At 43.8% G+C, this 1,153,433-nt stretch overlaps 1 protein-coding gene and 2 non-coding genes across 3 annotated transcripts; 1 reads left to right on the top strand and 2 right to left on the bottom strand.

Moving 5' to 3' along the window:
* Positions 1–23,924: 23,924 nt before the first annotated feature.
* LOC126238974 (probable G-protein coupled receptor Mth-like 1) lies at positions 23,925–587,551 on the bottom strand. The gene is made up of 6 exons (XM_049947825.1): positions 586,767–587,551; positions 502,645–502,927; positions 104,253–104,331; positions 37,677–37,855; positions 30,820–30,958; positions 23,925–25,496 (listed from the first exon to the last, which is right to left on the bottom strand). The coding sequence occupies exons 1-6, from the start codon at positions 587,529–587,531 to the stop codon at positions 25,154–25,156; spliced, it is 1,788 nt and encodes a 595-aa protein (XP_049803782.1). The 5' UTR covers positions 587,532–587,551; the 3' UTR covers positions 23,925–25,153.
* A 131,615-nt stretch (positions 587,552–719,166) lies between these two features.
* Positions 719,167–719,241, top strand: Trnat-ugu (transfer RNA threonine (anticodon UGU)). Its single transcript has one exon. It is a non-coding gene; the product is annotated as a tRNA-Thr (tRNA).
* A 355,790-nt stretch (positions 719,242–1,075,031) lies between these two features.
* On the bottom strand, positions 1,075,032–1,075,106 carry Trnaa-cgc (transfer RNA alanine (anticodon CGC)). The gene has a single exon. It is a non-coding gene; the product is annotated as a tRNA-Ala (tRNA).
* Positions 1,075,107–1,153,433: the final 78,327 nt, after the last annotated feature.

Here is a 1,153,433-nt window from a genome sequence, read left to right on the forward strand (position 1 = left end):
ATTTGATGGCTAAGAGTGGTAACGTAAAATGAGGTGATCCAGTCATTTACCTATGTGTCAACATTTTCATATCTTGAGCGCAGCTGACCATTGTTGTGAATTCTTGACTGGTTTGTCTGTAACAATGGCACGTCGGAGTGTGTGATACCAACAAATGGCATTGTCAGTAGATGTATAATTTATGTTCTGTACTTGTCAAGTAGATACATCAGTATGAAAACTGCTGTTGGCATTGGTTAGTTGTAATTTATTTCTTGCATATGAACATTTCCAGTGTTACTGTTTAATTTTTTTTGTTCATTGTTAAAACCACTTAGGCAGTATGGGTACCTAATTGCATTTTTGTAGTAGGAATCCAATTATGTGCCTATACAAGAAGGTTCTAGGTTAACCCAGAAATCTAACTATAACTCAAAATTTCTTCCAGATGCCGTGAAAGCTATCAAAACAGGAAAATGAAGCAATCGCAAAGCTTCAGAACAATACACAATATCTTATATGCCATTAAATGACAGACTTAAGAACAGGTAGAAATGTAATATTGATGGCCAACCAGCATTAACCAATAGTGGGAAAAAAATCTGGTTGAAGGAACATTGTGTTGTGCAAAATAGGGGTTTTGCTTGAGGTGATTATTTTAAGAACCTTAAAGTGTCCTTGAATGGTGTTCCCCTCTCCAACAATACAAACTAACAGAAGACCAACTTTTGTGATGATCCTGGAGAACTGAAAGTGATAGTGAAGCTAGGTACAAGACATCCTGAAAGGATTGTGTATCATTATAAGTCAAGTATCAGCGTAATGACAGCAGTGGTTGCAGACATTGGCCTTTCTGACATTTGCTGGCAACGTGTCGTCAAAATTAGGGAGACTGTTATGTCGACACAAGATTGACACAGTCTTCTGACCACCAGCAAAGATTCGTGACCTACTAGGAACAGCAAAAGATGACTTAGGCCTTAAGAAAGCGGGCGTATACAAAATCCCGTGCGGCTGCGGCAAATCCTACATCGGCCAAACAGTTCGCACGGTCGAGGACCGATGCAAGGAACACGAATGTCACACCCACTTACGCCAACCCAGCCATTCGGCCCTAGCAGAACATTGCATTGAAACCGAATACACAACGAAATTCGAAGAGACAAAAATCCTGACGGCCACAAGTGCCTACTGGGACAGTATCTACAAGGAGGCCATAGAAATTCGGGTAACAGATAACCTCATCAACAGGGATACAGGGTTTCAACTTAGCAAGGCCTGGAAACCATTATTAAACACCATCAAAGAGCAACTGTGCGAGCAGACGCAAGATTCTGCCGCCACGGCGGATGGAGATGAACTGCGCCTATCACCGGGTGTGGCTGCAGCTACACTCACCCTTCCCACCACGCGGCAACCCGCCGGCCGCCCGCACTGGGGTACGACTCGGGACCCTGCGGACATAAATACCATGGACACAGCGCAGACAGATCATTCCATCAGCACCACCTGATGATGGCGGAACGGTTATTCGCCGAAATATCGTGGAACTTCGACAATCGGATCCGGCTGGACACCCGAGAACCTTGCATACATCTTTCATGTTGATAAGGCCATAGAAGTACGGAAAATGAAATTTGTATGTCAACTGTCCTGAATGCAAGTGTTTGTATAGCAGTGATGTTTGAATTGAATGAACCTGCGAAAATTGTTTGAGTTAAAAATGTTGCACATTGTGGTAAATACACCAAAACGTTTTTTAAAATTCAAAATAGTGATTGAACATGGAAGCTCCAGATTGGAATATCAATAATGTACAAAAACATAGATGACTGCTTACCATAAGGATAGCATGTTAAATTGCAGACAGGCACAATTAAAAGACAGTTACACATAAGCTTTTGGCCACAGGCTTCGTCAGAAAAAGAAAGAGAAAAACGCATCACTAATTCACACAAGCGAGTATGCCTCATGCACACATGACCGCCAACTCCAGCAGATTACACCAGAATGCAGTTGTTGTGTGGAATGGAAGCAGCAATCTGGACTGGGTAAGGAAGGGGAAGGGATTTGCAGTGTACAGTGGGGGGAAGGGCGGTGAGGGGGGGGGGGACACTGTGTGGCAGAATGTGCAGGTACTGGACTGCTAACAGGTACAGCATCAGGATGTTATGGGGTAAGGAGGTGGGGAAAACAGTGCAGTAAAGGAGAGGAGTGGGGAAAGATGGGCGAGTGTGTTGGCAGAGGGCTGCAGACAAAGTAAGTGGAAGATGAGAATGGGGAGGACGTCATAGGACAGAGGAGGTGGAAACTGTTGGGTGGAAGGTGTGGGGACAGGGTGTTATCTTAAGTTGAGGCCAGGATAATTACTGGAGTGGAAAATGTTTTATAAGGATAACTCCCATCTGCACAGTTCAAAAAAGCTGGTGGTGGAGAGGAGGATCCATATGGCTTGGGCATGTTATGCTCAGCTGCATATTGTGCCACCATCTACATTGCTCTTGTCCACAGTTTGGCAGTGGCTGTTCATCTGGGGGACAGCTAGTTAGTAGTCAAATCAATATAAAAAGCTGTGCAATAAATGCAGCAGCGTTGGTATATGACATGGCTGCCGCAAAGGAGAGGCCCCTTCAATACCCAGTACCACTCAGAGTGGAACAACTGAACCACATTCTTCGCCAGGGCTTCGATTGCCTGTTGTCGTGGCCTGAAGTGAGGGACATCCTACCAGAGATCGTTCCCACTGCTAAAGTGGTGTTTTGTTGCCCACCCAACCTCCACATCATCCTACTCTCCCTATGACCCTTCCAATCCCAACCCCTTGCCACAAAGATCATACCATTGTGTAAGACCTAGGTGCAACTCCTGTCCAATTCATCCAACCAACACTTCCTGCTCCAGTCCTGTCATAGTTTATTCTACCCTACCAGGGGCCAGGCCACCTGTGAAAGCAGTCATGTCATATACCACCTCTGTTGCAATCATTGCACAGCTTTTTATTTGGGAATGATTACCAACCAGCTGTCCACCAGGATGAACGGCCACTGCCAAACTGTGGCCAAGAGCTAAATAGACCACCCAGCTGCTTCATTTCAATGGCTGTTTCACTAACAGTGTCATCTGGGTCCTCCCCCCCACCACCAGCTTTACTGAACTGCGCAGATGACAGTTATCCTTACAACACATTCTCTACAGTAACATACTGTCCCAATACCCTCCACCCAACAGTTTCTACCTCCTCTGCCCTGTCACCTCCTGTCTTGTATCACCTCTTCCCTATATTCATCTCCACCCTCTTTGTTTGCCACTCTCCACCAACACACCTGCCCATCTTTCCCCTCTCCTCTCCTTTTCCATTCTATTTTCTCCACCTCCCTGCTCCACAACCTCCTGATGCTGCACCTGTTGGCAGTCTAGTCCCTGCACACTCCACCAGACAGTGTTCCTCAGCTCACCCCCCCCCCTTTACACTGCTGTCCCTTCCCCTTCACCCCCCCCCCCCTCCAGATTGCTGCTTTCATTCCACATGACAGTTGCATTCTGGTCTGGGCTGCCGGAGTTGGCAGTTACGTGTGCATGAGGTGTGCTTGCTTTTGTGAATGAGTGGTGTATGCTTCTCCTTCTTTTTCTGATGAAGGCTGTCTCTGAAAGCTTATGTGTAAGTGTCTTTTAATTGTGCCTGTCTGAAACATAACGTGTCAAAATAGCAATTGGATTCACTACACTGGAAGTTATAGCCTACCCAGTATACCTGTGCAGCTATCCTCCAAAAACTGGCTGGAAGTTTGGAGGTGAAAGGAGGCTATTGTCAGAACTAGTCCACACTAAAACTTGGAACTCAGACACTTTAATACCATGTTGATGTGGTGTGAACTACTGTTTATGGTCAGTTCGGATATCATATACTTCAGTTTAATAGAAGTAGATAGCTATATATTACACTTGGCAATTGTTCTTAACACCAATGCGCAGTTTTAGATTAACTACAAGAACCAACAGAATTTTGCTGGTTACAAATTTAGGAAAATACAAGGACACTATTTTTCTTCTGCAGTGTGAATCCCCTCATTTACATGAGTAAGCACCATATTTAAAATTATAGTACATCATGAAATTATTTCTGAAGTAACTAATTAGTAGGCTACTGTATGTAAGATGATTCAGGAGACACCTGATGAAAGCTAGCCCATGTGTGCTAGTTAAAAGGTCTTCATAACAAATGCACCAAGGAAATCTAATACTCTTTTTGGTAGTGGTGGGACCTGAGGATGGTGGTAATGTGTTGCTGAAACTAGTCGTGTGAGACAATAAAGTATTCTTTAGATACAGCTGTGGTGATACTTTTTCTCATGTATATCATCAGGTGAAGTTCCTCGTCTACGCAATAGGATGGACATCCATAAATCTGATTATATAGTGTCAACAAATTTGACTGAGTCACTGAATACAATAGATGAGGTAATACAATGTTTCTCCCTAATGTATAATTTCACTTGGATACCACATACTGGTAGTGATTCGAGAGCAGGCAATACAAACTCAATAAATTGAAGAAACATCCCATGGAAATTAAGAAAAGTTTTGGCATCACCCAGTACAAATCCACTTTGCAGAAGAACAATTGAAGCAAAGAAGACACTGTTAGTGGTAGGTCGCACAAATGGAATGTTTTTGGACTGTCAAATGGCGAATCCGGATAAGAGGAAACTATAAATCTTCACACCCAATTAAAGGCATAGCTGCTGTTGTTTGAAGGGCATAAGACGACTTGCCAACAAGTTTTCTGTGTAAATGCCCTGAAAAAATGTACACTACTATCTAGAAAATAGTAGAGGGAAACATTCCATGTGGGAAAAATATATCTGAAAACAAAGATGATGTGACTTACCAAACGAAAGCACTGGCAGGTTGATAGACACAAAAACACAAACATACACCCAAAATTCAAGCTTTCGCAACCAACGGTTGCTTCATCAGGAAAGAGGGAAGGAGAGGGAAAGACGAAAGGATGTGGGTTTTAAGGGAGAGGGTAAGGAGTCATTCCAATCCCGGGAGCGGAAAGACTTACCTTAGGGGGAAAAAAGGACAGGTATACACACACATATCCATCCGCACATACACAGACACAAGCAGACATTTGTAAAGGCTACTATCTAGAAAAAGTGACAAGTGATCAATGAGTATTATCCTAAAAATATACTGAATACCACTGAGGATTAGAATGCACCAAACAAAAACTGGAGAAATTTTAAATACCTGGAATAAGAAGGAGCAATGAGGGAATAATAGAGAGGTTAAAGAAGATGAGGTCAGTCTTTTGTGTGAGCAGAATTATATGGAGCAAAAAGAATCCGCAGGCACGCACCTAAGACATAATGCAGGACAACTAGAGAAATAAGATAGAAAAATGCTGAAGAGAATATTGGGTCCTAAAAGAGACCACGTGAACTGTATTCAAAAACCTAGGGAAGAATTGTACTGAAACAGGAGGAAAATATCAGAAGAAATCAGACCCAAAAGGAGAAGTTTAGTGGTACATGTGATCAGGAAGGATGCGGATAGACTGAGGAAAAGAATAGGGGTAGCTGTTGGTAGGATAAGGGGAAAGACAGGAACACAGCAAGAGTTGGTTGGAACTGGGAATCATGCGGCAGGGAAAGAAAACTAGAGAAGCAAGTACACATTGACCCACATGCCGGGGATCAATAATAGGGATTACAGTAAAAGTACAGTATGGCACCAGTAAAACATTCAAGAGAAGAAGATACTGAAAATCTTGGAAGAAGAGAACTGGTGAATAGGTTCTGGAAGACAAAAGAAGAAAGTGATACCTGCAGTCCTATAGAGGCTGTGACAAAAAAAAGATGAGTATTGTGCCATAAAATATCAGTTAACAGAGAGGATATATTCGATCTATATCTAATGGTAGGAATATCTTCCCAGTACAACATATGGTCACTGTCATCAAACCAACATTGACTGAGCTATTCAAATAAGTTGGCACAATGGCAATTGCTCTGGGCAGTTGTTTGCCATTGAAAACTCCTTTAGTTTGTCATTATTGATGAGACTTGCTCCAGTCAACAATCAGGAATCTAGTCAGCTGTAAACAGAGACTCATAGAAGAAATCTGAATCCAGCAAATTAGCAGCTGTATGACATGACATGCATTGGATAATTAAAATTTATTATAATTAATAGGTAAATTGCATAGGCGGTATAAAAAATAGTTACACAAAGAGCCACATAAAATTAAATAAAATAAAATAAATCACGGAATTGCCAAGTCTAATCAAGAAAATCAATGTTCAATCTGTTACTCCTGTTTTGGCATAATGTTTATACCCTGCGGGTTGCTGCTCCTCACACCCACAGGCGCTCCTCCTCTGGAGATAAAAAGAGTTACGTGTCTCGCCAATACTTCCTCTGTTTGTGTTTGGTGCTGACTGTAAACATTCTGTTTAGAGACTCAATACTAACAAGTACCACCAGGGATCCCTACCATTGCCCACAAGCAGCACACACAAAGCAAAAGGTGGTGCTGTAGTCACCATATGTCCACAGGTCACGTGATACTCGAGAGATCAAAGAGTTTTCTCCTCTGCGGTGTACATAAGCTGTAGTGCACATTCCAATGGCCAATTGCAGCTGCAGCTTCGCTTCAGGCCTTGTGTGGAACTTTACTTTTCAGTAGTGCGACTGTAAAAATATTAATTGTCGGACTAACTGTGGAATCATAATAATTGTGTATGGTACCTACTGTCCAACCTACGGACATAAAAGTGGTGACGAGGATTATTGATCTCCATTCCACACTTCCGACTTAGTGCTTCACAGTGCATCTTCTCTTTGTGTGTCCCAGCCTGTTACCACTATGCATCAGCTGCCCTCAGTTGCCTCAGTGCCTTTGTTGCACTTACACACCATTCAGCGTGCCATCGAGGCTATGAAGTGCAGTGCCACACTCTTCCTGCAGGAGTCTACCCGTCCAGCCACGGCCCCATCACAAACACCGACACTGTGTTCTGCCAGCATCCTTCCCCAGCAGCACCTCACCTGTTCAGCCAGCTATTTCCCGTTCTCCAACATCGATGCTCCAGGTCTTCAACGACACCTTGGAGCCATGGTTCACTTTCCTTGACTGTCTGGAGCATTCTTTTGTGGCCTTCGCTATTTCTGAGGATTCTTGACAACAAGCTCTTTTCCTTGCCTTGTCTGGCTCTTTGGTCTGTCACCTTCTTCTGTCCCTTAATCCTGGAGTCAACCTTTCCAACGTCTCCTGTGTTCACTTGTGTGACCAGCTTGCTGTTCATTATGCTGCCCACAATACAGCCTGTGCTCCTATGCACTCTTTCCCTTTCAGGGCTTCTCCACCCTCTCTGGTCTCCTGGCTCAATCCTCCCGCTTGTCCTTCCCATTTGGACCCATCATGTCTTCAGTCACCTCCAGCACCTTTGTTGACAGTCACGGCACCGGCCCCTCTATTCCTGCACCACAGTCTCTGCGTTTGCTTGCACCACAGATGCAGCCATCCCATATTCTGATGACTGCTACCAGCTCCTGCACTCTGGTTCTAGTGTCCCTGGGCCATCCATTGCCAGCCATCATGACACTGTCACGTCACTCTCTTCAGTCTACACTAGAGATGGTTCCACCCATGGTGGCCCTGGCACCACCAGCACACCCGCAATCAATGCCGGCACCACATGTTCTTGTGGTGCATGCCCACCCAGCACCAGCCCCCTGGCCATGAACCCAATGCTGCTCCTGTTCTCCGGCATTCTTGCTTTGAGGATGCAATCCTGGTCAGCCACATTCATCGGGTTGGTGTCCAACGTCATTCTGTGTCCAATTCTCCTTTTGTTCCGCTCTTGCTTTCCACTTCCAGGTTTCCTCTCTCCTCCGTGCCCTCTGTGTGGGCACCTTCCATGCGTGTACACTTTCCCAAGCACTCTTTCACACACCTCAATGCACTGTTGGGCCTCTCTACAGTCAAACAAGCTCACAGTTGGTCCTTGCCCATTCCTCACATCTCTCATTTTCAGCAGTTTTTCTTGCAGCCCGGTTGTTGGTTTCCACACACGTGGCAGTGTCCTTACCGCAGCCCATTCCGTCCGTTTGACCAGCCCCTCTTTTTCATGTGTCTTTGGCATCTTTCTCCACTGTCTCCACATCCACTGCAGTGGCTGCCTACCTCTGCTACCAGTTCAACCTCTGCTGCAGCCGGCTCTCCCATCCCAACCACATCCGGTCCTGTTGCTACCAACACTAACAGTGTGCTCACCGACACAACATGCCAGCCCTGTCTCCATGAGAGCCACTCTTGCCAGCGTCAGCCCTGCCACCACTGCATCTGGTCTCCATATCTCATTGGACACCACCACATGCTCTGGCATGCAACTGTATGCCTCTGGGTTGTCCCCTCTTCCATCTCGTGCTCTTGTGCCACTGTGTTTTCGCTTGTTTCCTTGTGTCCCCTGGCCACCGCTTCATATTCCTTGGCATTTCCTCATGTGACACCATGTCCCATATTCTGCTTTTCTCGTTTGACAGGCGACTCTCTGGCATGCACCGGGCCTTCTGCAGTCCCTCATCCAGAACTGCTCCGACATGGCCACCATTCCTGGCTGCCCTCACCTGGTCACCAGCAATGTCCCCTGGCAGTTCTAGTGCTGTTGTCACAGAAGTTTTGTCACAAGCCTTGGCCATGCCTCTCCTGCTGTCTTCGGTGGCCCAGCTGCCCTTTTGTGACAATGACTGGCACCTCTCTTCCATCACAGCCACCCTGTCCGCCCCCAGTAGCTGAGTGGTCAGCGTGACAGAATGTCAATCCTAAGGGCCTGGGTTTGATTCCCGGCTGGGTCGGACATTTTTCTCCGCTCAGGGACTGGGTGTTGTGTTGTCCTAATCATCATCATTTCATCCACATCGATGCGCAAGTTGCTGAAGTGGCATCAAGTGGAAAGACTTGCACCCGGCGAACGGTCTACGCAACGGGAGGCCCTAGGCACACGACATTTACATTTATTTTAGCCACCGTCATGCTGCCTGGCTCCATCCCGGTGGGCCCCTCTTTTACAATGGCTGCGCCCTCTACAGGGGAGGTATGGGGTATATGCAGGGCTGGGTCCCAGCTACTCCTATTCTGACATGATGTTTACGCCTTGTAGGTTGCCACTCCCCACTCTCGCAGCTGCTCCTCCTTTACAGACAAACAGTTAAGCATCTTGCCAGGACTTCCTCTGTCTGTATCCGCTGCTGATTGTAAACATTCTGTTTACAGGCATAATGCTAACAAGCACCACTAAGGACTGCTATCACACAGCCGGCCGAAGTGGCCGAGCGGTTAAAGGCGCTACAGTCTGGAACCGCACGACCGCTACGGTCGCAGGTTCGAATCCTGCCTCGGGCATGGATGTGTGTGATGTCCTTAGGTTAGTTAGGTTTAAGTAGTTCTAAGTTCTAGGGGACTTATGACCACAGCAGTTGTCCCATAGTGCTCAGAGCCATTTGAACCATTTTGACTGCTATCACAGACTTATGTCCGCAGATCAAATGATTCTCTAGAGCCCGTGGATATTCCTCTGCTGTAGTGTACTTAAGTAAGTAGTGCACACTGCAGCAGCCAATTGAGTTGCCACCTCGCTCCAGGCCACTCATGCTGGTCACCTACGGTGTCCCATCTTTTGGAGCACAGCCGACTCTGCACCACGCCACATCACTCTGCGCTATGTTGCCCAGAAGCCATGAACACTCTCCCTGGGACCCACTGCGAAAGTGTAGGTGCGCAGCAATGATTACATCATGACCTGTGTCACGACCCAGATTACAACAAACTCTTTTTGCTACATTCACGTTTGTCACGGATGATCATTTCTGTTATCATTTTATTATCTGGAACTTTATTTTTTGATGATGAGACCTTAGTAAATATTAGTTGTCAAACTAACTGCAGAATCGTCAATCATTGTGTGTAATACAGACAACCTCCAACGTACAGACATAAAAAGTTTTAGTGACAAAATTGTGGAAGCTTTCAATGTTCATATGTTTCTTTGGGTGCTGAATCCACATTTCAAGTTTGTTGCCATGTACGAGGTTGGCTTCATAATGAAAAATGAAGGAAAAAAAACTAGTTTCTGCGCTTTTGTCAGTTTTTCGCTTATATCTCAGAGAATATGCTGTTTTTAGAGACACCCATTCTGTACAAAATTAAAGTAGATGAAATTTTCTAGGAAATGCACATGACAATGTTTTTCTGCTGAGTGGCACCTGTACTACACTATGCTGAAAAAGTTATTTTTTGGCCATTATGTGGAACGGTAAAAAACACCCACTGCCGTCCCTACAACATGATCAATAGACTTTTTATCAGTTAAAGCCCCTAAAGCACATGAAAGTACATTAAATTTGCCCTCCTAAAATGCAAAGGTGCTTTACTCTCTTGTGTACAAATGCAAGTGAGCTAAGACAAAATGCATTTGCCTGTCATCTCTCTATCTCCACACTCCTGGCTTTAGCTGTTGGTATAGAAGTTTGAGGGCAGCCTCATCAGACACCCGGGACTTGTAAACTATTGTCAGAGGTTCATCTGATGTTAGACACCTGGTCTGTAGACCCCTTGGCTAAATGAAAACTTACAGTACATTAAACAAATGAATAAAGTGAAAATTTCTTTGAGAACTGAATGTCAAGTTGGCTGCAAATTTGTAGAGGCAAAAATTTTTGTGAGCCACCTCAAGGAAGGCTGACCCAGTCTCTCTCCCCTAACATACTGTGTAGCAGCAACTTTGATTAGGTACTTCTTTCTGTTTTTCTCCTGAGTATTTGTTCTTTGATTTCTGCATTTTTTACAGTAATAAAATGCATAGTACTTACATTGTCGTTATAGAATTGTGCATCACAGTACCTTCCATTCGTTTGTTGCTCACATTCCTTCTTCAATGTCCCCCTCCCCAAGCCCATTCAAGTGTCTCATAGCCTATCTGCTCATACCTTGTGGCGGTGGGTTAGTCAGCACATACTAACCCAACACATCATAGTCAAATCTTTAAAGCTACAATATTGACTCAGTTTTTAGTGCCAAATCAAGAGTTTGTCATTATGTGCATGCCTCGTCTGAAATGCATAATTTGTGACAAATTGTTAGAAAATAGGACTCAGATGAGCATTGCGAGGGAAAAAGGATTGAAATCTCATTCAAGCCAATAAGAAGACACAGGGTGGTAAGGCTATAATATTGAAGAGGAACACTGAAATGAGTTATCTGAAGAGGGCTCGCGAAAATCCCCAATCCATACCACGTCATTCAGTAACCCCAGACTTTGCTTTTAAAACTCACTGTTTTTTGTGTGGAGAGGAGGACTTTGTTAAGAAACATGTCAAAAAGTCTTCCTCAAAATGCAGTTTCGTGTAGGGCTATTCTGTGTGGAAATTAGTCATTAGAGAAAATGTACTCTCACTCATGAAAACTAAATGGTGAATTTGGGTATAGCACAGAAAAATGGGTAGAGTCAGCAACTGATGTGGTAGTAGCTGGTTCAAATACCATTTTCTGTGCATGAAAACTGCACAGTCTCTCTGCAGCTGAGGTGGAAGTTGGCTGTGCAAACAATTTACTGTTTTATAGAAAACATTAATGAGGAGTATCAATTCACTGTGGAAGCATCGATGGAGCACATTAAAGGTGATTTTTGTCTGCGTCTGAGCACTATCAGACAAGGAAATGTTACATTGTATGTTCCAAAGTCACTGTATCATTTTAATGTGTCCCAGTAGCAAGATGTTCAGAGGTTGCCAAAAAGAAGAAAAGTGTGCCTTAGCTGAAACAGCCACTGCCATAATTGTGAAAGATAGAAGATCACAGTATATAATTTGACTGAATACGGCCCTTCACAAAGGCTTCTAGATGACACTATGGATTTCATTTCTGAGACAGAGATTTTATAGCTGCTGTAGCACTCAGCAGAAAGGGAGGCGATCTGGAGAAATGGAAGGAAAGTCAGCAGCTGTTGCACATAGTATGATTACTGCCGTGTCTCACCTCTTTAAACTGGCCTAGCAGCATTTCTTCACAAAAAATATAGTACTCATCTCCAAATTGATAGATGTCCTGCCTACCTTGGAGCTTTATTCCTTGTACAACAAAGCAACTTGATTTGAAGTGCTATCAGTTGTGTGTCTTCCCCTGGCTGTTAACGAACAAGCACTTTGCCAGATGGTCCATGGCAATTCTGATTTCAACATTCAAACTCTGGATGGATGAAACCCATTCCACACAATGGGGGCATCCAATGTGCAGCCCCCAAAAAAAGGCCATTTTCCCAGGTCAAAAGGATGTACAGCTGAAGGATGTACCATCAGCTTAGGAGCTGTACCAATGGAATATTTTGAAAGGAACAATAATGCCAGCTTAGCTACCAGTCACGTCAATGACCTAAGTACATCATTCCCTCATACTAAGACCATCATTCCATCAGTACCACCTCTTACTATGGCTCTGCAGTAAATCAAAAAGTCTTCCAGGAATTTCTGGACAGAATGGTTTTATGGGGGAGGTAACCAAAGAAGTGCCTTACCAAACAATATTCATGGACTGCCAACCCTTTATGAATCTGATCCCTGGAGAGTACGACATGATATGCACATCATTGTTGCCTGCTGTTCGAAAGACACCTTCGTTGAGGCAGTGAACGACTTTCATCACATTTGATCAACCTCTCTACCTCAAGGTGTGAAATGCGATAGCAAATCATGTAAGAGACCCTGAGCTACCTGATGTGGTCATACAACTAAATGGATCCACTTGGTGAGGTCTTTTTTTGAGGACTGTGGGTTATATTACAGAAAGGATTGGCCTGTCAGAACTATTCAACACCATCTATGCTGTGAACATAACTGAAAAGGTAGAAGATGACAGGCCACACCTGTGCCAGGGTGACCAGAGGGCACAAATTGGCTTTCCAAGCTCTCGATATCTGAGGCAGAAAGCAAAAAGGGTCCTCTTGTCAGCAAAGTCAATTGTTCAGTGTTGTTTAAAAAAGTGGATTGCCTCAAAACTATCAATTTTGGTATTTTTGCAGTTTAATACACTTTACTTTACTTTGTCCTCTACACACCACAATCAATAATAAAAAAATTTCAAATAGATAAAACACTCAAATCAGTCATAAAGGAGCAAATGTTGGCTCAAGAAAATGGTTCCTCTTGTCGCTTATGGAGAAATAACATGGGCCAGCAGGAGGTCTCTTTACATTAATGCAGTTGGCTATTAGTCACCACTTTGAAAATTAGTCTCTTCCTGAATGCTAGCGGCAATTGAGGCTGCTTCCGGTTTCTCTCAACACAAAAAAATTTCCTGATAACAATAATGTCTGCCCTGACTACAGATCTCTATTCCATTCTAGGTTTACAAGCCAACTAGGGTGCAGGGGAACACTAGCACAGCCATAGACAATATTTTTATTCATTCTTCATTACTAGATGGGCATTCTGTTAGTAAAAGGGTGAATGGCCTTTCAGACCATGATGCACAAATTTTAACACTAATAGGCTTTTGTACTCAAACCAATGTCATATTTAATTACAAACTATGTCGGAAAGTTAATCCAACAGCAATAGAGAGTTTTTTAAACCTTGTCAAGGAACAAGAGTGGCAGGATGTTTATAGTGCCAATAACATAGATGATAAATACAATGCTTTCCTTAACACATTTCTCATGCTCTTTGAGAGTTGCTTTCCATTAGAACATTCTACTAGCCGTAATGGGCAGCTGACTAGTGGGATAAGGATATCATGTAGAACAAAGCGGGAATTATATCAAAATGTTCGAAGTAGTCGCAATTAAGCTACAGTAGCCCATTACAAACAGTATTGTAAGGTGCTTAAAATGTTATTAGGAAGGCAAAGAGTATTGCTATGCAAATAGCATAGCTAATTCACAGGATAAAATTAAAACCATATGGTCAGTTGTGAAGGAAGTGTCTGGTCAGCAGCACAAGCTCGACGATATAAAGTCGGTTCGCAGTAAAAATATTTCTGTTACTGCTAAATCAGATATATGTACAGTATTTAACAATCATTTCCTGAGCATTGCTGGTGAATTAAATAAAAATTTAGTTTCTACAGGAAATCATATAACTTTCTTGGCAAATGCCTTTCTGAGATTGTTGTCTGAAATACTCCTCTGTGATACAGACAAGAGGGAGATTGAGTCAATAATTAAATCACTGAAGACTAAGGATTCTCATGGTTATGATGGAGTGTCTAGCAGAATATTAAAGTACTGTGCTGCACATGTTAGCCCTGTATTTAGCCATATTTGTAATTTTTCCTTTAGGAATGGTCATTGCCTTTGTTGTTGGTTTTATTTAAGGTTTATGATTTTTTCTAACACTGTATATTTCCCTTTATTGGTTGATTTTGGTTCTTATTATTTTATATTTTATGTATTTATAATTTTGGCCTTTTTAGTTAAGATGCCAATATTTTTAGTTCATTTATGACTTCCTAGTTTCCTGAGCGATTAAAGTACTCAGTAGTAAAGCCACTTTATAAAAAGGGAGAAAGGGATAATGTAGATAATTTTAGACCTATTTCTATGCCATCAGTGTTTGCAAAAGTTATTGAAAAGCCTATGTATGTAAGGATAATTGATCATTTTATATCACATGATTTGCTGTCAAATGTACAGTTCGGCTTTAGAAGTCGTTTAACAACTGAAAATGCTATATTCTCTTTTCTCTGTGAGGTACTGGATGGGTTAAACAAACGGTTTTGGATGCTTGGCATATTTTTTGATTTAACTAAAGCATTTGATTGTGTTGATCACAAAATATTGCTCCAGAAGTTAGACCATTATGGAATTCAGGGAGTAGCTCACAATTGGTTCACCTCTTACTTTAGCAACAGGCAGCAGAAGGTCATTATTCACAATGTTGATAATGGATGTGATGTGATGGGTCTGAGTGGGGTACTGTCAAGTGGGGGGATGCCCCAGGGGTCAGTGTTGGGGCCACTCCTGTTCCTTATTTACATAAACTGTCCCTTAACATAGACAAATGTAATGTATTGCGAATACATAGAAAGAAGGATCCTTTATTGTATGATTATATGATAGCGGAACAAACACTGGTAGCAGTTACTTCTGTAAAATATCTGGGAGTATGCGTGCGGAACGATTTGAAGTGGAATGATCATATAAAATTAATTGTTGGTAAGGTGGGTACCAGGTTGAGATTCATTGGGAGAGTGCTTAGAAAATGTAGTCCAGCAACAAAGGAGGTGGCTTACAAAACACTCGTTCGACCTATACTTGAGTATTGCTCATCAGTGTGGGATCCGTACCAGATCGGGTTGACGAAGGAGATAGAGAAGATCCAAAGAAGAGCGGCGCGTTTCGTCACAGGGTTATTTGGTAACCGTGATAGCGTTACGGAGATGTTTAATAAACTCAAGTGGCAGACTCTGCAAGAGAGGCGCTCTGCATCGCGGTGTAGCTTGCTCGCCAGGTTTCGAGAGGGTGCGTTTCTGGATGAGGTATCGAGTATATTGCTTCCCCCTACTTATACCTCCCGAGGAGATCACGAATGTAAAATTAGAGAGATTAGAGCGCGCACGGAGGCTTTCAGACAGTCGTTCTTCCCGCGAACCATACGCGACTGGAACAGGAAAGGGAGGTAATGACAGTGGCACGTAAAGTGCCCTCCGCCACACACCGTTGGGTGGCTTGTGGAGTATGAATGTAGATGTAGATGTAGATGAAATGATATGCTCTCTAGTATTACGGGTAACTCAAAAATATTTCTGTTTGCTGATGACACTAGCTTGGTAGTAAAGGATGTTGTGTGCAACATTGGCTCGGTTTCAAATAGTGCAGTACATGATATCAGTTCATGGCTTGTAGAAAATAAACTAACGCTAAATCACAGTATGACTCAGTTTTTACAGTTTCTAACACACAATTCAACAAAGCCTGATGTTTTAATTTCACAGAACGGGCATATGGTAAGTGAAACTGAACAGTTCAAATTTCTAGGTTTTCAGATAGATAGTAAGCTATTGTAGAAATCCCACGTTGAGGATCTTGTTCAAAGACTTAATACTGCCATGTTTATTATTCAAACGGTATCGGAAGTGAGTGATCGTTCAACATGAAAATTAGTCTACTTTGTTTATTTTCATTCGCTATTGTCTGATGATATTATATTTTGGGGTAACTCTTCCCATTCTAAAAGGATATTTTTGGCTCAGAAATGGACGGTTCAGGCAAAAGTGGTGTGAGTTCACTAACCTCTTGTCGACCTCTGTTCAATAATCTGGGTATTTTGACATTGGCCTCTCAATACGTATATTCCTTATTGTCATTTCTTGTTACCAATATTAGTTTATTCCCAAGAATAAGCAGCTTTCACTCGGTTAATACTCAGCAGAAATCAAACCTGCATTTGGATTGGACTTCCTTAACTCTTGTGCAAAAAGTTGTGCAGTATACTGCTGCATCCATCTTCAATAAGATGCCACTCTAATTAAAAAATCTTAGCAGTAACCCATGTGCTTTCGAATCGAAACTGAAGAGTTTCCTCATGGGTGACTCCTTCTATTCTGTGGAGGAGTTTCTTGAAAAATTGAGCTGATTTTTATTGTATTGCTGATAGCGTTTACTTAAACTTATGGACTGACTTTTTTTAAGGTTCATGAACATTTATTTTTATCTGTTATGACATTTATGTAGTAATTTCATGTACTGACACATTCTATGACCTTGGAGATTTGCTACTCACTTTGGTCCTACGGAACTTGACGAGTAAATAAATAAATAATATTGCTGGTGTTCGAACTCTAGCTCTGCACACTTGCTGGCCACGGTAGGGTTTAGCAAGGATGAAGACAAGCAGTAGAAACTCCCATGCTGTGTGGGTAGGCATTATCTTGCCAAAATTATCTTACCAATGAACAGATGTCTGAATGCATCCTGGACAGTGGTGGATTGTCAATATGACTGTCACATGCCATATGGCCCGACAACTAGGCAACTGGGATGCCATTTCTTTTCAAAGCAGGACCCCTTTTGTCACCACCTGTGGCAACCCTGCAGTACAGTTGTATGTTAACGATATTCTAACACTAGTCATGGAAGAGGCTTAGCAGATATCGTAAAAAGCAATCTTAGCAACGCTGAAGTGTGTGGAATAGTGAAACCTGGTGCAAAAATCGAGGAAGTATTATCGGGTTGCGATCCTGAGAACATTAAAAACGACTATGTGATAATAATCGGTGGTGCAAACAATGTAGCCTGTAATGAAGGCCACGATGTGATACAAACACTGGAAAAGAATCTCTCAGCACTAAATAGCTCCAAGTTATTTGTTGTAAACATCCTGAAAAGACATAACTTGGAACCACAGTCATGTGTCAACAAAGCTATCTCGCAAACAAACTATAAATTGACAGAGACTTGCAATCGAATCGCTTTAATAACAGTAGTGTTGTAGATGTAAGCAGTTTTAGAAGAGAGTTGTTTACAAAACACGGTATGCACCTAAACCGGGCAGGAAAGAGAGCATTAGGTATTCTCCTAAAAGCAGCAATGACAGAACAATTCAACTCTACAAGATGCACTTCATATAAACAAACTACAATAGACAAATGGTTTTCAAAAAAACAGGACAAGAGTGCATTCGTGAACTCGACAGTTAAGAATAATTTTTTAGGCAAAACCCTGTAGCAGCCTCTGTAATGGATCAACTTGCAATCTTCCACCAAAATATTAGAGGCCTGTTCGAACTCTCAGTCAATGTGCAAGACAATGGAAGCATAGATCACGCCCATGTACTATGCTTCACTGAGCATCACGCCTGCTCAGGGATGGAAGGGCTGGTAATACCTGACTACAACCTGACGTCTTCATACTGCAGAAACCAAAGAAAAGGTGGTGGTGGTGTAGCAATTTTTGTTAAGAACAGTATCAATTGCAAAGAAATCTATCTTCAAAATTTTTGTTTAGAGCATCATTTTGAATCATGTGCCATCAAAATTTCTGTAAGTAATTCCACCCTATTAATTGTGGCAATTTGTAGAGCATCTTCAGGAAATATTGACCTCTTTTTGAAGCAGCTCGATTTGCTTTTACTGCACTTATTCAACTATAAAAGAGATGTTGTACTACTTTGAGATTTCAACATCAACTTTCTTACACATAGTAGTGGGAAGACAGACCTAGAAAATCTGATGTACACCTACAACCTTCTGCCAGTGGTCAATTCTCCCACCAGAGTAACTTCATATTCAAGCACACTAATTGACAACATTTTTGTAGACCAAGAGAAATTGGGCAGTATCAGCGTCAGTAAAATAATAAATGGTCTTTCTGACCATGATGGTCAAAGACTTATCATCAAAAATATAAATGTTTGTCAGAATAAAACTGAACCAACGTGGAAGGTATTCAGGCCCATAAATGTACTAACAATCAAAACATTCAAATCATGCCTCCATAATGTAAATTGGAGCCACATATATTCCGAAACAGATATAAATTCCAAGTATAACCTGTTTATTAAAGAAATTGCATCAATATTTGAAACCTCCTTCCCAAAAAAAGTTTATAGGAATGTACCAAAAGAAAACACAAAAAAAACCATGGATAGCCAATGGGATTAGGACATCTAGCAAGCAAAAAAGAATTTTGTAAATAACAGCAAAAGAATCAGGAAACCCCAGTCAAATAAATCATTATAAAAAGTATTGTAAAACTTTGAGTAAAGTAATCAAACTTTCAAAAAGCGTATATTTTAGATCCAAAATCAACCAATCCAGTAATAAAATTAAAGCAATCTGGGACATAATAAGGAGCGAGACTGGTACGAACAGTGCCAGTAAACCAGTAGACATTGTACTAAACATTGATGACAATACTGTAAGCAACCAAGAGACTATTGTGAATGCATTCAATGACTACTTCATAAGTGCTGCAGAGCAAATAGGTTGCAATGGATCCTTAGAAAGTGCCATGGATCTACTGAAGCACAGTTTTCCCATTCCAGTGAGCGAGATAAGAACATCCCCTATAACCAGATATGAGATTAAAAAAACCGTTGCCTCATTAAAATGTAAGGGATCATCTGGTGTAGATAATATCTCCAGCAAGCTGCTAAAAACCTGCTCTGACCAATTAAGCAAAGTATTAGCCCATATATTTAATGCCTCAATGTACCAAGGTGTTTTCCCAGAGGGCATGAAACTTGCTATAGTGAAGCCTCTCCACAAAAAGGGAGACACAATGCAAGTCTCAAACTATCATCCAATCTCCCTCCCGTCCACTTTCGCTAAAGTCCTCGAGAAACTACTGCACTCCAGAATTGTAAGGCACCTAGAAAACTTTGGCATCATAAGTGATAGACAGTTCGGTTTCCGGAAAAGTATGTCCACAACTGGGGCCATATTTTCTTTCACAAATGATATACTGGAATCCCTAAATAATAAAATGAAGGCAGTTGGAATATTTTGTGATCTGTCCAAAGCCTTTGACTGCGTGGGCCACAAAATACTCCTCAACAAAGCACGCCATTATGGGATCACTGGGGCACTGGGAAGCTGGCTAAAATCCTACCTCCAAAACAGGAAGCAGAAGGTAATTCTCAATGGGAGCAATAAAGAGGGAGAGGTAGTAGAGTCAGACTGGAGCACTGTACTCCATGGAGTACACCAGGGATCCGTCCTTGGTCCGTTGCTGTTTCTGATATACGCAAATGACCTACCTTTTTCATGCAATACATGCAAGTTCACCACGTTTGCTGATGACAGCAGCATTTTGATTAGTAACAAACAGCTCACTGATATAGAGGTTGATGCCAACAAATTACTTACAGTACTATTAACCTGGTTCCAAGTGAACTCCCTCACAGTAAACCTGAGCAAAACAAATTATATCCATTTCAGCCTTGACCACAAACTCCCCCAGGAGATTACTATTTTAAATAACAATAATCAGATAGAAAGGGTACACTGCACCAAATTCTTAGGCCTCCACATAGACAGTAGGCTCAACTGGGACCACCATGTCCTCGAGACTGTAAAAAGGCTGTCCTCAGCAATTTTTGCCATTAGGACAATCTCACAATTTGGAGACATAAATGTCACGAAGTCCACATACTTTGCATACTTCCACTCCATTATGTGTTATGGCATCATCTTCTGGGGCAATTCACCCTCATCTAAAAAAATCTTCCTCATGCAGAAAAAAGTTGTCCGTATAATGTGCAGAGTACCCCCGAGAACCTCCTGCCGTACGCTCTTTAAAATACTTGGAATACTTCCCACAACCAGCCAGTATATTTTTTCCCTAATGAGTTTCTTGGTTGACAATCCTGCCCACTATGAAACCAATGAAAGCTTCCATTATCACAATACAAGAAAGAAGGCTGACCTCCACTTTCAGGTAAAAAGTTTAACTCAGGTACAGAAAGGAGTGCATTACTCCAGTGTCAAAATATTTAACTTATTACCGAGCTATATAAAAAGCCTACGTAGTAACAGTGCATCATTCAAAAACAATCTAAAGACATATTTAATCGAGGAAACGTTTTACTCACTTGATGAATACTTCAACAGAGAAAAGTAGTCTTTGTATGTATTTATATTTACTGTTGTTTGTTTATGTTCTTTTTGTTCCTATTTGTAACCATATACTTACTGTGACAAATAGGCTTTTGCAATGTGATAAACTTTCCATAATGTATTATTCCTATGACTTTATTTTAGTTCATTATTAGTTTTGCAAGTGTTATGTAATTTATGTCTAATTCTGCTCTTGTAAACTAATTGATACCATGGTATGTGAACATGGTCTGTGAACATACACACTCCTGGAAATGGAAAAAAGAACACATTGACACCGGTGTGTCAGACCCACCATACTTGCTCCGGACACTGCGAGAGGGCTGTACAAGCAATGATCACACGTACGGCACAGCGGACACACCAGGAACCGCGGTGTTGGCCGTCGAATGGCGCTAGCTGCGCAGCATTTGTGCACCGCCGCCGTCAGTGTCAGCCAGTTTGCCGTGGCATACGGAGCTCCGTCGCAGTCTTTAACACTGGTAGCATGCCGCGACAGCGTGGACGTGAACCGTATGTGCAGTTGACGGACTTTGAGCGAGGGCGTATAGTGGGCATGCGGGAGGCCGGGTGGACGTACCGCCGAATTGCTCAACACGTGGGGCGTGAGGTCTCCACAGTACATCGATGTTGTCGCCAGTGGTCGGCAGAAGGTGCACGTGCCCGTCGACCTGGGACCGGACCGCAGCGACGCACGGATGCACGCCAAGACCATAGGATCCTACGCAGTGCCGTAGGGGACCGCACCGCCACTTCCCAGCAAATTAGGGACACTGTTGCTCCTGGGGTATCGGCGAGGACCATTCGCAACCGTCTCCATGAAGCTGGGCTACGGTCCCGCACACCGTTAGGCCGTCTTCCGCTCACGCCCCAACATCGTGCAGCCCACCTCCAGTGGTGTCGCGACAGGCATGAATGAAGGGACGAATGGAGACGTGTCGTCCTCAGCGATGAGAGTCGCTTCTGCCTTGGTGCCAATGATGGTCGTATGCGTGTTTGGCGCCGTGCAGGTGAGCGCCACAATCAGGACTGCATACGACCGAGGCACACAGGGCCAACACCCGGCATCATGGTGTAGGGAGCGATCTCCTACACTGGCCGTACACCACTGGTGATCGTCGAGGGGACACTGAATAGTGCACGGTACATCCAAACCGTCATCGAACCCATCGTTCTACCATTCCTAGACCGGCAAGGGAACTTGCTGTTCCAACAGGACAATGCACGTCCACACGTATCCCGTGCCACCCAACGTGCTCTAGAAGGTGTAAGTCAACTACCCTGGCCAGCAAGATCTCCGGATCTGTCCCCCATTGAGCATGTTTGGGAGTGGATGAAGCGTCGTCTCACGCGGTCTGCACGTCCAGCACGAACGCTGGTCCAACTGAGGCGCCAGGTGGAAATGGCATGGCAAGCCATTCCACAGGACTACATCCAGCATCTCTATGATCGTCTCCATGGGAGAATAGCAGCCTGCATTGCTGCGAAAGGTGGATATACACTGTACTAGTGCCGACATTGTGCATGCTCTGTTGCCTGTGTCTATGTGCCTGTGGTTCTGTCAGTGTGATCATGTGATGTATCTGACCCCAGGAATGTGTCAATAAAGTTTCCCCTTCCTGGGACAATGAATTCACGGTGTTCTTATTTCAATTTCCAGGAGTGTATTTTATTACCTTTCATGGCAAGCCATCCTGGGCTTACATTTCAGCAAGGTAATGCCCACCCACACACAGTGAGAGTTTCTACTGCTTGTCTTCGTGATTGCCAAATCCTACATTGGCCAGCAACATTGCCAGATCCCTCCTCAATTACTGTTTGGAGTATTATGAGTAGGACCCTTCAACGAGTTTGGGATTTTTAAGATGTAATGCATCAACTGGACAGATTCTGGCACAATATCCCTCACAAGTGTATCCGACAACTCTTATCAATCAATACCAAGCTGAATAACAGCTTGCATGACTTGCTCAATTTGTGAAGCTCTTTCTCTTGAATACATCATCCAGTTTTTCTGAAGTTGTAACCATTGGTTTCTCTGTACATGTACATCACACCTACCAATTTTCATCACATCTGAATAAGTCCTTCATGGTGTGTCAGTTTCTTTTTTTTCCCTTTTTTTTGTTAGTGTCTATTTTTCGAGCTGTAGGGTGTGGGAGAGTGTCTTTGACATTTTCGCAAAAAAAAAAAAAAAAAAAAAAAAAAAAAAACCAACTTTTTCTGCACATTCTCATCAAAAACTGAAAGCTGACAAGTATATTGTGTAGGAAATTTTGTCTATTTTGCTTTTGTGTAGAGTGGTCATCTTCAAAAAATGCATAGTTTTCAAGGCATAAGCAAAAAACTGCCAAAAGTGTGAATTTTTTGTCATTTTTCATTGTGAAATCTACCTCCAACAAGGGAGAGAAGTTTAATTTCAGAATGAGCACCCCAAAATACCTAAAGAACTGCTGAAAAAAAGGTACCATTATTATGCTAGATGGAAAACAAGCATTTGACTGGGCTTGTCGTTCAGTTTTTCACTTTATTTAGAAAGAAAAGGAATGCAAATATGACCATCACTGAAGTTCTCATCCATAGGCCTCAAGTTTTTCTTCCTAAAAGATTCAGACTTTTGCGGGGCAGGAAAACTGTCTATGTTAACATTTTCCACATTCTTTTGGTGACTGAATGTTTTGCATGTGTGCTCTCTATAATGCTGAGTCTAGTCTATTGTAGCTCAAACCAAACCAAATGGAACATGTACTCTCTTATGACAATATGCCGCTTTTGTTGCTTGATGGTTTGCATGGGCCAACATGTGCAACTTATTTTTTAAAGTACCTGTGTAATATTCGTTTTATCATATTTTACTGTGTTAATAGATTATTGGTTTACTTTCCATTTCAGTTTTTGAGATGATTTGTATAACCATTTAAAAGTAGTGGTTAGCATGTTTATGTATGTTTAGACAAAAGTACACTTTTCCCAGTACCATTGTATCCTAGCCCAGCAAAATACAAAATTTTTGAAACTTATGCAATTGTCTGTGTATGTTAAATAGTCTTGCTTTAAGTTTATAGCTGTGTGGAATTGGAATCATTTTTGTATATGCTGGTCTTTTAGTTGATCTTCATATTCATTTAATCAAGTTACTACAAGTCTTGGAAAAATGGATTTTCACCAGGTCAAATGTGCCTAGTTTATTTTATCTATTATAATGATAGCTGCCCACTTTGGGTTTACTCAGTTGTATTAGTGATAACAACACACGTTTTGAAAAAGTAACAAATACTTTATTGTCACAGTTCAAAAAGATCATTTTGTTACAATTAATAAACTACATCTTTGCTTAAAAAACCATGAACATACATATGTTTATCAACTGACTCTTGTATGTTCACACTAAAAAGGCACAGGTTTCTGTTTTCATTTATCTTAAACACAGATCTTAATTTAAAATATCTTAAGCAATGATCCATGAGTTCCACTAATGTAATGTCCTGGTTTGACAGCCAATTGTTAGCAATTATAATGTCATCTATTTCATTGCATTTGCTGTATGAAAAATGAAGACATAATGGTACACTGGTAACTTCAGAACTCTTGTTATTTGGTTTTTCTCTTGTTTCTATAAAATGAGATAATTCATTCTGTTTATATTTACATGTCTTTCCCTTGTATTCAGGTATGGGAATGTTATTTGTCTTAACTTATAGTATCACAAGATATTGCTTTACATCTAAAGCAATAGGAAGTCAAAACGAGAAACTTAACACTATTACATAAATATTTACATAAAACTGTTGACTACAATGAAACTTCATGTATTCTACAACACTAAGATACTTGTAAGTATTTGTACATAGCATTTTCAGTCCAGAAATTTCATTACTTTATCTTCCATATATCACATAGCAGGAGATACTGGTATGGAGCTTCACAATAGTTTTTCCAAGCAATGTTGTATTTGAAATTTAGTGTCACCTTGTCGTGTGTAAATAATGGTATGTTTTACAATGTTTTTAGATTCTGGGCAAGAACAGAAGTAGTGTTAAAGCGATATACAATGTCTGCATAGTCAGTTACTGAAGAAAGTGACAGCATGAAACAAACCCTTTACATAAGCTAAATAGGAACTTTTATCATATCTTACGAGTAGTCTCCTTCACAACTTTCATGACAGACCGTGCAGACAATATTAAGAAATACCACATCAGGTACAACAGCCTTCACTAAAAAACATTTTGTCTGTACAATACAATTTGTTCTTTGCTAATGTGTCAAACTCTTTGCATTGTCTCAAATATATGCTTGAGACATGGAAGAAAAAGACTACAAAATAACATCCTGAGCATAGGTTCTCAACACAAACTAGGAAAAAAAACTGTACTGTTATATTTGTGCTACCTTGCTCTTGTTACAACCATATTTGTCTGTTGGCTACTTATGTATGCGACATTATCATGATCTTCATTGCAGCCACACCTCTGTTAGCAGGTCACATTTCATAAAAGCATAACTCAGTATATGATGTGAATGCTACACCAAGTACCAACGTACACAAAGTAATTGTCAACAAACAGTCTCCATGGGTGAGGAAGTATTTTTAGTAGAGGGTGAGTTGATTGAAGAGTCACCGAGAGAAGGCAGTCCTTGTGAATAGGAAGACAGATGACGATGAGCTGCCGTGGTTCTGTCCTGCTGTTCACGCAAACACCACATTCTATTGATGGCAGCCCACACCTGAGGCTGACACCCAACTACACCAAATATAAAAACACCTTGTAATGCATTTGCAAGGTCGGTGACATACCAGAGGTATGCAGGTCCACCTATCGCCCATGATAATATATCAATCACCCACGTCAGTCCCATCACAACAACAAGCTTCACACAAACTCTCCAAAGAGTTGCCCTGCAAAATAAAAGACACAACATAGTTAGTACATGAGTCCAAGAAGAATCCAAAATTACATAACATTTAACAAAATAATTTGATATACAATGATTCTGTGTCTTATTACATACAGGTGAACCGAAGACAAACATGTATCTCATGCTGTCGGTGTACAGGAAAGAGAAATATGGAAAACTGCAAACAAAAAATTTGTCAACTTACTTTGGTGTAGATATGAAGTGGGAAATCTAATGATGGGGCATAATAGATATTTGCAAAAAGCTAAATCGATGAAAAAATTTTGTGGATGTGAACCCCAAATACACTAGAAACGGCATAGGTTTATTTACATCTTCTCGTTTGCAATTGTTTAGTTGCCTCCTATTTCATGTTATATTTCTGTGAAGGGGGTTAGTTTGTTGCAGTCTCCTTTACAAGAGGGAATCAGTAGTCAACTATGGCCCTGTTGATCAAAGTGCATCCTTGTATTAAAGTACATCATATTTATTGGAATTCAACTCTATGTTCTTTATTAGTTTTTTGGCGGTCATTTCCTGAAAATTAATCCAAATGGTTAGCAAGAAACATCTGCTCTTTCCGTGTAATGGTAAACAAAATAATGCAGTATCATCTTGTTGGAAAATTTGGAAATTGAAGCAGACACCAAATTATCAACCACTATTAGTGATGCCCACATAGGCTTTGTGCTACATGTGATAGAATACAGAGCATAGATCATTATGGATCCCAGCTACTAACTTGTGCAATCTTTCTGATGATCTAACATGGTATAGATTAGTTAGACGAGACACACTTTTGGATGTGCTTAATGCTGAGCAAGCCATAACTGGTAGATTCTAGGTCAATATTTATGTTATTAACAACAATAAATGTAATTTTTGTCAGAGGAAATTTGTGGCAAATTCACATGAAGTAAGTAACGGTGATGTCAGTTTCCAGAGCTGATATATTCTATGGAAAACTGACTGGTGATGGCCAGCTGGGAGTGTTCATATGTGCGTAGTAAAGCAAACCAATATTAATATAATTTAAGGAGTATAGGTAACAGCTTGTGAGTTGTTACATTTACTCCTTACATTATTTACATTCCAACAGGACTTTCCTTTATTTTTCTTTTTTTACGTATCAGAGTTTCCTGTACTGTGTCCTTGAAGGTTTTTTAATTTGGACTTTTTAAAATGTTGTTTTAATGCATTTCTGAGCCTTTTAAAAGTGTGAATACAGCATTTGTTTTACATTACTGTGACTACAGCAAAAGTTCTAGTGTACCACATCTCAAACTCCGCAGTTCTGATTTTTTTTTTTTTTCGTCAGAGGTATCAGTACAGTGTACTAGTGTGTACCATCACAAATAAACTCTGGTGCACCCATGTGTGTGCTGTCATGTGAGAGATTTTATACGTTTATGGCACGTTTAGATATTTGCCGCTTTTGTGATCCATTTACCACACCTGTTACAAGTAGTTTAAACTTAAGTGCTTACATTGTTATTTCACATTTTCTAACATGTATGATATATGGTACAGCAGACAAATTCACAACACCTCCTGTAACTGCTCTTACACAGAATGTCATTGCCTTATATTATATTATGGGATACAACATCCTACAGTGCCCGAGAATGACCACATGTCAAAATTGCCGTTGCAATAAATGATGTTTTAACAGCCAAAAACAGAATGATTCCATTTAAAGATTTTGCACTGCTACAGGAAAAATGTTCTCTTACCATCAGTATATTTAGTCGTGATATTTAGAGTGATTAATCAATGCAAAATTTAATTACTTGCAGTGAAGGAAGATTAAGATTTAACATCTCATTGGTGATGCATCATTACAGACAGAGCAGAAGGCTAAATAAGGAAAGTAAGAGAAGGGAAATCACCTGTGCCCCTTTCAAAAGATATATCCATGGAGAAGTAATAAAAACTTTGAGGTTTGCTGATGACATTGTAATTCTGTCAGAGACAGCAAAGGACTTGGAAGAGCAGTTGAATGGAATGGATAGTGTCTTGAAAGGAGGATATAAGGTGAACTTCAACAAAAGCAAAACGAGGATAATGGAATTTAGTCGAATTAAGTCGGGTGATGCTGAGGGAATTAGATTAGGAAATGAGACACTTAATGTAGTAAAGGAGTTTTGCTATTTGGGGGCCAAAATAACTGATGATGGTCGAAGTAGAGAGGATATAAAATGTAGACTGGCAATGGCGAGGAAAGTGTTTCTGAAGAAGAGAAATTTGTTAACATCGAGTATTGATTTAAGTTTCACGAAGTCGTTTCTGAAAGTATTTGTATGGAGTGCAGCCATGTATGGAAGTGAAACATGGACAATAAATAGTTTAGACAAGAAGAGAATAGAAGCTTTAGAAATGTGGTGCTACAGAAGAATGCTGAAGATTAGATGGGTAGATCACATAACTAATGAGGAGGTATTGAATAGAATTGGGGAGAAGAGGAGTTTGTGGCACATCTTGACAAGAAGAAGGGATCGGTTGGTAGGACATGTTCTGAGGCATCAAGGGATCACCAATTTAGTACTGGAGGGCAGCATGAAGGGTAAAATTCGTAGAGGGAGACGAAGAGATGAATACACTAAGCAGATTCAGAAGGATGTAGGCTGCAGTAGGACTGAAGACCACATCAACAACAACATACATTCAGGTGACAAAAGTCATGGGATACCTCCTATTATCATATCAGACCTCGTTGTGCCCAGTGTAGTACAGCAATTTGACATGGCATGGACTCAAGTTGTTGGAAGCCCCTGCAGAAATATTGAGCCATGCTGCCTCTACAGCTGTCTGTAATTGCGAAAGGGTTGCAGATGCAGGACCTTGTGGATGAATTGACCTCTCAATTACTTCCCATAAATGTTCGATGGGACTCATGTTGTTGATATGGGTGTTGAGATAATTCGCTGAAATCATTCAGAATGTTTTTCAAATCAGTCGCAAAAACTGTGACCTCGTGACATGGCAAACTGCCATCCATAAAAATTTCATTGTTGTTTGGGAACAAGTAGCCAAACCGAACCATTTCAAGTCAATGATCAGTTCAGTTGGACCACATGACCCAGTCCATTCTACTCAAAGACACCCCCCCCACATCATTATGGAGCCACCAATGGCTTCTACAGTGCCTTGTTGACAACTTGGGTCCATGGCTTCATCGGGCCTGCACAACACTCGAACCCTGCCATCAGCTCTTACCAACTGAAATGAGGACTGCTGAGTAGGCCACAGTTTTCAGGTCATCATGGGTCCAACTGATGTGGCCACAAGCCCAGGAGATGCGCTGCAGGCAGCATCGTGCTGTTAGCAGACGCACTCATGTCGGTTGTCTGCCAGTACCATAATTTCACTGCACCGTCCTAACGAATATGTTTGTCATATATCCCACATCAATATCTGCAGTTATTTCATGTAATGTTGCTTGTCTTTTAGCACTGACAACTCTACGCAATCACTGCTGCTCTCTGTCATTACTGAAGAGCATTGGCCACTGCATTTTCCATGGTGAGAGGTAGTGCCTTGTTTGGTATTCTCAGAACTCTCTTTATACTGTGGATCTTGGAATATTGTATTCTACAACTATTTCCAAAATGAAATGTCCCATGCATCTAGCTCCAACTAACATTTCACATTCAAAACCTGGAAATGCCTCTCGAAAACATTTTCATATGAATCATCTGAGTGCAAATGACAACTCCATCAGTGCACTGCCCTTTTATACATGGTGTATGCAGTACTACTGCCATCTGTATATGTGCGTATTGTTATCCATGACTTTTTTCACCTCAGTGAAAATCTAAATCAGAAATCCATTATTTAAAAAGATTAATTTTTGCACACAGCCACAGTAAATTTTTGAACTATATTAATGTCATTGTACAGTATGCCTCTTTGGTGAAGATATATAATATAAATTTGAAATTTCCGGCAGGACTGGTGACAAGTTCACAAGATGAAAATTACGCTTCAGTGATTATGGGAGCTATTAACTCTCTTGAAGACATGTGAGGCACCAATGAGTAAGAGCTCAAGAGCTCATAATTGAACTGTCAATGTAAAGGGGCCATGTGGCCTGTACATGAATTTGTGGTGCCGTCTGACTCTGCTCACATGCAGATGGCTTACTAAATATATGCCACTACGAAATACAGTTGTTTTGCATGCTACAGGTGGAGTAACATTATATTAGTTAAGTTGTCATATTAATATGGCAAATCAGAGTGTTGTTCAAGTTCATACTCTAACAGAAATGGAGATTTTTACATGTAATATTAACAAAAATTCATGTGTCAAGCCACATAAAATAGGGCTAAGAGTTGAGCGCAGGAAAATCAGTGATGGCCTTTTCAAAATACCCAAGATGTCAAGTGGCTCAGCCATCTAGAGAAACCACAGAAAACATAAATACGATTGGTCAGGCATGCTCCTTCAAAATGCGAGTTTAGTTTAATAACCCCTGCCCAACTCACTTGGACTTGCTGCTGTCCTCAATGAATGTTTTTCATTCAAATGGATAAGATATATTTTTCACAGAACTGCTACTAGAACTGACAGGTCAGATCTTACACCAGGTTACATGCAGATGTATAGGCGATGGGGCACAAATTTGTCAGCAGGAGTTCTTAAGGGTTTGAGAGAGACTATTCATTATTTTATGTGACAATAAAAGAGGGGACAATGCAATAGAGTGTAAATAAACTGCCGGCCGCTGTGACCAAGCAGTTCTACGCCCCTCAGTACGGAACTGCGCTGCTGCTACAGTCACAGGTTCGAATCCTGCCTCGGGCATGGGTGTGTGTGATGTCCTTAGGTTAGTTAGGTTTAAGTATTTCTAAGTCTAGGGGACTGATGACCTTAGATGTTAAGTTCCATAGTGCTTAGAGCCATTTGAACCATTTTGTACATAAACTGCTAACGTCTGGGGGTACTAACGATGCTTTGTGCATACATTCTATTGGTACAGCAGAAAAAAGTAAGAGAAGCAAATATGCCAAAATGGGGACTGGACTGATATCTCTGTTTGATTAAGATATTGTGAATCATTTTTAGTATATTCACCATTATATTCATCTTGTTTCTCAAGAAATGTGTCAAGGGAATTTAGAAAACATTATAATGTAATGTAGGTGAAGCACAGAATGTCTTATAGCTCTACATATTTTGTATTATATTATTAATATACTGTGAGGAACTGAGTTCTACTTTTTGGCACTGTACCTGTTAATTTGTGTGTCATGGTAATGGGAAAATTAGTCACAATTAAAGAAAGATAGGTACAAATAAAGGATACTAAGAAAACTGTTTACCTTTCTGTTGTTGATTTCACAACTTCTCTTTTCCACAGGCCACATGTAAGCTCATGAGCTGTTGCACCAAATAAAATGACATTCACCAACAGCAACACTCCTATTGGTGCGTAAAAGTAATAAAATATTTCTGAGTCACCTGCAGAACAGAAAAACAACACACAAAATAACTTGTGTTTTAATTTGCTTGCACTTGTATTAAAGTTTATTGTATAATTAGTGTTGTGTATTACTATTCAGCATACTAGTGGAATTAAACCCACATCATTATTCTGTAGACTTTGATAAATGAAGCTGAAAATGTCTTTCTTCCCACTGAATTCACATTCTGTGCAAACATGTATTCATAATGTATTTCACAAATAAATGAGATACATGTAAAGCAATCATTACAATGAAGAGTGAACTGAATGCCACAGATGTGTGTTCTTGGCCGCCTCCTGATTTTTACATCAGTTTGTCTTGTTACATATGAAGGAACTTCATCTAAATGAAAATAACTACTGAAACATAGTGTGTCAGGTGTGACAGAGATTTTACAGGTTGGAAAAATTGTCTAAAATTAATATCATTGTATTCTGTTTAAGGCACACAATAGATTTTATTTTGTCAAATTAAGATCAGAGCATATATTGAAGCTGATTTTATCTTTGCATTCTTTAATTCTTTTGAGTCATGTTTCATTTTCAAATTGGGTGCATCTGGTCTTCTGTGCAGAAACTAATGAGATTTTTGCCTGAAAAATGGTTAACCAAAAATACAAGTTGTACATCAACACAATGTCAAAAATAGTATCATCATTCTATTGCTCTGCTTGCTATCTATTTCTTCATATCCGTACAGACACTAGAATCCTCCATACCTTTTTTATGAAACAACTTTGCACTTAATACTGTTGAATTCAGACAATCAGCCATAGCTGTCTACTGCTCACATATTATGTTAGTCCCAGGCATTAATGACCTTAATTGTTAATGTCATAAATGTTTACAAAATTTGGGAACTTTGAACCCTGTGTTCTCCTTGCTATCTCATAAGATACAATTAAATTTATGATAGAATGATATTCACAGTAGTTTTTCAAAACTTTGTGAGACTTAATCTATATTTTAGTCATTGTTTTACAGCTTCTGAATATACACTACTCACTACATAAAGAATTCATCATCACAAATTAATGAAATGCAGGTCATACATAACCCATATTTTACAAACAAACAATTAAGTGCACAAAGCAATGAAACAAAATCGCACCTCTAAAATCTGTATGATGTGCTGTGAAATATTTAGCTGGTTCAATGCATAGAGTGAACTATGTACTAACATAAAACAGAAATGATTAAGTTTTACATTTAGGTATATGAAATTCGCACTTGTCACCTCTGGACTATATCAAATCACAAAATATAGTGCAATAATCCATAAAGGTTTTAAAAGGAAAGAATGTAGGTACTTGGATATTAATTGTTACAGTGCAGAAGAACTGTAACAAACATGTCTGAAAAGGTCAAATGCAAAACTGCAGCTTTGGGAGGGATTCTAGTGCTTTATCCCTATTTAAGCTAGGAACATGTGTAGCCCAGACCAGTGGCTAATTGTATAGCCATTCAAACACCTGTGCATTACAGCATATTAACCAAGGTTTGTCCGCCCCTGGTAGCTGAGTGGTGAGTGCGGTGGAATGTCATACCTAATGGCCCGGGCTCAATTCCCGGCTGGGTCAGAGACTTTCTCTGCTCAGGGACTGGGTGTTGTGTTGTCTTTACCATCATCATCATTTGATCCCCATCGACATGCAAGTCGGCCAAGTGGCATCAACTCGAAAGACTTGCAGCAGGTGAACGGTCTACCCAACGGTAGGCCCTAGTCACACAGCATTTCCAACCAAGGTTTGAACGATGAACAGGAGATGGGGCCCATGTAAACTGTGCAAATCGATTTCTGAGGACATAACCCCATGGACTTGCCCTGAATGATAGTGCTACCCTGAGGTAGCTCAACTAACCTCTCTTGGGCCTAATGTTAGTTCGGTCTGATTGATGTTCATGACAACATAATTTGTACCTTGTAGGACACTAAAATATATTTGCATGGAATCATACAACCTGTTAGTTGTTATGATACATAACTACCATCCCAAGTACCGTACTTCCTACAGATTAATTCCTTTTGCAAAAGTTTCAATTATCCTGAAATTAATGCTTAGCTGATAGCACCATTTGCATGTGCACCCAAAAAAAAAAAAAATTCTTGGAGGTTTTTGAAGCATGCAGCTTCTATACTTTAAACTTGTATGAACTGATTCAAACAATGCCTGGAGGTAGATAAATGGATAAAATCAAAATGATGTTTCTTTTTCCAATAATGTACATGTAAATTCATTCTTGTGTGAATTGAATGTGCAGAAACAGTTTAAAATGATTCATATAGATAAGAAATGCATTCTGATGATGAAATTGAAAACTCAGTTTTGAAACTCTGACTTCATTTTGATTTTACGTGCAAAAAAATGCTTTTTTTGAGAGGTTTTATTTTTGCCATGTCTATGTTTCAGACTTGATTGAATCAATTTAAATTTTGTATGAAGATAAATAAATATATATAATTAATGGTCATCTTCTTGTCTTGTGAAATCTATATCCACTGCCACAATATAAGTAACATGGTTCAAAAGGCAATCAAAAACCTATACCGAATCAGTGGTCACCTGACTCATCAAAAATCTACACCAGTTGTCAAGCTATGGTGGTCCGATGTCAGTATTGTGGTAGAATAAAGGATGGGAACCAGAATAAAAACTGCTCCTATCATAGCACAAAAAAAGGTGAATATGTCCTGAACAGGGTTGGGGGTGTAAAATAAGGGGACTAGTTTTTCAATGTATTTGGCTGCTTCCACAACATTTACATCAAAATATCTTGACATATCCATACATTTTACAAGTTGACCCTACTTCCTTAATGCAGTGAGCTCTTACATGGAAGGTGTTGGCACACCTGCATCTTGCAATTTATAGGCTAAGCTCCCTGATCCTGTGCCCAAAATCCAGAAGATTTGTCAGTAACAGCAAAAAAATTTAATATCATATGGCTGAAGAGCATACATGTAATAGCTAAAAAGTTTTTGTGGGAGGAGAAAATTTTAGGGGATGGATTTGTTCGTGGGGGGGGGGGGGATACTAAAACAGTTTTTTTTAATTTGTGGGTAGCAGTGTTTTTTTTTCCCCCGAGGGGATTTTTCTGCCAGACCCACACCCTGTTAAATGTATGGTGAATGGTGTAAGAACAAACGGACACAAATTTAAGTGCTTCTAGAGTGTGGGATGCATATACAATAGGAAGTTAGAGAGTGGAGTGCATCTATAATAGGAAGTATCCCGAAGTGGGGGTGCACATATCCTAAACTTTAATGACAAGTTGTGTCATACTTCACAACATGACATACGCCATGTTGGATGACATAGTGGCATGTGTCATGTTCTATGACATTACATAACGTATCATATTACTTTACTTGACATGACGCATTATATTATATGACATGGGTACTAATGCTAACAAGTAAAAAAGTGCCCATATATCAAATGTTTTGATTTAAATGCCTTTGAAGCTGCACATAAGACAAAAAGCTAGTGCTTATCTTTTACATTCCAAACTCTGCCCAGGACATAATTGCTTTTTTCGTACTATGATAGGAGCATTTTTCATTCTGAAATACACTACTGGCCATTAAAATTGCTACACCCAGAAGAAATGCAGATGATAAACGGGTATTCATTGGACAAATATATTATACTAGAACTGACATGTGATTACATTTTCAAGCAATTTGGGTGCATAGATCCTGAGAAATCAGTACCCAGAACAACCACCTCTGGCCGTAATAACGGCCTTGATACGCCTGGGCATTGAGTCAAACAGAGGTTGGATGGCGTGTAGAGGTACAGCTGCCCATGCAGCTTCAAGATGATACCACAGTTCATCAAGAGTAGTGACTGGCATATTGTGATGAGCCAGTTGCTCGGCCACCACTGACCAGACGTTTTCAATTGGTGAGAGATCTGGAGAATGTGCTGGCCAGGGTAGCAGTCGAACATTTTCTGTATCCAGAAAGACCCGTACAGGAGCTGCAACATCTGGTCGTGCATTATCCTGCTGAAATGTAGGGTTTCGCTGGGATTGAATGAAGGGTAGAGCCATGGGTCGTAACACATCTGAAATGTAATGTCCACTGTTCAAAGTGCCGTCAATGCGAACAATAGGTGATCAAGACATGTAACCAATGGCACCCCATACCATCAAACCGGGTAATACACCAGTATGGCGATGACGAATACACGCTTCCAATGTGCGTTCACCGCGATGTCGTCAAACACGGATGCGACCATCACGGTGCTGTAAACAGAACCTGGATTCATCCGAAAAATGACATTTTGCCATTCGTACACCCAGGTTCGTTGTCGAGTACACATTCGCAGGCATTCCTGTCTGTGATGCAGCGTCAAGGGTAACCGCAGCCACGGTCTCCGAGCTGATAGTCCATGCTGTTGCAAACGTCATCGAACTGTTCGTGCAGATGGTTGTTGTCTTGCAAACGTCCCCATCTGTTGACTCAGGGATCGAGACGTGGCTGCACGATCCGTTACAGCCATGCCTGTCATCCCGACTGCCAGTGATACGAGGCTGTTGGGATCCAGCATGGTGTTCCGTATTACCCTCCTGAACCCATCAATGCCATATGCCGAGCGGTTATAGGCACTACAGTCTGGAGCTTCGGGACCGCTCCGGTCGCAGGTTCGAATCCTGCCTCGGGGTTGGATGTGTGTGATGTCCTTAGGTTAGTTAGGTTTAAGTAGTTCTTAGTTCTAGAGGACTGATGACCTTAGAAGTTAAGTCCCATAGTGCTCAGAGCCATTTGATGCCATATGCTGCTAACAGTCGTTGGATCTCGACCAACGCGAGCAGCAATGTCGCGATACAGTAAACCACAATGGCGATAGGCTACAATCCGACCTTTATAAAAGTCGGAAACGTGATGGTACACATTTCTCCTCCTTACACGAGGCATCACAACAACGTTTCACCAGGCAACGCCAGTCAACTGCCGTTTGTGTATGAGAAATCGGTTGGAAACTTTCCTGATGTCAGAAAGTTGTAGGTGTCACCAACGGCACCAACTTTGTGTGAATGCTCTGAAAAGCTAATCATTTGCATATCACAGCATCGTCTTCCTGTCGGTTAAATTTCGCGTCTGTAGCACGTCATGTTCGTGGTGTAGCAACTTTAATGGCCAGTAGTGTATATAATAAACGTAAGCATGGACTGTCCACGCATGCCACTGTAACGCTGCAATCTAATCACTCTGTAACAATTATATAATGCTGAATCACACATCCACATACAAGATTACAAAACAAAATTCTTTATTATAATCTTGATACTTTGCTTTAAATTTTAAACGATAAGTAATCATCACTGCATATGCTCACAGATATATACATGGATATCAGTATCTCAAGGGGCTTTTATAAACATGGTAACATTCTGTGTAGCCCTCCAAAGATAACATATACCGGGTGTCCGAGAAGTAAGGACGAATTTGAATTTTGCGCCATTTTGTCATATGGCGGTTGGCAGCCGTGGTTTTTTCATGGTTTTCTTGTTTGATATTTATTTTCATCATAGAGCAGATGACAACTAACCAACTTATACAAGTGAAAAAAGTTTTGTTGCGAAAACAGTGAAAGTTTCATGCAACTGTTCGTGAATTGCGTGTTACACTCTGACGTAATGCTACTCCAACCGAATCATCAGTTCGGAAGTTGATCCGGAACTCTGAGACTACGGGCCCTGTTTCAAACGTTAAGAAAACAGATGACTGCGTTCTGTTTGAACACTAGAAAACATTATTGTAGTGCGTGAGAATGTGATCATAAGCCCCAGAAAACCGGTTCACCGACGAGCTCAACAACAGAATTTATCACTAAGTTCACTGCGTGAAATCCTTTGATCTGAGAATGCGTACAAGATTCAACTTACACAAGAGCTGGAACCTGCAGATCAAGGAAAGAGATACCGATTTTCTCAATGGGTCGTGGCTCGACAAGCGGAGAACGACAACTTAACAAAAAAGATAATTTTCTCAGGTGAAGCGCACTTCCACCTCAGTGCATATGTCAATCAGCGGAACTGTAGAATTTGGGGTAACGAAAATCCGCGAGTGACTGTGGAAGATGAGATGCATCCTCAATGCACGACTGTGTGATGTGTGTTCCGGCCACGAGTGATCGGCCCGTACCAACTTTTTTTGAAAATGACGAGGCAGCTCCCGTCACTGTAAACGGCAACCGTTACCGAAACATGCTTTCTTATTGGTTTTACCCTCTTGCTGATGAAAATGACGATTTTCCGTTTGAAAACGACGGTGCGACATGCCATATGTCCCGTGAAACAATTGTTCTGCTGAATCAAAGGTTTCCTCAAAAAATTATCGCTTTACGTGGCTACCAGGAATCGCCTGCCAGATCGTACAACCTTACCACTTGTGACTTTTTTTGTGGGGATTTGTGAAATCAAAAATGTACACGAACAAACTAGGAACAACAGACCAATTGAAGGATCCCAGTAGACGTTCGTGAACGCGTCATTGAGAACTTCAGTGAACGCATTGCTCGTTGCCGCGCGACCTTGAATGGTCATATGGAGGATATAATTTTTCATACATAAATGGGAGAAGCTACCTTAAAGAAAAATTACATTTTCAATAAATTTTGTATGTTCTATAGCTCTCTGATGTTAGTCCCTGCTTCCGGGACGCCCTCTACAAAGAAAGATCCCAATCGTTCCTTCATTACTTACCATAAAACCAACACCTCTTCTCTCCAAACTTTGGCCTCAGAATGGAATCGTCCGCTGGAACCAAGTCCACAATGGCAGCCACCGACATGATCAGCAGAGGGCCACCCCATGCGTACAGTCGGAACAGTCGCAGCCGGCACACCTCCTGCCGCTTGTCCATGCTCGTTGGCCGCAGATCCCTGTGGAAGAAGAAAATAAAATAAATGCAGGCTTCAGGACACGAAGTTCTTTTCTGAGAGTGTGGATTTTTTTTAAATTGCCACAGATGTCTAAGTTTACAGTCATCTGCAGAGGAAAATGCTGTCTTTACGTTATTAACCCTTTTGTGGTTAACGGAACACCTATGTCTCGCGTCCTTTTACAGCGTACACTTTCTACCCGTGTTTTGTGATATACGTGTGTACAAATCTTGCGCTTTAGCGCCACTGGCGACCCTCACGACTTGGTACCACAAGTGGCCGGTACTAATTGTGATACACCCTCTACGAAAGTCTTACTGGCTCAAATCACACAGATATGGCGTGACGGGGACACGTCACTTCGTTGCCCACGCCACGTGTGTTCGTCGTCAGAGAGGGGACACGTGGCGGAGACGTCGAAGTGGCGCACTGCTGTTTTCATTAATTTGAAGTCATCCCATGTGCCGCAAAAATTTGTTTTACGTACATGATCCAAAACTACAACCGGTTCTGTAGATAACTTCTCAGTAAAACTTTTATTTTTCACGCAAAAGAAGCCCTGTTTTGGGATTCGCGCGCGTTCTCCGCTATGCAGACTTCCTCATTCGATACTGAAGAAACAATTCAACATAAAAATTGATTTTTCGACATCTTATACTCTGACATTACAGCTTCATAGTGAACCGATTTAACTTTCGTTATTGCCCATAGTTATTGTGGTACCTCCAGAATAAGTAAACCATTGTGCTTATTTCGAGAAGCTTGCAGTTAAGAGTGTAGTCGCTGACCAATTCCAGTTTGTTGGGTTGTGGGACATAGGTTGCCGCGTTGACATTTGGTGTGTTTTAAGACGTAGGTTGCCGCATGCAAAATATAGCTAAAATATCGAAATTGTTTTTAACGGTGAAAGGAGAGCGATGATGTATTTTGACGTTTGGTCGCAACGGGCTACGACGCGCATTATTCGACGTTATGGCCCCGCGCTACGCTAATTTGTGGTTGGTTCAAATGGCTCTGAGCACTATGGGACTCAACTTCTGAGGTCATTAGTCCCCTAGAACTTAGAACTAGTTAAACCTAACTAACCTAAGGACATCACAAACATCCATGCCCGAGGCAGGATTCGAACCTGCGACCGTAGCGGTCTTGCGGTTCCAGACTGCAGCGCCTTTAACCGCACGGCCACTTCGGCCGGCTCTAATTTGTGGCTGGGGTTTCTCTTTCACACGTGGTTTATGAAGTCAGTTACAATCATATGTTAAATTAATATTGCGTTAACAGGCATTTTCATTTTAAGACAAGGAGGAGGGGATCGCAGATCCAGCTAGCTGTATACGCAAATTTTTCTTGTCTGCACTGACAGTTTCATTCACAAAACGTTCAGTAACTATTATCGTTCATATAATGTCGAACAAATGGTGTGTGTTCAGGCGAGCAATGAATGAGAAATGGTACTTTGACATTAATATAGCTGAAGTATTCTCTGTAGTGGATGTTTTATGCTTTTCTATTTTAACCATACATATTTGGGCTTTCCTGATGCACGCAGTGTACATTGGGTAAAACGTCATTTTGCATACTTTTTTAAAAGTTATTACACAATTACTTATGTTGTCTATGAAAAGAATAGCGCTATCTTTATTATTTTCCTGGACGAACAACTTTGAATTGGTGCAGTTACAACGTTTTGCTGCTGAAACAATCTCATCTTTCTGTGTTAACTGTTGCATAAATAGAAATCTTACTTTGAGAAAGTACAAAAACACAGGTGAAAATACACATGTTTACTGGTTCAAATGGCTCCAAGCACTATGAGACTTAACATCTGAAGTCGTCAGTCCCCTAGACTTAGAACAAATTAAACCTAACTAACCTAGGGACATCACACACATCCATGCCCGAGGCAGGATTCGAACCTGCGACCGTAGCAGTAGCACGGTTCGGACTGAAGCGCCTAGAACCGCTCGGCCACACAGGCCGGCCATGTTTACTGCAATACAAATCTGTACAAGTGGCAACAGAAGGTATGGAATAGATTTAACACTATTCATGTTGCAATTAAACTAAACATGTACAGTCAGCATTATATTTTCTGTTCTCAATCAAGGGATTTTGCCAGACAGGTGTACAAATTCAGGATTCGTTTGGTACTTATCTTACAGAAATTCCATTTTCAGCTGGGATACAGCGCCACATGTCAAGTAAGGCTTTCTTCTTGCTCCTTTTTACTGGCATAATTTTATCACGCGAGATAGGGAAAACTGTAATGTTATCTTGCGGCAGATTTCTTTTCCCAGCATCTCTCGGCTTATTTGCACTGCTTTGACAAGTCCGCGGTTGCTGGATGTTATGACTTCCCCTTCCCCCTAACGTCGTACTGTGGTCGACTGGAATGTGTAGCCAGACACACTCAGTTATCTTGTGTGAGCCTCTCTGCAACCCGCGGTCTAGTGTGCTAAGATTCCTGATATCCTCTCGTCCCATCTTGCACTCGAGGAATCCATTCACATGACAGGAAACTATGCCCTGTAATGAGGGATTTCTGGTCTACAACAGTGAAATACACTACTGGCCATTAAAACTGCTACACCACGAAGATGACGTGCTACAGACGCGAAATTTAACCGACAGAAAGAACATGCTGTGATATGCAAATGATTAGCTTTTCAGAGCATTCACACAAGATTGGCGCCGGTGGCGACACCTACAACGTGCTGACATGAGGAAAGTTTCCAACCGATTTCTCGTACACAAACAGCAATTGACCGGCATTCCCTGGTTCAAAAATGGCTCTGAGCACTATGGGACTCAACTGCTGAGGTCATTAGTCCCCTAGAACTTAGAACTAGTTAAACCTAACTAACCTAAGGACATCACAAACATCCATGCCCGAGGCAGGATTCGAACCTGCGACCGTAGCGGTCTTGCGGTTCCAGACTGCAGCGCCTTTAACCGCACGGCCACTTCGGCCGGCCATTCCCTGGTGAAACGTTGTTGTGATGCCTCGTGTAAGGAGGACAAATGCGTACCATGACGTTTCCGATTTTGATAAAGGTCGGATTGTAGCCCATCGCAGCTGCGGTTTATCGTATCGACACATTGCTGCTCGCGTTGGTCGAGATCCAATGACTGTTAGCAGAATATGGATCCGGTGGGTTAAGGAGGGTAATACGGAACGCCGTGCTGCATCCCAACGGTCTCGTATCACTAGCAGTCGAGATGACAGGTATCTTATCCGCATGGCTGTGACGGATCGTGCAGCCACGTCTCAATCCCTGAGTCAACAGATGGGGACGTTTGCAAGACAACAACCATCTGCACGAACAGTTCGACGACGCTTGCAACAGCATGGACTATCAGCTCGGAGACCATAGGTGCGGTTACCCTTGACGCTACGTCACAGACAGGAGAGCCTGCGATGGTGTACTCAACGACGAACCTGGGTGCACGAATGGAAGGACGTCATTTTTTCGGATGAATCCAGGTTCTGTTTACAGCATCATGATGGTCGCATCCGTGTTTGGCGACATCGCACATTGGAAGCGTGTATTCGTCATCGCCATACTGGCGTATCACCCGGCGTGATGGTATGGAGTGCCATTGGTTACACGTCTCTGTTACCTTTTGTTCGCATTGACGGCACTTTGAACAGTGGACGTTACATTTCAGATGTGTTACAACCCGTGGCTCTACCCTTCATTCGATCCCTGCGAAACCCTACATTTCAGCAGGATAATGCACGACCAGATGTTGCAGCTCCTGTACGGGTCTTTCTGGATACAGAAAATGTTCGACTGCTACCCTGGCCAGCACATTCTCCAGATCTCTCACCAATTGAAAACTTCTAGTCAATGGTGGCCGAGCAACTGGCTCATCACAATACGCCAGTCACTGCTCTTGATGAACTGTGGTATCGTGTTGAAGCTGCATGGGCAGCTGCACCTGTACAAGCCATCCAAGCTCTCTCTCTTTGACTCAATGCCCAGGCGCTTCGAGGCCGTTATTACGGCCAGAGGTGGTTGTTCTGGGTACTAATTTCTCAGGATCTATGCACCCAAATTGCGTGAAAATGTAATCACATGTCAGTTCTAGTATAATATATTTGTCCAATGAATACCCGTTTATCATCTGCATTTCTTCTTGGTGTAGTAATTTTAATGGCCAGTAGTGTATTTACGGATGATCAGATTTCGGAAAAGTGGCTTCATAATTTGAACGTTTCTCACAAAATAAGCAATGTTCAAACTTATGTTGAAATGAAAATCTTATAAATACGAATTATGATCGAAATATTTAAGTTTCGTTGCTTTTCTCTGAATACTCTCCTTCACTTTGTCTGAAACAATATATAAACACTTAGGACGTGCTCTAAAAAAGCTGGAAACGTTCGTGATACATGATCAGTCATTTCATTACGTCGATTGTCATCTTTCTTCGCTTTTTTTCAACCGTAAGAGATGTGCCCAATACCTTATTCGCTGCTGAATATTTACGAGTTACAAGAGACACAGTGCGTCAATATCTTCGTCTGATGACACATTCCGATCCATTCGTAGCACGGCCCTCTCTCGTCTCTCTGACAGCGCCACTCCAGTGTGAAAGTTGCGGCGCCCCTGGCGCACCTCTGTTTTTGGCGTCCCAACCGGTGGCTTGTGTCGCTTGGGCCTTAAACCGACCCGGCCTGTTTAAAGCGAGAAGCTTTCAGTACTTGCAGCAAAATATATAGACGGCTGAGTGATCAAGAAGGAGAGGGACCACTTCTACATCTACATCGATACCCTGGCAGAGTAGGTCTGTTTCATTTTCCAAGTGTCCCCCCAATAAAACACAGTCTTTGGTTAGCCTTCACCACAACATTTTTTGTGTGTTCCTTCCAATTTAAATTGTTCGTAATTGTCATACCTAGGTATTTAGACGAATTTACGGCTTTTAGATTAGACTGATTTATCGTGTAACCGAAGTTTAACGTGTTCCTTTTAGCACTCATGTGGATGACCTCACACTTTTCGTTATTTAAGGTCAACTGCCACTTTTCGCACCATTACGATATTTCTTCTAAATCGTTTTGCAGTTTGTTTTGACCTTCAGATGACTTTAATAGTCGATAAACTACAGCGTCCTCTGCAAACAACCGAAGACGGCTGCTCAGATTGTCTCCCAAATCGTTTATATAGATAAGGAACAGCAAAGGGCCTATAACACTACCTTGGGGAACGCCAGAAATCACTTCTGTTTTAATCGATAACTTTCCGTCAGTTACAATGAATTGTGACCTCTCTGACAGGAAATCACAGATCCAGTCACATAACTGAGACGATATTCCATAAGCACGCAATTTCGCTACGAGCCGCTTGTGTGGTACAGTGTCAAAAGCCTTCTGGAAATCCAGAAATACGGAATTGATCTGAAATCCCTTGTCAATAGCACTCACCACTTCATGTGAATAAAGAGCTAGTTGTGTTTCACAGGAACGATGTTTTCTAAACCCATGTTGACTGTGTGTCAATAGACCGTTTTCTTCGAGGTAATTCATTGTCTTCGAACACAGTATATGTTCTAAAATCCTGCTGCATGTCGACGTTAACGATATGGGCCTGTAATTTAGTGGATTACTGCTACTACCTATCTTGAATATTGGTGTGACCTGTGCAACTTTCCAGTCTTTGGGTACGGGTCTTTCGTCGAGCGAACGGTTGTATATGATTGTTATGTATGGAGCTAATGCATAAGCATACTCCGAAAGGAACCTAATTGTTATACAGTCTGGACCAGAAGATTCGCTTTTATTAAGTGATTTGAGTTGCCTCGCTACTCCGAGGATATTTACTTCTACGTTACTCATGTTGGCAGCTGTTCACGATTCGAATTCTGGAATATTTACTTCGTCGTCTTTTGTGAAGGCATTTCGGAAGGCTGTGTTTAGTACCTCTGCTTTGGCAGCACTGTCTTCGATGGTATCTCCATTGCTATAGTGCAGAGAAGGCATTGATTGTTTCTTGCCGCTAACATACTTCACATACGACCAGAATCGCTTCGGATTTTCTGCCAGGTTTCGAGACAAAGTTTCGTTGTGGAAACTGTTATAAGCATCTCACATTGAAGCCCGCGCTACATTTCGAGCTTCTGTAAAACATCGCCAATCTTGGGGATTTTGCGTTTGTTTAAATTTGGCATGTTTATTTCGTTGCTTCTGCAACAGTGTTCTAACCCGTTTTGTGTACCATGGAGGATCAGCTCCGTCGTTTTTTTTTTTTTTTTTTTTTTTTTTTTTTGTATAGGTCTCTCAATTGCTGCCGATACTATTTCTTTAAATTTAAGCCACATCTGGTCTACACTTATTAATTTGGAATGAGTGGAGATTGTCTCTCAGGAAGGTGTCAAGTGAATTTTTATCTGGTTTTTTGAATAGGTATATTTTTCGCTTATTTTTCGAGTATTTGGGGATTACAATATTCAATCTTGCTACGACAGCCCTGTGTACACTAATCCCTGAATCGGTTTTGATCCTCGTTATTAACTCAGGATTATTTGTTGCTAAGAGGTGAAGTGTGTTTTCACAACCGTTTACTATTCGCGTGGGCTCATGATAATTTTTAGAGAATGCGTTTAGCACAATTTCGGATGATATTTTATGCGTACCTCCGGAATTAAACATGTATTTTCGCCAACATATCGAGGGTAAATTAAAGTCACCATCAACTATAATCACATGATTCGGGTACGTGTTTGAAATCAAACTCAAGTTTTCTTTGAACCTTTCAGCAACTGTATCATCTGAATTGGAAGGTCGGTAAAAGGATCCAATTATTATTTTATTCCGGTTGCCAACAATGACCTCTGCCCATACTAACTCACAGGAAGTATCTACTTCAATTTCGCGACAAGTTAAACTACTTCTTACAGCAACAAACACGCCTCCGCCAACCGTGTTTAACTTATCTTTTCGGAACACCGTTAGGTTCTTCGCAAAAGCCGGCCGAAGTGGCCGTGCGGTTAAAGGCGCTGCAGTCTGGAACCGCAAGACCGCTACGGTCGCAGGTTCGAATCCTGCCTCGGGCATGGATGTTTGTGACGTCCTTAGGTTAGTTAGGTTTAACTAGTTCTAAGTTCTAGGGGACTAATGACCTCAGCAGTTGAGTCCCATAGTGCTCAGAGCCATTTGAACCATTTCTTCGCAAAAATTTCGGCTGAGCTTATATCCGGCTTTGCCAGCTTTCAGTGCCTGTAACGATTTGAGCATCAGTGCTTTCTATTAGTGGTTGGAGCTCTGGTACTTTCCCAGCTACGAAAAATTACAACTGTTATACCAATGGTTCCTGTACCTACGTTCTTCCTGTGTTCAGCGTGCACCCTTTGTGACTGAAGCCCTTCTTGTGTTTTCTCGAGACCCTCTAACCTAAAAAACCGTCCAGTCCGCGCCACACAACCCCTGCTACCCGTGTAGCCGCCTCCTGCGTATAGTGGAGACCTGACCTATCCAGCGGAACAAGAAACCCAACCACCCTTTGGCGCAAGTCGAGGAATCTGCAGCCTACACGGTCGCAGAACTGTCTGAGCCTCTGATTCAGACCCTCCACTCGGCTGTGTACCAGAGGTCCGCAATCGGTCCTGTCGACTATGCTGCAAATGGCCAGCTCTGCTTTCATCTTGCAAGCAAGACTGGCAGCCTTTACCACTTTCTGTTAGCCGCTCGAAACCAGAGAGAAGCTCTTCTGGTCCAAAGTGACACACATCAATGGTACCGACGTGAGCAACCACCTGCAGTCGGCTGCACCCTGTGCTCTTCATGGCATCCGGGAGGACTCTTTCCACATCTGGAATGACTCCACTCGGTATGCACACGGACTGCACATCGGATTTCTTACCCTTCTTGTCATCCAAGTCCCTAAGGGGCCCCATAACGCGCCTAACGTTGGAGCTCCCAACTACCAATAATCCCATCCTATGCGATTGCCCGGATCTTGCAGGCTGAGTGGTTTCCTCTGAAACAGGACAGGAGACAGCACCTGGCTCAGCGACAGTGTCAGCCACAGACAGCACCTGGAAACTGTTTGTCAGACAAACCGGGGAGGCCTTACGTGCGGCTACTTGCTTCGCCCCAGGGCGACCTCCCACTCGACCACAGGTGAAGGGTCAGCCTCAGTGCGAGCAGTAACTGGGTTGGCCACCTATGAGGACCGTCGGAGGACTCTGACGTGCTGGACGTCCGTTGGATCCCCACGGCCGGCCCACAACAGTGGAGCCCATCCACTGCAGCCTCAAGATGTGTAACTGAAGCCATTACAGCCTGAGGCTGAGAGCGAAGTGTCACCAACTCGGCTCGCATCCGAACACAACAATCGCAGTCCCTGTCCATACTAAAGACCGTGGAAAATTAAACTATGCCGATAAACGGACTAACAGCACGTGCTGCGCAATTCTACTGTAGAACCTGCCGAAAACGTACGAACTGTGTCTAGTAATACGCAGATATTCAAAAACCTAACTACCGAAGCACTCAGGTGAAACTAAATAATTTGACCCTGATTTGGAACTTGTAATATGTCACAAAATCGGTTTACTTTCTGACGCAAACGAAAACGCGAGAACTGTGGCTATCAGATGTTAAATTTACACGCAGAAACTTAAGAAACTATTACAGCACACAGATGATATAATAAAATTTGCTCCTGGTCGGCTACTTCTGTCTGACTTCGTTACAATTGCCACAGTGCAATCTGTTCCAAGGACGCCTTAAGTGAGTACTCATGTTTCATTGTACATTACAGGCAATCCATTACTACGCTCCTCAGAAACTCTGCTAGTTTTTACATCATTTGTAGTCAGTGGGATGTATATATCCCACCAAAACTTGCAGAATGCAAAAAGTTTGGTATGTCTTGTCTCACAGACGTCTTCAAATTTTATATTGAAAATTTGTAAGAAATTTCTCATGTTTTCATTGTCACAAGAATAAATATGTTTTGCTACTGATTTGTTATACTTATTCCAAGATACTTCTACTTTAAAAAAAAAACACAAATAACTTTGAAAATCCTTGGATCAAATGAAAACATGGACTTTTGAAAGTTCGGGGACATGTGTCCCGCCTCACTGATATTCAAAAATCGGTCAACTCAAAATTCTTTTGTTGGTATACGTATAATTTTGATCATGATGCACTTTTGACCTTTAATTTTTCAAATGTGTGTTTTAGCCACAAAAGGGTTACTGCAGAAAAACATAAAATTATATTAAGAAGTTAAGGTCGGATGCATTTGAGTTTTCCTAAAATTAAACAAGACGTCATACCAAAACATATGTGTGACAGAAACAGTCTATTAGCCAGTCATGATGTCAACCACATACATTATTTGGATGGATATCTACCCATGTCTTTACGCTTTAACCGAAATTATAACAAGTATCATAGAGGTTTGTCTAAACATGATTTTGTAAATAATAAAACTCAGTTTCATTTGAATTACGATTTACACAGTCATAATACTCGTACTAGACAGAATACAAAATTTCCATATAAACTTCCTTCTTTTCCAGGGTTTCGTGTTACAATTTGAGACTCACAATTCAAAGGAAAATTAAAAGCAAAACTTGTTAGCCACACTTGCAACAAATTAGCTAATAATGTAGACTGAAGGCCTCTATTCTTAAGGATTTTAAACGTCAATGCGATCAAGTATATGGCGGATAATCATAAAGTTTTTTCACCTTAAGAAAATCCTGGCAGTAGGGCGTGATGCCCATGCCTGGAAACCAAGAGGTCGCACGATCGAATCCCGGCCACGTAAATTTTCCGTCTGCCCCTAATCTGCCATTCGCGTCTCAATCTCTGTATATAAAAGGCAAAGCCCTGACTGACTGACTCACTCATCATCGCCCCGCCCAGTACCGCGAAGTATAGAAACTTAAAGTTTGCAGAAGATGTGGATCTTATACTGTAGACATCGTTTAAGAAGGGATTGTAATGAGAAGCCAACGAAAAGCGCCACTGACATAATTAGTGTGAAGTTTTGAGATAACTCTGGTGCTGCAATTCAATGTGATGTGCGCTCTCTCACGGAGTTAGCGCTTACGCACACATTCAGAGAGCTAAATTCGTACTTCCTCAAAAACAGTGCGTTCACTAAGCGAAAAGTCATTGATCCCTGAATACGCGAGTTTCACATCGTGGCTGTAACCATGTAGTGTTGCATCCTGTGTGTCAATTATTAGCGCCAAACAACAATAAGCTCTGCTCGTTAACTCGTCTGTCTTCAGTTTCCTCTAGTTTAAACGCTTATTCGCACATACAATCGAATGGTAGTCAACACTGGCGGACACTCTGCGTATGCTCGTTCGCGTGTGTTCGCCTCCATTCGCTGCGGTGTAAGCCAGCCTCAGCTTTGAGCTGCTCCGATAGACACGGGGATCCGGCGACGCAGACAGACCGGAAGGACGCTTCTATTCCGAGAACGCGCCGCAGTCTCCAGACTTCTCGGCGATGTGGTTAAGCCACACAACGCAGCAATCGTGCACACCGTAGAGAATCGTCTGGGCTCCCTTTTTTAAATAAGAAGAAATGTCGTAACATTCGGATTCACGCATTCAGAATTACGTACTTTGCCGCTTTATGCTTGCGAAAAAATTGAATCTTTTCAGCTCTAAGCCTTTCGGAATGGTTATGAAGCACTGTCTTAGGAAATATGTTCGCGCTCAAAAAATGTGAAGCACGCAAAAGGAGAGGAGGAACAGAGAGAATACTTCGCGGCTTGAGAAGAGATGTGATGTTATTGCAGCAATTACAAAATCGAGTCAAATTTACAAACACCTTGGAAGTGTGAGTCTTCTTATCAGTGTGACTTCGCACACCCTCCGGTCTCGGTGCATTCGCTGATTCGGCTGATAAGGATTTCTCGAAAAGGCTGAACTGGCCCACAACTTTTGTAATTGGTCCTTGGTATTCTGGATGCTGGCACTGGGACGTAGTTGACGACCGAGCTGGTCACACATGTTTCCTGTCAGGGATATATCCGGAGATCCTGCCCAACGTGGGAATACTTTAAAGTATCTCAACATCACCCACACATTTCGTACACAAGCCGCGGGTGAACGGCGTCCATTGTACTCTTGAAAAATAGTGCTACAATACTGTCACATGAGAGGTGACACATGAGGACGCAGGCTGTCCACGAAGCACCATCCCCCCTCCCCCCCCCCCCCCCATTAGCCAAGGTGTGAATTCGTATACCAATGATTCCCCACCCCATGATGCCAGGAGTAACACCGGTGCGCCTCTCCAACGTTGGAAGGATGGTATCTCTCCCCATGTCGCCGCCATACTCGCCGACGAGCGTCGCCCATCGTAGTACAGAACTAAATAACAGCGTTTCCTTGGGATGGTAATTCCCTAGTCAGGCTGCTGCTATCTCCGACGAATGATGTGGGATGACACACAATATTCCAGAGAGTCCGTTACTTGTTCTCGAATGGCAGCCACAGATGGTGAAGGCGTTACGATGTCCTTGATGCGTAATATGGCGATCCTCCCAGCCGTAGTTTTGACGACGAGTTTGTCTGCCCTCACGTTCCCATACAGTCCAGCATCGGAAGAAGGAAGGAGGAAGATTAAGGTTTAACGTCCCATCCACATCGAGGTCGCTTGCTACAAAAAGTGCGCGCTTACGGTCTATCCAGTGATATATGCGGTTGGATAGAAAGTTTTCTAACAGACAGGGAGCAGTATGTCGTCCTGAACTGGGTAACTTCAACAGAAACAAGAGCTACTTCAGGTGTGCCCCAGGGCAGCGTAATAGGTCCTCTGCTTTTTACGATCTACATAAACGATCAGGTTGATGGTATTTACAGCGCTTTAGACTGTTTGCCGATGATGCTGTAGTCTACAGAAAAGTAGTATCACACGAAAGTTGTGAACAAATCAATGAGGATTTGCAGAAAATAAATGCGTGGTGTAATGACTGGCAGTTATCTCTCAATATTAGTAAGTGTAACCTACTGCGTATAACAAGGCGAAAATCCCCATTAATGTACGAGTACAAAATAAATGATCAGTCTTTGGAAGCGGTAACGTCAGTCAAGTATCTGGGTGTGACTATTCGAAATGATCTCAAATGGAATGATCAGATTACACAAGTAACGGGTAAGGCGAACTCTAGATTGCGATTTATTGGTAGAATCCTGAAGCGATGCAATCCTTCAACAAAGGAAATAGCTTACAATACGTTAGTTCGTCCAGTCTTAGAGTATTGTTCGTCTGTATGGGACCCTTACCAGTTTGGTCTGATTCAAGAGATTGAGAAGGTCCAAAGAAGAGCAGCAAGATTCGTGACTGGTACATTTAATCGCGAGAGCGTTACAAATCTCATAGAAAGTTTGAAGTGGGACACACTTGCAGATAGACGACGCGCTAAACAGAAGGGGCTGCTCACTAAATTCCGAAATCCAATCTTCACCGAGGATGTAGAGCATATATTATTACCGCCGGCCGGAGTACCGTGCGGTTCTAGGCGTTACAGTCTGGAGCTGAGCGACCGCTACGGTCGCGGGTTCGAATCCTGCCTCGGGCATGGATGTGTATGATGTCCTTAGGTTAGTTAGTTCTAAGTTCTAGGCGACTGATGACCTCAGAAGTTAAGTCGCATAGTGCTCAGAGCCATTTGAACCATTTTATATTATTACCACCAACTTTCAAATCGCGTAATGATCATCATTCAAAGATAAGGGAAATAAGAGCTCGTACTGAGGCGTTCAGACAGTCGTTATTCCCTCGCGCGATCCGCGAGTGGAATAGAGGGGGCAAATATGACTTTGGCGCGAATTGTGCCTTCCGCCACACACCGCTTGGTGGCTAGCGGAGTATATATGTAGATGTAGATGTAGGTCATTAGAGACATAGCACAAGCTCGGATTTTTTCAAGGGTAGGGGAGAAAATCGGCCGTGCCCTTTCAAAGGTGCCATCCCAGCATTTTCCTGGAGCAATTTAGGGAAATCTCTGAGAACCTAAATCACGTTGATTGGACGCTCGGATTGCTTTCAAGGTTGGAGGAGAAAATCGGCCGTCTCCTTTCAAAGGTGCCATCCCAGCATTTCCCTAGAGCCATTAGGAAAATCAAGGAAAACCTGAATCACGATGATAGGCTGCAGACTTGAACCTTCGCCCTCCAGAATGCGAGTCCAGTGTGCTAACCACTACATCACCTCGCCTCGCTCGGTTCCAACATCGGTCCAATGTCACATCGGAATACTCCACAACCTAGATACTGCACGATTTGATCAGGTGGCTGAATGGAGACCCAGAATGAGGCCCCTTTTAAACTCAGTCGGGTGCGGATAACGTTGTCCCACGTCTACGTGTCCTTGACAGTGATCATTCAACATCTGACGCTGTTCAGCCCCCATTATATACCCTACTAGACCTGGTAACAACACTAAGCGTAAACAACATTGTCGCACTCTGGTGGCTGTTCAACCAGTCAGAGAGAACTGCGACTGTAATCATTTACGTATCTGCTGGCGGTGTGTACGTGTACCATGTTGCAGTGACGTATGACCATGTCTTTAGGTGCTTCACTTTTTTCATTAAGCAGTGTAATGCTCTGTTTTAAGATCCGTTGCGAGCTCATCGGAAATCCTGTGTTTATATTAGTGCGCTATGGGCACAACAGAAATAAGGGCACTAACTGAATTTGACCCCTATTGAAAGCGAAAGGTGTAAATAGTCATAAGTGGATGCATGCTTCAAAGTCACTTGTCAGTTCCAGATCCGTACCCACGTCACGTTATAGAAAGTAGGGTCGTTTCAGATACCATTGCAGGTGTACTTTATCCTCGTTGTCAGGTATAGTTTAAAAAAATCTCTCGACATACATGAATGCACAGAACTTTGTACGAGGGCTATCCACAAAGTACATTACGTTTTGGAATTAAAATAAATAAAGTATTGGAAATTATTTTTATTATATACAGATGAAAGCCACACTTAAATACTACTTTTCTACATAGTTGCCATTTAAATTAAGGCACTTATCGTAGCGATGGACGAGCTTGGAAATTCCTTCGTCGTAAAATTCGGCCGCCTGCGCCTTCAACCACGTGGCGACTGTCTTTTGGGACAGAAAGGTGTGATTTTTGTGGATTTCCTGGAAAGAGGCACTACAATAAACTCTCAAAGGTATTGCCAAACTCTGCACAACCTCAGAAGAGCAGTACAAAACAAGCGCAGAGTCTCAAAGATCTTGCTGATTCACGAAAACGCCCGGGTCCACACGGCAAATGCCACTCGTGAAGTTCTCGAATCCTTTAAGTGGGTGTTGTTTCCTCACCCGCCGTACAGTCCCGACCTGGCACCGAGCGACTTCCACTTACTCCCAGCAATGAAGAAGTGGTTGGCTATGCAGCGTTTTGAAGTCGACGCACAGCTTCAAGAAGAGGTAACCACGTGGTTGAAGGCACAGGCGGCCGAATTTTACGACGAAGGAATTTCCAAGCTCGTCCATCGCTACGATAAGTGCCTCAAATTAAATGGCAACTACGTAGAAAAGTAGTATTTAAGTGTGGCTTTCATCCGTATATAATTAAAAAAAATTCCAATACTTTATTTATTTATAATTCCAAAACGTAATGTACTTTGTGGATAGCCCTCGTAATATGTTGATATCAGTACAGTGATTAGGTGGCCTACTTCAGCCACTATACAGGGCGATTCAGTTGCACCGGTTAATTTGTTTTATGCTCTCCGCACTACATCTACTCGTATATCACGAACATCATTCAGACAGGCGACAGTCACATAATCGACACGAGTTCCCTTCCAGAGTTCTGGCCAGCTGTTAGTAAACGCGGTCATATCCTGAAAAATACGTCTAAGGACTGACTGACAGCATTTTTGGATCAACCCATACCTTACTTCTGCTATACCTGTTCAACTGTCTCTAATCTTTGTATAATTAGCAGCGTAGTCGTACGGTTTTGGATGTAAGTTTATTCCGTTTATTGTACTTAATCTTTCGAAAATGGTGCGTGTTTCACCATCGGAAACAGTGAAATTAACAAGAGATATCAAAATGCGAGGTGTGGAAGCAACAACTTTTCGGTATGTAACCCAGTTAAAAGATTATTACACAGCCATGTCGTTTTATTGAACCTTACATGACAGAACAATATTGTTGGCCACTTCCTTCTGGAGATGCGAAGCTTATTGTCAAAATGTCGCAGAATACTTGGGAAAGTATACGAAGACATCTTACAATTAGTCATAACGTACAGGCTATGTTCAGAAAACTACTTTAGCACTTTAATGCGGCGGGTCACATGTTAATCTTTGCATTGGGTTATATACCGGAAAGTTATTTCCACATTTCCCAATTGATATCTCCTGTTAATTTCGTTGTTTTAGATGGTGAAACACACTTATAAGGTAACGTTTCTGAACCATTTACGTATACAGTGAAATTTCAGGCTGACTGACAAAATTTAAAAGGCGGCCCAGTATTGTCGAGTACTCGTGCCTTTCTCTAATTTCGCAGAGGCACGTATGTTGTTCATTATCTTTGTTTGCGCCCTCCCTCCCGCGGGTGTGTACAGAACAGCATGGCGGCTGTTTGCTGCCCGCGTGGCCGGCGCCTGTGACTGGTGAGACAGCGACTGGGAAAAGGAAATGGCGACCCATAAATCACGGCCAGACGTTCGCCTAGACTAGAGGCTCTGCAGGCGCCAGCCGCGAACCAGGGCAGGCGTGAAGCGGGCAGCCTACTGCACAGGCGATACTCGCTTCCCGCGACTTTAAGACGCTGGCCCTTACGCTACGATTCGTTTATCTGTGTAACCAAAAAAAATCACCGCAAACCTCTTGCGTCGAAACGACAGGCTGACAATCTGCTGGCGAACCGCCATCTGTGATCCTAAAGAAAGGAACGTCAATGTTTCATAACCATTACTCGAATGCGACCTACACGGGACCATTTGGAGAAGCCGATTTTTGACATCGCATTCCTTTCCTTTTTTATCTTACCAACGAGTCTTCATTCTTGCTCTATGTTGTTCTCTTAATTCTTCTGTTCATGTCCGTCCTCTAGCCTTTCGTATTTTCTTCTGTAAACCTTTTCCCTGAATTCACGCTAATTTTCTATGTCTGTCTGTTATTCCCAACTCCTCCAAATCTTTCCTAACTTCTGTAAACAGTGATTTTTTAAATTTTTTATAAAGAAGTTGAATGTGATTGGCAGCCCCTTGTTGTCCATTCTTTTTGTGGAGCCACTAAATGTAATCCTGCACTTTCTAATTGCATCTAATCTATTCCCAGTTTTTCATAGACCATCTTGTTCTTTCTGAATTTTCAGATCCCATTTTCGTACTCCGGATCCAAAATTTTTGGAATTGTTCTTCAGTCTTTCTTCTCGAAATTATTTGACTGTTTGTCTGCGTTTATGGCGAGTCATTTGAGGTATATAGACAGGTGATTTTCATCACCACATTGCGATGTCCAATTTTGAATTAATAGATACTGATTTTTATTGTACACGCTCTCTCTTAAGTAGGGTGCTATTTCCTGACTCTATATTAAATTCTGAAACTATGTTTTTCCATATTTTGATTCCATACATTTCAAAAATGGTTCAAATGGCTCTGAGCACTATGGGACTTAACTTCGGTGGTCATCAGTCCCCTAGAACTTAGAACTACTTAAACCTAACTAACCTAAGGACATCACACACATCCATGCCCGAGGCAGGATTCGAACCTGCGACCGTAGCAGTCGCGCGGTTCCGGACTGAGCGCCTAGAACCGCTAGACCATCGCGGCCGGCATGGTGCACCTTTAACACTGATCATGAAAAGAAATTTGTAATCCAGTTTCTTCTTCTACCGCTTGGAGAATGTTTCTCTGTGCTGTTGGATCTTGTAGGTCTTCGGCTAAGCTTGCTGAATTGTCTGTAAAAGCTAAGAAATTTCTAAGTTCTCTCACTTTCTTCCAAGTTTCGCTTTATTTGTCACCTCTTTCTCACTTCTTGCTCCCCTTTCTCGTGCTGTTTTCTTATAAAAAAAAATAAAATAAAAAAAAAACTTGATAATAATGGAGGCAGCCCATCCCCCGTCTCCCGCATATTTTAATTTCGAAAGGTTTTGATATTTCGCCTAAAAATTTAACTTTGGAAACTGTATTATTCAACGTTTTGTTAATGATTGCCATTAATAAATTAGCAGTGTCTAATATGTGTCTTTATTTATCTTCCGTTATTTATCTATACCTGTTTCTTTCCTCTCCTATCTTTCCGATTGCAACATTTTGTTTTACTCTGAAACGGCGTCTCCTGATAAGGGCGTATGTTTCCTTTGTTCCAGGAGAATGTCTGTGTTGTCAAGCAAATGTTACAGATTTTCCAGTAAATTTCTCTACAACAAAGAAATTGGGGTTTTGATACAAATACAGAATGTGGAAGATTGTTCTAAGAACTCCTCTATTTATTTAAGAAAGGAAGTTACAATTCGGATCATGGCCTCTAATTATACAAAACTGTGCCCTCCTTATATGGCGCTCAGGAAACCAAAGACGACTCTCTCATCTACTACAGACAAAGGGAAAAACGGAAGCAGAGACGTAATAGCTCAAAGATAGCATCCTACCCGGAAAAGATCATCATGAAACAACATACTCTCTTGCGGAAGAAAGGGAAGACTACTGTCGCTGATGGGCGATGTGTTTCCTCGGCAGTCAGTCTTACAAAATGCTATAAAAAACTGCAAACGAAGTATCAGAGGTGCAAAGAACGGTCTAGAGCAGTGAGGGTCAAACTGCGGCGCGCGGGCCGCATGCGAACTTATCAATTATTTGATTAACTTCTCATGGCTGGGATTCATAGTCATATTGTATTTCTTAAAAGACATCATAGTCGCCGTTGAGTGTCTAAAGTATTTATTATTACGACTGCAATTTCGGCCTTAGGGCCATTTTCAAGTAACACTGCAAAAGTTACCTAAACACAAAAAAACACAAAAATGAAGCACAGGGTGTATATAAATAATTAAACAAACATGTCATTAAGATAGTAGCGTAATTATAAAAATTGATGAGAAATATACATAACTTACATTCTGTCATAATATACGACTATCTGACATGAGTAAATGTCGTCGTCAAAATGTAGCCTTTTGACAGCAAGAGCCCCACAAGATCCGATGACACTTATTACATCGTAAAATGTCGTTAAATATGTGATGTATTGTCAGTGTTACCATCGTTCTCATAATCTATCACAAATAAGAGCTCAGGTGCACTGACAACATGTGGAGCTAAGTCTGTTGGCTCGAAAATACATTTACTAAAGATACTGCATGCACACGTAGCAAAGATAGTACACACCAAGGATACAACTTATAAGCATTACATCGTAAAGTCTTTTCGTCTGTCGACGTCATACAGCTTTCTAAATAGTGCTATGAGTAGGATAGGATGGGAGTATTTATTTATAACATAATAGGCGATAATACATGTGTTATCTGTTAAAAAGCTCTCACACTGACTTAAGTGCTCGTAAATGAGATGAAGACAGAGCTATGATAAATATATACTTTGTGTGCGTATAAATTTTACGAATTTGAATGGCGTAAAACGCTGGCCAGCAATCCAATTCATCCGCACAATTACAGGATGCCTCCTTCAACCAGGCTCTATCATAGCAAACAAGACTAAGTAAATATGTATACTATTCCATCGAAATTGCTTAAAATGTTTTCGATAACTGTCCAAAAATAACTATACAGTTTTATGAATCACTGTTGATCTTAATGAAATGTTTCTTTAATTATGTATATACAACTTGTGCTTAATTGTTTTTTTTTGTTCGTGTGTTTTTTTTTTAGGTAGCTTTTGCAGTGTTACTTGAAAATGGCCCTAAGGCCGAAATTGCAATCGCAATAATAAATATTTCATACAATCACCGGCGACTATGGTATCTTTTAAGAAATATCAATTATTCTTGTAGTCCGCTGTTCTCAGCCGCATTTTAGAAAGTGAGTCTGTTAAAATTCGGTGAACGGTCTCAGGAAATAAAGGTAACAAAAGTTATCAATAAAATACTTTTACTGGCCTGTAAATTAACCACCATTAACTAAAACACACTTCTGACGCAAGTAGTAAACCTGTTGGAAATTGCCAGTAAACGCTTCTTGTGGAACCGCTCGAAGCATCGTGGTCACGCACAACGTCTATAAGCGTTAGCCTTTCCGGAGCTAAATTATGGTTGGGAAACAAAAAGAACTCTATCCGCGCCAAATCTGAGAATGAAGAGGGTGTTAAAGAAAAGTGATCTTGCGTTGACCGAGAAAGCAGACTACGCGGACATTGCGGGTGTCCAACAACGCGCGACCACGGTCCTTCGAACGAGTCCATAAGAAGCGTTTGCAGACAGTTTCCAACCGCTTCGCAACCGATATCAGAAGCGTGTTCTAGCTAATGGAGTAACATCCCCGCAGTCTAGTATCTCTACGGTTTCTAATCATCAGTGACTGGCTCCAGCTGGATATGAGATAACTGGAAAAACTTTTTCGATTCTCTTCCTTGTCCAACTGAGGATATGGTCGAGCCAAGAGCCGGGGTCAAAAAGTATTCGCATGATGTCTTCCAGGGATGAATATACAGTAATGGAAATAAGTATTCATACACTAGAGCGTGGAAATGTAAACTGCCTTTATTGACAATACGAAACCAAAAACACTAATTGGATATGCACTATACACATTGGCCAGTCGCCAATGCAGCTATGCTGGTATGTAGAACGAGAATGAACAAGCCTTTACAAAACAAAATACAAAAACGTCTGCCAAGTTCTCTACTGCGCTGGGCATTAAGTATTCATATACCAACAGAAAATGACACTTCTAACAAAGCCAGAACATGTTTAATACTTCGTATGCATACCTTTCCGATGCATTACTTTTCGCAACCTCCGTGGCATGGAATGGACCAATTTTCTTGCAGTTTACGACGTGATACCTTCCCACTCTCGAAGGACAGCCTCTCTCAAAGAGGCCTTACTACGGATGTCGTGTTTTCTCACTCGTGTTTCCAGCTCTCGCTACAAGTGATCGATGGAATTCAGATCCGGACTCTGAGCTGGTGTTTTAAGAGTGTGTGGAGTGTTGTAGAGCAACCACAGCCTGACAATTTGCGCCGTATGTTTGGGATCTTTGTCCTGTTAGGAGTAATAATTTCTAGGACGACCCAAGGCGTCAACACTCTGTTGTAAGTTCTGTTTGAGAGTGTTCATATACACAAATATGTCCATGGTACCTTCCACAAACACTAATTTTCCCACACCGAAGGCTGACATACAGTCCCATACCATCACTCCGCCACCTCCGTGCTTCACCGTGAGTTGAATGTTGTTTCGGTCGAGGTCTGTATTCGGTCTGCTCCAGACCAAGATCCTACCATTATTGTGCACTTTATTAAATTTGCTTTCATCACTAAACAATACAGTATCTCAGAAGTCTGCTATCTTGGATACATGCTGTTTCGCGAATTCCATCCGCCACTTCCTGTTCTTTTTGTTGAAGTAGGGCTTTCGTCTCGGGACCCTGGCTCTGTAGCCCGAAAGATTTGGTACAAACTGCCCTTGGAGTGATGTCCTTTCGGAAGTGGTCATGTACATATGCGGATAGTGCCGACGCTGTCGTTTTCGGGTTTTTCTTGATGATTCTTAGTAGCATTCTGGTCTCTCTTGTTGTAAGCCTCTGTCCTTATATCGCTTAATGATAGATAGCACAGTCGCTCGGCTTCGTCCTATGATGTTCGCAATTTCGGCATACGACTTGTGTGGAAGATATTGGGCGACAACGCTGTTTCGTTCCTCAGTGGTCGTTTCCTTCCCCTTGCGGCCCATTCTGCTGTGCCGGCCGCGATGGCCGAGCGGTTCTAGGCGCTTCAGTCCGGAACCGCGCTGCTGCTACGGTCGCAGGTTCGAATCCTGCCTTGGGTATGGACGTGTGTGATGTCCTTAGGTTAGTTAGGTTTAAGTAGTTCTAAGTCTTACGGGACTGATGACCTCAGATGTTAAGTCCCATACCCACGTCCGACGTGCTGTTGCTTCGCGCCCGCCACACGACTACACAAGTGTGGCATGCACTCCGGAGCTGCGTCAGCCGTTTGTTTGGTTGAAAGTAGTCCGCTGTATGAATACATTTTGCCCTGTCGTAGACCGTACGGATTGTAACATAACTTATTTTCCCAGAATAGATTCGTGGCGTACGGGAAGCTTCATTACGAAGAACATGGTTATCTGTCGCTACATCATTGTACTTATTCGTATCGGCGCAGTGGGTGATTTACTATCCCAATAAAATGGTTCAAATGGCTCTGAGCATATGGGACTTAACTTCTGAGGTAATCACTCCCCTAGAACTTAGAACTACTTAAACCTAACTAACCTAAGGACATCACACACATCCATGCCGGAGGCAGGATTCGAACCTGCGACCGTAGCGGTCGCGCGGTTCCAGTCTGTAGCGCCTAGAACCGCTCGGCCACTCCGACCGGTTACTGCCCCAACACACCATCGTAGTTTGTCACCGCCTACTGTATGAATACATATTTCCATGACTGTATATGCAGTACTCAGTGTATCCCAGAGTGTTGCGTCTGTATCGTCAAGGACGTGTATGATAACACCAAAAGTTCTTAGTCCTGCAGGCGTCAACGAAGAATTGGAGGTAAGGTCATTCGTCTGGCCATAAATGTGTCCCAGGACATCTACAGTACAGAACAGCGTAGACACTTTGATACACTGCGTTCCGGTGGTAGAATCTCTACGGGAAAACTCAAGACAGCTTTATTGGCTCGTGCAAGGGGCTAAAGGTTGAGTATGTAGGATGTAGGACCAAAACGGAGTATATGTATTGCAACTTTTCACGAACGGCCACCACTTAGAAATCGAAATTACACCTAGAGATGTAACACCAATCTATAAATTCAAGTACCTCGGATGGGTAGTGACATCCGTATCTTCCACGGATGAAGAAATTGAAAACAGTGTAAAAACTGTGTGGTCGAAATGAAGCTCATTTGTGTCGTGTGATGCGAAAATGTCTATCGAAGTGCAAGGAAGTACAGTATATACAAAATGGCCAAGTGCGAGTGGGTCTCGCGAACTGAGGATCCCGTACATAGTTATGTGTATAAATACTTCATCCAGGACGGGAATCAACAATTTCTGTCTGTTATCGATATCGATACTGGCAAGATATCGGTCCTGGGAATTCCAAGAGCATATCAAAATATATTCAGCCGTTGCTGAGACGAGCCCGGTCATGCAAAAAGTAGCGAGCAGGCGACTTCAGTTTATATGACAGTATATACAAAGAGAAGATTTAATAATTTTTTTTTACTTATTAAAGTGTCACTACAACTTACATTCGCATGCAATAATGTTTTTCTATTATACTTTTGACGTATGATCAATGAAATGTGACTTCTTAAGGGAAAAGGATAATTTTGTGCATTGTAATTACAATTTAACAATTTTCTGACTTTTTCCCTTAATTTTGCTGCGAATCCTTGCTTCCTGCAAAATTTGGTATTCTAGCCCAACAAGAAGTACCCCAGACGTTTTGATGAGCGAGTTTGCGAGTATCAAAATATGAGACATAAATGGCCGTATCTTTTTACTGCATTGACTTAGAAGCTTAAATGTTTTACACCGCCAAGGGACCGTGGACCTTAGTATGTAACATTAACTTCAATTTGATACCTCTACCCGCTCCTGGCAAACGTTCTTAAGTGTCGGACCGCATACGGACGACAAACAAAGCGATTCTACACTACTGGCCATTAACATTGCTACATCAAGAAGAAACGCAGATGATAAACGGGTATTCATTAGACAAATATATTATACTAGAACTGACAAGTGATTATATTTTCACGCGGTTTGGGTGCATAGATCCTGAGAAATCAATACCCAGAACAACCACCTCTGGCCGTAATAACGGCCTTGATACGCCTGGGCATTGAGTAAAGCAGAGCTTGTATGGCGTGTACAGGTACAGCTGCCCATGCAGCTTCAACACGATACCACAGTTCACCAACAGTAGTGACTGGCGTATTGCGACGAGCCAGTTGCTCGGCAACCATTGACCAGACGTTTTCAATTGGTGAGACAGCTGGAAAATGTGCTGGCCAGGGCAGCAGTCGAACATCAGAAAGGCCCATACAGGACCTGCAACATGCGGTAGTGCATTATCTTGCTGAAATGTAGGGTTTCGCAGGGATCGAATGAAGGGTAGAGCCACGGGTCGTAACACATCTGAAATGTAACGTCCACTGTTCAAAGTGCCGTCAATGCGAACAAGAGGTGATCGAGACGTGTAACCAATAGCACCCCATACCATCAGGCCGGCTGATACGCCAGTATGGCGATGACGAATACACGCTTCCAATGTGCGTTCACCGCGATGTCGCCAAACACGGATGCGACCATCATGATGCTGTAAACAGAACCTGGACTCATCCGAAAAAATGACGTTTTGCCATTCGTGCACCCAGGTTCGTTGTTGAGTACACCATCGCAGGCGCTCCTGTCTGTCATGCAGCATCAAAGGTAACCGCAGCCATGGTCTCCGAGCTGATAGTCCATGGAGCTGCAAACGTCGTCGAACTGTTCGTGCAGGTGGTTGTTGTCTTGCAAGCGTCCCCACCTGTTGACTGTGGGATCGAGAGGTGGCTGCACGATCCGTTACAGCTATGCGGATAAGATGCCTGTCTTCTCGACCGCTGGTGATACGAGGCCGTTGGGATCCAGCACGGCGTTCCGTATTACCCTCCTGAACCCACCGATTCCATATTCTGCTAACAGTCATTGGATCTCGACCAACGCGAGCAGCAATGTCGCGATACGATAAACCGCAATCGCGATAGGCTACAATCCGACCATTCTCAAAGTCGGAAACGTGATGGTACGCATTTCTCCTCCTTACACGAGGCATCACAACAACGTTTCACCAGGGAATGCCGGTCAACTGCTGTTTGTGTACGAGAAATCGGTTGGAAACTTACCTCATGTCAGCACATTGTAGGTGTCGCCACCGGCGCCAACCTTGTGTGAATGATCCGAAAAGCTAATCATTTTCATATCACAGCATCTTCTTCCTGTTGGTTAAATTTCGCGTCTGTAGCACGTTATCTTCGTGGCGTAGGAATTTTAATGGCCAGTAGTGTATAATGTTCCGTTTTTACAGATTGAAGTATGGTACCCTAAAAACGAACTATAAGTCCAGTTCTAACGGTTCAGAATGTTGGGCTATGCTCAAATCACACGAACGGAAGCTCGAGATTAGAAAGACAAGGCTGCTATGCTCGTCTGGAGGAATGACCCTAAATGACAGTAAGAATCGAACACAGCCAAGGCGAATTTGACATAGAAGGAAAGCATCAAGTGAATCGCATACGCTAGTACGGGTATTCAGCGCCGTGCACCTGAACATATAACAAGAACAGGTACTTGGCAGAAAAGAACCGAAAAGAAGCGCTAGACGCCCGCCGAATTCATGGATTAAGACCATAAAGAACCATCTGAAAACGGTGAGACTGCACCTTGAAAAGACGCAGATACGTTCATAAAAGCGTAACAAGACTAGGAGGGCAGATCGCAAGAGACATGGAAAATAATCCACGGAAGAAGACGATGAAAATCATTATTTAAATAAAAGTCAGTTTTAATATACCACTTTTAAAATCGGACTAAAAAGTATAAAATAATCCTCCTAGTTCCTGACCCCTAATAGAAAGTGGGGAAAATATGTGATTGTGAATTTTTTATATCTGTGAAACCATTCTGAAGATTTAAAACGATAAACGTGGGGCTCACGCAACAGATAATAGTAAGATAGTTATGCACTGCATTCACCACACGTGTTCCGTTGTAAATCTGGTAAGTACTTTCATATCTATTAAATGTTCAGCACTACAAACTTTTAGGACTATCTGTATGGGGTTAAGGATCTGTATGGGATTAGGTAAAATTATGTTATACTTTTTAGTACGATTTACAAAAGTGGTACATTAAGAATTCATCTTTGTTTAAATAATTACCTTCTACTTTTTAGTCTCGCATGTGTGAAATTTTTCAATTGATTTCAAATTTTCTGACGAAATTACAACACAGGCATGCGGTAAAGTTCAGGTTTATTTCAGTTTCTCTCCAAAGATCCCAACCAACGTACTGCTTCTTCCTATGTACAGTTTTATCATCACTCGTTTTTCCAGCGAACTATTCGTGACTGGAACAGAAAAGGGGGGAAATGGCAGTGCTACACAAAGTGCCCTCCGCCGCACACCAGACAAGAAAGCGAGTCAATACTGCAATGTCATCCAGTTCTGGGCTATGTTGAAAGTTTCAAGCCTCTAGCTCATCGGGAAGATACGAGGGTGAGTCAAATCATGACGTTAAATTTGTAATAACAAATCGAAATTTCGCGCCGTTATCCTATAAGTGGTAAGCGTGCTACAAACAGCGTACAGCATGGCCTGTAGGTGGCAGCATAGTGCAGATGCTCGCATGCCATCGCAGTATCAGTATAAAGATGGCCGCTTCAGTTTCGACTTGCACCAGGGAAGAACAGCGTTCTGTTATTCGGTTTTTGCATAGTGTAGGTGTGAAACCTATTGAAATTCATCAACGAATGAAGGTCCAGTACGGTGATGCATGTTTGTCAGAGCAGCAAATCTACGAGTGGAGTAGGAAGTTCGCAAATGGTGTGACTTCAGTGGAAGATGGTCCTCGTCCAGGTCAGGCACAACGAATTGTGGCTCCACAGAACATTGCAGCAGTTGAAGCCATAGTGAAGGAAAACCGCCGAGTGACATTGAATCACATTGTAGCGTGTTTACAGATTAGTGATGGGTCAGCACACCACACTGCGCATGAAGTGCTCCAGTTTCACAAAGTATCTGCAAGATGGGTGCCACTGCAGCTGACCCCTGAAATGAGAGAACGACGTGCTGATGCTTGTGAAGAACTTCTTCGGCGCTTTGAACGAGAAGGTGATGGCTTCCTTGCAAGAATCGTTACTGGGGACGAAACTTGGGTTCACTTCCACCAACCGGAAACGAAGAGAGCGAGCAAGGACTGGCGCCATTCCTCATCACCAAAACCAAAGAAGTTTCGAACAGAACCATCAGCAGGGAAGATTATGCTGACTCTCTTTTGGGACGCAAAAGGCGTCATTTTGAAGCATTACATGCCTGGAGGGACCACTGTCACCAGCGCATCATACACAGATCTCCTAAAAACTCATCTGCGGCCTGAAATCAAATCAAAGCGACGTGGATTGCTGTCAGCAGGTGTCCTTTTGGAACATGACAATGCAAGGCCCCACACTACCCGTACAACAGCTACAACAGAGACCTGCATTTTGAGTGTCTTCCTCATGCACCATACTCACAAGACCTTGCCCCAAGTGATTTCCATATGTTTGCACTACTTAAAGACGCAATGGGAGGAAAGAAGTTCCGTTCTGATGAAGAGGTACGCCACGCGGTGCGTGAGCGGTTGCGCGGACTACCAAAAGAATTTTTTTCTAAAGGAATTTATGCACTTTGTAAGCGCTGGAGGACTTGCATTGAGCGTGGGGGAGATTATGTTGAAAAGTGATACAGATTTGTAACACTTCTGCACAATAAATAATAATTAAAAAATATTTGAGGTTTTCATTTGACTCACCCTCGTATTTTAAAATCAGGTGCAAAATTTGTACCGAACGGACAGACAAGCAAGGAAGCTACCTATTAAGAAAGCATGAATAGTTTTCTGGGGGAGAAACTTGTTGCGCATGGTGTTCTTATAGGCATAACTACCCTCTACGTGCCGGCATAGCGTCTATGTTTGGTGGCGTGTTGCCAAGGCCGAGGTGATTTTAGCTGTCAAGCTTTGGCTGGGATGCGCTCCCCGCCTGGAGCCAGGACCTGCGCGTTTCCTCCCCCTGCACACCTGCGCTGAAAGCACAGCCCAGACATCTCCACAGATCCGGGTCGGCCCTACCTGCTGCGTGCCAGCGGCCGCCGTAAACAGCCTCCCCAGAGCAGAGCCAGCCGATAACACCGAGAACCTCCCCCTGCGTCGACCCGGCACGCCACAAAAAGTGCCCGCCGCGCCATTAATCTCGCGCACTGAATTCCTCGCACCATTATCTCACGTCTTTCGTGCCTCCGAGTGTTTTAAAAGCTAAACAACTTTCACTTACTAGCAGGGGAGAATGGTCTTCAAGGGCGGACTGGTCTTCATCTTTGGTAGACTTCTCTTCCTGCATAATTACTACTTTATTTGTTTATTTACTTAACCTATTCAAATTAGGCCCTTCAGACCCTCTCTTACATCGCACCAGGATTTAATATATACAGTTTTATCATCATCGTAATTATCTAAGAACCGAAACAAAATTTAATATGACAAATACAGTCAAATTAAGGATAATTGCAGATTGTGTTGCCACACAATGTGGCACTACACAAAACTGGCGCTAATAGCATAGGCACGTAGGGAACACACATGACACAGATCTGTAAGTCCACGGTATTGGTGATAAGTTGAGAAAACTGTCCCAATGCACATGTGCTACAAAACGCCACTGTTCCTGCGCATGTATCCCGACATCAATATGCGATATGATGGCCATGAACACATACACAGGCCTCACAGCGGGTTGCCATACTCTGGATCAGGTGGTCGAGCAGCTGCTGGGGTATAGCCGCCCATTCTTGCACCAGTGCCTGTCGGAACTCCTGAAGTGTCCTAGGAGTGCGAAGACGTGCAACGATACGTCGACCGAGAGCATCGAAGACGTGCTCGATGGGGTTTAGGTCTGGAGAACAGACAGGCCACTCCATTTGCCTGTTATCTTCTGTTTCAAGGTACACCTCCACGATGGCAGCTCGGTGGGGCCGTGCGTTATCATCCATCAGGAGGAAGATGGGACCCACTGCACCCCTGAAAATGCGGACATACTGGTGCAAAATGATGTCCTGATACACCTGACCTTTTACAGTTCCTCTGTCAAAGACATGCAGGGGTGTACGTGCACCAATTATAATCCCACCTCACTCCATCAAACCACGACCTCAATACACGTCCCTTTCAAGGACATTAAGGGGTTTGTGTCTGGTTCCTGGTTCACACCATATGAAAACCCGGCGAGAATCACTGTTCAGACTATACCTGGACTCGTCCGTGAACATAACCTGGGACCACTGTTCCAATGAGCATGTACTGTGTTCTTGACACCAGGCTTTACGGGCTCTCCTGTGACCAGGGGTCAGTGGAATGCACCTTGCGGGTTTCCAGGCGAATAAACCATGTCTGTTCAGTTGTCTGTAGACTGTCTGGAGACAACTGTTCCAATGGCTGCGGTAAGGCCCCGAGCAAGGCTACCTGCAGTACTCCGTGGCCGTCTGCAGGCACTGATGGTGAGATATCGGTCTTCTTCTTGTGTTGTAGATTGTGGACGTCCCCTACTGTAGCGCCTGGACACGTTTTCTGTCTGCTGGAATCGTTGCAATAATCTTGAGATCACGCTTTGTGGCACACGAAGGGCCCGTGCTACGACCTGCTGTCTTTGACCAGCCTCCAGTCGCCCTAGTATTCTACCCCTCATAACTTCATCAATATATGTTCTTTGGGCCATTTTCAAAACGTAGTTACCATTAGCACGTCTGAAAACATCTGTACACTTACTCGCTTCACCGTACTCTGACATGCACCAACACACCTCTGCGTATGTGGACTGCTGCAAGCGCCACCGTGCGACGACTGCATGTCAAATACACCGCAATTTATGAGCATGAGTGTAGTAATAAAATAGCTTTAATAGTATTAGAATGATCTGTATGTATGTAAATTACTTGAAATTGGTTATAAAGTCTTTATTACGCTGCTGCTAGACCGCATGAAGCCACTGGATGAAAGGATTGTAGGCCTCTACCAATGTGGCTTCGTCCCCGGACAATGGACTCTTGACCACATACAGTAACTCACACAATTATTCGGCCACTCATTAATAACTAGCCTTTGCGAAACACTGGCCCTATGGTTCAAATATAATATAGTGTACACACAAACAACTGTTCGCTGTTCGACACAGTCAGCACCACGGTAAAATGTTTATCTTTAGGAAACAGGGGAGAACCAGTGATCCCGAATCTTCGAACGCTGCTAACGTGCGACAACTCAGTTAGTTGGACACAATTATCCTGCAGAGGTTGTGTGTAAAAGGGCCGTGGACAGCGCGAACTTAAACTATCAGCGATGTGGTTTGATGTGTACAGTTGAAGCAACGACGGGCCGCTGAGGAAGAAGGAGCACATTCGAACAGCGACAGCTAATAATTTCCCATATGCTGAAGGAAAAAGTTGTCGTAAATTAGTTTAATTGTTAAGAATGAAGAAAAGTATAGTTTCCCATATGATCAAAAGATTTCAGGAGGTAGATGAGGTTGACAATCTACCGCATACAGGACGTCCAAGAACGTTTTCTGTGCGAGAAGAGAGTTGTATCACCACAGAAACGAATAATGATCCCTAGTTAAGCACTCGAAAACTCACTACTGAGATTGCCAAAGACATTCAATAGGAAATGCATCCAGAAACAATACGGACGGTGCTCATAAGAGGAAAGTTTCACGGCCGTGTTGCAAGATGGAAGCCCTTCATAAGTAAAATAATTCAAATAAAGAGAAGCTGTTTGCCAAAGAGCATGTTAGAGACAATATGTTGTGGAATGACGTTCTATTTGCTGACGATGGAATATTAAAAGTATTTCAATCTGATGGAAGGATAAAGGTTTCGCGGCGACCTGGTACTGGGCTTCAAGATAAAGATCTCAGAGCAACCCAAAAGTATGGCGTTGGACATGTAATGGCGTGAGGGTGCGTGTCAGTGAATGGAGTTGGTGAATTGGTTTCTATTGGGGAGTAAAATGGATTTCAGGACCTGATAATAATGAGGGACAATTCGCAGACGATCGCCGAAAACCTGGGGATTGGGGAACAGTTTAACTTTTATCTTGACAACGACCCGAAACATACGACCTGGAATGAGAGGATGTGGTTATTATTTAACTGTATAGAGGTGAACTTGTCTAGAGGTGCTTCCGCCACCCTGTCAGTCAATCACTAGACTTCAACATGATTGAAAATCTTTGGGACAAATTTGATACAGAAATAAGGAAAACACCAATCACTTCTAGAGAACAGCTGAAAACCGGGCTGCAAGAAGAGTGGCGGAAAATATCTCTAGTGCACACCCGGATATTAGTGGGGAGCATTCTAATTCGTCTCAGAGAAGTAATTAAGATGAAAGTTCTGCCTACCACATATTGAACTTTTGTACTATAAGTAGAAAGAATAATTTTGTGCGATATTGGTTATGTTTTTGATTGTGTCTTAATTATTATGTTCACATTTGCAGATTTTTTTAGAAGTACGATGGACAAATATGTTTTTACATTTCGTACACGAACTTGTATTTACTTTTTACCAGTGCTTTATTGTTACTGAAATCACTAATGCGCAGGGAAATATAATATATGTCCGTACGAATAATTATGTGAGTGATTGTAGTCTCAATCAAGTACGTTTGGGCAACCAGCTATCACCACCAGTCAGTGCTCGAAACGGATTGAGATAAGAACATCCAACGGCGCCAGTACTAATCAGCTTAGCCTTGGAAAAAGTTAGACGTGACGCTGATCGAATCAGAGAAATACAGATGGTGGAAGAGATACAAGCCTGGCATTCGCAGATGATTATGATGATGATATTGATGATTATGATGATTTGACTCTTGGTAACACCCTGATACTACCCAATTTCTCCACAATCCGAAGAAAAATGCCTGTTGGTGACTGATGATAGAATATCTCATTGTATCACGCCTTCAAGCTCTGCTTCCTTCCATTGGTGTTGGCGGGCATATCTTTGAACGAGCTCAAGAACTCAAGTACCTGGGATCCACACTGACCAATAAAAGAGAAGCGAAGGAAAAAGTGAATCTACGAATAATAAGCGCAAAATCACATGTTCTTTAGTCTGCACAGTTTATTAAATTTACGACTGATATCACAGAAGAATTATATACAGTTGTTCATGACACTAGTATGGTTGTGAACCCTGGGCGACATCAGCAGCAACTGAAGAAGCAATTTGCGTCTGCGAGAGGATGGTACTTCGAAAGATCTATAGACCCGTCTACAATCCCACGAAAGCTAAATGGGAAAGAAGACCTGTACCAGCTGTTTGGAAAGCGACACATTGGTCGAATGTAATGGCAGAAAAGGCTACAGTGGTTTGGCCATACGAGCTGATGGATCCCTCCCATAGCCGGCCGAAGTGGCCGCGCGGTTCTGGCGCTGCAGTCTGGAACCGCGAGACCGCTACGGTCGCAGGTTCGAATCCTGCCTCGGGCATGGATGTGTGTGATGTCCTTAGGTTAGTTAGGTTTAACTAGTTCTAAGTTCTAGGGGACTAATGACCTCAGCAGTTGAGTCCCATAGTGCTCAGAGCCATTTTTTTGATCCCTCCCATACTGGATCCTCCTTTTTCAACCTACTGGAAAACGCCCAAGGGGACGTCCAGGGACGCTATGGAAGGATCGCGTAATAACAATAGTTAAATGAGTGGTTGAAGATGAAGTTAGAGACTGGCAACGATAAATTCCAGTACGTATCTCATCTGTTGTGACTTACTAACCTAGATTTTTTTATTGTGCTTTGGTAATGTGTTGTTTTATAATTTATTATGATGTGCTGGCTTTTCTTTGCATTTGTAGTGTGTTTATTTCTTTTGTTCTATCTTTTGTAGGCCCTAAAGACCCGTCAATGAAATAAATGATGGTGGTGAAGATGATGATGATGATGATGATGATGATGATGATGATGATGATGATGATGATCTATGTAAAGGCAATTTCAATAAATAGTTATGACTAAGCACCAATGATGTTAATACAACTATGCAAATTAACGTAAAAGTGCATCTCAAACATTTCTTTTCACAGTTTTTCTCCAACGAACCATATTTGTAATGTTGGCTGTATTTTCACAATCACACACGATGAGTTTGATTCTTAAACACACTCGTTTGGACAAAAAAAACAAATATCCAATATGCATCACATGTTTTGACTCACTCACGACCTAGGGAAACAGAGTATTTACAAAGTACATGAGAGTCAAAGTTACTGCGATACAATGATACTTTACGAAGATATGGCATTCCGGGAAAAGAACTACGAATTATCGTTATGTTAAATTGAACCGTATCTTACATTACATGTAGGACATTAAATACATATAAATAAACGGTGCTTTGTGAATTACAGCACGGTAGACTTCTTTTACAAAAGATATGTCGATGAGCTCGGCAGACTATGCTGCCTGGTGTGGTCCAGATCTGCACACGCCAAAATGGTCAGTTAACGCTTAAATGAAACATGCCGACTAACACACCGGTTGCACAGAAACCAAGCTGCTCGGTACACTATACAAAGTGCCCGGATTTCCTGCCTCCAGTGCCAAAACAGCCGGTCACGAAAACGCCGAGTAGCCTAAGCATACCTTAGACGAACGCCACGTCTTATTTGCGTTTCCTGTGGTCTTGAAAGACCTAAATCTCGCAAGACATTCTTGACTAAAGAACTTACCGAGACTCGGAACGACTACGCTCCAACTAAAGGAGACATCCAGTGACGGCAGCTAGAGATGAAAGATTTGGAGGATATAAAAAAAAAGTTTTCTGAGTCTTACTTCTTTTGTACTACGTGTTTCGGTGGTTCACACCATCATCTTCAGGTGGAGAACTGTTTAGTTACAGCAGCAGAGCAAGGACAGTGTAGGTTGAGTTGCGTCTTTTGCTATGACAAAAATTTCTTTTTTTAGAAAAGGCGCTGCATGACAGAATTTTTACAAGTCCACTTCTCCTGTAAGTACATTTTACTCTCACAAATTCATGTTTTTAACTTTGAAAGTGTCTTCTCCAAAACATTATTTTATCTTCAGAAAAAGAAACAACGTAACCCACATTGCTCGTAGCCTGCTGATGTGGAAAGGCATCTGTGTTCTCCACTAACACCAGCTATGTAACTAAGCAATTTTCCGCCGGCCGAAGTGGCCGCGCGGTTCTGGCGCTGCAGTCTGGAACCGCGAGACCGCTACGGTCGCAGGTTCGAATCCTGCCTCGGGCATGGATGTGTGTGATGTCCTTAGGTTAGTTAGGTTTAACTAGTTCTAAGTTCTAGGGGACTAATGACCTCAGCAGTTGAGTCCCATAGTGCTCAGAGCCATTTTTTTAAGCAATTTTCCACTCGAAGGTGGTGTGAACAATCGAAGCTTGTAGTGACAAAACAGATAAGGGACTGACGCAGATAGCTGTTTCATTTATAGTCATCAATTGTAACAGGAGTCATAATGCCGTCCCTTATGGCCAAAATATTCGTAGATTTGGAAGAGCCATTTCTGCATCAGAAAAAGCAAACCTGTCGATGACACCGAACATCAGACTATGGAACATCTTCTGGTCTGTCCACACTGTCCCAATAAACGCACGCTCGATTAATTAAGTCAGGGAAGCAAGGAATATTGCATGTACCCCGACTTAGGGAGTGAAAAATTTTGATCTCCAGACACGAAAAAATACCGTAAAGGAAGTCTCGAAGACTGAGTGAGCATTTTTTCGTGCATCTGTAATCCGATGTTTACATGTTTAGAGTCCTTATTATATTGCGCCTGGAGTAATATAAAGTAACCACGCGGAACGAAATCTGATTTCTACAACCATGATCAGTATGAACGTCATCAATAAAATTACAAACCTTCTCTGATTCCGTGACAAGTTTAGAACACTATAATTACACTACTGGCCATTAAAATTGCTGCACCACGAAGATGACGTCCTACAGACGCGAAATTTAACCGACAGGAAGAAGATGCTGTGATATGCAAATGATTAGCTTTTCAGAGCATTCACACAAGGTTGGCGCCGGTGGCGACACCTACTACGTGCTGACATGAGGAAAGTTTGCAACCGATTTCTCACACAAAAACAGCAGTTGACCGGTGTTGCCTGGTGAAACGTTGTTGTGATGCCACGTGTAAGGAGGAGAAATGGGTACCATCACGTTTCCGACTTTGATAAAGGTAGGATTGTAGCCTATCGCGATAGCGATTTATCGTATCGCGACATTGCTGCTCGCGTTGGTCGAGATCCAATGACTGTTAGCACAATATGGAATCGGTGGGTTCAGGGGGGTAATACGGAACGCCGTGCTGGATCCCAACGGCCTCGTGTCACTAGCAGTCGAGATGACAGGCATCTTATCCGCATAGCTGTAACGGATCGTGCAGCCACGTCTCAATCCTTGAGGCAACAGATCGGGACGTTTGCAAGACAACAACCATCTGCGCGAACAGTTCAACGACGTTTGCAGCGGCACGGACTATCAGCTCGGAGATTATGGCTGCGGTTACCCTCGACGCTGCATCACAGACAGGAGCGCCTGCAATGGTGTACTCAACGACGAACCTGGGTGCACGAATGGCAAAAGTCATTTTTTTCGGATGAATCCAGGTTCTGTTTACAGCATCATGATGGTCGCATCCGTGTTTGGCGACATCGCTGTGAATGCACATTGGAAGCGTGTATTCGTCATCGCCATACTGGCCTATCACCCGGCGTGATGGCATGGGGTGCCATTGGTTACACGTCTCGGTCACCTCTTGTTCACATTGACGGCACTTTGAACAGTGGACGTTACATTTCAGATGTGTTACGACCCGTGGCTCTACCCTACATTCGATCCCTGCGAAACCCTACATTTCAGCAGGATAATGCACGACCGCATGTTGCAGGTGCTGTACGGGCCTTTCTGGATACAGAAAATGTTCGACTGTTGCCCTGGCCAGCACATTCTACAGATCTCTCACCAATTGAAAACGTCTGGTCAAGGCCGAGAAACTGGATCGTCGCAATACGCCAGTCACTACTGTTGATGAACTGTGGTATCGTGTTGAAGGTGCATGGGCAACTGTACCTATACACGCCATCCAAGCTGTGTTTGACTCAATGCCCAAGCGTATCAAGGCCGTTATTACGGCCAGAGGTGGTTGTTCTGGGTATTGGTTTCTCAGGATCTATGCACCCAAATTGTGTGAAAATGTAATCACATGTCAGTTCTAGTATATTATATTTGTCCACTTAATACCCGTTTAACATCTGCATTTCTTCTTGGTGTAGCAATTTTAATGGGCAGTAGTGTACATTACCAAATGCTCGGCACACCTAGCTGTCTGGATCAGCATGTAAGGAGCCCGTTGCACAGAGTAAGGAATGTGGGCGGTTGACACAGACAACCCCAGGCAGCGCGCTGGGACAGGAGGGGACGGCTTGCTGGTGCAGTCCCCCAGTTCCCTCGATAGCCACACATACAGACACAACCTGCAGGTCTCGTGTAAGGCGCCGGAAGCGTCCTGGGCGCACGTGTCGCTAATGACGGCGCAACGTGGCCGCCATCTGTCGCTACGAGACGAGACACGGCCGTCTACAAACAGCCGCACCCCACCGAGGCAAGCAGCGACAGCGGCCTCCCCAAACACACCGGTAGCTCCAGCCGTCAGTTCGGTATCATGTTATTTTCTCGTCGGTGGTTCGATGTGGTCCGTCACAAATTGCTCTTTTGTGCCAACCTCTTCATCTAAGAGTAGCACTTGCATCCTACGCCCTCACTTACTTGTTGAACACCTCCCAAACCGTGTCTTCTACACTTCCCTCTATACATTGCTCATCATAAAAATAAACTAGATGCAAACATCTACAAGTGCGATGGTTGGTCTGCAGCCATAATTGTCTTACACTGGTGTACTTCCGCTCTTGGAAGTAGGTCCAATTTATGTATTATACAGGATGGTCCATTGATCGTGACAGGGCCAAATATCTCACGAAATAAGCATCAAACGAAAAAACTACAAAGAACGAAACTTGTCTAGCTTGAAGGGGGAGACAAGATGGCGCTATGGTTGGCCCGATAGGTGGCGCTGCCATAGGTCAAACGGATATCAACTGCGTTTTTTTTTTTTAAATAGTAACCCCCATTCTTTATTACATGTTCGTGTAGTACGTAAAGAAATACGAATGTTTTAGTTGGACCACTTTTTTCGCTTTGAGATAGATGGCGCTGTAATGCAATAAATGCTCAAAATTATGTCCGTCAACCTCAATACATTTGGCAATACGTGTAACGACATTCCTCTCAACAGCGAGTAGCCCGCCTTCCGTAATGTTCGCACACCCTTTGACAATGCGCTGACGCATGTTGTCAAGCGTTGTCGGTGGATCACGATAGCAAATATTCTTCAACTTTCCCCACAGAAAGAAATCCGGGGACGTCAGATCCGGTCACGAAATATGCTATTCAATACCGCTTCAACCGCACGCGAGCTATGTGCCGGACATCCATCACGTTGGAAGTACATCGCCATTCTGTCATGCAGTGAAACATCTTGTAGTAACATCGGTAGAACATTAAGTAGGAAATCATCATACATTGCACCATTTAGGTTGACATCGATAAAATGTGGGCCAATTATCCTTCCTCCCATAACTCCGCACCATACATTAACCCGCCAAGGTCGCTGATGTTCCACTTGTCGCAGCCATCTTCTATTTTCCGTTGCCCAATAGTGCATATTATGCCGGTTTACGTTACTGCTGTTGGTGAATGACGCTTCGTCGCTAAATAGAACGCGTGCAAAAAATCTGTCATCTTCCCGTAATTTCTTTTGTGCCCAGTGGCAGAAATGTACACGACGTTCCAAGTCGTCGCCATGCAATTCCTGGTGCATAGAAATATGGTACGGGTGCAATCGATGCTGATGTAGCATTCTCAACACTGACGTTTGTGAGATTCCCAATTCTCGCGCTATTTGTCTGCTACTGATGTGCGGATTAGCCGCGACAGCAGCTAAAACACCTACTTGGGCATCATCATTTGTTGCAGGTCGTGGCTGTCGTTTCACATGTGGCTAACACTTCCTGTTTCCTTAAATAACTTTACTATCCAGCGAACGGTCTGGACACTTGGATGATGTCGTCCAGGATACCGATCAGCATACGTAGCACACGCGCGTTGGGCATTTTAATCACAATAGCCATACATCAACACGATATCGACCTTTACCGCAATTGGTAAACGGTCCATTTCAACACGTGTAATGTGTCACGAAGCAAATACCGTCCGCACTGGCGGAATGTTACGTGATACCACGTACTTATACGTTTGTGACTATTACAGCGCCATCTATCACAAAGCGAAAAAAGTGGTTCAACTAAAACATTCATATTTCTTTATTTACCACACGAATATGTAATAAAAAATGGGGGTTCCTATTTTTAAAAAACGCAATTGATACCCGTTTGACCTATGGCAGCGCCATCTAGCGGGCCTACCATAGCGCCATCTGGTTTCCCATTCAAGCTAGACGAGTTTCGTTCTTTGTAGTTTTTTTCCTTTGATGCTTATTTCGTGAGATATTTGGCCCGGTCACTATCAATGGACCACCCTGTATATCTTATTACAACGTCATTGGAAATGAAACTTTAAGACTTTCTGATGTATTAACAGCCATCAACGTTTTTCTTAATCATACTTAAGCTATGTAATTTTTATTTAAAAAATCGTGTAGATTCATAGTCCCCGTAAACGCCACTTGAGCTCAGATTGTTTCGCTATCATTACGTACAGTGAAAATGGATGACACTGGTTCCTGCTTAGCAGTGAATCATGCGCGCGGAAGATCGTTAATGGAGAGAAACAAGTTGTTCTCCAAGTTTTTCACAAGTTTACAGAGAAAAATCAGCTCTGACGTTTTTCGAGAAACACTTTGTAATAAATAGGAGGTCATGCTCAAATTAGATGCGTGGCGTAATTGGTAGCGTCGTAGATCAGAGTTGGGTATGCTTTCGGGCGGCAGTTCGAATTCCCGTTGAGGGATATAATTTTTTTTCGGTTTAATAACTAGATCATTTACATATGAAATTATTCAAATCTATTTTAATTAACTCGATCATTTTAGAAGAAAAATGCACGTCTTCTTGTTTTTAATTACATATTGCACGCAAAATCATAGTTTCCATTCCAAATATAAATTTTTGAGTGTCGACATTTTAGAAAAGGCTGTTAAAGATTGCTAAAGTTAACAAAACATTGCACAGTCAAATTTTTTTTGGAGAAAAATGAAAAATCAAATGCTCTTTATCTGAATATGCCCATTTTTTGTAGGACAGAGGTGATCTCACACGAGCCAGAGTGATAAGCGTCGTAGAAACGTGGAAAACAATCATTTTCACGGCGTCGAACACACTGTGCAAATGCTGCATTTTTATAGTTGTCGCCGTACCTCTGCTTCCTGAACCCGATAGATCTGATCTAGAGCAAAGATAAGGGATTTGTCGCGAGAATTAATGCACGAAGCTTTGTGACAAATCACTACCGAACGGTGCAAAATGCAGAACAGCACGTCATAAAAAAGGAGGAGGAGTTGTTGACTTTTTGGTGGCTTGGATTCTGCTGCTAATCGCCTCGTTTTCAACGTAGCAGTACTGAAAAGTAGAAAAGTATTCCTCGAATCCGATGTGGAAGGAGTTCAGAAATTATCAGACTACTGACAGTAATTTCTTCAGTGGTTTCAAAATTTAACTACGTGGAAATCAGCAATACGCTTTTACGCCAGCGCATAGCTCATGCAGAAAAATTACCCCTGTGAAAGTCAGAAACTTTCGACACACTTGTTTTTAATTATAGTACTACGTTAGCTAAGGTCGAGGGCATGTATATTTTCCGCCAGGTCACCTAAGAAGCGTATCGCCTGAGTTTTGCCACATACAATTTCCTTCTGTTTAAAAATAAAATTACATTAAAAATTATATTGTTCTCTGCTCGTCTTGAAACACGTATGTTGTGCGGCAGCGATGCTGAGACATTGTAGAATCTCTGACCAGAGCAGTTGCGCTCGACTCGCAGTAGCGAGCAGTCAGTCAGTCTGCAGTAGTCAGTCTGTAGTAGTCTATCCTCAGTAGTGCATGGAGTCGGTTGCTAGCAGTAGCGGAGAGCAGTCGGCGGGCGCCGGCATCGCAATGGTCGAGATTCAGGACGAGGTATAATTTATTTAAATAAATAATCATGCAGCTTTGCGCTCATCAGATAATGTAACGAACACTCATTGTAATTTAACTTTCAAAATCGCCCCCAATAATAATTTTGATTTAAAAGCAATTTTAGACACAATCATTCAAATTTCCTTCCATTTCCTTTTAACAAAGATTTTTAAAAGGTACTTCCAATGCTTTTCATGCAAGCACCAGAGAACAATAAGAGCAGAATTTTGACATGCAGTTTCACTAAGGTAAGAAATTTATTCTCGTTTCGCACAGGGCAAACACCGACTTTTCGGTTGAATTGAGTTTAGGTTATCATTACAGTTTCATTATCATGGGATTAGCGTTCATTATTTAATGGGAACTTGTACTTGAGTCAGATAGCGAGCTTTCATTTAATTGTCTTTGCCATTAATATTCTTGTGGGGAGTTTATACTTACCTGTGGCACCATTTCTAATAAATATTGTTTTTAAAATTTCTGTGGGAAGGTCACACTTAGCTGTGGCTCCATTACTAATAAATATAGTTATCATTAGAATTTTCTGTGGGGAGGTTACAGTCTCTTTTTAAGATTTTACTGCAACTGCAACTGTTCACATGGCTGTAGGTCAGCTGGATTACTTGTCTGGCCAGTGCGCCGCTAAAGCTGTTCCCCCTTATCACCGCTTAGTCGATGTACGCGTAACGCACAGCGTAACACATATCCACATTACCGTACTTAACTGTACTCGACGCAGCTTAGCTTCCTCTCCCCGTGAAATGAAATCCAATGAGGTTCCAGAATACGTGGAAGAATAAATAGTGTAATGTTTACATGAGGTCTATTCTTATGAAGAGTGAGGTATATATCAAGTAAGTTAGCCCTGATGTATTGCGGATAACTTCCTCATTCCTTATCTTATCAGTTCACCTGAATTTCAGTATACATCTTTAGCACATCTCAAAAGCTTGTATTCTCTTTTTTTCTGGTTTTGCCACAGTCCACGATTCCCTCCCATACAATGCTGTGTTCCGGGCATATATCCTCAGAATTTTTTTCCTCATATTAAAGCCGATGCTTGATACCAAAAGACATCTCCTGGCCAGGAATGCTCTGTCTGCCTGTGCTAGTCCACTTTTTATGTCCTCCTTGCTGCGTCCGTGACGTATTATTTTGCTTCCAAGGTAGGAGAATTTCTTTATTTCGTCTACTTGGTAGTCCCCGGTATTGATGTTAATTGTCTCGCCAATCTCATTTCTGCTACTCCTCATTACTTTAGTCTAACTTCGATTTCCTCTCAATCCATATCCTGTAGTCATTTGATCCTTTCATTCAGCTCGTCCTGTAATTCTTCTTCACGTTCACTCCCTAATAACTGCAACCAATTCTGCTATTTGACCATTGTATCCCGAGCACTCATGGACTCTCAACACGACTCCTTTGCAGGGTACTGTACATCTGTCTGGATATATGTTGTATGTTAACCGGGGACCTAGAAACGACGGAGAGACTCCGTCCCCGCCGCAGCCGCAGTGGTCCACAACCCCACGACGACTACCGCAGTCCACTTCACCCCTCCGCCGCCCCACACCGAACCCAGAGTTATTGCGCGGTTCGGGCCCCGGTGGACCCCACCCTCAGGAAACGTCTCACACCAGACGAGTGTAACCCCTAAGTTTGCGTGGTAGAGTAATGGTGGTGTACGCGTACTTTGAGAACTTGTTTGCCCAGCAATCGCCGACATAGTGTAGCTGAGGCGGAATAAGGGGAACCAGCCCGCATTCGCCGAGGCAGATGGAAAACCGCCTAAAAACCATTCACAGACTGGCCAGTTCACCGGACCTCGACACCAAAGTCCGCCTGGCGGATTCGTGCCGGGGACCAGGCGCTCGCCGGTCGGAGTGGCCGAGCGGTTCTGGGCGCTACAGTCTGGAACCGCGCGACCGCTACGGTCGCAGGTTCGAATCCTGCCTCGGGCATGGATGTGTGTGATGTCCTTAGGTTACTTGGGTTTCAGTAGTTCTGAGTTCTAGGGGACTGATGACCTCAGAAGTTAAGTCCCATAGTGCTCAGAGCCATTTGAAGCATTTTTGAACCACGCGCTCCTTCCCGCTCTGGAAAGCCGTGCGTTAGACCGCTCGGCTAATTGGGCGGGCCGGATATCCATGTTACTTTGATGAGTTGTTTGTTGTTGTTGTTGTGGTCTTCAGTCCTGAGACTGGTTCGATGCAGCTCTCCATGCTGCCCTATCCTGTGCAAGCTTCTTCATCTCCCAGTGCCTATTGCAACCTACATCCTTCTGAATCTGCTTAGTGTATTCATCTCTTGGTCTCCCTCTACGATTTTTACCCACCACACTGCCCTCCAATGCTAAATTTGCGATCCCTTGATGCCTCAAAACATGTCCTACCAACCGATCCCTTCTTCTAGTCAAGTTGTGCCACAAACTTCTCTTCTCCCCAATCCTATTCAATACCTCCTCATTAGTTACGTGATCTACGCACCTTATCTTCAGCATTCTCCTGTAGCACCACATTTCGAAAGCTTCTATTTTCTTGTCCAAACTAGTTATCGTCCATGTTTCACTTCCATACATGGCTACACTCCATACAAATACTTTCAGAAACGACTTCCTGACACTTAAATCTATACTCGACGTTAATAGGCATGGGCTTTGTGTCTATCTTGGCCACAATAATGCGTTCACTATGCTGTTTGTAGTAGCTATCCCGCACTCCTATTTTTTTATTCATTATTAAACCTACTCCTGCATTACCCCTATTTGATTTTGTATTTATAACCCTGTAATCACCTGACCAAAAGTCTTGTTCCTCCTGCCACCGAACTTCACTAATTCCCACTATATCTAACTTTAACCTATCCATTTCCGTTTTTAAATTTTCTAACCTACCTGCCCGATTAAGGGATCTGACATTCCACGCTCCAATCCGTAGAACGCCAGTTTTTACGGAACATTATTCATAATTACGACGGCCAGTCGGAGAGTAATGCCTCCAGTTTTTTATTCTGCCATGTACATAGGATGATAAACAGGATAATAGTTACTACATTTAAGATTAATTTGTCAGTTTTTAATGCAATAACCATCTTTGTCCACAGTTTTTGTCCACCTTGTTCAAATGTGTGTGAAATCTTATGGGACTTAACTGCTAAGGTCGTCAGTCCCTAAGCTTACACACTACTTAACATAAATTATCCTAAAGACAAACACACATACCCATGCCCGAGGGAGGACTCGAACCTCCGCCGGGACCAGCCGCACAGTCCATGACTGTAGCGCCTTAGACCGCTCGGCTAATCCAGCGCGGCTGTCCACCTTGAAAGAAGTACATGTATACCTGTGCGGTAAAAAAAAACATTATGCTGATTAAAAAAGAGATGTCGTCCTCAGTCATAGTTTTCGCCAAAAACTCCCCTCCCTCCACAATGAAGTAGTGTAACAGATTGTATTTCATTGTATTCCTTGTGTCTTTATTCTGGTCGATGGTCAGTTTTCATTCCCAGCGTGCACAAATGATGGAGTAACCCAGTTTTTCAATAATTACCACCTCACTGCCTTTACCATGTACAACCGGCGACACAGTTCATCTGATGTTACCCGGTGGTCGTTACAGATGATCTGGTGAACACGTTGGATGTTATTCGAAGTCACTGTAGGCGCTGGTCGGCCGCTCCGTATGGCATCAGTCAACTGTGTTCGCCCCCTCATCATCTCTGCAGCGACGAATCCATCGTCTAACGCTGCCGACGTACGCCATAGTATTTCCATACACCTCTTTCGGCGTTTCGTGAACGTGATTGCGCGTTTACCTTCTGCAATAAGGAATTCAGTCAAAGAAAGCTTATACCTGTACGTGCTCTATTGCCGGCCATTTTCTGATCTTAAACAGTGTTGCCATCTCTTCACGTAGGGCGCTGTTACTGGAGTGGACTGCAAAAGAAGGTTCCCGGAAGTGCGCCAAATCCATGATTACTACATTACCAACTTCATGAAGGGAGAAAAAGGAAAGCATTACTATCCGACTGGTTGTCGTACATTATACAAGGTGTTGCAGACTTTGTGACAAATGTCTAGGGTTGTCAGGTCATGTCATGTCATTTCGAACAACTTTTGTGCGAGACTAAATGTTCCCTGACGCTTGCAAGCGACGCTAGGCATCCTTTAGCATTCGCTACCCCTGGGGCGGCAATTTCACTGATCCAGAAAGGTTTGCTAACCAAGTGTGCTGCACAGTACCTACCCCAGATTTTCAATAAGTGTTCGGTCGTTACATTTGACTGACTATCTGGACAGTGCTGCCCTCTCTGGAGGTATTTGTACACGAGGGACAGTGGTCGGTGGGCACCTAACCGTACACTCGCCGCGGCAAGGGAGAGATTTGGCAGTGGTGAATCGGCTGTCGGCCAGGCGGCTGCCCTCAACTCGTGGCCGCGCGCGCCATGTAAACGGGAAACATGTATATTTTGATTGTTAACGTACCTACGAATGATAATTGATTATCTCAACTCTCGTGTTTCATTACAATCGCAATGGATTCGAACTATTATACAAGTCCTCTTTAAGTCATGGTCCTCCGGTACATTTACATTTTCGTCTGCGAACGCTAGCAATAAGAAAACCCCAAGGATGCCTCTAAGTGGAGAAAGATACTTCAGAAGCAAATGAGGACGTTCAGTTCTGCTGGGCCTGCCTACCTCGACACGCAGCAGATGACTGCAGGATAGGCACACACACTGCATGCGAACACCACAGAGGACTTATGCTTTGCCACCATGTAGCGTCACTGGGCATTTGGTCTCTACCAAAAGCTGTTCCAGATGACGTGGTATATCACTCCTAGAAGTTTTCCACAAGATAAAATACTTGTGTAAAGATACTAGTTAGCTTTTATACTCAGGATTGACCACTTGATAACGGGATAGGGGCGAACCGGTCGCGTAAATATACAGGGTGTTCCACAAATGTTGCGAGAAACTTCGAGAGGGTGTAGACGGTGTCTTGAGGAACGAATCGAGGATAGGAACCCATGTCCGGAGAGTTTCGAAGTTACAAGTGACAGCACCTGTCACTAGGCCAAACTTTGCAAGCAAAAGTACGCTGACAGACCAAAGGCGGAACGTTTCACAGTGTTGTTTATTACTCAGTGATCGCGACTGCTTACCAGTGTTTTCTCCTGGAACCCTCCAAAATCACCAAAGTTTTTCGGTACACAGGAGAAAAATAAACTGCAGATGGAAACCCGTGTCCCAAACCGTCATCCACCAAGGCAACACAGCATCGCGTTCATAGGAGTCAAGGCCTGTCTATGCACCATCTTCTCCACTGGCGACCGCGCCAAACAGTCGCAATGACTGAATAACAAACGACATTGCGAGAAGTTCCACCTATGGTCGGTGCCGACCGAAGTGGCCGTGCGGTTAAAGGCGCTGCAGTCTGGAACCGCAAGGCCGCTACGGTCGCAGGTTCGAATCCTGCCTCGGGGCCGGCCGCGGTGGTCTAGCGGTTCTAGGCGCGCAGTCCGGAACCGCGCGACTGTTACGGTCGCAGGTTCGAATCCTGCCTCGGGCATGGATGTGTGTGATGTCCTTAGGTTAGTTAGGTTTAAGTAGTTCTAAGTTCTAGGGGACTGATGACCACAGATGTTAAGTCCCATAGTGCTCAGAACCATTTGAAACATTTTTTGAACCTGCCTCTGGCATGGATGTTTGTGATGTCCTTAGTGTGGTGTCACCGCCAGACACCACACTTGCTAGGTGGTAGCTTAAATCGGCCGCGGTCCATTAGTACATGTCGGACCCGCGTGTCGCCACTGTGTGATCGTAGACCGAGCGCCACCACACGGCAGGTCGCGAGAGACGTACTAGGACTCGCCCCAGTTGTACGGACGACATTGCTAGCGACTACACGTACGAAGCCTTTCTCTCATTTGCCGAGAGACAGATAGAATAGCCTTCAGCTAAGTCTATGGCTACGACCTAGCAAGGCGCCATTAACCATATCTGGAGAGAGTCTCACTTGTATTATCAAGAGCGATGTACCGCAGAAGTGAATAAAAGTTAAGTATACGAGAAGCTCCTTCTTTTCTTTATAGCATTCATAACGTATCCTGTTCCAGACTTCACGCCAGTCGGCGTGTGTGTACGCGTGCCTTTCGGCTACCCGTCACTGTGGACTGGCTGCCTTGTCAGTCCACTACACTTAGGTTAGTTAGGTTTAACTAGTTATAAGTTCTAGGGGACTAATGACTCAGCAGTTGAGTCCCATAGTTCTCAGAGCCATTTGAACCATTTTTGAACTATGGTCCGTCAACGTCGAAGGGGTAGCCTAATGGCAGGCGGCAGTGGCTATAACTTCGACACTCCACAGCGTCGTTGGAAGTTCCTATCCTCCGTTAGTTCAAGGTATCCTCTACAACACTTCGAAGATTTATCGCAACATTTATGGGACATATTGCGTAGATTTGTACGCAACTGGAGCTGATATTTAACAATTAAGTAAAAACAAGCTGTTTTAGTGATTAAAATTCTTCTGGGTATTATGCCGCGTCATTGCTAAAAACTAACAACAATAATAAACTAAAACCGACGTTTCGGCCGAATTGCAACGGCCTACCTCAGGGCACGACTAGTTTTGCATGGGGATACGTGCTTCTATTTATTACAGACTATGATGTCTGACGTCTCTGTTGTAAAACTTTTAATTGGCCCTCTAATATGATTGGCTAGTCATGGTGCCGAGATCATCATGTCATCCCGAAATTCATCAGGGTAAGGCCTCAAATCGATACGAGAAGAGCAAGAACCATTTACTATCGGGACAGCCACGTATTATTAAGGGAGAGGATACAACACCTCTGGAGCTTCATAGACTAACACAACAGGCAACCGTACAGCATGCATTTATGGTTGTCAACTACATTATCAGCGAAGGACTGGGATAACATCGGCCGAATAACCTACAACCAGGCGTGCATGGAGGAGGTCTTGGTCAGCAGTCGACAGAAAAAGAAATTTGAAGAGCTAACGGAAAACAAACTCCACTCACAGCTAAGTCTGGATACAGTTCGTACCGTGGTTAACACCTCGACACAGACCATCAGTGAGGCAGCGACGTCAGTTCTGTCCAAAGCGTTGAACTTCGCACTTACGCCCACGAAGATTCCCAGAATAGATCATTCAATCTGTGGAGGCGTCACTCCACCAAGTACCACGTGTCGAAGCAGAAAAGATAAGGCAGGAAACTGTAAGAATTTTACAAACAGCTAAACCATCCAGAGCCAATATCACACATGAAGAAAGACAGGCCATAAAGGAGCTCAGGAATAACAAGGATATTGTGGTCCTACGGTTCTGATGGACATTTCTGAATATGAAAAGAAGATGGACGAACTGCTAAACGATCCCATTTACAGAGCACTAAGGAGTGACCAGACGGCGAGGATAATATTCTGTTCTGCATACGTTAACTGCCCGAGCCTAACGGATAAGCGATGAAAATAACATCAAAGAAGAATTAAGGAGCTACAACACACGTTTCGTGCCAACGGCTATGATGACATCATGAGAAAGGTAGCTAAAACCAAAGAGAGCAGAACGACAAGAAGGCAAAGAAGAGAGCCTCCACTGGTACACTTACCCTATGTAAAAGGCGTGAACGGCTAGGCAACGTCCTCCGCCGACGAAGTTTCAAACCGATTTTTCGAAGCATTCACAGGATCCACGAAATGATAGGTTCCACCAAAGATGTAGTCAACAATCTTAACACTGCAGGTGTTTACAAACTACGGTGTGAGTGCGGAGCTGCCTACATAGGAGAAACAGGGAGATTTGTCAGCTTACGAGTAGCAGAACACGAACGCTATGTACAACAACATAATAAATCGGCGATAGCGGAGCACCACCGTGACTGTGGACAACCTATCAGGTTCCAGGAAGCCCGAGAACTGGCGAAACAATTGTGGATGGGAGAACGCAAAATACGGGAGGCGATCGAAATTATTAAACAGCCTGACAACATCAACAGAGAAGATGGCTACAAACTCCCGGCGTCCTGGATGCCGGCCACACCAGTACGACGGGCCGCGAGCGGTCGCGGGGCAGAAGCTACACAGGACACGGACGTATCTGCACAAACAGCTGTAGGGCAACTGTCAGTCCACTTCCGCGCACACCAGGAGGAAAACTTGCCGACCAGAAGGCTAACGCTGATTGGCGGACAGCTACCAATCGTTGACGACATGGACATCCACGAATAGCCTCTTTCCTTCCATTACATCATGACTAGCCAAACATATTAGAGGGCCAATTGAAAGCTTTACAACAGTGAGTCAGACATCGTAGTCTGTAATAAATAGAAGCACCTATCCCCATTCAAAGCCAGTCGTGACCTGAGGAAGGCCGATGCAATTCGGCCGAAACGTCGGTTTTAGTATATTATTGTTGTTAGTTTTTAGCAATGATGCGGCATAATATCCAGAAGAATTTTAATCACTATGACTCCGGCCGCGGAAGCCTACGCTCTTATAACAAGCTGTTTGTTTGGGATGCAGGGGCCGGAACGGTATTCAGGACTTTGTGTATCTTCGCCATATGTGTCATTTGAGACATATGCAACACAAATCTAACCGTAGAGCAGAAAAAACTTCGCGCCTGGGAGCGTATCACGGAGGCGGCAGGAGTAAGTTACGGCTGTGTCCGCACACGCGCTACCACTCGCTGGCGGCGGTCACGCTCAGGGATAGAGGCAGACAAGCGGCCTGGAACAGGGGTAACCAGCGCAGCTCCGCGGAAGTGGCCGGCCTGTCTTAATGGCGGCTGTCTCTAATTAGGCGGGCAGTCGTTTCGTTCCACGTACCCGGATATAGGCGAGGAGAGCCGAGCCGGAGAAAGGTTCTCAGTCTCCCGCCCCCTCTGCAGTTACGACCACGGCCGCGGCACACCAGGATGTCCTTTCTTTCGCCTCCGGCGGGCGAGGTCTGTATCTGCCCGTCGCGTATGATTCTCTGCCCCTCCTCCCACACACAAAGACACACACACATTCACGACGGAACATCTGGCTGTCCCACTCACGAGGGGGGGAGGAGAAACGCCAGTCCCAAGCAGGGTTAATAGTCGGGACTGCGCCAGCCGGCGCACCGAGAGAAAGGAGGCGAACGAGCGAAAAGGAAAAAGGAAAGAATAAAAAAGAGCCAGAGACGCGCGCCTCTGTCCGTCTGGCAGCTTTCATGACTGTGCATACCTGCGGCTTGCCGCGCCACTCTGGCGTGTCTGGGCGAAGGGAATCCCACACACAAAAAATGTCACTGCGCCAGTTACCTCCGCACCAGTGTATCTGCGGCATGTTCTTACAAATAATATGCATTTATAAACAAATACGACGAGGACATTAGAAACGAGCCCGAATCCACGTATTAGTTCCGGTCGGGAAGGGAAGGTGTGAGAGGGAGTGTGGGGAGGGGTGGAGTGCCACAATTTGTTACTTTCTGCCCCCCTCCCCCTCCCCTCCCTCTCAATATAATTTCTAAACAGTGCCCGTTGCGCCTAGGATTTTAATAATAAAATATATAAAATAAATATCAACAGTCTAATGACGGTGTTGAGGGGCCCAGGTGAGCCGTAAAGCGTTGTGCCGTGCAGTCATCAAGGGCACACGAGTGGGCCGTCGGTTCCTGAAGCCCATATCGATGATGTTTCGTTGAATGGTTCGTACACTGACACTTGTTGATGACCCATCATCAGCAATCTGCGCAAGGGCTGTACGTTTGCCACGTTGAATGATTCTCTTCAGTCGTCGTCGGTTCTGTTCTTGCAGGATCTATTTCCGGCCGCAGCGATGTGGGAGATATGATGCTTTACCGGATTCCTGATGTTCACGACACACTCGTGAAATGGTCGCACGGGGAAATCCCCGCTTCGTCGCCACTTCAGAGATGCTGTGTCCCATCACTCGTGCGCTGACTATAACACCACGTTCAGACTCACTTAAATCTTACACTGGACTCGCATTCGGGACGAAGACGGTTCAATCCCGCGTCCGGCCATCTTGATTTAGGTTTTCCGTGATTTCCCTAAATCGCTCCAGGCAAATGCCGGGATGGTTCCTTTGAAAGGGCACGGCCGACTTCCTTCCCCATCCTTCTCTAATCCGATGAGACCGATGACCTCGCTGTCTGGTCTCCTTCCCCAAATAACCCCTCACTTGAATCTCGTTAACCTGCTATTGTATCAGCAGTAACCAATCTAACAACTGCGCCAGACACTTGAATTACATAAGCGTTGGCCACCGCAGCGAAGTATTCTGCCTGTTTACATATCTCTGTACTTGAATAAGCCATGCCTTTCCCAGTTTCTTTGGCCCTTCAGTGTATAAGGGTTCCATTTTTACCCACTGACGTATGGAACCCTGAAACTCTATACTTCAATTTTCCATGCCCACGTATTATCGATCTGTTGTAGAATTTTAGAACACGTTTTTTGTTCGCGTATCATGTCATTTCTGGAAACCCAGAATCTACTCTCTTTAGGAATCAAAATCGATTCCGGAAACAGCGATCGTGTGAGACCAAACTCGCTTTATTTGTTCATGAGACCCAGAAAATATTAGGTACAGGCTCCCAGGTAGATTCCATTTTCCTTTACTTCCGGAAGGCGTTCGATACAATTCCGGACTGTCGCCTGATAAACAAAGTAAGAGCGTACGGAATATCAAAACAGCGGTGTGGCTGGATTGAAGAGTTTTTTAGCAAACAGAACACAGCATGTTGTTCTCAATGGAGAGACGTCTACAGACGTTAAAGCAACCTCTGGCGTGCCACAGGGGAGTGTTATGGGACCATTGCTTTTCACAATATATATAAATGACCTAGTAGATAGTGTCGGAAGTTCCATGCGGCTTTTCGCGGATGATGCTGTAGTATACAGAGAAGTTGCAGCATTAGAAAATTGTAGCGAAATGCAGGAAGATCTGCAGCGGATAGGCACTTGGTGCAGGGAGTGGTATCTGACCCTTAATATACACAAATGTAATGTATTGCGAATACGTAGAAAGAAGGATCCTTTATTGTATGATTATATGATAACGGAACAAACACCGGTAGCAGTTACTTCTGTAAAATATCTGGGAGTATGCGTACGGAATGATTTGAAGTGGAATGATCATATAAAATTAATTGTTGGTAAGGCGGGTGCCAGATTGAGATTCACTGGGAGAGTCCCTAGAAAATGTACTCATCAACAAAGGAGTTGGCTTACAAAACACTCGTTCGACCTATACTTGAGTATTGCTCATCAGTGTGGGATCCGTACCAGGTCGGATTGACAGAGGAGATAGAGAAGATCCAAAGAAGAGCGGCGCGCTTCGTCACAGGGTTATTTGGTAAGCGTGATAGCGTTACGGAGATGTTTAGCAAACTCAAGTGGCAGACTCTGCAAGCGAGGCGCTCTGCATCGCGGTGTAGCTTGCTGTCCAGGTTTCGAGAGGGTGCGTTTCTGGATGACGTATCGAATATATTGCTTCCCCCTACTTATACCTCCCGAGGGGCTCACGAATGTAAAATTAGAGAGATTCGAGCGCGCACGGAGGCTTACCGGCAGTCGTTCTTCCCGCGAACCATACGCGACTGGAACAGGAAAGGGAGGTAATGACAGTGGCACGTAGAGTGCCCTCCGCCACACACCGTTGGGTGGCTTGCGGAGTATAAATGTAGGTGTAGATTATAATGATTTGCTCTCTCCCCCCCCCCCCTCCTCCTCCTCCTCCGCCCGCCCGCCAGCACATCATTGTTTAACTGAACCAATGTCCCTATCTTGATGACTTCAGTGGCGAGGAAGATTAAAGCGCACAAAGGAAAGAGGGGGAATGGAAATATCGCAGCTTAGCTCTCAGCGCAACAGAAGCGGAACTAGGCACGTACGAGGTGCGGCTAGAAAAAAACCGGACTGATGCTGGAAAAAACATTTATTTACAATTATTTACAATTTCATGTTATCTCCTCCAATGTACTCTCCTCCTCGGTCTCTACACCGCTCCATACGAATTTTCCACTGTTCATAGCAATGCTGCAGATCATTTTCGGTAAGTCCATACATTACTTCCGTCGATTTTTCTTTTACTGCTTCAACAGTCTCAAATCTAGTTCCTTTCAAAGCTGACTTGACTTTAGGGAAAAGAAAAAAGTGACAGGGGGCCAAATCAGGTGAGTAGGGTGGATGATCTAAGATGGGAATGTTGTGTTTTGCCAAAAACGTCTTCACTGACAACGCACTGTGAGCTGGGGCATTGTCTTGGTGAAGGATCCATGACTTTTTTCTCCACAAATCGTTCCGTTTTCTCCGTACTCGCTCACGTAGGGTAGGCAGGACGCTAATGTAGTAATGCTGATTCACTGTTTGTCCCTCTGGTACCCAATCAATGTGCACAATCCCTTTGATGTCAAAAAAAACAATCATTGCCTTGAATTTCGATTTTGACATTCGTGATTTTTTTTTGTCGTGGAGAACCAGAAGTTTTCCAATGCATCGATTGGCGTTTAGTTTCGGGATCGTAAGTAAAAAACCACGATTCATCGCAAGTAATAACATTTTGTAAGAAGGTGGGATCACTTTCAATGTTTTCCAGGATGTCAGAACAAATCATTCTTCGGCGTTCCTTCTGTTCAATTGTGAGACACTTTGGAACCATTTTTGAACACACTTTGTTCATGTTGAAACTTTCATGAAGAATCTGCCTAACACTTTCCTTGTCAACTCCTGTTAACTCAGACACTGCTCTGATTGTTAAACGGCGATCTTGTCGAACAAGTTTACCGATTTTTTCAATGTTTGCATCAGTTTTTGCTGACAATGGTCTGCCAGTGCGAGTGTCATCACTGGTGTCTTCGCGGCCATCTTTAAATCGTTTAAACCACTCAAACACTTGTGTTCGCGATAAACAATCATCGCCGTACACTTGTTGTAACATTACAAACGTTTCACTTGCAGATTTTCCTAGTTTGAAACAGAATTTGATGTTAACACGCTGTTCTTTCTGTACACTCAACATTTTCCGACGCACAGACAAAACGTCAACTACTTAAAACAGACGCCACGGGCAGACTGAGTGCAGGAGGCAGATGAAACTCGAGCAGTAGGCGGAGCGAAAGTCACGTGACAGGCCACGCGACTTTGAGCCTTATTGCATTCGTTTTATTGTTTCACCAGCACTAGTCCGGTGTTTTTCTAGCCACACCTCGTATGTGAGCGACCCTCTCGGCCGGCGTGCCTGCCCACGCCTAGAGGAGCTGATGCGAGCCGAGCTGCGACGCAGTGGGAGCACACGTGTGCGGCTGGCCGGCCGGCTGTCTCGACTGGAGATGCGGGCCGGACCGCTTTGAGCGGCGCTGAATGCGGCGGCCGACGTGACGTGCCCAGGGGCGCCGGCTCCCAGCCCTGAATCAAATGAATGCTCCTTTAGGCGGCATTCAATTGCCGTAATTGGGCTCGCTTTTAGGGCAGCTTCTCGCTGGCCGCCAGTCCACCTCTCTGCTCGCGGCGACAACGCCCCCATGTCTCCGTGACCGCACTGCCGGTGGACGCAAGCGTAAATAAACGAGAGCCGATCTGGCACCTGCAACGCTTTAGCCAGTCGCCCTCTACTTCCATCCGTCTCCGCAGTCGAATGCTGTTGCATACCATTGTTGGCGACGGCTGCCGTGGCATCTCATTTCCTGGCCGCGTTCTGGGGAAGGGGAACCTCGAGCTGATGGGCCAGGATGCTTCGCTGGCTTTCAGGGCCAATGATTCATAAGACAAGCTGCGGAAATGGAGCACCAGTAAAGTGTAAGTAGATGCTCCTAGTGAGACATGAGTTTCTCCTGGCGTATACAACTTTCAAATAACTTGCGGGAATTCAGCCAGGTGACACTTTCAGCGACCGGCGATATTTCGGCGGGAGAACACCCCACCATTTTCAAGGCAAACTGCAACGGACAGGCGACGTACATGCAAATTTAAAACCTCGGTTCTCGGACTGAAGCAGGAAAGATAACACACACACTGAACACTAGTGCCACCAAAGATGACCGAAGTCAGAGCTATCGATAGTAAGACTACGGATTCGCGGGTAGTATTGACTCTGCCCCTCTGTTTTTTGACAAGGGAGAGAGCCGGATTCCAAAAAGAGTTTAAACAGAAACCTCCATCCATGTTAACGAGGTTGCTCGCTAATTTAATCTCAACTGCCTTCTTAATAACACTGTCCCAATAGCTGGACGTGCATGCCAATATCTCGGTGTCATTATATAACATGGGGTGACCAGTATCCAAGCAATGTTCGGCAATAGCAGATCTGCTTGGCTGCTGTAATCGTATGTGCCGTTTATGCTCAGTACATCGGTCCTCCACGGTCCTGATAGTCTGACCAATATATGCCATGCCGCAGCTACAAGGAATACGATATACACCCGCCTTACGCAGTCCAAGATCATCCTTAACGGAACTCAAATGCGCTCTAATTTTAGATTGAGGTCGGAAAACACATTTCATATCGTATTTCCGTAAAATACGACCGATATTGTCGGATGTGTTTCCTACGTAAGGCAAAAAGGCAGTAGACTTAGGTGTTGACTCAGAATTATCATGTCACCCGATGTACAGTTGGTTGATAGCGCAACGCACGTTCAATCTATCACTATAACCATTTTGACTAAACGTAACTTCAAGATGGGACAGCTCAGTTGTCAAAGTCTCAGCGTCGGAAACGGCATGTATCCTGTGTACCAAGGTACAAAGTACCCCTTCACACTGAGTTGGATGGTGACAACTATTAGCCTGTAAGTACAAGTCGGTGTGAATACGTTCCCTGTAGACTAGATGTCCCAATGATCCATCATCCTTCCTCCTAACCAACACGTCAAGAAAGGGAAGGCAACCATCCTCTTCCACCTCCATTGTAAAACAAATGTTCCGGTGGATCGAGTTCAGATGTTCTAGAAAGGCATTCAAATTCTCCCTACCATGAGGCCAAACAACAAAGGTATTGTCAACACATCTAAAGAAACAGGCGAGTTTCAAAGGCGCCGACTCCAATGCACGTTCCTCGAAGTCTTCCATAAACAAATTTGCGATCACAGGAGACAACGGGCTACCCATCGCAACTCCATCTGTCTGCTCGTAATACTGGTCTTTAAATAAAAAGTAAGTGGATGTCAACACATGCCGAAAGAGATTAGTTAATTCAGCACCAAACCTGGCCTCAATTAACCGCAACGAATCAGAGAGAGGAACACGAGTGAAGAGAGAAAATGGCGGGGTGTTCTCCCGGTGAAATATCGCCAGTCGCTGAAAGTGTCACCTGGCTGAATTCCCGGAAGTTATTTGAAAGATGCTTCTACGTTTCATGCTGCATCACCCATTTACGTTCGATGCTGATGTGCTATGCCAGAACATGGCGAGCCTAGGCAACACTATTCGCGTGGACGGAGGAATTAAAAAAAAAAAAAAAAAAAAAAAGCCGGCCGAAGTGGCCGTGCGGTTAAAGGCGCTGCAGCCTGGAACCGCAAGACCGCTACGGTCGCAGGTTCGAATCCTGCCTCGGGCATGGATGTTTGTGATGTCCTTAGGTTAGTTAGGTTTAACTAGTTCTTAGTTCTAGGGGACTAATGACCTCAGCAGTTGAGTGCCATAGTGCTCAGAGCCATTTTAAAAAAAAAAAAAAAAACTAGTCTGGAACGGAAGCGACAATTTGAATCGAGGAGGGAGGCGTACCAAGTGTGCAGTTGTGTGACCCGCTGTGGCAAGGTGGCTTAGTGTGGTTAACGCAATTGCCTAGTAAGTGGGAGACCCGGGTTCGATTCCCGGCATTGGTACAAAATTTCACTCGCCGTTTCAGTCCATATGCATACACTGAAGCGCCAAAGAAACTGGTATAGACATGCGTATTCAAATACAAAGATATGTAAACAGGATGAATACCGCCTTGCGGTCGGCACGGTGGTCTAGCGGTTCTAGGCGCGCAGTCCGGAACCGCGCGACTGCTACGGTCGCAGGTTCGAATCCTGCCTCGGGCATGGTTGTGTGTGATGTCCTTAGGTTAGTTCGGTTGAAGTAGTTCTAGGTTCTAGGGGACTAATGACCACAGTAGTTAAGTCCCATAGTGCTCAGAGCCATTTTGAACCATTTTGCGGTCGGCAACGGCTGTATAAGACAACATGTGTCCGGTGCGTTGCTAGGTCGGTTACACTGCTACAACGACAGGTTATCACGATTGAAGTGAGTTTGAACGTTGTGGTCGCAAGAGCGATTGGACACAGCATCTTCGAGGTAGCGATGAAGTGATCATTTTCCCGTATGACCATTTCATGAGTGTACCGTGAATATTAGGAATCCGGTAAAACGTCAAATCTCCCACATCGCTGCGCCCGGAAATAGATCCAGCAAGAACGGGACCAGCGACGACTGAAGAGAACCGTTCAACGTGACATAAGTGCAACGCTTCCACAAATTGCTGCAGATTTCAGTGCTGGGCCATCAACAAGTGTCTGCGTGCGAATCACCGATATGGGCTTTCGTATCCAAAGGCCCAGTCCTGTACCGTTGATGACTGCACGACACAAGGCTTTACGCCTTGCCTGGGACCGTCAACACCGACATTGGACTGTTGATGACTGGAAACATGTTGCCTGATCGGACGAGTCTCGTTTCAAATTGTGTCGAGCGGATGGACGTGTAAGGGTATAGAGACAACCTCATGAATCTATAGACCCTGAATGTGAGCAGGGGACTGTTCTAGCTGTGGAGGCCCTGTAGTGGTGTGGGGCGAGTGCAGTTGCTATGATACGGGACCCCTGATACATCTAGACACGACTCTTGACAGATGACACTTGCATAAGCATCCCATCTGATCACCTGCATCCATTCATGTCCATTGTGCATTCCGACGGACTTGGACAATTCCAGCAGAACAATGCGACACCCAACGCGTCCAGAATTGCTACAGAGTGACTCCAGGAACACTCTTCTTTGTTTAAACACTTCCGCTGGCCATCAAACTCCCCGGAGTATATCTGCCTTGCAACGTGTTGTTTAGAAGAGACCTCCACCCTCTTGTTCTCTTAAGGATTTATGGACAGCCGTGCAGGATTCATGGTGTCAATTTCGTCCAGCAGTACTTCAGACATTAGTCGAGTCCATACCACGTCGTGTTGCGGCACGTCTGCGTGCACGCGGGGGCCCTACACGATATTAGGCAGGTGTACCAGTTTCTCTGCCCCTTCAGTGTAAAATCGTATCTGTGTGAGACGAGTAAAGTTCCTGAAACTGCGTCATTTCATTCATTCCTTATGTTTTACCACATTTATCTTTATCTTCCTCCTGCACTCACGTGCTTTGTTGCCAGCGCTCATACTTTCAGTCTACCTGAGTGTAATTTGTCTGTATTGCTGTAATACTCATGAACGACCATAAACTGTATTTTACGCACCGTTGACGTCACCGTAATTCCTAATGTTTGATTCCACACTGATGAGTCAAAACATTACGACCAAGTGCTTAGTAGAGTGATGTTCCACCTTTGGAACGCAACAGAGCAGCGATTCCGCGTGGCGTGGATTTGACAAGTCCTTGGCAGATTTCCGGAGGTATGTAGAGCACAGGTCATGCAATCTCCGTAAATTACGGGCCGTTGATTTTGGGGCACAGATCTGGCGCCTCATAGCATCCCAGATGTGTTCCATCGGGTTCAGGTCAGGCGAAATTGGTGGCCAAGGCGTCGAAGTGAGATTCTTTCACGCTCCTCATACTACTGTAGCGCGTTTCTGGCCTTGTTACGCGGACCATTATTTTTCTAGGTGCCATCGCCGTCGGGGAAGTCATCAAACACGAAGGGAGGCAGCTGGTCCAAAACAATGTTTCTATCCTGCTCAACCTTTAATGTAAGATTATAGTCCTTAATGAGTACAGTACGATAGCATTTTAAATTCGGTCAACAATTATATGACATACTGACAATTAAATTTTTGTTTTCTACTGAAAGCCGTTAGATTGGCAACCTACAACTGGAATCTTAGCGCGGTGACCAGACTAAACTACTTTCGTCCAGCCATAACCCTGGGTTCTTTGATTGTTCTGGGAGAAGGATCATCAAACAAGAACACATGGAATATTAGTTCACTGTATTACTTCTTTGCCACATGACTCCTTGATAATTTACAACTGTCTCTGACTGTGAAAGAATCACGTGATGCACAGATTAACAAATTGTTCTCTGCAGTACGAAATGCAACATTTACGAAAGTACATTTCATCAGAAACTTTAACAACTGGCACTGTCGAACACGATGTTGCTAACTGTTGTATCTGAGGTCTCGAATGGGGGGAGGGGGTGAGCCGCGCGGGATTAGCCGAGCGGTTTGGGGCACTGCAGTCATGGACTGTGCGGCCGGTCCCGGCGGAGGTTCGAGTCCTCTCTCGGGCATGGGTGTGTGTGTTTGTCCTTACGATAATTTAGGTTAAGTAGTGTGTAAGCTAAGGGACTGATAACCTTAGCAGTTAAGTCCCATAAGATTTCACACACATTTGAACTTTTTTTTTTTTTTTTTTGGAGGGGGTGAGTTCCTGTATATTCGACACTACACTGATCAGCAAAAACATTATGACCACTGCCCACAATGACGTCGGATGCCGCATCGTGACGGTGCAGGCAAGTGAAGCAGGAACGGAAGTACTGGATATCACACCCAAACCTCCTGTTTTCAAGGACCCAGGGGAGAAAAACCACAGTAGATACGACAGTGAAAAATGCACCAAATTGTAGAGCATCTCCAAGAATTTATATTCCCGCGTCAGAAGTGCCAAGTACCGTCGCCAGAGTGCAGCATGGTCGCATGAAGTGAAAATAGCGAATCCACAGCAGCGCGCGCAAGCAATAGTGTGGTTGAAACTTCGTGGCAGATTATACCCGTGTGCCGTACCGAGACTCGAACTCGGGACCTTTGCCTTTCGCGGGCAAGTGCTCTACCAACTGAGCTACCCAAGCACGACTCACGCCCCGTCCTCACAGCTTTACTTCTGCCAGTACCTCGTCTCCAATTTTCCAAGAGAGAGCACTTGCCCGCGAAAGGCAAAGGTCCCGAGTTGGAGTCTCGTTCCGGCACACAGTTTTAATCTGCCAGGAAGTTTCATATCAGCGCACACTCCGCTGCAGAGAGAAAATCTCATTCCAGTAGTGTGGTTTTCAGGCACAAAATCGCCAATTACTGTGCAAAGAAATTATCGTCATGTGTATGAATGTGATCCACCTGATGTGAAAACAATTAAGGAATGGTATCTACATCTACATCTACATCTATACTCCGCGAGCCACCTTACGGTGTGTGGCGGAGGGTACTTATTGTACCACTATCTGATCCCCCCTTCCCTGTTCCATTCACGAATTGTGCGTGGGAAGAACGACTGCTTGTAAGTCTCCGTATTTGCTCTAATTTCTCGGATCTTTTCGTTGTGATCATTACACGAGATATATGTGGGCGGTAGTAATATGTTGCCCATCTCTTCCCGGAATGTGCTCTCTCGTAATTTCGATAATAAACCTCTCCGTATTGCGTAACGCCTTTCTTGAAGTGTCTGCCACTGGAGCTTGTTCAGCATCTCCGTAACGCTCTCGCGCTGACTAAATGTCCCCATGACGAATCGCGCTGCTTTTCGCTGGATCATGTCTATCTCTTCTATTAATCCAACCTGGTAAGGGTCCCATACTGATGAGCAATACTCAAGAATCGGACGAACAAGCGTTTTGTAAGCTACTTCTTTCGTCGATGAGTCACATTTTCTTAGAATTCTTCCTATGAATCTCAACCTGGCGCCTGCTTTTCCCACTATTTGTTTTATGTGATCATTCCACTTCAGATCGCTCCGGATAGTAACTCCTAAGTATTTTACGGTCGTTACCGCTTCCAATGATTTACCACCTATGGCATAATCGTACTGGAATGGATTTCTGCCCCTATGTATGCGCATTATATTACATTTATCTACATTTAGGGAAAGCTGCCAGCTGTCGCACCATTCATTAATCCTCTGCAGGTCTTCCTGGAGTACGTACGAGTCTTCTGATGTTGCTACTTTCTTGTAGACAACCGTGTCATCTGCAAATAGCCTCACGGAGCTACCGATGTTGTCAACTAAGTCATTTATGTATATTGTAAACAATAAAGGTCCTATCACGCTTCCTTGCGGTACTCCCGAAATTACCTCTACATCTGCAGATTTTGAACCGTTAAGAATGACATGTTGTGTTCTTTCTTCTAGGAAATCCTGAATCCAATCACAAACCTGGTCCGATATTCCGTAAGCACGTATTTTTTTCACTAAACGTAAGTGCGGAACCGTATCAAATGCCTTCCTGAAGTCCAGGAATACGGCATCAATCTGCTCGCCAGTGTCTACGGCACTGTGAATTTCTTGGGCAAATAGGGCGAGCTGGGTTTCACATGATCTCTGTTTGCGGAATCCATGTTGGTTATGATGAAGGAGATTTGTATTATCTAAGAACGTCATAATACGAGAACACAAAACATGTTCCATTATTCTACAACAGATTGACGTAAGTGAAATAGGCCTATAATTATTCGCATCTGATTTATGACCCTTCTTGAAAATGGGAACGACCTGTGCTTTCTTCCAGTCGCTAGGTACTTTACGTTCTTCCAGAGATCTACGATAAATTGCTGATAGAAAGGGGGCAAGTTCTTTAGCATAATCACTGTAGAATCTTAAGGGTATCTCGTCTGGTCCGGATGCTTTTCCGCTACTAAGTGATAGCAGTTGTTTTTCAATTCCGATATCGTTTATTTCAATATTTTCCATTTTGGCGTCCGTGCGACGGCTGAAGTCAGGGACCGTGTTACGATTTTCCGCAGTGAAACAGTTTCGGAACACTGAATTCAGTATTTCTGCCTTTCTTCGGTCGTCCTCTGTTTCGGTGCCATCGTGGTCAACGAGTGACTGAATAGGGGATTTAGATCCGCTTACCGATTTTACATATGACCAAAACTTTTTAGGGTTCTTGTTTAGATTGTTTGCCAATGTTTTATGTTCGAATTCGTTGAATGCTTCTCTCATTGCTCTCTTTACGCTCTTTTTCGCTTCGTTCAGCTTTTCCTTATCAGCTATGATTCGACTACTCTTAAACCTATGGTGAAGCTTTCTTTGTTTCCGTAGTACCTTTCGTACATGATTGTTATACCACGGTGGATCTTTCCCCTCGCTTTGGACCTTAGTCGGTACGAACTTATCTAAGGCGTACTGGACGATGTTTCTGAATTTTTTCCATTTTTGTTCCACATCCTCTTCCTCAGAAATGAACGTTTGATGGTGGTCACTCAGATATTCTGCGATTTGTGCCCTATCACTCTTGTTAAGCAAATAGATTTTCCTTCCTTTCTTGGCATTTCTTATTACACTTGTAGTCATTGATGCAACCACTGACTTATGATCACTGATACCCTCTTCTACATTCACGGAGTCGAAAAGTTCCGGTCTATTTGTTGCTATGAGGTCTAAAACGTTAGCTTCACGAGTTGGTTCTCTAACTATCTGCTCGAAGTAATTCTCGGACAAGGCAGTCAGGATAATGTCACAAGAGTCTCTGTCCCTGGCTCCAGTTCTGATTGTGTGACTATCCCATTCTATACCTGGTAGATTGAAGTCTCCCCCTATTACAATAGTATGATCACGAAACTTCTTCACGACGTTCTGCAGGTTCTCTCTGAGGCGCTCAACTACTACGGTTGCTGATGCAGGTGGCCTATAGAAGCATCCGACTATCATATCTGACCCACCTTTGATACTTAACTTAACCCAGATTATTTCACATTCGCATTCGCTAATAACTTCACTGGATATTATTGAATTCTTTACTGCTATAAATACTCCTCCACCATTGGCGTTTATCCTATCCTTGCGGTATATAATCCATTCTGTGTCTAGGATTTCGTTACTGTTCACTTCCGGTTTTAACCAACTTTCCGTTCCTAATACTATATGCGCACTATTTCCTTCAATAAGAGATACTAATTCAGGAACCTTGCCCTGGATACTCCTGCAGTTTACCAATATTACGTTAACTTTTCCTGTTTTTGGTCTCTGAGGACGGACGTTCTTTATCAACGATGATAATGTTCTCTCTGGTAAGCCGTCAGGTATTTTATCGTTTCGCCAAAGGGGGGGTCCCTCTAACCTAAAAAACCCCCGTGTGCACGCCACACGTACTCTGCTACCCTAGTAGCTGCTTCCGGTGTGTAGTGCACGCCTGACCTGTCTAGGGGGGCCCTACAGTTCTCCACCCAATAACGGAGGTCGATGAATTTGCAACCATTATAGTCGCAGAGTCGTCTGAGCCTCTGGTTTAGACCCTCCACACGGCTCCAAACCAGAGGACCGCGATCGACTCTGGGCACTATGCTGCAGATATTAAGCTCAGCTTGCACTCCGCGTGCGATGCTGGTTGTCTTCACCAAATCAGCCAGCCGCCGGAAGGAACCAAGGATGGCCTCAGAACCCAAGCGGCAGGCGTCATTCGTTCCGACATGTGCTACTATCTGCAGCCGGTCACACCCAGTGCGTTCAATAGCTGCCGGAAGGGCCTCCTCCACATTACGGACGAGACCCCCCGGCAAGCACACCGAGTGCACACTGGCATTCTTCCCCGACCTACCCGCTATTTTCCTGAGGGGCTCCATAACCCGCCTAACGTTGGAGCTCCCTATAACTAATAGGCCCGCCCTCTGTGACTGTCGGGACCTTGCCGGAGAATCGGCCACTGGCCCAACAGGCGAGGCATCCTGTGGTGGCTCGGAAACGATGTCATCACCACTAGGAAGCACCCCGTACCTGTTGGAAAGGGGTAAGGCAGCCGCCACGCGGCCAGATCCCACCTTCGCCTTTCGGCCAGGCACGCGCGAGCCCACCACTGTCCGCCATTCACCCTGGAGTGATGGCTGACCGGTAAGATGCTCACTGCCGGAAGACGCAGCGACATCAGGGGTTCCATGTGATTCCAAGGCCACCGAAGTAGGCATAGGTCTCACCACAGTTGCCCCAACGCCACTACGAGCCGACGCCTGCGCCTCGAGCTCGATGAGCCTAACAGACAAAGCCTCCACCTGTCCCCGAAGAGTGGCCAATTCTCCTTGCGTCCGCTCACAACAACCACAGTCCCTACACATGACTATGTTTACCCTACTCTATACGGTGACAAATTCCCAAGATAATCTTCTGATGAGCTACTCTGATAATCAAGAAACACTCACTGAAATACGAGACGCGAAAACTACGCTAGGTTTTCCCAGAAAAACTATTTAAAAGCTAAGCGCAGCAAATAAGTACAAAAACACTGTTATTGAAATAAAAGGTTCTACCTAGTAAGCACTCGAACACGCAAGAAATTACAAAAATAAACTAGTAATTACACAGATAACTGAAAATAAGTCGCTGCTGTTTGTAAAATATGTAAGAAGCAAACGGTGTACTCGCCTTAGTAGTAGCAGGAGCTAGCGATGCGCTCTCGCTGACGGTCTAACTGACACTGACTGAGCTGCTCTAACCAAACATACAAGCCTGCACGATACGAGAGTCGATACAACGGTCGATAGCAATGGCGGTACTGTACACTACACTGTTATTGAAATAAAAGGTTCTACCTAGTAAGCACTCGAACACGCAAGAAATTACAAAAATAAACTAGTAATTACACAGATAACTGAAAATAAGTCGCTGCTGTTTGTAAAATATGTAAGAAGCAAACGGTGTACTCGCCTTAGTAGTAGCAGGAGCTAGCGATGCGCTCTGGCAACAGGAAGTGTTCTGAAACATTCTGGTGTTGCACGTTACAGAGTTTCAGAAGAGACATTGGAGGACATCAGGCAAACGTTTCTCCGAAGCCCACGTAAGTCAATTCGCCAAGCAATTAGGCAACTTGGTGTATCTCGACCAACATTGCATCGTGTAGTTCACCAGCAGCTTCGTACGTGTGCTTACAAAGTGAAAATTCTGCAACATCTGATGCCAAACGACAAACCACGCAGACAACAATTTGCTGCGGATATGCTGCAGTGTATTGATATGGTGCCTGCTTCCTAGAAACATGTTTATTCTCAGATAAGGCAGCCTTTCATCTATCAGGAAGGGTTAATAGGCATAATATTCGGATCTGGGGTTCGCAAATTCTGCAAGTTGTCATTGAACATGTTCGTGATAGCCCTAAACTAAACGTCTGGTGCGGGCTAATGCACGACAGGATTGTTGGACCGTTCTTCTTTGCGGAACAAACAGTGAATGGGTCACTGTATCTGGACATGTTGGAGCAGTTTGTGTACCCTCAGATACAAGACTTGCAACCCAACATAATTTCTAAACAAGATTGAGCTCCGCCGCATTGATCAACGGCTGTTCGCAAGTTCCTGGATAGGAAATTTTCCAATCGTTGGATCGGACGCGGAGGACCCATTGCCTGGCCACCACGTTCACCCGACATTACGCCGCTTGATTTCTTCATGTGGGGATCCGTGAAGGACTGCGTGTATGCGACCAAAGTTGACGATTTTGTATCACTAATGTGATTGCAACAATAATAGGGGAATGTTACAAAGAACTTGGCAAGAAATTGAATACAGACTCGATAATCTTCATGCTACAAATGGTTCACATGTAGAGGTGTATTGATGATAAATAAATTCTTTGAGATGCTCTATAATGTGGTGCATTTTTCATTGTAGTATCTACTGTGGTTTTTTTTTCCTGGGTCTTTGAAATCAGGGAGGTTCGAGTGGGACACCCTGTATGTAAGCACAGCAGACACGGACGGGGGATCACCCTCCCGAAGATTTGGTCCGCAAATGGGGAAATCCACTGAGATAAGCGACTTTGACAAAGGGCAGATTATTATTACGCAGAGCTTGTGGACGAGTATCTCGGAAACGGCGAAACTGGTCGTTTGTTCATGTGCTACTGTCGTGAGCGTCTACGGAAAGAGTAGGAGAACAGTGAAACTACCATTAGGCACTGAATTGTTCTTCACAGAATGTGGGGTTCGGCGGCTTGTGTGCTCTGTAAAGTAGGATAGATGGTGATCTATGGCATCGCTGCCGAAAGGGCACAATCCTGGTCCACGCACAAGTGTTTCAGAGCCACACCGTTCATCGTACATTGTTGAACATGGATCTCCGAAGCACATCACCCCTACGTGTTCACATGTTGACAAACGACATCGTCAGTTACGATTGCACCGGACATGGGACCATCGGGATTCGACCGTCAATCAAAGAAAACGTGTTGGCACTTCGAGCGAATCGCATTTTTGCTACACTAAGTCGATGGACGTCTCCACAAACCCCGTCATTGAGGTGAACGACGGGTCGAGACGTGCAGCGCGCCACGGACAGAGACTGATGGAAGCAGGGCTATGGGAGACATTCTCCTGCGCTTGCATGTGATCTGTGGTAGTAATGAAAGACACGCTGACAGCTGCGGACCACCTGTATCCCTTCATGACTGATGTCTTCCCCTATGACGACGTCCTATTTCAGCAGTATAGTTGTCCATGTCTCGGAGCCATAACCGTCCTCTGTGGTTTGAGGAGCATTACAGTGAACTCACGATGGTCTGCCGGTGACCAAATTCTCCTGATGTAAATGCTATGAAACCCATCTGGGTCGCGTACGCAAATTATCGGCCCGTTATTTAAGCGAATTACATGACCTGTGCGTAGGTATCTAATGCCACGTACCTTCACACGCCTACCGACACGCTGTCGGATCCCTGATACGCAGAATCAGGGATGTGTTTCGTTCCAAAGACGGACAAACAAGCTATCAAGCAGGTGGTCCTCAGGACCGTTGCAATTCGGACGAAACGTCGGTTTTAGTTTATTGTTGTTGTTAGTTTTTAGCAATGACGCGGCTTAATACCCAGAAGAATTTTAATCACTAGGTGGTCATAATGTTTTGGCTCATCAGTCTATACTGACTTCGAGTGGAACGTCACTGGTGCGCTGAGAGGGGTGGCGAGGTCTTCAGGAGCACCTCGTTGCGCATTGCAGTGAACATTCGCTACCGTCTGTGGTAGGGGCATGCGTTGTCGACATTGCTGTGGCACTGTGATCTCTGGACGATACCATAACATAAATGACTAAATCCAACCACAACCGGGAGAGACTGCCACTTGTCTGGCTATAAAATATCAGATTTCAAAACTTTCTTCTTCCCTTCAGATATTCGGTAGGTTTAAGTAAAAGTGCTGCCCTCGACACATTAGCGCTACTTGTTAAAAGGGAAAGGCGTTTTGCAATTTTCCTCTGTTTTTGACCCTCCACTGCTATATTTACGTAGAATGGCATTAATTCAATACTGTCTGACAAATATTTATTAACAGAATACTGCTTGCGACATTAGACAACTCCCAGAGGCATCTACTGAACATCGAATGGGAACGCAGCAGTGTAGGACAATAGATGGGGACAAGTTTCGTTCCTGTGTGAATTGCTGATTGGTATGTTTGTTGCTACTGTTAATGATGAGAGTACCGCGCGGTATTACATCATATCGCAATCTAGCTACGTGACTGCATCTGAAGTCCATTTTTGAGAGAAAAGGGTAAAAACTGCAGACATAGTTTCACAGGAGACAGCGTTAAACGAATTGATCTAGAATCTCAGTACCAACGTGTGTCCCTGACGGAACTGCAACCATAAACAGGATTCTCTAGTAGCGTAATTTATGAAGTCGGGATAGGGCAGAAGTGACTTGTGGTAATTCTGCAAGATTTTACTTTTGTTCCGTACTGGGATTTGCTATCCTGATAAAGTCTGTGATCTGCTTCGGAATAGACATCAAGACGTTACTGATTTGAAGTTCACACTTTTCAATGCAGAGACAGAATTACTTGTGAAGATGGCTACGAAACATGTTCATGCTGAAGGCGCCCTTCCTGTATAGTGACATGTGAAATATGTTCATTATGTGTCCCCATAACTGCCACTATTAAGGTATCAAAATACCTCTCCATATCTCGATTCAGCTGCTTGAGAGTTGATTCGTTGTGTTTATCATAGACTAAACAAAAAAAGAATCTTAATTTTATGTACGGAAATTTCGCCTACGTACTTCCATACTTTTCTTGGTACTGGAATATGCAGATAAACGTATCATTTGCTCAGTTAGAGAAATATAAACACAATGAGACTCACCTGAACGTCCACCATATGTTTATACACATCGTGTTCAGCCAGAAGAACGCTGCCAGGAAGAAGAAGTGCATCGCGATCGCTGCAAACAGAACAAAAAAAAGAAATTCAGCTTCAAATTATCTTCCAGCTTTCGTGATGGGCGGTAGGTGGTAATGGTTTTAAAAATATTTTCATTAAGTTTTCATAAAATTTTGGCATGAAATATTTGGTAAACAATTATAAAATTTATGAAGCACAGTTACAGCAAGTTAAAGCAAATTGGAACGATCACATAGATAATATTGTGGGTAGAGCAAACCAAATATTGCGATTCATTCGCAGAACACTTAGAAGGTGCAACAGGTCTACTAAAGAGACTGCTTACACCACGCCTGTCCGCCCTATTCTGGAGTATTGCTGTGCGGTGTGGGATCCACATCAGGTGGGACAGACGGATGACATCAAAAAAGTAAAAAGAAGGGCAGCTCCTACTGTATTATCGCGAAATAGGGGAGATAGTGTCGCAGACATGTACGTGAATTGGAGTGGCAATCATTAAAACAAAGGCGTTTTTCGTTGCGACGGGATCTTCTCATGAAATTTCAATCATCAGTTTTCTCCTCTGATTGCGAAAACATTCTGTTGGCACCCACCTACATAGGGAGAAATGATCATCACGATAAAATGAGAGAAATCAGGGCTCGCACAGAAAAATTTAAGTGCTCGTTTTTCCGCGTGCCGTTCGAGAGTGGAACGGTAGATAGACAGCTTGAAGGTGGTTCATTGAACCCTCTGCCAGGCACTTTATTGTGAATAGCAGAGTAATCACGTAGACGTAGACATAGAACAATACTTCCATGTCGCGGTCTAACGTGTTGCTTCCCGAGGGGGGAAGGCGTGCCGGTCCCCGGCACGAATCCGCCCGGCGGATTATGCCGAGGTCCGGTGTGCCGGCCAGCCTGTGGATGGTTTTTGACTCTTAAATGCATGATTTTTTATTTCAAGCTGTAAAAATTACCACGTTTAGTTTATGGTGCCTACATTACGAAAAAAATATTGAAAAATTTTAATTAAATTAACAAAGGATTATTGTTGACAATCCCTACAAACACAAAAACAGACCTCATTTCAAATCTATCGTAAAGACACTCGAATTAACAGTCCACACCGTATCCAATTGCGTTTTCAAAATAAAAAAGTAATTTTCAAACCCACAAATCAGTGCACAAACACCGAAAAATCGGCCCTACTTTCCGCCAAAACACTCGCGCGTCAGTACATCCACACAGCTGATCGTCGAACGGGTTCAGTACATCCTGCCATTTACGATCGGTATGAACTATTAGCAGCTGCAGTGGAGTGTATACACTTAACTACATAACGAATTTGTTACAAAATGTTGCTCAGTATAGGATACATCGAAGAAATGAAGTCTATAGCTGATCAGCTACACTATGCATTAAAGGGTTAAGGCGTTTTTTCATCTACCTCGGCGAATGCGGGCTGATTCTCCTAATTCTGCCCCAGTTACACTGGGTCGGCGATTGCTGCGCAGACACCGTTTCCACGTACGCGTACACCAGAATTACTCTACCACGAAAACATTTGGGGTCACAGTCGTCTGGTATGAGACCCGGGGGGTCCACTGGGGGCCGAACCGCAGAATATCCCTGGGTTCGGTGTGGGGCGGCGGTGGGGTGGGTGGACTGCTGTGGCCTGTTGGGAGGTTCAAATGGCTCAAATGGCTCTGAGCACTATGGGACTCAACTGCTGAGGTCATTAGTCCCATAGAACTTAGAACTAGTTAAACCTAACTAACCTAAGGACATCACACACATCCATGCCCGAGGCAGGATTCGAACCTGCGACCGTAGCGGTCTCGCGGTTCCAGCCGGCAGCGCCAGAACCGCGCGGCCACTTCGGCCGGCTGTTGTGGAGTTGTGAACCAATGAGGGCTATGGCGGGACGAAGCCTCTCCGTAGTTTCTACGTCCCCAGTTTAATACACTCCTGGAAATTGAAATAAGAACACCGTGAATTCCACATGATCACACTGACAGAACCACAGGCACATAGACACAGGCAACAGAGCATGCACAATGTCGGCACTAGTACAGTGTATATCCACCTTTCGCAGCAATGCAGGCTGCTATTCTCCCATGGAGACGATCGTAGAGATGCTGGATGTAGTCCTGTGGAACGGCTTGCCATGACATTTCCACCTGGCGCCTCAGTTGGACCAGCGTTCGTGCTGGACGTGCAGACCGCGGGAGACGACGCTTCATCCAGTCCCAAACATGCTCAATGGGGGACAGATCCGGAGATCTTGCTGGCCAGGGTAGTTGACTTACACCTTCTAGAGCACGTTGGGTGGCACGGGATACATGCGGACGTGCATTGTCCTGTTGGAACAGCAAGTTCCCTTGCCGGTCTAGGAATGGTAGAACGATGGGTTCGATGACGGTTTGGATGTACCGTGCACTATTCAGTGACCCCTCGACGATCACCAGTGGTGTACGGCCAGTGTAGGAGATCGCTCCCCACACCATGATGCCGGGTGTTGGCCCTGTGTGCCTCGGTCGTATGCAGTCCTGATTGTGGCGCTCACCTGCACGGCGCCAAACACGCATACGACCATCATTGGCACCAAGGCAGAAGCGACTCTCATCGCTGAAGACGACACGTCTCCATTCGTCCCTCCATTCACGCCTGTCGCGACACCACTGGAGGCGGGCTGCACGATGTTGGGGCGTGAGCGGAAGACGGCCTAACGGTGTGCGGGACCGTAGCCCAGCTTCATGGAGACGGTTGCGAATGGTCCTCGCCGATACCCCAGGAGCAACAGTGTCCCTAATTTGCTGGGAAGTGGCGGTGCGGTCCCCTACGGCACTGCGTAGGATCCTACGGTCTTGGCGTGCATCCGTGCGTCGCTGCGGTCCGGTCCCAGGTCGATGGGCACGTGCACCTTCCGCCGACCACTGGCGACAACATCGATGTACTGTGGAGACCTCACGCCCCACGTGTTGAGCAATTCGGCGGTACGTCCACCCGGCCTCCCGCATGCCCACTATACGCCCTCGCTCAAAGTCCGTCAACTGCACATACGGTTCACGTCCACGCTGTCGCGGCATGCTACCAGTGTTAAAGATTGCGATGGAGCTCCGTATGCCACGGCAAACTGGCTGACACTGACGGCGGCGGTGCACAAATGCTGCGCAGCTAGCGCCATTCGACGGCCAACACCGCGGTTCCTGGTGTGTCCGCTGTGCCGTGCGTGTGATCATTGCTTGTACAGCCCTCTCGCAGTGTCCGGAGCAAGTATGGTGGGTCTGACACACCGGTGTCAATGTGTTCTTTTTCCCATTTCCAGGAGTGTACAATACAATATACTACAATACAAAACGTTACTTCCCTACTTTATAAATCACCAACACTGCAGAACGGGAGAGCGATTAGGAAAACTACTAACAGAGAGAAAAAAAAGTGGGCGGCAAGGAAAAAAGGTTGGTTGCTGTCACAATCCACATAAATAGAGAAGCCCAAATTATCTCTGAGACATAGCACTGACATGCTTATACTACGGTTGTCCCCGAATTGTTCCTCTGCTGTACGTAGTACACAACGGTGTAAAATATGTTCGCATCCCTCCGCATTTAGAGTTTTCTTAAGCGGAATAAATGAAATGAAATATACAGTGAGACCAGTATCGTGTTGTAAACGCCAAGTTCGTGGGATAGCATAATTAAGGAGTCTGTCGAAATAAAGATGTCAGAAAATCTAATAAACAGGGACGGAGGTTTCAATTTAAACATGGCTTGAGTTCTGGCATTCAATTTATTAAGATCTCGACGGCCATTTCATCCACCAGAGCTAGAAAACGATAGAATGTGCGTTTCACTGAACACCAGAGCAAGCTCTCTAAAAACAAAAAAATGTAAAGGACCTAGGGGAATGGAACTCAGCTTTAAACAGCAGCGAGAGACGCACCATAGCTCACAGTCTGGTTGGAGTCCAGGTACACACAACAGTAAAATTCGAAGCACCTTAATACGGTGGCTCAATATTTTACGAGGGTTGGATCTTAAATAGTGACAACTATTTATTCACGACCGATACAAAAGAGTTACATGTTTGGACCTGTTACTGTCCTTTAAAGTAATCACCAGCGTTGTGTAGAACCCGTTGCCAGAGATGTGGAAGGCGTAGTGTACCGGAGTTTGTATTAGCGGAACCTGTTCTGTTGATGGTGCGAATGGAGCGGTCTGCTGCCTGCCGAATCTCTGGAACAGTTCTGAAGCGAATGTCACAGAGTCCGCAGCGCCGTATTTTGCCTGTTAACATATCTCTGTATTTGGTGATTCGCTAGCTGTATCTTAATAGATCTGTGAGGTACGCGGTTGTGTAAAGGCTTAAGCTGTAGAACTACACCACACTACACCTCCTCTGGTTCGATGTCCACCTTACCGCGCTGCCTGCCGGGCCAGGGGACCTAGTAATACTGCACGTACTCCAATTGCGAAATTTTATCACTGTACGACACACAGTTTGTGAGACGTTTTACGCTTGTGAATTCTTTAAAGAATCTGTGGTTGGTGTTTACTGGTAAGTACTGCTCCGACACCTCGCCGCTAGCGGCGTTGTAACGCTGCGTTACAGCTGCAGCCACCACCGTTGTCACTATGGAAGCCAGGCAGTGTTGGATCGCGCCCTCGGCAGTTGCGTAATGCCACCCCGCACTGTCCGACATTCGACCAGACGCCGCCGCCACATTTATTTTCAGAGGCCGTGGCCGAGACCGCGCCTGCCTGCGGATGCGACAAATATTAACGGCGCCACAACACACTCACGCACCTCTTCCCTATCTTTCTTTTTGGCTCCTCGCCGCTGTGAGTCACTGTAGAAAGCCGTGAGAAGGCCAGCTCCTGGCCTAGCAAACCGGCAGACCCGCATGTCTCTCGCCGAATCACCTCTTTTGCCAAATGAAGTCAATTAATGATACGTAACATTTACGGCTGCTGGTATCAGAAGCTTTATTCCCACGTTTCCATGTTGAGGCGTAGCGCCGTATAAAGATCCTGCCTTGGACGCGGTTAGCCGGCCGAAGTGGTCGTGCGGTTAAAGGCGCTGCAGTCTGGAACCGCGAGACCGCTACGGTCGCAGGTTCGAATCCTGCCTCGGGCATGGATGTTTGTGATGTCCTTAGGTTAGTTAGGTTTAACTAGTTCTAAGTTCTAGGGGACTAATGACCTCAGCAGTTGAGTCCCATAGTGCTCAGAGCCATTTGAACCATTTGGAGGCGGTTAAATGGGAGATGTGTCTCAGAGCTGGATAGTGACAGATGGTGACGCGAGACTGGACGCGCACGTAGTTTATGTATCAGCCAATAGAGGACAATATTGGATAAGTGACTGATTTAGTTTCGATTGTGTCCACTAGAGTGCACTAAAGTAATAGAATGTTTTTCATAAACTGTTCTAGTATTTTCATAAAGTGTTATTATGTCTTTTTGTGTATGTAAAATGTTATAAATGTGTTTTAGCAGTGTGAATAATGCGTGAGTGTGGTTTAAGGTTAATATGAAGATAATTGTTTAACGAGTTATGTAGTAGGATTTAGTGTGGGAACATTTCGAAGAAGTATGGATATGGACAAAGGGGATTTTGTAGAATAGATTTGTAAAGTGAGTTTATGGTAAAGGCAAAGTTAATTCAGGTATAAATAACTTTATGCATAAACAAAACTTCAGCATATTAGATAATTACGTCGGTAAAAAGTGCAGTCGTTAAATTTACTATTTTGCGATTGGTTATTGATGAAAAGCGCGGACTGACGCGGGAGAATGTTGTTTTGCTATTGGCTGTTGAGTAAATATTCTTCGCGCGCCTTTCTCTGCTGGTAGAGAAGGAGTATTCTAGAGAAGGGTGGGAGCCTAGCCATGAAACAGTTTGGACGTGTGTAGTGGTAGTTCCGATGGAAACGATAAGTTGCCCGATCTAGCAGTGTTTCATACATCAAAAGTGTGGTAAAGTGACGGCATAATTATTCCGATGGGCGTGTAGAAATTTCGGAATTTTAAGTGAATTTTGTGACGAGAAAAGACATATATTCCGCGTGGCGTATTGAGCATGTCGGTGGCTAAAAACTGTGACTACATTTGGTACCGACAGACTTAATATTTGGCGAGCATTCTCAATCAAAAACAATCAGTATTTTTGTAGCTATTACGTTTTCGGGAAATGTAACACCACAAACTTGCTAACGTGAGTGAAAGGGATTGTGAGTGACTGTGCTAAGACTAGCACGGGCTTGGCAGTGATACTTACTTGTTCACCTAAGTTTCAGACTATATTAATTGAGGACAAAATTTCCAACCTTTCATTTCGTGTGAAAACTTTCTCCCGAAACGTAGATTAGTGACTTCAATTGCAGCCTGGTTCACGTCGAAGTACAGTAGGTTTCGCTCGACTTTCCCACTGATGATCTGCTGAGACAATGTTCACAGGTAGGTGCAGGTACGTCGTAATGGGACGGAAAGGACCACGCCGCCGCAATGTCTCAGCAGAGCGAAGATGTAGTGGTTATCACATGACGTCATAAAGTGGAGTGAGGTACGAGCAACAGATGCTACAGTTACACCTATCGTCAGAAATTGCGCCAAAACTGTCGTATGATTGGCTTCCGTAATAAAAGATGGACGGATTACCTTCCAGTCAGTACGCCAAAACTCATATTTTCGTTCACCAATTACTACTAAATTACCATTCAGACTTTGTTCATGATACTAGGGGAGAACCATTTAATGCTGAACTATCACTGCATCATCAAAACTTCATTTTATATTAACTTTAACAAAACATCTGAGTACGTAGAACGAGCCGAATCGCTCCGTGTACCGTCGGCTTCTGGCTATACGGTTCAGAAGTGCAAGGAGGGACCGATGTGTTTGTTAGGTTGGAAGGACTGCCTTGCGCGTCGAAGGTAGTGACCCGCGAGCAATGCAGAGCATACCTGAGTTTAGGAAATTGTAACTTTATTTCTGAAATGTTACCAAAGTTTGCTACCGCATTTAAAAGTGAGCTTCATTTTTGATTAATAAGAATGATTAGTGACGCTTGCAGGCGCGCGCTACCACACACTATCAGTCAACAGTATTTTATTTTGTCTGATGCAATGGCCATAGTAAAAAACGAAATATATGCAGCATACCTGCCAACTTTCAAAAAACAAAAATCTGGAGATTCAGTTTTAAAAACCGCGGCACATTTTCACTGTAATCTCGAGGCAGCTGATGTGAGTCTCTCTTCCTATGACGTCTTTATATATATATATATATATATATATATATATATATATATATATATATATAACGGCCGTAAAATGGCAAATGAAAACATCAGAACTACCCAAAACGTTGATTCGTAAAACAAGGGACAGTCAACCATTAATCTATATCGGGCTCGTACATGGTGCACTAAAAACCGTAATACAAAACTGTTAACCTACAATTTTTTTCCGTTATAACACTTCGACTTTGAATTTCGTCATCTTATTTTCAACTTTAACTTCTTGTAACGGCGCACGATGCTACAAAGTGCCGTACTAAAACTCTCTGATCCCAGGCGGCTACCCCTTTTCAAACATTTCATTCCAGTAATTTTTAAATTTTTCTCAATTACCGACTTGCGCTGCCCATATTGACTGTTGGGCGACCATCCGCTTTGATTGCACGACCGCGAATGTTTTTCACTGCCGCACGTGTCAATTTGCAATCGAGCATATCTATTTACGAGTCTTACAATCTGCTTCTTTAAACCGTTTCCTGACCTTTCTTGTAACTTCCTACACAGCTCTCTATACACGTGACTGTGTACACAGCGATTATGGATGTGGGACTACCCTACAAACACTACCTCGCTTGATAGGTGCCCTGACGTCATTGCTGGCGTGGTTGTCCGTTGATCGGAATGCCATCGCCAGCCGAGATGGCCGAGCGGTTCTAGGCGCTTCAGTCTGGAACAACGCAACCGCTACGGTCGCAGGTTGGAATCCTGCCTCGGGCATGGATGTGTGTGATGTTCTTAGGTTAGTTATATTTAAGTAGTTCAAAGTTCTAGGTGACTGATGACCTCAGCTGTTAAGTCCCATAGTGCTCAGAGCCACTTGAACCATTTGAAATGCCATCTTCCGACCAGAACTCGATAGTAACGACATATGTTGACATTTAGTGTGATTATATCGTGAATTAGACATAGGACGGGGAACTAGCAGTTTGTTGCTTTAATTTTGGAAACCTGCGTATATGGCATTCCCATAAACTATGGAATTTATTATCCCAATGAGAGAGAGCCTTAGCCACTTACTTGGCTGCTGCATTACAGCAGAAACTGCAGACTCAGGGTCTTGTACTACCTCTGATCTGAGACGACGGCATCGCCAAAAGCGCCAGGTTGGTGGACAAATTTAGAAATTCTGTGTTTTGCTTTGATGCGGCAAGACTCAACTGCACACCTTACACGTCCGGCTACTCAATTATAAATGGAGGCAGTTGCGCGCAGTCTGTGGTGACACAGAAAAAGGAGTCGCATATTCACTCGTCTGATGTCTGAGTTACATCACGTCCAGTCGCGGTGTGTATTTACGTGTTTGCGAGGAACGCCGCATATGGCATGGGAAGAACAGTTTCACCTCTGCATGTTCTCTGTCATCCTCTCACCTTCTTTCTCCCAGCATGACTCTCCTTTCATCCTCCCCCCTCGCCACCCTCTCTCACTCTATATTTGAGCCGCCGAGAGCCGAAGTGGTACGACTCAATTTTTCCTAGTTCTGAGAAATGAAGGATTTTGCGTTTCGATTAATGTAAATTCTTGCTTTACAATAATTCGTGATTCAATGATAATTAACCGAAATCCTCAGCTGCCGACAGGTGTTGTTGATATATCTCGATGGGGACAGCTGGAAATGTGTGCCCCGACCGGGACTCGAACCCGGGATCACCTGCTTACATGGCAGACGCTCTATCCATCTGAGCCACCGAGGACACAGGTGAATAGCGCGACTGCAGGGACTTATCCCTTGCACGCTTCCCGTGAGACCCACATTCCCAACTGTCCACAATTCTACATATATATACTGTACCTAATAGATATTTGCCCATCCACTCATTACTCGCGCACACTTTGGCGATTCCCGTAAGAGTTCGGGCAACCTGTGAGCATTCGCACAGATAAAGGTCAATGGCTGGGTAGCCTTTAACTATATACATGAAGACAGTAACTGTTCACGAAAGAACACCATTGATGACCGTGCAGCTTCTCTAGAATAAATGATAATTAATTGAAACCCTCAGCTGCCTACAGGTGTTGTTGATATACGTCTATGGGGACAGCTGAAAATGTGTGCGCCGACCGGGACTAGAACCCGGGATCACCTGCTTACATGGCAGACGCTAAATCCGTCTGAGCCAACGAGTACACAGATGAATAGCGCGACTGCAGGGACTTATCCCTTGAACGCTTCCCGTGCGAGTAATGAGTGGATGGGCAAATATCTATTAGGTACATTATATATGTAGAATTGTGGACAGTTGGGAATGTGGGTCTCACGGGAAGCGTGCAAGGGATAAGTCCCTGCAGTCGCGCTATTCACCTGTGTCCTCGGTGGCTCAGATGGATGCCGACACGGTAGCTCAGCGTGTTCGATCAGAAGGTTAGGTGCCTTCTGTAATAAAAAAACTGGGCTAATCGATCAACAACGAACTGAAACGGGTGTCTTACGGTGTCCGCCCCGAGCAGATGCAGCGAACGAAAGCGAACAAATCTGTAATAAAAAAACTGAGTGGAAGGATCACCAAACACAATGATAAAAAAAAGAGCAGGAGATCCCGGGTTCGAGTTCCGGTCGGGGCACACATTTTCAGCTGTGCCCATCGAGGTATATCAACACTTGTGCGCAGCTGATGTTTCAATTAATTATCATTTATTCTAGAGAAGCTCCACGGTCATCAATGGTATCTGTTCTTTCGAGAACAGCTACTATCTTCATATATTCGTGATTCATTTGATGAAATGTGCAAATGAAATATGATAATTACGTTTACTACAGACATTTTAGTTATTTGTACCTTAAATTCGTTTTTATAGTCCCTAAAAGTTGGACTACCATTTTTCCTCTCAGAAATTTACTCCTAGTGAAATGTAAAGCGGTATAAACTTTTGATGAAACTGAATACCTGAGAAGGAACACTCTGTCTTTTAATCTCCTTAACTGCAATTTATTTGTAGAACATAAACATAATATAGTAAATGTGAGTCTGCACTTACTGCTCCCTTTATGCACTTTTGTTCCACAAACCGAATTAAAATGATTGCCGAAGTGGCCGTGCGGTTCTAGGCGCTGCAGTCGAACCGCGAGACCGCTACGGTCGCAGGTTCGAATCCTGCCTCGGGCATGGATGTGTGTGCTGTCCTTAGGTTAGTTAGGTTTAACTAGTTCTAAGTTCTAGGGGACTAATGACCTCAGAAGTTGAGTCCTATAGTGCTCAGAGCCATTTGAACCTAGAAAGCTACCAACTGAGCCTGTCTAATAGTTCAGCAGTGCTTCATCTATGGATTTATTTTAACTGTTTCCAAATGTCGAAATTTCTTAACGTCTAGTTTTTGTCATGCTGATATTTCAAGAGGCTTTTTAATGGAGCATGTCTGTTTACTCGGTTTCACTGTCCGCGCCATCTTCCTCTGCTAAAGAGTCAACATGTCCAGGTTCAGATTCCTGAGCCGAACTTGCAGTTGTCAGTTAGCTGAAGAAAGCGTGTTGCGCTGGAGGGTTGTACGGTATACGTGCGATCGTGTCGCTCCATTTCGCCTCGGTGACTGGTCGCGTAGGATTGTTAAGAGGGATGAATTGAACACAAAACAGGCGCGGGAGGTCACGAGCATGATGTGAAGTTGTAATATCCAAAGTTGTTCGAAGGATTCATACACCACGAAATTCTTTGCATAAAACGAGATGTGGACAGTCTTTCTGGAAACGAAGCCATCGAACGTGAAAGCAACTGAACTTTTCATTTCGCGTGTTATTCTTTCTAAATGTCAGACTTTTCGCTAGATACTTTGTTGAGACAGAATCATTTAGGGCCATTCTACAAACAGTAAAGGTTTGTTTTCTCCTGGCCTTTTGAATGACATTACATCAATCATCCGGAGCGAAGTTCTTGATTTTGTCCCGATAACTCCGAAATCCCGATCGTTTGGCAAAAAGGAGAGTAATGATGATATTAACTTATGGTCGACCCTCTGGATCTCATTTCTTGAATTCTTTACAATCTCTGTTCAAATTAGCGCAGGTTTTGAATTCCGATTTCGACCAACTGCTGCGTCACTGTATGCTATTACGTAACGTGCAACATGAGCATGGAGTTCTACATGTTTTAAAAGGCAGAAACCTACATCTTGGGAGCTTTTTCATGACGAAAGTCTCATCCCAAATGTACATATAGCCGAGCGACATTACAAATCTAAAGAAATTGAACAATGATTATATTTACTAGCACTGTTGCAATGCCTTTTTTATTTTAAAGTGTAAATAAACACCCAAAACAACGCAGAACAGCACTAGCATGTGGCCTTGCCGCTAGTCTTATACCACTATTCTCGCGAACGCACTTCACTCTGGCGTGAATGGAACAATGCATTTTACCCTCTCAAGCGGCTCGGTTGGGAGTTACCGTTATACCACTTCTCCACAACAAATTTCTGTACATTGTGAGTAAACTCAGTGATATAACTCAAAAATTAATTTTTTTTGACTTAAATCACTTTGGTTCTCAGCGGCTCATTTTTGATCTCTCCGCTTTCCTAACCACCTTGCTGATTTTTCACTCTTTTCAGAAAAAATCGGTTTAACTTTCGGAAGAAATCTACGTTCACAATTTATGCCTTGTCTGTCAATCAATTCAGTTCGCAGGCGTGTCCCTCTCCGGCCCCTTCCCCTTTTCTCCTTTCTACTTCCCTTAAAGCTGTGAGGCAATTTATTTAAGTAACTATTGCACTAACTGATTTTTGTCCCAGAAATAAATTAAAAATAGTTTCAATATCATGGTTCTGACCAACGTTTCGAGAGACCTGTAAACACCAATATCATTTCGACAGAGTTGTGGAAATAATCTATGGAACATGGACCTAAAACTTTCATTGACATCCGTACTCCACATGCCACTAGCGAAGAGTATTTCAGGTGTGTGGTGTTGCTACACAGTTGACTGAAAGAAAAAGTGAAATGATCGTATGGCATTGTTGGCCGGGTGGCCTCACTCGAGTTTGGCCTCCAAGTGCAAGTCTTATTTCAGTCGACACCACATTGGGCGACTTGAAGATGAAATGATGATGAGGACAACACAACACCCAGTTCACGAGCGGAGAAAATCTCCAACCCGGTCGGGAATCGAACCCGGGCCCGCTGCATGGGAGGCAAGCACGTTACTACTTTTTTTATCTCATTTTGTTCGTTATGGCTCCTTGTATTTGTTCGGGGCGGACATCACATGACATCCAGTCAAGTTCTTTGTTGATCCGTTCACTCAGTTTTTTATTACGGGGGGCAGCTAACCCTCTGACCGAAAACGCTGAGCTACAGTGCCGGCTCTCAGCTAAGCAGGCGGACATTTAGTTGACGGGTAATATAAATTTGCATTCGTTGCAGATTAGGCTTTCTACAGCGTAAGAAGGAAAAAGTAACACGATACAAACAATAAGGATAATAATAAAATATGAAAACCTTCTGTTGAAGTTTTCTTCTAATGTTGCCGTACGACTCAAACATTCCTCTTTAAGGAGCAGCGTATAACAACAAGTTATAATATTACTTTTGAATGCATTACGGGAACAGCAGTGATCAATGTCTTATAAATAATTACTATTAAAAACAGTCTTGATCACGATTTATTTAACAAGGTGACAGGTTTCGACCACTACTGTGGTCATCTTCAGACCATTGAGTAGGAACCTCTTTCTGTTGGAGAATCACTAGTGATTCTCCAACAGAAAGAGGTTCATACTCAATGGTGTGAAGGTGACCACAGTAGTGGTCGAAACCGGTCACCTTGTTAAATAAATCGTGATCAAGACTGTTTTTAATAGTAATAATTTATAATATATTTTTCAGATAAAATTAATTTCCATCTATCCAGTATTAGCTCCAAAACCATTTATTTGGTATTTTAAGCCTTGAAAATCTATGCCGCGCGGGATTAGCCGAGCGGTCCACGGCACTGCAGTCATGTACTGTGCCCGCATCTCGTGGTCGTGCGGTAGCGTTCTCGCTTCCCACGCCCGGGTTCCCGGGTTCGATTCCCGGCGGGGTCAGAGATTTTCTCTGCCTCGTGATGGCTGGGTGTTGTGTGCTGTCCTTAGGTTAGTTAGGTTTAAGTAGTTCTAAGTTCTAGGGGACTGATGACCATAGATGTTAAGTCCCATAGTGCTCAGAGCCATTTGAACCATCATGTACTGTGCGGCTGCTCCCGGCGGAGGTTCGAGTCCTCCCTCGGGTATGGGTGTGTGTGATTGTCCTTAGGATAATTTAGGTTAAGTAGTGTGTAAGCTTAGGGACTGATGACCTTATCAGTTAAGTCCCATAAGATTTCACATACATTTGAACATTTTTTGAAAATCTGTAACAACATATGAGGAGGAACATTGTTACCAAAAATCTCAGAAAGTTCTTTTCAGATGTACTACAAATTTCTGCGTGATACTTAAACATTCAGACGGGCATGAACTAAATACCTTTTTAAAACAACAATGTACACGTTTTCTGTTAAAATCGAAGTTGGACTGTGAGAAAGAAACTGCCGACCTGTGAAAATGTGCCGTTTCACTTCTTCATCGCGGTTGGTCTTACCTTTCTTGAAAATGAACTTCCAGCGTTAGTGAAAGAGGTTTCTTTGGCTTCAAGGATAGGTATGTTCTTCGGGCGTGACAGAGTCCGTACATATTCTCCTCGTCAGGTGACACATTATCCAAAACCAACATTTCTCGAAAGATGGATAGACAGAAATCGTAATTCTTTGCCTGGAAGGTCCTCGGAGCTTTAGATTTTTGCTTATGAGGATGGTGACACATGGTGTTGTCAAGAGAATTCGAAAGAGCACTGAAAACTGAGATGTTCAATATAGCACTGGATGAAGTGATCCGGCAGAGGAGAGACAGGACGAGGAAATGGGAATACCAAAGACCCATGTGGGTGACAAAAAGGACAACAGGGCTCAAGTGGACTATCTAGCCATTGCAGATGACGTAGGAATAGTAAGTGAGACGGAAGAAGACGCAAAGAGACAAGTAAGGTAGCCAGAAAGGTGGGCTGAGGTTCGCCCATAACAAAGACATTAAATACCACTGCAGACTTGGAAACGCCGGAAGGCACTGTGCAAATGGCGGGCAAATTTAAATACCTGGGAAAATTTAGAACAGGAAGGAACAGGAGCAAGGAGGGAATAACAAAATGGTTCAAATGGCTCTGAGCACTATGGGACTCAACTGCTGTGGTCATAAGTCCCCTAGAACTTAGAACTACTTAAACCTAACTAACCTAAGGACAGCACACAACACCCAGCCATCACGAGGCAGAGAAAATCCCTGACCCCGCCGGGAATCGAACCCGGGAACCCGGGCGTGGGAAGCGAGAACGCTACCGCACGACCACGAGATGCGGGCAGGGAATAACAGAGAGGATAAAGAAGATGAGGTCAGCCTTATGCATGACGAGAGATACAATAAAAAGAATATATCCACAGAGGCAAAGATAAGCCACTACTAGGCAACGGTGAAGAATGCAGAATTATATGCTGCTGAGACGATGACGCTAGGAAGAAATGGGGCAGAACAACTAGAGAAAGAAGAGAAAAAATACTGACAAAAGGAGTGGAGAGAGGACGATGCGAAGACCTAGGGAAGAATTGTACCGGAACATGAGAACAATATCCGGGGAAATCATACTCTAAAGGGTAAGGTTTGTTGGACATGTAGTTAGGATGAGTATGGACAGAATGACGAAGAGTGTGGGAAACAACAGGGAGGACAACGGGAAAGACAGGAACCAAGTGGGTTGTTGAACTTCGGAAGGACTGGTTGGAATTGGGGATCAAGTTCGAAGGAAAGGAAAATTGGAGGAACAAATATACACCGACCAATAAGCCGGAGATCAATGACAGAGAAGAATACAGGAAAAGATTAGTGTCACCAGTGGAGCCGACAGGAGAAACGGAAACTGAAGATCTCGGAAGAAGAGCGGGAGAGAAGAAGAGAGAGAATGAAGAGGTTCTGGGAGAAGAAGAGGAAAATGCAGTCGACGAAGGGGCTACCCGTGGTCCTACGGAGGCCGTAATGCAAGAAGAAGAAGAAGAAGAAGAAAACTGAGACAGAATTTCCGACTGTCAACTCTCTGTAAGTACCTTCAACATCGCAGCGCGTCAGCAATCGTTGGTTTATATATTAAAAAACTAAAAACCCGCCTCGATTGTGGAAAAAGCACCTAGTGCTAAGTGTTAACCCAGGTTTCGGCGTAGATAACTTCACCTTCTTCAGAACAACAGTAAAACCCACAAGTGCCTAAAAAGACCTTTGTCAATGATTAAAAGAACACCATAGCTATACATTTATAAAGGAAACACAAACAGTACATATGTACCAAGTTAAAGCCACTACTTAATGGTGTACGCTCCACCTCACACCGGCCTATGTTCGATGGGCCATGACCCGCCATGAACTCTTATTCCCTCCTTGCTCCTGTTCCTTCTTGTTATAAATTTTCTCAGGTATTTAAATTTGCCCACCATTTGCACAGTGCCTTCCGGTGTTTCCAAGTCTGCAGTGGTATTTAATGTCTTTGTCTTGTTATAGGCGATCCGCAGTCCCACCTTTCCGGCTACCTCACTTAAGTTGTCGGGTTGTGTCTTTGCGTCTTCTTCCGTCTCACTTACTATTCATATATCATCTGCAAAGGCTAGGCGGTCCACTTGAGCCCTGTTGTCCTTTTTGTCCCCCATATGGGTCTTTGGTATTCCCATTTCCTCGTCCTGTCTCTCCTCTGCCTGATAACTTCGTCCAGTGCTATATTGAACAACATCTCAGTTTTCAGTGCACTTTCGAATTCTCTTGACAACACCATGTGTCATCATCCTCATAAGCAAAAATCTGAAGCTCCGGGGACCTTCCAGGCAAAGAATTACGATTTCTGTCTATCCATCTTTCGAGGAATGTTGGTTTTGGATAATGTGTCACCTGACGAGGAGAATATGTACGGAGTCTGTCACGCCGGAAGAACATACCTATCCTTTAAGTTTATGGCGGGTCATGGCCCATCGAGCATTGGCCGGTGTGAGGTGGAGCGTACACCATTAAGTTAAGTAGTGGTTTTGACTTGGTACATATGTACTGTTTGTGTTTCCTTTTCTTTTTCGTTTATACATGTATAGCTATGGTGTTCCTTTAATCATTGACAATGGTCTTTTTAGACACTTGTGGGTTTTATTGTTGTTCTGAAGAAGATGTAGTTATCTACGCCGAAACCTGGGTTAACACTTAACACTAGATGCTTTTTTCGCAATCGAGGCGGGTTTTTAGTTTTTTAATATCTCTGTAAGTATCTGCTTTGGTTACATTCTTCACCATTTGAGAGGGTAGGTGATAATATTTCAGTGATTACAATACCGAGTCAAATTTACATGGAACTTGGCAGTAATAACCCACGTATCAGTATGACGTTGGTCCCCCTCTAGACTGGATGCATGGACTGACTCGGTTGGAAAGGGTGCCGTAAAACCGTTGTATTCTCTACCGAGGCAAGCTGCTGGTCCTTGCTATACCGGTCACTAGCACTAGGTCCACACGTGTTCCACCGGGGACAGATCTGGAGATCTTGCTAGCCATGGGTTACCTCAGCATCACGCGGACAATTCACAGAGACAAACGACACGCGTCGACGGGCATTTTCCTATTGAAAAATGGGACGACGCCACTGTCGCACGAGGGAAAACTTGAGGATGCAGGATATCTCCGCGACGTACCGTTGTGCCTTCAGAGTTCACTCAATGTCTACCAGCCATGACCTGACGGCTTCCCACGCCATGACACCGGTAGCAACTGCTGCATCTCTCCAAAAGTTTGGAAAAATGGGACACTGCCATACCGACGATGGTCATTTATCAGCAGTCCATGCTTCCCGGTTTGTGTTGTGGTGTTAATCCCAGTGCATGCATGCATGCAAATGCGATGGGGTCGGGGTTGTTTGGGGGAGGAGACCAGACAGCGAGGTCATCGGTCTCATCGGATTAGGGAAGGAAGGGGGAGGAAGTCGGCTGTGCCCTTTCAAAGGAACCATCCCGGCATTTGCCTGGAGTGATGTAGGTAAATCACGGAAAACCTAAATCAAAATGGCCGGACACGGGATTGAACCGTCGTCCTCCAGAATACGAGTCCAGTGTGCTAGCCACTGCGCCACCTCTCTCGGTCAAATGGAATGAACGGGCTAATAAGAGAAGATTATCAAATGAGAGTAAATCGAAGAAAGACGAAAGTAATGAGAAGTAGCAGAAATGAGAACAACGAGAAATTTAACACCAGGATTGGTGAACAAGAAGTTAAGGCAACCTTCTACCTAGGCAGCAAAATAACCCATGGACGGAGAAGGAGTACATAAAAAGCAGACTAGCTATGACAAAAAGTCCAGTCCTGGTCAAGAAAGTCTACTGTATCGAACATAGGCCTCAATTTGAGGAAGACATTTCTGAGAATACGTTTGGAGCACAGCAATGTATGGTAGTGAAATAGAAGAGAATCGAAGCATTTGAGATAATGTGCTACAGAAGAATATTGCCAATCAGTTGATGGTTCAAATGGTTCTGAGCACTATGCGACTTAACTGCTGAGGTCACGAGTCCCCTAGAACTTAGAACTACTTAAACCTAACTAACCTAAGGACATCACACACATCCATGCCCGAGGCAGGATTCGAACCTGCGACCGTAGCTGTCTCGCGGCTCCAGACTGTAGCGCCTAGAACCGCTCGGCCAATCAGTTGATCTGATAAGGTATGTGGAGACTCGGCGAGGTAAGGAATACGTAGAAAACAATGTCAAGAAGAAGGAACAGGACACCTGTTAAGACATTAAGCAATTCTTCCATGGTACCAGAGGGAGTTATAGAGGGGTAAAAACCAGAGGAAGACAGAGACTGGAATACATCCAGCAAATAATTGAGGACGCACGTTTAAGTGTTATTCTGAGATGAAGAGGTTGACACAGGAGAGGAATTCGTATTGGGCTGCACCAAACGAGTGAAAAAAAGCATGTAACGTAATTTTCAAATAACTTCCGGGAATTCAGCCAGGTAACACTTTCAGCGACTGCCGATATTTCGGCGTGAGAACACCCCGCCATTTTCAAGGCAAACTGCAACCGACAGGCGACGTACATGCAAATTTAAAACCTCGGTTCTCGGACTGATGACACACACAAACTGAACAACTAGTGCCACCAAAGATGACCAAAGTCAGAGATATCGATAGTGACACTGCGAACTAGCAGGTGAGGTAGCATTGTCCCTCTGTTTTTTGACAAGGGAGAGAGCCGGATTTGAAACAGAGTTTAAACAAAGAAAAAAAAACCTCTGTTATCGAGGTTGCTTTTGGAGGGACTGCTTTTGGAGGTTTGGAGGGCCTGCGGTTGAATGACTGATATTTTAGTGCGTTTCGATGTGGTCTCTCTCTTCACTCGTGTTCCTCTGTCTGATTCGTTGCGGCCGGCCGTAGTGGCCGTGCGGTTAAAGGCGCTGCAGTCTGGAACCGCAAGACCGCTACGGTCGCAGGTTCGAATCCTGCCTCGGGCATGGATGTTTGTGATGTCCTTAGGTTAGTTAGGTTTAACTAGTTCTAAGTTCTAGGGGACTAATGACCTCAGCAGTTGAGTCCCATAGTGCTCAGAGCCATTTTCTGATTCGTTGCGGTTAATTGAGGCTAGGTTTGGTGCTGAATTAACTAATCTCTTTCGGCATGTGTTGACATCCACTTATTTTTTTAAAAAATAAAATGGTTCAAATGGCTCTGAGCACTATGGGACTTAACTTCTGAGGTCATCAGTCCCCTAGAACTTAGAACTACTTAAACCTAACTAACCTAAGGACATCACACACATCCATGCTCGAGGATTTTTTATTCAGTGACCGTGCAGACAGATGAAGCTGCAATGGGTAGTCCGTTGTCTCCTGTGATCGCAAATTTGTTTATGGAAGACTTCGAGGAACGTGCATTGGAGTCGACGCCTTTGAAACTCGCCTGTTTCTTTAGATACGTTGACGATACCTTTGTTGTTTGGCATCTTGGTAGGGAGAATTTTAATGCCTTTCTAGAATATCTGAACTCGATCCACCCGAACATTCGTTTTACGATGGACGTGGAAGAGGATGGTTGCCTTTCCTTTCTTGACGTGTTGGTTCGGAGGAAGGATGATGGATCATTGGGGCATGCAGTCTACAGGGAACGTACTCACACCGACTTGTACTTACAGGCTAATAGTTGTCACCATCCAGCTCAGTGTGAAGGGGTACTTCGTGCCTTGGTACACAGGGTACATGTCGTTTCCGACGCTGAGACTTTGACAACTAAGCTGTCCCATCTTGAAGTTACGTTTCGTCAAAATGGTTATAGTGATAGACTGAAAGTGCGTTGCGCTATCGACCAACTGTACATTTGGTGATTGATGATATTTCTGAGTCGACACCTAAGTCTACTGCCTTTTTTCCTTAGGTAGGAAACACTTCCAACAAGATCGGTCGTATTTTACAGAAATATGATGTGAAATGTGTTTTCCGACCTGCTTTTGAGTTCTGTTAACGATGATCTTGGTCTGCGTAAGGCGTATTCCTTGTAGCTGCGGCATGGCATATATTGGTCAAACTATCAGGACCGTGGAGGACCGATGTACTGAGCATAAACGGCACACACGATTACAGCAGTCAAGTAGATCTGCTATTTCCGAATATTGCTTGGATACTGGTCACCCCATGTTATATAATAACACCGAGATATTGGCATGCACGTCCAGCTATTCGGACAGTGTTATTAAGGAGGCAGTTGAGATTAAATTAGTGAGCAACCTCGTTAGCACGGATGGAGGTTTTTGTTTAAACCATGTTTGGAATCTGGCTCTGTCATTTGTGAAAAAACAGAGGGACAGAGTCAATGCTACCTCACCTGCGAGTTCCTAGTCTCATTATCGATAGGTCTGACTTTAGTCATCTTTGGTGGCACTAGTTGTTCAGTGTGTGTGGTTGAAAGTGTTACCTGGCTGAATTCCCGGAAGTTATTTGAAAGTTGTATACGCCAGGAGAAACTCAGGTCTCACATGTAACTTAATGTTCTAGTCCGGTTTGCGAAGGGGTTATAATGCGCTCTGGTGCACAATACGCCGATCCCCCACTGTGGTGGTGAGATGTAATCGACCAGAGCCGTAGCAACTTGTCTGCCTGCCTTAATTCATGCGATTCAACACCTGCTCGATGTCACATCTGAAAGCCCCACGAATCTGGTTTTGCACGATTCGACGAGCCGATGAAACGGAGGCCCACAATGAGGCCACTTTCAATCTCTGTTAGGGGCTAAAACCGCTGTCTCACACGTGTACGCGACGTCTACGTGTCCTTCATAGTGATCAGTCAACATCTGACCAAGACCCGTTATATACACGGTGAGGCCTGGCAACAACAGTAAATACGAACGATACTAAGACAAACTTGTGGGCATTCTACCTCTCATGCAGAACTGCAGGTGGTATCATTTACATATGCGACCACGGTATGTACGTGTAGGAAGTCAAATTGACACCCGACTAGGCATTTGTGTGTTTCACTTTTTGTCAGGCAGTGTATTTACTACCGCTCTTGAAACCTACTGACGGCCTTGGGAGAGCCAGTCCTGACAAAATTCTACCATCTGGTGAGCAAGATGTATGAGACAGGCGAAATACCCTCAGACTTCAAGGAGGATATAATAATTCCAATCCCAAAGGAAGCAGGTGTTGACAGATGTGAAAATTACCGAACTATCAGTTTAATAAGTCACGGCTGCAAAATACTAACGCGAATTCTTTACAGACGAATGGAAAAACTGGTAGAAGACGACCTCGGGGAAGATCAGTTTGGATTCCGTAGAAATGTTGGAACACGTAAGAAAGATTAAGGAAAGGCAAACCTACGTTTCTAGCATTTGTAGAATTTGAGAAGGCTTTTGACAATGTTGACTGGAATACTCTCTTTCAAATTCTAAAGGTGGCAGGGGGAAAATACAGGGAGCGAATGGCTATTTACAATTTATAAGAATAGAGGGGCATGAAAGGGAAGCAGTGGTTGGGAAGGGAGTGAGACAGGGTTGTAGCCTCTCCCCGATGTTACTCAGTCTATATATTGAGCAACCAGTAAAGGAAACAAAAGAAAAATTCGGAGTAGGTATTAAAATCCATGGAGAAGAAATAAAAACTTTGAGGTTCGTCGACGACATTGTAATTGTCAGAGACAGCAAAGGACTTGGAAGAGCAGTTTAACGGAATGGACAGTGTCTTGAAAGAAGGATATAAGATGAACATCAACAAAAGCAAAACGAGGATAATGGAATGTAGTCTAATTAAGTCGGGTGATGCTGAGGGAATTAGATTAGGAAATGAGACACTTAAAGTAGTAAAGGAGTTTTGTTATTTGGGGAGCAAAATAACTGATGATGGTCGAAGTAGAGAGGATATAAAATGTAGACTGGCAATGGCAAGGAAAGCGTTTCTGAATAAGAGAAATTTGTTAACATCGAGCATAGATTTAAGTGTCAGGAAGTCTTTTCTGAAAGTATTTGTATGGAGTGTAGCCATGTATGGAAGTGAAACATGGATGATAAATAGTTTGGACAAGAAGAGAATGGAAGCTTTCGAAATGTGGTGCTACAGAAGAATGCTGAAGATTAGATGGGTAGATCATATAACTAATGAGGAGGTATTGAATAGAATTCCGAGAAGAGCAGTTTGTGCCACAACTTGACAAGAAGAAAGGACCGGTTGGCAGGACATGTTCTGAGGCATCAAGGGATAACAAATTTAGAATTGGAGGGCAGCGTGGAGGGTAAAAATCGTAGAGGGAGACCAACAGATGAATACACTAAGCAGATTCAGAAGATGTAGGTTGCAGTAGGTACTGGGAGATGAAGAAGCTTGCACAGGACTGAGTAGCATAGAGAGCTGCATCAAACCAGTCTCAGGACTGAAGACCACAACAACCTGAAACCCTTTGCAGACTAACGACAATGGAGGCTTCAACTGAATAGTGAAACAAACCAGATGGTAACGATAGGCAGCCAAGAGAACAAGAATGCATGTGGTACGACAGGCAGATCATTTATTATCGGTATGTTTGTCGGTGCGAAGTGCGTGCTGGGAGCAGAAACGTTATAGACAAGGCAGCGATATAGTGGGACACCTAAGATGAATGTGTCAGGAGAACGAACAAAGAGCTCCGGACCACAGAATCCGCACGCCATTTTTACGATCAGCCATTCCGGATGAGATATCGTAGCACCGCTGAATATTACTGCCACCCCTGCCCCCTCGATTTACTACCGCTCATTCTTTCGGTCGACACAAACAGTCGTCATTAGGGACGCGGCGGCTCGTAAGTTACGCCACGAAAATGGCGGAGGAACCGGTGTGCGGAGGTTGGCGGAGGGCGCGCGGCGGCCGGGGTCAAGAGTCGCCGCGCTGACCTTGGCAGTGGGCGAGTCAAGGCCGCGCCGCGGATTACGGCGCCTTTCTGCCCATTGTTCCTGGTCCGCGCGGCGCGCCGCATGCTCACTCGCTCATTACTCCGCTGGCGTCCGGTGCGCGGCGGGGCGTGTGCAGACACGCACAGTGCTTATTGCCGGCGGGCCCTCTGTGCCAGCTTCCGGTCGGCGCCACGCTCACCACGTAAGGAGCGCTCGCGCTGCGCTGTTGACAGCTCAAGGCTGGTGTTAGGGGGGACACGAAAGAGTGTTCTTTCCAAGCAGTGAAGAACTGGCAAAACTTCTCGACGCAGTCCCCTTATAGTTCTACGCGACTTTGGCCAACGTTTTCCTGGCGGGTAAATTCTATACCTGAAAAGAAACTTTCGAAAATCTGGGCAATACGCATCTACGCTTGCCATAAACCCTGTTGCATCTAATGTCTACGAGGGCGATACAAATGAGAACTTCAAAACTGCCATAAAATTTCGAAAAGTTGTGTGATGGAATTGGTAGGTGGCAGTAGTGTTCCTTGAGGTTGAGAAAGTGACCGACAGGTGGCAGAGCTATGCTACGACGCAGCAGAAGGCAGCAGCGTCCACAAGATGCTAGCTGCCCCACTGCCAATATGCACCGCGACTGACCACCGATCTGTGATGCCTTTTTTTGTATTTAGTATATGAATTAACAAATAAAGTTTTATTGAACAACAGCAGACAGGGTAATTTTTTATTTAAAAGCTTAGAAAAACAGTTTGAAGACTGAAAACTGATTAACGGTACAAAAACAAGCAGTACTTACACTTCGCGTATAAAATAAATTAAAACTGTGACTAAAGCTTTTTCGCTTAATATAGATTAAAATTGACTAAAGCTTTTTTATACGTGAACTGTAAGTACTGCTTCTTCCCTTCTCTCCCGTTGTGTAAAACCGCCTATTGATGGTCCTTGTGGTCACTGGAGCGCTAGTCGCACGTCAGATTGATGATAACGACGAATTCGGGTTTCTCAATGCCTCTCTGACGATTGCTCGGTGCTCAAGTTCTGTCATATCTCTAGGTCGACCACTTCCTCCTTGACACTGTGTTCAGCATTGGTTCATTCACTCCTGCCAACATTTCCAGATAGTGGCATTGCTAATATTCAAATGCTGAATAATTATCGCCGGTTCCTCCAACTGGTTTCTTTGGGCCCAACTACACGTCCTTTCTGAAATGCTGATATCTGTGTATCTTATTCACACGCCTGTCTATGAGCCAGAGTTACTGTCCAATTTAGTATGGTGAATGAAGTTTACAGATACTGTATGGCTCAACAGGGACAAGTCAGCTGATTATTCTCCTTGGCAGCTGTGGCTTGAAACTGCTCTGCAGCGTCACAGGTTCATCCGCTGACCGCCAAACCGTCTTACGAGTGGAGGCCGAAATGCACGCGTTTTAGCTCACACAGGCTGGCGTGAGGAGGGAAGAACTATACTGACGTGAGGTCTGGAACATGACAAGGAATGAGAATTCAGAAAGCGGACGTAATTAGTTTGATACTTAACTTTAATCCATTAATGATTAACGTCGCTCTTGGTGGTACATGATTCACAATATTATCTGTTCAGAATACATTCTTGAAGATAGTAATTATAGTAACTGGTCGTACCAAATGATGTAGCTGAAGGCTACGCTAAACTGTCGTCTCTGCAAATGAGAGCGTATGTGGACAGTGAACCATCGCTAGCAAAGTCGGCTGTACAACTGGGGCGAGTGTTAGGGAGTCTCTCTAGACTAGACCTGCCGTGTGCCGGCGCTCGGTCTGCAATCACTGACAGTGGCGACATGCGAGTCCGACGTGTATTAACGGACCGCGGCCGATTTAAAGGCTACCACCTAGAAAGTGTGGTGTCTGGCGGTGACACCACACCTTTTTTGTGTACTGAAAGTGCCAAACCAATCCAAATTCATAGAGAAAGACAGCGCCGTACGGTGATTCGTGTTTGTACTTGCAGAAAGTGTACGAGTGATGTAAGTTTTGCCGCGCGGGATTAGCCAAGCGGTTACGCCGGCACGGTAGCTTAGCGTGTTTGGTCAGAGGGCCGGTTGGGCTCTGTAGTAAAAAATTGAGTGGAAGTATCAACAAACGAACTCCGACGGAAGTCATGTGACGTCCGCAACGACCAAACACAACGATCACCAACGAACAACATGCAAAAAAAAAAAGAAGCGGTCCAAGCGCTGCAGTCATGGACTGTGCGGCTGCTCCCGGCGGAGGTTCGAGTCCTCCCTCGGGCATGGGTGTATGTGTTTGTCCTTAGGATAATTTAGGTTAAGTAGTGTGTAAGCTTAGGAACTGATGACCTCAGCAGTTGTCCCATAGGATTTCACACACATTTGAACATTTTTTTTATGTAGGTTTAAAAGTAGTGTAACTACTGCGGATGATGCCCCAATGCCAGTGCAGGCTCACCGCACAATGACGGATGGAAACACTGCATTAGTGTAGGAGGCTTGTAAAGGAGAACAGACGTGTACCTCTAAGCGAAATAGCCACAAGTCTGAATATTAGTATTGGTTCAGCGCAGAATATTGTTCACAGGTTTACTGCACTTCAACAAGGTGTCTGCAAGGTGGGTGCCACGTCAGTTAACTGCCGAACGATCGCGTCGATGCCCATGAAGAACTTCTGCATCGTTTCCACGTTGAAGCTGTTGCATTCTAGGTAAAGTCGTCACAGGAGATGAGACCTGGGTCCACTATCACCAACCGCAAACGAAAACGTCAAGCAAGGAATAGCGCCACAGTTCACTGCCGAAGCCAAAAGACGTCTGCTAGGAAAGTCTTGCTCATTCTCTTTTGGGATGAAAATGAAATAATTTTGGAGCGTTACATGAAGAGGGGAGTGATGGTAACCATATTTCTTATTCAGACATGCTGAAAAATCACTTCGCCCTAGAATCAGGGCCGGCCGAAGTGGCCGTGCGGTTAAAGGCGCTGCAGTCTGGAACCGCAAGACCGCTACGGTCGCAGGTTCGAATCCTGCCTCGGGCGTGGATGTTTGTGATGTCCTTAGGTTAGTTAGGTTTAACTAGTTCTAAGTTCTAGGGGACTAATGACCTCAGCAGTTGAGTCCCATAGTGCTCAGAGCCATTTGAGCCTAGAATCAGGAGTAAACGACCACGTACAGCCCCACAAGACAGGAAATTAAATTTGAATGACTGGTACAGCATTTGATGTGGACGGGGACTCTCGAAGAACAGGTAGGCCGTGACTTAGTTAGCCTTTAGTTTTCAGGAATACTGGGCACAAATTTCACAGATTTTTGTATGGGCGTACATTTCACTGGTTGCAGTTTTCGTATACACTGTTGTAACTAGTCTAATTTTATACCGGCGATCCCCAAGTGAGCGATACGATGCGGTTGTATTATATTCCTAGATCCTCCCCTTAAAGCTGGTTCCTGAAACTTTTTAAGTAGGCTTTCACGAGATACATGGCATCTTTCTTCAAGCGCCTGTGAGTTCAGTTTTTTCCAGGATCTCCGTGACGGTATCACGCGGATCAAACAATCTGTGACCAGTGGATGAACAACGTTTTCCAGAAAACTGTATCTTTAGTTACGGAGTGTGTCTCAGTAGCTTGGTACGGAAGGACTACAAACTAAAAGGTCTCCCCGTTTACCATCGGTCATTTCCATAATTTCAGTCTGTCACTTAACACTTCTTTCATCTCTGGCAATGTTTGTTAATGTGGAAAACGCCGAGCTCGAGCGTATTTTGGAGTCCACGTCGAGGTGTAAGACTCCTTATAAGTGGCTCGCTAAGCTTCCAACGTCTAAGGAGGTAAGAGCATCCCAGGTCCAAAAGGACCATGCCTAGTAAAACACTTCGGCGTTCAACACAACCTTTTGGGTTGATGACAGCCGTACACATCAAACAACTTCATGCGTAGCGGCAAATGGCAAATGGGTACACCACGCAAGCGCCAGCGGAGTTTTAAATACTGCACTATCGCCAGTATTCGCCTGAAGATAGAAGATTCTGCACCAAAATGTCGTGCCAGTAACTTACTGACATCCGGAAATTCGCTCGAAATTGTACAAAATAATAATAATAAGAATGATTTGATACAGCTCTTCATGCTACTGTAGAAGTATGCCGGCTGGAGTGGCCGAGCGGTTCTAGGCGCTACAGTCTGGAACCGCGCGACCGCTACGGTCGCAGGTTCGAATCCTGCCTCAGGCAAGGGTGTGTGTGATGTCCTTAGGTTAGTTAGGTTTAAGTAGTTGTAAGTTCTAGGGGACTGATGACCTCAGAAGTTAAGCCCCATAGTGCTCAGAGCCATTTGACAATTTTTTTGTAGAAGTATCTCCATCTCCGAATAACTACTGGAACCTACATCCTCGCGAATGTGCTTACTGTGTTCATCTCTTGGTTTCCCTCCTGATTCCTTGATGTTTCAGAATGCGTCTTACCAATCGGTCCCTTCATTTAATCAAGTTCTGTCAAAAAATTTCTTTTCTCATCAATTCTGTTCAGTACTTTTTCATTAGTTACGCTATCCACCCATCTAATCTTCAGCATTCTTCTGTGGCACCACATTTGAAAAACTTCTATTCTCTTCTTGTCTAAACGGTTTACCGTCCATGTCTCCCTTAATACATGGGTATACTCCATAAAAATTCTTACAGGAAAGTCTTCCTATCGCAAATCCCTATTCGATGCTAACAAATTTCTTTCCTTCAGAAACGCTTTTCTTGTCATCTACAGTCTACAAAACTCATCTACTAGTCTAAGTACCTCGTTTCCTAATCTAATTCCCTCAGCATCACCGCATTAATTCGACTGCATTCCATTACACTTGTTGTGCTTTTGTTGATGTTCATCTTATATCCTCCTTTCAAGACACTGTCCATTCCGTTGAACTGCTCTTGCAGGTCCTTCGATTTCTGTGACAGACTTGCAATGTCACCGGCAAACCTCAAAGTTTTTATTGCTTCTTACTGAAATTTAACTCCTATTCAAAATTTTTGTTTGGTTTCCTTTCGTGCTTGCTTAATGTAAATGTTAACATCTTGGATACGCTAAAATCCTGGCCCACTCCCGTCTCAACTACTGCTTACCTTTCATGCCCCTAGACACCTGTAACTGCCGTCTGGTTTGTGTAAAAGTTGTAAATTGTCTTTGGCCCTGCATTTTAACCTGCTACCTTCAGAATTTCAGAGAATATTCGAGTCATCATTGTCAAAAGTTTTCTTAAGTCTACAAATGCTATAAACGTTGGTTTGCCTTTGCTTAGTCTTCCGAGAGAAGTGATAGGGTCAACATTGCTTCGCGTGTTCCTATATTTCTCCATACTCCGAACTGATCTTCCCCGAGGTCGGCTTCTCCCTGTTTTTCCAATCCATTTTCCTACAGTCGGTACCCATCTTTTCCCTAGTGATAGCCGGCCGAAGTGGCCGTGCGGTTTAAGGCGCTGCAGTCTGGAACCGCAAGACCGCTACGGTCGCAGGTTCGAATCCTGCCTCGGGCATGGATATTTGTGATGTCCTTAGGTTAGTTAGGTTTCACTAGTTCTAAGTTCTAGGGGACTAATGACCTCAGCAGTTGAGTCCCATAGTGCTCAGAGCCATTTGAACCAACCCTAGTGATATAATTATGCTTCTATCAAATGGCTCTGAGCACTATGGGACGCAACTGCTATGGTCATTAGTCCCCTAGGACTTAGAACTACTTAAACCTAACTAACCTAAGGACATCACACACATCCATGCCCGAGGCAGGATTCGAACCTGCGACCGTAGCAGTCGCACGGCTCCGGACTGCGCGCCTAGAACCGCGAGATGCTTCTATCCTTGCATTGTCTTCTACCCTTTCCTGCTTACCCATTTTGCATTTCCTGTCAGTCTCATAATAATAACAATAAAAATAATAATTTTGGTTATGTTCTTGGTGGGGTATAATCGAGGTTTAGTAAGGAACCATGTGGAAATGAGTATTTGTACGTCGACAAAGTCATGCTTGTATCGCAAATACAGTGTACATTATTCAAACAAGGTACGAGTTCACTACAATACACGTATGAATGTAACAATAAATGTGCATTTCATCACGATTCTTCCACTATACTTTGCCATGAATGTACCACAATAGTTATCATTATTGTTATTTTTCCTTTCCGAAGAAAACCGATTGTGATGGAAGATTAGATTAAAAACTGAGAAGATTAGATTAAAAACTGACGAGACTAATGCAGTACGGGAAGAATTCTCGTCCATCGCCCCTGTTTATGTTTAACGCCGCTGCTCGATGGCTGTCGCTGTCGCAGGGTATTCAACAGACGCGTACAACATTAGGCAACATTTGTTACGTACAAGTACGAGGTCTGTTCAACAAATAAACCGACATTTAGTTATAAAATCAGTCTTTATTCAGATACAATTGCTCGACACTAGTCACCTTCAAAGAAGTTCCTTTCAGCTTCTACGCACCTCTCCCAAAGCTGCCGCCATTGTTGGAAGAATCGCTGGAAAGCCTCTTTTTATATGATGGGCAGCTGCTCCGTCTAATTCTGCACAATGTGTTCCCTGTTCTGAAATACGGTATCTTTCAGGGTCTTTCTCAGTTTAGGGAAAAGCCAAAAGTCTATTGGTGCCGTCAGGGAAACAGGTAGGTAGACAAACGACAACCCCGTTGTGTTTGGCCAAAAAACTCTGAATTGAGAAGGGTGAGCCGGTGCGTTATCATGGTGAATGTGGCAACTGCCCACTGCCCGGAAGTCCGGCCGTTTTCATCTCACTGCTTCAGGAAGGCGATGCAGAACCTCTTGGTGGTACTCCCTATTGACATGTGTATCCTCTGGAGCGTACTCGTGATGGAGTCATCATGACTTTCATATTGCTGCGGACGTGCCTCGCCTTTTTTGGTCTCGGGAACGAGGAATGCTTCCATTGCGATGACTGAAACTTTGTTTCTGGGTCATACCCATAAACCCAGGACTCATCACCAATGATCATTGTGTTAAGAAAGTGGCATAACAGTCACAGTATCCAATACGTCCTGTGTGATCTCCAAAAGAAGTTGTTCTACTGAACTGTTAGCGGCTTTGGCACACATTTTGGTGTACTAATTTTAATCTCGACTGCAATTTCTATGACCGTGATTCGTCTATCGTGCATCACCAGGATCCTTACGTGATTAATAACAACCTCATTTGCGGATATTGAGAGCTTTCTTGAAACTGGTTCATTCTTCACTGATGAGCGGTCATATCTGAAACGGCTGTACCATTCTCTTATCTGTGTGGCAGCCATTGCTTCGTTCCCAAATACAGGTCGAATCTTGCGTACTGTTCCAACTTCAGAATCGCAAAGCTGGAAACAAAATTTGATTCAATAACGTTGGTCCACTTTTTGTGTCATTTTGCCCTCAGCACAATATCCCACGATTTCAACTTACGCCGGCCCGGGTGGCCGAGCGGTTCTAGGCGCTACAGTCTGGAACCGTGCGACCGCTACGGTCGCAGGTTCGACTCCTGCTTCGGGCATGGATGTGTGTGATGTCCTTCGGTTAGTTAGGTTTAAATAGTTCTAAGTTCTAGGGGACTGATGATCTTAGAAGGTAAGTCCCACAGTGCTCAGAGCCATTTGAACCATTTTGATTACAACTTACATGTCCTCACTTGTGAACGTCTGGTCAGCTACTGGTTGTTTCCGCAGTCGTGAGAAAAATCGGGCATGCGCAGAATGTACGCTTATAAATAGAACTGCCCTTGTATGTTGGAAAACCGTGGGGGAGATGAGAAAGATCAGTGAGTGGTTAGGTGTTAACTTTCCTCGTCACATGGGTTACAAACGACGACTCAAAACACAAGACGCGAACCGCCAGGCGTGGTGAGGTGTGGCTAGCCGGTGATGAGTCATCGCGGGCGATCACGTGTCGGGAGCCGCATCAGAACCAGCAACGGGACTGGACAGTCTTTAAACGCCACAGCGTTCCAAATCAATTTTGTTTACATCTGAATATGGAAGAAATGTTGATTTCCCACGAACATGTTTCATGTGCAATCACAAAGGCTGTAATGTACAACGCTGAGAAAATGAAACTGTCCCGGAAAATATTCATAGTACTGAAACAGAACCGACACGTGTTAGAGAACAGGGCAACGGCCAATCACACAAAATACGTTTTCGATGTGCCAACCGGTTGCCATCACATTTTTGCGCATGCGCATCTCCAGCGTGCTCTATCCCGAGTGCTTCACGTTTGAGAGTGTAAGACGAACAGACATGTTTAGTGAGCAACTGGATCCGACACAAAATAGTGCTCACGATAAAATAGGCTGCGTTCTTTGTCCAATATTGTACGAAGTACGAGTCGCGGAAAATATGTGCGGAATAGATTTCGCAAGAGTATAAGAATGAACATGTTTCGGCAAAACCTGCAGCAAAGTCTACAGCACAAATCTTGTGGCAAAATGGCGCGAAAAACACTCTGTAGAGAATAAAACCGTAACTATCCAATAACGACTCGAATCCCAGGAAACATACGTAGCTCCACTGAAGGCACGACAAACACTCAGTGCCCTTTATCTGTGCAAGTGGGAATTAGAGATCGTCGTGTCGAAAAAAATTTCAAAAAGTACCTGCATCTGTATCCTTGCCTATTTACTATGGGTACATCACAAAGCGTCAAACCAAACTTTCGCTCTGGTGTTGAGTTCTGTTGCTGGTGAAGCGAAATCACTACGTTAGATCTTCAGTTTTTTAAGTACTTAGACGAGTCGTAGTTTATCCTGTCAGGTTACGTGAATTCATAAAACATACACGATTATACGCCATAAAATCTCCATCAGTAGTCTGAAGAGTCGTTGCGTAACCTTAATATTGGTATTTGGTGTGAGAAGTCCACTGTCCGCAGGGTCTCTATCCAGCCCTGATTTTGTTTGTTCACATACTTGTGTGATAACTAACCAAATCCACGTCCATAAAAGGCAGTACCCTTAATGCCGGCTTGAAGATACCTTTTCAGTTTCGATTACACTGAAACAATTAAACTTTGTTAGTTCTTTGCGAAGTAGGTGCTCAGTATCAAACTTAGAAGACATGTTTCATTTATTTCGAAGACACGATACTACTTTGCGAGAGGGTGGGACTTTCCCAACATTACTGTTAAATCATCAGTAACCCACCACCCACAGATTCATTAAAGACTCGAACACCGATGTATAAATCAGCTTCAAACGTCTGACTACTGTACAGATGTATTAAATCTTTGAAGTTAAGCGTGTTAAACCACTATGACTGAAGATGCAAAAATCAGATAATTAGTCCGGGTAATTCGCCCTCTGTTTTAGAAAATTATAGTTTTTCAGGCAATTCAAATGTTTATAACGTCATCTCTCTTGAACTATGTATCGTAGAATGATATAATTTGGCAGATACATTCAGTGATATATATGGACAGTGTCTGCAAAATGTCTTGTGAACAGAGCTAGCAGTAAAAAGGTGATAAATTAAAATGCCATGCCTGTAGTTTCATTGCATTAACAGCGACAGTGTAGTACGCGATAACCTTTCTTACTTTTTATTATTTTGTAAGAGAGTCAGAGAAAAAGTTTCGAAAAGATTTGAAATTAAATTTGAAGTTCGTTGGAAGTCGCTATGTGCTCGCATTCACAGGAACTGGATGAACACAGTGTTGGTAATATGCGCACTTCGAGTTTCGCTGTCTCTAATTTTAATACTTGACTTTTGCGTTACAGCTCTAGCGGAAGATGCCCCGTAATAAGCAGATTTAACATTATTTCAGATTATTAAATTCGCCGGCCGCGGTGATCTAGCGGTTCTAGGCGCTCAGTCCGGAACCGCGCGACTGCTACGGTCGCAGGTTCGAATCCTGCCTCGGGCATGGATGTGTGTGATGTCCTTAGGTTAGTTAGGTTTAAATAGTTCTAAGTTCTAGGGGACTGATGACCACAGATGTTAAGTCACATAGTGCTCAGAGACATTTGAGCCATTATTAAATTCAGTAAATACATATACGAAACACTGAAAATCAAATTTTAGTTGCCACTGGGAGCCATTAGATGGAGAACCTAAAATTGGGACTAGGTTACCATTTTGGTCATTTGGTAATAGACGAGTAGAAGCTATGCGCGGCTCAGCGAATGCAAACGAACATATTGTCAATTTCACGAGTTACGTGGATAGCATACTTATTTTTTGCTGTGGAACTATCTTTGTATGGTGAAAAAGTGCAGGTCCTACTGTTTTGAGGACTGTTTTCTTCTATGGCTAAGGATTACAGTAAATCAGATACTGGGAATAATACTGTATTAGGTTATTTTCGCTTTCAGAATATTGAGAGCTGCAAGAATTCTCATTGTCCCACAATTCCATTTTGACTGAAATAGGTGCCACCAGTTTATGAAATCTGTCACATGAGTGCTCGCACAGCTACTCAAGTAACACACGTCGTGTCTCATCATCGGGCTTCTACTGCCCTCGTTGAGTGGCTCTAGACTCACTCTCCGGAGGACGACACTTCTATTCCTGGTCCCTTTTTTCGTTGGTTTCCTAAATCGACTAAGGCAGATGCAGAGATAGTCCTTTTCAAATTACACAGTTGATTTCGCTCTCCACCCGAGTGTGAGCTCCGCATATAATGATTTGGCCAGCGACAGGAGGTTATAACCTCATCTTTCTTCATTTCAACTGGAAACCTTGTTTCAAGCATTCAATTAGGTTGCAAGGCGGCAGCTTGAATGAATGTTGATTTGGCACCTTACATCAGATTTTACACATCGTAACAAGTAGATGAATATGTTGTATGACATACTTCAGTGACATACTTCAGTTATAGTGAGCAGATTTGCCTATCAAAATGTACAGTATGTAATGCAAAAAGGTATGACACTCGATTCAATGGTGTTAACACACTCATGTCAATGAGCAAAAGGTGAAAAAGCCTGCTGGAAGAAACCCTTTAGTTTGGGACCGACTAGAGTTGTGCAGCCTCAGCTCGCATACAACGAAAGGCTTCTAACAGGAGTCGGTGATCCATGGCGAGGGCGACAACTAACGCACCAGGTGATACGTGGAAGGCAGCAGGTAGAGGTCCAGAGCTCTGCGATGGTGAAATTCGTCAGAAAATTGGGTTGGGGAATTTCCAGATGGATACAAACAGGCCAGAGACACAGTGAAAAGACAGTTGCATTAACTGATCACATGAAAGGTCCATGGTGATCTCGTGATGTACGCGTGTAACTTTTATGCTTCAGGAGTGGGCACAAAATGTCCAACTGACTAAAATAAATTGGGGAGAGTACAGTCCAGTTTGAAGGTACGCCCTTTGCTATTCATGGGGATAGTTTCCACAAGATGAAAGGAATGCTTCCATTAGTCTAAAAAGCACGAAAGGACACAGGTGGGGGACAGTTTGCTACGAAAGACAGAATACCGAAAACTCCGGGGACTCTGCTCTGAGCCAGCGTCAAGTGTAGAACACGGCGCATCACGCTCTGTACGACATTCAGCTAGAAATAAACTGAAGAGTCGTTGAGCTCACACACTTTACAAAATATAAACAAACCAAAGAGTGTGTCTTCAATGAGTTTTGTGGAGGCAGAGATTTTTTTGGTTTGTTTATACACTCCTGGAAATGGAAAAATGAACACATTGACACCGGTGTGTCAGACCCACCATACTTGCTCCGGACACTGCGAGAGGGCTGTACAAGCAATGATCACACGCACGGCACAGCGGACACACCAGGAACCGCGGTGTTGGCCGTCGAATCGCGCTAGCTGCGCAGCATTTGTGCACCGCCGCCGTCAGTGTCAGCCAGTTTGCCGTGGCATACGGAGCTCCATCGCAGTCTTTAACACTGGTAGCATGCCGCGACAGCGTGGACGTGAACCGTATGTGCAGTTGACGGACTTTGAGCGAGGGCGTATAGTGGGCATGCGGGAGGCCGGGTGGACGTACCGCCGAATTGCTCAACACGTGGGGCGTGAGGTCTCCACAGTACATCGATGTTGTCGCCAGTGGTCGGCGGAAGGTGCACGTGCCCGTCGACCTGGGACCGGACCGCAGCGACGCACGGATGCACGCCAAGACCGTAGGATCCTACGCAGTGCCGTAGGGGACCGCACCGCCACTTCCCAGCACTGTTGCTCCTGGGGTATCGGCGAGGACCATTCGCAACCGTCTCCATGAAGCTGGGCTACGGTCCCGCACACCGTTAGGCCGTCTTCCGCTCACGCCCCAACATCGTGCAGCCCGCCTCCAGTGGTGTCGCGACAGGCGTGAATGGAGGGACGAATGGAGACGTGTCGTCTTCAGCGATGAGAGTCGCTTCTGCCTTGGTGCCAATGATGGTCGTATGCGTGTTTGGCGCCGTGCAGGTGAGCGCCACAATCAGGACTGCATACGACCGAGGTACACAGGGCCAACACCCGGCATCATGGTGTGGGGAGCGATCTCCTACACTGGCCGTACACCACTGGTGATCGTCGAGGGGACACTGAATAGTGCACGGTACATCCAAACCGTCATCGAACCCATCGTTCTACCATTCCTAGACCGGCAAGGGAACTTGCTGTTCCAACAGGACAATGCACGTCCGCATGTATCCCGTGCCACCCAACGTGCTCTAGAAGGTGTAAGTCAACTACCCTGGCCAGCAAGATCTCCGGATCTGTCCCCCATTGAGCATGTTTGGGACTGGATGAAGCGTCGTCTCACGCGGTCTGCACGTCCAGCACGAACGCTGGTCCATCTGAGGCGCCAGGTGGAAATGGCATGGCAAGCCGTTCCACAGGACTACATCCAGCATCTCTACGATCGTCTCCATGGGAGAATAGCAGCCTGCATTACTGCGAAAGGTGGATATACACTGTACTAGTGCCGACATTGTGCATGCTGTGTTGCCTGTGTCTATGTGCCTGTGGTTCTGTCAGTGTGATCATGTGATGTATCTGACCCCAGGAATGTGTCAATAAAGTTTCCCCTTCCTGGGACAATGAATTCACGGTGTTCTTATTTCAATTTCCAGGAGTGTATTTTGTAAAGCATGTAGGAGTCGCTATCGGTGGAAAAGTGCCTGTTTCACTTGACATTTAACGATGCTAGAAAGCATACATTATGTTTTCCAGAGCAGTGCCTGCCACAAGAATAAAAACACTGAGTAATATCATCACTCCAAACTAAATTGTATCATCTGATGATGAATCGCCAGGCGATTCGAAACCGGTCATGAATAAATAAAAATTGAAGGAAAAACGGCGATTGGTTACAGTAACTACTGAAACCTTTAAAAAGAAATACGTCTGTCAGCATTTTTGGAAATTCAAACGTTAAAGGGGTAAAACAGTGGCTCAAAGGTTTTTTAAAATTAATCATTATTAAAGCGCTACTGAAGCATTTTTAAGACTACAGCTATGAAAATTAGTACTTCTTGGATAGAAATACAAAAAAATACATGTTACTGTGTTTTTGGAAGTTCAACCACTGGAGAGATTATTAAAGGGGATGAAAAATTTCACGAATTATTTCATTATGAAAGCATTTTCAAAGCCAAAGCTATGAATATTTGTATTTGGCATCTCTGTTAGAAATTAAAATACACATGTTTCGCTGTTTTTGAAAATCCGACCCCCTAAGGGTGTGAAATAGTCGATATTTAAGGACACATTTCGTTACAATAAACATTTTTAAAGTTAAATATATGATAATTGGTGTTTCACTTTTCTGTTAGATATAATGAAACACTTATTAAAGGATGAAAGTTTCTATGGAAATACTACTCCAGCTACAAGAATGGCTGTTTCATCAGAAGTATGTTCGGAAAAGACCATGCTTCTACGGTCTTAATTAGCGTGAAAAGTTTAAAGGGTGTTGTAATTTGTGAGCAGCATAAAAATTCGATAAAAAATAAAATAAAAAGAAACATCTGTGCAGACCCTACAATCTATGCGAGCGGAACAGCTCGCGCTAAGCTAGTCTCTAATTAGTTTCCACGTTACACTTTTTTGAAATGATAACGGAACTTTATGGGCAAACTGTAATAATAAGACGCGCAGCCTGCAAGGTACAGTTTGATTAACAATATCGAGTTAGTACCTCTAAACTATAGAGTTCGATTAAGAACACTGTGGACAATAAATCATTTGGAGCGTCCCTGTATTTATCGGGGCGATGAGAGAAATTACTGTTGTAAGAGGTAATACTTCTTTGACATGAGAAACAGAGACTAAGACGTTCACAAGGACTACATTTCTAAGAATCATGATTCAACGAATTTGCGAGGACGGTAGCCGTAACTGCTTCTCCATAGGGTCGAATTAATTCTATAAGGCTGAATAGATCATTTGCAGCGCCCTAATTTCATCTGTTGCGTCCTCTATGGGCAGCCTTCGTCATCCGATAGCTTTGTTCAAACATTTCCCTCTCGCTGTTGGTGTCTGTCGTCAAACGCACGAACTTGCAGATCAAGAACTGCAATGTCTGGATGCTACAGCGCTGCGCTTCACAAAAGGAATCCTTGACTCTCTCATTGACGTTAATCGCAGTATACGCCTCGCTTGTTGAGAAATTACGATTTGTGTCTAGGAACCAATAGGAATAGACGTATCAATTCCCTGAGGACATAAATATGACAATTATTCTCTAGCTGAAGGATATCGGTCAACGATGTGTGACGACAGAGCTTTGATATACGATCTACCTCGGCACGATCGAGCCCTGTATCATGTCGCAGTTTGCGTCAGAAAAACTGTTGCTCAATCTGTGAAGTGCGCACTATGCTAGATCCAATCTGCGTCTATTCCTTGGGGACTTCTCGTGTTTCTTCCAGACCCACGATGGCGCAGCTGCGAACGAGACAAAGTTTGCTCGCTAGCGAAAGACGTCAAACCAACAGAGCGTTGAGTAATACGAAATGCAAGGCGAAGCTTCTGGAAACGCCGCCACAGATGGCGTTTCGCGTGCCGCAGAACTGTGCACATACACTCAACTTGTGTGTCGTCCATGACTCATTTTCCACGAACTCTCTCCTTTGCACGCTCGTGAATACACCCCGGACAAACGAGTTGCCTCATGTGTATTCACGCACTGCAGTCTTCTGATAAGTGAACCTTACTATTAATAAACTCATGTATAAGCTCTTAACATTTTCGTTCGTTACCACAACAATGCGTTGCAGAGTTTCTGTTCGCTGACATTTACTGTTCGTTATTTGGTCGGTTGTTATGGTGATATGCACTGAATTCTCCAGATTTGAAGAAAGTTGGTGCTATTTATGACTTACGAAGAACAAATGGCATTCTGTCGATGGATAAAAGTGGCTGACATGCATCACACACTTCTTTTAGTTCATTTCGACACAGTCTCAAACCATGAGAGAAATTGTGAAAGAGAGTGCTCTGTAATTGTGTCTAGCGAAAATTATAAAATACCACAGAGTCGATTTATGAACTATAAGTTTTCCTTCGTTTTGACAGCAAAGTTAGGGCCCCATTTCTCGCCAGCAGATATGTATATAAAATCACTTGTCCTGGCTGGGATAACTTTTATATTGATCACTCAGACACATATTAACTAGGTTCCTTGAACATTAATGCAGTAGGAGGTTGCAGAATTTTGGTTCTACGTTTGCTGAGGATGTGCCGTGTGAAACCCACAGGTCCCAGTCACATTCCCATGTCATCCACTCAGCAAAAACTTAATCTTTCGGAAGCCCTGGAAATCTATAAATCTCTAGCACTAAGTCCTCATTTAATATTAAATGAGCAAAAACAGGGCAATACTTTCCTCCTCTCCCCCATTCTTCACTTAAGCCCATATTTCTACACTCCTTTTCACAGTCTTTGTTCCAGTCTAGTCCTCCATTTTTGCTAGTTTTATATATTTTATTGTGCTGATCTGCGTACTCCATATATTCTGTTGTTTTTATTATATATGCATCTTCCCTACAGTAACAGAAATTCTTCATACCGGTGATGTACGGTATAGCTAATATATTTCCCGTTGCAGTCGTCAGTTCTACCTTTTACTCCATTTTTACATCACTTCTTATGTTCAATACCTTTTCAAGCCATTCTTCAGCAGTCTTGTAGTGTATTAATTTCATTTTGCTTTATTGTGATTGTTAATTTCGTTTGAGCTGTTATATAGGCTATTAGGCTGTTTCACAATACGTACATCCTCTTTTCTGCTAAGTTTAAGTCTTCACTAATGCTGCTCTCTTCCCCATTTATCTTTTCAGTGTTTGGTGTTAATATTTTTCAGATGCTTCCTTTACATTTATTTGGTGTTTAACATCTTCAGTTACTTTACTATTGTGCCTGCAGAGATGACGTCTCCTCTGATTTGCACCTCACTCTGTATGTGTAATATACTATTGAATGTATTTCACCAGTATTGTGTTCTCTTTGCTGACGATAGTTAAAGTAAAATGAAGGCGTTTGTTACGCCTCCAAAGGGGCTTAGAAGTTTCTCTACAAAATCATGATTTATGAATATTGTATTATTAGTTTTATCATTTTTTCCAAACATGAATTGTAATTCTATGAAAATCAGAGGAAGGATGTGATTAATCTAATATCAGTGAACTATATAATATCTTTGATGGACGATAAAAAGACGACTATCGACTACTGTACTCATAACTTTGGTATCTTGAGCCAAGCATATAAGCATCTGCTTCAATCCACTAGTCTAATTTCATTAGTTGAATAATAATTAATCTATATAATAACTTTTTTTTATTTGAAGGAGTATGACATTGTACCCTATCGGTACAGGTTAATAAGAATCTCTCTGTAGCTCATCAGTATTTGGTAGCATTACGTTGACCAGAACATTCGGTCAGACGCGAGCAGCCACAGACCGAATCTTTTTAATGTACAAATCTTGTTATAGGAGTAAATTTCCTTTTTATCCAGCAGATAATAATTAGATCTTTTCAAAGTCAGTGTTCATACAGCGCAGCAGTTTAAATGTTTCGCGCGTTGTCAATTTTTGACGTACTGCAATCTATTTTACTCCCGGGCAGGCATAGCTATACCTTTCAATGAAAATAATCAGCTGATGGATCATTTTTAATTTTAGCAATTCAAGCCATATTAGATACTTCGAACTTCCGTAAAGGGACTGCTAATTATGACGTTTCCGCCCTCCCATATCTTAAATACGGATTCAAACGTCACTTAAAGGAAAAGTTTTGTTTCCCCGTTCTCCTACTTACGGAAATGTTATTCACTGGAAGCCGAAAATCGTTTAGCGAAATAAATTAATACTGTAGAATGTCAACAATTTTGAGCTTCTAACTCATAAGAAATTTATTTATTCTTCATAGGTACAGCCTATTGTCTGGGAAGCTAATCCATGCCATACACGTTACATACACCGGGACAGCCAACCAGTTGCACACGTGTACGCGGAAGATGATAGTGGAAGAAATACCACATGACCGGCAGAGATCTTACATTGTCGCCCTACGTATGTGCAGGTTGCAGTGGCGCAAATTCTGATCGCCTGCCATCCATAGAATCGAGTCACCCCTCACAGCGCCAATTGGAGTGGCTATCTCTGGTGCTGGCAGGACGACTTCATTCTACGGGAGGCAGGCGTAAGATTGGCTGTCAGTGTTGATTTTCAAAAGTCGGACACACTTTACGTACAGTATAACAACGATGCGTGGAACATCGAAGTTATAGCTGCCTGCTACAGTTCGATAAATCGGTCATAGCTGAGCAGTAGATTCAAGCACAGAACTCTCCGGCCTACGAGAACATACAGATTTTAACATCTGTACCATCCTACTGAGACTCGGGTTTGAGGGAAACCACTGACATAGTTTGACAAATGGTTTAATTAATCGTGATGATGGCTTCAAGATTGATAAAACGTGGAATCCGGCACCACAGACAAAGGTACTGTTCCCCTGTAGACCGGAGTTTCTAACGCAATATCTTATGCGAAGGAGGTCACTGTAGCATCTCTCTGCACGGCCAAGGCCGGTTTAAGGCAGTGAGGGGAGCTGTAGGCGTCCAAACACAAAACATGTATACAGGGTCTATCGTAATCAGCAGCGAAAACTAAGCGGATTGGGTGAAAGTGTTCGCTAATACTCGTAGAAGCATAAACGTTCGAGTAAACAAGGATTTACAAACGAGCCGTTTGTGAGGGAACAGCAACTGTGTGCTTACGTGCTGCCGCTGACTTACAGTTGAAATATTTTTCTAGTTAGTATAAATATATTTGAAATGTGATTACATTTAATTCAAAACACACTGCTATGGGAGAAAGCAGTTATTCAAAACTGAAGTTGATAAAGACGTGGCGTAGTTCAACATTTTCTCAAGAACGCTTGTGTGGATCTTCTGGCTTCAGCCACTGAAAAGGACACCTTGACGTCAATAGATTCAGATTCTAATTTGGAAGATTATTTAGAGTTAAATGCTACAAAAATTTGAATGTAACCTTTTATCCAAAGGAAAGATTTTCCATACATGTAATGAGTAACTGTAGGTATTATACATCACTTTGTTAACAGAACACTTCTCTTTAGTATGACACTTCTCTTTAGTATGACACAAAGACGTTAATTTTCCTCTCAGTTGCATAATAAAAATTTTGGCCATGTTTATAAATTTTCAGCTACTTTTATGGCAAGATTTTAAACATGGCTGAAACAGCAACTGTTGAAATTCTTCACGGTAAATGATAACAGCCAAACAGTTGCAGGATAAAGATTTATTAAAATTCTTGACCACGATTTCGGTATATCTAAATATACCTTCATCAGAAGTAAAATAAACTAAAATCATATCCTGCAGTGGAGGTATATTTAGATACACCGAAAAATCTTTATCCTGCAACTGTTTGGCTGTTATCATTTACCGTGAACTTTTATGGCAAATTTGTAAAAGTTAACTACTTATTGATGAGTTCTCTTCACATCTAACGTTCAACGTATGCAGATTAACACTGTTATGTTTACTAATCAATATGAGTTTAGGTGATATTTTCTGCACTGAGATCCAGAAATTTTGTATTTTCTTTCTTTTCACTCAGATTAATAGATAGCACATTTTTAATGCAGCTAGAACAATATAACCGATATAGTTCTCCCAGCTTTAACTGAAAGCTTTTAAATATTTCAGGACTTACGTTAAATGGAAATGAATTGTTTTTCTTTTGATTGATTATCGCTGGAATAAGATTTTGAAATTTATTTATGTTACAGAGAAATGCCTATGTAACACTTTCTTTGAAATAAAAATGAATCTGTTTCCACGGTCACTACGTTTAGATTTATTTTTGAAGGTCCTACTAAGACCCGACGGAAAGGTAACAAATATGTGACTTGTGAAGGGGTGGTAGGGTGAATTGTGGCGTGGTGGTACGGTGAGGGTGGTAGGGGAAGAGAGGAGCGCCGAAACACGTCCTTGTGTGGAAAAATGTTCTCGCACCGACCCTGCGTGTGACATTTCTTCCATTACGATCTTGTGTGTACGAATGCGGTGCTGGAACAGCCTAGCGCCACATAAGGTGGACAGGGGCATCTTACTGTCAGTCTTTACGGCTAGCTCCGAAGATGGCTGAGCCGTTTGCAGCCGCAACATTAACAGACGACGAAGTTTCGTTACGTCTCAGTTGCCGCAATTTAATGGCTCTAAAGGATAGCAGTTTGCGGCAAGAACATGTATATTTTGAATTATCCGCATTTTTCGGGTAACAGTACAGTGCCTGGAGGAGGGTTCATCGAACCACCTTCACAATAATTCTTTATTATTCCAATCTCGACCAGAGCGTGGAAAAAACGAACTCCTGTATCTTTCCGTTCGAGCTCTGATTTCCCTTATTTTTTTATTAGTATCGTTTCTCCCTATTTAGGTTGGCGTCAACAAAACGTTTTCGCATTCGGAGGAGAAAGTTGGTGATTGAAATTTCGTGAGAAGATTCTGCCAAAACGAAAAACCCTTTATTTTAATTATGTCCACCCACAATCCTGTATCACGTCAGTGACACTCTCTTCGTTATTTATTGATTATACAAAACGTGCTGCTCTTGTTTGAACTTTCTCGATGTACCCCGTTAATCCTATCTGGTAAGGACCCCACACCGTGCAGCAGTACTTTAAGACAGGATGGACAAGCGTAGTGTAGGCAGTATCTTTAGTAGATCTACTGCAGCTTCCAAGTGTTCTGTTAATAAAACTCAGTCTTTGGTTCGCCTTCCCCAAACATTCTCTGTGTGTTTTTTTTTAATTTAAGCTGTTCGTAATTGTAATTCCTATGTATGTAGTTGAATTTATGGCCTGCAGATTCGACCGAGTTATCGTGTAAACGAAGTAAACCGGATTTCTTTTAGCGCTCATGTGGATGACTTCACATTTTTCGTTATTTAGGGTCAGTTGCCGATTTTCGCACCATACAGATATCTTTTCGAAATCGTTTTGCAATTTTTTGATCTTCTGATGACTTGACTAGTCGATAAACGACAGCGTTATCTGCAAACAACCTAAGACGGCTACTCAGATTGTCTCCCAAATAGTTTATATAGATAAGGAACAGCAGAGGAGGCGAATGCGAGCAATCACTTCTATTTTACTCGATGATTTTTCGTCAGTTACTACGAACTGTGACCTCTCTGACAGAAAATCACGAATCCAATCACATAACTGAGACGATATTCCGTAGGCACGCAGTTTCACTACTAGCCGCTTGTTTGGTACAGTGTCAAAAGCCTTTTGGATAACCACAACTACGGAATCAGTTTGAAATCCGATGTCAATAGCACTCAACTTCGTGTGAGTAAAGACCTAGTTGTTTTGTGTTAGCTGAAGAGCCAACACCGTGTTACGAGTGGAGGCCGAAATGCACCCGTTTTAGCTCACGCAGGCTGGCGTGAGGAGGGAACAACTATACTGATGTGAGGTCTGGAACATGACAAGGAATGAGAATTCAGAAAGCGTACATAATTAGTTTGATACTTAACTTTAATCCATTAATGATGAACGTCGCTCTTGACGGTACATGAGTCACAATATTATCTGTTCAGAATACATTCTTGAAGATAGTAATTATAGTAACTGAATATGGCGCCTTGCTAGGTCGTAGCAAATGACGTAGCTGAAGGCTATGCTAAACTGTCGTCTCTGCAAATGAGAGCGTATGTAGACAGTGAACCATCGCTAGCAAAGTCGACTGTACAACTGGGGCGAGTGCTAGGGAGTCTCTCTTGAGTCTATATTAGACCTGCCGTGTGGCGGCGCTCGGTCTGCAATCACTGATAGTGGCGACACGCGGGTCCGACGTATACTAACGGACCGCGGCCGATTTAAAGGCTACCACCTAGCAAGTGTGGTGTCTGGCGGTGACACCACACGTTGTATTTCACAGGAACGGTGCGTTCTTAATTTGTGTTGACTGTGTCTCAGTAGACAGTTCTCTTCGAGGTAATTCGTAATGTTCGAACACAATGTATGTTCCAAAATCTTGCCTGTCTTAAATATTGTTGTGACCTGTGCGACTTCCCTGTCTTTGGGTACAGATATTTCGTCGAGGCAATGTTTGTATATGAGCGTTACGTAAGGAGCTATTGCATCAGCATACTCTGGAACGTAACGTAATTCGGATGCAGACTTGCTGCGCGAGTAGCTAAGAGCGGCCCACGCAGCAGGAGAAAGAAAACAAGCAAGAAGTCCAAAGGGGAGACCTATCGCTAGAGAAGTACGAGAATCAACGAACCCAAGAATGAAATAGGAAAAGCGGTGAATCTGCCTTATACTACAGTACACCGAGGTCAGAATTACGAGAAGGAACGACGAGTATCGAGTCGGATTATCGGGGGTTTGCTGTACTGGGAATGAGGGGGAGGAAGACGAGAAAGAGCCGACAGGTGACGTGAGACACAGGACGCAAGCAGCGCCTGGGCCTACGGCAGTATCCAGACAGAAGTGTGAGTGAACGGAAACTGTGCGGACGCGGTCGCGGTATCGGGCGGAGGGTGATGACGACGCGGAGGCGGCGTGGGGCCGCGATAAGCGCGCGGGCCGGCGGCCGTCCAGCCGCGCCGCTCCAGATAACTGCGCCGCACTTCCAGGAACTCCGGCAGACCCTCGGGCCGCGCGCACGTACGCCTTCTGCCCGCCAGCTTCCAGCAGGCGACTCGCGATAACCTGCCTCTCCAGGCGCCGCGTCTACAGTCTGTCCAGAACCACCTTATGCTTGACATTTCGGCAGGAGCACTTTGAGCCGCGCAGCAGCGCTGCCATCTCGCATGCGACACACGCGCAACCTCACAGTTCACTCAGCGCGCTCCGACAAGGAAACTATTCATTGTACGAGGGTGAGTCAAATGAAAACCTTAAATTTGTAATAACAAATAGAAATCTCGCGCCGTTACCCTTTAAGTTGGTAAGCGTGCTACAAACAGCCTGCAGAATGGCCTATAGGTGGCAGCATAATGCAGATGCACACATACCGTCGCAGTATCAGTATAAAGGTGGCCGCCGCACTTGCGACTTGCACCAGGGAAGAACAGAGTTCTGTTATTCGGTTTCTGCGTAGTGAAGCTGTGAAACCTATAGAAATTCATAGACGAATGAAGGTTCAGTACGAAGATGCATGTTGGTCACAGCAGCAAGTCTACGAATGGAGTAGGAAGTTCGCAAATGGTGTGACTTTAGTGGAAGATGCTCCTCGTCCAGGTCAGGCACAACGAGTTGTGACTCCACAGAACATTGCAGCAGCTGAAGCCATGGTGAAGGAAAACCACCGAGTGACACTGAATGACAATGCAACAAATGGTTCAAATGGGTTTAAGCACTATGGGACTCAACTTCTGAGGTCATCACTCCCCTAGAACTTAGAACTACTTAAACCGAATTAACCTAAGGACATCACAAACATTCATGCCCGAGGCAGGATTCGAACCTGCGACCGTAGCGGTCGCGCGGTTCCAGACTGAAGCGCCTAGAACCGCTCGACCACTCCGGCCGGCGACAATGTAACATATTTACAGATTAGTGATGGGTCAGCACACCACATTGTGCACGATGTGCTCCAGTTTCACAAAGTGTCTGCAAGATGGGTGCCACGGCAGCTGACTCCTGAAATGAACGACGTGTTGATGCTCATGAAGAACTTCTTCGGCGCTTTGAACGAGAAGGTGATGGCTTCCTTGCAAGAATCGTTACTGGGGACGAAACCTGGGTTCACTTCCACCAACCGGAAACGAAGAGAGCGAGCAAGGAATGGCGCCATTCCTCATCATCAAAACCAAAGAACTTTCGAACATAACCATCAGCAGAGAAATTTATGCTGACTCTCTTTTGGGACGAAAAAGGCGTCATTTTGGAGCATTACACGCCTAGAGGGACCACTGTCACCAGTGCAACATACACAGATCTCCTAAAAAATCATCTGCAGCCTGCAATCAAATCAAAGCGACGTGGATTGCTATCAGCAGGTGTCTTACAATGCAAGGCCCCACACTGCCCGTACAACAGTTGCAACAATCACAGAGTGTCTTTCTCATCCACCATACTCACCAGACCTTGCCCCATGTGATTTCCATATGTTTGCACTACTCAAAGACGCAATGGGAGGAAAGAAGTTCCGTTCTCATGAAGAGGTGCATGAGTGCTTGCGCGGACTACCAAAAGAATTTTTTTCTGAAGGAATTTATGCACTTTGTAAGCGGTGGAGGACTTGCATTGAGCGTGGGGGAGATTATGTTGAAGTGATACAGCTTTGTTCCACTTCTGCACAATAAATAATATTTAAAAAAATATTTAAGGTTTTCATTTGACTCACCCTCGTACAAATATCTGACTGATGATGTATTTTGCAAGAGCTGCCTATTTTTCCATTCTATTTTCATTAGCGGCAACAAATTTTTAATACGATATACAAACAGTTTAAGAAAATGCTTTTGCTGACTGTAGTATCACATTTTATTTCTCAAATAACTGTCATATACTGTGTTCTGTGTAGGAACCAAAGACGTTACTCCTTGCATAAGAACAGCGAACATTATCATTGCATTATCTCTGATTTATACTAGATCTGTTGTTGAGCGTAATGTTAATGACTCCGATTTTGTTCTTGCTCTGATAAAGACGAAGAGAACTTATAGCTGTGAGTATTACGTATTACAACTCGATAATAAGAATAAAAGTTGTTTTCAAGGAAGAAATAAACGAGTGCTCATGTCTGATAAATAATTAAGTGTGACTCGAATGTGAATATCACTCTTTCTAGTCATTCCAATTACTGCAGAAAGTTTCAGGGAGTTGCAGGGACGCGGGGTTGAGTGGCGAACGAACCTGCAAATAAACACGGCGACTTTCGACGTACTGAAAAAATCTGCCACAGCTCTTTACCAACATACTACCACACGAAAAAGCGAAAACGGAAGGTGAGTTTAGTTTCAATGGACATTTCAATGCACCATTTGAAAACCAGGAACACATGCTAATCTTAACTATAAAACCATAAAATACAATAAAAATTCAATATATGATGACATTAACGAATTTTCGATTTGCTATAATGGACCAGTATTGTCCACTCACATTTATTTTCTTTTACTTATTTTTGCGCTGACAAGTTATGGTTTTCCCTTCCCCTCCACAAGATCAGATTTAGATATGTGCGTTCTCTCTTTTATTGGTACGTGTTTCGCACCGAGCGAGGTGGCACTGTGGGTAGCACACTGGACTCGCATTCGGGAGGACGATGATTCAAACCCGCTTCCGGCAATCCTGATATAGGTTTTCCGTGATTTCCCTAAAGCCGCGCCGTTTGGCCGCACTGTTAGAGGCGCCATGTAACGGATTGCGCGGTCCCTCCCCCGGAGGTTCGAGTCCTCCCACGGGCATGGTTGTGTGTGTTGTTCACTACTCGTTTCTGCTGTGGTGATAAAACATGACGCTCCAGCCTGGAGCTAAGGATCAAACAAATTTCCGACTATCGCCTCGCAGAATAATTACACATTTCAACTTACACTGAAAACGCAATAAAGAATAAGTTCCGCAATACTAAATCGACATCGCCGTTTGCGAGTGTTCAAAGTGGAACTCGTAATGCGGGAAACTTTCTTACTGTTGAAGTTAGGTGAACACACAGCCTTCACGAATAGAACACATTTTCACTTGTCAGAGATAAAATATAACTATCGACCATAGTACGTCAAAGATAAAAACTTCTCATCGATTCTGCAGCGCCACTGTCCATATATCACTGAGTTTCATAGCTGCTTCTTTTCTGTTAAAATTATTTCCATGTTTATATATTTCGATGGCTTCTCTATATAACCGTGAATAACAGTTCGTCATAGTACATAAAAACTGAGTTTCCGAAAATTTCACTACGTGATCCCCCGACTGCAAAGCGCGTTCCGCCGCGACTGACTTGTCTGCTTTCCCTAGTCGGCAAAGACTTTTATGTTCCTTCAACCGTGTATTCACGCTTCTCTTTGTAGTTCCAATGTAGACCCTACCACATGTACACGGAATCTTGTATACACCACTTGCAGACAGAGGGGGACGTTTATCCTTAACGGATCGAAGTGCTTGGCCTATTTTCTTAGTTGGTCTGAAAATCGGTCGTTGATCCGTTACTTTTTTGATGAAAGGTAGAGAAACCGTGATCTTCCACCGCTATGTCTTATCGTTGTCCTTAGGCCTCCTGTTATTCAGTCGCAAAACTCTATTTCCTTACTAGACTACCCATTCTTCTCAAAAGCCTGCTTTAGATGTTTTAACTCCGCGTGTTCCGATGTTCCGGCGCACAAACCCTGTTAGCTCTGTCCACTAGATTTTTAATTACACCTCTTTTCTGTTGTGGATGATGATTGGAACCCTTATGCAAGTAACTGTCGGTATGCGTAACCTTCCGAAAGACTTTATATTTCAAGCTGCCATCAGTCCGTCTCATAACGAACACATCCAAGAAGGGTATTGCATTGTCTTTCTCCATTTCCATGGTAAACTGGAGTTTAGAATTTATGCTATTTAAATAACAAAAGAATTTCCCTAAAGCTTTTTTGCCATGTGACCAAACCACAAATGTATCATCCACGTATCGATATCATCGAAATGGTTTCTCATTCGCTTTTTCCAGAGCTAATTGTTCAAATTTTTCCATGTAAAAATTGGCGATCGTAGGGCTCCATGGGTTACCCATGGCCACACCATCAACTTGCTCATAAAACTCATCCTCCCACTGGAACTGACTAGAGGTGAGACACTGTCTGAAAAGAGCAGTCAAATCTGCTGGGAAAACTGTTGTTGTTGTGGTCTTCAGTCCAGAGACTGGTTTGATGCAGCTCTGCATGCTACTCTATCCTGTGCAAGCTGCTTCATCTCCCAGTACCTACTGCAACCTACATCCTTCTGAATCTGTTTAGTGTATTCCTCTCTTGGTCTCCCTCTACGAGTTTTACCCTCCACGCTGCCCTGCAATACTAAATGCCTCAGAATAGGCCCTACCAAACTATCCCTTCTTATAGTCAAGTTGTGCCACAAATTTCTCTTCTCTCCAATTCTATTCAACACCTCATCGTTAGTTATGTGACTTCGTTCAGCGGAATCATCGTAAATAAAGACACTTTATGTCAAAACTGACAAGAATATCCTCGGGATCCAAAGTTAGTCCCTTTAGTTTCTCAATAAAATGATATGAGTTTTTTTGCATATCAGTTCGGCCAATATGAGGTTGTAAACAAGATGCCAGATATCGTGCTATTCGGTACGTTGGGGAATTAATAGCACTGATAATGGGTCTCAGAGGAAGGTTAATATTATGACCTTTAGGTAGGCCGTATAGAGAAGCCATCGAAATATACAAACATAGGGATAATTTTAAAAGGAAAGATGAAGCTATGAAACTCGGCGATATATGGACAGTGGCGCTACACAATCGATGAGAAGTTTTTATCTTTGACGTAGTATGATCAATAGTTATATTTTATCCTTGACAAGGCATATCTCTGCTATCACGTGAAATCCAGACCACGCCCACTTTCCACGGTATTTAGGCCGTTCTTCAACGTCCGACTCGTCAGTCGGCAAGACTCAGCACAACCAGGAGAACCTCCAAAGATGTACAACGTACCTTTGGACGAAACGTCAGGGATAGAAGAGTTCCATAGACCACGGCCATACAACCCGGAATAATTCTCGGTAGCTGAAACATCCGGTCGTGAAAGCCTTCATTGTATGATAAAAGAAATCACTGCCAGTTTCTGGTTCGATGCACACCGTGTAAGATGTCGTAGTCTCCTGACCTTCATTGCTGATATATTCCGTCCTCACAATCATATTCCGCACATCAGGATGCTTCACTCGATCCCAAACTCGATAAGATAAAGTCAATGTTGTATGAATTCATGCAAACGATATGCAAATAACTAATAAATCGCAAGTGCGCACCATGGTTGAAATACTCGAGGCTGGCATACACACATACATTCCAGACATGGCGGTCACAGGAGCTTTTAGTTCGAGAGAGGCAACCGCACGCCAGGAGGCCAGTCCCAACCCATCTACTTCGGCCGATGACCGCGCCCGTAGAGAAGACAGCATTTGCCTGAGTGAAAGGACGACCCCGTGTTCGGCTTAAAAGCAAATTCCGCTACATTGTGTGGGAGAGGCCAGCCTACGCATTCTTTACACATAGCACGCAGTTTCAGAGATTTTCACAGGGAGACAGCAAACGCCAAACGCCGATACTACAGATTTCCGGGTTGGTCGCCTTAAACGAAACGTGATTCTCCCTTTTTAGAAGAGCAATGCTGATTGGTAGACGATATTTCTGACGCCTTGAGCTGAAGGAGTAATGGAAGAGACCGAAAGATATACCCCTTCACGTCTCGCGTGGAGAGGGGCCGTCCGTTGTTGTTCTTGGAGCGATAACACGTAACGAGAACGTGCGCGCTCGTACGTGTACTCCAAGAGCGAGGAACAAATCTCTCCTCAGTACTTCACTGGGAGAGCACCTCTGCCGAGAGCGAATCAAAGTGCGACTCTATATTGAGTCCTTGCGATTAAGTGTTGTTCACTGTGTTGGCCGACACACTTATTGTGCGGTGTGAATGGACACAGTTATAGTTAAACGGCTGCGAGCGAATTTTTGAGTGGCATCGCGGTGGACTCGTTATCTGACCGGTGTACCACGCCAATAGTTAGACTAGGGGCAAATAGGAGTCCTTGACGTAGGGAGGGTTTGATTGGCGAAGGTCAATCCAGATAGAACGAGAGTTATCTTATTTGTCAGCACCGAGCGGCGCAGATAGCAGTCATTGCAGCTTATGGTATTGTGCGCTACAGCTCTCGCGAGCCCCATATTTCCTCCACAACAGTACACTCCACTGCATTTCACACGCGACAGCCTCGACCGTACCTAGCAACATTCTAACGGATAATTATTCAAGTTGAGTAGGTGCGGCTCTCAGCCATTCTGCCAAGTCAATAACAATCTTAAAGTTTGTATAGAAATTTCATTAGCGAATCCTATCCTTGAGAGGTAACTTCACATTCCGAAAAGAACCAGGAAATAACGTGTTCAGTTCATAACTAAAAGTGCCATTGTGATTTCTCAGAATTTTTGGAAAACAAATGATAATTTTCGTTAGTTTAACGTTTTTTTTTACACTAACTAGCACTACTCCAGTACCCAAGTATCCCACTAGTTACGTAAGAAATTTTGTGAATTTTTGTGTCATTTCCTTACAGCGGACGACTCCGAAGATATTTATTGCTGAAAGTTTTTCAGGCATTTCTCTTTAGAACGTTAGGAGCGTCTGTCTGGCTTCTGTAGTAGTGTGGAGGTGGAAATTGCATCTTGCAGGAGCCACAGGGTAAAGGGTACATCTCAGATCAATCCCACGCTCACAACCGTCAAATCAGTCCTAAATTCATTGTTCGTTTAGGTAAGAGGAGGCCGATTAACAGAAGACCTGGAGCATTTGACAAACCGCCACGCAGCCGAGATGCAGCGATAGCGGCCGTGGCGTGGCTCAGCGTGGCTGAGAACCCTCGACGCCGAGGGAAGTCACTGGCCATTCAGCGGAGACGGGAGAAAGGACTCGCCGGTGTGTGTGGGGGCGGGCGGGAGGGGGGTGCGTGAGGGGCGGGGGAGAGGGGAGGGGTGTTGGCCGACGTGCCTCGTTCCGCGTGCCTGCTCCGTGACGGGCCCCAAACTCAAGACGCGGCGGCGAGCAAACCGGTACACAGAGGCCGCCGCATGCGCTACCCAGCGATGGCGTGGCACCAGCAAGGCCGTGCAGGAGCGCCAGCTAGATCCACATGGAGAAGCTGCGCTACCGAGTACTGCTGCGGTAAATATCAACGCCTATGAACTGGGATTTGAGCATCAGAACGCGACAGGTGCCACAACCCGATTTCCCACTTAAACTTCACTCAAGAGGGGTTTAAGCGAACACTTGTCTCAGCTTATCCGCAGACACTCTACCGTTTCTGAAAAAACGACGGTCATAATTTTCGATGTATTTTCCACGTACTTTGTGTCTTTTACCGGGAGAAATTCTCAGACGAAATGGTGGCACAATGGGTAACTTCGCGGCTTCCTAATTTTGCGCCGCTTGTTCGAAACGAGATTATTACTTTTTTTTTGTTTTCATTTGCATACCCATATTTATAAAAGATTACTATACGAATGTTTTCCAGTGTATAATGACGTAGTGTCTATTCGTCTACTAAATGTATATCAGTTGAACGAAATTAAAAAAAAGGGAAGTGAAAATTATCTGAAATTGTTTTCGGTACAATACGAGGGTAATCCCAAAACTAAGGATATAAGATGAACATCAACAAAAGCAAAACGAGGATAATGGAATCTAGTCGAACTAAGTCGGGTGATGCTGAGGGAATTAGATTAGGAAATGAGTAGTAAATAAGTTTTGCTATTTGGGGAGCAAAATAACTAATGATGGTCGAAGTAGAGAGGATATAAAATGTAGACTGGCAATGGCAAGCAAAGCGTTTCTGAAGAAGAGAAATTTGTTAACATCGAGTATATAGTTAAGTGTCAGGAAGTCGTTTCTGAAAGTATTTGTATGGAGTGTAGCCATGTATGGAAGTGAAACATGGACGATAAATAGTTTGGACAAGAAGAGAATAGAAGCTTTCGAAATGCGGTGCTACAGAAGAATGCTGAAGATTAGATGGGTAGATCACATAACTAATGAGGAGGTATTGAATAGAATTGGGGAGAAGAGGAGTTTGTGGCACAACTTGACAAGAAGAAAGGACCGGTTGGTAGGACATGTTCTGAGGCATCAAGGGATCACAAATTTAGCATTGGAGGGCAGCGTGGAGGGTAAAAATCGTAGAGGGAGACCAACAGATGAATACACTAAGCAGATTGAGAAGGATGTAGGCTGCAGTAAGTACTGGGAGATGAAGAAGCTTGCACAGGGTAGAGTAGCATGGAGAGCTGCATCAAACCAGTCTCAGGACTGAAGACCACAGCAACAACAAGGTCTCCTATTTTTTTTTATAAGTACAGAACTCTGTTTGTGTAGCAGTGGGTCACACTTTTATGAAGAGTGCTTCACGCTGTGTGTAAACATGCGCACGCCGCACTGAGGCGCTCAGTCTTGGCTTGGCAGCTGTTGAGAATGGAGCTCCCGTTCGATGTTACCGCCAAGTGCGAATTGCGCGCAGTTATTCGGTTTTTGAACGCAAAGGGAACTGCGCCGATTGAAATCCATCGCCAATTGACGGAAGTGTATCGTGAGTCGTGCATGGATGTCAAAAATGTTCGTAAGTGGTGCAGAGAGTTTGCAGCTGGTCGGACCGAAATTTACGACGAACAAAGGAGCGGAAGACAGTCAATTTCTGAGGAGACAGTGTTGAAGGTTGAGCAAAGCATGGGTGAAGATCGGCGGATCGCCCTGGATGATCTCTGCACGTTGGTTCCTTAGGTTTCCCGAAGCACCGCTCACAGAATTTTAACGGAAACATTGAATTACCGGAAGGTGTGCGCAAGATGGGTGGCACGCATGCTGACTGAGAACCACATGCGACAACGAGTTGATGCTTCCCGGGCATACCACTTTACACCTGAGACCAAGCAACGATCACGCCAGTAGCGGCATCCTTCTTCGCAGCATGGCGTCGAGCTGGTATGACATGGGCATACATAAACTGCCACAGCGTCTACAAAACTGCATCGACAGAAATGGTGATTATGTCGAAAAATAGCTAAATCTTCAAACTGTAAACTGATGTAAACCATTGTAGAAATGAACAGGTCTATGTACTTATAAAAATATAGGAGACCTTACTTTTGGGTTTACCCTCGTGCCTATAGTGTATTTCGATTCATAATCAATTTCAAGGGCCAGTTTCCTGAAAAGTGATCCGTCACGCATGGTTTGCCGCGAAATGATTGCCAACGCGCGAAATCTTCAGCACTGTTACCTACATTTCTTTCCCGAGTGAAATTCCTAGGGAGAAGTATCATTGTACAAAACTGCCTTCGCGCGATGCTCATGGTGTTCGGTAATTTGTTCAAAAAATGTTGAAATGTGTGTGAAATCTTATGGACGTAACTGCAAAGGTCATCAGTCCCTACGCTTACACACTACTTAACCTAAATTATCCTAAGGACAAACACACACCCATGCCCGAGGGAGGACTCGAACCTCCGCCGGGACCACCCGCACAGTCCATGACTGTAGCGCCCGAGACCGCTCGGCTAATCCCGCGCGGCAGTATATTTGTGTTTGAATGTTTCTACGAACGATACCATCCTCGGGATTGCACCACATTTTCCTGAAGAATAAACACATGAATAATAAAATAAGAATTGATATGAAAATGAAATACTAGGAAATGAGAACTTAAAAAATTGTGAACCTCAAACCATGAATGTACAATGATACAAAAGAAGAAGTCCGATTGCAGTGGCGGATGGGAGACAGAGGGGAATTTTTAACGCAACTAGTGTGCTATTTCTTCACTTCGGCAATCTTCAAAAAGAGTAGCCGAAAGGGATGAACAAAGATTTAAATTACAAGACTGGTCTTTGCGGCGGGTGGAGACACGTGAGGGGGAAATGCTGACGTAATCGGCGCTCGGTGCTACCAACAGAAACTGCAACGTTTAGCTGCACCACGCAATTGTGACACTACAACTGCTCGGTCATTAACGTCGACAGAAATGAAAAGAAAAACAGGGACTTCGACACGAAGCGTTTCGGACAAATGCGATATCTGACGAAACCGATCTACGGACCTATCGGAAACCTTTTATTGTGCCACTTACGTGCAGTTAACATTGTCTGCACATAATCATTTTAGGGTTGAAGCGCTTTTTTCCGTGTTTACTTTAACAATACATATGTTTTTGGATATGGTCCGCCTTTAGCAAAACACAATTTTGTTTTTTAACACAAGCATGTTTCACTGCAGTAGCAGCATCTTCAGTAGGTTTTTATTTTATGTTCTCTGCCCTCAAAGGATTATTAGCCAACCTATAGAGCTCTCACGTCCCCTCCCCCCCAACACACACTCACACATACACAAAAATCCCCAAACCTATCTCTCTCATATCCCTTTTCACACACAACACACACACACAAAAAAGCACAGACACCTCTGAAAGATTGAGAACAACTGTAAGGAACACCTTCAACTATTGCACTGTCAAATCAAATGTTCAAATGTGTGTGAAATCTTACGGGACTTAACTGCTTAGATCATCGGTACCTAAGCTTACGCACTAGCCTACTTAACCTAAATTATCCTAAGGACAAACACACACACGCATGCTCGCGGGAGGACTCGAACCTTCCGCCGGGACCAGCCGCACAGTCCATGACTGCAGCGCCCTAGACCTGTTCCACTGTCCGCCATGTTTGTTTTTACAGCTGGTAAACAGTGACAGTGACAATAGTGTACGACAATGATGAAGATGAGGAAAAAGAAAACATAGGTGAAACATAATGTAAATACAAACACACACACACACACACACACACACACACACACACACACACACAGACTTAATTAATTTCAGGCATAGAAACACAATACGTCAGAAAAACCACCCCATGTTGTAAAAAGGCATGAATTCATAATTTTGTGTGTTTTTTCAAATATCTGTAATTACGATCTAAAAACTAATAGTTACATGTAGACAAACAGTACATGTGACTTCTGAAATTTTCCCGGCAGAATGTCGACGGGATCCGGCTGCATACCCGGAAATTATTAGAAGAAAAAACAGTACATGTGTGTCAGTGAAAAAGACCAATAAAAAGGTGTTAGAATTTGGACGTAATGTGCTGTTCCAGTGTCTTCTGTACCGAAGGTCCATCACCGTTCCCTTTGGATCCCTACGTAATTCGGTGCCCTCCGATACACACGATCGAACAGCGGAGGAGTGGTACTCAAGCGTCAACTTTAGGTTACAATATCTCCGGATGTAATTAATATTTTACAATGCAACAAACGGCACTGATTACGTATTTGTTTATATGTTCAGATGTGCTAACAAAACTAACGGGGTTCCATTAAAAAAAAACGTAGGTTTGTGTTAAAAAACATACTTCCGTGCATTTTTTTATGGTTTGTATTAACCAATTACACTAGCCCCTCTCCTCACGTTCGGTCTGTGGAATCGATTCGTCAGTATTTGATGTGGTTTACGAAATATATCCAGCGGTAACGTTACGTGACTCACCCTGTATATCAGTTCATGATATCCAGTCTTACAAATTTCCTCTTTCTGACAGACACACGTCCATATCGTCCGCTCTCAAAACTCTGGCATCTCTCTCCCCACATCCACCAATCCACCACTGCTGGTGGCTCACCTGCAACTGCGGAATGCTACGCGCTATTCAGATCCAACTGCCCAGCACTACACAAGCGAATATTCCAACAATGAGTCCAACCAGCCACAGACTGCACACAGTGCAGTCAGCGATTTTCATACAGAGCGCTACGTGGCGTTACCAACATAAAAACCTAAACAGCCTACTTACAATAGGGGTAAGAGGCAATGAACTGCTGGCAGATCATTCACATCGGTTTGTTTCTCTGTAGCATTCGGCTCTACACATTGGCTTTTAACGCTCCCGTGCTTCCCACTACATGGTCTAGGAGTGAGACAATCATGGCTGAGTTCAATTCTCTCAGAATAGTAAAGGGTATTTGCTGAAATCCTATAGTCAGCTGATCTTAATGCTGTCGTGTTACGGCGTAAAGTCAAGCGCCGGCACGGCAGTCGGGAACGAGAGAGCAGAGGGGGCTGTGACAAGACGTCAGCCAAGATCACTCTGACCGACCCCTCTCCAGGACGACAACGCGACACCAGCGGCCTCTAAGCGAAGAGAACGTAAGCGCCGCACCCGCCTGGCTGCGGCCCAGTTCTACGAGAAGCTACAAGACCAGCGACCTGAACAGAAGCTCCAAACCTCATTACTTTCCTCGTACATTTATGCAGATTAAACGTGGAACTGTGGTATTGAAGAGATTTCTTATTTTGTCTGTCGTCCTTTCCTTGAGACACATCTGTTTAACACAAAGTATTGTAATCATTTCCTTTTGTAATAAAATTCATTAATTCGATTTGCTTGAATGTTGTCTGGAGATCCAAGAAAGCAGTTTTCAGAGACAGCCCACATTTGACGACTAGGCAGGATTCAACATATCAACCGCATCTTGAATCGTGTGGAGAAATACGCGAGTGCCCTGGAACATGCTCCTACTGTCTCCATTCGTAGCGAGCCTCTATTTGAGCGGTCAATGATACGCAATGCCGCCACTTCTTCCGATGTCGTGTGGACAAAGAGCAATTTTCACTCTGAACCATCGTCCGTGCCACTAAATTTGAGCAGACACATTCCGCGACGGTTACGCCGCGTTGATGACAGAAGCAGCTCTTTTTCAGACTCTCAAAGCGAAAACGAGTGGGACCTCCAATAATGCTGAGCCTTAGCACCGGGCACTCCTTGCTTTTTCCGTTAGCGTTGGCGGCAGAACGCGGCTTTGCTTCAAAGATCGCATTCGGGAGCCGTTACGCCTCAATAGAGAACACGTGGCCGGCTGGGGACGCAGAAAGCGCAGCTGTTTGCCTACTGCAGCTGCGCCTTGCCATGCACTTCACAATGGGCCGCGCTCAGGTTTCTATTAATGCTTTGTACACTCTCCTTTTTCCTCGCCGACCTTAAATATTACATCTAATTTCCGAAATTAAGCTCAGGAATACAGATTATACACTGCCTAGACACATGTCCACATTGTTAATGTTGTATATCCAACACCAACGTGCCTTTACCTACGACGGTTCCAGTCGAATAGCCCTCATCCCTTCAGCTATCTGTGCAGCAATCAGTTCCTGTTAGTTTGCAAAACACTGTGTGCATCTAGCAATATGTTTGTGTGTCTGATCCGGTTCACACCATATTACCTTCTAATAGGACGGAAACAGGAGATCGGGGTTGGAAAAACATGCTGTAATTGTAGTTCTGCATCAGGAAGGCTAGTTTAGTACGACAATAGCAGTAAAAGTAGGCGTAGCCGAGTCTACAGCGGTGTAAACGTTACAACCGTTCGAGCAAACTGGTGCCAGTGCTATCTAGAAGACCCCGAGTAACAGCACACAGGGGCGATCGGTTCATATTTGTAAAGAGCAGTCGTACTTGCACCTGAAATTCGGGAGGATGTAAACAGTTTACAAGCAGCTCCATACGCCTCGACAGTGCAGCATCTCTGCGTGAACAAAGTTTAAAGTGTTATAAAATGTAACACCTACAGCCGTCCTTACAATGTCATTTATTTGTGGCTACCAGTTTCGGTGCTTCGGTGCACCATCTTCAGGTCTTAGCTGACGCTGAGTGGGTTATCATCATCCATATACAAGATTCATCAGTGGCCAACATTTGTAACTTGTTTTCGCAGACTACCTCTAACAGAGTTGTCTGTCCAACCGTCAACTTGTTGATGTATCGTGTATACGGATGGTGTTAGCCCCCTTAGCATCAGAAGCCTGAAGATGGTGCACTGAAGCACCGAAACTGGTATCCATACATTAAATGGCATCATAAGGACGTCTGTAAGGGTTCCATTTTATTACATACGTGAGCAGTCGAAGTCCCTCAGATCTTCAATCACTAGGATGGACATTCAGAAATGTTTAAGGGGATGTACAGCTGCCAAATACTTTTGTTACGCAAACTAAATGAGGTGAAAAGATTTCAATGGGCACAGCAGCATAAAAATCGAGTGTGCAACAATGGTCCAAGATGTTATCCACGAAAGAATATAAGTTTGACATATCTGACAGCAATCGTCGAATGTTCTTTCGTAGAGTTCGTGCTTCAAATGGCTCTAAGGGACTATGGGACTTAAGTCCCCTAGACTTAGAACTATTTAAACCTAACTAACCTAAGGACATAACACACATCCATGCCCGAGGCAGGATTCGAACCTACAACCGTAGCAGCAGCGCAGTTCCGGACTGAAGCGCCTAGAACCGCTCATCCACCGCGGCCGGCAGAGTTCGCGCTCACGGTGTGGGGAGGTTTTGTGGAGGCTACAGTCAGTGATTTAACGAGAATTAATGGAATATTAGAGGAGGAAGGCTACCACAGGGTACTGATTAACAATGCATTTCCATTTAGCAAGAGACTCGTTGGTCGAGGATTTGTTCTGCAGCAGGATAATGATTCTTAGATGCTTCTAAACTGTGCAGAGGGTGTGTCAATAGAAAAGAGAAAGATGGGGAACGAAAGATTATGACTTGGCCACGTCAGTCACTTAACTTATGGGATAAATTTGACAGGGAAATGGGAAAGCCGAGGGCATCTGATGTTGGAGATCGATGGAATAATTCAGAGACGCGTTGGACTGCAGTATCTGCAAAAATACTACAAAATATTATCTCCAGAATGCCACGCGTTCGTGCAGCTGCTCTGAGAGACAAAGGCTAAAATCTAAATCATGTTGATCTGTACTTTGATAAAAAATGGTTCAAATGGCTCTGAGCACTATGGGACTTAACATCTGTGGTCATTAGTCCCCTAGAACCCAGAACTACTTAAACCTAACTAACCTAAGGGCATCACACACATCCATGCCCGAGGCAGGATTCGAACCTGCGACCGTAGCGGTCACGCGGTTCCAGACTGAAGCGCCTAGAACCGCACGGCTACACCGGCCGGCCGTACTTTGATAAAGACTGATAATATTTATTTTGTTGGTTTGTTTACTTTGTACGATGTGTTTGTACACTGAAATAAAGTGTACTGTTTCTGACATGGGTGACAGACCGGTAGTGTATCTCATGAAGAATGTGTGCATTGATGAGATGGTGTATTGCTGGACTGAGAATCCCATAAACAACATTCAGCACGTACATCCAGTTGCAGTCCTAACAGTATTCTTGCACCACGGCTGCGGTCCTCGATTGCGGCCTCAGTCGAACATCGACTACGAAGTGTCATTTTAACGTGGAACAACTCAACATCCATTTACACCATCGAGTAATTAAACATACATCTAACACAACAGTTGAAGGATTCTTGATGTCTTTCATATGTTAATGACATCTGGTCGATTCTGTCCTCCTGCAAATATCACTTCTATATCGACATCATCTGGCTTTACTCAAATGTCAGTGCCGAAGATATCGATACTGTCATCGTATAGATGAATGACGAACCATCTTCGATGGTGAGCTGGGTGCAAAACCGAGCACATGAACCTTGCCATTTCTTAAAATAGCAGCCTTTTTTATGGATTTTCAGTATTTTCCCTCAAGAAAAACAGCATCACAGTTAAATGTTGGCTATCATTTAATGGGAGCCTGAAACAACTACTCCTGAATCACTTTTTCCAGCTTCTTTGAATGGGTTTCTCCTTATGAAACTGTGTGCTTCCAGAGACCTTTTCAAGTCTCAAATATTAGTGATGTATACGGGGTGGTCCATTGATAGTGACCGGGACAAATATCTCACGAAATAAGCATCAAACGAAACTCCTCTAGCTTGAAGGGGGAAACCAGATGGCGCTATGGTTGGCCCACTAGATGGCGCTGCCATAGGTCAAACGGATATCAACTGCGTTTGTTTAAATAGGAACCCCCATTTTTTATTACATATCGTGTAGTACGTAAAGAAATATGAATGTTTTAGTTGGACCACTTTTTTCGCTTTGTGATAGATGGCGCTGTAATAGTCACAAACGTATAAGTACGTGGTATCACGTAACATTCCGCCAGTGCGGACGGTATTTGCTTCGTGACACATTACACGTGTTGAAATGAACCGTTTACCAATTGCGGTAAAGGTCGATATCGTGTTGATGTATGGCTATTGTGATCAAAATGCCCAACGGGCGTGTGCTACGTATGCTGATCGGTATCCTGGACATCATTCAAGTGTCCGGACCGTTCGCCGGATAGTTACGTTATGTAAGGAAACAGGAAATGCGCAGCCACATGTGAAACGTCAACCACGACCTGCAAGTAGGTGTTTTAGCTGCTGTCGTGGCTAATCTGCGCATCAGTAGCAGAGAAATCGCGCGAGAATCGGGAATCTGAAAAACGTCGGTGTTGAGAATGCTACATGAACATCAATTGCACCCATACCATATTTATATGCACCAGGAATTGCATGGCGGCGACTTTGAACGTCGTGTACAGTTCTGCCATTGGACACAAGAGAAATTACGTGACGGTGACAGATTTTTTGCACTGGTTCTGTTTAGCGATGAAACGTAAAGTAAACCGGCATAATATGCACTATTGGGCAACGGAAAATCCACGATGGCTGCGACAAGTGGAACATCAGCGGCCTTGACGGGTTAACGTGTGGTGCGGCATTATGGGAGGAAGGATAATTAGCCCCCATTTTATCGATGGCAATCTAAATGGTGCAATGTATGCTGATTTCCTACGTAATGTTCTACCGATGTTACTACAAGATGTTTCACTGCATGACAGAATGGCGATGTACTTCCAACATGATGGATGTCCGGCACATAGCTCGCGTGCGGTTGAAGCGGTATTGAATAGCATATTTCATGACAGGTGGATTGGTCGGTGAAGCACAATACCATGGCCCGTACGTTCACCGGATCTGACGTACCCGGATTTCTTTCTGTGGGGAAGTTGAAGAATATTTGCTATCGTGATCCACCGACAACGCCTGACAACATGCGTCAGCGCATTGTCAATGCATGTGCGAACATTACGGAAGGCGAACTACTCGCTGTTGAGAGGAATGTCGTTACACGTAGTGCCAAATGCACTGAGGTTGACGGACACCATTTTTAGCATTTATTGCATTAATGTGGTATTTCTGCAATCACGCTGTAACAGCATGCGTTCTCAGAAATGATAAGTTCACAAAGGTACATGTATCACATTGGAACATCGGAAATAAAATCTTCAAACGTATCTACGTTCCGTATTTTAATTTAAAAAACCTATCTGTCACCAACTGTTCGTCTAAAATTGTGAGCCATATTTTTGTGACTATTACAGCGCCATCTATCACAAAGCGAAAAAAGTGGTCCAACTAAAACATTCATATTTCTTTACTACTACATGAAAATGTAATAAAAAATGGGGGTTCGTATTAAAAAAAAAGCTGTCGATATCCGTTTGACCTATGGCAGCGCCATCTAGCGGGCCAACCATAGCGCCATCTGGTTTCCCCCTTCAAGTTAGACAACTTTCGTTTTTTGTAGTTTTTTAGTTTGACGCTTATTTCGTGAGATATTTGGCCCGGTCACGATCAATGGACCACCCTGTATATTCAGAGTGAAGCGACGAATGAAAAGTTGTACCAAGACCAGAGTTCGAACCCGGGTCTCCAGCTCACTAGGTATTTTAGGTATTTGCTGTAACCACTTCGCCACACTGTCACGGAGGCTTGCCCAACTGCACGGAATACCCTAGCACGTTTCCTTCCTCAATCGAAAACCTCATTCATGCCTCAGCCCACTAAACTCGAACAAAATTGCATTGAGGAATTTGGATCGAGGAGGGAGGCGTCCTAGAGTAGACCGTGCAGTTGTGCAAAGCCACTGTGCCAGGATGGCTTAGTGGTTAGCGCATCTACCAAGTGAGCACTGTTGCTCCATGACTTCGCCATCTTTCGTGGAAAATTTTACTCTGATGAAATAACCTACCTCCCTGGTTAGGAGGTAATATTACGGAGATTTCTTGTACGAATTCTTAACCATATCAAGGAAGAATGCTTTCCATACACAATACCTGGATTAAAAGTATCCGGGCACCTATAAGTGAAGATTAATACGGGGTGTGTCCACCCTTCGCCCTTATGACGACTTGGACTCTCTTGGGAACACTTTCAGTGAGGTGTCTGATTGTCTATGGAGTTCGATTCCCGGCTGGGTCGGCGATTTTCTCCGCTCAGGGATTGGGTGTTGTGCTGACATCATCATAATTTCATCCCCATCCGGCGTGCAGGTCGCCCAATGTGGCGTCGAATGTAATAAGACCTGCACCAAGGCGGCCGGACCTGTCCCGCAAGGGCCCTCCCGGACAATGACGACAAACGCTCATTTCCATTTTATGGAGGAATGGCAGGTCATTCTTCCTCAAGAGCCGAAACCAGACAAGGTGGACATGCTGGACGCAGGCGTCGGGAGTGAAGTCGACGTTCAAACTCGTTCTTAAGGTGTTCCATTCAACGATTTTTTTTTCTGTGTCATCAGTCTTCTGACTGGTTTGATGCCGTGCGTCACGAAATCCTAAGCTGTGCCAACCTTTTCATCTCAGAGTAGCACTTGAAATCGATGTCCTCTATTATTTGCTGGGTGTATCCCAATCTCTGTCTTCCTCTACAGTTTTTACCCTCTACAGCTCCCTCTAGTATCATGGAAGTTATTCTCTGATGTCTTAACAGATGTCCTGTCATCCCGTCCCTTCTTCTTATCCGTCTTTTCCATATATTTTTTCCTCGCCCTTTCTCCAGAGAACCTGGAGTCTTTGAAGGCATAGGATATCAGCAGATGTATGAGTACGTAGAACTAAATGATATGTTAAGTGCATCACAGTTTGGTTACAGAAAATGGAGGTCAGGTATACATGCCATAGAGCTCTTAGAGACATTTTAGCAGCATTCGAGGACTATGCTCACACACAGGTAACGTTATGTGATCTGAGCAAAGCCTTTGACTGTGTTGACCACTCACTTTTGCTCTCTAAAGTGGAGTACTATGGAATATGTGATAAAAGTTTAAAACTCATCATATCATACCTCAATAAAAGGAATCAGGTGGTGAGTTCAGGAAGTCATCTGTCAAACACACTCGAGGTTCAACACGGAGTGCCACAGGGATCTGAACTGGGACCCCTTCTCTTCCTTGTACACATAAATGACTTACCAGGAAATATAGATGTAAACTATGTATTTGATAACCTGATAAGTGATATGAAATTGGCAAAAGAAAATGCAACATCATGGTTTAATGCAAATGGTATACTATTAAATGAGGAAAAGACCCAGAATATGTGGTTCAGTCTATCAAATGGTTCAAATGGCTCTGAGCACTATGGGACTTAACAGCTATGGTCATCAGTCCCCTAGAACTTAGAACTACTTAAACCTAACTAACCTAAGGACATCACACAACACCCAGCCATCACGAGGCAGAGAAAGTCCCTGACCCCGCCGGGAATCGAACCCGGGAACCCGGGCGTGGGAAGCGAGAACGTTACCGCACGACCACGAGATGCGGGCCCAGTCTATCAAAGACTACAAAAATAGAAAAGCAAAAGGCAAAGTTTTTAGGTCTCCTACTTGACAACAGTCTAACATGGAACTCTCATGTTGATCACACAGTGGTTAGGTTGTCAATAGTTACATATTTGTTGAAGAGACTGATGTGTTGTGCGACGTTTGAGAACGTAAGGACAGTGTACTTCGCCATTTTTCAATCTGTTTTAAGGTACGGGTTAATACTTTGGGGAAACAGCAGAAAAATAAATGAAATTATGGTGATCCAGAAGAAAGCAATCAGAGTAATGTCTAAGGTAGATAATAGAACACATTTTAAACCTTTGTTCATTAAATATAGAATTTCAACAGTTATTAATTTATATATTCTTGACAGCGTTAACTACATACTTGCTGAACTACCTAATTTAAATGTAACAAATGAAAGGCATGACTACTATACAAGAACCTGTACTTCTCTGCTGTTGCCACAAAATAGATCAGCTAAAACTAACAATAGTCATAAGTATATGGCAATTAAAATATATAGCAAATTGTCTAAGAATGCGTCAATCAAGCCTGACAAATTATTTAAAGGAAATGTACATAACTTCTTGTTAACTAATCCATTCTATTCATTAGAAGAATTTTTAGAAATGCCCAATATCAACTTAAATATGTAGAAATTTATTTTGTAAAATTAATACGTTAAGTGAACTGACGAAGTCTATTGCATGTAATAATGCTGAATGACCAATAAAGAATCTGAATTACTTACAGTTTCGGTCGTCTGGGTCACAACAGTCGAATGTACTGACTATCGATTAACACTTTCGAGTGGTACACCAGGCCACTTTCAGATCATATTCCAGTGAATATGATGATGAAACTTTTAGAGTGCTTATGGTTTGTGACGGATTACATTGGCACGTATTGTGTACGACCTGAACAGAAGATGATCTGGTGTTACTTATCGAAGCCAATGTAAACAACAATGAATGATAGTGATCTACACAGGAATAAATTTAAATGAGCTCCTCCCCATTTTTATGGGCGAGGTGGATCTTCCAAGTGGTTTGATGCTGTTCGCTACGACTTCTGCTCCTGCGTCAACTCATCCATATGAGAGTAGCGCTTACACCAAACGTCCTCAATTTCTGAAGGTATATATCTTTACTCATCACCTATAATCCTGTTCCTTCTTCTCGGCAGTATTTTCCATATATTTATTTCCTCGCCGATTCTGTGAAGAACCTCCTCATTTTCTTATCTGTCAGATTAATCTTCAACACCTTTCTACAGCACGCTCAGACGGTGAGATTCTCTTCCACCCCGGCCCCTGAACAAGGCTAAAAGCGTCCACAAATGAAATTGTCGAAAGGATAAAAAATTACTAAATATTTTACTGACCTTCAAATTCTTTCAACATTAGCCCAACATATTCCAACGAGTTAGCCATATTTACTGTTTGGACCCATTGTTATGCAACAGTCAACAGTTTTGAGACAACTTTAAAAAGCATGTCTCCAGACACCTGTATATTACGAATCTTAAAAGAGGTAGAATTTATACACCAGGTGGTTAACCCGTAAAAATAAACCCGACATCTCTGCGACTATACCCTGTAAGTGAATGAAGTGGTACCTCTCATGACTTCCTCCGACATTTTTCTGCCATTTTTTACTCTGATACAGTGAAGACTACTCTTAAGTCAAGTCGGGTAACATGTAGGGAACCGCGTGATAAGAGCGGACTGATAAGTGTCATGTTTCTTGATTCTGAAAGCCTTTGATACAGTTCTGCTTTATCGGTTAGTCTGTGAGGTACGTGCTTACCGAATATCGGATAACACAAGTTTAGTTAGAAATCAATGTTGTGCTTTATCTACGTGAAAGTGTCAGCTGCATAAGAAAGCAACAGGATGACGGTTCGAAAACCATTGCACTCAGCGTTGATTTGAACTCTGCGTTGGCTACAGTTCTTTACACTACACCAACTGTTCTAGCATTAAATGGAAAAAAGCGAAGAAACGTTTACGAGAAGAACCTGAAGCGTGTAAACGTTTGTTGGCACAGAAATCCCTACACAAAAAATGCTCTCTATTAAATTCACAGGCACACATTGTGTCTGGGATAACAACTTCATATAACAATAATCAGCTGCGTTAAATGAGACAGATAAGACGGCGCGCAGAACATAAATGAAAGGATGCCGCTTCTTGTTTTGTTACTGGTAATTACACGCCATTTCACACAGAGTAAGTAAGGGAATAGATATGGCTGACCCTTGGACCTCCGTAATAAATCTAGCAGATCGCCTTTATTTCTTCCTCCTCCTTTATGTTTCGTACGTGAAGACACACACACACACACACACACACACACACACACACACACACACACACACACAAGGGAATTCCAGTCTCTAAGTACTTTAACTGCGGTTCTTAAACATATAAAAGCTACACTTCCTACTGCAGGATATTTAAAGCAGACGAGAATGAAATTTGAGCTGACTTTGGCTAAGGTCATTTTCATGTTACATCACAATGACGTGAATGTATCAATTCAGAGGCTGTTTAACATATACGTTTGAAATGTGGTAACTACTGATAGTGAATTAAATGTAAATTTATTTGTAAACTGACAGAAGTACGTACCTATTTCGTGGGTATGTTCATCATAGTTTACTTGCTGCAGGGCTTTGTGCAATGCTACTTTCAATTTTAGTGATGAATTAGCTTGCAGATACAAACCAACAGAATGTTATTGAAACAAGATGAGCAAAGTACGTTAAAGTTCTGGTTTGTTTCTCTCCAGGCCTCCACGACACGGACTATGAAAGTGGCTGAACTGAGTTCCTTTTCTAATTTTCTACAATTTACATTCTCCTGACTCAACGAAAACTTCCGTCTTAGCAGTTAACTCATGAGCGTGTTTCAAATTTATCTTTGCCGTTGCACTATTCGATGCATAAAATTAACTTAACAGTCAGTCATCGCAGAATATCAGTAAACACATTTTTTTCAATGTATTTGCAGCGTCTTCTTTTGCAGTCTACATAATGTGTCGATTTGTTGAGGCACTCTTCTCATTCATGGAAAGATATGCTTGGAAGTAAGACTGTTGTTTTTGGAATGACAACAAGTCACCGAAGTTTCTATTCGTTGAATCACGAAGCAAAATGTTCTGTATTTTTTGCCCTTAAGCAGTGCTATCAATTCCATAAAACATTAGTTTTCCTATAAAAAACCGAACGATGCTATTTTTCAATTCCTCTATCGACCTGGGGTGGATTGCACCTTCCAACCACAAACATTATGGATAAAATAGTTCAAATTTCATTTGTTAGTGGATCGTTTGAGATTTAATCTAAATAAAACAGTCGTCAGACTAGACGTTGGGTTAAGCACGATATTGCGCCAAGGGTAATTGCTTTGTGGCTCCCTATGACCTGTGACACTGCTGATTGAAGCACCTATAGAAACTTTTACGGTGGATTCCGAAACGAAAAAGACGATCGTGTGAAACCCAGCTCGCGCTATTCGTCCACGAGACTCAGAGGGCCATGAACACGGGTTCCGAGGTAGATGCCGTATTTCTTGACTTCCGCAAAGCGTTTGATACAGTTCCCCACAGTCGTTTAATGAACAAAGTAAGAGCATATGGACTTTCAGACCAATTGTGTGATTGGATTGAAGAGTCCCTAGATAACAGAACGCAGCATGTCATTCTCAATGGACAGAAGTCTTCCGAAGTAACAGCGATTTCAGGTGTGCCGCAGGGGAGTGTCGTATGACCGTTACTATTCACAATGTATATAAATGACATTGTGGATCACATGGAGGATCTGCAACGAATTGACGCACGGTGCAGGGAATGGCAATTGAATCACAATGTAGACAAGTGTATTGTGATGCGAATACATGGAAAGAAAGATCCTTTATCATTTAGCTACAATATAGCAGGTCAGCAACTGGAAGCAGTTAATTCCATAAATTATCTGGGAGTACGCATTAGGGGAGATTTAAAATGGAATGACCATATTAAATTAATCGTCGGTAAAGCAGATGGCAGAGTGAGATTCATTTGAAGAATCCCAAGGAAATGCACTCCGAAAACAAAGGAAATAGGTTACAGTACACTTGTTCGCCCACTGCTTGAATACTGCTCACCGGTGTGGGATCCGTACCAGATAGGGTTGATAGAAGAGATAGAGAAGATCCAACGGAGAGCAGCGCGCTTCATTACAGGATCATTTAGTAATCGCGAAAGCGTTACGGAGATGATAGATAAACTCCAGTGGAAGACTTTGCAAGAAAGACGCTCGGTAGCTCGGTACGGGCTTTTGTTAAAGTTTCGAGAACATACCTTCACCGAGGATTCAAGCAGTATATTGCTCCCTCCTACGTACATCTCGCGAAGAGACCATGAGGATAAAACCTGAGAGATTAGAGCCCACACAGAGGCATACCGACAATCTTTCTTTCCACGAACAATACGAGACTGGAAAAGAAGGGAGAATCGATAGAGGTACTCAAGGTACCCTCCGCCAGACACCGTCAGGTGGCTTGCGGAGTATGGGTGTAGATGTAGATATAGAAACTTTTACAATGGATTCCGAAACAATGGAATCTGACAGTTCTCACAAACCCGAAACCTTTCTGAATATGAATACCACGCCAGTCATGAGAAGAACCAGACATCCTAAAGTATTTCAGGGATCGATTTGTAAACATTTCCATTGTTACTCTTTATGATGTTAGGTCGCCGTACATCTTAGACTTGCCAGTACCCTATCATTTTTAATATCTCACTGTGCCTTAAATTTACAATAAACGACTTTTTTGTAGATAAATAATTTATTGTCTGCTCATTCAGTGTTTTCAACTGTGCAGTTTTTTCCAGTAGACAACAATTTCTGAATGCGTAGTACGTATACCAAATATGCCAAGAGAAGAAAGGAAGATTTATGTTAAACGTCTTGTCACTGGAAACTTATGAGAAGCTCGGATTGAGGAAGAAAAATTTCAAAAGCAACTATGACGGTATTTGCCTTAAGCGACTTACGGAAACAACGGTAAACGTAATCGGGCTTTCCTGCCGTAACTTAAATTGACGTCTTCCTGGATACACGTCCACTGTCTTAACGACTGCGCCGCCTGGCTTGTGGCACTAACCAGTCTTGGTGGTAAGCATACTGCACAGATTTATTTTCTCAACTATGTTTCTGGAAACTGCAGGTTTCGTGACTTCACCTTACAGACTCCAGCAAATTTCATATACCGGTACTTTTAGTTCCCTCAAATCGTGATTTAATTGTTACATTTCTAACAATACGAAATAACGCAAGTGCTAGTTGTAGAAACCACATCAGTAAAATTTACGTTCTACTTCAAGAAAATAATTCAGTATTTTACATTATCTTTCATCTGCCTGTTTATATTGAAAATATTATTCATGAATTGTTGATTTTATTAAACGGCGCATGAAGATTTTGATTTCATGACGCAACTATACGCTGCTGATTAGCTTATAACAGGAGAACCTGAAAAAAATGCTCGAATTGCAGTACGTAAGTGGAGTAAAATTGCCGGCAAATGCAGAAGGAGAATATCGAAAGATAAAACAAAAGATATTACATTCGAATCCATAACAGCCTCAATTAGGATAGATGGACAAATATTCGAACAAGTAAGAGAGTTAAAAATGTCTAGGCTGCAATTTTAAATTTCGCAAGTGAGATGTTGCAGATTCAGACGCTTCTGTGGAACCATACAATGTACATAAAAAGTAATGTATGAAAAAAACCATTAAATTTTACGAAGTAATAGCGTTGCCTTTGCTGCTGTAAGGTAACGAATGTTGGATCCTAAAATGAGATCGATTACGACAAATCGAAACATCAGAGATGAAGTTTCTCCGCTTTGTAGCGAGATTTTCATTGTTAGACCATAAAAGAAACACCGATATTAAAACTAAATGCAGAACCCATTACAACTTAATTTAAAAAATAGACTGAAATAGAAAGACCACGTCCGATGTACACACATGCTCATAAATTAAGGATAATTGCAGAATGTGGTGCCACACAACGTGGCACTACACAAAACTGGCGCTAATAGCATAAGCACATAGGGAACACGCACGACACAGATCTGTACGTCCACGGCATTGGTGGTAAGTTGCGAAAACCGTCCCGAAACACATGTGCAACTAAACGCCACTGTTTCCTGCTTATTTACCCAGACATCAATATGGGATTTGATCACGATGCACACGTACACAGGCCGCACAACGGGTTGGTATACTGTGGATCTGGTGGTCGAGCAGCTACTGGGTTATAGCCTCCCATTCTTGCACCAGTGCTTGTAGGAGCTCCTGAAGTGTCGCAGGGATTTGAAGACGTGCAGCGATACGTCGACCGAGATCATCCCAGACGTGCTCGATGGGGTTTGGAGAACAGGCAGACCACTCCATTCGCCTGATATCTTCTGTTTCAAGGGCATATTGGTGCAAAATGACGTCCTGATACACCTGACCTGTTACAGTTCCTCTGTCAAAGACATGCAGGGGTGTACGTGCACCTATCATAATCCCACCCCACACCATTAAACCACAACCTTCATACAGGTCCCTTTCAAGGGCATTAAGGGGTTGGTATCTGGTTCCTGGTTCATGCCAGATGAAAACCCGGCGAGAAACACCGTTCAGACTATACCTGGACTCATCCGTGAACATAACCTGGGACCACTGTTCCAATGACCGTGTACTGTGTTCTTGACACCAGGCTTTAAGGGCTCTCCTGTGACCAGGAGTCAGTGGAATGCACCTTGCAGGTCTCCGGGCGAACAAACCACGTCTTTTCAGTCGTCTGTAGACTGTGTGTCTGGGGACAACTGTTCCAGTGGCTGCGGTAAGGTCCCGAGCAAGGCTACCTGTAGTACTCTGTGGTCGTCTGCAGGCACTGATGGTGAGATATCGGTCTTCTTGTGGTGTTGTACATTGTGGACGTCCCGTACTGTAGCGCCTGGACAGGTCCCTGTCTGCTGGAATCGTTGCCATCATCTTGCGATCACACTTTGTGGCACACGGAGGGTCCGTGCTACGACCTGCTGTGTTTGACCAGCCTCCAGTCGCCCTAGTATTCTACCCCTCATAACGCCATCAATGTGTGTTCTTTGAGCCATTTTCAACTCACAGTCACCATTAGCACGTCTGCACACTTAATCTCTGCACCGTAGTCTGACATGCACCAACACAACTCTGCGTATGTGGACTGGTGTCAGTGCCACCGTGCGACGACCGCAGGTCAAATGCACCGCATGGTCATACCCCGAGGTGATTTAAACCCGCAAACCGCCCACCAGAGCGTTGTTCCACCATGTATCAGTATTATCCTTAATTTATGAGCAGGAATGTACATTAAGGCGACAAATATATGGGATATCACCCAATATCGCGTCGGACCTCGTTTTGTCCAGCGTGGTGCAGCAAGTCAACGTGGCATAGACATAACAAGTCGCTGAAAGCCCTCTTCAGAAATACTGAGCCAAGCTTCATCTATAGGCATATAGCCATCCGTAATTATGAAAGTATTGCGGGTGGAGGATGTTGTGTTGGCACTGACCTCTCGAGTATGTCCCGTAAATGTTCGATGGGATTCATGTCGAGCGATCTGGGGGGCCAAATCATTCGCTCGAATTGTCGAGAATGTTCTTCAGACCAGTAGCGAACAACTGCGGCCCGGTGGTGTGGCGCATCATCTTCCATAAAAATTGCATCGTTGCTCGGCTACGTGAAGTGCATGAATAGCTGCAAATGATCTCCAGGTTCAGTTGGACCAGAGGACCTAGTCCTTTCCATGTAACCACAGCTTACACCATTATGGAGCTACCATCGGCTTGCACAGTGTGTGCGGACAACTTGGGTTCATCGCTCGAACCCTACCATCATCACATGTATGATCGGGACTCGTCTGGGCGTGCCACGGTTTTCCAGTCGTCTACGGTCCAACTGATACGGTAACGAGCCCAGGAGAGGCGCTGCAAGCGATGTCGTGGTGTTAGCAAAGGCACTCGCTACTGTTATCTGTTGCCATAGCCCATGAACGCCAAATTTTGAGGCACTGCCGTACCGTACAAGTTCGTCGTACGATCCACATTGATTTCTGTGGTTATTTCACGTACTACTGCTTGTCTGGTAGCACTGATAACTCTCCACAAACACGGTCACCGCTCTCGGATGTTAAGTGAAGGCCGTCGGCCACAGCTTTGTGCGTCGTCAGAGGTAATGCCTGAAATTTGGTATTCTCGGCACATTCTTGACACGGTGGTTCTCGGAATATTCATTTCCCTGACAATTTCCAAAATGGAATGTGCCATGCGTCTAGCTCCAACTACCATTCCGCGTTCAAATTCGTTTCATTTCCGTGGTGAGGAAATAATCACGTCAGAAACCTTTCCACGTGAAAAGCTTGAGTACAAATGACAGTTCCATCAAAGCACTGACCTTTTATACCTTGCATACGGGATACTATCGCCATTGTATATTCGCATATCGCTTTTTTGTCGCCTCGGTGTGTGTCTGATAACACGACAATTAAAGCGGCAATGCTATGTAAACCAATAGTAAAGAGAAACAATGGACGGCCCTTAAAGAAACAGCATGTACAATTCTGAGACGGATGATAACACAGGCGCCTTTACTGCAAAAAATTCACAATGATGGCAGATTCATTTAAGGAATTAGTTTCTTGTATTATTATTGTTCCTTTGTTAGCGTTATTTTGTGAATTCCGCTGCGCTCCTGCTACAGGAGTGCCCTTCTGACAGAGAACGCGGGATAAACCGACAGCTGTCTTTTGTTGCGCGGCCCCTTGCGTGGGCGGCCCTGTATAGGGCAGCGTTGGCGAGGGTGGAGGGGGGAGGGAGGGGGTGCGGACCGGATGGAACCGCCGCGAATCAATTACACGCGCAGTCTTCAGAAATGCTCGCTGCGTCCGCTCCACAAGCCCGGAACTTGGGGCGGCCAAGCTATTAACACGTTGGCTGACCTAACGATCAATCACGTGAGAAGAGCCGTCACAAAAGTCACTGTGATTTCTCATACATTACCGGTGCAAATACAGCAGACAGGGCTCAAGCAGTAGCCCGCATTGGATTTTCTCATGCTGAGAAATAAGATCTGTTTTACTTGGTAAAAACTTTCTAAAGCCAAGATCACAGGAATATTAATATTTATGCTGTCTTGGCTTTGTACAGTTACTACCAACTCTCACGTGACGTTCTGACGTTTACGTTATGGTGGAGAATATTTTCGGAAGGTAACTACACTTTCGTCCATCATGGATTCTCTACTTTAACGGAAGAAATGCAACATTTATTTTATGTTAATGCATCAGAGTTGCAGACCAAAACCAGAGAGGAGTCCAAGACGATGGAGGGAGGGAGGGAGGGAGGGAGGGAGGGAGGGAGGGAGGGAGAGAGAGAGAGAGAGAGAGAGAGAGGAGGTGAAGGATAACGCTTTGGCAAGAACTGTGCTTGCTTCAGTCTAGATATAAAGAGTACAGACAGACAAGAGGAATGCAACTGAAATGAATAGTGCAGTTTAAGAAAAAAAAAATTAAATACACCACGAAGGAATTATCCGAATGAGATCAAAATCGGTAAATGTACATGTACATACAGAAAAACTGGGCAATTTATTTAAGAGAAAGTCCTTCAGAAACTGAGTAAGTTTATAACGCTTTGGCCCCTCTCCGGCCCTTATGCAAGCAGTAATTCGGCTTGATATTAATTAATAGAGTTGTTGGATGTCCTCCTGAGGGATGCTGTGCCAAATTCTGTCCGACTGGTGCTTTAGATCATCAAAATCCCGATATGGAGGATGTGTCAGGGCTTCCCAGCGAAACTTCTGCAGCGTAATGCAAACGCGAAGGAAAGCTGACAGACGGTATCTTCTGTTGCAGGATAATGCCCACCCACTTGTTGCCAAGGATGTTTCGACTATGCTGCATAAGTTTTATTGGGAAGGCCTTACACATCATCCATACAGTCCTGATCCCTCCCCATGCATTGACTATATTTTTGGAGAGCAGAAGAAAGAATGTTTAAATGGCTCTGAGCACTATGGGACTTAACTGCTGAGGTCATCAGTCCCCTAGAACTTAGAACTTCTTAAACCTAACTAACCTAAGGACATCACACACATCCATGCCCGAGGCAGGATTCGAACCTGCGATCGTAGGGGTCGCGCGGTTCCAGACTGTAGCGCCTAGAACTGCTCGGCCATCTCGGCCGGCTGTTTTGATCATCTGGTGACACTATAAGACTGTAAATGAAAGAATAATCCGCGAACAACCTGAGTGCTACTCAGATTGTTGCTTAGGAACAATAGAGCGCCTGTAACACTTCCTTGGAGGACGCTAGATATTAGTTCTGTTTAACTCGATGACTATGCTTCAAGTACTACGATCTGTTACTTTTCTGACGGGAAATCAGGAATCCACTTGCACAACGTACACGATACCCTGAAGGCACGCAATTTGATTAGAAGTCACCTGTGAGTAACTGAGTCAAAAGCCTTAGAGTTTGTTCAGTACGCTGACTGAATGACATGGTGGACAGGCTACAAGCCTGTGTCACTTGTTTCTCACCTGTTGCCTCTCTTTCATGTCCTTCAACTCTCACAACTACAAACTCCATCCTCCACAAGCCGCGAATAACCCTTCGGGCTCTATACTTTACCGCTGGTACCTTCAAAATTTTGAATGGTACTTTAACGAACAGGATGGTTGCAAAAATAAACCTCCAGATCAAGCTACGGAAGATAGTGGGAAACTTACGAGGGTCACTCCAAATGAAATGCACACTATTTTTTTAAAATCCATCTTTTATTCTACATGTTTGAAAGTTTTACAGTGTGTAGATACATCCTTTAGGAACAATATTTTCATTTCTCCACATAATTTCCATCCATCTCAACTGCGTTACGCCATCTTGGAACCAGCGCCTGTAGATCCGCACGGTAAAATTCTGGACCAACCTGTTGGAGACACTGTTTGACAGCGTGCACAGCTGTCATCATCTTCAAACCTTGTTCCACGAAGAGAGTCTTTCAGTTTCCCAAAGAGATGATAGTCACATGGAGCCAAGTGTTTCAGTGTTATCCATCAGAGTTTTGTGATCGCTTCCATGGTTTTTTGACTGACATGTGGCCGTGCATTGTCGTACAACAGCAAAACTTCCTGCTTTTGCCGATGTGGTCGAACACGACTCAGTCGAGCTTGAAGTTTCTTCAGTGTCGTCACATAGGCATCAGAATCTATGGTGGTTCCACTTGGCATGATGTCCACAAGCAAGAGTCCTTCGGAATCGAAAAACGCCGTAGCCATAACTTTTCCAGCAGAAGGTGTGGTTTTCAATTTTTTTTTCTTGGGTGAATTTGAATGATGCCACTCCATTGATTGCATCTTCGACTCTGGTGAAAAATGATGGAGCCATGTTTCATCACCTGTCATAATTCTTCCAACAAATTCATCTCCACCATTCTCGTACTGTTCCAAAAGTTCACTGCATACCGTTTATCTTGTTTCTTTGTGAGCCACTGTCAACATTCTGGGAACCCACCTGGCACAAATCGTTTTTAACGCCAACACTTTCAGTATTCTGCAAACACTTCCTTCCCCGATCCCAACGTAGCGTTACAATTCGTTCACTGTGATGCGTCTGTCAGCAGTCACCAATTCGTTAACTCTCTGCACATTGTCTGGAGTGTGTGCAGTACGAGGCCTGCCGCTGCGAGGACAATCCTCAATATTGCCGTGCCCGCTTTCATCACGTAAGCTGTTTGCCCACCAACTAACTGTACTGCGATCGACAGCAGCATCTCCATACTCCTTTTTCAACCTCTTGTGGATGTTTCCCACTGTCTCGTTTTCACAGCACAGGAATTCTATGACAGCCCGTTGCTTCTGACGAACGTCAAGTGTAGCAGCAATCTTGAAGACATGCTGTGACGGCGCCACTCACGGGAAAAGGTTGAACTGACTTTGAAAATAAGCGGGAAGGATGTATCTACACACTGTAAAACTTTCACACATGCAGAATCAAAACTGTATTTTTACAAAAATAGTGTGCATTTCTTTTGGAGTGACCCTCGTACATGTGACTGTGGTCGGAAGACTCGGCTCTCTCACCGTGCGCGGACACAGCTACAGGGTGTTTCAAAAATGACCGGTATATTTGAAACGGCAATAAAAACTAAACGAGCAGCGATAGAAATACACCGTTTGTTGCAATATGCTTGAAACAACAGTACATTTTCAGGCAGACTAAATTTCGAAATTACAGTAGTTACAATTTTCAACAACAGATGGCGCTGCAAGTGATGTGAAAGATATAGAAGACAACGCAGTCTGTGGGTGCGCCATTCTGTACGTCGTCTTTCTGCTGTAAGCGTGTGCTGTTCACAACGTGCAGGTGTACTGTGGACAACATGGTTTATTCCTTAGAACAGAGGATTTTTCTGGTGTTGGAATTCCACCGCCTAGAACACAGTGTTGTTGCAACAAGACGAAGTTTTCAACGGAGGTTTAATGTAACCAAAGGACCGAAAAGCGATACAATAAAGGATCTGTTTGAAAAATTTCAACGGACTGGGAACGTGACGGATGCACGTGCTGGAAAGGTAGGGCGACCGCGTACGGCAACCACAGAGGGCAACGCGCAGCTAGTGCAGCAGGTGATCCGACAGCGGCCTCGGGTTTCCGTTCGCCGTGTTGCAGCTGCGGTCCAAATGACGCCAACGTCCACGTATCGTCTCGTGCGCCAGAGTTTACACCTCTATCCATACAAAATTCAAACGCGGCAACCCCTCAGCGCCGCTACCATTGCTGCACGAGAGACATTCGCTAACGATATAGTGCACAGGATTGATGGCGATATGCATGTGGGCAGCATTTGGTTTACTGACGAAGCTTATTTTTACCTGGACGGCTTCGTCAATAAACAGAACTGGCGCATATGGGGAACCGAAAAGCCCCATGTTGCAGTCCCATCGTCCCTGCATCCTCAAAAAGTACTGGTCTGGGCCGCCATTTCTTCCAAAGGAATCATTGGCCCATTTTTCAGATCCGAAACTATTACTGCATCACGCTATCTGGACATTCTTCGTGAATTTGTGGCGGTACATACTGCCTTAGACGACACTGCGCACTCCTCGTGGTTTATGCAAGATGGTGCCCGGCCACATCGCACGGCCGACGTCTTTAATTTCCTGAATGTATATTTCGATGATCGTGTGATTGCTTTGGGCTATCCGAAACATACAGGAGGCGGCGTGGATTGGCCTCCCTATTCGCCAGACATGAACCCCTGTGACTTCTTTCTGTGGGGACACTTGAAAGACCAGGTGTACCGCCAGAATCCAGAAACAATTGAACAGCTGAAGCAGTACATCTCATCTGCATGTGAAGCCATTCCGCCAGACACGTTGTCAAAGGTTTCGGGTAATTTCATTCAGAGACTACGCCATATTATTGCTACGCATGGTGGATATGTGGAAAATATAGTACTATAGAGTTTCCCAGACCGCAGCGCCATCTGTTGTTGACAATTGTAACTACTGTAATTTCGAAAGTTTGTCTGCCTGAAAATGTACTGTTGTCCGAAGCATATTGCAACACACGGTGTATTTCTATCGCTGCTCGTTTAGTTTGTATTGCCGTTTCAAATATACCGGTCATTTTTTAAACACCCTGTACTTTGGTCGCCCCTTTCGCTATATAACGTATCATCTTTCAATTTCGTGTAGCACTAAAAGTCAAACCACGGCGGAAAGGGGGAAGGAGACCAGCGGGGAGACCCGAGACCCCGACCTCGGCGAGGGAGCCGGCCAAAAGCAAAGACCGCGCGCGAAATTTACGAGCGCCGTCGCGGCCGAGCGGCCCCACAAAAAAAGCCAGACCTGCGGCTGGCCTAGGCGGTAGGCGGGCGCGACGGCACCTCCTGCGCTGGGGCTCCTGCTGTCTGTCCCGCCGGTGCTGCGAGCCACAGACAGACACGCGAGCCACCCACTCTGCTGCGAGGCTCCTCCCCCCTCTTGGCTCGCCGCGGTACTCAAGCACGGGGAATAGAGCGAACAGCCGCCCTCTGACAAATCGCCTCCGCGTTAAAATGCCGCCTACACACAACACCATGGTCGTCAAACTGCGGCCCGAATCAAGTATTCTTGTGGGCCGCGATTCTCAGCCCTATTTTATAACAATATGCATCTGGCAACTTACAGCCGAACCCAAAACGCCAACTAACGTTAAGAGCTGTAGTTTTCCTGTTTAGTAACAAAAAAAATTCACTACTGGCCATTAAAATTGCTACACCACGAAGATGACGCGCTACAGAAGCGAAATTTAACCGACAGGTAGAAGATGCTGTGATATGCAAATGATTAACTTTTTAGAGCATTCACACAAGATTGGCGCCGGTGGCGACACCTACGACGCGCTGACATGAGGAAAGTTTCCAACCGATTTCTCATACACAAACAACAGTTGACCGGCGTTGCCTGCTGAAACGTTGTTGTAATGCCGCGTGTAAGGAGAAGAAATGCGTACCATCACGTTTCCGACTTTGATAAAGGTCGGATTGTAGCCTATCGCGATTGCGGTTTATCGTATCGCGACATTGCTGCTCGCGTTGGTCGAGATCCGATGACTGTTAGCAGAATATGGAATCTGTGGGTTCAGGAAGGTAATACGGAATGCCGTGCCGGATCCCAACGTCCTCGTATCACTAGCAGTCCAGATGACAGGCATCTTATCCGCATGGCTGTAACGGATCGTGCAGCCACGTCTCGATCACTGAGTCAACAGTTGGGGACGTTTGCAAGACAACAACCATCTGCACGAACAGTTCGACGACGTTTGGAGCAGCATGGACTATCAGCTCAGAGACCGTGGCTGCAGTTACCCTTGTGGCTGCATCACAGACATGAGCGCTTGCGATGGTGGACTCAACGACGAACCTGGGTGCACGAATGTCAAAACTTCATTTTTTCGGATCAATCCAGGTTCTGTTTACAGCATTATGATGGTCGTATCCATGTTTGGCGACATCGCCGTGAACGCACATTGGAAGCGCGTATTCGTCATCGCCATACTGGCGTATAACCCGGCATGATGGTATGGGGTGCCATAGGTTACACGTCTCGGTCACCTCTTGTTCGCATTCACGGCACTTTGAACAGTGGACGTTACATTTCAGACGTGTTACGACCCGTGGCTCTAACCTTCATTCGATCCCTGCGAAACCCTACATTTCAGCAGGATAATGAACGACCGCATGTTGCAGGTCTTATACGTCCTTTCTGGTTACAGAAAATGTTCGACTGCTGACCTGGCCAGCACATTCTCCAGATCTCTCACCAATTGAAAACGTCTGGTCAATGGTGGCCGAGCAACTGGCTCGTCACAATACGCCAGTCACTACTCTTGAACTGTGGTATCGTGTTGAAGCTGCGTGGGCAGCTGTACCTGTACACGCCATCGAAGCTCCGAAGCCCAGGCGTACCAAGGCCATTATTACAGCCAGAGGTGGTTGTTCTGGGTACTGATTTCTCAGGATCTATGCACCCAAATTGCGTGAAAATGTAATCACATGTCAATTCTAGTATAATATATTTGTCCAATGAATACCCGTTTATCCGCTGCATTTCTTCTTGGTGTAGCAGTTTTAATGGCCAGTAGTGTACTTACACAGCCAGTTACGATTTTAAGATGTGCTTAATTTTAATCGATGTTGATGAAATCGTCCATGAGCTAAGTAAAGTTACCTCAGGGGTATAGGGGTCAAGTAGCGCGGCCACTGCTGCGTTACAGCGGGAAACTTTTATTGTTTTATCTTCCAGTACCGATAACTCACGTGTGCGAGCGTCTCGCAGCGACCAGCTGCTTTTGTATGAATTTTGAGACGGAAGTAACATGGGTTTCTGAATGCGCGTTACAGAGACGGTCATCTTCAAATATGGTACTTACTTGCAGCGAGGAACATTTCATCAAAGTTCTTATAATACAGTCCAATGAGCAGAAGAAAACTAACATTCAAATCATGTGTCATAGTGTCTCATATTGAATAGTGCTTTGAAATATAAGTACAGTTACTTTTATTAACCAATTAACCATCCGTTCACACAGACAACATAAAACTTAGTTAGGCACATCTGTGCTACGACTTTAGGGTCCCTGAGGGTGCACAGTCTGAAATAGAGAACAGCTGACACGAAGTGGTCTGAATGGTACCGATTTTTAACGATCACTACATGGGGGACGGCTGACAACTTATCGTGCCATTACCACAACTAGTCTACTGGACACATGCAGCTTCCCGATTTGAATAGCTTACCAATTAATGTTAATACTGGCTCTCGAATTCTTTACAGACGAATGGAAAAACTAGTAGAAGCCAACCTCGGGGAAGATCAGTTTGGATTCCGTAGAAATATTGGAACACGTGAGGCAATACTGACCTTACGACTTATCTTAGAAGAAAGATTAAGGAAAGGCAAACCTACGTTTCTAGCATTTGTAGATTTAGAGAAAGCTTTTGACAATGTTGACTGGAATACTCTCTTTCAAATTCTAAAGGTGGCAGGGGTAAAATACAGGGAGCGAAAGGCTATTTACAATTTGTACAGAAACCAGATGGCAGTTATAAGAGTCGAGGGACATGAAAGGGAAGCAGTGATTGTGAAGGGAGTGAGACAGGGTTGTAGCCTCTCCCCGATGTTGTTCAATCTGTATATTGAGCAAGCAGTAAAGGAAACAAAAGAAAAATTCGGAGTAGGTATTAAAATTCATGGAGAAGAAATAAAAACTTTGAGGTTCACCGATGACATTGTAATTCTGTCAGAGACAGCAAAGAGCAGTTGAATGGAACGGACAGTGTCTTGAAAGGGGATATAACATGAACATCAACAAAAGCAAAACAAGGCTAATGGAATGTAGTCTAATGAAGTCGGGTGATGCTGAGGGAATTAGATTAGGAAATGAGACACTTAAAGTAGTAAAGGAGTTTTGCTATTTGGGGGCCAAAATAACTGATGATGGTCGAAGTAGAGAGGATATAAAATGTAGACTGGCAATGGCAAGGAAAGTGTTTCTGAAGAAGAGAAATTTGTTAACATCGAGTATAGATTTAAGTGTCAGGAAGTCATTTCTGAAAGTATTTGTGTGGAGTGTAGCCATGTATGGAAGTAAAACATGGACGATAAATAGTTTGGACAAGAAGAGAATAGAAGCTTTCGAAATGTGGTGCTACATAAGAATGCTGAAGATTAGATGGGTAGATCACATAACTAATGAGGAAGTATTGAATAGGATTGGGGAGAAGAGAAGTTTGTGGCACAACTTGACCAGAAGAAGGGATCGGTTGGTAGGACATGTTCTGAGGCGTCAAGGGATCACCAATTTAGTATTGGAGGGCAGCTTGGAGGGTAAAAATCGTAGAGGGAGACCAAGAGATGAATACACTAAGCAGATTCAGAAGGATGTGGGTTGCAGTAGGTACTGGGAGATGAAAAAGCTTGCGCAGGATAGAATAGCATGGAAAGCTGCATCAAACCAGTCTCGGGACTGAAGACCACAACAACAACAACAACAACTAACTGGCTCTCGAGCAAAAAGCTTTGATGGTCACTGCACTAGACCAACGACGGCCAACGAACGACAGCCAACCGCTTCGTCGCCCGATATTTGCTTACAAGGGAACCTCCCCATCGCACCCCCCTCAGATTTAGTTATAAATTGTCACAGTGGATAGGCCTTGCAAAACTGAACACAGATCAATCGAGAAAACAGGAAGAAGTTGTGTGAAACTAAGAAAAAAATCAGCAAAATATACAAACAGAGTAGTCTTTGCGTAAGATAAGTAACATGAAGGATAATTTGAGCTCAGGAGCGCCGTGGTCCCGTGGTTAGCGTGAGCAGCTGCGGAATGAGAGGTCCTTGGTTCAAGTCTACCCTCGGGTGATAAGTTTAATTTTTTATTTTCAGACAATTATTATCTGTCCGTCCGTCCGATGCGAGGTAACTGCGCCGTGGTATGGGGACGCTACACCTAAACACACGACGGTCTACACACGCAAAAATTTGAAAACGTTAAAAACATATGTTTTGACAGAGCTCAGGGAAAACTGTTTGACTGTGAAACTGTTTCATTCATTTGTTGCAGTTTATGTGACAAACTCTCATGTTTTCATCACTTTTTTGGGAGTGATTATCACATCCACAAGAAAACCTAAATCTTGCAAGGTAGAAGAATCTTTTTACCCATTCGCCAAGTGTACAAGTTAGGTGAGTCGACAACATATTCCTGTCATGTGACGCACATGCCGTCACCAGTGTCGTATAGAATATATCAGACGTGTTTTCCTGTGTAGGAATCGGTTGACCTATGACCTTGCGATCAAATGTTTTCGGTTCCCATTGGAGAGGCACGTCCTTTCGTCTACTAATCGCACGGTTTTGCGGTGCGGTCGCAAAACACAGACACTAAACTTATTACAGTGAACAGAGACGTCAATGAACGAACGGACAGATCATAACTTTGCGAAAATAAAGAAAGTAAACTTTTCATTCGAGGGAAGACTTGAACCAAGGACCTCGCAGCAGCTCACGCTAACCACGGGACCACGGCGCTCCTGAGCTCACACTATCCTTGATGTTGCCTATCTCTCGCATGGACTACTCAGTTTGCATATTTTGCTAATTTTTTTCATAGTTCCACACAACTTCTTCCTGTTTTCTCGATTGATCTGTGTTCAGTTTTTCAAGGCCTATCCACTGTGCCAACTTATAACTAAATCTGACGGGGGTGCGATGGGGAGGTTCCCTTGTTAGTGTATACGGCTGTCCGCCCCGGTAGCTGAATGGTTAGCGTGACGGATTGTCAATCCCCTAGGCCCAGGCTCAATTCCCTGCTGGGTACGGGAATTTTCTCCGACCAGGGACTCGGTGTTGTGCTGTCATCATCATCATCATCATCATCATCATCCTATCATCCTCATCGACTGCAGGTCGCCGTAGTGGCGTCAAATTGAAAGACTGGCACCCGGCGAACGGTCTGCCCGACGGGGAGTCCTAGCCATACGATTAAATAAATAAGTGTATACGGCTGGCAAATCGGACACAAAGAAGTGGTTGGCCTTAGCGTTCGGACTGCCGGCAGTAACACCACGGCGTTGGGGGTTGGTTGGCATTGGTACCTCCCTTCTCATGTGGATGCCTGGTAGAATTTTACACGCTACTGTGGCGATTTGGTGTGTGTGCCTTGAACGGTTGTGTATTTATTGTGTTTAAAATACCGGAGTATGGAGGAGAACATGGAGACAGCATGAAAGCTGACGATGTTATTTTTCCGATTATTAATTGTAGCCATACTGTCTACCTTTGTGAAGCGTGACAATGTGGAATAACTGTATTTTTCTGCTAACAGACAAATTTGTCTGTTTTATGTTTAAGACATTGCAACGCGTTTAGAGCGTGTTTTACTCACCATTCCGCGCTTATGCTTACAGATGCTACTTAAATCTACAATGCCTTGTTAGTCTAAATTAATGTAGAACTCTTTTGATCGCTCGTTATGCTGGTGGGGTGACAACTGGGATACTTGGGGGTAGGTTGGACATAGACATCAATTTCTGGCCATCCACTGCACCTCCCAACTGCCAAATCCCCCCCCCCCCCTCCCCGCCACACGCCAAAATACCCCAATGGCCACTTCTGCAGAGGGAGAAGTCATCAAAATAGTTCTAGGTTAATTTAGACTAACAAATGGTTCAAATGGCTCTGGGCACTATGGGACTTAACATATGAGGTCATCTGTCTCCTAGAACTACTTAAACCTAACTAACCTAACAGCTCACTTATTTCGCTCCAAGCCTCCAATCTTTTCAGTTTGTTCTTATAATTGCAGTTTATACGCCCATACAAACATTCCCGTTTACTATAAAACTCCATTATTTGTAATTTTCCTACTACCAGTCACATTTATTTTTGTATGTTTAATTTAGCATGTTGCAACGCATTTCGAGCATGTTTTATTCATCATCAGGCGTTCATACATACAGGTCTTACTTAAACCTACAATGTCTTGTTAGTCGCCGGTTGCCGTGGCCGAGCGGTTCTATGCGCTACAGTCTGGAACCGCGCGACCGCTACGGTCGCAGGTTCGAATCCTGCCTCGGGCATGGATGTGTGTGATGTCCTTAGGTTAGTTAGGTTTAAGTAGTTCTAAGTTCTAGGGGACTGATGACCTGAGAAGTTGAGTCCCATAGTGCTCAGAGCCATTTGAACCAGAATTGTGTCTTCTTTGGCGTCTTTTCGTCACGATAGACGAAAAGGTGTACATTACGTTCTCATATATCTTAGATTAACCATTACTCTTTTTACTGCAGATACACCTCTCCCATAACATAGTTAATCTTTCGAAATTTTAGGCCCTACACAAGTCAACGACAATTCGAAATCTATAGCTTGGCCTAAGAGACTAGTTTTATTTGCTTGTTTCACTCGAGTGAAATAACCGACTGAAGAAGGAAACAGTCGACTCACCAGTCGATTGTTAAAACTGGTCAATTAACCCATTACTAGGTGGCGATATACAAATCAATGGACATTCGTATCTTCGTACATTGTTATTACATAAATTGTTAATCTTAAGCATTTCTGCTTCCTATACAGGGTGGCCCATTGATAGTGACCGGTACAAATATTTCACGAAATAAGCATCAAACGAAAAAACTACAAAGAATGAAACTCGTCTAGCTTGATGGCGCTGCCATAGGTCAAACGGACATCAACTGCGTTTTCTTAAATAGGAACCCCCATTTTTATTACATATTCGTGTAGTGCGTAAAGAAATATGAATGTTTTAGTTGGACCACTTTTTTCGCTTTGTGATATATGGCGCTGTAATAGTCACAAACATATGGCTCACAATTTTAGACGAACAGTTGGTAACAGGTAGGTGTTTTACATTAAAATACAGAACGTAGGTACGTTTGAACATTTTATTTCGGTTGTTCCAATGTGATAGATGTACCTTTGTGAACTGAGAACGCATGCTGTTACAGCGTAATTAACTGTAAATACCACATTAATGCGATAAATGCTCAAAATGATGTCCGTCAACTTCATTGCATTTGGCACTACATATCTCTCAACAGCGAGTAGTTCGCGTTCCGTAATGTTCGCACATGCATTGATAATGCGATGACGCATGTTGTCAGGCGTTGTCGGTGGATCACGATAGCAAATATTCTTCAACTTTCCCCACAGAAAGAAATCCGGGGACGTCAGATCCGGTGAACTTCCGGGCCATGGTATGGTGCTTCGACGACCAATGCACATGCCATGAAATATGCTATTCAATACCGCTTCAACCGCACGCGAGCTATGTGCCGGACATCTATCATGTTGGAAGTACATCGCCATTCTGTCATGCAGTGAAACATCTTGTAGTAACATCGGTAGAACATTACGTAGGAAATCAGCACACATTGCACCATTTAGATTGCCATCGATAAAAAGGGGGCCAGTTATCCTTCCTCCCATAATGCCGCACCATACATTAACCCGCCAAGGTCGCTATGTCCTACTTATCGCAGCCATCGTGGTTTTTCCGTTGCCCAATAGTGCATATTATGCCGGTTTACGTTACGCTTCGTCGCTAAACAGAACGAGTGCAAAAAATCTGTCATCGTCCCGTAATTTCTCTTGTGCCCAGTGGCAGAACTGTACACGACGTTCAAAGTCGTCGCCAAGCAATTATTGGTGCACAGGAACATAGTATGGGTGCAATCGATGTTCATGTAGCATTCTCAACACCGACGTTTTTGAGATTCCCGATTCTCGCGCAATGTGTCTGCTACTGATGTGCGGATTAGCCGCGACAGCAGCTAAAACACCTACTTGGGCATCATCATTTGTTGCAGGTCGTGGTTGACGTTTCACATGTGGCTGCGCATTTCCTATTTCCTTACATAACGTAACTATCCGGCGAACGGTCCGGACACTTGAATGATGTCGTCCAGGATACCGAGCAGCATACACAGCACACGCCCGTTGGACATTGTGATCAGAATAGCCATACACCAACACGATATCGACCTTTTCCGCAATTGCTAAACGGTCCATTTTGACACGGGTAATGTATCACGAAGCAAATACTGTCCGCACTGGCGGAATGTTGCGTGATACCACGTACTTATACGTTTGTGACTATTACAGCGCCATCTATCACAAAGCGAAAAAAGTGGTCCAACTAAAACATTCGTATTTGTTTACGTACTACACGAATATGTAATTAAAAATGGGGATTCGTATTTTAAAAAAACGCAGTTGATATCCGTTTGACCTATGGCAGCGCCATCTAGCTGGCCAACAATAGCGCCATCTGGTTTCCCCCTTCAAGCTAGACGAGTTTCGTTCTTTGTAGTTTTTTCGTTTGATGCTTATTTCGTGAGATATTTGGCCCGGTCACTATCAATGGACCACCCTGTATACTGTATAACTTTCGAGGTATAAGACTACGTTAAAACAGTGAGAAACTGTCTAAGCTTTATTTTGCGTGCACATACAACTTAATATTGTGAGATATGACCTGTCTTAGCGACCTTATTTTGGGAAGGTCAAATGTAAACGGCAGCAAATAAAATGGTAAAAATATTAATTGCCTCCCCCCTCTTTCTTTCTATTTCTTGCAACAATAAGAACGCTGGCTGTGCCTTTTCGTGCTCGTGGCGACTGCAGGCGGCTGGTGCGCCTCAGCCACTACCGGGGCGCCACGCGCTGTAGCGACGAGTGGTTAATTACGATGCGACGTCCAGGGCGCTGGCTGCCTGCCAGAGGACTCGGGACGTGTGCGTAGCGGTACCGTCGCCACTGGAGCGGCGAGCGTGTGCTCTATCAGAGCTTCCGCCCCTCCCCCCCCCCCCCCCCCACCGCAAACTACGCCGTCGCACATCTCGGGCGTACAATCTCACCCACGCGGCGCCAGGGCACACCGTTAGGTGTGCCGCAGGACAGGACTGAACAATGCCATTGTTCGCCTCACCGGCACGCTCTCCGTGATTTACATGCCGCACGAGTTTCCGGAGCTGCCAGAAAATACCGCACGGCGCAATCTAAGACGTGCGAAAAGGCTTCTCCTCATCTTCTCGGCAAGTGCACGGGAAGTCGTACATTGAGGGAGAGGTGTTTCTACGGTTCCGTACCTCGACCGGTGAAAACGAAACCCTTCATGGAACAATTCGAAGCACAGGCACTGGACTTGGCGACTTGCAAACCTAAGGTGTGGGACAGGTACCACGATGATACTTTCGTGGTGTGGAGCCACGGTGAAGAACAGCTCGGTGACTTCCTAAGACACTTGAACAGCCTCCATGCCAACATAACATTTACCATGGAAGTAGAAAAGGACAAGAAACTGCCATTTCTAGATGTGCTGGTCGCAAGGGACGGCGAAAACCTGGGACACAGCGTGTATCGGTAACCGACACACGCGGACCGATACCTGCACAAACTGTCAAACCACCACCCGAGCCAGAAAAGAGGCATGATTAGTACGCTCGTAACGAGAGCAGGACGAATATGTGAGCCACAACACCTCAAACGAGAAATGCAACACCTGGAAACTGTTCTGAGGAGCAATGGGTACTCCACAAATTATAAGTGTAACAGAGCCAAACACTCGGCGAAGTAAGAAACCAGAAAAAGAAATGTCGGGTACGGTCTTTCTGCCATACATTTCCAGAGTGACGGACGGAATCGGCCGTATAATGCGCAAACATGGCGTAAAGACGATTTTCAAACCGACAAGGAAGATCAAAGAGTGTCTTAGATCGGCGAAGGAGAAGAGAGACCCACTTGCAATGTCGGGAATACACCGTATACCATGCACATGCGGAAAAGTTTATGTCGGAACGACTGGACGATCAATTAACACCAGGATGAAAGAGCATAAGCGACATTGCAGGTTGGAGCAGGTGGAGAAATCGGCCGTGGCAGAGCACGCATTGAATGAGACTGACCACGTAATAAAATTCGCCGACACGGAAGTTCTGGCTGTAGAGAAGCACTATCACACGCGCTTGTTCAGAGAAGCTGTAGAAATACAAAAACCCGCGAACAGTTTCAACAAGAAAGAGGAAAGCCTTAAGACAAACGGATCCTGCCTTCCCGTACTGCAGAGAACGACCGTCGCAGGTAGCAAGAGGAGAACCGCACCGGAAATAACCGCGGAGAAGCCCTCGGACGTTGGCGCGCCAGGTACATATAGTCTGCGGCCGCGAGCTCGGCTCCAGTTCACCACCGGCAATGGAGGGTGAAGCTTTGACAATGCCAGCCACTCGTGCTGGCGAAACGTCAGAAAAATCATTAGATGAACGTCGGCCGAAGAACCCGAGACAGAAGCCAATAGGCAGTTAGTCAACAAGTGGCCACGAAAGCCTTAACAATTTTGTACCTTCTGGATTACTTCGTTGTCTGTCTGTCTGTCCGACAGTTAAGAACCCTGTTTCTCAGGAACTGGCGCACGTTTGAAGTTTAAATTTATGTGACATACTGGAGCCTGCACTCCCTTGGCAGTGTAAAAAAACTGACGCTTCTAAGACAATGTATTCAAAGATACGGCCATTTATGGAGGGAGATATGGCAATGAAATTTTGTACCACGCTTTACATGAAAGTAACACATTTAAATATAAAATCCTTTGATTGTACATATTCAACTTTTTTGAATGAAATTTAAAGTTTTATTTTCAAAAAATAATGTATGTACCTTTTTCTCGGGAAGTATTCAAGAGATTTCTCCAAAAATTTCTCTGTTTCATCTCTTTATATGTTGTAAGCCTCTCTAATGAGGTTTTTGGAATGGTTCAAATACGAGGAAACGCAATTAAAAAGTTCAACCTAACTTTTTTCCTTGTCACTTCTTCAGAAGGCACCACATCTGTACTCTGGGTCGTCTTTTCCTTCAAGGCTTCTCTTCTGGTTTCTTGTTGTCTGTTTTATTTCCTTTACCAGGTCTTCAACTGGCTTTCAGCTGCAGAGACGTAGCCTCATTGCTGGTTTGTCGTTGCTTCTCACGTCTTCCATTCACTAACTTATTCAAACGCAGTTTATCCAGTTTTTTATACACTCTTTGTGATCGTGGCATAGCTGAATGAAGAAAGAATCGAACACTTGTATAAATCTCCGTTAGTATCACAAAGCAAAAAAAGAATTGCTTTGTCATAAATGATGCAGCTAGTTTGTTATTGTTTATAAGATACAGAATAGAGCCAAAGATAATCTATAAAACCAAAGAGTATGTATCACGGCCTTCTAGATATATACCGCACACGTTTGGTTGAAAGTAATACACAGAATCGTTGTTCATGAGCTGGTAGTGAAGTGCTGCTTCAAAACGTGGGCGTGGCAGGGAGGCCGCGTCATACTTTTAATTAATTTTCAGGCACTTTGGATGCGATTTCAACATTGAAACTTTTGGAACTTACTGTCCATCGGTTGTAATAAGAAATAAAAAAATAAATCGAAAGTTGACATTTTTGGTCAATTTAAATAACGTCCCCCCTTATGTCACGCATTTTGATACTCGCAAAGTCACTCATCAAAATTTAAAGGGCACTTCCCGTTGGCCTAGAATCATGACATTTAGCGAGAAGCAAAATAAAAATAATAACACAGCGGAAACTGTAAATAGGTAATTTATCACAGGAAAAAATATTTCTTTCGTCAGTTGTTATCCGGCGACGAACATGAAATTAAAACAACAGTAGTTCTGATCATACAATGAAAGCTTTCACGACCGGATGTTTCAGCTACCGAGAATTTTTCTGGGTTGTATGGCCATGGTCCACGGAACTCTTCAATCCCTGACGTTTCGTCCAAGGCTACGTTGTACATCTTCGGAGGTTCTCCTGGTTGTGCTGAGTCTTGCCGACTGACGAGTCGGACGTCGAAGAGCGGGCTAAATACCGTGGAAAGTGGGCGTGGTCTTGATTTCACGTGATAGGAGAAGTAAACATTGTCAAAGATAAAATTTTTTAACTATCGAGTATAGTAAGTCAAAGATAAAAACTTCTCATTGATTCTGTAACGCCACAGTCTATATATCACTGAGTTTCATGGCTTCTTCTCTTGTTTCAAAATTATCCCCATGTTTATATATTTCGATGGCTTCTCTGTCTCATGAGACAGACTGATGGCAGCTTGAAACATAAAGTCTTTCGGAAGGTTACAGATACCGACAGAAACTTGCATAAGGATTCCAATCATCATTCACAACAGAAAAGAGGTGTAATTAAAAGTCTAGTGGACGGAGCTAAAAGGATTTGTGCGCCGGAACACCTGGACGCCGAGTTAAAACATCTAAAGCAGGCTTTTGAGAAGAATGTGTACTCTAGTAAGGAAATAGAGTTTTGCGGCCGAATAACAGGAGGCCTAAGGACAACGATAGGACACAGCGATGGAAGGACACGGTTTCTCTACCCTTCATCAAAAAATTAACGGACCAAATCGGCAAGATTCTAAGGGAACATGACGTTCGACCGATTTTCAGACCAACCAAGGAAATAGGCCAAGCACTTCGTTCCGTTAAGGATAAACGTCCCCCTCTGTCTGCAAGTGGTGTATATAAGGATTCCTTATACGTTTGGCAAGGTCTACATTGGAACTACAAAGAGAACCATGAATACACGGTTGAAGGAACATGAAAGTCTTTGTCGACTAGAGAAAACAGACAGCCGTGGCAGAACATGCTCTTCAATCAGGTGATCACGTAGTGAAATTTTCGGAAACTGAAGTTTTATGTACTATGACGAACTATTATCCACGGCTATATAGAGAAGCCATCGAAATATATAAACATGGGGATAATTGTAACAGAAAAGAAGGAGCCATGAAACTCAGTGATATATGGACTGTGGCGCTACAGAATCGACGAGAAGTTTTTATCCTTGAAGCACTATAATCGATAGTTAAAACATTTTATCTTTGACAATGTTTATCTCTGCTGTCACGTGAAATCCAGACCACGCCCATTTTCCACGATATTTAGACCGCTCTTCGACGTCCGACTCGTCAGTCGGCAAGACTCAGCACAAGCAGGAGCACCTCCGAAGATGTCCAATGTAGCCTTGGACGAAACGTCAGGGATTGAAGAGTTCCATGGACCACGGCCATACGACCCGGAAAAATTCTCAGCAGCTGAAACAGTAGTTCTGACTGGGTCACAATGGCAAAAATCAAAAATCAGGCAAGAAATTACTTTACTCCACATATGACGCGTTTCGGAATTCATCGGTCCTCAGATATCCAGAAGCGATTGCTGCACGTAGATACGGCGTTCCATGTTGTATATGAATCGAACATTGGTAGCTATATTATAACGACGTAGTCGAACTGAAGGGAGAACTGCTGATTATAATAATAATGGTCGCCTGACTCATGCAACACTTTATGTCTCATTTATGTTATTGATATTCAAATATTCTCGAAGATCTTGGGATCCGTGGGACCGGGAACCCTCAGTGCGCGACTTCTATTCTCTCCTGGCCAATATTTTTTAATGGTTGCTAATCGTAGAATTTTTATCTGCCGAGGTACTAATATAACGTAAAAGGTGTAGAGAGACGAGTTTCGCAAAAAGAGACAAGAACAGTATTAACTGTACGTCCGAAAAATGCACGGTGCTATCTATTCGTTTACCTGGTAAACGTACGCAGGGAAGTATTGCAACTAAGAACCCAACAAAACTCGTGACCCTATACGTAACATCTTGCGTAGGAAACTTCAATTGAGTATCTAAAATCATTTAACAAAAACGGACAAGCCCGAATGGGACTCGCTCTATGAGGTTTCCGGACAAACTTAATTATGTATATAGACAGTTCATTAGTTCGTTTATAGGTTTTGATGAGTAACTTTATAATTACCAAAATATGTGACATAAACGGCCGAATCATTTGATTGCATTGCATAAATGTTTTACACCCCTAAGGGACAGTAGACCTTGGTATCTGACATAATTTCAACTTGAAATCTCTGCTCATTCCAAAGAAAAAGTGGTGTTACCAGACAGATAGACGGACGGACGGATAACGGACTGATGCTATAAGCGTTACATTTCTACCGATTGAGGTACGAAGTCCTAATAATATTAGGATTGTCCAAGTTATCTATGATATTCGGCGTGTCGTAAGTGACAGTACATTATCATGAGGTTCGGAACCCAACGTTCAACTGCAGGTCCCCTTATAAGCGACGGCAAGGCAGTTCAAAAGACCAAGGGACCACGTCAAGAGCGCCCATCCCGGGGGACAAGGAGAGGAGGGGAGGGGGGAGGGGGAAATCACGGAAACCTAAATCATGGTGGCCGGACGCAGGTTTGAACCGTCGTACTCCCGAATGCGAGGCCAGTGTCCTAACCTTTGCGCCACCTCGCTCTGTAAAGGTAAGGCAAAAATTTACTGTTGTCAGACATTTTTCTTTCAAAAAAATGAATTAAAAATCGCTATTACTGAAGTTTATAACAGAGTCGGAAATGGAACCTTTTTATGGCTATTTGCAAGTCGCCATTCGTCTTCCAAAATATTAAAAATACTTCCTATCCCCATGTCTAGTTCCCTCCTACAAACTATCGTATGGGAGTCCTTTGACTAAAACTGTAGGACCACGAGTTGTAAAGAACTATAAGATTCTGAATTGCATTAGGGTAACTTCATCCTAGATTTGCATTAATATTAATTTTAATTATTATTTATTACGCTTCCGGTATCAGGCATTCAGCCGTAATCTCCTATCTTCAGATGTTTACGCACGGCCGGCCGCGGTGGTCTCGCGGTTCTAGGCGCGCAGTCCGGAACCGTGCGACTGCTACGGTCGCAGGTTCGAATCCTGCCTCGGGCATGGATGTGTGTGATGTCCTTAGGTTAGTTAGGTTTAATTAGTTCTAAGTTCTAGGGGACTGATGACCAACGCAGTTGAGTCCCATAGTGCTCAGAGCCATTTTGCCATTTTGTTTACGCACGTACGAACACACATGACTATCTGCTTGTCTACATTCAGCTCAACAGTTAAAATTTCCCCTGTAGTTATCAATAAAATTAAAGAGTTGTACTGAAATCTACTCTGCCGAAATCATCACCATTTTATATTTGATTATCAGCACCAATCGAACACCTATCTTCAGATCCAAAAATTTGGAAGAATAATCGGTTCCACTTCACCTCTGACGATTTATTGGCGTGAAAACTGCCAAGTTGCTCTGGGGACGGAGTCCAATGGTTAATCCAGACCTAGGATTAGGTTAGTATCCTCTGTTACCCCTACTTGGTGTGGATCCCATATGCTTGACAAATATGCTAAGACGAGACACACGACTGTTTGGTATGCAGACCCCTTTTCAGACATCTTTAACTTATCCTGGAGCACGCCGCTTTATAAAGCTGGAATATTTAAATTTCTAACTTGAGTCTTCCACTTTATGAAAGGTTGCATTTTCTGATCTCAAAATGTCTATCACTACAGTAATCCGCTGGCACTGTTGCGGAATGCTTTTCAAATCCAATTTTCATTCGCAAACGGGGCACATCAGTTATTTCCCAGGCACCAAAACAATATAACGCTTCTAATCAAACGCATCAAGAAATCTGATGAGAACGAGAAGTTTCGTGGATCATTTAATACGCGACCGATGCGTTGAAAACTCGCGAAATTCTTCTGACGCTACAAAATCCATTTACAGTATTACCGCTGCGAAGGGACTCAGTATCGTGAGCAAACTGCAAAGACTGCCGAGAAATCTGTAGGTTGGTACTACACGAGCAAGGAACTTCAGTCAGGCAGTAGCCCCCAACGGCAGGTTGACGGCAACGTCAGCACGCAGCACCCACCTGTGGAAGCGGCCTCGCCCGATCAGCTGATAGCGGACGTCCGCTACCCACACAGCTTCCAATCTCGCCGCCCACGGGTCTGACACAGGTGTTCGCGCGACGCGGAAGCTACATCGCCGTCGTTCATTGCGCCCAAGTCTCACTTCCGCAGCGGAAGAAATAATACCTGCCACAGGTATCACCACCTTTGGAAGTACCGGAATGAGCACTGGCGGAAATTGCTAGAGCTGTCTAGCGTGTTAAGTGAGGGTATTGTTCGACGTTAGCCGCAAGGCGGCTATGCAAGGTCCACCGAGGAGAAACTCTGATTATGGGAGGTTGGAGGCAAGAAATCGGCCCACACTTAAGACTCAATAACATTAATTTTAAAAATGCCAAAGGCTTTACGTAAAACAGTTCTTAAATGACGCTGAAGACACAAACAATCTGACAGCTTAAGAGCAGAACAACTTTAATTCAAAATCGGCTGAAGGCCCAACACTTAAGACTCAATAACATTAATTTTAAAAATGCCAAAGGCTTTATGCAAAACAGTTCTTAAATTAGGCTGAAGGCCCATACAGTCTGACAGATTAAGAGCAGAACAACTTTAATTCAAAATTGGCTGAAGGCCTAAAGATCGGACACTTTAAAAGCAAAACAACTGAAATTAAAAATTTTAATGTTGCTGAATTTTAGGTGTTGGGCTTTCAGCCGATTTAAGTTTGAGTTGTTTTGCTCTTAAGGCCTTCAGTCTAAATTAAAGAACTGTTTCACGTAAGGCTTTTGGTATTTAAAAAAAAATTAATGTTGTGGAGTTTTAGGTGTTAGGCCTTCAGCCGATTTGAATTTAACTGGTTTGCTCTTTAAGTGTGATTCTGTGGGCCTTCAGCCTAACTAAAGAACTGTTTTAAGATAAGGCCTTGCCTTTTAAATTTCTGTTTTGGTTGAGTTTTGCCTAATTAAGAACTGTTTTACATAAGGCTTTTTTTTAATTTAATGATTTTTAGCCTTAAGTGTTGGGCTCTCAGCCGATTTTGAATTCAGATTGTTTGCTCTGAAAATCCCAGATGGTTTGGGCCTTCAGCCTAATTTAAGAACTGTTTTACGTAAAGACTTTGGCATTTTTTAAATTAATGTTATTGAGTATTAAGTGTTGGGCCTTCAGCCGATTTTGAATTTAAGTTGTTTGCTCTTAAAGTGTCAGCATCTCTGGGCCTTCAGCCTAATTAAGGAACTGTTTTTTTTAAATTTCTGATTTTGGTTGAGCTTTAAGTTATTGGCTTTCAGCTGTTTTTAAATTAAAGTGGTCTTGCCATTAGGGCATGAGATTGTACGGCGCATTCAGCCGCTAATTAAGTTCCAAAACTAAAGCTGTGGGTTTTTTTGTAAAAAAAGTTTTCTTGGCTCTTGTAATGTTTGATCAAATAATAGGTTGTATGTTCGAGTGTAACTGACAGCCGCTTATTTTGGCCCCTTTCCACAACTTAAACTATCTGTCCTGTCCTGCGGGTTTGGCAGGACGTCTCACTGGAAGGAAATCATTCTGTAGTAAAGAATACCCAAATCTAGTTGGCTGAACGCGAATTGAACAGTAGTTTAGCACTGCGTAACCTCGCACACTGGTGCTAAGTTATGTCGTCTTCACACGGATGTGGTTGCCATTGTGAAACGCGCTACACGTGGTCAACGTCGTGGTTGGTGCACGCTTACGAAACGAGCTGGTGGATCACACGGAATGTGCTCATCCTCATTTGTGACCGGAGCACTCTGCAGCAGCAGCAGCAGTTGTCAGTACGGCAACATGGCTCGAAAATCTGCAGTTTGTTTACGAAAATGAGCGCGCATTAAAGCGCTACATTCGTTAGCTCTATTAGTCTGGAACCGCGTGACCGCTACGGTCGCAGGTTCGAATCCTGCCTCGGGTTTGGATGTGTCTGATGTCCTTAGGTTAGTTAGGTTTAAATAGCTCTAAGTTCTAGGGGACTGATGATCTCAGATGTTAAGTCCCATAGTGCTCAGAGCCATTTTTTGTTAGCTATATTAAGAAGCACATTTCTTCTATTTTCCCGTATGCTAACCATGTTGTTCTGTTTGTAGTACACATAAATAAAGCGTAAATATCCATGTTTTCAGTTAGCAAGGACATCATCAGCTTATAAACTCCCATCACAGGTAGTGCGATACAAATATACAATATTCTCCCAAACAAAATAGAAACGACGTTATTTCAATTTTTAGCAAAACCCTACGATCGTTCTTATTATACACGATGTTTCAAAACTCGACGGCAAAACTTCAGGAGTGAATTCCTCATATAACAGAAGAAAAAAAAGGTCTAATAAATAGGGGCTGTAAAACTCATCTTAAGAGATGTGAGCACGTCTTGATCTTTGATACTGTGAACCAAGTCTCTTCTAGTGCAAGCTGTTGGCTTTTTGGGAGGAGGTAGTATGGACCAAAACAACAAATGTTCGGTAAATATGGGCTCTGCAAAGCATACCTTAAAAGTTATAAGCACTTGCTCAACAGAACAGATGAGTTTGACAGTAGCGAAGATCACCAAGTGCTCATAGCCCTTAAGATATGCCTTTTGTGGCCAATATTTACTCTACCTTTTTTCTTCTTGTTATATGAGGGATCCACTCCTGAACAGTTTATGCAGTATTCATAAAGGAATCGTGTATGTTACAGTCTGATAAGTTGTTGGATGAATAAATAAATAAATACTGAACTGCCATCGAATCATGCAGTGATATAGAAAGCAAGCTTGCAGTTTTTTTAAAATGAGGAGGGCACAACAGAACAGTTGCTTAATCAGCAACCATTACTGCATACAGGACCAGTTTCGGAACACTTCATGTTCCCTCATCTGGTGTAGAATCACGTAACCACCTGCAGTCATCCTCACCCCAATGTTGTCATGGAACCAAAAGTCCTGTCTCAGAAAGACAAAAACCGTTCCACCGTGCTGCGCGATCGATAACGCAAAGGATGCAGTTCATTGGTCCATGTCCCATGACAGTTCACAAAATCGAACAAACGCACTTCTGAGAGGGACCACTCTAGTTACACATAACACCAAATGTTATAAAATTACTTCTATTAATAATAACGAAGTTCCAGTCTCTTTTAGAAGATGCGAAGGTGAATGAAGAAGATACTTGCAGAAAACAGGAAGCGAACCATTTACGTCAGATTCACAATAACCGCACGTCTATCGTCTACATCACACTAATCCAGTATTGCCTAAATCTTTGTCTTTGATGTTAGGATGCCCTGAAGGCTAAAACAACTGATATGTAGTTAACCGAAATTCAATTAAAATAAAACGGTACGAAGAACGGCGCGTTTTCAAGAGATCTTGAATGACTTATGCCTTTATACTGTGTGTGTTCGTAACGCAAGTTATAATACGAAAACACGGAAATACGAAAATTCTTTAACTACTAGTATGACGTTTCTGGCATTTTATTGTAACAAATCGCAATAAAGAGCACGTGTTGTCGAGTAATCTCAATGTGTTGGTGCTTTGAAGCAGTAAACATTCAGAGGACGTAAGTTACAAACACCACGAAATACTACTTTCAGCTGCAAACGACGTAATCCGACGTGGCGCCTCCTACGTTCCATATGTGATGTAAAGCGCGATCTCGCGTCTCATTTGTCACATTCCTCTCCACGAATCAAAAATCTGATTTATCTCATTCAGTTCTTCACGTTTCGGAATGCCCTGGAACGCAAAATTCAACGTTGTGACGTCTCAAAATACGGCCCGCTCCTCGTTCACGTACCGTGTAAGGATGGACTTAGTCTGCTGTAGCATATTAATTTTCATCGATTCAGGCGAATATTATGAAGAAACATCTCTGACCTATGTAATAATATCAGTGACATATTTTCGTTCGTCTTTTTTTATAAAACAAACGAGCTTTCTTCGGATTGTCGGACTCGCCTCTCTCTCTCTCTCTCTCTCTCTCTCTCTCTCTCTCTCTCTCTCTATCTAGTTTCTCAAAAAAGTCCGTATTTGTACTCTTATGCTAATTGCTGGTAACTCTGAGATGCAATGAGTTAATATTCATTACATATACGCGCCATGTATCTCTAATTATCTGGAGAAGTGCATTTTATGTTTCAGCTGTTTGTTTCCGCTCTGAAGCACAAGTACGGCAATGTGATGCTTACGCGCCATCCGCCCACTACCACATGTTTAATTACATAATTTATTTTAAAGCCTGCAGCCAGATGTGTTTGAAGTACGAAGTCTGATTACTGTTGCTATGCTCTGCGACACATTTCGTCACACTGTAGTGCATTTTCACAAGGCCGCGCAACACCCAAATTATCGCAATGCAACAGCGACTTCTGCGCATGACTTCATCAAAACAGAACCATAAAACGGTTTCAAAAAAAGTTCAAATGTGTGTGAAATTTTATGGGACTTAACTGCTAAGGTCACCAGTCCCTAAGCTTACACACTACTTAACCTAAATTATCCGAAGGACAAACACACACACACACCCATGCCCGAGGGAGGACTCGAACCTCCCCCGGGACCAGCCGCACAGTTCATAAAACGGTAACACGGGCGGTGTCCCCAAAGGCCGCAATTTCATTCAAAATATATTTCAGTTCAATATTACTCTGAGTCGTTTCCACTTCCGCTGCACCTCTTGTGCCGGCCGAGGTGGCCGTACGGTTCTAGGCGCTACAGTCTGGAACTGCGCGACCGCTGCGCTCGCAGGTTCGAATCCTGCCTCGGGCATGGGTGTGTGTGATGTCCTTAGGTTAGGTAGGTTTAAGTAGTTGTAAGTTCTAGGGGACTGATGACCTCAGAAGTTAAGTCCCATAGTGCTCAGAGCCATTTGAACCATTTTTTTTCTTTTTTTTTGCTCCTCTTGTAACATATCCTGCCACTAAACATTCTATCAGAATTTTGCGAAGACTAACGTGGGTTATAGTACACTGCCCACATGAGGCACGATGTCATTTAGCGGGGTGCTCTGCTAAAGTCAGTATAACCATTCTCTCCAGAATGTGTAAAATGAAGATCTGTGAATGAAGCGAGACAGACTCCAGTGAGAAATGTTACGACTGATTGATTGGTTGGTTGGTGACTTTGGGTTAGGGGACCAAACAGCGAGGTCATTGGTCCCATCGGATTAGGGAAGGACAGGGAAGGAAGTTGGCCGTGCCCTTTCAAAGGAACCATCCTGGTATTTGGCTGAAGTGATTTCTCTAAATCAGGACGGCCGGACGCGGGTTGAACCTTCGTCCTCTCGAATTCGAGTCCAGTTTGCTAACCACTGCGCCGCTCGCTCAGCGAAATGTTACGACAGACAGAATAAGGAAGCGTTACAAAAACTTGATCAACTTTCGTCAAACAGGACTAAACAATATATCACTCATCCATGTAGTCATATCACGTAACAACTACTAGACCCTGAAAAACACCGAAACAGTGTCTTCCTGTGACAATACTCCCTGTAGAGTTGCTGCACATGTAGTGACGATATGGGGTCGAAGGGTGGCACACGTCACTGCAGTTCATGCCGAAGCATTCGCTGATCCGTGACACTTTCTGTCAACAGTGCCACTTGGCGCATCGATCCGCTAGAGTAATATCGCGAGACGTGACCCGATTATCTGAAGCATTTCCGCTAACGCCCGTGGACAAGAAGAGGCGACAGGCAAAGTGCGCGATGTGTGAACTCTGAACAAAGAGCCGATGGCCTGGGACCACGCGACAGGGCGAGAGATCTGCTACTGCTCCTGAACTGCAGATAAGTAGGCTGCACGCCGTTTAGAAGGCGCTGTTCACCTAGTCAGATTTGTTGTCTGAAACCTGGCTCACATCTCATGAGTGTGGGAAATACGATGCACATGGTATCGTAGACTGGAACAAACAGTTAAGCAGCCAGATGGATGGAGTCTAGTGCCGGCCAGTGTGGCCGAGCGGTTCTAGGCACTTCAGTCCTGAACCGCGCGACTGCTACGATCGCAGGTTCGAATCCTGCCTCCGGCATGGATGTGTGTAATGTCCTTAGGTTGGTTACGTTTAAGTAGTTCTATGTTATAGGGGACTGACGACCTCCGATGTTAAGTCCCATAGTGCTCAGAGCCATTTGAACCATTTGAGGAAAATGAGTTTTAAGTATACTAGGCAGTTAGTGGTCATATTTGCACTGTTAATGTGTACTGTTTGAGAGTTAAGTTTTCAAGGAAATTACAAACATTGTATTGTAGTAGTATGAAAAATTTATTGAATTTGGAAATGCAATGAGAAGCTGGAAGTGACAAAGTTCAATAGTCAGCAAAAAGAAAGTAAACATTCTGCTTTTGTAAAACTGTATGTGGCCATTATCACGTACTGCCTCATTTCAACCAAATCTTTCTTCTTCACAGATGTGGCTTGTACTATCCAGGATAGGTAGCAGCATTTTCTTGATCTTCTGTATTCATACACCTTTTTTCAAAATAGGGGCTCCTTCCCAGACCTCGATATCACATAAAATATATGAAGCTTACCTTTGTCTAACCGGAGCCATAGTAGTTTGGATATGTTTAGATATGCTGTATTTGTATTACAACCTGCTGCATTCTTGAAATCTAAGAAGTGAGATGCATTCATGTTATTGGCGATAAATGGCTTCATTTTCCTTGATTGTGTATCATGACCTGGAGGAATACGTTTGGTAACCCAACAATAAACAGTCTTTCCAGTTATGGTGTTGGATAATGATACTCAGCTCATGCGCTGGATGAGCTTTTGCAGAAATACATTTGCTGCTTGAACTTCTGTATTCATTCCCTTCCTTTTCAGCCTTTTCGCCATTGCTGCCACAGTACCTTCTCCTTCACTCGCCATTTCTTTCCACTTAAACTGTTGCAAAAATAACGTGTTGGCTTTCACGGCCGGCGTCCTCATTAATTAAAACTTCCAGTCTAAGAGACCGTAGTCGAACAGTACAAACTCTTCCTCCTGACGTTTCGTTGCCAACTGCGGGCAGCATCTTCCGAGATGAGTGAACGACTGGCTGCTGTGCCGTGGAGGTCCCGTTTATATAGAGGAAGCCACCACTCGTCACGTGCTGTCGGAAGATGTTACCTGCAGCTGGCATCGAAACGTCAGGAGGAAGAATTTCTACTGTTTGATCAAGACATCTTTGCCCGGAAGTTTTAATGAATGTTACAAACGTCTCCTGCCTCCACTATTGTATCTGATAGTGTGGAGTAATCGCGCGGAACATAAGAGCCTTAGATATGTTAACAGTAGCCGGCCGGGGTGGCCGAGCGGTTCTAGGCGCTACAGTCCGGAACCACGCGACCGTTACGGTCGCAGGTTCGAATCCTGCCTCGGGAATGGATGTGTGTGATGTCCTTAGGCTAGTTAGGTTTAAGTAGTTCTAAGTTCTAGGGGACTGATGACCTCAGATGTTAAGTCCCATAGTGCTCAGAGCCATTTGGACCATTTGTCTCGTAAAGTTCTTGCACTGACTTTCGAAACTTCGAACGAAATCTTACAGCAAGTCTCGGTTGATGTGTTTCAGATCGCTCGACATGGCCGTTACGAAAACTGTCTCGCAGCCTTTTACGAGCCTCCCAGTTGTACGCAAGCATCAAACAGCTTTTACCCTCTTGGCGCTTAGGCTAATTTACCCAATACGCGCTCGTGGATGATTGTGCAAAACGCTAAATCGTACATGCTTGTGCAGCATGCAGTCAAGTGTGTGGCCACCTGCAGGGAGACGCTGAGAACTCGTAAGGAGGTAGGCAGCGGCGGCGCGTGGGATGGTCGGGCGCGTAAGACGATCTGCACGTCAAGGCGAGAGTCAGCACGGGAAGGGGGGAGGGAGGCACACCCAGCTCACAGATAACCGCCAGAACGCTGCGCTGGCCGCGTTCCCAGGGGGACACCCCCATCGTTTCGACCGCTATAGGGCAGTGGTTCCCCCGTGACTATTATTAGCACTGAGATGTTATCTAGAACCCCCCCCCCTCCCCACCCACCATCATTAACATTAGTGCCCTACTAAACTTGAGAATGAAAAGCATTTCCTTTCATAAATTCATTTTTAAAATGACGAAATGTAAATGATATTTATATGAGAAAAAGAACCAACACAGCTGCATATTCAGAATGTCTTTATTCTATCACACGACTAGTTTCGGCGGCACATTATCGCCTTCTTCAGTACCTATTTACCAAGAATAATACAATGCCAGTATTTGAAAACAAAACAACTATACAACAACGAACACATTATGGTACTCTAAGTTGGTTGGTTGGTTGTTTGGGGAAGGAGACCAGACAGCGAGGTCATCGGTCTCATCGGATTAGGGAAGGACGGGGAAGGAAGTCGGCCGTGCTCTTTGAAAGGAACCATCCCGGCATTTGCCTGGAGCGATTTAGGGAAATCATGGAAAACCTAAATCAGGATGGCCGGACGCGGGATTGAACCGTCGTCCTCCCGAATGCGAGTCCGGTGGCTAACCACTGCGCTACCTCGCTCGGTCGGTACTTTTAGGTATTCTACGAAGTACCAATAGAGCACATATGTCAATACCTCTAGTTTTTTTTCCCTGCTGTAGTCCAGAAATGTACAAGCGCATAAAACATTAACACAAAATAAACCTGAATCACAGTCAAAACACATGGCTGTCGCCATACGTAAAAGCAATGGGCATCTAAAAAGGCACCTTTCGCACCTTTCAGACCAATTCATTAAAATAACACAATTTAACGGAGGGTCCCAAATATCAGACATGATACAACTAAAAATGTTCATTAACGTGATGTAAGAACCTGACGGTAAAAGTGAAACCAATCTGGTACAAGCTAACCACAGATCCATCGCAACTGTACAGGAACCACGCAATTTTGTGACAACCATCTCAAGAATTGAAAAGACCCTCCTCTCAAAACCCTTGATAGCTATGTACCCTTAAATAATGAAATACACCAGGCCGCAAATACAATGTTCACTATTACCTCCCTGTGTGATAAACAAAAACACCTAACCGCAAGAAATATAACTGAAACACCCACTTCAAACAGTATATTTCTCCATAATAAAATTCTGCTAGAAATAAAACCTGGGAACCCGAAAACACATTTAAATATCTACAACCTAACTGCTACAACTTCACTGTCTCAGGGTTGGGCACGGATGCCTAAAACAGTCTGGTACCCTCTGATCTCTAATCATACACAATACATAAATATGTAGGCCAGTGCACCGTTAGATAAGGTATAACAACAATAAAAAATGTAATAAAACCTACTGAAACACCCATTGTTTATTACGAAAACTGTAAACCACAATATCTGAAACGTCGGGGTGTTTTAACATACCGATGTAATGTATACGGAGTCAAAGGGAAAAGAAGAAATGCAAACTGAACCTTCACGTCCATAACGCCCAAGCACAAAATATTACAGTGTAAGAAGTTGAATATGGGAAGATCAACACGTAATAAAAATCTACGGCCTCAGTAAACACAAACAACTTGACAGGAGTTCCAATCCCTTATTCTGGTGACTGTGCAGCGTGCGCTGATAAGAACTGCTAACTCTAAAAACTCCAGGCGAACTCCGGAACGCACTACATGCTACGGAACGATTATCCTTAGTAATCGTTATATAAAGACTGGTACAACACAAACCACAGCTGAAGTCATTATCAAAATTAAACCATGATCGTAAAACGTGATATTTGGTTTTTGTAGCTATTTTATTTTTATTAAACTATGAAGAAATGAATCAGTGAGACAATTGCTTGCTTATTTCTAACAACTTTTTCTAAATAGAATGACGAAGCATTTCTCAGTGCATCCTAAATGCTACTCTTGTTGTGCCTCCTCCGCAGCACTTCACACCTAGCGGCACTTGCTTCGCCTCTACCAAGCACCCCAATTCACAATCAACCAAATTAAAATATGTGCTGTATACTTTGGCCTTCTGTTTGTAAATCACTTGATTGATGGACGCCTTACTTCTGAACTGTCAGAAAGTCGCAGATTTCAGATTGAGAATGTTTTGTGTTTAACCAACGCTAGTACTACTACTACTACTAATAATAATAATAATAATAATAATAAATTATAAACTCTACATCGGTGTAGTAGTCATTACATAGTTAATGTTCTCTCGTGCTGCCAGTTACTTCATTAATTGCTGCGATGTGAATAATGAAGCGATTTCTGTTATATTGCGGGAACTACCTATAGCGCAGAGGAGACACTACCAGAACTGAAATTACCGATATACTTAACATCAGAATTGGGAACCACAAAATAGACGAAGTTAAGAAATTCTGCTGCCTTGAAAGCAAAATACATGACGGACGGCGTAAGGTCGACATAAACAGCACATTAGCAAAGAGGGCATTCCTGGCGGAGAAAAGTCTGCCAGTGTCAAACATTGTCTTTAATCTGAGGAAGAAACTTCTGGGAATGTACACTATGTGATCAAAAGTATCCGGACACCTGGCTGAAAATGACTTAAAAGTTCGTGGCGCCAGCCATCAGTAATGCTGGAATTCAGTATGATGTTGACCCACCCTTAGCGTTGAAGACGGCGTCCACTCTCGCAGGCATACGTTCAATCAGGTGCTGGAAGGTTTCTTAGGGAAAGGCAGCCCGTTCTTCACGAAGTGCTGCACTGAGGAGAGGTATCCATGTCGGTCGGTGAGTCCCGGCACGAAGTCGGCGTTCCGAAACATTCCAAAGGTGTTCTATAGGGTTTAGGTCAGGTCTCTGTGCAGGCCAGTCCATTTACAGGGATGTTACTGTCGTGTAACCACTCCGCCACAGCCCGTGCATTATGAACAGGTGCTCTATCGTGTTGAAAGATGCAATCGTCATCCCCGAATTGCTCTTTAACAGTGGGAAGCAAGAAGGCGCTTAAAATATCAATGTAGGCCTGTGCTGTGATAATGCCACGCAAAACAACAAGGGGTGCAAACCCCCTCCATGAAAAACACGACCACACCATAACACCACCGCCTCCGAATTTTACTGTTGGCACTATACACGCTGGAAGATGACGTACACTGTGCATTCGCCATACCCACATACTGCCATCCGATCGTCACATTGTTTGCCGTGATTCGTCACTCCACACAACGTTTTTCCACTGTTAAATCGTCCAAAGTTTACGCTCCTTACACCAAGCGAGGCGTGGTTTGGCATTTACCGGTGTGATGTGTGGCTTATGAGCAGCCGCTCGACCATGAAACCGAAGTTCTCACCTCCCTCATAACTAACTGCCGGCCGGTGTGGCCGAGAGGTTCTAGGCGCTTCAGTCTGGAACTGCGCGACCGCTACGGTCGCAGGTTCGAATCCTGCCTCGGGCATGGATGTGTGTGATGTCCTTAGGTTAGTTAGGTTTAATTGGTTCTACATTCTAGGGGCTGATGACCTCAGTTGTTAAGTCCCATAGTGCTCAGAGCCATTTGAACCATTTGAACTCCCGCATAACTGTCATAGTACTTGCAATGGATGCTGATGCAGACTGGAATTCCTGTGTGATGGTCTGGATAGATGTCTGTCTATTACACATTACGACCCTCTTCAACTGTCGGCGGTCTCTGTCAGTCAAAAGACGAGGTCGGCCTGTACGCTATTGTGCTGTACGTGTCCCTTCGCGTTTCCACTTCACTATCTCATCAGAAACAGTGGACCTAGGGCTGTTTAGGAGTGTGGAAATCTCGCGTACACCCGTATGACACAAGTGACCCCCAATCACCTGACCACGTTCCAGGTCCGTGAGTTCCGAGGAGGTCCCATTCTGCTCTCTCATGATGTCTAATGACTACCGAGGTCGCTGACGTGGAGTACCTGGCAGTATGTTCTTGGGGGTGTCCGGATACTTTTGATCACCTAGTGTACGCACGTTTGGAGCATAGTGAATCATGAACAGCGGGGAAACCGGAAAAGAAGAGAATAGAAGCGTGGTGCTGTAGAGCGGTGTTCAAAAATTAGGTCGACTCATAATATAAGAAATAAGGTGGATCTCCGCCGGGGCCCCCACGACAAATACGGGCCCTGCAACGGACTTTTGATGTCAGACTAGTCGGCTTCTCCGCCACTCTTCAGACACGCTCGGTACCGTCCAGGGCCCACGGGAAATGGAAATGTAATTGAAAAAGTACCCGCTAAAAGTCTTAACTTCTTCGAGTGCTATCGACAGACAGCTTACAAGCATTTAAACTCGCAATCAAGAATTATTAAACTCGTCTGAAATAGTTGCTTGGTCAGCGCTGGTGACGGTTTCTGGCACTCGTAAGACCTGTAGTGTTACGTACTGTTACGCGCGTGCCACGGCCGGTCTATCGCGTGGGTCTCGTTCACCGCAGAATCTGAGAGAAACGAGCATGTTGCGAACACTGGTTAGAAGAAGGGGCTTGACGACAGGAAATGAGTTTGGACATCAGGGATTAACTCGCACGGTACCTGTACTACAGAGAATAGAGAGTAATAACTGTAGACAAAATTGGAAGAACCTTTTCTTTCTTTGGGTATAAGTGACGTCAGCGCAGTAACAACGGTAGCAGCTAGATCTATCTGCTGTAAACAACGGATGTGCATTCGACCAGATAGTAGTGAGCAGGCAGTGTTGAGTAGTGGATGTGAGATCACAGTATGACATCGTTGTGTTACAAATCTTGACGGAGCAACATCTCTAAATCAAGTGTTCAAGACGTTCTGCAGAATGTTTGACGAAGAGGAAAGAGTGTGCAAAGACTGTCCCATACAGGCTGACTCCCGAACAAAATTGACGACGTTTTGATATTTGCCGCGACTTGACTGAAATCGTAAATCTATGCGGCTGAAGAAGCTTGGTGTTATCAATACGAACATATCACGAAACGACAAAGTGCAGGAATTCATACAAAGGTTCTACGTTTGACAAAATAACCAACATTCCAGGCAATGTGATGAGTTGCTCAACATCCGAAAGAATCAATTTTGTAACAGTTTCAGGTGGCTGTCTGAACGTTCTATGTTGTTTATTGTGGGGAGACTATATAGAACACGCAAAGCATTAAAATCGCTTTCTAAACTTTTCTCTATTTACTTTATCAATCTAGGCTCGAAACGTTTTGGAGGAATGGAAACACACAGCAAATAATTCAAGACGTAGGGTAGAAATGCTAGTGCAAGACGAACAGGTTGGACTGCATCTAAACAGACGGAAAATACACTCCTGGAATGGAAAAAAGAACACATTGACACCGGTGTGTCAGACCCACCATACTTGCTCCGGACACTGCGAGAGGGCTGTACAAGCAATGGTCACACGCACGGCACAGCGGACACACCAGGAACCGCGGTGTTGGCCGTCGAATGGCGCTAGCTGCGCAGCATTTGTGCACCGCCGCCGTCAGTGTCAGCCAGTTTGCCGTGGCATACGGAGCTCCATCGCAGTCGTTAACACTGGTAGCATGCCGCGACAGCGTGGACGTGAACCGTATGTGCAGTTGACGGACTTGGAGCGAGGGCGTATAGTGGGCATGCGGGAGGCCGGGTGGACGTACCGCCGAATTGCTCAACACGTGGGGCGTGAGGTCTCCACAGTACATCGATGTTGTCGCCAGTGGTCGGCGGAAGGTGCACGTGCCCGTCGACCTGGGACCGGACCGCAGCGACGCACGGATGCACGCCAAGACCGTAGGATCCTACGCAGTGCCGTAGGGGACCGCACCGCCACTTCCCAGCAAATTAGGGACACTGTTGCTCCTGGGGTATCGGCGAGGACCATTCGCAACCGTCTCCATGAAGCTGGGCTACGGTCCCGCACACCGTTAGGCCGTCTTCCGCTCACGCCCCAACATCGTGCAGCCCGCCTCCAGTGGTGTCGCGACAGGCGTGAATGGAGGGACGAATGGAGACGTGTCGTCTTCAGCGATGAGAGTCGCTTCTGCCTTGGTGCCAATGATGGTCGTATGCGTGTTTGGCGCCGTGCAGGTGAGCGCCACAATCAGGACTGCATACGACCGAGGCACACAGGGCCAACACCCGGCATCATGGTGGGGGGAGCGATCTCCTACACTGGCCGTACACCACTGGTGATCGTCGAGGGGACACTGAATAGTGCACGGTACATCCAAACCGTCATCGAACCCATCGTTCTACCATTCCTAGACCGGCAAGGGAACTTGCTGTTCCAACAGGACAATGCACGTCCGCATGTATCCCGTGCCACCCAACGTGCTCTAGAAGGTGTAAGTCAACTACCCTGGCCAGCAAGATCTCCGGATCTGTCCCCCATTGAGCATGTTTGGGACTGGATGAAGCGTCGTCTCACGCGGTCTGCACGTCCAGCACGAACGCTGGTCCAACTGAGGCGCCAGGTGGAAATGGCATGGCAAGCCGTTCCACAGGACTACATCCAGCATCTCTACGATCGTCTCCATGGGAGAATAGCAGCCTGCATTGCTGCGAAAGGTGGATAAACACTGTACTAGTGCCGACATTGCGCATGCTCTGTTGCCTGTGTCTATGTGCCTGTGGTTCTGTCAGTGTGATCATGTGATGTATCTGACCCCAGGAATGTGTCAATAAAGTTTCCCCTTCCTGGGACAATGAATTCACGGTGTTCTTATTTCAATTTCCAGGAGTGTATGTTGCTCTATTGTGGACATGGGACAGCGGCTGGTTAAATACACTACTGGCCATTAAAACTGCTACACCAAGAAGAAATGCAGATGATATACTGGTATTCATTGGACAAATATATTATACTAGAACTGACATGTGATTACATTTTCACGCAATTTGGGTGCATAGATCCTGAGAAATCAGTACCCAGAATAACCACCTCTGGCCGTAATAACGACCTTGATACGCCTGAGCATTAAGTCAAACAGAGCTTGGATGGCGTGTACAGGTACAGCAGCCCATGGAGCTTGAACACGATACCACAGTTCATCAAGAGTAGTGACTGGCGTATTGTGACGAGCCAGTTGCTCGGCCACCATTGACCAGACGTTTTCAGTTGGTGAGAGATCTGGAGATTGTGCTGGCCAGGGCAGCAGTCGAAAATTTTCTGTATCCAGAAAGGCCCGTACAGGACATGCAACATACGATCGTGCATTATCCTGCTGAAATGTAGGGTTTCGCAGGGATCGAATGAAGGGTACAGCCACGGGTCGTAACGCATCTGAAATGTAAAGTCCACTGTTCAAAGTGCCGTCAATGCGAACAAGAGGTGACCGAGACGCGTAACCAATGGCACCCCATACATCACGCCGGGTGACGAATACACGCTTCCAATGTGCGTTCACCGCGATGTCGCCAAAGACGGATGCGACCATTATGATGCTGTAAACGGAACCTGGATTCGTTCGAAAAAATGACGTTTTTCCATTCGTGCACCCAGTTCCGTCGTTGAGTACACCATCGCAGGCGCTCCTGTCTGTGATGCAGCGTCAAGGGTAACGGCAGCCACGGCCTCCGAGCTGATAGTCCATGCTGCTGCAAACGTCTTCGAACTGTTCGTGCAGATGGTTGTTGTCTTGCAAACGCCCCCACCTGTTGACTCCGGGATCGAGACGTGGGTGCACGATCCGTTACAGCCATGCGGATAAGATGCCTGTCATCTCGACTGCTAGTGATACGAGGCCGTTGGGATCCAGCACGGCGTTCCGTATTACCCTCCTGAACCCACCGATTCCATATTCTGCTAACAGTCATTGGATCTCGAGCAACGCGAGCAGCAACGTCGCGATACGATAAACCGCAATCGCGATAGGCTAGAATCCGACCTTTATCAAATTGATGGTACGCATTTCTTCTCCCTACACGAGGCATCACAACAATGTTTCACCAGGCAACGTCGGTTAACTGCTGTTTCTGTATGAAAAATCGGTTGGAAACTTTCCTCATGTCAGCACGTTGAACGTGTCGCCACCGGCGCCAACCTTGTGTGAATGCTCTGAAAAGCTAATCATTTGCATATCACAGCATGTTCTTCCTGTCGGTTAAATTTCGCGTCTGTAACACGTCATCTTCGTCGTGTAGCAACTTTAATGGCCAGTAGTGTATTTCACAAAGTAATTCGCCAAACAAGCTGTGTAAATTGAGAAGTTATTTTACTTTGTTTTATTTACACTATCAGTTTCGGAAATTCAAATGCCATCTTCAGGCCCCCGTATGCATCCCTAAAAAATTATCGATACTGACGCAGAGGGTCCATCTGTTTCTGGATGTTGTGAATTCACAATGTAGATGGCCCCAGTATGCTAATGTAGATAACGTTTGAGACCTGCATATGGGGCCAGAAGATGGCGTACTGAACTGCCTAAACTGGTAGCGGAAATCAAATAAAATAACCTCAGTTTGTACGTCTGCTTGGCGACTTGATTTGTAAAAAAAAAAAAAAAAAAAAAAAAAAAAGACGGATAGTGAAGACTCAAAAGAAAGTCATCATCTATAAATAAAAAATACCAATAATCAGAGGATATGTTGAGCTGCTGTACATCTGAAACGCGAAAAATGACGCAGCGGCAGGTGCAGACGAATTTGGCAGACCGCGGAGTCTAGAAGCAATTCGAGGCCTGGATTCGACAGCTGATTGAGGCGGCTGCCTTTCTTCGAATGTCACAAGCTGGTCCGTTACGACCGGGTGGTCCGTAACGTCACGCCGCCGTTCTGCCAAGCTTGAGAACAATGCAGCCCTGTGTATGGCGCGACGTTATCTGACAGCGCAAAAATAAAAAAGGCGTAAGGCTGCCGCGTAACGTCCTGTACGGAGAAATTGGCGCGGGCGCAGTCATCTGCGATATTTATAGCAATGGCCAGCCGAGAGTGCCTCGTAAACATGTACTGCGCACTGCTTGTAATGAGCCACGGCTTAAATTGTGCCTGAAACTAAACGAGGAGCGAGTTTCATCTTGAATATGCTAGTAAGTCTAAAACACGGGTAACCTTTGTCTACCGTCAGAAACCATAAGTTCTACGATGCCAGTCTAAATAGCCTCTTCTCTTAGTTTGAGTCTTAGTTTGAGCCCACACAGTAACCAGGATTACACCTTACCTGCAACCGATTTAAAATTATCAAAAACCAAGTAGCAGCTTATAACTGGCTCAGTTAGCTTTAAAGCATGTGACTACTGTCAAGGGAACTTCCGCAAGTCGCCTGTAGAAGCTACCTTTGCACTGACGTGGTAACACCCCACCAAGACGACCTCCGCGATTTTGATGAAAAATAGCTTCCGTGAGTTAGGAGAAACAGTTTCTCGTATCCTGCTGAACTTGCCAATTGCTGGAAGTTTTTCCTCAAACTTAAAGAGTTTTGTGTGTTCAATATCGATACGAAAACGTCAATGTCGATAGGGAGAATGGTGCAAAGACGGGCGGGCCGAAGAAAAATGTACCACTGGAACCCCTAAACACACACAACTGACCACAGTGAGTGAGGAAGCCTGTACCGATTTCAGCAATTACTCTGCTTCACCAGAAGGGGAACAAGAATGGTAGTACAGTGTAAGTAGACTGTTTAGGTTTTCATGTTGGTAACGCCACGTAGTGCTCTGTATGAAAATCGCTGACTGCGCTGTGTGCAGACTGTGGCTGGTTGGACTCATTGTTGGAATATTCGCTTGTGTAGTGTTAGGCAGTTGGATGTGAACAGCGCGTAGTGTTGTGCAGTTGGAGGTGAGCCGCCAGCAATGGTGGATGTGGAGAGAGAGATGGCAGAGTTCTGAGACGTTACTATAAGCGGGCGATCTGGAAGTATGTCCGCCAGAAAAAGGAAATTTGTAAAGATGGATGTCATGAATTGATATATATATATATATATATATATATATATATATATATATATATATATATATATCTCAATTCATGACATCCATCTTAAATACATTGTTTGTTATCTATCAAAATCTTTCATTTCCTAACTATGCATATCAGTAGTTAGTGCCTTAGTAGTTAGAATCTTTCATTTAACTGGCAGTACTGGCGCTCGCTGTATTGCAGTAGTTCGAGTAACGAAGATTTTTGTGAGGTAAGTGATTCATGAAAGGTATGTGTTATCGTTAGTCAGGGCCATTCTTTTGTAGGGATTATTGAAAGTCAGATTGCGTTGCGCTAAAAATGTAGTGTGTCAGTTTAGTGATAATCAGAATACGTAAAGAGAAAACTGTATGAGTACGTTGTGTTTTGCTCAGCTGTTTGAAAATCAAACAATGTAAGAGTTTTTCCAGCACAGTCATTCATAATTTTTCAAAGGGGACGTTACAACAGAAGTAAACTTTAGCTGATTTTTTAACGTTAGCGAAAACGTAAATGCATCCATTTCCAACAAAAGTATTAAAAACTGTTTGCAAAAGTCGAAGAGTAAAGAAAACGCGATGTCTTAAGGACACAGCTTACCGCATATTAGTATGCCGTTTTCAAATATTTGATGGTACAATAGACACGTGAAGTTCGAAATTTCCATACGACATGCTCAAAGTTTTTAATCTCAGCGATGTCCTATGATTTTAGTTCATTCAATAGTCTTTCTTGAAAATTTATATATGTACGCCCCTGTATTCCTTGCTTCGCTCAACAGTTCCTTTTTTTTTACTTAACTTTCCTATTTTTCATCTCTATTTTTCTTCAATAATATTAATGCAACAACGGCGGCAGCTTGGTTCAAATGGCTCTGAGCACTATGGGACTCAACTGCTGAGGTCATAAGTCCCCTAGAACTTAGAATTACTTAAACCTAACTAACCTAAGGACAACACACACATCCATGCCCGAGGCAGGATTCGAACCTGCGACCGTAGCGGTCGCGCGGTTCCAGACTGTAGCGCCAGAACCGCTCGGCCACCAGCGGCCGGCCAACGGCGGCAGCTGCCCTGGTTTTTAAGTAAGGCGTTATCTCACGACGCGACTCTAGTGCGAACGCTATTCTTTAAGTACGAGGACGTGCTAAATATTAATGCTTCCGAATTTTTTGTTCTGTTCTCAATATCGGTTGAGGTGTTCATGTCATGTATATTACTCGGTCGACTTTCCCGCTTCGGTGATGCAAGCTGCAACCAACTGCCGTTAGAGGACTCCGAATTGTAACGTTGCAACACGGTGGAGTGTGAGGTAACTATGTCCGTGCGTGATAAACAGCCTGATGTAAACAAGTTTCTTCAAAACATGCCCCAACTGAAATCCATAGGGGAATGATAGGTGTGTACGGTGATGATTTTATCAAAAATGGTTCAAATGGCTCCGAGCACTATGGAACTTAACATCTGAGGTCATCAGTCCCCTAGACTTAGAACTACTTTAACTAACCTAAGGACATCACACACATCCGTGCCCGGGGCAGGATTAGAACCAGCAACCGTAGCAGCAGCGCGGTTCCGGACTGAAGCGCCTAGAATCGCTCGGCCACTGCGGCCGGCTATGATTGTATCGACATCGGTAATACGCGACGTTGGGTTGTTCGTGCTCGTAATGAAGCAAATATGCTTACCTGAACATGTGTTACAGAGGAGGACCGCGTACGGCAACCGAAATCACTTATCGGAATCGGCTTAATGAACTTATCAGAGGAAACTATCGAATAACACACACAGCTCTCATATAAGTGTGGATATCACTGCAGAACTCTGGTACAGATAACTGTGTGAACGGTGGGTGCCTCGAATGCTCACTCCTGAGATGAAACAGAGGAGATTGGACATCTGTCAACAATTTCTTTTGCGTTCTGAGATGAGGGTGATGGGTTACTTAACAACATGGTGACAGGTGATGAAACCTTGGTGCACCATTCTGACCCCGAAAACACGAGAGTATCAATGAAGTTCCACGACAAAGGATCACTGACACCAGAAACGTTTAAGACCATGCCATCAGCAGGCATTGGGAATTCATACATAAAGGCACCACTATAAATTCTGCAAGGTACTGCGAGACCCCCAGAAAACTGACAGCAAGAATCCGAAGAGTTTATCCATATCCTCTCGCTGTCATCGTTCGTCCTTCATACAGTCCCAATATGGCCCCATCTAATTTCCCTCTGTTTCCAAAACTTGGAGAGCACCTTCGAGGACTTTACTTTGATAGTGATGAAGTGGTGCAAGCAGAGATGATGCCGTGGCCGCGTCAACGAAGTCAAAGATTCTACGGTGACGGTATTAAGAAACTGGTTTGTCGTTGGGAGAAAAGTGTTCGTCACCAGTGTGATTATGCTGAGGAATAAATATGTAGACATGAAAAATAAAGACGCACAATGTTAATAAAGTTTGTTTTATTTAAAAAGCTTTAAGAGTTTTCACATACAAAATTCGGAGGCATTACTTTTCAGCATGCTCTCGCACTTCTATATACAGGGTGGTCGAAAATTACCGTTACAGACTTCTAGGACTTATAGAGGGGAGCGAGTACATCGTAATTTGAATAGGCACCCATGTCCGTAAACTTTACCCACCGAGACTACAGAGCGTCGAAGTTACAGGCACGTGCGTCTGTAAATGTACGTATACACGGTGTGATTCCGTGATGATGTTACAGACTTTCTAGGATGATGAACGATAAGTGTATTAATTTGAAGTAAGGATCCCTGTACCGGAAACGAACGAGTCGTACGTCATAAACGAAAACCGTTCTGATACCTCTGGCAGTTTAATACATGTGCCGGTCCTTGTTTTGCGAAGAGTGTAGAGTTGGTAACTTTCAGAGGTGGTAGTGTGGACAAAACCAAGAAAAAATTTAAAAATGTCCAATAAACGTGGGCTCTAAAGTGCGTACGTTAACAGCTATGAACACTTGTTCAATAGAGGAGATGTGTTTCACGTTACTCAGACAGAACGAATGGTCATAGTTCCTCAGGTATGCATTTTAGAGTCCACGTTTACTGGACATTTTTTCTCGTTTTTGTCCACATTACCACCACTGACAGTTACCAACCCTACACTCTCCGCAACACAAGAACCGGTACTTGTATTCAACTGTCAGAGGTATGACGTTCGACTCGTTCCTTTTCCGGTACAGGGATCCTTACTTCAAATTAACACATTTATCGTTCTCCATCATCCTAGAAAGTCTGTAACATCATCACGGAATCACTCCGTGTATACGTACATTTACAGGCTGTTCGCCGTGCGGCAGATCCGCGATAAACGCAAGCTAAGAAAGTCGTCATTGCCGCACAGTATTCTTGCGTAAGACAGAGTTGGAATTATGTCAGGGAAAGATAAAAATGAAAAAAGAAAAATTGCAGTGCGAACGTTTGCGGAGACAGTTCTCACGGCAGGCTGGGGCGTTTGTCGCGCCACGCCCTGGTCGGCGCTCACACTCAGCCAGACGGCGTGTGTCCCGCGGAACAGAACAGGTTTCTCCGGCCTACAACCGCTGGTTTGGCGAAAACATCCGATTCCGCACGGCGGACCGCGCGCCGCTTGACTTGCTCCTAATGCCTGCGCAGTTTTCTCCCCGCGTCCGGCCGGCGCAGTTTTCTTCTGGGGTGAACAAACCCCGCGCGCGGAAAATGACACCACGCCGCGGGCCGATTGTCGAGCGTCCGGAACCTGTCATTAGCCAGTGTCGTGTGTCCTGCGAGTAGAGGCCTCACGAGCAAGTGTCGGGGGTCGAACCGAGAAGTTCCCGATTCGAGCCGCTGCAGAGCTGCGTCGTTTCCAGAGATCTTCGTCTCTCAAGTCGAATTCTGTCTGCCGGCCGTTGAAGCGGTTCTAGGCGCTTCAGTCCGGAACAGCACGACTGCTACGATCGCAGGTTCGAATCCTGCCTTGGGCATGGATGTGTGTCATGTCCTTAGGTTAGTTTGGTTTAATTAGTGCTAAGTTCTAGGGGACTGATGACCTCAGATGTTGTGTCCCATAGTGCTCAGAGCCATTTTCGAATTCTGTCTGAACTCCACAATCAACCAGGCAAAGCGCTCGAACGGTGTTTTTCTCACAACGGGAGGCAAAGAAACTGGTACACCTGCCTAATATCAGCGAGCACGCCGAAGTGCCGCAACACGATGTGTCAGGACTCGGCTAATGTCTGAAGTACTGGAGGGAATTCGCACCATGAATCCTGCAGGGCTGTCCATAAATTAGTGAGGGTACGATGGGGTGGAGATTATAAAAAGACTTTTATCTTAATCATATGAATATTTATATATGTGTATGGAGTGAGAGATAATGATTTTCATTGAGACTTTACTTTAAGTCGTAACTGAAACTGAATTTTGGTTGCTGGCTCCTTAAATGATCAGCTTCTGCACCAGTTGGTGACGTATTTTAATTTGGAGGAAGTTATTGTTCATTAAGGTTTAAAATACAACTCTGTCAGTTACTTGGCCGTATTGCGGATAGCTTTGAGCCCAAGTTTTCGTAGCTTATCATACCTAAAAGGGACCATTGTTGTAAGTAAGTAACATCAAACAGCAATCTGCTTTTCGTGAGGAAAGAAGATTGCTTCGCACACAAACGTCCTTCAGACTACACATCCTGCTACATCAAAATTGGTCAGTAGAGTTCAGCACCATACTATTGTACAAGAACATAATCCAATTACTGTAATTAAGAAATTATGAGAGGTTGTTACGTATTGAGTGAAAACTATAGAGAATGTATTTCTTTTCCTGTATTTTAGTGAACTTTCTACACTTACAATTCTGTCGATTGATATACGGCGACGACAATGAAATTCACCTCCTTTTCCAAAATCAAGATGTTTCTATTCTTCACTTCCAGAAAATTTGTATACATACATATTTGGCAACTCTTACACATTGTTTACTCGGTTTTATCATTACAATACCAATTTTCATTACGTGTAACAATATGTTCTGAGAGACGGCCTAACAACACGTCCTCTTTCCACAAGATACAAATTAACAGTACTCTTTTTTTAAATAAATCAGTTGTCTTTTTTTTTAGAGTCCATACTCAAAGATTCACAACTACTATCGTTGCGGGGATTGCGCGCTAAAACGTTTCTTGCTGTCCAGCTGGGCTTCGCTTCACTTCAGATACTTACAAGATCTCTTCTGAAATGCTCGTTGCAAGCCATCCCAGATATGTTCAATAATGTTCATGCCTGGAGAGTTTGGTGGCCAGCGGAACTGTTGAAATTCAGAAGACTGTCCCTGGAGCCACTCTGTAGCAATTCTGGGCGTGTGGGGTGTCGCAGTGTCCTGCTGGAATTGCCTAAGTCCGTCGGAATGCTCAATGGACATGAATGGATGCATGTGATCAGACGCTCCACTAGCTTCAATAGTCCGCTGCTGACATGCAGGGTCCATGGATTCAGGGCAATGTCTTCATAGCCGTTCACATCCATCCGCTCGGTACAATTTGAAACGAGACTCGTCCGACCAAGCAACATATTTCCAGTCATGTTCAATGTCGGTGTTGACGGGTCCAGGCGAGGCGTAAAGCTTTATAAAAAAAATTTCTTTTTAAAATTCAGTCTTTATCGCAACACGTATGCTACAAGAACATAGGTGACTGGTTTCGGTCATATCACATGACCATCATCAGACCTGTAATTTAATTTAGAAAGTAATAGAAACCTTACTAGATTGACAATAAAATATGACAAAATGATTACAAGGATAATAACCTGTTATACACATGGCATCCTTCGAAGATGGTAGGTGGAGCACACTCAGCTGCTGTGACGTCAACTGGTGCCAGCAAGTGACGGGCATATGATTAAATACGAAGATGCTCCGCCTACCTCTTCTCCCTCTACCTCACGTCAACCAATTAGTGTAAAACGGGTTCACATAACCGTCAAAACGTAAAAAGAGAGAGAGAGAGAGAGAGAGAGAGAGAGAATAATAACATCAAAATAGTTATGTATACAATATCTCTTTAAAACCATGGAACTACTTAAATATTGTATGAAATGTCAATTAAAAGCTTTAAAATAACTGTACAGACGATGTATACTCAGTATGCCCTCTATGGGCTAAGCTGGTACTACCACAATGGTTCCAAAGTCAACGATGTTGTGAAGGTTTTTGGCATTGCGGCATCATATCGATATGTGAGTTTTAACTCGACTGCAAGTATACACCTATGCTAGGTTCAGTCTGTCTGTCTTATATTAACATTTATTTGCCACTGGTGATATATGTAATAATGGAATGATCAGCTGCAGAGTGCTATAATATTACACACACTTTTTAAATGTCATAAAACTGATTTATTAAAAATGGAGTCATATTTCGTAATATTTCTAGTAGGAAGTTTAAGATAGTGATATAAATATTTACGTACTGTTCTAAGGTACCTTTCTGCCATGGATACAACTGGGTACTATGATTTTCTGAACAAAAGAGTACACACGTGTTCATAGAATTTCGTCAGAGAGATAGAAATGTTTTTCACAAAAATCCAACAGAATTTACAAGTCCTTCATTACGCTAATAAAGGCTTATTATTAAATATTTTGGAGGAGATCGAGATATACGCCCATTATAGAGATGAACTGTCAGTGCTTCTCAATGAACAGTTGGATTTTGATGTTTTTAGGTCAAACTGTGGGGGCGGCTGGTGGGATTTATTGTTAATAATTTAAATGTAGAATGTAATGTAGAAAAGATGCATTCCATGCCGTTTTAACCATATGTGAGGCGGCGAGTGGAATTAATTGTTATTTAAATGTTCCTATTATTTATGCTGTTTTGCCGTTCTCAGCACTGGCTCTCTAACTACAATACTGGCAACCAGAAAGTGATTAGCAAAACGTGAAGCCTGTAATTAGAATTCCTAGCCGGCCGGAGTGGCCTAGCGGTTAAAGGCGCTACAGTCAGGAACCGCGCGACTGCTACGGTCGCAGGTTCGAATCCTGCCTCGGGCATGGATGTGTGTGATGTCCTTAGGTTAGTTAGGTTTAAGTAGTTCTAAGTTCTAGGGGACTTATGACCACAGCAGTTGAGTCCCATAGTGCTCAGAGCCATTTGAACCATTTGAATTCCTAGTGCCCACTTCATCTGAGAAACACACTTATAGCTGCAGCTTATAGCTCTGAGGAATTAGGAGATTGTCTGGGATTCATAATCAAAAACGATTTTCTAAAATAGTTGAGTATATTCTGAAAGTCACAGATGAAAAGGAAAAAAAAAAGAATTCACACAATCTAACTAACAGAGCAGTTCAGAGTCTAATGCGCTGATGCAACTATAACTGTCCAAATTAAATGTTTAAGTGAATGCTCGCCATAATTTGATGATAATGTTCATCAAACGCCACGCTAAATAATGGTAGAATGTCTGTCCCGCGACGGCACGTGAAAATACGACATACGCAAACTGAAGATAGATAATTAAAATCATCCCAGAATTAACACTTCACTCGAAAATGATTTCATGGTTACGCGTATCCCGAGTAACTTAATACGGCATCCGAGGCTGTTTATAGCAATGATACCGACGCGACGCGACGCGACGCGACTCCCGACACAGGTGGTGTGCTATTCAGCGTCTGGAGAGAACTGGGGCCTTTCTTCCTCGCGCAGCGTTTTTATATACTGTATAAAGCCGCGGTGCGGACGGCTAAGGGAACGCCTGATCAAATTGGCTCTCCCGACTAGCCGCTGGGCTAGTAATGCACCACTTTATGTTATTGAATAAATCATCGCTTCCTCTGCTGATGGCCGATGAAGCTCTCAATTGAAATGTGCATTCAACACACAGGTAAGTAATCATAATGAAAGTTTGACGTGGCTAAGTTAAATATTTTGGGCGAGAGAATTAATTTAATTACACTGCACGCAGCAGACGAGCTCTGAACTTGCCCTTTGGAGATACGCTATCGCTATAGTTTTATAGTTATTCAATTGAAACTTCTCACATCTTTATGATTATAGCGGATCTCCATCCTACTTAAATTTAAACATCCTAGCCTTATTTATTAGCCTACTTAATGTATCTTGCTTCCTTAATTTTTAAGACAAAAACCAGAAAATATTGAATTTCAACTATAATCTTAATTTGTGAGATCCAAAGTACTGTTTCTATTAAATAATTATGGAAAAGGAATCTAAATATAAATTTTTAAATCTCTAGCTCTTTTCTGTTGCGCCAATGATTTTTACAGAAAAACGTCCAAATTTCGAAAATGGTTAAAGTTATCGAACTGATATTCAACACATATTAATTTAGTATTACTCCTGACATGCTAGAAACATTTTAGGTTATTTACTTGATTTTTAAAGTATTGCGCAACATTTATGACGTCAGAGCTAGTTACAGCGGACTAGGCTGGCACACAATGGAAAGACTGATGGGAACTTTATACAGCGTGAGTAGGCTGCTTCCCTACAAAACGAACCACGAGCTGAGTTCTCCAGATCAGAATTCGGCGTTTGATGATGCTACAGGACGTGATATATCGCGTCAAACTGTTAGGGGACGGCTGCATCCTGCGGATCTCCATTCCAAATGACCACGGTGAGTACACCACAGCACCACTGACTCCGTTACAGAAGGACAAGAAATCATGCTGCTATACCCCCATATCGATAAAGCTGCAATTGACTGCGTTTAGGTATCTTTAACTAATCTCAGCGATATATTTTGTTTAAATGAGTGATTGTTTTACGTCTCCCTCGCTGCCGCGAAAAAGACACACTTCTATTTTACCTCTAGTTACGACTAGACGCCTTTTTCCATCATAGGTGCGGTAACCATTTCCTAATGTCTAACATTTACGTAAATATCGTAAAATATATTTATGTTAATTCAATCTGTGGTTCTATTAATATAATTAACATTTATCATCATTATATTAAATCGGTCTCGTACACTGACATACTGCCGGGAGAGCGGTGTGTTGACCACATGCCCCTCCACATCCGCATCCATTGACGCCTATGGGCTGAGAATGAAACGGCGGCCGGTCGGTACAGATTATAGGTCTTCCAGGTGGTCCCACGCACTTGCCGTAAGCAAGATGGTTCCTTACATCTGACCCTCCCTTTTAGCTACATTTTATTGCAATCACTAATTTCGAAATCGAGTATCCAACCAATAAACCTTTCACGGGATCGTCTGGTAAAAGTCATTGCCCTGTTTTCACGTCATCCCTTCTTAGTAAAGGAACATATATTGACTGACGAAATACGCGAGGCAGGAACAAACAGTTATATTGCAGAACGGACGCCACATGAATGACGTCGGGTGCTACGGGCGTAACTGTGATCTATCTGCACCCTGATAATCACAGACAACGTATCTGGAGACAAACCGGTAACACCGAACGGCTACAACAGTGTGCACCACATGTGCTGCAAGCTAGTGCTGTTGGTGCTGGAGTGATGTTCTGGGTTGGCATTTACATGGACGGCTAGTCCCGACGGAGGTTCGAGTGATCCCTCGGGCGTGGGTGTGTGTGTTTGTCCTTAAGATAATTTAGGCTAAATAGTGTGTAAACTTAGGGGCTGATGACCTTAGCAGTTAAGTCCCATAAGATTTCACACACATTTGAACATTACATGGAGCCACCGTACACGTCTCAAAGTTGTTGACGGCAGTCTCACTGCTCCACGGTACAGGGACGAGATTCTGCAGTCACTAGAGGGACCGTATTGCCAACACTTTGGTGGAAGTTTCATCTTGATGGTTGAAAACACCCGTGCTCATCGTGCTGTTTTCGTGAAGACGATTGGATCACCAGAATGGATGGCCTGCATCTTCTCCAGATGTGAACCCAATCAAACTTGTGTGAGATCGATCGAAACGGCTGTTTTATGGGCGTCGACAACGAGCACGTATTCTGGGCGAATAATACGCAATCGCTATTGAAGAGTGCGCAATTTGGAGCAGGGCTGGATTGATGATCTCATCGATGGTTCGCCTGCACCCGAGCAACGGGACGTTCGACCACTATTAGACGTTGTTCAGGAGTGCTGTGAAAATACACCCCCCCCCCCCCCCCATGGGAAACAAACGATTTTGTCATTACAAAAATTCATTTTTTATCTGGTGATCTGGAGACATTGTAAAAAAATGGTTCAAATGGCTCTGAGCACTATGGCACTCAACTGCTGTGGTTATCAGTCCCCTAGAACTTAGAACTACTTAAACCTAACTAACCTAAGGACATGACACACATCCATGCCCGAGGCAGGATTCGAACCTGCGACCGTAGCAGTCGCACGGTTCCGGACTGCGCGCCTAGAACCGCGAGACCACCGCGGCCGGCGGAGACATTGTAAATGATTATATATGCATGCCTCACGGCCTATTTTTGTTTTCTGTGTGATTAATGTCGATAAAAAGGACGATGCAAACTTGGTGATGCGCGTATTTCGTTGTAGGCTTTTTTTTTAAGAACTTGTTAAGAGTTGAGGCGAATAATTTTTATGTTGGTAACTGAAGATGAAAATTTAATATTTTTGTTACCAAACAGACGTAATAATCTTAGGAGCACACAGGTAGCTAACAGCTATGTGCTGGTTGTATGTTACAGAATTTCATCTTACCAACAGATATTACGACCTTTCCTAGTCGTTCTGTGGGCATAATCACAAAAGTTGTGACCCATATTTTCGTGCTCCTTTGAGTACGCAGCGATAAAACTAACAAATGCTTAACGATTTTTATGTTTTACTGACTAAGTGTAACGACATGAAAATGTTTCTGAATACTTCCTATACGATAAAAAGTCATTTGGGCTATAATGAATTACTGAAAATATGTTGAAGAGAAAGAATTTTCGAAGTTGACTGACTACTAATTTCACCTATCAATATCCTGGGAGGAAAGAAATCGCTTCTGTCTGTCTGAAATAACAAAAGTGAATCATATTTACTGTTGTAGCTCTTTGTTATTTCCAGAGCATCGAATGCTCGGCGAAGAACTGCCTTGTTATTTGTCATAGTGCACAGGCGCTGACTGCACTATGAAATCTCTCGTTCAACTTGTGTCAAGTTGCCCGCTGTTTCTGTGGCAATAGCTCTAAAAACAACCGTTCTGGGGTCTTCCAATAGTAATCTGTTTACTGTCTGCTTATGATCACGAACGTTTAGAAATGGTATGACTTCACTATTAAGGCAAATGCGATATTCGCCAAATCAGCCACAAAACTGCTATCGTTTTTGTTACCTGACCCACGACTCGCGAATTTTCTTGGAGTTCTGCTTTTTGCTGTCTCTTTTATGCTCCGTTTGTCGAGGTCATACCAGGAACCGCCTCGGCATGTTCAGTTTGTATTTAGCGCATAGAGCGTGCAGGAGCAGCTTCATACGGCCCTTATTGCAACGGTGTTGTATAGAAGACGTGTTGGTTTATCTGAGCGCCTTGCAACAGGCTAGTCGGCGCTATCGGCGACCTGCTGTGTGGCAAATGGGGGCCTGCAGATGCACTGACGACCCCGGGTCATGGATTCACTGACCCACTTAATAGCAGCCTCCCCCCCCCCCCGCCCCATCTTACAAGGGGAGGCCGCCAATTGTGAAATTCAGATTCAATTCATACTGCGCATAAAAAAAGCTCATGGCCAGAGGTGTAATGTGGCAAAGCACCAAGATGCACTTCTCAGCCGTTGTCGAGAAAATCGACAGTTAAAATAAACCGTTGCTGTGAAATACTCTCTACGATTAACAATTTCCTACAGTGTCGTGGCGCAGCGGTAAGCGCTCGGGTTCGTAATCCGAAGGTCGCCGGATCGAATCTCGCGCCATGCAACTTTTTTTTAATATTTTTTTGTAATTCAAATATATATATATATATATATATATATATATATATATATATATATAATTCCCGGCAATCAGTTGCAATAACTATGCATATAATAAGTTGTTGAAAGTCGTTTGTCGTGGAAAAAAATGGTTCAAATGGCTCTGAGCACTATGGGACTCAACTTCTGAGGTCATTAGTCCCCTAGAACTTAGAACTAGTTAAACCTAACTAACCTAAGGACATCACAAACATCCATGCCCGAGGCAGGATTCGAACCTGCGACCGTAGCGGTCTTGCGGTTCCAGACTGCAGCGCCATTAACCGCACGGCCACTTCGGCCGGCCATGTCGTGCAAAAACTGGCGACTTCGAACATCATTATGTTTTCCGCAAACAAAGTTGTATTTCACAAATGTTATTAATTGTCTTCATAATGTTAACCACGTATAGTTAACGGAAGACGTAGAAACGATATTCCGAAACGAATACGTATAGCGTAAGTCAAACGTTCGAATTAGAATAGAAACCCCACGAACACAAATTTGCTGTGGCAGGTATGAAATATAAACTCCGTTACTCGCTCGTTACACTTGAAGGACAGACGTTGAATGGGCCGAAACGAGCCGCCGCATAACAGCGTAGTTGCCTGCTAACTTCGAAAGAAGGTAGATGCGGTCCCTAGTGCAACTTATAATATCGCCGAAAATCAGTGCGGACGTGAGAGCTTTGGTACACCCTGTTAAACAAACGGAAAAATGGGGGCGGTACAATTGGAGAGCGATCCGCCTTCGCCAACATGCATAAGCAATTCATTAATAGTATATATATATATATATATATATATATATATATATATATATATATATATATATATATATATTACAATAAACTAATACTAAAAAAAAATGTTGCATGGCGCGAGATTCGATCCGGCGACCTTCGGATTACGAACCCGAGCGCGTACCGCTGCGCCACGACACTAGAAAATCAATGACCGTAGAGAGTATTTCACGGCAACGGTTTGTTTAACTGTCCATTTTCTCGACAACGGCTGAGAAGTGCATCTTGGTGCTTTGCCACATTACACCTCTGGCCATGAGCTTTTATTATGCGCAGTATGAATCGAATCAGAATTTCACAATTGGCGGCCTCCCCTTGTTAGAGGCAGCAGCACAGATGACTTCAACTGGACTGTTTCTCCTCTTCTTCATCCTTGTTCATGCCAATCCTTCCTTCCCCCTCATACCATCTCTCCTTCCGCTCGTACCTCTATCTACACACACACACACACACACACACACACACACACACACTGATGCACAAGCGTACGAGAAAGAGGCAGCCACACTAATGGACACCACAGCAAACTCGGTACGTGCCTCTATACAGCCAATCAGGTCTCGATATTTCGGATTCCATATGCGAAGCAAAGCTAAGAAAAGCCGACCTGGAAAAACGAGTTCGACAATGTCCGATGTTGTAAGATATTCGAAATTCAGAGGAAAATAGGGGTAAGATGTAGAGAAAGACGGGTTATGTACAATACTGTAATTAAAGCTGCACGTTAATATTTCTTTGGAAAGTTGGCCGCTGATTCTGCTGTGGTGTGCATACACAAACCCTGAGTCTGAGATATTATTATCGCGAGTAGTAGCTAGCGGACAATTGTTGAGAGTAGTCGGACGCAGCCTGCGGATTCAGATGACGTCGCAGTTTGCCGTGACCGTGCTAGTAGCGCCGGAGGAGATTTAGGTATCAACTTGAGGATTTTTGGTAATTTACCTCTTTGCTGCACGTAGTTGTTGCCTGCTTGCGCACTGAAAGGATTTTGTCACATTCATGTGTGCATACATTGAGAATAATATTTGTATCTTCGTTGTGACCAGGTATATGATTATTGATTATTGGTACATGATTATTGATTATTGATTGGAATAATTAAAGTTGTTGCTAAACAAGGTACAGGAAATGTCCGAGTAAAGTTAGTCGTGTTTAAATTCTCAGTTTTCAAAATGTAGTTAGTTAAAAGTTTTTATTTTTTATTTTTTTTACACCACTTAAGGATTGTTCACCGGACACCTCCTGATCATTCAATTCCTACATGAAAAAAATGGTAGTAGTTGTGATGATGAATTGCACTCTGTATGGATAGCAGTTTTTTAAAAAATATTTTAGCATGTTGCTGAAAGCAGAAAATTCACGCAGTTGCAGTGGCAATACGAGGTAATTGGTTCAAATGGCTCTGAGCACTATGAGACTTAACATCTGAGGTCATCAGACCCCTTGACTTAGAACTACTTAAACCTAACTAACCTAAGGACATCACACACATCCATGCCCGAGGCAGGATTCGAAACTGCGACCGTAGCGGTCGTGCGGTTCCTGACTGCAGTGCCTAGAGCCGCTCTTCCACAGCGGTCGGCCAAGACGAGGTAAGTTGTCTGTTGCGTGCAGGAGCATTATTGTATTAATTGTTAGGAGATCTTAGAAAATGTTTTTATAATCGCTGTCAGATACATTGATTTTCCATTATTTATAGGAGGAGTAATAAATTTGTTTGTTTTTTTCTCAATCAGAATACTAATATTGTCAGAGATGCAGCTTTATACATTTTCGTATCTTTCACCTGAGCAATAATTGCAAATATTGAACTAAAACAAACTTTCAGTATAAGTGGTGGTGTTCCTTCGGACACGCCATGAATAATGAGGATAATGGGCAAGAGGCACTACTTCAGTACTGTGTCGGCACGTTGAGAACTTGGATCTGACGGCAGGCGTGCCAGAGAAGTCCGTACAGTTGCGATGATCACTGTGTCCGGATGGCTCAGTGCTCTGAGCGTCGGCCTAATAAGCAAGACTCCAGTAGCCGAAACCCGGTAAGATACATATTTTGAACTACCTCATTGATTTAAATCAATGGCCACTTACAGCCAATGTCTGCAATTCATTTGAGTCTTAATATACAATACGTACAAGAACCAATAGGAAAAAATAAGACTGAAAGACCAAGATCGAATTGCTCAGAAAAAAAAGGTATAACGCATGGATGTGGTCTTTCACCCATACATCGAAGAAGGAACGACAGATTTAAAAGAAACGTTCAAGATTGGGATTAAAATTCAAGGTGAAAGGATAGCAATGATAAGATTCGCTGATGACATTGCTATCCTCAGTGTAAATGAAGAATACTTACAGGATATGTTGAATGGAATGAACATTCTAATGAGTACAGATTATGGATTGACAGTAAATCTAAGAAAGATCAAAGTAATGAGAAGTAGTGGAGATGAGAACAGCGAGAAATTTACCGGAATCGTGGATCAAGAAGAAGACGTTCTGCTGCTGCCTAGGCAAGGCAGAAAGGGCATTCCTGGTCACGAGGAGTCTACTAGTATTAAACATACGCCCTCACTTGAGGAAGAAACTTCTGAAAATATACGTTTGGAGCACAGAATTGTACGGTAGTCGAACATGGACTGTGGGAAAACCTCAAAAGAAGAGAATCGAAGCATTTGAGATGTGGTGCTATCGAAGAATGCTGAAAATTACGTGGACTGGTAAGATAAGGAATGGGGAGGTTCTGCGCAGAATCGGAGAGGAAAGGAATACACGAACAACGAGAAGGAACAGTAATGTAGGACGTATGTTACGACTACAGGGAACGACTTTCATGGCACTAGAGGGAGCTGTAGAGGATAAAATCTGTAGAGGAAGACAGACTGGAATACTGTAAGTAGGCTGCTTCTGTTTTCTTATTGGCAACGTTACGTAGCGCTCTGTATGAAAATCACTGGCTGTGCTGTGTGCAGTCTGTGGCTAGTTTGCATTGTTGTCTGCCATTGTAGTGTTGGGCAGTGGCAGCTGGATGTGAACAGCGCGTAGCGTTGCGCAGTTTGGAGGTGAGCCACCAGCAGTGGTGGATGTGGGGAGAGAGATGGCGGAGTTTTGTAATTTGTCATGAACTGCTATATATATTATGACTATTAAGGTAAATACATTGTTTGTTCTCTATTAATATCTTTCATTTGCTAACTATCCCTATCAGTAGTTAGTGCCTTCCGTAGTTTGAATCTTTTATTTAGCTGGCAGTAGTGGCGCTCGCTGTATTGCAGTAGTTCGAGTAATGAAGATTTTTGGTGAGGTAAGTGATTTGTGAAAGGTATAGGTTAATGTTACTCAGGACCATTCTTTTGTAGGAATTTTTGAAAGTCAGATTGCGTTGCGCTAAAAACATTGTGTGTCAGTTTAAGCACAGTCGTGTATAAATGTTTAAAGGGGACGTTTCATATGGCGACCCTGCCAGAATACCTCACTGGAATCTTCTGATTTTTTCCTTGTAGTTTGTGTAATTAGCGTAGTTTTTGTTTATTGCTAGCACGTAATTGTAGAGTGAATCTCCTTTGTAGTTGCAGTCTTTCATTGTTGTACAGTAAAACAGGTGTGGCACGCATGTAAATTTGCACCAAGTATTTCGCAGTTGCGCTTGCAATTAGCTAGATATTATTTTCAGTGCTATGTTAATGCGTTCTCTTATTTTTGCTCTTCAAATTGTGTTTTTCTGTGTTGTCGTGTGAAATATTGTGACAATAATGGCGTGTGAAAAACGTAATACTAGGCTCCAAAGTAAACTGAGAAATGACAGTGAAGACGAAAGCAGTGTGTTAGCGCCACCGTGTAATGAATTAACTAATGTTCAACATAGTAATTTGGTAACTGTGCATAGGGAAATGGAACGGGCGGCAAACAATGGCGTAGGCAGTGAAACAATTAGTGAAGAGGGAAGCATTATCGATCGATCGCTCAGCAACAGCTCGCCTCAGGAATCCGAAATGACAGGACACAATTTTGCAAATACTGTAGATTCAGGTTTTGCGTCCTCACCGTTTTCTCAAATAAGTCAAGACACATTTTCTGCTTATCAAAATGTGAATGTTGCCGGTGCAAATGCACTGCCGAAAAGCGTAGAGGAACAGATTCCAGACACTAATACATTGTTACTACAGCTAACGCAACAAATGGAACAAAATCAGAGACAAACACAGCAAAAGCTTCAAAAGTTAGACATAATGGAACAAAATCTTCAAAAGTTAGACACGATGGAACAAAATCAGAGACAAACACAGCAACAGCTTCAAAAGTTAGACTCATTGGAACAAACTCTTGAACAAACACGTGAAGATTTAACTACTGAGTTACATAAAATCGAATCGAAATGTCAAAAAGTCTGTAATGACGTAAAAACACAAATTTGTGAGCATTTTCAACCTATTTTTTCGCGGCATGAAAATGCATTACAGAATCACGAAGCAGCCATAAAAGAACTGCAAACTATTGTTCATGAAAATCATGAGACCTTGCAAGCTAAATTTGACTCAGTTGCATCTACCGATTCGGTTACGCAACTTGCAAAAACTCAGGAAAACTTAAAGGACACAGTAGATACTCTGAAACTTGGTTCAGAAAAACACACTGAGGAAATAAGTACACTATCGGAGAAAGTAGCCGAACTTTCGGATCAGTTCACTAATTTATCTACGAAGGTAGATGATAATCTGAATAACACAAAACCGGTAGTCTTTAATGACACAGAAGAGTGCGAACAAATTAGGAAATTCAATCAAAATCAAATCAATATACAGTACAAAAGAAAAATCCGGGAAGTACAAGATCAGTTGGCACAAGTAATACAAAAATTACAAATTTCAGAGGACACTCGCGCTCCAACACGGGAAGAGGGACTTAGCAATACGGAAAAGCCGCAAAATAATAACACAGGGCATTTCGGAAGTTATGAAAGAAATTGGCAATGTGCACCGAATTTTGAGATGGAACGGCCGACACGACCTAACAATGACCGATATGCGACTCGCCGACATGATGATTTTGACTATAAGCTGTTCATTACTACACGTAAATTCAAAACATTTAAGAATTCTGGCAACGACATTCATCCACAAGCATGGCTCCATCAATTCTCTCATTGTTTTCCTCCCAACTGGTCGTTAGAACACAGATTATAATTTATGTGTGGCTACTTAGAGAATGAACCAGCTGTAAGAATGCGATCGGTCATTCACGATTGTCACAGTGAAGGAGAATTTTACCATGCCTTCTTCTCAGCATATTGGTCTCAAGCTACACAAGACCGAGTAAAACATAGCATCATGATGATGAAACACTTTGAACAATCTGAATTTTCCAGTCTTGTCAAATATTTTGAAGACATGTTGCATAAGAATCAGTATCTTTCAAACCCATACAGCCCCTCAGAACTCATCCGCATTTGCTTACTCAAATTGCCTGAACATTTACGACATATTATTTTAGCAGGACGTTGCAAAGACGGCATTGAAGCTTTTCAGGGTCTCCTACAAGAATTAGAAATTGACACAGACAGTCGCCGGATGCGAAAACAGGAAAACAATCACTACAGGTCACATCCGTCGCAATTCCGCGATGAAAGAAATAATAACTGGACACGACAAGGCTATTCTTACAACGCAAATCGTGAACAAAACAGACACCACCCATATGACAACCACTGGGAGAGTAACAATAGTTACAGAGAAAGATCGCATTTCCGTAGTAACGAATGTGACAGAGATTACCTTAGAAACAGTCAATATGGGAAACAAAACAATTATTATCAAGGGAGACAGAATAACTTAAGACGCAACAGTTCAGCGAGCAGGTACGATTCAGGAAGAAATTATTCTCCACCACATGACCGACAAGAAAGAAATTATGAAATCTACCGACATGACGACAGACGAGATAATCATAACGACAGACCTGAATTTCATCAGAACTGGCGGGATTCAAACAGAGCAGGGCACTTTCGACAACGTGAATTTGTAGAAGCTATGTCTCCTAATCCCAATAACGACGCGCGCCAATAAAGGAACAGACAATGACTCGCACCGCAGGCAGCCACCTGCGCCCGCTGGCTCAGAGAAAAATAACATAGAAGAGTAAAGGATTGCACCACATTTCACATGTTAACCGTTTATTGAATGCTTTTTAACTTTGTCTTTGCCATAAAACTTTTCACTTTACATTACTAGTATGCTTTGTTAGACTTAAGAAACTGTCAACATGCAACAATGTTTGAAGTTAAATATGCAGTCTAGAACCTAGGGAAATTTTTAAACAGAAATTACGAATGCATTGTTATAGTGAACAGACGACACAGTGTTGTTATTTGTACATTCTTGCTTGTTAGTTGCATGATTACGTAACAACTATCAGGCTCACATACTTAGAACATATACCGGCACTGCTAATGAGATTTTCATGCAACATTTTGGTTTACTTGAAAAGACATTCTTTATTTGAAGTACTTTCTGTGGAATTAAAGATGACTTAGCACTTGGTTTCTTTGACAGCTACACAATTATATCACGATGCTACTAATGTGTGACACAATTTACATTGTTGCTTTTGTGCTGTATCTGCTTTATATCTGCACAGTTTTTCTGAATTCTTCTAGAAAGGAAAACATGTTTAATAGTGACTTTGTGGTATAGCTACAATAAGACAGCCTTTTTTTATTAGCACAACAATACGTTACAGTGTAGTACTTTCTTAATCATGGTACTGTACGTAATAACTACGATATCTATACGCAAAGCATTTCACTTTTGTTTATCATGAGGTAAGTACATTGGCTTTTGCAGAACTTAGCTTTCGGAGGAAAATAACTACACTTCCACAGAGATTATCTTACAGCAAGACGAACATTTAGCGCTACAGTGCACGTATTTGAGTGATTAATTTTGTACTTAAATCATTTATTTTTTAAAGATATTTGAGGTACAATGATACAAAGATTTTCCGTGATACATTTCATTCCATTGCTGTAATCTGTAACAGCTGAGGGTATAATTACATTTATCCTCAGGGGGGTACACCCTTACTTTGTGTACCATGTGTTTGGCAAGCACAAGGAGTCCTAGTTAATATGGTATTTGCTTATACAACTTTACACATCGGTACCATATTTCCCTAATACATAAATTACACAGCTATCTGATCATTTAACTGAGAGACAAACATTTTTTTTACTACATCAGTGACAGATGTTTACGTAATTACACCGTTGTATAACTTCACACTTACAAAATTGTATTTTGTCTGTACTTTGTAAACTGTTCATATTTTTTCGGAACCATTGTGATACTATGAGAGCTTTGAATGATGTATTTGGTATGGGATCATGATTTTTGAGGTGCGTTTGAGGCAGATGACACTTTTGACATGAGCAGTGAATTTTTTAGGTTTCGAAATTATTGGAGGAAGCTACGACGATTTTGAGATTTGACTGAGGTGTTATGATGTTATTTTTACGACAACGATGTGTATTATGCTGTTGAGGTATGTTTATGATTAATAAGCTGATGCTATATGAGTTATTTGATTATGCTATGTATCTGTTATGAGGAAATATTGAAGAAGTGTCGACGAATATGTATATGTGTAAAAAGGTAAGGAATAATGAGTAGTGGTTAGGGACTCTGGTTTGTGAAAAAGGTTGTTGGAAACCAAGAATCGTACTTTAAGAGTTATGAAATGTGTGTAAATGCGTGAATGTATCACAATGCCGACGAAAATTTTTTTGGACACTGTTATATCAATAAGATTTTGTTTCTACAGATTTTTAACGCAAATTCTCGATCTGTGAAATTTTTATATGAGACTGCCACTGTAGCGGAAACTGCTGTCGTAAATATTTCGTTAAGAAAGGTAAGTGACCTTGATGTAATGCGTTGTGGCGCCCAGCTGGGCCAGCCGCCTGGAGAAAAAGCCATTAGGTGGAGAAACAAAGAGGCCATTAACCTCGCTTCTGACATTCCTTTGTAGAAAGCACCGCAAATACGACACGCTCATTACTTGGAAAGATACGTACATCTGCACACCTGATTATGACAAGCGTCTTTCTCGAGAATTGAGAGAATTTTTACTGCCTTATGAAATGCCATATGGCTAATGAAGGATGTTTCATGCCGTCCTTTGTACATATTTGCTCATTTTCTTTAATATCTAGTTTCTAGCTGCACTGCAGCATTGGTTAAAATAAAATTTTATAGATGTACTAATATAAATATTTTCTGTCTACAGATCGAGTAAATAATAATTTTTTTCAAAAAAATGAGGGAGCACAAAAAGACATTTACCTTCACAGGAACTGCATTCATAATTTTCTTTTCAAGTACTTGGTAATTTCTTTTGTAGAATAAATTGTGATGTATCACTCTAGTGTTAAGATGTGACATAGGTATTAGACATGGCCATTTTTAGTGTAATATTTTTTCTGCTTGAACTTTGTCATGTTTAGGTATAAGTTATTTCATTTTATGCTGCTGTTTGCCAGGCATAGTGCTACTGAATTTTAATGTGTGTTACTCTGCTAAGCCAGATTTATTTTTCTTGTTTGCTGCACATTGCCTTATATTAGTTGTAATTTATGCTGCTTGCTTTGCCTTTTGTATTTTTTATCATTGCTGTTTGTGCTAATTGTTTTGTGCTGCTGCATTGCCTCGTCCCTTAGTTTAGCATCTGAGCTCAGTAGATTTAAGTTAGCTTAAGAGGGGGTAGACTATAAGAAACTGACTATGGACGGTAGGGAAAAAATGCATTGAGAAGTTATATGAAAAAGATTTGGGCCAAAATGAGTATTGTACAATCAGAAATAATTTTTTTGAAAGAAATATGAACAGAATACAGGAAGGAGGTATAGATAGGACCTTTTGGGAATAATGATGAATGAAGGGAGATCTCCAAGAACCAAAGAAAGTATTGTTTGCAAAATACTGCAGTAAAACAAACCCTGTCCTATCCTCTTGTGTTATTCTGCTATGTGTTTGTGTACTCTTGTATATTTGTGTTTTTCCTGTCTTTATGTGTTTAGCTGATATGAGTTACGTTGTAGAATTTTTCTAATACTATGTTATTTACTTTGTAAAGATGTTTAGATATTATTTATCTGTTCTGTTTTGTTGCTCATATGTGAGGTTGTTGTTTCCAAAGCTATTCTGATCTTTTATGTATTTACTTATGTCATAATTCCTGTAACAGTGATGTATATGTTATTTCGATTCTTTTGTAAAGCCCGTACTACAAATGTTATCTGTATTGTTGTCTTCTTTAATGATGTATTTTGTACCTTTGTAATTGTATTCTTATTTTATAAAATTGTAATTGACACCAGTTCACCATATTATTAACTTGTAAGTTACATTTCACTACACACTTTTCTGTTGGTCATAGTGTATGGACAATATGTGAGAAGTAGGGACTGTTAGTGTTTGCACGTGTGTTAATAATTCAGCAAGGGACTGGATAACAGCATTGCTGGTTCTAAGGACAGTTCCAAAAACTTTGTGAGTGCACAAGTGGTGGTTATGGACTTGCTATATTGTCCGCAAGACTCTTCGATGGTGATTGTGCACCTGCACAGTCGCAGCAGATGGCTGCTGGCCATCTCTACAAGGACTACAGTGGGTCTACACCTTTGATGATCCAACAATTCCATTATTTCTACAAGGACTGCAGTGGGTCTGCACCTCTGGTGGCCCACCAATACCGTAATCTCTACCAGGACTACAGTGGGTCTGCTCTGTGATGACCTACCTACCAATACTCTTCAAAATTTCGACTGACTCTGCTGTGGGTTTGCTCTGTTGTGGCCCATTACCTGTCTGCATGTCAAGAGTCAGCACTGTCTTTCCATTGGAAGGACAACACTACTTCTTCAAGATTGCATGGAAATCCACTACTTCCGTGTGCATTTTCTTTTACTGCTCAGACTTTGAGAAAAACACTGCAATTGTACTGTGATGATCAGGATTGTCTTTATGGACTGTGAGAAAATTTTAGCTTTTGACCAACATTGTTTCAATAAGTGTGTGCATATGATATCTTTCTTACTGTAATTATGAAAAATTTTTTCAAATCTGTATTGGCCAGTGCCCAAAACAATTTGTAAAATTTTTTGTGGGGAGCATGGGGGCTATGTAAGTAAGCTGCTTCTGTTTTCTTATTGGCAACGTTACGTAGCGCTCTGTATGAAAATCACTGGCTGTGCTGTGTGCAATCTGTGGCTAGTTTGCATTGTTGTCTGCCATTGTAGTGTTGGGCAGCGGCAGCTGGATGTGAAAAGGTAAATACATTGTTTGTTCTCTATTAATATCTTTCATTTGCTAACTATCCCTATCAGTAGTTAGTGCCTTCCGTAGTTTGAATCTTTTATTTAGCTGGCAGTAGTGGCGCTCGCTGTATTGCAGTAGTTCGAGTAATGAAGATTTTTGGTGAGGTAAGTGATTTGTGAAAGGTATAGGTTAATGTTACTCAGGGCCATTCTTTTGTAGGAATTTTTGAAAGTCAGATTGCGTTGCGCTAAAAACATTGTGTGTCAGTTTAAGCACAGTCGTGTATAAATGTTTAAAGGGGACGTTTCAATACATACAGCAAATAATTGAGGACGTAGGCTGCAAGTGTTACTCTGAGATGAGAAGATTGGCACAGGAAAGGATTTCGCGGTGGACCGCATCAAACCAATCAGAAACCTGATGAGTAAAAAAAGTATAACTAACGATGTAACAAAAATTGTAACGAGCTGTTTTGGAAATATTTGTGGATATCAGAGAGACAAAGGAATGTATCCGATAAATCTAAATACTATGCTCAAATGTCGACTCACACCGAACGTCTCTGAAAAGAACATCAAAATATTCCACAAAGTGACATTGCTTCACTCGCATACACCGCCAACGGAAGAACAGAGAACATCACCGTCAAATATTCTCGAGAAGAAAACGCTGACATTTATTTCGTCTGCTAGCATCCGAGGTTAACCTATTCTCTCGGCTTCATCCATATCAGCGAGTTTTGAACTGTTAAGTTTTCTTATTCTTTATTTTGTTGGCATTGCGAGCTATAATTCTAAGCGGGTAAAAGTACTAACTGCAGGTTGCCTATCTAACGGCTTCTGGGTAGGGTGGGGGGTGGGGGTAGGGGGCAAATTATGATTTCAGTCTTTTGTATAATTACTGACCGAATTTGAAAATTCCAAATTCTGTTATAATTTAGTCATTAAGAGGTATAACCTTACTTTAAAGGTTTACACAGTAAGCCATTTAAAAATATGTATATGTCTTGAGAGAGCGTAATGAAAAGCGCGTCAATTAAGCCTTTCCGGACACATGTCCACATAACATCTTTTCTTTATTTGTGTGTGAGGAATGTTTCCTGAAAGTTTGGCCGTACCTTTTTGTTACACCCTGTATATGGGACATCGATTCTTTATAGAATAGGGGGGTGGGGGAATGATGCGGGGTTGTTACTACTGTCTAAATGAAGGGATAAAATACGTCTACTCTACATGAAATATTAATTAAGTGATACACAGTGACAACATTAATGACACCGATATTTAGGAATGGAAGAAGATAATGTCCGTAACAGACAGAAAGAACCTGATAGTATACAATTACAGGGTCTTGTTGGTTCAAATGGTTCAAATGGCTCTGAGCACTATGGGACTTAACTTCTGAGGTCATCAGTCCCCTTGAACTTAGAACTACTTCACCCTAAATAACCTAAGGACATCACACACATCCATACCCGAGGCAGGATTCGAATCTGCGACCGTAGCGATCGCGCGGTTCCAGACTGTAGAGCCTAGAACCGCTCGGCCACCACGGCCGGCGGGTCATGTTGCATCGTTTAAATATTTACAGATAACACCTACATGAAATGGGATGTCTCTACTCGCCGGTATCTGAGGTAGGCAAGACTGGTTATCAGTCGCGCCTTCCATAATTCAGGAAGACCTAAATCTGGATGGCCGGACTTACTTATGAAACCATCCCTTCCAGAATAGGCGACCAGTGTCTCAACTGCTGATCCAAACCAGCTCGGCGCGAACCAAATAAAAAAATATTACAAGATTACCCGATGCGGATGCTGTCCAAAACCTTTGCACTATTTGACCCGATAGGAGGTGCAGATGAGTAGCTTAGGATAATTGGTATAAAAAAGACTGTCACACAAGGGGCCTTCCAGCCAATTAGCGCCGCCTTATCCGCTGATGAGGTTGACTACCGGCGGCATACCAGTATTTTCTCTTAACAAGTACCCAGAAAGTCAGTTCTTTGGTTCTTCTGACCGCTGTTGCAGCCCGGCACACGCTAAGCAGTCAAGCACGCTTCCTCCGGAGTTCGTCTCTTTGCGCTGTCTGCCCTTGGCTTCGGACTTTTTTGTCTGCCACAGGAAACAACTGGGTAAACAGTCGGAAAGAGAGACGCCCACCTCGTCAGCGCATGCAGGGAAGCAACAGCGGCAGCGGATACCACTGTATAAACAGCGACCTCTAGACGTCGCAAACGTGATGAACGTCACACGGCGCTTAAGAGACGCATGTTCCGATGCGCTTCGCATACCATTACATCTACATCTACATGAATGCTCTGCAAATCACATTTAAGTGCCTGGTAGAGGGTTCATCGAACCACCTTCACAATTCTCTATTATTCCAATCTCGTCTAGCGCGCGAGCGTACGAGCCCTGATTTCTCTTATCTTGGTGATCGTTCCTCCCTATGTAAGCAGAAATACACTCCTGGAAATGGAAAAAAGAACACATTGACACCGGTGTGTCAGACCCACCATACTTGCTCCGGACACTGCGAGAGGGCTGTACAAGCAATGATCACACGCACGGCACAGCGGACACACCAGGAACCGCGGTGTTGGCCGTCGAATGGCGCTAGCTGCGCAGCATTTGTGCACCGCCGCCGTCAGTGTCAGCCAGTTTGCCGTGGCATACGGAGCTCCATCGCAGTCTTTAACACTGGTAGCATGCCGCGACAGCGTGGACGTGAACCGTATGTGCAGTTGACGGACTTTGAGCGAGGGCGTATAGTGGGCATGCGGGAGGCCGGGTGGACGTACCGCCGAATTGCTCAACACGTGGGGCGTGAGGTCTCCACAGTACATCGATGCTGTCGCCAATGGTCAGCGGAAGGTGCACGTGCCCATCGACCTGGGACCGGACCGCAGCGACGCACGGATGCACGCCAAGACCGTAGGATCCTACGCAGTGCCGTAGGGGACCGCACCGCCACTTCCCAGAAAATTAGGGACACTGTTGCTCCTGGGGTATCGGCGAGGACCATTCGCAACCGTCTCCATGAAGCTGGGCTACGGTCCCGCACACCGTTAGGCCGTCTTCCGCTCACGCCCCAACATCGTGCAGCCCGCCTCCAGTGGTGTCGCGACAGGCGTGAATGGAGGGACGAATGGAGACGTGTCGTCTTCAGCGATGAGAGTCGTTTCTGCCTTGGTGCCAATGATGGTCGTATGCGTGTTTGGCGCCGTGCAGGTGAGCGCCACAATCAGGACTGCATACGACCGAGGCACACAGGGCCAACACCCGGCATCATGGTGTGGGGAGCGATCTCCTACACTGGCCGTACACCACTGGTGATCGTCGAGGGGACAGTGAATAGTGCACGGTACATCCAAACCGTCATCGAACCCATCGTTCTACCATTCCTAGACCGGCAAGGGAACTTGCTGTTCCAACAGGACAATGCACGTCCGCATGTATCCCGTGCCGCCCAACGTGCTCTAGAAGGTGTAAGTCAACTACCCTGGCCAGCAAGATCTCCGGATCTGTCCCCCATTGAGCATGTTTGGGACTGGATGAAGCGTCGTCTCACGCGGTCTGCACGTCCAGCACGAACGCTGGTCCAACTGAGGCGCCAGGTGGAAATGGCATGGCAAGCCGTTCCACAGGACTACATCCAGCATCTCTACGATCGTCTCCATGGGAGAATAGCAGCCTGCATTGCTGCGAAAGGTGGATATACACTGTACTAGTGCCGACATTGTGCATGCTCTGTTGCCTGTGTCTATGTGCCTGTGGTTCTGTCAGTGTGATCATGTGATGTATCTGACCCCAGGAATGTGTCAATAAAGTTTCCCCTTCCTGGGACAATGAATTCACGCTGTTCTTATTTCAATTTCCAGGAGTGTATCGTGATGTATAGACTGATCAACCAGAACATTGTGACCACTTCCCTAATAGTGGGTATTTCCAATTTTTAAACACATAACAGCAACGACGCGTCGTGGTATGGAAGTAATGAGGCTTTGCTAGGTCGCTGGACGGAGTTGGCACCACATTTGCACAAATAAGCCACCTAAATCCTATAAATTCCGTGCAAAGGGGGGAGGGAGGGGCGAAAAGCTATGACACCACGTTTATTCACGTCCCTGATAAGTTCGATCGGGTTCTGATCTGGCGAGTTGGGGTCCCAGCACATCAACTGGAACTCGCCACGGTGTTCCTCGAAACCACTCCGTCACACTCCTGGTCTTGTGACATGGCGCATTACCTTGCTGAAAAATGCAACTGCCTTCGGGAAACATGATTGTCATGAAGGGATGTACGTGGTCTGCGACCAAAGTACGATACCCCTTGGCCACCATGGTGCTTTGCACGAGCTCCACTGGACCTGTGGATGTCTTGGGGTCTTACTAAAATGTGGGAGTGATGAAATAATGTTTGTCTTATGTAGAGAAGTACTGCAAATTTGTATCGTACTGTTTGTAATGGAACTTTTATATGCTGTCTCCTTATTGACTGGACATGGTACTTTCCTTTTCGTGGACGATGGAGGAAATGTGCGTTTTAATAGAGGTAACGTGGAAATTTTACGCGTGCCCGTTTAGTAAACAGTGTGATTTACGAACTAGAAACATCCCGCAGCTGCCGCTGGAGTGCGTTGTGATCGCGTATACCACGTTTGGGCCCACGTACCGTATGCACAAGTCGCATCATTTCTGAGCGTTCAGCAGCACGTTGAACTTAGCACGCTCAACGTTGACGTTCGACAGTACGGTCGGTGTGAAGACGGTTTTACTGACTTGCTCAATTGGTGAAGCTCTCTTCGATAAATGATCCAATTTTTCTGAAACTGTAATCATTTGTTTGTCTGTACATTTACTTCAGATCTACTGAATTCCGTTCCATGCGGATAATTTCTTCGTGATGCGTCTTTTTTTTTGTCTCAGAGTGTATTTGGCTGTTGTTGTTGTTGTGGTCTTCAGTCCTGAGACTGGTTTGATGCAACTCTCCATGCTACGCTATCCTGTGCAAGCTTCTTCAATTCCCAGTACTTACTGCAACCTACATCCTTCTGAATCTGCTTAGTGTATTCATCTCTTGGTCTCCCTCTACGATTTTTACCCCCCACGCTGCCCTCCAATGCTAAATTTGTGATCCCTTGATGCCTCAGAACATGTCCTACTAACCGGTCTCTTCTTCTTGTCAAGTTGTGCCACAAACTCCTCTTCTCCCCAATTCTATTCAATACCTCCTCATGATTTATGTGATCTACCCATCTAATCTGCAGCATTCTCCTGTAGCACCACATTTCGAAAGCTTCTATGCTCTTCTTGTCCAAACTATTAAAACTCCTTTACTACTTTAAGTGTCTCATTTCCTAATCTAATTCCCGCAGCATCACCCGACTTAATTCGACTACATTCCATTATCCTCGTTTTGCGTTTGTTGATGTTCTTGTTATATCCTCCTTTCAAGACACTGTCCATTCCGTTCAACTGTTCTTCCAAGTCCTTTGCTGTCTCTGACAGAATTTCTATGTCATCGGCGAACCTCAAAGTTTTTATTTCTTCTCCATGGATTTTAATACCTACTCCGAATTTTTCTTTTGTTTCCTTTACTGCTTGCTCAATATACAGATTGAATAACATCGGGGAGAGGCTACAACCCTGTCTCACTCCCTTCCCAACCACTGCTTCCCTTTCATGTCCCTCGACTATTATAACTGCCATCTGGTTTCTGTACAAATTGCAAATTGGCTTTCGCTCCCTGTATTTTACCCCTGCCACGTTTAGAATGTTAAAAAGAGTATTCCAGTCAACATTGTCAAAAGCTTTCTCTAAGCCTACAAATGCTAGAAACGTAGGTTTGCCTATGTCGGAAAAAAAAAAATCAAACAACTGCGTGTGTGTTCATCCTGTTGCCAGATGCCTATTAGAGGAGAAACTGGTCCTTGTTCATTCGACATTAGCTATAGCTCAAGTCTTCTCCAGGGTCGCGAATGACCGTCAGATAACAGGGCACATCTCTCGCTGTATCGTGAACAAGGACGCTATGTGTTGGCGAGAGTGCAATTAAAGGAACACCGAAGTGCCTATATAACGAAGAGCGCGTCGGCCCGAGTGGATCGTTCCAGCACATCTTCGACGGCGCTGGAATGGCAGCTCGAGCTGAGCCCGCCCCATTAGTCCGTCCAAGGACGCGCCTGGGCGCCAGCAGCGCTGGGGTCGAACAGGGCCTCGCGTGCGCAGAGAGAACCGCCAAAAGGACCAGCGGGACGAGTGCGTGAGTAACGAGGCTTCTTGCGCGCTGCTCTTCTGCGAGGAGGACAAGGCGGAGGCTGTGTTGCGGTGCTGGTAGCGAACCAGCCCGGAACTACGGCGCCTACAAATGTGGGCTCCGGTGGGCCGTTTAAGGCCGGCTTCACACGGCGCCACTCAGTGGTTCGCAGGCAGCGCTGCCGCTCGCCCTTTAGTGGCGCTGGGACGACTCCTGCAACTCGAGCAGTAAACCGTACGCCGTGATTTCCCCAAAGCAAGCATATTCATACTTGTTTACATAAAGCAGTCTTCAGGCCACGAGTGGCCTACCGGGACCATCCGACCGCCGTGTCATCCTCCGAGGGGTCAGCACACCGCTCTCCTGGCCGTTATGATGGTATTCTTGACCGAAGCCGCTACTATTCGGTCGAGTAGCTCCTCAATTGGCATCACGAGGCTGAGTGCACCCCGAAAATTGGAAACAGCGCATGGCGGCTGGATGGTCACCCATCCATGTGCCAGCCACGCCCGACAGCGCTTATCTTCGGTGATCTCACGGGAACCGGTGTGTCCACTGCGGCAAGGCCGTTGCGTGATCTCAAGGGAACCGACGTATCCACTGCGGCATATGATTTTTAATTAATTGTATGGAACAATTCGTCGTGAAAACACTCTTGACCTCTTAGCAACAAATAATCCTGAGTTAATAAGGAGCATCAAAACCGATTCAGGGATTAGTGAACACAGGGCTGTCGTACCGAGATTGGATACTGTAATTACCAAATCCTCGAAAAATAAGCGAAAAATATACCTATTCAAAAAAGCAGAAAAAAAACTCACTTGACGCCTTCCTGAGAGACAATCTCCACTCATTCCACATTAATAATGTAAGTGTACACCAGATGTGGCTTAAATTCAAAGAACTAGTATCGCCAGCAATTGAGAGATTTATACGAAATAAACTAACAAACGACGGAGCTGATCCTCCTAGGTACACACGGGTTAGAACACTGTTGCAGAAACAACGAAACAAACACCCCAAATTTAAACAGGCACAAAATCCACAAGATTGGCGATCCTTTACAGAAGCTAGAAATTTAGCGACGACTTCAATGCGAGATGCCTATAACAGTTTCCACAACGAAACTTTGACTCGAAACCTGGCAAAAAATCCAAAGAGATTCTGGTCGTATGTGACGTATGTTAGCCGCAAGAAACAATCAATGCCTTCTCTGCGCGATAGCAATGGAGATACTATCGAAGACAGTGCTGCCAAAGCACAATTACTAAACACAGCTTTCCAAAATGCCTTCACAAAAGAAGACGAAGTAAATATTCCAGAATTCGAATCGAGAACAGCTGCCAACATGAGTAACGTAGAAGCAAATATCCTCGGAGTAGTGAAGCAACTTAAATCACTTAATAAAAGCAAGTCTTCTGGTCCAGACCGTATATCAGTTAGGTTCCTTTCGGAGTATGCCGATGCATTAGCCCCATACTTAACAATCATATATAACCGTTGGCTCGACGAAAGATCCGTACCCAAAGACTGCAGTCTCAGGTAGCACCTGAAGAAGGCAACCAGTTACGTGGCCGAAATATTGTGCCAGAGCGACACAAACATCCGGCAGTAGACCCGATTATTCCACATGTCAAGATCTCTCCGGGAGAGCCTGAAGAGTTACATGTAGTTACCTGTTTATATAAGAGATGCTGGAAGTGGTGGCCATGGGCATCGCTGACGACGTTACCAGCAAAACGCCGTAATTCTCTCTTTTTCCTGATTCCCAATTTCAGGTCTTGCACCACACTCACATGAAAGGCTTTTAATTTAAAATCTTTTAGTACACAGTGACACAGTGTACGAGATACACAATCTGCTACGATAACCTCCTTGCCAACTTGCGGCGACTTCTCGTAATGTCCACGAGAATTCTGTCCTCGTCGTAGGTGGCAAATTCCTTTTCACATTCCGAATGGATGCTACAGCCCTCCGTTTTCTTGTACAGATCATCAATATTGCTCGTCGTATCAAGTTCTCTACCAGGATACTCCCCTTGAAACATTTCTTTACATTACTTGATGGAGCCTGTCTGTATGTAACACTCCACGATATGAATTCGCTGTCCTAATGCAAACTGTCCCAATTCCGATAAAATGCAGTGTAGCCAACTTTCGAACAGCGTTGTCACTTCACAAGAAATTCGACTAGAGATGATTAATAGGCACATGAGGCATATTGGTTTTATGTCGGACCACGGTATTTTAACTACTACAATATTGCCTGTATCTGGTGGGAAAAAAAACGTTACTTTTCTTATCGATTAAATTTTCCCCTTTACTGGACACGCCAGTGAAACCTGATTCGAATTTCCCAATTATGGACTACCACGCATTTTTCTTTGCAATCTCGTTGCTGTAATTGTTGTGTTTCACATAGGAATGGGCAAAGTCTAAAAATATCGATGCATGCTGCTGTATCAATATTAACGAAATAGTCCGTATTGTCGATAAAATTACATCGATGTTTAGATTCATCAGTCGGTATTTTCGTATTTACAGGAATTTAAAAAAAATAGTTCGAAGTCACAGAAATGATTAACAAACATTTAAAAATTGACAAGTCCTTAATATATCCAACATTAACCAACAGAAGACACACAGTGGACTAAGAATCACTTATTTACAAAAACTAGTTAATGAAGCCAATAACATCACCGATAGCCACTAATAAAACTCCTTCTTTAATATGTTCTCCTGTCAGTCTGCTTATGTTATCTAGCACAACCATGTTTACAAAATTGTTAAGGCTTTCGTGGCCACTTGTTGACAAACTGCCTATTGGCTTCTGTCTCGGGTTCTTCGGCCGACGTTCATCTAATGATTTTTCTGACGTTTCGCCAGCACGAGTGGCTGGCATTGTCAATGGAGGGTGAAGCTTTGACAATGCCAGCCACTCGTGCTGGCGAAACGTCAGAAAAATCATTAGATGAACGTCGGCCGAAGAACCCGAGACAGAAGCCAATAGGCAGTTTGTCAACAACCATGTTTGCTACGGAAGCTACTCTTTTGGACGAAACAGAAGAAGCTTGGCAATTTAAGTATTTTTGAGCAATTCCTGACAAAAGCCCGCATCTCGTGGTCGTGCGGTAGCGTTCTCGCTTCCCACGCCCGGGTTCCCAGGTTCGATTCCCGGCGGGGTCAGGGATTTTCTCTGCCTCGTGATGGCTGGGTGTTGTGTGCCGTCCTTAGGTTAGTTAGGTTTAAGTAGTTCTAAGTTCTAGGGGACTGATGACCATAGATGTTAAGTCCCATAGTGCTCAGAGCCATTTGAACCATTTTGAACCTGACAAAACGTATGAGACAACAGAGCCCATTTTCCACTTAGTACCGCTGCAGTAATGTGTTTGATTTTTGTGCAGAGTGTACGCTACTTTTACACTGCGTCAATCTTTTATTGATCCAGGCAGTTAGGGTGTAACAGAAGCGCATCTTCTGCCTCATACTTGGGTGTGGGGTGAAATAATTCCCACTATTTTCATACAATGCTGTCAAAAATTGTATGCATTTTGCGCTTTGTCCCTATCATTCGCAATGGTAGAAATGACACACAAAAGTAACAAGCTTTCACGAATACGCGTTACAGATGAACTGATATACAAATCTGTTGCCCATTTGTAGCACTGCATATGAAATAAAATTATGCCCGTTGTAAGACATTTACTGTCAGACCGCAAAGACTGGTAGTAGTTGGAACGGACAAGAAATCTGCTCATGACAGCTATAGTGCCTATGAATCAAGAGAATGCCGGCCGTTGTGACCGAGTGGTTCTAGGCGCTTCAGTCCGGAAACGCGCTGCTGCTACGATCGCAGTTTCGAATCCTGCCTCGGGCATGGCTGTGTGTGACGTCCTTAGGTTAGTTAGGTTTAAGTAGTTCTAAGTCTAGGGGGCTGATGACCTCAGATGTTAAGTCCTATAGTGTTTACAAGGGAACCTCCCCATCGCAACCCCCTCAGATTTAGTTATAAGTTGGCACAGGGATAGGCCTTGAAAAACTGAACACAGATCAATCGAGAAAACAGGAAGAAGTTGTGTGGAACTATGAAAAAAATAAGCAAAATATACAAACTGAGTAGTCCATGCGCAACGTAAGCAACATCAAGGCGAGTCTAAGCTAATGAGTGCCGTGGTCCCGTGGTTAACGTGAGCAGCTGCAGAACGAGACGTCCTTGGTTCAAGCCTTCTATCGAGTGAAAAATTTAATTTTTTATTTTCAGACAATTATCAAAGTTCAGACACTCGCACATAATCAACTTCACTCTCCAAAATTCCAGGACATGTTCAGATTTGCTTGGACATATGCAGGATTTGACGGTCTACACACGGAAACATTTGAAAACGTAAAAAACATATGTTTTGACAGAGCACAGGGAAAACTGTGCGACTGTGAAACTGTTGCATTCATTTGTTGCAGTTTATGTGACAAACTCTTATGTTTTCATCACTTTTTTGGGAGTGATTATCACATCCACAAGAAAACCTAAATCGGGCAAGGTAGAAGAATCTTTTTACCCATTCGCCAAGTGTGCAAGTGAGGTGGGTCGACAACATATTCCTGTCATGTGACGCACATGCCATCACCAGTGTCGTATAGAATATACAGTATCAGACGTGCTTTCCTGTGGAGGAATCGGTTGACCTATGACTTTGCGATCAAATGTTTTCGGTTCCCATTGGAGAGGCACGTCCTTTCGTCTACTAATCGCACGGTTTTGCGGTGCGGTCGCAAAACACAGACACTAAATTTATTACAGTGAACAGAGACGTCAATGAATGAACGGACAGATCGTAACTTTGCGAAAATAAAGAAAGTAAACTTTTCACTCGAGGGAAGACTTGAACCAAGGACCTTTCGTTCCGCAGCTGCCCACTCTATCCACGGGACCACGGCGCTCGTCAGCTGGCATGGTCCTTGATGTTGCCTATCTTGCACATAGACTACTCAGTTTGTATATTTTTCTTACTTTTTCATAGTTCCACAGAACTTCTTCCTGTTTTCTCGATTGATCTGTGTTCAGTTTTTCAAGGCCTATCCACTGTGTCAATTTATAACTAAATCTGAGGGGGGTGCGATGGGGAGGTTCCTTGTTAGAACCATTTGAACCAAGAGAAGACAGACAATAAAAACATCGTCTCCGATATTAAGAGTGGAATCATCGATAATTTAAATGTTGCCGCCATATATCGATATTATTCTGAAGAAATATCGATATGTCGATATTATTAGTCCCACCTAGTTTAACACTCCATGTGGCTGGCCACTTTTCAGTCCCAAAGACAAAACTATCGTTTTGGTATCTGTACCATGTGTTCCCGTATCCAACACCACTGCCAACGACAGTGCAAACCAATCACTTCCTCTTTACGGCAGCTACTGCGATAGCGAGCTGTACGTTAGCCGCGCTGCGCTGGCGCGTTTGAAACTGTGGTTCGGCTGTGGCGCAGTCTGGACGCTACAATTACGTTGCTCGCATAGTCACGAGTAGAGCCGCTTTTTGTGTTCGCCTTTCGCGTCGTAGCGGACCACCGAGACGGTCAGTAGCTCCACCGTTCAGTGGCCGCCGCTGCGGCTGAAACCGCTCGCATACGAACGACGTTCAGTAAGTAATGCAATACATTTTTTTCTGAAAGAAGATTGGTTTTGAGCCGTGCGTGGCAGGTGCTCGGGCCCTCTCTCTCTTTTTACCTCCTGTTTTTACTGTACTACCACCTCATTTTGTTAATTCAATAACTGGTGTTACCGAGTTGCTGCCTTGCCTGCCCGTGAGCGGCAGCAGGAGCGCTTATCGATATATGCCCCACCGTATTATCTTTGCTGGACAGCTATTACTTCCCGGTTGTCGTGTGTGGGGTGGGGGTTCGTATCTGGTAGTGAGTTGGAACGCGCCGGCAGTGGAGTTCGGACATGGCAGTCGGACAGTTGGGACGCGGCAGAAGTTAGGTCGGATTGGAGCGGCAGCGAGGTTCAGATAGTCATCACTTGCCCGACGATTGCCGACACACATGTTTTGAGTGGGGTCGACTTCGGTAGACCGTCGGTCGGTCGTCCGTCTTGTTAGACGACGTGTATTTGGCCGGCGATAGTTTATGGCTTGGCTGTGTGCGCCGACTCGTGGTTCGTCCTTGTTATTGCACAGTCACTGCCGTGAGCATCGTCTAGTCCTCGTGCAGATGTTCGTGGGGCTGTGTGTAGTTATGTGATTTTCACTGACAAGTTTATTTGAGTGTTGCCGGCGTACTGCCTCTGAGTTAATCGGTCGTTTGATTAAACGACGTGGGTTTTCGGGTCGTCCACCCCTTACGGGTTGTCTGGGATCCGTTCTTGTTGGTTCCACAGTCTCTGCTTTCAGCATCGTTGGAATTTTGGTGCAAGTGCGGAACACTGGTCTGTTGACGGTCTGTCGGTTGGGTTGCCGTCGGATTGAGCATGATTGGGGCGACTGCCTGTCTCATCTAAGTGAACGTTAGTATTTCAAGTGCTGGCCGATCCCCGAAACTTCTGAGCGCCGTTAGCTGCACTGCCTTTTCTTATTTTCTGTTGTGTGTATTTGTATGGCTCACAGCCGATGTGTTGAATTAAAGCTGAATTGTTTTTAGTTGTGTTTTAAGGCATAGGCCTTCAGCTGCTTTAAATTTCCTTACTTGTCAAGTGCTAGACTGCTTGGGCCTTCAGCCTGATTAAAATCTTGTTAAAAGATAAAGCCTTGGGCCTCCTGCCTTTTAAGGTTATTTTAGTTGCGTTTTAACTCATGGGTCTTTAGCCGTTTTGAAATTAAAGTTTCTTGCCTGTCAAGTGTTAGCTTGTTTGGGGCCTTCAGCCTAATTTAAGACAAGGCTTTGTGGTTTAAATTTATTTTATTTTGAGTTTTAAGTCATGGGGCTTTCAGCCGTTTTTAAATTGAAGTTCTTGTCTTTCGAGCATTACACTGTTTGGGCCTTCAGCCTAATTGAAAATAAGGCCTTGTGCCTTGTGTTTTTTTAATTTAATTTCATCTTGTGTCTTAAATGATCGGCCTTCAGCCCCCTTTAAATTCAGGTTGTTGCTTTTCAAGTGTTAGATTTTGGGCCTTCTGCCAAATTATATAACTTACTTAACGTGAGGCCTTCTGCCTTCTAAATATTATTTTTGGCGTCTGGATTTTGAGTTAATGACTTTTAGCCATTTTTTTTTTAAATTGAAGTGTTTGTGCCCTCAAGGCATAAGATAGTGTGGCATATTCAGCCGATAACTAAGTTCAAGAATTTTTCCTGTAATGTTTGGTCAAATAAATAAAGTTATATGTGTTCGAGTGTAACTGACAGCCGCTCATTTTGCGCCCTTTCCACAGTTTCAGCTATCTGTCCTGTCGTGCGCGTTTAGCAGGGCGTAAGAGGTTCTATTCAGGATTCTGGAACACTGTATTATTACTCACTCTTTTGATTACAAAACCTTATTTTCAACATAATCTTCGTTCAATGACGGCCTTGCGCCACCTTATTGGGAGGGTTATCTACCCGCACGGCACCGCCCTAATGGTTGACGCCGGGGCCAACGTCTGGCAGCGTCAATAACTTCCCCATCAGCCGAGTACTAATTTCCGCGGACAGCATCCCTCATTGCGTGAAACAGACTGAAGTCGGAAGGTAGGAGGTCCGGACTGTAGGGTGGGTGAGGAAGAACAGTCCAGTGAAGTTTTCTGAGCCCCTATGGGGTGCTACTGGTGTGGGACCTTGCATTGTCATGGAGAAGTTCCTTTGCAGTTTTCTAGCGACGAAAACGCAAAGTCGTTTCCTTAGTTTTCTGAGAGTAGTACAATACACTTCAGATTTGGTCGTTGCACCGCGAGGGAAGAGATGAAAGAGAATACCCCTTTCGGAGTGCCAGAACACGGTCACCACGACTTACCGGCTGAATGTGCGGCTTTCAACTTTCACTTCGGAGGAGTGGTGGTGTGGCGCCGCCCTACCGATTGCCGTTTTCTTACCGGTTTGAAGTGATGAACCCATGTTTCGTCGTCTGCGACGATGTTCGACAAAAAAAAAACTGTCACGATCAGCCACCTCTGCACAAATGGTCCTTCGCTCTTTATGGTCTTCTGTTAGCCAGCGGGCGCACGCCTTTGAGTACTCCAATTTGTGGACGAGTGTGTCAGCATTACCAACAGAGATATCCAGTTGTGCAGGAGGTGTTTGTGATCCGACGATCACATAGAATGAGAGTGTCCGCACGCTCCAACATGGCAGGAGTCACAGCTGCTTGCGGCCGGCCGGCACGCACGAGATTGGACGGTTTGCGACGATGACTGACGCCTCGCCCAACGACTCGCCGTGCTTTTGTTCACAGCCAGGTCTCCGTAGACGTTCTGCAAGCGCCTATGACTGTCTGCAACGCTCTGGTTTTCCGCCAAAATAAACTCAGTGACAGCTCTCTGCTTGTAACACACCTTTGTTAGGGACGCCATTTTGAAGGCTATGTACAGCGCCGCCATCTATAGGAAGGTCATGAAACTAGGAGGTGAAACGGGAATAATCCACTATGTCCCACAAAGGATTTCGTATTTTTTTTTTCAACTGAAATTGGCCGAGAGAAAAATGTGTTCCATTACTTATTGAATGCCCGTCGTATCTGCAGCATTCGCCACCGGCAGCGCTGCTAAGCAGGTACGTCTGCAGGGGACTAAAGATCTCGCAAAGAAACGCTTGCTTCGCTCATGATTTGTGCGGAAACTGAAATCAATAGTTTTATAATGTTTTTAAACTTTTTCCTGTCCCATCAATTCGTTTCCGATCCGCTGCGATCTCATCACCTCGAAGTCCTTCACAGAAACTTTCGGATTCTTTATTAAATCCAACTATATTCACCAGCTTCACAGTTCCAACGACTAGCTGCACTCGCTCTGTTACAGGTTGTTGTAAATACCCAACATCCGACGATGAGCTTGCTGTGTCTCTTCCTCTCGTTTACATGTTTTAAAATACACTGCTTTTTCCTGCGTTTTTAGTGGAGGTTGAAGTCTATAAAAAAAATTTAAAAAAAGGACATGATCGCACATCTACCTTTTGTGATTTCTCGGCTTTTAGAAACTCACTATTTATTTTTGTTTCTTCTTCGTACATCCATAGTTGAAATGGAGGACAGTGGGACGTCAGCTGGTATAAATTTATATTAAAAATGAAGAAATTGCTCCAGCTGTATTTAGGTGTCAATTTTATTTTGGCAACTAGTTTCAACGTTGTAACAACGTCGTCTTCAGGCCCATACATTTGTTGACGAAAACTGCGTGCGGCTGATACTAGAAGTCAGTGGTGAGATATGGACGTGCTCCGTGTGGAAGTTGGGTAGTAACTACCCACCTTCCACACGGGTAGTAGCTACCCACCTTCCACACGGAGCACGTCCATATCTCACCAGTGACTTCTAGTATCAGCCGCACGCAGTTGACGTCATCAAGTGTTGGGTCTGAAGAGGATGATGTTACAACGCTGAAACTAGTTGCCAAAATAAAATCGACACCTTAAATACAGCTGGAGGAATTTCTTAATTTTTAATATAAATTTATTTTTGTGGCATTTACGAATTTTTGCACTATACTTCACTTTTGTAGAAAACTAAAGGAAAAGACACCAATGACCACGGAAGTTATTTTATAAATATGTGCGAAACTCTTCTGGTCAAAGACTCCTTTTAAATTGCATTAAACTTGTGATGGGAGAAAACAACGAATGTAAATTTGTAAATAAAAGCAATATGCATCTGGTCAGAACGTCCTCTTAAATTGCAGTAAGCTTAAGAAGGGAAAATCAATAATAACTGGTGCATAGCATCTGCTGCGGAAGGCGGGTATACAAATAAACATACTATTGTTTGGAAACCATTTAAAAGTAATCAGCAACAAGATGAAAATAAAGCAATTATGTCAATTCAGGGAGGAGATGCTGCCGTTTCACAAAGCATCTACACAATTTTTTTTTTTTACTTCCGTGCCCCTTTACCAATTGGGCTGCGCTGCGACCGGGTAGGACTACGCGCGATGACGTCACAGACTAGTTCACAGGCTTTCTTTTCATGGGAGGAGTTGGCTAAGGACACTGGACTCCTGGCTTGGGGGACGGCGGTCCGACCATCCAGATATAGGTCATTCGTGATTTCCTTTCGCTGAAGGTTAATGACGGGATGTTTCCACTGAAAAGAACGCGGCCGATTGCCTTCCCAAATCAGGGCTTCTGCTCAATCTCAAGCGACTTCGTTGTCGACGGGTCGTTCAAGCCTAACCTTTTACCCTTCCACTATCCTTGATTTGCCTTTATTGATGCTTATTTGTGTAACACCTTCTCAACGTACAATCCGCTATTCCGTTCAACTCTAGTCCAAGTCCTTTGCAATTTTTCACGTTTTAATAACATCGGAAAATCTAACACGTTTTTATTGCGTCGCTTTTTTTCTGTCTGTGTGTTTGGTATAAATTCTGCAATTGATTTTAAACTAAGTTCTCGAGGAGCTAGAGACTTTAAACGCTCAACACAGCTCAGAATTGAATGACAATTGAATATTAACTCTATTTCTTGTCTGGTGTGCGACGGAATGGTACTTTTAAAAATCCACAATCGCAAATTTTCAGGACTATTTGTTTGGGATTAGCAATCCTTGGGACTAGGAGAAATTGTTTTAATAAAGAGGTGTATTAAAAATTGAAAATGGTTCAAATGGCTCTGAGCACTATGGGACTCAACTGCTGAGGTCATTAGTCCCCTAGAACTTAGAACTAATTAAACCTAACTAACCTAAGGAAATCACAAACATCCATGCCCGAGGCAGGATTCGAACCTGCGACCGTAGCGGTCTTGCGGTTCCAGACTGCAGCGCCTTTAACCGCACGGCCACCTCGGCCGGCTTATTAAAAATTGAATTTTATTCAAATAATTGTGTTTCTCCACTTTAATCTATTTCCATATTGGTTTGCCCGTCTGCTTGGTCTTCGTTATATATGGAATAAGATGGAGATAAGCTACAATTGTAATTCATTCCCTTCTCGAGGACTACCACTCAGTCATGTCTGACATTTACCAGCCTCTACCCTATCTCGTTCTCTCCGCCCCAGCTCAATGTGTCGGCGGAAGATCGTGCTAAAGCTCAATTCAGTATATTATTTTTTGTTTTGTTTTAGGACGCAAAAACAACTAGGATCATACGAGCCCAAGTCAAAACTGTAAAACATGAAGACAGACAGGATCAATTCAATATGCAAAAATGTTACAACGCAGGAACCTGTGGTCAGTGTATGCTGCCTTTAGAATCTGAAGATGGTCATTGTATAGCCGAAACCGGTTATGACTGTGTCATAAGAATGTGATTGCACCTACAAATAAAAAAAAAGTTACACAATAATCAATCACTCACTCCATTGACAAAATGTCGTTTTTTTCCCAAATTCAATATGCATCAGTGTGATAAAATTATCTTTTCAGTTGTGGAGCGCATAGCATGTTGGTAACAAGTAGTTGCTTATATACACCTAGAAAGATCTGTCTACTACATGAACTCTTTTGTCTTTATTTATTTTGGACCAAATAACAACATCCAACGCCTCAAAATACTTGCCACTTGCTCGTGAATGGGAATCGAATGTATGCGATTTATTGTAGTACTTTTTCCATATCACTGATAAATCCAGAGTGCAAAAAAGTATCTTAAGGATGAAAAGCGACTACGTGAGGCACATCCCCCGCCAATGACACAACGCTGCAGTTTATTTTATCGATCTAATCCCACAGTTACGATATCCCAGGACCGTTTTGTGATCAGTGGTTACTTATTGTCAAGCTATCGAAAAATTAGATACCGGAGATCAATAATGATCATATACAGCAGAAAATGCAACTGGTTGCCGTGGATAACTACTTTATTGCTTGTAAAGCGGCCTAAGGTACAATATCTGCATCAACAGTCATTTCTTCATGGAATTTCTCAGACACGAACTAGACACACGCTAAAGTGTTGTAATTGACAGACGAAGCTCTCTTTGTATACACAATTGTTTGAAGTCAGTTGTTTGGTTTGAGATATATTTACCAGTCATTTTCGGGCTCTACAATAAAAATAATTTTGAGACGGCACAGGAGAACGAGTAGTCTTTTGGCAACGTGGTTATTCGAGCTACACCTGACGTACAAGAGGCTTTCTTCGATTAAAGTTGGTAAACAACTTACCTTGACTGCCGTCACTATGGATATAAATGTAAGAAAAGTCTAGTTTGTGCTATAAATCACATTACGCTGTGAATTACTCCCAGAGTCGTACACCAAGTCCACTGGTGTTAAAAGGTGTCACGTTGAGCGTCCAAGGTGACTTACCTGAAACAAAAGAAAACAAAAATTAGTTGTACCTTAGGCGATTTATGAATAAAGTTTCTAGCTACATTGTTTTATGTCACTAGGATTTAACATTATCGAACTTCAATGGATTGGTTTTTATTTTTTAGGTGATATTTGTACAAATTTTCCTCCATATGAACTAGACAATCCACCGTGGAATGCAAGTAGTATTAGCCAACACCTAACCCATTCCATTCGAGTATTGAAGACGGGAGTATCTGCAGCATACTTGTCGTCAACACTTGGCCACCGAGAATGCAGAAGTAAACATAAACAAGAAGAAGACTTGAATGATTTCCTGGTGTACTTAAATAGCATCAACCCAAAGATCAAATTTACTATGGAAAGAGAGAAGAACGGACAACTTAACTTTTTGGATGTATCAGTAATCAAACGGGCGGATGGGACCTTAGGCCATAAGGTCTACAGGAAAGGTACACATGCTGATCGCTACCTCCATAAGAACTCAAACCACCACCCTAGGCAAAAGAGGGGGGGTCATAAAAACACTAGTGGATAGGGCCAATAATATTTGTGAACCAGGCTACTTACAAGAAGAACTAAATCATTTACGAATGGCTTTTGCGAAAAATGGTTATACGAAAAACGAGATTAACCGAGCACTTCACCCAAGTAGAAAAATGCCTAAAAATAGGAGACAGCAACAACCATCAGCTGGAAAAGTATTTCTTCCGTTCATCCATAACATCACTGATCGCATTGGAAAAGTACTAGCCAAGTTTCAGGTGGAGACTATTTTCAGACCTACTAAGAAAATTAGTGAATGCCTCAGATCAACAAAAGATGCTTGTCACCCCCTAGTCACCCCAGGGGTATATAAAATTCCCTGTAGTTGTGGCAGGGTTTACATAGGAACTACAAAAAGAAGCATCAATACACGGTTGACGGAGCACAAAAGAAACTGTCGCTTGGGACATATCGACAAATCGGCAGTAGCGGAACATGTTTTTAAGGATGGAGATCACGAAATAAAATTTGGTGAGACAAGCGTGCTAGCGAGGACGTCGCACTATTATACACGTATGTTTAGAGAGGCAATTGAAATCCACAAACAACAATACAATTTTAATCGTAAAGAAGAAGGTTTGAAATTGAACAATATATGGCGGTCGACGTTGCATCAATCACGTGACAATCGATTGCCTGCAATCGAGAGAACAGACGATAGCCAGAGATAGCCACACATCGACGCCACGTGACGTGTGGTGGCGCCCTCTACGATCTCCATACAAGCGGCAGCCCCAGCTCCTAGGAGCCAGTCGTCGACTCACCTCGGAAGATGTTCTCCGTAGTTGAGAACGAAACGTCAGGAAGAAGAATTTCTACAGATCGACCACGGCAACTTAGCCCGGAAGTGTTTACTGATAAAGATGGTTCATTTTCACATAACCTGAATAACTGGGCCCAAGTCATGATACAAAAGCACCCCCACAACATAACAGAACCTCCACATACAGCGGGTTAAATCCTTCTGTTGGGTGTCGGTGCTCTCAGCACCTCCCATCATTTGAAAAGAGGCCACAACTCAGCTGTATCGTCCAGTTTCGGTGTTGTTTGGCTCGCTGTTGACTTACAAGTTTATGTGGCTCTATGTGTGGAAGATAGCGCTTGCTTATCTCTGACAGGAAGTGAATCCGCCATACTGGTAGAAAATCTGTTCAGTGGGAGACAATCTCATGTGTGAGAGCCCTTAACATACTGTTATTGCAAGTTATTTTATACTTGCATAGATCGGTTAGAATAGCTGAAGTATCAACTGCCACCAACTACATAGCAAGTACATTCCAGTAAGGGTCCGATCGGTCGTGAAAATCTGGCGAAGCTTTGCGCAGCTGTATTGTGCAGTGTCTCTAGCATGCCGGTCCATCGCACCATGTAAAATTTTTCAGTTTCTAGCTAAGAGTGAGCACGTAAAGACGCCTAGAAAAGTGGTGTCTCTCGCCAAGTTTGGAGTCCTGCTGAAGGGTTTCGCCTGATTTCATGCAGCCCACATAACGTAACGGTCATGGGTTCCTTTCTTCGAGGCAATTCTCGACCGTATACTGCAGGTGCAACGAAGACGCTCCTTCAGCGTTTCCGATGGGGAGTGTTTGACTCCATCTGATTTTCATCTCTTCGCCCACATGAAACGCTGGGTGTGAGGACAGCATGTTGGCACAGACAATGAACTGCAGACCACAGTTGGGAATTGGTAGATATGACCTCCTATAACGAGGGTGTTGGAAAGTTGGTGCCCCGCTACGACAAATGTATAGAAGCGGCGACTTTGCAGAGAAGTAGATGGAAGGTATAGCTAAATGTTGCAAATAGAACATTTCTGTAATATCAGAAATTGAGTCCGCCTTGCTGCAAAAACCTTGTTATTCGTTTATTTCTTTCTTCTCCCAAACTAATTTCGGCGACAAATATCACCATCATCAGGTTTTTTTTTTTAATCTAAAACATGCAGAAAATAGCATGGTTATACACACACAGTAGCAAATTATTACACTTTTTACTATTCATTTTTTAAAAATATAGTTTACTATGGATACTTTCATACTACCTTATTTATTGTATGTTACAGTATGTTTTAAGCAATTATTGTCGCTGTTTGCGACATATTTTCTGTGCGTTTTTTTTTCTGTTGCCGTTCTTTACTTGGCGAACATCGTGTCATCTGTAACCATGTGAGCGGCTGTTAATAAACAAAATACTAAAATGTGAACTTCGTATATCAGCAGTGTATAATTGGGGTTGTGGTAAGGTTGTGGAAACTAGTTATTTGGTGTGTACTGAGCTGTTACTTAGCTATTCGTGTACTCATGTTAGTTGGATGGTATGTGGCTGCCTTTATACCAGAAAAACAAAACTTTCGCACTTTGTTTCTGATCCAGAATATAACGCCATCTTGCCGTTCGCGCGTGTCGCGAGAGGCGTATCGCATGTGGCGAGAAAGGCTATGAAAAACTGTAGCGCGAATTACGACAACTTCTGTCCATTATTTATGTCTCTGTGTGTGATGGGGAAGTTTACTAACAGCCGCTCGCATGGTTGCAGATGACACGATGTTCGCCAAGTAAAGAACGGCAACAGAAAAAAAAGCGCACAGAAAATATGTCGCAAACAGCGACAATAATTGCTTAAAACATGCTGTAACATACAATGAATAAGGTAGTATAAAAGTATCAATAGTAAACTATATTTAAAAAAAACAATAGTAAAAAACTGTAATAATGTGCTACTGTGTGTGTATAGCCAGGCTATTTTCTGCATGTTTTAGATTTAAAAACCCCACTGATCATGGTGATATTTATCGCCGAAACTTGTTTGGAAGAATAAAGAAATAAACGAATAACAAGGTGTTTTGCAGCAAGGCGGACTCAATTTCTAATATAACTGTTTTTCTATGCAAACACGGACGAAATGGAAGGGTTCCAAGATAAAAAGAACATTCCTGATTTTCACTGTGGTTTCCAGTTAGCGACCGATAGGAGGTTAAGAAAGAAAATACCCTCGCAGTAGACTTACAATGGAAGCGATAATCCAAAACAAAATTCCAACACACTAGCAACACCTTGGACCTTCATTCCTTGTATCACGGAGACTTTGGAAAGGATGGAAGGAAAGTTAGGGTTTAACATCCCTTCGAGGAGGAGGACATCAGACACGAATCACAAGTTCGGATTTAGGATGAATAGGGAAGGAAATTGGTGGTCGCCTTTCAATGGAATCGTCACTCATCTTAATCAGCTTCGGAAAACCGCGGAAAATCCAAATTTATAAAATGTTTGTTTGCCCAATGGCTGCCTTTATTTTAAATATTTTAAACCAAAATATTGGACGGTTTTAGTCACGGATCATCTTCATCGATCAGTGCTAAAACACTACGCCACAACACCACATCTGTCGTTACATAGCCGGCCGGGATGGCCGAGCGGTTCCAGGCGCTACAGTCTGGAACCGCGCGACCGCTACGGTCGCAGGTTCGACTCCTGCCTCGGCCACGGGTGTGTGTGATGTCCTTAGGTTAGTTAGGTTTAAGTAGTTCTAAGTTCTAGGGGACTGATGACATCAGAAGTTAAGTCCCATAGTGATCAGAGCAATTTTTTTTTGTCGTTACATAAAAAATGGCCACGTCTCATGTTATAGCATGTCGTGATTTCCATTATACGACACAAGACTTGAGTGTCTATACTGGAGTTCACGACATGCTATAGCATGAGACGTGGCCATTATTTTAAGTAACGACAGATGTGTTGTGGCGTGAAGTGTTTAAACTCCAGTCGTTGAAGATGGTCTGTGACTGAAATCGGTAGATATTTGGGTTTAAAATAAAAGCAGCTGATGGTCAAATAAGCATTTCATACATTACTTGACGTGTTGACAGTCACCTTCCAAAAACATTTAAATCCAAATCTGAATTGCTGGTCTGGGATTTGAACTGGCACATTTCCAGATATGAGTACTTTGTCTTACCGCTGCGCCACATTGCTTGGGGACTTCCGAAAGGATTGGGAGTGTTACAATTTTAGTTTCGCATTGGGTGCATGTAAGGTAGTGGCAGTAAAGTCACGTATTTGTGTTTGCTGTCGGAAAAACAACAGGTTTGTCAGGCTGTACAGTAATTTATAAAACCAGCTGAAAAAGGCAGATACAGTCTTTACAAAGACAGACGGAAAAGTGTATAACCAACTACCTCAACTCTCATTCCGCCTTCCTAACCAGAAATTTCGATAAGCGAATATGTTCATGCTCTTTTAACACAGAACATGCTAAATCCTTTTGCCCAGTCTCTCTTTGTAGTGAAGCCTTCCTACTCAGCATCTTCCCCTCACTGCAACTGTTCACACATTTTTCTCTCTCACTGTCTGTTTTTTCTCCCACTGGTACTTTACCTTGTCTGTCTGTCGCCCACTGCCATTACCTTCATCATTCATTCTTCCTCAGCTCGTCTCTGCCTCTGCTACTTTTTCAGTCTCTCTGTCCCACTGTCATTGTCTTTGCTTGCAATATTCTTTTTCTCTCCCATTGCTACTGCCTCTTGCCTTCTCGCTTATAGTTTACTGTCTCCACTCCATATCCTTGGGGTGAATGCTCGGGGTCTTGGCTCCTATATAGGGCCATGTGGGGAAAACCGGCAAATTCTTTCGTGTTGAAGTTAGGGGACGAAGAGTGAGGAATGGGCGGGGGAGGGGCGAGAAGTCCCGATCCCCCAAGCCTATGTATGGACTCCAGTCGTCCCTCTTTTCAAATATCTCCTCTGTCTTTGGTTCCCACTACTGCTATTGTCTCGCTCTCTCTCTCTCTCTCTCTCTCTCTCTCTCTCTCTCTCTAAGTGGATTGTTTTTCCCTTTTTGTGTACCGACACTGGAGCGTTCTTCACCTGGACGCCTTCTTTTCCCTGTTGCAACAGGATGTGCTGCTTACATAAAATGAATTCTGCAGATCAGTAAAGTTTTGACCTGTTATTTACACACTTATACACATTAAGACACTGCCGAAGATTAGATGGGTAGTTCACATACTAATGAGGAGGTACTGAATAGAATTGGAGAGAAGAGAAATTTGTGGCACAACTTGAACAGGAGAAGGGATCAGGTGGGGCATATTCTGAGGCATCAAAGGATCACCAATTTAGCATTGGAGGGCAGCGTGGAGGGTAAAAATCGTAGAGAAAGACCAAGAGATGAATACACTAAACTGATTCAGAAGGATGTAGGTTGCAGTAGGTACTGGGAGAAGAAGAAACTTGCACAGGATAGAGTAGCATGGAGAGCTGCATCAAACCATTCTCTGGACTGAAGACCACAACAACAACACATTTATACAACACAAAATCGTCTCCCATCCGATGCAAGTTTACTTTACACCACTTACGTCAAAATATACAACTTCTTAGGTTACACCTACAATGTACTAAAAAGTGCGGTGTTTGATTTGCAAATACAAAAAATTTCGTGTGACAAAATAGTTTTCTTTAAGGGGTTCCGGAAAGGCTCAAAATCATGACAAGATCTCCCGTGAGATCACCGAAGATAAGCGCTGTCGGTCGTGGTCGGCACTTGGATGGGTGACCATCTAGGCCGCCATGCGCTGTTGCCATTTTTCGGGGTGCACTCAGCCTCGTGATGCCAATTCAGGAGCTATTCGACCGAATAGTAGCGGATTCGGTCAAGAATACAAACTTACGACCGGGAGAGTGGTGTGTTGACCCCACGCCCCTGATATCCGCATCCTCCACCGAGGATGACACGGCGGTCGGATGGTCCCGGTAGGCCACTCGTGGCCTGAAGACGCCATCGAATAATTTTCAAGTCAAGGCAGCCTTTGTAGGCGTGAAAAGCCCACTGTGCAGACACAGCGCTTCATAAAGTTCTTCTGGTGAGAAAATGGCGACTAAAAACAGTTTGGTGACATCAGAACACTTGCGATGATCCTAGAACACTTTCCATGTGTTCACTACGTCAGATAAAACTACATTTACGTCTCAGACCAGATATTACGTGCATATTTTACGCGTGCAAGAATGAAAATTTTGAACCGCTGGACCTCTGTAACGGATAATATCGGAATAAGTTTCAAGGTCACCAGAAATTATCATCTTAAGAACCTATGTCAAAAATTTCGAGGGTTTGCTATGAATATAGAATTGCCCCACAACTGATACTTTTAGTAATCAAAAATCAAGATTTTTCGGGGTTTTCTCAGGAACTGTTTTTGACCAAATGGTGCTTTCATACGCCGCCTGAAGCCCATCCTAGAACACACTTCATACAAAAGGACAATTTGCCTAATTTGCCTGCGCTGGAGGAAGTCTGTGATGTTTAAATTTTAACCCTGTACTGCAGTATAACCACAGTAGGCCTGTTCTTCTGGTAAGTTTACAAATGTCTTCTTCTAGAAATAGTACACAGCCAATCAGTTGCAAATTCTACATCTACATCCATACCCCGCAAGCCACCTGACGGTGCGTGGCGGAGGGTACCTTGAGTACCTCTATCGGTTCTCCCTTCTATTCCAGTCTCGTATTGTTCGCGGAAAGAAAGGATTGTCGGTATGCCTCTGTGTGGGCTCTAATCTCTCTGATTTTATCCTCATGGTCTCTTCGCGAGATGTACGTAGGAGGGAGCAATATACTGCTTGAATCCTCGGTGGAGGTATGTTCTCGAAACTTCAACAAAAGCCCGTACCGAGCTACTGAGCGTCTCTCCTGCAGAGTCTTCCACTGGAGTTTATCTATCATCTCCGTAACGCTTTCGCGATAACTAAATGATCCTGTAACAAAGCGCGCTGCTCTCCGTTGGATCTTCTCTATCTCTTCTATCAACCCTATCTGGTACGGATCCCACACTGCTGAGCAGTATTCAAGTAGTGGGCGAACAAGCGTGCTGTAACCTATTTCCTTTGTTTTCGGATTGCATTTCCTTATGATTCTTCCAATGAATCTCAGTCGGGCATCTGCTTTACCGACGATCAACTTTATATGATCATTCCATTTTAAATCACTCCTAATGCGTACTCCCAGATAATTTATGGAATTAACTGCTTCCAGTTGCTGACCTGCTATATTGTAGCTAAATGATAAGGCATCTATTTTTCGATGTATTCGCAGCACATTACACTTGTCTACATTGAGATTCAATTGCCATTCCCTGCACCATGCGTCAATTCGCTGCAGATTGGAAGGTTTATTAAAAGTCTTCTTCAAAAGAAAATATTGACAACTCGATTAACATGTTGAGGCAGAGGTACCTTAAAGTTTAGGCGAAAGGCGCCCGTCAAATAAAAATTTCACCTCCATAACAAATTAAAACATGCACTGGTTGATGAGGAAATGTCAACCGACAACAGCCATGTTTTTCAAAAATGATTCAAATGGCTCTAAGCACTATGGGACTTAGCATCTGAGGTCATCTGTCCCCTAAACTTAAAACTACTTAAACCTAAGGACATCACACACATCCATGCCCGAGGCAGGATTCGAACCTGCGACCGTAGCGTTCACGCGGTTCCAAACTGAAGCGCCTAGAACCGCACGACCAGGATACTACATAGTAGTGGGTCAGTGCACGATATCAATATGTTCCAAGAAGCCGCGCGCGAAAATGTGATTTTTCAGGCGATCGTAGCTTCAGTTTGGAACCGCGTGAACGCTACGGTCGCAGGTTCGAATCCTGCCTGGGGCATGGGTGTGTGTGATGTCCTTAGGTTAGTTCGGTTTAAGTAGTACTAAGTTCTAGGGGACTGATGACCTCAGAAGTTAAGTCCCATAGTGCTCAGAGCCATTTGAACCATATGTAGTATCCAGTCTTGAGGTAATGGCTGATAATTGTCACAAGAAGACGTACGGAGAAAGTGATGACTTAACGGGTGAACGGAACGCCACTCACTAGAGCACAGCGCCGTATGTTGTCTGTCGGCTCGTTAAGTGGTGTTTGTTTATGCCATTGACAGCGAGGCGCAAACGGCCTCGCATAATTGCGTCGACAGGTGTCGGCGCAACACAATGGCAGCCATTCAGCGTAAATTGCCTGCCAGCCGGACGGCCCGTTTAAGCAGCGACAATTACAGGGCGGCCTTCGGGGCCCGCCGCCCGGCTCGGCAGTTTATGGCATCGGCGGACCAACATGGGCATACGTACAGAAGGCGGTGACTCATTGTGCGACGTGATCGCTGCTCCAGAGATTACCTTCTCCCCGGTAAAAGCAGCGCTGTGCAAGGCGTCGGTCGCCATCCTAGACCTACATTTCGATGAGGTTAGCCGGCCGCCGCCAAACAAGTCCAGGGTCGGCGGGTGGGTTCCAGTCGGCGGATTGCGTTACGTTGCGTGCACTCGATGCTCCACGGTCACACACGTCAATGTTATTTGTCTTCGCAGTTGTTACTCAAGACCAACCAGTAAGCTCCAGTGGCTTAAGTTGCAAGTAATTATGACCTATTTCATTATCTTTAGAACGATGTCCATTTCACACAGCTGTGTTTAGTGTTGTTTATTAATCGCTGTCGATTTCAAGACGCTGAAGACTTCACCATCAGGCACCTAGGACTTGAACAAAAAATAAGTATTACGACGGCAAACGAAAGTTAGGCTCGATTGTTATTATAATTATTATTCTTTACTTTCTCAGACGTTAAGTCTGGTTAAAAATGAAAAGTGACGCGGACCTTGATCAGGCGTCACTTCCTTTTAACTGTATGGTATGTGTTATATTGCATTTAGGAACTTTCGGGTAATTGAACATGTATCAATAATTACTGATTTCTGTAGTTGTATATATACGTTTGGATGTAGCTCTATTGCATTGATGTACTGGTGGATATTGTGTGGTATGACTCCTGTAGTTGATAGTATAATTGGTATGATGTCAACTTTATCCTGATGCCACATGTCTTTGACTTCCTCAGCCAGTTGGATGTATTTTTCAATTTTTTCTCCTGTTTTCTTTTGTATATTTGTTGTATTGGGTATGGATATTTCGATTAGTTGTGTTAATTTCTTCTTTTTATTGGTGAGTATGATGTCAGGTTTGTTATGTGGCGTTGTTTTATCTGTTATAATGGTTCTGTTCCAGTATAATTTGTATTCATCATTCTCCAGTACATTTTGTGGTGCATACCTGTATGTGGGAACGTGTTGTTTTATAAGTTTATGTTGTAAGGCAAGCTGTTGATGTATTATTTTTGTTACATTGTCATGTCTTCTGGGGTATTCTGTATTTGCTAGTATTGTACATCCGCTTGTGATGTGATCTACTGTTTCTATTTGTTGTTTACAAAGTCTGCATTTATCTGTTGTGGTATTGGGATCTTTAATAATATGCTTGCTGTAATACCTTGTGTTTATTGTTTGATCCTGTATTGCAATCATGAATCCTTCTGTCTCACTGTATATATTGCCTTTTCTTAGCCATGTGTTGGATGCGTCTTGATCGATGTGTGGCTGTGTTAGATGATACGGGTGCTTGCCATGAAGTGTTTTCTTTTTCCTATTTACTTTCTTCGTATCTGTTGATGTTATGTGGTCTAACGGGTTGTAGAGGTGGTTATGAAATTGTAGTGGTGTAGCCGATGTATTTATATGAGTGATTGCTTTGTGTATTTTGCTAGTTTCTGCTCGTTCTATAAAGAATTTTCTTAAATTGTCTACCTGTCCATAATGTAGGTTTTTTATATCTATAAATCCCCTTCCTCCTTCCTTTCTGCTTAATGTGAATCTTTCTGTTGCTGAATGTATGTGATGTATTCTATATTTATGGCATTGTGATCGTGTAAGTGTATTGAGTGCTTCTAGGTCTGTGTTACTCCATTTCACTACTCCAAATGAGTAGGTCAATATTGGTATGGCATAAGTATTTATAGCTTTGGTCTTGTTTCTTGCTGTCAATTCTGTTTTCAGTATTTTTGTTAGCCTTTGTCTATATTTTTCTTTTAGTTCTTCTTTAATATTTGTATTATCTATTCCTATTTTTTGTCTGTATCCTAGATATTTATAGGCATCCGTTTTTTCCATCGCTTCTATGCAGTCGCTGTGGTTATCCAATATGTAACCTTCTTGTTTAGTGTGTTTTCCCTTGACTATGCTATTTTTCTTACATTTGTCTGTTCCGAAAGCCATATTTATATCATTGCTGAATACTTCTGTTATCTTTAGTAATTGGTTGAGTTGTTGATTTGTTGCTGCCAGTAGTTTTAGCTCATCCATGTATAGCAAATGTGTGATTTTGTGTGGGTATGTTCCAGTAATATTGTATCCATAATTTGTATTATTTAGCATGTTGGATAGTGGGTTCAGAGCAAGGCAGAATCAGAAAGGACTTAATGAGTCTCCTTGGTATATTCCACGCTTAATCTGTATTGGCTGTGATGTGATATTATCTGAATTTGTTTGGATATTAAGTGTGGTTTTCCAGTTTTTCAAATGGTTCAAATGGCTCTGAGCACTATGGGACTCAACTGCTGTGGTTATCAGTCCCCTAGAACTTAGAACTACTTAAACCTAACTAACCTAAGGACATCACACACATCCATGCCCGAGGCAGGATTCGAACCTGCGACCGTAGCAGTCCCACGGTTCCGGACTGCGCGCCTAGAACCGCGAGACCACCGCGGCCGGCTCCAGTTTTTCATTACTATGTTTAGGAACTGTATCAATTTAGGATCTACTTTGTATATTTCCAATATTTGTAGTAACCATGAGTGGGGTACACTATCAAAAGCTTTTTGGTAATCAATGTATGCGTAGTGTAGAGACCTTTGTTTAGTTTTAGCTTGATATGTCACCTCTGCATCTATTATCAGTTGCTCTTTACATCCTCGCGCTCCTTTGCAGCAGCCTTTTTGTTCTTCATTTATAATTTTGTTCTGTGTTGTATGTGTCATTAATTTCTGTGTAATGACTGAAGTTAATATTTTGTAGATTGTTGGTAGGCATGTTATGGGGCGATATTTAGCTGGGTTTGCTGTGTCTGTTTGATCTTTAGGTTTCAGATAAGTTATTCCATGTGTAAGTGTATCAGGGAATATGTATGGGTCTGCAATGTAACTGTTAAATAATTTAGTTAGATGTGAATGTGTTGAGGTGAACTTCTTTAGCCAGAAATTTGCTATTTTATCATTTCCAGGGGCTTTCCAATTGTGCGTAGAATTAATTGCTCGGGTGACTTCATGTTGCAAAATTATCACTTATTATTATTATTATTATTATTATTCTCTTATTAGAAACATGTATGTTATACACGGTCATGACTATATTAAAGGGAGAACAGATTGCGTTCGAAGTCCATGTTTCACGTGTCCAAACTGCAGTAGGGACTGCTTCTCTTGAGTGGGACTTTTCAGCCGCAGCAGACGCTGCACAGTCTGCACCAAGAATGCTGCACCATCATCCTTTGAGGATGGATGGATGCCAAAGGTATGACTATATTGCTTTTGCCCAAAAATTGGCCACTTCCAATGCATTTTCTGTTCCTTGATGAAGTTCATCTTATGTGTAAGAGGCAGGACACAGTTGGCATTCAGTCACACGGAATATCATCTTGATCAGTGTATCCCCATATTGCCAAATTTGATCTCTCAGTTATGAACATTGCTGTCTCTCACCAATCGTACGTAAGTTCCAACGGAGAACTAACACAGCCAACCGGTTGCAAATCATTTTTAATACACTGACCTATGTTTCAACACCTCTAAGGATGTCTTCATCAGAATGAAATTTTAGCAATCAAATTCAAATGGCTCTGAGCACTATGGGACTTAACATCTGAGGTCATCAGTCCCCTAGAACTTAGAACTACTTAAACCTAATTAACCTAAGAACATCACCCAGAAAATATTAGATGCAGGCTCCCAAGTAGATGCTATTTTCCTTGACTTCCGGAAGGCGTTCGATACAGTTCCGCACTGACGCCTGATGAAGTAAGAGCCTACGGAATATCGGATCAGCTGTGTGGCTGGATTGAAGAGTTTTTAGCAAACAGAACACAGCATGTTGTTATCAATGGAGAGACGTCTACAGACGTTAAAGTAACCTCTGGCGTGCCACAGGGGAGTGTTATGGGACCATTGCTTTTCACAATATATATAAATGACCTAGTAGATAGTGTCGGGAGTTCCATGCGGCTTTTCGCGGATGATGCGGTAGTATACAGAGAAGTTGCAGCATTAGAAAATTGTAGCGAAATGCAGGAAGATCTGCAGCGAATAGGCACTCGGTGCAGGGAGTGGCACCTGACCCTTAACATAGACAAATGTAATGTATTGCGAATATATAGAAAGAAGGATCCATGATTATATGATAGCGGAACAAACAGTGGTAGCAGTTACTTCTGTAAAATATCTGGGAGTATGCGTGCGGAACGATTTGAAGTGGAATGATCATATGAAATTAATTGTTGGTAAGGCGGGTACCAGGTTGAGATTCATTGGGAGAGTGCTTAGAAAATGTAGTCCAGCAACAAAGGAGGTGGCTTACAAAACACTCGTTCGACCTATACTTGAGTATTGCTCATCAGTGTGGGATCCGTACCAGGTCGGATTGACAGAGGAGATAGAGAAGATCCAAAGAAGAGCGGCGCGTTTCATCACAGGGGTATTTGGTAACCGTGGTAGCGTTACGGAGATGTTTAGCAAACTCAAGTGGCAGACTCTGCAAGAGAGGCGCTCTGCATCGCGGTGTAGCTTCCTCGCCAGGTTTTGAGAGGGTGCGTTTCTGGATGAGGTATCGAATATATTGCTTCCCCCTACTTATACCTCCCGGGAGATCACGAATGTAAAATTAGAGAGATTCGAGCACGCACGGAGGCTTTCAGACAGTCGTTCTTCCCGCGAACCATACGCGACTGGAACAGGAAAGGGAGGTAATGACAGTGGCACGTAAAGTGCCCTCCGCCACACACCGTTGGGTGGCTTGCGGAGTATAAATGTAGATGTAGATGTAATGTCCATGCCCGAGGCAAGATTCGAACCTGCTACCGTAGCAGTCGCGCGGCTCCAGACTGAAGCTCCTAGAACCGCTCGGTCACAGCGGCCGGCTTTTAGCAATTGTAAAGGTATATTGCGAGTAGGCAGTAGTCAAAATTACGAGCAGACGTATACCTTTTAATGAACATCATCAGTCATCATTACAAGGTAACGTACCAAACGTTAAAACATTTTTAATTTTTGACTTGAGCATGTCTGAGAGGTGTCGAAACCTATATCACTGTATTAAAAATTATTTGCAACCGGTTGGCTGCGTTAGTTCTCCGTTGAGACTTGGATCTCAGTCTATTCAGGGACTTCCAAGTCGCCCATTTACAGAATTTCTGAATCGCTTTTCCGGCCAAGGGGAAGATGGGTCGTAGTCCTCCGCGTCACAACCTAGCTTTTTCAGCAGTGGTTCAAATGCCGTCGATGTTCTAAGGAAACTCCCCCTTGACTTCAGTCGTTGCTGGTCCGATTCGTACACAAGATGCCATGATGTGTACAGATTAGTACACAATCACGAGACGTCTCAATTACAATGTACTGGGTGGTTCATAATGCCTATTACATGTTTATAGGGATGGCATGGCCATGGTGTGGGCAATGTTTCTAGTACTCGTCGTCAGGTCCTCTTCTACATGATAAAAGAGGTCCTCTTCAAAGTCGAGTGTGTGTCGCGTCCATGGAGCAGACCAGTGAACCCTCCTAGTTGCCACGGTACACATTTGTCGCAGCCGTTGATGTAGTCGGACGAAAATGGTATATGATGGCACAACTACAACAGACTGTGGACGACGCCTTCCTCTCAGTTTGCCTACGTACCGTAACGCGGGAGATTTGAACGAGATACCGTCTTCAGACTTCTTTCATATCCAAACAGACATGTCCGGACATGGTTTTTGTACCAAAATTGTATTTACATGTAAGCGTGTAATATGAATTTTGACTCACCCTGTATAAACACACATATCATAAAATTAATCAGTAGTGACAAAAATGTGTTTAAAACAAAAAGAGGAGAGAACCAGGGATAAGCCGTGGCGGCTGACGCTAGGGTGTTCTACTTGCATAGCTGATATCGATATTCGGCTGTCTTGCTATCTTTGACTGCTCGCCCCCGGCAGTTTTCCGGGTGAACGTGTGACGGGAGAGTCTCCGGTCGGCGTTCAACGAGCCGTGTTTTGGAAACAAGCCCGCGTCCTTAACCGTGGTGCATGGGCCTCGCCGTGCTCGCCGCCCTTGTCTTTTGTCGCGCCGGATGTACGGTGGCGGTCATTGGGCGCCTTGACGTGCAAAATTGTGGTGGGTTCGTCGTCTCACGCTGAACAGCTTCCCAGCTCGTAATTTGCAAGCTCCAAATTACGTATGACTTTTATTCTGTGTTTACCTAACAAGATTGTTGAAACTTATTGTGGCATGGGTAGCTGCCGGAGATGGTTCTGAACTTGGTTCCACAGTGGCTATTTTAAGGAGGCTGATGTTCCTCATTTCGTTTCTCATCATCTGTGGAGTGTGTGTTTTAAGTGATTTTCATGTAAGTTTTAACTTGTTTTAGGACTTATTGACCGCTTGGGGACTGGTTGGCGTTGTGTACGCGCCCGGCAGTCGTAGAGTTAATGGTTTAATCTTTTGTCACGGCAGGATTTGGTATGTTTATTTAATGTTGAAAGTGCCTTAAGGCAACTGGAAGTGATCTCTAAGTTTCTTGCTAATTTACTGGGAAACGGGTAATGTTAGAATATTGCTCCACAAGAACTTGGGGGCATGGTTATTATATATTCCAGTGTGGCTGTGATTTGACCTTGTTTTCATTGCAATCTATTTGTGCTACAGGCCATTTGTTAAGTCTTCTCGTTTCCTGGCGTCGGTGCGGTTATGGATTCTTGTCAGGACAGCTCGTTGTGAGGCCGATCGGATTATATATATATATATATATATATATATATATATATATATATATACGGCAATCTATTTGTGCTACAGGCCATTTGTTAAGTCTTCTCGTTTCCTGGCGTCGGTGCGGTTATGGATTCTTGTCAGGACAGCTCGTTGTGAGGCCGATCGGATTATATATATATATATATATATATATACGGTAGTATTTCGAAGCAATAACCCTGCGGCCAACAGGCAATACGAGGGTTCACTCCCCACGGCTTGTGTACAGGCTCTCTAGCAGGCGGTATATATATATATATATATATATATATATATATATATATATATATATATATATATACCGCCTGCTAGAGAGCCTGTACACAAGCCGTGGGGAGTGAACCCTCGTATTGCCTGTTGGCCGCAGGGTTATTGCTTCGAAATACTGCCGTGGGCCTTAACGCTGTTCTCCAAAGTGAGGCCACTTTGTTAATATTAGCGTTTCTGTAAGTTATTTTACTAGTTGAGGTATTACTAGCCATTCTTATGTAACACTTATGTTAATCATTTGTGTATCTTTAATGAATGTGCAAGTCGTTATTTTTACTGTGTGCCAGTTTTGTGACCTTGGTTGCCCCACTTGGCATTTTTAGTATAAGCATGTTTCACTGTGAACCTTTATGTAGGCAGCTCAGTTTTATTAAGCTTTAAGATCTTTGTTTTTTAATGAAGTTGTGGTATTATGTGGCTGTGTAAAAAAATGGTTCAAATGGCTCTGAGCACTATGGGACTTAACTACTTTGGTCATCAGTCCCCCTAGAACTTAGAACTACTTAATCCTAACTAACCTAAGGACATCACACACATCCATGCCCGAGGCAGGATTCGAACCTGCGACCGTAGCAGTCGCGCGGTTCCGGACTGCGCACCTAGAACCGATAGACCACCGCGGCCGGCCTGTGGCTGTGTAACTTTGGGTGGGAAGTGTATGGTGTTACTAGTCTTTTGAGATATGGTTAAACAGGAACAATTGTTATGATTATTCACCGTGCCTACTACCTAAGATTTTGGTTTCGGACGCAAAATATGATTCTTATTCGTGTTTATGTGATTCAATTAAAGTGAAGATTTGTATATTGCATCAGTAAGAGGGCAAATGTCCGAACTGAAGTATATAATAAAGTCTGTTCTGAGTCAAATTAAAATTGTAAAACAAAGCTTGTCCATCATCAATGATCCCGGGTTTCCTATTTCCTTTCAATAACTGTGGTGAGATAGTAATTTTTGATTTTCTAAAGAATTGAGTAGTACCAGGGTTCACGGGATACCTGTTAATTTTGTATTTGAAAGTTATTTATATCACCCCTCCTCCCGAAAGGATGTGGGCGGGCTGGCAGCAGCCATGTTGCCGCTCTTCAATCAGGAATTTTTTGAAATTAGTTATGACTGAAGAAAAGCTTAATGAAGCTAAAATATAGATGACGATTATGAAAAAAAAACGATGGTGGTGTGATGTATATTCTAGATAATGTAGAGGATGGTGTGATGTATGTTCATAGTAAATGTGACTTGGTGTTGTGATGTGGGACATACTGGCGAAGTTGTTGCATGGAAAAACACGAGGGATGTATTTCATGGACGCAGGTGTCAGGAGAGGAGTGGACGGCAGCTGGTCAAGGAAAGGGAGGGGGAAGGGGAGGGGGAGGGGCTGGAGCCTCCATCTGGGATGGGATGGTGAAGGTAGGTTGTGGTCGGAAGGAGGGATACATGTCGGCGATCAGTTTACGGTCTGGCAGGGGAAGACAATTGAAAAGACATTCGGAAAAGATGAGAAGAGTGTGGAGATGGAGGTAAGGAAAGGTGGGACGTGCTGGTGGCAGCAGGCCAGGTTAGTGAAGTATGGAGGAGACTGCAGCGTGGTGAGGTTCAAGTTTACGGGAGGCATATAACAGAATGTTTTAGGGCTCCGTACCTCAATTGGTAAAAACAGAATCCTTATTCGCTTGGTTGTCCCTCTGTCTGTCCGTCCGTCCATCTGTCCCACTGTTAAAACACATCTTTCTTCGCAGGTATGGATAGACGTATGAAGTTGAAGTTTATATAACACACTGAGGTCTATGGTCCTATGGCAGTGTAAAATAGTGGAGCTACTAAGTCAATGCAATCAAAAGATACAGCCATTTATGTCACATATATCGATACTTGCAAACCCGTTGATCAAAACCCATAGGGTACTTGCTGTTGACCTAAAAATCATGAAATTTGGCAAGAAGCAAGGTATCACAGAACAAGCAAAGGAAAAAAAATCCGAAAAATGGTTGATTTTTAATTACACTACTGGCCATTAAATCTGCTACACCAAGAAGAAATGCAGATGATAAACTGGTCTTCGATGGACAAATATACTAGAACTGACATGTGATTACATTTTCACGCAATTTGGGTGCATAGATCCTGAGAAATTAGTACCCAGAACAACCACCTCTGGCCGTAATAACGGCCTTGATACGACTGGGCATTGAGTCAAACAGAGCTTGAATGGCGTGTACAGGTACAGCTGCCCATGCAGCTTCAACACGATACCACAGTTCATCAAGAGTAGTGACTGGCGTATTGTGACGAGCCAGTTGCTCGGCCACCATTGACCACACGTTTTCAATTAGTGAGAGATCTGGAGAATGTGCTGGCCAGCGCAGTAGTCGAACATTTACTGTATCCAGAAAGGCCCGTACAGGACCTGCAGCATGCGGTCGTGCATTATCCTGCTGAAATGTAGTGTTTCGCAGGAATCGAATGAAGGGTAGAGCCATGGGTCGTAACACATCTGAAATGTAACGTACACTGTTCAAAGTGCGGTCAACGCGAACAAGAGTTGACCGAGACGTGTAACCAATGGAACCCCATACCATCACGCCGGGTGATACGCCAGTATGGCGATAATGAATACACGCTTCCAAAAAAAATGTGCGTTCACCGCGACGTCGCCAAACAAGGATGCGACCATCACGATACTGTAAAGAGAACCTGAGTTCATCCGAAAACATGCAGATGGTTGTTGTCTTGCAAACGTCCCCACCTGTGACATGACTGCACGATCCGTTACAGCCATGCGGATAAGATGCCTGTGATACAAGGCCGTTGGGATACAACACGGCATTCCGTATTACTCTCCTGAACCCACCAATTCGATATTCTGCTAACAGTCATTGGATATCGACCAACGGGAGCAGCAATGTCGCAATCTCGATAGGCTACAATCCGACCTTTATCAAAGTCGGAAACGTGATGGTACGCATTTCTCCTCCTTACACGAGGCATCACAACAACGTTTCACCAGGCAACGCCGGTCAACTGTTGTTTGTGTATGAGAAGTCGGTTGGAAACTTTCCTCATGTCAGCACGGTGTAGGTGTCGCCACCGGCGCCAACCTTGTGTGAATGCTCTGAAAAGCTAATCATTTGCACATCACTGCATCTTCTTCTTGTGGGTTAAATTTCGCGTTTGTAGCACGTAATCTTCGTGGTGTAGCAATTTTTCTGGTCAGTAGTGTACATCATACGAAAAAATATTTATTTTGTCAGTTGTTATCCGATAACAAACTTGAAATTAAAACAGCTAGTGACAGATACAGCGTGTGTCAACAGTCTAGTCTGCAAAATCAGGCAGACTGTAGTATCACGTACTGGCACCATCACACAGGCGCCGTGAATTTTGTAACGGAGTTGCAAGTTTCCGTGTGATGCAGGTAACGGTCGCGCGGGATCTGGCGGAACCAATGGTGCACGCCCACTAAGCCACGTCTCTTGTGTCTCGGTACCACAAGCGCCCTCTGCTGCTGCGATATAGGACGGCCTGGGGCAGCCCCACACACACACACACACACACACACACACACACACACACACACACACACACACACTATATATATATATATATATATATATATATATATATATATATATACTCCTGGAAATTGAAATAAGAACACCGTGAATTCATTGTCCCAGGAAGGGGAAACTTTATTGACACATTCCTGGGGTCAGATACATCACATGATCACACTGACAGAACCACAGGCACATAGGCACAGGCAACAGAGCATGCACAATGTCGGCACTAGTACAGTGTGTATCCACCTTTCGCAGCAATGCAGGCTGCTATTCTCCCATGGAGACGATCGTAGAGATGCTGGATGTAGTCCTGTGGAACGGCTTGCCATGCCATTTCCACCTGGCGCCTCAGTTGGACCAGCGTTCGTGCTGGCCGTGCAGACCGCGTGAGACGACGCTTCATCCAGTCCCAAACATGCTCAATGGGGGACAGATCCGGAGATCTTGCTGGCCAGGGTAGTTGACTTACACCTTCTAGAGCACGTTGGGTGGCACGGGATACATGCGGACGTGCATTGTCCTGTTGGAACAGCAAGTTCCCTTGCCGGTCTAGGAATGGTAGAACGATGGGTTCGATGACGGTTTGGATGTACCGTGCATATTCAGTGTCCCCTCGACGATCACCAGTGGTCTACGGCCAGTGTAGGAGATCGCTCCCCACACCATGATGCCGGGTGTTGGCCCTGTGTGCCTCGGTCGTATGCAGTCCTGATTGTGGCGCTCACCTGCACGGCGCCAAACACGCATACGACCATCATTGGCACCAAGGCAGAAGCGACTCTCATCGCTGAAGACGACACGTCTCCATTCGTCCCTCCATTCACGCCTGTCGCGACACCACTGGAGGCGGGCTGCACGATGTTGGGGCGTGAGCGGAAGACGGCCTAACGGTGTGCGGGACCGTAGCCCAGCTTCATGGAGACGGTTGCGAATGGTCCTCGCCGATACCCCAGGAGCAACAGTGTCCCTAATTTGCTGGGAAGTGGCGGTGCGGTCCCCTACGGCACTGCGTAGGATCCTACGGTCTTCGCGTGCATCCGTGCGTCGCTGCGGTCCGGTCCCAGGTCGACGGGCACGTGCACCTTCCGCCGACCACTGGCGACAACATCGATGTACTGTGGAGACCTCACGCCCCACGTGTTGAGCAATTCGGCGGTACGTCCACCCGGCCTCCCGCATGCCCACTATACGCCCTCGCTCAAAGTCCGTCAACTGCACATACGGTTCACGTCCACGCTGTCGCGGCATGCTACCAGTGTTAAAGACTGCGATGGAGCTCTGTATGCCACGGCAAACTGGCTGACACTGACGGCGGCGGTGCACAAATGCTGCGCAGCTAGCGCCATTCGACGGCCAACACCGCGGTTCCTGGTGTGTCCGCTGTGCCGTGCGTGTGATCATTGCTTGTACAGCCCTCCCGCAGTGTCCGGAGCAAGTATGGTGGGTCTGACACACCGGTGTCAATGTGTTCTTTTTTCCATTTCCAGGAGTATATATATTATATATATATAGCCTCTTCGACAAACCACCATCATCATTTATGCTTTGTACAGAGAGATTCTTCCTTGTTAAAATTGTGGTAGCTGTACTCTTTTCCTTGCTGCATTATTTGTAATGAGTCTTCGTACACTTGGAGAAATACAAGATAAATACATCTTCTTTCTGGTGTGTTATCACGTTATACTCCTGTCCAGGTTTCCTACGACGACTGTTGCTGCAACACTCTGTGACCCACCTCTTCTTACCACTGTGTATGAAGTCACACAGAGCACAGACTAGTCTGCAAATTTTTGTTTCACATACAACTTGAGAAAGCCTTATTTACGAGCAGTAAACGCTCCTGGATATCTGGTGATGGATGAGCAATAAATTCACTCCTTGCCTGACGTATGACTTTTACCATTGTAACACACTCAGCCTGAATGGAGAACTGCTGATTATTGTTATAATAACAGTGGCTTGCCTCCTGCATGACTTTATGTCACACTTATATTATTGAAATTAAAACTTTCTCGAAAATCTTGAAATCCCTGGGACCGATATCTTACCTGTATCAATGTTGATAACAGGGAAAAATGGTCGAGGTTATCGATTCCCAGAATGGATGGAATGTCTATATACATAACTAAGTTTGAACTGAACCCTCAGTTATGTGCTGAATACTCAGTGCGCGAGTACTACCCACACCTGGCCAATTTTTTTATTGTTACTTCATCTCCCTCGCCCCAGTCTGGAGCCGAACGCTTTAAAAAGAACAACAACAACAACGTATGGAGTTAAGGGCAATTGCCGACAGCAAAGTGCTGGTCATTCCCAAAGCAAAGACCAAGCCCTGGTGACGGTAATGACAGAACGTGGCAACGCTCTCGGTCGGTGGCGACGGCGAACGACACGTCGCCATACTTATCGAAGATTCCGAACGAGACTCTGCAGATGATGATGATGATGATGATGATGTTTCGGAGTGTGGGGCGCTCAACTGCGCGCTTATCAGCGCCCATACAAGTTCCCAACCGTTACTCAGTTCAATATCGCCACTGTCATGAATGATGACGAAACAATGAGGACAAGACAAACACGCTGTCATCTCGAGGCAGGTGAAAATCTCAGACCCCACTGGTGGAGGTAAGGAAAGGAGGAACGTGCTGATGGCAGCAGGCCAGGGTAGTGAAGTGTGGAGGAGACTGCAGGGTGGTGAGGTTCAAGTTTACCGGAGGCATATACCAGAATGTCTTTTTTTAGGGCTCCGTACCTCAATTTGTAGAAACAGAATCCTTATTCGCTTGGTTGTCCGTCCGTCCGTCCATCTGTCCGACTGTTAAAACACATCTTTCTTCGCAGGTATGGATAGACGTGCTCGGGAAGCGAGAACGCGATCGCGAGACCACGAGCTGCGGACGAGACTCTGCCGAACTACGGATGCAGTCAGCACCTGGTCCGGACAGAGGTCGATGGAACACAGGCATGGAGCAACGTTGCGCCACTCGAAATACCCACGTTGGGTATAGAGAGTAGAGGAACTATTTGCAGTCCATGGCATTTGGAAGCGCCTCTAGTGGCGCTCGCTTTGCCACCTTCTGGTCTAACAAGCACACTGTTTGGAGTTCTGTATCCTGATGATACAACGCCTTCAGGGTTCGACCGCTCGCGTAACACAAGTGGGAGAGGGGTTGCAGGTCAGACTTTTTTTTTTTTTTTACACGATGAAAGGAAATGGGGGAAGGGTATTTCTAGTAGGGTGCGGAAGGTATTTTTTAATTATTTTTTTATTGTTTTCATTTTCATTTTTATTTTATTTTATTTTTTCTTTTTATTTATATAGATATCAATGTGCGAACAGTCATAGTTAATCAAGCCTGGAAAACTAAAACAGAATGAAGACACCATCGAAGATAGTAAACATAAATAACATGAAAATAAAGCCACCACTTCGTAGTTAGGCTTCCCAGCGACTGCGCCCACTGATAAGGATTGTTCAATATATGATCGTTTGCAGTTCGTTCTGACCTCATCTGCCACTGGCTGGAACATTCCAGCTACACGGCGGGCTGTGAAAGGCACTCCAGAGGTAGTTTGCGAAGCATTGTCGATATCTGGTATGCCCGGAAATAGCATGATGCCTTTCTTGCAAATAGAGCCAGAAGTCAAGTAAGTTCGTGTGTCCGTCACGGCAGAGGTAATGGACCGCATGTCCACGTATCCAGGTGACAGAGTTGGTTCGAGTCGTAGGGTAAAATGTCTCATCCGGAAAGAATAACGTGCGTGCAGATATATGCTCCGACCTAACTCGCAAGAGATAAGCCAGCATCTGCCGCACGAGGTGCCAAACCGGTTCCGCCTCTCCACAGCTGAGGCGGTGCTCGTCAGAATCTACTGTATTGCAACCCACACAATTGGGAGATTCTGCCATGTGGATATTGTAGAGACGTTCTTGCGTCACCAGCTTCCCATTAACGACTACGTTCCATTGGGAAACGACATCGGAATCAAGCATGGCATCGTGTACAGTCTTCCACACCACGCGCCACCGTACGTCAGGATATTTTAGTTCGACCACATTTTGGGGCCGGCGTTGCAGCATGTCGTGATATAGGCGTCGAGTTGTGGCCATTCGCAGTGTCGTAAGCGCTACACTGCAATAGCTTTGTTCTAAATAGAAACGTCCTATATAAAAGAGGGGTGCTGGGATGTCCTGTAGTGGCACCGGCGCTCTTAGTGAAGCAGGTCGTAGCGCCGTCAGAAGCAGACTCGTGAGGCTCGTAGGACAACGGCGCAGCAGACATAAATGTGAGCTAACATAGAGGGCAATGGCCCTATCATGGACGTTAACTAGGCCGAGACCACCTTTTTCCTTTGGGAGGGTAAGAGATACGTATCCGATCTTCAGTAACATACCAGCGGTGACGAAGTATCCCAGCGCTCCCATAATGCTACGAGCCAAGGGTTTCGGAATGGTTAGCGTTTGGGCGACATGCGGTATGCGGGACGCAAGGTATACATTGGCATAATACGCCCGCTGTACGATGTTGAGGGATCGCAAGCGCTGATTTGCAATTCCGGCCCTAATTTGGTTAAGAAGGCGTCGATAACTGAGCGTCGTCGCGCGTCGCATGTCGTTCATGAAATCTAAGCCCAAGCAGCGTACAGTATCACTGAAGCGTAAGGGGGCAATGTGTTCCTGCGGTAGCCCAATCCCGATACTCAAGGCGACGGACTTGTCAACGTTGATTTGGCTACCAGAAGCTGTACCGTAGGTTGCAATCCAGTCCAAAGCCGCGGCCATGTCGTCAGCTCCACGAATGACGATCATCAAATCATCCGCATATGCGGTGCAACGATAGATGGAGCCGCCGAACTGTATCCCAGTGAGCCTGTCTCGGAGACCACACAACAAAGGTTCTAAGGCTAATGCAAATAACAATGTTGATAATGGACATCCCTGTCGTACTGATCGGCGGATCGGCATGGGTGCCGTCAGTCTTCCATTAACAAGAACTCGAGAAGTTGCACCATGTAGTAGGCGTGTCAACACTGTGATAAAGGGGTAGGGGTATTCCATGCGCCGTAGAACGGCCGTGAGGAAAGTGTGGCCCACACGGTCAAAAGCCTGGCTAAAGTCGATACATGCCAGGGCTGCCGGCAAACGTCTCACCCGTGCAAGGGAGATGAGATCTCTGTAACGACATAACGCAGTTCTGATGTTGTTGGGTCCCCCCAAGGACGTCTGATCGCCAGACAGGACGTGCAATAGTGTACCGCGAATACGTTCTGATAGCAGCCTCGAAAAGATCTTGAGGTCGCTGTTCAATAACGTTAAGGGGCGATAATCGCGGACATGATTCCGTCCCTTCGGCTTATGGATGGGGACAATCAGACCTTCTAAGAACGGTGCAGGCAATGTTATACCCGGGGACATCAATTCCTGACAAATTTCAATCAAACACGGTACCAACAGTTGTTTAAAGGCTCGATAGAACTCTAATGGTAATCCATCGATTCCTGGTGATTTATGGGGAGCACCTTTACCAATGGCGTCGAGCACTTCCTCTTCTGTCACTTCTCCCAGTAAAGTCGGTACCATGTCTGGTGGAAGTGTACCGTGGACATGTGCTGAAACGGTGTCTACCGTCGCCATATCAGAGAGCACTGCTGAATAAAGTTGAGTGTAGTGCCCATAGAAGGCTTCTGCTATATCTGCTTGTTCTACCACGTGTCGACCGTCGTCCGTTATCATGTCGGTTACCAGTGCCCTACGGCGCCTCCTGCGTTCTAGGAGCACGTGGTGCATAGATAGCCTTTCTGATTGTATCATGTCTGGAGCACGCGACCGTATAACAGCGGCTTGTAAATGATGGCGTGCTAAGGAGACGAGCTGCGCTTTCGCGCGATTGATTGTGGTCTGCCTGTCAGGTGAGGGCTCCATAGCAAGACATTCCCGTAGGACGGTGTAATAAAAGTTTTCCGTGCTCCTCCTCCATGCCGCTGCTTCCCGGCCGTAAGCCATGAAGGTGCGTCTAAGAGCAGGCTTCGCACATTCAATCCACCAACTGATGGTCGATCGGTAACGACCCCGACGCCGTAAGGACGCGTTGCACGACTCTTCGACAGCACCTTTACATGCCGGCTCGTCCAGATGGGCGACGTTCAGTTTCCAGGGGGGCCTGCTGCGCCACACACGTGCAGGTTGGAGGGCAATGGTGCAAATATAGGCTGTGTGGTCGGTGAATGCAGTGGGCCAGAGCTCTGCTCCTCTCGTCGCCGTCGAAAGGGTGCTTGTGACGTAAATCCTGTCCAACCGACTTGATGAATGGCTTGTATAATGGGTGTAACCAGGAGCTGGGCCATGGATGTGGCGCCACGTGTCGATCAGGTGGTCACGCACTAGCATTTCCAATTCCGCACACGGGACGTGATGTGGCTGTTGATCAGATGGAGATAATGTACAGTTGAAATCTCCTCCGATCACCATATCGTCTATGCGGCCCATGAAAGACGCGTAATATCTTCCGAAAAAAAGCGGGCCCGATCTCTCCGTCTCCCTGATCCTGAAGGGGCATATACATTGATGAGTCTGACACCGTTGACAGTTACTGCCATGGCTCTTGCACTCGGTAAGTACAGTACGTCCGTAGCCGCCAAGCCGTCCCGTAGCAGGACAGCCACACCACAATCGGTAGAAGAGGTGTGGGAGATGTGGGCGGTATATCCATAAAAGTCAGGGAAACTAGCGACACATACTTCCTGCAAGAGGGCCACGTCGATGTCCGCCGCATCGAGCATGCGTTGTAGCATTGTCAGTTTGTGTGGTGCCCTTATCGCGTTGATATTGATTGTGGCAAGGCGAAAGGTGTGCTGTCTAGCCTCTTCTCCTAGGGTACACGCCATGGCAATCGAAGATAACCGCAAGAGATGCCGGATCCACCGAACCCGTGACAAATTATGAGTCTTTCACACTAGGAGTGGCATCCCCAATGCCACCCCCTCCCCTGTCACCCGTGCCCTCTCCAGGAAGTTCCTCAACATCGTCCGACCACAGTGGGTGCAGCACGATGCTGTGTAGCTGATCGGCACCTAAATCTCTCTCACCCACGTCGTCTTTGCTAAAGGTAGACGGAGCGCCGTCCATCGACGCGACCTGCTGCATCTGTGGTGCAAGAAGTAACTGGGCACTCGTAGTATGGGCAAGTGAACCGTCTACACCACTTAGATCCTCAGCAGGCGCAGCATTCATGCCGTCTGACGAGATGTCACCTTCTTGACCGGCCGTGTGTAGGAGGCAATCGTCAGAAGGGGTCCGCCGTCGTCGCTTGCGTCGTCGAGGCGAACGTTGCTTTCGAACGTGGACATCCGTATCCGAGTATGGGAGGCAATCCAGCGTCGTATCACCTTCCGCTAGGAAAGCCGTGGTCGGGACAATGTTCGCGTCCACGTCCATCTCGTTCTGATTGTTATGTTGCGTCTGGATTCCGTGGGACTGTTGCTGCTGTTGTTGCTGCGGAGGAGGCGACATGTGGGTTGGCATCTGGGATCCTTCCACTTCCTCCCTTGGTACTTCTGACGTCGATGGATGGGCCCGATCGCCCGTGTCGTCCTCATCTATGGTGCGCATCGTCGTCTGAGCGTACGTGAGGGGCAGGATTGTCGTCGCCGTCGGGGAAACGGAGTCTCCCACTGGTGTCTGCGTAATTCTACGTTGTAAGCAGCTCGATCGAACATGGCCTTCCTGCCCACATCCGGAACAGGTACGCGGTTGGCCGTCGTACATTATGATTGCACGACAGCCACCGATGTTCAAATAGGACGGCACATGTTTCTTGAGCTCAAGTTTAATTTGGCGCACACCATTGTAGACCTTATACCGAGAAAGTTTGCCACTTTTCTGCAACGTGACTGATGACATTGCCACATGGTGGGAAGGCGTCCTTGACAACTTCCTCTGGGACCTCGAAGGGGAGCTCAAAAACCCTTACAGTCCTTAGGCCCATGCCTGCATGATCCACCGTCACTGCACCGATATGCCCGTCAGAATGTTTGAATCTGAGTGAGTTCGAGTAGCTAGACACCACAGTCGCGCAGACCTCTGCACTGGTCATTTTAACATGAACCACGCTCGCCGTTATAGAAAAATGTATTCCGACGACAGTCGCCGGATCTAAACGTAGATCATCGCGTATGAACTGTTCTATTTCATAGGCTCGAGGACGCGCGTGATCTGGTTGGAAAGTAATTTTGATCGTATCGTGGCGCCATGTGTGTGCCATAGTCGCACTGAACTTGGAACAAATATAACTCGCGCCTCGAGAAGGTAAACACAAGCAAGCGCTCACGGTCGCGCACGGCGAGGCGCAGCGGACGTCCTCGCCCCACTGCAGCCGAAAGCAGACTGCTCGACGGTTGAGCGACCTATACACTACACTTTCTTGTGTAACTGGTATTAACATTCTACACTCCTACCTGTAAAACACTAGTTTTGATTTTCCCAACGATAGCGTCCACCCACGAAGTCCCCATTCGGTGTTCCGAATGGGGCAATATTCTACTGCCGGAATATTTTACAAGACAAGATACCATTAAGTAGAGCTGCATGTCCTTTGGATATTTGACAACTGTGTTTTCCCCTTGCTTTCACTTGCGCTCAGTACCAACATTGCAACGCTATGTAGGCTAATGTTACAAGACCAGACAGTTAAGTACTAAAAAGGCTGCTGCCTATATTCAGGAACCATATGCTAGTCTGGCCTCGCCATAGGAAACTGTCCGATGTGATGACAGCTGCGGTACAACTGTGTATATCACTGACACAAGCAGGGCTCCCCCCCCCCCTCCCCCACCCTCCTCCGTCCCCCGCGTCGAGATCTGTGGGGGTTATAAACTGTGCTCAGTAATGAATTACGTCTCCGATATTCTAAGCTAATTCCTGTGTTAACTGGTTTGCCGACGCTGGGCGGATGGGTGCTTTTGTTGTTATGAGGCGGGATGCCGACCGCCAGCCGTGCCTGGGTTATGCGCGTGATTGTGGTACGGGCAATACCCCGCGAGTAATTGCCGCCATTCTGCGGCGGAGCCGTTACGTCGACCCGGCGGGAGCGCGGCGCCGCCTAGCGGTCTGGGAGCCGGCGAGCCACACACAGATAGCCCGCCCGCTGCTTGCTGTCTGTAGCCCCACAATGCGGGTCCTGCGATCCCACGGACCGCTAGCTTCACACCGCAACACCCGCTACGATCCCGTCACGGCGGTTCACGGCCGCTATTTACGAGGCGTTTACCTGCCACTCAGTCTATAGGAGTGCAAAAGTTGGGACACTATGGTATCAGGGAAAGAGCTCAACAATGGTTCACTTCAAATCTGGAACGTAGGAAGTAGAGACTGTTGTCCAACGTCCAGAAACAGGGGAGAGGTTCGAATCTGAGTGGCGCCATATAAACTACAGGCTTCCACAGGGTTCTGTTCCGTACCCATTCCTCTTCTTGGTATACTCGATGGTTATTATTGAATTTCCGTTGCTTGAGAGAGCCCCCAAGAAAAACAACTGTTTGTAGGATAATGAAATATTCTGGAAACATTTGTAAGGACATGTGGAAGATAAACAAAGGATAAACCGTTTTAACCCTCCGTCGCTCGCGCGGATGACACTCGTCATCCACATGACTTTCCCGCTCAATTTTGTCTGACATGGCAGGATTGAGATCGCGCCATTTTCAGTACCTTACTGTTAACTCTCCAGCAGTTAGCCCCAATCATTGTTGTCTTTCAGTTACGAAAGATACATTGTTTATGAAACATTATTATAGTCTGGAGGACACCAGTCATCTGTGTGGTGTCACCGCCAGACACCACACTTGCTAGGTGGTAGCTTAAATCGGCCGCGGTCCATTAGTACATGTCGGACCCGCGTGTCGCCACTGGTAGTGATCGCAGACCGAGCGCCACCACACGGCAGGTCTCGAGAGACGGACTAGCACTCGCCCCAGTTGTACGACGACGTTGCTAGCGACTACACTGACGAAGCCTTTCTCTCATTTGCCGAGAGACAGTTAGAATAGCCTTCAGCTAAGTCCATGTCTACGACCTAGCAAGGCGCCATTAGCCTTAGATAGCTTGTATCTAAAGAGTCTCACTTGTATCGCCACAATCTCCAGATGTCTCATCAAGAACGATGTATACAAAGGATGGATTAAAAGTTAAGTATTCAAGAAGCTACGTACTTTTCTTTATAGCATTCATTACGTATCCTGTTTCAGACCTCACTCCATCCTTCGTGAGTTAACGCGTGCATCTTGGCCGCCTCTTTCAATTAGTGTGCGTAGTGTTGGCAAGTCTGCCGACACTACAATCTGCGCGAGCTCTGCTGCCACAATCTGAAACTATTTAATCTAACATAAACTAACTTACGCTAAGGACAACACACACACACCCATGCCCGAGGCAGGAGCCGCGCGAATCGTGGCAAGGCGCCCCGTAGACCGCGCGGTATAAAAGAAAAGGTCGCCTATAGAGAAGGTCCCCTAATTTCAGTCAGTAGCTGGAGGGAGCTGTCTTAAGAGCGTCTAGAGACGTTCTTTGACCGCGAGGGATTTGACTTTATAGGCTAATTGTTTTGAGAATGTGCGCCAGAATATTTGAGTACTTTATGCTCGACAAGAATACAGTGATTTTAAATAGGTTTTGATTGGCATCACGGACTACTTCCTTCATGCGAACCATTGAGCTCTTAAAATTTCAACAGCTACCAAGTGACGATTAGAAATTTCGTAGTTGCGCTGTCAACTGCAGCAGCACACGTCTCACAATCTCGAACGCATGCAAGGCATGTGACAATTCATTTCCCGTCGTCCGACAGCCTCAGGAGATGAAGCGTGGGCGACGTGTGCCTGCGCTGGTTTCCGCGCCCTCGTTTCGCATGATGCGCGATTACTCTCCACAATGAGGTCATTTCCCAAGCAGCAAGCAGACAAAGCGTGCGCGAGTGAGCTGTGAAGCTTTCCTGCACGTGCCACTACCAATACTAAACAAAAGTTGTACCACAATTTGTGTGTCACCCCGGTACCTACTGGCCGGCTCTCTAGTGAACACATCAAATAAATAAAGGCCTAGTAGTTTGTAGCAAAATGAGGGTATTCTCTTTCGATCCAGTCGTCAGTGCAGATCCGTCATCGCACCAAAGTTAAAGAATCACCGACGGGTGTTTGCTTGTTGGTGAAAAACTGTCAGGTTTGCAGCCGAAGTGTCATACTAATCGTCTTGTGCCAAAGTGTCGAGATATTGCATATGACGTAATATTTATGCTAGCGCTGTGCTCCCCCTCCTGAGGGGATGGGGGGTGGGGGTGGAGATTGCTGCGATGGGGGTAGGGGGTGCGCGTTCGCATTCCTGCCTGGCATTCCGGATGCGCATTGTGAGATGGATGGTGCTGGGAACGCTCTCGTTGTATTGCTGGATTACACATTGCAGTCAGTTGGTATCCTTCGTCCCTGTAGACCAGATTCTCATGAATCCGTATTTCAGAGGATCCTGTTATGACGCCGACCCAGTGGGCAGTTGCTCGGACAGGTATCTTGGATGTCTGAAAATCGAAGGTACGGTCCTCCGTTAGGTTACGCTCTGCTGATTTCTCTGTATGTTCCATGTCTCTATTTTTCGACAGAACTTCCACCGAGCGAGATGGCGCAATGGTTAGCACACTGGACTCGCATTCGGGAGGACGACAGTTCAATCCCGCGTCCGGCCATCCTGATTTAGGTTTTCCGCGATTTCCCTAAATCGCTCCAGGCCGATTTCCTCTCCCGTCCTTCCCTACTCCGATGAGACAGATGACCTCGCCGTTTGGTCTCTTCCCCCAAACAATCCAATCCAGAACTTCCACTCTTATTTTATGCCCCCGATAGACAGTGTTTACTGCTTGTGTCTTCTATGTCGTGAAGACTTTAATAGTGATTTTCTACTTCAACATGTCCAGTCACCAGTTGTACGTCCTCAACGTGGAAGAGACGCCGCAAGTCCTTCCTTTATCGAACGGTTTCCTAAACCAAAACACTCAGAAAATATCTGAAATTTTATTGGTTGTGTTCTGATCCATCCCGTCTGTCGCCACACGCTGTCTGACATAAAAAGTGAAGCACCCAGAAGGCGAAAGCAAACGAAATGAAACTTCGAGGGTTGAGATGGTATGTGTTGTTACTTCACTGATTAAGGAATGGAGTCAACTTTTAAAGAAGATGGCAGTAAGAGCCATTATGGCAGCTGCAGTGGGACATTGCGCGGAATCGGCGGCGAAGAGAGAAAATGTGTACCGGCTCGTCGCCGCTGATTCCGCTCAGCGTCCCGCTCCAGCTGACAGCAGTGATCCCCCTTCCATCTACATAGAGTGTTTCACGGCTGTGGGATCTGCGTGGTGTCCGTCCTTTAGGAACAAGCACCCATTCAAATATCATTACGGCGTTGCATCATCTCCTGGCCTGGATGCATGTTGTGGTGTGTGTCGTGAAATGGTCGTGTCCACTCCTGGAGCAAGCTGGTCCACAACTGTTGTAACTGGTCCTCTATGGTCTGGGTGCCGGCACACCGACATACGAGGGGCGTTTGAAAAGTCCGTGCAAAAATAAAAATAAAAACTATTTACGTGTTTTGGGTAAACATTTTTTATTTTTCGACATAGTCTCCTCTAAGACTTATGCACTTCGTCCAACGCTGTTCTGACTTGTTGATCCCTTCCGAATAATAGGAACTGTCCAAGTCTGCAAAATAGCTATTGGTTGCTGCAATCAGCTCCTCGTTTGAATAAAATCTTGTCCCGCCAGCCATTTCTTCAAATTGGGGAACAAATAGCAGTCCGAGGGAGCCAAGTCTGGAGAATAGGGGGGGATGTGAAACGAGTTGGGATCCTATTCTCATTAATTTTGCGACCACAACTTGTTTGGTCTGAGGAATATAGTAATGTACCCACGTTTCATCCACAGTGCCGAAACGACGCTTAAAGTCCTGCGGATTCCTCCTGAACAGCTGCAAACAATCCTTGCAACACTTCACAAGATTCCGTTTTTGGTCAAGCATGAGCAATCGCGGAACCCATCTTGCGGATAGCTTTCTCATGTCCAAATGTTTACGCAAAATATTCGAGATGCCCATAGCACTAGCAATCTCACGCACCTTAACTCTTCCGTCATCTATCACTATATCATGGATTTTATCAATGACTTGTGGAGTCGTGACCTCCACAGGACGTCCAGAACGTCCAGCATCACTTGTGCCCATACGGCCACTACGAAAATTTTGAAACCACTGATAAACTGTTCTAATCGAAGATGCAGAGTCACCGTAATGTTTATCAAGCTTGTCTTTTGTCTCCTGAGGCCTTTTTTTTCATAAAGTAATGTTTAATCACCACACGAAATTCTTTTTTGTCCTTTTTTAACGATCACTCGACTTCCTGGATTCACACGAATGCCAAACACAAAGAAACAGACCAATATGGCTGAAACTTGGTTTACGTTCTTTCCAAAGATGCTAATAACTAAACATGACCTCGACACGCGTCGTTGGTGCCATCACTCGGACTTTGTAAGGACTTTTCAAACACCCCTCGTACGTCCGACGTGGTCCCACACTTATTGTGTCTGGGACAGAGACGGGGCTCTTGTTGGCCACGGAAATACCTCAGTACCATGCAGACAGTTCATAAAGACACGTACCATGTATGTTCGATCATTGTCCTATTGAAAAATGGCACCAGGGAATGTCGTGTGAGATTTAACACTTGAGGGTGCAGGATGTCTATGGCTTACCGTCCTGCAGTCATAGTTCTCCCAGTCACTTGTGACCTCAAGTCATACCGACGACTCCCCTCACCATGAGGGCAGGAGTAGACCGCTGTGCCTCTCCAAATCATTTGAAAAGTGGGACCTCTCTCGAAGTTGCTGTCATGCTCGCCGATGTTGACCATGTGGAGTAGAGCAAAAACGCGATTCATCGCTGTACACAATTCAATGCCATTCGTCAGCATCGTGCTTCTTGGTCACGGTCACTCCAAAAGAGGTCCTTTGAGGTGTTGTGTGAACAGCAGCCTACACATGGGATAGTAATTCCTACTTTAGCTGCCGATAGTCTCTGGTAATGGGACAGGAAGCGCGTTACTTGTTTCAGATGGTAGGTGCAGACACGGAGTTACGATGTGCTTGGGGCACAATAAGGCGATACTCCCTTGTGTCCAACGACGGGATGTGTTTGCCCTCACGTTCCCATTCAGTACAACATCGGACTACCGTCACATCAGAATGCCCCTCAAATCTGCGTATTGCATGATTCGACCAACCAGTCAAATGAAGATCCACACTGACGCTTCTTTCGAGCTCTGTCAGGTACTGATAAAGCTGTCTCCGACGAGTGCGCATTATCTCTTTGTCTTTCACAGTGATTACTGAACATCCGAAGCTGTTCATGCCCCTTATACGTGGCGTGTTTTCTAAGTAAGGTCCGTTTGAACGTAAGTACACAACGAAAGTTTATTTCAAAAAAGTAAATTTATTTTCAGAAAGTACATACTTCACTCTATTTTTCGACATAGTTACCAAGTTTGTTCAAACACGTATCATACTTGTCAACTAATTTTAAAATACCCTCTTCATAAAAACTTGCCACCTGCTCCAATAACCAAGACTTCACTGCCGTTTTCACGTCGTCGTCATCATTGTAATGGTTGCCACTGAGGTGTTGTTTGAGGTGAAGGAACAGATGGTAAACACTCGGCGCAAGATCAGGAATGTAGGGTGGGTGGTCTAAAACTTCCCAGCCAAACTGTCCAATAAATCGCGGGTCTGACCTGCAGTATGAGATCTTGCATTGTCATGGAGAAGGACAATTCCCTTTGTCAGCATGCCACGTCTTTTGTTTTGAATCGCTCTACGTAGCTTTTCCAGGGTTTGGCAGTATGCTTCTGCGTTGATAGTGGTTCCTCGTTGCATGAAGTCGACCAACAAAACACCATGCCGATCCCAAAGCACCGACGCCATGATTTTGCGCTGGGACAGATTCCGTTTGGCCTTCACCTTTACAGGCGAGTACGTGTGTGTCCATTCCATGCTCTGTTGCTTCCATTCGAGCGTGATATGCGAAACCCATCTTTCGTCTCCAGTTACGATCTGACTCAAGAAGCCATCACCTTCTTCGTGATAACGAGTCAAGAACTTCATCGCACACTCAGGTTTTTATGGTCCACTGTTAGGAGTTTCGGGACCCAACGGGAGCACAGTTTCCTAAACTTTAGGTATTCAGAAACAATGTTGTAAAGCGCCTCGACGCTTCATGAAATTCGTTTGAGAGACCTGTTATTGTGAAGCGCCTTTCCTCACGAATCCTCGCTTCAACTGAAGCCACCAAATCGTTCGTAATCAAAGAAGGGCGACCGGAGCGGTCCTCATAATGGACGTTGCCACGGCCATCTTTGAATTCTCGTACCCACTTACGCACTCATAACAGTATCACCGCACACTTCGCAAATCTGTCTATGAATTTCTGCAGCAGACAGGTTCCTTGCTGACAAAAACCTTATCACTGAGCGAACCTCACATGCGGCGAGCCAGTTGATGGTCTTAAACATTTTGAAAGCACAGAAGAGAACCGTACAGGTTAGCTACAGAGATGAAACTGAGCACAGTTGTTCCCGAGGCATGCCGGTACACGACGATCGCGCTCGTTGCGGTATGCGTGCGAACTAGTAGTGTCTACAACAAAACGGACCTTACTTAAAAAACACGCCCCGTATAACCTATCAGACATGGTTATCAGTAATAAAGGGGAACAACATTAACGCACTCCGGTGGCCATTCCACCTGTCACATGTCACACAGATTTGCAACTCTAATCACTTGCATACTCGCTGATGAGGTGTACATGAACGGCGCTACATCGTCATCTGTCCATTTACCGAGTGGTTACAATTAAAGTGCAGCTGCTCGTAGAGGTCTAGTGTGGGCTTTAATTAACGTATGGCAACGAAAATTAGTGGATATTCTACGCATTGCGGAAAAATTAATTCCAATTTTGGCCACCAGGTGCAAATTGGCGCTGTGAATGCAAGAAATGCTTGGTTCAAATGGCTCTGAGCACTATGGGATTTAACTGCCGTGGTCATCAGTCCCCTAGAACTTACAACTACTTAAACCTAACTAACCTAAGGACAGCACACACATCCATGCCCGAGGCAGGATTCGAACATGCGACCGTAGCGGTCGCGCGGTTCCAGACTGTAACGCCTAGAACCGCTCGGCCACTCCGGCCGGCTGCAGGAAAGTTATACAGAAACTTTTCCATATGCGGTAGATTAGGAACGGGACATGGGCAGATAAGGTCAAAAAATTGAGAAAGGCTTATGTTTGAGCCGCGCTCGCTGCCTCTCTGGTTATCGATGGTCATCTGTGGTTTAGTCTTCCGATCAGAGACGCCGGTCTGAGGGTTTTTGACTGGAAGACTACTGAAGCGCGCGTGGTGTGTCGGTTACTCTCGAGTCCTTCAAGTTTGCTTGCGGGATGGTGCGAGGATACTCTGAGGTGGCGGCTCACGCGGCTGCTTGCAGAGTGAGAGAAGCGAGCCGGCCGGCCGGCCGCTGTGGCCGAGCGGTTCTAGGCGCTTCAGTCCGGAACCGTGCGACTGCTATGGTCGCAGACTCGAATACTGCCTCGGGCATGGGTGTGTGTGATGTCCTTAGGTTAGTTAGGTTTAAGTAGTTCTAAGTTCTAGGGGACTGATGACCTCAGATGTTGAGTCCCATAGTGCTTAGAGCCATTTGAACCATTTTAGAGCGAGCGAGCGGTGCAGTGAAGGGCGTGTTTCCCGCTTTGATTGTACGGAGCTGAGTACGTGTCCGACGAGAGTACCGTACTCGAGGCAGAGGGGCCAATTTGGAGTGCTGTTCACAAACAGCGGTGGCCGTTTGCTGGTTTGGTGGCTAAACGGCTGCTTTAAGCATTATTGTGTCCCACAGCCTGGTTACAGTAGAAGTCCGAGTACAGTTACGCTGTTATATACTATTCTATGGCCTGACTGCACTACTGAGCGTATTTTACGAAACATCTAGTTGGTCTAAGTGATTTGATATTGTATTGTGTTGTATGTTAACCGGGGACCTAGAAACGACGAAGAGGCTCCGTCCCCGCCGCAGCTGCAGTGGTCCACAACCCCACGACGACTACCGCAGTCCACTTCACCCCTCCGCCGCCCCACACCGAACCCAGGGTTATTGTGCGGTTCGGCCCCCGGTGGACCCCCCAGGGAACGTCTCACACCAGACGAGTGTAACCCCTATGTTTGCGTGGTACAGTAATGGTGGTGTACGCGTACGTGGAGAACGTGTTTGCGCAGAAATCGCCGACATAGTGTAGCTGAGACAGAATAAGGGGAACCAGCCCGCATTCGCCGAGGCAGATGGAAAACCGCCTAAAAACCATCCACAGACTGGCCGGCTCACCGGACCTCGACAAGTCCGCCGGGCGGATTCGTGCCGGGGACCAGACGCTCCTTTCCAATCCGGAAAGCCGTGATTTAGACCGCACGGCTAACCGGGTTGGCGATTTGATATTAGTAATTTGCCCATGTTCTACCGTTCGTTTCTATCGAACGGTTAAGGAATGTCTTAACCTCAGTTGGGTGTTTTTTAGTACAGTGTGCCGATTTAAAGAATTACCCTGTGCTTTTGTTGTGGTTTTACCGTACTTTGGATATTTTGTGCATTTTACTCAACCATTACGCGAACATTATCTGGGACTGCTTATAATTCTATTACGATTAAGTGGTCTAAGGCTGTTGCTTCTCGTAAACGGAGGAGGTGTTTGTGAACTAGGCGTAGACTTACTGACGTACTGAGTGCATGTGGAATACGAGTAACTGGCTTAAACTGTTTGCAATGATGTTTAGCCGGAATTGTTTCGTAAAGTCAAGTGCCCTTGGTTGGATTGTTCAAATGGTTATTTCTTACTTGAAGCGTCTGGAAGTCATTCATATTGTTGGTTTGTTAAGTTGGTATGAGATGGAGCAATCATCTATTGGCTTAATTCTCAGATGGCTAAATTAAATGGGCGTGTGGCGTTTACTGCCAAGGGATAATTCGAATACTTGTGATTGATTTTCATTCCAAGTTCTCTCTCTTCTCTCTCTCTCTCTTTGTGTGTGTGTGTGTGTGTGTGTGTGTGTGTGTTTTAAGTACTGTTGTTCATCCCTTGGTTGTCGATGGATTGTATCTGATGTTTAACTGATCGTCTTGAATAATCTCTCGAGTCAGGCGTTTGTGAAATTATAAGATGTAATTATTTGTTCTAAGGAGATATGATCATACTACAGGAGTCCTGGACTTCTTTCTACATATTGTTTATTGTCAATATTATTTTATTGTCAGCAACCAGAGTTGTAAGGTTAATAATATTCTTTAATGCTGGTTATCAGAGTTTGTTTAAAGTCCTCTGGACTGTCCATCTGCTTACAAGTGTTTACAAGTTTTGAGGAGACTAACTATAAATCTGTCCTTAAAGTATGGCCGGCCGAAGTGGCCGTGCGGTTAAAGGCGCTGCAGTCTGGAACCGCAAGACCGCTACGGTCGCAGGTTCGAATCCTGCCTCGGGCATGGATATTTGTGATGTCCTTAGGTTAGTTAGGTTTAACTAGTTCTAAGTCCTAGGGGACTAATGACCTCAGAAGTTGAGTCCCATAGTGCTCAGAGCCATTTGAACCTTAAAGTATGTTTGTAAAGTGGCATGGCACCTTACCACTCCTCACCCGCTCCTACCATTTCAATGTTGGTATTATTACGAACCGCTGCTTACACAATTTGTTCAATTTGAGCACCGGGGACGTAGACGAGATGCTGTACGGCTCCAGATTTGCACCTGGTGGCCAAATTTGGAACTAATTTTTTTTTTTTTTTGCGTTAATCGGTATGGCATAACTGCATCAGCATATCTACCATGTTTCGCTGCTATACGATAATTACAGCTCACATTAGTCTTGTCTGAGTAGCTGCACGTTAATTATAATCATCGGGTGTTATAGGTGCTTCATTTCTCTTGTCAGGCAATGTGTATGTGTAGTTTATAGATTAGATGCAATTTATGTTCCGGGACTGCAGCATGGAGTTGACTGAAACGACTAAAGGAGACTAAAGAACCTAACAGTCAGTCTCATGTCCAGTGGCCTATGAAAGCGAGCAGTTTGGCTGGAAATAAATCTGTATCATCCACACACGAAGCATATTCAGTGAAGGCAACCACACTATGGTGATCCGCCAGCTCCCCCCCCCCCCCCCCCCCTTCTTTCGTTTAATATCATTTGCACTTGCTATGACTATGACGGGAGGTCGTAAGTTTTTCGTTTGCGCCCAAGACAATTGCCGAGAGCCCGGCGCTGTTGACGTTAATGCGCAGCGAGGTCGTAATTCATACGGAAAGCAGATACAGCGTCAGACGCGGTTACAATCAACACGTTGTGCGGTCGGCGAGAAAGCAAAGAAATCCGATGCGGCTGTAAGTCGGCGTTATTTATTACGAGGCCGGCGGGATGGTCGCAAAAAGGCGGCCGGGCACGAGCGTAGGCGGTCTTTTAAACACAGACCGAGTGCCGGGAACTGCTGTGTGGTGGGAGATGGGGGGAGGGGTGGGAGGGAGAGGGGGGAGAGACAGACAGAGAGGGAGGGGGAGAGAGAGAGAGAGAGAGAGAGAGAGAGAGAGAGAGAGAGGAGCCCGCTATCTGCTGCAGGCCGCATCTGGGTTAAGCACATCATTTGGCGCTGTCACACCAGAGCTCCTCCACGATAAGGTGATGGCCAGGCGCCATCAGCCAGTGGCGGGTGTTTAGGTGTCGATGGTTCACTGCGAGAGGAGCCAATTCCTGATTACGGAGTTCGTGTCTCATCGCGGAAGCGAAGTAGTTAACTAGCAAGAAATCTATCCATACCTGTAAAGGAACCTGTTCTTACAAGGGAACCTCCCCATCGCAGCCCCCTCAGATGTTGTTATAAGTTGGCACAGTGGATAGGCCGTGAAAAACTGAACACAGATCAATCGAGAAAACAGGAAGAAGTTGTGTGGAACTATGAAAAAAATAAGAAAAATATACAAACTGAGTAGTGCATGAGTAAGATATGCAACATCAAGGACGATATGAATTCCGGAGAGCCGTGGTCCCGTGGTTAGCGTGAGCAGCTGCGGAGCACGAAGTCCTTGGTTCAAGTCTTCCCTCGAGTGAAAAGTTTGATTTTTTATTTTCAGACAACTATTATCTGTCCGTCCGTCCGCTATATTTGCTGGATTCATATTGCCCACGGAATACATCTCACGTATTTAATGCACTCTCGTCCAAAGTAGCGAACAGGGAGCTAGGGAGCCTCGTTAGCAGGAATACTCTCTCTTCCGCGCGTTGTAGTCGACTGACGTCATATGTTTCGATGTGTGTTTAGGTGTAGCGTCCCCACACTACGGCGCAGTTACCTCGCATCGGACGGACGGACAGATAATAATTGTCTGAAAATAAAATATTAAAATTTTCACTCGAGGGAGAGTTGAACCAAAGAACTTTCGCTCAACAGCTGCTCACGCTAACTACGGGACCACGGCACTCCTGAGATCAGACTATCCTTGATGTTGCCTATCTTGCACATGAACTATTCAGTTCGTGTATTTCGCTTATTTTTTTTCATAGTTCCACACAACTTCTTCCTGTTTTCTCGACTGATCTGTGTTCAGTTTTTCGAAGCCTATCCACTGTCCCAACTTATAACTACATCTGAGGGGGCTGCGATGGGGAGGGTTCCCTTGTTAGCAACGTCTACGGTCACTTTCAAATATCAAAAGTTAAAGTCACTCGATATTACAGTCGTGTTTTTACACTGAGGTGGCAAAAGCCTTGCGATAGCGATATGCGCGTACACAGATGGCGGTAGTATCGGATACACAAGATATAAAACGGCAATGCGTTCGCTGAACTGTCATATGAACTCGGGTGATTCAAGAGAAAAGGTTTCGTACGGCGGGATTTTACAGACTGTAAACGTGGAATGATACACTACTGGCCATTAAAAGTGCTACACCAAGAAGAAATGCAGATGATAGACGGGTATTCATTGGACCAATATATTATACTAGAACTGACATGCGATTACATTTTCACGCAATTTGGGTGCATAGATCCTGAGAAATTAGTACCCAGAACAACCACCTCTGGCCGTAATAACGGCCTTGATACGACTGGGCATTGAGTCAAACAGAGCTTGGATGGCGTGTACAGGTACAGCTGCCCATGCAGCTTCAACACGATACCACAGTTCATCAAGAGTAGTGACTGGCGTATTGTGACGAGCCAGTTGCTCGGCCACCATTGACCAGACGTTTTCAATTGGTGAGAGATCTGGAGAATGTGCTGGCCAGGGCAGCAGTCGAACATTTTCTGTATCCAGAAAGGCCCTTAGCGGACCTGCAACATGCGGTCGTGCATTATCCTGCTGAAATGTAGAGTTTCGCAGGGATCGAATGAAGGGTAGAGCCACGGGTCGAAACACATCTGAAATGTAACGTGGACTGTTCAAAGTGCCGTCAATGCGAACAAGAGGTGACCGACATGTGTAACCAATGGCACCCCATACCATCACGCCAGGTGATGCGCCAGTATGGCGATGACGAATACACGCCTCCAATGTGCGTTCACCGCGGTGTCGCCAAACACGGATCCGACCATCATGATGCTGTAAACAGAACCTGGATTCATCCAAAAAAATGACGTTTTGCCATTCGTGCACCCAGGTTCGTCGTCGAGTACACCATCGCAGGCGCTCCTGTCTGCGATGCAGCGTCAAGAGTAACCGCAGCCACGGTCTCCGAGCTGATAGTCCACGCTGCTGCAAACGTCGTCGAACTGTTCGTGCAAATGGTTGTTGTCTTGCAAGCGTCCCCATCCGTTGACTCAGTGATCGAGACGTGGCTGAACGATCCGTTACAGCCATGCGCATAAGATGCCTGTCATCTCGACTGCTAGTGATACGAGGCAGTTGGGATCCAGCACGGCGTTCCGTATTACCCTCCTGAACCCACTGATTCCATATTCTGCTAACAGTCATTGGAACTCGAGGAACCTGAGCAGCAGTGTCGCGATACGATAAACCGCAATCGCGATAGGCTACAATCCGACCTTTATCAAAGTCGGAAACGTGATGGTACGCATTTCTCCTCCTTACACGAGGCATCACAACGTTTCACCAGGCAACGCCGGTCAACTGCTGTTTGTGTACGAGAAAGCGGTTGGAAACTTTCCTCATGTCAGCACGTTGTAGGTGTCGCCACCGGCGCCAACCTTGTGTGAATGCTCTGAAAAAATGGTTCAAATGGCTCTGAGCACTATGGGACTTAACTACTGAGGTCATCAGTCCCCTAGAACTTAGAACTACTTAAACCTAACTAACCTAAGAACATCACACACATCCATGCCCGAGGCAGGATTCGAACCTGCGACGTAGCGGTCACGCGGTTCCAAACTGACGCGCTTAGAACCGCACGGCCACACCGGCCGGCGAATGCTCTGAAAAGCTGATCATTTGCATATGACAGCATCTTCTTCCTGTCGGTTAAATTTCGCGTCTGTAGCACGTCATCTACGTGGTGTAGCAATTTTAACGGCCAATAGTGTAGTTGGGACATTCCATTTCGCAGATCGTTCGGGAATTCAGTATTCCGAGAATCACTGCGTCGAGAATGTGCCTAAAATACCAAATTTCAGTCGCTACCTCTTACCAGGGACAACGCACTGGCCGACGGCCGTCAATTAACGACCGAGAGCACCGGCGTTTGCGTTGAGTTGTCAGTGCTAATAGAGAAACAAGAGTGTTTGAGGTAACTGCAGAATTCAATGTGGGACGTCAGCACAGTGCTGTGAAATTCGGCATTAACGGGCTATTGCAGCACACGACCGACGCAAGTGCCTTTTCTAACAGCACAGCGCGTCTCCCGGGCTCGTGACCATGTCGGTTGGATCCTACACGAGATGGCAAACCATGACCTACTTAGGCGAGTCGCAATTTTATTTGGCAAGAGCTCATTGTAGGGTTCGAGTGTGGTGCTGGCTCCACGAGGCCATGGATCCAAGTTCCCAACAAGGCACTGTGCCGATTGCTGATGACCCCATAATGGTGTGGCCTGTGTTTACATGGAATGGACTGGGTCCTTTGGTCAAACTGAGCCGGCCATTCACTGGAAATACGTTCTACTACTTCGTTAGCAGCCATTCATGGACTTCATGTTCCCAAACGACGGTGGAATTTTTATGAATAACAATGCACCATGTCACCGGACCACACTTGTTTCCAATTGGCTTTAAGAGCTTCCTCGACTATTCGAGCGAATGATTTGGCCACCGCCGGCCGGTGTGGCCGAGCGCTTCTAGGCGCTTCAGTCTGGAACCGCGCGGCCGCTACGGTCGCAGGTTCGAATCCTGCCTCAGGCATGGATGCTTATGATGTCCTTAGGTTTAAGTATTCTAAGTTCTAGGGGACTAATGACTTCAGATGTTAAGTCTCATAGTGCTCAGAGCCGTTTCTGATTTGGCCATCCAGATCGCCCGACATGGATCCAATCAAACATTTATGGGATATAATCGAGTTTGTGCACAAAATATTGCACCGCCAACACTTTCGCAGTTATGGACGGCAGTAGCGGCAGCATGGCTCAGTATCTCCGCAAGGCTTCCATCGACTTCTTCTGTCTATGCCACGTCGGGTTGCTGCCAAAAAGAGGTATCCCACGACTTTTGTCACGGCAATGTGTAAGGGTCAGCAGCACTACCAGAAGATTCGATGACGATTTGTCGTCTTCAATGAAGTATCACATGTAGAAAAACTGACAAAATTTCGTCTTGGTGTAAGAAAAGACAGCTCTTAAGTCTACAGGGTGGGCACGAAGTTCTGTCACACAACTGAATGAGGAATACGCGTATGACATAGCAAACCTTCCCTCGCACTGTTTACAGTTGTCTACTGCAGATTACGTAAAAAATGGCGGACGCTAAATGAGATTTTCACTCTGCAGCGGAGTGTGCGCTGATACGAAATTTCCTGGCGGATTAAAACTGTGGGCCGGAGCGAGACTCGAACTCGGAACCTTTGCCTTTCGCGGGCAAGTGCTCTACCATCTGAGCTACCCGAGTACGACGAACCTTGCAGAACTAGCACTCCTGGAAGAAAGGATTATTGCGGAGACGTGGCTTAGCCACAGCCTGGGGGATGTTTCCAGAATGGGATTTTCACTCTGCAGCGGAATGTGCGCTGATATGAAACTTTCTGGCGGATGGTAGAGCACTTGTCCGCGAAGACAAAGTTCCCGAGTTCGAGTCTCGGTCCGGCCCACAGTTTTAATCCGGCGTGAAGTTTCAATAGCGAACGCTTTGAGTACGCCACTGAAGCTCACAGCAATGCAAACACTTGAGTCTATGGAAGACCAACAACCCGGCAATCATTGGAACAAGCACGTATGAGCCCCCAGATGTAACTCGAACGCGAGCCACATCCAAAGGAAACACTTTTGCGGTGGGAACAACAATTCTATTCTATCCTTCGTGTTTAGGGCAAACCGAGAAGTGGTCGGTCATCAACAAGAGAGAAAGTGCGGTGACTCGCAGCATTTGTAGATAATTCACTTGTCAAGGCGACACGGGAAATATTAAGGGAACTGCAACATTACGTAAGCTACGTGCGCGCCGACCAACGCGTTTTAAGGAATTGTCGAGCAAACATTTAAGTCGGAATAAGGGCGGATACCATGCACTCCGACGGGTCTTTGGCACAATTCCATATCTGTACTTTCCGTTCACGGAACGTTGCATTTTGGTCAACGGAGAACCCTTTTTTGTGCGGAGTTGAAGAACAGCCCTTCCCTCGTTATGTTATAGGCGGCTTGGAAAGCATGCCGATTTAGGGTCTACATTTATTTGACCGTACCGTCAATCAGCATCATTATCTTCAGATGTGAAGGACCTGGTTCATACCCCTGTTGGAAGGCCAGTCATTCAGATGAGACCGTTGGCTTCAGCAAGATCCTGCGCCTCCCCATTTTGCGGGAATATCTGAATGTGGTTTTCCCACAACCCAGGACTGGCCGTGGATCATCTCAATTACCAGCTCCACCTAACGATCTCGTAGCCCTGACGTCACAGCATGTGACATTTCATCCTGAGCTTTTATCGAGGGCATCGTCGCAGAGGAACGGTATGCAACGGATGATGACCAGAACGAAGCTGTGAGGATGGCATTCCAACAAATCACTCCAGAAATGCTGCTAAAAACCTGTCGCACAGAACCTGGAGCCGCATTATTTTGTGTTCGGAGGTCGGTGGGATACAAACAGATGTTGTGGACACTTAAGTAACCAATGGCGTTGTACTTACTGTTGTTAGTAAAGTGTATTGTACCTACAGGCTAAATATTTAATAAAAATAATACAATGTTTAACACTTTCACAACTACGAGAAAATACCTGTAGACCCTAGATTCCGTCATTTGACAGGGTGCGATTTCTCCCTCTTTTATATACGAAATCACGAATACTGACGGGCCCCATCGGTCTTTAATGTCTAGTGAGGGGCATTTAGTTTGTGGAACAACCGTTTGTTGTATGAAGTTAAGCTGTTGGAGGGCACAAGCTTTTTCTTCAATACGCGAAGAAACTAAATTCACGGCTTCACGTTTTCTTACTGATGGCGAAAATTTACGTGAACTAGAGCAAGATTTTCTTGACAATGATGATATCGATGATGATCTTGACATTGCGCAAGACGAATTGTGTCAAACTTCACGTGCGTATTTCTCTTTTTGATTTCGTAATACGTCCATTGAAGCGTTGCATTCGTTTCTGATGTTTCTTCATTTTCTGAACTATCAAACACTTCTTTCGTTACAAACATGAAATACTGCAAGAAAAGACACTAAAATCAGTGCTGCGAGTGCAGTAGAGCCATATGCTTCGAAGTGTACCACACAAAAAATTGCACTATGTGCAAAAAATTTGTAACAATTTACAATTATGGTTTTAGATTGTTAACTTTCAATTACTGAAAGCAAAATACCGCACTAGAATGGCGAATAAAAACTATTTTGATTTTGGTAAACTTTTATACTGTTTGCAAAACCTAACACTCATCAAAACTACACATGCATCTCCTTATGCGCGACAGTTACGTTCCACAGAATAGTCGCGAATACCGAACATATGTAGTTCGAGAACCATTTTATATGTAAGATATGGGGTTAGGTTCTCGTTTACTCACATATTAAGTTTAAAATAACAGAGTTTCTTAGTAATTCTACAAAATATAACCATTACCGCGTTTCAGAACCTTATTTTAATGCAAAATTTAAAAACACCTAAAAATTTAACGCCGAAACACACCATAACAAACTAAAATCGTTTTCATTACGTCCAACTACAGCCTAAATGGCCTCTGGATCATCTACAGCGGAAGAACCTAATAGTGCTATCGTCAGTTCACTTTCAGTGACGAAGCTCCTTATATGTAAATCCTTTGGAGCTGGAGTGTTCTCGCTACGCGCTTCACATTTGAATTGCCAGACTGCTTCGCAGTACATCGTTTTTCTCTCACAATTTCTTCAGCTTTCTCTTAAAATTCCTCGGCTCCAACGTCATCAGCCACAGATGTCTCCCCTGTCATCTTCACGTCGCGACAAACATGACAGAAGTTGCGCGCTGAGATGCAGTAACGCATTACTGCTTCCACGCACTTTTAACGCGTGGCAGCATTGATATTTAAAGTAAAATAAGAAAACTAGAATAAACATATAACAGGGTCTATCTGTATGGGGGAAAAAAGAAAAAAAACTTAAGAATCTGGACGTATGTAATCCACAAAAAGTAGATTCAGGCTTTCTAAAAGTTTTCTGTCTCAGTTACATATTAAAAAAAAAAAAAGACTGCCATTCTAAGATACGGTAAGGTTTGTGTGGCTGGCACTCAATATGTTAACATGTGATTGGTAATGCCCGCGACAGAGAGATAGAACCCGTTAATATCCGATTGTAAAATTAGTCGTCAACGTATTGACCACGCCACATCACGTACGTATTTAAGGAGAAATACAGTAGTAAGAAGCGATATGAAATTGGACAATCACGTAAAACCAGTATTAGGGAAGACTTGGATGCAAAGCATCTTTACAGGAAATCGTCTACAAGATGACATTGCGACCAATTCTAGAGTACTGTTCCAGTATTTGGAGTCCTTAGCATGACTTGTAGGCACGGGAACAGACATCGAATGACTTCAGAGTGCTGTCAGGATAGCAACAGTGTGACAGAAATGCTCGGGGAGCTCAAATGGGAAGCCTTAAAGGACGACATACTTATCGCGAAACCACGTTAGGAAAATTTAGAGAAGCTGTATCAGATGGAAAAGTGCGAGCATTCTGTGGCTACCATCGCATATTTTTGCGTAGGGATCGTGAGAATGCCGGCCGGGGTGGCCGAGCGGTTCTAGGCGCTACAGACTGGAACCACGCGACCGCTACGGTCGCAGATTCGAATCCTGCCTCGGGCATGGACGTGTGTGATATTCTTAAGTTAGTTAGGTTTAAGTAGTTCTAAGTTCTAGGGGACTGGTGATCTCAGTAGTTAAGTCCCATAGTGCTCAGAGCCATTTGATCGTGAGAATAAGCTGGGAGACATTAGAGCGATTACAGACACAATTTTTTTATTTTCTCGCTCGATACGCGAATAGGATAGTACAGAAAATTGCTAAGTTTGGTATGATGTACCCTCCACTATGCACTACACAAAGGGCTTGTGAATGTGAAGTATGTAATGTGCTGACGTTGCGCTGCGATTGTTGAACAGCGCGCGCGCGCGCGCGCGCTGAGTAGCTTATCTGTTGGTTACAGACGGCCGCTGTGGCCGAGCGGTTCTAGGCGCTTCAGTCCGGAACAGCGCTGCTGCTACCGTCACAGGTTCGAATCTAGCCTCGGGCATGGATGTGTGTGATATACTTAGGTTAGTTAGGTTTAATTAGTTCTAAGTCCAGGGGACTGATGACCTCGGATGTTAAGCCCCATAATGCTTAGAGCCATTTACTATGTTGGTTACAACAGACGGCTCGATGTAGCACTTATCAGCGTTTACTTTAATGCATCGTTAATTGAAAATCTCGCGGAGAGTCCTTTACGCTCAATGGTGTGTGTGTGTGTGTGTGTGTGTGTGTGAGGTTCAAAATATGGTTCAAATGGCTCTGAGCACTATGGGACTTAACTTCTGTGGTCATCAGTCCCCTAGAACTTAGAACTACTTAAACCTAACTAACCTAAGGACATCACACACATCCATGCCCGAGGCAGGATTCGAACCTGCGACCGTAGCGATCACGCGGTTCCAGACTGAAGTGTGTGAGAGAGAGAGAGAGAGAGAGAGAGAGAGAGAGAGAGAGAGAGAAAGAGCACTGCTTTTTAACGCTGGCGTGTGATGACACTTTGTCAAATTTATGTGTCCTGGGATTGTAATAGCTCGTCAGAAGCCAAGTACTTGCTCCTGTTTAAACTTGTAATAAAGATCACGTAAGAACACACCGTCTGGTGATGAGCTTTCAGTGCCTCGAAAACTGGCTAATGGGAGGTAAAGAAACATTACGAAATGACTGGTCGAAATTTACACTAAAACCATTCATCATTTTAACGACATTCTTAGAGTTCAACATCCGGATTGGGTAAGATGTAGCTGAATTGTTGGAACTGCAGTGCTTTAAAAACAGTAGGTTCATCTCACGTTGTTTCTGAACCAGTCCTTGTGCTGAGAACAATTATGTTTTGCTTTTATTTTCTTAATCTGCACATAATCAAATATTAAGGTTTGGTAGAAATCTTCAATTTCTCGGACTTACTGCAAGTAAATTTTACAGTCGGCTTGCTGGAAAGTTTAGGGTTTTTTATTATTATTTGCTGAGTTTTATCTCTATGCTGAGTGCTGTACTGAAACAGTTGTGATACGAGAGCGTGTGGTTGTATTTCAACGCCCTTGTCTATGATCGAGTTACGTGACTTATTTGCATCCTTAGTTTCTACTGAGCTGCTTTGCTATGTCTTTCATTGTACTGACATTATATTTCTCTCTCTATTTCACGGTAGACGGACATATTTCATTCGTAATGACAGCTGTTGGTTTGCAGTAGTAGACCGTAGCTCAGCTACGGGATGGGCTTGTATAAATACTAGCAGTACAGATAGGAAAGTATATTGTAACAGCGTATTTGTTTCACAAGCTGAGACATTATCGCGAATAAAAAAGTCACTCGTATTTAAAATAAATTTCCTTCAATTTACGTCTATGGTCACACACTTTTTGTTAACAGATTACCGATTTCAGTCTATAATAACCATCATCAGATGTGCAACAAAAAAGGGAAACAACACCTCTTCATACTCAAAGCGCACAAATGCATATATATATCACTAGTACTTTTCATTATGGTCTATTTATTGTTTTTAAGCTGTAGACAATCTGCGAGTATATGTTTTTTCCCCATTTTTTGCTGCTGATCTGATGATTGTCACTATAGACCGAAACCGGTAATCTGTTAACAAGAAGTTTGTGATCATAGACGAAAATTAAAGGAAACTTAGCGTATTTATTTTTCCCTCAGCTGCGCTAGACCGGCTGCCGATTAAGGTATAATTGAGCGTACTATCGCACTGGAATTCTTTGCCACCCTTTTTTTTCACATATGAAGTGAGATCTACAGAGGAAGTCAGGTGTAGAAAACTGTCCAGGTAACAAAAAATACAAAAATAGCTTTGTCTTGATGGCTGATAACAAATGCCAACGATATGTAAGATGATATTTGGTTCCGTAGAGGTTCTGTTTTCACGAAAAGTAGTACTGCGCCTTCTGATAATAACTTATTTAGAAGAGCGGCACATCCTCAGGGCATTTATCCTGTCAGAATATTAAATGCTGAGAAAAGGAATAACCAAAGATGAAGGGGAACTAATGTGGCAAAAGGCGTCAGTATTTGGTGGCGGATCCCTGATTTAAAGACACGCGCGTTAGCCGTACACTGATTTCACGAGACAGTGACAAAGGGGATGCCGTCAGCGACAGACTAATGGGCTGCTAGGAGCTGCTCGCTTTGATCTCATATGCCAGAAACAGGAAACCAGTTTCCCCTCCCACCGAAACGCTTTGTAGCTTATTTACTAGATTCCTGCCCGTCACGGCAACTTTTTTCTACTGTCCTTTCGCTGCACTGAATTACCTACCAAAATGTTTCACAGCCCGCTCCATGTGTTAAAGCATTACGATTATCCGTCGTAAATTAAATCTACGGTCGTTCTACTGAACGAGCATTTCTATTCTCGCCACATAAAGCTCCATAAAAAGTATAAATATACGAGGCAATTTTGGATGAGTGCAGTTTAGATTTTCTTAGCAATTTTATTTTTACTTTAAAGCCTGTACGTTAATCTGCTTATCTACGTAAGGGGCTTATTGTACCGTACAACCAGCTTTGAATACCATCCTCGTAGTAATCTGCGGCCTGAGCATAACTTTCTATAATTTAAACATTCTGTGACAATTGGAAACAAGCACACTTCATGAAACTTAGGAAACTCATCACATAACGTCGAAACCGTAAAGCGTCTGTTCTCTCTCACTTTTTCATTTACTTTCTGCACCAAATCGTCAGTAATGACTAAAGGTTGCCCTCTTCGGTCCTTATCATGCATTTTCCTTCGCCCATCTTTATAAGCTCTCACCCATTTCCGCACCATCATGTCGCTCATAAGTGTCAAGATGTGTTCTTTATGTGATTGTAAACAGAAAGTTTAAATTATGGAAAGCTACGCTCAGGCAGCATATTTCTACGAGGAGCCGGCCGAAGTGGCCGTGCGGTTAAGGCGCTGCAGTCTGGAACCGCAAGACCGCTGCGGTCGCAGGTTCGAATCCTGCCTCGGGCATGGATGTCTGTGATGTCCTTAGGTTAGTTAGGTTTAACTAGTTCTAAGTTCTAGGGGACTAATGACCTCAGCAGTTGAGTCCCATAGTGCCCAGAGCCATTTGAACCATTTTTTTTTTTTCTACGAGGATGGTATGCAAAGTTGGTTGTACGATCCGATACGTGACTTAATATCGGTGACAACTACGTAGAAAAGTACATATCAGGCTTTTATGTAAATATAAAAAATAAAATATTTTATTTCAAAGCAGTACTTGAAAAAACGCCTGGCAGCTAGGAAAACGTTATGCGCGCAATTGTTTACAGCATACATAGTGTGTAAGTAATGCGGGAGCTGACAAAATTACAGTGACACCGTTGCATTCACCCCTTACTTCCAGAGCCAGATTTGTGAGACAGTAACGCACTGTCGTTTCCTTGGACCGCCAACTACTGATTGCCCAATAACATTCTGTCTATAAATCTGCATTCTAAAGACGATTACAAAAATACAGAAAACTACAGAACTCTTAATTGTTTGTTTGTTCGTATAATGTTAATTTTTTGGACAGATATGGTACATGTTTATACAATGACATCACAAAACTCATAGGATACCTCCTAATATCGTGTCGGATCTCATTTTGTAGGGCGTAGAGCAACAACTCTACGTGGAATGGAGTCAACAAGTCAACAAGTCCCCTACAGAAATACTAAGGAATGCTGCTTCTATAGTAGTAACTGCGAAAGTGTTGCCGAAGCAGGATTTTGTGCACGAACTGGCCTCTCCAGTGTGTCTCATAAATGTTCGATAGAATTCTTGTCGGGCAATCAGGGTGGCCACATGTAATATTATTGGATTTCAGATACTGTGCAAATGAGATATTTGTCATAAAAGAAAGGAACAGCCATCGGGCTGTAGTTAGATATTAAGCATCACAGCGCATGTGTAAAGAGACGAAATGCTTTATAATGTGCACCTACACCCCCACGCGCGTCCAGCGTTAAAATATTTCAAATAAACACTATGACCCGCTGGGCGCAGATATTTAAATCATTGCCACAGCGTTCGATAGCAGTAAGCCGCGAAATATTTGAAAGAGCAATCCAACATTTGTTAAGAAATGTTCCAGAGACTTCATTACCTTTTTACGTTTGGTCGCCGACTTGTTACGACGTGTTGTGTAGCACCGCTACAAGTTATATTTTATTTAGTGTCAAATGGCTCTGAGCACTATGGGACTTAACATCTGTGGTCATCAGTCCCCTAGAACTTAGAACTACGTAAACCTAACTAACCTAAGGACATCACACACATCCATGCCCGAGGCAGGATTCGAACCTGCGACCGTAGCAGTCGCGCGGTTCCGGACTGAGCGCCTAGAACCGCTAGACCACCGCGGCCGGCTATTTAGAGTCAAAAACCATGTAGATCACCAAGCAAAACGCTTCGGTAAACCGTGTGACGGTAAAAAGAACTTATGCCCAGGCCAGAACATTTAATTTTTAAGAAATCTCGGACAGACAAAAGCAGCGATTGTTGGGCTGCTCCATGTATCAGAGAAACATAAAAATGTAAGTTTCGTATTCGTTCTATATTTGTTAATGTCTATTAGTTTAAAGTCTTTGTTCTTTGAGAATATATTGATGCTTCACTTTACAGAAAATCTCTGCTTATTCTTTCCTCTAAGCTCACCATGATTTTTCAATGTATGTAAGCTTTGTTACAGGTTCGCTCTTCATCGCGGTATCTCCATTGTATTCGGGAGGACATTAATGTGATCAATTTCCAATCTGATTTTTCAAAATTTCACTGTTTTGCATTCATTTCCATTTTTTTATTATTCAAATAGGTCCCTTAGATATTTTCATCTAAGATTCTGATCACCTGAAGGTAATTCGGGTCAAAGGTCAATCACGAAACCACCTTCGAGTAATCAAACCTTACGTCTCCTGAACACAATCGAGAACCGACGCATCGGCGATCATACATTAATTTCTCTCTCTTTCCAAGACGTACCAAAAACAGCAAAGCAGAACTGCCGTGAGTACACAGTCTAGTGTTACAGGTTGCATTCTTTATCTTGTCTGTAAACATTGCCAGACATTATCATCATTACTGTTATATTTGATTAAATGCGTGCGAATAGCAAAATCTGTAACACTAGACATATCATTCGCTCGAACCGTCCAAAATGATTTTCAAACCAATCGCGAACAATTGTCATCTATACAAATGCCTTCGTTGTTTGGGAACATGAAGTTCACAAATGGCTGCAAATGGTGAATGATCGGTTCAGTTGGACCAGAGGAACCACTCCATTCCGTGTAAACACGGCCTACACCTTTACGGAGTTACCACCAGTTTGCGAAGTGCCATGTTGATAACTTTGGTCCATGGCTTCGTAGGGTCTGCGCCACACTCGAAGCCTAGCGTCACCTTTTACGAACTGAAACCGGGATTCATCTGACCAGGCCACGGTTTTCCAGTCGTCTAGTGTCCAACCGACATGGCGATGTCGTTCTGTTGGCAAAGGCACTTGCGCCGGGTCTCTGCTGCCATAGCCCATTAACGCCAAATTTCGCCGCTAGCTGATACTTTCGTCGTACGTCCGACATTGATTTCTGCGGATTTTCACGCTGTATTGCTTGTCTGTTAGCACTGACAACATTACGCAAACACCGCTGCTGTCTGTCGCTAAGTGAAGGCCAATGGCGACTGCGATGCCCATGGTGAGACGTAATGCCTGAATGGTATTCTCACCACACTCTTGACACTGCCGATCTCGAATTCCATAACGATTTACGAAATGGAATGTCCCATGGGTCTAGCCCCAACTACCATTCCGCCTTCAAAGTCTGTTAATACCCATCTTGCGGCCATAATCACGCCGGAAAGTTTTTCATGTGAATCGCCTGAGTACAAATGATACAATTATGCTCATAAATTAAGGATAATTGCAGAATGTGGTTCAAAAATGGCTCTGAGCATTATGGGCTGTAACATCGGAGGTCATCAGTCGCCTAGAACTTAGAACTACGTAAACCTAACTAACCTAAGGACATCACACACATCCATGCCCGAGGCAGGATTCGAACCTGCGACCGAAGCAGCAGCAGCGCCTAGAACCGTTCGGTTACCGCGGCCGGCGCCGAATGTGGTGCCACACAACGTGGCGCTACACAAAACTAGGACTAATAGCATAGGCACATAGAGAACACACACAACACAGATCTGTAAGTCCACGGTATTCGTGATAAGTTGAGAAAACCGTCCCGAAACACATGTGCAACAAAACGCCACTGTTTGCTGCGCATGTACCCCGACATTAATATGGGATATGATCACCATGCACACGTACACAGGCCGCACAATGGGTTGGCATACTCTGGATCAGGTGGTCGAGCAGCTGCTGGGGTATAGCCTCCCATTCTTGCACTAGTGCCTGTCGGAGCTCCTGAAGTGTCCTAGGGGTTTGAAGACGTGCAGCGATACGTCGACCGAGATCATCCCAGACGTGCTCGATGGGGTTTGGAGAACAGGCAGACCACTCCATTCGCCTGATATCTTCTGTTTCAAGGACATATTGGTGCAAAATGACGTCCTGATACACCTGACCTGTTACAGTTCCTCTATCAAAGACATGCAGGGGTGTACGTGCACCAATCATAATCCCACCCCACACCATTAAACCACAACCTTCATACAGGTCCCTTTCAAGGACATTAAGGAGTTGGTATCTGGTTCCTGGTTCATGCCAGATGAAAACCCGGCGAGAAACACCGTTCAGACTATATCTGGACTCATCCGTGAACATAAACTGGGACAACTGTTCCAATGACCGTGTACTGTGTTCTTGACACCAGGTTTTACGGGCTCTACTGTGACCAGACGTCAGTCGAATGCACCTTGCAGGTCTCCGGGCGAATAAACCATGTCTGTTCAGTCGTCTGTAGACTGTGTCTGGAGACAACTGTTCTAGTGGCTGCGGTAAGGTTCCGAGCAAGGCTACCTGCAGTACTCCGTGGCCGTCTGCGGGCACTGATTGTGAGGTATCGCTCTTGTGGTGTTGTACACTGTGGACATCCCGTAATGTAGCGCCTGGACACGTTTCCAGTCTGCTGGAAATCATAATCATGAGATCACACTTTGTGGCACACGGAGGGCCCGTGCTACGTCCTGCTGTGTTTCACCAGCGTCCAGTCGCCTTAGTATTCTACCCCCCATAACGTCATTGATATGTGTTCTTTGAGCTATTTTCAACACACAGTCACTATTAGCACGCCTGAAAACGTCTGCATACTTGCTCGCTGCACCGTACTCTGACATGCACCGACACACCTCTGCGTATGTGGACTGCTGCCAGCGCTACCGTCCGACGACCGTAGGTCAAATGAACCGCATGGTCATTCCCCGAGGTGATTTAAACCCGAAAACCGCCCACCATGTATCAGCATTATTCTTAATTTTTGAGCATGAGTGTAGATCCGCCAATGTGCTACCTTGTGTACGCGATACTAGCGCCATCTGTATACACTGATCAAGCAGAATATTATGACTACCTACCTAAGTGCTGGTATGTCCACCATTGGGACGGATAACAGCGGTGTCGCGTAGTGGCCTAGAAGTAATGTTCGTGCGGAGCCTCCGGGCCATCACAAGCTGCCCTTGGTCAAACTCAAGATACATCGCGCGCCTTTCCCATTCTACACACGGCCAGCCCGCTCTCTGATACTACGTGTACCGTGCGTGTGACTAGCAGTCATTCCTCACTATGTGACGCTGCTATCTCCTGGACGAACTGATAGATATGGTACGTCGGTGGTCATTATGTTCTAGCTAATCACTGTACCTGCATATACAGGGTGTTTCAAAAATGACCGGTACATTTGAAACGGCAATAAAAACTAGACGAGCAGCGATAGAAATACACCGTTTGTTGCAATATGCTTGGGACAACAGTACATTTTCAGGCAGACAAACTTTCGAAATTACAGTAGTTACAATTTGCAACAACAGATGGCGCTGCGGTCTGGGAAACTCTATAGTACGATATTTTCCACATATCCACCATGCGTAGCAATAATATGGCGTAGTCTCTGAATGAAATTACCCGAAACCTTTGACAACGTGTCTGGCGGAATGGCTTCACATGCAGATGAGATGTACTGCTTCAGCTGTTCAATTGTTTCTGGATTCTGGCGGTACACCTGGTCTTTCAAGTGTCCCCACAGAAAGAAGTCACAGGGGTTCATGTCTGGCGAATAGGGAGGCCAATCCACGCCGCCTCCTGTATGTTTCGGATAGCCCAAAGCAATCACACGATCATCGAAATATTCATTCAGGAAATTAAAGACGTCGGCCGTGCGATCTAGCAGGGCACCATGTTGCATAAACCACGAGGTGTTCGCAGTGTCGTCTAAGGCTGTTTGTACCGCCACAAATTCACGAAGAATGTCCAGATAGCGTGATGCAGTAATCGTTTCGGATCTGAAAAATGGGCCAATGATTCCTTTGGAAGAAATGGCGGCCCAGACCAGTACTTTTTGAGGATACAGGGACGATGGGACTGCAACATGGGGCTTTTCGGTTCCCCATATGCGCCAGTTCTGTTTATTGACGAAGCCGTCCAGGTAAAAATAAGCTTCGTCAGTAAACCAAATGCTGCCCACATGCATATCGCCGTCATCAATCCTGTGCACTATATCGTTAGCGAATGTCTCTCGTGCAGCAATGGTAGCGGCACTGAGGGGTTGCCACGTTTGAATTTTGTATGGATAGAGGTGTAAACTCTGGCGCATGAGACGATACGTGGACGTTGGCGTCATCTGGACCGCAGCTGCAACACGGCGAACGGAAACCCGAGGCCGCTGTTGGATCACCTGCTGCACTAGCTGCGCGTTGCCCTCTGTGGTTGCCGTACGCGGTCGCCCTACCTTTCCAGCACGTTCATCCGTCACGTTCCCAGTCCGTTGAAATTTTTCAAACAGATCCTTTATTGTATCGCTTTTCGGTCCTTTGGTTACATTAAACCTCCGTTGAAAACTTCGTCTTGTTGCAACAACACTGTGTTCTAGGCGGTGGAATTCCAACACCAGAAAAATCCTCTGTTCTAAGGAATAAACCATGTTGTCTACAGCACACTTGCACGTTGTGAACAGCACACGCTTACAGCAGAAAGACGACGTACAGAATGGCGCACCCACAGACTGCGTTGTCTTCTATATCTTTCACATCACTTGCAGCGCCATCTGTTGTTGAAAATTGTAACTACTGTAATTTCGAAAGTTTGTCCGCCTGAAAATGTACTGTTGTCCCAAGCATATTGCAACTCACGGTATATTTCTATCGCTGCTCGTTTAGTTTTTATTGCCGTTTCAAATATACCGGTCATTTTTGAAACACCCTGTAGATATCTCATGACTTTTGTCTCCTCAGTCGTATGTCAGTTAAGCGCCAAAGTGTTGGGAGGGAATCTTTTTTCCGAGAACGGAGTGATGTGGCACAGTGATTAATACAGGGTTTTCCTAAATGATGGACCCATTTTCAAAAATTCGTGTGTATTCAAGTACAAATCCAAAATGAACAAGCTTTATACCGATGAAAAGAGCAAGTTTCAAAGTTGCTGGAGGGTGGTGGTGGTTTCAGAACCGGGCGGTAGAGATCGCGGTGGGAATAGGGTCGTCATTCCGTTTCACTGTCAGTTGTGAGTGAGATGGCGACGGTGGAGCGCAAGGTTTTCTGCGTTCTTGAGCTCGCGAAAAGTGAGTCGCACATTGTAGTGCAGCGGGCATTTCGTACCAAATTCGGCATTCAACCGCCAACTCGCAAAAGCATTAGCCGTTGGTTTAAGCAATTCAAACGTACAGGGAGTGTGTGCAAAGGAAAAAGCACAGGCCGACCGCATGCGTCAGAGGATAATTGTCTGACGGGTTCAAGAAAGTTTTGTGCGCAGTCGCAGTAAGTCTACCAACAGAGCCAGTAGATAACTTGGAATAGCCCAACCAACTGTATCGAAAGCTCTGAGACAGCGTCTGCTGTACAAGCCCTATCGATTACAGTTTGTGCACGCTCTCAACCCCAATGACAAAGAGAAGCGTCTCGCATTTTGTCGTTATGAGCTAGCAAAGATGGAGGATGATGTATTTCTAAAGCGTGTAATTTTTAGCGATGTTGCACCTTAGTGGAAAAGTCAACAGACACAATGTTCGCATATGGGGTTTGGAAAATCCACATTCATCATTGCATCACGAAAGAGACTCACCGTATCCTGTACAAAGGCTTGTGGGCCATTTTTCTTTGCGGAAAGAACTATAACAGGAATCACGTACCTGGATATGTTGGAACAATAGCTGTTCCCTTAAGTTATGGAAGATTCCGAGGACTTCATCTTCCAACAGGATGGAGCTCCGCCTCATTGGCACCGTGATGTCCGAGGCTTTTTGAATGACTCCCTTCCTCAGCGACGGATCGGTCGCAGGGGACTTGAGGACCTGGCTATGCACTTCTGGCCACCGAGCTCTCCTGATCTCACACCCTGCGACTATTTCATATGGGGTTATGTGGGGGAAGCTGTTTACGTCCCGCCTCTACCAACACTCTGAACGATATGCGTAACCGGACGGTTTGGAGTGATGGATCACGCAGTCCGAAGGACATTGTCTGCCATCATGCGTAGTGTCAACAGTGAAATACGGAGATGATGTCTTTCTTGGTTAAGAGTGTAGTCCTCTTACTGCGCTTGAGGAAATTGCTAAACGTGGAACGATATGATATCATTTTACAGTATTGTTTAGTGTTTAGAATAGAGGAACACTTCAGGGACTATTATTGACAGTATCAGCATGGCAATGCACTGTCATAAAGCGGCACCTGTGAGGTATTGGTTTGTGGCCGAACGTGGTGCGTATTGCACACTCCTCAGCTGCCGGAATAACCAGACAAGTTTTACGAGTATATGAGATCTAGGAGGAACGTTCTGTTACATAATCTAGATGATTCATTGTAACCTTGAAAAGCAAGGCTAAAAATATCAGATTTGCTATATTTCTTTGAAGTAATGCAGACAAGCCTCAGCTAACCTTAAATGAGTAATAACGTTTAGAATAAGAGACTCTGAACAGCTAAAGCACTTAAAAGTAGAAAAATATACAAGCGATTTTCAAACCACTTTATATAACAGAATCACCACCTTACTGACATAAAAAGGCATAATTTGTAAATAGCTAATATCCACCTACCACAACCCGAAAATATCCTCTATAGTAAGCACAAGATACGCCACAGGCTCACTTGAACAAATTACTTTTTAGATTGTAATTTACGCCTAAAATTTCCGATAAATATTTTGTCCATTTGTGATTTCCGACAAACACGCGATTTCAGTCCACAGATTCCGAACGATATGGCGATCATGATTTTTTCATCCCCAGGATGCCACATACTCACTCACTCACTCACTCACTCACTCTTTGACTAAACTTAGTAATTTCTGAGAGTCCATATTTTGTGTGTGAGGAAGAAAACAAGCTGATTTGAATTTCACCTATTATCGTCTGAAGTCTATATATTAGGACAATAAGATCAGATACAGCATAACCGACCGGGTAGTGGTTGTTTGAAAAGATCGGCCGATGTCGGTCGTCGGAATCCACCTATATAGGTACCACTGTGATCACAGACTTAGACCCATTGTTGCTGCGAGAGGTGGCAGCTGTGTGTACTAGGACGCCGTGAGGACAGGTCGCGAGAGGTGCTTGAGTAGTTCAGTCGTAGGGCACTTGCCCGCTAAAGGCAAAGGTCCCGAGCTCCAGTCTTGGTCCGGCACAGTTTTAATCTGCAAGGAAGTTTCATATCAGCGCACACTCCGCTGCAGAGTGAAAATCTCACCTTGGTCTACTAGGCCTGTTGCCAATATATTGATGTATCGATATCTTTTCCAAAACATCGATATACATCGGCTATAAGTTCCACCGATATATCGATATCACAATGACAATATCGAGTGCAGATATTTTTATTCTATATTATTTTTTTTCACCGTTGTGGGTAAATATTTGAAACGGTTCTTTTGAAATTGTAGAAGAACATAATTTTACTTTCACTTTGTGAAGGAATCTTACTACTTTATGAGCTTTGATCACGTCCAATCTTTTTCCTAGACTGTGTGAAGCAAGTATATGTGACACAAAAGAAGTCAGATTGCACTCGGGGGGTTGCGATGTGAATGAAATAACAAGATATCCAATGTGAATAAATATCACACGAATTGCGGAAAAAAAAGAGAGAGTCTACGTGACAAGTGGTGGTGGTTAGTGTTTAACGTCCCGTCGACAACGAGGTCATTAGAGACGGAGCGCAAGCTCGGGTTAGGGAAGGATTCGGAAGGAAATCGGCCGTGCCCTTTCAAAGGAACAATCTCGGCATTCGCCTGAAACGATTTAGGGAAATCCCGGAAAACCTAAATCAGGATGGCCGGAGACGGGATTGAACCGTCGTCCTCCCGAATGCGAGTCCAGTGTGCTAACCACTGCGCCACCTCGCTCGGTCTACGTGACAAGATTGGTCCTTACGGTGGGCGGAGACGTGTGAGGGAAATTGCTGGCGTAATCGGCACTCGGCACTACCAACAGAAACCGTAACATTTAGCTTCCCCACGCAGTTTAGACACTACAACTGCTAGGTTGCTAGCGTTGGCAGAACTGAAAAAAAAACTAAAAAATAAAAAAAGAAACAGGGAAGTCGACATGAAGTGTTTTGGACACAAAGCTGATACGTGACTAAACCGGACGACCGACCCGTCGGACGCCTCTTACTGTGCCACTTACACGCAGTTACCATCATTATCAACGTGGTTTTCGCCAAGCGTGAACGTGCATCGTTTTCCTTTCATCACTTTAAAGTCAGCACCGCCATTAGACTTGTTTATTTAAAGTGTTACATTTACACTTACACAGTCATGATTTAGGCTTCAAAGTGCCATTATCAAGTGTTTTAAGTGTTATAAATTACCTGGGATCGCATACTACCGCATTTAATACGATAGTATGCCATCCCAGGCAATAACATTAAACTCTTGATAATGGCACTTTGAAGCCGAAATCATGATTGTCTAAGTGTAGATGTAACACTGTAAATAAACAACAGTCTAAAGGCGGTACTGACTTTAATGAAATATATTATGACTGTGGCCCCGCATTATGAAAAAAAAAAAAGTTTTCCTTTCAATTTTTGCTCTAAGGGGGGTAGGTAGGCTGCTGGCTTGTTATGTACAGAATATCTAATAATAAATCAACACTTACATATACAGTTCAAAACGGGCAATATATTTACACTGTGCACCCGATACACACTACTAGCCATTAAAATTCCTTTATTACGATGATGACGTGCTACAGACGCGAAATTTAACCGACAGGAAGAAGATTCTGTGATATGCAAATAATTAGCTTTTCAGAGCATTCACACAAGGTTGGCGCCGGTGGCGACAGCTACAGCGTGCTGACATGAGGAAAGTTTCCAACTGATTTCTCATACACAAACGGCAGTTGACCGGCGTTGCCTGGTAAACGTTGTTGTGATGCCTCCTGTAAGAAGGAGAAATGCGTACCATCACGTTTCCGAATTTGTTAAAGGTCGGATTGTAGCCTATCGCGATAGCGGTTTATCGTATCGCGACATTGCTGCTCGCGTTGGTTGAGATCCAATGACTGTTAGCAGAATATGGAATCGGTGGGTACTGGAGGGTAAATACGGAACGCCGTGCTGGATCCCAACGGCCTCGTATCACTAGCAGCCGACATGACATGCATCTTATCCCACGGATCGTGCAGCCACGTCTCTATCCCTGAGTCAACAGATGGGGACGTTTGCAAGACAACAACCATCTGCACGAACAGTTCGACGACGTTTGCAGCAGCATGGACTAGCACAGACAGGAGTGCCTGCGCTGTTGTACTCAACGACGAACCTGGGTGCACGAATGGCAAAACGTCATTTTTTCGGATGAATCCAGGTTCTGTTTACAGCATCATGATGGTTGTATCCGTGTTTGGCGACATCGAGGTGAACGCACATTGGAAGCGTGTATTCGTCATCGCCATACTAGGGTATCACCCGGCGTGATGGTATGGGGTGCCATTAGTTACACGTCTCGTTCACCTCTTGTTCGCATTGACGGCACTTTGAACAGTGGACGTTACATTTCAGATGTGTTACGACCCGTGGCTCTACCCTACATTCGATCCCAGCGAAACCCTACATTTCAGCAGGATAATGCACGACCGCATGTTGCAGGTCCTGTACGGGCCTTTCTGGATACAGAAAATGTTCGACTGCTGCCCTGGCCAGCACGTTCTCCAGATCTCTCACCAATTGAAAACGTCTGGTCAATGGTGGCCGAGCAACTGGCTCGTCACAATGCGCCAGTCACTACTGTTGATGAACTGTGGTATCGTGTTGAAGCTGCGTAGGCAGCTGTACCTGTACTTGCCATCCAAGCTCAGACTCAATGCCCAGGCGTATGAGCGTCGTTATTACGGCCAGAGGTGGTTGTTCTGAGTACCGATTTCTCAGGATCTATGCACCCAAATTGCGTGAAAATGTAATCACATGTCAGTTCTAGTATAATGTATTTGTCCAATGAATACCAGTTTATCATCTGAAATTCTTCTTGGTGTAGCAATTTTAATGGCCACTAGTGTATATAGGCAGGTATGTAGATATTTTTCTCGTCGATATATCGATATATCAGTACTTTTCTTCGATGCATCTAGAGTCGATGGGACGCCTTATAAATATCGATATATCGGATTTTGTATATTTCTACAACCTGTATTAAATTTGTCATAGGTCAGTTTCAAATTGAATTACGTGCCTACACTGTGGGCGCGCGATATGTAAAATTTCGTGGCTTGTGACATTGTGCTGAATGCTGCCAGGGCGTGGTGAGTGAGTGGCTCGCAGATCCAGAGCGTCTGCGACTGCGGCGGTCGGGTTTACCGTTGCGGAGGTCCTCGCCGTGACCTCGGCCGCGTGGCTGCCAGGCTCCCACACGTGTGCCGCAGACGCCAGAGCGCGCCGCCCACAAGGTGTGTACACACACTCGCACACAGCCTTTGTGCTCACGGTATGCGGTAACCCATTTGAAGCAGGCGCATGCAGTGGCAACTGGGTCTGACTGGTGTTCAAAATGGTTCAAATGGCTCTGAGCACTATGGGACTCAACTGCTGTGGTCATAAGTCCCCTAGAACTTAGAACTACTTAAACCTAACTAACCTAAGGACAGCACACAGCACCCAGCCATCACGAGGCAGAGAAAATCCCTGACCCCGCCGGGAATCGAACCCGGGAACCCGGGCATGGGAAGCGAGAACGCTACCGCACGACCACGAGATGACTGGTGTTGCAATGCAAAATAAATCGTACTCATGACTTTCAAACGGAAGCACAAAATTTCCGCTGTGTTATACTTGAAAATAGCTAAATGACCGATAATACGACAATGGCTTTCGTAAATATACCTGCGCTTCCGGGGCTCGGCGAAACGCGCCGGCTCCGGAAAGAACGAGGACGTCTGATACGCCGGTCAGGCTGAGTGTTGTTTTTAATCGGTTTCCGATGTCCTACTAGCTGAATATAGGGCTGGTATCAAATCGCTCTGAGCACCATGGGACTTAACTTCTGAGGTCATCAGTCCCCTAGACTTAGAACTGCTTAAACCTAACTAACCTAAGGACATCACACACATCCATGCCCGAGGCAGGATTCGAACCTGCGACCGTAGCGGTGGTATCCACGTCCCGCTTTAGTTATACGATTGGCAAAATTAGAAAACATTCGCACATTTTCAAATGGGATAAAACTAGACGCAAACAGCTGGGGTACAGAAATTTCGTTCCGGGGTTAAAGGAGTTGCTACAGGAAGTTCATACAGCCACCCTCTAAAATTCCCAAGTCGGATACTTAAGATGTCGACCCCGTGAAAGGCCAGGATGATGATGAAAAAGATGAAGAAGGACGGTGACGATGCTGTCTTTCGAAATCTTATATGACTGTGAACCGTAGCCAACAAAAAAAAATTAGGAACCATGCTACGTGTACCCGAGCGTGTTCATGGAGAGGATGGAGCATAGGACAAGTCACAGACATGTCCAAAATAAATTTGTGACTGAAACTTCGTGGCAGGTTGAAACTGTGTACCGTTAATGGACTCCATCCGCGACTTTTGTCTTGCAGGGGCAATTGTTCTATAGCCGGCCGCTGTGGCCGAGCGGTTCTACGCGCTTCAGTCTGGAACCGCGCTGCTGCTACGGTCACAGGTTTGAATCCTGCCTCGGACATGGATGTTTGTGATGTCCTTAGGCTAGTTAGGTTTCAGTAGTTCTGTCTAGGGGACTGATGAACTCAGATGTTAAAGTTCCATAGTGCTTAGAGCCATCTGATTTGCTCTACAGATTAAGTTACTTTTGTTTGTTAACTAATCTTTTATTGAGCTAAAATTCAAGAAATTACGAGATTTTACATATGTTGGTGCTTAGATTAACCACTCTCAACATATCCTTTAAATTATTTACCTTAAATAAAAAATTGATAACAATATGGTGTAAATGATAAAAAGGCCAGCCACAGCAGTAATCATTTCGTATCCACAGAACATATTTTTTAAACACTGTAAATAACTGTTTTCAGTTGTACTTGCAGAACATACACGGTTTAGGTTTTTTTTTCTTAATATTAGTATTCCACATTTATTACAAGAAAATAACACTCCGTCTTCAGGCCACAAGTGGCCCATCGGGACCATCCGACCGCCGTGTCATCCTTAGTTGAGGATGCGGATAGGAGGGGCGTGTGGTCAGCACACCGCTCTCCCGGTCGTTATGATGGTAGTCTTTGACCGGAGCCGTTACTATGCGATCGAGCAGCTTCTCAATTGGCATCACGAGGCTGAGTGCACCCCGAAAAATGGCGACAGCGAATGGCTGCCTGGATGGTCACCCATCCAAGTGCTGGCCACGCCCGACAGCGCTTAACTTCAGTGATCTCACGGGAACCGGATTACAAGAAAATGATATGAATGATTTGTTCGAATTTATTGTAAATCAAATTGGTCTGATCAAGTTTTGTTAGTTAAACTGTACACACATGAAACTAGATTTGAGATATAAAACATGCAATTTCATCATCTTGCAATTAATCCTTCGATTCGCAAAAATATAAAAGAAAGTTTAATTTTAAATATTTTTGCAAAACTGACCTCTATCATCATAGTAAGCAATGAATACATGGAGAAATTGGCAAAAGGTAATCAACTGTTTAAAGTTGTGATTGTACTTTGGAATCACTGAACCATACAGTTTTCAACCACTAATCATTTCATGAGATTTATTTCGAAACAATTTCGCATTTTTTCCAAGATACAGTGGTTCAAATTGCTCTGAGCACCATGAGACTTAACTTCTGAGGTCATCAGTCCCCTAGAAGTACTTAAACCTAACTAACCTAAGGACATCACACACATCCATGCCCGAGGCAGGATTCTAACCTGCAACCGTAGCGGTCGCGCGGTTCCAGTCTGCCTAATACAATACGTCTCTAAACTTCCGTTAACTCACAATTCCTAAAATAAATTATACTTCTAAATGACAAGCAATTTCATTTAGAAATCGCTCATAACAGCAGAAGTACAAACTAAAAACGACTACTTTAGATATGCTTGCTTTCGCTGTCTATGAACTCCTCAGTATGACTGCTATTAAAAAAAAATATCGTCACAATATTCCACAGTTATGTAGCACAATCTTCGCGGCGGCTATAGCCCTAAACGCTGTAAATGACTGCTACAGTGTACCACATTCGGAGAAGTACTTCTGTCTACCACTAAGTGTGTGTGTCTGCCAATAACATCAGTGATTTCATGCGAAAGACCCGGGTACATTTAAAAAAAATGTGGCTTTAAGCAGAAGCTACTGGTAGTCAAAGGGTTAAAATGTAGTAATAAAATTAAAAACACAAGGTTACACCAAACCATGGTTTCTTCTTCGTTGCATTCTCATATGTGGTCTCAGAACAGCCTGTGTTTTAAGTCTAACATGATTGGCTCAACTACCTTGTTCCATCACGTAACTGTGTTGCTCACTCTAAATGCGTACTCCTATTTACCATTTTCCTTTCTTAACCAGTCTCGAGAGTCACATGCAGGTAATTGTGCGCTGACGGTCCTAAATGACATTTAAGATTGCAATATTGCAGTGACAAACAGTCGATAAACTCCCTTGCGTTTGGCGAGAAAAAAAATTGCTTTGTGCCAAGGAGCCAGGAATATGCATAGTGTTTTTAGGTAAAAATCTCCAGTCTGGTCGGCGTTTATCATATCAGCCACGACTCGCCACCCGTCTTTATAGCTTTACTTTAGTTCCTCCTCTTATGCAAATATCCAAGGTTCGAGGCATCTACCAGCGCACAATTTTAACCCGCCGGTATGTTTCCAATCAGCGCACACACCACGGTGGAGTACAAATTCATTCTGAGAACTCTGTGACTGACAGGTTGCTGTGGCAGGGGACAGAACAGCTACGCTTAGCAGAGTTCTGCCTGTACCTGCGAAACTGACAACACAGCAAGCATATACCATATACGGCACTCGAGAAAGAACTACGATTGGCTGGTGGTCATCCCGTACCACTCAACTCACAAATTCATTTTAATCCAAGTGTAGCCACAATTTCGCGCAGACTGGGGATCTAATTTCCATCGGGCCACCCATGTTTATATTTCTTTTCCTCTTCTAAGGCAGTCGAAGCACCAGTACACATCTCACATGTTGTTTCCAAATGCTTCATCTTGTGATGCTCCCTGCCAGTTATTTACGCTCATCCTGTTGAATATTGTTTTAATTCCATTGACCCACGTACCCCTGGCTCTTTCCCTTCGTCTCAACCAAATTATTCCTCCATGAATATTCTTGGAACCACTTGACCCTCATTCATTCTCATTAGATGGCCTGCCCACTGTAATCTTCTGGATTTCATTCTACTCATTATTGGTGCTAATTTTAACAGCATATGCATAACTTTGCGATTCATTATCATAGTGTGGATCAGTTTTCGTTGGTTTCCCCAAATCGCTTAATCCGATTTCTGGGGTGGTTCCTATCCAAAGGAAGCGGCCGATTACCTTCCCCACACTTGCGAAATCCGAGCGTGGTTCCACGTCTAAGGATTTCGACAACGACCACTCACAAGGGCGTCACCAGCGCTAAATTATTAGGGCGGGAGGGGGGGGAGGGGGGGGGGAGGGGGGGAGGGACTCAATAGATAGCATACAGATAATAAGGGATCTAAACGGGAGATACCTTTGTAAAAAGGTGAAAAAATTGGACTTAAACCACTTTCTGGAGCATTCTGGCTGCTTCAGTCCATGTGCATTTCAATGGCACTTAAATCCTGAAGCGTGACAGTTTAAGCCTAGATTAAGCGGTATTTTGTAATTACTGAGTGTAAAGAAGTTTTATAATGAATGAGATTTTACACTCTGCAGCGGAGTGTGCGCTGATATGAAAGTTTCCTGGCAGGTTAAAACTGTGTACCGGACCGAGACTCGAACTCGGGACCTTTGCCTCTCGGGGGCAAGTGCTCTACCAACTGAGCTACCCAATCACGACTCACGCCCCGTCCTCACATATATCATATCAGCGCACACTCCGCTGCAGAGTGAAAATCTCATTCTGGAAACATCCCTCAGGCTGTGGCTAAGCCATGTCTGCGCAATATACTTTCTTTCAGGAGTGCTAGTTCTGCAAGGTTCGCAGGAGAGCTTCTGTAAAGTTTGGAAGGTAGGAGACGAGATACTGGCAGAAGTAAAGCTGTGAGGATGGGGCGTGAGTCGTTCTTGGGTAGTTCCGATGGTAGAGCACTTGCCCGCGAAAGGCAAAGGTCCCGAGTTCGAGTCTTGGTCCGGCACACAGTTTTAATCTGCCAGGAAAGTTTCAAGTTTTATAATGTTAACATCTAAATTTATCGGCAGTGTGTGTATGATTATTATGTATTATGTCCCAAACAACCGTGGAAGCTACTTCAAACTGAATAGTTTTTCAAACTACGTACTGCTTGATTCATCACTCGTAGTCGCACCAACACAGTTCATTAAAACTTCGAATGTTGGCTTTTTTGTGAATGATGTAAGTCGATTTGATTTACTGGCACCTTAGTAAATTCTGCAAATTATTCATTCTTAATGCACAAGAATTTTTAGTTGTGTAATTAGATAACTTGGACGTATTCGTTCAATGGTGTTTTTTTGTCAACTAAGATTCAAAAAACTGAAACTGCTTTTCAAAAAATATTGGAAGGGGCACGTCCCCCCTTTAATCTCCCCTCCCCCCTTCTCCGCCCCACCCTTCCACCGGCGGTGACTCCCCTAACCGGAGAACAACACGTGTCTGGAACAAACTGTGCCGCGAAGTGAAGCGTATGTACCGGATGATGGTGGGCACTCACAGCACTTTGTGTAAGATGGTGCGAAAGATTCCTTAACTACTGCAGATGACAAGTGTAATGAAGAGTCGCCTGCCCACAGAAGCACGAAATGAAAGGTTATGTTTTTACAGCGCGTTCTAGTGTACGTAACACCGTGTCGAAAAAACTGTCGCGCTATTTCACAAACGCTATGCATGCGGTATAGTGCAATTTACTGCGACATATTTTATAGGAAACATTTGCCATCTACAGTTACTTGAAGAAATTAAACCAGCTAGATGTTGACGACGCACCTTCAAACTGTGCTTTGGTTGTGGGCAGAGCGGTTACTCGCGCCTTAAACTAACATGTTTAGCCGCTACTTGAAGGCGCTGCCACACGGATGTTTTTTTCCAAGGCGCACGTGCGCCAAGCTTCATAGCGAATGTGTATCTCTGGCTCTGTGTGTGTGTGTGTGTGTGTGTGTGTGTGTGTGTGTGTGTGTGTCTGTGAGACAGAGAGAGAGGGAGAGAGAGTCATTTTTCTTTCTCTCGATACCCCAGCGGCATTCTCCTTCCTCCTCTGTTGTTCTTACTGCTCTCTTCCAGTCCTCTCTCCCCCACGCACACGCACACACACGTACGTTCAGCAAACGGGCTCACGCCAACGCTTTGCATTGACCTCGCTTTTAATTTCGCTGTTTATAGAACTCTCCGTGCAACGTAACTAGAAATGGAGGGAGAAAGGAAATTACCTCTTTGTTTACAACGACACTTCTGCAATAAATGGCGACAATATCTAGTAACCGCAGAGAAACAGCATTATCTGGAAACGAATACGGACCTTTAACAGAACAAAGCAGGAACGTAGAGGTACAGTGCATCACAAAAGTATTCGACCACTCTCATTGTTTTTGAAATGTGAAGTTCTCTTCGAACAAAAAAAAAAAAAAAAAAAAAAATGGCTCTGAGCACTATGGGACTTAACTTCTGAGGTCATCAGTCCCCTAGAACTTAGAAGTATTTAAACCTAACTAACCTAAGGACCTCACACACATCCATGCCCGAGGCAGGATTCGAACCTGCAACCGTAGCGGTCGCGCGGTTCCAGACGCGCCTAGAACCGCTCGGCCACAACGGCCGGCGCCGCAATGCAGTAGAAATATGGGAAGGACGTGTAGCCTGAAACAGTCCGAGGAATCATCAGACGAGAGGGGTATGCTGGTCGAGTAAGCAGGAAGAAGCCTATGATAAATGTGAGGAATAGAAAGAAACGAATGGACTTCGCGAAGCAGCACGTAAAGAAAAATGTCAGTATGTAGGACGATGTAATTCTTGTCGATGAATGTCAAGTGCAGATGTTCTCAAACGGAAGACCAATGACTTGGAGAAAACCACGTGAAGAATTTCAATCGAGGCATTTGCAACCCACAGTGGTGGAGGTGACATGATTTGGCGTTCCACGTCGTCATCTGGAGTAGGCGAATTAGCATTCATTGAAGGTACAACGGACAAGCATAACTATCTGAACATCCTAAAAGAGAACTCACCGCAAAGTGCTTCAAGTTTCGGGCTTTGGAGGACGTTCAAATTGTATCAAGACAATGATTCGAAGCATAAAGTGGATATTGTGATACCGTGGACCCTGTGTAATGGCCCTAAGGTTTTGGATACCCCTCCTCAGAGTCCAGACTTGAACCCAATAGAAAATCTTTGGAGTGAAGTGAAGCGAAAAGTACGACAAACGCCAGACATCAAAAAAAACTTTAAAGGAACGAATACTGGAAGAATGGCGACAAATTAGTCGTGATTATACGCGGAAGTTCGTTCACAGCATGCCTAAACGCTTGGAGCAAGTGATTAAGCAAAAAGGTCTGCATACAAGGTATTAAAATGAACAAGGTTGTGATTGTTATAACTGCCGCCCAAACACTTTTGTTGCTGTGACTGTGATGCATGTTTCTTTGTGTATTATTGTTTATGTTGTTTGAGTTAAGTCTGCAAATAAGAAAATGCTGTTCTGTTATTTATTACATAGTCCTATACCATTCTGTGCCGAGACTATTCCTGTAATATGTGGTGCCTGTAAATAATGAAGTAAAAATAAAACATAACACTGTTGGCCGAATACTTTCATGAGTCACTGTAGCTAGCGGACAGGGCAGCCATCACACAGGCTATGGAACTACGTTTCACAGCAAGGCCAGCCATTAAGCCACTGGATCTAGTTTTCTTCTCATGCTTCCCACTTCAGAGCCAATTAAATGCTAAGCAGTAATGGAGAACACGAAAAAAGCCATGAGCTGGAATTCAAACTCTTTCTTAGGTGGAATCGTTTAGCAGGGTACGATCTTCAGTGTGTATTTTATGTCGAAGTTTACTTATTACACTGGTAAAAGTGACAATTTTTTCACTGAAATACACTCCTGGAAATGGAAAAAAGAACACATTGACACCGGTGTGTCAGACCCATCATACTTGCTCCTGACACTGCGAGAGGGCTGTACAAACAATGATCACACGCACGGCACAGCGGACACACCAGGACCCGCGGTCTTGGCCGTCGAATGGCGCTAGCTGCGCAGCATTTGTGCACCGCCGCCGTCAGTGTCAGCCAGTTTGCCGTGGCATACGGAGCTCCGTCGCAGTCTTTAACACTGGTAGCATGCCGCGACAGCGTGGACGTGAACCGTATGTGCAGTTGACGGACTTTGAGCGAGGGCGTATAGTGGGCATGCGGGAGGCCGGGTGGACGTACCGCCGAATTGCTCAACACGTGGGGCGTGAGGTCTCCACAGTACATCGATGTTGTCGCCAGTGGTCGGCGGAAGGTGCACGTGCCCGTCGACCTGGGGCCGGACCGCAGCGACGCACGGATGCACGCCAAGACCGTAGGATCCTACGCAGTGCCGTAGGGGACCGCACCGCCACTTCCCAGCAAATTAGGGACACTGTTGCTCCTGGGGTATCGGCGAGGACCATTCGCAACCGTCTCCATGAAGCTGGGCTACGGTCCCGCACACCGTTAGGCCGTCTTCCGCTCACGCCCCAACATCGTGCAGCCCGCCTCCAGTGGTGTCGCGACAGGCGTGAATGGAGGGACGAATGGAGACGTGTCGTCTTCAGCGATGAGAGTCGCTTCTGCCTTGGTGCCAATGATGGTCGTATGCGTGTTTGGCGCCGTGCAGGTGAGCGCCACAATCAGGACTGCATACGACCGAGGCACACAGGGCCAACACCCGGCATCATGGTGTGGGGAGCGATCTCCTACACTGGCCGTACACCACTGGTGATCGTCGAGGGGACACTGAATAGTGCACGGTACATCCAAACCGTCATCGAACCCATCGTTCTACCATTCCTAGACCGGCAAGGGAACTTGCTGTTCCAACAGGACAATGCACGTCCGCATGTATCCCGTGCCACCCAACGTGCTCTAGAAGGTGTAAGTCAACTACCCTGGCCAGCAAGATCTCCGGATCTGTCCCCCATTGAGCATGTTTGGGACTGGATGAAGCGTCGTCTCACGCGGTCTGCACGTCCAGCACGAACGCTGGTCCAACTGAGGCGCCAGGTGGAAATGGCATGGCAAGCCGTTCCACAGGACTACATCCAGCATCTCTACGATCGTCTCCATGGGAGAATAGCAGCCTGCATTGCTGCGAAAGGTGGATATACACTGTACTAGTGCCGACATTGTGAATGCTCTGTTGCCTGTGTCTATGTGCCTGTGGTTCTGTCAGTGTGATCATGTGATGTATCTGACCCCAGGAATGTGTCAATAAAGTTTCCCCTTCCTGGGACAATGAATTCGAATTCACGGTGTTCTTATTTCAATTTCCAGGAGTGTATATTTCAACTTCTTCAGTAACCACTTCTTCATTAATGATAAGAATCGTACGAACTGTTTAGCAGCAGCGTTCCAGCACTTCAGTCTTCGTCCACTGTTACACCTAACAGGTAGATACACTATCTCTATACTGTATTAATTTCAGTAACCACGTGTTGGCGATAGCAAACACCTGCGCCTCCCACACTACAGATATCTGACGGGCTTTTCGCCGAAATCCGTATTTTCCTCCTCCTCCTCCTCATCATCGTTATCATCCTCATCTGCAGCTTGACACGGCGGTTATATTTCGTGCATAATAATCTTTTTCTTTTTGTCTGTCTATTTCCTGTCGTTAAACGAGTAAATTTGATCCTGATAAATACTTCTGCTTAGTTACTGGCACTGTGTCACAGACTACTCATTAATTTGTTAATTATTTACTTTTTCCTCATTCTGTGAAATGTGTGCCACGAAGAAAACACTGCTTGATTCCTATGAAGAAGCTGAAAAAAATGATTGTAGTTGAGGGTAGCCAGACTTGAGTCGAAACGTAACACTTTCCGTATTCACATAGAAAATTTTCTCTCTGTAAGAGGAGGAGGAGGAGATTAGTGTTTAACGTCCCGTTGACAACGAGGTCATTAGAGACGGAGCGCAAGCTCGGTGAAGGAAGGATGGGGAAGGAAATCGGCCGTGCCCTTTCAAAGGAACCATCCCGGCATTTGCCTGAAGCGATTTAGGGAAATCACGGAAAACCTAAATCAGGATGGCCGGAGACGGGATTGAACCGTCGTCCTCCCGAATGCGAGTCCAGTGTGCTAACCACTGCGCCACCTCTCTCTGTAAGATGGTATTTCGTACTTGTTTCAAACATTAAAAGCGGTGTTCCCTAAGTACTAATTTTTACGGTCTGTTTTTCCACGCAAAGATGCGAAGAAATAACGGCATCAACATAGGTCTTAGATTTCGACTGTTGAGACAAGACGCAATGGCGAACAGTCTGACTGGGGCGAACTGTGAACGCTTCTCGTGCAACGAGTTGGCTGATAACTTTGGTTATATGCATCTAGCAATACGTGTAAGAATCTACATAATTTACGTTCCATCGCAATCCAGCATATTACAGTAAGCGCGTCCAAGTGCACATTCGCAAACCTTACCTTCGTCAGTGGATACGTAAGGGATTGAGCGATTTCTGGACTAGTGTGATCACTTGACTTAAACGCACTGGATTATCCGTAATGTTGTAGGCCTGCAGACTTACGTTAATGATTACGGATTGATCTACGAGCAACTGTTTAAGTTCACACTGAGGCGTGTTTGGAACTCACTGTGGTGGCGGGTTAAAGAGTGCACTGATGTTTTGGTTGAGGTGTTGTGTACCATTCGTAAAACGCAGTAAACACATGTAATAAACGGTTGCTTTAACTGTCGTAGTACTGCGACTAACAGTCTTATAACTAGGGAAAAAGCAGTTCTGAACCCATATTTATATTGACTTTTTGTTTCTCAATAATATCTTCGAATCTTGAACATTTCTCGCTATTTTCCATACCCCAATTAATTCACTAACTAAATCAGCACGTTTCAACGGGAAATTACTCATTATCAGATGCCTTTTGTTCTCTGACTAGAATTTCTCACGGAAGGATGTCATTGTAAGGATACATTTCCTGTGTTTAGAGGGAGTTGTTGAAGTATGAACCTTGTAGTATCCATTACTACTTCGACGTAAATTTATGCAACCTGAGCTTGATTACCTCATTTATGTCATAATGAATATAATCTTTGTCGACAAAGATGTTAAACTGCTGGTGCGAACCTATCTCTCAGCGCATGTTTTATCGCTCGCTTTTGGTGTTGTAGAACACTCTTGTCTCGACGTGCAGGCAAACTGTATGTAATGACTACCCTGCTGGTTTTCCTCGTGGCTCGCTCTGGCACATTCTGCGCCTTACTTCATCACATGTTAGCCTTAGTCACCTTCCGTGACTCATGTAATTGGACATTTTTCTCCGTTTTATTGATTGAATTACCGACTCAGAGTCTGAGGTTTGCAACCAATGCACGACGATGAATAATTATTAATAAATAAGGCAAATTAGCAAGTCGTCATTTATTTATAGTGTACCAGACAGAACCCATTGTGGACAATCCATTTTCTGTTTGTTTTGTAATAGACATTTGATTGTGGCGTCTAATATCACTGATGACCTATGCTGGTGCGAGAGAGGTATTGTATAGTTACCCTCACACGCCAGCGGCTTTAAGTATAATACGGACCTCTAGTACGATCCATTTCATTCAAAACTAAATACAGTAAAACTGTTGTTATAAAATAGGACGCCACAAGCTGTTCGCTTCAACGACACCTACACGTTCGCTTGAATCACTTCCACAACACTTTCATTTAATCTTTACGTTAAAATCTTGGTAGAAGCACATCTACATCTACGTGATTACTTTGCTATTCACAATATAAAGTGCTTGATAGAGGGTTCAATGAACCACCTTCAAGCTGTCTCTCTACCGTTCCACTCTCGAACGGCGCGCGGGAAAAACGAGCACTTAATTTTTTCTGTGCGAGCCCTGATTTCTCTCATTTCATCGTGATGATCATTTCTTCCTATGTAGGTGGGTGGCAACAGAATGTTTTCGCAATCGGAGGAGAAACCTGATGATAGAAATTTCATGAGAAGATCCCGTCGCAACGAAATACGCCTTTGTTTTAATGATTGCCACTCCAATTCACGTATCATGTCTGTGGCACTATCTCCCCTACTTCGCGATAATACAAAACGAGCTGCCCTTCTTTGTACTTTTTCGATGTCATCCGTCAGTACCATCTGATGCGAATCCCACACCGCACAACAGTATTCCAGAATAGGGCGGACCCGCGTGGTGTAAGCAGTCTCTTTAGTAGAGCTGTTGCACCTTCTAAGTATTCTGCCAATGAATCGCAGTCTTTGGTTTGCTCTACCCACAATAATATCTATGTGATCGTCCCAATTTAGGTTATTTGTAATTGTAATCCCTAAGTATTTAGTTGAATTTACAGCCTTCAGATTTGTGTGACATCGCGTAATCGAAATTTAGCGGATTTCTTTTAGTACTGATGTGAATAACTTCACGCTTTTCTTTATTCATGGTCAATTGCCACTTTTCGCACCGTACAGATATCTTATCTAAATCATTTTGCAAGTCGTTTTGGTTATCTATTGACTTCACAAGACAGCAAATGACAGCATCATCTGCAAACAAACTAAGACGGCTACTAAGATTGTCTCCTATACCGTTAATATACAGGGTGATTCAAAAAGAATACCACAACTTTAGGAATTTAAAACTCTGCAACGACAAAAGGCAGAGCTAAGCACTATCTGTCGGCGAATTAAGGGAGCTATAAAGTTTCATTTAGTTGTACATTTGTTCGCTTGAGGCGCTGTTGACTAGGCGTCAACGTCAGTTGATGCTAAGATGGCGACCACTCAACAGAAAGCTTTTTGTGTTATTGAGTACGACAGAAGTGAATCGACGACAGTTGTTCAGCGTGCATTTCGAACGAAGTATGGTGTTAAACCTCCTGATAGGTGGTGTATTAAACGTTGGTATAAACAGTTTACAGAGAATGGGTGTTTGTGCAAAGGGAAAAGTTCTGGACGGCCGAGAACGAGTGATGAAAATGTAGCACGCATCCAGCAAGCATTTGTTCGCAGCCCAGGAAAATCGACTCGCAGAGCAAGCAGAGAGCTGCAAATTCCACAATCAACTGTATGGAGAGTCCTACGAAAAAGGTTACTTATGAAACCTTAACGTCAACTACCCGAGGCGACGGATCGGCCGCCAGGCAGCCCGTGACAGAGCACTTCATCACTGGCCTCCAAGAAGCCCTGATCTTACCCCCTGCGATTTTTTCTTATGGGGGTATGTTAAGGATATGGTGTTTCGGCCACCTCTCCCAGCCACCATTGATGATTTGAAACGAGAAATAACAGCAGCTATCCAAACTGTTACGCCTGATATGCTACAGAGAGTGTGGAACGAGTTGGAGTATCGGGTTGATATTGCTCGTGTGTCTGGAGGGGGCCATATTGAACATCTCTGAACTTGTTTTTGAGTGAAAAAACACCTTTTTAAATACTCTTTGTAATGATGTATAACAGAAGGTTATATTATGTTTCTTTCATTAAATACACATTTTTAAAGTTGTGGTATTCTTTTTGAATCACCCTGTAGATCAGGAACAACCGAGGGCCTAACACTTCCTTGGGGAACGCCGGATATTGTTTCAGTTCTACTCGATGACTTTCCATCTATTACTACGAACTGTGACCTTTCTGACAGGAAATCACGAATCGAGTCGCACAACTGAGGCGATATTCCATAGGCACGCAGTTTGGTTAGAAGTAACACGCCATAGCACAAGATCCGGTCCAGTGATGAAGCATACGTTGTTGACGGAGCTGCAGGAATGTGCTTCCCAATGAACAGGAAGGATATTACGGGGGATGATGGAGTGTACTTCCACGACACGCAGTGCAGTGCAGCGTTGAGAACATGACTCACGGATGGTGAGTAAGGCTCACCCGTGATGAAGTAAGGCGCAGAATGTGCTGCATCGAGCTACCCGGAAAACCGGCAGGGTAGTGTTTCGTCGACACCTGACCCCGGGGCGACTCAGCGACACGGGAGATCAGCGGGCCGTAAGACGCGGCGACTTTGTAACCCAAGCCTGCTAACACCGCACCACCGGCGGGCGCGTGGTCTCGACCCGTGCCCGGACCCCAAGCGAACCCGTTCAAAGTTTAATTACGCGCCGTGAAGAGGCAACTGTACTAATGACACTATTTGGACTTTGGTATGGAGGACTATGCAGTTAGCTCAATGATGGCCCGGCCCTTGACGTATCAAATACTCCAAACGGCAGCCGCTACCACTTGTTCAAATGGCTCCCCAGTTGTCCTCACTAAGCCACGCCAATGCTGCTCCATTATTCTCACCACAGACAAATCCCTGTGGTGCCACGAAGCTAAAGGCACCTACACGCTAGTCTTGATGCGGCCGAAGGTTGGTCGACAATGCATCGGCGTTCGGCTTCCTAATCCACAACAAACGAAGGGCTTGGAGGCAAGGGATTCGGCCATGTGGAATCGCCGTTGGCTCTGACATTTTTGTGATGCTGCCGTTTTCTTATCGTAATAAAGCAGCGCTTTTAATACAGTTTCACCGGCCGGTAGTACGATGCAAGAGCAGGATTTACCAGTCGTCACGAAGAAACGAAGCTAGTGGAAGATCTCTCTTTTAAAAAGTAGGAGCAGCGTGGCGGGAGAAAAGTGTCTACATTAAACTCAATTGGAATATGGGCTATATCATAAGTTTTTCGCAATATAAGCTACAGATTTCGAATTGTTACTGAGCTGGTTCAGGAGTGGAATTAAAATTCAAGGTCAAAAGGATATCAATGATACGATTCGCTGGTGACATTGTTATCCTGAGTGGAAGTGAAGAAGAATTACATGAGCTGCAGAATGGAATGAACAATCTAATGAGTACAGAATTTGGATTGGAAGTAAATCGAAGAAAGACGAAAGTAATGAGAAGTAGCAGAAATGAGAACAGCGAGAAAACATCAGGATCGATGGTCACGAGGTAGTTGAAGTTAAGGAATTCTGTTACCCAGGCACTAAAATGACCAATGACGGACGGAGCAAGGAGGACATAAAAAGGAGACTAGCAATGGCAAAAAGTACATTCCTGGGCAAGAGAATGTCTGCTAGTATCAAACATACGCCTAAATTTCAGGAAGAAATTTCTGAGAATGTACATTTGGAGTACAGCATAGTATGGTAGTGAAACATGGACTGTGGGGAAACCGGAACAGTAGAGAATCGATGCATTTAAGATGTGGAGCTACAGGCGGATGTTGGAAATTGGTGGACTGATAAGGTAAGGAATGAGGAGGTTCTACGCAGAATCGGAGAGGAAAGGAATATGTGGAAAACACTGATAAGGAGAAGGATCAGGATGATAGGACATCTCTTAAGACATGGAATGATTTCCATGCTTGTAGAGGGAGATGTACAGGGCAAAAACTGTAGAGGACGACTTCGAATACATCCAGAAAATAATTGAGGACCTAGGTTGCAAGTGCTACTCTGAGATGAAGAGATTAGGACAGGATAGGAAGTCGTGGCGAGCCGCATCAAACCAGTCAGAAGACTGATAACCCAAAAAAAAGAAAAACTGAATTGTTTCAGGCCTAAAATTTCCAAAGGTAAGAGTTCTTTTAAGAGAGCTATGGACCTACCTCCAGCATAAATATTAATGGTCACGTTCAGTTTTGTTTCTTTCTCTTCGTCATTCATGGCGAAATGATTTCAATAAAAACTCCATCTTTTTTCATATCGTGCAGATTTCTTTCTCAGCCAATCTAATCTTTTCGTTTTATAATCGCAGTCCGTAGGAGCCCATAAACATTACTGTTCACGATCAAGCTCTGTCAGCTTTAATGCTCTCGTCATATTCCACTCCATACTCCGTTTTTTATCAGCATAATAAACACACATCTGTAGCGACATGGAAACAGCGACCGTTGAAATTAATTGTTTGAGGACAGCCACAAGTCGCACTCTGTATTTTTTTTATTGAGTGATTTAACTCTTGAATTTAACAGCCAATTACTATACTTTAAACTACGAGTTCTAGTGTTTCTGATTATGCTGTTTTAAAATTAAGGAGCGAAACCAGTCAATAAAACGTACTAAGCGCGACTTGTGTGAGCCGTGTTGGTGCCGTTGGTAGGTTGGAATCGTGTAATAGGGATAGTGGCGTCTCGTTTTCTTCTCGTGTTTACTGGCGCCACTACGTTTGCCAGAATTGTCCGTCCGTGAGTGGCAGCAGCAGCGGTTATCGATATCTAGTATCGTAGTACTATGTTTGGAAAGGAGTCAAGTGTTTTCCGGATCGTAGTGTGTCAGGCAGTTCGGTTGGGATGGAGCAGCAGAGAGGTCCGGCAGTGCGAGGACATGCTGGGACCGCCGCCGGATCGAGGGGCTGTAGTGGTGGCAAGGGCGACAACCTCGTTCTCCACCGGATCCAGGACGTTTCAGTTGAGTGAACATTAACCCAGTAGTGAAGCCTCCACTATTTTGAGATCACGCTGTTTGGTCACGTGTTGCTGCTCGCAGGGTCGCTGAGATAAAGAGCAATGAGTGGAGTGTTTGGAGCTGGCGAATCTAATTATCCGTCCTCCACCTCTCTATTGATTTGGTCAGATTGTGCCCTTAGCCTTGAATGCAATTTGTCTTAAGAATTTTTAATTAGGTATTGTCTCCTAATAGTGAAAATTTGATGATTGTCCTTTTTATAATATTTTAATATCTCTTGGAGAAGTTTAATTCATTCTTAAGAATATGCTATGCAGGCCTTCAGCCGTAAAATCGTTTTTTGAGTTATTACTATTGGGGCCTTCAGCTGACAAATAAGTTGAATTTCTAATGAATAAGGCCTTCAGCCGTAAGTGCAACTTGCTTAACAAAATTTTTTATTAAACATTGTGTCATAACTGTAGTGACTTGGCAAGACAGCCAAGCCACTCGGAGGTAGCCGAAAGGCACGCGTTTAAGCTCACGCAGACTGGCGTGAGGTCTGGAACAGGACAATGTCTTGAGAATTGCAAATAAAGTACGAAGATCTTGGAATACTTTACTTTAATCCATAATTGGAGAACATCGCTCTTGATGATACATAATTTATAATCTCAATATAAACTGGTAATGGCGCCTTGCTAGGTCGTAGCAAATGACGTAGCTGAAGGCTATGCTAACTATCTTCTCGGCAAATGAGAGCGTAATTTGTCAGTGAACCTTTCCTAGCAAAGTCGGCTGTACAACTGGGGCGAGTGCTAGGACGTCTCTCTAGACCTGCCGTGTGGCGGCGCTCGGTCTGCAATCACAGACAGTGGCGACACGCGGGTCCGACGTATACTAGCGGACCGCGGCAGATTTAAAGGCTACCACCTAGCAAGTGTGGTGTCTGGCGGTGACACCACAATAACAGTCAAATTTAATTATTGTTCCTTATTTTCAACCTTATTTGCAATTGTTTTCAAATAAAGTGTATGTGACTTAAAAAAAAAGAAACTGAGCAACCAACGGTAACTGAGTACGGCCCAGTCCACACTGAATCCTGCCGTTCCCTAAATACCACATCTCATTGTGGCTGTCCTGAAAAATTTGAATATTCGCTCGTTCTAGAGACACGGCAAGTCGCTAATGAACGAACGAGCACTCGCCCGGTGTCCACACCTCACCAACCAACAGCCACTGCTTTGGTGTTACGCCAGCAGACCGAAACGCAACCAAGACCAAGCACTTCGGTGGCTCCGATTTGCAGCCTGTACACACTACGCAAATCTCGGCCAACGAAGCGACTGGCTCTCGTTCGTTGGCCCTCGCTGATCTACTGTGTACGCACACGCATCTATACCAATGAGCGTAAGCGTTACCACCACCTGCGTAATAGTGCTATCACAAAAAACAGGAATAGCTCCCCAGAGGGCACCTGTCCGGCATTCAACAAAGCCTGCAGATGAGCTTACACGTGAAAGAGCAAGCAAGCTTAGTCCAAATCTCTGTCCTTGTGAGACACGCGTTAGTGTCTTATCGTTGTTTGGTATATTTGCACAAAATTTACTAAGATCAAAAGAAGCTTTCTGTTTTCTGAGCCAATCAGTGCCCACTAACAATGAAATGTTTAAGTTAGCCTCAGCTAGATACGAATTGGTAAATACTGCTTTATTTATCCAAAAACTAAGAAACACTTCTTCCATAAGAGCTTCGCCTTTTCTTCTGGTGAGGTCTAAAATCTTAGCACCTTCACTTCCTTGGGTATCTTCGTCATATAGAATTTTTTAAAAGAAATTACCACCATTTGACTCTCAATTGTTCATTTATTTTACACAATCATTATTTCCGCTTCATAGCCATTCTCAAGTGCTTCTTAAAATCTTAAAACATGTTTGATCTATCTGTGACATGTCGTCGAAAAAACATATTGCTAGTCTTATAGACCTGTTGCTATATTAAAGGATATGCGTCCGTGCAGAAGATACATAATATGGCTGTCATTGCGCACAGTAAAACACCATTAACGTATGATAACATTAGTTGATGACGGAAGTGTCGAATGCAGGTCGCAGGAATATATTGGCTATTAAATACGCCGTACAGTTCAAAATGGCTCTGAGCACTATGGGACTTAACATCTGAGGTCATCAGTCCCCTAGAACTTAGAACTACCGCCTGAGGCAGGATTTGAACCTGCGACAGTAGCGGTCGCGCGGTTCCAGACTGTAGCGCCTAGAACCGCTCGGCCACTCAGGCCGGCCGCCGTACAGTGTGTTAATCGTTTTTAACTGTGTGCAATGTCACTATACACCTTCGATATGTAGTCGTATCCTGTGATAGGATAACTGGTCTATAAGCTAAAAACTGCGTTATTTAAACCATGACATGTTTTTAAGTTTCTGTAAAACTCTAGCCAGTTTTTGAAATCTTGTTTGTGAATACCGTCCATTTTTGCGGCCTTAGGTTCCAAACGTCCTATAACAGACTATTTTACTTTCGTCGTCCTATACAGAGCGAAGGGTGCTATAGAAAGTTCTTCATAATATATAATCGGGTGCAGTTCTTCTTCCAGCTTTAAACTTGGGATACGACCTAGCGAGTGCCTACCATTCGCTACCCTACAATCGTTCCACCATTCACTCAGTGCACGTGGCTGTCTCCTTAAGGTAGTGGGATTACTGCGACCAATTTTTACTGGTTTGTAGGTTCAAAATGGCTCTGAGCACTATGGGACTTAATATCTGAGGTCATCAGTCCCTTGAACTTAGAACTACTTAAACCTAACTAACCTAAGGACATCACACACATCCATGCCCGAGGCAGGATTCGAACCTGCGGCCGTAACGGTCGCGCGGTTCCAGACTGTAGCGCCTAGAACCGCTTGGCAACTCCGGCCGGCACTGGTTTGTAGATCCAATGACTGCTCCATACCATTTGAAACGCCTACCATCACCTTATTTACGCTCTGTTTATTGCTGAATGGAATACACCATCGATTCTGCGTGTCGTGGATTGGACAAGTGCTTTATAAGATTTCCGGATTGAGTGTAGCGTCACAGGTCACGCAATCCCTTCAAATTACGGGTCGGTGGTTCGTGGTCGCTGACCTGTCGCTCGATAGCGTCCCAGCCTGGTTCATATTAGACAAATTAGGTGGCCAACCCATGAACGTGAGTTCACCACCGCTTGTCAGACCGCCGCAGCACCGACCCTCCCTGCTGTCAGGGAGCTGACGCCACTCCCAGGACGTACAACATGCGCTGACCGGATCCTTAGCGACCAACGACATGTTCGTGCCGCAGTTACGTTGGCTGCAAGAACCTTTTGCTCTCTGAGGAAGCAAGCTGCGCGAGGTACGAAGTAACAAAATTGCCGGGAGGCGCTCTCTCGGCCTCAGTTCGTTACTGTTCTTGGCTGGCATCTCTCTGTGACTAGCAGTGTAGTCTTTTTCGCGGTACATGTGTCGGTTTCCACCGCCGTGGAAGCAAACATGCACAGTGTCGTCCAGCTTTGGCCAACACGTTCGTAGTAGAATGCTCGTATCACATCCGTCCGTGATTAAACTGCAAATGCGCGATTTGCACCTCGACAAATTGGCTTCACAGCATCTGCAATAGTAGAGCGGCAATCCTGCCCTGTGTGTGTGCTCTCAATTCGTGATCACTCACGGCTCATTACTCTCGTTCTTGGTTCTAAATTTTAACGGTTCTTCTCTGATTTCCTGATCAATGCTGGGATTAGACAGCTTGTCATTATTTCTAACTGGCTGTAGTAAACGATGTTGCCTGGGATGTTTAATGTCTGCCACACAAAGTGATTGTCCCTGTGCTTTGATGACACTCAGAGCGAACGCAAGCTGCCTGGAAAACAGCAGTCGCTTTAAATCCACGGGTATATCTGTATCACTGTATGTCAACGGAGTCCGACGAATGAATACGAGGTGTGGCTAGAAAAAAACCGGACTAGTACTGGTGAAACAATAAAACGAATGCAATAAGGCTGAAAGTCGCGTGGCCTGTCACGTGACTCTCGCTCCGCCTACTGCTCGAGTTTCATCCGCCTCCTGCACTCAGTCTGCCCGTGGCGTCTGTTTTAAGTAGTTGACGTTTTGTCTGTGCGTCGGAAAATGTTGAGTGTACAGAAAGAACAGCGTGTTAACATCAAATTTTGTTTCAAACTAGGAAAATCTGCAAGTGAAACGTTTGTAATGTTACAACAAGTGTACGGCGATGATTGTTTATCGCGAACACAAGTGTTTGAGTGGTTTAAACGATTTAAAGATGGCCGCGAAGACACCAGTGATGACACTCGCACTGGCAGACCATTGTCAGCAAAAACTGATGCAAACATTGAAAAAATCGGTAAACTTGTTCGACACTCTCCTTGTCAACTCCTGTTAACTCAGACACTGCTCTGATTGTTAAACGGCGATCTTGTCGACAGGCCACGCGACTTTCAGCCTCATTGCATTCGTTTTATTGTTTCACCAGTACTAGTCCGGTTTTTTTCTAGCCACACCTCGTACGTCCTCACCTGCGGCCTTCATAAAAATCCGGTTCTAGGCTTCCGGTTCTGACTTTCGCAAATCTACACCAATTTCAAACTAAATGCTTAGTAGTAAGAATTACTGCTCTATCTAACCCAATTACAACATAGTTTATGCGTACATTCCTTTTTCAAATTACTAATTAAAGTAATATACATACATCAAAAAAAGTTTTGCATCACTCCAGTTCCCAGAACTCCTGAATATAGACGTTGACTGTAGATATTGTATCACAGACACAGTCCCTTTGACTGTTCACAGATGTCATTAAACCCGCCTAAAGATGTAAACAACCATGCATGAGCAACGCCTATTAGACAGAGGGGGTCCGACAGCCGATCTGTTGCAGTCATTCCACCAGGAAGGAGGTACACGGCTCGTGTTGTCTGTAGTTCAACCATGCCTAGACGATCGATATCGCGGTTCGACCGCGTCCGCATTGTTACTTTGTGGCAGGAAGGGCTCCCAACAAGGGAAGTGTCCAGGCGTCTGGGAATGAACCAAAGCGATGTTGTTCGGACATGGAGTATATACAGAGAGACAGGAACTGTCTATGACATACCCCGCCCAAGGGCTACTATTGCAGTGGATGACCGCTACCTACGGATTATGGCTCGGAGGAGCTCTGAAAGCAACGCCACCATGTTGAATAATGCTTTTAGTCCAGACACAGGACGTCCTGTCACGACTCAAACTGTGCGCAATATGCTGCCTGATGCCCAACTTGACTCCCGACGTCCATGGCGAGTTCCATCTTTGCAACCACGACACCATGCAGCGCGATACAGATGGGCCCAACAACATGCCGAATGGACCGCTCAGGATTGGTATCACGTGCTCTTCACCAATGACTGTCGCATATGCCTTCAATCAGACAAGCGTGGGAGACGTGTTTGGAGGCAACCCGGTCAGGCTGAACGCCTTAGACACACTGTCCAGCGAGTGCGTCAAAGTGGAGGTTCCCTGCTGTTTTTTGGGGGGGGGGGGCACTATGTGGGGCCGAAGTCGGCCGCTGGTGGTCATGGAAGGCGCTCTACGATACGTGAATGCCACCCTCCGACCGATAGTGCAACCATATTGGCAGCATAACGTCGAGGCATTGGTCTCCATGGACGACAATTCGCGCCGCCATCGTTCACATCTTGTGAAGGACTTCCTTCAGGATAACGACATCGCTCGACTAAAGTGGCAAGCACGTTCTCCAGACATGAACCCTATCGGACATACCTGGGATAGATTGAAAAGGGCTGTTTATGGACGACGTGATCCACAAACCCCTCTGAGGGATCTATGCCGAGTCGCCGTTGAGGAGTGGGACAATCTGGACCAACAGTGCCTTGATGAACTTGTGGATAGTGTGCCAAGACGTAATACAGGCATGCATCAATGCAAGAGGACGTGCTACTGGATATTAGAGGTACCGGTGTGTACAGCAATCTGGACCACCACCTCTGAAGGTCTCGCTGTATGGTGGTACAACATTCCTTGTGTGATTTTCATGAGCAATAAAAAGGGCGGAAATGATATTTATGTTGATGTCTATTCCAATTTTTTGTACAGGTTCCGGAACTTTCGGAACCGAGGTGTTGCAAAAGTTTTCTTGATGAGTGTATCTGTAACGTATGATGTGACTAAAATCTAACTGTAAAATACATACTTTTATCTTCTCAGTATCTTCATTCATTTATTGTGAACATTAAAAAATATTGGCCTATGTCCGCACAAATGTTCATTATGGTAGCGTGTAGAAATTTGAAGTAAATACGCGAATAACTTTACGAGGTATTTGATAACACAGGTTGGACCATTTTAATCCATAAAGAGGAATAGCTCGGGATGGAGATGAGATACAGCAGAACGTGTTTGAGACATTTTTGCGTGGAAAAAGGATGTCATGCATTGCTACTAATGGCCGTGAACTAGGTGATTTTCAAAATGATTTTGCGGTTAAATTGATTTTTTTTTAATTGGGAATCCTAATATTTGATTTAAGATTTGAAAAGCACGGCAAATTTTACGTATAAAATGGTACACTATTCAAGATCATGGCAAGATAGAATTAAGATAAAATACGCAAATACACTCATGTTCAGAAAAAAAACGAACACCTTGAACAACTGGAGATATAACGTTTATATTCACAGGGCATGTACATTAGTATGTTCTGCAGACATGATTTGCATTTGAACCATGTCGGACCGCGGGTTCGAGGTCAATATCTATATCGCAGCGGAGCACTACCTAGCGGTAAAATGTGCCTGCGACTCTCGTTGTCGCGCGAACCAGTGAGTTTTAAAGAGAACGCATTTTTGGCATGAGAGAACGCAATTCACCCGTATGGGATATTGCCGCTCGTGTGGGACGATGTGTTTCGGCAGTGCAACGGAAGGCGGTAGAACACGACGACATGGATCAGGTCGCAAAACCCAACCGCTCCCCGCCCCCCCCCCCCCCCCTTCAGCGACGGAGTGTAGCCATCACTGGTGACATTTACTGTTGATAACTGACATGTCTTGCAGACGCAGTCAAAGAACAACAACCAGGAAGACTATGTGAAGTGTGCTACTCCACAGATATAACGCCCGCCCGCATTCTAGTAGATTGAAAAAAAAAAACTGTACAAGAGATGGGTTGGGAAGTCATTCCCACCTTATTCATCTGCTCTTGCACCCTCAGATTTTCACCTTTCCCGCTCTCTATCGAACAGCCTTCAAGGAACTTCCTTTCCGAATGAAACTGCGCCCCTGACTTGAATATTATTAATGACTAAAGTCTCCGTTATGTGTGTCCGTTGGGTTTATTAAACTTACGAAAAACTCTCCGAACTTAATGCACCACCGCAATACAAAAAGTATTTGGCTCCGCTCATGTCTGCGGCAGGTCCTGCCAAACTATTTATTTCCACAGCCTCCGGCGCCACGTGGCACAGCTGATCCGAAGCGGACGCTCTTATGCGCAGTCAGTTACACCACTGCAGCGCTCAATTTCATCTCAAGGAGAAGTTAAGGTGGTCCGTGGGAAGAGCCCCAGGCCGCGGGCGCCCGCTGGAATCTTGCCAGCTGACGCGTTATTTCGTCAGTTGCTCTGGCCGTTGTGTCAGGACAGTCACTTCGCAGACACCAACTGTCTGCATCTCGTAATCTTTGCTGCACAGGCCACTGTGTATTGTGTAGCGAAATGTGGTTGCTACCGAAGATTGTCATTCCCCTCCCCCAGACTGCCTTGTATTATTGTGATCGCGGAATAGTCTAAGGGACATCCGTAATGTGGGGCAATACCTACCACGGTTTGTATCGTCGTAACCTGCACAGTCCAGTCTCATTAATGTGGCGACCTGTCAAAAACCCGAATAACCACCTTCTGCAGCGCCGAAACCGAGGAACAGGGTCAATGTAGTTCTGGGAGTCACAGACACGGGGATGTGTAGCCACGCCGACTGCAGCGTCGTGATCAGCTGCGCATCCATGACGCGAACAGCCTGATGAATGTGGTCGCACATATTCTCAATTGGGTTTAAATCCGGGATGCTTGGTGGCCAGGGCAACATGCTACTCTCATCCTCGTGCTCTTCGAACAGACGAAGGAGCTTCACAAAACTTTGAAAGCATGTATTCGTGACGTTCTTTTTTTTTAAATAGATTTGACTGTCCTGGGGATCCTTTTTTTCTTTTTTTTTTTTTGAATTATTAACACAATACATCAAACAATATGAAGATACAAAATAACCCACCACCTCAATAATTAGTGGGTCTACATATTATACTGGGGATCCTTTGGCGAACAAGTGGAGAATTGAAACTTCCTGGCAGATTAAAACTGTGCGCCGGACCGAGACTCTAACTCGGGACCTTTGCCTTTCGCGGGCAAGTGCTCTTCGCAGGAGAGCTTCTGTTAAGTTTGAAAAGTAGGAGACGAGGTACTACCGAAAGTAAAGCTGTGAGGACGGAGCGTGAGTCGTGCTTGGCTAGCTCAGTTGGTAGAGCACTTTGCCGCAAAAGGCAAAGGTCCCGAGTTCGAGTCTCGGTCCGGCACACAGTTTTAATCTGCCAGGAAGTTTCATATCGGTGCACACTCCGCTGCAGAGTGAAAATCTCATTGTGGAAGTAGAGAATTGTTCATCGATCTGTGTGTAACTTACCGAAGATGTAAAAACAAGCTGTGTCTTGCTTAATTTTGTGCGCAATCGATTGTTGGTTGGGTTGTTTTGGGGGAAGAGACCAAACAGCGAGGTCATCGGTCTCATCGGATTAAGGGATGACGGGGAAGGAAGTCGGCCGTGCCCTTTCAAAGGAACCATCCCGGCATTTGCCTGAAGCGATTTACGAAAATCACGAAAAACCTAAATCAGGAGGGCCGGACGCGGGATTGAACCGTCGTCCTCCCGAATGCGAGTCCAGTGTGCTAACCACTGCGCCACCTCGCTCGGTGTGCGCAATCGAGATGGATACAGATGTAACGATAGTTTCAGTACTTACGGAATATCAATACACCCAACAGAAGAGGAACGAAGTGATAACGGTGTTCGTTACAATTGTATTTATGAGCAGCCACGGACAGACAGAGCAATTTGTAAAAATATGACGTCACACTGCTCAAAATCTCATTGTGATGCTCCAAGAGACTGGTTTCACTCAAAAGAAAGGGTGAATAATCCAATCAGTACGTAAAAATACGAGCGAATGAGTCCACTGTTTTCTAGAGACCTTGAAACACGTATGTATTCGTAGCAGCGATGGTGAGGCATGACAGAATCTCTGACCAGAGAGTTATTTATCGTTGCTAGTCTGCGCTTGACCGCGCGAGAGTTCAGTTCAGTTGCGAGACAGTTGTTCGTAGCGAGTCGCGAGAGCATGTAGTTCAGTCAGTGCTAGTAGCGCGCGCGAGATAGTGGGAGTTGTGTGTGAGGAGTCGGCTGGCGTCGACATGGGTCTCTGGTCAAGGTTCGGGACGAGGTATATTTTAAATAAGGTAATGAAGCAGCATTGCGCACATCTGATAATCTAATGTATGTTAACTGTAATTAATTTGTTCAAGAATCGCCCCAATAATAATTTTGTTCTCAAAGCAATCTTTTAAGAAAATAATCATTACAATTGAAACAATATTTCCTTTGCTTTTCCTCCCAGATTTAATTTATCAGGTTGATTATTGCACAGGGCCTAAGGTCAGCGCAGATGACCTTATAAAATTTATCAGGTTGATCATAACGTTAATTTTGTGGGGACTTAATATTTTTGCACATTGTTATTATCATTGAGTTTTATTACTGTGGGAAGCTAACATTTGGCACTATTTGCAATTCTTATTCAATTATTTTCATTTTCATATTTTTGTGGGAAGGTTACACTTAGCTCTATGTCCATTTACATTTGAATTTTATCTTTATTTTTGCGGGGAGGTTACAACCTACTTCATCGTTTTCATTCGGTTCTGCGCCGCTGATGGCGCCTGCACCTCTGAAGGCGTTCCTTTAAGGTTTAAACCAACAATTCGCCACCTAGAGGCGCTTCTCTGTAGCTCCGTGCGGAGAAGCCCTACAATCATGCCAACACCCTACAAAGCACAATAATGAAACACTGACCGACGGTTTTGTTTCGCAATAGTCCTCGCACAGTATGATTGAGCCGTGCGCGGCTCGTGTTCATGCCATTTATTGTTTGTCATCTTCTATTACGGTACTGCCGCCTCGTTTTCTTATTCTATTTACTGGCGTGACTAACTTCCTGCCTTACTTTCCCGTGAGCGGCAGCAGTAGAGCGTATCAATAAGTGCACTGTTCTACCATCTCTGGAACGACCGATAGTATTTCCGGGTCGTCGTGTGTCTGGCAGTCAGTGGGAGACGGACCAACAGTGCAGTCGGGGCGCAGCAGCAGTGAAGTCGGGGACGGAGCGCCGGTGGGACGCCGACAGCCAGTGCTCGCCGACCGCTGGCGACACACATGAACTGTCCGGCGGAGGGAGATTGAAGCGGGACGACCGTTGGTTGGTCGTTCGGCTGGTCGTCTCATCGGCCGACGTATAATCGGTCCTTTCACCGTTTCCGGGCCTGGGCAGTTGGTCGGTTGGCGTGGAGCAGCGAGGAAGTCCCCGTCGCGCAGAGTTGGACCGGAGCCGCTGGCGCCGTGCACGCGCGGTTGGAGTGTGAGGTGCTGCTTGCGAGTGCTACGAACTTCATCGCCCACCGATCTTGGACATGGGAGTTGTGTTCTCACTTAACCCACACTACTGGCCACTAAAATAGCTATACCACGAAGATGACGTGCTACAGACGCGAAATTTAACCGAGAGGAAGAAGATGCTGTGATATGCAAATGATTAGCTTTTCAGAGCATTCACACAAGGTTGGCGCCGATGGCGACACCTACAACGTGCTGACATGAGGAAAGTTTCCAACTGATTTCTCATACACAAACAGCAGTTGACCGGCGTTGCCTGTTGAAACGTTGTTGTGATGCCTCGTGTAAGGAGGAGAAATGCGTACCATCACGTTTCCGACTTCGATAAAGGTCGGATTGTAGCCTATCGCGATTGCGGTCTATCGCATCGCGACATTGCTGCTCGCGTTGGTCGAGATCCAATGACTGTTAGCAGAATATGAAATCCGCGGTTTCAGGAGAGTAATACGGAACGCCGTACTGGATCCCAACGGCCTCGTATCACTAGCAGTCGACATGACAGGCATCTTATGCGCATGGCTCTAACGGATCGTGCAGCCACGTCTCGATCCTTGAATCAACAGATGGGGACGTTTGCAAGACAGCAACCATCTGTACGAACAGTTCGACGACGTTTGCCGCAGCTTGGACTATCAGCTCGGAGACCATGGCTGCGGTTATCCTTGACGCTGCATCACAGACAGGAGCGCCTGCGATCTTGTACTCAACGACGAACCTGGGTGCACGAAAGGCAAAACTTAATTTTTTCGGATGAATCCAGGTTCTGTTTACAGCATCATGATGGTCGCATCCGTGTTTGGCGACATCGCGGTGAACGCACATTGGAAGCGTGTATTCGTCATCGCCATACTGGCGTGATGGTATGGGGTACCATTGGTTACACGTCTCGGTCACCTCTTGTTCGCATTGGCGGCACTTTGAACAGTCCACGTTACATTTCAGATGTGTTACGACCCGTGGCACTACCCTTTATTCGATCCCTGCGAAACCCTACATTTCAGCAGGATAATGCACGACCGCATGTTGCAGGTCCTGTACTGGTCTTTCAGGATACAGAAAATATTCGTCTGCTGCCCTGGCCAGCACATTCTCCATATCTATCACCAATTGAAAACGTCTGGTCAATGGTGGCTGAGCAACTGGCTCGTCACAATACGCCAGTCACTAAGTTGAAGCTACATGGGCAGCTGTACCCCTACACGCCATCCAAGCTCTGATTGACTCAATGCCCAGGCGTATCAAGTCCGTTATTACGACCAGAGGTGGTTGTTCTGGGTACTGATTTCTCAGGAGCTATGCACCCAAATTGCGTGAAAATGTAATCACATGTCAGCTCTAGTATAATATATTTGTCCAATGAATACCCGTTTATCATCTGCATTTCTTCTTGGTGTAGCAATTTTAATGGCCAGTAGTGTACTGTCGAGCCTCAGCTGTTTACATTTCTTCGTTTGATCCCGGTTGTCGCGTTTGGGACATTCCCACGACCAACAACGTGTGTATTTTCAAGTCGGCTAAGATTCCAGCCGTCTTCCTTTGGAGTTTAACTTAATTTATTCCCTGTTACTGAAGTTGGCTAGCGGTATCTTCTACCTTGTGGCCGTTGAAGTTCCGGTTACATGCCCTGGTCGTTGACGTAATTTTCCGCTGTGTATTTTCCTCGTCGTGTCGCTGTCCAGCGCGGCGTGTAGTTCGACAGCTGATGTGTTTTTGGTCGTTGTGGGAGCCAATATTGTGTGTGTCGTGTATTGAAATCTTGTGGTCGTTTTGCTGGTTGCGTGGAGCAGAACTGTTCTTGTTCATTGGTCGGTCGGCTGTCTCTGCCTGTCTCACCTAAACGGGCGTTAGTGTTACAATTCTAGGCCGACCCTTGGAAACTTCTGAGTGCAGTTCCTTGTGTGTTACATAGTAATTTCCCTGTTTGAGTTTTAGTTATTTGGTTGATGTGTGGCCTTCACCCGAGTATCAATATCTCTTGAATTAATGTTATTGTCTTGTCCTTAAGGCATGAAATTGTTGTTCATTTATATGGGGCCTTTAGCCCAATTTTACATGAGATGTTTTAAAATAAGGCTTTCTGCCTTTTAAATTGAAACACTTTTTCTAGGCCTTAAGCCGTTAGAGATACGAGTATTTTGTCGGTATGTGGCCTCCAGCCGACTATTAATATCTCTTAAATTAACGCCTGAGATTGTTATTCTGTTTTGGGGCCTTCAGCCGAATTTCATATGAAAGATTTTAAGATACGGCCCTCTGTCTTTTAAAATTGAGACTCTTCTTTCGAGGGCTTAAGCCGTTGAATTATACACTCCTGGAAATGGAAAAAAGAACACATTGACACCGGTGTGTCAGACCCACCATACTTGCTCCGGACACTGCGAGAGGGCTGTACAAGCAATGATCACACGCACGGCACAGCGGACACACCAGGAACCGCGGTGTTGGCCGTCGAATGGCGCTAGCTGCGCAGCATTTGTGCACCGCCGCCGTCAGTGTCAGCCAGTTTGCCGTGGCATACGGAGCTCCATCGCAGTCTTTAACACTGGTAGAATGCCGCGACAGCGTGGACGTGAACCGTATGTGCAGTTGACGGACTTTGAGCGAGGGCGTATAGTGGGTATGCGGGAGGCCGGGTGGACGTACCGCCGAATTGCTCAACACGTGGGGCGTGAGGTCTCCACAGTACATCGATGTTGTCGCCAGTGGTCGGCGGAAGGTGCACGTGCCCGTCGACCTGGGACCGGACCGCAGCGACGCACGGATGCACGCCAAGACCGTAGGATCCTACGCAGTGCCGTAGGGGACCGCACCGCCACTTCCCAGCAAATTAGGGACACTGTTGCTCCTGGGGTATCGGCGAGGACCATTCGCAACCGTCTCCATGAAGCTGGGCTACGGTCCCGCACACCGTTAGGCCGTCTTCCGCTCACGCCCCAACATCGTGCAGCCCGCCTCCAGTGGTGTCGCGACAGGCGTGAATGGAGGGACGAATGGAGACGTGTCGTCTTCAGCGATGAGAGTCGCTTCTGCCTTGGTGCCAATGATGGTCGTATGCGTGTTTGGCGCCGTGCAGGTGAGCGCCACAATCAGGACTGCATACGACCGAGGCACACAGGGCCAACACCCGGCATCATGGTGTGGGGAGCGATCTCCTACACTGGCCGTACACCACTGGTGATCGTCGAGGGGACACTGAATACTGCACGGTACATCCAAACCGTCATCGAACCCATCGTTCTACCATTCCTAGACCGGCAAGGGAACTTGCTGTTCCAACAGGACAATGCACGTCCGCATGTATCCCGTGCCACCCAACGTGCTCTAGAAGGTGTAAGTCAACTACCCTGGCCAGCAAGATCTCCGGATCTGTCCCCCATTGAGCATGTTTGGGACTGGATGAAGCGTCGTCTCACGCGGTCTGCACGTCCAGCACGAACGCTGGTCCAACTGAGGCGCCAGGTGGAAATGGCATGTCACGCCGTTCCACAGGACTACATCCAGCATCTCTACGATCGTCTCCATGGGAGAATAGCAGCCTGCATTGCTGCGAAAGGTGGATATACACTGTACTAGTGCCGACATTGTGCATGCTCTGTTGCCTGTGTCTATGTGCCTGTGGTTCTGTCAGTGTGATCATGTGATGTATCTGACCCCAGGAATGTGTCAATAAAGTTTCCCCTTCCTGGGACAATGAATTCACGGTGTTCTTATTTCAATTTCCAGGAGTGTATGTTGATGTGCGGCCTTCAGCCGAGTTTTTATGTCTCTTAAATTAATGCTCTTGTCTTGCCCTTAAGGCATAAGATTATTATGCTTTTGTTTTAAGATAAGGCCTTCTGCCTTTTGTTTGAAACTCTTCTTATTAGCCGGCCGAAGTGGCCGTGCGGTTTTAGGCGCTGCAGTCTGGAACCGCGAGACCGCTACGGTCGCAGGTTCGAATCCTGCTTCGGGCATGGATGTGTGTGGTGTCCTTAGGTTAGTTAGATTTAAGTAGTTCTAAGTGCTAGGGGACTAATGACCTCAGAAGTTGAGTGCCATAGTGCTCAGAGCCATTTGAACCATTTTTTTTCTTCTTATTGCTTAATATGCGGCCTCCGTCCAAGTTCCTTTAAAATTAAATTCCTAAGGCTTTCAGCCTGTTTAGATTGAAGATTTGGAAAATATTCTGGGGTGGAACTTCCAGAAACCTTGCATTTCAATTTCTTGCTTAGGCCTTGTGTCTTGGATTTTGAGTGTGACCTTCAACTGATCTAAAGTTAATCAAAGGAGGTCGGTTAAAGTTTTTAGTGTTTTGCAAGCTTGTAATATTGTGTGTTGATGAATAAAGTTTGTATTATGAGTGAAACTGTTAGCAACATATTTTGGCCCCTTTCCACAACCTAATCCGCTCTGTCCTGCTATCCCAGGCGTATCAGTGACTGTGAAAGCTTTTATTCACAGCGCAATATGCACGAAGGCACGTTTTAAGTCATCTTTTTCTCAAAACTGTAGTATACTACGCCTTTTTTTGGAACAACGTCCTCTTGTTCGCACATGACTCGTGTATTCCGGTGACGTCCGAAAGCAAATCCTGCACATAGAATAATCCTTCTCACACTTGCAGTCTCAAGCCTTGAAGTCCAGTGTTGTTTGACAAAAACGTGTGAAGTTTTCACACGGTTAATATTTTTTTTATTGCCCATAATTTCGCAGAAATTGCTACCTAATAATGCATTTGTCCACATCTTTACTAGGATATTTGCGCTGCTCCTTCCCTAATGTTCATACTGTAATTAGACTCGGCACAGCATACTGTTTTTCCTAGTGGAATTTCCAACACCGCTGAGTTATCCAGCTTTATCATTTCGCTTGTATTAGTTCGTGCATAAGTTCGCTATGTTTTTCTCACTCATGTTGGTACTCTGGTTGCTATGGGTTTATTTATCGATTGTCACTTTTATTTTCGCTACACCCATGCTATTAGAGTTTACATATTGTCATTCGGAGACAGTGAGTGGAGCTGTGAACGCTACAAAATGGAGTTCCAAGTTGAGAAACCGAAACATTTCCGACATAGTCTTCTGTCTTAAGTCAATAGAGGGGTGACAGCAGCGGAGGCAGCCAGAAACATTAGCTCTGTGTTTGGGGATAGTGCGATTGGACAGAGCACGGCAAGAAAAGGGTTTCTCTTTTTAAGAAGGATCGTTTTGACAGTGGTGACTCTCCACATTCAAGAAGACCTTCAGGGTTTGATGAAGACCTTTGAAACGCATTAATCCACAATGATCCACATCAGTGCATGCGACAACTGGCAAATGTGATGAACTGTGATCATTCAGCCATCAGTCCGCAGCCCGTGGTCGTGCGGTAGCGTTCACGCTTCCCGCGCCCGGGTTCCCGGGTTCGATTCCCGGCGGGGTCAGGGATTTTCTCTGCCTCGTGATGACTGGGTGTTGTGTGATGTCCTTAGGTTAGTTATGTTTAAGTAGTTCTAGGTTCTAGGGGACTGATGACCATAGATGTTAAGTCCCATAGTGCTCAGAGCCATTCAGCCATCGTGCGACGTTCACATGCAATGGGGAAAGTTCAAAAATCGGGCATGAGGGTGAAGCACACTCTAACCAAAATTACAAAAATCAGTCTGTGGCCATACGTTCCTCTCTGCTTGCTCGTGAACAACATCGATCATTCCTATACTGTATCGTTACTGGTGACGAAGAATGGCGTCTTTATGTTAACATAAGGGGAAAAAAAGGAGTGGTTGAGTGCAAACAAAGCATAAACTCCTCGTACAAAGGCCTGTGAGCATCCACAAAAGATAATGTTATGTATCTGGTGGAACAGCGACGGTATGGTGGGTTACGAATTGCTTCCCTGAGGTGCAACCATCACTGCTAAAATTTATTGTCAACCGCTTAGACGTCTTGCAGATAATCCAAGAACAACAAACAAGAAGAGTGCGTGAAGTGATCCTAGCCACGGTAACGCCCACCCGCATTCTGCTAGACCGAAAAAGACAAAAAGGTTCAAATGGCTCTGAGCACTATGGGACTCAACTTCTGAGGTCATCAGTCCCCTATAACTTAGAACTACTTAAACCTAACTAACGTAAGGACACCACATACATCCACGCCCGAGGCAGGATTCGAACTTGCGACCGTAGCGGTCACGCGGTTCCAGACTGTAGCGCCTAGAACCGCTCGGCCACTCCGGCCGGCCGCTAGACCGACAAAATACAATACACATGAGTTGGGTTGGGAAGTCACTCCGCACCCACCTTATATTTACTCTCACCTTGTGCTATCAGTTTTTCACCTTTTTCCGCTCTCTATCGAACAACCTTGAAGAAACTTCCTTTACGGGTGAAAATGCGCTATGAAAATGGCTCGACGAGTTCATCGTCTTAAAAACACATGTTATCTACAGCTGCGTAATCGGAAAGTTACCCTAGCGTTGACATGCTGTTGTAAAGAGTGAAGGAGGATATATTATTTATTGATGACTAAAGTCTCTCTTATGTATAACTGTTGTATTTATTCATATTATGGAAAAATGCTTCGAACTTGTGCACCAGCCCAATACGATGCGTCAACACTGTCGCTCTTTTCTCGTTCTCGGGAAATTTAATTGCGCAAACAGTAAGATCTCGCCTCGGTAATAGTGTGGAGTGAGGGTACTGCGTTCTCAGAAGCCTCCAGTGACATGCGTACCCCATGTAAAGCTCTACTACAAACAACATTTCGAACTAAGTACTTTGTTACAAGAATCTTTAGGATTAAGGTCGGCCGGACGCTGTGACCGAGCAGTTTTAGGCTCTTCAGTCCGGAACCGCGCTGCTGCTACGGTCGCAGGTTCGAATCCTGCCTCGGGTATGGATGTGTGTGATGTCCTTAGGTTAGTTGGGTTTAAGTAGTTCTAAGTCTAGGGGACTGATGACCTCAGATGTTAAGTCCCATAGTGCTTAGAGCCAGTTGAACCGTTTTTTGATTGAGGTCGTGCGGGCAATGAAGCAAAGGAAACTAAATTTTGTGTGGCCATATTGTCCATAGTCGTTTTACAATTCTTGATGGTATTTTCGTTCTGTCGTTGCAACTACGAAAAATGCGTGCTTTTTTTCACCCGACCAGTTTCGCTTTATTGAGGTAAAGCATCAGCGTTGGGCTGTAAAATGGAAATTATTTAATTGCAAACCACTGATGATGCGCTACCTCAATAAAGCTAAACGCGGAGTGCATAAGTGACTAGCGATGGGCTAACGAACATGAGTGCCTACAGACTATGTTCTATGACATATGGATGTGTGTGCTCGCAATATGTAACAGCGTCACGAATGTATTTCATAGTAATGACGACGACATATAAATGTGTCAGCTCATTTTAAGTTGACATGGCTTAAGGCCACAAAAATCTGCACTTGATAATGGCCTAAGGCAGAAATTTCAACCGTGAAATAAAGAAAATGTCACAGTCACTGGCGTAAATATGCCTTTTATAAAACTGGTCTCCCGTTGGGAGAAGTGTATTCGTCGCTATAATGACTGTGTTGAGAAATAAATATGTCGACACGAAGAATAAAGATGTACACTGCTACTAACGTTTGTTTAATTTAAATAGCTTCAAGACTTTTCACATAAAAAATTCAGAGGCAATACTTTTCAGCACGCCCTCCTCGTATACACATCAACGTTGACATTCTTGCTTTGTACTACGAATGGAAAGTTCTCGTCGGGTGGCAGCACCAAGATACAGAGACACGAATAAAATCATCCCGGTTTCCGACATGCGTCACTTTGAATAAAACACACGCGCTTTCGACAGCTGTCTCCGCAGTCGTCATCAACAGTTAAAAATGACTGGCCGCTGCAGCCAGCACGGTGTTCCGCTTAAACAGGCGCGATAGCATCGCCTGGGGCCTTCCAGGGGGGGGGGGGGGGGGGGGGGGGCGTGGTGACATATGTGCGGGAAGGTGAGTTGGGCAGCAGCTCCTAGTCCGCAGTGGAACCGGGAACAACGAAATGTACGGCTCCTGCAACGAACTTGTGACATCGTACTAGTCGCCTTGTCCGCCACACTTCGCAAACACCCGGCTCCCTGGAGAGCCCACGAGAAATTAATACTTAATTGAAAGTCTTCATTTGTGTGGCCATGATGTCCGCACTTGCTTTGTAATTCTTGAGGGTATTTGTGTTCTGTCGTTGCTACTACAAAAACGCGTGATTTTTTTTCACCAGGCGCGTTTCACTTTATTAAGCATCATCAGTGGTACGTAATTAAGTAATTTACATTTTGATTTGCTTTTAGATCGAAAAACTTTCGTTAAGAATAAGTTGGTTTGTACTTACGGTGATTTTCGGTTGATTTCTCGCTTACCTCGGGAAATGTAGTCTGCCAGCTCATCGTTGTTTTCCTGCGTTAGATACTGACAATTTTGGTCTAATTTTTATTTGTTCTGCAGCACTATGCATTTCTTGTGTTTTCACAACACACTTTTACGCACACCACTATATTCTGTTTGTTTTTGTACTTCTAAGTATGTGTTATGGTTTGTGTTTTGTAGTGTTGCCAACGTAACCTTTCAATTACTTCGTCTTTGACCTACAACTTTTTTTATAAGATTATTGTATGTAAGTAATTCTATTCAATTATGTATCCGTGTATTTATGTACTGTGTAACAGTAAGGAAGAAACAGCGATGGAGGGATTTTTTTGTGCAGGGGGGGGGGGGGGGGATAAACTATCATGAGTGGACAAAAGTGTATAGCAGTGTTGGGGAGTGTGAGTTAAAGGAGAAGGTGAGGAGCGAGAAGTGAAATGAAATTGTGAGTGTGTATGTGTGTGTGTGTGTGGGGGGGGGGGGGGGGGTTTGTGGGAGAGCCTTTTCCGCCCCTCATCACCTCCCACTGTCCCACAACGCCCCCCCCCCCCACTCACAATTTCATTTACTTCTCGCTCCTCACCTTCTCTTAACTACACTCCCTCACACTGCTATATACTTACGTACACTCATCATGCTTTCTCCCTCCCATACACACAAAAAAATTGCCCCATCCCTACTCACAGTACATAAATACACAGAAACGTAATGAAATATAATTAGACACATAAAATAAACTTATAAAAAAAGTTTTGGTCAAAGACAAAGTAGTGTAAAGATTACGTTGGCAACAGTATAAAACACAAACCACAACACATACTTAAAAGTACAAAAACAAACAGAATACATTGGTGTGAATAAAAGTGTGTTGTGAAAACATAAGAAATGCATAGTGCCGCAGAACAACTAAAAATTAGACAAAAACTGTCAGTATCTAACGCAGAAAAACGACGATGTGCTAGCAGACGGGATTTCCCGATGTAAGCTAGAAAGCAGCCGAAAAATCACCGTAAGTACAAACAAACCTATTCGTAACGAACTGTTTTTCGACCTAAAAGCAAATCGAAATGTAAATAACTTAATTACAGACCACTGATGATGCTCTACCTCAATAAAGCGAAACGCGTCTCGTGGAAAAAAAAAAAAAAGTCACGCATTTTTGTAGTTGCAACGACAGAAAAAAAACCCTCAAAAATTAACTGAAAGTGTACCCACTAAAGGTCTTACTATGTCGTGTGGTATCGAGAGCCTGCATGCACTTAAATACGTAGTGAAGACTTACTAAACTCGTCTGAAATAGTTCCTAGCTCCCCGCCGGACACCGCTGCTAAGACCTGCAGCGTGACGTGCTGTGACGCACGCGCCACGGCCTGTCTTTCTCATGGGCCTCGACGGAACAAAATGACGTCAGGTGGCGCGAGGTGCCAGTGACATGTTATTAGAAACAAACTCCGTCGCCTGCCTGCTGCCTGCAACCGTAAAGGATCCGTCTCCGCTTTCGTTCTTTGCTTCGCCAGGAGATCGTGAGTATGGTACCAGCGGTATCTTACCCACTGCCACACTCTACAAACCCGAGAGTTTTTCATCAATGCTTGTGCAGCGTGCGGGCTTTCTAAGACATTAAAATGATGTGATGAAATGATGATGTGGTGTGGTGGCTCCCAACTACGTACTCTCAAAGTTGAAATATTAGAAGTTTTGGCTGGTTTCGTTGTGTAGGGGCTGGGATACGTAGTTGCCGCATTAGAGGCCAAATACTGCTGAGTCTACAGTATACGATAAGAATACACACATGAATCGAATGGTCGAAGGTTTCTATCACTCGGAAATTGCGAATTATGAAAGTAAGATATAAATTTATAAATGAAAGATTACAATTAAATAAAATCTGCAGGTACTATCTTAACGACTCTAAATGATGAGTACGTTAGTAGAAGTACTTTTAAGAATGCGGTATATTTCTGCAAAACACCACTTATTGGTGTCGATGGTCGAGCAATTACATAAAATATAAGTTAATTAACAGGGAAATAATAGATTCCTACTGCACGTAATTAGTTATGAACAACAACATTGCTGCCGGCCGGAGTGGCCGAGCGGTTCTAGGCGCTTCAGTCTGGAATTGCGCGACCGCTACGGTCGCAGGTTCGAATCCTACCTCGGACATGGATGTGTGTGATGTCCTTAGGTTAGTTAGGTTTAAGTAGTTCTAGGTTCTAGCGGACTGATGACCTCAGAAGTTAAGTCCCATAGTGCTCAGAGCCATTTGAACCATTTGAACAACATAGCTCGCGAGATATTCACTGTAGAAGCCACGGAAATCTCACAAGTGCAAAACTCGGCACTCCAAAGTATTTCTATCTGCCGCAACCACGCGCAAACCGCTCTACTGTCCAAATCCTTCCCGCGTCTGTTTGTCCGTCGCCCCGTCGCGTCCAGCACCTCCCGTGTCCTGTTCTGTCCCGTACTCCCTGAACTCCGCACTCTTCCGAACCCCCTCCATTCACTTCGGTAGTCGCCTCACTTGGTAACGAGTGCTGTAGTTGGTTAAAGCGCTCCCTCCATGTCTCCAAGCAAATGTACACTCACAAACATATTGAAACACATTCGAAATACGGGATTTTCATTTGGACCATAAACACGCTCTAACAAATGGCTCTGAGCACTATGGTTCAAATGACTCTGAGCACTATGGGACTTAACACCTGAGGTCATCAGTCCCCTAGAACTTAGAACTACTTGAACCTAACTAACCTAAGGACATCACAAACATCCATGCCCGAGGCAGGATTCGAACCTGCGACCGTAGCGGTCGCGCGGTTCCAGACTGTAGCGCCTAGAACCACTCGGCCACTCCGGCCGGCCACGCTCTAACACACATTATTAGATACATAAACAAATTAAATGGACATATATCAAAGGAATAGAACAAAAGGTAGGCGAGTAGCATAATGTCTCTGTGCTTTCTAAAACACAGTAAATATTTAACCAATTTCTTCATGAATAGTATATATCGGATATAAACAAACAAATAGACGACTACATATATTTATAAGTATGCTGCTACCGTGTTTTTGTGTAACTGTGGGGTAATTATGGCCTGACGCGATCGATAGTAATTCGCCACTTTGACCTCCAATAACTCATGTACTCTTCAAGTTGCATGCCTGTAATTTTGCAAGGGGGCTTAATTAAAAAGAAAAGACTAATATTAATGAATAAATGCAATAATTTTACTCTCTGTGTGACCTGTTATGAAGTCTCGTAACCGGTTGGCCGCGACTATTATTAGCACGCAATATGACTGCATAAAATAAAGAATGACAAGGAATTTCCATTAACACAATTAATTAAGTCCCCTGCAACTATAAAACTACGAAACAACAAAGCACAAGTGTAACTGTTCTGTGTGTGGTAGTGTGGCTCAACGTACATGTATCTGGCTCGGTTCTTTCTCAATACAACCAAATATTTTAAACACCATTTACAATGAACTAATTGAAAAACCAGAAATACTGTTATTGCACATAGAAACCAGAATTACAAGTCTAATAAATGAACACGAGCCAGATGCTTTGCTGACCGTACCTGTGAGCAAGAGGGATTGTTATTAAAGAAAACTGTAATACCTTTTTACCTCATTATATATTGACGATATATTCCATTACGTCAGCATCATAAATCAAAATCCCATCTCCTTTCTCAAATATATCCTGACAATTGCATCTTCTTCCACCTATACGTTACACCAACCGAACAGTACAATATTTCAGTCAACACTCAGATCGTCTACTCTCTCGCCCAACAGAACAACGACTGCTCTCGACATCCTCTGAACTACTACTGTGCCCAGTGGAGACGGCGCAATAATAATCTTTGGCGCTGTGACTCAGTGTAGCCACCTTTCAATTTATACCAATTTAGGTTTACACTAATAACTTTCTAAAGTCTTGTAGATCGACGAAATCGGATGAACCGTTTAGATTTTGGAAATTCGTTGCTGGGTGTTACGTGTATAATTTACAGTCAGATCTAAACTTTAAACTAATAAAAATATTGAAAATATGATTCACCATCAGAATCGTCGTGCAAATAATAGTAATGTACATGTTTCTTTTTGAGGTATCACGATTCATCTGGCTACTATTAATTTCTATACGAACTATGAAATGTCTGCCGTTGAGGTTTCACAAAGTCCGCCATCTTTGGCCCTCCCGGCTCACAGCGTCACCAAGGAATTCAGAGCCACGTGCTCGATGGATCGCGCGCTGGGGCTACCCCTCTCGTCCAGCTAACCACGTGTTTGCTGCCGGGGCCCGGCTGACCGAGCGGCCCGAACTTAGAATATTTTCAGGGCGCGACGACTCGCCCGTTACCTCACAAGCGGAAGCCGGTTGTTAAATACGAAATATACAAAATTAAGGTGAGATGGCCAATGATCTCTTCAGTCCAGATGCACATCAGGCTCGAACTCTTACGAGAATCGACAGAATGCAGCGAATAATGAGGATAATGAGCAGGAGGCACAGTATTACTAGTGTGTGGATATGTTGAGAATCTGGGTCTGACAGGAGGCGTTCTAGGGTAATGCAGTTCCAATGACTACCGTGTCCGGATGGCTTAGTTGTCAGAGCATCTGCCTAATAAGGAGACGATCCGGGTTCGAATCCCAGTCCGGCACAAATTTTCGACTTTACCCATTGATTCCAATCAAAGCCCACTCACAGCAAATGTCTGTATTTCCTTTGTGTCTTAAACAAAAATAAATTGCGATTTTTAGTATTTTATTATTGATTTCGGCAATCGCTACCGTTCCTTGCACACTGTATCTGAAATTACTGTCACGACTTCGTTACAACGCAGACGTATGTTTTTGTGGGTCAGTGTCTAACCGCAGATTTACGGAGTTCTGTCCGGCAGTGTAGCGTGTAGACCAATGGAGCGCCGTCGACGCTTCTTACACGGCCCACGTTTGATAGCCTAGTGGGCCGGCACCGCGCCTGGAATACAGATGCGATTCCGCGACCGGCAAATTCAGCTGCATGCTCGTGCGTCCAGTATTAGACGGTAGTGACGCAGTCGGACTTTATTTGTGCGCCCGCGGACGTAGCTGGGAACTCTGTCCGTAGGCGGCCAGGAATACCCGCCATCGCGGATGGTGCCAAAAAGCGCGAGTGCATGCGGCACGGGAGCGGGCGGGGCAGCGCGTGGTCAACACGTTGCGACACGGCATTCCGCTGCCGCGTCTGACAACACGCGGCGCCGACCTTCACCCACTTCTGGCCGCTTCGGTTCGGACGCGAGCCGGTACTTAACGCAGTACCCAGCTGTTCGCACTCGCGACACTTGATAGACAGCACCTTTGTCTGAAACCCCATCACAATTAAGGGCTCAAAAATCTTAAGAATGCCCGCGCACGTGTCTTCCACAACTTCTTTACTACCATTGCGTCTATACATCTACATACATACTCCGCAATCCACCATACGGTGCGTGGCGGAGGGTACCTCGTACCACAACTAGCATCTTCTCTCCCTGTTCCACTCCCAAATAGAACGAGGGAAAAATGACAGCTTATATGCCTCTGTACGAGCCCTAATCTCTCTTATCTTTGTGGTCTTTCCGCGAAATATAAGTTCGCGGCAGTAAAATTGTACTGCAGTCAGCCTCAAATGCTGGTTCTCTAAATTTCCTCAGTAGCGATTCACGAAAAGAACGCCTCCTTTCCTCCAGAGACTCCCACCAGAGTTCCTGAAGCACTTCCGTAACACTCGCGTAATACTGCTGTAGTTGGTTAATCTGTCCACCAAAACAGTCTGCCGGCCGCTGGTGGCCGAGCGGTTCTGGCGCTACAGTCTGGAACCGCGCGACCGCTACGGTCGCAGGTTCGAATCCTGCCTCGGGCATGGCTGTGTGTGATGTCCTTAGGTTAGTTAGGTTTAAGTAGTTCTAAGTTCTAGGGGACTGATGACCTCAGCAGTTAAGTCCTATAGTGCTCAGAGCCATCTTGTCTTCGCATCTTTGTGGGATGGCTATTAAGTGCGGCGCGCGCGCTCTGCAGGGGTTTGCGTTCGGGTATGAGCTGTGTGAGCGACAGTGACGGGTGGCCCTGGCGAATGGCCGAGTCGGTACGACAGAGGAGCGTGGGCAGCTGCTACGGCGTGTTTGGCCGTTTGAATGCAGATTCGCTGCTGGTGGTGATCGAGACTTCCTGGAGATTTGAAGGACAGATTTCCTTCGCGTCTGTTACATGCTACTCAAAGTGAACGAACTGGAGTCGTCGAATTGTTTCTTGGTGGCTTCTGTTCACGTTAATTGAACACCCGTGTTCACTGAAAACTATCTTGGTTGTTTCAGTTATTTGTCACTGTACTTGGTCTGGGCGCCTCATATGCTGATTGGTACATAAGGGAGTGCTAGCTTCGCACAACAAATAGACACGAAGCCGTGCTTAATGCGTAGCTAGAGGTCATGGCAAGTAGTACGTAAGCCTCTGCCTGACGTTCGAGAGCGGGCCGAAATAATTTTCCTATTTCCTGTTCCTATGTTATTATTTTATTTCTTTGTTCTAGAGAATTGGCTAATCAAATTGTAAGAGCCGTTACTGGGCAAGTGCTCATTTAGGTTAGTCAGACCTGCGTCCATTGGTGTCGTGTATAATTAAAGATTTCAAAAAATGGTTCAAATGGCTCTGAGCACTATACGACAACTTTTGAGGTCATCAGTCGCCTAGAACTTAGAACTACTTAAACCTGACTAACCTAAGGACATCACACACATCCATACCCGAGGTAAGATTCGAACCTGCGACCGTAGCGGACGGGCGCTTCCAGACTGTAGCGCCTAGAGCAGCTTGCCACCCCGGCCGGCCAATTAAAGATTTATTTATAACCACTTGGGCAGATATGTTTGTCTATCTGAATGATCCAGAATGCTGTCTGCCGCTGATGTGTTTATGTTCCAGATAATTGGCAGTGGTCGACGCGAGCAAACTCCTTCGGGGTATCGAGGTGGAAGAGGGAAATTTAAGGACATGGATCGTTGTCTATGGTTACGTTGTTAGTGTCCTGCAATTCCACATATCCGGTTGAGTGTTGTGGTTTTCCGGAAGCTTAATTGTAGCTCAAGGTGAGTATAGTTCTACTTCTGGTCCGTAAATCTCCAGTATGTTAGAACCTTTCGGTCTGCTCGCGTCCATCACTAATTTTCAACGTAAAAATTGTAATCGCTCCATATTAAGATTTTTTAATATGCTATTATTATATGCTCGCCATGAAATGTATGTGAACCTCGTACCTGTAAGTAATACTAAAGAGGACCTTAGTCGAGTGCATTAATCTGATATTACCTTTGTTACAATTGATTAAAATCAGTCCATGGAAGCAGTTTCAGAATTTCATATGGAAGCAAGTTGCTATGAGAGTCATGAAGCATTCAGTTATGTCAGTTAAATTTTATTAATGGGATTTTATGAACATTGTTTTAGTTAATGCATTAATGGTTCAATCTGAGTACTATTGCTGGTTCTGTAGGCCAGGTGCCTTTTATTACAATCGGGTTACTCTTGGTTTCATTAACAGCATGAGTTTGTAATAAAGAAGTGTTTGGCAACTACAAACTGGTTATGTATTTAATTTCGATGTATCTAAAGGAATGACGCATCACTACTTGATCAATGTATTTCAGATTTTTACACGAAACCCTAATGAAAATTAGGGTGGACAAAGACTATAATTTTCTTTAACACACTGCTGTCGAAAATTAAGGCAAAAAGCCACTATTTCTGTGTTTAATTCACGATAGAATCATGTTGTTGTTGTGGTCTTCAGTCCTGAGACTGGTTTGATGCAGCTCTCCATGCTACTCTATCCTGTGCAAGCTTTTTCGTCTCCCAGTACCTACTGCAACCTACATCCTTCTGAATCTGCTTAGTGTATTCATCTCTTGGTCTCCCTCTACGATTTTTACCCTCCACACTGCCCTCCAATGCTAAATTTGTGATCCCTTGATGCCTCAAAACATGTCCTACCAACCGATCCCTTCTTCTAGTCAAGTTGTGCCACAAACTTCTCTTCTCCCCAATCCTATTCAATACCTCCTCATTAGTTACGTGATCTACCCACCTTATCTTCAGCATTCTTCTGTAGCACCACATTTCGAAAGCTTCTATTCTCTTCTTGTCCAAACTGGTTATCGTCCATGTTTCACTTCCATACATGGCTACACTCCATACAAATACTTTCAGAAACGCCTTCCTGACACTTAAATCTATACTCCATGTTAACAAATTTCTCTTCTTGAGAAACTCTTTCCTTGCCATTGCCAGTCTACATTTTATATCCTCTCTACTTCGACCATCATCAGTTATTTTACTCCCTAAATAGCAAAACTCAATTACTACTTTAAGTGTCTCATTTCCTAATCTAATCCCCTCAGCATCACCCGATATAATTTGACTACATTCCATTATCCTCGTTTTGCTTTTGTTGATGTTCATCTTATATCCTCCTTTCAAGACACTGTCCATTCCGTTCAACTGCTCTTCCAAGTCCTTTGCTGTCTCTGACAGAATCACAATGTCATCGGCGAACCTCAAAGTTTTTACTACTTCTCCATGAATTTTAATACCTACTCCGAATTTTTCTTTTGTTTCCTTTACTGCTTGCTCAATATACAGATTGAATAACATCGGGGAGAGACTACAACCCTGTCTCACTCCTTTCCCAACCACTGCTTCCCTTTCATGCCCCTCGACTCTTATAACTGCCATCTGGTTTCTGTACAAATTGTAAATAGCCTTTCGCTCCCTGTATTTTACCCCTGTCAACTTCAGAATCTGAAAGAGAGTATTCCAGTTAATGTTGTCAAAAGCTTTCTCTAAGTCTACAAACGCTAGAATCATACAAACTGTTAACAGATGTCTGTACGATCGTGTCCTGCACGGAAGATGGCCAACGATAACTTCAGGGCACCTAGCAAATAGAATAGTGTTTGCCTGGTAGCCCCACATCCACAATCGCTGTGTACACTGTCGCAGACGGTGCAGTATGGCACAGAGAGGACCCCTTAAAAATGACTCTGAACACTATGGAACTTTTGAGGTCATCAGTCCCCTAGAACTTAGAACTACTTAAACCTAACTAACCTAAGGACATCACATACACCCATGCCCGAGGCAGGATTCTAATCTGCGACCTTAGCGGTCGCGCGGTTCCAGACTGTAGCGCCTAGAACCGCTCGGCTACACCGGCCAGCGAGAAGACCACTACCACGCTGTCTGCTGCGGAGGGTCGTGGGAAGAATGGAATCAGAACAGTTGCAGACTGATGCTGTCCGATGTGATGTGAATCGTTCTGTTGCTTTTCGGATGTGGCGACAGTTTATCTCGAAGACAAGGGCGAGGCCGACCACATTTGAGATCAGAAAGAGAGTTCCGTAAGGGCACGACGGTGCCGCCTCAGTACTGCACGGCAAGTGGCATCTGACCTCGTAGTATCCACTGGACGTGTTGTAGCGAGCCTTCCGCAGAGGCCTTTATTGTCGGAGACCTGCTGCATGTGTACCTCTGACGCGTCTACACTAGAGATGGGGGATCCGCTCCTGAACTGTTTTATAGAGTTGAATCTTTCAAAGGAGTGAACAATCAGTGATTCAGAAAAAAAGAACGGTAGCTCCAAACGTTTCACACAGCAGAGAGAGAGAGAGAGAGAGAGAGAGAGAGAGAGAGAGAGAGAGACGGAGCAGGTCGGCGGGGCCTCTGCTGGTCAGAGCACACTGCACGCCACACAACACAGCCGGCGCCGGCCTCTGCCCTGCTTCTGTCTTGGCTGCCTGCATTGTGCAGTGCCCCATTGGATTTTGTGTTTCACATATGCCGTGCCGTATCTGTGCTTCCTCTGCCGCGTGCAGTGTCTGGCGCACCTTAACTTAGCATCGCACTCCGTCGGCGATCGTTTCAGTCGCACGTCCTGCCCTCTGGGCAGTTGATGCGAGCAACAGGACAGAGAGCCTCCTAGCGGAGAACATAAGAACTACTTGCAACAACCTGCTCGCAAGAGAACGGACGATTTGTCTCGGAGCGGGTGAGTGGTGGCCGTTCACCGCTCCCCCCACCCTCGGAACTCGCCCACTCAACGCTCAGCCCACCGTTTTCGACTCTAGCCAGAGCGTTGAGCAAAGCAACTCAGGTGTCACTCTGGTCTCTGCGGTCTTAGCTCACGCAGCAATACAGCTCGCGGCTCGACCAGCTTGACTCAGCGCCTCTGCGTCGGAGTTCGTCTATACTGGATATTGTTCTTCGTACTAATACCGATATTTATATTACATAATCATGTTACGTATACATAATTTGTTTTTATTTTATTTTTATTTGTTTAAACTGATCAGATGAGGTTCCTGACGACTCCTCTTACTATAGGATTTTTTATTATGGACACTCGAATTTACACTTTAATTACGAGCGAACCAATAAACGTATCGCAAAATGTGATACACCAATATTTTCCTTGTTTTATTCTGCATAAGGCTATATGCAGCACTTTGGTCTTACAGTCAAATTTATATTTTTTTTCTAATTGTAGTACGGATTTTGCGATTTTGGGCGTCTTCAGAAGGAAATGTTCACTTTAAAAATATATGGCTTGGGATGTATTTGTACGAGGTTAATGAAATTTTAATACATTATAGCCAAATACATTGTTAATGTAAATCTCAAGTTACAACATTTTCCGATCACCCAAAGAACCACGATAGTGCAAAATAAATCGATAATCAAAAACTTTGTCATATCGTGGAAATTTCAATAAACAATACAAAATTCTTACTCATTATCTGTGTTACTTCAAAATAGGATAAAATAAAATCAAAATACAGGTATAGTACTGGAATAGACCAAGTTTAAAGGGCAATGTGCCTTCCATTTATTTTCTATTGAGAATGAGTGGTGAGTCATGAAAAAGACCTAGTTCATTTCAGGGAGTGAACAGTTCGGATCCGATCTCTGAAAAGAACAGTTTTGCCCATCTCTAGTCTTCACAGAAGGGAACATCTAGAGTGGAGCCGTCAACATGACACTTGGACGGTTGAACCGTGGGCCAATGCTCTTCTCACAGATGAGTCCAGATTTGGCCTGAAGAGTGATTGTCGACGGATTCGCCTCTGCGGCGAACGTGGAACACGATTTCGGGACGCAAACGTTGTGGAAAGAGACCGATGTCGAGGACGATGCCTAATGGTGTGGGCAGGGGTTATGCTGACCACTCAAATTGTTCGGGTGGATCGGTAAGGCATAACTGCTGTCAGTTATCGTGACGAGATCTTGGGACCTCAAGTGCTGCTGCTGTAGTCAGATGAAAGGGGGGGGGGGAGGAGGTTTTGTGAGCCAGTTCTATCTGGAGTGAATTGCATTTCTGAACAATTTACAGGAATATTTCGACTCAACCAACCCTATAATGTTAATCACCTTAAAAACCGATCGCATCAAAACTGGTGTGATTCAGAAGAGTAAGATTTCATCTTCAGACACAGAAAACAATAAGAATACCACATGCAATAAAAGCTACAATAAAATGGAAAAGGCACACTAAGTTATCATGCCAAATACTTTTTTATTTATGAACCGATCGGTAACTTACTTCGTGAGGCAGTTTGCTCCTTGTGGTGACATGTGTCCAAAGATGGAAGCTTTCTCTACCAAAACACGTTAGATTTAAAGTGAACATTCTTCAGAGTCATTACCATTTGAAGTGTAGGTGAGCCAAAATTTTAAGTGTAGCTATTGAGATACTGCCGCGATATACAGGGTGTCCCAGCTATCTTGTCCACCCAAAATATCTCTGGAACAATAACAGCTATCGGAAAACGACTTTCGCCGGTATCAATGTAGGACTGGGGCCAATGAATGTACATATTTGGAATCATTCTCAAACGAAAGCATATGTGTTTTTTAACACAAACTTATGTTTTTTTAAATGGACCTCCTATATTTTTTCTTCAGAAATCCATAGCATGACAAAGCACATACACAATGGCGTTGATTGCATCGCAATATTCCCATTACATCCCGAGATATTGAGACGCGAAGTTGACGCTTGAAACACCCGACATGCGCTGCTGGCGCACGTCCTGAGGCTCAGGCGTGAACCCCATGCTGCCCGTAATCGCGATGTGATTGACATTCGTTTCGGACCTCTTGATAAGTATGGAGGTGTGATTACACATGTCAATCACATCGCGATTACGGGCAGCATGGGGTTCACGCCTGAGCCTCAGGACGTGCGCCAGCAGCGCATGTCGGGTGTTTCAAGCGTCAACTTCGCGTCTCAATATCTCGGGATGTAATGGGAATATTGCGATGCAATCAACGCCATTGTGTATGTGCTTTGTCATGCTATGGATTTCTGAAGAAAAAATATAGGAGGTCCATTTAAAAAAACATAAGTTTGTGTTAAAAAACACATATGCTTTCGTTTGAGAATGTTTCCAAATATGTACATTCATGGGCCCCAGCCCTACATTGATACCGGTGAAAGCCATTTTCCAATAGCTGTTATTGTTCCAGAGATATTTTGGGTGGACAAGATAGCTGGGACACCCTGTATATGAATGAAATTTAAATTCAGTTCCTTGGATTCTTCCAATGAATCTCAACCTGGCACCTAATTTTCATACAGGTAGTTTCATTTGGTAGTTCCTTGTCATCTGTTAATAGTTACAGTAATTGGTCGGCAATCGTGTAATCGAACACTAGTGGATCTTCCAACCTATTTGCATGCCTTACAGTACCGTACATTTGTTTACAGTATATTGAGGGTCATTACCAGTCGCTACAGCACACCACCTCTGAACATATTCCCGCATTTCCTTACAATTTTCTGTAGTTGTCACTTTCATACGAACGCCAGCCCCCCCCCCCTCCCCCCAACGGCATCCTACAGGTCAATCTTTTTGACTTACCGCCCACTTTTGTATTTCTGTTAGTAGTAAAATTTTCTAAACGCCTTTCGAACCTTCAGCAATGGTGATTTATAAATTAGATATTAACTTCAATGTGAAATATTTATAAAGCATGGCTACAACAATTTAAAGCATTTAATAGTTACAACTACTTCCTATAATCTCTACCAGGGTGTCAACATTTTACGAAGACCTCACGAAAACGTTTTTAAAACCGCTAGCGCCTACTACTGCACACAATGAAAGCTGGACGAGGGTGAATACCACTGATCACAGAGTCACATATAGGGTGTTTAAAAAATAAAAAAAGTAATTACTTTTGAATACATTGTGGGAGCAACAAGCGATCAGTGTTATTACTAATATTTACTATCAAAAATAGTCTTGATCACAAAGTATTTATTATTTTCATATTATTTTTAAATTACTTATTTTTAAATCACTAGTGATTTACCTCCAGAAGGAGGTTCTTGCTCATTGGTCTGAAGATGACCATAGTTGTCAAAACCGGTCACTGGAATAAATAATTTGTGATCAAGACTGTTTTTGATAGTAAATAAAAAAAGTGTCCCAGATTCCTGTAGGAGATAGTACTGATCAAAGACGTACTGGAAGCAAAGAGCCTATAATAATACGTGCAGAAACTAATACCTGTTGAGGTATGGGCCGTTTTACTAGTGACTTTAAGGTGCAGCATTCGGTGGTATAGGCTAGATTAAGAAGTACGTACGTGTGGGCAGACGCAAATATTGGAGCAAGCATGGAGGTGAGGCATCAGTATCCCTTAGGTATCAACATATGGACAGGAACTGTTGATGACAGACTCATATGGCCAGACATTGTACCAAACAGATTAACCAGTGCTGCGCATCACAGATTTCTGCACAATGAATTACCTGCACTGTCAACGCTAGCGTTACATGAGGCAACGACTGTAGTACGTTGGCTGCACGACGGGGCACCACCACATTTTCAACGGTTCGTGAGACCGTACCGTACCGCAGCACTTCATGGGCGATGGATTGGTGGAGGGAATCAGTGGCAACATGGTCTTCCCGTTCACCGGACTGACAGATTCTGGCTTTGGGAATATTTAAAGGCAAAATACCCATCGTCAATGAGCAGACGTAGCAGCAGCGTGTGATCAATGATCATGATGCAGTCCGAATGTTGCCAGGTTTGTTTGAGACAGAGAGTGATACACTGCGAAAAAGGGCTGGAGAGTATGCCAATGTGCGTGCCTATAGCGTCTACTCCCACGTTATAGACAGCCGCCATTAAGAGAACAGATTACCCCATATCTCAACAGGTATTGCTTTCCAGGCTATTTGAAACTCCTTAGTTTTCCGAATCATGCTATTAATAACAATTTTTTCCACAGTTACGGAGCTGACAATCAAGGTCATACAGGTACACTGCGAATATGTTTTGGATCACTGACGAATGATTTTTTGCAGCGTAAAGAGACTGTGTTCTTAGACAGGCCGAGGTCGGCCTCGCGTAGCCTCGACGTCTCCATCCGGCGGAACTGCCGACAATGCGAGTCTTCCTCCGCACAAGCGGCTTGGCCTTCACCACGGCGTGACATCTGACGTCACACGCCACCGGAGACATCCTTCTGAGCCTGAAGGCACCTACTGCGCTGCGCTGCAGTACCGCTGCGTACTCGTACCTCCACCTTGTACCAAAGTCGTTCGTACGACCTGACGACCACCTAGTACCGTGCTATGTCGAGCGCATGGCACGGTAAGTCCAGCTACATCTGAAGAATGTCCGCCCCCGGTAGCTGAGTAGTCAGCGCGACAGATCGTCAATTCTAAGGGCCCGGGTTCGATTCCCGGCTGGCTCGGAGATTTTCTCCGCTCAGGGATTGGGTGTTGTGTTGTGCTAATCGTCATCATTTCATCCCCATCGACGCGCAAGTGGCCGAAGTGGCGTCATATCGAAAGACTTGAACCCGGCGAAATGTCTACCCGACGGGAGGCCCTAGTTACACGACATTTATTATTTATCTGAAGAATTCCGAGGCAAAATTGAAGTGCTCAGCACAATACCTCGTATCATGAGTCTTCTCGTACGTGTTGTTAGCACTAACAAGGGGAGGCCGCCAATTGTGAAATTCAGATTCGATTCATACTGCGCATAATAAAAGCTCATGGCCAGAGGTGTAATGTGACAAAGCACCAAGATGCACTTCTCAGCCGTTGTCGAGAAAATCGACAGTTAAAATAAACCGTTGCGGTGAAATACTTTCTACGATTAATAATTTTCTACAGCGTCGTGGCGCAGCGGTAAGCGCTCGGGTTCGTAATTCGATGGTCACCGGATCGAATCCCGCGCCATGCAACTTTTTTTCTTTGTATTTGTTTTTTGTAATTCAAATGTGTGTATACACACACACACACACACACACACACACACACACACACACACACACACACACACATATATATATATATATATATATATATATATATATATATATATATATATATATATATATATATATAATTCCCGGCAATCAGTTGCAACAATTATGCATATAATAAGTTGTTGAAAGTCGTTTGTCGTGGAAAAACTGGCGCCTTCGAACATCATGATGTTTTCCGCAAACAAAGTTGTATTTCACAAATGTTATTAATTGTCTTCATAATGTTAACCACGTATACTTAACGGAAGACGTAGAAACGATATTCCGAAACGAATACGTATAGCGTAAGTCAAACGTTCGAATTAGAATAGAAACCCCACGAACACAAATTTGCTGTGGCAGGAATGAAATATAAACTCCGTTACTCGCTCGTTACACTTGAAGGACAGCTGTTGAATGGGCCGAAACAAGCCGCCGCATAACAGCGTAGTTGCCTCCTAACTTCGAAAGAAGGTAGATGCGGTCCCTAGCGCAAGTTATAATATCGTCGAAAATCAGTGCGGACGGGAGAGCTTTGGTACACCCTGTTAAACAAACGGAAAAATGGAGGCGGTACAACTGGAGAGCGATCCGCCTTCACCAACATGCATAAGCAATTCAATAATTTGAATTACAAAAAACTAATAATAAAAAAATGTTGCATGGCGCGAGATTCGATCCGGCGACCTTCGGATTACGAACCCGAGCGCTTACTGTTGCGCCACGACGCTGTAGAAAATTATTAATCGTAGAGAGTATTTCACCGAACGGTTTATTATAACTGTCGATTTTCTGGACAACGGCTGAGAAGTGCATCTTGGTGCTTTGCCACATTACACCACTGGCCATGAGCTTTTATTATGCGCAGTATGAATCGAATGTTAATTTCACAATTGGCGGCCTCCCCTTGTAAAATAGCGTTTGACAGTTATTTTCGGGAGAGAGTAGATAATATTTTGAACTGGAAAAGTACCGTTTCCGTGCTACAACCATTTGAAAACATATGGCGAGAGGTTGGGTTGTTTGGGGAACGAGACCAGACAGCGAGGTCACCGGTCTCATCGGATTAGGGAAGGACGGGGAAGGAAGTCGGCCGTGCCCTTTGAAAGGAACCATCCCGGCATTTGCCTGGAGCGGTTTAGGGAAATCACGGAAAATCTAAATCAGGATGGTCGGACGCGGGATTGAACCGTCGTCCTCCCCAATGCGAGTCCAGTGTGCTAGCCACTGCGCCACCTCGCTCGGTGAAAACATAATGGTAACACGACCACTTTTACCAGTAACTGATTAAGAATGACGGAGTAAATCACTTGTTTTACAACTTCACTCATAAACAGCCAAAGAAATTGCTTGTATACTCGGCGGGTTCCCTCCAACGAGATGCTGTGCGTCCTCTTCCAATCAGGGTGTGCGGCGCCTCACTGGAGCACCACAGTCACGTGTACTGACGGTAAAGGTGCTCTTTCTGGAAGCCGTTGGATAATCGAAGCGAAAAGTGTATGCAATGGAGTCGAACGTTGTGGACAACATCCTCGATAAAGATGACGAACAGCTTCGTCATTCAAGATTATGTCGGCGTATTCTGCAAATGTCTAGTCAACAACGTTACATACATACACACACACACACACACACACACACACACACACACACACACACACACACACACACGCCCGCGCGTGAATGAGACTCGAACCAGGTCAGGAACGTAAGATAGACGCCAAATGACGTCAGCCGATCCGACGTAACCATCCCCGCCATGACTATCCTGTTTCCAAACGGTACGTTCCCCGTTCCAAATATAATGTAGTCACTCCCCTCTACAGGTCCTAGAAGTTTGGAACGGGAATTTCCGAACACCTTGTATACAACTTGCGACCGTATAGGATGTATGGGAATGAGCTTGAGGTGTGGATGACGAAACCAAATACAGTCTCCCTCATCAACTCGCCAACAATCAAAGTTCTAAACTGTTCACAAGTTCTGTATCAGCACGGAGCCCCCACATTACACAGCGCACATACTTCAATGGGCCCCCGTAATTGTGGTTGGACTTACAAGTCTACATCAGTTTCATCTATGAGGCGCCAACTCACTTTCGTCACAGTGTAATCTACCACAAAGGTATTTTGTAGGGAGCACATTGTGCTCATGTGGGAGCGATCTAGATGCATGTAAAACAATAAACTGGTAGCTAAGATGGCAGGAATTCTTTTTATTCCATGATTACCGGTTTCGGCGAAACTAAAGCCGCCATCATGATCGGACCTTAGGACACGTACAGGTACAAGCGATTTTATGTGATGGACACACTTAGCATTTAAATGTCATCTCTCTTGGACGCCTATGTGCTACTTACGACAATTTTATAAGACCTGCGTGTTATAGGCAACTATTAATATATTCGTAGTAGGAAGCAATGTATTGCTCGACACTTCTTGGAGCGTACACACTCGGAATTTTAACACTTTACAATACCGTGACGCAGAACGCTTCTCTTGCACCGTCTGCCACTGGCGTTGGCTGAGCTTCCGTGCTTACTAAATAAACCTGTATCGAAAAGTGCTGCTGTCTTTTGGATCTTTTCTAATGACTCGGTTTCTGGCCTCTCCCCACCTGCGCATCGTTTCATGTGCCTGTTCAACTTTAAATCGCTCCGTACGCATACTCCTATGTATTTTACGGAAGTGATTGTTCTGGAATTGTGGAAGCATATAGAAAGGATCTTTCCGTCTAAAGAGGTTGAAAAAAATCAGCTAACCAGTTGCAAAACAAAGTTTTATTAGCCCTTGACCTAGGTTTCAATATTCCTAAAAAGTCTGTTTCAAAAGGAGTGTGACGCGTTACATCAAATGATGCTTCATTAGATTAGCTGAAGCCAGATTACATTTAGCGTACTTGAATGAATGCTCTCTAGTAAGGCTGGCTGGAGTGGCCGAGCGGTTCTAGGCGCTACAGTCTGGAACCGCGCGACCGCTACGGACACAGGCTCGAATCCTGCCTCGGGCATGGATGTGTGTGATGTCCTCAGGTTAGTTAGGTTTAAGTAGTTCTAGGGGACTGATGACCTCAGAAGTTAAGTCCCATAGTGCTCAGAGCCAGTTTTTTGCTCACTAGTAAATGCCCACAGTGTCAACATAAAATTGTAACCGGAGTCACAGGATAGAGTATTTGCAAAAGTTACGTGTACATTATGCTTTAGTTTCCGTCTGCAGCTAATCTAATGTACAATCATGTGATGTAACAAGGCCCGTTCCTTCTGAAGAAGATATATTTTAGATATGTCAAAACCTTGCAACTGGTTGGCTGATTTTTTCAACCTCTTCTGGTTTACACAATGCTGTTTCGCAGCCATGTTTAAGATCTTTCAGTCTAAGCATTCGCAATACGTTACATTTGTTTACGTTGAGAGTCAATTTGCACTCCCTACACCAAATGTCGATCCTGTGCAGGTCTTCCAGCATTTTGCTACAGTTTTCTAACGCTGCGCCTGCACTGCACATAACAGCATCATCCACAAAAAGCCTCATGGAACTTCCGACGTTAGGTCATTTACCTATTTTTTTATTCGTTTATTTCGGCTTAAGGTAAGACTGAACTTACAGCCAGGAACAGTAACAACAGCACAAAAGCTAGTATAATTTAAAAACTCGTAATGGAACAATAAATCGGGTTTTTATGTATAGGTATATGTTCATAATTGAACGCATTTTTCTAACCGAACTGATTCCATAAGAATACTTGAGCCACAGCAACTTCTAAGACTTTTAGACATGCTGTTAGTAAAATTCACTACTGCTCATTAAAATTGCTACACCAAGAAGAAATGCATATGATAAACCGGTATTCATTGGACAAATATATTATACTAGAACTGACGTGTGATTACATTTTCACGCAATTTGGGTGCAGGAATCCTGAGAAATCAGTACCCAGAACAACCACCTCTGGCCATAATAGCGGCCTTGACACGCCTGAGCATTGAGTGTACAGATACGGCTGCCCATGCAGCTTCAACACGATACCACAGTTCATCAAGAGTAGTGACTGGCGTATTGTGACGAGCCAGTTGCTCGGCCACCATCGACCAGACGCTTTCGATTGGTGAGAGATCTAGAAAATGTGCTGGCCAGGGCAGCAGTCGAAAATTTTCTGTATCCAGAAAGGCCCGTACAGGACCTGCAACATGCGGTCGTGCATTATCCTACTGAAATGTAAGGTTTAGCAGGGATCGAATGAAGGGTAGAGCCACGGGTCGTAAGACATCTGAAATGTAACGTCCACTGTTCAAAGCGCCGTCAATGCAAACAAGAGGTGACCGTGACGTGTAACCAATGGCACCCCATACCATCACGCCGGGTGATACGCCAATATGACGATGACGAATACATGCTTCCAATGTGCGTTCACCGCGATGACGCCAAACACGGATGCGACCATCATGATGCTGTAAACAGAACCAGGATTCATCCGAAAAAAATGACTGTTTGCCATTCATGCACCCAGGTTCGTCGTTGAATACACCATCGCAGGCGCTCCTGTCTACGATGCAGCGTCAAGGGTAACCGCAGCCGTGATCTCCGAGCTGATAGTCCATGCTGCTGCAAACGTCGTCGAACTGTTCGTGCAGATGGTTGTTGTCTTGCAAACGTCCCCATGTGTCGACTCAGGGATCGAGATGTGGCTGCACGATCCGTCACAGCCACGCGGATAAGATGCCTGTCATCTCGACTGCTAGTGATACGAGGCCGTTGGGATCCAGCAGGGCGTTCCGTATTACCCTCCTGAACCCACCGATTCCATATTCTGCTAACAGTCATTGGATCTCGACTAACGCAAGAGTCATTGGATCTCGACCAACGCGAGCAGCAATGTTGCTATACAATAAACCGCAATCGCGATAGGCTACAATCCGACCTTTATCAAAGTCGGAAACGTGATCGTACGCATTTCTCCTCCTTACACGAGGCATCACAACAACGTTTCACCAGGCAACGCCGGTCAACTGCTGTTTGTGTATGAGAAATCGGTTGGAAACTTCCCCCATGTCGGCATGTTGTAGGTGTCACCACCGGCGCCAACCTTGTGTGAATGCTCTGAAAAGCTAATCATTTGCATATCACAGCATCTTCTTCCTGTCGGTTAAATTTCGCGTCTGTAGCACGTCATCTTCGTGGTGTAGTAATTTTAATGGCCAGTAGTGTAGTTACAGATATTGTGATAACTGTTACCTTGATATGTACCCACTTCAGGGTGTTATTTGTTTTTTCTCTTCATCTAAGAGCTTTCCCACAAACGCATCACGTAATTTACCACCTGACGCTTTCTGCACGGTCGTAACTGCTCCACCAAGTAGACGACGCCTGTCAGTATAGACCGTCTGTTTTGTGGCCACTCGTCCGCACTTCCAACACGTGACCTACTGCCCAGGAAAGATGAACATTCATGCCTTGCTTCCATCGTGTGTACTTGGAGGTACTAACCAATCTAAAAATATACTACTCGTAATAGCTATAATCATTAGTAAGTAAATACTGATGTAATTATATTCAGTATACTCTCCTCAGTCATCTACAGAAATATCCGCATTTTATGCCCCAAGACCCTCTATATATTGTGATAAGTGATGATTCTGTAACTCTCTCACGGGTACATCCGAAGTTACTTTTACACCTGAAGACTTCTTTCCATTCAGAATGACGTGCTGTGTTCTGTTTGCTAGAAAATGTTCAGTCCGTTCACATAGTTGGTCTAAGATTCCATACGCTTGTATTTTGTTCATTAGGCGACCGTGAGGAACTGTATACAATGTGTTGTGTCTAGCAATCCTGCCTACTCAGTTCGCTAGACAAACAATCAAACAACTCGTATTAAACTGTCTTATTACAAATAATCAGATACAGTAGTTAACTTTGCCAACTACAAAGATGTGTCGAAGCAAAGGGCGACATACGAAATAATCAGTCTTCGCAGTGACTGCTGATATCTTAACTGACGAAAGTCTGTCCTGAACAGTTTTCGACGTGCTATCCTTAACGCTGCTATCCCAGTGGACACCAGTCGGGCGCGGCGCTTATGTCCTCTTCAGATAGGGGCCGCTGCTATCGCGTTGTCATCCTGGAAGGGTGTGGGTCAGAGAGCGAATGGCCGACCTCTTCTCACAGCCTTCTCTTCTCTGTCTTTGCCGACTGGCGTGCCGGCGCTTGCCTCCACACCGCAACAGAATGTCTTCCGGAAGTGGAGGAAGACGGCATCTACCTGGGCTTCTGTATCTACTGCTATCTGTGTTCCGTGCATGGACAGAGCGAGCTGCGTTTTCGGAACCCATGTTGACTGCTTCAGAGGAGATTTTCGCTTTCCGAAAATACCATAAAATATGTCCACAATTTTAATACCTTTCCCATGTTGAGCGATTTCAGTTGCTTTTCTGTCCCTTGGTCACATATTTCGATATCTCATTTTGTCTTTTGTGAGACCATTTGCAGGAGGGACTACAGCGCAGTCTTCGTTTAATGACTCTAAGCACTATGGGACTTAACATCTGAGGTCATCAGTCCCCGAGACGTAGAACTACAAGGGTCACTCTAAAAGAAATGCACACATTTATGGAAAAATACAGTTTTCATTCTGCATGTGTGAAAGTTTTACAGTGTGCAGATACATCCTTCCCGCTTCTTTTCAAACTTAGTTCAACCTGTTCCCGTGAGTGGCGCAGTCACAGTATGTTTTCAAGATGGCTGCTACAGTTGACGTTCGTCAGGAGCAACGTGCTGTGAAAACGAGACAGTGGGAAACATCCACCAGAGGTTGAAAAAGGTGTATGGAGGAGGAGGAGGAGATTAGTGTTTAACGTCCCGTCGACAACGAGGTCATTAGAGACGGAGCGCAAGCTCGGGTGAGGGAAGGATGGAGAAGGAAATCGGCCGTGCCCTTTCAAAGGAGCCATCCCGGCATTTGTCTGAAGCGATTTAGGGAAATCACGGAAAACCTAAATCAGGATGGCCGGAGACGGGATTGAACCGTCGTCCTCCCGAATGCGAGTCCAGTGTGCTAACCACTGCGCCACCTCGCTCGGTAGGTGTATGGAGATGCCGCTGTCTATCACAGTACAGTTAGTCGGTGGGCAAGCAGGTTACGTGATGAAAGCGGGCACGACAATATTGAGGACTGTCCTCGTAGCGGCAGGCCTCGTACTGCACACACTTCAGACGATGTGCAGAGAGTTAACGAATTGGTGACTGCTGACAGACGCATCACAGTGATCGAATTGTCACGCTACGTTGGGATAGGGGAAGGAAGTGTTTGCAGAATACTGAAAGTGTTGGCGTTAAAAAAGGTTTGTGGCAGGTGAGTTCCGAGGATGTTGACAGTAGCTCGCAAAGAAACAAGAAAAACGGTATGCAGCGAACTTTGGAACAGTACAGCAATGGTGGAGATGAATTTCTTGGAAGAATTGTGACAGGTGATTAAACGTGGCTCCATCATTTTTCACCAGAGACGAAGAGGCAATCAATGGAGTGGCATCGTGCAAATTCACGCAAGAAAAAAAATTCAAAACCACACCTTCTGCTGGAAGAGTTGTGGTTGCGGTGTTTTTCGATTCCGAAGGACTCTTGCTTCAAAAGCAGGACGTTTTGCTGTTGCACGACAATGCACGGCCACATGTCAGTAAAAAACCATGGAAGCGATCACAAAACTCGGATGGACAACAAACACCCGCCTTACAGTCCTGACCTGGCTCCATGTGACTATCATTTCTTTGGGAAACTGAAGGACTCTCTTCGTGGAACAAGGTTTGAAGATGATGACTCCCTTGCGCACGTTGCCAAACAGTGGCTCCAACAGGTTGGTCCAGTATTTTACCGTGCGGGTATACAGGCGCTGGTTCCAAGATGGCGTAAGGCAGTTGATAGAGATGGAAATTATGTGGAGAAATTAAAATATTGTTCCTAAAGGATGTATCTATACACTGTAAAATTTTCAAACATGTAGAATAAAACATGGATTAAAAAAAATAGTGTGTATTTCTTTTGGAGTGACCGTCGTACTTAGACCTAACTAACCTAAGGACATCACACACATCCACGCCCGAGGCAGGATTCGAACCTGCGACCGTAGCACCAACGCGGTTCCACACTGAAGCGCCTAGAACCGCTCGGCCACAACGGCCAGCGCGGTCTTCATCTGTGAAACAGTTTTGGAAAAAGGGCGTAAATTATGTCGGCTTTGTCTGTACCACCCTTCGTTTCAGTAGCAGTGACAACCACAGAATGTCTGGACAGGTGGCTTCGATCCGTTGACAACGGACACGGGGCATGAGTTAGCGTTTCTGCAGAGCTCAAGTGTCCCACTAAGAGTTGGCCTCGTAACACTTCTTCGTCGGAGGCCGGGAAGAGTGGGCCATAACTCCGTTTAATTTCTCTTAATGATCTCTCGGGCGACAAGATGCCAAGATGAACGGGAAAAACAGGGGGCAGGATGCGGTTGTCGTCCCCACGATTCCTGTTACAGCGCAGTAAACAGCGCTACGAAACGAGCAGAGCAAACAGGCGCGGTTAAAGTGCGTCACGGCTTAACTGAATCAAGCTCCGCGCGCCGGGCTGTGCCTACGCACCATGCATCACGCACCACGCACCACACAGCTGCCGGCTCTTCGCACAGTGGGCGTTGCTAAGCGACGGCGTGGGTCGCACCACCTCTACATACCGTTACCGCTCTTTCTCGGCTACAAACTCAACACAGAGAAACAGACAATTATATTACAAATACCTGACATTTTCGACTGTAGAGCGTCAGTTAAGTCAATGTAAAGAAAGCTTCTGATACGAAGGTTTTTTTATTGCATTGACCGCGTGTCTGTACACTGGGTGACTAGTTTCGACAAGACCAAGCTGGCATCTTCAGATCCGTGGAGTACATGTTCGAAATCATGCTGTGCGATAAACCGCACGTTTCTATTCATGCCATCGCTCTACTCTCTCTTTATTATGAGGCCATTACGATGGCAGAAGCTTTACTTATATTAAAGTTATATCGTTCTTTTCTCTTCGACTGCTTTGGTGCCTTCCTTATTTCGCATCTATTTTCAGCTGATCTTCCCATTTTTGCTTATCTACTAAATGCAATATCCTTTAAAACACCTCTAAAAATTCAAATATTAGACCGCTCTAACACAACAATTTCCTTCTGCTACTACTTTTCCTGCGAAGTCAGCTATTTCACGTTCCCTCAGGACAATATCTTTCCTCACATGACACCCGCAAAGACATGGATGAAGGCAGCTAAGATAGGTGCATCTTTATTTTCGAAAAGCAGTCGACTCAGTACCGAACCCACTCATGTAATCGAAAGTATTATCATATGGGTTATCAAGCAAAATTGTCACAGGACGAAGACTTAGTAAGTTTTCCTGATTGGAAACTTCGGTTGTGTCCCAGGCATATCTGGGCAACTTTAATCCAAAAATTAACTTTGCTAATCGTGAACCCGCTGCTAAGAAAGTGTTACTTTCCGGGAGATTAATCGGAACTTAATATTAAGCGTCAATTCGTAATAGCGAACTTGATGTTGTGGATGTAGTGAAATGATCAAGTGAATCGAACGTTCTACCGTTGCTTAAATAAGAATGTTTTCGATGGGGAGGTTCAGGTAGGACATCGAGGATAAATAGAGAGAGAGTTTAATTATTTAGTTTTATAATTATTTGGTTAACAACGTTAACATAAAAGAGGACAAACGTAAGGATGTAGAGGCACGTATCACTAGGGGTAAGATAGATACTCCCTACAGGAAAATTAAAGAGACCTTTGGAGAAAAGAGAACCACTTGCATGAATATCAAGAGCTCAGATGGAAACCCAGTTCTGAGCAAAGAAGGGAAAGCAGAAAGGTGAAAGGAGCATATAGAGAGTCTATACAAGGGCGATGTTCTTGAGGACAATATTATAGAAATAGAAGAGAATGTAGATGAAGATGAAATAGGAGATATGATACTGCGTGAAGAGTTTGACAGAGCACTGAAAGACCTAAGTCGAAACAAGGCCCCGGTAGTAGACAACATTCCATTGGAACTACTGACAGCCTTCGGAGAGCCGGGCCTAACAAAACTCTGCCATCTGTGTAGTAAGAAGTATGAGACAAGTGAAATACCCTCAGACTTCAAGAAGAATATAATAATTCCAATTCCAAAGAAAGCAGGTGTTGACAGATGTGAAAATTACCGAACTATCAGTTTAATAAGCCACGGCTGCAAAATAATAACACGAATTCTTTACATACGAATGGAAAAACTGGTAGACGCGGACCTCGGGGAAGATCAGTTTGGATACCGTGGAAATGTTGGAACACGTGAGGCAATGCTGACCCTACGACTTACTTAGAAAATAGATTAAGGAATGGCAAACCTACGTTTCTAGCATTTGTAGACTTAGAGAAAGCTTTTGACAATGTTGACTGGAATACTCTCTTTCAAATTCTGAAGGTGGCAGGGGTAACATACAGGGAGCGAAAGGCTATTTACAATTTGTACAGGAACCATATGGCAGTTATAAGAGTCGAGGGGTATGAAAGGGAAGCAGTGGTTGGGAAGGGAGTGAGACAGGGTTTTACCCTCTCCCAGATGTTATTCAATCTGTATATTGAGCAAGCAGTAAAGGAAACAAATGAAAAATTTGGAGTAGCTATTAAAATCCATGGAGAAGAAATAAAAACTTTGAGGTTCGCCGATGACATTTTAATTCTATCAGAGACCGCAAAGGACTTGGAAGAGCAGTTGAACGGAATGGAGAGTATCTTGAAAGGAGGATATAAGATGAACATCAACAAAAGCAAAACGAGGATAGTGGAATAGAGTCGAATTGAATCGGGTGATGCTGCGGGAATTAGATTAGGAAGTGAGACAGTTAAAATAGTAAAGGAGTTTTGCTATTTGGGGAGCAAAATAACTGATGATGGTCGAAGTAGAGAGGATATAAAATGTAGACTGGCAATAGCAAGGAAAGCGTTTCTGAAGAAGAGAAATTTGTTAACATCGAGTATGGATTTGTCAGGAAGTCGTTTCTGAAATAACATAACATTTCAGTTGGATCATGCCATGAAATCGTGACACAGTATCTTCGAACGCTTCGTGTTGCCGCCTGGTTTGTCCCACGCCTCATGAGCCAGGACCAGATATACCTTCGCCTCGCAATCTGTGAAGAGCTTTTGGATGACACAAATGAGAACGAGATGAAACATAACAGGTGATGAGACTTGGGTCTACGGTTATGATGTTGCGACCAAGGTTCAGTCTTCACAATGAGTGGGGAAAGGTTCTCCGAAACCAAACACAGCTCGTCAGGTAAGGTCAAATGTCAAAACCATGCTGATAGGTTAGTTTGACTTTGAAGGATCAGTTCATTATGATTTCGTGTCACAGGGACAAACGGTTAATCGATGGTACTATCGGGATGCGTTGCGACACCTGCGAGAAAATGTGAGAAGGAAACGGCTGAAATGAAGGCACGATAACGCACCCGCACATTCATCCCTGTTGGTGCGTGACTGTTGCACAAAAAATGAAATCACTGTGCTGTCTCATCCTCCGTACTCACCAGACCTGGCCCCTGCCGACATTTTTTACTTCCAAAGTTGAAAACCTCTTTGAAAGGACGAAGATTTGCAACGATAGAAGGGATGAAAGAAAATTCGTAGACCTCGCCTTGCGGTATCCAATAAGAGGCGTACCAAGAGTGCTTCCGAAAGTGGAAACGGTGGTGGGGGCGGTGTGCCGATTGTGGAGGACAGTATTTCGACGGAGACCATGCACTATAAATAAAAGGTAAGCGAAGAAAAATTTTGAGGACAAAGTTCAGAATTTTTTTAAAAAGACCTCTTATACGTAAACAAGCCATGGGGAGTATACACGGTTTACGAGGCAGTACGCATTTAATGTACATTCTTATTTATTTACATACATACTGATGTGTAGTCGAATTAAATCGGGTGATGTTAAGGGAATTAGATTAGGAAATGAGACGCTTAAGTAGTAAATGAGTTTTGCTATTTGGGGAGCAAAATAACTGATGATGGTAGAAGTAGACAGGATATAAAATGTAGACTGGCAATGGCAAGGAAAGCGTTTCTGAAGAAGAGAAATTTGTTAACATCGACTATAGATTTAAGTGTCAGGAAGTCGTTTCTGAATGTATTTGTATGGAGTGTAGCCATGTATAGAAGTGAAACGTGGACGATAAATAGTTTAGACAAGAAGAGAATAGAAGCTTTCGAAATGTGGGCTACAGAAGAATGCTGAAGATTAGATGGGTAGATCACATAACTAATGAGGAAGTACTGAATAGAATTGGGGAGAAGAGATGTTTGTGTCACAACTTGAGTAGAAGAAGGGATCGGTTGGTAGGACATGTTCTGAGGCATCAATTTAGTATTGGAGGGCAGCGTGGAGGGTAAAAATCGTAGAGGGAGACCAAGAGATGAATGCACTAAACAGATTCAGAAGGATGTAGGTTGCAGTAGGTACTGGGAGATGAAGAAGCTTGCCCTGGATAGAGTAGCATGGAGAGCTGCAAATAACCAGTCTCTGGACTGAAGACCACAACAACAACAACAACAACAACAACGTACTCATGTACAGTAGGCTCTACAACACGCATTTTACAAAGTATCAATTATAAATATTTTTAACACGTTCAACTGTAATCAGTGCATCATTTCAACAATGTGTTCTAGCTCAGGAGAAAAATGGGAACTTGGAAGTGTTGAAAACTCTGGTAAACACTCTACGTGTGGGAAAGCGCTGACGATATTCTTCGACAGCACAGAGCATTACCATTCTAGATGCGGTAAACATACACCGTATTTGCATATTCTTCGTTAGTGTAGACCGCACTACTTCACTCAACACCGTGGAGCCCGCCCGGTTAGCCGTGCAGTCTAACGCACGGCTTTCCGGGCGGGAAGGAGCGCCTGGTCCCCGGCACGAATCCGCCCGGCGGACTTGATTCGAGGTCCGGTGTGCCGGCCAGCCTGTAGATGGTTTTTAAGGCGGTTTTCCACCTGCCTCGGCGAATGCGGGCTGATTCCCTTTATTCCGCCTCAGCTACACTATGTCGGCAATTGCTGCGCAAACGTGTTCTCACGTAGCCGTATACCACCATTACTCTACTACGCAAACATCGGGGTTACCCTCGTCTGGTGTGAGACGTCCCCTGGGGGGGTCCACCGGGGGCCGAACCGCACAATAACCCTGGGTTCGGTGCGTGGCGGCGGGGGGGGGGGGGGGGGGAGTGGACTGCGGTAGTCGTGGGGTTGTGGACCACTGCGGCTGCGGCGGGGACGGAGCCTCTCCGTCGTTTCTAGGCCCCTGGTTAACATACAACATACAGTGGACAACTGTGCGATCTAGAGATGGGCAAAACTGTTCTTTTCAGAGATCGGATCAGAACTGTTCACTCCCTGAAATGAATTAGCTCTTTTTCATGACTCACCACTCATTCACAACAGAAAATAAATGGAAGGCACATTGCCCTTTAAACTTGGTTTATTCCAGTACTATACCTGTATTTTGATCTTATTTGATCCAATTTTGAAGTAACACAGATAATGAGTAAGAATTTTGTATTGTTTATTGAAATTTCCACGATATGACAAAGTTTTTGATTATTGATTTATTTTGCACTAACGTGGTTTTTTGGGTGATCGGAAAATGTTGTAACTTGAGATTTACATTAACAATATATTTGGCTATAATGTATTAAAATTTCATTAACCTCGTACAAATACATCGCAAGCCATATATTTTTAAAGTGAACATTTCCTTCCAAAGACGCCTAAAATCGCAAAATCCGTACTACAATAAGAAAAAAATATATAAATTTGACTGTAAGACCAAAGTGCTGCATATAGCCTTCCGCAGAATAAAACAAGGAAAAATTGGTGTATCACTTTTGCTATACGTTTATCGGTTCGCTCGTAATTAAAGTGTAAATTCGAGTGACCATAATAAAAAACCCTATAGTAAGAAGAGCCATCAGGAACCTAATCTGATCAGTTTAAACAAATAAAAATAAAATAAAAACAAATGATGTATACATAACATAATAACGTAATATACATAGCGGTATTACTACGAAGAACAATATCCAGTAGAGACGAACTCCGATGCAGCTGAGTCAAGCAGGTCGAGCCGCGAGCTGTATTACTGCGTGAGCTAAGAGCGCAGAGACCAGAGTGACACCTGAGTTGCTTTGCTCAACCCTCTGGCTAGAGTCGAGAAGGGTGGGGTGAGCGTTGAGCGGGTGAGTTCCGAGGGGGGGGGGGAGCGGTGAACAGCCACCACTCACCCGCTCGGAGACAAATCGTCCGCTCTCTTGCGAGCAGGTTGTTGCAAGTAGTTCTTATGTTCTCCGCTAGGAGGCTCTCTGTCTTGTTGCTCGCATCAACCGCCCAGAGGGCAGGACTTGCGACTGAAACGATCGCTGATGGAGTTCAGGTGCGCCAGACACTGCACGCGGCAGAGGAAGCACAGGGACAGCACGGCATGTGTGAAACGCAAAATCCAATGGGGCACTGCACAATGCAGGCAGCCGAGGCAGAAGCGGGGCTGAGGCCGCCGCTGGCTGTGGTGTGTGGCGTGCGGTGTGCTCTGACCAGCAGAGGCGCCGCTGATATGCTCCGACTCTCTCTCTCTCTCTCTCTCTCTCTCTCTGCTGTGGGAAACGTTTGGAGCTACCGTTCTTTTTTTCTGAATCACTGATTGTTCACTCCTTTGAAAGATTCAACTCTATGAATTAGTTCAGGAGCGGATCCCCCATCTCTAGTGCGATCATGGAGCTAGATCAATGCCAGAATGACATCGCGAGTGAAGAGGATGAAATCAACGAGGTAGGTTGCGCTGGACTAAAACGCCGAAGAGGATCGGTGGGTAAGACATATACATGCGCGCCACTAGCCCGAAAACAAATGTACGTTAAATGTGTTATATCTTGGAAACCATTCGGAGTAGACTTGTGCCCATGTGAAGTTCTTTGCTTCAATTGAGCATTCCTGTCGCATCTCTAAATATTGGTCATTCCTGCTGGGACACCCTGGTATATGTAGAAGCAGGAGGAAGATGTGTAGGAGTTTTTTTTTAAGACGCACTTTTTTGCAGTAACCAGTCTACTTGACATTAAATTTATACTAACCGTAAAACAGATTAAATCCTGCCTGAGAACGATTCGTCTGGTCGCGCTACCGTTCGCTGTATGCCATCCACTGCAAGGTGCCCTAGATTACTCTGTCGAATCAAATTATTCTACAGCGATCTAAATAAACAACGGCACACACAAGTAAGGAAGAGAAGTTGTGGTGCTCGTGGGGTCACGGCTAAGGTCGGACGGTCTGACAGAGGCGCAGCGCCGGTCCACTTCATCTCTGCCACTGCACAGTACAAGCCTCCGCTCTGCTCCGTACCTCCTCTGCAGCCTCTAGGGCGGGATGGTGGGGGGAGGGAGAGGGAGGGTGGGGGAAGTGTGCCTACTTGTAGGAAGCCGTCTAACCGGCACAGTAACCGACTCCAGGAAGCCAACTGCCGCTTAGAGTCACCTTTCTGTGCTCTCCTATGCGCTGAACACGTCCATTCCTTTTTACTGAATTTTTATAAGGTGCTGCTCAACAGCTGTAGCCGTTTTATGAAAGGCATATTTGATTATACCATCAGCTAGCTCATGTTTAGTAACCAGTCTGTACTATAATGTAAATCGATTCATGGCTTTAACGAAAACGGTTTCAGTTTGGAGGCAAAAGAGGGGCGGTTACGCACACCAGCTCTGTCACTGCGCGGATATAATTATATAGCTGGAACCATTTTTGGACATAGTGACCAGGTGTCAATAATGACAATCATATGGAAAACTTTGGTCTTGTCCTACTCACTGCGAATCACTTCGGAGCCACCGGCCGTTAAACACTCACCTTGTTTTGGCTCTGAGCACTATGGGACTTAACATCTGTGGTCATCAGTCCCCTAGAACTTAGAACTACTTAAACCTAACTAACCTAAGGACACCACACAACACCCAGTCATCACCAGGCAGTGAAAATCCCTGACCCCGCCGGGAATCGAACCCGGGAACCCGGGCGCGGGAAGCGAAAACGCTACCGCACGACTACGAGCTGCGGACCCTTGTTTTGGTTCTCTCCTTTCCCTGCTTTACTAAGCTTGTATAGCATACAAAGATATACTGGCCTCTTCTTATAGTTCACATTTTCATAATAAGTTATTTCGTATCGTGTGCCACAGCCAAAAATTTATTCAAAGGCAATTCCGTTTTCCACCTTGGCTGTCACCATCACAGTGATTAATTTCACACGATCAGCTGAATCCGATGATGTACCATTCTCAAATACTACCTTGTAAAATAGTAATTTTACACAGTCACTGTGAATATGTGTGTGTGTGTGTGTGTGTGTGTGTGTGTGTGTGTGTGTGTGCGCGCGCGCGCGCGCGCGCGCGCACTTGTTACTGTCTACTACGACCGCACCTGCACATTTAAAGGACACACACACACGCGCGCGCGCGCGCACACGCACAAACACATATATACGAGGTGCGACAATAAAGTAATGAGAGTGATGTCAAAAAAACGTTGCTTAGCATTTTAGTCAAGTTTACTGTTGTCTCCTTCAAAGTAGTTCCCTTCTGATTGCACACACGTTTTCCAGCGCTTCTGCCAGTGATAGATAGCAACATTTCTGGAACTCATCTTCTGTAATATCCTTTAAAGACCCTCGTCACAGCTTTCTGGACATCTTGTGTTGTTTGAAAATGGTGTCCTTTGACCGCCGTTTTGACTCTAGGAAATATAAAAAAAGTCGCACAGAGCGATATCTGGTGAATAAGATGGCTGTGGTAGTACTGAAATTTGTTTTGTGGTTAAAAATTGCGTACTGACAGAGCAGTACGGGATGGCGCATTATCGTGATGCAGAATCCAATTATCAGCAGTGTTGGCACAGACACGAAGAACTCTTTTTACGAAGTCTCTCTAAAATTTCTTTGTATTAATATTGGTTAACTGTTTGTCCAGGAGGCACCCACTCTTGATGAACAATTCCCTTGCAACCAAAGAAGCACACAAGCATGCATTTCACTTCTGAATTTGACATGCGAGCTTTTTTTGGTCTGGGTGATCCATTTGAACACCATTGCGAACTTTGGCGTTTTGTCTCTGGATCGTACTGAAAAAAACAAACTTTCATCACCAGTGATAACATGGCTCAACAATTCTGCATTGATTTTCGTTTGCTCTAACAGATTGGCTGCCACATTTTTCCGTGTTTCTCGCTGTTGTGGTGTGACATTTTTGGGGACCATTTTTGCACAAATCTTTCTCATACCAAGATCTTCAGTTATTATTAGACGAACCGTTTCTCGATTGATGTTTAGTTCTTCTGCAATCATTTTCACAGATAATCTTCGATCAGATCGTACGAGTTCACGCACCCTGGCCAAGTTGACATCCGTCCATGAGGTTGATGGTCGTCCAATGCAGTCTTCATCTTCAACATTCGTTCTGCCTTCACTAAACATTTTATACCAACTTCAGCTCTTGACATAAACGCATCTCCAAAAGCCTTCTGAAGCTTACCGTAAGTTTTCGTCGCGTTTTCACCCAATTCAATGCAAAGAAATGGCATACCGTTGCGCAATATTATGCTGTTCCATTTCCGCGACGAGACACACAAACATGTGTTGACTTATTACGGCACAACTCACGACGAAGCCGTTGCATCGATGTGCCGCTTGGCTTAGAAGCAGCCAAGGTCAAAGATATTGTGCCTACGAAAGCCTGCAGGGTTGCTACATCTTGCAAAGAAAATCAGTCTCATTACTTTATTGACGCACCTCGTATATTCACGGTGACTATGAAAACTTACGAGTTTATGAGTGAGCACTTGAAAATGGTACAATGTCGGATTCAGCTGATTTTATGAAATAAATCACTGTGATCCTAACAGCCTACAGCCAAGATGGGAAACGGAAAGTTCTTCTAGGCTCCCTGATGCTTCCTTCTTCATCATTGTGATCTTGACGACTGTCAGGACGGCAGCAGCAACATCAGAGAATATCAAGAGCAGGACCACTGCTGAACGCCAGATTTCGTCGTACCAATTAGGTAACAGTACATGCAGTACAAGTAAAATGACTGCTGTCCTTGGACTCAAACTCGCATTGTGAGGTGTAATCCCGATAGGTGGAAGTAATGTATAAGTCGGAAAACAGTGAAAATAGCAAAATGATCCCCTGGAAACTCTAACTGTGAGACAAACACTGTGGGTGCGAAACTTTGAAAATTACAGTGCTGGGTATTGAAATCACTTGGGGAGACACTCTTGTCGCAGGTTAAAAGTGTGAAAATATCAATATCTGGACTCAAGCTGCTGATCTCTTCCACAGAAAACTATGCAACTATCGAATTTTGGGGGAAAAATCACTCATCTGGGGGTTGATCCCCAGGGCTGGGATGCTGTGAACAGAATCAATGTCCTCGCATGTGGCTAATAGGTAACGTTAGGTACGTTGCATGGCTGACGTTCAACATCTACTGAAAGTTTAACGTGTGACACAAGGTCTCGCTAGAGGCCTTGAAACGTTGCGCTTGTGTAGACGAGTTAATAGGCCACTCTGTATTGGTACGAGGCAAGATAAAATTGTTGTACGGTTGTCACATTGTCCTGCTGGAACTGTCCAAGTCCGTCTGAATGCACAATGGACATGAATGCACGCAGGTGATCAGACAGGATGCTTACGTAAGCGTCACCTGTCAGAGTCGTATATAGACGTATCAGGAGTCCCACATCACTCCAACTACACACGTCACACACCATTACAGAACCTCCACCAGCTTGAACAGTCCCCTACAGACATGCAGGGTCCATGGATTCATGCGATTGCCTCCATACATGTCCATCCAGGCGATACAATTGGAAACGATACTCGTCCGACAGTCATCAACAGTCCAATGTCGGTGTTGAGGGATCCAGACGTGGCATAAAGCTTTATGCTGTGCAGTCATCAAGAGTACACGAGTGGGCCTTCGGGCTGGTAAGCCCATATCGATGACGTTTCGTTGAATGTTTCGCACGCTCAGATTTGTCGATAGCTCGGCGTTGAAATCTGCAGCAATTTGCGGAAGGGTTGCACTTCTGTCACGTTATACGATTTTTTTCAGTTGTCGTTGGTCCCGTTTTTTCCAGCCGCAGCGTTGTCGGAGATTTGATGTTTTATCGGATTCCTGATATTCACGATTCACTCCTGAAATGGTCGTCGGGGAAATTCCCATTTCATCGCTAGTTCGGAGATGCTGTCCCACATCGCTCTTGCACCGACTATAACACCACGTTCGAATTCCGTTAAATCTTGTCAACCTGTCATTTTAGAAGTAGTAAGCGATCTAACAACTGCGCCAGACACTTGTTGTCTTATACCGACGTTGCCGACCGCAGCGCCGTACTCTGCTTGTTTACGTCTCTCCCTATTTGAATACGCCAGCCAATACCAGTTTCTTTGGCACTTCAGTGTACATCAGTGATGGTCAAGTTGAATAAAATCATCTCTGTAGAACTTAAGAACCAAGTGTGCTCGGTGGAGACAGTTTTCAGCCAACGCAAAAGCAGTAAGTAGCGGAATACTACGGGAGTTAAGTGTGAGAATGGGACTCTTTCGAAGGAAACGATTGTGGGCACTTTTACACGAGTTCTGGGAGGAGACGCACCTGCCTATGGTAACGGGTGGTGTTTGATTCTGGGCGGTGAACGGCCACTATTATAACTTGTGAAGAGAGTTCATATTTCGAGAGGTCTGAATGTGCTCCAGAGTTAGACTCTAACTTGTTCCGTTTGCCTTACGGAACTGAAGATAGACAGAGTATAAGTTACTATTTCCGGTATCGCGTGTGACAATTTGTATATCATCATCATGTTGAACTCTTAACTGCTTTGAGCTGGTGAATATTTCGTGTATTGTGGTTACGAAATGGACGTAGTTTTCGCGTAGCTTTGACTACAGTTTCGTTTTGGGATTTTGCTATCATTCTTGAAACACTCTCAAGGTAACTTTACTGCATTTGGTAACTGTATTTTTGTCTGTATTTAACTGAATGTCGTAGGACCACTTCTCGTTTATTTGAGATGTCCTTCATTGAATAAACATTATTCAACGTTTTTCTGTCGTCTACATCTATTACAGACGTTAAAATATAATCCCTGTTATTAAATTATTCATTTAACTTTTATTTTTATTTCTGTATATTTTATTAACTCGAAATTCTAGTCATTGCACAGACTATTTGACTGCAGTATCACAGCTAAAGGTTGTTATTTGCAGCGAATTATCTGCAAGGCATGAAAACAGACTTGCGCGCCTCCGCCCTGTGACTAAATCGAGCTATTCTTGTTAAACAGAGTCGCGCATAGCACAGTTAAATAAGGTAAGAGCAATATCAGGCAAAGTCTTAACCGATTTGCTAATATGGGATGCTGTTTCGAAGGCAACACAGCAGTAGAAAACCGTTAGATAACGTTGCAGCCAGCGACAGTATGTAATTATCTCGGCATGCCTTAACACTTTTCCGGTCGCTATATAGTTATACTTCACTCGTAAATACATTTCTCGGCTTTGCTGCAGGATAATAATGTGTAGGTCCCGCAATATTTCAACGCAGCTACTGTTTGTCTTCTACAGTTGGTTATTGCTGTTAATGCTGCAATTTGCGTGTTGCAGCCGTTGTCATAACCAACTGTGGATGTCAAAGAGTTGCTGCGATGAAATATTATGGGACTTGCACAAAGTATATATAGTGTGAGGTGCTAACAGATGTTAGAAGAGTCATCACTTCACACGATACTTTGCAGCAGGTTTGCTACTGATGTTCTGGCGATGAGCCATACCAGAAATGCTTTAACTGCCCTTTTCAAAACAAGTGTATTTTTGTTATATAGAGAGCTGAAATAGTGTCAGCATTGTGCTCTTAACCAGCTGCAATATGCCACCACTTCCCTGACGTATATTCGTTTCACATCTCATCCACAGAGCCGGCCGGTGTGGCCGTGCGGTTCTAGGCGCTTCAGTTTGGAACCGCGTGACCGCTACGGTCGCAGGTTCGAATCCTGCCTCGGGCATGGATGTGTAATGTCCTTAGGTTAGTTAGGTTTAAGTAGTTCTAGGGGACTGATGACCTCAGATGTTGAGTCCCATAGTGCTCAGAGCCATTTGAACCATCCACAGAATCCTCCAGCAACCACTGTCGATAGTTGGTGAAGCCGCATAAAGAAGGCAAGAAGCAAATTTTTAAAGGCTCTCTTGGTTATTACACTATGAAGTTTAAAGGCTCAATTGCAGCACGTAATGCTCCCTTTACATTGGAGCGCATGAAAGCGAACGCAACCGAATGCACGCTCGTAGACAATCCGCCAGTGTTCACTACCATTCGCTTGTATCTGTGAACAAGCGTTTGCAGCAGAGGGAGCGGAAGAGAAGACGAAATAATGAATGTAGCGAACGAAGGCTGTGTTATTGTTTTTCGGCGCTAATAACTGATACAAAAAAAACACAGTTAGAACCGCTATACCAATCTTTGATATTCAGAGACGATTATTTTGCATGGCGAGCGAACTGTTTTTGAGGAACTAAGAGTGTGCAGGAAAGTAAGAATTCAGGTGTAAATAAGGTTTGTTAGAGGGCATACAGTGAGACCCCAGGCAATCCATATTTATTTATCAACAAAAATCTCTAACGCAACACTGGTAAATAAAACACGTTTATTGCAGCTGCGATGAACGTAAGCGATGAGAATGATCAGTTCTTTCGTATATCTTTAATTTTACTCAGAACCCTCCGTAACTGAGACAGGTCTCAGACAGGAGGATTCTCTGTCATGTGTTCTGTTCAATACCATCGTTGAGGAAGTAACAAGTGAATGGAGGAAACAGGAGCACGCTGGAGGACAGATGTATGGCAGTTTCATATTAGAACAAATAAGCCCTCGGTCACAAATATTAAGTAAAAATTGACCAGGTTTCGACGCTGCTATGAGCGTCGTCTTCAGAATTAAACTAACTGTTCTAAAACATAATAGGTATATTAAACATTAATAAAGTGTGTACTGACTGGAGAGAGATGCAGTACTTACAAGTCACATTGTAAACAAATCTAAGCCGGAAAGGCGACGTCAGGAAAAGTTGTAACCCCTGTTCACTCAGGTACGAGCAGCCCTTAGCGGCTCGTCATCTTATTTTATTTACAACTTTTTTTAATATGTGACTCGTAAGTACTGCATCTCTCTCCAGTCAGTACACACTTTAGTTTATTAATGTTTTATATACCTATTGTGTTTTAGAACAGTTAGTTTAATTCTGAAGACGACGCTCATAGTAGCGTCGAAACCCGGTCAATTTTGACTTGATATTTGTGACCGAGGGCTTATTTGTTCTAATGCAATTCTGACACGGTCACTGAACCTTAGCAGCTATGTTCAAAGTATGGCAGTTTTATTTGTCTCGCATATGCAGGTCATACAGTATTACTGAGTGAATCAAACCATGAGCTGAAAGAAATGTACCGTAAAGTTTACAACTACGCACAGAATACTGGGCCAATCAACACAAAAATCGGAGTTCATGCAATTAGGAAGAAGACAAGATCAGGAAGAATTTCTTGAGATAGATGGCATGAGGTTCAAGAATGTTCACCAGTTCAAATACTTGAAGTCTTGGTTTACCAGTGACAACAGCAAGGAAATGGTCATGAAGGAAAGAATAGCGGTGGGAATGAAATTCATGTATTCCCTCAGGGATGAGACTCTACTAGATATGCCCAGCAGTCATGTCCGGTTCAGAAACATGGAGCATGACTAAGCGAGAGAAGAAAAAATTATTAATATTTGAAAGAACAGTAATGACATTGGTATGGGGACCGATCTTAGAAAAAGGAGAATGGAGGAGTAGGAAGATCGAGAAAATGTACCTCTTGATGCAACAATAAAAAATTCTGCAGAAGCTGAAGAGCAAAAGAACCCAGTGGCCAGGGAATGTAACCAGTGTGCCAGAAGGCAGACAGGTGAGGAACGTAGTTGAGGGGAAAACTAGATACCAGACGCTCCATAGGACGATCAAGGCAGCGCTCAATGGACGGTCTGATGGGTGATCTGGCAGCCCTGGGGACTGAAGACACGGGGAGAAATCGAGGACGAAACAGGAAGGAATGGACGCAGTCTGTAGAAGCAAGGATGGTCCACAGGGTGCGACATAGTGTTATATGTGGGGGACGAAATGTTTGTTTGATCTGAGATCAACCACATGAGTCGTAATTTGAAGTATTTTTTGGGTGGTGTGAGGGGTACGGAGGGCAAAAAATGTTTGTTTTAAAATGTTCTGTACTTCTTTGTACTTGCTTAATGAGAAAGTGAATGAATAATGGTGTAGTTATTAAGTGTTGCTTCCACCAAAGTTCGACTCGTACGAAAAAACAATAAAATCACTGTCCAAAGGGCTTTTCAATTTGTGTTAGATTTCGTCGCTGTCTAGGGTGTCAACCAATGCATTCGTCGCATTTATTCCTAAATGAAGGCAGTCACAAGTTTACTAATATTGCAGACAGGAATTTGCGCTGAAATAATCTTCACTTTTTACAGAGTGAATTTATTCCAGAAAAAACAAACGAAATATCTTTCCACACTGTTCACCACAGTTTGTTATTAAAATGATATTTGTCCGTGCAAGAACCTAAGCTGGTCGATCGCGTGTTCACTTTACCTCTAGCAAAGACATGAAAGTTATTCAGAGTGCTTCCCCACACTAGTGAGCTGAAGTTCTGTAATCGCCAATTAACTTTGTTTTTAATTGCAGAATACCATCGAAGGTAACTGCAGAATAGTTCATAGATGCTTAGACAAACTCGCCTAATCCAATAGTATTCAGAGTACAAACGCTGATCAGCGTTTCGAACTCTTTTCGATCGACACTCGCGAAGTATTTACTAGACGCAAACATCCGTTCATGCAGCACGAATTTCTTGAACTACGAACAAGCTAAAATTATTTCAGAGTTCCTCGAGATTGTTACAGGCGAAACTTTCACAAGTCCCGACCGAATACTTGGAAAATATGTCTGTCAGACACGCGAGGCGGCTTCCGACATCACACACGACCTGACCTGTATGTACACGAACTGTGCTCCAACGCCCGCCGAAATCAGTCTCGCGCGTAAATGGCCGCCGATACTTGGAGGCTCGCACTAAATGACAGTCTGACTCAAGTATTTCTGACATCCGAAAACATATATAAACTATTAATTTTTTGCAAATGTTACTTTTTTTATTCCCTCGAAGACTAGTTTCGGACCACGACCCGTTCTGAAATCATCGTAACATAGTCAAAAATGGTTATGAAATTTTTACGGGTTATCAGGCGAGTGGCGTCGTCTTCTAGACGCAACGTTTCAATGAATTGCGAATCCATCTTCGCCTGAAGCAAGCTCGCTGCAACATGTCAGGTGTGACAACCCTGGACGGTCTCCCGGACCGCTGCAAATCGTGGAGCTCCGCCGAACCGCCTTCTGATGACCTCAGCCTCCGTGCCCAGTGACTAACTGTACTTCTGTCGACAGCAGATGCTCCACAGACCTTACACAAGCGTCTGTGAATGCTGCCCACCGTTTCTTCCCCTGCATTGAGAAATTCAATGACGGCACGTTGCTTGTAACGTACATCATCTACAGAAGCCATTCTCAAACTGTCCTGCAGCTACGCTATGGGTCGGAAGTGACGGAAACTTGGCGCGCTCACTCAAAGTAAAGTTTCGCATTCGCAGGACTGTTTTCGGCTGAGAAAAAAATGTGATGCATTACTTTCTGGGCGATCATTATATATTATAGATTCTTTTTTTAAATTTGTCAGTTTTTTACTTTATATCTTACTGTTTGCGTATTCTTGCTTTTAGCACTGTACTAGATAACGGCGTGAAAGCCGAAATCTAGATTTTACACAGGAAATATACAGTCAAATGGTGGTGTATTCCTTCAAAAAATACTACAGTGAGACAAAAAGTATTCGTCTAGTTGTAATTTTTTTAAAAAAGACTAAGTAAATCTCATGTGAAAGGAAGTGAACATAAAATGTGAACATCCACTCATATGCAACGAACCTTGGTAAATCATTTTTATTAATGGACAAGGAAATAAATACATTCATAGCGATAACAAATTTGACAAAATGATGAATTTATTCAAGGTCTACTTCAAAAAGTATTCTTCCACTCATATTTTTTTTAAATTTACAATCTGAAAATATGATTTCAATTACAAAAATATTCAGTGGGGATTCCCTTTGCAGCTATTACTGCTAGTAGTCGTCTGCCCGTCGACTTGACCAAGTTTGCCGTCAGAATGGCTGGAAGTTTGTCCCATTCGTCTTGAAGTGCTTTTTTTAGGTCTCTCTCGTTATAAATGTGTCTTCTCCTGATGCCATCTTCCGTTACTTTCCAAAAGCAACGGGATTAATGTCTGGGCTCTGAGGAAGGGTGTTAAGTTGTTTTGGGGTATTGTACAGGAGCCACAGCCTCGTATTTAGAGCCGTATGCTTTGACTCGTTATTTTATTCAAAAATGTAATTTCCTTGCAGACCTAATTTTCCGGCGCTAGGATTCAGGTTGTCCATTAAAATGATGATCTGTATATGGTGAACCATTGTACCTTCTGTGAAATGTAATTTTCCAACACCTGCAGCACTCATACAACGCAAATGTTCAAATGTGTGTCAAATCTTATGGGACTTAACTGCTAAGGTCATCAGTCCCTAAGCTTACACATTACTTAACTTAATTTATCCTAAGGTCAAACACACACACACCCATGCCCGAGGGAGGACTCGAACCTCCGCCGGGACCAGCCGCACAGTCCATGACTGCAGCGCCCTACACCGCTCGGCTAATCCCGCGCGGCTCATACAACCCCAGACCATCAGGGAGCCACCATTATGTTTGACCGTTGGTACAAGATTGCGTGGCAACATCTCCGCATTCATCTTACGCCACACCATTCGCCTGCCATCCGACCCGTTATATTCACTCCCCTCAGAAAATATTACTGTCTTCCAGAAGTCTTCCCTTTTGAATGTATGTTCCATCGCAAAATGAAGACGTTTCTTTCGATTCTGTTCACTGATCCAAAATTTCTTGCGCGCTACCCGGCCATGATACCCATAGTTTTAGAAGATATTTGCCGGCCGCGGTGGCCGTGCGGTTCTAGCGCTGCAGTCCGGAACCGCGGGGCTGCTACGGTCGCAGGTTCGAATCCTGCCTCGGGCGTGGATGTGTGTGATGTCCTTAGGTTCGTTAGGTTCAAGTAGTTCTAAGTTCTAGGAGACTGATGACCTAAGATGTTAAGTCCCATAGTGCTCAGAGCCATTTGAACCATTTTTAGAAGATATTTCTGATTGTATTGGCACATACCTTCTTTCCCCTTGACTCTGACTCCCCAGCCAACTTAGGAGCGCTGATTTTAGGTTTCTTCTTCATTTCCCTCATGATAAATGTCACGTCTGCATCAGTTAAAGTGTGAGGGAGTCCAGTACGTGGTTGGTTTCTTAATGATTTTGTAGCAAAAAATCGATCTATTATCGACTGAGCCGTCGATCTAGGTCTACCGACTACTTTATCAATCTCGTAAGAAGATTTGCACTAATTATATAAGCGCAGAATAAGTTTCCTTTCGATCAGCGTCGTCTCACTACCCTTACGGCCCATGGCGCTAATTGCACTGTATCGGCAGCGTTCAGAACCACAACAGGCGATAGAGTGGTGCCAACCACGGTTGACTCTAGTGTGTGTGCCCTGGGTCAGCGTTACAGTGTAATCACTGCTCGCAGAATTTCGGCGTGTTCAGATGGTGGACGAATACTTTATGAACTACTTTCTATTTTGATGACCTTGCTGTCGATTTGGATGTATTTCTTTTCTTGCTTTTCAACAAAAATGAGTCACCGAGGTACTTCTTACATGAGTGGCTCTTTAGATTTTGTAAATATTTCATTTCATGTTACACAGACTGTTTTCTAACAGATATGCAGCTAGACGAATACCTTTTGGACTCAATGTGTATGACTTGTTCAGCACCATAGAAAACTTTTTGTCAGTGATTTTTCGGCGAGGTCGCAGCTGAATGCTCCTGTACAGTAGAGTTGTGGCGATTCGTGAACGAGTCGTTCATTTGAACGACTCTACATAAAGAATCGTAAGAATCGAATCGCCGTTCAAAAGAATCGTAAGAACGATTGCGTGTTTCTGAGTCGTGACGACTCCAAGTCCCAACGATTCACCGATTCTTACAAGGGAAACTCCACATCGCACCCCCCTCAGATTTAGTTATAAGTTGGCAGAATGGATAGGCTTTGAAAAACTGAACACAGATCAATCGAGAAAACAGGAAGAAGTTGTGTGGAACTATGAAAAAAATAAGCAAAATATGCAAACTGAGTAGTCCATGTGGAAGATACGCAACTTCAAGGGTGACGCGCAGGCAGGAGTGCCCTGGTAAACCTAAATCGGGCAAGGTAGAAGAATCTTTTTACCCATTCGCCAAGTGTACAAGTTTGGTGGGTCGACAACATATTACTGTCATGTGGCGCACATGCCGTCACCAGTATCGTGTACAAAATATCAGACGTGTTTTCCTGTGGAGGAATCGGTTGACCTATGACCTTGCGATCAAATGTTTCGGTTCCCATTGGAGAGGCACGTCCTTTCGTCTACTAATCGCACGGATTTGCGGTGCGGTCGCAAAACACAGACACTAAACTTATTACAGTGAACAGAGACGTCAATGAACGAACGGACAGATCATAACTTCGCGAAAATAAAGAAAGTAAACTTTTCACTCGCGGGAGGACTTGAACCAAGGACCTCTCATTCCGCAGCTGCTCACGCTAACCACGCTCCTGAACTCCTATTGTTCTTGTTGTTGCCTATGTTGCGCAAGGACTACTCAGTTTGTATATTTTGCTTATTTTTTTCATAGTTCCACACAGCTTCTTTCTGTTTTCTCGATTGATCTGTGTTCAGTTTTTCAAGGCCTATCCACTGTTCCAACTTACAACTAAATCTGAGGGGGGTGCGATGGGGAGGTTCCCTTGTTAGTACGCTATGCCTCGAAGGCAACTTCCGAATGATGCCGAGTCGTGCGGAATGATTACGACCGCCAGATGGCAGTCAAGTGGAGGATGCGTGTGAACAAAGGAAGCTCGGATCGAACAAACGAAGTTCGTGGGCTGTAATATTACTCGTGAAAACCTGGCTGACGCTTGGCGGTGGCTGACGGGAACGAGCGTAAACGCATTTCCCATTTACTATCGCTACCATCAGCCACCGCGCCGACGTCAGCTTAGTTTGCGCGAGTAATACACGAACTAGTGATGACAGAAACGATATACAGCGAGTACACAGTTCCCAATACACACGATTAAAATCAAGAAATCCAAGTATGATGAATAAATACGAACCTCTTATTTGTTGCGGATGCACTGCAAAATACACACACTTTCTTTACACATGAGCAATAGGACTTGGATTATGTATTATATTTCGCGTATCTCGAAAACTGCCCTAACTGAAATAAAACAATAGATGCAATCAAATCTAACGTGACCTTTCATCAATTATGGCATTACACGTATAAATCGAGAATCACACTTGTAACGTCATCTGCATGTTTACTCATAAATAAAATATTTCTGGCATATCTTATCATGACACAGTTCGATTCTAACTCAATTGACAATTTCACACATGTCCTGCCATCTGTGAGTAAGAATCGTGCCATCGCAGACTAGAATAAATCGTGAAAGAATCGTAGGAATCGATTCGCAATGTGAGATTGAATCGTAGGAATCGAATCGGGAAAAAGAATCGTGTTGCCCAACTCCACTGTACAGTGACAGCGCTACCTTTGAACACGCGCGGACTGGTAGCGAAGCCGGCTGCCGGCGGGAACGACGTGGGAGCGTGCGTACGGCAGCCGTGCTGTGCGCTCGCGTTGCGCTCTGATTACGCGCAGGAAGCGCAACAGGTGCCGGCGGAAGCGCCGCAGGTTCATCGACCATTGAGCGGCCGCGCCAAGGCGCTAGCTGCGTACAATGGGCCCAGCCAGCCACCGCCACTCGCCACACGCTGAAGGCAACAGGGCCGCCGCAGCCATTGTCTGCCGCCTGCCAGCACGCTCCAGCGCGCCGCGAATGCGGGCCACCGCCGAGTCTGCCACTGCATTCCTCCGCGAACTCACTGCACACACACGTCTTTCTCTGCTTTTGTTTGTCAGAATGAAACACATTCTTGTAAAGGCCACAGGTCTTTTTTTTGCTTTTCTTCCCTCCCTCGTCCTTCCCGGAGGTATTACGCGCTCGCGCTTAATCGCTCCTAACCTCGTGTGCAATTACACCTGCTCCGTCACGGCCACTCGCTTTGCTTCGATGAGAACTTTCTAACCAAAGACTTGAGAGTGCGAACTTGACAAGAGCTAAACAGCATGCTGAATAGGGCAGCGCTTAATCACCCCATGAGAAATGAAGCTTGTCATTCTATCTGTGTTAGTTTACTGATAAGTATAATGTCAGACAAAAAACGCGAAGCATCCAGAAAGAGAGAAGGGACCGAAATGAAACTTCTACTATTGAGAGGCTACGTGATGTTACGAGCGTGAGTCAAATGAAAACCTTAAATTTGTAATAACAAATCGAAATTTCGCTCCGTTATCCTGTAAGTCGGTAAGCGTGCTACAAACAGCGTGCAAAATGGCCTGTAGGTGGCAGCATAATGCAGATGCACACATACCGTCGCAGTATCACTTTAAAGATGGCCGCCCCACTTGCGACTTGCACCAGGGAAGGAAAGCGTTCTGTTATTCGGTTTTCGCGTAGTGAAGGTGTCAAACCTATTGAAATTCATCGACGAATGAAGATTCAGTACGGTGATGCACGTTTGTCACAGCAGCAAATCTACGAATGGTGCAGGAAGTTCGCAAATGGTGTGACTCCTCGTCCAGGTCAGGCACAACGAGTTGTGACTCCACAGAACATTGCAGCAGTTGAAGCCATAGTGAAGGAAAACTGCTGAGTGACACTGAATGACACTGCAGCATGTTTACAGATCAGTCATGAGTCAGCACACCACTTTGTGCATGATGTGCTCCAGTTTCACAAAGTGTCAGCAAGATGCGTGCCACTGCAGCTGACTCCTGAAATGAGAGAACGACGTGTTGATGCTTATGAAGAACTTCTTCGGCGCTTTGAACGAGAAGATGATGGCTTCCTTGCAAGAATCGTTACTGGAGACGAAACCTGGGTTCACTTCCACCAACCGGAAACGAAGAGAGCGAGCAAGGAATGGCGCCATTCCTCATCACCAAGACCATAGAAGTTTCGAACAGAACCATCAGCAGGGAACTTTATGCTGACTCTCTTTTGGGACGAAAAAGGCGTCATTTTGGAGCATTACATGCCTAGGGGGACCACTGTCACCAATGCATCATACACAGATCTCCTAAAAAATCAGCTGCAGCCTGCAATCAAATCAAAGCGACTTGGATTGCTGTCAGCAGGTGTCCTTTTGCAACATGACAATGCAAGGCCCCACACTGCCCGTACAACAGTTGCAACAATCACGGACCTGCATTTTGAGTGTCTTCCTCATCCACCATACTCACGAAACCTTGCCTCAAGTGATTTCCATATTTTTGGACTACTCAAAGACGCAATGGTAGGAAAGAAGTTCAGTTCTGATGAAGAGGTACGCCACGCGGTGCATGAGTGGTTGCGCAGACTACCAAAAGAATTTTTTTCTAAAGGAATTTATGCACTTTGTAAGCACTGGAGGACTTTCATTGGGCGTGGGGGAGATTAAGTTGTAAAGTGATACAGCTTTGTACCACTTCTGCACAATAAATAATATTTTAAAAAATATTTAAGGTTTTCATTTGAATCACCCTCGTACAAGTGGTGGACACATACTTTCCTTCTAGATATTCCTATTTGAGTTCCCAAAACATGTCCTCGATACTTGCGTGACCGGTAACAAATCTAGCAGCCTCTCTCTCAACTGCTTCGACATCTTCCTGTAATCCGGCCTGTTGGGGATCCCGGACACTCGAGCGGTACTTAAGTATGCGTCGCACTAGCGTTCTCTATGCGGTCACTGTTACAGGTAAGCTGTTTTTTCATAAAATTTCACAATAAACGAAATCGACCATTCACCTTCCCTGCTAAAGACACTATATGTTCGTTCAATTTCACATCGCTTTGCAACGTTACACCCAGATATTTGATCGACGATGTTGTCGTTCCTAGTCCTCTGCAATAACTTACGTTTCTCAACACCAACTAGAAATTTTGTCTAAGTCATCCTGTGTGCTCTTATAATCACTCGACGACGATCCCTTTCTGAACAGCAGAACATCATCAGCAAACAGCTGCAGGTTGCTGTCCGCCAGATCATTTACGTACCGGTATATACATAATAACAGCGGTCCTATCACACTTCCCTGGGCACTCCCGACAGCACCCTTGCCTCCGATGAGCTACAAACTGCAACGGGCGTTCTTCTCCTAAAACTGATTATCGACATACCTTGACTGCATGTTCCATATGGGTATTAATATAAGAGAACACTGTGGATTACTCCCAGAAGTGTAGAGGAAATCCATCACTGCACGTTGGCGTGATAGCGTGTCGCGTTCATCATCCGCGGTGACTTACCTGAAACAAAAGAAAACAAAAATTAGCGTTAGTTTAGGTTCAAATGGCTCTGAGCACTATGGGACTTAAGATCTATGGTCATCAGTCCCCTAGAACTTAGAACTACTTAAACCTAACTAACCTAAGGACAGCACACAACACCCAGTCATCACGAGGCAGAGAAAATCCCTGACCCCGCCGGCAATCGAACCCGGGCGCGGGAAGCGAGAACGCTACCGCACGACCACGAGCTGCGGACTTAGTTTAGGTGGTAAAGGAGTAAAGCTGCTAACGACAACAGTCCACGCCACTAGGGCTCAGTATTGTGGAGCTCTTCATCATCTGGTGAGGGTGCCCGCAAAGGCAGATAACGTGACGTCGCGTCAGCGCCGTAACGTCACACGCGGCGGGCCTCTGCGGGCCTGTTGCCGATTCGGCGGGCGTGACTCACGCCGCGCGAACCCGGCGTGCGCAGACGCCCGGGAGCCAAACACGCCGAACGTGACGAAACGAGGTGGGTGCCCGCGGCCACGCAGCACGCGAGCCACACGTCATCACACCTGCTTACTTTTACATACGTGACAACATCGCACACACGGATGCCTTTCGCAACGTTCTTGTACCAACCATTCCCATCCGCGTGCTTTAGTACCTGTGGTATGAGGGTAGCCGCTCTCAATCGGCACGGATTCAGGGAAAATCACTGGTGTGATACACAGCTTGCTTCACATGCTAGCATTTTAAATTATGCTTTGCCTTGACTGTTATTGATATCGAATGCAATAACAAGTTCACTGTTATCACTGTTTGTTTATATCCACACCGCGTTGGAAAGGTGGATTTATACAGTGTGTTTTACGTAATAGCGTGCAAAAAGGTAACAGGACGTAAGAGAATGCTCCGCTGAACAATTTAAGGTAGGGAACCTAGGTCGGAGACGCCTAAGGAGATATCGAAGTAAACTGGTCTACCTCTTTGTTAGCATTACTGTTTCCCAACTTCTTTTATTAGAGTACCTATCGGAAAATAATGTCAATAGATTATGAATGAAGAAATTTTAAATAGATGCACGAAAATTCACATCGGCTAATTGATAAAATCTGCTGTATAGTTGATCAGATGGCGTGATCTCGCCGAAATCACCCTTATTTATCGTCAAAAATCTCCAATATAACAGCGATACATCACCCACGTAATTAGAGATATCAGTAGCTCAAATGGCTCTGAGCACTATGTGACTTAACTTCTGAGGTCATCAGCCACGAGCTGCGGACTTAGTTTAGGTGGTAAAGGAGTAAAGCTGCTAACGACAACAGTCCACGCCACTAGGGCTCAGCATTGTGGAGCTCTTCATCATCTGGTGAGGGTGCCCGCAAAGGGGTTCGCAATAAACGGTTTGGAAGTACGACCAAGACTTGTTGTCCAACATATTTTCTGTTATGCGAACAGATACACGTGGGTTTTGTTAGGTTGGGCCAGATACTTGGAACAGTTACAGTTCTAGGAAGGGGGGGGGGGGTTGATGCTGTGTTTGTGAATATTGCTGTCAAATGCGTTGAACGCTACTAAGCTGTAACGCACTGCTGTAAAATGGGTTGAATGCTACTAAGCTATAATGAACGAATTAGTGATCATAATACTGAATTTGTTGCTCGGTGGGTCGACACTTTATCGCAGGCAATCATTGAAGTAAGACAAGCCTCCTCCCTAACCAATTTCACCCTTCCTTTCTCTATGGTGCACTTAGCTTCGTTCATTTAAAGCCCCATTTCAAAAAAGGAGGAGTAGATTAAGAAAATTTATTTTTTCACGCCATAAAAGGGTGGAGGCACAGTTCCAACATTTCTCGACACATAGAAGTTCAGTTTTCGAAGTACAAAGGGTCATGCACTCAACGTGACCATCACACGTTACATGATAAACATAAAAGCTCCTATATTAGAACAAATAAGCCCTCGGTCACAAATATTAAGTCAAAATTGACCAGGTTTCGACGCTACTATGAGCGTCGTCATCAGAATTAAACTAACTGTTCTAAAACATAATAGGTATATAAGACATCAATAAACTAAAGTGTATAATGACTAGAAAGAGATGCAGTACTTACAAGTCACATTCTAAAAAAATGTAAGCCGGAAAGGCGACGTCATGAAAAGTTGTAAATAAGATAAGATGGCGAGCCGCTAAGGGTTGCTCGTACCTGAGTGAACTCGGGTTGCAACAAAAATGAGGTGCCCACGTTAGAAAGTATGGGCAAGTAAACATGGTGTTGCTACCAGCGCCATCTAGTAGCCGCAGAAACAATTAGGCTACTGTACATTCAAAATTAGACATATGAAATTGTAATGAAGCTGATTCAGGTATAACGTAAGCACTAATAGTAATAAGATGAAGTTACATAGCCGGCCGAAGTGGCCGTGCGGTTCTAGGCGCTACAGTCTGGAGCCGAGCGACCGCTACGGTCGCAGGTTCGACTCCTGCCTCAAGCATGGATGTGTGTGATGTCCTTAGGTTAGTTAGGTTTATTTAGTTCTAAGTTCTAGGCGACTGATGACCTCAGAAGTTAAGTCGCATAGTGCTCAGAGCCATTTGAAGTTACATATTTATCTGCTTTAAACAGAGATACATTTTGTAACGTAAAAAAACGTCAGTTATGACATACAACAAAACAGGAAGGACGTAACAGGAAAATACCATTTCGTCAAACTGCATGAGGAAATCTGAATCAAAGATCAAGCAACGGCTTTATACAGTCGAAAAAGTTTTTATTTCGCAGCTGCAGCTGTTCGTTGAGAATGAGACCATCGTGACGAGAGAGATGTTTGAAAATCTCCATTTCCTCTAAAACATCTAACCTACGCCCCTTCTTTTCGGTATGCAGAATATTGCTATCGCCAGTGGCTTTAGGCACGTGTCCAGTAATTAAGAGATAATCGGCAAAGGATGAATTTAGGGGACTGGTGCCGTTTTTTTCTCAAAAGATGTTCTTTATATCTGATGGTGAAAGCACGTCCAGTTTGCCCTACATAATAGGAGCAGGTATCACAGATGATCTTATAAACGCCAGAACTTTCTGTAGGGGAGCGAGCAGATTTCAAATTATGAATGAAGTTTCTCTTCAGATTGTTATTAGTAGAGAAGGCAACATTGCAGTTGTATATGTTGCGAAGCATGCACAGAATCTGATAGGAAATGAGTCCTACGAAAGGAATAGGAAAACATTTTTTTGGGTTAACTTCAGCGCGTCAGGTGTTGAGCGTAGTAGTTCTTGCAGTTTTCTTTTTGAGGATATCGTCCACTATGTTAGGCGTATATTCACTATTCGAACCCGGGACCCCGTGATCCAGGCAGCAACGCTAGTCGCCAGACCACGAGCTGCGGACGTGAGGTTGGCGCTTTTCGCTGGTTTCTCATTCCGAAACAGGAGGAAATTTTGAGGCAGAACACTGATTACTGACGACCACCATAACTAGAAGGAAGTTATTAGCAACTACAGGGTGTTTCAAAAATGACCGGTATATTTGAAACGGCAATAAAAACTAAACGAGCAGTGATAGAAATACACCGTTTGTTGCAATATGCTTGGGACAACAGTACATTTTCAGGCAGACAAACTTTCGAAATTACAGTAGTTACAATTTTCAACAACAGATGGCGCTGCGGTCTGGAAAACTCTATAGTACGATATTTTCCACATATCCACCATGCGTTTAGTAGAGTACGTATCAGGAAGATAATGTCAACAAATTATGAATAAAGAAATGTTAAACAGGCGCACGAAAATTCACATCGGCTACTCGATAAAATCTAAAAATTGTTCAAATGGTTCTGAGCACTATGGGACTTAACATCTGTCATCAGTCCCCTAGAACTTAGAACTACTTAAACCTAACTAACCTAAGGACATCATACACAGCAATGCCCGAGGCAGGATTCGAACCTGCGACAGTAATGGTCGCGCGGTTCCAGACTGTAGTGCCTAGAACCGCTTGGCCACACCGGCCGGCCGATAAAATCTGTAATATAATTTGTTAGAGAACAGATGGTGTGATCTCCCTAAATCACTCTTATTTATCGTCAAAAATCTCTAATATAGCAGAGATACATCACCCATGTATTTAGAGATATCAGTAGCATAAACAAAACCTGGTCTTTCGTACATTTTTAATTGTAATTAGTGTTATAGGTACGTAGCTAAATATGCGCACTTGTTTACGTTCGAGACAATTTATGGTGCTTTTCCCGTTTACTAAAACGAACAACGTAGCTTGTGCTTTTTCACTTTCTCCCGCATGAAGCTGCTTTTGTTATCCTTGACATGAGCTGCTTGAGCGATGGAACTGTCCGAAGAGAATATAATGTAGTCGTATCAAGAATATAAGAGGCCATGCCTCCGAATGTTTTATGTGAAAACTCTTAAACATTTTAAAATAAAACAAACGTTATTAACATTCTACATCTTTATTCTTCGTGTCTACGTACTTCCAGCTCTGTATCGCTACAGCGCTGCGAACTGCTGCCTGTGACATGGCTTTGCGTTACGCAACTATATCTGTGTCTGAGAAACAGCGTGCTGTAATCGGGTTTCGAATTCGAACGTTCGTCCACACACGAAACACCCTCCACTGCAGCATGAGAATGCCAGACAACACAACAGCGCTACCACATCTGCAACAATTCGACGCCCGCGGTTCATTGTCGTGGATCATCCTCCGCGCAGACCCGATTTAGTCCGATCTGATTTTCGTCTGTTTCCAAAACTTAAAGGAAACCTCCGAAACTTCACTTTGTATAATGATGAAGCGATGCAAGCAGAGATGAGGGTGTGGCACGGCCAACAAACATTCCAAAGTGACGGCATCAACAAACCGGTCTCTCGTTGGGACTAATGCGTTCGTCGCCAGGGCGACAATGTTGAGAAATAAATATGTCGACATGAAGGGTAAAGATGTAGAATGTTAATAATTTTTGTTTTATTTAAAAAGCTTTAAGAGTTTGCACATAAGAAATCTGGAGGCGTGCATTTTCAGGACGCCGTCGTATATTCTTTATACCGCAACACTAAATTTTCTTCGGCCAACTGCGTCGCTTAAGCAACTCATATCAAAAGAGCAACAAAAGTAGAGAAGGTAGCAGATGAAAGCTTCATATACTACTAGCGAGGTCGCGAACTACCTTTGATGGCTCGCCAAGAGACCGACAAGCAGCGGAACACGAGTGAATGCGAACCGAACACGACCGAATGCCGTTTGCTCACGAGCAGCTTAGCCCGTTCGCCAAGACAGAATTCTCGTTCACTGTTGCAAGCTCGCTCGTGTCCGCTTCGGTGTAAAAGCAGCTTCATTCGACAATAATCAGTGTGTCATACAACTTCCAGGAGTTCAGCCAGGTAACACTTTCAGCGACCGCCGATATTTCGGCGGGAGAACACCCCGCCATTTTCAAGGCAAACTGCAACGGACAGGCGACGTACATGCAAATTTAAAATCTCGGTTCTCGGACTGTTGCAGGAAAGATAACACACAGACACACACTGAACAATAGTGCCACCAAAGATGACCAAAGTCAGACATATCGATAGTGAGACTACGAACTCGCAGGTGAGATAGCATTGACTCTGTGCCTATGTTTTTTTTACAAGTGAGAGAGCCGGATTCCAAACAGAGTTTAAACAAAAACCTCCATCCCTGTTAACGAGGTTGCTCGCTAAGTTAATCTCAACTGCCTCCTTAATAACACTGTCCCAATAGCTGGACGTGCATGCCAATATCTCGGTGTTCTTATATAACATGGGGTGACCAGTATCTGAGCAATGTTCGGCAATAGCAGATCTACTTGGCTGCTGTAATCGTGTGTGCCGTTTATGCTCAGCTCATCGGTCCTCCACGGTCCTGATAGTTTGGCCAATATATGCCACGCCGCAGTTACAAGGAATGCGATATACACCCGCCTTACGCAGACCAAGATCAGCCTTAACAGAACTCAAAAGCACTCTAATTCTGGGTAGAGGTCGGAAAACACATTTCACATCGTATTTCCGTAAAATACGACCGATCTTGTTCGACGTGTTTCCTACATAAGGCAAGAAGGCAATGGACTTACGTGTCGACTCAGAATTATAATCAATCACCCGAGGTACAGTTGGTCGATAGCGCAAAGCACGTTCAGTCTATCACTATAACCATTTTGACGAAACGTAACTTCAAGACGGGACAGCTTAGCTGGCAGTCTCAGCGTCGGAAACGACATGTGCCCTGTGTACCAAGGTACGAAGTACCCCTTCACGCTGTGTCGGATGGTGACAACTGCACTACTAGCCATTAAAATTGCGCCACCACGAAGAAACGCAGATGATAAACGGGTATTCATTCGACAAATATATTATACTAGAACTGACATGTGATTACATTTTCACGCAATTTGGTTGCATAGATCCAGAGAAATCAGTACCCAGAACAACCACCTCTGGCCGTAATAACGGCCTTGATACGCCTGGGCATTGAGTCAAACAGAGCTTGGATGGCGTGTACAGGTATAGCTGCCCATGCAGCTTCAACACGATACCACAGTTCATCAAGAGTAGTGACTGGCGCATTGTGACGAGCCAGTTGCTCGGCCACCAGTGACCAGACGTTTTCAATTGGTGAGAGCTCTGGAGAAAGTGCTGGCCAGGGCAGCAGTCGAACATTTTCTGTATCCAGAAAGGCCCGTACAGGACCTGCAACATGCGGTCGTGCATTATCTTGCTGAAATGTAGGGTTTTGCAGGAATCGAATGGACGGTAGAGCCACGGGTCGTATCACGTCTGAAATGCAACGTTCACTGTTCAAAGTGCCGTCAATGCGAACAAGAGGCGACCGAGACGAGTAACCAATGGCACCCCATACCATCACTCCGGGTGATACGCCAGCATGGCGATGACGAATACACGCTTGCGATAGGCGTTCACCGCGATGTCGCCAAACACGGATGCGATCATCATCATGCTGTAAACAGAACCCGGATTCATCTGAAAAAATGACGTTTTGCCATTCGTGCACCCAGGTTCGTCGTTGAGTACACCATCGCAAGTGCTCCTGTCTGTGATGCAGCGTCCAGGGTAACCGCTGCCATGCTGCTGCAAACGTCGTCGAACTGTTCGTGCAGATGGTTGTTGTCTTGCAAACGTCCCCATCTGTTGACTCAGGGATCGACACGTGGCTGCACTGTTTGTGTATGAGAAATCGGTTGGAAACTTTCCTCATGTCAGCACGTTGTAGGTGTCGCGAACCTTGTGTGAATGCTCTGAAAAGCTAATCATTTGCATACCACAGCTTTTTCTTCCTGATGGTTAAATTTCACGTCTCTATCACGTGTCTTCGTGGTGTAGCAGTTTTAATGGCCAGTAGTGCATTGGTCTGTAAGTACAAGTCGTTGTGAGTACGTTTCCTATAGACTGCATTTCCCAATGATTTTTGTTTAAACTCTTTTTGGAATCCGGCTCTTCCTCCGTTGTCAAAAAACAGAAGGACAGAGTCGGTGCTACCTCACCTGCGAGTTCGTAGTCTCACTATCGATATGTCTGACTTTGGTGATCTTTGGTGGCACTAGTGTTCAGAGTGTGTATTATCTTTCCTGTCTCAGTCCGAGAACCGAGGTTTTGAATTTGCATGTACGTCGCCCGTCCGTTGCAGTTTGCCTTGAAAATGGCGGCGTGTTCTCCCGCCGAAAATCGGCTGTCGCTGAAAGTGTTACCTGGCTGAACTCCCGGGTCTCGCAATAAACAGAGTGTCAGCGCACGAGTCTCGGCTGTCCCATGTAAGTCGCAGTGTGAGCGTGGGAAAACCGCACCGCAGTGGATGCGGCGCACAGTGCATGCTGTATATCGTGCCGCCTCCGCCCGTGTCACTGACTCGCGCGCAGCCGACGCTGCAGCTGAAGCCCGGAGCCGCTTGCAAAGCAGCGCGCGGCAGATAACGTGACGTCGCGTCAGCGCCGTGACGTCACACGCGGCGGGCCTCTGCGGGCCTGTTGCTGATTCGGCGGGCGTGACTCACGCCGCGCGAACCCGGCGTGCGCAGACGCCCGGGAGCCAAACACGCCGAACGTGACGAAACGTGGTGGGTGCCCGCGGCCGCGCAGCACGTGAGCCACACGTCATCACACCTGCTTACTTTTACATACGTGACAACATCGCACACAAGGATGCCTTTCGCAACGTTCTTGTACCAACCATTCCCATCCGCGTGCTTTAGTACCTGTGGTATGAGGGTAGCCGCTCTCAATCGGCAGGGATTCAGGGAAAATCACTGGTGTGATACACAGCTTGCTTCACATGCTAGCATTTTAAATTATGCTTTGCCTTGACTGTTATTGATATCGAATGCAATAACAAGTTCACTGTTATCACTGTTGGAAAGGTGGATTTATACAGTGTGTTTTACGTAAGAGCGTGCAAAAAGGTAACAGGACGTAAGAGAATGCTCCGCTGAACAATTTAAGGTAGGGAGACGCCTAAGGAGATATCGAAGTAAACTGGTCTACCTCTTTGTTAGCATTACTGTTTCCCAACTTCTTTTATTAGAGTACCTATCGGAAAATAATGCCAATAAATTATGAATGAAGAAATTTTAAATAGATGCACGAAAATTCACACCGGCTAATTGATAAAATCTGCAGTATAGTTGATCAGATGGCGTGATCTCCCTAAATCACTCTTATTTATCGTCAAAAATCTCCAATATAACAGCGATACATCACCCACGTAATTAGAGATATCAGTAGCTCAAATGGCTCTGAGCACTATGCGACTTAACGTCTGAGGTCATCAGTCGCCTAGGACGTAGAACTACTTAAACCTAACTAACCTAAGGACATCACACACATCCATGCCCGAGGCAGGATTCGAACCTGCGACCGTAGCGGTCACTCGGCTCCGCACTGTAGCGCCTGGAACCGCACGGCCACTAGGGCCGGCGATATCAGCAGCGTAAACAACAAGAATGACCTGTCTTTCGTACATTTTTAATTGTAATTAGTGTAATAGGAACGAAGCTAATATGCGCACTTGTTTGCGTTCAAGACAATTCTGCGGTTTTCTTTATTTTCTGAAAAGAAACAAAGAAGACGTGCCGATTACCAGCAAGTTAAGATGCAGGTTTTGTTTACTTTATTTGTCGATAAGGTGGTGGCTCCTTTTTTTTCTTGTTGTCCGACAGCCACATCCATCTGCTATGTTGCTTTAGCTCCTTATGCCACTTTCTTCATGTGTAGTTAACGTTTTAATACTGAAGCAATGCTTCGTTCCGTGCTTCTGTGTGGATACTCATATAGTTTTCCAACCTTTGTCACGTTTCTCTTTCACGCTGTTTCATCCTCCTGTTTAATGCATTTTACCGACACTCGTGTCCGTGTGTTTTCGCGCGGGTGCTGAAGATCTTGCTGTCATGCGCCCATACCAACATATCCATCCACTCATCAGAAAGTGCTATGGAAATGCCGTGTGGCTTGGGCCTCCAGTCGGGTAGACAGTTCGCCTGGTGCAAGTCTTCCGAGTTGACGCCACTTTGGCGACCTGCGTCTCGGTGAGGATGAAATGATGATAATAAGGACAACACAACACCCCTTCCCTGAGAAAAGAAAATTTCCGACCCAGCCGGGAATCGAACCCGGGCCGTTAGGTATGACATTCCGTCGCGCTGACCACTCAGCTACCAGGGGCAGACAGAACGTGCTACGATTCAAAGACAGACCCATTCATTATTCAGTGCTATTGAGAGACGAACAGTACAATACGAGGAAGCAGTACCGGTACAGTATTTCCCCGGTCGCTGGATTGGATGGGGAGGCCTGCGTTTTCAGCTGACCTGAATCCCCTGATTATTTCCTATGAGGATAACTAAAGTCACTGGAGACCCCAGCGGATACCGACATGGAATTAGCTGCCAGAATTGTAGCTGCCTGTGACGTGATTCGAAACACACCAGGGACGTTTATCAGGGTGCGACAAAATCTTGTTCGCCGATGTCATCCTTGCATTGACATTGATGGCCGTCGGTTTCGGCACACTGTACAAGATACAGTACAAATGGTACGTCCATTGTGTCAGTGATGGTATATTTGCAGTTACCTAATGTAAATAAATAAGCTGGCTTCTCCGACCCCAGGTTGCCTACCTCAAATTGTTCAGTGGAGCATGCTCTCCGTCGTGTTCAGTTTCTACACGCTCTTACGGGGAGACACTATATGTGTTAATACGACATTGTGTTGTGTTACGACGTTCAGATACCCTGTGGCATTGTCTAGTGGAAAAACAAAACACTATTTCAGAATATGATTAGGGGGAGGTTTTTCATTAAAAAGGTAACATAAATCTATACGTCAAAATAAAGTTGAGGCAGACTATTTCAGTGGTTCTATTTTCACGTTTTGATTTACATTTACCGTTTAGTCAAACAGTGCTGCCGCCAACCCCCACCCCTCAAGAAAACCATCTTTTTAATGTTTTGTTTATCCATTAGAAATTGGCATGTCACCCCAAAGTCATAGCACAACACACACATGTCGTATTAATACGCGTAAATCCACCTGACGATGGCGGTTTAATCCCTTGACGCCTATTACAGGATATTAATATGGGGTGTGTCCACCCCCGCCTTTTTGACGCCTCGAACTTTGCTGGAAACACTTTCAGTGAGGCTTCTGAATGGCTAGAGAGGACTGACAGCCCACTCGTCCTCAAGAGCCGAAACCAGAGAAAGTAGTGTTGTTGGCCGCTTGGATAGCGACCGAATTCCCCACAGGTGTTCCATTGGGTTCAAGCCGAGTCTCTGGGCAGGTGATTCCACTTCGGGAATGTGATTGAACACAATGCATTGCCCCACAAATGCTGCTTTATGACAGAGTACATTGCCATGCTGATTGTCATTGTCTTGGTACTGAGAATGTAACGCACCAGCAGCAGAAACACTTGGACAGAATTTGCACTTGGTGTAATGAACGTCAGCTCTATTTAAATGCGATTAAGCGCAAGATAATACCTATAAGCAGTGCCTGACAAGGAAAAAAAAAAAGACATTCCGGTACTCTGACCTCCCGGTGGGGGGGAGGGAGTTTCTTTTTTCATATATTTAAACGTTAAAACGCTTTTTTCCGTCTGAGTTACCGGCGAATCGTCGCGTACAGTCATAAATCAAGCACAACCTATAACAAAAAGAAAGACCACAAGCATCTGATCATAAGATTAGTGTTGAATATGTTGAGCACATCACATCGTGGGTGCACCAAAGCCCATCCGGCGCAAATTTTTCAGGGCAATATCTGGTGATTTAATCGCAACCCACAAGACTTTTGTGTCGGTTTGTGACTGTTGATGAAACCTTGAACCATCATTACACACCACAGCCAAAACGGTAATCAAAAAAATGGACAAAGACGGGTGAAAGTGCCCCGCAGAAGGTAAAGACCATTTTATCAAAAGGTAAAGTGGTCATTGTTTTTTCGGGACTCCCAAGGAATAATGCCCATAGGTTACTTGGAAAAAGGCAGAACCACAACTTGACCCTATTCCGCTTCATAGCCAACTAGCGTTGCCTGAAAAAAGCCCGAGGCTGGCACGCAAAAAGTGCTATTTCACCAAGTTAACGCACCATCACATAGCGCTGAATGTGCATGAATTGGGCTTTCAATTGCTTCGTCATCTACCCTATTCACCACACTTAGCCCCAGTTCCTAACTTGAAACATGCAGGCAAGAAATTTTCATCAAATGAGGAAGTGATAGTAGCCAGTCATTGAGTATTTTGCAGAGTTTGACAGAACCTATTTTTCCGATGGGGTGGAAACGCTGGAAGATCGCTGGACAAAGTGTATATCCATCAAAGGAGACTATATCGAGAAGGAAGGTGAGTTATTTATTAAACAAACAGCTTTTCTTTGTTTTTTATCAGACTTATCAAACCATTCTGATATTATGCTGTTTTATTTTTATTATTGGCTAAATGTCTTTAAAAAGCTACACATACACATAATTATGGTGCTACAACGTCCTTTTATTCTTCCTCGTTTCAGATGTTATGATGATTCACTCATCAGATCGAAAACAGTAATCAAAATAATAAATACAATGATGCAGATGGTGTAGTATTATATCGACACCCGTCTCAGTTTCCATAGGACATAATGTGCGATTATGAAATTCGTATTTGCTCGCTGACAATTGCCTTTGAGCCAACACGTCACCAATGACTCCAGCATAAGCAGCTATCATTCAAAGGTAAATCCCCACACAGCAGCTTCAGGAAACACATGTTCGCACACCCGCTTCACTTGACACGCACCATGCGAGCTACTCAGTTTTGAGGTCACACTGCCTGCGACTGGACTTAGCTGTGACACTTTCTCCGTGCCAGCAAATACCTTGGAGCAGCAGATGCGTCCGCAGCTGTTGGTGGGCCGGAAAACACCTGCAGCGATTTGACGGCACGCCCGTCTCACTGGTGACAGCACGTGCAGGCGCTGACAATGAGGCACGAGGCCCCAGCTCACATACGTATGGCTCATTTCACTGAGAAGTTGTTTTATACGGCGTTCTACACATGAATTACATTACAGGGGCGTTTAACGGAGCGAGGCAGCCATTAACATCCTAGCATCGAAGGACTGAGTAAGAGGTAAGTGTTGGAACAGTCGTACTGAGAGTAAAGTAGAGCAAAAGAAACAGGTTTATGAACTTTTGTTTGTTTTTGGCACAGTAAATTTTTATGATACAGACATAACCGGTTTCGGTCCAGAATGGCTACCTACAGATTCTATGGGCAGCATTTATTGAACTGTCAGTTTGACAACACCCAAAATTTTGTTCATCAAATGCGGCCGATAATCCTTAGCAGCCGATGCCCCATAGCATCAGAAGATGCCCATTGTGGGACTAAAACGGTTATGATTGCGGCATAAAAAGTAACTACGTGAGAAATAAACAAAAGCTCATAACAAATGTCACCTATCTCCTTAAAAGGAAAGTCACTTTTTCCAAATACTGGTTTACGAATTTTGTCGTCACTAGAAGAATCGTCGTTCAGAAACGCTTTATAGACCACCTTAACGAGCCTAAACAATTTCCAGGGCACGGGCGAAAAATAAAATTATTACAAAATATAAGACTGACTTGAAGAAATACAGCAGCCATAGGCATTTTCTCGAGTGGCTGGTTGCTGTATTTATTCCGCTAACTCAGTCCACATCCAACGAGTCTGACCACCATTAGTATGGATACATTAATATCAAGAATCATTTCTAGGTTTATGTCAGTAAGTAATAGTAATAATACCGGTTAGGTTTAATGAAATTGCATCTCCTCACAGACGTTCAGTGTGGTCTGTGATTATTGCACATCAGTGAACCTTAGTGGATATTCCAGTGGCGGAGCCGATTTACACTCCCAAAAAAAATTAGCTCCAGTTTTGGCCACCAGGTGCAAATCTCGACTGTGAATGCCAGAAATACGATGGAAATTCCTTCATATGTAATGGATTAGAAACGGAACGTGGGTAGCAAGAATCAAACAAGTGAGAGAGGCATAATGTTGTTGTTGTTTGTAACTCCCACTTACACAATTTGTTTAGTATGAGCACCAGCGACGTCGACGAGATGGTGTACAGCGCCAGATTTGAGCCTAGTGGCCACAACTGGCACTAATTGTTTCCGGCATTGCGGCCCACGCTGGACCTCTGCGAGTAGATGCACTTTAATTATAACTATCCAGTATTAACATTAGTAGTGGCAGTAAGGAAAGAATAGAATAAGTGGTGGACAATGATAGGTGTTTAAACAACAATTACTAGCTATTAATTACATCCCATCAACTTTGGGCTTTTTGAATCTCAATACATACGTTCGTGTTTACTTTATAGGAAAGTACTTTGATAACACCACATTCAGTAAGCGAAGATACATAGCCTTTGTTGTTGTTAATAATGTTTTATTTTGAATCTGGCATGTTTCAGTACTGTAACAGCTTCAGCACATATCGACAAAAAATGCTCTGCGGATACTTCAAACAGTGGTAAATCATACCTAGACCAAGATAAAGAAATTGTTTTGTTATAGGCACAACATCAAAGTACTTTATTTAAAGCACTACAACATCAAAGCACTTTCTTTAAAGCACTACAACTGCTGTATTAAACTTTCTGGTAGTAGAGCGACACTACATCACATTTCAGACCGGACCGTACTAAATAAAATCGGTAAATTAAGACTACTTTCACCAAACAAAATGATGACGACGTTGCAGTTTTGTTAGTATCGAGGCACCGACAACTGGTTCAAATGGCTCTGAGCACTATGGGACTTAACATCTGAGGTCATCAGTCCCCTAGAACTTAGAACTACTTAAACCTAACTAACCTAAGGACATCACATACAGCCATGTCCGAGGCAGGATTCGAACCTGCGACCGTAAATTAAATAATATAGTTTCCTTAACTAAGAGACGGTCACTTACTGTCTGAAAAGATCAGCCAACGCGGCATTCATTACAGACATTTTAAAGGCGTTACAGTAAAATTATTACTTCAAACTGAAAACTGCTTATGCTATTTCACAACCCAACCTAATAAGCTGCATTGCGCTGTCATAATACTATCAACTCTTGGCGTATCTATACACTTCCGGCATGTGTGCACGCGCAAGGTCACGCACAGACGCAGAGAGACAGAGAGAGAGAGAGAGATTCCGTTGAAGAAAATATTTTAAATGTCCACATCATCTACGTGTTCCCAGAAATAGCAACAAGAAAATAGCCCACATCCGCTGCGCTACGCCAGCGGTCGTAGTTGGTTTTTTTTTAATTTTTTTTTTTTTTACGTGACTATATTAGTCACCACTATCCCATTCCGCTGTAGCATTGTTAGAATTAGAAACTGCCTTCCATGTTTCCAACACTATTCCGATTACGATTCTATCAGAACACTTTTCAAACGTACCTGAAATACTATCTTCACATGATCGCCACTTGTTTCCCAGACAAACCAGCATGTGGTCGCTCTTTTTTTTGTAGGGTTGCCACCCGAGTGTTCTTACATCCAACTACGTAACATTTCTTATATCTAGAATGACACGACAGTAATGGGCTAAAACATTTGCCGTGGAGGTAATAAAAAGCCCGTAACATGACAAAATATAGATGAGTATAGAACATGGATTCAATATTAGCGTTGCAAGGACTAGGTCATTAGTAACGACAAACGATGGGAGATTTACAAATGGCCTTATACTGGACAACATACATTGTGAAATAAAAGAGCAAAACATAATTTGTTATGCATAATCTTACAATTACAACATTAAAGGCTCTGAGCACTATGGGACTCAACTGCTGAGGTCATTAGTCCCCTAGAACTTAGAACTAGTTAAACCTACCTAACCTAAGGACATCACAAACATCCATGCCCGAGGCAGGATTCGAACCTGCGACCGTAGCGGTCTTGCGGTTCCAGACTGCAGCGCCTTTAACCGCACGGCCACTTCGGCCGGCTACAACATTACAAGTTACAATATTACAAAATATTATTTACAACGAAGTGTGACTGGCAGTATACACGAATACGCGAGAACAATGGTTAGGACAGTGCATGCCGAATGGCAGCTTAAGTTTGGATTACCGACGTGGTGTGTGTGTGTGTGTGTGTGTGTGTGTGTTGCTGGCTCTCTTCCGCTATTAAGCAGCTGATGCATTTCGCCATCACAAACAAGTGTGACTTCACGATTCGTTGCGGAATTCAGGCCGGCGATCGTTGTTTTGCTGCAGCCACAGACTACACACGCGGCTGGTACGACGTAAACAGCCCATATGCACAATGTGTGTGTTTTGACAGCAAACTCGAGCTTTTCCTGTTTTCTATTTCTCCACCGTCGGCTTAAGTGCTACATAATAGGAACGTCAGTTTCGCTAGTGGAGACCCATGAAATGGAAGTATTAATTAAGAAGGGAGAGAGAAGGGTGAAGTAGTCTACATTCCGAATCATCTCACTGCTATTCTATCTGTTTCTGGAGCTGGCAGTCAAGGAAGCTAAGAAGAAATTTGGAAAGCGAATTAAAGTCCGCAGACAAGAAATAAATGCTTGTAAGGTCTCATACTTTGTCCACATAACGACATGCATGCCGCCACAGAAGATATCGACGTTATTTAGTGCGTTTGCGATGTTCGGCAACTTTTGTAAGCAAAACCCGATAGCTCTGCTAGCATATCGTTCGTGGAGTGAAGACCGTTGATATCGTTGTCGTGACGCGTTACTGGAACCTTGCTGCTATACTGAATTGGACTACGGATTGTTATATGGACTTTTAATTGCTTTGCTGATAACGACTTTCAACGACTTATGGACTTGCTGGTAGAACTCCTCACTCCAGCATCAAGTTTGCTCGTTCACGTCCATTCAGCTCATTCATGTTTCGTGAATTTTAACGTTGTTGTCTGGTCCTTTAGTTACCAATTAATAAAAGCTCAGCACGGTAGTACGCACGAATCAGACAAGCTCGTGTAAAAAAAAAAAAAATAAGTTTGGCTATGACAGTGTACTACTGTCAGAGACGGCGAAGAACTTTGTAGGTAGGTTGAACGTTATGGATGTCTTGAAAATAAGCTGTAAGATGGACGTCAAAGCGAGGGTAATGGAGCATAGTCCAATTAAATCAAAATGATGGTGAGAGAATTAGATTAGGAAATGACACACTGGAAGAAGGAGATGAATTCTGCTATTTGGTCAGCAAAATAACGGATGACAGAAGAAGTAAGGGTATAAAATGTTGTATTGCAATAGCAAGAACAGTTTTTCCAATAAGAGATATATATTATCATATAATATATTATAGGAAGTCTTTTCAGAAAGTATTTCATTGCAGTGTACGGGCGATAAACTTTTACATCTACATATATACTCCGCTAGCCACCAAGAGGTGTGTGGCGGAGGGCACAATTCGCGCCAAAGTCATATTTTCCCCCTCCTGTTCCACTCGCGGATCGCGCGAGGGAAAAACGACTGTCTGAACGCCTCAGTACCATCTCTAATTTCTCATATCTTTGAATGGTGATCATTCCGCAATTTGAAAGTTGGTGGTAATAATATATGCTCTACATCCTCGGTGATGATCGGATTTCGGAATTTAGTGAGCAGCCCCGTATTGTTTAGCGCGCCGTCTATCTGCAAGTGTGTCCCACTTCAAACTTTCTATGAGATTTGTAACGCTCTCGCGATGGCTAGATGTACCAGTCACGAATCTTGCCGCTCTTCTTTGGACCTTCTCAATCTCTTGAATCAATTGGAAAGGGTCCCATACAGACGAAAAATGCTCCATGACTGGACGAACTAACGTATTGTAAACTATTTCCTTTGTTGAAGGACTGCATCGCTTCAGGATTCTACCAATAAACCACAATCTAGAGTTCGCCTTACCCGTTACTTGTGTAATCTGACCATTCCATTTGAGATCATATCGAATAGTCACACCCAGATACTTGACGGACGTTACCGCTTCCAAAGACTGGGCATTTATTTTGTACTTGTACATTAATGGGGATTTTCGCCTTGTTATACGCAGTCGGTTAACTTACTAATGTTGAGAGATAACTGCCAGTCATTACACTACGCATTTATTTTCTGCAAATCCTCATTGATTTGTTCACAACTTTCGTGTAACACTACCTTCCTGTAGACTACAGCATCATCGGCAAACAGTCTACAGCCGCTGTCAATAACTATAACCAGATCGTTTATGTAAATCGTAAAATGCAGAGGACCTATTACGCTACCCTGGGGCACACCTGAAGTTACGCTTGTTTCTGTTGAAGTCACCCCGTTCAGGACGACATACTGCTCCCTGTCTGTTAGATAACTTTCTATTGAACAGCATATGTCATCGGACAGACCGCAAGCCGGCACTGTTTGTAGCAAGCAGACTAGAAGAGTCTAGACGCTGTTTAAATGTGCTGCTACCTAAGAATACTCATGATTAGGTGAGCAGATCAGGTAACTGATGCAAAACAAAAAAAAGCTCCGTGTTCTGCCTCTAGACGGACCAATCGCACCCGACCGACCGCCGAGTCGTCCTCTGCCAACGGCGTGATTTGGATACGGTATGGAGGGGCATGGGGTCAGCACACCGTTCTCCCGATCGTTATCGACTTCCTTGCCTTGGAGTCACTACTTCTCAATCAAGTAGCTCCTCCATTAACATCACGAGGCTGAGTGCACCTCGTTCCAATGCTCCCACAAAGGAAGAAGCCCTGGCAGTACCAGTAACCCTTTATGTAGCAGCCAGACGCTTCTGAGCACTGAGCTACGGAGGCAGACAGGTAACTAATGAAGAGGTACTAAACGGAACTGGGGTGAAAACATCTTCATCGCAGAACATGACTAAAAGTAGGGAAAGATTGATACGACATATCTTGAGGCATCGTGATAGGCCTATAGCTGATTTCCTAATTTAGAGGGAAGTGTGGGTGAAGATGGGGGAGGGATTGTAGAGAGATACCAAGGGTAAGTAAAAATAAAAATGTTCAGATGTGTGTGAATTCCTAAAGGACCAGACTGCTGAGGTCATCGGTCCCTACATTTACACACTACACTAACTTAAACTAACTTAGCCGGTCGAAGTGGCCGAGCGGTTCTAGGCGCTTCAGTCTGGAACCGCGCGACCACTACGGTCGCACATTCGAATCCTGCCTCGGGCATGGATGTGTGTGATGTCCTTAGGTTAATTAGGTTGGCTCTGAGCATTATGCGACTTAACTTCTGAGGTCATCAGTCCCCTAGAACTTAGAACTAATTAAACCTAACTAACCTAAGGACATCACACACATCCATGCCCGAGGCAGGATTCGAACCTGCGACCGTAGCGGTCACTCGGCTCCAGACTGTAGCGCCTAGAACCGCACGGCCACTCTGGCCGGCGGTTAATTAGGTTTAAGTACTTCTAGGTTATAGGGGACTGATGACCTCAGCTGTTAAGACCTATAGTGCTCAGAGCCATTTTTAAACTACCTTATACTAACAACAACAACAACACACTACACACCCCCATGCCCGAGGGAGGACTCGAACCTCCGGCGGGAGGGTCCGCTCAATCTGTGACATGGCGCCTCAAACCGCGCGGCGCAAGTAAGTCAAAATGGATGAAGTTTGCATAGTTTTCCAGAGATGATGAGACTTGTCCAGGGTAGACCAGCATGGGGAGCTGCAGTCAGTCGGGCTCGGGACTGAGGACGACGACGACGACGACGACGACGACGACGACAACAACAACAACAACAGAAACAACAATAACAACATAGTAGCATTTGCAAAAGAATGAACGCACCATTTGCATATTTATTTTTGTTTTAAACTCCAGGACCAGTTTCAGCCCTCAAAAGCATTATCCAGTGGCTTTGTCTACCGCTGTGAAAGTGCACAGACCAAGAGGTTTATGGAACACCAGCAGAAGCTGTAAAGATCCTTAACGTGGTAGTTATACTTTGATACGCTTCATACTGTCCCAACAGAACTATTAGCACAGAACGTCTGAACTCCTGTCCAAGTTGACACAAAATAGGGCATTAGACCAATCAGAATATCACGAAATATATTTGCAAACTGCAAATACGTTACCACTACAGCTATACAGTTTAATGGAAACAAATGAAAATTTGCGGCAGACTGGGACACCGCTTTTCGCGAGCGGTCGGCTTCACAGCTTCGGCTATCCGACCATGCTTCACGGACAGACCCATGCATGCTTGTCCAAAGGAACATAGCGCCGAAGTTTACAAATACTGTCAAATACAGTCACTGCACGAGTGTGTTCCATGCCAAAATCGACGCAGTTTGCAGCTCGTGTTCTTGCGGTCGCGTTCTCGCTTCCCCAGCACGGGGTCCCGGGTTCGATTCCCGGCGTGGTCGGGGATTTTAACCTGCCCGGAAATGAATGAGTGTTTGTGTTGTCCTCATCATTTAATCATCATTCATGAAAGCGACGAGATTGGACTGAGCAAAGGTTGGGAATTTGTACGGGCGCTGATAACCACGCAGTTCAGCGCCCCACAAACCAAACATCATCATCATCATCATCATCATCATCATCATCATCATCATCATCATCATCATAAAGGTCGAGGAAATTTGACGAGAAAACTCAATACGACTTTCGCTGTGCTGGAATCTCAGAATTGCGCGAGCGCTATGAGTAGCAGACATTGGCATGTATTGGACGTTTCTGTCTTCTTGTGAAGCGTTCTCGGACAGCCGAATCACTAAAGGCGACCGATCGTGTAAAGTGGGAAATCCTGGTCCGAGTCCTAAACCGACCCAAATTTGTATTTTTTTTCCAGTACTGTGTATAGCCGTGATGGTACCGTATTCGCAATTTGCGAAGACACTGTCAAATATATACACTACGCTATGCAGTTAGAGTAGATCATGTCCTTAACGGACGCACTCCATGTTTCCACAATTCTTACACTAATACTAAGTCTGCCGTTAGATTCCCTGCTACTGATTTCAGTGTGTTCATTTCTTTTCCTCAGATATTATTTACTAACTTATCGCCTATGCTGTAATAGCGTAGTTTTGAAAACTAAACTTGCTTCTCTAGAGGCATATTATTAAAATAGTCTTAAGTCGTTGTTTAGAATCTTTCAACAAACGGATGTTATACACCTAACACTTTGCGTCAGCTCGATTCCTAATTTGAGAAAGAAATTTCTGAAAACGTTTGTTCAAATGGCTCTAAGCACTATGGGACTTAATATTTGAGGTCATCAGTCACCTAGACTTAGAACTACTTAAACCTAACTAACCTAAGGACATCACACACATCCATGCCCGAGAAAGGATTCGAACCTGCGACCGTAGCAACAGAGCGGTTCCAGACTGAAGCGCCTAGAACCGCTCGGCTACAATGGCCGGCCGAAAACGTTTGTCTGAAGCACAGTGTTGTATGAAAGTGAATATTCGTCAATGGGAAATCGTAGAAAAAGGAAATCGGACAGTTTTTAGATGATGTGTTACAGCGTGCTGAACAACAAACGGACTGATTAAAAATGAGGGTATTCCCCAAAGAATGAATGAGGAAAGGAATATTTGGAAGACGGACTGGAAAATGGGGCACGATGACAGGACAGGAGATGCACGTATCGACTAGGATCGCATCGAACCAGTCCCCTACACATCTCCAACCTCGCAAAACACTGAGAAAATAAAGGAAAGGCAGACTTCTATCAGGGCATGGGCCGTGTTCACTTTAGACGGTTTCAGTTGTTTATTGTATGGAGTGCGTATCTCAACATCACCAGTAATCGAGTTTATTGTGGGGTGGTCAGGCAGTGGCACTTTAAATGGGGTGCACATACATTAATGCATTTTTGAAAATTATATTTAACAGGAGATGACGAATCGACATGGCTGGCTCATAGTTGGTAACCATGTCCTGACAGAGGACAGCAGGGCTTCGATCTGTGGTAGAGAGGAGATGATGTCTGCTCCTGATGGCAGGGTGGGAAGAGCGAGTGAAATTCGATTGCCGGTCGCCCGTAAATATAATCACAGTAACCGAATATTGTCGGCGCCACCCTGAAATGTTGTTAAGCCGCCCATCAGCTACCGAGTAAGCCTAAGTGTTATGAAGGAGGCGTTACACACACAGCCCCAGGCTCAGAGCAGCCCCTTTTCTGGGCGGTACTGGGTGATGTGGAGGGGGAGGGGGGACGGGGGGAGAGGATCCCCTACCAACCTCCCATCGTGCGTCGACTCGGCTGCGCCAGGAAATTGCTCTGTTGGGTGTGCGCACTTTCATCCGCCTGCGGATGAAAATTCGCTTCCCCGTTGCCTCTAGGTTTGTTCTGGGGGAAGAGACTAGGTGTAGTAAGCACACAGCACAAAAACCGTACACGCTATACGCCTCTACTCCCTCTGTAACACAATTATCTAACGGAACATACGGAACGAATACGACTATTTGCTAAAATGTTTCAGGGAAGACTGGTTTTGAAACGGAGCGTTCTTTAGAATATTGTATCATGGCAGGATTCAATACTGCAAACAGAGGGGAATAGATCGAAAGATGGTGAGAAAGTGACAGAGTTACGACCCTATTCGTGAATCTACACATATTTAAATTCTGTAAGTATTTCTTACCGTAATAGACGAAGAAGACGAAACCAGAGTATAAACATAAAAGTCCGTGCAAAGTCAGAGAGATGGCACTACCGTCACGTATCGAGGTCATGTTTAGTTAGCCATATTGGTCTATTTCTTTGTGTTTGGCATTCGTGTGGCAGGAAGTCGATGATTGTCAAAAAATGGACGAAAAAGAATTTCGTGTGGTGATTAAACATTACTTTATGAAAGGCAAAACGCCTTAGGAGACTAAAGAGAAACTTGATAAACATTACGGTGACTCTGCACCTTCATTAGAACAGTTCGTGTTTCAAAATTTTCGGAGTGGCCATATGGGCACAAGTGATGCTAAACGTTCTGGGCGCCCTGTGGAGGTTACGACTCCAGAAATCATTGATGCCGGCCCGTGTGGCCGAGCGGTTCTAGGCGCTACAGTCTGGAACCGCGCGACCGCTACGGTCGCAGGTTCGAATCCTGCCTCGGGCATGGATGTGTGTGATGTCCTTAAGTTGGTTAGGTTTAAGTAGTTCTAAGTTCTAGGGGACTGATGACCACAGCAGTTAAGTCCCATAGTGCTCAGAACCATTTGAAATCATTGATAAAATCCATGATACGGTGATGGATGACACAAGAGGTAAGGTGCGTGAGATTGCTAGTGCTGTGGGCATCTCGAATGAACGGGTACATAACATTTTGCATAAATATTTGGACATGAGAAAGCTCTCCGCAAGATGGGTTTCGCGATTGCTCACGCTTGACCAAAAACGGAATCATGTGAAGTGTTGCGAGGACGGTTTGCAGCTGTTCAAGCAAAATCCGCAGAACTTTAAGCGTCGTTTCGTCACTGTGGATGAAACATGGATTCATTTCTATACTCCTGAAACCAAACAACAATCAAACAAGGGTTACCAAAGGCGAATCTGCACCAAAAAAGGCGAAGACCAGTCCTTCGGCCGGAAAGGTTATGGCGACTCTCTTTAGGGATTGCAAGGGATAATCCTCATCGACTATCTGGAAAAGGGTAAAACTATTACAGGTGCATATTATTCATCGTTATTGGACCGTTTGAAAACCGTGCTGCAAGGAAAACGCCGGCGATTAGACCGCAAAAAAGTCCTTTTTCATCACGACAATGCAACAGCACACACGTCAGCAGTTTTGGTCGCAACTCGTTTCACATCCCCCATATTTTCCAGACTTGCCTCCCTCAGATTCCTATTTGTTCCCCAATTTGAAGAAATGGCCGGCGGGACAAAGATTTTATTCAAATGAGGAGGTGATTGCAGCAACTAATAGCTATTTTGCAGACTTGAAAAATTCCTATTATTCGGGAGGGATCGACAAATTAGAACAGCGTTGGTCGAAGTGTATAAGTGTAAACGGAGACTACGTCGAAAAATAAATAAGGCTTACCCCAAACACGTAAGTAGTTTTTATTATTGCACGGACTTTTCAAACGCCCTTCGTATGTCCTTTCACGTCAGCAGCGCCCGTACTTTCTTACGACGAAATGATCCCAATGGGGCGGCCGCGGTGGTCTAGCGGTTCTAGGCGCTCAGTCCGGAGCCGCGCGACTGCTACGGTCGCAGGTTCGAATCCTGCCTCGGGCATGGATGTGTGTGATGTCCTTAGGTTAGTTAGGTTTAAGTATTTCTAAGTTATAGGGGACAGATGACCATAGATGTTAAGTCCCATAGTGCTCAGAGCCATTTGAACCATTTTTGATCCCGGTGGTAAGACAGTTGATCGCTGTTTTCTATCCTCTGTGGCCAGAGATGCTGAACTATCACAGCCAAAGAGTTTCCTTTGCTGCAGAACAGGTACACTAACGTTCAGACAGGATGCCAGTGCGTGAACTCAAGTCCTTGCTGTTTGAGGACTAGAAAGTAACGAGAGTTTTTGGTTCCAATCGGGCAAGAAAGGGTTAAACCAAAGGTAAATGTATGTAACTCGAAACACGTGCTAGCTCCATGAATTGTTACTTTTCATAGTGCAGCTGCAGAGTTCAAAACGTTGTATTAACGAAGATGTAACTGTATTACTCGAAATCAAGATGAGTGAAAGCCAGAACGCCTCTTGGTACAAATAAAGGTGTAGAAAAAGCGACGGGTTGTTGCATTTCTTCAACTTATTCAGTCCACAGCCACGGATGTCAATCATCGTTAACACTGGTCAGTTAATATCGAGAAGCGTGAAAATGTCAAACGTTCTAAGTGCCATTTCGTGGAAAAAAAGAAAAAAATGTTTTCATTATTATTGCGTTCTCGATATATTGCACGTCCACAGACATGTTCAAAGTGCCAAATCATGAACAAAATGTATTCAAACATTCATTACTAGATGCTGCATGGTCTCTGTGCCAACCAGTGTGTCCGTTTGGAGTGCCAAACGTCACGCATCAAGGTCCTTTCCGTTTTGTTGATGCGCAGTTTGTGTGGTAGGCAAAGTGCATGCAAGGTATTGTTAGCAGCAAAGAAACATCTTTGTAGTGGTTTCAGAATAATAAAAGTAAGTTGGTAGAAGTAAACATAGAAAATAACTTGCATCTGGAATATGTTACAAAAGCGATTTCTTCCTCAAAAGCACTGAGATTTCCACAGTACAGTTCGCAACCTCTGATGCCAAGAGAGAAATAGTGTAAGAAACAGAAGTGAATAACGAAAGATTTTTCTGTTGAATTTAATGTTATTATTCATTAGCAAAAATTTAAAACATCTGAGAAGTGAGTTTTGTTGACTAAAGTTCTGCTCTATTTCTGCACTTGTATTATCATATAGGAAACGTAGTGCCTTCGTATTGAAACAAAAACGTCCTTATTGACACTTAGAACCAGTCAGCTCCCTGGTACGGCACCTTGAACGTTATTTATAAATTACTGATTTACTAATTTGTCTCATTTTTTGCAGCGATGATGTGAGCAGTATAATTCTTTCGTACCAGATTTACTTCTCAATTTTTTTGGATACAAATATGTTACGTTTTTTGATTCTCCGGACAAAAGTAAGAGTTGGCACTTTCCATTCTTCAATTTTTGTCTCACTAACAGTGGGACAAAAAGGGCATATGGTAAGTAACGTGCATGTGTTACAAAAGAATCCCAAATACTTCATGGACCTATGACGATTGTTCGAGGACCACGTATAATCTGTCTGTAAGGAGTGATCCGTCATCCTTATTTACGGAAAATATTTTCTGACTGTCGATCGCTGTTTTACTATGGAAAATGAGTTCGTGGCAGTGAATTTGACAGCGTTTCCATTATAACTGGTTACTCTATAAATACAAGAAAAGACCTGAAGGTGTGCAACTCTGCACGAAACCGGTCATTTTTATACAGTAAAACAGGGGCCGACAGTCTGTCAAATTTGTTTGGATGACGAGAAAAGGCCATGTTCCGCATCAAGGCAGACCTACAAATTCAGTGTCCTGCAGACGGGGACTATAAAGGGAAGAGTTCAAGAGAGTGTACAGCTATTAGACAAAGTCACTGTGTTAAAATTGCAATCGCTACGCAATGACGATGTACTCTAGACGTAACATGATGGAGACCTCCAGAGAAACCGTTAAAGTTCTAAACGTCAGCACTGATCGCGCACAGGACACGTGTTAAGACATCAGGTAGTAACTGATGATCCTGCTTCAGCCTCTCCCCTCACTCTCTGGTCTAAGGAGTCATTCCTACTTTCTCGTTAAGCTCTGCGCCTGCATTCCGCTCTTTGATAGGGGAAGATGGCAGCGCCGTTCTATTCGAGTAAAAGCGCTTGACGCTGGCGGAGAGAAAAAAGGAGTACACCAATTTGGAGGGTGTCTGGCCTGTAATGGCGCTTGTCCACCTGCCGCCGCCAGGATAAGGTGGTCTGGCCCGCTATTAGAACTCGTTCCGTCGTTCCTTCCCAGGCTGAGATGGAACAGGCCGCCCGGGGCCCAGTGTGTGTGTGTGTGTGTGTGTGTGTGTGTGTGTGTGTGTGTGTTTGGGGGACGGTGATGGGAAGGGCACACCAGCACGGTCATTAGCGTGAGGCGACAACCACTCAGGTAGACAGCTGCTATTCTTCACTCGTCCTAAATGGCGTGCAGAGAAACGCGACGCTTCCCCATAGTAGAGCGTTCTACTGAACTACCTGGCAACCTTTGTAGAAGCGAATCCTCACCTTACTACGGGCTCCGCTATTACAAATACATTACTGCTGCTGCGCTCGACAAAACCTGAGACATCTTCATTCTACGAAACCACTCTGGCATGGCATTTCCTAGTGTACGACGTTAGTGTTTTGTCTCGGATGCGTCACAGAGCCAGGTAATAAGCATTCAGAATCAAGTACAGCATGTAAAAATAATCTTTTATCTGCCGTTACTCTGAATAATGTATTTTTTTTTGGCATTTGTTATGTAAAGGTAGCAAGGATACAATATAGGAAGTGAAAGGATATTTACAACTTTTACAGGCAGCAGATGGCAGAGTATTTAGGGATATGGCAGGGAAGCAATGGTTCAGTAGGGAACGAGACAGGGTTGTAGCGTAAGCCAATGTTATTCACTCCGTACACCGAGCAAGCAGTACAGGAAGCCAAAGGCAAATTTGGAGTAGGAATTATAGTTCAGGGAGAAGACATAAAAAAAATTCAGTCTTGCCGATGACATTGTAATTCTGTCAGACAAACTGAAAGACTGACGAGCAAGTGAGTGGAATGGACAGTGTCTTGTAAGGAGGATATAAGACGAACATTAACGAAAGCAAAACAAAGGTAATGGAATGTTCTCTAATTAAATCATGCGATGCTGAGGGAATTAGATTAGGAAACGAATGGTTCAAATGGCTCTGAGCACTATGCGACTTAACTTCTCAGGTCATCAGTCGCCTAGAACTTAGAACTAAATAAACTTAACTAACCTAAGGACATCACACACAACCAAGCCCGAGGCAGGATTCGAACCTGTGACCGTAGCGGTCGCTCGGCTCCAGACTGTAGCGCCTAGAACAGCACGGCCACTCCGGCCAGCATTAGGAAACAAGACACTTGAAGTAGTAGATCCGTTTTGCTGTTTCGGCAGCAAAATAACAGATGATGACTGAAGTACAGAGGATCATAAAATGTAAGACTGGCAATGGCAAGAAAAGCGTATCTGAAGAAGACGGATTTGTTAACTTAGAATATAGATTTAAGTGTTGGAGGAAATCTTTTATGAAAGTATTTGTATGGAGTGTGGCCATGTATGGTTCAAATGGCTCTGAGCACTATGGGACTTAACATCTGAGATCATCAGTCCCCCAGAACTTAGAACTACTTAAACCTAACTAACCTAAGAACAGCAGACACATCCATCCCCGAGGCAGGATTCGAACCTGCGACCGTAGCGGTCGCGCGGTTCCAGACTGTAGCGCCTAGAACCGCTCGGCCACCCCGGCCGGCGCAATGTATGGATGTGAAACGTGGACGAAACAACAAGAGAATATAGGCTTCTGAAATGTGGAGCTACAGAAGAATACTGAAGATTAGACGGGTCGATCAACGTAACTAACGAAGAATTACTGAATAGAACTGGGGATGAAAGAAATCTGTGGCGCAACCTGATTATAAGTTTTGGGATTGAAGAGCACAACATGTAAATGATTGCACTATGAACCATGCTAATTTAGTACGTCTTGAATGGCAAATTAAATTGCGTCATTTGAACAATGTTTTGCTGTTGCGGTCTTCAGTCCGAAGAGTGGTTTGATGCAGCTGTACATACTAGTCTATCCTGTGCAAGATTCTTCATCTCAGCGTAACTTCGCAACCTACGTCCATCAATTTTTATCTCCGCCCCCCTCCCCCAAACATATATCCGCGCGCGCGCGCTAATATTAAGTAAATAATCCATAGCAATCAAGCTCCCATCATCTGGTTCTCTAAGTTAATCCTATATAAAATACACTTCAAAAGCACTGAAGGCAAAAAAAAAAAAAAAAAAATTATTCATACTAGTTACATTTGTCTTTATCGAAAAATGGCAACAGCACTCTCCCTGCCGCGCTTATTCGTGTTATCGCACATCCTCCAAACCGTGGTTCCCTAAGGCGGACATATCAGCTGCATATCTCTGCACTAGTTCGTAAGCATGTGTACAGGTCTGACAGACTGCACTGAACCATCAGCCTTTCAACACATTGCAAAGATGTTACAAAGAGTGTGGACAGACACGGGGTGTACAATCAGGTTAAAAAAGTAAAAATAATTTACCCTGAATTTTCCAGGTTAATTTTTCCACGGTCGTATTCTGCTTTGTCCCTAACCAGCTAAGCTTCTAAATTGATAAAACAGAAGTGGAATTTGTTTATATCGAATACAGACTTAAGTGTTAGAAAGTATTTTCTTAAGGTATTGTCTGCAGTGGAGCCATGTATGCAAGTGAAATATGAAAGATAACTAGTTTAGACAAGAATGGAAGCTTTTGAAATTTGGTGCTACGGAATGAATGCTGAAGATTAGATGCGTAGATCGCGGGCAGGAGACGATACAAAATAGAAATGGTTCAAATGGCTCTGAGCACTATGGGACTCAACTACTGAGGTCATAAGTCCCCTAGAACTTAGAACTACTTAAACCTAACTAACCTAAGGACATCACACACATCCATGCCCGAGGCAGGATTCGAACCTGCGACCGTGGCAGTCGCGCGGCTCCGGACTGTGCGCCTAGGACCGCTAGACCACTACAAAATAGAATACAGGAGACAAAAAACCTATGGCACAACCTGACTGAAAGAAGGGATCGGTTGATAAGACATCTGAGACATGAAGGGGTCACCAGTTCAGTATTGGAAGGAAGTTTGGGAGGTGAAAATCGTTGAGGGAGAACAAAAGATGAATACAGAAAACAGATTCAGAACGGTGTAAGTTACAATAGCTATTCGACGATAAAGGGGCTTGCACAGGACAGAGTAGTATGGACAACTGCATCAGACCAGTCTTCAGACTAAAGGCGACAACAGCAACAACTCGACAACAGCTGGTAAATTTAATGTTCCATGAAAAAAATCGTTTCCACTGTAGAGATCGAAAATTATCATTTGTTAACTGCATACGTAGTTTACGTTCCGAGTTACAAGCGTAGCAGGTACGACAGCCTGGTACCATTTCATAATTGCTCGCTGCAGTTTTCGAACGGTGGAGCATGGATTGTTCAGCTACTGTGACACAGCTCGTGCGCTGCCTTGCCGCGCGAGGTAGCCGCGCAGTCCTAGGCACGTTGCCACAAATCGCGCGGCAACCCCCGTCGGAGGTTCGAGTCCTCCCCCTGGCATGGGTGTGTGTGTTGTCCTTAGCGTAAGTTAAAGTTAGATTAACTAGTGTGTAAAAATAGGGACCGATGACCTCATCAGTTTGGTCCCATAGGAACTTACCACCATTCATCATTCATTCAGCTCTCATATTGCGTCCGGCATTCTCGTCCATGGCAACAGTACCTTCTTCAACTTCGCTACATCTACATTTATACTCCGCAAGCCACCCAACGGTGTGTGGTGGAGGGCACTTTACGTGCCACTGTCATTACCTCCCTTTCCTGTTCCAGTCATGTATGGTGCGCGGGAAGAACGACTGCCGGAAAGCCTCCGTGCGCGCTCGAATCTCTCTAATTTTACATTCGTGATCTCCTCTGGAGGAATAAGTAGGGGGAAGCAATATATTCGATACCTCATCCAGAAACGCACCCTCTCGAAACCTGGACAGCAAGCTACACTGCGATGCAGAGCGCCTCTATTGAAGAGTCTGCCACATGAGTTTGCTAAACATCTCCGTAACACAATCACGCTTACCAAATAACCCTGTGACGAAACGCGCCGCTCTTCTTTGGATCTTCTCTATCTCCTCTGTCAACCCGACCTGGTACGGATCCCACACTGATGAGCAATACTCAAGCATAGGCCGAACGAGTATTTTGTAAGCCACCTCCTTTGTTGATGGACTACATTTTCTAAGGACTGTCCAACTGAATCTCAAACTGGCACCCGCCTTACCAACAATTAATTTTATATGATCATTCCACTTCAAATCGTTCCGCACGCGTACTCCCAGATATTTTACTGAAGTAACTGCCACCAGTGTTTGTTCCGCTATCATATAATCATACGACCCTTCTTGAAAACTGGGACTACCTGTGCTCTTTTCCAATCATTTGGAACCTTCCGTTCCTCTAGAGACTTGCGGTACACGGCTGTTAGATGGGGGGCAAGTTCTTTCCCGTGCTCTGTGTAGAATCGAATTGGTATCCCGTCAGGTCCAGTGGGCTTTCCTCTGTTGAGTGATTTGAGTTGCTTTTCTATTTATTTGAAGCTGCCTCATGAACACGAAAATTTTCCTCTGATGGACCTGCGCTCTGTTTCGTGACTGGTATATATTCCTCAGTTCTTAATTTCTGCTTCTTTTGTAAGTTTAGTTTGTTCATTTTGATGTTCCTAACGTTGTGATGAATGAACTGCAGTGAAACACTCTAAGGAAACATATACCTGGCTGGCCGGACGAGTCTCGTCTGAAATTGTATCGAGAGAATGGACGTATACGAGTATGGAGACAACCTCATGAATTCATGGATCCTGCATGTCAGGACTGTTCAAGCTGCTGAAGGCTCTGTACTGGTGTGGGGCGTGTGCAGTTGGAGTGATATTACACCCCTGATACGCCTAGATACCACTCTGACAGGTGTCTGATCACCTGCATCCATTCATGTCCATTGTGCATTGCGACGGACTTGGGCAATTCCAGCAGAACAATGCGACACCCCACACGTCCATAATTGCTACAGAGTGGCTCCACGAACACTCTTCTTAATTTAAACACTTTCGCTGACCACCAAACTCCCCAGACATGAACATTATTGAGAATATATGTGGGATGCCTTGCAGTGTGCCTTTTAGAAGAGATTTCCACCCCCTCGTAATCTCACGGATTTATGGAGCGCCCTGCAGGATTCATGGTGTCAGTTCCCTCCCGTACTACTTCGGACATTAGTCGAGTCCATGCCACGTCTTGTTGCGCTACTGCGTGCTCGCAGGGCCCTAAACGATATTAAGGCAGATGTACCAGTTTCTTTGGGACCCGTCAGGTTAGCCGAGCGCGCTAACGCGCTGCTTCCTGGACTCGGGTAGGCGCGCCGGCCCCGGATCGAATCCGCCCGGCGGATTAACGACGAGAGCCGGTGTGCTGGCCAGCCTCGATGTGGTTTTTAGGCGGTTTTCCACATCCCCCTAGGTGGTCCCCACGTCCCGCCTCAGTTACACGGCTCGCAGACATCTGAACACTTTCGCACTCTTCCATGGATTCCACTAGTCGCAGACAGCTGGGGTACACTAATTCCTTCCCGGAGGGGGAGGGGGGGGGGGTACGGTATGGCGGCAGGAAGGGCAACCGGCCACTCCTTCCACTAACATTGCCACATCCGACATTAACCATGCCGACCCTGCGTATCTGCGGGAAACATGGCACAAGCAAAAGAAAGAAAGTACCAGTTTCTTTGGCTCTGCAGTGTATTTCCTTAAGCCTCGTCTTGTGATAATCGGGTATTTTGATCAAAAGAACGCTACTCGTACACAATAGTTCCCTCGTGCACAATAAACTGCTAAATAGCGTAGCACAGCGGTGAGGCACGCAGGCAAGCAAGCAAGCATGACTGCTTTATCCTGCTTGGGTTGAGCATATTTTGCTTGGATGGGAGTGAAGCAGCCTGCCGGTTCTGCTGATAATGTGCGGCGGCTTGCCTGTTTGGCTATCACGCAAGCATGGGGGAGGTTAAAAACGGAGTGTGTTCACCTCTGCTAGTAACTCAAATCATGGAGTACGCAGTCCGCACATCATTCCTATAAAGTTAGGTGCCGATACGGTAAAGGTAAATAGTTTTCCATCTGCACTGGCTCCAGTAGCGAAAGTTTAATTATAGCCACCCCGTACTCTCTCTCCGACAGAAAGCTTCCCGCCGTCGTAATTCGTTTAATTTGGAATTAAAGGGCCCCCGCGTCGTGAGAGCGGAGGGAGACCCAGGCGCTTGGTAACTCAGCGAGTACAGGGCGAGGTTTCCGTGCGAGCCGCACCAGCCAAACGGAACGCCCAACGTGTCCGGATGAGGGGCGACACAAGCGCCGTCCGCTCTTCCCAGAAATAAATTTCTGCAGCCGGCGGGAATGCTACGAGCCCCTCCTTCCGTTGCGCAACTTCCGCGCACGCGCTGTTGTCGAGGAAAGTCATTAGGGGTTTAATTTGCAGGTCACGGCCGCTCGACAAGTCAACTGCCGAGGCGCACGTCCTCCGCTGTTACTAGCACACTCCTACATTGATTCATGCAACTTGTATCCGGCTGCCGTTCTCACGCGATCAAGAGCTGTTGTCAAAATGACCTCTAGAGCTCGGTCATCCCCGCCCCTTTGTTATCCTCAGTTACGGCGGTCAACAGAAGATACAGTACCATCCCTCGCAGATCTGATCGACCATTACAGGATGATACAAGTTTCCTATGTCCGTTATTTCTTTTGATACCGTGAATACTGAGCGTGCATAATTTTTTTTAATATTATCAATACTGAGCAGTTACTGAACTGGTAAATACAGTGTGTCTCCATTACGCAAGGAATGGCACAAATAATGCTAGAATTCCTTTCCCATACGAAACGAGGGGCGGTGGTCATGCGTTCTCCCACTAGGTGTCTCTGCCGCGCTCTATCTGGAGCAGTTGACGATTCGGACACCGATCTACAGAGTAAAACTAGATTGAAATGCATGTTTTCGTGTGCTCGGCTATCAAGCAGTTGCAAACATAACAGAATAAAACTGTACGAATGTACCTATATTACCAATACGGGAAAGTATCAACATTTTTGTTTGTATGCCTGTAGTATCGGTATTGATATCAGCCCACCAGGGAATTATTTATTTTTATTTATTTATTGCCAAATTATAGACCTGTTACCTGATGTTTAAAACAGGTCGTACATCTTACAATTTTCGTTTTTCATCTTTTTACAGTTTCCTTTTGTTTTATCTACAACATTTACAAAGAATGATACTTTTCAAAATAACAATAATTTAAGGTTGAAATATAAATAAAATTTTGTTGTTTTTTAAGAAGAATATAAAAAGAAGATAGGATAGATGAAAGATTTGTAAGTACCATGACCGAATGTGACTGACGGTGAATACCTCTGAATGGTTTCTTCGAGCCGTTGACCGCCAGTCACACACACACACACACACACACACACACACACACACACACACACACACACACACACACACAAACGCGCGCGCGCACACACACACAAATGGTTGTTAGTAGAGAAATAATGTTATTACTAATCCTACGTATTAACTACTTTAGGTGCCCATCCATGTACGGTATTTGGTGTTTTCTTGGCTATATTGCCAGCACTTTTGCTTATTTACTGTCACATCTCAGCTTCCTTCTCCTGTTCCTTCTCATTGTCACTATTTTCGTTGTCACTGTGGGTATCGCCGTCCTTCCTCTGGAGATTGCTGTTACGCTGCACATAGGCATGTCTGTAATGTCGTGTCCGCATATACTCTTCATGTGTTGTTTTTGAAATACTGTTTGTCAGTGCGTTGAATTGTGCCCATTGTTCTTCGTCTCTTATTGCTGTGTATATATCTATGTCTGCATCTGTGTAATCAAGTATAATGTATGTCTGTTGTTCGCGTATTGCCCGCACAAAAAGACAGTGTGTTCTGGGGAACCTCCTTCCCCGCATGTGCATGTAGGTGTCTGCCTCAGACACCGCTCCCTTATGTCTAGGAGGAAGTCGTGCAGTCTACGTCCTTTATCACTTACAACCCACTCACCTTGCCATGTATCCAAACGCCAACTTTTAAGGTGACGTATCGTCTCTATGGGCACACCAGTTATTGTGTGTACCTTATCTAGTCTCCCCACCTTTAACCAGTAGTACCTTGCAGCTCTGTATTTGATCGTGTTATCTATGGGGCATATTCTGAGCACCACACACAGTGCATCCGCTGAGGTGGCACCGAAGGCTCCAGGTAGCCTAAGTAGGACACTTCTCTGCCCTCGTCTGACGGATGCTTTGTTGGTGACCACGTTCAGTCTATGTGCCCACCTGGGTAGCCGAGAGCGCTAACGCGCAGCTCCCTGGACTCGGGAGACGCGCCGGCCCCGGATCGAATCCGCCCGGCGGATTAACGAGGGCCGGTGTGTCGGCCAGCCAGGATGTGGCATTTAGGCGGTTTTCCACATCCCGCTAGGTGAATACCGGGCTGGTCCCCACGTTCCGCCTCAATTACGCGCGTTGCTGACATTTGAAACACGTCCGCACTATTTCAAGATTTACGCAGACAGTTGGGGTACACTGATTCCGTCCTGGGGGGGGGGGGGGGGGGCGGGGGGGTTAGGGGTGGCGGCAGGAACGGCATCCGGCCATCCCTAAAACTAACATTGCCAAATCCGTTGCAACGACGCCGACCCTGCGATCGCTACGGGACTATGGCGAAAGCGAAAGAAAGTATCGTATTGATATCAAGTTCTCCAGACATGAACCCAATCGAACATGCCTGGGATAGACTGAAAATGGATGTTTATGGACGACGTGACCCACCAACCACTCTGAGGGATCTACGCCGAATCACCGTTGAGGAGTGGGACAATCTAGACCAACAGTGCCTTGATGAACTTGTGGATAGTATGCCACGACGAATACAAGACATGCTTCAATGCAAGAGGACGTGCTGCTGGGTATTAGAGGCACCGGTGTGTACAGCAATCTGGAGCACCACCTCTGAAGGTCTCGCTGTATAGTGGTACAACATGCAATGTGTGATTTTCATGAGCAATAGAAAGGGCGGAAATGATGTTTATGTTGATCTCTATTCCAATTTTCTGTACAGTTCAGGAACTCTCGGAATTAAGGACATGATCGAGAAACACGGACTAGGGAAGACTACCACAACCTAGAAAAGCAGATTACAATAGAACTAACGAAAAACAACGTTGGTTTGTTTTTTCCACATGAAGGGAACAGACAGTCCATAATGGATTTAAATGACTAACATAACTAAAACACAAAACGGCTGCATGTCCACGGAATTCGTGTTTTTACGACTCATTTCGACCACCTGCAAATTGATATCAAGTGATAAACATCGACAAATTCACAAAGTAGAGGCAAGTTATACTAACATGACGACAGTGTTGCCTCTACTTCGAATCTGATGATACTTCTTTAGTCCTACGTTATTCAGTGCAAACGTAATCATAAATAACAAATATATGAGACTAAAACGTGAATTGTGGACAGAATTCGGTGATTTTATATGTGTACAGTATAAATTCTGTGTAGCTACAGTCCACATTATACTGTGTATCTATTTCGTTTAATAACGCTATGTACCACTAGGCTGCCCGTATGGTGTATTAAATACCAAATGACAAATACAGAAAGAAAAACTGAAACACCAATGACAGTGGTCTGTCGAAACTGGTGGTGCATGAAGAAATTATATGCATTTTATGTTGTTTGATGTCAATTATTATAATAGTTATTACTTAGTCGCATATTCACACCTCTACTGTGCCAAGGTTTTATTACTGGATGGTGAGTGAGATGCTACGAACTGAGTCACAGGATCAATAGAGCTTTCTCTCGTATAGCCAACGCCGTATCGCTGGGATTCATTTAAGCTGATATCGGTGGCTCTTAGCTTATTCCGCTCGGGTTTCATAAAACAACGTGGATAATAATTGCAGAAAACTGTTAGTGCAAGATCTCTTTAGCACAGCTAATGAAATGAAGCTCAGCTCAGAATTATACACAACAATACCATCTTTTACGAGAAAAGTAATTTAAAAAGCCTCTCTGAACTGTGGAATGCCAACGAGAACAGGTCAGTTGGCTTGCTGTTTACACATTCCTGACAAGACCACACACCGCTGACTAAGAGTATGTCGATTATTAACAAGCATGGCAAGAGCACTGAACACACGCGCGTTTATAAACAACACAAAAACGCAGCGTTGAAACACGCACTCCGCCAGATGGCTTGTCTGCCGAAGTTGCCATCCACTCTCCTAGGTCCGTAACTGTTGGCAGCGTTCTGTCATTCCACAGAAATGCTGCGTGGAAATCCCGGCGTTCCTCATTCTACAAGCGGTTGCCTGCTTCCGTTCCAGTAGAAGGAAATGTTTAGCAGCAGCGAATGCTAGCACGACCGAGTGCTTGCGCGTAACAAAGCTATTCCCGGCATTCTTACAGCCAGGAAACAGACATTCAGTCGGGGAAAGGGTGGTGGCGTCACCGCATATTCATATACCCTGCCCAAAGAGTAACACTCCACCTGCGTGCACACTATTTTCTACGGTCAGTTCTTAACACTACTGCTCCCTTTGTAAGTCACATTTTCCGCACGTAATCTTTTCATTTGTTATTAAGCGTTTCTTCCGCCTTTGTCCCCTTTCACCATATTCAAGGAAAAATTTCCATACCTTTTTCTTCTTCTTTCGCATCATTCTTATGTTACGGTATCTGTGGTGTATGCAATATACAACAGAAAGTCTGTCACATACTAATGGTCTTTGGGAATATATAAACATGGGCATTACTTTCACGGTACTGTTAACCACAAATTGTTTATAGCTGCCATCCTCGTAACTTACCTCGTTTTATACTGCGTAGGTCGATGAACGTCTACATCTACATGATTACTCTGCTATTCACAATAAAGGGCCTGGCAGAGGGTTCAATGAACCACCTTCAAGCTGTCTCTCTACCGTTCCACTTTCGAACGGCGTGCGGAAAGAACGAGCACTTAAATTTTTCTGTGCGAACTCTGATTTCTCTTATTTTATCGTGATGATCATTTCTCCCTATGTAGGTGAGTGCCTACAGAATCTTTTCGCAATCGAGGAGCTAACTGGAGGTTGAAATTTCATGAGAAGATCCCGTCGCAACGAAAAACGCTTTTGTTTTAATGATTGCCACTCCACGTATCATGTCTGTGGCACTATTTCCCCTATTTCGCGATAATACAAAACCAGTCGCCATTCTTTAAATTTTTTTCGATGCCATCCGTCAGTCCCACCTGATGCGGATCCCACACCGCACGGCAATACTCCAGAAGGGCGGACAAGCGTGATGTAAGCAGTCTCTTTAGTAGACGTATTGGACCTTCTAAGTGTTCTGCCAATGAATCGCAGTCTTTGGTTTGCTCTACCCATAACATTATCTATGTGACCAAAAATGGTTCAAATGGCTCTGAGCACTATGGGACTTAACTTCTGAGGTCATCAGTCCCCTAGAACTTAGAACTACTTAAACCTGACTAACCTAAGGACATCACACGTCGATGCCCGAGGCAGGATTCGAACCTGCGACCGTAGCCGTCGCGTGGTTCCAGACTGTAGCACCTGGAACCGCTCGGCCACTCCGGCCGGCTATCTATGTGATCGTTCAAAGTTATTTGTAGTACATAAAAAAACACAAATTTGCGTATATGTGATTACAGGTTGTTACTGCATGAAGAAAGGGAGAGTGAAAAACGTGGGAGAGGTCTATACCTTACTACGGCAAAAAAAAAGGGCAATCGCTTTGGTTAACGTTCCTGTTCGACTCGTAGAACACCGTAAGCAGAGAAATATGGCGTTACTCCATAGCACCCATGGATATTTGGAATTTATCTCGGAACAATGGTACACAGCTCTTAAAGCGATAACTGTCCTTCGAGTTCTGTGAATGATGTTTTTTTTTCCTTTAGATCGTGATCTTGCCACAGAGGTGGATGCTGCTAAGTATCATTGCCATGTTTCTGAGGAAACACGGGAAGATGTACAGGGTGTTTCAAAAATGACCGGTATATTTGAAACGGCAATAAAAACTAAACGAGCAGCGATAGAAATACACCGTTTGTTGCAATATGCTTGGGACAACAGTACATTTTCAGGCAGACAAACTTTCGAAATTACAGTAGTTACAATTTTCAACAACAGATGGCGCTGCGGTCTGGGAAACTCTATAGTACGATATTTTCCACATATCCACCATGCGTAGCAATAATGTGGCGTAGTCTCTGAATGAAATTACCCGAAACCTTTGACAACGTGCCTGGCGGAATGGCTTCACATGCAGATGAGATGTACTGCTTCAGCTGTTCAATTGTTTCAGGATTCTGGCGGTACACCTGGTCTTTCACGTGTCCCCACAGAAAGAAGTCACAGGGGTTCATGTCTGGCGAATAGGGAGGCCAATCCACGCCGCCTCCTGTATGTTTCGGATAGCCCAAAGCAATCACACGATCATCGAAATATTCATTCAGGAAATTAAAGACGTCGGCCGTGCGATGTGGCCGGGCACCATCTTGCATAAACCACGAGGTGTTCGCAGTGTCGTCTAAGGCAGTTTGTACCGCCACAAATTCACGAAGAATGTCCAGATAGCGTGATGCAGTAATCGTTTCGGATCTGAAAAATGGGCCAATGATTCCTTTGGAAGAAATGGCGGCCCAGACCAGTACTTTTTGAGGATGCAGGGACGATGGGACTGCAACATGGGGCTTTTCGGTTCCCCATATGCGCCAGTTCTGTTTATTGACGAAGCCGTCCAGGTAAAAATAAGCTTCGTCAGTAAACCAAATGCTGCCCACATGCATATCGCCGTCATCAATCCTGTGCACTATATCGTTAGCGAATGTCTCTCGTGCAGCAATGGTAGCGGCGCTGAGGGATTGCCGCGTTTGAATTTTGTATGGATAGAGGTGTAAACTCTGGCGCATGAGACGATACGTGGACGTTGGCGTCATTTGGACCGCAGCTGCAACACGGCGAACGGAAACCCGAGGCCGCCGTTGGATCACCTGCTGCACTAGATGCGCGTTGCCCTCTGTGGTTGCCGTACGCGGTCGCCCTACCTTTCCAGCACGTTCATCCGTCACGTTCCCAGTCCGTTGAAATTTTTCAATCCTTTATTGTATCGCTTTTCGGTCCTTTGGTTACATTAAACCTCCGTTGAAAACTTCGTCTTGTTGCAACAACACTGTGTTCTAGGCGGTGGAATTCCAACACCAGAAAAATCCTCTGTTCTAAGGAATAAACCATGTTGTCTACAGCACACTTGCACGTTGTGAACAGCACACGCTTACAGCAGAAAGACGACGTACAGAGTGGCGCACCCACAGATTGCGTTGTCTTCTATATCTTTCACATCACTTGCAGCGCCATCTGTTGTTGAAAATTGTAACTACTGTAATTTCGAAAGTTTGTCCGCCTGAAAATGTACTGTTGTCCCAAGCATATTGCAACAAACGGTGTATTTCTATCGCTGCTCGTTTAGTTTTTATTGCCGTTTCAAATATACCGGTCATTTTTGAATCACCCTGTATTTATCGCTATATATAAAAGGCAACGTCCTGACTTTCTCATCATCGCGCAGCCCAAACTGCTAAGGACAGAATCCTGAAATATGGAGGAAGTGTGGATCTTATACTGGAGGTGTCGTTTAAGAAGGGATTCTCGAAATTCTAATCCTGAGAGGGTGAAATAGGAGAGGAAGGTTTTTCTTTCGAAAAATGTCGCTAATACGGCAATTTTGAAGCTAGACCTAAGAAAATTGGTATTTGGTTTCTCGTTCAGAAATAAAGAAACGTGCGTTTCAGAATTTTCGGAAATTTAACCCTATGGGTCTGGAATCGTGGGTGACAGCTTTTTCATTGCTAATGAACTACTAAACTATTTTTAAAGCTACATATATGGACACTGGCATTTGAGTTCTCGGTTACAAATAAAAAAATAGGTGATTCGTGTTTTTGGAAAATAAACGCTAAGAGGGTGAAATAGGGAATGAGATTTTTCATGAATATCTTTTATTACGAAAGCATTTTTAAAGATAAATCTATGTAAATTTAAATATGGCTTCTCAATTAGAAATAAAAAATACGTGTTTCACTATTTTTGGAAATTTCACCCTGAAGGGGTGAAATAAGTTCAGACTGATTCACTGACTCATCATTGTCTGTCCACCCCGCTATGGACAGAAACTTTAAGTATGGAGAGGGTGTGGATTTTATACTGTAGGCATCGTTTAAGGAGGATTATCCGAAATTCCGCTCTTAAGAGGGCGAAACAGGGGATGAAAGGCTTTTTGCAAGTATGTCACTATTGAGGGAACTTTGAAGCTAGAACTACGAAAATTGGCATTTGGATTCTCAGTCAGCATTTTTGGAAATTCAACCACTGAAAATAAATAATTACTAAAGAACTACTAAAGGATTTTTAAGGCTACGTCCGTGGCAACTGGTATTTGACTTCTCGGTTAGAAATAAAAAAATACTTGTTTCAGTATTTCTGGAAATTCAACCCCTAATGGAGTGCAATAGAGGTTGAAAACTTTTAAGAAAATATTTCGTTACATTAAAAATATTTTGAAGGTAAATTTATGAAAATTGGTATTTCACTTCTCTGTTAGATATAAAGAAATATTTGTTAGGGGATGAAAATTGCTATGCAAATATCTCCACAAGAACGCAAAAGGCATCAGTAACAAAAACTTTTGATTGCAGCTACCAGAATCGCTTTAGGCCAGAGGTACATTCGGAGAAGACCGTGCTTATTGTGGCCTTAATTAACGTGAACAGCTTAGAGCGTGCTGCAATTTGTGAACACAAACATTCGATTAAATAAAAACAGAAAGATCTCTGCTGGCCATATAGTCCACGTGAGTGACGCAGCAGGCGCTAAGGTAATATCCAAAAAGCGTACGAACGAGCGCCCAACACATGACTATTTCATTCTGTGAGTCACCGCCTCTACTCCTCAGGTATGCGCACGTATGACCAACAAACTGGTTTTCATCGTGACATTTTTCCCATTGGCTTCGGCTAGGTCACTGAAGCTAATTGCTCGGCGTGCCGCTACACGAAATGTCGTGTTGGTTCTTACTTGCGACTCGCCTAGAGGCTTCGAAGATAATACCACTTGATAAAAGCTCATGATAACGTAATTTAGTTTGTTTCTTCTCCATCGTGGATAACGAAGTATTAATATCGACAATCTTCAAAAGGTAATGCCGTCGTAAACCGTTTGAATTTCTGCACCAACTAAATTTTGAATTTTGCTTAGCAGTATAAAACGTTGCAAAGATGCAATTTCAGCAATAGGTGGTAATAAACTCTGAAAGAACTGAAGATCGCCATTTCAGCGTCAGTCGATGTCTTGCACCAGTATTTCATTTTTTTTTTTTTCCCCTCAAGATCCAACAACTGGTTATCCTTGCTTTTAGACACGGTGGAACACACTTTTTTTCCACTGTGGTTCAGGAGTGTTAACTATCTGAGGAACATCTGGCAACTTCGGAATTGGACGTCTTGAAACATCGTACCACTTTCATCTGTTGTTGATGTCTTCTACTTTCTAAAATACTCTGTGTTCGGATTTCATTGCAGTATTTTTTTTTTAACAGTAACAGTTCAAAGTGCTAAGAGCCTGTGACAATATCATCAGGTCCGTCTCCACTTAGTGAAGATATACTCAGAAGTTATACTAGCTCTATAATTAATATTTTATTTTGTTTTTATAGTCTTTCTGTAATAGCCGTGAGAAGGATATCGAACGATTTTACAGTCATTCGTAAGTAACCAAAATGTGCCGTCAAACTCCCGAAGTTGTTTGCAAATATGTTGATTTCACCACGTCCACTTTTCTCACAATTAATACTACGAGTATATACCGGGACATGACGGTAGTTTCCGCAACGGTTCATATATCAAAGAAATAATTTATCCCAGAATCATTTTGTGACTCCTCATTGGAAAAGACATTTCGACAGTGCAAGCAACCAACACGCGTATGGGGACTGGCATGAACGCTCCGGTGTGGCCACCTAGCATCCAACCGCTTACCACCAGCAGAGCCGGGAGGTACGTCCACCCGACAAAATAATTGTCATTGCCTTACAAGGACACACTGATCGCTTTTGGGGTGATGCAGATGTTGCAGAATCGTAACCATGCGCTCATGTGAACCTCCACTGCTGACTTAAGTTATGACGGTGATGATGATGTTGTTTGGTTGGTGGGGCATTCAACTGCGCGATCATCAGCGCCCGTACACCATCGCAGTCTGTGCACAGTCCAATCTAGCCACTTTCATGAATGATGATGGAATGGTGAGGACAACATAAACACCCGGCCCCCGGGCAGAAAAAATCCCCAACCCGGCCAGGAATCGAATCCGAGTCATGACAGTGAAGAGAGGTTGTGTGTGTGTGTGTGTGTGTGTGTGTGTGTGTGTGTGTGTGTGTGTGTGTGTGTGTGTGTGTCTTGTCTCCGTCTATTGTACGGAATCAGCCATGAAAGATGTGTAGACGTGGCAAAATGGCAGAAAGCACTATCGTGTTTGAAAGTGTCCACGATCGCATCGTGATTGAGGTCGTCCGATTTGTTGGTGCTGTAACAGCAGTTACTACACAATGTGTCACCAAGGAATGGCGCGATGCAGCTCGGCGTACGAATAGTGATCACATAAAGGTCTTAACTGAAAGGGATCAGACACTGGTGTTCCAAATGTTCAAATGTGTGTGAAATCTTATGGGACTTAACTGCTAAGGTCATCAGTCCCTAAGCTTACACACTACTTAACCTAAATTATCCTAAGGACAAACACACACACACATGCCCGAGGGTGGACTCGAACCTCCGCCGGGACCAGCCGCAGTCTGTGACTGCAGCGCCTTATAGACCGCTCGGCTAATTCCGCGCGGCGACTGACAATCTGTCAGTCGCTGAAAGCAGGCCCAGGTATACTTTCCGAGAGAACACTGTTGTTGTTGTTGTTGTTGTTGACTAGTGAACCTGGCAATACTTTGCAATTGCTAAACATGCAGGGAAATTGGACGTACTTCCTGATTTCCTCCTTTCTCCTCTGTGCCTGCATCTCGTGGTCGTGCGGTAGCGTTCTCGCTTCCCACGCCCGGGTTCCCGGGTTCGATTCCCGGCGGGGTCAGGGATTTTCTCTGCCTCGTGATGGCTGGGTGTTGTGTGCTGTCCTTAGGTTAGTTAGGTTTAAGTAGTTCTAAGTTCTAGGGGACTTATGACCACAGCAGTTGAGTCCCATAGTGCTCAGAGCCATTTGAACCATTTTTCTCCTCTGTGCCTCTCATACTCCCCCATCTTTCTGTCCACCTTCTCATTCTCCTCTCTATGTTCACTTGCTACCCACCTTTCTGTCCATCTGCTCTTCCCCCTCCCCTCTCTCTGGCCCTGAAACTTGTTTCTTATTACGGCAAATGAAACGATTATTGGAAAGTGAAGTTTAAATGACTGGCTAAACAGGTTGGGATCATTGGTGTATGGAGTATGAGAGAGACCTCTTCAGCTGCTAGATCTGTCAGGATAGTACCTTCAATGACAATATTTCACGTAGTTTCAATCCACGAGCGAGTAGGATTACGAAGTTAGCCATAAAAGCAACTTTCTTTTTTTTCTGTTAAGACCGAGAGCGAGGAAGAAAACAGAACAGCATGATCGGTGTATACAATTTTTGCGTAAAATTATATGTACGGAGAAAGAATATAATGTAGGAGGTGCATGAGAAAAGTAATGATATTAAATTTTATCTACCAAAGTTTTTACTGTTTTCAGACAACAACATTGTCCCCTTCAAAATGTTTCCCTTCGGCTGCTGTACACCGCCGGTGGAGCCGTTTTTCCCGGTCATGGTAGCACTGCTGAAAGGCTTCAACTCGTAGGGCCTTTAACCTGTCAGTCACATTGCTTCGAATTTCTCCAGAGTCACAACAAAGATGATGGGCTTTTAAGACTTTTTCAATTTTAGGAAAAGAAAGATTCACAAGGACTCACATCAGGTGAAGGGGAGGGGTGATTGTGGAACAACAGGAATGACTTTTGAGGTCAAAAATTCAGTGATACATGTGGCTGTGTGACATGGAGCGTTATTAGGACGCAGCATCCACTTGTCTGCAATGTCCGGTTTCATTCGATTCACTCTTTTCCTGAGCCTTTGAAGGACGACTTTCTGAAACACTTGGTTAAGAGTTTTCCTGGAGGAATAAATTTCTTACGCGCGATACCACTTGGGTCAAGAAATCAAATCAGCATTGTGTTGATCTTTGCTTTGCTCATTCGAGCTTTTTCAGCCGAGACGTGTCGGTGCGCCACTCTCCACTTTGCCGCTTTGTCTCAGGATCGTACTCAAGAATGCAGGATTCACCACCCAGTGAACATACGACTGAACCATCCGTGGTCCTCTCAAGATGATCAACGCGCACGTTTCCTCGATTCTGCTCTCTCACGATGTCTAATGACTACTGAGGTCGCTGATGTGGAGTACCTGGCAGCACACTGCACCTAATATGAAAAACGTATTTTTGGGGGGTGTCCGGATACTTTTGATCATTTAGTGTACCTCCACAACAATGCAAAAGGCATGTTGAACAAACACTTTGGACTCCAGCTACCAGAATCGCTTTTACCCAGAAGTACATTCTGAGAAGACCATGCTTGTATCGCCTTAATAATGTGAACAGTTTAGAGGGTTTTGCAATTTGCCTTGTGAGGTTTTTCGGCACATTTTGGCACAGACCTATCGCTTATGCAAATCTTCTGTGATGTTAAACTTAAGTCTGGTGTCACTAGAGCTCGTTTGACGTTGTAGAAAGTTTCTGGAATGGAAGGTCTCCCTGAGCGAGGTTCATCTTCAACGTGTTCTCGGTTTTCCAAAAACGATTTGTGCCAGCGAAAAACTTGTGCTCTTGATGAGGAATGTTCCCCATAGACTAATTCAACTCTTCAATGGTCACACTGACCGATTTCCCAAGTTAACATAGTGTGATGGCACAACGTTGCACTAAATTCCGCTGTTCCATTTTCGTAACACGCAGCAAAAACACCATTGATGGCGCTCTCAAAAATCACGTGATGGTGGTATTCAGGCTGAGCATCTGGAACGGATAAATACACCGGTCTACTCAAGTAGAACAACACAGCGTTGCCAGATAGGACGCAGTACTGTCGTACCCGTTGTTTACTCACACACCTCGTATTATATGAAGGAAGCCATTTGTCTATTGGCTTAAATGCTCCGCTATCGTAATTAAAACTGACAGCGAGAAGGGAAACGAAGCTGCATTTTCTGACAGTAGAATACAGCATTTTCTTTCTCACAGTCGGCTTTAATAAGAAACAAAGTTGTTTAAAAAATATAGCCTATCTACGTAGGATTGTTTATTAAACTACTGGATAACAATTCGAAATAAACTGGTCAAGAATCCTTCGACTTCTTTTTTTCACACTGCATATATGAAAAACACTGGGGCTCCAAAAAAACAGGTATAGGCATGCGTGTTCAAATACAGAGATGTGTAAGCAGGTAGAATACGGCATTGCGGTCGGCAGCGCAAATACAAGACAAATGTCTCGCGCAGTTGTTATATCGGTTACTGCTGCTACATTGGCACGTTATCAAGATTTCAGTGAGTCTCAACATGGTGTTATAGTCGGCGTGCGGGCGTTGGGACACAGCATCTCCGAGATAGCGATGAAGTGGGGATTTTCCCGTACGACCATTTCACGAGTGCACCGTGAATATCAGGAATCCGGTAAAACATCAAATCTCCGACATCGCTGGGTCCGGGAAAAGAACCTGCAAAAAAGGGGACCAACTACGACTGAAGGGAATCGTTCAAAGTGACAGAAGTGCAACACTTATGCAAATTGCAGCAGATTTCAATGCTGTGCCATCAACAAGTGTCAGCGTGCGAAACATTCAACAAAACATCATCGATATGGGCTTTCGGAGCAGAAGGACCACTCGTGTTGTCTTGATAACTGCATGACACCAAAGTTTCGTCTGGACCCGTCAACACCGACATTGGACTGTTGGTGACTGGAAACATATTGCCTCATATTGTCTCATTTCAAGCTGTATAGAGCGGATGGCCGTGTACAGGTATGCAGACAACCTCATGAATCCATAGACCCCGCATGTCAGCATGGTACTCCTCAAGCTGTTGGAGGCTCTATAATGGCGTGGGGCGTGTGCAGTTGGAGTGATATCGGCCCCTGATACATCTAGATACGACTCTGACTGGTGACACGTACGTAAGCATCTTGTCTGACACCTGCACCCATTCATGTCCATTGTGCATCCCGACGGACTTAGGCAATTCCAGCACGACAATGCGACGCCCCACACGTCCAGAATTGTTACAGAGTGGCTCCAGCAACACTCTTCTGAGTTTACACATTACCGCTGGGCACCAAACTCCCCAGACACGAAAATTATTGAGAATATCTGGAATGCCTTGCTACGTGCTGTTCAGGAGAGATCTCCACCCCTCCCGTACTCCTACGGATTTATGGACAGCCCCGCAGGAATCATGGTGTCAATTCCCTCAAGCACCACTTCACACATTAGTCGAGTCCGGGCTACGTCGTGTTGAGGCACTTCTGCGTGCTCACGCGGGCTCTACACGAGATTAGGCAGGCGTACCCGTTTGTTTGGCTCTTCAGTGTAAAATACAGCCTATGCCGATCGAAATGTTTTCCTAACATCATTTCCCCTTTATTTTTTATACATATTTATTGAGCACTGTGTTTTAATTTGAAGTATATTGGTCAAGACTTGTCGACATGTTTGGTAACAATGTTTCCTCTATACTGTTTCGAAACTAAGAAATTTGTAGGCTGTCTCTGTCTGAACGTTTATTAGAGCACTGTATAAAAATTTGAAGCAAATTGGTCAAGAACTTTTCTAGATGTTCGGTGGTGACATTAAACGACTTGTCTTTATATAGTAGTACAGAGGACGATGACGTTGCAGTAAAACTCATGGGATGCGCCTACATAAGCAACCTGAATGTCGCCAGGATAATGCTTCCGTCGTGTACTAGTCTCGTAGAACTTAGGTAAAATGGCATGCAATAAAATACATTGTATACAGCCATACTGTTTTTCCCTGGGTAAAAATTCCGTTGCGGTTTCCGTTACGCCAGTCCGCCGCTGCACTGGCGAGTAGGTGCAGGCGTACGCTTGCGGTCTGCTGGCTAGAAACACGGCGACGACCCCGGATGCCCGCGCTGGACGCCCCGGCGCCTGGTTCCAGCGTGGGCCTGGACGGCAGCGGCTGTAGCTATCTGGCTCCTTCCGGGCCTTATCGCCGCCCTCCTGTCTAAACACGTCGGCCAAAGACCGACTTCTGCAAACACTGCCGAATAAACAGCTGCCGGAGGCGAGGCTGGGGCGGGACCAGCGGCTGACTGCCGCATGCAGTCAGCTATTATAGGTCGCTGGCGGAACACAATGTTACACCTACCATCTCGTTCTTCAGCAATGCGCGAGGCACAGTGCTGTTTACCTACTCCCGTATTTGATGCCTTAAGTCCGAAGAAGTCAATAACAACGACTAGTTATACGACCAAACAGCAACACATCTGTCTACACTGAGCCGGCCGATGTGGCCGAGCGGTTCTCGGCGCTTCAGTCCGGAACCACGCTGCGGCTACGGTCGCAGGTTCGAATCCTGCCTCGGGCATGGATGTGTGTGATGTCTTTAGGGTAGTTAGGTTTAAGTAGTTCTATGTCTAGGGGACTGTTGACCTCAGATGTTAAGTCCCATAGTGCTCAGAGCCATTTGAACCATTTTTGTCTACACTGAGACGATAAAATCATGGAATACCTCCTGACAGCGTGTTGGAACCCCATTTGCCCGGGATGGTGCAGCAACTTTACGTGACATGGACTCAACACGTCGTTGGAAGTCCCCTGCAGAAAGATTGAGCCGTGCTGCCTCTAAAGCCGTCCACAATTGCGGGGTTGGGTTGTTTGGAGAAGGAGACCAGACAGCGAGGTCATCGGTCTTAGGGAAGGAAGTCGGCCGTGCCCTTTCAAAGGAACCATCCCGGCATTTGCCTGGAGCGATTTAGGGAAATCACGGAAAAACTAAATCAGGATGCCAGGACGCGGGATTGAAGCGCCACCTCTCTCGGTCCACAATTGCGAAAGTATTGCCGGTAGAGAATTTTGTGTATGATCCGACCTCTCGATTACGTCCGGTAAATGTTCGATGACATGTCGGGCGATCTGTTGGCCAAACCATTCGCTCAAACTGTCCAGAATGTCCTTGAAACCAGTCGCGAACAACTTTGACCCAGTGACATGGCGCACCATCATCCATAAAAATTTCATCGTTGTTTGAGAACATGAAGTCCATGAATGGCTGCAAATGGTCTGCATGTAGCCGAACACAACAATTTCCAGTCAACTTCTCATGGTTGGGATTCACCGTCATATAAAATTTCTTAAAAGACATCATAGTCGCCGTTGACTGTATGAAATATTTATTATTACGCTTGCAATTTCGGCCTTAGGGTCTTAGCGCCTGGGACTCTCGTAATCAAAATGTAACTAGGCTGCTTATGTTTTCTTATTGGCAACGTTACGCAGCGCTCTGTATGAAAATCACTGGCTGTGCTGTGTGCAGTCTGTGGCTAGTTTGCATTGTTGTCTGCATTGTAGTGTTGGGCAGCGGCAGCTGGATGTGAACAGCGCGTAGCGTTGCGCAGTTGGAGGTGAGCCGCCAGCTTTGGTGGATGTGGGGAGAGAAATGGCGGAGTTTTGAAATTTGTAAGACTGGATGTCATGAACTGCTATGTATATTATGATTTTTCAACACTATTAATGTAAATACATTGTTTGTTCTCTATTAAAATCTTTCATTTGCTAACTATGCCTATCAGTAGTTAGTGCCTTCCGTAGTTTGAATCTTTTATTTAGCTGGCAGTAGTGGCGCTCGCTGTATTGCAGTAGTTCGAGTAACGAAGATTTTTGGTGAGGTAAGTGATTTGTGAAAGGTATAGGTTAATGTTAGTCAGGGCCATTCTTTTGTAGGGATTTTTGAAAGTCAGACTGCGTTGCACTAAAAATATTGTGTGTCAGTTTAAGGACAGTCATGTATAATTTTTCAAAGGGGACGTTCCAAAAAGGCTGCGTTTTGACGACGAGATGTACCCGTGTGAGATAGTCTTATGTTCTGACAGAATATAGCTTTTGCAGTGATACCTGAAAATGGCCCTAAGGCCGAAATTGCAATCGTAATAATAAATATTTCATACAGTCAACGCCGACTATGATGTCTTGAGAAATTTCCAGTCAGTTATCCTTCAGTTGGACCGGAGGACCCAGTCCATTCCACGCAAACCCGAGCCCACGCCATATAGAGGCATCACCAGTTGACAGTTTGGGTCCATGGTTTCGTGAGGTCTGCGTCACACTCGAACGCTACCGTCAGCTCTTACCAAATGAAGTCGGGTTTGAAGTCGGGGCTCATCTGACGAGGCCACGGTTTTCCAGTCGTCTAAGGTCCAATCGATATGGTCGCGAGCCTATGAGAGACGCCGCAGGCGATGTCGCGCTCGCGTCCGTCCTTTGCTGCATAGTCGATAAACGCCAAATTTCGCCTTACATTTGTCGTACGTCACACAGTAAATTCTGCGGTTATTTCACGCATTGTTGCTTGTCTGTTAGCACTGACAACTATACGCAAACGCCGCTGCTCTCGGTCGTTGATTGAAGTCCGTAGGCCACGGTGTTGTCCGTGGTGGCAGTTAATGCCTGAAATTCGGTATTCCCAGCACACTCTTGCCATTGTGATCTCAGAATATTGAAATCCCCAACTATTTCCGAAATGGAATGCCCTATGCTTCTAGCTCCAACTACCAGTCCGTGTTCAGAGTCTATTAATTCGCGCCGTGCGGTCGTAATTTGTTCACATCAATCGCACGAGTACAAATGACAGCTCCGTCGATGCACTGTCCTTTTATACCTTATGTAAGCGATACTACCGCCATCTTGTATTTGTGCATATCGCTATCTCATGACTTCTGTTACCTTGGTGTACATCTGCATCTACATCGGTTCTCTGCAAACCACTCGGTCCGTGGGAGAGAGTACTTCCCACTGTACTAGTTATTAGGGCCTTTTCCCGTTCCATTCACGTATGGAGCACGTATGACTTTTTAAGCGACTCCTTGAGTGCAGTAGTTAATCTACTGTTGTCCACAGGATCCCCACGGGAGCGATTTGTAAGGGGTCGTAGTATACTCCTTATAGTTCCGGGCGAGAAAAGCACTTGGGACATTCACTTTAGCACTGTAGTAGGTTCTAGCCAGGCTAGATTTAGGAGATGTAATGCGTACTACAACATGTTGTTGTTGTGGTCTTCAGTCCTGGGACTGGTTGGATGCAGCTCTCCATGCTATCCTATCCTGTGTAAGCTTCTTCATCTCCCACTACCTACTGCAACCTACATCCTTCTGTACCTGTTCAGTGTATTCATCTTGTGGTCTCCCTGTGGTGTCACCGCTAGACACCACACTTGCTAGGTGGTAACTTAAATCGGCCGCGGTCCTGTAGTACATGTCGGACCCGCGTGTCGCCACTGTGTAATCGCAAACCTAGCGCCACCACATGGCAGGTCACAAGACACGGACTAGACCTCGCCCCAGTTGTACGGACGACATAGCTTGCGACTAGACCTACCAAGTCTTCCTCTCATTTGCCGAGAGACAGATAGAATAGCCTTCAGCTTAGTCCATAGCTACTACCTAGCAAGGCGCCATTGTATCAGTGCTTATAGCTTACTACTATTCAAGAGATGTATTCCAACAAGAGAATAAAAGTTAAGTAATATCTACGTACTTTTCTTCTTATTCATTAATAAGTCTCATGTTCCAGAACTTCAAGCCCGTCTGCGTTAGTTTAGCGTGCACCTAGCTACCTCATTGTGTCTAGGCTGTATGGTCTAGACACAACACTCCCTCTACAATTTTTACCCTCCACGCTGCCCTCCAATACTAAATTGGTGATCCCTAGCTGCCTCAGAACATGTCCTACCAACCGATCCCTTCTTCTACTCAAGTTGTGCCACAAACTTCTGTTCTCCCCAATCCTATTCAATACCTCCTCATTAGTTATATGATCTACCCATCTAATCTTCAGCATTCTTCTGTAGCACTTGTCGAAACTATTTATCGTCCATGTTTCCCTTCCATACATGGCTACACTCCATACAAATACTTTCAGAAACGACTTCCTGACACTTAAATCTATACTCGATGTTAACAAATTTCTCTTCTTCAGAAACGCTTTCCGTGCCATTGCCAGTCTACATTTTATATCCTCTCTACTTCGACCATCATCAGTTATTTTGCTCCCCAAATAGCAAAACTCCTTTACTACTTTAAGAGTCTCATTTTCTAATCTAATTCCATCTCCATCACCCGACTTAATTCGACTACATTCCATTATCCTCGTTTTGCTTTTGTTGATGTTCATCTTATATCCTCCTTTCAAGACACTGTCCATTCCGTTCAACTGCTCTTCAAAGTCCTTTGCTGTCTCTGACAGAATTACAATGTCATCGGCGAACCTCAACTTTTTATTTCTTCTCCATGGACTTTAATACCTACTCCGAATTTTTCTTTTGTTTCCTTTACTACTTGCTCAATATACAGATTGAATAACATCGGGGACAGGCTACAACCCTGTCTCACTCCCTTCCCAACCGCTGCTTCCCTTTGATGCCCCTCGACTCTTATAACTGCCATCTGGTTTCTGTACAAATTGTAAATAGCCTTTCGCCCCCTGTATTTTACCCCTGCCACCTTCAGAATTTGAAAGAGAGTATTCCAGTCAACATTGTCAAAAGCTTTCTCTAAGTCTACAAATGCTAGAAACGCAGGTTTGCCTTTCCTTAATCTTTCTTCTAAGATAAGTCGTAGCGTCAGTATTGCCTCACGTGTTCCAACATTTCTACGGAATCCAAACTGATCTTCCCCGAGGTCGGCTTCTACCAGTTTTTCCATTCGTCTGTAAAGAATTTGCGTTAGTATTTTGCAGCCGTGGCTTAGTAAACTGATAGTTCGGTTACTGTCGCTGAATAGTAAAACTTATCACTTAGTACAGTTCGCAATGGTAGTCCAGGCTCAATGCAGAACTGATTACAAACTTCGACCCCGTCCTGGCTTATAATACAACTCACGGTACTGGATCTGCAGTAAGACTATGCCGTCGTCGCAAGCGATGATCGCAGACTGGGCTGAGCGGCACTGTGCTCTTACGCATTATTCCAAGAGTGGTGTCGTATGGAACGTCTTGAGGGCGCGTCTAAGCCGACGTCTCCCGTTCGATGCTGCGTCAGGCAGCGACTGTCCTTACTTGTGGCTCCATCGTGACGTACCAGCTCCACCACGGGACCTCGTTCTTCGGACGACACCACATTCCTTGGGTCATCATTTAAAGCCATTCTTGAGACCTTGCAAGCAGGCTTTCTCGGGGTGTGATTTTTGCGAATATCAGCTAGCTACAATGCTCTTTAAATGGTTTTTATTTTATAAATTATTCATGATGAGCCTATTTCGGCATATTGCCATCATCAAGTGCGCTGTAAATATGTAAGTAAGCGATGGTCTTAATATAATGGTCAGTAACTATGATCAGAAAAGTTATAATACATCGTTAGGTGTTTTTATCTTACATGTAATATCGTTGCTGCCATGTCCTGTCTTTGTTAGAATTATTAGTTTCTCCTTAAATGTAGACTGGAGATGAGTATCTGATTTTAGTTAGTTTCTATGTATGTTGTTTTTCTCTTGACATCTTGGATGACAGTGAATCAGCGATATTACACGTCCACATACTTACCATTATAAATAAGTGATGTGTGGAAATTCGGTTGCTTTTATTATTTTTATTGGTTTGCCTCTAATTCTGATTTTGTCTGGCATTTGTTTTAGTTTTATTTGAGATTTTTATTTTCAGCCAATTAGCAAAGTTCAGGCACTCACACATAATCAAATTCGCTCTCCAAAATTCCAGGACATGTTCAGATTTACTTGGACATATGTAGGATTTGACGGTCTACACACGGAAAAATTTGAAAACGTTAAAAACATATGTTTTGACAGAGCGCAGCGAAAACTGTGCGACTGTGAAACTGTTGCATTCATTTGTTGCAGTTTATGTGACAAACTCTTATGTTTTCATCACTTTTTGGGAGTGATTATCACATCCACAAGAAAGTCTAAATCGGGCAAGGCAGAAGAACCTTTTTTACCCATTCGCCAAGTGTACAAGTTAGGTGGGTCGACAACATATTCCTGTCATGTGACGCACATGCCGTCACCAGTGTCGTATATAATATATCTGACGTGTTTTCCTGTGGAGGAATCGGTTGACCTATGACCTTGCGATAAAATGTTTTCGGTTCCCATTGGAGAGGCACGTCCTTTCGTCTACTAATCGCACGGTTTTGCGATGCGGTCGCAAAACACAGACACTAAACTTACTACAGTGAACAGAGACGTCAATGAACGAACGGGCAGATCATAACTTTGCGAAAATAAAGAAAGTAAACTTTTCACTCGAGGGAACACTTGAACCAAGGACCGCTCTTTCTGCAGCTACTCACGCTAACCACGGGACCACGGCGCTCCTGAGCTCACACTATCTTTGATGTTGCCTATCTTGCGCATGGACTACTCAGTTTGTATATTTTGCTTATTTTTTTCATAGTTGCACACAACTTCTTCCTGTTTTCTCGATTGATCTGTGTTCAGTTTTTCAACGCCTATCCACTGTGCCAACTTATAACTAAATCTGAGGGGGGTGCGATGGGGAGGTTCCCTTGTAAGCTCTTTCCAAGCACTCAAATGGTGCCAAAGAAGTTCGAAATAAGACGTAAGGGTCGCTATTAGTTTATTTTGGAAAGTATTGCACAGTATCTCGTCATTAACACCCTAGTACGCTCGAAATGAAGATACGGGACCCACGCCGTTTAACGGTGCAAGCTCTCGCGAGCAGGACGGAACCTGCAACAGTCGTCATTTCGACAGGCCGGGTGTACGTGACGCAAGCGGGGTCGGTTACTCGCCGACCGAGAGCCCAGCGTCTGTCTGTGCCAGGTGGTCAAGTCTTTGTACTGCAGCCGTACAGGCCAAACAAGAGATTCCAACAAACTTCCCACTTGCCTCTTTCGCAGCTTAACGTACTCCCTGAGTACACGGCCCAGGAATTAACTCCGTTTGCTGTGTTAAGCTATAATAGTCTTGTCAGTGAAATCAGTTGCATGAACAGGTATGTTGTTTCCTGTCGCAGGTATCAAACTAGGTTTACCATGATTTCTGTCTGCCAAACCGGGATGTTTCTCTTAAACTGAATAAAAATGGATGTAATTTGGGAAGTAGGAACCGAGACAATCTGGGACACTTATCTTAAGCTTAAAAAAGTGAATTAATTGATGCAAATATTTCTCAGCTTTTTGATTATTACCGTCTGCTGGTATACCAAAATAACGGACCTTTGAAAGACCATCGTAGATTCGCCTGCAAGTGTCGCGCGCTAATACTAATACCGCGCGGGATTAGCCGAGCGGTTTAGGGCGCTGCAGTCATGGACAGTGCGGCTGGTCCCGCCGGAGGTTTGAGTCCTCCCTCGGGCACGGGTGTATGTGTTTGTCCTTAGGGTAATTTAGGTTAAGTAGTGTGTAAGCTTAGGGACTGATGACCTTAGCAGTCAAGTCTTTGTACTGCAGCCGTACAGGCCAAACAAGAGATTCCAACAAACTTCCCACTTGCCTCTTTCGCAGCTTAACGTACTCCCTGAGTACACGGCCCAGGAATTAACTCCGTTTGCTGTGTTAAGCTATAATAGTCTTGTCAGTGAAATCAGTTGCATGAACAGGTATGTTGTTTCCTGTCGCAGGTATCAAACTAGGTTTACCATGATTTCTGTCTGCCAAACCGGGATGTTTCTCTTAAACTGAATAAAAATGGATGTAATTTGGGAAGTAGGAACCGAGACAATCTGGGACACTTATCTTAAGCTTAAAAAAGTGAATTAATTGATGCAAATATTTCTCAGCTTTTTGATTATTACCGTCTGCTGGTATACCAAAATAACGGACCTTTGAAAGACCATCGTAGATTCGCCTGCAAGTGTCGCGCGCTAATACTAATACCGCGCGGGATTAGCCGAGCGGTTTAGGGCGCTGCAGTCATGGACAGTGCGGCTGGTCCCGCCGGAGGTTTGAGTCCTCCCTCGGGCACGGGTGTATGTGTTTGTCCTTAGGGTAATTTAGGTTAAGTAGTGTGTAAGCTTAGGGACTGATGACCTTAGCAGTTAAGTCCCATAAGATTTCACACACATCTGAACATCATCATCTAACACTAATTTCACAATTGCTGTTGATTTTGTTCTGCCCAATGCTACATTAGTTGTTATTTCGGAATCATTAAACGGTTTGGAGCATAGCCTAGAGATGCAGTCCACCGATTTCAAAGACTTATGATATTAAACGGTACGATAAAACGTTGCTAATTCCGCTACTGTTACTAATTTGTCGCCGGCCGGGGTAGCCGAGCGGTTCTAGGCGCTACAGTCTGGAACCGCGCGACTGCTACGGGCGCAGGTTCGAATCCTGCCTTGGGCATGGATTTGTGTGTTGTCTTTAGGCTAGTTAGGTTTAAGTAGTTTTAAGTCTAGGGGACTGATGACCTCGGATGTTAAGTCCCATGGTGCTTAGAGCCATATGAACAATTTTTGAGGTAAGGGACAATAATGTAAGTTCATCAGCGTTAAGCGCAATAATACTCCTTAATGGTTTCAAGTCAGCTGCGATAATAAAAACTTTCGGTATTTAACATATAGGCTTGAAATACAGATCCACGCAATGATTTGGAGAAAATTTACACAGTATGAGAATATTTCTCTGAAATTCGAAATCGGGGACAAACTGTCCTCGCGAAAATTGTTTTCGGAACATCGGTTTGTTTAACCTGAAACCGGAACTATCCCGGGAAACCGGGACATCTGGAAACCCTAATCAGACAGAATGCCTTTGACCGGTGCAAAAGAACTGTACTACTACGAAACCGCACTCGCGCAATAACATGGCAGAACCCAATGTATTGCTGTGTTCAACGTACTTGTAAATCGATAACATAAGCTGCTGATTAAAACACTCAATACATAAGAAACGTTTAGGAGTATGAAAGTGGATAAAGTATAACGGTCATTAATTCACACAAACGTGAGAAGCAGCATCTACTGACCACGTATCGTGTGTAAATTAATTACAACGCTAACATGACAAACTCTTGGAACTGCAAAGATTAAGTTGTACATCCACTGCCAAATTTAAGAAACAATTCTTTGAAATTCATCTCAAAATATATTTAAAGAGAGCAATATCGTTTGACTCACGACAGTACTGACTGCTGGCGTTTTCTCTTGTGCTATTCTTTGTGTTGCGACTCTTAGAAATTGTGCTGTTCCATTGAGTTTCGTTCCGCTTTCATTTCATTGGGGAAACATACACCGAAAAAGGAATTAAATACCTGATGGTACTTTAGTTAGTTAGTTACACGTTGCATGGGACATTTGAACGTTTCTTTTATCGAAATGATGTGGAACGAGCCAGTTTACTGGATATGTACACATGATTAGTGTTAAAGTTAATGACCACATTTTTAGTCATACTCACGCGGTTCCAGACTGCAGCGCCTAGAACCGCACGGCCACACCGGCCTGCCCTTTCTGAGCCACTGGTAGCTTTAATAATGGGTAATAAAGGTAAATTTTCCCAGTAGTCTTGCAGGTGTTGACGATACTGTTCGTGTCAAATGGTGATCGATTATTTAAGACGAATTTCGTTAGTGTGTCTATATTATATATTATGACGGCACAGTTAAAATGACCAGCTTGAAGAGGTACCTACATGACGCCCCTGGATGAAAACCACACATTCTTATTGCTCGCTTTTGCGCAATCAATACCTCCTTTCTAAGAGATGAGTAACCCCAGAAAATTATTGCACAAGGCATTAGTGGGTGCCCTATTGCGCAGTCAGTACTTTCTTTCTAAGTGATGAGTTACCCCGTAAAATTATTCCATAAGACATTAATGAGTGGAAATGTGCAAAATACGTCCGGAGGTCGATTCGTTGGTTTCCAAGATTAGCAATTATACGAAGAACAAAAGTGGCTGAACTTATTGGTTTGAGAAGCTCAGTAGTATGCTTCTTCCGTTTACTGAGAACCACTTTATAATTCTTTAGAAAATATTTATAATCTCTTCCTTCGCATTCTTTCCAATGGGATTTATTATAACTCAAGTATCATCGTTAATCCTGTTTACTTTTTTATTTTTTTCTGTTCAAGGAATTGCGCTGAGAATTATCACGTGTTTGTGCAGCAGTATTTCCTTATTTAATTTTTCCTGTTTTGATGAGGTATCTGGAGCCGTACTGAACTGCTTCCACACTGCAACCAGACGGAATTATGACTTAGCGGATTGAAAGGTGGTTCATAATCCAATAAAAACTCCAGGACAATGCTTAACCTTGTTTACTCGGTTCCAACCAAGAAATTATTGTTCTAGGGGCCGAATGCAACGGCCACTTAACCGCAAGTAAAAATTTTCACAGATGTTTCCTCCTTGAAACGAAGGTTGTATTATTGTACAGTAGTGCACGTCAATGCATGAAACCCAAGTCTTTTCAACTCGCTCTTTTGATACGTTCTCCTGCGAAGGAAAAACACCACTCTCAGCTAGACTTTCTTGGCACCGTAATATTCCCTACAGATATCATTGTTTCCTTGTTCATTTGTTAACTTATGGCATGTAAGTACATTTGAATTATAACTCATTACAACAATGGCTTAGATATATAAAAGATGATTCACATTACCGGTTTCCACAAATATTTGCCATCTTCAGCTGGGCATAAAACCACGAAAAGTTCGTATTGATAAACAAATATAGTTGAGCAATTTGAAATTCAAACATTACTTTAACATCTCAGTGAATGCACATCATATCACCACATGATAAAAGACTTGTTGAAATGTTAGACTTATGATGTTCAGAGTGCTTAACTATATTTGTTTATCTGTACGAATCTTCTTGTGGATTAAGCACGTCTGAAGACGACGAAACATTTACCGAAACCGGTAATGTGAAAATTCTTTTATATATCTCTGCGATCGTTGGCGTAATTAAACAACGAAGTACATTTTAAAATTGAATTACTTTACATTAATTCTAAATACTTAATAGTTAATCTCAAGCAAACATCTAGCCTAGCATATATTTGATGGAATTTGGGTTTCCAATAAGTAATTCCTCATAATCCCCTCTATATGCTCTGGCACTACAAACCTCCCAGATGTGTTGGGCAGAGCGAACCTTATACACACTGAAAGATGAGGATCAGCCAGTTTCTTTCTACACTCGTATTTCACTATCTTCATCGTTGAAAAAACTTTCACGTGGATAAATTGATACAAAAAACGATAAAATATACGATGCCACTTTTACTATGTTAGGGCAAGTTTTTACACTCACTAATTTTCTAAAGTTATCTTCGTTGTACTCTGACTTTAAGGAAATGTTATTTTTGAAACCGAATTATTTCCTCTTGAAGTTTAGTCTCACTGCAAGAGAAAAGAGTACTCATTTTATATGAAATAGCTTTCACATACACTTTTTGGAAAGGGTCTATGAAAGCTAGAATGCGTTCCGCTACACAGAAATCTGAAAATCGGTTTTCAAACCCTGCCTTCAGTGCTGTCGTGTTGGCCTATACCTCTTTGCAGTTTCTCGATCTAATGACTTTTGTTGGGCCGGCAGTTCCGACTGTATTTGAGGAAAGTGCCTCGCGTTTAATTTCTGACTGTGCTATGCAAAGGTGAATGAAACAGTTTGTAGAAGACACAAGAGTTACGAGACTGTGGATTTTTTTCTTAAAGTTCTTTTTTTAACTGAAATATCAGTTACAAATGCCAGATCCCACAACCAGCTCAAAATCACACAGTTCTCAAAATCATAAAGTTGTGAGAAATCTTCTTCTCTTTAGGAGAAAAGATTTTATCGTTGGCAGATGTTCTCTAGATCTGTATAGAACCAAACCTCTACTGGACATCGAACTTCGATGTGAAATAGCAGGTCTCCGCATCTTTCGATAGCATTCTAAACTTTCTTCTCTGTAGTGACTGTGAGCAAACTGAATTCACAATTTTCCTGGTGATACTGATAACGTGTGCCATTTTCAAATTATGTCCACAGAGCAATTTCTGATGTGCGATACAATGTTGCGAGTACTTAAAGAGAGTTGAGAAAGATTCACCGTTCGCATGCAGAAGATAATATTGTCGACAACAAAGTGGTATTTACCAAACAAAACAGCTCATTTAAACTGACTAGTGGTCGAAATTCAGCCAGTTGTGTTGATGTTACAAAAACACAACTGCACATAACACGGTGAAAGGCTAGACATGGATTCTGTTGTACCATAACGATAATAAAAAAAATTCGTGTATGTTTACTCCACATAAAACTGTCTGAAATTTCAGTGTCAGAACTGACCATAGCAGATGCTGCATTGTAGCTACGAATATTATCGACATTATTCTTTCATTTCTCTTGAATTCTTGGATAATTTGAAGTGCGTCCTTGATAAAGTGCGTTGAAAATTAAATTTTGTGTTAAAGCCGGCAGTTCGCAGCTCGTGGTCATGCGGTAGCGTTCTCGCTTCCCATGCCCGGGTTCCCGGGTTCGATTCCCGGCGGGGTCAGGGATTTTCTCTGCCTCGTGATGACTGGGTGTTGTGTGATGTCCTTAGGTTAGTTAGGTTTAAGTAGTTCTAAGTTCTAGGGGACTGATGACCATCGATGTTAAGTCCCATAGTGCTCAGAGCCATTTGAACCATAAAGCCGGCAAATTAACCTTTCCCTTATGACAACACATTGTCAGTGCCGTCGTATCACGTGCAGTAATCTCTGATGTGAAATGTTCTGCATTACGAAATCTGCACTGCAAATTCATCAAACCGCAGTTGTAACTGTCAAAATTATGCATCTTAAGTGCACATGTAAATGTACCAAAAAAAAGTTGCATTATCCTTACGCATTACGAATCTCCACATTCTTGTTACTTTCTCTATGCGAAAATCGTGTCTATCTAGCCGTGTGTCTTTCACTCCGGCCCATTAGCGTTCTCCTTCTGGGCGTAGACTGAAACAAATATAGTTTCCGCACCCAAGGGAAGTCAGAAGTCGTAGTTTCTCAAAATGAAGACATTAAAAATTAGGAACCTGCTCCAAATATTCTGGTAATAGTAGCAAACGACCACAAAAATATGCTGCCAGAAAAAAAGCGAAATAACGCGTCTATATACAACGTTATTTACAGACTTCGTTACTATGATATTTTGATTCCGCTGCCGACATCATCAACTTAGCAGCTGCCGAATTGTAGCTTCCCCTCTATGCGTGTGTTACTACAAATGAATCATGTAAACATGAACGTCCCTAGCATGCGATAAAAATCGTCATCTACGTCATACTCCGCAAGCCACCTAATGGTGTGTGGCGGAGGGTACTTTTGGTACCACTGGCTGATTCCTCCAACCCTGTTCCACTCGCGAATAGTGCGTGGGAAGAAAGTATTTGCTCTAGATTCTCGAATTTTCTCCTCGTGATCAGTACGCGAGATGTATGTGGAGAGAAGTAATACATTGTCCGACTCCTTCTGAAAAGTGTTGTCCCGAAATTTTAATAGAAAATCTCTCCGTGATGTACAACGCCTCTCTTGTAACGTCTGCCAGTGGAGTTTGTTTAGCATCTCCGTAACGCTCTCTCGCCAGTTAAACGATCCCGTGATGAAACGCACCGCTCTTCGTTGGATCTTCTCTATCTCCTCTATCAATCCTACCTGATAGCGATCCCGGCAGATGAACAATACTCAAGAATCGGGCGAACAAACGCCACATAAGTCACTTCTTTCGTGGATGAGTTACATTTCCTTAAGATTCTTCCGATGAATCTGGTGTCTGCTTTTCCCACTATCTGTTCCACGTAGGGTCACTCTGGATAGTTACGCCGAGATATTTTACGGCAGACGCTCTCTCCAGCTGTCTATCATCAACACAGTAGCTGTAGAGTACTGGATTTCTTTTCGTATGTATGCGCAATAGGTTACATTTATTTACGTTCAGGGTCAACTGCCAGAGCCTGCACCAATCATCAATTCTCTGCAAATTCTTCTGGCGTTGATACTTTGATACGGACTACTGTATCATCCGCGAATAACCTTAAAGAGCATCCGACGCTTTCTACTAGATCATTTATATATATTGTTAACAGCAACGGTCCTATCACTTCCCTGTGGTACTCCGGATATTACCTTTACGTCTGTAGATTTTGTTCTGTTAAGAGCGACGTGTTGAGTTCTGTCTGCAAGAAAGTCTTGAATCCAATCGCAAGTCCACTCCGATACTCCGTAAGCTCGTATTTTTTCATTAAACGGCAATGCGTAACGGTGTCAAATGCCTTACTGAAACCGAGGAACACGGCATCAATCTGAGCGCCGTTGTCCACTGCATTATGGATCTCACGAAAGAACAGAGCGAACTGAATTTCGCAGGATCTTTGTTTGTGGAATCCATGCTGATTTTTCTAGAGATGTCCATTTTCCAAAAACGTCATAATTCTTCAGCATAAAACATGTTCCATAACTCTACAACAGATTGATGTCAACGATATATGTCTATAATTGTGTGGATCTGTCTTACGGCCTTTCTTAAACACGAGAATGACTTGCGCTTTTTTGCAGCGTTAGGTACCTTCCGTTGCTCAAGCGATCTACGATCGGTACTTCAGTTTCCGTGTTCACGTATTAATATTATGATATCCCCTCATACTCACTAAATTAAGTCTATTCCTAACAAGGGAACCTCCCCATCGCACCCCCCTCAGATTTAGTTATAAGTTGGCACAGTGGATAGGCCTTGAAAAACTGAACACAGATCAATCGAGAAAACAGGAAGAAGTTGTGTGGAACTACGAAAAAATAAGCAAAATATACAAACTGAGTAGTCCATATGCAAGATAGGTAATATCAAGGAGAGTATGAGCTCAATAGCGCCGTGGTTCCGTGGTTAGAGTGAGCAGCTGCGGAATGAGAGGTCTGTGGTTAAAGACTACCATCAACAGGAAATTTTAATTTTTTATTTTCAGTTTATGTGACAAACTCTTATGTTTTCATCACTTTTTTTTGGGAGTGATTATCACATCCACAAGAAAACCTAAATCGGGCAAGGTAGAAGAATCTTTTTACCCATTCGGCAAGTGTACAAGTTAGGTGGGTCGACAACATATTCCTATCATGTGACGCACATGCCGCCACCAGTGTCGTATAGAATATATAAGATGTGTTTTCCTTTGGAAGAATCGGTTGATCTATGACCTTGCGATGAAATGTTTTCAGTTCTCATTGGAGAGGCACGTCCTTTCATCTACACAGACACTAAACTTATTTCAGTGAACAGAGACGCCAATGAACGAACGGACAGATCATAACTTTGTGAAAATAAAGAAAGTAAAACTCTCACTCGAGGGAAGAGTTGAACCAAGGACCTCTCGTTCCGCAGCTGCTCACGCTAACCACGGGACCACGGCGCTCCTCGGCTCACATTGTCCTTGATATTGCATATCTTGCACATGGACTACTCAGTTTGTATATTTTGCTTTTTTTTCATAGTTGCACACAACTTCTTCCTGTTTTCTCGATTGATCTGTGTTCAGTTTTTCAAGGCCTATCCACTGTGCCAACGTATAACTAAATCTGAGGGGGGTGGGATGGGGAGGTTCTCTTGTAAGTATGGAATTGCTGATAATAAATTAGTAGTTACTGTTGCATCTCAGAATGATATTTGACCTCAAGGTAAAACAGATCCTATAAATGCACTTGCTATAACTAAGAACAGAATTACTGTTCCAATTATTCAGGTGTGTATATACATGTAAGATCCATAGTAGATTCCCCGTCCTACATATAAGTAAATGCAAATAAAGAATATAAATGCTCCGTTTGCGTGTAAAGTTCGAATGATTCAACCGTTATTTACGTCCCGGCAGATGTGTACCATACTGCTGAATGCTATTGCAATATTTGATGTATAGTGCATAGCTAAAAATAGTCCAGTCACGATCTGAATTACTAAACACAGTCCTAATAATTTCATCAAAATGAAATATTTGTTGGTGCAGGTAAATAAACTAAGGAATTGTTAATAAGGGTTTATTCATTAGAAGATCGACTAACCCAGATATTGTTGTTGTTGATCACCCTATAACGCGTCTATACTATCTCCGCAGCACAAATGAAGTAAATTTTTTCTACCATGTATCACTCGTAATGGCCGGAAGAAAACATCTTTACGAGAAGGTACAGTCTATTTTTGACAGTCACTCGCATGTCGTAGCACATGGCTACCCTCAGGGAGTTAGGCGTGGTCTAGTTTTCGCTGTAGCCGCGATACATCGGCACACGTGCGGGACGATAACCTTGAGCGTGTAATCAGTTGCACTTCCCGGCGCAGCGCAGGCATCCGGCTCTTCCGAGTTCCGCGCCTGCAACAACACGCGTTTCGCGATACCGCATCTTCCGCAAACATCGCCGGCTACTCCAGTAGTTACACAAGATAACAGGCCCTTCGCTTCTCAAAACACAGTAGATGCATTTACAACAAACTTGCGTACCTACTGCTGCTCGAACGTGTGTAATGCTGCACGGGATATGTAGGAACACCAGCAGTCATAATTTGTGTTTATCCCATTCTAACTGCTATTGCATTTCGCATTTTATCGCTTACCTTCCAATCTCTTCTTTTTCAGTGTCGTTTAAAAATACACCCAGGAACACTGACAACAGCGCATCCTGCTGGAAGGAAGATACAAATGCGGAACTTGTGAGAACCGATATGCAAATGATCCGCAGTTGGTGCCAATGCACATACTCACAGAGCATCCAGTGGCGTTGTAATCGGGCAGGAAACCCTGTTTAAACGGTTCACTGGCAGAGTCGTTGCTAGGTATTTTGGCGCTCTAGGCGAGAACTGAGAAATGAACCCCCTCTTTTTTTACTACCATTGGCCTCCCCGATATCCCTCCCTCCTCCCCCCCCCTTTCCATCATCACCAGCATCCGACGGCATGACAATGCAAATCTTCTATTACACCGGTAGTTTTGCAAATAGCAGTCACCAAAGTGCAATACGCAGCACAGAGATTATAGTACTCAGTAATGTGTACATCATACTAAGACAACAGCTTGAAAGTACAAGGCAGACAATTTCGACAATTATGTCCCGTCGATGAACAAGTCATGACAGTCTAATCCTGGTTATTGTCTGCGTATATGTCAAATTCTCAGAAAACAACAGCTAATTTGTTTGTGAAATGTCAATGTAATTATTTCCCCGTGCTGCGAGTCTCAGACACACACAGACAAAGACAGACCCAAACTCATTTTTATGCACAGGTATGATTAACTGCGCTTAAAAAAATGGTTCAAATGGCTCTGAGAACTATGGGACTTAACATCTGAGGTCATCAGTCCCCTAGAACTTAGAACTACTTAAACATAGCTAACCTAAGGATATCACACACATCCATGGCCGAGGCAGTATTCGAACCTGCGACCGTAGCGGTCACGCGGTTCCAGACTGAAGCTCCTAGAACCGCACGGTCACACTGGCCGGCAACTGCGCTTACCTTTGGCTACTTTTAGATGCCTAGCTTATGAATACCTGGTCGACTATCCAGAGAATAAATAAACTACGTGTTCTGCCTTACGGCAGATCTTGTCATGGGGGAAGACCCGTCAGAGAGGTCCACCGCATGAGCTTCTATGGAAGTGATTCCAGTGGTGGCTTCCCGTTGTCTTCCACTGATGATGATGAAATGATAATGAAGACAATGCAAATCATGTCCCTGAGTGGAGAAAATCTCCGACCCAGCCGGGAATCGAACCCGGGCCCCTTGGAGTGACAGCCGCTGCGCTGAACACTTCTTTTTTTCTGTTTAATTCTTCCATGATCTTATTTTGTTCTAAATTGTTCGCTGTATTCGTTCGGGGCGGATGTCCCATGACACCCGTTCAGGTTCTTCGTTGATCGGTTTTTTTAAAATTTTTTTAAATACGTCACCTAAACCTCTGACCGAACACGGTGAGCTACCGTGCCGGCTGTCACTCAGCTATCGGGGCGGACAGAGGAATAACAGCAGCACTAAAAACGTCAACAGAACCACTCAATATAGCTGTCTGACAAACGATCTGCAGAGATTAAAACAAAAAAGGGGAACTGAGGGTGGCATGGAATCATAACATCATCGCAAGCCATCACACATGCCCCGCTCCGGCGCTCGACAGAGATGAATCAATGCCATGTTTGTTTCCGTTTCGTACACAATAACAGCTGCTCTTGTTTTGAGGCAGGTAGAGACAATGTGTTTAGGCCGGCCGGTGTGGCCGAGCGGTTCTAGGCGCTTCAGTCTGTAACCGCGCGACCGCTACGGTCGCAGGTTCGAATCCTGCCTCGGGCGTGGATGTGTGTGATGTCCTTGGATAGTTAGGTTTAAGTACTTCTAAGTTCTAGGGGACTGATGACATCAGATGTTAACTCCCATAGTGCTCAGAGCCATTTGAATTTGGCAATGTGTTTATTTTCGTCAAAGTGAGTGAAGACTTATTAAGTAACTGTTCCGTATGGTTTTGAAAACAATTCAGTGTTTTAATTTTTCCTCTCTTTCATTTTCTATTCTCATTTGCTCTATTTTTTATATGTTCGAGTTTGCCGCCGTTTGCCGCCCCTAAAATTTTGCCGCGCTAGGCGGCCGCCTAGTCTTGCGCATAATGGTGGAAACGGCCTTTCACAATGGACAAGTCTTACATGTGTCGATCACATCCCGACTCGAGGAGGGCGCTTAATAGGCGCAGAATGTCAGATAGACGTTTCAGATGACAGTTCTCACAGTTGAGCCAATTTGAGAGGGGCCTGATCACCGGTATAAAAATCGCAGGCTGGTCGACACACCGTGGTCGATCGTTCAGAGAGTGCTGTTATACGATGTTGGGAACAGTGGATACGAGATGCCACCCGCGTGCGACGTACCAGGTCTGGGAGCGACCAGGAACACGGTGAGGCGATAGAATCGAAGGATAGTGTGTCAAGTGATCAGGGGTCTTACAGTGACTCGCTCCACGGCAGAAGCAGATATACGGGTGCCAGTGCCAGTTGTTCCACCATTTCCATACCCGTCGCAGATGAGGATTTGCAATCCAGGCGCCCCTGTCATGTACTGCCATTAACACCGAGACATCGGCGATACCTCCTACAGTGGTGCCGTGCCAGATGTACATGGGCTGCCACAGACTGGCAAAATGTGGTGTTTAGTGATGAACCTCGATTTGTTTTGGCAGCGGGTGATAACCGCAAATAGAGGCAGCCTGGTGCACGGTACAGCTCCACCCACGCTGTCGACCGCCACACCACCCGCACTGCCCGCTTAATGGTCTGGGGGACCATAGTCTACTATAGCCGGTCCCCTCTAATTGTAGTACGTGGAACCTTAACGGGCCAGTGGTATGCTGATGAAACTCTTCGAGCCTGTGTGAGACCTTTCCTACATGGTCTACCGGCGGCACTTTTCCAGCAAGATAATGCTCGTCCGAATACACCTGTAGTTGTTCCAAGACTTTCTGCATTATGTACCGACTCTTCCATGGCCGGCCTGTTTCTCGGACTTGCCCTCTATAGAACATGTGTGGGGCTTCCTGAAACAAAAGATCCTGCCGTGTACCTCTGTACATGATTAGGTGGCTGTTCAATATTCGTGGGCCAGTCTCCCTTAGGACAAAATCAAGCGTCTAATCAACTCGATGCCAGACCATACCGCGGCACGTACTGCAACAAGTGTGGTCCAATGCGTTAGTGATATTGCACTGTATCTGTCTCCTTGTACGCAATGTATTTGCTTACTTGTTTGATTTTGAGATCAAATGAATCAATCATCTGTATCATTATGTCTAATAAATTTCCTTTCGATCTGATTCTCCCCTCTTGGTGCGCTATTTTGAATGTACGTGCTCGGGTAATTCAAGTGAAGGTGCGTTACGGTAAACGAATACATTCTTTAAGTCTGTACTGATGCTTCAGCTAGTGCGAGAGGAAATTGCAGTTTCACGCTCTACTCCAGAATGCAACAGTAAAGAGGAGAAATCATAGTGGCATTGCCACACCCGTAAATTGGGCTGCACAGTACAGAAGTCGGAAAACCCCTTATAGTAGTAAAGCAAAACGAAAATATTGTATCACAGATACCATTTAACTTTTGACCGAACACCGTTCCCTGTTAAACAGCACATCAGTATTCAGTGAAATCGTTTTGAGGCTTGGGTGAGCGTTTAAAGGATGTAAATCAAACGAATCTCTGCCTTTGGCGGCTGACAATCTTCCTTATGATGTCACACTTGTAAACAAGATTATGACAGCAGATGTATTACATAATGCAGTGTCAGATACTATCCTTTCCTCGCCAGATGTTAGTTTGTAAACGTCTGTGTTGCAGTGTAGTCCGTCTGATTCTGCCTACGCACTTCTTACGTCGACTTTTAACGCTATCCTATTACACACTCCTACAAGAAACATCACCAAATGGAACTCTTATTTTAGGGACAAAAAAGCACACTAGCACATTATCAGCACCAGAATAGCTCCCGCGAGCAAAAGTTGGGCCATAATTCTGATAGTACATAGTTAAGCCCTTCTGAATATACAGCTTTTAAACTGACGCGCGCACCGGATGTTTTGCCATTCGCTTCGCCCCATTGCCGCCACTTGATGTCCGAATGCGAAGTACTGTACAGCGCAGTGAGTAAGAGGTTCGTATTTGTAATATCTATGAACCAACGAGCGAGAGTTCACTGCGTGTTTCCAACCTGTAGCTGGTGCTAGAGACCTCTGTGCTTTGAACAGTTTCATGTTGCGCTTCACAAATCCAACGTAAGTTGATGAAAGAAATGAATGCTTGGTTCGGGAAGGAGTTTAGCGCTATTTAATTATTAACATCGCTGTTGTGCGTTATTTTCTTTCGATGGAAAGCTGACACAGTTAAAGTGAAGGATTTACGTTACCCTTCAACGTGATTGGAATGATGAAATTGTAAATCGTCTGTATGGGACCCTAGCCAATTGGGTCTCATTTAAGGGACTGAAAAGGTCCAAAGAACAGCGGCAAGATTCGTGACTGGTACATTTAGCCATCGCGAGAGCGTCACAAATCTCATAGTTTTAAGTGGGATACACTTGCAGATAGACGACGCCCTAAACGGAAGCGGCTGCTCACTAAATTCCGAAATCCGATCATCGCCGAGGATGTAGAGCATATACACTCCTGGAAATTGAAATAAGAACACCGTGAATTCATTGTCCCAGGAAGGGGAAACTTTATTGACACATTCCTGGGGTCAGATACATCACATGATCACACTGACAGAACCACAGGCACATAGACACAGGCAACAGAGCATGCACAATGTCGGCACTAGTACAGTGTATATCCACCTTTCGCAGCAATGCGGGCTGCTATTCTCCCATGGAGACGATCGTAGAGATGCTGGATGTAGTCCTGTGGAACGGCTTGCCATGCCATTTCCACCTGGCGCCTCAGTTGGACCAGCGTTCGTGCTGGACGTGCAGACCGCGTGAGACGACGCTTCATCCAGTCCCAAACATGCTCAATGGGGGACAGATCCGGAGATCTTGCTGGCCAGGGTAGTTGACTTACACCTTCTAGAGCACGTTGGGTGGCACGGGATACATGCGGACGTGCATTGTCCTGTTGGAACAGCAAGTTCCCTTGCCGGTCTAGGAATGGTAGAACGATGGGTTCGATGACGGTTTGGATGTACCGTGCACTATTCAGTGTCCCCTCGACGATCACCAGTGGTGTACGGCCAGTGTAGGAGATCGCTCCCCACACCATGATGCCGGGTGTTGGCCCTGTGTGCCTCGGTCGTATGCAGTCCTGATTGTGGCGCTCACCTGCACGGCGCCAAACACGCATACGACCATCATTGGCACCAAGGCAGAAGCGACTCTCATCGCTGAAGACGACACGTCTCCATTCGTCCCTCCATTCACGCCTGTCGCGACACCACTGGAGGCGGGCTGCACGATGTTGGGGCGTGAGCGGAAGACCGCCGAACGGTGTGCGGGACCGTAGCCCAGCTTCATGGAGACGGTTGCGAATGGTCCTCGCCGATACCCCAGGAGCAACAGTGTCCCTAATTTGCTGGGAAGTGGCGGTGCGGTCCCCTACGGCACTGCGTAGGATCCTACGGTCTTGGCGTGCATCCGTGCGTCGCTGCGGTCCGGTCCCAGGTCGACGGGCACGTGCACCTTCCGCCGACCACTGGCGACAACATCGATGTACTGTGGAGACCTCACGCCCCACGTGTTGAGCAATTCGGCGGTACGTCCACCCGGCCTCCCGCATGCCCACTATACGCCCTCGCTCAAAGTCCGTCAACTGCACATACGGTTCACGTCCACGCTGTCGCGGCATGCTACCAGTGTTAAAGACTGCGATGGAGCTCCGTATGCCACGGCAAACTGGCTGACACTGACGGCGGCGGTGCACAAATGCTGCGCAGCTAGCGCCATTCGACGGCCAACACCGCGGGTCCTGGTGTGTCCGCTGTGCCGTGCGTGTGATCATTGCTTGTACAGCCCTCTCGCAGTGTCCGGAGCAAGTATGGTGGGTCTCACACACCGGTGTCAATGTGTTCTTTTTTCCATTTCCAGGAGTGTATTATTACCACCAACTATCAAATCGCGCAATGATCACCATTCAAAGATAAGGGAAATTAGAGCTCGTACTGAGGCGTTCAGACAGTCGATTTTTCCTCGTACGATCCGCGAGTGGATCAGAGAGGGGGATATATGATTTTGGCGCGAATTGTGCCCTCCGCCACACACCGCTTGGTGGCTAGCGGAGTATATGTGAATGTAGAAAGTAATTAACTCCATTTCATAATAATTCTTGAGTTGATTTTTATTCAGGTTTATTTATTTCTATTTTGAGACATACTATTGAACGTTATTGACATATTACGTACTCTTTTCGCGCAACACAAGGAAGCCACATGTTCGGCAGGTATATTCTTCCTCTTCACATTCTTCCCTCGCTATCGACATCCTGCGAACAGGAGAGCTCTGGTTGTCATTCTGTTGTGCAGTACTTTGCGTTCGGACATCAGGCTGCTGCAATGGGGTGCAGTGAGTGAGAAATATCAGGAGCGCGCTGAAGTCTAAAATCTGTGCATTCAGAAAATAATAACTGCTTACTATCAGAATTATGGCCCCAATTTCCGCGCAGGACGGACTGCTGAGATTGATATCCTGGAAGTTTGCTTTTTTTTCCATTAAAATACGAGCTCAAGTTCCTGATGCTTGCTTATTAGACGTGTAGTGCGATGTTTGTCCCTGAAACATGTCCAGAGTGTTGTCTAGACTAATGCTCAGATATTAATTGTGATCTCTTATTCTGCTACTACGCCAAAAATTTTAACTCTGTGGTTCCTCACTCGAAAAGAGCAGCTATGTAATCTAAGACATGTTGTGCAACGTTTGTAAGTAGGCTGTTTAGGTTTTTATGTTGGTAACGACACTTAGTGCTCTGTATGAAAATCGCTGACTGCGCTGTGTGCAGTCTGTGGCTGGTTGTACTCATTGTTGGAATATTCGCTAGTGTAGTGTTGGGCTGTTGGATGTGAACAGCCCGTAGCGGTGGGCAGTTGGAGGTGAGCCGCCAGCGGTGGTGGGTGTTGGGACACAGATGGCAGAGTTTTGAGAGGTTACTATGAGCGGACGATCTGGACGTGTGTACCTCAGAAAAGGAAATTTGTAAGACTGGATGTCATGAACTGAGAATACATATTATGACTTTTGAACACTATTAAGGTAAATACATTGTTTATTCTCTATCAAAATCTTTCATTTGCTAAATATGCCTATCAATGCCTTCAGTAGTTAGAATCTTTTATTTAGCTGGCAGTATTGGCGCTCGCTGTATTGCAGTAGTTCGAGTAACGAAGATTTTGTGAGTAAGCGTTTCACGATGGGTATTGGTCTTTGTTAATCAGGGTTACTCTTTCTTAGGGATTATTGAAAGTCCGATTGCGTTGCGCTAAAATATTGTGTGTCAGTTCAGAAATGATCAGAATAAGTAAAGAGAAAACAGTCTCAGTACGTTTAGTTTTTCTCAACCCTTTGAAAATCAAATAACGTAAGAGTTTTTCCAGCACTGTCATTCTTAATTTTCAAACGGGAAATGGAAATGGAAATGTCGTGTGGCTAGGGCCTCCCGTCGGGTAGACCGTTCGCCTGGTGCAGGTCTTTCGATTTGACGCCACTTCGGCGACCTGCGTGTCGATGGGGATGAAATGATGATGATTAGGACAACACAACACCCAGTCCCTGAGCGGAGAAAATTTCCGACCCAGCCGGGAATCGAACCCGGGCCCTTAGGAATTGACAGTCTGTCACGCTGACCACTCAGCTACCGGGCGGACTTCAAACGGGAAGTTTCACGCGGCAATAACCGCGCTTATAGCATGTAGGTGGCAACCTCGTTGCGGGTGATCTCCAATTTATCTGACGTATTTTCTCGAGAATGGAAAGAGGTATGACTCCTTCCACAGTTAAAAACAATTTCGATATGTTAGCTACATTTCGCACGCAGTAATGGTTTGCATAAAACGTTATGAACGTAAACTGGCCAGCGACTACGTTTTTCACTGCATGCTTTTCAAAACATGCGTGGCTTTGTACTTTACCTTCAAGCAACACATTCACTGTGGGCCATTGCAAAAAGAAAACAAATTCATTATCAAGCTGCAGTGTAGAGGCCTATTCTCTTACAGTATAGTTTCCTCAAAATCGAATGACAAAGACTGCATAGTGGAGAAAACGCGCGAATCCGAAAGCAGTGATTTTTATTTTTTCACGCGAAATGTAAAAGTGTTACTGAGAAACTTTCTTTCTTTCTTTCTTTCACTGGTGCCACGTCTTTCTTTCTTTCTTTCTTTCTTTCTTTCACTGGTGCCACGTCCCGCGCTGACGCAAGGTCGGCATTGTTGGAAACGGATTTGGCAATGTTAGTGGAAAGGGGTGGCCGGGACGGAATTAGTGTACCTCTGCTGTCTGCGTCTAGTGTAATTCATGGAATAGTGCGAACGTGTTCAGATGTCTGCGAGTCGTATAACTGAGGCGGAACGTGGGGACCAGCCCGGTATTCACCTAGCAGGATGTGGAAAACCGCCTAAAACCCACATCCAAGCTGGCCGGCACACCGACCGACGTCGGTAATCCGCGGGGCGGATTCGATCCGGGGCCGGTGCGGCTACCCGAGTCCAGGAAACAGCGCGTTAGCGCTCTCGGCTAACCTTACTGAGAAACTAACTACTGGGTAGAGATTTGCTTCATCTACATAAAACAATTTCTTTTAGGCAAATCGGATGACCTGAAATTTCACCCCCCGTGTATCGTGCGATACGAGTTGCGTGGAGTGACCGGCACCTCAGTCGCTGTGGGTACCCAGAGGGAGGGGGAAGCCTGCCACACCTCGCGCCCCTGCCCCCCCCCCCCTCCCTACACTATTTACTTCTTAAGCTCTGTGGCGCTGTATGCTCAGCGTGTGTGCCACCGACACGGCAAGGTGCGCGCTGCTTCTAGGAAGCCACCCAGTGTTGGGTTGCTGCGCATTCTGCGCGTGTCGGCCGCTTTCCGATCCCGCTGCGCCTTTCCCTTGGCCTTGGACCAGAGCTTCGGCTCAGTGCAGCTACGAGAAGCTTCCGCCCGGCGTTTTCTCCGCGCTCTCCTCTCCAGTGGTGAATCAGACGCCGTCAGCGCCCACTGACTCACCGTCCTTCCTGCATCTACCGCAGTTTCGCATTGACCGCCGCCTGCGTCTCACTCTTTAAAAACGTTGCGTCACTCAAATACCCCAAGAGCTCATCATCCCGCGTCCTTTGATCCTTACGTCTAGGGCTCCATTCACAGTGGTACCAACTCTGATCGCCCGATAACGTCATCTGACAACCTGGTTCAAATGGCTCTGAGCACTATGGGACTTAACATCTGACTGAAACAGAATAGAATCGTTTAGTTTTTACCTCACAGAAAATTTCATTTTACCCGTCAGACACCTGTGCTAAACTGACAAAAAACACAATACAAGAGTCTGGATGGCAATTCACCTGATCTTGTGCCGTCAGGTTTTCACACTGTCCGCTCTCTATCGAACAACTTCCACGGAACTTCCTTTCCGGATGAAAATGCACTCCGAACATGGCTCGACGAGCTCTTCGTCTGAAAACGACGTGATTTATACAGTTGCGGAGTCGAAAAGTACTACCCTAGCGTTGGCAGACTTGTAAACAGTGAAGGAGAATGTGTACCTGGTTGCTGTTTATTTCGATATAGGGGAATGTATTATTGATGACCAAAGTCTCTGTTATGTGTAATTATTGCATTTATTAAACTTGTGGAAAAACATACGGACTTATGTACAAACCCATTATAAAAATGTACTTTTTGTGGCTCAGAACTAAAAAGAGTTTGTATAAATACGCATCTGTCGGGATTAGACCTAATGCGAACATTGCAGCAGTAAATCGACAAACGCAGAACATATTCGCGCAAAGGAGGCAGCAGACGTTGTCGGGACGGCTTTTATCAGCAACAAGTACTGCGTCGGTGAGCGACTGCGCACAGGTCCCCCGTCTGACACACAACAGACACTCTGCGGCCAGACGAGTGTGCTCAATGACTCTCGCCATGGAGGGGACTCTGAGGAGGAGGCGGGGGGGAGGGGAGTGGAAGGGAAAAAAATCTGGAGCTGTCTGTGTACGGACCACCACTGCCAAGAGCCACTTCGTATGGCCGGCGCATTCCCCTTGACGGTCGAAATTAAACAAGCTCTAACCAGTACTGCGGCCTTCTCCCCACACAGTCTGTCCCCGGCTTCCAATTAGTCTCCTGGACAATCCAGTCCACACACACACACACACACACACACACACACACACACACAAAATCGCAGCTCTTGGCAGCCCTTATGCTCTTCTGTTTCTAGTACAGCTCACGTATCTTTTTATAGGTGCCATTGTGTCCGCTTACTCGACATTCACTTTGGTACTGTTTGTGTATTCACTGACATTACGGACCAGGGGATAGCAAGTGCCACCCTCTTTAGCCAACGTACGGTGCTTCAGCCTTTCACGCTGAGCTCATCTAATATAATCGGGGTTCAGAAGGAATTTTTCATTCTGCAGCTGAGTGTGCGGTGATATGAAACTTCCTGGCAGATTAAAACTGTGTGCCGGACCGAGACTCGAGCTCGGGATTTTTGCCTCTCGCCGGCAAGTGCTCATCTGAGCTACCCAAGCACGACTCACGACACGTCCTCACAGCTTCGCAGAAGAGCTTCTGTGGAGTTTCGAAGGTAGGAGACGAGGTACTGGCAGAATTGAAGCTGTGAGGACGGGTCGTGAGTCATGCTTGGGTAGTTCAGATGGTAGAGCACTTGACCGCAAAAGGCAAAGGTCCCGAGTTCGAGTCTCGGTCCGGCACACAGTTTTAATCTGCCAGGAAGTTTCGATAAAACTGTTTGTTTGGAAGATAGGAGGTGAACTACTGGCGGAACCAAAACTGTGAGGACAGGTCGCGAGTCGTGCTTGGTAGCTCAGTCGATGGAGCACTTGCCCGCGAAACGCAGAGGTCCATCCCGGCTCGGCACGCAGTTTTCATCTGCCAGGAAGTTTCATCATCAGGATTACTTAACAGAGTAAGATTACAGTTTTTATAGACAAGGGTCCAGTATCTTGCGATACAGTGCTAAATAATCATGTTTTAGAAGAAATTTTCCATTGTAACTTTTTAGCTAGCCATGTAAGCTACCAGACTGAAAATGACAAAAAGAATAAATAAATTACTAGATGACGCAAGATACAACACACAGAACATTGGGCAACAAGAAGCAACACAAACAAACAAAAAATTCATAAGGAATGACTACATCTGTTTTCACATGGATATCAAAATAGTGGACATCGCGAGTGTAAAACGTAACGGATGTACGGGACACTTGAATGAAACTTATGAGATGCACGAAAGGCACAATCGGAGGGACCAGGTAATGAATAAAGACGTCAGACCTGAGTTCGGAAATTATACAATAACGAATTAATGAAGCAAAAGAGGGAAAAAACCAGAAGGTATCTATAGGATGCCACAGGGTAGGCTAACAAAATAACTATTGAACTCCAAACTATAAGGGAAATGAGACTCCGGAAGACTATGGGCCGGCCGCCGTGGCCGAGCGATTCGAGGCGCTTCAGTCTGGAACCGCGCGACCGCTACGGTCGCAGGTTCGAATCCTGCCTCTGGCATGGATGTGTGTGATGCCCTTAGGTTAGTTAGTTTTAAGTAGTTGTAAGTTCTAGGGGACATGACTTCAGATGTTGAGTCCCATAGTGCTCAGAGGCATTTGAACCATTTTTGAAGACTATGGAAGAAATGGCTAGGCAGGACGAAACAGACGAGGGGCCTACTGCTTGAAGTGAAGAAGATTATTTTTTAAGAGATACTATCACATACTGTTTGTTCCCAATAAAAAACCCATGAATTCTTAAGTGGTCCTGGATTATTTTTTTAAAAAAAAAGACATTTAAACTTCTACCTCTGGAGATGTAAGTACCTGAGTAAGCATACTTCGCACAAATGTTTACCGGAGTAACACTTTCCACTTCAGTGCGTCGAGATTGTAACTCTTTTACGAAATCTTGATTGGTCGGTATTAACCACTTGATTTGGTGATAGATGTCAAGCAGTCCGCAGTGGCCGAGTGGTTCTAGGCACTTGAGTCTGGAACCGCGCGACCGCTACGGTCGCAGGTTCGAATCCTGCCCCGGGCATGGATGTGTGTGATGTCCTTAGATTAGTTAGGTTTAAGTTCTAGGGGACTGATGACTTCAGGTGTTACGTCCCATAGTGCTCAGAGCCATTTGAACCATTTTTGATAGATGTCACCACAGAATGAGACACCTGTTTCTCTCACGAACTGAAATGCTTTTTGTTGAATATCGGCATCCCCTTCTACCACCTGCATGGTAGCTTCGTGGGTTATTTTGCGACACACAATCTTATGCTCATATTTTAGCTTAGAACTGTAGTGAATTGCGAGGGTTAATTCTCTTCTTTATTTCCAGTGCTGAAAGTTTCGGTCACGTGTTATTGCGTTTTCCTGTCTCTTTGCTATAAAATGATCACGTAATTCACGACTTATCATGTCCTGCAGAATTTTCGGGTTTGAAAAATGACGTTCTTCTATCCTGTTTTCAAAGTTTTGTATCACACTCTCGCTCTTGATTTTCGTTTTCCGTCTCACACTGTCGTAATTTTCGGGAGCCGTGTAATACCAACTGCTAATCCATGAAGAACAACGTGGAGATTCAACATCTCCATGTTTCTCCCATCGTTACTTTCCATGTATTGTACGCATCAGTCCGATATCCTTCTAGAGACTTCGTTTGTTTTCTTGCAGCTGATGGCTGGGAATCCGCCAATGGTCACATTGCTTTATCCCTCAGTGACATTGCTTTCAATGCTCACTGCCATGGCACTATCAGTTCCTTCATCTGATGCCTCCTCATCTGTTAGAAGTGCAGTAACCTCTGCTATTACAGTATCCTATTCTGTCAACTGTTGCTTTATTTGTTCATATATAACACGCTCTACTCCTGTAGGTACACCTTCTGCAATGCCAAAGTACTCCACCAACAGTTTCACAGCCGGCCGGTGTGGCCGAGCGGTTCTAGGCGCTACAGTCTGGAACCGCACGACCGATATGGTAGCAGATTCGAATCCTGTCTCGGGTATGGATGTGCGTGATGTCCTTAGGTTAGTTAGGTTTAAGTAGTTCTAAGTTCTAGGGTACTGATGACCTCAGAAGTTAAGTCCCATAGTGCTCAGAGCCATTTTTTGAACAGTTTCAAAATTACTGCCCGTCTAGTTGTCCAGTGTAACACTAAATCTGTAAACACACTTCCACACCACAAAGAAAATCTGATCTTCTCTAACAGCAAACACAAACCTATTTGACATACCGTGACCATTGTGCTGCTTGCAGGGCGATACGTAAATGGAGGGCTTTAGTTGAAGAGCGAAACCTATTACCGCCCCTCCTGTTCCTCCCACACCTGTCAGTACCCTTGCAGCACGACAGCTACAACTTTAAAAAGAGTTTTTTCTTGGTAATCAGTAACAAAACCAAAACAGTTTTGTTCTGCTCTCCGCGACGACTACCGTGACTTTCCCTTGTTAGCCGTTTCGGAAATACCTTCTGATGTGTTGGTGAATGTGCCAACACCTTGTAGATAGAGGAGGCCGAAATGCACGTTATCTAACGCAGACGGGCGTGAATTCTGGAACAGGATAAGTAGTGAATTCTAATAAGAAAAGTATGCAGCTCCTTTGGTACTTATCTTTTAATCCATCCTTTGTATACATCGTTCTTGATGAAACATCTGGAGATTGTGGCGATACAAGTGAGACTCTTTTGATACAAGCTATCTAAGGCTAATGGCGCCTTGCTAGGTCGTAGACATGAACTTAGCTGAAGGCTGTTCTGTCTCTCGGCAAATGAGAGCAAAGGCTTCGTCCGTATAGTCGCTAGCAACGTCGTCGTACAACTGGGGCGAGTTCTCGTACGTCTCTCGAGACCTGCCGTGTGGTGGCGCTCGGTCTGCGATCACCCAGCGGCGACACGCGGGTCCGACATGTACTAACGGACCGCGGCCGATTTATACTACCACCTAGCAAGTGTGGTGTCTGGCGGTGACACCACACCTTCTACTCTTGGCCTGAAATCCAACGATCATGTCTTTTTGGACGTCAGATAAATCGCTCTGTTTCTTCATTACGTCTGCACTGTTTTCCGCATCGCCGATATGCCATACACCGGGTGATCAAAAAGTCAGTATAAATTTGAAAACTGAATAAATCACGGAATAATGTACATAGAGACGTACAAACTGACACACATGCTTGGAATGACATGGGGTTTTATTAGAACCCAAAAAATACAAACTTTCAAAAAATGTCCGACAGATGGCGCTTCATCTGGTCAGAATAGCAATAATTAGCATAACAAACTAAGACAAAGCAAAGATGATGTTCTTTACAGGAAATGCTCAATACGTCCACCATCATTCCTCAGCAATAGCTGTAGTCGAGGAATAATGTTGTGAACAGCACTGTAAAGCATGTCCGGAGTTACGGTGAGGCATTGGCGTCGGATGTTGTCTTTCAGCATCCCTAGAGATGTCGGTCGATCACGATACACTTGCGACTTCAGGTAACCCCAAAGCCAATAATTGCACGGACTGAGTTCTGGGGACCTGGGAAGCAAAGCATGGCGAAAGTGGCGGCTGAGCACACGATCATCACCAAACGACGCGCGCAAGAGATCTTTCACGCGTCTAGCAATACTTTTTTTTTGGTTCTAATAAAACCCCATCTCATTCCATGCATGTGTGTCAATTTTTACCTCTCTATCTACATTATTCTGTGGTTTATTAAGTTTTCGAATTTACACTGATTTTTTGATCACCCGGTATAATCTCCACTGCTGCTACATCTGTAGTGCCTTGCCGTGTAGTAAAGGAACGGCAACCAGAACGCTGGAAGCGTGATGGATGATAGCCGACAGTCAACTGGGCGTTTACCACCCCTACGGAACAATGGGGTGGATTCGCCCAGTCGCTGAGGACGAAAACGCTTTTCTGTGCACGGGCCACCACCAGATGAAGGAGTTTAGTTAACGTGTCACCGGTTTATATTCAGCAACAGTCAAAGTTAATGGTGAAATTAATACATATGAGCGTACGGTACCACCTAAGGAGCGCAACACCAGAGGTGTAGTGAGTCAGCACAGGAATTCCGCTGGCGGGGAACGGCAGACTTTTCCTGTCGTCGCTTCCAATAGAGATCGCCAACTCAGATACGTCAGCACAGCCCGCCAGCTTTCTTCCGAAGACTTTCCACTGTAGCTGAAGATTCCGCCGCTGAATCCCACCCAAATTTACAATACTACCTTAGCCGCCCGGATCGACGAGAGCAAATGTGGCAAAATTCCGTCAACCTTCTTCCTTTACAATAGGCCTGTATTCAGATTCATTCCAGGACTAAAGGGAACATCAAATGCAGACATCACATATACTCTCCCACGAAGCGAGGTGGCGCAGCGGTTAACACTCCCGACTCGCATATGGACGGACGACGGTTCGTATCTTCGTCCAGTCACTCAGATTTAGGTTTTTCACGGTTTCCCCGAATCGCTTACGGCAACCCTCGGGATCGTTCCTTTGAATCAGAATACTACAAGTTTTCTTTACGAAAATTCGAACTTCTGCTCCGTGTCTAGTAGCCTGGCCGTGTACTCTTTTCCTATCCTTCCCGGTCGCCCGTTATACGAGGGTGAAAAGTGTAACCGTATTGCCGGCCGCGGTGGTCTCGCGGTTCTAGGCGCGCAGTCCGGAACCGTGCGACTGCTACGGTCGCAGGTTCGAATCCTGCCTCGGGCATGGATGTGTGTGATGTCCTTAGGTTAGGTTAGGTTTAAGTAGTTCTAAGTTCTAGGGGACTGATGACCACAGCAGTTGAGTCCCATAGTGCTCAGAGCCATTTGAACCATTTGTAACCGTATTATCGTAGCGACAATTCCACAACCACACTACTGCCCATTAAAATTGCTACACCAAGAAGAAAAGCAGATGATAAACGGGTATTCATTGGACAAATATATTATACTAGAACTGACATGTGATTATATTTTCACGCAATCTGGGTGCATAGATCCTGAGAAATCAGTACCCAGAACAACCACCTCTGGCCGTAATAACGGCCTTGACACGCCTGGGCATTGAGTCAAACAGAGATTGGATGGCGTGTAGAGGTACAGCTGCCCATGCAGCTTCAACATGATACCACAGTTCATCAACAGTAGTGACTGGCGTACTGTGATGAGCCAGTTGCTCGGCCACCACTGACCAGACGTTTTCAATTGGTGAGAGATCTGGAGAATGTGCTGGCCAGGGCAGCAGTCGAACATTTTCTGTATCCAGAAAGGCCAGTACAGGACCTGCAACATGCGGTCGTGCATTATCCTGCTGAAATGTAGGGTTTCGCAGGGATCGAATGAAGCGTAGAGCCACGGGTCGTAACACATCTGAAATGTAACGTCCACTGTTCAAAGTGCCGTCAATGCGAACAAGAGGTGACCGAGACGTGAAACCAATGGCACACCATACCATCACGCCGGGTGATCCGCCAGCATGGCGATGACGAATACACGCTTCCAATGTGCGTTCACCGCGATGTCGCCAAACACAGATGCGACCATCATGATGCTGTAAACAGAACCTGCATTCATCCGAAAAAATGACGTTTTGCCATTCATGCACCCAGGTTCGTCCTTCAGTACACCATCGCAGGCGCTCCTGTCTGTGATGCAGCGTCAAGGGTAACAGCAGCCATGGTCTCCAGCTGATAGTCCATGCTGCTGCAAACGTCGTCGAACTGTTCGTGCAGATGGTTGTTGTCTTGCAAACGTCCGCATCTGTTGACTCAGGGATCGAGACGTGGCTGCACGATCCGTTACAGCCATGTTGATAAGATGTCTGTCATCTCGACTGCTAGTGATACGAGGCCGTTGGGATCCAGCACGGCGTTCCGTATTACCCTCCTGATCCCACCGATTCCATATTCTGCTAACAGTCATTGGATCTCGACCAACGCGAGCACCAATGTCGCGATACGATAAATCGCAATCGCGATGGGCTACAATCCGACCTTTATCAAAGTCGGAAACGTGATGGTACGCATATCTCCTCCTTACACGAGGCATCACAACAACGTTTGACCAGGCAACGCCGGTCAACTGCTGTTTGTGTATGAGAAATCGGTTGGAAACTTTCCTCATGTCAGCACGTTGTAGGTGTCGGCACCGGCGCCAGCCTTGTGTGAATGCTCTGAAAAGCTAATCATTTGCATATCACAGCATCTTGTTCCTGTCGGTTAAATTTCGCGTCTGTAGCACGTCATCTTCGTGGTGTAGCAATTTTAATGGCCAGTAGTGTATATGCGCGCAGTTATCATCAGAGATGCTGTGTCGCGTGGAGGTCTCTGTAGATCATCTCTGCTTTGTAAGATGCGCAAGTTAATCGTGAGACGAGAAGACACAGTACTCAGCAGTGGCGTGTCATGACTAGTGGTACGGCATAGGCCGCGTGGTACGGTTGCAGTTACATTTTGAGGAAGTGGAAAATTTTGATTTACTGATTAATTATTCGAGATGAGGGGAGAGATTGGAGCATTTCCATTCTTAAACTCTTTATGGTTATCTGACAATTTAGCGGTATACCTCGCACATCACCAAGCGGGATAGCGTAGAAGTTGGCACACTGGACTCGCATTCGGGTGGACGAGTCATCCTGATTTTGATTTTCTGTTATTTCGCTTAATCGCTTTTAAGGCAAATGCTGTGATGGTTCCTTGTAAAGGGCACGGCCGCTTTCCTCCTTCATCCTTCTCTAATCCCAGGTTGTGCTCAGTCTTTAATAACCACGTTGTCGACGGGACGTTAAAAACTAATCTGCTCCTCCTCCTCCTCCTCTTCCTCCTCCACGCATATCGCTGAATTACTACAGACCACTGATGATGTACGATAAATCGAATTTTTATGTTCAAAAATGTGTATGAAATCTTATGGGACTTAACTGCTAAGGTCATCAGGCCCTAGGCTTACACACTACTTAACCTAAAGTATCCTAAGGACAAACACACTCACACTCATGCCCGTGGGAGGACTCGAACCGCCGCCGGGACCAGCCGCACAGTCCATGACTGCAGCGCCTGAGACCGCTCGGCTAATTCTGCGCGGCTGCAGGTCCTGTACGGCCCTTTCTGGATACAGAAAATGTTCGACTGCTGCCCTGGCCAGCACATTCTCCAGATCTCTCACCAATTGAAAACGTCTGGTCAATGGTGGCCGAATAACTGGCTCGTCACAATATGCCAGTCACTACTCTTGATGAACTGTGGTATCGTGTTGAAGCTGCATGGGCAGCTGTACCTGTACACGCCATCCAAGCTCTGTTTGACTCAATGCCCAGGCGTATCAAGGCCGTTATTACGGCCAAAGGTGGTTGTTCTGGATACTGATTTCTCAGGATCTATGCACCCAAATTGTGTGAAAATGTAATCACATGTCAGTTGTAGTATAATATATTTGTTCAATGAATACCCGTTTATCATCTGCATTTGTTCTTGGTGTAGCAATTTTAATGGCCAGTAGTGTAATTTCAAGCAAAGCCACTTAAGCGTCACGACGTCTAAATACTAGAGAAATGTCCATGAGATTACACTGAAGAGCCATAGAAACTGGTATACCTGCTTAATATCGTGTAGGGCCCCCACGAGCATTCAGAAGTGCCGCTATACTAAGCGGCATATACTCGACTAATGTCTCAAATAGTGCTGAAGGGAACTGACATCATGAATCCTGCAGGGCTGTCTATAAATCAATATGAGTACCAGGAGGTGGAGATCTCTTCTGAACAGCACACTGCAGGGCATTTCAGATATGCTCAATAATATTCACTTCTGGGGAATTTGGTGACAAGCAGAAGTGTTTAAACTCAGAACACTGTTCCTGGAGTCAGTCTGTAGCAGTTCTGGACGTGTGGGGTGTCGCATTGTCCTGCTGGAATTGCCGAAGTCCATCGGAAAGCAAAATGGACATGAATGGATGCAGGTGATCAGACAGGATGCTTACGTACGTGTCACCCGTCGAAGAGTCGTATCTAGACGTATCAGGTATCCCATATTACTCCAATTGTACACGCCCCATACCAATACAGAGCCTTCACCAGCTTGAACACATCCCTTCTGACATGCAGGGTCCACGGATTCTTGAGGTTTTCTCAATACCTGTAGATGTCCATCCGCTCGAAACAATTTGAAACGAGACTCGTCCAACCAGGCGATATGTTTCCAGTCATCAACAGTCCATTGTCGGTGTTGACGGGCCCAGGCGAGGCATAAAGATTCGTGTCGTGCAGTCATCAGGGGTACACGAGTGAGCCTTCGTCTCCAAAAGCCCATATCGACACTTGTGGGTGACCCAGCGCTGCGGAAGGGTTGTACTTCTGTCACGGTCAACGATTCTCTACAGTCGTCGTCGGTCCTATTCTTGCAAGACCTTTTTCCGGCTGCAACAATGTCGGAGATTTGATGTTTTACCGGGTTCTTGATATTCACGGTACACTTTTGAAATGGTGGTAAGGGAAAACCCCTACTTCATCGCTATCTCTGAGATGCTGTGTTCCATCTCTCGCGCGCCGACTATAACACCACGTTCAAACGCACTTAAATCTTGATATCCTGCCATTGTAGCAGCAGTATCCCATCTAACAACTACGCAAGACACTTGTCTTATGTAGGCATTGGCGACCGCAGCGCCATTTTCTGCCTGTTTACGTACCTCTGTATTTGAATACGCATACCTATACCAGTTTCTTTGGCGCTTCAGAGTATCTACAGGCCCCTATCAAGCATCATCCGCAAAAAGTCTAATCGGGCTTCCCGTGTTATCTATTCACTGGGCGTAATCTCGTGAAAATGACTCATAATTGAAAGTTTCCTTTTATGATTACTTGACATGACCATTCAGTGCAGGCGGCGATCTACAATTTTCTACTACAGTCTTCTTTGGAAAACCAATGTATCTGCCAAGATCGCTAGTTAACACAACTTAGTAGAAGTTGGAGTACATACGTTATGGCAGCACACCTGGAATGTCATTGTAATCCTCGGCTTTGTTACGTGTGTTGTATAGGCCTCATTGTATGATGTCGCTTGCACTATTCGGTTTTATGGATCTGAGACTGTCAATATATACAACCGAAGCTAGTAATTTGCTAATTGTTTTTAGCGTGGGTCACTCCAAAAGAAATGCACACTACTTTTTTTTTTATTAAATCCATCTTTTATTCTACATGTTCGAAAGTTTTAGTGTGTAGATACATCCTTTAGGAACAATATTTTCATTTAAGCACATAATTTCCATCCCTGTCAACTGCCTTACGCCATCTTGGAACCAGCGCCTGTATACCCGCACGGTAAAATTCTGGACCAACTGTTGGAACCACTGTTTGGCAGTTTGCACAAGGGAGTCATCATCTTCCAACCTTGTTCCACGAAGAGAGTCTTTCAGTTTCCCAAAGAGATGATAGTCACATGGAGCCAGGTCAGGAGTGTAAGGCGGGTGTTTCAGTGTTATCCATCCGAGTTTTGTGATCGCTTCCATGGTTTTTTGACTGACATGTGGCCGTGCATTGTCGTGCAACAGCAAAACATCCTGCTTTTGCCGATGTGGTCGAACACGACTCAGTCGAGCTCGAAGTTTCTTCAGTGTCGTCACACATGCATCAGAATTTATGGTGGTTCCACTTGGCATGATGTTCACAAGCAAGAGTCCTTCGGAATCGAAAAACACCGTAGCCATAACTTTTCTAGCAGAAGCTGTGGTTTCGAATTTTTTTTTTTTTTTTTCCTTGGTTGAATTAGCGTGATGCCGCTCCATTGATTGCCTCTTCGTCTCTGGTGAAAAATGATGGAGCTATGTTTCATCACTTGCCACAATTGTTCCAAGAAATTCATCTCCACCATTCTCGTACTGTTCCAAAAGTTCGCTGCATACCGTTTTTCTTGTTTCTTTGTGAGCCACTGTCAACATCCTGGGAACCCACCTGGCACAAACCTTTTTTAACGCCAACACTTTCAGTATTCTGCAAACACTTCCTTCCGCTATCCCAACGAAGCGTGACAATTCGTTCACTGTGATGTGTCTGTCAGCAGTCACCAATTCGTTAACACTCTGGACATTGACTGGAGAGTGTGCAATACGAGGCCTGCCGCTGCGAGGACGATCCTCAATATTGCCGTGCCCGCTTTCATAACGTAACCTGCTTGCCGACCGACTAACTGTACTGCGATCGACAGCAGCATCTCCATACAACTTTTTCAACCTCTTATGGATGTTTCCCACTGTCTCGTTTTCACAGTACAGGAATTCTATGACAGCGCGTTGCTTCTGATGAACGTCAAGCGTAGCAGCCATCTTGAAGACATGCTGTGACGGCGCCACTCACGGGAACAGGTTGAACTAAGATTGAAAACAAGCGGGAAGGATGTATCTACACACTAAAGCTTTCACACACGGAGAATGAAAACTGTATTTTTACAAAAATAGTGTGCATTTCTTTTGGAGTGACTCTCGTAGCAATCTTGGAAAATAAATTCGTTTTGAAAAGAAGACCACAGTACAAGTTTTCTTTTCTCTCTGTCTTTCGCGCAGAATTACGAACGCGGATGTTGTCGGAGGGCAGCTTGCCCACGACCTGTGTTCGTCGAGACAATGGCTGGGCGCATATCGTGGCGGCGTTTCGCAGAGCGGCCAGGATTAGCAGCGGTGGGATGCGATTGTGCAACGGCCGATTCGCCATGCCCCACGTGTCGTGTTGCATTGTGTTCGCGGCTGGCCGCTTCCCGAGGCGCGCCGGAAGCCGTATGGCGTACGCCAAACATTAACTGCTGCGCGACGCGATAAAACACTGGCCTAGAGAACAGCGGGCAATTCTACCGAGTTATAGCATCTCCCTTCGCGCCAGGTACCCACGCTTGTTACTACGCATTACCTTTTAAAAAAGGGGGCTGGGGCTCCTTCAAGGCGAGTCGATTACGAACGCTGGTCTGTGAAGGATCTGAAACCTAAACTACGCGAGATTAACTTTTGCCACACGACATTCATAAGGGTCGACAAAAAATTACATTTTTGATCATAAAACGATATTTTGTGACAATGTTTTTTCTGCAAACACGATATTTAAAGTAAAAAAAGAAATGTACCCTAAAGATTTCTTAATGCCAATGTATATTCGCAATTTGTGTGGTTTTATCGTCCGTAGTTGCTTTACAATATCTGAGAGTATTTTTGTTCCGTCGTTACAACTACAAGAAAATCCGTGTTTTTCTCACCAGAAGCGTTTCGCATTACCGATCTGTAATGGAAGCTATTTACGAAAGACATTTACGATCTGATTTGTTTTCTAGATCGAAAAACAGTTCTTTAACAAATTGTTAGTTTTTACGTACTGCGATTTCTGCTATTTTACGCCCACATCAGGAAATGCCATCTACTAGCACATTTTCGTTCCTTTCTTCGTTAGGCACTTCGTTAGACAATTGTCAGTGCCTAATTAAGAAAAGAAGCAAAAACGCGCTAGGTGACGGCATTTCCTGCTGTAGGCGAAAAACCAAGCAGAAATTACCGTAAGTAAAAATCAGCAATTTCCTAACAAACTGTTTTTCGATATAGAAAACAAATCAAATTGTAAATATCTTTCATTACAAATCACTGATGATGCTTTACTTCAGTAAATCGAAACGCGTCTGGTGCGAAAAACACGCACATCCTTGTAGTTGTAGTGACAGGACAAAAATACCCGCAGAAAGACAATGCATAATTAAAAGGTCGAGGCTGAGAGCTACCCATCTTCTACGTTATCTTGTTTTTAAGCTAATGTTCTCTATAGGACCGCTCTAGAAGCAACATACAAGTTCCTTAAATTAAATATTAAATATTAAAAACTGATTATTAAATACTAAAAACCGATTATTCAGCTCTGTTTCATTTCTTAAGATCGGATGACATACACTACTTGAAACAACATGTTCTAGATTAAATTTATTATTTATATTTACAGAGGCTGTCTTCAAAAGGTTCAGACCAGATTGTTAACTGACCAAATGATTCTAGCTTTATTTCTGCTCTTTCGTTAATAATTCTCTTAATAGAGAAATTTTCTGTCTCCGTCAATAAGGAAGTCCGATTATATTAATTCCTATATTATTTCAGCGTAAGAGTTTTATTAAACATGTCGGACATGTCCGACAGAACAGACACCCATCAGATACATACACATACACATTCTAGCCGCGCTCACTCATGTTATAGTAGTGGATTTTGTGCTTTTGTGTATTCTTAATACTGTATGTACGTAATTGGTTTGTTCCGTGACGGTTCGCTAATATTACATGCCGAGACGGACATTGTTAATGTGCGTTCTACCACCGAGCGGTCTGAGGCGCCAATTCACGGATTGCGCGACCCTGCCCGTCGAAGGTTCGAGTCCTCCCTCGGGCATGTGTGTGTGTGTGTGTGTGTGTGTGTGTGTGTGTGTGTGTGTTGTTCTTAGCATAAGTTAGTTTAAGTAGTGTGTAAATCTAGGGACTGATGACCTCAATAGTTTGGTCCCATAGGAATTCACACAGACACAGACAGACACACACACACACACACACACACACACACACACACACACACACACACGAGGTGCGACGATAAAGTAATGAGACTGATGTGGAAAAAAAATGTTACTTGCTGTTTTAGTCAAGTTTAGCATTGTCTCCTTCAAAGTAGTTCCTTTCTGATTGCATACACTTATTCTAGCGCTTCTGCAATTGATGGTAACATTTCTGGAACTCGTCTTCTGTAACATCCTACAAGACCCTCGACACGGTTTTTGGGACATCTGGTGCTGTTCGAAAATGGTGTCCCTTGACCACCGTTTTGGCTCTTGAAAATAGAAAAAAGTCGCACGGAGCGATATCTGGTGAATAAGGTGGCTGTGGTAGTACTGAAATTTGTTTTGAGGTTAAATTACTGTACTGACAGAGCAGTATGGGATGGTGCCTTATCGTGATGCAGAATCCAACTATCAGCAATGTTGGCATGGTCACGAAGAACTCTTTCATGAAGTCTTTCTAAAATTCTTTGTACTAATATTGGTTAACTGTTTGTCCAGGAGGCACCCACTCTTTATGAACAATTCCCTTGGAATCAAAGCAGCACACAAGCATGCATTTCACTCTTGACTTTGACATGCGAGCTTTTTTATGGTCTGGGTTATTCCTTTGAGCACCATTCCGAATTTTGGCGTTTTGTCTCTGGATCGTACTGAAAAAAAAAACAACATTCATCACCAGTGATAACATGGCTCAACAATTCTGGATTGATTTCCGTTTGCTCTAACAGATCGGCTGCCACATTTTTCCGTGTTTCTCGCTGTTGTGGTGTGAGATTTTTGGGGACCATTTTTGCACAAATCTTTCTCATACCAAGATCTTCAGTTATTACTAGACGAACCGTTTCTCGATTGATGTTTAGTTCTTCTGCAATCATTTTCACAGATAATCTTCGATCAGATCGTACGAGTTCACGCACCCTGGCCAAGTTGACATCCGTCCATGAGGTTGATGGTCGTCCACTGCAGTCTTCATCTTCAACATTCGTTCTGCCTTCACTAAACATTTTATACCAACTTGAGCTCTTGACATAAACGCATCACCAAAAGCCTTCTGAAGCTTACCGTAAGTTTTCGTCGCGTTTTCACCCAATTCAATGCAAAGAAATGGCATACCGTTGCGCAATATTATGCTGTTCCATTTCCGTGAAGAGAGACACAAACACGTGTTAACTTATTACAGCACAACTCACCACTGAGCAGTTGCATCGGTGTGCCGCTTGGACTAGAAGCAGCTTATAGACCAAGGACAAAGATATTGTGCCTACACAAGCCTGCAGGATTGCCACATCTTGCAAAGAAAATCAGTAATTACTTTATTGTCGCATCTCGTATGTATATTTGTGTGTTCTACCACAAAAGATGCTAAACATCTAAAAGCGGAAAATGATTTACAAGTTACACAATATCCGGACAGCAGAAAGCCTCCACCGACCGTAGCAGTCGCGCGGTTCCGGACTGAAGCCCCTAGAACTGTTCGGCTACAGCACACCGGGGGTAGAACATATATTGTGTTCTAACATTATGAATTACCTCGAAGAAAACGGTCTACTGACACAGTCAACATGGGTTTAGAAAACATCGTGCCTGTGAAACACAACTAGCTGACATGAAGTGTTGAGTGCTATTAACAAGGGATTTCAGATCGATTCTATATTTCTGGATTTCCGGAAGGCTCTTGACACTGTACCACCCAAGTGGCACGTAGTAAAATTGCGTGATTATGGAATATCGTCTTAGTTATGTCACTGGATTTGCGATTTCCTGTTATAGAGGTCACAGTTCGTAGTAATTGACGGAAAGTCATCGAGTAAAACAGAAGAGATTTCAGGCGTTCCCCAAGGTAGTGTTATAGGCCCTTTGGTTTTCTATATAAACGATTTGGGAGACAATCTGAGCAGCCGTCATCGGTTGTTTGCGGATAACGCTGTCGTTTATCGATTAATAAAGTCATCAGAAGATCAAAAGAAACTGCAAAACGATTTAAAAAAATATCGGAATGGTGCGAAAAGTGGCAGTTGACCCTAAATAACGAAAAGTGTGAGGTCATCCACATGAGAGCTAAAAGGAATTCGTTAAACTTCGGTTACACCGTAAATCAGTCTAATCTAAAAGCAGTAAATTCAACTAAATACTTAGTTATTACAATTACGAACTTAAATTGGAAAGAACACATAGAAAATATTGTGGGGAAGGCTAACCAAAGGCTGCGTTTTATTGGCAGGACAATTAGAAAATGTAACAGACCTACTAAGGAGACTGTCTACACTAAGCTTGTTCGTCCTCTTTTAGAATACCGCTGCGCGGTGTGGGATCCTTACCAGGTAGGACTGACGGAGTACATAGAAAAAATTCAAAGAAAGGCAGCACGTTTTGTATTATCGCGAAATATGGGAGAGAATGTCACAGAAATGATACTGGATTTGGGCTCGAAATCATCAAAAGAAAGGCGTTTTTCGTTGCGACGGAGTCTTCTCACGAAATTCCAATCACCAACTTTCTCCTCCGAATGCAAAAATATTTTGTTGACACCGACCTACATGGGGCGGAACGATCACCACGATAAAATAAGGAAAATCAAGCTCGTACGGAAAGATATAGGTGTTCATTCTTTCCGCGCGCAATACGAGATTGAAATAATGGAGAATTGTGACGGTGGTTCGATGAACCCTCTGCCAGGCACTTAAATGTGATTTCCAGAGTATCCGTGTGGATGTAGATGTACCGACGCCCACGGGAGCTCTACACGACAGACTCTTACAGTTAGCTTTTCCTGTGCACCGTAGGCCAGTTGTTACTTATTACTTACTGATTGCACAAGTTCTGCAGGATGATAGCACAAAATATATGAGAGTTTTGGTTGACATTCTGTCGGTACAGATCTGACTAACATCTGGATGTTCGGCTGTAAGCGACGTGATGTTATGTCTCACGTTCCGTCTAGTCGGAACCCACCGCCATATGACGGCGACGTTCCTTTGTCTTCTGTGACGATTCGTTGTTGTCTATTACGGATTGACCACGATACGGGGTTCACACGCTTCTGGAACGGACGCACCGTCGCCGGAAACCGCGTCGGCTGCCTCCGTCCGTCATTTTGAGGGATGCTGGCGTGACGTAATTAAGACTGGACGGTCCGTGGCGTGGAAAGGAGGAGCGTCGGCGGAACGCCGCACTTCCGGAAACGCACACAAAACTGGCGAGCGCTGGCTACGGGGTCAACGCCACCGCACGTCTCCACCGCGTTCTGCCTCAGTTTGGTACACAACCCGATGCCCTCGAGACGTCGTGAATCCCTTCTAGGAATTGCAATCAGCATTTCATAACGCAGATTTGTCGGGAAAGACCGCGTACCGTCAACACTTTGGAAGGGAACCGTATCTGTGCTCGTTTCGCAACGATTCTCACGTCCTTACACGTTAATGAATCTTCGGTCACTTATAGGGGTTGGCCGTTGTGGCCGAGCGGTTCTAGGCCCTTCAGTCCGGAACCGCGCTGCTCCTACGATCGCAGGTTCCAATCCCGCCTCGGGCATGGATGTATGTGATGTCCTTAGGTTAGTTAGGTTTAAGTAGTTCTAAGTCTAGGGGACTGGTGACCTCAGATGTTAAGTCCCATAGTGCTTAGAGCCATTTGAACCATTTGAATTTATTGGGGAAAAACTTCGTAATTACAGCTGGAAGGCACAATATTATGTATGTTCAACAGTGTTAATGTATTTTGTTAGCCAGTTTTCGGCTTGGAAGGCGACCATCAGACTTTAACAATCATCGTCAAATATACAAAGTTACAATATTTGCTAACAGCGGGCCGCTGGTGGCCGAGCGGTTCTGGCGCTACAGTCTGGAACCGCGCGACCGCTGCGGTCGCAGGTTCGAATCCTGCCTCGGGCATGGATGTGTGTGTTGTCCTTAGGTTAGTTAGGTTTAAGTATTTCTAACTTCTAGGGGACTTATGACCTCAGCAGTTGAGACCCATAGTGCTCAGAGCCATTTGAACCATTTTTTTGCTAACAACTAAAGAGTTTTCCGATATGTGAGATACAGCACAAGTCAGTGTATTTTCAGTAGCAAAGGTAAGACTCAGTTACCAACCAACAGTGGGGTGTACAAAATTACTTGTGCTAACTGAGGTAAGTTTTGCAGCAGTCAACCCCGGAGTCATGATGCAGCCTTCCTGAGCATATACTGAGTACCAGCCACAGTAGCATGTCCTCCACTTAGCAAACAAAGACCAAAAACGTAATCTGTCGGCAGTCCTGGAAATCACCCAAACATCTAGGCTGCATTCCTAATTTAATATTAAAAGGCTAAACACCGTTAAATACTTCCCCTCTCCTAAATGTCACATAATCCTCAAAGTTTTCCAATACTTCCCTCAATGAGTTTCATTCTATTCCTCCACTTTCCTGTATTTATTTATTTTATTGTGATTTCTATATACTCCAGGTATTCTTTCGTTACAGCTGTCAATTCCTATTTTTACTGTGTTTCTGTATCGCCGTTCTTTTGCACGAGGGCTATTGGAAAGCAAGGTTTAATCGTTCGCGATTGGGAACCACAGTGAAACTCAAATATGTTTTATTTGCAACAGTTTGCTACATCTTCCGGCTACTTCTCTACATACTCACCGCTCCGACTTAGAGATTGTCCTAGCGCTGCATCAACTTTCCAATACCCTCGTCACAGAAGGCAGCACATGTCCTTTCCTCCACATCTCTACGCTGGTCTGTTATTCGTCGTCATAGCATGTCGTTCATGCGAGCAGTGATCAATATCAGAGGGAGCCATCCAAAACGCTGCAGGAGCGTCCTCATTGCCTAGAACTGTCACGAAGAAGGAAATGGATGACAGGTACGTTATGTGGGGTTGTATGAAATCAGGCGAAACCTAGGAGCCTGCACCAGTACTTGGTGGGAGACTATTGTTCTAGGCAGATTCACGTGCTCACTGTGTGCTCAACATTGAAAAGAACGAAAGAACGACGTGACCTGATCGACATGTACCAGGTGTGGCTAGAAAAAAACCGGACTAGTACTGGTGAAACAATAAAACGAATGCAATAAGGCTGAAAGTCGCGTGGCCTGTCACGTGACTCTCGCTCCGCCTACTGCTCGAGTTTCATCTGCCTCCTGCACTCAGTCTGCCCGTGGCGTCTGTTTTAAGTAGTTGACGTTTTGTCTGTGCGTCGGAAAATGTTGAGTGTACAGAAAGAACAGCGTGTTAACATCAAATTTTGTTTCAAACTAGTAAAATCTGCAAGTGAAACGTTTGTAATGTTACAACAAGTGTACAGCGATGATTGTTTATCGCGAACACAAGTGTTTGAGTGGTTTAAACGATTTAAAGATGGCCGCGAAGACACCAGTCATGACACTCGCACTGGCAGACCATTGTCAGCAAAAACTGATGCAAACATTGAAAAAAAAATCGGTAAACTTGCTCCTTGTCAACTCCTGTTAACTCAGACACTGCTCTGATTGTTAAACGGCGATCTTGTCGAACAAGTTTACCGATTTTTTCAATGTTTGCATCAGTTTTTGCTGACAATGGTCTGCCAGTGCGAGTGTCATCACTGGTGTCTTCGCGGCCATCTTTAAATCGTTTAAACCACTCAAACACTTGTGTTCGCGATAAACAATCATCGCCGTACACTTGTTGTAACATTACAAACGTTTCACTTGCAGATTTTACTAGTTTGAAACAAAATTTGATGTTAACACGCTGTTCTTTCTGTACACTCAACATTTTCCGACGCACAGACAAAACGTCAACTACTTAAAACAGACGCCACGGGCAGACTGAGTGCAGGAGGCAGATGAAACTCGAGCAGTAGGCGGAGCGAGAGTCACGTGACAGGCCACGCGACTTTCAGCCTTATTGCATTCGTTTTATTGTTTCACCAGTACTAGTCCGGTTTTTTTCTAGCCACACCTCGTATACTAGTACTGTTCAATACATCTGCGCAAAGCTTCATCGGATTTTCACTGCCGTTTCCATTCCGGGACCTATCGGAGCTTACTTTCCGTACACCCCTCGTAGTATCTCTTCAAGCTATTCCTCAATATTCTTATCACGCACTAATTGTACGTTGTTGGAAGTGTTAATTTAAGGTGAACTGTTGTACATGTACTATTTTTTTCGAATTTAGTGTTTATGTTTTTCTGATTTGTTCCCTTTATATCTATTTACCGTTAAACATTTTTTGTTACATTACACTGCACTGTCAAAGATGACATTTACTCTGTGTTCGTAACTCATTGTACACATACAACTTCTTTTCCATTGCTGTTCACAAATATAGCAACTTGTTAGAGGACGAGTGCCTTCTCAAGTCTGATGATGGCATTGTAAGACGAAATCGAGTTAAACATCCAGTCAGATCAAAAATTAATCAAAGGTTTTCAATAACGTTAATGGCGTTTGGGCGTTGAAATGAGTCAGCGACAACAAATGAAAATTTGCGATGGACCGGGACTCAAACCCGGATGTCCCGCTTAACGGGAGCGTCGCCATAATTGCGTAGTCCACCCGAACACGCTTGCCATCCGACAAAAATTCTCAACCTGTTAAACACTGCTAGCGTAACGTCACCCACTCATGAAAAGCTCTGTCGCCATTCCGGATTCCTGTAAGAGATCGGGCTCAGTGTGCACCAACTTTGGCACATAAGTAAACTGCAGAATGGAAGACTTTTCCTGGAACACTTTTTAACATGATGAAAAATGAATGATATTTAGTTTTGTGTGTGTGTGTGTGTGTGTGTGTGAGAGAGAGAGAGAGAGAGAGAGAGAGAGAGAGAGAGAGAGAGAGAGTGTGAGCCGTGGCGACTGACGGTAGGGTGTTCTACTTGCATCGCTGATATCTTTGATTGCTTCCCCCGGCGGTTTTCCGGGAGAACGTGTGACGAGTGAGTCTCCGGTCGGCGTTCAACGAGCCAACTAGTGCTGAAAACAAGCCCGCGTCCCTAACCGTGGTGCATGGGCCTCGCCGTGCTCGCCGCCCTTGTCTTTTGGCGCGCGCCGGATGTACGGTGCCGATCATTGGGCGCCTTGACGTGCAAAATTGTGGTGGGTTTGTCGTCTCACGCTGAACAGCTTCCCAGCTCGTAATTTGCTAGCTCCAAGTTACGTATGACTTTTATTCTGTGTTTAACTAACAATATTGGTTCAAATGGCTCTGAGCACTATGGGACTCAACTGCTGTGGTCATTAGTCCCCTAGAACTTAGAACTACTTAAACCTAACTAACCTAAGGACATCACACACATCCATGCCCGAGGCAGGATTCGAACCTGCGACCGTAGCAGTCGCACGGTTCCGGACTGCGCGCCTAGAACCGCGAGACCACCGCGGCCGGCAACTACTAACAATATTGTTGAAACTTATTGTCGCATGGGTAGCTGCCGGAGATGGTTCTGAACTTGGTTCCACAGTGGCTATTTTAAGGAGGCTGATGTTCCTCATTTCGTTTCTCATCATCTGTGGAGTGTGTGTTTTAAGTGGTTTTCATGCTAATTTTAACTTGTTTTAGGACATATTGACCGCTTTGGGAGTGGTTGCGGTTTTGTACGCGCCCGGCAGCCGTAGAGTTAATGGTTTAATCAGGCAGGATCTGGTATGTTCATTTGACGTTGAAAGTGCCTTAAGGCAGGTGGAAGTGATCTCTAATTTTCCTACTAATTTACTGGGAGACGGGTAATGTTAGAATATTGCTCCATAAGAATTTGGGGGTATGCTTATAATATATTCCAGTGTGGCTGTGATTTGACCTTGTTTTGATCGCAATCTATTTGTGCTGCAGGCCATTTGTCAAGTCTGCTCGTTTCCTGGCGTCGGTGCGGTTATGGATTCTTGTCAGGACCGCTCATTATGAGGCCGGTCGGACTATATATAAATATATACCGCCTGCTAGAGAGCCTGTGCATAAGCCGTGGGGAGTGAACGCTCGTATTGCCTGCCAGCCGTAGCGTCATTGCTTCCAAATACTGCTGTGGGCCTTAACGCTGTTCTTTAAAGTTAAGTGCAATTTGGGAATTATTCTGAGTCATTATGTCCGTTAGTTAAGTGAGGCCACTTTGTTAATATTAGCGCTTGTTGTGACTACGTAGGCTTTCCCGGCGTAATACGTCTTGAAAGTCTCTTCGGGTTTGCTGCCGGATCCTAAAATCAACTTGACTCGATATTTCGGCGATCCAACTGTTCGCCACCTTCAGGAAATGCTGCTTCTGCTGATGAGTTCCGCTGAGAACTGACGCAAGATTGCAATTCGACGTCCTATATAGATGCTGGAGGCTTATCGTTTAAGATTGGACGAATTTTAAGGAGTTTAAACATTAAGAGTGTGTTCCGTCCACCCTCTGGTCGGCTCTGTGAAGGATGATTTGGGACTTAGGAAACCCGGGGTGTACAAAATCCCGTGTCAATGTGGGAGAGCTTACGTTGGCCGTTCTATTCGCACAGTGAATGACAGGTGTGTGGAACATCGCCGTCACACGAGGCTACAACAGCCGGAAAAATCGGCCGTAGCAGAACACTGCCTAAATGAGGGACACAAAATGAAATTTGAGGAAACTGTTGTAATTGCCAACGTTTCCGGTTTTTGGAATAGTGTGTATAAAGAGGCGATTGAAACTAGGTTGGCAGATAATTTAATCAACAGGGACAATGTGTTTCCTCTTAGCAAAACGTGGAATCCTGTATTATCTCGCATCAAAACTGAACGTTCTTCGGTGCGGCCTTGATTGCGATATATCGTTGCCAGCAGTGTTTCACTAAGGGCGGCGCCACCTCCCTGTTTTGGAAGCCAGAAACCGTGATGGGCGGCGCATGCGCCGTGTAGTGAACGGTGGCCTATATAGGACGTCGAATTGCAATCTTGCGTCAGTTCTCAGCAGGACTCATCAGCAGAAGCAGCATTTCCTGAAGATGGCGAACAGTTGGATCGCCGAAATACCGAGTCAAGTTGATTTTAGGATCCGGCAGCAAACCCGAAGAGACTTTCAAGGAATATTAGCGCTTGTGTAATTCATTTTACTGGTTGAGTGTTTACTAGCCATTCTTATTGATCACTTATGTTAATCATTTGTGTATATTTAAATGAATGTGCAACTTGTTATATTTCCTGTGTGCCAGCTTTGCGACCTTGGTTGGCCCACTTTGCATTTTTAGTATGTTTCACTGTGAACCTTTATGTGGGCAGCTCAGTTTTATTAAGCTTTAAGATCTTTGTTTTTTAATTAAGTTGTGGTATTGTGTGGCTGTGTAACTTTGGGTTGGAAGTGTACAGTGTTACTAGTGTTTTGAGATATGGTTAAACAAGAACGATTGTTTATGATTGATTATTTCACCGTGCCTACTATCTATGATTTGGGTTGCGGACGCAAAATATGATTCTTATTCGTGTTTATGTAATTCAATTAAAGTGAAGATTTTTACATTGCATCAGTAACAGGGCAACTGTCCGAACTGAAGTTCATTATAAGGTCTGTTTTGAGTCAAATTAAAATTGTAAAACAATCACAAGCTTGTCCATCAATAGTGATCCCGGGCTTCCTATTTCCTTTAAATAACTGTGGTGAGATTGTAATTTTTGATTTTCTAAAGAATTGAGTAGTACCACGATTCAGTTAGAATGAATGACGAAGGAATTCGTGGTGCATCTCAAGTGCTACTCGCAACTCCTCCTCGGACTGTCCAAAAGTGAGGGCAGACACTTCTTACAAAACATGCTTCCCCTGCGTTACTCCTCTCTATTGTGGCATTTGCTTGACCTGCACACTACAATCCCATTTAAAATCAACCAAGTTAAAATATGTGCACTATACATACTGTTCGTAAATCACTTGATTGCTGCTCTCCTTACTTCAGAACTGGCAGAAATGGGAAGACTTCAGGCTGTTAATGGTTTGTGTCTGAACACAGCCACTAATAGTAATAATAACAGTACTGTGAACAGCACTATAGTACCCCTTATGTATTTACTGCTGTGTCTTAGTGTCAATTAATTCATTTATCTGTTCCGAAGAGATTAATGAAGCAGTTTCTGGACTATTGTGGTTACTATCTATAATTTGGAGAAGACATTTTCTTCAGATATTTACCATTTGCTACGCATATGTCTCACTTTTATCATCAGCGATGTATGGGACAAGGCACAGCTTATGTATGCAGTTGGACAATGCGAGGAACCTGTAACCTTCATCGCATTTATGCTACTAACTGAGAAAAAGTAATTATTGATAACTTATATAGTCAATGTCAAAGTCTTAGAAATCTGTGATAATAGTAATGATCTTTTGAAAATAATTAAGTTTCTTGACTCAAACAGAATCAAATCCATTAGTTTTCATCTCTCAGAAAATTTCATTTTACCTCTCAGGGGGTAATTACCCCCAGGTTGAGAACCACTGTGTTAGAGAGTGTATCACATCGACAGGATGTGCAAAATCTCACTAGGGGTAAGATAGATACTCCCTACAGGAAAATTAAAGAGACCTTTGGAGAAAAGAGAACCACTTGTATGAATATCAAGAGCTCAGATGGAAACCCAGTTCTAAGCAAAGATGGGAAAGCAGAAAAGTGGAAGGAGTATATAGAGGGTCTATACAAAGGCAATGTACTTCAGGACAGTATTATGGAAACGGAAGAGGGTGTAGATGAAGATGAAATGGGAGATATGACACTGCGTGCAGTTTGACAGAGCACTGAAAGACCTGTCGACACAAGGCCCTGGGAGTAGACAACATTCCATCATAACTACTGACAGGCTTGGGAGAGCCAGGCCTGACAAAACTCTACCGTCTGGTTAGCAAGATGTATAAGACAGGCGAAATACCCTAAGACTTTAAGAAGAATATAATAATTTCAATCCCAAAGAAAGCAGGTGTTGACAGATGTGAAAATTACCGAACTATCAGTTTAATATATCACGGCTGCAAAACACTAACTCAAATTCTTTAGAGACGAATGGAAAAACTAGTAGAAGCCAACGTCGGGGAAGATCAGTTTGGATTCCGTAGAAATATTGCAACACGTGAGGAAATACTAACCTTACGACTTATCTTAGAAGAAAGATTAAGGAAAGGCAAACCTACGTTTCTAGCATTTGTAGACTTAGAGAAAGCTTTTGACAATGTTGACTGGAATACTCTCTTTCGAATTCTGAAGGTGGCAGGGGTAAAATACAGGGAGCGAAAGGCTATTTACAATTTGTACAGAGACCAGATGGCAGTAATAAGAGTCAAGGGGCATGAAAGGGAAGCAGTGGTTGGGAAGGGAGTGAGACATGGTTGTAGCCTCTCCCCGATGTTATTCAATCTGTATATTGAGCAAGCAGTGAAGGAAACAAAAGAAAAATTTGGAGTAGGTTTTAAAATCCATGGAGAAGAAATGAAAACTTTGCAGTTCGCCGATGACATTGTAATCCTGTCAGAGACAGCAAAGTACTTGGAAGAGCAGTTGAACGGAATGGACAGTGTCTTAAAAGGAGGATATAAGATGAACATCAACAAAAGCAGAACGAGGATAATGGAATGCATTCGAATTAAGTCAGGTGATGCTGAGGGAATTAGATTAGGAAATGAGACGCTTAAAGTAGTAAAGGAGTTTTGCTACTTGGTGAGCAAAATAACTGATGATGCTCGAAGTAGGTAGGATATAAAATGTAGACTGGCTATGGCAAGGAAAGAGTTTCTGAAGAAGAGAAATTTGTTAACATCGAGTATAGATTTAAGTGTCAGGAAGTTAAAGTGTCAGGAAGTCGTTTCTGGAAGTATTTGTATGGAGTGTATGGAAGTGAAACATGGACGATAAATAGTTTGGACAAGAAGAGAATAGAAGCTTTTGAAATGTGGTGCTACAGAAGAATGGTGAAGATTAGATGGGTAGATCATACAACTAATGAGGAGGTGTTGAATAGGATTGGGGAGAAGAGAAGTTTGTGGCACAACTTGACAAAAAGAAGGGATCGGTTGGGAGGACATGTTCTGAGGCATCAAGGGATCACCAATTTAGTATTGGAGGGCACTGTGGAGGGTAAAAATCGTAGAGGGAGACCAAGATATGAATACACTAAACAGATTCAGAAGGATGTAGGTTGCAATCGGTTCTGGCAGATGAAGAAACTTGCACAGGACAGAGTAGCATGGAGAGCGGCATCAAACCAGTCTCTGGACCGAAGACAACAACAACAACAACAACAACAACACATCGACTAGTGGTAGTAAGAGATAGATGGAGAGACTCGGTACTGACCGACGAGGAAGCAGAGCAGACCGCGTCCCCATGCGTCGCTCATCTGCGTGGCGGCGAGCAGCACGTCTCCGACGAGCAGGCAGGCGACGTAGCAGGTCTGGCAGCGCCAGTGCAGCGCGTGGCTGGCGGCGGGCAGCAGGGAGCCGGCGCACAGCGTCGCCGTCAGAAACAGCGCCGACACGCACAGCCCGGCCGGGTACAGCGAGAAGCGCACGTCCCCTCCAGACACGTGCGACACCACGCGCGACCGACGCGCTGACACCGTCTCCGGGCACGCCAGCACCTGCAGCAAAATAAATAAATATGTAAATAAACACCCCGCACTCTATACTCACACCCATATGGATGCTGAGCAATGTCAGACGCACTTCATAGTTGGACACGACCAATTAAATTAAAAATACAGCGTATTTCAAAAATTACTTTACAACTTCGAAAATTCATATAAATTAATTCATAATACCTACAGAGGCGATTGTAGTGTCAATTTGTAGGGAAATACTTCAAGTTTTGCCTCGCATAGTTCGGTAGTGCCGAATCGCTCCGTCAGGAGCGCTAGCGGCAGTTGCCATAAAGATGGCTGCCTTCACTGAACCCAAACGTGCTAGGTGTGTGCTGTAGTTTGAAGAATCGAAGTCGGCGACAACAGTTCAGCCACCTACAGAGGCGATTTTCAATTTGCAGGGAAATATCAAGTTTTGTCTCGCGTAGTTCGGTAGTGCCGAATCGCATCGTAAGGAGCGCTAGCGGCAATTGCGTTAAACATGGCTGCCTTCACTGAACTCGAGCGTGCTAGCTGTGTGTTTTGGTTTGAAGAATCGAAGTCGGCGACAACAGTTCAGCGTAAGTTCCGCACCAAGTGCGCTAAAGAGCCGCCTAGTAGGCTCACAATTTACGATCCAAATAAACGTTATTTAGAAACAGCGTGCTCGGTGGGTCGTCCAGGCGCATCTGAGGCCGTCGTTGATTGTGCCACTTACATGCAGTTACCATTGTTAGCAAAGTGGTTATCTTCAAGAGTGAACGTGCATCGTTTTCCTTTCAGTTCTTGCTCTAAGGGGGATAAGCAGGCTGCTAGCTTGTTGAAGTACAGAATATGTAATAATAAATCAATACTTAAATATACAGCTCTATACCGGCAGTATATTTACAATGGGCAGTCGATATTTTTTAGGCCTGTAAGTCGATATTTCTTATGTCGATATTGCGATCTAATGACATTTCCCTCCGATACTTCGTGCCTATGATGAGTCTTTTTTAAATATAGATATATCGGATTTACGATATTTTAAGAGTATCAACAGTACAGTTCTGACGCTGTTCAGGACCCTAATATATGCTACCAGGACCAGTAACAAAACAAACCCGAACAGCACTAAAGCCCTCTGGTGGCTGTTCTACCTGTCAAGAGAATTGCAGCTCTTATCACCCGCCGAAGATGTGTTCGTGTAAGAAGTTACACTGGCATTCGACCGCGTCTTCAGGGTACTTCACTTTCTGTGTCATGCGGTGTGTCAGGCTTCCCGAAACACCACTGCAAAGCCACTGCACTAAACAGCTACTGACGACAGCAAAGAAGCTACGGGTTTCTTGATCACTGCTTGATTTCAGCCAGGTGTTTGATACCGTTATTTCGACACGTAACTTTTGATAGCAAAACACCAGTTAAAAAAATACATTTCTTTGGTTCGACGATTGCCTGAGAAAGAGATAACAGTGAGTCATCTGTGGATACAGAAGTCAGCAAGGGAAAAAGTGATCTCAAAAGAACCCCAGGGTCACGTTCTTAATTCGTTTCTTTTCTTTCTGTGCACCAGTGATACTTCCACTTCCCCTGTGTTTTGCAACTTTTTTTTTTTTTTTGTCATCAGTCTACTGACTGGTTTGATGCGGCCCGCCACGAATTCCTTTCCCGTGCTAACCTCTTCATCTCAGAGTAGCACTTGCAACCTACGTCCTCAGTTATTTGCTTGACGTATTCCAATCTCTGTCTTCCTCTACAGTTTTTGCCCTCTACAGCTCCCTCTAGTACCATGGAAGTCATTCCCTCATGTCTTAGCAGATGTCCTATCATCCTGTCCCTTCTCCTTATCAGTGTATTCCACATATTCCTTTCCTCTCCGATTCTGCGTAGAACCTCCTCATTCCTTACCTTATCAGTCCACCTAATTTTCAACATTCGTCTATAGCACCACATCTCAAATGCTTCGATTCTCTTCTGTTCCGGGATTCCCACAGTCCACGTTTCACTACCATACAATGCTGTACTCCAGACGTACATCCTCAGAAATTTCTCCTCAAATTAAGGCCGGTATTTGATATTAGTAGACTTCTCTTGGCCAGAAATGCCTTTTTTGCCATAGCGAGTCTGCTTTTGATGTCCTCCTTGCTCCGTCCGTCATTGGTTATTTTACTGCCTAGGTAGCAGAATTCCTTAACTTCATTGACTTCGTGACCATCAATCCCGATGTTAAGTTTCTCGCTGTTCTCATTTCTACTACTTCTCATTACCTTCATCTTTCTCCGATTTACTCTCAAACCATACTGTGTACTCATTAGACTGTTCATTCCGTTCAGCAGATCATTTAATTCTTCTTCACTTTCACTCAGAATAGCAATGTCATCAGCGAATCGTATCATTGATATCCTTTCACCTTGTATTTTAATTCCACTCCTGAACATTTCTTTTATTTCCATCATTGCTTCCTCGATGTACAGATTGAAGAGTAGGGGCGAAACCCTACAGCCTTGTCTTACACCCTTCTTAATACGAGCACTTCGTTCTTGATCGTCCACTCTTATTATTCCCTCTTGGTTGTTGTACATATTGTATTTGACCCGTCTCTCCCTATAGCTTACCCCTACTTTTTTCAGAATCTCGAACAGCTTGCACCATTTTATATTGTCGAACGCTTTTTCCAGGTCGACAAATCCTATGAAAGTGTCTCGATTTTTCTTTAGCCTTGCTTCCATTATTAGCCGTAACGTCAGAATTGCCTCTCTCGTCCCTTTACTTTTCCTGAAGCCAAACTGATCGTCACCTAGCGCATTCTCAATTTTCTTTTCCATTCTTCTGTATATTATTCTTGTAAGCAGCTTCGATGCATGAGCTGTTAAGCTGATTGTGCGCACTTGTCAGCTCTTCGGAATTGTGTGGATGATGCTTTTCCGAAAGTCAGATGGCATGTCGCCAGACTCATATATTCTACACACCAACGTGAATAGTCGTTTTGTTGCCACTACCCCCAATGATTTTCGAAATTCTGATGGAATGTTATCTATCCCTTCTGCCTTATTTGACCGGAAGTCCTCCAACTACCACTTTTATACTGACAACATCGAGCCATACCGAAGCGGCAGCCATAAGAATATCTATAATGAAATTTTCACTCTACAGCGGAGTGCGCGCTGATATGAAACTTCCTGGCAGATTAAAACTGTGTGCCGGACCGAGACTCAGCACACGGAATGCTGTTGCTACTCATGTCAACATTCTGGAGCTGTTCAAGACATTCCCGATGTACATAATAAATGTTGCCAAGTCTCTCGGGGAGTGCATCGGATAATGTCGCTAAAATTTCACAATATTTCGACGGCGACTTTACACGTCATTTTTCAGGAGATGATGTCGACGACTGCTGAAATATTACGCTCTCCTGTGAACTTTTTTTTTTTTTTTAATAGTGTTCCGTCAACACCTGCTTACGAATGAGGACCAAGACTCTTGACGTGGAGTCTTCAGTGACGTGCCTTGTGTCCCTTGGTTTCCACGCCTGAGAAGCGGACATTCCTTCCGGACATGTCAGGGCCTGCTTCTCACACCGGCAGCTGCCTGGACCCAGCGCTACACCGTTATGTCAGATGCGCCGTTAATGGGGGAGCTCCGACTCCCATTCATGTCGGAGCGATCGAGCCGCAGCCAACTTCTGACGGCCGTTTTCTCGTCTTCGGTTGTCAGGTGTGACGATAACAACTCAACAATACTCGGCATTGCTGCATTCTTACTCTACTTTTAGAGTGAAATCATTCCTTTTCTGCTCTTCTCTATAGCCGTTGCAGGTGTATTTTTTTTTCTTCAAAAATTTTCTACGACACAGACATCGATGAGGTGTAGAATTTCGGAATATGTTCTACGCTCGCGTATTATGACATTTTTGGAAACCGAACAGTCTGCTCTGTAGGAATCAATATGGGTTCTGGAAATAATGATCATCTAGTAAATATGCTAGCGGCAAGACACAATCAATGCCTAATCTGCGCGATAGCAATGGAAATACTATCGATGACAGTGCTGCTAAAGCAGAGTTACTAAACACACAACCTTCCGAAATACCTCCACCAAAGAAGGCGCAGTAAATATTGCAGAATCCGAACCAAGGCCAGCTGCCAACAAAATGTTCAAATGTGTGTGAAATCTTATGGGACTTAACTGCTAAGGTCATCAGTCCCTAAGCTGACACACTACTTAACCTAAATTATCCTAAGAATAAACACACACACACACTCATGCCCGAGGGAAGACTCGACCCTCCGCCGGGACCAGCAGCACAGTCCATGACTGCAGCGCCCTAGACCGCTCGGCTAATCCCGCGCGGCAACTGCCAACATGAGTAACTTAGAAGTAGATATCCTCGGAGTAGTGAAGCAACTAAAACCACTTAATAAAAGCAAGTCTTCCGATCCAGACTGTACACCAATTAGATTCCTTTCAGAGTATGCTGCGCCCACATTAATCATATTCAACCGCTCGCTCTACGAAATATCCGTACCCAAAGACTGGAAAGCTGCAAAGGTCACATCAATATTCAAGAAAGGCAATACGAGTAATCCATACCTCTAACGTTGATATGCGGCAGAATTTTGAAACATGTATTGTGCTCGAACATTATGAATTATCTCGGTCACACACACACACACACACACACACACACACACACACACACACACACACACAGTCACTTTTACCTAAAATCACAACGACATACAGTATAAAATAAAAAATAAAAACAATCCTTGTTCACCCCGTAAAGCGAATTGTACAAGAATTATCATTTAACGTTTCGTCGATGTAAGAAGCTTTCTCTTCACACTGCGGCAGGATTTGTCTGCGGCGTTGTTGAAAGGACCATTCGGACATGTTTTGGAACACATAACCTACATGTATACTAATTTTCTACTCAAATGTGTTCGTTGTTCTATTTATTTGCAATTGATTTGGAAGCCTTTTACGGCTTCATCCTCAGGCACTTAGGAAAAATCATCGAAATTAAATATGCAGGAAAGTTCGTCTCGTTTCTGTACCACAGCATCATCTAATTTAATGAATACAGAAACATAGCCGCGCGGGATTAGCCGAGCGGTCTTAGGCGCTGCAGTCATGGACTGTGCGGCTGGTCCCGGCGGAGGTTCGAGTCCTCCCTCGAGCATGGGTGTGTGTGTTTGTCCTTAGGATAATTTAGGTTATGTAGTGTGTAAGCTTAGCGACTGATGACCTTAGCAGTTAAGTCCCGTAAGATTTCACACACATTTGAACATTCTTTTGAACAGAAACATAACAAAGGGGAAAACTCAGTATAGAACTAGCTCTTATGCGTCACAGAAGCAAAGTCTTTCTTGCAGTCTCCAGAAATGTTTAGAGAAACAAAAACCTCATCTGTATCGAATAACAACGATCGTAGCTATGCTCCTGCTGTATATTTGAACTACCTGATAGGGATTTCCTGTTACTAAATAAAACACTGTATATATAGTATCAACGCAAGGCTGTCGCTAGCTTTTGCACACGAAAGAGGAAGTGGTAAAGGGGTGAGAGGTAGGGGGAGGGAGGGGGAGATACCATTTAAGACTGCGTCTTCTCAGAAGCAGCAACTTGAAAACAACCAACATCCGCTTCGCCTTCGCTCCGTCAATGCCGGCAACTGCATCTTTTATGTGAGTGGATTACTCACCGCCTGCCTCGTAAGTGCCCAGTAGGTCTCCTTTACGAAGGCGAGCCTTTTGAAAGCTATCACAACGACAATCTCCCACTGAATACTGCGGCACTTCAGACAAAGCTGTCTCTATAAAGCGTCTTCCGCTGTTAAGTAGCTGACGCCATACACAATCACAAACAAGACTTCAGGGTGCATGGCGAAGTTCATGGCGGTGCCATTTGTTTTGCTGTACTCAGACATTAGAAACGTCGTGCTATGTTCCGACATAAAACTGTTTATTTTGACAGAAAATCCCGGTTCTTTCAGTAATATTTCTGTTGTTTCTTTCCTGGCTCCGTCCTTATTTGAAATATTACTCAATAGGATGATCATAGCTTTCTCAAAAATAATTTTTCACCACTGTCATACCTTGCAGAGTTTGTTTTTCTGGCCACCGGAAATCGCTGTATACAAAGGAGGTAACTTTTTGAATTTTGTCGATATACTCCTCTTGAGAGGATTCAGCAACTGTATACAAGTGGATATTTATGATAATTCTCATTTATTAATCCGTCACAGTTGCTCACTTTTTTAATTAGTTTACGTGTTATCATATCCTAGGATGTCCTACACTATAAAAGTTCGTCGATTTAGATTTATACCTCTTCCTTACAACTGTGTTTATAATGAACGCAATAATGTGTTTCAAATCTCATCTATTTGTAAGTTCAAGTTGCATACTTCAGTTTTGCTGAAGAAGCTTTATCTGCAGTACACTCGAATACACAGTTTTATCTTGCAACACAATCGTTGTAAAGGGAAAGAAAAACAGCAAATTAAAGATCGAAGCTTAACTAAGATGTCAACCTTCTAGCAGGAACATAGTTTATATTTCTTTCTGAGAGGGTTTGTTTTTTTTATTCTAAAAATCTAGGTAAGGAAAACACGTAACTTTCCAATCTAGAACATTGAAAATACCGCTGCTACTTTCTAACAAGTTATTTCTGTTTTTGTATTTTGTCTCAAATTTTGAGCTTCTTGTGACTATTGCCCGTTTCAGTCACCAGCGTACGTCTGCAGCCAACAGGCGCTCAGACAACATCTCTATCGGGAAAATAAATATTAAAGTAAGACATGATAGCGTATGTCAAGTTTGACGTTTGCTGTAGTGGAGTCAGTCTGTGCCACGCCAGATAAGCTTTGATGAGTTTCCTAACGAGTTAGCGCCACTTTTACATTTATTGTGATGTACGGACGTAATCAAACGTTCGACACTATTTGTTAGTTGTGCATCATGTCTTGATGCCGCAGCGGCGTTCAGTTCCCGGTACGTTTTTCTCGTAGTTCGTTCACGGTTTTAGTCGTTACGAATTTGCTACGCTTCGGTGAACTTTACGCTACTACTGCGCGTCTGGTTGCCATTTGTTCAGCCTTTTTGTTTCCGGCCGCGACGTTGGACTGTATTCGAATGGACTTCTTATGCTCGTATTTGTATGGAATGAACGAGAGAGAGAGAGAGAGAGAGAGAGAGAGAGAGAGAGTGTGTGTGTGTGTGTGTGTGTTTTGCTTGTTAATTTACTTGCAGAGCTGAAGACTGCTCTACAGTGAAGTGTTATTTGGTCACTGATCTAATGTACATATACGTATACTTGGTGCGCCACAATACAGTGCATGGATGAGATGCGTCGCACCAAAATTATCGATGTCTGCTCTGTTGAAAGAGAGAAAAACGACTATCTCTTATCGTATTCTCAGAATACCTACGCCAGAAATACGATGGTGGCAGCATAATGATCGCACCGTCTTCTTGGAATATAGTGTTACTTCCAGACTCCCCTTTGAGTTCTCTGGGCATTCCTGTTACACTCCCGTATGTGCTGCACCGATCTGTTACGATCCTGGCAGCGCATGTAGGAATTCTACATGTTTCTAATACATACCTGACAGAGATTTCAAATGCTGAATCAGTATTCCAGAATTGATCGCACTAGCGTCTCGTGGACAATTACCTTTGCAGGTGTACTGCCCTCCCCCCAACCCTACCAACAAATCTAAGCCCTACATTCGCCTTCCCTAGAAATGTTCTGCCCCCCCCCCCCCCCCCAAAATATTCAATTCACCAACTTGTAAATGGTCCTAGATCCACATCTACTATCTGGCTACCCTCCATCTCTGCGGTGGGGGAGTACACTTGTACTGGAGTACAAAACACTACCGAAAAATCCTAGCCTCCCTGCTCACGCAGACGTTTTAACCATTAGCAAAGGTCGGTTTCGCTCGTGTCACCTACCCCTGGAAACCGCTAGAATGTTTGCTGGAAATAGATTTAATACTTATGGCTGCTGGAGACTCACGTGGCAGATCAATGCTACGACAAAAAATGTTAAGATGCCTCCCATATCGACGAAGCCACCTGGCTTTGAATTGGCACGCAAGATCTGATCGATTCTTAGCCGAATAAGGATCAACGCTGGAAGGCGTGCCGACTCTTTTCACAAGTGGAACAACTTCACCAAGCTGTGACGGTGGCGTTGAAAAGCAGACTGTTCGCATGTAATTCACGAATGTCCTCTTGACCTTCCCCTAGCGATCTAACACAGTTCCTGGTGATGGGGGAGGGATCAATAGAAAAATTTGTAGTTTGAGACAATACTCATTTGTTTGTGATGTAACAGTACGCTAAATACATAAACCTCCCTAAATACACAATGTAACGTGATCAGACACTACACAGTTCGTTAAAGGCAGTAATTTGATTTACCCACTTTTAAAAACAGCTGCCATTCATTACTCCAAGTCGGAAATTTATCCAAGTCTTTCTTCAATTCATTACGCTTACCCAACGACGATGCTTTCCTGTAGACAATACTACAGTCAACGAAAGATCTTATAGCGCTGGTGACCTATATCGTTTATGTATATTGAGGACATTGGAGGTCCTGTTACGCATCAATGAAGCATATCTGATGTCACTTTCATTTTGGCAGAACTTTCGCCGTCCATAATGGACTGGGCTCTTTTTAGTCAAGTATTCCTCTAACTTAAAGCTTTCCAAACCTTTCCTCGTGGCGATACCCTTCTCAAAGTTATAGTTTTACGACAGACCCTTTCACTAATGTTAATAAAAGAGATTCTATTGTAATGCACGATATTTTAAAGAAATGGTAATATTTATATCTAATTTCTAAGTACAGTATACTTACGCACTAAATATAATTTCAAATATACAAAACCCTTCAATACCATTAAGCATTCAATTATACGTCGGCCTGGCAACCATTTCAGATCTGTCGTATACTACCTCGGATGAAGGACAAATTCGCACGCACTTGCTCGTCTAACTGTCTCAAACTTTCAAGTTTAACTGTTTTTATACACTCCTGGAAATTGAAATAAGAACACCGTGAATTCATTGTCCCAGGAAGGGGAAACTTTATTGACACATTCCTGGGGTCAGATACATCACATGATCACACTGACAGAACCACAGGCACATAGACACAGGCAACAGAGCATGCACAATGTCGGCACTAGTACAGTGTATGTCCACCTTTCGCAGCAATGCAGGCTGCTATTCTCCCATGGAGACGATCGTAGAGATGCTGGATGTAGTCCTGTGGAACGGCTTGCCATGCCATTTCCACCTGGCGCCTCAGTTGGACCAGCGTTCGTGTTGGACGTGCAGACCGCGTGAGACGACGCTTCTTCCAGTCCCAAACATGCTCAATGGGGGACAGATCCGGAGATCTTGCTGGCCAGGGTAGTTGACTTACACCTTCTAGAGCACGTTGGGTGGCACGGGATACATGCGGACGTGCATTGTCCTGTTGGAACAGCAAGTTCCCTTGCCGGTCTAGGAATGGTAGAACGATGGGTTCGATGACGGTTTGGACGTACCGTGCACTATTCAGTGTCCCCTCGACGATCACCAGTGGTGTACGGCCAGTGTAGGAGATCGCTCCCCACACCATGATGCCGGGTGTTGGCCCTGTGTGCCTCGGTCGTATGCAGTCCTGATTGTGGCGCTCACCTGCACGGCGCCAAACACGCATACGACCATCATTGGCACCAAGGCAGAAGCGACTCTCATCGCTGAAGACGACACGTCTCCATTCGTCCCTCCATTCACGCCTGTCGCGACACCACTGGAGGCGGGCTGCACGGTGTTGGGGCGTGAGCGGAAGACGGCCTAACGGTGTGCGGGACCGAAGCCCAGCTTCATGGAGACGGTTGCGAATGGTCCTCGCCGATACCCCAGGAGCAACAGTGTCCCTAATTTGCTGGGAAGTGGCGGTGCGGTCCCCTACGGCACTGCGTAGGATCCTACGGTCTTGGCGTGCATCCGTGCGTCGCTGCGGTCCGGTCCCAGGTCGACGGGCACGTGCACCTTCCGCCGACCACTGGCGACAACATCGATGTACTGTGGAGACCTCACGCCCCACGTGTTGAGCAATTCGGCGGTACGTCCACCCGGCCTCCCGCATGCCCACTATACGCCCTCGCTCAAAGTCCGTCAACTGCACATACGGTTCACGTCCACGCTGTCGCGGCATGCTACCAGTGTTAAAGACTGCGATGGAGCTCCGTATGCCACGGCAAACTGGCTGACACTGACGGCGGCGGTGCACAAATGCTGCGCAGCTAGCGCCATTCGACGGCCAACACCGCGGTTCCTGGTGTGTCCGCTGTGCCGTGCGTGTGATCATTGCTTGTACAGCCCTCTCGCAGTGTCCGGAGCAAGTATGGTGGGTCTGACACACCGGTGTCAATGTGTTCTTTTTTCCATTTCCAGGAGTGTATTTGTCGTAACAGCAAGTGCACTTTCACACGAATACGCATGTTGTGGAAAACAGAAGCAAAATGAGGGGGGCTGTTTTAGTTATTTGAGGATAATCTCGCTGAAAACAGATCCAGAGGTTGCATAAATCTGATTCTTGGTACTTTGTAGCTTTGCATTTCCTCCTCTTCAACAAGCAGAATCTGGAAAGTACTGGAAAGGGTGAAAGGATTTCCTATCGAGTCATACTCGTTCATGTTTAGTGTTGGGAAATATCCATCCAACCACTCCTTCAATTGCGCTAGATGCTCATGAATCAATGGTTGTATTTTGTTACTATTGCACATTTAGATATCGAAGGAAACGTTTCAAATCTATTTTTTCTTTTTTTCAATAATATCTCCACATTATCTCTTAAAGGTACATTTTTGTCTGTGGGGGCAGCATTCCTTTTGCTGATTATTTCAAATGAACGAGAAAGGAAATCTAGCTTTGTGCTCTAAAATTCGCCTTATATTGCGTCAACCACCAAACTCAACTTACAGGTCACTCGTTTAATACGGGGTCTGTGAATACACGGAACGAAGAGAAGGATGTTTTACATTATTTTAGCAAAAAATTTTCGTTTGTTCTACGTTCTGAATTTACTACTCTCGTGACAGCTTTGGTGCTACTACTAGATACCACGATGTGTCAGGACACCCAGTTTGGAAATCTCTGCTCTAACCGCATCTCTATTAGGATACTCCATACGATCGTATCTTGGTACACTGCTTTGGCCTTGAGCTCTTTCGCCAAGTAATTTCTTTGCCACGCGGTAGTTCTGCTATTGGTAACAATGGGCTGTAGTGACGTGTAGTTTAAGACAAAGTCTGACTGAAGAAGCACAAGCTGTGCTATCGGCAGGTTACGTCAAATCGATTCCATATTTATAGATTTCCGGAAGGCTTTTGACACCGTCCCTCACACGCGACTTCTAGAGTGCCTATGGAGTATCGTCTCAAATGCGCGCCCGGATTCATGATTTCCTGTCAGAAAGGTCCCATAGTTCGAAGTAATTGACGGAAAGTGGTCGAATGAAACAGAAGTAACATCTGGCGTTCCCTAAGGAAATGTTATTGGTCCTCTGCTGTCCCTTATCTATATACACGATTTAGAAGATAGCATGAGTAACCCTCTTAGACTCATTGCAGATGATGCTGTGATGTACTGTCTAGTAAAGTCACCAGAAGATCAAAACCAATTGCAAAATGATTCAGACAAGACATCTGTGTGGTGCGAAAAGTGGCAATTGACTCTAAATAATGAAAAGTGGAAGTCATCCCCGTGAGTACTGAAAGGAATCCGCTAAATTTCTGTTACACGATAAATCACACATACCTAAAGCCTGTCAATTTAACTAAATAGTCGATAGCTGAGTGGTCGGTGCGACGGAATGGCATGCAAAGGAGCCCGGGTTCGATTCCTGGCTGGGTCGGAGATTTTCTCCGCTCATCATCATCATCATCATCATCATCATCATCACCATCATCATCATCTCACCCCCATCCGAAGTGGCGTCACCTAAAAAGACTCCCACCAGGCGACCCGTCTACCCGACGGGAGGCCCTAGCCACACGACATTTCATTTCACTTCAACTAAATACTTAGAGATTACAATTGGGAATAATTTAAATGGGAATGATCATATAGATAATGTTGGACAGAAAACAAACTAAAGACTGTGTTATATTTGCGATACCCTCAGAAAATGCACCATGTCTACTAAAGCGACTGCTTTCACTTCACTTGTCCACGTCCTTCTGGAATACTGCTTTCCGGTGTTGGATGCGCGGCAGATGGAGAAAGTTCAAAGAAGGGCAGCTCGTTTTGTATTATCGTGAAATAGAGAAGAGAGTATCATGGATATGACCCATGGGAATCATTAAAACAAAGGCGTTTTTCGTTGCGGCAGAATCTTCTCATAAGATTTCAATCACTGACTGTGTCCCCAGAAGGTGAAAATATTTTGCTGGCGCCCTCCTACATAGGTAGAAATGATCATCATAATAAAATAAGAGAAGTCAAGGCTTGACGGAAAGATTTGTGTGTTTGTTTCTCGCGGGGGCTGCTCGAAAGTAGAACGGTAGAGAAGGTGGTTCGATGAACCCTCTGCGAGGCGTTTAACTGAGAATTGCAGAGTAACCGTGGAAAAGAAGGAGTAGAATTCTTTAGTGAAAACGTAGAACACAATAAATGTCCTTGAACGTATGTGAGTGCGAATATGTAGCTATTATGCTGATTAAAATTAAAAATATACCAAAGACTTGATCATTCTCGTTGCTTACGTTCATGCTAGCTGTGATTACACGGCTGACATACTTCCGTTAGAGGTTTTTGATGATAAATAAAAATGGTGTACTTGCTATCAATTCACGTGTCCTCTTCAAAATGTGTGAAAAATCTTATGGGACTTCACTGCTAAGGTCATCAGTCCCTAAGCTTACACACTACTTAACCTAAATTATCCTAAGGACAAACACACACACCCATGCCCGAGGGAGGACTCGAACCTCCGCCAGGACCAGCCGCGCAGTCCATGGCTGCAGCGCCTCAAACCGCTTGGCTAATACCGCGCGGCACACATGTCCCTAACGAGCTACAGTACATAGCAGATTTTATCAGATAGCCTGCCAGACACGTCGTACGGTTATTTCACATTTCATTAAACATGTTTTATTGACATTACCCTCCAGACAGCTGCCCGTGTTAGCACAGCATTTGGGCAGGTGCGACGGCCCCGTGTCGAATCCATCCAGCGGACTAACGACTAGGGTATGCGTGCTGACCAGCCTGGATGCCGGTTTTAGGTGCCCCCTCCCACATCCGAATAGGTGAATACCCGGCTGGTACCCACACCTTGCCTCGGTTATATGATTTACAAATATTTTGAAAGAAAATGGTTCAAATGGCTCTGAGCACTATGGGACTTAACATCTATGGTCATCAGTCCCCTAGAACTTATAACTACTTAAACCTAACTAACCTAAGGACATCACACAACACCCAGTCATCACGAGGCAGAGAAAATCCCTGACCCCGCCGGGAATCGAACCCGGGAACCCGGGCGCTGGAAGCGAGAACGCTACCGCACGACCACGAGCTGCGGACATTTTTGAAAGAGATCTCATACTTTGACATGGGCAATACCACACACGAACAGCTGGTGTACACAAATTCCGTCCCAGGGGAGTAAACAGGTGGTGACTGGAAGGGCATTCGCCCACCCTCTAAACATTAACAAAGCCAAAATCCGGTGTAGGTACAAGGTAAAGGCAAAAGAAGAGAGAGAAGATTTTTATCGACATTGTCTTCCATACGAGTACTTTCATAAAATACTTGGCAGTGTTTCGTGTATGTCACTGCGAACATCACAAACTGTTTAATATATTGGGTGATGCCATGATGATGATAAAAACTTTCAAGGATGATGGAGAGGAGTAAATGGGACAATTGGAGGTAAGGGACCCTGGTCGAGAAATTATGGAGTCTAAAGTGATAAGCGAAATATCCATTCTGGTACTTCTGACTGTGGACGTCTTCTACTGCAATCTCTTTGCTTTCCACATCTTGGGAGTAAGCAGTACGGTCCAGAACAAGGAAAAAACTCCAGTTAACATGGGTTCTAAACTGCATAACTTAAGAGCTATGAAGACTTGTTCAGCAGAAGAGATGTGTTTCAAAATAGCGAAAATAAACAAGGGCTCAAAACTTTTGAGCTATGAACCTCAAGGCCCCATGTCTACTACAGTTTTTTTCTTGTTTTGGCCGACAGTACCTCCCAGCAAAGAGCTTGCAGTACAAGAGGTCCACTATCAGCGCTACCAGAACGATTTTCGCTTATAACTTTCGACTCAGCATTTTTCGGGCCAAGATCCCTTACCTGAAATTGATACATTTACCTTCCTCCAGTATCCCTGAAAGTTTCTAACATCATCGAGGAATCGTCCTGTATCGCAGCTGTTACAATGCGAAATAGTCACTAACGTAACTTTCTCCGCTTGCTACTAACCAGCGTGTAAATGCTAGCCTTTCTTCATATTACGTTGGTCGTCGGTAATCAACGTTCTGCTTTTAAATTTCCTCTTATATTATAATAAGAAGCCGCCGAAAAGCGTCAACGGACGTTCAGTGCGAAGTTCTGGATTAATGCTAAGGAAAGCTGGAGCTGCAATTCAGGATTTAGTACACTACCTTCCTGTTTATATACAAACTGATGGCCGGCCGCGGTGGTCTAGCGGTTCTGGCGCTGCAGTCCGGAACCGAGGGACCGCTCGGTCGCAGGTTCGAATCCTGCCTCGGGCATGGGTGTGTGTGATGTCCTTAGGTTAGTTAGGTTTAAGTAGTTCTAAGTTCTAGGGGACTAATGACCTAAGATGTTGATTCCCATAGTGCTCAGAGCCACAAACTGATATACCTAAATTGTTCCGTTCCTACGCCATTTTGCGCACGTCGTCAAAGGCAGTGCGCTCGCGATGCAGTGCGATCCTCTCCGAATGTTTTGCACCGTGGCTCTTAACTGCACTGCTGGCCACCGTAAATGCAACACCAAGAAAGACAAGATGTAGCACAACAAGATTTATTTTGTAGATAACATGTTGACCAAGTATCAAATGATTACGTTTACAGACGTCTGTGACATGTGGTTCCTGCCAGAATCAGTAGCCAGAGTAGCCGCCATTGTTGGAGATCACCGCTGCCACACGTCTCGGCATTGAGTCAAAGAGACGTTGGATGTGTTCCTGGGGTACAGCAGCCCAAGCAGCTTCCACACGTTGCCAAAGATCATCTGGTGTGGCAGCTGGGGATGTAATCTGGGTCAGTCGTTGAGCAACCATGGACCACATGTTTTCTATCGGTTTAGATCCGGAGAGCGAGCCGGCCAGGGAAGCAATTCAATCTGTTTATTGACGAAGAACCTTTGGACAATGCGTGCCACGTGTGGTCGCGCATTATCCTGTTGAAATATGGCTGTGGCCGAGCCCTGAAGGTAAGGAAGGACAACTGGCTCCAGCACCTCGAATGTGTAGCGCCGGCTATTTAAAGTACCGGCAATGCGTACTAGAGGCGTGCGAGAGTAATATCCAATATCGCCCCATACCATAATACCCGGTGCAAGACCAGTGTGGCGGTGCATAATGCAGCTGTCCAGCATCCTCTCTCCACGGTGTTTCCACACTCGAATCCGACCATCGTGGTGCTGCAGACAGAAGCGTGCCTCGTCAGTAAAGACAACGTCATTCCATTCTGCCGTCCACATCCGTCTGTCATCACACCATTGGCGACGGAGACGTCTGTGGTTCTGCGTCAATGGTAGACGAAGCAATGGACGTCTTGCGGACAGACCACTCTGCTGTAAACGGCGTCGAATGGTAAGCGCAGACACTGGATGATGCGTTACAGACGCAATGTGCTGTGCTATGGTTCGGGATGTCACTGAGCGATCCGTCACTGCCATGCGCACAATTTGCCTATCAGCACGTGCAGTGGTGCACCGAGGTGAATGCGATCGACCACGTCGGTCCGTCGTACCCTCCTGCATCCAACGGTCGCATATCCGCATTACAGTTGCTTGGTTTCGTCCAACACGACTAGCGATTTCTCTGTATGATAATCCACAATCTCGGTAAGCCACTATCCTTCCTCTGTCGAACTCGGATACTTGATCAAAAGATGTTCGCTGTTGTCTACGAGGCATAACTGATCGTCTTGTGAAACAACCACAAGGTAAACACACGTGCCGAACGTACACTCGTCGAAATCGCCAAGCCTTAAATGGCGCTATGAGGTGGCGCCACAGGCGCGCGTGATGTGCGTCTGCGCTGAAATTCTAATCAGTTGCATATCTCATCGCTGCAAACCCATGGTGTAAATTTCACTTGATTCGGTTGCTTCCTTCAGGGTGTTGCATTTACGGTGGCCAGCAGTGTACATAGTGTTGTATCCTGTGTGCCGATTATTAGCGTCATATTCGTTATGTCGTGGTTTCCGTCCACTCTGGTGTAAACTCTTGTTCACGGATACTAGCGAATGGTAGTGAACTGTCGGCGAATGCTCGATAGTGTATGTTCCGTTCCATCTCCTCCTCCCTTCCCCCACCCCGATGTAAAGGGACTTTATATGTATGTAGTACTCTATTTTAAGATTTAAACACTACTGCCTCTTATACACGCAGTAAAACCACACACAAATTGTAATCTTCCAAGAACATGAACCCTGTTAATTGTTTTCCTTTGAGAATCGGAAGAGAGCCGCAGATTTAATGATGAGCCTTAGTGCTGTTGTTTCGGGAGCGCCTGGAATGCAACTCTATGCCGCTTGTCCGGAGGCAACCGAAATGTCAGAGAAAGTGCAGCCAGCCCCAATCGTGCCCTCACTGTGAACGGTGGAAGACCACTCCACTCAGCGGAGCTATTTGTTGAGAGCGCGTGCAAGTCAGGAATGTGGATGTCAAACTAGTTTTTTCCAAGCACCAGATGTCTAAGTATGAGGGGCGTTACGTCTTAAGGGAGTCACCCTGCATAAGAACCGAGAGGGAGAAATAAGAATGGAAGACCAAGGGTGAAGATTTCCTATTAGGAAAGGCGTAGCCTTTCTGCCCTTCTGTTCAACTTGTCTACCGAGGATACAAAACTGCTTCAGAAGTTGTGTTAAAATCCGGACTGGAAGAGTACGAGTGGCAATTTTGGCTGAAGTCATTTCTTCCCTCTGTGAAAGTGAAGAATTACAGCACCAAAAAATTTTCTGGTGACACCGGTGCCTACCTCCAATGCGTTAACCCTCTTGAGTCCCGATAATGTCAACAAAACATAATTTTATAATTTATCACATAGTTAAATTGTATTATCGTAGTAAGCAACGAATACGTGAAGAAACTCGCGTTTTTTTAAGAAGGTGGTTTCACTTCGGAACTACTGGAACGTAGAGTTTTGAACTACCCATCACTTCATGTGATATATTTAAAAGCAAATTACAATTTTTCCTAGACGAAATCCCACATCTTGAAACTTCCATGAACTCGTAAGGCTTAAAACACATTACAGTACTGAATAAAAGCAAATATGGGCCTAAAATTTAATAAATTTTGTATCTAAACTACATACTGTCCCAGTGGTTACTTTACGATACCATTCATACGGGCAGTAGGAGAAACTCAAATTTACGTTACAGTAATATAGACGTATTTTTTTCGCTGTCAATGACCTTCTTAGTACGGCCTATATATAAAAAAGCAGATGTTAATCTCCTACAATCACGTAGCACCATCTCCGTGCCGACGGTTACTCTGAACGCTACATCCGTAGAAGTATCTCAGTGAACCACTAGACGTTCCTGCGTTGCAATAGTATCGAAAGTTCATACGAACAGCATTGGCATGTAAAAGAAAGAAAAATGCGGCTTCAGGTAGAACCCACTTGTATTCAAAGGGTTAAAAGAGCGATGTGGAATATTTCTTTAGAAAAAGCGAGGAGATCCAGAACACACACACACACACACACACACACACACACACACACACACACAGAGAGAGAGAGAGAGAGAGAGAGAATGTTCAGTTACCTAAACCAAAACTACAAGATCTCTCCAAAACAAAAACTTATCTTAAATTTTATAAAGTTATATAGCTACTAACATTGCTATGTGGGTGTGAATCTCGGAGAATGAAAAAAAAAAAGCAAGAATATATTGAGAAGGAACTGAAAATGTTTTATGTAATAAGAAGATTGAAGAATATAGACAAAAATGGAGATCCCATCTGTTGAAAATGGAAGAATCAAGATTATCACCATATTTTTGTCAATATAATCGACTTCAGTCGAAACAAGGCCTCGGGAGTAGACAATATCCCATTAGAGCTACTGATAGCCTTGGGAGAGCCAGCCATGGCAAAATTCTACCATCTGGTGAGCAAGATGTATGAGACAGGCGAAATACTCTCAGACTTCAAGAAGAGCATAATAATCCCAATTCCAAAGAAAGCAGACGCTGACAGGTGTGAAAATTACCGAACTGTCAGTTTAATAAATTACGGCTGCAAAATATTAGCACGAATCCTTTACAGAGGAATGGAGAAACTGGTAGAGGCCGACCTCGGGGACAATCAGTTTGGATTCCGCATAAATGTAGGAACACACGAGGCAATACTGACCGTATGACTTCTCATAGGAGATAGGTTAAGGAAAGACAAACCTACGTTTATAGCATTTGTAGACTTAGAGAAAGCTTTTGACAAGGTTGACTGGAATACTCTCTTTCAAATTCTGAAGGTGGCAGGGGTAAAATACAGGGAGAGAAGACTATTTACTATTTGTACAGAACCCAGATGGCAGTTATAAGAGTCGAGGGGCATGAAAGGGAAGCAGTGGTTGCGAAGGTAGTGAGATAAGATTGTTGCCTATCCCCGATGTTATTCAATCTGTACACTGAGCAAGCAGTAAAAGAAACAAAAGAAAAATTTGGAGTAGGAATTAAAGTCCAGGTAGAAGAAATGAAAACTTTGAGGTTTGCCAATGACACTGTAATTCTGTCAGAGACAGCAAAGGACTTGGAAGAGCAGATCCTGAAAGGAGGATATAAGATGAACATAAAAAAGCAAACCAAGAATAATGGAATGTAATCGAATTAGGTGATATTGAGGGAATAAGATTATGAAATTAAGTAGTAAATGAGGTTTGCTGTTTAGGAAGCAAAATAACTGATCATGGTCGAAGTAGGCAGGATATAAGAAGTAGACTGGCAAAGGCAAGAAAAGCATTTCTGAAGAAGAGAAATTTGTTAACATCCAGTACACATGTAAGTGGCAGGAAGTCATATCTGAAAATACGTGTATTGAGTGTAGGCATGTATGGAAGTGAAACATGGACGCTAAGCAGTTTAGACAAGAAGCGAATAGAAGCTTTTGAAACGAAGAATGAGGAAGATTAGATGAGTAGATCACGCAACTAATGAGGAGGTACTGAAGAGAACTGGGGAGAAGAGAAATTTGGAGAAATTTGTGGGAGAACTTGATTTAAAGAAGGGATCGGTTGGTAGGACAGACCAATTTAGTACTGGAGGGGAAGCGTGGTGGTGGTGGTGGTGGGGGGGGGGGGTGGGGGGGGGGTAAAAACCGTAGACGGAGAATAAGAGATGAATAGAGTAAGCACACTCAGAGGGATGTATGTTTGTTCAGTAGTTACTCTAAGATGAGGAGGCTTGCACAGGACAGAGTAGCACGGAGAGCTGCATCAAACCAGCCTATGGAATGAGGACCACAACAACAACAACAACAGCAACAACAATCCGCAATAGAAGACCAGCAAAAAAATGCAGGGACTAAATGTAGCTGCTACAGGCCTAGCGCGGCCTAATCCATGACAAGAAGAGATGAATATTTATTTCCAGCCAACTACTTTGGGTCAAGCTGTCACCTTAAGTCATTGATAAGGTTGCTGTTTAATTTCTTCATCTCTCATATGCTCGTGCCTCTGAAATCTCATCAATTCGTAATGATCTAACCGCCCGGCAACAAATCTACAGTCTGTTCACCGCGAGCTAGGACGAAACAGCTTGATGTCACCGACCAGTGAAAGCAGGGGTGTCCAGAATCCTTGTTGGTGAGCAGCAGGCCACCGGGCTGACGTCACAAAGAAATGTGTGTCGCTCGTGAGAAACCCTATATTATGAACTTTGTCTACAATGTAATGAAAGAAAGCATAAAAATCCGACAGGCGGCAGAGCAGATTCAAACACAAGCGATTCTGATAACAATAATAGTGACAATATTGTTATAGGAACGATAAAACTAAGTTAATCTGTCGACCTTTAACTATTCTCATACGGGTTTGTAACAAAACGCTCTTCTCTTTCCGCTGTAATGTAGTCTAATTTCCACACTAGAATTTCAACTTTTTCCACCTCATGGAGGACAGATCTGCAGCCACTGTTCTTACTGCTTGGTCTAACAGTTCTTTAACTTCCGACATTTTGTATGTTCTGGTTTCTTTTTTGTTGCAACATAGCCCTTGATTCTGACCCAAACTAACGCGATGGCGTTTAATTCGCAATCGTACGGAGAAAGTCTAAGAGCAGTTTTCTCTGCATTCTTAACCATTTCTTTTACTGCCTATTCCTTTGTGTGCTAATCAGCAACGTTTTTCTGCGATTTGTGGTAGTTTTTTCTTGAACATGCCACCTTCAGAAAGCGACATTTTAGCCATTCTGATTTATCTTGCTTATTGGAATTCGCATTAGGAACTTTTTCTTTTCGACGAGAAAGGCGTGGGGTGTTATCAAGAACAATAACTGTGTTGTCACGAAGCCGAGAAGAACATCTTGAAACCACTTCTCGAACGTATCGGCGTACATCTCCTCTTGATAATCTCCATTCTTCTTGGATTCGAAAATCCATAACAAGCTTCGCAAACCCTGCTTTGATCCCAAAGTGTGTGATAGTGAGGCGTTTTCTTTTACCCGATGGGCCATTGTTTCTGGTCGATAATCCGGACAGAAAAGCTCGTTTAGAGGATTTTATTGTGTTGTCTGCCCAGACATTACTTCGGGTATGTCCTGCATACAACCATGTCTAGTCCAAACAATAAATCGGTCTTCCTTCGTCTCTCAACAATTTACTGATTCGTTGATAAAGCAGCCTCCATAAAATGTCATCATCCCTGTCGATTAGCATGCTATCCTGTCGGCACCGAACACATTTAAAATTAATTTCTTTTAACAATTTATGAAATGTTGTTGTCCGAAAACTGCCCAAATCTGGATTTTTGTTCACGGCAGCAAGAACTTTTGTTGTTGGCAAGTCGTTAAGGAAAAAAAAAAAAAAAAAAAATCATCTACCTTCCTTCGTGTCGCATTTCTATCGAAGTCATCAACACTTTGTGCAAGTTTTTGTCGTGATTTTTCTTTCTCGGGACACTTCACAGTGTGTATGTCCTTATACTCACTTAAATAACGATAAAGTGAAGATCGACCAACACCTGTAGATGCAGCATTTTTCAAAACAGTCATTGACTACTCCGGATATAACAGCTCCGTTTTATACACATTAAGAACCGTATATTTCTCCGCAGATCTTAAAAATTTCTTCATGGGTGGTGGGCTCAAAACTGACATGTCGACCTCCCTCGTTGTATTCGTGGAGTATGGCATAATGAGTTTACTCCTATATGATAGTAATGGGAAAAAAAGAACAGTAAAAAATAGTTCAGCGCTTGAATCATTGCTCACAGTAAGAACATTACGCTGTTGATTTGATTGTTGCACTAACTCACTTCAGTGTAAAAACAAAACAAAACCAAACAAAAGTGAATTCCCGAATGAGGTCAGGCATGCGCACGCAGCTAAACGCTAGTTACATACTATAATGATGATGAAGTCCCATACTACGTAACAGTGCGTAGGGGACGATGCGGGAGACCCGCACCGCCGTTACAAATTCAGTTTTAACTTGCTTGCAAGTGGTGACTAAATTCACGAACACATAAGCCAATTTTTAATCTTTTCTATAACCTTTCACGGCTTATACAGGTCCTAACATACTAAGGACACGTAATTTTGGGTCCCTTACAACGCAAAACACTGACGCGAATTCTTTACAGACGAATGGAAAAACTGGTAGAAGCCGACCTCTGGGAAGATCAGTTTGGATTCCGTAAAAATGTTGGAACACGTGAGGCAATACTGACCCTACGACTTATATTAGAAGCTAGATTAAGGAAAGGCAAACCTACGTTTCTAGCATTTGTAGACTTAGAGAAAGCTTTTCACAATGTTGACTGGAATACTCTCTTTCAAATTCTGAAGGTGGCAGGGGTAAAATACATGGAGTGAAAGGCTATTTACAATTTGTACAGAACCCAGATGGCAGTTATAAGAGTCGAGGGACATGAAAGGGAAGCAGTGGTTGGGAAGGGAATGAGACAGGGTTGTAGCCTCTCCCCGATGTTATTCAATCTGTATATTGAGCAAGCAGTGAAGGAAACAAAAAAAGAATTCGGAGTTGGAATTAAAATCCATGGAGAAGAAATAAAAACTTTGAGGTTCGCCGATGACATTGTAATTCCGTCAGAGACAGCAAAGGACTTAGAAGAGCAGTTGAACTGAATGGATAGTGTATTGAAAGGAGGATATAAGATGAACATCAACAAAAGCAAAACGAGGATAATGGAATGTAGTCGAATTAAGTCGGGTGATGCTGAGGGAATTAGATTAGGAAATGAGACACTTAAAGTAGTAAAGGAGTTTTGCTATTTGGGGAGCAAAATAACTGATGATGGTCGAAGTAGAGAGGATATAAAATGTAGACTGGCAATGGCAAGGAAAGCGTTTCTGAAGAAGAAAAATTTGTTAACATCGAGTATAGATTTAAGTGTCAGGAAGTCGTTTCTGAAAGTATTTGTATGGGGCGTAGCCATGTATGGAAGTGAAACGTGGACGATAAATAGTTTAGACAAGAAGAGAATAGAAGCTTTCGAAATGTGGTGCTACAGAAGAATGCTGAAGATTAGATGGGTAGATCACATAACTAATGAGGAGGTACTGAATAGGATTGGGGAGAAGAGGAATTTGTGGAACAACTTGACTAGCAGAAAGGATCGGTTCGTAGGACATGTTCTGAGGCATCGAGGGATCACCAATTTAGTATTGGAGGGCAGCGTGGAGGTTAAAAACCGTAGAGGGAGACCAAGAGATGAATACACTAAACAGATTCGGAAGGATGTAGGTTGCAGTAGGTACTGAGAGATGAAGCTTGCACAGGATAGAGTAGCATGGAGAGCTGCATCAAACCAGTCTCAGGACTGAAGACCACAACAACAACAGGGTATCTCTCGTAAGAGTCGTCAGGTGCATTTTCTCTGGCGTTTCAGCGGATATTTGCAATTTCATTTCTGCATTGTGTAGCTGCAGTCAGCCCAAACAAACAGAGCTCGTCACGCCTTTTATGCGACGCCTAGTGTCGGCGGAAAGTTTCGGTTTGTTTCCCGTTACAAACAAAATGGTCTTTAAAGCGGAATTTTACATGTCTGTTCGGTGAAGCGGTCCCAGATTAGCCTAGTCCAATATTCGTTATACCGATCTGTAGTAAGAGGGACGGTAGAACACGAAGAATAGCCAGTACTGCAGCAGTGACAGCACCTCCCACCATGTCCGCGCTGTCTGCTATCGCCAAGGACGCAGTGCTACTGACAAGGGAAACTTCCTATCGCACACCCCCCTCAGATTAAGTGGCAAGATGGCCCAACAGATGGCCAGTCAAAAACTAAACACATATCGGGAAGAAGGTGTACTGAAATATGGAAAAGAAAAGCAAAATATAAACAGTGAACGGTGCAAGGCCAAGATGTGCAACATCGAGCGATTTAAATAGCCGCGGTGTTCGATTGCGTACGGAGAGATCCGTATCCCATCTTCCTCCTGTCCTATATATACATTTCACAAATGTTCGTCCGGTCACTGACGTGTCTGTTCGCTGTATTCAGATTTGTGCCTGTGTCCTGGTGTAACGTCCGTTTGCAACAGCGAAGTGTCAGTAAGGGACCTCCTATTTGTTCTACCCAAGTACGATGACTCTTGCGTTCCGTTTTGGAGGTTTTGACCCTTGAATTCCTTTGCTATAACATAGTTCACACCCGTTTATTTGTTGTTTTCATTGTATTTGTTGTTTTCATTTCTGTGATAGGTCTACGCGACGTCTCGCCTGCTCTCACTATTCATTTCACTTACTTGCGACGGTAATATATTCGCACCACATCGTCGTCGGCTGGTACTCGTATTTGAGTTTTCATTTCTCTCCTGAGATTTCCTTTGTCACGGTGCAGGCGTGGAAGTGTCGTTGATGGTTTAGCAATGCCCTAGCGTGGAACAGGCGGTCACAGACATTACAGCTGATGGAAGATGGAGGACGTGGCTGAGCCTGGAGCAGTTTACGTCTCCGGCGTTTGTCATTCTCCATCCTTCGACGTTCCAGCTCAAAGTTTTGAAGAGCATTTGAGGTAACTGAGCGCCAGCGACTTCGGTCTTCGGCTATTGTGGACCAGTTACTCGGACCGATGTTCAAGTTTTTCAGATTTTTCTTGTACTGATTCTTATAACGTTTGAGAGGGGCACCTCGTGGCCTTTTACCTGTGCTCACTTCGCTGTACAGCATTTGGCGTGGACGTCTGTCATTTTTCATCCGCTGGACATGTGCGACCCATCTGAGTTGATGCCCGACGATAAGAGCTTCCATGCTATACATTTTTGCTTTCACAAGAACAGCCGTGTTGGATATGAAGTCATCCCATTTCAGGTTCATGATATATCTTAGCTTCTGTTGGTTGAAGCGTTCTTGTTTCTTCAGATCACAGCAATATAACGTCCAGGTTTCGCAACCATATAGCAGGGTGCAAATGACTACAGCTTTGTACACCATCAGTTTGGTGTACAGTGTTAGGTCTTTATTCAGGAAGACACGCTTTGTAAGACGTCCAAATGCTACATGGGTAGCACGTAATCTATTCTCCACATCTTTTCCAGATGAGCAGTTAGATGACTGTATGATTCCTAGGTAAAGGAAATGGTGCACTCGTACCACATATGTCATATTCTAACACCAATGTATAGTATAACAACCAAGAAGAGTAAGGAAGGCGAACAGACACGTCAATGCCCCGACGATAAGTTCATAATTACGTGAAGAAAAAGGGCCACGACGGACATTTGAACATTGATCTCCCGCTTTGCAATGCAAAACCGCGATCACACAACCACGACGCCGTGGTTCTTACAATTCGTTCGATGTTGCATATCTTGAGCTTGGACCGTTCACTGTTTCTATTCTGCTTCTTTTTTCACAGTTAAGCACACGTTCTTCCTGTTTTCATGTCCGCTCTGTGATCAGATTTTGACGGGCAATCCACTGGGCCATTTTACCACTAAAGCTGCGGAGATACGTGATGTGGAGTTTTCCCTTGTGAGCCACTGCTGAATTGCTGCTAATTCTTCGTGTTCTATTGTTCCTGGAAACACATATCGACGAAACGAATATCGCACTAATTTGGGAGCGCTCTGTCGGATAGGCACACAAAATTCCGATTTAAAAATATTTTTTGTAATGAGAAACAAATGGACGCTAAGGCTAATGTAACTAGGTGACGCATCAAAGAAGTGACGAGCAGCAACTGTCTGGGCTGACTCCAGATACGCAGTGCAAAAACGACACAGCAAATACCTGCCGAAACACCAGAGAAAACTCTCAGGAGAGAGACTCGCGGTATAGAGCAGAAGCCTGACGAATACCGCGTGGTCGTGGGCAGCTGAGTCTGAGAGTAACGGCCGCGGCGCCGCCAGCTGACCCGGGCCTCTCCTCACACGTGGGTCAGTAGGCGACACGATTCCGTCGCGCGTGGCCGCATCCCGAACAGCCACACTTGTCAACGTCCACCAGCTGAACGAGCACTCGCACACGGCCGAGGCAACAGCAGCGTCTCACCGAAGACGATGCCACTCAAAGGGGACGCTGCTAAGCGCAGCGTATTTCTGTGTACTTAACCAACCACCGTATGCGTTCAGATTTCTGTGCTTGTTTCGTTGTAGGGCGAAAAAACAACTAGAGTCATACAAGCCCATGTCAAAACTATACAACACGAAGAGAGAGAGAGAGAGCCGGCCGCGGTGGTCTCGCGGTTCTAGGCGCGCAGTCCGGAACCGTGCGACTACTACGGTTGCAGGTTCGAATCCTGCCTTCGGGCATGGATGTGTGTGATGTCCTTAGGTTAGTTAGGTTTAAGTAGTTCTAAGTTCTAGGGGACTGATACCCACAGCAGTTGAGTCCCATAGTGCTCAGAGCCATTTGAACCATTTTGAAGAGAGAGAGAGAGAGAGAGAGAGAGAGAGAGAGAAAGGGGGGGGGGGGGTTAAAAAACGACTACGTCAGTCCTAATCGGCGTAAGACGGCTAAAAACAGGGACTTGGAGACTATAGAGAAACGGAGGTTCAGAACTAAAAATTAAATGGCCTTCGCCATATTCGATATTACTACGATGGAGATAAAATAAAACGCCGTCGACAGTCCGCTAAAACGGCGGATGACTCAGACGACAAACCCAAGCGGGAACGTAAAAGATTAAAAAACGGGTACTCCGTCAGGAAATAGCGGACAGTTAAAACTTGGGCGCAATGTGTACATAGTGGCGGGGGAGCGCCATTTAACAGATGGCGATAGCTAAAAACGCAGTGCGCAATACGCAACCTAGTTAAGGGGCTCCGGAAAGGCTCAAAATCATGAAAAGTTCAATTTTTACTTTTTTGCGTTTTCTGAATCTGCAGACTATTACTTTTTAATAGATATATAATTTATTCAATTCCGAAGACTACAACTATTTTTAAAATTTTTTTGAAATGTGTTCTACATGGGCGTGATCCACTGTGGCGCTGTTAAACTGCTGTCAAATGGTGTTATTATTAACGTCCGTGTTCATCAGGTACATTTTAGTGATGTGAGATAAAGTATGTGTTGTGGCTAACCTGTGATGGTTCAGTATATATCGCTGGGGTGATTGTCGATTGTTTCATGTTTATTTACTCTGTCGTTATCTCGAAAATATTCGTAATTAATTATGTTTCTTGAGTCTCTGTTTTGTTGAAGTATAATAATGAGTAAAAGTAAAGTTATTAGAAATACTCTGAAGGCTTTTAAGAAAAGGAGAAATGTTGGAAAGCTAAAGGTATTTAGAAATATGGGAATGAAGATATGTTCTAACATGGTACGAGCGATGCTTGCTTTAGACAAGGAACGCCTTCGGGCTGCAGACAGGGCTGTAAAGAGTCTAGAAATACAAGCAAGAGTAAACAGGAGGAGGAACAAGAGGAACCTGGAGGAGGAGTTTGCAGAGGATGAAGATAATCCATCCTATGGACTTGGAATGCACTAAAAAGTTAATCCAATCTTTGTCGCTCGATTCCCAAAACTTTTATTTTCTCATACTAATTACATGTTTTCTAAGGATCTTCCAAACATACTTGTTTCAAACTTTCAGTAAATGTTACACAGTACCTTCTGCATAATTTAACACAGCCTTTTTCCAAAAAACTGTATACTTTTGAATATATAAATAAAAAATTGCAAAAAATGTTGTGAATTTTCATTACAATTGAAAAAAAAATCATCTTTAATAACTGAACTAAAATTTTGTAAAATCCCTGTGTTAAGTTGTAGCCCATATTCCAATAAATAATCTGTAAAAAGTTCAACTTCCTACCTCAAATACTTTGTGAGGAAAGATGTAATTTATAAGCGTTATTATAACATTGCAAGTATAGGGCGTTCCGGAGCCCCTTAAAATGACCACCTCGCGGCGGGGGTCCGATAGGAGGTCGTCCAAGCCGCCGAGAGAGGCTTAATAACCCGGAGCTTATTCTCATGAAGGGAGGACCAGTGGTGACACCACCTCCTGCAGACGGCAACACAGATATCATTGGAGGGCCACACCAGTGGCAAAAAACAGTCAATACCATCACTGTGCGATAGCGTTGCAAATGTTACCGATGAAGGTGCCATTAAAGCGGAGTTACTAAATACAGTTTTCCGTAATTCCTTCACGAAAGAAGACGAAGTAAATAATGCAGAATTCGAAACAGCTGTTAGCATGAGTGACATAAAGGTAGATATATTAGGTGTTGCGAAACAACTCAAATCACTTAAGAAAGGCAAGTCTTCCGGTACAGATGCTATACCAATCACGTTCCTTTCAGAGTATGCGGACACAATAGCGCCTTTCTTAGCAATCATATACAACCGCTCACTTCACGGACGAAACGTCTGTTCCTAAAGACTGGAAAGTAGCACAGGTCACACCAATATTCAAGAAAGGAAATAGGACTAACCCATTGAATTACAGACCCATATCACTTACCTCAATTTGCAGCAGGATTCTGGAGCATATACTGTACTGGAGCATTATGAATCACCTTGAAGAAAATTACTTATTGATACAGAAACAACACGGATTCAGAAAATATCGTTCTTGTGCAACACAGCTAGCTCTTTATTCCCATGAAGTAATGAGTACTGTCGACAAGGGATCTCATATCGATTACATATTCCTACATTTCCAAAAGGCTTTTGATACCGTTCCTCACAAGCGACTATTAATCAAATTGCGTGCATATGGAGTATCGTCACAGTTCCGTGACTGGATTCGTGATTTCCTCTCAGGGAGGTCACAGTTCGTAATAATAGAGGGTAAATGATCGAGTAGAACAGAAGTGATATCTGGCGTTCCGCAAGGTAGTGTCATAGGCCCTCTGCTGTTCCTGATTTACATAAATGATGCAGGTGATAATCTGAGCAGCCCCCTTCGATTGTTTGCAGATGCTGTAATTTACCGTCTAGTAAAATCATCAGACGATCAATTCCAATTACAAAATGATCTAGAGAGATTTTCGGTATGGTGCGAAAAGTGGCAATTGGCACTAAATAAAGAAAAGTGCGAGGTCATCCACATGGGTACTACAAGAAATCCGATAAATTTTGGGTATACGATAAATCGCACAAATCCAAGGGGTGTCAGTTCGACTAAATACCTAGGAATTACAATTACGAGCAACTTAAATTGGAAAGACCATATAGATAATATTGTGGGGAAGGTGAAACAAAGACTGCGCTTTGTTGGCAGAACACGTAGAAGATGCGACAAACCCACTAAAGAGACAGCCTACATTACACTTGTCCGTCCTCTGCTGGAATATTGCTGCGCGGTATGTGGTCCTTACCAGGTAGGATTGACGGAGGACATCGAAAAAGTGCAAAGAAGGGCAGCTCGTTTCGTGTTATTGCGCAATAGTAGTGAGAGTGTCACTGATATGATACGCGAGTTGGGATGGCAGTCACTGAAACAGAGGCTGTTTTCTTTACGGCGAGATCTATTTACGAAATTTCAATCACCAAATGAACATCATAATAAAATAATAGAAATCAGAGCTCGAGCGAAAAGATTTAGGTGTTCCCTTTTCTCACGCGCCATTCGAGAGTGGAATGGTAGAGCAGTAGTATGAAAATAGTCCAATGAACCTTCTGTCAAGCACTTTAGTGAGAATTGCAAAGTAACCATGTAGATGTAGAAGATTAGTGGGCTGAGGTACGAGGACAGCAGCTTTGGCAGCAGCGTCAGCAGCCTAGTTTCCCGTCAGACCGACATGACCAGGAACCCACATAAACATCACGGTGGCTCCATCAAGAGTGAGCAATTGACAGTTTTCCTGGACCTGTTTCACTAAGGGATGGCAGGTGTACGGTGTACAGAGGCTTTGAAGGGCGCTGAGAGTGTCTGAGCAGAGGACACAATTGAAAGGCCTGTGGGGTCGGACGAACTCTGTGGCCTGATACAGGGTGAAGAGGTCTACTGTAAATACTGAGCAGTATTGGTTATCACTGTTAGCATTCAACCGCGATTCTTATACATATTTTAACAACGCGTTTCGAGAGACAATGCTCTCATCATCAGGTTGTAAAATCTATGTCATGAAATTAAACGGACTAAAAAGACAAAATACCATCACCAATAGTTGGTGATGGTATTTTGTCTTTTTAGTCCGTTTAATTTCATGACATAGATTTTACAACCTGATGATGAGAGCATTGTCTCTCGAAACGCGTTGTTAAAATATATTTATAAGAATCGCGGTTGAATGCTAACAGTGATAACCAGTATAACGACAACTGCTACCTCGACTCCATAATGGATTGTATCAAAACTGAGCAGTATGCCCGAAGCCGATACCGAAAAACGTCGGCGCCAGTTTCTGTGCTTCACCGAAAGGCAAATCACAAACTGTTTTGCTCTTAAGGGGAGGTTTACTATCTTTTGCTTCAAAAAATGGATTTTTTAAATTGCATTTTTGGATCCATCAAAGTGTTTAAAATACACACCCTGAAACGGTTTTTCCGAATACGGAACGGAAATGCTTGTTATTCGCGCGGTTGAACAAAAATATGCACCTGCCTGAAATCGGCCTTTTTCACGCACCAGTTTTTTTCTGTCGGAGGACGAGTTATTGTACCAGTGCTTGGGACGAAACACACAAAATTCAAATGAAAGTTTGAACGCGTGTGTTCGGAAGTTATACCCCAAGCATTTGCATTCTGGTGCGAAGACTGTGGAGATTGCGACTTTCCTGGAAGTGAGCAGCTTCAAAAAAGGGTGTTCAGCAATTCTGAAGACCATGACAACGATGGAGGTCACCCTTGGACTCTATTCGACACAGTTCGCCAAGCATTCGGACGAACACCGGATTCAAGCGGCCGAAAACAGCTTGTCACCGACCGTACGAGCGGCTCTGGAGCAGCGCAAGATGGCTCAGATCGAGTAGAATACCCTTTATGAGAGGGTTTATACAAGGGCGATGTACTTGAGGACAATATTATGGAAATGGAAGAGGATGTAGATGAAGATGAAATGGGAGATAAGGTACTGCGTGAAGAGTTTGACAGAGCACTGAAAGACCTGAGTCGAAACAAGGCCCTGGGAGTAGACAACATTCCATTAGAACTACTGATGGCCTTGGGAGAGCCAGTCATGACAAAACTCTACCATCTGGTGAGCAAGATGTATGAGACAGGCGAAATACCCTCAGACTTCAAGAAGAATGTAATAATTCCAATCCCAAAGAAAGCAGGTGTTGACAGATGTGAAAATTACCGAACTATCAGTTTAATAAGTCACAGCTGCAAAATACTAACGCGAATTCTTTACAGACGAATGGAAAAACTGGTAGAAGCCGACCTCGGGGAAGATCAGTTTGGATTCCGTAGAAATGTTGGAACACGTGAGGCAATACTAACCTTACGACTTATCTTAGAAGAAAGATTAAGAAAAGGCAAACCTACGTTTCTAGCATTTGTAGACTTAGAGAAAGCTTTTGACAATGTTGACTGGAATACTCTCTTTCAAATTCTGAAGGTGGCAGGGGTAAAATACAGGGAGCGAAAGGCTATTTACAATTTGTACAGAAACCAGATGGCAGTTATAAGAGTCGAGGGGCATGAAATGGAAGCAGTGGTTGGGAAAGGAGTGAGACAGGGTTGTAGCCTCTCCCCGATGTTATTCAATCTGTATATTGAGCAAGCAGTAAAGGAAACAAAAGAAAAATTCGGAGTAGGCATTAAAATTCATGGAGAAGAAGTAAAAACTTTGAGGTTCGCCGATGACATTGTAATTCTGTCAGAGACAGCAAAGGACTTGGAAGAGCAGTTGAACGGAATGGACAGTGTCTTGAGAGGAGGGTATAAGATGAACATCAACAAAAGCAAAACGAGGATAATGGAATGTAGTCAAATTAAATCGGCTGATGCTGAGGGGATTAGATAAGGAAATGAGACACTTAAAGTAGTAAAGGAATTTTGCTATTTAGGGAGCAAAATAACTGATGATGGTCGAAGTAGAGAGGATATAAAATGTAGACTGGCAATGGCAAGGAAATCGTTTCTGAAGAAGAGAAATTTGTTAACATCGAGTATAGATTTAAGTGTCAGGAAGTCGTTTCTGAAAGTATTTGTATGGAGTGTAGCCATGTATGGAAGTGAAACATGGACGATAACCAGTTTGGACAAGAAGAGAATAGAAGCTTTTGAAATGTGGTGCTACAGAAGAATGCTGAAGATAAGGTGGGTAGATCACGTAACTAATGAGGAGGTATTGAATAGGATTGGGGAGAAGAGAAGTTTGTGGCAGAACTTGACTAGAAGAAGGGATCGGTTGGTAGGACATGTTTTGAGGCATCAAGGGATCACAAATTTAGCATTGCAGGGCAGCGTGGAGGGTAAAAATCGTAGAGGGAGACCAAGAGATCAATACACTAAGCAGATTCAGAAGGATGTAGGTTGCAGTAGGTACTGGGAGATGAAGAAGCTTGCACAGGATAGAGTAGCATGGAGAGCTGCATCAAACCAGTCTCAGGACTGAAGACCACAGCAGCAGCACCCTTTATGAGGAAGAGGAAGGACTAGTTTATGGACCCGGAATACCAGACTGAACGTACGTTTTGTAATATTGTACTTATATGTAGTCAAAACTTCAAACGCGTTTTTCTCGAAAAGACGTTTTTTTTTTTTCGCGCTGTATAGTAACTTCAAATCTACTGAACCGATTGGCATGATTCTTTGTTTCCGACGAAGCTAATTAAATTGTCTATTTTATTCCGATCCATCAACTATAAATTTTTTTACTTGGCCGGCGAAACTTGGCTACAGGACTGCTGTATTTTTCACGTAATTCATTTTCTAAATTATGTTTATTGTATCCATCGCAGTAGTCACGTTGCGGTGAATTTTTGATTGATTTGTTTTTAGTTGAATCAACTCTCCATCACTCTTCCAGGAAGACATCAACACCGGTTTGCTTTTATCTGAAAGCCGCGGGTTCCTCGCATCAAATCATAGCGCAAAGAAATCCCTGCACGGCATCTGCGTATCTCCACCGCCACTGCGATGCATTCACTCAGGGCTGCAGAGTCAGAACTGTCGACCTGTATAGTCTAGTCTAGTCATTGTTTGTCTCCTGGTAGCATGGGAACCCCGGCAAAGAAACCCGACAAAAAGAGAGACGGGAACTTATTCTGTGACACACTCTCCCATATTTCGCGATAATACAAAACGTGCTGCCCCTCTTTGAACTTTTTCGATGTACTCTGTCAGTCCTATCTGGTAAGGATCCCACACCGCGCAGCAGTATTCTAAAAGAAGACGGACAAGCGTAGAGTAGGCAGTCTCCTTAGTAGGTCTGTTACATTTTCTAAGTGTCCTGCCAATAAAACGCAGCCTTTGGTTAGCCTTCCCCACAACATTTTCTATGTGTTCTTTCCAATTTATGTTGTTCGTAATTGTAATACCTAGGTATTCAGTTGAATTTAAGGCTTTTAGATTAGACTGATTTATCGTGTAACCTAAGTTTAACGAGTTCCTTTAAGCACTCATGTGGATGACCTCACACTTTTCGTTATTTAAGGTCAACTGCCACTTTTCGCACCTTTCCGATATCTTTTCTAAATCGTTTTGCAGTTTGTTTTGATCTTATGATGACTTTATTAGTCGATAAACGACAGCGTCATCTGCAAACAACCGAAGACGGCTGCTCACATTGTCTCCCAAATCGTTTATATGGAATAGGAACAGCAAAGGGCCTATAACACTACCGTGCAGAACACCAGAAATCACTTCTGTTTTACGCGATGACTTTCCGTCAATTACTACGAACTGTGAAAATCACAGATCCAGTCACATATCTGAGACAATATTCCATAAGCACGCAATTTCACTACAAGCCGCTTGTTTGGTACAGTGTCAAAAGCCTTCCGGAAATCTAGAAACACGGAATCAATCTGAAATCCCTTGTCAATAGCACTCACCACTTTATGCGAATAAAAAGCTAGTTGTGTTTCACAGGAACGATGTTTTCTCAACCCATGTTGTCTGTGTGTCAATAGACTGTTTTCTTCGCGGTAATTCATAATGTCCGAACACAATATATGTTCCAAAATCCTGCTGCATGTCGACGTTAACGATATGGGCCTGTAATTTAGCGGATTATTCCTACTATCTTCCTTGAATATTGGTATGACCTGTGCAAATTTCCAGTCTTTGGGTACAGGTCTTTCGTCGAGTGAAAGGTTGTAAATGATTGTTAGGTATGGAACTAATGCATCAGCATACCTCGAAAGGAACCTAATTGGCATACAGTCTGGACCAGAAGACTTGCTTAACCGATTTAAGTTGCTTCGACGAGGATATTTACTTCTACGTTACTCATGTTGGCAGTTGTTCTCGATTCGAATTCTGCAATATTTACTTCGTCTTCTTTTGTGAAGGCATTTCCGAAGGCTGTGTTTAGTAACTCGGCTTTGGCAGCACTGTCTTCGATAGCATCTACATTGCTACCGCGCAGAGAAGGCATTGATTGTTTATTGCCGCTAAAATACCTCACATACGACCAGAATCTTTTTAGATTTTCTGCCAGGTTTCGAGACAAAGTTTCGTTGTGGTAACTGTTGTAGGCATCTCGCAACTAAAGACAAACCATTCTACTGTAAGAATAGTATAATTACATTTGGAGTAATAATTAGAAAATCTATAGAGGTAATAAACATTAGATCAATAATGATAAAAAATTATATGTTTTCACCAGATACACAGGGGGAACAACAGTTCTCACACTCGGACCCCAAAGAGCAGTCGCTTACTAAGGCTGAGTTCAAGAGTTTGGTTCTGGATCTGTTAGTAATTTTTTTCTAATTTTTTAATTCTAGACTGCATGATATGTCATCTGACTTCTTAATTGTTATACAGCATTTACGCACATATTATACAAAACGTATGCAACTGTTAAATAGTAATACAGAAGTAAGAGTGCGGCAGCTTTCATCACTGCGCCTCTAAACGTTTACTCTGTACTTTTCCACGCACTACACCACTCCATACTATCACTGATAATATATTTAAAATATTACAACTAGCCCCTGCTATTGAACGTAGAATGTATGTTAAGTATCTCCACACTGACTAGTTTTGTAAGTTATTTACAGCCGGCCACAGTGGCAGAGCGGTTCTAGGCGCTTCAGTCTGGAACCGCGCGACCGCTACGGTCGCAGGTTCGAATCCTGCCTCGGGCATGGATGTGTGTGATGTCCTTAGCTTAGTTAGGTTTAAGTAGTTCTAAGTCTAGGGGACTGATGACCTCTGATGTTAAGTCCCATAGTGGTTGGTGCCATTTTTTTGGAGACGGGGTAAAAGAAGACTGGAATAAATAATACCCGCGCAAAGCTAGGGACTCAGCTAGCATGTTAATAGCGTTACTGGTAACATTTTGAGGTTTCGGGTGTTCTGCCGGATGTCAGTGTTGCCCACGCACGATGGTTCTATCCGACATGACACCCGATATATCAGCGTGTCAACAGATCACCGGCAAAGCCAGGAGAATTACACATTTGTGGTAGTTAAAGACTGGATCGGGCGGGCTGACAGCTTGAGTTGGCACATTTAACCCTAAGGAGTTAAACGATCAAAAAATTCACAGACGGACTTTCTGTCGGTTGAAAATTTTTTATTTATGTGGCTTGTTCTCCATTTTGTGACAGTGAAGGCCGTTTTCGCCACAGGTACTGCCTGCACCTCAAGATGTGCGCAGGCTTCTGTTGTGACATGTGGCCTATCATGTTGACAGGAGAGGAGCGTCAACAAGGGAGGGCAGGGCAGGGAAGGAAAAGGCAGAGAGGACAGGGCAGGGCGTCTCCCGGAATTCCCGAGCCCCCGGCTGCCGGTCGCGTTCCAGGAGTGAAGGGAATACCGGACTTCTCAAAGGCAGCTACTGGGCCTTGGCTCCGCTTACCTTACATCACCCACGTTATTTTTACTTTTTATTTTTTTTCAAGACAGTCTGTCACCTGGCTTGACGCTGCCGTCCATCTTCCTCCACTGTAGTGTTTCCTTGCTCCTTCCTGACTAATATTAGGAACAGATATGGAATGTTGTTCCCGTGACACATCACTGCTTCGGTCATGCTAAGAGCGCATGTTATTCTTTGCGGATTGTTGCACTAGGAAGGCCACGTTGATCAATTCGCAAGGGGGCGTTCGCGTACCTCGTGTCTTCTGAAGCTGTCTCGATGTCGCCATTGGTTTTCTTCTCCGCCAGCCGCAGATCCTAACATGCGAGCAATGAACTGAGAATAATGAGATGGCAAGAGGGAATATCTTAACGCCATTATAATGAAAGTCTAAAAAAAAAGGGATGTCACCTGATTTTATTCTTCTCCTCAAAATCAGGAAAATTAAAGCCGACCTAATATCAATGTTTGCATCAAAGATCGTGTATTCTAATCATCGTTTATTGATCATCACAAAACTTCATAGAAATATCTGTTCAAGATTTTTGACGATAGTACTAGATCGTTTAACTTTTCTCGAGAATGTTTTACACTTCCACATACTTTGAACAACATAACATAATCGCTGTTAGCAACACCACCTTGTCAGCACGAATAAGAACGCTAGAATGAGTCAGGCTAACCGCTTCGTACCTGTCCGCTCAGAGCTCGCTTTTGATTGATCTTTTTAGTCCTCCAATGATTTATAACATTATATGAAATCTTTAATAAAACTTTGAACGTGAGGTTATTGGACTCACAATTAGAAAGCCGTCAGCGTGAGTTGGGTTGGGTTGTTTGGGGGAAGAGACCAAACTGCGAGGTCATCGGTCTCATCGGATTAGGGAAGGATGGGGAAGGAAGTTAGCCGTGCCCTTTCAAAGGAACCATCCCGGCATTTGCCTGGAGCGATTTAGGGAAATCACGGGAAACCTAAATCAGGATGGCCGGACGCGGGATTGAACCGTCGTCCTCCCGAATGCGAGTCCAGGTGGTACTGTCAGTGTGGGTAATTCGTGAGTATAGCTGGTGATGTGTATAAACATTTACACAATTTATAAATAATGGAAGCTGTGTTCCATATCAGTACTCTTTTTTTTCAGTGTGTGCGGATTCTTTGAGACCGTCTTCCTCCAGGAACACCATGACTTTCGAATCTAGCACATGCTCTAGAATCCTGCAACTACGGGAAGACAGCGGTGTTGGTCTGCAATTCTGTGTATCCCATCTTCTACCCTTTCTGCAAACACTAGTGTCTTGCTCTCTTTCGCCCGCATCTCGTGGTCGTGCGGTAGCGTTCTCGCTTCCCACGCCCGGGTTCCCGGGTTCGATTCCCGGCGGGGTCAGGGATTTTCTCTGCCTCGTGATGGCTGGGTGTTGTGTGCTGTCCTTCGGTTAGTTAGGTTTAAGTAGTTCTAAGTTCTAGGGGACTTATGACCACAGCAGTTGAGTCCCATAGTGCTCAGAGCCATTTGAATCTTGCTCTCTTTGTTGTGTAACGGAAACGTCCATTATTTGCATGAGGTTTATTTTAAAAATTTGGGGCCCCCGTCCAACTTTGGTGAGATATGGGAGGATCAACATCCCAGTCGCGTGAGGTTTACCCTGTAGGCGGGTGAAAGTGCGTAAAAAAGAATTTTTTATTTGTTTTAAACATTGATTAAAACGCTTTAATACAGACATATTTTATTTAGACAGTATTTTTAACAGTGAACATGTGATTAACAGCACCAACGCTGAGTGGTATTTGGACAGGTAGACAGACAGACACAGAAGACAAGGCTCCATGAAAATAGTACTACGCGCTTTTACGAATCCCTAAAAATTGACCTTTTATTGATATTTGATGTGTATTTTGCAGATGAAAGACAACATGTTCTGTACCTTCCTTTGAACAGTATGAGTGCATAGCTTTTCAATCTCTTAATGTATATGACCAGTAACAGAATTCTTGTCGGTGAACAGCTTACTTCGTTTCACACACGATTAATTTTTTGCTCCGGTAACAGGCTTGTTCCCATGCCGCTTAACATACGCACTGTAAAAGTTTTGGTACAAATTCATGTAGAACACAACATCGGCTTTACATATGTTGCAGAATATCACGACTGCCTCAATGGCACTCAGCGATGTCGACCGGCTCAGCAGAAAACTACTCGATCTGAAACATGTGCGGCACTTGTTTTAGATCAGGAAATTCAGAGAGGCCATAAAGATTGGTGGGCACTTTAATACTGTCTGCGCTCCGAATTATATACAGAAAAGAAATGTTATAACGATGTACACTTCCTGAATTAAAAAGCTGACTTTCATTGCCCCCCCCCCCATTTTAAATGAGATTTGAAGAGATTAATCCGGACCCCTGCCCCCCCCCCCCACCTTTTGATCTCACGTAATTAATGGACAGCCCCTCCTAATAAAGCTGTGTTATGTAGAAGTATGCCGGGTTCTGAGGCCACAGATGATAGACTCCGCATGACGACATTTAATGAAGTCAACATCCATTTGCAGACGTCTTCTGGAATACTGTTCAGCTTACCTTAACTGTAACTTTTTTCGGTAAAGTTTTCTTTAATTACACCGGTAAAATCTTGTTCAGCATTTGTTTGCATCGAAAGTTACGTGCAAGGAAGTAATACTTCATTGTACATTTTGTTTCCAGAATACACAAAATATGCGAAAACATGTTTTTGAAAGATGTCTGTAGGTCTTTAGACCTAAACCTGCATGATGAAGATTTTGAGACAGTACAACGTTAATATCAAACTCACTGCTCGTGTTTTCTCTTTAATATTGGTTTGCTAATATACACTCCTGGAAATGGAAAAAAGAACACATTGACACCGGTGTGTCAGACCCACCATACTTGCTCCGGACACTGCGAGAGGGCTGTACAAGCAATGATCACATGCACGGCACAGCGGACACACCAGGAACCGCGGTGTTGGCCGTCGAATGGCGCTAGCTGCGCAGCATTTGTGCACCGCCGCCGTCAGTGTCAGCCAGTTTGCCGTGGCATACGGAGCTCCATCGCAGTCTTTAACACTGGTAGCATGCCGCGACAGCGTGGACGTGAACCGTATGTGCAGCTGACGGACTTTGAGCGAGGGCGTATAGTGGGCATGCGGGAGGCCGGGTGGACGTACCGCCGAATTGCTCAACACGTGGGGCGTGAGGTCTCCACAGTACATCGATGTTGTCGCCAGTGGTCGGCGGAAGGTGCACGTGCCCGTCGACCTGGGACCGGACCGCAGCGACGCACGGATGCACGCCAAGACCGTAGGATCCTACGCAGTGCCGTAGGGGACCGCACCGCCACTTCCCAGCAAATTAGGGACACTGTTGCTCCTGGGGTATCGGCGAGGACCATTCGCAACCGTCTCCATGAAGCTGGGCTACGGTCCCGCACACCGTTAGGCCGTCTTCCGCTCACGCCCCAACATCGTGCAGCCCGCCTCCAGTGGTGTCGCGACAGGCGTGAATAGAGGGACGAATGGAGACGTGTCGTCTTCAGCGATGAGAGTCGCTTCTGCCTTGGTGCCAATGATGGTCGTATGCGTGTTTGGCGCCGTGCAGGTGAGCGCCACAATCAGGTCTGCATACGACCGAGGCACACAGGGCCAACACCCGGCATCATGGTGTGGGGAGCGATCTCCTACACTGGCCGTACACCACTGGTGATCGTCGAGGGGACACCGAATAGTGCACGGTACATCCAAACCGTCATCGAACCCATCGTTCTACCATTCCTAGACCGGCAAGGGAACTTGCTGTTCCAACAGGACAATGCACGTCCGCATGTATCCCGTGCCACCCAACGTGCTCTAGAAGGTGTAAGTCAACTACCCTGGCCAGCAAGATCTCCGGATCTGTCCCCCATTGAGCATGTTTGGGACTGGATGAAGCGTCGTCTCACGCGGTCTGCACGTCCAGCACGAACGCTGGTCCAACTGAGGCGCCAGGTGGAAATGGCATGGCAAGCCGTTCCACAGGACTACATCCAGCATCTCTACGATCGTCTCCATGGGAGAATAGCAGCCTGCATTGCTGCGAAAGGTGGATATACACTGTACTAGTGCCGACATTGTGCATGCTCTGTTGCCTGTGTCTATGTGCCTGTGGTTCTGTCAGTGTGATCATGTGATGTATCTGACCCCAGGAATGTGTCAATAAAGTTTCCCCTTCCTGGGACAATGAATTCACGGTATTCTTATTTCAATTTCCAGGAGTGTATTACGCTTCTTATCTTCATATTGTTTCGGTATCTCTACTGGTTTAAGCAAAAGTCATAACTGTTATTGAATCCTTGTGTGGAGAAAAAGTAACCGTGGTGAACATCCATAAACGTTTGTGTGCAGTGTATGGCGCTGCTGCAGTTGGGTACAGAAACTTACAGCCTCAGGAAATGCAGGAACAGAGTTCCATGATCAGCCACGCTCGGGATGTCTTGCCACAGCCACTGCTCCAGACATGCTGAATCGTGCGGATGCGCATCACAACTCGACCGTTGGCTCTACAGCCGTCGGTCAGCACTGGAAGTGCGTCTGCAATGATCGAGACTGTCGGATATTGAAAGAAGTACTCACGATGGGTTCCGCGAAAGCTCACAGCGGACCATAACATTCAAAGAAAGGCCATTTCATTTGAATTGTAGGAGCGTTTTGAGACTGACGGAGAGGCGTTTCTGTCACGGATCTTTACGGGGGACGAAAACTGGGTGCACCACTTTGCGCCGGAAACAAAAAGGCAGTCCATGAAGTGGCATCGTCCTCACTGACCACAAAATAAATTCAAGACAACCCTCTCTGCCGAAAAAATCATGGTGACAGTCCTCTGGGATTGTGATGGCGTCATTCTCGTGGATGTAATGCCAAGAGCGTCAACCATCAAATCAGAGACATACGCGAAGACTCTGAATAAACTCAAGAAACGTGTTCGATCGGACAAGAATCCAGCAGAAATCTTGCTCCAACACGATGATGCACCACACACAAGTCTGAGAACCCGGGAACACATCGCCAAATTGGGTTGGGGTTGGGTTGTTTGGGGAAGGAGACCAGCCAGAGAGGTCATCGGTCTCATCTGATCAGGAAAGGACGGGGAAGGAAGTCGGCCGTGCCCTTTGAAAGGAACCATCCCGGCATTTGTTTGGAGCAATTTAGGGAAATCACGGAAAACCTAAATCAGGATGGCCGGACGCGGGATTGAACTGTTGTCCTCCCGAATGCGAGTCTAGTGTCTAACCACTGCGCCACCTCGCTCGGTCAAATTGGGTTGGACATCACTGCCTCATACACTTTACAGTCCAGACCTGGCAACCTCGGACTTTCATCTCTTCGACCGCTTATAGATTCTCTACGGGGAATATACTTTGAAGATACGAGAGTGTCAGTCATGCTACGCTTACAGGACAAGAGATAATACATGCTCTTCCACAACGTTGGCGTATGGCCATAGAACGTGATGGATACTACGTAGAAAAATAGGACATGGACAAGACATATTGATTTATACTGACACCAGATTCTGACTCTTAACAGTAAATATGTCCTGAGAATAAAAATGTGGGGCATTACTTATCGAACGACCCTCGTAAATTTATTGAAAGAAGATATAGAGCTGGGTTTGGTGTTATTTTGTAGGGAAATACACCAAGTTTTTTTACCTTAAACTAAAGATGTTGTATGTGGCTTCCCTTGGTTATCCTGCGCACATCCCATTGGAAGCCAATTTCTTCTCCAAACTCGCTGAAGCATTGCAGGTGTAACTCACATAGTGGTGGCGTTAATTCTTGTTCAACGTACAGGTAGAGAAGCCGGCACAGGAGGTACAAACACGATATCCTTGATGAATCCCATAAAAAAAATCGAGCGGTGTCAGGTCTGGGGAACGTGGGGGCCATGGAATTGGCGCATCACGGACAATCCATTGACCTGTAAAGCCGTCGCTGGGAAAATCCCAGACGTCAGCCAGGTAGTAGGGTGGTGCACCATCTTGCTTGAAGTAAACATTTCGTTTTTGGTCATCCTCATCGATCTGTGGTATCAGAAATTGTTGTAACATATCCTGGTACAACTATCCCATTGATGGTTCTCTCACGGAAGAAAAAGGGACTGTACACTTTGTTCAAGCTCAGTGCACAAAAAAGTTTTAAAAAAATGGTTCAAATGGCTCTGAGCACTATGGGACTTAACATCTGTGGTCATCAGTCCCCTAGAACTTAGAACTACTTAAACCTAACTAACCTAAGGACATCACACACATTCATGCCCTAGACAGGATTCGAACCTGCGACCGTATCGGTCACGCGGTTCCAGACTGAAGCGCCTAGAACCGCACGGCCACACCGGCCGGCAAAAAAGTTCAGTTAGGGCTATCACGAACATGTTGCAATGTTTGATGTGGATTTTCACTGCCCCAAATGCTACTGTTATGTGTATTAACCCTGCCTTTGAGTGAAAAGTCGACACGTCAGGAAAGATGATTTTGTCCAAGAAATGTTCATCTTCATGTAATCGATTTAACATATCTATACAGCAGTTCTTGAAAGCAATTTTATCAGTGTCTTTTATTGCTTGTACGATCGTCAGTCTGTGCGGTTTCAAATGTAAACGATTTATCAACAAAAGCTAAACAGTCGTATGTGAGATTTGCAGTTCGCGAGATGCGCGCCGGGTCGATTTGGTAGGGCTGTTGACAAAACGTTGTCTCACTCGCTCAACGGTGTTGTCAGATGTGCTGTGACGACTGACGATTTTCCATGTCTTACCGAGCACCCTGTTTCTGCAAAACATTTATGCCATTCACAAATTCTAGGCCTACTAGGAGGATCTTTGACGTACTTGGTACGGAAATTACGCTGAACTGTTGTCGCCGACTTCGATTCTTGAAACCAAAACACACTGTTAGCACGCTCCGGTCCTGTGAAGGCGGCCATCTTTAACGCAGCTGCCGCTATCGCTCCTTACGGTGCGATTCGGCACTACCGAACTACGCGAGACACAACTTGAGGCATTTCCCTACAAATTGATACTACTATCACCTCTGGAAGTATTAATTTATGAATTAATTTATATGAATTTTAAAAGTTGTAAAGTCCTCTTTGAAACATCCTGTATTTCGGTCTTCTGTTATCTTCCGTTTCGGTTGCAGTATGGTCACTGACAAGGGAACCTCCCCATCGCATCCCTCTCAGATTTACTTATAAGTTGGCACAGGGATAGGCCTTGAAAAACTGAACACAGATCAATCGAGAAAACAGGAAGAAGTTGTGTGGAACCATGAAAAAAATAAGCAAAATATACAAACTGAGTAGTCCATGCGCAAGTTAGGCAACATATAGGAGAGTATCAGCTTATGAGCGCCGTGGTTCCGTGGTTAGTGTCAGCAACTGCGGAGCGAGAGGTCCTTGGTTCAAATCTTCTCTCGAGCGAAAAGTTTAATTTTTTATTTTCAGATAATTATCAAAGTTCAGTCACTCACACATAATCAACTTCGCTCTCCAAAATTCCAGGACATGTTCAGATTAGCTTGGACATATACAGGATTTGACTGTCTACGCACGGAAACATTTGAAAATGTAAAAAACATATGTTTTGACAGAGCACAGGTAAAACTGTGCGACTGTGAAACTGTTGCATTCATTTGTTGCAGTTTATGTGTCAAACTCTTATGTTTTCATCACTTTTTTGGGAGTGATTACCACATCCACAAGAAAACCTAAATCGGGCAAAGTAGAAGAATCTTTTTACCCATTCGCCAAGTGAGCAAGTTTGGTGGGTCGATAACATATTCCTGTCATGTGATGCACATGCCGTCACCAGTGTCGTAAAGAATATATCAGACGTGTTTTCCTGTGGAGGAATCGGTTGACCTATGACCTTGCGATCAAATGTTTTCGGTTCCTATTGGAGAGGCACGTCCTTTCGTCTACTAATCGCACGATTTTGCGGTGTGGTCGCAAAACACAGACACTAAACTTATTACAGTGAATAGAGACGTCAATGAATGAACCGACAGATCGCAACTTTGCGAAAATAAAGAAAGTAAAATTTTCACTCGAGGGAGGACTCGAACCAAGGACCTCTCGTTTCGCAGTTGCTCACTCTAACCACGGGACCACGGCGATCACCAGCTCACATTGTCCTTGATGTTGCCTATCTTGCAAATGGACAACTCAGTTTGTATAATTTGCTTATTTTTTCATAGTTCCACACAACTTCTTCTTGTTTTCTCGATTGATCTGTGTTCAGTTTTTCAAGGCCTATCCACTGTGTCAATTTATAACTATATCTGAGGGGGGTGCGGTGGGGAGGTTCCCTTGTGAGTGAAAGCATAGATGATTTTGACTAACTGATTTTACATACGACCAAAATCTCTTACGGTTTTTACTCAGATCGGTAGATTTGCTTTCAAAATCATTGAACGCTCCTCTCACTGCTCTCCTTACGCTCATTTTCGCTTCGTTCTGCTTTTGTTTGTCAGCTAGGTTTTTAATTCTTTTGCATGTTTAGTACTAATACAGCAAGTCGTTCAATTATTGAAATCAACACTTCAGCTACAGCTGAGTTCCACCTCATGTAGCGCATAATCTCAGAAACTAGTCACGTGATTTGAACTCTCAACGCGGCAGAGATATCTACGAAGCCGGGTTGCTTGGACACATCTTTTCTGCGGCACGGCCCCCGGCAGGAAGCTGTCACGTCGTTAGTGGGAGAACACGCGGCCGACCTTGAGTAGCGCTCTCTCTCTCTCTCTCTCTCTCTCTCTCTCTCTCTCTCTGCCCAGACCAGCGCAGCCAGCCACAAATTACCCTCCGCTGCGGCTCGGCGGCCGTAGAACCGCATCGACTCCTTGTAAACAGAACGCTCCCCGGCCGACGTTTACGGCGCTGCCTGATATACGTGATCGCATACCCATTGGGCTGAGAGCGTGTTAACTTACATTGCCGCTCTTATCCCACCAGGCCTCTAACAGCACTCGAGGGCAGGGTACAAGATAAAATGCGAACCCTCCAAAACAGTTTCGATCCCATCGGCGTTCTTTTTCGGCCACACACTCTGAAGCAGCAAAGGCATTAGCTCTGCTTTAATACGAGTATATTCGAAAGCAAAGTCGATACCTCTCCAAAGAGTTTGGGATTGTGTCAAGAGAAACAGAATTCTGCAAGTGAAATATTTTGCTATTCAAGCAGCGAATACGGGACAAGATGAAACTGGATTTTATCATGGCATACAAAATGTTCGAACTGACGGAAATCAAGCTGGGTGAAGTTTCCACGAGCGTAGATATTTCGATGTGTACGCTTGTTGAAGGCGTCACCCGGCTTTACTCCAGTCATTTTCACGACGCAAATGCAACCACTGAGTGTTGTGCAAGAGAAACCGTCGGTAGGTGGGGCCACGCCGACCAAGAAACACAATACGGCGTATGCAGAAAGACAACACCCACCCACACACAACTACTGCCAGCAAAAAAAAACAGGAAGTTACACAGAGGCTTCGAAAACTCCCATTACAAATTTCTAGGGCTTGTAGAGGGAACTGAACAGACAATATTTTGAACTGGAACGCACGTCCGGAAGCATACCATTTCTGTGCTATGGCCGTTTGAAATCATGTTTGCTAGGTAGGTATGCAATGGGTTAGTCATGCTGGGAGGCGCTATGTCGGATTGACTGATGGTATTTGACGTCCATTTTACCTCTCTGACATGGTTCGAGCCTGATTCACCTGTGTGTGTGTGTGTGTGTGTGTGTGTGTGAGAGAGAGAGAGAGAGAGAGAGAGAGAGAGAGAGAGAGAGAGAAGGATTCCAAACAGAATTTAAGCAACAGCTTCCGACTACATTTAAGAGGTCACTTGCTAATTTATATTTCAACTGCTTCCTTAACAACACTGTCCCAATAGTTGAAAGCGCACGCCAAAATCTCTCCATTGTTATATTCCATAGAATGACCGCTACCAAGACAATGTTCTGCAATAGCAGATTTGCACGGCTGCAGTAACGTGTGTGACGCTTAGAAAGGGATCCTACGAACTTTCCCCCACTGATTTGATTCATATTGACAGGGTGTGTAGGGCACGAATAGGTTCAAATGGCTCTGAGCACTATGGGACACAACTGCTGTGGTTATCAGTCCCCTAGAACTTAGAACTACTTAAACCTAACTAACCTAAGGACATCACACACATCCATGCCCGAGGCAGGATTCGAACCTGCGACCGTAGCAGTCCCACGGTTCCAGACTGCGCGCCTAGAACCACGAGACCACCGCAGCCGGCAGGCACGAATAGGACTTAACATAAATAGGAAGACGCAACTCTGAACCTTTTCCCAGAAAATCGAGATTGAAAACTGTACGCGAACGGGCAACCGCGTAGTTTCATAGGCGCGAGGTCTCCGGATCGAATCTTGCTTCCGGTACTTTTTTTTCATTCCCACATAATTTTAACAACAGTTGTGTGTGATACGCCACGAAACTGTGCGATAACCGAGAACCATTTATGAATGTAAATCAGGTTTGTTTTGCAATAGGCACATTGAAAGAACAAGGCTCATGTAAAAATTAGGCGTTCATTACATGTCGCAGCGCTACATGTCGCAGTATGTATTATGTTCCATGTTTCTGCGACCTGTATCATCCTGATTCCTGCAACGCTTTGTAGGTTACAAATCATAATTGTCTAATAATATAAATCAAATTACTGATTTGACTGAAAACTCTTGTGCATCGACTTATTTCCAATCTCTTCACCAAAATTTTTTTCCCATTCAGGTTTAAGATTTTGACAATAGTAAATCTGTTATTGGAATCACGCAGGAATGAAAAAAAGGAGGTACTCGCTGCGAATTACGATCCAGAGACCTCGTGTTTACGAAACAACGCGCATACTCGCTCGGCTGCGTACTTCTCGGATGCTAGCGATCGTAAGAAGTATACAAGCACGCCTAAAATGTTCAAACACGATTTTCTAAAATATAGTTGACAGCTACGTGTTCTTGTTTACACATGTTCAAGTCCTAGTCGTGCTCTACACACCGTGTCAATTTCAATCAAATCGGTGAGGGGACGTTCGTATGGCCCCTTGTTAGTTCTGTTCACAGGTCACCCACGGTCTGACCAAGACATGCAACAACTCAAGGGATCGATATGCATGTGCCTTACACCAACCAAGACCATCCTTTACAGACCTTAAAAGGCCTAAACCTTACATGGTGGTTGAGGGACACATTTCATACCGTGCCTCCGCGAAATACGACCAAATCTTTTGGAAATGCTACCTGCGTAAAGCAAGAAAAGCCGTCGATTCACGTCCACTTCGGTATTACGAGGACGTGCTGAAAAGTAATGCCTCCGCCGGCCGAAGTGGCCGTGCGGTTAAAGGCGCTGCAGTCTGGAACCGCAAGACCGCTACGGTCGCAGGTTCGAATCCTGCCTCGGGCATGGATGTTTGTCATGTCCTTAGGTTAGTTAGGTTTAACTAGTTCTAAGTTCTAGGGGACTAATGACCTCAGCAGTTGAGTCCCATAGTGCTCAGAGCCATTTGAACCATTTAGTAATGCCTCCGAACTTGTTATGCTACCCTCAACATCGGCAGAGATATTGCATGTCATGCATCTTACTCGGTCGACTTTCTTGCTTCCGCTGACGCAAGTTGGAACGCTCTGCCGCTAGGGGGCTACGAATTGTAGCGCATGCGACTTAACTATGTCGGTGCACTGCGAGACCTGCGTCACACATGACGTACGCTCTCCTTTAGCATGATAATGCCAGACCACCAGCGTTGCGACATCTGCATCAATCCGACGCCTTGGCTTCATTGTTGTCCATCGTCCTCCACACAGTCCCAACTTGCATCCAATTCTCATCTGTTGCCAAAACATGAAGAAAACCCTCGAGGACGATAGTTTGTTAGTGATGAAGCGGTGTCTCCGTCAACAAAGCCAAACATACACCAGTGACGGCATCAATAAAATGGCCTCTCGTTGGGAGAAGGGTGCTTGTCGCTAGGGTCACTAAGTTTGGAAATAAATATGTAGACTTGAAGAATAAAGATCTAGAATGCTTTTAACGTTTGTTTTATTTAAAAAGCTTTAAGGATTTTCACATAAAAGAACTTCGGAGACATTACTTTTCAGCACACCTCCGTATGTACAATAACTTACGAAAGATTCTTTAAGGTATTGTCTCTTTGCCGTGAGGATCTAGGCAGCGTTACAGTTCAACTTCTACCGCCACAAGGAAATTCGTTGACTGAAGATTTTGTTGTTCGCTGTTGGCAGAAACGTTTTCGCGCTGTATGTTCCACCACTACATCCCATTCTTCTCGACAGCTGATGATTCTTTCCATCGTTGAGAGCCAATCCGTCGTCACTTCAGATGTTTCTCTCTCTCTCTCTCTCATTCTCAATCTCTCTCTCTTTTTGTCATCAGTCTTCTGACTGGTTTGATGCGGCCCGCCACGAATTCCTGTCCTGTGCCAATCTCTTCATCTTAGAGTGGCAGTTGCAACCTACGTCCTCAATTATTTGCTGGAGGTACTCCAATCTCTGTCTTCCTCTACAGTTTTTGCTCTCTACAGCTGCCTCTAGTCATTCCCTGGCGTTTTAACACATGTCCTATCATCCTGCCGCTTCTCTTTATCAGTATTTTCCATATATTCCTTTCCTCTCCGATTCTTCTTTTTCGTACGAGGCGTGTTTTTTTAAGTAAGTACCGTTTTGAAATTTAAAGAAAGACTGCTAAGATACCTCAATTTTTTTACATGAAAGCCTGTACCTTAATCTACTTTTCTACATAATTTCCGTCAATATTGAGGCACTTGCCATAACTTTGTACCAGTTTTTGAGTACCCTCCTCATAGAAGTCTGCCGCCTGACTTATTAACCACTGCATCACCACTGTTTTGACTTCGTCATCGTCTTGAAGACGCTGACCGCCCAGGTGTTTCTTCAAGTGCTGGGCGCAAGATCGGGGCTGTACGGAGGATAATCTATTCCCATCGAAAAGATGTGATCAGATCTTTGGTCTGATTCGCCACATGAGGACGGGCATTGTCTTGCAACGAAACGATGCCCTTGCTCAACTTCCATGGACTGTTGCTCTGTTTCTGACGTGACGTATGCCACCCATGTTGCATCGCCCGTAACAATTTGGCTTAAGAAATCATCGACGTCGTCGTGGTACCGCTCAAGGAAAGTCAATGCACTGCCTAAACGTTTGGTTTTGTGTACATCCGTCAACATTTTCGGTACCCAATGTGCGCACAATTTTCGGTAATTCAAGTGCTCGGTCAAAATTCCATACAAAACACTACGAAAAACATTAGGCAAGTCATCCTGCAAGAAGGAAATCGTAAAGCGTGTTTTGTCTGACCTTATTGTCCACTTCCTGCACCAAACTTTCATTAATGACCGATGGACGCCCCCTCCGTTATTCATCATGCACATTTGTGCGGCCACCTTTAAATGCTCTCACCCACATTCATACCATTCCATCACTCATAATGTTTTCTCCGTAAACTGCATAGATCTCACGATGAATATCGATGGCTTTTAGGCCTTTAGCACTAAGAAATCTTATAACAGCCCGTACTTCACAGTCGGCGGGAGTCACGATTATCGGAGGCATCTTAAACACTGAGTACACGACGGAAACAAGGAAGAATCAGACTGTAAGGGCGTCAGTGCATAGATTAAGGTACAGGCTTTCATGTAAAAATAAAATTATTGAGATATCTTAGCTCGTCTTTTTTTTTTTTCAAATCGGTACTTACTTACAAAACGCGCCTCATAGCTACCCCGTTTGTGTCACCGCCACACAGAACCCACATAGGACGGTTTGATCGGAACACAGCATTATACGAGTAGCTCTCACTATAGATCTAGTGACTAGAGGCGCTATTGGTTTCCCAAGCATGTTATCACTCGGCGCCTAAAGATTCCTTCAAAGTAGCAACCAAGGCTAGACTGGGAACCTCCAATAATAATGGCCGTTCGTAATAATCGCGAGTTTGACTACACTGCCAGTTTGTTGCCCTGATAGCATTAGTGGACCTTGAAATGCTCCACCCTTGTGTTGGCAATGTATTCCCGGAAGGTGATTTTGTTCTTAGCACTTGGAGGCATACTATAAGCAGCAACACACTCTGATTATTCGTTCAGTAAATATTATCTCGAAACTCGATTTAATGAATAACGTAGTTCACTTTTATTTTACCAAAACCAAACACTGTGATATATTAAGCTGGCTGTGTTTCCCATACTGCAATGGAAGCTGTTGCCCTGAACGACAACCGACCTCAGAAATCTGAGACGTAAACTACTCACTGACCACGGCGTTACACAGCCACAGTTAATGTTGTTCTGCGTTTGTTTCTTCACGTCCGACACGCCTCTCCCAACAAACAAGAGCCTTCTCGAGAGAGGGTTCCGGTCCATTAAGGACCTCAGTTCTGGACTGAAGCGCTGTTTAAAGTACCTCTAGGAAACTGCCTGGAACTGACTGAAGCGGTAATCAGAGTAAGCGATCTTTTCTTTTCCTACTAGACTTACGGGGACACGTGAGGCAATACTTACCTTACGACTTATCTTAGAAGAAAGATTAAGGAAAGGCAAACCTACGTTTCTAGCATTTGTAGACTTAGAGAAAGCTTTTGACAATGTTGACTGGAATACTCTCTTTCAAATTCTAAAGGTGGCAGGGGTAAAATACAGGGAGCGAAAGGCTATTTACAATTTGTACAGAAACCAGATGGCAGTTATAAGAGTCGAGGGACATGAAAGGGAAGCAGTGGTTGGGAAGGGAGTAAGACAGGGTTGTAGCCTCTCCCCGATGTTATTCAATCTGTATATTGAGCAAGCTGTAAAGGAAACAAAAGAAAAATTCGGAGTAGGTATTAAAATCCATGGAGAAGAAATAAAAACTTTGAGGTTCGCCGATGACATTGTAATTCTGTCAGAGACAGCAAAGGACTTGGAAGAGCAGTTGAATGGAATGGATGGTGTCTTGAAGGGAGGATATAAGATGAACATCAACAAAAGCAAAACGAGGATAATGGAATGTAGTCGAATTAAGTCGGGTGATGTTGAGGGTATTAGATTAGGAAATGAGACACTTAAAGTAGTAAAGGAGTTTTGCTATTTGGGGAGCAAAATAACTGATGATGGTCGAAGTAGAGAGGATATAAAATGTAGACTGGCAATGGCAAGGAAAGCGTTTCTGAAGAAGAGAAATTTGTTAACATCGAGTATAGATTTAAGTGTCAGGAAGTCTTTTCTGAAAGTATTTGTATGGAGTGTAGCCATGTATGGAAGTGAAACATGGACGATAAATAGTTTGGACAAGAAGAGAATAGAAGCTTTCGAAATGTGGTGCTACAGAAGAATGCTGAAGATTAGATGGGTAGATCACATAACTAATGAGGAGGTACTGAACAGGATTGGGGAGAAGAGGAGTTTGTGGCACAACTTGACCAGAAGAAGGGATCGGTTGGTAGGACATGTTCTGAGGCATCAAGGGATCACTAATTTAGTTTTGGAGGGCAGCGTGGAGGGTAAAAATCGTAGGGGGAGACCAAGAGATGCATACACTAAGCAGATTCAGAAGGATGTAGGTTGCAGTAGGTACTGGGAGATGAAGAAGCTTGCACAGGATAGAGTAGCATGGAGAGCTGCATCAAACCAGTCTCAGGACTGAAGACAACAACAACAACAACTAGACTACAGAGGTAAACAAGTAAAGCTCTTTGTCAACGCCTACTGACATACTGCGCGATGGGTTGCGTGATAGATTACTTAACCCCCTCCCCCATTCCCCTCGTCACTGTGGGATGTAGTACGTTTAAAAGTCGTATTTATGCTCTGACGTTCTCTTGTAACGCCGGACGCGCCATTTCATTAACCATAGGGCGATGGTTTCCTCTCGGCTTTTTATAAGAATATATTTGCTGGACATGACATTTCGTATTAAGTCGTACTAAGTTACAGTAAGGACGAAAGGGCTCATCAAAACATTCCACAATCCATTTCAAATTGCGACGTTCACACAGGCCGTCAAAAGAACCACACCGGGCAGAATAGGTCTTCAGCGTCAATGTTTTTCAGGAAGATGCTTTGGAGGTTGACGTTGGCGAGGGCAGAGTGGCATCTTCTACTAACATCGGGAGTTAACCTGATCAAAAATATTCGTATACCCACAAGTTATGCGGAATTGATCGCTAGATGCGCCGGGAAGGGGACCCGCCATTATAAAACTAGTATTGTCAGTACATGAGCAGTAACAACAGACTGGGTCGGTTAAGAGGACTCGGTGATTTCCAACATGGGATAGTCATTGGACGCCAGTTGACTAACAAGACCGACAGTTAAATTTCAAACCTTTTATAGAGTGAATCCAAAAAGTATTCGTCTAGTCTCATATCTTTTAGAAAACTATTTCTGTGTAAAGTGACAAGAAATGTATACAAAATATAAAGATCCAGTCATGTAAGAAGTACCTCGGTAAGTCATTTTCGTTGAAAAGCAAGGAAATAAATACATCTAAATCGACAGCAAGGTTAACAAAATATAAAATGTAATAAAAGAGCTAGTTCATAAAGTATTCGTCCATCATCCGAACATGCCGAAATTCTGCGAGCAGTGATTAAACTATAAAGCCGACCCAAGGTACAAGCTAGATTCAACCGTGCGCGGACCCACTCTATCGCCTGTTGTAGGAGGCAACTTCAAGATTTTTAGGAATCCACATTAATGAGAATTTAAACTGGAGAAATAAGTAACATTATTTTTCATATTTTCTTTCGTAATGTTCTAACGTAGCTCATCTTTCAAAAAGAAAATCCTCATTCCTCAGAAAAGTGCTATGAAAATAGTATGTGCTGCTCACCCACGATCATCTTCTAGACATTTGTGTAATGAGTTGGGCATTTTGATTACTGCTTCGCAGTATATTTAGTCCCTCCCAAATTTGTTGTAAACAATCCACTGCAATTCAAAAGGCACGATGATGCACATAATTACGATACCAGAAGAAAAGAAATACATTGATCACTTCACATTAATGTTGTCTGTAGCCAAAAAAGGGTGGTGCACAATGATGCCATTAACATTTTTTATCTCTTATCCAGTGATATTAAATTTCTGACAGGCAGCAAAATTAAAGTGGAAAACAAACTGAAAAAGCTTCTCTTCCTGTTGCGTCGAAGAATTTCTGGTTCTGCACTGTGATAAACGTGGTGGGTAGGTTCAAATGGCTCTGACCACTATGGGACTTAACTTCTGAGGTTATCAGTCCCCTAGAACGTAGAACTACTTAAACCTAACTAACCTAAGGACATCACATACATCCATGCCCGAGGCAGGATTCGAACCTGCGACCGTAGCGGTCGCGCGGTTCCATACTGAAGCGCCTAGAACTGCTCGGCCACCTCAGCCGGCCGTGGTGGGTAGGAATTACTGCTTCACATTCTAATTTTAAAAAAAATAAAACAAGAAATAACGAAACTGCTCGTAAATTGCTGGCACGTGCCATATTTCATATGAATGTGTAATGTGAATGTGAAGTGTTCCATATCATTACGATTAATCGTTTAAGTTATCCATGGAACACGACACTAACTAACTAACGAAGTTGGGTCTTAAACATATGTATCCCGTTCATTATTCAGTAGTTCTATTAAATGTATCATTCAGGATACAAGTAGCCTATAATGGCGCTGCACTGTTTTTGAAGAACTATACAATGCAGTTACATATGTACCAACATCCATTAAAAAGTATAATTAGTCCAAATCTTGATAGATAAGATTTGGATCTTCAGTATGAAGTAAAATAATACACAAACTTTTGTATTTAAGTGCTTATGAACATAGCCGTGAGACACTAACAGAAAATGCCGTCGTGCTACTACATGGCATTTCAGGCGGCATGAACACTGTACAGAGCTGACTCATGAAAACATTTTAAAGTGGACTAACACCGTATGCCAATGGAACTGAACGAAGGACGACTCCACAGTCAGTGTGTTCACACTAAACGGAACGTCAGCGTCACTTCTCTTGGCGCAATAGTAAACGGCGAAAGTGAGCTTATGAGATACCCTCCGTGATACAAAAATTCGAATGACACTATCAGGATTAGCAGCGATCAAACCACCATGTGTTACTGTTGGTGTGATGTCTCTAGATGTACATACCTGAATATTTTTTGTGTCTTTTTTTTTTTAAAATTGAGAATGAGACCATTCGAGGTACCTCAATCAGTAACAGTTCTAAGAACATTATTTAGTATTTCTTCTGTTGCTGGAGGTATCTTTGTTTTGATTGATCACGATACTAGATGGTTGAAATAGCTCTAGGCACTATGGGACTTAACATCAGAGGTCATCAGTCCCCTAGAACTTAGAACTACTTAAACTTAACTAACCTAAGGACATCACACACATCCATGCCCGAGGCAGGATTCCAACCTGCGACCGTAGCGGTTGCGCGGACAGCGGCCGGCGCACGATACTAGAGCCATTCGCAAAAAGAACTAATTCTGATTGTTGTATATTACGCCGCAGTTCCTTTATACACATGTGAAACAATAGTGGACCAAAGATTGGGCGTTGTGGAACTGCGTAAGTCATTTTTTTTCCCCAGTCAAAATAGTCTCCCATGCATACATACACTGAATAAGTAACTACAATTTTCTGGATTCTCCTGGTAAGATATGACATTGTCCGGTGGCTGGGTGCAACACCAATTCCATAAAACCTCAGTTCCCATTTGTTACGACGAAATGAAGGGATGTTATCGTTTTAAGGGCTGTCGACCATGACGTCATTAAAGAGCGGAGCTGTAACTCGGATAGGGCAAAGGTGGCATAGAAAGTCAACTAGCTGCTTGGATAAAGACATCTCAACATTTGCATCACGGGTCGTAACCGGAATCGAGATGGCTAGACGGGAATTTGAAGCACAGTACCACCAAATGCGAGTCCATTGTTTTCAGCATAGGGCCAATCAACTTTACGAGGCAGCACTCACCGTCACTTGTGATGCAGTTCGACTCACCTATCTCTTTTACACTTGAACTACCTTCTAGTTTTAGGTTATTGTTATGTAATATACTTTAAAGTCATTATAAACTACCATGCAACTCGCCGGCCGGTGTGGCCGAGCGGTTCTAGCCGCCTCAGTCTGGAACCGCGCGACCGCTACGGTCGCAGGTTCGAATCCTGCCTCGGGCACTGATGTGTGTGATGTCCTTAGGTTAATTAGGTTTAAGTAGTTCTAAGTTCTAGGGGACTGATGACCTCAGATGTTAAGTCCCATAATGCTCAGAGCCATTTGAACCATTTTACCATGCAACTATTTCAGTGTCCATTTGAAACAATTCCAAATGGCTTTAATTACGTCATACGCTGCTGTTTTATTATAACACAAATGAAGCAAATCATAATTTCAGCCAAAATTATCTTTTTTGGGCCATGAGCCTTTGATGCGACCGGCCATTCTTCTTTTCCTGTGCCAATAGCTTCGTCGCAGAGTAGTAGTCAGATGTATTCCAAGTCTGTCTTCCCCAACAGTTTTTGCTCTATACGTACAGGTGTTCCCAAACTTTCCCTCGACACACTTTGAGAATCATGTACTCTGATAGAGCACCTTGTTTATTTTGATGGTTATCAAATTTAATAAAAAATTTTAAAGGTGAGAAAAAATCGTTTTATTCAGTGATTATTTCACTTATAAATCATAACTAGGAATACAGAAATCATAATAGAATGTAAAACAATAAGAAAAAAATGCCGAAAAAGAAACGCGCTGTTATTAATACCATTAGTTTACCGCGGAGCACTTATTCACTTCCCGCGTAACAACAACGTTTCGCGTAACAATGAGGGAAACTCTGCCAGGCAGCACGGAAGTCATTCCCTAATGACCTGACCCATCTCTTAACATCCTGGCCCTTCTAGTCAGTATTTTTCACGCTGTCCTTTCCTCGCCGCTTCCGTGAAATACCTCGTCATGTCTCATCAGTCCACTTAAATGCCCTCCTCCCCCTCCTCTTACATCACACTTCAAACGCTTCAGTTATGTGCTTTTCCGGTTTTCCAGGAAGCTATGATTCACTTCCGTACAGTGTCCTGCTCTTGACGTACGTTCTCAGAAATTTCTTCCTGACATAATGCCTGTGTTTGACACTAGTAACTGTGTTACACGCTTCCTGCGTCCAACATACGTTTCATTATTTGCCAGATAACAACATTTATTCACCTAATCTACTACGCGGACCCCGTTTTTATGTTAAGATTATCGCTAATCTCATTCCTGCAACTCCTCACTACTTTCATCGTTTTTCTCCCTTCACTCTATGTTCTGTACTGATTAGAAACTGCTGAAACGTTTGAGTTCAGCTACTTATCCTATTAGGGTCGTTGCAAATTTTGGCGATACACATTTCAGTAAACGACCTTATCACGCCTATTTTCATTCTCTGCTTTCGTGTCGCATCATATTCTGGGGTAACTCATCATCGAGTAAAAGAGTGTTCATTGCACAAAAGCGTGTAATCAGAATAATTGTTAGAGCTCATCCAAGATCATCCTGCAGAAACTTATTTAAAGAGCTAGGGATCTTCACTGTAGTCATACAATATATATATATTCACTTATGAAATTTGTTATTAACAATCCGAACGAATTTAAAAGTAATAGCAGTGTACATGGCTACGACACTAGCAGAAAGGATGATATTCACTACTCAAGTTTAAATCTAACTTTGACTCAGAAGGGGGTAAATTATGCTGACACAAAATTCTTTGGTCACTTACCTAATAGCATCAAAAGTCTGACAGATAGCCATGTAGCATTTAAAAGGAAATTAAAAGAATTTCTGAATGGCAACTCCTCCTACTCATTAGATGAATTTTTGGATATAGTAAGTGCGTAATTCCCCCCCCCCCCCCCCAGCAAAAAAAAAAGTTTAGTGTCATGTAATATTTTGTGTAATGTAATATCTTGTATAGACACCTTTTATTAACCTGACACGTTCCGCATCATTACGAAATGTCGTATTCATGATCTATGGAACAAGTACTAATCTAATCATTACAGACAACAAATCCTGTAATTATTCCTCACTTTCATTGAAGATAAGCCGGCCGGAGTAGCCGAGCGGTTTTAGTCGCTACAGTCTGGAGCCGCGCGACCGCTACGGTCGCAGGTTCGAATCCTGCCTCGGGCATGGATGTGTGTGACGTCCTTAGGTTAGTTACGTTTAAGTAGTTCTAAGTTCTAGGGGACTGATGACCTCAGAAGTTCCATAGTGCTCAGAGCCCATTGAAGATAACGTCACCTGGGAATCTCATCCAGATTCTTCCACCCAGCATTTCACTCAAGGTTTCTCCGTAGTTGCATTCTTTGTACATATTTTGGTGTCCAGATCAGGCACATCTCTTTTATCTTGTTGATTCTTCAACGGCGTATTACTAGCGGAAATTTATTGCAGAACACAAGGAGTCTTCCTCCTCTTTCTTTCCCACTACAAAGCCCGTTTTCTCCCGTGACACAGAATATACTACTGTGAAAACAGCAGTTACTTTAGCCACAAATTGACAGGCCATTTGCAAATGGTAGCAAATAAAAAAAAATCGTGCAGATGGAACGAAACATTTGTATCTTAGCCTGTTTATGTTTGTTTAATAGCTGTAATTTTCTTTTCTAGTCTCTGGGAAGTTCTACTCTGAAACGACTATAGATTTACAGTGAGATAGGCTGTAGAGTAATCAAAGCGTCAAGTGACTCAGGAGGAACGGGATCGTGCGGGAGGTTCTTATCCGGCTGTGAAGCAACGGCAGGGAGCTGATGCCACGCCACGCCTCGCGTTATAAGCTCTTGGCAGCTCGCCTCAAGGTGAGTCAGCCAGTGTGCACACGGACAGCCGCAGAGGGCGAGGCAATTACTCCACTGCACTCTGCAATTAACGCGCACTTCCTGTCACTTTGCTTCGACTTACTGTTCGCCAAAATATGGAACAAGATATTGCGTGTTACAATTATTTCCGCTTTAGTTACTGTGTAGACGTGCGTGTGGTTGGCCTGTGTTTGGGTTTTAACGACACGAGGCATGTACACTACTGGCCACTAAAATTGCTACACCACGAAGATGACGTGCTACAGACGCGAAATTTAACCGACAGGAAGAAGATGCTGTCATATGCAAATGATTAGCTTTTCAGAGCATTCACACAAGGTTGGCGCCAGTGGCGACACCTACAACGTGCTGACACGAGGAAAGTTTCCAACCGATTTCTCATACACGAACAGCAGTTGACCGGTGTTGCCTGGTGAAACGTTGTTGTGATGCCTCGTGTAAGGAGGAGAAATGCGTACGATCACGTTTCCGACTTTGATAAAGGTCGGATTGTAGCCTATCGCGAATGCGCTTTATCGTATCGCGACATAGCTGCTCGCGTTGGTCGAGATCCAATGACTTAGCAGAATATGGAATCGGTGGGTTCAAGAGGGTAATACGGAACGCCGTGCTGGATCCCAACGGCTTCGTATCACTAGCAGGCGAGATGACAGCCATCTTATCCACATGGCTGTAACGGATCGTGCTGCCAAGTCTCGATCCCTGAGTCAACAGATGAGGACATTTGCAAGACAGCAACCATCTTCACGAACAGTTCAAATAAGTTTGCAGCAGCATGTACTATCAGCTCGGAGACCATGGCTGCGGTTACCCTTGACGCTGCATCACAGACAGGAGTGCCTGCGATTGTGTACTGAACGACCAACCTGGGTGCACGAACGGAAAAACGTCATTTTTTCGGATGAATGCAGCTTCTGTTTACAGCATCATGATGGTCGCATCCGTGTTTGGCGACATCGCGGTGAACGCACATTGGAAGCGTGTATTCGTCATCGCCATACTGGCGTATCACCCGGCGTGATGGTATGGGGTGCCATTGCTTACACGTCTCGGTCACCTCTTGTTCGCATTGACGTTACATTTCAGACGTCTTACGACCCGTGGCTCTACCCTTCATTCGATCCCTGCGAAACCCTACATTTCAGCAGGATAATACACGACCGCATGTTGCAGGTCTTGTACGGGCCTTTCTGGATACAGAACATGTTCGACTGCTGCCCTGGCCAGCACATTCTCCAGATCTCTCACCAATTGAAAACGTCTGGTCAATGGCGGCCGAGCAACTGGCTCGTCACAATACGCCAGTCACTACTCTTGATGAACTGTGGTATCGTGTTGAAGCTGCATGGGCAGCTGTACCTGTACACGCCATCCAAGCTCTGTTTGACTCAATGCCCAGGCGTATCAAGGCCGTTATTACGGCGAGAGGTGGTTGTTCTGGGTACTGATTTCTCAGGATGTATACACCCAAATTGCGAGAAAATGTAATCACATGTCAGTTCTAGTATAATATATTTGTCCAATGAATACCCGTTTATCATCTGCATTTCTTCTTGGTGTAGCAAATTTAATGGCCAGTGGTGTATTTCCGCTTTAGTTATTGAGCTGACGTACGTGTGGTTGGCCTGTGCTAGCGTTCTAACGACACGAGGCATGTATTTATTATTATTAACGTATGGGCCCAATAGTACCACGAGAGGTACAATCAATCAATGTCGCTTTTGATGGTTGGCCTTCCATTGTGTGCAAATTTGTTTCATCCTTTCAGAATGAAGTCTCTTTCTTTCATCAGACCACGGTGTTCCAGTCCGTTTTCTAATTTCCCTCTGTTCAACTTTCCAATCATATATCTTCTGTCTGAATGTTTTTCTATCTGTAACGTTTGCCTGATTTGTACCAGCTACTTTAAGACGCTCCTTCATCGCGGCAATCCATTTAATTGGCTCAGTTTTGGCCTTACTTCTGTTTCGTGAAATTAGTGGGTGCCATTTTTTTAATGTGCCCATAAAATTTAAGTCTTCGTTTTCTCATGTCACCATGTATGTCTGTGTATTCTTCTATTTCCTTTTTAGCCGATAAGTTTCTCCATCAGTAATTTTGGGGCCTAATATTTTCCTAATAATCTTTCTTTCTTTCGAATTTCTTCAACATCCCTCTTTCTATTTAAAATTAAAATTCCTGCTCCATAAAGGCATTCAGATTTGATTACAGTGAGGCATATATTACTATACGTTTACATACGATTGGCTGTAGTACGTGAATTAAAGATTGTTCGTTTGACATACCAGTAGCGAGATTGTGTCACTGAAATAAGCGTTAATTTTTCTTACAAAAAAAAAAAAAAAAAAAAAAAAACTGCGATGATCGTTCTTGAGAATAGGTTACGGGATAATATTTGCAGAGATTCAGATTTTGCTAACAACATGGCTTTAAGATGAAAACAAATTGCAGAGTATTTTCAGGAAGTGCTGCCCCACATCTCGTAAGTACAACATAAAGCAAAAAAATAAAAAGGATACACCACGAAGGAATTATCCGAATGGGATGGAAATCGGTAGATCTGACGTACAGGTACAGACAAACAAATGATAAAACATCTTAGAAAAATTGGATGATTTATTCACAAATTGAGCAAGTGAACAACGCGTTGGTCCACTTCTCGCCCCTATGTATGCAGTTATTCAGCTTGGCATTGCTTCATTGGATTGTTGGGTGTTCTGGTGAGGAAGACCGTGACAAATTCTGTCCAATTGGCGCGTTAGATGGTCAAAATCCAGAGCTGGCTCGACGGCCGTGTCCATAATGCACCAAACGTCCTCACTTGGGGAGATTCCGGGCAACCTCGATGGCCAAGGTAGCGTTTGGCAAGCACGAAGACAACCAGTAGAAATTCTCGCCTTGTGCGATTTCGGACCAATTCTGACAATTCCTTTGTGGTGCGTCTTTTCTTGTGTATTATTATATTACAATATTTTATTGTTCGCCTACACGAAATCGACCTGTAAATAAAAACGCACCTTGCAATGGCGAGTTTTAAATACAGACAATTACATACAATCTTAAAAGAACCTGATGATGGGAAAAGCCTACAAATTTGCAGTTCGACTACGTTCCTTTTTTTCACTCATCGCAAGCCCAGGATCTCATTCGGAGACCGCCTTCTTAGTGCACAATACGGATCGACACACACCGTTTTTTTTTTTACTCCAGTAAGCTAACAAGAGTTTACCATTACTGAGCATGGCATTCTGTTCTTTGTCTCGTTTGCGAATGTTACGGCTAGGTATGTGCGCATCTGTTTGACAGAGGCCTTCTATTACATCATAGGGCTAGCAGGACGGAATTTTTTGATGGAAGAGGAAGACTTAGCAACGTTACATTAACGCTAATGAACCACATTCGTTTCCATGGAGACTTTTGATTTTAGTGTGTGTGTGTCGAGCTATCTGCCTCTGAACTATCAGTTTCTTTTACCTTTGTGGAGATTTCTCCAGACGTTACGACTCAATTGGTGTATTCATCACAGCGGTGTAGGTTTCGCTGCCTATTACAGGATCGCGAAATGCAGTTAGATATTGCGTAATAAAAATATGGTATTGTTATCCATACAAAACAAAACTAGCATGTAACTTCTATTGCATATTTTTAATAATTGACGTTATGGACTTTAGGGGAACACAAATGTACAAAGAGTTACACCAGCAAAGCGATCGCAATAAAATATACCCCCAAAGGATGCGATCAGTATGTACCCACATTAAGAATGTCTGAAGTAACTGGATCTGATCTTCACTGAGCAGCCCCGGATCTACGATATTTCCGAACCGGGGCAAAAACTTGATCCCCCCCTCCCCTCCTCCCACTCGAGCGATTTTTCAAAAATACAGGGTGATTCAAAAAGAATACCACAACTTTAAAAATGTGTATTTAATGAAAGAAACATAATATAACCTTCTGTTATACATCATTACAAAGAGTATTTAAAAAGGTTTTTTTTCACTCAAAAACAAGTTCAGAGATGTTCAATATGGCCCCCTCCAGACACTCGAGCAATATCAACCCGATACTCCAACTCGTTCCACACTCTCTGTAGCATATCAGGCGTACCAGTTTGGATAGCTGCTGTTATTTCTCGTTTCAAATCATCAATGGTGGCTGGGAGAGGTGGCCGAAACACCATATCCTTAACATACCCCCATAAGAAAAAATCGCAGGGGGTAAGATCAGGGCTTCTTGGAGGCCAGTGATGAAGTGATGAAGTGCTCTGTCGCGGGCTGCCTGGCGGCCGATCCATCGCCTCGGGTAGTTGACGTTCAGGTAGTTACGGACAGATAAGTGCCAATGTGGTGGCACTCCATCCTGCTGAAATATGAATTGTTGTGCTTCTTGTTCGAGCTGAGGGAACAGCCAATTCTCTAACATCTCCAGATACTGTAGTCCAGTTACAGTAGCACCTTCGAAGAAAAAGGGACCAAAAACTTTATTGGCTGAAATGGCACAGAAAACGTTCACCTTAGGCGAGTCACGTTCATACTGAGTTGTTTCCCGCGGATTCTCAGTGCCCCATATACAGACATTGTGACGGTTGCTTGCTGGATGCGTGCTACATGTTTATCACTCGTTCTCGGCCGTCCAGAACTTTTCCCTTTGCACAAACACCCATTCTCTGTAAACTGTTTATACCAACGTTTAATACACCACCTATCAGGAGGTTTAACGCCATAATTCGTTCGAAATGCACGCTGAACAACTGTCGTCGATTCACTTCTGCCGTACTCAATAACACAAAAAGCTTTCTGTTGAGCGGTCGCCATCTTAGCATCAACTGACGCTGACGCCAAGTCAACAGCGCCTCAAGCGAACAAATGTACAACTAAATGAAACTTTATAGCTCCCTTAATTCGCCGACAGATAGTGCTTAGCTCTGCCTTTTGTCGTTGCAGAGTTTTAAATTCCTAAAGTTGTGGTATTCTTTTTGAATCACCCTGTATATTCATTTTGTAGCGCGCATCTTTAGGAAGAGGTGATATATAAAACAGATATGTTCGAGGAAATGTATTTGGTCTTAAGTGTGCCGAAGTGCAGTGCCACACCTCTTCACATAGCATTCTTGTATAGCACGTCACTATATTTCGCTCTGAATATTTTGTAATGGAAGCCTTCAAATCTACATTCAGGACAGTGGAAATTGAAAAGTCCTGAGGTGGCTCTCCTGCTCCCCGTCGGCCAGTTTCATATCCTGCCCCATTTAAAAAAACTCAGAATTAATAATTGGGGGGATTATTCGTGCCCGGGAGTATATGAACTATTCAGAAAATTTGCATTCTTTATTGCCTATTAGCTAATAACTTTCTCTTTTATGTGATATAAAATTAAATATAGGAAACATAAAACCAGTAAGCACAAGAAACAAGCAAGACAGTACATATTTCTTCAATTCTTACGGGTCCCAGCATTTTTTTCTCTCTCTTATCTTGCTACAGCTTTACTCAGCGCGCTTTCCTTTCTGCGAAAGAATCTGCTACCTCATCAAAGTTCATCAAACGTTTTGCTACATGAAAAATCAAAATGTCGTTGTCTAATACTGAAAAAGCTGTCAATACGTATAGTACCCAAAACTGGTATGCTTTCTCCGTTTGATTACGTCTATTTTATCACTGTCTGCTAGATAAAACGAAATAGGCCTTTCTAACACTGCAACAATTGTAAGACTGTTTTGGCACAAATGGGCATTTTTATCTACGTCGTTTGCATAAATGACACCGCAGAATAGGATTCATGGATGTACCAATATCTAAATGCCTATTACACCTGCTACAAACAAAAAGTCTTATGTCAGGAAACAGTTTCACATTTCATTCATATGCTCCAGTTTCTCTAGCATGACATCGAAACCACGGAATTTTTATATAATTTTGGAATCGTGATATTCTTCCGCTATTTGTATGATGTCCTCGTTTCTTCTCCTTCCTCGTTGTAAAAGACAATCTTGTCATCACTAATTCTGTAACTTTCCTGTCAAAAATTATTCTCCGGTTAACGTCTCTAACCGGTTTAGTTATCCTACGTTTATTCTCCGGTTAGGCGTTATTACGTGTTCGTACAACGCGTTTTCCGCACTATTTCGAGAACAGAATTTGAACGGTTGCTAACCGGGGACTGTACAACTGGTCCTAAGTAGCGTAGCGATTTCGCAAAAAATTTTGTCAAAATTTCATTTTCTTGGATACACCGAGAAGATAATATGTAATCTTTATTGCCTGTTATTCCTATTAGTTGTTTATTTCTACTAAGGTAGTCTGAATCTGTGTGTTTCGCTAACGATTATAACAATGCTTATAGTTCGCACAGCCAATCAATCACATAAACAAACAGCGACCCGTTCGGGTTTGGTTCAAATGGCTCTGAGCACTATGGGACTTAACTTCTAAGGTCATCAGTCCCCTAGAACTTAGAACTACTTAAAGCTAACTAACCTAAGGACATCACACACATCCATGCCCGAGGCAGGATTCGAACCTGCGACCGTAGCGGTCGCGCGGTTCCAGACTGTAGCGCCTTTAACCGCTTGGCCACCCCGGCCGGCCGTTTGGGTTTATTCGGCTCAACTCGTCTAGCACCGTCCGTTTTGTCTGCGGGTAAGTTTTTAGTTTCATGATGCGACGGGGAATCCCCTGGCAGCAAGACAGTACATATTTCTTCAATTCTTACGGGTCCCAGCATTCAAAAATTAATTTCTGATTCATTCACGGAGTGGCCGAGCGGTTCTAGGCGCTTCAGTCTGGAACCGCGCGACCGCTACGATCGCAGGTTCGAATCCTGCCTCGGGCATGGATGTGTGTGATGTCCTTAGGTTAGTTAGGTTTAAGTAGTTCTAAGTTCTAGGGGACTGATAACCTTAGATGTTAAGTCCCATAGTGCTCAGAGCCATTTGAACCATTCGTTCAGAAATCGACTTAGTATGTGTTTACAAATGTTTAAAAAAAAAAAAACAGGGATGCGTTTCAAAATAATATGACTAATCGATAGATCAAAGTGCGCTGGATGCAAGGCGCTTTGTGAAACAAGTTTTTTCTTCTTCAAAATACGATTTTGGCGCCCCCCTGAAATTGCCGCCCGGGGCAGATACCGCTCTTTGACCCCCTCCAGATCCAGGACTGCCACTGAGCATGATGAAGGTTTAGCGTCGTCCCCGCAGACACCTCTGACGCAATGCAAGCCGCAAACAGGCTGTAGCTGCTAAGCAGCCCTTGAGCGACGCGACCGCGTCTAATTGGCAGGTGGTAATGAACAGCGGCAGGGGCGGCTGCTGCCCTGTCTCCCAGGCAACCGAAGCAGGGGAGTCGCCGGTGAATGGCTCTGAGCACTATGGGACTTAACATCTGTGGTCATCAGTCCCCTAGAACTTAGAACTACTTAAACCTAACTAACCTAAGGACATCACACACATCCATGCCCGAAGCAGGATTCGAACCTGCGTCCGCAGCAGTCGCGCGGTTCCGGTCTAAGCGCCTAGAACCGCTCGTACAAGGGGAGTCGCCGGTGAATACCGCTGTCATCAGCTCTGTGCATCACTGCCGGGAAAATATTCGACACAAACCAAAGTAACATAGAAGCAAGGCGTAATTGGCCCCTACCGTTCTCAACGTACATACATCGTTTACCAGATGGTATCAGCAGTTCTCTTAGAGTGTTCAGCGCGAAAGGAAAGGGCATCTGTAAAGGGAATCGCGCGCAAGAGAGTTAGACGTGACAACATACGAAAATTAGGGGAAAAAATCCGTGTAGTCGCAAATTCTTGTGCATTGGTAGGAGAGAGTGCTATGAACAACATACTAAAGAATCTGACAAGTGGGGTGCGTGCGAGGGGGGGGGGGGGGCGGTTTAAAGATCACTTTATGTTTTTCTTGAATAATTTTAAAACTTTGGTTTCTAGTGGAAATGTTTTCCCAGTACAAAATGAAGCTACTTTAAATTTCTTACAAAAAAGGTTCTATCTATTTTTTCTCTAGCGCTAATAGTTCCCGTGCCGCAGAGTATGACAAAACCGCAGATAATAGCGTTTAATGGTATGAAACTGATGTTTATTATTAAACGATTTACATTAAGAAAATATATCAAAGGTGAGTACCACATCTAAGAGCCGTTGAGCCATATTAAGGAATAAAGGGGTGCACACTGTGGTTGTTAGAAGGGCGAGGGGATGTTTGTTGAATTGTTGTCATGCACTTCCCTCCTTCATAGGTCTGCAAACTGAACACACACTCATTCACGTGTGTGTGTGTGTGTGTGTGTGTGTGTGTGTGTGTGTGTGTGTCCCAACGCGTCACAAGAAGCAGCTATAGGATATTTAACAAAGTTACACCCTTTTTGATCTCAGCACTTCGTTCTTGGTCTTCCAGTCTTATTGTCTCCTAAGAGCAAACTTATCATAGTCTAACAGGTCCTCAATTTTATTTCCCGTTCTTCTGTATATTATTCTTGTCAGGAAATTGGATCCTTTAAACTGTTAAACTGATTGTGCTGTAATTCTCGCACTTCTTGGTATTTTCGGGAGTGTATGGGTAATGTTTTTTTCGAAAGTCTCAAACATTCTGCACGGTCTGTACAGCATAGCGGCGCCGTGGTACGTAAGGATGTGATTTTGCTGCATTTAGATTACTGCACTCGTGCAGGAAGTGTGATTCAATCAGTGTATATAGCCATAATATTTACTGAACTATGCTACTGTCCTTTGTATAATAGATAGCTGTTTGTAGTTTCGTAGTCTGCAGCATAAGTAGGGTGGTCGGTGGAAGTTGACGCTAGACGGGTCTACCTCTTTTGTAACAGTTGCTAGTCTTTGTTGGCTTGCATGATACAGAGTACCTGCTTTTAAAGCTATTACGGGATGATATTGCAATAATTCTTTCTTGATTCGTGGCCACTAGTAACGTCACCTATGCCCAGTAAGATTATTGTTTAGCAACATTTGAAACTATTTAAATTTGTTATTATTATTTTGCTGTGTCTTTCTTAAGTACGAATTTTTGCAAGGCAGAATATTGTTTACCTGTGTTTGTAACTGTCGAATTGTTTCTGTTCTTGTTGTTGTTTGAACTTCCATGTTATAATATATGCCCGTCGATAAAAGTTATTTACAAGTAAATCCACACTAGCACATCCCCCAGCTAAAGCCGACTCCACCCAACTCCTGCACTAAAAATTAATTCGACGCTGGAAGATGCAGCAGAGGAGGACAGTAGTAAATATGCGATAAATATTATAGGGGGTTTATGACGTAATAGTACCAGGGGAGTTACTTTGGTATGTCCTGCTGCCAAGGTAATTGAGAAGATGCTGGAGAAGAGTGTACGGAAGATAATAGGAGTACGACAGACGAACAGCATAGCTTCAGGCCAGGAAAGTCGACAGTGGATAAAATTTTTTGTGTAAAGCAGCTCCAACGGAGGAACTACGAATATGGTACCGGTAAGGATTTAGCAATGGTGTGCCTGGACATTAAGAAGGCATGTATAACAATAGTGTAGAAAAAGTATGTCTGGGGAGCCCTCCAGAAAAGTGCGGTTTGAAACCGAAGTTTGACAAGAATAAAGAAATTTATCAAGAAGCAGAATAGGACTTACTGGAGTAGATAAGAGTAAGAAATGAGTGAGAGAAATAGTGGAAGAGAAACCCGCGGAAGATGTCATAGAAAACAGAAGATCAAGATAGTGTGGATATGTTAAAAGAAAGGGAGTGGCTACGATACCGAGATAGGACGATGAAATGACAACAGGAGACAAGAGACCTAGAGGGAGATTGGAAGACGGATGAATCGTGAGAGTGCAAAAATGTACAAGGTGTCAATTATTGACCCACATGAAATAAAATCTGAACGGTCTGCGTTAGGACGTTCAAACTGCACGATTGGCCGCGAGGCATGTTGGTAATTAGTATGTGAATGTGTGGTTTGGTATAGCGACGAGTTCGTCTATAAGCAAAACTGGCGCATTTGGGGGACTGAGAATCCGCATTTCGCGATCGAAAAGTCTCTTCACCCTCAACGGGTGACTGTGTGGTGTGCAATGTCCAGTCACGGAATAATCGGTGCGATATTCCTCGACTATCGAACGATACGTGAAAGTTTTGGAAGATGATTTCATCCCCGTTATCCAAAGTGACGCTGATTTCGACAAGATGTGGTTCATGCAAGACGGAGCTCGACCCCATCGAAGAAGGAGAGTGATTTCCTGGAGGAGAACTCTGGGGACCGCATTCTGGCTATGGAGTACCCAGAGGCCACTGGCATGAGCCTCGATTGGCCGGCATATTCTCCTTATCTGACCACATGCGACTCCTTTTTGTGGGGCTATATTAAAGCACGTCAAGCACAATTTCGATATCCGCCTGCGCCACTTCGTCGCCAATGATGGCAGCCATATAGAACTTGTCATAATGTAAATCCGAATAGTTACGTTTACATGTTGAATAAAGTGTGTGCATGCCGTAGTTCGTAACTGATTTACTTTTTTATATATAATTGTCACCCTTTATGAGAGGAGAGGAGTAGGACAGAGTAGAGATGGAAACGTAGTGGAAATACAGAAGAAGGTGGAAAGGCTTATGTTCTGAAAAAAAAAAGTTAGGGGGTTAGAAACTGTAGAAGATGATAATGTTGATGGTGAATAAGTGAGTAGTGGTTAGAATGTAATGATCAGATGAAAACATTAACACAAGATTGGTAAAGTAACACAAGATTGGTAAAGATGGATGAGAAAAAAATTGGTTTCATCAAAGTTGCATTATTTCTTAACTTCATCTATTTATGCACACTGCCGGCCGCGGTGGTCTCGCGGTTCTAGGCGCGCAGTTCGGAACCGTGCGACTGCTACGGTCGCAGGTTCGAATCCTGCCTCGGGCATGGCTGTGTGTGATGTCCTTAGGTTAGTTAGGTTTAAGTAGTTCTAAGTTCTAGGTGACTGATGATCACAGCAGTTGAGTCCCATAGTGCTCAGAGCCATTTGAACCATTTTGAACCATTTATGCACACTCTGCAATACGAGCGTAAGTAATCATGCACTTTAAGGGGACCACACCGTGGTTCAGATCGAAAAAAATCGATGTTCGGTTTTCATCATATTTAGATAGATTAAGGTTTTAATTCTCTGAAAAGGATTTTGGTGAAAAAAAGTTTTTTCGAGCATTTAAAGAGCATTTTCCTACCACCTGTGTTTATGTGCCACGCCCACTTTTCTGTCAGCCACTTTTCTGCATATATTTTAGATCTATATATACCATACATTGCACGTCGTTAGGGATTTTTTTTTTTACTCCCAAGTGTGTTGGCTATCCTTGGAATGCAACGGTCGGTATTCTTTTGTTTCTGCTGTTTGTAAACAACACGCTTTCAAAGGCTCAAATGGCTCTGAGCACTATGGGACTCAACTGCTGAGGTCATTAGTCCCCTAGAACTTAGAACCAGTTAAACCTAACTAACCTAAGGACATCACAAACATCCATGCCCGAGGCAGGATTCGAACCTGCGACCGTAGCGGTCTTGCGGTTCCAGACTGCAGCGCCTTTAACCGCACGGCCACTTCGGCCGGCGCTTTCAAAGACGTGGTTAGTTTTGTTCAAGTGTGATTGCGAGTAGTTATTATAGAAAACTTACAGGCAATTAGGGGAAGTAAAGAAAATCTGGAGGCAATGAAGAGAGATGTTTGGGCCATATTCTTCTATAAGTTCTCTACTGATGATAAACCATGTCATGGATTGTGTCCAGCAGGAGACATTTCGTGCTGCAAATACAATAGGGCTCAGGCAACTGTAGAATCTTATTCTCACCAGCATTCTCTTCCAGCTGCTGTTATTGCAGCAATTAAACCTATTTTCAGAGACTTGGCTCATCCTGACGTAAGAAAATGTCTGCATGGACAGACACAGAACCCAAATGAATGTTTCAGCAGCATAATTTGGAACCGCCTTCTTAAAACTGTATTTGTAGGCATGCATACAATGAAACTATAGTTCATGATGCTGTTATTACATTCAATTGTAGTAATATTGGAAAGTGTTGGGTACTGAAAAAGCTGGGAATTAATCCTGGTGAAAATATGATCACTGGGATGCAACACTGCGATAAAATGAGGATAGCCGATGCAGACAGGTCTGCGTCTAATATGGCCGATAGAGCAAGACAAACATGCAGGAAGGTGAAAAAGAAGCTGGAAGACCTGCTAGAGGCCAAAGAAGGGCCATCATATGCAAAATGGGACTTAACATCTATGGTCATCAGTCCCCTAGAACTTAGAACTACTTAAACCTAACTAACCTAAGGACATCACACAACACCCAGTCATCACGAGGCAGAGAAAATCCCTGACCCCGCCGGGAATCGAACCCGGGAACCCGGGCGCGGGAAGCGAGAACGCTACCGCACGACCACGACCTGCGGACCCATCATATGCAGCAGGCCAGTTTTAATTAACTGTAAGTAACAAATTTCAAAAGTTTTTTTCTTTAATGTCAATTTCCCGCAAACTAAAATTTTCAGTACATATGCCCCATTATATCAGAAACTATCACAGATAAATGAATGAAATTTTCAGAGACTCTGCATAACGTAAAACGCCACCTTTGGTACTACATTCATTAATATTCCCCCATTACGAAGTTCACAAAAAATATTTTGTGCAGAAAAAAACTTAATATTTTGTTAATAAATTTAAAAAAGTATTTTTTCAAAACTATAAAATGGATAAAGCAGATTTTAGTACAGTTGACTCTATTAGCATCATACAGTAAAAATATTAAGGTCCTGCATCAGATAGTTTTTTTCAGCAATGGGTCAAATAGTTGCCTAAATTAACGTGGGTTAGATACGCAGTGTGTCGTCCCCTTAAGTGCCTTTCGCAACAGACGTAATTTTCTTGTACAGTTACTGTATAGCCATACCTCACTAGAGCGCAACTCATTACGCGTAAAAATCAGGTTAAAAGTGGCGAGTTGAGCTAAGGAAGTGCTAAGAACGGAATTTTTCTTGTCATGCAGACGCACAAATTATTACGATCATTTGACTCTGTAAATGCCATTCTGCAAGTTTTCTAGCGTGGACAGGCGGCCTCGAAAGCAGGACAATGAGACGGTAGTGCTCGGAACGTATGCACCCCGCTGCAGTGTGTTGTGCGTCCCGAGCGGGCACATACTTCACAGCCACCGCTGCGGCGCGGCGCCGAAGACTCCCCGTGCAGACGGCTGTTTATTTCTCTGGCTCCAGGAAGGCTGTCTCAATAAACGCTCGCCTTCTTGAGTGAGCGCTCCGAGGCATTAAGGGCGCCTGCCCTCGACAGAAGGAACGTTTCTAGACGAACGTCTCAAGATCACCTTTGTCTTCCACGTATGCTTCCGCAAGCTGAACAGTTTCATCCAATATAGCTAACAAGGGGAGGCCGCCAATTGTGAAATTCAGATTCGATTCATACTGCGCATAATAAAAGCTCATGGCCAGAGGTGTAATGTGGCAAAGCATCAAGATGCACTTCTCAGCCGTTGTCGAGAAAATCGACAGTTAAAAGAAACCGTTGCGGTGAAATACTCTCTACCATTAATAATTTTCTACAGCGTCGTGGCGCAGCGGTAAGCGTTCGTGTTCGTAATCCGAAGGTCGCCGGATCGAATCTCGCGCCATGCAACCTTTTTTTTTAGTATTTGTTTTTTGTAATTTCGAACATCATTATGTTTTCCGCAAACACAGTTGTATTTCACAAATTTATTAATTGTCTTCATAATGTTAACCACGTATAGTTAACGGAAGACGTAGAAACGATATTCCGAAACGAATACGTATAGCGTAAGTCAAACGTTCGAATTGGAATAGAGACCCCACGAACACAAATTTGCTGTGGCAGGTATGAAATATAAACTCCGTTACTCGCTCGTTACACTTGAAGGATAGATGTTGAATGAGCCGAAACGAGCCGCCGCATAACAGCGTAGTTACCTGCTAACTTCGAAGGAAGGTAGATGCGGTCCCTAGCGCAACTTATAACATCGTCGAAAATCAGTGCGGACAGGAGAGCTTTGGTACACCCTGTTAAAAAAAAAAAAAAAACGGAAAAATGGAGGCGGTGCAATTGGAGAGCGATCCGATAAATTTAAATTACAAAAAACTAATAATAAAAAAAATTGCAAGGCGAGAGATTCGATCCGCCGACCTTCGGATTACGAACCCGAGCGCTTACCGCTGCGCCACGACGCTGTAGAAAATTATTAATCGTAGAGAGTATTTCCCCGCAACGGTTTCTTTTAACTGTAGATTTTCTGGACAACGGCTGAGAAGTGCATCTTGGTGCTTTGCCACATTACACCTCTGGCCATGAGCTTTTATTATGCGCAGTATGAATCGAATCTGAATTTCACAATTGGCGGCTCCCCTTGTAAGTAGGCTTCCGCGGTCGGTGTCATGATGATTAAAATTCTTCTGGATGCTGTACCGTCTCACTGTATAACAAACTTTAATTATCAACTTAAAACCAACGTTTCGACCTTGTTACAACGGCCTTGCTCAGGGCAAGTCAGGTGGTTTTTCAATTGAAGTATTTTGTCAAGTTACCTTCCATTAGGAATGAGTACTGCACTCAACGACTGTTATATAACTTTCCAAATGATGGATCACAGCAATCTGTAGTCCTTTCCTTTCAGGCTTTCTTAAAGCAAATGTATATTTCGGCTAGTAACTAGCCATCTACATCTACATGGATACCCTGCAAATCTCATTTAAGTGCCTGGCAGAGGGTTCATCGAACCACCTTCAATATTCTCTATTATTCCACTCCCGTATAGCGCGCGGAAAGAATGAACACCTATATCTTTCCGTACGAGCTCTGATTTCCCTTATTTTATCGTGGCGATCGTTCCGCCCTATGTAGGCCGGTGTCAAAAAAATATTTTTTGATTCGGAGGAGAAAGTTGGTGGTTGGAATTTGGTGAGAAGATTCCGTCGCAACGAAAAACGCATTTCTTTTAATGATTTCCAGCCCAACTCTTGTATCATTTCTGTGACACTCTCTCACATGTTTCGCGATAATACAAAACGTGCTACCTTTCTTTGAGCCTTTTCGATGTACTCAATCAGTCCTACCTCGTGAGGATCCCAGACCGCGCAGCAGTATTCTAAAAGAAGACGCAAAACCGTAGAGTAGGCAGTCTCCTTAGTAGGTCTGTTACATTTTCTGAGTGTCCTGCCAATAAAACGCAGCCTTTGGTTAGCCTTCCCCACAACATTTTCTATGTGTTCTTTCCAATTTATGTTGTTCGTAATTGTAATACCTAGGTATATAGTTGAATTTAAGGCTTTTAGATTAGACTGATTTATCGTGTAACCAAAGTTTAACGTGTTCCTTTTAAGTGGATAACCTCACACTTATCGTTATTTAAGGTCAACTGCCACTTTTCGCACCATTCTGATATTTCTTCTAAATCGTTTTGCAGTTTGTTTCGATCTTCTGATGACTTTATTAGTCGATAAACGACAGCGTCATCTGCAAACAACCGAAGACGGCTGCTCAGATTGTCTCCCAAATCGTTTATATTTATAAGGAACAGCAAAGGGCCTGTAACACTACCTTGGGGAACGCCTGAAATCACTTCTGTTTTACTCGATGACTTTCCGTCAATTACTACGAACTGTGACCTCTCTGACAGGAAGTCACAATTCCAGTCACAAAACTGAGACGATATTCCATAAGCACGCAATTTCACTACGAGCCGCTTGTGTGGTACAGTGTCAAAAGCCTTCCGGAAATCCAAGAATATGGAATCGATCTGAAATCCCTTGTCAATAGCACTCAGCACTTGATGTGAATAAAGAGCTTGTGTTTCACAGGAACGATGTTTTCTAAAGCCATGTTGACTGTGTGTCAATAGACAGTTTCCTTCGAGGTAACTCATAATGTTCGAACACAATATATGTTCTAAAATCCTGCTGCATATCGACATTAATGGTATGGACCTGTCATTTAGTGGATTACTCCTGCTACCTTTCTTGAATATTGGTGTAACCTGTGCAACTTTCCAGTCTTTGGGTACGGATCTTTCGTCGGGCGAACGGTTGTGTATGATTGTTAAGTATGGAGCCATTATGAAAGCAGTACGTCAGAGTTTTAATACATGACCTAATACGCAGTCCCCAGTTGTCCGGGCTCCTGTCACAGTTCTTCCAAAAACAATGATATAATATTTTTGTACAAATCGTTTATCCGGCCGGAGTGGCCGTGCGGTTCTAGTCGCTGCAGTCTGGAACCGCGAGACCGCTACGGTCGCAGGTTCGAATCCTGCCTCGGGCATGGATGTGTGTGATGTTATAGGTTAGTTAGGTTTAAGTAGTTCTAAGTTCTAGGGGAGTGATGACCACAGAAGTTGAGTCCCATAGTGCTCAGAGCCATTTGAACCATTTTTACAAATCGTTTGCTATTTCTCGAAATATTCTTCAAACGCACACCCTTATGCATGCGTTCGAATGAAGTCAGTAAGTTTTTACCCACTTCGATGTCGATAACTCAGAACGTGGTTGGCACGGTTCGGTAGCATCCCGAACTGACAAAGACGACTCTCCGTATATTTTTTGATTGACATCGGATAACAAAAAGAACTCCTTGGGCAATAAGCACAGAGAATACGGGAAATGCTTTTCTCCGTTAATTATACAGAACAGTGGTAAACAATCTTTTCTAAGTATGATATTTCAGTGCCTGTGTTATTCAGCTTACGATGCGAAGTTCACGCACTGCGGCGACTGCAGCCGTTATGAAATACACTAAATGTGTTCGCAATCGCGAATACGGACAACCATCAGCTGTACAATGGAATGACGACAATGAAAATCCGTGCCGGACCGGGACTCGAAACCCGAATTTCCTTTTATTGCGAGCGGTCGCCTTACCATTTGGCTATCCGTGCACGACTCTCGGAAAGGCATGCAGATTAACGGAAATTACCGACAAGGGGAGGCCACGACGTTTGGAACGCGGATTTACTGCAAACTTCGTACACTCGTAGTACTCCATGAGGACAAATAAATGTGTAAGCAGTAAAGCGTACTTGTCAAGCGTTACTGAGAAAACCACAAGATAATTTTGGTCGTCAAATATATATCTGTGCGTGGCCATTTTTACCATGAAGCGGCTGCAGAAGAGTGGTGTCGGCACGGCTGGTCAGCGTGTTCGGTCAGAGCGTTAGCTTCCCTCTGTAATTAAAAAACTGAGTGAATGGATCATCGAACGAATTGAACGGGTATGGCTCAAATGGCTCTGAGCACTATGGGACTCAACATCTTAGGTCATAAGTCCCCTAGAACTTAGAACTACTTAAACCTAACTAACCTAAGGACATCACACACACCCATGCCCGAGGCAGGATTCGAACCTGCGACCGTAGCAGTCCCGCGGTTCCGGACTGCAGCGCCAGAACCGCTAGACCACCGCGGCCGGCCTGAACGGGTATCATAGGACGTTCGCCCTGCACAAATTCAACGGACAATATAGAACAATTTCTTTTTTTTTTTAAAAAAAAAAAAAGTGGTTGGCGTTCAAGCCACTGGATTGAGTTCCGTTCGTCAATTTTTTTTTTATTTTCGACAAAGTCATGTTCTTTATTATTTATATTACAATTGATATAATGGGGAAAATACGTGTAATCGGATGAACTTTTGTTAAATTTACAATGTTATTTGGCAGTCTACTAATTTTTATCGTCACAAATAATACAATATTCATAACTATCGACTTGTTAACGACCATACGTATAAAGTGATAGTGAATATTTATGCTTGTCCGTGTATTCAAAACTTTTCGTATTTAATCGAAAGAGAACGAGAAATTGCTTCTCGGGAGACGCTACTAAAATACACTCGATTTTTAAGGAAATACTGCGTTATGCATGATTTGCTTCCAAGTTATCGTCTGAAAGAGAGGTTTTTGAAAATGTTAACGAGGTTTGTTTTTCCACGGAAAACGTCAAAAGACCTCGCGCATGCGGAAACATAGCATTTATTCAATGCAGCTGGGGCCAAATGGCTCTGAGCACTATGGGACTTGAACATCTGTGGTCATCAGTCCCCTAGAACTACTTAAACCTAACTAACCTATGGACATCACACACATCCATGCCCCAGGCGGGATTCGAACCTGCGACCGTAGCGGTCACGCGGTTCAGCTGGTGCCGTTTAACTTTATGTTTTCCATGTTTTTACGAAATATACCATCCTGCAACTTGTACACGTAATGTCGAAAGCGACGATTAATTGCACATCTCTCGAAAGCAGTCTGTCCCGGCCAAAACTTGGAGGTAACAAGTCGTTTCGGGCTCCTTCCAGGTATAAGGGATTTCTCAAATCACGGGCAAGCATACATTTTCAGTATCACTTCATACGTTTGGTCAGTTACAAGTCGATAGTTATGAATATTGTATTATTTGTGACGATAAAAATTAGTAGACTGCCAAATAACATTGTAAATTTAATAAAAGTTCATCCGATTACACGTATTTTCCCCAGTATATCAATTGTAATATAAATAATAAAGACCATGACTTTGTTGAAAATAAAAAATAATTGACGAACGGAACTCAATCCAGTGGCTTGAACGCCAAGCACTTTTTTTTTTTTTTTTTTTTTAAGAAATTGTTCTTTATTGTCCGTTGAATTTGTGCAGGGCGAACGTCCTATGACACCCGTTCAATTCGTTCGATGATCCGTTCGCTCGGTCTTTTTATTACAGAGGGAAGCTAACGCTCTGACCGAACACGCTGACCTACCGTGCCGACACCACTCGGCTGCAGCCGCTTCATGGTAAAAATGTCCACGCACAGATATATATTTGACGACCGAAATTATCTTGCGGTTTTCTCAGTAACGCTTGAGAAGTACGCGCTACTGCTTACACATTTAGTTGTCCATATCGAGTACTACGAGTGTACGAAGTTTGCAGTAAATCCGCGTTCCAGACGTCGTGGCCTCCCCTTGTGAGAGAAACGAATGGGAGGGTGCCGATTGCAAGGGCCTGCATGGATCTCGGCGGTACTATCAACTCACCTAATGGGAAAAGATTCTTGCTTACGCGATGCTGCCTATACCTCAACCGAATTCACGTCGAGGCATAGCTTAGATTTTTAATGAGTCGGACACAGTAATTACTCAACTTAATTATCGTATTCCGAAGTACATTGTGTACTAATTTCAAGATGCCGATACGACACAGTATTGCCTGTGGATGTCGAAATGTTTAATTTTTATCGACTTCATGGCAACGGCGGCTCGGCTGATAAGTTACCCATCAAACTTGATATATCGAATCCAAAAGTCTAGTATTTAAGTAAACATCCTACGGAGAAACAACGTGTCTGTCTTTGATTTACGATTTCTCGTTTTCACGACTTCTGCGTCATATGACGTAACCATTTAAGACAAGATTTATGTGGTATTTCCAGATTAGTGCTATGACCTCCCGTGGAAAAAAATTGGCTACAAAATAATCAACATGTCACCTTACAGATGATATCGCAAATGGGTGTAAGTAAACCGGGAGTATTACGAAAACCTCCGTCAATTAAAATCGTCATAAAAGCGGAAGAAACCTACTCCAGGACACTAGTTTTACGATTTAGCAAAACCTCTGTTTCATGTTACCTTTTACGCCCAGTTTCCTTCTCTTGCTTTTGACGTAGCTTTTAATAAACACATTTGTGTGCCGAGTTACATGAAGTGACCACACAGTAGTATCGATGAGCAAATTGTGTTGCTCATACGGGTAATTGTAAGCCACTTGTACGGAGTTCCTACGATGCTTATTAATCGTGGCTAGATTGTGAGGAACACCCCTCTCCCCCCTGAAATCTTTGTTTCCGTGGTAGGCTGAGGTTTGTTGGGTTGGAAGGTTACTGGTTGTCAGCTGACGAAGCCACCGAATGTGAATACGAAACAAAGGCTGTGGTAACAAATTGATCTTTAGCTTACAAAGAACTAACCCACGTCGATTTGCTTCGCACTGATAGATTGTGTAGGGCACCTCTAGGACTTTAATATGTTTGATTAGGAAGAGGCAAATCGAGCTTGGTAATTTTAAGGGTCCTTATAAATGTTATTTGGTCGCTAATAGGCAGCGGGTCCCCAGCCGATCTAACAAGCAGTTAGTTAAATATGCGCAATGTCTCTGGGTCGAATCTCGCTGCCGGTTCTACTTTTTTTGTAAGTTTTCTGCACCAAATCTCGGTGCTAGGCTTTGATTTGCGTGGTACGTCGCAAAACTGTTTGACGGCCGAGAATCTTTTATAAATATAAACCAACTTTGTTTTGCAACAGACGTACTGAAAAATACCATGGACATATAAAAAAATTCGGCGTTCCTTACAAAGGCTGTATGCCGCGATAATTATTGTTTTCGTATTTCTGCGATCAGTATCATCCCGATTCGTACAATGTTGAATAAGTTACGCTTAGCCGACCGCTGTGGCCGAGCGGTTCTTGGCACTTCAGTCCGGAACCACGTTGCTGCTGCGGTCGCAGGTTCGAATCCTGCCTCGGGCATGGATGTGTGTGATGTCAGGTTACTTGGGTTTAAGTAGTTCTCAGTCGAGGAGACTGATGACCTCAGATGTTAAGTCCCATAGTGCTTAGTGCCATTTCAACCATTTTTGAGCTACGCTTAGTAGTTGTCATAAATGTAGACAGAATAATAAAAATAAAATGAGTAGACTGAGTTGATTGAAAGTTTTCGTGTATCCATTTTTCATTTCCAATCTCATTAAGGAAAAAAGTCTCCTCTTTTTCATGTTAAAGATTGGGAAAATAGTAAATGAACGATTACGTGTTAATACTTTCACAGTCATAATATATCAGTTGTTAAAATTAAGTGGAAATGAAAAGTACACTACTGGCAGTGAGATTTGATTTAGAGACCTCGCGCATACGTATGTAGCTAACCACTTACACGATCGGCAGCGAACTTCGTGAAAACTGGTGCCTCTACAAAGCTTACAGTATAAGCACGCTTATAGCTTTCAAACTTTATTTTCTAAAAAACGGCCGAAATTTGCATCTTCCTGTTACACGTGTTAAAAGCCTAGTGGTGCCACATACACCCTGTCAATATGAATTAAATCGGTGAATGGAAGTTCGCACTGTCCCCTTATAAGCCTGTTGTCTACGTTCACTCACATTCCTTAACGCACTTTGCAATATTTAAGGCCGGCCGAAGTGGCCGAGCGGTTCTAGGCGCTACGGTCTGGAACGGCGCGACCGCTACGGTCGCAGGTTTGAATCCTGCCTCGGGCATGGATGTGTGTGTGATGTCCTTAGGTTAGTTAGGTTTAAGTAGTTCTAAGTTCTAGGGGACAGATGACCTCAGATGTTAAGTCCCGCCGGCCGGAGTGGCCGTGCGTTTCTAGGCGCTACAGTCTGGAACCGGGCGACCGCTACGGTCGCAGGTTCGAATCCTGCCTCGGGCATGGATGTGTGTGATGTCCTTCGGTTAGTTAGGTTTAATTAGTTCTAAGTTCTAGGCGACTGATGACCTCAGAAGTTAAGTCGCATAGTGCTCAGAGCCATTTTTGTTAAGTCCCATAGCGCTCAGAGCCATTTGCACCATTTTTGAGCAATATTTAACACACCTGTCGGAGAACTAAAGAAAGATAAATTCAGGAAACGTACAGTAGATAAACAAGTCCCGGTGAGTATTTTGGTGGGTATTATGTACAAACATCGTACATAAACTGTGGAAAATGCAAGCGGCACTACTATTTAACTTTTACCCTTATTTTTAGTGTATTTAATTCTGACGTAGACGCGGAAGCTGTGTCTCTCCCTCAGCCCTGGAACGCGGTAGTACAGCCTGGTAAGCTGTTGAGTTGCTTCCGCTAACGAAGCTTCGCCGCTACCGAAAATACCCGCTCCGGCGGCGAACGCCACCGCTGACACAATTACGGCCGCTTCCTGCCGCAGACACGGCCGTACGAGCGCAGCCTTTCAGCGGCGTAGTGTGAGTGTGACAGTTCCCGCCGGGGCCACGTCCGGACCGGAATGCCACGCGCTGCGAAAAGCTCAACGCTCGGCCGAGCGGCAGGCGTAAACACAAACAGCGCCGGCCTCTGTCGTAACTGTTGCGCATGCGCCGGCAGCCACCTGTCCCGTCCTGTTATTGCCACTCAGCGCTTCCCGCGCATCCACAGTGGACAGACGCGAGTTTTCGCTTTCACTATTACTTCGACACTACAGTAACGCGCGAATGCGCTCGCCTCGAATGAGAAATATGCACACGAATTTAGCTTCGTTTCTATAACACTAACATATTTATTGTTGCCGCGGAATGCCAGGATAGAAAAAAAAATGAATGTTCCTTCACAGCTTGTGAAGTAACGAAACCACTTTCGTAGCGACAGTTCCCGTGGCATAGAGACTGTCAATCTGAACTCACGTCAGACGAAGATTCTTATTTCTTTTTATCTGAGGTCACAGACGATAAGCGTTAAACATCTTTCATTTTTAAAAAACAATCAAACATTTTTACTTTGTAACTGTGGAATACGATAAACTTCCACCACACCTTTCACAATAATGTTAATTAGCTATTTTTCTTCGGCGTTCAGTCGCGTTGTGACAGAACTAATATTTGCTGTTTATTATTCAACTAGCTGACAAACTCGGCATTGCTCAGGTAGTAAGTAATTTTGCAAATTTTCTCTAAGACACACAAATAAAAAACCGAAACAAATTGATTTCCATGTATTCGTGAAAACACCTTTGAAATCATGAAACAGTCGTGCAAAGAAATATGCATAACGTACAAATGTATAAGTACAGCCGTTTCGCGTGTCTACAAGGCCATTTTGTAAACGTCTGTATGGCAACGTCTCATTGTAGGTCTACATATGGCTGTCGCCTACAGCCGTTTGAGCTTTGCGGTTGAAAGCTGCCAGGTGTCAGGGATTTCTTAAAATTGACTCGACTACGGGACTGTTTTAGTGGTAAAGAATAAATGTAATAAAATTTCAGGCATGATGCAGTGTTTTTTCCCCGCTTCCCAGTGATTATAAAATCTCTGGAACTGAGTGTTGCAAAATGATGTACATGTACGGCACTTTCAGCAGCACATATAATTAATAGCAAAAAAAGTAATAAATTTAAACATCATGGATGACCCGGCAGTTTTTTCACACATGTCAGTGCTTGTGACTTCATATCTCCTTCGCTTTGATAGGTCGTCCTTACCCCGACGACAGCGATTGTTGTCTCATAGTACGAGATATGTGTACCAAATTTGTTTGAAAGCGGTCCACTGGTTTGGAAGATGTAGAAACACAAACACATCCATTTTTATAATGAACATGGATTTAGATGGTGTTCAACTACATGTTGACGAGTCCAACAAGGACGAAGCACAACCTAGTCTTGGGATAACAAATTGACCGTGTTCGTTTCAAAACAAACATTCCGGCATTTTCCTTCCTCAAATTGTCAAGCCATGCGTATTTACCTCTATATGGTAGAGGATAGAACTGAACCACTATCTTCTAGAATGTGAATCCAATGCCTTACTACTGCTCCGCTGCACTCAACTTTTTCAAAATTTATGATTCGAGCGGTTCGGTTGAATATCGACCGCAACTTTTGACGCAGTTTATTCTGACCGTCGATTGTACTAGACTTCGCCAGAAGTATTATACAATCTTTGCTATTGATTAAAGCGTGTAAAGTCACCTCCATCTTTCTCGTAGCATAATTGCTGTTCGGCACACTAGGATCCTCATATTTCGTGCGTTATAGCCACCATAGGCTTCATCCTTCGCCTATGCAGCTTTATAGCCCATGCAGTAGCTCATTTCAGCATTAGGGAATGTATCATTCTTCTCACTACGAAAGGAAACTAGTGTATAATTTTTCGAACGTCCTGTTGCGTGTAATTAACTATGGTTTTGACTATTATCCACAGAGACTAGGAAAAATTGTATGATTACATGTGATAACGGAAACCGGTATTGCTTTAATCCATCATATGAGTAGTGTCTAAATCTGGTATGAGAAGCAAAATTATTTGTGACAACAGTAGTAAAACGTTATGGATAATGTAAACAAAGACGAAAGCTATCGTCAACGTGTGACGTCCAGAAGACAAAGTTTGCACGACTTTCCACATCTTTGCAATGCGATGGCCTCTTAGTAGGGAGGCACAAACAAACATCATTAGATCACTGCGTGACTTCCAATACTGCACAATCGTACTTCACCAAATATGTGTCCAAAATGTCATTCTCCTCATTTTTAATAGACGGTAGGAAATCCATTAAATTTTGCGATCGTGGACGAGACATCATTTCAGCTGCACGCCACTCAAAAGTACCACGATAACGAGACAGCTCTGGAGTATCGTACTTCGGTGCAGGTAACTGAAGAATACGATACAACTCGTCTCCTTCGACCATTGACGCAATTGCTCCGTATAGCGATTTTGAAGTCATGCAGTTATACGTATTTCAGCTATATCGGAAATCAAATGGTTTTGTCTGAGACGTAAATGCAACTATGGAGTGCACAATACTTATGAAGACAGTCATTACACATATGTTGGCTGCTTCAAACCACAGCCAAACTACGATTTTCCTTTAGCATGTTTACAAAGCATATAAGAAGTATGGCTCCAAATATTAATTATACCGGTATTGTGACCTCCCTACCTGGTCAGAACCTCGTGGTTTGTTACAGATCAATCTGTCATGGCTATGGCAACTCACGTAACAGAGACGGACCGGGTTAATTGCCGAACGGCGTTATCACATTCTTCTACATCCGCTGCAACGACTACTTAAAAAAGAACGACTCCACATGGCTCTAATGTAATTCTCATTCAGGAAATAGACAATTCTTTATCTGAATACAACTGAAGTAGCTGTTTACAACTGAGGAGGCGCCGGAACAAAAATCGGTAAATCCGCATTTGCTGTTAATTTACAGAAAGTAACCAACAGTGATTTCTAAATGGCTCCACAAGCTATAAAAAGGAGAAACACGCCATGAAACACTTGATGTCGCGTTGTGCTGAAAATTATTTTGTGGCAGGCAGCATGTATTATTATTACTCCCGTATCTACCCCCTACAGCTCAAACACGCGAATACAGTGGATATATAGGGTTTTGTTCCGGCGCTTCTCAACCTATCTTTATTATGGGTGCCACCATGGTTCCCATTACAGCTTGCACTATATCGAAGTTGAAGTCCGTAACTTCCTTACTTTGATGGTTGTAGACTAGGATAATGATTACATATTCCATTCTTCTCCTACTGTGCATGTTGCACGTTATTAACAAAAATATTCGACGGTGATGTGTCAGCTATACAAGACAACTTTTTCTGAATTTGCTTTCCAGTTTTATTTATTTGCATCGTAAATTGCGTCAAATATTAAGATAACGTGTACCATGGGCTGTACGACAACCTTTATTTGTCTTCGTCAGTTCACGCCCAAATTATCTCCTTTCAACCTAACCTAGACCTCAGACTACATTGTAGATGAAGCTACTGCGACAACCAAGATCCCAGAGAGGGTGGAGTGGACGGAGAGGACAACATAACACAGTAACCACGAAAAATGTGTGAAATACGGTGCGCGGACACGGAGATCTGGCTAAGTTACAGGTCAATCTGTTACGACAAACGGTAACATTACGTACTGGATCCCACTTGCATCTTTCAATATGTAGCGAACGTAAACATCGGACCACTTGTTACCACAACCATATTTTCTGCTTCCGTATTCGTTGGCTTCGCCAAGTGAAGTCTTCCATCCTGACGTAGATCACGGGCTGTGCTACAGATCAGACTGTCAGCACACCCAAGCTCTCGTGACATTAGTCTGACAACCTTTACTCCAGATTCACGTAAGTCGGCTTCGCCATGTCATGACCGAGTTGTTACGTTCCGCAGTCGCCTCTACGTCGGGCTACGACGCAGGCAGTCTGCCAACAGCCACTAGCACACACGAGCCACAAACTTGTTATCACTGTATGAAAACAAACTGCGAATCACTTTGTTTTGTTGAGGGTACGCTAGAGGCACCACCGGTCTTACCTGGACACCGGCGTCGGCGCTGTGCTGGACGACCCTCTCGAGGCAGAACTCGTCGGCCCGGAGGGTGAGGGTGAGCGCGGCGCCTCTGATGATGAGCGAGCCGTCCCTCTTGAGCGAGCCGTCGCCGCCGAGCACAGAACCGGCGACCTCGAAGTGGGTGCCCGGCGTGCGGCAGACGGGGAAGTTGGCGGTGAGCCTGGCGCGCGGCCAGCTCCGGGCCACCACCTCGGCGACGGTGGCGCCCGCCGGCGCTCCGCCGCCCTCCGTGCAGGACATGGACGCCTCGCTGAAGACGCCGTCGCCCAGGCAGCACTTCCTGAAGCGCACCTCGTCCTCCTCGGCGGCGCCCTGCAGGCAGATGACGGCCACGTCGCCGTCGACGCAGTACGCCTCCGGGTGGAAGAACTCCTGCGTCTCGGTCAGCCACAGGGAGCCGTTGTCGAAGATGATGTAGTCGTGCAGGCCGTCGGGGTGCGTGCGCAGCACCTTGGCGGCGCCCTCGCACCGGGGCACGAACCCGGCGCGCTGCTGCCAGTGGGGCGGCAGCTCGGGCAGCAGGTCCCCGGCCGCCGGCGAGTACACCAGCGGCGTCCACGGGGGCGGCTGCGCGCCGCCGGGCGCCGGCTCGCACGCCCCCTGCGAGAAGCTGTAGCGCTCCTGCGGCGCGCAGCACCTGTTGATCCGCACCACGTGGTCGGCGCCGGCCGACAGCGGCGGCAGGAGTAGCAGCAGCAGCGGCAGTGACAGCGCGGCGGACACGGACATTGCGAAGCGCGAGCGCTCAAGGCATCGCGCCGACTGAGGCCGCGCGCGTCTCAGTCTCGCCGACAGAGGCGCTCCTCCCCTACCCCCCCTCCTCCTCCCTTCACCCGCCGGCGGTTGGACCTGGCCCCCCCCCACCACTCCAGCTCAACGTACGGCCAGCTTCTCTGGGCCGCCGGCGAAATCGGGGTCACGTCTTCGGAGGGATAAAGTCACCGGGCCGGTTGGTCATACTTGTTCCGGGCACACACACACACACACACACACACACATCGGAGTCATGTAGTACGTAAGTAAGTAAGACTGACTACAGGCGCTAAGCAAACGAATAACCGTCTAGCGTAAATGCTCGAAAGGACAGTTAATATCTATTTATAAATATCAGTAATCCGATACATCGATATTTAATAAAATGGTGACATCTGCCCTTGAAATAGCGAAAAACTGTATCGATGAATCGGCGGAAAAATATCGACTGCACATTATAAATATACTGCCGGTTACACACACACACACACACACACACCGGACGCATGTAGTTTACACTCTACGTAAGTACTCAGACTGACTACAGGCGCTATGCAAACGAATAACAGTCTAGCGTCAGATGCTCGAAAGGACAGTTAATATTTTTATAAATATCAGGAAGCCGATAAATCGATGTTTAATAGAATGGCGACGTCTGCCCTTGATATATCGAAAAATGTATCGATGACTCGACGGAAAAATATCGGCGTCGCTTTATAAATATACTGCCGGTTTTAGAGTTGTATGTTTAAGTACTGATTTATTGAAAAACTTGCTGTGCTGGGATTCACAGTCATAAAATTTTTTCTGAAGGACGTCGTCTTTACGACAGTGTCTGTGATAAGTTTTTATTACACTATTGCAATTTCGGCCTTAGACCATTATCAAGTGCTGATATTATGGCTTTAAGCCATGTCAACGTAATGTAAGCTGACACATTTGTATGTCTTTCCTTTTTTTTCTTTATTGAGTTTCGATTCCCCCCGAAGGGGGCGGGCTGGCAGCAGCTTAGTACGCCACTCTTCAGCCTACAGAATTTGTTTTAAAAGGATGAACATAATAAACAATAAAAGCAGGCGATAAAATCGGTGACTTAAATGGTAAAATGGCCGAAAATTATGGAACTTAAAACATAAAACAAAGGGTGGATGATGCTAATAAAATACACAGGAAGCAGACAGGTAAAATAACAGACAGACAATTAAAAAAAAAAAGAAAGAGCCGGCCGCGGTGGCCAAGCGGTTCTAGGCGCTTTAGTCCGGAACCGCGCGACTGCTGCGGTCGCAGGTTCGAGTCCTGCCTCGGGCATGGAGGTGTGTGATGTCCTTAGGTTAGTTAGGTTTAAGTAGTTGTAAGTTCTAGGGGACTGATGACCACAGATGTTAAGTCCCATAGTGCTCAGAGCCATTTGAACCGTTGGAACCAATTAAAAAGCACGACGACATCTGGTTTCTGTTTGCAAGAGGTATAAAATTCACACCCAGCGACAGCATGATTTCTGTTCGCAACATTTTGGAAAGACGCACAACACCGAACATTCACTTGAACACTGTACTAAAAACTTCCTGGCAGATTAAAACTGTGTGCCGGACCGAGAAAGGCAATGGTGCCGAGTTCGAGCCTCAGTCCGGCACACAGCTTTAATCTGCCACGAAGTTTCATATCAGCGCACACTCCGCTGCAGAGTGAAAATCTCATTCTGGAAACATCCCCCAGGCTGTGGCTAAGCCATGTCTGCAATATCCTTTCTTCCAGGAGTGCTAGTCAATATCCTTTCTTCCAGGAGTGCTAGTTCTGCAAGTTTCGCAGAAGAGCTTCCGTGAAGTTTGGAAGGTAGGAGACGAGGTACTGGCGGAATTTAAGCTGTGAGGACGGGTCGTGTGTCGTGCTTGGGTAGCTCAGTTTAGCTCAGTTGGTAGAGCACTTGCCCACGAAAGGCAAAGGTCACGAGTTCGAGTATCGGTCCGGCACACAGTGTTAATCTCTCAGGAAGTTTCATATCAGCGCACACTCCGCTGCAGAGTGAAAATATTCTGGAAACATCCCCCAGGCTGTGACTAAGGCATGTCTCCGCAATATCGTTTCTTTCAGGAGTGTTAGTTCTGCTAGGTTCGCAGGAGAGCTTCTGAAAAGTTTGGAAGGTAGGAGACGAGGTACTGGCAGAAGTAAAGCTGTGAGGACAGGGTGTCGGTCATGCTTGGGTAGCTCAGTTGGTAGAGCACTTGCCCGCAAAAGGCAAAGGTCACGAGTTCGAGCCTCGGTCCAGCATATAGTTTTAATCTGCCACGAAGTTTCATATCAGCGCAAACTCCGCTGCAGAGTGAAAATCTAATTCTGCACTAAGACGTTGGCACAAATATGACATACCACAGACGAGGGAATCTGGACAGATGATGGGAAAGAAAAGGGGGGGAGGAGAGGAAAAACGAAGGGGGGGGGGAGGAGCCGATGGAGGACGTGGACCCATAAGAGGGGGGGGGGCAAACGCGACAGGGAGTGGGGAAAGGCAGAGGAGGGGAATACAAAAGGACTGGGGGGGGGGGCGATTTGTATGTCTTTTTCTTTCCTTTATTGAAATTCAATTCCCCCGGAAGGGGGCGGGCTGGCAGCAGCTTAGTATGCCGCTCTTCAGCCTACAGACTTTGTTAGAGTGATGAAGAGAATAAATAATAAAAACAGGCGATAAAATCGGAGACTTAAAGAGTAACATGGCGAAAAGAAATCGTGGAACTTACAACAAAGAACAGAGGGATGATGACGCTAAGAAAATACATACAAGCAGACAGGTAAAACAATAGACAGACAATTAAAAAGACACGGCGACAGTCTGGTTTCCGTTCGCAAAAGACATAAAATTCACACCCAGCGACAGCATGGTTTCTGTTCGCAATACGAGAAAGACGAACAACACTGAACAGTCACTGGAACACTGCACTAAAAAGTTGGCAAATGTGACAGACCACAGCCGAGAGCAGGTGGGGTGAAACTGATGATGGGGAAAATAAAAAAAGGGGGGGAGCCGGGAAAGGAGCTGATGGAGGATGAGGACCCATAAGAGGGGTGGGGGGCGCAGGGCAGACGCGACAGGGGTAGGCAGAGGAGGGGAATACAAAAGGACTCGGGGGGGGGGGGGAGAAGGGAGATAGGGAGAGGTTTAGTGGGGAGAAAACAGGACGGAAGGGGGGAAGCGGGAGCCCAGGGAAAGGACAGAGGAAAGGAGGGGGAGTGAGGATCAGAGTTGATAGGAGGGATAAATGGAGGGAGAGAGAGGGCATCATCCGGGAGGGGGAGTTGATGGAAACCACCTTGGGAAAGGAGATGTAGGGTGTAGAGATGGAGGGTAGGGGGACACAACGGTGAAGACGTGGCAGGGGGCGGGGATGGGAGAGGAGAGGAGTAACCAGGGGGTGAGGGGGTTCAAGACGGCGGGAGGTGTAGAGGATGCAGATAAGTTCGAGGAATAGGAGCAGATGGGGGAATTTGTATGTCGTTGTCAATACTGTTAAATACACTCGTGACGTTGTTACACAGTGTGAGCACACGTATTCAGACATCGCTTTATTTTGTGACTAGTGATGGTTTAACGAACATGTGCACTTACAGATTATGTTGTTTTACGATGTTTGAATACGTGTGCTCGCACTGTGTAACAGCATCACGAGTGTATTTAACAGTATTGACAACGACATACAAACCCCACCTCATCCCCCTTTCTCTCCCCTCCACCTCGCCTCCTTCCCCTTCTTCCCATTTCCCCCCTCCCATGCAGACCCTCCCAGGTTTTTATTCGTTATCAGTGTGCTATGTTAGTGATGTATTTCGGTGCCGTTCTAAAGTGTCATCTAGTGATGTGAGTTTTAATTGTGTGCTTGACCTGTCTATTGTCCATGACAGTTCCTTCATACGCCTCCCGTGGTTGTTTTATTTGTTCTACGGACTTTCATGCTCCGGCCGTACTTTGTCTGGTGCCTTTTAATGTAGTGTGTGTTTTTTTTGTGTAACATACTTTTTTCGATTTTTATCTCCGATTTACAGTCCCCGCCTTGTATGTATTATTTGCTTCTCTTCCGGCTTTTTTGTTTCTATGCTCCGCCAACATATCTCCTTTATATTGTTTTTAAATGCCTTCCGGTCTATTTGTCTCTTGGTTGAAGAGCAGCGCTTATACTGCTGCCAGCCCGCCCCTGACGGGGAATGGAAATGACAATAAAGGAAAAAAAGACGTACAAATGTGTCAGCTTACATTACGCTGACATGTCTTAAAGCCATAATATCAGCATTTGATAATGACCCAAGGCCGAAATTGCAATAGTGTAATAAAAACTTATCACAGTCACTGGCGTAAAGATGATGTCCTTCAAAAAATATTGATTTATTGTTACAAACAATCCTGTCGGTGGAATATCCGTAACTGAGCGTTATACCAGAGCTTGAAAATACCACTACAGTTGTAAGGTTCTATCATTTAACACACGACCGGTTTCGGGCTCTTGTACGCCCATCTTCAGGTGTCGTAACTTGGTGCTGTGAGCCCGAGCGCCGCAGTGGACGTATATAGACGCGATGTGCTACCAACGAGCGCACACCATGGACTCCACGCGCTCGGGGTCACAACACCCAAGCTGACACCTGAAGATGAGCGTATAACAGCCCGAAACCGGTCGTGTGTTAAATAAAAGAACCTTACAATTGTAGCGGTATTTTCAAGCTCCAATTTATTATTAGATACCCTGTACATCAGCAAGCTAACAGCCTGCGTACCCTCTTAGTGCAAGAATCGAATGGAAAAGATGCACGTTCACCCATGGCAATAGCCAGTGCATATAAGTTGCACAATAAGAGGTGTCCGATGGGTCTGTCGTTCGGTTTCGTTACATGTCGGATTTGTCCGGAACACTTCACGTCGACTTCCCTGTTTTTCCATTCCTGCAAACGCCAGCGACCTAGCAGCTGGAGTGTCAAAATTGCATGGTGAAGGTAAACGTTGCAGTTTCTCTCGGTATCGCCGACCGCTGATTACGTCAACATTTCTCCTCACGCGTCTCCACCAACCGCAAAGACCAGTCCCGTCATTTGTGGCTTGAGTTGCCAGAGACTGCAGTCATGTGTGTGTGAGATGCCTTTGTGTGAGAGTGTCTTCGTACGTCTGTCGTCCATTTTTGACGAAGGCCTTGGTGGCCGAAAGCTTATTTGTGACAATCTTTTTGTTGTGCCTGTCTACAACTCGGCATCTCCGCTATACGGTGAGTAGCACCTCTCATTTTCATAATATTTTCACACTCCATCCTGGATTTTCCCTTCTTTAATCTTGTCATTTAGATTTTTACTCATCATTTTCTGCAGCTGTTTTTAAATAATGCCGATGTAAAGAAATAGCACATTAGTTGCGTTAAAAATTGATTTTTAAAGTAAATGGTGTGCTTTTTCTTCACATAGGAAATGTTATTATTCCATTCTACCGCACTCCCAGTGCAATCGGGCTTTTTCTATATTTCCTTCACACGGTCACAGAGGAAGACGGGACGTGATGTTGTTGTTGTGGTCTTCAGTCCTGAGACTGGTTTGATGCAGCTCTCCATGCTACTCTATCCTGTGCAAGCTTCTTCATCTCCCAGTACTTACTGCAACCTACATCCTTCTGAATCTGCTTAGTGTATTCATCTGTTGGTCCCCCTCTACGATTTTTACCCTCCAAGCTGCCCTCCAATGCTAAATTTGTGATCCCCTGATGCCTCAGAAATGTCCTACCAACCGATCCCTTCTTCTTGTCAAGTTGTGCCACAAACACCTCTTCTCCCCAATCCTATTCAATACTTCCTCATTAGTTATGTGATCTACCCATCTAATCTTCAGCATTCTTCTGTAGCACCACATTTCGAAAGCTTCTCTTCTTGTCTAAACTATTTATCGTCCATAAATGGGTACAGTCTGTACAAATACTTCCAGAAACGACTTCCTGACACTTAAATCTATACTCGATGTTAACAAATTTCTCTTCTTCAGAAACGCTTTCCTTGCCATTGCCAGTCTTACATTTTATATCCTCTCTACTTCGACCATCATCAGTTATTTTGCTCCCCAAATAGCAAAACTCATTGTCTACTTTACGTGTCTCATTTTCTAATCTAATTCCCTCAGCGTCACCCGACTTAATTTGACTACATTCCATAATCGCAGTTTTGCTTTTGTTGATGTTCATCTTATATCCTCCTTTCAAGACACTGTCCATTCCGTTCAACTGCTCTTCCAAGTCCTTTTCTGTCTCTGACAGAATTACAATGTCATCGGCGAACCTCAAAGTTTTTATTTCTTCTCCATGGATTTTAATACCTACACCGAACTTTTCTTTTGTTTCCTTTACTGCTTGCTCAATATACAGATTGAATAACATCGGGGAGAGGCTACAACCCTGTCTCACTCCCTTCCCAACCACTGCTTCCCTTTCGTGCCTCTCGGCTCTTACAACTGCCATCTGGTTTCTGTACAAATTATAAATAGCCTTTCGCTCCCTGTATTTTACCCCTGCCACCTTTTGAATTTGAAAGACAGTATCCCAGTCAACATTGTCAAAAGCTTTCTCTAAGTCTACAAATGCTAGAAACGTAGCTTTGCCTTTCCTTAATCTTTCTTCGAAGATAAGTCGTAAGATCAGTATTGCCTCACGTGTTCCAACATTTCTATGGAATCCAAACTGATCTTCCCCGAGGTCGGCTTCTACCAGTTTTTCCATTCGTCTGTAAAGAATTCGCGTTAGTATTTTGCAGCCGTGACTTATTAAACTGATAGTTCGGTAGTTTTCACATCTGTCAACACCTGCTGTATTTGGGATTGGAATTATTATATTCTTCTTGAAGTCTGACGGTATTTCGCCTGTCTCGTACATCTTGCTCACCAGATGGTAGAGTTTTGTCAGGCTCTCCCAAGGCCGTCAGTAGTTGTAATGGAATGTTGTCTACTCCCGGGGCCTTGTTTCGATTCAGGTCTTTCAGTGCTCTGTCAAACTCTTCACGCCGTATCATATCCCCCATTTCATCTTCATCTATATCCCATTTCCTTAATTATTGTCCTGAAGTTCTTCGCCCTTGTATAGACCCTCTATATACTCCTTTTCTGCTTTCCCTTCTTTGCTTAGAACTGGGTTTCCATCTGAGCTCTTGATATTCATACAAGTGGCTCTCTTTTCTCCAAAGGCCTCTTTAATTTTCCTGTAGGCAGTGTCTATCTTGCCCCTAGTAAGATAAGCCTCTACATCCTTACATTTGTCCTCTAGCCATCCCTGCTTAGCCATTTTGCACTTCCTGTCGATCTCATTTTTGAGACGTTTGTATTCCTTTTTGCCTGCTTCATTTACTGCATCTTTATATTTTCTCCTTTCATCAATTAAATTCAATATTTCTTCTGTTACCCAAGGATTTCTACTAGCCCTCGTCTTTTTACCTACTTGATCCTCTGCAGCCTTCACTATTTCATCTGTTAAAGCTACTCATTCTTCTTCTACTGTATTTTTTTCCTCCATTCTTGTCAATTGTGATGAAAGCTCCAAAAGTAAGATTCCTTCACACAGTGAAAGTAAAATTATGTTCTTCTACAATTTCAAAAGAATGATTTCAAATATTTAGGGAAGATTGCGAAAAAATAACACAAAATAAAAATATCGGTACTCGATATTGCCATTTCGATGTCGGTTTATCGATATATTGGGGAAGAATTTCGCCGTTGTGTATTGGTATGCACTGTAAGAATTGTATATGCGTCGATATATTTTGTCGAGAGCACTAGCTCACAAAGGGCGCGGTTACACTACGCGAATTGGCGTTCGGCTTTTCAAGCCTGTTTTACACGAGCGATTTTCTGGTCAAAAGCAACCACTCGAATTGCGTGCACTTTTTGTGCTTGCATGTAAATCAGCAACCAATCATGACGCGAGTGTGTCTATGACGTCAATGATCCATATACTGTACTGAGTGTGGGGTTCTACATTTCCGACGATGCTGCACACTGCGCATGCGCTGAAACGAGAAACTATAGGGGTGACTGCTAACATGGGAAATTATAACCTATTCTGGTCGAGCTCACTCCAATTGCAGAAATAGATTTAGTGCCTTAGCGTCTTTTTTATCTTTATTATGTTTATTGCTTTGTTTTCGTGGCACACTGAAAAATTACATAATCTCCTGGTATTTGTTCTTACTAGAGTTCTCCTACAAGAGAGACGGAATACCTGAGAGAAAAAGGTATTTACGTTTTACTGAGAAAATCCTTCACTTTGGATAAATAAGAACGTAAATAGACAATCGTGTATTAATGAAAATATTTCAACAGTGAAAAAGTGAAAATCGTTGCACGAGAAAAATGATTTCGTTGTAATTTGGCACTCAGCAAACAAACGAAATACAAAGGATAAAGCAGAGAGGCGCTATTCACTGAGTTCTACAAATTGTCTGATGTATTTCTAAGTACGAATATTCTCGAGCAAATAAATGTATATGTTCTGAAATTTTTGGATCACACATTTCCTGTTCTTTCAGTTCTTAGGAGTGTGGACAATTTACCACACGACTTTTGATAATAACTTGCACTATGAATTCTGCTTTTATCGTTAATGAAATCTGTTCTCATTGCTTGCTCCTAAATTATGTTACTACATTTCGATTTTTCCGTAAAAGGATAATCGTTCATAACCTCACTTTCACAGTTCAGATGCCAAACTGAACAGCAGACAGCTCTCACATCACAGGCAGTTTCGCACTCAAAGCAGACAAGACTCAGTACGGGAATAAAACGCCAGGGGCGCTGCAGTAGGCTCACTTGTGTGGACAATTCAGACAAGTAAGTCGATCGTGTAAAAGAGACTTAATCCACACCAGAGGAAGGGCTTGGGGGACTCTGATAACCCGCCGACGTTGCTCACGTGTTGTTATTGTTATAAAGTAGCATTTTAATTACGATTTCACCTGCCCATAGGCCGTGCGGTTCTAGGCGCTTCAGTATGGAACCGCGTGACCGCTACGGTCGCAGGTTCGAATCCTGCCTTGGGCATGGATGTGTGTGATGTCCTTAGGTTAGTTAGGTTTAAGTAGTTGTAAGTTCTAGGGGACTGATGACCACAGATGTTAAGTCCCATAGTGCTCAGAGCCCGACCTGCCCATATTATGAGGTACGAAGAACATTTAGCAGTCGTCGCATATGCAACATTTATTATACTGCAAGAAGCTATCAGGAAAAGAAGTAGAATCGACGCTGGTGAATGACCTCTCTTTTAGAAAGTAGGAATCAATGTGGTGGGAGAAAATTAATATCTATCTTAAAGATGAATCGGAATATGGGCTATTTCATTATTTCTTCCCTTATGAGAGCTACATATTTCGAATTGTTATTGAATTGTGTACGCCCTAAAATTTACAAATATGACACCTCTTTTAGGAGAGATGGAGGCCTACCTACAGCAGAAAGTTAATGGTCACTCCCAGTTCTGTTTGTTTGTTTGTCTTTGTCGAAAAGATGTCAATAAAGACACTACTTTGTTAATAAAGTCAATATTTTTTCACATTGTGCTTTTCCCTTTCTAATAGCTAAGTTATTTCTCTCCATTCGTCTAATCTTTTTGGTTTATTTTTATAACGCAGTTCGTAGGAGCTCACAAAATTGTTCACTTTCAAACTCTATCACTTTAAATGCTGTCTCCATACGTATGTTTTTGGATAGGGTCCGCTTTTAGCAAAACACAATTTTGTTTTTTAGCCCAAACATGTTTCACTGCAGTTGCAGCATCTTCAGTGGGCTTTTATTTTTCATCTGTTAAAGATAAAGAATGTTCTTTACTGTTTGTATACATGTAACTATTAGATTTTAAATCGTAATTACAGATATTTGAAAAAACACATAAATTATGAATTCATACCTTTTTACCATATGGTGTGCTTTTTCTGATGTATTGTGATTCTACAGTGACTGTTTTGTTCCACATTTTGTCATCTGCAACCACTTACACCTTAAAGTAGATAAATTGTTTAAGCCAAAATTACAATTTGAAAATTGTTATTTCTATGCCTGAAATTAATTAATTCTATGTGTGTGTGTGTATTTACATAATGTTTCACTTACATTTTCTTTTTCATCATCGTCATCACTGCCAAACACTATATATTGAGTTGCCACTGTTACTGTCACTCTTTCACAGTTTACCAGATATAAAAACAAACATGGCGGGCAGTGGAACAGTTGAAGGTGTAAAAACAAGATGGCTGACAGTGGAACAGTTGAAGGTTTTCCTGGCAGTTGTTCTAAATCTTTCAGAGGTGTCTGTGAATTTATGTGTGTGTGGTGTGTGAAAAGGGAGAGGGTGAGAGAGAGAGAGAGAGAGAGAGCGAGAGAGAGCGAGAGAGAGAGAGAGAGAGAGAGAGAGAGAGAGAGTGACAGTAGGTTTTAGGATTTTTTTCCCATTCTATACTCCAGTATTTTTAAACACAATAAATGCACATCCTTGGTGAGAGCAGGCATTACCTGCTGGGGAAACAGCGTTTCAGAACAGCCACAATCGCACTCAGCGTGTTTTACTAAGTGGTTCGTGTTACAGCATAAAGTCAGCGCCGGCTCGCCAGTCGGGAACGACAGGGAAGAGAAGGCTGTGAGAAGAGGTCAGCCAATCGCACGCTGACCGACCCCCCTCCAGGATGACAACGCAACAGCAGCGGCCCCTACGTGAAGAGGACATAAGCGCCGCGCCCGATTGATGGGCCCACTTCAGCAGCAGCGTCGGCATTAGCCACTTCTTTAGGAATCTCTATGTAGCACAGACTTTTTTGTCTACTCAGAAGAGGATTGATTATTTTGTATGTCGCCTTTCGCTTGCGACACATCTATTAAAGTTCAGTATTTTAATTGTGTTATTGTAATAAAACTTATTAATACGAGTCGTTTGGTTCTTTGTCTAGCAAACCGAGTATGCACGATTCCTAGACACAACAGTCGCTCTTTAATTTAACGGCCAACTACTATCGTGTAAATAGTAAATTCCAGAGTTTCTGACGATGCTCTTGTCAAATTAAACAGCGAAACTGGTAAAAAAACATACTAAATGCGACTTTTGGCGGTCGTGATAAACTTACATACACTGATTGACAATATACTCTGCAAAAAGGAGAGACAGAGGATAAAAGCTCTCCTTTATCCACCTCAGACAGCACAAAACCACGCTGATAACAAATCGGCTCCCATGCTACATGTTGTAGGACTTCACGGGGTCTTGCCAGAAAACTAAAATCCAAAAAATATACCCCCGCTTTTTACACTAGGAATACTTTTGCCCACCTTCTGTTCAACAGTAAACATAAGATTCCACCTTTGAGCAGAGTGGAATTTATAGAATTTCTTGCAATTTGTGTGGTAAATTATATGTAGGTCAATCAGGTGGGGCTATAAATACTAGACTGGCTGAGCATGAAAGGAGTTGGAGACTGAGAAAGAAAGATTCCACCATGCTGCGAATGAACGTCATTCGTATGACCTGGCAAGTAATGTTTCCACAAAGGAACTGAAGGGAGAATATTAACATTAATTGAAATTCTTGCCATTAATGAACACCAATCAAAGAATCCCAATGTGATCTTTAATGACCAAACACAATCCCATTACTCATCCTGATTAAAGTAGCAGCCAGTTATTATCCTCTCACCATTAGCTAATAAGCTTGTTACGATTGTTGCACACCCACATTCCACAGACGTCTTTCTTCCCCTCCCTTTATTCGGTCTGTTCGTCGCATTCACCAATTTGTCCACATTGTATAGTGGACTGTGCCATTACTCATTTGTACAACATTTCTGTTTTATACAGTAACATAGTTTTAATATTTGAATATGCTGTAATGTAACATTTGTTTGTTCAGTGCCTCCTTAGGTATTACATCATGCTTGTGTTTTGTATCGATATAGTCGTAAAATATCACATATCTTTGTATAGCATTCTTTGGACAGCTAGGAATTCTCGCTGAAGTTGTGTGGGCTACCTATTCAGCATTAAGTTATCTGACGATGGCCTAACAAGCCGAAAGCCGGTTAGTAACAAAGTAATAAATATTGTTGTGGAACATTAATATACTTTGTGTTCAAGTTATTAATAGGTCTATGTTCCTCCAAGAAGAGACGGAATATTTCTTAAATATTATGTACACACCTGTTCTAGAGACACAAATCGTTACTGAACCAAAGAACATTTAAGCAAATCTCGCCAACGAAGCAATTGGCCGTCGTTCATTGGCCTTGTGTGTACGCGCCTTCAGCAAAACTTGACAATATCGTCGCTTTGAAAAGTACGATTTGTCATAAGGCTTGATGCAACACGCTTTGGTCGTCTTGGGTTTTAAACTTCGTACCAGTGCTTGTATGAAGTGTGTTGTATTAATCAGCGGAAGATAACGGAGTTCTACATCTAGCTGAATTTGTAATTTATTGCATGACTCCACGCCGCCTCGTCTGTTGAATTTTAGTCTATTTTTGTATCGTTGCACGATTTTCACCTCAGTCCATTTTCAAATGCCCATTTTTTAAAAAATAAAAGCAATCTTACGAGGGCGAGCTCGAAAGCAATGCCTCCGAATTTTTTATGTGAAAACTCTTTAACACTTAACGTGCGGCTGACGTAACATTGCGGTATAGGGCTCCTATATAACACGATGAATCATCCGCCGCGCTTTCCCTAACTCTGGGGGTTCGGCAGTGCCGGCCGGTGTGGCCGTGCGGTTAAAGGCGCTTCAGTCTGGAACCGCGTGACCGCTACGGTCGCAGGTTCGAATCCTGCCTCGGGCATGGATGTGTGTGATGTCCTTAGGTTAGTTAGGTTTAATTAGTTCTAAGTTCTAGACGACTGATGACCTCAGAAGTTAAGTCGCATAATGCTCAGAGCCATTTTTTTTGGTTCGGCAGTCTTTACCTTGTCGGTGGTTAACGTATTCACTCAACTTTTTGTAACATTTCTTGTAAAGCATTTGATTCTGCATGTTTGAAGTGTACCGGACGGTAACTAATATGTATAGAGATATGTAGAATTCCCTTTTCATATAACAGAAAAGCTGAACTTTACTATTATACACTGGCTATAGAACTTGAAGCTCGTAACTTGCGGGTAGTTTGTAAGGAATAGGTGTAATGAGTTAAGAACTCGGTATTAATGTCTGCAGACGTGGGTGTTATGCAGCAACAACCGCTGCCTACTTATTAGTTTTTGCTCATATGTAGACACTTGGGAAAGTGCTGTTTATTTTGTAATCATAAGTAGGTACTTTAAGAAATGCAGCTATTTGATTGCGCAGAGGAGCAAAAGGATAGTCCCATGTTACAGTGAAACGAATTTTTAGTAACATATTAAATTAGTCCTTATACAGCAGGGAGGTCTAAAAACCCCTCCACCCCAAACAACAATTGTAAATTTTTTATGTTTGGAATTAATGCTGTTATTAATTGTCTTTATCATTAACACAAAAATAAGACAAAAATTTGTTGCTTGTTGAGTAGTGATCAAAACTTTATTATTTGAAGGTTATGTTACTTGTGTAAGTTTCCTCAGAATGACCAATCCGCTATAAAAATATAATAATTGTCACTCGTCCTACCGTACCTACATAATAAATGGCGTCAAGTATTATTCAGTTCGTGTATGTATGTTTATGGTAAAGACGTATAATAATATCACAATAAATATTCCTTTCCACTTTACCAACCGCGAAAATAGAGAGTCGAAAATTTTTGAAACGAGCTGCTTCAGTATAGTTTTCGACTGAATCAAGAAACGCATTTGTATACATTTGGTTTCATGCTTATAACAACTTTTATTAATACATATTTACAATACACAATTGAGTGCCAGGTCCTGGTTGCCAGTTGTCTCTGCGGCAATTTATGGTCCATCCTTTCCTTCGCACGGGGTTACTTGGAAATCTAAACAAATGAAAACCATTTTTGCAGTGGTTAGTGTATTTCACTGCTGAGCAGCCACCTGTATTTACGACGAATTCTTCCTTACATTTGATTAAAAACCTCCACTCACATCGTGACTCATATGTAAACATGCATTAATATCATATACTTTGGGGAAAACGTGACGGACAGTTCAGCGCAGGTTATAGGGGTCTTATTAGGCCCTTGTGGGAAACAGGAATGTGCGGCGGACGTAATATCACGTCACGCCAGTTATGATGATTTTCTTTGTTGACAAAAGTATATTTACGGCTCCCGCAAGCCTTTGTCAGGTATGCTGGCTTGGTAGTTTTCACCAGAAGATAGTAGTGGTATGACTGAAAAACTAGTAGTTTTTTAAACCTTTGTTATCGTCTCTTGCTCCCTATTTCATTCGTTTTGTGTGCTTTTGTTGTGTTGATTTTGTGTTCAAAATGTCCAGTGAGCAGGAGAAACGTCTGGAGCAAATGATTTACAAAAGTCTTTTACAAATCTGCAGAAGATGAGAACGAAATTTTGATGACGATTGAGATTACACTACTGGCCATTAAAATTGCTACACCACGAAGATTACGTGCTACAGACGCGAAATTTAACCGACAGGAAGAAAATGCTGTGATATGCAAATGATTAGCTTTTCAGAGCATTCACACAAGGTTGGCGCCGGTGGCGACACATACAACGTGCTGACACGAGGAAAGTTTCCAACCGATTTCTCATACACAAACAGCAGTTGACCGGCGTTGCCTGGTGAAACGTTGTTGTGATACCTCGTGTAAGGAGGAGAAATGCGTACCATCACGTTTCCGACTTTGAGATAAAGGTCGAATTGTAGCCTATCGCGATTGCGGTTTACCGTATCGCGACATTGGTGCTCGCGTTGGTCGAGATCCAGTGACTGTTAGCAGAATATGGAATCGGTGGGTTCAGGAGGGTAATACGGAACGCCGTGCTGGATCCCAACTGCCTCGTATCACTAGCAGTCGAGATGGCACGAATCTTATCCGCATGGCTCTAACGGATCGTGCAGCCACTTCTCGATCCCTGAGTCAACAGATGGGGACGTTTGCAAGACAACAACCATCTGCACGAACAGTTCGATGACGTTTGCAGCAGCACGGACTATCAGCTCGGAGACCATGGCTGCGCTTCCCCTTGACGCTGCATCACAGACAGGAGCGCCTGAGATGGTGTACTCAACGACGATCCTGGGTGCACGAATGGCAAAACGTCATTTATTCGGATGAATCCAAGTTCTGTGTACATCATCATGATGGTCGCATCAGTGTTTGGCGATATCGCGGTGAACGCACATTGGAAGCGTGTATTCGTCATCGCAATACTAGCGTATCACCCGGCATGGTGGTATGGGGTGCCATTGGTTACACATCTCGGTCAGCTCTTGTTCGCATTGACGGCACTTTGAACAGTGGACGTTACATTGCTGATGCGTTACGACTCGTGGCACTACCCTTCATTCGATCCCTGCGAAACCCTACATTTCAGCAGGATAATGCACGACCGCATGTTGCAGGTCATGTATGGGCCTTTCTGGATACAGAAAATGTTCGACTGCTGCCCTGGCCAGCACATTCTCCAGATCTCTCACCAATTGAAAACGCCTAGTCAATGGTGGACGAGCAACTGGCTCGTCACAATACGCCAGTCACTACTCTTGATGAACTGTGGTATCGTGTTGAAGCTGCATGGGCAGCTGTACCTGTACACGCCATCAAAGCTGTGTTTGACTCAACGCCCAGGCGTATCAAGGCCGTTATTACGGCCAGAGATGGTTGTTCTGAGTACTGATTTCTCAGGATCTATGCACCCAGATTGCGTGAAAATGTAATCACATGTCAGTTCCAGTATAATATATTTGTCCAATGAATACCCGTTTATCATCTGTATTTCTTCTTGAAGTAGCAATTTTAATGGCCAGTAGTGTATATGTCTATCGTATTATTTTCACAGACTGTGTTGTTGTGAAGGATTTTCCTGCAGGTAAATCTGGAAATCAATCTAAGCGTATGAGTCCAGTGAGTTTAATGCTGGACTGTGTAACTCCCCATGTCTCAGTTTGTACCACTCTGTAATCCACTATAAACGCTAAAGTTTGCTTTGTTCTTGCGCTCTGTGTGTTTCTTTAAATCTGAGTGGGCTGTAATGGAAAATTAAGCAGAAGTATCACTTGTTTGCTTACTGGGGTCTGTATTTGAATATCAGATTCCTGTTCAATTTTTTTCTGCGATAATATTATTAAACTGAAGTATCATCTGGGGAATGCGATTTAATATTAGCAATGATAGAACAAATAAAGTAGAAAGTCCAATAAAAGAAAAGTTTTGAAGTGCCGACTACATATGTGTACACACGAGTTATAACTTCCAAAAAGGCACATATTTTAGCCAGCTCACAGGTAATGGCAGCTATGTACATGACCAGCACCATAACTGTTAATTAAATAAACGTTACTAGCATTCTACACCTTTACTCTTCGTGCCTATATATATATACGAGGTGCGGCTAGAAAAAAACCGGACTGATGCTGGAAAAAACATTTATTTACAATTATTTACAATTTCATGTTAACTCCTTCAATGTACTCTCCTCCTCGGTCTCTACACCGCTCCATACGAATTTTCCACTGTTCATAGCAATGCTGCAGATCATTTTCGGTAAGTCCATACATTACTTCCGTCGCTTTTTCTTTTACTGCTTCAACAGTCTCAAATCTAGTTCCTTTCAAAGCTGACTTGACTTTAGGGAAAAGGAAAAAGTCACAGGGGGCCAAATCAGGTGAGTAGGGTGGATGATCTAAGATGGGAATGTTGTGTTTTGCCAAAAACGTCTTCACTGACAACGCACTGTGAGCTGGGGCATTGTCTTGGTGAAGGATCCATGACTTTTTTCTCCACAAATCGTTCCGTTTTCTCCGTACTCGCTCACGTAGGGTAGCCAGGACGCTAATGTAGTAATGCTGATTCACTGTTTGTCCCTCTGGTACCCAATCAATGTGCACAATCCCTTTGATGTCAAAAAAAACAATCATCATTGCCTTGAATTTCGATTTTGACATTCGTGCTTTTTTTTTGTCGTGGAGAACCTGGAGTTTTCCAATGCATCGATCGGCGTTTAATTTCGGGATCGTAAGTAAAAAACCACGATTCATCGCAAGTAATAACATTTTGTAAGAAGGTTGGATCACTTTCAATGTTTTCCAGGATGTCAGATCATTCTTCGGCGTTCCTTCTGTTCAATTGTGAGACACTTTGTAACCATTTTTGAACACACTTTGTTCATGTTGAAACTTTCATGAAGAATCTGCCTCTTTCCTTGTCAACTCCAGTTAACAGAGACACTGCTCTGATTGTTAAACGGCGATCTTGTCGAACAAGTTTACCGATTTTTTCAATGTTTGCATCAGTTTTTGCTGACAATGGTCTGCCAGTGCGAGTGTCATCACTGGTGTCTTCACGGCCATCTTTAAATCGTTTAAACCACTCAAACACTTGTGTTCGCGATAAACAATCATCGCCGTACACTTGTTGTAACATTACAAACGTTTCACTTGCAGATTTTCCTAGTTTGAAACAAAATTTGATGTTAACACGCTGTTCTTTCTGTACACTCGACATTTCCCGACGCACAGACAAAACGTCAACTACTTAAAACAGACGCCACGGGCAGACTGAGTGCAGGAGACAGATGAAACTCGAGCAGTAGGCGGAGCGAGAGTCACGTGACAGGCCACGCGACTTTCAGCCTTATTGCATTCGTTTTATTGTTTCACCAGTACTAGTCCGGTTTTTTTCTAGCCACACCTCGTATGCAGTCCTCTGCCGCTACAGGCTTCCGAACTTCAGCGTGGAACATTGCGGTGTGTAATGCATCTATGTCGGTGCGTGAGAAGGACGTTGCTGCAATCGAGTTTTAAATTGGAAGACTTCGACCACACATCGAGCGTCCTCTCCTTCGGCATGAGAATGCCAGACCACACACGAGCGCTGCGACATCTACAACGATCTGACGTCATGGGTTCACTGTCATCGATCACACCCCCATACAGTCCCGATTTGGCCCCATTCGATGTTCGTGTACTTTCAGAACGTGAAGAACGCCTTCGAGGAGTTCACTTTATAGTGACGATGTGGTGCAAGCGGAGGTTTCTTCAATAAAATCAAACATTCTACAGTGACAGTATCAACAAATTGTTATATCGTTGGAAGATATGTGTTCGTCGCCAGGGTGACCACGTTGAGAAATAAATATGTAGACATGGAGAACAGAGATGTTGAATGTTAATGAAGTTTGTCTTATTTGAACAGCTTTAAGAGATTTTACAAAAAAAAAAAAAAAAAAAAAAAAAAAAAAAAAAAAAAATTCGTAGGCATTGTTTTTCAGCACGATTCTCCAAACCGCATGATTTGCTGGAAACGCAAAGAAGGAGCTCTACGAATTCTGGGAGCAAACTCATTGTTATAGACAGCTTCACAACTACGGTAATTCGACAAACGATGAAAGACCTTCGCATAAAAAAAAGATTCGAGAGAATTGACGTAATTGACTGGTGATGTAAATAGCTGATGCAAGAAAGGAAATCGAGAGAGCAAGGCATAAAGTACTTCCGAATTGAGGAAACGTGGGTGGACCGTTTTACCTTGTGACGAGAAGTATGGTGGGTTATACTGTTCAAACAGAAGAACACAGTGAATATAACCTTCACATTTGACGGCGCGTGTGAAGCTTTTTTTCCATCTTTTTGATCCAGAATGATTCTACTGGGAAGATTGAGCCCTAGTTTCAACTTTATATCAGACAGATTTAACAGCAAAAGGCAGCGAAGTCGTACGAATCGGACCTAAAATAACACGTGAAGTTACCATTTCATCGCTGCTTTATGAAAACTCCTCATATAGTAAGAATTGTAATGATTTAAGGCAGACCATCAAGGAAAACGTTTACCTGTTGAAGGAAACACAACGAAGGAATATGCCTTAAATTCTACAGAATATTTGAACGATCTTGAGTTGAACATCCTATCGCAATATACCCATCGGCTTAGCAGAAGGGAGTAGGCGAACACACATTCAGATGAACACGCATTTTGTTCTATATTTGTAGAAGATATTTGCATCCTAACTTATGACTTCTGTTCCTACATTATTGTAATTTATAATACTGTGCTTCATGAAATTACAATCGTCTGTATTCCGTAAAGCGTTAACTCATTTACCTAAAAATAAACACTCCGCTGAACGTATTTGCGGTTTCGCCATCGGTTTAAAGCCACGGAAAGATTGGTACAGCGTTGTGAAACAGCCTGTAAAAGCAACTTGTATGTAGGTAGGCGGAGTGGGAACTCGCCTGCTCTCTCACGAGTTTATTGACAGACTGTACCCGTGCTAGCATAAAATGTTATATTAACTACCGGAAGTTAACAATTAGGATAGTTTCTTAAATGACACCAAGCTGCTTGTAACTATTGAATTTTACTTGATTTATGCACTATTGCACAATTTTCACCTTAGCCTATTTTCAAGTACCTTGTTTATATAAGGGTCCAAAAAAATGTATCCACTGTTTAAAAGTCCATAACGGCAAACTAATTGACGGAGTTGTCTCATCTTTGGCAGTGTAATAGTTTGTAGTTCCGGCAATCGCCACACAAGCGTTGTATTGCGCTGTTTTGTTTTGTCAGATGACAGTCGCCAGATAGTGTTTTGTTCTTAGTTGCACCTAGTTACTCGAGTAAATATGGCTGGCGCAAGGCTTACGTTCGATGAAAGGAAGTCAGTTTTGAAATGGAAATTTTAATTACGAAAACATTAATGAGGTTCGACGGCAATGGCGAAATGAGTATCAAACGGAACCACCGACACGTTTAACGATTCGTCGCATTCGAGACAAATTTGAAGCCGAAGGCTGTGTTAAGGATGTACACAAACAACGATCTGGACGACCTGTAACAGTAACAAGTCCAGCTAACTCCTGTCGTGTGTTACAACAATGCACTCGCTCACCACAGAAGTCTGTGAGACAGTGTGCCCGTGAAACTGGAGTGAGTCGCTCAAGTGTTCGGCGAATTTTGGAGACAGCAAAGCGGAAGTGCTACATCCCACGACTTCTACACGCAATGAACGAGAGCGACCCACATCGTAGAAAGGAGTACTGCGAGTGGTTTACTAACATGGTGCGCAACGATGAAGAGTTTGCGGAGATGATTGTGTGGTCTGATGAGGCACAGTTCAAACTCTATGGTACAGTAAATCGACACAATTGCATCTATTGGGCCGCCGAAAATCCAAACGTCCTTGTAGACAAAGCCGTGAATTTTTCAGGAGTAAATGTGTGGTTTGGGTTGTCTTACCGGGGCTTGATTGAGCCATTCTTCTTTGACGGCACAGTTATCGGTGAGGTGTACCTTCAGAAGCTCCAGACATCCATTTTACCTGCCGTCCGAGACTTGTATGGAGACGGAAGAGTTTACTTTCAACAATATGGTGCCCCAGCCCACTACCAAAATCGTGTTAGGGCGTATCTCGACGAAAATCTACCAGGAAGATGGATAGACCGTCGAGGTGCTGTGGAGTATCCACCACGTTCCCCAGACCTAACTCCTCTGGAACTTTACCTGTGGGGAACGCTAAAGGACGTCGTTTATCGGCAAAAGCCACGCACATTGGATGAACTTCGAGAATCCATCGTACATTCGTGTGCAAATATCCAACTGAACACGTTGCAGTCAGTAGTTCGTACTGCAGTTCGGCGGCATCGTTTGTGTGTGGATGTTAATTGTGACCATTTCGAACACCTACAGTGATATCTTTAAGTTGAACTTTAAGCTACACTTTCACCAAAAATGAGACAACTCCAACAAGTCTTAGATCCAGTGTAGGTCGTTTAGACCTTTTAAGGCTTCAGATCTAGTAAATGCAATTTAGTCCACTTAGAGATCAATTGACTTAGAAATTCACAAAGGTTTAAGCACAAAACAACACTATAGCCAAAATTAACCATTTTAATTACGCAAAATACATTAAAGGTAATTTTCTCTCCATAAATAGTTGTAGGCCTACTACTCAATTTTCAAGATATTACACACGTGAGTTATAGTGGGCGGTCATTCTCCACGTGACCCGTGTAAATGTTTCGTGAATTTGCTGTTCTGTCTTCGTTTACAGCTCCCACGTCAAATGAAAACAGAACAGATTTCTGTGGCCGGAAGCCATCAAGTGAATTAATATACATTCCTATAATCACGGAAGACTAAAATAAGTTAGTAGTTTTTATTTTCTCATTTTGTATTATTTCCACGTTATTACCAATCAACTATTAATCGTCTTAATGAAGTAATTTTTGTCGGTTTGCTAGAGAAATTTGCTCCTATTAATCTTTTCCACCGAGGCAGTCAATTTATTTGAAACGAAGTGTTTCATTCAATACTATTGGCCAGTTTCAACTTCGTTCAATTTCAAGTGCATATTTTCATTTTCTGGCACGAATGGCATTATACCATAATATAGAACCACACATGAGATATATACTACTGGTACTCCAAGATGATTGGTATCCCAAAAACCACATGGAAAAGCTGAATATCAGGTACTTCAGTGTGAATCTGGACACGCAAATATGCACTTTAAGTCGAATTAAGCATTTTAGTATGGGTTTCGAAATTCGGTTCCTCTTGGAGTACTCTCTGATGTCCTGTTTCTTTTATGACATTGTAAGATCTCTTGATGCTGTATACGTACGAAAATACGTAAATATTCACTTGAAGCTGACTAACCAGGAAAATTTGGTCAGTAGCTTTGAATTAAATATTTCGTTTCATCTTAAGTTTATGGCTGCGCGGTTAGAGGCGCCATGTCACGGACTGCGTGGTCCCTCCCGCCGGAGGTTCGAGTCCTCCCTTGAGCATGGGTGTGTGTGCTGTTCTTAGCATAAGTTAGCTAATGTTAGTTTAAGTAGTGTGTGAGTCTAGGGACCGTTGACATCAGCAGTTTGATCCCTTAGGAATTCACACACATTTGAACATTTGAAATTTATTGAATGCCATTCTGTGCTAAATTGTAAACTGGCAACATACAGTGTTTTTCCATTTTAACTCCCCACCTGGCTTTATATTTATTTCTAAACTAGAATCTAAACTGTCATTTGTACAGTTTCTTTGCCTCACAGACAACCTGGGTAATTTTTTAAACATTTTGGAACGATCATGAAATAATTTATTGTCCTTTGTTCTGGTTCAAGCTACACAAGGAACAGTTTCTTTTATTTTTGCAAGAAATTTGTATGTCCTCTTACTAGCTTTGTACAGTGCTGTGTAGATGTAAACCTGGTTGGAAACGCTAAATAACAATAATGCGGAGTACGAATAAAAAAAAATTTATCTTAGTCATCATATAGAAAAATGTTGAGGTACTTTGAGCTGTAGAGTCTATTTTTGAGATGAATACTACGCCAAGAACTTCTTCCTTATTTGCATTCCTTATCCGGGTAGGATATGATAAAACTATTGCTCCAGTTACAACTTCCGATGTCCTCTCAACAACATGCCACAGGGCTGCACATGGCCACGTGAAGCCCAACCACGCACGAAATTCCAAACAGAAATGAGACGAAAAGCGTATGAAGAGACCAAACACCAATGACGGGCTGGCTACGTCATCGTAGCTGCGCATGCGCAGTACTGCCTGTTTTCTGGCGCTCTGTGGCAGCTGCTCAAATGAACCTATGGACGGAGCGACACTTGTACGGAGATGGAATGTTGCCATTTCTACTAAGCTCAGGCCACTCCAGGCAGTGGTCCTCGAAACAGGGTGTTCCAGAAGTAGCATACACCAGCCTAAGCGTCGCTACCAGCGACGTACTACTGGGAAAGGTCACTTCCTGCGCTAGGAACACAGTGCACACGTCAGTTTATTGACAGACGGCTGCGGTGCGTGGCTTTCTCCTATCGTTCAGTACTGCAGTTGATCTCTAACTGGCAAGTAATTGTTTTGTGTTCTGTTGTGCATGTGCAATTCAGTGAAAGGGAAGCCTTTGTTGATTTTACTGGTTTATCGATTTACAACGGCCATCGATGTATACGAGGGGCGTTTGAAAAGTCCATGCAAAGTCCGAGAGATGGCACCACCGGCGCGTATCGAGGCCATGTTTAGTTAGTAGGATCTTTGGAAAGAACGCACACCGAGCTTCAGCCACATTGATCTATTTCTTTGTGTTTGGCATTCGTGTGAATCAAGGAAGTCGAGTGATTGTCAACAAATGGACGAAAAATAATTTCGTGTGGTGATTAAACATTACTTTATGAAAGGCAAAACGCCTTAGTAGACGAAAGAGAAGATTGATAAACATTACAGTGACTCTGCATCTTCGATGAGAACAGTTTATAAATAGTTTCAAAATATGGGCACAAGTGATGCTGAGCGTTCTGGACACTCTGTGGAGGTTACGACTCCAGAAATCATTGATAAAAATCCATGATATGGTAATGGATGACAGAAGAGTTAAGGTGGATGAGATTGCTAGTGCTGTGGGCACATTGAATGACTGGGTACATAATATTTTGCATAAACATTTGGACATGAGAAAGATATCCGCAAGACGGGTTCTGTGACTGCTCACACTTGACCAAAAACGGAATCGCGTGAAGTGTTGCAAGGATGGTTTGCAGCTGTTCAGGAAGAATCCACAGGAGTTAAAGCGTCCTTTCGTCATTGCGGATGAAACATGGAAACATTACTATACTCCTGACACCAACCAAGTATCTAAACAATGGGTTCCCAAGGGAGAATCTGCACCAAAACAGGCGAAGACCATTCCTTTGGCCGGAAAGGTTATGGCGACTGTCTTTTGGGATTCGCAAGGGATAATCCTCATTGACTATCTGGAAAAGGATAAAGCTATTACAGGTTCATAGTTTTCATCGTTATTGGACCGTTTCAAAACTGAGCTGCAAGAAAAACGCCAGCGATTGGACTGCAAAAAAGTCCTTTTCCATCAGTACAATGCATCAGCACACACCTCAGCAGTTGTGGTCGCAAAATTAATGGAAATAGGATTTTCAATACCGTCTAGTAAGGTCATCCGAAGACCAGTATTAGTTGCAAAGCAATTTAGAAAAGATTGCTGTATGGTGTGGCAGGTGGCAGTTGACGCTAAATAACGAAAAGTGTGAGGTGATCCACATGAGTTCCAAAAGAAATCCGTTGGAATTCGATTACTCGATAAATAGTACAATTCTCAAGGCTGTCAATTCAACTAAGTACCTGTGTGTTAAAATTACGAATAACTTCAGTTGGAAACACCATATAGATAATATTGTGGGGAAGGCGAGCCAAAGATTGCGTTTAATTGGCAGGACACTTAGAAGATGCAACAAGTCCACTAAAGAGACAGCTTACACTACACTCGTTCGTCCTCTGTTAGAATATTGCTGCGCGGTGTGGGATCCTTACCAGGTGGGATTGACGGAGGACATCGAAAGGGTGCAAAAAAGGGCAGCTCGTTTTGTATTATCACGTAATAGGGGAGAGAGTGTGGCAGATATGATACGAGAATTGGGATGGAAGTCATTACAGCAAAGATGTTTTTCATCGCGGCGAGATCTATTTACGAAATTTCAGTCACCAACATTCTCTTCCGAATACGAAAATATTTTGTTGAGCCCAACCTACATAGGGAGGAATGATCATCTAAATAAAATAAGAGAAATCAGAGCTCGAACAGAAAGGTTTAGGTGTTCGTTTTTCCCGCGCGCTGTTCGGGAGTGGAATGGTAGAGAGATAGTATGATTGGGGTTCGATGAACCCTCTGCCAAGCACTTAAATGTGAATTGCAGAGTAGTCATGTAGATGTAGATGTAAACATAGCTGCACAACAGCAACGGTTTCATGTAATAAAATTATAAACAGCCGACCAGTTGCAATGGATAAAGAAATTCTTTACCTGGTTTTCGACAAATATAAATTTGTCTTCTTCAGAAGGTAGCCTAAGGACAATGAACATCATAGCTTACATTAGAAAAGTATGAAACTTATAAGCCAAGAATAGATTTTAACACAAATTAGAGCAATCTTGCATTACAGAAGTATGATAACGACGACTGGTACTTACAATTTTACATTAGTAAGGACTAATGTACCATCGCCGTTTTTACAGTTGTCGGCATAGATCCATGTGTCAAAAATGAAATATAGCCCTAGAATTAGGGTTTGTCACGTAAATATAAAATAGCTCATGGATCTTGCACAGCTCACAACCGACTGAGTGTAATCGGCGAGCGTTTCAGATCACCCCTATTTTCCAGACTTGGCTCCCTCAGACTACTATTTGTTCCCCAATTTGAAGAAATGGCTCGTGGGACAAAGATTTTATTCAAACTAGGAGGTGATTGCAGCAACAAATAGCTATTTTACAGACTTGGACAATTCCTATTATTCGGAAGGCATCAACAAATTAGAACAGCGTTGGACGAAGTGTATAAGTCGAAAAATAAAAAATATTTACCCAAAACACGTAAGTAGTTTTTATTTTTGCACGGACTTTTCAAACGCCCCTCATATAGCACCAAAAAAGATGTAATTTACTGGCGTTGAGTAAATGTCACAAAGAATAAATGGAAAGGCAGACTATCTACTAAAAATAACAGAGTTTTAGGCGACGGTAGCTACGTTTGTGTTCCAGATGACGCAGTAAATGAAGTGCGAAAACTATGTGTAAGTGCAAAAAAGGGTGCAAAAGAAACAGATTCTACAGCTGCATTAATTTACGTAGAACAAGTAGGTCATTAATCGAGGATACGACATGTAACGTCCCCACCATCTCATAGAAGCGTGAAACAACACTATATCGCATTGGGAGAAAATACAAGGGAGTACGGAAGATCCGATCGATTATGGAGCAATATTCTTTCAAGAAAATAATTTACTGGTGAATGATGACAACAAATTCTTATCTGCAAATGACAAAAGGGGACCGAATAAGAGAATATTGGTGTCTGCCAGTAAAAAGGGAATATTGTGTTAACCAAGGTGTGAATCATTCTTTGTGGATGGAACGTTCAAAAGGTCGAAGAAATAGTCTGGGCAGTTGTTTATACTTCACACCGAATTTAGACATTCTAGAGACGAAACGAACAATATTCCACCTGTCTACATTTTGATACTAAAAAAAAAAAAAAAAAAAAAAAAAAAAAAAAAAAAAACGCAGGACCTTTTTTATTGTAACTATTAGAACAACATGCTTCAGTGGAACCATTCTTCTCACATGATGGACTCTTTTCGAAACTGCTGTTGTCCAATCAGCTAGAAATTTGTTTCCTGACCCAGAGATTATGGCCGGCCGCGGTGGTCTCGCGGTTCTATGCGCGCAGTCCGGAACCGTGCGACTGCTACGGTCGCAGGTTCGAATCCTGCCTCGGGCATGGATGTGTGTGATGTCCTTAGGTTAGTTAGGTTTAAGTAGTTCTAAGTTCTAGGAGACTAATGACCACAGCAGTTGAGTCCCATAGTGCTCAGAGCCATTTGAACCATTTTGAACCAGAGATTATAGCTTGCAGCTTGAATTTTAATAAATTTTTGTGGAAACAATTTCACTGTTCATACAATGTAAACTTTCACGGCCGGTATTCACTTAAAACTTCCGGGCTGATAGGCCGTGGTCGAAGTATAAAACTGTCTCCTGACGTTTCGTCTCCGACTGCGGGAGACATCCTCGGAGGTAAAGCGGCGAACTGCGAAGAGAACTCGAGGAAGCGCTGATTATATAGGCAGTACAGAGGGCGCCACTGTCGATCACGTGGCGTCGGCTATGAGATTGTCTCTCGTAATGCCAACGTTCTCGATCGAAAATAATCGATCGCCGCGCTTGCGGTGCAACGCTGACATCCAAATTTTATCCAGTTTAACACCTTCGTCTTTCCCGTTAAAATTATTACGATGTTTATCAATCTCGATAGCCTCTCTATACAGGCGTGCATAATAATGCGAGGTTTTTGATATGACGCTCGTATCGCTGAATTTTATTTCATGATCACCTTCCTGGTAAACAAGTTCCGCTACGGCCGATTTATCCGTGTGACCCAGGCGGCAATTCCTCTTATGTTCGACAAGACGGGTGTTCACACTTCTCTTTGTGGTACCGATGTAAACATGTCTACAACTACAAGGAATTTTATATACCCCCGGTGTAGCCAAAGGGTACCGTGCATCTTTTTCGACCTTAAAAATTCTTTTATTTTCCTAGTAGGTCTGAAAATAGTTTCCACCCCATACTTGCCTAAAACTTCCCCAATGCGATCTGTGACCTTGCTAATGAACGGAAGAAAAACTTTGCCCATGGACGACTGTTGTTCGTCGTTACTCCTGATTCTCTGCCTAGAGCGAAGTGCTCGATCTATATCCTTGCTAGAATAGCCATTCTTCACGAAAGTTGACCATAGATGTTCAATCTCATCTTTTAAATAAACAGGTTCACAAAGTTTGTGCGCCCTGTCTACCAAACTTTTCATTACACCTCTTTTTTGCCTGGGGTGGTGGTTTGAATCTTTGTGTAGATAATGATCAGTATGTGTGGGCTTTCTATGCACCTTATGGCCCAACGTTCCGTTCGGTCGTTTAATCACAGACACATCCAGGAAGTTCAATTGCCCATTCCTTTCTGTCTCCATAGTGAACTGGATTTTCGGATTAATGCTGTTTAAATGTGTCAGGAAGGCATCCAACTCCTCTGCTCCGTGTGTCCATACTACGAACGTGTCATCGTCATAGCGATACCATCTGACTGGTCTCTTACTGGCAGTCTGCAACGCCCGTTGTTCAAAAGTCTCCATAAATAAGTTAGCCACAGCAGGACTGAGAGAACTGCCCACAGCCACCCCGTCAATCTGTTCATAAAAGTCACTATTGTATTGAAAGTAGGTTGTGGTGAGGCAGTGTCGGAATAATGCCACAATATCGGTGGGAAAAATATCCGCTATGCATAAGATAGCTTCGTTTACCGGAATCATGGTAAATAACGACACAACGTCAAAACTGACGAGGATATCATCCGGGCCCACGCTCGTTTCCTTTAACGTGTCAATGAAATGAGCTGAATTTTTAATATGACTGTCCGTCCTACCAACATAAGGCTGCAGCATTGAGGCAAGGTGTCTTGCCAACTCGAGTGTTGGTCCGCCTATAGCGCCGACAATTGGCCTCAACGGAATCCCAGGTTTATGAACTTTGGGTAAGCCATAAAGTCTAGTTGGGTACGCTTCTGTTTTACAAAGCGGCTTCTTATCGTCGGAGCCAAATGAAGACGCTTTCACCAGTCGATTTGTCATTCTTAAAATCTTCATAGTCGGATCTTTCTGGAGCTTTTTGTAATTGGAGGGAACCAAAATATCATTGATTTTTCCATGATAGTCCTCACTGTTCAGTATGACGGTGGCATTACCCTTATCTGCATTAAGAACAATAATGTTTTTATCTCCATTTATATCCCTCAGCGCCTTCCTTTGAGCCTGCGACAAATTACTTTTAGGTGGCTTACGTGTACGTAAAATCCTAGCCGTTTCCATCCTAATTACGTCAGCGGACTCCTGTGGAAGCTGACGGATACCGGCCTCAATTTGCTACAATATCCTCTGTGGGTACGTTTTGGGGCGTCACAGCAAAATTGCCTCCTTTCGCTAGTACAGAAATTTGAACTTTTGACAAATCTTTATCAGACAGGTTAATAACAGTTCGAGAATTGTCCTCAACTGAACCCTCAGAAATGTTGTTCTGTAAGTTACTGAACTTCTTCTTCTGCCTGTTTGCTGATATTTCTGCACTAACTTCCATAGTTTTGAATGTTAGACAGTCAATCTTATTCCAATCACCACACTGCATAGTATTACTAAGAAACAAGTGGAGATGAAAAAGTTTACTGCTGGTTACCGCCAGTGCTCGCCGCGTCTGATGAATCCTCTCACGTAGCATTGCAGACTCCATACGGTTGTAAATACGATGTGCCTGGGCCGAGCGAAACATCCTCTTCACCTTCAGAAATTTCGGAACCGTCGAAGTGTCCCTGCAGCGTAACAGGAAGGTGATGGTACACAGTTGTTGTGCTTTCTTCTTGCGCATTCCTTCAAATCGTCGAACCGATGCTGACATATCCTCCCCGTAAAGGCGTTTGATCATACAATGTAAACTTTCACGGCCGGTATTATCTTCATACACGTTCGTAGTATGGACACACGGAGCAGAGGAGTTGGATGCCTTCCTGACACATTTAAACAGCATTAATCCGAAAATCCAGTTCACTATGGAGACAGAAAGGAATGGGCAATTGAACTTCCTGGATGTGTCTGTGATTAAACGACCGAACGGAACGTTGGGCCATAAGGTGCATAGAAAGCCCACACATACTGATCGTTATCTACACAAAGATTCAAACCACCACCCCAGGCAAAAAAGAGGTGTAATGAAAAGTTTGGTAGACAGGGCGCACAAACTTTGTGAACCTGTTTATTTAAAAGATGAGATTGAACATCTATGGTCAACTTTCGTGAAGAATGGCTATTCTAGCAAGGATATAGATCGAGCACTTCGCTTTAGGCAGAGAATCAGGAGTAACGACGAACAACAGTCGTCCATGGGCAAAGTTTTTCTTCCGTTCATTAGCAAGGTCACAGATCGCATTGGGAAAGTTTTAGGCAAGTATGGGGTGGAAACTATTTTCAGACCTACTAGGGAAATAAAAGAATTTTTAAGGTCGGCAAAAGATGCACGGCACCCTTTGGCTACACCGAGGGTATATAAAATTCCTTGTAGTTGTGGACAGGTTTACATCGGTACCACAAAGAGAAGTGTGAACACCCGTCTTGTCGAACATAAGAGGAATTGCCGCCTGGGTCACACGGATAAATCGGTCGTAGCGGAACTTGTTTACCAGGAAGGTGATCATGAAATAAAATTCAGCAAGACGAGCCTCATATCAAAAACCTCGCATTATTATGCACGCTTGTATAGAGAGGCTATCGAGATTGATAAACATCGCAATAATTTTAACGGGAAAGACGAAGGTGTTAAACTGGATAAAATTTGGATGTTAGCGTTGCACCGCAAGCGTGACGATCGATTACTTTCAATCGAGAATGTTGGCATTACGAGAGACAATCTCATAGCCGACGCCACGTGATCGACAGTGGCGCCCTCTGTACTGCCTATATAATCAGCGCTTCCTCGAGTTCTCTTCGCAGTTCGCCGCTTTACCTCCGAGGATGTCTCCCGCAGTCGGAGACGAAACGTCAGGAGACAGTTTTATACTTCGACCACGGCCTATCAGCCCGAAAGTTTTAAGTGAAGAATTTCACTGTTGCCACACTGCAACATACGAGCTGTGTCCAGCTATTCGTACCTGCCCCAGCGTGACTGACACCTCGCCGCAAAACGTTCGTGTGGAGAATCACTATCTAAAAGGTTCTCAATGTTATTCTGACGTCACATGGCTATGTAAAAGAAGAGCCAAGACAACCTCTCGGAAATTGTATAGAGTCCCAGAAATAGTTAACGCTTGCTTTCTTGATGTCTCAGCTTGTATGTACGGAAATTCATGCCCTAACAGAACCTGTTTACGAAAATAGCGCGGAATAACGCCGAATGCATTCTTCCTCTTGGTCCTAACACGGCACCACATCTATCACGTGTTACGTTTCCTGCTTTCAACATACGCAAACATTCTCACTGCTATGTAGAGATTCCTATATCCCAGCACAAAGGATGTTATGTGAATGAATCGAGCATTATGATTGGCTCTTATCGAATTTACCCTCCAAATTACTGATGCAGCCGGTGTGGAAGCACCATCTGCCTTTTCTTTCTTTCTGCAGACCAGACTTTCAGAGGAAGATAAAACTATTTTACACAGATCGCCATATTGCACCGACAATTAAACCCTGCAAAGTGCCCATACATATCGTCAAATATGGAAAGACTCTTACTCAATTACACTGCTCCCCTACTGAGGACAGGAGATTGAATATTAGAGCACAAAACCGATCTACAACACAGCAATATATCACCGCATACCATGTCGATATAGTAAACATACAATTCATATGCTGCGCCAAACAAAAGCATCCGTTTTTACATCGTTCGTACATATACCATGAAGACGGACAGCACCGTATATATTCCTCACAGCACTAGATATTTTCCCGCAGCCGTTGGCCACAACTCATCTACCGCCAATGGGCAACAAGAGAGCCCTCAGCAGATTGAAGTCACTCTCAGAACTGTTCTATAAATTCGGGCTCGTTTCCCCTCGGCACAAATGCGCTACTGCTTCTGGTCCGAACCTGCTTCCTTGGTTGCTCGCTTTTCTCTCCTTCTCCAGACTCTGGGATTACAAGAACAAATATTTTTCGCATAGTTTGCTAGAATATCACACCATTATCGCGGTATTTCTCGATATCAAGCACATGGCTGTATCCTAGCGATCGCTCGCGCAACGTAATTCCGAAGATATAGACTGGAAATTATATCTCTAGAAACCCAAAACTTTAGGTAGTTGGAGCGTGCTGTAAACCATAGAGTAACTAGAAACTTATCCTGTCTGCAAAGACCTTTACGTGGAAAAAACTCGACAAAAGAAAAGTAGAGTAAACTGATATTTCCAGTCGCTAATACTGATGTTCATGATGTAACAGATTCCGAATCATTCCTATAATTTACAAAGTCAAATAACGTACTTCTCATGTCTAGAGAACCAGCAAAAGTGTCTTCCACCTGCCAGATGCATACACCACATTCGATGTTCTCTCAACTAAATAAAGACGCGAAATGTGAAGAAGCAGTCAACCGAACAATTTACATGGGCAGGAATAATGGCCCAGCGCCATATTGAATCTTCTCAAATATCCACGTGATCACGAAAGCTATCCAACACATACTAAGTATTAGTTCGCTATTCGGTCGTCTAGAGGACAACCCAGTTAAGACGTCTTCATCCTACGATCCAGCAGGCGCCTGTATGTGATTTAAAGCACTGTCTACTTGCAATCGTTAACAGTAAACCTGTTGGTCATCAGAGGACTTCCATCTCATGTGTGATGAAACGTGGGACATTCTTCTAAACGAACTTTGAGTTATGCGATGTACTCCATCCTCCTGTCGCATCATGGGTGTAAAATCGAGACTTCAGCTTCATAACTAAGTTAGCGATAGGTGCTTGTGAGGCGCTGCAAGCCCCATGTATACATCTTGTCTGACAGATGTGCTGCTTACAGGATTAGTGGAGGAATGACTTGTAATTTTCACTTGTCGGACGCTGCTGCTATGCGTTTGTCTGTTTCCTTGTAAGAGGTATTCTCCGTTACTAACGGTCATTTTATTTATGGTTGATGCAGGTATTGTATAATTTCTGAACCACGATCGGATGTGAACAGCGGGTGCTATACATCTCCGGAAAGTTATATTTTGCTCGTATCATGCAGGTTAGGTTAGGTTAGTGTTGTTTTAACGTCCCGTCGACAACGAGGTCATTAGAGACGGAGCGCTAGCTCGGGTTAGGGAAGGATGGGGAAGGAAATCGGCCGTGCCCTTTGAAAGGAACCATCCCGGCATTTGCCTGAAACGATTTAGGGAAATCACGGAAAACCTAAATCAGGATGGCTGGAGACGGGATTGAACCGTCGTCCTCCCGAATGCGAGTCCAGTGTCTAACCACTGCGCCACATCGCTCGGTTATCATGCAGAGAAAATGTTTTAAGGAAGTAGTTTGTTTTCGTTTTATGGTTCGATAACATCGTTTATCGTAGAAGAACTGGGAAGACGGATGTATGTCATACGCTTGAAATAATTATATTTCTTACATTGGAATGTTAACAGCGCTACGTTCCACATGACTGATAGGTCGGAAATGCAAGCGATCTAACATTATAGCCCATTTTAAGTGCAGAACGTTGTAGCCACAGGAGTGCATGTGTTTATGTTCTTTCTTACCAGTACCTTCCAGGTAGTGATTCTAGACTCTGGAATAATACTTTAAAATTGATAGATTTGTTGATTTAAGTAAAAATGCTTCGAACTCCATCCGTCTGGAGCTCCATCGCGCATAAGAATCACCCGTTTCTTGTTCTTCTTGACCTTCTGTTATTACATGACAACACTTTCAAATCTGTTACTATGCATCGATAAGGAGTGCTAACCTCCTCGAGGTGGGTGCATCTCGAGTAATCTTGCGCACGTGGATGGGCGACGACTCGGCAAGCTCCATTCATTCACGAGACATGGATTGTAACGGCCAACTTGTGGTCGATTGCAGATTAAATCGTTAATGGTACTGCAGGGCAGGTTGGACAATGACATTGTGAGAGGAGTCTATCAGTCTCTAATTTTACCCCAAGACTGCGAGAATGCTCTCTGACTCCCATCAGCATAGAGACAGATCGTAAATTAAGCACTTTGCTCGAAGTGTTAGAAATATGTACAGTGCTGTCTGATATACTTTGATGATGGATGTGAGAATTAACAATCCATGGACGTACTGCACAGTCATCTGTCCACATTCGCAATCATGCTTGCATAGTGGGGGATGGGGTGGTTTAGCTATGATATTGAAATTGAGAAACAAGCTGTCACAATATTGGTCGGTGTTGAACTTACTGTAAAATTGGTAAAATTGTTCACAGATTCAACTGTAATGCTTATTATTTCAGTATTTAAGGGGTGTTTTCCATCCCATCCATCCACTGGTACGTTGTTGGTTACCACATATTATTGACTGAGATCACTTGTTTTAGTTGGAGAAAGAGTTTTGATTGAGGGACAACACCTTCTGGAGATGGATAGCACGAAAACAGTGATCGCGTACATGACTGAAACATGGGGAATCAGTCGAAATGGAACGCAGAGCCATCAGCTGCTCAGTGTGACAGATGACTTTAAATGTACCGGGTGATCAAAAAGTGCCGGCCGCGGTGGTCTAGCGGTTCTAGGCGCTCAGTCCGGATCCGCACGACTGCTACGGTCGCAGGTTCGAATCCTGCCTCGGGCATGGATGCGTGTGATGTCCTTAGGTTAGTTAGGTTTAAGTAGTTCTAAGTTCTAGGGGACTGATGACCACAGATGTTAAGTCCCATAGTGCTCAGAGCCATTTGATCAAAAAGTCAAAATAAATTTGAAAACGTAATAAACCACGGAATAATGTAGATAGAGAGGTAAAAATTGACACATATGCTTGGAATGACATGGGGTTTTATTAGAACCACCCCATATTGCTAGCCTCGTGAAAGATCTCTTGCGCGCGTCGTTTGGTCATGATCGTGTGCTCAGCCGCCACTTTTAGTCATGCTTGGCCTCCCAGGTCCCCAGACCTATCAGTCCGTGCAATTATTGGCTTTGGAGTTACCTGAAGTCGCAAGTGTATGGTGATCGACCGACATCTCTAGGGATGCTGAAAGACAACATCCGACGCCAATGCCTCACCGTAACTCCGGACATGCTTTACAGTCCTGTTCACAACATTATTCCTCGACTACAGCTATTGCTGAGGAATGATGGTGGACATATTGAGCATTTCCTGTAAAGAACATAATCTTTGCTTTGTCTTACTTTGTTATGCTAATAATTGCTATACTGATCAGATGAAGCGCTATCTGTCGGACATTTTTTGAACTTTTTTTTTTGTTCTAATAAAACCCCATGTCATTCCAAGCTTGTGTGTCAATTTGTACCTCTCTATCTACATTATTCCGTGATTTATTCAGTTTTCTAATTTATACTGACTTTTTATCACCCGGTAGTTTGGAATCCCACGCCGTGAAACTCTTTCAGTTTCCTTATGTTGTAACTATCTTTTATTTAAAATCATCCAGTGTGTGTGTGTGTGTGGCGTGTTATGGCAGATGCAGTAACAACATGATTTACACTGTGGCCGGCCGAAGTGGCCGTGCGGTTAAAGGCGCTGCAGTCTGGAACCGCAAGACCGCTACGGTCGCAGGTTCGAATCCTGCCTCGGGCATGGATGTTTGTGATGTCCTTAGGTTAGTTAGGTTTAACTAGTTCTAAGTTCTAGGGGACTAATAACCTCAGCAGTTGAGTCCCATAGTGCTCAGAGCCATTTGAACCATTTTTTTACACTGTGCGATGTCTAGTTTTCTGCAAGAGGCAATGGATCAGAGCGTGTTAATGTCAGTTTAGAAACTGACACAGACCTCGAAGGCGTGGCGGAAAAACAAAATGTATGGCAGTGTATAAAGCGTGTGAAAGCAGAAAAAAACGATGTTTCAAACAACAACACAGGGTCACAGGGAGCCTGTCTTGTGACTTACAGTATAGTCTGTGGGATGTGGTCATCCTTCTACAGTATAGGTGATGAAACTTTCAACTGGTCTGTGCAGTGGGTCAATACCTGTATATTTAATAGGATCATCATATGTGCTCGAAGCTGGCATGCATGTTTTATTTGTTTTCGATATATGGGAGGAGAGCGATGCAGTAAAAATCTTATCCAGTTTTCTATCGGATGAAGTTAGTGGAACTTTTATGGTTCGTAATTTTTCTCTGGTTGATGGAACAGAACAACGATGAAGGAATGTTGGGATGATAGATGTGAATGGGCCCTGAGGGATGTGGATATGTAGTACCTGCTTGTAGTTTGGAGAAGCACCACAATGCAGTAGCTAAATCCACGTCCTTTCCCCAGTTCCTGTACTGTCTTTTGTACTAACTCGTGTTGCAGGAGCAGGCTTTGTTCCCGTCAAATGATCAAATCACAGTTCTGTTGCAGTAACTCAGCTTCGCCTGTTTCTACACGGGTTGCAGAAGGTGGTAGATGTAGCTTTCTCCGACTTCTACTCAGTTCCGACTTACGTTGGAGCAATGACATGTGCAAAGCTGCAGGGTTGGTAGTGCAGAGTCTGAGGGGTAGTTGCAAGATGCATAGGGGCTACCCAAAACCATTGTTGGAATTTTACTGAAGCAGACAGGTTCGAGAAAGGTGCCTAGTTTCGAGAAATGAAAGTGCCAGAAATATGATTCACTACTGACTATAATCATTAGAGGACCTCTCCATAGGATCCAACGAAGGTATGTTGTTGAATGGAAAGACTTGATTCCAAATCATAGATTTCATTTCTAGCAGATAGCGTAAAACACTGTTGTTGTTGTGGTCTTCAGCCCTGAGACTGGTTTGATGCAGCTCTCCATGCTACTCTATCCTGTGCAATCTTCTTCATCTCCCAGTTCCTACTGCAACCTACATCCTTCTGAATCTGCTTAGTGTATTCATCTCTGGGTCTCCCTCTACGATTTTTACCCTCCACGCTGCCCTCCAATGCTAAATTTGTGATCCCTTGATGCCTCAAAACATGTCCTACCAACCGATCCCTTCTTCTAGTCAAGTTGTGCCACAAACTTCTCTTCTCCTCAATCCTATTCAATACCTCCTCATTAGTTACGTGATCTACCCACCCTATCTTCAGTATTCTTCCTTAGCACCACATTTCGAAAGCTTCTATTCTCTTCTTGTCCAAACTAGTTATCGTCCATGTTTCACTTCCATACATGGCTACACTCCATACAAATACTTTCAGAAACGACTTCCTGACACTTAAATCTATACTCGATGTTAACAAATTTCTCTTCTTCAGAAATGAAAAAATGGTTCAAATGGCTCTGAGCACTATGGGACTCAACTGCTGAGGTCATTAGTCCCCTAGAACTTAGAACTAGTTAAACCTAACTAACCTAAGGACATCACAAACATCCATGCCCTAGGCAGGATTCGAACCTGCGACCGTAGCGGTCTTGCGGTTCCAGACTGTAGCGCCTTTAACCGCACGGCCACTTCGGCCGGCTCTTCAGAAATGATTTCCTTGCCATTGCCAGTCTACATTTTATATCCTCTCTACTTCGACCATCATCAGTTATTTTTGCCCCCAAATAGCAAAACTCCTTTACTACTTTAAGTGTCTCATTTCCTAATCTAATTCCCTCAGCATCACCCGATTTAATTTGACTACATTCCATTATCCTCGTTTTGCTTTTGTTGATGTTCATAGAGATCTGAAAAGCTAGTGTACATTTCTTGCGACCTCAGTCAGCACACTCTCTACTACTGTGTGTGATCCTTATCAGTCATCGCCTATTACTCAATGGATATATTGCAGAACCTCTGACATGGTATCGAGACAGAATATGTTACAAATACTGGAGAAATGTCTAGTGGCGGTGGCGTGAGGCGGTTGCAAATAGCGGTTTCATATCACGTTCCTTAGCAGAATCGCTTTCAAAATTCAGCCATGACGAGGTTGCATCGTGGGCTACGTGTAATCGGACTGCCAGTGTGATAATATACACTTCTACGATCACTGTCTCGGCATTTGTCTGGAAAAACCCTTTTGATTAGTATGCAGTGGCATACATGGATTTATAAAGCTGGTATAGCTTTTAACATGGGTACTTGTGTGCACATGTAGAACCAAGACCTGTTGTGACACATACAGTAGTTGTTGGGGTTGCGAGTTTAACGTCTGATGGTTTGTAAGACGATTAAACATCTCTTTCTAAGGCACGGTGGTGGCATTCACAAGAAAAGCTTACGAGACATATCCACCCATAGTTGATTTTCGGTCTGTATTATTTTGTATTGCCAGCGATCAGTTACTGACGAAGTATTATACTTGGTAGTAGGGGGTGAATGATAGGTTAGCCTTGAGCATCAGGCCTAAAAAGTATGTGTTTGTGTTCCAACATACGCAAAGGAAATGACTGTGTCCATTTGTGAGGAAGGCATGGATTTGACGCCAGGTACTGTGATAGCAAAGGTAAGAGTATGTCAAATCATAAGAATGGTAGTGGCATTTCTATTTCCAGAGCCACAGCCTTCAAAAGGGTGTATTTCCGAGACTTCGCTCATTGTCGGATGTCGTTCAACTGAGACCGCATTCGTAACATTTAGTTGTAAGTACGGGGAAAAAATATATATGTGACTGATTCTTAGGATGATGATTCTGCCTGTGTGTGCTTACCAGGCAGTGCCGGTGACCTGTGTGGTGATGATTCACGTTTCCCATTAACGGTAGGATCTGTCTGAATGGAGAGTTCTGTTGGATCGTAGAAATGTAGACTTCTTAACCAGGTTGTCCTCTAGGCGACCGAATAGCGAACTAATACTTAGTATGTGTTGGATAGCTTTCGTGATCACGTGGAAATTTGAGAAGATTCAATAAGGACGTGTGTTTGTGCTGGGCCATTATTCCCGCCCACATAAATTGTTCAGTTGACTGCTTCTTCACATTTCGGGTCTTTATTTAGTTCAGAGAACATCGACTGTGGTGTATGCATCTAGCAGGTGGAAGACACTTTTGCTGGTTCTCTAGACATGAGAAGTACGTTATTTGACTTTGTAAATTATAGGAATGATTCGGAATCTGTTACATCACCGCCGGCCGCGGTGGTCTCGCGGTTCTAGGCGCGCAGTCCGGAACCGCGCGACTGCTACGGTCGCAGGTTCGAATCCTGCCTCGGGCATGGATGTGTGTGATGTCGTTAGGTTAGTTAGGTTTAACTAGTTCTAAGTTCTAGGGGACTGATGACCTAAGATGTTAAGTCCCATAGTGCTCAGAACCATTTGAACCATTTTGTTACATCACCGACATGCAGCAGAACAGGAGGTTAAGTGCAGAACACTAGGTTAATTTGCATAATTTTTATGTTAAACGCAGTACAAGAGTTTAAGGGGGTGGGTGACAAAGAAGAATGCTCCAGAAATGGCTTTCAAAAGCACGTGAAATTCGAAAAGTGTACCATAAAACCGTGGGGAGGGCATAATTAATTACTTAATTTGGTATCAAAGGCGGTAGAATAGTTTAAGAAAATGGGGGTGACATGGTGCCAAACAATAGGTTATGCAACATGTTTGCTCCATGTAATCACTTCGTACAAGATATACATATTTCCAAACAGCAGAGAATGATGAGCAAGAGAAATCCAACTACAAATTGATTTTCTTTTTATAAATAAACACTATACCCTTGAATTTCCAGTTATGAGGCCCTTCCTCTCCACCACCAGACCGCCATCTTGGATTACATCACAGAAATGAAGATAGCGCCCTCTGGTGGCGGTACTGTGTACTAGATCAGTTGGACTCCAGACCTCATGGTGAAGACACTGTTTTCCACCATGTCCCCCCACCCCAGACAGCCACATTGGATTATGTCATGGAACAGATGACAGCACCCTCTGGTGGAAGTACTGTGTACTAGGTCAGTTGGACTCCAGACCCCATGGTGACTATACTGGATGGTAGTAGTGCCTATAACTGTTTAACTAAACAGTGCATGAAAAATAAAGACTTATGTCCAGCACAGGTCAAGTCTTCTTCCTGCCATTTCCTAGGATGAGGTGGCAGTTGGGTGACTTAGGTTAGTGGAGGTAGCCCAAGTGCCCTTTCTTTCCCACCACTTTTCTTATGTTAGTAGTGGCTGCATTAACCTGATGGAATTTGAAGTTCCCAACATTTTCTGGGGGAGGGGGCTAGGTTAGTGGAGGTAGCACAATTGACCTATCTTTCCGCCAAAATTAAAACTTCCTGCGAAAATCCGCCATCATGAATGAAGTCATGACCGCCATCTTGGGTGATGTCGTACGCTGTTGCCATGTTTACACGCCGCCATCTTCGATGACGTCATCGCTGCGCCATCTTGCACACATCTGGCAAAAATGCAGAGTGTTCCAGAATCTCCCTTGCCCTAATACTGGCGAGCACTGTGCAATACCAACTTTATGCAGTACAATGTATTGGGCAATATATTGAACGAGCGTCAATATTTTGAAAACTGTTCAGCCTTCTTCAGAGTTTTGAGCAAATTGTCAATACTTGTCTCAGGCAGTCAGTGTTATTGCTCAGTTCTCAGTATTGCACAATAAATATCTGAAGTGTGAGACCTTCTAAATCCTTTAATCATATATACGACAATTGCTCCCAGGACTACTAAGCTGTGGCGTGCTTCATGTGCGACACATACCTCAGATCACTGTGCCAATGTTGTACAGTGTTTTGATGGTCATACTTGAATGAATTTACGTATCAATTTATTGCTTATAATGATAGGGTACATAGTGGTGAGGTGAAACTAGCCCCCAGATTTAAGTGAAACCCGTATCAATGTTGTGAAGATATACACCACCGCTAGGAACTGTCACTCTTACTTTTATACGCAAGATTGTCTGAATGTGAAAGAGTCTGTTCGGCAGTGTGTTTAATGACAATTCATTGATTTAACCCTTTACATAATTTACAATGAATTGAATAATCTCCCCCAAAAATGTGGTTTTGCAATTACTGACGTGATAGCGGGTTGCAGTATCACAATGTGATTTATTGATTTAAAGAACGAATAAATCAAATCTCCAGATACTATGACAATACGTAGCTATCGAAATACATGGCAAATATAACAAGATTCCATGAATAATTAGTTGGTAACGTTGAAGTGAGGATCTATCAAATGATCTTAGTTCCCTTTCGTCTATTATGAGTGGGCTGATTATCCTAACAGATTGCTAATTCGCTATCTTATGGTACACTGATCCAGTAACAGCACTCACCTATTGAATCCGACACGTAAATCAGATCTGCTGTGGTCACTGTTTGGGCAGACACGATGCTGCTGCCACCAGAATAACTAAGTCCCTACTTTGCCAAACGCAAATTTCCCAATATTCTCCCAAACGCCGTGCTCGATTCGTGTGGAGTCAGTTGTCAGCGACGGACTGCATTGCAGCTACAGTCAAGACTGCTAACCACCCTGAAGAGCTGCGGCCGTGAGCGATGTTCCATTAAGTCGCGAAATCGAATCCCAGTCATGCTGACCGGTGGTCCGGCTCAAAACTCTGTCTGGGCTACTGAGACACGCTGGCTCCAAGTCTGCTCTCTCTGGCGGCCCGGAATAGAATTCTATGAGAAAATTTTGTTCTCTACCCAAAACTCCTAAAAAGTTAAGATGCGCCGACCCCAGTGAGTCGCTTGGCTGCCAATAGTGGCTGGTCGCATATCTTACAAGGGAACCTCCCCATCGCACCCCCCTCAGATTTAGTTATAAGTTGGTACAATGGATAGGCCTTGAAAAACTGAACATAGATCAATAGAGAAAACAGGAAGAAGTTGTATGGAACTATGAAAAAAAAAAGCAAAATATACAAACTGAGTAGTCCATGCGCAGGATAAGCAACATCAAGGTTATTGTGAGCTCAGGAACGCCGTGGTCACGTGGTTAGCGTGAGCGGCTGCGGAACAAGAGGTCTTTGGTTCAAGTCTACCCTCGAGTGAAAAGTTTAATTTTTTGTTTTCAGACAATTGTCAAAGTTCAGGCTCTCACACATAATCAACTTCGCTCTCCAAAATTCCAGGACATGTTCAGATTTGCTTGGACATATGCAGGATTTGACGGTCTACACACGGAAAATTTTGAAAACGTTAAAAATGTATGTTTTGACAGAGCACAGGGAAAACTGTGCGACTGTGAAACTGTTGCAGTCATTTGTTGCAGTTTATGTAACAAACTCTTATGTTTTCATCACTTTTTTGAGAGTGATTATCACATCTACAAGAAAACCTAAATCGGGAAAGGTAGAAAAATCTTTTTACCAATCCGCCAAGTGTACAAGTTAGGTGGGTCGACAACATATTCCTGTCATGTGACGCACATGTCGTCACCAGTGTCGTATAGAATATATCAGACGTGTTTTCCTGTGGAGGAATCGGTTGACCTATGACCTTGCGATCAAATGTTTTCGGTTCCGATTGGAGAGGCACGTCCTTTCGTTTACTAATCGCACGGTTTTGCGACGCGGTCGCAAAACACAGACACTAAACTTATTACAGTGACCAGAGACGTCAATGAACGAACGGACAGATAATAACTATGCAAAAATAAAGAAAGTAAAATTTTCACTCATGGGAAGACTTGAACCAAGGACCTCTCCTTCTGCAGCTGCTCTCGCTACCACGGGACCACGGCACTCCTGAGCTCACGTTCTCCTTGATGTTGCCTATGTGGCCCATGGACTACTCAGTTTGTATATTTTGCTCATTTTTTCACAGTTCCACACAACTTCTTCCTGTTTTCTCGATTGATCTGTGTTCAGTTTTTCAAGGCCTATCCACTGTGTCAACTTATAACTAAATCTGAGGGGGGTGCGATGGGGAGGTTCCCTTGTTAGCTCCAATCACAACGTACAGACCGCCATAGACAACTCCTCCAAAAAAAGCATGAAAAATCCTAGTCCAAGTGGAGCCACGTTACGTCAGCAAGCACCACCAACTGTCCTCCAGTCAGCTTTGCTCTTTTAAACAGCACATAGGAAGACGGCGGCATGGGGAAGTATCCGACATAGCAGACTGCAGTGTCTAGGTGAGGCGCCCCGCTGCCACCCAGCCGCGATTCTATGAATGCAACGACACAAAGCCCGACCCCCCGGCCTGGGCGCCCACTGGCAGATTCCGTGCAATTCTTGTTCCCTCTGCCGAAAGAAAGCCGAGGGTGCCTTTGAAAGAGGGAGGCCCCGACCACTGCTATTGTCACCAGGGTTCCAGATTCCTTGAACCCAGCACATGCGGCCGCACACAACTCAGCTGTCCCACGCACTTTTCCCACACAGATTGTACACCAACAGATATTGGAAAATATAGCAAATGGAGTAAGACCAATCATCTGATATAATTGAGCAGAGAGTAATTAAGGCCCTTGATACTTATAACGTTTCCTGGTAAAACATGCTTTATAACTATGCAATTACAATTTTATTTATATATAGGTACTGATTACGTCTGTGGACTCTGAATAATAATAGAACAGAGACAATTATGTTATATTTTGTATTTGTGAAGGATTACGTACTGGATTTGTGAAATAATATCTGTGTCGGTGAGTTCTGAAACCGCCACAGAAAAGAATTAGTAAAGAAAAACTCAGAGAGTTTATGACAGCCTGCCATTGTATAAATAGTAGTGTAAGAATAATAATGCCGTTGTCGTCTTCTTGAAGTCACGTAGAGAGGAGGAACCTGTGACGCTACGTTTAACGTATAGGTAGCTTTCATTTGTCAAGATTGTAAGCAGGGCGCCATTAGGCGCTGATTATAAATAAAGGTGTGTGAACTTGTTATTCGAGTTTTAAATATAGTTATTTAGTGAGAACTCGCATGTTATTATTAGAAAGCTTGCCTGGTATTTTACCCATTTATTTAAGACATTTTCAGCTTTTTAAGCAGTGTTCGTGGTACAGAACTGCGACACGGTGGAACGAGCCGCGGCAGACTCAAATCTGATAATAAGGCCATCATACCGCAATAAGCGGTCAGGTAAAAAGTGAATATAAAATTATTTCTTACAGCAGTTCGAGATCGGAGTACAAAGCAGCAGATTTTATGTTGTGTTTCACAGCCGGACGCGGGCTGCTGATGTTGTAAACTTTAACAGTGTCAAAGTTAAAATATTTTCATGTTTCAAAAGGAAATCTTGCTATGCAAAAATTCTGGTTAATAATTATAGTCTTTTGCTCTAATGTTAGCCGTGGCACTGATTAATAATTAATGTTGACATAAAATCCACTGCACGGTTTGAGGTTCTTTAAGCATTGCGTACAGTAACTTCAGTATTTTTGATAACAGAAATAATTTCAGAACATTTTTACGATAGTTGTAGCGGAGATGGATATGTTGTGCATTCTATTGAGTTACAATAACAAAACTGTTCATTTTATAAGAAGCCAGTTCCAGTATAATAATAATTAATCTCATTTGTTCGCAACATAAAGAAACCAAAGTAAACCAGTGTACAGAAAAAATATTGGAGCGCGAAATACTCCATCAACTTCCTATCGAACCCCTCCCCTCCCATCTTGAGGGCAATTAAAGAAGATAAATAGGAATGAACAACCCAAATGGTTTCGTGTCTCTCAAACGAAATCTATGTTCTGCTTAATCACTGCTTTTAGCTTCAACTATAAACGATGTACTGAAGACCTAATATCGAATTTGAAGAAATTGTTCTCATGGTAAGAGTGGTCCCGACTCCAAGCAAATCTCTGACTCTACAATGTTACTACCGAAGTTTTGGACGTTAAGCCGTTATCAAAAAACCTCAGATGACGCCATGAAACAAAAGTAAATTTCGCTGACCACAAAAACTGCAACCAGGCGCATTATTTCTGAATTAATAATTTATTATTCCATAGCCTTTTTCGGACTTAACCCCATTATTAGACGGCAGTGATGACTTTCATGACTGAAAATAAATATTATTTATCTCTTTAAAGTCAGTACCGGCATTAGACTGCTACATTTACACTTACATAATAATGATTTCGTGTTCAAAGTGCCATTATCAAGTGTTTTAAGTGTTATACAGAGCCTAAGATGGCGTACTGCACTGTATAAAACTTAAAACACTTGATAATGGCACTTTGAAGCCGAAATCATGATTGTGTAAGTGTAAATGTAACACTGTAAATAAACAACAGTCTTATGGCGGTTCTGACTTTAAACAAATATATTATGACTGTGGCCCCACATTATGAAAAGATTATTGCATATCATTTACTCCATTTTTCATTAATTTTTATGTACAAACAGCTGTATTTGCTGCTTTTTTCTTTTACAGCAATCGACTTCAAAGCCACAACGCTTCATCTCCAGGCTCATAATGTGAGAAAAGGTGTGTACTAGCTCTACAAGAATGACATGTGACATGATGTCACTGTACAACAGTGCTATGCTACCTCGACTATAGATCTGTAGTGAAAGTGAATAGATGGTCCCTTGAAACATGAAATTTAATGTATGAAGAAATAAATAAACGCCTGTTTAGTGTGCCAGGATTATGAAGAAGCATGATTTGGGAAACACAAAGACACAACTGCACTTTTGCTTAGCAATGACTGCCTTAATTATTGTATACTTGAATTAATGAAACTAGTTTCAGCAAGTTTTTAGAAATGTCAGTATGTTTTTAATAACTTTCTTTTTGATTACCTCATACATCACAAAACTGTTGTAAGCTCTGTCCCATATAATAAAACATATCAAGTGGTTTATTTATTTGTTTGGTGGTCAGTACGCATCCTCACGAAATACAAAAAATGTAAGTACAAATTTGACTTCAATTTTTTTCTTTTGTTTTCATCATATGTGGCCTGGAGACAGCAGGACATTGCCAAGTGCGAACTCCTATCAATTAGCTCGAGACGTTTACAGACTATACTGTTGATCGATTCTCAGTTGTGACATTAACAGGAGCTGCAAATCGACAGGTAACTGCTGTCAACAGGTGAAAAAAAGTTAAAAACAGGCACTAATAATTGATTTTATAGTTGCGTTTTTCTGTGTTTAGTAAACATGTAAGCAAGTCAGCAAAAAAACTGAAATAAACTACGTGATATGCTGCATTCTGAAACACTACCCTAAACAATTTGCTGGAACGTGGAGAAAAAAATCAAGAACCAATTTTCGAAGACAAAACATTACTAAAATTAGTCTGACTAAGAAATGGAACACACGTATCCCAGTTGTATACTACCGGTATTGGGTAACCACGATAAGAGCACAAATACTGTAGATTAAGTACTATTTCGTGGTTCCATCAGTAAAGAAGCAAAAACGTTTTCTGAAATCATGATGTGACTATACTCGTACTTCGTAAACAGAGGTTCTGCACAAAAATGTCGTACCAGTGCACAATAGGAAGACTTATCAGCCGGAGCAACAGGAGTTTTAGGAAGGTACTATAATGCAAAACAATGTATGATATGCAGATTTCAGATTAATATTTACTGTCTCCAAATGTTGAGGTTTATATAATATACGTTCATTAACTGAATTTTCGTTCTTTGCTTGGCTGAATATCATAATAGTATTGAGTAGGAAACAAACACTCCCTAATGTTCTGTAGAATAATATTTATTTACGCACTAACCTGCTTTCGGCTTCTTAGGCCACTGTCAGGTGACAACTGAATGTCGCCAACACAGATATGATGACGTGCGACTTACACAGAAATTATTTCTACAGACGATACAAAGGATATAAAAATATTGACCTGTAGGGTGTTTACATAGGAGAGTGTTATCTTTTTTACGTCAAAAAGAAAACGTTACATTAACTAAAAAAGGAAACCTTACGTTTTTTTGTGTGAGATGGGTTTAACAACTGAAGAAAATAACATTTAATTTACGATTTTAATCTGGTATTTGTAAATAAAACTTAGTTTAACGGAGGGGAACTTTGTATTAAAAACCGCACTCGATTCCTTGCTGTTAAATTAAGTTTTAGTGACACATGCCAGATTAAAATTGTAAATTCAACTATATTTTTCATTATTTGATACATGTACCTTCATATGAAAAATTTATGTTTCGTCTTTTTAGTTAATATTACTATTTCTGTGTCTCATAAAAATATGTAGCACTTTCCTATGCAACACTCTAGAGGCCATCATTTATGAATGGTTTCTGTGTCCTGCATAAATAATATCTGTGTAAGTAGGGCGCCATTTCATTTGTATTTGCGAGATTCTGGTATCACATGGCGGTGTCCTACGAAGCCAAAAGTAGTTTCGTGAACAAATGAATAGAATTTTGCAGAACACTGGGGAATGTTTCCTTTTAATATTGTTAATGTATGTTCGTTAACGAAGAGAGAAGCGAGAGTGCTCGCCAATATTTCGGCTTAATTATATATTGTAACCTTCCTGTATATAAAAATTTCGTATACAAAATTGACTGATAATTAAAACTGATAAATTCTGGACGTAAGCAGCGCTATGTCATGGCCCTGTGAAATCAACCTGAATAAACTGAAAAATTCTTACCTCATAATTGTGTCGACGGATAACGCTGTCTATATATGTGCTCCTAAATGGCACATGTTACTGCAATGCTGGCCTATCTACTGCTACTGAGCAACATTTGTCTGAGATTTGCATTATTAGAAAAAAAACTGACTTTGCTTGTTGACACACCTGCATAGCTGGTCCTCTGATTATTAAACAACACATGACTATGATCTGGGAAAATCTGTAAAATATTTAAATTTATGTAAATGACTGGTAAAAAAGTACGTTATGAAAATTCTTATTATTGAAAACATTTCTGCAAACCATTACATAAAAGTTGAACATTACAAGTCTGACTTAATTAGTGCTGACAAATCACAAAAAGATTGAAACAAATTCATATTAACATCTCAGACAACAAATTTAAGTACGTGCATGGCGATGAAGAATAATTAAGTTTACCTTACACTACATGACAATGAACTGCGCTGCACCAACGGCGGCTGCTATTGCTCTTACATGGGTAGTACCTGTACTGTAGCGGTGAGCTACTACGACTCCTCCGTAACAGCGAGCTGTAGCGACTGCTCCATAATAACGAACTACTGCGACTGCGATGTAGGAGCGGGCGATTATTACTGCTGCCGACACTGCTCTGACCTGCGATTCTATTGCAGCAGAGATGTTTTATATCGCAGGCAGCGCGTGAGCAATACATCGAAATTACACTTGCTCCAGTAGGGTAGTGAACAGTAAACCTCTTATATAATGAACCCCTTACAAATGACATATCATTCTGGGAATAGAAATTAATGTTCTCACTGAGCTAGCAGACGAACATTGTGGCGATCTCCCTCTGTGGGCCGTCTTACTGACCGCGTAAGCATCGAGCAGCCAAGAATACTCTTGACGGGCAGCACGGTCAGGAAGTAGCAGCTTGAGAATGCTTCGTTGTTTTTCCAGAGTCGCTGCTGGCCTAGGGTGCAGTTTCTGTGGCGCCCAGTCTGGTGTTGGCAGTGCACGTCGATCAGTACGTTTCCACGCTGGCGTTTCTTTAGAATCCGACCCGGGCTTATCTAACAGGCCAGGTCAGCCTCTTCGCTCACAGTCGCCCGCAACCTCCCAGATGCCCAGCGAGATGGAGGCTCTGTCTGTCGCCGACGCTGGCTTCTACTCTCAGCTAGCTGAACCATCCAAAGTGTGTCTCGCATTGTGACAATACCAATCGCTCTGGCTTGGCACACTGGAGAGAAGTGAAATGTTAAGCTCGTTGCACGAAATAGTCCACTTGCACCTATCAATTCTGCTCAAGTTTCACAAATTTTGGACGTGGCAGTTTTACCTGAGTTTTGGATAAGACATCAAGCTACTATCTAGGAAAGAATGACACTGTAAGTTGTGTTTCATGATAAGAAGTCAACTACTTGCATGGACATTGAACAGAAAAGCCCTGGAATCTTAATCTTTGTACTAATCTGAACCTTCAAGCCCCAGAAAGAAACTGAAAATGCAGTCTGCTGCGTAGTGTTTCTGCAGTTCACAATTAAGTGCGTGGCAGGAGGTTCACCGAACCACCTTCAAGCCATTTCTCTATCGTTCCACTCTTAAACGGCGCTCAGCAAAAGCGAGTACTTACTCTTTGTGTGCTAGCGCTGGTTTCCCTTATTTTCTCAGTGTGCGTGGGCACCAACAAAATAATTACTCATTTGGAGTAGAAAGCTGTGAAGATCCTGCCGCAAAGAAAAATGCCTTTGTTTCAATGGCTGCCACCTCAACTCGCGTATCATATCCGTAATACTCTCTCCCCTATTTAGTGATAATGACCTTCTTTGAACCTTTTCGATGATCTCTGTCAATCCTATTTGATGCAGATCCCACACAGTTCACCAATACTCCAGAAGAGGACGGGCAACCTAGTTAGGCGTCTCTTCAGTACATCTGTTGCTAAGTGTTTTGCCGCCCTAGGCGAGAACTGAAAAATTACGTCCCCTCTTTTCTACTAAAGCCCGTCTTCCCGATGTCCCCCCACCTCTCCATCACCAACATCTAATGGCATAACAAGGCCGATCTTCTATCATACACCTAATAATTTAACTGAGGTAAACTCATGTCTTCTTTTTCTGGGGACAGTTTTCGATTTTCAGACTTTGTCCTTAATTCCATTAAAACTGACTGAAGACAACAAATACTCTCAGTTGCTTATTTTTTGTCCTCAGTTTCTGAAACAGAGGTAGATAGAAGCAATCGTCAAAGTAAGTAAAGGCTTATCAAGTAACTGTTGCGTATACTTTTGAAAACAATTTGGTGTGCTAATTTTTCTTCTTTTCCATTTTTTCTCATTTACTCAACTTTTTTTGTTGTTTGGTTTGAAATTAATTTTTTCTGTCCTTTGCCGCCCCTAAAATTCTGCGGCATTAAGGGGCCGCCTAGTCTTGCCCAATCGTAGAAACGGCTCTGTCTGTTGCATGTTCTAGGTGTTCTGCCAACAAAACGCAGTCTTTGACTAGCTTTGCCCACAACATTATCTATGTGAGAGTTTGACTTTCAAAAGGGAACACAGGGAGTCTAATCTGCGCTCATAGGCAGCACACCGTGCCTCGTACACGCGGCGCTCGGGGAACACAGCACAGCTGCGACACCTGAGGCTGGGCTTATAACAGTCCGAAACCGGTCGTGTGAAAATAAAGTAATTTACAACTGAAGCGGTATTTTCATCCTCTACTACCACACCCACATACTGATATACACTGAGGTGATAAACGTCAAGAGATACCTCCTAATATCGTGTATCACCTTCTCTTGCGCAGTGCAGCAACGACGTTGCATGGACTCAACAAGTCTTTGGAAATCCCGTGCATAAATACTGAGCCATGTTGCCTCTATAGCCGTCCATCCTTGGGGAAGTGTTTCCGGTGCAGGATATTGTGCACGAACTCACCTTTCGATTATGTCCTGTAAATTTTCGATGGGTTTCATGTCGGCGCATCTGACAAGGGAACCTCCCCATCGCACCCCCCTCAGATTTAGTTATAACTTGGCACAGTGGATAGGCCTTGATAAACTGAACATAGATCAATTGAGAAAACAGGAAGAAGTTGTGTGGAACTGTGAAAAAATAAGCAAAATATACAAACTGAGTAGTTTATGGGAAGATAGGCAACATCAAGGACACTGGGCCCGCAGGAGCGCCGTGGTCTCGTGGTAACGTGAGCAGATGTGGAACGAAAGGTCCTTGGTTCAAATCTTCCATCGAGTAAAATTTTAAATTTTTATTTTCAGTTTATGTGACAAACTCTTTATGTTTTCATCACTTTTTTGGGAGTGATTATCACATCCACAAGAAAACCTAAATCGGGCAAGGTAGAAGTATCTTTTTACCCATTCGCCAAGTGTACAAGTTAGGTGGGTCGACAACATATTCCTGTCATGTGACGCACATGTCGTCACCAGTCTCGTATAGAATATAATCAGATGTGTTTTCCTGTGGAGGAATCGGTTGACTTATGACCTTGCGATCAAATGTTTTCGGTTCCGATTGGAGAGGCACGTCCTTTCGTTTACTAATCGCACGGTTTTCCGATGCGGTCGCAAAACACAGACACTAAACTTATTACAGTGAACAGAGACGTCAATGAACGAACGGACAGATAGTAACTATGCAAAAATAAAGAAAGTAAAATTTTCACTCATGGGAAGACTTGAACCAAGGACCTCTCCTTCTGCAGCTGCTCTCGCTACCACGGGACCACGGCACTCCTGAGCTCACGTTCTCCTTGATGTTGCCTATGTGGCCCATGGACTAATCAGTTTGTATATTTTGCTCATTTTTTCACAGTTCCACACAACTTCTTCCTGTTTTCTCAATTGATCTATGTTCAGTTTATCAAGGCCTATCCACTGTGCCAAGTTATAACTAAATCTGAGGGGGGTGCGATGGGGAGGTTCCCTTGTGAGTAGCCTAACATTCGCTCGAATTGTCCAGAACGTTCTTCAAACCAAACGTGAACTGTTTGCGTCCTGATGACGTGTTTGGGATCATGAAATCCATGAATGGCCAGAAATGGCCTCCTAGTAGACGAACGCCACCATTTCCAGTTAATGGTCGATTCAACTGGGCCAGAGGACTCAGCCCATTCGATGTAAACACAGTCCACACCGCTATGTAGCCACCATGAGCTTGCACAGTGCCTTATTTACCATCAGCTTCCACAGTGCCTTAGTGGCAACCTGGGTCCGTGGCTTCGTGGAGCCTGCACCACCCTCAGACCCTACCATCAGCTTTTATCAACTGAAATCGGGTCTTATCTGACCATGCCACGGTTTTCCAGTCGTCTAGGGTCCAACCGATATTGTCACAAGCCCAGGAAAGGAACTTCAGGCGATGTCGTGGTGTTAACAAAAGCACTCGCGCCGGTTGTCTGCTGGCATAACCCATTATCGCGAAATTTCGCCACTCTGTCCTAACGGATACCTTCATCGTACGTTCCACATTGATTCCTGCGAGTATTTCACACAGTGTTGTATATCTGTTAGCACTAAATACTCTACGCAAACGCCACTGCTCTCAATCGTTCGGCGGAGGCCGTCGGCCACTGCTTTGTCCGTGGTGAGAGGTAATGCCTGAAATGTGGTATTCTCGGCACACTTTTGACACATCTCGGAATATTGAATCCCCTAACGATTTCCGAAATGAAATGTCCCATGTGTCTCACTCCAGCTCCCACAATTGGTTCAAATGGCTCTAAGCACTATGGGACTTAACATCTGAGGTCATCAATCCCCTAGACTTAGAACTACTTAAACCTAACTAACTTGAGAACATCTCACACATCCGTGTTCGAGGCAGGATTCGAACCTGCGACCGTAGCAGCAGCGTGGTTCCAGACCGAAGCGCCTAGAACCGCTCGACCACAGCGGCAGGCTCCAGCTACCATTCCGTGTTCATAGTCTGTTGATTCCCGATGTGTGACCACAATCGCTTCGGAAAACTTGTCACATGAATCACAAATGACAGTTCCATCACTGCAGTCCTTTTATACCCTGTGTACGCGATACTACCGCCATCTAAGTAAGTGCATATCGTCATCCCATGACTTCTGTTATTTCAGTGTATTGATGAAAGGGGTCATGTATCTACAAAAGAAACAAGACCTCACTGTAACAGTTTGGTTTAGTACTGTAAAGTGTAACATCTGAAATACCCATTGAGATAAACATGTGCACATTTAATAAATGCACGTTTTAGAAGAACATTCTTCCACGGCGTAGATGCCGAGAGAAACAGGGGGCCTCATGCTCTGCCTCATGCCTGCAGGCCACACCTCGCTTAGATTTTATATTTCCTAAAAGGATTTCCCTTAGTGCCTTGAACAATACTTTCTTATGGAAGATAGCTCTCTGGATCTTCTGGTGTGCAAAGGTGGAACAAAGCGAATTCTGCTTCTGCTACCTGGCCTCAAGGACATCTTTCAGCTCTGAATAAATTTATGACTCTTCCTAGCCTTTTCAAGTAAACTTTCATGTTGTGAGCCAGCTAGAAAATGCTCTCCAGGGTTGCAGAAAATAGCAGACCCCTACCATTATAAAAGGAACGGAAGAGAATAAGTAAATCAGGTGGGCAATGACTGAAAGTATTGAATATTGTCTGTTGTTGTCATGCTGCATCGAATGGTCGACTAGAATGACCTTGGGAATATGCATGTGACATTATGAAACACGTTATGTGACAGTTTGGGGATAAGCTGCCGCTAACAACTGTTTCTTAAGAATTTTACCTTCAGTGTAGGGCAGAAGATATGTTTGGTGTAGGGAAAGAGGGTGTGCTGTGAATCTAGTACGAGAAGGAGAGGGTAGAGGTGGCGGAGGTGAGGGGTGCAAAAGATAGTCTCTGAACATTGATGCAAATGAAAATAATAAACAAACTATATACACAGAGAGGTAGTTCTGATACTGCGATTGATAGTGGAGGCAAGACTTAACACCTTCATAGGATTTGACAACCTAGAAAAAGCATTTGGCAACTTCAGCTTGTGCAAGACGATTGAAATTCTAGGTAAAATAGGTATAAGCTATGGTGAGAGACAGGTAATATACGATAACAGAAAGGGAACGATAAGAATGTAGCTTCAATGGAGAACTGCTAGTACTCAAAAGGGACAGATGCAGTCTTTCGCTCTATTCTCAATGTAAGAATCAATGACGGAAATACAAGAAAGTTTCAGAAGTTGAAGTTTATAGTGGAAAGGTATCAATGATAAGTTTCGCTTATGACATCCACAGAGAAAGTGGCAATGAACTACAGGACTTATTAATGGAATAAACATCCTAATTAGCACACAGTATGGATTGAGAGGAAAATTTAGAAATTTGGAAGTAATAAGGAGTTGCAACAGTAAACGTAACATTAGAATTAAGGGCCACATCGTAGCTTAAGTGAAATGTTTTGCTATCGTGGCAGCAAAACAAAGTACAAAGGATGAAGCAGGTAGTGCAGAAGAAGCTGACTAGCACATACAAGAGAGAGCATTATTTACTCAAAGACGTCTTCCAGTCTCACACGTCCTAATGTGAAGAATAAGTTTCTGAGTAAGCACGTCTGGAGCACAGCTTCAAAGGGAAGTTAGTCTTGGACCGTACGACAGACGACTGAATAGAAGAGAATCGAAGAACCGGAGATGTGAGAAGAATGCTGAACTGTAGGTACTGAATGAGGAGGTTCTGTGCAAACCTGGTGAGGGAAGGAACATCTGAAAAACCGTGAGCAGAAAAGGGCCAGAATGGTGTTAAGACACCAAGGAATAAATTCCATGGTACTACAAGGAGCGGCAGCGAGAAAGAAAAGGAGGACAAATATTAGAATATATCTAACAGACAGTCGAGGACACAGGGAACAGGTGAAGAGTTTGGCACAGGAGGTAGCAAGTGTTGGTGGGCCACACCAACCAATCAGAAGACTGTTGGTGGGTAATTTAGATGCCAAAGGGTTTCATAAGCTGTGATATTGTCGTGAATAAAACAGTGACCCGTAAATACGATAAGTTTCCTTTAATTTACGTCTATGGTCACAAAGTTGCCGTAAATTAAAGGAAGCCAAAGGATTTATATTCAACAACCATTTTATCTAATGCATAGGTACAAAGAATTTGTGTAATGTGCAATTTAATCCATTAGGATGATGCTTTCAATTATTATGTATAAACCGGATGAGCCGTGGTCGGCTCCCGTTAATGCCGTTTTTCGTTTTTGGCATTTTGTCACCATCGAGTGGCGTCTTATTCCTCCCTCAGTTACTATCTGAACGAGTTGCTCACTTGCCTCCGTCAGTGGCAGCAGCAGCGTTTATCGATACTAGTACTGCTGTAACTTCTTTGGTGTGGCAGTTATATTTCCGTGTCATGGTGTGTGTGGAGTTGGTCGGTTGCGGCGGAGCAGCGAGGAAGTCTCTGCAGCGTGTGGTCAGGCCGGGGCCACTGGTGGCGAGCACCCACAGTTGAAGTTGTGTGGCACTAGCTGCGAGAACTGCTAAGTTCGTCGCCCACCGCACCTGCATACTGGAGTTGAGTAATCAGTGGACCTGTCATGAAAGCTCAACCGTTGTGACATCTCTTCGTTGATTGCTGGTTGTTGCATCCTGGGCTGTCCCCGGAAGCAGCAATGTGATGGTGTGTTGGAGTCAGCAAAATTTTGCAGCCGTCTCCCTTTATGGTGTTTAACCTTCGAAATGATTATAATTTATTAGTGAAGTGCACCACCGGTTATCTTCTGCCTTGTGGCTGCTGACGTTCCAGTTACCTACCCTAGTCGTTAGCATTGTTTTGCGGCAGTGTGTTTTCCTCGTTGTGTTGATCCTGTCCGGCACAGTGTGTAGTTCGACAGCTTGGTGTTGTTCTCCTTTTTTTCTTTGAGTGGTTATTGTGCCTTGACTGTGCTTATACGCCAGTTATAAAGACATAATTCTGCTGCGATCCTTGTCTTTGCTGGTACTTTTGGTTGTCCTGCTGTTGGTCGGGTGGAAGGGAATTGATTAGACGGTTGGTTGGTTCGTCAACCGTCCGTAGATCGTGCTGCAACCCGATTGTTTAGTGTTATGCTTGGCGGTCTGTCTCACCTAAACTGTGGTTAGTTTCTTCCCCAGGCTGACCCTTGGAACACTTCTGAGCACCACTGTTCATTGTTTGTCATCTTATTTGGTCGCCGATACTGTGCCAGGCCTTCTGCCGTGTATTAATATTATCTGTTTTATGTTTAGTATATGGCCTTCAGCTGAACTTCATAACAACTTCAAGATTTGGTCATCAGCCGTGTTTCACTTACAATTCTTCTTGCTCTGTGTTTAGGCCTTCAGCCGCTTTCTGTAAAAGTTTACCTTAAGGTTGTCATTAATTGTTCTTGAGTAACTGCTTGGGCCTTCAGCTGACAAGATACTTCAAGTTTTCTTATGGTGTTTCTCTGTCGTACTGTGTAAAAGCTTATCTTTAAAGCCTATCTTTTATTATGTAAAGAAAAAAATTTTTATTGGGCCTTCAGCCGAAGAATTAACTTGAATCTTCCCTAATAAAGTCTTTCGCCGGAAGATATTGTATTTTTACTTAAGTAAGGCCTTGAACCGTTACTATAAACCCTGGTGTTTTAAAAACAATCATTTAAACTTATTCTGGAGAAGTTACTTGAGCCCTCAGCCGCGAATTGATCTTTGTTGTTTTAAAGAGAAAACTGTGCAATGCTTTAAGGAATAAAGTTGTGTGTGTTCTTGTATAACAAACAATAATTGACCTTGGCAACTTCCCACAACCTGATCCGCTCTGTCCTGCGAAACTAGATTTCACCGGAATTTCTGCATGTAGGAATTAAAGTCGAAGGCTATTAGGTCAAAGACGCACAAGTGCTCGTAACTTAATTGTCTTCCACTGTTGCTGTTTCGTTAACATTCAAGTCTTCTGATTATGCGTTATTTTGACGGGGTGGGATGCTTAATGGCGCGACGTCTTTGGCCAGACATGTTTAATAACAGTAGGCATATTCCAAGCGTCTGAAAATGACTAATTACTCTCTCCAAACCACAGTAGGTAAACAACAACAACATAAGCGACTGGTTGCCGTAATTATACAGGGTGTTCCGAAATTTCCGTTACAAACTTCTAGGACTTGTAGAGGGGAGTGAGTAGCTATTATTTTGAATAGGAGCCCATGGCTGGAAAAGTACTACTGCCGGCTTAAATTCAGATGCTGAGGGAAAGAGAAAAGTCTCAGAGTTGCTTGCCCTGGTATGCAACAAGGTAGAGACGACGACGTGTACTACGTCAGACGGTCATCTAATGTCACTTAACCTTGCCTTGCTGTGAGACCTGCGCGTCTCCGGTACAGTGAACAGTAAATGTTTTCAGAATACACAGACATGCTCCTTATGTATGACGAAGCTCGTGGCAACTGAAGAACTGTTAGTTGGCTGTGCCACGAATGTATTCCGCAACGTAGCACTCCATCGCAAGAACTTTTTTCCCAAGTTACGCAGCGTCTCCGAGAGACAGGTACCTTCACCGTGAGCAGGCAGGTCTGCGGTGCTCCACGGTAACGCTACACGCCCGAATTTGATGAAGATTTACTTCATCGCGCGAAAGAGATCCAGTCAACGGGAACTCGAACAGCTGCATGTACAATGGGTGTTAGTGACAGTATCGTCGGGGACGTTGTGTCTGAGCAACAACTACATCCTTACCAAAGGGTACATGCTGTGGTTCCAGCCAATGTTTCACAACACGTTGCTTACTGTACGTGATTGCTGCACCGCTGCATCGACACACCCCTGTTTCCACGCCGAACTCTGTCCACAGGTGAATGTAAGTTCACTAGGAACTGTATTCCGAATTCGCGAAACACCCATGTCGGGATAGACGAAGACTCTCGTGCCACGCATGTACAGGGATTTTAACGCCGGTTTGGTATTAACGTGTGGGCAGGTATTCTCGACGATCATGTAATTGGACCATTCCTCCTTCCACTCAAGCTAATTAGTCCTGCACACCTGATCTTCCTACTGAGCCGTGGTAAAATTTGCTGTTTTGAAGAGCGTGCCGCAGTGCGTAGTGTAAAGCACGAGTTTCTTAGAAGTAGATACCTTAGCGGTTGCGAAGCAACTCAAATCGCTTGATACGGGCATGTCTTCAGGTCCAGATTGTATACCGATTAGGTTCCTTTCAGATTACGCTGATACAATAGCTCCCTACTTAGCAATCATATACAACCGCTCGCTCACCGATGGATCTGTACCTACAGATTGGAAAATTGCGCAGGTCACACCAGTGTTTAAGAAGGGTAGTAGGAGTAATCCATCGAACTACAGACCTATATCATTGACGTCGGTTTGCAGTCGAGTTTTGGAGCACATACTGTATTGAAACATTATGAATCACCTCGAAGGGAACGATCTATTGATACCTAATCAGCATGGTTTCAGAAAACATCGTTCTTGTGCAACGCAGCTAGCTCTTTATTCGCACGAAGTAATGGCCGCTATCGACAGGGGATCTCAAGTTGATTCCGTATTTCTAGATTTCCGGAAAGCTTTTGACACTGTTCCTCACAAGCGACTTCTAATCAAGCTGCGGGCCTATGGGGTATCGTCTCAGTTGTGAGACTGGATTCGTGATTTCCTGTCAAGAAGGTCGCAGTTCGTAGGAATAGACGGCAAATCATCGAGTAAAACTGAAGTGATATCAGGTGTTCCCCAGGGAAGCGTCCTGGGACCTCTGCTGTTCCTAGTCTATATAAATGACATGGGTGACAATCTGAGCAGTTCTCTTAGGTTGTTCGCAGATTATGCTGTAATTTACTGTCTAGTAAGGTCATCCGAAGACCAGTATCAGTTGCAAAGCGATTTAGAAAAGATTGCTGTATGGTGTGGCAGGTGGCAGTTGACGCTAAATAACGATAAGTGTGAGGTAATCCACATGAGTTCCATAAGAAATCCGTTGGAATTCGATTACTCGATAAATAGTACAATTCTCAAGGCTGTCAATTCAACTAAGTACCTGGGTGTTAAAATTACGAAGAACTTCAGTTGGAAAGACCACATAGATAATATTGTGGGGAAGGCGAGCCAAAGGTTGCGTTTCATTGGCAGGACACTTAGAAGATGCAGCAAGTCCACTAAAGAGACAGCTTACACTACACTCGTTCGTCCTCTGTTAGAATATTGCTGCGCGGTGTGGGATCCTTACCAGGTGGGATTGACGGAGGACATCGAAAGGGTGCAAAAAGGGCAGCTCGTTTTGTATTATCACGTAATAGGGGAGAGAGTGTGGCAGATATGATACGCGAATTGGGATGGAAGTCATTAAAGCAAAGACGTTTTTCGTCGCGGGGAGATCTATTTACGAAATTTCAGTCACCAACTTTCTCTTCCAAATGCGAAAATATTATGTTGAGCCCAACCTACATAGGTAGGAATGATCATCAAAAGAAAATATGAGAAATCAGAGCTCGAACAGAAAGGTCCAGGTGTTCGTTTTTCGCGCGCGCTGTTCGGGAGTGGAATGGTAGAGAGATAGTATGATTGTGGTTCGATGAACCCTCTGCCAAGCACTTAAACGTGAATTGCAGAGTAGTCATGTAGATGTAGATGCAGTCGCCTTCCGTTTCCTGGTGGTGGCGCCGCTATGGCAATCGCAGCTTTGGTGTCTCCCTATGGTGGGAAAGGGGAAAAGTTGCCTGTTCATGTGCATTTAAGGGGCACTATGAGCTCGGCAATGAATCAGTCGGTCAGTCTCGGCGAGTCTGGTTTAGTTGGTCAGCCGGATCAGTGTGGGACTGTCAGTGTCTGTTGTCCGGAGTGCTAGTATGTGTTAACCTCCTCAGATCCTCTACCCTCTAAATTTAATTTTGCTAAAAAAAATTGCGTTTTATTTGATGTTATGGTTGATATTAGCAAGGAAACGTTGTTCTTTAAAAATTTTTTTGATTGGTTTTTTTGAGAATCTGATGTGTCCTATCCGACACACGTGTACAAAGCCTTTTGTAGAACAGTGAAAAATATTATTTCGTGGTTTTAAAATGCTCACATACCGAGCATTAGTATTTGCGTCAAACATTATGCGCGTTAAGGTAACACAAAATGTAAATAACTTTACATAGATGGGTACTTACAATATCTCGACATCATTTTGTCCGCCTTTTCACGCATGCACTCAGGAAACAAAGCTCACACTCGTCACTTTACGCGCCAGACCGCTAAAACTCACAGGAATCCATGCTGACATCTCGCAGACGTCTGGGAAACAACTTAGACATGTGTCTCTGGCGTTACATCGGAGCTGTGGCTAAACAAAGTTCACCAATTTGGTGTGTCGTATACGACACGCGGGATCTGAGGAGGTTAAGCCGCCAGTCTGCTCGAGTTGTTCAGGGCAATGGTCATTGGCGGTCGGATCGATCGGTTGGTCGGTCGCGCACTGGGACGCAGGATGACTTGTCCGTCTTGAGCGTCGGCGCATGTGGGGTCGCCACGTCAGTCCAGTGGGCCTCGCCGTATACCAAGGGTAGTGGCTTGGCGGCCGACGAGAGCAACAGGAGTCAACCCACGACGTCGGTCTGGCCGGGGCGAGCTCCGACGCCGTGAGACGGGAGATCGGCGCGCCTTCCTGCGTCCGTTGAAGCGGACGGTTCGGGAGAGCGTTTTGGGGGTGCTGCGCCAGGTCTTCGCCAGAAATCGCAGTTTTTAGAAGTTAAGTGATCCGTGATATGTTGTTTCAGTTACTTGTTAAATTCTACTTGTTTTCTTGGTCAGTCTCTCGTCCCCAGCTTGCTCGTTTGTCTCTCGTCCGCATTTGTTAGGCAGTTAGTGTCTGTCTCTCTGTCTGTCGGTCTGCCGTACGTTAATAGCTGCCTCTGTCATGTTTCTGGGATTCGGTGTTAACGAATTAACTGCTTAAAGGCCGAATTCTTGAAATATGTTTTTATATTGCCTATCATCTTGCGAGGTGGTGTATGTCTGCATTTTATGGGTTTTATTTAAATAGTCATTTTAGGTTATAAGGTTGCCACCCTTCCACCGTAAGAGTCCTTTAAAAAAACAAAAAAACAAATTGCACTTTCGGTGGCAAATAATTTGAGTGTTGTACCATTTCCATCCCTCTTATTGGGTGCATAGTTTACGTGTTGTGTGAGTTGTTAAAATTTTTTTTGTTTAAAGTAATCTGCTGTGTTGCAGATTTGCACCACTGTACTCTTTCAGAGGTTGTTGTGAGCAGTCATGACTACGGCCGTGTTGAAAGGGAGCAGGCAAGCTTCTCAGCCCGAAGCCTCCTACTGTTAATATTGTTCTTCCTGCCTCTAAACATAATTGTAACTTGATATTTCGAGGGTGCTTTTCTGCTTATAATTTTAAATCTGTTTTTGAAAACTAATAAAATTCACATGTGTTAAAAGTAATTTCATTTTCCATCAGTTACTTCCTGGCAACTACTTCCACGCTCACCTAGTGTGATTAAATGTATTAATGTTCTTGATGAATCGCTAGTAAATAAAGTAAATTCTTTAAGAAAAGATTTTGAAAGTTTAAAATTACGGTTCACCTACAAAACGTACTGGACCCGTTCTTGGAAGCTGTGTCATTGAATGTCTATCAGGAAATGTCGTTTCAGCATTATGGTGCATTTCCTCACTTCTCAGCTGCCATTCGGAGACATCACAACGGACGATATGGTGAAAGATGGATAGACCGAGGTGATCCAAAAGCGGATTTAAATTACGAGACTCCTGTAGAGACTAGGAAGGATCTGCTGGCACAAACGCTGGTCGTTGCACTAGAAGTTGAAAAAGGCACCAAGTGGGATGGAGAAAGTGTATCAGAACATGCTTTGTAGGTTGAAAGGTCTCTGTTAGATTGCTTTCATGCTATTTTCCTCGATTTATTGTTGTTTACGTCATACATTTGCGCCTCTAAATTTACTGTCGTGTTTCTAAATTTATCTGGGAGGAGACTGAGCAGTGGAATATGTTATATTGACATATAAACACGAACAACTTGTCATACAATATTTTCAAACACAATTTTAGAAGTAATTCTGACCATACAGTTTCCTATAAAGCCCACATCCGCCTCCTTTATGTAGTGTATATGATGTCTTAAGATACTGTCATCTCCTTCCCTTCTGGTGTGAAAGGATGATTGCGTGAGAGTATTTGTAGTTGCATGCTCGGTCGTAGCAGAAAAGTTCTGTCTGCTAGAGAACAGTAGCACCGTCGTTTGAGTAAGTAGATACGATTTCTAAGGCAAAGAGGGTTGTCTCCTTGGTGTGGTTCTGTCTGTCCCTTGCCACGTTGGTAAAGGACGCTACCTCTCTGGTCACTTCCTATTGTATCTGTTAGACACCCTCAGACGGGGCCCACGCTAGTCAGTCTGCGGGCAGTTCCTTAAGTGGTAACATCTCCGGGTAAGCGCGTGTTTGGTGAGTCCGGACAGTGAAATTCTTAGTTTTCCGCCTAACTGAAATATTAATTACTTTTCTTACAGATCTACATCGAAAATGTTTGATATATTATTTAAATAAATAATTATATACAACAGAGTGATCGCCCACAACACACTATGTGTTCACTACAAAATATTTTAAATCGGGATGCAGTGCGATTTCGGTGTTGGTTTCGGGGTGTAACGCCGTAGTTGCTTTGTTTCGACTCCAATAAAGCAAAGTGGATGCACGTTGTCAGAAGGCGTGATTCTAATTAAAATCATCGCTCTTTAGCGTGAATGTCCTTATAAGTGATTTCTCTCGCTGAAATTCTTGAAGTTAATAATTTCCCTTTGTGTTCAACCCACATGGTGTGTGCTTTCTAGTAGCAGTACCACGTGCTCGTAAAATTGTTTGAGCCATCATGACAATACTATGCCGTTATTAACGCAGTTCGGAAGTTTATTTTGTAACTAATGTGTTTGGATTTAATTTCTTAATTAAATCGTTGTGTAATTACATATTTTATGTAAATGATCTTGTGTACGTGGAACATGTGCTGTAGTAAAGGAACTAGGCCTCAGCTACTCTTTTGCATAATATTTCGCGCATTCAAAATTAATGAATCGCCATCGCGAGCAGTTTTTCCTACTTCGTAAGTTCTAAAAACATTATATGGAACCACGTGATCTTTGTCTAAACTTCCAATACCAGTCTGTGGTTATTCATTGGAATACGACTGCGCTAGGAGCGGAATTTCTTGGCCTAAATACACTCCTGGAAATTGAAATAAGAACACCGTGAATTCATTGTCCCAGGAAGGGGAAACTTTATTGGCACATTCCTGGGGTCAGATACATCACATGATCACACTGACAGAACCACAGGCACATAGACACAGGCAACAGAGCATGCACAAAGTCGGCACTAGTACAGTGTATATCCACCTTTCGCAGCAATGCAGGCTGCTATTCTCCCATGGAGACGATCGTAGAGATGCTGGATGTAGTCCTGTGGAACGGCTTGCCATGCCATTTCCACCTGGCGCCTCAGTTGGACCAGCGTTCGTGCTGGACGTGCAGACCGCGTGAGACGACGCTTCATCCAGTCCCAAACATGCTCAATGGGGGACAGATCCGGAGATCTTGCTGGCCAGGGTAGTTGACTTACACCTTCTAGAGCACGTTGGGTGGCACGGGATACATGCGGACGTGCATTGTCCTGTTGGAACAGCAAGTTCCCTTGCCGGTCTAGGAATGGTAGAACGAAGGGTTCGATGACGGTTTGGATGTACCGTGCACTATTCAGTGTCCCCTCGACGATCACCAGTGGTGTACGGCCAGTGTAGGAGATCGCTCCCCACACCATGATGCCGGGTGTTGGCCCTGTGTGCCTCGGTCGTATGCAGTCCTGATTGTGGCGCTCACCTGCACGGCGCCAAACACGCATACGACCATCATTGGCACCAAGGCAGAAGCGACTCTCATCGCTGAAGACGACACGTCTCCATTCGTCCCTCCATTCACGCCTGTCGCGACACCACTGGAGGCGGGCTGCACGATGTTGGGGCGTGAGCGGAAGACGGCCTAACGGTGTGCGGGACCGTAGCCCAGCTTCATGGAGACGGTTGCGAATGGTCCTCGCCGATACCCCAGGAGCAACAATGTCCCTAATTTGCTGGGAAATGGCGGTGCGGTCCCCTACGGCACTGCGTAGGATCCTACGGTCTTGGCGTGCATCCGTGCGTCGCTGCGGTCCGGTCCCAGGTCGACGGGCACGTGCACCTTCCGCCGACCACTGGCGACAACATCGATGTACTGTGGAGACCTCACGCCCCACGTGTTGAGCAATTCGGCGGTACGTCCACCCGGCCTCCCGCATGCCCACTATACGCCCTCGCTCAAAGTCCGTCAACTGCACATACGGTTCACGTCCACGCTGTCGCGGCATGCTACCAGTGTTAAAGACTGCGATGGAGCTCCGTATGCCACGGCAAACTGGCTGACACTGACGGCGGCGGTGCACGAATGCTGCGCAGCTAGCGCCATTCGGCGGCCAACACCGCGGTTCCTGGTGTGTCCGCTGTGCCGTGCGTGTGATCATTGCTTGTACAGCCCTCTCGCAGTGTCCGGAGCAAGTATGGTGGGTCTGACACACCGGTGTCAATGTGTTCTTTCTTCCATTTCCAGGAGTGTAGAATGGATTGTGATGGTTCAGTTCCTTTTTTGTGTACCCTTGAACTATCTTCGTGTGCTGGTATGAATGCGGTGTCCCATCTTGTTGCCTATTTTTTGTTTCGTTTTCTTAGAAAATAACGTTTTATGTTAATTGAACCCCCTCTGAGTAACACTTTTTTTAATTAATTTACAACAGTAAATAAGGCACCAGATATGAGACAGACTTAGCATGTGTTATCCGTTTTATTGAACACCGATATATTTTAAAATAAACATGAAAGTTTAAACTTAGTTTACTTTCCTTGAATCTAATTTTCCCCATCATCTGTTTACTTAAAATAATAATAAAATGATAAAAAATGAGCTGATAGTGTGGGTGACTATTGCATAGATTTAAAAATTTATAACAGTAATAAGAATTTGTATATCAGTCACCCACGCATACTTTCCACCCTAAGTTCCGAAGGTTTTAAAAACACTAGGCTCATTATAAGGTACAATGTCTATAACAGCATTGGTGGTCCCCACATCGAGCCGCTGTTGCAATGCATCAGTACTGTTCCGTACGTACAGTATGCTGGGTTCTTTTTTGTTTTGGAAAAATGTAAACATGTAATGTTGAAGTATTAATACAAGCAAATATGCTTCAGCGATAAATGAATGTTTCGTTGCGTTTCCTTTCGATTTGTTACCTAATAATTGTACGGCGTCACGCCTAATTCAATTCCTCAAGCAGAAGTGGACGAGTCAAACCATTTGAATTGAATCCGTTGTAACCTCCCAACAGTAAAAAATATAATTATATATAGCATTCACATTCTGTGTAACTTCCCAACAGAAAAATAAGTATAACATTTCGTAAACTCGCGATAATAACGTGACTAACCTCCCAATAAAAAATGTGACTTATATATATCCTTTCAATAATTAACTGACAGTGAATATAAACTGGTAAATTTGGACGTCAGCAGTGCTGCATCATGGCCCTGAAAGATCATACAGAATAAATTGAAAATTCTTACCTCAATGAAGTCGCCGGATAACGCGTATATATCTGCTCCTATAAGAAATTTTTCTGGCACAGCCCAGTGCAATGCTGGCTGATAGATTTGTCATGTATAAAAAGAAACAACTCATTTTTCTTTACAATAATCGGGATGACCACGGATTGGAGAAAATAGTAAATTCTTTAACTTGAGATGAATAATTGTCAAAAGTTAATTTTTATAAGAAAGATTATTATTAAGAGATTTTTTAAAAACATTTACATGGGACTTGATATAACAATAGTACATATGCGCGAGGCTGCTTTTACCTTATACTACATCGCTCAGGCACCGCCATCGCTCCCCACGATCGGGCCAACCAACTCCATACACACGACTGCTCGCTAGCAACTACTTACTCCTACTGACACACAGTTCCTACTGTAGCCAACACTGGTCTCTGGTCTGAGATTCTCTTATAGCTTGCATATCGCAGGCAGCGCGTGAGCAACCCATCGAAATTACATCTGCTCGAGTGCGCTAGCAATAAATTCCTTAGTCATGGACCTCTTACACCGTTATAGAACAGAAACAGTACGTTTCCGGACATGAGCTCCTATTCAGATAACATGTTCCAACTCCTTTATATATATCTCCTAGAAGTTTGTAATAGGAATTTCCGAACACCCCGTATTGATACATAACTCAATTCACTATATTTTGGGCCGCGGAGGATAGCCGCACGGTCAAGGCGCCTTGCCACGGTTCGCGCGGCTCTGCCCGTCGGAGGTTTGAGTCCTTTCTCGGGCATGGGTGTGTGTGTGTTATCATAAGCGTAAGTTAGTTTAAGTTACATTAAGTAGTGTGTAAGCCTAGGGACCGATGACCTCAGCAGTTTGGTGCCATAGGAACTTATCATGTAGTCGTTGTTGTGGTCTTCAGTCCTGAGACTGGTTTGATGCAGCTCTCCATGCTACTCTATCCTGTGCAAGATTCTTCATCTCCGAGTACTTACTGCAACCTACATTCTTCTGAACCTGCTTAGTGTATTCATCTCTTGGTCTCCCTCTACGATTTTTACCCTCCATGCTGCCCTCCAATACTAAATTGGTGATCCTTTGATGCCTCAGAACATGTCCTACCAACCGATCCCTTCTTCTAGTCAAGTTGTGCCACAAATTCCTCTTCTCCCCAATTCTATTCAATACCTCCTCATTAGTTATGTGATCTACCCATCTAATCTTCAGCATTCTTCTGTAGCACCACATTTCAAAAGCTTCTATTCTCTTCTTGTCCAAACTATTTACCGTCCATGTTTCACTTCCACACATGGCTACACTCCATACAAATACTTTCACAAATGACTTCCTGACACTTAAATCTATACTCGATGTCAACAAATTTTTCTTCTTCAGAAACGCTTTCCTTGCCATTGCCAGTCTACATTTTATATCTTCTCTATTTCGACCATCGTCAGTTATTTTGCTCCCCAAATAGCAAAACTGCTTTACTACTTTAAGTGTCTCATTTCCTAATCTAATTTCCTCAGCATCACCCGACTTAATTCGACTACATTCCATTATCCTCGTTTTGCTTTTGTTGATGTTCATGAACTTACCATAAATTTCCAAATTTCACTATGTTTTTGATTTATGGAACTTAGGAATTCCGTCACATGTAATGACTGGATGACATTTCAGTGCCAGACGGAAAGAAATTCTGCGGATGTTGTCGCAAGAGGCGGCGGCTTTTTCGGAGTGATGACAGAGTCGGGTATTTGCCAGGGGATTAGCTGATAGCACGCGCTGGCGCCGGCCTCGCCCAGCCACGAGCCTTCCTCTGCAGGGAGACACATTTCATCATTTCTGAAACCGTGGTTCCCTGTTGTCGCCTTTACCTACTAGGTATGATTCGATTTTGCAATACCAATCAAGCAATGTATTTCTAACGTCGGTTGTTTTGCACGTTCAGCATGGGGAAGTGAGATAATCAGTACATACTTTCGTAATATCAATATACACTGAAGAGCCAAAGAAACTGGTACACCTGCTTAAAATCGTGTAGGGCCCCCGCGAACACGCAGAAGTGCCGCAACACGACGTGGGATGGATTTGACTAATGTCTGAAGTAGCGCTGGAGGGAACTGACACCATGAATTCTGCAGCGCTGACCATAAAGCCGCAAGAGTACGAAGGGGTGGAAATCTCTTCTGAACAGCACGTTGCAAAGCATCCAAGATATCGGGACCTTTGCCTTTCGCGGGCAAGTGCTCTACCATCTGAGCTACCCAAGCATGACTCACGCCCCGTCCTCACAGCTTCGCAGGAGAGCTTCTGCAAAGTTTGGAAGGTAGGAGACGAGGTACTGGCAGAAGTAAGGACGGGGCGTGAGTCATGCTTGGGTAGCTCACATCCCAGATATGTGCAATAATGTTCATGACTGGGGAGTTTGGTGGCCAGCGCAACTGCTTAAACTCAGAGTGTTCCTGGAGCCACTCTGCAGCAATTTTGGACGTATGGGGTGTCGCATTGTCGTGCTGGAATTGCCCAACTCCGTCGGAATGCACATAGGACATGAATAGATGAAGGTGATCAGATACGATGCTTGCGTACGTGTCACATATCAGAGTCGTATCCAGATATACCAGGGGTTCCGTATCACGCCCCACACCATTACAGAGCCTCCACCAGCTTGAAGAGTCCCCTGCTGACATGCAGGGTCCAAGGATTCACGAAGTTGTCTCCATACCTGTAACATCCATCTGTTTGATGCAATTTGAAACGACACTCGTCCGACCAGGCAACATGTTTCCACAGTCCAATGTTGGCGGGCCCAGGCGAGGCGTAAAGCTTTGTCTCGTGCAGGCATCAAGAGTACACAAGTGGGCCTTCGGCTCCAGAAACCCATATCGATGATGTGTCTTTGAATGGTTCGCACGCTGACTCTTATTGATGGCCCATCTTTGAAATCTGCAGCACTTTGCGGAAAGTTTACCCCTCTTGCTCGTTGAACGATTCTCTTCAGTCGTCGTTGGTCCCGTTCTTGCAGGATCTTTTTCCGGCCGCAGCTATGTCGGATATTTGATGTTTTACCGGATTCCTGATATTCGCGGTACAGTCGTGAAATGGTCGAACGGGAAAATCCCCGTTCCATCGCTACCTCAGAGCTGATGTGTTCCATTGCTCGTGCGCCGACTATAACACCACGCTCAGACTCACTTAAATCTTGATAACCTGCCATCGCAGCAGCAGTAACCGCTCTAACAACTGCGCCAGACACCTGCTGCCTTAGATTGGCGTTGCGAACCACAGCGCCGTATTCTGCCTGTTTACATATCTCTGTATTTGGATACAAATGCATATACCATTTTCTTTGGCGCTTCAGTGTATATAAAAGGCAATATCCTGACTAACTCATCATCGTCCAACCCAAACCGCTAAGGATAGAAATATGAAATTTGGAGACGGTGTTGATCTTATGCTGTAAGCGTCGTTTCAGAAGGGATTTTTCGAAATAACCCTAAGGGGATGAAATAGGGGATAAAATGTTTTTTGAAAATATGTCGCTACTAAGGCAATTTTGAAGCTAGACCTACGAAAATTTGTATTTGGTTTCTGGGTCACAAATAACGAAATGTGTTTCAGAATTGTTTGAAATTTAACACCTATGGGGGTAAAATAATGGGGAACATCTGTTTTGAAAATAAATCGTTATTAAAGAACTACCTAGGTGTTTCTAAAGCTACATCAATGAAAACTGGTGTCTGACATCGTGGCTACAAATAAAATACGTGTTTCAGTGTTTTTGGAAATGCAAGCCCTAAGGGGCTGAAATAAGGGATGAAAAGTATTAAGAAAATATTTTATATGAAAGTATTTTAAAACTAAATCTATAAAAATTAGTATTTGACTTCGAAAAGAAATATGTGTTAGGGGATGAATGTTTGTGTGGAAATATCACCTCAAGAGTTCAAAAGGCATCATTAACGAAGATCTGCAAATCCAGCTACCAGAATCGCTTTTTGGTCAGAAGTACATTCGGGAAGAATTTAGAAGATGCTGCAGTTTGTGAACAGAATCATAGTTCAGTTAAAGAAAAACAAAATATGTGCAGCCCATACAGCATACGCAAGTGATGCAGCGGCCGTGAAGCTTGTTTTTAACAAAGAGACAGTAAGGTTTTGTTAGGAGTTTCAGTGAACACGTATGGGGGAGGAAGAGACTGTTCAAGAGGAAATGTTAAATGTATTCTCCACACAAATTAATGTGTTAGCAACCATTGCATAACCCCTTATAGATTACACATGTTCTGGGATCAAGTGCGAAGTAATCAGTCAAGAAACGTTATTGTTCTTCAACATTTTGGAGATTTTGAATGAGTATAAAACTTCCGAATTATTAGAGACACACACCCTTTTCTGCGCACACCTTCTCCAGAGACTATCACACAGCGTCTACCATAGATCGATGCATACAGATTTGTACTTCCATGCCTCCAGCTGTCATGCCCCTTCACGAAAAGTGTCCTACACTGTGTTCCATGCTAACGGCCACAGCAACTGCCAGATACAACGTGCCGTAAGGCCGAAGAAACCGAGGACAACAGCCTGCTGAGGATGAAGAGGAACCTGCTGCAACTGTGATTATCCCATACGTCGGAAACACATCGGGGAAAATCGAAAGAATACTTCGCAAAAATGTCGTCAAGTGCCTGTTCTGCCCACCAGTCAATACGAAAGATGTATTGTTAACCGAAAGGATGACCTAGGACTCAGGAAACAGGAAGTCTACCACATCCCCTACTAGTGTGGAAAAATGTATGTAGACCAGACTGTCTGGATGCTACAGCAGAGTTGCACTGTGATTAAACGGCACACAGACAACCAACAGCCAGCAAAGTCCTGCATTACGACCGCGCTAAGTTTTTGTAACAATCCAACACTTTCGACATAGTTTTCTGATTATGGCACAGCATCATAATGTATAAAACTACTGCTTCTGGAGAAGCAGAAGGACTCGAGAATTGACGCTGACACAGCCAAGGGTCTTATTCCTAGTCTCTCCTAGATGGTGGTGGATAGTGTTTAACGTCCCGTCGACAACGAGGTCATTAGAGACGGAGCGCAAGCTCGGGTTAGGGAGGGATTGGGAAGGAAATCGGCCGTGCCCTTTCAAAGGAACCATCCCGGCATTTGCCTGAAACGATTGAGGGAAATCACGGAAAACCTAAATCAGGATGGCCGGAGACGGGATTGAACCGTCGTCCTCCCGAATGCGAGTCCAGTGTGCTAACCACTGCGCCACCTCGCTCGGTAGTCTCTCCTAGAATTTACGGTGTTCCAAAGATATATAAGGAAAGTTATCCTTTGAGGCCAATAGTGAATGGGATTGGACCGTGGATTTATTTTCAAAAAATATTCGTAAGATTTTATTTTATTTACTAGCGATTCATCAAGAACATTAACACATTTAATCACACTATGTGAGCGTGGAAGTAGTTGCCAGGGAGTAACTGATGAAATCATAAGCAAATTCCTTTTTAACAAATGGTAATTTGTTCATTTTAATGGTGCCTAAAGCATTTTTTAAAAGAAACATTTAAAATTATAATCAGAAAGCACCATCTAAATATCGAGTTACAATTTATTCAGAGGCAGAAAGAAAGAAATTTTTTACTGTATGAGCTTTCGGGCTGAGAACCTTGCTGCTCCATTTTGACACGGCCGTAGTTACGACCGCTCACAACAACCTCTGAAAGACTACGCTGGTGAAAATCTGCAACACACCAGATTACTTTAAACTAAAAGTTTTAACAATTCACACAAGCACACAAACTATGCACCCCGTAGGAGGGATGGAAATGGTAGAAAACACTAAAATTAAAATATTAACTTTGCCACCGAAGGTGCAACTTGATTTGAAGTTCGAAGAAAAGGCTTACGGTGGAAGGGTGGCAACTTTATATACTAAAATGACCATTTAAATAAAAGCCCATGAAATGCAGTCTTAAATAAAATTATACAAGGCTTGCCAAATAAGTTAAGATGCTCTACAGTACACAGATACCGCCTCTCAAGATCCTAGGCGAGATCAAAACATATTTCAGGAATCAGGCCGTTACACTCCAAGCAATAAATTCGTTAACACACCAAATCCGACAAACATGACAGAGGGAGCTCCGAACGACAGACAGACACTAACTGCCTAACAAATGCGGAAGAGAGACACACGAGCAAGCTGGGATGAGAGACTGACCAAGAAAACAAGTAGAGTTTAACAAGAGTAAATCACACAACGTATCACCAATCACTTAACTTCAAATAAACTGCGATTTCTCGAGAAGACCTGGCGCAGCACCCCCAAATCGCTCTTCCGAACCGTCCGCTGCCAACCGCTTTAATGGACGCAGGAAGGCGCACCGATCTCCCGTCTTCCCGGTCCGCACCACCGACCGACTACCCGCTCCTCCGTCCGCGACTGCTGCTCCGTCACGACTGCACTGCTTGTGCGTCTCCCACTCCCTTCCAGACACAAGACGACGGAAATACTGGGTCGGACCCAACCATGCACAGGAAACACGCCCACTGGCAAAACGACATCCCTGCACCAGGAAAGGACCGAGCCAAGCTCCACAAGATGATAACTGACGGGGCCCAGAAGCCCTCGGAGAACCAGTTACACCACGGCGTCGCAGCTCGCACCGGCCAGACCGATGTCGTGGGTTGACTCCTGTTGCTCTCGTGTCGACCGCGAAGCCACTACCCCTCGCTACACGGCGCGGCCCACTGGACTCACGTGGCGACCTCACATGTGCCGACGCTCAAGGTGGACAAGTCATCTCGTGTCTCAGTGCGCGACCGACCAACCGATCGATCCAACCGCTAATGACCATTGCCTGAGGAACTCGGGCAGACTGGCGGCCTAACGCGCAGACTCAGATGCAGGAACTAAGCCCCGGCCGGGCCACCGCTCGCTGAGTTCTGTTACTGGCGAAGTAGAAAGACTCATTTATTCGGCTTTAAAGATTGATCCGAACGAAAGACATACTAGCACTCCGGATGACAGACAGACACTAACTGCCTCACAAAATCGGACGAGAGACAGACTAGCAAGCTGGGGACGACAGACTGACCCATACTGACTAGACTGACTCACTGGCGAGCTCATAGCGCCCCTTAAATGCACGTGAACAGGCAACCTTTCCCCTTTCCCACCAGAGGGAGACACCAAAGCTGCGACTGCCACAGCGGCGCCACCGCCAGAAACGGAGGGCGACTGCTTCACACTATGCGCTGCGGCGCGCTCCTCAAAACAGCAATTTTTTACCACGGCTCAGGGATCAATTCTCCTACTTACGATTTGGCAAAGTATCTAGCCTGCAAATTAAGACGTCTAGTTGGCAAGACGGACTCTTATGTGAACAATTCGGCGCAATTTATACACTCCTGGAAATTGAAATAAGAACACCGTGAATTCATTGTCCCAGGAAGGGGAAACTTTATTGACACATTCCTGGGGTCAGATACATCACATGATCACACTGACAGAACCACAGGCACATAGACACAGGCAACAGAGCATGCACAATGTCGGCACTAGTACAGTGTATATCCACCTTTCGCAGCAATGCAGGCTGCTATTCTCCCATGGAGACGATCGTAGAGATGCTGGATGTAGTCCTGTGGAACGGCTTGCCATGCCATTTCCACCTGGCGCCTCAGTTGGACCAGCGTTCGTGCTGGACGTGCAGACCGCGTGAGACGACGCTTCATCCAGTCCCAAACATGCTCAATGGGGGACAGATCCGGAGATCTTGCTGGCCAGGCTAGTTGACTTACACCTTCTAGAGCACGTTGGGTGGCACGGGATACATGCGGACGTGCATTGTCCTGTTGGAACAGCAAGTTCCCTTGCCGGTCTAGGAATGGTAGAACGATGGGTTCGATGACGGTTTGGATGTACCGTGCACTATTCAGTGTCCCTTCGACGATCACCAGTGGTGTACGGCCAGTGTAGGAGATCGCTCCCCACACCATGATGCCGGGTGTTGGCCCTGTGTGCCTCGGTCGTATGCAGTCCTGATTGTGGCGCTCACCTGCACGGCGCCAAACACGCATACGACCATCATTGGCACCAAGGCAGAAGCGACTCTCATCGCTGAAGACGACACGTCTCCATTCGTCCCTCCATTCCTCCATTCACGCCTGTCGCGACACCACTGGAGGCGGGCTGCACGATGTTGGGGCGTGAGCGGAAGACGGCCTAACGGTGTGCGGGACCGTAGCCCAGCTTCATGGAGACGGTTGCGAATGGTCCTCGCCGATACCCCAGGAGCAACAGTGTCCCTAATTTGCTGGGAAGTGGCGGTGCGGTCCCCTACGGCACTGCGTAGGATCCTACGGTCTTGGCGTGCATCCGTGCGTCGCTGCGGTCCGGTCCCAGGTCGACGGGCACGTGCACCTTCCGCCGACCACTGGCGACAACATCGATGTACTGTGGAGACCTCACGCCCCACGTGTTGAGCAATTCGGCGGTACGTCCACCCCGCCTCCCGCATGCCCACTATACGCCCTCGCTCAAAGTCCGTCAACTGCACATACGGTTCACGTCCACGCTGTCGCGGCATGCTACCAGTGTTAAAGACTGCGATGGAGCTCCGTATGCCACGGCAAACTGGCTGACACTGACGGCGGCGGTGCACAAATGCTGCGCAGCTAGCGCCATTCGACGGCCAACACCGCGGGTCCTGGTGTGTCCGCTGTGCCGTGCGTGTGATCATTGCTTGTACAGCCCTCTCGCAGTGTCCGGAGCAAGTATGGTGGGTCTGACACACCGGTGGCAATGTGTTCTTTTTTCCATTTCAAGGAGTGTAGAACGCCTAAAGGGAGAAACAATTTTACCTACGGACATCACGGTCAGCTTTGACATGAAGTCACTATTTACGAACGTGCCAGTAGATGAAACTATCCGTATCGTTCAGGAGCATGTCCCGCCAGACATATGCGACGTGGTTGAGTTGTGCCTGACTTCAACATACTTCAAATGGCAAGGAAAATACTACGAGCAGGCAGACGGCGTAGCAATGGGATCTCCCCTATCTCCGCTGGCAACCGACATATTCATGGAAGTCTTTGAAGCAACGGCCCTCAGTTCAGCGGCCCACGTTGCTGGTTCAGACACGTGGACGACACGTTCGCTATATGACCTCATGGTGAAACGGAACTACAAAAGTTTCACGAATATTTGAACCACATGCACGGGAAGATACAGTTCACGCTCGAAGTAGAGAAGAATGGTGCAATTCCATTTCTAGACGTCGAAGTATACAGGAGGACGGAGGGCACACTGGGGCACAGAGTATATCGCAAGCCTACACATACAGACAGGTATCTGCACGCCCAATCCTACCACCACCCAGCGCAGAACAACTCGGTTATCCGTTCTTTGGCAAACTGTGCGCAGCACCTAAGTGATGCTGAGCTTAAAAGGCTACGCACAACGTTTCTAGCCAATGGCTACAGCCATAAGTCGATCGATACAGCCTTGTCGACGAACACAAGTAAGAAAGATAAGCAAGAAATAGACAAACTGTGGATAACAGTGCGCTTACCTTATGTGAAAAATGTTACTGACTGAATAGGCAAAACACCTTCGCCGGGTTGGGGTGCAGCCTGTCTTCTATAGTGGTCGTAGGATCCAGGACGAGCTAGGCTCCACTAAGGTCAAGGTGGATGCATTACACACTGCAGGTGTTTACAAGGTGAAATGGGAATGTGGAGAGGCATACATCGGCGAGACTGGTAGGCCAATAGCAACGCGCATTCGGGAACACGAGCGCTATATTCGTCTAGGGCAACACAACAAATCTGCAGTGGCAGAATATCAGCAAGATTTCGGAAAAGAAATAAAATTCAGGGAAACCTGTGTGTTGGCCAAGCAGCCGGTTATGACGAAACGCAAAATCAGAGAGACCATCGAAGTACGTAACGGGGAGTATGGACTCAGGCTTGCCCCATCTTGGCTGCCAGCAATCAGAGCCCAAAAGATCGCACTGTCAACACGAGGCACGAGCACCACTGGCGAGTAACTGCCGCCGCGCGCCCGATGTCCAACAGTTACACAGCAGCAAACTTCTCATTCGACGGTGGCCACCAATCATGGCACATATCACAAGAGCCAATAGACAACAGAGGTCACGTTCTTCCTCCGCTGCAACAACCTATTAAAATAAAGTTACCTCTCCTTCTTCCTTTAGTGACCAATGAAAGTAACTACCTTTTTAAAATTATGACGTAATGGCATGCACAGTGAACAGTAAGAACAAAATATAAAGGACACGGCATAGTTAGAACGCACCATTAGGCCACCGCAACCGTGGTGGAAACGTTGGTTTTTCTCCAGCAGCAGTAGTTTTATACATTATGACACGGTACCATGCAAAGAAACTTTTATGTCGACTGACTCTGGCCGCGGAAGCCTACACAATTAAATCCAACACCTTCTTGGATTCTATTCTGAAAGGGGTCGTTGAGATCATGCTACACGATCAACTAATAAGCAAAGACAACAATTCTCAATTAGGCAAGGCCCTGGACCCAGTCTTGACCATCGCCAAAGCAAAGCAGCAGTCTGTGTGGAAATCCGCTCGCATAATAGCAACTGAAGAGGATGAGGACGTATTGTTGCTGCACCAGTAGAGTTCCCATAGTCGGTCAGCTAGATGCTGAGTGCAGGGAGATATAAATGCGATGCCCAGCAGCAGACAGTCTGCTTCAAGTACGACACACAGTGTAAGGTGGCGTGGTCTCCTGACCTTCGTTTCTTACATATTCCGTCCTCACAATCGTATTCTGAACATCAAGACGCTTCATTCGAACCCAAACTCGATAAGGTAGAGTCAATTTTGTATGAATTCATATAAGCAATATGCAAATTAATAAGTAAATCGCAAGTGCGCGCCTAGGTTGAAAACGTCGAGACTGGTGCACACAACATGATGGCCACAGGATTTTTCATTCTAAAAAGGCAACCAGCCCGCTGGGAGTCCCGTCCCTTCAGAGGGGCGAGTCAACACACCTACTTTGGCCAGGGCGACTGCCTAGAGGGAGGACAGCTTTTGTGTTCGACTTAAAAGCAAATCCCGCTACATTGAGTGGGAGCACCCAGAAGCCGCATTTTTTGACGGACCAACTACGTAGTTACGGAGTTCTCACAGGAGGACAGTATGCACCTAACGGAGATGCTACCTATTTCTGCATTGGTCGACTTAAACGAAACGTCATTCTCCCAATTAAAAGAGCAATGCTGATTGGCGGAATATTTCTGACACAAAGAGCCAGAGGAATGAGGGAAGACAGTGAATGATATACCCTTGCAACCTTTCCAGAAAAAGGAGCCGTTCTGTTGTCGCTCTTGGAGCGGGAACATGTAACAAGAGCGAGTGCTCTCATACGTGTACGCAAAGAGTGAGGAACAAAGCCTCTCCTCAGTACTTCACTGGGAGAGCACCTCTGTTGTTAGCAAATCAGAGTGATACTCTATATTGAGTCGCTTGTGACTAAGCATTGCTCACTGTGTTGGCCACCACACTTACTGTGTGATGTGAACACGGACAGAGTACTAGTTAAATGCCTACAAGCGAATATTGAGTGGCATCACGGTGGACTGGTTATCTGACCAGTGTACCACGCCAATAGTTAGACTAGGGGCGAATAGGAGTCCTTGACTTCATCAAGGCATAGGGAGAGTTTGATTGGCAAAGGTCCATCCAGATAGAAAGAGATAGTTGTGTTATTTGTCAGCAGCGAGTGACGCAGGCAAAAGTCGTCGCAGCTCACGGTATTGTGCGCTACAACGTATGCGAGCCCCATCTGTCCTCCATAACAGACAGCCTTGACCGTACCTAAAGAAGTTATTCAAGTTGTATAGGCGCGGCTCTCAGCCATTCTGCCAAGTAAATAACATTCTTAAAGAAAAGAGAGGAAAGAACCTTTCCATACTTTGTAAAATAATAGCATTCCTATCCATAAGAGGCAATCTACTGTTCCAAAAAGAACTCGGAAATTTATTGATTTATAAGAAAAAGCTTCACTTGATTTCTCAGAATTTTTTGCAATAAATAATATTTTTCGTTCATTTAATGTTTTTCTTACAATAACTAGCAATACTCCTGTACCCAAGTATTCCACTAGTTACGTAATAATGTAGAATATTTTTGTGTCTTTTCCTTACTGCGGACGACTCCAGAAGATATTTGTTGCTGAATATTTTTCAAGCAGTTCTTGTTGGTACATTAGGAGCGTCTGTCTGACTTCTGTAGTAGTGTGAGGTGGAAATTGTTTCTTGCAGGAGCCAAAGGGTACTTTCTGGATCAGTCCATTGCGCGCAACTTGACAAAATGAAACCCACGCACTCACAACAGGATACACAAGACATTAGGCCAACCTCCCCACAGCCACTCCCTCATGCAGAGAAAGCAGGTTTTGACAGGTGGGAATATTACCGAACTGTGAGTTTAGTAAGTCATGTTTGCAAAATACTGGTATGAATTATTTATAGAAGAACGAAGAGACCTAATGGAAATTGGCATTGCAGAAGATCGGCTTGGGTTCCAGAGAAATGTAGGAACACACGAAGCAGTACTGACCCTATGACTTATCTTGGAATATAGATTAAAGAAAGAGAAACCTATGTTTATAATATTTGTAGACTTGGCGAAAGCTTTTACCAGTGTTGACTGGAATACACTCTTAGAAATTCTCATGCCAGCAGCGATTAAAAAAAATACAGTTATACGAGTCGAAGCACGTGAAAGAGAAGCCGTAGATTGAGGGTGCGTGAGACTGGACTGTAGCCTATCACCATTGTTATTCAATCTGCACTTTGAGCAGGCAGTAAAAAAAAGAAACCAAAGAAAATTTTGGAGAAATAATTAATGTTCAGGGAGAGGAAATAAAAACTATGAGCATTGACAATGATATTGTCATTCTATCAGAGACTTGGAAGAACCGTTGAATGGAGTAGACAGTGTGTTTGAGAGGAGGACGTGAGATGAATATCAACAAAAGTAAAACAAGGGTAATGGGATGTTGTCGGTTTAAATCATGCTGTGGTCAGGGAATTAGAATAGGAAATGAGACACTAGAAGTAGCAGAAGAGTTTTTCTGTTCGAAGAGCAAAATAACTGATGATGAAGGAAGCAGAGAGGATATAAAACTCAGACTGGCTACAGTGAAGAAAGTATTTCTGAAAAGAAGAAATTCGTTAATATCCAATACAAATTTAAGCGTTAGGAAGTCTTTATCGTGATATTAGTCTTAATTGTAGCCTTCTACGAAAGTGAAACGTGAACAATTAGCAGTTCAGACAATAAGAGAATAATAGCTTTTGATACGTGGTGCTACAGAAGAATGCTGATGAGCAGATGGATAGATCGCTTTACTTATGAGAGGAAATAAATTTGTGGCACGACTTGACTAAAATACGGTATCGGTTGATGGAAACATTCTAAGACACTAAAGAATAGTCAGTTTGGTGTTGGAAGGAAGAGTGGAGAGTAAAAGCTGTAGAGACCAAGAGATGAATACAGTAAGCACGTTCAAACGGGTGTAGGTTGCAGTAGTTATAGCGAGATGAAGAGGTTTGTGCAGGATAGAACAGCGCGGAGAGCTGCATCAAACCATTCTTCGAACTGAAGACCACAACGTGTTAAATGGAGAGTTTGGCACCACAATGGCCGATTCCACGGTAGAAATTATAATGGCCCCAATGTTCAAGGAAAATCGAGATACTATCATAGGAGTTGTTAATACAGAAAAAGCGCACGACAGCGTAATATGTTCAAATCCGTTTCAAATAATCAAGAAAATAGATGCAGTCTATAAAAGCAAAAGATTAGGTTTTTACTTTCGTCAACGTCGATATCATTAGAAATGGCGTACCATTTCAGGTTTGGGAACGGCGGCGAAGAAAATCTGCTGTGTCTTTTAAATGAGCCATCCCAGCGTTCGTCTTAAACGATTTACGGGAATCACAGGAAACCTAAATCTGGATGCTGAAGTAGTTATTTGAACCGCTATCCTACCGAATGAGAGTCCTGTGTCTTTCCATTGCGTTATCTCGCTCGGTGTAAATGCTGTGGAGAAGAACGGGTAATATGCAGTATGGGCGAGACCTAAGAGGGCAAAACAAGAATGGAACACCAAGAGCACCGTTTTGCGTTTAAAAAGGCGCGAGGGAACGATTCAGTCGCCCTCCTTTACTGTTCAACCCATATATCGAAGAAGCAGTTCAGGAAGTAAAAGAAACGTTAAAAGCGGGTTGAAAATCAAGGGTCAATGGTTATCAGCAATAAGATTCACTGCTGACATTGCTATTCTCTGTGGAACCGAGGAGAATTACGGGAACTGTTGAATGGAGTGAACTACACTATGTGATCAGAAGAATCCGGACACCTGGCTGAAAATGATTTAAAGTTCGTGGCGCCCTCCATCGGTAATGCTGGAATTCAATGTAGTGTTGGCTCACTCTTAGCCTTGATGACAGCTTCCACTCTCGCAGGCATACGTTCAATCAGGTGCTGGAAGGTTTCTTGGGGATTGGCAGTTCATTCTGCACGGCGTGCTGCACTGAGGAGAGGTATCGATGTCGGTCGGTGAGACCTGGCACGAAGTCGGCGTTCCAAAACATTCTAAAGGTGTTTTATAGAATTCAGGTCAGGACTCTGTGCAGACCAGTCCATTACAGGGGTGTTATTGTTGTGTAACCACTCCGCCACAGGCCGTGCATTATGAACAGGTGCTCGATCGTGTTGAAAGATGCAGTCGCCATCCCCGAATTGCTCTTCACTATCACATCGGAAACAGTGGACCTAGGGATGTTAATGAGTGTGAAAATCTCGCGTACAGACGTATGACACAAGTGACACTCAGTCACCTGACCACCTTCGAAGTCCGTGAGTTCCGCGGAGCGCCCCATTCCGCTGTCTCACGATGTCTAATGAATACTGACATCGCTGATATGGAGTACCTGGCAGTAGGTGGCAGCACAATGCACCTAATGTGAAATATGTATGTTTTTGGGGGTGTCCGGATACTTTTCATCACCTAGTGTATCTACTGAGGAGAGAATGCGGATTGAGAGGAAACAGATAAAACACGGAAATGTGAAGGAGCGGCAGAAATTAGATTAGTGACAAACTCAACACCAAAATTGGAGACGACGTAATTCACGACGGGAACGAATTCCGGTACTGTAGAAGCAAAGTGACACAGGAGGACGAAGTAAGGAAGTCAAAGAAGTAGACTAGCAGAAGGCATTCCTCGTCAGAAGAAATCTCCTAGAATCAAGTCGTATCTTGGGACAGTTAATTTCTGGGTATGTATAGGCGAGGGACAGCATTGCATAGAAGCGAATAGTGGACTATGGTAAAACTAGAAGAGAAGAGAATCGAAGCAAAATGTTCAAATGTGTGTGAAATCTTATGGGAGTTAACTGCTAAGGTCATCAGTCCCTAAGCTTACACACTACTTAACTTAAATTATCCTAAGGACAAACACACACACCCATGCCTGAGGGTGGACTCGAACCACCGCCGGGATCAGCCGCACAGTCCATAACTGCAGCGCCCTAGACCGCTCGGCTAATCCCGCGCGGCAGAATCGAAGCGATTGAGTTGTGATGCTAAAGAAGGATGTTGAATATTAAGTGGGATGGATATGAAATGAGGCTGTTTTTCGCATAATTGGGGAGGAAATGAGTATGGAAGATACAGTAACTAGAAAAGAGGCAGAATGATAGGACATAAGGAAATAACTTACTCCTACTACAGGGAGCTGTAGCGGACGAAAGTAATAGGGAAGGACAGAGACTGGGATATGGACAAAAAAATAATTGAGTTGAGCGGAGGTTCTGAACAGACTAACGTAGGAGAGTATTCCCTGGTGGGCGGCATCAAACTAGTCAGAAGAATGAAGGAAAAATGCTTAATGTGAAAGCTGCGCTCATCGACAGAGTTGTTTCTGAGTAGCCGTGGTGTTTGCTTCAGGAGATTTCTCAAGTGGCTCAGCGTGACTCAGACGGTTCGTAAAGGGACCGCAGATGTACTTGTGTATCACGTACCTCGCGCTCATAGCGCAAAGTGACATCAGCGCGCTGATTATCTGACGTAGGCGGCGTTCTCGGCTTTGGTATGCCTATTCAGCACGGGCGGCCGCGTCATACGCCAACTAAAGCACAATGCAGCGGCTGTCACATACCAACAGCCGCCGCCTTTCCTCCTCTGTATCACAATCCTCGTGCTGCGGCACGTACGTTTATTTAGAGGCTCTATCATGCAACGCAGGCTTTCTTTACAGTGAATGTTCGGAATGTTATCTGCCACAATATGTGTGTACTATGCGTGATTTATATATAAAACATCAGTGCGTGTCCCCCCTCCCCCCCCCCACCCCCTCTTTTCGCAACTGAATTGTAGCCATCTTGCTTAATCGCTTCTCGTAGAGGTTGTTCCATTTGGTTTATTCGCCATTGGTCGCGAGTTCTAAAGCTTGTGCATTAAACAGTGCATAATAATCTGGCAAGTGAGTAGGTTCAAATGCTTAAGCATAACGAGAACTGTTAAGTGTTAAGATGCCAACTAATTTTGTTTTCAAACTGCCTATTGGCTTCTGTCTCGGGTTCTTCGGCCGACGTTCATCTAATGATTTTTCTGACGTTTCGCCAGCACGAGTGGCTGGCATTGTCAAAGCTTCACCCTCCATTGCCGGTGGTGAACTGGAGGCGAGCTCGCGGCCGCAGACTATATGTACCTGGCGCGCCAACGTCCGAGGGCTTCTCCGCGGTCATTTCCGGTGCGGTTCTCCTCTTGCTACCTGCGACGGTCGTTCGCTGCAGTACGGGAAGCCAGGATCGCGTGTTTTTGTATTTCTACAGCTTCTCTAAACAAGCGCGTGCGATAGTGCTTCTCTACAGCCAGAACTTCCGTGTCGGCGAATTTTATTACGTGGTCGGTCTCATTCAGTGCGGAGAAGCACTCGGACGCTGGCGCGCCAGGTACATATAGTTTGCGGCCGCGAGCTCGGCTCCAGTTCACTACCAGCAATGGAGCGTGAAGCTTTGACAATGCCAGCCACTCGTGCTGGCGAAACGTGAGAAAAATCATTAGATGAACGTCGGCCGAAGAACCCGAGACAGAAGCCAATAGGCAGTTTGTCAACAAGTGGCCACGAAAGCCTTAACAATTTTGTAATTTTGTTTTACTTGTCCAATCGTAAATTTAGTGACACGATTCCTAGAGCCAGTTTATCGTTAATATAACAAGATTCCCGATCGTTCTGAAGATACTAGAAGGTATCAAATATATTATATAATGGTAAGACAGAGATTTAGCAACCAGGTTTTAAATTGTACGACATTTCCAGGTGCAGATGTGGACTCTGACTACAATATATTGGTTGTGAACCGTAGATTAAAACTGAAGAAACTGCAAAAAGGTGGGAATTTAAGGAGATGGGACCTGGATAAACTGAAAGAACCAGAGGTTGTACAGAGTTTCAGAGAGAGCATAAGGGAACAATTGACAGGAATGGGGGAAAGAAATACAGTAGAAGAAGAATGGGTAGCTTTGAGAGACGAAGTAGTGAAGGCAGCAGAGGATCAAGTAGGTAAAAAGACGAGGGCTAGTAGAAATCCTTGGCTAACAGAAGAAATATTGAATTTAATTGATGAAAGGAGAAAATATAAAAATGCAGTAAATGAAGCAGGCAAAAAGGAATACCGACACCTCAAAAATGAGATCGACAGGAAGTGCAGAATGGCTAAGCAGGGATGTAAGGATGTAGAGGCTTATATCACTAGGGGTAAATAGATACTGCCTACAAGAAAATTAAAGAGACCTTTGGAGAAAAGATAACCACTTGTATGCATATCAAGAGCTAAGATGGAAACCCAGTTCTAAGTAAAGAGGGGAAAGCTGAAGGGTGGAAGGAGTATATAGAGGGTCTATTCAAGGGCGATGTACTCGAGGACAATATTATGGAAACGGAAGAGGATATAGATGAAGATGAAATGGGAGATACGATACTGCGTGAAGAGTTTGACAGAGCACTGAAAGACCTGAGTCGAAACAAGGCCCCGGGAGTAGTAGACAACATTCCATTAGAACTACTGACAGCTTTGGGAGAGCCAGTCCTGACAAAACTCTACCATCTGGTGACCAAGATGTATGAGACAGGCGAAATACCCACAGACTTCAAGAAGAATATAATAATTCCAATCCCAAAGAAAGCAGGTGTTGACAAATGTGAAAATTACCGAACTATCAGTTTAATAAGTCACGGCTGCAAAATACTAACGCGAATTCTTTACAGACGAATGGAAAAACTGGTAGAAGCCGACCTCAGGGAAGATCAGTTTGGATTCCGTAGAAATGTTGGAACACTTGAGGCAATACTGACCTTACGACTTATCTTAGAAGGAAGATTAACGAAAGGCAAACCTAGGTTTCTAGCATTTGTAGACTTAGAGAAAGCTTTTGACAATGTTGACTGGAATACTCTCTTTCAAATTCTGAAGGTGGCAGGGATAAAATACAGGAAGCGAAAGGCTATTTACAATTTGTACAGAAAGCAGATAGCAGTTATAAGAGTCGAGGGGCATGAAAGGGAAGCAGTGGTTGGGAAGGGAGTGAGACAGGGGCTGTAGACTTCTCCCCGATGTTATTCAATCTGTATATTGAGCAAGCAATAAAGGAAACAAAAGAAAAATTCGGAGTAGGTATTAAAATCCATGGAGAAGAAATAAAAACTATGAGGTTCGCCGATGACATTGTAATTCTATCAGAGACAGCAAACGACTTGGAAGAACAGTTGAACAGAATGGACAGTGTCTTGAAAGGAGGATATAAGATGAACATCAACAAAAGCAAAACGAGGATAATGGAATGTAGTCGAATTAAGTCGGGTGATGCTGATGGAATTAGATTAGGAAATGAGACACTTAAAGTAGTAAAGGAGTTTTTCTATTTGGGAAGCAAAATAACTGAGGATGGTCGAAGTAGAGAGGATATAAAATGTAGACTGGCAATGGAAAGGAAAGCGTTTCTGAAGAAGAGAAATTTGTTAACATCGAGTATAGATGTGAGTGTCAGTAAGTTGTTTCTGAAAGTATTTGTATGGAGGAGGAGGAGGAGATTAGTGTTTAACGTCCCGTCGACAACGAGGTCATTAGAGGCGGAGCACAAGCTCGGATTAGGGAAGGATGTGGAAGGAAATCGGCCGTGCCCTTTCGAAGGAACCATCCCGGCATTTGCCTGAAGTGATCTAGGGAAATCACGAAAAACCTAAATCAGGATGGCCGGACGCGGGATTGAACCGTCGCCCTCCCGAATGCGAGTCCAGTGTGCTAACCACTGCGCCACCTCGCTCGGTATTTGTATGGAGTGTACCCATGTACGGAAGTGAAACATGGACGATAAATAGTGTGGTGTCACCGCTAGACACCACACTTGCTAGGTGGTAACTTAAATCGGCCGCGGTCCTGTAGTACATGTCGGACCCGCGTGTCGCCACTGTGTAATCGCAAACCTAGCGCCACCACATGGCAGGTCAGAAGACACGGACTAGACCTCGCCCCAGTTGTACGGACGACATAGCTTGCGACCAGACCTACCAAGTCTTCCTCTCATTTGCCGAGAGACTGATAGAATAGCCTTCAGCTTATTCCATAGCTACTACCTAGCAAGGCGCCATTTGTATCAGTGCTTATAGCTTACTACTATTCAAGAGATGTATTCCAACAAGAGAATAAAGTTAAGTATATTATTCCAGCTACGTACTTTTCTTCTTATTCATTAATAAGTCTCATGTTCCAGTACTTCACGCCCGTCTGCGTTAGTTTAGCGTGCACTTTCAGCCACTTCGATCTACAAGGTGTTGGCCCCGCTGTCGACACATCACATGGCGACGAGAGAAAGTGTTTTTTCTGCTTTGGACTGATTTGTTCTTTTTCCCTTTTTGTGCTCTGATTTGCTTGTGTCATGGCTTCGCCACAATCTCCAGATGTGCTGTCCGAATTTTTTCGCTTGCAGAATCAGCAGACACAGGCGTTATTGGAAGCCCTAGGACAGCTCGTCCAGGGTCAACGTGCGCTGCAAACCGATGCGGCAGCCGCCGCTTCTTCGCTACCGCGGCCACACAACGCTGTCGCACCGCCATTTAGGCCCTTTGAGGCCGAGTGCGAAACCTGGACTGAGTGGGCCAGCCAGTTCCAGTTTCACCTCGCAGCATACAGAATTCAAGGTAAAGAGCGGCAGCCGTTTTGGCTTTCTTGTGTCGGTGTGTCTACCTACCGTGTGATAGTGAAATTGTTTCCCCGACGCGACGTAGCGACTCTGACCTACGAGGAAATTTTGTCGGCTTTAGATGCCTATTTCAAAGAAACAGTAAATGTAGTTGCAAAACGGTATACGTTCTTTCGTACAAAACGTACGGCCGGTCAGACTAATAGGGAGTGGGTTGCAACTTTGCAAGGCCTTACTAGAGACTGCGCGTTTGCCTGTGAATGTGGCCTCCCATATTCCGATACAATGGTGCGTGATGCAATAGCACAGAACGTTTCTGATGTTCGCATACGGGAACAGATTTTGAAACTCGTAAATCCCTCCCTTCAACAAGTGATAGACATATTGGATAGGCAAGACACACTTGACTTTGCTCAGGACTCATTTGAAACTTCGCCAGCAGTGTGTCACATTAATCAGCCCGCCGGGCCCGCTGCACGGGACGCTAAGCGGCCCTCGCGCCCGTCGCAGCCTCGCTCGCAAACACGTGCGCCGCGTAAGCAAGCAACTGCAGTGAAATCATGCCCGCGGTGTGCAACTAGACATTCGCGTGAAAATTGCCCGTCACGCCAAGCTATTTGCTTTTACTGTCAAAAGAAAGGACATGTACAAAGTGTTTGCCAGAAAAAGCTTAGATCAGACAATCGCAATAATTCCAGGCCTTTTGCTTCGCGCCGGAATCGAACCCAGGACAATCAGGCTCGTGGACCTTCGCCCATGGACATTAATGTAGTTCATTCCCACCCGTCCAGTGACACTTTAGCTAACAGTGACTGTGTTCGTCCCACCCAAAGTGTGTGTCGACGTCGCAGGAAATCCCGTAAAGTCGCAGGTGCTTCTGTACCTGTATCAGTTCAAATTGCACGTGACAGTCGCTCTTGTCGTCAGCAGGACAATAAACTTTTTGTGGACTTAGACTTTGAAGGCAAAGTGATCCCATTCCAGCTCGATACCGGAGCTGCAGTTTCATTGCTCAATCACGACACGTACAAACAACTGGGCAAACCGCCATTGCGTGCCGCAAATGTTAAGTTAACTAGTTACTCAGGACAACAGATCCCTGTGTTAGGACAGTGCAGCCTTCTTGCAACATACAAGGGACAAACAAAACTTGTGTCATTTTACGTTCTTCGTTCTTCTACTGCAGTGAACTTGTTTGGCTTAGATTTGTTTCAATTGTTTAATTTGTCTATAGTAAATCAGGTCCTATCAGTGAATCAGACTGTGCCTTCCGCCAGTGTTTCTAGTCTTTGTGAAGAATTTGCAGACATTTTTGCACCGGGCCTTGGTTGCGCTAAGAACTATGAAGCACATTTGGAATTGAAAGACAACGCGCAACCGAAATTTTTCAGAGCGCGCCATGTTCCCCACGCATTGCGTGATGAGGTCGCAAGAACATTGGCCGATTTAGAATCTCAAGGTGTAATTGAACGTGTGCAGGCTTCTCTCTGGGCCTCACCCTTAGTAATTTTGTCGAAACCTTCCGGAAAACTGAGACTTTGTGTGGACTTCAAGGCAACTGTGAATCCACAACTTGTGACTGCTACTTTTCCTTTGCCCCGCCCGGAAGATCTTTTTGACAAACTGTGCCCGGGAAAATATTTTTCCAAATTGGACCTAGCAGATGCGTACTTGCAGATACCTGTGGACGAAGAATCCCAACGCGTCTTGGTGGTAAACACGCATCTTGGCTTGTATCGCTTCAAAAGACTGCCTTTCGGGTGTGCATCCGCCCCTGCTTTGTTTCAGCAATATTTACAAACTGTTTGTGCGTCGGTCCCTACTGCTGCGAACTATCTGGACGATATTGTGATCTCCGGAAAGACTGAGGCAGAACATTTGCAAAATCTCCGAACATTATTTCAGGTATTGCGTCAGAATGGTCTTCGCTTGAGGAAGGACAAATGTGTTTTTTTTGCTCGGGACTTACCCTACCTGGGGCATGTCATAAATGCCCAAGGTATACATCCGAGTCCAGAGCACCTCCGTGCCATACAGGACTTACCTGCTCCGCAAGATTTGAAACAGCTACAGAGTGTGTTGGGTAAAATAAATTATTATCATAAATTTTTGCGCAATGCTTCTTCCATTTCAGCTCCGCTTCATCGCTTACGCCGTAAAGGTGTTCCGTTCGTCTGGACGACGGAATGCGAACGCGCCTTTCGCCAGTTGAAATCGGCGTTACTTTCACATACGTGCCTTACGCCATTCGATCCCCGAAAACCTCTTTTGTTAATGGTAGATGCATCGGATTTCGGGATCGGTGCTGTGCTTGCGCACAAGGATGGCTCGCATGATCGCCCTATTGCCTTTGCGTCCAAATTGCTCTCATCTGCGCAAAGAAATTATTCACAGATCGAGAAAGAAGCTTTAGCTCTCGTGTTTGGTGTTACCAAGTTCCATGACTTCTTGTATGGTCGTCACTTTACCATCATCACAGACCACAAACCGTTGACATCGCTTTTTCATCCGAACAAGCCTGTACCTCCACGTACAGCGCAGAAATTCATTCGCTGGTCACTTTTTCTCTCGCAGTACCGCTACGATATCTTGTATCGGTCCACTGCTCAGCACGGCAACGCTGATGCGTTGTCCCGTTTGCCTGTTGCTGAGGATAAAGCATTCGATTCTTCCGAACTTGCTTGCATGTTCATTGATTCCGAAACCGATGACGTGGTCGCATCGTTTCCGATTGATTTTCGTCGTGTAGCTACAGCCACAGCTGCTGACCCTGTCCTTGCTACCGTTTTGCGTTTTGTTGCTACGCAATGGCCCTTGTCAAAGTCACGGATCGAGGATCCTTTGGTTCGCCGTTTTTTTGCTCACAAGGAGAGACTTTTTGTCCGACGTGGTGTTTTGTTGTTGCGTTCCGATAATGATCAATCCCGAGTCGTAGTCCCACGTTCGTTACAGTCCTCTGTCTTAAAGCTTCTTCACCAAGGACATTGGGGTATAGTGCGTACGAAACAACTTGCTCGTCAGCACTGTACTTGGTTCGGAATCGATGCTGCGATTACGAATATGTGCTCCTCTTGCGTGGCGTGTGCCGAACAACAATCCGCACCGCCGCGTAAATTCTTTGCATGGCCGAACGCCACTTCCCCTTGGCAACGCTTGCACATCGATTTTGCTGGTCCATTCTGGAATGCTCGATGGTTAGTTGTGGTCGATGCTTTCAGTAATTTTCCTTTTGTTGTCCGGATGTCTTCCACGACGTCTTCTGCCACAATCCAAGCCTTGTCTGCCATCTTTTGCCTTGAAGGTCTTCCGCAGACTATTGTTTCCGACAATGGCCCACAATTCGTGTCCGCAGAATTTCAGTCATTCTGCAAGGCCAATGGTATTCAACATCTGACGTCCGCGCCGTTTTCGCCTCAGTCAAACGGTGCCGCTGAACGATTGGTCCGGACTTTCAAGTCACAGATGTTGAAATTGAAAGAATCGCATTCTCGGGAGGACGCTTTGTTACTCTTTTTGTCATCGTATCGCTCTCAGCCCCGCGATGGTCGCTCGCCGGCTGAATTGCTCCATGATCGATCTCATCGCACCCTGATGTCTTTGTTGCATCCGCCACATCAGGTTCCTGTGCAGCGGCAGACTCCTGCTTTTGCTCCTGGCGACGTTGTCTATTATCGCAACTATCGCGGTTCACAGCGTTGGCTCGCAGGGCGCATTCTTCGCTGCCTCGGCCGCGCGATGTATGTGGTTTTGGGGGCCTCTGGTGAGGTGCGTCGGCATCTCAATCAGCTGCGCCTCTGTCGTCGCCTGGGTTCTGCCGCTCCCCGTCTGCTTTCAGCGACGGAGCCGTCAGGTCAGCGCCCTGGGGACCCAGCTACTGGCTCGCCTCATCCCCAGGTGTTACCGACGCTGCCTTCCATTTTGCCTCATGGCGTCGCGCCGCCGCCGCAGCCGCCGCCGGCGCCGCCCGCAGCGGACGCTTCGCTGCAGCCGCCTGGCGCCTCACTGGGTCACGCGCCGCCGCTTGCTTCCCGTGCCCAGCTGTCCTCCGCCATGGACCTCTTGCCCGCTCCGGACCAGATGTCGTCTTCGCCCGTCGGCTTCCCCGACGCAATGGAGGTCGACTCTTCGGCCCCTCGTGTATCATTACGTGCGCCTACACCTCATGTTGACGTGCACCCTGGACTAGGTTTGCAGGCGTTTCCTAGCTCCCCTCGGACCGAATGGCCGGGTGCGGGTGGCACGGCCTCGCCTGTTGTTAGGCTCCCCACCTCATTGCATACGTCAACATGGGGTCCTCCCCACGGCGGGCGGAAGCCTTATCTCACGACCGTTCGCCGATTTGCGGGGGAGGAATGTGGTGTCACCGCTAGACACCACACTTGCTAGGTGGTAACTTAAATCGGCCGCGGTCCTGTAGTACATGTCGGACCCGCGTGTCGCCACTGTGTAATCGCAAACCTAGCGCCACCACATGGCAGGTTAGAAGACACGGACTAGACCTCGCCCCAGTTGTACGGACGACATAGCTTGCGACCAGACCTACCAAGTCTTCCTCTCATTTGCCGAGAGACTGATAGAATAGCCTTCAGCTTATTCCATAGCTACTACCTAGCAAGGCGCCATTTGTATCAGTGCTTATAGCTTACTACTATTCAAGAGATGTATTCCAACAAGAGAATAAAGTTAAGTATATTATTCCAGCTACGTACTTTTCTTCTTATTCATTAATAAGTCTCATGTTCCAGTACTTCACGCCCGTCTGCGTTAGTTTAGCGTGCACTTTCAGCCACTTCGATCTACAAGGTGTTGGCCCCGCTGTCGACACATCAAATAGTTTGGACAAGAAGAGAATAGAAGCTTTCGAAATGCGGTGCTACAGAAGAATGCTGAAGATTAGATGGGTAGATCACATAACTAATGAGGAGGTATTGAATAGAATTGGGGAGAAGAGAAGTTTGTGGCACAACTTGACTAGAAGAAGGGATCGTTTGGTAGGACATGTTCTGAGACATCGAGGGATCACAAATTTAGCATTGGACGGCAGCGTGGAGGGTAAAAATCGTAGAGGGAGACCGAGGGATGAATACAATAAGCAGATTCAGATAGATGTAGGTTGCAGTAAGTACTGGGAGATGAAGAAGCTTGCACAGGATAGAGTAGCATGGAGAGGTGCATCAAACCAGTCTCAGGACTGAAGACCACAACAACAACAATCATTAGTTTCCGCGCACCGCAAAAATCACAGATGTAACCAATGTTAGACTCAACGTGAGATCGCACAAATGTGTATTCCGAGGAAACTTTTTTAATTTCGTCTTTACACACTAGGTCGCGTGTTACCACCTCGAAAACCGATCGTAGACTGTATAGGATTAACACAATTTCGCACAAGTACGTCATCCGAGGCAAGTTTTCAACAAAGTGTCCCGTCCTTAAGTGAGATCAGATTTTACACACCGATTCATGTATTACCTCCTCGTAGATTAATAATGAGCTATCTTAGCACTTTGTTGCCCACCCTTTCAGGGGGCGCTTGTGACTCGTCCTTCTTTTCCATCAATAAGTACTGACAGTAACTAAAATTTGTAATTCTCATGTCCTGATGACTTGACTGATATTGAAATTATTGTTAAAAATGTTTGAGTGCATGTAACGTCATCAGTACGGTTGGAACTGCATATTAGTGTTAAAACAGTAAATAGCCTATAAGAGGATAAGTTAATTATTATCCGCAAAGTAGTTATAAAATTTTATTGTAATCGAATAGGAAACTTACAAGAACACCATTTTTCGACATAGTCTCCTTGCGTTTCAACGCACTCGGTCCATCGTTGTACTACGATCCTGATACCCTCATAAGAAAGGTTCTCGGTTGAGCTGCGAGCCAGGAATGCACCGCCTCTTTCACTGCTTTGTCCGAGGAAAATCGACGTCCCCTTAATGTCTGAGTGGACGAGACAAGTGATAGAAGGGGCAAGGTGGGGAGTACATGGAGGGTGATGCGGTGCTTGAAATTTGAGTTTCTGGAGCGTTTCATCAGTGTGGGCAGCAGTATGCGGACGGGCATTGTCGTGCAACTAAACACAACACCTTTTGACAACAATCCTCGGCGTTTGCTTCGAATTGCAGGCTTTAGCTTGGCAGTAAGCATCTCACTGTAACGTACACTGTCTATTGTTGTGCCCGTTTCCCCATAATGTTCCAGTACTGGACCTTGTGCGGCCAAAAGACCGTAAGCGTCAGTTTTCCTGCGGACGGTTTGGTCTTGAACTTTTTCTTGCACGGCGAATTTGGATGTTTCCATTCCATACTCTGCCGTTTACTCTCCGGCTCGTAATGATGGATCCATGTTTCGTCACCAGTAATGACCCTGTCTAAAAAGTTGTCCCCTTCGTTACCATAGCGATCCAAATGTTTTTTGCAGATGTCCAAGCGCGTTTTTTTATGCAACTGTGTGAGTTGTTTTGGGATCCATTTTGCACAAACTTTATGAACCCCAAGTCTGTTGTGGAGGGTTTCGTAGGCAGAACCGTGACTAATTTGCAGACGATGTGCCACTTCGTCAATAGTTAATTATCTGTCTCAGAGAATCATTTCACGTGAACGCCCAATGGTTTCTTCATTTGTGGCGGTAAACGGTCGTCCGGCTCCTTCATCGTGCATAACACTTGTGCGACCATTTCGGAATTTCTCAATCCGTTCGTAGACACTTCGTTATGGCAAAACACTGTTCCGTACTGTACCGGAAGTCTTCGATGAATGTCGGCCCTTGATACGCCTTCCGACCACAAAAAACGGATCACTGAACGTTGCTCTTCTTTGGTGCAAATAGACAGCGGAGCAGCCATGATTGACAGCACGGCAGCGATAACGAAACTAACCTTGCAGCTTGAAAATTGCGAAGATATAACAACAAATAAACAAAGAGTGCGTCATCAACGTAAAGCGACAGTATTACAAAAATAAACAAAAATATAACAAGTTGCGGATAATAATTGCCTTCCTTTCGTAAATAATAAAAGAATCGCTCCTTGGTGCCCAGCTAATAGGTCAATCCCCACCGTCTCAGTCGGCACACGGGCTGTGCTGTCGAACGTTAACGTTGAGCGTGCCGAGTTCAGCGTGCTGCTGAACGCTCAGGAACGATGCGACTTGTGCATACGGTACGTGGGCCCAACGTGCTATTACACGATTGCAACGAACTCCAGCGGCAGTTGAGGGACGTTTCTAGTTCGTAAATCACACTGTTTACTCAACGGTTGCGCGTAAAATTCCCACGTTAGCTCTATTAAAACGCACATTTCCTCCACTGTCCACGAAAAAGAAAGTACCATGTCCAATCAATAAGGACACAGGCTTACAAAAGTTCCATTACAAACAGTGCGGTACAAATTTGGAATACTTCTCCGCATAAGATAAACATTATTTCATCATTCCCACATTTTAGTAAAACCCCAAGGTCAGTCTTACTTGATCACTGTTCCTACCCAGTAGCAGAATCTTTGCAACATGTCAATTACGAAGCGTAAAAGAAAAAGGAGAAAAATATCTTTATACAAGTAGCGTAAGCTGTCCTCTAGATTAAGCCAATCGAACAAAATCACCCCTCAAAAAAGGTGAACTTATATTTACATAACATCAAATATTATAGTATATACTTATATTAAACTAATAGTAAAGTATCAGAACCCAATAAAAACGCGAATGTTAGGAAAAAAAATTTGGAAGGGTCAAGACGCGAACCACTGCCCCAGCAGGAAACTCAATTCATAACAGTGACGCCACTCATTACGCTAAACCAACAACAGTATCTTTGCATGTAATCATATTTCCTTACCGTTCCTGAAAACCTTAATCGTAGATATGTTACTAATTGAAATTTTATTATAGCAAATTGTACCAAGAACAATGCGTTTTGGGTGGATCTTCAGTGTGTCGCTGTCTTCAAACAGCCTATTCTCATAATACGCAGCTTACAATAATTCTTTTGCCACGAATATGATGTTTCTCATTATTTTATTGGAATGAATCACACAGTTAACAACGGGTTTTGCAGTGATTCTCAATTTGCTGGTGCTCAGAAACGGCATATATACATATAGGCTTAAACCGAATGCCAATATGGCGCCTCACAACTCTGTACTGAAGCGAGACGGCGTGCGTGTGACGTAGGTGGCGTCGTGCCATCTCATTGGTCAACGCTCAGACGCACGCTCAGAATATCTGACATGCCAGATATTGCTCTGCACGTTCGGAAAGATTCCCGAACGTGCTATTCCACGCTATGACGTCAGAAACTCGGCACGCTCAACGCTCAACGTTCGGATGCACGGTCCGTGTGCCGACGGCTTAATGCAGGGCTCTTGCTCGCTCGGCCGTTAAAACGCTATGAGACCATCTGGCGCTTTGGTCGATGACTGCTTTGTGATCCTACCTGCACTCCATCCTCCCTTAACAAAACTGTGCATTAAATCACTGCAACAAAAGTGTAATATACGTGGCAGGGGTGTGGCATAAACGCCACATCATGTCAGTGAGTTATGGGATCATCGAAGTCTACGAAAAACGACTGCGTAGTAATGAAATGATCACATAGGCTCAGTCGTAAGGTAACCAGTTGGCAGGATTGGTAACATTAGTAGGATACTGGGCAAATGATGTCAATCTATAAAGGAGATGGCTTAAACAACACTCGTGCGACCGATGTTAGGATGTTGCGGAAGTGTGGGGCCCCATTCCAGATACGGCTAATGGGACAGAGCAATCGTTAACAGAGAATGGAGGGACTTACAGGTGTTTCTGAATTACTGGAGAGCATTGCAGAAATATTGAAGAAATTGGACTGGTAGACGCTTGAAGCTACACTTTGAAACGTCCCCTTAGAAAAATTATACATGACTGTGCTTAACCTTGTAAGTAGGCTGTTTAGGTTTTTTTATTGGTAACGCCACCTCTGTATGAAAATCACTGGCTGTGCTGTGTGCAGACTGTGGCTGCTTTGCATTGTTGTAATACTCGCCATTGTAGTGTTAGGCAGCTGGCTGTGAACAGCGCGTAGCGTGGCGCAGTTGGAGGTGAGCCGCCAGCGGTTTTTTTTATTGGTAACGCCACCTCTGTATGAAAATCACTGGCTGTGCTGTGTGCAGTCTGTGGCTGCTTTGCATTGTTGTAATACTCGCCATTGTAGTGTTAGGCAGCTGGCTGTGAACAGCGCGTAGCGTGGCGCAGTTGGAGGTGAGCCGCCAGCAGTGGTGGATGTGGGGAGAGAGATGGCGGAGTTTTGAAATTTGTCATGAACTGCTATATTTATAAATGATGATATCAAGGTAAATACAATGTTTGTTCTCTATTAATATCTTTCATTTGCTAACTATCCCTATCAGTAGTTAGTGCCTTCCATAGTTTGAATCTTTTATTTAGCTGGCAGTAGTGGCGCCAGCTGTATTGCAGTAGTGGGAGTAACCAAGATTTTTGTGAGGTAAGTGATTTGTGAAAGGTATAGTTTAATGTTAGTCAGGGCCCATTCTTTTGTAGGGATTATTGAAAGTCAGATTGCGTTGCGCTAAAAAAAAATATTGTGTGTCAGGTTAAGCACAGTCCCGTAAAATTGTTCAAAGGGGACGTTTCATATGTCGACCCTTAGCCGAGGATACCTCACTGGAATCTTCTGATTTTTTTCTTGTAGTTTGTGTAATTAGTGTAGCTTTTGTTTATTGCTAGCGCGTAATTATAGAGAGAATTTCCTTTGTAGTTGTAGTATTTCATTGTTGTACAGTAAAACAGTTGTGGCATGCATGTAGATTTGCAGCAAGTATTTCGCAGCTGCGCTTGCAATTAACTAGATATTATTTTCAGTGCTATGTTAATGTGTTCTCTTATTTTTGCTCTTCAAATTGTGCTTTTCTGTGTTATCGTGTGAAATATTGTGACAATAATGGCGTGTGAAAAACGTAACACTAGGCTCCAAAGTAAACTGAGAAATAATAGTGACGACGAGCGTAGCTTGCCAGCACCACTGTGTAATGAATTAACAGACATTCAAAGTAGTAATTTGGTAATTGTGCATAGGGAAATGGAGCGGGCGTCAAATAATGGCGTAGACAATGAAACAAGTAGTAAACAGGGAAGTATTGTCGATCGATCGGTCGGCAATAGCTCGCCTCAGGAATCCGAAATGACACGACACGATCTCGCAAATACTGTAGATTCAGGTTTTGCGTCCTCACCCTTTTCTCAAATAAGTCAAGACACATTTTCTGCTTTTCAAACTGCGAATATTGCCGGTTCAAATGCATTGCCGAATAGCACTGAGGAACATGTTTCAGACACCAGTGCATTGTTATTACAATTAATGCAACAAATGGGACAAAAGCTTCAAAAGTTAGACACAATGGAAGAAAATCAGAGACAAACACAGCAAAAGTTAGACACAATGGAACTAAATCAGAGACAAACACAGCAACAGCTTCAAAAGTTAGACTCATTGGAGCAAACTCTTGAACAAACACGTGAGGATTTAACTACTGAGTTACATCACATTGAATCGAAATGTCAAAAAGTCTGTAACGACGTAAAAACCCAAATTTGTGAGCATTTCCAACCTATTTTTTCGCGTCATGAAAATGCACTACAGAATCACGAAGCAGCCATAAAAGAACTGCAAACTATTGTTCATGAAAATCATGAGACCTTGCAAGCTAAATTTGACTCAGTTGCCGGCCGCGGTGGCCGTGCGGTTCTGGCGCTGCAGTCCGGAACCGCGGGGCTGCTACGGTCGCAGGTTCGAATCCTGCCTCGGGCATGGGTGTGTGTGATGTCCTTAGGTTAGTTAGGTTTAAGTAGTTCTAAGTTCTAGGGGACTTATGACCTAAGATGTTGAGTCCCATAGTGCTCAGAGCCATTTTGACTCAGTTGCATCTACCGATTCGGTTACGCAACCTGCAAAAACTCAGGAAAACTTAAAGGACACAGTAGATACTCTGAAACTTGGTTCAGAAAAACACACTGAGGAAATAAGTACACTATCGGACAAAGTAGCCGAACTTTCAGATCAGTTCACTAACTTATCTACAAAGGTAGATGATGATCTGAATGACACAACACCTGTAGCCTTCACTGACACTGAAGAAATTAGAAAATTCAAACAAAATCAAAATCAAATCAATACACAGTACAAAAGAGAAATCCGCGAAGTACAAGATCAGCTGACACAGGTAATACAAGAATTACGTATTTCAGAGGACACTCGCGCCCCAACACGGGAAGAGGGACATAGAAATACGGAACAACCACAAAATAATAACACAAGACAATTCGGAAATTATGAAAGAAATTGGCAAGGCACACCGAATTTTGAGATGGAACCGCCGACACGACGTAACAATGACCGCTATGCGACTCGCCGACATGATGATTTTGACTATAAGCTGTTCATTACTACACGTAAATTTAAAACATTTAAGAATTCTGCCAACGACATTCATCCACAAGCATGGCTCCATCAATTCTCTCATTGTTTTCCCCCTAACTGGTCGTTAGAACACAGATTAGAATTTATGTGTGGCTACTTAGAGAATGAACCAGCTGTAAGAATGCGATCGGTCATTCACGATTGTCACAGTGAAGGAGAATTTTACCATGCCTTCCTCTCAGCATATTGGTCTCAAGCCACACAAGACCGAGTAAAACATGGCATCATAATGATGAAACATTTCGAACAATCTGAATTCTCCAGTCTTGTGAAATATTTTGAAGACATGTTGCACAAAAATCAGTACCTGTCAAACCCATACAGCCCCTCAGAACTCATCCGCATTTGCTTAATCAAATTACCTGAACATTTACGACATATTATTTTGGCAGGACGTTGCAAAGACGACATTGAAGCTTTTCAGGGACTGTTACAAGAACTGGAAATTGACACTGACAATCGCGGAACGCAGGAGCACAACAATTACAGATCACATCCGTCGCAATTCCGCGATGAAAGAAATAATAACTGGACGCGACAAGGCTATTCTCACAACACAAATCATGACCGAAACAGACACCACCCGTATGACAACCACTGGCAGAGTAATAATAGTTACAGGGAAAGATCACCTCTCCGCGGTAATGACTATCACAGAGACAATCAGAGAAACAGACAATATGGGAACCAAAACAATTATTATTACGGGAGACAGAATAACTTTAGACGCAACGGTCCAGCGCGCAGTTACGATTCAGGGAGAAATTCTCCACCACTTAATCGACAAGAAAGAAACTACAGGAACTACCAACATGACGACAAACGATGTGATCGTAACGACAGACCTGAATTGCATCAGAACTGGCGGGATTTAAACAGGGCAGGGCCCTCTCGTCACGGTGAATTTGTAGAAGTTAGGTCTCCAAATCCCAATAACGGCGCGCGCCAACAAAGAGACAGACAATGACTCACACCGATGGCAGCCACAAAACGTACTTATGACACTAACGACGCAGCTGCCGTAGCTAGTAATTACGTAAAAATGGAAGACATTAGGGACATCTTACTCCAAGAACACGACGTAAAACATAACAATATTGCATATCCTGTGATTCACATTACAGTAAATGACGTAAAATTTACGGCAGTACTTGACTCTGGCAGTCCCATTTCAGTAATTAGTGAAACAGCCTTTAGCAAATGCAACAAATCGAACGATTGCCCCACACTTCCGTTACGTAAGATTAAATTACAAGGTGCAATCTTTGGAAAAAGTGTAGATGTACGCCAAAAAACCAACTTAGAATTCTTTTGTCAAAGCCACAGCTTCTCTATGAACTTTCTTATTGTTCCATTATTGTCGACGGAAATTATATTGGGAGTAGACTTTTTGAATGAATACAAAGCAATCTTAAGCTTTCACGATGCTGAAATAAGTTTAGAAAAAGAAGGTAAGTCAGTAGCTTTGAAATTTGAAGATTGGCTCTCAAACCATGACGAAGAAATTAATCGGCTTTACCTTCTGTTAGACAACAGTTCGGAATTTTCTACGGAACTAGACACTACCAATCACTCTGCAAGTACTGACAGGGATGATATCGACGGCATATTTGAAACTAATGAGTTAATTCAGAATAAAATTCAAACAATTGAGAATTGTAATGACACTGATAGGCAGGACCTTTTTGAGATTTTACAAGCACATTCCACAGTTTTTACTCATAAAACAGGAACAATCAAGGGATTTCAATACCAATTTCGTGTTCGTGAGCATACTAAATTTTGTGTTAGACCATATGTAATTCCAGCACATTATAGGGACCGTGTTAGAACAGAAATACAATCTATGCTTGACCGGGGCATTATTGAGCCTGCAGTAAGCTCATACAACAATCCATTACATGTTGTTGAGAAGAAAAATGGATCGATCAGGCTTGTCTTAGATTCGAGACAAATCAATACTATCATCATTCCTGAAACAGACAGGCCGCAAACGTTGGAAGAACTTCTTCAAAATTTTAATGGTGTAAAAGTGTTGTCTTCCATTGATCTCTGATCCAGCTTTTATCAGATCGAACTTCATCCAGAATGTAGAAAATACACAGCTTTCCTTTGTTTCGGCGTTTGTTATCAGTTTAGGAAACTTCCCTTTGGTTTGAACATTTCTTCAGCAGCATTCATTCGCGGGCTAAATTCCATACTACCTGAGTTCTTAAAACGTCACATTACCTTATATGTGGACGATATTCTAATAGCAGAAGCTTCATGGGAACTACATAATCGCATCCTCAACAGTTTGTTACGTATTTTTGCAGAATCTGGAATTACAGTTAACTTGGAAAAGTCTGAATTCGGTAGGTCAAAGGTGAGGTTTTTGGGACATATTATTTCTTCTGAAGGTATTCAGCCGGATCCTGAAAAGTTAGAAGCAATCAGAGCTATTCCAGTTCCATCCACAAAAAGACAAGTCCGCAGTTTTCTAGGTCTCGTAAATTTTTATCGTCGTTTTCTGAACATGCAAATTCTTGTTACACCAAAACTTTGTTCTCTCACTGGAAAAAATACTATTTGGAACTGGGACGAACAAGCACAGTTGGAATTCAATTCTTTGAAAGAATCGCTACTTAACGCGCCAATACTAGCTCATCCAGATCTGTCACAAGATTTCTGCCTTAGCACGGATTCTTCTAAAGTCGGTCTTGATGCCCCTTTATTTCAAGAAGCCACAGAAAATGACACTACTGTTCAGAAAACCATTGCTTTTGCTAGCCGAGTGCTAACCAAATCTGAAAAAAATTATTCCGTTACTGAATTAGAAGCTTTAGCTATCGTTTGGGCATTTAACAAATTCCGTTTCTTTCTTTCTGGTAAGCACGTAAAAGTATACAGTGATCATCGTGCATTACAATTTCTTATGTCTTCAAAATTAAATCATGACAGGTTAAAACGTTGGGCATTGTTTCTGCAAGAATTCCGCTTCACAATAGTCTACATTCCCGGCAAGGAGAACATTGTTGCGGACGCGCTGTCACGCGCACCGGCTGGGCTTGAGAAAAGTAACACAGAAGGTAACCTCGAGAAAAATTTCAGTATTCTTTACATTCAGAAAGTCGCCTTTGAAAACTTCATCACCACATCTTTAAAGGACATTGCTCATGAACAAGATAAAGATCCGATTTGGAAAGACATCAAAAGCAAATGGCATGAAAAGACACACACACAGATTCGGCATTATTATCTGGTTAGAAACAACATACTGTTCACACGCTGCACTGTTGATGACAAGCTATGGGTACTTTGCATTCCTGACGATTTTGTTAATAAACTCATTTGGTACATTCATTTCAGCTACGCACATTTTGGCCCACGAAAATGTTATCATATTCTTCGAACGACTTGTTATTTTAACAATATGGAAAAGAGAATTCGAAGAGTCTTGTCTATTTGTAAACTTTGTCAAAAGGCGAAACCATCTACTATCTCCCATCGTGCTCCGTTGTTTCCTATCATTCCTTCTAAATTAAAAGAATTTGCTGCTGTTGATCTCTTGGGACCGCTTGTCAGAACATCTAATGGATTTTCGTACGTTCTAGTCGCTGTTGAACTTACTTCAAAATTTGTTTCTTTCACACCGTTACGTAAAGCCACTGGACGGTCTGTATCCAACGCCTTTGTTAAAAATTTCTTACGTGAAGTTGGACACGTTAGTAAAGTCATTTCAGATAACGGACCGCAATTCAGATCTGCTGTTTGGTCACGCATGCTTCGCAACCATAAAATCAAACCTGTTTTTATTTCATTGTACTCACCACATTGTAACCCCTCCGAACGGATTATGAAAGAAATCAATAAGCTTTGCAGACTTTATTGTCACAGAAAGCATCAGCGTTGGGACAGATATTTACACTTATTTCAAAACATGCTGAATGAAATGCCTCATGACTCCACTGCTTTACCACCTACTCTTGTACTGAAGAATGAAAAACCACCGAACAGAATCAGAGAGCTTGTACCTTTCCCGAATACACGTAAACTTCGACACAAAGACATAATTGATTTGGCTATTAAAAATATAAAATCTGCAGCAGACAAAAGGAGAAAACTACACGGTAAAGCAAATGCAAAGAAATTGTATATTGGTCAGAAAGTTCTCATTAAAGCTCATTCATTGTCACATAAGAAGAAACACTTGAGTCACAAATTCTTTCTAGTTTACAATGGACCTTACAGAATCCGACGTATACCACATGATAATTGCGTTGAAGTTGAAACTCTGCGTACTAGGAAGAGTAAAGGTTTACACCACATTTCACATGTAAAACCGTTTATTGAAAGATAATCTGCTTTTAAACTTTGTCTTTGCCATAAAACTTTTCACTTCACATTTCTAGTATGCTTTGTCAGACTTAAGAAACCGTTAACATGCAACAATGTTTGAAATTAAACATCCAGTCTAGAACCTAGGGAACATTTTTAAACAGAAATTACGAATGTATTGTTATAGTGAACAGACGACACAGTGTTGTATTTGTACATTCTTGCTTGTTAGCTGCACGATTACGTAACGACTATCAGGCTTACATACTTAGGACACATACTGGTACTGCTAATGAGATTTTAATGCAACATTTTGGTTTACTTGAAAATACATTCTGGATTTAAAGTACTTTCAGTGAGATACCAGATGACACAGTGGTTAGTTTATGTGACAGCTACACGATTTTATCACGACGCTACTAATGAGTGACAATTTACAATGTTGCTTTTGCGGTGTATCTGTTTTATATCTGCACAGTTTTCTGAATTCTTTTGGAAAGTAAAACATGTTTTAGTAGTAACTTTTGTGGTATAGCTACAATGAGACAGCCATTTTTGTAGCACAACAATACATTACATTATAGTACTTTCTTGATCACGATAAGGTACGTAATAACTATGATATCTATACGCAAAGAATTTCACTTTCGTTTATGATGAGGTAAGTACATTGACTTCTGCAGAACTTAGCTTACAGAGGACGATAATTACGACACTTCCACAGAATTATCTTACAGCAAGACGCACATTTAGCGCTACAGGACACGCATTTGAGTGATTAATTTTGTACTTAAAACATTTATTTTTAAAGATTTTGAATTACAAAGAAAGTTTTCCGTGATACATTTCATTCCATTGCTGTAATCTGTAACACCTGAGGGTATAATTACATTCATCCTCAGGGGGGTACACGCCTACTTTGTGTACCATGTGTTTGGCAAGCACAAGGAGCCCTAGCTATTATGGTATTTGCTTATACAACTTTACACATCGGTACCATATTTCTTTAACACATAAATTACACAGCTATCTGATTATTTAACAAAGAAACAAACATATTTTTACTACATTAGTGACAGATGTTTACGTAATTACACAGTTGAATAACTTCACACTTATGAAATTGCATTTTGTCAGTCCTTTGTGAACTGTTCATATTTTTTCGGAGCCATTGTGGTACTATGAGAGCTTTGAATGATGTATTTGGTATGGGATCATGATTTTAAAGTACATTTGAGGCAGATGACACCTTTGACATGAGCAGCGAATTTTTTTGGGTTTGAAATTATTGCAGAAAGCTACGACGTTTTTGAGATTTGACTGAGGTGTTATGATATTATTACGATGACTATGTGTATTATGCTGTTGCGGTATGTTTATGATCAGTAAGCTGATGCTATATATTGAAGAAGTGTCGACGAATATGTATATGTGTAATAAGGTAAGGAATAATGAGTAGTGTTTAGGGACTCTGATTTGTGGAAAAGGATGTTGGAAACCAAGAATCGTACTTTAAGAGTTATGAAATGTGTGTATATGCGTGAATGTATCACAATGCTGGCGAAAATTTTTTGGACGCTGTTATATTTATAGGATTTTGTTTCTACAGATTTGTAACCCAAATTCTTGACCTGTGAAATTTTTTATATGAGACTGTCACTGTAGCGGAAACTGGTGTCATAAATATTTCGGTAAGAAAGTTCAGTGACCACCTGCACGTAATGCGTCGTGGGCACCCAGCTGAGCGGCCAGGTGTGTCAGATGCCTGGAGAAAAAGCCATTATTGCGAGCCCTTTTCAGTGGCACAGGTAGAAAAAAAAAGGGAGGCCATTATCCTGGCTATTGACGTTTCTTTGTAGAGAGCATCGCAAAAAACGACACGGTCGAACTTGAAAACATATGTTGACACTGTGGAGCTCTTAATTTATGGTATTTACAGAAATGCCTAATGAAATGATGAGAAATATTTTACATCTGCGCATCTGATTATGACAAGCATCTTTCTACGAGAATTGAGAGAATTTCTACTAACTTATGAAATGTCAGATGACTATTGAATGATATTTTTATGCTTCGCTTTTCATAGTTGCTTATTTCATTTGATATCTAGTTTCGAGCTGTCTTGCAGCATTGGTTTCATAAAATAAAATTAAATGCATTTGCTAATGTGAACACTTTCTGTCAACAGATCTATTAAATAATTACTTTATGATCCACATTCTTCGAAAAAGGAGCTCTTGGAATGGAAAGAACAATAAGAAGGGACTAGTAACAGGAACTGCATACATAATTTTCTTTTCAACTACTTGGTAATTTTTTTGGTAGAGTAAGTTATCGTGATGCATCACTCTAGTGTTAAGATGTGACATAGGTATTAGACATGGCCATTTTTAGTGTAATATTTTTTCTGCTTGAGCTATGTCATGTTTAGAGATAAGTTTTTTTTTTTTTTGCTGCTGCTGTTTGCCATGCATAGTGCTACTAAATTTCACTTTGTATTATTCTTTTAAGCCAGTTTTACTACTGATTTATTTTTCTTGTTTGCTGCTCATTGCCTTATATTAGTTGTAATTTATGCTGGTTGCTTTGCTTTTTGTATTTTTTATCATTGCTGTTTGTGTTAATTGTTTTGTGCTGTTGCATTGCCTCGTTCCTTAGTTTAGCATCTGAGCTCAGTAGATTTAAGTTAGCTTAAGAGGGGGTAGACTATATAAGAGACTGCGCTGCGATGAATTGGAAGAAATGCATTGAGAAGTCATACGAAAAAAGTACAGAAAACAGGTATAGATAGGACTTTTTGGAAATAGTGAGGAACGAAGGGAGATCTCCGAGAAGTAAAGAAAGTTTTGTTTGCAAAATACTGCAGTAAAAGAAACCCTGTCCTTTCCTTGTGTTATCCCACTATGTGTTTTTGTACCCTTGCGTATTTGTTTTCTTCCTGTCTCTGTGTAGTTTCATAGAATTTTTTTCTTTTCTAATACTATTCACTATGATGAGGAATACTGTTATCCTCAAATATAATTGGCATTAATAATATGTTATTTACCTTGTAAATATGCTTAGACATTATTTATTCTGTTTTGTTTTAATGCTCATGTGTGAAGTCGATGTTTCAATAATTATTCTGATCTTTTATGTATGTACTTATGTCAAAATTCCTATAACATTGATGTATATGTTTATTTCTATTCTGTTGTAAAGCCTGTACTACAAATGTTATCTGTATTGTTATGTTCTTTAATGATGTATTTTGTACCTTTGTTATTGTATTCTTATGTTATAAAATTGTACCAGTTCATCATATTATTAACTTGTAAGTTACATTTCACTGCACACGTTTCTGTTGGTCATAGTATATGGACAATATGTGAGAAGTAGGGACTGTTAGTGTTTGCACGTGTGTTAATAATTCAGCAAGGGACTGGTTAACAGCATTGCTGGTTCTCAGGACAATTCAAAAACTTTGTGAGTGCACAAGTGGTGGTTATGGACTTGCTATATTATCCGCAAGACTCTTCAGTGGTGATTGTGCACCTGCACAGTCACAACAGATGGCTGCTGGCCATCTCTACAAGGACTACAGTGGGTCTGCATCTTTGATGACCCACCAGTACCATTATCTCTACAAGGACTACAGTGGGTCTACTGATGATCCATCAATACCATTATTTCTACAAGGACTGCAGTGGGTCTGCACCTCTGGTGGCCCACCAATACCGTAATCTCTACCAGGACTACAGTGGGTCTGCTCTGTGATGACCTACCCACCAATACTCTTCAAAACTTCGACTGACTCCGCTGTGGGTTTGCTCTGTTGTGGCCCATTACCTGTCAGCATGTCAAGAGTCAGCACTGTCTTTCCATTGGAAGGACAACGCTACTTCTTCAAGACTGCATGGAAATCCACTACTTCCGTGTGCATTTTCTTTTACTGCTCAGACTTTGAGAAAAACACTGCAATGTGATGAATGATCAGGACTGTCTTTATGGACTGAGAGAAAATTTTAGCTTTTGACCAACATTGTATCAATAAGTGTGTGCATTTGATTTCTTTGTTATTGTAATTATGAAAAAAATTTTCAAATCTGTATTGGCCACTGCCCAAACCAATTTGTAAATTTTTTTGTGGGGAGCATGGGGGCTAAGTAAGTAGGCTGTTTAGGTTTTTTTATTGGTAACGCCACCTCTGTATGAAAATCACTGGCTGTGCTGTGTGCAGTCTGTGGCTGCTTTGCATTATTGTAATACTCGCCATTGTAGTGTTAGGCAGCTGGCTGTGAACAGCGCGTAGCGTGGCGCAGTTGGAGGTGAGCCGCCAGCAGTGGTGGATGTGGGGAGAGAGATGGCGGAGTTTTGAAATTTGTCATGAACTGCTATATTTATAAATGATGATATCAAGGTAAATACAATGTTTGTTCTCTATTAATATCTTTCATTTGCTAACTATCCCTATCAGTAGTTAGTGCCTTCCATAGTTTGAATCTTTTATTTAGCTGGCAGTAGTGGCGCCAGCTGCATTGCAGTAGTGGGAGTAACCAAGATTTTTGTGAGGTAAGTGATTTGTGAAAGGTATAGTTTAATGTTAGTCAGGGCCCATTCTTTTGTAGGGATTATTGAAAGTCAGATTGCGTTGCGCTAAAAAAAAATATTGTGTGTCAGGTTAAGCACAGTCCCGTAAAATTGTTCAACAGGGGACGTTTTAACCTGACACACAATATTTTTAGCGCAACGCAGTCTGACTTTCAAAAATCCCTACAAAAGAATGGCCCTGACTAACATTAACCTATACCTTTCACAAATCACTTACCTAACAAAAATCTTCGTTACTCGAACTTCTGCAATACAGCGAGAGCCGCTACTGCCAGCTAAATAAAAGATTCAAACTACGGAAGGCACTAACTACTGATAGGCATAGTTAGGAAATGAAAGATTTTAGTAGAGAACAAACAATGTATTTACCTTAATAGTGTTGAAAAATCATAATATTCATAACAGATCATGACATCCAGTCTTACAAATTTCCAAACTCCGCCATCTCTCTCCCCACATCCACCACTGCTGGCGGCTCACCTCCAACTGCACAACGCTACGCGCTGTTCACATCCAGCTGCCGCTGCCCAACACTACAATGGCAGACAACAATGCAAACTAGCCACAGACTGCACACAGCACAGCCAGTGATTTTCATACAGAGCGCTACGTAACGTTGCCAATAAGAAAACATAAAACAGCACAGCCAGTGATTTTCATACAGAGCGCTACGTAACGTTGCCAATAAGAAAACATAAACAGGCTACTTACAGCTTTAACTAAATTACGAAACACTACTTTCAGAGCTTCAAGGAGCATTGTTAAGGGGATAATGTTCTTTGCAAATTAAAATAAAATCTATTTCTTGGCTTAAAATGTTTTCTGGAATGTTTTCTGAATTTCAGTGCTCATACCAAGTTCGCCAAAAACTGTCTTCTCGAATTAATAGGCGATTGGTGAAAAAGTGTCTGTGAAAACAGTTCACAGTGGGAAAAAAATAGTCGACCACTGCCTAACAGGTATTACGGAAATTATGAACGTCCTGGAACTTGAGGTCGGACCCGCCTGTTTAGAACTTCTGCACAAAAGCGGACGAAAAGCTAATCAAGCGAGAAGAGGAGCGGATGACAGAAGCTGTCAAAGAGGCCCGCAGGACACCATGGCCTCGAAGAAGGTGAAGGAGGAGCTCTTTTTGGATGTGGAAATATTACAGTATCGTCCAGGGGTCGTTAACTAGAGATATATTTAACTACAAAAAATGTAACCAAAATCTTTAAACGCGTTTTTCTCGAAACCTTATTTTTCAAATTGGCTGGAAACATAAACTGAGAATGGTAGATACGATTCTGATGGAATTTGATGCAAGCTTTTTAAATTAAATGCTCTATTAGCATGCGTAGCCATTTTTTGATATGTTCAAAAGTCTATTTTCGGGGCACTCCTTTGTTCAAAAATGGTTCAAATGGCTCTGAGCACTATGGGACTTAACACCTGAGGTCATCAGTCCCCTAGAATTTAGAACTACTTAAGCCTAACTAAACTAAGGACATCACACACATCCATGCCCGAGGCAGGATTCGAACCTGCAACCGTAGCGGTCGCGCGGTTCCAGACTGAAGCGCCTAGAACCGCTCGGTCACAGGAGCCGGTCCACTCTTTAGTCCCCAATTTTTGGGCAAAGATAATGACATTCAACATGTCGCGTTTGGTTAAAATTAATGTTTTGTTATTATCCAATGTTGTTGTTGTTGTGGTCTTCAGTCCTGAGACTAGTTTGATGCAGCTCTCATTATCCAATGTATGCTGACGGAAAATATATTGAAAATGACTTACACAAAATTATACCATTGCAGGTTCAACACGAGAGCTTCGGAAATATCCGGCTCTGAGCAATCTTCCAGCTGCAAGGGGCCTTCCACCTGGTTCAGCGATTACAGGGAGCCTTCGACGTAGGCACAGAAAAGACGTCTTAAGACAAAAGTATACGGAAGATTTAGCGTTACTTTTTCTTTTACTTGAAAAGAGTGCAGCCCCCTTAAGCGGAGAATCTATGAATGTGAATGCCACACAACAGAGATTTAGATTTAGAGAGCGATAGTGGGCTGGTATTACACAGAAACATGTGATATACCAGGTCAAACACCCACCACGTCACCCACCCACACACAACTGAGATGTAGATTTAGAGAGCGATAGTGGGCTGGTATTACACAGAAACCTGTGATATACCAGCTCAACCACCCACCGAGTCACCCACGCACACACAACAGAGATTTAGATTTAGAGAGCGATAGTGGGCTGGTATTACACAGAAACCTGTGATATACGAGCTCAACCACCCACCGAGTCACCCACACATACACAACAGAGATTTCACCCATACACACACAACAGAGATTCAGATATAGAGAGCGATAGTGGGCTGGTATTACACAGAAACCTGTGATATACCAGCTCATCCACCCACCGAGTCACCCACCCACACACAACAGAAATTTAGATTTAGAGAGCGATAGTGGGCTGGTATTACACAGAAACCTGTGATATACCAGCTCAACCACCCACCGAGTCACCCATCCACACACAACAGAGATTTAGATTTAGAGAGCGATAGTGGGCTGGTATTACACAGAAACCTGTGATATACCAGCTCAACCACCCACCGAGTCACCCACACATACACAACAGAGATTTAGATTTAGAGAGCGATAGTGGGTTGGTATTACACAGAAACCTGTGATATACCAGCTCAACCACCCACCGAGTCACCCACCCACACACAGCAGAGATTTAGATTTATAGAGCGATATTGGGCTGGTATTACACAGAAACCTGTGATATACCAGCTCAACCACCCATCGAGTCACCCACCCACACACAACAGAGATTTAGATTTAGAGAGCGATGGTGGGCTGGTATTACACAGAAACCTGTGATATACAAGCTCAACCACCCACCAAGTCACCCACCCACACACAACAGAGATTTAGATATAGAGAGTTGGTATTACACAGAAACCTATGATATACCAGCTCAACCACCCACCGAGTCACCCACCCACACACAACAGAGATTTAGATTTAGAGAGCGATAGTGGGCTGGTATTACACAGAAACCTATGATATACCAGCTCAACCACCCACCGAGTCACCCACCCACACACAACAGAGATTTAGATTTAAAGAGCGATAGTGGGCTGGTATTACACAGAAACCTGTGATATACCAGCTCAATCACCCACCGAGTCACCCACACATACACAACAGAGATTTACATTTAGAGAGCGATAGTGGGTTGGTATTACACAGAAACCTGTGATATACCAGCTCAACCACCCACCGAGTCACTCATGCACACACAACAGATTTAGATTTAGAGAGCGATAGTGGGCTGGTATTACACAGAAACCTGTGATATACCAGCTCAACCACCCACCAAGTTACCCACCCACACACAACAGAGATTTAGATTTAGAGAGCGATAGTGGGCTGGTATTACACAGAAACATGTGATATACCAGGTCAAACACCCACCAAGTCACCCACCCACACACAACAGAGATTTAGATTTAGAGAGTTGGTATTACACAGAAACCTGTGATATACCAGCTCAACCACCCACCGAGTCACCCACCCACACACAACAGAGATTTAGATTTAGAGAGCGATAGTGGGCTGGTATTACACAGAAACCTGTGATATACCAGCTCAACCACCCACCGAGTCACCCATCCACACACAGCAGAGATTTAGATTTAGAGAGCGATAGTGGGCTGGTATTACACAGAAACCTGTGATATACCAGCTCAACCACCCATCGAGTCACCCACCCACACACAACAGAGATTTAGATTTAGAGAGCGATAGTGGGCTGGTATTACACAGAAACCTGTGATATACCAGCTCAACCACCCACCGAGTCACCCACACATACACAACAGAGATTTAGATTTAGAGAGCGATAGTGGGTTGGTATTACACAGAAACCTGTGATATACCAGCTCAACCACCCACCGAGTCACCCACCCACACACAACAGAGATTTAGATTTAGAGAGCGATAGTGGGCTGATATTACACAGAAACCTGTGATATACCAGCTCAACCACACACCGAGTCACCCACCCACACACAACAGAGATTTAGATTTAGAGAGTTGGTATTACACAGAAACCTGTGATATACCAGCTCAACCACCCACCGAGTCACCCACCCAAACACAACAGAGATTTAGATTTAGAGAGCGATAGTGGGCTGGTATTACACAGAAACCTATGATATACCAGCTCAAACACTCACCGAGTCACCCACCCACACACAACAGAGATTTAGATTTAAAGAGCGATAGTGGGCTGGTTTTACACAGAAACCTGTGATATACCAGCTCAATCACCCACCGAGTCACCCACACATACACAACAGAGATTTTGATTTAGAGAGCGATAGTGGGCTGGTATTACACAGAAACATGTGATATTCCAGGTCAAACACCCACCAAGTCACCCACCCACACACAACAGAGATTTAGATTTAGAGAGTTGGTATTACACAGAAACCTGTGATATACCAGCTCAGCCACCCACCGAGTCACCCACCCACACACAACAGAGATTTAGATTTAGAGAGCGATAGTGGGCTGGTATTACACAGAAACATGTGATATACCAGGTCAAACACCCACCACGTCACCCACCCACACACAACTGAGATGTAGATTTAGAGAGCGATAGTGGGCTGGTATTACACAGAAACCTGTGATATACCAGCTCAACCACCCACCGAGTCACCCACGCACACACAACAGAGATTTAGATTTAGAGAGCGATAGTGGGCTGGTATTACACAGAAACATGTGATATACCAGGTCAAACACCCACCACGTCACCCACCCACACACAACTGAGGTAGATTTAGAGAGTGATGGTGGGTTGGTATTACACAGAAACCTGTGATATACCAGCTCAACCACCCACCGAGTCACCCACCCACACACAACAGAGATTTAGATTTAGAGAGCGATAGTGGGCTGGTATTACACAGAAACCTGTGATATACCAGCTCAACCACCCACCGAGTCACCCACCCACACACAGCAGAGATTTAGATTGAGAGAGCGATAGTGGGCTGGTATTACACAGAAACCTGTGATATACCAGCTCAACCACCCATCGAGTCACCCACCCACACACAACAGAGATTTAGATTTAGAGAGCGATGGTGGGCTGGTATTACACAGAAACCTGTGATATACAAGCTCAACCACCCACCAAGTCACCCACCCACACACAACAGAGATTTAGATTTAGAGAGTTGGTATTACACAGAAACCTGTGATATACCAGCTCAACCACCCACCGAGTCACCCACCCACACACAACAGAGATTTAGATTTAGAGAGCGATAGTGGGCTGGTATTACACAGAAACCTGTGATATACCAGCTCAACCTCACACCGAGTCACCCACCCACACACAACAGAGATTTAGATTTACAGAGTTGGTATTACACAGAAACCTGTGATATACCAGCTCAACCACCCACCGAGTCACCCACCCACACACAACAGAGATTTAGATTTAGAGAGCGATAGTGGGCTGGTATTACACAGAAACCTATGATATACCAGCTCAACCACCCACCGAGTCACCCACCCACACACAACAGAAATTTAGATTTAAAGAGCGATAGTGGGCTGGTATTACACAGAAACCTGTGATATACCAGCTCAATCACCCACCGAGTCACCCACACATACACAACAGAGATTTACATTTAGAGAGCGATAGTGGGTTGGTATTACACAGAAACCTGTGATATACCAGCTCAACCACCCACCGACTCACCCACGCACGCACAACAGATTTAGATTTAGAGAGCGATAGTGGGCTGGTATTACACAGAAACCTGTGATATACCAGCTCAACCACCCACCAAGTCACCCACCCACACACAACAGAGATTTTGATTTAGAGAGCGATAGTGGGCTGGTATTACACAGAAACATGTGATATTCCAGGTCAAACACCCACCAAGTCACCCACCCACACACAACAGAGATTTAGATTTAGAGAGTTGGTATTACACAGAAACCTGTGATATACCAGCTCAGCCACCCACCGAGTCACCCACCCACACACAACAGAGATTTAGATTTAGAGAGCGATAGTGGGCTGGTATTACACAGAAACATGTGATATACCAGGTCAAACACCCACCACGTCACCCACCCACACACAACTGAGATGTAGATTTAGAGAGCGATAGTGGGCTGGTATTACACAGAAACCTGTGATATACCAGCTCAACCACCCACCGAGTCACCCACGCACACACAACAGAGATTTAGATTTAGAGAGCGATAGTGGGCTGGTATTACACAGAAACCTATGATATACCAGCTCAACCACCCACCAAGTCACCCACTCACACACAACAGAGATTTAGATTTAGAGAGCGATAGTGGGCTGGTATTACACAGAAACCTGTGATATACCAGCTCAACCACCCATCGAGTCACCCACCCACACACAACAGAGATTTAGATTTAGAGAGCGATGGTGGGCTTGTATTACACAGAAACCTATGATATACCAGCTCAACCACCCACCATGTCACCCACCCACACACAACAGAGATTTAGATTTAGAGAGCGATAGTGGGCTGGTATTACACAGAAACATGTGATATACCAGGTCAAACACCCACTACGTCACCCACCCACACACAACTGAGGTAGATTTAGAGAGCGATAGTGGGTTGGTATTACACAGAAACCTGTGATATACCAGTCAACCACCCACCGAGTCACCCACCCACACACAACAGAGATTTAGATTTAGAGAGCGATAGTGGGCTGGTATTACACAGAAACCTGTGATATACCAGCTCAATCACCCACCGAGTCACCCACACATACACAACAGAGATTTAGATTTAGAGAGCGATAGTGGGCTGGTATTACACAGAAACCTGTGATATACAAGCTCTTCCACCCACCGAGTGGATTTAGAGAGCGATAGTGGGCTGGTATTACACAGAAACCTGTGATATACCAGCTCAATCACCCACCGAGTCACCCACCCACAGACAACAGAGATTTAGATTTAGAGAGCGATAGTGGGCTGGTATTACACAGAAACCTGTGATATACCATCTCAACCACCCACCGAGTCACCCATCCACACACAACAGAGATTTAGATTTAGAGAGCGATAGTGGGCTGGTATTACACAGAAACCTGTGATATACCAGCTCAACCACCCACCGAGTCACCCATCCACACACAACAGAGATTTAGATTTAGAGAGCGATAGTGGGCTGGTATTACACAGAAACCTGTGATATACCAGCTCAACCACCCACCTAGTCACCCACCCACACACAACAGAGATTTAGATTTAGAGAGCGATAGCGGGCTGGTTCAAATGGCTCTAAGCACTATGGGACTTAACTGCTGAGGTCATCAGTCCCCTAGATCTTAGAACTACTTAAACCTAACTAACCTAAGGATATCACACACATCCATGCCTGAGGGAGGATTCGAACCTGCGACTGTAGCGGTCGCGCGGTTCCCGACTGTAGCGCCTAGAACCGCTTGACCACCCCGGCCGGCAGTGGGCTTGTATTACACAGAAACCTGTGAGATACCAGCTCCACCACCCACACACAACAGAGATTTAGACTTAGAGAGCGATAGTGGGCTGGGATTACACGGAAACCTGTGATGTACCAGCTCAACCACCCACCGAGTCACCCACTCACACACAACAGAGATTTAGATCTACACTCATGCTCATAAATTAAGGATAATTCTGATACATGGTGAAACAACTCTCTAGTGGGTGTTTTGTGGTTTTAAATCACCTCGGGGTATAACCATGCGGAGCGTTTGACCTGCGGTCATTGCACGGTAGCGCTGGCAGCAGGCCACATACCCAGAGGTGTGTTGGTGCATGTCAGAGTATGGTGCAGCGAGTAAGTGTGCAGACGTTTTCAGACGTGCTAATGGAGACTGGTCACAGGAGAGCCCGTAAAGCCTGGTGTCAAGAACACAGTACATGGTCATTGGAATAGTGGTCCCAGGTTGTGTTCGTGGACGAGTCCGGGTATGGTCCGAACAGTGATTCTCGCCGGATTTTCATGTGGGATGAACCAGGAACCAAATACCAACCCCTTAATGCCCTTGAAAGGGACCTATATGGAGGTCGTGGTTTGGTGGTGTGGGGTGGGATTATGATTGGTGCATGTACACTCCTGCATGTCTTTAACAGAGGAATTGTAACAGGTCAGGTGTATTGTGACGTCAATTTGCACCAGTATGTCCGCGTTTTCAGGGGTGCAGTGGGTTCCACCTTCTTCCTGATGGATGATAACACACGGCCTCACCGAGCTACCATCGTGGAGGTGTACATTGAAACAGAAGATAGTAGGCGAATGGAGTGCCCTGCCTGTTCTCCAGACCTAAACCCCATCGAGCACGTCTGGGATGCTTTCGATCGATGTATCGCTGCACGTTTTCAAACCCCTAGGACCCTTCAGGAGCTCCGACAAGCACTGGTGCAAGAATGGGAGGCTGTACCCCAGCAGCTGCTCGACCGTCTGATCCAGAGTATGACAACATATTGTGCGGCCTGTGTATGTGTGCATGGTGATCATATCCCATATTGATGTCGGGGTACATGGACAGGAAACAGTGGATTTTTGTAACACTTGTGTTTCGGGATGGTTTTCTCAACTTATCACCAATACCGTGGACTTACAATCTGTATCGTGTTTGTTCCGCCAGTTTTGTGTAGTCCCACATTGTGTGGCACCACATTCTGCAATTATCCTTAATTTATGAGCATGAGTGTAGATAGCGACAGTGGACTGGGATTACATGGAAACCTATGATATACCAGCTAGCCCACCCACACACAACAGAGATTTAGATGTAGAAAGCAACAGTGGGCTGGGATTACAGAGAAACCCGTGATATACCAGCTCACCCACACACCAAGTCACCCACTCATCCATCCACGCACCCACCCACCCACCCGCCCACACACACACACACATACACACACACACACACACACACACACACACACACACACACACACACAATGAGGAGCCAAAACATAACCACTGACCAGTACAAGAGTGAATGGTGTCTAGCGTTGTTGCGGGAATGTGTCGCTGTAAAGGAAGTGTATTTGCAGAGCACAAACGAATGGGAAATCATTCTGCGGATGATACAGGCCGCAAATGCGTTAATCCGCTGACATTTGTGACCTTGAAAAAAGGTAAATTGTTTTAGTCCAGCACATGGTAGAGACTATGTCATGAACAGCAGAGCTGTTTGGCTGGTCGCTTGCTACTATCAGGAGGAAAGTGGTTCAAACAAGTGGAACCACTAGAAGCGAGAAGCTGTGGAGATCCACGCCTCACCGCACAACGTGGAGGTCGGAGACTTGCCCACACTATAAAGCAGGATAGGCAGCGGCCTTTTGCACATCTAATGATGCAGTACAATGCTAGTGCAGGCAAAAGTTGATAATGAACAGGGAGCTGTGCTGCAGGTGGGCCCTACTGTTTCCCATGTTGAACATGTGGTATGGTCCAGATATCATGGTGCCAGAACAAAGTCTTCAGTGCATATCGATGCCACAGACGTTACCGAGCGTCTGCTGCAACCTGAAATGATGAATCAGAGGCATTCCTGAAGACCATACCTCCACTCTCAGCACAGCAGTGCCCTCGCTGTTGTAAATGTCTAACATCGCACCTCAAGAGAAATGTTTGTTACTTAGTGCGTCAAATGATGCTTTTATAGTCAATGTCAGTTGTTAATTATTCAGTACTCCTGTGGCCAAGAACTGTGTCAGTGTTAAGTACATTTTTTACTCATTATTTCAAGAAGGTGAACTAATATTCGAGTTGTAGTTCCAGTGTGCCACCTCATCGAGCAATCAAAGAACCCAAAGTTGAGGCCAGATGAAAGTTTCATCGGTCCCAACAGTCCCAACGGCATCGTCAGATATGACAACGGTGGGCATGGGATCATCGACATTGGACCATGGATCAAAGGAAACGTGTGACCTGGTCAGACGAATCACTATTCTTGTTACACGAGGTCAACAGTCCTGTCCAGATACTCTGTCATTCACGTGAACTGGTGCCTGAATTAGGCGCTCGATCATGGCTGCAGGCCGGTTCGGATAATATTATGCTGTAGAGAACATTCATATGGACTTTCTTGGGACTTGTGGTAGTAATAGAAGGCACCCTGGCAGCTTCAGACAATGTGAACATTATTGCGGTCCATCTGTATCCCTTCAGGCTTGAGGTCTTCCCCAAAGGCGATAGCATCATGGTGCAGGGCAGCTCTCCATGTACAAGGTCAGAATCGTGCAACATTCGTTTGAGGAGCATGACAGTGATGTCACGTTGACACCTTGGCCTACAAATTCCCCTGATCTATCAGATGGAATGCATTTGGGACACTATCTACTGCTAGTTCCTCGCCCACAAACCACCGGACCGTGATTTACGGGAATTGTGTGACCTGTGCGTAGACGTGTTGCGCCGCGTACCTCTGGAAACCTAACAGGGACCTGTGAAATCCACACCAAGCAGAATCGCTGCTGTGTTGCATTCTGAAGGTGCACCAATACGTTGCCACACATAAAAGAAAGTCGTTTCTCCATCTAATAGTGACAGGTGATGAAAAATGGATATATTTTGAGAATCCTAAGAGTAGTAAATCAGGCAAACCATCGACATCCACTGCAAGACGAAATCGCGTTGGAAAGAAGACAATGCTCTGTTTTTGGTGGGATCAGAAGGGTGTCATCTATTATGAGCTGCTAAAACCTGGTGAAACCGTTAACACTGATCGCTGCCAACAACAAATGATCGGTTTAAATCGAGCATTACGTGAAAAACTTCCGGAATATAGAAAAAGGCAACGCAAAGTCATATTGCCCCATGATAACGCCCCATCAAACACAGCAAAACAGGCCAGGGAAACGATCGAGCCGTTCAGCTGGGAAATACTGGTGCATGCGGTTTATTCTCCAGATTTGACTCCGTCCGATTATTATCTAATTGCATCACTGGGACACGCTCTCGCTGAACAGCGATTCACTTCGTATGAAAATGGACGAAATGTCTCTGTGACTGGTTCACTTCAAAAGGGTGCCGCAGAGGCGGGAGGAATGTATAAATAGCACTGGAGATTATTTTGAATAAAATATTGTTTATCGGTTACAAATAAGAGATGTGTCATTATTGCAACCAAATTCCGGTTTCATACTTCTACACCTGATAATGGAAAGAGTGAATTCCTTGAAATGGCAGTGGGCCGGTCAGGTCGGTCGAAGAAAAGATGGTGGGTGTCAAAAAAAGTCTAGATTGAAGGCCAAGTTATCAGAAAAGACCAGGAGGAAGACCACCGGAGGGATAGGACAGCGACATAAGAAAAACAGCTGGATTGAACTGGAGACATGAAGCTCGAGATACGCATAGACAGAAGAACCTGCAGTAATCCCGTATTGCACGCCGTCTCAAAAAGACAACATTACCAAGTGGTCGAACTGGCTGATGATGAGGTGAGGTAAAAACATGGAAGAGCCTCTTAGTGCTGTGCTGTCATTAATTACTCAAACCATGTTTTTATTATCAATTTTTAGAAGACATTTGAGTAACTACAAAGCGCCGATTCAGTTCGCGTGTCATCAGCTTAGCGCTAAACGACCAACTAGATGGGGGTCCACACGAAACACTGTAGGAGACGGTAGTGTCAAGTTTATAAAAAGCGCAGTTCAGCTGCAAAGTTACGCGCTATACAGCGTCAATTGGAAAGGCGGTAATCTGGGAGCAATGCAGGTTAGAGAGTTTAAAAATGTGTAATTAGGATTGTGAAATGTTAGCAATAGTTGCTACACAGTTTTAACGCCAGATGGAATTCTATTTTGACCAACAGGGTAAACTAACCTAACTCCGTGACATACTTCCGTTATTTCGTGATAGCAGACACTTTCTTTGTCCTTAAGTAAGGTAGGCAATCTACATGCAGTTCCAACCATTCTCTACAAATGACAAGAATGTGTTCACAAGGAAAAGCCATCCCGGACGGGAATAGACGCCGTTTCCGGAACAGTTTATTGTTTGGAGCAAAATACGTCGTTTGCTGCTCTGAACCTGTAAAAACTGGAGATTTGTGGTAAGTTATTATGGGTCCAAACGGCTGAGGTTATCGGTCCCTAAGCTGACGCACTACTTAATCTAACTTAAACCAACTTACGCTAAGGACGACACACACAGCCATGCCCGAGGGAGGCCTCGAATCTCCGACGGGGCGAGCCGCGCGGACCGTGAGAAGACGCTCCAGACCGCGCAGCTACCCCGCCTCGCTCTGAACCTGGAATACAACCTCTTTAAGGTAAGTTGTTCACTTAATTAGTCAGGCAATTTCATGCAGTTGTATTACCAATGAAACGTACTTATAGTTGGATTTGAATGTGTTGTTACTTAATCATTCACTTGAGAGGTGGCATGAGCCCCCTCTCATATTTCTATCTTACGATTCTCCTCTCTAATTACATGCGGCGGAAAGTTGCTATTCCTCCACACGCGGACTTCCCACACAGCGTCTCTCGTCACCCGGGTGGTCCGGTGACAGGCGGGCTCTGTTGAACTGGAGAGGGTTAAGCCGACGGGTGTGAGGATGTCGAGTGAATGCTTTGCAGACGCCGACATTGTCAAAAGACACGCCCGGAGGGGTTTGAAGTAGCGGCTGGGCTAGAGGTTCCGTTACTTCGCAGAATCTTAGCGAAAACACTTTCTGGCGGGCTACCAGCGAGGCGTGGGAATGACTTGTGTACCCAGGCAGTTGTGGCGGGAAAATTCCCGCGCTTTCTGCAAAATAGTAACTGTGATTGGCTTGCTCAGGCCATAGCTCCGTGACGTAGCAAAATCAGCACAGAAATTGGCGCCAAGAATCTCCATTGGTGGAATGGTAGTGCTCCGGCAATGGAGTGGAATTTCCGCCGGTTTTCGAGTTGCTGATTGGAACGTTTAACCACGGCCACTGTCGTGGGGGCGGGAATGTTGTGTGTTCGGCCTGTACGGGTGCTCTAAGTAGTCGGCTCTCGTGGTTCGGTGGAGGACGTCGAAGCAACCAGCCATCGCCGCCGATACGCCAGATCGTGTTCTGCCAGTCAAGAAGACAGTTTGGTAATGTATGTCCGCAGCACCGGCAGATAGGGATTTTCCTAGTCAATCAGAGCTCAGCAGAGCGCGCCTGTTCGTCTCTTTTTCTAACTTTGTTCTGTCTTGAGTAGCAGCAATTACTGTTGGGTTAGCTGTGTGTCTCTCTTGAGATTTGAGTGGCAAGGAATTGGCTCCACATACCACTTCGTCTTAAACCTCACGATCTAGTTTAGGGACAACTTCACCTTTACAGTGTTTGTATGAGTCTCCAATTTGAGCCAATTTGATGTATTATAAAGATTTCATGTGTTTTTTTTTGTTATTTTGTGTTTAGTCTTAATAAATCATATTGTTATTTTGGACAGAACTTTCATTCTGTTAATCGGTAGAGTAACCCATCATTTCTCACTATGTTAATGAAACCTTCGTTTATTTAACTTATTTATCAAATTAAATTATTGCAGGTGCCAAACTCTCTTCTACTCCACTGGCAGGGTTGATTAGAGTTAGTTCGCGTGTTTTTTTTTATCCTTGTGCAACAGCAAAAGTCGGAGTTAGAATAGGGGGGGCTTAGAGCATCATTTACATATGTAGATTCAAGAAGAATTTAGTGTCAAATACACTGCTAGCCCCGGCACCTCGCACACTTAGCAAAACAAACAACAACTCTTTTGCGTCCATTTCGGGACAATGGCTTCATATCCTAGCAAACGTGCGAAGAAGGACTAGCAAAAAATGGATTATGTGAGCAAGAGAAGACTGTCGTATTCAACTGATAACTTTCGTGGAGCACTTCAGAAGATTTGGGGAGAAGAGTGGTCGATATAATGTACAAAGCTGCTAAATATTTGTCCATTCCATGGAGTACTTTAAAAGACACCGCAGCGATGGTAACAAAGAGTATGTGACCATTGGCAAGATGGGGAGACCGTTAGTCCTTATGAGTGAACTGGAAGTTAGTTTCATAATATAAATGCAGGAAATGGGGTTCGGCCTAAATGTGAACCGGATAATCCACTAACCAATGCAGTACAGTGAAATCAGTGTCTAAGGGAAAACAGAAGCCGAACTATATAAGCAATGATGACATCTCCGACACCTGCTAAGAGAGCGACAGCTGTGGAAAGAGTAAACGTGCTTGGATTCATCGTTGGTTTTTTTCTGCGATGGGTCCATAAAAGTTATCAGTCCATCAGTTCATTTGATGCTACGGTATTTATGTGTACTATGTGTGCAAATGTTCGTGACAATAACACCGGTGCTGAAAATGAATGAAAAGTTGCGTTAAGTGAACTTTAACAATGCAAAAGGAATCACGGGATTAAGAACCGCATCTCGTGGTCGTGCGGTAGCGTTCTCGCTTCCCACGCCCGGGTTCCCGGGTTCGATTCCCGGCGGGGTCAGGGATTTTCTCTGCCTCGTGATGGCTGGGTGTTGTGTGCTGTCCTTAGGTTAGTTAGGTTTAAGTAGTTCTAAGTTCTGGGGGACTGATGACCATAGATGTTAAGTCCCATAGTGCTCAGAGCCATTTGCACGGGATTAAGCACATTATAACGAAGTTGAGTATACAGAGTGTTACAAAAACGTACGGCCAAACTTTCAGAAAACATTCCTCACACACAAATAAAGAAAAGATGTTATGTGGACATGTGTCCGGAAACGCTTAATTTCCATGTCAGAGCTCGTTTTAGTTTCGTCTGTATGTACTGTACTTCCTCGATTCACCGCCAGTTGGCCCAATTGAAGGAAGGTAATGTTGACTTCGGTGACTTTACAAGTACGACGCAACATGTGGTTCATGCACGATGGAGCTCCTGCACATTTCAGTCGAAGTGTTCGTACGCTTCTCAACAACAGATTCGGTGACCGATGGATTGGTAGAGGCGGACCAATTCCATGGCCTCCACGCTCTCCTGACCTCAACCCTCTTGACTTTCATTTATGGGAGCATTTGAAAGCTCTTGTCTACGCAACCCCGGTACCAAATGTAGAGACTCTTCGTGCTCGTATTGTGGACGGCTGTGATACAATATGGCATTCTCCAGGGCTGCATCAGCGCATCAGGGATTCCATGCGACGGAGGGTGGATGCATGTATCCTCGCTAACGGAGGAGATTTTGAACATTTCCTGTAACAAAGTGTTTGAAGTCACGCTGGTACGTTCTGTTGCTGTGTGTTTCCATTCCATGATTAATGTGATTTGAAGAGAAGTAATAAAATGAGCTCTAACATGGAAAGTAAGCATTTCCAGGCACATGTCCACATAACATATTTTCTTTCTTTGTGTGTGAGGAATGTTTCCTGAAAGTTTGGCCGTACCTTTCTGTAACACCCTGTATAGCGTCACAGAATTAGGTATGCTGTAAGGAAATTAGGTACATGCCTACTTTGCTTACTAACATTTTAAAACCTCAGCAGTTTTTCATTTCTTAAATACTCTTTATCATGAGTTAGTAATGTACTGGTCTCTTACGTGTAAAATATAAAATTTATTTATTGTGTATTCGTTTTGCTATTTCATTTGTAACCCTTAGGGCCGGCCGCGGTGGCCGAGCTGTTCTACGCGCTTCAGTCCGGAACCACGCTGCTGCTACAATCGCAGGTTCGAATCCTGCCTCGGGCATGGATGTGTATGATGTCCTTGGGTTAGTTAGGTTTCTACATCTACATCTACAGGGTGTTTCAAAAATGACCGGTATATTTGAAACGGCAATAAAAACTAAACGAGCAGCGATAGAAATACACCGTTTGTTGCAATATGCTTGGGACAAACTTTCGAAATTACAGTAGTTACAATTTTCAACAACAGATGGCGCTGCGGTCTGGGAAACTCTATAGTACGATATTTTCCACATATACACCATGCATAGCAATAATATGGCGTAGTCTCTGAATGAAATTACCCGAAACCTTTGACAACGTGTCTGGCGGAATGGCTTCACATGCAGATGAGATGTACTGCTTCAGCTGTTCAATTGTTTCTGGATTCTGGCGGTACACCTGGTCTTTCAAGTGTCCCCACAGAAAGAAGTCACAGGGGTTCATGTCTGGCGAATAGGGAGGCCAATCCACGCCGCCTCCTGTATGTTTCGGATAGCCCAAAGCAATCACACGATCATCGAAATATTCATTCAGGAAATTAAAGACGTCGGCCGTGCGATGTGGCCGGGCACCATCTTGCATAAACCACGAGGTGTTCGCAGTGTCGTCTAAGGCAGTTTGTACCGCCACAAATTCACGAAGAATGTCCAGATAGCGTGATGCAGTAATCGTTTCGGATCTGAAAAATGGGCCAATGATTCCTTTGGAAGAAATGGCGGCCCAGACCAGTACTTTTTGAGGATGCAGGGACGATGGGACTGAAACATGGGGCTTTTTGGTTCCCCATATGCGCCAGTTCTGTTTATTGACGAAGCCATCCAGGTAAAAATAAGCTTCGTCAGTAAACCAAATGCTGCCCACATGCATATCGCCGTCATCAATCCTGTGCACTATATCGTTAGCGAATGTCTCTCGTGCAGCAATGGTAGCGGCGCTGAGGGGTTGCCGCGTTTGAATTTTGTATGGATAGAGGTGTAAACTCTGGCGCATGAGACGATACGTGGACGTTGGCGTCATTTGGACCGCAGCTGCAACACGGCGAACGGAAACCCGAGGCCGCTGTTGGATCACCTGCTGCACTAGCTGCGCGTTGCCCTCTGTGGTTGCCGTACGCGGTCGCCCTACCTTTCCAGCACGTTCATCCGTCACGTTCCCAGTCCGTTGAAATTTTTCAAACAGATCCTTTATTGTATCGCTTTTCGGTCCTTTGGTTACATTAAACCTCCGTTGAAAACTTCGTCTTGTTGCAACAACACTGTGTTCTAGGCGGTGGAATTCCAACACCAGAAAAATCCTCTGTTCTAAGGAATAAACCATGTTGTCTACAGCACACTTGCACGTTGTGAACAGCACACGCTTACAGCAGAAAGACGACGTACAGAATGGCGCACCCACAGACTGCGTTGTCTTCTATATCTTTCACATCACTTGCAGCGCCATCTGTTGTTGAAAAGTGTAACTACTGTAATTTCGAAAGTTTGTCTGCCTGAAAATGTACTGTTGTCCCAAGCATATTGCAACAAACGGTGTATTTCTATCGCTGCTCGTTTAGTTTTTATTGCCGTTTCAAATATACCGGTCATTTTTGAAACACCCTGTACATGTACATGGATACTCTGCAAATCACATTTAAGTGCTTAGCAGAGGGTTCATCGAATCACCTTCACAATTCTCTATTATTCCAATCTCGTATAGCGCGCGGAAAGAATGAACACTTATATATTTCCATACGAGCTCTAATTTCCCTTATTTTATCTTGGTGATCGTTCCTCCCTATGTAAGTCGGTGTCAACAAAATATTTTCGCATTCCGAGGAGAAAGTTGGTGATTGGAATATCGTGAGAAGATTCCGTCGCAACGAAAAACGCATTTCTTTTAACGATGTCCATTCCAAATCCTGTATCATTTCTGAGACACTCTTTCCCATATTTCGCGGTGATACAAAACGTGCTGCCTTTCTTTGAACTTTTTCGATGTACTCAGTCATTCCTATCTGGTAAGGGTCCCACACCGCGTAACAGTAAGTAGTTGTAAGTCTAGGGGACTGATGACCTCAGATTTCAGGTCCCATAGTGCTTGGAGCCATTTTTTACAACCCTTAGTATCACGAAGTTGGGTAGATTTAACCTAATGTGCACTAACTTCGCGTGTAATTCCTGTGGGCGTGCCCATTACTGCGCCACGTTATTGCTCGGTTTGCTATTTGATCTGAGTAAATGTTCATAGTAAAAAATAGGTAGCATTCCCTTAGACTGTGGACCTGATTACAGCAGTAAGAAAGTGCCTTGGCCTGTTTCTTGGTTGTTCCACTAAAGCCTCACAACAAAAGTGGTGAACTCAAGATCTAGAAACTATCTCTGTGCTGGAACGACGAAATCACATGAAGGCGTCAGGTTGGTGAACATACCAGGTTTTGTTTTGCTTTGACGCGGCAAGACACGACTGCGGTCCCTGCACGTCCTGCTACAATTACATGCCGACAATGGTAGCACAGAGTAGGGAATGTTGACTCTCAATTGCGACTGGAGGGCTGCCATAGTCGTCAGCTAACGATCTGATCGTGCTGCCGACACAAGGGATTGCGCGAGGAGCAACGCGCTTGTGCGTATCCGGTCATCCTGCGCAGTCTGAACCGGTTACGTAGGCTCTGCGCTATCAGCACGTTCCCAGACAGGAAGATTTAGGTTCTGGTTTCCTGTAACTGTTAGGTGGTGACTCAGCTGAGGGTTACAAAAGCACCGACTCCGAGAAGCGGCAGCAAGGCCGCGCTGCGATCACTGTCGGCGTGCGTGCGTGCTTCCGACGCAGGAATGCACTTGGCCGCGCGTTACTGGGGTACGTGTCGTACCCAGCGGCAGGGAAGCGGCAGCAAACCACTTTCGCGTAACAGCTTGTTTGCTGACGTGGCACGGACACACCCGTGCCACATACTGCGCTACTTGTTTGCACAACAGCACTTATGGTAGAGATGGGGCGGCCGAGACGAAAACAAAGGAAGTAGGTTACAGTACACTTGTTCGCCCACTGCTTGAATATTGCTCACCGGTGTGGGATCCGTACCAGATAGGGTTGATAGAAGAGATAGAGAAGATCCAACGGAGAGCAGCGCGCTTCGTTACAGGATCATTTAGTAGTCGCGAAAGCGTTACGGAGATGACAGATAAACTCCAGTGGAAGACTCTGCAAGAGAGACGCTCAGTAGCTCGGTACGGGCTATTGTTGAAGTTTCGAGAACATACCTTCACCGAGCAGTCAAGCAGTATATTGCTCCCTCCTACGTATATCTCGCGAAGAGACCATGAGGATAAAATCAGAGAGATTAGAGCCCACACAGAGGCATACCGACAATCTTTCTTTCCAGGAACAATACGATACCGGAATAGAAGGGAGAACCGATAGAGGTACTCAAGGTACCCTCCGCCACACACCGTCAGGTGGTTTGCGGAGTATAGATGTAGATTTAATCACGGACGTAATATGGGGGGAAGGGGAGGGGGTGCCTTTACCGAGAAAGGTTGTGCCGAGGAGCGTTCAATAAATAATGCAAATCACTTTTTCTCAGGCAATTACGGTGGAAAAAATGCGGAATTGGCTGTGGAACATCGTGGGAATATTCCCACTTGAGCCCTCACTGAGTTGGTCTTAGCGGAAAACCAGTGCATCGCGGATATTTGTAGGCGATTGCAGATTGTGAACGGAGATCTGCCAGTGAACAAAAGCACGGTGAGTCGTAGGTAGCATGCCCACGTTGTTTACTAACATTTCATAACTTCAACAGTTTTCCATTTCTTACATGTTCTTTGTCATGAGTTAACACAGCAATGTACTGGTCTCTTACGCTGCGCACCGGAGAGGAGTTCACGAAACTTTTTTGAACTGTTTTCCTCATCCACCCTAAAGCCCGGATCTCACACCTTGCGACTTCCTTGTGTTCAGCCCAATGAAGGAAGCACTCCGTGGGATGCAGTAAGTGAATGATTCGGAGGTTATTGAAATAGCAAGACTTTGGCTCAGATGTCGATCAGTAGAAAAAAATGGTTCAAATGGGTCTGAGCACTATGGGACTCAACTGCTGAGGTCATAAGTCCCCTAGAACTACTTAAACTTAACTAACCTAAGGACATCACACACATCCAGGCCCGAGGCAGGATTCGAACCTGCGACCGTAGCAGTCGCGCGGCTCCGGACTGAGCGCCTAGCGATCAGTAGAGTGGAACTTGCGGGCATACGGCCTACAGATGGGGCATGAACAGTATCAGATGTAGAGTGGCCACTGTGAAGGACTCAGAGATGTCGCGTACTCGTCTGAGACGGCAGTATCAGTACCCGATAGAATTTGAAAGGTCTTCAGTATGGGTCTTCATATGGCCGGCTGATCCAGTCGTGCGATATCCAGATTTGTGGGACATTCGGACGTGACAGTGGACCGACGCTGGACTGCGTGGGAAAGTGAGGGCAGGTGTACTCGTCGTAAAGGTTCAGGTCGACCGTGCCTGACCACAATGAAAATGGGCAACACTACTGTACACCGGGCACATCGTAACACCTCCACTTCTGACCCGCCATCCGAGAACAAGTAATGGACTCCTGAAATATTCTGACGACAATGAAAATGGATCACAGTTCTGTACGCAAGGCGTATCGCAACACCGTCACATCTACATCTACATCTACATGGATACTCTGCAAATCACATTTAAGTGCCTGGCAGAGGGTTCATCGAATCACCTTCACAAATGGTTGAAATTGCTCTGAGCACTAAGGGACTTAACTTCTGAGGTCATCAGTCCCCTAGAACTTAGAACTTCTTAAACCTAACTAACCTATGGACATCACACACATCCATGCCCGAGGCAGGATTCGAACCTGCGACTGCAGCGGTCGCGCGGTTTCAGACTGAAGCGCCTAGAACCGCTCGGCCACACCGGCCGGCCCACCTTCACAATTTTCTATTATTCCAATCTCGTACAGCGCGCGGAAAGGACGAACGCCTATATCTTTCCGTACGAGCTCTTATTTCCCTTATTTTATCGTGGTGATCGTTCCGCCCTATGTAGGTCGGTGTCAACAAAATACTTTCGCATTCGGAGGAGAAAGTTGGTGATTTGAATTTCGTGAGAAGATTCCGTCGCAACGAGAAACGCCTTTTTTTAATGATATCCAGCCCATATCCTGTATCATTTCTGTGACATTCTCTCCCATATTTCGCGATAATACAAAACGTGCTGCCTTTCTTTGAACTTTTTCGATGTACTCCGTCAGTCCTATCTGATGAGTATCCCACAGCGCGCAGCAGTATTCTAAAAGAGGACGGACAAGCGTAGTGTAGGCAGTCTCCTTCGTAGATCCGTGACATTTTCTGAGTGTCCTGCCAATAAAACGCAGTTTTTGGTTAGCCTTCCCCACAACATTTTTCTGCGTTCCTTCCAATTTACGCTGTTCGTAATTTGTAATTACTATATATTTAGTTGAATTTACGGCCTTTAGATTTGACTGATTTATCGTGTAACCGAAGTTTAACGAATTCCTTTTAGCACTCATGTACATTTCGTTATTTATGGTCAACGGCCAACTTTCGCACCATTCAGATATCATTTCTAAATCGTTTTGCAATTTGTTTTGATCTTCTGATGACTTTATTAGTCGATAAATGACAGCGTCATCTGCAAACAACCGAACACGGCTGCTCAGATTGTCTCCCAAATCGTTTATATAGATAGGGAACAGCAAACGGCCTATAACACTACCTTGGGGAACGCCAGAAATCATTTCTGTTTTAAACGATGATTTTCCGTTAGTTACTACGAACTGTTACCACTCTGACAGGAAATCACAAATCCAGTAACATAGCTGAGACGGTATTCCATAAGCACACAATGTCACTACCAGCAGCTTGTGTGGTACAGTATTAAAAGCCTTCCGGAAATCCAGAAATACGGAATCGATCTGAAATCCCTTGTCAATAGCACTGAACACTTCATGCGGGTAAAGAGCTAATTGCGTTTCACAAGAACGATGTTTTCTAAACCCATGTTGACTGTGTGTCAATACACAGTTTTCTTAGAGGTAATTCATAATGTTTGAACACAATATACAGGGTGAGTCACCTAACGTTACCGCTGGATATATTTCGTAAACCACATCAAATACTGAGGAACCGATTCCACAGACCGAACGTGAGGAGAGAGGCTAGTGTAATTGGTTAATACAAACCATAAAAAAATGCACGGAAGTACGTTTTTTAACACAAACCTACGTTTTTTTAAATGGAAACCCGTTAGTTTTGTTAGCACATCTGAACATATAAACAAATACGTAATCAGTGCCGTTTGTTGCATTGTAAAATGTTAATTACATCCGGAGATATTGTAACCCAAAGTTGGCTCTTGAGTACCACTCCTCCGCTGTTCGATCGTGTGTATCGGAGAGCACCGAATTACGTAGGGATCCAAAGGGAACGGTGATGGACCTTGGGTACAGAAGAGACTGGAACAGCACATTACGTCCACATGCTAACACCTTTTTATTGGTCTTTTTCACTGACGCACATGTACATTACCATGAGGGGTGAGGTACACGTTCCACGGGCGTTTCATAGGACATGGAGGACGCATAAATTGGCCAGCCCGTTCTCCTGATCTTACACCTCTGGACTTCTTTCTGTGGGGTACGTTAAAGAAGAATGTGTACCGTGATGTGCCTACAACCCCAGAGGATATGAAACAACGTATTGTGGCAGCCTGCGGCGACATTACACCAGATGTACTGCGGCGTGTACGACATTCAATACGCCAGAGATTGCAATTGTGTGCAGCAAATGATGGCCACCACATTGAACATCTATTGGCCTGACATGTCGGGACACACTCTATTCCACTCCGTAATTGAAAACGGAAACCACGTGTGTGCGTGTACCTCACCCCTCATGGTAATGTACATGTGCGTCAGTGAAAAAGACCAATAAAAAGGTGTTAGCATGTGGACGTAATGTGCTGTTCCAGTCTCTTCTGTACCTAGGGTCCATCACCGTTCCCTTTGGATCCCTACGTAATTCGGTGCTCTCCGATACACACGATCGAACAGCGGAGGAGTGGTACTCAAGCGTCAACTTTGGGTTACAATATCTCCGGATGTAATTAACATTTTACAATGCAACAAACGGCACTGATTACGTATTTGTTTATATGTTCAGATGTGCTAACAAAACTAACGGGTTTCCATTTAAAAAAACGTAGGTTTGTGTTAAAAAACGTACTTCCGTGCATTTTTTTATGGTTTGTATTAACCAATTACACTAGCCTCTCTCCTCACGTTCGGTCTGTGGAATCGATTCGTCAGTATTTGATGTGGTTTACGAAATATATCCAGCGGTAATGTTAGGTGACTCACCCTGCATGTTCCAGAATCCCGCTGCATATCGACGTTAACGATATGGGCCTGTAATTTAGTGGATTACTCCTACTACCTTTCTTGAATATTGGTGTGACCTGTGCAAGTTTCCAGTCTTTGGGTACGGGTCTTTCGTCGAGCGAACGGTTGCATATCATTGTTAAGTATGGAGCTAATGCGTCAGCATACTCCGAAAGGAAACCAATTGGTATAAGTCTGGAGCAGAAGACTTGCTTTTATTGAGTGATTTAAGTTGCTTCACTACTTCGAGGATATTTACTTCTACGTTATGTTGGCAGCTGTTCTTGATTCGAATTCTGGAATATTTACTTCGTCTTCTTTTGTGAATGCATTCCCGAAGGCTGTGTTTAGTCTGTGCCTGCCATGCGAGAGCAAGTGAAGGACATTCTGGGCCATCTCGCACCGTTGATCAGAAACTATAACCAGCCTGACTGGGGACCTACCGTCCACCTCGTAGGTCCTCGTTACCACCACGACACAAATGACATCTTTTGGAATGGTGCCGTGAATGGGAAGTACGGATTACTAATGGCGTCCTTCTCTAAATCCTCGCACAAACGAAAAAATGGCTGACATCGAAATAAGTGTCCAAGGAATAGAAAAGCAACTGGAATCACTCAACAGAGGAAAGTCCACTGGACCTGACGGGATACCAATTCGACTCTACACAGAGTACGCGAAAGAACTTGCCCCCCTTCTAACAGCCGTGTACCGCAAGTCTCTAGAGGAACGGAGGGTTCCAAATGATTGGAAAAGAGCACAGGTAGTCCCAGTCTTCAAGAAGGGTCGTCGAGCAGATGCGCAAAACTATAGACCTATATCTCTGACGTCGATCTGTTGTAGAATTTTAGAACATGTTTTTTGCTCGAGTATAATGTCGTTTTTGGAAACCCAGAATCTACTATGTAGGAATCAACATGGATTCCGGAAACAGCGATCGTGTGAGACCCAACTCGCTTTATTTGTTCACGAGACCCAGAAAATATTAGATACAGGCTCCCAGGTAGATGCTATTTTTCTTGACTTCCGGAAGGCGTTCGATACAGTTCCGCACTGTCGCCTGATAAACAAAGTAAGAGCCTACGGAATATCAGACCAGCTGTGTGGCTGGATTGAAGAGTTTTTAGCAAACAGAACACAGCATGTTGTTATCAATGGAGAGACGTCTACAGACGTTAAAGTAACCTCTGGCGTGCCACAGGGGAGTGTTATGGGACCATTGCTTTTCACAATATATATAAATGACCTAGTAGATAGTGTCGGAAGTTCCATGCGACTTTTCGCGGATGATGCTGTAGTATACAGAGAAGTTGCAGCGTTAGAAAGTTGTAGCGAAATGCAGGAAGATCTGCAGCGGATAGGCACTTGGTGCAGGGAGTGGCAACTGTCCCTTAACATAGACAAATGTAATGTATTGCGAATACATAGAAAGAAGGATCCTTTATTGTATGATTATATGATAGCGGAACAAACACTGTTAGCAGTTACTTCTGTAAAATATCTGGGAGTATGCGTGTGGAACGATTTGAAGTGGAATGATCATATAAAATTAATTGTTGGTAAGGCGGGTACCAGGTTGAGATTCATTGGGAGAGTGCTTAGAAAATGTAGTCCATCAATAAAGGAGGTGGCTTACAAAACACTCGTTCGACCTATACTTGAGTATTGCTCATCAGTGTGGGATCCGTACCAGATCGGGTTGACGGAGGAGGTAGAGAAGATCCAAAGAAGAGCGGCGCGTTTCGTCACAGGGTTATTTGGTAACCGTGATAGCGTTACGGAGATGTTTAGCAAACTCAAGTGGCAGACTCTGCAAGCCAGGCGCTCTGCATCGCGGTGTAGCTTGATCGCCAGGTTTCGAGAGGGTGCGTTTCTGGATGAGGTATCGAATATATTGCTTCCCCCTACTTATACCTCCCGAGGATATCACGAATGTAAAATTAGAGAGATTAGAGCGCGCATGGAGGCTTTCAGACAGTCGTTCTTCCCGCGAACCATACGCGACTGGAACAGGAAAGGGAGGTAATGACAGTGGCACGTAAAGTGCCCTCCGCCACACACCGTTGGGTGGCTTGCGGAGTATAAATGTAGATGTAGATGTAGATGTAGATGTAGGCGTCACATGGTGCTCAGCGATGGATCGCGGTCCTGAACTACCCCGGATGGGCTATGTCGGGGAGTATGGCGTTCACCTGGGAAGATATCCCTTTCTTCCAATTTTTTGGAAAGGCATATAGATGCTACTCCTGGCATCACGGTGTGGGGAACCCTCATGTGTGACTTCAGGTCAAGGCTGATAGTGACTGAGGGAACTCTGATGACAAAACGATACGCCACGGACATCCTGCGTTCACATTTGACAGTATCGAGGTGCCACATTTCAACGGAACTGTGCTCGCCCACACATGGCATATCTCTCTATGAACCGTCTGAGTGATGTTGACGTACTCACATGACCAAGAAGATCGACTGTCTCTCGTAGAACACGGGTGCGACCCCCCAACAACATCAGTGCACGCATCCAGGCGAGAGTGGTTGGAACGTCATTGTGATAAGTGGGCTCATAGTGTCAAGTTTTCTGTAAATATGACACGGTTGTGAAATCACTGAAATAACATCGCATAATCCCTCAACTCATTAAGTTTAGTTTTGTTTCCTCCTGCCTTTGTGGGTGCCTTACTTTTGTTTTTTGAGCGGTACGTATAAAACAAATTGCAGGACCAAGAAAGAGTTCTGCGACACAAACGGAAGTTGGTAGGCGTGTTTCTACGTATAAAAAATGATTTTTATTCAAATTTTCCGTCATTCACGTAAGAGTGGCGCCAGTAGCGCCACTATAAGGATGCAAATCTGTCTACTTTAAATACAAATGGTTCAAATGGCTCTGAGCACTATGGGACTCAACTGCTGAGGTCATAAGTCCCCTAGAACTTAGAACCACTTAAACCTAACTAACCTAAGGACAACACACACATCCATGCCCGAGGCGGGATTCGAGCCTGCGACCGTAGCGGTCGCGCGGCTCCAGACTGTAGCGCCAGAACCGCTCGGCCACCAGCGGCCGGCCTTTAAATACACCCTGAAACGGTCGCGTGCGTTAGTTACCTTTGAGACTGTCACCAGTGAGATTAGTCAAGAATGCCTTCAAGGCGAAAAAGTTGCCATTATATGAAGATGGCATCTGTTCTTTCGGACATGTCCGAAAGAACAGATAACGTCTTCATATAGTTAAGGCTAATTGGCCACTGACCTTCTTCTTCTGTGCTGGATGAACACGCATTGCCCAAACTCTTACGGGACTCGGTAAGATTGTCTGCCACGAGTAATGAGTGTAATGGGCCGGAGCACTACGAATGTAGTGTATAGACATTAAGTTGGGAATGTGGTTCTCACGGGGATACATACCTGCTCTGTGCCCTCGGTGGCTCAGGTGGATAGAGTGTCTGCCATGTAAGCAGGAGATCCCGGGTTCGAGTCCCGGTCGGGGCACACATTTTCAACTTTCCCCGTTGATGTATATCAACGCCTGTCGACTTCTTAGGGTCTTGATTAATTATCATTTCAAAGTTGCCATTATCAACACCTCACTGTGTTTCAAAGAGGGCGTGTAATAGCGGTACGAGAAGCTGGATGTTCCTTCCGCGACTCTGCAGAAAGACTTGGCAGGAATGTAGCCACTGTATATGACTGCTGGCAGCGGTGGTCACGAGAATGTACGGTAACAAGAAGACCGGGCTCTGGACGGTCACTTGCCACTAGCGACAGGGAAGAAAATCATGTTCGGCATATGGACCTGGCGCATCGTACAGCGTCTCCAGCAGCAATTTGAGCAACAGTTAAGGGGCTCCGGAAAGGCTCAAAATCATGAGAAGTTCAATTTTTACTTTTTAGCGTTTTCTGAATCTGCAGACTATTACCTTTTAATAGATATATAATTTATTCAATTCCGAAGACTACAACTATTTTTACATTTTTTTTGAAATGTGTTCTACATGGGCGTGACCCACTGTGGCGCTGTTAAACTGCTGTCAAATGGTGTTATTATTAACGTCCGTGTTCATCAGGTACATTTTAGTGATGTGAGATAAAGTATGTGTTGTGGCTAACCTGTGATGGGTCAATATACATCGCTGGTGTGATTGTCGATTGTTTCATGTTTATTTACTCTGTCGTTATCTCGAAAATATTCGTAATTAATTCTGTTTCTTGAGTCTCTGTTTTGTTGAAGTATAATAATGAGTAAAAGTAAAGTTATTAGAAATCCTCTGAAGGCTTTTAAGAAAAGGAGAAATGTTGGAAAGCCAAAGGTATGTGTTATTACTGTAAACAATAAAGACGATGAAAATCCCCAACATAGCATGTGTCCCAAAGAAGAAGACAGTTGGTGTAAATATAACAAAGGATTGCTAACTGGTGAAGTGTACACTCATAAGCATAGTCTGCCTCATGCAATAATGGAGGTGATAAAACCTATTTTCAGAGACTTAGCAGCACCTGAACTGTTGAAAAAGTGTATTCACGGAAAAACTCAAAACCCCAATGAAAGTGTAAATAGTGTTATATGGTCGAGAATCCCCAAGACTGTATTTGTTGGAATAGAAACACTTCAATTTGGTGTGTATGATGCTGTTTCGACTTTCAAAGATGGCAACATTGTAAGGTGCAAGGTATTTAGAAATATGGGAATGAAGATAGGTTCTAACATGGTACGAGCGATGCTTGCTTTAGACAAGGAACGCCTTCGGGCTGCAGACAGGGCTGTAAAGAGTCTAGAAGTACAAGCAAGAGTAAACAGGGGGAGGAACAAGAGGAAGCTGGAGGAGGAGTTTGCAGAGGATGAAGATAATCCATCCTATGGACCTGGAATGCACTAAAAAGTTAATCCAATCTTTGTCGCTCGATTCCCAAAACTTTTATTTTCTCATACTAATTACGTGTTTTCTAAGGATCTTCCAAACTTATTTGTTTCAAACTTTCAGTAAATGTTACACAGTACATTCTGCATAATTTAACACAGCCTTTTTCCAAAAAAACTGTATATTTTTGAATATACAAATAAAAAATTGCAAAAAAATGTTGTGAATTTTCATTACAATTGAAAAAAAATCATCTTTAATAACTGAACTAAAATTTTGTAAAATCCGTGTGTTAAGTTGTAGCCCATATTCCAATAAATAATCTGTAAAAAGTTCAACTTCCTACCTCAAATACTTTATGAGGAAAGATGTAATTTATAAGCGTTTTTTTAACATTGCAAGTATAGGGCGTTCCGGAGCCCCTTAACACCACAGTGACAGAACGGACTGTTACTAATGGGTTACTTCTACGACAGCTGCGAGCCAGCCGCCCTGTAGCGTGCGTTCCACTGACCCCAAACCACCACCATTTGCGACTTCAGTGGTGCCACGCGACAGCTCATTGGAGGGCAGGATGGAGGCCTGTTATGTTTCCTGATGAAAATTGGTTCTGCCTCGGTGCCAATGATGGCCAAGTGTTGGTTAGGAGGGGGGAAATTAAGGGCCTGCAACCAGCCTATCTGCATGCTATACTTTTTGACATACATCTGGTGTGGGATGTGGTCTCGTATGACAGCTGCAGTACTTTCGTGGTGATGCCACGTATCATGACTGCAAAACCCTCAAACCGGCAATTCGACCTGTTGTGCTGTCATTCACAAAAAGCATTCCAGAGGGTGTTTTCCAACAGGATAACGTTCGCCCACATGCCGCTGTTGCAGCGCAACATGCTCTGCAGGGTGTCGACATGTTGCCTTGTCCTGCTCGATCACCAGATGTGTCTCCAGTCGGGCACATGTGGAAAATCATCTAATGACAGCTCCAGCGTCATCCACAGACAGCATTAGACGTCCCTGTATTGACCGACCAAGTGCAACAGGCATAAAACTCTACGAACTGAGATCCGGCACCTGTACAACACAATGCATGCACATCTGCATGCTTGCATGCAACAGCTTGGCGGCTACAATGATTATTAATGTACCGGCGTTTCACATTTGCAATGGCTTATATCACGCTTACATTAACCTGTGATCTTGCAGCGTTACTCACTTAAATACGAGTATGTTACCTAGACAAATGTATTCCCGAAATTTCATTACTCTCCATTAATTATTTTTAGGTGTTGCGATTTCTTTCCCGCCAGTGTATGTTCAAGAACGGAGCGGAAACAATAAGAATAGAGATTGCAGCATTTCTTCTCTATTGTTCAACTTACATACTCAAGAAGCGATGGAGGAAATAAACCGTAGGCCCAGAAGAGGGACTAAAATTCATGGTGAAAGGGCATCAGTGAAAAGATTCACAGATGAAATTGTTATGCTCTGTGAAAGTAAAGGTACTGCAGAAGCTGTTTAAAGGAATGGACAGTCCACTGAACACAGATTATGGATTAAGAGTAAATCGATTAGAGTCGTCACATGTGCTGGACTGCTGTTCAAATCGATCGCCAATATTTTATAAAGTTTTACACTTCGGATACTTATTTTAAAGATTATTGGTGTTAAAATATGCAGTAAAAGTAACTTACTGGCGGATTTTCGTTCATCTCAATCTTTATTTTTATGTTATTGATTCGAATGGTCTGTTCTTTGTGAGTGTCCTTACGTCCTTCATCGAAGTCTCAGCAGTATGTTTACATTTCACGGCGTGCGGTTGTAGCTGTTGCGGATATAAAGCTAACTACTGAAAAAGTTGTTTTTGCACTGTATTGGAATATTAAATTTCGTAGTTTTCAATTGTTCATCCAAATATTAGCAGTGTGTTTACATTTCGCGCCGTGCAGTTGCAGCTGTAGCGGTTCTTAAGTTCTGACAAAGCTGTTTGTGGACTGTTATTCAGTTTGGTAGTTTTCAACGGTATCTCGTGCTGTTTCTGGCGAAACAGCAGTTTAATAAACTTTCGGAAACTTTCGCCCACTGTGCTTTTTAGAGTTGTTTGTGTGCTGAAATCATTTATTAAATTTAGTACGGTAGTTTTCAGCTGGCGTTTCTTACTGTTTGTAATGAAATATTTCAGTAAAACTTTCCTTAACTGTGTTTAATTTCCCTGAGTGTTCCAGTGGTCGCTTGAATTTTTGGTTTGAGATAAGAAATTGTAGGAAGTTTTTGTGGTATTGGTATTAGTTGTGGGTTAGTAGTATTAATAAAAGTAGTTGCTTTTTTAGTAGAGAGCAGAATTCGAGATACGTATTGTTAGTTCTTTAAATAGTTTCACCGATGTAACTGAACTTAGGTAACGCAGACGTTTCGTTTTTTTCAGTAACGTTGAAATTTTACCATGAGTGAGAAGTGTGGGCTTTGTCTTAGGTTTGTGGGTAGTGGGTTACGGTGCGAGATTTGTTCAAATTATTTTCATTGAGGGAATGCTGTGGGGAAGCCAGTGGACTTTCTAGCGAGATCTTGTCCTGGAAATGCAGAATTTGTAGCAGAAATAAGTTGATAGAGGAGCAGGAGCGTAAGATCTGTGCTGGGGGGTGAGTACCAGGTCGTCAGCATTGTGAAGCCTAGTGCAGGGTTGGCCCATGTGACTGTTAACATAAGGAATTTTACGAAAGAGGATCAGGTAGTGATTGTGGATGGAGTTGGGAATAGTCTTGATAGGGTCGGGGAGTATGAATTAGGTGGTGACCTGGTAAAGAAAGCTACTCAAACTGGTGACACTAATGTGCACTTCGTGCAACAGTTTCAGCGTCATGATCGGCTTCATCTTAATGCTGCTGTTAGCGTAGTTGACGTGGGGCTTGAGAAGACACTGATGGTGGAGGACATGGCTCACATTGCAATGGTACCAGTTCAGTCAATAGATCGGGTTTCACTAGGCCTATCAAGAGGTGTGGGAAGGTGAGATTGGTAAAGCTTATAGGCGAGACAGTGTAGTAGATGGTGGTGGGCTAACTCATGCAAAAATGCCTGTAGCAGATGGTGTTAGAGCTGCACCTTTTTTAGATTGAAGTCAGATGACAGGTATCCCCGCTTAAAGGAAGCCCTTCTAACAAAGGGATCACCTTCAGAGGAGGTCAGGTATCCAAGTAGTGAAGGAATTAATATACAGAGTGATTATAATTAAAGTTAAACTTTCAAACCGCTGTAGAAATAACACCACTGATCAGAACGACGTCAAACTGCAACGGAATATTATGGGAGAAGGGGGAAAATGTATGGCAGAAGAAAAAATAAATAGTTACAAAATGTACCAATAGATGGCACTGTAAGCATTATAATTTAATAGTGGTCGACTGCAAATGACAAGTTAATGATACAACTATGCCTAAGGTGAACATTTGAAGTTAAACAAACTGTACTGCTCAGTATGCGTGGGTGTACAGGCGTGATACTGTTAGTTACATAGCCGGCCGGAGTGGCCGAGCGGTTCTAGGCGCTTCAGTCTGGAACCGCGCGACCGCTACGGTCACAGGTTCGAATCCTGCCTCGGGCATGAATGTGTGTGATGTCGTTAGGTTAGTTAGGTTTAAGTAGTTCTAAGTTCTAGGGGACTGATGACCTCAGAAGTTAAGTCCCATAATGCTCAGAGCCATTTGAACCATTTAGTTACATAAACCCATCCACCACGGCAAGGTCATATCACATCGTATGGGAAAAATCGGTTTTTAATGGTCCTGAGGCCAAAAACCACACAAATACCATCTCTCACATAGGTTTTTAATTGTCCTGATGCCAAAAACCGCATAGAAAGCATCAATCAAAATCAAATCGGATTATCAGTTTCCGTGTGACTGGCGCAAAACATGTTCAATATGCTGGCCATCCTTTCCTGCAACAAGTTGAAATCGAGAAACAGCATGTTCCACAACTGATGGAAGCGTTCCCGGGACCACGTTTAGAATGTGTTGCACAATGCGTACCTTCAATGCAGCTACTCTCTCAATCGGAACACTGCAGACAACATCTTTCAGATAACCCCTAGCCAGAAGTCACACGGATAAAGATCAGATGATCTGGATGGCCAGGCTGTAGGGAAATGGCGGCTGATAATTCTACCATTTCCGAAATGGCGCTTCAGCAGCTGCTTAGCTGGGTTTGCAATGTGCGGCGGTGCCCCATCTTGCATAAAAATGGTCCCATCCACACATCCACGCTGTTGGAGAGCTGGAATGACGTGGTCGCGCAAAAGACACTCATAGCACTTAGCAGTGACGGTACGGGTAACAGGACCGGAAGGACTTGTCTCTTCGAAAAAATATGGCCCTATGATAAATGATACCGTCAACGCGCACCACTCAGTGACATTTTCAGGATGAAGTGGTACTGGTTGATTTGCTTGTGGACTTTTTGCTGCCCGTACTGGACAGTTCTGTGTATTGACATGTCCTGTCAGATGGAAGTGGGCTTCGTCTGTCCGCAAAATCTTCCATGGCCAATCATTGTCCATTTACATGCGAGCAAGAAATTCTAAAGCAAAGACCTCTGTCGCTGGCAGGTCAACAGGAAGCAACTGTTGCACATGGGTAATTTTGAGTGGATAGCAAAGAAGTGTGTTTCGTAGGATTTTACGCACAGTGCTCACGGGTATGTGCAATGTTCGAGCAATTCTCCGTGCACTACGCGTTTGCATACCACCACTCGTCTCCTCCTGCACTGCGGTGGCCACTGCTTCCACTGACGTCGAATCAACTCCTTTCCTCCCTCTACTAGGTTGCACACCAAAAGAACCCGTCTTTTCTAATTTCCGTATCATTTTCTCCAGACCCACGGCAGTCACCGGACCAACGCCTTTTTTCAATCCCTTCAGTGACAGGAACTTCTGTAGAGAGACGTCATTCTTGTAATACAACCTTACAAGCAGAGCGCGATACTGCATTGAGACAGTCATGGCGAACGTCGCAGACGCTGAAGGAGGTAAAGCCGTGTACCCGGCGTGTTTATACCAACTTCAGTGGGTCGTGCGCATGACAGGTGTTTTCGTTCACCAATGCTGACACATACAGCGCCATCTATTGATCAATTTTCGCACTTTTTCTTTTCTTCTGGCATATTTTTCCCCCTTCTCCAATAATATTCAGTCGCAATTTGACGTCATTCTGACCAGTGGTGTTAATTCTACAGCGTTTTGAAAGTTCTATTTTAATTATAATCCCCCTGTAATTCAGCAAAATACACTCCTGGAAATTGAAATAAGAACACCGTGAATTCATTGTCCCAGGAAGGGGAAACTTTATTGACACATTCCTGGGGTCAGATACATCACATGATCACACTGACAGAACCACAGGCACATAGACACAGGCAACAGAGCATGCACAATGTCGGCACTAGTACAGTGTATATCCACCTTTCGCAGCAATGCAGGCTGCTATTCTCCCATGGAGACGATCGTAGAGATGCTGGATGTAGTCCTGTGGAACGGCTTGCCATGCCATTTCCACCTGGCGCCTTAGTTGGACCAGCGTTCGTGCTGGACGTGCAGACCGCGTGAGACGACGCTTCATGCAGTCCCAAACATGCTCAATGGGGGACAGATCCGGAGATCTTGCTGGCCAGGGTAGTTGACTTACACCTTCTAGAGCACGTTGGGTGGCACGGGATACATGCGGACGTGCATTGTCCTGTTGGAACAGCAAGTTCCCTTGCCGGTCTAGGAATGGTAGAACGATGGGTTCGATGACGGTTTGGATGTACCGTGCACTATTCAGTGTCCCCTCGACGATCACCAGTGGTGTACGGCCAGTGTAGGAGATCGCTCCCCACACCATGATGCCGGGTGTTGGCCCTGTGTGCCTCGGTCGTATGCAGTCCTGATTGTGGCGCTCACCTGCACGGCGCCAAACACGCATACGACCATCATTGGTACCAAGGCAGAAGCGACTCTCATCGCTGAAGACGACACGTCTCCATTCGTCCCTCCATTCACGCCTGTCGCGACACCACTGGAGGCGGGCTGCACGATGTTGGGGCGTGAGCGGAAGACGGCCTAACGGTGTGAGGGACCGTAGCCCAGCTTCATGGAGACGGTTGCGAGTGGTCCTCGCCGATACCCCAGGAGCAACAGTGTCCCTAATTTGCTGGGAAGTGGCGGTGCGGTCCCCTACGGCACTGCGTAGAATCCTACCGTCTTGGCGTGCATCCGTGCGTCGCTGCGGTCCGGTCCCAGGTCGACGGGCACGTGCACCTTCCGCCGACCACTGGCGACAACATCGATGTACTGTGGAGACCTCACGCCCCACGTGTTGAGCAATTCGGCGGTACGTCCACCCGGCCTCCCGCATGCCCACTATACGCCCTCGCTCAAAGTCCGTCAACTGCACATACGGTTCACGTCCACGCTGTCGCGGCATGCTACCAGTGTTAAAGACTGCGATGGAGCTCCGTATGCCACGGCAAACTGGCTGACACTGACGGCGGCGGTGCACAAATGCTGCGTAGCTTCGCCATTCGACGGCCAACACCGCGGGTCCTGGTGTGTCCGCTGTGCCGTGCGTGTGATCATTGCTTGTACAGCCCTCTCGCAGTGTCCGGAGCAAGTATGGTGGGTCTGTGTCTGTGTTCTTTTTTCCATTTCCAGGAGTGTATGACAGGTATTAAAGGCAAAGTTAGTGAACTGCTTATAGATGTTCACTGACATTATGGGTATATCGGAGCACCACTTAAATAATTTGACAATTCAAAGACCTCATTAACCAGGATACAGATTAGACGACTGCTTTTCAAGGAGTTTTTTGCGGACTGAGGGACTGGCCACGTATGTAAAAAAACAGTATTCCATTTGAGTCCGCAGACGCATCACGGCACTGCACTGAACAGGTATTTGACTGTTGGGCAGGGGCAGTTGAATTTAGTCAAACTAAATTTCTAATTGTTGTTGTTTATACGTCCCCTAACTCTGACTTCAGAGCATTTCTGCTCAAGCTAGAGAGGGTTCTTTCTTCACTTTATAGGAAGTGACAAAAATTAGTTATATGTGTTGACTTCAACATTAGTTTTGTATGTGATTGTGCATGAAATTGGATGTTGGAAGAACTCCTAAATTCATCTGATCTGATGCAGACTGTGTTTTTTGCCAAGCAGTGTGCAGGGTAACAGTAGCACAGCCATAGACAATATTTTTATTCATTCTTCATTACTAGATGGGCATTCTGTTAGTGAAAGTGTGAATGGCCTTTCAGACCATGATGCACAAGTTTTAACACTAAAAGGTTTTTGTACTCAAACAAACGTTATATATAATTACAAACTAGTATGTGGAAAAGCTAATCCAACGGCAATAGAGATTGTTTTAAACCTCGTTAAGGAACAAGAGTGGCAGGATGTTTATAGTGCCGATAACATAGATGACAAATATAATGCTTTCCTTAACACATTTCTCACGCTCTTTGCAAGTTGTTTCCATTAGAGTCTAGAAGCTTCTGCTAGTACCTACAAGGTACTAGCAGTAAAAGGCAGCGTGAGTGGCTGACTACTGGGATAAGGATATCACGTAGAACAAAGTGTGAATTAAATCAAAATTTTAGAAGTACTCACAATCAAGCTAACCTATTACAGACAGTATTGTAAGGTGCTTAAAAATGTTATTTGGAAGGCAATGAGTAGGTGGTACGCAAATAGTATAGCTAATTCACAGGATAAAATGAAAACCATATGGTCAGTTGTGAAGGAAGTGTCTGGTCAGCAGCACAAGGTCGACGATATGCAATCAGTTCGTAGTAAAAATATTTTTGTTAGTGAGAAGTCAGATATATGTACAGTATTTAACAATCACTTTTTGGGAAACGCTGGTGAATTAAATAAAAACTTAGTTTCAACAGGGAATCATGTAACTCTCATGGAAAATTGATGTCTGAAATACTCCACTGTGGTACTGTAAGGGGTCCGCAGGCCCTTACTATTAAAACTTGCGCTCACACAGGTCGACAGGGCAATATCGTATAGTGTGTGCAGGACGCGAGAGCTAGAGGGGATTCCCCGGAGTGCCGAGTGTACGGCTTGGGTAGATTCCCGCGAGGCGGGAATAACTGGGCGGAGAGCAGTGCGAAGTTAGTTGGATGGAGTGCCGAGGCTGGGTGTGTTAGGTTCCCGCGAGGCGGGCATAGCTGTGCAGAAGCCAGCAGAAATTAATGCAAATTACCGGCAAAGGGAGTGGCCAACGCCGTGGTTTAACCCCCTTTGTATCAGTATTATGCGGAAAGGTGAGAAAGTTTATTATAAAGTGATATTAGTTATATTGAGTGCCGCTATTATACTCCCGCGTCTACCGCGCCGGCATTACTTGGATTACAGTGATTGGATATTGCGTGTGACGATTAACAATAACTAAAGAGACCTGTGATGAGATTAGCCGTCATTAACAGTGTATTGACGAAGGCAGTGGCTGTCTCCTTATTTTTGTGCTTTACGAAGAATATAGGCTTTGTTTGTGAAACTGTGTTTGCTGTCCTCATTACCACCAAATCATGCTTATTACCATATTTATGAGGACAATACGGAATGTAACACCTCCTGAGCAGTCCAATCCGATTGCTAGCCCATTAGGTACACGGTCACATTAATCAATTATCTAATTTTGGGCTGCTAATCAGGTCCGCGAACGAGCGGATAACTAAAAGAATAATCGGGAGTGTTACAACGTTGGCTTACCGTGACCAGGACTGGTGCAATCTTCGGATCCGAAATGTTACACAGTTGGCGAGCCGTGAAAGGACAACTGCAATTTTCGGACGAATAGTGTTACTACACAATTGGCTTATCGTGAAAAGAACAAGTACAATTTTAGGACGAGAAAACTAAATTTTCAAGGTGGAATCGGAACAGTGCATGAACGTTAAAATCGCGATAAGGAACAGTGCAATTTTTGAACAATACGAAGTAATAATATCGCAAGATTGTGACTAAACTGTTTTTTTTTTTTTCTGGCCGTATTAAACGGTATTGCAAAGTGCAAATGCGAAAATCCACGCGAAAAACTGCGAAAAGTGGACGCTAAAGAGAGACACGTGTGAACATTAAAATAGCAAAACGAGCTAAGATTTCGTCACAAAAGTTGTTAGAAAGGTGTTTTGTGGTGATATGTTGACCGAAATTGCTTTTTGAACAGCGAAAATCGGACAGATTCGTGTGGACCCATAAACTGGTATGCTGACGATAACGTATGATGGCGACGCAGTTAGGGAATGACGTCACGCAGAGCCACGTAGCAGTCGCGCCAAAGAGCTTCGATCCGCGAGGTGATTTCACACAACGAACGACGCAACTTCGAGACAACGAGCGCAGTCCCGGCATCTAGCGGCAGAACTACAAACTACGTCCGCCTACAGCGCAACGGAGCGGCCGACGGGGAACTATGTCGCCTTCACGCGAGCTCCAGCGGCGGACCAGCCACGCCCATCCGAAACGTCAAAACATCGCGACTCGCGGTAACGTCGGTTGGTGAGTGAAGACGACGAGTTAAAATAACAGTAAATTGCAGTGTGCAGTCTTCGTGATAAATAAACAGTTTTAACTGATATTCACGTTAGGGAAAATGCTAAATTGTAGTAATTTCAGAAAAGTTGCGAAACATACCTTGAAGTCTAGCATGCTTATTGATACACACTGCACTGTATAAATGATAATGATTTTGATGAATTTGCATTTATAGATGTTGTGAATGTTGTGATTATCTTGTTTAAAATATTTTGCATAAATTGTGTATGTGAAAATTGTTCTTGAAGTATCAGGTTTTTTTGAGAGCTGTTATGATTAATACTCATGCATGTTATATCATTTTGGGAATTAACTAAAGAAATTGCAGGTACTGTTTGAGTAGGTTCATGATAATTAGGAGTGTTTTGAATTATTGGAGGTTATTTTGTACTACTTGCCTGGGCATTAAATATAAACCAAAAATGTCTTCTGAAGATAGGCAGGTCTGTGAGGCAGTAGTTGGAAGGAAAGGGGTAGGACAGAGAGACAGAGATGATTCAGGAATTAGTGATTGTGGATTGTCATTAGGAAGCCCAGCAACACATTCAACTAGTTATCCTGAGACACCGGAACAAGCGATGAGAGCCGGGCCAGTTTCAGAGGATGCAGATTTGCGATCGATGCTGGCGGCCTGGCTAAAAGAAAATAGAGAAGAAGGAAGAATATTCCGAGAAGCATTAGAAAAAGGTCTCAGAAAATCACTAAAGGAAGATTTACAAGAATCATTAGAGAAAAGTTCACAAGAAACAAGAGAATCATTAAAGGAAGAGTTACAAGAGAATAGAGAAGAAGGAAGAATATTCAAAGCATCGTTAGAGAAGCGTTTACAAGATTTACAAGCATCAATGGAGAAAAATTCACAAGGAATCAAAGAAAGCCTGAAGTCATTTAAGGAAACTATAGCCCAAGGGATCAATACATCATACACAAAGATGGAAGATAATCTGGAGAAGGAAATGCAGGAGTTACCAGAACGACTGAAGATGAACGTCGACGAGAGAGAAAATAAACTACAGACAAATATAGACCAGGTCCAGGGAGACGTGGAGAAGACGGGAGGAAAGTTAACCGAGAAGATAGAAGAAGATGTTGAAGAAAATAGAACCGAATTGGGAGAAAAGATCACCGAAGTGACGCAGATGCAGAAACAATGCAACGACGTGGTTGAGGGGGTAGGAGAAAAGCAAAAACAATTGGCAATCAATCCGAGAAATGCTGTAGCCATGCAGCGAGAAAATTACCAGAGGGGTGCAATCGAAAGTGAGGCCTTCACTTGTGGAATCAAGAGGAAGAAAGGGAATACTAATAATGATCAGTTTGGAGAAGAATTATTGAAGAAATGCTGGCCCAAGAGTCGTCAATGTGCAGAACTTGAGGAACCACTACGATGCAAACCACTTAGTAATTGGAAAGGAACGTCAGAAGAATTTGCCAAACATTTGTGGAAATGGAAAGAGACTTTGGAACAACCCCTGAGTGACAACGTAATGGTATCTGCAATAAAAAGAGGAATGAATCAGAAAAGGCAAGGAACCGTATCCAGGAGCCCAATTAAAGGTAGAGAGGCCTTAATGAAGATACTGGAGCAGTTGGAGTCTATTAAATCACAGAAATCCAAGCAAGCTAATGATCGAAACAGAGAAGGGAATAATGACCCAAGGATTCATATTAATCATTCGTCTGATTTCCGAGGAAGAGGCGGAGGAACCGATAAACCAAATGACACTCCAGATGAGGTCCGGTCTGGAGTGAGGGCTATAATGACCCAAAATAAACATGCTAAGACATGGTTAGGACAATTAGCTGTAAAATGGACAATTGAAATAGGAAAGGGTTTGTTTACACTGTGTTTTGTGACATATTACAATTAGAGTCGCATATTTCATGTCAAAGACTATCTCAGAATGAATATAAAACCTGTAATAACTAAAATGGTAGAGTAATAATTCATATGTTCTGTGTTTAGATAAGAAATTTTTGAGTGTATGCTGTGTGTGTTGTCATTTTGAGATTGGACTAAAGAGGACTATTGCTGGTTGAAATGAGAAATTGTGATTTTGAATAATGCCATTCATGTGATGTAATAACCTTTTTTGTAGAAATTGTTGTGGAGGCAGCCCACTACCGGAGTCCAGGATTATTTTGACAAATTGTAAATTCATTATTGATTTGTATTGCATGTTTTGATTCAATGTAACTATGTTTTTAAATCCCTAGCCGATTCTTTTTCACCTGCGGTTCAAAAGAAGTTTTTGAGGGCGGGGATGTAAGGGGTCCGCAGGCCCTTACTATTAAAACTTGCGCTCACACAGGTCGACAGGGCAATATCGTATAGTGTGTGCAGGACGCGAGAGCTAGAGGGGATTCCCCGGAGTGCCGAGTGTACGGCTTGGGTAGATTCCTGCGAGGCGGGAATAACTGGGCGGAGAGCAGTGCGAAGTTAGTTGGATGGAGTGCCGAGGCTGGGTGTGTTAGGTTCCCGCGAGGCGGGCATAGCTGTGCAGAAGCCAGCAGAAATTAATGCAAATTACCGGCAAAGGGAGTGGCCAACGCCGTGGTTTAACCCCTTTGTATCAGTATTATGCGGAAAGGTGAGAAAGTTTATTATAAAGTGATATTAGTGATATTGAGTGCCGCTATTATACTCCCGCGTCTACCGCGCCGGCATTACTTGGATTACAGTGATTGGATATTGCGTGTGACGATTAACAATAACTAAAGAGACCTGTGATGAGATTAGCCGTCATTAACAGTGTATTGACGAAGGCAGTGGCTGTCTCCTTATTTTTGTGCTTTACGAAGAATATAGGCTTTGTTTGTGAAACTGTGTTTGCTGTCCTCATTACCACCAAATCATGCTTATTACCATATTTATGAGGACAATACGGAATGTAACACCTCCTGAGCAGTCCAATCCGATTGCTAGCCCATTAGGTACACGGTCACATTAATCAATTATCTAATTTTGGGCTGCTAATCAGGTCCGCGAACGAGCGGATAACTAAAAGAATAATCGGGAGTGTTACAACGTTGGCTTACCGTGACCAGGACTGGTGCAATCTTCGGATCCGAAATGTTACACAGTTGGCGAGCCGTGAAAGGACAACTGCAATTTTCGGACGAATAGTGTTACTACACAATTGGCTTATCGTGAAAAGAACAAGTACAATTTTAGGACGAGAAAACTAAATTTTCAAGGTGGAATCGGAACAGTGCATGAACGTTAAAATCGCGATAAGGAACAGTGCAATTTTTGAACAATACGAAGTAATAATATCGCAAGATTGTGACTAAACTGTTTTTTTTTTTCTGGCCGTATTAAACGGTATTGCAAAGTGCAAATGCGAAAATCCACGCGAAAAACTGCGAAAAGTGGACGCTAAAGAGAGACACGTGTGAACATTAAAATAGCAAAACGAGCTAAGATTTCGTCACAAAAGATGTTAGAAAGGTGTTTTGTGGTGATATGTTGACCGAAATTGCTTTTTGAACAGCGAAAATCGGACAGATTCGTGTGGACCCATAAACTGGTATGCTGACGATAACGTATGATGGCGACGCAGTTAGGGAATGACGTCACGCAGAGCCACGTAGCAGTCGCGCCAAAGAGCTTCGATCCGCGAGGTGATTTCACACAACGAACGACGCAACTTCGAGACAACGAGCGCAGTCCCGGCATCTAGCGGCAGAACTACAAACTACGTCCGCCTACAGCGCAACGGAGCGGCCGACGGGGAACTACGTCGCCTTCACGCGAGCTCCAGCGGCGGACCAGCCACGCCCATCCGAAACGTCAAAACATCGCGACTCGCGGTAACGTCGGTTGGTGAGTGAAGACGACGAGTTAAAATAACAGTAAATTGCAGTGTGCAGTCTTCGTGATAAATAAACAGTTTTAACTGATATTCACGTTAGGGAAAATGCTAAATTGTAGTAATTTCAGAAAAGTTGCGAAACATACCTTGAAGTCTAGCATGCTTATTGATACACACTGCACTGTATAAATGATAATGATTTTGATGAATTTGCATTTATAGATGTTGTGAATGTTGTGATTATCTTGTTTAAAATATTTTGCATAAATTGTGTATGTGAAAATTGTTCTTGAAGTATTAGGTTTTTTTGAGAGCTGTTATGATTAATACTCATGCATGTTATATCATTTTGGGAATTAACTAAAGAAATTGCAGGTACTGTTTGAGTAGGTTCATGATAATTAGGAGTGTTTTGAATTATTGGAGGTTATTTTGTACTACTTGCCTGGGCATTAAATATAAACCAAAAATGTCTTCTGAAGATAGGCAGGTCTGTGAGGCAGTAGTTGGAAGGAAAGGGGTAGGACAGAGAGACAGAGATGATTCAGGAATTAGTGATTGTGGATTGTCATTAGGAAGCCCAGCAACACATTCAACTAGTTATCCTGAGACACCGGAACAAGCGATGAGAGCCGGGCCAGTTTCAGAGGATGCAGATTTGCGATCGATGCTGGCGGCCTGGCTAAAAGAAAATAGAGAAGAAGGAAGAATATTCCGAGAAGCATTAGAAAAAGGTCTCAGAAAATCACTAAAGGAAGATTTACAAGAATCATTAGAGAAAAGTTCACAAGAAACAAGAGAATCATTAAAGGAAGAGTTACAAGAGAATAGAGAAGAAGGAAGAATATTCAAAGCATCGTTAGAGAAGCGTTTACAAGATTTACAAGCATCAATGGAGAAAAATTCACAAGGAATCAAAGAAAGCCTGAAGTCATTTAAGGAAACTATAGCCCAAGGGATCAATACATCATACACAAAGATGGAAGATAATCTGGAGAAGGAAATGCAGGAGTTACCAGAACGACTGAAGATGAACGTCGACGAGAGAGAAAATAAACTACAGACAAATATAGACCAGGTCCAGGGAGACGTGGAGAAGACGGGAGGAAAGTTAACCGAGAAGATAGAAGAAGATGTTGAAGAAAATAGAACCGAATTGGGAGAAAAGATCACCGAAGTGACGCAGATGCAGAAACAATGCAACGACGTGGTTGAGGGGGTAGGAGAAAAGCAAAAACAATTGGCAATCAATCCGAGAAATGCTGTAGCCATGCAGCGAGAAAATTACCAGAGGGGTGCAATCGAAAGTGAGGCCTTCACTTGTGGAATCAAGAGGAAGAAAGGGAATACTAATAATGATCAGTTTGGAGAAGAATTATTGAAGAAATGCTGGCCCAAGAGTCGTCAATGTGCAGAACTTGAGGAACCACTACGATGCAAACCACTTAGTAATTGGAAAGGAACGTCAGAAGAATTTGCCAAACATTTGTGGAAATGGAAAGAGACTTTGGAACAACCCCTGAGTGACAACGTAATGGTATCTGCAATAAAAAGAGGAATGAATCAGAAAAGGCAAGGAACCGTATCCAGGAGCCCAATTAAAGGTAGAGAGGCCTTAATGAAGATACTGGAGCAGTTGGAGTCTATTAAATCACAGAAATCCAAGCAAGCTAATGATCGAAACAGAGAAGGGAATAATGACCCAAGGATTCATATTAATCATTCGTCTGATTTCCGAGGAAGAGGCGGAGGAACCGATAAACCAAATGACACTCCAGATGAGGTCCGGTCTGGAGTGAGGGCTATAATGACCCAAAATAAACATGCTAAGACATGGTTAGGACAATTAGCTGTAAAATGGACAATTGAAATAGGAAAGGGTTTGTTTACATTGTGTTTTGTGACATATTACAATTAGAGTCGCATATTTCATGTCAAAGACTATCTCAGAATGAATATAAAACCTGTAATAACTAAAATGGTAGAGTAATAATTCATATGTTCTGTGTTTAGATAAGAAATTTTTGAGTGTATGCTGTGTGTGTTGTCATTTTGAGATTGGACTAAAGAGGACTATTGCTGGTTGAAATGAGAAATTGTGATTTTGAATAATGCCATTCATGTGATGTAATAACCTTTTTTGTAGAAATTGTTGTGGAGGCAGCCCACTACCGGAGTCCAGGATTATTTTGACAAATTGTAAATTCATTATTGATTTGTATTGCATGTTTTGATTCAATGTAACTATGTTTTTAAATCCCTAGCCGATTCTTTTTCACCTGCGGTTCAAAAGAAGTTTTTGAGGGCGGGGATGTAAGGGGTCCGCAGGCCCTTACTATTAAAACTTGCGCTCACACAGGTCGACAGGGCAATATCGTATAGTGTGTGCAGGACGCGAGAGCTAGAGGGGATTCCCCGGAGTGCCGAGTGTACGGCTTGGGTAGATTCCCGCGAGGCGGGAATAACTGGGCGGAGAGCAGTGCGAAGTTAGTTGGATGGAGTGCCGAGGCTGGGTGTGTTAGGTTCCCGCGAGGCGGGCATAGCTGTGCAGAAGCCAGCAGAAATTAATGCAAATTACCGGCAAAGGGAGTGGCCAACGCCGTGGTTTAACCCCTTTGTATCAGTATTATGCGGAAAGGTGAGAAAGTTTATTATAAAGTGATATTAGTGATATTGAGTGCCGCTATTATACTCCCGCGTCTACCGCGCCGGCATTACTTGGATTACAGTGATTGGATATTGCGTGTGACGATTAACAATAACTAAAGAGACCTGTGATGAGATTAGCCGTCATTAACAGTGTATTGACGAAGGCAGTGGCTGTCTCCTTATTTTTGTGCTTTACGAAGAATATAGGCTTTGTTTGTGAAACTGTGTTTGCTGTCCTCATTACCACCAAATCATGCTTATTACCATATTTATGAGGACAATACGGAATGTAACACCTCCTGAGCAGTCCAATCCGATTGCTAGCCCATTAGGTACACGGTCACATTAATCAATTATCTAATTTTGGGCTGCTAATCAGGTCCGCGAACGAGCGGATAACTAAAAGAATAATCGGGAGTGTTACAGTACGGACAAGGGGAAGATTAAGATTGAGTCAGTGATTAAATCACTGAAGACCAAGGAGTCTCATGGATATGATGGAGTGCCTAGCAAAATATTAAAGTACTGTGCTGTACATGCTAGACTTGTACTTAGCCATATTTGTAATTTTTCCTTTAAGAATGGTTGGTTTCATGAACGAGTAAAGTACGCAGTAGTAAAGCCGCTTTATAAAAAGGGAGAATGGGTTAATGTAGACAATTTTAGACCTGTTTCTACGCCGTCAGTGTTTGCTGCAGTTATTGAGAAGGCCGTGTATGTAAGGATAATTGATCATTTTATTTCATATAATTTGCCATCAAATGTACAGTTCGGTTTTAGATGTGGTTTAACAGCTGAAAACGCTATATTCTATTTTCTCTGTGAGGTACTGGATGGATTAAACAAAAGGTTTCGAACGCTACGCATATTTTTTGATTTAACTAAGGCATTTGATTTTGTTGATCACAAAATATTGCTCCAGAAGTTGAACCATTATGGAATACAGGGAGTAGCTCACAATTGGTTCACCTCTTACTTTAACAACAGACAGCAAATGGTCATTATCCACAGAGCTGAGAATGGCTATGATGTGGGGTCTGAGTGGAGCACGGTGAAATGGGAGATGCCCCAGGGATCAGTGCCAGGGCCACTCCTGTTTCTTATTTATATAGATGATATGCCCTCTAGTATTACAGGTGATTCTAAAATATTTCTGTTTGCTCTTGGAAGGTAAGGATGTTGGGAGCAACATTGGCATGTTTCAAATAGTGTAGTTCATGACATAAAATCATGGCTTGCATAAAATGAATTAATGCTAAGTCACAACAAGACTCAATTTTTACAATTTCTAGCACACAATTCAAAAAACTCGACGTTTTAATTTCACAGAATGGGCATATGGTTAATGAAGCTGAACAGTTCAAATTTCTAGGTGTTGGTAAACTGTCGCGGGAAGCCCACGTTCAGGATCTTGTTCAAAAGCCGTTTTTACTATTCGCCATTTTTACTATTCGAAATTATTTTCATTCGCTTATGACGTATGGCGTTATATTTTCGGTTAACTCTTCCCATTCTCGAAGGATGTTTTAGGCTTAGAAACGGGCGGTTAGGGCGGTAAGTGGTGTAAGTTCTCGACCATCTTGCCGACCCCTGTTCATTAACATGGGTATTATGACATTAGCCACTCAATATATATATTCTTTACTGTCATTTCTTGTTAGCAGTATCAGCTTATTCCCAATAGCAGCTTTCATCCACTTAGTACTAGGCAGAAACCAAATCTGCATTTGGATCGCACTTCCTTGACTCTTGTGCAGAAAAGTGTGCGGTATACTGTTGCATCCATTTTCAATAGGCTACCACAAGTAGTAAAGGGGTTTTACTATTTGGGGAGCAAAATAACTGATGATGGTCGAAGTAGAGAGGAAATAAAATGTAGACTGGCAATGGCAAGGAAAGCGTTTTTGAAGAAGAGAAATTTGTTAACTTCGAGTATAGATTTAAGTGTCAGGAAGTCGTTTCTGAAAGTATTTGTATGGGTGTAGCCATGTATGGAAGTGAAACATGGACGATAAATAGTTTGGAAAAGAAGAGAATACAAGCTTTCGAAATGTGGTGCTACAGAAGAATGCTGAAGATTAGATGGGTAGATCACATAACTAATGAGGAGGTATTGAATAGAATTGGGGACAAGAGGAGTTTGTGGCACAACTTGACTAGAAGAAGGGATCGGTTGGTAGGACATGTTCTGAGGCAAAATGCTGAAGATTAGATGGGTAGATCACATAACTAATGAGGAGGTATTGAACAGAATTGGGGAGAAGAGGTGTTTGTGGAACAACCTGACTAGAAGAAAGGATCGGGCAGAGTGGAGGGTAAAAATCGTAGAGGGAGACCAAGAGGTGCACTAAGTAGATTCAGAAGGATGTAGGCGGCAGTACGTACTGGGAGATAAAGCAGCTTGCACAGGATAGAGTAGCATGGAGAGCTGCATCACACCAGTCTCAGGACTGAAGACCACAACAACAACCACAAGAATTCAAAAATTTTAGCAGTAATTCACGAGCTTTCAAATCGAAACTAAAGGGTTTCCTCATGGATCAAATGGATCAAATGGCTCTGAGCACTGTGGGACTTAACTTCTAAGGTCATCAGTCCCCTAGAACTTAGAACTACTTAAACCTAACTAACCTAAGGACATCACACACATCCATGCCCGAGGCAGGATTCGAACCTGCGACCGTAGCGCTCGCGCGGTTCCAGACTGTAGCGCCTAGAACCGCTCGGCCACTCTGGCTGGCCCTCATGGATCACTCCTTCTATTCTGCCGAGGAATTACTTGAAAAATTAAGCTGATTCCTGTGTTATATTGTTTATTGCGTTTACATAAACTTATGACTCGTCTTTTTTGGGTTCATATACTTTTTGTTTTTTCTGGTATTAGTTTTATATTGTAATTTCATGTACTGACACGTGATAGGAGCTTGAATACTTGCTCCTCAATTTGGTCGTACGGAACTACACGTGTAAAATAAAAAGTATATAAAATTGAAATATTTAAGAGTTGTGGAAATGAAATTAATTGGACATCAAAACTGGGGACGGTGTGGTGGACTAAATTATGAAAATTTGCTGTCTTAGAAGAAGGAAACGTAAGGAGGGGACTACGCATGCAAAGATAGTCTGGCGAAAGGAGTCTTGTTAGTACTAAACATGGACCTCAAAGTGAGGAAAAAATTTCTGAGAATGTACATCTCTAGCAAAGCATTGGATATAGGTGACCTGTGGACTGTGGAAAGATGGAAAAGAAGATATCGAAGACGTTTGATGTCACAGAAGGATGCGAAAAATTAAGCAGACTTATAAGGTAAGATGTGAACAGGTTCTCCGCGCAGTAGGCGAAGAAAGGAATTTGCAGAGATCAGTAACTAGAAGAAGGGACATGGTGATAGGATATGATATATCAGGGAATAACTTCCATCGTGCAAGAAGAAGCCGCAGAGGGAAAAACTGTAGGAGAAGACAGAGATCAGAATGTACAAATCGAGCGTAAGTGCTAATCTGATATTGAGAAATGAGGGCAGATGATGAGATTGTTCGGACTGCAACGAAATGTTCCAAAGACGAAAGATACACTACCGTGCATTAAAATTGCTACACCAAGAAGAAATGCAGATGATAAACGGGTATTCATTGGACAAATATATTATACTAGAACTGACATGTAATTACATTTTCACGCAGTTTGGGTGCATAGATCCTGAGAAATCAGTAGCCAGAACAACCACCTCTGGCCGTAATAACGGCCTTGATACGCCTGGGTATTGAGTCCAACAGAGCTTGGATGGCGTGTCCAGATACTGCTGCCCATGCAGCTTCAACGCAATACCACAGTTCATCAAGAGTAGTGACTGGCGTATTGTGACGAGCCAGTTTCTCGGCCACCATTGACCAGACGTTTTTAATTGGTGAGAGATCTGGAGAATCTGCTGGCCAGGGCAGCAGTCGAACATTTTCTGTATCCAGAAAGGCCCGTACAGGACCTGCAACATGCGGTCGTGCATTATCCTGCTGAAATGTAGAGTTTCGCAGGGATCGAATGAAGGGTAGAGCCACACATCTGAAATGTAATGTCCACTGTTCAAAGTGCCGTCAGTGCGAACAAGAGGTGACCGAGACGTGTAACCAATGGCACCCAATACCATCACGCCGGGAGATACGCCAGTATGGCGATGACGAATACACGCTTCCAATGTGCGTTCCCTGCGATGTCGCCAAACACGGATGCGACCTTCATGTTGCTGTAAACTGAACCTCGGTTCATCCGAAAAAATGACGTTTTGCCATTCGAGCACGCAGGTTCGTCGTTGAGTATACCATCGCAGGCGCTCCTGTCTGTGATGCAGCGTCAAGGGTAACCGCAGCCACGGTCTCCGAGCTGATAGTCCGTGTTGCTGCAAACGACGTCGAGCTGTTGTTTTTTTGTTGCAAACGTCCCCATCTGTTGTCTCAGGTATGCAGACGTGGCTGCACGATCCGTTACAGCCATGCGGATTAGATGCCTGTCATCTCGACTGCTAGTGATACGAGGCCGTTGGGATCCAGCACGGCGTTCCGTATTACCCTCCTGAACCCACCGATTCCATATTTTGCTAACAGTCATTGGATCTCGACCAACGCAAGCAGCAATGTCGCCATACGATAAACCGCAATCGCGATAGGCTACAACCCGATATTTATCAAAGTGGGATACGTGATGGTACGCATTTCTCCTCCTTACACGAGGCATCACAACAACGTTTCACCAGGCAACGCCGGTCAACTGCTGTTTGCGTATGAGAAATCGGTTGGAAACTTTCCTCATGTCAGCACGTTGTAGGGGTCGCCACCGGCGCCACCCTTTTGTAAATGCTCTGAAAAGCTAATCATTTGCATGTCACAGTATCTTCTTTCTGTCGGTTAAATTTCGCGTCTGTAGCACGTCATCTTCGTGGTGTAGCAATTTTAATGGCCAGTAGTGTAAAAGGAACTAGTGGTAAATGAATTCCGTCGACCGCTGTGCAAGCAGTAACTATTGGCTTCCTTACACTTCACCTCCGCAACTAAATGGTCGCCTTCTCTGACTGCTACGCAGGGGTGCGGGTTAATTCCGGTGACGTCGGAGATTTTTTCTTGTTAGGATACTTCATCCTGGTGAGACCAACTTGAGAGGTACTAGAACAAGATGCTGTTGTTATTTGCAATCCGAAGACTGGTTTGATGCGGCCATCCATCTTGTGGTGATCCGCAGGCCAGATTCACATACACTGATCAGCCAAAACATTACGACCACTGCCTACCGCGACATTGGATGCCACCTGGTGGCCTTGTGCGCACATGACATGGTAACAAGTATGTGAGCGGAGCAGTCACGGTCGGACAAGGTATGGGCTGCAAATGTGGAAATCCATTGAGATAAGCGACTTTGATAAAGAGAAGATTATTATTACGCAGAGTCTATGAACGAGTATCTAGAAAACGGTTAAGCTGGTCTCACGTTCAGGTGCTATTGCCGTGCGCATCTATGGAAAGATGTAGAAGTCCAGGCGCTAAATTGTTGGACGTCCACGACTCATCACAGAACGTGGGGTTCGCGGGCTTGTTTGCTCTGTGAAGTAGGACAGACTGTGAGCTGTGACAGCACAATGCTGGTGCACTTAAAAGTGTTTCGGGGCACATTGTTCATCGTACCTTACTGAACATGGAGTTCTGCAGTAGGCCATCCCTACGCGATAACACATTGACCCAACGATACCGTCCATTATGATTGCAGTGGGTACGGGACCATCGGGATTCGACCGTCGATCAATGGAAACATATCGGCGCTTCGGGTGAACCACATTTTTGCTACACTAAGTAGATGGTAAAAAAAAATGGAAATGAGCGATTGGCATCATTGGCCGGGAGGCCCCTTGCGGGGCAGGTCCAGCCGCCTTGCTGGAGGTCTTATTCCATTCGACGCCACAATGGGCAACCTGCGCGCCGGATGGGGATGAAATGATGATGAAGAAAACACAACACCCAGTCCCTGAGTGGAGAAAATCCCCGACCGAGCCGGGAATCGAACTCGGGCCCGTAGGGCGGCAATCCGTCACGCTGACCACTCACCTACCGGGGCGGACAGTCGTTGGTCATCTCCACGAACGCTGTCATCGAGGTTAAAGGCGACTCGAAATGTGCAGCGCGCCACAATCGTAGGCTGGTGGGAGCAGTATTATGCTCTGGGAGACCTTTCTGTGGTTGCATAGGACATGTTGCAGTAATCGAAGACACGCTGATAGCTGCGAGCCATCTGCATCCATTCATGCCTGATGTCTTGCCCGAAGGCGATGTCATGTTTCCGCAGGATAATTGTCCGTGTTTCGGAAGCAGAACTGTGTGAGGAGCATTATAGTGAATTCACGTTGATGTCTCGGCGACCAGATTCGACTGATGTAAATCCTACGGAACCCAACTGGGTGGCTATCGGAAGCCATCATTGCGTACGCAAAACAGCGACTCGTTATTTACGCGATTTACATGACCTGTGCGTAGACATCTAATGTCACATACCCCCAAAAACCTACCAACAAACTGTCGGACCCCTGATACGCACTATCAGTGATGTATTTCGTTCTGAAGACGGACAGACAAGCTATTAAGCAGATGGTCATAATGTACGTACTTAAGCTCGCGGACCGTCCAGTAACTTGACGCTAGAGCATCTCTCCTTGCGCATAGTCGGAACTGTAGCGTCCGTGGCAATGTTTATATGACAGGGTTCACGAGAAATACGGGCCTCGCATCGGTGACGTCATAATAGTCGGTACTTGGAGCCCACTGGAAATCAATATGTAATTGAGAAGGTACACATAAAAGGCCTTAACTTTGTCGTGTAGTAACGAGAGCTTGCATACATTCAAACGCGCAATCAAGCTTTATTAAACTCGTCTGGAATAAGTACTCTCTCCCTGCCGGAGACGGTCGCTGGCACTCGTTAAGACCTGCAGTGTCACGTGCTGCGACGTTTGCGCAACGGCCTGTCTTTCTCGTGGGCGTCGTTATGGGCTAACGCACTGATATGAACGGCGCCCCTTGCTCGACACGTCACGTTAAAATCGTACCTCAAAACACATGTTCTTATGTTCACTACATCTTCGGATGTTTGCATTTATTTTCACGTGGTGAACACTATTTACTTACGATGTTTTACAATATCTGTCTTAAAAATTTACTTTGCTAAATTCTGTAATGCCATTAGTAAAGAAACAATATTCTGGACACGAAAATACATGTAATTATCTGAAAATGAAATTCCTGGCGTCTCGAAATGAATTTATCGGTAAATAAAGGGCTATAAAAGAAACAGTTTGCAAATTGCCTTCAGTTTAAACAGATGCAGTATTCTAACATGTCCACAACGCACAAGAATTATTTATTGGGGGTAATGAGAGAAAGAAAGAAAAAGATAAAATACGACAATGAGATAGGGAATCCCATTCAACAAGCAGTTAGAAGTAACTTTGCGCTTTTTGGCAACTGAAAGGTTACTCTAGTATACTGATATACACTCCTGGAAATGGAAAAAAGAACACATTGACACCGGTGTGTCAGACCCACCATACTTGCTCCGGACACTGCGAGAGGGCTGTACAAGCAATGATCACACGCACGGCACAGCGGACACACCAGGAACCGCGGTGTTGGCCGTCGAATGGCGCTAGCTGCGCAGCATTTGTGCACCGCCGCCGTCAGTGTCAGCCAGTTTGCCGTGGCATACGGAGCTCCATCGCAGTCTTTAACACTGGTAGCATGCCGCGACAGCGTGGACGTGAACCGTATGTGCAGTTGACGGACTTTGAGCGAGGGCGTATAGTGGGCATGCGGGAGGCCGGGTGGACGTACCGCCGAATTGCTCAACACGTGGGGCGTGAGGTCTCCACAGTACATCGATGTTGTCGCCAGTGGTCGGCGGAAGGTGCATGTGCCCGTCGACCTGGGACCGGACCGCAGCGACGCACGGATGCACGCCAAGACCGTAGGATCCTACGCAGTGCCGTAGGAGACCGCACCGCCACTTCCCAGCAAATTAGGGACACTGTTGCTCCTGGGGTATCGGCGAGGACCATTCGCAACCGTCTCCATGAAGCTGGGCTACGGTCCCGCACACCGTTAGGCCGTCTTCCGCTCACGCCCCAACATCGTGCAGCCCGCCTCCAGTGGTGTCGCGACAGGCGTGAATGGAGGGACGAATGGAGACGTGTCGTCTTCAGCGATGAGAGTCGCTTCTGCCTTGGTGCCAATGATGGTCGTATGCGTGTTTGGCGCCGTGCAGGTGAGCGCCACAATCAGGACTGCATACGACCGAGGCACACAGGGCCAACACCCGGCATCATGGTGTGGGGAGCGATCTCCTACACTGGCCGTACACCACTGGTGACCGTCGAGGGGACACTGAATAGTGCACGGTACATCCAAACCGTCATCGAACCCGTCGTTCTACCATTCCTAGACCGGCAAGGGAACTTGCTGTTCCAACAGGACAATGCACGTCCGCATGTATCCCGTGCCACCCAACGTGCTCTAGAAGGTGTAAGTCAACTACCCTGGCCAGCAAGATCTCCGGATCTGTCCCCCATTGAGCATGTTTGGGACTGGATGAAGCGTCGTCTCACGCGGTCTGCACGTCCAGCACGAACGCTGGTCCAACTGAGGCGCCAGGTGGAAATGGCATGGCAAGCCGTTCCACAGGACTACATCCAGCATCTCTACGATCGTCTCCATGGGAGAATAGCAGCCTGCATTGCTGCGAAAGGTGGATATACACTGTACTAGTGCCGACATTGTGCATGCTCTGTTGCCTGTGTCTATGTGCCTGTGGTTCTGTCAGTGTGATCATGTGATGTATCTGACCCCAGGAATGTGTCAATAAAGTTTCCCCTTCCTGGGACAATGAATTCACGGTGTTCTTATTTCAATTTCCAGGAGTGTACATAAACACTATCACGAGTAGCAAGCATTAATGAAATATTTGTCCAAAAAATGTTCTTTATGACTGATCACATAGGTATGGGCTGTTTCTGTAACATTAAATAAAGTGATCATTTCTTCCTTGACTTGAAAAGGTTTAAGAGTCTAAATCGCTTGATCTTAGCATATATATCGGTCCAATTTTACGAAAGCCAAACCGAAAAAACGCGAACAACAAAATGGTGATTTGCCAAACTGACAATAGTCACCCTCACACGCTGAATGCATGTTGGTAATACAGAGGATATTTACGTTGCCATCGGTACTGTTCGTCAGCGTTTCTAGTATTGACAACAACAACAGTAATGGACCCCTTTTTGGACCAAGGTAAGTGATTTTAGGTCTTTATGTAGATTCTTCTTATTCCTAGTACTGATATTATGTATTGAGCTATTAGGTGGAAAAAGAGACGTATTATTTGCAACAAAGGAATAAATATAGCGAGAAGCAGTGTGTGGTTAGAATACCCAGTTCCTTGAACAGGTTTTGCATGTTGTTCTTGAATATACACCACCAATCAGTCTTATTACACGCTTTTGCACTCTAGAAACTTTTGCTCGGTTTGACGAGTTACCCCATACGACATAATAGAACGAAAGTAAGCAAACTATGCAAGGTTTTTATATTTATATCGATAGTTTGAATAGATAGTCACATTTTGACCTGCTTATTCCTTCGATGTTAAGTTGGCATATGCGAATAGATGGTCCAATTCTACGAACTTGTGCGTCCTGAGAAGGACTTTTTGGTTGTTTGCTCCGCATTCTATGACGGCTGGCCTTTTCGGGAAGTTCGTTCTCATTCTATTGTTGTTTATCATTTAGCACCACCCAGGAGGCACGTGTGACTTAGGGTATGTCACGGACGCGAGTAATCTTGCCCCGACATTAACTGCCGACATGGAAATCCTGGACATATACTTCAGGAAATGGTGCCTCCTAAACCCTCAGAAAACTGTTACTTCAGCATTACACCTACGGAACAGACACTCTGACTATAAACGAGAAGTTAAACTCCGAGGACAAACCTTGAAACACTGCAGCACACCGAAGTACCTCGGAATAACACTCGATAGGTCCCTAAGTTTCCGACATCTCTCCAACGTGGCCGCAAAAGTGAAGACCCGTGATAATATCATTCAGAAGCTTGCTGGTACCTCCCGGGGTTGCAGCGCTCAAACCCTAAGATCAACTACTTTGGCACTATCATACTCTGTCGCTGAATACTGTTGTCCAACTCGGATGAACAGTGCTCACTGTAGCAAGATAGATATGCAACTCAACAAGACAATGCGACTTATCACAGGCTGCATACGTAGTACTCAAACTGCATCGCTACCAGTCTTAAGTAACATCCAACCTCCAGCTCTACGAAGATCAGATGCTCTGCTGAAGACCTGGAGAAACATTCAGAAGAACCCCCAGCTACCTGTACACAGCGATATATTAATAGCAGAACATCAGCGTCTGAAGTCAAGAAAACCACCTTGGCGAACTGCACAACATCTTGAAGCCTCCGACATTAATATCAACAAACTATGGAGAAGTTAGTGGGAAAAATCGTCAGTGTTCAACGGTCATCTGGTTGAAAAGCCTTCCATGCGAGTTCCAGTTTTCACACATCCCAGACGCCAATGGAGAACCATTAACCGCATCCGAACAGGACAAGGGCTCTGCGGATATCTAAAGCACAAATGGGGCTGGGCAACATCTCCAGATTGTGATGTGGAACTGCCCTGCAAACAATTATCACATTGTTGGTGAATGCCCGAAACGAGCTTTTGGGGGATCAGTAGATGACATCCACCATGCATCACCTGAAGGGCTCAACTGGATTAACAGATTGGACTTAGAAATCTAAGAACTTGTGTAATGTGTACATAATTTAGCATAATACTTGGAACATTTGATTCTGTACATGAATTTTGCTCGTCATTTCTTACACTATATACTCTTGCAATTATGTATTTGATCCAATCTCTGTATCATCATACGAAAAATAAATAAATATTTATATCTCCTACATTTGACACCATTTGCACTGCAAACACAGATTTGTTTAGGCACTTCAGCAGTTCTGTGGTATGACCTTCCCAACTGAATTTATTATCGAGCTGTAATCCCAGAAATTTAACATTGTCAACCTCTTCGGTCAGCGTATCTTCATGTTACAAGCATGCTGGAACAAAATCTCTTACAGGTTCTGAACTGGACGTAGTGGATCTTTTCAAAGTTTAATGACAATGAATTAGTTTTAAACCATTTATTAATGTCAGTGAAAATTTGATTAGCAGCGATTTTAAAATCTGTATTTGAGTTACTATTTATTGCAAACAAAACAAACTTAGCACCTGGCAATGTAACAGACGAGAGGTCATTAATGTACACAAGAAAAGCAACGGACCCAAGATGGAACCTTGAGGAATACCACATGTAATCAATTCCTAGTCAGATGAAGACTGATTGCTTACCCTACAGGTATTTCGCGGCGACACCCTTTGTTTCCTGTTAGATAAGATTCGAACCATTTTCCAGCACTGCCGGTTACCCAAATCTCTTCTGAGTAATTTCTGCATTTCACTTCAACCTTGATCTCCATTTACATTTTTTACCGCTTACGCTTCCATCCATATTCAAATTACCTGTTCCTTGATTCCCACAGGACACGTCGTATCAGTTGGTCCGTTCTTTAAATATAGTTGTGTCGTATATACCTTTCTCCTTAATTTGATGCATTACATCTTCATTCATTACATGCTCTGCTCATCTAATCTTCGTTATTGTTCAGTAGTATCACATTTGCAAAGCTTCTATTCCCTTCGGTAAGTACGGTCCTATATTCGACCTTAAAACATTTGAAACTGCACTCCGCTGCATTGCCTGTCTGCAGGTTATATCGTATTCGGCCATCGTCATTTAATTTACTTCCCATATAACAAAACTCACCTCCTAATTTTAATGTCTCATTTACTCATCTAATTCCATCAGCTTCGCCTGATGTAATTCAACTACTCTCCTGTGTCCTTATTTTGGTTTCGTTGTTAACCTTATAAACTTTTTTCAAGACGCTATTCCTTCACTTTAACCTTGTCATCTCTGACAGAATTAATCATCGAAAAACCTTAGAGTTTTATTTATTTATTTTTTTGCTTGTATTTTAATCCCTTTTGCAAATTTCTCCTTAGCTGCCTACACTGGTATATGCAGGATGTCTCAGGACCAATGCTTAGTATTTAGGGGTTTGACAGGAACGACTATTCGGAGCATAAAAGTGTAGTAAACATGGGCTCTAAAATGCTTAGTTTAAGAGCTATGAGCGCTTCTTTATCTTCGATACTGTCAAACAAATTTCTTCTATGACAAGCTCTTTGATTTCCATATTTTGGAAGGTGGACGCACAGACCAAAAACAGAAAAAAATATGTCCAGTAATCATAGGTTATCAAGAGAATACCTTAAGAGCTACATACATTTGTTTACCTTCGCTACTATGAAACAAATGTACTCAATAAGTGCTGATAGGTATGCATTTTAGAGCCTTTGATCACTAGACTGTTTCACTTCGAACGAACTTTCCTGTCGTATCCCAGAATATTAACGATTCCTCGCAAGACACCTGTGTACGGATTGAATAATGTGGGCGATTGGCCGCTACCTCCTCAACCACTGCCTCTCTTGTCATTTGTCAAATAACTTTTCGCTCTCTGCATCTAGTATATGATAACTTCATCATTTCGAAGAATGTATTCCAATCAACGTAGTCAAAAGCTTTTCCTGTATCTACAAATACTATAATTGTATATTTGCCTTTCTTCAATCAAAGTTAAGTCGTAGGTCAGTGTTGCCTCACGTGTTCCTCCATTTCTCTGGAAATCAAACTGATTTCTCTGAGCTCGGCCCATATCATTTCTGATTTTCTGTATATAATTCGTATCAGTATTTGGTAGCTACAGAGATATTCCGATAATATTCACATCTGTGAACTGAGAATTATTATATTCTTGTTGAAGTCATCAACCTAAGGTTGCTTTGATGCAATTCTTCATCTTCGTCACATGCAAACTATCCAATGAACAACGAGGAAAACTGAGTACCCTTTGCTCATAACATTAAGATAGCTTGCGGAGTATAGATGCAAATGCAGAAGGTACGAAACGAACGGTGAGGCGTCCTAGGACGGGCCCAGCTGATGAGAGATTTGCGCGTGGAAGCCAAGGGTTTGGGTTCGATTACTGATGCTATACCACAATTTCATCGCAGCACAAACCAGGTCGGAGGACAAAGATGAGTTATGCTGATACATGGCAATCAACATTAATAGAATCTCTTCTCCTTTAATTAGGCTCTCGAAAGATGAGTCGTTGCCTCGGGGCTTGTTTGGAAATTAATATTAAAGAACTAGTGGAGATTATTTCTGAGTGGACATTCCTGCTTAATGTGGAGCACCACTCCAGTTCATCAGATTGGCACCAGTTTTTCAAACTGTTCTAGCTGGCCGAGCGTTTACAGCTCGTCAGTGAGGCGCGGCCGGTCCATTTGTCAAGCAGCAGCAACACACCGCCAGCCCGGTGCCTCGTCTAAATGGAGCTGTCCACCGGCGATTAGCGGCGCGGTCAGTGAACCGCTGCTCGCGACACACAGGCGCCGTCCATCAAATGGTTTATCAGGCTGCCGGCAGAGGCAGCGTCCAGCACGCCGGAAACCTGGCGAGCAAGCGACACAGTCAAGTGCATCGCATTACGGACCTCACAATAAGGGACGTCAACAGTGTACAAAACACGATGCTCCCATGGCCGTCCACAGAAATTTATGTAAGAGGGGACAAGATTCCAAAATTACACTACTGGCCATTAAAATTGCCACACCAAGAAGAAATGCATATGATAAACGGGTATTAACTGGACAAATATATTATACTAGAACTGACATTTTCACGCAATTTGAGTGCATAGATCCTGAGAAATCAGTACCCAGAACAACCACCTCTGGCCGTGATAACGGCCTTGATACGCCTGGGCATTGAGTCAGAGCTTGGATGCCGTGTACAGGTACAGCTGCCCAATCAGCTTCAACACGATACCACAGTTGATCAAGAGTAGTGATTGTATTGTGACGAGCCAGTTGCTCGGCCACCATTGACGAGACGTTTTCAATTGGCGAGAGATCTGAAGAATGTGCTGGCCAGGGCAGCAGTCGAACATTTTCTGCATCCAGAAAGGCCCGTACAGGACATGCAACATGCGGTCGTGCATTATCCTGCTAAAATGTAGAGTTTCGCAGGGATCGAATGAAGGGTAGAACCACGGGTCGTAACACATCTGAAATGTAACGTGCACTGTTCAAAGTGCCGTCAATGCGAACAAGAGGTGATCGAGACGTGTAACCAATGGCACCCCATAGCATCACGCCGGGTGATACGCCAGCATGGCGATGACGTATATACGCTTCCAATGTGCGTTCACCGCGATGTCGCCAAACACGGATGCGACCATCATGTTGCTGTATACAGAACCTGGATTCACCCGAAGAAATAACGTTTTGCCATTCGTGCATCCAGGTTCGTCGTTGAGTACACCATTGCAGGCGCTCCTGCCTGTGATGCAGCGTCAAGGGTAACCGCAGCCATGGTCTCCGAGCTGATAGTTCATGCTGCTGCAAACGTCGTCGAACTGTTTATGCCTGTCTTATCGACTGCTAGCGATACGAGGCCGTTGGGATCCAGCAAGGCGTTCCGTATTACCCTCCTGAACCCACCGATTCCATATTCTGCTGACAGTCATTGGATCCCGACCAACGCGAGCAGGAATGTCGCGATACGATAACCTGCAATCGCGATAGGCTACAATCCGACCTTTATCAAAGTCGGAAACGTTATGGTACGCATTTCTCCTCCTTACACGAGGCATCACCACAACGTTTCACCAGGCAACGCCGGTCAACTGCTGTTTGTGAGAAATCGGTTTGAAACATTCCTCATTTCAGCACGTTGTAGGTGTCGCCACCGGCGCCAACCTTGTGTGAATGCTCTGAAATGCTAATCATTTGCATATCACAGCATTTTCTTCGTGTCGGTTAAATTTCGTGTCTGTAGCACGTCATCTTCGTGGTGTAGCAATTTTAATGGCCAGTAGTGTACTTAAGACATTGGTTTTGATTGGTAACAAAAAAAGCAAAACTGCTCCGATTAACATGCGCAAAAGTGAAGAAAGAGGAAATAAACATTAAAAAAGCTTACTCGATTTATTAATCTTTGTCTGCTTACAGAACTTTCTGTACTGATCATGTTAATGCATTTATTGCATTTTTTCAGCCCATTAATTATTTGAAATTGACTGGCAGAATTAATGATCATCAAAACGTATTTTGAAAGCTTCGTTTGTGGGCTGTTTGAGTGAAGTGTACGCTAGACCAGCATTCGACGAGGTGAATGTGGGAAAGCTTCCAAAAGCGGCACAAATTCCTCAGAACAGTCTACTCTTAACAGACTAGGACTGAACCAAGGTGACGGAATCCTTCAGTTTGAGACATCGTTGTCCTGATTAACAACGGGATTAAAGATTTCGTAGGTGTGTGTCATGCTGTGTTCCACCCCTATGGAGGTTGAGAAGGTCCCATGCTTGAAGTGAAAATCTTTTCGACTTCGACTTTTCTCATTATTTCCGCTCTCTTCTAGCTCAGAAAATGGAATTTTCTCTTTCCTGTATATGCATTTCGGTCCATAAATGAGTTAAATGTGAACACAGATGTTCAGAGTCTACTACTGTGTTTGTATAACTGAATGTATGTAGTTTCAGCAGGTCTTCCATAACTGACAAATGGTAAACTACAAATGGTAATTAAGTCGTGATGTTGGAGAAGGGGTCACCTTTGTGGGAATTGGGGACGAATGTTGGGCGCCGGCCGCTGTGGCCGAGCGGGCGCTTCAGTCTGGAACCGCGCGACCGCTACGGTCGCAGCTTCGAATCCTGCCTCGGACGTGGATGTGTGTGATGTCCTTAGGTTAGTTAAGTAGTTCTAAGTTCTAGGGGACTGATGACCTCAGATGTTAAGTTCCACAGTGCTCAGAGCCATTTGAACCATTTTTAAATATTGGGCTCATATAATGCAGCCTCGTTAACTCCATTCTGGGAAAAGATGCCGGGATCGGAGCGCCAGCATGTTGGAATTCCGATTTTCTGGAGCCCAATAAAGGATATAGCAGGAAGGGACAGAACAGTTTGCGGAATGTTCTGAAATTCTTTATTGCCACATTGAATACAGGACAGCGCCGAAATCACCGCCGCTCCAAAGATTAGGCACACTTCCCCGTGAACAATCTGTGTGAGAATTCTCGAAATCATGCCCCCCCCCCGCCTCCCCCTCACTGACGCCAAATGGGTGCACTTGGATGAAACAGAGCATAACATCATCGCCACAGGGCTCAGACACTTGCCTAAGTAGCTGTTGGCTACTCAGTCGGAAAGCAGTTCCAGAGTTTAACCACACTTAGATACCCATACCCCGCAAGCGACCTTACGGTGTGTGTGCGGTGGAGTGTGCTTTGGGTACCATTGTGACATCTCTTCTTTCCTGCTCCAGTCGAGACTATTCTGCGAGAGGGGTTACTGTTGCTAAGCCTCCATATGAGCTTCGTGGCCTTTTGCGAGATATACGTAGGAGGAAGCAACATATTCCAGAATGAAATTTTCACTCCGCAGCGGAGTGTGTGCTGATACGAAACTTCCTGGCAGATTAAAATTGTGTGCCGGACCGACGCTCGAATTCGGGACCTTACAGCTTTAATCTGTCAGGAAGTTTCAAGCAATATATTGGTTGACTCTTCAACGAACGTACGCTCTCAGAACTTTAATAGTAAAGCACATCGGGATGCAAGGAAAGCGTTTCTGATGAAGAGAGATTTGTTAACGTCGAGTATAGATTTAAGTGTCAGGAAGTCGTTTCTGAAGCTATTTGTATGGAGTGTAGCCATGTATGGATGTGAAACGTGGACGATAAATAGTTTAGACAATAAGAGAATAGAAGCTCTCGAAATGTGGTGCTACAGAAGAATTCTGAAGATTAGATGGGTAGATCACATAACTAATGAGGAGGTACTGAATAGAATTGAGGAAAAGAGAAATTTGTGGCACAACTTGACTAGAAGAAGGGATCGGTTAGTAGGATATGTTTTGGGGCATCAAGGGATCACCAATTTAGTACTAGAGGGCAGCATGGAGGGTAAAAATCGTAGAGGGAGACCAAGAGATGAATACACTAAGCAGGTACAGGAGGATGTAGGTTGCAGTAGGTACTGGGATGAATAAGCTTATATAAGGTTATCAAGTGTTTCTGAAACTAGTTGTATATGTACCATGGACATGCTACTTTGCATCATTCCCTACAAAATTCTTATTACTACATAACTTCTTAGTTATGCATAACTGTCTGTAGGTCAGTGAGCGTGTGTTAAGAAGTTATGTAGGAATAAGAATTTTGTAGGGAACAATGCGTAGTAGCACGTCCCGCTTGGAAGAAGGATTGAACTGGAGTTGGAAGGTACCAAATAAAAGCCCCCTCCCCTCCTCATATTATTTTATAAGTTATCTATAATTCTGAATGTAGGGTAGGTAGGTACATTTATATTCAACACATTGAAACAGCTAAGTGCGAGTGTACATCTGTCAGCTGAAGAATAATGACGAGTGCAGTGGATCTCACATTAACTTTGTCTGTTTGTTAAGCGATTATGTAAATCTTTGAGCGCTATGTCCAATGAAATACATACATGGTTAAGCAAGCCACATGTGAGGGTGCATTAACACTTACGTTCACAATGTACAAAGAGTAATACAAAACTTGCGTTGTAGAAACACTTGAACGCTACATAGAAACAGGGAGTTACCAGTGAACCTGAACACAAAATACAGTGAGGGCATATATAATGTATTGGTTTGTAGTAAACAAAAAGTGTTTCAACAGTGATTAGTTGAGTGAAAAATATAAATATCAAACAAAGAATTTTGTGACGTATATAGGAATATGAGAAACATTAAGATGTAAGCAGAACATGGATTTATAAGCAGTATTTCATCTATCCTCGTCGCAAGTTGCGTAAATTGATTATGAAAAGAAATGCTAGGCAAGAAGATGCATGATATTTATCTTAAACAGAAGTTGCTTCATAAAATTCCTATGAGTTCCCTTTCTTCATGTTGTGCTAAAACTGCTCTTGACTGTGTCGATGATAATATCAGTTTTCATGTAAGGCTTTTCAGAAATAAATTCTTCACACACTGAAAGAAATAAAAAGGAGAAAATTTTCTTAAGGCCAGCAAAAATTAATTACGAGGGTCCTCGAATTAGAATTTACACACATCTAAAAAGTTTTTGATCACCTCGGTTCCGAGAGTTCCAGAACCTGTACAGAAAATTGTGTAACACCCCACCCGTCACTTATCTGGTTTTGGTGTGTGTTCACCCCAGGTAATTGACTAACAGATCAACAGAGAGTGCAAAACTGCCGCAATGTCGGATAACGCAAAGAAAGTAATAAGGCCTTGTGACTCCTGATTGAACTGCGGTGCCAGTGCTGCCATTAATTGATTCAGAATTGATCCCTTTTAATTAAAAAGGGGTGCACATTGATGTTATATTCAGCTATTGTACACCAGATGCAAATGTTGAACATAAAATTAATTAAGAAAGTGACTTGGGATTTCAACTACTTGATTGAAAACAGATGCAGTCGATTAGCACAGATTTATTTTAACTCACGACCTTCAATCATCACATTACATGACTCTCCTAACAGGCAGTGGTAATAAATTGCGTTTGCGTGGAGTAAAGCGCGATAAATCAAAAGTAATTCCTATCGACTGACCCAGGCATAATGCGAAGTGCGAGAAGAATTCTACAATACACGACCCATGAAATCCTCGTGGAAACTTTGCCGACGTGATCCAACAAATTAATCAGTGGCCGGAGCGGGCGCAATATCACCGAATTCAGCGTGGCGGGGCGTCGTCGTTATGCGGACGTCGGCCGACCTCGTGGTGCTGCAAGGCTGCGCTCGTCTATTCACTTCTAGCTATCTTGTTCAGTACATAGCTGAACGAAAACTTTCTATCTCCAAGCTCAATCGTTCCATTTGCTAAGTCTTAAATTGCAGAGACGCTCACTCTCTCTCAGGCAAGCTGAGTAAAGAACGCCACGTCCACACTCTGTAAAAGGTCCGAGAAGATGTAATTTCGATGTATTGCACATGCGCTGCCTGCGATATGCAAGGTATAAGAGAATCTCTGACCAGAGAGCAGTGCTGACTGCAGTAGGAACTGTGTAGCTGTAGCAGTAAGTTGTTGCTAGTCTGCAGTCTACTCTGGTCTGGTCTGGTGTATCGTGTTGGCTGGCCCGGTCGTGGTGCGGCGATGCCGGAGCCTGAGTATTATTGTATAAGGTAAAAAGCAGTCTCGCGCATATGTAGTAATGTTATCTCAAGTCCCATGTAAATGTTTTAAAAATCTCGTAATAATAATCTTCCTCATAAAAAGTAACTTTTAACAACCATTCATTTCAATTTAAACAATTTACTAATTTCTCCCATCCATGATCATCCCGATTGTTGCAAAAAAAAAAAAAAAAAAAAAAGAAATCAGTTGCTTCCTTTCATAAATGACAGATCTATCGGCCAGCATTGCACAGGGCTGTGCCAGAAAAATTTATTGTAAGAGCAGATATATATGCGTTATCCGGCGACTTCATTGAGGTAAGAATTTTTCCTTTTTTTATTCAGAATGATCTTTCAAGGCCATGACGCAGCACTGCTGTCGTCCAAGATTTACCAGGTTAAATTCATAGTCAATTATTGAAAAGTCATAAGTGAGCGACAATTTAATTGAGAGGTTAGTTACAGTGTATTATTACCAGGTTAGTGAATTGATTTTTTTTGTTGGGACGTTGCACATGAATGTGAATGACATAATTATAATTTTTACTGTTGAGAGGTTTAGGAATTTTTCTGTTTTGAGGTTACATTAAATGAGAATATTATTCATATTATTTATTTTATTTTGTGGGGAGGTTACAACTCTAGGCAAGCTGGGAACGGAAGACCTCTATGGAGACTTCTCCCAATCCGCTCTTCGCCTCGGTTTCCCCTCCAGCAAAATGACTTACGCCAATTGCAGCGCAAATCGCCTTAATTATGCGTTGCTTCCCAGCGCCGACCAATGCCTGCTCTGGGAAGTGAACAAATTCCCACAGAATTTCCCTTCCTTTCAACTTCTGCTATTTAGCTCCTCCCAGACCACCAATCAAGGTTAGCGTCTGCGCAAAACACCAATTTTTCCGGAATTCTGACACTCAGGAGAGTACTTCAGATTCCTTGGTTCTACGTTCCCATCGGAGGCTGGCGTATTTCATTCTGTCGCTCTTCACTTACTTCAGACTCTGCGGAGCGTGAATTCAGCGTGAAGTTGCTACAGTCACGAACATACATATTTTGGCCTCTGTTGAACACTCCACCATAGCTTTGCGCAGCTTTCTCGCATGTTTCACTGAAAACGGGACTACGGACATTTATCAACAGGCGTACAAGTTCTCCGTCTGCTTCCCGGCACACCAGCATGGGGTCAACCACCTACTCACTGTCATCTTAAGGCCACTGGAGGCCGCGCCCCATTACCGCTTTCTCAGATCTGGAGCCGCCCTAAGCTGCTTATTATCGCTTCCCTTCGCCGCTCCCCAGCCAGCCACAGTCAACTCGAATACTTCCCTGGGATAAACTAGCCTCCAGTAAATCGACGCGTTTCCACAAAGTTTTCATGTCGTGTGAATTACTTAAAAACCATCACCCGACATTAATTATTCCAATACGTCCATTTTATACCCTCTACAAGGTGCATTGTGCCTTGTCAGTCATTTTTGTTCAGCCCTACTGTTAGGTGATTTTTAATAACTTCATGTAAGGGGCATAGTTCTCGCCATCTTACAATTGAAGTAGAGATCAAACTAAACATCATTTCCGCCCTTTTTATTGTCATGAAAATCACACATTGCATGATGTACCACTATACAGCGAGACCTTCAGAGGTGGTGGTCCAGATTGCTGTACACACCAGTACCTCTCATACCCAGTACCACGTCCTCTTGTATTGATGCATGCCTGTATTCGTCGTGGCATACTACCCACAAGTTCATCAAGACACTGTTGGTCCTGATTGTCCCACTCCTCAACGGCGATTCGGCATAGATCCCTCAGAGTGGTTGGTGGGTCACGTCGGCCATAAACAGCCCTTTTCAATCTATCCCACGCATGTTCGATAGGGTCCATGTCTGGAGAACGTGGTGGCCACTCTAGTCAGGCGATGTCGTTTCCCTGAAGGAAGTCATTCACAAGATGTCCACGATGGGGGCGCGAATTGTCATCCATGATGACGAATGCATCGCCAATACGCTGTCGATATGGTTGCACTATCGGTCGGAGGATGACATTTACGTATCGTACAGCAGTTATGGTGCCTTCCATGGCCACCAACGGCGTACGTCGGCCCCACATAATGCCACCCCAAAACAGCAGGGAACCTCAACGTTGCTGCACTCGCTGTTCAGGGTGCCTAAGGCGATCAGCCTGACCGGGTTGCCTCTGTCGGTTGTCTGGTTGAAGCCATATGCGACACTCATCGGTGAAGAGAATGCGATGCCAATCCTGAGCGGTCCATTCGGCATGTTGTTGGGCCCATTTGTAGCGCGCTGCATGGTGTCGTGGTTGCAAAGATGGACCTCGCCATGGACGTCGGGAGTGAAGTTGCGCATCATGCAGTCTATTGTGCGCAGTTTGAGTCGTAACACGAAGTCCTGTCGCTGCACGAAAACCATTATTCAACCTGTCAGGGTTCCTGCGAGCCATAATCCGTAGGTAGCGGTCATCCACTGCCGCAGTAGCCCTTGGGCGGCCTGAGCGATGCATTTCCTTGCCAGTTCCTGTCTTTCTGTATTTCATGTCCGAACAACATCGCGTTGGTTTACTCCGTGACGCCTGGACACTTCCCTTCTTGAGAACCCTTCCTGGCACATATTAACAATGCGGACGCGATCGAACCGCGGTATTAACCGTTTAGGCATGGTTGAACTACAGACAACACGAGCCGTGTACCTCCTTCCTGGTGGAATGACTGGAACTGATCTTCTGTCTGACCCTTTCAATTAGGCGCTGCTCATGCATGGTTGTTTACATCTTTGGGTGGGTTTTGTGACATCTCTCAACAGTCGGAGGGACTGTGTCTGTGATACAATATCCACAGTCAATGTCTGTCTTCAGAAGTCCTGGGAACCGGGGAGATGCAAAACTTTTTTGATGTGTGTAGATACTAGGAAATTGAAATAAGAACACCGTGAATTCATTGTCCCAAGAAGGGGAAACTTTATTGACACATTCCTGGGGTCAGATACATCACATGATCACACTGACAGAACCACAGGCACATAGACACAGGCAACAGAGCATGCACAATGTCGGCACTAGTACAGTGTATATCCACCTTTCGCAGCAATGCAGGCTGCTATTCTCCCATGGAGACGATCGTAGAGATAAACTGCCTATTGGTTTCTGTCTCGGGTTCTTCGGCCGACGTTCATCTAATGATTTTTCTGACGTTTCGCCAGCACGAGTGGCTGGCATTGTCAAAGCTTCACCCTCCATTGCCGGTGGTGAACTGGAGCCGAGCTCGCGGGCGCAGGCTATATGTACCTGGCGCGCCAACGTCCGAGGGCTTCTCCGCGGTCATTTCCGGTGCGGTTCTCCTCTTGCTGCCTGCGACGGTCGTTCGCTGCAGTACGGGAAGCCAGGATCCGTTGACCTTAAGGCTTTCCTCTTTCTTGTTCAAACTGTTCGCGTGTTTTTGTATTTCTACAGCTTCTCTGAACAAGCGCGTGTGATAGTGCTTCTCTACAGCCAGAACTTCCGTGTCGGCGAATTTTATTACATGGTCGGTCTCATTCAGTGCGTGCTCTGCCACGGCCGATTTCTCCACCTGCCCCAACCTGCAATGTCGCTTATGCTCTTTGATCCTGGTGTTAATGGATCGTCCAGTCATTCCGACATAAACTTTTCCGCATGTGCATGGTATGCGGTATATTCCCGACATTGCCAGTGGGTCTCTTTTCTCCTTCGCCGATCTAAGACACTCTTTGATCTTCCTTGTCGGTTTGAAAATCGTCTTTACGCCATGTTTGCGCAATATACGGCCGATTCTGTCCGTCACTCTGGGAATGTATGGCAGAAAGGCCGTACCCGACAATTCTTTTTCCGGTTCCTTACTTCGCCGAGGGTTGGGCTCTGTTACACTTCTAATATAATTTGTGGAGTAACCATTGCTCCTCAGGACAGTTTCCAGGTGTTGCATTTCTCGTTTGAGGTGTTGCGGCTCACATATTCGTCCTGCTCTCGTTACGAGTGTACTAATCATGCCTCTTTTCTGGCTCGGGTGGTGGTTTGACAGTTTGTGCAGGTATCGGTCCGTGTGAGTCGGTTTTCGATACACGCTGTGTCCCAGATCTTCGCCGTCCCTTGTGACCAGAACATCTAGAAATGGCAGTTTCTTGTCCTTTTCTATTTCCATGGTAAATGTTATGTTGGCATGGAGGCTGTTCAAGTGTCTTAGGAAGTCACTGAGCTGTTCTTCACCATGGCTCCACACCACGAAAGTATCATCGACGTACCTGTACCACACCTTAGGTTTGCAAGTCGCCGAGTCCAGTGCCTGTGCTTCGAATTGTTCCATGAAGAAGTTGGCCACCACTGGACTGAGAGGACTACCCATGGCGACGCCTTCCAGCTGTTCGTAGAAATCGCCATTCCACGTGAAATAGCTCGTGGTGAGACATGCATGGAAGAGCTTTCTGATGTCTAGCGGAAAAATGGAACCGATGTGCTCTAGAGCGTCACTGAGTGGCACTTTCGTAAATAACGAAACAACATCAAAGCTGACCAGGATGTCGTTTGGTGCAAGTTTCAGTTTCTTCAGCTTCTCAATGAAATGTCCTGAGTCCTTAATGTATGTGTCGGTCTTCCCCACGTGTGGCTGGAGCAGAGAGGCCAAGTGTTTTGCCAGTTTATATGTCGGTGATCCAGGAGCGCTAACGATCGGTCTCAGTGGAACGTTGTTCTTATGGATCTTGGGTAATCCATACAGCCGAGGTGGTAGGGCTTCTGTGTTGCGCAGGTTTCTCTGTATGTCCGCCGGCAGAGAAGACGCCTTGATTAATCGATTCGTATTCCGTGTGATACGTTGCGTCGGATCTGCGCTTAGTTTTCGGTACGTCGTCGGATCTAATAGGTCTCGGATCTTTTGCTCATAATCTTCGGTCTTCATTACGACGGTCGCATTCCCCTTATCGGCAGGCAGTACCAATATACTCTTGTCGGCGTTGAGATTCTTAATGGCTTGTACCTCTTCTTTCTTCAGGTTGCAAGTTGGTGGTTTTGCTCGGCGCAGTATCCTGGCTGTTTCCGTGCGTATTTCCTCTGCCCTTTCACAAGGAAGGGTACGAATGGCTGCTTCGGTGTTGGCAATGATGTCCTCCATAGGTATAGTTCTCGGGATGATAGCGAAATTCCCTCCTTTTTGAAGAACAGACACTTCCTCTTCGGTCAATTGTCGTTCAGTGAGGTTGACCACTGTGTGTGACATGTCGGGAGTCGCCTTGTCGGTGTGCTTCCGGCATCTTTCAAACTTTTTCTTCTGTCGATCGGTGCAGCGCTCGAGTTCGTTCTGCATGCTCCTGTGAGTGATGCTGTCAATCTTGTCCCAGTCGTCTCGATGCATTCTGCTACTTAGTTGATAGAAAAGGTCCAGAAGTTCCTGATCCGTTCTTGCCAAGTCTCTCCGTGTTGTATGTATTCGCTCACGAAGAAAAGCTCGTTCCATTCTGTCGTAGATACGATGTGCTTGGGCGGTGGTGAATAGGCGCTTACATCTCAAGAACTTCGGTGTAGCACATTCATCTCGGCAACGTGACAGAAAGGCGGGAGAGGACATCAGTCGCGCTTTCTTCTTCCGTCGTTGGTCAAGGCGTCGGTACAATCTGCAAATCTCCTCCCCGTAGAGGCGTAATACAAAATTGTTTAGGCTTTCGTGGCCACTTGTTGACAAACTGCCTATTGGTTTCTGTCTCGGGTTCTTCGGCCGACGTTCATCTAATGATTTTTCTGCGCCCGCGAGCTCGGCTCCAGTTCACCACCGGCAATGGAGGGTGAAGCTTTGACAATGCCAGCCACTCGTGCTGGCGAAACGTCAGAAAAATCATTAGATGAACGTCGGCCGAAGAACCCGAGACAGAAACCAATAGGCAGTTTGTCAACAAGTGGCCACGAAAGCCTAAACAATTTTGTATTACGCCTCTACGGGGAGGAGATTTGCAGATTGTACCGACGCCTTGACCAACGACGGAAGAAGAAAGCGCGACTGATGTCCTCTCTCGCCTTTCTGTCACGTTGCCGAGATGAATGTGCTACAGCGAAGTTCTTGAGATGTAAGCGCCTATTCACCACCGCCCAAGCACATCGTATCTACGACAGAATGGAACGAGCTTTTCTTCGTGAGCGAATACATACAACACGGAGAGACTTGGCAAGAACGGATCAGGAACTTCTGGACCTTTTCTATCAACTAAGTAGCAGAATGCATCGAGACGACTGGGACAAGATTGACAGCATCACTCACAGGAGCATGCAGAACGAACTCGAGCGCTGCACCGATCGACAGAAGAAAAAGTTTGAAAGATGCCGGAAGCACACCGACAAGGCGACTCCCGACATGTCACACACAGTGGTCAACCTCACTGAACGACAATTGACCGAAGAGGAAGTGTCTGTTCTTCAAAAAGGAGGGAATTTCGCTATCATCCCGAGAACTATACCTATGGAGGACATCATTGCCAACACCGAAGCAGCCATTCGTACCCTTCCTTGTGAAAGGGCAGAGGAAATACGCACGGAAACAGCCAGGATACTGCGCCGAGCAAAACCACCAGCTTGCAACCTGAAGAAAGAAGAGGTACAAGCCATTAAGAATCTCAACGCCGACAAGAGTATATTGGTACTGCCTGCCGATAAGGGGAATGCGACCGTCGTAATGAAGACCGAAGATTATGAGCAAAAGATCCGAGACCTATTAGATCCGACGACGTACCGAAAACTAAGCGCAGATCCGACGCAACGTATCACACGGAATACGAATCGATTAATCAAGGCGTCTTCTCTGCCGGCGGACATACAGAGAAACCTGCGCAACACAGAAGCCCTACCACCTCGGCTGTATGGATTACCCAAGATCCATAAGAACAACGTTCCACTGAGACCGATCGTTAGCGCTCCTGGATCACCGACATATAAACTGGCAAAACACTTGGCCTCTCTGCTCCAGCCACACGTGGGGAAGACCGACACATACATTAAGGACTCAGGACATTTCATTGAGAAGCTGAAGAAACTGAAACTTGCACCAAACGACATCCTGGTCAGCTTTGATGTTGTTTCGTTATTTACGAAAGTGCCACTCAGTGACGCTCTAGAGCACATCGGTTCCATTTTTCCGCTAGACATCAGAAAGCTCTTCCATGCATGTCTCACCACGAGCTATTTCACGTGGAATGGCGATTTCTACGAACAGCTGGAAGGCGTCGCCATGGGTAGTCCTCTCAGTCCAGTGGTGGCCAACTTCTTCATGGAACAATTCGAAGCACAGGCACTGGACTCGGCGACTTGCAAACCTAAGGTGTGGTACAGGTACGTCGATGATACTTTCGTGGTGTGGAGCCATGGTGAAGAACAGCTCAGTGACTTCCTAAGACACTTGAACAGCCTCCATGCCAACATAACATTTACCATGGAAATAGAAAAGGACAAGAAACTGCCATTTCTAGATGTTCTGGTCACAAGGGACGGCGAAGATCTGGGACACAGCGTGTATCGAAAACCGACTCACACGGACCGATACCTGCACAAACTGTCAAACCACCACCCGAGCCAGAAAAGAGGCATGATTAGTACACTCGTAACGAGAGCAGGACGAATATGTGAGCCGCAACACCTCAAACGAGAAATGCAACACCTGGAAACTGTCCTGAGGAGCAATGGTTACTCCACAAATTATATTAGAAGTGTAACAGAGCCCAACCCTCGGCGAAGTAAGGAACCGGAAAAAGAATTGTCGGGTACGGCCTTTCTGCCATACATTCCCAGAGTGACGGACAGAATCGGCCGTATATTGCGCAAACATGGCGTAAAGACGATTTTCAAACCGACAAGGAAGATCAAAGAGTGTCTTAGATCGGCGAAGGAGAAAAGAGACCCACTGGCAATGTCGGGAATATACCGCATACCATGCACATGCGGAAAAGTTTATGTCGGAATGACTGGACGATCCATTAACACCAGGATCAAAGAGCATAAGCGACATTGCAGGTTGGGGCAGGTGGAGAAATCGGCCGTGGCAGAGCACGCACTGAATGAGACCGACCATGTAATAAAATTCGCCGACACGGAAGTTCTGGCTGTAGAGAAGCACTATCACACGCGCTTGTTCAGAGAAGCTGTAGAAATACAAAAACACGCGAACAGTTTGAACAAGAAAGAGGAAAGCCTTAAGGTCAACGGATCCTGGCTTCCCGTACTGCAGCGAACGACCGTCGCAGGCAGCAAGAGGAGAACCGCACCGGAAATGACCGCGGAGAAGCCCTCGGACGTTGGCGCGCCAGGTACATATAGCCTGCGCCCGCGAGCTCGGCTCCAGTTCACCACCGGCAATGGAGGGTGAAGCTTTGACAATGCCAGCCACTCGTGCTGGCGAAACGTCAGAAAAATCATTAGATGAACGTCGGCCGAAGAACCCGAGACAGAAACCAATAGGCAGTTTGTCAACAAGTGGCCACGAAAGCCTAAACAATTTTGGATCGTAGAGATGCTGGATGTAGTCCTGTGGAACGGCTTGCCATGCCATTTCCACCTGGCGCCTCAGTTGGACCAGCGTTCATGCTGGACGTGCAGACCGCGTGAGACGACGCTTCATCCAGTCCCAAACATGCTCAATGGGGGACAGATCCGGAGATCTTGCTGGCCAGGGTAGTTGACTTACACCTTCTAGAGCACGTTGGGTGGCACGGGATACATGCGGACGTGCATTGTCTTGTTGGAACAGCAAGTTCCCTTGCCGGTCTAGGAATGGTAGAACGATGGGTTCGATGACGGTTTGGATGTACCGTGCACTATTCAGTGTCCCCTCGACGATCACCAGTGGTGTACAGCCAGTGTAGGAGATCGCTCCCCACACCATGATGCCGGGTGTTGGCCCTGTGTGCCTCGGTCGTATGCAGTCCTGATTGTGGCGCTCACCTGCACGGCGCCAAACACGCATACGACCATCATTGGCACCAAGGCAGAAGCGACTCTCATCGCTGAAGACGACACGTCTCCATTCGTCCCTCCATTCACGCCTGTCGCGACACCACTGGAGGCGGGCTGCACGATGTTGTGGCGTGAGCGGAAGACGGCCTAACGGTGTGCGGGACCGTAGCCCAGCTTCATGGAGACGGTTGCGAATGGTCCTCGCCGATACCCCAGGAGCAACAGTGTCCCTAATTTGCTGGGAAGTGGCGGTGTGGTCCCCTACGGCACTGCGTAGGATCCTACGGTCTTGGCGTGCATCCGTGCGTCGCTGCGGTCCGGTCCCAGGTCGACGGGCACGTGCACCTTCCGCCGACCACTGGCGACAACATCGATGTACTGTGGAGACGTCACGCCCCACGTGTTGAGCAATTCGGCGGTACGTCCACCCGGCCTCCCGCATGCCCACTATACGCCCTCGCTCAAAGTCCGTCAACTGCACATACGGTTCACGTCCACGCTGTCGCGGCATGCTACCAGTGTTAAAGACTGCGATGGAGCTCCGTATGCCACGGCAAACTGGCTGACACTGACGGCGGCGGTGCACAAATGCTGCGCAGCTAGCGCCATTCGACGGCCAACACCGCGGTTCCTGGTGTGTCCGCTGTGCCGTGCGTGTGATCATTGCTTGTACAGCCCTCTCGCAGTGTCCGGAGCAAGTATGGTGGGTCTGACACACCGGTGTCAATGTGTTCTTTTTTCCATTTCCAGGAGTGTATTTTCTTGTAACCGTAGTTGTACGATTTTTATTTGTTTCATGTCTTCGTAAATATGTTCATGTATATTTTAGAAACCTGCGGAAACTAATCTTACGTGGCATCAGACGTATTATAAAGTGCAAATACGTGTGAAGTGCTACGTACCTCAATGTGGAGTGACCACCTAGTGATTAAAAATAGTGCTGTACGATGATTCAAGTTCGCAATCGCCAACTGATTCGTCATCTGCAGTGCTGAAAGGTTTACGAATCTATAGCACCGAGCTGAATAAGCGGAACAGTGGCACGTGTGTGCTAATGGAAAGGTGAACATTCACTGAAATGTCGATGAAGCTGGTCCAGTAGAGCCTTTCGGCTCCACGATGCAGTGGAGACCGTTGTACTTTATGGAATATGTGGGAAAATGCAAATAGTTACCCTGTTCACACTCCATTACAAGCGCGAATAATGCTTTGCGTGGTGCGGAAAACAATAGCTGTGACTAACTTCTAACAATGAAGCCAGCTCACGCTATTGACCCAACGACAATAGAAAAACAAAGGACAAAAAATGGTTCATATGGCTCTGAGCACTATGGGACTTAACATCTGTGGTCATCAGTCCCCTATAACTTAGAACTACTTAAACCTAACTAACCTAAGGACATCACACACATCCATGCCTGAGGCAGGATTCGAACCTGCGACCGTAGCGGTCACGCGGTTCCAGACTGAAGCGCCTAGAACCGCACGGCCACACCGACCGGCAACAAAGGACAGAAAAATTGCAAATTTTCGTTGAAAACTGAAGGAGACACACACAACTGTCGTGAATGTAAATAAGGAATCATAAATATTTAATAAGGACTACATGATATGAAACAAAAATTGTAATATTTTCCTTATTTGCTTGTAATTTTAATAAAGACCAAGAAAATTTTGGGTAAAATTTATGACATATATTATTTTGATAAAAACGAGGTTTCCACATAGATGACACATACTAGTCAAATAATATAATGAACAATAGCAAATATCGCAATAGCTGAACGGCAAAGAAAGGTTTCTGACCCTTCAACCGTGAAAGCAAACGACTGAACATCAACGGCGATTCGGCGTAGATCCCTCAGAGTGGTGGGCCACGTTGTCCATAAAGAGCCCTTTTACCCTCTGGGTTAAAAACGTAAAATGTGTAAATTTGTATTAATTAATAAGGTAAGGAAATTTCACACTCTGTGCTATGTATATGAATTCACAGCCAACAGTAGGGGGCGGGTGTAAAGGCAATTGCAAGACGTTTCCAAAGAGGTATATGTAAGATAAAGAAGGAAGCGATGCACTGCAGCAGAGATGCTGTTAGATGAGAGAGATGTGAGCGTCACTTTTTTTTAAGTCAGCAGAAAGAGAGGTATCTATGGTGTGTCTTGAAGAAGAAAGGACGCGAACATTTTATCGCTCCTTTTCTTGTAACAGTTTTGTTAGTAATTTTAGATTTTGGGTTAATGTAAATAACGTCAAGTAAAATACAGTGCTGGTCTATTTATTTGACAAAAAATTCATCTCACTGGATTGAAATAGGAGTTTCTTCCATCAGGTAACACGGTGAACAATTAGCAAATTCTAAAAGCGGCTATATTCAAGACAACCATCGCAGCAGAAAGAAGAGGTAAAGTTTCCCGCTGAGATGGAAATGCAACTAAGAATATTTGCTATTAAATTTCCTTGAAAGTTTATGTCAAATAAGTTGGATGGTGTCTCTTCGGCAGCCGGCCATAAAAGCATTTCATTAACTTCCATTTATGACTTCACAGTTAAAAGTCATAAAACATTTCTAGTTCAAAAACTCTAATTCATTATCCAGCTAGTAGTACAAACAGAATATAATACGAGGATCTTGTGTATGTGTGTCCGCCACCAGATGATTGACCCGACTTTAGAAACAGCATTGTTGCAACAATTACTCCAGTCACACTGATCGACGTTTGGGAAGACTTCTCGCCTTTCGAATCGATGCGTGACGAATGATGCTCACATTTAACACTTGTAAGAAAAACTGTTTGAGTTGAGCTTCCATTTGATTTTTTATTTTTAATTGTATGTTGAATGTAATAGACGCTACAAAGCCTTAAAACCTGTAAATTTATTTAGAAACATCCTGCACAAAATGTATAAAATAATGGTCGTTTGACACTCCCTAAGAGTACGCCACAAGCTTAAGTCTGAAAATTTACCTTCGTTAAGAATGGCATGTTGTATCCTATTGCTAGAACTCTTTAATGCAATCACAAAGCTGTTCTGAAATTTCGCACCAACGAATTTTATTCAATAGGAGACAGTGCGGAACTATATACAACGCCTTCCGGACATTGCGCCAGATATTATTTATGGAAATCACGTCGGCTAGCAAATTCTAACGTTAACGGATGCTTAAGAGCTCAGATATCGCAGAAGTGTTTGCTTCAAACGGTTTCTTCAATAGCTGCCATCTTGCCCTTGTAATGCACTTGTAAATTATAGGCGTGATAATGTCAACTGAGGAGGTCAATTCGCCTCCATCAGGTCGCAGAGTCGTCGCTTCGTTTACGTGAATATGTGTGCAGTCATCACCACGAGTGGTCCAGAAGTCGCCTGATCCCTACGCTTTCAGCAGACATGAGGAGGAAAACCTCTATCAGTTCAAGTTTGGTTCAACTTATCGTTTGCGCTTGTTTCTTCCTAATTCCTTACTTTTTTGCAATGTTAATGATTTGTTCCTTTTATCTTTCGCCTTAATTTCGCAATCACTGAGGAAACGGTGGAATACTGGGAAAGCGATTAGCTGCATTTGTTTCACGATTTACTATCTGCTATCAGTACATATTTTTTATCCAACTGTTAATTACTTTGTAGATACTTCCGCTGTCCTTTTCGTGCCGATTAAGTTTGTGGTTATACAACTGCACATTGTATTGTGGAACTATATGGGTGTTTATTAAGCCTAATTAGGGCTCACTACCGTCCATTCACATGATCTGCTATTGATTCATAGTGTAAAGCCGAAAGTGAGAAATGAAGTTCAGTAGTCCTTGTTGACAGCGAACACTTTCCTTTTTCTTTCTTCCACATGTGTGTTTTATTTAGGTCATCTGTAGATTAAGTTAAGGCTAAATAATTCCTTCGGTTTCTTCTTGCATTCAGCCAAATATTTCGTAATTTTTCGTAATTAGACTTCCTTGTGTTCCCATCTTCTTAGAATGCGTTCAGTCTTTGAATTACTTTCTTTCCTTGATGCTCTTCCAGTATTGTGTTCCATTATTTACTGTCTTGTGTGATGTTCACTCCCGCCAAACCCTCCTTTATTTCTTTCATCCAGAAAATAAAGGTTTCCTGCTTGCTATAAATTCCAGGACTCTCTTAGAAGTTCTGTTTGGTGCATTCGTTTTGTCTTGTCCATGAAACCCAACCATTTTGTTCTTGACAGCTTCTTGAGTTCTTTCAACAGTTCTTAATATTCCCGTAATTTGGATTCTTGGCCATCTTTGTTGTTTGTTTGAAAGACGGGCAGACAGACAGACAGACGAATAGAAAATGACAAAAAATATTTTTTTTGTGTGATTGCTACGATTAACAGTTTTCGAATTTTTTCCTTTACTTGTACTGCGAAACTTTGATCCTTGTCAAATTTCATGATTTTAGATCAACGCGAAGCATCCTATAGGTTTTGATGAGTGAGTTTTCGAGTATCAAAATATGTGACGTAAATGGTTGTATTTTTTGATTGCACTGACTTAGAAGCTTCTAATTTTTATGCCACCAAGGGACCATGAGCTTATTACGTAACGTAAATTCGTAGTTGATACGCCAGACCGTTCCAGAGAGAAACGGTCATAACAGACGCAGATAAACAAACAGATGGATAAAAAATGGTAATTTTTTTCATGTTATATAAGGACAAATTAATAATTTTCGGACATTTTTCCTCTACTTATACAGTGAAATTTGGCTTCTTGCTGAATTTCATGATTCTAAGTCAACGGTGGCACTCTACAGGTTTTGATGAGTGAGTTTTCGAGTATCAAAATACGAGGGTTTGTACTTAAATAGTGGCAACTATTTATTCACAACCGATACAAAAGAGTTACGTGTTTGCACCTGTTACTGTCCTTCAAAGTAGTCACCAGCGTTGTGTAAAACCCGTTGCCAGCGATGTGGAAGGCGTAATATACCGTTAGTAGAGTCTGTTCTGTTGATGGTGCGAATGGAGTGGTCTACTGACTGTCGAATCTCTGGAACAGTTCTGCAGCGAATGCCACGAGTGGCGTCATTATGGGTCGCCGCGAAAGTCGAAAGTGCGTCAGACCCCAGTATGGTGAAAGTTATGATGATTCTCGTGTACGACTGTGATGAGGTTATCCTAACGCATTACGTTCCTCCACGACAGACCGTCAATGCACAGTATTGCTGTTCGTTTCTGGAGCATGACCTGCGACCAGATTTTCGAAAGAAGCGGCGACACTTTTTGCGCAACCCACCCATCATTTGGCACGAAAATGCTCGGGCGCATACAGCGCAAACTGTGGCTGCTCTGTTCGGTCGATGGGCCTAGGAAGTACTGCACCATCCACCATACTCCCCGGCTGGCAGACTTCGATTTGATTCCGAAGATGAAGGAACCACTTGGTGGCATTCGCTTAAGAACTGTTCCAGAGATTGCATGGGGGCTTAATTAAATAAAAAATGCAAATAATTTTTAATTTTTAGTAGCTGTCTGTCCGATTACGCTGTCTCGTAAACGGTTGGCCCTGATTAGTATTTGTACGCAATCTGACTGCATAGAACAACAACAAAGAATGAAACGAAATTTCCGTTAACACAATTAATTAATTAAGTCCCCAGCAACTATGAAAGCTACGAAACAACAAGGCACAAGTGTCGCTGTTCTGTGTGTGGAAGTGTGATTCAACGTACACATCTGGCACGGTTCTTCCTCAATACGACAAGATATTTTAAATACCATTTATACTGAAGTAATTAAAAAAAATAAACAGAAATACTATAATTGCACATAGAAACCAGAAATACAGTGTAATACAAGAACACGAGCCAGATGCTTTGTTGACTGAACCTGTGACCAAGAGGCATTATTGTTTAAGACATTGAAATAATAAAAAAAAGGAATTTTTTACCTTCATATATATTGACGAAAAGCACACTCTGATCATTACAGCATCCCCAATCCAACAATATCTGGTGTCTAGCCCATCAAAACAATATGACAACATCTGAACAAGTACTCTCCATGGGAACTTCTCAACAACGACTCACCACTGCTACATCTCAACAATCACTCTCCACGACGACTTCTCGACAAGAACTGCCAGTGGAGGCGGCTGAATAATACTCTTTGGCGCAATCTCTGGCGCTGTGGCTCAGTGTAGCCACCTTTCATATGACCCTCCTCCACGGGCCAGAATTTGATGGTATTTTTGCCAGCATTGGTGGTGAAAATACCACCAAATTCGTCAAAAAAATACAGACAAAAATAAAAGATAATATTAATAAGTAAATATCACTTCACTAAATAAATTTTGACTTTGCACTGACCGTTCCATAACCTAATATATAAAATACAGTAAGGAATACAAATGCTTTCATACATGTGATTTTACATAATAGTTTACACAAGTACCATTCAATCAATGGCACCAGCAATGTCAAATAGGTGTAGGTAAGAGTCTCATAACATTTCACAAACAGTAAATACACAAAAAAATCAGTTCATACAAATATTCACATAAAATGCTTTCCATAGTCCAATAAACAAGTAGTTTACAGTTCCAGCAGTAGCACCCAGCAATGGTCAACAGGTGCATACACCAACGAGTGACATTATTTCAGTAGAAACAGTTCCATCAGTGGCACCCAGCAATGTTAAACAGGTGCAGACAGCAAGAAGTAACATCATTTCAGTAGAAACAGTTCTAACAGTGGAACCCAGTAATGTTGAACAGGTGCAGACACCAACAAGTGACATCATTTCAGCAGAAGCAGTCCATCAGTGGCACCCAGTAATGTTGAGCAGGTGCAGACACCAACAAGTGACATCATTTCAGTAGAAGCAGTCCATCAGTGGCACCCAGTAATGTTGAGCAGGTGCAGACACCAACAAGTGACATCAATTCAGTAGAAGCAGTCCATCAGTGGCACCCAGTAATGTTGAGCAGGTGCAGACACCAACAAGTGACATCAATTCAGCAGAAGCACTCCATCAGTGGCACCCAGTAATGTTGAGCAGGTGCAGACACCAACAAGTGACATCATTTCAGTAGAAGCAGTTCCATTAGTGACACCCAGTAATGTTGACAGGTGCAGACAGCAACAAGTGACATCTCATCACTGGTTGAGCAGTTCCAACAGTGGCACCCAGCAATGTTGAACCGGTGCAGACGCCAACAAGTGACATCATTTCAGTAGAAGCAGTTCCAACAGTGGCACCCAGCAATGTTGAGCAGGTGCAGACACCAACAGTAACATCATTTCAGTAGAAGCAGTCCATCATTGGCACCCAGTAATGTTGAGCAAGTGCGGGTAACAGTCCATAATATTCACTATCACTAATTAGACAGTTCATCAGAGTTCATCAGCAGAAATTAAACATCTCCTAGTGGCACCCATCATGTTGAACAAGTGCAGGTAACAGTCCATAATATTCACTATCACTAATTAGACAGTTCATCAGCAGAAATTAAACATCTCCTAATGGCACCCATCATGTTGAACAAGTGCAGATAACAGTCCATAATATTCACTATCACTAATTAGACAGTTCATCAGAGTTCATCAGCAGAAATTAAACATTTCCAAGTGGCACCCATCATGTTGAACAAGTGCAGGTAACAGTCCATAATATTCACTATCACTAATTAGACAGTTGATCAGAGTTCATTAGCACAAATTAAACATCTCCTAGTGGCGCCCATCATGTGAACAAGTGCACGTAGCAGTCCATAATATTCACTATCACTAATTAGACAGTTCATCAAAGTTTATCAGCAGAAATTAAACATTTCCAAGTGGCACCCATCAATGTTGAACAAGTGCAGGTAACAGTCCATAATATTCACTATCACTAATTAGACAGTTCATCAGAGTTTCTCAGCAGAAATTGAACATCTCCAAGTGGCACCCATGAATGATGATAGGTGCAAGCACGAACAACAGTTTGAATGCACACACAATTGCTTTTACAAAATTATTAATAAATAATAAATAATAAACACACAAATGATATGAGATAACTGTCATATTAACTATTACAAATACACAAATACCAGTAAACCTATAATATTTATGGGTGTCAGTGCAAGCCACAACAAACAAGTAAAATAATATTTAGGAGATAGGTCGGTACCAATTATTTGGGATTAGGAAAGGAAAACACACAAAACACACTCACTCATCTTTCATCCACATTTAAGTACTACTGTGTAATTGAATACTGTTAACTGTGTAAATGCAATTCTGTCAAAATTTGATGTTCAACATGTGTATCAAGTAGTAGTTGCAGCAATGTATAACAGTCAATAATAGTTAGTCAACGTCATAGTCATCATGTCAAGACCAATGTTTGCCAAGCCAAATCAAATGTACAGTTGCAGAACAACTGTCAGTGTGCCAAGATATGCAAATGCTTCCTCTCTCCAAAAAAAGGTATATACTGCTTATTGATTTAACAAAGTGTGTGTGTAGACAATCTTCCTTCTACTTGAGTGTTCTAGTCTGCCATCTTCATCCTCCTTGTTCCATATAAATCAACAAAAAAAAACTATGCTCCTCACTTACTTTACCTCTTATCCACCAAAACTCCAATAATCATCAGCATCACATAATCTTAATACTTCAATAATACCTCTTACGTCGATACATATAAACCTTATTATCAATATCATTTCACTTTCATTACAACTCTTTCCTCTAGTCAGTCTCCTCGAACAAGTACAGACAAAATCCTAGCGCAAACTTCAGTTTATCATCCCATGCAATCCGAAGGCACAATATCCACACACAACCTCTGTGTAGTCCTCCTGAGCCAAATCTTCTACTCATTATGAATTATAAAATATATTTTGGTTACCTTGTCCATCATAAAATAAAAGAAATGCATACATGACCTCTAACAGCCTTTAGTTGGAATAACTTTCAGTAAGTAAGTACGAGTTCGGAGTGTGAATGATAGTAATATTTCACAGTGTGTACACCACTTCAAGAATCACGGCAAAACAGAAGCAAACATGTGGAGTATTTCTTGTGTCAAGTGTCACTTGCTATTTCAATTGGTCACGAAGAATGCTGTGTAATAACTGTCAATGGTCTAAACCTAGTGTTGGTATGTCATGCCGTTAGCTTCCTTCCTATTAGCATACATTTATACAGCTTCCATAGAACCTCCAGCTCATGTGACTTCAATGAAGTTTCTTGTACCAATGTCGTTCGTAGCATTATAGCAGTTCATTTTCTTATCTTAAAATATAAGGCACTGAGCGTAAGCAAAACATGCAATAGCGAGTAAATATACCAGTAGAGAACAGAATGTCAACAAGTGGATGCAGCACAATCCCTACAACGAGGCTCTGCCAAGCAAACAATCTATAATTAATACCATAGTGTGACCCAAACTCCTTGTTCGTACACTGTACATCAGCATTTCTATATACCAAATTAAAGAGTAGTTATGACAACAAAACAGAAATGTGTAAATATGCAATCCATACGCAAAGCAGCAAATACACTCCTGGAAATGGAAAAAAGAACACATTGACACCGGTGTGTCAGACCCACCATACTTGCTCCGGACACTGCGAGAGGGCTGTACAAGCAATGATCACACGCACGGCACAGCGGACACACCAGGAACCGCGGTGTTGGCCGTCGAATGGCGCTAGCTGCGCAGCATTTGTGCACCGCCGCCGTCAGTGTCAGCCAGTTTGCCGTGGCATACGGAGCTCCATCGCAGTCTTTAACACTGGTAGCATGCCGCGACAGCGTGGACGTGAACCGTATGTGCAGTTGACGGACTTTGAGCGAGGGCGTATAGTGGGCATGCGGGAGGCCAGGTGGACGTACCGCCGAATTGCTCAACACGTGGGGCATGAGGTCTCCACAGTACAACGATGTTGTCGCCAGTGGTCGGCGGAAGGTGCACGTGCCCGTCGACCTGGGACCGGACCGCAGCGACGCACGGATGCACGCCAAGACCGTAGGATCCTACGCAGTGCCGTAGGGGACCGCACCGCCACTTCCCAGCAAATTAGGGACACTGTTGTTCCTGGGGTATCGGCGAGGACCATTCGCAACCGTCTCCATGAAGCTGGGCTACGGTCCCGCACACCGTTAGGCCGTCTTCCGCTCACGCCACAACATCGTGCAGCCCGCCTCCAGTGGTGTCGCGACAGGCGTGAATGGAGGGACGAATGGAGACGTGTCGTCTTCAGCGATGAGAGTCGCTTCTGCCTTGGTGCCAATGATGGTCGTATGCGTGTTTGGCGCCGTGCAGGTGAGCGCCACAATCAGGACTGCATACGACCGAGGCACACAGGGCCAACACCCGGCATCATGGTGTGGGGAGCTATCTCCTACACTGGCCGTACACCACTGGTGATCGTCGAGGGGACACTGAATAGTGCACGGTACATCCAAACCGTCATCGAACCCATCGTTCTACCATTCCTAGACCGGCAAGGGAACTTGCTGTTCCAACAGGACAATGCACGTCCGCATGTATCCCGTGCCACCCAACGTGCTCTAGAAGGTGTAAGTCAACTACCCTGGCCAGCAAGATCTCCGGATCTGTCCCCCATTGAGCATGTTTGGGACTGGATGAAGCGTCGTCTCACGCGGTCTGCACGTCCAGCACGAACGCTGGTCCAACTGAGGCGCCAGGTGGAAATGGCATGGCAAGCCGTTCCACAGGACTACATCCAGCAACTCTACGATCGTCTCCAAGGGAGAATAGCGGCCTGCATTGCTGCGAAAGGTGGATATACACTGTACTAGTGCCGACATTGTGCATGCTCTGTTGCCTGTGTCTATGTGCCTGTGGTTCTGTCAGTGTGATCATGTGATGTATCTGACCCCAGGAATGTGTCAATAAAGTTTCCCCTTCCTGGGACAATGAATTCACGGTGTTCTTATTTCAATTTCCAGGAGTGTATATATCTTACACAATAAACAGGTCATTAGCATCATATCAGCATAAGCAAATAAATGTTCATATGTAATCTTAATAAGTAAACATGAAGGCGCAAGCAGATAAATCACAAAGTATAGCCTAGATACATAACGATATCAGCAAAACTAATCAGGTGACAATTACAATTTAAATAAATAAGCACAGCAGGCACATAGTAAAAAAAAAATGTGACATCAGTGAAAAAGCATAGCAGCCAAGCGATGCATAATATACATAAGTAACAACCCTGTTCATTAATAAAACATTGTCAAAATCAGCAAATGTACGCAAGCACGTCGCTTCCGAAGTAAATTCATAGAACATAAAATTTAGCACAAAGTATAAATCACGTAATCGCGAGCAGCAAATTACGTCTAAAGTACGTACCTAAGGGGAAATATGTTACCTGAAAAATAAACTCAACCTTTTTAGTTTATTAGTTTCTTCTTCGAAATTACATTCTTCCCGAAATTTTCTGGATAGCAAGTCCTCTTAACGTCGGACACACACAGAATTTTCCTGTAGTTCTTAAATATTTTATACAACCGTATCCTGAAAAATACTGAACGTTAATAACATAATTTATCAACTATAGCTTTATACTGAATTTAATCGGAGAAATTAGACTGTGTATTTGTTTACGGCTGTCAGTGCATTCGCACTGAGCGTTCGATCAGCTGTAGGTACACGTGACGTAGGAAGTAATTGTTTGCGGTCAACGACTGCCTTGTGCGCCGCGCAGACAGGACTGTTGCTTTGAGTATGTGCCGCCGCCGGAACACGGCGCGGTAGCCTTGTACTCTCCGTGTTTTTATGTATAACAGTTAGTTTCTCAATAGTATGTCATTCCACAAAAATTTTAACGTTCGATATATGATGTATTCCCTTAGAGCGCCGAGATTTAAGAGTTTCTACTTCGACAGTGTTATCATGAATAATTTTGCGAACTCTATATGGACCGTTATAAAGCAGAAAAAATTTTCGACACAAGCCTTTTCCTTTGTGAGACAAACGATGAGACTCAATTAACACCTTTTGACCAACTGACAAAGTTTTTAAACGACCAGGACGTTTAGCTGATTTCTCTCTTCTAGCAGCCGCAGATGCAATATTTTGTAGAGCCAGGTTGACAACTTCAGAATGCCGCAGTTTCCCTGTAGGCGGAAAAGGAACGATTTCAGAAATGCGATTTGTCGGTGCTTTATTTTTTAATATCAATATCGGCGGTAAAGAAGTTGAATCATTAGGGAGTTCATTCAGAATGTTTTGAAAAATATGAAGATACTGATCCCAAGTTCTGTGATTCTGATGACAATAAACTCGACACAATTTATTGATTTCCTTCATCCATCTCTCTCAAGCGTTAGATTGAGGGTGAAAAAGTGAAATGAAAAATGGTTTAATCTTACGACGCCGTAGAGTACGAAGCCAAATTTTAGAGCGAAACTGTGATCCATTATCTGATATAACATTATCAACATGACCCACTTCTTTAAGAAAATGTTTGATGAAAATGTTAGATACTGAACGAGCTGTTGCTTTGCGTAAAGGTGTAAAACACACATATTTTGATGTGAATTCCACTGCTACCAAAATGTACGCAAAACCATTAGTAAGTAGAACGAACCACTGGACCGAACAAATCGACTGCAGCCATATCCTTTAATTTCGCTGGAATGATAGGAAACAACGGTGCTCTGTGAGAAATAGTTGGCGGCTTAGCCTTTTGACATAATTTGCATTTGGCAAGAACAGATTGAATACGTTTTTCCATATTACTGAAGTAGCAATTTTCTCGTAATGTGTATACCAAATCAATTTATTAACCCACTCATCAGGAATGCAAACTAACCAAACAGAGTTGTCGACCGATTTTCGTTTAAAAAGAATATCATTGCGAACTAAATAACACTGCCTAATCGCTACGCTTTCCTTTCTCCTCCTCCTTAATGTCCTTCCAGATTGGATCCTTATTTTGCTCCTTAACGATGTCCTGGAGCGAAGACGAGATAAAATTTTCAAACGCAACACCTTGAATATACATCAAACAATAATTGTTTTCCTTGCTGTCCTCCTCGGCACTTTGTTTCAAACCCATAGGTGCACGTGATAAAGCATCAGCGATGATATTTGAAGAACCCACTATTTAAACAATACTAAAATCAAATTCCTGTAGATACAGCGCCCATCGTGACAATCTTCCATGTGCTAATTTTGTTGACATAAGAAATTCCAGAGCTCGATGATCGGTGTAAACCTTAGTATGTCTGCCATACAAAAATATGCGAAATTTTGTGAAAGACCATACAACAGCCAAAGCTTCAAGTTCCGTAATCGAATAATTCTTTTCTGATTTAGAGAGAACACGACTTCCAAATGCAATAGTCTTCTGTACTACAACGCCGTTTTCTTCTATCCCTTGAAATAAGTATGCACCTAGGCCTTTGTATGATGAATCCGTCGCCAAACAAAAATCTTTAGATAAATCCGGATGTGAAGGAAGTGGCGCAGCAACTAAAGCATCACGAAGTTGTTCAAATTCTGATTGAGCTTCCTCATCCCAACACCAATTAGAATTCTTTCCAGATAGTTCACATAAACGAGGTGTGGAAAAATTGTCCAATCTAACAAAGCGTCTAACAAAATTACAGCCACCAAGGAAACTACGAAAATCACGTTTTGTGGTAGGAACAGCATAATTACGAATAGCGTCTAGTTTCTCTGGATCAGCAAGAATACCTTCTGTAGAAATAATATGACCAAGAAATTTCACCTGAGAACGACCAAATTCAGATTTTTCCAGGTTCACTGTAATGCCAACTCTTGCAAAAATACGTAATAATGAATCCAAAATTTTGTTGTGCTCACTCCAGGAAAGTTTAGCAATAAGAATATCGTCAACATATGAAGTAATATTATCACGAAGATAAACAGGTAAAATTTCGTTTGAACTACGAATGAATGCTGCTGAAGATACAATAAGTCCAAACGGTAATTTCCGAAATTGGTAACAGTTACCAAAGGCTAAAAAGGCAGTGTATTTTCTACAATCCGGGTGGAGTTCTATTTGCCAAAAACTTACGCGCATATCAATCGTGGATAAAACTTTAATTCCATGGAAATGTTGAAGAAGTTCATCTAAATTTTGTGGACGGTCAGTTTCAGGAATGATGATATTATTAACCTGTCTGGAATCCAGAACCAAACGAATTGACCCATCCTTTTTAAGAACGACGTGTAATGGGCTGGTATAAGGACTGACTGCTGGCTCAATAATGCCTTGATCTAACATGTATTGAAGTTCACTCTTAACCTTGTCTCTGTAAGCCAAAGGAATAGCGTACGTTTTTCCTCGAAATGGTGTGTGTTCTTTTACTTTAAATAAATATTGTAAGCCTTGTATAGTTCCTGTGTGATGACTAAATACTGTAGCATGTGAAGTCAAAATTTGGTGCAGTTCTTTTCTTGCAACGTCATCTGGCACTTCAGCTTTCTTAACCTTTTCATTAATTAATTCTTCGCTATTAATTATATCATCCATCGCGTCTCTGTATCTATTGTCGTTGTCATGAATGAACACATTGTCGTCATAATGCCCAACGAAAACATCAGAAGTAAGAAACCTTAAACATTTTGTATCTGATTCAGATCTTGCTAAACACTCGAAAAATTTCAAACATTTCGGCATTCCGGCAACAGTCAAATTCACACTTCCTTCTTTAAAGTTCAAAATTGCCTTATGTGTGTTAAGAAACTCCATACCTAATATAATCTGTGTACTGAGTAATGGAACAATAATAAAATTAGCAGAAAATTCGTATCCTTGACAAATGAAATTTAGGTTGGTCTGTTGTTTGACTTCCACAATTTTTCCAGAAATCGCTCCTCGAATTGTAGTTTTAGAAACAGGTAACACAGGACAAGCAATAGTTCTTACACATATACGAAAAACTGATTCACTAATGACATTCAATGGGCTCCCAGAATCTAAAACTGCAGTGAACTTATTCTTACCCACACATACTTCAATAACAGGATGTAAAAATGCGTCTACATTATTTTCCTTTTCGTCTAGCATAATGTCTCTCATGTCTTCCAGGCGTACGTAGTGTAAAGTCGTAGTGTCATTACTTTCTGAACCGTCTATATTGCTGCCAGAAGCCGAAGCTACAAGTCATTGTCGAATGCCTGCGTCACGTCTTTGATTATTCCCGTCATTTCGCGGATCAATTTCTACGATTTGCACTTGTCTCTCCGAAGTTCTGTCACGTGGAGGATGCCAATTAGGTCCTTCCTGTCTGTTAGATGCAAATTCTTGGTTGTGTCTGTTATTAAAATTTCTGTTTTCCTGTCTGTCTGCATGACTACTTCTTGTGTAATTTCGACTGTCACTTCTGAAATTACTGTTAGATCTACTACCCTGGTTATTTCTGTAGTAAGAATTTCTATTATTGTATGAATAATTTCTGTCTTGATGATACCGATTACTGTTTCCGTATGATTGATCATTCCGGTAGGAATTACCGTTATTATAATTGTCTGTGTAATTTCTGTTAGAACGTCTGTTATTGTCATAAGGCTGGTATCTATTGTCCTGTCTGTTTCGTCTGTCATTCTCAAAATTACCCATATAACGTCCGTTCCGATCATTATCCCCTCTCTCTGAAAATCTATTGTGATTACCGTTACTGAAAAAATTACAAGAAGTCCCGTCGTCGTTGTCATACTCAAGTTCTTGTAGCAACGTCTTAAAAGTCTCATTGTCGTCTTTACATCTTCCGGCTAAAGCAATTTGTCTTATGGATTGTGGCAGCTTAGTTAAACAAATGCGAATTAATTCAGTCGGGCTATAAGGGCTGGAAAGGAACTGATTCTTTCGAATCATGTCTTCAAAGTATTCTGCTGGGGTGCGGAACTCAGACTGTTTAAAATTACGCTGCATAATAAGAGTGTGTTTGACTCTGTCTTGCGTGTTTTCGGACCAACATGCCGATAGCAATGCATGATAAAAATCATTTAGATTATTACAATCTCTAATAAGTGCGCGCATCCGCGTCGCCGGTTCGTTTTCTAAATATCCACACATAAATTCCAGTTTGTGACTTAGTGGCCAATTTGGTGGAAGTGCGTACATAAATTGATCTAACCATGAACATGGATGTATGTCGTTATTAGAATTGCGAAAGATCTTAAATTTCCGAACAGTTAAGAAGTGTTTATAGTCAAAGTTTTCTCCTCGTGGCGACAAAGACCTACCGCGTCTGTCCCAGTCCGAATGTCGATTATTGTCAAGTTCGCGCGCCTGGCGCTCTCTTGTTGCTTCTCGTAAATGAAATAAATTACTTTCTTCAAACCCCTCTGCTATCTGTGATTCTAATTTTCTTCTGCTGTCTTTTCCTACGATTTCGCCTTCAATTTGTTTGACTTGCTTTCGTAATGCCTCAAATTCCCTTTTGACGCGTTCATTAAATTTTCCCCGATTTTCAACATGCTTATTCATGTTCTGGTACTCTTCGGTTTCTGCGAATGGCAATGGAGCTGTATCATCTGAATCTCTGTCCCCATTTAAACTAAGACTTGTCAATTTATCTGCAATCTCCTCAACTCTTTCCGATAAGTCACCTATTTGTTCTTTCTGTTTATTTACGTCTTCCGTAAGTGTCGCGACTCGGGTTTCAGTATTGACACATTTAGTAGTTAACTGTTCATATTGTTGTGTTAGGTTATATACCATTAAAAGAAAGACAAGACAACTACAAGTGTTCATTACCAAATCCACACATGCAATATAGACTACCATTACTAACCTACAAATTACTACAACAATACTACTGTCTGCTATTTTACTATCAGAAGATTTCCAAAGGACGATCCGAAGCAGCGGTCGCCACGTGCATGGGGGCTTAATTAAATAAAAAATGCAAATAATTTTTAATTTTTAGTAGCTGTCTGTCCGATTACGCTGTCTCGTAAACGGTTGGCCCTGATTAGTATTTGTACGCAATCTGACTGCATAGAACAACAACAAAGAATGAAACGAAATTTCCGTTAACACAATTAATTAATTAAGTCCCCAGCAACTATGAAAGCTACGAAACAACAAGGCACAAGTGTCGCTGTTCTGTGTGTGGAAGTGTGATTCAACGTACACATCTGGCACGGTTCTTCCTCAATACGACAAGATATTTTAAATACCATTTATACTGAAGTAATTAAAAAAAATAAACAGAAATACTATAATTGCACATAGAAACCAGAAATACAGTGTAATACAAGAACACGAGCCAGATGCTTTGTTGACTGAACCTGTGACCAAGAGGCATTATTGTTTAAGACATTGAAATAATAAAAAAAAGGAATTTTTTACCTTCATATATATTGACGAAAAGCACACTCTGATCATTACAGCATCCCCAATCCAACAATATCTGGTGTCTAGCCCATCAAAACAATATGACAACATCTGAACAAGTACTCTCCATGGGAACTTCTCAACAACGACTCATCACTGCTACATCTCAACAAGCACTCTCCACGACGACTTCTCGACAAGAACTGCCAGTGGAGGCGGCTGAATAATACTCTTTGGCGCAATCTCTGGCGCTGTGGCTCAGTGTAGCCACCTTTCAAGATTCGACACGCAGTATACCACTCCATTCGCACCATCAACACAACAGACTCTGCTAACGGTATACTACGCCTTCCACATCGCTGGCAACAAATACTACACAACGCTGGTGACTACTTTGAAGGACAGTAACAGGTGCAAAATGGCTCTAAGCACTATGGGACAACATCTGAGGTCATCAGTCCCCTAGACTTAGAACTGCTTAAACCTAACTGCCCTAAGGACATCACACACATCCATGGCCGAGGCAGGATTCGAACCTGCGACTGTAGCAGCATCGCGGTTCCGGACTGAAGCGCCTAGAACCGCTCGGCCATAGGGGCTGGTAGTAACAGGTGCAAACATGTAACTCTTTTGTATCGGTTGTGAATAAATAGTCGACACTAATTTCCAATCCTAGTATGTGACATAAATGACAGTATGTTGTAACGTCCCCTTTAGAACAATTTATACAGGACTGTGCTTAAACTGACACACAATATTTTTAGCGCAACGCAATCTGACTTTCAATAATCTCTACAAGAGAATGGCCCTGACTAACATTAACCTGTACTTTTCACAAATCACTTACCTCACAAAAATCTTGGTTACTCCCACTACTGCAATACAGCGAGCGCCACTACTGCCAGCTAAATAAAAGATTCAAACTATGGAAGGCACTAACTACTGATAGGGATAGTTAGCAAATGAAAGATATTAATAGAGAACAAACATTGTATTTACCTTGATATCATCATATACATATATATATATATATATATATATATATATATATATATATATATATATATAGAGCAGTTCATGACAAATTTCAAAACTCCGCCATCTCTCTCCCCACATCCACCACTGCTGGCGGCTCACCTCCAACTGCGCAACGCTACGCGCTGTTCACAGCCAGCTGCCTAACACTACAATGGCGAGTATTACAACAATGCAAAGCAGCCACAGACTGCACACAGCACAGCCAGTGATTTTCATACAGAGGTGGCGTTACCAATAAAAAAACCTACTTACATAGCCCCCATGCTCCTCACAAAAAAATTTTACAAATTTTTTTGGGCACTGGCCAATACATATTTGTTAAAATTTTTCATAATCGCAGTTACAATAACAAAGAAATCAAATGCACACACTTATTGATACAATGTTGGTCAAAAGCTAAAATTTTCTCACAGTCCATAAAGACAGTCCTGATCATTCATCACATTGCAGTGTTTTTCTCAAAGTCTGAGCAGTAAAAGAAAATGCACACGGAAGTAGTGGATTTCCATGCAGTCTTGAAGAAGTAGTGTTGTCCTTCCAACGGAAAGACAGTGCTGACTCTTGACATGCTGACAGGTAATGGGCCACAACAGAGCAAACCCACAGCAGAGTCAGTCGAAGTTTTCAAGAACATTGGTAGGTAGGTCATCACAGAGCAGACCCACTGTAGTCCTGGTAGAGATTACGGTATAGGTGGGCCACCAGAGGTGCAGACCCACTGCAGTCCTTGTAGAAATAATGGTATTGATGGATCATCAGTAGACCCACTGTAGTAATTGTAGAGATAATGGTACTGGTGGGTCATCAAAGATGCAGACCCACTGTAGTCCTTGTAGAGATGGCCAGCAGCCATCTGTTGTGACTGTGCAGGTGCACAATCACCATTGAAGAGTCTTGCGGATAATATAGCAAGTCCATAACCTCCACTTGTGCACTCACAAAGTTTTTGAATTGTCCTGAGAACCAGCAATGCTGTTAACCAGTCCCTTGCTGAATTATTAACACACGTGCAAACACTAACAGTCCCTACTTCTCACATATTGTCCATATACTATGACCAACAGAAACGTGTGCAGTGAAATGTAACTTACAAGTTAATAATATGTTGAACTGGTGACAATTACAATTTTATAACATGAGAATACAATTACAAAGGTACAAAATACATCATTAAAGAACATAAAAATACAGAGAACATTTGTAATACAGGCTTTACAAAAGAATCGAAATAACATATACATCAGTGTCACAGGTTATGACATAAGTACATACATGAAAGATCAGAATAACTTTTGGAATATCAACTTCACACATGAGCATTAAAACAAAACAGAATAAATAATGTCTAAACATCTTTACAAAGAAAATAACATATTATTAATGCAAATTATATTTGAGGATAACAGTATTCCTCATCATAGTGAATGTAGCTTAGTATTAGAAGAGAAAAAAAATTCTATGAAACAGTACACAGAGACAGGAAGAAAACAAATACACATGGATACACAAACACATAGTGGGATAACACAAGGAAAGGACAGGGTTTCTTTTACTGCAGTATTTTGCAAACAAAACTTTCTATACTTCTCGGAGATCTCCCTTCGTTCCTCATTATTTCCAAAAAGTCCTATCAATACCTGCTTTCTCTACTCTGTTCATATTTCTTTCAAAATAATTACGGATCATTGTACAATACTCATTTTGGCCCAAAACGTTTTCATATACCTTCAATGCATTTCTTTCCATTCATCACAACTAGTTTCTAATATAGTCTACCCCCTCTTAAGCTAACTTAAATCTACTGAACTCAGATGCTAAACTAAGGGACGAGGCAATGCAGCAGCACATAAAACAATTAAGGCAAACAGCAATGACAAAAAAGTGCAGATTTGCAAAGGAAGCAGCATTTTAGAAATTAGCGAAGCAATTGCAATATTACGACTAATATAAGGCAATGTGCAGCAAACAAGAAAAATAAATCTGGCTTAGCAGAGTAACACAAATTAAAATTCAGTAGCACTATGCCTGGCAAACAGCATAACTTATACCTAAACATGACAAAGTTCAAGCAGAAAAAGTATTACACTAAAAATGGCCATGTCTAATACCTATGTCACATCTTAACACTAGAGTGATGCATCACAATTTATTCTACAAAAGAAATTAACAAGTACTTGAAAAGAAAACTATGATTGCAGTTCCTGTGAAGGTAAATGTCTTTTTGTGCTCCCTCATTTTTTTGAAAAAACTATTATTTACTCGATTTGTAGACAGAAAATATTTATATTAGTACATCTATAAAATTTTATTTTAACCAATGCTGCAGTGCAGCTAGAAACTAGATATCAAATGAAATCAGCAATTACGCAAACCAAAGCATAAAAATATCATTCAATAGTCATGTGACATTTCATAAGTTAGTAGACATTCTCTCAACTCTCGTAGAAAGACGCTTGTCATAATCAGGTGTGCAGATGTAAAAATATTTCTCGTCATTTCATTAGGCATTTCTGTAAATATCATAAATTAAGAGCTCCACAGTGTCAACATATGTTTTCAAGTTCGACCGTGTCGTTTTTGCGATGCTCTCTACAAAGGAACGTCAATAGCGAGGATAATGGCCTCCCTTTTTTTTCTTCTACCTGTGCCGCTGAAAAGGGCTCGCAACAATGGCTTTTTCTCCAGGCGTCTGACACACCTGGCCGCTCACAACGAATTACTTCGCGGTCACTTACCTTTCTTAACGAAATATTTACGACAGCAGTTTTCGCTACAGCGACAGTCTCATATAAAAATTTCATAGGTCAAGAATTTGCGTTACAAATCTGTAGAAACAAAATCGTATGAATATAACAGTGTCCAAAAAATTTTCGCCGGCATTGTGATACATTCACGCATTTACACACATTTCATAACTCTTAAAGTACGATTCTCGGTTTACAACATCCTTTTTCACCAGTCAGAGTCCCTACCTTCTATTCATTATTCATATACATATAAACACGTAATCACATTCCTTATATAGCATCATCTTATTGATCATAAACATACCTCAACAGCATAATACACATCGTCGTCATAAAAATAACATCATAAAACCTCAGTCAAATCTCAAAATCGTCTTAGCTTCCTCCAATAATTTCAAAACCTAAAAAAATTCTCTGCTCATGTCAAAAGTGTCATCTGCCTCAAACGTACTTTAAAATCATGATCCCATACCAAATACATCATTCAAAGCTCTCATAGTGCCACAATGGCTCCGAAAAAATATGAACAGTTCACAAAGTACTGACAAAATACAATTTCATAAGTGTGAAATTATTCAACTGTGTAATTACGTAAACATCTGTCACTGATGTAGTAAAAAAAATGTTTGTTTCTCTCAGGTAAATAATCAGATAGCTGTGTAATTTGTGTGTTAGAGAAATATGGTACCGATGTGTAAAGTTGTATAAGCAAATACCACATTAGCTAGGGTACCTTGTGCTTGCCAAACACATGGTACACAAAGTAAGCGTGTACCCCCCTGAGGATAAATGAATAATACCCTCAGGTGTTACAGATTACAGCAATGGAATGAAATGTATCACGGAATACCTTTGTATCATTGTACTTCAAATATCTTTAAAAATAAATGTTTTAAGTACAAAATTATTCACTCAAATGCGTGTACTGTAGCGCTAAACTGTGCGTCTTGTTGTAAGATAATCTCTGTGGAAGTGTCGTAGTTATCGTCCTCCGAAAGCTAAGTTCTGCAGAAGTCAATGTACTTACCTCACGATACACAAAAATGAAATGCTTTGCGAATAGATATCTTAGTTATTACGCTTATTGTTGTGATGAAGAAAGTACTGTACTGTAACGTATTGTTGTGCCACGAAAAAGGCTGTCTCATTGTTGCTATACCACAAAAGTTACTACTAAAACATGTTTTTCTTTCCAAAAGAATTCAGAAAACTGTGCAGATATAAAACAGATACACCGCAAAAGCAACATTGTAAACTGTCACTCATTAGTAGCGTCGTGATAAAATCGTGTAGCTGTCACATAAACTAACCACTGTGTCGTCTGGTATCTCACAGAAAGTACTTTAAACACAGAATGTATTTTCAAGTAAACCAAAATGTTGCATTAAAATCTCAAGTTAAAAAAGCTCATTATCTCTCAATAAACGGTTTTACGTGTGAAATGTGATGTAAACCTTTGCTCTTCCTAGTACGCAGAGTTTCAACTTCAAACAATTATCATGTTGTATACATCGGTAAAGAATGCTAAAATTTTTCTCAAGGCTTGCGTCTTATGTTATTTTTCTCGGAGCCAGCGGGCGCACGCGGCTGCCTGCTTGTGCGAGTCATTGTCTGTCTCTTTGTTGGCGCGCGTCGTTATTGGGGTTTGGAGACCTAACTTCTACAAATTCACCGTGACGAGAGGACCCTGCCCTGTTTAAATCCCGCCAGTTCTGATGCAATTCAGGTCTGTCGTTACGATCACATCGTCTGTCGTCATGTCGGTAGTTCCTGTAGTTTCTTTCTTGTCGGTTAAGTGGTGGAGAATTTCTCCCTGAATCGTAACTGCGCGCTGGACCGTTGCGTCTAAAGTTATTCTGTCTCCCGTAATAATAATTATTTTGGTTCCCATATTGCCTGTTTCTCTGATTGTCTCTGTAATAGTCATTACCGCGGAGAGGTGATCTTTCCCTGTAATTATTACTACTCTGCCAACGGTTGTCATACGGGTGGTGTCTGTTTTGGTCACGATTTGTGTTGTGAGAACAGCCTTGTCGCGTCCAGTTATTGTTTCTGTCGTCACAGAATTGTGACGGATGTGACCTGTAGTGACTGTTTTCCTGTTTTCGCATCCCGCGACTGTCTGTGTCAATTTCCAGTTGTTGTAAGAGCACCTGAAAAGCTTCAATGTCGTCTTTGCAACGTCCTGCCAAAATAATTTGTCGTAAATGTTCAGGCAATTTGATTAAGCAAATGCGGATGAGTTCTGAGGGGCTGTATGGGTTTGAAAGATACTGATTCTTATGCAACATGTCTTCAAAATATTTGACAAGACTGGAAAATTCAGATTGTTCAAAGTGTTTCATCATCATGATGCTATGTTTTACTCGGTCTTGTGTAGCTTGAGACCAATATGCTGAGAGGAAGGCATGGTAAAATTCTCCTTCACTGTGACAATCGTGAATGACCGATCGCATTCTTACAGCTGGTTCATTCTCTAAATAGCCACACATAAATTCTAATCTGTGTTCTAACGACCAGTTGGGAGGAAAACAATGAGAGAATTGATGGAGCCATGCTTGTGGATGAATGTCGTTGCCAGAATTCTTAAATGTTTTGAATTTACGTGTAGTAATGAACAGCTTATAGTCAAAGTCATCATGTCGGCGAGACGCATATCGGTCATTGTTACGTCGTTTCGGCGGTTCCATTTCAAAATTCGGTGCACCTTGCCAATTTCTTTCATAATTTCCGAAGTGTCCTGTGTTATTATTTTGTGGTTGTTCCGTATTTCTATGTCCCTCTTCCCGTGTTGGAGCGCGAGTGTCCTCTGAAATACGTAATTCTTGTATTACCTGTGTCAGCTGATCTTGTACTTCCCGGATTTCTACTTGGTGTTGCGTATTAATTTGATTCAGATTTTGTTTCAGTTTCCTAATTTGTTCGCTCTCTTCTGTGTCATTAAAGACTACCGGTTTTGTGTCATTCAGATTATCATCTACCTTCGTAGATAAATTATTTAGCTGATCCGAAAGTTCAACTACTTTCTCTGATAATGTACTAATTTCCTCCATGTGTCTTTCTACTGTGTCCTTTAAGTTTTCCTGGGTTTTTGCAAGTTGCGTAACCGAATCGGTAGTTGCAACTGAGTCAGTTTTAGCTTGCAAGGTCTCATGATTTTCATGAACAATAATTTGCAGTTCTTTTATGGCTGCTTCGTGATTCTGTAATGCATTTTCATGCGGCGAAAAAATAGGTTGAAAATGCTCACAAATTCGTGTTTTTACATCATTACAGACTTTTTGACATTTCGATTCAATGTTATGTAACTCGGTAGTTAAATCTTCACGTGTTTGTTCAAGCTTATTTTCCACTGAGTCTAACTTTTGAAGCTTTTGTTCTAATGTGTCTAATTTTTGAAGCTTTTGCTGTGTTTGTCTCTGATTTTGTTCCATTGTGTCTAACTTTTTAAGATTTTGTTCCACTGTGTCTAACTTTCGAAGATTTTGTTCCATTGTGTCTAACTTTTGAAGCTTTTGTTGTGTTTGTCCCATTTGTTGTATTAATTGTAATAACAATGCACTGGTGTCTGGAACATGTTCCTCAGTGCTTTTCGGCAGTGAATTTGCACCGGAAACATTCACATTTTGACAAGCATAAAATGTGTCTTGACTTATTTGAGAAAACGGTGAGAATCCAAAACCTGAATCTACAGTATTTGCGAGATCGTGTCGTGTCATTTGGGATTCCTGAGCCGAGCTATTGCCGACCGATCGATCGATAATGCTTCCCTGCTCACTAATTGTTTCACTGCCTACGCCATTGTTTGCCGCCCGCTCCATTTCGGTATGCACAATTACCAAATTACTACTTTGAATGTCTGTTACTTCATTACACAGTGGTGCTGATAAGCTATGCTCGTCGTCACTATTATTTCTCAGTTTACTTTGTAGCCTAGTGTTACGTTTTTCACACGCCATTATTGTCACAATATTTCACGATAACACAGAAAAGCACAATTTAAAGAGCAAAAATAAGAGAACACATTAACATAACACTGAAAATAATATCTAGTTAATTGCAGCTGAGAAATACTTGGTGCAAATCCACATGCATGCCACAACTGTTTCACTGTACAACAATGAAAAACTACAACTACAAAGGAAATTCTCTCTATGATTATGCGCTAGCAATAAACAATAGCTACACTAATTACACAAACTACAAGAAAAAAATCAGAAGATTCCAGTGAGGTATCCTAGGCTAAGGGTCGACATATGTAACGTCCCCTTTAGAACAATTTATACAGGACTGTGCTTAAACTGACGCACAATATTTTTAGCGCAACGCAATCTGACTTTCAATAATCTCTACAAGAGAATGGCCCTGACTAACATTAACCTGTACTTTTCACAAATCACTTACCTCACAAAAATCTTGGTTACTCCCACTACTGCAATACAGCGAGCGCCACTACTGCCAGCTAAATAAAAGATTCAAACTATGGAAGGCACTAACTACTGATAGGGATAGTTAGCAAATGAAAGATATTAATAGAGAACAAACATTGTATTTACCTTGATATCATCATATACATATATATATATATATATATATATATATATATATATATATATACATATATAGAGCAGTTCATGACAAATTTCAAAACTCCGCCATCTCTCTCCCCACATCCACCACTGCTGGCGGCTCACCTCCAACTGCGCAACGCTACGCGCTGTTCACAGCCAGCTGCCTAACACTACAATGGCGAGTATTACAACAATGCAAAGCAGCCACAGACTGCACACAGCACAGCCAGTGATTTTCATACAGAGGTGGCGTTACCAATAAAAAAACCTAAACAGCCTACTTACAATGTTTTCATTGAAGTGACTTAGAAGCTTGAACATGTTACGTCTACTTGTTCCTGAGAAAAGGGGAATTAACTGTTGGACAGACAGACAGACAGACGGGCAACAAAGAAATCCTACAAGGGTTCAATTTTTACAGAATGAGGGACAGAAATCTAAAAATGAACGAAACATCAATGGATACAATTGGCTCAGAGAGAGAAAGTCATGTATTTTGAAAATAATAGTTTGGAAAATGAGGGAAAGGTATATTTCCAAAGTGCTTACTGGTTCATACTGACCCCATCGGAACTAGCAGGGTTAAGCAATTTAACTGTGTATCCGTCAGTAATGTTTCCATAGGGTAAAGTTCAACAGCCGTAAAGTACTTTACAAAATGCATTTTAACCATTGTTGTTGTCTTCAGTCCTGAGACTGGTTTGATGTATCTCTCCATGCTACTCTATCCTGTGCAAGCTTCTTCATCTCGCAGTACCTACAGCAACCTACATCCATCTGAATCTGCTTAGTGTATTCATCTATTAGTCTCCCTCTACGATTTTTACCCTCCATGCTGCCCTCCAATACTAAATTGGTCATCCCTTGATGCCTCAGAACGTGTCCTACCAACTGATCCCTGCTTCTAGTCAAGTTGTGACACAAACTCTTCTTCTCCCCAATTCTATTCAATACCTCCTCATTAGTTATGTGATAAACCCATCTAAGCTTCAGCATTCTTCTGTAGCACCACATTTCGAAAGCTTCTATTCTCTTCTTGTCCAAACTATTTATCGTCCATGTTTTACTTCCACACATAGTTACATTCCATACTAATACTTCCAGAAACGACTTCCTGACACTTAAATCTATACTCGATGTTAACAAATTTCTCTTCTTGAGAAACGCTTTCCTTGCCATTGCCAGTCTATATTTTATATCCTCTCTACTTCGACCATCATCAGTTATTTTGCTCCCCAAATAGCAAACCTCCTTTACTACTTTAAGTGTTTCATTTCCTAATCTAATTCCCTCAGCATCACCCGACTTAATTCGACTAGATTCTATTACCCTCGTTTTACTTTTGTTGATGTTCATTTTATATCCTCCTTTCAAGACACAGTCCATTCCGTTCAACTGCTCTTCCAAGTCTTTTGCTGTCTCTGACATAATTACAATATCATCGCAAACCTGAAAGTTTTATTTCTTCTCCATGGATTTTAATACCTACTCCGAATTTTTCTTTTGTTTCCTTTACTGTTTGCTCAATATACAGATTGAATAACGTCAGGGAGAGGCTACAACCCTGTTTCGCTTCCTTCCCCAACCACTGCTTCCCTTTCATGCCCCTCGACTGTTCTAAGTGCCATCTTGTTTCTGTACAAATTGTAAATAGCCTCTCGCTCCCTGTATTTGACCCCTGCTACCTTCAGAATTTGAAAGAGCTATTTATTTATCCTATTAGCCATCGACCGGTTTCGATTACAAACCGTCATCTAGGATGTAGTGTACATCAGATCAGTTAAAAGCATCCCGCATTCGTTTGAAAGTCTGCAAGTACCCGAAAGTGTCTGTTTTGTCACAACAGAACCAACTGCTACTGTGTGAAAATTTGGATGATGATGAACGAGGAGTTCTCCATTTAAAGTAATCATAGATGTAGGTGGAATGCTTTGCAGTCGACTCTAGAGTGACAAACAGGATGGAAAGTTCGACAGAATTATATTACGACGAAGTTACACTCATGGTAGTCCAAGCAGAAACATTCTGTCCCTTCGCAGGCAGAGCCGTTTGATAAAAAGCTTTTAAGGATCACCGCAGCGACGCCGCTTGTGCCGGATCGCCGAGAGCAACGGCTACCGCCAGGGAATGTTAATCACCTGCTCTGGTCCTCTGCGCTGGACGAATTCTCTCTCGTTCTGAGTGCCGAAGCGGTTCGATGGCGCCCGGCACCCCGACGGCTGCTACATCAGCGGCTTAATAATGGGTGCCACATCAGCGGCTGAATATCGCCCCCTCCTCTGTGTGGATCAGGAGCTCTCCGAGTGCTTCCATCTCATCAGCCCACTTCCTCGTCCAGCCGCCCTCTCGATCGTGTCAACTCTTTCCGATCCGTGATTCAGGCGGATCTAAATCGTCTGGCGACTACGACCAATGGCCAGCTTGGGAGTGGTGCCATTACAAAATGTCGTCAGGCAATAATAAATCATGTACATGAGCCGTGCTGCGGCTCGCGTTGGTGCTGTTTGTAGGTTTCCACCCTCTCTTGGAGGCCAGACGGCATCGTTTAGTTGTCGTGGTTGTGGTTGTTTGTCTTCTTCTCGTGTTGACTGGCTCCACTCGGTTTCGCAAGCTGTCCTGTCCGCGAGTGGAAGCAGCGGCGGTTATCGATATGTAGCAACTGTTGCCCTATCTTTGGGGCGACGTCGTTGTTTTTCCGGGTCGTGTGAGTGTGCGAGTTCGGTTGGGGACTGACAAGGGAACCTCCCCATCGCACCCCCCTCAGATTTAGTTATAAGTTGGCACAGGGATAGGCCATGAAAAACTGAACACAGATCAATCGAGAAAACAGGAAGAAGTTGTATGGAACTATGAAAAAAATAAGCAAAATATACAAACTGAGTAGTCCGTGTCCATAGATAAGCCACATCAAGGTACGTGCACACTGATGAGCACTGTGGTCCCGTGGTTACCGCGAGCAGCAACTACGGAACGGAAGGTCCCTGGTTCAATCCTCCCTCGAGTGAAAAGTTTTAATTTTTTATTTTCAGACAATTATCAAAGTTCATGCACTCAGACATGATCAACTTCGCTCTCCAAAATTCCAGGACATGTTCAGATTTGCTTGGACACATGCAGCATTTGACGGTCTACACACGGAAAAACTTGAAAACGTTGAAAACGTATGTTTTGACAGAGCACAGGGAAAACTGTGCGACTGTGAAACTTGCATTCATTTGTTGCAGTTTATGTGACAAACTCTTATGTCTTCATCACTTTTTTGGGAGTGATTATCACATCCACAAGAAAACCTAAATCGGGCAAGGTAGAAGAAACTTTTTACCCATTCGCCAAGTGTGCAAGTTAGGTGGGTCGACAACATATTCCTGTAATGTGAAGCACATGCCGTCACCAGTGTCGTATAGAATATTTCAGACGTGTTTTCCTGTGGAGGAATCGGTTGACCTATGAATTTGCGATCAAATGTTTTCGGTTCCTATTGGAGAGGCACGTCCTTTCGTCTACTAATCGCACGGTTTTGCGGTGCGGTCGCAAAACACAGACACTAAACTTATTACAGTGAACAGAGACGTCAATGAATGAACTGTCAGATCGTAACTTTGCGAAAATAAAGTAAGTAAAACCTTTACTCGAGGGAGGACTCGAACCAAGGACCTCTCGTTCCGCAGTTACTCACTCTAACCACGGGACCACGGCGCTCCTCAGCTTACACAGTCCTTGATGTTGCATATCTTACACTTGGACTACTCAGTTTGTATAATTTGCTTATTTTTTCATAGTTACACACAACTTCTTCCTGTTTTCTCGATTGATCTGTGTTCAGTTTTTCAAGGCCTATTCACTGTGTCAATTTATAACTAAATATGAGTGGGGTGCGATGGGGAGGTTCCCTTGTGAGGAGGAGCCAGGTTGGCGCCAGTGCCAGAACACGCCGGGACCACTGGCGGCACCCGTGGATTGCTGTATGGAAGGGCTGTGGTCACGAGGGTGCACGACGTCGTCGTAAACCGGATCCAGCAAGCTTTAAGATAAGTGCATTTCAATCCAAGTAGAGAAACCTCCACCATTGTGATATCTCGCGATTCTCCAGTGACTTGGGTTCGTGTTGCTGCTCGTAGTGTCGCTGAGGCGAAGAGCAGCGAGTGGAGTGCTTGGGGAAAGCGGATCTGATTAGCTTTCCTCCACTTCTTATTAATATTTACTGCGTTCAACTTGTTACAATTTTTTAAGTCCAAAAAGCGGTAATTTTTCTTGCCTGGTGGCCGCTAACGCCCCAGCTGCCTGCCCTGGTGGTTTGTGGCGACTGGTTAGTGTATATAACGGCAGTGTACGTTTCCTCGCCTTACCGCTGCTGTCCGGTAAGGCGTGTAGTTTTGACAGCTTTCTTTGATTCTTCTACTCTGGTGGTAGAGATTTCTTCTCGTTCCGGGCGCTCTAAGCACAGTATTCTGCGGACCTAGTGCAGACCGCCGCTTTCGGCTTTGGCGTACTGTTCCATCGTCGCATTTAGCTTCAGCAAGATTATCATTAGCCTTTCGTTAGACTGTCACTAGTCTTAGTTACTATCTTGTGAAGTGAATGCAACTCTTGGCTGCCTAGCTCTTCGCTCGCGAAAGTATGTGTTGCTGGACCTTCTCAGAGGTCGATTCCTAGAGCACCGTCTGTGGCTCCTTGCTTCTAAAAGGAGGTCTGATGGCCAGTAGTTCATGTGAAGCTCCTTGAGTCCACGCCTTCTGCGGCTACAATCCACCTCAGTACCCTTTAATGAACTTATCTACTGGTCTTTGTGTTTTATTGTTGTATTATTTATTACAGAACCATGTAATGCCTACATTAAAGGTTATATATGTCTAGTTAATAGTTCTGGTCGCCTTCTGGAATAAATCTAGCAGTGTAGTGTTCAGTGGATGTTAAGGGTTGTGTTACAAAGTTTACCATCATCTTATTTCACCCGTTTGGTGATGAGTTGCTTGTTTTTCTGTCTTTTTTTTAAAATCAACCTCTACTGTTGTATTTGCTGTTTTACAGCAGGTTTCTAAATTTTTATATTATTGTCGTTCCTGACGTGTAAGTCCTTCAGCCGTGATTGTGGTCCTTTGCCTTAAAATTCTAATTTGGTATTTGTATTTTAGCAGTAAGCCTTAAAACCTTATTTACTGCCATTCCTGGCGTCTGATGCCTTCTGTTGTGTTTGTGGCGACTTGCCTTTAATACTTCAATACCTAATTTGTATACGCCGGCCGAAGTGGCCGTGCGGTTCTAAGCGCTGCAGTTTGGAACCGCGAGACCGCTACGGTCGCAGGTTCGAATCCTGCCTCGGGCATGGATGTGTGTAATGTCCTTAGGTTAGTTAGGTTTAACTAGTTCTAAGTTCTAGGGGACTAATGACCTCAGAAGTTGAGTCCCATAGTGCTCAGAGCCATTTGAACCATTTGAACCTAATTTGTAAGTTGCAGCGAGTTTAAACAATTATTAATTTATTGCCATTCTTGGCGTGTAAGGCCTTCTGCCCAGATCACAGTGGCTTGCTTTTAAACCATTACCTGCTGTATCTGTATTTAATGGTGATTTGCTAAATTGTAACTCACTGAAAACACTATTACACTACTGGCCATTAAAATTGGTACACCGCGAAGATGACGTGCTACAGACGCGAAATTTTACCGACAGGAAGAAGATGCTGTGATATGCAAATGATTAGCTTTTCAGGGCATTCACACAAGGTTGGCGCCGGTGGCGACACGTACAACATGCTAACATGAGGAAAGTTTCCAACCGATTTCTCATACACAAACAGCAGTTGCCCGGCGTTACCTGGTGAAACGTTGTTGTGATGCCTCGTGTGAGGAGGAGAAGTGCGTACCATCACTTTTCCGACTTTGATAACGGTCGGATTGTAGCCTATCGCGATTGCGATTTATCGTATCGCGACATTGCTGCTCGCGTTGGTCGAGATCCAATGACTGTTAGCAAAATATGGAATCGGTGGGTTCAGGAGGGTAATGGGGAACGCCGTGCTGGATCCCAACGGCCTCGTATCACTAGCAGTCGAGATGACAGGCGTCTTATCCGCATGGCTGTAACGGATCGTGCAGCCACGTCTCGATCCCTGAGTCAACAGATGGGGACGTTTGCAAGACAACAACCATCTGCACGAACAGTTCGACGACGTTGCAGCAGCATGGACTATCAGCTCGGAGACCGTGGCTGCGGTTACCCTTGACGCTGCATCACAGACAGGAGCGCCTGCGATGGTGTACTCAACGACGAACCTGGGTGCACGAATGGCAAAACGTCATTTTTTCGAATGAGTCAAATGGTTCAAATGGCTCTGAGCACTATGGGACTCAACTGCTGAGGTCATTAGTCCCCTAGAACTTAGAACTAGTTAAACCTAACTAACCTAAGGACATCACACACATCCATGCCCGAGGCAGGATTCGAACCTGCGACCGTAGCGGTCTCGCGGTTCCAGACTGCAGCGCCAGAACCGCGCGGCCACTTCGGCCGGCGAATGAGTCCAGGTTCTGTTTACAACATCATGATGGTCGCATCCGTGTTTGGCGACATCGCGGTGAACGCACATTGGAAGCGTGTACTCGTCATCGCCATACTGGCGTATCACCAGGCGTGATGTTATGGTGTGCCATTGGTTACACGTCTCGGTCACCTCTTGTTCGCATTGACGGCACTTTGAATAGTGGACGTTACATTTCAGATGTGTTACGACCCGTGGCTCTACCCTTCATTCCATCCCTGCGAAACCCTACATTTCAGCAGTATAATGGCTGACCGCATGTTGCAGGTCCTGTACGGGCCTTTCGGGATACAGAAAATGTTCGACTGCTGCCCTGGCCAGCACATTCTCCAGATCTCTCACGAATTGAAAACGTCTGGTCAATGGTGGCGGAGCAACTGGCTCGTCACAATACGCCAGTCACTACTCTTGATGAACTGTGGTATCGTGTTGAAGCTACATGGGCAGCTGTACCTCTGCACGCCATCCAAGCTCTATTTGATTCAATTCCCAGGCGTATCAAGGCCGTTATTACGGCCAGAGGTGGTTGTTCTGGGTACTGATTCCTCAGGATCTATGCACCCAAATTGCGTGAAAATGTAATCACATATCAGTTCTAGTATAATATATATGTCCAATGAATACCCGCTTATCATCTACATTTCTTCTTGGTGTAGCAATTAATGGCCGGTAGTGTATTTACACAGCTGTTTATTCCTTCATTAATACCGTGTGGTACTTTTATTTATTGTTGACTCTGGAATTACTGGTTTAAAATAAATTGTGCGTAATTATATAAGCCTTATTCCATCCGTCTCCATATCCACATCTCTAGTGCCTCTCGGCCGCGGTGGTCTAGCGGTTCTAGGCGCTCAGTCCGGAACCGCGCGACTGCTACGGTCGCAAGTTCGAATCCTGCCTCGTGCATGGATGTGTGTGATGTCCTTAGGTTAGGTTTAAGTATTTCTAAGTTCTAGGGGACTGATGACCACAGATGTTAAGTCCCATAGTGCTCAGAGCCATTTGAACCATTTCTAGTGGCTCTAATCTTCTTTCATCTTCCTTCCTGAATGTCCAGGTCTCGGCACCACATAGTGCAACGCTCCAGATGTAACATTTGGCAAGTCTTTTCCTCAGATCTTTGTTTAGTGGTCCATAAAGTAATTTCTGTTTCCTCTTGATCCTTGATTTACGATGGCAATTCTTTTTCTAATTTCTGTTGATCATTACGTATCATTGTGCGGAACGGCCTTGCCGCGGTGGATACACCGGTTCCCGTCAGAATACCGAGGTTAAGTGCTGTCGGGCGTGGCCGGCACTTGGATGGGTAACCATCCGGGCCGCCATGTGCTGTTGCCATTTTACGGGGCGCACTCAGCCTCGTGATGCCAGTTGAGGAGCTATTCGACCGAACAGTAGCGGCTCCGGTCAAAGAAAACCATCGTAACGACCGGGAGAGAGGTGTGTTGACCACACGCCCCTCCTATCCGCATCCTCAGATGAGGAAGACAGGGCGGTCCCGATGGGACACTTGTGGCCTGGTGACGGAGTGCTAATACATGTTGTTGTTGTTGTTGTGGTCTTCAGTCCTGAGACTGGTTTGATGCAGCTCTCCATGCTACTCTATCCTGTGCAAGCTTCTTCATCTCCCAGTACCTACTGCAACCTACATCCTTCTGAATCTGCTTAGTGTATTCATCTCTTGGTCTCACTCTACGATTTTTACCCTCCACGCTGCCCTCCAATACTAAATTGGTGATCCCCTGATGCCTCAGAACATGTCCTACCAACCAGTCCCGTCTTCTGGTCAAGTTGTGCCACGAACTTCTCTTCTCCCCAATCCTATTCAGTACTTCCTCATTAGTTATGTGATCTACCCATCTAATCTTCAGCATTCTTCTGTAGCACCACATTTCGAAAGCTTCTATTCTCTTCTTGTCCAAACTATTTATCGTCCATGTTTCACTTCCATACATGGCTACACTCCATACAAATACGTTCAGAAATGACTTCCTGACACTTAAATTTATACTCGATGTTAACAAATTTCTCTTCTTCAGAAACGCTTTGCTTGCCATTGCCAGTCTACATTTTATATCCTCTCTACTTCGACCATCATCAGTTATTTTGCTCCCCAAATAGCAAAACTCCTTTACTACTTTAAGCTCCTCATTTCCTAATCTAATTCCCTCAGCATCACCCGACTTAATTCGACTACATTCCATTATCCTCGTTTTGCTTTTGTTGATGTTCATCTTATATCCTCCTTTCAAGACACTGCCCATTCCATTCAACTGCTCTTCCAAGTCCTTTGCTGTCTCTGACATAATTACAATGTCATCGGCGAACCTCAAAGTTTTTCTTCTTCTCCATGAATTTTGATACCTACTCCGAATGTTTCTTTTGTTTCCTTTACTGCTTGCTCAATATACAGATTGAATAACATCAGGGAGAGGCTACAACCCTGTCTTACTCCCTTCCCAACCACTGCTTCCCTTTCATGTCCCTCGACATACATGACATTCATTATTACACTTTCCAAGTAATTGCAGTTACTCACTTGCTCTATTTCCTCTCCCCCTATTTTCATACGAAATTTTCTCCCCTTTCCTCCAGTTGCCATGCTTTTAGTTTTCTTCTTGTTAGTCTTCATTCCATATTCTTTCAATTTTGTGTTTAGACCATTTAACATTTGTTCCATCTCTCGTGCACTCTCTGCCATCACAACCATGTCGTGTGCAAATCTTATACACTCCACTCTCCGACCCCCTAAACAAACTCCTTCCATGTCAGCATGACAGTGCACCCAGTCCTAAATCAGCATATGTGAGGAAATGGTTTGTGGACAATAACATTCCTCCTGTAGCGAGGACGAGGTTGGTTGGTTGGTTGGCTGATTTGGGGGAAGGGGACCAAGCAGAAAGGTCATCGGTCCCATCGGCCCTTTCAAAGGAACCATCCCCTTAAATAAGGGTAACTTGAGGCGTCCTCCAAGGAATTGTAAGAGGACCGCTAGTTTTTTTCCTGTTTAGGCCTACGTCAATGATCTGGCAGACAGTGTGGGCAGCAGTATGCGGTTGTTTGCTGGCGATGCTACGGTGCACGGGGAGGTTGGAAATGTGTGACTGTACGGTGGTACAAGATGACTTAGACAACATTTATAGTTGTTGTGTTGAATTTGCGAAGTGCCGGGGAGCAGAAGAGTTTGTACCTCTTTAATTATGACGAATTTTGCATGAGAACGACAACTGCACTTGACCCCTTCCTTACCTACCACCTGATTAGTTATGCGCACAACAATAAGGAAAGGAAATGATGCTGGACCCTTGTAATGATGTTGCATTAATTTGTTATGAAAGGGGTGCTGATAGACAATAAAAGCGGGTTAAAAGCTGTGAGCTGTCTGGGGAAGTTAACCTTGCATTACTGAGCAACTGTTTCACCAGGTATACAGTCTAGCTTACCAAATTCCCAACCAGACTAACATTAATTATAATCTTTTAATCGTCATACGACAACCCATATATATATATATATATATATGTAAGAGAATTTAAATAAAAAGAAATAAATCAGTTTATATTTGGAAATTTATTTTAACATTGATCATTGAAATTTCAGCATATTAAACTTGATTCATAACTAAACTGGTGCCTTATTTAGGATTGTGAAAATGTAATTTTTTAAATCTTATCGAACACATCAAATAGGGAGCCAAGATTGCGAGACTACACACAACATTGCATTCATAAAATAATACACGAAGAACGTTGAAACATATCCAAGAGGAAATTAAGCGCAACCAACCGATTCAATTTTCACCCAAAGAAGTTACGTTCGTAGCACAATCCTGTCCGTCATGAAATTACCACACACTGGTATACTAAATTCGTACTAACTCTCTGTGAAATGTTCCCGAAAAGAATAGCTGAGGGCTACTTTAATGCTGACACCACATTCTTCACGTGGTCAACTTGGTTTACACAAAGAGTGTAACTCCACAATAATTTTGATAATTAAAATAAATTACATCGAAACGCAATTTACAAAAGAAAAACCTCAAACTGGTTACTATCGTCTTACTATTAACCTGATGGGTCAAACAATTGTATAAGCACGTGGTACTGGTCTCACAAAGTACACGCCACGTGGGTTGAACATAAAGAAAAGTTCCTATATTGAAAAATATTGTCGAGATGAGACGTTATAATCTCACGCACATTCGCATTTAAGATTGATGATCTTAGTTAGAGTTACTGATCAACACGTGGTTCCACTTTACTCACGAAGTAGTGACAAAGCAACTACTGCAAGATATTCTGAACTGTACACTCGAAATACACTGCGTTGCAATTTAAGATAACATTAGATATTTTAGAGCTAAACCTGAAATAAAGGTGATTAAATTTTCAGTTAGGCTGAACTTAAGAAATCCATTGTCCTACGGACTTAGCAGAGACGCGCTTAGCCGGAGATCTTACTTCAGACGCTCGCCACGGACAGACTGCCGTGGTCCCTTCCTGAGTGTGTTTCACAAATACAGGGTGTTTCAAAAATGACCGGCATATTTGAAACGGCAATAAAAACTAAACGAGCAGCGATAGAAATACACCGTTTGTTGCAATATGCTTGGGACAACAGTACATTTTCAGGCGGACAAACTTTCGAAATTACAGTAGTTACAATTTTCAACAACAGATGGCGCTGCAAGTGATGTGAAAGATATAGAAGACAACGCAGTCTGTGGGTGCGCCATTCTGTACGTCGTCTTTCTGCTGTAAGCGTGTGCTGTTCACAACGTGCAAGTGTGCTGTGGACAACATGGTTTATTCCTTAGAACAGAGGATTTTTCTGGTGTTGAAATTCCACCGCCTAGAACACAGTGTTGTTGCAACAAGATGAAGTTTTCAACGGAGGTTTAATGTAACCAAAGGACCGAAAAGCGATACAATAAAGGATCTGTTTGAAAAATTTCAACGGACTGGGAACGTGACGGATGAACGTGCTGGAAAGGTAGGGCGACCGCATACGGCAACCACAGAGGGCAACGCGCAGCTAGTGCAGCAGGTGATCCAACAGCAGCCTCGGGTTTCCGTTCGCCGTGTTGCAGCTGCGGTCCAAATGACGCCAACGTCCACGTATCGTCTCATGCGCCAGAGTTTACACCTCTATCCATACAAAATTCAAACGCGGCAACCCCTCAGCGCCGCTACCATTGCTGCATGAGAGACATTCGCTAACGATATAGTGGACAGGATTGATGACGGCGATATGCATGTGGGCAGCATTTGGTTTACTGATGAAGCTTATTTTTACCTGGACGGCTTCGTCAATAAACAGAACTGGCGCATATGGGGAACCGAAAAGCCCCATGTTGCAGTCCCATCGTCCCTGCATCCTCAAAAAGTACTGGTCTGGGCCGCCATTTCTTCCAAAGGAATCATTGGCGCATTTTTCAGATCCGAAACGATTACTGCATCACGCTATCTGGACATTCTTCGTGAATTTGTGGCGGTACAAACTGCCTTAGACGACACTGCGAACACCTCGTGGTTTATGCAAGATGGTGCCCGGCCACATCGCACGGCCGACGTCTTTAATTTCCTGAATGAATATTTCGATGATCGTGTGATTGCTTTGGGCTATCCGAAACATACAGGAGGCGGCGTGGATTGGCCTCCCTATTCGCCAGACATGAACCCCTGTGACTTCTTTCTGTGGGACACTTGAAAGACCAGGTGTACTGCCAGAATCCAGAAACAATTGAACAGCTGAAGCAGTACATCTCATCTGCATGTCAAGCCATTCCGCCAGACACGTTGTCAAAGGTTTCGGGTAATTTCATTCAGAGACTACGCCATATTATTGCTACGCATGGTGGATATGTGGAAAATATCGTACTATAGAGTTTCCCAGACCGCAGCGCCATCTGTTGTTGACAATTGTAACTACTGTAATTTCGAAAGTTTGTCTGCCTGAAAATGTACTGTTGTCCCAAGCATATTGCAACAAACGGTGTATTTCTATCGCTGCTCGTTTAGTTTTTATTACCGTTTCAAATATACCGGTCATTTTTGAAACACCCTGTACAAACGGAAGTGACCAGAGAGGCAGCTCCCTATATCAACATGACAAGGGACGGACAGGACCAGACTAAGAATAGAAACTTCTCTGCTTTTAGAAAGCGTAGCTACCTGTTCCGACGTTGGTCCTACTGTTCTCTAGCAGACAGGCTTGTCTGCTACCATCCAGCATGCAACTAGAAATACATTTGCTCATTCATTCTTTCACACAGGAGGGAAGGGGGATGACAGTATCTTATCATATACAGTATATAAAAGAAAGCGGATGTAGGTTCCGTATGAGACTGTGTGAGATGAATTACATATAAACTGTGTTTTAAAGTGTAGTAGTGTGACAGATCGTTCTTGTTTACGTGTAAAAGTAACACGTTCCACTACTCAGTCTCCTCCCAGATAGTCAGAAACGCCACAGTAAATTTAGACGAGGAATTTATACCGTAAATGACAACAGATTTAAGAAATTAACATGAAAGGAATCCAACAGAGACCTTTCACCCTGCTGGTAGGTAAAATAAGGAGTGCACACTCACAATAATTTAATAAAAATCGTATTCTACTCAGAGAAAAAAAAGAGAAATTTATCATAATAAACAGCAGGAAATGGGATTCTGCATACATCTACGAAATGATGTGCGGATTAAATATTACAATGAGAATTATTATACATCAGAATATAAAGGCATATGATTATCGACACAACAGTAGGTTAACGGATAGGGTATACTGAACTATTATGAGAACAAGACGGCCCGAGAACAAGGGGCTCCTACTCTCTGTATGCAATAGATTGACAACGATGACTGGAGGTCATAATGAATCAAATGTAGCTCTCCTGACTATATTGCAGTATCGCGATTAGTAGTGAGAGCTCAAATGGAATCACATGGAGAAACAAGCAAGGTGGACTTGTAGCAAAGTGAGCGTGAGTGCTGTTGAGGACTTCAATATACAATGCCGGAGCCGCAAAATACTCATACTTTACCAATCCTGAAATCTGTAGCAGGTAGCCGGTAAGCGGCGTTCTGATGATGAAAGCGCCGACTTCTGCTGTGCAGCAACTCTGTTTCAACCCCTGGACGTGAAGGCTGTCCGAGAATTCTAAGTTCTGCCGAAAAGGTGCGACTAAGTCGCAAGGCCATCCGACTCCGACGATCAGATCCCGAATCTCCTGCACCCGCGCAACACTAGAGCGCAGCCAACACTGCTCCTCCCTACTATCCTCGAAAACCACGAAAAAGCATTCAGTGCTGATTCCAAAATTCCCCCAGAGTGTCTCAGAACATCATTCACGCCAATAGCGACCGTTCCCTCCAATTTCGAGGAGGGTTTTATGACGTCAACCAGCCACAGTTTGACTAATTATGCCTCTACTATTCAGCTGAGGGCACTGAATTTGCCGTTTTACCGGCTATGAAAACAAACTGCCTAGACCATCGGCCATCCGGCGCCAGAAAGTCGCACCCAACAGGAGACGGTCCACAAGTATTCTCGGAATCATGAGGGCAATGCAGCCAGTTGGTGCCAGCAGTCTTCGTCCCGGACGCAGCGGAACGGTAAACACAAACTGTGGCGACACTCAGAAGTCTCGCAGGTCGTTTCGCCCTGCATACAATAGGTGAAACTCGAACGACGTCAGTCGTTCCGACAATTGATGTACGACCGTCTGAGTATTCACAGAAGTGCAGCGCCCAATCGGAAACGCAGTGTGCCGCGTCCTCCGATGCTCGCCTCGTACAGGCCACCCAGGGAAGTAACACAATATGCATAGGAATCAAGCGAAATGTATTTTGAGCTCTCAGTACAAATACTCTCATTGTTGTTGTTGTGGTCTTCAGAGAATGGTCTGGTGCAGCTCTACATGCTACTCTATCCTGTGCAAGCTTCTTCATCTCCCAGTACCTACTGCAACCTACATCCTTCTGAATCTGCTTAGTGTATTCATCTCTTGGGCTCCCTCTACGATTTTTACCCTCCACGCTGCCGTCCAGTCAGTGCTAAATTGGTGATGACTTGATGCCTCAGAATGTGCCCTACCAACCGATCCATTATTCTAGTCAAGTTGTGCCACAAATTTCCCTTCTCTCCAATTCTATTCAATACCTCCTCATTAGTTATGTGATCTACCCATCTAATCTTCAGCATTCTTCTGTAGCACTACACTTCGAAACCTTCTGTTCTCTTCTTGTCCAAACTAGTTATCGTCCATGTTTCACTTCCATACATGGCTACACTCCATACAAATACTTTCAGAAATGACTTCCTGACACTTAAATCTATACTCGATGTTAACAAATTCTATGCTCGATGTTAACAAATTTCTCTTCTTCAGAAACGCTTTCCTTGCCATTGGCAGTCTACATTTTATATTCTCTCTACTTCGACTATTATCGTTTATTTTGCTCCCCAAATAGTAAAACTCATTTACAACTTTAAGCTCCTCACTTCCTAATCTAATTCGCGCAGCATCATCCGATTTAATTCGACTACATTCCATTATCCTCGTTTTGCTTTTGTTGATGTTCATTTTATATCCTCCTTTCAAGACACCGTCCATTCCGTTCAGCTGCTCTTCTAGGTCCTTTGCTGTCTCGGACATAATTACAATGTAATCAGCGAACCTCAAAGTTTTTATGTCTTCTCCTACTCCGAATTTTTCTTTTGTTTCCTTAATTGCTTGCTCAATATACAGGTTGAATAACATCGGGGATAGGCTACAACCCTGTCTCACTCCTTTCCCAACCACTGCTTCCCTTTCATGCCCCTCGACTCTTATAACTGCCCTCTGGTTTCTGTACAAATTGTAAACAGCCTTTCGCTCCCTGTGTTTGACCCCTGCCACCTTCAGAATTTGAAAGAGAGCATTCCAGTCAACACTGTCAAAAGCTTTCTCTAAGTCTACAAATGCTAGAAACGTAGGTTTGCCTTTCCTTAATCTACTTTCTAAGATAAGTCCTAGGGTCAGTATTGCCTCACGTGTCCCAACATTTCTACGGAATCCAAACTGACAACAACCTTATTCGGCCTGTTACCATCGTGCAATGACATAAAATCTTAATAAAATTGATTTAAATGATAGGCAACATGCAAAAGAGTGTTATGGAACCTCTCAAATGACAGATGGATCTAACTGTCGAAAAAAAGTAACTTAATGCGGGTGTCTAGGAAAACCAAACTCTTCCTGTTCGGATACAGCGTAAGTAATGTTCTGCTGGATACTGTCACGGCGATTAAATATCTGGGCAGAACGTTCCAAAGCGATATGAAGTGGAACGAGCGTGTGACGATTGTGGTCGGGATAACGAATGAACGACTTTGGTTTATTTGGGAGAATCTTAGAAAGGTTCATCTGTAAAGAAAACCGCATATAGGACGCTGGTGCGACCTATTCTTGCGTACTGCTCGAGTGTTTGGAATCCGGGCGAGATCGGATTACAGGAAGACGTCGAAGCAATTCAGAAGCGGGCTGGTAGATTTGTTACCAGTAGGTTCGAACACCCAGGTGTTATGGAGATGCTTCAGGAAGCCAAATGGGAATTCCTGGAGGGAATGACGTTCTTTGCGAGGAACATTATTGAGAAAATTAGAGAATCGGTACTTGAAACTGACTGCAGAACGATCCTACTGCCGCCAACATATATTTCGCATAAAGAAAACGAGAGAAACATATGAGAAATTAGGGACCATCAGGAAGCACACGCATATGGCCGCCGATTTTTCCCTCGCTCTATTTGGGAATCGAACAGGAAAGGAAACTACTGCTTCAGCTGCAGGGCACCCCGCTCCAAGCCCTGCACGGTGGCTTGCGGAGTACCCATGTAGGTTTAGATGTAGAAGTCGAATGGCCTGACCAGAGTCTTGACCTGAACCGAACTGAACACCTTTGGGATGAGTTAAAACGTCGACTTTTCTCCAGACCCTAGCTTGAAACTTCATTTTTTTCTTTTCTGGTTCCGGTTCCTGAGGACGAATGGCCTGTCATTTCTTCACACACATTTACAGACATTCACAGACATTCAGACATTTTATTCAAAGTCTCTAGCAGAGTTCATAAAGGTAAAGCGTGGAGACATTCCATATACTGTGCACTAAGAGATGTCCGGAAAGTTTTGACTCATAGCGTATCCCCACTGTAATGAAATAAATATGTTGCAGTAAGCTACAAGAAGTCAGTCCTAACATGATTGCTGGCAGCTTAGTCTAATCCTAGTGATACGATGGACGATTGAACTGATGTTTTATTTATGAAGTCAGCGATCACGCGTTGGCTGTCACTCACTTCAAGGACGGAGGGAAAAGGCTGGGAGAACGACTGTATGTGTTTGATGTGAGGGGGACTACGCTGTGATGTGTACCTATGCGGAGTCAACAAGTCTAAGAAGAGTCTATCCTTGTTCTAAATTTAGGAGGCTTAACCGGAAGCGATGTCATGGCAGTGTAAGGGAAGGGGAGACTGTGCTGAAATGTGTAGATGCCTCCAATAAATGGAGACTTGCTGACGACTTGAAACTCACTCGTGTGCTATTTGTCATATTACTGACATGTGGGCTGCATAAGTATCAAATTTTCGTCAGGTGGATGTAATTGATATCCAGTAGCTGTCAAGTTTCGGCACAGATGCACTATCAGCTTCTGATTCAGTATTTAGAGAATTGTACTCATACCATCTACCAACATAGACAATGTAAAATTGAGCATATTGGAAATTAGCATGAAAATCGTCATAATTTAGAAATCACTTTACGATGAAGTAATTCAGGAGATATCTGAAATGAATTCCTGTTATTATACAATAAATAATCATGGAAATTCACGAACAAAGCTACATATGTCCTCCAAGGGACAATGTGGGACTACAGTACCACTTATTGTCAAAAACAGAACAAAATGAGCCCATATAGTCTCTAATCCACGTGATATTATTAAAAACCTCATGAACCGCGACCTACATCCATACATAATTTGTTGAAAAAACCGGTACTGATCCTCGTAAAATGAAGAGAGCCTGAACTGGAGCAAAATATCTAAACCTGGTTACAAAATAGCGCATCTGCAGAGCTGAAAAATTATATAAGAGGGTGCTACGCCAGAGCACGTTAGCGAACGATGCTCTCTCTAAATTCCTGAATGTGGCAGCTTAGAAGTGGTCATCTCGGCAAAACACAAGACAGAAGCTTCTGAACTTAACAAACAGGACCGTGTTATCTGCAAGTGCCGTCCACACAAAGAATCAATATACAATCAGGGCCAGGCTATGCAAAAGAGTACCTTCGTGTGCTCATCCGAATGGCCAAGCGACCTCAAACTCGTTAGTTACCTGAAAGGGCAGCAGGTTTCTGTGCTCAAAGTACACCGGGCAGGTACGCTTTTACCATGCAGCCAAATATGTGACTTCCGCAGCAGCCGAGAACATTGCGTGATACTTAATACGAAAGGTGGTCTAACAGAAGCCTTTCAGATGTCTCTAAAGAATGTGAGAGATGTTGTGAGGAGATGAAACAGACTCCTCTCGCTACGTTCAGGTAAGGACAGCACATGTGCTTCGTATTCTACCTGTTTTGTAGAAAAATTGCCCTTCATCAATATTCTATCAGTCAAGCTTAACCTCCATTTGCCTTAACTTTGGGAGGTGGCATGAGCCCCCTCCCATATTTCTATCTTACGACTCTCCTCTCTATTTGCATGCGGTGGAGGGCTGCTATTCCTTCACATGCGGACTTCCCACGCAGCGTCTCTCGTCACCCGGGTGGTCCGGTGACAGGCGGGCTCTGTAGAACTGGAGAGGGTTAAGCCGACGTGTGTGAGGCAGTCGAGTGAATGCTTTGCAGACGCCGACATTGTCAAGAGACACGCCCGCTGGGGTGTGAAGTAGCGGCTGGGCTAGAGGTTCCGTTACTTCGGAGAAACTTTGCGAAAACACTTTCTGGCGGGCTACCAGCGAGGCGTGGGAATGACTTGTGTACCCACGCAGTTGTGTCGGGAAAATTCCCGCACTTTCTGCAAAATAGTAACGGTGATTGGTTTGCTCAGGGCATAGCTCCGTGACGTAGCAAAATCAGCACAGAAATTGGCGCCAAGAATCTCCATTGGTGGAATGGTAGTGCTCCGGCAATGGAGTGGAATTTCCGCCGGTTTTCGAGTTGCTGATTGGAACGTAACCACGGCCACTGTCGTGGGGGCGGGAATGTTGTGTGTTCGGCCTGTACGGGTGCTCTGGGTAGTCGGCAGTCGCCTTTCGGTCGAGGACGTCGAAGCAACCAGCCCTCGCCTGCGGTACGCCAGATCGTGTTCTAGCAGTTGATAAGGCAGTTTTGGTAATGTATGTCCGCAGCACCGGCAGATAGGGATTTTCCTAGGTGATAATCAGAGCTCAGCAGAGCGCGCCTGTTCGTCTTTTTCTAACTCTGTTCTGTCTTGAGTAGCAGCAATTACTGTTGGGTTAGCTGTGTGTCTCTCTTGAGATTTGAGTGGCAAGGAATTGGCTCCACATACCACTTCGTCTTAAACCTCACGATCTAAGTTAGGGACAACTTCACCTTTATAGTGTTTGTATGTGTATCCAATTTAGCCAATTTGATGTTTTATAAATATTTCCTGTATTTCTTTTACTATTCTGTGTTTAATCTTAATAAATCATATTGTTATTTTGGACAGAACTTTCATTCTGTTAATCGATAGAGCAACCCCATCATTCCTCCCTATGTTAATGAAACCTTTGTTTATTTAACTTATTTATCAAATTAAATTGCAGGTGCCAAACTCTGTTCTACTCCACTGGCAGGGTTGATTAGAGTCAGTTCGCGTATTTTTTTTTATCCTTGTGCAACAGCAAAAGTCGGAGTTAGAATAGGGGGGGCTTAGAGCATGATTTACATATGTGGATTCTAGTAAAATTTAGTGATAAATACACTGCTAGCCCCGGCACCTCGCAACTTCAACTGTGTTCGTATTGTCGTTCGACTTCATACCTCTTGGGAACTGTCACTCGCAAGTATTTATATGACTTGATTGCCTCCAGACTTGACTTATTTACGAAATCTAAAAGTCAAAGGAGACTACCCTTCTACATTTCATGAAGAGCACAGGTTCGTATCTTTCACTGGGAGCAAGTCACTGGTCTTTGCACTTGGTTAAATTTTGTCAGGATCTAACTGGATAATATTGAAATATATACAAGACAGAATTTCCTGATTGGTAACTGTGTCGTCTAGAATATCCTAAATTTGTAACTAATACTGTACCCCGAGTCATTAACACAATGATAAAAAAAAGTTGAATATTGCATTATTGTCAATACTAGACATAACAGGAAACAAAACTGATTTTTTTCTGTCAAGTATAGTCACACGAAGAAATAAAATAAAGAAGACAAACACATTTCCACTTGGTGAACACAAAAAAAGTTATACAAAAGATTGCACTGCAAACACTACAGTTTTTTCTCATTCTCATCTTGTATGACACATTATTTATGAACGAATTAGCCGTTCTAATTATTGGAGAAACTTTTGAATGCGGTTAGTCATGCTCCCTATCAAACAGTCCACTGCAGCTGTGGTCTGGAGAATATGGAGGCCATTCCACCCGACTGATTCTATGCTGCACTAGAAAGGAGTGCACAAGATTTTGAGGATATGGGCGTGCACTGTCGTACATCAGCATGAAGCCCACTTCAGTAATTTATTTATCAATTGGAGCCACAATGCGTGCAAGGATGTCGTCCCGATATTTCACACCAGTCATTCCCACATGTACTGGCGCAAGGCTTGTGCTGAGGTCACACATTAAAACTAAAAACTCCTCCCGAACAGGACATGAAGGACCGAAGGTACCGACCGGCCATCGTGTCATCCTCAGTCCACAGGCGTCACTGGATGCAGACATGGAAGAGCGTGTGGTCAGCAAACCGCTCTCCCGGCCGTATGTCAGTTTCCGAGACCGGAGCCGCTACTTCTCAATAGAGTAGCTCAGTTTGCCTCACAAGGGCTGAGTGCACCCCGCTTGCCAAAAGCGCTCTGCAGACAGGATGGTCACCTATCCGAGTGGTAGCCCAACCCGACAGCGCTTAACTTCGGTGATATGATTGGAACCGGTGTTACCTCTGCGGCAACGACGTTGGCAGCGGTCACACATTATACCATCCCATAACATGACTGAACCGCCTTGATAAGGGTAGCGATGTGCCATACAGTTGTCCGCAGCTCGTGGTCGTGCGGTAGCGTTCTCGATTCCCGGCGGGGTCAGGGATTTTCTCTGCCTTGTGATGACTGGGTGTTGTGTGATGTCCTTAGGTTAGTTAGGTTTACGTAGTTCTAAGTTCTAGGGGACTGATGACCATAGAGGTTAAGTCCCATTTTTTAGCCATACAGTTTGGGTGTAAATGTTGTGCTCGTTGCCTGTCCACACGAATATGAGTATTGTCATGGTGAATACTGATATGGGTCTCATCAGAAAAGCGTGTTGATATCCCTTAAAGAGTAAATAACTTCATATTTAAGAAACTAGATATCTTAGGAAACGACTATCATTTCATTTCATTTCCACTTCTGTCAAGTCCACGAAGAGTGGTTTCGGGGCCACTTGACGCATGCCGCTCTACTAACCCAATTCAGAGGAGCAGCTTTGAGAGGTCTTCCGGTACTTTATCCCTGCTCATGGAGCCTGTTTCGTATCATTTGCAATGACGCTTGATACTTGCGCTCCTGTAGATGTCTGGAACTGCCGCTTTAGACTTGTAGCATAGCGTTGACGGTTTCTGCTTGCTGTTACAAGCAGATATCGGTCCAGAACACCTGTTGTTTTTCTTCCACGGCCACTTCTGCGACGACCCTCTACTGTTCTTCTTCTACGGCCACTTTTGCGACGATCCTCAACTGATCTTTTCGCTAGAAACCTGCTCCAGTTTCAAGAGGCATTACTTTGACTCACAGCGATATTCGCTGCTACGTCCACCCGTCTCGTTCCCTGGTCCGTTAGACTGATTACACAAACCCTCTGACCGGACGCTATTGTTGTCCGAACCATAGTGAAGCAACAAAACTCTCGTAATGACACATAGCACAAATATTGCAATTTCAACAATTACGTGGTTGCCATAGACTGCACATACTGCCCCCTCATGCTAGAAACATGGATTGTTTAGCTAGAACTACATTACAAATAAACCAATGTCCTGATATCGTATCTTATTACTGGAGCACAAGGTTGAATATAAAAGTTTCGACAATACGCATCATTTATATTGACCACTGTGTAAGAACTGCAATGCTCGTATTACACTTTCAAAATGTACCAAACATATTTACAGACAACTCTATGAAAATATTGTCGTTTCAATCACAGATATGCTTAGTTATCTAATAGGGATGTATTGTTCTTAGAAAAAGTTGATGTCTTACTGAAGCAACTACCTTTCGAATGTGTAGAAACACCAAGTCAACATGGTTTCCTCCGCCCGTAACATTGCGGATGTTGCTTGTGAGGAGCGCAAGTTGAGTTTCGCATGAAACTTCCTGGCAGATTAAAACTGTGTGCCGGACCGAGACTCGAACTTGGAATCTTTGCTTTTCGCGGGCAAGTGCTCTCTCTACCATTTGAGCTACACAAGCACGACTCACGCCCCATTTTCACAGCTTCACTTCTGCCAGAACCTCGTCTCCTACCCTTCAAACTTTACAGAAGCTCCCCTGCGAACTGTGCAGAACTAGCACTCCTGAAAGAAAGGATATTGTGGAGACATGGTTTAGCCACAGCCTGGGGGATGTTTCCAGAATGAAATTTTCACTCTGCAGCGGAGTGTACGCTGATATGAAACTTCCTGGCAGATTAAAACTGTGTACCGGACCGAGACTCGAACTCGGGACCTTTGCCATTTGCGGACAAGTGCTCTACCACCAGAGCTACCCAAGCATGACTCACGCCCCGTCCTCACAGCTTCACATTCCCCAGGCTGTGGCTAAGCAATGTCTCCTCAATATCCTTTCTTTCAGGAGAGCTAGTCCTGCACGGTACGCAGGAGAGCTTCTGTAAAGTTTGCAAGGTAGGAGACGAGGTACTGGCAGAGGTGAAGCTGTGAAGACGACGCGTGAGTCGTGCCTCGTTAGCTCAGATGATAGAGCACTTGCCCGCGAAAGGCAAAAGTCCCGAATTCGAGTCTCGGTCCGGCACACCATTTTTTTCTGCCAGGAAGTTTCATATCAGCGCACACTCCGCTGCAGAGTAAAAATCTCATTTTGAGTTTCGCATGATTGATCTTCTTATAATTTTTTCTGTCTTCTGAGGTTTTAATTAATACAAATACGTTTCAGTTTTCAACACAAAGTGGATTGTATCGTGTCTCTGAAATTAACTGGTCTGCGATACATGCGTTGTGAGTTGTTACTTCCATCTTTTGCTATAAACGAATCGTGGCTGTGAAGTACGTTAACAGGGCCCAGTGAGATTAATGCGATCAGCGCCTTTGTTCGACGTCAACGTGCAATAACCACTCACAGACGGCAGGTGGCAGCACTAGCAGTGGAGGATATATAAAGTTTGTCGGAGGGTCACGGGAAACAGTGCAGTCTGACGTCCAAGAGGGTATGATCACGGGCTTTCTGGCCAAGGGTGGAAGCGTTTCCGAAACGGGAAAGTTTGTAAACTATTCCAGTGCCTCCGTGGTTAAAGTATACCGCGCATGGCACAATGGTGCATCCAAAACTGGTACGGAGGCAGCTGTAGTGCACCACGGGTCATGGAAGACAGGGGTAAACGACAGCTGCGGAGATGCGTAGGGGCGAAAAGATGTGCAACTGTTGGGCAATTAACCGCCCAGATTAACCAAGGAGGTCTCCTCAACGACCGTTAAGCGAAAGTTGTTGCATATAGTGATTACAAAGAATTCGCTTCGATTGTAAATAGAAACCGAGTGTTGACCTACGTTTCGGCGCTGATAACCACGCCTTCTTCGGAACACACTAAAACTACAAACTGCCTAAAGAGGCATGGTCCAACATTAATACAGAACGCCTAAAAGGGCAAAAGACTCGCATAAAATGTAAAATAAACGGTACGTATGTACCATGTCAACAGCTGTAGTTAGCTCAAACATCATCAGAAGCGTGCTTCCTCACCCCAGCCAACGTTCGGTGGGCCGCGGGCTCTCAGGTAAACTGAGGTGGCGCCGGCAGCTAGGCTATGAGAGTGTCATAAAGGAACGCGCATGCGCAAATTGAGAAATCGTCTCCTTCCATGTGATTGGCATAAAATGTGTTACGAAAGTGATCCCATGACCGCGTCGAAGGCGCAGGAAGTTAATGCGTGTGTATGTATAATGTCCTAGCTCGAGGAAGATTTTATAGAACAATAGAACGTGGATAGCAAATTCCACGGATGGTCAAAACGCATGCACGCAGGACAGACAAAATACCATCAGCTAGAAGCCGGCTAAAAATATGGGGGATGAATAACCCATGAAAGGTGGCTACACTGAGCCACAGCGCCAGAGATCGCTAGAGAGCATTGTTCCGCCGCCTCCACTGGCACAGTGATTATTGAGATGTCGTAGTAGTCAGTGCTTGGGGAGAGCTCGTAGTAGTCAGTTCGTGTTGAGATGTGCTAGTAGGGAGTGCTTGCTGAGATGTGATACTGATAAATTCTTGTTGAGATGTTGTAATAGCGAGTCGGTGTGGAGATATATTGTAATAATTTGAGTGCTTGTCATCAATATATGAAGGTAACGAAACTTGATTTATTTTTCATTATTTCCATGTTTTAAATAATGCGTCATTACAGGTTCAGTCAACAAAGCATCTGGCTTGTGTTCTTGGATTAGAGTGTAATTGTGGTTCTCTTGAGTAATTATGGTATTTTTATTTCCTTTAATTAATTCAGTATAAATGTTATTTAAAAATTCTTGTGTTGTTGAAGAAGAACCGTGCCAGATGCGTACGTTGAGTCACACTCCCACACACAGAACAGTTACTCTTGTGCTTGTTGTTGCGTTGGTTTTATAGTTGCTGGGGACTTAATTAATTAATTGTGTTAATGAAAATTTCCATTTCATACTTTGTTGTTGTTCTTTGCAGTCAGATAGCGTAATAATACTAGTCAGGGCCAACCGTTTACGAGACACAGCGTAAACGGATAAACAGCTACAAAAAAAATTAAAATTATTTTCATTTCATTTAATTAAGCCCCCATGCACGTGGCGACCACTGCTTTGGATCGTCCCTTGGAATCTTCTGATTGTGAAAATAGTAGACAGTAGCATTGTTGTAGTAATTTGTAGTTTAGTAATTATAGTCTGTTTTGCATGTGTAGATTTGGTAATTGTCATTCTTATAATGGTATTTTTTTCTCTGAATTTGATTGTTGTCTTGTATACGCGTTTGACGACTTAGTGCAATTATTTCAATTGTTCGTTAATCGTGTTTGAGGGAAACATTTCGAGTGAATGGTATTGTTGGAGATAAAGAGTCATTGTGTGTAAATTCCGTACAGTGACGAGTTTTGTATGCTTTGTAAATGATTACGCGATCGATGAAAAAGGCAAAAAAGATGAATAGTGAGAATAACGAAATTGTTAACATGGCGAACTCGCCAACAGAGGAAAACAGTATGATGGATAATGAAGTGGAAAACAATGTAATAAGTCGGGAAAATAGTCCGGAACCATTTCAAAATTTTTCTCAATCAGGAAATTCACAGAATACGAGATTAACGATAGAAGATTCGGAAATAGTATCGAACACAGATAGCTTAATGGCTATGCAGAAGGAAGTTAGTTTTGCGGGAAATGTTAGGGGCGAAAAGAATTTTGAACAATTTAATATGGAGCAGTTGATGGGTGCAATATTAAATTTGGGATCTCGGTTGGACTCACAAATGGGAACAATGGAAACACGGTTTGACTCACTGGGATCTGAATTAAAAACAGAAATGGGAACTTTACGATCTGAATTAAAAACTGATATGGGAACAATGGAAACACGGTTTGGATCTGAATTAAAAACAGAGTTGGAAACAATGGAAACACGGTTAGATTCACGAATAGGGACATGTTTCAAAAACATGAAAGATGAATTAAAGAAAGAAATTAGAGAAGAAGTACAACCGATTTTGAATTCTCACAATAATAGATTAATTGCAGTAGAGATTAGACAAAGGGAACAGGATAGAGAACAGGAAGAAAGAGATCGCGTGATAGTACAGAAATTTTCAGAGTTAAATTTACAACGTGCACACGATAAGGAAGAAATATTTGAGAGAATCGAGGAATCCGTACCAAATGACAGATTAAACAACCTAACACAACAATATGAACAGTTAACTACCAAATGTGTCAACACTGAAACCCGAGTCGCGACACTTACGGAAGACGTAAATAAACAGAAAGAAAAAATAGGTGACTTATCGGAAAGAGTTGAGGAGATTTCAGATAAATTGACAAATCTTAGTTTACATGGGGACAGAGATTCGGATGGTACAGCTCCATTACCATTTGCAGAAACCGAAGAGTATCAGAATATAAATAAGCATGTTGAAAATCAAGGAAAATTTAATGAACGCGTTAAAAGGGAAGTTGAGGCATTACGAAAGCAAGTCAAACAAATCGAAGGCGAAATTATAGGAAAAGATAGTAGAAGAAATTTAGAATCACAGATAGCAGAAGGGTTTGAAGAAAGTAATTTGTTTCATTTACGGGATGCAGCAAGAGAGCGCCAGGCGCGCGAACTTGACAATAATCGACATTCAAACTGGGACAGACGCGGTAGGTCTTTGTCGCCACGAGGCGAAAACTTTGACTATAAACACTTTTTGACTGTTCGGAAATTTAAGATCTTCCGTAATTCTAAGAATGACATACATCCATGTGCATGGTTAGATCAATTTATGTATGCACTCCCACCAAATTGGCCACTAAGTCACAAACTGGAATTTATGTGTGGATATTTAGAAAACGAACCGGCGACGCGGATGCGTGCACTCATTAGAGATTGTAATAATCTGAATGATTTTTATCATGCATTTCTATCGGCATATTGGTCCGAAAACACGCAAGACAGAGTCAAACACAGTCTTATTATGCAGTGTAATTTCAAACAGTCTGAATTCCGCACGCCAGCAGAATATTTTGAAGACATGATTCGAAAGAATCAGTTCCTTTCCAACCCTTACAGCCCGACTGAATTAACTCGCATTTGTTTAACTAAGCTGCCACAACCCATAAGACAAATTGCTTTAGCTGGAAGATGTAAAGACGACATTGAGACTTTTAAGACTTTGTTACAAGAAATTGAGTATGACAACGACGACGGGACTTTTTGTAACTTTTTCAGTAACAGTAATTACGATAGATTTTCAGAGAAAAGGGATAGTGATCGGAACGGGCGTTATATGGGTAATTTTGAGAATGACAGACGTAACAGACAGGACAATAGATACCAGCCTTATGACAATAACAGACGTTCCAACAGAAATTACACAGACAATTATAATAACGGTAATTCTTACCGGAATGATCAATCATACGGAAACAGTAATCGGTATCATCAAGACAGAAATTATCCATACAGTAATAGAAATTCTTACTACAGAAATAACCAGGGTAGTAGGTCTAACAATAATTTCAGAAGTGACAGTCGAAATTATACAAGAAGTAGTTATGCAGACAGACAGGAAACCAGAAATTTTAATAACAGACACAACCAAGAATTTGCATCTAACAGACAGGAAGGACCTAATTGGCATCCTCCGCGTGACAGAAATTCAGAGAGACAAGTGGAAATAGTAGAAATTGATCCGCGAAATGTCGGGAATAATCAAAGACGTGACGCAGACAATCGACAATGACTAGCAGCTTCGGCTTCTGGCAGCAATATAGACGGTTCAGAAAGTAATGACACTACGACTTTACACTACGTACGCCTGGAAGACATGAGAGACATTTTGCTAGATGAAAAGGAAAATAATGTAGACGCATTTTTACATCCTGTTATTGAAGTATGTGTGGGTAAGAATAAGTTCACTGCAGTTTTAGATTCTGGGAGCCCATTGAACGTCATTAGTGAATCAGTTTTTCGTATATGTGAAAGAACTATTGCCTGTCCTGTGTTACCTATTTCTAAAACTACAATTCGAGGAGCGATTTCTGGAAAAGGTGTGGAAGTTAAACAACAGACCAACCTAAATTTCATTTGTCAAGGATACGAATTGTCTGCTAATTTTATTATTGTTCCATTACTCAGTACACAGATTATATTAGGTATGGAGTTTCTTAACACACATAAGGCAATTTTGAACTTTAAAGAAGGAAGTGTGAATTTGACTGTTGCCGGCATGCCGAAATGTTTGAAATTTTTCGAGTGTTTAGCAAGATCTGAATCAGATACAAAATGTTTAAGGTTTCTTACTTCTGATGCTTTCGTTGAGCATTATGACGACAGTGTGTTTATTCATGACAATGACAATAGATACAGAGACGCGATGGAGGATATAATTAGTAGCGAAGAATTAATTAATGAAAAGGTTAAGAAAGCTGAAGTGCCGGATGACGTTGCAAAAGAAGAGCTGCACCATATTTTGACTTCACATGCTACAGTCTTTAGTCATCACACAGGAACTATACAAGGCTTACAATATTTATTTAAAGTAAAAGAACACACACCATTTCGCGGGAAAACGTACGCTATTCCTTTGGCTTACAGAGACAAGGTTAAGAATGAACTTCAATACATGTTAGATCAGGGCATTATTGAGCCAGCAGTCAGCCCTTATACCAGCCCATTACACGTTGTTCTTAAAAAGGATGGGTCAATTCGTTTGGTTCTGGATTCCAGACAGATAAATAATATTATTATTCCTGAAACTGACCGTCCACAAAATTTAGATGAACTTCTTCAACATTTCCATGGAATTAAAGTTTTATCCACGATTGATATGCGCGCAAGTTTTTGGCAAATAGAACTCCACCCTGATTGTAGAAAATATACTGCTTTTTTAGCCTTTGGTAACTGTTACCAGTTTCGGAAATTACCGTTTGGACTTACTGTATCTTCAGCAGCATTCATTCGTAGTTTAAATGAAATTTTACCTGTTTATCTTCGTGACAATATTACTTCTTATGTTGACGACATTCTTATTGCTAAACGTTCTTGGAGTGAGCACAACAAAATTTTGGATTCATTATTACGTATTTTTGCACGAGTTGGCATGACAGTGAACTTGGAAAAATCAGAATTTGGTCGTTCTCAGGTGAAATTTCTCGGTCACATTATTTCTACAGAAGGTATTCTCCCTGATCCAGAGAAACTAGACGCTATTCGTAATTATGCTGTTCCAACCACAAAACGTGATGTTCGTAGTTTCCTTGGTGTCTGTAATTTTCTTAGACGCTTTGTTAGATTGGACAATTTGGCCACACCTCGTTTATGTGAATTATCTGGAAAAAATTCTAATTGGTGTTGGGATGAGGAAGCTCAATCAGAATTTGAACAACTTCGTGATGCTTTAGTTGCTGCTCCACTTCTTTCACATCCGGATTTATCTAAAGATTTTTGTTTGGCGACGGACTCATCATACAAAGGCCTAGGTGCACATTTATTCCAAGAGATAGAAGAAGACGGCGTTGTAGTACAGAAAACTGTTGCCTTTGGAAGCCGTGTTCTCTCTAAATCAGAGAAGAATTATTCGATTACGGAACTTGAAGCTTTGGCTGTTGTATGGGCTTTCACAAAATTTCGCACATTTTTGTTTGGCAGACATACTAAGGTTTACACCGATCATCGAGCTCTGGAATTTCTCATGTCAACAAAATTAACTCACGGCAGATTGTCACGATGGGCGTTGTACCTACAGGAATTTGATTTTAGTATTGTTTACATACAGGGATCTTCAAATATTGTTGCTGATGCTTTATCACGTGCACCTATGGGTTTGAAACAAAGTGCTGAAGAGGACTGCAAAGAAAAACCATTATTGTTTGATGTACATTCAAGGTGTTGCGTTTGAGAACTTTATTTCGTCTTCGCTCCAGGACATCGCTAAGGAGCAAAATAAGGATCCAATCTGGAAGGACATTAAGGAGAAGTGGAGGAGAAAGGAAAGCGTAGCGATTAGACAGCATTATTTAGTTCGCAATGACTATCTTTTTAAACGGAAATCGGTCGACAACTCTGTTTGGTTAGTTTGTATTCCTGATGAGTGGGTCAATAAATTGATTTGGTACACACATTTCAGTTATGCGCACTTTGGTCCCAGAAAATGCTTTCATAAATTACGAGAAAATTGCTACTTCAGTAATATGGAAAAACGTATTCGATCTGTTCTTGCCAAATGCAAATTATGTCAAAAGGCTAAGCCGCCAACAGTTTCGCACAGAGCACCGTTGTTTGCTATCATTCCAGCGAAATTAAAGGACATGGCTGCAGTCGATTTGTTCGGTCCAGTGGTTCGTTCTACTAATGGTTTTGCGTACATTTTCGTAGCAGTGGAATTGACATCAAAATATGTGTGTTTTACACCTTTACGCAAAGCAACAGCTCGTTCAGTATCTAACGCTTTCATCAAACATTTTCTTAAAGAAGTGGGTCATGTTGATAAGGTTATATCAGATAATGGATCACAGTTTCGCTCTAAAATTTGGCTTCGTACTCTACGGCGTCGTAAGATTAAACCAATTTTTATTTCACTTTTTCACCCTCAATCTAATGCTTCAGAGAGATGGATGAAGGAAATCAATAAATTGTGCCGTCTTTATTGTTATCAGAATCACAGAACTTGGGATCAGTATCTTCATATTTTTCAAAACATTCTGAATGAACTTCCTAATGATTCAACTTCTTTACCGCCTCTATTGATATTAAAAAATAAAGTACCAACAAATCGCATTTCTGAAATCGTTCCTTTTCCGCCTTCACGGAAACTGCGGCATTCTGAAGTTGTCAACCTGGCTCTACAAAATATTGCATCGGCGGCTGCTAGAAGAGAGAAATCAGCTAAGCGTCCTGGTCGTTTAAAAATCTTGTCAGTTGGCCAGAAGGTGTTAATTAAGTCCCACCGTTTATCTCATAAAGGAAAAGGCTTATATCGCAAATTTTTTCTGCTTTATAACGGTCCGTATAGAGTTCGCAAAATTATTCATGATAACACTGTTGAAGTAGAAACTCTTAAATCTCGGCGCTCTAAGGGAATACATCATATATCGAACGTAAAAATTTTTGTAGAATGACATACTTTAGAGAAACTAACAGCTACGTAAACATGCGGAGAATGCAAGAGTACCGCGCTGTGTTTTGGCGGCGGCACATACTCAAAGCAACAGTCAGTCTGCGCGCCGCACAAGGCAGTCGTTGACCGCAAACAATCACTTCCTACGTCACGCGCCTACAGCTGATCGAGCGCTCAGTGCAAATGCACTGACAGACGTAAATAAATACACAGTTTAATTTCTCCGAGTAAATTCTGTATAAAGCTATGGTGACTTTATAAATTATGTTATTAACGTTCAGTATTTTTCAGGATACGGTTGTATAAAGTATTTAAGACCTTCAGGTAAATTCTGTGCGTGTCCGACGTTAAGACGACTTGCTTTGGAGAAAATTTTCAGGAAGAAGGTCATTTCGAAGAAGAAAGTAATAAACAAAAAAAGGTAACGGTTAATTGAGTTTATTTTTCAGGTAACATAATTCCACTTAGGTACGTACTTAAGACGTAATTTGCTGCTTGCGATTACGTGATTCATACTTTGTGCTAATTTCATGTTCTATGAATTTACTAGTGAAGCGACGTGCTTACGCATATTAACTGATTTTGACAATGATTAATTAATGAACAGGGTTGTTATTTGTATATATTATGCATCGCTTGGCTGCTATGCTTTTTCACTGATGTCATATTTTTCTATTATGTGCCTGCTGTGCTTATTTATTTAAATTATAATTGTCACCTGATTAATTGTGCTGACTGTGGTTAGATATGTAAGTTATACTTTGTGATTTATCTGCTTGCGCCTTCATGGGTACTTATTAAGATTACATATGAACATTTATTTGCTTATGTCGATGTGATGCTAATGACCTGTTTATTGTGTAAGGCATGTTTGCTGCTGTGCGCATGGATTGCATATTTACACATTTCTGTTTTGTTGTCATAACTACTCTTCAATTTAGAATATAGCAATGCTGATGTACAGTGTACGAACATAGAGTTTAGGTTACACTATTGTATTAATTATAGATTGTTCGCTTGGCAGAGCCTCGTTGTAAGAATTGTGCTGCATCCACTTGTTGACATTCTGTTCTCTACTGGTATATTTACTCGCTATTGCATGTTTTGCTTACGCTTAGTGCCTTATATTTTAAGATAGGAAAAAGAACTGCTATAATCCAACGAACGACATTAGTACAAGAAACTTCATAGAAGTCACATGAGCTGGAGGTTTTATGGAAGCTGTATAAATTTATGCTAATAGGAAGGAAGCTAACGACATGACACACCAACATTAGGTTTAGACCATTGACAGTTATTACACTGCATCCTTCGTGAGCAATTGAAATAGGAAGTGACACTTGACACAAAAAATACTCCACATGTTTGTTTCTGCCATGATTCTTGAAGTGGTGTACACACTGTGAAATATTATGATCATTCACACTCCGTAATCGTACTTACTTACTGAGAGTTATTCGAACTAAAGTCTGTTAGAGGTCATGTATGCATTTCTTTTATTGGACAAGGAACCAAAATGTATCTTATAATTTATAATGAGTAGAAAATTTGGGTCAGATGGATTACACAGAGGTTGTGTGTGGACACTGTGTCTTCGGATTGTATGGGATGATGAATTGAAGTTGCACTAGGATTTTGTCTGTACTTGTTCGAGGAGACTGACTAGAGGAAAGAGTTGTTATGGAAGTGAAATGATATTGGTGCTGAGGTTTATATGTATCGACGTATTATTGAGGTATTGAGATTAGGTGAAGTAGATGATTATTGGAGTTTTCGTGGACAAAAGGTAAGATAAATGATATTGATGATCGACGTATTGAAAAGGTATTAGTGAAGTATTGAGATTAAGTTGATGATTATTGGAGTTTTGGTGGATAAGAGGTAAAGTAAATGAGGAGCATATTTTTTTTTGTTGGTCCATATGGAACAAGGAGGATAAAGATGGCAGACTAGAACACTCAAGTAGAAGGAAGATTGTCTACACACACACTTTGTCAAATCACTAAGCAGTATACACTTTTTTTTGAAGAGAGGAAGTATTTGCATATCTTGGCTCACTGACAGTTGTTCAGCAACAGTACAATTTGATCTGGCTTGGCAAACATTGGTCTAGACATGATGACTATGACGTTGACTAACTATTATTGACTGTTATACATTGCTGCCACTACTACTTGATACACATAATGAACATAAAATTTCGACAGAATTGCATTTACACAGTTAACACTATTCAATTACACAGTAGCACTAATGTGGATGAAAGATGAGTGTGTTTTGTGTGTTTTCCTTTTATAATCCCAGAGAAGTGATCCCAACCTATCTCCTAAATATTATTTCACTTGTTTGTTGTGGCTTGCACTGACACCCATAAATATTATAGGTTAACTGTTATTGTGTACTGTAATAGTTAATGTGACAATTACCTGATATCATTTGTGTGTTTATTATGATTTGTATGTTTAGTGTAAGAGCATTGATAATAATTTGTTAAAGAAATTGTATGTGCATTCAAACTATTGTTCATGACTGAACTGTCTCAGTAGTTATGGTGAATAGTATGGACTGTTACTTGCACTTTTTCTACATGATTGGTGCCACAAGGACATGTTTAATTTCTGCTGATGAACTGTGTGATCAGTGATTGTAAAAAATTATGGACTGTTACTTGTACCTTTTCTACATGATTGGTGCCACTAGGACATGTTTAATTTCTGCTTATAAACTCTGATGAACAGTGTGATCAGTGCTAGTGAATTTTATGGAACTGCTTCTGCTGAGAAATGTGACTTGTTGCTGTGTGCACCTACTCAACATTGCTGGTGCCACTAATGGACTGCTTCTACTGAAATGGTGTTACTTGTTGCTGTCTGCACCTGCTCAACATTGCTGGGTGCCACTGATGGATTACTTCCACTGAAATGAAGTCACCTGTTGCTGTGTGCACCTGATCAACATTGCTGGTGCCACAAATGGACTGCTTCTACTGAAATGGTGTTACTTGTTGCTGTCTGCACCTGCTCAACATTGCTGGGTGCCACTGATGGATTGCTTCCACTGAAATGAAGTCACCTGTTGCTGTGTGCACCTGATCAACATTGCTGGTGCCACTAATGGACTGCTTCTACTGAAATGGTGTTACTTGTTGGTGTCTGCACCTACTCAAAATTGCTGGGTGCCACTGATGGATTGCTTCTACTGAAATGAAGTCACCTGTTGCTGTGTGCACCTGATCAATATTTCTGGTGCCACTAATGGACTGCTTCTACTGAAATGGTGTTACTTGTTGGTGTCTGCACCTGCTCAACATTGCGGGTGCCACTGATGGACTGCTTCTATTGAAAAAATGTTACTTATTGGTATTTGGACCTGTTGACCATTGCTGGGTGCTACTGCTGGAACTGTCAACTGCTTATTCTTGGGCTATGGAAAGCGTTTATGTGAATATTTGTATAAACTGATTTTTTGTGTATTACTGTTTGTGGAAAGTTATGAGACTCTTACCTGCACATATTCGTCATTGCTGACGCTATTGATTGAACTGTTTAACCACATAATACTTGTATAAACTGTTATGTAAAGTCACATGTATGAAAGAATTTGTATTGCTTACTGTATTCTATATAATAGGTTATTGAAAGGTCAGTGCAAAGCCAAAATTTTATCTAGTTATATGATATTTACGTATTAATATTATCTTTTATTTTTGTCTATATTTTTTTGACGAATTTGGTGGTATTTTTCACCACCAATGCTGGCAAAAATACCATCAAATTCTAGCCGTGGAGGAAGGGCATATGAAAGGTGGCTACACTGAGCCACAGCGCCAGAGATCGCTAGAGAGCATTGTTCCGCCGCCTCCACTGGCACAGTGATTATTGAGATGTCGTAGTAGTCAGTGCTTGGGGAGAGCTCGTAGTAGTCAGTTCGTGTTGAGATGTGCTAGTAGGGAGTGCTTGCTGAGATGTGATACTGATAAATTCTTGTTGAGATGTTGTAATAGCGAGTCGGTGTGGAGATATATTGTAATAATTTGAGTGCTTGTCATCAATATATGAAGGTAACGAAACTTGATTTATTTTTCATTATTTCCATGTTTTAAATAATGCGTCATTACAGGTTCAGTCAACAAAGCATCTGGCTTGTGTTCTTGGATTAGAGTGTAATTGTGGTTCTCTTGAGTAATTATGGTATTTTTATTTCCTTTAATTAATTCAGTATAAATGTTATTTAAAAATTCTTGTGTTGTTGAAGAAGAACCGTGCCAGATGCGTACGTTGAGTCACACTCCCACACACAGAACAGTTACTCTTGTGCTTGTTGTTGCGTTGGTTTTATAGTTGCTGGGGACTTAATTAATTAATTGTGTTAATGAAAATTTCCATTTCATTCCTTGTTGTTGTTCTAAGCAGTCAGATAGCGTAATAATAACAGTCAGGGCCAACCGTTTACGAGACATTGCGTAATCGGACAAACAGCTACTAAAACTAAAGCAAAAAAAATTAAAATTATTTGCATTCAACTTTTATTAAGCCCCCATGCACCCATTTTTCAGTTACTTGGGGTCGGTGATAGTATTTGATGACTACGCTTGGATAAGCGTGTAAAGTTACTATATTAAATTCTCAGCGCTACTGACCTGAAAAGGGTCAGATTAGTATGACAGGCTTAATGAAATTGCGTGAAAGAACGTACAACGTCGCCTGCATCGCCCTTAATATCTAATGACCGACAGAGGTCATTTTGAATAGTGCTATCGGATATGTACCAAAATAGTGTAAAAAGAACCTAAAGCTAAACTATTTTCTTAAAATCGGGTACTTGAGGCACTGAACCATGAAGCTTAATCATGTGAGGTCTGTGGACGCATATAGCGTGGAACAGACAAACTACCTTTATGTTCTAATAGCTGTTGACGTGAAAGGTCAAATAATGTAACGGGCTTAATATATATGCGTGAAAAGACTTATAACGTCCCCTTCATCGCCTCTATTGACGGACAGAGGTCAAAGTGATTAGTGCTATCAGGTGTTACCAGAATGTTATGCAAAGTTATGTGTATATAAGTGAAGAGACGTACGACGTCACTTCATCGTTTATTTCCTGATTTTAAGCCAGAGCTCGGACTTGGAATGAATATGACTAAAAACATCCTTACATCACCATATCCAACTTAGAGAAGAAAGTTTTTAAGCGTTCTGTATTAATGTTGGACCATGTCTCTTTAGGCAGTTCGTAGTTTCAGTGTGTCCCGAAGAAGGCGTGGTTATCCGCCCCGAAACCTAGGTCAACATCCGGTTTCTATTTGCAATCGAGGAGGATTCATTATAATCACTAAATTATTCACGATTGCTGACTCGCTGCTATGTTAAAAGTTCTCACGTTGCATATAGGTCTCCACAGTGACCGCCCAGTCTATGCACCCATGTTGAATGCTGCTCATCAGCGACGAAGGCTGGAATTTGCACGTGAATAGTGCAACTGGACGGGCACTGAGCGGCGACAGGTGTTTATGCCACATCGGACAGGCGCGTACGCCGTGAAACGCCTGAAAGCAAGCTTCCTTCAAAAATCGTTGGAAGGGTTCAGGCCGGAGAAGGGAGCATTATGGTCTGAGAAATGTTTCCGTGGTATTCTCTGGGTGATCTCGTGGTTCTTGAAGGCCAGTGGATCAACAGAAGTATGCATGTATCGTTGGGGACCAGGTCCACCCCTACATACAGTACGTGTTTCCTCGGCACAATGGCATCTATCAGCAGGACAGTATGCCACGCACGGGGGCCCGGCTTCGATTACCGGCTGGGGCGGGAGATTTTCTCCCCTCAGGGACTGGGCGTTGTGTTGTCCTCATCATCATTTCATCCGCATTGTCGACGCGCAAGTCGCCCAGTGTGGCGTCGCACTCAATAAGACTTGCACTTCCCGACTGGGAACTCCCGGCCACTGACGCCATACGATCATTTCTATTTTTTCCAGCAGGACAATGCAACATGTCACACAGCTCGCAGTGTACGTGCGTGCTTGGAACAGCACCAGAACCAGTCTACCGTACTCTATTGCCCACCAAATACCCCGGATTAAAACCCAATCGAGAATCTCAACGAGCACCTCAACTGGACTGTTCGCGCCACGGATGCTGAACCGAGAAACCTAGCGCAGCTGGCCGCAATACTGGAGTTGGTATGGTTCCAGATCCCTGTCGCTACCTTCCAAAACCTCACTGACACTCTTCCTGCATGTCTCGGACTGGTCTGCACATAAGAGGTGGTTATTCAGGTTTTTGAGAAGTGTTCACGTTAAATGTGAATCGACAGAGTAGTTTCCACGGTGTTCTTACCTACGTTGATAGAGTCTTCTTTACATTACTATTTTGTACATTGAACAGGTCATATTGTGCAATTATTCGTTTGTCCCACAAAGGACATGACTTATATAGCTCTACGTTCGGAAGATAAATAATATTGATTATATTTATAAATATAAAAAAATTGTAAAACAGCTTGAACCTGAACACAGCGTTTGCGTTTAATCTGTATGTACACTCCTGGAAATTGAAATAAGAACACCGTTAATTCATTGTCCCAGGAAGGGGAAACTTTATTGACACATTCCTGGGGTCAGATACATCACATGATCACACTGACAGAACCACAGGCACATAGACACAGGCAACAGAGCATGCACAATGTCGGCACTAGTACAGTGTATATCCACCTTTCGCAGCAATGCAGGCTGCTATTCTCCCATGGAGACGATCGTAGAGATGCTGGATGTAGTCCTGTGGAACGGCTTGCCATGCCATTTCCACCTGGCGCCTCAGTTGGTCCAGCGTTCGTGCTGGACGTGCAGACCGCGTGAGACGACGCTTCATCCAGTCCCAAACATGCTCAATGGGGGACAGATCCGGAGATCTTGCTGGCCAGGGTAGTTGACTTACACCTTCTAGAGCACGTTGGGTGGCACGGGATACATGCGGACGTGCGTTGTCCTGTTGGAACAGCAAGTTCCCTTGCCGGTCTAGGAATGGTAGAACGATGGGTTCGATGACGGTTTGGATGTACCGTGCACTATTCAGTGTCCCCTCGACGATCACCAGTGGTGTACGGCCAGTGTAGGAGATCGCTCCCCACACCATGATGCCGGGTGTTGGCCCTGTGTGCCTCGGTCGTATGCAGTCCTGATTGTGGCGCTCACCTGCACGGCGCCAAACACGCATACGACCATCATTGGCACCAAGGCAGAAGCGACTCTCATCGCTGAAGACGACACGTCTCCATTCGTCCCTCCATTCACGCCTGTCGCGACACCACTGGAGGCGGGCTGCACGATGTTGGGGCGTGAGCGGAAGACGGCCTAACGGTGTGCGGGACCGTAGCCCAGCTTCATGGAGACGGTTGCGAATGGTCCTCGCCGATACCCCAGGAGCAACAGTGTCCCTAATTTGCTGGGAAGTGGCGGTGCGGTCCCCTACGGCACTGCGTAGGATCCTACGGTCTTGGCGTGCATCCGTGCGTCGCTGCGGTCCGGTCCCAGGTCGACGGGCACGTGCACCTTCCGCCGACCACTGGCGACAACATCGATGTACTGTGGAGACCTCACGCCCCACGTGTTGAGCAATTCGGCGGTACGTCCACCCGGCCTCCCGCATGCCCACTATACGCCCTCGCTCAAAGTCCGTCAACTGCACATACGGTTCACGTCCACGCTGTCGCGGCATGCTACCAGTGTTAAAGACTGCGATGGAGCTCCGTATGCCACGGCAAACTGGCTGACACTGACGGCGGCGGTGCACAAATGCTGCGCAGCTAGCGCCATTCGACGGCCAACACCGCGGTTCCTGGTGTGTCCGCTGTGCCGTGCGTGTGATCATTGCTTGTACAGCCCTCTCGCAGTGTCCGGAGCAAGTATGGTGGGTCTGACACACCGGTGTCAATGTGTTCTTTTTTCCATTTCCAGGAGTGTATATAAGAGGCCATGTCCCGGCTGACTGATTCATCATCGCCCAGCCCAGACTGCTAAGGATAGAAACTTGTAATTTGGAGAGAATGTTGACCTTATACTGTAGACATAGTTTAAGGAGGGGTTTTTTGAAACAGGGGATGAAAATATACTGCTGTTTAGGCAACTTCGAAGCTAAAACTACGAAAACTGGTATTTGGTTTCCTGCTCAGAAACAAAGATATTCGTATCTCAGCACATTTGTAAATTTGATCCCTGTTGTGGTGATTGGGTGAAAGTTTTTTTAATTAAATCATTCTTAAAGAACCACTAAAGTATTTTTAAAGTTACATCTATGAAAACTGGAATTTGATCTCTCGATTACAAATGAAAAAAGCTGTAACACAAAAGGAGTAAAAAACACTGTTTCACTGTTTTTGGAAACATTGAAATAGGACATGAATATTTTTCAGAAAATATTTCGCTATATTAAAAATTTTTCAAACCTACACTACTGGCCATTAAAATTGCTACACCAAGAAGAAATGCAGATGATAAACGGGTATTCATTGGACAAATATATTATACTAGAACTGACATGTGATTACATTTTCACGCAGTTTGGGTGCATAGATCCTGAGAAATCAGTACCCATAACAACCACCTCTGGGCGTAATAACGGCTTTGATACGCCTAGGCATTGAGTCAAACAGAGCTTGCATGGCGTGTACAGGTACAGCTGCCCATGCAGTTTCATTCAACACAACACCACAGTTCATCAAGAGTAGTGACTGGCGTATTGTGACGAGCCAGTTGCTCGGCCACCATTGACCAGACGATTTCAATTGGCGTGAGATCTGGAGAATGTGCTGGTCAGGGCAGCAGTCAAACTTTTTCTGTATCCAGAAAGGCCCGTACATGACCTGCAACACGCGGTCGTGCATTATCCTGCTGAAATGTAGGGTTTCGCAAGGATCGAATGAAGGGTAGAGCTACGAGTCGTAACACATCTGAAATGTAACGTTCACTGTTCAAAGTGCCGTCAATGCGAACAAGAGGTGACCGAGACGTGTAACCAATGGCACCACATACCATCACGTCGGGTGATACGCCAGTATAGCGATGACGAATACACGCTTCCAACCTGCGTACACCGCGATGTCGCCAAACACGGATGCGACCATCATGATGTTGTAAACAGAACCTGGGCTCATCCGAAAAAATGACGTTTTGCCATTCGTGCGCCCTCGTTCGTCGTTGAGTACACCATCGTAGGCGCTCCTGTCTGTGATGCAGCGTCAAGGGTAACCGCAGCCATGGTCTCCGAGATGATAGTCCATACTGCTGCAAACGTCGTCGAACTGTTCGTGCAGATGGTTGTTGTCTTGCAAATGTCCCCATCTGTTGACTCAGGGATCGAGACGTGGCTGCACGATCCGTTACAGCCATGCGGATAAGATGCCTGTCATCTCGACTGCTAGTGATACGAGGCCGTTGGGATCCAGCACGGCGTTCCATATTACCCTCCTGAACCCACCGATTCCATATTCTGCTAACAGTCTTTTTATCTCGACCAACGCGAGCAGAAATGTCGCGATACGATAAACCGCAATCGCGATAGGCTACAATCCGACCTTTATCAAAGTCGGAAACGTGATGGTACGCATTTCTCCTGTTTCACCAGGCAACGCCGGTCAACTGCTGCTTGTGTGTGAGAAATCGGTTGGAAACTTTCCTCATGTCAGCACGTTGTAGGTGTCGCCACCGGCGCCAACCTTGTGTGAATGCTCTGAAAAGCTAATGATTTGCATACCACAGCATCTTCTTCCTGTCGATTAAATTTCGCGTCTGTAGCACGTCATCTTCGTGGTGTAGCAATTTTAATGGCCAGCAGTGTAAATCTATGAAACTGGCATTTCACTCCTCGGTTAGGGGTGTAAGAGAATGAAATTTTCGATGGAAATATCACCACATGAACGGAAAAGGCATGATTAACAAAATCTTGCACTATAGCTACTACAGTCGCTTTTTGGTCAGAAGTACAGTCAAAAAGACTGTGCTCTGACGGCCTTTATTAACTTGAAAAGTATAGATTGACTCTTACATAGAATATAACAGCAACCAGCCACTTTTTACAATGCTGTTTATTTATTTAAACAGCGCCGTTACCGTTTTTCGAACCGACATCTTCAGACGGCTAGTTCACGTTGAGATAAATTTTACGTCAGCTTCCGTTTTTTGTTTTCCCAGCTGATGAAATTTCCTTGGGGTGGTGCCCTGCAACCAAAAAACTGAGAAAGTGTCTTTTTAACTGTAATTGTGCCTCGCAACGATTTTAAGCGATATAAACAAATTATTAAAGGGAACATGTTTCTGTTACTTACGATGAAAAATCCGCGCCTTTATGTCCCAGTGCATACTGCTTGTGGTCTTGCAGCATCTAAAACTGTATGATGCTCTTTTTTACGTGTATGTATGTGCATGTAATCTAAAGCACCACTCACATGGAAGTATGTATAGAAAGATGTCGATATTACAACCATAGCCATGCCATGTGGTGAAACTTCTTAGTGTGAGTGGTGCTTGATGCACTAAGTAACAATCTGTTGTCTTGAGGTACTACATTCAGCATTAACTACACTACATGTTCATCTAAACGTTTAACTACTCGTTTGTACTGGGGCAGAGCTCTTGCTAGCTTGATACGATATTGACCTCAGTGAGAGAGCGCTGCTTCACTGAGAGGAGAGGTGTGGTCTTCAGGAGCGCATCCTGTATGTCGTCGCGGATTGCAGTGAACCCTCGCTAACGTCAGTGGTATGGACTCATGTTGCCAACATTGGGATCCACAGTTCGTGGTGTAGTGGCTGCCAGCATGGTAGCTCAGCGTGTTCGGTCAGAGGGCTGCGTGCTCTCTGTAATAAGGAAAAACTGAGTCAAGGAATCAACGGTCAAATTGAACGGATGTCTTGTGTCGTCCGCCCAGACCCAAACACAACGAACTATATCGAACAAAATGAAAAAAAGGAAAAATAAAAAGTGGCTAGCGTTGCTGTCTCTGGATCACGAGGTCCTGGGTTCTATTCCTGGCTGTGTTTGGGATTCTCTCTGCCCGGAGACTGCATGTTTATGTTGTCCTCATCATTTTATCATCATCATCGTGATTGGATAGCATAAAAATTGGGGCTTTGTATCGGCGCTGATGACTGCACAGTTGAGCGCCCCACAAACCAAACACCATCATCATCACCAAATCTGGTGGGGCAACACGATCTGTGTATGATACCACACCTTCCTCCGTTTTCCTGACTTTTAGTCGCAACCTGTAATTTCACATGGCCCCATAGTATACTCATTATTGCACCTCCATCATGACCTTGATAATTTTCATGCATCATCAACATCGTCATTACATCTTTGCGTCACTGGCATGATAATCAGTATATGTTAACTATTATATAAAATAATCTATAAAATTTAAGAAATGATAAATATCGTCCAGCAATAAAGTGTTTTTTTTAAATCATTTATTGTCATACGTTTTTATGCAAAAATAATAGGTATTGTCCACCAATGTGTTGTTTTCAAAAACATAATTTAATGTCATTTTCTTATGTGTTTCAAAACATCCTTTCAGTTTGTGTAACCTTTCACTGCAGATCGGTTTTATCCACCGCTAACCTGCATCTTTGTGGGAAATGTTAATAAAATAAAGAAAAGAAAGGTACAACTGGACTTCGCCAGAAAATGCAGTGAGAGAGCACGTTCTCCGACACTTCGCGCTCTCACTGCGGCCTCAGGCAGCAAGAAAACCGTGACATTTTATTGCAATTAATATGTTTCCATCCCACACTACAATGAAAAAAAAAAACAACAGAAAACGATAAAATCTCCATTGTATTGTTATTATGTTGGAGTCGCTTTCCAGGGCATTAGTTACAATTCTCAGACAGACATAACATCGATAGGAACACTTTTCTGCAGTACAGGGTGTTTATAAATTAGTTACACAAAAGCAACCTTCGACTGTCAAAAAGGTAATAACTGACACAAACATTTCATACAGCACTCAACGCATTATCTCTTCAAGTTTTATATGTAAAACTACAATGTGGCTACTTTTCTTAACACCACAAATGTCCTACCTTTAGTCAGTTTCCTGCCAAATCCTATGAAGCAAGTCATGCTGTATGGTGGCCACTACTTGTATTGTCCATTGTCGCAGCTTTTCGTTTGAGGTAGTGGCTTGCGATATTTAGTCCTGAACTGTCTCTGGACTGTGGAAGGTAATTTAGATTCATTACGTTATCCATTGATGGTAACTCCTGGAATAATACATTTGAGCATGCCACCTAGCAAGAACATCGGGAACTAACAGTGTTAGGCGGAAATAAAACTTGAAAATATACTGCAGTCAGTGCTGTATCAAACACTTCTATAAGTCATTTACCCTTTTCACAACTAAAGGTTACCTTTGTTTAGCTACGAGGGTAATCCCAAAAGTAAGGTCTCCGTTTACATCACTTTACAGTTTGAACATTTAGCTATTTTTCAACGTAACCACCATTCTGTCGATGCATTTTTGTAGACGCTGTGGCAATTTTTGTATGCCCATGTCATACCAGCTCGCCGCCATGCTATTCAGAAAGTTATGAACCTCTTCTTTCACCTCGTCATCGGAGCTGAATCGCATTCCGGCCAACTTAGGGAACAGGGCGCCAAGTCAGGACTATAGGGTAGGTGGGTGATCATGTTCCACTGAAACAGTTGCAGGAGAGCAACGGTTTGCCGAGCAATGCGTGGACGAGCGTTGTCATGGAGAATGTGTACGCCCTTTCGCGGGCAAGTGCTCTACCATCTGAGCTACCGAAGCACGACTCACGGCCGGTACTCACAGCTTTACTTCTTCCAGTACCTCGTCTCCTACCTTCCAAACTTTACAGAAGCTCTCCTGCGAACCTTGCAGAACTAGCACTCCTGAAAGAAAGGATATTGCGGAGACATGGCTTTTAATCTGCCAGGAAGTTTCATATCAGCGCACACTCCACTGCAGGGTGAAAATCTCTTTCTGGAAACATCCCCCATGTCATACCAGCTCGCCGCCATGCTATTCAGAAAGTTATGAACCTCTTCTTTCACCTCGTCATCGGAGCTGAATCGCATTCCGGCCAACTTAGGGAACAGGGCGCCAAGTCAGGACTATAGGGTAGGTGGGTGATCATGTTCCACTGAAACAGTTGCAGGAGAGCAACGGTTTGCCGAGCAATGCGTGGACGAGCGTTGTCATGGAGAATGTGTACGCCCTTGCTCAACATTCCTCTTCTCCGGTTCTAAATTGCCCGATTGAGTTTTTTCAGAGTCTCACAGTACACGCCAGCGTTAATTGTGGTCCCAGTGGGCATAACGTCGACCAACAATACCCCTTTCCGATCACAAAAAACGGTTGTCATGACTTTACCGGCAGACTGTGTTTGTTTGAATTTCCACGGCTTTGGCGAAGAAGGATGCCGCCACTGGCGTGATTGTTGCTTGGTCTCAGGTGTAAAGTGGTATGCACAGGTTTCATCACCCGTGACAATTGAGTCCAGAAAGTTGTCTTCTTCGGCTACAAGGCGGTGCGAAATGCGCTGGAAGCATCAACTCTTTGCCGCATGTGGTCCTCAGTCAGCATGCCTGGCACCCATCTTGCGCACACCTTCCAGTAGTTCAATGTTTCCGTTAAAATTCTGTGAGTGGTGCTTCGGGAAACCTCAGGAACCAACGTGCAGAGATCATCCAGGGTGATCCGCCGATCTTCAATCATGCTTTACTCAACCTTCAACACTGTCTCCTCAGAAATTGACGGTCTCCCGCTCCTTTGTTCGTCGTGAATTTCGGTCCGACCAGCTGCAAACTCTCTACACCACTTACGAACATTTTTGAAGACTCACCATACACTTCCGTCAATTGGCGATGGATTTAAATCGGCGCAGTGCCCTTTGAGTTCAAAAACCGAATAACTGTACACAATTCGCACTTGGAGGTAACATCCAACGGGAGCTCCATTTTCAACGGCTACCAAGCCAAGACTGAGCGCCTCAGCGCGGCGTGTGCATGTTTACACACAGCGCGTGGAGCACTCTTCATAGCAGTGTGACCAACTGCCACACAAACAGAGTTAGCCGGCCGTTGTGGCCGAGCGGTTCTAGGCGCTTCAGTCTGGAACCGCGTGACCGCCACGGTCGCAGGTTCGAATCCTGCCTCGGGCATGGATGTGTGTGATGTCCTTAGGTTAGTTAGGTTTAAGTAGTTCTAAGTTCTAGGGGACTGATGACCTTAGATGTTAAGTCCCATAGTGCTCAGAGCCATTTGAACCATTTTTTTTTTGAACAAACAGAGTTCTGTACTTATAAAAAAATGGGAGACACTTTTGGGATTGCCCTCGAAATTTACAAACACCCCGCACTGTGGTTTGTATTATTGTCAGGCGATGCAGGATGGTTCAAATGGCTCTGAGCACTATGGGACTTAACATCTGTGGTCATCAGTCCCCTAGAACTTAGAACTACTTAAACCTAACTAACCTAAGGACAGCACCCACATCCATGCCCGAGGCAGGATTCGAACCTGCGACCGTAGCAGTCGCGCGGTTCCGGACTGAGCGCCTAGAACCGCTAGACCACCGCGGCCGGCGATGCAGGATGAATTTGTGTGAAACTTATGGTACTGTACGCACGAATCGGTACTCATTTCTGTGTGAAAAGCAAGCAGGTGGCCGGCAGACAGCATGTTTGTTTCGTAGGCAAAACTAGACCTCCGGTATTAGCGCCAATAGCTCCCAACCATTCTTGTTACGCTGGGAAGCTAAGTCTTGAGTGACTTCTGAGCAGTGACTGAAGTACCTTACGTGAGGCATAACAGTAAAGTGTCCTCCACTAGAATTATTTATTCCTCTAACATTCTAGTCTTGTATCTGTTTGGCAAGCCTGACCCATCCAGTCAGCCATAAAACACTGCAGGCGCAACTACCGTAAAATCCGCTAGAGTAACCGTCCAGAGCGATTTAATGACAACATAAAACTACTTAAACGAAAGGCATATGTACGGCTTGATTCTTCTATGAAAGAAGTGACTCGCAGAACACCAGTTCGACCGGATCTTGAGTCCTGCTGACTAGTCTCGCACCCTTACCAGGCTGGATCAGTAGAAGGGATAGAGACATCCAACGAAGAGTTGCGAGTTACGTCACAGGGTCGTTTAGTTCACGTGTGACCGATATAGATACTCTCAACAGAATCTAATGGCAGACGCTAGAAAAGCGTAGTGCATCATGGAGACATTTACTGTTGCATGCAATTTTGTCATATGATGACATGGTTGGAGACCGTGGATGTTATTTGAAGACAAATGTTGATGGTGTTGAGACAGCAACCAGCCACAAATTTATTTTCAGTTCCTTTATTCAAAAGGTACCGTTACCGGTTTCGAATCATTACGATTCATCTTCAGGCGGTTTTCATGCTTTCATTACAGCATGTGGTGTGTTTTTTTACAGATTAATTGTCCTAAAATATAAATAATACATAATTATAAGCACGCCACACAGATGGTTTCGTTACAGATGTGCATTGGATGTGACTTAAGTGAAATGCAAAACTGTAACGCAACCATCTGTGTGGCGTGCTTATAATTATGTATTATTTATATTTTAGGACAATTAATCTGTAAAAAAACGCGCCACATGTTGTTATGAAAACATGAAGACCGTCTGAAGATGAATCGTACTGATTCGAAACCGGTAACGACACCTTTTGAATAAAGGAACTGAAAATAAATTTGTGGCTGGTTGCTGTCTCAACACCATCAACATTTACTGTTGCAGTTCCGAAAGTGTACAATCACAAGGAAGTGAGGAAACGTTTTACTTTCTCCCACATAACTATTCGGAAACATCCACGAGGAGAAAATCGGTGGAATTAGAGCTGATATGGATGTTTACCAACAAAAAAAAAGAAAACTTCATAACAAAAATAACCATTGTCAGTTTTTCGTTTGCGTGGTTTCAGTGCACTCTTGTAGACATCCCCGACACATATCATTTGTTCTAATCACATGTGGCAGAAACGTCTCGTGTCCTGAGTTCTTGGACCTCAGAAATCTGTTGTTTCTACCATAACAGCCTTCGTGAAAAAAAATTTCTGACAAAAAACAGTCTTCATCAAAAAGGTTTCTGGCAAAAGCAGTCTTTGTCATTCTACAAGGGCTATTTTTGTGTGAAAGCAGGCGGCAATACAACCTCAACGTTCAGTGTCACCTCCGTAGCATTTTTCGGATTATTTTATTCTGCTCTTTGGCAAGTAACCGTTCAGTGACTGTGGTTCTGTTAATCATCTACATCTACATATACATATATACTCCGCTAGCCACCAAGCGGTGTGTGACGGAGGGCACAATTCGCGCCAAAGTCGTATTTCCCCCCCTCTGTTCCACTAGCGTGTCGCGCGAGGGAAAAACGACTGTCTGAACGCCTCAGTGTGAGCTCTAATTTCCCGTTTCTTTGAATGGTGATCATTGCGCGATTTGAAAATTGTTGTTGTTGTGGTCTTCAGTCCTGAGACTGGTTTGATGCAGCTCTCCATGCTACTCTATCCTGTGCAAGCTTCTTCATCTCCCAGTACCTACTGCAACCTACTTCCTTATGAATCTGCTTAGTGTATTCATCTCTTGGTCACCCTCTACGATTTTTACCCTCCACGCTGCCCTCCAATGCTAAATTTGTGATCCCTTGATGCCTCAAAACATGTCCTACCAACCGATCCCTTCTTCTAGTCAAGTTGTGCCACAAACTTCTCTTCTCCCCAATCCTATTCAATACCTCCTCATTAGTTACGTGATCTACCCACCTTATCTTCAGCATTCTTCTGTAGCACCACATTTCGAAAGCTTCTATTCTCTTCTTGTCCAAACTGGTTATCGTCCATGTTTCACTTCCATACATGGCTACACTCCATACAAATACTTTCAGAAACGACTTCCTGACACTTAAATCTATACTCGATGTTAACAAATTTCTCTTCTTCAGAAACGATTTCCTTGCCATTGCCAGTCTACATTTTATATCCTCTCTACTTCGACCATCATCAGTTATTTTACTCCCTAAATAGCAAAACTCCTTTACTAGTTTAAGTGTCTCATTTCCTAATCTAATCCCCTCAGCATCACCAGATTTAATTCGACTACATTCCATTATCCTCGTTTTGCTTTTGTTGATGTTCATCTTATATCCTCCTTTCAAGACACTGTACATTCCGTTCAACTGCTCTTCCAAGTCCTTTGCTGTCACTGACAGAATTACAATGTCATCGGCCAACCTCAAAGTTTTTATTTCTTCTCCATGAATTTTAATACCTACTCCGAATTTTTCTTTTGTTTCCTTTACTGCTTGCTCAATATACAGATTGAATAACATCGGGGAGAGGCTACAACCCTGTCTCACTCCTTTCCCAACCACTACTTCCCTTTCATGCCCCTCGACTCTTATAACTGCCATCTGGTTTCCGTACAAATTGTAAATAGCCTTTCGCTCATTGTATTTTACCCCTGCCACCTTCAGAATTTGAAAGAGAGTATTCCAGTTAACGTTGTCAAAAGCTTTCTCTAAGTCTACAAATGCTAGAAACGTAGGTTTGCCTTTTCTTAATCTTTCTTCTAAGATAAGTCATAAGGTTAGTATTGCCTCACGTGTTCCAACATTTCTACGGAATCCAAACTGATCCTCCCCGAGGTCCGCTTCTACCAGTTTTTCCATTCGTCTGTAAAGAATTCGCGTGAGTATTTTTCAGCTGTGACTTATTAAACTGATAGTTCGGTAATTTTCACATCTGTCAACACCTGCTTTCTTTGGGATTGGAATTATTATATTCTTCTTGAAGTCTGTGGGTATTTCGCCTGTCTCATACATCTTGCTCACCAGATGGTAGAGTTTTGTCATGACTGGCTCTCCCAAGGCCATCAGTAGTTCTAATGGAATGTTGTCTGCTCCCGGGGCCTTGTTTCGACTCAGGTCTTTCAGTGATCTGTCAAACTCTTCACGCAGAATCTTATCTCCCTTTACATCTTCATCTACATCCTCCTCCATTTCCGTAATATTGTCCTCAAGTACATCTCCCTTGTATAAACCCTCTAGATACTCCTTCCACGTTTCTGCCTTCCCTTCTTTGCTTAGAACTGGGTTGCCATCTGAGCTCTTGATATTCATACAAGTGGTTCTCTTCTCTCCAAAGGTCTCTTTAATTTTCCTGTAGGCAGTATCTATCTTACCCCTAGCGAGACAAGCCTCTACATCCTTACATTTGTCCTCTATCCATCCCTGCTTAGCCATTTTGCACTTCGTGTCGATCTCATTTTTGAGACATTTGTATTCCTTTTTGCCTGCTTCATTTACTGCATTTTTATATTTTCTCCTTTCATCAATTAAATTCAATATTTCTTCTGTTACCCAAGGATTTCTATTAGCCCTCGTCTTTTTACCTACTTGATCCTCTGCTGCCTTCACTACTTCATCCCTCAGAGCTACCCATTCTTCTTCTACTGTATTTCTTTCCCCCTTTCCTGTCAATTGTTCCCTTATGCTCTCCCTGAAACTCTCTACAACCTCTGGTTCTTTCAGTTTATCCAGGTCCCATCTCCTTAGATTCCCACCTTTTTGCAGTTTCTTCAGTTTCAATCTGCAGTTCATAACCAATAGATTGTGGTCAGAATCCACATCTGCCCCTGGAAATGTCTTACAATTTAAAACCTGGTTCCTAAATATCTGTCTTACCATTATATAATCTATCTGATACCTTTTAGTATCTCCAGGATTCTTCCAGGTATACAACCTTCTTTTATGATTCTTGAACCAAGTGTTAGCTATGATTAAGTTATGCTCTGTGCAAAATTCTACAAGGCGGCTTCCTCTTTCATTTCTTCCCCCCAATCCATATTCACTTACTATGTTTCCTTCTCTCCCTTTTCCTACTGACGAATTCCAGTCACCCATGACTATTAAATTTTCGTCTCCCTTCACTACCTGAATAATTTCTTTTATCTCGTCATACATTTCATCAATTTCTTCATCATCTGCAGAGCTAGTTGGCATATAAACTTGTACTACTGTAGTAGGCATGGGCTTTGTGTCTATCTTGGCCACAATAATGCGTTCGCTATGCTGTTTGTAGCAGCTAACCCGCACTCCTATTTTTTTATTCATTATTAAACCTACTCCTGCATTACCCCTATTTGATTTTGTATTTATAACCCTGTAATCACCTGACCAAAAGTCTTGTTCCTCCTGCCACCGAACTTCACTAATTCCCACTATATCTAACTTTAACCTATCCATTTCCCTTTTTAAATTTTCTAACCTACCTGCCCGATTAAGGGATCTGACATTCCTCGCTCCGATCCGTAGAACGCCAGTTTTCTTTCTCCTGATAACGACGTCCTCTTGAGTAGTCCCCGCCCGGAGATCCGAATGGGGGACTATTTTACCTCCGGAATATTTTAACCAAGAGGACGCCATCATCATTTAATCATACAGTAAAGCTGCATGTCCTCGGGAAAAATTACGGCTGTAGTTTCCCCTTGCTTTCAGCCGTTCGCAGTACCAGCACAGCAAGGCCGTTTTGGTTAATGTTACAAGGCCAGATCAGTCAATCATCCAGACTGTTGCCCCTGCAACTACTGAAAAGGCTGCTGCCCCTCTTCAGGAACCACATGTTTGTCTGGCCTCTCAACAGATACCCCTCCGTTGTGGTTGCACCTACGGTACGGCCATCTGTATCGCTGAGGCACGCAAGCCTCCCCACCAACGGCAAGGTCCATGGTTCGTGGGGGAAGATTGAAAGTTGGTGGTAATAATATACTGTATGCTCTACATCCTCGGTGTAAATCGTATTTCGGAATTCAGTGAGCAGCCCCTTCCGTTTAGCCCGGTGTCTATTTGCAAATGGGTCCCACTTCAGACTTTCTATTCCAAAGACAGTGTTAGTAACCTAAGATGCGAAAAAAGTAAAGAAAGAAAGGAAAATGTAATAAAGAAGATGATGGTGATGCGTGAGGAACACACGAATAACGTCGCCAAAAGTGTTCCCACCAACGCGTTGGAGGTGACTGCAGGTATGCATTGTTTGCATTATTTCCACCAGCTGCTCTTCTTGGTGGGTAGGTATGTATGCGACCCGACCTCCGCTCGCTTTGGCTGCAGATGCGAAAGACTGCGGTGCCTTCAAACGGCAACAGCTGAATAAAGTCAACAGCTTTCTCAGAGCTCTCCAGAATGGAGTCAAAAAACGCACAACACTCCTATTTGGCTCGTCTTATCACTGCCGATAACGTGAGACAAAGAATCTTGCGCGCAGTAGTGCGTGAAGGGGGAACAATGGGCGGTGGTGGTACCGTTCACTGTTCACTACCCATTTTGCACACATCCCTCTTTATTATAAAGTCAGAGTGACTGTTCATGCTAACACACTGATTGCCTGTGAAGAAGAAGATGGCGGGACGAACTTGGATACGATCAAATCTGACGACAGTATTGGAGAGGATCAGTCTAAGTTTATTAAATCAATTCTGCGTATCTTTAATGTAACTTATTCTTTTCTTCTGTGGAACAATTACGTAATATGAGGTTTATAATGTATAATTAGTGTACCTATAGAGTCATTCCTTCATACTCCCAGCTATGTTTCCTGAAGAAAACAGCCTACGTCAGTGAAGAACGTACTTTGAAAAAAAAAAAAATCTATTAGCTAATAGGTTAAAGATAAGTTTATTACAGAGTCATAAAAATGTTTTAGACATTACCAAGAAACGACATAAAAAATATAATTGACGACAGAACGATATACAACTATTTAGAACGTTTTTCCGCTCCCCTGAAAAATGTAAATTTTTGAAAAGGATTTTTTTTTTGTTACGAAGTCTATTAGTCTTTCCACGCACCATCAACAAGTAAACAGGGAAGGATGGAAAAGATAGTATTACCAAAAGCACCCTTCACCTTACCCTGTGAGGTGGCTCGCAGATTATAAATGTTTGTGCAGATGTAGACGCTTTATCTCTCCAGTATAATGATTGGTTATTAAGTTTCATTGCTGTTGCATAGCACCAAGTTTCCCCGTGTTGTAAGAAATACGTACTCGCCAAGAATGTTTCTGTGTAAAAGTAATCCTATGTGCTCTTAGGTAACGCATCGTCTTGGTAATATTTCCTATGGTGGCATCACTATTTCAAATTTTGTAATGGATCCTTGCCATCAGAAACTGGTTATCAAAAATGGTTCAAATGGTTCTATGGTAATGCATCCCAGTCGATCTGCATCTGAGATTAATTAATAGCCAATGGCTCATTGATTTCGTTGACTGACTGCGGCTATTTAGGTAGCTGAAATAAATAAATAAAAGAAGGTCAGCAGATGGATGCCACTCGAAGATATTACCTGAAAGGCAATCGCTTACATTAATCGAAATAATACTCACAAAAATACTACGGACAAAAGTGCATCGGTTTCATCCTTCTTGCAGGGTTGCACATCATATTAATTGAAATATTACTCACAAAACTACTCTAGATCAAAGGGCATTCGTTCGATCCCACTTGGAGGACTGGACACCGTTTTACTCGAAACAGTATTCACAAAACTACTTTGGATCAGAGAAAATCTGTCCGACCCCACTTTCAGGACTGCACAGTAATACTGTGACTTCGCATCGATTACAAAGCTGCAAGTCATGCTGATATAGCAACCCACAATCTATGATTTGGGCTACTTATACATAAGAATTTATGGACACAGGAGTGGTAGTAAAAACTGCATATTTTTCTGACTTCCAGGGCACAAGCTGTGATGAGAAAAACGCTCTGTATGCCATTTAGCATGAGAGAATTCAGAGGAGCAATTGCACCAGACCTTAGTTACGCACGGAGAGTTTACCTGCATACTGCGACGCCTTGTGCAATTGCTACTGTGTCGTCGGTGGGTGCACGGACCCGGCGTCGGAAGAAGAGGCTCATTCATCGTGGAGGTGGTTGCGCGACACGTCTGCTCTCTAACATTGCCCGCCTAGAAGTAGCTTCTTGTTCCACAACACATACAGTTGACTTTTCTCCGGCGGTTGACTTGAGAGACTGGTTCAAATGGCTCTAAGCACTATGGGACTTAACATCTGAGGTCATCAGTCCTTTAGAACTATTTAAACCTAACTAACCTAAGGACACCACACACATCCATGTCCGAGGCAGGATTCGAAACTGCGACCGTAGCGGTCGCGCGGTTCTAGACTGTAGCGCCTAGAAACTCTCGGCCACAACGGCTGGCGACTTCAGAGAATCTCCTGCTACTGCTTCTCCTTTGTTGACAGGCCAGTTGATCAAGCAAGCAAGCTTCTCTCTCAGGAACGAAAGAAGAATTGGTTTTGTTAGCTTTCATGGTATGGTCGATTTTGCTCGAGGCCTGTGACTCACATGATCCTTGTATTAGGAAACGAATTTGGATTTAACGTCCTCGCTCTCACTTCCCATCCCAAGAAGTGGTCATTTTGCATAATGCCTTAACGGGCACAACCTATGTCCCCCCATACAAACAATCGCTCGGCTTTGTATCGATTGACAGACTTGTTGGATGTCCTCTTAAGGTATATCGTGCCAAATTCTATCCAATTTGCGCGTCAGATCGTCAAAATCCCGAGTTGGGTAGAGGGCCCTGCCCATAAAGCTACAAACGTTCTCAATTGGAAGAGAGATTCGGGGACCTTATTGGCCACGATAGGATTCGACAAGCACTAAGACAAACAGTAGAAACTCGCCGTATGCAGGTGGGTATAATCTTGCTGAAATATAAGCCCATGATGGCTTACCATGAAGGGCAGCAGAACTGGACGCAGAATATCGTCGACGTACCGCTGCGCTGTAAGGGTACAACGAATGACAAACAAAGGTGTCCTGCTAGGAAATGCAACCCAAACCATCGCTCCTGGTTGTCGGGCCGTCCGATTTGGTGGAAGAGACGAAACAGCGAGGTCATCGGTCTCATGGGGTTAGGGAAGGAAGTCGGCCGTGACCTTCCAAAGGAACCATCGCGACATTTGCTTGAAACAGTTTAGGGGAATCACAGAAAACCTAAATCAGGATGGTCAGACGCGGAATTGAAACATCGTCCTCCCAAATGGGGGTCCAGTGCGCTAACCACTGCGTCACCTCACTCGGTAAAGCAGAATGGTGGAAGGAGTATATACAAGGGCTATGCAATGGAGATGTACTTGCGGGCAACATTGTGGAAATGGAAGATGACATACAGGAAGATGGAGAGGGAGATTTGAAACTGCGTGAAGAATTTGATAAAGCACTGAAAGACCTAAGTCAAAACAAGGCCCTGGGAGTAGGCAACATCCCGTTAGAGCTACTGATAGCCTTAAGAGAGCCAGTCATGACAAAACTGTTCCATCTGGTGGGCAAAATGTATGAGAGAGGCGAAATACCATCAGAGTACAAGAAGAGTATGTTGTTGTTGTGGTCTTCAGTCCAGAGACTGGTTTGGTCCATCTCTCCATGCTACTCTATCCTGTGCAAGCTTCTTCATCTCCCACTACCTACTGCAACCTACATCCTTCTGAATCTGTTTAGTGTATTCATCTCTTAGTGTCCCTCTACGATTTTTACCCTCAACGCTGCCCTCCAATACTAAACTGGTGATCCCTTGACGTCTCTGAACATGTCCTATCAACCGATCCCTTCTTCTTGTCAAGTTGTGCCACAAATTCGTCTTCTCCCAAGTTCTATTCAATACCTCCTCATTAGTTATGTGATCTACCCATCTAACCTCAGCATTCTTCTGTAGCACCACATTTCGAAAGCTTCTATTCTCTTCTTGTCCAAACTATTTATCGTCCATGTTTCACTTCCATACATGGCTACACTCCATACAAATACACTTAAATCTATAGTCGATGTTAACAAATTTCTCTTCTTCAGAAAGGCTTTCCTTGCCATTTCCAGTCTACATTTTATATCCTCTTTACTTCAACCATCATCAGTTATTTTGCTTCCCAAATAGCAAAACTCATTTACTACTTTAAGCGTCTTATTTTCTAATCTAATTCACGCAAGAAGAGGATAACAATCCCATTTCCAAAGAAAGCAGTTGCTGACAGTTGCGCAAATTGCCAAAGTATCAGTTTAATAAGCCACGGCAGCAAAATACTAATACGAATTCTTTACAGACGAAAGGAGAAACTGGTAGAAGCCGACCTCGGGGAAGATCAGTTTTGTTTCCGTAGAAATGTTGAAACACGTGAGGCAATACTGACCCTACGACTTATCTTAGAAGATAGATTAAGGAAAGCTTTTGAAAATGTTGACTGGAATACTCACTTTCAAATTCTGAAAGTGGCAGGGGTAAAATACAGGTAGCGAAAGGCTACTTACAATTTGTACAGAAACCAGATGGCAGTTATGAGAGTCGAGGGGCATTAAAGGGAAGCAGTGGTTGGGAAGGAAGTGAGACGGGGTTGTAGCCTATCCCTGATGTTATTCAATCTGCATATTGAGCGAGCAGTAAAGGAAACAAAAGAAAAATTCGGAGTAGGAATTAAAATCCACGGAGAAGAAATAAAAACTTTGAGGTTCGCCGATGACATTGTAATTCTGTCAGAGACAGCAAAGGAGCTGGAAGAGCAGTTGAACGGAATGGACAAAATGGTTCAAATGGCTCTGAGCACTATGGGACTTAACATCTGAGGTCATCAGTCGCCTATAACTTAGAAGTACTTAAACCTAACTAAACTAAGGACATCACACACATCTATGGACAGTGTGTTGAAAGGAGGATATAAGATGAACATCAACAAAAGCAAAACGAGGATAATGGAATGTAGTCGAATTAAGTCAGGTGATGCTGAGGCTATTAGATTAGGCAATGAGACGCTTAAAGTAGTAAATGAGTTTTGCTATTTGGAGAGCAAAATAACTGATGATGGTCGTATCAGAGAAGATATAAAATGTAGACTGGCTATGGCAAGGAAAGCGTTTCTGGAGAAAAGAAGTTTGTTAACGTGGAGTATAGATTTAAGTGTGAGGAAGTCGTTTCTGAAAGTATTTGTATGAGTGTAGCCATGTATGGAAGTGAAACGTGGACGATAAATAGTTTAGACGAAAAGAGAATAGAAGCTTTCGAAATGTGGTGCTACAGAAGAATGCTGAAGATTAGATGGGTAGATCAGATAACTAATGAGGGGGTACTGACTAGAATTGGGGAGAAATCTGTGGCACAACGTGACTAGAAGAAGGGATCGGTTGGTATGACTTATTCTGAGGCATTAAGGGACCAACAATTTAGTATTGGAGGGCAGCGTGGAGGGTAAAAATCGAAGAGGGAGACCAAGGTATGAATACACTAAAAAGATTCAGAAGGATGTAGGTTGCAGTAGGTACTGGGAGATGAAGAAGCTTGCACAGGATAGAGTAGCATGGAGAGCTGCATCAAACCAGTCTCTGGACTGAAGACAACAACAACAGTGTATTTATTATTCATTATACATCAGTAGGTATAATATCGTTTCAGACAGCCTGTTTACCAGTGGTAGACGCCTGCTGAGGTAGATACCGGCCTGCAGGTGCTCGGAGCTCCAGGTTTACGGGGAGAAGCAGGGGCATCAGCACTGTCGACCACGCTGAGCCGAGTCGCTGCATCACTCAGCTTGCCCGCAAACTCGGGAGTAGCTGGCCACGCCAGCATCAAAACGGCGTAGGCTGCTTGTAGAAGGAGCAGTCCTCAGCAGCGGAGTTTACCCACAAAGACGGTGCAGGCATAAGGTAGTCTGTCCACACAGGTGGGAGAGAACGAACAGCTTTACACCTCCAGTCACGAATTTGAGGATACCAGGAGGCCCTCTGCTTTGGACTCTGCACGAAGAGAGCGCCGTGACTAACAGCGTCTAACACCACAGGAGAAGACAAACAGACCTAGGGAACTCGTAGATCAATAAACGTGAAAACTGTGGACCGTCATAGATACCTCATCATAGCGGAATCCCGGCAGCCTGAGATACCTCGTACTGAAAATGAGGAATATTTGAACGTGCCTGACCAGTGCTTGCTTTGCTACAGCACTCGTTTTTCTTTCACTCAAGAAGTCACAGAACCTCGGCTGGGCATGAGGTAACCATAGAACTAACCGCCTTGGTGCGAGGGCACCAGTTTCCGCTGAATGAGCATGTGATACTGCATAGCTTGCTCGGCTGGGTAGACCCACTTCTCTGAATTCTTGCACAGCCCAAGAACGACGTCTCACTTTTATTTAGCCACACCGAGTACATTATTTTGTGGCACAACAGAACATGCAACAGCTCTTGGTCAGGTTTCTGGAAGTTTAAGTATCCGACAAAAAGCTGCTCAGAAATGGAAGAAAACACTTATAAAGAAGTTATAAACTGCTTCGAGTCTCATTTACATTACCGAGCCGCGTAGCGGAGTGGTCAGCACACGCGACTCGCATTCGGCAGGGCGACGGTTCAAACACGCGTCCGGTCATCCTTATTTAGACATTCAGTGATTCCCCTAAATCGCTTAAGGCAAATGCTGGGATGGTTCCTTCAAAAGGGCAAGGCCGGTTTCCTTTTCCATCCTTCCCTAATCGGAATTTGTGTCCCGACTCTAACGATCTCATCGTCGCCAGGACGTTAAACAGTAATCTCCACCTCCCCCTTTAATTTGTACTAATGATTCCTAGCAGCAATTCTTTTCGTTTTCGCCGACGTATCGCTGGCGAGACGCGACCATTGCCTTCCTCCGAGATGCAGTATTTCACATACCTGTCATCTGGTTGACCGTAATTAGTAACTTACAATGAAATGAACACCCTTAGCTGCTTACAGGCGTTGGCATACGTCAACGGTGACAGATGAAAATGTTTGCCCCGACCGGGACTCGAACCGCGGATCTCCTGCTTGCATGGCAGACGCTCTATCCATCTTTTTTTTTTTATGGGAACACATCGGCGAAAAAGAAAAGAAATATAAATTCTGGTTAAAGAAAAGGAAAGGAAAAAGGAAAAGCAAAAAGAAATAAAATCCGCGCAATCTGGGACGCGCTCTCCCATCCGCGGAGGTCAGAAGTAGAATAGATCGTAGGCGGGTGAAACTCAGACACCGCCGGGGGAGGAGGGGTGGGTGCCCTCAGAGCCAGGCACCTCCCAACTCAGTGGAGGTCTAACAAAGACCGCTCGAAGATAGTTAGCAAATAATGTTCGGTAACGTGGCGTGTTTTCGAGAGCTGCATGGGCTGTTCGTAAATAGGTCCAAAAGTCGAGGCGGGATTTAGGTCCCTCATGAAAGAGATAAGCGACTGCCCATCCTTTGACCCACGTAATGGCATGACATTTGGCGGCGGGAAAATGTCGGTCCTCCGGGTATAGAAACATTCGAGGTTCGATTGTGTCTGGTGGCACCCGGAGATAGCAGGCAATGATTTGCTGCACCAAGCGCCATACACCTGGCGATGAGGCGCATGTCAGACGGTGTTCATCAGTGTCCAGTTGCTGGCAAAGGAGACAAAGAGGGGATTCTGACAAGCCAATGTTGTGCAGGCGCTGCTTCGTGGCAAATTTCCTGTTGACTATGTGATACCACAGTGCCCGGACGTTCGTAGGGAGGAAGGGCTGGTGGACGGTAGTCCACACTATGGACCACTGGATGGAGGGATGTTTGGTCTCCATCACATTCCGGGGAACACAGCGCAGCAACAGACTGTAAAAATCCTTAGTCCTAGGTGGGCGTGTATCTGGGAGACTGGTATGTATGTAACTGTAGTCCACGAAAAAGGTCGAAATATGGGACAAATAAGACACGATACGGCCGACAGACACCCGTGGTGAAGTGGAAGCAGGTAGGAGGACCTTGAAAGGTGGCTACACTGAGCCACAGCGCCAGAGATCGCGCTAGAGAGTATTGTTCCGCCGCCTCCACTGGCAGTGATTATTGAGATGTCGTAGTGGTCAGTGCTTGGGGAGAGCTCGTGGTAGTCAGTGCTGAGATGTCGTAGTGAGGAGTGTTTGTTGAGATGAGCTAGTAGGCAGTGCTTGCTGAGATGTGATACTGAAAAGTTCTTGTTGAGATGTGATAGTAGCGAGTCGGTGTGGAGAGATTGTAATGTCTAGAGTGCTTTTCATCAATATAAATTAGGGTAACAAACTACTTTTCTTTTCTTTCTCATTATTTCAATGTCCTGAATAATGCGTCATTACAGGTTCAGTCAACAAAGCATCTGGCTTGTGTTCTTGTATTAGAGTGTAATTCTGGTTTTCTTGAGTAATTATGGTATTTCTATTTTCTTTAATTAATTCAGTATAAATGATATTTAAAATTTCTTGTGTTGTTGAAGAAGAACCGTGCCAGATGCGTACGTTGAGTCATACTTCCACACACAGAACAGTTACACTTGTGCTTTGGTTTCGTAGGTTTTATAGTTGCTGGGGACTTAATTAATTAATTGTGTTAATGAAAATTTCCATTTCATTCTTTGTTGTTGTTCTATGCAGTCAGATTGCGTAATAATACTAGTCAGGGCCAACCGTTTACGAGACTTCGTAATCGGACAAACAGCTACTAAAAAAAAAAAAAATTATTTGCATTTTATTTTAATTAAGCCCCCATGCACGTGGGGAAGGGCATATGAAAGGTGGCTACACTGAGCCACAGCGCCAGAGATCGCGCTAGAGAGTATTGTTCCGCCGCCTCCACTGGCAGTGATTATTGAGATGTCGTAGTGGTCAGTGCTTGGGGAGAGCTCGTGGTAGTCAGTGCTGAGATGTCGTAGTGAGGAGTGTTTGTTGAGATGAGCTAGTAGGCAGTGCTTGCTGAGATGTGATACTGAAAAGTTCTTGTTGAGATGTGATAGTAGCGAGTCGGTGTGGAGAGATTGTAATGTCTAGAGTGCTTTTCATCAATATAAATTAAGGTAACAAACTACTTTTCTTTTCTTTCTCATTATTTCAATGTCCTGAATAATGCGTCATTACAGGTTCAGTCAAATTTTAATTAAGCCCCCATGCAACCTCAAGCAAGCTGCGTGTTAGAGATGTACCCTGGCCCATCCACTGTTTTCTCATGGTACTCATGAATAAGGCTGCAGCTCGCATACGGACATTGACGAGCCCGACGCCACCATACCGTGAGGACAGGGTAAGTGTCTCAAAACGGACTTTAAACATTGAACCAGCCGTGAGATAATAGCCAAAAGCCGCCTGAAGGTTGCGCCCAATTGCAGTTGGCAGAGGGAGAACTTGCGCGATGTGAACCAATTTTGATGCCACATAAAGATTAATAAACTCAACCCGTTGAAGTGTGTCCTGGCGGCGCAAGAGGTTCTGGCGGACGTCGTTGCGGATGACGTGTAACAGGCGACGGAAATTCGTTGCCGCTGTGCGAGTGACCGTGGGGGTAAAGGTAATGCCCAGGTACCGGAAAGTCCGCACAAGCGGCAGGGGTGCAACTTCACCCTCCTGGAGGCCTCGTCCAATGTGCATTGCAGAAGATTTGGCGACATTGATGGCACTACCAGCGACAGCCCCATAACGGGTAATCAATTCGAGGACTTCCCGAATCTCAGAGCCGGAGCGAATGAGGAGGAGGAGGTCATCAGCATATGCCCGACAGCGACAAGTGTGTTGGCGTAGGGTGAGGCCAGATAGCTTGGTCGTCAAGCCACCAATAAGGGGCTCAAGGGCAATGGCATACAGGAGGGTAGAGAGGGGGCACCCCTGTCGTATCGAACGGCAGATAGGTACCGGCCCTGCTAAACGTCCATTGACTTGGACACGTGAACTGGCACTGTCGTAAAGACGCCGGATGACGTCGAGAAACGGAGGGGGGATGCCAATTCGGGCTTCCACCGAAAACAGGAAACGATGACGCACTTTATCGAAGGCGCTGTCGAAGTTTATAGCGACGACCGCTGCCCGGAGTCTGCAGGCCGCCGCTATCGCAATTAAGTCGCGGCATTCCCCTGTGGCAGTCTGTATGTTAACCTGTCCGCCAGGCGTCGTTTGCTCTGGAGAGAGGATATGAGGGAGTGTAGTTCGGAGCCGCATTGCCAGTAAGCGCGCGAAAATCTTGTAATCGGCATTGAGTAGGGTGAGCGGTCTGTAACTCGTGACCATCGAACCTCGGGCTGGTTTGTGGACCGGTATAATGATGCCCTCAGCAAAGGCGGGTGGGATTGCTTGGTCAGATGTCATCAGTTCTTCATACATAGTCGTCCACCGTGGTGCCATGAGGTCCCGAAAGGTACGGTAAAACTCAATCGGTAAGCCGTCAAAGCCGGGCGATCTGTTGACTGCACCCTTGGCGATGGCGTGGTTGACTTCGTCTAGCGTGACCGGCACTGTCAAAGCATCCGCCTCCGTGTGGGGGAGGGTGCACGTGACGTAATGCAAAATGGAGTCGTCTGCTGCAGTTTCAGCGTCTTCATCACTATAAGTACGACGGTAGTGCTCGACGAATGCGTGGACGATGTCATTCTGAGTGGTCACCTGCGTTCCATGAGGCGTGGTCAGAGTGCTGATGATCTGCCGACGACGCCTTCGTTTGTCGGACACTATATCATGCATGGATGGAATTTCTAAATCCGCGTGATCGTGGCGCCGCGTCCGTATCACGACCCCTTGCAGTTTCCGGCGTGCCAGCGCAATTATCTTCGCCTTAGTTCTTTGCCTTTCCAACTGGTTGTCCGGGGTTGGCGGTTGAGCATCCAGATCTCGGAGAATCGCGTAATAGAAGTCAACAGTGGTGCGATGCCAGTCGGCCATGTCCTTCCCGTATCTCATCAGTGTCCTCTGGATCGCCGGCTTGGCACAGTCCAACCACCATGTCAATGTCGAGTGGTAGCGGGGAAGACGTCGTTCGCAGGCTGTCCACGTTTCAGTGACTTGTTGGCGACACGCCAGGTCATGCAAGTGTGAGGTATTGAGTTTCCATGGCGCACGGGTGCGCCATACTGATTGCGGCGGGAGGAGGACCGTACAGATGTAAGCGCAATGGTCGGAAAAGGCCAGCGGCCAGCGTTCGGCGCCCCGTATCGCAGATCTAAGAGTTTGTGAGACATATATCCTGTCTAGTCGGCTTGCGGAATGACTTGTGAGAAAGGTATGGCCAGAAAGGTCGCCGTGTTGAACTTCCCAGGTATCGTGAAGCGGGAGGTCTCGCACCACTATACGTAGCTCCTGGCATGTAGTATAGTGGGGAATCTGATCTTTAGGATGCAGAACGCAGTTATAATCACCTCCTAGTAGGCAATGGTCATAACGCCCTAAAAACAGGGGAGCGATTTCCTCGGAATAAAACTGGGCTCTTTCATGCCGTCGGTCGGTGCCTGAGGGAGCGTAGACATTAATGATGCGTGTCCCCAGGGCAGTGAGTGCCATGCCCCGAGCTGATGGAAGGAAGGCGACATCGGTCACAGAAAGCCCGTGGCGGACGTAGATGGCCACCCCTCGGCCCATAGGATCACTCGCGGAGGCATGGGCGGTATAGCCATTGATATCCGGGAGACTAGCTAAGTGAACTTCCTGCAGAAGGGCGAAATCAATATCCGAAGCCCAGAACATCTCCTGCATAAGGCGGATTTTCACCCCGGAACGGATGTTGTTGGTGTTGATGGTTGCTATCCGGTAGGCCTGGTGTCGGATTGCTGGAGGCTGGTCCACTCCGCCGTCCGCGCAAGGGTGTGGGCGTCGCAGCGGAACGTTATCCCGCTGGCCCGCAGGGGAGTCTGGGGAGAGTATGATTAGCGGTGCGGCCGTGACGGCACAGGGTCCCGTAACGGGTCCTGCTCCTCGACCTCCTCCTCGTGCCACGCCGTGGAAGCGGAAACTGGTGTATCGTCCATTTTGTCTGCAGAAGATGTAATTGTGCGTGGTGTAGTGTCGCCTGTGTTACGTTCATGATTTAGTTCAGCGTCAGCACGGGGCGCAGGCACACCGATAGATGTCTCCGCGCTCATTACGTCTTCGTCAGCAGTAGCGGGTTCGGAGGCCTCGTGCTGGTCGACGGTTACGTCCTCCTCGACTTGTAACGTCTCCTCTTGGCCGGAAACTGTGCGACGTCTTCGCTTGCGACGTTTCGGAGAACGTTGTTTCCTTGTGCGACCCTCCGTGTCAGACGACGCAAGGGAGTCGCGTCGTTCTGGCAGAAAGGTCGCTGTAGGAACGATGAGCGAGTCGATCTCCATCGTGTTTTCGAGGCCAGGGTCAGCGTCGGGTTGCGCCGGCATCTTCGGAGCGGCGTCGACGGCCGGCCGAGGAGGCGGGTCGTCCGAGGCGCTCTCCGTCGGCGTCGGGTCGGGCTCGTTGGTGGCGTCGTTCGTGGTGACCGTGTGACGTTGCAAAGCGGTAGGAGAAGCTAGAGCAGCGGCATAGGTCACCGGTAGCACCGTAGGTTGCGACGTGGGTGGTTCTTCGGCAGCTGGAAGTTGCGTAATACGCCGTTGTAGGCATTCGGATCTAAGGTGGCCTTCTTTGCCGCACCCGGAACAGGTCCGAGGTTGGCCGTCGTATATAATTATTGCACGGCATCCGCCGATCTGTAAGTAGGACGGGACGTGGCTTCGGAGATCTATGGTGACCTGTCGGACCCCGTTTAGGACAGGATACGTCCGAAACTGTGTCCACTTCTCCGCAGTGTGGCCATGGACTGTGCCGTATGGGCGTAGTGCCGCGACGACTTCCTCAGCAGGAAGTTAGAATGGCAATTCGAAAATGCGTATCGTTCGCATACCTAAGCCTGCGTGGTCGACGGTTACCTCCCCCACATTGCCATCAGCGTGACAGAAGCGCAGCCCCTGTTTGGTCTCACGTAGTATGCGTTCGCACGCCGCGTCGTTAATGATTTTCACATAGACCGTGCTGCTCACGATGGACAAATGTATGCCGATAATATCGGTCGCCGGGATCTTCACTTCCTCTCGCAGAAAACGCTCCACCTCGAGTGCTTTGGGTCGGGCATAATCGTTGCAGAAAGTAAATCGGAGTGTTGATTTACGGTAACGGTTCGCCATGGATCGTACAAGGTAAGCCGGCACTTAAGCAACGGCCGTCAGAAAGTAAACAAGGCGAGCTCGCGCGCCGCACGAAGTCAACACGTACGCGTCCGCTCCGTTGTCCTGCCGAAGGCAGACTGTCTGAGCCACCGAGAACACAGAGCATAGCGCGACTGGAGGGATTTATCTCTGGCACGCCTCCCGCGAAACCCACATTCTCAACGTATTGTCCCGCACTACATTCGTAGTGCCCCCGCCCATTATACTCATTACTCGCGGCGCGTTGCCGATTCCCGAAAGAGTTCGGACACTGTTTGTGCATTCGCACAGAAGAAGAAGGTCAAGTGGCCGGTGAGCCTTAACTGTATATTTACTAAGATCTCGGACATGTCTGAAAGAACGGATACCATCTTAGTAAATAAAATTACTAACTGCAAAAACTGGTAAAAAAAAGAACAGATATACTAGTCTGAGGTAGGTTTCTGACAGATATCTGTGTCAGCGATGTCCGAGAACCTACATATGGTTGTTTGTAAGCTGTAATGATTGTATGCTGTAGTGATTTATTACATTTCCCGTATGTTCTTCACATTGGACGCACGATATCTGTCGTATCATGTATCGATACCACCCCATGGGCATCATAGCAACAGAATTGCTAGCTTCTGTGAGACGTGGATAGTGATCGTGTGGTACGCAGTGGACCCAATGGTGCGTGCTCACTGAGCCATACATTCAGCAGCTCAGTACCATGAGTGGCCCTTGAAACATTCCCCTTAGAAAAATTTATGAATTACTGTGCTGATAAACCTCGCACGTTACTTGATTTTCAAACAGCTGAGCAGAACTGAACGTACTCAGACATTTCTCTCTTTACTTATTCTGATCAACACTAAACTGACACACAATATTTTTAGCAAAACGCAATCTGACTTTCAATAATCCCTACAAAAGAATGGCCCTGACTGACAATAACCTATACCTTTCACGAATCCCTCACCTCACAAAAATCTTAGGTACTCGAAGTACTGCAATGCAGCGAGCGTCAATACTGCCAGCTAAATAAAGGATTCTAACTACTGGAGGCACTAACTACTGATAGGCATAGTTAGCAAATGAGAGATTTTGATAAAGAACAAACAACGTATTTACCTTAATAGTGTTCAAAAGTCAACAAATTTACTCTTTCTGATGGACACACGTCCAGATCATCCGCTCTCAAAACTCCGCCATCTCTCTCCCCACATCCACCACTGCTGGCGGCTCACCTCCAACTGCGCAACGCTACGCGCTGTTAACAGCCAACTGCCCAACACTACAATAGCAAATTCCAACAATGCAAACCAGTCACAGACTGCACACAGCACAGCCAGTGATTTTCATACAGAGCGCTAGGTGACGTTACCAACATAAAAACCTAAACAGCCTACTTACACCCTGTGCTCCACGATATAGGATGGGCGGCGGTAGCGATTCAGCCCACTCACACTTGGAGCCACTTCATGCTATCATCGATTGTGCGTATTGCAGCGAGCCTCAGCCTGCTTGACACTATGATAGCTGGACTCTATTTCTTGCTGCATTATTTATACTGACTCTTCGTTCACTTGGAAAAAGTGTAAATCTTCTGTTGACAGTGTTAATCTGTTCGATAATCATTTCTACTCCCTCCCAGCCTTCCTACAATGACAGTTTCCGTTGCGCTCTGTAGCCCACCTCTCGTCCCTGTTGTATATGAAGTCGTACTCAACAATATCCGCAATCGTTATTAATAATCTGGGTACGCAATAGGTCTAGTTATAATAATTGCATGTGGCTCAGTGGCCTGGTGCACTTGGACGCCTCTTCGGCGGCTTGCATGTTCCTAATCTAATCCAGTTGTCCAACAGGTGAAAGGGGACGGACAGTTAACTGTGAATCCTAACCACGAGCCATTCCTGGCGACGTCGTTGAGAGGTGAAAGCTAAATTAAAGGCAGAAAGAGAATTTCCTCGATCTCACCAGGATTCGATCCTGCGACCTCTCAGTTTCCAGGAACGCATTTTCCCACTAGACCACCAGGTCCAGTTTACATACATCAGACATATTCAACACATTATAGACAGACGAACAGGTTTAATTTATACTCTCTCGAGATCGGCCAGACTCAACTGGGGCTGCGCATTAAGGCACTACGTTCGACACTGACGGGAAAAAAATCACAGCACCATAAAATAATTAGTGTAGAATAATAAAATTTCGGTAAAAAATTTGTCTAGCTAACATACGAGGTGCATTCAAGTTCTAAGGCCTCCGATTTTTTTTCTAATTAACTACTCACCCGAAATCGATGAAACTGGCGTTACTTCTCGACGTAATCGCCCTGCAGACGTACACATTTTTCACAACGCTGACGCCATGATTCGATGGCAGCGGCGAAGGCTTCTTTAGGAGTCTGTTTTGACCACTGGAAAATCGCTGAGGCAATAGCAGCACGGCTGGTGAATGTGCGGCCACGGAGAGTGTCTTTCATTGTTGGAAAAAGCCAAAAGTCACTAGGAGCCAGGTCAGGCGAGTAGGGAGCATGAGGAATCACTTCAAAGTTGTTATCACGAAGAAACTGTTGCGTAACGTTAGCTCGATATGCGGGTGCGTTGTCTTGGTGAAACAGCACACGCGCAGCCCTTCCCGGACGTTTTTGTTGCAGTGCAGGAAGGAATTTGTTCTTCAAAACATTTTCGTAGGATGCACCTGTTACCGTAGTGCCCTTTGGAACGCAATGGGTAAGGATTACGCCCTCGCTGTCCCAGAACATGGACACCATCATTTTTTCAGCACTGGCCGTTACCCGAATTTTTTTTGGTGGCGGTGAATCTGTGTGCTCCCATTGAGCTGACTGGCGCTTTGTTTCTGGATTGAAAAATGGCATCCACGTCTCATCCATTGTCACAACCGACGAAAAGAAAGTCCCATTCATGCTGTCGTTGCGCGTCAATATTGCTTGGCAACATGCCACACGGGCAGCCATGTGGTCGTCCGTCAGCATTCGTGGCACCCCCCTGGATGACACTTTTCGCATATTCAGGTCGTCATGCAGGATTATGTGCACAGAACCCACAGAAATGCGAACTCTGGAGGCGATCTGTTCAACAGTCATTCGGCGATCCCCCAAAACAATTCTCTCCACTTTCTCGATCATGTCGTCAGACCAGCTTGTGCGAGCCCGAGGTTGTTTCGGTTTGTTGTCACACGATGTTCTGCCTTCATTAAACTGTCGCACCCACGAACGCACTTTCGACACATCCATAACTCCATCACCACATGTCTCCTTCAACTGTCGATGAATTTCAATTGGTTTCACATCACGCAAATTCAGAAAACGAAAGATTGCACGCTGTTCAAGAAAGGAAAACGTCGCCATTTTAAGTATTTAAAACAGTTCTAATTCTCGCCGCTGGCGGTAAAATTCCATCTGTCGTACGGTGCTACCATCTCTGGGACGTATTGACAATGAACGCGGCCTCATTTTAAAACAATGCGCATGTTTCTATCTCTTTCCAGTCCGGAGAAAAAAAATCGGAGGCCTTAGAACTTGAATGCACCTCGTATTTAACTGATTAAGATAATGAAATCGCAGGTTAATGTAGCGCGGGATAAACCGTTGCAAATGTGAAATACTGGTTCATTTAAAACCGATGTAAACAGCAGGGTATTCAATGCAAGCCTGCAAACGTGCGTGCATTATCTTTTACAGGTGCCGGATGTCGGTTTTTGGACAGGCGATCCACGCCTGTTGCACTTGGTCGGTCAGTACAGGGACGGTTAATGCTGGTTGTGGATGATGCCAAAGCAACATGTCGACACTCTGTAGAGATGTTGAGAAAATACAGCAGTATGCAGGCGAGCGTTATCCTGTTGGAAAATTGCCCCTGGAAATGCTGTTCATGAATGGTAGCGCAGCAGATCGAATTACCAAACTGACGTACAGATTTGTCGTCAGCGTGCGTGGGGTAAACACGAGGGTGCTCGTGGTGCCATATGAAACCGTACCCCAGACAATAAATCCAGGTGTGTCTAGCATGCAGACAGATTGGTTGCAGGCCCTCAACTGAGCTCCTTCTAACGAACAAACGGACAACTCTGGTACCGTGCAGAACCAGATTTCATCAGAAAACACAACAGACCTCCACCCTGCCCTCGAATAAGTTCTAATTTGACACGATTGAAGTCAGGACATAAAATCCCGTCTGAGGCCTGCGACCATATTTATGTTAATAATTGGAAACCAGTGCTGTACAATCGCAATAAAGTCATGAGATGTTCAATTGACTCTTTTATTAGAACAAGTTACTCGTTTCGGGATTACACCCAACTTCAGACATCACAAGCTTCAAGTCCTTCCTAACCAACCAAACTTACAGCCTTGACAACTAAAAGAAAGTGTCCAATAACATAAGACTATTACTGTGTCAAGTTATTTGTTATTGGACACTTTCTTTGAGTTGTCGAGGCTGTAAGTCTCCAATAACATATGACTATAACTGTGTCACAGATATAGTTATATATTGGAAACTTCCTTTGAGTTGTCAAGGCTGTAAACCTGGTTGGATAGGAAGGAGTTGAAGCTTGTGATGTCTGAAGATGGGTGTAATCCCGAAACGCGTGACATGTTCTAATAAAAGAGTCAATTGAACATCTCATAACTTCATTGCGATTGTACAGCCATTGGTTGCCACTTATTAACGACTGAAGTCGAAAATGGCGGTGGTTTGAGGTCAATGGAATACGCTATAGAGCGTCTGGCTCGGAGCTTTCCTTCAAGTAACCGATTTTTAACAGTTTACTGTGTCACAGTGGTGCCATCTGAGCTCAAATTGCTGGTGCAGATGCAGTAGGATGCGCCAAAGCCTTACGTCCGACATGACTGTCTTCCCTCTCGGTAATGTCATGTGGCTGTCCGGAGCCCGGTCCTCTTGCGATTGTACATTTTCGTGACCATCGCTGATACTAATCGTGTGCAGTGGCTACGTTCCTGCCACGTCTTTCTGCAATACCACAGAAGGAACATCCAGCTTATCGTAGCACGACCTTGTTCAATCTCAGTGAGGTGTTGATAAAGGCTTTCTCGCCTTAAAGGTATTCTTGACTAACATCAACTCACCACGTCAATCTCGAAGGTATCTAACGCCGTTACGGCGTATATTTCAAGCAAACCTGATTTGCATCCTCATAGTGGCGCCACGTTTATGCAACTCCTTATTGGTGTTGCGATTTTTTTTCCCGTCACTGTATATCAATCTGAGGTAGAGTTTTGGGTCGATACTTACGAAGCCAAACGTATCGAGGGATAACAGTGTCAGCCAAGTCCGAAAACTTCCATATGGTTGTTTGTACATTGCACTAAATTGATTTATCATTTTTCCCGTACCTTATGCAAATAGTGCAGATAAAAATAATTATGTGATATATACGCGGGCTTTTACAAGTGGCTCTGAGCACTATGGGACTTAACATCTGAGGTCATCAGTCCCCTAGAACTTAGAACTACTTAAACCTAACTAACCTAAGGACGTCATACACATCCATGCCCGAGGCAGGATTCGAACCTGCGACCGTAGCGGTCGCGCGGTTCCAGACTGAAGCGCCTAGAACCGCTCGGCCACAGCGGCCGGCTGCGGGTTTTACGGAGCGAGTTCAAAATCTTTGCTGATATGCTTTTATACACGCCCTAATATCCCTTATCTTTTTCTCTTGATCTCTATGATGGAGGCAACAGAATATCTCACAGTTTTCCTTTAAAACCGGGTCCTTAGATATACCCAACGAAGTATCGCGAGAACATCACCTCCTCCATTTTAAAGATTCACATATAATTTCCCCTCGCATATCCGTTCCACTTTGGTATAGATCAATCAGATCTGTTGCGATTCTAGTAGCGTGTCTCTCAAAGTGTTCGATGTCTGCTGGTATGCCTAGTTGATGATGATGATGTTTGGTTTGTGGGGCGCTCAACTGCGCGGTCATCAGCGGCCGTACTAAGTCCCAAATTTGACACAATCCAATTTTTACACAGTCCAATCTAGCCACTGTTACGAATGATGGTGATGATGAGGACAACACAAACACCCAGTCTCCGGGCGGAGAAAATCCCCAACCTGGCCAGGAATCGAACTCCGGACCCTGTGATCCAGAGGCAGCAACGCTAGCCACCATTTTTTTATATATATAATTTGTTCGTTGTATTTGGTCGAAGCGGACGTCACATGACATCCATTGAAATTCGTTGTTGATCTTTTCAATCAGTTTTTTTTTTAATTTTTTTTATTTTTTATTTTTTTTATTACAGAGACACGTCAGGTCTCTGACCGAACACGCTGAGCTACCGTGTCGATGTCACTAGACCACGAGCTGTGGACATGCCTAGTTGATGACTCCTAGCGCTGAAGTAGTACTCCAGAATTGTTCTCTCTGGCGTAGGCGATTTCCTTTACCATTTCTTTGCACTTTCCTTATGCCCTTCCAACAAAGTTAGGCATTTCATTCGTCTTGCCTTTTACAGATTTTAAATGTTGGCCCATTCGCTGTTAATTTCTTTCTTATTGGCAATATCTTAAGCTAATCCATATTCAAAGAGACCTGCCACTATTAGACCGGGTGAGAATTTTGTACGAGTCTTTCTGTTATTTCTTTCCTTCTTGATAACCAACAACATCTGTAAGCAAAGTGATAGTGCTCCTGATCCTCTCTGGTAAGTCGTTTACGTATAATGACAACTCTGAAAGTCCTATTAAGCATCCTTGTGGCACGCTTGGTGTATCTCAATAGGACATTCGCCCTCCACTAAAACGTACTGCCTTCTATTAACCAAAACTTCATCGAGCCATTCAGATATTTGTGGGGACGCTATGTGATCATATGTTGCTTATCTAGTCGATGACGTCGTACAAATTCCTTTCGAAAATCTACGAAGACGGATACTATGTGATTACCAGCATCTGCCATCTACAAGGTAACGTCTACACGTAAAGCAAGCTGTTTTACATGAGAGCTTATTGTGTGAATCCGTGCTGATACAAAAGCGCCTTACTTAGCAATCATATACAACCGCTCACTTGGCGAAAGGTCTGTTCCTAAAGATTGGAAAGTAGCACAGGACACACCAATATTCAAGAAAGGAAATAGGAGGAACCCATTCAATTACAGACCCATATCATTGACCTCAATTTGCTGTAGGATTTTGGAGCATATACTGTACTCGATCATTATGAATCACCTTGAAGAAAATGACTTATTGATACATAGCCAACACGGATTCAGAAAATATCGTTCTTGTGCGACAAAACTAGCTCTTTATTCCCACGAAGTAATGAGTGCTGTCGACAAGGGATCTCAAATGTTGCTAGATTTCCAGAAAGCTTTTGATACCGTTCCTCACACGCGACTATTAATCAAAATGCGTGCATTTGTGTGACTGGATTCGCCGGCCGGTGTGGCCGTGCGGTTCTGGGCGCTTCAGTCTGGAACCGCGTGACCGCTACGGTCGCAGGTTCGAATCCTGCCTCGGGCATGGATGTGTGTGATGTCCTTAGGTTAGTTAGGCTTAAGTAGTTCTAAGTTCTAGGGGACTGAGGATCCGTGATATCCTCTCAGAGAGGTCACAGTTCGTGGTGATAGCCGGTAAATCATCGAGTAGAACAGAAGTGATATATGCCGCTCCGCAAGGTAGTGTCATAGGCCCTCTGCTGTTTCTGATTTATATAAATGATCTAGGTGATAATCTGAGCAGCCCCCTTAGATTGTTTGCAGATGACGCTGTAATTTACCGTCTAGTAAAACCATCAGACGATCAATTCCAATTACAAAACGGTCTAGAGAGAATTTCTGTATGGCGTGAAAAGTGACAATTGACACTAAACAAAGAAAAGTGCGAGGTCATCCACATGGGTACTAAAAGAAATATATATACTTCTAGTATACGATAAATCGCACAAATCTAAGGGCTGTCAATTCGACTAAATTCCTAGGAATTACAATTACGAGCAACTTAAATTGGAAAGACCATATAGATAATATTGTAGGTAAGGCGAAACAAAGACTGCGCTTTGTTGGCAGAACACTTAGAAGGTGCGACAGTACCATTAAAGAGACAGCCTACATTACACTTGTCCGTCCTCTGCTGGAATAATGCTGCGCAGTGTGGGATCATTACCAGGTAGGACTGACGGAGGACATCGGAAAGGTGCAAAGAAGGGCAGCTCGTTTCGTGTTATCGCGCAATAGGGGTGAGAGTGTCACTGATATGGTACGCGAGTTAGGGTGGAAGTCACTGAAACAAAGGCGGTTTTCTTTGCTGCGACATCTATTTACGAAATTTCAATCACCAATTTTCTCTTCCGAATGCGTGAATATTTTGTTGACACCCAACTACGCAGGGAGAAATTATCATCATAATAAAATCAGAGCTCGAACGGAAAGATTTAAGTGTTCCTTTTTCCCACGCTCCATTCGAGAGTGGAATGGTAGAGAAGTAGTATGAAAATGGTTCGATGAACTCTCTGCCAGAATTGCTTGAATTGCAGAGTAACCATGTAGATGTAGATGAATATCATTTGAAAGAAGCCTCTCTTCCTCTGCAGAGGTGCCTAGGCGTTCCCACCTACGTGTTGTTTGAATGTAGCAGAGGTTCACCACTTCTTTGGCGCCTTGTCCTTCAGTGAGGCACGTATCTATAGGAGGCAGCAGCGGCCAGGACGTTAACTGTTCCACGACTAAATCTCGGCTCCCCGCAGTGGTGGGAATTCCGCTGATTCCTCACGCGGCGATGAGTCTCAGCTGGGAATGGGGCCGAGGTCCGCGCGTATCTGCCGCCAGCAGTCGTGGTGTTGGAGGGCGATTATTGAACGCAAATCCCGACGGCGTTCACGAATTTATGACCGCTGACGTGTGGAAGGTCTAATAGTATCGTAGGTAGAAACACGAATTCTTACTGATGCGGAAATTTGAAGTTAAACAATACTTTTAAAAGACAGAAGAAAGAAACATCACTGTACCTATATTACACTATGCCAGTCGCAGGTTGCCTATCTAAAAGTTTCCAACAACAATAATTTTCAGTATTTTATATAAGTATTGACAGAATTTAAAAATTTAAAATTCTATCATAGCTACTCGTTAAGGGGGCCACATCGTGGTTCAGGTCGAAAAAAATCGCTTTTCGGTTTTCATCATATTTCGATAGATTAAGTTTTTGTTTAAATACTCTGAAAAGGATTTTGCTGAAAAAATTTTTTTTCGACCATTTAAAGAGCAGTTTCCTACTACGTGTGTTTATGTGCCACGCCCACTTTTCTGTCACCCACTTTTCTGCATATATTTTAGATCTTTATATCCCATACAATGCACGTTAGGGACTTTTTTTTTTTACTCCCGAGTGTGTTGGCTATCCTTGGAATGCAACGGTCGGTATTCTTTTGTTTCTGCTGTTTGTAAACAACACGATTTTAACACGCGGTTAGTTTTGTTCCAGTGTGATTGCGAGTAGTTGTATACAGAAAACTTGCAGGTATACTATGGGCAGACAATTTGGAGAAATAAAGAAAATCTGGAGGCAATGAAGAGAGACGTTTGGGCCATATTCTTCCCTGCTAGAGGTCAAAGAAGGGCCATCATATGCAGCCGGACAGTTTTAATTAACTGTATGTAACAAATTTCAAAAGTTTTTTCTTTAAAGTCAATTTCCCGCAAATTAAAATTTTCAGTACATATGCCCCATCATATCAGACACTATCATAGATAAATGAATGAAATTTTCAGAGGCCCTGCATAACATAAAAAGCCACCTCTGGTACTACATTCATTAATATTCCCCAATTAGGAAGTTCAGAAAAAAATATTTTCTGCAGAAAAAACTTAATACTTTTTGTTAATAAATTTAAAAAAGTATTTCTTAAATCTATAAAATAGATAAAGTAGATTTTAGTAAAGTTGACTATTAGCATCATGTGACTTACAGTAAAAATATTAAGGTCCTGCATCAAACAGTTTTTTTCAGAAATGGGTCAAATACTTGCCTAAATTAACATGGGTTAGATAGGCAGGGTGTGGTCCCCTTAAGAGATGCAATGTTGCGTTAAAAGTTTACCACAATAAGACAAGTATTAAAGTTAGAAACCCTGTCTATATCTTGAGGCAGCAAAACACAACGGAGAAATTACACAGGCTACAAAGTGATTACAATTAAACTTTCGCTACCTGAGAGTGCCTCCATGGAAAACGAGTGGTCTTAGTACAGTGAAACTTTATGGAAAGATTTGTAAGGAAGAGAAATAACTACTAAACCAATGAAAGAAACACGTTTTAATTTCCGCATGAGAGGGTAACATTTGTTAATTGTGTACCATGTTTACGTTCCAGGCTACAAACGTTGCTCAGTGTGACGACCACCTGCATCCACGACAGCCTAGAACCACACTAAACCGGCTCTGCTGTAGAGATGGGTCGTTCGCGAACTAACGGGTCCAAAGGAACGTTTCACCAAGATGAACGGAAGGAGCAAGGAACGAATTCTAAGGAACGGTCTTTCATAGTTCACTTCGGTCGCGGCTTTCTACTTACAGTTCCCAGGAACGGGAAACAGTCGGTCTCGTTCCCTCAAGGTCACGTCGGCCGGTCTCGTTCCAGCCTCGGTCTCGTTCCCGCCTGTTTCGGTCTCGGTTTCGCTCGGCTAGACTCTTCCTTCTTCGCGTGGCCAACCGTCGCAGTTCCACTGCCGACTACTCATAGTTACTTCAGTATCGAGTTGTTCGTTTCGTTTGTTGCGCACGCCCACTCTAGAAAGGTTTCAAACCTTTCTTGAAGTCTGAACTTCTGCTTCTTTTCATATTCTATTCAGCGTCCACGACCGGTAGATAAAATTTATTTTATAATTACGTAAATTACATAAAAATTACGTGGTATGTAATACACACATTTTTTCAGGTAGCAGAACGGCATATCAGCTTACTTCACTATTTCGATAAACAGCAGAAGAAATACTTGTAAAAAGGCAAGATTTTTTTGTTATTACACATGCAAAGGAAGTCGGCACACGGCACTCTCGAGTGGCCATTTTCCGTCATTTTTTGATCCAAGGTAAAAGGGCATGTTCATTGTTATGAATGGCAGACCGAATTACATAACCGAATGAAGCCCGCGCTCCATAATCGAGTATCTGGTATTACATTTTGTAAAGAGAATATGATAACTCCCACAATATTATTTCAGTGGTACAGGGCGGCGCACGAAAAATCGGCCCCTAGCACTAGACTGCTCATTGTTGCCCACCAATCGCCATCTATTGTTTCGTAGTTGTTATTTGCATTAGCTTATTTGTTATTTCTTCACTGCCAAATTATTACATGTTTATCTCTTCTGCTTGTAGCGGTCAACAAATCGTGCCTAATTGGCGAGCACTCTGTACTCGGTGCTGGTTTTTCGTGCGCTACCTTATATTATTTCACTGCGATCAGCCACACAACACTACAGTTGGCTAAACGAGAGGTTTTGCAGAATCACGAAAATTACGTGTGTGTGAGAATTCTTTTATGAATAAACGCTCTGTACTCCAGGGGGGGAGGCAAGTGCTCCCCCTTGGCACCTTCCATCTTCAGACACCTATGCTACTAATTTTCAATTTTTCATAACAACCATATACCAAGCACAAATGATCGATGAACGAGTAAAAATGAACAGTTCCCAAAAAAGAGCGATCACCAGTGAACTAGTTCCCAAGGATGAACGAGTTTGCTCATCTCTACTCTACTGCCACCCAAAACGACAGAACGACAGTGGACCATGGAATCCTCAGCTGTCGAGAGACAACTAGTCCACTGAAACATCCTGGCAGATTAAAACTGTGTGCCGGACGGAGACTCGAACTCGGGACCTTTGCCTTTCGCGGGCAAGTTCTCTATCAACTGAGCTAGCCAAGCACAACTCACGCCCCGTCCTCACAGCTTTACTTGCGCAAGTACCTCGCCTCCTACCATCCAAACTTTACACAAGCTCTCCTGCGAACCTTGCAGAACTAGCACTCCTGAAAGAAATGATATTGCGGAGACATGGCTTAGCCACAGCCTGGGGGATGTTTCCAGAATGAGATTTTTCACTCTGCAGCGGAGTGTGCGCCGATATGAAACTTCCTGGCAGATTTAAACTGTGTGCCGGACAGAGACTCGAACTCGGGACCTTTGCCTTTCGCGGGCAAGTGCTCTACCAACTGAGCTGCCCAAGCACAACTCATGCACACTCTGCTACAGAGTGAAAATCTCATTCTGGAAACATCCCCCAGGCTGTGGCTAAGCCACGTCTCCGCAATATCATTTCTTTCAGGAGTGCTAGTTCGGCAAGGTTCGCAGGAGAGCTTCTGTAAAGTTTGGAAGGTAGGAGGCGAGGTACTGGCGGAAGTAAAGGTGTGAGGACGGGGCGTGAGTCGTGCTTGGGTAGCTCAGTTGGTAGAGCACTTGCCCGCGAAAGGCAAAGGTCCCGATTTCGATTCTCGGTCCGGCACACAGTTTTAATCTGCCAGGAAGTTTCTTATCAGCGCACACTCCGCTGCAGAGTGAAAATCTCATTCTGGAACTAGTCCACTGCTTGAAAATCGCCCACTGCGTCCAGCATTCTCTACCATGGCAACAGTAATTTCTTTAACAATTAGTTTTCGGCCTCTCCTAGTAGCAAATCCAAATCGTCAGTTAATTCCAACTTCCGGACAGATGTTCGAACCCCGGTTTCGGAAAGAGACGTCTCCGTGTTCTTTTAATGCCTTGGTATTCGCAAAGATCAGCAGCACTATTGCTGTTGTTCTGACGAAACGGGTTTACGAGTAAAGCCCTGCTGAACGTGTCCACACCCATCTTGACTGTCTGCAATTGTAATGCACACAGGTGTTAGTGTTTCAATCCTATGTCGCCGTACCAGTACCTAATGGCAGGTTATGAGGCTAACATTGCTGACAACACAAAGCCAACGCAAGTCATGACACTAACACTATTGCCGGCCGCGGTGGTCTAGCGGTTCTAGGCGCGCAGTCCGGAACCGCGCGACTGCTACGGTCGCAGGTTCGAATCCTGCCTCGGGCATGGATGTGTGTGATGTCCTTAGGTTAGTTAGGTTTAATTAGTTCTAAGTTCTAGGCGACTGATGACCTGAGAAGTTAAGTCGCATAGTGCTCAGAGCCATTTGAACCAATTGAACTAACACTATTAACAACTCAAATCCTGCAGCACACAGTCGGAACATTATTCCTATAAAATTGGGTACCTATATGGTAAATAGTTTTCCAGGAAATGTATTTGCAATTGCGAACACAAACCGCCATCGGCTATCTGTTGGGATGATGACAATGAAAATTTGTGCCAAACTGTGACTCGAACCCGGATTTTCCACTTAACATGAGTGGTCTCCTCAACCGCTTCGGCTATCCGTGCACGAATCACGGCCAGACCCAACTTCCATAGGTCGTCGTCCATGCGCCCAACCTGCGCTCGTACCTTACGTATATTCCTGTCCAGGAAGACATAGTGGTTGAGAGTAGAGGGCCTGGTATTGGCGAATAAATACGAAACAACAGTGCCTGTATTCTAAGTACACTGCAGTGTTCCTTTGGCCATGCGTGCATGACTGAGGTAAGAGGCACTGCAGCGTCTACAATCATCGACAAATACAGGAAATGTATTTGCAATTGCGGATATGAACCACCATCAGCTGTAAATTGGAATGACGATAGTAAAAATTTCTGCCGGACTGGGACAGACATTGTTATTTCGTATTTATTCACCAATACTAGGCCTTCGATTCAATAAATATTCCTTCCTGGACGCGAATATACACAACGTACGAGTGCAGGTTTTGACAGATGGACAATGATATATGGATGTTTTGGTCTGGCTGTGATTCGTGCACGGATAGCCCAACGGTTAAGGAGACCGCTGGCGTAAGACGGAAAATCCATTTTGGGGTCCTGGCCCGGCATAAGTTTCGATGTCATCATTCCAATATACAGCCGATATTCGCAACTGCAAATACACTGCCTGTATTTCTTGACGGTTGTAATTGCTGCAGTGATTGTTTCTTTGCAAATGCATGCATGTACGAAGAAACATGGCATTGTGCTTCTTAATAATGCAGGCACTGTAATTTCGTAAATAATTTTCCGTCTACACTGGCTCAAGAAGTGAAAGTTTAATTATAACCATTCTGTATGTACTAGAGTGTTACGTAAACCAGGGGTTCGCATGCATGATTGGTACCTTGTCATACCACAGTAGCAAGTACCTAAAAAAGCCAAATTAAGAGTCTTTTTATGTTTTCTATTTTTGGTAATTAGAAAAACATTGACATATTCATTATTGAAAAAATATTGAGCGGCCAAACCAAAAAAAATTTGTTATCATACGAAATATATTTAATATATTTTTTATTCTAATAGCATCTTGCGGACCCCTCTGGCATAGCTCGCGGACCCCTGGGGGTCCGCGGACCACCTGATGGGAACCACTGATGTAAACAATGAAGTGGTTCAAATACCCGACGGTACTACAGCCGGGTAACCTCGTCAAATGCCAATATTTGGCCCGGTGAATATCTCGTCGCCAACGGCGTTGCTGCAGTGATCAACATCGGTTCCCGTCAGGTGACCGAAGGTAAGCGCTGTCGGGCTGGGCTAGCACTTGGATGGGTGACCATTCGGTCGACCGAGCGCTGTTGGCAAGCGGGGCGCACTCAGCCCTTGCAAGTCAAACTGAGGAGCTACTTGACTGAGTAAGTAGCGGCTCCGGTCTCTTGAACTGACAAAAAGGACGGGAGAGTGTTGTGCTGACCACATGCCCCTCCATATCCGCATCCAGTGACACCTGTGGGCTGAGTGAGGATGACACGGCGACCGGTCGGTACCCATGGGCCTTCTGGTCGCTGTCCGTCCCGCATTGAGGATGACGTCGTGGTCGGTCAGCATCGAGTGGTGGTCTTTGTCTCGTGGTGTTTGTTGCGAGTGCTTGTGCGCGTGTCTACGAGTACACGAATTCGGGTGACGGAGTGATCACAACTCTGGAGAGTGGAGTGATTCACCTGCCAAAACCAGTCGATGGGGCCGGCAATGGCATTCTCGGTCAGCAGCTCACTGGCCCAAGGCTGCGAGAGTCGTAAAGGCGGCCGTCTGCTGGTCCGTAACTCAGTCTGCCTGTCGCTAGCTCTCTCTCTGCTAGCTGCTCTGCCCGACCTTCCACAGGCTCTGCGGGGATCTCCTACCAAGGACGCTGTGTTTACCGAATTCTCCGACCTTTATCTCTCGCGGTCCCGTCTCACACCTGCGGGCTATTTGTCATCTCAAAGCAAGCCTCTTGCTCCATTGTTAGCTTTCCACCGAACATAAGCGCTGTGTAATGAGAGATACATTCCCTTAGCGTTATTGAGGGCGTTGGGCGAGTCATTCATGAGGAAACTTTCCATCTGGTCTGCAATAAACACCCTCCACAGACCTTCCAACAATTGTCATGAGTGATTGGAAGCAGAGTTTATGTACGTGTTGAACAGCAGATACTGAAATGGCATTCACAAAAATTTCAGAATTTTTTTAAAAAGTCACGATTTTCAGGGGTGTCCACTACAACGGACGCTGCAAGCATTAGAAAGCCACTGAAAATGTAAAGAAAGTACTTCTCAGCAGATATCACTTGTAAACTAATTATAAATTTAAGAAAAAAGACAAAATATGACAATTTTATTTCTATATTTATGTCTACATAGACACTCCGCAAGCCACCGTAAGATCCTTGGCGCAGGGTACCATGTACCATTTTCAGTCATTACCTTTCCTGTTCCACTCGCAAATAACGCGAGGGAATAAGGACTATCTATATAATGTTTTTTATTCCAGTATTTGATCACAATATCAATTCATTTGACGATCACCGTTTTCAGTCAGTAGTGACCATCCTCAGATCTGTTCTACACCATGTCCTAAAGTGATAAGGCCGTAAGGGCATCGTCAAAACATATAAATATACAATCACTGTAGGACTCGGTGTAGAAAGTATATGAGGATGAGATTTTCACTCTGCAGCGGAGAGTGCGCTGATATGAAGCTTCCTGGCAGATTAAAACTGTGTGCCGGACCGAGACTCGAACTCGGGACCTTTGCCTTTCGCGGACAAGTGCTCTATCAACTTTTTTTTAAGAAATTTTTTTCTACCAACTTCTTTTTTATTTTTTTCCTTTTTTTATTTTTATTTTTTTCTACCAACGTTTTTGTCTTTTTTCTTTTTTTAAGTTGCAGGTAAGGAGAAAACAAATAAAAACCTCTTGTGTATGAAAATAAAAGACGACGTTCTTCATAAAATAACACAATATCCTTTGAAAACGTAAAACATAAAAGGTAGCTATATTTCCGCAACGGCCTTCTTTTTATCTATTTATTTATTTTTGTTACATGTGTAAGGAAAAAAAACTTAGAAAAGGAGGAGAAAAGGGAAATGAAATAAAATAGGAATACTTTCCGCGCCATGCTCCACTTTGGCGCGCCATCAGAACAAAATGCATTCTATCATTGACCATTAAAGGGGAACGTGGGATCGTCCAGTCTTGGTTGGCACAGTTCGTTGAGATTCCAGCTTTGAGGCGGGTTGGTGAAAATACTCTGTAAGTAGTTCGCGAAAGTGGCCCGATAGTGCCGATGTCGGCGAAGGGTGTGGTGATGTACTTGGAGGCGTGTCCAAAAGTCCGCCGGATCGACGATTTCGTCCCGGAAGAGGTAGTTGACAGCCATGCCACTGATCCATGTGATGGCGTACCACTCAGCCGATGGAAAGTAGGTCGAGTCAGGATATATCATCATGGTCGGAGAAACGTGATGTGGTGGTAGTCGGAGGTAGAAAGCCACAATCTTCTGTGCGAAGGTCCAGACAGCTGCTGCTGGCCCACACTCGAAACGATGTAAATCTGTATCTTCGACATTGCACTTGAGGCACAGGGGTGAGTCCACCAGTGCGATGCGATGCAGTCTTGTAGTATACTTGCCGTTGACGAGAAGGTACCACATAGAGGTGGTGTCAGTGGTGTGATATGATTCGTGGATCGCTTTCCAAACTGTAGGCCATGAAACCTGGGGGTGACGTGTTTCGACAGGGTTGCGGGGTGGAGACTTTCGGAGAAGGCAATAGATGTCGCGGGTGGTCGTCTTCCTGGTCCTGGGGAGCTCGGTGCATATGTAGCTATACTCCAAAAAGAAACGGCCGATATGTGACATCGGAGGTGGGCTGTGTGCCAGAGGCGTCGGTGGGCGTCTCGAAACAGGTGCGAACATTCCAGTAAAACTAGCATTTTGGCTTTTCCATAACCGGAGCATAGTATTGGTGTAAAGTGCCGTAGTCCTGGCTCGGTAAGGTGAGAGCGTCATACTGGACTTTGAAGATGTGTCCAGAACAAATAAAATAGCCGAAAACCGCCTGTAATCTGGCCGCCATTGTCGCAGTGATGGGCAGAATCTGCGCTATATGGGGTATCCGGGCTTCCAGATGGGTATTGACGAAGGTGATTCTCTGGCATATATTCAGCGGGTGTAGTATGTGATTTTGTATGTTGGCCCGGATGCGTTGCAGTAGCGCCCGAAAATTGATCGCCGAGGTGCGGCGAATGTCTCGCGCGTATACCAATCCGAGACAACGAAGGGTGTCCACCAGTTGAAATGGGACTACGCTGTCTGCGGGGAGGCCGCGGCCGATCTTCATGGCGCATGATTTTGCCACGTTCATAGCGCTCCCTGCCCCTGCACTGTAACGGGTAATCCACTGCATCGCAGCTTGTACGTCGGCCGCTGAACGTACGACGAGGGCCAAGTCGTCCGCGTAAGCTCGGCAGCGGAACATATGATCCCGGAGTGGAATACCTGTCAAACGTCGCCGTAATCCGCAAATGAGTGGTTCCATCGCAATGGCATAAAACACCGTCGACAAAGGGCAACCCTGCCGTACTGAGGGTTCAATCCGTATAGGTTCTGTAAGTCTGCCGTTGACGAGAAGTCTGGACGTTGCTCCACGAAGGACCCGCATAATCACTTGCGTGAACGTCGGGGGAATTGCCATTCGGTCCATCACTGCGTTGAGGAATGCATGATTGACGCGGTCAAACGCTTGTTTGAAGTCGATGGAGATTAAAGCGCCTGGCAGTCGCGAGTGTGTTGCCACAGCGATCACATCTCGATATTCACTGAGGGCTGTCTGTATATTACGATCGCCGCCTAAGGATGTTTGTTCGTGGGAAACAATGTCTCGTAGGACATGTTTGAGTCGCACTGCTAGAAGGCGTGTGAAAATCTTGAAGTCGGAATTGAGTAACGTGATTGGCCGATAACTGTCGAGTTGTGTTCCTGCTGCGGGTTTCAGGTCTGGTACAAGTAAGCCTTCCATGAACATTGGTGGCGGGTTCGCCGCGCCGGACAAAAGTTCCCAGTACATGACCCTCCATCGTGGCAACATCAAATCTTGGAAGGTTCTGTAAAATTCGAGAGGTAAACCATCCGGGCCGGGAGATCGATTCAGAGACCCCTTGGCCACAGCGCCTTGGACGTCGTCGGTGGTCACTTCAGAAGCCAGGAGGGTTGCAGCTGCTGCATTTAGAATACCAAGTGTCTCCTGGGCAACCTCAGCAATGGCCTCTGCACCGGCAGTACTTCTTGATAGAAAAGTCTATAGTGCGTTGTGAATGCATCCTCAATGGTAGCCTGCGAAGTCAGCCGTCGTCCATCAGGTAAGTCTAAAGTTGTCATTAAAGCCGGTCGGCGTCGACGAACATTTTGAACGATATGATGCATAGAAGGTTCTTCACCGTTAATCCTATCTTGGTTGCGTGCTCGTACAATGGCTCCCTCTAGACGGCATCTGGTCAAGGTTAAAATCTTTGCCTTGATGCGTTGAGCTTCTTTTAGACGTTCCGGGGATGGAGGATGACCCATGAGTAAACGAAGAGCGCTATAGTAGAAATCAGTTGTGTGGTTATTCCACCTGGCTTTGGCTCTGCCATAGTGTGTCAATGTGCGTCGGATGGCCGGTTTGGTGCACATCAACCACAGCTGCAGGGTAGTCTCGTAACGCATAATGCGTTGAACACAGGTGTGCCACGTGTCGGTGACCTGTTGTCGACATTCAGGGTCCCTCAGTAGCGTGACATTGAGTTTCCAAGGTCCTGCACTGCGCCATATAGACTGTCGACGTAGGTTCATGGTACAGATGTAGATGTCATGATCCGAAAAGGCAGACGGCCAACGTTCCGCGTCGAGGAGAACTGATTTCAGAGCGTCAGAAATGTATATTCTATCAAGTCGGCTGGCTGAGTGGCTCGTGATGTGTATAGCCTGGGCGGTCGCCGTGTACCACTCGCCAGACGAAGGCGGTGGACGAGGAAGCGAAGTTCCGGACATGTGATGAAATGGGGGTATTGGTCTGTGCGCTCGAGAACACAGTTGAAATCTCCACCCACGATGAGATGATCGTATCGGCCGAGGAATAAAGACGTAGAACTGGGAGCGATCCCTCCGTTTATCAGTGCCCGATGGGGCGTAGAGATTTATGATTTTGAGTCCTTCAACTGTTATGGCCACCCCTCGCGCCGTTGGGAGGTATGCGACATCGGAAACAGCAATCCCTTCTCGTAGGATTATGGCTGCGCCTGTGTGTTCCATAGCTGCAGGGGCGGCGTATGTCTCATATCCATAACACCCAGTCCAAGTTGCTGTCCTCAGTTCTTGTAACAGGGCGATGTCGATGTCCGCTGCTCTTAGCGTGTCACGGAGCAGTTGAAGTTTAACGTGGGAGCCGATATTATTAGTATTGATAGTAGCTATTCGGTAAGCCTAATGGGAGATCCGTGCTGCCGATAGGTTCGTGGCTGGTGAAGATTGTCGTGGTGGATGCGTGAAGTCCATAGAAGTCGCAGGAGTCGCCGTAGAAACTTCCCCCGTTTTAGTGTTGGTCTAACGGAGGAACAGATCTCATTTCCGCATCAGATGGAGGTGGGAAATCCGTGTCATCCGCCCATGAAAAATGTCCGACAGGTTTGACATCGGCGAGAGGTGGCAGCGCTGGCCGAGTCGACTTAATTGCGTCGGTGACAACAGGCGTGCTATGTTCCATGGCTTCTGGGCGCGCGGCGTGCGCACGATCTCTGTTGGACGGGTCACCGTCTTGTGGATGACGCGTCTCCGTGGCAGAGGAGAAAGTGTTATCGTGTTCTCCGTCAGAGTAATGTGCCATCTCTTCGTCCTGCGGAGGGGGCTCAATGGTCGATTCCGATGTCTTGCGGCGTTTTTTTCGTCGTTTGGTCGACTTCTGCTTTCGGCAATGAGTTTCGGTGTCTGAGGAAGGAAGAGATTCACGTCGTTCCGGTACAAAAGCTGCGGGTGTTATGATGCGGTCGTCATTCTCCAGAACAGTCTCGTTGGTATCCTTGTGATCTTCTAGCGTGGGCGTGTCCGGCTGTTGGACATGTTCACGGGCGGCATCGCCGGTGTCAAGGTGCTGGGACGTCGCCGGGTGTATCGGACCAGAGAGACGCTCATGAACGGCGTCTTGTGAGGGCTGGACGTGCAGTGTCGCCGCATAGGTGACTGGAAGGGTGGTTGTGGTTCTGTCGGTGTTCGTGTCGTCGTGCCTTAGTTGTGTGATGCGGCGTTGCAGGCATTCATTACGGACGTGGCCTTCTTTGCCACAACCGGAACATGTTCGAGGTTGTCCGTCGTAAATGACCACCGCACGGCAGCCGCCGATAGAAATGTACGATAGAACGTGCCGTTTGAGATCGATTCGGACTTGTCTCACACCATTAAGCACCGGATACGTCGTAGACTGTGTCTATGTCTCGGCTACGTGGCTCTGGACTTTTCCGAACGGGCTTAGCGCCGCGATGACTTCATCTTCATTCACCTCGAAAGGCAGTTCGAATACACGGATCGTCCGAAGGCCAAGTCCTGCATGGTCGACATCCACAGGCCCGACGTTTCCGTCGGAGTGCCGAAATTTTAGTCCATGTCGTGTCCTTTGAATAATCTCATTGCAGGCAGCGTCGGAAGTCATCTTAACATAGACGACGCTGCTAATGATCTATAGGTGTATGCCGATGAGTTCGTCACGGGGGATCTTCACCTCTTCGCGTAGGAAGCGTTCGACGGCCAGTGCTTTGGGTCGTGCGTATTCATTTGAGAAGGTGAACGTTAGAGTGTTCTTCCTGTAAGAGTTGGCCATTAGAGCTTGTTCGACTGAGAAGCGCGGTGACGAGGAAGTAAACAAAACACTCCGCGCGCGCAGCGGCGTGGACGGCCGAGCGCGGTGCGCACTGCTGCCCTACCGAACGCAGACTGTATCAACTGAGCTACCCAAGCACGACTCACGCCCCGTCCTCACACCTTTACTTCCGCCAGTGCCTCCTACCTTCCAAACTTTACAGAAGGTCTCCTGCGAACCTTGCAGAACTAGCACTCCTGAAAGAAAGGATATTGCGGAGACATGGCTTAGCCACAGCCTGGGTGATGTTTCCAGTGCACACTCCGATGCAGAGTGAAAATCTCATTTTGGAAACATCCCCCAGGCTAAAGCTAAGCCATGTCTCCGCAATATCCTTTCTTTCAGGAGTGCTAGTTCTGCAAGGTTCGCAGGAGAGCTTCTGTAAAGTTTGGAAGGTAGGAGACGAGGTACCCGTGGTTCTACCCTTCATTCGATCCCTTCGAAACCCTACATTTCAGCAGGATAATGCCCGACCGCATGTTACAGGTCCTGTACGGGCCTTTCTAGATACAGAAAATGTTCGACTGCTGCCCTGGCCAGCACACTCTCACCAATTGACAACGCCTAGTCAATGGTGGCCGAGCAACTGGCTCGTCACAATACGCCAGTCACTACTCTTGATGAACTGGGGTACCGTGTTGAAGCTGCGCGGGCAGGTGTACCTACACACGCCATCCAAGCTCTGTTTGACTCAATGCCCAGGCGTATCAAGGCCGTTATTACGGCCAGAGGTGGTTGTTCAAAAAAATGGTTCAAATGGCTCTGAGCACTATGGGACTCAACTGCTGAGGTTATTAGTCCCCTAGAACTTAGAACTAGTTAAACCTAACTAACCTAAGGACATCACAAACATCCATGCCCGAGGCAGGATTCGAACCTGCGACCGTAGCGGTCTTGCGGTTCCAGACTGCAGCGCCTTTAACCGCACGGCCACTTCGGCCGGCAGAGGTGGTTGTTCTGGGTACTTATTTCTCAGGATCTATGCACCCAAAATTACGTGAAAATGTAATCACATGTCAGTTCTAGTATAATATATATGTGCAATGAATACCCGTTTATCATCTGCGCCGGCCGCAGTAGCCGAGCGGTTAAAGGCGCTACAGTCCGGAACCGCACGACCGCTACGGTCGCAGGTTCGAATCCTGCCTCGGGCATGGATGTGTGTGATGTCTTTAGGTTAGTTAGGTTTAAGTAGTTCTAAGTTCTAGGGGACTTATGACCACAGCAGTTGAGTCCCATAGTGCTCAGAGCCATTTTTTTATCATCTGCATTTCTTCTTGGTGTAGCAATTTTAATGGCCAGTAGTGTATAAATAGACTGAGGTGAAAATTTGGATAAAGGTTGGGATTGGAACTTAGTCTCAGCTCACTGGGCAGATGCACTAATCACTATGCCACTGTGGCACAGCATCTTTTCACACCTGCATTGGACCACTCTAGCACGCCTCCCTTCTCAGTCCAAATTCCTATTCACGTCTCACCCCACTTGATATTCCCGATACACTCAAACAGCATTGTAGAGGCTCTCCAGCTGTATTGGAATAGCACCTCAGCATCGAATGAACTGGGGCATCCTGCCAGAAACCCAGGCATAGGTGCTTCAGCCAAAAGAAACTATATGTTTTCCCCATTTCATTTCAATGCCGAGGTGGTGTTCCAATACAGTTGGAGAGCCTCTGCACTGCTGCTGGATTTAGGGAAATCATCACGTGGGCTGCGGTGAGAATGGAAAACCAACTGAGGGGGGAGATGTGCTAGGGTAATCCTTGCAATTGTGCAAAGCCGCTGATCCAGGGTCCCGATCTTGGTACAAATTTTCATTCGTCCTTCAGTCTGCACCAGATACATCAATGCGTCACTAGCCCAACGTATGTGGTCTGAACGGTGAGGGACAGAGAGGGGGTGGTGGCCATGGCAGAGTGGTAGAGATCTGGTCAGTGTCAGTTACGGGGCGCCATCTGACCTTGCTTAACGTACTCCTACAGAGGCGCACCGACCTGTTCACTGAGTGGATCTGCCTTGACCTGGTCGACTGTGTGTGAACAATGATCCGTGGTTGGTTCCACAGCTGGGTCCACGGTATGGCCTGTCAGTTGAACAAGTGGACCTCAGTCTGCTAGTCCTGACCACTACCTCTAGATTTCGGCTATAAATAGCCCTCTTCAGAGCTAAAATGCAAAGAAATTACAGAATTAATTTACTTTATATAGGACAATAAGTAAAAAATCATGTTATCCAGTAGCAGCTATCTATTCTGGTCAACATACCATTTGAGTTAGAGTCGAACAAACTCGCGGCAGTACATGTCATCAGTAAGGTCGACTGGTGACATGTACTTCGAGTGACGGTATCAACAAAGTGGTCTCTTTGGGGGAAATGTGTTTGTCGCCCAAACTACAGTCTGGAACCACGCGACACCCATATGTGAAGGGAGCCGTCTGCGGCTCTCGTTCGTGCCGTTTGTTCTTTGGCATTTTGTCACATGGAGTGGCGTCTTGTTTCTTCCTTACTTATTGGCGTAATGAAGTTGCTGGCTTGCCTCCTTGAGTGGCAGCAGCAGCGCTTATCGATACTAGTAATGTCGTACTATCTTTGGTGTGACCGCAAGTATTTCCGGGTGGTGGTGGTGTTTCGGGTGGTCAGTCGATTGGGACGGAACAGCGAGAAACACTCCGTGGCGCGAGGCCAGGCCGGAACCGCTGGCGGCGTGCACGCGCTGTCGGATCGTGAGGCGCTAGCTGCGAGAACGACAGCTCGTTGCCCACCGAACCTGGACGCTGAAGTTGAGTGATCAGTTAACCTGTTATTAAACCTCAACTATTGTGACGTCTCTTTGTTCATTTGCGGGTTGTTGCTCCCTGGGCCATTCGGGCTATCAGCAATGTATAATGTGTTGGAGTCGGCGTAATCTTGCAGCCGTCTTCCTATATTATGATTAATTATTAAATTGACTATTACTTGCCAGTGAAGTGCACCAGCGGTATTTTCTGCCCTGTGGCCGTTAACGCCCCAGTTACCTGTCCTGGTCGTTAGCTTAGTTTTCTGGCGAGTGCCTTTCCTCATCGAGTTGATGCTGTCTGGCACAGTGTGTAGTTCGACAGGTTTTCAAATTGCTTGGTTCATATTTTGCTTAGAGTGGTTATTGTTCCCTTGGCTGTTTTTAGACGCCAATTTCTGAAGACGTAGTGCTGTTCGTACCCCCCTCCTCGGCCGATATTTTCCTTCATTGTGCCATTGGTCGGATGGAAGGGAATTGGTTAAATTTTTGGTCGGTCCTTGGGCCGTCCCTAGTTTGGGTTGCCATCCGATTATTTAACTTCAACTCGTAGCTGCCTGTCTCACCTCACTTTACGTTTGAGCTACCTTCTCTGGCCGACCCTTGGAACACTTCTGAGCTCCACTTGTTCTGTTTGTTTTAGATTGTGATTTTCATTTTAATTTGAAGTATTGTGCAAGGCCATCGGCTGTGTATTAATTCAGTTCTTTTTAAATTTTACATAAAGGACTTCATCCGTGTTAAATTAAAATTTTGAAGATTGATTTTATTTAAAAAATATTTTTTCTTAAATTTTGTTCTATTTGATTTTGTTTGTAATCCAGGCCCAGAGCTGTTAGTTGTTTGATGTGTTATGTGGCCTTCCGCTGAGGATTTGAGTGAACCTCTTTTAATAACGCCTTCAGCCATGTGTATTCTTTAAAGGAAAATTTTGTATAAGAAGGAAGAGGTTTATTTTAAACTGTTTGCCTGACTAGTTGTTTAGGCCATCAGCCGTTGTTTCAAATTTGTTTGTGGCCTTCAGCCATGCAATAAGTTAATATTTCTTTAATTAGGCTTTTGGCCATTCTGTTGTCAGTTTAAAAAGAAATTTATTGGTTAGAAAAAATTGTTTATTGATGTGTTTTAATCATAGTTGTCCTTCAGACGTGTAGTGTAGGCCTTCAGGCGCTAATTGTTTTAAATTGCATGTTTTTTTTTAAAAAAATGCCTTCTATTTTTAATTGCTTTTGATTTCTAAGCCAGGCCTTCAGCCGTTCTTATTTTTGGTATGATTTTGGGCCTTCAGCCCAGAAAGGATCTCAAGTTTTCTTTAACTAGACCTTCAGCCACATTGTCTAATTGTGATATTTTAAAGCAATGTGTAAATAAGTGGTTCTTAGAAAAATTAAGTTGTGTGTTTGATTGCGCAACTCACAGTAACTGTTTACGGCCCCATCCACAATCTTAATCTTCTCCTGTGCGCTCTCTGAGTACCCACCAACCACTACTCCTGTCCCAGGAAAATCCTCAGTTCTGACCCTGATAAAACATGTCTGGGACCAGCTCGGGCGTCTGTCCCAGCGGCAGCACCCGGGATAACAAGTACCAGTTACAGCAGTTCTGGGCATCTCTGCCTCACTTTTATGACACCATTCGCAATCGAATCTGTGCATGCATCCAAGCCAGAAGAGATGCAGCGTCATAGTGATAAGTGGGCTCATACGGCCTACACCTTTGTAAAGAGGCTCGATTTTTTAATCACTGAAATAACTTGATATGGCGTGTCAACCAGTGAAGTGTCATTTCGTAACATCTTCGCCTTCTGGGTGCTTCATTTGTTTCGTCACTTAGTGTAATTGGTAATTACAGTCAGCAATTGCAGTTTTCATAGGATAAGAACTAGAAAGCTCAAATCTTTTTTATTCTAGTCTTTGATCACAACATCAATTCTTTAGACGATAACCGGTTCATGTCCTAAAGTGGTAAGATCTGAGGATGGTCATTACTGACTGAAACCGGTCATTGTCAAAAGAATTGATATTGTGATCAAAGACTGGAATAAAAAAACATGTGACAGTATTGGATCACTGTTCATATGCCGCAGCTGGTAAAACTAAAAGAGTACTGCGGAGAAACGGCCTAGCCGCACCCTAAAGATTGTTTCCTGAGTTCACTCTGCAGCGGGAAGCAAGGTCGTCTTTCGAGTCCCGATCCGGCACACGGATTTATTCTGGCAGAAAATATGAAAAATAGCTCATACCGCGCCGCATGGTATAGCAGTTCCATCGCCTCTTTAGTACTGTAATGACACGGCGTCCACCTTTGATTAAGACGCTTCTCCTCCCGTTTCCAGGGAGTTACTGGATAACAGTGCTTCCACTTTTTTCTTCAGAAATGTGCGCGCTGGTTGACATTATACAGGCACACACGCAGCTGGCCGAGACCTTGTCGCAGATAGAGTTTATCTGTGAGCAGACAACGAAGATAAGGAACGCTAAGATATTCGCAAACATTTCCGTCTGCCCCAAGGTCATAATATTGCATCCCGACTGGGTGGCTGCTCGGGCTACAAAAGATGTGCATTACCAAGCTTAGAAATGAAGCTCCAGCTTCCCATTCGTGTCTCTCCTTATCTTCGAGTTCTCGGAATCACTTCAAGTATCATATTCTCTTCATGTGTATAGTCAACACAGTGAAAAAAATTCCCTATGGTATTACATGTTTAATGAGCGCTTTTATGCAGTTGTCTGAGCAGATAAATTGCCTGTATCATTAGACTGTTACTTAAATTCTTGACGTTTTTGTTTGCAACTGCAACTGCATGTTTCTACGATATTCTTACCATCTGTCGTACGACAACCGTTGTTCGCATATCCTTGCTTGTAAATTTGCAACTGAGAAAGAAGTTTTGATGAAAAAGACCATGCTGTCTTAACTGGAGCAAAAAATAACTCTTTCTACATATTCTTCTGTTTGAATGTAATGAAAAACCAATGTCAATGAGAGCACTTTGAAGCTTTTGTGCGGTCTACGGGTCTAACATCAGTGTAGAAGGTTATAACGAACCAAAATTACGGGGTCTTCCATCAACAGGAGATCACAATACTAAGCGCGTTTGACGAAATTTGCCATTCCATTCTTCTGTCAGCAATGCGTTACCTAAAACTGGAAGTCTGAAGTAGAGCGACAGTCCTGTGCGATAGGAGCGTTGTATGGAAATATTGATTTAAATTTCACAAAAAAATGGTTCAAATGGCTCTGAGCACTATGGGACTCAACTGCTGAGGTCATTAGTCCCCTAGAACTTAGAACTAGTTAAACCTAACTAACCTAAGGACATCACAAACATCCATGCCCGAGGCAGGATTCGAACCTGCGACCGTAGCGGTCTTGCGGTTCCAGACTGCAGCGCCTTTAACCGCTAAATTTCACACTTTTCCAACTTTTTCTGTAATACTTTCGAACATTATTTTAATTTTAAAAGAAGTTAATTATCCTAAAAATTTCGTTCTTTTATTTGACGATAAATAATACAGCTACATTTCGCACATTACTACATTTTGGTTACGAAATTTCTCGTAACGTTTTATTGTTGAATCAAGAAATGTTATAATTTTTGGAAAGCAAACTTAGTTTTTCATGAAAAACTGTTATACGAGAGAAAATATAAATTTTTTGTTATTTGGCTTGTAGCATACGCCGTAATTTTTACAAAACTTTTTTTTAGAATTATGTATAATAATATATAATTATTTTTATTTTTAATAGTTCTACTAGCTTCAAGAGGCGTGTTTTCTTTGCAACTGTTCACTGAGTATATTCAGTAGTTAATGTGACGACCTGCTAGTTCTGGAACAGTCTAGAACTTAAGGCTGCAATATGTCGTCTGCTATACGCGCCAAAAGCGGATAGTTTTTGTCTCGAGATTGAGGGGTACAGTCTTAGTTTGGATGTGGAGTTGTAAGCTAGTCTTTGTACCAAGGACAGAATGTGCTGCAAGTAGGATTTTTATGATGGAAATTGTAACTTGTAATGAAAATGCATTTGGAATGTATAACGAATTCGTTGACTGAGGACAGTGATCAGTACGAAATCTGTGAGTGCCCGAAAGAACGTTCTCTGTAGCAATGTGTGAAAAACTCGTGCATTGATTTCGTTATTCAAATGAAACTATATGTTTCCAGAGATATTTTCAAGCCTCAAACATCTATGATGTATATATGCAGACTGAAATGATCAATAACACTTCGTACCATGGCCTGGATTCCAACCCGGGTCTTCTGCTCACTAGGCAGATGCGGTAACCACGCCTGGTTGGGAAATAAAAGAAATGTGATGGAAAATGTAAATAAGTATCTTCGACAAATCTGGACCATTATATCATTGCCTAGAGAAGAATGAGTCTGGAGCCACAAAGACATTCACGAAATATACCAGTATTAAAATGTTTGCTTATTACATCATCCTACTGAGACCTGTATTTTTAATATTGCTGTTTATTTTACTGTATAACTACGAATTTACATAGGTACGTGACCAGCTGAAAGTTCGTAACATTGACTTTAAAAGGGCCTAGAGAGCAGCAGTATTAGATGGTGGTGCGATAAACGGGGATCGTTCCAAGGGTGTGAACGACTACCTATCCGGATTTGATGAAAACTTTCTACACACTTTAAAACATGACGATTCATGACACTCAACTCGAGAGTGGCCGATGAACCAACTCTCAGTATTTGTTTTCCACGGGCTAAGTGAAGTGAAAGTAGTCCTATGGAGACTGAATGAGCGTAAGGGAGCATACACAGGAATGCCACACCTCCGCTGATGGCAGAGTCCTAGTGGTGTTGGTGTGCCATTGCCTTGGTACAGTGACTGACAACCAGTCCACACAGCTCCATATGTGCCGGGTCAGGTGCTTTCTTCCAGAAGTGCTGGTCCAAAAAGATATGCATGAGAGTTTCTGTGTAGTGAGGCAAGTCGTCCCTGGGTAGCTCAGTCAGTAAGACCACTGCCGACGAGAGACAAAATTGTTGGTTCGAATGCTGACCCACTACACAGTGTTATCGTATCACGGGGTTTTAAAACAGGGCTGAAGTTATCTTTCATATTAGATAACGAGATTCTTTCGGTCAGTGCGAGACCCTTGTTGATTAATAGTCGAAGGTTACCAAAATCCAAATTTGGACAATGACAAACAGTCTCAAATTGGCGAGTTACCACCATCAGTAACCTAGTTTGTTACGGATTTAAGGTTAACCTGCTAGATATGAAGAGAGCTGGTAAAAGATTCGTGCGACCATGAACGTTTGCGTAGCCACATTTCTGCAATAACAGTTGGAGGAACGTCTAGTAATAAGTCAGTGAAGCTAGACAAAGCGAAAGAGCAAAGTGAAATAAGACTGATTGCTCTTAAGGAATTCAGAAGTCCTCTTTGACTAATGAGATGTCGTCGTATCGAGAAGTCGACAGTGTTGACAGTGATCACGTCAAAGTGAGATGACAATTTCACTTTTGAATGGAGAACACCCCGTGAAGAATATTCCTGAGACATTACAACTGTATGAGAGCCCCTTCCACCTCCCAGTTTTTAAGTCACGAAATTTCGGATTCTCAATTGCCACACAATAACAAGATGACTTTATCATTATCCTTTGTGCACTTCGAGTTCACTTTATCGCTGAAGAGGTGCAGTATGCTATTGGGAGTCTTCACTGTCGTCGCACTAAACAGTTGCAGTTACCCATTGACAGTGAACAATGTTACACTCAGATTTTGTTCTACATTGTGAGCGAAATTCTGTGAAATTTATGAATTAACAAGCGCAATGTTTTGCGAAGCAAGCTGTAAAATAGATCCATTTTTACTGTTACTGATCTGCCAATACACATTTGCTGTAATGCTATGTAAATGAGCTTGAGGTGTGTGGGTGTGTGCAGATTTATAGTTTACCTTAAGCGTTTCGCTTAAATTTATTGAGAAGCGTCTTCAGTGGAAAATATCCCTGCATTTATATGCAGCCCGTTTTATTTACACTCGCAGATTCTGAAATTATAAATTTAACGTATAAACAGCTTTGATATTCTCTGCTTAATATCTTTTTACAACTAAAAACTACTGTGGTCGCCAAAAGCTACCAGTGGTTAGATTCAGTTTTTCCCTTAATTGTAAAATGTGGTAGGTTAACAGAGTGGCAATCAGGAGAAAGTCTTAACAATAGCGAAATACCAATGGTGCTTATGGAGCGTAACTCTAGTGATTCAAATAACGAGTGTATTCTTTTTCTTCGGAACGACATGTTGAATACATGCGCGTCGAGCCTGTGTGAATACTGTACTCCACGTAGCAACGGTTCTGGCTCTTTCGATTACCGATGGCTTTTATCAGGAAGAACTCTAATCTCCAAGCATAACTAGTACCTGCACTCATAACTTTAAGCGCGTGTAATGAATTTTGCTAACTTCTCCCAATTTGTTTTATATCTGCTCATTGCCTCCCATCCTATCTGCATGATGCTAGTTTTTCCTGAGCAAACACTCAAGAGTATGAAGATGCATCATGATGTCTCGTACGTAATGTATATTCATATTTTTGTGTCTTCTTCTACGTAATTTAAATCTCATTTTTTGGTGCCTGTGTAAGGGACAACAGTTCCCCCATGTTAACTAGAAATGATTTCATGTGCTAAAATAAAGAATTTGTTATGCAATTTACTGTCGACTGAGCCGTGGTAAAATATGCTATTTTGAAGACCGCGCCGCAGCGTGTACTGTTAAGCAGTCGCCTCCTGTTTCTGGCGGTGGCGCCGCTGCGGCAATCGCAGCTTTGGTGCCTCCCTCTGGTGGGAAAGGGGAAAGGTTGCCTATTCACGTGCATTTAAGGGGCGCTATCAGCTCCGCAATGGTGTCGGTCTGAGTCTAGTCAGTTGGTCAGCCGGGTCAGTGTGGGGCAGTCAGTGTCTGTCTGTCGTCCGGTGCTAGTATGTGTTACGCCGTCTGCTCGAGTTTGTTCAGGCAATGGTCATTGGCGGTTGGAACGATCGGTTGGTCGGTCGCGCACTGGGACACAAGATGACTTGTCCGTCATGAGCGTCGGCGCATGTGAGGTCGCCACGTCAGTCCAGTGGGCCGCGCAGTATAGCGCGGGGTAGTGGCTTCGCGGACGACACGAGAGAAGCAGGAGTCAACCCACGACATCGGGCTGGCTAGGACGAGCTACGTCGCCGTGAGACGGGGGATCGGCGCGCCTTCCTGCGTCCATTGAAGCGGCTGGCAGCGGACGGTTCGGGTGAGCGTTTTGGGGGTGCTGCGCTGGCGTAAAGGCTGAATTCCTGACATATGTTTTTATCTTGCCTATCATCTTGAGAGGCGGTATATGTGTAATGTAGAGGAAGTTTGTACATTTTATGTAAGACTGCATTTCATGGATTTTTATTTAAATGGTCATTTTAGTATATAAAGTTGTCACCCTTCCACCGTAAGAGTTTTCTTTTAAAAAAATGTACTTTCGGTGGGAAGTAATTTTTTTAATGTGAGTGTTTTGTACCATTTCCACCCCTTCTACGGGTTGCATAGTTTATATGTTTGTGTGAGTGGTTAAAATTTTTAGTTTAAAGTAATCTGGTGTGTTGCAGATCTGCACCAGTGTACTCTTTCTGAGGTTGTTGTGAGCGGTCGTGACTACGGTCGTATTAAAAGGGAGCGGAAAGCTTCTCAGCCCGAAAGTTCATACTATCAAAAAAAATTGTTATTTCTGCCTCTGAATAAATTGTAACTTACCAGAATGAGATTTTCACTCTGCAGCGGAGTGTGCGCTGATATGAAACTTCCTGGCAGATTAAAACTGTGTGCCCGACCGAGACTCGAACTCGGGACCTTTGCCTTTCGCGGGCAAGTGCTCTACCAACTGAGCTACCGAAGCACGACTCACGCCCGGTACTCACAGCTTTACTTCTGCCAGTACCTCGTCTCCTACCTTCCAAACTTTACAGAAGCTCTCCTGCGAAACTTGCAGAACTAGCACTCCTGAAAGAAAGGATATTGCGGAGACATGGCTTAGCCACAGCCTGGGGGATGTTTCCAGAATGAGATTTTCACTCTGCAGCGGAGTGTGCGCTGATATGAAACTTCCTGGCAGATTAAAACTGTGTGCCCGACCGAGACTCGAACTCGGGACCTTTGCCTTTCGCGGGCAAGTGCTCTACCAACTGAGCTACCGAAGCACGACTCACGCCCGGTACTCACAGCGTTACTTCTGCCAGTACCTCGTCTCCTACCTTCCAAACTTTACAGAAGCTCTCCTGCGAAACTTGCAGAACTAGCACTCCTGAAAGAAAGGATATTGCGGAGACATGGCTTAGCCACAGCCTGGGGGATGTTTCCAGAATGAGATTTTCACTCTGCAGCGGAGTGTGCGCTGATATGAAACTTGTGAGTACCGGGCGTGAGTCGTGCTTCGGTAGCTCAGTTGGTAGAGCACTTGCCCGCGAAAGGCAAAGGTCCCGAGTTCGAGTCTCGGTCGGGCACACAGTTTTAATCTGCCAGGAAGTTTCATATCAGCGCACACTCCGCTGCAGAGTGAAAATCTCATTCTGGAAACATCCCCCAGGCTGTGGCTAAGCCATGTCTCCGCAATATCCTTTCTTTCAGGAGTGCTAGTTCTGCAAGTTTCGCAGGAGAGCTTCTGTAAAGTTTGGAAGGTAGGAGACGAGGTACTGGCAGAAGTAAAGCTGTGAGTACCGGGCGTGAGTCGTGCTTCGGTAGCTCAGTTGGTAGAGCACTTGCCCGCGAAAGGCAAAGGTCCCGAGTTCGAGTCTCGGTCGGGCACACAGTTTTAATCTGCCAGGAAGTTTCATATCAGCGCACACTCCGCTGCAGAGTGAAAATCTCATTCTGGAAACATCTCCCAGGCTGTGGCTAAGCCATGTCTCCGCAATATCCTTTCTTTCAGGAGTGCTAGTTCTGCAAGTTTCGCAGGAGAGCTTCTGTAAAGTTTGGAAGGTAGGAGACGAGGTACTGGCAGAAGTAAAGCTGTGAGTACCGGGCGTGAGTCGTGCTTCGGTAGCTCAGTTGGTAGAGCACTTGCCCGCGAAAGGCAAAGGTCCCGAGTTCGAGTCTCGGTCGGGCACACAGTTTTAATCTGCCAGGAAGTTTCATATCAGCGCACACTCCGCTGCAGAGTGAAAATCTCATTCTGGAAACATCCCCCAGGCTGTGGCTAAGCCATGTCTCCGCAATATCCTTTCTTTCAGGAGTGCTAGTTCTGCAAGTTTCGCAGGAGAGCTTCTGTAAAGTTTGGAAGGTAGGAGACGAGGTACTGGCAGAAGTAAAGCTGTGAGTACCGGGCGTGAGTCGTGCTTCGGTAGCTCAGTTGGTAGAGCACTTGCCCGCGAAAGGCAAAGGTCCCGAGTTCGAGTCTCGGTCGGGCACACAGTTTTAATCTGCCAGGAAGTTTCAAATTGTAACTTGATGTTTAGAGGGTGCTTTCTGATTATAATTTTTAAATCTGTTTTTTTTTAAATGAAATGGTTTTTTGGAATAAAATTTCCATTTGTTGAAAGAAATTTGTTTTCAGTTACTCATTGGCAACTACTTCCACGCTCACATAGTGTGATTAAATGTGTTAATGTTCTTGATCAATCGCTAGTAAATATAGTAAATTTTTAAGAGAAGATTTTGAAGGTAAATACACTGCTCATTACTGATTCGTTAACACCGAACCCGACAAACATGAAGACGCAGCTATTAACGTACGACAGACTGACAGACAGACACTAACTGCCTAACAAATGCGGGCAGGAGACTGAGCAAGAAAACACGTAGAATTTAACAAGTAAATGAAACAACATATCACGAATCGCTTAACTTCTAATAAACTGCGATGTCTGGCGAAGACCTGGCGCAGCACCCCGAAAACGCTCACCCGAACCGTCCGCTGCCAGCCGCTTCAACGGACGCAGGAAGGCGCGCCGACCTCCCGTCTCACAGCGTCGAGACTCGCCCCGGCCAGCCCGATGTCGTGGGTTGACTCCTGCTTCTCTCGTGTCGGCCGCGAAGCCACTACCCCGCGCTATACTGCGCGTCCCACTGGACTGACGTGGCGACCTCACATGCGCCGACGCTCATGACGGACAAGTCATCTTGTGTCCCAGTGCGCGACCGACCAACCGATCGATCCAACCGCCAATGACCATTGCCTGAACAAACTCGAGCAGACGGCCTAACACATACTAGCACCGGACGACAGACAGACACTGACTGCCCCACACTGACCCGGCTGACCAACTGACTGGACTCGCCCCGACAGACAGACTTACCCCTGCGGAGCTCATAGCGCCCCTTAAATGCACGTGAACAGGCAACTTTTCCCCTTTCCCACCAGAGGGAGACACCAAAGCTGCGATTTCCACAGCGGCGCCACTGCCAGAAACAGGAGGCGACTGCTTTACACTAAGCGCTGTGGCGCGCTCTTCAAAACAACAAATTTTACCACGGCTCAACCTCCTCCCCTCAAACTAGAACCCGGGGGGTGATATCCCGAAATAAACTAACTAGCTGCTCTAAAAGGCACAAGACAATGGCCTCGAAAGGACGCAAGTGATACGCTCGGTCGGACCCACCCCTGCAGAGGAAACATGCTCTCAGGCTACCCGACAACCCTGCCCCGGGAAGAGACAGACCTAAGACCGACAAGAAGACCAATTCACAGCCATTGCTAAGCCAGCAACGAAAATAGCGAGATACCCACTCTGACTTCAACCATGCAGAGGAAACATGCGCCAGGCAATCCGACATCTCTACACAGTAGAAGGCACCGAGCTAAGCCTCACAAGATGACCAAGGTCGAAGGGACTATTCGAAGCTGTCAACCAATGAGCTACCAGACTCGGTTGATCAACACAAAACCAGTCTAGATGTTGTTGGAACTCACCGACCTCTCCTGCCGCCGCTGTCATGCCTGTCGGAAAGGAACCAATAACTTCCGGTGAATTTTGGACCGGATTGAGCAAGGCATCTTTTAGGTCCGCAAGCAACTCAGGAATAGTGCTTTGTTTGTTTATTACGAATGCGCAACTCATATAAAATTTGATTTTTGCGCAGCAGGCCGAGTCCTGGACATTCTCTGCCCGCCATGACAACCTGAAACATGCAGCTAAACAGTCACTTGTCCAAGATATTACTAAATTATAAAATAAGTACAACTGCAATTCCATCAGTTACTCCTGTCCCACACAGAATTTACCTGAAGTTCTTAAATATTTTTATACAACCGTATCCTGAAAAATACTGAACGTTAATAACATAATTTATCAAGTCACTATAGCTTTATACTGAATTGAATCAGAGAAATTAGACTGTGTATTTGTTTACGGCTGTCAGTGCATTCGCACTGAGCGCTCGATCACCTGTAGGTACGCGTGACGTTGGAAGTAATTGTTTGCGGTCAACGACTGCCGTGTGCGCCGCGCAGACTTGACTGTTGCTTTGAGTATGTGCCGCCGCCGGAACACGGCGCGGTATCCTTGTACTCTACGTGTGTTTACGTATAACTGATAGTTTCTCAAAAGTATGTCATTCCACAAAAATTTTTCAAAAGTATGTCATTCCACAAAAATTTTAACGTTAGATATATGATGTATTCCCTTAGAGCGTCGAGATTTAAGAGTTTCTACTTCGACAGTGTTATCATGAATAATTTTGCGAACCCTATATGGACCGTTATAAAGCAGAAAAAATTTGCGACACAAACCTTTTCCTTTGTGAGACAAACGGTGAGACTTAATTAACACCTTTTGACCAACTGACAAGGTTTTTAAACGACCAGGACGTTTAGCTGATTTCTCTCTTCTAGCAGCCGCAGATGCAATATTTTGCAGAGCGAGGTTCACAACTTCAGAATGCAGCAGTTTCCGTGAAGGCGGAAAAGGAACTATTTCAGAAATGCGATTTGTCGGTGCTTTATTTTTTAATATCAATATAGGCGGTAAAGAAGTTGAATCATTAGGGAGTTCTTTCAGAATGTTTTGAAAAATATGAAGATACTGGTCCCAAGTTCTGTGATTTTGATGACAATGAAGACGACACAATTTATTGATTTCCTTCATCCATCTCTCTGAAGCGTTACATTGAGGGTGAAAAAGTGAAATGAAAATTCGTTTAATCTCACGACGCCGTAGAGTACGAAGCCAAATTTTAGAGCGAAATTGTGATCCATTATCTGATATAACCTTATCAACATGACCCACTTCTTTAAGAAAATGTTTGATGAAAGCATTAGATACTGAACGAGCTGTTGCTTACGTAAAGGTATAAAACAAACATATTTTGATGTCAGTTCCACTGCTACCAAAATGTACGCAAAACCATTAGTAGAACGAACCACTGGACCGAACAAATCGACTGCAGCCATCTCCTTTAATGTCGCTGGAATGATAGGAAACAACGGTGCTCTGTGAGAAATAGTTGGCGGCTTAGCCTTTTGACATAATTTGCATTTGGCAAGAACAGATCGAATACGTTTTTCCATATTACTGAAGTAGCAATTTTCTCGTAATTTATGAAAGCATTTTCTGGGACCAAAGTGTGTATAACTGAAATGCGTATACCAAATCAATTTATTAACCCACTCATAAGGGAATGCAAACCAACCAAACAGAGTTGTCGACCGATTTTCGTTTAAAAAGAATATCATTGCGAACTAAATAATACTGTCTAATCGCTACGCTTTCCTTTCTCCTCCACTTCTCTTTAATGTCCTTCCAGATTGGATCCTTATTTTGCTCCTTAGCGATGTCCTGGAGCGAAGACGAAATAAAATTTTCTAACGCAACACCTTGAATATACATCAAGCAATAATTGTTTTCCTTGCAGTCCTCCCCAGCACTTTGTTTCAAACCCATAGGTGCACGTGATAAAGCATCAGCAATAATATTTGAAGAACCTTGTATGTAAACAATACTAAAATCAAATTCCTGTAGATACAGCGCCCATCGTGACAATCTTCCATGTGTTAACTTTGTTGACATAAGAAATTCCAGAGCCCGATGATCGGTGTAAACCTTAGTATGTCTGCCAAACAAAAATGTCCGAAATTTTGTGAAAGCCCAAATAACAGCCAAGGCTTCAAGTTCCGTAATCGAATAAATCTTTTCTGATTTAGAGAGAACACGACTTCCAAATGCAATAGTTTTCTGTACTACAACGCCGTTTTCTTCTATCTCTTGAAATAAGTGTGCACCTAGGCCTTTGTATGATGAGTCCGTCGCCAAACAAAAATATTTAGATAAATCCGGATGTGAAAGAAGTGGAGCAGCAACTAAAGCATCACGAAGTTGTTCAAATTCTGATTGAGCTTCCTCATCCCAACACCAATTAGAATTCTTTCCAGATAGTTCACATAAACGAGGTGTGGCCAAATTGTCCAATCTAACAAAGCGTCTAAGAAAATTACTGACACCAAGGAAACTACGAACATCACGTTTAGTAGTAGGAACAGCATAATTACGAATTGCGTCTAGCTTCTCTGGATCAGGGAGAACACCTTCTGTAGAAATAATATGACCAAGAAATTTCACCTGAGAACGACCAAATTCAGATTTTTCCAAGTTCACTCTAATGCCAACTCTTGCAAAAATACGTAATAATGAATCCAAAATTTTGTTATGCTCACTCCAAGAACGTTTAGCAAGAAGAATATCGTCAACATATGAAGTAATATTGTTACGAAGATAAACAGGTAAAATTTCGTTTAAACTACGAATGAATGCTGCAGAAGATATAGTAAGCCCAAACGGTAATTTCCGAAATCACTTTTGGGTAAAATAGTCATATCCGGTTATTCTTTACCGACTCTCTAGATAGATTGATAGTCTAAGAGTTGTTTTGATAGATACAAAGAATAGTAAAAGAGTAGGCAGCGGTGCATAAAACTAAAAAGGAAATTGCACCACTACAGCTCGGGGCCCTGTGCACGCTACGGCACATATTCACGTAGTGTAGCGAATCCCCTGAGGACTTAAATAGCCGCACATAAATTCCAGTTTGTGACTTAGTGGCAAACTTGGCGGAAGTGCGTACATAAATTGATCTAACCATGCACATGGATGTACGGCATTCTTAGAATTGCGAAAGATCTTAAATTTCCGAACATTTAAAAAGTGTTTATAGTCAAAGTTTTCGCCTCGTGGCGACAAAGACCTACCGCGTCTGTCCCAGTCCCAATGTCGATTATTGTCAAGTGCGCACACCTGGCGCTCTCTTCTTGCATCTCGTAAATGAAATAAATTATTTTCTTCAAAGCCCTCTGCTATCTGTGATTCTAAATTTCTTCTGCTGTCTTTTCCTACGATTTCGCCTTCAATTTGTTTGACTTGCTTTCGTAATGCCTCAAATTCCCTTTTAACGCGTTCATTAAATTTTCCCTAATTTTCAACATGTTTATTTATGTTCTGGTACTCTTCGGTTTCTGCAAATGGCAATGGAGCTGTATCATCTGAATCTCTGTTCCCATTTAAACTAAGACTTGTCAGTTTATCTGAAATCTCCTCAACTCTTTCCGATAAGTCACCTATTTGCTCTTTCTGTTTATTTACGTCTTCCATAAGTGTCGCGACTCGGGTTTCGGTATTGACACATTTAGTAGTTAACTGTTCATACTGTTGTGTTAGGTTATTTATTCTGTCAATTGGTACTGATTCCTCGATTCTTTCAAATATTTCTTCCTTATCTTGTGCACGCTGTAAATTTAACTCTGATAATTTTTGTACTAGCACGCGATCTCTTTCTTCCTGTTCTCTATCATGTTCCTTTTGCCTAATTTCTATTGAAATTAATCTATTATTGTGAGCATTCAAAATCGGTTGTACTTCTTCTCTAATTTCTTTCCTTAATTCATATTTCATATTTTTTAAACATGTCCCTATTCGTGAGTCTAACCGTGTTTCTATTGTTTTTAATTCAGATCCTAACTGTGATCCCAGTGAGTCTAACCATGTTTCCATTTTTCCCATATCAGTTTCTAACCGTGTTGCCAATGTTCCCATATCTGTTTTAATTGTTCCTATTTGTGAGTCTAACTGTGATCCCAAATTTAATATTGCACTGATCAACTGCTCCATGTTAACTTGTTCGAAATTCTTTTCGCCCCTAACATTTCCCGCAAAATCAACTTCTTCCGTCAAAGCTGTAAAGCTATCTGTGTTCGACAATATTCCAGAATCTTCTGTCGTTAATCTCGTATTCTGAAAATTTTTTGATTGTGAAAAATTTTGAACTGGTTCCGGACTATTTTCCCGACTTATTAAATTGTTTTCTACTTCATTAATCATCATACTGTTCTCCTGTGTTGGCGAGTTCGCCATGTTACCAATTTCGTCATTCTCCCTATTCATCATTTTTGCCTTTTTCATCGATCGCGTAATCATTTACAAATAAAGAAAACTCGTCACTATACGAAAATTACACACAATATGACACTTTATCACCAACAATACCATTCACACGAAATGCTTCCCTCAAACACGATTAACGAACAATTGAAATCTTCATAATTGCACAAAATTGTCAAACGCGTATACAAGACATCAAAAATTAAATTCTGCAAAAATACCATTAGAAGAAAGACAAGACAACTACAAATGTTCAATTACCAAATCTACACATGCGATATAGACTACAATTACTAAACTACGAATTACTACAACAATACTACTGTCTGCTATTTTTACTATCAAAAGAATTCCAAGGGACGATCCGAAGCAGCGGTCGCCACGTGCAAGGGGGCTTAATTATTTAGAATGCAAATAATTTTTTATTTTTAGTAGCTGACTGTCCGATTACGAAGTCTCGTAACCGATTGGCCCTGACTAGTATTAGTACGCAATCTGACTGCATAGAATAACAACAAAGAATGAAAGGAAATTTCCGTTACCACAATTAATTAATTAAGTCCCCAGCAGCTATAAAAGCTACGAAACAACAAAGCACAAGTGTAACTGTTCTGTGTGTGGAAGTGTGATTCAACGTAGACATCTGGCACGGTTCTTCCTCACTTCGACAAGATGCTTTAAACGCCATTCACTGAACTAATTAAAAAAAAAAACCAGAAATACTATAATTGCACATAGAAACCAGAATTACACTCTAATACATGAACACAAGCTAGATGCTTTGTTGACTGAACCTGTGACCAAGAGACATTGTTAGTTAGGAAATTTAAAAAAATAAAAAATATGTTTTCTTACCTTCATATATATTGACTAAAAATACACTCTGATCATTACAACATCTCCATTCGAACAACATCTGCTGTCTAGCCCATCAAAACAACTGCACACGACATGGCCTCAAGTAATACAGCTATCAACATCCTCTCAGCAAAGCACTAACCACCACAACTTCTGAACAAGCACTGCCAGTGGAGGCGGCAGAATAATACTCTTTGGCGCAATCTCTGGCGCTGTGACTCAGTGTAGCCACCTTTCAACTGTTTGCCGCCACAGAGTAGTGAACTCTACTAGTAGAATGCTAGCCCTGGAATTTCCCTTTATCAAAATAACCCAAAAGATATCTCTTCCAAAGCACACTCTATTCAATTTGTAGTTAAGGTAATCAACATTAAATAATTAAAGGCACAAAAATAATGCAGTCGATCCAGTAACAAGGTTTGATGTGAAGCTCTGTAAATAAACAAACTGTTGTAGATGGCATTTAATGTATGATATATACAACCAAATCAGTTGCATAAAAACTGGCAGTTTAGGCATCTTTCCCCTCGTGGATAAATTTCTGTGGATTCCCAAGTCATGGTCATTGTGCGGTTAGACACATAAGTTATTCTGTGTTCTTCGTTTAAAGAAATTTTAGCAAAAATACGACTGAATAAGAATTAAAGTGCAACTTGGTCACAGGAAAACAGAAGAATAAACGATGTAAAGAGGCTTCAATACTTGCACATTCTTTTTATTCTGTCGCTTCGTGCTGTGTGTGCTACACCATCAACCAATTCCGACACTAACCCGAATGAGTCGCAGCTCTGAATATATCGACAAAAACTACTGACCATAACGTGCCCCACCTCAAGTTTGTGCATCAGGGCAACCACTAAATAATAGCCACATAGCTCTCCTTCAATTAATAGCTTGACCCCACAGAATGAATAATAGCCTATCATGGTAAGGAAGTAACGGGTATAGAACTTTGGGAGGAGTGTGAATTATTTGTCCCTATGTTCGATGGGAATAAAAAAAAGGGGGTCTTTTGCAAGATCAGAACACTGTCGTCATTCATTGATATCCACTTGGGAGATCTCCCAACAACAGACGAAACTTCATGCTTCATTCCATAGGCAAAGAGAAAATGATGTCCACCGTATGTGCACGAGTCGTATTAAATTGTAACTGAATGAGAAAAATAAATCGCTGATTTCTTAGATTGACATGACATTGGAAAAAGGCAGCGGAAAGGATGTGATTCGTTACGACCATACAGTGACGAAAAAATGTACTCATACCGAACATTTCTAGCATAGTCAGAACAATACAAGTATCCTTCTTGCAATAATTAATTATTGGTTCGCTTAGTTATGTAACTATTAATTGAGTTTATTTTTCAGGTAACATATTTCCACTTGGTACGTACTTTAGACGTTAACTGATATTGACAATGATTGATTAATGAACAGGGTTGTTACTTGTGTATATTATGCATCGCTTGGCTGCACTGCTTTTTCACTGATGTCATATTTTTCTATTATGTGCCTGCTGTGTTTATTTATTTAAATTATAATTGTCACCTGATTAATTGTGCTGACGTGGTTATGTATGTAGGTTACACTTTGTGATTTATCTGCTTGCGCCTTCATGTTTACTTATTAAGATTACATATGAACATTTATTTGCTTATGCTGATATGATGCTAATGACCTGTTTATTATGTAAGATACATATTTGCTGCTTTGCGTATGGATTGCATATTTATACATTTCTGTTTGTTGTCATAACTACTCTTTAATTTGGTATATAGAAATGCTGATATGCGGTGTACGAACATGGAGTTTAGGTCACACTATGGTATTAATTATAGATTGTTCGCTTGGCAGAGCCTCGTTGTAGGAATTGTGCCGCATCCACTTGTTGACATTCTGTTCTTCACTGGTATATTTACTCGCTATTGCATGTTTTGCTTACGCTCAGTGCCTTATATTTTTAAGATAAGAAAATGAACTGCTATAATTCGACGAACGACATTAGTACAAGAAACTTCATTGAAGTCACATGAGCTGGAGGTTTTATGGAAGCTGTATAAATTTATGCTAATAGGAAGGAAGCTAACGACATGACATACCAACACTAGGTTTAGACCATTGACAGTTATTACACTGCAGTCTTCGTGAGCAATTGAAATAGCAAGTGACACTTGACACAAGAAATACTCCACATGTTTGCTTCTGATTTGCCGTGATTCTTGAAGTGGTGTACACACTGAAAAATTATGATCATACACACTCCCTACTCGTACTTACTTACTGAAAGTTATTCAATCTAAGGGATGTTAGAGGTCATGTATGCATTTCTTTTATTTAATGATGGACAAGGCAACCAAATTGTATTTTATGATTCATAATGAGTAGAAGTTGGGTCAGATGGATTACACAGAGGTTGTGTGTGGACATTGTGTCTTCGGATTGTATGGGAAGGTGAACTGAAGTTTGCACTAGGATTTTATCTGTTCTTGTTCGAGGAGACTAACTAAAGAGTTGTTATGGAAGTGAAATGATATTGGCGTTAAGGTTTATATGTGTCGACGTATTGAAGAGGTATTATTGAGGTATTGAGATTGTGTGAAGTTGATGATTATTGGAGTTTTGGTGGACAAGAGGTAAGGTAAATGATATTGATGATAAGGTTTATATCTATCGACGTAAGAGGTATTATTGAAGTATAAAAATTATGTGATGCTGATGATTATTGGAGTTTGGGTGGATAAGAGGTAAAGTAAGTGAGGAGCATATTTTTTTTGTTGGTTTATATGGAACAAGGAGGATGAAGATGGCAGACTAGAAACTCAAGTGGAAGGAAGATTGTCTACACACACACTTTGTTAAATCACTCAGCAGTATATACTTTTTTTTTGGAGAGAGGAAGCATTTTCATATCTTGGCACACTGACAGTTGTTCAGAAACCGTACATTTTGATTTGGCTTGGCAAACATTGGTCTTGACATGATGACTATGACATTGACTAACTATTATTGACTGTTATACACTGCTGCCAGTACTACTTGATACACATGTCGAACATCATATCTTTGACAGAATTGCATTTACACAGTTAACACTATTCAATTACACAGCAGTACTTAATGTGGATGAAAGGTGAGTGAGTGTGCTTTGGGTGTTTTCCTTTCCAAATCACAAATAATTGGTACCAAGGCTGTTGATATACTTTCCGGGATGTGAGGTCGTGGTCCAAGAACTTTTCTGCTCCTGCAAGACTCAGCGGAGCAGCGCCTCTGAGGAAGTCCAGCGCAGTTCTGGACGAAACGTAAGGAGCAGAAAAGTTCTTGGACCACGACCTCACATCCCGGAAAGTATATCAACAGCCATGTCACCCGGTCGTGAAAGCCTTCATTCTACAATTGGTACCAACCTGTCTCCTAAATATTATTTTACTTGTTTGTTCTGGCTTGCACTGACACCCATAAATATTATAGGTTTACTGTTATTTGTGTATTGTAATAGTTAATATGACAATTATCTGATATCATTTGTGTGTTTGTTATAAATTGTATGTTTAGTGTAAGAGCATTGATAATAATTTTGTAAAAGCAATTGTGTGTGCATTCAAACTGTTGTTCGTGCTTGCACCTGTTCAACATTGATGTTTAATTTCTGCTGATAAACTCTGATGAACTGTCTGATTAGTGATAGTGAATATTATGGACTGTTACCTGAACTTATTCAACATGATGGGTGCCACTTACAATGTTTAATTTATGCTAATAAACTCTGATGAACCGTCTAATTAGTGATAGTGAATATTGTGGACTGTTACCTGCACTTGTTCAACATGATGGGTGCCACTAGGAGATGTTTAATTTCTGCTGATGAACTCTGATGAACTGTCTAATTAGTGATAGTGAATATTATGGACTGTTACCTGCACCTGCTCAGCATTGCTGGGTGCCATTGATGGAACTGCTTCTACTGAAATGATGTCACTTGTTGGTGTGTGCACCTGCTCAACATTGCTGGGTGCCACTGATGGAACTGCTACTACTGATGAGGTCACTTGTTGCTGTCTGCACCTGTTCAACATTGCTAGGTGCCACTGATGGAACTGCTTCTACTGAAATGATGTTGCTGTCTTCACCTGCTCAACATTGCTGGGTGTCACTAATGGAACTGCTTCTACTGAAATGATGTCACTTGTTGGTGTCTGCACCTGTTCAACATTACTGGGTGCCACTGATGGAGCTGCTTCTACCGAAATGATGTCACTTGTTGCTGTCTGCACCTGCTCAACATTGCTGGGTGCCACTGATGGAACTGCTTCTACCGACATAATGTCACTTGTTGCTGTCTGCACCCGTCACCATTACTGGGTGTCACTAATGGAACTGCTTCTACTGAGATAATGTCACTTGTTGGTGTCTGCCCCTGCTCGCCATTTTTGGGTGCCACTGTTTGAGCTGTTTAAATACTGCTGATGAAATATTATGAGACTGCTATTTGCACCTGTTGACCATTGCTGGGTGCTACTGTTGGAACTGTCAACTACTCTGAGAAGTGCTACCTGTTTATTGAACTATTGAAAAGATTTTATGTGAATATTGAAACACGTACGTATTCAGTAGCAGCGATGGCTAGGCATGACAGAATCTCTGACCAGAGAGTTTTTTTATCGTTGCTAGTCTGCGCTTGACCGCGCGAGAGTGCAGTTGCGAGGCAGTTGCAGTACAGTTGCGAGGCAGTTGCCAGGCAGTAGTTGTACGTAGCGAGTCGCGAGACCATGTAGTAGCGCGCGAGAGACAGTTGCAGTTGTGCGTGAGGAGTCGGCGGGCGTCGACATGGGCCTCTGGTCAAGGTTCAGGACGAGGTGAATTTTTAAATAAGGTAATGAAGCAGCATTGCGCTCATCTGATAATGTAATGTATCTTAACTGTAATTAATTTGTTCAAGAATCGCCCCAATAATAATTTTGTTCTGAAAGCAATTTTTTAAGAAAATAATCATTACAATTGAAACAATACTTCGTATGCTTTTCCTACCAGAATCAATTTATCAGATTTGCACAGGGCCTAAGGTCATCGCAGATGACCTTATAAAATTTATCAGGTTGATCATAACGTTAATTTTGTAGGGACTTAATATTTTTGCACATTGTTATTATCATTGAGTTTTATTAGTCTTGGAAGCTAACATTTGGCACTGTTTGCAATTCTTATTCTATTCTATTCATTTAAAAATAATTACGGGGAGGTAACATTTAGCTCTATGTACATTTACATTTGAATAATAAGATTAACAAACATTTCTCTTGGGAGGTTACACTTAGCACGATGTCTATTCTCATTTAAAATATTATCATTGAATTTTTTTTGTGGGGAGGTTACACTTTGGTTCTATTCCGATTCACATTTAAAATATTATCATTGAAATTTTTGTGGGGAGGTTACACTTGGCGACCCCCAGTCCAGGATCGTATTTCGTTGAGAATCTTCTGAAAAGTAGTGAGATATTTGGTCTTATTTACTTAATATAATTAGCATTTGGCGCAACGCTTTTACTAATTTTGTGACTTTCTTTCCTCAGATCATCGGCAATTCGTTGCTCTGTTGTATTTGTGTTTGTTGCTTTTTGCATTGTGCTTATTTCATTTGTGAATAATTGTGACTACTGTAAAAATGCCGCGAAAGACTGTGAATAGTGTATCGCGAGGTATTATGAATGAATTTACTGACTTAAACAATTTCACCAATAGTACTAGTGACACGCAGTGTAATGATGACAATCCTGCGTTCACTGACAATCAATGCGTTCCAACCACTAATGATGGTTATTATCTTACTGATGAACAAACGAACTCAATTGTCTCCTCTGTTAATTTGACGACAATTGATGACGCGGGGCGCTCTATTGTAATGAGCGCTGCCCGGCTTAACACACCCGGTTTGGAAAATTCAAATAACGTACAGACAAATTTCTCTAATGAAAATGGACAGTGTACTGAAAGTACGACGGATCAATTTAATTCCGAAATAGAGACCGACAGTGTACATTCGACTGGCAAACCTTTTTGTAAATCTCAGAATAACCAAATGGTTACAGAAAGCGAGACAATTCCAGATCCACCATTAAACAGCACGGAGAATAGTGCCGGTAATTTTGGCTTGGATCAAGTTATGGCATTTTTACGACAAATGGATGAAAAACAGAGTAAAAAACAAGACAACAATGATGAAAATTTCAGACAACTTAGAGAACAGAACAAACAAGATAACGAAAATCTCAAGCAACACTTAAATGAAAAATTAGACAACAATTCCAGACAGCTTAGTGAACAGATTATAGCCGTTGCCGCGCAGTGTCATGATACTATAGAACAGTTACGCGAGGAAATTAAGGCTTGTTCAAGAAAAAGTAGCGAAGAAATTAGATCGGTTGCTCAAGAATTAAGGGATATGCAAACAGCTGCAACAGAAACACTTAGAAACGAAATTAGCGGAGTCGCTAAACAATGCTCTGAAAAGGCTACACAATTACGCGACGAGTTTAAAGCGATGACAGCAGAAGTTTCGCGCACAATGGATGCAAAGATTGACGCGAAATTCGACCAACAGAACACTCAAATTGGCGAAAGTTTTAATCTTCACATACAAAACAGTGATACGCGTTTCCGCAAATTTATTCAGGATCAAAATAAAGTAAAACGTCAAGTCATGGAAACAATCACACCACAGAGACAAGAAGACAAACGTAAATTGTTTGCGAAGGCAAAAACATACGTAGACAACAATATTGCTACAGTGTCCGACGAAATTAATGCCATCAAACAGTCGAACACAGAATTACGTGACGAAATTTCCGATCTTAAATCGAAAACAGACACATACACAACAGATTTTCAAACAGTGACCGACAGACTCGAACAATTAGAACTAACACAGGATCCCGATGTCGTCAAAGCTGACGTTAAAAAACTGAACGAAACTACACGTAAATTGCAAAAACAGATTAATGCCTCTGACACTAAAACCGATGATCAGGTAAAATTACTGACTGAAAAATATGATGAATTGGCTAGTCGTATTGATGTTATCGAAAATACTAATGACAATAAATCAGACGATACTGCACCGATTTCGTTTAACCAAACACCTGAATTCCAAAATTTACAGCAGATAATTAATGAGATCGATTCGTCTAATAACACATTGCGTAGAAAATTGTCAAGTTTACAGCAAGAGGTAACTGAGATAAAGAATATTTCAGTTAATAACACATCACAGCAGACGCCACTTTGCGAACATTTGTCAGACTCACGCAGCGCGTATAACTTGGGTAATCTACAGGGAGTACGGGACTTAGATTCAGAACAGACACAGACAAACAGATTCTCACACAAACCTGAACGTGTTCTCAAATTCAGTGACGAGAACGTAGATTACGAGCAATTTTTATCTGTAAGAAAATCTATGGAATTTAATAATGACAGAGCACAGATACACGATTTGAACTGTATACGACAATTTATTTTTGTACTTTCAACAGCATTGCCTGTAATGCAGAAATTAGAATTAGCACGTATACAACAATTTGCTTTTGGATTTTTACCGCCATTGCCTGCAACGCAAAAGCTAAAATTTATTTGCAGCGCGTAATTGACCTCATTACGCTTTAATGAATACGTGCCGTAGCGTGCATAGGGCCCCGAGTTGTAGTAGTGCTGTTTCATCTTTAGTTTTCTGCACTGCTGCCTTCTCTTCTACTATCCTTTATATCTATCAAAACAGCTCTTTAACTATTGCTCTGCCTAGTATTAAGAATGTATAATAAAAACCCGATAAGGCAAATTTATACCGAAAATGACATTTTTCATTAGACGCTCAAGAAATGACAACCACGAGAATTTTAGTATCAGACAAAAATTTAATCATCAGTATGTGTAAAATTAACAGCAAACGCATTTTTTGGTAACAATAGACGTTTTTCACCACAACAGCATGAAAGTCAGCCGCTTAGCATACGTAACCAACAATGCAGTCTACAAGGTCAACCAAACTTTAATGTTTCGCCGCGAGCACGTATAGTCTCAGCTACAACAAATAGTAACGCACAGCAGGAAAGAAATAACTACGTATAGAAACACACTATTTCAACTCATATCGCAATGCGCCGTATAGAAGTGACTATAATGACAAACGTAAAGATAATGAGCACAATTTTTCAGCGTACATTTAATAACAGTCAATTTTTTCAGCAGCAAGAACATCAGCAACAACATATTACTATGAATGAAGCAGACAATAGGTGTCATTCATAGCGTAATACGTCAGGAAGAAATAACAGAACTGTTCAAATAGTCGAAATGCCACAGCATCCTCCCGAAAATAATAACACGTACGATAGAATTTAACCGGATACAGCACAGATTGCATATTCCAGTAACGTAAACACTACTTTTGACACGCAGAATTTTGTTCACGAGAATGTTAATTGAAACATGCTCTGTTGAATGCACCACTTTTATCGCACACAGATCTTAGCAGAAATTTTTCCATTGCCACCGACAGTTCCAACACAGCTTTAGGCGTACACATTTTTCAGGAAATTGAAGAAGAAGGCTCAACAGTAATTAAAAACATCGCATTTGCAAGTCGCATTCTGTCACCTGCGGAACGAAATTATTCTGTTACGGAATTGGAAACATTATGTGTTGTATGGGCTTTTACGAGATTTCGGCACTTTCTTTATGGCAGACATACCACCGTCTACACAGATCACAGAGCGATACAATTTTTACTTTCAGCTAAATTTACTCACGACAGGTTAAGTAGATGGAAGCTTTATTTACAAGAATTTAATTTTACAATAGTTCACATTCCCGGCACACAAAATGTTATAGCAGATGCATTATCCCGTTCTCTCAGCAACAATCAGCAAGACATCGCAACCAACTTCTGCAAAGCAAATTTCAACGTTATGTACATTCAGCAAGTTGCATTTGAAAATTTTATTTCGTCGTCATTACAGGACATAGCAAAAGAGCAAAGTAAAGACAACGTATGGAAAGGAATTAAACACCTGTGGCAAAATAAGAATAATGTTACGATTAGAAACCATTACACTGTACGCAATGACATTCTATTTCGCCGCTCTCATCCTGACAGCAACAATTGGTTATTATGCATTCCTGACGAACTGGTTAACAAATTAATCTGGTACACTCATTTAAGTTATGCACATTACGGAGCTAGAAAATGTTTTCTTATACTGAGACAGAACTGTTATTTTGTCAACATGGAGAAACGTATACGACGAGTTTTAGCGTCATGTAAAATTTGCCAGAAAGCTAAGTCAGACACGACTTCACATATTCCTCCATTACATCCAATTGTACCTGTTAAATTAAGACATATGGCCGCAGTAGACATTTTTGGTCCAATTCCGAGAACTAACAGAGGTTTTTGCTACATCTTTGTCGCTGTCGAACTCACTTCAAAATTTGTTACCTTCACTCCGTTACGCAAAGCTACTGCTAAAACCGTTTCGAAAGCATTTGTAAAACATTTTCTATTTCATGTAGGGCATGTGATGAAAGTAATTTCCGATAATGGATCACAATTTCGATCTGCTATATGGACACGCATGTTACGAGCTAGAAACATTTCTCCGATCTATATATCCAAGTACCATGCTTCTTCGAACCCTTGTGAACGATTAATGAAAGAAATTGGTAAACTGTGTAGAATATACTGCCACAAAAGACATATTGATTGGGACACACACATATTCTCATTCCAAGATGTAATTAATTCCATACCAAATGAATCCACTATGCTATCTCCGACTGTTATACTGAAAAATGTTGAACCACCAAACAAAATTACAGAATTAGTAAACTTTCCCACATCTCGTCGACTACGACACCATGAAATAATTAGCATTGCGCTGAACAACATCAAACGTGCCGCAGAGCGCCGGAGAAGACAGCAGAAACAGGTTTGTATACGCCGTGACTTTCACATTGGACAGAAGATATTAGTACGTGCAGACTATTTATGCAGCAGAATAAAAGGTAAGTGCAGTAAATTTGAACTTCTATACGCAGGTCGATATCGGATTCGCAGCATTCCTCACCCCAATGTAATTTTCATGACCACTTATGCAATTATAATTATGTGACTACTTATTGATGAGTATCGTATTTTTTCTTGGCAAGTGCCCGGCAAGGTAAGGTTAGCAGGTCGCTCTTCTTGTCGTTACACATCAGACCGTGCATATTTTCCAGATGAATTTACACATTTTATGACCACTTATGCAATTATATTTATATGACTACTTACTGATGATTATCGTATTTTTTCTTGGCAAGTGCCCGGCAAGGTAAGTTTAGCAGGTCGTTCTTCTTGTCGTTAGACATCAGACCGTGCATATTTTTTCAGATAAACTTACGTATCTTATGAATAATTATGCAATTTGGCCTAGTGACATATTAATTTTATTAAATTCTCTCTCCATTAAAGTCTTTAATTCTCGCCTCTATTAACTACACAACATACAAGCTGAACACAAAGAATGTCACATTTCTTGTCATCATTTTTTTATGTATGTACGATTGTTTCATGTTTGTTTGTATGCACTATGAAATGGTTAAGATATAGCAAACACCAGTTGACTTTCACATTTTTTGCCCTATGATATCTCAACATCGTGACTGTTTTACATTTTTTTTTGCTGCTGCATTGTGATATTCTGTGTACATTTTTGCCTTTGAACACTATCTATGCTTTTGACATATTACGTTTTCTGTCATGTTATGCTGTATGCTTAATTATGTTACCATAAACCAGTCATTATTTAGTAAGTATATGATGTAAATGCAAGACATTAATCTTTGTTCATCATTTTCAGAAAGAAATAACGTGTAAAGGAAATAAATTAAACAGAAATGGGAATTTCACCTACGGAATAGACGAAAGAAGATACAAAAACCTTATGAGGAAGAGTAAATGGATCAGAATTAACAAGCATTAACAAGAATATACTATACATCGTAGAATAGCAGTCTTAACTAATTTTTTCTTTCAGAATACGAAGCGATTGATGCAGGCTGTCAGACAGAACTACACATCTTAGTTTTAGTGATGAAATATGATAGAAATAAGGAATAATTGTCTAATGAATAATGAAGTGACTTTTTTGCAGATGATAATGAATGATGAAGAATAATGATGAAGAATATGCAGCTATGAATAATGAAGTTTTTCTTTACAGGTGATGATAATAATGGAGTTATGATAATATGGATAATGAAGTGATGGGTAATGAAGTTTTTTCTTTACAGATGAGGACGATGTTGAAGTTTATGTATTTATGCTATGTAGTTATTTAAGTATTTGTTGCAGTTTGTTTTGACAGTATGTTTTATATCGTATGGTATGATGACTGAAGGTTTTGGAAAGGACAGCTAGAGAACACATATTTTTATACACATTTCACTACCTGTTAATTCGAAGTTCACTACTTTTCAGCATAGTATGCGTTTCTTCTTTCAGCTCAATAATCCATTTTGTATTTTTTTCCAGGAGAAGCTTTTCATGATACTTACTAAACCTGTTACTTATTAAACCTGTACTAGTACTTGCATTTTTTTTACCCAGTTGTGTCTCCCATTTATAAATGTGATCACATATACTTCCTTGTTTCATAACCTTGCTACAGCTGACTCATGACGAATGACGTTACACATCTTCATTTGCAGCAATAACTCAAAAGCAAACAAAGTAATTACCAGTCCCAAATAATGCTACCAAATTAAAAGAGTTATGAGTAATACTGAATGATGTTTTCCAACCACAAACTTTGAGTAATAGTTACAGTATGTTACATTTTAATTACGTCTTATGTCACTTGAATTATGAGTTCTGCGTAATAGTAAATGATATTTTGTAATAATGCATGTATGCTCTACACTCATTAACTTCTGATAATTTGTTATGTCACTTGAATTATGAGTTCTGCGTAATAGTAAATGATATTTTGTAATAATGCATGTATGCTCTACACTCATAAACTTCTGATAATTTGTAATTGGCCACTGAGTGGCAATAATTATTTTTAAATATGTCACGTGAATGATGAAAAATGTATTGCAATATTCAATACTTGCTGACCAATGAATGTCACTGTGTCTTATATTTTAAATTTATATATGTCACTTACATGCTATATATATGAATACCGGTAGCTTGGTGCTACACTCTTTAATGCTATATATATGAATACCAGTAGCTTGATGCTACACTCATTAACTCCTGATGATTTGTAACTGCCCAATGAGAGACAATAATTATTTTTAAATATGTCATATGTCACTTGAATGATGAAAAATGTTTTGTAATATTCAATACTTGCTGACCAACGAATGCCACTGTTTCTTATATTTTAAATTTGTATTATGTCACTTTTATGCTATATATATGAATACTAGTAGCTTGGTGCTACACTCTTTAACTCCTATTTTGAATGATGACTTTTGATGGTTTGTAACTGGTCAATGAGTGCCAAGGTTCTATGTAAATAGATAACTCATGAACATTATTCTGTAATACTACATACATGGTACAGAAATGTTCAATAACTGGGCAATGAATGCCGCAAACTACTAATGTAATTTTCAGTGAAGACTAGTATGTGACTTAATGTCCTTCACCTTCTGGCCTAATTACCCTGAATTACTGCAATATCGATTTGTCCTGTCTATCCTCATGATCATGGAGCACTATATTTGGTTTTTGCACTAATTCCACGTTGGTGTGCCTTGTAAGAGCGTGGTGTTGACACGACATGCTGTCCACCACCGTCAGCGATGGAGACGTTATTATGGTCCCACTGTTTGGTGTACCTGATGTACTGCCAAAATGATAACATGGAATATTACTACGACATTTCAGTGTCTTGGCTACGCTGATAAACACTTCTGGGAAAAGAACTTCAGATTGTCTCACTTGGTGTTGTACTTCTGTGGAAAGATATGGACTTTCAGTGCAGCTGCGTGCAACCTAAGTGCTACAACCATGACGCAATCCTTCCTATTCCTTTCCTAATTCTAGTAAAATGAACAAGTCATATACAGTGCGTGTGCACTTTTGTCATTTCTCAATATGATTTGTACTCGTTGCCTATACATTTGTGATATCCTGATATGTTCACTACTTCAGTGCGTGTGCACTTTTGTCATTTGTCAATATGATTTGTACTCATTAGGTTTATTTGTCGTAAAAATATTAGAGAGTTTTACAGTGCGTGTGCACTTTATGCCATTTGTACTCATTACATATACATTTTGATTTGCTGATATGTTCTGAACTGCAGTGCATCTGCACTTATGTCACTTGTCAACATAATTTTTTGTTCTGAAAATGCTAGAGTTTTTCATTGCGTGTGCACTTATGTCATATGTTCTGTACTCATTGTCATTGTCTGAAATGTTTTGTACTCGGTGCATTTGCACCACATTTAATTCATGTTCTACATCTGAATATTCTGTGAATTGTAAAAGTTAATTAATTAAGAAAAAATTTGTTGCTCATGGCAAGTCCAAATGACTCACCATCGCTGCCAAATTTTTGCCCCCCCCCCCCCCCCCCCCAGTGGAGGGTTATGAAACACGTACGTATTCAGTAGCAGCGATGGCGAGGCATGACAGAATCTCCGATCAGAGAGTTTTTTTATCGTTGCTAGTCTGCGCTTGACCGCGCGAGAGTGCAGTTGCGAGGCAGTTGCAGTTGCAGTGCAGTTGCGAGGCAGTAGTTGTACGTAGCGAGTCGCGAGAGCATGTAGTAGCGCGCGAGAGACAGTCGCAGTTGTGCGTGAGGAGTCGGCGGGCGTCGACATGGGCCTCTGGTCAAGGTTCAGGACGAGGTGAATTTTTAAATAAGGTAATGAAGCAGCATTGCGCTCATCTGATAATGTAATGTATCTTAACTGTAATTAATTTGTTCAAGAATCGCCCCAATAATAATTTTGTTCTGAAAGCAATTTTTTAAGAAAATAATCATTACAATTGAAACAATACTTCGTATGCTTTTCCTACCAGAATCAATTTATCAGATTTGCACAGGGCCTAAGGTCATCGCAGATGACCTTATAAAATTTATCAGGTTGATCATAACGTTAATTTTGTAGGGACTTAATATTTTTGCACATTGTTATTATCATTGAGTTTTATTAGTCTTGGAAGCTAACATTTGGCACTGTTTGCAATTCTTATTCTATTCTATTCATTTAAAAATAATTACGGGGAGGTAACATTTAGCTCTATGTACATTTACATTTGAATAATAAGATTAACAAACATTTCTCTGGGGAGGTTACACTTAGCACGATGTCTATTCTCATTTAAAATATTATCATTGAATTTTTTGTGGGGAGGTTACAATATTTGTATAAACTGATTTTTTGTGTATTTACTGTTTATGAAATGTTATGAGACTCTGACCTACACCTATTCGTCATTACTGGTGCCATTGATTGAATGATACTTGTGTAAACTATTATTTAAAATCACATGTATGAAAGCATTTGTATTCCTTACTGTATTTTATATATTAGGTTATTGAAGGGTCAGTGCAAAGCCAAAATTTATCTAGTTATGTGATATTTACTTATTAATATTATCTTTTATTTTTGTCTGTATTTTTTTTTGACGAATTTGGTGGTATTTTCACCACCAATGCTGGCAAAAATACCAGCAAATTCTAGCCCGTGGAGGAGGGGCATATGAAAGGTGGCTACACTGAGTCACAGCGCCAGAGGTTGCGCCAAAGAGTTTTATTCCGCCGCCTCCACTGGCAGTGCTTGTTCAGAAATTGTGGTGGTTAGTGCTTTGCTGAGAGGATGTTGATAGCTGTATTATTTGAGGCCATGCCGTGTGCAGTTGTTTTGATGGGCTAGACAGCAGATGATGTTCGAATGGAGATGTTGTAATGATCAGAGTGTATTTTTAGTCAATATATATGAAGGTAAGAAAACATATTTTTTATTTTTTTAAATTTCCTAACTAACAATATCTCTTGGTCACAGGTTCAGTCAACAAAGCATCTAGCTTGTGTTCATGTATTAGTGTGTAATTCTGGTTTCTATGTGCAATTATAGTATTTCTGGTTTTTTTTAATTAGTTCAGTGAATGGCGTTTAAAGCATCTTGTCGAAGTGAGGAAGAACCGTGCCAGATGTCTACGTTGAATCACACTTCCACACACAGAACAGTTACACTTGTGCTTTGTTGTTTCGTAGCTTTTATAGTTGCTAGGGACTTAATTAATTAATTGTGGTAACGGAAATTTCCTTTCATTCTTTGTTGTTATTCTATGCAGTCAGATTGCGTACTAATACTAGTCAGGGCCAACCGGTTACGAGACTTCGTAATCGGACAGTCAGCTACTAAAAGTAAAACATTATTTGCATTCTAAATAATTAAGCCCCCATGCACAGTTTGGGAATGTACTAATTCACGGAACGCCATCTTCTCGACGTTGAAGTGTCATACATTTATTTTTCTCCTGTCTTCTCGATTAAGGGGATAGTGATCTTCCGAAATTAAAAAAAAAGTTTTGTTTTCTTAATATGTTCTGTGGGATGTCCGCTTTCAAGTAGTATTCATAGCAAGTTCACCAGAAACTCCATTATCGAGTTGCAAGCGATTTGTGAATAAGTGTCTCCGAAAACCGTGCATAGAGGGAAAAAAGTAGTCGACATCGCGGCCAATGTAACAGCATTTAATTTCAACGACGATCTAACAGGCTTTATGAAAATTGTGAGCGTGCTCTAACTTGAGATCGGATTAGCCTGCACAAAAGTAATTGAAAATCATATCGAGCGACCGGGAAAGTAGATGACAGAAACTGCCAAAGATGTCCTCAGGACCATCACGGACACGAAGAGGATGGATAAGGACCACCTTTTGGACCTAGAACAATTGCTGTAGGGTCCAGGAATCGATACCTAGAAGTATGGTTAACTACAAAATACGAGGGTTGGAACTAAAATAGTGGCAACTGTTTATTCACAACTGATACAGAAGAGATACATGTTTGCACATGTTACTATCCTTCAAAGTAGTCACCACCGTTGTGAAGAACTCGTTGCCAGCTATGTGGAAGGCGTAGTATACCATTAGCAGAGCCTGTTCTGTTGATGGTGCGAATGGAGCGGTCTACTGCCTGTCGAATCTCTGGGACAGTTCTCAAGCGAATGCCACGAAGTGGTTCCTTCATCTTCGGAATCAAATCAAAGTCACAAGGACTTAAGTCCGGGGAGTATGGTGGATGGTACAGTACTTCCCAGTCCCATCGTCCGAACAGCGCAGCCACAGCTAGCGCTGTATGCGCCCGCGCATCGTCGTGCAAAATGACGGGTGGGTTGCGCAAAAAGTGTCGCCGCTTCTTTCACAAAGCTGGTCGCAGGTGATGCTCCAAAAACGAACAGTAATACTGTGCATTGACGGTTTGCCGTGGAGGAACGTAATGCGTTAGGATAACACCGTCACAGTCGTACACGAGAATCACCGTAACTTTAGACCGCTCCATTCGCACCCTCAAGAGAACAGGCTCTGCTAACGGTATACTACGCCTTCCACATAGCAGGCAACGGGTTCTACACAACGCTGGTGACTACATTGAAGGACAGTAACAGGTGCAAACATGTAACTCTTTTGTATCGGTTGTGAATAACTAGTTGCCACTATTTAAGTTCCAACCCTCGTATGTAACCCAGACCTTTAAACGCGTTTTTCTCAAAACTGCATTTTTCAAATTGGCAGAAAACTTTTGTTGAGAACTTTTGTTGAGAAAACTTTTGTTGATACGTATGTTCTAAACTGAGTTTTCCATCAGCGCACGTTGCCATTTTGCGATATTTTCGAAAACCTACTTTCGATGCACGTTTTTGTCTCGATTTTGTTTCGACATGTCATCATTTTGTTAGAAGTTGGTATTTTTCAATTATCCTATGTATGGTGATAGAAAATATATTGAGAGTGACTTACACAAAGATATTTTGTTACAGGTGTAACCGGGCGGCCTCGGGAAATCCCGCCGATGGCCAGTGATCCGGCTGCAGTGGGTCTTCTCATCTGGTGCAGCGGTTACAGTGACCGTCGGAAAAGTGATTTCTTAAAGACAAAAGTGTAAGGAATAAAAGTGTATCATTACTTTTCGTTTTACTAAAGTAATAAAATAATGAGTTTTCGTGCATTGAAGGAGGGCTTCCTCTTTATTGCACTCGGGTCAGTGAATATACACACAGTCACTGTTTTTTTTTTTTTTTTTTTTTTCTCACACACAAATGCTACACTGTGTCGGGATTACACTTATGCAGTAGGGGAGGGACAGATTTTAGCTGCCCCTGCCCACTGCAGACTGTTACCGAAGGTACGAACATACGGAATAGGTACCCAGACATGTGAGTGGTTCGAAGACCTTTTTAAATAAGAGAACACTGTTGCAGTGCAGGATGAGAAACAGTTTAAGAAAGTGAATTTTAAATAGTGCAACACAGGAAATACTGCAGAATGACAAAAACTGCCAGGTGCAGATGTGAAATAAAGCCTTTCGACCCCAACCGCTGCTAGTAAGGAGGGAAGAGACAAAATATGTAAAGAAACACCAATAACCACGAAAGATGCTAAATAAAAGCGAAACGTGTCTGGTGTAATTCTTTTTAATTAGATTTTAATCAGCTCAAGACGGATAACCTATAGTAACAGATTAACAAGGTTTGTTAATAAACTAAAAAATAATACAAATTATATATTTTCATTCTTTTCACTCAGTTCAATAGATAATACACTTTTATTGAGGCTATAACAACACAACAGGTCTAGTTTTAAGCTTTTACTAAAAGCTTTTAAAGATCTCAGGAATTACCTTAAACATAAATGAACAGTTTCTTCTTTTAATATTTAGCGGTGCAATATGATTCAAGAATTTATTTCTATTGCGGAAGAATGTTTAAGTAGGTATTAAAAAAAGACACATTTCTACGATCACTAGATTAAGATTTGTTTTTAAAGACCTTAGCATGAGCCCAAGGAAAGGCAACTAATTTCTGAAGGAAAAAGAAGGTAGGCGCACCAAACGATATGTCTTGTGTGGGAAAATGTTTCGAACCCGCCCAGTGTCTCGGACTGGCCCTTTTCTGTTGTTCTATTTCAGCTTTGTTCTCTAACACTCTTATCCACCCTGACTTCAGGAAAGCGCAAGAATCGCCGCCGCGTTAAAGAAGCGACATAATTTTCATTGAACAGCCTGGCAATGAAACAAACCCAAGCTAAGTAGTTATCGCTAACGCCACATTATTTTTCCGTCGCGCTTGGAAATGCTAAATACAGTCGCTCGAATTATTACTAGAAAAGACTGAACATTTGGTAATGAATAAATAATTTATATAAATTTGCACTGCTCAAAAGAATTAGGGGAACATGACTTTGGCGTCTGCCATACTGCATTGAGCAATAATTGAGGACTGGATATGTTACGAAATTGTACCTTATCCCTCACAAATTAAGTACACAACAAAATATCATTACAAACTGTCTCGTTTACGTAAAAAGAACTGAAATGTTCAACAGGTGTCGAAAACAAAGCTGAAATGTTGAACAGGCGCCGAAAACAAAGTTGAAATAATCATTCATCCCGTCATTCTGAGTGCTTTTCATTGGACTTTGTGATGCCATAACGTGTATGCCTTTCGTGAGCGTTTATCACTGCCTGAAACAAACGTGGCATGTTCCGTATAAGTCTACGGAGGGCATCCTGTCGTATACATTCCCATTCTTCAACGAGAGCTCATGAAAATTCTTGGAGAATCTGTGGTGGAACAGGACGATCAAGAAAATGTCTGTAAAGCATATCTCACAAAAGCGCAATGGGATTTAGGTCGGGACTCACTTCCGTCAATTCCATTACTTCAATGTCCAAGCTTCGAAAGAAATCCCTTCTCATACCCACCACATACGCCCCGGCATTAGAAGGAATTCAGGCCCACCAGTGTATACAGCAACCACCATATGGTTCAAGAGGATCAGTTCGATGCACTTCCTGGCGGTAAGGCGACCATGAACAACGAGGAGATTCGTATAGCTGTCAACACTGAAGCCTCCCCATAACATCGTAGAACCTTGGAAATCCGTCGATTTCGTGGATAACATTTGGAGATACCGCTCAACACGGGTCTCCAGTCACGAGAACGGCCATCACCTTAAATCAGAGGAAGTCTGGACTCGTCAGTAAATATCACGTTTCGCCAGTGACTTAGTTGCCAGTTGACGTAGGAATGGCAGAACTGAAGGCGAATTGCAGCATGTTGTCGTGTCAAGCGGGGTACTCGAACAGGACATCTGGATCGCAAGGTTCTTTCTCGTAGCCTGTTCGTTACAGTCTGATCGGATGCGTCGCTTCCAGCGGCCATTCTGAGATCGACTTGCAGTGCTTCGGCGTTATTCGTACGACGCTGCAATGCAGAGATGGCCGGATGTCGGTCTTCACATGGGGTTATAATGCGTCAGCGACCTTGTCCAACATTCCTTGTGTGCTGACATGTCTCCCTGTAGCGTGTCCACAACCTATGGATGATAGATGAAGAGGCATTGGCATCTACAGTAACACGATGGGAAGTCCATTCTTTGTGGATCAAACAAACGGCCTTGCACTGCATTAATATGCTCCACTGCATGTGAATTGTTGAATTCAACGTCCACAATGGTAACTGTCATTTGCACTATAATGCCTATTACAGCCAATAAATGGCCAATGACTTCAATTGTTGCCTACAGTGAAAGCAAAGATCTCAAACCACGCAATAGGACCACCTGTATAAAAATAGATTTAACATACAGGCCATTAATATCACATATTCCCCTAATACTTTTGAACATTGTATATATAATAGCTTTTCCCCAAGCCTTCACTCACGTATGCATGCGATATTTCCTTCTTCCTCCTTCCATCCATCTTCGCCTTCCCCTCACTGTGTCCTACTCTTTCTCCTCCTGTCTGTCCTCCTGGTCCCCTCACTTCTGTCTTTCCATACACTGCTTGTCTTTCCACCTCTTCTCTCTCATTGTCCAGCTCTTCTGCCCCTGTATCTTCCCATATCCTCTTGCCTCTCTTTCTGTCCATATCCTACTCTCTCTCTCTCTTTCTCCATCTCCTCCTCCCCATCTTTCTTTTACATCTGACCATTACCTCTCTACACCTTCCCCGTGACTCCTGTATTTCCCTTCTCTCTCTCTGAACATCTCCTCTCTCTTCGACCATCGCCTCCTTGCCCATCTCTCTCTTCTGCCCCCTCTCTCTGTCTACGACTTTCCCCCTCCCTGTGTATACCTTTCTCCTTTTCTTGCCCTTCATCCCCCTATCTCTGTGCATTTCCTCCACCTCTCACTGCTTACCTCATCCTCCACCTCCTTATGTCTCTTTCCCTCTCTGTCTGTCCATTTCCTCTTCCCACTACTTATACCCATCTCCCTCTCTAACCATCTACTCCTTACTCTTTGTCTACATCCTCCACCTCCTTCCTTCTCTGACAATTGTTTTGCCCCCTCTGTCTGTCCATCTCCTTCTCTTTCTGCCCCTCATCCCTCCATCTGCGCTTTTTCTCCTGTGCCCCTCCCCCTCTCTCTATCTCTGTTCGTCCTCTACTGTATCCATCTCAACTAACCCCAGCCATACCCACCTGTATGGGTAGCCCCAGCAAAACATTTCAATAAAGCAGGCCAATGGTACTCCAACAAAACATGCCTGTTGTGGGGTCTCTGTCAGGGGCTTTGTTTTTGCCCCTGATATATGAGATACCATGCAAAGGAAGTCGATAAGGCAATCCTTCAGCAACACAACACGCTTGTTGCGCACGCAGGCTGATGCTGAGGACTGGAAATCTGTTTTTTGCCCATGTAATGCAGGTTTCCCTGCAATGTGGGTTGAAGTTTGATGTTAGTGTTCCAATTTAGTCGAAATCGTTCCACATTGCTGACATATGTACATACATACATACATACCTACAAACACATATATAAATGGATATACATGGTGTTTCAAGGACTTTACACCAAATGGCGCTGCTAGATGACATGAGGACCAACTTTTCTTAGAGACAAAATGTATGCTAACACTAATGGGAAGCACAAGGCATTCTTTTGCGTTGGTAATATCCCTGGGAGTCAGCAGGACATCTTATACACTGAAGAGCAAAAGAAAGTGGTACAACTGTCTGATGTTGTGTAGGGTCCCCACAAGCACGCAGAAGTGCTGCAACACAACGTGGCATGCTAATATCTGAAGTAATGCAGGAGGCAACTGACCCCATGAATCCTGCAGGGCTGTCCATAAATCGGTAAGAGTACGAGAGGGTGGAGATCTCTTCTGAATAGCACCTTGCAAGGCATCCCATATTTGCTCAATAATGTTCATTATGTCTGGAGAGTTTGGTGGCCAGCAGAAGCGTTTAAACTCAGAAAACTATTCCTGGAGCCACTCTGTAGCAATTCTGGACATTTGCCGGAATTGCCCAAGTCCGTCGGAATGCACAATGGACACGAATGGACAGCTTGAAGATGACGCGCTGAAGCGTTGAAACTGGTAGCGACAAAATAAAATCATAAGGACGGCTGTAGGTGTTTTTACTCGTATTTGTGACGATAGTAAACGGCCGTCGTCCCAGAAACCTCCTGCTAAAAGGGTGGACATACAAAAGCATGAATGGAAGCAGGTGATCAGACAGGAAGGATGCTTACGTGTCTAGATGTGTCAGGGGTCTCACATCACTCCAACTGCACGCACCCCATTACAGAGCCTCCACTAGCTTGAACCGTCCTCTGTTGACATGCAGGGTCCATGGATTCATGCGGTTGTCTCCATACCCCTGCACGTCTATCCGCTAGGTACAATTTGTAACGAGAGTCGGCCGACGAGGCAATATGTTCCAGTCATCAACAGTCCAGTGTCAGTGTTGACGGGTCCAGACGACGCATAAAGCCTTGTGTCGTGCAGTCATCAAGGTACACGAGTGGGTCTGCCATCCGAAAGCCCATATCGATGATATTTCGTTGAATGGTTTGCACGCTGACTCTTGTTGATGGCCCAGCATTGAAATCCGCAGCAATTTGCGGAGGGGATGCACGCTGAACGAATCTTTTCAGTCATCGTTGGTCCCGTTTTTGCAGGATCTTTTTCCGGCCGTAGCGATGTCGGAGATTTGATGTTTTACATTCACGTACACTCGTGAAATGGTCGTACGGGAAAATCCCCACTTCATCGCTACCTCGGAGATGCTGTGTCCCATCACACGTGCGCCGACTATAACACCACGTTCAAACTCATTTAAATCTTGATAACCTGCCATTTTGGCAGCAGTAACCGTTCTAACAACTGCGCTAGACAGTAATACGATAGGCGTTGGTGACAGCAGCGTCGTACTCTGCCTGTTTACATATCTCTGTATTTGAATAGGCATGCCTGTACCAGTTTTTTTTTTTGGCGCTTCAGTGTGTATGTAATATCCACAATATAGTCATTAGCTCATCATGAAAGGACATCGATGACGCAAAATTTGATTCGCTTCTAAAACATCTCTCTCTGCAGAGCAGGCTGATGCAGTCATTTGTAGCAAGAAAAAATCAGAATGAGTATCTGATTGTTTTTTAGTTACAAATAACTCTGCAGAGAGATACTCATTCTGATTGTTTTCTAGTTACAAATAACCTCATTAGCCTACAGGAGTATGTAATTTGTAGCTCGGTTAGCAGATCCTGCTATTGCAGTGAAGTCTCGTCGCCACAGGACTGGCAAATACTAAAAGACGCCTTGTGTTGCTGGCTTGCATCAGCGAAAATTTTGTCTCTGATAGAAGTTATTTCCCTGGAACTTTGATGCAAAGTCTTTGAAAAAAAAAAAAGAAACGTATACGTAGATGTCACCCAGAACTCCCTTACTTCCATGTATGTTGCCTACGGCATTGTAATTAAGTAGTGCAGCCCAGTATAGTACAAAGACCTTTACCAACACTGTACGATACGGCAAAATACACTCCTGGAAATGGAAAAAAGAAGACATTGACACCGGTGTGTCAGACCCACCATACTTGCTCCGGACACTGCGAGAGGGCTGTACAAGCAATGATCACACGCACGGCACAGCGGACACACCAGGAACCGCGGTGTTGGCCGTCGAATGGCGCTAGCTGCGCAGCATTTGTGCACCGCCGCCGTCAGTGTCAGCCAGTTTGCCGTGGCATACGGAGCTCCATCGCAGTCTTTAACACTGGTAGCATGCCGCGACAGCATGGACGTGAACCGTATGTGCAGTTGACGGACTTTGAGCGAGGGCGTATAGTGGGCATGCGGGAGGCCGGGTGGACGTACCGCCGAATTGCTCAACACGTGGGGCGTGAGGTCTCCACAGTACATCGATGTTGTCGCCAGTGGTCGGCGGAAGGTGCACGTGCCCGTCGACCTGGGACCGGACCGCAGCGACGCACGGATGCACGCCAAGACCGTAGGATCCTACGCAGTGCCGTAGGGGACCGCACCGCCACTTCCCAGCAAATTAGGGACACTGTTGCTCCTGGGGTATCGGCGAGGACCATTCGCAACCGTCTCCATGAAGCTGGGCTACGGTCCCGCACACCGTTAGGCCGTCTTCCGCTCACGCCCCAACATCGTGCAGCCCGCCTCCAGTGGTGTCGCGACAGGCGTGAATGGAGGGACGAATGGAGACGTGTCGTCTTCAGCGATGAGAGTCGCTTCTGCCTTGGTGCCAATGATGGTCGTATGCGTGTTTGGCGCCGTGCAGGTGAGCGCCACAATCAGGACTGCATACGACCGAGGCACACAGGGCCAACACCCGGCATCATGGTGCGGGGAGCGATCTCCTACACTGGCCGTACACCACTGGTGATCGTCGAGGGGACACTGAATAGTGCACGGTACATCCAAACCGTCATCGAACCCATCGTTCTACCATTCCTAGACCGGCAAGGGAACTTGCTGTTCCAACAGGACAATGCACGTCCGCATGTATCCCGTGCCACCCAACGTGCTCTAGAAGGTGTAAGTCAACTACCCTGGCCAGCAAGATCTCCGGATCTGTCCCCCATTGAGCATGTTTGTGACTGGATGAAGCGTCGTCTCACGCGGTCTGCACGTCCAGCACGAACGCTGGTCCAACTGAGGCGCCAGGTGGAAATGGCATGGCAAGCCGTTCCACAGGACTACATCCAGCATCTCTACGATCGTCTCCATGGGAGAATAGCAGCCTGCATTGCTGCGAAAGGTGGATATACACTGTACTAGTGCCGACATTGTGCATGCTCTGTTGCCTGTGTCTATGTGCCTGTGGTTCTGTCAGTGTGATCATGTGATGTATCTGACCCCAGGAATGTGTCAATAAAGTTTCCCCTTCCTGGGACAATGAATTCACGGTGTTCTTATTTCAATTTCCAGGAGTGTAGCTAAAGAGGACGGTTTCACTATGATCAGGGAAGAGAAGCAATTGCCACTGTCTTGAACATTCTGGTGGGCAGAAAAAGTGTGACAATAAGTTAATATTCCTTCAAAAACAAGGCCATCCCATCACAGGGCGGCTGTTCACACACGCTGTTTACTTTTGCTACTATTTCCTTATTGTTTCGATGCCGAATTGAATTTCATGTATCAGACATTATCTAGATCTCAAGCAGCTGTTACCATTTAATTAATAATAATTATAAATTTACTTCAATTTTATCAATTCCTGTCTGCTTGCTGATTGCCTGTGGCAGTTCTAGGGTGCAAGTCACGCCTCTCCCTCCTCTGGAGAACAGATGCAGCGTGTCCCCACCCCCTTTGTGCCGGACTCAAGAATTCAAGTACTTGTCGGCCCAAGGAGTCTTACGTGCTGGGGTGAATTCTCAAAGTACTGGCGGGGGTAGCTGCCGCTTACCTATTATGTGTGGCCTGCGATATTTTGCAACCGTCACCCATCCTATTGAAAATCAGACTCTACAGAATTCACGTCTCATTCCGAAACTTAATCTTTTATTCCTGTGAAATGTTCGTATGCCATTGCTGACCGAGAGATCCCATCTGGGGTTGCGGTCGCCTGGCGCAAGTTTTGCCATTTGCCATCACTTCGGCAATTTGCACGTCGGTGATGATAGCTGCTCAACAGACTCCAGTGGCAGATGTTACAAGAGAGGCATTGTGCATCAGGGACAGTCGTTTTATTGAAGTATCGAAAGAGTACTATCCCCGTAGTGTAAGACAACGTATTACTTCCTCCCACATACATCACGCCAAATGACAACAAGAATTAGAGCCAATACCCCTACCGACAGTCGTTCTTCCCAAACGCCATTCGCGAATGGGAGTGGAGGAACAGTTAGTGATACCAGAAATACCGTCCTCTGCACAGCGTCAAGTGGCTAGCGAAGTATTGTCATACGAGTAGATGTAGAGGTAGAATGATTAGAACAACGCAAATATCGAGCTCCGATCGAAGAAGATCTCCGACCCAACCAGTAATCGAATCCAGGACCCTACGATCTAGAGACAGGACCTCGAGTTGGAGACTTTATTTCTATAAATGAATGGGAGGCTTATACCATTACAGTGGACAGAAAACGCTAGTAACTCCATCCGATATCTTCCGATTCCCAACAATGAACGCCTGCAATCAAGAAAAGTTTGAGAAATAGTAGCTGCTGATTTATCAAATATGAGTCAGACAGTATTTTGTATTTCACTAGGTCGTGAAGTATTTTGAGCTCCTGCTGATCGTCAAATAGATTGATTTCTTCATAACGCAAGGGAGAGAAGTCGTGTGCTCCATCTATGTGCAGATCGTATAATCTGTGGTCTGTGTGTTATTATATTTCAGTAGTATGAGTATCTTATTTTCTGAGCCGCAGATCGGACACTGGCTCTCAACTGCCTAATCGTACGCGGAAGCTCGTCTAAAAACCATACGCAGGCTTGGTTTTGTACCAGAACTACAGCTGTTTTTCACCGCGAGGATTCGGTTCGGACCGTCTCACCTCCTTGTCTCGCAAGATAGTACATTGCACGTTAAGCCGTACGAGCAGGATACTTGCGTTCTTGAATAACGCTCTATTTACTGCATTGAAGGCGTCTTCTTACGACCTCTTTTTTTTTTTAAAAAAAAAGATAAAATCTATATAAATAAAAATCAGTTTCTGCATGTATGAAAGATCACGACCCAAGATCGACTTGACAGATTTGGTTGATTTTTTTACTGTTAGGACATGGCTTGTATGAATGAGAATTTTTTCAAAATACACCAGTCTGAAATTGAAATCAGTTGTGGAAGCTCATCGCCCAAGAACGGCTCGACCTATTTGGTCATTTTTTTTGCTGTCACATGTTTTCATAAAGAAAACTGTTTGACTCTTATATATAATACATAAAGGGAAAAGTTGTTACCGAAAATCTCTAAAAGTTCTTCAGTGATTTACCACAAATTTTTACACGACATTCTAATGAACGTTCGGAGAGACAAGCGCCAAAGAAACTGGTATAGTGGTATAGGCATGCGCATTCAAATACAGAGATATGCAAACAGGCAGAATACGTCGCTGCGGTCGGTAACGCCTATATAAGAAAAAAAATGTCTGCCGCCGTTGTTAGATCGGATACTGTTGCTACAATGACAGGTTTCAAGATTTAAGTACGTTTGAACGTGGTGCTGTAGTCGGCGCCCTAGCGATGGGACACACCATCTACGAGGTAGGGATGAAGTGGCGATACTTCCATACGACCATTTCACGAGTGCGTGAATATCATGAATCCGGTAGAATATCAAGTCTCCTACATCGCTGCGGCCAGAAAAAAAAAACCCTGCAAGAACGGGCCCAACGAAAACTGAAGAGAATCGTTCAGCGTGACAGAAGTGCAACCCTTCCGCAGATTGCTGCAGATTTCAATGCTGGGCCATTAACAAGTGTCAGCGTGCGAACCATTCAACGAAACATCACCGATATGGGCTTTCTGAGCCGAGGGCCCACTCGTGTGATGACTGCATGACACAAAGCTTTACGCCTTGCCTCGACACGTAAACCCCGACGTTGGACTGTGAGAGGTGGCATGAGCCCCCTCTCATATTTCTATCTTACGATTCTCCTCTCTAGTTGCATGCGGTGGAGGGTTGCTTTTCCTTAACACGCGTACTTCCCACGCAGCGTCTCTCGTCACCCGGGTGGGCCGGTGACAGGCGGGCTCGGTGGAACTGGAGAGAGTTAAGCCGACGTGTGTGAGGCAGTCGAGTGAATGCTTTTCAGACGCCGACATTGTCAAGAGACACGCCCGCTGGGGTGTGAAGTAGCGGCTGGGCTAGAGGTTCCGTTACTTCAGAGAAACTTTGCGAAAACACTTTCTGGCGGGCTACCAGCGAGGCGTGGGAATGACTTGTGTACCCACGCAGTTGTGGCGGGAAAATTCCCGCACTTTCTGCAAAATCAGCACAGAAATTGGCGCCAAGAATCTCCATTGGTGGAATGGTAGTGCTCCGGCAATGGAGTGGAATTTCCGCCGGTTTTCGAGTTGCTGATTGGAACGTAACCACGGCCACTGTCGTGGGGGCGGGAATGTTCGGTGTTCGGCCTGTACGGGTGCTCTGGGTAGTCGGCAGTCGCCTTTCGGTCGAGGACGTCGAAGCAGCCAGCCCTCGCCTGCGGTACGCCAGATCGTGTTCTGGGAGATAAGAAGACTGTTGGTAATGTACGTCCGCAGCACCGGCAGATAGGGATTTTTCCTAGGTGATAATCAGAGCTCAGCAGAGCGCGCCTGTTCATCCTTTTCTAACTGTGTTCAGTTTCGAGTAACAGCAATTACTATTGGGTTAGCTGTGTGTCTCTCTTGAGATTTGAGTGGAAAGGAATTGGCTCCACATACCACTTCGTCTTAAACCTCAGGATCTAAGTTAGGGACAACTTCACCTTTATAGTGTTTGTATGAATCTCCAATTTTAGCCAATTTGATGATTTATAAATTTCCTGTGTTTCTTTTACTATTCTGTGTTTAAGCTTAATAAATCATATTGTTATTTTGAACAGAACTTTCATTCTGTTAATCGATAGAGCAACCCTATCATTCCTCACTATGCTAATGAAACCTTTGTTTATTTAACTTATGTATCAAATTAAATTATTGCAGGTGCCAAACTCTCTTCTACTCCACTAGCAGGGTTGATTAGAGTCAGTTCGCGTATTTTTTTTATCCTTGTGCAACAGCAAAAGTCGGAGTTAGAATAGGGGGGGCTTAGAGCATGATTTACACATGTGGATTCTAGTAGAATTTAGTGATAAATACACTACTAGCCCCGGCACCTCGCATAATATGGCGACCCTTGGCCTCGGATCTTTCCTGTGAATCTCTGATAAACAAACAGGATTCTTAGTAGGAACATTCAATTTTTTTTCTCTCTATTTTTTTTAATGATTAATACCCAAGTTTTTTTTGTTTTGGTAGTTCCGCGTTTAGTTTTAAGTAGCGGCGCATGACTACAGTTTTTGTTTTCAGTGTATATATTTTTTGTTCATTGTTTTTTTTGTGTTTCGCTGATGTGGTGTCTGTACCGCATCGCACTTTGTCGGATTTGTGTGTGGTTTCTGTACCACATCATATTGTGTTTGTGATTACAGCGTTGGAACAGCGTTGTTGAAATTTTATGTTTATGTGTAAAAAATATATGGAGTAGATTAATTTTATTGTGCATTTTAGATGAATTTGTTTTTATGAATGATAACGAGAAGTAAGGCACGACTATTATCGGGCGAAGCTAAAACAAAAGAGGATAGCATAATGGATAAGGGGCAGTTTACTGACGGGAATAGGTTCGGAGATGAGATGGGCACATTTTTAGCAGGACAGGACGCCAGGGGCATTGATGAGGAAGGTGATTTGGACGCGATCTCAGAGCAGCGTTGCGGCCGTGATTATGATAGTGAAGTAGAGGATGAAACAGAGACAGGCACACAGGTCGAGACGGTAGCAGAAGTTTATAGTCAAACGAACGAGTGCAGACAGAGGCCAGCTCGGTCACGTCAGAGCTCTAGCGCCCAGGTGTCCAGAGTTACATCGCCCATGTTTGAAGAGGATCAAGAAGATGACGTAAACCCAATACTGAGCTTCCTACGATCAATGAAAGAAGAAGCTGACGAACAGCGTAAGAGGGAGAAGGAAGAAGAGGAGAAACAACGTAAGAAGGAGAAGGAAGAAGCTGACGAACAGCGTAAGAGGGAGAAGGAAGAAGAGGAGAAACAACGTAAGAAGGAGAAGGAAGAAGCTGACGAACAGCGTAAGAGGGAGAAGGAAGAAGAGGAGAAACAACGTAAGAAGGAGAAGGAAGAAGCTGACGAACAGCGTAAGAGGGAGAAGGAAGAAGAGGAGAAACAACGTAAGAAGGAGAAGGAAGAAGCTGACGAACAGCGTAAGAAGGAGAAGGAAGAAGAGGAGAAACAACGTAAGAAGGAGAAGGAAGAAGAGGAGAAACAACGTAAGAAGGAGAAGGAAGAAGCTGACGAACAGCGTAAGAAGGACACGGAGGCAATAATTTCGCATATAGGGGAAATTCGTGGGGAATTATTAACAATAAAGAAAGAATGTGGAGAAGCAAAACAAATGTCAACGGTAGCACAAAAAGTAGCAGGCCTTGCCAAAACTGCAGCAACAGGGGCAATGAAAGTCGCGGAAGCAACTTCTAAACTCGCAGGGCGCTTGCGACGTACAACACAATCCCACTCAAAATCCCTAGCATTCTTAAAAACTCAAGGTAATATCGCGGTTGCGAACTCCACGAAACGAATGGAAGAAGTAGAGAGTCGGATAGCAAAACTAGAGCAAAACGGGCACACGAGCACTGCGCGTTCGGATACCCATGATGGAGTACACAGAATTGTGTCTCCGAGGAAAAGCCCGCCGTGCTCTAGCCCAGTGACAGAGTGCGGAACTAACAATGCACACGCAGAAACAGCAAGTAATAGCTCCAATAATTATAGCCCACTTAGGAGAGTGAATTCTGAGTGCCACTTCCACTGTGATACAGAGGTTGCACATCACAGTTATCAGCAAGATAGAACAGGACACTCAGCAGACGTGCAAGTATCGGAAACGAGTGACAACACCAGTGCGAGGATCAGACAGGATTTTGATCACAATCACTTCCTGTCGATACTGAAATTCCAGAAGTTCAAAGAAAATGGAGGGTCGATGCATCCGAAGAGCTGGGTGATGCAGTTTACAAATTCATTACCGGCATCATGGCCAACCCAGGCAAAATTAGAATTCATGTGTGGACACATCGAAGGCCAAGCCGCGGAAAAGATGCGGGGTGTGGCAGTGACGTGTCGGACTTATCAGGAATTTGTTGGTGCATTCCTGCGGACCTACTGGTCAAAGGAAACGCAAGATAGGATTAAAGAGGAAATAATATTTTGTCCTGAACTGGAAGTGTCCGGGCATAGGAGCGCAACCAAATTTCTTGATGATTTACTCAAGAAGAATCAATTTTTAGATAGTCCATATAGTAACGGAGAAATCATTAAATTTTGCTTTTCCAAATTGCCAGTTAGGTACCAACAGACACTTGTCGGCAAGTGTGGAGCTGACATAGAAGCATTCAAGATTCTATTGCGCGAACTCGAAGTAGTCTTTGATAAACAAGACGCAAAGGACAGGAAGAAGGGGCAAAGTAACAAATACCACCGGCCAGGAACAGAAGACGACAGCAGATTGCATAATCGCACTGGTCAGTTAGGAAACCAGGGTTACGGAAGTCAAGGTTACGCTATTCAAGGTTATGGAAACCAAAGACACGGAAACCAGAACGTCAGGGAGCAGGGTCAATCTAGACAAGGAATCTGGGATAGAAGGAATAACGAACGGCAAAGCGACCGTAATTGGAGAGAGCGAAACCAAGGACAACGGTGGAACCAGGAGATTGAAACCAGACCCGCAAATCCTAATGCACGTCAGAGGAGGGGGAGCCTAACTAGGGATTGACGCCAGACTAGTGCGAACACAGGCCGCCGGAATTTCGCACGTAATCTCGGACCTGGCCAACTACGGATGATACATTACGAAGATTTATCAGAAATCCTGCTCGAGGAACATAAAGCAACTCCTCGACATGATCGGCAGCCTCTTATCACAGTAGCAATAGCTGAAAAGAGTCTGAATGCGATAATAGATAGTGGAAGCTACATAACAGCAATATCTGAGGCAGCATACAAGAGGTGCTCTCAGGAGATGGACTGGCCTGTCCTATCGGTTAAGAAAACCAAAATAAAAGGGGCATTAGCGGGTAAATGTACGGAGGTCACCCAACAAACAAGACTGGAATTCTCCTGCCAAGGACACAAAATAGAGTCTAACTTCTGGATCGTGCCAAATCTGGCGATCGACATGATAATAGGAACGGACTTCCTAAATGAACATGAAGCGATAGTTGATCTAGGACGAGGTGAAGTGGTTTTGAGGAAAGGGAATCCCGTCCACATTAAGTTCGACGATCAGCTGATCCCAGCTCAACTACCGTCTAACTGTGTTCGGATAAACTATGCGTGTCTGAAAGACAGAAAGGAAGAACAGGACGACGTTGCGGATAGGGGAGAGGACACGGATGAGAATGAAGTCGGAATAATGGGAGAAATAAAGGAGAAAATAGGAGAAAAAGTGGAAGCAATAAAGAATATAAGGGGCGAACACCGCAAAGAACTTCATAAATTACTAGTAGAACATGCGGAGGTCTTCCTTCCCAAGACAGGATCAATAAAGAACTTCCAATATGAATTTCGTGTACGTCCGCACAACCAGTTTCGTGTGCCACCCTATCCAATCCCCTTGGCATATCGACAGAAAGTAGCAGCTGAAATTACGCGAATGCTGAGTGAAGGAATAATAGAACCTACGGCTTCAGCCTATAATAACCCGTTAAGAGTAGTCGAGAAGGCAGATGGTAGTATTCGTTTAGTCTTGGACTCGCGACAAATTAATACCATAATAGAACCCGAAACAGACAGACCGGAACGATTAGAGGAACTCTTACAAAACTTCCATGGAATATCAATCTTCTCATCAGTTGATCTAAAATCGAGTTTCTGGCAGATCGAGCTCCATCCAAATTGCAGACAGTACACAGCCTTTTTAGCATTTGGAAGATGTTACCGGTTTCGTCGTCTACCATTTGGTTTGAACGTTTCATCTGCCGCATTCATTCGGGGGCTGGACGGCATACTAAGCGATAATTTGAAACGTCATGTCACCAGCTATGTGGACGATTTGCTGATCGCGGAGAAATCTTGGGGAGAGCACAATGCGGTCCTCGGTGAACTCCTAGCGACATTCAAGGAATACGGTGTGACTATCAATATCGAAAAATCGAATTTTGGGACGTCCTCTGTGAAATTTCTAGGACATATCATCACGGGTGAGGGCATTGCGCCAAATCCCGAAAAGATCGAAGCGATTGAAAAGTTTCCCATTCCTACGACAAAGAAGCAGTTAAGGGGGTTCTTGGGGATCATAAATTTTTACAACCGCTTTATACATGTCAAAACTCAGAGCAGTCCTCGGTTGCATCAACTTACAGGAAAGAAGATTCCTTGGGAATGGGATGAGGCGGCCGAATCCGAATGGAAAACATTAAAATTCGCATTATTACAAGCACCCATCCTATCACACCCTAATTTAGCTGAAGAGCTTTGCATAGTAACGGACAGTTCATACTCCGGTCTGGGTGTCATGGTGTTCCAAGACTATGTACATGAAGGAAACAGGGTGTGGAAGACAATTGCGTTTGCTAGCAGAGTACTAGCCAAGAGTGAGAGGAATTACTCAGTAACCGAGTTAGAGGCGCTGGCTATTGTATGGGCGTTTGAAAAATTCAGATACCTTCTGTTTGGTCGCAAGACGAGGGTCTACACAGACCACAAGGCACTCGAGTTCTTGATGACTGCAAAGCTTAATCACAGGCGGCTCATTAGGTGGGCATCGTATCTACAGCAGTACAATTTTTTGATAGAATATATCCCCGGCAGTCAGAACATCATTGCAGACGCCTTATCACGGTCACCGATCGGATTTGAGCACAACATGGAAGAAGATCTGGAGGAAAATCACTACTGCCTTTACTATATGCAGAAAGTAGCCTTTGAAAATTTTATTACCTGTAGTATGCAGGACATCAAGGAGGAGCAAGACAAGGACCCTGCCCTAGTGTTATTGAAACAGAAATGGATAGACAGAAGACACGCCACCATCAGGCAGTTCTACCTCTTGCGGAAAGGCATAATTTTCCACCGAAATTATACCAATGACACTGAATGGGGGGTATGCATCCCTGAACACCTAATAAACAAGGTTATATGGCATACTCACCTCAGCTATGGACACTTCGGACCACGCAAGTGCAATCTCAAGCTAAGGACCATGTGTTACTTTCGAAACATGGAGCGTCGAATTCGGAGGGTACTGTCGGTGTGTAAAGACTGCCAAAAGGCTAAGCACACTACTGTGAGCATGCAGGCACCATTATACCCAATCGTACCGACCAAATTAAGACAATTAGCAGCAACAGATTTGATGGGACCTTTGCCAAGAACAAGAAGAGGATATACTTACGTATTAGTGTTTGTTGAACTAACGTCCAAATACGTTACCTTTACGCCACTGAAGAGGGCGACAGGACGAACTGTATCACGAGCCCTCATCCGGGATTTCCTACCACAGGTTGGTCATGTGAGTAGAATCATTTCTGATAACGGGCCACAGTTTAAGTCAAAAACATGGAAGGAGATGTTGCGTCGATGTAAAATTGATCCCATTTTTATATCTTCACACCATCCGAGCTCGAATGCTGCAGAACGGGTTATCAAAGAACTCGGAAACTTGTGCCGGTTGTACTGTAACAAACAGCACACGACATGGGACGTTTTCCTTAAAGACTTCCAGGAGGTGATCAATGAGGCACCCCATGGGATAACAAAATTGGCACCCATTACAGTACTGAAAAACCGGATTCCTAAGGACTTGATAACCAAGGTCGTAAACTTCCCACCAAGGGCGCGAACGCAGCACCAAGCCATAGTGGATTTGGCTCTCAAGAGGATACGGGCTGCAGCAGAGGTCAGGAAGAGACGTGCCGACAGGGGAGCTCGTCTACGACACTTCCAAATTGGACAAAAGGTGCTCGTTAAGTCTTTCCGACTTTCGAACAAACAAAAAATGAAATGCCAAAAATTCTATTCTGTTTACAACGGCCCGTACCGTATAAGGAGAGCAGCTCACCACAATGCTTATGAATTGGAGACGCTGAAAGGAAAGAAGTCCATAGGACTCCACCACATATCTCACATAAAGGAGTTCGTAGAATAGTAGTAGTGTAAGAAATGTACATAGTAGAATAGGCAAATATATGAACCTTTGTTCGGGGAACAATAATCGTTACATTAATAGATTAAGATTGCTAAAGTATTAACACGCTGCGTTGTCTTGCATAAGAATTTACTGCTGCTATCCTCTTTTTGTTTATGTTTGCGATCTCCAATGTCGATGGAGTAGGAGACACTACCTTTTCATGAGCAATGTTTTTGTCCTTTCCTATCTGGTGTCCATGTTAAGGGATAAGGATGAGTGACGAGACGTCGCACAAACGGGCGCATACAAGAACGTGCTCTTAGAAGCGTTCTGAGAGGTCGTGATACGCTCCATAGCGGCCACAACCAGTTCGTGAGACGTTCATACCAATGCTTGCAGGCACGCGTCAGTGCACTGCACGATTGTGGTATATTGCGCGATTTCGAGGGTGAATATGGGCAGTATAGTTTTTGCAGAGCTGCGCCGGTATCGTTGTCTTGCAAGTCGGGGTGAACCTGTGAGCATTTGACTCTAATGGTGCCCTAGACGAGAGAAATGAGGGCATAAAAGCCTACCATGCTAATGTGCTGGTTGGGGATTTAGCGTGCTGCTCGTTTTTGTCACAGATGAATCACCAAGGAATTGTACTTGGATATTCGTGACATACTGCGTAGCTGGCGTGTGTTGGGTGTCTGAATCCTCAACAGGAACCAGTCCTGGCTTGGTCATATTACATTGCTTCTGGAAAGGTGTACTTCGATCGCGAAAACCGCTTCACATAGAGAAGGAAGTTGCAACTATAAATTTATTGTCGTGTATAGCCATGGCTAACCCAGTCTCTGGAGTTTCAGTGAGGCGTAATGAAAACTCGGAGGTCATGTCGTACGGCGCGCACATCACTGTCGTCAATAGCGGCGAGCAGCAAGACATCTCAGCGTAACAGGAACTATGTAAGGGTATTGTATAAGGTAAATAAAAAAATAAATAAATAAATAAATAAATAAATAAATAAAATAAAATAAATAAATAAATAAATAAAAGGGAAAGTACGATACTAGGATAAGTTAAACTGTAGGATTTAACAATAACTAGATTAATATTGTGGGGGTTTTCTACCACAAGTGTGGCGCGCGCCTGTTGAGTTGCTATTTTTCAGGTCACCAAACCACAGACCCGAGATGGAGGGACGACGGGCGAGCGAAAGTAGCGTAGTTGCATGTTCTTTATAGCACAGTAAAACTTAGACCTGCATAACAACATAATTTAATTAAAAGACGTAGAATGTAGATCGTTGGGATATGGTAGTTAATTCTTGAAGCATGTCTACTGTCGATCTATATAATTAATAGTAATATTAGTGCGGGCCCGCACATTTAGTTGTTCATCCACTACAAAGCATCAGTTATCACACACCATGTACTTACTGAGATCGGTCTCTACACGTATATCAAAATAAATTATTTCCATGTCTAGATTAGATGTTATAATGATTGCCATAGATTAATAACTATAAAAGTAAAATAAGAGTGTCTGAAATGACAGACCATCAATGTTTCATTAGGTAAATTTATTATAACATAGAAGGTCATGGGAAAAAGTTAGGCATAAGACTTTTGTAAGAATTGTACAGATGACGAGGAACGTGGCAATGCAGAGGCCAGCCAGCGCAAAAACAAGAGGTCTTCGGCTACCTGCTAGAGGGCGAGCGTCCCGTCCTACACGCTGACAGTCACCCGGCTGCCCACCTGAGGGATTACACGGGACCCTTGCCCCGCCACAAGCGAAAGTGGGGCTGGCCGTTGACCCTGACACGCGACAGCCTGCTAGCTCTCCGGACGCGGCAGCCGCTTGGAGGGATTCCCTGCGGCAGACCACGTTGTCGTGAGTACACGAAGAAGATCACATATCGTGTCAGAACCTGCGCCTCATGTGCCTCAGGACAGAAAGGGACGCTCTATACTCACCTGTTTGGGTTTTTACAACTCACTAGCATTGGCCGATCTGCATACACAAAGCAGTATCGTGCCACACTAACAAATGTATGGTCTCATGTCTTACTTCTCCTCTCTATTAGAGAGCAGTTTTTAACAATAGTCGCTCCTAGTTCGATCCTGTATGGATGACCTCACACACTTGTGGAGTCACTCCACGTGCCATCATCCCTCGTCGAACTGCAATATTGGGAAACATAAAGTTCTGTCCAGCGAGAGAAGAGACCTAGACTAGTGATGTATCCCAACGAGTAGACCTCAGAGACAATTAATCGACGTGAGGAGAGCCTATCACTGTGTCTTCCTACCATACGGCCGTGATCATATGCGTGGGTCTGACTACAATCTCAACAGCGTACTGCAGACACTCCAGAACTCCCTATTGCTGTTGCCACAACGTAGCAACTACAACCGACGTTTAGCCTTATGTGATGTCAGTACAGTGGAATCAGTGAAGTGCCACGGATATTTCTAACAATGTGATTTAGTGCCTCATTCTCAGCACAGTCGTGAACTTTGTGCAATGTGCACGCACAATTTGATGCCCCATGAACCTTGTTTTTTTTTGTTTTTCTTAAATTTCTTTCTCTTATGTTGTTTCTGTAATGTATGTTATACCTTGTATGCGTTTGTGTTTTACACTGTAATTCTTATTACAGATTACTGTATTGTTCTCCACATCATGTTTTTTTTGTATTTTGTGTTTATTGTTGTGTGTATGCTAACAGTGTGCCTGAAGTCCCCATAAACTGAAGCAGATACCACCACTGTCATTGTGAATGGACCATCAGTTCAGGGAACATTTTGTAAAGGTTATTCTTGCTGCAGGGAGACAGAATGAATCGGAGGTTGTAACTAGATTCTGAAAACTCACAAAGAGATTGTTAACTTAAATATTATCATGTGTGAGTGAGGTCAGGTTAGTTTAATGATTAAAATTGTTGTAACATCTTGGGCATTTAATTGCGGAGCACTCCAACTCTGATTGTAAAGAATAAACTGCTCCATATTTGGCTCAGATGCCCGGGCCATGTTTAGAGCGTGAATGTCTGCGTGAATCGGTGTTCGGAAGGGGCTCCCTGGGTATGGATGTGTGATGTGAGTGTTAGTGTTCCATATTAAGAAGGTGAAGTTGGCTACATCATAAATAATCCTCCCTCTATGAGTTGCATTTTTCAGTTGCAATGATCTTTTTTATAGAGTGCGGTATGTGGAGTCACTTTGTAAGATTGTTCTTGGGCGATTGACTCACTACCTTGCTCCTAAGTGAGCCAACCGCTCACCAATTACAATCTAAAATGGCGTAGGGGCAATGAGAGGTGGCATGAGCCCCCTCTCATATTTCTATCTTACGATTCTCCTCTCTAGTTGCATGCGGTGGAGGGTTGCTTTTCCTTAACACGCGTACTTCCCACGCAGCGTCTCTCGTCACCCGGGTGGGCCGGTGACAGGCGGGCTCGGTGGAACTGGAGAGAGTTAAGCCGACGTGTGTGAGGCAGTCGAGTGAATGCTTTTCAGACGCCGACATTGTCAAGAGACACGCCCGCTGGGGTGTGAAGTAGCGGCTGGGCTAGAGGTTCCGTTACTTCAGAGAAACTTTGCGAAAACACTTTCTGGCGGGCTACCAGCGAGGCGTGGGAATGACTTGTGTACCCACGCAGTTGTGGCGGGAAAATTCCCGCACTTTCTGCAAAATCAGCACAGAAATTGGCGCCAAGAATCTCCATTGGTGGAATGGTAGTGCTCCGGCAATGGAGTGGAATTTCCGCCGGTTTTCGAGTTGCTGATTGGAACGTAACCACGGCCACTGTCGTGGGGGCGGGAATGTTCGGTGTTCGGCCTGTACGGGTGCTCTGGGTAGTCGGCAGTCGCCTTTCGGTCGAGGACGTCGAAGCAGCCAGCCCTCGCCTGCGGTACGCCAGATCGTGTTCTGGGAGATAAGAAGACTGTTGGTAATGTACGTCCGCAGCACCGGCAGATAGGGATTTTTCCTAGGTGATAATCAGAGCTCAGCAGAGCGCGCCTGTTCATCCTTTTCTAACTGTGTTCAGTTTCGAGTAACAGCAATTACTATTGGGTTAGCTGTGTGTCTCTCTTGAGATTTGAGTGGAAAGGAATTGGCTCCACATACCACTTCGTCTTAAACCTCAGGATCTAAGTTAGGGACAACTTCACCTTTATAGTGTTTGTATGAATCTCCAATTTTAGCCAATTTGATGATTTATAAATTTCCTGTGTTTCTTTTACTATTCTGTGTTTAAGCTTAATAAATCATATTGTTATTTTGAACAGAACTTTCATTCTGTTAATCGATAGAGCAACCCTATCATTCCTCACTATGCTAATGAAACCTTTGTTTATTTAACTTATGTATCAAATTAAATTATTGCAGGTGCCAAACTCTCTTCTACTCCACTAGCAGGGTTGATTAGAGTCAGTTCGCGTATTTTTTTTATCCTTGTGCAACAGCAAAAGTCGGAGTTAGAATAGGGGGGGCTTAGAGCATGATTTACACATGTGGATTCTAGTAGAATTTAGTGATAAATACACTACTAGCCCCGGCACCTCGCAACTGTTGATGACTCTAAACATGTTGCCTGGGCGGACGAGTCTCGTTTCAAACTGTATAGAGTGGATGGACGTGTAGAGCGGATGGACGTGTACGGGTATGGAGACAACCTCATGAATCCATGGACCCCGCGTGTCAGCAGGGGACTGTTCATGATGGTGGAGGCTCTGTACTGGTATGGGCGTCTGCATTTTTAGTGATATGAAACTCCTGATATGTCAAGATACGACTCTGATACCTGACACGTACATAAGCATCCTGTCTGATCACCTGCAACCATTCACGTCCATTGTGCATTCCGACGGACTTGGGCAATTCCAAAAAAAAAAAAAAAATGGTTCTGAGCACTATGGGACTTAACATCTGATGTCATCAGTCCCCTAGAACTTAGAACTACTTAAACCTAACCAACCTAAGGACATCACAACATCCACGCCGGAGGCAGGATTCGAACCTGCGACCATAGCGGTCGCACGGTTCCAGACTGAAGCGTCTAGAACCGCTCGGCCATACCGACCGGCTGGGCAATTCCAGCAGGGCAATACGACACCCCACACGTCCAGAATTGCTACAGAGTGGCTCCAGGAAAACGCTTCTGAATTTAAATACTTCCACTGGCCACCAAATTCCCCAGACACAAACATTATTGAGCATATCTGGGATGCCGTGCAACGTGCTGTTCAGAAGGGATCTCTACACCCTCGTGCTCTTACGGATTTATGGTTAGCTGAGTCTCTGCCACGTCGTGTTGCGGCACTTCTGCGTGCTCGCGGGGACCCTACACGATTTTAGGCACGTGTACCAGTTTCTTTGGCTCTTCAGTATATATATATATATATATATATATATATATATATATATATATATATATATATAAGGAAATTGAAATAAGAACATCGTGAATTCATTGTCCCAGGAAGGGGAAACTTTATTGACACATTCCTGGGGTCAGATACATCACATGATCACACTGACAGAACCACAGGCACATAGACACAGGCAACAGAGCATGCACAATGTCGGCACTAGTACAGTGTATATCCAACTTTCGCAGCAATGCAGGCTGCTATTCTCCCATGGAGACGATCGTAGAGATGCTGGATGTAGTCCTGTGGAACGGCTTGCCATGCCATTTCCACCTGGCGCCTCAGTTGGACCAGCGTTCGTGCTGGACGTGCAGACCGCGTGAGACGACGCTTCATCCAGTCCCAAACATGCTCAATGGGGGACAGATCCGGAGATCTTGCTGGCCAGGGTAGTTGACTTACACCTTCTAGAGCACGTTGGGTGGCACGGGATACATGCGGACGTGCATTGTCCTGTTGGAACAGCAAGTTCCCTTGCCGGTCTAGGAATGGTAGAACGATGGGTTCGATGACGGTTTGGATGTACCGTGCACTATTCAGTGTCCCCTCGACGATCACCAGTGGTGTACGGCCAGTGTAGGAGATCGCTCCCCACACCATGATGCCGGGTGTTGGCCCTGTGTGCCTCGGTCGTATGCAGTCCTGATTGTGGCGCTCACCCGCACGGCGCCAAACACGCATACGACCATCATTGGCACCAAGGCAGAAGCGACTCTCATCGCTGAAGACGACACGTCTCCATTCGTCCCTCCATGCACGCCTGTCGCGACACCACTGAAGGCGGGTGCACGATGTTGGGGCGTGAGCGGAAGACGGCCTAACGGTGTGCGGGACCGTAGCCCAGCTTCATGGAGACGGTTGCGAATGGTCCTCGCCGATACCCCAGGAGCAACAGTGTCCCTAATTTGCTGGGAAGTGGCGGTGCGGTCCCCTACGGCACTGCGTAGGATCCTACGGTCTTGGCGTGCATCCGTGCGTCGCTGCGGTCCGGTCGCAGGTCGACGGGCACGTGCACCTTCCGCCGACCACTGGCGACAACATCGATGTACTGTGGAGACCTCACGCCCCACGTGTTGAGCAATTCGGCGGTACGTCCACCCGGCCTCCCGCATGCCCACTATACGCCCTCGCTCAAAGTCCGTCAACTGCACATACGGTTCATGTCCACGCTGTCGCGGCATGCTACCAGTGTTAAAGACTGCGATGGAGCTCCGTATGCCACGGCAAACTGGCTGACACTGACGGCGGCGGTGCACAAATGCTGCGCAGCTAGCGCCATTCGACGGCCAACACCGCGGTTCCTGGTGTGTCCGCTGTGCCGTGCGTGTGATCATTGCTTGTACAGCCCTCTCGCAGTGTCCGGAGCAAGTATGGTGGGTCTGACACACCGGTGTCAATGTGTTCTTTTTTCCATTTCCAGGAGTATATATATATATATATATATATATATATATATATATATATATATATATCGACAAGTTCTTGATCGATTTACTTCCAGTTTTTACACGATACGGTAATGAACATTCGGATGGAGATGGGGTAAATATTTTTGTAATGTATTAAATATACGTACGTATTGTATAAAGGAGAAACGATGTTCCCAAAAATCTCGTAAAACTCTTGACGAATTTACTTCGAAGTTTTACTCGATGTCCTACTGAACATTCAGGCACAAATGGACGTAGGGAGGGGGAGAGGAGAAGATGGACAGAGATAGGTGGGAGATGGGAGATGTACGGAGCCACTGAACATTCGGACGGAAACGGACATGGAGTGGGGAGGAGGAGAGGGGGAGAGATGATGCGGTGGTGTACAGTAAGAGAAAGAGGATGCGAAGATAGACATAGAGAGGGGGGCAAGGAATTTAGGACGTCCGTGCAATTCTCATACATATTTAGCAACTGTGAAGTATTGCTGTGTTCGCTAGTAATAATTAAAAACACCCAGAACTGGAGCGAACTCAAAAGGTGAAATTCATTTAATAGCAGTAGTAGTAGCAGCAGTTTTTTTTATCTGTACATCTCTTTTACACGTCTTGGCATTACAATTTAAGAACATCAAAAATAAACAAATTTACATACATGTACGTCAAAAGACTTGCAGGTCTAGTATGACAATGATGGGAGAGGTAGTCGGCCGTGGGCCTATAGAAGGAACCAACCCAGCTTTTGCCTGAATAAGTTAGGAAACCCATGGAAAACATAAATCAGAATGCCCAGATCAAGACTGGAGCCTCCGCCCTCCAAAATACTAGGTCACTCTGTTTAAAACAGTGTTGCCTCATTCGATTTATCAATAGTATATAATTCAGTTTTACAAATAAATTATTTAATAATGATAAAAGGCAGATGCTATACTGTTCATTCATTTCACATTCTCAATCACAGCAAACACTGCACACACTACACACATTGTTTCATAACATTACATCACTGTCAGCTGATGTTAGGACCATTTTGAGCACCGCAACTTCCCATCTGCTAGCCTGAAAAACAGAGTCAGTATTCCTCTATAACAAGCGAGATGCTGAGCTCAGGAAGAGGATAAGCTTTGGGAGTAATTTTTTCCAAAAAAAGGAGAAAAAGAAGAGAGAAATATAGTGTGAAAGTGTTATGTGGAATGTTAGGTGTTTTATTATCGTTATTATTATCTGTGATGCATTTTTTACCAAGCCCCTACCCTGTGTTATCTAAGTACTCTTTCAGTGTATAGAATGTTTGGGTTAACGCGTATTTTTTAAAAACCTTTTTAAATAACAGCCTTTTTAAATTTGTCTGCTTCAGCAATTTCATTACTTTCTTTTAGTAATTTATTATTCCTCGGTAGACATTCTGTTTTCACTTTTAGGTATTATTTATTGATAAATGTAAGTTGAGTTTAGATCTCGTTCCATGGTCACGTACAAAGCTGTTTCTACAGTAATTCCCAATGTTCTTTTTATGCGTACAGCTGTATTCACATGGTGCAGTCAAAATCCTCAGTGCTTTCAATCTCATGGCCCTGTTCTGCAGTTTGAAAACAGTGTTCATATTTTGCGTATTTGATCCCAAGAAAAGAATGGCGTAGCTAAGAGCCGATTGAATATACGAAACTAAAGGACACTGACTGTTACACACTGATGACAGGACTCTAAAGGCGTAATACTTGCAACATTCTGTTTGCAAGTATCTTTGGGCGTTCACACCAGTACAGTATAGAATCAATATTCATTCTTAGATATTTTACATTTGTTACACTGTACGTAAAGGTGCCATCTACATTTAATTTAATAGTGTCATTTTCCCTCTTCAAACTGAAATTCATGGTATTTGTTTCCTTTATGTTCAACGTCACTTTATTGCTCATTGACCAATTGTAAACTTTCTCGGGAAATTTATTTCTTCTCTTTGCAAGCATTCTCTCTTTTTCTCAGTGACTGTAACGTTGTTGTTATCAGTAAAGAGAATTTTTTAACCATGACTAACACTAGTGGGAAGTCAATGAGGTATATCACTAACAGGTGTATATGAGTAACAGTACAGATCCTAAAATACTAGTCTGAGGAACCCTACATTAATGTATTTTGGTTCTGATAAGTGTTTTACTAACACTTTAGACTCACTCGAGGTATGTGTTATCTCTACTCGTTTTACCCTATCTGCTAGGTATGATCGGAACCACTCTTTATCTACCCATCTTGTTCCCAATGCTTTTATATTATTTAGTAGAATCTTATTGTCAAAAGTATTAAAAGCCTTTCAAAAATCTTAAAAAAATGTCTGTGACACACTCATCTTTCTCAGGAGCATCAGATACGGCTTTTGTGAATTCCACTATGTCTGGTTTCGTACTCCTACCACTTCGGAACCTTTAAGGGTTGTATTTATTCATGGAACTCATTAATGTCTCTTTCATAACTGATTTTATTATTTCTGACAATAGTGACACTAGGTTTTTTCTATCTCTTCTGCTGCATTACCTTTCAGTAACAAACGTACAACTCTTGTCTGTTTTAAAGCAAGTCTTGCATTTAAGTCATTCTCGCTTAATTGTAGCAGTCAGTGCTCGACGCGTCTATTACTGCACATGTTATTTGCAACGTTGTGCAAGTGTTGAACTGTACAAAATATCCAACTGAAAACAATGGCTACGTGAGTCCAAACAAGTGTCTTTACTCTACGCTCGTTTCCATTTCCCTCTCACCGACGCCAAAGTCTCTTTACTCACAGACAGAAGGACAGCCTCGTAACTCAGTAATGGCACGCTTCCTTTTCCTGACACTGCCCTTCGACCCTGCCTAAACCTTTCACCGAGACAAGCCGAGGTCGCACGCAGCGCTTACGTATTTCCCACGCTACGCCCATTGGCTGCTGACGTAACGTGAAAGTTTTACACTGTATGACAGCACAGGAAGTGATTGTTCGCCAGCAAAAGTCGCATTCTCTGCAGTCACTGCTGACTAATTGTTGGTCTTAAGCGAAGACTTACATAGTGTCTGTTTCACCCAGTTCTTAGTCTGACAAAACCTGAATAAATGCTTATTTTCAGAACCGGTGATGGTTCAAATGGCTCTACGCACTATGGGACATCAGTCCCCTAAACTTAGAACTACTTAAACCTAACTAACCTAAGGACATCACACACATCCCTGCCCGAGGCAGGATTCGAACCTGCGACCGTAGCGGTCGAGCGGTTCCAGACTGTAGCGCCTAGAACCGCTCGGCCACTCCGGCCGGCGTAGCACTTGCAACCTACGTCCTCAATGATTTTCTGGATGTACTCCAATCTCTGTCTTCTCAACAGTTTTTGCGCTCTACAGCTCCCTCTAGTACCATGGAAGTCATTCCCTCATGTCTTAACAGATGTCCTATCATCCTGTCCCTTCACCTTATCAGTGTTTTCCACATACTCCTTTCCTCTCCGATTCTGCTTAGAACCTCCTCATTCCTTACCTTATCAGTCCACCTAATTTTCAACATTCGTCTGTAGCACCACATCTCAAATGCTTCGATTCTCTTCTGTTCCGGTTTTCCCACAGTCATTGTTTCACTACCTTACAGTGCTGTACTCCAGACGTACATTCTCAGAAATTTCTTCCTCAAACTAAGGCCGATATTTAATACTAGTAGACTTCTCTTGGCCAGGAATGCCTTTTTTGCCATAGCTAGTCTGCTTTTCATGCCCTCCTTGCTCTGTCCTTCATTGGTTATTTTACTGGCTAGTTAGCAGGATTCCTTAACTTCATCCACTTCGTGACCATTAATCCTGATGTTAAGTTTCTCGCTGTTCTCATTTCTACTACTTCTCATTACCTTCGTCTTTCTTCGATTTACTCTCAATCCATACTTCGACTCATTAGACTGTCCATTCCGTTCAGCACATCATGTAATTCTTCTTCACCTTCACTCAGGATAGCAATGTCATCAGCGAATCGTATCACTGATATCCTTTAACCTTGAACTTTAATTCAACTCCTGCACCTTTCTTTTATTTCTATCATTGTTTCCTCAAAGTACAGATTGAACAGTAGGAGTGAATACATCCTTGTGTTACACCTTTTTCAATACGAGCACTTCGTTCTTGATCGTCCACTCTTATTATTCCCTCTTGGTTGTTGTACATATTGTATATGACCCGTCTCTCCCTACAGCTTACCCCTACTTTTTTCAGAATCTCGAACAGCTTGCACCATTTTATATTTTCGAACGCTTTTTCCAGGTCGACAAATCCTATGAAAGTGTCTTGATTTTTCTTTAGCCTTGCTTCCATTATTAGCCGTAATGTCAGAATTGCTCTCTCGTGCCTTTACTTTTCCTAAAGCCAAGCTGATCGTCATCTAGCGCATCCTCGATGTTCTTTTCCATTCTTCTGTATATTACTCTTGCAAGCAACTTAGATGCATGAGCTGTTAAGCTGATTGTGCGATAATTCTCGCACTTGTCAGCTCTTCCCGTCTTCGGAATGGTGTGTATGATGCTTTTCCGAATGTCTCTCTTAATTTTATCACCCTTGCTTTTGATGTCATCGAAGGTTGTTTTGACTTCCCTGTATGCTGAGTCTGTCCTTCCTACAATCATTTCTTTTTCAATGTCTTCACATTTTTGATGCAGCCATTTCGTCTTAACTTCCCTGTACTTCCTATTTATTTCATTCCTCAGCGACTTGTATTTCTGTATTCCTGAGTTTCCCGGAACACTTTTGTACTTCCTCGTTTCATCAATCATCTGAAGTATTTCTCCTGTTACCTATGGTTTGTACGCAGTTACCTTCTTTGTACCTCATTTTCCTTCCCAATTTCTGTGATGGCCGTTTTTAGAGGTGTCCATTCCTCTTCAACTGTAGTGCCTGCTGAGCTATTCCTTATGTCTATATCTATAGCCTTAGCGTATCTTATTATTCCTTAGTACTTCCGTATCCCACCTCTTTGTGTATTGATTCTTCCTGACTATGTCTTAAACTTCAGCCTACTCTTCATCGCTACTATATTGTGATCTGGCTCCGTACAGACCCGTATCTCTCAGAAATTTTAAGCTACATCTAGCGAGTCTGTAAACCATCGTATTAAAAGGCTACACCAGGACGACAAATAATTCGACAAGTCAACTGTTTATTCTTGAAAACACAATGGATACAGGATTGCCAAGAAATTGCAATCAGAGATCCCTTTATTTTCGCCTGTCCTGTACATCTCATTTTCTTCTTGTTGACATGTTAAAATTAGTTTCGTTCCCCCAAAATTGTGGAGTTTACAAAATTTCATCTTGCTAACATGTGTAAGTAGATTGTTTAGGTTTTCTTATTGGTAACGCCACGTAGCGCTCTGTATGAAAATCACTGGCTGTGCTGTGTGCAGTCTGTGGCTAGTTTGCATTGTTGTCTGCCATTGTAGTGTTGGGCAGCTGGATGTTAACAGCGCGTAGCGTTGCTCAGTTGGAGGTGAGCCGCCAGCAGTGGTGGATGTGGGGAGAGAAATGGCGGAGTTTTGAAATTTGTAAGACTGGATGTCATGAACTGCTATATATATTATGACTTTTGATGACTATTAAGGTAAATAAATTGTTTGTTCTCTATTAAAATCTTTAATTTGCTAACTATGCCTATCAGTAGTTAGTGCCTTCCGTAGTTTGAATCTTTTATTTAGCTGGCAGTAGTGGCGCTCGCTGTATTGCAGTAGTTTGAGTAACGAAGATTTTTGTGGGGTAAGTGATTTGTGAAAGGTATAGGTTAATGTTAGTCAGGGCCATTCTTTTGTAGGGATTATTGAAAGTCAGACTGCGTTGCGCTAAAAAATATTGTGTGTCAGTTTAAGCACAGTCTTGTATAATTGTTCTAAGGGCACGTTTCACATGCTAATGCAGCTGCAGTTGTGGCAGGATTCTGAAACAGTCTGTTGTTAATCAAACAGCTTGAAAGGTCTCTGTTGGATTCCTTTCATGTTTAATTTCTCAAATTTGTTGTCATTTATGGAGTAAATTCCTCTCCTAAATTTACTGTGGCGTTTCTGACTATCTGGGAGGAGACTGAGTAGTGGAACGTGTTACTTTTACACGTAAACAAGAACGATCTGTCACACTACTACACTTTAAAACAAAGTTTATATGTAATTCTTATATGTAATTCATGTCACACAGTCTCATACGGAACCTACATCCGCTTTCTGTTATATACTGTATATGATAAGATACTGTCATCCCCCTTCCCTTCTGTGTGAGAGGATGAATGATCAAATGCGTTTGTAGTTGCATGCTTGAGGGTAGCAGACAAGGCTGTCTGCTAGAGAACAGTAGGACCAACGTTGGAACAGGTAGCTACGGTTCCTAAAAGCAGAGAGGTTTCTATTCTTAGTATGGTCCGGTCCGTCCCTTGTCATGTTGGTATAGGAAGCTGCCCCTCTGGCCCCTTTCGTTTGTCTTTGTGAGCCACCCTCAGGGAAGCACGCTCGGTGGTAGGCGGTAGGCAGTTGCAGCCCGGTAGTTGGAGAGTAGCAGTCTGGCGGTAGGCAGTTGCAGTCTGGCGATAGCGAGCGTCTGAAATGGTAAGATCTCCGGCTAAGCGCGTGTCTGCTGAGTCCGTAGGACAATGGATTTGTTAAGTTCAGCCTAACTGAGGATTTAATCACTTTTATTTCGGGTTTAGCTCTAAGATATCTAAGGTTGTCTTAAATTGCAGCGTAGTGTAATTCTCGTGTGAGGTTCATATTATTTTCCGGGAGTTGCTTTGTTACTACTTTGTGAGTAAAGTGGAACCACGTGTTGATCAGTAACTCTAAGTAAGATCAATCTTAAATGCAAATGCTTGTGTGATTATAACGTGTCGTCTTGACAATATTTTGAATATAGCAACTTTTCTTTATGTTCAACCCACGTGGCGTGTACTTTGTGAGACCAGTACCACGTGCTTATATAACTGTGTGACCCATCAGGTTAATAGTAAGACGTTAGTAACCAGTTCAAGGTTTTTCTTTTGTCAATTGCTTTTCGATCGAATATATTTTATTATCAAAATTACTGTGGAGTTATACGCTTTCTGTAAACCAAGTTGACCACGTGAAGCATGTGGTAATCATCAAAGTAGCCCTCAGCTATTCTTCTTGGGAAGATTTCACAAAGAGTTAATATGAATTTAGTATACCAGTGTGTGGTAATTACATGACGGACAGGATTGTGCTACGAAAGTAAATTCTTTGGGTAAAAAATTTGAATCTGTTTGTAGTGATTAACTTTCTCTTGCATGTGTTTCAATGTTCTTTGTGTGTTGTTTTATGAATGCAGTGTTGTATCCAGTCTCCCAATCTTGACTCCATATTTTATCTGTTCAGTAAGATTCCAATCTCACATTTTCACAATCGTAAATAAGGCACCAGCTCAGTTATAACTCACGTATAATATGCTAAATTTCAATGAACAATCTTTAAAATAAATTTGCAAATATAAACTGAATTCTTTCTTTTTATTTAAATTCTCCCTTTTATAAATATATATTACCGGTTGTTGTATGACTGTAAAAGATTATAATCAATGTTAGTCTGATTGGTAATGTGGTAAACCTAGACTAGATACCCAGTCGTGAAACAGTTCCCCAGTAAACGCACGGTTAGCCTCCCCAGACGGCGCACGGCTTGTAACCCGCTTTTATTCTACTATTAGCACCCGATGTCAGCATAGCAAATTCGTGTAGAAATATTACACATGGCGACCCTGTTCTGTGATTCCGCTAGACTCTGGAATCTCTGATACGTTAGATTGCAAGCGTGTATAATCTTAATTTTTTTTCCCTACAGCGCTCAAACAACTTTTTCGTTGTTTCCGAGCAGACGTTCAAAAGATTCACGGCGTTGTTGAGCGGCGTTGTGTTGTTTGTCTTGTTGTTTTGTTTTCTATATTTGTGTGTTTTATATGTGTGTGTGTTTTTTGTTCTCGCTTGTACATTGCACTGTTTCGATCAAAGATAAAAATTTGTTTTGCGTGTGAAAAAGTGCGTACTAGGTTGGGTATCTTTCGTGTGACTGTCGTAATTTTTGGGGGACACATTTATTGAGATTAGTGTGTTGCGTACTGGGTGTAAATTGCACTAATGCTGACACGTAACCAAGCTAAAAGTAAGCGGTCCGACAACTTAAGCAACATGGACCAAGGGGATAATTTGATTTCCAATATTAACGCGTCGGGCGGTTCCGAAAATGCAATGGGGAATACTTCAGACGAAATGCAAAACAGCACGAACGGGCTCACATCAGAGCCAGAAATTAATTCGCCTCCAACTAACCAAATTGATTTGGCGGAACTCATGAAAGCCTTATTGCAACAAAATAAAGAATTATTTGAAAAATCGTTCTGAGAACAAAAAGAATTATCAGAAAAATTGTTCCGAGAACAAAAAGAATTATCAGAAAAATTGTTCCGAGAACAAAAAGAATCATTTGAAAAATCGATCCGCGAGGTAGGCGAACAAATGACGCATACATTTGAAAAATCGATCCGCGAGCTAGGCGAACAAATGACGCATACATTTGAAAAATCGATCCGCGAGCTAGGCGAACAAATGACGCATAAATCAAAAAAACCGATCCAAGAATTAGGCCGTACATTTGAACAAATCGATGACCGTCTGCAAGCCTTTGAACAGGACAAGCGGAGTGGCGAGGCCGAATCTAAAGAAAGCGAAGAACGGCTACTTAGGAATTTCCAAGAGCTAAGAGAAGAATGCCAAAGGGTCCAGGAGGCGGAAACGCATTGTCCCACGTCCGTTAGCAACACAATAGCGGACAACAGTTTAGCGATTCACGAGCTGAACCAGCCTGGTTTCGGCAGCCCTGCACGCCTATTCGACCACATGCTGCAGGCAAATCAATTTGTATACGAACCATACGGGCCTGCGGAACTAATTAGGATATGCATCACCAAATTGCCGATGCACTTGCGGCACGTCATTCTTGCGGGACGAAGCAAAGAGGATGTGGAAACGTTTAAAACACTTCTCCAAGAGTTGGAATATAATACAGCAGAATGCCCGCCTAATCAGGCACAAAGTTATTACGGGGCACAGCAGCGCGACCGCAGTCGTGGCCGTAATACTAATCAACGGCGTGACTGGTCGTTGCGACGCGAACGGAACAATAAGCGGGACCGGCTGTATAGAAACTGGGGTAACACTCGCGAGCACAGGTGGAACAACAGAAATGATCGAGGACGTGGACAAGATCGTGAACGCAACAGGTACGGCAACCAGCATCGTTACTACAATGAACATGGTGGGAGTAGGATTGTAGGCGGAGCCCCACATGATGTTGAAATTCGGCCGGCCAACCCTAGACATAATCCAGTAAATGGGAATGAACGAAACCGGCAGTGACAAATGATCAGCCCAGAAGGCGCCAAATCGGAACAAATGAGCGACATGGCAAATGAGTACATAGGATTTATAGAGAGGAGAATGAATTGATTAGTTTAAATTTGTGGCGTATTCATTTTGAATAATATGTTGGTAAAAATTAATGATAAAGATGTTTCTATGTGATGTTTCTAGCTTTTTTTTCTTTCCTTGTGCAATTAGGATTTAGGTTGGTTCTAATGTGAAGATAAAAGGTTTCTTTGTGAACGAGTAAAATGCTGTTTATGTTTTTTTGTGTAAATTGAAAATAGTCGCTCCTGAGGGAAGCAAGATCTGTGTTGAATTATTGCAAAAACTCAGGGGAATATCCGATCTGTGGGTATTATGGGTCTGGCAAACCCAGGTCCCCAGCTGTTAGTAGCCGTGTATCCGATTTTCTGCTTTCAGTGCTACTATCTATCTATTACTATTCTATATCTGTCTGTATAAATGAGGATCTCTTACTATAGTATGCGTGCTGTATGAATATTTTACGATAGGAGAACTCTGAGAAAGGAATGAGTAAGTTTGGAATCTTGAAAACAGGATGCGATAATACGATTGTTTAACCATTGGCTTCCCAATATGCGATGATATGTTAATATTGATGATATGTCTTTTTTGTTCGTTATAGCTGAGTTCGTAAAGTGCTGTCTGTGGATTTCGTAAGTAGATTGATTCCCCTCAAGGTGAAAGAAGAATTGTGGTTTGAGTAATTTACGTGGCTCTGAAATATTATTGTGGTAGTCAAATACGAGCAGTTTTTCAGCAAATGGAGAATGGAACGGAAATATGGATCCTCTTTGTAGTCTTGATTGATGTTGAGCCAAAGCCTGAAAAATTATTCTGCGTTAATACTTGTCCCAGAAAAGCGACGTTTATGTGTTTTGCTGATGCTGTGAGCATTACAGCCTACTGTTTTCGCTGGTGCGGGATGCACTGCAGCTTATATGATTTGTACTGAGGAAATTTCCCTCTTGAAGGTAGAGGATGATTAAATAATTTTGATTATGGGAACGAAGGAAAGCTTGGTTTAAGGTAATAAGGATGAAGCAAAACATTTGTCAAATTAAACTACAGGAGGATTCGAATCTTTTGTGTCTGTTGTAAGTTCAATATGTTAAGATGATACTGTTTTACAGAATAGAAGTGACCACAATTTTGCCATTCATGAGAAATGAATCCAGAATAACCACCAAAGGCGAAATAACTGATTTGAAAGCGAAAGGTAACGTAAAGAAGGAACGAAATCGCAGCAAAATGGGTAAGAAAATGTAGTATAACCTGTATAGTGCAGACATTTTTACCCTTCTCAGAGCCATCTGTGTGATTAATTTTTGTGATAACGTAATTTTAGATGAAATTTTCTTACTGTGTTATGTGTGAATATATGAGTATGATAAATGTATAATTGCGAGTCTCTTTTCAGGTGTGTGAACTGGTATAAATGTTTTTGCGTGTAAATAACCATTGTTTCTTTTACTGTGTATGTTTAAGGAAAGCTTCTCCATTTATCATGTGACAAGACGTATGCCGCGAGCATCAAGAAGAGGGCGAATTAGAACATTGCTGTAGTGGTGTAAACACTTTGTTGAAGTAGCATTGAAGTGGCTTGTGGGATTAATTAGTAGTGGAAAGAAGTAGAATTTTGAGTAATGCATGTTTATGGGTAGTTAGTTTGTAGAATAGACAACAGGTGTGCATGTGTGTGTGTAAATAACATGTGAACCCCATGCTCTCCTGACCTATACTTGCGCAAGGCATAACCCTATTCATTTTAGTGAATTAATAAGTGGCATTTGATTTATTAAAACACAAGTGAACCACATTAGTGATGTGGATTTAAATATTGTATTGTCAGTTCATTTAATTTTTATTTTTACATTGTCAAGTCATTTCACTTTTATTTTTTTTTACATTGTCAAGTCATTTAAATTTTATTTTATATTGTCGATTCATCTAATTATTTAAAAAAAAATTTAATTAAGTCTCACTTTGTTCTTAAAAATTGTGAAAGACAATACTAAGTGGTATTATGTATGACATTTTATAATCACATAACTATGATGAACAATGTCTTTATATGCAGTTGTGAACGTGAAAGCGAACCGGCAAAACTCTTAAGAGACAGCGGGAGCAGCCAGACTAGTTGTAAACGGGCGGGTTTCCCAGTGGGACACGCTGTCAGCCAGGCCACTTCGGGAGCGCGGCCGACAACAAAAGAAGGATCCGCAGCAAACACTTTCCCTTGTACCTGCAGCTAATGGGCGGCCGCCCCAACCGACCCTTCCTGAAGGGAATGACCTGAGATGGGCGAGCGGTCCACCGCGCGGAAATCCATCTCCTGGCAACGCACCACACGCATGCGACCGTGACGAGACGGCCGCGGTGAAACGACAAAAGACAGGGGATGAAAGGGCGTGGAGCCTTTTGACAGGTACTGTCCAAAGAAACTTGCAGACGTCAACGACGCCTATCGACATTTCCTGATGGATGCCTACTGTCAAGCGACAGTAAATCATGGTTCGATGTTCTCTGGTCGCTAAGGGTGACACAAAAGAAGAGCCATTGAAGTGTCATCCTTGCCCAGGAATATCATCCTGGCGTGCCAATCGAGGATACCGCACGAATTTGACAACACAAACATGGAACCAAATCGAGATGTACGTGACACAGACCACCAAGAGAAACTTCATGAGAGGGCAGAGACGGCGGGATCGCACGCAACAGATGGACAAAAATCCCTACTGACAGCTGCGGCGACGAACCCCCTCCCTCACCCTTATATTGTGCCTCGGAACAGTGGAACTAGTGAGTGTATCAGTGAACAGTGATTATACGGTTCTTAGTTCAATGCATATACGTGTGTCTCTGTCACAGAAACTTTGACTCGTGTGTTTTGCAGGGACTCGATTTATTGGTGTTTATTAAACTCTGACTCTTGTATTTTGCAGGTGTTCTATATTTTTTTTAAACTTTGACTCTTGTATTTTGCAGGTGTTTTATTTATTGGTGTTTTTTTTAGATGTTGACTATTGTACTGTTTTATTGATCAATGTTTGTTCTTGTGTGATGTATTAGATTTGTGTTATTTTGTTTCGTAAATTCATTCAAGTGGCATTGCTTCGTTTCTCAGTCAGTCAGATTGCTATTCATTCTCATTGGACTGTGATCGATTAGCCTTTGCATGGGGCATATTTATAGTGAGGAACCCCATAAGGGTAACAATCACATAATTATTGTAGTTTCAGTATAATGACACAGTGCTCATTGTTTGCTAGCTAATTGAAATATTGTAGAGTGATTAAATTAGTGCCACATAGTTATTTTAATTCGACAAATTATTAGTTTTATTCTGTTATATACTGTATATGATAAGATACTGTCATCCCCCTTCCCTTCTGTGTGAGAGGATGAATGATCAAATGCGTTTGTAGTTGCATGCTTGAGGGTAGCAGACAAGGCTGTCTGCTAGAGAACAGTAGGACCAACGTTGGAACAGGTAGCTACGGTTCCTAAAAGCAGAGAGGTTTCTATTCTTAGTATGGTCCGGTCCGTCCCTTGTCATGTTGGTATAGGAAGCTGCCCCTCTGGCCCCTTTCGTTTGTCTTTGTGAGCCACCCTCAGGGAAGCACGCTCGGTGGTAGGCGGTAGGCAGTTGCAGCCCGGTAGTTGGAGAGTAGCAGTCTGGCGGTAGGCAGTTGCAGTCTGGCGATAGCGAGCGTCTGAAATGGTAAGATCTCCGGCTAAGCGCGTGTCTGCTGAGTCCGTAGGACAATGGATTTGTTAAGTTCAGCCTAACTGAGGATTTAATCACTTTTATTTCGGGTTTAGCTCTAAGATATCTAAGGTTGTCTTAAATTGCAGCGTAGTGTAATTCTCGTGTGAGGTTCATATTATTTTCCGGGAGTTGCTTTGTTACTACTTTGTGAGTAAAGTGGAACCACGTGTTGATCAGTAACTCTAAGTAAGATCAATCTTAAATGCAAATGCTTGTGTGATTATAACGTGTCGTCTTGACAATATTTTGAATATAGCAACTTTTCTTTATGTTCAACCCACGTGGCGTGTACTTTGTGAGACCAGTACCACGTGCTTATATAACTGTGTGACCCATCAGGTTAATAGTAAGACGTTAGTAACCAGTTCAAGGTTTTTCTTTTGTCAATTGCTTTTCGATCGAATATATTTTATTATCAAAATTACTGTGGAGTTATACGCTTTCTGTAAACCAAGTTGACCACGTGAAGCATGTGGTAATCATCAAAGTAGCCCTCAGCTATTCTTCTTGGGAAGATTTCACAAAGAGTTAATATGAATTTAGTATACCAGTGTGTGGTAATTACATGACGGACAGGATTGTGCTACGAAAGTAAATTCTTTGGGTAAAAAATTTGAATCTGTTTGTAGTGATTAACTTTCTCTTGCATGTGTTTCAATGTTCTTTGTGTGTTGTTTTATGAATGCAGTGTTGTATCCAGTCTCCCAATCTTGACTCCATATTTTATCTGTTCAGTAAGATTCCAATCTCACATTTTCACAATCGTAAATAAGGCACCAGCTCAGTTATAACTCACGTATAATATGCTAAATTTCAATGAACAATCTTTAAAATAAATTTGCAAATATAAACTGAATTCTTTCTTTTTATTTAAATTCTCCCTTTTATAAATATATATTACCGGTTGTTGTATGACTGTAAAAGATTATAATCAATGTTAGTCTGATTGGTAATGTGGTAAACCTAGACTAGATACCCAGTCGTGAAACAGTTCCCCAGTAAACGCACGGTTAGCCTCCCCAGACGGCGCACGGCTTGTAACCCGCTTTTATTCTACTATTAGCACCCGATGTCAGCATAGCAAATTCGTGTAGAAATATTACACATGGCGACCCTGTTCTGTGATTCCGCTAGACTCTGGAATCTCTGATACGTTAGATTGCAAGCGTGTATAATCTTAATTTTTTTTCCCTACAGCGCTCAAACAACTTTTTCGTAGTTTCCGAGCAGACGTTCAAAAGATTCACGGCGTTGTTGAGCGGCGTTGTGTTGTTTGTCTTGTTGTTTTGTTTTCTATATTTGTGTGTTTTATATGTGTGTGTGTTTTTTGTTCTCGCTTGTACATTGCACTGTTTCGATCAAAGATAAAAATTTGTTTTGCGTGTGAAAAAGTGCGTACTAGGTTGGGTATCTTTCGTGTGACTGTCGTAATTTTTGGGGGACACATTTATTGAGATTAGTGTGTTGCGTACTGGGTGTAAATTGCACTAATGCTGACACGTAACCAAGCTAAAAGTAAGCGGTCCGACAACTTAAGCAACATGGACCAAGGGGATAATTTTATTTCCAATATTAACGCGTCGGGCGGTTCCGAAAATGCAATGGGGAATACTTCAGACGAAATGCAAAACAGCACGAACGGGCTCACATCAGAGCCAGAAATTAATTCGCCTCCAACTAACCAAATTGATTTGGCGGAACTCATGAAAGCCTTATTGCAACAAAATAAAGAATTATTTGAAAAATCGTTCTGAGAACAAAAAGAATTATCAGAAAAATTGTTCCGAGAACAAAAAGAATTATCAGAAAAATTGTTCCGAGAACAAAAAGAATCATTTGAAAAATCGATCCGCGAGGTAGGCGAACAAATGACGCATACATTTGAAAAATCGATCCGCGAGCTAGGCGAACAAATGACGCATAAATCAAAAAAACCGATCCAAGAATTAGGCCGTACATTTGAACAAATCGATGACCGTCTGCAAGCCTTTGAACAGGACAAGCGGAGTGGCGAGGCCGAATCTAAAGAAAGCGAAGAACGGCTACTTAGGAATTTCCAAGAGCTAAGAGAAGAATGCCAAAGGGTCCAGGAGGCGGAAACGCATTGTCCCACGTCCGTTAGCAACACAATAGCGGACAACAGTTTAGCGATTCACGAGCTGAACCAGCCTGGTTTCGGCAGCCCTGCACGCCTATTCGACCACATGCTGCAGGCAAATCAATTTGTATACGAACCATACGGGCCTGCGGAACTAATTAGGATATGCATCACCAAATTGCCGATGCACTTGCGGCACGTCATTCTTGCGGGACGAAGCAAAGAGGATGTGGAAACGTTTAAAACACTTCTCCAAGAGTTGGAATATAATACAGCAGAATGCCCGCCTAATCAGGCACAAAGTTATTACGGGGCACAGCAGCGCGACCGCAGTCGTGGCCGTAATACTAATCAACGGCGTGACTGGTCGTTGCGACGCGAACGGAACAATAAGCGGGACCGGCCGTATAGAAACTGGGGTAACACTCGCGAGCACAGGTGGAACAACAGAAATGATCGAGGACGTGGACAAGATCGTGAACGCAACAGGTACGGCAACCAGCATCGTTACTACAATGAACATGGTGGGAGTAGGATTGTAGGCGGAGCCCCACATGATGTTGAAATTCGGCCGGCCAACCCTAGACATAATCCAGTAAATGGGAATGAACGAAACCGGCAATGACAAATGATCAGCCCAGAAGGCGCCAAATCGGAACAAATGAGCGACATGGCAAATGAGTACATAGGATTTATAGAGAGGAGAATGAATTGATTAGTTTAAATTTGTGGCGTATGCATTTTGAATAATATGTTGGTAAAAATTAATGATAAAGATGTTTCTATGTGATGTTTCTAGCTTTTTTTTTCTTTCCTTGTGCAATTAGGATTTAGGTTGGTTCTAATGTGAAGATAAAAGGTTTCTTTGTGAACGAGTAAAATGCTGTTTATGTTTTTTTTGTGTAAATTGAAAATAGTCGCTCCTGAGGGAAGCAAGATCTGTGTTGAATTATTGCAAAAACTCAGGGGAATATCCGATCTGTGGGTATTATGGGTCTGGCAAACCCAGGTCCCCAGCTGTTAGTAGCCTTGTTTCCGATTTTCTGCTTTCAGTGCTACTATCTATCTATTACTATTCTATATCTGTCTGTATAAATGAGGATCTCTTACTATAGTATGCGTGCTGTATGAATATTTTACGATAGGAGAACTCTGAGAAAGGAATGAGTAAGTTTGGAATCTTGAAAACAGGATGCGATAATACGATTGTTTAACCATTGGCTTCCCAATATGCGATGATATGTTAATATTGATGATATGTCTTTTTTGTTCTTTATAGCTGAGTTCGTAAAGTGCTGTCTGTGGATTTCGTAAGTAGATTGATTCCCCTCAAGGTGAAAGAAGAATTGTGGTTTGAGTAATTTACGTGGCTCTGAAATATTATTGTGGTAGTCAAATACGAGCAGTTTTTCAGCAAATGGAGAATGGAACGGAAATATGGATCCTCTTTGTAGTCTTGATTGATGTTGAGCCAAAGCCTGAAAAATTATTCTGCGTTAATACTTGTCCCAGAAAAGCGACGTTTATGTGTTTTGCTGATGCTGTGAGCATTACAGCCTACTGTTTTCGCTGGTGCGGGATGCACTGCAGCTTATATGATTTGTACTGAGGAAATTTCCCTCTTGAAGGTAGAGGATGATTAAATAATTTTGATTATGGGAACGAAGGAAAGCTTGGTTTAAGGTAATAAGGATGAAGCAAAACATTTGTCAAATTAAACTACAGGAGGATTCGAATCTTTTGTGTCTGTTGTAAGTTCAATATGTTAAGATGATACTGTTTTACAGAATAGAGGTGACCACAATTTTGCCATTCATGAGAAATGAATCCAGAATAACCACCACAGGCGAAATAACTGATTTGAAAGCGAAAGGTAACGTAAAGAAGGAACGAAATCGCAGCAAAATGGGTAAGAAAATGTAGTATAACCTGTATAGTGCAGACATTTTTACCCTTCTCAGAGCCATCTGTGTGATTAATTTTTGTGATAACGTAATTTTAGATGAAATTTTCTTACTGTGTTATGTGTGAATATATGAGTATGATAAATGTATAATTGCGAGTCTCTTTTCAGGTGTGTGAACTGGTATAAATGTTTTTGCGTGTAAATAACCATTGTTTCTTTTACTGTGTATGTTTAAGGAAAGCTTCTCCATTTATCATGTGACAAGGCGTATGCCGCGAGCGTCAAGAAGAGGGCGAATTAGAACATTGCTGTAGTGGTGTAAACACTTTGTTGAAGTAGCATTGAAGTGGCTTGTGGGATTAATTAGTAGTGGAAAGAAGTAGAATTTTGAGTAATGCATGTTTATGGGTAGTTAGTTTGTAGAATAGACAACAGGTGTGCATGTGTGTGTGTAAATAACATGTGAACCCCATGCTCTCCTGACCTATACTTGCGCAAGGCATAACCCTATTCATTTTAGTGAATTAATAAGCGGCATTTGATTTATTAAAACACAAGTGAACCACATTAGTGATGTGGATTTAAATATTGTATTGTCAGTTCATTTAATTTTTATTTTTACATTGTCAAGTCATTTCACTTTTATTTTTTTTTACATCGTCAAGTCATTTAAATTTTATATTATATTGTCGATTCATCTAATTATTTAAAAAAAATTTAATTAAGTCTCACTTTGTTCTTAAAAATTGTGAAAGACAATACTAAGTGGTATTATGTATGACATTTTATAATCACATAACTATGATGAACAATGTCTTTATATGCAGTTGTGAACGTGAAAGCGAACCGGCAAAACTCTTAAGAGACAGCGGGAGCAGCCAGACTAGTTGTAAACTGGTGGGTTTCCCAGCGGGACACGCTGTCAGCCAGGCCACTTCGGGAGCGCGGCCGACAACAAAAGAAGGATCTGCAGCAAACACTTTCCCTTGTACCTGCAGCTAATGGGCGGCCGCCCCAACCGACCCTTCCTGAAGGGAATGACCTGAGATGGGCGAGCGGTCCACCGCGCGGAAATCCATCTCCTGGCAACGCACCACACGCACGCGACCGTGACGAGACGGCCGCGGTGAAACGACAAAAGACAGGGGATGAAAGGGCGTGGAGCCTTTTGACAGGTACTGTCCAAAGAAACTTGCAGACGTCAACGACGCCTATCGACATTTCCTGATGGATGCCTACTGTCAAGCGACAGTAAATCATGGTTCGATGTTCTCTGGTCGCTAAGGGTGACACAAAAGAAGAGCCATTGAAGTGTCATCCTTGCCCAGGAATATCATCCTGGCGTGCCAATCGAGGATACCGCACGAATTTGACAACACAAACATGGAACCAAATCGAGATGTACGTGACACAGACCACCAAGAGAAACTTCATGAGAGGGCAGAGACGGCGGGATCGCACGCAACAGATGGACAAAAATCCCTACTGACAGCTGCGGCGACGAACCCCCTCCCTCACCCTTATATTGTGCCTCGGAACAGTGGAACTAGTGAGTGTATCAGTGAACAGTGATTATACGGTTCTTAGTTCAATGCATATACGTGTGTCTCTGTCACAGAAACTTTGACTCGTGTGTTTTGCAGGGACTCGATTTATTGGTGTTTATTAAACTCTGACTCTTGTATTTTGCAGGTGTTCTATATTTTTTTTAAACTTTGACTCTTGTATTTTGCAGGTGTTTTATTTATTGGTGTTTTTTTTAGATGTTGACTATTGTACTGTTTTATTGATCAATGTTTGTTCTTGTGTGATGTATTAGATTTGTGTTATTTTGTTTCGTAAATTCATTCAAGTGGCATTGCTTCGTTTCTCAGTCAGTCAGATTGCTATTCATTCTCATTGGACTGTGATCGATTAGCCTTTGCATGGGGCATATTTATAGTGAGGAACCCCATAAGGGTAACAATCACATAATTATTGTAGTTTCAGTATAATGACACAGTGCTCATTGTTTGCTAGCTAATTGAAATATTGTAGAGTGATTAAATTAGTGCCACATAGTTATTTTAATTCGACAAATTATTAGTTTTATTCTGTTATATACTGTATATGATAAGATACTGTCATCCCCCTTCCCTTCTGTGTGAGAGGATGAATGATCAAATGCGTTTGTAGTTGCATGCTTGAGGGTAGCAGACAAGGCTGTCTGCTAGAGAACAGTAGGACCAACGTTGGAACAGGTAGCTACGGTTCCTAAAAGCAGAGAGGTTTCTATTCTTAGTATGGTCCGGTCCGTCCCTTGTCATGTTGGTATAGGAAGCTGCCCCTCTGGCCCCTTTCGTTTGTCTTTGTGAGCCACCCTCAGGGAAGCACGCTCGGTGGTAGGCGGTAGGCAGTTGCAGCCCGGTAGTTGGAGAGTAGCAGTCTGGCGGTAGGCAGTTGCAGTCTGGCGATAGCGAGCGTCTGAAATGGTAAGATCTCCGGCTAAGCGCGTGTCTGCTGAGTCCGTAGGACAATGGATTTGTTAAGTTCAGCCTAACTGAGGATTTAATCACTTTTATTTCGGGTTTAGCTCTAAGATATCTAAGGTTGTCTTAAATTGCAGCGTAGTGTAATTCTCGTGTGAGGTTCATATTATTTTCCGGGAGTTGCTTTGTTACTACTTTGTGAGTAAAGTGGAACCACGTGTTGATCAGTAACTCTAAGTAAGATCAATCTTAAATGCAAATGCTTGTGTGATTATAACGTGTCGTCTTGACAATATTTTGAATATAGCAACTTTTCTTTATGTTCAACCCACGTGGCGTGTACTTTGTGAGACCAGTACCACGTGCTTATATAACTGTGTGACCCATCAGGTTAATAGTAAGACGTTAGTAACCAGTTCAAGGTTTTTCTTTTGTCAATTGCTTTTCGATCGAATATATTTTATTATCAAAATTACTGTGGAGTTATACGCTTTCTGTAAACCAAGTTGACCACGTGAAGCATGTGGTAATCATCAAAGTAGCCCTCAGCTATTCTTCTTGGGAAGATTTCACAAAGAGTTAATATGAATTTAGTATACCAGTGTGTGGTAATTACATGACGGACAGGATTGTGCTACGAAAGTAAATTCTTTGGGTAAAAAATTTGAATCTGTTTGTAGTGATTAACTTTCTCTTGCATGTGTTTCAATGTTCTTTGTGTGTTGTTTTATGAATGCAGTGTTGTATCCAGTCTCCCAATCTTGACTCCATATTTTATCTGTTCAGTAAGATTCCAATCTCACATTTTCACAATCGTAAATAAGGCACCAGCTCAGTTATAACTCACGTATAATATGCTAAATTTCAATGAACAATCTTTAAAATAAATTTGCAAATATAAACTGAATTCTTTCTTTTTATTTAAATTCTCCCTTTTATAAATATATATTACCGGTTGTTGTATGACTGTAAAAGATTATAATCAATGTTAGTCTGATTGGTAATGTGGTAAACCTAGACTAGATACCCAGTCGTGAAACAGTTCCCCAGTAAACGCACGGTTAGCCTCCCCAGACGGCGCACGGCTTGTAACCCGCTTTTATTCTACTATTAGCACCCGATGTCAGCATAGCAAATTCGTGTAGAAATATTACAAGCTCACGACAAGGCAGATGAATACCTTATGAAAAGCTCATGCTAAGTATAAAAATACAATTGTGATTCCTTAATTTATGTTGCTAAAAACCCACAATAATTATCATTTCATTCGCTATCAATGGCCGTTTAACGAATTACTTTATTTCATTGAAAAAAAATCAGTAGTCATTTGTATAGTCCAGTAAGTAAGGAAGTTTTTCAAGTTAATTATGTAGCAAACGCTCTTTGCTTTACATGCTATCTTTTGCCGAAAATTCTTTTCGGTACCTCGAACAATTTATAAGATAAGAGCAACCATCATCATCATTTGCTTAGGCCTTTGTCCCACTACAACGCGGGGTCGGCCTTGTTACTACGGACATGTTAGTGTCAGAGGGTGGCCGGATGCCCTTCCTGTCACCACCCTGTACCCTCTGGGATGAAATTAGTGTGCCCCAGCTGTCTGCATCTAGTGCAAGCCATGAAATAGTGTGAACGTTTTCAAATGTCTGCAAGTCTTGTAACTGAGGGGGGACGTGGGGACCAGCCCGGTATTCACCCAGTGGGATGTGGAAAACAGTCTAAAAACCACATCCAGGCTGGCCAGCACAGCGGCATTCCTCATTAATCCTCCGGGCGGATTCTATCCGGGGCCGGCGCGCCTACCCGAGTCCGGGAAGCACCACATTAGCGCCCTCGGCTAACCTGGCGGGTGTAAGATAGGAGGAATGTTATGAATATTTCACTTCTACCCTCTCATCTGCGGACACGGTCGGAAGTACAGATACAGTCCATTTTCTCGAGATTGAAGGTAGACATATATCTCATCCAAAGTTTGAAGAAAAATTCAATGTGTTAGCTCCATTTCGTATACATCAGTATCTTATCTAACATGTAGCAAATGCAAACTCATAGCGACTTCTATTTTACATCGCAAACTATTCGGATTTTGTACAGTATCTTACTAAATATAGAAATGTGGCAGTTACTATGATGTTTACGAAATGATGGGCAGTCCATCATCGGGCTATAAGATGCATGAGAATCAATTCTTTTTTACCTAATAATTTCTATACAATCGTTTGAGGAAAGATGCAGCACAACCGGCGTCTGCGCGCCTCCGTTCAAGCAGTGTAGCCGAGGTGGGCAGAGAATGTTTCTTTCTCGCCGCATGCAGCTCACAGCTGTGTAGGTGACAGGCGGAGGAGGCAGCCGCCTCTTTGGAAGAGGTGGGTGGATTCGCCCAGCGCTGACAACGAGAATGCATTTCTGCGCACCAGCCAAGTTACATTCCGCGAGCTCTGTCTCTTGTCGAGGACGCCAAAGCTTTGATCTGCGCCGGCCAATCAGAGTGCTGGAAGCGCATGTTTCGTTTGGACGCCTCGTGAGATTTAAGCACTCTCTTCAAATGGTTCAAATGGCTCTGAGCACTATGGGACTTAACTTCTGAGGTCATCGGTCCCCTAGAACTTAGAACTACTTAAACCTAAGTAACCTAAGGACATCACACACACATGCCCCAGGCAGGATTCGAACTTGCGACCGTAGCGGTCGCGCGGTTCCAGACTGTAGCGCCTAGAACCGCTCGGCCAAACAGGTCGGCCACACTCTTCATGGGCAGCACTTCAGGTAGAAGTGACCTGGACTCCTGTCTTGTGCAGTCCATTTTATATTGGCACATTCGAGCATCAACTTCCTGCATACTGGAGAGACTGCATCAAACTCTGAGCATTTTGGTTGTATGCGCATTATTGGAAACCGTGAATGTGTAGGGATTTTGTAAAATCGTGTCGTTTTCACATGCCTTCCGCGTAAAGCCTTGCCTTGAGGAATGTTATGTCTCTGTTCTCGCTTTTGACATTAGTATTAGTATGTCTGGAAAAAAATAAATAAGATACGCTCTAAGAAGTAGAAAAGAAGTTCAAACACACAATAGTAGTGACGAACTGGTGAGACAGATACAACTAAACGGTGATGAAGTCAGATATGGGTTTAGTGATACGTTGAATGCAGTCACAAATAACCAAAGTGAAAATGTAAATTCAGACGTTGATGACGAGTCCGAAACAGCAGATTCAATAACCAATAATAACACTGAGATTTTTGAAGTCGCCATGGATGATTTCACTGAAAATATAGAGTTAATTAATGAGTGCAGTGGAAATGTTGATTTACTGGTAAACAATGGTAATGTAAATCGAGATTTTGTAGTACGTAGTCAAAACGAAATGATTCATTGGAATGACGTTGCCAGAGAAAATGACTCTGATGGCAACATTACTAATGAGCCAATAGTTGAGTTATGTACAGTTAGTGATGGTACACCATCATATGACACTTTACCAACTCAGAATGATGATCAGTATATCTGGTCTATGCTAAAATTAATTTTGCACGAACAAAAAGAAAATAAGAAGAAATTAAGTAATAAAACAGATAAGGGATTAAAAGAAAATAAGAAGGAATTAAGTAATAAAATTGATAAGGGGTTAAAAGAAAATAAGGAGGAGTTAAAATAAGATAAGGTAGAAACAGATCAAATTAATGCTAAGTTCAATGCTTTTGAACAAAATGTCATACACCTTGAAGCTAAAACTGAGGGATGTTGCAGGAAAATAGATAATGAAACAAAAGAATGCGGTAATAAATTAGAAGTGCGTAAGTCAGAAATAAAGCAAACGGTTTATCACGCAATCAAAAAGTTAAATAAGAATTTGCAGGATCAAAATGGGGTGATACAAACAACAATTAATGAAATTAGTAGTGTAAGACAACGGCAAAGCAAAGCTACCAGAGAATGGCAGGATAACCATATAGTACAGTGGAATAATTTACAAAGTATCAAAAACGACCATGAAATATTTAATTGTAATATTCCACATTTATAATCCTCTTGTAAAGGCAACACAATTGCGATTCAGTGCAAACTGAGAGAAATAGAGCAAAAAGTGCTTCCTGAGACGCAAGACAAAATAGAAAACGCAGTTAAAAGTAGAAATTTGAACAAGAAAGAAGGAAAGGTGTTCTCCAAGCAAATGATGTAGCAAATTACGATAATGTACATAAATTCCATCATTTCTCTAGGAAGGGGACTATACATCCAGTAGCCCTCATTAGACAGCCGTCGGTGGGGAGGCTTGCGTGCCTCAGCGATACAGATAGCCGTACCGTAGGTGCAACCACAACGGAGGGGTATCTGTTGAGAGGCCAGACAAACGTGTGGTTCCTGAAGCGGGGCAGTAGCCTCTTCAGTAGTTGCAGGGGCAACAGTCTGGATGATTGACTGATCTGGCCTTGTAACACTAAACAAAACGGCCTTGTTGTGCTGGTACTGCGAACAGCTGAAAGCAAGGGGAAACTACAGCCGTAATTTTTCCCGAGGGCATGCAGCTTTACTGTATGATTAAATGATGATGGCGTCCTCTTGGGTAAAATATTCCGGAGGTAAAATAGTCCCCCATTCGGATCTCCGGGTGGGGACTACTCAAGAGGACGTCGTTATCAGGACAAAGAAAACTGGTGTTCTACGGATTGAAGCGTGGAATGTCAGATCCTTTAATCGGGCAGGTAGGTTAGAAAATTTATAAAGGGAAATGGATAGGTTAAAGTTAGATATAGTGGAAATTCGCAAAGTCCGGTGGCAAGAGGAACAAGAATACAGGTGAATACAAGGGTTGTAAATACAAAATCAAATAGGGGTAAAGCAGAAGCAGGTTTAATAATGAATTAAAAAATAGGAGTGTGGATAAGCTACTACAAACAGCATAGTGAACGCATTATTGTGGCCAAGATAGACACGATGCCCACGACTATTACAGTAGTACAAGTTTATATGCCGACTAGCTCTGCAGATGACGAAGAAATTGAAGAAATGTATGATGAGGCAAAGGAAATTATTCAGATAGTGAAGGGAGACGAAAATTTAATAGTCATGGGTAGGAAAAGGAAGAGAAGGAAACGTAGTAGGTGAATATGGATTGGGGTAAGAAATGAAAGAGGAAGCCGCCTGGTAGAATTTTGCACAGAGCATAATTTAATCATGGCTAACACTTGATTCAAGAATCATAAAAGAAGGTTGTATACATGGAAGAAGCCTGGAGATACTGACAGGTTTCAGATTGATTATATAGTAGTAAGACAGATATTTAGGAACCAGGTTTTAAACTGTAGGACATTTCCAGGGGCAGATGTGGACTCTGACCACAATCTATTGGTTATGAACTGTAGATTAAAACTGAAGAAACTGCAAAAAGGTGGGAATTTAAGGAGATGGGACCTGGTTAAACTGACTAAACCCGACGTTGTAGAGAGATTCAGGGAGAGCATAAGGGAACAATTGACAAGAATGGGGTAAAGAAATACAGTAGAAGAAGAATGGGTAGCTTTGAGGAGTGAAGTAGTGAAGGCAGCAGAGGATCAAGTAGGTAAAAAGACGAGGGCTAGTAGAAATCCTTGGGTGACAGAAGAAATACTTAATTTAATTGATGAAAGGAGAAAAGATAAAAAATGCAGTAATAGAAGCAGGCAAAAAGGAATACAAACGTCTCAAAAATGAGATTGACAGGAAGTGCATAATGGCTAAGCAGGGATGGCTAGAGGATAAATGTAAGGATGTAGAGGCTTATCTCACTAGGTGTAAGGAGAACCACTTGCATTGAAAGGGTACAGTACCGCCTGACATTGAAAATAGGTACAACATACTTCATTATTTTTGTCAGAACAACACATTTTTTTTTGTAAAATAACTCAATTTCAATTAATACAGCGAAGCCGGATACCAGTGTGGGAAAGAATGACAATTTATTTATTTAATTGATCACATGTGCACTCCCACAAAGTAAGTCCCTACATCCAGTTTGGTGAGATCTGTGAAATGAATGAATGTATGGTCGTCTGCTAACCGCAGATAGTGAATGTGAATGTATGATCATCTTTGAGACGATCCTTTGGCCACCTTTGGTGGGACCAAAGAGATGAAATTTACCTGAGCTTTGAGTGCCTGAAATGTGGCTGACCAATACGGTAGCAAGGTGCTCCCCCACTTCAGCAGAGGTGCAAGATGACCTGGAGAATTGCCATGTTTCAGCACTCTGCCGCTGGATCTTGTGCTGTTAAGACCTGTCTTAGTTGTGCTCCGTACAGACAAAAGAGTGGAGACATGGTATGCATGTGGAATATTTAAGAGTAGTTTGAAATAATAATTTCTCTATTTCAGGAACTTTTGTGGGGAGAATTAAAGGTCAGGCAGGTAATATTAATGGGATCGTAGTAACATTCGGAAGTGACCAACGGTCACAATGAAACCATGTGTAGCAATAAGTTGAAATACTTCCGTGTGCTTAAGTTAAGCTGAATTACTAGCGTGTGTACAATAAGTTGAAATATTTAAGAAATAGCGTGTGTACATAAGTTGAAATATTTAAGAAATGGCGTGTGCAGGACTTGAAATTAGAGACGAGTACTTCCACGTGGTGAGTACTGTGTGAGTCTCAATCTGTGTATGAGACAAAGGATAAAGAGAAGTACTCGTCCATGGTATCAGTTGAGGACTCGCGTGTGTGATGAATATGTTCTTAATATTACTTTGCGTGATATGATTCCGTGTGACGCTAGATTCAAACTCTGAGAGAGAAGCAAGGTGAGTCGGCCGTCTATCCAGCAACGCCACTTGGCTTGCATTGCACAGGAAGACGTGCATATATCTCCAGAGTTCATAGTAGGAAAGTAGAATTACAAAGTGGGGCAGTGTCGTGTGAAACTGGGATAAATACTAATTGAAGTGGGAAAGCTGAAAGTGATAGTGTTGTGACTATTTATTGTATTATATTCCATGTTGTAGTGTGGTGTATGTCATGTAATTTGGGTATGTGTGGTTTGCATGGGAGAGTAGCAAGGTAGTTTCAAAAGATTAGTGGGTTATTCTTGTTCCTTCGGTACCGCTCGATCTGGAGGAAAGTTTCTTGATGATGATTGTGAGAGTCGAAGTGTGAGATATAATAAAAGATCTACCATCCTATCCAGAAAGTGCACTGTAGCGTTAAATAATTACGAGACCATAAGGTAGAGAATCACCAATGTAAAGCCATGCCCACTGGGCGGAATTTCTCATGCGTTATTGTTGTAGGTTATAGAATTTGGGTGTTTAGGTTATAGAATTTATCGGAATAAATAAGATAGTGAAAAGAAAAAGATTGGTGGACTTTTCCTTCGAATTGTATGTTGTCATGATGTCCCGAATTTATAATGTGTGCGCCATTCATATTCAGTGCGGTGGCCACGTGTTGATAAAAGCCGTTAAATAAAAGACAAAAGGAAAATGTGGTATTGCCAGTGCGTAGTGAACAGTCAGAGTTCTGTAAATCACTGATAGTCAGATGTGCGTTTCCGTTGCGTATTATTCATACAGGAGGATAATTTGTAACTTAATTGCGAGTACGAGAGTTCATGTTACTCGATAAATAAGAATGAATCCACTAGCTTGGCAGACCACTCATCTTGCAGGCCTGACTGCTTGATGCCGCAGTATGAGCAAGGCATGTGGGTGCTTCTCAGCATGAATATCAAGAGTTCAGATCGAAAGCCAGTTCTAAGCAAAGAAGGGAAAGCAGAAACGTGGAAGGAGTATATACAGGGTCTATACAAGGGCGAGGTACTTGAGGATAATATTATGTAAATGGAAGAGGATGTAGATGAAGATGAAATGGGAGATATGATACTGCGTGAAGAGTTTGACAGAGCACTGAAAGATCTAAGTCGAAACAAGGCCCCGGGAGTAGACAACATTCCATTAGAACTACTGACAGCCTTTGGAGAGCCAGTCCTGACATAACTCTACCGTCTGGTGAGCAAGATGTATAAAACAGGCGAAATACCCTCAGACTTCAAGAACAATATAATAATTCCGATCCTAAAGAAAGTAAGTGTCGACAGATGTGAAAATTACCGAACTATCAGTTTAATAAGTCACGTCTGCAAAATATTAACGCGAATTCTTTACAAACGAATGGGAGTACTGGTAGAAGCCGACCTCGGTGAAGATCAGTTTGGATTCTGTAGAAATAATGGAACACGTGAGGCAATACTGACCCTACGGCATATCTTAGAAAATAGATTAAGAAAAGGCAAACCTACGTTTCTAGCATTTGTAGACTTTGTAGAAAGCTTTTGACAATGCTCTCTTTCAAATTCTGAAGGTTGCAGGGGTAAAATACTGGGAGCGAAAGGCTATTTACAATTTGTACAGAAAGCAGATGGCAGTTATAATAGTCGAGGGACATGAAATGGAAGCAGTGGTTGGGAAGGGAGTGAGAAAGGATTGTAGCCTCTCCCCAACGTTATTCAATCTGTATATTGAGCAAGCAGTAAAGGAAACAAAAGAAAAGTTCGGAGTAGGTATTAAAATCCATGGAGGAGAAATAAAAACTTTAAATTTCGCCAATGACATTGTAATTCTGTCCGAGACAGCAAAGGACTTGGAAGAGCAGTTGAACAGAATGGACAGTGTCTTGAAAGGAAGATATAAGATGAACATCAACAAAAGCAAAACGAGGATAATGGAATGTAGTCGAGATAACTCGGGTGATGCTGAGAGAATTAGATTAGGGAATGAGACGCTTAAAGTAGTAAATGAGTTTTGCTTTTTGGGGAGCAAAATAACTGATGGGCTCGAAGTAGAGAGGATATAAAATGTAGACTGGCAATGGCAAGGTAAGCGTTTCTGAAGAAGAGAAATTTGTTAACATCCAGTATAGATTTAAGTGTCAGGAAGTCGTTTCTGAGAGTATTTGTATGGAGTGTAGCCATGTATGGAAGTGAAACATGGACGATAAATAGTTCGGACAAGAAGAGAATAGAAGCTTTCGAAATGTGGTGCTACAGAAGAACGCTGAAGATTAGATGGGTAGATCACGTAACTAATGAGGAGGTATTGAATAGAATTGGGGAGAAGAGGAGTTTGTGGCACAACTTGACTAGAAGAAGGGATCGGTTGGTAGATCATGTTCTGAGGCATCAAGGAATCACCAATTTAGTATTGGAGGGCAACCTGGAGAATAAAAATCGTAGAGGGAGACCAAGAGATGAATACAGTAAGCAGATTCAGAAGGATGTAGGCTGTAGTACGTAGTGGGAGATGAAGCAGCTTGCACAGGATAGAGTAGCGTGGAGAGCTGCATCAAACCAGTCTCAGGACTGAAGACCACAATAACAACTGGTGTACTAGCAGACAAAACAGTGGTGGAATTGAAATTTTTGAGGACATAAGCTTCGGAAGTAGTGGTTGTAGTAACTATAAAGAATTTTTCTAGCATTACTAGGAAAATAACCAATACTTAACCGACCCATTAAAAGAATCTGACGTAATAGAAATTATTATACTTAAATTCCCAGTATCAGTAATGTCAGTCACCTATTACACGCGCTGGAGCAATTAGACGCGTTGTACGGCAACAGGCAACTACCGGAGGGACAGACCGCCATAATGACAGATCAAAGCTGAAACAGAGGCACGAATTTAAATGACGAATGGCGTGACTGGGAGGTAAGCAGACAACCGCGCCACGGCCGCGGCCCGTCCACAAGAGGGAGAGGCACTTTTCAAGGCGGTACGAAGAGAGGAGGTTATTGTGGTGGAAACAGGAAATATTATAAAAACCAAAATAGGGAACATACTCAGGTAACAGACAGAAATCATACAGAGCCGGAAAATTTGTAGTCGGTTCGGATCTGGTCCAGTCGCGAACGGCCGAATGTAATGGAACATTAGTAAGATCCATAGGGTATGATGGACGGGAAAGAGTAAAAAATGCGTTCATGGATGAAGATAGGCAGGAATTAAAAGAAATATACCAACGAACGTACATGCTCGTGCATCCAGGAGTTTCCCTGCTTTGGCCGCGTGAGCAGAACTTAGAATCCTCGGACAGCAATCGAGGCCACGGGTTGAAACAGAGTTGTTGCACAGCAGGAGTCGGCGCCTACATAATCAGAACGCTGACTACCGACGATGTTCCTAGGCGTTCGGATAGATAGTAAGCTGTTGTGGAAAGCCCATGTTCAGGATCTAAATACTGCTTTATTTACCATTAGAACAGTATCTGTAATAAGGGACAGTTCAACACGAAAAGTAGTCTACTTCGCATATTTTCATACGCTTATGTCGTACGGTATTATTTTTTGGGATAAAAAAGGGTATTTTTGGCTCAAAAACGGTCTGTTCGAGCTATATGTGGTGTGTCTTGTCGACCCCTATTCAATAGTCTGTGAATTCTGACATTGCCCTCACCGAATATACACTCCTGGAAATGGAAAAAAGAACACATTGACACCGGTGTGTCAGACCCACCATACTTGCTCCGGACACTGCGAGAGGGCTGTACAAGCAATGATCACACGCACGGCACAGCGGACACACCAGGAACCGCGGTGTTGGCCGTCGAATGGCGCTAGCTGCGCAGCATTTGTGCACCGCCGCCGTCAGTGTCAGCCAGTTTGCCGTGGCATACGGAGCTCCATCGCAGTCTTTAACACTGGTAGCATGCCGCGACAGCGTGGACGTGAACCGTATGTGCAGTTGACGGACTTTGAGCGAGGGCGTATAGTGGGCATGCGGGAGGCCGGGTGGACGTACCGCCGAATTGCTCAACACGTGGGGCGTGAGGTCTCCACAGTACACCGATGTTGTCACCAGTGGTCGGCGGAAGGTGCACGTGCCCGTCGACCTGGGACCGGACCGCAGCGACGCACGGATGCACGCCAAGACCGTAGGATCCTACGCAGTGCCGTATGGGACCGCACCGCCACTTCCCAGCAAATTAGGGACACTGTTGCTCCTGGGGTATCGGCGAGGACCATTCGCAACCGTCTCCATGAAGCTGGGCTACGGTCCCGCACACCGTTAGGCCGTCTTCCGCTCACGCCCCAACATCGTGCAGCCCGCCTCCAGTGGTGTCGCGACAGGCGTGAATGGAGGGACGAATGGAGACGTGTCGTCTTCAGCGATGAGAGTCGCTTCTGCCTTGGTGCCAATGATGGTCGTATGCGTGTTTGGCGCCGTGCGGGTGAGCGCCACAATCAGGACTGCATACGACCGAGGCACACAGGGCCAACACCCGGCATCATGGTGTGGGGAGCGATCTCCTACACTGGCCGTACACCACTGGTGATCGTCGAGGGGACACTGAATAGTGCACGGTACATCCAAACCGTCATCGAACCCATCGTTCTACCATTCCTAGACCGGCAAGGGAACTTGCTGTTCCAACAGGACAATGCACGTCCGCATGTATCCCGTGCCACCCAACGTGCTCTAGAAGGTGTAAGTCAACTACCCTGGCCAGCAAGATCTCCGGATCTGTCCCCCATTGAGCATGTTTGGGACTGGATGAAGCGTCGTCTCACGCGGTCTGCACGTCCAGCACGAACGCTGGTCCAACTGAGGCGCCAGGTGGAAATGGCATGGCAAGCCGTTCCACAGGACTACATCCAGCATCTCTACGATCGTCTCCATGGGAGAATAGCAGCCTGCATTGCTGCGAAAGGTGGATATACACTGTACTAGTGCCGACATTGTGCATGCTCTGTTGCCTGTGTCTATGTGCCTGTGGTTCTGTCAGTGTGATCATGTGATGTATCTGACCCCAGGAATGTGTCAATAAAGTTTCCCCTTCCTGGGACAATGAATTCACGGTGTTCTTATTTCAATTTCCAGGAGTGTATTTTCATTAATGTCTTTTGTTGTTAGCAATATTAGCTTATTCCCACGAGTTAACAGCTTTCACTCAGTTAACACTAGGCAGAAATCAAATCTGCATGTGGAATGCACTTCCTTGACTCTTGTGCAGAAAGGAGTGCAGTATTCTGCTGCATCCATTTTCAATAACCTACCACAAGAACTCAAAGATTTTAGCAGTAGCCCAAACACTTTTAAGTCTTAACTGAAGAGTTTCCTCATGGCTCACTCCTTCTATTCTGTCGAGGAACTCCTGGAAGAGCTGAAAAATTAAGCAAATGACAGTGTTACATTGTTGATTTTCTTTATTTAAACTTATGACTTGTCTCCTGAATATTTTTCTTATATTTCATTTTATCTGTTTCTACTATCGTGTTATAATTTCATGTGTTAAGTTGTTCCATGACCATGAAAACTTCACCTTAATTTGGTCCCACGGAACAATAAATAAATAAATAAAATAAATAAATGCACTGCAGGTTTCAGGACTGGTAAAGTATTTTGCGGCTCCGGCATTGTAGGACCTATCATTTTCATACAGAAGTCCTCAGCAGCACTCGCGCTCGCTTTCCTACAAGTCCATCGTGTTTGTTTCTCCATGTGTTCCCATTTGAGCTCTCACTACTAATTGCGATACTCCATTATAGTCAGGGGAGTAATATTTGATTCATTAGGACCTCCAGTCATTATCGTCAATCTATTGCATCACAGAGAGTAGGAGGCCCTTGCTCTCGAGCCAACTCTTGTTCTCATAATAGTTCGGTATACCCTATCCATTAGCCTACTATTTGTATCGACAGTCAAATTCCTTTGTGTTCTGATTTATAATAAACCTCATTGTAATATTTAATCAGCATATCATTCCGTAGACACACGCAGAATCCCATTTCCTGTCATAAAATTCCCCCATTTTTACTGAGTAGATTACGATTGTGAGTGTGCACTCCTTTTTTACCAACTAGCAGGGTCCATCATCAATTCCTTTCGTTATCGTTGTGCACATAATTAATTAGTTAGTAAGTAAGGTGGGGGGCTGAGTGCATGTATCGTCCTCATGCAAAATTAAAAGAGGTACAAACTCTTATCCACCCTGACACCTCGCAACCTAAGAACAAAAAGCAAATGAAGGCCTTAACCAGATTCTACCGCAAATTTGCGAATCATCAGGCACTTAATGCGAAAGCCCTAGCTCGATTATCGGAGAAAAATGCTGCATGGATCTGGACCCAGGAGTGCGAAAGAGAATTTCAAAAAATAAAAGATGAATTATGTAACAGTATTGTTTTGTCACATTCAGACTTGAATGTACCTTTTTGCATTTTTACTGACAGTTCAGAATACGGGTTGGGTGCTCATCTTTGCCAATTTACAGAAAACGGAGATACAGTGGAAATAAAATCCACTGCTTTTGGCAGTCGAGTTCTATACAAATGGGAGAAAAAATATTCAGTGACAGAAAAGGAAACATTAGCAGTCGTGTGGGTGTTTAAGAAATTCAGATACTACGTTATGGGGAGAAAAGTAAAAGTGCTTACCAGACCACAAGGTACTTTCAATTCTTGATGGGCTGTAGGCTAAGTCATAACAGATTGACGAGATGGGCTTTAGTGCTTCAGGAGTATGATTTCACAACAGAATGCTTGCAAGGGGAAAGCAATACAGTGGTTGATGCTTTACTCAGATTGTCTTTGGATGTGGCTAAAGCCAATTTTAATGATTCAGGTCAGAAAGAAATCTCTATGTTATACCTAACAAAAGTAAAACATGAAGAAAAAATAAAGAAAATATTAAAAAATAAGGGAACAGAATAGGGATGACACTATTAAAATGATAAAAGCTGATTTGAATAGGAAAACAAATGACAAGGTGAGAAAGTAATAAGCAGTGTGCGATTTGCAGGGGGCGATGGGGGGATTCCCCTCCCCCCTGCACCAGACCATCCCCTCCTCTGGCTTTAGTTTATGCATCCCAACATGGGATGTTTATTTCCCATGCACTGGAGTAAACTTTACATATAATTTAAATTTGTGGAGCCTAACACTGAAAGTTTTTAATACTGTCTTACTATTAATACTATTAATATGTTTGCTTATTAATTTTGAAAAAGTGTTATGTAGTAGTTAAGCATTTCAAAACATTTAGAACTAAATCATCATTCTCATGTTGTCATTGTTGCTTTCGTCTAAGGTGCGTCATCCGTTTACTTGCGAGCTTGCGAGGGAAGTAGTGTGGCAGTCATACCGCAGCAGTCGTACCGCAGGGTTGGGTGAGCTGGGGGCTGAAATTCCCACCCCGGGCCCTGAGACAGGGTAGTGACCGGCCCGGTACCTGTGCGAACATTTACCGTTAGGCCACCTTTTGGCTACGGTATGGCGCGGACTAACGCGCCTGGGACGAAAGCACACATTACTAAATAGCGCACCATCATCTGCTTCTAGTTCCTAGGATACTATTTCGCGGACCTTCTTTAAATACTCTTCTCTTCCACAATCTTTTTCTTTTCCTTTGGTTTTCACTTCCGTTGTTAGCTACATGTGCAAGTACCAAGTAGGCCGCCGCTGCGATACTTTATTATCCTTTATACTGCAAGACCGACACACGTGTGGCACAAATTCTGTTGCTTTGGTATAAATTAATCTGCCGCATGCAACATACGCCGGAATATGTTGCCTGTTGTAGCATACTACAAGACGACGCACGCTACATTTCCGTAGCATGCCACAATGTTGCAAAACGTCGCCCCAGCGTAAACGAGGCTTTAGAGCCAGGTCTGTATTGTATGGTGGATGTGATGTGTTGCGTACGAAACTAAAACCTGCAATCAGATCCAAACGTCGTGGAAAACTGTGGTGTCATCCTGCAGCAAGATAAAGCTCGCCCACATTCTGCCAAAAGGACAGCCGACGCAATAAAGGAGTTGAGATTCGAGGTGCTGGAACATCCACCATACAGTACAGACCTGGTTGCAAGTGATTTTCACATGTTTGGACCCTTAACGGAAGCACTACAGGGAAGAAAATTTGAAAGTGGTTGAAGACGTCATTGTTGCGGTGCAAAATTGGTTACAGATGCAACCGAAAATCGTATTTTCTGATGAAATAAAAAAAAAACCTCGTAAAACGTCGGGAAAACTGGATTGAAGTCCAGGGAGGTTACGTAGAAAAATAACGCATCTTTCAGTTTTCTATCGTCAGAATAAGTGCAGCTTTTCACAAATGTGCCTTTACTTTTTGAATTCCCGTCGTATACCTGTATGTAGATTATTTTGTAAATAAGCTTTACCTATAATCTACTTTTAAAGATATAACAAGGGATGGCTTTTCTGATAGTGCATACGCGTGAATAGTGAGTTTCGGCATTAACATCTATTTATAAATAACTGTTTAACCATGGGTAACATATGTAATTATACTAACCCCATAAGACATCCCCCCCACTGGTAAAAGCACAAATCGCTCACTGGTAATATGTCATACATGTATTGTGGAAAGACCCAGACAGACAGCAATGGAAGGTCTATTGGCCAGAACACGAAACTAAGAGGCTAGTGTGGTTCATACATTTCACAAATTCTCATTTTGATGCCAAGAAATGTGCGCACAAAATTAAGGAAAGTTGTTATTTTAATAATTTAGAAAGGGGGAGGGGGGACAGAAAATTTTAAAATCATGTGACGTATGTCAGAAAACAAAGGCTTTCAATTCTACCACCAAAGTGGAAATGCATAGTATGAGACCAACAAAAATACCGGGAAAAGTATGTGTTGACCTCTGTGGCTCACTTCCCACTTTACAAAGAGGGTACAAATATTTTTTCGTCGTATTGGACATGTTCTCAAAACATGTAAATGTATATGCAATAAGAAAGGCTACAGGTAACTCCGTCTCAAAAAAAAAAAAAAAAAAAAAAAAACTAAGAATGATTATGTAATGAAGATAGGATCATCAGTGATAATGGACCACAATTTATATCAGAGTATTGGAAAAATATGGTGAGGGACCTTGACATAAAACCTAAACAGGTGGTCCATTGATCGTGACCGGGCCAAATATCTCACAAAATAAGCATCAAACGAAAAAACTACAAAGAACGAAACTTATCTAGCTTGAAGGGGGAAACCAGATGGCGCTATGGTTGGCCCGCTAGATGGCGCTGCCATAGGTCAAACAGATATCAACTGCGTTTTTTAAAAATAGGAACCCCCATTTTTTATTACATATTCATGTAGTATGTAAAGAAATATGAATGTTTTAGTTGGACCACTTTTTTCGCTTTGTGATAGATGGCGCTATAATAGTCACAAACATATGGTTCACAATTTTAGACGAGCAGTTGGTAACAGGTAGGCTTTTTAATTAAAATACAGAACGTAGGTACGTTTGAACATTTTATTTCGGTTGTTCCAATATAATACATGTACCTTTGTGAACTTATCATTTCTGAGAAAGGGTGCTGTTACAGCGTGATTACCTGTAAATACCACATTAATGCAATAAATGCTCAAAATGATGTCCGTCAACCTCAGTGCATTTGGCAATACGTGTAACAACATTCCTCTCAACAGGGAGTTGTTCGCCTACCGTAATGTTCGCACATGCATTGACAATGCGCTGACGCATGCTGTCAGGCGTTGTAGGTGGATCACGATAGCAAATATCCTTCAAATTTCCCCATAGAAAGAAATCCGGGGACGTCAGATCCGGTGAACGTGCGGGCCATGATATGGTGCTTCGACGACCAATCATAAAATATGCTATTTAATACCGCTTCAACCGCACGAGAGCTATGTGCCGGACATCCATCATGTTGGAAGTATATCGCCATTCTGTCATGCAGTGTCCGCAGCTCGTGGTCGTGCGGTAGCGTTCTCGCTTCCCGGGTTACCGGGTTCGATTCCCGGCGGAGTCAGGGATTTTCTCTGCCTCGTGATGACTGGGTGTTGTGTGATGTCCTTAGGTTAGTTAGGTTTAAGTAGTTCTACGTTCTAGGGGACTGATGACCATAGATGTTAAGTCCCATAGTGCTCAGAGCCATTTGAACCATTTTTTTGAGCCATTTTCCATCATGTTGGAAGTACATCGCCATTCTGTGATGCAGTGAAACATCTTGTAGTAACATCGGTAGAACATTACGTAGGAAATCAGGATACATTGCACCATTTAGATTGCCATCGATAAAATGGGGGCCAATTACCCTTCCTCCCATAATGCCGCACCATACGTTAACCCGCCAAGGTTGCTGATGTTCCACTTGTCGCAGCCATCGTGGATTTTGCGTTGCCCAATAGTACATATTATGCCGGTTTACGTTACCGCTGTTGGTGAATGATGCTTCGTCGCTAAATAGAACGCGTGCAAAAAATCTGTCATCGTCCCGTAATTTCTCTTGTGCCCAGTGGCAGAATTGTACACGACGTTCAAAGTCGTCGCCATGCAATTCCTGGTACATAGAAATATGGTACGGGTGTTGATGTTGCATTCTCAACACCGACGTTTTTGAGATTCCCGATTCTCTCGCAAAATTGCCTGCTACTGATGTGCGGATTAGCCGCGACAGCAGCTAAAACACCTACTTGGGCATCATCATTTGTTGCAGGTCGTGGTTGACGTTTCACATGTGGCTGAACACTTGCTGTTTCCTTAAATAAGATAACTATCCTGTGAACGGTCCGGGCACTTGGATGATGTCGCCCGTTGGGCATTTTGATCACAATAGCCATACATCAACACGATATCGACCTTTTCCACAATTGGTATATGGTTCATTTTAACACGGGCAATGTATCGCGAAGCAAATACCGTCCGCACTGGCGGAATGTTACGTTGAAACGTCCCCTTTTTGAGCAATATACAATTTTATATACGACTGTGCTTAACCTGACACACAATATTTATAGCGCAACGCAATCTGACTTTCCACACACAATATTTTGTTAACGCAACGCAATCTGACTTTCAAAATTCTCTACAAGAGAATGGCCCTGACTAACATTAACCTGTACTTTTCAGAAATCACTTACCTCACAAAAATCTTGGTTACTCCCACTACTGCAATACAGCAAGCGCCACTACTGCCAGCTAAATAAAAGATTCAAACTATGGAAGGCACTAACTACTGATAGGGATAGTTAGCAAATGAAAGATATTAATAGAGAACAAACAATGTATTTACCTTGATATCATGACAAATTACAAAACTCCGCCATCTCTCTCCCCACATCCACCACTGCTGGCGGCTCACCTCCAACTGCCCAGCGCTACGCGCTGTTAACAGCCAGCTGCCTAACACTACAATGGCGAGTATTACAACAATGCAAAGCAGCCACAGACTGCACACGGCACAGCCGGTGATTTTCATACTGAGGTGTCGTTACCAATAAAAAAACCTAAACAGCCAACTTACATAGCCCCCATGCTCCCCACAAAAAATTTTACAAATTGGGTTGTGCAGTGGGCAATACATATTTGTTAAAATTTTTCATAATCGTAATTACAATAACAAAGAAATCAAATGCACACACTTATTGATACAATGTTGGTCAAAAGCTAAAATTTTCTCACAGTCCATAAAGACAGTCCTGATCATTCATCACATTGCAGTGTTTTTCTCAAAGTCTGAGCAGTAAAAGAAAATGCACACGGAAGTAGTGGATTTCCATGCAGTCTTGAAGAAGTATCGTTGTCCTTCCAACGGAAAGACAGTGCTGACTCTCGACATGCTGACTGGTAATGGGCCACAAGAGAGCAAACCCACAGCGGAGTCAATCGAAGTTTTGAAGAATATCGTTTGGTAGGTCATCACAGAGCAGACCCACTGTAGTCCTGGTAGAGATTACGGTATTGGTGGGCCACCAGAGGTGCAGACCCACTGCAGTCCTTGTAGAAATAATGGTCCTGGTGAGTTAGCAAAGACGCAGACCCACTGTAGTCCTTGTAGAGATAATGGTACTGGTGAGTCAGCAAAGACGCAGACCCACTGTAGTCCTTGTAGAGATAATGGTACTGGTGAGTCAGCAAAGACGCAGACCCACTGTAGTCCTTGTAGAGATGGCCAGCAGCCATCTGTTGTGACTGTGCAGGTACACAATCACCATTGAAGAGTCTTGCGGATAATATAACAAGTCCATAACCACCACTTGTGCACTCACAAAGTTGTTGGAATTGTCCTTAGAACAAGCAATGCTGTTATCCAGTCCCTTGCTGAATTATTAACACACATGCAAACACTAACAGTCCCTACTTCTCACATATTGTCCATATACTATGACCAATAGAAACGTGTGCAGTGAAATGTAACTTACAAGGTACTTAATTTGATGACCTGGTGTCAATTACAATTTTATAACATAAGAATACAATTACAAAGGTACAAAATACATCATTAAAAACATAATAATACAGATAACATTTGTAGTACAGGCTTTACAAAAGAATCGAAATAACATATACATCAGGGTTACAAAATTAATGACATAAGTACATACATAAAAGCGCAGAATAATTATTGAAACATCGACTTCACACATGGGCATTAAAATAGAACAGAATAAATATCTAAACATCTTTACAAAGTAAATAACATATTATCAATGCAAATTATATTTGAGGATAACAGTATTCCTCATCATAGTTCACGTAGCTGAGTATTAGAAGAAGGAAAAATTCTATGAAACTACACAAAGACAGGAAGAAAACAAATACACAAGGGTACACAAACACATAGTGGGATAACACAAGGAAAGGACAGGGTTCGTTTTCAGTGTAACTTTTGGTACTGCAGTATTTTGCGAACAAAACCTTTTTTGTTCTTGGAGATCTCCCATCGTTCTTCATTATTTCCAAAAGTCCTATCTATACCTGCTTTCTGTACTTTACTCGTATAGCTTCTCAATGCATTGCTTCCAATTCATCGCTACTCATTCTCTTATAGGCTACCCCCTCTTAAGCTAACTTATATCTACTGAGCTCAGATGCTAAACTAAGGGACGAGGCAATGCAGCAACACATAAAACAATAAACGCAAACAGCAATGACAAAAAAGTGCAGATTTGCAAAGGAAGCAGCATTTTAGAAATTAGCGAAGCAATTGCAATATTACAACTAATCTAAGGCAATGTTCAGCAAACAATAACAAGAAATCATTAGTAAAACTGGCTTAACAGAATAATACAAAGTCAAATTCAATAACACTATGCCTGGCAAACAGCAGCAACTTATACCGAAATATGACATAGCTCAAGCAGAAAAAATAGTACACTAAAGATAACAATGCAGATAAGGGAAATGTATAATCACATCTTAATGTCTAAGTAATTAAAGTGGTGCACCACAAAAACTAATTCTACAAAAAAATTACTAAGTACTAGAAAAGAAAATTATGTATGCAGTTCCTGTGATTAGTCCCTTCTTATTGTTCTTTCCTTTCCAAGTGCTCCTTTTTTTTTATTAAGAATGTGGATTACAAAATTATTATTTAATAGATCTGTAGACAGAAAATATTTAAATTAGTACATCTATAAAATTTTATTTTAACCAGTGCTGCAGTGCAGCTAGAAACTAGATATTAAATGAAATAAGCAACTATGTACAAAGCAAAGCATAAAATAATCATTCAGTAGTCATGAGGTATTTCATAAGTTAGAAATTCTCTCAACTCTCATAGAAAGACGCTTGTCGTAATCAGGTGTGCAGATGTAAAAATATTTCTCGTCATTTCATTAGGCATCCAGTGTAATCATATGTTTTCAAGTTCGACCGTGTCGTTTTTACGATGCTTTCTACAAAGGAATGTCAGAAGCGAGGTTAATAGCTTCCCCTTTTTTTTTTTCTACCTGTGCCGCTGGAAGGCTAATGGCTTTTTTTTTTCGGGCGGCTGTCGCCCAGGTGGGTGCCCGCGACGCATTACGTGCAGGTGGTCACTGAACTTTCTTACCGAAATATTTACGACAGCAGTTTCCGCTACGACAGTCTCACATAAAAATATTTCACAGGTCAAGAATTAGCGTTGCAAATCTGTAGAAACAAAATCTTATTGATATAACAGTGTCCAAAAAAATTTTCGTCGGCATTGTGATACATTCACGCATTTACACACATTTCACAACTCTTAAAGTACGATTCTTGGTTTCCAACAACCTTTATCACAAATCAGAGTCCCTAAATCACTATTCATTACTCCTTGCCTTATTACACATATACAAATTCGTCGACGCTTCTTCAATATTTCCTGTTAATGAATACGTAGCATAATCAAATAACTCATATAGCATCAGCTTCTTGACCATAAACATACCTCAGCAGCATAATACACATCGTCGTCGTAAAAATAACATCATAACACCTCAGTCAAATCTCAAAATCGTCGTAGCTTCCTCCAATAATTTCAAAACCTAGAAAAATTCTCTGCTCATTTCAGTAGTGTCATCTACCTCAAACGTACTTTAAAATCATGCTCCCTTACCAAATATATCATTCAAAGCTCTCATAGTATCACAATGGGTCCAAAAAAATATGAACAGTTCACAAAGTATAGACAAAATACAATTTCGTAAGTGTGAAGGTATCCAACTGTGTAATTATGTAAACATCTGTCACTGATGTAGTAAAAAGAATGTTTGTTTCTCTGTCAAATAATCAGATAGCTGTGTAATTTATGTGTTAGAGAAATATGGTACCGATGTGTAAAGTTGTATAAGCAAATACCATATTAGCTAGGGCTCCTTGTGCTCGCCAAACACATGGTACACAAAGTAAGCGTGTACCCCCCTGAGGATAAATGTAATTATACCCTCAGGTGTTACAAATTACAGCAATGGAATGAAATGTATGACGGAAAACTTTCTTTGCAATTTAAAAATCTTAAAAAATAAAAGTTTGAAGTACAAAATTAATCACTCAAATACGTGTCCTGTAGCGCTAAACTGTGCGTCATGTTGTAAGATAATCTCTGTGGAAGTGTCGTAGTTATCGTCCTCCGAAAGCTAAGTTCTGCAGAAGTCAATGTACTTACCTGATGATACACAAAAGTGAAATGCTTTGCGTATAGATATCTTAGTTATTACGCTTATTGTTGTGATGAAGAAAGTAACGTATTGTTGTGCCACGAAAAAGGCTGTCTCATTGTTGCTATACCACAAAAGTTACTACTAAAACATGCTTTTCTTTCCAGAAGAATTCAGAAAGCTGTGCAGATATAAAACAGATAACAGCGCAAAAGCAACATTGTAAACTGTCACTCATTAGTAGCGTCGTGATAACATCGTGTAGCTGTCACATAAACTAACCTCTGTGTCATCTGGTATCTCACAGAAAGCACTTTAATTTCAGAATGTATTTTCAAATAAACCAAAATGTTGCATTAAAATCTCAAGTTAAAAAAGCACATTATCTCTCAATAAACGGTTTTACGTGTGAAATGTGGTGTAAACCTTTGCTCTTCCTAGTATGCAGAGTTTCAACTTTAACGCAATTGTCAAGTAGTATACGTCGGTAAAGAATACTGGAATTTTTTTCTCAAGGTTAGCGCTATGTTATTTTTCTCGGAGCCAGCCGGCGCAGGTGTCTGCCTGCGGTGCGGGTCATTGTCTGTCTCTCCACTGGCGCGCGTCGCTAATGGGATTCGGAGACCGAACCTCCACAAATTCGCCTTGCCGAGAGGGCCCAGCTCTGTTAGAATCCCGCCAGTTCTGATGCAATTCAGGTCTGTCGTTATGTCGGTAGTTTACATAGTTTCTTGTTTGTCGGTCATGTGGTGGAGAATTTCTCCCTGAATCGTAACTGTGCGCCGAACTGTTGCGTCTGAAGTTATTCTGCCTCCCTTGATAATAATAATTGTTTTGGTTCCCATATTGTCTGTTTCTATGATTGTCTCTGTCATAGTCATTACTACGGAAATGCGATCTTTCTCTGTAACTATTACTACTCTGCCAACGGTTGTCATACGGGTGGTGTCTGTTTTGGTCACGATTTGTGTTGTGAGAATAGCCTTGTCGTGTCCAGTTCTTGTTTCTGTCGTCACGGAATTGTGACGTATGTGACCTGTAATTGTTGTGTTCCTGTTCTCGCGTTCCGCGATTGTCAGTGTCAATTTCCAGTTCTTGTAACAGTCCCTGAAAAGCTTCAATGTCGTCTTTGCAACGTCCAGCTAAAATAATATGTCGCAAATGTTCAGGCAGTTTGATTAAGCAAATGCGGATGAGTTCTGAGGGGCTGTATGGGTTTGACAGGTACTGATTCTTGTGCAACATGTCTTCAAAATATTTCACAAGACTGGAGAATTCAGATTGTTCGAAATGTTTCATCATTATGATGCCATGTTTTACTCGGTCTTGTGTGGCTTGAGACCAATATGCTGAGAGGAAGGCATGGTAAAATTCTCCTTCACTATGACAATCGTGAATGACCGAACGCATTCTTACAGCTGGTTCATTCTCTAAATAGCCACACATAAATTCTAATCTGTGTTCTAATGACCAGTTAGGGGGAAAACAATGAGAGAATTGATGGAGCCACGCTTGTGGATGAATGTCGTTGGCAGAATTTTTAAACGTTTTGAATTTACGTGTAGTAATGAACAGCTTATAGTCAAAGTCATCATGTCGGCGAGTCGCATATCGGTCATTATTACGTCGTTTCGGCGGTTCCATCTCAAAATTCGGTGTGCCTTGCCAATTTCTGTCATAATTTCCGAAGTGTCCTGTGTTATTATTTTGTGGCTGTTCCACATTGCTAAGTCTCTCTTCCCGTATTGGGGCGCGAGTGTCCTCCGAAATACGTAATTCTTGTACTACCTGTGTCAGCTGATCTTGTACTTCGCGGATTTCTCTTTGGTGTTGCGTATTAATTTGATTCTGATTTTGTTTGAATTTCCTAATTTGTTCGCACTCTTCTGTGTCATTAAAGACTACCGGTTTTGTGTCATTCAGATTATCATCTACCTTCGTAGATAAATTATTTAGCTGATCCGAAAGTTCAACTACTTTCTCTGATAATGTACTAATTTCCTCCATGTGTCTTTCTACTGTGTCTTTTAAGTTTTCCTGGGTTTTTGCAAGTTGCGTAACCGAATCGGTAGATGCAACTGAGTCAAATTTAGCTTGCAAGGTCTCATGATTTTCATGAACAGTAGTTTGCAGTTCTTTTATGGCTACTTCGTGATTCTGTAGTGCATTTTCATGCCGCGAAAAAATAGGTTGGAAATGCTCACAAATTTGTGTTTTTACGTCGTTACAGACTTTTTGACATTTCGATTCAATGTGATGTAACTCATTAGTTAAATCCTCACGTGTTTGTTCAAGAGTTTGCTCCAATGAGTCTAACTTTTGAAGCTGTTGCTGTGTTTGACTCTGATTTTGTTCCATTTGTTTCTGATTTTGTTCCATTTGTTTCTGATTTTGTTCGATTGTGTCTAATTTTTGAAGATTTTGTCCCATTTGTTTCTGATTTTGTTCGAGCGTTGTGTCTAACTTTTGAAGCTTTTGTTGTGTTTGTCCCATTTGTTGTATTAATTGTAATAACAATGCACTGGTGTCTGGAACATGTTCCTCAGTGCTTTTCGGCAGTGAATTTGCACCGGAAACATTCACATTTTGACAAGCAGAAAATGTGTCTTGACTCATTTGAGAAAACGGTGAGGACCCAAATCCTGAATTCACAGCATTTGCGAGATTGTTTCCTGTCGTTTCGGATTCCTGAGGCGAGCTGTCGCCGACCGATCGATCGATAATGCTTCCCTTTTCTCTAATTGTTTCGCTGTCTACACCATTGTTTGCAGCCCGCTCCATTTCCCTATGCACAGCTACCAAATTATTACTTTGAACATCTGTTAATTCATTACACAGTGGTGCTGGCAAGCTACGCTCGTCGTCACTATTATTTCTCAGTTTGTTTTGGAGCCTAGTGTTACGTTTTTCACACGCCATTATTGTCACAGTATTTCACACAACAACACAGAAAAACACAATTTGAAGAGCAAAAATAAGAAAACACATTAACATAGCACTGAAAATAATATCTAGTTAATTGCAAGCGCAGCTGCGAAATACTTGCTGCAAATCTACATGCATGCCACAACTGTTTTACTGTACAACAATGAAAAATTACAACTACAAAGGAAATTCTCTCTATAATTACGCGCTAGCAATAAACAAAATCTACACTAATTACACAAACTACAAGAAAAAATCAGAAGATTCCAGTGAGGTATCCTAGGCTAAGGGTCGACATATGAAACGTCCCCTTTGAACAATTTTACAATTTTATATACGACTGTGCTTAACCTGACACACAATATTTATAGCGCAACGCAATCTGACTTTCCACACACAATATTTTGTTAACGCAACGCAATCTGACTTTCAAAATTCTCTACAAGAGAATGGCCCTGACTAACATTAACCTGTACTTTTCAGAAATCACTTACCTCACAAAAATCTTGGTTACTCCCACTACTGCAATACAGCAAGCGCCACTACTGCCAGCTAAATAAAAGATTCAAACTATGGAAGGCACTAACTACTGATAGGGATAGTTAGCAAATGAAAGATATTAATAGAGAACAAACAATGTATTTACCTTGATATCATGACAAATTACAAAACTCCGCCATCTCTCTCCCCACATCCACCACTGCTGGCGGCTCACCTCCAACTGCCCAGCGCTACGCGCTGTTAACAGCCAGCTGCCTAACACTACAATGGCGAGTATTACAACAATGCAAAGCAGCCACAGACTGCACACGGCACAGCCGGTGATTTTCATACTGAGGTGTCGTTACCAATAAAAAAACCTAAACAGCCAACTTACAACGTGATACCACGTACTTATACGTTTGTGACTATTACAGCGCCATCTATCACAAAGCGAAAAAAGTGGTCCAACTAAAAAATTCATATTTCTTTACGAACTGCACGGATATGTAATAAAAAATGGAGGTTTTTATTTTAAAAAAACGCGGTTGATATCCGTTTGACCTATGGCAGCGCCATCTAGCGGCTCAACCATAGCGCCATCTGGTTTCTCCCTTCAAGCTAGACGAGTTTCGTTGTTTGTAGTTTTTTCGTTGGATGCTTATTTCGTGCGATATTTGGCCAGGTCAGTATGAATGGACCACGCTGTATACATATCTAAATACCATCCTCAATGCAATATGAGTTACGAGAGAACTATATAGGCTTTGCTATAGAAAACATCACGAGCGGGTGGATTACGTGGAAGAGTTCGAGAGAATGTGAATGAATTGCCGCCACGGAAATACCGCCACAGGAACTATTAACAGGGGAAAAGGTACCTAGTGTAATTGAATAGATAGTAATCTTCCCACAGAGAGATGCTATCTCAATTAATGAAAAGAGAGACTCAGCCTTGACTAGGATCAAAGAAAAAGCGGTTAAAAGAAAGGATAAATACAACAAACAGGTTAAGAAAAGGTTTATCACACTGACGAGTTGGTACTAACAAGGTCAAGGCTCAAGTCTTCCAAAATAAACTCAGCGATCAAAAAATTCTATGAGACATATGAAGGACCGTACAAAATCATTAGGTTAGCGCACCCCAATGCAGTGGAGGATCCAACATTAAAACAGGAACGAGCAAAGGCATCTACAACATCACAGACGTCAAAAATATTATGATTACTAAACCTTAGGGGGCAATAACGTTCTTTGTATTGCTAGATAACTGACGCTTACCAAGTGCCCGAGTTAACTGACAGTATACTTCGGTTTCTTTTCCTGCTGTTAGTTCTTCCCCTTCTTTCATTCAGAACTATATCTGTCTTCTTCAACATTCTTGACTATCAAGGTTAAGATGAGCAAATTTTCTTACACTGGATGTGACAACAAAGAAACAGACTATGATAAAAACGAAGTAACCCAGCAGATGAAGCATCTGCATAGCACGGGTGAAAAACAGACCTTTGACGAAATATACGTGGAAAGGCTAGAATATACGAAGTATAGCATTAAAGATAGACCAGAAAGAGAACACAGTATGTAGTTACAACAAGATCCGGTACCATATTACTGCACATAACAAAAAACATAAAGTATGTAGTGGAACAATTTTTTAATATTTACAACAACAATAAACAAAACTTTATGTTTGAAAATATTTTAAGAATAGGGAAGCGAGATGAGGGCTATTACACAGAAAACTCATGAAATAACACATAAAAATAAGCTGAAGGGTGCAGAAGAAGTGGACGATAGTAAACCAGGTGAGTGAATACAATAGAGGCAATTCAGTGTACAATAGAGGCGATTTTGGTGGCGAAAATTGTGGAAGTAATTAAATGTAGCCTTGAGATGATGTACAGATTGTATCAAAATAGACATATCATTACTCTTTGGCATGAATTGAAGCTGTGAAGTGGTTTCCAATGTAATGTATTATGATTCATTAATAGACTAGAATTAGTCCTGCCAAACAGGCGACAGCAAAGTCGGCCAATTATTTACGAAGAGAGAAAAGAGGTAAATGAATAGTTGTAGATTAAGCGACAGAAAAGTCGGCCAATTATTTACATAGTAAGAGAAACGAGAAGTGTGGTTATTAGGCGACATGAAAGCCGGCCAATCATGTATGAAGAGTGCGGGAGAAAAGGCGTAAGTTTGTCGTTAAGTAATATTTATAGGCGAAGTGGTTTCCGCCAACTATTTTATGAAGTACACTGTAGTAGATATATTGTCGACATAGGACACAACACTGACATAGAAATCTCATAAAAGATATAAATGTAGCAAATAAGGTTTAAATAGGAGAATTAAAATGAAGGGCAGAGAGTCAAACACACACTGGTTTTAGATATGATAGGAAAGTAGAGTAAAGGTTAAGCTAAGAATAAGTTAATTTGCCCCTACATATTGAAAGGGTACAGTACCGCCCAACATTGAAAATAGGTACGAAATTCTTGTCAGAACAACACATTTTGTGTGTAAAAGTAACTCAATTTCAATTAATACAGCGAAGCCGGATACCAGTGTGGGAAAGAATGACAATTTATTTATTTAATTGATCACATGTGCACTACCTCAAAATAAATCCCTACATCCAGTTTGGTGAGATCTGTGAACTGAATGAATGTATGGTCGTCTGCTAACCACAGATAGTGAATCGGAATATATGATCATCTTTGAGTCGATCCTTTGGCTACCTTTGGTGAGATCAAAGAGATGGAAGTTACCAGAGCTTTGGAGCGTCTGAAATGTGGCTGACCAATAAGGTAGCAAGGTGCTTCTCCCACTTCGACAGAGGTGCGAGAGAACCGGAATACGGCCATGTTTCGGCACTCTGGCGCTAAACCTTCTGCCGTAAAGACCTGTTTTTTGTTGTGCTCCGTAATGAAAGTGTGGAGGCATGGTATGGATGTGGAATATTTAAGAGTAGTTAGAACTAATCATTTCTCTTTCCTAGGAACTTTTGTGGGGAAAATTACAAAGTGAGGCAGGTAATTTTAAGGGAATTGTAGTAAACCAACGGTCACAATGAGACCACGTGTAGTTATAAGTTGAGATACTAGCGTGTGTACAATAAGCTGAAATATTTAAGAATTAATAGCGTGTGTACAATAAGCTGAAATATTTAAGAAATAGCGTGTGTATCATAAGTTGAAGTATTTAAGAAATATCATTCCGTGTGACACTAAATTTAAACTCTGAGAGAGAATCAAGGTGAGTCGGCCGTTTTTCCAGCAACGCCACTTGGCTTGCATTGCACAGGAAGACGTGCGTTTATCTCCAGAGTTCACAGTAGGAAAGTAAAATTACAAAGTGGGGCAGTGTCGTGTGAAACTGGGATAGATATTGATTGAAGTGGGAAAGCGGAAAGTGATGAAGTTGTAACCGTTCGTTGTGTAATATTTCATATTGTTGTGATGTGTATGTCTTGTAATTTGGGTATGTGTGTTTTGCATGGGAGTAGCAAGGTAGTTTCGAAAGATTTGTGGGTTATGCTTGTTCCTTCTGTATCGCTCGATCTGGAGGAAAGTTTCGTGAGGATGAATGTGAGAGACGAAGTTATTTATTTATTTATCGTATGATGTGTACATTGATTTACATTTATATACAATATTTTCAGGACTAAAATGTACAATCACAAGTTCGTACAATTTTACAGCTCTATGTCTAGTTCTTCAATCCACTTGACTGCTTCATCCGATGTACGATGAATGTCCATTAAAGTTCCTCTGAAAGTACGATGAGGGCAGTCAGCAACAATGTGATGAATCGTCTGTGAGGGGGCACCACAGTCACAATTTGCAGAGCCAACCCATCCCCATTTGTGCAGTAGATAGCCACATCTGCCTTGTCCTGTTCGAATGCGGTTAATGATCCTCCACTGACGCCTTGGAAGATCAAATCCTTGCGTCTGCTTGGAAGGGTCCTCGACTAGATGTTTATTGGCTACTGAAGACTGATCCCACTGGAGTTTCCATGAACTGTTAATGTTGAAAGCAGATCCTTCAAGGTCGAGTGCTGTGCGCCATGGTGGTTTCCTCGATTTCAAGCGTTGGTGTGTTCCTTGTACAATATCTTGGTGGATGGGGAGCTGGGGGTTCTGCTGAATGTTTTTCCACGTCTTTAGGAGAGCTTCTGATCTTCTTAGGGCTGGAGGTGGGATATTGCTTAGAACCGGCAGCCACAGCGTGTTTGTGCTCCGAATACATCCTGTGATTAATCGCATTGCCTGATTGAGTTGCACGTCTATCTTCTTAGTGTGAACACTGTTGATCCAGGTTGGGCAGCAATATTCAGCAACAGAATATGACAGAGCTAATGCTGTAGATCTCAGGACGTTAGTATTGGCTCCCCATGATGTACCAACAAGCTTCTGAAGAATATTATTTCTAGTTTTAACTTTAGCAGCCACATTTGATAAATGCTGCTTGAAAGACAGAGTTCTATCTAGTGTTAATCCCAGGTACTTTGGTGTACTACAGTATGGCAACACTTGGTCTCTGAATACAACTTCTGGTTTGTAATTTGACTGTCTGTTGCGTAGGTGGAATGCAGATATAACTGTTTTCTGAGGATTTAGGTGGAGGCACCATTTCTTGAAATATTTGTCTAAGGCTTCCAGATCAGTGGATAGAATAGTTTCAGCACCAGCAAAGTTGGAGCACTGAGTCGCCAGACAAATATCATCAGCATATATGAATTTCCTTGAAGATGTTTCTGGTAAGTCGTGTGTATACAAATTGAAAAGGAGGGGAGCCAGAACAGACCCTTGAGGTAAGCCGTCATTTAGTTTAAACATTCTGCTCCTATCATTATCTGAGTAGATCTGAAAGTACCTATTGCTTAGCATATTGTTGAGTAAGGCCGTGAGTTTACGACATGGGATAACACTCACAAATTTTAAAAGGAGTCCTTCTCGCCAGACAGTGTCATAGGCAGCAGATAGATCCAAAAAGGCAGCCACACTTACTGATTTCTTCTCATACCCATTTTCAATGTGCGTAGTGAGAGATAGTACCTGATCGTTACAACTTCTCCCAGGTCTAAATCCTGCTTGCTCGATAGGAATATGATGGTTGATTGTTTCACAGATTCTGTTGTAGATCAGACGCTCAAGGAGTTTATAAGTGATACTTAAGAGTGCTATTGGACGATAGTTTTCCACTTTTGTGGGATCTTTATTTGGTTTCAGTATGGCTAATATTTTTGATTTCTTCATCAGATGTGGAATGTTTCCAGTTTGCAGGATGTTTGAAAGGAAGTTGGTCAACCATTTTACTGTAGCTGGTCCACAGTGAGCCAGGAATTCTGGGTATATTCCATCATATCCAGCTGCTTTTCCAAGTTTCATACTTTTGGTTGCAGCTTTAGTTTCCTCTTCTTGAAATGGAGTAGAGAATTCGGAAGACTGTAGGGCTGCTCTTTTCTTGGTGTTCAACTGTAGTTTGATATCCCTTTTGGCTTGCTTGTCCTTTATATTCTTTGTAACTGACACAAGGTGTTTAGCATAGTCATTCAAATTGATGGCATTTTTTGATCTTTTTGTTGTAGGGTTTGAAGAGTCTAATTTCCTGATGATAGACCAGGCTTTTCTGCTAGAATGGGTGTAATCTAGGGACCCCACAGTTTCATGCCAGATCTTTCTTCGATTATCATCCAGGGACTGGAGGAGGCTTGTTGCATTGTCAGAGTTAGGATGGTCTTCATATTCTTTTAGTAACTCCTCACTCTCGGAACTCCAACCAAGGATATACTCTTTATGGTACCCTCTAGGAGTACATCGTCTGGCTGCACCTTTGATAACCCCAACAAATCTGCTGTAGTTGTTGTACGTTGGTTTGATCCATCTGATATTGGAATCTGTTTGCTTTGCAAATTCAGTCCAGTTGGCTTTCTTGAAGTTCCACCTCGGTTTAGGATGTGATCGTACAACAGGTATAGACATCCCCACCTCCAATATAACAGGTCTGTGTTGACTATGTGGGAATTCCTTGAGCACAGTTCGTCGTACTTGATTTAGGGAATTATGAGACTGAGTTGTGAAGCACAGATCTGGGGTATAGCCTTGGGACCAGCGAGCTGAGTGGAAGGTAGGCAGATCTTTAGCATCGTAAATTAAATTCAGGTTTTCAGTTTCCATCCAGTCCTCAAGCGCTTCACCGTTGAGGTCATTCTCCATATATCCCCACAGGTGATGATGACTGTTGAAATCACCGAGGTATATAGTTGGATGTTGCAGAGACGGTAGAACGGGATTAGGCCAATTAGTCCCTGGGGGTTTGTACACGTTAACTATCGTTAGGTTTTCAATTTTAACAGCAGTTGTAAAAATGTCATTTTCAGAATTTTCTGACAGCAGCTGGTAGTTTGTTATGTGATTCTTGACGTAAGTTGCAAGGCCATAATTTTGATGGTGATTAGAGGCTATCAGTTTAAAGCCCGGTATTTTCCCCCTACTCTGTAGCTGTGGTTCGTCAGCTGTGTGCGTTTCTTGAAGTGCGATGATATCAACTGCATATTTCTGTGTGAGCCTGGAAAGATACTCACATTTTGCTCGACTTATCCCTTCGATATTCAGTTGACAGATGCGCAGAGATGGTCCAATTCTACGAGCTTGTGGGTCCTGAATAGGACCGCACGTGTCCTTCGTCATTCTTTGACCGAGAGGTCTTTTCAGACAGTTCGGTCTCATCTTATCGTTGTTGCTTTCTTAGCACCACCCAGGGGTCACGTGTAGGGTATTTAAAGGTTATACCTACGGACGTGAAGCAACGCAGACCCCCAGAGACGAAGTGTGAGGTATAATAAAAGATCCACCATCCGATCCAAGGAGTGCAAATAGATTACGAGACCATAGTATAGAGATTCACTAACGTAAAGCCATGCCCACTGGGCGGAATTTCTCTTGTGATTTTGTTCTAGGTTGTAGAATTTGTGTGTTTAGGAATAAATCAAATAGTGAATAGAAAGAGATTGGTGGCCTTTTTCATTAAATTGTATGTTATCATAATGTCCCGAATTTATATAAAAGCCGTTAAATCAAAGACAAAAAGTAAGTGTGGTATTGCCAATGCGTAGTGTGCAGTCAGAGTTCTATAAATCACTGATAGTCAGATGCGTGTTTCCGTTGCGTATTATTCATGCAGGAGGATAATTTGTAACTAAATAGTAAGATACGAGAATTCATGTTGCTCAATAAATTAAGGAAGAATCCACTCGCTTGGCAAACCACCCATCTTGCAGGCCTGACTGCTTGATGCCACAGTATGAGAAAGGCAAGTGGGTGCCTCTCATAATTTCGACCCTGCCAGGATTATTTTATTGGTCAGGATATTTAATTTGCTGCCAGGATTATTTTATTGGTTAGGATATTTTGTTGCCAGGATTCCGGTTTTGTCACGATAATTTTGTTGCCAGGATTCCGGTTTTGTCATGATAATTTTGTTGCCAGGATTCCGGTTTTGTCACGATAATTTTGTTGCCAGGATTCCGGTTTTGTCACGATAATTTTGTTGCCAGGATTATTTTTGTTAGGATATTTTTTGCTGCCAGAATTATTTTATGCCAGGATAGATTTTGTTAGGATATTTTGTTGTTAGGGTTTGCTGTTAAATTTTTTTATTTTTTTGATGGAATATATTGTGATAGCGCTAAGAAGTAAAGTTTTTTCTGTTTGCAATTTCTTTCTGGATTGGTGAAGATCTTTTATTTTATTTTATGTAATTAATTGCTGTATCGTCCAAGGCTGGAAGATCGTGGTATAATTTTTTTTGCGTAATGTCCGTAGTAACTAGGTCGCAGTCGAAAAACGTAGCCACAATGGAGAATAGCGATTCTGGCGTGAATGTAGCAGTGCAGCAGGAAGTAGGTGTTGACCGTGAGTTAATGAGAGGGGCGGCAGGCACTCCGAAGAGGCTGTATTGTTCAGTGGACCGCTGCAAGGGGATCCTTTGTGCGGCGGGCTTTGCTCACAACCGGGGGCTTTTCCAGACGACGCGGGCGAGCCGAGACTAGGCCAGGTGTGCAGTGAAAGTGCAGCTACTCTTAGCGAGGCTACGGTTTCACAGGCGAACGAGGTGAGCGCGTCGAAAGTTGCAAATGACGATATGATGCTACAGTTGTTACAGAGTTTGGTGAGAGATAATAAGGAGAGAGATAGGGAGAATAAAGAAAGATTGGAAGCAATGAGTAGGGAGACTAAAGCGATAAATGAAAAATTGGAAGCAAATAACGAAAGATTAGAAGCAATCAATAGAGATAATAAGGAGAGAGATAGGGAAAATAAGGAAAGATTGGAGGTAATGGATAAGGGAAATAAAGAGGCAAAGAGGAAGCTCCACACAGTTATCGATGAGCGTCTGTTCGCAGTTAATAATCGGTTAGATGAGGGGGAGAAGAATCTGGGTGCGGTAAAGCAAGTATGTGATGCTGTGAAAGAAAAAACCAATAATTTGGAGGTACGAGTAAGTGCTATAGAGAGCGATATTACCGAACGTGGGGACGTGTTGCCGGATGAGCGAATCAAAGAGATAGTAGAGGACTTACTTGCAGATAAACAAGGGGCATTAGACAGCGTAGAAGCTCAAGTCACACGGCAGGAAATGGCGCTAAATAAACACAGGGATGAAGTTGCGGTGGTAGTGGTCAGAAAGAATACGATTAGTGCAGATACAGAAAAGATCAGTACAAGAGGCGAGACAGGTTCTGACAGTACGCAGCGAGAGGTTTATGCCGATCAGGATGAGATACAATCACCATTACAGTTTAAAGAGGCACAATTAGAAATAAGTAGGAAACATAGTGAAGAACTGACACAGTTGCAATTAGCGTGCAGAAGCGAAGGTGAAACACCACCAGGTAGATTGCAGGAGGAGAGTGAGATAAACTCAAAAGGCGAAAATAGGCAGAAAGAGGAAGACGAATTCGGAGAGTCAGAAGAACGGTTGTGTCAGATAAAACAGGTGGCAGACCCAACTGGGTATAGTCCAAGGCTGTCTCAGTTTCAAGATTCGTTACCTTCATCGAGGGGACTGCTCCGCAACATGAAGTTTGTGTATAACTATTTGAGGGACGAGGCTAGAGCGAAAATGCAGGAAGACCTTAAAGACTGTAGTAGCTATTTAAATGAATTCAGGCCGAAAAGTAAGCAGGACCAGGTTACGCTAAGCATATTGATGATGCAAAATCGTAACGAAGGTGGCATAAGGGATTCAGTGTCGTGCTATCAGGAGATGTTCAGACGAAACAGGTACTTGGATGTGACATACGAACCAGCGGAGTTCATTAGGATCCATATAACGAAGTTGCCAGTGAAATTGCGCAGAGGTATAGTGATGGCAGGCAGAGGCTTAGACGATTCCGCGTCATTTCAACACTTGGGTAATGAGAGCGGTATCGTGAACGGAGACAGGTCAGATAGTGTCGAGGGTAGAAACTATCAGAATGACAGGAGAGCATGGAATCCGGGTATTTCTTTCATGTTGTAATAGATTGAAGAATAGGAGAAACTAATCCAACATATCAGCCCTTAATATCTTGCTCTTAAAACACATGCAGCTGGCACTGAAAATTGTCTATGTAGCAGACAAACTCAACTAATATGGAGGAATGCAAATACCATACTGCTGATCAGAGAATAAAACGCCAGTAATGGAATCTATTAGGCTGGTATCTCAGTAAAATTTGCAAATTTTATTTCGAACAGTAAAGTAAAAGAATTGTTATGTAATAATGCCAATGAGTCCAGTCGAATTAGTGTGATTCGACTATTGTAGATACTAAACAAGTAATGTAGGAGGTAAACATTGTGATCGAAGTTTTTAAATTAGATGCCATCTGATGTCATTGTCGTGGTGACAGTTATAATGAAGTGCTGTGTATGGTTATTCGGAATCTGGTGTTAGTGAAAGAGGCCACTAGCACCTAAGTTTCTAACACTTGGGCTGCCCATTTCTCCCAGCTTGTATATTCTCTGCACACATTTAATTTTCATGTAAGCACAGATTCCAAACTAGGAAATTCTTTACTGTGGATAGTGGACCATTCAGAGTGAGGCGGATTGTCCATGAAAATGCTGTACTAATTGAGACGATCAAGGGAAAACAATCTCGGGGGCTTCATCACATTTCTAACATCAAGTTATGGAAAAGTTAAGGATAGATCTAAGGTAGGCAATTTATGGTAGATAGTCAGTGTATTTAATTGTGGTGTGTAACGTTGTGCAGGGTCAAATCGAACATAAGAATTTTCAGGCGGGATGTCAGGAAGTATGACAGAACAGACTGGTCGAATGAGTCATGAACAGGAGTCGACAGAGTGGTGTATGTACGTATTTTTGTCGTATGAATAAGGATCAAGCAGAAACGACGTGATGATTAATGAGTGAATAAAGATGGTAGATAGAGAAGCGACGTGATAAATATTAGTGGATAAGGGTGGTATATGAGGAGAAGCGACGTGAAGCAGTGTGATTAATAAAGAGAGATTCGACGTGATGAAACAGTGGTAAATAAAGGTGAGTAGAATTGAATAATGTGGAGATGTCTTAGATGTATGTTACAGAGAGGCCTGTGTATGCTGCAATAGAGATTGATGCCAATGATGAAGGAAGACCAGGAAATGATGGAGTAATGGACGGACGGAGAGCCGAAATACGAATGAAGAGATGAGGACAACTGCACAATGTGAAAGGACGTAAAGGGAGTATGAGACCCAGATGGTGAACGTTGTGAAATACTGACGTAAGATGTAATATAAGTGTAGATCTAATTCTTACCATAAAATATGCTATTTGGCAAAAATAACATTTTTTGTTGTTGTTGAAGCCTCGTACCAGTATAACTGATCAAAACGGTACCAAGAATGTGTGCAGTTATTTTGCAGGTTGATTAATTTGTGTATTTTTTGTTCTTAGATGAAATGTCGCGATTCTAAGTTGAGATTTAGCATAAAGTGAATGCAGAGGTAAGCCGATGTAAAGAGGTGCCAGAGTGAAAGGACGAATTCGGAGACTGGAACGCTATCTCCGAAACAGCTTCATGTGTTATGTGGTTGAGTATAAGGGAGCAAAGGTATGGTATGTTGTCGTGAGTGTGGTGGTGTTAAGGTTAGCTGACTTCTAGACCTATTCTGTTAGTGTATTAATGGGTTGAATGAGAAGGAAAGTGTGATGTCTGGTGAGTGAGAGTCGTAGAGTAGTGTGATCAATGCGCACACTCCTGTAAAGGGGATGCTACCGATCTGTAACTAAAATATTATTATGTATTGTTTGATTGGGATGAACCTCGATGGCAGGTCAGGATCTGACATCATGTGGATGGTTCATACATGTCCTAGAAACGTTGCTATATATAATGAAATGTAAAATATGTGAAGAGATACTGATTTCAGTCTGTCACAAGCACAGGGGTGCATTATATGTTGTAGATTTAGAGTCACCAGTTCCTAAAATGTTTATTGTGTTAGGATGTTAAAGTAGTTTAATATTTAATAACCTGTGGTAGGTAATTGAGAGTTGTGTAGATTATTTTCTCATTTTTTTTGTTAGAACACTTTCAAGGGGTTTCAATTTCAGTCTGTCACAAGCACAAAGGTTCATTGTATATTGTAGCTTGAGAATCAACAGTTTCTAATATTTTCACTGTGATAGGATGTTAGAGTAGTTTACTATTTTGTATTGTAATTATGAGTTGTATAGATTGTTTCTTATTCATTTTGTTCTTTATTTTTTTACACTTTCATGTTTTGTATGAGGGACGACAGGTACAATGAATAGCACGAGTGTGGGCTGTCTATAGAAAAGAGATAAATGTTGATGTTGTATGTGTAGAAAACTAGGGTGTATAATTTTAATGTAAGAATTTCCTTTTGTCTGTAATGTTGCGAGATGCACGGAAGATCTGGCTAATTGGGTGTCGTAACGCCCATACCACTAACGGGCCGAGCTGACGTCGCCACGGCGACAGGCGACACAGCCGCGGCACTCCCCACTCCATTGTGGGACGAGGTACACTCCACGCGCCCGCTACAGCAGGTCAACGGCCTGGGGCGACACGCACGTATCACTGGCCATTCATGAGTTCCGCCACCCTTACGACTGGGGAAGGTATCCCGCGGAGGCAACAGCGGGTGGTTTCTTCTGCTCAACGGCGCGCGCAGCGGCGCCACGGCAGAATGGACGGAGCGCAGCAGAGCCCGGCGAGCATTTTTTACCAGCAGCTATTAACTTGTACTGGACTGTGGAGCAGTGAAACAAAATGACTGCGACTTTACATAATGTGGAAAGTGAAGGACTGGTGTTTCCACGTTGTGAGTGGTGGGAAAGATTTTGCCTTTAGCAGACAGGACGATTGTTTTGTTTTGTCTTGACCACTGAATGGTGGGATCCATAAACTTTTGACAGTGACTTGTTAAGTGTGCTTTGTGAATTACATGTGGGACGCTTGGTATACTTAAAGAGGACAGTTGTCGTTTGGTGAACAATTATTGTATGAAGGCAAGAAACTAGAGTGGGACATTGACATTTGCGTCTGTAGTAGGAGACATTTCTTGAATTGGCGCGGGAATAAGTGCTGTTTGTTGAAACTTACGACTTTTAATTACACCATGAACTGAAAGGACAGAACCGTGGGTAATAGTAGTTGTATGGCTATTTTTTTTTGGACGAACAGATTCGTGTGGATGGTACTCTGACAGTGACTATGACATTTGTGTTTAATGAGAGATACAGTTTACTGTTCAGTGCGTGTTCAAAATGCCGAATTGAGTGACTCAAAGACTTTCGTCCGGGTAACCATGGGAGAGCTTTGACACCGAAACAGTGGTTCTAGGAAAACTATCAGCAACTTTTTGACCCCAAGAAAAATCACAGAATGAAATGTTTCCGTGTGACTCGCAAGATAGGGAATAATGTGTTTGTACTTGTAATTGTGTAAATTTTTTTTTATTATGTGTTTCATTTCTCAAGGGACAGCAAGTGTAATTGTATTTCATTATCATTTGTGTTTAGAATAGTTAGTATTTGTTTTTTTGTTTGTTCTGGGTTATCAAGTTCACGTAGCATGTTTATTAGAATATTTGGTACAATGATGCTTTAACTATTAGCCAGTGGCGTAATACTAACGTAGCGGCTCTTGTAGCATTGATCAGTAAGGTTGTCACAGGGGAGAAGAGTTTGCATTGCACAACAAATATCGGAATTAACTGATGTATTTTGATGTCGTGCATAGTAATAATCTTGTTGGTGTTTTGACTGAAGCCACTTATTTTTTTATTATCACAGTGGTGAGATTTCACATTAAAGTGTAACGAAGGCTAGTCGAAATGCAAGTTCTTGTCGTCTATATGTGTGACAACAGAGAAATGAACAGTAGAGTAAGATAAGAGAGCTACTGGTGGATTCAAGCACTTATTGTTAGACTATTTACTGCGTGTATTGATCAAAGTTGATGGACTGACTGGCTCAGCAGCAGGTATTTGTACTGATGGACAAGGATAAACTCACTGTCGAGTAGTTGTGGCAATTGCTTAGGTGATGATAGTTAATGAGGTATGACATGATGTCTTAGACGAACTATATTACGTAACCAGTATGTAACTTGTGGTATATTTCATTGTTTTCCTTCTCAGTTTTATTTCGCTGTAGGTTTGAGGTATATTTTAGAGTAATGGTATGGAGCCTGACATTCTAAGTGTAACTAGTGTACGAAATTTTTTTCTTTTGTTGATTTTGTTTTGTATTTAGACTTTGCTGTGTAAGGGTTTTTACAGCGCAATTTATGAATGTCAGATTACTTGCTCTGTGTTTGGACAGTGAGCTATCTAAAATTTCATGAGTACAATTAGTATTTTTTTTATTTTGTCTTAGAATTATTGAAATTTGGATTACTCATAAAAATAACGAAGATCCCAGTAACTAAAGCAAAATTTTATCTCAATATTATTTTTTCAATTCTATGATGTGATGTTTTATTTGTCATGTGGATTGTTATATATTTGTATGTGTACGTTACTCTGGATTGTGGAGAGTACAATATAATTTGGTCGTCTATTTGAGGTCACCAGGGGCTAAGGTCTCCTCCTGGTTATTTTGATGGATTGCTACGTTTGTTTTAATACAGTTTTCTTAAAAAAATGTTCGGAACTACCCTCGCATTGCAAGGATAGTACCGTGCCATTTTTTTCTGCATGGGTAGCCGGTGGTGAAAGGGTACAGTACCGCCCAACATTGAAAATAGGTACGAAATTCTTGTCAGAACAACACATTTTGTGTGTAAAAGTAACTCAATTTCAATTAATACAGCGAAGCCGGATACCAGTGTGGGAAAGAATGACAATTTATTTATTTAATTGATCACATGTGCACTACCTCAAAATAAATCCCTACATCCAGTTTGGTGAGATCTGTGAACTGAATGAATGTATGGTCGTCTGCTAACCACAGATAGTGAATCGGAATATATGATCATCTTTGAGTCGATCCTTTGGCTACCTTTGGTGAGATCAAAGAGATGGAAGTTACCAGAGCTTTGGAGCGTCTGAAATGTGGCTGACCAATAAGGTAGCAAGGTGCTTCTCCCACTTCGACAGAGGTGCGAGAGAACCGGAATACGGCCATGTTTCGGCACTCTGGCGCTGAACCTTCTGCCGTAAAGACCTGTTTTTTGTTGTGCTCCGTAATGAAAGTGTGGAGGCATGGTATGGATGTGGAATATTTAAGAGTAGTTAGAACTAATCATTTCTCTTTCCTAGGAACTTTTGTGGGGAAAATTACAAAGTGAGGCAGGTAATTTTAAGGGAATTGTAGTAAACCAACGGTCACAATGAGACCACGTGTAGTTATAAGTTGAGATACTAGCGTGTGTACAATAAGCTGAAATATTTAAGAATTAATAGCGTGTGTACAATAAGCTGAAATATTTAAGAAATAGCGTGTGTATCATAAGTTGAAGTATTTAAGAAATATCATTCCGTGTGACACTAAATTTAAACTCTGAGAGAGAATCAAGGTGAGTCGGCCGTTTTTCCAGCAACGCCACTTGGCTTGCATTGCACAGGAAGACGTGCGTTTATCTCCAGAGTTCACAGTAGGAAAGTAAAATTACAAAGTGGGGCAGTGTCGTGTGAAACTGGGATAGATATTGATTGAAGTGGGAAAGCGGAAAGTGATGAAGTTGTAACCGTTCGTTGTGTAATATTTCATATTGTTGTGATGTGTATGTCTTGTAATTTGGGTATGTGTGTTTTGCATGGGAGTAGCAAGGTAGTTTCGAAAGATTTGTGGGTTATGCTTGTTCCTTCTGTATCGCTCGATCTGGAGGAAAGTTTCGTGAGGATGAATGTGAGAGACGAAGTGTGAGGTATAATAAAAGATCCACCATCCGATCCAGGGAGTGCACTGTTGGGGCAAATAGATTACGAGACCATAGTATAGAGATTCACTAACGTAAAGCCATGCCCACTGGGCGGAATTTCTCTTGTGATTTTGTTCTAGGTTGTAGAATTTGTGTGTTTAGGAATAAATCAGATAGTGAATAGAAAGAGATTGGTGGCCTATTTCATTAAATTGTATGTTGTCATAATGTCCCGAATTTATATAAAAGCCGTTAAATCAAAGACAAAAAGTAAGTGTGGTATTGCCAATGCGTAGTGTGCAGTCAGAGTTCTATAAATCACTGATAGTCAGATGCGTGTTTCCGTTGCGTATTATTCATGCAGGAGGATAATTTGTAACTAAATAGTAAGATACGAGAATTCATGTTGCTCAATAAATTAAGGAAGAATCCACTCGCTTGGCAAACCACCCATCTTGCAGGCCTGACTGCTTGATGCCACAGTATGAGAAAGGCAAGTGGGTGCCTCTCAATATTACAAAGTTACATAATGCTTGTATGAAAGTTAGCAGAAAATACATAGTTATTACATGAACAAATTTCCACTAGTACTTTGCATAGCAGCAGTGACAAATGTAGAATGAATGACACCTCTTACTGTGGAATGAAGCAACGATTTGGTAAATGAGTGTTTGCACATTGTATTCGGAGCAAGATTCTAAAAGGTTCCCTCGATGTGCCTGTGAATCGCAATTGTAACCCTCCGTATAGATTAAAAGAGCAGAGCAGGCGATGCCGATTAGCGGCGTGAGTCATAACCGAAGTAACAGATGGTGCGAGGAAGCACAGAGCTCTTAAAGAATGCGAAGGGCAGTGACCCAGCTGTAAGTAGTTACAGATGTGGCCAAGACAAAAACATTGATGAATCACTGTCGTAGTACGACGTAAACATTGGCTTTGTTTATAAACACACTAAATCAGAACAAAACATTATGTATTATGTATTTATATTGTAATAATGTATGGAAACATGTTCACTTAAAATTTATTAAAAATTATTAGGAAACTAAGTTAAGGCATTTTGTATTGTTGCATGGAAATGTACTGGAGCTGTATGCTGAGGTTGGAGATAGGAGAATGGACTGACAGTTGTTGAACTCAACACCACTTTCGAAAGTCTGGAGTTTCTCAACGCAAGACCGCACCATGGACAACAGAATCATCAGTATAGGTTGCTGCTGTGGGCTACTTCCGTATGTTCTGGTGAAAGAGTCTGTGTAATGTTCTTCCGTCTCCACGTATTTGTGAAATGTATAGGTGTTGTGTTTATTTTATTTGTAACCATGTGAAGTGGACGTCTTTATGACACATTTAAATATAAATAAGTGCAGAACGGCGTGGTGCCAACATAATAGTGAGGAAAAGTGTAAAGCGTAAAGAATGTTTCATCGAACTGAAAGGACGGCAATGCCCCGATAATAGTTGTATAGCTCACTGTGTAACTCACAGTTGGTCAGTTTAAAGAACGGCAATGTGTCAAAAGTGAACAACAATGTAAATTATTCGCGAGAAATGTTTTGTTGAATTTTATGGACGCCAATGCGCCGATAATAGTTTAACAGCAGAACAAAATTTTGTGATTGAAATTGGGTTGGAGACAGTGGACTGCTATAAAGTATTCTAGCAGAAATGATAGATTGTAGGCTGGAAAGACTACTAACAGCAAAACGGCGCAGAATAATGATTCTTTGAAAATATTTACTGTTTAAAGAATAATGTAATTAGTACAGAAAGTGTAACTAAGGATTAATGATTTTGGGATATAAGGCTATACACGAATTTATTGAGGGTAACAACTAGTTTGTCTAATCACAAAATACTTAAGTCTACAATTACATAAGTTGATTAATACTCTCAGAATGAAAAAATATAAAATAGATTCAACTTTTGAAAAACAGCCCGTAATTACAAGTATGGTTGAATGATATGGCTCCTGAGAGATGGTCGCTGAAAATCATCATCATCATCATCATCATCATTTAAGACTGATTATGCCTTTTGCTGAAAAAATTATAAAAATTCAAAACAAAATTTGTTTATTTCCAAAATTGTTTATTGTCTGCGAGAACCTCGCATTTTTTTTTTTTTTATAAATCTCGGAAGGAGGAGGATGCGTAATATTTCTGGCTTTACAGCCGCTCTTGTTAGCGCAGTTGAGAAGGCACCAGTGGCAAGATGACGTAATGTGATGTGAGGTACCGATGACAGATGGTTTGTCCGGTACGGTTATTGTGAGAACAACCGACTAAATTGTGGTCCTTCTCCGCGATTGGCTGCTGCATTTGGAAGTTGCGCTCCGAATTGATAACCTATTATTAATAGTAGACAAACTAAACAGTTTATTTACTTGCATGTCATACTTAAAGCATCCTCAATAGCGTGCTATCATTCCATTATTTCACAAGTATTGCTGTGCTCTTCAGTTCTGAGACTGGTTTGATGCAGCTCTCCATGCAACTCTATCCTGTGCAAGCTTCTTCATCTCCCAGTACGTACTGCAACCTACATACTTCTGAATCTGCTTAGTGTATTCATCTCTTGGTCTCCCTCTACGATTTTTACCCTCCAAGCTGCCCTCCAGTACTAAATTGGTGATTCCTTGATGCCTCAGGACATGCCCTACCAACCGATCCCTTCTTCTAGTCAAGTTGTGCCACAAACTCCTCCCCAATCCTATTGAATACCACCTCATTAGTTGTGTGATCTACCCACCTAATCTTCAGCATTCTTCTGTAGCACCACATTTCGAAAGCTTCTATTCTCTTCTTGTCCAAACTATTTATCGTCCATGTTTCACAACCATACATGGCTACACTCCATACAAATACTCTCAGAAACGGCTTCCTGACACTTAAATCTATACTCGATGTTAACAAATTTCTCTTCTTCAGAAACGCTTTCCTTTCAATTGCCAGTCTACATTTTATATCCTCTCTACTTCGACCATCATCAGTTATTTTGCTCCCAAAATAGCAAAACTCCTTTACTACTTTAAGTGTCTCATTCCCTAATCTAATTCCCTCAGCATCACCCAACTTAATTCGACTACATTCCATTATCCTCGGTTTGCTTTTGTTGATGTTCATCTTATATACTCCTTTCAAGACACTGTCCATTCTGTTCAACTGCTCTTCCAAGTCCTTTGCTGTCTCTGACAGAATTACAATGTCATCGGCGAACCTCAAAGTTTTTATTTCTTCTCCATGGATTTTAATACCTACTCCGAATTTTTCTTTTGTTTCCTTTACTGCTTGCTCAATATACAGATTGAATAACATTGGGGAGAGGCTACAACCCTGTCTCACCCCCTTCCCAACCACTGCTTCCCTTTCATGCCCATCGACTCTTATAACTGCCATCTGGTTTCTGTACAAACTGTAGTATAAACAACTCCTAGACAAAAAGGCAGACGAAGTACTTCGGTGATCTTCGGATCGCGGCTAACTTGGATGGCGAGCGAAGTGGTTCGTCTGTAAGATCAGATCTGGTTGGGCAGTGCCGGAGGACAGACATCTCTGCCGCGGTCTTTGTTAGGCCAGTATTACACTGTCAAAGTTCTTTGCCAAGGATCTGATCAAAGATGTGATCAAATATTCGTTAAATATATTTGACAAAGATCTTTGACGTGGCGATAAAAGGTATATTACACTGTCATCATATTTTTCGTCAAAGTTCAAGATGGCTGAAAACAACAACCTGTTATTAACTGCAGTACATGCGGATGAGAAGCGGAAAAAAAAGGAAACGTACCTGGGTGAAGTCGTGGGTATTACGACGACGCGATAAAAGGATTCAACAAAACTTGTTAATTGAGCTTATAGTGGAGGACGTCAAGTCGTACATCAATTACTTAAGAATGGATGAGCATACATGTCAGTATGCGCTCAGTGAAGTGCAGCTTCATGCCACAAAGCGCAATACTCGCTGAAGAACTGCTATATCTGCAGAAGACAGGCTCACTGTAACACTCCGATTTCTTGCTACAGGAAAGAGTTAGGTTAGGTTAGGTCTGGTCTTCAATCTTCTTAATCTATTTTTGCATTGAGGGTGACACGTTGTAAAGCACCTCATCAGCTTCATACATCTCTATTAATTCTGCAGTTGCCGGTACACACCAATTGTATTTACCAGCAATGTTTATAAAAACTCTACAGATGACAGAACGCTGCAGCGATGCTAGCGCTCCATGTGGTGACACGCCATATTGCAGTGAACAGAAGACAAGCGACTTCTTTGATCAAATCTACAGCGAAGCTGGTTAGGAAGTATCAGAGGACAGAGATGTTGTCTGCCACGGTGGATGTCAGGTTAAGACTTTATTAGCATTGTATAATTGTATGGATGTGTAGTTGAGAACAATGTGATTGTAAATGCAGAAATACAAAGTTCATTAATTTGTTGAAGAATGAAAATTATTTGTGACTCTAAAGTGCAATGTCATTGTGCCGTTTCTCGTGTTCTACCAATAAAAAGGCGAGTGGCATCCTGTATAAACAAATTGATTCGAAATGTAATCATTTCTAAAATAAGCAGTTCCTCACTAAGAGTTTCTTACAGCCTCAAGAATACCTACGTACTGTTTTCTGCACAGGGGACAACAACTGTAGAAGACAGCAGGTTGGTGAACATGTATTAGAACGTATGCGTTCCACTCAGGGCGGTGGAAGAAATAGGCACCTCGCGTGTACAGCAATCTTAGTGTAAATGAGATCAGTGACACCTCATCTGTGGTAACGCAGAGGAGGTCTGAAGGAGAGAAATGTTTTTGAGGGAAGGGATTTATTATACACACGTATGTACGCAGTGTAAATTTTAAGTTGACAAACCAGAATAACTCGAAAAATATGTTTCACACGAAAAAATGTATAGAATCCAAGGTTAATTATTTTCCCATTTGAAATTTGAAGTTGCCTCCTTCTCCCCCCCCCCCCACCCCCCCACCCAGGGGGCTGGGGTGCCGGGCTAATTTTAGCACAAGCAGAAGTCCACAAGTCCACCTCGAAAATAATCAACTTTGGATGCTAAACATTTTTTTCGTGTGAAGCTTATTTTTCGGGTTATTCTGGTTTGTCAGCTTAAAATTCACACCCTGTACACTCTCTGTTTTTCATCTTGCCTTATGTTGACATTGTTTGTGCGTGTTTCGTGTATCCTACGAGATACCGGATACCGGAGATACCGGATTATCCCGTGAAAGGTCTCTGTTGGATTCCTTTCATGTTTAATTTCTCAAATTTGTTGTCTTTTATGGAATAAATTCCTCTTCTAAATTTACTGTGGCGTTTCTGACTATCTGGGAGGAGACTGAGTAGTGGAACGTGTTACTTTTACACGTAAACAAGAACGATCTGTCACACTACTACACTTTAAAAGCACAGTTTATATGTAATTCTTATATGTGATTCATGTCACACAGTCTCATACGGAACCTACATCCGCTTTCTGTTATATACTGTATATGATAAGATACTGTCATCCCCCTTCCCTTCTGTGTGAGAGGATGAATGATCAAATGTGTTTGTAGTTGCATGCTTGAGGGTAGCAGACAAGGCTGTCTGCTAGAGAACAGTAGGACCAACGTCGGAACAGGTAGCTACGGTTCCTAAAAGCAGAGAGGTTTCTATTCTTAGTATGGCCCGGTCCGTCCCTTGTCATGTTGGTATAGGAAGCTGCCCCTCTGGCCCCTTCCGTTTGTCTTTGTGAGCGACTCTCAGGAGCACGCTGGGTGGTAGGCAGTTGCAGTCCAGTTGGAGAGTTGCAGTCTGGCGGTAGCGAGCGTCTGAAATGGTAAGATCTCCGGCTAAGCGCGTGTCTGCTAAGTCCGTAGGACAATGGATTTGTTAAGTTCAGCTTAACTGAAGAATTTAATCACCGTGATTTCAGGTTTAGCTCTAAAATATCTAATGCTATCTTAAATTGCAGCGGAGTGTAATTCTCGTGTGAAGTTCATATTATTTTCCGGTTGTTGCTTTGTTACTACTTTGTGAGTAAAGTGGAACCACGTGTTGATCAGTAACTCTATCTACGATCAATCTTAAATGGGAATGCTTGTGTGATTATAACGTCTCGTCTTAACAATATTTTTAATATAGCAATTTTTCTTTATGTTCAACCCACGTGGGATGTACTTTGCGAGACCAGTACCACGTGCTTATATAACTGTTTGACCCATCAGGTTAATGGTAAGACGTTAGTAACCAGTTCAAGGTTTTTCTTTTGTCAATTGCTTTTCGAGCTAATTTATTTTATTATCAAAATTACTGTGGAGTTATACGCTTTGTGTAAACCAAGTTGACCACGTGAAGCATGTGGTGTAATCATCAAAGTAGCCCTCAGCTATTCTTTTCGCGAAGATTTCACAAAGAGTTAATATGAACTTAGTATACCAGTGTGTGGTAATTACATGACGGACAGGATTGTGCTACGAACGTAAATTCTTTGGGTAAAAATTTGAATCTGTTTGTAGTGATTAACTTTCTCTTGCATGTGTTTCAATGTTCTTTGTGTGTTGTTTTATGAATGCAGTGTTGTATCCAGTCTCCCAATCTTGACTCCATATTTTATGTGTTCAGTAAGATTCCAATCTCACATTTTCACAATCGTAAATAAGGCACCAGCTCAGTTATAACTCACGTATAATATGCTGAAATTTCAATGAACAATCTTTAAAATAAATTTGCAAATATAAACTGAATTCTTTGTTTTTATTTAAATTCTCCCTTTTATAAATATATATTACCGGTTGTTGTATGACTGTAAAAGATTATAATCAATGTTAGTCTGATTGGTAATGTGGTAAACCTAGACCAGATACCCAGTCGTGAAACAGTTGCTTAGTAATGCAAGATTAATCTCCCCAGACAGCTCACGGCTTTTAACCCGGTTTCATTGTCAATCAGTACCTTTCATCATACCAAAATTAATGTAGCAATATTACACCCGGTAATAACAATTGGGCAGGTTTGGCTTTAATTTTATCGTAGTTCGACTACATAACTTATCTGCGTCATTCCGAACTGCAACGACTGTGCGAGTTTGTGGCTTCTGTTTGGCAGCTGCTTTGTTTCATATTGTGCCCACCAGAATGAGACAGATCATTTGAAACTTTTAACGAGAAGAGAGAGGTATGCGTTCCCGAAGTAAACACAATATATTTTCCTACATTTGTAAGGCAACTACTGCATTATTTTAGACTGGAAATATTTCGTTTAAAGTATATAAAGTGTCTAAACAGCTGCATGAAGTGACAGTTGGATATTATGCATGTTTGTCGTTTTGAGAAGCATGACCTTGCTAGTGACTGCTTGAGCAAACTATCTCCTTGAGAATTCTTTCAGTATTTTTGCGTGATTCTATAGATCATAATGTATGGAAATTGATACATTTCAAATAAATGTCTAAACATTTTCTCTCCTGGTTGAAAGGGATAATTTTAATAATTACTAAGATATTTGCTATTACTATTGAAACATCCTCTATCCGCAGATATGTAGACTAAACACTTAGCAATCATTAGCTTAAGCCGTCGGCACACGGACCGTGCATCCAAACGTTGAGCGTTGAGCGTGCCGACTTTCTGGCGTCATAGCGTGTAATAGCACGTTCGGGAGTCTTTCCGAACGTGCTGAGCAACATCTGGCATGTCAGATATTCTGAGCGTCCTTCTGAGCGTTGACCAATGAGATGGCACAACGCCATTACGTCACACGCACGCCGTCTCCCTTCAGTACAGAGTTATGAGGCGCCATATTGGCATTCATTTCAAGCCTATATGTATGTGTACCGTTTCTGAGCACCAGAAAATTGAGAATCACTGGAAAACCTGTTGTTAGTCTTGTGATTCGTTCCAATAAAATAATGAGAAACATCATATTCATGGCAAAAGAATTATTGTAACTTGCGTATTATGAGAGTATGCTATTTGAAGGCAGCGACACACTGAAGATCCACCCAAAATGCATTGTTCTTGGTGCAATTTGCTATAATTAAATTTCAATTAGTAATTATCTACGATTAACGTTTTAAGCAAGCGCTAATAGAAAATGATTATATAAACTGACCAGGTTTTTGTTTCAGCGTAATGAGCAGCGTCTCTATCCACCAATGTGCTTGTGTTCAGGCGGTGGTTCGCATATTATCACATCCAATTTTTTTTTCCTAAGAAAGTTTTTATTAGGTTCTGATACTTTATTATTAGTTTAATATAAGTATATGCTATAATATTTGATGTTATGTAAATATAAGTTCACCTTTTTTTGAGTGGTGACTTTGTTCGATTGGCTGAATCTGCAGGACAGCTTGCGCTACTTGTCTAAAGACATTTTGTTCCTTTTCTTTTACGCTTCGTAATTCACATGCTACAAAGGTTCTGCTAATGGGTAGGAACAGTGATCAAGTAAGACTGACCTTGGGGTTTTACTAAAGTGTGGGAATGATGAAATAATGTTCATCTTATGCGGAGGAGTTTTTCAAATTTTTACCACACTGTTTGTAATGGAACTTTTATAAGCCTATGTCGTTATTGATTGGACATGGTGCTTTCCTTTTCGTGGACGATAGAGGAAATGTGCGTTATAATATAGCGAATGTGGGAATTTTACGCGCGTCCGTTGAGTAAACAGTGTGATTCACGAACTGGAAACATCCCTCAAAGTGCCGCTGGAGTGCGATCGCGTATACCACGTTGGGGCCCACGTACCGTATGCACAAGTCGCATCGTTCCTGAGCGTTCAGCAGCACGTTGAACTTAGCACTCTCAACGTTAACGTTCGACAGCACGGTCCGTGTGCCGACGGCTTTAGTCCTTTGACGTTGTGCACCTACGAGAAACACGAGTTCCAGTAGCGCACATCGCATAACTGAGGTAACTGCTGTTGACTGCGAAGTGTGCGCCAGAGGGCAGATCGGAAGACGGCCGGGAAGTAGGCGGAGGAACAATGAATTGTCACGGCTCGTGTTCCTAGGAAACGCCGGCGCTTGTAGCTGGCGCCGTCGTCTCTGCAGGCGGCTTCTCAGAACGTGGACGCGGCATAAGAAATACGGAGCGGCGGCGTCTAAATCGGGCGGTTCTCAGGCCTCAGAGATACATCTGTGGAGACCGCCGCGCCGTGGCGAGCAGAGCGGAAAGCCAAAACCAGCAGCAGCGGCAGCTGCGAGGGGAGGGAGCGTCCCATACCTTCACGGGTCGCTTCCCCTCTTCGCCGAACACCGGCTTCGCAACGCATCGACTGCGCAGGCGCAAAAAGCGGCCGGCAGGAGGTGGCGTTTGGGGGCAAGGCCCGGCGGCCACTGCAGATGCGCGTACTCGCAAGGTCGCCCGCGCCTCGCGTCCGCCAACTGGCTGCACACGGCAACACGGCCCGGCGCAAGCGCTGGACCACAGCCAGAGACTGCAGGGGCCAATACACTCCGGTCCACCAGCTGGTCGCTTTGGGCGGCGTGGGAACACGAGGGAACCCGCAGACTGCGAGCTGACTGCCCGCGATGGCAAGTCTACTTACACTGACCAGCCAAAATATTATGTCCACTGACTACTGCTGCACTGAATGCCGCCTGTAGCACTGGAGGGTGGCGTTCTGTGCGCTCCAGTGGACAGGGGATGGCGTGCGGTGCGTGTTCGCGATCGAAAGATTTTTAACAGAGTAATTATGTGTGATGGGTGTTTCATGAAGGCATTCCTTGCGCGATCGGAATGAAAAAAAAAGAAACCCTTTATCTTCCCAAACAGCAGAGAATGCTGAGCAAGAGAAATCCAATCCCTGCAATCTGAAAATTTTATAAATAAACAATATACCCTTGACCCAGAATGAGATTTTCACTCTGCAGCGGAGTGTGCGCTGATATGAAACTTTCTGGCAGATTAAAACTGTGTGCCAGACCGAGACTGGAACTCGGGACCTTTGCCTTTCGCGGGCAAGTGTAGGAGACGAGATACTGGCAGAAGTAAAGCTGTGAGGACGGGGCGTGAGTCGTGCTTGGGTAGCTCAGTTGGTAAAGCAATTGCCCGCGAAAGGCAAAGGTCCCGAGTTCCAGTCTCGGTCCGGCAAACAGTTTTAATCTGCCAGGAAGTTTCAATATACCCTTGAATTTCCTGTCATGAGATCCTTCCTCTACACCACACAGCCGCCAGTTTCCAGGTGGGGGAGGGTTGGGGGGTTTATCAGATGGGGATGGTTTAATTAATTGATCAATGTAATTAAGTACTCAGTCAAATTGATAAGAGAGAGCTATTCGAGTAACTCAGACCTAAAAGTGTACCTACGAGTATATCAGCGAGGAGGAGGGGGGTGGGTTGTAGGATTCCAGAGGGTTTGGGGGGAGGAGGGGGAGCCGGCCGCGATGGCCGAGCAGTTCTAGGAGCTTCAGTCTGGAACCACGCAGCTGCTGCGGTCGCAGGTTCGAATCCTGCCTTGGGCAAGGATGTGTGTGATGTCCTTAGGTTAGTTAGGTTTAAGTAGTTCCAAGTCTAGGGGACGTATGACCTCAGATTTAAGTCCCATAGTGCTTAGAGCCATTTGAACCATTTGAAACGTTCCCTTAGAAAAATTAATGAATAACTTTGCTAATATACCTCTTACATTATTCGATTTTCAAACAGTTGAGCAAAACTGAACGTACTCAGACGTTACTCTCTTTACTTATTCTGATCAACACTAAACTGACACACAATATTTTTAGCGCAACGCAATCTGACTTTCAAAAATCCCTACAAATGAATGGCCAAGACTAACATTACCCTATACATTTCACAAATCACTTAGCTCACAAAAATCTTCGTTACTCGAGCTACTGCAATACAGCGAGCGCCACTACTGCCAACTAAATAAAAGATTCAAACTACTGAAGGCACTAACTACTGATAGGCATAGTTAGCAAATGAAAGATTTTGATAGAGAACAAACAATGTATTTACCTTAATAGTGTTCAAAAGTCATTTATATATATCAGTTCATGACATCCAGTCTTACAAATTTACTGTCTCTTTCCAGATCATCCGCTCTCAAAATTCCGCCATCTCTCTCCCCACATCCACCACTGCTGGCGGCTCACCTCCAACTGCGCAACGCTACGCGCTCTTGACATCCAGCTGCCCAACAGTACAATGGCAGACAACAATGCAAACCAGCCACAGACTGCACACAGCACAGCCGATGTGTTTCATAGAGAGCGCTACGTGGCGTTACCAATAAGAAAACCTAAACAGCTTACTTACACATTTTTTGGGGAGGGGGAGGGGTGGGGAAACAATAGGTGAAGGACATGTAAATCAAAACGAAGATTATCTCCAGGGTGTCATTACCTGTCAATCAAAAGGGTGGATTATCCGCAGTGGGTCATTACCTGTCAATCAAAGGAGAGCGAAATGGGGCGCGTACGTCACAGCACGTGATACTACAGGTCTCACGCAGAGAGCGAGTAACGCAGACGAGTTAAATAATTCTTGACTGCGTGTTTAAATGCATGTAAGTTCTCGACAGCACACGACAAAATTAAGACCATCTTGTGGTGCAGTTCTTCTTGTTGTCTCCGTGCTTTGCTACAGACAATATACAAATACACTGACAACAGAAGTCTAAAGAACTCAAGTGACTTAATAGAAAAAATAAAAAATAAAAACATACCAAACACAGCAACATTGGTTTCATTTGATATAATTTCAATGTACACACACATCCCAACAGAAGAAACCATCAACATAATAGAAAGAAACCTCCAACTGCAAGGCAACATACCCACAGGAAACATACAAGAAATATTAGCCATACTCAGGCTCATCACAGAACAGAACTACTTCACATTCAACAACAGATTTTACTCTCAACAAGATGGACTACCCATGGGATCCCCAATCAGTGGCCTCCTAGCTGACATTTTCCTCAACCAGATAGAAAAACAAATCTTGGACAAAATAGTAATACCAAAACAGTACAAAATAATATATTGGTACAGATACGTAGATGACATAATTTGCTTAAGGGGAGTTGGAATGCCCTATCTCGCCAATGTTAAATTTGCTAACTTTGTGTACCTTTTTCTTTGGAACTATTATCTTCAGAACTTTGAAATTCTGGCAGAGGTTTTCAGCATATATTGTGAGCCCACTGAACTAGAACCAATGTTTTCTTTTTGTTGGTATAGTATTTATGAATTTTTTACCATTAAGCCATTTTTTATTGGAAAAAGTATAACATAAACTTCCCTAGTTCAGAGAATAAGCCAGTTCTTGTCATGATTCTAGTTCAGTGGCCTCTTTGAACTGTTTTGCAGCATTTCTGAAAATTTGAATGTTGTTGGTTGAGTGGTTTATGAGATAAAGGTACATGTAACACTAAAAATGTCAAATGCCAGAAAATGCGATTAAAGTAATTTATTATGAAAATTCACAAATACCTTTTATTCTATTATCAAAAGTGTCCAGCAGAGTAATCAGGGTCATCTTCTAGTTCTTCTTCTTCACCTAGAAGCTTTCTTCTCCTTGCTGCCCTTGCTTTTTTTGTATTAAATTCAGCTGCATACTGAGCCTTCCTTACTCGCACGCTGTCCAGAAGCTGAAGACCTCTGATGGTGTTGATACCAGGAGCAATGCCGAGCCTTGCCATGACCTTTAGCCTACCCATATGACCATCATTGAATGAAATAACAGCATCACTGACTCCCCATTTCAATGTTTTTATCCCAACAAATACATTCTTAGGTACACGAGTCCAAATGAGGTTGTTGAACGACTCGTTTTGATTCTGGGTACAACCATGAAGACATTTTCGCAGAAGATCAGGATGCCCCAAGTCTCTATATATTGGTTTAATTACTTCCATAACAGCCAATGGAATATAATTTTTATGGTGATAAGGATCCCCAGTAGCTTGAGATTTTCTATAATTGCACCATGACTGAGGACCATCTGGACAAGCAAAATGTTGAGGATTATCATCAGTTGATGATCGATGTAAATATGTGGCCCATACAGCTTGTCTCATTTCCTGCAAATTATTTGCATTATTTCTTATTGCCATACCATAGTATTGTTGTAATTCATTTATAATTTTATCTGACAGGCGACCTCTAATGGTTTTACCATCTGACAAAATTTTGTCCTTCAGATTCTGTTTCAGTTTCCTTAGACGAGTGCCCATTCGTTTCTGAACATGACCGACACATTCTAGTTTAGTTATTGTCTTATTGACATATGGCATGGATTCTGTAACACTTTTGTATGCCTTGGAGTCCCCATCTCCAAGGAATTTTGTGTAAAATACTCCCCGTTCTTTTTCTGATCTGCTAAACATTTTCACAGCAGCGGCAGCCTCCATGCCTCCACTCGTACCTTCATAATTCTTGCTACATATGTGAGCTGCTTCTATCTTACCAGATGCACAATGGTAACAATGTTTAGTGAGCACTTCATAGTCCAAAACTTTACCGCTGTCCACACTAGTAACAGTAGCAACAGCATTTTTGGATGTGTGACCCCTTTTCTGCCAGGTTCCATCAAAAGCAACAGGGATATCTGGGTTTCCTTCATTTATATATTTTGCTTCACTGGCAGCAGCTTTCATTGATAAATCTGCTACAGACTGAACAGCATCTCCTATCACTTCAGTGTAATTGTCAATTTTAGCAGGTGGAGGTGGAAGATTCATTATGGCACAAAATGTTTGAGCAGCAGTATGTCCTTTACCAATTGCTCTCATTGCATACATTAGCCTGATATTACTCTCAAACAAATTGCTACTGCATGTTTTAGAGCTCCAAAAACAGGTCTCATTTTCACAACTGGCACAAACTATAGCAATTTTGCAGGAAAGTCCTATAGATTTTGTTATGTTCATATCAAAAGAACCTCCACAAAGATTACAACACAAACATTTCTTCATAAACTCAGTAAAAACAGGAAAGTCGACTAAAACATATTGTTCATTAGAAGCTTCATCTGTAATTTCACTTGCACAGTTTGATAACTTCTTTTTTGATGCACTGGTGGGCGTGTCTCCTTCACACATCTCAGCTGTACAAACGTCAGAACTTTCACCAGCATCAACAGGTGCTGAAGCAGAATCACTTGAACAAACGTTATTTGTAAATCTATTACCGCGAAACTTTCGCTTTTTAAATAATGATGCACTCCTAGGCATCGTAGAAACTACGCACTCACCACTGAAAGTCAAAACAAGACAGATAACAAACTCCAAATGAGCGACAAACTAAACTCGAGGCTCAAAACAAACACTCACAGATCAAAAACTGAACAATAAACACAGCTAGTCGTAAAAACAATGGTACCTATGGAAGGATCAAAGATTCTACAACTGAAGAGTGAAATCCACAGCCTTCTATATGTAATGTTTTCGGAAATGCGAAGATTTAAATGTGTACAAATCACAAGATGGGTAACTTTGCTGGGCGCACATGTAATTTTGAAAAATTAAATAAAAATACTTCCAATTGGAATTTCTTAACAAATTTTGCACCATTTTAAGCAGAAAATTTCAAATTAAGTTATAAGGTTAAAAACTGAAAATGTGAATTTTTTCCATTTTCCGGCATTCCAACTCCCCTTAATAGATGAACCACTGTTCCGCATAAAAGAACTTCATGATAACATAAACTCCATCCACCCACAAATACAATTCACCATAGAAACACAAACAGATGAAAAACTTAATTTCTTAGATCTCACTATACACAAGAGAAACAACAAACATGAATTCACAATCTACAGAAAACCCACACGCACCAGCACCATTATTCATAACCAATCCAATCACCCCATAACCCACAAAGAAGCCAACTTCAGATATTTACTTCACAGGCTGAACAAAATACCCATGAATAAGCATGACTACACACAAGAACTGAACACAATAAAACAAATTGCACAGGAGAATGGATATGATGCAAAGAGAGTAGACAGAATAAACCACAAAATACAAAAACAAACAGCACATAACCATGAAACACACACACACACTAACACAACTCATCACACAACAAATCGGCAGACTGTAAGCAACAAATGGCACATAATGACTTACAACAACAAAGTCACACACAGGGTGGGTAATATACTAAAGAAACAAGGACTCAACATAGCATACAGAACCAACAACACAATACAGAGCAGACTTGGAAGAATTACCACCAACACTGACAAATACAGCCAGTCTGGCATCTACCAACTTACTTGCAACTGCTGGCAATCTGTATATGTGGGCCAAACATGCAGGACCTTCAGAACCAGATATAATGAACACCTCAGAGCACTGAAAAGCAATAGCACACACTCAACATTTGCAGACCACCTGGTAGCACACAACCACCACCCAACAAACACTGAAACTGACCTTCACATCCTAAAAACTAGCAGCAGCCTATACCAAAAATTAACTATAGAAGAAAACTACCACATCCAAAAATCAATAGCCCAAGGAAAGAAAGTACTCAATGAATACACATAACTCTGCAACAAAACTCTCTTCGCCACAATAGAAGAGCTATAGAAGTAAAACACACACACACACACACACACTCACACACACACACACACAAATCCTCTCTCTTTTCTTTCTTTCTTTATTTCTTTCTTTCAGTCTCTCTCTCTCTCTCTCTCTCTCTCTCACACACACACACACACACACACACACACACACACACACACACACACACATACACTCTCTCTCTGCCCCAGTACTCATCACACACAGGCAAACCCACACAAACCACACACAACTAACACCAAATACAATTCAAACTCGCGCGCCTCAGCCAGCAGAACACGCTACGAAAAAATGAACGCCACATAGCCACAACAACACGTAATGGCAGCGAAAACTCCGCCTATGTTTTGAGTAATCGAAAAACTGCATTACCACACGAACACAGGCAAAGAAGTAAGCCCATTTACTTCGCCAACAAAACAGGAAAACGTACCACAACTTCAAAACTGTAAGTTACAGAAAGAAAACGTGATACAGTCTTATTTCCGTTCGTAAATACATAACAAATAGAAAATAAATTACGTTTTGCTGTTTGCAGATGACATGTTGTATATTGTGTAGCATAACAGCTACCAAAACAAGAGGACAATAATATAATGTAAGGTATGTTCCTTTTCGCCAATTAAGTTATAAATGCAACTTTTACATAATGTTGTAAACGACGAAAATGTTAATATGTTAACAACAAATTTAGAGTTAAAAATAAAAAACAAAAATAGAACCCACTGATGATAGCACAAAAGTGCTGAAACATGTATGGGTGAAACAAAAGAAAAAAGGTGTCTTGCATAAGGCGGAACTTCTCATCCCAAAATTAAGACCTTTAGAGCGTACCTTTCCAAGTAAATATTGATTTCCCGTGGGCCCTGTACGGAGACGAGCGTTCACGAAGTGTGGCGCACAAGCTTTACTAGTGTGACATCACAATGGGGCAGAGGTGAATGACGAATGTGGAATCATTCTAACAAAGACACGGGCTGAAAATGGAGAAATCCACTGACAATGGCTAGAGCTGCGTGAAATTAGCAAATAAACTTTGCAGTCACAAGTCAGTTTTAGTTGTCACTCCAAATTTTAAAACACAAACTATTTTTCAATGTTATTTTTAATTAGTAACTGTTCTTTTTCATAATCAATTGAAGACTTATTTCGATTCAGGTTCTTTCAAACGTCAGAAATATGTTGGGGATAGAAACGTATAATATTTGAACTCATATTTTGTTTCATGGAAGGCAAATTCAAAGATTTTGTTATGCTGGTTGTATCAGCTGTCATGGAAACTTCGAAATAATCACAGAAACTTAGAACACTTGCTGCTGTAGCAGTAATTTCATTTTCTAGAAATCTTTATAAATATTTTATAACTGAATTAAATTTTCATAACAATGACCATATTCAGTTTAAAGGCTGAATCCGATAGTCAGTTTGTATTTACATGTTGATGGTCATAACTGGAAGTTATTTTTTACTTTAAACATAAAAAAATTAACTATATGTTCCCTTAGGGATAGTTAGCAAGGCAGTTATTTAATTACAGCTGACATCCAGTCTCTTACAATAATTGACAGTTAATTATTTTTCGATAAAATTTCAAAGAATATACGTTTCTTTCCCATTTCAATACTGTGAACGTGAAGGTGTGCAACATAGAGTAAGAAATTTAAGAAGCGATCATTCAGACGCACAGAACAGAACTTTTCTCGGCAACTCCAAAGTCACATGGCTATGCTATGGCGTAAAATTTACCATAGGCGTCTTGTGGATTTTAAATGTCATTACATCGCTAGTACAAACAGAATTTTGTGCATGCAGTTCGTAGGCATTAGAAGAATTTGCATTCGACATGTGGAATGAAGCTGGCTTAAATCTTTAGAGAGATGAACACAAGGTCATTTCGCTTGTTTGCAAAGAGTTTAGGTTTTGCTCTTGACGAGTCTCTTTTTTAATAAATTGTACTGTGGCAGCATTGCGAAATGGCATCCTAGTAGCGAAGTTCTTTCGTTTTTGTTTTCTAGCACAATTTTTTTTTTAATTTTCGTTCATCCTAAGAAAAAGTAAAAAAGTAATTGTATATACTCATTCTGCATGTCATAGGTACGTATAAGGGGCAATCAGAAAGTTTCTGTTTGATGGTGTTGCTGCAACGTAGCGCGACGCTATGCGGGTGTATAAGCACCGACATGTAGGGAAGGGAATCAAAAAATGTTCAAATGTGTGTAAAATCTTATGGGACTTAACTGCTAAGGTCATCAGTCCCTAAGCTTACACACTACTTAACCTAAATTATCCTAAGGACAAACACAGACACCCAGGCCCGAGGGAGAACTCGAACCTCCGCCAGGACCAGCCGCACAGTCCATGACTGCAGCGCCTAAGACCGCGGCGGAAGGGATTAGTGTGGCATTTGTGTCTTTCCGACTTGCGTGCGGTCAATGCGCAAAGGTGAACTGTAACGATGTTATTACCAAATGTGTCCAAACAGGACCAACGTGTTATTATTCTTTTCTTCGCTACCGAAGGACAAACAGCGGTAGACATCCATCGGAGAGTGAAGAATGCGTATGGGGCAACATGTCTGTCGAATACAACCATTGTGGAATGGTGTGACAGGGGGAGCTGCTGCTCCATGATAACGCACGTCCCCAAATCGCAAATGTCGTAACGCAGAAGTCACTTCATCTCAAGTGGGAGAGACTCGAGCAACCATCGTGTAGTCCTGATGTCTCCTCACGCGATAAAAAAAGGTCTTGAAAGGTCGGCGGTTCCTGTCGGGCGAGAATATGCAGCAGGTAGTTACAGACTTCTTCACGCAAACCGACACGGTGAAACTCGTTCGTTCAACCTGGTACGTTGATGGGACGATGGCTTCATTGCTCACAGCGATTTTGCCTGATTCGCATACCGATTCTGGACTATACGGCCTTCGAACGGAAACTTTTTGATCGCCAGTTTAGTACTGTGGCTACTTAGAAACAGACACGATGCATTGGAGATCCGTATAAAACAGAAGAAATAACTGAGACTGGCAGTCCGCAGCTCGTGGTCGTGCGGCAGCGTTCTCGCTTCCCACGCCCGGGATCCCGGGTTCGATTCCCGGCGGGGTCAGGGATTTTCTCTGCCTCATGATGACTGGGTGTTGTGTGATGTCCTTAGGTTAGTTAGGTTTACGTAGTTCTAAGTTCTAGGGGACTGATGAGCACAGACGTTAAGTCCCATACTGCTCAAGGTCATTTGAACCATTTTTTGCGACTGGCGTTTATGAACTTTACCTACAGACGAACATTGCTCTGTATCTACACTACTGGCCATTAAAATTGCTACACCACGAAGATGACGTGCTACGGACGCGAAAATTAACCGACAGGAAGAAGATGCTGTGATATGCAAATGATTAGCTTTTCAGAGCATTCACACAAGGTTGGCGCCGGTGGCGACACCTACACCGTGCTGATATGAAGAAAGTTTCCAACCGATTTCTCCTACACAAACAGCAGTTGACCGGCATTGCCTGGTGAAACGTTGTTGTGATATCTCGTGTAAGGAGGGGAAATGCGTACCATAACGTTTCCGACTTTGATAAAGGTCGGATTGTAGCTTATCGCGATTGCAGTTTATCGTATCGCGACATTGCTGCTCGCGTTGGTCGAGATCCAATGACTGTTAGCAGACTATGATATCGATGGGTTCAGGAGCGTAATGCAGAACACCGTGCTGGCTCCCAACGGCCTCGTATCACTAGCAGTGGAGATGACAGGCATCTTATCCTCATGGCTGTAACGGATCGTGCAGCCACGTCTTGATCCTTGAGTCAACAGATGGGGACGTTTGCAAAACAACAACTATCTGCACGAACAGTTCGACGACGTTTGCAGCAGCATGGACTATCAGCTCGGAGACTATGGCTGCGGTTATCCTTGACGCTGCATCACAGAGAGGAGCGCCTGCGATTGTGTACTCAACGACGAACCTGGATGCACGAATGGCAAAACGTCATTTTTTCGGATGAATACAGGTTCTGTTTACAGCATCATGATGGTCGCATCCGTGTTTGGCGACATCGCGCTGAACGCACATTGGAAGCGTGTATTCGTCATCGCCATACTGGCGTATCACCCGGCGTGATGGTATGGAGTGCCATTGGTTACACGTCTCGGTCACCTCTGAACAGTGGACGTTACGTTTCGGATGTGTTACGACCCGTGGCTCTACCCTTCATTCCATCCCTGCGAAACCCAACATTTCAGCAGGATAATGCACGACCGCATGTTGCAGGTCCTGTACGGGCCTTTCTGGATACAGAAAATGTTCGACAGCTGCCCTGGCCAGCACATTCTCCAGATCTCTCACCAATTGAAAACGTGTGGTCAATGGTGGCCGAGCAACTGGTTCTTCAGAATACGCCAGTCACTACTCTTGATGAACTGTGGTATCGTGTTGGAACTGTATGGGCAGCTGTACCTGTACACGCCATCCAAGCGCTGTTTGACTGAATGCCCAGGCGTATCAAGGCCGTTATTACGGCTAGAGGTGGCTGTTCTGGGTACTGATTTCTCAGGATCTAAGGACTCAAACTGGGTGAAAATGTAATCGCGTGTCAGTTCTAGTATAATACATTTGTCCAATGAATACCCGTTTGTCATCTGCATTTCTTCTTGGTGTAGAAAATTTAATGGCTAGTAGTGTATATACATTCAACGAGTTGACCGGCAGCAAACACATCCGAATTTGTCTGGCACTTGTGCCGCAAAGATATACCCATGTGATGGTTCTTGCTGTAGCGCCTAGAACCGCTCGGCCATCCCGACCGGCTAAGTTCTTTAAAAAAAAAAAAAAAAAAAAAAAAAAAAAGAAGTTCCTGGAAAATTACTCATTTTCGATTTCTAAAGGCAGCTAGTAAACTTCTTACCTAAAGGTTGTTTAACCCTACCTATGCCGGTCGCTGTGACCGAGCGGTGCTAGGCGGTTTTGTCTGAAACCACGCGGCTGCTACGGTCGCAGGTTAGAATCCTGCCTCGGGCACGTTAGTTAGGTTAGGTTTAAGTCGTTCGCCGCGCGGGATTAGCCGAGCGGTCTCAGGCGCTGCAGTCATGGACTATGCGGCTGGTCCCGGCGGAGGTTCGAGTCCTCCCTCGGGCATGGGTGTGTGTGTTTATCCTTAGGATAATTTAGGTTCAGTAGTGTGTAAGCTTAGGGACTGATGACCTCACCAGTTAAGTCCCATAAGATTTCACATACATTTGATTTTTGATTTAAGTCGTTCTAAGTCTAGGGGACTGATGACCTCAGATGTTAAGTCCCATAGTGCTTCTACATCTACATCTACATGATTACTCTGCAATTCACTTTTAAGTGCTTGGCAGAGGGTTCATCGAAACACATACTATCTCTCTACCATTCCACTCCCGAACAGCGCGCGGGAAAACGAACACCTAAACCTTTCTGTTCGAGCTCTGATTTCTCTTATTTTATTTTGATCATTCCCACCTATGTAGGTTGGGCTCAACAAAATATTTTCGCATTCGGAAGAGAAAGTTGGTGACTGAAATTTCGTAAATAGATCTCGCCGCGACGAAAAACGTCTTTGCTTTAATGACTTCCATCCCAACTCGCGTATCATATCTGCCACTCTCTCTCCCCTATTACGTGAAAATACAAAACGAGCTGCCCTCTTTTGCATTCTTTCGACTTCCTCCGTCAATCCCACCTGGTAAGGATCCCACACCGCGCAGCAATATTCTAACACAGGAGTGTAAGCTGTCTCTTTAGTGGACTTGTTGCATCTTCTAAGTGTCCTGCCAATGAAACGCAACCTTTGGCTCGCCTTCCCCACAACATTATCTGTGTCGTCTTTTCAACTGAAGTTGTTCGTAATTTTAACACCCAGGTACTTAGTTGAATTGACAGCCTTGAGAATTGTACTATTTATCGAGTAATCGAATTCCAACGGATTTCTTTTGGAACTCATGTGGATCACCTCATACTTTTCGTTATTTAGCGTCAACTGCCACCTGCCACACCATACAACAATCTTTTCTAAATCGCTTTGCAACTGATACTGGTCTTCGGATGACCTTACTAGACGGTAAATTACAGCATCATCTGCGAACAACCTAAGAGAACTGCTCAGATTGTCACCCAGGTCATTTATATAGATCAGGAAAAGCAGAGGTCCCAGGACGCTTCCCTGGGGAACACCTGATATCACTTCAGTTTTACTCGATGATTTGCCGTCTATTACTACGAACTGCGACCTTCCTGACAGGAAATCACGAATCCAGTCGCACAACTGAGACGATACGCCATAGGCCCGCAGCTTGATTAGAAGTCGCTTGTGAGGAACGGTGTCAAAAGCTTTCCGGAAATCTAAAAATACGGAATCAACTTGAGATCCCCTGTCGATAGCGGCCATTACTTCGTGCGAATAAAGAGCTAGCTGCGTTGCACAAGAACGATGTTTTCTGAAGCCATGCTTAGAGCCTTGTGAACCATTTTTTGAACCGTACCTGCGTTCATTGATCAGGTGGTGAAAAAATTCTAATTCAAGACAAGAAGATCTTTCAGATGTACTCAAGATTGTTACATACATTACATGTGAGTACAGGCCATTTTATGAGGAGGTGTTGACGTGACCAAAAACAGCATCTTCAGAGGATGGTGGAAGTTAAGGAGAGTAGTGATTCTCAGAATAAATTACACAGATAATATTTTCAAAACCTGTGAAAAATATAGACATTTACCGTATACAACGTATTATGAATGTTTTGGGAAAATAAAACTAATTGTGATGTTGTGACAATAAGTTTTATTGACAAGTTTATTGTCAGTTTGCGAAGAAGGGACCAAATTTTCGGTTTTTAATAACGTGATGGCTCCTTCAGGAGAATCAATTCATGTTTTGCAAGATACTGGGATAGAAGGTTAATGTAAGGAATCTCACATAAATGTCTAGTTAAGACAAGAGTCAGAATAAGAACAGTACCAAGTTTTTTGTTTTTCCCCACAAAACGAGGTTTTGGATTCGTTCCCTTCTTCTAACTAACGGTACAATTAGAGCTTTGTCGTACTTACCTATGAGAAGTAATTTTTCCTCTAATACACTCCTGGAAATGGAAAAAAGAACACATTGACACCGGTGTGTCAGACCCACCATACTTTCTCCGGACACTGCGAGAGGGCTGTACAAGCAATGATCACACGCACGGCACAGCGGACACACCAGGAACCGCGGTGTTGGCCGTCGAATGGCGCTAGCTGCGCAGCATTTGTGCACCGCCGCCGTCAGTGTCAGCCAGTTTGCCGTGGCATACGGAGCTCCATCGCAGTCTTTAACACTGGTAGCATGCCGCGACAGCGTGCACGTGAACCGTATGTGCAGTTGACGGACTTTGAGCGAGGGCGTATAGTGGGCATGCGGGAGGCCGGGTGGACGTACCGCCGAATTGCTCAACACGTGGGGCGTGAGGTCTCCACAGTACATCGATGTTGTCGCCAGTGGTCGGCGGAAGGTGCACGTGCCCGTCGACCTGGGACCGGACCGCAGCGACGCACGGATGCACGCCAAGACCGTAGGATCCTACGCAGTGCCGTAGGGGACCGCACCGCCACTTCCCAGCAAATTAGGGACACTGTTGCTCCTGGGGTATCGGCGAGGACCATTCGCAACCGTCTCCATGAAGTTGGGCTACGGTCCCGCACACCGTTAGGCCGTCTTCCGCTCACGCCCCAACATCGTGCAGCCCGCCTCCAGTGGTGTCGCGACAGGCGTGAATGGAGGGACGAATGGAGACGTGTCGTCTTCAGCGATGAGAGTCGCTTCTGCCTTGGTGCCAATGATGGTCGTATGCGTGTTTGGCGCCGTGCAGGTGAGCGCCACAATCAGGACTGCATACGACCGAGGCACACAGGGCCAACACCCGGCATCATGGTGTGGGGAGCGATCTCCTACACTGGCCGTACACCACTGGTGATCGTCGAGGGGACACTGAATAGTGCACGGTACATCCAAACCGTCATCGAACCCATCGTTCTACCATTCCTAGACCGGCAAGGGAACTTGCTGTTCCAACAGGACAATGCACGTCCGCATGTATCCCGTGCCATCCAACGTGCTCTAGAAGGTGTAAGTCAACTACCCTGGCCAGCAAGATCTCCGGATCTGTCCCCCATTGAGCATGTTTGGGACTGGATGAAGCGTCGTCTCACGCGGTCTGCACGTCCAGCACGAACGCTGGTCCAACTGAGGCGCCAGGTGGAAATGGCATGGCAAGCCGTTCCACAGGACTACATCCAGCATCTCTACGATCGTCTCCATGGGAGAATAGCAGCCTGCATTGCTGCGAAAGGTGGATATACACTGTACTAGTGCCGACATTGTGCATGCTCTGTTGCCTGTGTCTATGTGCCTGTGGTTCTGTCAGTGTGATCATGTGATGTATCTGACCCCAGGAATGTGTCAATAAAGTTTCCCCTTCCTGGGACAATGAATTCACGGTGTTCTTATTTCAATTTCCAGGAGTGTAGATTCCGTAGCAGGAAAAATTATTCACCTTTGTTCTTGTTGACAAATAATGTCTAATACGTATAATACCAAAGTTTCGACCTAAAATGCAAGCAAACAACGTTACACTAGCGTCAGGTAGTAATCCCTGCCTGTTGTTGGCGACACACGCAGTGCATTACGCTGACTCCCTAGACGTTCATTCCCACTTGTTGGTCCTTACCGCTGAACTTCAGGATTTTCTAGCGATTGCTGACTGCCGGTTAGGTCAGCGTATATTGTGAAGATTCTGCTGTCGGACTTCCGCTTCGCTTCTCCACTCCACACAAAAGAGAAAGAAATACGCATTCATTAAATATGTATTACAAATAAATAACGTAACACAGATAAGTAAATTGACTACGTGCATAGCATACAGCGTTCCTATACGTTATCTGTTATTATATGTTTGTTTAGGCGAGAAGGTCAGCAGTATGAGTGGACCAGTGCTGCTCTGAAACCGGCAGTGTGTCCCTCTATAGTGCCTACCTGTACCTTGGTTCGAACGGCGATGCTATCACAGCGTGGACTTCATTTCGAATAATGAGTTTTATAAGGAATCTTTAAATCAAAAAGTACAAAATATCGTAACAACCATACCGGTTGAAAATTGCATATGACGCTCTTAGAAGTTAGGTTTACTGGGTGAAAGGAATTATTGTTTTTCCCGAAAGCGACTGCAGACGACACGGAGTTGTTGAGAACTGTAAAAAGTCTCGAAAGACGCACAGAACATCAATTTCTTTTAGAATTGTTAAATACTTTTCTGGAGACTCAACAACAGCTCAGTAGGAATCAAGAAGATTTCCGCAAGCATCGATTGTGTGAGTTCAGGCTGTCGCCGTCTTCCAGGAAGCATTCGACACAGTTCCGCGCCTCTCCTGTCCAACTGCCGAGCTACTGGATTGAAAACAAACAGCATGTCGTTCAGAATGCAAATGCGTCGTCATAAGCGAAGATTATGTCTGGCGTACTTTTAGATAGTACTGTTCAAAATGCATAACGCGATACTTTTAGGTCACACACAGCGAAGATTATGTCTGGCGTACTTTCAGATAGTACTGTTCAAAGTGCATAACGCGATACTTTTAGGTCACACACACACACACACACACACACACAAACCAATAACAACAGCAAGTAAACAAATACAGTCCACAACTCGAACAAAAGACTATAGAAAACGGACTGCGAAGTCGGCAATACAGATAACACGAGACGCGGAATAAATAGACATTTTAAGGACGTCCGTGTAACAATCGCAAATTATAATTATGTAACGTGCACGCAGATGTCATGAAAACGACAACCTAGGCTCTATAGTACCGCCAAACATAATTCCATCGTGGCACAGACGTGGAAAGGACCACATCAATTCATGAGTGGAGTGGTAGACTGTGTAATTTCCCCCCACCTTCCAAATTCCAGTTATTGCCCACAATAAGCAAAGTCTTTTATGAAAAAATTGAGAGGAGCCAATATTACAATTAACTTTCTAGTTTACTTAACTTTTCGTGCAGAATTGTTTCCAGTTCTTCTTGTCTAGGGGTCTGATTCATGAAGCTGAAATTCTCACATTTTAGGTCCTCATAATTGAATTTAACTAAATAGGTTTGAAGATTTTTGTTGCAGAATTTTTGTTGTTACGTTAATATATTTTGTCACATTTTAGTATATCATACAGTATTTTGAATTTTCACACTAACAAATCCGAAATTACATTGTTCGCGCAAAATACAACAATACGTCCGATCAGCTCAGAGGCATGCTTACTACTTCTTCACTCTGCGGTAATAACCATATTCCAAAGGATTTACAATTTTTCTTGACAAATGAATTTCTATTAATTTCGATTATTATTTCATAAATGAATTCAGAAATAAACATAGTGAACATTACTAGATTGCGTAATTAATAATAGAAAATTAAAATGTGCCAAATAATCCGTAATTGCAAATGATTCTAAGAAAAAAATAATTTTAACTGTACTTTCGCAGCTAGTAATTAACGAATGTAACATCGAAAATAAAGTAATTCCTTTCCATAAATTTTAGCTTGAAATATAATATATTGTGTATAAAATTATATGAAAGTTTGAATAGGAATGGTACCAAGTACACCAGGACCCGCCGTTGGTGGAACAATGGAACTAGAGTCCTCAGATCGCTGGAAATGACAGCTGAATAATTACGCGGAAGGTACCCTGCGTTCTGGATATTTTTCAGCATACAACCCACGGGCCATTTGCCAGACCATAACAGGTCTTGTCTACCATTCCCCCAGTGGAATAACGGGCTTCAGTTAAGCTGGTAAGTGCAGAGAAAAAACTGCGATGTAAAAGTATTTCACAGAATTATCAGAAAAATGATTCCATTAGAGCCAACGTGTGTGCTCTAGTTGCCCAGAACTGTGAATATGGTTTGCAGTAACAACTCTAACAAATATGGGCTTTTTCACTCCACTTTATACAAAACACGATCTATTTGTTTTTTTACTTCCTCAGACATGTTTCAACACCTGTGCGTCATCTTCTGTGGCTCTCGATTTATTTCTGTAAAATGTATATGTGTATTGTACAGGAATGAATTGAGGCTCACGGAAGCTGACACATCGTTGTCAAAACATGTCAGGGTAGGTAAAAGACAAATACATATTGTTTTGCATAATTCAGAGTTAAAAAAAATTAATTCGCAAACACGCGAAACAGAGTCAGCAGGAGCTTCCAACCCGAGCAAGATGATTCGCTCCAGCAGATGTTTACAGCATTCGTAACAGCAAAGAGCTTGTAGCAGAACAGATGTGTTTCACAGCAGCGAAGATGAACTAATGCCCATAGCTTTTAATGTATGCATTTTAGAACACATGATGGCTGGATATTTTTATCTCCTTTTGGTCCATACTACCATGTATCCAAAGATGGAAAACTTTTTCTATCTTGTTTATGGACCAGCCACAGTACTCACAACAAGAAACCTGGAAAGTAGTGATAAATTAAAGAAAATAAGAGACCCAAAACGTTAAAGGCTTTCTTAAGAAATGTTACGTATTACGCAAAGATTATCTAACACGCAGCAGCAATCGCACTGTTGAATCATTTTCACGCGATCAAATTTAAGCTGGAAGCATATGTGTAAAATATCGTTAAGTAATCCTCCGGTTAAAGTATTCTAGCATGAGAGGGCAGTATGTGCAGTCTATGGCAACCACGTAATTGTTAAAATTGCAATATTTGTGCTATGTGTCATTACGAGAGTTTTGTTGCTTCACTATGATTCGGACAACAATAGCGTCCGGTCAGAGGGTTTGTGTAATTAGTCTAACGGACCAGGGAGCCGGCCGCTGGTGGCCGAGCGGTTCTGGCGCTACAGTCTGGAACCGCGCGACCGCTACGGTCGCAGGTTCGAATCCTGCCTCGGGCATGGATGTGTGTGTTGTCCTTAGGTTAGTTAGGTTTAAGTAGTTCTAAGTTCTAGGGGACTTATGACCTCAGCAGTTGAATCCCATAGTGCTCAGAGCCATTTGAACCATTTTTGAACGGACCAGGGAACGAGACGGGTGGACGTAGCAGTGAATATCGCTGTGAGTCCAAGTAATGCCTCTTGAAACTGGAGCTGGTTTCTAGCGAAAAGATCAGTTGAGGATCGTCGCAAAAGTGGCCGTAGAAGAAGAACAGTAGAGGATCGTCGCAGAAGTGGCCGTGGAAGAAAAACAACAGGTGTTCTGGACCGATATCTGCTTGTAACAGCAAGCAGAAACCTTCAGCGCTATGCTACAAGTCTACAGCGGCAGTTCCAGACATCTACAGAAGCGCAAGTATCAAACGTCATTGCAAATGATACGAAACAGGCTCCATGAGCAGGGATAAAGTACCGGAAGACCTCTCAAAGCTGCTCCTCTGAATTGGGTTAGTAGAGCGGCATGCGTCAAGTTGCCCCGAAACCACTTTTCGTGGACTTGGCAGAAGTGGAAATGAAATGAAATGATAGTCGTTTCCTAAGATATCTAGTTTCTTAAATATTAAGTTATTTATTCTTTAAGGGATATCAACACGCTTTTCTGATGAGACCCATATCAGTATTGACCATGACAATACTCATATTCGTGTGGACAGGCAACGAGCACAACATTTACACCCAAACTGTATGGCTAAAAAATGGGACTTAGTATCTATGGTCATCAGTCCCCTAGAACTTAGAACTACTTAAACCTAACTAACCTAAGGACATCACACAACACCCAGTCATCACGAGGCAGAGAAAATCCCTGAGCCCGCCGGGAATCGAACCCGGGAACCCGGGCGTGGGAAGCGAGAACGCTACCGCACAACCACCAGCTGCGGACTATTTAACTTCAACCTATCATATTTCCCTTCTTAAATTTTCTAACCTACATGCGTGATTAAGGGATCCGACATTCCACGCTCCGATCCGTAGAACGCCCGTTTTGTTTTTCCTGATGATGACAGCCTCCAGAATAGTCCCCGTCCGGATATCCGAATGTGGGACTACTCTACCTCCGGAATACTTTAACCGGAGGATTACTTAACGATATTTTACACGTATGCTTCCAGCTTAAATTTGATCGCGTGAAAATGATTCAACAGTGCGATTGCTGCTGCGTGTTAGATAATCTTTGCGTAATACATAACATTTCTTAAGAAAGCCTTTAACGTTTTGGGTCTCTTATTTTCTTTAATTTATCACTACTTTCCAGGTTTCTTGTTGTGAGTACTGTGGCTGGTCCATAAACAAGATAGAAAAAGTTTTCCATCTTTGGATACATGGTAGTATGGACCAAAAGGAGATAAAAATATCCAGCCATCATGTGTTCTAAAATGCATACATTAAAAGCTATGGGCATTAGTTCATCTTCGCTGCTGTGAAACACATCTGTTCTGCTACAAGCTCTTTGCTGTTACGAATGCTGTAAACATCTGCTGGAGCGAATCATCTTGCTCGGGTTGGAAGCTCCTGCTGACTCTGTTTCGCGTGTTTGCGAATTAATTTTTTTTAACTCTGAATTATGCAAAACAATATGTATTTGTCTTTTACCTACCCTGACATGTTTTGACAACGATGTGTCAGCTTCCGTGAGCCTCAATTCATTCCTGTACAATACACATATACATTTTACAGAAATAAATCGAGAGCCACAGAAGATGACGCACAGGTGTTGAAACATGTCTGAGGAAGTAAAAAAACAAATAGATCGTGTTTTGTATAAAGTGGAGTGAAAAAGCCCATATTTGTTAGAGTTGTTACTGCAAACCATATTCACAGTTCTGGGCAACTAGAGCACACACGTTGGCTCTAATGGAATCATTTTTCTGATAATTCTGTGAAATACTTTTACATCGCAGTTTTTTCTCTGCACTTACCAGCTTAACTGAAGCCCGTTATTCCACTGGGGGAATGGTAGACAAGACCTGTTATGGTCTGGCAAATGGCCCGTGGGTTGTATGCTGAAAAATATCCAGAACGCAGGTGGCAGGAGGAACAGGACTTCTGGCCGGGTGAACGCAGGGTTACACATGCAAAAGCAGATAGGGGTAATGCAGGAGTAGGTTTAATAATGAGTAAGAAAATAGGAGTGCGGGTATGTTACCTCTAACAGCATATTGAACGCATTATTTGCAGCCAAGATAGACACAAAGCTAATACCCACCATAGTAGTACAAGTTTATATGCCAGCTAGCTTTGCAGATGATGAAGAGATTGAAGAAATGTATGATGAGGTAAAAGACATTATTCAGATAGTTAAAGGAGACGAAAATTTAATTGTGTTGGGGGATGGCATTCGATAGTAGAAAAAAGGAAGAGAAGGAAAAATTGTAAACGAATGTGGACTGGCGGAAAGGAATGAAAGAGGAAGTCGTCTGGTACAGTTTTGCACAGAGTGTAATTTAAACATAGCTAATACTTGGTTTAAGGATCATACGTGGAAGGGTTCTGAGACACCGAAATGTTTCAGATTCATTATATCATGGTAAGACAGTGATTTCGGAACCAGGTTTTAAATTGTAAGACGTTTCCAGGGGCAGATGTGGACTCTGACCACGATTTATTAGTTATGAACTGTAGATTAAAACTAAAGAAATTGCAAAAAGGTAGGAAATTAAGGAGATGGGACCTGGATAGGTTGAAAGAACCAGAGATTTTTCAAAGGGACCATTAGGTAACAACTGACTGAAACAGGGGAAAGAAATACAGCAGAAGCAAATGGGTAGCTTTGTGAGATAAAATAGTGAAGGCAGCTGAAGATCATATAGGTACAAAGACAAAACCTAATAGAAATCTTGGATAAAACAAGACATATTAAATTTAATTGGTGAAAAGAGAAAATATAAAAATGCAGCATTTGAAGTAACAGAAGGGGAATCCAAACGTCTAAAAAATGAGATTAACAGGAAGGGCGACATGACTAAGCAGGCTAAGTGGAAGGATTTAGAACGATATTTCACTAGGGGAAAGATACATACTGCCTGTAGGAAAATTAAAGGGTCTTTTTGAGAAAAGGGATACAGAGAGACGAATTTCAAGAGCTCAGATGGCAAACACGCCGTAAGCAAAGAAGGGAAAGTCGAAGGAGTATATAGAGGTTCTGTACAAGGGAAATGAACTTTAAGGCAATGTTATAGAAATGGAGGAAAACGTAGATGAAGATGAGATGGCAGATATACTGCGGGAATAACCTGACAGAGCACTGTGAAACATTTGTCGAAATAAGGGTCCGACAGTAGATGACATTCCCTCAGAACTATTGACAGCCTTGGGAGAAACAGTCACGACAAAACTCTTCCAAGGCGTGCAAAATGTATCAGTCAGGTGAAATGCCCTCAAACTTCAAGAAGAATGCAATATTCCAATTAAAAAGAAAGCAGGTGCTGACAGATGTGAATATTACCGATCATTTTAATAAGGTAAGGTTCCAAAAGACAAACACGAAATCTTTATAGAAGAATGGAAAAACTGGTAGCAGCCGATCTCGGGAAAGTTCACTTTGGATTCCGGAGAAATGTAGGAACACGCGAGGCAACAATGACCCTACGGCTTGTCTTAGAGGAGGTTAAGAAAAGGTAAACCTACGTTTATAGCATTTGTAGACTTAGAGAAAGCTTTTGACAGTGTCGACTGGAATAAGCTCTTTGAAATTCTGAAGGTAGCAGGGGTAAAATACAGGGAGCGAAAGACTATTTACAACTTGTACATAATAGGATGGCAGTCATAAGGGTCGAGGGGCAAGAAAGGGAAGCAGTGATTGAGAAGGGAGTGAGACTGGGTTGTAGCCCATCGCCATTACTATTCAATCTGTACACTCCGCAGACCGTGAAGAAACCCAAAGAAAAATTTGGACTGGGAATTAAAGTTCTGGGAAAAGAAATAAAAACTGTGACGTTTGCCGATTACATTGTAATTCTCTCAGAAACAGCAAAGGACTTGGAAGAGCAGTTCGAACTGAATGGATAGTGTATTGAAAAGAGGATATAAGATGAACCCCAACAATAGCAAAATAAGGATAATGAAATGTAGACGAATTGAATCAGGTGATGCTGAGGGAACTGGATTAGGAAACGAGACACTTGAAGTAGTAGAGGAGTTCTCTTATTTGGGCAGCAGAATAACTGATGATGACAAGAAATGCGTTTCTGAAGAAAATAAATTTGTCAACAGATGTAGATTCCAGTGTTAGGAAGTCTTTTCTAAAAGTATTCGTATGAAGTTAAGCCAAGTATGGAAGTGAAACATGGCTGATGAACAATTTAGACAAGAAGAGAAGTTTTTGAAATAGGGTGCTACAGAACAATGCTGAAGATTAGGTGGGTAGATCATGTAATACATGAGTGAACAGAAGTGTGGAGAAAAATTTGTGGTACATTGGCACAATCTGACTAGAAGAGGGGATCAGTTGATAGGACACATTCTGAGAGGTCAATGGAAAGTTTCTTTAATGTCAGTACCGCCATTTTTTTATTTGCAGTGTTACATTTACACGATCATGATTTCGGCTTTACAGTGCCATTATCAAGTGTTTTAATGCTATACAATATGCCATATTGGACACCGTATAAGATTAAAACACTTGATTGATAATAGCACTTTAAAGCCGAAATCATGATCGTGTAAATGTAACACGGCAAATAAAAAACATTCTAATGGCGCTACTGACTTTAAAGAAATATATTATGACTGTGGCCCCACATTATGAAAAAATTATTAGAGGAAAGTGTTGAGGATAAAAGTTGTAGAGGGAGACCAAGAAATGAATACAGTAAGCGGATTCAGAAGGATGTAAGTTGCATTAGTTATTCGGAGATGAAGGATAGAGTAGCATGGAGAGCTGTGTCAAACCAGTACGGACTGCAGACCACAACAACAACAAATTAAAACAATGTTTGAAGGGCAGTCCTAGCACTGACAAAATTAAACTCTTGGTCGATCCGTTATTACAATGGTGGGCGGCTAGTCTCTGACATCGGACTGGTCCAGTCACAAGAAAATAAAGATGGAATAGAGGTAGTGACAGAATACAAGATCAAGACGTAAACATCAGCGCTATAAATTTAACGGGAAGTACATGTCACACTTTTTTTAGCGTTGAATCGGAGAAGCACTGGATACATTTCAGAACTAATAGTTACAACTCTCTTTAGATTTGAATCCGTTATTCGCCAGTAATATTGGTGGTACATACAGCTCCATCACTTGCTAAGTTACGTTATCCTTCAAGGAGCTATGCACGATGCTTATAACAACGTAATCTTACAGTACCACAGAGAGCTGTTCAGCCTTGTAGAATCATAACACAGTTGCTTTTGCGATCTCAGAACCACGGGAATTCCACAATAGTTAATACATCCATTAATCTTCGAGTCTGTTCACATTCTCGGTACGCCGCCTGCACTTGACCACTTTTTTTCCGGATTGCAGTTAAGAAACCAGCACACGGCAGTAGTGTGGACGGCATCACCTCACGTTCCCTGGAAAAGAAAACGGAACTGTTATATTAACAGCGGCTTCACTGGAAGTGGATCGCGTTCTCGGAGCGCCTCAAGGTCACTTCCAGCGGGATTCCTGCGCCGGCCGTTTGTCTTTCGCTGGAAGAATGCTCGGCTGCGTGCCGCTGTAGGTGGCCGCGATGCGGCAGAAAGCGTGACACGGGCCCAACAGGTCGGCCTTCCATTCCTGACAGGTTTGGCCGAACACTAGCGGACATCTGACAGCTGCCGCCCTCCCGCAGCTAGGTAGATTCACCATCGACACAGTATTCCTTGAGTCGAACCGGGCAAACGGACATAGGTGACTTGTAGTGCGCTTTTGTTAACAGGTCCAGGGTGGTGAACAACTGCTGTAATAGGATAAGCCTCGTAACTCATTTACAAACATCTTTTCTCAAAGCTTTAGGGTCAGCATTATACAGACGGTAGTGTACCCTAATCTATGCACTTTGCGATAAGGGGCCAACTAAACTCCTGGAAATTGAAATAAGAACACCGTGAATTCATTGTCCCAGGAAGGGGAAACTTTATTGACACATTCCTGGGGTCAGATACATCACATGATCACACTGACAGAACCACAGGCACATAGACACAGGCAACAGAGCATGCACAATGTCGGCACTAGTACAGTGTATATCCACCTTTCGCAGCAATGCAGGCTGCTATTCTCCCATGAAGACGATCGTAGAGATGCTGGATGGAGTCCTGTGGAACGGCTTGCCATGCCATTTCCACCTGGCGCCTCAGTTGGACCAGCGTTCGTGCTGGACGTGCAGACCGCGTGAGACGACGCTTCATCCAGTCCCAAACATGCTCAATGGGGGACAGATCCGGAGATCTTGCTGGCCAGGGTAGTTGACTTACACCTTCTAGAGCACGTTGGGTGGCACGGGATACATGCGGACGTGCATTGTCCTGTTGGGTTCGATGACGGTTTGGATGTACCGTGCACTATTTAGTGTCCCCTCGACGATCACCAGTGGTGTACGGCCAGTGTAGGAGATCGCTCCCCACACCATGATGCCGGGTGTTGGCCCTGTGTGCCTCGGTCGTATGCAGTCCTGATTGTGGCGCTCGCCTGCACGGCGCCAAACACGCATACGACCATCATTGGCACCAAGGCAGAAGCGACTCTCATCGCTGAAGACGACACGTCTCCATTCGTCCCTCCATTCACGCCTGTCGCGACACCACTGGAGGCGGGCTGCACGATGTTGGGGCGTGAGCGGAAGACGGCCTAACGGTGTGCGGGACCGTAGCCCAGCTTCATGGAGACGGTTGCGAATGGTCCTCGCCGATACCCCAGGAGCAACAGTGTCCCTAATTTGCTGGGAAGTGGCGGTGCGGTCGCCTACGGCACTGCGTAGGATCCTACGGTCTTGGCGTGCATCCGTGCGTCGCTGCGGTCCGGTCCCAGGTCGACGGGCACGTGCACCTTCCGCCGACCACTGGCGACAACATCGATGTACTGTGGAGACCTCACGCCCCACGTGTTGAGCAATTCGGCGGTACGTCCACCCGGCCTCCCGCATGCCCACTATACGCCCTCGCTCAAAGTCCGTCAACTGCACATACGGTTCACGTCCACGCTGTCGCGGCATGCTACCAGTGTTAAAGACTGCGATGGAGCTCCGTATGCCACGGCAAACTGGCTGACACTGACGGCGGCGGTGCACAAATGCTGCGCAGCTAGCGCCATTCGACGGCCAACACCGCGGTTCCTGGTGTGTCCGCTGTGCCGTGCGTGTGATCATTGCTTGTACAGCCCTCTCGCAGTGTCCGGAGCAAGTATGGTGGGTCTGACACACCGGTGTCAATGTGTTCTTTTTTCCATTTCCAGGAGTGTATAAAACTGTCCTCAGGTCGCAGGTTGGTGTTATCACCAGAGCATTACTAGGTTTCTTCCTGTTGGAAGGGTGGAAGGGGTCTGCCGGCGCTTTCCTCCGGCATCTGAGCCAGTGTCCGCCGCCGGTAGCTGAGTGGTGCCGGCACGGTAGCTCAGCATGTTCGGACAGAGAGCAGGTTGGCCTCTGTAATAAAAAAAACTGAGTGGAAGGATCAACAAACGAACTTCAATGGATGTCATGTGACGACCAAACCAACGATCAACGAGGAAAAAAAATGGTCAGCGCGATAGAACGTCAATCCTCAGGGCCCTGGTTCGATTCCCGGCTGCATCGGAGATTTTCTCCGCTCAGGGATTGGGTGTTGTGTTGTCCTAATCATTACCATTTCATCCTCATCGACGAGCAAGTCGCCAAAGTGGCGTCAAGTCGAAAGACTTGCACCTGGCGAACGGTCTACCTGACAGGAGACCGTAGTCACATGACATTTATATTTTATCGAGCCAGTTACTGAGAACATACAGCATAGTGTGGACTCTGGACCACAATTAAATTAAGAATTTGTCACATTAATAAACCATGACAGTAGTTGGGTAGTGTATGGTCTGGACACAAAACACCAGTATTCAAGAAAGGGTGACTGATAATGCTATAACTGATAATTAGTAGAAACACAGGGCAAGGTCAAGCCAAGATAACTATCTTCACTCAAGTTCATTCAAAAGGACTTCCAGTATCAGTTTACACATTTGCTCTAGTTATATTCAAGACCAACCCTTCCCCCTGGGGAACCCCCACTCACCTCAGGCAATTCTGCGATTTACATTCAAAGTCACCCAGGGGAACCGCCGCCCTACCCACGCACCTGAGGCAGTTGGACTAGTTATACTCAAGCACATGACGTAATTCGATACTGTGTAACACCCCAATTATATAACCCAGAATGAACACCCTTTTGTTACAAAAAGAAATAGAAAAACTAGTCATGGTGACAGTTATGACAGTTACTGATGTAAGTAGGCTGTTTAGGTTTTTATATTGGTAACGCCACCTCTGTATGAAAATCACTGGCTGTGCTGTGTGCAGTCTGTGGCTGCTTTGCATTGTTGTAATACTCGCCATTGTAGTGTTAGGCAGCTGGCTGTGAACAGCGCGTACCGTTGCGCAGTTGGAGGTGAGCCGCCAGCAGTGGTGGATGTGGGGAGAGAGATGGCGGAGTTTTGAAATTTGTCATGAACTGCTATATATATTATGACTATTTAGCTGGCAGTAGTGGCGCTCGCTGTATTGCAGTAGCTTGAGTAGCGAAGATTTTTGTGAGGTAAGTGATTTGTGAAAGGTATAGTTTAATGTTAGTCAGGGCCCATTCTTTTGTAGGGATTATTGAAAGTCAGATTGCGTTACGCTAACAAAATATTGTGTGTCAGTTTAAGTACAGTCCTGTATAAATATTCAAAGGGGACGTTTCACTGACAATAAAATTTACGCTGTTGACAGTTAGATTAACAAGAATGTTGTGTAAATATTAATGCTTATCATCAAGAAAGGACTGAATGAAAGAATACCATATGATACTAAACAGAAAAGTTAAAGAAAGAATTCAAAAAATTATTATTTACGAAGGTCAAAGCCCAGACCATAAATTCACCAAAGATAACATTTATCCTAGAAGAGAGTTGTAGGCGCATCGACCTGTGAGTTCGCTGTGACTACAATGTACCTCGGCAATGGAGATGTTAACTTCACTTCTGTCTTGTATTCGGACAACAGTAGTACACATGTTAAGCGTGCTAGATTGTTTAAAAACCGATCTGAAGTTTAAAAAGTTTTACGGTTGGATGTATTAGCCAGAAGTCGGACTGAAGCAGAATCATCTTTACCGTTTGGACAGATAACGGGATAGTTGATATATATGACAGAAAAATAACTCGTGTGATTGCTGATTTGTGATGGGACTTGGCCTTCGTGATACTTAATAGTCACGAACATCAAAGGACACAGAAAGAGACAGATCGCCGACATACATTCAATTATTAGACTTGAGTAGGCAGCAGATAAACGCAATCACTAAGAACTTACAATTGCGCCGTGTAGTCAGAAGCTATCGTCAAAGTCATAATTGCTGATGCTAACAGACGCAATTCCCTGAATGAAAAATCGGTGTGTGTGCTCAGTGCAGGGACAAATAATTACGAAGAACAATAAACTTTAATTCAACTTTAATTCTTCGTGTCGCATACATCATTTAATGGACATTTAAAGCGTATTTGTGGAATTAACTGATTCTTCGGACAACATAAAAGTGATAAATAATTTAGTGACAATTTAACTGTAAACAGCAATAAGTTTACACCGAAATACGACGCACTCTGAACATTGCTCAAGGGTATGTTATTTCTGGAATTACGTCGTGTAGTTGTTGAATATGTGACGTAGCGACAACTTGACGACGGAATTAACCACTCAATATCCTCGCAAAAACATGATGTGGCATCGGATTGGGTGATGGGTTGGTGATTCAAGACATTATATTTTCAACGTTCGAATACCTATTCTCAAACCGGGCATAAGAACTACAGTCAGGAAGTTCGCGTAAACTGAAAAGTCTGTCGCGAACACCCAAAGGACTTTTGGGTATCATTTCAGATCAAGTGAGTCATCGTGTTATCGAGTGGTGCACTCGCTATATTTGTAAGTGGAGAAGATCGATAGACATCGAACACCATTGCTTTAATTACAAGCAAGGGCGGCGCACAGACTCCGGCGTGCTGCTCCATCGAGACGTTGACATCAGTTTTGAGAGGCAGATGGTCCAAATGGCTCTGAGCACTATGGGACTTAACATCTGAGATCATCAGTTCCCTAGACTTAGAACTACTTAAACCTAACTAAGGACACCACACACATCCATGCCCCAGGCAGGATTCGAACCTGCGACCGTAGCAGCAGCACGATTCCGGACTGAAGCGCCTACAACCGCTCGACCACAACGGCCGGCCTTGAGAGACAGTATCTGAAAAATAACCAAACCGCGGGAGGAGTTTGTTTTTATAATAGTCACAGATTGGCGTTGTCGTAATCTCGACTGGGACAACCATCACCATCGAGCCGAGACAAAACGAGACAACTGGTCACTTGGTCGTCGGACACTTACGTGACATAAAATTGGCAGGAAATGCCTCCCATCTCCCTATATCTCTCGACCAAAGGGAAGACAAATGAGTGGAAACCCCTCCCCGTCCCCCTAGAACAATAATATTCAAGCTCCCCCTACCACTCCTCATCCTTTATAACTAGTTCAGGTGTGTTGGGCTCTTCATTCGAGGTTTGTGAACCGTATAGAGAGGTTCCAGTTTGTTTGTTATAAAAAAATTGATTATGTTATTATTCGAATGACGCGACTTTCGCCATTTTAGGTGTGGCCTCCATAGCGGCAAGATGTGGGTATTTGTTATAAATAATAAAAACATTAAATTTATTATTATTCCAATTACGCAAGATTCGCGTTTGAATTATGGGCTCTATTGGGAGAAGACAGGTTACGGGTATTTTTTATATTTAATAACAAATTAAATTTGTTGTTATTCCAATAAGGCGAGTTTCGTCGTTCCGAGTATGTGCCGTGTAGCTGGAGGAGAGCCATGGTCCAGTGGGTACCGGCGCGGTCGCTCACCGTGTTCTGTCATAGGGCTGGCTGCCCTCTGAAATAAAAAACAGAGTGATGGATTCTACGATGAACTTCAACGGATGTCATGTGACTATAATAAAAAATCATAGGTCCTGGCTTCAAACCCAGTCCTTCCTCAAACTCTGATTAAAAATCACCAGAAATGGCGACCGAAGTCAGCCATGTTCTGCCGACGGCCTTGTCAAAAGGGCGGGGGAACGAATAGATGTTCAGGGCACTCTCTTGCTCCTGGGATTGGAAACTGGCCCTAATAGGAGGGAGATTCAGCAATGATTAACGGCATATGTAGAAGGCAATGAAAATGAAATGAAATGAAGTCCCATGCTTCTTTACAGAGCGTAGGGGAACGATGCGGGAGACCCGCACCGCCTTACTAGGCAAGGTCCTAATGGAGGTGGTTTGCCGTTGCCTTCCTCCGACCGTAATGGGGATGAATGATGATGATGAAGACGACACAACAACACCCAGTCATCTCGAGGCAGGAAAAATCCCTGACCCCGCCGGGAATCGAACCCGGGACCCCGTGCTCCGGAAGCGAGAACGCTACCGCGAGACCACGAGGGGCGGACAGAAGGCAATGAAAACCAATACATTAAAGACTCATAATGTGTCTGCACAGGACATATGGCCTGTAATTGATTTATCCATTGGCGAAATATTGAAACACTCCGGACTAGTCCCCTATTCGGATCTCCAGGAGGTGATTGTCAACGGAGAGGTGCCCGTAATAAAAACATGGAATAGCCAACCACGGGATAACGTTCTGCTGGCGGAGCATGGAATGACAGAAATTCAACGTAGTAGGAATTCAGAGAGACAGTATCAACAACAATTGAGAGATATATACCATATAAATCAATAAGTGATGGTACTGATCTCCCATGGTACACAAAACGGGTCAGATCGCTTTGCAGAAGAAGCGAAAAAAACCAAGCCAATTTTGAAAGAACGCAAAATCACCAATACTGACAAAGTTTGCAGAACTTCGAAATATAGCGCGTATTTCAATGCAAGATGCTTTTAATAATTTCCACAACGAAACTCTGTCTCGAAATCTGGCAGAAAACCCATAGAGATTCTGGGCATATATAAAGCACACCAGTGGCAAGACGGAATCTATACGTTCACTGCGCAATAACAACGGTAACGTCACTTACTGTATTCGAACATTATGAAGTACCTTGAAGAAAACTATTGTCAGCACGGATTCAGAAACTATCGTTCTTGCGAAACACAACTAGCTCTTTATACTCATGAAGTAATGAGTGCTATCGACAGGGCATGTCAAATTGATTCCATATTTTTAGATTTGCAGAAGGCTTTCGACACCGTTCCTCACAAGCGTCTTCTAATTAAACTGCGTACCTATAGAATATCGCTTCAGTTGTGCGACTGGATTCGTGATTCCCTATCAGAAAGGTCAGAGTTCGTAGTAACAGACGGAAAGTCATCGAGTTAAACGGAAGTAATATTCGACGTTCCCCAAGGAAGTGTTATAGGACCTCTATTATTCCTGATCTCTGTTAACAACGTAGGAGACAATCTGAGCAGACCTATTATATTGTTTGCAGATGATGCTGTCATTTACCGCCTTGTAAAGTCATCAGATGACCAAATCGAATTGTAAAATGATTTAGATAAGATATCTCTATGGTGCGAAAAGTGGCAATTGACCCTGAATAAAGAAAAGTGTCAAGTTATTCACATGAGTACCGCTAAATTTCGATTACGCAATAAGTCACACGAATCTGAAGGCTGTAAATTCAACTAAATACTTAGGGACTACAAATAAGCTAAATTGGAACCATCACATAGCTAATGTTGTGGGTAGAGCAAACCAAAGACTGCTATTCGTTGGCAGAATACTTAGGATGTGCAACAGGTCTACATCTACATCTACATCCATACTCCGCAAGCCACCTGACGGTGTGTGGCGGAGTGCTTACACCACGCTTGTCCGCCCCATTCTGGAGTATTTCTGTGCGTTGTGGGATCCGCACCAGGTGGGACTGACGGATGATATCGAAAAAGCACAAAGAAGGGCAGCTCGTTTTGTATTAATAGGGGAGTTAATGCCACAGACATGATGCGTGAAATTGGAGTGACATTTATTAAATCAAAGGCGTTTTTCGTTGCGACGGGTTCTTCTCACGAAATTTCTATCATCAGTTTTCTCCTCCGATTGCAAAAACATTCTGTTGGCACCCACCTACATTGGGAGAAATGATCATCACGATAAAATGAGAGAAATCAGGGCTCGCACATGAAAATTTAATTGCTCGTTTTTCCCACACGCAGTTCGAGAGTGGGACGGTAGAGAGACAGCTTGAAGGTGGTTCATTGAAACCCCGCCAGGCAATTTATTGTGAATAGGAGAGTCATCACGTAGATGTAGATGTAGAAAGTTAGAAAATCTGGAGAGGGGATAGATGTAATGGGGGTCCGTTAAGTGAAATGGAAAGTAGGGTAAATTTACCCTATATGTTGCATGCAAGCATTAGACATGTGGCACGCTGCTCCATCTTCTTGGTAATAACCTTCTGTAAGTTCAACGTCATCCAGAAGGTGTCCGTATAAACTGTAGTCGTACCAAAGAAAATGAGGCCAACAATCCCAGAAGATGACACCGCGCACCATACTCCAACCTTTTCATCATGCAGTCGTGTTTCGTGAATGATATGAGGACTTACATCAGCCCAGTATCTGCTGTTTTGTTTGATATAGTCTGATAGAACCATACCTCATCTGTAAACCTCATCTGTAAATTTCCTGCATTGCCTTTTTAAACTCTGTAACTATACTAACATGTTTTCTCTTTTTATTCTGGAAAGCCGGGTCATTGTTCAGTTCACTTACAATCTTTGCATTTTTTCCTTTTTGATAGCTTTCATTATGACGAAATTTCGTGTCCTTATGAAATACCATACAGCAAAATCATGATAAAAAGATAACGCTTATAAGATAGGCAATATAAAGTTGCAGCCTTTGCAGTATCTTCAGATGAGCACTTAGTACATAAGTACACCAGTTAATACATAAGTGCTTGCTGTTGACTGTCAGGAAAAGAACCCTGACTCACGCTCTGAACATGTTTACTTTCAGTTACTCAACGGTACATCGCCAGAGACGATACAGTGAATCTGCGTTGTTTTGCGTAAGATCTTTTATTTCTGTTTCCATAATTTCTAATTGTTGGCATGAAACCGCGGTGTCGTATTCACAGGTGTGTTTATTTTCAAGGTTAACGTTCCGTCTAGTAGTAATTTCTTCATCAGTCGGTAATGTATTTACTTGTAAAACAACTTCCACTTGCTTATAGTAACTTCGTTTTTGTGTCAGAATATTTATCTCATTATTAGCTTTGCTACGCCATAAATCAGCACCGGAGGATGGTAGATTTTGTATTGAAACAGGGTCAGTCTTCAACTTGCGTTGCAAATCCGTTTCATAATCCGAATCAGTAAAATGTATTGAGCACCACAAGCATTTTCAACTGAAAACGAATATCTATTCTGTATGTTTATAAGCATTTATCCATTTCAGTTTCCTGTCATTGTTTTTAGGTGATGTATGAAACTTAATTCCTAACTTACTTATTTGTCTTTTGTGCTTAGTGGTGGTGGTGGTGGTGGTTAGTGTTTAACGTCCCGTCGACAACGAGGTCATTAGAGACGGAGCGCAAGCTCGGGTTAGGGAAGGATTGGGAAGGAAATCGGCCGTGCCCTTTCAAAGGAACCATCCCGGCATTTCCCTGAAACGATTTAGGGAAATCACGGAAAACCTAAATCAGGATGGCCGGAGACGGGATTGAACCGTCGTCCTCCCGAATGCGAGTCCAGTGTGCTAATCACTGCGCCACCTCGCTCGGTTTTTGTGCTTAGTACAATTGGCGATCGCGCGGCAAACCATTAGTTTTCCCTTAAAAACTGACTCTAAAAATATTCCGCAATATAATGACAACTATGGTGTCACTCTGTACTAAATCACCAGTTACTAATAAAAATTCGCCGGCCGGGGTAGCCGAGCGGTTCTAGGCGCTACAGTCAGGGAGCGCGCGACCGCTACGGTCGCAGGTTTGAATCCTGCCCCGGGCATGGCTGTGTGTGATGTCTTTAGGTTAGTTAGGTTTAAGTAGTTCTAAGTTCTACGGGACTGATGACCTCAGCTGTTAAGTCCCATAGCGCTCAGAGCCATTTGAACCATTTTTGAACTAATAAAAATTCACACTGCCATAAACAGCGTTGTTTTCACTCATAAATGCAGTTATCACGTTGTAGCAGCTGCGGGCTACTGAGCGCTGGTTGGGTTCACTCTGACGTCAGCAACGTGGCTTTTTATTGAGCACACACGTCCTGATCCCTGCTGTGTATTCCAGGATCCGTGGGTTGCCTTGTATAATGCTGTCTTTAAGTATTTGACATCGTCTGTTGCATGAAGACCCACTTCAGATTCTACATGCTTTACGAACTTCAGCAATGTGAATCCATATTTCTACTGTAGCTTTTTTTTTTTAATTCTCCTGTGCATGGCGCCCATAAAGGGGGCGGGTGGAGGCGCAGAGGGGACGAGACGAAGGAGAGGGGTTGAGCTGCTAGATCTTGATGATACGATGATGCGTGATACACAAAAGATTAACAGTTATACTGACAATGCATTTGACCACGAATAAACATCCAACTCACTGCAGCAAAAAGCTGTGAAGTACGCTAAAACAAGTGGATTTTTCTCTTTGCTTTTTGTGAAATGTACTTGAACCATTTGAAAAAAAAGTAAATTAGTTACAAACTACGACCTGCACACGCTTTATTCGGTATGTAAACGTCTCTACAGATGTTCGGATTTAGGTTGTGACATTTTCGATATGCCTGCCATCATTGGCGATGATATGCACTGACGACTAACGAAATTCTCCATGACATACTGAAGTGTCAGAACACCGATGCTGTCGATGACATCCTGAATGGCTGTTTCTGCTCAGCAATGGTTTTGGGGTTATTGCTGTACACCTTGTGTTTAATACACTACTGGCCATTAAAATTGCTACACCACGAAGAAATGTAGATGATAAACGGGTATTCGTTGGACAAATATATCATACTTGTTGTGGCGTAGTAAGACAGCCACGCCACTCGGAAGTAGCCGAAAGGCACGCGCTAAACTCACGCAGGCTAGAGATAGGTCTGAAACAGGATACGTAATGAATGCTATAAAGAAAAGTACGTAGTTTCTGGAATACTTAACTTTAATCCATCATTTGTATACATCGTTCTTGATGAGACATGCTTCATACGATAACTATCAATTGCTATGGCGCCTTGCTAGGTCGTAGCCATTGACTTAGCTGAAGGCTATTCTAACTATCTGCTCTGCAAATGAGCGAGGCTTCGTCAGTGTAGTCGCTAGCAAAGTCGTCCGTACAACTGGGGCGAGTGCTAGTAAGTTTCTCGAGACCTGCCGTGTGGTGGCGCTCGGTCTGCGATCACTGACAGTGGCGACACGCGGGTCCGACATGTACTAATGGACCGCGGCCGATTTAAAGCTACCACCTAGCAAGTGTGGTGTCTGGCGGTGACACCACAATACTAGTACTGACATGTGATTACATTTTCATGCTATTTGGGTGCATAGATCCTGAGAAATCAGTACTCAGAACAACCACCTCTGGCCGTAACAACGGCCTTGATACGCCTGGGCATTCAGCCAAACAGAGCTTGGATGGCGTGTACAGGTACAGCTGCCCATGCAACTTCAACACGATACCACAGTTCATCAAGAGTAGTCACTGGCGTATTGTGACGAGCCAGTTGCTCGGCCACCATCGACCAGACGTTTTCAATTGTTGAGAGATTTGGAGAATGTGCTGGCCAGGGCAGAAGTCGAACATTTTCTGTATCCAGAAAGGCCCGTACAGGACCTGCAACATGCGGTTGTGCATTATCCTGCTGAAATGTAGGGTTTCGCAGGGATCGAATGAAGGGTAGAGCCACGGGTCGTAACACATCTGAAATGTAACGTCCACTGTTCAAAGTGCGGTCAGTGCGAACAAGAGGTGACCGAGACGTGTAACCAATGGGACCCCATACCATCACGCCGGGTGATACGCCAGTACGGCGATGACGAATACATGCTTCCAATGTGCGTTCACCGCGATGTCGCCAAACACGGATGCGACCATCATGATGCTGTAAGAACCAGTATTCATCCGAAAAAATGACGTTCTGCCATTCGTGCACCCAGGTTCGTCGTTGAGAACACCATCGCAGGCGCTCCTGTCTGTCATGTAGCGTCAAGGGTAACCGCAGCCACGGTCTCCGAGCTGATAGTCCGTACTGCTGCAAATGTCGTCGAACTGTTCGTGCAGGTGGTTGTTCTCTTGCAAACGTCGCCATCTATCGACTCAGGGATCGAGACGTGGCTGCACGATCCGTTACAGCCATGCGGATAAGATGCCTGTCTTCTCGACTGCTGGTGATACGAGGCCGTTGGGATTCAGCACGGCGTTCCGTATTACCCTCCTGAACCCACCGATTCCATATTCTGCTGTCATTGGACGTCGACCGTCGCGAGCAGCAATGTCGCGATACGATAAACCGCAATCGCCATAGGTTACAATCCGACCTTTATCAAAGTTGGAAACGTGATGATACGCATTTCTCCTCCTTACACGAGGCATCACAACAACGTTTCACCAGACAACGCTGGTCAACTGCTGTTTGTGTATGAGAAATCGGTTGGAAACTTTCCTCATGTCAGCACGCTGTAGGTGTCGCCACCGGCACCAACCTTGTGTGAATGCTCTGAAAAGCTAATGATTTGCATATCACAGCATCTTCTTCCTGTCGGTTAAATTTCCCCGTCTGTAGAACGTCTTCTTCGTGGAGTAGCAATTTAATGGCCAGTAGTGTACAACCCCGCAAAAAGGACTTCCATGTATTCAGATCCGGAGAACATTGCGGCCAATCGAGGCCCTTGCCAGTGGTCTCTGGGTATCTCAGAGCCAGAACGCGGTCCCCAAAGTACTCCTCCAGGATATCAAACATTCTCGTGCTTCGATGGGGTCGAGCTCCGTCTTGCATGAACCACATCTTGTCGAAATCAGGGTCACTTTGGATAATAGGGATGAAATCATCTTTCAAAACTTTCATGTACCTTTCGGTAGTCACCGTGCCATCAAGGAATATCGCACCAATTATTCCGTAACTGTACATTGCACATCCACAGTCAGCTGTTGAGGGTGAAGTGGCTTCTCGACCGCGAAATGCGGATTTCCAGTCCTCCAAAAGCGCCACTTCTGCTTATTAACGAACCCATCCAAATGAAAGCGGGTTTCGTCCCTAAAGCAAACCATACAGGGTGTTACAAACAAAGAAAATATGTTATGTGAACATGTGTCCGGAAACGCTTACTTTCCATGTTTGAGCTCATTTTATTACTTCTCTTCAAATCACATTAATCATGGAATGGAAACACACAGCAACAGAACGTACCACCGTGACTTCAAACACTTTGTTACAGGAAATGTTCAAAATGTCCTCCGTTAGCGAGGATACATGCATCCACCCTCCGTCGCATGGAATCCCTGATGCGCTGATGCGGCCCTGGAGAATGGCGTATTGTATCACAGCCGTGCACAATACTAGCACGAAGAGTCTTTACATTTGGTACCGGGGTTGCGCAGACAAGAGCTTTGAAATGCCCCCATAAATGAAAGTCAAGAGGGTTGAGGTCAGGAGAGCGTGAAGGCCATGGAATTGGTCCGCCTCTACCAATCCATCGGTTACCGAATCTGTTGTTGAGAAGCGTACGAACACTTCGACCGAAATGTGCAGGAGCTCCATCGTGCATGAACCACATGTTGTGTCGTACTTGTAAAGGCACATGTTCTAGCAGCACGGGTAGAGTATCCCGTATGAAATCATGATAACGTGCTCCATTGAGCGTAGGTGGAAGAACATGGAGCCCAATCAAGACATCATCAACAATGCCTGCCCAAACGTTCAGAGAGAATCTGTGTTAATGACGTGATTGCACCATTGCGTGTGGATTCTCGTCAGCCCGCACATGTTGATTGTGAAAATTTACAATTTGATCACGTTGGAATGAAGCCTCATCCGTAAAGAGAACATTTGCACTGAAATGAGGATTGACAGATTGTTGGATGAACCATTCGCAGAAGTGTACCCGTGTAGGCCAATCAGCTGCTGATAGTGCCTGCACACACTGTACATGGTACGGAAACAACTGGTTCTCCCGTAGCACTCTCAATACAGTGGCGTGGTCAACGTTACCTTGTACAGCAGCAACTTCCCTGACGCAGAAATTAGGGTTATCGTCAACTGCACGAAGAATTACCTCTACATTGCAGGTGTCCTCGTCGTTCTCGGTCTTCCCCAGTCGCGAGTCATAGGCTGGAATGTTCTGCGCTCCCTAAGACGCCGATCAATTGCTTCGAACGTTTTCCTGTCGGGACACCTTCGTTCTGGAAGTCTGTCTCGATACAAACGTACCGCGCCACGGCTATTGCCCCGTGCTAATCCATACATCAAATGGGCATCTGCCAACTCCGCATTTGTAAACATTGCACTGACTGCAAAACCACGTTCGTGATGAACACTAACCTGTTGATGCTACGTACTGATGTGCTTGATGCTAGTACTGTAGAGCAATGAGTCGCATGTCAACACAAGCACCGAAGTCAACATTACCTCCCTTCAATTGGGCCAACTGGTGGTGAATCGAGGAAGTACAGTACATACTGACGAAACTAAAATGAGCTCTAACATGGAAATTAAGCGTTTCCGGACACATGTCCACATAACATGTTTTCTTTCTTTGTGTGTGAGGAATGTTTCCTGAAAGTTTGGCCGTACCTTTTTGTAACACCCTGCCTAGACGTTACGACGATTTTGTTTCATATATTTCTATAACTGTCACCCTGCGTTTTGATGTAACTGTGCCTCGAGCAGTCATGGCCTGAAACACGCTGAGGTCTTTATAAGCTTTATCAACCTCGAACGCTCAAGTCTTTTTCGCAGTGAGTGCGCCTCAAGTAAGGGAATGCAGTGGCACAGTGTGTGGGGTAGCAGCCGGTATGCAAATGCGCTGCGCCTGATACGGGTGGTGGAGAGCGGCTGCCGACCGCAGAGTGGCGAGGGCCGGCCGCCAGCGCCGGCTGGAAGCGATCTCGGGCGCCGCTCTGCGTCTCGGGCGTCCTTACAAGGCTGATCCGCTTAGAGGCGAAGCCGGCAGCACGCCGGAGCCGGCCGCGCCCCGCTAACTGCCAGGGCTCTCACTCCGAGTGTCGCCTTCGCCTCCTCATCTACACACAGGAAAGGAAGTTTTGCATCACCCTGATAACATCGTGCGGGTGTGTTGCTACTGTGACTGTTCCTGTACCGATTAGACCACCTCTGTAGTTGCTTGCACTCCAAGCGGTGGCTTGCTTTTTCATAAAGAGAGGGAGCAAGTTGTGGGGCGGCGGTTGGAATTATGTACGTTGTTATATAATTTGAACGTAGAATGTAGAAACACTGCATTTCCCGTTATTTAGAATGTTATTTATGCTGTCTTTCTCAACACTGGCTCTCTAACTACAATATTGGCTACCAGAAAGTGATTAGCAAAACGTGAAGCCTGTAATTAGAATTCCTAGTGCCCACTTCATCTGAGAATACACTCATAGTTACAGCTTATAGCTCTGAGGAACTAGGAGATTGTCCGGGATTTATAATCAAAAACGATTTTCTAAAATAGTTGAGTATATTCTGAAAGTCACAGATGAAAAACAAAAGAATCCACACAACCTAACTAACAGAGCAGTTCAGAGTCTAATGCGCTGATGCAACTATAATTGCCCAAATTGAATATTTAAATGAATGCTCGCCATAATTTGATGATTAGGTTCATCAAACGCCACGCTAAATAATGGTAGAATGTTTGTCCCGCGGCGGCACGTGAAAATACGACAATACGCAAACTGAAGCTAGATAATGAAAATTATCCCAGAATTAACACTTCACTTGAAAATGATTTCATGGTTCCGCGTATTCCGAGTAACTTAATACGGCATCCGAGGCTGTTTGTAGCAATGATACCGACGCGACGCGACTCCCGACACATATGGCGTGCTATTCAGCGTCTGGAGAGAACTCGGGCCTCATTTCCTCACGCAGCGTTCTTATATATAAAGCCGCGGTGCGGACGACTAAGGGAATGCCTGATCAAATCGGCTCTCCCGACTAGCCGCTGGGCTAGTAATGCACCACTTTAAGTTACCGAATAAATCATAGCTTCTCTTGCTGATGGCCGAAGAAGTTCTCAATTTAAATGTGCATTCAGCACACAGGAAAGTAATCATAACAAAAGGCTGATGTGGCTAAGTTAAATATTTTGGGCGAGAGAATTAATTTAATTACACTGCACGCAGTAGACGAGCTCTAAACTGGCCCTTTGGAGATACGCTATCGCTATAGTTTTATAGGTATTCAAATGAAACTTCTCACATCCTTATGGTGATAGCGGATCTCCATTCTACTTAAATATAATCCTAGCCTTATTTATTAGCCTACTTAATCTATCTTGCTTCCTTAAGTTTTAATACGAAAACCAGAAAATCATGAATTTCCACTAAAATCTTAATTTGTGAGATCCAGAAGACTGTTTCTATTAAATAATTATGAAAAATCAATCTAATTATAAATCTTCAATTCTCTAGCTCTTTTCTGTTGCGGCAATGATTTATAGAAAAAAATGCCCAAATTTCGAAAATGGTTAAAGTTATCGAACTGATATTCGACACACATTAATTTAGTATTACTCCTGACATGCTAGAAATGTTTTAGGTTATTTGCTTGATTTTTAAAGTATTGCGCAACATTTATGACGTCAGAGCTAGTTACAGCGGACTGGCTGGCACACAATGGAAAGACTGATGTGAATTTACTACGGCATGAATAGGCTGCTTCCCTACAAAGTCACTGTGTGCATCGTAAAGGCATGCCACCTCTCAAGGCTTCCAAGTAACGATTTCCAGTCACTGATCGGTTCACTTGGGCCAGACGACCCAGTCAATTCAATGTAAACACAGCCCACACCATTATCGAGCCACCACCAGCTTGCACATTGCCTTGACAACATGGCTCCATGGGTTCGTGGGGTCTGCACCACCCTCGAACCCCACCATCAGCTCTTACCAACTGAAATCAGAACTCATCTGAGCAGGTCACTGGTCTCCAATAGTCTGGCGACGAGCCCAGCAGAGGCGTTACAGCCGTTGTCATACTGCTGGCAAAGCCATTCACATCTGTCGCGTGATGCCATAACCCGTTCACATCTCATTTCCCAGCACTGTCCTAATGGATACTTTCGTCGCACGTCCCACATTGATTTCTACGGTTATTTTACGCAGTGTTGCTTGTCTGTTAGAACTGAAAACCCTACAAGAACGCCGCTGCTCTCGGTTGTTAAGTGAAGACCATCGGCCATTGCATTTCCCGTGGTGAGAAGTAATGCCTGAAATTTCTTATTCTCGGCACACTTGGGAGATTGCAGAGCACTCTCACTTCTGATTCGGTGTAGGGAATACGATCTACGGCGATTTGACTTCATACATTGTGATGAAATGGTGGGCAGCAGTTTATGGTCTTGTTTGCCTGCTCTAGGAAAAGAAACACGGAAAGCTTTGCCTGCGTTCAAAGGAACAGCGTGCCGACTTAAACGACTGCAGTAAAAGCACGGCGTTGGTGGGCCGACAAAGCGCGTTTTTTCTGGGGAACGATGAAGAGACATTTCCAGACGGCCGTGTGCAGTGGTCGCATTGTGCAACCAGGCAGGGGGCAGACGTCCAGGTATACGGTCTAGCGCTGAAAATTCGCCGACAGTGCATTGTAGATGTTGTTTGCGAGCATGCCGCCAAAAGAAAAGTAAACGTTCTGCAAATGTCCAGCCGGCCAGGGTGGCCGAGCGGTTCTAGGCACTACAGTCCGGAGCCGCGCTGCTGCTACGGTCGCAGGTTCGAATCCTGCCTCGGGCATGGATGTGTGTGATATCCTTAGGTTAGTTAGGTTTAAGTAGTTCTAAGTTGTAGGGGACTGAAGTTAAGTCCCATAGTGCTCAGAACCATTATTTTTGCAAATGTCCGTGGTACAGGGAAACTAGCGCCCAGACGTCCAGACTCTGTTCCAAACATGTTTTGTCAATGCGAGTTTATGGCCGTTCTTTGCAAACTTTGAAATGGACGCAACAGGGAGATAACAAGTTGTTTATGGAGAGCTGTATTGTGTCAGCAAAAGACACGGCAAACGTGTGAGAAACAGGCCGTGAAGCTGAATTTTTTTTCTGTTTTCTACCAATTAACTTTAAAGTCTCTGATTAGTCAAATCGGTTTGCAGTGGAAAGACCATTCTCTGAGCTTAGAATGCCGGGCTCCAGCTCGTGATTGGCTTGTGCGAAATTGAGGGAAGTCAAAAACGATAAATGCGCTTTTGGAACAGTGCTGAGGAAGAAACAGAGAGAAAGGGAGATCGGCACTCTAGTACAAGTCTCTTGTACTGGCGCTTCGCTAGTATAGAACTGCAGGTCTCTACCTAAACGGTGAGACTTGTGTGCTTTACTAGTGAGCGACGTAGAGCCTGTGCCAGTCATCTTCTGAACCATGAAACGTACTGCTTATACAGGGTGTTTCAAAAATGACCGGTATATTTGAAACGGCAATAAAAACTAAACGAGCAGCGATAGAAATACACCGTTTGTTGCAATATGCTTGGGACAACAGTACATTTTCAGGCGGACAAACTTTCGAAATTACAGTAGTTACAATTTTCAATAACAGATGGCGCTGCAAGTGATGTGAAAGATATAGAAGACAACGCAGTCTGTGGGTGCGCCATTCTGTACGTCGTCTTTCTGCTGTAAGCGTGTGCTGTTCACAACGTGCAAGTGTGCTGTCGACAACATGGTTTATTCCTTAGAACAGAGGATTTTTCTGGTGTTGGAATTCCACCGCCTAGAACACAGTGTTGTTGCAACAAGACGAAGTTTTCAACGGAGGTTTAATGTAACCAAAGGACCGAAAAGCGATACAATAAAGGATCTGTTTGAAAAATTTCAACGGACTGGGAACGTGACGGATGAACGTGCTGTAAAGGTAGGGCGACCGCATACGGCAACCACAGAGGGCAAAGCGCAGCTAGTGCAGCAGGTGATCCAACAGCGGCCTCGGGTTTCCGTTCGCCGTGTTGCAGCTGCGGTCCAAATGACGCCAACGTCCACGTATCGTCTCATGCGCCAGAGTTTACACCTCTATCCATACAAAATTCAAACGCGGCAACCCCTCAGCGCCGCTACCATTGCTGCACGAGAGACATTCGCTAACGATATAGTGCACAGGATTGATGACGGCGATATGCATGTGGGCAGCATTTGGTTTACTGACGAAGCTTATTTTTACCTGGACGGCTTCGTCAATAAACAGAACTGGCGCATATGGGGAACCGAAAAGCCCCATGTTGCAGTCCCATCGTCCCTGCATCCTCAAAAAGTACTGGTCTGGGCCGCCATGTCTTCCAAACGAATCATTGGCCCATTTTTCAGATCCGAAACGATTACTGCATCACGCTATCTGGACATTCTTCGTGAATTTGTGGCGGTACAAACTGCCTTAGACGACACTGCGAACACCTCGTGGTTTATGCAAGATGGTGCCCGGCCACATCGCACGGCCGACGTCGTTAATTTCCTGAATGAATATTTCGATGATCGTGTGATTGCTTTGGGCTATCCGAAACATACAGGAGGCGGCGTGGATTGGCCTCCCTATTCGCCAGACATGAACCCCTGTGACTTCTTTCTGTGGGGACACTTTAAAGACCAGGTGTACCGCCAGAATCCTGAAACAATTGAACAGCTGAAGCAGTACATCTCATCTGCATGTGAAGCCATTCCGCCAGACACATTGTCAAAGGTTTCGGGTAATTTCATTCAGAGACTACGCCATATTATTGCTACGCATGGTGGATATGTGGAAAATATCGTACTATAGAGTTTCCCAGACCGCAGCGCCATCTGTTGTTGAAAATTGTAACTACTGTAATTTCGAAAGTTTGTCTGCCTGAAAATGTACTGTTGTCCCAAGCATATTGCAACAAACGGTGTATTTCTATCGCTGCTCGTTTAGCTTTTATGGCCGTTTCAAATATACCGGTCATTTTTGAAACACCCTGTATGATCACGGTCACAACGTGTGACACGTGCGTGTCCTTATTTGTCTTGAGTCGGCCGTCTAAACATTTGACGTATTCCGACATGCACAGTCGTGGCACGGAGTCAGATTCGTTTGGCAGACCAGGAAACGAGTCCACCTGCACACTGGAATCTGTCGGGGTTTCAGAGGCTCTTAGGGAAGTACCTGTATTCTGAATTAACCGAATGCGAGACCGCGTACTTGCATTTTTAGGGAATGCGCATTTAATAACAGATTGCCGCCGTCCATGACTTCAGTAGCCGAACGCATCGTGGTGTGCCGCCTTGACCGGTAGGATGGTAAAGTATTCGCTGCAGCTAGGGCTATAATATCTATTTCCCAGCACCCTGTTCTTTCGAACCATATTTTTCTTTCTTTTTTTTGTATGGTAAAATATAGATGCTTGGTGGTGGCGTAGTTTGATGCCATAACCTGGATTCTCGTGTATGAAGTCAGATAGAGCGAGTAGTGTTCTGGTTAGTGTCATGTGTCGATCCCCAGCAGATCACTTTGTTCACCATCGATCCCATTTCAGTAAGGCTTTTGTTGAATAAATATTTTTTGTATGATGTTTCTTTAATAATTTTGTTGTCTTGTCTTGTTTAAGATCAACAAATCGATTGTGAATTAGTCTACAACTTCTCCCTGAGTTCTAATTAACAGTTCCTTCCCATTTCTTTTTATGGCAGTCTAGATCTAAAACATAAGGAGTAGCTTTTTCACTTGGTGTCCACTGCGTGGATCTTTACGTCATTAACACTAATCATCTTTCACACTCTAGACACTGTGGATTACGGAATACTGATTTCCCTAACGATATCCGGAATGGAGTGTTCCATGCGTCTAGCTCCACCTACAATTCCGCGTTTATTCATTCATAATCAGATCGGAAACCTTTTCACTTGAATCACGTTCGTACAAATGAACGCCTCGCCAATGCATTGCCCTTTTATACCTTTTGCACGCGATACTGCGGCCATCTGTATGACTTTTGTCACCTCAGTGTAAGTTGGTGTAGTACGGCAGAGGTTACAGCTCGGCCCGGCAGCGAGGCTCAGGGTGTCTGGGAGGTGCTGACGGGTGTTCCACTGGCGGCCGCGGTCGCTGTTGCGCCCTCCCACACTCGCTGTGTGTTTAGGCGTGGCTCTGGCCGCTGCGGCAAGAAACGGCGTGCGATGCGGCGGCGATTGCCGGCCCGCCCCTGAATGCGCCGCCTGTGTCCTGCTGGCTTCTTGCAGCTCCCCGCTTCCGGCCCCAGGCGAGATCCGTCGACACTTCTACCTCCACTCTCGTCTGCACGTTATCAGTGCATCCAGTAAAAACGGGGCTTAACCTCGTTAGGGCGTCCGGCACTTGAACGTGTGGTAAGAGACCTGTGTAATGTGACTAGAAATTTGAACATAGGTCTACAAACAAATAAAGTCAAAACTTAAAATCCGTACCCAAAGACTGGAAAGTTGCACAGGTCATACCAATATTCAAGAAAGGTAATACGAGTAATCCACTAAATTACAGGCCCATATCGTTAACGTCGATATGCAGTAGGATTTTAGAACATATATTGTGTTCGAACATTATGAATTACCTCGAAGAAAACGGTCTATTGACACACAGTCAACATGGCTTGATTGATTCATTCATTCATTGATTTTAACAGGAGAGCTGAAACAGCTTAGGTCTAACCCGCCACTGCCCGCACCGAAACTAGGTTTATTGTGCGGTATCGCTCCCTGTACGTCTAGTAAAGCCAACCAGTGCCATTAAATAGTGCAAGGAGTCCCTCTACCAGTATTTTGTTAGACACAATTTCTTCAGGTCTAGTTGTCCCGAAGATTCTCTATCTTTTACTCTCCAATGCCATGCATTCAAAGATTAGGTGTGATGCAGTTTCTTCACCCTCATCACAGATCGTACATTTAGGGTCCTCTTCCATTATACCCATTGTGTGTAGGTGTTTTTTGAAGTTCCCATGGCTGGTCATCAACCCAGTCATGAGTTTGATCTCTTTCCTGTTCAATCCCAGGACTACAGAGCTTCTTTTAAAACATGGCTTGGGCATCATTACCTTACCATGTTTTTGTTTATGGACCTTGGTCCAATATCCTACGTGCTGTTTCCTAAGCCAGTTCCGTAGTTCTAATTTGATCTTAGCCTTGGTGATTGTCAAGACAGGTTCCGGTCCAATAAATGGTTGCTGCTCCCCATCCTAACCCATCTACGGCTTGTTCATTGCCACAGATCCTTGAGTGGCCATGGACCCACACTAGGTACACCCTATTGCTTCCCCCTACCTCCATCAGAGCCCTGTGGCAATCTGCAACAATCTTAGACCTTGTTGCAGGAGCTGCCAATGATTTCAGGCCTGCCTGGCTGTCTGAATAGATGTAGATGCTACGGTCATTGTAGCACCTACTCATATTCTCCTTCACACATGCCCTGATTGCAGTAATTTCGGCTTGGAATACAGAGGCCAGTTTCCCTAGAGAGATGCTGCTCTCCAGTCTTGGCTGAACCCCGTACAACGCTGCCCCAACGCCTTGATCTCTTTTCGACCCATCGGTGAACCGAACGATGTCCCCTGTACGGTGTCGAATATTTTCTCCCACTGCTCCCTACTTCCAGTTATTATGTCGTAAGGCTTGTCGAAGCTGTTCGGAGTTGTTATATAGTCAGCGGGCATTTCCCCAGCCATACCTATATTTACCTCACTCACTATGTTAGAGTGTGATTCTGGATATCCGAATGAGACCCACTTTTGGCCAGTTTTAAGTCTGTATGCCACAGCTGCTGCCTTAACCCAAAGGTGAAGTGGAGGCATATCCAGCATGGCTTCCATTCCAGCGGTTGGTGTGCTGCTAATTCCCCCCGTTACGGCTAAGCAGGCCAATCTCTGCACCTTAGCAAGCTCTTTAGCAGCAACTCGCTGTTCTACCTTCTTCCACCACACTACGGCCCCATAGCAAACCCTAGGTCTAACCACTGTGGTGTATATCCACTGGGGCTTAGGCCCATACCGTTAACGTCGATACGAAGCAGTGTTTTAGAACATATATTGTGCTCGAACATCATGAATTACTTCGAAGAAAACGGTCTATTGACACACATTCAACATGGCTTTAGAAAACATCGTTCTTGTGAAACACAACTAACTCTTTATTCACATGAAGTGGTGAGTGCTATTGACAAGGGATTTCAGATCGATTCCGTATTTCTGGATTTCCGGAAGGCTTTTGACACTGTACCACACAAGCGGCTCTTAGTGAAATTGCGTGCATATGTAATATCGTCTCAGTTATGTGACTGAATTTGTGATATCCTGTCACAGAGGTCACAGTTCGTAGTAATTGACGGAAAGTCGTCGAGTAAAACAGAAGTGATTTCTAGCGTTCCCCAAGGTAGTATTATAAGCCCTTTTCTGTTCCTTATCTATATTAACGATTTTAGAGACAATTTGAGCAGCCGTCTTCGGTTGTTTGCAGATGACGCAGTCGTTTATCGACTAATAAAGTCATCAGAAGATCAAAACAAACTGCAAAACGATTTAGAAAAGACATCTGAATGGTGCGAAAAATTGGCAGTTGACCCTAAATAACGAAAAGTGTGAGGTCATCCACATGAGTGCTAAAAGGAACTCGTTAAACTTCGGTTACACGATAAATGAGTCTAATCTAAAGGCCGTAAATTCAGCTAAATACCTAGGTATTACAATTACGAACAACTTAAATTGGAAGGAACACATAGAAGATGTTGTGGGGAAGGCTAACCATAGACTGCGTTTTATTGGCAGGACACATAGAAAATGTAACAGGTCTACTAATTAGACTGACTACACTACGCTTGTCCGTCCTCTTTTAGAATACTGCTGCACGGTGTGGATTCTTTACCAGATAGGACTGACGGAGTACATCGAAAAAGTCCAAAGAAAGGCAGCACGTTTTGTATTATAGCGAAATATGGGAGAGAGTGTCACAGAAATGATACAGGATCTGGGCTGGACATCATTAAAAGAAAGGGGTTTTTCGTTGCGACGGAATCTTCTCACGAAATTCCAATCACCAACTTTCTCCTCCGAATGCGAAAATATTATGTTGACACCGATCTACATAGGGAGAAACGATCACCAAGATAAAAAAAAGGGAAATCAGAGCTCCTACGGAAATATATAGGTGTTCATTCTTTCGCGCGCTATGCGAGATTGTAATGATAGAAATTTGAGAAGGTAGTTCGATGAACCCTCTGCCAGGCACTTAAATGTGATTTGCAGAGTATACATGTGGATGTAGATGTAGATGAAGTGAAAGCAGCTACAATTTCCTTCTGTTTTAGGCTTCCATTGTTACGGATTGAGGTACTTTGTTGTCCGTCTCTGTCTGTTTGTCTTTTTCGACTGTTAAGATTTACTTCTTAACAACAGGTAGACATTTCAAATTTAGAATGATGCCAACTACTAATGTCTACGGTTCTAAGTCGGTGTAATCAAAAGATATGGCCATTTATGTTACTTATTTCTATACTCCTAACTCACGCATCAAAACCTACAGGCGTCTCCCCATTGACCAAGAGCCATGAATTTTAACAAGAACAACTGTTAATTTGTTATACTATGGTTGGTGCATACGTTGTAATGTTTTCGTTTTGTATGTTGGTATTCCAGCTTACTTTGGGTTTTTTATCAACGGTCATTTTTTATTTGCTATCTGAGTTAAATAGTATCATTTTGTCATTTCGAGATGGTGAATGGGGCTGTGGAAGCTACACTACTTGCCAATAAAATTCTTACACCACGAAGGTGACGTGCTACAGACACTAAATTTAACCGACAGGAAGAAGATGCTGTGATATGCAAATGATTAGCTTTTCAGAGCATTCACACAAGGTTGGCGCCGGTGGCGACACCTACAACGTGCTGATATGAAGAAAGTTTCCAACCAATTTCTCCTACACAAACAGCAATTGACCAGCGTTGCTTGGTGAAACGTTGTTGTGATGCCTCGTGTAAGGAGGAGAAATGCGTACCATCACGTTTCCGACTTTGTTAAAGGTCCGATTGTAGCCTATCGCGATTGTAGTTTATCGTATCGCGACATTGCTGCTCGCGTTGGTCGAGATCCAATGACTGTTAGCAGAATCTGGAATCGGGGGGTTCGGGATGGTAATACGGAACCCCCAAGCTGGATCCCAACGGCCTCGTATCACTAGCAGTCGAGATTACAGGCATCTTATAAAATAAAATGTCATGGTGCAAGTCTTTTTGCATGACGCCACTTCGGCGACTTGCGCTTCGATGGGGATGAGATGATGACGATGAAGACAACGCAACACACGGCAGTCCCTGAGCAGAGAAAATCTCTGACCCAGCAGGGAATCGAACCCGGGCTCCTTATCATGGAATTCTGCCGCGCTCACCACTTTTTTTCCCCTTTACTCATGTCCATTTTGTTCGTTATTGCTCGTTGCGCTTCATCTGGTTGGGCGTCACATCTGTTCAAGTTGATCGTTTAGTTCTTTACTCAATTTTTTATATAACAGAGGGCAGCCAGCCCTCAGACTAAACACGCTGAGCTACCATGCTGCGAAAGAAATTTTGCACAACCTTTATATATATATATACTACTAACCATTAAAACTGCTACACCACGAAGATGACGTGCTACAGACGTGAAATTTAACCGACAGGAAGAAGATGCTGTGGATATGCAAATGATTACCATTCACACAAGGTTGGAGCCGGGGGCGATACCTACAATGTGCTGACATGAGGAAAGTTATGAACCGATTTCTCATACACAAACAGCAGTTGACCGGCGTTGCCTGGTGAAACGTTGTTGTGATGCCTCGTGTAAGGAGGGGAAAGGCGTACCATCACGTTTCCGACTTTGATAAAGGTCGGATTGCAGCCTATCGCGATTGCTGTTTATCGTATTGCGACATTGCTGCGATTCTAGGCTCTTCAGTCTGGAACCGCGCGACCGCAACGGTCGCAGGTTCGAATCCTGCCTCGGGCATGGATGTGTGTGATGTCCCTAGGTTTAAGTAGTTCTAAATTTTAGGGGACTGATGACCTCAGATGTTAAGCCCCATAGCGCTCAGAGCCATTTGAACCATTTTTGACATTGCTGCTCGCGTTGGTCGAGATCCAATGACTGTTAGCAGAATATGGAATCGGTAGGTTCAGGAAGGTAATACGGAACGCCGTGCTGAATCCTAGCAGTCGAGATGACAGGCATCTTATCCGCATGGCTGTATCGGATCGTGCAGCCACGTCTCGATCCCTGAGTCAACAGATGGGGACATTTGCAAGACAACAACCACCTGCACGAACAGTTCGACGACATTTGCAGCAGCATGGACTATCAGCTGGGAGACCATGGCTGCGGTTACCCTTGACGCTGCATCGCAGACAGGAGCGCCTGGGATGGTGTACTCAACGACGAATCTGGGTGCACTAATGGCAAAACGCCATGTTTTAGGATGAATCGAGGTTCTTTTTACAGCATCATGATTGTCGCATCCGTGTTTGGCGACATCGCGGTGAACGCACATTGGAAGCGTGTATTCGTCATCGCCATGCGTATCACTCGGCGTGATGGTATGGGGTGCCACTTGTTACCCATCTCGCTCACCGCTTGTTCGCATTGACGGCACTTTGAACAGTGGACGTTACATTTCAGATGTGTTACGACCCGTGGCTCTACCCTTCATTCGATCCCTGCGAAACCCGCCTTTCAAATGTAATAAACGCATTAGTGCGCAATACTTCACTTTTACCTATGAACAAACCAAAAAATTATAACGTAACTTCTATCTTATTCGAGATGATAATTGAAACTTTAGGTCTACCCAGGCAAACCACCTTCAGTACCCAGACTAGAAGTTCGGAGATTGGACGGCAAACAAATTCTGAGAAAGATTTACTGGTCAATATTTCTCCACCAAATGAGGCAGCGGAATCCAATCCCCATCGTCTCTTAATATGTAAGGAAAAGTCAAATGAAAGCGAGACTGAGGTGGAAAAGTAAGTAAACTGTTGGCTCATGTACGTGGCATCTACACTCCTGGAAATTGAAATAAGAACACCGTGAATTCATTGTCCCAGGAAGGGGAAACTTTATTGACACATTCCTGGGGTCCGATACATCACATGATCACACTGACAGAACCACAGGCACATAGACACAGGCAACAGAGCATGCACAATGTCGGCACTAGTACAGTGTATATCCACCTTTCGCAGCAATGCAGGCTGCTATTCTCCCATGGAGACGATCTTAGAGATGCTGGATGTAGTCCTGTGGAACGGCTTGCCATGCCATTTCCACCTGGCGCCTCAGTTGGACCAGCGTTCGTGCTGGACGTGCAGACCGCGTGAGACGACGCTTCATCCAGTCCCAAACATGCTCAATGGGGGACAGATCCGGAGATCTTGCTGGCCAGGGTAGTTGACTTACACCTTCTAGAGCACGTTGGGTGGCACGGGATACATGCGGACGTGCATTGTCCTGTTGGAACAGCAAGTTCCCTTGCCGGTCTAGGAATGGTAGAACGATGGGTTCGAAGACGGTTTGGATGTACCGTGCACTATTCAGTGTCCCCTCGACGATCACCAGTGGTGTACGGCCAGTGTAGGAGATCGCTCCCCACACCATGATGCCGGGTGTTGGCCCTGTGTGCCTCGGTCGTATGCAGTCCTGATTGTGGCGCTCACCTGCACGGCGCCAAACACGCATACGACCATCATTGGCACCAAGGCAGAAGCGACTCTCATCGCTGAAGACGACACGTCTCCATTCGTCCCTCCATTCACGCCTGTCGCGACACCACTGGAGGCGGGCTGCACGATGTTGGGGCGTGAGCGGAAGACGGCCTAACGGTGTGCGGGACCGTAGCCCAGCTTCATGGAGACGGTTGCGAATGGTCCTCGCCGATACCCCAGGAGCAACAGTGTCCCTAATTTGCTGGGAAGTGGCGGTGCGGTCCCCTACGGCACTGCGTAGGATCCTACGGTCTTGGCGTGCATCCGTGCGTCGCTGCGGTCCGGTCCCAGGTCGACGGGCACGTGCACCTTCCGCCGACCACTGGCGACAACAGCGATGTACTGTGGAGACCTCACGCCCCACGTGTTGAGCAATTCGGCGGTACGTCCACCCGGCCTCCCGCATGCCCACTATACGCCCTCGCTCAAAGTCCGTCAACTGCACATACGGTTCACGTCCACGCTGTCGCGGCATGCTACCAGTGTTAAAGACTGCGATGGAGCTCCGTATGCCACGGAAAACTGGCTGACACTGACGGCGGCGGTGCACAAATGCTGCGCAGCTAGCGCCATTCGACGGCCAACACCGCGGTTCCTGGTGTGTCCGCTGTGCCGTGCGTGTGATCATTGCTTGTACAGCCCTCTCGCAGTGTCCGGAGCAAGTATGGTGGGTCTGACACACCGGTGTCAGTGTGTTCTTTTTTCCATTTCCAGGAGTGTATTATTTAACATGTTTTTTTACCGTACGGCCGCCTCGTCATTTCAATTACTGGTGTCACTAAATTCCTGTCTTGCCTCCCCGTGAGTGGCAGCAGCAGTGCGTATCGATATTAGCCCTGCCCTATTATCTTTACTGCACGGCTATTACTTCCGGTCATCGTGTGTCATGGAGAGAGATCGGAGCTGGTAGTCGTTGAGTTGGAACGCGGCAGAAGTGCAGTCGGGACGTAGCAGCAGTCGGGGGACGGAGCGCTAGGGAGGCGCCGACAGCCAGCGTGGTTGGGTCGAGCCAGTGTGCCCGGATCGCTGTGTCTCCCAGTTCCGGACTGACATCGGGTTGGAGCTGCAGTGAGCTCCGGATAGTCAAGACTCCCCCGACCGTTGCTGACACACATGGTTTGAGTGCCAACGACATTGGTTGGTTGTTGGTCGGTCGTCTGGTCAGACGACGTGTGTTTCGTGACTGACCGTCCTTCTGGTTGTGTGTGTGTCCGCCCGTGATTTGTTCTAGTTTTACAGTTGGTTCAAATGGCTCTGAGCACTATGGGACTTAACAGCTGAGGTCATCAGTCCCTTAGAACTTAGAATTACTTAAACCTAACTAAGGACATCACACACATCCATGCCCGAGGCAGAATTCGAACCTGCGACCGTAGCAGTTGCGCGGTTCCAGACTGAAGCGCCTAGAACCGCTCGGCCACCGCGGCCGGCTCTGGTTTTTCATCAGTGATTCGTTTTACGAGTGTTCGAGTTTCTGGTGGCAGTGTTTCGTGCAACACTGTGTATCCTGTGTCAGTTCGACTTAGCAATGCTTTAAATGCTGTAATGCTGTCTGCGTACTGCAGTAGCACCAATTAAGTTGCTACGGCCTTCAGGCTGTTTAGATTGAAGATTTAGAAAATATTCTTGGGTCAACCCTCCGGAAGAACCTTTTATTTCAATTTCTTGCTTAGGCCTTGTGTCTTGGATTTTGAGTGTGGCCTTCAGCCGATCTAAAGTTAATCAAAGGAGATCGATTAAAGCTTTGTGTGTTTTGCATTCTTGTGTAATATTGTGTATGGACAAACAAAATTGGCACGTTGAGTGCAACTGACAGCAACCTATTTTGGCCCCTTTCCACAACCTAATCCGCTCTGTCACGCTAGCCCAGTCATTTCAATTATTTCTCATGTTATCGCCATAATTGCCGATACATCTATCCCAATGTGAGACGAAAGTATCAAGACGGTCAGTCCTTTCATGGAAAAACGTTTGCGGTTGCCCAAGGAAATGGAAATTTGTGGTAACTTGCTCTGGGACCAAACTGTTCAAGTCATAGGTCCCTAACTTACACACTACTTAATCTAACGCAAACTAACTTACGCTAAGAATAACAACACACAAACCCTTGCCCGAGGGAGAACTCGAACCTCCGACGGGGAAGGGCGGGGGGGGGGGGGGGGGGGGGAAGGGGGGCGAGGCACGCGAACCGAACGAGGCGCCTGAGACCGCGCGGCTACCCGGCGACGTGTTGCGCAAGGAACCATCTACATCTACATCGATACTCTGCAAATCACATTTAAGTGCCTGGTAGAGGGTTCATCGAACCACCTTCACAATTGTCTATTATTCAAATCTCGTATAGCGCGCGGGAAGAACGAACACCAATATCTTTCCGTACGAGCTCTGATTTCCCTTATTTTATCTTCGTGATCGTTCCTCCCTATGTAAGTCGGTGTCAACAAAATATTTTCGCATTTGGAGGAGAAAGTTGGTGATTGGAATTTCGTGAGAAGATTCCGTCCCAACGAAAAACGCATTTCTTTTAATGATGCCCATCCCAAATCCTGTATCATTGCTGTGACACTCTCTCCCATACTTCGCGACAATACAGAACGTACTGCCTTTCTTTGAACTCCGTCAGTCCTATCTGGTAAGGATCCCACACCGCGTAACAGTATTCTAAAAGTGGACGGACAAGCGTAGTGTAGGCAGTCTTCTTAGTAGGTCTGTCACATTTTCTGTGTCCTGCCAATAAAACGCAGTCTATGGTTAGCCTTCCCCACAACATTTTCTGTGTTCCTTCCAATTTAAATGGTTCGTAATTGTAATACCTAGGTATTTAGTTGAATTTAAGGCTTTTAAGTTAGACTGATTTATCGTGTAACCGAAGTTTAACGCGTTACTTTTAGCACTCATGTGGATGACCTCACACTTTTCGTTATTTAAGGTCAACTGCCACTTTTCGCACCATTCCGATATTTCTTCTAAATAGTTTTTCAGTTTGTTTTGATCTATTGATGACGTTATTAGTCGATAAACGACAACGTCATCTGCAAACAACCGAAGACGGCTGGTCAGATTGTCTCCAAAATCGTTAATATAGATAAGGAACAACAAAGGGCCTACAACACTACCTTGAGGAACGCCAGAAATCACTTCTCTTTTACTCGATGACTTTCCGTTAATTACAACGATCTGTGACCTCTCTGACAGAAAATCACAAATCCAGTCACATAACTGAGACGATATTCCATAAGCACGCAATTTCACTACGAGCCGCTTGTGTGGTACAGTGTCAAAAGCCTTCTGCAAACCCAGAAATACGGAATCGATCTGAAATCCCTTGTCAATAGCATTCAGCACTTCACGTGAATTAAGAGCTAGTTGTGTTTCACAGGAACAATGTTTTCTAAACCCATGTTGACTGTGTGTCAATAGACCGTTTTCTTCCAGGTAATTCATTATGTTCGAACACAATATATGTTCTAAAATCCTGCTGCATGTCGACGTTAACGATATGGGTCTGTAATTTAGTGGATTACTCCTACTAGCTTTCTTGAATATTGGTGTGACCAGTGCAACTTTCCAGTGTTTGGGTACGGTTCTTTCGTCGAGCAAACGGTTGTATATGATTGTTAAGTATGGAGCTAATGCATCAGCATACTCCGAAAGGAACCTAATTGGTATACAGTCTGGACCAGAATACTTGCTTTTATTAAGTGATTTAAGTTGCTTCACTACTCCGAGGATATTTACTTCTACATTACTCATGTTGGAAGCTATTCTCGATTCGAATTGTGGAATATTTACTTCGTCTTCTTTAGTGAAGGCATTTCGGGAGGCTGTGTTTAGTAACTCTGCTTTGGCAGCACTGTTTTCGATGGTATCTCAAATTCTATCGTGCAGAGAAGGCATTGATTGTTTCTTGCAGCTAACATACTTCACATACGACCAGGATCGCTTTGGATTTTCTACCAGGTATCGAGACAAAGTTTCGTTGTGGAAACCGTTATAAGCATCTCGCATTGAAGTCCGCGCTATTTTTCGAGCTTCTGTAAAAGATCGCCATTCTTGGGGATTTTGCGTCTGTTTCGTTGTTTCTGCAACAGTGTTCTAAATCGTTTTGTGTACCAAGGAGGATCAGCACCGTCGTTTGTTATTTTATTTGGTATAAATCTCTCAATTGCTGCCGATACTATTTCTTTGAATTTAAGCCACATCTGGTCTAGACTTATACTATTATTTTGGAATGACTGGAGAATGTCTCTTAGGAAGTCGTCAAGTGAATTTCTCTTTTTTGAATAGATATATTTTTCGATTATTTTTCGCGGATTTGGGGATTACAATATTCAATCTTGCTGCGACAACTCCGGGTTCACTAATCCCTGAATCGGTTTTGATGCTCGTTATTAACTCAGGGATTGTTGCTAAGAGGTCAAGTGTGTTTTCACAACCGTTTACATACGCGTGGGCTCATGAACTAATTGCTCGAGATAATTTTTAGAGAATGCGTTTAGCACAATTTCGGATGATACTTTATGCGTACCTCCGTAATTAAACATGTATTTTCGCCAACATATAGAGAGTAAATTAAAGTCACCACCAAGTATTATCGTGTGATTCGGGTACGTGTTTGAAATCAAACTCAAGTTTTCTTTGACCCTTTTAGCAACTGATTGTAGCCAGGCATGCACGTCTTCGTCCGAAGCAAATCGACGGCCACAGCTGTCTTACATCAGGCTCCAAAATTATAGAAGCCGCGTGGGGAGAGATCGGAACTGTATGGACGATGTGTAAGGGCCCTTCCACATTTTACTAAGGTTGCTTCGTTGTTGATATGCTTCGGACGTAAAGGCGCACGCCATGGGCAATCATGATTCCGTAGGCAACCGCAAACCTTTCTCTGCGGAGGCATTACCCGTCTTTTACCACAGTTGGATAAATGTACTAAGACCTATGGTGATTAATTTCAGAATAACTAAAAGTTTGCTTAATTTTGTCCACCTTTCTCGATTTCATTGACGACCTCTCATATTTTCAGTTTTCCCTTTTCTATTTAGATGAAGTACTCTGATACGGATAATTACCATCGTCTCGCTCCTTCTGCGAACGGGAAGAGAATGAGGAGAATGACGACAGCTGATAATGGTTGAGAGTACCCTCCACCATGCGCCGTACACTGACCAGCTGCCGCAGTAACCAGTAACCATCCATAGGAAGCCAGAGAGAGGACCCGTCTCTGACGCGCGGACGTGTGCCAGATTCGCTGCTGATTTACGCTTTCCGCGGTTCCCTAAATCACTTGGCGCGACCGGCTGGCGTTCGCTTTCCGTTTCGACTCACTGGAGTTGCATAATTTACTCCTTAAGTTGGCGTCCGGAAGCCGGCGATGCGTAACGCTGCCAGCCTGCAGCAGCCAGAGGACAGTTAGAAATCACTGGCGTACTCCATAGATACGTCATTGCCATCGCGCCAGGTTCGAATTTAACATTAGCGCCGGTGAAAGATGACGTAAAGTGATTCGTATGTTGAGAAATATTCTGCAGATAATTTCGTTAGTGTATGGGCTTCAAAGCTTTCCTTACTCTTGTGTTATTAAATTAGTGTTCCCTTCACGTCAACAACCTGTGTTAGGTTGGATCTACACTACTGGCCACGAAGATGACGTACTACAGACGCGAAATGTAACCGACAGGAAGAAGATGCTGTGATATGCAAATGATTAGCTTTTCAGAGCATTCACACAAGGTTGGCGCCGGTGGCGACACCTACTACGTGCTGACATGAGGAAAGTTTCCAACCGATTTTTCATACACAAACAGCAGTTGACCGGCGTTGCCTGGTGAAACGTTGTTGTGATGCCTCGTGTAAGGAGGAGAAATGCGTACCATCACGTTTCCGACTTTGTTAAAGGTCCGATTGTAGCCTATCGCGATTGCGGTTTATCGTATCGCGACATTGCTGCTCGCGTTGGTCGAGATCCAATGACTGTTAGCAGAATATGGAATCGGTGGGTTCAGGAGGGTAATACGGGACGCCGTGCTGGATTCCAACGGTCTTCTATCACTAGCAGTCGAGATGACAGGCATCTTATCCGCATGGCTGTATCGGATCGTGCAGCCACGTCTCGATCCCTGAGTCAACAGATGGGGACGTTTGCAAGTCAACAACCATCTGCACGGACAGTTCGACGACGTTTGCAGCAGCATGGACTGTCAGCTCGGAGACCATGGCTGCGGTTACCCTTGACGCTGCATCGCAGACAGGAGCGCCTGCGATGGTGTACTCAACGACGAATCTGGGTGCACTAATGGCAAAACGCCATGTTTTAGGATGAATCCAGGTTCTTTTTACAGCATCATGATGGTCGCATCCGTGTTTGGCGACATCGCGGTGAACGCACATTGGAAGCTTATATTCGTCATCGCCATACTGGCGTATCACTCGGCGTGATGGTATGGGGTGCCACTTGTTACGCATCTCGCTCACCGCTTGGTCGCATTAACGGCACTTTGAACAGTGGACGTTACATTTCAGATGTGTTACGACCCGTGGCTCTAACCCTTCATTCGATCCCTGTGAAACCCTACATTTCAGAAGGATAATTCACGACCGCATGTTGCAGGTCCTGTACGGGCCTTTCTGGATACAGAAAATGTTCGACTGCTGTCCTAGCCAGCGCATTCTCCAGATCTCTCACCAATTGAAAACGTGTGGTCAATGGTGGCCGAGCAACTGGCTCGTCACAATACGCCAGTCACTACTCGTGATGAACTGTGGTATCGTGTTGAAGCTGCATGGGCAGCTGTACCTGTACACGCCATCCAAGCTCTGTTTGACTCAATGCCCAGGCGTATCAAGGCCGTTATTACGGCCAGAGGTGGTTATTCTGGGTACTGATTTCTCAGGATCAATGCTCCCAAATTGCGTGAAAATGTAATCACATGTCAGTTCTAGTGTAATATATTTGTCCATTTCTTCTTGCTGTAGCAATTTTAATGGCCAGTAGTGTATAAGGTGCGTACAGGACCTCAGCAGTAATCAGCGGTGTTCGTCAATATTCTGTAACAGAAGAATTAGGAAGAATATACCAGATTAATCAGCTGCAGTGCGGGTCTGTCATCATGTTCTGTGACGGCATCCGGCAGACAGCCGCAACGCGAGGCTTAATAATTATAGTAGCGAGAGAGCGAAAGAGAGCAGTAAATATACGAGCAATTGTGCAGTTGCTAACTGTAACAATTGTGGCCGTAAAACTGGTGATGTAATACATCATCGATTCCCTAAAAATGCAGTTTAAAGGGAGTGAGTATCTCGTTGAAAGCGAGCGGATAAAACATTGGAAACAGAAAGGTTTTTTTGACGTTTCAAAAGGGGTTTATCATCTCGATATCTTCACTTTTAGAACTGTTTGAAGAAGTAAGAAAAGATAATGTTTGGTATTTCCTAACATCCCGACTAAATCGAGACTGTCTGGAAAATTGTTTTTCGGGAATTCGAGGTCTTGGTGTTTTCTGCAACAAACCTTCAGCAGGCGAGGTCAGGCACCAAATTTGGCTTCTTATTTTAACAGGAAATGAAGACGACGTACCGTTATCAAAGAGTGCACCGGTTGCTGATGAGAAAATCAGTACAGCTGCTGCAGATACCGAAACGCATGATGGTTCAAATGGCTCTGAGCACTATGGGACTCAACTGCTGAGGTCATTAGTCCCCTAGAACTTAGAACTAGTTAAGCCTAACTAACCTAAGGACATCACAAACATCCATGCCCAAGGCAGGATTCGAACCTGCGACCGTAGCGGTCTTGCGGTTCCAGACTGCAGCGCCTTTAACCGCACGGCCACTTCGGCCGGCAAACGCATGATGAATTCATGAAATTCTTTACCAGTGAACTTTGTACTGACGTGGCAAAGGAAACCAAGTATGCGTTAGTTGTGACATTGCATACGTTACGGAAGAGGAAGAAGAATTCCTGAGAACAATTCACGAAATAGAGGAAAAATAATCTGATGCAGAGAATGTTTCGCCTGTATCTGATCGCTACATGGCAGGCTGTCTTGCGCTTAAGTGTCGAGCCACTGACAAGTTCTTGGGATTACGAACTGAAATGTGCTCAATTCCTGGAACAGGTTCTGATTCCTGGATATCTACTGTTTTACGAGGGGATCTTTTAATTCCGACAGCAGACTGGGTGAACACGGTAAAACAGTTTGAAATTATATTTTCTGGGTTTCATGGACATACCATTTCGCAGTGTGACGAAGTAGTCAAAACTTTGATATCAGTCAATAAAGGAGAATTACCTCTGTTCCATGAAGATATAATTACTTTGTATGTAAGAACGAGAACATTTATCCGCAATAGGCACTTGAAAAAAGAGAAGCAGTTGCAAGCATATAAGAAGAAAGCAGCAAAAAGAATTTGGTGTGAACAGCACATGGACCTTACAAAAATTGAAGGTTCGCTTCCCTTCACTCACAGCAGGCGATTCATACACTCAAAAATTACAGGATGCAGGTACGTTCATTTACCGAATTGAATTATTGCACCCAGTGTGGAATTATTTTTAGTTATGTATTTGTTACCGCCTATTTATTAACTTTTGTTTACTTAACACGTTTTGAAAGCGTTCAAATCGTTGTTGGAAGGCACATGCTATCTAAGCCCTGCCGAAACCTTTCTTTCACACATCGAGATGCCTGCAGCAGCCGCCAGCAGTTGTCTGCCTGCTGACGTCACAGGAGAGCGACCAATCACAGTCTCTTTGCTAGACTCCCCCCCCCCCCCCCCCCCGCCTGTGTAGTGCGACAAATATACCAACATCAAACCATGGAAATCTGAGACCGTCCCAGTAACAGCCCCAATCCAAGAAGATCGGGGCTAAAACGAGAATGTTGCCGAGCAAAGGGGGTTACAATCGAGAAACTCGGTGGTAAGAGAGGACTCAAGATCTGTTTCCATAAATACCTCACACATTATTCAGTACGCGTATAGTGACCGACATCTCTAATTCACAACAAGAACTGAAGCTGTAAAAGAGTTCCAGAAGCACACCTACATAGTAAGAGAAAAGGATCTATTTTCAGTTATCGTGGAAGGGATGGGCCAAAGCGTTTTGAAATGTCGGTAAAAGTTTACGACTGGGCGACCACACGTTAACCTCGAAGAGGCTTCATGTTGGTAAACTCTCTTGAACTTCTGACGAGTAATATTTTTAAGTGCTAATATTGTAGAACGCAGGTATTAACAATTTTTTCTCACAAAGCCAAACAACATTCTAAACTTACACAGCCTCAAAAAACTAGCGCAGAATTGTATGCCATTGCTATTTTCATTGCTCATATCATTCACGTCATTCTCGGGAAACTAAACAAACAGTTTCCCATCAAAAGTAGCTCTCTAGAAATCTGTCGCCATAAACGGGATCTTGTATTTCATACTAAATAACTATTTCAGCATAGCAAGTAGTATCAAAACTTCCCTATATACTGAGGTGAAAAATGTCATGGAATACCAACCGTCATCGTGTCAGACTCCCTTTTGCCCCACGTAGTGTTGCAACTCGATGTGGCATGGATTCAACAAGTTGTTGGAAACGCCATGCAGAAATACTGAGCCATACTGCCTTTATAGCCGTCCATAATAGCGAAAGTGTTGCGGTGCAAGATTTTGTGCAGGCATTGTCCTCTCGATGATGACCCACAAATGGTCGTTGGGATGCACGTCGGGCAGTCTGGGTGGCCAAATAATTTGCTCGAATTGTTAAACGTGTTCTCCAAACCAATCGCGAATAATTGTGGCTTATTGACATGGCGGATTTTCATCCATAAAAATTTCATCGTTGTTTGGGAACGTGAAGTCCATGAATGGCTGCAAATGGTCTCAAAATAGCTGAACATAACCATTTCCAGTCAATTACAAGTTCAGTTGTACCAGACGATCCAGTCAATTCCGTGTAAACGCGGCCCACACCATTGTGGAACTACCACCAGCTTGCACAGTGCCTTCTTGACAACCTGGGTCCATGGCTTCATGAGGTCTCCGCCACACTCGAACCGTATTATCAGCTCATACCAGCTGAAATCGGAACTCATCTATGCAGCTCACAGTTTTCCAGTCGTCTGGGGCCCACCCCAATATGGTCACGAGTAGTGATGGGGAGCTCGTGAATGAGTCGTTCATATGAACGCTTCACTCCAGAGAAGTGTGAACTAACCACTCAATTTCAATGAACTGGTACTTCAAACTCTTCATAGATATCACACTCCACACTTTTTTCTAGTTCACTCGCTCGCTTCCCCTCTCTCTCTCTCCCACTACATCGGCGCTACGTCACTCATTCCCCTTCATTTCAGTCCTCCCTCTACTGCCTGTCGACGAATCGCGCGGTGAAATACACTTAGAACAACAGTTGCACTTTGCTTTCCCATCACCTAAATCGGCGAAGAAACCCCAAATTTCACTACTTTTACACGATCGCGAGTTGCTAGCCTTTGTACAAGCGTGAACAGACACAAAAACTGCTTTCCGAATAAAATAAAGAGGGATTTTACCTGAAATCTTACCAATGACTACAGGTGACAGTTTACATTTTGAATTTAGCGGGTTATTATGCTCAACAAAAATAAAATCTACAGGAAAACTTCTAAATAATTACTTAACGTAGGTATATAGACTTTGTGACAGTGGTAAACATACTCATTCTATTTTGGATTAAATTTTAAAAGGAACATAAAATTGGCCTGCATTTCGTTGGTAGCCCTTTTTTTGGCGCTTCATGAGAAAATATCGAGCAAGATTAAACGTACTACCTTCTTTATACGTGACAGGTTTCTCTTTTTATCTTTCCTTTGTCCGCTTCGACCATGCTCTATTTAAGTTAACTCAGACGCTGTAAGACACAAAACGTTGCGTGGACGTTACTGCAAAGTTCGGCCATCTGTTGGTAAAATTATGAAGTATTACGAAGCTTTATTGTACGAGCGAGGCGAAGCGAGCGTAGCCGCGGCTGAGCGGCGAACTGGGTAACTTCGCCAGGCTTCCGTACTTCATGAATGAACTACTTCATTTGAACGCTTCACGGCAAACAGTGAAATGAATGAAGTAGTTCGCGGGAATGAACGAGTTCGACCCATCTCTAGTCACGAGCCCAGGAGAGGCACTGTATGCGTCGGTCGTCTGCTGCCACACACAGCCCATTAATGCCAGATTTCGGCGCACTCTCCCAACGGATACGTTCTTCGTACGTCCCACATTGATTTGTGCTGTTATTAGGCGCAGTGCTGCTTGTCTGTTACCACTGACAACTCTACGTAGACGCCCTTGCTGATGGTCGTTAAGTGAAGACCGTCCACAACTGCGTTGTCCGTGGTGAGAGGTAATGCCTGAAATTTGGTATTCTCGGCACACTCTTGGCACTGTGTATCTCGAAATATTGAATTCCGTAACGACTTCCGAAATGGAATGTCCCATACGTCTAGCTCCGACTACCAATCCACATTCTTAGTCTTTTAATTCCTGTCGTGTGTCCACAGTCACGCCGGAAAGTGTTTCACATTAATCACCCGAATACAAATGACAGCTCCGTCAATGCATTGCCCTTTTATACCTTATGTACGCTGTACTTCCGCCATCTTCGAATGTGCATATCACTATCCCATCACATGTGTCGCCTCAGTGTATGTAGTTGTGCTACGGGTTTTAGTTCAAGAACAGGAGTGGTCTGCTGTTGACGTTGGTTCATCTCTACATAACTACTGCAACCTGCACCCATTTGAACCAGCTTAGTGTAGTCGACTGCACACACTAGTAATATTAAAAATGGTTCAAATGGCTCTGAGCACTATGGGACTTAATATCTGATGCCATCAGTCCCCTGGAACTTAGAACTACTAAACCTTACTAACCTAAGGACATCATACACATCCATGCCCGAGGCAGGATTCGAACCTGCGACCGTAGCAGTCGCGCGGTTCCGGACTGAAGCCCATAGAACTGCTCGGCCAAAACGGCCGGCTTACTAATATTACTCTTCACCCTTTACTTCATTACCAAATTACCTGTTTTTCTTGCTGTCTCAGATCAACCGATCCCTTTTCTTGGCAATTTGTGCCAGAATTCTATTTTATCCCCAGTTGGGTACACTCCCTCTTTATTAGTTATCTGGGCTACCCATAAAAATTTTAGCATTCTACCATAATATCACATTTTAGAATCTTCTAATCTCTTCTTTTTGTACTCTTCGTTGTTCATGTTTCATTTCTGTATAAGACTTTGCTCCACACAGGCGCACGCACACATATTTGATTTATTTTTCAGGGGTATGCTGAAATAGAAAGTTAACTCGCAATTTAAACCACCTGACAGAAAGCATTACCACTCAGTGCGCTAAAATCGAGGCCAACTCAGACCTATCCACCTAGTTCACTTTAATCTTGTAAAGTGCATTAAACTCTGCATTTAAAAGCACAGAGATCATGCTGGAAATAGTATTTATTAACATTAAAGTGACTAAAACGTGCTTTGTTATTATATATTAGAATTCTCTATGAACCCAGACTTTTATGGACACACTGTATTTTTAAGTTCATGTTTACACTTTGTTTTTGTGGCTTCATATGTGTTAAACTTGTAGGGAGGGACATCAAAAGGCAGTACGTAGTTAACAGATATCGTAATCAAAATATCCACGGGTGTACTGCCGGTCTACAGTGTCCAACGGGCACAATATTTCGGCGATCATACATGTCGCCATCATCAGGTGAACTGACGGACTGAGCTCCTGTGAACGTGCCGGCACGGAGATCCGTACACTATGGCTGCTCAGGTGGAACTGGGTTCGGTCGCGGCGGCGGCGGATTTAAATACCCTCCGCCCGCGGCGCGCTCACTCCGCCGTCCGCGCCCCGCGCCACGGTCGCGCGGTGGAACAGATTGCGACGGCGTCTGAGATGACGTTGGTGTGATGGCTCCGTCCGCCGTGGTCGTCACAACTATACATTTGCTCGATTTACTCTTGATTAACCCAATCGCTGGTTCCCAAGCCTTGCTAAGATTATAGCCACAGTCACGATTTATGAGGTCGTCATTGGTGCGAATTTCGATGGCCTCTCTAACAACGCTGTCCCAGTATCTCGACGTCTGTACCAGAATCCTCGTGCGTTCATACTCCATAGCGTGATTTTCCGACAAACAATGTTCAGCGACCGCCGACTTGCTCGGATACATCAGTCGAGTGTGCCTCTGGTGTTCACGGCATCGATCCTCGACGGTACGCATCGTCTGACCAATATACGACTTGCCACATTGACACGGAATCTGGTACACGCCGGCCTTCCTCAAACCGAGGTCATCTTTGGCGCTCCCCACCAGTGCACGAGTTTTATTCGGAGGACAAAACACCGTTCCGACCCGGTGTTTCTTCAAAATGCGGGCGATCTTTCCCGAGAGTGCGCCTGTATATGGGATAAACGCAGTGCCTACCTCCTCCCTCGTGATTTCATCCATATCCACAGGTTGTGCTGTGGTGGTTGGGCGGAGAGCACGTTGAATCTGCCACTCTGAGTACCCATTTTTTCGAAATACAGTTCTCAGATGTTCCAATTCCTGGGGTAGACTCTCTGCGTCAGAGATAGTGCGCGCCCTATGTACTAGAGTTTTAAGTACCCCATTCCTCTGTGAAGGGGGGTGGCAGCTGTCTGCGTGCAAATACAGATCAGTGTGCGTTGACTTCCGATACACCCCATGACCTAGGGTGCCGTCAGGCCTTCTCCTGACCAAGACGTCAAGGAAAGGTAGTTTACCCTCCGTTTCAGTCTCCATAGTGAATTTGATGTTGGGGTGTATGGAGTTTAGATGTGTAAGGAAGTCAAGGAGTTTATCCATACCATGTGGCCAGATGACGAAAGTGTCGTCCACGTAACGGAAAAAGCAAGTAGGTTTCCATTCGGATGACGACAGGGCTTCCTCCTCGAAGTTCTCCATAACAGATATCGTGTTAAGTCATGTAGCGCTACAGTACTTTTAATTTATGTGAATGCCATCAAAATCTAGGTTGGCAGCAGCGTGGAAACATGCCTGATGTCTGCTGTTACTACCCGACCATGACGTTATTGCACTTTACCTCCTGCAGGCATTATCGGAAACAAGTGTTGACGTTAAAGTAAACAAATACAGGGGTGACTAAGGAAAATGTATCGAACTGTGAATGATTTCAAGATAGCTGTGCATATACTACCAAGTGGTTTAGAATGTCCTTGCGAAATATCACAGGAAGTCGACTGAAGCGTCCTCAGTCGCAGGTGCAATAATATTGTGGTCGACTAAAATTGTATAGTTCTTTTGTACTTTGTGTTTACATAATAAATTTGGTGATATGAGAAATGTTTCGCCTTGTCAGTATTTACATGGCACATCGAAAAAGCTGATAGCAAAACGGAACTCTGGGACCAGAGACCAGGAAATTGACTGCAGCCATCCCAATTCCTCACACGACATCGATGTAATCCATAAGTTGGGTTTCTCGAACGTTTTAATGGGGTCTCAGGATTTATTCTTATGCACCTCAAGCATGAAGAGTCCCAGCTCCCACATTCACATTGCGTTACAAGCTCTTGCCTTGCAAAAACCGTACCTACAATCGCACCAAAAAGTATTGGCACAGTTACATTTTAGTGGTTGTGGATTAAACGAAACATATATTTTAGAACAGAACCCAGACACGTGCCACCTTGCATTACATAGGTTACAAATATGTCCAAATCACCTGTCCGTAAAGTAACATACAGTGTTATGAAAATAAATATCGCTCTTCTGCATCCAAAAAATTATTGGCACACGCGTATGAATCGGATAGTGTGTTCGTTTTCTTCATTGATGTTCACCTTCTAATAGCTAGTGTGCATCCCTTTAGCATCTATAACAGCACGTAAACTCCTAGCAATGCTTTGTATTAAATTCCAGGTGATATCAGGGGTAATTTTCGACCATTCCTGCAGGAGCACTAAGTCGTTTTTACCGTCGGCCGCCTTTTTCTGACTTGTGTGTCAAGATGAGTCCATAGGTTCTCAAGGGGTTTACATCAGGGCTCTGAGGTGGTGTCAGAACCCCACTGGGGGCACTGTACAGTAACCACTCCCGGGTTTTCATGAAGGTATGTTTTGGGTCGTTGTCATGCTGGAAATGAAACACCCCAGTAAACCCCAATGTCTGTGCACTAGCGTGTAAATTACCTCGCAACACGTCGATGTATCTCATATGATCCATTGCACCGTGAATTACAGCTAGATTTCCAACGCCGGACGCCGCCATACAGCCCCAGACCATGATACCGCCCCCACCGTGTTTGACTGTGGGATGCATGTGTTTGATGTCGAGGTGCGTATTCAGCTTGCGCCAAACTTACTTTCTTGCATCAAATCCGAACACATTGAACTTCGATTCGTCGCTAAATATCACAGTGTTCCAAAACTCCATCGGCTTGCTGCTATAGTCCTTGGCAAACTGCAGGCGTTTCTGCCGGTTAATTTCCGATATGTATGGCTTTTTCCTGGGAGAACGTCCTTGCATGTCAGCCTCATTCAACACATTTCGTACAGTATGAACACAAACCGTCTTGTCTGAACAACCTCGGCAATAGTTGCTGCACTTGTAGCAGGTTCCTTCCGAGCAAGTGCGATGATACGGCGACGCTCTCGGGTTGTAAGCACTTTTGGACGTCCGGGACGACACTTATTCACTGTTGTTACAGTCTCTTCATATTTATGAATGATGGCTCGTACCGTGGTGTAGCTTAACAGACACCTCTGCTCCGATTTATCGATAGCTTCTCCCTTGTGAATGGAGCAATACCACTCTCTCACGCAACGCCACTGAATGTTCCTTCTTCTTGGGCCCCATGCTGACCACCATCGCGCAATACAGCAATATACTAGCGACTGAGCCGTCAACAACACGCAGTGTCTATTGCGTCAGCAGATGGAGGTCCGGTACCTGAAAACCCAGCAATATACCGAGAAGCCACGCTCTGTGCCAATACTTTTTGTGTGCAGAGGAGATACATGTTTGCCCTTAACGCTGCATTTCTTTGTTAGTGGTAGGCACTGTGGGCAGAATTGTAATGCCCGGTATGTGAGGTAGCACGTACGTGTGCTGTGTACCGGAAGGTGCGGCGTTTGTAACCAGCAACGATAAATACGCACCTGTGCCAATACCTTTTGGTGCGACAGTATCTCTAATTGAATTACTCACAAAACGTGCGGATTGCATTCGTTTTGCGTCAGACTGCGAGCTCAGGTCCGCCACGGACAGACAGTGGCCCTACAGCTGTGAGTAACCGGAGTCCTACTGGCGAAAGGTGCCTGCAAAGCACAAAGCGCAAGCGGAGTCAGCAGGCGCATGCGTATTGTATGTGCGTGTGTGGGGTGGCGAGGAATGCGGCTGCGACAGCGGCGTCTGGCGGCTGAATCACCGGCGGGACAGCTGGCCTGCATTTTCTTCCCTTTCCTTCCCCTCCCGTCACCAGACACATGGAAAGCATAACGCGCCACTAATCGCCCGTATCCCACACCAGCCATCTGCTGCTGTGTGTTTCTCAACGTGTCTGGACGTCACACACGCCATCTCGAGACTCTAGTGCCGTGTTAGGTCACCGTCAGAACAAACGCGCCGACAGTAGTAGCAAAGTGCCTACTCTAAAAGCAGCGGATCCCAGCCTTCCTGACAGCATTACCGATGAGTACAACCGCATGGTTCTAGGCGCTAAGTCCGGAGCCGCGCGACTGCTACGGTCGCAGGTTCGAATCCTGCCTCGGGCATGGATGTGTGTGATGTCGTTTGGTTAGTTAGGTTTAAGAAGTTCTAAGTTATAGGGGACTGATGACCACAGATGTTAAGTCCCATAGTGCTCAGAGCCATTTGAACCATTTGAACAACCGCATGTCAGCCATCGCCCAGTCAAGTTGAGTACCTAACCAAGCTTTATGTTGGAAACAAATACACAATACCACTTTTAACGTGGCGAAGGATAAATGCATTCTATACAAGCCACTATACAAAAAATTTGTCGCCCACTGAAGATGTCACGTTAACGCTGTGCAACACTGCCCCTATCCTCCACAAATTCCTTCAGGTACACCATTTCCAGCTACAGCTATTCTTCACTGACGATTACAGGCTGTTGAGCTACCAGATGACACTAAAATCAGTGGTCCAGTCTAGATGCGATATGCTGCCTGAATATTCCGTAAGGGGTTCCACGCAGGTTGGTAATTCCTTTTTTAAATAACGTAAAATTTATTCACACGCGGGGTCTATTCAAAAAATTTTGGAACATACGTATGTGTGCCAATGGTGCGTTGGTGCCAAATGCGACTGGCAGCCCTGCACGCGCCTGTGTTTTATATGTTACTGCCGGAAGTTTCATTTTCATTGCTTTATTGAGTATAACGTTGTGTCGCACAGTTTGCGAATTTCTAGATGGCAGAGTTAGAGCAGAAACGCGTTTGTATTAAATTTTGCGTAACTCTCAAGAAAACCTTTACAGAGACGAACCAAACGATGCAGGAAGCCTACGGCGATGAGTGTGTAAGGCGTGCTCGGTGTTACGAATGGTTCATACGGTTTTAAAGCGGCCGTACGGAACTTAAAGGTGACTCTCGTTCAGGTCGCCCTTCCATGTCTACCAACGATGCTCATGCAAGAAACGTCAACGAAATTGGGCGTGCCAGTCGAAGACTGACAGTCCGAGAGATTGCAGCAGAATGTAACATTTCAGTTGCATTGTGCCATGAAGTCCTGACTCGGCATCTTGGAATACATCGAGTTGCCGCCAAGTCAGTCCCACGGCTCGTGAGTGAAGACCAGAAAGATCTTTGGCTCGCAATCTGTGAAGAGCTTTTGGACCGCGCAAATGAGATCGAGATGTTCCTTAAGAGAATCTTAACTGGTGTTGAGACATGGGACTACGGTTATGATGTTGAGACAAAGGTTCAATCTTCACAATGTTCGTAATGTCAGATCAAATGTCAAAGCCATGCCGTTTGTTTTCTATGAGTTTGAAGGATTAGTCCATTATGAGAATGAGATTTTCACTCTGCAGCGGAGTGTGCGCTGATATGAAACTTCCTGGCAGATTAAAACTGTGTGTCCGACCGAGACTCGAACTCGGGACCTTTGCCTTGCGCGGGCAAGTGCTCTACCAACTGAGCTACCGAAGCACGACTCACGCCCGGTACCCACAGCTTTACTTCTGCCAGTACCTCGTCTCCTACCTTCCAAACTTTACAGAAGCTCTCCTGCGAACCTTGCAGAACTAGCACTCCTGAAAGAAAGGATATTGCGGAGACATGGCTTAGCCACAGCCTGGGGGATGTTTCCAGAATGAGATTTTCACTCTGCAGCGGAGTGTGCGCTGCTATGAAACTTCCTGGCAGATTAAAACTGTGTACCCGACCGAGACTCGAACTCGGGACCTTTGCCTGTTCGCGGGCAAGTGCTCTACCAACTGAGCTACCGAAGCACGACTCACGCCCGGTACCCACAGCTTTACTTCTGCCAGTACCTCGTCTCCTACCTTCCAAACTTTACAGAAGCTCTCCTGCGAACCTTGCAGAACTAGCACTCCTGAAAGAAAGGATATTGCGGAGACATGGCTTAGCCACAGCCTGGGGGATGTTTCCAGAATGAGATTTTCACTCTGCAGCGGAGTGTGCGCTGCTATGAAACTTCCTGGCAGATTAAAACTGTGTGCCCGACCGAGACTCGAACTCGGGACCTTTGCCTTTCGCGGGCAGGTGCTCTACCAACTAAGCTACCGAAGCACGACTCACGCCCGGTACTCACAGCTTTACTTCTGCCAGTACCTCGTCTCCTACCTTCCAAACTTTACAGAAGCTCTCCTGCGAAAGGTCCCGAGTTCGAGTCTCGGTCGGGCACACAGTTTTAATCTGCCAGGAAGTTTCTTAGCCCATTATGAATTCGTGCCACAGGCACAACCTGTTAATGGTACTATCGGGACATGTTGCGACGCCTGCGAGGAGATATGAGAAGGAAACGGCCTGAAATGTGGCGAGACAATTCATGTCTGTTGCATCACGATAACACACCTGCACGTTCATCCCTGTTGCCGTCTGGCTAGTGCACGAAAAACGACATCCCTGTGTTGTCTTATCCGGAATTTTTCAACAGACCTCGTAAAACGTACCTTTTATCAGAAATTTGAAAAAAAATTGATTGTAGGTCACACTTGTTTTAACCAGTTTAACAGGAGGATGTCTAAAAATATTGATTAGTTTTAACATAGAAATTATTTTTTAAATAGTGGACATCAAAATTAGAAAGTATCTACATTTTCTATGTATGTAAGGTTCTAATTTCGGTGCCATCGTAAAATTGTCCTTCCCTCAGAACCGCGTCTCATAACTCGGGTCAGGGAAATTACTTGCGTGCAATTACTAGTGTGAGTGTTTGCGGTCTACATTCACGTAATGTTGGCTTGTTTATTCGCTTTGTCTGTCAATAATTCGTACATTTTCATCTGTCAATAATTAGTACATTTTCACGTAACTATGTCGTGTGACATATGAATTTAATCTAAATTGTTTCAGGAATTCAATGTAATGTGTGTTATTTGTTTGACACCTTACAGCAATTGGTGAAGTTACCGAGACTGTTTTAAAATTCTTTGCACCTTTATCTTGTTAACTATACCAGTTTGTAACAATTTTTGGATTTCTGGTAAAACTACCTTTATTTGGGCCGTAAGTCAATTTTGCTGTTGCTAAGTTTCTCATTTGGATCTCTTATCAATCTCTTAACGAAGCCACAAGTCAATTAACTGTTTAGTGGCAATTTCACCAGTCGTTCCTTTTCTATTGTTATTTGTCCATAAGCTGTTATTTGTTGTTTTTTATCTAATTTATTGTTTAATACTTGTACTGCAAGTTGTAAGGTGTATGCTTCGCCGGCGATGGGCGAGGCATGACAGAATCTCTGACCAGAGAGTAGTTTATTGTTAGTTGTTGCTTGTCGCGAGTCTGCGCGAGTCGACAGTAGTAGTCAGTCTGCAGTAGTAATCAGTCGGATACAGTAGTAGTCGGTCGGCATTAGTAGCGAGTGGACGGTTGTAGTCTGCGGGAGTCGGCATGCGTCGGCTGTGTGCTCTGGTCGCGACTCTGGTCAGGACTCTGGAGGATGAGTATTGTTGTAGAAGGTAAAGAAGCAGCCTTGCGCATAATTAATAATGTACGTTAATTGTAATTTAATTTGTTCAAAAAAAATGCCCCAATAATAATTTTTATAATATAAAGTAACTCTTTTAAAGAAAAGCATTCATTTCAATTTCCAATGCATTATCATTGCTTCCAAGAAAAAAAAAAAAAATAATATATATATATATATATATATATATATATATATATATATATATATATATATATTTTTTTTTTTTTTTTTTTCTTGGAAGCAATGATAATGCATTGGAAATTGAAATGAATGCTTTTCTTTAAAAGAGTTACTTTATATATATATATATATATATATATATATATATATATATATACGCCAGCATTGCACGAAGCGGTGTCGAAGAATGTATAATTACGAGCAGATATAATTGCAGTTTTTACTGAGGTGAGAATTTTTGTTTTTTTTTACTCAGAATACAGGGCCGAATGTCAGCGCTGCTGTCCTTATAAAATATACCCGATATTATTATTTCTGTTGGGAGGTTACATTTCGTTCATGGTTCATTATTTAATTAATATTATTGTTGGTTTATGGTCAATTTTCATTTATCAGTTTTTTGCGGGGAGTTTACGCTTGGCTCTATTTCCATTTTGTATTTAACATATTTTCTGTGGGGAGGTTACAAAGTCATTTTAAAAACTTTAATATTTCTAGTGGGATATCATTCTGTTGTCTTATTATTGCTGTGAGGAGTCTGGTTGTGAATAAATTATTGTTAAAATATATTTTATTTTGGTGGGCCCAGTACATTTCCACTGCCAATGAGCTCCTTACTGATTCACTTAAACAGTTGCATCCAAAAATTGCACTTACACTTGAACATGAATCTGGAGATAGCATCAACTTCTTCGATATGTCCATTAACATATCGAATTGGAAATGCGAATTTACGATATACAGGAAGACTCTGTATGTATCAGTGACTCATGGGAATAATTCCAACCATATGACACAACATGTAAAGGGCTGTTAAAATGAAACCGGGACAGATGGACAAAAATATGTAAACTGTATATTATCTCAAAAATTTTCGTCATAATCGTTAATACATTTATCCCATTGTGAGACCGTACTGTTGCCTGCTATAATGTTACACACCCTTCCAATGAAAATGTTCGTAGGTGTACAGAAAGTAATTATTCTGCTTTGGAACAACAATTTTAGGGTTGTCGACATTTATATAATTTCATAAGGGCAGGAATATTATATTAGCCGATAAGTGTTACTTATCTTGCTATGGCTGCCTTGTTCTCTAGGGTGTCCGTCCCTGTTTATGCCTTCCAATTCACAGGTTCAAGGTTTTTTTCCATCAAAAGCCACTGCAATTTTGGTGCTTTTTCCACACCATCAGTATTTATTCACAAATTCTTCACATTTTCTACAACACCACTTGTTAAGTGAATGCATTGTACAGCATTTTAACGTAACACGTAGAACTTGATAGTTACATTGACAAGTCTCTACAATAACTGAAACTATTATGCCGGTTTTTGCTCCTAATATTTCTACAAGTTTTACATGCGTAACTTCCAGATCCTTCTGCAATACTATGTAGTTCAAATGAATTTTATTGTGATTGTCTTAGTTCAAATTACTTTTCAGATATAATTTACATAATTTTTTCTGAAAATAATTATATATAAAAAGATTTATATGCCCAATAATTAATAAGGAAAGTTGAAAATTTTGACTATATAAAACTATCAACCTCCTGTCTTTGTATATTCGTCCATTGAATTATCGATGGTAAAACTAGGAAAATTAAAAATGTGAACAGAAGTTTTGTTTACATGGAAAATAAAGCATAATAATATTAGTTCCGCTGTGAAGTGGTCTTTTACTCATTTAAACTAACAACTATGATTACTAATTTTCATTGCTCAAGATCGATCTTGCTAAATGGATCGATATTAAAATAAAATTGTATTATCAGAAAAATAGTGTCTTGTAGATCAATTATACGCTATGTGATCAAAAGTATCCGGAATTCATATTAGGTGCATTGTGCTGCCACCTACTGCCAGGTACTCCATATTGGCGAGCTCAGTAATTAGACATCGTGACAGAGCGGAATGGGGCGCTCTGCGGAACTCACGGACTGCGAACGTGGTCAGGTGATTCGGTGTGACTTGTGTCATACGACTGTACGCGAGATTACCACACTCGTAAACATCCATAGGTCCACTGCTTCCGATGTGACAGTGAAGTGGAAACGTGAAGGGACACTTAAAGCACAAAAGCGTACAGGCCGACCTCATCTGTTGACTGACAGGGACTGCCGACAGTTGAAGAGGGTCGTAATGTGTAATAGGCAGACATCTATCCAGACTATCACACATTGATTCCAAACTGCATCAGGATCCACTGCAAGTACTATGGCCGTTAGGCGGGAGGTGAGAAAACTAGGATTCCATGGTCGAGCGGCTGCTCATAAGCCACACATCACGGCGGTAAATGCCAAACGACGCCTCGCTTGATGTAAGGAGCTTAAACATTGGGCGATTGAACAGTGGAAAAACGTTGTGTGGATTGACGAATCACGGTACACAATGTGGCAATCTGACGGCAGGGTGTGGGTATGGCGAATGCCCCATGAACGTTATCTGTCGACGTGTTTAGTGGCAACAGTAAAATTCGGAGGCGGTGGTATTATGGTGCGGTCGTGTTTTTCATGGAGGGGGCTTGCACCCCTTGTTGTTTTGCGTGGCACTGTCACAGCACAGGCCTACATTGATGTTTTAAGCACCTTGTTGCTTCCCACTGTTGAAGAGCAATTTGGGGACAGCGATTGCATCTTTCAACACGATCGAGCACCTCTTCATAATGCACGGCCTGTGGCGGAGTGGTTACACGGCAATAACATCCCTGTAATGGACTGGCCTGCACAGAGTCCTGACCTGAATCCTGTAGAACACCTTTGGGACGTTTTGGAACGCCGACTTTGCGCCAGGCCTCACCGACCGACATCGATACCTCTCCTCACTGCAGCACTGCGTGAAGAATTCCCCAAGAAATCTTCCAGCACCTAAATGAACGCACGCCTGCGAGAGTAGAAGCCGACATCAAGGCTAAGGGTGGGCAAACACCATATTGAATTCGAGCGTTACCGATGGAGGGCGCCACGAACTTGAAAGTCATTTTCAGCCAGTTTTCCAGATACATAGTTGATATTGACCTTGGGGGTGTTCATATGACATTATGAAACATGTTGCACGACAGTTTAGGGATAAGTTATCACATAGTGTATGTGAAATTATCTTTAGATGTGGAGTATATAGTTTAAGTGTATAAATTAACTCAGGTCAGGCCGAAATTTGTACGGAGTCGAACATTTCATCTGACTACGAAAGTTCTGAGAAGAAAGGTTCATTACACTGCAGAACCGTGATTGTACCCAGGCGTACAGTTCTTAGGTCACGGCCACGGCCACGAGTGTCTTCCCTCAGGGCTCCAAAAATAAGGAAATAAAGGAGGAGAGATCGGGGCTGTATGGAGGATGGTAAGGGCTTCTCAGCGAAACTTTTGCAGCGTAGTCGAAACATGTGGACGTGCGTGACGACAAGTTTCAAAGGTTGATTCGACTACGCTTCCAAAGTTCTAGTGTGTTCGTTATAACATCTTGGCTCACGTTACAGCTTCACTTCCTGAACAATGTTTGCTGTGTTTTATTTTTGCTGTATAGTGTGCTCGAGAATACCTTCATTGTTTCGAAACACGATTGAGAAACGACTGCAAAGGAGTCACCAGTAACACATGCGTCAGTGAATAGGGGATTTCCGCAAATTTTAACCCCTAAGGTAGTCATGACGGATGTAGCGGTTCATGTTTTGCTCGTTTTCAGTGAGTTCGACGAATGTAGCCATTCGCAGCATAATGTAGCTTGTAGCTAATGAGAATGACGAGTTCCAAGCCGACAGGTGTCATAATGTTACTAGTTAATGCTTCCTTCACTAGACTGTGTTTCTCGTTAGGGAAAAAAATGTATTCTGTCAGCTACAATGTTTTTCATCGTTTGTACTGGCAACAACACAAGTTATGATAGTCTATCTTGAAAAGAAAGTAACTTCTTGAGTTTGTTCCGAAGCTTGCACAAGATTTGTTTGGGAAAGGTTATTGTAGTTACCTCGACATGCTGCGAAAAAACAAAAAAGAGATCCCCGACTTCACAAAAAATGAGAAACTGAAGAAGGGAGAATACGTAAAAGAGTACACATACAAACAGATGATGATGAAATCGAAGGACAAGAGAAATTGTGATGGACAGCACTTTCCACGTCGATACGCTGATTACAATAAGAATATGGGAGGAGTGGATATTTACGATTCCGAGTTGCAAAGCTACCAACTGGTCAGGGCCAGACTGGAATTTATCATCAGGAGATTTTCGGCATTTGCTGAACCTTGAATGGTTCAATGCATATCTTCCGTACAAAAAAATACATGTCGACAAATGCATATCTTCCGTACAAAAAAAAAAAATGACGACAAAAAAGCAGACTGTAATTCTGGGAAAAGTCGGTTGCATCCCCTCCACAGTAAGGGTCATCAATTGGACGCCCATCTCGAGCAATAAAAGTGACTCATCTTACAGTCACAGATTTTCCAGAATTTTGCCCAAGAACATCGAAGAAAAGACCAACAAGGAGGTGTGGAATACATACGAGAAGAGACCATCAAAAAGAGACACCTTAAGACATGTTATTCGTGTGTGGAATATAAAGTTTTTAAAATATATCTCTAAGAAAAGACTTGTTATTATGTGACAAATACTCTTCTGCAACATGTTCTCTTCGATTCTAATTCACTTTATCTTTGGTCTATTAACTAATATCGACTTTGAAACGTTTTAGTGGCTGAGTAAGACACATGGCGCTGGCTCAGCCAGTGCTGGGCGAAGATACCCACCGAGGCAGAGAAGCGCGCACGAAAAATCTTCACTCCAGCGCTTAAACATATCAGGCTGATTTGCAACGCTGTTGCTCCTGTCCCTTGCGTTTTCCAGTGTCATCTACCAGCCTTGACTTAGGTCATCGTCTCGGTCTCCCCTTTTCTCTTCGAAACGATAAAAAAACATTCCCGATCTATCTTCCACCCATTCAGTCGTTCAGCTCTATTTCATTCTCGTTACGTCTCCCACCTCCAATTTATCAGTAACTTGCACCTTTTTATTTTGGTCCCTCTAGCGGCGAGCTACGCTAGTCTGGCGCGGAGCTTTCAGTGAGTACCGGGACTGCGGACGTGTACTGCCGACAAATAAAAAAATTATTATGTAACTTAATTTGTTTGAGGTGATAGTTAAAACAATACTAGCGAACCCAACAATGCTTCGCAAAATATAGTGGATATACATTCTAAACTCTTTCCTCCCCCTCTCTCTATCCGTTTCCTCCTCCCCCTTCTCTTTATTCATCCACTCCCCTCTCTCTCAGTTCATCATCTCTTTTGTGCATTTCCATCCCCCCTCTTTATCTGCCCTCTTACCGCTCTCTCAGACTTTGAGCTCTATTTGTTGTTATTGCAAAAAAGGTTCAAATGGCTCTAAGCACTATGGGACTTAACATCTGAGGTCATCAGTCCCATAGAACTTAGAACTACTTAAACCTAACTAACCTAAGGACATCACACACATCCATGCCCGAGCAGCGCGGTTCCGGACTGAAGCGCCTAGAACCGCTCGGCCACAGCGGTCGGCTGTTGTTATTGCAAACGAAACCCTGATTAGGAATAGAAGTTGCTTAACATGAATGAGAAAATCGGTTGGGGTCATTGGCATACGGGGTAGGAGAGAGACCTCTCCAGTTGTTGGATCTGTGAGGACAGTAACTTCATCTATGATATTTTGCATGCTTGTGATCTGCGAATGAGTACGATTAGAAAGTTTCGGAAGATTCAAAATCTGTAGTAGTATTCCCTTCATGAGCCAATAAGCCATAAATACGACTTCCTTCTTTTCTACAAAATCGACGGCGAGGAAGAAGACGAAACAGCACATTGTTGTGTATACAATTTTTGTTTGCAGTCATGTTTAAGCAGAAAGGATATGCATGGGAGAAATAATTTCTGTATTGGTTTACATGCCATGCTGTCATAGTTGGAACTGACGATGAAGAAGAAAACTAAAACGTACATTTTGACATGCTAACAATGTATCCCATTGTATATTACGTATATATTCATATATTAATTGTACTGCTAATACACATAGCGTATGCCCCTCCAGATGTTTTTAGGGCTTTTGAAATAAATCCGTCAAATACTTTTTGAGATTTTTTATAAAAATTTTTTTTACAGTAGTATAGAACTATACATATAAATAATTATATACCATACATATTAAAAAATAAATAGCCCTTATCTGTCCGAATGTTCATTACATATTCGTGTAAAAATGTGAAATAAACTGGTCAAAGTTTGCTAATGACATTGAATATTTCTGTAGTATATGTATACTTACTTTGCATATATATTAAACATGTAGCCTATATTAAACTCATTTAAAAATTTGAAGTAAATCGGTCAGAAATTTTTCGAAGGGTCTATTATGAAATTGAGCATATATATATATATATATATATATATATATATATATATATATATATATATATATATATGCAGGGTGAGTCACCTAACGTTACCGCTGGATATATTTCGTAAACCACATCAAATACTGACGAACCGATTCCACAGACCGAACGTGAGGAGAGGGGCTAGTGTAATTGTTTAATAAAACCATACAAAAATGCACGGAAGTATGTTTTTTAACACAAACCTACGTTTTTTTAAATGGAACCACGTTAGTTTTGTTAGCACATCTGAACATATAAACAAATACGTAATCAGTGCCGTTTGTTGCATTGTAAAATGTTAATTACATCCGGAGATATTGTAACCTAAAGTTGACGCTTGAAACCTCCGACGTTCAGTTGCGTGTTGTAACAAACACGAGCCACGGTCGGCGAGCAGTGTCATGCGCATACTGCATCGTGTGTCGCTACATCAGCAATTACATGGTGATGACTTTAATCATCGAGTGCAATTCTGTCAATGGGCATTAACAGAGAACGCGTTGCAGTTCTACCTGTTTACCGATGAAGCAGATTTCACAAACCACGGGGCAGTGAATCTACGGAACATGCATTACTGGTTCGTGGACAATCCTCGCTGGCTCAGACAGGTAGAGCGACAGCGACCGTGGACTGTAAATGTATGGTGCGGAATCATTGGCGACCACCTCATTGGTCCTCACTTCACTGCAGGGGCCCAAACAGCTGCAACATACATCGCGTTTCTACAGAATGATCTGCCAACGTTGCTCGAAAATGTTCCACTGGAAACGCGTCGACGTATGTGGTATCAGCATGATGGTGCACCTGCACATTCCGCAATTAACACTAGGCTGACCCTTGACAGGATGTTCGACGGGTGTTTCATAGGACGTGGAGGACGCATAAATTGGCCAGCCCGTTCTCCTGATCTTACACATCTGGACTTCTTTCTGTGGGGTCCGTTAAAGGAGAATGTGTACCGTGATGTGCCTACAACCCCAGAGGATATGAAACAACGTATTGTGGCAGCCTGCGGCGACATTACACCAGATGTACTGCGGCGTGTACGACATTCATTACGCCAGAGACTGCAATTGTGTGCAGCAAATGATGGCCACCACATTGAACATCTATTGGCCTGACATGTCGGGACACACTCTATTCCACTCCGTAATTGAAAAGGTGTGTAAGTGTGTACGTGTACCTCACCCCTCATGGTAATGTACATGTGCGTCAGTGAAAAAGACCAATAAAAAGGTGTGGACGTAATGTGCTGTTCCCGTCTCTTCTGTACCTAAGGTCCATCACCGTTCCCTTTGAATCCCTACGTAATTCGGTGCTCTCCGATACACACGATCGAACAGCGGAGGAGTGGTACTCAAGCGTCAACTTTAGGTTACAATATCTCCGGATGTAATTAACATTTTACAATGCAACAAACGGCACTGATTACGTATTTGTTTATATGTTCAGATGTGCTAACAAAACGTAGGTTTGTGTTAAAAAACATACTTCCGTGCATTTTTGTATGGTTTGTATTAACCAATTACACTAGCCCCTCTCCTCACGTTCGGTCTGTGGAATCGATTCGTCAGTATTTGATGTGGTTTACGAAATATATCCAGCGGTAATGTTAGGTGACTCACCATATATATATATATATATATATATATACAGGGTGGTCAATTGATCGTGACCGGGCCAAATATCTCACGAAATAAGCGTCAAACCAAAAAACTACAAAGAACGAAACTTGTCTAGCTCGAAGGGAGAAACCAGATGGCGCTATGGTTGGCCAGCTAGATGGCGCTGCCATAGCTCATACGGATATCAACTGCGTTTTTTCAAATAGGAACCCCCATTTTTATTACATATTCGTGTAGTACGTAATGAAATATGAATGTTTTAGTAGGACAACTTTTTTTGCTATGTGATAGATGGCCCTGTAATAGTCACAAACATATCGCTCAAAATTTTCGACGAACAGTTGGTAACAGGTAGGTTTTTTAAATTAAAATACAGAACGCAGGTACGTGTGAACATTTTATTTTGGTTGTTCCAATGTAATACATGTACCTTTGTGAATTTATCATTTCTGAGAACGCCTGCTGTTACAGCGTGATTGCCTGTAAATACCACATTAATGCAACAAATGCTCAAAATGATGTCCGTCAACCTCAATGAATTTGGCAATACGTGTAATGATATTTCTCTCAACAGCGAGTAGTTCGCCTTCCGTAATGTTCGCACATGCATTGACAATGCGCTGACGCATGTCAGGCGTTGTCGGTGGATCACGATAGCAAATATCTTTCAACTTTCCTCACAGAAAGAAATCCGGGGACGTCAGATCCGGTGAACGTGCGGTGCTTCGACGACCAATCCACCTGTCATGAAATATGCTATTCAATACTGCATCAACCGCACGCGAGCTATGTGCCAGACATCTATCATGTTGGAAGTACATTGCCATTCTGTGATGCAGTGAAACATCTAGTAGTAACATCGGCAGAACATTACGTAGGAAATCAGCATACATTAGGTTGCCATCGATAAAATGGGGCCAATTATCCTTCCTCCCATAATGCCGCACTATACATTAACCCGGCAAGGTCGCTGATGTTCCACTTGTCGCAGCGATTGTGGATTCTCCGTTGCCCAATAGTGCATATTATGGCGGTTTACGTTAAAGCTGTTGGTGAATGACGCTTCGTCGCTAAATAGAACGCGTTCAAAAAATCTGTCATCGTCCCGTAATTTCTCTTGTGCCCAGTGGCAGAACTGTACACGACGTTCAAAGTCGTCGCCATGCAATTCCTGGTGCATAGAAATATGGTACGGGTGCAATCGATGTTGATGTAGCATTCTCAACACCGACGTTTTTGAGATTCCCGATTCTCGCGCAATTTGTTTGCTACTGATGTGCGGATTATCCGCGACAGCAGCTAAAACACCTACTTCGGCGTCATCATTTGTTGCAGGTCGTGGTTGAGGTTTCACATGTGGCTGAACACTTCCTGTTTCCTTAAATAACGTAACTATCTGGCGAACGGTCCGGACACGTGGATGATGTCCAGGATACCGAGCGGCATACATAGTACACGCGCATTGGGCATTTTGATCACAATAGCCATACATCGACACGATACCGACCTTTTCCGCAATTGGTAAAAGGTCCATTTTAACACGAGTAACGTATCACGAAGCACGTCTAAAATTGTGAGCCATACGTTTGTTACTATTACAGCGCAGTCTATCACAAAGCGAAAGAAGTGGTCCAACTAAAACATTCATATTTCTTTACGTACTACACGAATATGTAATAAAAATAGGGGTTCCTATTTTCAAAAAAACGCAGTTGATATCCGTTTGACCTATGGCAGCGCCATCTAGCGGGCCAACCATACCGCCATCTGGTTTCCCCCTTCAAGCTAGACGAGTTTCGTTCTTTCTACTTTGTTCGTTTGATGCTTATTTCGTCAGATATTTGGCCCGGTCACTATCAATGGACCACCCTGTGTATGTGTATGTAGCTTACATGCGTCCGAATGTTTATTACAGAGTCGAGTAAAAATGGAAGTAAATCGGCCGAGAAATTTTCGAGACTTTTGGTAACAACATTAAACAATGTCTTGTTTTTATATGAAAGTATATATTTTAAATTTATTCTTATATCCAATATATATTAAAAATATGTGGTCTGTGTTCGTTTATCAGAGTATCGTATAATTGCTCAACAACGTTCCGAAATTTTTGTTACGATGATAACAATGACTTGTCTGTATGTAGTACAGATGACTATACGTGGTACTTATGAATTTCGTTACGGTCGGTCAGTGCGGTTGCTCCCACGTACGATTCCGTAAAAGAAAAGACACTCCTTGTCAGAGAGTTCCATCAAGTGTCAAACAGCAGACAAGCGACAGGTTGATTGGGAGCCACATTCCGACGACGCCTGCTCGCTCCTCGAAGTGCTGGCCGGACCCGACCGTGAGGTTGGTGAGTTGTACGCCACGACTACACGACGTCATATCACGACACGACGCGACAGGCCGTGCTGAGAGGCACCGGCAGGTTCGGCGTGACCAGCGGCAAACGGCGGTCCACAGAACAATGCTGTCCGCTGACAATGGGGGGAGGCACCGTTAGGCGCGCACGATACGCCGAGGTGTCAACGCTCTGTTAACACCGCGGCTCACAGCCACACAGCACAGGAGTTACTATGCTCTGTGCTCACAGCAGGGCGTCGTACCTGCATTTGGGACCATAGTGGCCATTACGCCCAGAGCTTCCCACTGACAGAACCCTTGCCAGAGATTTTTTGAGTCATAAGTCTTCTGACTGGTTTGATGCGGCCCGCCACGAATTCCTTTCCTGAGCAATCTTTTCATCTCAGAGTAGCAATTGCAACCTACGTCCTCAATTATTTGCTGGATGTATACCAATCTCTGTTTTCCTACAGTTTTTTCCCCTCTATAGCTCCCTCCAATTCCATGGAAGTCATTCGCTCATGTCTTTTAAAAGATGTCCTATGATTCTGTCCCATCTCCTTGCCCGTGTTTTCCACACATTCCTTTCCTCTCCGATTCTACGCACAACCTCCTCATTCCTTACCGTATCAAACACCTGATTTTCAATATTCTTCTGTAGCACCACATCTCAAATGCTTCGATTATCTTCTGTTCCGATTTTCCCACAGTCCATGTTCTACTATACAATGCTGTACGCCAGACGAACATACTCAGAAATTTCTTCCTCAAATTAAGGCCTATGTTTGATATTAGTAGACTTCTTTTGGCCAGGAATGCCTTTTTTGCCATAGGTAGTCTGCTTTTGATGTCCTCCTTGCTCCGTCCTTCATCGGTTATTTTAGTGCCTAGGTAGCAGAATTCCTTCATCTAGTTCGTGACCATCAATCCTGATGTTAAGTTTCTCGCTGTTCTCATTTCTACTACCTCTCATTAGCTTCGTCTTTCTTGGATTTACTCTCAATCCACACTGTGTACTCATTAGATTGTTCATTCCGTTCAGCATGTAATTTTTAACACTGTGATTATTGAGATTTGTTCCAATATTATGTTTCAGACCTTTATTTAATAAAGTGAGTTATGTATATAAAACTTTATAATTAATTTAACAATATCACCTCAAAAATTCAATGTCTCTGTACTAGTGTAAAAGGCATTACAGTTGCGTAAATGAATATATGATCCTTTCCAAACATAGGACATCATCGCCAAATGTTACGATATATCACAGCATCTGTGATACTCATATGTTTGTAAGCTCTTTGTATGTATCAAAACATGTGGTGCGTGGTAGAAATCTTCTCAGTGACAAATCTAAAGTGTTCAGTGAGAACAATTTACGTGTGTGCAACAATAAGAATGCAGTGGGAATGCATTTACATCTGTTGGACGAATGTTACGAAAACAAACACTCCAAACCGACGTTTCACGTAAGTCACATGCAACGAAAATCTGTAACGCAACTATCTGTGTGTGGCGTGTTTATAATTATGTATTATTTATATTTTAGGACAATTAATCTGTAAAAATCACACCACATGTCATAAAGAAAGCGTCTGAGGATGAATCACAACGATTCGAAACCGGTAACGGTACCCTCTGAATAAAGGAACTGAAAGTAAATTTGTGGCTGGTTGCTGTCCTAACACCATCAACATTTGTCTTCAAACAACAGCCACGGCCTCCATCATGTGATCATATGACAAAATTGCATCATGTAATTTTTCTTCATTTTCACTCAGCATAGCAATGTCATCAGGGAATCGCATCATTGATATCCATTCACCTTGAATTTTAATTCCACTCCTGATCTTTTCTTTTATTTCCAGTATTGCTCCCTCGATGTACAAATTCAGCAGTAGGGCTGAAAGGCAACATCCTTGTCTTACACCCTCTTTAATACGAGCACTTCGTTCTTGGTCGTCCACTCTTATTATTGCCTCTTGCCTGCTGTACATATTGTATATGACTCGTCTCTCCCTATAGCTTACCCCTATTTTTCTGAGAATTTCGAACATCTTGCACCATTTTACATTGTCGAATCTTTTACCAGGTCAATAAATCCTATGAACGTGTCTTGATTTTTCTTTAGTCTTGCTGCCATTATCAGCCGCAACGTTAGAATTGCCTCTCTTGGGCCTTTACCTCAATTTTTTTCCACTCTTCTGTATAGTATTCTTGTCAGCAACTTGGATGCATGAGCTGTTGAGCTGACTGTGCCATATTCTCGCACTTGTTAGCTCTTGCAGTCTTCGGAATCGTGCGGATGAAAAAATGGTTCAAATGGCTCTGAGCACTATGGGACTTAACTTCGGAGGTCATCAGTCCCCTAGAACTTAGAACTACTTAAACCTAACTAACCTAAGGACATCACACACATTCATGCCCGAGGCAGGATTCGAACCTGCGACGGTAGCGGCCGCGCGGTTCCAGACTGTAGCGCCTAGAACCGCTCGGCCACTCCGGCCTGCTGTGCTAATGATATTTTTCCGAAAGTTAGATAGTATATCGTCAGGCTCATTCATTGTACCCACCAACGTGAAGAGAGTTTTTGTTGCCACTTCCCCCCAATGATTTTAGAAATTGTGATAGAATGCTATCTATCCCTTCTGCCTTGTTTGATCTTAAGTCCCCCAAAGCTCTTTTAAATTCGAATTCTAATAGAGGATCTCCTATCTCTTCTAAACGATTCCTGTTTCTTCTTCTATCAGATCAAACAAATCTTCCCCCTTACAGAAGTTTTCAGCGTATTCTTTCCACCTATCTGCTCTCTCCTCGGTAATTTATTTCATTCCTCAGCGACTTGTATTTCTGCAGTCCTGAATCCACCTGAACATATTTGTACTTCCTTCTTGCATCGATCAGCTGAAGAATTTCTTGTGTGACCCATGGTTTCTTAACTTTGTACCTATGTTTTTCATTACAACTTCAGAGATTGACCTTTTCAGAGATGTCCATTCCTCTTCAACTGTCCTGCCTGCTGAGCTATTCCTTATTGTTGTATCTATGGCCTTAGAGTACTTCAAGCGTATCTCATCATCCCTTAGTGCTTCCGTATCCCACTTCTTTCCGTACTGATTCTTCTTTACTAATCTCTTGAATTTCAGCCTACTCCTCATCACTACTATATTGTGGTCAGAGCCCGTTGCTGCTCCTGGGTGCGGCTTACAATCCAGTATCTGATTTCGGAATCTCTTGCTGACCATGATGTAATCTAATTGAAATCTTCCCGTATCTCCCGGCCTTTTCCAAGTATATCTCCTCCACTTGTGATTCTTGAACAGAATATTCGCTAATACTATCTGAAATTTATTACAGAACTCAATTAGTCTTTCCTCTCTCTCATTCTCTGTCCGAAGCCCATATTCTCCTGTAACCTTTACTTGTACTCCTTCCTCTACAACTGCATTCCAGTCTCCCATGACTATTATATTTTCACCTCCCATTATGTACTGTATTACCCTTTCAATATGCTCATACACTTTCTCTATTTCATCATCTTCAGCTTGCGACGTCGGCATGTATACCTGAACTATTGTTGTCGGTGTTGGTTTGCTGTCGAGTCCAATAAGAACAACCCTATCACTGAACTGTACACAGTAACACACTCTTTGCCCTACCTTCCTATTTGTTACGAATCCTACTCCCGTTGTACCATTTTCTGCTGCTATTGATATTACCTACACTCATCTGACCAGAAATCCTTGTCCTTTTACGATTTCACTTCACGACCCCTAGTATATCTAGATTGAGCCTTTGCATTTCCCTTTTCATATTTTCTAGCTTCCCTACCGCATTCAAACTTCTCACATTCCTTGTGGGACTAGTTCGGAATCTTTTGCAAATGCAGACGTCATCACGACACTTTTTCAATTACAGGCCCAATGTCCTGTGAACACACGTTATGTGTCTTAAATGCGGTGATTTCCATTGCCTTCTGCATCCTCGTGCCGTTATTTGCTGATTCTTCTGTCTTTAGGGGCAGTTTCCCACCACTAGCACAAGAGAGTGTCCAGAAAGTCTGTCCGCTTTTCCGCCCTCTTTGACACGACCGTTGGCAGTATGAGGGTGACTTCTTATGCTGGAAGTCTTCGGCAGCCAATGCTGACTATTAATCAAAGTTTAAGCGGTGGCAGGTTTCGAACCAAGGACCGTGGACGTTTTGATTACTAATCGAAGACGCTACCACTAGGCCACTTGTTAGAAATACCGAAGTATATCGGAAATAAAAGGAGGGTTCCGTACAAATTAAATTATGTATTTAGACAGTTCATCCATCTCGGAGATCTAGAATCTCGACGATTTTTGCCTATTGCGTATCGATGTTTAACATGCATACAGACAGTTGGATCGCAAATGAACAATTTTCCGAATTTTTCCTTTACTTGTACTGTAAAACCTCGCTTCTTGCTTATTTTCGTGTTTCTAGGCCAACAGGAAGAACCCTGCAGGTATTGATGAATGAGTTTCCATCAAAATATGTGACATAAATGGTCGTTTCTTTTGACTGCATTGATTTCGAAGCTTAAATTTCTTAGACCGCCACGGTACCTTAGACCTTAGTGTGTGACATAAATTTCAACTTGATACGTCCACTCGTTCCTGAGGAAAAGGGGTCTTAACAGCCGGACAGACAAGACAGACAGACATACAGCCAACAAAGCGACGCTGTAAGGATTTCTCTTTTACCGTCTGAGGTACGGAACCTAATGAAGTGCTACACTTGAGAAGGATAGCGAAACGGATTTAATAGTTGTACCGGTATAGCTGTACGTAAAAATCATGAGAACAGAATACTGCATTTATAGATTTTGAGAAAGCTTTTGTTCGAGCTCCTGGAAATACTCGTAAATTATAAACAATAATCAGTGGCAGTGACAACCCACCACACTCCGTAATGCAATGTAAAGGAATGTAAAGGTGAAACGGGTAAATAGGATAAAAGTCAATCAACGAGTGGGACAAGGGTGTTCTTTTACAGCCATTCTTTCTTTTTTTAATTCAAGACATTCCGAAAAAATTGGGAATTCCAATTATCCATAATTTCAATTAGATAAATATACTAAGCTAAGTGCATTATTCTGTACAGATAGTAAATAATAATACAAAAAAATGAACATGGAGTCCACCTAGCATTACGAGTAAATCTAATATATATATATATATATATATATATATATATATATATATATATATATATATATATATATATATATAAACACACTACTGGCCATTAAAATTGCTACACCAAGAAGAAATACAGATGATAAACGGGTATTCATTGGAAAAAATACAGGGTGCGTCAAAAAAATGTATACACACTTTGAACTGTCATAGACAATTTATTTCCTCTCTACAAGGTTAAATATCTGTGAGAAAGTAATGTTATGTTTCTTCAACAGGTGGCAACAATGGCAAGAAAGTAACTGCAACGTGGCGGACGTGTGTTTAAGCTTTGAAGCGCAGAAGCAGATAATTAAGTGGTACTGGATGTTTGAGAATGTAGCTGCGGTTCGAAGACACTAGAGAAGTGAATATGGTACAGAACCACCTTCAAGGTTAACAATTACAAGTCTACGAGACAAATTTATGGAACAGTGTGTGATATGCATAAAGGTCGATCAGGGCGATCTCGTACAGCTACAAGTGATGATTCCACAACTGCGGTCTTGGAACTGTTTCAGCGTTCGCCTCAAAAATCTTCAAGGCAAGCGGCACATGAGAGTAGCGTAATTGCTAGTAGTGTGCTACGCATTCTGAAGAAAGGCAAGTTTCGTGTGTTCATTCCAAGGCTGGTGCAAGAGCTAAGTGACGACGATCCAGATCTAAGGTTAGAATTTTGTGCATGGGTTCAGGAAATGGTGAGACGTGAAACGGGATTTATGGTCAGCATAATTTGGTCGGATGAAGCCCAATTCAAACTCAATGGAACTGTCAATAGGCACAATTGTGTGTGCTGGGCTGAAGATAATCCTCACATTACAGTTGAAAAGGCTGTGAATTTGTCTGATGTAAATGTGTAGTGTGGTTTGTCTGCAAGGGGACTCATTGGGCCTTTCCGCTTTGAAGGTACTGTTACTGTAGAAACGTACCCAACAATGCTTGCTGACTCCATATTCCCTGACATTCGTGCATTACACGGTAATGATGAGTTTTATTTCCAACAAGATGGCGCCCCGCCGCACTATCATAGGGACGTACGAGCATACCTGGATCTCAATGTGCCAGGCAAGTGGATAGGACGCAGGGGACCAATCGAGTTTCCTGCACGCTCTACAGACCTCACGCCGTTGGATTTCTTCTTATGGGGCACAGTAAAAGATGAGGTGTACAAACGTAAACCACGTAATTTGGACACACTTTGGAATGAGATTCACGTGGTGTGCGCAGAAATCTCACTGGACACTTTGGTACGATGTACGGAATCAGTGGTGAGTCGTACTCAGAAATGTATTGATGCTGAAGGCCACCAGTTTGAACATTAATCACATTTGCAAAATACATTTATTTTTCCAATTGCGCTTTAAGCTTTCCATTTCCAGAATTTTAACATTGTAGAACGGGAAATAATGCCCATGCAGCTTCAATACGATACCACAGTTCATCAAGAGTAGTGACTGGCATATTGTGACGAGCCAGTTTCTCGGCCACCGTTGACCAGACGTTTTCAATTGGTGAGAGATCTGGAGAATGTGCTGGCCAGGGCAGCAGTCGAACATTTTATGTATCCAGAAAGGCCCGTACAGGACCTGCAACATGCGGTCGTGCATTATCCTGCTGAAATGTAGGGTTTCGCAGGGATCGAATGAAGGGTAGAGCCACGGGTCGTAACACATCTTAAATGTAACGTCCACTGTTCAAAGTGCCGTTAATGTGAACAAGCGGTGAGCGAGATGCGTAACAAGTGGCACCCCAAAGCATCACGCCGAGTGATACGCCAGTATGGCGATGACAAATACACGCTTCCAATGTGCGTTCACCGCGATGTCGCCGAACACGGATGCGACCATCATGATGCCGTAAAAAGAACCTGGATTCATCCTAAAACATGGCGTTTTGCCATTCGTGCACCCAGGTTCGTCGTTGAGTACACCATCGCAGGCGCTCCTGTATGCGATGCAGCGTCAAGGGTAACCGCAGCCATGGTCTCCGAGCTGATAGTCCATGCTGCTGCTAACGTCGTCGAACTGTTCGTGCAGATTCTTGCAAACGTCCCCATCTGTTGTCCCATGATCGAGACGTGGCTGCACGATCCGTTACAGCCTTGCGGATAAGATGCCTGTCATCTCGACTGCTAGTGATGCGAGGCCGTTGGGATCCGGCACGGCGTTCCGTATTACCTCTTGAACCTACCGATTCCATATTCTGCATTGTACCTCGACCAACGCGAGCAGCAATGTCGCGATACGATAAACCGCAATCGCGATAGGCTACAATCCGACGTTTATCAAAGTCTGAAACGTGATGGTTCGCATTTCTCATCCTTACACGAGGCATCACAACAACGTTTCACCAGACAACGCCGGTCAACTGCTGTTTGTGCATGAGAAATCGGTTGGAAACTTTCCTCATGTCAGCACGTTGTAGGTGTCGCCACCGGCGCCAACCTTGTGTGAATGCTCTGAAAAGCTAATCGTTTCCATATCACAGCATGTTCTTCCTGTCGGTTAAAAATTCGCAGCTGTAGCACGTCATCTTCGTGGTGTAGCAATTTTAATGGCCAATATATATATATATATATATATATATATATATATATATATATATATATATATATATATATATATCACATGATAAAAATTACGGCACGTCAAAGTAAATGCTCAGCACATTGAAAGATAGTATTTAGAAATAACTGAAGAAGTGTCGAATTTTAAATACTTTGGTTGCAGCGAGCTCGGTTCCTGAGAATGATGTGTATGTAAAGCTCCACATATTTTGAACAATATTTGTAACAATAAACAGTACAACAACGGAACCCGAAAAGATACAAATTTGTTTAAGAAAACGCAAAATGATGGGTACACCATAACTGTGGTTTCGAAGCGAGACCTATGCAAATAAAACGAAAGAGAACGGCGAAAGACAACCAGCAGAAATGACATTGTTGAGGAGAATGAAGAGCTGTACGAGAAGAGATCTTTTTAGAAACGGAAATATTAGTAATCAGCTGGCTGTATATGTTGTTAATGAGATCGTTACTGAATGGATTGGCAGTTGGCAACAATACATGAACATAATGAGAGACGAAGCACTTTCCAAGACGTTCCTCAGTTACAGTCAAAAGGACAGGGAGGAACAGACATAGATCGATCAGAGAAACGGTGCAGATAAAGTTTCTGAAGACGGAACAGGAAGATGCGTAATGCCTGTATCCAACCTACGAAGACTAAATATACTGGAACAATCCATACCTTTTATTGAAGAAGAAATATGGAATTACCAAATAGGGTGATGGAGTGGGTGGGAAGAAGAGCAGTCTTAAAATATGGTCAGAAGACGCATGTTCGATGAGCTTCTTATTATTGGATATCCACAGTGGGCACAACGGCAGCATTCATCCATGCTTACGTTCGACTGCGATTGTTTCTAATGCCTGGTTAACTGGCAGTCCCAGTGCGAAATAAATTGTTCCGAAAACGTTTTGCACTGACCACATGTTCTGTTTCTTGGCCCGGTGACTTCTTTCTTAACAATCCTTTAACGACGGAAATCGCTGCGCGCAGCCACCACGGTAATGGAGCTAAATGTAACATCCGTCATTTTGATTTGCAGCTCCTTCTATTGGCCGTGTTTGCAGTTAAAATTGTTGGATGTGTGGTCCGCCAGTTACGCAAAACACCGTTTTTCTCAGTACCCAAACATGTTTCGGCACCACTGTGCCATCATCAGTGGGTTTTCGTTTTATTTATTCTGCAATGTGAACATTTTTATTAAATGATTATAAAACTATGTGAATTTTTAGTTCAAACAACAGATCGTTTCTCTTTGTAAATACTTTTACATTTGGTGTGCACTTTTTTTTCTGGGAGTTAATCTGTCTTCTAGAATGCGAAAAACTGAATTACACTCTAGAAGATCCAGAAAATTCATGCACACCAAATGTAAAGGTATTTACAAAAAGAAACGATCTGTTGTTTGAACTAAAAATGCACATAATTTTATAATCATTTAACAAAAATGTTCACATTGTAGAATAAATATAAATGGAAACCCACTGATGATGGCACAGTGGTGCCGAAACATGTTTGGGTACTGAGAAAAACGGTGTTTTGCATAACTGGCGGATCTCACATCCAACTAAATGTAACAAGTTATCTCAATACAGTTTAGAAGAACGTACTGTGTCTCGAATTTTTCACGGGACAGTGCGGCTTGTATACACTGTGCATTCTGTTAATATTCATCAAACAGTCATTTCAAGCTTACGCAAGACTCCGAGAACACATATGCGAGGGCATGGTGAAAAGTAATGCCTTCCATTTTTTTATTCTATTCTCAAATCAGTTGAATTGTTATACAGAGGGAAGAGAAATTCACGTACTCGGACTTCGCAGCGCGATTCGTCACATCCTAGCAATACAAAAATGTCTCTCACAAAATTTCATTCTGCGCATATTTCGGGCACTAAAAGGACATTAAAGCTTGGCAATCAGGCAACACTGTATTCAGGTGTACTGTAACTATCTCTGTCAGGAAATATCAATGCTGCTGCGCAGTTGGTGCAGTAGATAGCGTTTTGGGTTAACATGCAGAAGGTCGAGGATTCGATTCTGGTCGAGGCTTATTTGTTTTTATTTGTTAAAACTAGTCTGCGTGGTATGGTATCTGGTGTCCTAATGGTCTTACAGCGATTACAGTGGGTCTTTTACAAAATATTTGCAGTTACGTAATACACTCCTGGAAATGGAAAAAAGAACACATTGACACCGGTGTGTCAGACCCACCATACTTGCTCCGGACACTGCGAGAGGGCTGTACAAGCAATGATCACACGCACGGCACAGCGGACACACCAGGAACCGCGGTGTTGGCCGTCGAATGGCGCTAGCTGCGCAGCATTTGTGCACCGCCGCCGTCAGTGTCAGCCAGTTTGCCGTGGCATACGGAGCTCCATCGCAGTCTTTAACACTGGTAGCATGCCGCGACAGCGTGGACGTGAACCGTATGTGCAGTTGACGGACTTTGAGCGAGGGCGTATAGTTGGCATGCGGGAGGCCGGGTGGACGTACCGCCGAATTGCTCAACACGTGGGGCGTGAGGTCTCCACAGTACATCGATGTTGTCGCCAGTGGTCGGCGGAAGGTGCACGTGCCCGTCGACCTGGGACCGGACCGCAGCGACGCACGGATGCACGCCAAGACCGTAGGATCCTATGCAGTGCCGTAGGGGACCGCACCGCCACTTCGCAGCAAATTAGGGACACTGTTGCTCCTGGGATATCGGCGAGGACCATTCGCAACCGTCTCCATGAAGCTGGGCTACGGTCCCGCACACCGTTAGGCCGTCTTCCGCTCACGCCCCAACATCGTGCAGCCCGCCTCCAGTGGTGTCGCGACAGGCGTGAATGGAGGGACGAATGGAGACGTGTCGTCTTCAGCGATGACAGTCGCTTCTGCCTTGGTGCCAATGATGGTCGTATGCGTGTTTGGCGCCGTGCAGGTGAGCGCCACAATCAGGACTGCATACGACCGAGGCACACAGGGCCAACACCCGGCATCATGGTGTGGGGAGCGATCTCCTACACTGGCCGTACACCACTGGTGATCGTCGAGGGGACACTGAATAGTGCACGGTACATCCAAACCGTCATCGAACCCATCGTTCTACCATTCCTAGACCGGCAAGGGAACTTGCTGTTCCAACAGGACAATGCACGTCCGCATGTATCCCGTGCCACCCAACGTGCTCTAGAAGGTGTAAGTCAACTACCCTGGCCAGCAAGATCTCCGGATCTGTCCCCCATTGAGCATGTTTGGGACTGGATAAAGCGTCGTCTCACGCGGTCTGCACGTCCAGCACGAACGCTGGTCCAACTGAGGCGCCAGGTGGAAATGGCATGGCAAGCCGTTCCACAGGACTACATCCAGCATCTCTACGATCGTCTCCATGGGAGAATAGCAGCCTGCATTGCTGCGAAAGGTGGATATACACTGTACTAGTGCCGACATTGTGCATGCTCTGTTGCCTGTGTCTATGTGCCTGTGGTTCTGTCAGTGTGATCATGTGATGTATCTGACCCCAGGAATGTGTCAATAAAGTTTCCCCTTCCTGGGACAATGAATTCACGGTGTTCTTATTTCAATTTCCAGGAGTGTACTAACGCAGAAATGGAAATACAAACGCTTTCATTGGTCAACTTTTAAAGAATTCTTTTGCACGTTTTGGACGCGAATTGCTTTTCACCACTGTATTTACTTGATTCCAACCTCTCTTTGTGTGAGCCTTGCCTCAATGGTCTCTCCATTTAATACCAACTACTGTTCTTGCCATATTCATGTCCATTGCTTTTAGTTAGGGCCTTACGTCACCAGTAAGGCTAGCAACTTGTTTTACAAATAATTTCAATGGAACCATTGGGGGCGGGTACACAGAAAACAGGTTTGGAATCTAATAGTTGTGAGGTGAGAAGCAATTCGCGTCCACGACGCGCAAAAGGTTTATTTCAAAGCTGACCAACTGAAACGAATGTACATACATTAGAAAAAGTTTTGCATCACCCCGGTTGCCAGAACTCCTGAGGACAGGCGTTGACTATGGATACTGTATCGTAGACACAGTCTCTTTGACTGTTTAGAGATATCACTAAACCAATCTAAGTATGTAAATAACTATGCATGAGCAGCAGAGGGGTCCGACAGCCGATCAGTTCCAGTCATTCCACCAAGAAGGTGGACACAGCTCGCGTTTTCTGTAATTCAACCATGCCTAGACGGTCAATACCGCGGTTCGATTGTGTCCGCATTGTTACTTTGTGCCAGTAAGGGCTCTCAACAAGGGAAGTGTCCAAGTGTCTCAGAGTGAACCAAAGCGATATTTTTCGGACATGGAGGAGCTACAGAGAGACAGGAACTGTCGAAGACACGCCTCGCTCAGGCCGCTACTACAGTGGATGACCGCTACCTACGGATTATGGCTCGGAGGAAACCTGACAGCAACGCCACCATGTTGAATAATGCTTTTCGTGCAGCCACAGGACGTCGTGTTACGAATCAAACTGTGCACAGTAGGCTGCATGACGCACAACTTTACTCCCGACGTCCATGGTGATGTCCACCTTTGCAACCACGACACCATGCAGTGCTGTAGAGATGCGCCCAACAACATGCCGAATGGACCGCTCAGGATTGGGCATCACATTCTCTTCACTGATGAGTGCACATATTCCTTCAACCAGACAATCGTCGCAGATGTGTTTGGAGGCAACCCGGTCAGGCTGAACGCGTCCGACACACTGTCCAGCAGGTGCAGCAAGGTGGAGGTTCCCTGCTGTTTTGGGGTGGCATTATGTGGGGCCGAAGTACGCCGCTAGTGTTCATGGAAGGCGCCGTGATGGATGTATGATACGTGAATGCCATCCTCCGACCGATAGTGCAACCATATCGGTATCATATTGGTGATGCATTCGTCTTCATGGACGACAATTCGCACCCATGGTGCACATCTTGTGAATGACTTCCTTCAGGATAACGACATCGCTCGTCTAGAGTGGCCAGCTTGTTCTCCAGACACGGACCCTATCAAACATGCCTGTGATAGACTGAAAAGGGCTGTGACCCACCAAACACTCTGAGGGATCTACACCGAATCGCCGTTGAGGAGTGAGAGAATCTGTGCTAACAGTGCCTTGACGAACTTGTTGATAGTATGCCACGATGAATACAGGCATTCATCAATGCAAGAGGGCATGCTACTGGGCATTAGAGGTACCAGTGCATACAGCAATCTGGACCACCACCTCTGAAGCTGTTGCTGTATGATGGTACAACATGAAATGTGTATATTTCATGAGGAATAGGGCGGAAATGATGTTTATAGTTGATCTCTGTTCCAATTCTCTGTACAGGCTCCCGAACTCTCGGAACCAAGGTGATGTAAAACTTTTTTTGATGTGTGTACTTTCATTTCTGTGTTCGTAGTACATAACTGCAAAAGTTTCGTAGAAGATGAGGGGAGTTAAAATACACACTGATATGGAGACATGCACTGGAAGACAGTTAAAAGTCGACATAAAGTTAAGAGAACACAGCTGGTAATTTGAAGCACACTGGAAAAACACTCAAGGCAAAAACAACATAAAAGGCGACCACAGTATATAAAGAACAAGCATGGACTATATACAGGTCGAGCACACAATTAAAACCACATCACTTGATGACACTGTATAAAGGCACTGAACACAACACAAATGCAGCACATTGGGAAGATCTGCCCCCGGGTGGAGGGGGGGGGGAGAGGGGGAGGGGGGGAGGGGGGGGAGTGCGGTGGACAAAGGAATCGTTAGCGCTAGGATTTCCCCTGGAACAAGTCCCGCCCACTAACCCCCGGTTTTCCCGGTCTTTGTTCGGCGCCTGGGCATCGCTTCAGTTGACCCACGTGGTTTACCGCGTTTAGCTGCTCTTGGATTGAATGTTAAATTAATATCTTGCTAGGTCTTAAACTTTGTGAGATAGTTAAAAGACACGTTACAAAAAACGTGCACAATTGGCCTCAGCTGTGCCAGGTACTTCCACAGCAAACATAAGAGAAAACAATTTAGCACTGAATTCTTTAAATACGAGAACTCAGTATTCAGATGAATAGCCTATGAAGAAACATACTTCTCTGTGAGGAAAAGCACCCAAAGCTAAAACAGGAAAAACATAACCTGAAAGAATAATTTGCTTCGATAAAGAGGAACCACAGTATACTTGACATATTGCAGAACTCAGACAGTATATGTGAAACAAGCATCAATGTTCACTATACTTCCAGAGGGCATCAAAATTACTTTGTTCTTGGTAGATCGATCCAAGCTGTTTTTGGATGTTATTCACTGAATAGTTTTGCTGAAAAGTTTTAGGGGTGGAAAAAGAGATAGCACAGCATGAAGGACGTTTTACAGCCGTGAAACACTGTAGCATTTATTTCCTCCATACACATCATCATTATTATTTTTAAAAAATGGTTTGAATGACATTTACGAAATTAATAAATCTTTTCGTTAAAAACAGACAGGACAAAGAATAACGATAGATAGGACAAAGAATAACGACAGATTATTTTCCTGAGACGTTTGCAACAGCATATAGGACACTAATCACACAGAAACAGCAGCAATTCTTTATAACCTCGTTTATAATGCGCAGGTATCGCACTGGAAGATTTACAAGTTAAAATTCACCCATTACCCATGCAAACACTAATGAAATATGTCATATAAGCAAATATCTTACTGCTTTCATTAGACATTTATACTTTATGGCATTCTTATATTGTTTAATTTTCGTGAGCTACTATGAGGGCCTACATAAACAAAACTACTTTTACTTATTTCTATATAACGTTGATTTTAGACAACAGAGTTATTCGACTGCATCCGTGGCTTTACTACAGACATGATAGAATCAAGACCATTGTTTTCACATTGTATGTTTGCTCTGCTGTTTCCCTCAAATAAACGTTTTATATTAAGTTAATTAGTTAATGAAAATTTGTCTTTATTGCCCTTAAATAACATCACGTTATTTTTTGTTTTCTATTGCTGGTGATTCTTTCAATTCTCTATAAATATTTTTATTTCTTTAATAATGCACATTCATATTATATTACTATCCAGGAAAACTTAAATTTCTCATCATTACTGAATTTCATCACAGTGTAACATGTGTTGGGCTGTGACGGTAACAACTTCGATGTAGCTTCCAGTTTGCGGAACTGGGGGCTGTTTCGGGGAGGGCCTCACACTATGGATAGGTATGGAGGGGGGTGAATGGGCGAGACTTGTTCTGGGTGAAATCCTAGTGCTAAGGGCACATGTGGACAAGGGAGAAGAGAAAAGGAGGCGTGAAGGAGGGGAAAGAAAGGGGGATGAGGTGGGGGGGCGCGCCAAATGAGGGGTGGGAGAGGCAAAAAAGCTGAGGAGGGGGTGCAGGGACTGAGGGAGGGGAGGAGGAAAGTCTGCTTTGGGAGAAGGAGGGGAGAGGAAAAAGGGGACCCTGGGGAGGGGAGGCGGAACAAGGACAGGTTACAGTTGAAGGGTAGATGTTACAGTGAAGTTCGTCAGGTGCTGGAAATTGCCCTGGTGAAGGGGATGGAGGGTGTGGAGGCGGAGAGAGGTAGAGATACAATGATCAAGGTGTGGCAATGGGCAGGGGTGGAGAGGAAGGAGGACAGGAGGTGGGGAGGATCAAGCCTGTGGACAGTGTAAAGGATACAGAGATGTTGGAGAAAAAGGAGGAGGTGCGGGAAGGGGATGAGGACATGTGTGGGGGAAGGGAGGTGGACACAGAAGGGGATGAGGGAAGGATGGTTGAAGTATGCAATCCCCATGTCCAGCCAGACAGGAGTTTCAGGAAGCAGATGCGGGAATGGGCTTTCTGCTGGATAGTGAGGAGGTGAGGGTTCCAGGTGAGGTGACGATCGAGGGTGAGGCCAAGGTATCTCAGGGTGGGGGTGAGCTGGATGGGACGACCATAAATGGTGAGGTAGAAATCGTGGAGATGGAAGGAGCGGGCGGTGGGGCCTATGATGATTGCTTGGGTTTTGGAGGGGTTGATACGAAAGAATCACTGGTTACACCAAGTGATGAACTGGTCAAGGTGGGTTTGGAGTGTGCGTTGGGACCGTTGAAAGGTAGGATAGAGAGACAGGAAGGCGGTGTCATCGTACAGCCGTTTTTTTTTTCTTTATTGTATTTCAATTCCCCATTGGGGCGGGCTGGCAGCAGCATACGCGCTGCTCTTCAGCCGAAAGACATAGAACAAAACAATAGAAGACATTTAAAAAACAGCAAAGGAGAGAATAAGGTGAACATAGATACATAAAAGGGGGAACATCATGGAAGGCAATAGACGAAAAACGGGGTGACTGTAAAATGGAGATAAAAAACTGTTTAAAAGTAGCACACACAAAAAGCCACACACTGCGACGGTTAAAAGAACACAAGGCACAGTACGACGGGAGCATAAAGGTAGCGACGGAAGGCATAGCACATAACGTAACACTGACGGCGAACCTCAAGGCAGTACACAATTAAAATCACACCTCTAGACGCACACGAGAAACAGCACTAAACACAACACTGGTGTGGCACACTGATGATGATCAATACAGAGGATCTGCCAGGCGCTAGGAGATGAGGGAGACCTGGAGAAGGGAGGGAGGGGAAGAGATGGGGGAGGTGAGCGGGGGGCGCGCGGAAGAGGGCCAGGTAGGGAGGGATGTGGGAAGGAGAGAGGCAAATATGGGGGCAGGACGAACTGTGGACTGTAAGTTCAGGGGTGGCTGGAGGGGGTTTAGCTTTACACTTGTGGGAGTATGTGGGATGGGGGCCATTGCAGGTATTACAGGAAGGAGGAGCAGCGAGGTTGGGGCAGTTCTTAAGAAAGTGGGAGGCCTTGCAATGGGGACAGGTGGGGGGGGTTTGCAGTTGGGAGTCAGGTGGTCATTGCACATCAGGCACCGCTGGCAACGGTAGGATTGGGGAGGGGATTTGGAGGATTCAACAGGGTGGCGACGGTGGTATATCAGGGCACCCTGGGTGAGGAGATGGTCTATGGATGGGGCGGACTCAGAGAATACCCGCATGAGGTAGGTGGGACCAGAGGCATTGTGGATACGGCGGGCAGAGCGGATTTCCAAGTCCGGGTGGGAGTTCAGTTCTACCAACACTTCATCCTCTGTGATCACCAGGCTAGGCTTAATGATCACAGCGGTGTAGGTGGGGGGGCGACGGGGAGGCTGGGGCTGACGAGGAGTGGAAGCGGAAAGGAAGGGTGTCAGAGAGGCGTGGGGGCCAAACATAACTCGTGGGAGTTTTCGCAGGAGGTCTGTGTGAAAGGATGGGGACGGGGACTTGATAAGGACTGAGTCCCTGCGGGGAATGAGTTGGGAGATGGGAGCACCAGGTAAGTACTTTCGTATTTCCTTGGTGAGGGTACGAGCGTCGAGGAACTTAGGATCCGGAGTTGACAGGACAAAGGTATGGGGGGTGGGGGCCAAGGTATGGGTGGCAGGAGGAGGGGTGGTGTCCATGGTGACGGCAGGGGGAGGGGGAGGTGGTGTTGATTTTTTGTGGGAAGTGGCGGGAGCAGAGTCGGTAAGGACGCGCTTTTGGGGCTTTTTGGAGACTGGAGGCTGGGAGGAAGAGAGAGGGACGGGGAGGAGAGGGAGGTGGCGGGTGGCAGATCCCTGTGGCGTAGTGGAGGCACCGGGAGAAGCAGCTGGTTCAGTGGTGGCGATGGTGGCTCGGCGCGACGTGATGCGTGCGGGAGATGCAGAAGACGAAGCGACGGGGTCGGTGAGAGAGGGGAAGCCAACCACCTGAGGGGTGGCAGCAACAGAGGCGTACGTGAGGGCGGAGGTAGTAGTGGGAGCTGTTGAGGGTGTAGAGGCTGGAGGAAGGGTGTAGAGGTGTGGGTATACAGCAGGGGAGGATATCGGGGGATGGGTAAGTGGGGGAAGGGAAGGGGAGGTGTAAGGAGGGAGGTCAAGGGCGGCACTCCAGGAGGTGACTGTGGGAGAGGGGGAGGGGGAGGTGTAGATGACGGTGGAGGTGGGAGTACTCATTGCAGACGAACGGCGACAGACAGACGGACGTGCAGCAGGCGGCGGCGGCGGCGGCAGTGGTTACGACGACGGCAATGGACAGCGAGCAGGCAGGCGGACGGACGGACGGACGAACGAACGAACAGCGATAGCAGCAAGCGGCGGGCAGACAGACAGACAGACAGACAAACACAATCTTCGAAGACGGAAATTCCACCCTGAGAGTAGCCCAGGTTTTGCAATCTGACGCTTACGAAGGAGGGGATCCAACCCTCTAGATGCGTACAGCCGTTTTTTTTTTTTTTCCTTTATTGTATTTCAATTCCCCATCGGGGCGGGCTGGCAGCAGCATAGGTGCTGCTCTTCAGCCGAAAGACATAGAACAAAACAATAGAAGACATTTAAAAACAGCAAAGGAGAGAATAAGGTGAACATAAATATAAAAAAGGGGAACATCATGGAAGGCAATAGACAAAAAACGGGGTGACTGTAAAATGAAGAGAAAAAAACTGTTTAAAAGTAGCACACATAAAAAGCCACACACTGCGACGGATAAAAGAACACAAGGCACAGTAAGACTGGAGCATAAAGGTAGCGACAGACGGCATAGCACATAACGTAACACCGGCGGCGAACCTCAAGGCAGGACACAATTAAAACACACCTCTTGACGCACACGAGAAACAGCACTAAACAACACTGATGTGGCACACTGATGAAGAGCAACACAGAGGATCTGCCAGGCGCTAGGAGATGAGGGAGACCTGGAGAAGGGAGGGAGGGGAAGAGATGGGGGAGGTGAGCGGGGTGCGAGCGGAAGAGGGCCAGGTAGGGAGGGATGTGGGAAGGAGAGAGGCAAATATGGGGGCAGGGTCTCAGGGGAGGGGGGGACGGAGGAAAATCCGCTCTGGGAGAAGGAGGAAAAAGGGGCCCTGGCGAGGGGGGGGGGACAAGGCCAGGTTATAGTTGGAAGGAAGGGTAGATGTCACGGCGGAGTTCGTCATCCGGGAGGGGGAGGCGTTGGAAGTTGCCCTGATGAAGGAGATGGAGGGTGTGGAGGTGGAGAGAGGGAGGGATACAGCGATAGAGGCGAGGCAATGGGCGGGGGGTGGAGTGGAAGGAGGAAACCAGAGGGTGGGGGGGATCAAGCCTGCGAACAATGTAAAGGATGCGGAGATGTTGGAGGAACAGGAGGAGGTGGGGGAAGGGGATCAGTTCATACAGGAGCCGTGTGGGGGAAGGAAGGCGGATACGGAAGGCAAGGCGGAGCGCATGGCGTTCAAGGATTTGGAGTGCCTTGTAAAAGCGGGTGGGGGCGGAGATCCAGGCGACGCTGGCATAACAGATGATAGGACGAATGAGGGATTTGTAGGTGTGGAGGATGGTAGAAGGATGCAATCCCCATGTCCGGCCAGACAGGAGTTTCAGCAGGTGGAGGTGGGAATGGGCTTTCTGCTGGATGGTCAGGAGATGAGGGGTCCAGGTGAGGTGTCGGTCAAGGGTGAGGCCAAGGTATTTCAGGGTGGGGGTGAGTTGGATAGGACGACCATAAAGGGTGAGGTAGAAATCATGGAGGTGGAAGGAGCGAGTGTGCGGCCTATGATGATTGCCTGGGTTTTGGAGGGGTTGAGTCGCGTGCAGGTCTGGCGCCAGTCACAGCGTTTCGTTGCTGTAAGAAGGTTCCGTACGTGTCGCTGTATTTGCCGGTGGCGTTGGAGTGTATCCCTGTCACGAGTGCGCAGGAAGGAGCGATAGAGGCGGCGGGATTCACGGAGGAGGAGGACAGCCCGCGGAGGGAGAGTGGGACGGTGTGGTTGGATGGTTTTAGTAGGAACATGGGCCTCCACGGCGTCAGTATTTACCTTCTGAAGGAAGGACGAGGCGTGGATGATGTCGTCAGGATGGCGATAGGTAAGAGGGTGGCTTTCGACCTGGGTGGAGATGGAATCCCGGTAGGCATCCCAGTTGGCACGGTGATAGTCATGGACGACCTTGGGAGGGGGTGCAGGGTGCGGAGCCGGAGGGGGGCGGTGAGCAGACATTATGGTGAGAAGGACAGGAAGGTGATCGCTACCTGTGGGGTCAAGGACGGCGACAGCGATACACCCAAGGAGGTTGGCGGAGGCAATGACAACATCGGGGGTGGTGTCACTTTCGGGTCGGGTGTGCTGGGGAAGGGGAACAAGGTCACCTTGGATTGTGGAGAGGAACTGATGCCACCGCCGAAGGGCAGCAGGAGTGCGGCTATGGATGTTGAGGTCGGCAGCAATCACATAGGTGGAGAAGGTGTGGTCAATGTGTGAGATGAAGTCATAAGGAAGAGGAGCAGTGGAGCGGACATAGATGGTAGCACTGGTAACGGTGAGGGAGGGGAAGAAGACACTAAGGATAAGGTGTTCAGTGGGGTCATTGAGGAGAGGTTGTGGCCGGACGGGGATATGCTTAAGGTGGCCAATCTCGACTCCACCCTGCGCACGAGGACCAGGAGCGTCAGTGCGGTGGAGGATATAGGGGGAGGTGCGGATAGAATGGTGGGGCTGGAGAAAGGTTTCGTTCAAGAGGAAGATGTCGACCTGGTGGTGGGAGAGGGTGTGCATGAGGAGGTATTTGTTGGAGCGGAAGGAGCGAATGTTCTGGAAGAGGATGCGAGACTCGTGCCGCGCCATGACGGGAAGGAGGGGGGGGGAGGAAGGGAGGGAAGGGAAGAGACTTAAACTAGGGTGTCGAGGTGGGTGAAGGTGAAGTGGGCTTGATTGTGGGAGTAACTGGCGAAGGTGTTCAGGTGGAAAACAGAGCGAGCAGCAAAGGAGATTTGTTGGAAGGTGTGGGGGCACTGAAAAGGGTGAATGTTTTGGAGTACATCGGTAATGAACCGGATGATGTCCTCGGCCGTGGGAGGTGGACGGAGGGAATTGTTGGGATGGACAGGGGGATCGACAGGACGAACTGTGGACTGTAAGTTCAGGGGTGGCTGGAGGGGGTTTAGCTTTACACTTGTGGGAGTATGTGGGATGGGGGCCATTGCAGGTATTACAGGAAGGAGGAGCAGCGAGGTTGGGGCAGTTCTTAAGAAAGTGGGAGGCCTTGCAATGGGGACAGGTGGGGGGGGGGGGTTTGCAGTTGGGAGTCAGGTGGTCATTGTACATCAGGCACCGCTGGCAACGGTAGGATTGGGGAGGGGATTTGGAGGATTCAACAGGGTGGCGACGGTGGTATATCAGGGCACCCTGGGTGAGGAGATGGTCTATGGATGGGGCGGACTCAGAGAATACCCGCATGAGGTAGGTGGGACCAGAGGCATTGTGGATACGGCGGGCAGAGCGGATTTCCAAGTCCGGGTGGGAGTTCAGTTCTACCAACACTTCATCCTCTGTGATCACCAGGCTGAGCTTATTGATCACAGCGGTGTAGGTGGGGGGGTGACGGGGAGGCTGGGGCTGACGAGGAGTGGAAGCGGAAAGGAAGGGTGTCAGAGAGGCGTGGGGGCCAAACATAACTCGTGGGAGTTTTCGCAGGAGGTCTGTGTGAAAGGATGGGGACGGGGACTTGATAAGGACTGAGTCCCTGCGGGGAATGAGTTGGGAGATGGGAGCACCAGGTAAGTACTTTCGTATTTCCTTGGTGAGGGTACGAGCGTCGAGGAACTTAGGATCCGGAGTTGACAGGACAAAGGTATGGGGGGTGGGGGCCACGGTATGGGTGGCAGGAGGAGGGGTGGTGTCCATGGTGACGGCAGGGGGAGGGGGAGGTGGTGTTGATTTTTTGTGGGAAGTGGCGGGAGCAGAGTCGGTAAGGACGCGCTTTTGGGGCTTTTTGGAGACTGGAGGCTGGGAGGAAGAGAGAGGGACGGGGAGGAGAGGGAGGTGGCGGGTGGCAGATCCCTGTGGCGTAGTGGAGGCACCGGGAGAAGCAGCTGGTTCAGTGGTGGCGATGGTGGCTCGGCGCGACGTGATGCGTGCGGGAGATGCAGAAGACGAAGCGACGGGGTCGGTGAGAGAGGGGAAGCCAACCACCTGAGGGGTGGCAGCAACAGAGGCGTACGTGAGGGCGGAGGTAGTAGTGGGAGCTGTTGAGGGTGTAGAGGCTGGAGGAAGGGTGTAGAGGTGTGGGTATACAGCAGGGGAGGATATCGGGGGATGGGTAAGTGGGGGAAGGGAAGGGGAGGTGTAAGGAGGGAGGCCAAGGGCGGCACTCCAGGAGGTGACTGTGGGAGAGGGGGAGGGGGAGGTGTAGATGACGGTGGAGGTGGGAGTACTCATTGCAGACGAACGGCGACGGACAGACGGACGTGCAGCAGGCGGCGGCGGCGGCGGCAGTGGTTACGACGACGGCGATGGACAGCGAGCAGGCAGGCGGACGGACGGACGGACGAACGAACGAACAGCGATAGCAGCAAGCGGCGGGCAGACAGACAGACAGACAGACAAACACAATCTTCGAAGACGGAAATTCCACCCTGAGAGTAGCCCAGGTTTTGCAATCTGACGCTTACGAAGGAGGGGATCCAACCCTCTAGATGCGTACAGCCGTACACTTACTGTTCTTATAAGCAACTGCCATGTATTAAATAGATTTGAGAACGAAACGCGCTTATATTTATTTACAAGCCGAATTGTAAACTCAAAAACGGAGTAAATGTAGACTGTGAAAAAAGACATATTACGAGAGTGAAAGCCTATACGTTTCTTATTGGTGGCAATTGAACTCAAAAAACAGTTACCAGTATCAGACGCTAGAGGACAGCACATCCTGTCGCCATGGTCCAGAGACTGCACGCGAATAGAACCCTCACTCATCCATGTAACGGAGTAGCACGACGTTACCGGCATTGTGGAGCTATGAATAACCAGGTACAGCACGGAGCGCAAGCGGTCGGCGCCCATTGAAGTTGGTGCTACCGGGAGCGCGCGTGCCGGCTCCTTTACACGACCGCCAGACAGCAGACGCTTCATATGCGGTGCATAAAGACTTGCAGACCATAATGTCATCACAAGTTTCCACTGGATTTCTAGCAGGGAACACTTTGAGGATATACTGACTGCTTTGAGATGGACTCTACTTTGACGGTTTAATACTGCTAACGTAAGAGTTATCCACATCTTATACACAAAAAACGTCACGGCGCTATAATAGTAACAGTAGGGTTGTTGGGGTAAAGTGGTGAATTACCGCTTGGTTACAATTCGTCCCAACAGCCATACTCACAAGGAAACCCTTCTTAAGTGCGAGGTCGCAAAACGCCCATGATGTTTACGGCATTGGGCGGCCGACACATTGTCTACCATGCAACACAATATTGGGTGCTAATGGCAGTAGGTGAAGAAACTGGAGGTATCCAGTGGTGAGCACAGCGTGAGACTAAGAGCGCAGATGATCTGCTTGGTCGACCAGTAGTGGTGTTGATACAGAGCAGAGCAATGGCAACGATAAACAAAGCAGACACTGTGTTCTATCTACAACAGGTCGACATTTCGTCAGAATGGAACCCAAGAAATTTCGCAGTGAGATGAAATATTAGCGCTCTGCAAGATGGGCCAGTGGAATGTGTGGTGTCGTATACGCTCGACTGTGCAGACAATGTACACGACGAGTACAGTGATGACGATACATGCTTAACAAGTGAAAGTGACACAGATGTCGAGCCATGTAGTTCATCATCCTTGTCGGACAGGGAGCAACAAATCTCGTCTCCAGTGAAATGTAGTACAGAGCAATCATTGTCTAAGGAGGGGATACTAAACATAATTACGTACGTCACATATCGTCCGCGGCGTAGTAATAAAAGCTATAAATAGATTCCGAAAAAGTCCGCAGCTGTATGACTGTGTAGCGCGTAAGAAAAAGTACGGATGTTCAAAGAGGACTAGGTGCAGATGTTACAGAAACTGGTGTCTGTCTGCACGTTTCGAGGATGCACGATACAATTTACAGGATAGTGACCTCTCATGTTATGCATATCAAATTACGCGCGACATAGATTACAGCGATTTCAAGGGAAGCAGTGTATGGTTGCATAACTTCAAACAGTGCTACAGAATTGGAATACTTAAGATAACGAAATCTGAAACAAAGCGTCAACTTTACGATGCACAGCAAACTACAGTATCGGCCCGAAAATTTGCAGATGAAAATTGTGTTCATCTCCGATCAATCGGGATTTGAAGAGGAAGTGCATACGAAAGGAGTCCTGGAAATTAGAGGTACCAAGAGAGTTGTATCAAGATCAACTAACATCAATGCGTTAACGCATTTGCATACAATCATGGCCACTGTTAATCCGGATGGTAAATTGGCTGGAAAGCTATTTATTGTGCTGCATCAAGTTGTATGTACTCTGCTCTGCCTTTCACGTGTCCGTGATCTTGCAACGGCAGTACGGAATATCTACGTCACAGCAAGGAAGAGTGGGAAAATGGGCGTCAGGGAACTACAACTACGGTATGAGCACTGCTTTTGGCCACTAGCAGGACAAAATAACTTGCTTTTGTTTGATTTCTGGTCTGCGTATAAAAATCCTACACCCGTGAGCTAAATGGTATAGTCTCTACGTAAGTGAGAAAGCATGTCACTGAATTTTCACGTCAGTTTTACAATACTGAATTTTTCTGTGGTGGTCCACCTCTTTTTTCAGTGTCGCAGTTCTAAAGCTGGTGATTGGTTCAAAGGGGTGGAAAAGGGGTGGAATACATACTGTAGTTATTCTGTCTCCAGAAAGGGCACAAGATATTTTCCAAAACTGAACAGCCGATTAGCCCCAGCGATACGGACCTTACGCAACACATCAACTTCATGATACATCATTTTTCATTTTTGCTGTAATTTCAAACTGGCAGAACAGGTGTAGCTTTGAATTACGGCAGTACTAAACATTGAACTATCACATTAAGATGCTCCTATTTCTGTTAGAGATCCAAAACCACCTCAAGTAGGAGAGTTCCACACACATTATGACGAATAGTGCTGGTAGTAATTAACGCCTTGTCAATGTTTCCAAGAAATCTAAATTTTCCATCCGCTTCTCCTGTACTCTGGAAAGCCAAATGGTTTGGTATGTTTTATGCAAAGTATAATAACATCAATCGTCCGCACCGGATTTCTGTGTCGGATTTCGAAACATCGAGAACAAAGCGATATCGTTTCTACACAAAATAAGAAAATATATGAGATTTACCGTCAGACATGATTATGAGATCAAGAGAGACAGCGTCAAGTTTGCAAACTATTTCTCCTACATGATGCTGACAATGCGATTACAGCTAACTTAAGAAATGACACACCAGACCATTCTCCTCTTCGTTATGCCGTATTGCAGGCGACTATCAGATTGGTATCCAGCCACTGTCTGGGGTGTCTAGAGATACGTCTTCGGCATGGAATCTCATTGACTGGAGTAGAATTGCCTTCAGTGAGTAGTGCCTCTTTGAACTGAGCCCCCTTAACCTGCAGCCGGCCGCTGTGGCCGAGCGGTTCTAGGCGATTCAGTCCGGAACCGCGCTGCTGCTGCGGTCGCAGGTTCGAATCCTGCCTCGGGCATGGACGTGTGTGATGTCCTTAGGTTAGTTAGGTTTAAGTATTTTAAAGTGCTGAGCTCAGGTGTTAAGTCCCATAGTGCTTAGAGCCGTATGAACCATCTGAACCCATAACCCGCGAAGATATGTCTGGCGACCTCCCACACTAAGGTGGGATACCAACTGGACTGTCACCCGTCATGAGTAAGCCCTCCTGGACTTATATTTCAGCTACATAATGCCCGCCCACACGCGGCATGTGTTTCTACTGCTTGTCTTCGAGCTTACCAATCCCTTCCTTGGCCAACATGGTCGCCGGAGCTCTTCCCAGTTGAGAACGCTTAGAGTATCGTGGGCAGGGCCCTCTAAACTGTTCAGGATTTCGACGATCTAACGCGTCAGCTGGATAGAACCTGACACGATATTGTTTAGGAGAACATCCAACAACCCTGTCAATCAACGCCAAACTGAATAACTGCTCACATAAGAGGCAGAGATAGACCAATGCTTTATTGACTTGGTCAATTTGTGAAGCTCGTTCTCTTGAATAAATATCCCAGTTTCTCTGAAGTTGTAACCATTTGTTTGTGCGTACATGTACATCACACCTACTGATTTCCGCCCCAGTCAGGTAATTCCTTAGTGGTATTACCTTTTTTGTTGTTGTCTTGAAGTGTATTTCACGGTTTTCCCAATGTGTCCAACTAATGGTAGCTACGACTTGGCCCGCTTCAGAAACCCTGTGTTGTTGTGAACTGCGTCACGTCGGGCAAAATTGTTTACTCTCAAAGGATATTAATCATCGACATTTTAAAAAATCTATGCAGCGGAAACGGCACGGACGTACCTAGACGGGATCGGCCTGGCCAATACCCCCGAGAAACAAAGTGCCACCGGGAAGAAAAATAAATAAATAAATAAATAAAAATGCAAAATTGAAATGGGACGAAAAAGTCTAAAAATTAGTGAAATCAATTAAGAGAAGTCTTTCGCCATGTTAAAATTATCAAAAATCTTTTGGCAATCATTCCGACGCAAAGATATGCGAATCATTTTCCTCATATATCAGTGTCAAGGGTCCTTTGCTGTCAGACCTGGAAATCAGCTGAATGGAATGGACAGTGTCTTGAAAGGAGGATATAAGATGATCATCAACAAAAGCAAAACGAGGATATTGGTATGTAGTCGAATTAAATCGGGTGATGCTGAGGGAATTAGATTAGGAAATGAGACGGTTAAAGTAGTAAATGAGTTTTGCTATTTGGGGAGCAAAATAACTGATGATGGTCGAAGTAGAGGATATAAAATGTAGACTGGCAATGGCAAGGAAAGCGTTTCTGAAGAAGAAAAATTTGTTAACATCGAGTATAGATTTAAGTGCCAGGAAGTCGTTTCTGAAAGTATTTGTTTGGAGTGTAGCTATGTATGGAAGTGAAACGTGGACGATAAATAGTTTAGACAAGATGAGATAGAAGCTTTCGAAATGTGGTGCTAGAGAAGAATGCTGAAGATTAGATGGGTAGATCACATAATTAATGAGGAGGTATTGAATAGAATTGAGGAGAAGAGAAATTTGTGTCACAGCTTGATTAGAAGAAGGGATCGCTTGGTAGGACATATTCTGAGGCATCAAGGTACCAATTTAGTACTGGAGGGTAGCGTGGAGGGTAAAAATCATAGAGGGAGACCAAGATATGAATACACTAAACAGATTCAAAAGGATGTAGGTTTCAGTAGGTACTGGGAGATGAAGAAGCTTGCACAGGATAGAGTAGCATGGAGAGCTGCATCAAACCAGTCTCTGGACTGAAGACTACAACAACAACAACATCAGTGTCAAAGGTCATTGTTCACTAGGATAGGAACATTAGTCAACTGGATATATGGAACGAAAGGGGATAGCTGCAATAGCTCCAGCCAAGGCTGTGATGGAGCATCGTCATGAGTGGAGCATACAGTGGTGTGCGAAAACGAAGCAAGTCACAATTTAGATTTAGTCCTTAAAGGCTCTGTAAAGGTTGAGAGGCAAATCAAGAAACAGCTCTTTATTTCTAAACAGTTGAGAATACGTACAAATTTTCTGACCAGCCACTTCTTCTGTAAGGAGTTGAAAGATAACGTCCGAGAAACCAAATCCAGTGCATTGGACTAGCAGACAAGAAACCATCTACTATACATTTCAAGACAGATGCATTCATGTTCTTAAGGCTCTGATAAACATGATTGAAAAGAGTCAGAACGTAACTAATGAAGAGTTGCAATACACACTAAAAAAAGTAATCTTATCCTTTAAAGACTGAATGTAAACCATTGGAAAGAATTAATACAGCGTCTGAGCGTATGGGCGATGCAGCGGCATGTGATATCTTAGGAACGTCGCTGTTAGAAATAAAGGAAAGTTGATTAGTGTTTAACACTCCGTCGACGACGAGATCATTAGAGACAGAGAGAAGTATCAAGGGTAAGGGGAGGAGGGGTGAGGAAATCGGTCGCAACGTTTCAAAGGAATCATCGCAGCCTCAAGCGATTTGGGGAGAAACCACGGAAGACTTCAGTCTTTACGGGCGGACTAGGATTTGAATCGTGTCCTTCCGCATGTGAGTTCAGGTCTTACCAGAACGACATATCACTCGATTGCTGTTAGGAACAACTACTATCAAAGAATCAGATGACAGACTACTTAATGAACCTTTCAGTATCTGTGGAAGATAAGCCATTGAGTGTAGCCTGTCTAGGATACGAACTGAACCTGTAGAGAGCAGTTCGGCGAACATAACGAGGACGACAGACTGACAGAGACAGTAACTGGGCTTAAACCAATAGTTTTTGTCCAATGATTCACAATGTTTATTCGCAACTCAACAACTGAGTTTGAGGACCGAAATATATTATAGAGGCGCACGTAACGGTATAAGCTTTTTTCATACCTACCACCTGTGACGAATTTGTTTAAAATGAAGAGCTTACCTTTTTGAATGACATTTTCTCATATGATTTCTCTTCTGTTTCCAGTACACCTAGTGTTGATAGAATTTTATTTAAAACCATCTTGATGTATCTAATAGAATCTACAGCCGTTGCCAAAGCTATTCGTTCTTTTCTTAAGACACAAATATTAATAAGCGCTTACATGCTGCAACAGGCCAGGAATGGTTATACGCTGTGGAAATACTATCAATAGGAGAAAGGTAGTGTGTATAGTCACACGCTTGGTCGCCTGAAGGCAAAGGTTAATGGAAACTTTAAAAAATCTTAGCCGGGTTCGGTGGCCGAGCGGTTCTAGGCGCTTCAGTCAGGAACCGCGCGACTGCTACGGTCGCAGGTTCGAATCCTGCCTCGGGCATGGATGTGTGTGATGTCCATAGGTTAGTTAGGTTTAAGTAGTTCTGAGTTCTAGGGGATGATGACCTCAGATGTTAAGCGCCATAGTGCTCAGAGCCATTTGAGCCGTTTTTTTAAAAATCTTAACTGGAAGAAATCAGAACAGTACATTGTAAGTATCTCAAGAACGTTGAAAGAGGTCCGTGATTAAGGAATTTGTTGCTAGCGCACTCGAGCAGATGTAATTTCGATGCATTGCTCGCGCTGCCTGCGATATGTAAGGTATAAGAGAATCTCAGACCAGAGAGCAGTGTTGTCAGCAGTAAGAACTGTGTAGCAGTAGGAGTAAGTAGTTGCTAACGAGCAGTCGTGTGTATGGAGTTGGCTGGGCCGGTTGTGGGGACCGATGGCGGTGCCTGAGCGATGTAGTATAAGGTAAATGCAGCCTCGCGCATATGTAGCATTGTTATATTAAGTCCCATGTAAATGTTTTTAAAAAAATCTCTTAATAATAATCTTTCTCATAAAAAGTAGCTTTTGACAATAATTCATTTCAATTTAAAGAATTTACTAATTTCTCCAATCCTTGGTCATCCCGATTATTGCAAAGAAAAATCAGTTGTTCTTTTATACATGTCGAATCTATCGGCCAGCATTGCACTCGGCTGTGCCAGAAAAATTTCTTATAGGAGCAAATATATATTGCGTTATCCGGCGACCTTATTGAGGTAAGAATTTTCAATTTATTCATTGTGATCTTTCAGGGCCATGACGCAGCACTGCTGACGTCCAAAATTTACCAGTTTAAATTCACAGTCAATTATTGAAAGGTTGTAAGTGAGCCACAATTTTATTGAGAAGATAGTCACATTGTATTATTGGTAGATTACGTAATTTATCTGTTGGGAGCTTACACTGAATGTGAATGATATAACTAATTATATTTTTACTGTTGGGAGGTTTAGGAATTCTTTTGTGGGGAGGTTACACTTGGCGACAACCGGCCAGGATCGTATTTTTGTGAATTTCTGATATGTAGTCAGTTATCTGCTCTTATTTACCTAATATTAAATGTAGTTTGCATCTGGCGCAACTCATTTTCTAACTTGTCACTCTTTCTTTCACATATCATCGGCAATTTTTTGCTCATTATTGTTATTGTATTTGTTCCATTTTTTCTTTGTATTTGTTTGATTTTGTGCTTAACTTTGGCTTGTGAAAATGCCGCGAGAAACTGCTAACAGTACATCGCGATGCGCAATGAGTGAGAAAGCCGACTCGAATAATTTGACCGATAATACTAGCGACACTCAGTGTCATAATGATAATCTTCTAATTACAGATAATCAGTGCGTACCGACCACTAGTAATTATTTTAATCCTAATGATGAGCAAACAAATTCAATTGTGTCCACTGTAAATTTAACGACAATTGATGACGCGGCACGTTTCGTTACAATGAACGCTGCCCATTTTGAAACACCTGATTTGCAAAATTTACACAGTGAACAGACAAATGTTTCTAACGAAGGTGAACAATATACACAAAACACGTCAGATTTATTTGATTCCGACGTAGTGACCCACAGTGCACATCCAATTGGCAAACCTTTTTAAGAATCAGAGAATGACCAAATGGTTACACTGTAAGTAGCGTGAATAAAAGGACGCTATGTGTAAGAAGCATGAAGCGCCCTTTGAATGTATCCTGATAGCTAAAAGAGCCACGCGCACTTTGAATAAGAAAATGCTACTTGACACTGAAATCAATGTAAAAGATAGGGTCGCCACCAACTCTGGCCACACGACAAAGAAGAGGTAGCACTGAGTCGGAAAATTACTTAATTTATTAATAAGAAAAACTCACAAAAGAACATTCATTGTAAAGTCATTGATAAAGAATGGGATGTAATTATTAATATGATCCAGGCATTCTTCCCGTGAATCAAATATTGAGTAAAGTAAAGAGGGCGTGAACACCATGCGTAAGTGCAGCCTGCAGCAAGATTCGTGAAAACACGATCTCTTCCAGAGCATTTGTTTCAGATAAAAAAGGGGACACTAATCACTACACCTGTGCACATGGAAACGCTATAGATGGGCCAACAAGGAAAACTACAAGGTAAATGGCGAAGGTAACGGCGACGTAACATCGGTACACTAGATAAGATTGAAGGCAAAATTATTTATTCCTTAAAACATTGATGTAGTGCATCTATAGACTGCTGTTGCATGCTAACTATGTACAATTGCTTGTGAAATACTATACGTTTCATAACAGACTCGCGTGCCCACTCGGTCCGCGGAGACAATTTCTATGGACCGTGGCCAAATTTTAGTCACATGAGACAAAGAAAATTCACAAATACTCAAAAATTACCAAGATCCGGAAAAGATTAGAAGCATACACACACAGTTGTAGGCACATAAACATTCACACTGAGCCGAGGGCACTTCAACATATGCAACTCCTTTGTGCTGCGTTCCCCTCACGGATCAAAGTCAAGACTACATTGGGAATCAACTGAAAGTCTACAAAAGCCTTGCATTCCCTTCTGCAACCCAGCAAATAAATCTTTATAAGACGAAATTCGAGACCAAAAGCTAAAAGCTCCCCTCTCTATGTGACAACGCGCCACGCGGTCAGTTCAACTCACCCTTCTTCGACTGGAGCACAGCTGTGTACGCTTCCCGTACCGGCGGCAGACTGCCTCCCGCTTCTCCAGCCTCTTCCACGCTCCGCGTGGACCGGAAAACCCCAAGATGCCATTTCCGCCACCAACCTAACGCAGGTGGATTTCTCACAAGTAGCGGAATCCTCTTTGCCGGCTTGACCACTACGAGAGTTGGCAATGAAAGGTGGCTACAGGACCCTTTCAACACAAAACGTGACAAATGCAGATACACCATCACACAGCACAGAGAATACAGCAGCTAATTTTGGCATGGATCAATTTATGGCATTATTGCTACAACTTAATGAAAATCTCAAACAACAACTTAGTGAAAATCTCAAACAGTCGAATGAAAAACAAGACAACAATTACAAACAATGAAAAACTAGACAACAATTTCAAACAGTCGAATGAAAACCACGACAGATCGTTCAAACAAATTAATGAAAAACTTGACACCTCTATTGAACAGCTTACCGAACAGATTACAGCCGTTGCGGAGCAATGTAATGATACTAAAGAACAATTACGTGAGGAAATTAAGGCTTGTGCTAGGAACAGTAGTGAAGAAATTAGATCTGTTGCACAAGAATTAAGTAATACACATGCAGCCACAACGAAATTACTTAGAGATGAAATTAGTGCAGTCGCTAAACAATGTTCTGAAAAACGCAACACAGTTACGCGACGAATTTAAATTAATGTCATCAGAACTTTCTCGCACACTGGATGCGAAAGTAGATACGAAATTTGAACAACAAAACAGCCAAATTGACGAACGTTTTAATCACCACCTACAAAACAGTGAAACGCGTTACCGTAAATTTATACGGGAACAGAACAAAGTAAAGAAACAAGTCATGGAAACAATTACTACACAGAGACAGGAAGATGAGCGTAAATTATTTACGAAAGCAAAGACATACGTAGACAACAACATTGCTGCAGTATCAGACGAAATCAATAATATCAAACAATTGAACACCGAATTGCATGATGAAATCTCTGATCTTAAAACAAAAACAGACTCACACACACAGTAAACTTTCAGACAGTGACCAGCAGACTTGAACAATTGGAATTAACACAGGATCCCGATGCCATTAAAGCAGACATTAAGAAATTGAACAAAACCACCCGTAAAATCCAAAAACAAATTAATGTTTGTGACACTAAAAATGACGATCAGGTAAAAGCACTGACAAAAATTTGATGAATTGGCCAGTCGTATTGACGTTATCGAATATAACAATGATACCAAATCAGACTATACGTCACCTATTTCTTTCAATCAAACACCCGAATTCCAAAATTTACGGCAGACAATCAGTGAGATAAGTTCGTCCAATAATACATTGCATAGAAAAGTGTCGTCTTTACAGCAAGAAGTGACAGAAATGAAAAATCTTTCAGCCTCTACCACGTCACAGCATACGCCACATTGTGAACATTGTCACATTCACACAGCCAGTATAATTTAGGTAATTTACAGAGAGTACGCGACTTAGATTCCGAACAGACACAGACAAACAGATTATCATACAATCCTGAACCTGTTCAGACATACAGAGACGATAATATTGAGCCGGCCGAAGTGGCCGTGCGGTTAAAGGCGCTGCAGTCTGGAACCGCAAGACTGCTACGGTCGCAGGTTCGAATCCTGCCTCGGGCATGGATGTTTGTGATGTCCTTAGGTTAGTTAGGTTTAACTAGTTCTAAGTTCTAGGGGACTAATGACCTCAGCAGTTGAGTCCCATAGTGCTCAGAGCCATTTGAACCATTTTGAACGATAATATTGATTACAAGCACTTTCTATCCGTTAGGAAATTTAAGAATGACAGAAAACAGATTCACGTTTGGGCTGGATACAACAATTTGCTTTTGAATTTTCACCGGCATTGCATGTAATCCAAAAACTAAAATTTATTTGCAGCACGTAAGAGACCTCAGGGGATTCATTACACTTCGATGAATATGTGCCGTAGCGTGCACAGAGCCCCGAGCTGTAGTGGTGCTATTTCCTCTTTAGTTTTCTGCACTGCTGCCTTCTCTTTTACTATCCTTTATATCTATCAAAACAGCCCTTCAACTATCGATCTATCTAGGATCAAGGATGAGTAAAGAAAAACTGATATGAGAAGTTTTACCGAAAGTGACAGTTTTCATTAGACACTCCCGAAATGACAAGAAATACCAGTATAATTTTAATAACCAGACAAAATTTTAATCATTAGTATGTACAAAATTTTCAGCAATCGCAAACATATGTTGGCAACAATAGAGGGTTTTCACCACAACAGCAACAAAACCAGCCGATTAGCATACCTAACCAACAATATAGTCTGCAAGGTCAACCAAGCTTTAATGTTTCGCCGCCTACACGTATAGCGTCGGCTGCACCTAATAGTAACGCACCGCAACAAGAAAACACAACAACAGAAAACACATCATTTCAACTCCTATCGCAACGCGCCGTATAGCAATGACTATCATGACAGACGTAAAAGTAATGCGCACCATTTTCAGCGTACATTTAATAACAGTAGGTCTTACCAGCAGCAGAATCATCCGCAACAACAGATTATCATGAATGAACCAGACAGTACGTATCATCCCGAACCTAATGCGCCAGGACGAAATAGCAGAACAGTACAAATAGTTGAAATGCTACAGCATCCTCCCGCAAATAACGGCACGTCAGATAGAATTTGACTAGATACAGTACAGGTTGCATCTTCCAACAACGGAAGCACTACTTTTGACACGCAGAATGTTGTTCACGAAAATGTTATTACTTTTGACGACATCCGAGACACTCTTTTGCATGAAAAACCAGTTATTCAAAAAACCATTTCCCACCCTGTCATTGAAGTAAAGATTGGATCATCCACATTTTCAGCAGTAATCGATTCTGGATCACCTATGTCAGTTATAAATGAGGAAACCTTCAACGAATGTAACAAAGAGAATATTTATCCTACGTTACAATTAGGCGAAACTAAAGTAAAAGGAGCAGTATCTAGTAATGGAGTAGATGTAAAATTACAGACACACTTATGATTTTGTATGGCAAGTCATACGTACCACTCAAATTTTTGGATTGTTCCCTCATTGACAACAGACGTAATTTTAGGTACGAATTTTTTGGTACAACACGACACAATTATTGACTTTCAAAATTTCTATTTAATGTTAAAGGATGAAAATGTACAACTGGCATTAGAATTTCAGCACGCCTTATCTGCAGATGAACAGGCAAATTAATCGAACAGAGGTCATTTCTACATCGCGTAACACGGACTGTCATTCCACATTGTTCACAGATACGTACGTACACAACTACAATACATCAGACGAAGCCGACTATGACGTTATGCAAATGATTTCTGATAAAGTAAAACAAAGCAGCGCAAATACAGACGACGAACGTACGAAACTACGCAAAATTCTTTTACAGCAAGCTCCAGTTTTTGACAACATCCCTGGTACTATGTCAGGTTTTATGTATGAATTTCAAGTTAAACAGCACGACACATTTAAAGCCAAACATTATCCTATTCCATATTCACAGAGAACAAGTTAAGAAAGAATTGCAAGCTATGCTTGACCAAGGTATTATTGAACCGGCAGTTAGTCCGTACATAAACCCGCTCCATATTGTTAAGAAAAAGGATGAATCACTTCGCCTCGTTCTTGATTCGCGTCATGTCAACGACATTATTATTAATGAAACAGATCGCCCACAGACACTAGAAGAACTTTTACAGAAATTTCATGGTACTGCTATTTATTCCACATTAGATTTGAAATCGGGATTTTGGCTAATTCAGCTCCATCCGAACTGCAGAAAGTACACAGCATTTCTCTGTTTTGGTGACTGTTATCAATTTTGCAAATTACCGTTCGGTTTAACTATTTCTTCAGCAGCATTTATTCGCGGTTTGAATTGTATACTTCCGACAGAACTTAAAGACAGAATCACAACATATGTAGACGACATCCTTATTGCAGAAGCTAACTGGTCGGAACACAATCTGGTTCTAGAACAACTGTTGCAAACTTTTCGTGCACAAGGACTCACAGTTAAACTTAGCCAATCACACTTTGGCATCTATAAAATTTCTTGGACATGTAATTTCAGCAGAAGGCATTGCCCCTGACCCGGAAAAACTTCAAGCTTTACGTGACATTACTGTTCCAACGACGAAGAAACAACTACGCAGCTTCTTGGGATTAATTAACTTTTTCCGTAAATTTATTCATTACTCTGCTTTAGACACCCCTAGATTATGCCAGTTGACGGGTAAAAACGCTATTTGGTCCTGGGATAGCCAAGTACAGTCTGAATTTGTCAATCTGAAACAAGCTTTGTTGAACGCAACACTTTTATCACACCCAGATCCTACCAGAAATTTTTCCATTGCCACCGACAGTTCTAACACCGCTTGAGGCGTACACATTTTTCAGGAAATTGAAGAAGACGGTACTACAGTAATTAAAAACATCGCTTCTGCAAGTCGCATTTTGTCACCAGCTGAACGCAATTATTCTGTTACAGAGCTTGAAACATTATGTGTTGTTTGGACATTTACCAGATTTAGGCATTTTCTTTATGGAAGACATACTACCGTGTGTGTACACAGATCATAAAGCTATTCAGTTTTTACTTTCCGCTAAATTTACACATGACATATTGAGCAGATAGAAACTTTATTTACAGGAATTTAATTTTGCAATTGTTCACATTCCCGGTACACAAAATATTGTAGCAGACGCGCTATCCCGTTCTCTCAGCAACAATCAGCAAGACATCGCAACCAACTTCTGCCAAGCAAATTCTAGCGTCATGTATATTCAACGAGTTGCATTTGAAAATTTCACTTCGTCGTCATTACGAGACATAGCACAAGAGCAGAGCAAAGCCAACGTATGGAAATAAATTAAACACCTTTGGCAAGATAGGAATAATGTTATCATTAGAAACCATTATACTGTACGCAATAATATTCTGTTTCGCCGCTCTCACCCTGACAGCAACAACTGGTTATTATGTATTCCTGACGAACTTGTTAACAAATTAATTTGGTATACTCATTTAAGTTACGCACATTATGGAACCAGAAAATGTTTTCTTGTTCTGATACAGAACTGTTATTTTGCCAACATGGAGAAACGTATTCGACGAGTTTTAGCGTCATGTAAAATCTGCCAGAAAGCTAAATCAGACACGACTTCACATATTCCTCCGTTACATCCCATTGTACCCGTTACATTGAGACACATGGCCGCTGTAGATATTTTTGGTCCGATTCCCAGAACTAATAGAGGTTTTTGCTACATCTTTGTCGCTGTTGAACTCACTTCGAAATTTGTTACCTTCACTCCGTTACGCAAAGCCACTGCGAAATCTGTTTCGAACGCATTTGTAAAACATTTTCTGTTTCATGTAGGGCATATATTGAAAGTAATTTCCGACAATGGACCACAGTTTCGATCTGCTATATGGACACGTATGTTACGAGCAAGAAACATTTATCCGATCTATATATCCAGGTACCACGCTTCTTCGAATCAACGACTAATGAAAGAAATTGGTAAACTATGTAGAATATACTGACATAAAAGACATATTGATTGGAATACACACATACTCTCATACCAGGATGTAATTAACTCCATACCAAATGAATCTACTATGCTATCTCCGACTGTTATATTGAAAAATGTTGAACCACCTAACAAAATTAAAGAATTAGTATCTTTTCCTACATCTCGTCGACTACGCCACCATGAAATAATTGACATTGCGATCAACAACATCAAACGTGCCGCAGAGCGCTGGAGAAGACAGCAAAAACAGGTTTGTACACGCCATGACTTTCACATAGGACAGAAGATATTAGTACGCACACACTATTTATCCAACAGAGAAAAGAGTAGATGCAGTAAATTTGAGCTTCTATACGCAGGTCCATGTAGAATTCGCAGCATTCCTCACCCCAATGTAGTACACGTCGAAACTTTGAGAACCAGAAAAAGCAAAGGCAATCACCATGTCTACAATATTAAACCCTTTATTGAATGAACGTACTTTATGATTTATCACACCGTAATGCCATTTCCAGATATGACCACTTACTGATGATGATTATATTTTTTCTTGGCAAGTGCCCGGCAAGGTAAGGTTGGCAGGTCGCTTTTCTTGTCGTTACACATCAGACCGTGCACATTTTTTCACTTTGTAGTGAATGTGTGATTGTTTTCCAGTCGAAAGTAGAATTTTTGTCTGTATGCACTACGAAATCTTTAAGATAGAACAAACACCAGTTGACTTTGACATTTTTTCCTTATGATGTGTCAGTATCTTGACTATTCTACATTTTATGCTACTGCATTATGAGACTGTGTGTACATTTTTTGCTCTTGAAACGTCTCTATGTTTTTTACTTAATACGTTTTCTGTCATGCTATGCTGTATGCTTAGTCATATCACTAGAAACAAGTTTTTATTTAATGGGTATATGATTTAAATGAAAGATATTAATCCATATTCATCGTTTTCAGAAAGCAATGACGTGTAAAAGAAATAAATCAAAGAAACCACAGTGGTTTACTATGAAATGGGAATTTCACCTTCGGAATGAACGAAAGAAAATGCAATAACTTGTCAGGAAGAGTAATAGGATCAGAATTAACAAGCATTAACAAGAATATACTACACACATCGTATGATAGCAGTCTTGACTAATTATTTTTCTTTCAGAATACGAGGCGATTATTGCAGGCTGTCAGACAGAACTACACATGTTAATTTTAGTGATGAAGTATGCTAGAAGTAAGAAACTCTATACTATATGAAGTAATGAATGATAATGAATAGTTGTATGAAGTAAATGGTAATATGAATATGAATAATGAAGAGTGTATTTTTTACAGATGATAATAAATGATGATAAGTAGTTATAAGAAGAATATGGTAATGTGAATAATGAAGTTTTTTCCTTGTAGATGATGATAATGATCAAGTTATGGTAATATGAATAATGAAGTTTTTCTTTGCAGATGATGATAATGATGAAGTTCATATATTTTCTATTAGTTAAGAGATGCTATGTAGTTATTTAAGTATTTGTTGCAGTTCTTTTTGACAGTATGTCTTATGTCGCATAGTAAAATGACTGAATGTTTTGGGAAAGACAGCTAGAGTACATACATATTAAGTTCACGTTTCATTACCTGTTATTCGAAGTTTACTACTTTTCAGCATAATATACATTTTTTCTTACAGGTCAATAATCCATTTTGTATTTTTTTCAGGAGAAGCTTTTCATGATATTACTATGCTATAAGCACTTAGTTATGAAACCTGTTCTAATACTTGCATTTTTTTTACCCAGTTGTCTGTATCATTCACGAATGTGATCACATATACTCTACTTGTTTCATAACCTTGCTACAGCTGACTCATGACGAATGACGTTATTAATTCTTATTTCCAGCAATAAGTCAAAAGCAAATATTTTCATACCCCAGCAATTATCGATCCCAACGCAATGCATTGCTAGCACAAAAAAAAGTACCAGGCCCAACTATTACCAGTATACAACTAAATAATGCTACCAGTTTAAGATATATTTCTAGTCCTAAATATAATGCAAATTTTTCTCTGTATTGATTCCATTATGTCTATGTATTATTGGACTACAGACCTTGAGTAATAGTTACAATGTGTTACATTTTAAATATGTCTTATGTCACTTGCATGATATCATATATAAACACTAACAGCTTGATGCTACACGCAATGACTCTTGTTTTGAATGATGACTTCTGAGTAATACTGAATGATGTTTTGTAATAATGCATAAATGCTATGCCAATGATTACTGTATTGAGGTGACTTATGCATAAGTGCTATGCCAATAATTTCTGTAAATAATATTTTGTTATACTCTATAAATGCAATGCCAATGATTACTGTAATGAGATGACTTATGCATAAATGCTATGCCAATAATTACTGTAATGAGATGACTTATGATGCCAATGATTACTGTAATATGATGACATGCATAAATGCTATGCCAATAATTAACTCTTGTTTTGAATGATGACTTCTGAATAATGCATAAAAAATGCTTTGTAACTGGCCAATGAGTGCCAATAATTACTGTAATGAGATGACTTATGATGCCAATGGTTACTGTAATGAGATGACTTATGCATAAATACTATGCCAATAATTACTGCAATGAGATGACTTATGATTCATGTTTTGTAATACTCCATACATAATACATAAATGTTTAGTAAATGGCCAATGAATGCCAATAATTATTCAGATCGGTTGATACACTAATGTAATTCTGAATGATGACTAGCATAAGACTTAATGTCCTTCATCTTCTGACCTAATTACCACCAATTACTGCAATATCCGTATATCCTGTCCATCCTCATGATCATGGAGCACTATATTCGGTTTTTGCACTAATTCTCCGTTGATGTAAGAGTATCGATTCTACCAGAATGTGGTGTTGACATCAAGCTGTCAACCACTCTGAGTGAAGGAGATGTCATTATGGGCCCACTGTTTGGTGTACCTAATGTACTATCAAAATCATAACATAAATTATTAATACAACTTTTCAGTGTCTTGGCTACACTGATAAATACTTCAGGGAAGTGAACTTCAGATTGTCTCACTTGGTGTTGTGCTTCTGTAGAAAGATATGGACTTTCAGTGCAGCTACGTGCAACCCACTGTGCTACAACCATGATGCTATCCTTCCCATTCCTTTCCTAGTTCTTGTGAAATGTTAGAGACTTATACAGTACGTATGCACTTTATTTCATTTCCTGATATATTTAAGTAATGTAAAAATACTAAAGACTTTTACAGTGTGTGTGCACTTTATTTCATTTCTTAATGTATTCAGTTCTTGTAAAAAAAATGCTAAAGACTTATACAGTGCGTGTGCACTCCATTTCATTTGTTAATATTATCAGTTGTCCTAAATATGCTAAAGACTTTTATAGTGCATGTGCACTTTATTTCATTTCTTAATGTATTCAGTTCTTGTAAAAAATGCTAAAGACTTATACACTGTGTGTGCACTTTATGTCATTTGTTAATATATTTTGTACTCATTGGTATACGTTTTGTCATTTCTTAATATGTTCTGAACTCAGTGCGTGTGCACTCTGCACTTGTCAATAATGTATATACTGTGTGACTGTAGACTTAGTAACTAAATGGATTACAAAAAAAATTTTTTGCTCATGGCAAGTCCAATTGACTCACCATCACTGCCAAATTTTTGCCTCCCCAGTGGAGGGTTATGTAAGAGGTCCATGATTAAGGAATTTTTTGCTAGCGCACTCGAGCAGATGTAATTTCGATGGATTGCTCGCGCTGCCTGCGATATGTAAGCTATAAGAGAATCTCAGACCAGAGAGCAGTGTTGTCAGCAGTAAGAACTGTGTAGCAGTAGGAGTAAGTAGTTGCTAACGAGCAGTCGTGTGTATGGAGTTGGCTGGGCCGGTTGTGGGGACCGATGGCGGTGCCTGAGCGATGTAGTATAAGGTAAATGCAGCCTCGCGCATATGTAGTATTATTATATCAAGTCCCATATAAATGTTTAAAAAAATCTCTTAATAATAATCTTTCTCATAAAAAGTAACCTTTGACAATAATTCATTTCAATTTAAAGAATTTACTAATTTCTCCAATCCTTGGTCATCCCGATTATTGCAAAGAAAAATCAGTTGTTCTTTTATACATGTCGAATCTATCGGCCAGCATTGCACTCGGCTGTGCCAGAAAAATTTCTTATAGGAGCAAATATATATTGCGTTATCCGGCGACCTTATTGAGGTAAGAATTTTCAATTTATTCGTTGTGATCTTTCAGGGCCATGACACAGCACTGCTGACGTCCAAAATTTACCAGTTTAAATTCACAGTCAATTATTGAAAGGTTGTAAGTGAGCCACAATTTTATTAAGAAGTTAGTCACATTGTATTATTGGTAGATTACGGAATTTATCTGTTGGGAGCTTACACTGAATGTGAATGATATAACTAATTATATTTTTACTGTTGGGAGGTTTAGGAATTCTTTTGTGGGGAGGTTACAACGTGCTTGAAACACCTCAAGGCTCATCTTCCGGCGTAGAAACCACGAAAGTTCTTTGGCTCCCTGCTTGTCCATCCCTTAGCGATGGTCCAGATAAAATTATGAAAATAAAAGCTCTCACAGAGCCGCCGAAGCATTCATTTTTTACACGCTACATCCGCGAATGGAATGAGAACAGACTTTACTGTATGACTCAGTAAAAAGTATCCATTGCCACGTACTTTTCAGTGGTTCGCAGACTATGGATGGGGATGTAGATGTAAAAAACTATGTATAAATTGAGAGAGAGCACGAGAAATTTATTTTTCCTAAATGATGATCAGTTTTCACATTTAAGAACAAGGAAATACTCATTTCACTAAGAAAATAATTAAGTTTACTAAAGACATACATTTGATTATCAATATACATTTTTACATGTATATTCAAACTTACATACTTTTTCGAAATTATCTACTCTTTCTTTTTTATCTTTTGTGAAATTATTTAGTTTCTTATTTTTTTATTACTAACGTAAGAAGACTGTCTTAGTAAATTAAAGAAGATTCACATAAAAAACCTCGTATCTTTTTATTTGATTAAAATTCACCTAGAGTAGTAAGCAGTATCTATTATGTGCAATGATGCAAGTACGAATAGCTGTTTCAATTGTGAATAAATCAAACCGCTAAAATAATGCTTCGCTTCACCAGAGTATTTAAAATCAAACAGTTGGTTTTTTTTTTCAGTTTTGCTTACTAATTTCTCCTTTTGTCTAAAGTACACTCCTGGAAATTGAAATAAGAACACCGTGAATTCATTGTCCCAGGAAGGGGAAACTTTATTGACACATTCCTGGGGTCAGATACATCACATGATCACACTGACAGAACCACAGGCACATAGACACAGGCAACAGAGCATGCACAATGTCGGCACTAGTACACTGTATATCCACCTTTCGCAGCAATGCAGGCTGCTATTCTCCCATGGAGACGATCGTAGAGATGCTGGATGTAGTCCTGTGGAACGGCTTGCCATGCCATTTCCACCTGGCGCCTCAGTTGGACCAGCGTTCGTGCTGGACGTGCAGACCGCGTGAGACGACGCTTCATCCAGTCCCAAACATGCTCAATGGGGGACAGATCCGGAGATTTTGCTGGCCAGGGTAGTTGACGTACACCTTCTAGAGCACGTTGGGTGGCACGGGATACATGCGGACGTGAATTGTCCTGTTGGAACAGCAAGTTCCCTTGCCGGTCTAGGAATGGTAGAACGATGGGTTCGATGACGGTTTGGATGTACCGTGCACTATTCAGTGTCCCCTCGACCATCACCAGTGGTGTACGGCCAGTGTAGGAGATCGCTCCCCACACCATGTTGCCAGGTGTTGGCCCTGTGTGCCTCGGTCGTATGCAGTCCTGATTGTGGCGCTCACCTGCACGGCGCCAAACACGCATACGACCATCATTGACACCAAGGCAGAAGCGACTCTCATCGCTGAAGACGACACGTCTCCATTCGTCCCTCCATTCACGCCTGTCGCGACACCACTGGAGGCGGGCTGCACGATGTTGGGGCGTGAGCGGAAGACGGCCTAACGGTGTGCGGGACCGTAGCCCAGCTTCATGGAGACGGTTGCGAATGGTCCTCGCCGATACCCCAGGAGCAACAGTGTCCCTAATTTGCTGGGAAGTGGCGGTGCGGTCCCCTACGGCACTGCGTAGGATCCTACGGTCTTGGCGTGCATCCGTGCGTCGCTGCGGTCCGGTCCCAGGTCGACGGGCACGTGCACCTTCCGCCGACCACTGGCGACAACATCGATGTACTGTGGAGACCTCACGCCCCACGTGTTGAGCAATTCGGCGGTACGTCCACCCGGCCTCCCGCATGCCCACTATACGCCCTCGCTCAAAGTCCGTCAACTGCACATACGGTTCACGTCCACGCTGTCGCGGCATACTACCAGTGTTAAAGACTGCGATGGAGCTCCGTATGCCACGGCAAACTGGCTGACACTGACGGCGGCGGTGCACAAATGCTGCGCAGCTAGCGCCATTCGACGGCCAACACCGCGGGTCCTGGTGTGTCCGCTGTGCCGTGCGTGTGATCATTGCTTGTACAGCCCTCTCGCAGTGTCCGGAGCAAGTATGGTGGGTCTGACACATCGGTGTCAATGTGTTCTTTTTTCCATTTCCAGGAGTGTAGAAGGATAACAGACGGGATAGTGGAGTAATGTGGGATGCATTTATTTCAGTGGGCAGATGGAGGAGGGAGGGGCTGCTGGCTGTGAGAGACGATGTATGGGTGACGTTTTGTTGACTTGGAAATGGGGTGGAGTGGGAGTAGGCGTGTTGGAGGGGGAGGGACCCCACCTTACGGGTTCGTTCCAATGCTCTCATGACCGTACTTACGACGCTCATAAATAGTTTAATGAACTTGAAAAGAAAGTGAATTGACTAGAGTTAGATATAGTCGGAATTTAGTGTAATGGCAGTAAGAAAAGTTTTCTGGTGACCTCACTATAGTGTTATCATCGTATAATCAAATAGGGGTGACGCAGGAGTGCAACTAATAATGAACAAGAAAAGAGAAATGAGGGTAAAACTACTATGAACAGTACTGTGAATAGTACACATTGTAGTAGTCAAGATAAACACAAAGGCCAGACCAACCACAGCAGTGCAAGTGTATATGACTACTAACTCGGCGGAGGACGAAGAGACAGACAACATTTACAATGAGATAAAAGATATTACTCTGTACGTTATAGAAGACGAAAATTAAGTTGTGATGGGTGAGGGCGGAGGATGAGATTAGTGTTAAACGTCCTGTCGACAACGAGGTCATCAGAGACGGAGCACAAGCTCGGAGAAGTAAAGCGGCTGTGCCCTTTCGAAGGAACCATCCCGGCATTTGCCTTAAGCGATTTAGGGAAATCGCGGAACACCTAAATCAGGATGGCCGGACGTAGGTTTGAGCCGACATCCTTCGGAACTGTGATAGGTGAGTGGAATTAGACTCTATGAAAGGAAAAATAGTAGGAGAACACGGACTGACGGAAAGGAATGAAAGGGAAAGCCATCTGTTACAATTTTACGTAGACTATGAGTTAATGACTGAAAATACATCCAACTATTGTTAGACTCACGAAAGAAGGCTGTATAGCGTGTATGGAAGAGACCTGCAGACATCGGAACATTTCAGATGTTGTATGTATAATGGTAAGACAGAGATTTTCAAATGCAAACTTTTTCCTAGTTAGTGGAGGGAATATATACAGCAAAAAAAAAACAAAAAAAAACAAAAAAGAAAAACTAGAAGACAATGTTATGGAATGGAAATTATGTCGATGAAGATGAGCTGCGAGATATGAGATATGATACTGCGGGAAGAATTTGAAAGAGAACTGAAAAAAAGGAGTAGGCGACGTTATCCCAGAATTATTGCTATCCATGGGACAACCAGCTGCAACAGAATTATTCCTTGTGGTGTTCAGGGTGTACGAGAGAAGTGGAACAGACTTCCAGAAGAAAGTTATAGTTCCAGTTGTACAGAACGGAGGGGCTGACTGGTTTGCAAAATATTGACACGAATTATATGAAGATGAATGGAAAACTGGTAAAAGACCTCACTGAAGAAGATCACTCTGAATTCCGGCGAAACGTAAGAACATGCAAGGAAATACTGACACTACGACTTGTCTTCAAAGATGTACTAAAGAAAAAAATTAAAAGTGATTGTAGATTTAGAGAAATTTTTTGACAATTTTGACTTTGAACTTCTGAAGGTAAAAGAGATAAAATATCACCACGCTGTCAAAGATGTTATTTATTGTGCGTTTGTGCTTCATACTAGATGTGTAACTTCTTTTCCAATGTCATTTACAAACATTGTAACTTCTTTGGTTGAAACTTCTTTGGCGACAATAGTCAGTAAATGTCTCATGATGGGCTTGTAACCCGAAAACCGGGTAACACAATAAATTAATACTGTAGATTAAAAGCAAACTAGCGCCTTTCATTTATTATAATGTTGTTGTACCAAGAACTGGCGGAAGATTCAGTTAACAGGAGCGACAGATTCTTTATCAACTTGTACAGAAACTAGACAGCTATTACAAGACTCGAAGGAGATGAAAGGAAAGTAGTAACTGAGCTGGGAGTGAGACAGAGTTGTAGCCTGTCTATGGCGTTAATCAGTCTGTGCATTGATCAAACCGTAAAGGAAACTAAGGAAAAGTTTGGAAAAGAAATTTAAAATCAGGGTAAAAAAATATTAATTTTGAGGTTTTCCGATACACAGTAACTCTCTCGAAGAGAGGAAAGTGTTTGGAAGAGCAGCTGAACGGAATGGATTGTGTCTTGAAGAGAGATTGTAAGAGGAATATCAACAAAAGCACAATTTAGTCGAATTAATTAGGAGATGCTGAAGAAATTAGATTAGAAAATTGGATGCAAAAATTTGTAGAGATCTTTGCTATTTGTGAAGGTGGCAGAAGCAGGAAGGGCATAGAATTCAGGCTGACAAAAGCAAGAAAAGCCTCATATTGAGATTGAAGCTTTTCTGAAAAAGACAAACTTGCTATGGACGAATGTAAATTTTAATTGTTAGAAAATCTTTTCTGAAGTAATTTGTCAGTAATGTAGTTTTCTATGCAAGTGAAACGTGGACGATTAACAATTTACACAAAAAGTGAATAGAAGTATTTAAAATGTGATGTTACAGATGAATACTGAAGGTTAGATGGGTAGATCGTATAACTAATGGGGAAGTTCTGAAAAGAATTAGAGATGAAATAAATTTGTGGCACACCTTCAACGAAATGTGGGACAGAATGATAGGACACATCCAGAGGCGTCAAGGATTCGTCAATGTAATTAATAATTCAGGGAAGTGTGGCGCAAAAATTATAGGGGAAAACTAAAGATTAAATACAGTAAGCGGAGGCGAATTGTAGTAGATATACAGAGATGAAGAGGCTGGCACAGTATAGAGTAGCATGGTGAGGTGCATCAAACCGGACTTTGAACTGAAGTCCACAACAACAACAATTTTTTCCTCCTAGTGGAAATACTGTACCAACGCATTTAGAATCATTAAGCGAAGAGATTTTTCTGCAGACAATGGCATCGTCAGCGAACCATCCGATGTTGTACAGTAGTCGTCGTTGTGCTATTTTTGTGCGTGGGCGGAAAGCGGAAACTACAGACCATTGCCGTCATGTCTCTAGCGGGGTACAGTAAAAAACTATGGTAAGAAAAGGCAACTCACGTTTGTAAAGACAAATGAGAACATTCCAGGCCACTGAAGCAGACTCGCAAGCAACCCAGCAAGCGACGCCTGCGTGCTAGAGAAACGGCCTATCTGGGGCCAGAAAGCGAAACGGAAATGCCCCTCTGCGGTGGATCTGGCGGCGTGTAAACAGGCTGTCAGGGCGACGGGCGCCACGGAAATCAGACTCCTGCAGCGGTAAACAAACGCAGCCGTCCGCTTCCATATCTTGAGGTCTACAAACTTGAGCAGCACTGCACCAGGCATACAGTAAGCCACGCTAGACGTATCCCCTACACAGCAATTACGGTAACAACTTAATAACTGCTGCTGCAGTTTAAAGAACGGGATTATCAAACTGTACAGCACTTGATGAAGTCGAAAATCTTCGGCAATCTAAATCAATTGCTACAAAGGGAAAATCTTTTCCATTATCATCTCCTATTAGGATTCCATTTTACAATCAAATTGCTAGCAAATACCTCAAAGAAGTGCCTCCCCATTTCTCTAACCCAGGGCTTAACAACTGGCCGGTTTTGAGCACGAGTACTCGCGTCTGCTCAGGCACCTGCTCGCGAGCTGCTGCAAGGTCGCGTGGTGGGGAGGGAGGGGAGGGAGGGGAAATGCGCTCGCACGTTTGAATAGGGCCGCAGCGTGCCTATTGAATTCGCGCCGACTGTGTAACGTTTAAAGTACTACGATCAGCTCGTAACAGTCACTTCGCTGGTTAAGAATCATGTGAAGTCGCCGTTGTGTAACCCCAACCATGCTTTCGCAGTTCAACCCCCATTGGGAGGAATTGTATCTGTTTACTGAAAAAGATGGTGTTGTAAAATGATTAGTATGTCACAAAACGCTGAATTCTTTTACGAAATTTAATTTGCAGCGACATTATATGTCGTACCACGCGAAAGACTACGGACGTGGAAAATGTGATTGACCAGATCGTGCATAGGAAGTTATTAAACTTAAAAGGAAGCTATCCGAAGAAGATCTGGACGACGAAGAAAAATCAACTGAGGCAGCTCTCAGAGTGAGTTACAAAATTGCTTTATTTTTAGCAAAATCCCTGCGCCCCTTCACTGATGGCGATTTAATAAAAGATGGTTTTGTAGTTGCAGCGGAACATTTGTGTCTATCTCAAACTGAACAGTTTCGGATTGTGCCATTATCTGACATGACCATTATGCGTCGCATACAGGACATGGCAGACGACGTCCAGAGCCAGTTTGCAAATATCTGTAAAGATTTTATGGCGTATTCTCTAGCTCTAGACGAAAGTGTTGATATCACTGGAACAGCGCAGCTTGCCATATTTATTAGAGGTGTTAATAGAGATCTTCAGGTGAGGGAGGAGCTCCTCGATGTAGTAGCCATGAAGAACACTACAACCGGAGGTGATATTTTAAGTAGTGTTGAAGAAAGTGTTGAAAATATAGGATTGTCGTGGAATTCTTTAGTTTCAGTGTCTACAGATGGTAGAGACATACACTAAGCTAATAAAATTATGAGGCACGTGTACATTCTCCTTTATTTGTTTCATTTGTCGCAGTAATAATTCGTGAGTGATATCCCTGCAGGTGGCCGCGGATTTACATCGACTGGCGGCAGCTGTTGTGAACCCCACGTGACTCTCCCCACTCTCCGCTCTGGTCCGATAGTGGGGGTAGCGTGCTCGCGCTGCTCCGTGCTCGCGCCTTGCTGCTCACAGCTTGCTCCGCGAGCACGTATGTTGTGAAGCCCTGCTCTAACCAATTCAGGTAGGGAATGAGAGATATTTCGAAAATAATTATTTTCTGAACTAAATACCCGTCAAGACAGCCCAGAAAATTCCCAAAAAGTGACATTCGCGTTGCTTTGGCGGGCCTTTAGTAACATGAAGTGACGGAGGGAATCAAATGAGACTAGCGAGATGGAAAAATGAAAATGAGCGTTTGGCGTCATTGGGCGGGAGGCCCCACTGCGGGGCAGGTCCGGCCGTCTTGGTGCAGGTCTTATTACATTCGACGCGACATTGGGCAATCTGTGCGCCGGATGGGGATGAAATGATGATGAAGACAACACAACACCCAGACCCTGAGTGGAGAAAATCTCCGACCCAGCCGGGAGTCGAACCCGAGCCCGCAGGACGGCAATCCGTCACGCTGACCACTTTTTTTAAATTTTTAAATTGCTCTCACTTTGTTCTATTTTGTTCGTTGCGTTTGTTCGGTGTGGATTTCCCATGACACCCGTTCAAGTTCGGTGTTGAGGCGTTGACTCAGTTTTTTTTAAATTTTTTAAATTTATTTTTTAATTATAATTTTTTTTTATGGCAGAGGGCAACTAACCCTCTAACCGAACACGCTGAGCTACCGTGCCGGCGACCACTCAGCTATCGCGGCGGACACCGAGATGACTAGACCCGAGATAGTTCTACTAAATGCAATTTCATGAAGTCTTTGACATTGTTTAGGTCATCAACCGTAGTGATAGTTGTTGTGAATTGGCAGGAGCTAATCCACGGGGTTTGGAGGAAGCCGAAAGGCACGCGTTTAACTCACGCAGGCTGGCGTGAGGTCTGGAACAGGTAAAGTAATTATACTAGCAAAAAAGGTACGTACCTTCTGGAATACTTAACTTTAATCCATAATTGGTGAACATCGCTCTGACGGTACATGCATCACAAGATAAATAGCAAATGATAATGGCGCTTTGCTAGGTCGTAGCAAATGGCGTAGCTGAAGGCTATGCTAACTATCGTCTCGGCAAATGAGAGCGTAATTTGTCAGTGAACCATCGCTAGCAAAGTCGGCTGTACAACTGGGGCAAGTGCTAGGAAGTCTCTCTATACCTGCCGTGTGGCGGCGCTCGGTCTGCAATCACTGATAGTGGCGACACACGGGTCCGACGTATACTAGCGGACCGCGGCCGATTTAAAGGCTACCACCTAGCAAGTGTGGTGTCTGGCGGTGACACCACAATAGTTCGATGCAGAATACATTCCTATCACTTGCCAGCATCTTTATTATTTCAGCGTAGCTGTTGCACCCCACATTATCGACTATCTGCCTTTCATAATCTTGCACTGAGTTAAATAGAAAGTGTCCAGTAAAGTGGTTAAACAGGCAATAGTCGCGTGTCTCAATAAGGAGCTTGAAACATTTAACTCTAGTTCAAAATGGTTCAAAAGGCGCTAAGCACTATGAGACTTAACAGCTGAGGTCATCAGTCCCCTAAACTTAGAAGTAGTTAAACCTAACCTAAGGACATTACACACATCCATGCCCGAGGCAGGATTCGAACGTGCGACCGTAGCAGCTGCGTGGTTCCGGACTGAAGCGCCTAGAACCACTCGGCTACCATGGCCAGCACTTTAACTCTGGAGAAGGGGCTATAGAAGAAACGTTCGCTCCAGTTTAAAAGAATAATTGACATATACATCCATAGTAAAATACGAGGGCGTTCTGAAAAGTAATGTCTCCGAATTTTTTAGTCTATTCTCAATATCGATTGTGGTATTATGGCTCAAATGGCTCTGAGCACTATGGGACTCAACTGCTGAGGTCATTAGTCCCCTAGAACTTAGAACTAGTTAAACCTAACTAAGGACATCACACACATCCATGCCCGAGGCAGGATTCGAACCTGCGACCGTAGCGGTCTCGCGGTTCCAGACTGCAGCGCCAGAACCGCGCGGCCACTTCGGCCGGCGATTGTGGTATTACATATCATGCATATCAGTCGGTCGATTTTCCGCTTCGCTAATACAAATTGCAACCATATGCCGCAAGAGAGCTCCGAATTGCAGTGTGAGAAACAGCAGGCTGTAATCGAGTTTCTAGTTCCAGAAAACGTGCCTCCAGTTGAAATCCATAGAAGAATGAAAGCTGTGTACGCTGATGATTGTATCAACATCAGTAATGTGCTACGTTGGGACGTTCGTGCTCGTAATGACGGAAACGGTGGTGCTAACCCGAACGCGTGTGACAGAAGTTGGAGAGGAAACCCGGGTACGGCAACCGAAATGCCTCGTCGGAATCGGGTTGATGAACTCATTAGATAAAATCAGCAGATAACACAGAAACAGCTCTCAGGCAAATGTGGCATATCACGGGATGTACAGCCCATCGTTACTGAACTGCGGTACAGAAAACTGCGGGTGTCTCTAACGCTCACTCCTGCCATGAAACAGAGAAGACTGAACATCTGTCAACAATTTCTTATGCGTTCTGAGCAGAGTCTGATGGGCTCCATAACAACGTTGTGACAGGTGATGAAAGCTGGATTCACCTTTTTGATCCCCAAAAGAAAAGAGCATCAACGGAGTTTCGTCACAAAGGATCATCGACGCCAAAAAAGCAGGCAAAATCATGCTCAAAGTGTTCTGGGTTGTTCAGTGTGTGGTGCATTTGAAATTCACGCCTAAAGGCATAAACTGTGCAAGGTACTGCCAGACCGCCAGAAAACAAAGCATGAATTCTAAGAGTTCGTCAACACGTGGAGTACCCTCTCATTCAGCATGACAACGCGAGGCCACACACGAGCGCTGCGATGTCTGTAACATCGGACGTCCTCCATTCAGTCCCGACTTGGTATCCGATTTTCATCTGTTTCCACTACTTCGAGAACGCCATCGAGATGTTCATTTTGATAGTGATGAAGCATTACAAGCAGAGGTGAGGTTTTGGCTCTGTCAACAAAGTCAAACATCCTACTGTGACAATATCAACAAACTGATCTCTTGTTGGAAGAAGTTTGTTCGTCGCCAAGGTAACTATGTTGATAAACAAGTGTGTAGAAATTAAGAATAACGATGTACACTCCTGGAAATGGAAAAAAGAACACATTGACACCGGTGTGTCAGACCCACCATACTTGCTCCGGACACTGCGAGAGGGCTGTACAAGCAATGACCACACGCACGGCACAGCGGACACACCAGGAACCGCGGTGTTGGCCGTCGAATGGCGCTAGCTGCGCAGCATTTATGCACCGCCGCCGTCAGTGTCAGCCAGTTTGCCGTGGCATACGGAGCTCCATCGCAGTCTTTAACACTGGTAGCATGCCGCGACAGCGTGGACATGAACCGTATGTGCAGTTGACGGACTTTGAGCGAGGGCGTATAGTGGGCATGCGGGAGGCCGGGTGGACGTACCGCCGAATTGCTCAACACGTGGGGCGTGAGGTCTCCACAGTACATCGATGTTGTCGCCAGTGGTCGGCGGAAGGTGCACGTGCCCGTCGACCTGGGACCGGACCGCAGCGACGCACGGATGCACGCCAAGACCGTAGGATCCTACGCAGTGCCGTAGGGGACCGCACCGCCACTTCCCAGCAAATTAGGGACACTGTTGCTCCTGGGGTATCGGCGAGGACCATTCGCAACCGTCTCCATGAAGCTGGGCTACGGTCCCGCACACCGTTAGGCCGTCTTACGCTCACGCCCCAACATCGTGCAGCCCGCCTCCAGTGGTGTCGCGACAGGCGTGAATGGAGGGACGAATGGAGACGTGTCGTCTTCAGCGATGAGAGTCGCTTCTGCCTTGGTGCCAATGATGGTCGTATGCGTGTTTGGCGCCGTGCAGGTGAGCGCCACAATCAGGACTGCATACGACCGAGGCACACAGGGCCAACACCCGGCATCATGGTGTGGGGAGCGATCCCCTACACTGGCCGTACACCACTGGTGATCGTCGAGGGGACACTGAATAGTGCACGGTACATCCAAACCGTCATCGAACCCATCGTTCTACCATTCCTAGACCGGCAATGGAACTTGCTGTTCCAACAGGACAATGCACGTCCGCATGTATCCCGAGCCACCCAACGTGCTCTAGAAGGTGTAAGTCAACTACCCTGGCCAGCAAGATCTCCGGATCTGTCCCCCATTGAGCATGTTTGGGACTGGATGAAGCGTCGTCTCACGCGGTCTGCACGTCCAGCACGAACGCTGGTCCAACTGAGGCGCCAGGTGGAAATGGCATGGCAAGCCGTTCCACAGGACTACATCCAGCATCTCTGCGATCGTCTCCATGGGAGAATAGCAGCCTGCATTGCTGCGAAAGGTGGATATACAGTGTACTAGTGCCGACATTGTGCATGCTCTGTTGCCTGTGTCTATGTGCCTGTGGTTCTGTCAGTGTGATCATGTGATGTATCTGACCCCAGGAATGTGTCAATAAAGTTTCCGCTTCCTGGGACAATGAATTCACGGTGTTCTTATTTCAATTTCCAGGAGTGTAGAATGCTAATAAAAATGAAGTGGCGAGTGAAAATTTGTACCAAGGCTGGGAATCGAACCCGGGTTTCCTGCTTAAGAGGCAGGTGCGCTAGCCATTTTTTTTTTCTTTTCGTTTTGTTCGGTATTGTTCGTTGCGTTTGGTCAGGGCGCACGTCACAAGACATCCGTTCAAGTTGGTCGTTGATTCCTTTACTCAGTTTTTTATTACAGAGGGCGAGCAGCCCTCTGACGGAACACACTGAGGTACCGTGCCGGCGCCACTGAGCCTTTTCTATCCCGCCTGGATAGGGGGCGCGTGGGTCTGCTCCTGAAACATGGAGGGTATGCCGAATGTAGGAAGCTAGGAGGAGCAGCTGAGGTTGAACACATGGTACTGCAACTGAAAGTGGTTTTACTATGTACTTAACTTTGGCTGAGATGAGCACGCACGTGCGAAGCGGTAAATCAAGTTACAAAGTTACAAGTAGTGGCTCGCGCACTATGAAATAGAAACAATGTTGCTTGGTCGTCTCCTCGGAATCAAATGGGCAGAATCCGGAGCGGCGCTCGTAGAACGGCACAGCGCCGACTAGAGGGCGCTATCGTCGGTGTCGGTGTCGTAGTGCCAACCTAAGAACTTGCACCTACGCCGTGGCATCGTAGCTATCGATACCACAAAGCCACTTTGGCACAGTGGTTCGCACAACTGCACAGTTTACCACCGCGCACCTCCCTCCTCGATCCAAATTCTCACTGCAGCCCCAGTCTAATTCCCTCTTACACACAAATCTGTGTCATTTCATTTGTGTAAGTAGCTGCACCTGCGTTTCAGGCTGGATCGCCCATTTACGTTCTACGCTGAGGTGCCATTCCACAACATGGAAAGCCTCGGCAGTTTTGTTTATGTGTCAGGGGGAATTTAAAGTAGACTGGAGCGACAAAGAGAATTTGGATCGAGGAGAGAGGCATGCCAGGGTAATCCAAGCAGTTTTGCGAACCGCTGTGCCTAGGCCGCTTAATGGCTAGCACAGCTGCTTAGTAAGCGGGAAACCCATGTTTGATTCCCGGCCTTGCTACAAATTTTCACTCGTCACTTCAGTCTTTATACCTAAAAAAAATATGTATAAGACCAGTAAAGCCTCTGAAATTGTGTCATTTGAATTGTAAAGAAACTTCTAAAGAAGCAAAGACAGCTGCATTGTACGTGTGAAACGAAGGGGAGGTCTGTAGTTACGGATATATTGAACGAAACGCGTTCGCCTGTAAAGCTGCGAATGAGAGAATCCTTCAACTACTACTGTAGCACAATATTATCGAAAAATCTCCTAAAAAACTGAACGAAATTCTGGTCATATGTAGAGGCAGTGACACCAAATTTTGTATCCAGACAGTAATAATCGAAACAGGAATTGAAAGTTTGTGCTGCAAAGCAAAATATTCCATTAAAAATAAAAATCATGTGGTATTTACCAGTTTAACTCTCGTACCGCTCGACAAAGGACTGATAACAGATTGTAGTGCCAGTGGTGTTGAGAAACAGCTGAAATCGCTAGAACTGAACAGGCCTCCAGGGTCCGATGGGATCCCTACACTGTCCCATCTGAGTTAGCCTCTCTTTCAATCACAGTCTATCGTAGATCCGCGAATAGAGAGCCGTACTGAATAGTTGAAGGAAAGCACAGGTCACAGCCGTCTACAAGAATGGTAGCAGAAATGATCCACGAAACTATCGTCCAGTATCCATGACATCTATTTGTTGTAGAATCTTACAACATACTCTGCTCCAAGCCACCTGGCATGGACTGCGAAAATATAGATCGTGTGAAACCTAACTCGCACTTTTCTCACACGACTTCATGAAAGCCATAGATTAAAGCCGTTTGGTAGATGCAGTATTTCCCGACTTTCGGGAAGCGTTTGACTCAGTACCACACCTACTAAAAAATGGTTCAAATGGCTCTGAGCACTATGGGACTCAACTGCTGTGGTCATAAGTCCCCTAGAACTTAGAACTACTTAAACCTAACTAACCTAAGGACAGCACACAACACCCAGCCATCACGAGGCAGAGAAAATCCCTGACCCCGCCGGGAATCGAACCCGGGAACCCGGGCGTGGGAAGCGAGAACGCTACCGCACGACCACGAGATGCGGGCCGCTACACCTACTCTTTCTGTGGAAAGCACGATCGTATAAGAGAGCTCAAGCGAAATTTATGATTGGATTGAGGATTCCTTGGTAGGCAGGACATAGCATGTTGTCTTGAACGGAGAGCCATCGACAGATGTACAAGTCTTTAAAGTCAGTACCGCCATTAGACTGTTGTTTATTTACAGTGTTACATTTACACTTACGCAATCATGATTTCGGCTTCAAAGTGCCATTATCAAGTGTTTTAAGTGTTATAAATTGCCTAAGATGGCATCCTGTCGTATCAAAATCCACTATTAGACACATTGTAAGTGTAAATGTAACACTGTAAATAAACAACAGTCTAATGGCGGTACTGACTTTAAAGAAATATATTATGACTGTGGCCCTGCATTATGAAAAGATTATTAGATGTACAAGCAATTTCGGGTGTGCTTCAGAGAAGTGTGCTCGGGTCCTCGGGTCCTCGTTGTTCATGTTCTGTATTAATGACCTTGTGGACAATATTAATAGTAACTTGAGATTTTCGCAGATGATACAGTTGTTTCTAAAGAAGTACTATGTGACAAAAGCTGAACAAATATATAGTCGGACACTAATAAGCTTTGGAAGTAGTGCGAAGATTGCTATCTAGCTTTAAACGACAGAAATGTAAACTAGTGTCCTTCACAAAACGAAAAAATATAGCATCTATTACTACAGTATGAACCAGTCTTAACTGAAATTGGCCAACTCATAAAAATAGCTGCGTGGAACACTTTGTAGGGATGCGGAATGGAACGGTTTCATTTGCGCAGTCGTGGGTAAACCAGGTGGCTGACTTCGAATCATTTGTAGAAAACGGAGGAAATACAATAAATCTACAAAGTAGATTTCTTACAAATCTTTGCTTCCAAACCCATCCTAGAATATTGCTCAAGTGAGTAAGCCCGAACCAAATAGGACTAACGGGTGCTATTGGATGTATACAGAGAAGGGCAGCACGAATAGTCACAGGTTTGTTTGTTCCAGGGGAGGGCATGACGGAGATGCTGAAGAAACTGAACTGGCAGACACTTGAAGATAGAACCAGATGAATCTGGGAATATACTACGGCTCGCTAAGAATAGCTCCAGTAGGGATCGTGAGAAAAAGATCAGTTTAATTACTGCGCGCACATTCAAACAGTCATCATTCTAGTGATCTACGTATGAGGAATGGGAAAAAGCCCTATTAAATGGTACAATGTGAAATCCCCTTGTCATGCACTTTAGTGGTTTGTAGAATACGGATGTAAATGTAGATGTAAACAACTTAAAACTAGTTTTCCGCACAAGTATTTCTATTCTGCACATTATTTATTTTGCTCACTTCCTACTAATGGATAAATTTTGAAGAGAATCCAAATTTTCCTTCATATATACTAGTGATGGCAATTTATGCTGTAAGACACATGAGCCGTGGTAAAAATTGCTGTTTTGAAGAGCGCGCCGCAGCGCGTAGTGTGAAGCAGTCGCCCTCCATTTCTGGCGGTGGCGCCGCTGTGGCAGTCGCAGCTTTGGTGTCTCCCTCTGGTGGGAAAGGGGAAAGGTAGCCTGTTCACGTGCATTTAAGGGGCGCTATCAGCTCGGCAGTCGGACGAGACTACACACCACACGACGAAACCGTATTCGGACGTCGGCCATAAGTCACATTACGACGGACGCAGCAATGAAGACGAGCGCCAGGACTACGCCAGAAGACTCGATATATGTCGGGAGGAGGCCAAAAAAACGCTGAAGGACATACAACGCCTTATCCGCTATTCACGGGAAGCGCAAGAGTAGGATAACGACACCTGTCTGGCATCTCCATCTGTGGACTCAGATGTCGAATCACAACACTCCCACCAAACGGTCGACGACGCGGAGATGGCAGCGGCCTTTCCAGCAGACAACGACAACGACTCCCCACACGCAGAGGGGTACTTCACGCTCCTACACAACAAACGGCGCAGAAGCAACGCATTAGCCAAGGACTTAGCCAAACCGGCTAAGAGACGAACAGAGACCATCCCCACAACGAACCGATTCGCCCCACTGACACCTCAAGCTGCGCCTCCATCACCCACCCACAAGCCACAGGCACAAACTTCTAATGCCGCAGAAGCCGTGGACAGAGACAAGAATGTGCTTCGCAAAGTGCCCCCAGTCACTATTTATTACACAAAGGATTACGTTCACCTCAATGAAACGCTCAACGGACTTCTAGAGGGCAACCTTAAAGCTATATACCAAAAGGATCGCATCAAATACCACTTTGAGTCCTTAGAAGACCAAAGACGCGCAATAAAATTTTTCACGAACCACAGATTCGCCTATTTTACGCATCAAGCACCAGACGACAGGGAACTGAAAGTAGTTGTCAAACGCCTTCCGGCGGAAGTTACCGAAGAAAAACTTTACTATGCCCTCAAGGAAAAAGGCTTCAATGTGCTACAAGTCTACCAATTTAAGGAACGCGACGAGAAGACCAAACAACTGATACCGCAACCTGTGTACCGAGTCACCCTCCCATCCGGAAAAAGACAGTGACAAGATATATGATGTCAAATACCTGCTCTACACACGAGTGATAATAGAAACCTATAATAGTAAAGAAGGGCCAGTCCAGTGCCGACATTGTCAACGTTTCGAGCATACAGCGAACTACTGCAGCATGCCAGCCCGCTGCGTCCGCTGCGGTGGCTCCCACAAATCATGGAATTGTGCCCATCCTAGGACGGTGCACCCAAAGTGCGCCAATTGTGAACAAGAAGATCCAACGACCTTCCGTGGCTGCCCCAAATTTCAAGAACTCCTACGGAAATATACTAGAAGGACACCAAAGAAGTCGACCCCACAACGGCCTATAATTGTTAAGAACTCGGCCATGGCAACGATTCCGGCCACCCAACAACAAGCGGCACCTCTACCTGTGGAAACAATCGCCTCTCGACCACAACCGGCACCCAGAGTGACTCTACGACAGACAAGACAACAGCGCTCTTACTCCGAAGCAATACATGCCCATCCACCGACGCCAACACCAGCGGAGACATCATCTGCCTGGTCGACCACCCTTACACCAGCGTTAACAGATATTCTTCAACTACTCACCACCCTCCAGCAGAAGCTGACATCTATCCTCTCGCTTGTAGAAAGCGTACTGACAGCTTTTCAAACAATGGATTGACGGCATCACACGAGGAATCTTAACTTCTGCATTTGGAATGCCAACGGCCTGAAACTGAAGAAAATAGAATTCACGTTCTTACATCGCCACAGGATAGACGTACCATTTGTCTCCGAAACACATCTCCGCGAGTCAACTGACCTCCGCTTGAGGAACATGCACATCTACCGGACGGACAGACAGGACCAACGGGGTGGAGGAACCGCAGTTCTGATCAAAAAATACGTTCGTCACCACCAAGGACTTTTACCCCAACTCCAGACTTTAGAGGCCACGGCAGTAACAATCCACACTACACTCGGAAACATTACCTGTATTGCGGCTTAGCCCAAAGAAGCCTCTCCACCCAGAAGATCTTTACGCCGTTACAGAGGGTTACGACAAGATCCTCCTTGGAGGGGATCTTAATAGTAAACATGTTGCCTGGAATTCCCGTAAGACTAACCCAAAGGACATATGTTGTTTGCACTGGCTGAGAGTTTACATGTTTCCGTCCATGGCCCACGGGAACCGACGAGGATACCTTATGTCCAGACACAAGACCCTGATGTTCTAGACATCGCCCTAATCAAGAACATCAACCCGAATCTCCATCTGCGGACGCTGGATGATCTTTCGTCGGACCACAGACCGGTGTTAGGACTCATAGAGAGGGCTACTTTGCAACTCCCACTGCCGACGACAAGAACTTACGACTGGCAGCAGTTCCAAACGTACCTCAACAACAATGTGCGACCAACCCAGGTTGTTACTACCAGAGAAGCGATTGATGTGGCAGTCGCAGTACTCACGAAGAAGATTAACAGTGCGAAACAACGAGCAGTCACGGAGCGCCTTCAACCAGAAATCAATTATGACGAGTTTCCACCACCACTGCAGGAACTTAAGACAAGGCGCAATCGATTTCGGAAGCGATGGGTCCGTTACCGCCATCCGGATGATAGACGGGAGACTCACAGACTAACCCGAGAACTCCGGCGGAAGGTTCAGGACTGGAAGCAACACACGTGGGAACTCCGAATAGACAACTTTCTATTACGCACCAAAGATGAATGGAGAATAGTTAAAAGTCTCAGACAGCAACAGCCCCCCAAAAGGGCAATTCGAGGACCCCATGGCCTCTTGTACGACTCACTGGCGCAGGCGGAGCTGTATGCGGATACATACCAACAACAGATGACTACGCCCCCCACGGAGAATGGAGATGATGCACTCAACCGTGCAGAGGAGGACACAGCGTCGGAATGGGAAGCTATTCGGGACGCCCCGACTAACACTATGCCCCGGCTGACAACGCCGGAGGAAATTCGGAGGATTATCAAGTATAGCAAACACACCTCACCTGGAACAGATAGAATCAGCAACACGGAATTGAAACACCTACCGAGAAAGCCTATTGTGCTTCTCAACCGGATAGTGGACAGCTGCCTCAGGACTGGATACTTCCCAGAGGCATGGAGATTGCCAAAATATTGCCAATACCAAAACCGGGCAAGGATCTCTCACACCCTGACAGCTACAGACCCATAAGTTTACTGCCGACGCTGGGAAAGGTACAGGAACGTGTCCTACTGAAACGGATGCTGGACATCCTTGTGGCACACAACATCATCCGACCGGAGCAGTTTGGCTTCCAGGTGAGTTACAACTACTGCGCATCACGGAATCTATCCAAGACAATTTCAACAAGAAAAAACATACCATTGGAGTCTTTATCGATATAGAGAAGGCTTACGATAAAGTATGGCGACGCAACTTGATCGTCATGCTCCGACGTACCACTCCCCTACCAGACTGCTATTTAAAACTTCTCGACAATTTTCTTCAGGATCGCAGATTATATGTTCGCATTGATGACAAGAATTCAACAACACGGCCTGTCCTTGAAGGACTTCCACAAGGATCGATCATATCTCCACTGCTGTTTAATTTATACATTAACGACCTTCCGACGGTGCCACATGTTACTGTCAGTTTCTATGCCGACGACACAGCGCTCCTGACTGCAGGCGCCAAAATGGACCACCTCGTCACACGGATGCAGCGCCAACTAGATTTAGTAGACCACTGGACCCACAGGAACAAAATAACGGTCAGTGCAGAGAAAACCAAAGTTATTGTCTTCACACGTCGGAGACCCATCGTCAATGGACGCCTAAGGATATCAAGACCAGCCACTCCCCTGGGCAACAACTGTAAAATACCTTGGAGTGCATCTGGACGCCAAACTGCTGTATAGTCATCACATTATGGAGAAGAAGACGTCTGGCCTCAAAATGCTGGGAGCTCTCCTCCCATTCCTGAAGAGCTCGTACCTCAGCCAACGCACGAAACTCCAGCTGTACCACGCCACAGTCGAACCATCTATTTTGTATGGATCGACCTCTTGGGGTACTACGTGTGCCACTAACTACAAGAAGTTACAGGTTGTACAAAGCAGATGCCTGCGATGGATCACTGGAGCCCAATGGTGGATCCGGAATCATGATATTCATCGAGCCTTAAGCGAATCTTACCTCTCAGACAAGGTCAAGGAGAAGGCACGAACCTTACTTCGGAAGTTGGACGTGATACGTCACAGTACACCACCACTCAGCACAGTAGGTACGGTAGAACCCCTACGCAACCACAAATATAAAGTACCGAGGGCGATAGTATTTGAGCCTCCGTAAATGATATCCCTACGTAATTCTCCATAATTTAAGGACATAAAGTCCTTTAGCACCTCTACACAAATGTTTTCAAACACACACCAAAAGTAGCGAGTTAAAGGACCCTTCTGTGTGCCCAAACTAAAGCTGAAAGAAGAATAAATAAATAAAGAGAAAATTTTTACCCTTTCCATTCCCTACAGAAGTAAAAATCAACGAAGTTGATCAGACTTCAGCACCACCACACACACACACACACACACACACACATACACACACACACACACACACACACGTTGTTGTTGTTGTTGTGGTCTTCAGTCCTGAGACTGGTTTGATGCAGCTCTCCATGCTACTCTATCCTGTGCAAGCTTCTTCATCTCCCAGTACCTACTGCAACCTACATCCTTCTGAATCTGCTTAGTGTATTCATCTCTTGGTCTCCCCCTACGATTTTTACCCTCCACGCTGCCCTCCAATACTAAATTGGTGATCCCTTGATGCATCAGAACATGTACTACCAACCGATCCCTTCTTCTGGTCAAGTTGTGCCACAAACTTCTCTTCTCCCCAATCCTATTCAATACTTCCTCATTAGTTATGTGATCTACCCAAATAATTTTCAGCATTCTTCTGTAGCACCACATTTCGAAAGCTTCTATTCTCTTCTTGTCCAAACTATTTACTGTCCATGTTTCACTTCCATACATGGCTACACTCCATACAAATACTTTCTGAAATGACTTCTTGACACTTAAATCTATACGCGATGTTAACAATTTTCTCTTCTTCAGAAACGCTTTCCTTGCCATTGCCAGTCTACATTTTATATCCTCTCTACTTCGACCATCATCAGTTATTTTGCTCCCCAGGTAGCAAAACTCCTTTACTACTTTAAGTGTCTCATTTCCTAATCTAATACCCTCAACATCACCCGACTTAATTCGACTACATTCCATTATCCTCGTTTTGTTTTTGTTGATGTTCATCTTATATCAAGACAACATCCATTCCGTTCAACTGCTCTTCCAAGTCCTTTGCTGTCTCTGACAGAATTACAATGTCATCGGCGAACCTCAATGTTTTTATTTCTTCTCCATGGATTTTAATACCTACTCCGAATTTTTCTTTTGTTTCCTTTACTGCTTGCTCAATATACAGATTGAATAACATCGGGGAGAGGCTACAACCCTGTCTTACTCCCTTCCCAACCACTGCTTCCCTTTCATGTCCCTCGACTCTTATAACTGCCATCTGGTTTCTGTACAAATTCTAAATAGCCTTTCGCTCCCTGTATTTTACCCCTGCCACCTTTAGAATTTGAAAGAGAGTATTCCAGTCAACATTGTCAAAATCTTTCTCTAAGTCTACAAATGCTAGAAACGTAGGTTTGCCTTTCCTTAATCTTTCTTCTAAGATAAGTCGTAAGGTCAGTTTTACCTCACGTGTTCCAGTATTTCTACGGAATCCAAACTGATCTTCCCCGAGGTCGGCTTCTACTAGTTTTTCCATTCGTCTGTAAAGAATTCGTGTTAGTATTTTGCAGCTGTGGCTTATTAAACTGATTGTTCGGTAATTTTCAAATCTGTCAACACCTGCTTTCTTTGGGATTGGAATTATTATATTCTTCTTGAAGTCTGAGGGTATTTCGCCTGTTTTATACATCTTGCTCACCAGATGGTAGAGTTTTGTCATGACTGGCTCTCCCAAGGCCGTCAGTAGTTCCAATGGAATGTTGTCTACTCCGGGGGCCTTGTTTCGACTCAGGTCTTTCAGTGCTCTGTCAAACTCTTCACGCAGTATCGTATCTCCCATTTCATCTTCATCTACATCCTCTTCCATTTCCATAATATTGTCCTCAAGTCCATCGCCGTTGTATAGACCCTCTATATACTCCTTCCACCTTTCTGCTTTCCCTTCTTTGCTTAGAACTGGGTTTCCATCTGAGCTCTTGATATTCATACAAGTGGTTCTCTTATCTCCAAAGGTCTCTTTAATTTTCCTGTAGGCAGTATCTATCTTACCCCTAGTGAGATAAGCCTCTACATCCTTACATTTGTCCTCTAGCCATCCCTGCTTAGCTATTTTGCACTTCCTGTCGATCTCATTTTTGAGACGTTTGTATTCCTTTTTGCCTGCTTCATTTACTGCATTTTTATATTTTCTCCTTTCATCAATTAAATTCAATATTTCTTCTGTTACCCAAGGATTTCTACTAGCCCTCGTCTTTTTACCTACTTGATCCTCTGCTGCTTTCACTACTTCATCCCTCAAAGCTACCCATTCTTCTTCTACTGTATTTCTTTCCCCCATTCCTGTCAATTGTTCCCTTATGCTCTCCCTGAAACTCTGTACAACCTCTGGTTCTTTCAGTGTATCCAGGTCCCATCTCCTTAAATTCCCACCTTTTTGCAGTTTCTTCAGTTTTAATCTACAGGTCATAACCAATAGATTGTGGTCAGAGTCCACATCTGCCCCTGGAAATGTCTTACAATTTAAAACCTGGTTCCTAAATCTCTGTCTTACTATTATATAATCTATCTGATACCTTTTAGTATCTCCAGGGTTCTTCCATGTATACAACCTTCTATCATGATTCTTAAACCAAGTGTTAGCTATGATTAAGTTGTGCTCTGTGCAAAATTCTATCAGGCGGCTTCCTCTTTCGTTTCTTAGCCCCAATCCATATTCACCTACTACGTTTCCTTCTCTCCCTTTTCCTACACTCGAATTCCAGTCACCCATGATTATTAAATTTTTGTCTCCCTTCACTATCAGAATAATTTCTTTTATTTCATCATACATTTCTTCAATTTCTTCGTCATCTGCAGAGCTAGTTGGCATATAAACTTGTACTACTGTAGTAGGTGTGGGCTTCGTATCTATCTTGACCACAATAATGCGTTCACTATGCTATTTGTAGTAGCTTACCCACATTCCTATTTTCCTATTCATTATTAAACCTACTCCTGCATTACCCCTATTTGACTTTGTTTATAACCCTGTAGTCACCTGACCAGAAGTCTTGTTCCTCCTGCCACCGAACTTCACTAATTCCCACTATATCTAACTTTAACCTATCCATTTCCCTTTTTAAATTTTCTAACCTACCTGCCCGATTAAGGGATCTGACATTCCACGCTCCGATCCGTAGAACGCCAGTTTTCTTTCTCCTGATAACGACATCCTCTTGAGTAGTCCCCGCCCGGAGATCCGAATGGGGGACTATTTTACCTCCGGAATATTTTACCCAAGAGGACGCCATCATCATTTAATCATACAGTAAAGCTGCATGCCCTCGGGAAAAATTACGGCCGTAGTTTCCCCTTGCTTTCAGCCGTTCGCAGTACCAGCACAGCAAGGCCGTTTTGGTTATTGTTACAAGGCCAGATCATTCAATCATCCAGACAGTTGCCCTTGCAACTACTGAAAAGGCTGCTGCCCCTCTTCAGGAACCACACGTTTGTCTGGCCTCTCAACAGATACCCCTCCGTTGTGGTTGCACCTACGGTACGGCCATCTGTATCGCTGAGGCACGCAAGCCTCTCCACCAACGGCAAGGTCCGTGTTTCATGGGACACACACACACACACACAAAATCGCCAGTCGGTCAGTCTGGGTCAGTCCCTCGTCCCCAGCTTGCTAGTCTGTCTCTCGTCCGCATTTGTTACGCAGTTAGTGTCTGTCTGTCGTTCGGAGTACTAGTATGTCTGTCGTTCGGATCAACCTTTAAAGCCGGCAAAATGAGACTCTTTCCACTCTGCCAGTAAAGAGAACTCAGCGAGTGGTCACCCGGTCGGGGCTTAGTTCCTGCATCTGAGTCTGCGCGTTAGGCCGTCAGTCTGCTCGAGTTCGATCAGGGAATGGTCATTGGCGGTTGGATCGATCGGTTGGTCGGTCGCGCACTGAGAACACAAGATGACTTGTCCGTCTTGAGCGTCGCCGCACGTGAGGTCGCCACGTGAGTCCAGTGGACCGCGGCGTATAGCGAGGGGTAGTGACTTCGCGGTCGACACGAGGGCAACAGGGGTCAATCCACATCAGTCTGGCCGGTGCGAGCTGCGACGCCGTGAGACGGGAGATCGGCGCGCCTTCCTGCGTCCGTTGAAGCTGCTGGCAGCGAACGTTTCGGGAGAGCGATTTGGGGGGTGCTGCGCCAGTTTATTAGAAGTGATTGGTGATATTTGATTTACTCTTGTTAAATTCTACTTGTTTTCTTGGTGAGGTCACCAGCCGTTTTGCTTTGGGGTCGTCCCACCATTCTTCTCCGTTTGCCCACCCGCGGGAAGGTGGTTGTTTGTAAATTGGGTGGTCCGTTTTTTCCCTTGTGGAGTAGGGGCGGGTTAGAGCAACCTGCGGTTCATGTTGTTCGGTAATCTCCCTATCAATGTACCGTACGTTAGTAGCTGCCTCTGTCATGTTCATCGGATTTGGTGTGTTGAATTTATTGCTTGGAGTGTAACGGCCTAATACCTGAAATATGTTTTGATACTTGGAAGCTTTGATATTATTGTCTATGATCTTGAGTGGCGGTATCTGTGTACTGACTATTGTTTGGCCAACTGTAGAATTTTATATAAGATTGCATTTCATGGGCATTAATTTAAGTTGCCACCCTTTCACCATAACACTTTTCTTAGAAGTTAAAATCAAGTTGCACCTTTGGTGGCAAGGTTAATATTTCCTACGGGGGGGGGGGGGGGGTGCATAGTTTGTGTGCTTGTGTAAATGGTTAAAACTCTTAGTTTAAGGTTATCTGGTGTGTTGCAGATTTGCACCAGTGTAGTCTTTCAGAGGTTGCTGTGAGCGGTCGTGACTACGGCGGTGTCAAAAGGGAGTGGCAAGGTTCTCTGCCCGAAAGCTCATACAGTCAAAACTTGTTTCTT

The sequence above is a fragment of the Schistocerca nitens genome, chromosome 1, assembly GCF_023898315.1.
Source record: "Schistocerca nitens isolate TAMUIC-IGC-003100 chromosome 1, iqSchNite1.1, whole genome shotgun sequence".
NCBI classification, from domain to species: domain Eukaryota; kingdom Metazoa; phylum Arthropoda; class Insecta; order Orthoptera; family Acrididae; genus Schistocerca; species Schistocerca nitens.

What these genes read in the sequence shown, in the direction of transcription:
- LOC126238974 (XM_049947825.1), bottom strand. Translation starts at nt 587,531, where the DNA reads ATGTCCGTGTCCGCCGCGCTGTCACTGCCGCTGCTGCTGCTACTCCTG. An exon ending in AACATATGGTGGACGTTCAG is followed by an intron (nt 37,856 to 104,252) that starts GTGAGTCTCATT and finishes CTTCTTCCACAG; the next exon opens with GGATCTGCGGCCAACGAGCA. An exon ending in GTGAAATCAACAACAGAAAG is followed by an intron (nt 25,497 to 30,819) that starts GTAAACAGTTTT and finishes TTTATTTTGCAG; the next exon opens with GGCAACTCTTTGGAGAGTTT.